Source organism: Colletotrichum tamarilloi (genome assembly GCF_030869305.1).
Source record: "Colletotrichum tamarilloi strain Tom-12 chromosome Unknown Scaffold_2.1, whole genome shotgun sequence".
NCBI lineage: Eukaryota > Fungi > Ascomycota > Sordariomycetes > Glomerellales > Glomerellaceae > Colletotrichum > Colletotrichum tamarilloi.
Window position 1 is genome coordinate 1 of NW_026849385.1, and position 1,066,123 is coordinate 1,066,123.

Genomic DNA, 1,066,123 nt, shown 5'->3' on the forward strand with positions numbered 1-1,066,123 from the left:
CGATCCCAATACGAAGTTCGCGAACATCAGGGATATCCATCGGGCTCAAATCGAAGCGGGTGAAAAGGAGGTTATCACGGCTGAATCCAGCGACTCTGAATGCCCTAGTGAGGCTGGCAGCTGTATTGTAGTGGGTGTGGTTGAGGATCAATAGTTAATAGTAATGAGGAGGTTGGGTTGTGATCCCATCGTTTTTGTGGTGCCAGAAACAGGGGGGTGCCAGGAAGTGGGTATGTTGACTTAATGAACAAGCCGGAAACCCGAGGGAAATTGAGAGCCATATGGACTAGATGTTGACCTTAACTTCAAGACCAATTTGACTGCAGAAAGCTACAGACAACCGGTGTCAACTGCCACGGTCTCGAGAGCTCCGGCCGAGAAGAAAGAAATGAAGTAGGGAAGAAATTGACGTCTGCGAACTCAAGTTCTTCTTCAAGGTGCTCGATAGAGTAGGACCTGCCTAGTAACTAGCCGCATGCTGCTGCCTGCTACTTTGATATCTTCGGACTGAAAGCAAGGGCTTGAAACAAAAAGGATCTTGGGAAGCCAAAGCTACCTGTTCTAGCACCGGCCACAAATCGAGATGCCCGAGTTACTGATTACCTTGACGAAGCTTGCTGGGCACTGTTCGGGTATCTCAACTATCAATTGTGTGGATTCTTTTCTTCCTTTTTTTTTTTTTTTTTTGCCTATTACTTTAAAGGGGCACAGGCGCGGACGTATCTCAATGATGGATGCTCGCGGTCCACTGTGAGGTCCACTTTTCTTCTCTCCAGGAAAAAGCAAATATTCAATTCCTTCCTTCTTGGAGTTCCTGGAGAAGGAAGGATCTGATGCTGGGAATCTATGTAGGGCCATTGCTTGCTGCACCCAGTTTTGCCCGCTGCATCCATGCCTGTCAGATAGTCAGACTATCAATGATGAGAATCACAAGACTTGGGGTGATTGAGGATATGCCCCTCCTGGTGATGTATTTGCAGAGAACTTGGAAACGATTATGTTTGTCGTTATCGTCTAAAGTGGCCAAGATGTTGTAAAAAACACGTACGTATTAGGCTCCGTTCCGGGATGCCTTGGGGGTTAACGCGCCATTGACGGTTTAGTATTCTAGCAAACACATCAACAGTGATCGAACATGTCATTAGATTGGAGTGGGGATATGGGAGCGATCGTCCCAAGACTGAGGGATCCCAAGGCTGAGGAACCAGTCAAAGAATCGTATTGAAAATTTCGATGGTAAGGTAGCATTAGGTGGGAGTGGCAGCTCATGTTTGCGGTACCGGCATATCGAGCCTGCCACGTTTTCGAGTGACCATTCGTTTTGCCAAGATGGCGGGAAAGTGGGCACTGGAGTTCATTGGACGCATCCCCTGGCTCATGCATGAGGCATGGAAAGGTCTGACGACGATGGCCTCCTGGGACAGGTCTAGCCCGGGACTCCGGGGCGCCAAAGCTTTCTTATTCAGACGCGGCTCCTCGTATGTCTCATTGCCTACTGCAGAGGTGTTGCGAACTTGCCACTCTTACCTTCACCAACTGAATCAGCGGCTGACAGCCCCTCATTTTCGAACCTCTTGACCATCTGGCCATCAAGTGCGATTCAATGTCAGAAATCAATTTGAGCCCCAACAAACCCGTGACGATATCATCTAGATGGGGAATATGAGAGCGAGGCAAGAGGGCAGCAATCACTGCTAATGTTTGCCTCCTTACCAACTGCCACCGGCGATCCAACGGTTTAGTAACTTAGTTCGGCATATTCATCCATGTCCTGATGGCGACGTCCAACCAGAACACTTCATGCGCCGGCACCAACAGCAACACCAATTCGCTTGTTTGCTAACATGATGCATATCATCCCTGTCGCACACCCACAGGCAGGCACAAGGTCCGATTACATCAACTTCTCGGCCGCAAGGGAATTTCCTTTATCTTCGTCTTATATCTGCAAAGCATATTCCTGGTGCTCGGACGAAGATGGATGAAGCGCAGACGGCAAGCCGCATTCACCTTTCTCACTTTGTGTGACCAGATGTTCCTGCATCCAATTTGTTTGGACTCCCACTTGCACAATGGTTTCCATCGCATACCACTCGGACCACGACATCTCTGGCATTCTGACTATCTCACACGGAGTACTGAGTTTTGTGGCCACTGTTCTCTTCTTGCTCAGACTTTATGCCTCATGGAGGACACCACATGCAATATGGACAGCAGATGTTCATATTTCTTTGATAGCTTTGGTAAGTACTCGCCACAACTCACATTGAAACAATACGAGACATGGCGCAAAGTGGAACAAACTGACTCAAAGGATAAAAGCTGGCAAATCACGCTTTGCTTGCTATTGAACTTGCCGGTAAGGTTATCCCGATGATCTTCGAGGCAACAAAGCTAACGATCTAGTCTAGCTGTTCCACTCGGTCTTGGGACCAACATTCAAGATGTCATGGAAAATCAACCTGGCGGTACCGCCCCTCTGTTCAAGGCAAGTACCAGACTCTTTGCAATCCTCAGCGATTCTGTGCCAAGTAACTGACACATGAGATCTAGTGTATTCTGGCCATCGACATTATACACTGCGTAGCATGCTCGGCCGCCAAGATAGCAGTCCTCGCGATGTACTATCGCCTTTTCTCAGCTTCAAAGGTTTTGCGGTGCTGGGTATGGGGAACAACGATCGCAATCTTGCTGTGGCTCATTGCTGTGATTTTTGTCAGCAGTAAGTGATATTCTAGTGGAGACTCCTTGGTTATTCCTTGGCTTTCGACCTCGGCGATCAGTACCCATCTTCGAACGAGAGACAGTACTGATATTCCTGCACAACGCACAGCTTTCTCGTGTCTGCCTGTGGAGTACCACTGGGATAAGTCGCTTCCGGGCAGCTGTATGGGGATCAGCAAAATAGGGATTCTATTCCCGAACATCCTCTTCGACATCATAGCCATGGTCCTTCCCATCAACGAGATATGGAGGCTTCAAATGCGACGGACCAAGAAAGCGGCACTCACAGGCATCTTCTTGATCGGCGGCAGGTATGGAAACACCTTCATCAAGCCATGCTTGCCCCCGAGTCAATGACTGACTTTTTCCAGCGTAATCCTCATCTCCATCTCCCGACCGCTTCTCTTCTGGATCTTCCGTCCAGTGCCCGGTATAGCGCACAACGTCAGCCAGACAACCATCTTCCCCTACACGGCATCGGCCGCCGAAGTCTGCCTCGACATCATCGGCGCCTGCCTGCCGCCCTGTGCGTCTCTCTTCAGGCGCTTCTTTGGTGGCGTCGTGAGCGTTGTGAAATCAGGACATCATTACTCCACCTCGCGGGGCAAATCCAGCGGCAAAGATTCGTCTACAAAGAGGTCCAGCAAGGTACACGCACTCACCATCGGTAAAGCGAGTAACCGCAAGCGGGCCGCAGCCGCCAATGACACAATCGATCTCGAGGGGTCTTTTGAACGGCTCGGGGACGGTGTGAGCTGGCAAGGGTCGACGGACGAATTGTATGGGATGGATGATCTTCAGCACAGCAAAGCGAACGTGATTGATGGCAAGGAACGTGATGGGATATGCGTCAGGCATGATATCCAAATTGATCATGGGGGCACAGTTACGGAGGAAGACATTAGAAAGTGGCACCGAGGAGACGTCTTCGACGGGAGATCTAGCAGACTTTCGGGAGAAGCTAGGGGATTATGAGTCTTCCAAGTTGCGTTTCTACTTAACTGATGTAAGATTTTGTACATTTTGGATCTATAGTATATGCTTCTTCCGAATCATATGTTGTCTGTGTACAGGTTGGTATCCGCCTCTACGGTTCAATTTTCCATCAACTTTTACTCCTTGTGTCAGATATGACTTGAGCCTGGAGTACAGAAGCCTTACACCTGCCCACCGGTTGCTACTTTCTCACAACTCAACCCACTCCTCCAGGTCCTCCCATTGCGGTATCACATCCTCTTTATATTCCCTATCCATCGAAACCTTCACCCACTCATCATCCTTGCCAAAGCTCAGATCAGCCTTTTTGAAATACGCCAGAATGATAATACATCCCTTATTCCCCAGCGAAATAGCCATGATCTCGCCAACGACCTCGTTCGCGAGCTTGTCTTTTGGCGCGACAGTGATCTGGACATTCTCCCGTTTCCCTTTCATGGCGACGTCTCTGCATTCCGAATCGTCGGTGAACGCATGTATACGGACGCCATATCCGGTGGTGGTTTTGCCCGCGGCGACGAGTCTGAAGCAGTTGATATACTTGTCGTTGATTCGGACAGAGATGGATTGTTCGAGGTCGTCAAATTCGTGGGTGGGCTTTTCGCGGGGAGGTGCAAGATGTCCGTATCGCTCCATGTAACCATATGAGGATATAATGTTTTTAGCCGAGGAGTTTGATGTGGGATTCTGAGACATTGTTCCAGTGAATTGTACCGATTCCTTGTGAGTTGGATATCTTGGTAGCTGATGAAGCTTCGTGAGGGAGATGTATCTGTTGTGCAGAATGTTGCCGTATTGTGGACTTCAACGCAGGCTAAGGCTTGATAATCTAGTCGCACCTGGTTATATCTCCGAATGCTTTCTACCCTATCCTCAGTTAGAATGAAGTCACCAATTAAATACAAAAGTTCGAGAGAAAATGGACATATCAGAAAAGACTAATCCATTCGTGGGCAAACTTTGAGTTCTCCAGTTCCGTGGTAGCGGAAGAGAACTGCCTTCGACTGCTAGGCTCGGGTACCTTGTTATCGGAGGAAAATGAATTTCATGAGTAACAAGTACGATTCCATGGCCCAAAAGCTCTTTAACAAATTCTTGAGTTTTCTATCTTGATTTTAGTTTTTCTCATGAGATCCTTTCGGCTACCTATCAGGCTACTCAGCACCAATAAGGTCAGGATTTGGTCCACCCTGAATACCTGGCAAACGGGTTCCTAGCCCGAATCCAATCATTCCCGTAGTCTTGTTCAGAATGTCCTCCTCATCTTTGGTCTCAGACCTCAAATTGTTGAAAAGCATCCATATCCCACTCCCTCACCTTCTCCCTCGCCACCCCACAAGGCCTAAAGTGTTTAAATTCAATTGTAGCAAGTGCAGACACTGTCCAAACAGTCAACAACCATCAAGGCCACAACACGGCACGAGGAAAGGATTTACGAGAACTTACTTCTTGGAGTTGCAGTATCCACCAGTTCCCTTCAACCCAAAACACTACACCAAACTCGTCAGCGAAATTCCATCAACGAGCCGTGAAGATCCGCGTCAGAAACAATACCTTAACCTGACAAGCCTTATCGCCCAAGAACGAACACGTCCATCCCTGACGGGCCTCGAGGATCTCTGCGGCGCGCTTGACGACTTCGGTCTCTTCTGCAGAAAGGATAGTACGGTCCTTGAGCTGTTCAGCCGCCGCTGCCGGTTGCGCGATGGGGTTTGCGAAGACTGTCGTTGAAGAGATGGCCAGCGCGGCGACGGAGAGGAAGGTCTTTGAGAAGTGCATTTTTGAGGAGAACGTTTGTCTGTTTGGATTGAGAAGGACAAGGTATTTCAGTTGTGGGACAAGGTAGATGAGTGTAAGTAGGACTTGCTTGGTGGATGTAGTGATCAAATGATAGAACTTGTGAGCTTGGAAGTCTAGAGATATGGAATAAGAAGGCCTTTCGACTGTTGGTCTTTATAGATATTCCCCAAGCACATCAACGACCCAAGCTCTACCCCAAGCCCGTCGACATCTCCAACCTGTTCACGTAACATCTCCCCGTCTTCCGTCTCCCTCTCTCGCTCATCTCCTTCGCAGCTAACTTTCGAAGGCAAAGATCCGCAGACCAAAAGTCTGACGATCTCGCGGAGGATAGTTGTGGCTGACAACCTCATTACAAGATTTTCATGATCGGCAAGTCTCACAGGGACGAAAACCCTCCTCTCCTCAAGGCGGATATTGAGGCCCGAAGATTACCGATTACAACTGACGAGTCAGGAATAGATAGCAGGCTGTAGTAAATGACTATCACGCACGGCAGGTTAGCCTAAGAGACCGGTACCTATGCCAAGAAGCCTATCCTATATCTGGCCCCGCAAAGCTTCAACTCCCTATCACCTCGTGGCGTAGCTTATCAGACCAACATTGAAACAAGAACGCGGAGTCTCCGCAGCCGCCTCCGCTATGTTAATAGTTCACTCAAGTGGCAACGTATAACCGACCGAACTACTACGTAAACTCAAGCAAGCTTTTGGTCAAAGTGGCCACAGTAGGTAGGTAAGACACAAGACCCTGAAAAATAGCCCCGCGCCGGAAACAGCCTCAACGTGGACATAGGTAGACTGGGGAGGCTAAAATGTCTCTCTGGTGGAGGCCAAGACATGGACTAACAAGTTGGCATGCGGGTGTAGCCGTCGCCGACGACGCCGAGCCCGGTTGATCTCCACGTTCGGACTTTTATCACGTAACAAGTCGTCCAACGACAATGGTAAGCAGCCAAGATAGCCACTGTGACAAGTCAGAAACGGGATGATCTCCTCCTTCAGATCGCCAGGGAGTCAAAACAGGCTTCACACCAAGACTTCTAGGTACCCCGACGACAAGCCCTACATCGCCTGCGACTAGCTCGTGGGTACGGTGAACGAAGTTGGAAATGATCCGGGTAATTCTGACACAGAGCTGAACGAAGCTGAAGCTGGACACCTAGGCGCAGAAACACCATAAAAGCCAAGAAGCTAAGAGCTGTCAAACTCCACGATGTCTCATGGCCTCCTCAAATTCGCATTCCTCACCATACGCCAAGCCACAGTAGCCACCCGCAGTCATGTTTGCCACATCAAGGGGGAAGCGAAAAGCCACACCTGCAACGCTAAGAGAGCGGCCCGTCGGCCGGGAGCCAAGCTGCTTCCTTTGGTGTAGTGTGTGCTTTTTGGTGGCTCGGATGTTCTTGGCGTCCGTTGAACGTGGGCTTGCCATCCTTTCGTCCTTGTGTACATGGCAAGCTTGCTTGCAGTCTGCATCTCCGCCGCAGAAGCAAGTGCATCTTTCCAAAGTCTTTGCACCTGGAAGAGTACTCAAAGTGCAGCATGCACAATAAAGCCTCTACATAATCAAGAGCCCACACGTATCTAATATTGCAAGAAGCTCGTCCTCGCGTTCCGAGCAGCTGGAGTCGGAGACCGGGAATGAAAGCTCCGGTTCAGACCCTTCGCAGTCATGACGTGCTCGCCGTGACGCAAAACAGGCTGTCAATGTCATCGGGAGAGGCAGGGTCCGCTGGGCCAGAAAGAGCTTTCAAGCAGCATAAATAAGCTATTTTGACTTTCTCCTGGCATACGGCTGGAAGATATATACAAGTCCCAGAAGGAGCGGAGGAATGGAAGCAAGGATGATAATTACCTGAAGACCTGCATGTCAAACCTGCACTCTTATCGATCACGAAGAACTTTGTGGGAAACAAAATGCCTATCTGACCATGCAGGGAAGCAAAGGGCTACTGTGTTGAACGTGATTCGACAGCACAACAGCTGCAGGCCTCGCAGCTACTCTGAGGCTCGGGCACGCGCGCCCTTGGGGGAGAACGTCGAAAAAAGGGAGTTCTGGCACTCTGGTTGAGAAGACTCATGCCCGTCTCAAGCCCTTCCAAGATGGCCAAGAGCCCCGTGTACATAATGCCGTCCATCCGTCTCCCAGAATGTCGGATTCCGCAGGATGAGACCAACAATGGGCTTTTAGAGGTGAGGAAGAACACATTCGAGCTGAAAAGATGCTTACTGTAGCCCAAGCCTGACTGGCCGCCGAATCCCGTGCGATTAAACCTTCCGCCAGGACCACCGGGAGACTAGCCGGCTTGGTCCTCGAGTGTCAGGTCCAGCCAAGGCATTAGGTTCTGGGGTAAGTAGAGTTTTCTCTTGTCAATGTAACTTTGATGAGGAAAGCGTAAGAGCCCAACTCTGTAGCACGATAGGCGAGAGAGAAAACGGCCAAGCTCATACTGCGGATAGCTCGGAGGGGTTCTGTCTTGGTGTCCGACAGGTGGTGGTAACATGGTGTTGAGTCTTGTCTGGGGCCAGTCGCAAGCTTAAACATCCCCCGTTATCCAACCACGTTGGGAGAAACATACGGGCCGTGGTCACCGAGTCGTTGAATGAAACTTGGATATCGAAATAAGGCCGCGGCGGATGCGTGGGGGTGACTTAGCTTGGGGTGCTTCGTTATCGGTGCCTTTTGGATCTCCGACGCTTTGTTGGTCGGTGATCGGCCATGGGTGTTGAAACCGCGCAAAGAGCCGCCCGCCACGTGTTGGTGATGGCCGTATGTATTGTGATACGTCTACCGTGCGCGAAACCGCAAATTCTCACACAAGACATGACGTTGAGGTTCCCATTGCGAAAAAAGAGGAGCAGTCGAACTCCGTTTTGGATCTCCTTATCCTCCCCCCGGTGCATCGTACATCCTCATTTGCGGTAGTGTAAAGGAGGGAGGATGTGCGGGGGATTTTCCCGTAGCCCTGCATCCGCGTGAATGAGAATTAAGGCTTATGTTCCAGGAACAACCCAGTGACATAAAGCGTTACGACTCGAGGAACTTCTGGACCACTGCACTGACTATTGCCTCCTTTGGCCGATAGTTGGGGTGGCTGTGCGTTCCGCTTTCCGGTTTCGCATTGATTTCAGATCCCGCCGTCTCCCTACTTGATGTGCGTGTTCTCCTCCCCCCCTGGGTCATTCTGCCCGCTCTCATCAAAATGGGTGTTGGTCGCATATTTTCTCGTCGACGTTGGAGCCGGGTTGTTGAACAATCAGATTCTCATCACCAACAGTCGCCGGCAGTTTCTACCATGCCCGACGTCGAGATGGCCCGAACGGGAAGCGTACAACGGCAAGGAGAGAAGGAAGAGGATACCGAATACAGGCCATTGAATTGGAAGAAGATCTTCTTGACGCCAAAGTATATCCGTATGAATCATCCAGTCGGCATCGAAAATACAGGGAAAACTGACCTGGGCGACGTGCAGCATTTCACCTTTTGGGCATAGCCATCATTGTGGCGACAGTCTTTATCAGTCTTCATCATGATGAGGTCGTTGAGGTATTTGGCATCTTATTGAGAGCGAAGAAGGTGCATACACTAACATGTACGGCAATCGTAGAAATTGAGACCATTTTCTGAAAAGGTCCGGTCGCTACCCGGAGGGTTCTTGATCCCGATCGCCATCTTGGTGCTGATCTCGTTCCCGCCCCTTTTTGGCCACGAGATTGTGGCTCTTTTGTGCGGTGTGGTGTACGGCTTGTGGATTGGATTTGCCATTGTCGCAGCCGGCACTTTCATCGGAGAGAGTACGACGCTCATAAGCCCTCACGTATGACCAGATCACTAACTCGGCCTGCAGTTGGAACCTGGTTTGCGTTCAAGTACACCTTGCGACGCAAGGCCCAAAAGCTGGAGAGGACTAACCTCAACTATGGTGCTTTGGCGCGATTGACTCGCGACGGCGGATTCTGGGTATGTTCATTGGCATGCGCAGTTTGTGTAGTTGAACTGTGTGACTGACATCTAACAGATTGTCTTCATCATTCGGTTTTCGGTCATTCCGTCCCATTTCTCGACCGCGGTGTTTTCGACATGCGATGTGAAGTTTTGGCACTTTGCCGTGTCGACGTTCTTGACGCTTCCGAAGCAGATCATTCTCGTCTACCTCGGTGTCCTCCTGATTGAGAAGAAGTCGAACAACAGCAACAACACTATCAAGAACATTGTCTTTGGCGCAACATTCGTTCTGACCATCGCACTCGCGATATACATCTATGTCAAAATGAGAAGAGTCAAGAAGATGCTGTTGCAGGAGCAGGAGGAGAGGAGAGTGCAGCGAGAGTTGCAGGAGTTGCCTCAGAAGGCTGAAGTCGACGCAGTCGAGACGGAGATTGTACCCCTGCAGCCAGGCGCAGCGACGGTGCGAACAGACAGACCGGGATACCCACACTGGATTTGAGGGCTAGCAGCCATGATAGGGAAAGATGGAATCTTGAGAGAAAACAGATGTCCAGGGATTCAGGACACACAGGGACGGGGGGAACATGGGACAATTGGTTTTCGGAGTTGGCGTTGGCATGCGCAACATAGCGTTTGAGGGCAAAGAAGAAATGATTGGCTTTAGTTCTGACAAGATGAGCGCCTTTCCTGAAAGTCGCAAAGTGAATGCCGGCTGTACTGGCTTTGCACCAGTGGACAGGAGGCACTGACAAGTTGCCAAGGTTTGCCAGCCACCGGAGTTGTTTCCGTCGAGCGAAGGCACAATAGTACGAAGGGTCAGAATCTTCCGATATCGACGTTGGCGAGTCGGTCTCGTGCGTGAGATCGTTTCGAGATGCGCGACATACAGAAAGGCGCCTGAAATTGCCAATTCTAGACGATGTGCTAAGACAGATCAGACTGTATTCGAAAGCCCCCCCAAGCTGCTGTACGCATCAGTTGGCTGATAGAAACACATACTTTGGTGATTCTCCTATGGATCAATCCAGACTCTTGCTACACGGGGGAGGATTGGGCTGTTCAGCTCGATATCTCTAATTATCAGCCAGGTTGGCTTTCAGCTAAGCAGTTGATCGTGGCCGCCTCGATGGGGTTTCTGGAGTTGGATTTGGACAATCTCCATATCAAACAGCAACAGCTCTATCTCATCGGATCTCTGCGAAGTGTATGCCAGAAGAGGGAGTCATCTGTGCACTCGTTACGCCGTCCTTGACATCTTTGCGAGAAATGCCATCGAATTCCGGCAGGAAGGTGGGCTAGACATGACGAGCCGTCCCCTAGCGATCCGGTCAATGGGATGATCCCGGGGGATTATGATGTGCAGAGAGTTTTTCCGACCTAATGGGAGAATATCTCCGGAAGAAGTCCGTGATGAGGTCGAGACTTGAGTTGAAGGTTGCAGGTGTGACAGGTTGGGGGTCGTCGAGCGAGTCGTTGAGGATCCGGCCGAGTCGTGGCTTGCGAAGGAAAGAAACAAATCTGAGGAAGCACAAGCCACATTTCTCTTGCCCTGGACTTCAATCGCTGTTTCCTGCACCCAAGCCAATGTGGGATGCCGCAAGTGACTAATTCGAGGTCGGCAAGGCTCAAGCTCAGAGCGTAATTCACCCCGCCTCCGGTGCTGAGTCCGCTGTGGCCGATGCCTCTGGAGTCTTCTGCAGGCCCGGACCCCGGAGCGGATTCTGCGCGCTGGACGGTCGTGGTCTGGTCCCTGGGCGGGGACTCCTGCTGGGGCTGAAGAGGTAAAAATAGCATCAATCTCAAGAAATTGTCCGCAGCACGCACTTACAGGGTCTACGTCGGTGGCTGTTCCGGTGGCCCTGTTTCGTTCATTCCGGGGAAATGAGGATGCAGATGGCTCTGCGGCCTGCCTCGAGCAAGAGATTGTTCCTACCGCTACGGAGTGAGGTTCTAGATGAGAGTAGACGGGCCAGCTCTGCACGGCAGGTGAGCAACGGTGAAGGTGGGTAAATGTTCACTCATACGCGGAGGAACCGGTAATAGAGTGCCGTCCATTCCTCACCCGGAGTTCCTCCATGTCGTTTTCTCTCTGATGCTCCATATGTCCCATGTCCGGGCCATGACAGGGGTAACGGGTCTTCGATTGAAGCATTTGGATGATCAGAACAATTATCAAAGAGTTTGCTGTACCTCAAACCACGTGAAGCCATATAGTCATGTTTGACGGGACGGATAGGTAGTGTCTTGAGCAACTCAGCAAACGTCTTCTTTTAATGTTTCATCAAAAGAAGACTCGTTTGATGAGGCTCAAGTACAGCTTGGTAGAGCCCAGAAACCTGACCATACCTTAATGAGCACAAACGCCTTGGCCCTCCACCATGACCTCATACGCGGATGAAACAACGCGTTTTCTAAGGAGCTAAGGCCAGCGGCCTCCAACTCATCAGTTGGCCTGCTGTGAGTACGTATGCAGTGATGCACCTGTGCTCTGGGCTATGGACGGTCCAGTATTTGTGGACAGACACTTGGAGACAGAGATGCAGGAGGCAGGGGGCTCAAAGACACGATGTGGAAATCAAGACCCAAGAGCCAAGATCAGGGTCTTTCCGGTGGCATTTGGGTAGCATTTGCAGAAGCTTCATGTACCTTACTAAGGTAACGTGGTAACCTAACGTCTCTTGGCAAATGAGCAATAGCAAACTTGCTGCTAGTCCCCTGATTCCCGGTTTACTGCCGTCAATCACCAACTCGATTGAGAAATCCGTTGGCGGTGGCGTTCGCATCTTGATTTCCCCCCTTCCTCAAGTTGGACCCTGCAATCGCCAACCAGCTGCAAGCCGCGCGCAAAAAACGGCCCTTTACTTGCCGTGAGATGCTCAGCACCTAATCGTAGCGCGGCCACTATCGACGTCGGGGTGGCACGGTGCGTGTAGTTGGTGATAATTGGTAATTGGAGGCTTGAATAGCAAACTTTACAAGGTTGAAGAAAACCTGAAGAGAGGAACTGGGACCAGATAGGTGAAGTGGGCAGGAGGAGCCTGGCTGAGTCTCGAGAAGCCGTCCACAATCCACGGTGGTGCGGCATGCTTTTCCCCTTCCCTTCTGGTCCCCCCGGTCCACTCGGGTGCCTTCTCTCGCCCAGTTCCTTGGTATTCAGCCATTACGAGTACAATCCTGGCCACTGAGAGCTGCTGCGCCTCCTTCCAGACCACCCATCGTCTGTCTACCTTGCCTTTAGTCTGGTCTTAGCCATCAAAACAATAAATCCAGCTTTGTTTCTTTTTTGGCGTCTCAGAACCGCTACATACATAATCGAGACCGTTTTACCCAAAGTCCCAAATCGCACCGAACATCATTTGCGCGCGATTCGAAAGTCCCGAACCAACATCGCTCAAACCCACCCAAATTACGACGTCATGGCTGCTGTGCCGTCAGATCCTCCAGCTGTGGCTGCCACCACCAACACCAATTCTGTCCCGACGAACAGCGATGCCAAGAAAGCATCTGACTCCACGGAGACAGCTACACACGCCGCGGAGCCCAATGCTACGACAACAACCGAGGAGTTGAAGGCCGCTCCGGAGCCCAAGAGCGCAGAGGACACAAACGGACTGTCTTCGTCGAACGGTCAAGATGCGACGGGGGACGAGCCGAAGCCTAGTCTACCTCCTCGGCCGACATCAATAGACGCCAGGGAGGGACTGCCGCCCACTGGCCAGTCTGTACAACAACCACCAAACACCGCCACGACAACGAGCACCAGGTCGCCAAGGACCTCTACGACTCAAGGCGCTGATACGGCAGCGACCTCGATAGAAATTGACAACACCAAGCCCGCCGACTTCGAGGGCGAAATCTCTACCAATAACGACCTGCCAACGCCCCAGATTCTGAAGAAGATCGAGAACTATGTAGTGCTAGATCGTCATGGGAAGAGCCACACGTTCAAGAGCTTATACACCGGTCGCAATGTCGCGAGGCGAGTCCTCGTCATCTTCATCCGCCACTTCTTCTGCGGCGTAAGTCTTCAACCAATCCCTACACAACTCTTCTCCTTGCTAACCCTACCAAGAATTGTCAGGAATTCCTACGATCTCTCTCCGAATCGATAACCCCCGACGCTCTGCTGGGTCTTCCCATGAGCACGTTCATTACCGTCGTCGGATGCGGCAACCCTGGTCTGATTGAAATGTACCTCCAGGAGACGGGCTGCCCCTTCCCCGTCTACACCGATCCTACGCGACGTCTCTTCGACACCTTGGGCATGACGCGCACCCTCGCGCTAGGAGCTCGACCGGCCTACATGCGCAAATCCATGCTCAAATCAGCCGCCGAGAGCGTATTCCAGGGGTTGAAGCAGGTCAAGAGCGGTCTAGCCACAAAATCGGGCGACCACAGACAAGTTGGCGGCGAGTTCCTCTTTGAACCACTCGAGCTCGTCACGCCCGTCTCGACGCCATACGCCGAGCGGCAGATCGAGGAAGCCATGACGTCGAAAAAGAACAGCATCGACAATAAGGAGGGTATCGACGGAGAGGGTGGCGACGATTTTGAGCCGGAGGAGAAGAGAGTGACGTGGTGCCACCGCATGCGCTCCACGCGAGACCACGCCGAAATACCCGAGCTGATGGAGATTCTCGGACTCAACGGGTCCGGAAAGCCTCCCGCTCACGAAAATAAGAGGTGGTCCAGGGCACTGGAGACGAGGAAGGGCACTGGGTTGAGCATGGCTAGCCAGATGAGCAAGTTGAGCGAACAGGAACGAGCATAGGAGCGACAAGGCTTCTTTTGGGTCGTGGACGGGTCAGTGCGGTCCATCCTCCGCCGAGGCTCCGAGAATTGGGGATGATTATACTCATAGGTTACGGATCCAGGCCGTGCTGCGTGGTGCGTAGATGACCGCGGGCAAGCTGCCGAGTGGTCTTTCTTGTTGTTGTTTTTATGTTAGGATTGATATCAGCATAGCCACTAAATGATACCTGCAGCACACATCACATCTTACAACTTCATGGCAGGACAGGTTGCATATGGCAAGGCGACGGACCTGGGGTCTCCTCGATGACTACGTTCCAGTGTGGTAAGATGTGGTTGAATCTACTCGACGAGGACGGGTGCCTCATTCCATGGACGAGATGAAGGGAGCTACAAGGTTTGATTACAGCCAGATCATCCAAACTCGGGCACAACTTTCTACCGCTGTCCCTCGTACCGGCCACAACTTGAGGCCTCTCAGGTTACAACCCGTCTTACGTCTCCTTCGCCATTCTGGGACCAACGCGGAAATAAGCAGGATGTTGCGAGTACGACGAAATACCTAAAACGTATCGTCAGATGAACTAAGGCACTGCCAATCTCATCGGCTGAGTCGGTACCTTGCATCCTTCCGGCAGCCTTCGGCACCTTCGCTCAACACCACACTTTCTCGGGAAAAGAGTCAGATTCCTAGTCTTCGAGCTCGCGAGCTCGCGAGCTCGTATAGGCGTCGCTCCTGACATGAGAGGACGGCGACATGACCTTGATTCCTAAACTCCTTTCGTTATCGTCTTTGCTGACGACAAAATGTCTCAAACTCATCGCCAACAAAGCTCTCAGGCTCGTTCTCATACCCCATGATCCTCACAACCGGCCCGGATGAAGTCACTACAAGACTCGGATCCTTCAAGAGCCCAGCTTTTTAGTATGTATACCAAGGTCACGAGAAAATCTGCTCCGTCTTACACGAAATGTTTATCCAATCGGGCGCGAACCCTGAGCCTTTCTGTCACGGTAGGTATTGGTAAGCTAGCCGTAGATGGGCACTAGTTAGACCTTTCCTTCTCGTTACTTCTTTTGGAGAATGCATGTTCCCGTGGAGGCTGTCAAAGTGCTAAGCTTATATTTAGAACATGCAAATCTGGGGAAAGGCAGGCTACCTAAGCAAGTCACTTAGGGCGTAACTTTGTAAGCTTAGCCTGGCAGTAGCTTCTTCAAATTCCCGGCTGAATCTGACTGGCCTTTTTCGTTGTCAGCTTTCGATCTTGCAGGGCTGAGCAACGAACCCGCCGAGTAGGGAGGGCGTGCTGACGGGCGTGAGATCCTCAGCCCGGGTTTCTTCACTTACCGCGAAGCAGCAGCTAACGCAAGGCAGGAAACCGCATGGAAGGAAGAAAAAAAAGCGGAGGGATTTTTTGGAAGATTCGATTGTTACGGCTATCTCAGCAGGGAGATCGTATAGGGTTTGGTCTTTCCAAGAAAGGCTACGACAAAAAGTCTCCGCAAGGCTTTTAGTGAGGCGGAGTCGGTTTCTTTTGCCCTACATTGGTAGATGACTTGCGAATGTTGGCCTCGTGGTGCCCGTTGTGATATCCGAGAGCTGAATGCTGGAGGATTGTGACATCTCCCTCACTCTCCATCAGCCGCGATGTTGTCTCCCAACTCGCCTTCGCCTGGTGGGATTCCGGGCGCAGCAGTTGATGATCCTTCTACGAGGTATCGTGATGGACCGAAGAACCTCTTCAATACGAAGAGGACGACGAGATGAAGATATCTATAAAGCAGGATACTTCCCTCGTCTTCAACAACACCTTCCTCTCATCCACACCATCAGCAATAGCTTCACTTTCAGCCTAACAAGCTTACCAACCCCTCAACTTCCTCTCACCAACCAAACCAAAACCCCCCTTACCAACCCAACAATGCAGCTCACATCAATCCTCATCACCGCCCTCGCAGGCCTCGCCACAGCCCGCTCAACCCCCTCCGAACGCCGCCAAACCTCAACCCCAAGCTGCCGCCTCGTCGCGCCCACAGACCTCAACTTCGGCGTCGCCGACCTTCGCTCCGGCACCGTCGTCACCAAAGTCCTGACCTTCCCCGTCGGTCCCACCACCGCTGGTCCCTGTCAGCTCGTCGGCGCCTTCAGCCAAGGCTTTCCCATCGACCAGGGCGGCGACGCTTTCGCCCGCCTCAACGTGCGCGCGCTGGACGGTCCCGCTGCGGGTAGCTTGGTCGGTAGCTTTGGGCCGCTCGAGGTGGCGAATGACGCTGTTGTCAAGGATACCGTGCAGGTCGTCAACAGCTTTTCGTGCCGTGAGAGTTTGAGCTTCGAGTTTGCTATTGCGAATGATGCGGATGTTGACGTTGATATCAATGTTGCATTCACGGCTTCTGGGCTCGGCGGGTTCTTCGTGCAGGTTGGGGACCAGTGTAACTGAGTAAAGTGTGCTCGGGATATGTTCTAGACGAGGAGAGGCCAGGCACTTGACTTCTTCTCAGTTTCGGTTTAGATGGTGGGATTTGATATTCTGATTTTGCATTTGGGAAGCGCGGGTTTACTCGGGGTCTGGCATGTTGAGCAGCGTAATCATGAGCTCGGGGATTCTGATTGTTGTAACTTTACTGGTACTTCTACCGACTAAACCATTCTGTCCTGAAAGTTTCCTCAGTCCTTCATGAGTTCCCATCGATCCGCCCATATACCTCAGTCTTCTTCCAGCTTAGCCACCACCCCTCTTTGCTCTTGCCTCTCTATCCACCACTTTGGTCGTCCGTCCACTGCCAACAAGCAAATCCGTATCACTGCCATGTAGCAATATGATCTGGTAATTGATTCGAATTGGGACATTCAGAAAGTGCCAAGAGCCGCCAAAGGAGGGCAGACAGCCGTGTAGCCATCAAGAGTCGTCCTGAACGTACAATTTGTCAGTCTTTGATCGGAATGAAGATGGGGGAAGTGACCATATGCATCGAGATATACCTGGGACGTCGATAACTCACATTCGGTGGTTGAATATGTATACAAGTAGCTTCCACTGCATCTTTGTCTCTGCCTTCACGGCACGAAAAGTCGGCTGGAACGCGTTTGACCTCCATGCGAGCTGTAGTCTTGTAGACGATAGGCCGACTTAGGCTGGGAGGCTACATAGTTTCGGCAGGCCCATCGATAGCCATGGCCTCGGAAGAGTTGCCGTTGGCGGCGTTGCTCTCGGCGAATCCGTTCTCGGCGGGCTTGTCCTCGAAAGGGTTAAATTCGAAAGACTCCAAGTTGTCAGAAGCAGGCTTCTCAGTTCGAGACTCGATGCCCTCAGGCTTGTCATCGCCAGGCTTGTCGTCGACGTACTTGCTGTAGTCAATAACGCTTGCCTCGTCCCAGTCAAAGGTGTTCTCGCAAGACGCGCATCTAAACACCCGCGCAAGAAAATTAATAAGAAGCCGCTCAAAAAATAAGAAGAAACAACGCCAAAGTAGTAATTTCCACATGGAGCAAAGGAACTTACTGAACGTAGTTACAGCCACCATCAGCCTTCTCAGCAGGGGACTGACAGACCGGGCACTGCTTGATGGTCAACTGCTCCATGGTACGACGACTCTGACGCTCAAGCTCCTCCTTAAGCTTTCCCTCCGCCTTCCAGCGCGCTTCAACCTCGGCACAGGTCTCGCCCTGGTGAACCTTGTCGCCGCATCCAATGCAGGTGAGCTTTCCGCATGGGCAAGTACCAGTGCCGCTGACGGTGCCGGCAACGTTGTTCAGACCGAAGCGGTAACGAAGCGGGATGTAGCGGCCGCAGGCAGTGTCATGGCAGTACAAGGCGGCGTTGCGGGAGACCTCATCGGCCTCGTCGGCGAGGTCGAAGTAGGTCGTAGCCTCCTTGCGGCGGAGCAACTGGCGGGCCCAAAGATCGGGGAAGGGCTTCTGGGATCCGCAGCCGCCGTCGCACTTGGGCTTGCGGAACGGCTTCGAGATGCACGACTTCAGGTAGGCGGTCGCGCAGGTGGTGCAGTAGGGATCACAACCACAGGAGAAATCCTTGCGGGTGGCTTTCTTGCAGGCCTTACCGCAGAGGACACAATCCTTGATGTCCTTTTTGCCCTCCATGATATTGATGCTTCGAGCGTGGGTTTTCGAATGTTGATGGATGTTGGGGTGCCGACAGCTACCTTGAGGGTGAAGGTAAGCTGATAGTGGATTGGAAAAATGGAAAGTCCAGGAACGAACTTAGGGGTTTGATTTCGAAGAAGGATGGGGCCTGAAACTTCTGGCAGTCTACAGGGCGCTCTTGTTCTTGCCTCTGGATGGGTCTCCTTTGATGGGGGAAGGCACCCTGGCCGTGGAAGGCCATCGTGAGAGTCTCTCGGGAGCACCGGGACGTGGAGGTGCAAGACCATGAAGTATTTGTGGCCAGCCCGGGCTTTTAAGATGATGTCCTCACGAGTTCGAGACGGGGACAGCTTGGCCTAGAAGTGTCTGCACTGAACGTGGCCACCAGAAGGCTTGAGACTCGAGAGTGCTTGAATATCCAAGGCTCTATGGCTAGATGTGCATGAACATCAATCCCCAAAGGTCTAATGTGAAATTGATGGGATTGAAGCATAATCAGAAGAATAAAGAAAGGCAATCATTGACAAGATGTGGTGTAATTGCCGTCAAAATTTCTCCTGGAGTAATGAAAATATTGGCGATGTCTTTGTCTTATGGGAGTGGTTTAAAATATCGAGGCTCATTGAATATCTCTAGTTCTCCTGTCCTCAGATGTTCTTTGGTGCTTTGAAGGTCTGAGATTTGACTTGACTCTCTCTAAATGACAGGACGAACTAGGAATCCACCATCTGTTCACAATATCCACAATGTTTTTGCAGTTTCGGGGCATGGAACGATGGTCTCTGGAACTTAAGATTCAGACTGTGTGATATCCATGACAGGCTAAGTTGATCATTGTCTCATGGCCAACATTTTGCTTGCAGGATAGAACTTTCGAATAGGTACCACGAGAAGTTTTCGGTCTTTGCCCAAAATACACAATTGAGTGGACAAGATCTACTTAGTTAGTGGAAATAAGGTTCTACCATGGCTTGTTACATCTACCTTAGATAATCATCTTTGAATGGTTTTGTTTTAAAGACATAGATAGGCGAATTCTATGGTAGAAAGGCATAGCAACCCTTGTTGATCATCTACCCATTCTGGACCATGGCATATCGATGCATGAGTCAAATTTTGGGCTCAAAGTTGAAAAGGGCAGTTTGAGCTAATGAGAAACCCCTTTATGTTTTGTGGAAGGAGTAAGCACAACTAAAACTCAGAGCAGAGTAACCCGTTGATAGATAAGTAACGTCTTGTTATCGATGCTCCTTTTCTCGACTAGGTAAGTCACCAATACTTTTCGAGTTTTTACAATCTTATTTGGCTCGTAAGCTGGCCTGTGTACCTCGACTGTATGAGTGTGGTATGCGCGTACTGGCTCTCCGTTTTTAGTTGGGCCAGGTAGGACATTGTAATATGTAGGAATTGAAATCCACCTCGGTCCTCACACGTTCAGTGAGTAGAAACCAATTTATTTGATATCACTTACCTTGGGATGCACTTAGCCTCTCACAAATAGACATAGTTGTATGGAAATGGTGCTCACTCGGCCGTACTTGGGATATCACGTTGTACTGCGTATGCACCGTAGCAGCTTGAGGTTTGACTCATGTTACACCAAGGCTCTTCTCATTCTGGACACTTCCGAGGGTATGCCAAGGTCTTGACCGATTCAAAGCGCTTCGACTGTAGGTCATGATCAAGGGCATGGGCTATGTATCATTGGAGCACTTTGATTCTACCCCGCAAGATTAAAATAACCTGCTGGCTGGTGTCTCAGGTATACTCGACACAGTCTGCCATACTTGCTCGGAATGTGAAGAGGAGCAACAGCATAAGGGAGATCATGTAACGGCGAGGGTAAAGATAGAACCATCCAAAAGTCATCGAATAAGGACTGTAGGCTGTCACTTGTCGCCTCAATATCCACAAGGGTTCGCGTTGGACAGACTAACATCAGTACTAGCCCGATTTCCCCTCTCAAGCGGTCAAGCTTATGTTTGCTTCTTGGCTAGTTTAGTGTGTAGCTTCGAATGTTATCCTTGGTTAACCACACCTTTTCGAATGCAACATTACAGCAATATTTCATTGGCTTGGGCTCTATCACAAGAATCCTTCGAAAGTCACCGCAAGTCCGGCCGCACTGAAATACATGAATAGACGATACACGCAGCCGGATGGTAGCACAACCAAGGTACAGCAACACGGCTAACAGAGGCTACGCACTCATACGTAGAAAAATGAGCTGCATGTCCCTCATGTTGCTAGACACATACCGTTGAGAAGGCAGCCAATCCGGTGTTTCTCTCTGTCTATCAACCCCGCAGCTATGCCACAATGTTGTGATCGTATGTCTTTCAGCTGAATCAAAATGAGCAATATATACCGTTCAGCTATGCTGATCTCTTCGGAATAGTAAGACGGGCATGATGTTACCCCTTTGCATCGAAAGCTTGATGAACCGACTTGGAAGCCAGAGCATGGAATTATGAAGTATTGTTAAGAAGCTTATAAAAGCTATGAAAAGTTAAGGAAATAGTCATCTCAACTTAGAAGCTCGAACCCAGCTAACTGTAGCTGTTGAATCTTGCGTGAGCCTCAAGCGAATTGACAGAAACAAAGGTATAGCCCAGCTATCAAAGCCTCGTGATTCGAAAGACAACTGACCAACTCTATGTTTCAGAAATTCGCCCAGAATGCGCTTTGCCACATCCTTAACCATTTTCTTCCTCGCCGCAGCCGCCCAGGCCAGCGTCGCCCAGCAGGATGAACCTTACGCCGTAGCCGCGCGGGCTGACACGGACGAGCCCGTGGCCATACTGGAGAAGAAGGAAGAGCCAGGTCTGGAGAAGAGGGCCTGCAACTACAACGGATGCAAGTGCGACAGCAAGAACAAGCAACTCACCGTCTGCGGCAACTGCGTCTGGAGCCGCGACAGAGGCTACGTGGTGACGAGCAAGAGGATCGCCAACCACATTTACGAGTGCTCGCCCAGCGGCAGATGCTGCGACTACGGTGTCGCCCATGACTGCGGTTCCCTCTCTGCTCGGTGCATTGTGAACTAATTGGGCGGCGGCGACTACTACACTTATTGTCTGAAGGGGTCGATTGAAGGAGCAGAATGAGCTGTCATCTCGGGTTCACGGCAAAAGTTGTGTTTGAAGGTGTCGTCTCAAGTCTGTATTTAACTCGAGTCACTCGCTCAAGTCGGTTTAGATCGTGGGGGTTTGATTCACTGAAGTTGCAGAGGAAACAAAAATCGGTACAAATCATTGGAGGCAATTATGGTTCCATGCAGGAGTGAAGTGCGTAAAGTTGCATGTTCCTGGTTCGAGACACTTATAAGGCAAGACGAGGCGAGTCGAGCCTAAAAATAGGATATCAAATGACGTTGTGACGTGTAAGAGAAGCAAACTTAGCCGACTTGAACCACGATCTGCCGCGTGCAACCCGCAGTCTAGTCGCAGCCCACGGGTAATAGGCGTCTGGAACCTTGTAATTAGCAAGGCCAGAGTTGCAAGAATACGCGCCTCCCATGGTGGTTTTTGATGGGGGGTGGACCGCTTGGCCGCAGACTTGGCTCTTTTTTTTTTTTTAACCGTTCCTATTGCCCCTGGGGAATTTTGCGACTCAAGACCTGAGAATAGACGATCGGTTTTGCTTGGACCAGACGAATCAGGTGACTGCTATTTACCTCCATACCCGAGTTTAGGGAATATTTTTTCACCGCGCCTGTGGAAAGCTCTTACCAGGTGAAACGGGATTGGACATTGCATCCCTTAAAGGGGGCAACTCCCCGGTTAACGACTTACGGGGGCTTACCCCGCGCAGTTGCGTTTACCAGGTGGGGTTCAAAATCTGTGTTGCTCCCACCACCAACTTCACATCACACGCGAAATCTAGTATGCCAAGATGGCTGCCCAAGTTCCCACAGAAGCTTTGAAGAAGCTCAACGGTATGGCGCTCTTCGCCGTAGCTACCGGCTGTTCGCCCATAAAGTCCGGAACCTTATGCTAATCAATGATTTTTACCTTCCAACAGTGGGAGAGCCTGCGACGAACGGCAAGGCAGCGAAGCCCGCGGAGGGAAATGGGGTCGACCACGACAGCGACGACTCGGATGAGGAGGGCGAGGATGTGACGGCACCCGCCGCCGGCGGAGCGGCCAAGAAGAAGAAGAAGAACAAAAAGAAGAAGAAGAAGAAGTCCCCGACCGCCCAGTCCGACCCGCCCCGCGTGCTCATGTCCTCGCTATTCCCCCAAAAGAACTACCCCAAGGGCCAGGAGGAGGAGTACCGCGACGAGAACCTCTACCGCACAACGGACGAGGAGAAGCGCCACCTCGACAACCTCAACAACGACTTCTTGACAGACTATCGTGAGGCCGCCGAGATTCATCGCCAGGTTCGCCAATGGGCGCAGAAGAACATCAAGCCCGGCCAAACCCTGACCGAGATTGCCGAAGGCATCGAGGACGGCGTGCGTGCGCTGACGGGACACCCTGGTCTCGAGGAGGGCGACGCGTACAAGGGCGGCATGGGCTTCCCGTGCGGCCTGTCCCTCAACCACTGCGCGGCGCATTACACGCCTAACGCCGGCAACAAGATGGTGCTCTCGCAGGAGGACGTGATGAAGGTCGACTTTGGCGTGCACGTTAACGGACGTATCGTCGACAGCGCCTTCACCATGGCCTTTGAGCCGCAGTATGACAACCTTCTCGCTGCCGTCAAGGACGCGACCAACGCCGGTGTCAAGGAGGCTGGCATCGACGTCCGCGTGGGCGATGTCGGCGGTGTCATCCAGGAGGTCATGGAGAGCTACGAGTGCGAGATTGACGGCGTGACGTATCCCGTTAAGTCGATCCGCAACCTCAACGGCCACACGATTGAGCGTTGGAGCATCCACGGCACCAAGAGCGTGCCTATCGTCAAGAGCAACGACACGACAAAGATGGAGGAGGGTGATGTTTTCGCCGTCGAGACGTTTGGTAGCACGGGCAATGGATATGTCAGGGAAGATATGGAGGTGTCTCACTACGCTAAGCGTGGAGAGGGCCATGCCGCGCTCCGGTTAGACTCGGCCAAGAGGCTGTTGAACGTCATCAACAAGAACTTTGGCACCCTGCCTTTCTGCCGGCGTTATCTGGACCGTTTAGGACAGGACAAGTATCTCCTTGGTGTAAGTTGGCATCTCCACCGCTGACTGAAGAATATGAGCTGACGAATAACAGTTGAACAACCTCGTTGCCAGCGGCATTGTCGAGGCTTACCCGCCCTTGTGTGATAAGAAGGGCTCCTATACAGCTCAGTTCGAGCACGTAAGTAACAACTTGCTACTCTTTGCCAGGGACAATGTTAACCCACACCATCCAGACCATCCTGCTCAGGCCAAACGTGAAGGAAGTAATCAGCCGAGGAGAGGATTATTAGGCGGGGTGAAACCGGCCAAGGATAGGTATTGTCGTGGGTTTTCCTTCCACTTATCAAGACTATCGTTCAGATATACATCAAAAATCCAAGCAATCGAATCCAACATGACCGTGCCCAAATCTTTGCCGAGAGTGTACGACTTGTAGTGAATTCTGCTTAAACCATTGCTAAAGGCATCGAACGTCAGTCTGATGTATACGACGCGGCATTTGGGAACAGCGTTAAGCCTGTCTCCAGGGCACGGTGAGTGTCCACATTTCGGGAGGCCAGCGATTTTCCCACGCCGATGTATCGGTATTACTTCGCACATTGCTCAAGAACGCTGAGATACTATCACAAGCATGCATAATGCTTAGATGTGTCTACTCGAATCCGTATGTTGCATGTTACACTCTGCTATCGTTAGGCAAAGCCCAGAGCCTGCCACGCCAGCATGCTCGCAGCCCTCTCTTAACCCGTAATTCAAACGTTCTTTGAGTTGACAGTCGTTCGCGGCCCCATAACGGGATGCCGTCCCGTAGCCGGGCACAACGGGGCAAATCATAGTGGAGACCAGCTCCGACACAATGTTCCGGAACGGAAGACTCGATGTACAGTATGGCCGATGGTCTTGCGGATCGAATGCTCCCGTCACCGTCTGTGTGAATCTAGTGGTTGTTGCGGTGATGTCAGATGCCATCACCACGAGCCCGGAATGGAAACCGATCGGAACCCGCAGATGAAGACGGGCGCCGGGCGAAGTGGGTAGAGCCACACGGAACCCAGCGATTGCCTTAGTAAGTATGAAGCTAGAGAGAACCCCTGCGCCACTTGAGGCTGAGGCGTGTCAGCATGGCGTCAATAAGAGGCATGCAGAGGCAAGATCATGGGCCGATCCAGAACCGACGACCACTCATAGGCATTTCCCTTTCGCCCCCGAGCGAGACTTGACTGGCGCGACCGTTCACTGGTCGGCGGACTGGAACTGCGATACCCACTTATTTCTCCACCGCCAATCCGCGCATCTCTGGTTCTCCAAGGGTCCGATCGGCGGCGTCCAGAAGCACGGAGAAGGGCATGACAGCTTCATCCGATATCCACCTCGGATATCCAGATAGCATAAGAGGCGTCGGCCGCGGGTCGGCTGGCGGGACCTGTAGCAGGAAGAGGCCTTGGCGGAACCTGCTTTTCGTCGTCCCTTCTTCGTCACACTCTCGGGCTGGGCGAAAAGTGTATTCATCCATGGATGTGTGTGTGTGTTTATGTGTGTGTGTGTGTGTGTGTGTGTGTGTGGCGGGAAAGAGAGGAAGAGCTTGGGCCCAGTTTCCTACTCGCCGACTTAGCTTTCTCTTGCGGCTTCCCGCTGGGTAACGGGAACGGTACGGATGTCAGCGAGAAACGGCGTTTGGGAAGAGGAGAACCGACAAATGCTCATCCGCGGATCCACCTTTAGGCCAATCACATGCAACCAGCGATTTCACATCGGCGGCCAGCCCGCGTCCTGGAAGGTGCTGGGCCTTTGGTACCCCCATCCCGTCTCTTCCCCCCTCGTCTCCGACGTTTTCCATCTCCATTGACGCGGTCCATGCGCGCCATACCCGAAACAGGCAGCTAGGCGAGGTAGGAGGCCCCAAGCCGAGCCAGACAGCGCGCTCCCTGCGGTGGAGTTTTCGTGCCTCCTTCGCTGCGAGCTCGCACGCGCCACCCCGAATTCCCATCTTTCTCCGGGGCACCGGCTGGGCCACTTGGCCCTGGGGGGGGAAGGAATGCAAACTGCTGCAGTGCACCAAAATCCCACTGAGAAATTTCCAGCGCAAAAAGACCTTGTGGGGGCCTTGATGCCTTGGGAAGCGTTTTGCCACGTCCTGGTTGGTCAGATCAGCTTCCTAAAAAACCCGCACACGACACCTGCTCCACCCTCCGGCCTACCGAAGCTCGCAGCGCGCTGCTGCTCTCGGTTTTTTTTTTTCTCGCACCCCCGTCCGATTTCCTTACTAGCAAGGCTCACCTATTATTTTCGCATCCCTTATATCAACAATCGCCTCCCTCTTCCTCTATTTTCCTTCCTGCAGTAGAAGTTGACTCATCACTGTCGATTGACGATAAACAAACAAACAACGAGATACAACTCAGTTTGACTCGTTTTCATTCACGAATACCCACGACACTTCCACGATACCCCGATACCAATCCCGAAGACACTAGAGGCAGAAAAAAAAAGCGACAAACACCTTCCCGTCCGTTACATCACACGAGCTTCCTTTCCTACCTCGCTCGCAAAACCCGATACCCAGAAGTAATATCAACCACCACTACACAAGAACCACATTCAAGATGAAGGTCTTCTCCAACGCAGTAACCTTCAACTACTCCTGGGAAGAGGTCTCAGCAGCAAACTGGCGCAAATACTGCCCGTGGAACGACAAGACGACGCACGTAATCGCCGTCGACACAATCGGCCGCAGCGTCGACCCAGCCACGGGAATCCTCCGCACCGAGCGCCTCATCACCTGCAAGCAGTCCGCCCCCAAGTGGTTCGCCTCCCTCGTCGGAGGCGGCGGCGGCGACCCGGACGTTTCCCACGTCTTCGAGACCTCCTACGTCGACCCGGCCAACAAGACCGTCACAATGGTCTCCCAGAACCTGACCTTCGCCAACCTCATCTCTGTCCAGGAGTCCGTCGTCTACAAGCCCGTCAGCCCGACGCAGACGCAGTTCGTTCAGGACGCGCAGATCACCGCCCTCTGCGGCGGCTGGCAGCGCATCAAGAACGGCATCGAGGACCAGTGCGTGTCGCAGTTCCGCAACAATGCGCAAAAGGGCAAGGAAGGGTTCGAGATGGTCCTGGCTATGAGCAGGCGGGTGTTTGCCGAGGAGCGCGAGCGCGAGATGCGTGTTCGCCAGGGCGCTATGGCAGCATGATGTGGCTGATGATGATGAAGATTTGAGAGTCCACCACGTTGACTCTTGTGTCTTCCCCCATCCCGGTTTGCCACACGACACTCGTGTTATGCAGCGTTCCTCGTCATTTTTTACATCTTTTCTCAACAAGCGGGCAGCATCACCACAAAAGGATCCGGAAAAAGGGGTTTTTAGACGGCGTTCAGACATCACTTTTTGTTTTTCCGGGCCAAGCCCAAAGACGTGGATGCGGATCTTCCACTCAAACCACTTAGGTTTAGAGAGGATAACCACCATCCCCAACTGTACAAAGACCTTCGGCGTTCAGGAATATCCCTACATGATAGAGCATCCGGGGGTTTTCCTCAGACAAGACACATTTTCTTCTCAAGGTCCATTGCGACCAGAATTAGAGTGTTTTTTAGAAATAATAGACCCCTCACAATGATCAGCAAACTTTATTGCCTCAACATGGAATTGTCCACCCGTTTCATCGTGATTCAGCAGAAATGCCTTATCCCATGTACCGACACAATTCACTGCCCAACGAAACTCTAAGCTGAATGTGAAGAACTACTCGCTACAAGCCACCACGGTATCCCTTCTACGTGAGGTCGGTAAACCCTTCATTTCTCCATTCGGCCCCGGCACTTCTCCTCATACCGGACCAGCGTCTCCTTGGTATCCCGATCCAACGCCGCCTCGCTCCCATCCAGGACCCGCCTCGCAAACGCCGCAGCCTCGCCGAACCGGCGTAGGAAGTAGAGCTCTTCCACAGCATGCAGGAGCTCTTGTAACACAGGCTTGCTAGCCTTTTCCGTGTTGAGCGGTAGCTCTATTGTTTGCCAAACCTAGCAAGGCAAGTATGTGTGTCAGTCAAAAACTACCCTTTTTGATCATTGTCTGCTGCAAGAATAGAGGGGGCAAACAGGCGGAAGGGGAGGGGAGGGGGTGTTCTCCGCGGTCCAGGGTTCTCCAGGCAGGTGGAGAAAGCCGGGTGGCTTCCATCGGAAGTCCATCCGAGCTTCGAAAAGGGCTGCCAAATGAGAACATGAAAAGCAGGATGAAAAGATCGAAAACCATCACCCCTCGCATACTCCATTGCAAAAGCATAATTACAAAGCCAACGATATAGAGTACATATTGTTTCTGTATAGAAAGATATCAAGGAAGCATGGGAAAGTAATGACTCACATCGCCGTCTTGCACCTTCACCCGATACGTAGCCCGAAGCTTTTGGAAGTCCTCTTCTGATTGCCAGTCTCTGGGCTTCTGCTCCTCCTCATCAGAGTCGTCGATGGCGATGTTGAAGAGGTCGCCTTCTTCGTCAGCCATTTTTGTAGGTTGTAGGTGCAGGTATAGCCCGTGGAAGTAGATAAAAGTCCAGAGTAGGGAAAGATCCCAGAACTTGCTGAAATTCCCTTTCGAGGGTTCGTGGTACAGTCCCTTGAGCCTGCCGCTGCTCTATTCCTTACGTCGACAACAAGAATGACCAATTTCGCCGGGGCGCTCAAAGTCTCGAGAAAAAGAACGTCCAAAGAAGAAAATGAATCCCCACTCCGATCGCTCCGTCGTGGTCCAGGTTGGTCGGGTATCCAGTTAGGCGATCGATCACCAAGATATCCGTACAGATGCCAGCACGCTGGAAGGGACTGACTGACTAAGTCAAGTTATGCAACTAAACAATATAATTTATGCTCGGGCTGCAAATCTTTTTACAAGCAAGTCCTGCCGAAACGGTTTCCCCAACATGACATCAAGCCGCATGGCGGGGTTAGTGGGGCCGCTTTTGCACCTAGCGGGCCGAGAAGCTTCGAAGCTTGAACCTCATCCGTCCAGTCTACCACCCCGCCTCTCCCGTCCCTTCATTCCAATCTTCCCGTCTCGTGAAACCTTTAATTGACTTCAGCGACCTTACCTAAATTTGACTTATACATACACGAACGAACAGTAGAAGACTGCTTGGGATCAAATTAGTCGAAATGGAGCAGCAAGTAGCCAGGCTCGTAGAAAAGGCATGGGACAAGTTTCAAAAGACGCCCGAGGAGAAACGCCTTTGTGAGTCTGTGCCCTTCACATCATGGCCCAGAGCTAGACACCTAGCCTAAACATTGGAGCGTCCTGCTCTCAGTGAAATCCCTGCTCCCTGGCAGCTCTGTTATGTTTTCGTCACCCACCTCAACCAGCTTCTACCCAAGTATACAAGACAAGACTGACATCCCCAAGTGATAGGAATATCCGGCATCCCAGGCTCAGGTAAACACACCTCAAAGCCCTCTCTCTTACTCGCAACTCAACATTATCAACCCACACGGCACCTAACACCTCAAACCAGGCAAAACAACCCTCTCCCAAATAGTAACAACCCGCCTCAACGCCCGCGCCGCAACCCTAGACCCCTCAAACCCAACCCGCACATCCCACCCGCCCGCAGCCTTCGTCCCCATGGACGGCTACCACCTCACCCGCGCCCAGCTCTCCGCCATGTCCGACCCGAAAACCGCCCACGCCCGCCGCGGCGCCGCCTTCACGTTCGACGGTCCCGCCTTCCACAAGCTCGTCACGTCCCTCCGGGAACCCCTCAGGGCCGATTCCTCCCCGATATACGCCCCGAGCTTTGATCATGCCGTCAAAGATCCCAAGAAGAACGACATTGCTATCCAGCCGTATCACCGCATCGTTGTGTTCGAGGGAAACTACCTTACGCTCGACAAGCCGCCATGGAGCGACGCTGCGAAGCTCATGGATGAGCTTTGGTTCGTAGACGTGGACTTTGAGGTGGCGAGGAAGCGGTTGATAGGGAGACATGTCAAGGCAGGCATTGCTAAGAACGAGGAGGAAGCTGATAAGAGGGCAAGAGAAAACGATCTGGTGAATGGGAAGGAGATTGTCGACTTCCGCCTAACGGTCGATGAGGTTGTTACCAGTCGAGAAGATGACGAATGGATTCACGAATGAGAAATATATGGCACTGTGTTTCAGTCATGGCTAGGGGGATCTTTATTACTCGCTGTCGACCCTCAATCGTGCCGGAACTATTATGAGGTCCTGTCCTGTCCCGTCCCGTCCCCGACCATGTAGCCGGCACTTCTGCTCAACCAATTGTGCTGGATATCGGTGGAGACTCGCATTCCAACTATCTATGCAACGTTGAGAACCATTCTCCCTCACATTGCCATCTCACTCGGCTGCAGCCCCCGTGAAGCTACCAGGAAACTTAGCTGCGCTGTAGCCTGTAGCGAACATAGAGCCTCCCAGTCCCCGGCGCGTACGAGGCTGATCGCCACCCTGCTGTGGAGGGACCTGGCCGTGGCCACAGGGCTGGAATGGTTCTGCGTTGGGCGAGAACGCTCCGCTATTTTGGTGAACTGGGCCATTCATACCAATGCCCGCCCCGGAATCCGGATAGCTGATGTGGTAAGTGACCGTCACAGCGTGAACGACGCCCGACGGGTACATTCCAGGAATCATTGCCTGCGGATGCATCTGAGGCTGCATCTGGGTCGCGTAGTGCACTTGACCCGGCGCCATCTGCGGCGTAGGGATGCCAGCAGGCATGACAAAGCCTGTGGGGTTGAATGGAACTGCAGTGGCGGCCTCGGGACTCTGCACAGGAGTGGGCGCCGGCGCGGTGACATCTGGCTCAGCCTTGACGGGAGCTTCAAACTCAACAGCCGAGTCGTGCGAAGCGTCTGACATCGCATCTCCCTTATCCGATCCAGCAGTCTTGGAAGAAATCGGATGCTCTTTAGAAAGAACATTCTGAGAGGCATTCTGGACATGCGCATGCTCGCCCTCAGTACTGACACCCGCATCGACCGGATCGGTCGACTCCTTGGCGGTGCCATTGGGTACATGCTCCTTTGCAGTGTCCTCCACATGAGCTTGGGTGCTGTCAATGGACTTCTTCGCAATGCTACAGTCGACTTGACCCTGAATCTCGATGTCGATATCGATCTTAGTCTTCGGTGCCTCAGTGTTTTCTGGCTTGACTGCACTGTTCTCCTTGTTCTCTGCCTTGCTGTCGGTGTTCTTCTCAAGGTCACCCTCAGTTGATTCCTTGCGTGGCATTCGAAGTCCGGGTAAGGACTGTGCAGTAGTAACGACTGCCTTATGGTGGTTGACAGCTTCAGATAAACCAGGCATAGAGACCTGTGAGACACCGCCGGTGCCTATCTGTGTCTGTAGAGTTTCCGAAATCCATTCCATAGCCTTTGCGGCCTCGTTGTTTGGCTGGGAAGCTCGCACTTTCTGGTTCTGTTGCAGGTGAGGTGGCAGCTTAGAGAACACACTTCGGCTGTCCTTTTCGAGGGGGATCTTGACGTCCTTGATTCCGGCAGGAACTTCAGCAGAAGAACGTCTCTCCAGCAACTGTTCCGGGCTGTACTGGACCCAAGGAGGGCGGTCTGCAGTGTACATGGGGGAGCCCTTGACATTGGTCAGCTTCAGATTGCTGAAAGCGTCCGTCAGGTCTTCCTCGCCATGATCCTTCTTCATGGGCACCACCTCGGTGGCCTGAACGGCGGCCTGGGTGGGGCGAGCGGCCTCGGGAGCAGCCGACTCGACGGGAGCGACGGCGCCCGTGTCCGCTTCATCTTGGGAAGCAGCCATCTCGCGGAGATATTTCATCACCTTCTGCAGCATGTCCGCACGCTGAACAAAGTCGGCAGCCGTCTCGGAGTCATCGAACTTGAGGCTGTATCGCATCGATGGACCCGACGCGGAAGCTCCGAAACTGATGATACACAGGTGATTCTTGTGGAAGTCCAGAGCGTAGTCGTTCATGCTATGGGCTTGGTCGAAGATGCCAGGGCATACAATGATGCAGACGACACGTCCATTAGGATGCTCGTCAGACTTGATGGTCTTCAATTTCAGAACAGCATCATGCTCTTTGCCTTGAGCCTGAGCCTTGCAATGGCTAGCCCAGTGGACCTCGGAGTTGTTCTTATCAGTCAGGTGAGGTTGCTTCGTAATTTCTTCAGACGTCTCCTTCTCCTTGCCTTTCACACTGGAAGCGGCGTTCGGAGTCGGCGTGGAGGCCGAGATGGCAGTGCGAGGGGTGGCAACTGGAAGATTCTGAGTGCTCTTGGCTCTCAGATGGGGCGGCAAGGGCATGTTGGTCGCTTCAGTAGATCCAGTCCTAGTAGTGATAGAGCCAATGGCAGCTGGTCTGGCCGTGGAAGGGGTAGTATGCGTGACCCTGCTTCCCTGGACATTTGCGCGGAGCTCACCAGCAGCTCTAGTCGAAGGGTATCGATGAACCTGGGAGCCAGGAGGCATGACAATGCCATTCTGACTGGTCCGCATGCCTTGAAAGTTCGCCACGCTATTATTGTTAGTTGAGTTTCTGCCAGAGGAGAGGAGTCACCTACTTGGGTCGACGTGTCTCGGGCAGGTGTCTGGCTGGACCAGCCGTAAGAGTTGGACGATAGACATTTGAGCCGCCTAGGTCAGGTAGCTGCATAGCAGCCATGGCTTCAGCATCGTCCATTCCTGTCTCTGCAAGGGCTATCATCTTTATTAGTCGAGATACTGTCCTGTGAAGTATGTGGAGAAAACATACCTCGGTAGCCGTTGAGAGCCTCAGTGTTCTCCACGTTGACAGGAGCGCGGCGGGCACGCGGCGGTACAACATGCCTTTTCGGGGTGTCGTCAAGAGGCAACTCATTGATGCGGTCCATACCGAGGTCGGCCTTCTCAATGTCAGTCACACACAGTATAAACGAGTTCCAGATGCAAAAGCAATCACTGACCATCATTGCACGCTGGACCAGTTCTTCATTGGTCAGCGACGAAGATGCGGCCTGGAGGCGATGACTGGGCATTTTGTCCGCCTTTCTGTCGGTGTCGGTTCCCCAGGATCCCATGTTTGCAGGCAAACTAAAAGTCAGTCCGAGGTTTTCGCTGATTTGATGTCGTGGTTTGGTTCTGGTGTCTAGATGTATATCTGTCAGAAAGGGTTGAGATCCCAAGATGGTCAGGGTAAGGAGAGAAGTAACAGTGGTGATGAAAACGAAAACAAATGACGAGTGGTAGATGAAAATATCAGTAGAGGTTTAGCTTCCTGGAGGCTTACCGCTGGAGGTTCTTGGACCTTTCCTGCTGGTTAAGGATTCGTAGATGCCGTCCCTGATGGGAATCGATGTAAAAAAGACGTAAGGCAGAAGCCTAGTGTGAAGTTTTACTCGAGTGGTACAGGAGAAAATAAGTGAGTGATAGTGATGGCAATATTTGCCCTGGTGGGATGTGTGTTGTGGTATGGAAACCTGGAAGAGAAGACGTTCAGACTGCGGGTGTTTTTGAGAAAGCAGAAGGAAACAGAGAAGTGGATGGGTGGCAGCAGTACTTGGGGCAGGCTTTTCCGAGGCAAGAGGAAAGAAAAACAGTCCTTGCCTTAGATAAATAACCGTGCTGTCTGTCTAACTTGGAAAGAAGTCCTGCTCCGGGATGGAGTAAGTGAGCAGGCCGGTGGAAGGAGCCGGGGTAGAAGCGGAAAGCAGAGACAGGAAGGGCATATGACGATGCCACGAAGCAGGAACTGACTGAAGTCGGTACCTGCTACTTGTTTGTGAAATCAAAGCGCAGGCACAAATAATCATAGTGCAAGAGTAGCTATATATAAGGTATATGAACAAGATGTTTTGTAACTTATGAGAGACAATTCTTGTACCTGAGAGAGAGCTGCGTAAAAGAAGACTGTTCCCATAAGTGTACAGATTCTTCAAAGGTTTGGGGCAATCGAAAACAATAATGATGTGCTGATGTGCTGATGTGCACTTCCACGGGGATGGATTCTATCACCATAGTGAAGGGCGTTCCTCACTCAAGGTTTCTGCCCTGGATGTTCCCATCATGCAAGAACAACCTTTCAACAAGTATAACACTACAAGTGTTGGCAAAGAGAGGGACAGGTCACATAAGAAGGCACCGGAATTTGCCAGTTGCAATGTAGAAAAGAAAGAGCAGCATCTACGGCTAGATTACGAGCGTACTTTGCTCGAGTGTGCGATCTTATACCCATGCGTCATATATTTACGGAGGAGCTATATCCTTAAATTGAAGTTGCTGGTTCAATCTGGACGAAAACGACCCAGGGAGAATGTCATGCGATACCCGGTATCTATTGTATAATTTCAGACTTTCTAAATCAGCGACGCATGCCATGGGATCACGCCAAGTCAGAGACGACCCAAGTGATATGGTGAGCTGCTAGGAATCATTCAAGATCTCATGCGTCACGGGCAGAAGATCACAATGTATGCATATTGCTCATGCTTTACTTGGGAGAACGCAGGAGCGAACCAAGCATACGAACTTGAGGTTTGAATCAATACCCTGTAGTTCAGCATCTTGAACCACCTATTTGGGAACTAGTCAGGCAGTGCCTTATGCACTAATTGTAAGGTCAGACTTTGATTCTCAGCATTTTGAGCCCACGGCGATTTCTAGCCATCACGGAACAAACATTGCGTTGTTGGTAAAGGCACATCATGCCCATGTCATTTACTCATATCATGCAGTACTCTCTAGTAATACAGAAGCGTTTGCTCGTCCATCCAGTAACAACCTTTGGTATATCCATCGCTTAACAAATTCCTAGAAAATGTGCTTATTTCGCAGCATCCTTGGGGACACCGCTCAGGCCCTCGGTAGCCTGGCGACCGACGTTGCTAAGATCCTCGTTGGCCTTGGAGGCAGGGCCTCTCAAGCCGGAGGTGGCGCCGGTGCCAGTACCGACGGTAGTCTCGGCATCACCGCCGCTGCCGACGTTGACCTTTGTGGCGTCGGCGGATTGCCAGTCGGAGGCGACGGGGGGCTGCTCGGGGAGGGGGAGGTTGGACTGGACCTCGTTGATCTGGTCGGCCTTGGTTTGGGTCATTTTTGCGGTAGTTGTTCAAGAAAAAGGTCGCTAGAGAGGATGTAAGTTAGCGTTGTGTGGCCTGTGGGTGCTATTGGTTCGGGGCCATAGCGGCCTGGGCCCAGGGAATGTAGCTCACTGTAGTTGATTCGTCGGAGGGGATTTTTAGAGTTTGATCGAAGTTGCTGGTGCTGTGATTGTAATGGTTGGCTTTTCTTGTGATTGCTTGATGAATAGAAAAAGATAGACTCTTGCATCGAGCTTCAACAGAGGCTCTTATATGCAAAGCTGGAGGAGGACGAGCTCCAATCCGGCCAGGCTTGAGCTTTCGGAGCCTTTACGGACGCTGACGTCAATTACGTCAAGCAGGTGCAATTGCGGCTCTTTGCGCGGAATCAGTGGAGAATCATTGACGTTCATCGACGATTGTCGCGGGAAGTGGAGAACATCCAATAACACTTTTGGGCGTGGATGGCGGATGGGCGATCAGTGACACAAATTGGCCAGGAGCAAAAGCTCCAGACGCTTCGATGAGGCAGACGGGCTACATTGAATTGAGGGTCAAAGTGGTGCCTGGGCATGAACGAGGGCGTTTTCCTCAATCAGATGCAATTTTATTGAGGGGGTTGTTGGTATCAGCCGAGTGGGCTTTTTTGCGTAAGCTTCTGTCACCCGTCCCTGAACGCCTTACTCCCAGAGTCCCAGCAAAGCCAACCGTAGAGTCGGTCTGTGTCTTTTCCCCAAAGTTCAGATGCGGATGCCGTCATGGCCATGTCGACGTTTTGATCCACCCTGTCATCTCCCAGCCCTGTGCCAACTGCTAATCCTTCCCTTCTGCCACTGCCACACGCGATCATTCTAGCCCATTCTCTTATCTGTTTCAGCTGAAGTCGCCTTGTCGCCGGTGTCGGGGTTCAGGTAGTCGGAATCCTCCGCCGCCTCATATTCTTGGATCAGGTCTGACACAACCTCGCGGGCCTCGTCGAATTCATCCAGGTTCTCGGCAAAAGGCGCCGTCTTCTTGTAACCCTCCATGAAGGCATTACGCTTCCGCATACCGTCGTATTGTCTTAGAATTCTCTTGAACAGCTGGGAGCCTGTCAGCAAAGCATGCGCATACCAGGATCAGGATCGTGAAACCTACAGTTGCGATACTTGTGTGGTTTGCCAGCATCAATCCACTGACACGGTGGGCCATTGGGATGTAGGGGCTCCGCTTTGTGAGGGCCACTTGAATGCTGGCCGGTCCCCATGGGATAAAGGTTGCCAGTCGTCGTTCCCGGATTCTCAGCAAACTCTTGTGGACGTCTGTCGGATCCACTTCGCCCTGAATGACGTTCAGAATAGAAATGTAGCAGCTCTTCTTTCCCGGTTGAGTAGAGACCATGCGGTTCTTGGGCTGCAGTAGTCTCCGCATGACGTCCAATACTGTCGTCTTGCGCACCGTCTTGGCCTGCTCTACCTGATCGCCTGTGAATGGTGTGTATGCCGTCATCAAGAAATGGCAGCGGGGCGTGGGAATCAACGAGGCAAGAATGCTGACCAGATCGTTGTGCATGTAACCTGGGTACCTGAGAGTTGTGGTACTTGCTGACATGACGGTCGATACCTGCGTTGCCCAAGTTAGTCTGTGAGCCTCGAACACGAGAGAATAATTCCCACCAGTTGATTTGTTTGAGCAAACGAGGGCTCCTGAACGTGTAATCTGTCGGCTGCGATGCGTGATAGAGCTCCGTTGTCCAGTACCACTACCGAGTCGGCGTTTTGCGTTAACCTTCTCATGGCGAGAACACTGTTGTAAGGGTGGACGACGACATCGCCTGCGTTTGTTGTATCAGGGAAGACGGAGTATGTTTGGATGATCTTTTTAGGGAACCGGTCGTTGAGCCGCTCGAGGAGGAATGAGCCCAGACCAGAGCCAGTACCTCCCGCGATGGAATGCAGCATCATGAAGCCCTGAGATGGTCAGCGGGGGCCGCACGAATAATACAAAGTTGCACGTACTTCTAGAGAGTCGCTACCATCAGCTTCGCGGTCGATCATCTCCATGATGTCTTCGTAGACCACTTCGCCAGTCTGATAACCGTCACCCCAGTTGTTCGCAGCACCAACTCCATTCTTGCCAACGTAAAAGTTCTCGGGGTTGTAGATGTTTTTGTAGGGACCACTTTGAATGCCTTGTATGACCTGTAGTTCCTTTAGCAATAGTACAGTGTCTCGCTGTAAATTGTCGACGCACCCTTGGCTCTAGATCGACTAAGATAGCTCGCGGAATGTATCGTGTGTCGTCGCTCTGGTAGTAAAAGACGTCTTTGCGATCGCCACCTTCAGTAGCAAAGTCTTCGAGGTTTCCGTCCTGGTTGATGCCATGCTCCTGACAAAGCTGCTGCCAGAATTGGCTTCCAACTGTATGGCATTAGCTCCATTGCGCACGACTGATGTTCTGTTTGGTGGGGTAAACTGACTGCTGTTGCCGCATTGTCCGGCCTGGACCGTAATGATTTCCCTGTAAGACGAAGTCAAAACAAAGTATGGGCAAGCCAGGAGGGGCTCACGAAACCTACCTTGGCATCTTTGCAGTGTGATGGCGGCTTTGGCGATGTTGGGCTCCAAAATCAGTGACCTTCCGCAAGCTGTGATGTTGGACGCGACGGTGAGAGCTTATCGATAAGAAGATGCGCGAGACGCGCTTTGAGTGTGTTACGTAAGGCAGGGTGCGAAGAGTGAGGTGGTGCTGCACCGAGGTTGCTCGCAAACGGTAAGCAGGTAGTACTATACTACCTACCCTGAGGCGCCAGGATTCTTCCTTTACCACATGTGCCACACATCAAAATTTCAAGCCACATCTTGAGAGATGGGAGACTCAAATGATGGATCTTCAATTCTCCATTCTTTCATTCACAGTGAAACAGCCCACGCGGACTGCCTAGTCAGGGTCAACACGCTCGTTCTTTGTCCCTTGGCCTTATTCCTCCACAATGGGTCTCGGCGGCCTCTCTCTATCCGAAGCGAACAGCGGACTTTTCCTCGGATCCCACGCCCGCACCAAGGTTTGAAGTACCAGGGTGCGGATGACATTTGTTGATGAGGATACCTTTCCATCTCAAGATACGCGGCCCTCTGGCTACTCCGTACATTTGCCAGCCACGCCAGCCTCTTCTCCTTACGTTTGGCAGATAATCAAGCACCGCTGTCCCGACATACGTTGGATGGCCCACGTCTCAGATCTATCCGAACCCCTATTGAACGCCCCCACGGCCCGGACGTGCCATATGCGCGCAACAGGCGTATAATAAAAGCCATCGATCCATAATTGCGGGATTTGCGTCGCCTGTAATTGTGGTCATTTCAACGTCGCACAGTCGATGAAAGTTTGGCTTAGGACGTAATCTGGGCAGAAACGGGCCCCTGTAGGGCTCATGTACACTACTTACATCCAATGTAGGAGCTCAGTCCATTCCCGTCCTTTTCTGCGCCTTAGCTCCCTCACAAGCATCTCATGATCTCATCACTGGATTGTTCAAAGCGGGAGACAACCACATACTTCGTACAAGTCACATGGAACCGAAACGGCAGAGACGGGCAGAAAATCAGTCCCTATTCCTTGATAAGGTAGTTGTTCAACCGCGGATTCGGTGTCAAATGTCAGTGGAAGCTCCATCTGCTGCACCGCGCCCGAATAGCGCAGGGAGCCACTGAAGATTTGGGCGTGACATCGGACTAAGGTGGCACGCCCCAGAGGGAGCCGCTAGGTGTTCCCCCACTGTTCACCCCCCCTTATTCGCGCCCCTATTGGCGCCCATTGGCTCGGAGCCAAAGAAGCAATTAAGCCTCGCCCTCCACCAACGTTGCAACTTGCTGGGGATTTGCAGGCCGTCACAGGGATCACTGGTCCTGGTCCCTCCCATACCTTACCTTTCACTGCACTCCATCGCCCTCCCTGTCTCCCCCCAAAACTGCGACAGCCCAAGGTTCCTGGTCTCGAGGATCTGAGGTTGTCTGCAGTCTGCCCGCCTATCCGTACGGGAGATACCTGACTTTAGCAGGTCCAAAGATTCAAGGTGCTCGACTGCAACAAACCCGATCTTCCATCAACCCTGCAGGGCTTGCAGAAGCACACCCCCAGCCCAACCTTTTTCTGGGTACTGCTACATTTCATTCTTTGGAAGGTGTTGTTTCTTACCAAACCCATCAGCCGGATTTTGGAGCAGCTGCCGGTGATCGACCACGAGCGCCGTTCTTGTCTCGCTTTAGCTTCTCGCCTTCGAACCTTTCACCGACGGGTGTGTCTGACTGTCTCGACCGCAATTACAAGACGTCCGCCCCCGACCACCCCTCGACTTGATCTTCCAAACGCATCCCGACCCCTTGTTGGGCTGCTGTCTCTCATTTACACTTCGCCGAGAAAGCCATGCTTGAGGTGTTTACACCGATCCACGGCCTACACACCTCAATTTCGCGAGCCGATTTCCTAGAAAACTCGACTAATCCTCAACTCGTTTCCTACCTCTACACCCTCCCGAATTTCCCGTCACAATGACGGACTCGAGACGAGATGATTCGGTCTCACCAATGACAAGAAGCCCTCGCGCGGCATCACCAGCCATCACGAGCCAGCCAGAGTCGCTTGCTCCTCCAGCTCCTCCGCCGAAAGATAACCCTCCGGCTCTTCCCCCAAAGGATCTCCCGACGCCAAAAGACACGCATACCCCGATCGATTCCACGGTGGAAGCACGAGATTACATCAATGGGGGAGCACCTCATGACAGCGTGTCACCCGTTAACGACGGAAGGCGGCCGCAGCTCCCAACCCTCAACTCCACCGATAGCGTACGTCAGACCCCTGGCGGTCTGCCCGTGATGCCCGAAGACGATACATACTCCCCTGAGCCAGCTTCACCGACCGATCGCAGAAGCGTACAATTTGCCAGAACGGACCAGGTCCTGGAAGCCCCCGCAAGCCATTCGCGGCAGCCATCATGGGACGACGGTGGAAAGTCCATCGGCTCTGCCTTCATTTCTAAACTGAAGCAGCTCACCGGCTCTGGCAGCACGCAGACCCTCAAGACGAGCAGCTCCGGTAACCTGAACGAGAACGGCACGCCGCCGTCCATGGGTAGCTCGCCCACCACCGGCCAGTTCAGATCAAGAATACCTCATACACTAGACGAGGATGGTGGCAGCGATGCTGATGCGGATGTCGAGGAGACGGCTGATGAAGGAGCCACATCGGATGCTGTCAAGCCCAAGAAGAAAAGGAGAATGCGCCGCTCAAAAAAGCAACACATGTCTGTCCCGAGTACCCCCAACCTGCGGCATCTACCCGGCCCAGACTCGCCCGTCGGTTACGGCCGGATGGGTCTGCGAAGGCGCTTGAGTATGCCAGACCACCCCGAGCAGCAGCACGGCATGTCGGAAGGTGAAGGACGAGACCAGCTTGCAGGTCCCTCATGGATAAGGTCTCGCAAGAATACCGGAGATGGCACTGAGAGCCCTGGAGGAAGAAGAATGGGCCACGTCCGTCGCATAACTGTCCTTGGTGGAGGCGGGGTATCGGACGGAGACGCGATCACGCCCAAGAGACCTTTTTTCGGCAGCGAACGAGCATCGACTTGGAAATACGTCAAGAACACCTTGAAGCTCCTTAGGCAGAAGAAAGAGGATCGTTTCGATTTCGCAAAGTCGGCAGAACTCATGGCAGAGCTGCGAGCCGGAGCGCCCGCCGTTCTCATGTTGGCCAGCATGATCCAAAGGGATGAGCATGGCAATAAGCGAATCCCTGTCCTTCTCGAACAAGTGCGCTTGCGTATTACTGATAGTCAACCCGAGTCCGACGACGACAGTGAGCGGCATTGGGTCTTCACAATGGACCTCGAGTACGGCAGCGGCCCAAGTCGAATGAAATGGGTCATTATCAGGACTCTGAAAGACATCTACAATCTCCACGTACGATACAAGCTTGCGATGAGCAACGATAAGTACTTGCATGGGCGCGCCGATGTAGGAGCCCGACCCAAAATGCCCAAGTTCCCCTGGGGCGCCTTCCCCTATCTTCGCAGTGCCCGTAATAAGGATGACAGCGAGGACGAAGATGACGCAAGCATTCGGGGCGATGATCTAGGAGAGGTCACCGCTGGCGAAGGGACTGCTGCTGAGGGTACCGCAGGAGAAGGTACAGCAAGCGAGTGGGAAGGCGGTCGAGCTGGCCCTGGAGTTAGGAAGAAGTCACGCCTCGGCATGCTCGGTATGCGTAGGAAATCGACCGGATTTACTGAGCCCGGGGACTCGGGTGGCGAGAACCAAATCGATCAGGTTCAGGCTCGGAAACGGTACTTTGAGCGTCAAAGAAGGGTCCTTGAAAAGTATCTCCAGGACATGATTCGGTGGTTAATGTTCCGTGCGGACAGTAACCGTCTTTGCAAGTTCTTGGAGCTGTCTGCTCTGGGAGTGCGCCTAGCTGCTGAAGGCAGCTATCATGGCAAAGAGTGCTACTTGCACATCCAATCCTCCAAAGGCATGGATTTCCGTCGAGTCTTGACACCAAAGAAGGTCATTGCTCGCCATAGTCGCAAGTGGTTCCTTGTGCGCTCTAGCTACATCGTCTGTGTCGAATCACCAGAGAAGATGAGCGTCTACGACGTCTACCTCGTGGACTCCAAGTTTCGCATTGTTTCCAAGAAAAGCACATTGAAACAGTTGTCCAAGGGAAAGACCAAGGCCGAGGAGAAGGAGATCGACCTGGCGGAAGAGGGCGATGCTGAGAAGCATCACACACTGACACTGCATACAGCTGAGCGAAAGGTCAAATTGTTTTCAAGAAACCAACACATCATGAAGCAGTTCGAAGACTCAATAGCAGAGATGCTCAAGCAGACTAAGTGGTATGACACCAATCGCTTCGACAGCTTCTCTCCAGTCCGAAATGGCGTATTTGCGCAGTGGCTTGTAGACGGCAGAGATTACATGTGGAACGTATCTCGTGCGATCAGCATGGCCCGAGACGTGATTTACATTCATGATTGGTGGCTCAGTCCCGAGCTTTATATGCGTCGACCAGCCGCTATCAGCCAGAAGTGGCGTTTGGATCGACTCCTGCAGCGAAAGGCCCGAGAGGGTGTCAAAATCTTCATCATTGTGTATCGCAATGTCGAAGCTGCTATTCCGATCGACTCTGAGTACACCAAGTATTCACTCTTGAACCTCCACCCGAACATCTTCGTCCAGCGGTCTCCCAATCAATTCAAGAAGAACCAGTTCTTCTTCGCCCACCATGAAAAGCTGTGTATCGTCGATCACGATGTCGCATTTGTCGGTGGCATCGACTTGTGTTTTGGCCGTTGGGATTGCCCGCAGCATCCGATTACAGACGACAAACCGACGGGTTTCGAGCACAGCGAGCAGCCAAAGGATGCTGAACATTGCCAACTCTTCCCCGGAAAGGACTACTCGAACCCCCGTGTCCAAGATTTCTTCAAACTCGACGAGCCGTACGAGGAGATGTACGACCGAAGCAAGGTTCCCCGAATGCCATGGCACGACATTGCTATGCAGGTCGTTGGTCAGCCAGCCCGAGATTTGACGAGACACTTCGTCCAAAGGTGGAACTATGTCAAGAGAGGCAGGAAGACGACCCGTCCTTTGCCGTTCTTGCTACCGCCTCCAGATGTAAAAATGCACGAGCTCGATGCCCTTGGGCTGACGGGTACTTGCGAAGTTCAGATCTTGAGGTCATCCGCCAACTGGTCTCTGGGCATTGAGCATGTCGAGTGCAGTATCCAGAACGCCTACGTCAAGATGATTGAGGATTCCGACCATTTCGTTTACATCGAGAACCAGTTCTTCATCACGAGCACCGAGGCGTTCAATACAAAGATTGTCAATCGCATCGGTGATGCGCTTGTCGAGCGCATCATCAGAGCTCACGAGAACGATGAGGACTGGAAGGCATGCATTGTCATTCCTCTCATGCCTGGTTTCCAAAACACTGTCGATGAACAGGAAGGCACCAGTGTTCGTCTCATTCTGCAATGCCAATACCGCAGTATCTGCCGCGGTGAAGGCTCGATCTTCGAACGTCTCCGTGCTGCCAACATCGAACCGGAAGAGTACATTCAGTTCTACAGTCTGCGACAGTGGGGCAAAATTGGCCCCAGAAATGCTTTGGTCACTGAGCAGCTTTACATTCATGCCAAATGTATCGTGGTAGATGATCGTGTTGCGCTCATTGGTTCCGCCAACATCAACGAGCGGTCCATGCTTGGAAGTCGTGACTCTGAGCTTGCTGCTGTTGTTCGTGACACCGACATGATTTGGTCAACAATGGCAGGCAGACCTTACCAAGTCGGTCGGTTTGCGCATACCTTGCGACTTCGCCTGATGCGAGAACATCTTGGCCTGGATGTAGACGAGATCCTGGAGGAAGAAAGGCAGGCCGAAATGGACCGCCAAGCCGAGTACGAGGCAGAGATGGATCAAATTTACGACGAGGAAGCAGAGTCACCTCCTGTCGCAGGGCCGAGTGCACCGCAGTCAGCCAGCAAACCGACCAAGCCAGCAATGCCAGGACAGGCTGCAAGCTTTAACCATGATGCCGCAGAGGCGGAAGCGGCAGCCGAGGAAGCGTCCTCAGTGTCCTCTTCAGAGAAGGGCAAGGACCGCGACGATCGCGTAACCGGCAACGAGGCACACGACCTAGAAGTCGCCGGTTTTGGCAAAGACCACTGGAAGGAAGCCGCTCAGCTTGGCCTTGACCGAGGACGAGACTCTGTCATCATCAATGGCCGCGAGGTCCTTGTCAACAATGTGAACTCTGAAGGAAAAGGCACTTTGCAATCGCCGATGCAGCCTCACGAGCGCAAGCTGTCGGCTGATCACCACACGGAAGAGGAGGGCGGAGTTAGCAACGATGCCCTGCCGCCGATCCCAGCTCTCAACAGACGGACCACAGACCAACTCGGCCTCCCTCGCACAGCTGGGCTTCCCACACTACCTGCTGTAGACGATACTGATATTGGCGGACCACCTGTTCACTTGGACCAGAGCGGCCAGCCGACCAACGGCCCACTGCATCCTCTGGCTGCAGATATCAGGCAAGCGCACATTGATAAGGATTGCATGCGTGACCCCGTCAACTCAACGTTCTTTGACGACATCTGGAACAGGGTCGCTGAGAATAACACGAAACTGTACCGCCGCGTTTTTAGATGCATGCCCGATTCAGAAGTGCTTACCTGGCCCGATTATCGAGAGGCTGTGTCTTACACGGAGAGGTTCAGACAGAGCATGGAGGGCCAAACCAAGACCGATGACGGAGATCCCAACTTGAACCGTCACCAGACACCTGTCAGCGGAGGTGGTGCCGGTATGGGCGCGCCAGGCCCTGGGGCTATTGCGAGCGCTGTAGCGGATAAGACGGAAGAGAAGCTGCACCTCAAGACCAACCACTCGAACCATCCTAGAATTGTCATCCCGGCAGATGATGACCACGACCTCAACGAGAAGAGCGAGCACCCAAGTTCCCGAGGCGGGCTCAACCTCAACATAGACGTGTCGGCATCATCAAAGCGTCCACAAGATGACCCATCGCCCATTCTTCCTGCTGGAGACGTTCCCTTCCCGGCCTTTGAACCAGGCCCTGCCGCCGACGCCAGCATGTTGGAACCAGCACGAGAGAAGAGTAGGGAAAGAAGAACCACCTTTTCCCCTCTAGAGAAGCCGCCTTCGAGAGATGTGAGCATTCCAGCTCAACAAGCCCAAGGGTCGGTTAGACGCCGCCGACGGGCCACTACTAAGGGCAGCCGGCGCGGTATGCCGCCCGAAGAGGTGCTTGGGCGGGCCGAAGCAGAGGAACTGCTCAGCATGATTCAGGGGCATGTCGTCAACTTCCCATATGATTGGCTCCTGACTGAAGAACAAAACGGCAACTGGGGATTCCAGGTGGACGGTGTCGCGCCGCTTCAAATCTAGTAAGTCTCCGTCTATCATTCCCGTGCGTAGCCGGTCCAGTGCTAACATCCATTGCAGCAACTAGGTGTTATACACAGTTCAGAACGGTCTCATGGACCTGCTGGACAAAGCCTCTCTATATGGCTGAACCATTACACGATACATCGATGCACAGGACGGAGTCAGGGAGGAGCATCTTGGCGTCGCGGGTACTTTCACTGTATTGATTCTATTCGTATGGCTTCGGCCCCTGTTTTTACATGTATTGTACACATTGTTAAATTACAGCCTTTATTACACCTTCTCACTTACCCAGATGGCGCCTTTGCAACCCGCCCGGATCACACCGGTGAGCAACCAGTGCGGCTCCGCCTTCTTGGCGTCATGCTCGACAGCGTGGTCCAGGTGCTCCAATTCTTCATCGCGAATCCGCCGCAGTGTCTTAATGAGATCGGTGAACTCCGGACCGACGTCGTAGCCTTCAGCTTCCCACTCTGTGACCATCTCGATTAGGGTTCTGATTTGGTTGTTGTAGTGATCGCCAATTTCCGTCTCGACGGCCTCTGTACATGCCATGGCCGCTTCGCGACCCATTACTGCGGTACTCCAGCCCAGCCCAGTTGACATTAGCTGCCACAGAGGATACAGGGCAGTCGGTCGCACGCGATGCTTGTGGATGAGGGCGTTGAATGTATTTAGGTGGCCCTCTTCTTGGTCGTACATATGTGCCATGAGAGGTCGAAGATGCGGGTGTCGATTGACGATCGGTGGGGTTTGAGCTGTGTAGATTCGGGTGGCAGCCAGTTCTCCGGCTTGATTGACTCGAAGCTGAACAAAGTCAGTATAGTTTCCCCAACTGCATACAATTGCACAACTTACTGCTGAAGACAAGAAATCCCGCTGCTCTTGGGTCAGGGGCTTTCGTCGGGGCGCCGCTGCTGCACCTTTTGCTTCGGCCTGAGCATTGGATGTGCCGGATAGCTGTCTGCGCGAGATGCAAACACCCGGCGCATACGCGTTTTGCGCTCCAATTCTTGCGATGCCACAGCAGGGCCTCAGAAATGATCTTACTGAAGCCATTGTGAGATTTTCCTGTGGATAGACAAGACCCCTAGGGTATTCGGAGCACAAACTCGGCCGAAGACAAATAGAAGATGTCAATGACATCGAACGACTAGACCCTGTGGATGCTGAAGCCTTTGTGAGCGTTGATTGGCTAGCCGTAGGGCAGGTCGGATGGGCATGGGCCGACGCTCCGACTGCTCCACCCCTGTGCAGACGAATGACATAATCTGAGCCAATCAGGCACGCGTTCGCAACGACAATGGCCCAAGGCTGTGAATAGGAGCCAGACTTTCGAGTTCTTCTTCTAACAACCTTACCACACAACCGCCAGCGACCATCTCCTGACCATTCACCTCTCTACACCCAATCGACAAAGGAATTTCATCTTTCTGCGACTCAAAGTAATCGTATTTGTTTTCTTTGCATCGATAGCCAATTGCGTAAACCGATCGATCGGTCTTGAATCATTTGATTCACCCCGACGCAGCTGCTTGAAAGAGCTTCCAGCCCCTTAGTCGAATACCCGGTCGTAACTCACCATGGCCGACATTGATGATGAGCTTTTGGCTCTCGCCGGAGGCGGAGAGTCCTCTGACGAGGAAGAGGAGGAGGTGATGTCTGAGGTGGAGAGTAGGGCGCAATCCGCGTCACCACCGCCCAAGGCGGCTGCGAAAAAGTCCGCTGCGAAAAAGGTGAAGAAGCGCGCTGGAGGAGGCGACTCAGAAGAAGAAGGAGAGGCGTAAGTTTCTCCCGTTTTGTAGTACACCCAGGCGCATTCCTACCTCTACACCGGAGGAAGTCCACCAACCTTGAGCTTCACCTTCGACATCTTGAATTTCAATCTCCCAGCTCATCATCGCGCGCGCAACATTGGCTTTCCACTGCCTTGCCTGCCAATTACATCACTGACAATGCGCCTCAGCTCTTCAGCACCCGGTAGCCCCAACTCGATAGGATCCGCCGCCATGGACGAGTCCGACTCCGAGGCCGAGCCGCATAGGGCGGGCCAAGACGATGATGAGGAGGATAAGTACCCGATCGACGGCATGTTCAAAAGCCGCGCCGAAAAGGAGATGGTAATGGCCATGCGCGAAGTCGAGAGAGAATCACTGCTCGCAGAGCGACAGGCCGAAATTGAGCGCCACAGACAGAATCGCATGCTGCGACAGCTTGTCAGCAAGCAGGAGAACGAGGAGAAGAAGCAGAAGCTCAAGAAGCGCAGCGCCGACGCTGCCGACCTCGAAGACGAATCGCGCACGACAGCGCGGCCGCGCACCGACGGCAAGACGTCAGCGATAGATGAGCTACGTCGCGCGCGTGCGGAAAAGGTCGACCGCATACGTCGTCGCGAGGAGGAGCGCAAGGGGCTTAGGTCGCCGCGCGACGACTACCAGGACGACAGCGATGAGGGAGGTGATTACGAGGAGAACCAACGCCGTCGGCACCGCAAGTCACGATCGCCTGAGGACGAGATTGTCGCACGCGAGTTGCCGCCTCCAGACATTCGGGATTTCGAGCGCATTCGCGTCGGAAAGAGTCGTTTCGCGGAGCACTGCTTCCACCCAAGCTTCGAGACGACCATGATAGGATGCTACGTCCGCATCAGTATCGGTCCCGATCCCAAGACGGGCCAGGACGAGTATCGCATGGCGCGCATTCAATGTTAGTCCGCCCGCCGAGGTGTTGTTGCTGACAAGATGCTGACGTTTTACAGCCATCACGGTTGGCAAGCCATACGCCATGACAGGCCCTAGTGGAGCCTTTGTGACCGATCAGTATGTTCTGGCAGCTCATGGTAAGGCGGAACGGCCGTTCCCATTCATTTTCCTGTCAGATCGGCCATTTACCGAGGTGAGTTTCCTCTTCAGACGCTCTATACTGGAGGGCGTCCAACTGACTGGAACAGCGCGAATACAATCGATACGAAAAGGTCATTCAGTCCGAGGGCCTGACTTGGCCCAAGAAGAAGACCCTCATGGACAAGATTGACGACATCAACGCGCTCATCGCGTACCATCTCTCCACCACCGAGATTGACGAGCGCATCCAGCGCAAGGCCGCGCTCCGCAAGAAGTTCGATCCCAAGTTGCGCGAGCGCCTCGCTCAAGATATCGAGGTCGCCCGCGCCCAAGGGAACACCAGAAAAGCAGAGGACCTGCAGGAGCAGCTCGACGACCTCAAAACGAACGTATTGGCCTTCAAGACGAGCCTTAGCGAGACCTCATCTAAGCCCAGCGCAACATCCCAGCAGGACCGGTTAGCTAACATCAACCGCCAACGCCGGCTGGAGAACGCCGAGAACGTTAGGAGAGCACAGCTCAAGGAGAAGGCCGAGGCGCGTAAGCTAGAGGCGGCGCTGGAGAGGGGCGAGGACATCAAGAACGATTTGTCGCGGCGGTTGCGGACCAAGGCCAAGTTCATCCACGACGCCAACGATACGGGCAGCAAGAAGGCAAAAGACAGCAATGCAAGCACACCCGCCAACGGCACGCCCAAGATGGGCGCTCAGGAGAAGAACTTCTTGCCTAATTTGGTCAAGCTGCAGGCTGCGAACCAGGAGAAGAAGGGCATCCCGACAATTCACAAGCCGCTCATGGATGATGACATTATCGGATCCCTGGATCTCGATATTGACATTGACATTGACTAAAGAAGTCTTGTTTCGCGGCGGAAATCATTTGCATGGTTGCGAGGGAGGGACTTGGCCAGGCTGGAGACTGGTAGGTTGCTATAAAAGTTGCTATAAAGGGGCATAAGGGGGTTTTCGGGTACAGAGGCCCGACATCATATGGCACCTTTCCAGCGCAGTAGTTGTAGAGTAGAAAAAAAGCGTTTTGGCAGGGCTCTCTGCGTGAGCGAAGCAATCGACGCGATAGAGCAGACAAGAATGAAACAGGCTGCGCAAGCACTCGTCGAATTCATGGATCATCAGCCGGAATTTCACCTGCCTTCCCTCAGTAGCCTAATTTCTTCCAATGACCGTATCCTAGGCATGAGGCCCATTGATTCCTGTCTATCTACCTCAGTGAACCTGGAAGAGAACGGGCTACGCGGGACGCTACTGCAGACTCGCCCACCGCGGGGTCGGACTTAAGGTCTTGCCCCGCGCCGGTGGTCTGGTGGTGAGTGAGCTGCGGGGCAATGGATGCGCCAGCCCACAGTACCAGGTAGCGGAAGCGATCCGTCCCAAATTCCCACCTGCACCCTGCCCGCGTTAAGCTTCAAGGCAAAGTACGGCCCCGTCGGCGCGCATTGGGCTTCTGCACGTGGTGGGGCGTCGAACCGGCACGACCGCATTGGAATTGCTCCGAGGCACCCCGCTGGCCAGCTACGTATAGTGAGGCGAGGCAGCTAGCTGTACGTCTTGTCTCATAATCGTTCCTACCTTGGACATCCAATCCTCATGTTCGTCGTCGTCAACATTCCGTCCCGTCCTTTGAATCAGCCCACAACTGCGCACGGCTTTTACGGGATTAACCTAAGCCTTCGAGACCTCTGAAAGCTCCCGAGTCCGTATGCGCTAGAGTACGCGACGACTACATTACGTCCATTAGTTGATTAGTCTACAGCTCTTCTCCCCTCTCTACCACTGAGAAAGAATTTCATCGTTTCGTCGTTGAATTCACGTAGACTCATAATCCTTTGCTTCTCTCCCTCCTCCGGCGCCTGCCTTTCTGTATTACACCACTCGGTCACTTGCGCTCATAGACCACCATCTCATTAGACAAGAGTGCTTTACACTAAGCTGGGCTGTCCGTTGATAGACCCAGCCTCCCACATACCATTAGAATTCTAGATGCGACATAGAGGATATCCAGCAGCAGCGGCAATGACTCCCGAAACGAAACCCCTCCTGGGGGATGAGTCCTCCAGCTCGTCAGGTACAACCTTCTCTCTTTCTCCCCCCCCCCCCCCTCCCCCTGAATTGCACGTTTTTGCTCTAGGTGCCAATATGTAGCTAATAAGAGTCTCAACACCGCAGCACACTTTACATCCGCCCTCCCACTCACCACAGCCACCACCACAACCCGAGGCGGCGGCGGTGGCGGCGGACATCATCTCCCCCAAGCAATAGCCCACCGCGGCTTCAGAGCCCAATACCCCGAAAACACCCTCCTCGCCTTCCGCGCCGCGCTCGACGAAGCCGGGGCGCACGCACTCGAGACGGACCTGCACCTCTCGCGCGACGGCGTCGTCGTGCTCTCCCACGACGGGAACCTGAAGCGGTGTTTCGGGATCGAGGACAAGAAGATCAACGAGTGCGATTGGAGTTATCTCAAGACGCTCGAGACGGTTAGAGAGCCGAGGCAGAGGATGCCGAGGCTGGAGGATCTGCTGGGGTTGTTGGCGGAGGAAGGGAGGGAGGGGGTTTGGGTTTTGCTCGATATCAAGGTAAGGGATCACGTTCTTGGGTGCTTTTGGGGTGATGGGTTTTGTGCTTTGGGTGTTTGGTGTGGGAGGTGAAGAGAGGGGGAGTTGAAGAGGAGGGTGCGAGAAGAGAGCGCGGCGCTGGGAAGAAGAAGAAGAAGAAGAAGATGATGATGATGATGATGATGAAGATGCTGACGTGAATCGAATGCGCATAGACCGACGATCCCCCAGCAGAACTCCTCGGCCGCGTAGCCGACGTCCTGGCCTCCACGCCGGGTCCCGTGCCGTGGAACGAGAGGATAGTATTCGGATGCTGGAACGTAAGTTACCATCTCACCAGTCTCACCACACTTCCCGCAAAAGACCAAACCCCAAAGAGCACGACGGTACTAACACTTAATCCAAAGCAACCCTACATCACCCACGTCCGCACAATCTTACCCGCCTACCCAATCTCCCTCATCTCCTGGTCCCCGCTCTACGCCCGCAACTTCCTCACGCCGAAACAGCCGAACCTCTCCTTCAACATGTTCCAAAAGTCCCTCGTCGGGCCCGTCGGCAAACTGTTCATCAGAGACGTGAAGAAGAACCGTCGGCAGCTGTTCGTCTGGACGGTCAATGACGAGGAGTGGATGGAGTGGAGTATCGGCGCCGGAGCGGACGGGGTGATTACGGATGATCCAGAGTTGTTCCGGGAGGTTTGTAAGCGGTGGGAGGGGGAAGGGGAGGGGCAATCTACGTCTACATCCACGTCGACTTCGGTTCCATCGGGAGAGCGAGAGGTAGACGCAGACGAAAAGGCGAGGGCGGCTAGGCGGACGGGCCGGGTGCGCGACGGGACGTGGAAGAGGACGGCGAGGTTGTACCTCGAGGTCGCGGGGATACAGGTCCTCGTGGCGGTGTTCACGCCCATTCTGATGCTCGTTGCGCGGTTTGGGGTTGTGGGGCCCGGGCCCAAGGCCGCCAAGGCGTTGAAGCTGTGAGAATTGAGGGGGCTCTTGCAACGATGTGTTGGCGCTGGCTGGTTTGAGAAGGTCTCTAGTATGATCAATCTTGCGGGGATAGACGACACCTGTGAAAGAGGAGAGAAAATGAGCTAGGGGAAAGTACACTGACAGAGGGTGAGTGGAGGGAAACGGGGGCAGAGAGTAGAGCCCAGTCGGATGATGACTGTGATGAACATTTAGAGGACAGTAATTTACCTACATAGGAAGAGGCAGAGGGAGCTGAAATATGGCGCTAATTGCGCGATGTAGATGGAGGCTAGGTGACTAGAAATACAGAAGAGTATAAAGTTCGAATCCCGAAATACACATCCTCCTCGATCTGTGGCTTTCACCAAAACTTTGCTTCCCATGCTATACTTCTGTACAAGAACAGGCTACAGTACCCAGACATTGTGCAGTTTTGGAAGATGGTACCAAAGGTAACAAAATGTTGGACCTCCTTAGACCAGGACAGATAGTGCGCGTGAGAGCATTGAAGCAGACAGGATTTGTGCGAAGCCCGCATATATCCTTGAGCCGAGAGAAGTTATGCGTGACGCCTCGTTGTGTCTTGTCAGAAGATTCGGGTGGGGTCGAGAGAGGGTTCCTTTAAGAACAACAAGAGATAATCAATATTCATGTCCAAGAGCTTGCTAGGTTTCCCATTTCCATCTGGCCGTTCAGATATATAAACCCCTGAAAATTCTCACATACAAAAAGCCAAAGCTGTCGCTATTTAAGCCATCCAAATCACGCCGTCGACATACAACCCTCTCGCTCAAAGTCCGTAATTCCCATCAAGCCCATCCAAAAATAACCCATCATTGTTCCCGTTCCCGCTGCAAGATGCGAGCAACGCGTTCCGGTACTCCAAACTGCTGACGCTCAAATTCAAATCACTCGTCGCCAGGTCCTCGCCCGAGGACAAGCTCTCCTCGCTAACACTCAACACGCTCTGCGGCGGTGCCGGGTTCGTTCCAAAGTCACCGATATTGAAGTTGGCTAGGTCCCAGCTATCGGGGCTCCAGCTGTCCAACCCTGTCGATGATGACGCGGGCGTCTCTCCCATGTTGGGGATGGCGCCGCCACCGCCGCCGTAGATTGCGTCATAGACGTTGTTCAGACCGCCGTCCATGGAGCCGAGAAGGGCCTCCCATTCAGAGGAAGATACCCCGGACACCTTTTGTGGTTGCTGTGGCTGATGTTGTTGTTGCTGCTGCTGTTGTGCGTAAAGACTCTGGTGCGCTGCGGCGAGGATGTGCTGGTGTAGACGGGCTGTAGTTGGCGATGGAGGCGATGAACCGTTTGGTGTGCTATTCAGAGACAGATAGTCGAGGTTCTGCTTGGAGGACGTGCGGATACGGCTGGCGATTTGTGACATGGAAAGACGCTGGTCTCGCCGTGCGGGGACGTCTTGCTGCTGCTGTTGTAAATTGTCAAACGACGGCTTCGAACGGGACCGGTAGAGTTCTGGGCGGTTCTGGATGCTCGGCATGGTCATCCGGCGCATCTTCTCCTGCTGCTGGATCAAGTCACTCTCGCTAGCAGCGGCGCTCGGAAGACGACCCAAAGTCCGTTGAGGCGACTTCTTCTTGACCGCTGGCGCAGGCGGCGAAGCCCTTTGCGGTGCGGGCATGGACGCGGATGCTTCCGGAGGCTCTTGTGGCGGAGTGGGCAGGTTCTGCTCATCAAGTCGAATGAGGAGGCCTGCCACACGCTTGAGATCGAAGGATCCGGGTGCCTTGGCCTTTGTGAGAATGTGGAGGACGCTGTTGACGAGACGCTCGACGTCCTTTAGCATCTTGCTTTCGGGCTTGAGCTCGAAGCTCTGGTACATGAGGGTCATGCCGCAGAGAACGAGAGTATCCGTCTTGTTGAGGCAGAAGGAGAAGGTCATGCTGCGTTCCTCGAGCAGCTGGACGATTTGAACAACGTGCTTGCTGGACTCGCCAATGGAGATCAAAGCAGGCGCGGCCTTGCGACCGAGCGAGGAGCCAACGGCAGGGCGGTAGATGAGGATCTTGGTGTAGTAGTAGGCAAGAGCAAGCAATGGCGACCGGCTTCCGGTGACATCGGTCGAAGGCTTATCCTGCTTAAAGGTAAGCTTGAGATGCGTCGGGAGTGACTCGTTCCATTCGTCGAGCTCAGCCTCCATGGCAGACATTGACTGCAGCGACAGCTCGTGTGAAGTGGCGGCGGGGTAATTCTTCTCCATCACCTTGGCTAGGATTCGGCAACAGCGGAAGAGGGCGAGCGCGCTCGACAAGCGGGTGTATTCGCCAGGGAGCGTTGGCTGGAAGCCCTTCTCTGTGACGTACTCGTCGTCTGTGTCTGAAGGATACTCAGTGTGGATCTCATCCTCCTTGAGCAGTTTCGGCAGTCCAAGAATGGCACCAGAGAAGCTGCAGCCGTTAGTCCATGTTCCAACTTCATTCTGAGATAATAATAATACTCACCAATCCAATGTGTACAGAGTCCAGAACACCTTCTTACGAGTCTCAATAGTGAGCGCGCCGAAGGAGAAGCGTTTCTGGCTCTGATGGAGGCCGAGGCGATGAGACAAACCCACCGCAATGCCCTTGTAGTGCTGCAAGCGCTTGTAATCCGCTCTCACGATGCAGTACAAGAGAGCCAACTCAAGACATTGCAAGGTGACCATGGTGTTTTCCATAAGAACAGCCTCGACAGCTCGCTGCCATTGTTGCTCACACGCTGCGATCTGCTCGAGATCGGGCTGGTCGCTGCCTAATGCCGCGATGCCAAAGACGAGGTACAGCTGGGCGATTTTGTGATTATTCTTGACCTTTTCCGGGTCTGATACAAACTCCTCATAGATGTGGAGGAATGTCGGCTTGTGCAAGACGGGGAATAAGGGAGCCCACTCTTGGAAGTAGACGTTGACGCAGCGATCTGAGAACAAACGCGGCGGCACTTTGAGTGACTGATCAGGCGTTTTCGGCGTCAAGGGATGGCACCCCTGGATATGCAGGAACGCTTCCGGGTTGAAATCTGAGCATGACTTGCCATTTTCTTGCATCTTGCGCTTGAAAGCCTCTGTGTTCCTTGTTAGCCCAAAAGCTCGTTGGTCTATATCTACATCGCTCGGACCGCCAATCTGGGAGGCGGGATGAACGGGTACGCGCATAAGAAGGGCGGTACGAACCGATAAAGGCACGGCCGCTGGAAGGGCCCATAAAGTATGAATCCGAGTTCTCGACGCCGAGTAATAACGGCGACGCCTGCACCCGGAAAGTATCTTCCTTGGCCGGCGCCCCAGCATCCTTTCTTCCATCTGATGTCGACGCGGGTGAATGCGCCGATGTCGCGACGGAAGGGCTGCGCATGGTCGTGTGGCTGTGGTTTCCGTGCATCCTCGACAGCATGTCAATCTTTTCGTCCTTCTCATCCAGCAAGTCCTTCAACTCCCTGACTTCGGTTTCCAGCTGGCGCACGCGCTCCTCGAGAGACTCTGTGTAGCCGCGGGGGAATGCGCGACGGCTCAGCTTGTCGCTTGTGCGGCACTCGAAGCCCACGTTGGAGCATTGCGAGCATGTCGGCCTGATTCCATCGCAACGGATCTTCTTGCTCCGGCACCGGTCGCAGGCCTGTGCTATGCGGCTTTGCGAGCTGGTGCCCACCTTGATCACCTTCATGGGTAATATTCCAGGCATGGTGGCGGTGTTTCCCTCTGTTTTCTACGTTTCGATGTTCCTTCCTGGTGATTTATCCGATGATGGGCAACTCAAGGCGGATATCTGGCGTTGACTAGGTCAGCCTCGGAGGCTTCGGCGGTGACTTTTTCTGTTCTCTAGATTCGTCGTTGGTGGGCTCGGTTGATTATTTTGAACGGGCGCGCGGTTGGTTGAATACTTGTATACAGATGAATCATGAGTCCTCCTCAAAGTGATGGGCGGGTGGTTTCGTAAATCGTCGTCTTCGTTGGGGGTTGTTGCAGGTAGTTGGTATCTTTAGTGACTAAGAAAGTAGGTCCACGAGAACACCGATCTTGCCAACTGAGATGGCAAAGATGGCAGCAGAGACACGGAAAGGAGAAGAGTGGAGATTTGGTGTGTTCTACAACTCGGAAGCGGCGGGTGGGCAGTACCTATAATAGGTAGAATGAATTGTAAGGTCGAACAAGACGAAGAGCAATAGAGATGTTGGGTGGGAGGGCGGAGTCGGGGGTGTGTGTGAGGGAAAAAGGGAAAGAAGAAGTGGAAGATGGTCGTAGGGGAGAGGGAGTGAGACTGTGGGGTCTCTTAGTAGCAAAATGGACACAACGACTGGGAACGCTGGACGCAGGACACCACACCGAAAGGATTTGCTGCTAGGAACGCGGTACAAGATGAATCGTGGGGAGTTGGGGACGGTAAAGTACCTACCTTCCTGCCTTAGGTTAGGTACACTAGGCTACAAGTACAGTACCACCTACCTAGAACAAGACCCCGTGGACGATGTGCGGGGACCAGGGATGGACCAGGAGCCTAATGTAAGGTAGAAACAGCCTTCCGCTTCTTGACTGGAATGCACAGAATTGGTGAGCTCCTGCCTGCAGTCCCGTCAATTACTTACACTGAGCAGAGGTACCTTACTGCTCGGTTCTGGTGAGGTGCCGCTGTGGAGAGGAAAGTACCTGAGGAAACGGGAGGTTTTGGTGGGCCCCGGGCCGGCTCTCGCACTGGATAATCTGCCCTGCATCGCTGGCCAGTGCCTTGCTGTGTTGTGTAAGCGAGGAGCCCTTGAAGGTACAGAAATCTGGGGGAAGAGCTGCCCGGGGTCTGCCGGGCGGCCCTCGCGCCGGCGCTGGTGTTGGGAAAAGTTGGGGTGAGGTGGGAGACGATACAAATGCACGCTAACAAGAGTGAGGGGGAGCCAATCACCAACTGGCAATTGTACACCACCCAGCTCGCTAGACCGTAGACTTAAGTACGAGTACTTCGCTTCTGAGGTCTTCCAAAGTACATTTCCTGATATGGCCACTTGGTGAGGTGCTAGGTACCACCCAAGGTACCGGCCAGCACTCGATGACTGACAAGATCTAAGCTCTGGAAACAGGCGCCAGACAGAATGGAAGCCAGAAGCAGAACAGAAGCACACCACTACACTTTTGTCCGCCACGATAAACGTGTCCATCAACGCCATGCGTCGACATGATGTGTGCCGGTCTGCTGTTGTGCCCGTAGCCTGACAGCGTCGCCAAAGCACAATGCCCCGCGCAAACCCGCGCTGGCCTGTCCTGCCATTGTCCCGTATCTCTGAAAAGCAGCGTCTCTCTCTCCATCTCGCCATTCAGCCCTTCAAAAGCAGCTCAGCGGACGCAGATATGGCACCACTCGAGTCCTTAGAAGCAGCAGACCACTTCCCCAACTTCAGCTGTTCAGTCTCTAGGTAGACCATCCGGTCTCTCCAGAGGCCCCGAAAGTCAACAGGCGCCTACGGCAACCTGACGGAAGGAAAAGCTCTAGACCATTTTGGACGCAGGGCGGATCCGCCCCCCAGAGTTTCCGCTCCGTTGTCAGCCCAGTGTCATGCGCAAGCGTCTCCTGGCGAGTCGTCCATTCCATGCTTCATGCCGCTTCGCTCCAGCCAACCCGACCAACCACTCCTTTCCGCCACCACCCATCTCGCCTTTTCCCCAGATTCTACCTTTCATTCAGGGCAAGATTCGGGAACAAAGAGATACAGACAAGCTTGCGAATTTGACGTTCGGCAAAAGTAGGAACAGCCCACTGGGCTCTGGGGAAAAGGAGGGAGGCACCTGGGGTCCGAACTGGGGCGCAGGCCACAGGAAACTGGGGGAGAAATCCGGGGCATGGCCCCCGGTGCCGTTACACTGGTTCCGGGGCCCCCCATTATCGCCATATACCCATATCGGATTGGATCAACCCCAGTCGATGATCGCTTCCTCGTTACTGGTGGCCCCAATGATTCGCCGCCTGGGACGAAAGCTGCTTGGCCCACGCCTGCCACGCAAACTGGACCAATTCTTCACCTCTGCAGCGCTCTTCAAGGCCTATCGAGTCTGAGCGTGCGCGGCAGTGATACCTAGTCGTCAATACTGGGCCCGACCTTGCGGTGAGCAGCCAATAAACACAGACGAGCCGCGACTAAACTACCGGATCTTTTGCGATCGACGGGATTTTCGCTGTCTCGAGACCTGTTGGCACCTATTGGCATATCATCACTGAGAGATGACGCCTAGTCTTCATGTCACAACCTCTTGAGCTCTTACACTGACCAACAGCCGTCATCATTATCAACCCGGCCCGGAATCCAGTGTATATGTTGCGACGACAACCAGACACTGCCCTCCGAATTTGGCTCGACCAGACAGGGTCCAACAGATTCCGAGATAGTTGACTGCCCCAATGTCACTTTGAAGTCTGAACGCGCCCGAGTCCCCGACGTCTTGACTCGAGTGACGCTTCTGTGATGCAATGAAAAGACCCGCTGATATTGAAACTGGCGCCAGCTAGTCGGTAATCATGAGTCCGCCAAAAACGGATCCCCCCATCCAAACATGTCACACCGTCGACGCCGTTGGCGTTGGGGATGGAAGGAAACCACGCTATCTTTGCGGAACCGCAATTGCAAAACTTTATCCCCTGCCCGCATTCCGCGCCGTTCTCGGGCGGGCCCACTTCACTTCAGTCCGGGCTTCGGGTCAACGGTACCTGTAACTTGTAAGCTGAACACTGTCCTTCGAGGAGTCGAGGCTCAAGGAAGCACAACGTAGCAACAGTCTCGAATGCTCGCGTGCTCAGTGCCCGGCATCGCAAATATATGAGTCTGCCTGTTCCGAGTATTTGTCGTGCTGCCCGTCGTTGATTGGGCTACTCTCAGCATCTCCAAACAACATTCGACCCTGTTCGGAAAGCGGACTTGTCTCGTCAACTCCAGACAATCCCATCCCAGATGATATGGGTATTTGTGTAGAAAGCCAAAAAGACATCATTTAACGGATAACGGGATCGGATGAATAAACGCATCCTGTCACGTCCGCAAGGCAGGCCAAAACATGAGACAGGCGAAGTTGAGCAAACCACGCCACTTTGTTACTTCGTCCTGACTCTCCTTTCTCGAAGAATTCCTGTTTGAGCGTCCCCTGTGGCATTCACCCAGTCAAAGATCGAATTGCAGAAGAGTGGTGCTCCTTCTCTATCCCTCATTCCGCAATCCCTTCCCCACACTACACTGTTGGTAATCGCACGTTGGAACGCTGACACCGCGCGCTGATGATGCACGTATCCCTTATCGGAGACATTCGTTGAGTTGCAGATGCCGCGAACAACAGGAACATCAAACTCGTAGGGGTCGTTGTGTTGTGTTGGGAAATTCTACCCCATAAAGTGTACCATGGACGACCCGATTGCCGCCCTTCATCGTGATATTTCGTTCATGCAAAAGACCCAGGGCGAAACCCAATCGGCGCAAGCTGCATCCCCGCTGACAAGTCACCCAGATTCGATTCAATGACAAGGTCCAGGGTCTCTCCCACACGCGCCTACTGCTCGGCGTGGCATCCCCCGTCGCTCGCTCCTTGTCCAAATACGTGCACCTGCTGTGTTTCTTCCTGCCCTCGTCTTCAAGAGGTTGAGGAGGCGCAGAATGTCACGTCGCGGACGAAATTGAGCAACATTCGCACCCTACTGTAGAGGTCCGTTCCGGACATGGCCCACCTACGTCGATCTCCATTGCACCTAGGTGAGGCCATGAACTCGTCGTCCGCCCGCCAAGTCTGAGCCTCGACGAGCCTCACGCTGCTCGGTGTGATGAGGAGTCTTCGGGGCGTTCCGCGCATGCCAGCGAAGAAACCGGATCACTTCGGCCTTGTTCTCGAAATGCAGATGGCGTCTGTTTGTGGCACGATGGCTATCAAGTATTGTTGTCAAACTCCATGAGATGGCATCGCCCCCATTATCAGATATGCATCGTGCAGGCAAACGCGGGGCATCCGGATGTTTGGTGCTGCACTCAACTGCCATTGTACAAGCTCCTGTTCTGCCCCGTGTGAAGGGAAGAGGTGGTGTTTTGATGGGTTTCCGTAGTTTTCGTAGGACAAGACGTCAAAGTAGTAAAGCACTCTAGTTGCGAACAAGCTCAAACTTCATGAATAAGGTCGTCTGCATTGCTCCATGGTCTGGTCTCTGCTGCAGCCGCTCATCGCCATGCTTCGCAACGGCGTACTATGCCCCAGATGGGCACCGCCGCGACTGAGTCTACGCTCGAGGTTGTGACTGCCGAATGGATCGACCCGGCCACCTGGCTTCGCCTGTCACTCCCTCCCTAACTGAAGTCTTCATCTTCATTGGATAACTCGTCTTGAACTAGGTCATTTTGGGCATCTTCCATCAACCCGAGATAAGCCACCACGTTCTCGTCTGCGAGGAGTTGTGTTTTCTGCAAGGTTAGGGCACATCGCCCACCCTTGTTAGCCTGGGCGCCACACGCGGGGGAAGTCTGTAGTTGAGACGGGTCTCCGGGGTAATCGAATTGTAGGAGAAAAATAGAAGGATTACAGGACTTTGAGAAGCAGAAAGACTGTGGAGTGAAGTGGGCAGAGAATCGTAAGATTTGTCTGCAGCCCTGGCACTGACAGGAGACCGGCGATGATGAGTAGCAAACCACTTACCTGGTCTTCTAGAGCCTTCGCGGCAGCTTCTAGCAAGCTCGTCTCTTGCTCCCTCAGCGTTGCAGCTGCACTGATGCATGTCCCGCAGACGAGACCACCTTCATTCAGGGACTCGTCCAGGTCCTCCAGAGATACACCGGTGGCCAGTCGCTCAAGCTGGCTGGCCACCAGATCCTCCAAAACGGAAACAACCCGAAGACGAAAGATTTGAGCCAGGGGGTGTTGATCGATGTGTTGCTCGAAAGCCGTTGTCGTCGCGGTCACATCCTCTTCTTGCCAGAATAGTTTTAGCTCCCGTGAACCTCCGGTGTCCTGCAAGACGCGAAATGACAGGCCGTCCTCCTCGTTGAGGCACATGAAGTAGGCAAAGGGGCTCTTCCAGCTGAGTGAGCCATTCGTCCGGACAAACTCCACAGTCGGTGCTCCGTCAAAGACGTGCAGCTTCGCCTTGCCCAGCGGGTCGTCTTCCATGGGTATCAAGGGCAGAGTGATCCGGTCGGCGGCTGACGCGGGGTCAATGAACCCATAGCTGAAGAGCATCTCTGCCCCGGATTTCGCGCCCCCGTAGGATATCGTCATCTCGTCCCCAGACGAGACCCTGCAGCCGGGTCGCAGAAGGAGTACCACCTCGTCCTTACCATTCTCCTCGTAGTAGGCATTGGCCTTGGATGAGTGATTTGCCAAGTCTAGCACCGGGACCATGGCCTCCCCTGATTTGGGGAGCTCCAGACATCGGGACCGAAACCACGCATCGACCCGAACCCAGTCAATGAGCGACACCTTGTCGCTTTCCCAAAACAGCTCGTTCCAAAATGGTATAGTCGCAGAAATCTCTCGGAGCTCGTCAAACTCGTCTGTCAACGCAACAATCTTGGCGGCCGTGGCCGACTACTTCTTGTTAGAACGTTATCCATAAGCCATAGCTGAAGCCTTCGGGATATCGCTTCTATCTCACTCAGCCGCAATACTTGGCTGGCGAAGAAGTAGACCTTCATATGAGAACGATTCCACGAAATTTGGGGTGCAATATTGATGTCGTTAAATACGGGGGTTGGACCAAACCTGCGTAACTAACGACAGCCGGTATTTGCTTTTCAGGGAAGGCCGTAGGCAGTGGAGAAGGGAGGCTGGAGAAGTGCTTGCCTCAAGTGATGTTCCATTCAACATCTCGCGTTCCTGCTCAGTCCAGAGGGTGGTAACAGGAACTTGCGGCGGCAGGTACTTGACGTATTCTGTCCATGGCGTCGAGACTCCGCCCTTCAAAGACGTTTTGGGCCTATTAGAAAGTACCTTCTGTGTGAGAAGAAAGAGGCAAACGTCATGGCGAGTGGACTAAATTAAGAAGATGGGTAATCCTTTAGCTTTCCAAGGTCCGCATCAGGCTCGGGCGAACACTCTACCTTGTGACCGGCAGCCTCGAGCAGCTGCCGAAAGTTCTTATCGACCTTTGCATAGTTCTCAACAGCTTCGGCGGATAACACCAGCTCGCCTGGAATCCTGAGTAAGGTTGGGATGTCAAAGGTCTCTTCCTCTCGACTGAGCTCCTTGTTTGAAAGTAGACCCAACCCGCAGCCGGGGATTTCGCGGGCCTCGACGTCGACGAGGTCTACGTCATTGAACATGGCCCAGGTGGAGAGGGTCTCCAGGGGAAGCTGCGTAGACGCCATGACGAGGCTGTCGGCTTGCTCTCAATGGGATTGAAGATATACTTGCGAACGGGCGGGATGTCGGTCGTTGCACTGCAGTCTCGTGGTTTGTCAGGCAAGTAGCGAGCAAATGTGGAAAGATTCAAGCGCGAGTCCCGGAGCAAAACGGTTGCTCAAAGCGCAGGGTGGATCGCAATGGCATGTACTGCTACCGAGCAGCGAATACAAGTGCTTGAGGGTTGATACTGCAAGAAGCCGATGTCTCTCACCAGGAAACAATTCAGTTTTTCTTTTGTAATGTCAGAAAATCATGTTTTGAAACGGCAAGATATCTTTTTGGGCCAAGATTTCAATAGAGGCGCCGCATTGGTAGTTAGAAGCCCAAAAAAGCCTAAAAGACTGGGCCCCATCGCGAAGGCGGGCACGCACTCTACCTACTCGTCTCATGTTCAAGTACCTTAAGGTAAGAACCATCTTCTCGCAGCTCTGCTTGAACTTTCCGATGCAAAAGAAACATGGGCTTTCGACTCAAATACCACAACAATGAAAGACGACGGAGGTCACTGGATGGACATTGGAACTCGGAGGGTGTCAAAGTCCTGTTTTCGTAGGTGGCCTATGTACTGATACTCAGGTAATTGGCCGGAGCATGATTAACAACTGCTAATCATCATGGCGGAACGACCAGACAATCCCGCTCTAAGGTAAGTTCGCAACGTCCTAGGAAGCATGTTTCCCCTATACCATTCCTGACAACTCCGAAATTATGCGTGCAGACCTAGCCGGGTTACGGCGAGATCAAGGTATCATCGATATGAAATAGGATAAGGAAACGAAAAGCAGACCAAACTCCATGCTGAGCATTCCCGGTCCCGTTGTCGCTGTTCACATGGCTCGTTAAGATGAGTAGTAACACAGACTTGCAGCCATCAATCGGCTGCACTGGTCATCGTGCTTCAGGTTACCGACCATTTGAGGCGAGATGCTCCTTGAAGAGCTCAGCGGCACGACGAGCATCCCTCCGCTGACTCTCTTCATGTATCTTGCGCATCCAGGCCGCTCCCCGCACCCACTCCTCGTTCCTGCGGACATAGATTGGCAACTCCTCTTCAGGGACATCGCCGAAGTCCATGTGTCTATGGTGGGACCACGGCCGTGGCTCGCCCCTCGCGGAGGCCAAATTGTCTTCCTCTTCCTGGCGCTCTTCTGCCAAGCGCTGCTGTCGCATACGCTTGGCTGCTTTGCCGAAGTTCGCCTTGCGGCCACCTCGGGCTTTGATTTCCTCCATCTTCGACTTGTACCACTGGTCGCTGCGATTATGTGGCCAGTGGATGCGAGGGTCAAGCTTCATATGAAAGCGGCCGTCATCTGCACCAGGTGTCGAGGCTCCTTTCGAGGTCTCTACTGTCGCAGCCAGAGTATACACCCCCAGAGGAGGTCTCGTGGCGCCGGGCTGGCTATATATCATGGCGTCGAACTTGGTGAATTCAAAGTCGGCGCAAAGCTGGAGTCGACGCTCTTCACAGGTCAGTCTCTTCGTTTTGCGGGAAGAACTGGACTTCGGATCCTGTTGATAGCGATTCTGTGGGCCGGCCCTCCCTAGTGTCGAGCCTTGTCGAAGTGTGCCATTCGGCAAAAGGACGTGATTATGACTCTGCCAGTTGGCAAGTTTTGGCTGCCGTATTCTCCCATCTTTCTCCCGTCTACCATCTTCGTCCTCGTCAGAGGAAGAGCTGAGCACAATAGGCCTAAACACGGCACCCAGGCGACTGGTATCCTCATTTCTCGAAGAACGTGAACGTGACGCCTCGAGATTGGCGCCAGGAAGTCCCAAAGAAGATGTGGACTGTGAAGCATTCAAAGTTGCTGGTGCTCCAAGGTAAGTGGACGAATGGGGATGCCCAATGACTACCTTTGCCTGCTCTGGAGCCCTATCATCGATCTCGTCATCATCGTCATCAAGATCTTCATCAGAAGAGCTGAATGACGACGATGACTCGGATGTTGTGTCAGTACTGTCAAGCCTTCTACGCTTGCCGGCCGAAGACGTGAATCTGCTTGTTGAAGCTGATCGTGATGCCGATGGCGCCGATTTCACATGCATTGGCGGCAGACTCTTAGTACTGACGTGAGGCAGCGCATCGAAGCTTCTGTTCCCAGATAGCGTAGATGCCGAAGGTGCAATGGAAGTCCTTCCTCCAAGTTGACTTCTGTTGCTTTCGGCATCCAGCCGAGTGCTCGAATCGCGAGCGGCATGCGACGCATTCTTAGTACCTGGCATCATCGCGGACTCTTGAGATGCTCGAGAGCTTTGACCTGGTCGATATCCCCCTGAAAAAGCCCGTGCCGAGTTGTATCCCCATGTCTTCTTTCCCCTTGGTTGCACCTGTTCGACGGTTGCAGACGTCTGCGATATGCGCTGGTTTGTATCGGTACTGCTAGATAATCGCTTCGTCTGGTCTTGTGATGGCGAGTGCACTTGATTAAGAAGTGGCCGAAAAGGATTGAACGTGCCAGGAGGGAGAGTTTCATGGTTAATTGGTGAGACAGACTCAGGAGTGTGAGTTTGCGCAGAAGTAGTGTGGAACCTTGGATGAGTCTCTTCTTCCATGCGCTTCTTAGGAGGAGCTTTTGCCCCAGCTGTCTTTCTAGCTGTCATTGCCAGTTTTCCCATGAGATCGGCCGGCAGATTCGTCCTTCTGACTGTGGCATGGGCGCCCTGAAAAGCGTGTGCTGGTTCGTCTCGAAAATCCCTGCCACCTGAATGGGACTGGCTGCTTCTCGACTGGTCGTCATGACCAACTCGCCCTACGTTCTGCGATGGGTTCTGCACCACTGAGGGCCTTGGGGGCGCGCGTCCAGATGAGCCGGCAGCAAGATGCGCAGCACTGCCTCGAGCAATCCTCCTTTCTGCTTGATGGCGTAGGCAAAGAGTCCCATTGAGAGCACTGGAATCGCATCCATCTTCGGCACACCGTTTTGTAGACTGCTGACGAAGGGACTCCATCTCCTAGCGGCCTGGTTCTTCATGAAGATATCTCGATTCTATCAACTTGCTGAGATGGGTTTCCACGGACACAGGGTCGGGGTTAGTAGATCTCGAAAGCCTTGTTGCCTAGCCAGACCTGCTCTAAAGGGCGAAAGGCCGTTGCCCAAGTGCTGAAGTCAACGAAGATACGTCGTTAAGATTGGATGTTTGAGTCTCTCGGAAAACCGTTGGCAAAAGTCGAGCTGAGTAGTGCGCCCTAATTCAAATTCGGAACAACGTGTCGAGCAAGAAGTACACAGCGAGGATGGGTTCCTTTCTCTTCATGGTCTGGGACTTGGAGATTAGGTGGCCAGAGGTGCACGACAGGAGGGTTCTACTGAAGTAAGGTTAGCTTAAAGTTCAACCTGACGTTAGACGGGACCTGGAAGGTCCTTCAAAACAAGTTGGAGCCAAATGATGACAGTTGTAGAAATAAAGTGTGCGCTCAGGTCTTTTCAGTCATTTTGGTCGTCATATTGGGGACCGCAGCGGGTTCGTAGTCTCATCTTGAACCATTTTACTTGTCTTCCTGAGCCTTTGGTCCTACTCCGTTTGGGTAACTCGTAGCAGAACTCCAAAATGAGGTCATGTTCATTTCGCTTCTCAATCCTATATTGGTATACTGCATTGTTTAAGCAGCTCCGTCTGTCGCGTATGCTTTTCGCTCGGCGAAAGCCTTGCGAGGATGAGGACGTGGCTCATTCGTCAAGAACGGCCATTGAACGGTAACAAGATGAGACAACAAACCCAGAAGAATCCTTTTCGATCGGACCTTTTACCAGTAGTCATCACTGCGCGTAAGAAATGTGTGTTGGGGGTCGGGGAAGGACATCAAGGCCTTGGAGAAGCAAAATCGCACTTACCCGTTGGAGAATCGCCTGCTCCCTCAGAGTCGCGCCTTCGGCCGCCAGCACACGACACTTTGGCATGGGTTAGGAAGATAAAGAGCTTTGGGACCGGGTTGAAATCGATTGAAAATGATTGAGTCTTGTTGTGAACGCAGAGTTGTGATCAAGTTTCTCTTCGTAGCTGCGCGAATGCTCAGGGCAAACCAAGCTTTTGTCGAGTCGCAAGGCTGGTCGGGTTGCTGAGGCTCTCGCCTCGCGTTGCGTTCAGTGGAGGTTGATGAAGGTCGCTTGCTTGAATTCACTGGAGGGCCTCTGGGTAATCCTTGCCTAGCTTCGTTAACAGACGGAACGACCTTGACGGGGCACCATCGATTTGCATCCGGGCCCACCCAAAACATCGGCGAACGGATCATTTGTCACCCGTATCACCCCTCCATCCAAAATAGCCTAGCGCGGGGATCTTCAGGCATGAGCTGCTGCCCGTGGTCCCCTGTTCCAGTGTCAACGGTCCACTATCTTGTCGCCAAGTTGCCCGAAGCTCCCTGCCTACCTCAGCACTCGCAGCGCGTGCGTTGCCCCTTCCGCCAAATATACAATTTTGAGACCAGCAGTCGCCGATTGACCAGATCCTGGCTTCCTGAATACTCTCTCGGATTTGGTAGAGCAAGATGAATTTCCTCAAGTCAGCAGTGGCCTCTGCCATTGCACAGGGGCCACCATTCCCTTATAGCTTTGGCGACAAGGTAGACATCGACGAGTCCATATGGACATTGAACAATGGCACCAAGCGAGTATGTCTAGCTACCCGACGACGCAATCGACAGCCCAACATCTAACGCCCCTTGACAGGAAGACGGTTCCAACTGCAGTATTTTCTCCTTTGATATTGCCGCCAACAAGTCCCGACTACCCCTGGCGAAGAACGCACTGCGAAAGCTGAGGACCTTACGACACCCAGGTGTCATCAAGGTGTTGGATACCGTGGAGGTAAGGGCGGCCCTTGACTACCTTACACGGAGCTTTGTCTCACAAGACTATGCAGACCGATACATATATCTACATTGCGACCGAGCGAGTGGTGCCTCTACGATGGCATGTGAAGAGAAAGAGCCTCACGCCAGAAACGATAAAATGGGGATTGAGCAGCGTTGCGGTATGTTGGGTTGATAATATAGTTGAGCGGGAAGACTAATTTTTCCCAAAGCGCACCATCAAATTTATCAATGATGAGGCTTCATCAATACACGGCAACCTAAGGGTTGGCTCTGTGTACACATCTGAGAGTGGGGAGTGGAAGATGAGCGGGTTTGAGGTTCTGAGCAATGTGAAAGACGACGAAGCAGTGATATACGTAGGTATTCCTCCTTGATCTTGGGCAACACATTTACTGACATCGAGGCTTAGACATACGGCAGCTTGGTCCCAGATTCAGGGCGATATGCGCCACCTGAGCTTGCTCGTGGTGGCTGGGATGCCATCAAGAAGAGCCCGCATTCCGCAGTGGACTCATTTGGTTTCGGATGTATGATATTTGAAGTCTTCAACGGCGACTTCATGGGCTCTGATCAAGCCGGGCAGACGAAGAGCATTCCTCCGACCATGCAACAAAGTTACAAGCGTCTCGTCAACCCAAACCCTAAGGCGCGTGTTAGCGTTGGCCATTTCCTAGAACAAGGACAACGGAGTGGATCTTTCTTTGACAGCCCCTTAATCAAACTGACAGAAGGAATCGAGAATCTGGGTGTGAAGACTGAGAGTGAGAGAGAGGCATTCCTCGAGTAGGTCCTTTGATGTCGAGTCAAGTATGTTAAGCATGTAACTGACCCATACAGTGATCTCGATCAACTGACGGACGATTTCCCCGAAGACTTCTTCAAGATGAAGATTCTCCCGGAGCTCATCAAGTCAGTTGAGTTTGGCGGCGGCGGCCCGAAGGCCTTCAGTGTCGTAATGAAAATTGCAGCCAAGCTTTCAAACGAGGATTTTGACTCAAAGATCACACCCGTCGTAATCCGGCTATTCGCCAACCCCGATCGAGCGATCCGCGTCTGCCTTCTCGATAGCCTGCCATTGATGATCGATCGGTTAACACAAAAAGTGGTCAACGACAAGATCTTCCCACAGCTCGTCACTGGCTTCACAGACGTGGCGCCAGTTGTCCGAGAACAGACTTTGAAGTCGGTTTTAGTCATCATTGGGAAGTTGTCTGATCGTACCATCAATGGAGAGCTGCTCAAGTACCTCGCCAAGGCCGCCAACGATGAACAGCCGGGCATTCGAACAAACACCACAATTTGTCTGGGAAAGATTGCCAAAAACCTTGGAACATCTTCGAGAGCCAAGGTGCTCATCGCTGCCTTCACCAGGTCCCTGCGTGATCCATTTGTGCATGCCCGAAATGCCTCGCTAATGGCCCTCGGCGTCACAGGAGATTGCTTCTCCGACGAGGATGTGGCTTTGAGGATAATGCCCGCGGTCTGCCCCTTGCTGATTGACAAGGAGAAGGTGATCCGTGACCAGGCGAGCAAGACGATGGACGTTTACCTGAAGCAGGTCAGGAAGGCCGCCTCCAACATGCCAGAAACCGCTCTGCCTCCTCAGGCCGCAGAAGGCGCTGGCGGACCTCGCATGAGCACTCCCCAACCCAACGAGGCCTCGGCAGCATCCTGGGCCGGGTGGGCCATCTCCTCTTTCACCAACAAGATTTCGACTGCGAACGGTGAGATGCAAACCTCCAACGGCTCAGGCGCTGCGTCTCCCAAGCCGACTCCATCGCCAGGCCCCGACGCGAAAAGGCCGACCACCTCGTCAGCTTCGGCTCTGCATCGTCAGGCGGTCAAGTCCCCCCCGCCAATGTCGCGAACACCGTCGTCGGTCGTGGCAGACGCCTTCAACCCGGAACCTGCGGACGACGGCGGAGACGCTTGGGGCGATCTTGGAGACGATGACGGTTGGGGAGAGCCAACCACCAACAGCAGCTCGTCGGCTAAGAAGGCAACTACGGCCAGCGCAACTCCATTTGACGACGGTGCAGAGCCAGATTTCGCCGGCTGGCTGGCGGCGCAATCCCAGAAGAAGACCGGAGGAAGCAAGCCGCTGCCAAAGGGCCTCTCGAAGTCAACAACAGCAGCGAAGAAGCCTCTGGTGTCGAAGCCGGCTGCTAAGCCTGCGGTAGCGAAGAAGATCGACATGAAGCCAAAGGACGACGATGACGATGAAGGCTGGGGAGATGGATGGTAGGTGATAATCGCAGCAAGACAAGACAAAGTTTGCAGCATTTACGGCGTTAAGGGGTGCGGGATACCACGATGTTGCAAGTAATGTTCATGTAGCAGTAAAGCCTGCCAATTGAGAATCTGTAATGCAGACGGCCGCAGCCTCATCTGTGAATGCGATACAAAGGACTGTCCCGGACGCCCCGCCAACCCAATCCCCAAAAGTCATAATGAAGAAAAGTTACAAGCCATGATTGAAGGAAAAGCCTTTTGTAGACCAATGAACCAACCAACGCAGACGTGTCCTCCCTAGTAAAACCCTCCCCAAATCGTTATCTAGCAGACTCGGAGTAGTCGTTGAGGGCGACACAGACGGCGCCTCTGTGGTGACCATTGTACTGGCGAATGATCTGCTGGCTGTGAAGCTCCCACAGCCGGGCATAGTGGTCGGAACAGGCCGTCACCAAATAGGCAGAATCGGCGCTGAACGCGCAGTCCCAGACCCAGCGCTGGTGGCCCGTGAGGGTGGCCTCGAGCGGGAACGGCTTAGGCTCCTGGTCGGGGGCAGGCTCCAGGTCCTTGACCTCCCAGATGCGGGCGGTGTGGTCGGCGCTGCAAGTTGCGAGCTTCTTGACGTCGGGCGAGAGGAGAATGCGCGTGATGTACTCCTTGTGCGCATTGAAGTGAGTTACTGGAAGGAGCTGGGTTCGGTCGTAGGCCTGCAGCAGCTGCCACACGAATACGTTGCCCTAGTTAGTCGTTAGTTCTGGTGTCGCATTCTATGTCTGTAGGCAACCGTGAGAAGCTTACACCATTATTCGCAGCGCAAAGCAGAGAGCCGTCGCTGGCGACCGTGACGCTTGAGACCGAAACGTCCTCCTCGGGAATCAGCTGGTGGGAGCAGTTGTTCTCGGCAAGGTCCCAGACACGGACGCTGCCCTGGCGATCACAACTGATGATTTCGCCCTGGTTAGGATGGATCACGACGTCGTTGGCGGGACAGCCGTGGTTGTAGGAGCGCTGGACCTGGCCACTGCGTGTCTCCCAAATCTTGACGGTGCCATCCTCGGAGCTGGTCACCATCCACTTGCCCTCGCAGTGGAAAGCGACGCCGGTGATGTTGCCAGTATGGCCCTCGAAGGTAAGCAGTGGGTTCGGGTTCGTGGACTTGATATCGTAGAGTTTGACCGTGTGGTGGCCTGCGGCGGCGAGGAAGCGCTTGTCGGGAGAGATGCAGAGGCGATTGACCTGGGAGTCTGGGTGCTGGATCGTACGGGAACAAATGCCCGAGAGGGCCTCCCAGAACCTGTATTCGGAGAATGATTGTCAGTCAAAGATTTCCAATTATTCGGCGGTCGGGATTGAGCCTTGAATAGTTTCGTACCTGATTGTGTGGTCGTAACCCGCTTGGACAAGGTTAGTGACCGATTCCAATGCTTTGTCGACCGAGAGAAAGAGGTAAAGGTTCCTCAAGGCTCAAGAGAACTCACCTGTGCAAAGAATCACAGACATGGTGACTGTGATGAAGCCTTCGGCCTCAGTTATCGCATGTTATGATGTATGTGTGTATGGAAGATGTTGGTCGAATATTGAGGAAGGCGCATCCAAAAATCGGGAGTTGTATTTGCGCGCGCAGGATCACCAGTAGGAGGATGCAGCCCCTCCACGATGTAGTCGGCTGGGTTGGACTCTCGACTGGAGCTTCGGCTCACATTCCTAACAATGCGGCCCCACTACAGGTCCGGGGACACCTGGGGCCTCACCGAGGTGTGGCTGGTGTCGGGATTACTTCGGAATTTGGCACACAGACTACCACTCACCACCACGTAGGAGAAGGCGCGCCTTTGAATAAATGAATGCCCAGCTCCATTATTTTTACGGTCTAGAATTCAATAGGCAACTAACTACCTTTCGACATGGAATTCATATGCGTATGCTTCCTTCATTTGAAGACTGACATCTTCTACTGGCCACAACTATTGTCACTTAATTCTCTATTCTAAATCTCCTAATCTTTTCGAGTGTGACTCCGTCTCTATCGCACGCCTTCCTAAAAAACACACTGTTATTCCACACAGCCATGATGTCTCCATAGGCCTCTATCCTGCCCTGGTCAAGGACGAGCACTCGATCAAAAAGCATAGCAGACTCCATGCGATGCGTGACCGCTATCATTGTACTACCCTTCAGTGTCTCTTTTACCATCTTCGTAATTTCAACATCCGCTTGGACGCTAAATCCTCCCAGAGTCTCGTCCAGCACACATACCCGTGGTTTCTGAAGTATCATGGACGCTAAGGCAATCAGTTGTGCCCTCCCTGTTCCTTGAGCGACCTGCTCGTCAACAAGCTTGTCGAGTACGAGAGGAACCTGACTGTGCAGCCCGGCCACCCTGTCCAAATCCGACAGTAGACGACTGATTTCGTCACGAGAATGGCTGGTTTCTGGATCGACAGCCTCTCGGACAGTGCTACTGGGAAATGAGGCGGCATCGTGAGGGACTGCAACGAGATGGGACCTCAAGACATGTAACGGAATGTCCACCATTGGTATGCCATCCAGGGTGACGGTGCCCATTGTGGGATCGAGTAAGCGGAGTAGTAGGGCGACAAGAGTCGATTTACCTCCACCCGTAGGTCCTACAACCGCAACATGCGTATCGCCTGGGATGGTGAAAGATATTTGCTGCAGAGCAGAGGATGTCTCCTGGAGATTTTCTTGACGGTGAGAGACACTCATGTTCCGAACAACTATCTCCCCGGAGTTCGGCCACGATTGCTCGAGAGAAAAGCGGTAACCCAAGGCACGCTCCGTCTCGCCCTCACGAGGTAGACTGGTTGCATAAGCTGCCAGGCGGTCAACTGCGACCATTGACTGAAGGGCGCTCGTAGAGAATCTCATGCCTTGTCTCAGGGATGCCGGTAGCACCAACGCTTGACTCATTATCAGGCCAATGATAGAAGGAGATAATGAACCTGAGGCAGTCACTACAAATAGACCCGTGAGCCCAATAGTACTGGCCACGATAGCATCAAGTCTCACTTCAAGCCAGCGTAGGTTTGCGGCGGCTAGCAAGCGGATATTACTCCAAGCGTTTAGCCGTTTGACTAGAAGGGACCGAGCCGATATTTCGGTCTTGTAAACAGAGATGCAGCTAGCGCCGTCCACGCTCTCGCTGAATGCAGCGTTCACACGGGACCGTAACTCAGCTTCGCGAGATCGAGCTGTCTTCAAACGAGGAGCGTAACGGCGCATCATAATGACGACGGCGGCTAGGCCTGGTACTACAACAAGGACAAGCTGGAGGAACTATTGTGAGCACAAATCTTTCGTGAGCATGTGAAAGGTACATACATTGATCTGCATTGCCAACATCAGGGCAACTCCACCCAATAGGCGCGCCAGATGGAGGGTGGCATTGCGCGTTGCCTCGATCAGCTCTCTATCGGTCGTATCTACATCTTTGGAGAGGCGATCCATGATGCTTCCCAAGGAGTGGCTTTGGAAGAACCTCATGGGTGCCCCGACCACACGTCTCACTGATCGCTCCCACAGGCTATGGCTCGCTTGCAACATCTTTCCCGTGATGTTCAGGCACAGCACATACGCCAGTATCGCCTCTCCAAATCCTAGCATAGCGAAGATTGCTACTGACGCGAGACCCGACAGCCCTAACCGATCAGAAGTCCACAGTGAAAGCCAAAGCACGAGGACGGCGGCGGTTACTTGCCAGCAAAAGACAATGCCTGCTGCTGTGGACGTTGCTCTTGGGCCACCCACGAGTTCCAGGTACCAGTCGAAGGACTTTTGTACTCTAGCATTTGCTTGTGGTGCTGTTACAACAGAGGCACGTGTAGTAGTCGGGCCTGCTACTTGTACTGCATCCGCATGCGATGAGGGCTGTTCTGGTAGCGGTTGCATCGTCTTGGTCTGAGGAGACTCGTCCGTTCCGATGGATGGTAAGTGTTGTTCAAGTCTATCCAGAGACCTCAGCTCGCTGGCACGTCCATTGTCGAGCCACAGCACCCGGTCACATCGGCGGGCCACCCAAGCCTGGTTTGTTGCGATCAGGCGCGTTTTGTTCTCCAACAAGCTGCAAATTCCACCTTCAAACGCTGCCTTTCCTGTTGCAGGGTCAAGATTACGGAGACAATCGTCAATGAGGACAATGTCAGCATCCGAATACATGGCTCGGGCCAGACTGACACGTTGAGCTTGGCCGCTTGAGAGACCTTGGCCTCCGGAGCCAATAATAGTGAGATCCCTGCGAGGCATTCTGTCGATATCGCCCAGGAGAGCCGAAGCGCTGACCACTTTCCAATATCTGACCTCGTCGAACTTTTGGTCGAAGAGGATATTGCTGCGGATCGTTCCTTTCCTTAGCCATGGTATCTGACCAGCCATGGCCACCTTTGACCCGATGCCCAGTTCTAAGCCGCCAGAATCAAGGCACATTTGACCTGCGACTGCACATAGGAGAGATGATTTACCAGATCCAGGCGCACCACAGACAGCTATCAGCTCACCTTTCGTGACCTGAATATTGGTGTCAAAAGACAGTACGAAATCGCCATCTTCAGTTGTAGCTGGCCAGCAAACCACTGTGTCCTGAGCTACGTCAACTGCCCAGTCTACGGAATTCGCCATCGTTTCTCCAGGCTCTTCCGTCTCTAACCACTGCTCAATTGCGCGGCATCCCACCAGTAAATCCTGCAACTGCACTGCAGCCTGTGCTGCGCGGTTCACATGTGGTTTGAGCGCTAAGAACAGAGCAAAGGATGAGAAAGCCTTTGCTGGATCGGGTACGCCCTCGTGGAGCGTGTGATAGAGGATGAGACTCGCCATTGAGGCCAATGTCGGCAATAGGGCGCACGCCGCTTCGAGCACCGCGCGGTTGTGCCATAATCGGCTTGCCGTGACCATCTCCACCACCCTCATCCCGCACAACTTGTTTAGGATCATGGTCTGGGAAGCCCACCCCGCGAGTTTGATCCCGCGGATGCCTTGGATGACTTGCTGCGTGCAGGCTGCTCGTCGTCTGCAGAGTCCGCTGAGACCCTTTTGCTCGCCCCAGATGCGGAGAGCGACGTTGGTGAAGATGGGGAGGCCTAGGAGCAAGACCACCATGCCACCTAGCGATGAAGTGTCTATATTCGCGGCCAACATGGGGATCGCGAGAACAAAGCTAGCCGGTACAGTCCAGATAGCGTTGATACCGCTGATGCAATCCTCTATGCGCGATGTTTCCACGGATGCGAGATTGAAGACGGCGCCGGAGTTCCAGATTTGTTGTTTTGCCCTTCTCTTTGATTCTTGGCCTGTTTGAGATGAGACAATTGCCGCCGAAGAGGGCGGTGCCAGGAAGGCCTTGTCCATGATGATGTACGTGAGGGCAGCCTTTGCCTGGGCTCCAACACCTTCGAGTCTGTATCGCGAGGCGTTGATGAGGATGCCAGCAGCCATCTGTGTGAGTGTCATGGCTGCGACAAGAGCGTAGCTATGTGCCATCCCGGCGTCGTGGCTCTCCCGCCGACCTTGTAAAGTCCCATCCGCTGTTGAGACTTTGGCGTTTTTGGTAGGTTCTGGTAAGGCTACGAGAAGCCAACGCAAGATAATGGGCGGGAGGGCGGCTGTCAGCATAGCAGCCAGCTCGATAAAGCCTCCTAGTAGAAGTCCACCGCGGAGACATTTTAGAAGGCTGATGGCGAGCCGACGACCTTGAGCTTGGGGATGCGTTGGGGTGTCGTAGAAACATCGAGAGAGCCCGCGGGCAAGGGGCTCTGCTTTCTTCCAGTCCGACAGCACGCCCTCGAAAGCGACTTCGACAGGGCCCTCATCGGCATCGTCAAATTCACTGACATCTTCTCCATCTAACTTCTTGGTACTAGGAGGCGGAGGCGGCGCCCAAGAGAATAGCATCAGGCTAATCACCCAGCAGAGACTGGACCACATTGTGAATCGAGGCACATGCATCCTACCGGAAACTTCGAGCTCGATACGGCCCAGCTACTCACTCATTGATCTGGAGCATAAGAGTAAAGGAGATCCACAGATAATGTTCAACAGCAACGCGACGAGATTTGCTCATGGTTTCTCCCCAGCCAGGAGCCCCAAGGATCTGAAACTTTGGTCTGGCGACAATTACTCAATCTGGAGAGACCAAAGTATCGATAGCGTCGGGCTCGGGTCTAGCATTCACTGCGAGGTCAGTGTAGGCCTGAGCCGGGGCGGCATCAATCAAGCAAACTACTACGTATGTATACGATGGTTGTGACTGGGGTTGACATTAATATAAAATACTTTGTTAGTCCATTGATATCCCACCGGTCGGCCCGGCGGCATCTAATTGACAAGAACCTTATTTGAAAGCTCCACTGACAGGCGAGTATACGTGTGCAGGAAAGCTGAAGCATCGACTGATCTGTCGAAGTCGATGTTCATTCCTTGTTCGTGGGTCAGGTTCTAATAAGACTCTTGTGTTCTGAATCATGTCCACTAGTCGTGTCAGGAGTGGTTTTCATGAATTAACATAGAACATTCCGGATCGTAATATACTCATACTCAGACTGAGTCGCGTAACGGGCAGTCAATATTCAAGGAAGAATTGGAGAAAAGATTATCCAAAGCCCAGAGTGAACGGCCTTGAATTATATATCCGTTAAAGTCAAGGTTACGCGGAACTTTCCATCTTCGTGGTTGCCAAACTTTGCAATTACGCAGTTACTGTGAATGGTCATGTTACAATAGTGCAATAGCAGTTTCATCTAGATCTCGCTGATCATCAGGTATCTTGATTAGCTCTCACGCCCTTCTCGTCGCCCCATCCTCAGTTGTAGAGGGCTTCTCCTGAAATCAATCTTTGACACCAATGCTGTGATGTCACAGTAATTGTTCTTGGAATGCCAATTTTTGATGGATTCAATAGGCCAATCTTGTAGCTATGGCGAGGTTACGGTTGTGGCACACGTTTGCCATACTTGTCGACAGGAATGTTCTCAGACCTGACCTTCTTGATGACACCCTTGATGGCGTCCCAGTCACGGCACGTATGCATTTCGTGCTGACCGACCAACTTTGGTACAAAGTCATCATGACCTGGGTAGTGAATGAATTCAAATCGTTCCATGTTCATATTTCCAGCACACATGGTGGCCTGGGTGTAGCTCGTCAGCATGTGGTCATCTTGTGGGCCGTTGAGGCTTTTCTCGAGCATTCAGCAATTATCTTACCTGACGAAGACTTTCGAGGCAATGCTCAATATGTTGGCGAGTGCAGACATCGTAGCCGCCGTCCAAGTCCAAAGCCAGCTTCATGTAAGTGGTGCGGAAGCAAACCTGTTCACAAGCATATAAGCTACGACAGCACGTTATATCAAGGGCCATCTTCTAGAGTGTAATCATACCAAGCAATGTAGCTGATGGAAAACATTCCAGGCCACAGGTTGTAGACCTTCGGGTTGGAGAGCGTCTTTGTGGAAGTAGTCCGGGAGGCCATATTTGGACGGGTCATTCAGCGCAACGAAAGGCTTGCCAACTTCATTTGATAGGGTAAGTTTTGATCCGCAGCATGACAAGGAGCATGAATTATGCAGCGCTCCAGAGTTGAATGTTGAGTGGGCGGCATCGAATGGGACTTACATGAGATCAGATCGAGCCATCTCTGGTTCGCTCCCGGGGCTGTGAAGTTGTACGAAGAGTCGTGCTCAAACTTCTTTCGGACAAGTGGCACTGCGTCACTTTGGTCAGCTTCTTGCTATGGCAGCAGTATACTTATCACATACCGTCGGTGATGAAAGGTGCCTCATCAATAGTGGCCATGCCAAGCCCGGTAACAGAATCGACTTTCTTCGGCTCAGTGGCACATGAGGTCTGCCTTGAACCCAAACTGAAGCCGTAGGTACCCAAGAAGAAGCCAATAGCAACAGAAACAATGCAGCACAAGAAGGTCGATACCATCAGCATGCGATAAGCAGAGTGCGTGAAGCGGTCAGGCTGGGGCAGCATTCTTGAGCTTCCTTCGCCTTCGGATCCCTCTTCGCTCTGGTGCACCTCCGAATATTCTGTCTTGGTATTGTTGAAAACCATATCTGTTAATTGGCCGTCTTGATTGACGGAACCTCAAAAGTGAAAGAGATGGAGAGAATTCTGACGAAGTCAGCCACATGATCGGATTCAGGTGCCATATATGCATCCCATCGCTCTCATTCTGACATTTGGGGCAGATCAACCCCAGCCGGTCGGCGGAGTCGAACGGTCAACTTTCTAATAGAGTTCTGCCTCACGACGCTTCGTCTACAAATTTCAGAAACCTGGGTTATCGTATTATAGGCTGCGCGAGGTGTTCGCTAGCTCTCTCCCCCCTATCCCTAGTCCTTGAAGTCGGACATGCTGACACTGCTGAGTAGCATGGATCGTCAGTAGCTCTAGTCATGTCGTTTGTACAGAGACAAGATTAGTCGGACAACTTGTTAAAGTTAATGAAGCCGTTGTAGCGACTGACGAGTCATTTCAGACGAAGAGCAGTACTTCGTACCGAATGCGCGGGTCCGACTGTACGGGTCTGACCCTAGTTTAACTTTCCTTAAACTTCCATGGATGATTAAGGATGCGAGACCGAGCCAGGGTATCCGAACTTTCGTGTTGCACGCCCAACGACGGAGTCAAGCTGACCGAAGCTGAGATACAACAGAACGGAATCAACCAAAAACACCGCCACTTCATCACGGGGAACATGTACTCTTTGAGAAATGATCGAGATCTAAGCACACCCTCCTGGCGTGGCAGTGGCGGCCAGACTGAGGTAAACACAGCTGACTGAAGTTGTCCATGATATGTGTACTTTTCGACTTGCTATAGCTTCCTTAACCAATGCCCAAACATGCTTTGCGACATTGACTATTTTCAAACTTGACCGAATCACCTGCAGCTGTGCCTGTGTACTTATCAAGCCATGTGCTCAACACCTAATGCGATCCTCTACTTCGGGGATCAGTCTCTGGGTGTCAACACTTACAGCGAATCGCTGAGGTGCCTGCGCAGGAGAGCCATACCGCCCTCGACACATCTGCATAGGCTCTCGACGCAGCGGCTGAATCATTTGACGGGCGAGCAACATAATGTGCTCGAGTGGGCAGAAATGGTCGCTTCAGATGTTGCCTACCGGGCAGATCCGATGTCATCTGCTCTTGTGCCTTGTATATCACAGCTTGGCTCAATGATCTGGTCAGTTGTACTTATATTCTGAAAGAACAAAGCCTATCCTAATGTCAAGAACTGACGTATGAGGGTTTTCCCCAATGATATGTAGGAAGTGTCAACAAGACCCAAGTATACTTCATGACACTCGTCCCAAGATACTAGTGGGCGAATGCATCGGGCTCATCCTCGCATGCAGTGTTGCGGCGGCAAGAGATACGGGACACCTCGTCGATCTTACCCTGGAGACATTGAGAATCGTGAAGCGTGTAACGGAATTTGCTACTCAACGCTCTTGGGAGTTGGAAGATCATCCCGGTTCGGTCTGGGCTGTTGCGGTTCAGCTACCAAGACATGACTGCATCGCCGCCATGGCGCATTGCCCTGACTATGAAGTAAGAGAACAGGAGTAGCTTTCAAAATCATCTCATCCCCATCGCCCTGGCAAGCATTGGTGAGGATCACGTAAAGCTAACAAAGTGCGCCTTTAGAAGGTTTCGGCTCACAAGAGAGCGTATGTGAGCTTTGAGCTGGAAGAGTGGTCTGTCATCTCAGGCCCACCATCAACACTAAGTCAACTACGCCTAAAGACCTTCTGCAATACGCCAATGAAAGACCTGCCGATCTTTGCTGCATATCATGCAGAACACCTTCGTGAACCTAAGTAAGGATACGCGGCTCATCTCCTAAGGTGACTACGATGTAAGAGGGGATATCTTACTAATATTAAACCGATCCAGTTATGATGATATCTTAGGAGACTCTCCGCTTCTCGACTCGCCAATTCAGTCTCGTGTCTCTATCTTGTCATCTAGCACCGGGAAAATGGTGAAGGGCAGCTCATTACGGGCCATATTGCCGCAGGTACTCCGCGACATTCTACAGCGGCCTTCGTGTCCAGCACGAGTGGCGAAACAGATTGCTCATCAACTCGAGCCAGTCAAATCTCCTTCAGATTTATACACTTTTGGCCCAGCATCTCAATGGAGTGCTTTTGCCCGTCGCTTAAAGAACTCGGGGGTTGGCCTTGGTGCCATCTTCAGTCCCGCCCTTCTTCAACATAAACGGACAGGCGACAGCATGAGTGGATACAATCACGGTGACAGTCATAGCGACGATGAGGAGAGCGATGAAGAGGGAAACGAAAATCTCATAGCAATCATCGGCTACTCTGGCCGCTTTCCAGGGGCTGAAAGTGCGGAAGAGCTGTGGGATGTACTTTGTGATGGCCGTGATACCTCGAGCCGAGTGAGTGGGGTCATGGTTAACACTTGTACGGGCTGTTTGCTGATTGATTATCCAGATGCCACGTGAAAGGGTCTCCGATAGCCATGGCGATATCTTGCCCACTGGGTGCTTCATCGAACAAGCCGGCCACTTTGACAGAAAGTTCTTCAACATGTCGGGCAGAGCAGCTTTGCAGACAGACCCATCACAGAGACTTTTGCTACTCACGACGCAAGAGGCCTTGGACATGTCAGGCTATAACAAGGATACCCATACACAGCACGTGGGAACATTTGTTGGACAGGCTACGGATGACTGGCGCGAACATAACATGGCGCAGGACGATCCATACTACGTGACAGGAGGTCTGCGCGCCTTCGGCCCCGGCCGTCTGAATCACTTCTTTGGATGGGATGGCCCGTCAGTCTCAGTGGACACGGCTTGCTCCTCCAGCGCCATGGCTCTAGATTTGGCCGTGCAGTCTCTTCGGGGACGCAAGTGCAATATGGCCATCGCTGGCGGGGCCAGCATCATCTCAGGTCATGATGATGCCGGCATGTACGCGGGTCTCCGTTGCGGCGGGTTTCTGGGAGCCTCCGGCACAGCCTGCAAAACCTTCGACGCTACAGCGGACGGCTATACGCGGGCTGAGGCAGTGGCTGTTGTCGTCCTTAAGCGTCTCAGCGATGCGCGAAGCGATGGGGACATAGTTCATGGCGTCATCAGGGGCATCGTCACGAATCACTCAACGGACACGAATCCGATCACTCGCCCGTCCGCAGAAGCTCAGAAGTCATTATTGCGTCGTGTTCTAAGCGAATCGTTGAGGCAACCTGAAGATGTGGCTTATGTCGAGCTTCATGGATCCGGGACCCAGGCAGGTGATCTTGCAGAAATTGAAGCTGTAGCCGCCGTTCTTGGAGGGCCGCGTCGTCGCCCTAGGGGCTCACCAGGCAAACCATCCAGTGAGCTACGTATCGGCAGCATCAAGGCCAATATTGGACACAGCGAGGGTGCAGCCGGTATATCAGCTTTGGTGAAGGCGCTTCTCATGATTCGTCATGACCGAGTTCCTCCACATATCGGGCTCAGGACAGAGCTAAACCACAATTTCCCTCCGCTGGAAGAGCTGGAGATTGTCATCAACTCGATAGCTAAGCCCTTAAAGCCACTCGAAAAGTCTTCTAAACAATGTCGATGCCATTCAGCCATCGTACTAAATTGCTTTGGAGCAGCTGGCGGGAACACCAGTATACTTGTGGAAGGCTCAAAGAGGCACTCAAAAACCACCAGAAAACAACCCAACCGCGAAGAGGTTCACATAACAAAGCCACAGCAACGCATCGTTGTGGTTTCTGGCAAAAGCCGTTCTGCACTTCAAGCCAACAAGATGAGACTTCTTGAATTCGTCAGGAAGGAGCCTTCTGCAGCGATTGACGACTTGTCTTACACCACATGTGAACGAAGAAGTCACTTTCCATACCGCTCTGCATACAGGGCTAGAAACACGACGGAGATTATCAAGCTTCTGCATGATGGCACAAATGAAGCATCGCCTCAATTTCGAAATGCGCCACAAGCGCCGCATATTGTCTTCGTGTTCTCCGGGCAGGGCGGGAAAATCGCCGGTTCGGCCCGGCCGTTATATGACAGCAACAGCGCCTTTCGGGATGCTTTAGACAACTACAACAAACTCAGTGAGTCCCTGGGATTTTCCGGAGTCTTGCAATACCTTATCACTCCCGATATAGCACAAGCTTCTCCGAGTACCGTGCTAGAACAGGTCGCACTTATCGTGTTTGAGCTTGCTGTCAGCAAGATGTGGAAGAGCTGGGGCGTTGCGCCCGCGACTGTACTCGGACATAGTCTGGGAGAGTATGCGGCTCTGCACTTATGCGGCGTTCTCTCTGCTGCAGATGCTATTTGGCTTGTGGGCAAACGCGCAGGCTTGGTGCAAAAGTCTTGCCAGCCTGATACCCACAGGATGCTGGCTGTATTGGCCGAAGAGGAACGGCTCACTCCGTTCCTGGCAGAGTACGCAGTCGAGGTTTCATGCAGAAACTCAAGAAGTCAGACTGTAGTTGGTGGGCCATTCGACAGTATCTTGCAGTTGCAAAGCCGTCTCAAGGTACATGGCATTAAAAGTGCCTTGGTCAAGACACCATACGCATTCCATACGGGTCAGATGGACGGGATTCTGAAGAATCTGCTCGCTGTTGGTGAACAAGCTTCCTTTGCCAGTCAACCACAGATCAACTTTGTGTCGACGGTGACGGGTTCGCTGATCGATGCTTTCCCGTCCGGGCCCGAGCATGTAGCCAAACACGCCCGCCAATCTGTACTATTTTCCGACGCCATTGAATCTGCGATGACACTCAGCCCTGGTCGAAATACCATATTCCTGACGATTTCACCAACATCGATGTGCAGAGACATGACTGCGTCAAACATTACCACCGGGAAAGAAAGCATGGCCGAGGTTCTCGAAGCTACAAGAACCGGAAGTCAGGCGTGCCTTGACGCTATTATCTCCAGCATGACGAGGCTTTACAATTCTGGGGTTGACATTGACTGGAGCCGATACCATGGTTCGATGAAACAGATCGGAAGTCTGCTAGAATTACCAGCCTACAGCTTTGATCTAAAGAATTTCTGGATTCCTCTAGAGCATAGCCGCCATCTCCCTTCATCATCACCGTCATTATCGTCATCCTCACTCTTAACACAACTGGATACACCTATGTCTGAATGTACACTCAACTTAGAAGACGACATACACACGATCGAGAAACCCATCATTACGAATATCCAAGAAGAGCCGCTAAGAAGTCTCATAATTGGTCATGCAATCCGTAACAAGGCCGTATGCCCTGCAGGCGTACTGGTTGACATGGCCTTCGCTGTTGTGCTAGAAAGGATCGGCAAAGGGGTGGGCCTCGAGTCTATCGGGCTGCGATCACTACGCCTGATCGCGGCTATCACGATAGACACTGATACTGTCAACGATTCCATCCAGACTCTTGAAACAACATTGCAAAAACGGACTGTAGCCCCAGAATTCGATGTCACTTTCAGCGGTGTCGAGCGTCAGACTCATCACGCAAGTTGCATCCTGCGAGTGATGGAAGACGCCAATGGTATAAGAGGCGAGCACACGACTCGCACACTCATCCGGGCCGTCTCTCGTATAAATCTGCTACGAAGCAACACCGCTTCCAACTACTTCAATGGGCAGATGATCTACAAGATGTGGACGTCCGTTATGCAATACTCTTCAGAGTATCATGTTCTCCGGAACCTCACACTAGCACCCCTCGGTTATGAAGCCTGCGCGAAGCTTCAAACAACATCAACGGCGGGGCCTGCAAACCGAGAGTACACGATCGACCCGGTCTGGCTGGATGGTGCCATGCAGGCCGCTGGATTCACAGTGAACATGAATGTGGCTGCTGATCCCGGAGCGGTGTACGTTCTCACCGGATGTGCGGCCATCGACTTCTGGGAGCGTCCGCGAAGCAACAACATGTACGCTTGTTACGTCCACGGCGAAGCAGACGTGTTAGGCGATGTCATCATGAACGTTGCAATATTTGATGAGGACAACGACATGTGCCCGGTGGCAGCTATTAGTGGCATGCGCTTCCACAAACTGAAGCAACGACCGGAAACCAAAAGCAAAAGTGGTAAAGGCTACGAGGACGCCACGGTACGAATGAACGGGGGTGAGTCCAGCAATCAGGTCATCTCGCCTACAACTAAGTTGTCAAATCCAACTCCCATTTCTCCGTCAAAGAGTGTGAGACTCGATGAAAATAAGGCAGTCGCCGACTCAGGCCCAGCGAGCTTGATTGATACACTCATCTCAATACTGGCCAAAGAGACGCATGCAGACCCCGATGAGATTGGCCAAGACACCGCACTAGCCGACGTGGGTGTCGATTCCTTGCTGGCCCCTACCATATCAGATACCATTCGCGTCAAGTTAGGCGTTGAGATTTCATTGATAGCTCTAATAGAAGCTCAAACTGTCAGCGGCCTTGCCTCGCTTTGCGCGGATATCAATCCCGCAAACGTCGAACCCAGACTAGGTAAAGATGCTGCTGAGAAGTCCAGGATCTCACTAAGGAGCATCGCCCGGGTATCAGACGCAACAACTCGCGCTACGAGTGCTGAACTTTCGAGTAGAGTTGCTCTCTTGCAAGGTTCCAGTCATTGCAAACACAATTTATTCCTCCTTCCCGACGCCTCCGGAAGCAGCTCCGTGTACGCAGGGCTTCCGCCGAACCTATCCCAACAGACCGACACGAGAATCTATGGTCTTGAGTCGCCATTCCACGGCACTAGTTCCATACCCGACCTCTCAATGGATAGGTGCTGTTCACTATTCGTCGAGGCAATTCTTCGGATCCAACCAACGGGTCCGTATCTCCTTGGTGGCTGGTCGATTGGAGGGCGCCTTGCATACGAATGCGCAAGACAGATCATACAACTGGGACATGAAGTTTTGGGACTTCTCGTGATAGAGTCTTACGCAGAGATGACGCCCAATCTCTGCTTGAGCCCTGAGGCGATCTCAGTTGAGCATCTCGAGGCGACAGGGTTCTTTGGATGGTCTGGAGGTCATGCTTCGTCAAGCATGACTGAGTGGCAGAAGAACCACATGCTATATCTCATCCTCATGAACAGCGCCTTTAAACTTGAACCCCTTTACGAGGACAAGAAGGAGAACACTGCGATGTTGCATTTAGTCTGTTCGTCAAACGGCGACTTTTCGCTGTTCCCAGCTAAAGTTTTGCAAAAAGCGCTGGAATTGAGCAACGGATCGTTTGGCAATGCCATAAACGGTGATGATGAAGAATGGTTGAAGGAACCACGACCGGAAAGATTTATAGCCCGGCTCACAGAAGAATGGCAAGAATTAGCAGGGCCACGTTTGAGGCAGCACGTCGTTCAGGGAGGACACTTTGACATCATGATCCCAAGAGTGAATGAGGATCTAGCACATGTCATCGCAGAGGCATTGAGATGTTTCTGCGAGCCCTCGGTACAGGAAGTGAGAGGATAAAAAATTGGTTCTTTCTAAGCAGCTCAACAATCTATAGACTTAGATACATAGCTTTTGTTCACTTCACGGAAAATTTGGATTAGCAATTATCATTATCTTGAAGATACACTCTGTCTTCCGGAGTTTTTGTTACTCTCTCAATCTTCACTTTGAATGACCTTTTCGCCGAAGGAAGTCAATAACGGAGCGAGAGAGGAGGACCAGGGGCGTAGGGGCGTGGATTACCCTCGAGACACACCCTCATCCAGATCTCCCACCCGGAATCCTGGATGAGCAATTACGAGTCAGCTCAATCTGTGCCAAGTAAGGTCTATCCCCCTTGCTATAATAGAAACCTAGTCCGCGAGCCCCGGTACATGACACCTGCGCTCACTTATAAAGACTCACGAGTGAGAAGCAAAACCTCGGCCGAGATGAGAAGCTTTCAAGAGATACTGCGGAAACGGAAATATGGCAAACGGGAGTGAATACACAAGAGACTCGTCATTATCGAAAATGGAAACTTCAGAAAAGCCTCGTCTCATTGACTCCGTCACCAACACGAGAACGCGCCCGATGAAGCTACTGTTGCTCGGACTGCCGCGGACGGCCACGGAATGTAAGTCATCCCATTCAAAAACACGTTCATCCCATATCGCAACACCCTCAACTTCCACAAACCCAAGCCATGCTATTTTACTAACTCAACCCGACAGCACTAAACAGCGCCCTCGAGCAACTCGGCTTCAAAGTCTTCTCCTTCCAAGCAATGTGGCCAACCTGGCAAGAGTCAATCCCGCTCTGGACGGAAGCCATCGAAGCAAAGTACCACAACCGCTGCAAACCCTACGGCCGCGCGGAATTCGACAAGCTCCTGGGCGACTACGACGTCGTGAAATGTCCGCACGCTCTCCTCTTCGCCGAGGACCTCGCCGCCGCCTATCCGGAAGCCCGCATCATCGTCTCCAAGCGCGACTACGAACCATGGCGCGCCTCCATGGAGAAGACGGTCTTCAAGCTGCGCCGCTCCCTCGTGTTCCGTCTGCTGCACCCGCTCGACCCCTTTCGCGCCGCGTGGTGGCCGTTCTTGCGGCTCATCATGGACACGGCGTACGGCGGGTGGGCCGAGGCGGTACCCGGGCGTAGACCCTATGACGAGCACCACGCTCGTGTCGAAGCCATCACGCGCGAGACGCCGGAAAGGATGCTCGTCTTCTCCGGGCCCAAGGATGGGTGGGTGCCGCTGTGTGACTTTCTCGGCTTGCCGGTGCCGGAAACGCCCTATCCGTGGACGAACTCGGGAGCAGACTTTTTCGAGAAGCAGGGTCACCGCGCGGGCGAGAGGCTGTTGCTGCGCAAACTGGCTGAGAGAGTGGCGGTCGTTGCAGGGGTTGGATTAAGCGTGTATTGGTTCCTGCGACGCTCATAGACTTCAGAAGTTGGATGCCAGCTTTGCTCTCGTCCTCATCTCGCGCGGCTACTGATTCATTTCGACTTGTCTGTTCTCGCGCCGTGACTTATTCTCAGCACCCGAGCCGGGTTCCCGTCTTGGTACGTAGTACCCGAGAAGCCGACGTCTATTGTAGCGGGACTGTGACTGGATGACCTCGGGACCGTGAGTAGCTCCAAGGTCTTCCGTTCAGTTTCTTCAAAGCCAAGATGAGTCGATCTTCTCAAACGGTGAAACAGTCGTACTTGATGAATGAACCACGTGGTAGCGCATCATTCGAAACATGATTATCTCATCGCGGTCTTTTACATCTGTGACATGGCTACTTCGATTCCGAGATACACAGCTCAGGGTAGACTCGGACCTCCAGAATGCCAATGATACTGCATCAATGTTTTGCAGATCCAGTCGGAGTATCAGATGGAACCAAAGGAGCGGTAATACGTCAGTGCCAATCAGGCGCGAGACCAACGAATCTGTACGACTCGGGACTCTCTTGGAGTGGCGACTATTGTCACTTGCTTTCTACTCGGCCGTAGTTACGGCTTCAGATGTGACCATCACTGTGGCTATGCCCATGATTGGTTTACCATAGCCATCTTCGACCATCCTATCAGAACTGCTTGTCGACTTGGTGCTGTGCCCCCTACCTGTAACATGGTATTTGGCTGGCTCAGGGCTCCCGGATGAGGGCGTTCCTGGCAAACTGTGCTCTCTCACCTGCTGTAGCTGGCACCTGGCTTACTTGCCGTTTTCGCAGGATAGACGAAAGACACGCTCTCCTGCTACAGCCTAGTAAATAGCTGATGACGAGTCTAGAAGTCGCACACATTTTTACGCCCACTTGCCCAAGCATAGCCATGTTAGCTGGACAGAAAGACGAGCAAGGGCTAGCGACACACTTATCAATAGTGTTGGTTGCACGGGTACTTTTTCTCGTGACGCACGGCAGTGAAGTAAGAAGTGAACGGGCATGGGCATGAGATTTCCCATAAGGCTACATCGACGGTGACAGTGCACTGCCGACGTTTCTGTGCAGTTGACAGCCGAAAAGCGTATGAGTCCATGGGCTGAGGTTGAGACATACTCTGTATTATCTCGCCGCTTGGATGATCCGGTCCTATCACGTCTTCACATCCCGTAGGCTGGGCCGAGTCATGCTGTAAATATATTGGAGGCGCGCAGATGCGTAGCGGGAGAACGTCGTTGGTTGTCTCGTTCGCAGTGAGACAGTGTCGAGGGGCTCGGGGAAAAGGGACTTTTCCCTTCCTTTTCCGTTTTCTTGACCTTGAGACCTGCAGGAGGCTTCGCAATTGAAGCTCAATCCAGACCTAGATTTTGCGGATTTACACTACCTATCACCTCTTCGTCTCTCAACCATGTCTCTGTCATGATCTTGTTCTCTGCGTCTATCTCCTCTATTGCATGGGGGGCCAAGAGCCAAAAGGACCGCGGTGACTGGGATCCTGTTGGTTCTTCCGCTCACCGAGATAAGATGTTTGCCTGCAGTGAGAGACGCCACCACGGGTAAGGACTGGGAATGAGAGAGGGGTCGTTGGAAAGAGGCCTGTTGGAAAACATCGTGAGTGCCGAGGCGCCGCGAATCGTCTCCAGGAGGGGAGGAGCAGGAAGAAAACGAAAGGTAGAACGGCAGGGTAACCACTCGGCAAGAGTGATATGTGCATGGTAATCACCATTCGTAATTTGGATCCTCAAGATAAAGAAGAATCGTCAAAGACATGCATAGTGACCATTCGAAGACGCGCCCTGCGATGTAACGGGAGAAAAGAGAAATCAACAACATGCAGCTTTCCTGGCGCAGATTTGGCCGCGACAACTTTCACGATAATCGTCGTCGATTACAAGGCCACCTACCCTTCGGCATTCGAGTTTTGGACGAGCCGTCACAGAGAGTACAAGGAGGTCAGATGATCTTTTTTGGGGATCGCGTCCAATGCTGCTGGTCGAGGGAAAGGATGGGTGGCACGAGCAGGGAATCGGCCGAGGATATGAACGGATGGGTCGGAAACACCGGGTCTTGTCTAGGAAGGCAAGCATTCTGCTGTAGTTTTTCGGCGCTTGCAATTCTTCAGCGCTCGTTCCTTGATGATCGCTTTGTCGCTCTGGGGTGCTTCATGTACCACTATGGTTCGAAGTGCTGCATCTGTTGTCGAGACCTCTACGACTCCATCCATAGTGGGTGAAGCATTATGCCGGGGCGGATGGGTTAGAGCACCCGAAACCAGAAAGATTCGATTACGGGATGCCAACATCGTGAGTCTAGGTTTTTTGTTGTGTGATGGCGTTCCGCAGGCAGACCACTCTGTCCTGAAGAACTCGAGTTAGGCAGACTTAAGCTCGGATATAATGGGAGAAAGCAATGCGGGAGCATGCGTGTGTCGTGGCCAACATGTGGTTGTCATGGCTTTCGTCGGGCATGGGCCGTGCCGCAGGGTGTCGCTTGACGATACAACGAGACAAGTGATGAGAGGAGGACTATCCAAATAGATTCGGTGATTTGAAAGGTGCCACGGGAATCCTGAATGCTTGGTCTGACGATGAAGCCGTCATTTGGTCGCACTATCAGGGGCGAGTAGAGAATTTGGGACACCAAAGGAAACGGTGTCTCTCAAACGCATGATAGCCCGCGCAGCGTGGACAGGCTGCATCGAACACTGCCTGGTTCTTCTCCCCTCTGCTTCAAGGTCTAATGGAAACCTCCGCATTGCATGGGTCTGTATTCTCGCAGCTTTTCAATGCTCCCTCGAGGTGCTGGTGTGCGTCTGTGTGGGAGGATTGGCAAGGGTCGACACGGGTAGCCGCAGTTGTCGGTCGAGACTGGAGACGTGATCGCAGGGACAGCTGGCAGCCCGGGAGAAATCAGATCAGAGTCCGAGGTAGGTGAAGCCGAATGGAGAAAGATGCGCGCATATTGTCATTCGAGAACAATGATTCGGGCTTTATCTCAAAAACGATAATCTGGAGGTCGTCTTCAGCCGGACGTAACTGAAGGAGAGATCGTAGAGCAGCAAGATCGGTTCGGGGCTCGACGCAAGGAACGCAGGCGCCGGGGAGCACATGAGGCTGCTCATACCACGGCATCGGCGAGGGTTGTAGTTACAGGATATGTAAGCCCTGTATTTCTTTGCGGCTGACGTCAATATCAGATCCAACATTTTGCCGAGACAGCCTGCCCCTCCAAAGACGGCTCGAAGAATATGCATGCCTACTTACCCAAAAGGGAGAGAGAACAAGGCGACATATGAAGTATCACCCACCGCTGTCTCCTTATTCGCTAGTCCGCGGCATGAAACGAGGCAACCAAGAAAGAAGAAGTCGAGAGCAAGGCATGGGTCACAAGACTCGGCCAGCTGTCCTCTCTGGTGATGTCTTGGCCGGCGTTGAGGGCCCGAGAGACGATAATGCTCTCCAGACCGGCTGCTGGTTAAAGGCGGTGAGGCAAACCGACACACAAGAAGGATCAGATGTTGGAGGGTTTACGTGAGTGCGATGACTTTCATGGTGTTGAGGGGAGGTTGGTCCTTCAAGTGTCGTGATGGAGAAAAGTATAAATCTGCGCAACTCCCTCCTTCACCATGCTTTCTTTCCTTTTGTCTCTCGAACACCCTGCGACGCACTCTCCTCTATCTCACGATCTTCATCCAGAGCAAAGCACCCATCAAATCTGGGAACGGCACCTGAGCTCTTCTTTTATTAGCAACGTTGTTACATCTTATTGAATCATTATGAATCGTGGGAACACGACCTCATCATCTGCCATGGCGAGTGATGAGAATGAAACTTGCGGCTGCATCGATGATGGCTACTCTGGCAGGTGGGACTTCAGAACTTGCACTCATTGCGGTGGGCACGAAAGGTGAGGCAATCCCCAATCCAGAGTCTGCTGGACTCTACGTTGACTCTTGTCACGCAGAAATCCATGCAAAACCTGCGACTCCCGAGGTGTAGTCAGAGTCCCCTGCCCTCATGGGGCTGCTGGTCAAGCTCAAGCTCTGAGTTCTCGGCCAAGAGCCGATGATCAGAACAACAAACCGGGACCCAAGGGACCGACGGGACCGACAGGCCCGGGTCAAGGTGTTGCCGGTGCCGGCTGCCACTAAACCACGGCAGCCGACGCCATCATTTGGTTTCCGAACAACCAGATAAACTCCATACATATATAATAGAACGTTCATCTTTTCTTAAGGTTTCGTCTGGTTTGGAATTGGGCTTCGTATAGGTATAAGGTACAGGGCGTTGGTGTTATGCGCGGACGGCTCATCCCAGTTCCACTGCGTTAAGTACAGTGTTCGTCGGGAATCTAGGCAACAAATAGCACGCCAGTCCGGTAGGAGTCTGAAATCTTCATATTTGAGATCAGATAAAGGGATAGAAGAAACTTGGAAGGAAATACGACTCTTGTTTCGATGCTGCTTATATCCTTGATGAATATCGAGTGTCTCTTGACGGGGTCACTTACTCTCGCTTTCCGAGTTGCCGCAGGTAAACGACGACATGGACGGAACAGTTGGTGCCAAAACAAACCTATACTGGTAGCAGCAAATGCCGAATCCTTTCCCTACTTGTGTCCCCTTCGCTTATCCGGAGGAACGGAACCACTCAAGTACGTCCTTCGTGACTGCAAGGACGACCGACGGGAAACACAGAGAGAGGATCCGCTCAACCCTACGAGGTAGCGTGGCATCAGCCGGTTTGTGTACCGCCGCGGAAGACAACCCGGGCATTGCTACTGGAGCGATATCGAAAGGGCCGTGATCACGCGAAAGGAGCCGGCCTCGACACACAAGATACCATACAGTCATCGGTTACGTTACAGACAAGTAAGCGCCTTGAATGGAAATCGTACCACGCTCCCTTCTCTCCCTCTAGGAACCTATGAAGTATATCCGCGGGTCGGACAGACTCATAGCGGAGTTCGAGGCCTTTTCTTCCAGATACTCGTGAAAGAACCAAGTATGTATACGTACTCTGAGAACTAGGCTTGAGTTGTACAACAGCAATAGCATGACCTGACACGAAGGTGACGCCTTCAGTGTATTTAGGCTACACTACTGTGAACCCCACAGGCTCACTGAGAAAGGGTCATTGCACAGTTATTGGTTGTGGGTGGACCATTCGCAACCTAGATCACTTATCGGGAAGAGTTCCACATAGTTATTGTAAGAGATATTCAAGACTGATACTAAGACGAGTAAGATGACACCCGTAAAAGTCCAGCCAGGCATAGAATGAGGATATACCATATATCTGCACAGGTGTGCCGTATACTAGACGACGCCCTTGCTTCCGCGATCTCACCAAACTTCAAGCAGCCTCTGAAGAAAAAAGAAAAAACGGAACAGTTCAGCTCCAATCTGCCGGGTGAGTTGCTCATGGGGTTCGTCAAACCTAGAACATGACGAATACCCAGGGGCTCTGTGGCCTTCCGGCAATGGTTTGTTTCATTCATCTCTTTAATCACGTATTCCGTATCGGCGTGAGGTGTCATCAGAAGCTTGGAATCGCAAAGGACAAAGCCGTTACCTAAGCATTGACTGCCACGGACTGAAACGATAACTATCGTGATAAAGAGCCATGATAGAAATAGAGAAGCGAATACCTAGCAGCCTAGTAATGTCATAACCCTCCAGGTAAGAAAACCCGCCCCACCAGTCCTGATCGAGTTGTCCTCCCCGGCCGCCCTCTCAACCGAAGCATCATCAAATTTGAATCGTTCCGTCCCATCACTTCCTTATTCTCAAATCCAGATCCCGCAAGCTCTCAACGCCGCGACTAACAGTCAGTCGGGTAGACCCAAATGGTCGAGCCCGTTCCGATCCAGTTCCCTCTCAAGAAATCAAACCAAGCCTTAAGTCGAAGATGAAGATGAAGAACGCCTAAATTAAGTCGTCAAAGAGCAGGGGCGGTTGCAGCAAGTGCTGTTACGACACCTGCCGCAGTCAACACGCCGCCACCAACGAAGTACCCAGCCTTGCTCAAAAAGCTTCGCAGACGCTTAGGGGGAGGGGGTGCTTCTGGTGTCGGCTCTGTAACCACAGAAACAACTATGGGCTGTTCGGCCGTTATTTGCGCCCCGGTTTCAGCGCTTTTCACAGCCGCCTCGATCGTCTCCTCATGAGGCGTGAGCGTTGAGATTTCACTAGCCTTACGCTTTGGAGTAGCCTTCTCCCCGGTAGGGACATTCAGTGAAGTATCCTCAGTCTGTGCCAGTGAGCCCAACTTGCTTTGCTGGAACTGATATGCACTGGTCATATCAAGCTCGGGAGTTTCCGTTGCGTATGTAAGAGGGAAGTCTTGAGGACTATTGAGGAATTTCTCCCCAGAACTAGACCAGGCCGACTCGGCCACTTTAGCCGACTTGGGCGTTTCATTTACCGGCTCCGGCGCGGTGGCTGCATCGGAGGTAATGTGGTGCCCGAGCTTTGACGTAGATGGCTCAGTGGAAGTCGCAGGCGGCTCGGGAACCTGGCTGCGAGGTTGGACTGGGGTTGTATCGTTATCTTGCTCAATGCGGCGCAAGATTTGCTTATTGACCTCCCTGGCTGCGAAAAACTCCGGCTTTCCAGTAGCTTGGCCAAGGGCTTCAGCTGATGGCCCATCGTCCTGGGAGAACGCTAGAGACTCCGTGGCAGTGACAACCTTGGGAGTATTTGGGACCCGATCCCATGAAGCACGAAGTGGTGCTACTCCTTCGCTTTGAAGAAGGTAATCCGTCGGTGCAGGCGTGTGCATTTGCTCGGGGTTCATGTCAGCTAGGAAGGGATTCTCAACGTGATCATCCGAAGGGTTCAATATCGACGGCAGTCTGAGGTCGTTCTGTCGTCCTTGTTCTTGCAAACCTACATAAGGTATGATAGAAGGGAGTGACGGCATAGGCGCGGGGAAGAAATGGCGACCAGCATCTGGCTGAGGGAAGTAGCTTGCGTGCGGAATGCTGAGCATTTGTTGCGATTGCGTAAAGGTAAGAGAAGGATCCTGGGCTTCCCAAGCGGCTGCCATGTCCTTAGCCTCGTCATAGCTTGGAGCTCTTGTCAGGTTCTCATCTTCGCTCTCGCTCTCAAAGACGCTGTCGGCTTCAGCGTCGTCACTGTGCTCGGAAGTCTCGGAGTCGCTGAGGCAGATGTCATCGTCGTAAGCGTCGGGCATTTCCTGGCTCGAAGGTTCATCATCGGGATAGCTTTCGGACTCGTCGTCATCGTAAGAATCCTCTGATTCTGACTCCGATGCGAATACCAGAGGGAGTTTCGAGTTCATTCTATGGCTGGAGGGCATATCCTCGTCTTCCTCTTCGTCGTACGGAGCATCCAGCTCAATCGTCGCCTCCTGATCTTGCGTGGCGTTGGGAGCGCGTTCGGAGGGCTTATCTGTATCCTTCTGGATATCTTCGTCGATGACAATTGGCTCCACCCCCGGAGGAATGAAGCTGGGAAAGGAACCAGCCAAGCCTGTGGTCGATTTGGGCATCTCGATCTTGCGAATCTTCTCGACGGTGGCACGGATATCGTCCGTAGTAGACATGTCTTCGTCGCTACTCTCTGAGTCGGAATCATCGGGGACGGAAAAGGTTGGGCGACCGCTGAGCTCTGAGGCTTTGGCTTTGGCTAGGTGGTCGAATTCCCAGTCCACCTGGATCGTACACGGGGGAAAGAGGTCGTTGGACCGTTGAATGTCAATCCCAAACTTGACTATGTCGCCCCTTGCCAGCTCTTTCGCTGTATGCGGAGACAGCTTTAGAGAGTTATGGTAGGTTCCGTGCAGCGAGCCGACGTCTTTGACGAATAGTTTCTAGTCGTTGTGTTAGCAGTCAGCGTAAATATGTTTCAAGTAGAGGGCATACCTTGTGATACCAGTCGACGGTGATTTTCGCATGCTCCCGGGACATCACCGGGCTATCGAAGTAGCAGTTATCCGCTCTTGCTTCCAAGTTGGAAAATCGCTTGCTTGTCCGGCCGATGTTCACAACGCTTGGGTGCTTCTGTTCGAGGATAACCCGTCGCTCCGGGAAGTGAAACTCGGGGTTTGGATATTGGACGGAGACGGTGAGCAGAACTAGACCATGATTTTGTCAGGACTGATCATTCGGAGGGGGAAGCGAAATGGGAGTGTCGAACTTACCGTCCTCCGCTTGAGGCTTCACGCCCGTCGCCATCTTGTCAACGTCTTCTCGACTGTATCCGTGATCTGGCGAGAGTGGGTTAAAGAAGAGAACGAGGGCGATGAGGAGCTCCCGAGAGCGATGGTAATTGTGATGGAGGATGGTAGTTTGTCTTGGGTGCCCACGGTCTTGCTGTGAAGGAGGGAGAAGTGACTAAAGTAAAGCCTCTCCTTCGCGGGCTGAAGTTAATGAGCGGGCATGGAGTAGGCGGGAGGGAGACAGAAAGGTAAGGCAGGAGGAACGAGACAGTGTAAGTTGGAAGTCGAGGTCGCCGAGGTGGACGAAGTGGGGCAGGAATCCGGAGCAGGCACCGTGTTGTCACTGTTCGGTATCAGGCAGTCGCGGCAGTGCAGGCAGCGATAACGCCTTATCGCACTCGGCTTGGTGCGCGGAAGGGGCAGGTTGCAGGGGGAATATCGGGGTCTTGGGCAAGTGCAGTGGGGAAAGGCGTCTGGTAGTGAGGTGGGTTGGTGGGGTTATCAGCAGCGAGGTTGTGAGGTCCGAACAGTCCCGGCACGTCCACTTACCTCGATAGCGGTAAGGTAGGAAGAGTGGAAGTGTGGAAGTGTAGTGTCGAAGCTGATAAGGATGGAGAGTAGGTAAGTAAGAGTGAATGAGGTAAAGAAGAGTGAAGCTGGGAAGTGAGAGAGAGCACAAGGTCTGCCTGCGAACCATGAAATCGATGGCTCGAGTTCCGGTCGCTCCAAACGAAAGGAAGGTAAGACCACCTCCTCAGTTGTTCCTTCCCGGGCTGCCTTCGAACGTACTGGGCAGCTTAAGGTAAGGTAAGACCGATGATTCGTACCTTGGTGAACCTGACTGTGAGTTGCGTTGCCTCGAATGGTCCGCCAGAGATGCACAGTGCGTGTCTGAGATCAGGCTCGGGGCGTTCCAATTTAGTGATGACGGGATTAGGAAAGAGGGGCACACCTTAGACCTCACCACATGGCACCTGACAGCTGGAATGTGAAGGAGGCCAGCGGGGTCAACAGATGTACCTTCCCGCTGCCTTGCCTCAAATTCTCGAGATACCTCAGAGCTCAGAAAGGCATAAAACGCATCACAGTCAGCATGACTGTCAGATAGGTCGGACTTGGCCTCTGTATAATCTAGGGCAGCCATAGATTGTCTCACGGCGATAGACTGCACGGCATAGAGCGGTCCTAACGGCCAAGGATAAAATAGTTTGTCAAGGTTGTACCAACCAATATTGAGGAAGGCCCGCTCTGGTGTGGTGTAAGTAGCTATTCACGCTTGTGACTCTCATGACTTTCTCATCAACCTGGTCGAACACCTAAGTTGAGAAAAGCCATCTCAGCCTCTGTCACTCTGGTAAATTACCTACCTATCCTCAAACCCGGGCCAGCTCCTACCGTCCACGTCGCCGAGCCCAATCTGCGCAAGTGCGCGCTCTCCAATTTTGCTTTGCAGAATTCCCAAGGTATCTGCCTACCTTATCCGTACCTACCTCACGCTCACCCTTGTATATCTTTTGGCCTAAGGAAGCACCTGACAGACCTCAAGGTGCCAACCCGGTGATTGAACACGCCAACACACAGGTATCTCCCTTCTTGGGATTATTCTGTAATTATGACTATCATACTACGCTTTTCAAAGAGTATTTTCTCATCAACATATAAATGATGATAACAAAGAATAGTGAAAGTACCTTGGCAGCAGTAGTATTGAGCGACAGACGATGTGCCTTACTCCACGTCTGCTCGAGGCGGACGATACAGTCGTGCTTCGGCTGAGGCCTACTGGTCGTGTACCTCACGCATGACAATAGGTATCTTTGTCCTGCCTTATCGACATAATGTTGACCTAGGGGCAGATCGGGTTGCATCTGCTCATCTGTCACCGGGTGGCCTGAGTTGTCGCAAACTGTCACTGGTCCCCTTCATGCCCATCGCTAACAAAAGCCATAGGGACGAGTTGAGATCCAGACGGATCTGGTTAGGCGGCGGGTGAGAGACCAGGGATTCACTGGCGCCGCCCGTGAATGTCTAGACTTAGAAACGGTCAGATGATGCCGGCTGGGTTCACTTCACCTCGCCTGTATGCGTATCCGTTTCCCATCCATCTCACAATCCCGAATGGCCCCATGTTCTCCCCATACGCAGTAACTCCCTACCTAAGGCAAGCAACAAGCTACATCACAGTCGTCCATGGCTTTCTTTCTCCCTCGAATGCGGAACACTACGGTTCAACGGGCAGAAGTTCAACAGTGAGTGGAGGACCACACTCCGTCCGCAACCACGTAACCAAGGACGGGGGATGATCTGCTTACAGGGGTACCTCCCAGGAATGCGCGAGCGGACAGACCACGCCCACTTTGCCCCCACAGGAAGACATCATCCTGGAGTCCTTGACCTCGAGCGTGTGGAGTGACAAAAGTTGACTGATGTATCCTTACGCAGTACGCATGAATACGCAGTATGTCAGAAATGGAGGGGCAAAATGCGCCTGATGTCTGGATTTTTGTTTGCCGGATGTTTTGCTGCCGCCGCCGCCGCCGTTCCTGTCCATCCTGCTGCTTTGTCCCCGAGCTCAACCTTGCATCCAGCTGCGTGTCTCGCCCTACACACGATTGAAAAGTCTCTTTCGTCATTCGTCATCCACAACGCTCGCTCGCTCTTTTTCTGCGATCCCTGTGCGACACCCGACAGGCATCCTTGGTGAATCAAGGGTTCCCCTCTGATGAAATGTGAATGCCACCCTCTTCTTCTATCGCTGCCACCCACCACCTTCACCACTCTTCTCCGACCCTCCACAACTTATTTTTTTTCAACCGTTGCCCTAAAAAATCCCAAGCTCCTCCTCACTTCCGAAAAGACGGTCTGGTCTGGTGACTCACGAAGCCCATCTTTCAGTTTCCAGTTTCCGCGGTGTCCTTTGAACTCTCTCAAATACTCGTCGAGCCGCTAGGTAATCACCAACTTGTACGGTCCAAACCTATCTCCGGATTCGACGCACTCACCCTTGCGTCTCGACCTATCTCCGGATTTCCTCCCTGACCTATATATAGAGAAGCCGAATACCATCCATGGATTGTTGGAGAAGGACGCAAAACACAATTAGAAGCAACACCATCTTCAAAGAAACGCCACCGCGCTACAAGCACAGAAGGTCCTAGACCCCGATTCTCACAAATCAGGCAACCCACACATATACAGGTCTTCTCCCACGAGAAGTTCCGCTCACAGCAACTCTCTCTCTCTCTACACTCTACACACCACTCTTACACACACATTCCACCTTACGCCGTCGCCACTATGCACGACCTCAGACTCAAGGTTCTTCGCGAGAGCGGCAAGACCGTCTCCAAGAAGGCCAAATCACGCCCCGAGTCCGCTCGCGCCTCCATGAGAAACTCGCCCAACGTCTCTCCTGGCCACTCTCAGATCAACTCGCCAGCACATTCTCGCGCTGGTAGTCGCTACGCCTCAGAAGACGAAGGCAGCGACTCCGATTACGACGATGGCATGACCATGAGCACCCTGTCAAATCACTCGGATACCGCTTTGGACGAGGCAACAGAACCCAACTGGGCGCAATTACTACAGGATCGCATCGTCGAGCTGCAAGATCGCAAGCGGACAAATACCCAGAGACGCGAGGCGACCCTGATGTCCTACCTGCACCTTGTCAAACACCACTACGGCGGCCGTCAAGTCAGCAACTCCTTACAAGACATCGTCACAGCGTTGATGAAGAACACCAGGTCCGGAGGTAGCTCCCTCGAGCGCCTCATGTCCCTGAAGTCTCTCTCAGCCACCCTCCTCACCACGCCATCAGACTCCCTGTTCGACGACATCTACCCGCAACTCGAGAAGACCCTTGAAGACGACGACGACAACGACGTCAAGGCGGCCGCGATCTGGGCCATGGCAGTCACAACGATGTACGGCGGTGGTGGCGAAGAGTCAGCAAGCGAGCTGCTCGAATACCTAGTCACCATCGTGGAAAGCGACGGTGAATCAGTCGGCGCGGCAGACAGTGGCGACGTCGTCACCTCCGCCCTCGAGGCCTGGGCCTTCGTTGCCAGCCAAGTAGACGACATCACCGAGAACGTCTACTCCGCCATCGAAGCCTTCGTGGAGCAACTCGACAGCACCGACGTGGAGGTCCAAGCGAGCGCGGGCTTCAACATCGCCTTCATCTTCGAGGCGGCGCGCGACCACGAGGAGGAGACGGGCGAGCCGATGAACCTCCAGTACGACCCCAAGAAGCTCATCGCCCTCATGGCCGAGGCCTCCAAGCCCTCCGTCAAGCAGACGGCGCGCAGGGACAGACGACACCTGCGCAAGCAGTTCACCAGCATCGTCTCGTCCTTGGAGCACGGAAAGGGACCGGGCTACTCGAGCGCAAGCCGTCCGGCCTTTAACCCGCACACGGGCGGCACCAAGGCCGATCCCGGCGCGGGCCGCAGGGGCGACGACGACGACGGGGAGAACCGCGCATTCGGGTACCGCGAGAAGCTTCGTCTAGGTTCTACAGTTGTACTCATCGACTCGTGGTCTCTCATGGCGCGTGTTGAGGCAACGAAAACCATCCTGGGCGGCGGACTGCCTACGCACTTCAACGACAACCCTACTGTGGCGGAGCTGCTGGATAACGCTGAGACGGAGGAGGCCGCGGCACAGCTGTACGCAGCGCGTCCCAACAAGAGTGCGAAGCACATGAGGAGGTAGAAGGGGATCGTTTGCTTCTTAGCAGCGACTGGGGAAGTGTGGGAGGAACGGAAAGAATATGGCGTATGCCTTGGGAGCAGCATTCATTGGTGGAGAGAATTGCATTGGCATGCTTTCTTTCCTATGTACAGATTCACGATAGAGCATTACGGTCCAACAACAAAAAAAAAGGGATACGAAACGCATAGTATGAGGCATAACCCTTACGTATTGCGAAATGAGGCAGAAGATACCACAGAGCGGAGGATCCTCGTTGCTAAATACACTTAGCCTACATCATTGGGAATTGGCATTGGTTGATAAACTGAGGCTTCACTTTGACTGAACTTGTGATGTGTTAATGTTTTCTTTGATTTCTCTTCAGACCATTTAGTTTTGATTTTCAATGGATGACTTACGCCGCCGGCGGTACACAACGACTGCACCTATCCATCAGGGGGCGGCGTTCACATGTCGCACAGCAGGGTGGATATACGGTTGCCATTTGATGTAGCGTTGGTGGTCAGTCGGGTACGAGCTGGAAGGAGGGGGGAAAGAGAACGGGAGGGCGGCAGAAAAAGTGTCCCTGGCCGATACCCAATGAAGAAGCTATGGAAGGATGCCGATGTATGTGTCCTGGAGGCAACATGTTCGGGTGGCATTCGTTTCAGGGAGAACTTTTGAGTGGCGACAAACGGAAGGTGATGCTGCCCATTTTGGGGGCCACGAAAGTGAACCCAGGCCAACTATCCGTACATGTACGACAGACGGCGCTGATGAAATCCCGCTCAAGTTGACTTGCAGGACAACTGCAGAGACGGGGCAGCGATGCAGTCCAATGGCTCGCAGTGAGTAGGTAGTTGAAACCGTGAAAGCCCCTAGACTCTGGATATGCAGCGTGCTCTTATGGTCTTCGAATTCGAACCCATCTTGATGCACTCACATCAACCTTTCTTGACCACTCAACATACCTTTACAAACGGGTGTGGTCGGGTCGGGGGAGGGAAGCGGGATGACCGGCGTGAGCCGCCGACCCCAGACGGAGGAGCAGTGGAAAGTCCATCGAGTCTGGGCCACCCCGTCGAGGTGCGCCTTCGCCACCGCCGGTTGGAGTACGTGGACAAATCGGACTATTCCGTTTGTTTTCGAGGCCTCGTGGGGTCGAACGAAGCAGACGAGAGCTGAGGTGCGCGGGTTTTTGGAGTACCGTTTCGCTTGGTTGCAGTGGCGATTTACCCGTATTGTGTTTCAACCTTTTTTTTTCTCCCCTCTACTCGACTTACCGAAACTGTGCACTCGATTCTCTATGAAGGACTGAGACAGTGACCACTAACGGGAGGCGGTGATGGGAGGGATGGGAATCGGCACATCGGATAGCTGAAATATCGTATCCCCTGTTTGTAGCAGCGTCCGTGTGTTTCTGGGGGCCGCGGCTTGTTCTTGTGAGATGACGTACGAACGTCATTCGATGTTGCAAGTGTGGAAGAGCTCGAGCTCGGACTCAAGTGAAAGGTCTTGGGGGCAGCAGGGAAGTCATACTCGTTGCCCGGTCCACAAGGCGGCGCCGTCTGCAACAGACGGACGAAAATGTTTCAGACGTTTAATCTCGAGGTTCAATCATGATCTTCCGAACAAGTCTTGATCAATACCTCGTCGCAAAGAAGCCAGCGTGCCGCCAGGTCGAAAAAAAAAAAGTGTCAAAAGTGTCACTCAGACTTCCCGTCAGTGGTGGCTCTGTCCCGGCAAGGTTCCCCGTGCCAATTTTATTTTCGGTTTTCACCTCGAGACTATTTTCTCGTGGCGCCGACGATGAGACCCTTGTCTAGTGGATGATCGGTATCCTCCCGTCGCCCAGCCAAAAAAGAGGTTGAACCCACTTGGCTTTGGTTTAGCACTTCAAGACGGGAAACATCACTCTTGGAAACAGGCGCCCGAGCCAGCCCACGCAAGTCCCACCTCTGGTGTGCTGTGGGGGCCCGGTTTCCAGGGGATCCCGTTTGAGCACAGGTGGATAGAGGTGACAGAAGTGGGAAAAGCCCGTCCCGATGGCGTCTGGCGTCTATTTGCAAATTGTATTTGTGAGGTGATCAGAGAGAGGGGAGGTTGGGAGAGGGAAGAAATGCTTGTCAAACCTTGTTCTCGTACGAAAGGGATAATAGAGAAAAGACGGAAAGTCGGTCTCTTTGTGGCAGAGGAAGATTGTAAGACTATCTATCTATATTGGTCGAGGGGCTGGGAGTGATCGGGGTGGGTGAGAGTGTTTCGGAGCCATAGACAAGGTTGTGGCAAAGGCATCGAGATATCGAAGTGACCCCGGCCGGTATGATGGATATCTGAACACAGTGAACAGTATCCTCATATCGAGATACCCATAGGAATGGAATGGGCAGGAAGTCGACAAAGACAATGGCCAAAGGGGAACCGTTTTGGACACGCAGGGTCAAGGCAAGGACAGGTTCCAACGCTGAGCAAACGGCTGCGCGGGACGACATAACGGCGGTGAGGAATCGGGCCTCTAACAATGCAGCGTTTGACCGAGTTCAAACAGCTAGAAGAGCAGACGTGACATGGGGGCCGAGATGTGTGGTGCATTCTATCCCGCTGAGTGGTTCCAGCCCCGTTGCAACAGAAGGACTGCACATGAGCCATGAGGGCACTGTAGTCTGGACAGATAACACCAGGTATTCCTACGTTAACCATTCAGTTGTCTTCACCTGGGAGTACTGTGAGAGGAGGGATGTGAAGATGTAAGGCACATTTGGTTACCTCGACAGCTCGACCACATTCGAAGTTGAGAAGCGTGCAGGACGCTCTGCAGGCCTGCAGGGACCCGATTTCCCACACGCCCCAGGCCTGCGGCGGCAATTGGCCCGTCGCCTCATGCTTCTGGTGCCTCTTAAGCTCCTTTCGGGAAGCGAGCGAGGGACAACTCATCAACCATCTCCACCCTGTCACGGCATCACACTTGGTGGACGGACCAATCTCTTTCTCAATCTGATGCTTTTCTCGATTCTCACGTCAACTTTTGTGGCCATGGACAGTTGAGACGAGGAGGGGAGGGACTGGACAGAAGATTGCCAGTGTGTCCGGTTGCTTGCTGCGGCCCAAGTAAGTGTGGAAAGGTACTCCGTAAGGTAAGGTAGGTACGAATACACCTACTGTGTAGATGGTTGTCACGGTGGTGTTGGCTGTTGCCATCCCTCGTCCCAGCCCAAAGACCCAAAACCCGGCCCAGCCCAGCCGCTCCCGCGATCACGTTGCCGTCATCCTCGGCGCTACGTGTGTACATACGTTGGCCGTAGATGATTGCAGTGGCCCGCTTGTACCGAGTAAACAAAATAGGTGCAGCACAGGTCGCAGAGGGTCAGCTTGGACGGGAAGGATATCCCAGGCAGAGCCCGACGAAGCGTTCCCCCCTCTCGACCGCACTTCCCTGTCCGTTTGGGCTGGCCTGTGTGCCTGTGTGCCTGTGTGCCTGTTGTGTGCCTGTTGGGTGCTTCTCTCTGTGCGTGCTGATTCCAGGTTGTCTGTCAGTCTTGCGGCCTGCCTGCATCATCCAAGATTGTCAGGTCGCCTGTCCATCGCCTGTCGCCTCTATCTGCTTACCCCCCTACCCCCCGGCTTGCCTCTTTCAAAGATACCTCATGAAGTATGGATGGATACCTTACTTATCTGCTCTTTACTGTACCTTTGCTCAGTTACTATCGTTCCCGCCCGTTTGCTATATTCGACATCGCTTCCAATATCCTTCTTTTCGCTGCACCCGATATCACTCACTAGAGTCTCTACTTGTCCCTTGCCTCGAACCAACACACACCTTTGTTTCGTTCCGTTTCGCCGATACCTGTTTCTCCTCCGCGACGACAAAAGAGTTGCCCAAAGACAAGAAAAAGTCAACTACGGCGCTACACGGATAGAAATTAAGGCCAGAGACAGGCCGGCAGACCCCTGGAAGCTTACCTGCCTCTCTTGTTCAGCTACCAAGAAAGATCCGCAAACTGGGGCAAAAACATCGCCGGGGAAAAAACAACACCCAAGCAACGGCCTGACCCCCCAGCCACCCCAGTTTGCGAACCTCACACCTTCGCCTCACCCCTCCACTCTCACCACTTGGCCTTCCCTCCTTTGCGCCATCCAATTCTGAGCTCCTTCTTCTCACTCAGCCGTCCCTCGACGTTAATCCGCAATTTCAAACTAACATCGTTGCTTTTTTATTTTCGGGTCCTATTTGCGCACTGCGTTGTTTGTGGCATAAGCGGCCACAGGTCTCTCTGTGTCTTTTTTCCTTCCTTCTTTGGGGGATATTCCGTTCGCTGCCTTTCGCAGACATCGCCGAACCGCAACGGCTTTCTCTCTCTCTCTCTCTCTCTATCCCAGTGTCTCGCTCGCAGCCAGGTGTGAAAGCTCCTTCAGATACAGCTTGTTCGCCCAGCCCGCCCAGTTTTTTTTTACACCCTCCCCGCAGCAACGAAGTGCTCCTCATGTCTTGACGGCGACTGCACCCACAACAAATCCTTGCCCACCTTGGACGACAGCCGGCAAATCCACCCACCCTCTCCTCTCCTCACCTCTTCTCTTCTCCTTCTTTCCTCGATCGAGGGAAAGGACGAGATCCAAAATAGAGGTGTGAGCCGCTGATCGAGGCACTCATCATCCGCGCCCGCGCATCAACAGCCCCTCCGTCGCCGAGGCCTTCGAGCATCGCACCACAATGGGTGTTGACTCGAATAAGCCTCCTCCACTCCCTGCCCCGACCGAAACCGACTCCGTCACCCCCACCGAGCTGGCGACCGATGTGTCCAGGCCAAACGACGAAGCTTCCCACTACTCTCTGCCCGACGACGGCACACCTGTCACCATCAAAACCCGCGGCCACAGGGCCAATCGTTCTCAGACGTCCCTCCTCATTGAGTATTTCGAGGGTGGCAAGCCTGGCCCCGAGGGAACAGTCGAACGCAAACCCAGCGTCCGCGTGCGCCTGACCCCGTCCAAGAAGCACCGCGGTGACCATATCCAAATCACCGAGACCAAGGGCAACACCCGCAAGGCCTCGTTGACCCGCCGTGTGCCTCTGCCATCCACCACAGCAACCTCCTCGCACCTCGACGTTGAAGCTCTCGAGGGCGAGGACGCCGACAGCATGCGGTCCTACGCCTCCGCTACGGAGGAGTCTAATGTCTCGAGAAACCCAATCGACATTGAAATTGACCACCGCGGCGGACGGCGTCGTCGGCCGGCGAGTCCATTGATTCCCGATGCTGATGCTCAGTCTTCATACCTGGCTCCCAACATGTCCGACATCTCGGCAATCCCCCAAGACAGCTTTCTCGATGGCTCTGGCTCAACAGTATTAACAAAGAACTCCGAAAGACGCAGTAAGAGCACGTCGCGGGGCAATGAGCTGGCGGCCGGCGTCACAGGCGCATTGGCTGGCGCCGCGATAGCTGATCATGCAAAGAGCAGTAGGAGCAAAAGACACAGCGGCGAAAGAAAGGTGTCGGGGGAAAGATCCTCAAGAGACAAAGATCGCAAGCACCGTTCGAGCAAGAGTCGGACAAGCAGTGTCAGCGAGAAGCAATCGGAAGGAACGCGATCACCCCGACGACGTTCCAGTCGGGGCCATGTTGACTCTGTTTTATCTGGGGCAGATTCCAGTCTTTTATCATCCAGCATTTCTCCCAGCCACCGTTCCTACGACCAAAGCTCGGTCCGCTCCGGAGCTTCCAAATCGTCCATCAATAACCCGAAACTACTCGAAACGGTAGAAGATGCCATTCGTCGACTTATTCTGCCAGAATTGAGCGCATTGAAGAGAGAGCAGAGCAAGCGCGAAAGCCGCCGCAGCTCCATCACATCAACAGGAACAGGGACGTCTCTATCTCGCGAGGAACTGGGGGTAGACCGACGCAAATCCGCCGATAAGCGCAGCGAAGCCGGTCGCGACAGCCGGCATCGAGAACGCAGAGACCGGGAAGCTCGCCACGACTATGTTGACTCTCCCCGAAGCGTTGCAGGCGAATCGGTGGAAGAATCATCCATTGTCTCCGTTGACGATACCCCACGGCGGAGTGATGGCGCGCTCAAGGCCGCCGTTGGAGGTGCAGCAGCAGCTGGGCTTGCCGCTGCCGCAATGAACGCAGCATCGCCGTCATCGGAGGATAGAAGGCAGCGGAGGCGCCGGCGTGCTGATGGTTCAGCTCGAAGCAGAAGTGTAGGTCGCGAGAAGTACGACGAAGAGTTCCACGAGGAAGAGGTTCCCGCGCCGCCAATGCCGTTAATGAGCGAGATCAATCCCTCCGAAATGACGCGAACCTCAATTCTTTCGGCTGATACCGATCGTCCCCATTCCGCCATGGAGGAGAGAGCCTCTGTCCAGGAGGTTGCCCGGGGCAACGCCTCCCTTGGCTCCTCGCCAACGCCAACGCAAGCAGCACCAATGACCAATTTGCAACAGACTCTAGGCACGAAGCACGCCAATATCTCTCACGGGGATTTGAGAGAACTGTCTCGGTCACGAACCGGAGATTTCTTGGAGCAAAGCGAGGTTTCGGAGTTCAGCCAAAGTCCTTCGTCACAAATCCGCGATGAATACGACGACTACGACGATCGAAGCCGTGTCACGGAGAGCGAAGGCGACTATGTGGACTCTGGCGATTACGACTACTACAACACGCAGGATGTGCCGCCTCCGTTGAAATATGTCCCTTACCAGCCAGAGAGACGTGGGTTGAGCCCAATTTACAGTGTGTCCGGCTACACGGAGGCTGGTAGCGAAACGGCTGCCCAGCGTGACTCGAGGATGTCGCATGGGACCGCTTCGCCAACCAAGTCTCAAGCGTCCCACACTGATCTGAGAGCCCTTTCTCCGGCGTCAGTACCAAGTAATGTGATGAGTCGGGGCTTCGATGAGCAGTCTGTGGATGATCGTAGCGTCCGAAGTGGACAAGACTACCGCAACAGCCAGTACACGGAGGGCAGCGAGATCGCAACTTCTACCGGACAGGCTGTGCGTGGTATTGCTGCGAATCCCAACATTATTCATGTTCCAAACGGTGTCGAGTCCAACGTAGCTTCACTCGTGGACGGCTCCATGCTTGAGTCTCAACTTACCACGGGCTCTGGATACGACTACAGGGACTCCCAAGTATCGTACGGTAACGAGTCCAATGTTTCCTATGGACCGGAATCCTACGTGTCATACGCCAAAGACTCCAATGTCTCCTACGATGACCAGTCCAACATTCAGCCCCGTTCGCGCGACGTCAGCCCAGAAAAGAGATCTGTCGCTGACCAGCGGGAGTTCTTCGAGCAACGTGAGCGCGAGAGCAGTCGCACGCCTACTTCGAGCCGCCAGAGCCACCGATCAAGAGAGTTTGCTGGAGAGTACGACCTGGACGAGTATGGTAGAAAGGTTGCTCCTGCTAGGTACAGAAACTCCCCTTCTACGTCTACACGGCACTCGCCTACTGCCTCCGAAAAGGCAATTGCCGCTGGTGCGGTTGGCGCAGCAGCTGCTGCTCTCAAGGCCGCCAAAGACAAGACGAAGCAACCGACAGTGGAGGAGGTCGACGAGGAACATGCTGAAGAATGGGTTCCCGAGGGAGTCACAAGAAACAAGTCCTTCAAACAGCGAGCGATGGAAGGCCGGGAGCCAGCAAACACCCCGGCACACAGCGTCGACCGTCTCGACCTCGAGGACAAGCCCAAGATGGGTGCTAGTGCCATGCCGACATTTGACGACCCGATGCCTGAGGTCGGATATGTAGACGACGATGCGCTGACCAATCCGTCATTGGTCCGCGAGCCGCTCGGCGGCAGCGACCACAACGATGGGGACCACTGGCCCGGCGATATCACCCCTCGCCAAGGCACGCCTCGCCAGAGCGACTATGACCAGTCTTACGAGGAGTACAACTCGGAGAAGCACAGCCCGCGCGGCCACGGTGGTTATGGGATGGCCGCTGCCGGTGCCGCCATGGGAGCCGCCGCCGGCGCAGCCATGGCTCACCACCGACAAGCCAGTGGAGAGCATGAGGACGAGTGGCGACGCACATCGGCTGAGCGAAAGCGCGATACTGTCATTACGAATCCCTATGATGGCGCGAGCCCCGTCGATCATCCCGACCTGCTCGGTGGCAGAGGATTCGAAGATTATGCTGCTGGGTACCACGCCAACAGTCCGGGTGGGCACAAGAACCTGGATGAGGGTTACATTTCTCAAGGTCCCATCCACTCGCCCAATATGCAGCCCACCAGCAAGGCCATGATGCCCTTTGGCGATATGAATGCAGAAGACCCCTTCTTCGCACCTCAGCACTCACGACACCTGAGCGGTCTTTCCCAGGGCATGAACTCGCCGCTGTACGATGCCGCCACTGGCAACGGTATCGACAGGATCGAATCCAAGGACATTATTGCCTTGATGCAACATGTGAGTATCCCGGTATTGTGGACATGAAAAGAAAATGGCTAACAAATTCTCAGCTCATGGTCCGCGATGCTCAACGGAGCGCTCGTGACACGGAGATTCTCGTCACGCTGGTCCGCTCTGCGGCTGAAATGCGCAACTCTTTTGATGACCTTAAGAAACTTCTTGCCAACACCGAGGACGTCATCATCAAGGAGGTCCAGGAGAACACTGACGAGACGGTCAAGAACGCCGTCGCCGGCTCCCGTGCTTACCCTGGCAGCCTTCCTCGTTCTGTCAAGGGCTACAGCGCTGCATCTCAGAACAGCACTCTCGATGAGACCGCCAAGAAGAGCAACTTTTTCCGCAAGGCGCTCAAGGGCCTCAGCAACAAGGGCGCCAACGATCTCAGCAGGATCGAGGACATGCTCATGCAGCTACTGGGCGAGGTCGACACACTCAAAGCACAGACTATGAGACCCGGCATGGTTAGCGGCCGGCCATCTTACGAGAACCTCACCCCGGAGATGCAGTACGAGCAGGATCGCGGCTACGAGCCCGAAGGCCAGGCTGGCACCTCTACCACTAGCCAGGGCAGCCACTCTGGGATGTCATCCTTTGCCCAATCTCGCGGGCCTTCCAAGATGGCCTACGAACCAAACCGCATCAGCACCGTTCACGAAGACAATGAGGAGGAGTACATCTCCCAGAACAACTACCATGAGCCTCAAGGTATGCTTACACCGACTCGGGAGTTCTCTCGTGGCGGTTCTGCGCCCTTGGGCACTCCTCCTCAACCCATGGCCGCTCAGAACGCATCGTTGAGCAATGACAACACTCCCAAAACGGACAAGGGCAAAAAGCATAAGAGGGGGTCATCGAGCTGGTTCCCCAAGATTTCTCGGTGGTCCGAGTCGACGGCTACAAGCGTAAGCAAGGCTTTCCGGGGCAGCGGCTCTAGCAAGAAGGAACACGAAGACGAGTTCCTGCAACATCCTCCATCCCGATCTGGATCCGATCTACGATACGACGACCGGTACCAGAATGAGTTTGGCGGCAGTGACCAACTGCACTCTGGATTCTCGCAGCAGGATCTTGCAGCTCCTCAGCCCCCGCACCTGGATCCTCCTGCCACCTACATGACCCCTGAGGACCCCAAGTACAAGGCGCACCGTAACTCGGTCAATCTCCAACACCCCCAGCCTCGTCAAGGACAGACTGAGAGGTTCAAAGCTGCCCTCGAAAGCCAAGCATACGACTACGATACGCCTATGTCTCCCAGATCTGCAGACTGGGCCGGCTCAGCCACCAGCTTGCACCGCTTCCCCCCAAATGCCAATAGCTATAGCAATGGCTCCCCCGCGACAGGTGGCGACTACTACACGTCCTCCTCCCCAGCTGGCCCACCCAGGCCGCCTAAGGAGCCCATGGATGAGATGACCCATACGCCCGCCAAGAAGCGAATCTCCAACTTGGCCTTGAAGAGCAGCCCTCTTCCCTACAACAGTGTTGAGAGTGGTTACGGCACTGGCCCTGGCACACACGCCGCCAGCACTAGCAACTACACCGGCAGCCCTAAGCCGGAGAACCGCAATCTCAGCGGTGCTCGTGGCATGCCTGCGCGTAGGCCTTCCGGGCCGCGAGCCATGACCCCCAAGAGTGCGGAGGAGGAAGCCGCCAGAGAAGAGCGACGTCGCAAGAGAGGTAAGCACATTACATTTACAGTAATTGAGCCGCAAGCTGACTGACTATCTAGACACCTTTGGCACAGTCGCTAGCAATGAGACCGATACCTTCTAGACAAAATGATTCCTCGCCACAGAGAATCGTTTGTGCATACAACACACAAATAAGCACTACTACATGAGTTGATGCTACTGGATAGCTTGAACACATGATCAGCTATAATCATTGAACATATTGGATGCAGATTCTCCCATCTGCTATAGAGATGCAGCGGCAACCAACCAAAAAAGGGGAGCAAGTTGTACAGCCGCAGGGAGGAAGCGGGAGGGGACGACGGAGGTGGATTTGGTTCGCTACTCAACCTAACGACGACATGACACGCAATGGATGGCTTTTGCGTTTTAGCGATGTTTTCGAGGTGGAGGAGGAGGGGGGAAGGGAACGACAGCACAGCATGACCTCAGTTGGCCATGTTGCGTTGAGGACAGTGCCGAAGGAAGAAAGGCATGGAATAGGTTTGGAACGCGCGACAAAGTTGGTTGATACCACATTCTCGATATTGGGCTGCTGTGTTTTTTCTTCAAGAGCAGCCGTGACGCATGGCAGATACCATTAGGGGTTTTTGACTGTAATAGTAGTCGTGGATAATGGAACCTCTACTTCGCCCTGACGATTTATGACCAAATGTGAAGATTGTGTTCCCAGATGAAGGGGATATGGAATTGAATGAGGTGAATCTTGCTTTGTTGATGGTTGAAGTACAATGTGGGCACCGAATATGACTGGTGTGTTTTATGGGAGGAAACTTTGAATCGAGGGAACTACGGGCACATCCGGTAGAGGGTGCGCGGGGTCTGCCGTCGACGGTTATCTTTACCGATGGCAAGTACAAGGAGTTTCCGCCCATTTATGGTGTGAGACATAAGCTATGTATGAAGAGGACTTCATCAGTGGGAAGTAATGAGAAGCAGGATATCTTCAGTGTCAAATGTTCTACGTGTAGGTTCCTAAATCAGATGTATCAATATTAAACAATTTCATTTTGAAAAGGTTTCCCATTGTCTGACTGAACAAATGCAGGGTTGAAAATGTGCAGGAATAATTATCAAGTAAACAATGGTGATAGTCGACTTGAACCCGTGACCTCTACGAAGGTCACAAAAAAATAAGCTATCCATGGCCTTATCTAGGACCGTGAGCCAACATACGATAGAGTCGTCCCGCTCGGCCATCGGCTACAACGGACGGTGCTTGTTGAGACCTGCATCGTCATTGGTATTCATAAGGGATAGAACGAGGGCGGTCAAGATTCATATACAGGTAGGAATAAACAGACCAGTTTCCATCTCATCTATGGTGACAGGTCGCAAACTAATTCACGTAGAAGCTTTCTACAAGTCAATTAGTGAGCTCTAGCATCAATCAATCGGGATTGACATTTGGTTTATTCCGTAGCTAATGCGCAGTAAGTCAGAAAGATACGATTCATGTCTTGCCCAAACGCACAGCATCTTCTTCATTTCGCATTCACGTCTCCGACGATGCGTCGCTCGTGGCCCGGTTTAACGCCTACGTCATTCCCGCTCGATAACACTTATCGCCGACGACCGGGAATGCCCCTCATTGCATTAGCGAGGTTTCGGCGATAAAGATAAGATTGTGTGCGCAACGCCCTTTCGCAAACTTATTACCCCTCGAACGACTTTTGAGCCCACCGCGAGACTGCGCGAGGGAGCAAGCCATATAATCATCTTGCCCGACGACTACTTCACCGCCTCCTTCCTCCCCCTTCGTCTCCCATTCTCCCCTAATTTTACCTTACAATACCGCCACAATGCCTCGAGATCCGCTCATCGGCCTGGTCGGCAAGCCGTCGGCCGGTAAGAGCACAACGCTCAACAGTCTCACAGACGCCTCGTCAAAAGTTGGTCCGTAAACCTCCAAATCCATTCGACCGAGAGAAGGGAAACCCCCGACGCCCACCGACCTGGTCGCTGATGGACATATCGTGAAAACAGGAAACTTCCCGTACGCTCCAACTCTCACCCTTACCCTGGCCGCCTCCTTCATATACTCGAGATTCTGTTTTATTCGTTGGTGGTTCAGCAGCATCCACTAACATTCAATACCTCTCCCTTTGCAGATTCACAACTATCGATCCCCAAAGGGCAATCGGCTACCTCCAAATAGAATGCGCCTGCGCGCGCCACGGCGTCTCGGATCGCTGCCGACCCAACTACGGCGCCTGCATCGACGGCCGCCGTTCGGTACCCATCGAGCTCCTCGACGTCGCCGGCCTCGTGCCGGGAGCGCACCAGGGTAAAGGCCTAGGCAATAAGTTCCTCGACGACCTGCGGCACGCCGACGCGCTGATACACGTGGTGGACGCCTCGGGCACCGTCGATGCCGAGGGGAAAGAGACTCGCGGCTACGACCCGTCGGTCGACATCGCCTGGCTGCGCGGCGAGATCGTGGCCTGGATCCGGGGCAACCTGATGGAGAAGTGGGGGTCGATCCGGCGGCGGCACATGGCCATCAAGGCCACGGCCGTCGAGACGCTGCAGGGTCAGTTTTCGGGATACGGGAGTACCTCCAACGTTGTCGCGCGGGCGCTGGACCGGCTGGGCATCAAGGAGCCGCTCGAGGACTGGGACGCCGAGACGATTGACCGCGTCGTCAACGCCTTCACCGACGAAAAGTTCCCGACCGTCATCGCGCTCAACAAGATTGACCACCCGGACGCCGACAAGAACATTGCAAAGATTGCAAAGATGCAGGACCCCAACACGATCGTGCTGTGCTCCGCCATTTCGGAAATTTTCCTGCGCAAGATGGCTAAGCAAGGGTACATCAAGTACACGGAAGGCAGCGAGTTCGTCGACACGCGGGAGGACCTGATCGAGCAAGGGGACCCCACGGGCGGGAACCTGAAAGAGCTGGACGAGAAGAACCGCAACCGGATAGAGAACCTCAAGGACATGGTGCTCTACCGCTTCGGGTCGACGGGCGTGGTGCAGGTGCTTTCCAAGGCGGCCGAGATCCTGGGCCTCGTCCCGGTGTTCCCGGTGCGCAACACCACCTCCTTCACCTCCGGCGCTGCCGAGTCCAAGTTTGTCTTCCGCGACTGCGTGCTGGTCAAGAAGGGCACCACGGTCGGCGAGGCGGCGCGCAAGGTCATGGGCGACGCGCCCATTGCGTACATCGAGGGCGCCGGCGGCCAGAGGGTCGCGGAAGACCACCTCGTCACGGTTGGGAAGAACGATGTAAGTATTGCCTCGCCCCCTTTTTTTGATACTCACATACACGTATCCTAACGTTGTCTTCACACAGATCTTGTCGTTCAAGGTTGGAAGAGCTTGAAGAAGAGTTGAAGCTATCTCTGCGTCATCTGACCACAGTACACTCATTCCCACCACAGCTGCATAAAACTGGAAAATACCCAGTGACATCTAGATTCCCCGTGACTGCCCCTCTCCTCGGAAAAGATAGAAGGGGTTTCATCGCAAATCATTCTCAAAAAGCTCCATGGTAGAGTTGGGAGGCGGGTACTCCGGAACAACCGCCCCCTAGCCCAGTAAGGCGAGAGCGATCACCTGGGGGCCAAGGGACCATTCAGGGTGGGCCTCGAGAAAAAGAATTAAATAAAGAAATTTCAAAAGATCAAGACCTGCCGCGGGCAATGAAGCATTGTTTTCAAAGTACCGACTCGGAACTCGAGTCATTCCGATGTGGACCGTTAAGGTATCTTTCTTGATATTCTGCCCTGTCTCTATTTTCGCATTCGCGCTTCGCGGCCATACCCGCGCCATCTCGTTTTCTCTTTTTTTTTTCCTGCTCGATTCCTCCCTCACCAGGGCAGTGACCAGCCGACTGGTTGCGGTCTGCGCCTACCTTACCAAAGTGCAATTTAAACTAGCGGACAGGGATACAGGCCTCACCGCGAAGGCGGGGGCCCCTATCCTGTCCCACCGGGCGCTTGCTGCCAGCGGCCGGCCAGCCAGCCACAATGGAGCCCTGGGCCCCCGGACGCTTCTGGCTTCGCGCCGATTGCCAGAAAGCCCAGAGGTACCCGCAGTGCCGAGCTCTTCTGCGTCCGAGTTGCGTACGCGTCCCTCGGCTTCCGCTGCGCTGGCGGATTTTACCATGTTGCAATTTGCAAAATGAATCATTTCTGCTGTATTCCGTAGTCTCGTACGGAGTACCCGCGAGGCAGACTGCGAGCAATAGGGCGGATCAGCAAGCAATTTGGGGGCCATTGGCATGCTTATTCTCGTGCTAGCACTCCGCTCAATATGATGGAAACAAGGTTATTTCACAATCACAAAGTCATCTGAGCGCAGTCATCGTAAAGGAAATAAGCTCCAAAGTAGCGTCGCAAAGTCGGATGTTTCTGACAATAGTCTAGAATACTTGTAGCAGTAGACAGAAAGTTGTAAACGTTTCAATGCGACAAGCATGACATCACATGGATCTGCGTCAATGGTTTGGTGGTTTTGTGGAGACGCCCAACCGCGTATCAAGCACAGCTTACTGTGTTCAGCAATCTGCGGCATGATCGGGAGCATTAATTCTCACAGCTGGGAACACTGAACAGGAATCACGATCAAGACGTTGTAGTGAAATAGTTTGAAGAGATTGATATGTCGGGTATCGAATTAAGCATGCTACACACAGCGCGAATTCCTCCTCCACTTCCTGGTCTTGAATGCCTGCCCAAAACAAATCGTTTCGAAAAGTCGCATTCCGCAAGATGAGAAGTAACGTGACAAAGTCCGAAGAATGGAACCGCCAGGAATTATGAAAAGAGGCCGTTGCTGTGTCGTTGTCGTAAAAAACAGTGGTGGAGGTTGGTGAGGTAAGGGGTAATAGGCCAACCCTGCAGAGCAGCATGCATCCTTGCAGCTGGCGCAGGAGGATCCCCCAGCATTGCCGGATGAGACGGAGAGCCAAGATCGCTGGAATGCCCGGCCACCGCCTACAGCGTCACACTCTTCGGGAAGGCGTGGTGACACATCCTTGAGAGTAGGTAGAGTTCATGTCGCTTCCGTTGCTGGATATCGTCATGCCCTCTCGTGTAGGCGATTACGATCGGAGAAATGCAGCGACGATTCGCTTAGTACTTCAGAATGATGTACAGAGCGTGGATGATACCAGGGAGGTAACCTATTATTGTTAACTAGATTCACAGTGTCTGAAGAACTGTCAAGCTTACCAAGAATGGTCAACAGGATGTTGATGAAGAAGTCAGCGCCGCAGCCACGCTCGAGGAAGACACCGACGGGCGGGAGGATGACGGCAAGAATGATCTTGCAGATATCGGAGGCGGTGAAAGGCATGTTGATTGATGTGTTGGTGTTGTCAAACGGTGTGTTTATTTGTGTAGGATAGTTCGTGACGGGATCCTGAAGATCTGATGTGTGATGTCGAATGTAAGTTCGTTGGTTGATAAGGGGAGGGGAATCGAATGGTAAGTGGGCTGGGGAAGAGATGGTTATATAGCAGGAATGAGAGCAACTGCCAACTGGGGGAAGCCACAGCCCAGCGCAGGAAAAAATACAAAAAAAGGCAAGGACGAGCTCACAGTGATGTGATGTGGACTTGCATGGGCCACCCCTTCCCGCTCTCCTCCGTACCAACCTGACCTTACCTTACGGATACGTCTGACAAGGGACAAGCCAGTCGCAGGTGGTAGGCCAGTGAGGCCCGGCAGACATGTCTTCCCCCCCCCCCCCCCCCCCCCCCCCACCCCCCCCCCCCCCCCGGGACGCCCGGAAAGGGAAAACCCCGGGCCGGGGGGGGGGCCGGGGGGGCCCGCGGACATGTCTTCCCCCCCCCCCCCCCCAAAGTACCCAAGCGCAGCCTCCCAAGACGAGCCAACGAGCAACAAGAGCGTCTGGTCGTGCCGGGAAAGGCTTGGGGGTGTGGTATGAGAGAGGAGTTGCGTCATCGACTCATTCCCGGTTTGCTGCGGCAAGGAAAATAAGGCACAAGCGGCAGCACCAGCACATGGCCACACGAACTGCAAGCTCTGGGCCTCTGGCTAGGCCATTTACGCCTTGAGAGAAGAAGGAAAAGATGGGATGGCTCTTGCCGTGCGTTGCGGACAAGCCACACCTCCGCCCACTTTAGCAATGACCTTGTCTCTTTTCCCTCCTCTTCCTCTGCACTGCTGCAGGCTCTCCCCTCCTGCGCCTGCGGAAACAAGCACCCGAGCGGAGCAAATGTGAGCCCCTTACGACGTATCACTGGGACACACGGCATCTGGACCTTCCTGCTGCCTGTCATGCCTTTGTCGCTGCATCAGACCTCGCAGCGCACACTGCCAGGTTTCTCAGATCCCATTGACGAGGATTGGATGCCTGCTCTCAGCCTCCGAAGCTCGCTTCCACGGCAAACATTCGGTCCCCCTACGTCTTCGTCGTTATTTCCTCTCCGCGCTTTCACGATGTTCAATCGTCTTGGATCGCGGTGGCCTCGGTTTCCGATCTATCCTTACTAAATCGAGACCCATTGCGCGTCCCTCCATCCCTCTTGCCCAGCCTTTTCCCGCCGTCATTGAGGGGCTCTGTGCGGTTAGTCCGACGTCCTTGAGCAACTTGTACAGCTAATTCCTGCTCAACTGCTATACTTGCTCCCTCATGTACCTCAGCACTGCGTGAACTCTTTTCGGTGGACGCGATAAAGGTGGGTGCTACGTCATCAACCGAGCCCTTGCTAGCGCAGCGCTGGTGGGGTTCGCTCTTCTTAATTTTGCTCTTTTTGCTCATGGCTCCACCTATCGTCATCCAGTCAAAACAGCTTTGAGCTGGTCAGGGGACATCCCCATGCACGCAAGCCTCACGGTGCGCGTCATGAGCCACAAACGCCACACACCGGAAGCTGCTTCATGGGACAATAGTGACGACTCAGCCACAGATGCGTTCCAGGGTCTGCCTGTCTTGTCCATGTCGAGGCCCCCAACAACTCAAGAAGTCAAGGTTGATGCTATTCTTTTCTCCAGCGGACATCGGTCCGTCCGCGCTCGTCGCGGAGAAGGACGCAATGCACTGACGATCCAGGTGGTTCTTTTCCTCCGCCTAGGATTTCCTTTTCTTCGTTCGTCCTAATTCCCCTTCTTCATATTCCTCCCAAACAACACAGGAAAACCTGTCAGTCTGTCTCACCAATGGAAACCCAAGGCCCTCGTGACTTATGACGCAAGGGGCCCGGTCATGCCCGGCGGCAAAGAGGGCCAAGCCGGTTCGGCAGCTCCCAGGGCTAGGGAGGAGACGCGGCCTGTCTCCGCTCTGCAACGGGGAACTCAACGTGGGCGGCGAAAAGACGTCAAATCCTCGATATCGCCCTTGCTCCGAGCTCGTAGGGCTGGGCAAGACCGGCAGGCTTGCGGCAAGGCTAGCTGTGGCTGGTAACTGTGAGGTATGCCGCGACGAATGTTGCGTGCCTTGAACAACTAGGTATTGCGATTTCGTCGCAACCAACGCCACACTTGCGCACGCCTGAGGCTCAAGGGGCCGATGATGTAGTGTCACATTTGCGCGTCCGTTGACTTCCCAGGCCCGAGGCTATTATTAACATATTTATTTCTTGTTTCGGCCGGGCCAAGCGACCTCATTGGCAATCGGCTCTGCTACTATACATCGGTTTCCCCACGAAAGCCAGGTCTGGCCAACAGTGATGGACTAGCTCTCATAGGCAATCCTAGACTGCCAAACTGCCTAGACATGCACGTCTGAGGCTACTGCCCACCAGCCATTGTTGGTTCAGCATTGGACATGACACAACTGGCTTGGAGTGTATACCAAGGCAGCGAGGTCCGTACTTTCGCTGAACATCTATTGGCGCCACCGGTGCCGTGTTTCCGCAAGCTATTCTAGCTACGGTTTGTTAAAGAATATTTTGTAGGGTGGACTTGGATTTAAGCGTCATAGGAGTTCATTCGTCGTCGTGCGCCGAGGGAGCCATTTTCCTGCCAAACGCCAATGTGCCGCCAATCGTCTTGCCCAAGATGTATCCAGCGTAGAGGCCGCAGACAATAGTGACGGGCCACTTCTGCCACTCACGATCCCAGTCGAGCGGAATGGGCACCGCACCGAGCCACGCGCCCAACAGGCCTCCTACGAGACCGCCGTATGTCTCGTCCAACGGTGCCGCCGCACTGGCGAGAGCCGCCCAGGTGCTCGCATCGACTCCATGAACGTAGAAGAGCGGGAAGAGCGAGAGAATGGCGACGTTGGCGGAGCAGAGGAGGGTATGCGGTACATGCGTCAAAAAGGGGGCGCCGAAGAGGACGAGAACGACGTGGATGGCTGGCGTAACGAGGACAGCGAGGAGGAGGGAAAGGAATATAGCCTGAGGGGTTCCCGATAGTCAGCTATGGCCCTTCCTCGAATTGGCCGAATATTGTGACTTACAATGAAAATATTGGGCCCCGTGCTCTCAACCTTCTTCTTCTCGCCTGGCCGAGGCTTCCTCGACGGCCTCGCGCTTTGCGATCCGGCTGCCGGCAGACTGACAAAGGCGTAGACGACCTGGATCGCGACGACGATGGGGAGCGAGTTTTGGAGGGTTCGCACGGGGTCGGTCACCAGGGAGCTGAACTGCGCGAGGAAGAGGCCGGAGACGAGCACCGGCTGGAGGTGTCGGACGACCTGCGCAGCAGGGCTCGCCAGGGCCTGGACAGGATGTAATACGTTGTCCTTTGGCTTGCCCGCGTCGGAGGCGGCTTTTGATGATGCTGGCGCTGACATTGTGACGGGGTCGACCAGTGGCATGGTGTGGGTAAGGAGGAGGATGGGGTGAGGCGATCGATTCGGTCGGGGTTCGGAGCCCAGTCTCCTGTCGTTTCGGTCAATGGCTGAGGCAAGATATGGGTTGAGTTCGTGAATGGGTACCCGGAAGGCCACGGCTCTGGAAAAATCCCGGAACGGACGCGTCGAGGCGCGGGCACCGTGCAGTCGGATCCGACCGGATCACATGACGATAAGATGCGGAGGGTCTGATAACGAACCCCAGATTGATCTACTGTCGTGCTTACCTAAGCAAGACACTTACTGCGTACAGTACACTGTTCCTCATGTTCACCTTGAGGAAACAGGTACTTCTGGAAAGGTACGTATCTGCGGTATGTTCTGCTCACAGAACACATGGTAACTGTCTCACGGTTTGCCTTGTTTGGGTAATGACTGTTAATCTCAAAGTTGCGGTCTCTTCTTTTCGGGATCTGTAGGATACAAATCTGTCGATTCGGAAGCAAGGCAGCTGTCAACCTTTCCCCGGATTCTCCCTCGTCAGCGCACCCAGCCGGTCGGGGCCTGTGGTTCGATAGCTGAAGGAAATGGCGATCATGTCATTGGCACAGGATTCCTGGCCCCGCTTCTGTCCAATCAGCGCTCGTACTCGGTGCCTCCCGTCAGACCACATCACCCCATTAATGTTGGCAGTCGTCAGGAAACCACCTGAAAACGCACGATCGCCCAACGTCAGTTTTTTTTCGTTGATTGCTAACAACGGCTGGAATCCAAACGGGCCCCCTCCAACTCGGGCTTTGCGAACCACGTTACCAAGCGCTGCGCTTGCCCCCTTTTCGCGGCTGCGCCTATTGGATGAGACATAGTTGTCATTCATGATTCACACCTTTTTTTTGGTGCTGCAGAAATCCAAACCCTTGGCCCTGGCTTTTGGGGGGATCCGTTTACGAGATGGGATGGCATGATCTTGACCCAGCCCAGATTAGAAGCCTCCAGGCACGGCAATCTTACGGGCAAAGATGCCCGCCCATCTGCCCACAATAGGCGTTTGCCGTTGGAAATCCCGGAGTCCTTTGTCGAGATTCACAGATCTTGTAGGTATGCGGGCTGGAGGCACAATCTTTTCCTTGGTATAAGATCCAAAGCAGCTTCCCGCCTGTCGTGTTCCCATTCCCGTTCTCATCATCATCACACATCAACAACACCAAACAGAGTCTCAACTCAATCACCAAACTAACTCTCCACTACATCTTCTGTACGAGTGTATTACATTTCACCTCACTCCTCTCCATCAAATCAATAGAAGTCTCTTGACTCAACACCAAAAAAAAAGCCAACCCTCCAATCACCACTCAAAATGTCTCCCGCCTTCGCCGCCCGCAACGCTGCTCGCTTCGCTGTCCAGCGCAGACAGTTTACTCTCCTCCACAACATGCGCAACGTCGCCCGGTCCTTCGAGCCTCATCCCTTCCAGAGAATGTCGCAGACTGGTGTTCACGCCAAGCCTTACTACGGTGCCATGATTAAGAAGCGTGCCGTCACCGCAGCAATGTAAGAAGCCATCACAGCCTTAGCTACAGAAGAGATGACGGTGACTAACATTACACCAAACAGGTTCTTCCCCCTTGCTTTCGGCATCCTCGGCTGGCCCTACGCAAGCATGCTGCTTGTCGATGGTCACATGTAAACAGCCTTTTGGATAGTCGATCCACAACATGGGATAATTGGCAACAACGATACAGGAGTTGGAAGTTTCATTTGGGAATTTGGGATATTCACGAGATACCAGCACATATCTCAAGCATCTGAAGGCGTTCTGGGGCTTCTTGGATACCTATAGCATCGGTAGAAGTCCGTACGGACCATGCATAATTTACTTTGTTCAAACTAAGAACCCACCTGAGAACCTCAGGTTTACTATCTTTGACCATGAGTAACATCGAGCTTGCCTACATGAATTTATTAGTACGATAAAAGTCATAAACTTCGTATCGTCCCATGTACTCTTGTCTGGACTTCACTTACAACTTAAAAGAGACCCTGAGAGGCCCGTGCGTGGAAGCTCCGAAGCGCGCTACTCCACCTTTGTCCTAGTCCCTCATTCGCGCCCATGCAGCTCCCCGGACTGCTACCGCGTCGTGTTGAAGCTGCCACTTTTGACCATTTTGACAACACTATCACCTCCAAAGGCGAGCAACTGCGACCACGACCCAACGAGAATACCTGACAAACAGGTGCCAGGGACCTGCCAACAAGCTCGAGTGCGGCTTTCTGTTGACTGCCATCGAGCCACCAAGCATCGAATCGCCCCCACTTGCAGTCACCGCCCGACCAACAAACAAAGGGGTTCCGCCGCGAAAACGAACCGAAACGACCAGCAGCAAGAGCATCGTGAGGGCTAAAAGGCTCGAGGTGTAGACAAACAATACCATTTTGTTATTGAAATTTCGGATGCATCTCACAAGATGACGGACTCGCTGCACAACGCGCCAATTGTCCTGGACAATGGCTCCGGTACGATCCGTGCCGGTTTCGCAGGCGACGACCTGCCCAAATGCTACTTCCCCTCGTTCGTCGGTCGGCCCAAGCATCTGAGAGTTCTCGCCGGCGCGCTCGAGGGCGAGGTCTTTATCGGACAGAAGGCGGCAACGGAGCTCAGAGGCCTGCTGAAGATCAGGTACCCGCTGGAGCACGGCATCGTCACGGACTGGGACGATATGGAAAAGATTTGGGAGTACGTCTACGGCGAAGGCCTCAAGACGCTCAGTGAAGAGGTTCGTTTGGCACAGCTTATGGCTTGTGCAATATGCGAGACGCACTATATCTGCTCTTGATACTAATGCCCACCTCAAGCATCCCGTCCTCTTGACCGAACCACCCCTCAACCCTCGCAGCAATCGCGACACAGCGGCTCAGATCCTCTTCGAGACCTTCAACGTCCCGGCACTGTACACATCAATCCAAGCCGTCCTATCATTATACGCTAGCGGCCGGACAACCGGTATCGTTCTTGACTCGGGTGATGGAGTGTCACACGCAGTGCCAGTTTACGAGGGTTTCGCCATGCCGAGCAGCATCAGGCGGATAGACGTGGCAGGACGCGATGTGACCGAGTACATGCAAATGCTGCTGCGGAAGAGTGGCTACGTCTTCCACACCAGCGCCGAGAAGGAGGTTGTGCGGCTCATCAAGGAGTCTGTAACTTATGTCGCTCACGACCCCAGGAAAGAGGAGAAGGAGTGGGCAAACAGGACAGATCCGGCCAAGGGCGTGGAATACGTTCTTCCGGACGGTCACAAGCTTAAAGTCAGTTTCTCGTTATGGAAGACGGCAAAGATAAGTGGGCTGACTATGTTTACAGATCGGTGCGGAACGGTTCAGAGCACCCGAAATCCTCTTCGACCCAGAAATCATCGGCCTCGAGTACCCCGGTGTGCACCAAATTGTCGTTGATGCCATCAACAGGACGGATCTCGACCTGCGCAAGTCGCTCTACAGCAACATTGTACTCTCTGGCGGCAGCACGCTGACTAGGGGCTTTGGTGACCGTCTGTTGACGGAGCTGCAACGGCTGGCCGTCAAGGACATGAGAATAAAGATTTTTGCGCCGCCAGAACGCAAGTACTCGACATGGATCGGTGGAAGTATTTTGGCTGGTCTCAGCACTTTCCGAAAGGTAGGTTACAATCTACTCACCTACTCTTTCCCGTGGGCTCAATTCACTGCGGAATCTCGAGGCTAACCCCTTTTTACAACAGATGTGGGTGAGCATCGACGACTGGCATGAGAACCCGGAAATCATTCATACCAAGCTTACGTGAGACGGTTCTTGTTTTTAATTCATATCGATGAAACGGTTTCCAGATGGCGTTGATGGCCCCCCTCTCGACGTTTATAGATCTAGAGCTGTGTTCACCATCCTGTTGCGCCTTATGATTAGACACAAAAGGCGACAACTGGATGAGTAGATGGAGTTTAGATGTCATGGAGGTTGGAGCGAGAGAGAGTGGCGATTGGCTGGATTTAAGATTTACCTACCCTCAAAAGACATCGGCATTCGCGAAGCCATTGTCATAGGTGAAAGGCAGCATATGAGGTAATGGTCAGCTAGAAAGTTGAGAATGATACCCGAAGCTGTTGTCTCTTTTGATCACATATGCAAAGCGTACTTTTTGACCATGCATTGCCGTACAATGCTATGCAGCTTGCCGCATGAGTTGGGGTCCAGTTGGTTGGTCGTTGTCAAGTTACGTGACATGCGTCCGATGGAAACCGGAGGTTGCGTTGGTATCAATATATTCCTTTTTTCCTTTCGGGCCGTAACATTCTTTCTATTCGCAACCCTATTTCCGTGTCTCGCCAAAATAGCGTCAACAATCTCTTTTCTTGTGTCTTATCTATAACAGCTTATTGTCTCTTGGGCCCCCGAGCGTTTGCTACCCCCTAGTCACGTTGCGTGTTTCTGTCAGATGTCAGTCAGGATCGTCATGAGTTTGTGACGGATGAATATATATCGATACCCTGGTTTGGCCGTTGTAAGTGGGTCACCGCGACGGTTCCATTTGAGTTTGTTTTTGGAGTTGGGGTCTAGAGATGAGACCTAGGTAGGTGACTGGCGCGTACATACGGTTGTATTCATACATGCAATGATACCGAACAGAGGTGTGATAAAATGATGTTAGTTTCCTTGAGTTGGAGCGGGTGAGAGAAGGTGAGGGTTGTGGATGTGAGACGAGGGATCGCTGTTGTTGGGTGGTCACGGCGGTTAAGGTTAGTTCCGCCCTGCCAGATTGAGGACGTGTTGGAGTGAGATGGAAGACTATGGATACGCAGTTTGAAGCGCAGGTACAGGCTCGCCTACCATCATCTCCTCTCAAGGTTGGTTACTTGCTTGTTGGTCCTTGACAGTCCTCGCTCATTGAGACGTAATTAGTACAAGATTGCTTCAACCATGACAGCCGGACTATTCTACAACTCAGCAGGCAGAGCCAGTGAATTGAGTCGAAAACCAGAGAAGATTGCACCGTGAGAGTGAGCTGGTTCACTTTAATTACTGACCGGCATATGAGATCATGTCACATTACTGGCCAAAATTAGAGTCATTTGTGAAGATGTGAAACATTTGATATTCAAGAGGAAACCCATATATGGTCCCTCTCAGTACTATTTTGCTGAACAACCAGATGGGTGTATCTGGGGGTATTGTGTCCGCCGCGCTCGCTCTCATGCCATTCACCAGAAAATAGAAGCCATCCCGAGGCCGCTCCCGCTATGTCCTTGATAATTCATTCCGTATGCGTGTGTGCTTTTTTTTAGTTTCCGTAACGGCGTGCCCTTGTGATTATGAAAAAGAGGTGTGTAGATAGGTGCTCAGTTGGCCTTGGTGACCCGGCGCCAGAAGTTGCCGCCACGGTTCTTGAGGGACTTGAGCGAGGAAGTAGACGCAGACTCCTCCGAGTCGCCGCTGTGGACAGAAGAGGCGTCCGAGACGCGGCGGGTGACATTGCCAGCACCGCCGATACCGACGTGGCCGACGGCGGCGCGGTCGCGAACCTCCTGGCGGTCAAAGTCCTCGTCAAAGGTGCGGACGGGACGCTCGGGGGCTTCGTGGCGGTTGCCAGCGCCGCCGATGCCAGAGTAGAAGCGGCGGGTTGCGCCTCCGTTGCCGGCGGGGATGGGCGCGGGCTTGAGAGGGGTGGTGATGCCGGTGGCCGGGGTGAGGACCTGGGGCGCCTTGCGGATGTTGCCGAAGCCGCCTCTGCCTGAGTAGATGTATGTGTTTGGTGCCACGGTGGGGTGAGGCTCGGTGACGAAGATTTGGGAAGGCATCTTGGTGGATATGTGTGTTGTATGTATGTAGTGTTTGGTTGTGGTGGTGGTGTTGAGCTTTGAGGTTTGGTGTGTGGTGGAAGTGGGTGTAAGTGGGATGGATGTCAGCTGAAATGTCGTCTGAACTGTCAGATGAGGAGACTTGGGTAACCAGCCGATGATGTGTGAGATGTGTCTTGGATGTGTCAATGGCGGGAAAGGGGATCCTCGTGAGAATAGCGAGAGGAGGCCAAGGTTATTATAGGTTTGTCCTTGGAAGAGTAAGAGGTGGTGGAGGGCTAGCCTCACAGACACACCAAAGCAGTGTCCTCCTGACAAGCAAAAGTTTCTCCCATGCCCGTGAGCTAAGTGACGGCGTTGCACTCGCAACGAACAAGGTATGCTCTCTCACACTTGTGATGGACCAGGTACACTAGGTACGTAGCTACGTACTATCGTGGAAGACTTTTTCTTTCTTTCTTAGTGTGAGAAGGAAAGAAAATAAAAAATGAATAAAACCGGAGAGCCCACATTAGGCAAAGTTTTGTCAGAGAGGGCGGCTCTCGAGCAAGTCACAGAGTGAGGAGGAGGCGGAGAGATCTGAATGTGCAAAATTAGCATGGCCCCGAGGCCCCGAAACAACGGGAGCGGAGCTACGCTAGCTAGGCTGGGCCCAGGCTCATGGGTAGCTTGGACCTTGGCTTTCGCTTTTTGCCAGGTCAGGTTTGCTGTTGTTGACCTGTTGGAGCCGGTGTGGGGAGTGAGCAGAAGAAGACCATGCATGTCGTGATGCAGTGAATAAATGACAAGACAAGGTCAGATGTGTGTGAGACATGGGTCTTTGCCGGAGGCATGCTGCATATGCCGTATGCCTCTCTGGGTTGCTAGATCTTTTACCACCACCAACACACGCGCTCTGAGAGCTCTCTCTCTCACCCTGGTCGTATATCGCAAGCTGCTGGGCGGTGCATTTGAACCGTAACCGGACAAAGGAGCTCTCTCTCTGTTATCATCAATAAGCAAACGTCGAGATCCAAGTTTAGCCACTTTTGGTTGCACTCAATGATCTCACTGATAAGAGTCGTAGAAAAGCAACGAGTAACGCCCGTTGCGCTGTTTGTTATTCCTACGCAATCATTGTCAGGGCCCCCAAGGACCCCAAAGACCCTAATGACTGCGAAGAGCAAGAGGGCAGCTACAGGGCGAGCATCATTTCATCCGCCATGGCGGTGATTGATTTTTTTCCCTCTCCTCCTCTCCACTTCTTGGTGCCAGGTGGACCTCGTGACTCTTCAAAAAACTCCAGTTGTCAAATTCTCGCCATGAAAAGACGCCATTCTGGAGCAAACGATGGGGTAACGTTTTGCTAATAGATTACCGCTTTCGGCCGTAGCGCGACCTCGGGAGGGCCCACTGGCTGGTCACGACGCTCCTCTTTAAACAAACCTGAAGGGCTGGGAGCTGGGGAAAACGGGGCTAATGCAAGGAACGTGGAACGTGCTGGACGGAATTTCGCAGTGACTCTTGAGCTCTAGCAGAGTTTTATTTTTCTCCCCTCTCCTCCCTCTCTGACCTTCGTTTCTACTGCGTAGCGGCTCGGGAAAAGCTGATCCTGATCGCTGCTGGCATGTTTTGGCTTGGAAGGAGTGGATAGGACTGGACACTATTAGATCACCACCCACCCCCTCCCTGGCTAGGGCCAACAGCTTTGTCGACGACGTCAAGGAGTACTGCCCGCTTGTGCCATTACCGCCCCCGCCAACATGCCCTGTCGTCGACCAGTCATCATTTTCCTGGGGGTAATGGGAATCCGTTTGCCGCGTCTCTGAGTGTCAGCAGACCTTTTCTGAGCCCATGTCTGATGCCACGATCCTGTTGCAGGTTTGAAGGTAATTCCGTTGACGAAGCTCGTCTCGGTTTCGAGGCAAACGTGCTCGCTTGACAGCCTTCGGTTCGTTCGATAGTCTGGCGCCAGTCCACTTCCCCCCATTGACGTGAGTTCTTGGCTTAATTTCGCCTTGAGCTCAGTTTTGTTGCCGTCGAGGGCATGAAGCCACGATTCAGTCACGCATTCCTGCATTGCCTTGGATTCGACATCAAGGTACCGAGAGCCACAAATTTCATTTGGAGATTGAATGTTCGGCAACCGAGTTGACAGTGGGATTTGAGTAACGTCAACGCACCGAGAAAGAAAGAATGGCTTGGAGGGAAATGAACCAACTTGGACTGCTGTATGTGAGGTTATTCAACTTCAGACTGCCAATTACACCATCTCCAACCAAAAACTGGACAGAAACGAGCTTTACGAAAACTCTCGATACACGGAGCGGCCCGCAAAGCTGTCATCCCATCTGATCCTCAGACTTTCAGGCTATCGAGAGAACACACTTTTGTCTCTACAATTTTACCTCCATCTCAGCTTGTGAAGTATTAAAGGGCCACCAGTTTTACCCTCCGTAGACACTCCTCCAAAAAGCCACAAAGCCATCGTCAAGTTCGGCTTACACCAAGCCCAAGCCCAAGCCCTAGGCTTGAAAGGCAGTGAGACCGGCGCCCTCATCAAACCGTGGCGTCTTCATTACGTACAAAAAGCCAGGCAAGAAGCTAAGAGCCCAGCACACTTTCCCCAGACGCCCGGCGAGCGCCATGATCCGCGCATCTTTCTTCCTCCACACATCAAATCTCCTTACCCCGCGTTTTCGCTGAACCTGGCTCCCTCCGGATGAGGCAAGCCCCGGTCCAGAGCTTGAGGAGGTGCCATCTGATCCGTTCAACCCGTGTGATCAAAAGTTCATTCCCCATCCCTTGCGGATGAGCAGGGGGGAAGAAAGGGGGTGGTAGGTAGTCAGGTAACGGTGCACTCTCTCAGGGCTGAGCGCCCGCAACAACGTGGTTGAAGTCCGTCGCTGCGGGAACATCTTTGTCTTGAGGAGGTTATGGGTGGTGTCGTTGCGCCCGGTGAAGAGAGTCGGCCGTTTCAACATCGTGTTGAAAAATAAAAGCTTTGTGTTCTTATATATCGACCTGTTGATCTTCAAATGTTATGATCTGCTTGCCACTCACTAAACAGAGCTCGCTATCTCTGCCATGGCTATGGACTCAGCTGCTAACTTACGTTTATTGTTGTTATTGTTTTGAAGCCTCTTTCAGTTCCTTGTCATCAATAAACATCTCGCTACAGCAAGGTTACTAGTCTGCTATCTATGATATTCGACTCACCTAGTCGCCGATTAGTTGGATGAATAACAGTCTGCTGCCACCTCCGGTGACTATTCTCACATGGATCTTGACTTCCGGAGTATCATATGGATGATCGCTCATGAGGATTCGCAGAACACAAGTAGCACTTCATATCACATCCCCCAATTATGCCAGTGGTTTCACCTATCTGAGATAATTAAAGTGGAAGAGCCCTGCTACCTCGTCTAGGACATGTCTTGCGAACATCACGGCCCCAAAAAAGACGATGGACTTGTCGTTCAGCGGGTTAAAAGGCCTTCACCAAATGGTCAAAAGTGCCAGACCACCGCCCACGAGTTGAAATTTCGGTCTGCATGTCTGCTTTTCTCAGAGGCGCATTCCCAAGATCATGCACTCGAGGCAGAGAAAGGTGGCCTTCAAAAAGAGGGACTACCTATGCACGCTTAAGTAACTTCGCTTACGCCAAGACGAATCAAGTCAACCACCCAAAGGACTGGCATTTGTCCCAGAATATTTCCATATTCGTACGATAAGACATTATAGGAAAGTCGCGGAAGATGAACTGCGCAATCTGCTCCAACCTCGGTGCGGATGAGGTCAAGGGCCAGAAGCTCGCCGCGAATCAGCGCATGGCCAAGTTCATCGAGCTTCACGACCTCCAGCGATCCGCAACGACCACATCATGCCAGTCCTGCCAGCTCCTCTGGGCTGCGCTACGTCTGCGCAAGAAGAATCTAGATGGGCCCAGCGGCAAGGATGTATCTGGACTGTTGCAGATGCGCTTTGCATCGGGCGCGTCGCTCCAGATTTCCGTGTCTGGCTGGGGAGAAGACAACATTGCTCTAGAGCTCTTCTCGCGACGAGGTTAGACCAGTTTCCATTGCGTTGAAAATCACCACTCGAATATTTCTCGTTCAAACCCGCTCAAAACATAAACAGACGATCATGGCGCATGCCATCCGACCATCGGTCCGGCCCAGGAAGTAGAGAGCCACTCTGCCTCCCCAGCCAGTCTCACTCTAGCATCGTCATGGCTTCAGGACTGCCTCGCAAATCACCCATCCTGCAGGCAACCAGCATTAGCCTCGACTCTACCGACCCGTGTGATAGACGTCGGCATCAATGACCACGCCGTGCCGTGCCTCGTCGAGTCCCGCGGAGCCTCCGGCGCATACGCAGCATTAAGCTACTGCTGGGGCGACCCGGCCTCCCACCCGGCCTTCAAGACGACGCTCCTCAACTTCGCCGCGCACCAAGACGCCATGCCGTGCGCCGACATGCCTCCGACCCTGCGGGACGCCGTCGCCATCACAAGAAACCTCGGACTGCGGTACCTATGGATCGACGCCCTCTGCATCATCCAAGGCGACGCCCAAGACTGGGCCCGGGAGGCGGGCCGCATGTGCGAGGTCTACTCCAACGCAACGGTCACCATCTCCGTAGACCACGCGGACGGGAGCGGCGTCGGCGTCTTCGCACCCCAGGCCTTTGGCGCCCCGCCGCAGCGTCTCGACGAGCTCGGGGACGCCGTGCGGCCGGTCTACGTCCGCGACGAGCTCAAGAGGAAACATAACGACATCACCGTCCTGCTCCGGACGATCGAGGTTGAGGGCGCGCACGGGGAGCCCATCAATAAGCGCGCCTGGACGCTCCAGGAGGCGATCCTGTCCAACAGGACGCTGCACTACACGACCAACGAGCTCGTCTGGGAGTGTAACACGTCGCGCTCATGCGCCTGCCGCCGCGATCAGCCCGTCGAGCTGGACGAGGAGTCGGTGCGGTGTTTCCGCTCGCCGGAGCTGTTTCGAGCGCTGTCGTCAGCGGAGAGGGCGTATCTGCAGTGGCGGCAGGTCGTTATGCTCTTCTCGGAGCGGTCCATCAGTTTTGATGCGGATCGGCTGCCGGCGCTGTCTGGGATGGCGAAGCAGTTCCAGATGATGCATGAGGATGTGTACGGCAGTGGACGAGAAGGACACGAGAAGCAGCGGAACAGGTATATCGCCGGCTTGTGGGAGGGCGATTTCGCGACGCAGTTGCTCTGGACGGCGGATGACGACTACTGGCGCAACCCCGAGACAGTCTCGCGGAGGCCTGGGAAGTGGAGGGCGCCGAGCTGGAGCTGGGCGGCCATTGAGGGGCCCATCATGTTCCATCCCATGTCGCACTTCAAAGGTGACTTGAAGGTGTTGGATGTTCAGGTAGAACCTCTCATGACGGAGGATATCTACGGTCAAGTTTGCGAGGGAGCCAAGATCGTGGTTCGGGGGGCCATAGTACACAACCTTGAGATTGCAACTACAGAGATACAGGACGGGGATTCAATGATGGGGTTTACGGAAGGCGTCAGATACGACCTCGTGGATGCGGGAGCGAACAGATACACCATGATCTGCGACTATGCAGGCTCTGTTGCCCGTAATCAGCAATACTCCTGTCTGCTCGTGGGAAAGACATGGAACAAGGGCGATGCCCATCCGTATCACGGCTTCATCGTCCTCGAGAGGATAGAAGCTGGGACTGACATATTCAAGCGGGTTGGCGTGTCGTTCCGAGCAGGGGCTTTGAAAAACACGAACGAGATGAAGCTATTCAACGGCGTGGCCCGCGAGGTAATCACTCTTCTCTGAAAGCGTCGATATCCAGATGGATGAAGTCAAAAAAGAAGCTTTTGATAGATGAAGTCGCCCCACTGGGCAAAAGATTGGACGATCAGGGGATTGAACCCTGGGCCTCCCGCAGGCGCTGAAGGAATGCAAAGCGGGCGCTCTACCACTGAGCTAAACGCCCGGTATTAACCGAAAGCATCTCGGCGCTGGCAGACGAACAACGGGACCGGATCTATGAAGGCTTGTTTGTGTTCTTGTTTGCCCAACGCATCTCGAAGTGTTGTCCTTGATCCTCTGTGCAAGCCTGTTAAATATATGGGAAACTCCTCGTGAGGCAGACCGGCAACATGCGGATTATTCTTCCCCTTAGCGCGGAAAGGGCAAGGTTTTTTTTTTCTTCTTAATTTTTCCTGGGAGCGGCTATTTCTCCGTGTGAATGAACAGTGATTGGATAATGAAGACTTCATCGACCCAGGATGAAGTTACTTAGCTGAGGAGGTTTTGGGGCGGGGTAATTTCACATCATGAGAGTTTGGCATCCCGTAGAGGTGACGTTGATATCATATACCCTGCGAGCGAGGAAAGCCAGTAATTGACGCAAGTGTTACACTGTGACGAATCTGGGCACATCATCTGGGTTGTCTGGGGGTTCTCCTCCACAATCAAAGATGGCCAACAGCAGAGAGGAGACTGCTCGAGCAAGAGGCTCTGATCGAAGCAGTCACATAATACTAATGATCACAAGCATCGTCGTAGGTACCTCAAGCATAAGACCACGTAGTACGCTGGCCGGTCACATGAAAGTGGCCCCAGCAGAAAGCCGATTCTCGAATCATCTTCTCTTTTGTGATACACGCCATGGCTGCTCTAAAATATCCCAGAAATGGAGAATGACACTGCGGGATATATACAATCGTCGGAAATTTTTGTCTTCACCTCTTTTCGCCTTTTGTAAAAAACCACAAGACCCATACAAGAAAAAAGACAGAGAACAGAAAGCCCCCGCAAGGAAAACAGAAAAAACATACTCTTAAGCCTGGTTACGCTTGGCAAGCATGCTCAGAGCGCTGCCCGCGAGGATGAATCCAGCCTGGTCCTTGGTAACAGCGTGGGCGGTGGGGATCAACACCTCGGAGCCGTCCTTCTTCTTGACAAGCAGCTGCACCTTGCCCTGCCCGCCGTTCTGGAGCATCTCGTACAAACCGACGGTGCTGACCTCGTCGCACGCCGCAATCTTGTCGTAGTCGGCCTCGTTCTCAAACGTCAGGGGCACGACGCCCTGCTTCTTCAGGTTGGTCTCGTGGATGCGCGCAAATGACTTTGTCAGCACGACGCGAGCGCCGAGGTACCGCGGCTGCAGGGCGGCGTGCTCGCGCGCGCTGCCCTCGCCGTAGTTGTGCTCCGCGACGACGAGCCACTCCTGTCCGCGCTCCTTCCACAGCTGCGCGAGCTCGGGGATGGTGTGCTTGGAGCCGTCGACGTCGTAGGCGGCGTTGACCTCGCCCGTCTCCTTGTTCACGGCCGTGTTGAGCGTGTTTGTGCTGATGTTGGGCAGGTGACCCTTGTACTTGAGCCAGGGGCCCGCGGCCGAGATGGTGTCGGTAGTGCACTTTCCGGTGACCTTGACGAGGACCTTGAGGCCGCTTAGGTCGCTCTCGGGGAAGGGCGCAAAGGGCTCGAGGAATGCGAGACGCTCCGAGGTCGGGGCGATGGCGATCTTGACGTCGGCATTGGGCTCATCGGGCGAGATGGACTGGAGGGACGCGACGCCGGACTCGAAGGGGGTTTTGGGGTTCTCCAGGCCGCGGGGAGCCTCGAACTTGAACTCCTTTCCGTCGGGGGTCTGCAACTTGTCCGTCATGGGGTTGAAGGTGGTCGCACCGGCGTAGGCCATAGCAGTGACGATCTCAGGGGAGGCGAGGAAGTTCATGGTGCCGGGGTTGCCGTCGTTGCGGCCCTTGAAGTTACGGTTGTACGAGGTCAGGATGGCGTTCAGCTGGCCCTTGGGGATGTCGTCCTGACGCTTCCACTGGCCGATGCATGGGCCGCAAGCATTGGAGAGAACGATACCTCCAGCACCCTCCAGAGTCTTCAGAGTACCATCGCGCTCGAGAGTAGCGCGAATCTGCTCGCTTCCAGGGGTGATGTAGAATGGTGCCTTGGGCTTCAAGCCAGCCTTCTCGGCCTGCTTGACCATGCTCTCGACCTTGGTCATGTCCTCGTAGGAGCTGTTGGTGCAGCTGCCAATAAGACCGGCGGACAAAACTTCAGGCCATTGCTCAGTCTGAATGGTCTCCTTGAAAGCGGACAAGGGGGTAGCCAAGTCGGGGGTAAAGGGGCCGTTGATGTGGGGCTCGAGCTCAGAAAGGTTGATCTCAATGACCTGGTCATAGTGGGCATCCTCGTCAGCTCTGAAGTTGAAGGCTGACCACTTCTTGTATGCGTCCAGCGCCTTGTGTTCGGCCTGTCTGCGGGTTTGAAGGAGGTAGCGTTCAGAGGCGGCCGTGTAGGGGAAGATGGAGGTTGTAGCGCCGACTTCGGCACCCATGTTGCAAATGGTGGCCATTCCGGTGGCGCTAAGAGTCTCAACGCCCTCGCCGAAATACTCAACGATAAATCCGGTTCCGCCGCGCACAGTCAACTTGCCGGCCAGGTTGAGAATAACGTCCTTGGGGGACACCCAGTCATTGAGCTTGCCGGTCAGCTTGACTCCGAGCACACGAGGGGCCTTCAGCTCCCAAGGAGCACCGACAAGCGCCTCCACGGCATCGGCACCACCAACTCCGATAGTAATAGTAGAAAGGCCACCAGCGTTAGGGCTGTGGCTGTCGGTTCCCAACATCATGATACCGGGAAGAGCGTAGACCTCCAAAACCGTCTGGTGAATAATGCCTGCACCAGGGGGCCAGAAGTCCATGCCATACTTGCGTCCGGCAGACTCGAGGAAGTCGAACACCTCCTTGTTCACGCTGATGCCGTCCGTCAAATCGCTCTCGGCGCCCTTGGATCCCACAATCAAGTGGTCACAGTGGATGCTGGCAGGAATCGCAGGCTTCGCAAGGTTGCAGGACATGAACTGCAGCAGCGCCATCTGTGCCGATGCATCTTGCATGTTGACTCGGTCTGGGTTCAGCTTGAGGTTGGCACTGCCGCGGATATTGCGTCCATTGTCCGTGTTCGTAAGGAGCGAGTCCTCGACGTTGTCCAGATGACTGTACAGGATCTTCTCGGCGAGGGTGAGGCGCTGCTGTCCGAGGACATGACGGACCTTGAGGAGGTTGTCGTGAAGTCTGCGGTACGTGTCGGGCTTGATAGACTTGGGGAGCAGCTTGCGCATCTCAGCATCTTGCTGCTCAACGTCCTGAGCGGTCGCGAATGTCCTCCTAATCGGCAGGCTCGAGGATGCGGAAAGGCATGGTCGCGTGCGAGTCAGAAGCCGCTACAACCTCGTCAGTTTCTCTTTTCTCTTCTCACTGATTGAAATACAGTTATTCCTCACCCTCGCGGCGCCTCCTGATCGACTGGCAAGCTCAATTGGTGCCATCGTCACTGAGCACGTCTCACAGGTTACTGTGAGTCGAACTTGGTGGCGGGGTGTGATGTGGAATTTTTTGGGTTGACTGTTGGCGACATCGGCACGTAAGATCCAATTGGAAAGACTCAATTGAAAAGCCGGTGCACGAGTCCGGGGGAAGTTGCACCTAGTGGAGGTCATAGGCCCAATCCCTGCTCTGCCGGCTTCGCTCCGAAAACTACACCGGGAATAGCTGCGCCGAGGTAATGCCCCTGCACAGTCAACCTGCACGGTCAACCCAGACGGTCCAGCTCAGAGCCGCTTCGCCGAGGTGCTCACTTTCAGTGGAAATGTCACGAACAAAAGGTAAGCTCAATATGAACTTGTGGCCTATCAACCGTTCTACTGGCTGAATTTCAGACGGTAAAAACTATGCAAAGAAACAATTTCCCCTATCCCAGATGCTTATCTATACACAATCCCTGAACTCCTATGTCACTATGTTCCCATCTGTCGATGCCCCCATGGTGCTGCTCTACTGATCGTACTCTGAGCTCTTCGTGCCAATGAAACCCTCGTTTCTCTCTCTTCTCCGCCGGCCCATGACTTCCTTGTACCACTCGGTGAGGGTATAACCCCAGTGGCCGGCAACCAGAACACCGCTGATAACGTTGACAATCTTCATCAAGAACTGGAGGAAGCCGTCTCTGGACTCTTCCACGGATAGCAGAATGGGCTCAATGTCGTACTTGAAGAAGATACCGGGAATGTTGTGGTCATCGGTCTCCTTGCTCTGTTCTGTAACGGCATACTGGTTTGTGGAAATGAGGTTGGACGACGAGTGGCCGACAGAGTAGACGGTGGGAACCACGGACAAGTAGTACTGGAACTTGTGGAAGTTGATCCTGGCGAGGTTGACCGTGCGATCCAGGGGATTCACAAGCGAGGGGTAGAATGGACCGAAGGACATCTCCGAAATGATGTGTGAGAAGTTGAAAGCTGAGTGAAAGTGTAAGCCAACGCGTCAGGACTGAAGCCCAAGATGATCAACTTACCGGCATGATCCAAATGCTCCCCAAACTCCATGTAGCCGTGGCCTCTGGCGGTGATGTGGAAGTCACCCTGCACTCTGTTTACATCGAGGTTGCCGTAGATGCGGCAGCTATCGCCGTCGCCCCAGAGCCTGGGTGTCTTGGCCCATTTGGCCCTCTTCTTGCTGAGCGACACGATGTCGTGGACGTGCTCCTCCCCGAAACCCTCCTCCTCCTGCCAGCCGGCGCCGGTGTCAATCTTGCCCTTGCTGTCTCTCCCCAAGCGGTGGATTCCCTTGCTGTCCACCCACTGAGACCAGTTGGTCTTGTCGCGCTTGAGCATGCTGCTTGCGAGAATACGATCACCCGCCGCATCTTGAACGTTGATGTGAAGGTCATCGCAGTGCATGCGCACGACAATATCCATGTTGATCTGCATCTCGTGCAGTACACCCTTCTCGACGGCAAAAGTGTGCGTTTCGGTACCACGCCACCAGCGACCAAGTTCAGACCAGAAAAGGAAGACTGATATGACCGTCATCGCGACAGTCCATTTTCCACCGCCAGCTGTGCGCGTCACATACTGTGGTTTCGCCTTGGCTAAGGAGACAGGGCTGTTAGCACATGGCTATTCTGGCAATCATTCCCGCCACGTTGAAAGGCAGCGGCACTGAAAAGGAGGCTTGTATCTGGAAAATTGGCAACTTACGAAAGGCATCGAAAGCGCTGACGATGTTCCCCTTCGCCCCAAAGGCGTCGTCGTCCAGGTGCTGCTTCTCGTCCCAGCCGTTCATCATGACGGTCTCAGATGACGTAGATCGAAAAATTGTTCAGAACCAGTGATGTTGCCAGCAAAGAACAGTCGTCAAGTCTTCGGCAGTTCGTGGTCGGGCACTCGAGTTCGTCGCTGATGAAGCTGGTCGCGTAGCCAGTAACGGTTCCTCGATGCGAATCCTTTCGGCTTGATGCAAATGCTCGCCGTTAAAACTTAGTTCCGCTACCGCATGCCTCGTTTCCGGAACCTCAATTGCAAAGGAAAGTCGTCAGTGTCGAAAAAGAACGATATTGTCGAGAATTGGCTTCGCGCAAGTTGGTCAGACCTCTCGGCGCAACTCGTGAAGTGGGAGAGCCTACTGCAGAAAGTCTTAAGGACACTCTATCCAAAAGTTGTCCGCAGTTCGGGCCCCCTGTCCAGGGGTCCTAGAATGATTGGTGCTGGTAACAGCGCTGGTGGGCTAGGAGGGGCGTGTGCATTGGACCTTGTGACAGGGGTGCGGTTACTTGCACATGCGGAGACATTGCACTGAATAGCGGGCAAGACCTACTGGTCATGATAAGAGGCACATCACCATTTACGTGGTTCACTGGTGATTCTTGAAGCAGATTTGTTATTCGAAAAAGCTGTTAAAGCTACGGTTCATTGCTTCCTAAAACCTACAAGTACCAATCTGTAATCTGTCATGAAGAATCATGAAACGAGCGTCGCCTCGACCTAACCTGAAAGATGAGTTGCCAGTAGCTCGCGTTTTCCGCTATTGAGAAGGCCTGCCGGCTTTGCTTATGCCACCTCCAGCTACCGGTTCACTCTCTTAAAACCAGGTTCCAAATGAAATCAAATAACCCCAGGCCTGATGAAATGAGACATGCAAGGAAACCCAAACCCCCGAATACACCACCGATCACTCCTATTCCAGTGGTTAAGCGAAACCAGAAAGATCTCGAGTACTTCACTTTCTGAGTCTCCGCTGCTGCTCCTCGGGGAATTCCTCGTCAGAGGCATCCAGGATGTCGTACTCCTCGTCGGTCATGAAGCCGTCATCAGAAGCATCCCAGTCCTCTTCTTCGCCGCAGTCCTCAAACTCCTCAGCCTCTGAACTGGTCGCACGAGCGGACTCGGACTTCACCTCCTGGTGGATGCTAGAGACAGGGGATTCCTTCTCGAGCTTGGGGAAAATCATGGTGCTGCTCTGCATCTCAGTGGGGATCTCCTTGGGCTCTTGCTTAGGCTCCTCAGGAGCTGGCTGAGTCAACTGAACGCTGACATCGCACCAGAGTCTGTGACCAAACTTCAAACCATCCTTGGTTGTCAGGCGCCAGTAAGAGATTATCTTGCCCTCGCGCGCAGGTGTCCGGAGGAGGACATTGAAAGAGAACTCCTGACCAGGGGCGAGCGGTGCATAGCAGACAGTTGACTCTGAGGCAGAAACGAGCTCAGAGATACCGGCCGGGTGGTTCGAGTCGACGTGGCCCATGTAGTCGCCACCAACGAACTTGACTGAACATCCAGCAGGCCATGCAATATCGCCGTCGTTGCGGAGGACCCATGTCTGCTCAAAGACGTGGTTGGGCGGCAGAAGAGTGCCATCAGCGACCGTATCGCGGACAAAGACAGCCTGAAGATCCTGCTCGGAAAGGGGCTTCTCAACAATTGGCACGGTCTTCTCCTCGGCCACCTCCTCCTTGACTTCTACCTTGGGGGGCTCCACGACAATCTCCTCCTTGATAATCGGCTTAGCTTCAGGTTCAGGAGTCTTCTCGACAACCTCTTCCTTGACAGCCGACTCTGTGGGCTTCACATCCACAACGGTCTGTGGAACGTTCATGGAAGCGTTTGCGGTGGTCTCAGTAGAGCGAGAGCTAGTGCGGCGAAGACTGCGGTCGCCCATCTGCTGCATACGCTGTCCATCTCCACGCTCGCCAGTAGTGGTAACAGTGACGTGACGGACTGGAGTCTTGAACTTGACGAGGGGATGGGTCTTGTTGTGGGTGTTAGCAGGGCTAGCCTCACAGTTGGCACAGAAATCAGTGTCGTGGCAAACAGTGCACTTGTATCGAACGCCAGAGATGTAGGCGGGTGCGTTGTAAGTGCGGGCGCACAGGGGCCCATCGCAGCAGATACCAAAGTGCACAGAGCGGCTGACGGCACGGCTGCGGACCTCCTCGAGAGGCTCGTAAATGGGAACGAAGCGGTGATTGGGGTGAACAAACTTGGAGTTCACGATGCAGTCAGCGCAGTAGTCCCAGTCGGGGCAATCGAGGCACTTGTGGCGGACACCAGCAATGTATTTGTCGCAGCCATCGCAAATGGCATTGTGGCTCTGGTTGCGGCCAGGAGCCAGCTTGATCTGAATGTGGCTAGGAACGTGAGCACCCTCGACGGCGGGGACGAAGGAGTGCTTGGGGTTGTGACCATGGGAGTCCTTCTCGAAGCATGCGTGGCACAAGTCGAAATCCTCGCAAGCTGCGCAGTGGAGGAAGCTGGACTCTGGAAGTTCCGTCACACAGCAGTTGCAGGTGCGCATGCTGTACAGCGCAGTGTTGAAGACTGGACGAAGGAGCTCACTGATGTTGGCGGGTGCCCTGGGAGGCTCTGGAACCGACTCCTCGACCTTGGCCTTGGGCTTTGGTGCAATCGTCTCCGTAGTACTGTTGATGATTTGGCCATTCTTGACAATCCTCTTGATGAGCCAGTGGTCAGCGCCGTAGCATGTGATACCCTGGTCAACACAGTTTTGGCAAAGATCGAAATCACCATCATCGCATGTGGAGCAGTGGTAGTGAGCTTCGGGAACTGTTTGGTCGCAGCTGTTGCAGCACACGGCGAAGTTGGTGTTGGGGTGCATCAATGCGGGGCAGCGGCCCCAAGAAGCTCGTGACGGAGTCTCGGTGGCGGCAGCATTAGCGAACCACTGGTCTCGGGCCGTAATACCCTCAGAAACGGGAATATCTGCAGAAGCGGCTGGCACCTCCTCGTCGTTAATCTTGGCGTGTCTTCTCAGCAGAGATGCAAGGATGGAGGCTTCGAAGTCAAGTCCGGTGTCGCTCGTGGGCAATTCCTTCTTGGTCTCGTTGTCAATGACGCTAGATTGCCTCAGATCAACGAGGGGTTGCGTCGCGGCGTCTTCCGGCTTCTGCTCCTCGGCCTCCTTCTCGACGAGAGGAGTGCTGGACTCTGGCACATCCTCCACTGACACTGGTCTGGGAGACATCTTCTCCTCGGACAATTTGGTAACACGGAGCTTGAGTTTTTGCTTGGCCTTGGCAGCTCTGTACAGCTGCTTGTAGACTGAGACATTCTGCTTATCGAGTGTGATGTACGAACCAGCCGAGTCGGAATACCTCTCGAGAGTGACGTTGGCATCAGAGGTAACGCCCAAAAGAGCTCTCACCTACAAGAAGCTAAATTAGCGTGTGCTTTCAAGAACGAGCCTCATACGCCTCGTGGCCAAGTAACCGGTGTCGCCATCTCACTCAACATTGAAACTCCCGATCCAACGTTCATATGCCGCGGCAATCTGACCAAGGGCGGAAAGAGTGCAATAACGTACCTTATCTTCAAGAGTGCTGGGTCCCATGTCGCGCAGTGGGAGCTTATGGCGGCGAGTCATGCCGTCGAAGTTGATCTTCAGGGTGACCTGAGTGTCTGGCGTTGTTGCTGATGAGGACGCCATTTTGAGAGATGATAAGTAGACTCCGGGTATGGATGAAGAGGAAACTCGCGGTCGGCCGGGCGGGGAAGGGATGACGGCTCTGGCGGATGTTTCACTGATAGGCGGCCAAGTAGCACGGTGCACGAGGCTCGCTCGGTCGGGGTAAGAGATGCGTCTTCCTCCTTACGTCGGGGTTTCAAGGAATACCAGACGAATACACGGTATTTGTTGATTGTTGTAAATGGTTGATTGTAAGGGCGGAGTTGGTGAGAGGGAGGAAAAGAAAAACGGATAAAGCAAGCTTTCCGGGTAGATGGCGAAAGATGGTTGAGAGGGTGAAGGGACGGGGAGTGGGAAAGATAAGTGAGTTGGAGGATGATGGGGGTCGGCGGTCGGTGGCCGGGTGGAGAAAGAAGGTGAGCAGACGAGGAAGGAGCGACCGGATCAGAGATGGGACACTGGAAGCTGGAGTGGGCGGGTGGAGGTGGTGGAGGTGGAGACGGGCTAGGCGGATGATGCGTGTGCGTCTCTGCGTCTCGTTCTCTCTATGGTGGAAGGTCTTGACCCTCGGGAGCTGTGTGTGAGACGGGACTTGTTCAAGTGCGGCAGACAAACAGCTTTGCTCTCCGCAGGTGACTTTGGGGGTCGGGATGGGGAGAATACCTAGTACCAGGGGGACCAGGAGCCACTTATGTACCAAGAGCCAGACGAAAGATGAAGAGGCCGAAACCGTGGTGACCCGAAAAGGGAACTCGGGTGGTGGGAAAGTGAGGATGGATGGCGAGGGATGGGAAGGGAAGGCGGGCAAGCCGCAAGGCAGGAAAGGCGGTAGTAGCGTCAGTCGTCACTCTCGCAACTGCCTTGAGATTCTCACGGTTCACCACTTGCCCCCTGGGGAGTACATCACAAAGTAACAAGGCAAGGTTCCTACCTACCTTAGGTAGACTCTCACACTCTCACACTCTCACCTCACAGCGCTCTCTCACTCTCACCCATCCGCGGAGAACATGGCATAGCATGGCATGTCTGATGTCGGTGACCGGGATCCCTCAATGGGTGGACCTGTTGAAGGGCGGAGGGGTCATGGACATGACATTGCTGGCCTTCCCCAGGTAAGCTTGGTGCCTTTTCACACCTTCAGAGGTACTTATCCAACGTACCGTGGGGGGAAAGAGAGGGGCAAGGTGACTCTAGAGAAATCTGGTTGGCTGGTTGGTAGTACCTACGGAAAAGGAACGTACCTTTCTGCAGCTGCTTCCGCGCTGTTAGGCGAGAGCGAAGGGTGTGAACTTGAAAGGTGTAAACTGCTTATTCCGCTCGCTAACAAGGTACCTTATCGAACATTGCCTCTTGCCTCTTGACTGCCTCAAGGATCGAGCTATCCGTTCGTGGGCGCGGGAAGGCACTCCAGGACTGAGGCGTCTGGGAGTAGGTATACGCTTGCAGAGATAGCCTTTGCTGTGGGAAAGCCGAGACACCGCTAACCAAGACCATGTCAAAGTGTCAAATCCGCGTAGTGGCATTAGGGATAGATGCCCCCCAAGGTTCAAACCTCCTCCCGCCGCTCTGCTTAGCAAGCCGGGCCTCTTGTCGCCATCCATGTTCCATGGATTGCTATTCGGGAACCACAACTGCTCACATGTCACTGCAGGCAGATACACCAAGGCCAGGCAAACCAGTCAGTCAGCCAAGCCAGGCAGCCTACGACACCTCAGCTCGCCCCTCTGGCTTCACATTCGTTCACATAGTACACCATCACAGTGGGCAGCAGGCGGCAAAAAAGATAAATCATGACCATGGAAGAAGCTCGAAAGAGGCGGTCAACAGCCACCACCGCGAAATAGCGACCCGGCAGCTTACAGTGCCATCAATGGAATCTGCTCCAACCTTCCTCGCCCCAATTCAATTCATTGTCCACAACCATGGCTACGGCCACGTTCGCTTCTCGCAGCCTCGATTCCTTCTTTTTTTCCCTTGACTGGATGAACCGGTCGAGTCGTCAACTTCGGCTTCGCCTCCGTCCTTCGCCCTTTCGCCTTTTCAGTATAGTAGTCGAGGAACCGACGAGGTCTCGGCGCTACCAAATCATCCGCATTTTGATTCCCTTTCTAATCTTTGCCTCATGCTATTTCCCACCCTTCGCCTACCAGGATTCACACCCACACGCCCCCCGGCAATGACTCTCTCCTTCAACCGCTACGAGCTACCCTGGTACGCCCGGGCAAAGACGCAATAACCACTGCCCATTGGCACATGACGGGGGACTGCCCTGCAAACACCAGACTCGAAATGAGGCGAACTGGAGCCTCGCCGCGAATTGTTCCTATGTTTACGCACTTCAACTATGCAAAACGTGGACAATAAGCAGTCATAGGGGTTTGGCTTGGTCATCGACCTCTCTTGGGCTCCTTAATCTTCTCACATTTCCTTCTGCTTGAACTCGCATCTGGCGTTCAGACGTGCCATGTCACCATGGTGGCCTGCCCTCTCGACTACCGACAACTGGTCGATCTGGGTCTTCATGCAACGAATCGCGATGCCGGAGCACCAGCTTGCTGCATAGTTGCATAGTCGGTCAGTCGGACAGTCGGTCATCCTCCACTGCGATTCAGTGATAAGACAAGGAATACGACCTCCGACCTGTCCGTCTACCAGACTTTGTGCCTGGATTGGCCCAGGGGTGTCCAGTGCTATGTTTGCCCAGAAGGCGCGAGTGTCTCGCACCTAGCTATGCGTTTGGCGCAAATACTTTTACGCCGCAGAAGGGAAAGCGAAAACCTCCAGACAGTCACTGCAGTCGATGCGTTATCCAACGCGTGGTAAAACCCAACCTCATGCAGCTACCGCATCCGATCTTAGCGAGCCCGGCAGCGCGGTCGCTCGAGATCGGAATGGGGAGGAGGGGCGGGTCGACCGACGACCACGGGAGACAGTCTGTTCTCTGTCACCTGAGCCTCTATTCCTTACTGGAAGCAGCAATCGCTGCCGCAAGTCACGCAGCACGCAATCCTTCAGTACTCAGTCTCGCTAGGCCTTGTCACCGAATGGAGCTGAAGTCGGACAAGACAAAGAGCTGAGGTCAAACAGGAAAAATCCGTCCGCGCTTGACTCGTTCACGTGGAGATCCTTTCATCTGTCTTGGACCGAGACAGAGCCTCCTCTAATACGAGCTCTCTATCAATGTCTGAAGTAGATCAAACTGGCACTCACCCTCCGATGCTGAGGCACGTTAAGCCGGCCTTAGTCAGCTAGTGACTAGTTCCCTCCTTTGCAGAAGGTCTCCGTCTTCAATTCCTATCGAAGAGGCTTTTGTGTGTGTCTCGGGCCATCAAGATCGACGTATGCCAACCTCGCATCAAACCTTCTCTGACAAGTGTCTGTGGGATGAATTAAGGACGGATGCTTCATAGCTACTTTACACCGAAAGGAATGGCCACGGCGACGCTCACGGGGACGAAGTTGGAAATGACAGCTCATCGTCCAGACGGAAATCTGCAGCAATGGCGCCGGCGGACCAACAACAGCGCTCTGACAAAGGCGGGGGAGGCGGGGAAGCTCTCGGTGAGCAAAGCAAGCAGGCCATAAGCAACCAAATATCTCACGGCCTCATTTAGGCCAGCTGGCTGGTCGGTCTTTTGGTCCAGATCGACAGACGGCGGGAACAGCGAACAGTCGAGAAGCCATCCTTCCAGGTCCGAGAGCGCTGCTCGCCTGCCTAGGCCGTCCTCAACAGGCAAAGACGATACAGTTATCGCAACGCTACGCTGTATGTCACCATTCTAGTGTCCAGCCATCCAGGCTGCTAGTCATGCGAACTCAACCCCCGCCTTTTCCCAAAGTTCTCATCAAAGTTACCAAACCACCGCTGCGGAGGCTGCCAAGAAAAGGATGTTTTGTTGTCACTCGCATTGCCTGACATTGAATTCATCCGGCAAGCTCGACCTCCATAGTGTAAAGCAGGACGTGGGAAAGTAAAGTGGCCGGCTCAGGGGTCTGTCCCAAGAAGGGCAATCCGGACAAGACAAGTCGCTCTCCGGACCCGAAGCTCCATTGCGCCCGGATCGAAGCCGACCACCCGATCTCTCCACCTCGAGGCTCAACCGCCTCACACACTGTACACTGTAGGAAGACCGTGACTTTTTTCCATCTCATCATCCCCCCTCGCTTCTTGAATCATCTAATGTCTGTCCAAGGCACCAAAGCTACGTCAGGCGAAAAAATGCAATGAGAAAGGTGAAAAAGCAATACCCGCACGAGGAAGTTAGGAACAGTCTTTAACTTCCATACTCGTCCCATGAATTCGCTCTTGGCGCCGCCTTTCATCGACTCATCGAGGACCTTGAAAGTCTACCTAGTGCGGAACATGTTCCCCGTCTACCCCTGAAGAAAGGTCGAGGTAAGCTCGAAAGCTCGGTAGGCCTCACGCCTGCCAAAAAAAGACGGTTCAGAGGCGAAGCAAACAAAGGAAGGGCCCAGAACTCGACAATACGTCATGTTTCCCCCCTCTCCCCCTCCGCCTTTGAAATCTCACCACCTTTGACCAACCCCAAAGAGACATCATCCGGTTCTCCAATCGCTTTGTTTCAGGATTGCAGGGCTTGGCGAGGGGGCCGCAGCAATTCGTCCAGACAAGAAATAAAGATGAAGACTGAGGCAGCGCGAACGCGTGTCTTGCTGTCGTGCCTGCTCTAGTACCCGCTCGCTGACCAAGATCCTTCGTTGCCTAATAGGTACCCATCTTTCGACTCATAATCTTTAGGGAAAGAGAGGCAAAAATTTTCTAAAAAAAAAAATGCATTGAGTTTTACGGATAGACGTTGGCTTATCATTCATCCCTCGCCTGGTTGGGTTTCTCCGCCGGACAGGTCTCGCAAAGAGACGACGGGACGACAAATCATTTCCCCTCTATGAAGTCGTACCGGCCTTGTAGGCTCATATAAGACGCCTCTGATAGGGGGTTTACGTGTACACACGTCTCGTATTTTGCATGCACATCCTACCTTGCCTACGTGCCCTATTGTCCGGAAACGTCCGCACGACTTACACGTCGCCAGATGCCGAGGCCGACATGTCTCCTGGTTTTTCTTCGCTGTTTTAATCCCATGTCGTGTCTGTACGCGTTAAGAGGGAAACTATTGATGCGGTAGGACAGATAGGTTGATCGATCGTGGACGTGAGCAATCGATAGATGGCCGGCACCACCGTATCTGCAGTCATCGAGCAGAGGGTCAAAGCTCACCCCTTAATGCGAAGCTATTGATGGTGATGATTGTTAAGCCCGTTGTGACCATGCTAAAGTATTGGGCATTTTCCCAGTTCGTGACCAACTGAGAAACAGCAAGAGAGTCTGCGAGGAACCACAGAAGTTGCTCAGCCATGCCTACTTACTTTTGATATGACAATACAGGATTTTCTTACCATCATTGTTCTGGACATCTGACAGATCCAAGCAAGCTGCCATCAAGCTCATGATCTTGGTCACCATGATGATGTGGCTGCCTCTTCCGACCCTCAACACTCAGGAATGCAAGGAAGGATGTTTCCGGGCAGCAACGTTGTCAGACGTTGCCCCCCCCCCCCCCCGTTCTCCAAGTTATCCGAAACCGGCCCAACGATAAGAGCGAAGATGGCAATCAGTTCTTCTCAGTAAGTGAGATATTGGGTAAGATGTCTCTAACGGTTAGTCAAGCAATGGACGATCCTTGCACTCTTTAACATCTAGAATGTCCAACATCACCTTTCCCACCGCGAATATCAACATGCGGTCAATTCGTTCGTTCATCGTTGGGCTCTAGGTCGATTCTACGGTCTCACGGTGACGGAGACTCAAGGTCGGACTAGAGCCGCAATCAGTCGAGGTTACGGACAGTGTACACCCTGGCAGGCGGGACCAATGTTCAATCACGAAGACTTCATACAGTAGCTTTAAACTACCTGCCCCAGTTCCATTCCAGTGCCATTCCACCGTCTTTGCCCTCCTCTTTTTTCAGTATAATATTCAACACCACCACTTTCATTCTCACTCCGCGCTTCGGTCCCTTCCCCCTGTGCCATTCTCTCTCGTCTCGTCTCCTAACAAAACCATGAGAATGCTCTTGAGCCAACCGACCCTCCTCTTACCCCTCACATCTTCAAATACGAATTTAGGATACTGTCAGAACTTTTCCACCACATCCTCCTCTTCCAATACACACTTGAGAAAAACAGCAAGTACAATTGCGCTGCCTAAACAATAAGTAGCGTAAACAGAAAATAAAAAAAGGAATACCTTGATGGGAACGAGGAAAAGAGATCTAGGCTTTCATTGGATCATGAACGGAGTAGAAACAAAACGAGGAAAAGAAAAAAGTTAGAAACGACATCGAAAGGGTTGTCAGTATTGTGTACCGATCCCGCTCTCGAGTATTTACTTTGTAAAGAGTGTGTGGAAGAACGTCTAGGTAAAAGAACTCAGCCATCGTTGCGAACATCAATAAGCAAAAAGAAAAGGTGAGTTGAAGCAAAATGTATAGACGCTCAAGAAACACAACGAATAGCCTCCCCGATAATCATCCGCCTTTGAATCCAATAAAAACAGGCCCGGGGATTTTAATGAAAAAACTCAGAAACGCCAGAAACACAAGGCGGCGACGTGAAGTGGACGGATGGAAATAGGCTGGAAAAGATGATAGAATGTGGTAGAGACAGAGTGTGAGGAACTTCTTGAATTCGAGAACAAAGCGAGGTTGTAGGAACCAGGGAGGAGGAGGGAAACCCCCTTTTCTGTCGACCGCTTCTCGCTCGCTCTCCACCAATTCCGTAGGAATTCTCCTCCTTTTGTCCAAGATATGCTTGTAACCATACGTTGGAACAGGAGAAGTCAAGTAAAACCTCAAAAGGACAGCGAAAGTACCTCACAACCCCATCCTCCAACAGTGTACCAATTCAACCCAGATCAAGAGCGCTCATTCCTATCAATACTATAATCATAGAGTCCAAACACCGCAAAGTTTTTTGTGGATTTCCTCCTGCCCTTTGTCCCCGTCCGGCCGTCCGACGAGAAGAGGGTATAGCGACAGCTAGAGAGCCGACAATGACAATTACAAGGATTAGAAGGAAGGCGGTAGGAAGTGTGGGAAAACCTAGGAAGGCATTTGCCCGCACCCCTATTGCGAGTAGTACACCATCCCGGGAGCTGGCTGCTGGTAGTAAAAGGCGTCCGGGCTCGGAGTCACCATACCGCCCATACCACTGACACCGGGGCCAAATTGCGGAGGAGGCTGGTAGCTCTGCTGATAGTTGGACATCTGGGTGGCATCGTAGTAGTACACCATACCATTGACCTCTTGAGCTACCAAATTGGGACCCGGCGGTCCTTGGCCGTTTGCTTGTGCAGCCGCGGGGTCTGCCTGGGCTTGAGGAGGGAACCCTTGGCCTTGACCTGGCTGTCCCGAGGGAACGAAGGATGGAGCTGCAGCAGAAGGTCCCATATTGTTGCCATTGTACTGCCCAGGGTAGTAATACGGCTGCTGAGGCTGCATCATAGGATAAGGTTGGTTGTAGAAGTTTTGCTGCTGCTGGAAGGTGTTTGGCTGGAACGGAGCCGCGTGAATTGCCCTCTCGGGAATCTGGGAAAGAGGCGTGCCGGTAGAGTGTTGAGTGGGATATGACGGCTGTCGCGAGTGGGCTTCCTGCGGCATGCCGTTGGAGACCTGGAGAGGAACCTGCTGATGGAAAGCTTGTTGGAAGGCTTGCGGGCCTTGATTGAGGGTCGGCGATTCAATGTTCGTGACCGAGACGGCCTTTTGAGGACGAGGCTGGTGCATGGGGATCGAGTTCGGGCGACTCTCTTGGAAGGCAGGCTTCTGTGGCAACGGGTGCGTCTGCGGCTGCGGCAAGTCATTGATAGATGTCTCATTTGGCTGCATAGGATAACCGTCCTGTCCAACGAATGGCTGATTCGGGTGAGCTGCAGGCGGGAGGCGGACGACTGGTCGGGGGTTCTCGACCGGAATCGGGGCCCGCGACATGACAGAGCCTGTGGGGGAGAACAAGTAGTCACGCCCATCAGGAGCGAGAGAGGAGCGACGACTAAGGGCGATGCTGGGAGAGTAGGCGCTGCCGTAGTAGCTTCCGCCAAAGACACTGGTCCGCCGGGAGAAGCCTCCCATGGAGCCAAGTCCAGAGCGAGGTTTACCTCGGGTCCGCTGTTGGTTGGGTCGCATCGCCCGGGGGATAAAGATGAAGGATCGGTCGACAGCTGGGAAGATGTACTTGGGCGGGTTATCGGGCAAGGAGATGCGGACAGGCTTGTCACGGCGAAGGGGTGGCCGATGATCCGGAAGCTTGGTGTATTGTTTCACAGGCATGCCAAAGGCGGCGGGAGCTTTGCCAACAACGGGAAGAGACACCCTGACCTGCACGTTTCCGATGTGTCGCTCGGTCGACAAAGTCCGGTTGATCGGGGTGGGGTTGGACGGGCACGTTGGGATGAAGCCGTTGCCGTTGGCCGGGCCTTCAGTTTCGACGGGCAGGTGCCTTGGATGTCTCGAGGGAGGCGGTTCGGTCACGGCCTCGTGCATATCATGCGCCCATTGGCCGCTCGTGAGAGGATCGGTCGGACTGTGCAGTTGACTGCGCGGATTAGCCGGGATACGGGCAGAGTCTTGCTGGGCAGCGTACTTGATGGGTGCATAGGGGCCTCCAATGCCTCCGCCACGGCCGCCGCGTCCTCGTCCTCTGCCAAAGGGCCGGAAGCCGTTGGCAGAGGGTCCGGCATGACGATGATCGTGCATAAAGAAGGCCCCTCTGTTGGGAACGAAGGCGGGGTCTTCATCCCTTCTCCGCTTGTATTCTTCGTGTTCCCGGCGACGACGTTCGTTGACAGGCTCGGCAGGGCGGGACGAGTGGGAGCTCACTACGAGAGGGGCAGAAGACTTTGGAGGAGATGCGGTTCCGTCAAGCTGTGCCTCTGGTTGAACGGGCTCGGACCGGTCATTGACAGATAGCTCCTCGGCATCGGGTGCGGCCTTGTTGGTCGTCGAGGGGGCCAGGGCCGAGTGTTTCCGGCTACCAGACTTCGCATTTCCATTGCCAGCCGACTTCCTAGGGTTGGGGGTAACGGGAGAAGCCTCATCGATGTTGCTCGTATCGCTGTCGTTGCCGTGATCGTGGTCGTCGCTGATGATGGAACCCTCGGTCAGAGAGTCATCATCGAGTTCGAGCTGGTCAGGTCCACCTTCTCCGTCTTCCTCATCTTCGATGCGTCTTCTGTGACCAATCTTTCGGCGTCTTGGGGCGGCCATATTGAAGTTTTGTAGGAGCTGCCTGTGCCTGGCTCTGTTGGTTGATGAGCTGGGTACGAGATCGAGCGAGGGGCGATGCTCAAGTTGACGGATAGGACAGGCTCGAGGAGCGGAGGCGGCGGCGGCGGAAGGATGTCGAGACAATCATGCGATGCTTGCGGACGATGGATGAATGGAAGAGAGGGGGAAAAGCAAGTACCGCCCTGCGGTTGGCGAAGAACGAGGGCGATGGAGCAAACAGACAGCCAAGAAGGCGTATTAAATAAAATACACAGCAGCAGTAGCAGCACCGGTTCGTCGGGCAGTGGGGTGAGCAGCAAAGCAGAGCGGGAGGAGGGGGAGAGAAAAAAACGCAATGCTGTTGACGAGCTGGAGCTGAACCCGTGTCGTCTCCTCTGACCTCTCTGCTTCTAATGAAAGAGCAGATGAAGTGGAAGCCTGGGAATAGGAGGAGGGTTTGGGTGCGAGGAGGAATCGCAGGGGTGGAGATGGTGATGATGATAGAAGGGAGGGAGGGATTTCGGCCAGACGACAAAACCAAGACGGACTGGACGGGCGACGGAGACGGAGCCACCTCACAGACAGCTGGTGCAGGTGCAGTTGTAGGTGCAGCAGGTATACGGGAGCAGTAGGTAGGTGCTGGTACTGGCGGCGTTGGTGCTTGTGCACGCCCAGGTGGTGCACCTCAGTCCATCCTTCCGACCCGTTTCGTTAGGTGCTGGGCCTGGAAAAAAAAAAGTGTGGTGTTATTTTTTTTTTCTTCGTCTCTTCCTTGAGCCGTGGCTGGAGCTGCCCGCTCTGTTGGCTCGAGGTACCTAAACACCTTACCTAAGGTAGTTAGGTATCTTGGTACCTCTCTCAGCCAGTAGGATTCTCTCCTTGTTGCCGGCTCACTTCACCAGGCGTGCGACGTTGCGTGGTTGCTTTGGGCCGTTTGGGGCCTGGACCAGCTGGACGTGCCCGCTGTGGAGAGCTGCGAGCAGAGCTGCCCACTAAAATCACCTCGAAAGCTGTGAGGTAAGGAACCTGAGTTCGAGGTACGGGTACCTTGGAATGTTCGGGAGACTAACGTGAGGCTCTCGCACCAATCAGACATGCTTACCGCATCAGAATTGACCCACTCTGATATTCGTCGCTCTGCCTAGATCAATTACCTATCTTCATCAACTCATCCATGAAATTGTTGTTCATCAACTATTTCTACATGCCTCTATAACGCCTCGCACCATAGTATATTCATACATCTAGGAGTCTCAAATGTCCCGGCCGTCGAGCTTCACCTTCCATGCTGCCCACCCCAGAAAGTAGTCTAATACTCTCCAAACCCCCAGCGTGATGCGCCAGCATGCCGTTTCAGGTCTCAGACGCTGGGACGGCCCAGGATCTATCTCGATCTGGCACCGAACCTTAACTTCGTCGTGCTCACCATGTGTCTTCCCACAAACCTTGGCTTGGGATGACAACTTTTTGACTCTCTGAGAGAATAAACCTAGATCCGAGCCAAGAGTCAAAGGACCACTCACTGCATGCATTTCTAACTACACAGTTAATCGCGAGGCGGGTGAATTGGCATGGTTTAATGAAAAGCTGCTGCGTCCTTTCTACAAACCTTGAGTATGTGGACGGAGTGTATTGATATCCTGGTAGAAGTAGCCCAAATCATCATTGATATTTTGGAGACTTCTGTTCATATTGAGTCGATACTTGAATCTTTCATCTCGTCACAGACAATCACACTGTTGCAATTAGCTTTTACACAAGCGGATGATGACAACCGCAACGGACTAAGTCAGGGTAGACAAGGTCTTTCGAAAAGAAAGTCAACAGTGATACTATAATATTGTGACTCAATGAGCTATCAATGTCTTGTCGCTAGAGCTCGCCTGTCTATACCGCTCGGCTTTGAACACTCTAACTCTACGAAGCCTAATTGCTAGCTAAATACCTTCACAACAATGGTGTCCTAGAGTTATGTGGAGCATATCATGAGCGTATAGCTAATTCGGGTGAAATACAGTCCGAAATTGAGGCTTTGCAGTTCTTCATGCAAATCACCCTCAAGTTGATCACGAGGAAGGCAAACTCAATGAAAAGTTGCAAGTCCATTATCATCCGTATCTAGTCCCGCTAGAGGAACATATCGCTCAAATGACTTCATGAATGTCTTGTGACACAATAGCGTAATGCTTTAAGACAGCGGTGTGAGATTCTGCGTCTTCTCAATCTTCGGAACGCAGCCAAATCGAGTGTTTCCCTGATCCCAAATCTATTCCAAAAGTCAGCTTCATCTCACTTCACTGCCTGATCGGAATCAACAATTCCACTTACCGCATAAATCGACTTCAGGAACGCATCACCCAAGATGTCAAACTCGTTGGAACCCCGCGACTGCACTCCGCCGTACCAGAACCCATCACTCGCCGGCGCAAACGCAAGGTCCTCCTTCTGAATCACAAACTCCTTGTCACCGACGGCGACCTTGAACTCGGGCAGGTCGTCCGCCTTGGTGCTCGTCGGGAACACGTAGCCCTGCTGCTGGTCGTCGTACTTGGCACCGGGGATCGCCTTGTACAGCGCATCGCAGACCTCATCTGAGACGAGCGCCAGCGTCGTGCCTGTGTCTGCAATGGCCTTGTTCCCGTTCTGCGTCACGGCCTTGCCGTTAATACTCGCGGACCCAGACTCGAACATCCAGAACCCTTGCGAGTTATCGATGTCAGTCCAGTGGATATCCTCGCCCGAGGCCGAGACGAGATCCGTGTCGATCCAGCCAAATGTGTAAAAAGACCGCGGCTTCGCCTCGTCCCGCTCGCTATAAAACGCAGAGGTGAAGAGCTCCGCATCCTTGGGGATGTCTTGCTGCGCAATCATGTTCTCGACGGGTGTGGCGACGGGGTCGCGGAAGTTGCCATCGCGCATGACGGTGTTGATAGACCCGAAGGCGAGACCGAGAAGACCATCTCCGCTGCCCTGGGAGAACTGGTCTGCGAGCTGCGAGGCTGACTCGATCGCTTGGTTCTCGACTGTCAGCCCGCCGAGGACGAGGTTGTCGGTGCCAACATCGCCTGACGCCGAACTACCGTCGCCGTACGAGATCTTCCACGTCTTTCCGTCGAGCTTCTTGTAAGTTGAGGACTTGGAGGCGTCGAAGATGTTGTGACCCTTCTGCGTGGCGCTGCTAAGTTCGGTCGAGAAAACCTGACATGCGCTGTTAGTGAAGATAATTGGTAACATAGTTTGCCAGAGAGAGCCGAAATACCCAAAGATCAGAAGAACCTGTGTCAAAGTCCAACTTGAACTTCTGCGGTGGCGTGCCGATTGAGACTTCGCAAAGGTACATGGAGTCATATTGCTGGTCTTCGGCTGTAACATCCCCGTGCTGGTCGTCGCCAGTCTTCTTGGACAAAACCTTGCTCATGGAGACACGACCGCCGACAGCAGCATTGAACCCGGGAGCTGCAAGCCCTCTCTGAGCCATTCTTCGTGTCTGAACATAAGGGCCTGGCTTTGTTGGTTCGAACTTGAACTTGTTGAGCAGGTAGACGTAGGATTTGGTGCCATGACGCTGGTAGTTCTTGTTGGCGATGACGGGGATCTTGGAGAGGCCCTTGTCGGCCTTGAACTTGGCTTGAGCTTTGAGGAATGCTTCCATCTTGTATGCTTGAGAAAATGAGCTTTTTGTATTGTGTGAGTGTGAGTGTGAGTGTGAGTGTGTGTGTGTAGGTTGGTTGGTTAGGTCAAGTGGTTATGACAAGGGAGCTTGAACACTAGCTTGGCGGATCAGGGTGACGATTTAAATACCTGCCCGTTACGGTCAAGAAGCGACGATGACGACTCGGATGGACGGCACTCGATGAACCTGGACTATTTGGGTCGAACGTGCGATGGTAGGCAGTAAACCTGTTTGGATAGCGCTTGCGATGTGATGAGGGGGAGATATCACCCAGGAGATAGATAGCATGTCAATCATGCGCTGGCCCGTCGAGACTTCTTATAAGACAACAAGCTATTGTTTCGCTGACGACAACCCTGAGCTGAGCTCGACCGGGATCGCGTTATGTATCTCATCACGGCGAACCAGGGAAGAGCCCAATGCCGGCAGTGTGTAAGTGTGACAGCTCTCAGAAGACAAGGGATGGTGGGGCGGTGCAACTGCAGGCTTGAAACCGAGCTCTCGCGAATGCGCATTCGGACCTTCTGACCGTGCTCTTGAGCTGTGTTGAAGGGGAGGGGCTAGAAACAGGTCGGCCCTCGGGCGAACCCGATGAGGCAGTTGATAAGGAAGAAGAGGGGCGTCACTTGTTTGTGGAGTCTGCGTTGAGCCGACTCGAGCCATATGAGGAGTTGGTTGAGAGGGGGAAAACAAGAGGGAAACGCAGTGGAAATGGCGAGTTGCGGAGCCATCTTTTCGATGTCAAGGTGCCGACCTCTCGGTCAAAGCTTCATCATCCGCCTGTACTCTCCATCAACCTGTTCTTGGCTCTCCGGTCCAGAGAGCTGCCGAGACTTAGCATGACGAATGACACGTGCGAAACCAGGCACAAACTGAACCAAGATCAAAGCTCCCAAATGCCAGTCAGGAGAGAACGACTTCAAGAGACGAGCAAATCAAGCCAAGAGATGAGGTCCTCCCCCGCCGCCGATGATGTAACGAACTGCCGCACGGTGGTTCCGGGGCAAGGATCAGCTTAGCGGGCCATGTCCCGTCTTGGCGGCGATCGACTCCAGGCTCCTGGGAACCTTGCCAAGCACGATGCAAGACACAAGAAGCAGACGAGGCCTCCTGGTCATGCCCATGGTATCGCTGGAGATGAACCGGTTATGCCATGAATTTTCTCCTAGCCGCCGGGTCTAATCACGAGGTTCCATTCCGATGTGCCGCGATAGCTTGCACGAACGCGTAACAGGCAGATGTGCAGCAGCACTAGATGGACGATGAAGCGGTTTGTCTCAAATGCCAAGGGAAGCCCAAGGTCAATACATGAAGTCGTGTCCTCTATCTCGAGAAATTGGGAACTTCGACTGGTCAACATTTTACCTTGTTGGACTCGTGGTATTTTCCCGCTCAGCTTGGACCGTGAATCCGTTCTAACCTCAAGAGGTTTTAGGCGTCATTGAGCTTGATGATCCCAAAAGTAAAGCCTCGGACACCATTGCTGATCCAGCATGGCTCTCCTCCAACAAGGCTGTCAACTTTGACTTCTTCTTCCACGGCCAACCCACTGATTAAGTTAGTCAAACGCTCATCCCATGTTGGCGGGGAATGGCATAGCAGCTGACTTACCGCTCAAGTGCCCATCTACGGGTGGTCCCGTCTTGGCCACCGCTCCCACCTTCGGGACTATACTTAGCAGCCACCGGCGGGGTGACCCATCTGCCGTCTCGCCAGAAGAATGGGGTTGTCAGGCTACCTTCCATGATAGACCCGTCTTTTGAGTTTACGAGAAGGACTTCCTTGCGATCTGCCAGGCTGATAATCGCTCGACTACGAGCTGTATCATACATATTTCTCTCTGTAGTCTTGTAGTGGGTATACTCGGATTGTGTGGTCTTTGTGTTATCAACCACTACTATCATGGGATCCTCTTCCAAAGGATAGCCCGCTTCTGTCGATTGTCCTGGGGAGGGAAGCCGTTCTGGGAAGAGGTTCTCAAGCGACACCGCTGGGACTTGTGATCCTTCGCAGGTGAGGCGTCCTTCTGAGGTCAACAAGACTTTGACTCGTAATGGTTTCTCTCTTCCATGCTGAGTCAAGAAAGTCTCAATCGCCTCAGTCAGTCTCTGGAGGCCGTCCGATCCAGAGATAGCCTCGATGGCAGGGGTCCAATTCCAATAGGTGGCAGCCCGCAGCATCCGATCCCGGTGCAGATCTAGCATGTAGAAAGGTGAGGTCATCTTGGCGTTCCATCCTGCGTTGGCCAGGCGCCGCTTCGGTACGCCTATCAAGCCAGGGTCGTATCGAAGCGATGTGAATAACTGGAAGTTGGCCATGGTGCTGGGCTTCTTGTGTCAACCTTGGTGACTGATGCAGAATAATAGGTGTATGGTTGAAATTGACAATTTGAGGGTTCCGCGAGCGCGCGAGCGGGGAATAGTATTCTCTGATGCTTAAGAGAAAGAGTATGGTGACGTATTTTGAAGAGAACAGAAGCGCAAAAGTCGGGTTTTGAGTTCAAGAGCGTTAAGTACAAATGTGACCGCAAGAACCACCCTGGTTCAGAAATGTTCATACCGGGGTTACAGCGGGAGATGCTTGGGCCGCAATGATCTCCCGTAAGTTTATGTAAGCAGCACAAGGGTTCTTCACCAGCGAACACCGAACATCGCTGGATTGATGTTACAACAATTACAGGTGAATCGATGATTCGAGGGCAACAGATGAAACAGCCATTCGGAGAACCTATGAGTTCAGAAATTGCGAGCCAGTATGGAGTTAGAAAAAGAAGCCAGCGCCTTCTTTTCAGAATGGACAGATCGCCTTGGGATAAGCAAGAGACCATCCAAGTTAGTGACTAGTGACTGCAAAGTACGACATCAAGCAGAACAAGAGCTGAGATGATCAAGATGTCCTGAGATGGGTATCTGAAGAATGTCGGATCCTTTCTCCTGATAAACTAAGCTAAGCTGGTAGGAAGCTCGATTCAACTCCTTCTTCCGCCATGCCAAGGAAAAGGCCTGGTTGACTCTAGTAGACTGTCGAAGATAGGAATTAGATTGCACCATACATATATACGTCCAAGACGTCAAACTTATATGCACCAAAATCTCCAGTTACTTGCTTGAAGAAATCTAGATTCAACTATGTATCATAAGGACGTTGCCCCTTGAGACCCATAAGCCATTGCCCGATGTTTTAGGATGAGAAGCCGGGAGTACTTCGGTGTGACCACCCTACATACGTAGCAGACAATACAATTGACCTGTCAATTACTTGGGAGATGTGGAAGTCCATATCGCCACAGTCGTGTCGTGCTGTGTCCGAGGTGAGGTTGTCGAGACCCGGGAGAAGTCTTGGTGATCCTGTGATAGTGTCTACCCTTGCCGGCATCATATTTCCATTTCGGAAAGGTGCCAGACTTCCCTTACTTTCCGAGTTTGAAGTCACCTATGGTTCTAGTTTATAGAGGTACTACTAGGCTGTGATCACAATCCAAAACAAAACCCAATGTTCTTAATAGTCTTGGAATCTCGTGAGGCAATCGGTATCTCTCAACCACCATTTCGGAAACTTCAACGCACTCTTTCACATGACCGTCAGCTTACTTCACCTTATCTTGGATGGTTGAAGAGTCCTGTGACTTTTTTGAAGACTTTGGACGTCTACTAGTTGGGCATTTCAAAACTTCATAGATCATGATCGTGGGCTTGCGGGCCTTTGGACAAACCACATTTGCCTCACCTCTGCGACTCAAAACAGCCGACCAATCATAAGCGGGCATTTCCTATGCTTGAATTATACTTGAATTGAAGAAGTCTGGTGTGACGCTGTCTGTTATCTATAGAGAGTGCCGCCCCTCCTCATCTCTACTGGACCAGCGAGCGTAGGTGGGGGTGGGTGAATGTGTCATGTTGGCATCTGGTACCTTGCTTGTGGTGGTTGACCGCAGCCTTTCAAACAGAAAGGATGCAACTCTTCAAATCAAAACGATATCACCGGAATACAGTGTCACTTCGTACGTTATGGTTGCCAATCGACCGGCCGTCAACCCGATGTCTGACCACAAGCAAAGTGTGACTCAATCAGTGACCAACTGGGAGGTGAGGAGTCAAAGATAATCTTGTCTGAATTGTGTTTGGCCTGTCATATCTCAAGATGATTCATGGGAAATGGGTTCAGCTGGATTGGAACTTGTTTGTACAAGATCTGTCACTTGCATGTAGTTCTCGTCAGAGCGAGACAGTATAGATCATAGTAAATTAGAAGATGCCAGTTTGGAGTATCAAAGTTAGAAGGAGTCGGTCAGTCATGGAAGGTAAAGTAGGTAAAGAAAACAAGGCGGAATGCAATAGATGATATGGGATAGCATGGTAGACATCCAGTCGTTTTGGTGATGGTCTGTAATGGTGGGCGTAACCCACCGTGTTTTACCAAACAGACATCATGGCAACGGTGACATGTCTTCGACATATAGAGTCATTGTATGCGACAACCCCCTTTGTTTCCAGTGAGACTACATTATGTGAGTTAATGTGACTGACGTTGTATAAAGGTGAGGTTGACCTTTCCAAAGAGAAGACATTGGAGAGATTTTATTGTTATTTGATACCAAAATAAGCACAGTTCAGTTTCCCTCCGAGTCCATGCGGTGACATGGCTTGTCTGTCAAGGTACTTTACCTCACAGGCTCACGCTGCATGTTGGGTGCCGCCCGCGGGCTCTGGCTGACCAACGCACCCTTGCCTTGAGGACAATCGGGACCCTCTTTGGTTACGTAGTGTGCAGATGTATAGGCGGTCCTCCCTTGCGCCCCCACTCTTAAATCGCCTCAGGCAAAGCTGATTTGATGAATGACAGCACCAAGCAGAGGCAACTGCCCGGAAAAACTCCTCACGAGCTTCCCCGTCGCGCAATAATTTTTTGAGGACGGTTACTGTCCGGAAGCTCCTGGCCCAGCGCAAGTGCAACAGCAACAGCAAAAGCAACAGAGCAACAACACCTGCAGCTCCTGCACCCTCTACATCATCGACCACACTGGTCAGCCCATTAATTACATTCCTTTCGACCTCGCGACTTTTCTTCCTAGAACACCTCTGATACCTTTCTTCCCTTTCTCTCTCAATTGCTCTTGGGCTCGTCGCCATCATGTCGAATCCCCTGCCGTCCGTGCCTCCCATGGCCAGCCCTCCGACTGTCATCCCCGTTGATTCGTCTTCTGGTCTTTGGGATCGCATCACCTCATGGGCTTCAGATAATAAGGCCATTGTCTACACTGCCGCTGGTGTCGCCGTCGTCGCTACCGGTGCTGGTGTCATCTACTTCCTCAACAGCGACTCCGTACGTCATGCTTCCCATCTTATCCTCGCGACCCTCGTCGTCATGCGATCCAATTTTTTCCACCCGTTACTACCGAGATCTTGGCGTCTATTACTAGCACCAGATTGCTCCTCTCTCAAATAGCAAAGCTAACTCAAGTGCGATTGAAGAAGACAGACTCGACACCAAAGCTCAGCAAGAAGGAGCGAAGGAAAAGAAAGGAAGCCGAGCGGAAGGCTGCAGCAGATGCCGAAAAGCAGCCCACACCTGCAGAGGCCGCAGCCCCTGCATCATCCAAAGCAGCCAGCGTCGAGTCCGCCGACGAACTTCCCGAGATCACCGAGGCGACTGTTGCCGAGTTCACTACCGAAGAGCGGGAAAAGTATGCCGCCAAGCTTAAGGATGTCGGAAACCAAGCCTACGGTGGCAAGGACTACAACAAGGCCATCGACCTCTACTCCCAGGCTATTCTCTGCAAGGCCAACCCCATCTTCTACTCCAACCGCGCCGCCTGCTACAATGCCCTCGGCAACTGGGACAAGGTCGTCGAAGACACGACTGCCGCCATCAACCTTGACCCCGAATACGTCAAGGCACTCAACCGCCGCGCTAACGCCTACGAGCACCTGAAGATGTACGGCGAGGCCCTCCTCGACTTCACTGCTTCTTGCATCATCGATAGCTTCAAGAACGAGAGCAGTGCCCAGTCAGTCGAGCGCCTGCTTAAGAAGTTCGCCGAGCAGAAGGCTCAGGAGATGATGGCCAGCCGGCCCAACAAGCTTCCTAGTCACACTTTTGTCGGCAACTACCTCCAGAGCTTCCGCGTCAAGCCTCGTCCGGCTGGACTCGAGGACTCTGTGGCCTTGTCCGAGGAGACTGGCAAGGGACAACTCCAAGTCGGCCTGAGTGCTCTGGAGAAGAAGACTGGCGACGGATACGAGGAGGCCAGAGCGGCCTTTGAGAAGGCGTTGGAGTTGGGCGACCTGGGCGAATTCGAGGCTCTTGCTTACAACCTGCGCGGTACCTTCAGCTGTCTGCTCGGAAAGCACGACGATGCCATGGTCGACCTGACCAAGAGTATCGAGCTCGACCCTTCCATGACCCAGAGCTACATCAAGCGCGCCAGCATGAACCTCGAGCTTGGTGCCCCGGAGAAGGCCGCTGAGGACTTCGAGAAGGCCATGGAGCAGAACACCGAAGACCCTGATATCTACTACCACCGTGCTCAGCTCCACTTCATCAAGGGCGAATTCTCCGACGCCGCCAAGGACTACCAGAAGTCCATCGACTTGGACCGCGACTTCATCTTCTCTCACATCCAGCTTGGCGTGACTCAGTACAAGATGGGATCTATTGCATCATCCATGTCGACCTTCCGCCGCTGCATCAAGAACTTCAAGGAGGTTCCCGATGTGTACAACTACTACGGCGAGCTGCTTCTGGACCAGGGCAACTTCCAGGAGGCTATCGAGAAGTTCGACAGCGCCATCGAGATGGAGTCGAAGACGAAGCCCATGGCGATGAACGTCCTTCCTCTCATCAACAAGGCTCTGACCTTGTTCCAGTGGAAGCAAGACTTTGGTGAGGCCGAGAAGCTCTGCCAGAAGGCGCTCATTAGTAAGTTCAGACTACTCCATTGTACGAAGTGCAATTGCTGACCCTTGATAGTCGACCCCGAATGCGATATCGCCGTTGCCACCATGGCCCAGCTCCTTTTGCAACAGGGCAAGGTCACCGAGGCGCTCAAGTACTTTGAGCGCGCTGCAGAGCTCGCCCGCACCGAGGGCGAGATCGTCAACGCCCTGTCCTATGCCGAGGCGACCCGCACGCAGCTCCAGGTCCAAGAGAAGTACCCCAAGCTGGCGGCAAAGCTTCAGGGCATCGGCCCGGGTGGCATGCCCCGGTAAAGGGCCAATGACGTCCTGAACACGAAACATGTAAAACTCACCTACGGCGGCGTGTAAGAAGAAAACAGCAGATCCCTTAGCAGATGGGGGAGCGGATAGCCAAGACAAAGGGCTCTTGGTTGATAATAGGGGAAAATATCAAGGCGGGCAAGCCGCCCACCTCGTTGAGTCGTTTTTTCATTGGTCGGTGAGGGAGGCTTTGGGAAAGGAGAGCAAAGTCCAAGGCTCCGTACGTACGGCTGGGGAGGCATTGGTTGAAACCCTTACGTTGTACATAATCCGACTTCCCTCACTCTACGTACATTGGTGAGAGCATTGTAGAAGTAGTCCACTGTCAATCATCTTTTTCCATTTCCATACCCCTTCTTGCATATGAGTCCATCGTATGTTGCCTTGGTGTCTCTATATAAGGAATACATATATGTTGCGGTGAAAGGACAGATTTGAAGCAAAAGAAGTCATATAACCACCCGCGCAACATGATGCCCATCTTAGTTGCTCTTCAGGTTAACTGACGACCCCGCCCCAGGCATGATATTCACACTCACAAAAACATAGTTCGTGATCGAAAAACCACCAAAACAGCAAAAACCACAACACTTGCATAATCTTTACGACCCCCAGGGCCCAGGGGAGCAAAAAAATGGACGATCTGGGAATCGAACCCAGGACCTACCGCATGCTAAGCGGTCATTATACCACTAAACCAATCGCCCAATAGAATGATCTAGCCCGGACTTGAACCGGAGACCTTCAGTGTGGCAGACGACGGAGAGGCCGTGAGAGACATCTTTTCGAGTTGTTAGACTGACGTGATAACCAACTACACCACCAGACCATGTTTTTGTTGAAGTCGGCGAGGGAAAAAGGTGACTAGGTATGATTGGGGTGTGGGGGTGACCATACGGGTTGGGCCAAATTGCGCGGGCGTTGCTGTGCGCTGCGTTGCGGTGTGGAATGTGAAGAAGTGGATGTGGTGGCATCGCGAGTGCAAATTTCGTTGGTGGGCGGGGCGGAAAGACCGGGGTGCGCCCGTATTCCCAAACCCCGACAGGTTCTGGACCGGCCGGGTTCTCGCGTGGCTGCCATGGTTCGAATCGGGGATGTGGTGCTGATAGCCAGGGCAGGCCGGGTGGGCCGGAGCGGAGGGAGAGAAAGAAAAAAAAGCGGTTGAAGAATCTGAAGAGCGACTCGCCAAGGTCATGGGACATTTACAGGATGGGTCGGGAGCGGATCGATGCCATGCGAGTTCATAAAGTGTTCGCCATTGTGCGATACGTACAAGAGGGAAAAAGTGGTGGCCTCTCTCTCTTCCAGTCCACTCATGAGATCCAAAGGACTATGAAGTGGGAGGACAGACAGACACAAAATAAATACAGATAAAAAGTCCACTCCATATCCCCCCCCCCCCCCCCTCTTCCGTCTGATTGTGTGAAGAGTACGCGTACAATAAGTCAATCGTTGGTGGGGAATCAAGAGCCCGCCGTGTCTCCTATACGCGGCAGATGAAATAGAAAAAAAGTCGTGGCGTCGTCGGAAAAGAGCTGGTTTTTGGGTTCGTGAGGCAGCGCGCGTGTGTGCTCCGCCATCTTTTGTGTCGCCCTTAATTAGTACCGTCCATTCGTCCGTGCCATGGTCATGAAATCTAAACAATCGTAGTGTTGCTCTTTTAGAAGTGCTGTCCCGTTTCCAATCATATGAGGGAGGTGCCGCAGCTGCCTCCCCATCCCATTACTTTCTCCGAATCGTCGTCCTAGTGCAATTGCGCACATGCGCGTCCGATTGTTGTGATCACACCCGTTAATTCTTCTTGGTGAGAGCAACGCCCAGACCGACACCCAGCGCGATAGCAAGGATGATGAGTACGACAACGAGGAGGCACCACCACTTGAGCTTCTTGCGTCTGCGCGCGTGGTCCGTCGCAACCTTGACTTCTTCGTTGCCCTTTTGGATGTTTTCGACAGTCTGTTCTGCGTTCTGCTCGGCGGCTTGGACGACGGGCTCCTGCTGCTCGACCAAAGTGGCCAATTCCTGGAAGAGTTGGCCGAGCTCCATCATAGTCTGCTCAATGCGCTGCAACTCGCTGTGGCGGGCTCTGACGTTGCCCAGAATAGTGTTGGCGTGGCCTGTCCGATTGGATTTGAGCTGGTCAAGTCATTAGCATACGGTGCCGACATGCCGAGAAAATCGGTCAAAAACAACATCAAAACATACCGCTGTTTGGAAAACACCTTCGTCACCCCAGTCCATCTGTGTCGCTTGCTCGACTTCATCTTCCGTCGCTTCCGGGTTGACGATGCGGTACTGGCGGGCAATTTGGTCGCGGTACCGTTTCTGGTAATCGCGCTCGATCTGCTGGTATTTTTCGAGTTCCGACTTGAAAGTGTTCTTCAAAGAGTTGAGCTGTGCGGTCTTGGTTGCGCGCGATCCGTCCTGTGTCTTGGATAGATCCCTCTCGAGGGCCTTGATGCCCTCCTTGACGCCGGTGTTGCGGATTTGCGTCGCGGAGACAGCCTGCTCAAGCTGGGCGCTGGTGCTGCCGTCGGGGGAACCGAGAGAGCGCTGGTGAAGCTGGGCAATGCCCTCAATATCGGAAGTCAGGCCATTGATTTCTGTGCGCAGTTGTTGGACCCGGGCGAGGAAATCTTGCTGGCTCAGAGTACGAGGCGCGGATTGCCCGGCATACTGGCCCGCCTCTCCGTACGGCTGCATCTCGTACTGGCCTTGGCCATATTGAGGCTATAATCCAAAGAAAGTCAGCGATATGGAATTGAGAGGGCATGTGCGGACTGAATTGAAGGGCGACGGACCTGTTGGTTGTCATAGCCGTATCCGCCCTCGGCCTGGGGGCCCTGGGCGTAGGGATTTTGGTTATACTGTTGGTACGACATGTCTGACTCAAAGCGACTGTCAATGCCGACGATAGACAGTGCGATTCGAACCGCAATTTATTGGGCGAGCGAGCAGAATTGAATGAGAGACTTCGGCGCTATATGGTGTGATGGAGCCGGCGGGCTCGTGAGATTGTTGTGGTGGTGCAAGGTGAAGGACCTTTCGGCTGATGTTTGGTTGTTAAATGACGTTGGATCTCCGACCGCTGACAGGAACTGGGAAGTGCTGGAGAGACGCTGAAATGACAATGAGGACGGGCCCAATCAGGCACCGGGACCTGTCAGAGCGGATACCCCGGGCTGTGTATATGGTTGGATGGAGTCGCTCGTGTACGGGGCGACAGTGGGCAGGATTGGCCGATCTGCTTTCCGGGGTCCCTTTTTTTTTCTTCTCGTTCCCTTCTTCCTGTTAAATTCGGACCAAGAGGAAACAGATAAACAAGCTTTACGAAGGAAATTATTTCTTTTAAAATGAACCCAGAGATGAGAAGGTACTTGAGGCTGTCCACCGCACCTTTCAGATCGTAGTCAGACCCGATACTTTACTCGATTCTCAAGACGTCGGCCGCGAACAGTGAAAGACTGGATGAAGCGAACACTAGGTCAGTGACATCAGAAGATGTTGCGCCGACGGGCGGGGCGAAGCTTATTATACCCGGGACGCATGTTATTCTCTGTAGCGGCAAGGTACCTCAGGGACAGACGGACGGACGGTCTCACCCACCCCCAGCGAGTCCCAAGGGTCTGTTTCCTTCTCTCACTAAAGGTGAGGTGGGCAGCAGTTGGGTCACACACACACACACACACACAGGTTACTTTTTAGGTGCTCTGCTCTGTGTCTGCCCACCGCCGTCCGACGGGCCTTTGGTGCTAGCTGGAGGCTGGAGGCTGGAGCTGCCCCTCGTTCTCTCCGGGGGTCCGGCCAGGCCTGTCCGTTTCCTTCTCATTCCCGTCCTTTCCCATCCTCGCTTGGCGAGCAACGCCCAGCCACCCCGCTGCGGAAAAAGTGACGATTGACAGGTGAGCAGCAGAATCGCAATGGAATGGGGAGTGTTGCTGCGTAGAACATGGGTTGCTGAGTGGCGGCGACGGCAACGGCAGATGTCAAATCATGTCTGCGCCGCCAAAAATAGACCTTCAGACTCGGAATGCGGCTACAGCACAGTTTGGTTGGTGATTTTGAACCAATTGGCTCTAAGCTGCATCGCATACTGGACCCTTTCAGGTCCTACCTGATGCCAAAGCCGAGAAACGGCAGGCAGAAGCTCAAAGTCCGTCGGCTTGTTCGCTGACCACACTGGTCCCTAGCCCAGGAAATCGTCACCATTTTGTGGCTGTGTGAACACTTGCAGTTAACACACCTCAACGTTAACGTCCTAAGCCACTCGTTCCTCTTGCCGCGTATTAGGAGACATCCTCGGGCAGTGCTCAGTGCTGTACTGCCTCTATGATTGCCCACTTCGCCTTTTCCTTCTGGCCCTCTACTCCGTACACCATGCTTCTATCGCACAAGGCGATCATAGGCGATGAAGGCCACACCGACGATTAGTCAATGAGAGCCACTACGACCAAAGTCCCTCCCACGGCTTCTGCGTACTTTCGGCCCGTATCCGTATTGCGCGTAGGTTCGTGGCGGGGCCTCCATGACACCGAACTCTGTAAGCGACCATTGGGACCATCTGATGTATTCCGTCCCATGCTCAACCTTCGCTCACTGAGATCTTGGCGTTACCACGCGCCAAGGCTGGCTGCTGCTTACCGTTCATTGGCTCGTAACAGCTATTGCAAAGAAAGATGCCCGTCTCCATCTCGAGGCGTCACCTAACCTTGTTGAATGACATTGCACCCTACGAGCCGCGGCGAACTCGGTGGTATTAGTTGTCAACTCAATTCGTGGTCATGAGCCGCACTCCTCCAGCTACGGACGTCGACATGCTTTGTCATGAGCAAATCAACGGTAAGAACTCAATTGCCTGACTCTCAACGGCCGGCCACACTAATCGCAACCAATCGGATGTAATACTTATTATTCAACAACATTTTGATGCTTTTTTGCCTGCCTTGACTTGTCTTCTCCTGAAGCTTGGGAAGTCTCTGTTTTCTACACTCCACCATCTTGCCGTTGTAAGCCGCCAAGAAACTACGGCGTTCTGGCTTGGATATCTTTAGTTCAACATCGTTCTTCATCTTCCACTTCGTCTAGTCCCACGAGTGCCTTTGCCACGACTCTCTTCGTCTCACGTCCATCGACGTCGCTTGACCGGCGCCTGGGTATTGTGGCTTCATTGAAACCCGCGTTCTCGTTACCTACGGCTCCGTTTCGTGGCGCACTGGTTGACAAGTCCTGTTCGTCGTTGCGGCATTTCGCCCACGCAACGAGCCGATCTTCTGGGCGCGGATCGTAATGTACTTGCCCCATGATCTCTCACGGCAGCGACGCCTAAGCCTTCGACCGCATCTGTCATGTCGGTTCTCTCCGGTGGCCCTCTCTCACAGGTACTCCTTCTTTCTACCAGTACGAGTGTACTGTGTAAGGTGCCACTCAACATCGCCATCCTTGTTTTCCAAGGTTCCACCGCGAATCTCGAAGGGGCGCATCGTCATCCGAGGTCCAACCTCAGCGAGCTCGACAGAATCGTACGAAGTCCGGACAAAAACGTGACTACCAAGGGGTTAGCAAAGGTCTGGCGGGGATCGGAGCTTCGGATGAGCTTACTGTCTGACTTCAATGGAGTCTTCATTGTTCACAAATGTCACTACCCTTGACCCTACCTTAGCCTTGGTGGTCGGGGGATCGAGCGGAGGGAAAAGATGTTTCAGGATCTTCACGATCCGCTGTCCAAGCCGGCTTGAAGAGTTGATTGATGATTAGTGACCGTCGAACGACCTCCGAAGCTGATATCTCATACCTCTTAAAACCCTCAAATATTAACCGTGGGAAAGCCTCTGAGACGGATCCTCTGATACTTCCGGGTATATCTGCTCTGAGTACAACGTTGTGGAGCGACATGGATAGCGTAGGGCCGTGGGGAAGATGAGAAATGCTGTAAGAGAGGTTCGTCAGCTGGTGGCTCTTCTTGGATTCAATACAAAGTGCGTACGTCATGGCAGTCGGTACACCGCGATGTTCGTGAAGGAGGACAATGTCTGTGAGCCCGTTGGACTTGCTGGACTGCACAATGTCCGGAAGAATCAAATTTCCACGATTGAGCCGAACGGATGTAGGGAAGAGCAATCTGATCTCTTTGGAGAAGGCTGAAAGCCTTGAGGACGGGTCTCTTGAAGTCTGAAAGGGTTAGCTTCTACTTATTTGCCTGGATAGGAAGAGCAGAATAAACTAACTGTAACCAAAAGCCGTGGCTCCGAGATTCCCGACAGCTGGGAGTATTCGTCGTCGAGATCCATCTCCTCATCGACTGTTCGATCGGGTCGCGACTCGTCATATTGGTAGTCTTTCCGCAGCGCCTTGTTCTTTGCGATTTCGGGGTCGATGGGCTTGCCAGAAGCAAGAGCAGATCGTAGCTGGGCGCGCTTCTCGGTCGTCTCCGCCTCTTTCAATATAAGCGCCTTGCGATAGAGGTAGTCGCGCCGTTGTCGGGCCTGTTTCCGGATCATGTTGGGCTGTTGGTATGTGAGATGGTGGGATGTCAATGCTAGAGTTCCGCAATGCATCCAACGTACCTTGGACAGGCTGATCGAGAAAAAAACCTTATCAGGTGGCAGGTATCCACTTTCAAGCACCCCAATGTGACAGTCACGTGGTGATAAGCTACATCCCACCAAAACACCACCCTTTCGCCGCTGCTCTGTCGGACCTTGGATCTTTCTTGGGTGTTTGGATTCACCAACGAAAAGGCACGCAACCACTCCCGACAAGTCTCTGCCCCGTTGGTGTACCTTTGAGGTTTCCGCACGAATCCCCCAACTTCACATACCGATATGATGTGACCTTCCCCCTCCCCGATCCACCTCGAATCCCCCTTCCGTACGACCTGAGCCTACTGAGGCTCTGCGACGCCGAACCATTCGAGAACCATAAAGAAGCTGAAGTAAGTTGCGCATTCTCCATAACACCAAAACGATGCCCCCGACACCACCGCCGGCACATGCAAAGGCATTTCTACAGTTACATCGTATGCGACAGTCCACTGACACTCTTGGAAGGGAGATCAGCAGAGAGAAGTAGAAATCCGGAATACCGCGAATATGGAGAGCGCCTTCAAGAATCTCGGGAACCACCTAGTTTCCGACAGCGCCGCTGCGATCAAGGCAGGTGACGATGTCTTGACCGGTATCGATGCCGACGAGAGCCTTCTCTACGGCAAATTTGGCGGCCGCGACGGTCGCCGCCGTGCCGACGATGACGATAACCAAACCGAGCTTTACGATGATGACGATGTGGACAGCCTGACTAGCATGCCTGTTGGGGCTATGAAGGATCTCAATATCGGAAGACCCAAGGAGGAAGATAGGAAGCTTCCCCCTCACGCTTGCGCGTATGGCATGCCTCCGAGCTTCCGAGCCCTCTCTTGAATCTAACACTGGCTTAGGTATTGTGGAATTCATTCCCCGAGCTCCGTCGTCAAGTGCCTTGGCTGCAACAAGTGGTTCTGCAGTGCCCGCGGAAATGCTACCTCAAGCCACATTGTTTCCCATCTGGTCCGGGCGAGACACAAGGAAGTCCAGCTTCACCCGGAATCTACCCTGGGTGATACTGTACTCGAGTGCTACAACTGTGGAACCAAGAACGTCTTTCTCTTGGGCTTCATTCCTGCCAAGTCGGATACCGTTGTCGTGCTGCTTTGTCGTCAGCCTTGTGCTGCAAACACCTCTTCCAAGGATATGAGCTGGGACACCTCTCGATGGCAGCCCCTGATTGAGGAGAGAGCTTTCTTGACCTGGCTCGTCGCGACGCCCTCCGATGCCGAGCAACTCCGCGCCAGACACCTCACCCCGCCGATGATTGCCAAGCTGGAGGAGATGTGGAAGGAAAATGCGACTGCTACGGTTGCTGACCTTGAGAAGGCTGCTAGCATCGACGACGACCCTCATCCCGTCCTCCTCAAGTACGACGACCCTTATCACTACCAGAACATTTTTGGCCCGCTCGTCAAGATGGAATCCGACTACGACAAGAAGCTCAAGGAAGCCCAGTCTGAGGATGGACTCACGGTCCGCTGGGATTACGGTCTGAACAATAAGCACCTGGTCAGCTTTGAACTGCACAAGATAGAGTCGGGTGACGTCAAGCTGGCCGTTGGCGACGAAATGCGACTACGTTACAAGGGCGAGCTCCGCCCTGCCTGGGAGGGAGTTGGCTATGTCATCAAGATCCCCAACAATCAGTCTGACGAAGTCACCCTCGAGCTGCGTAAGGCCGGCAACGAGAAGACTGTCCCGACTGAATGCACCCACAACTTCTCAGCAGACTATGTCTGGAAGGCTACCTCGTATGATCGCATGCAGTATGCCATGAAGACTTTCGCCGTGGACGACATGAGTGTCTCGGGTTACATTTTCCACAAGCTCCTGGGTCACGACGTCGCTGTTGCGCCGATGAAGACGACTATGCCTAAGAAGTACAGCGTCCCTGGCCTTCCCGACCTCAATACCAGCCAGATCGCCGCCATTAAGGCTGTGCTGTCGACCCCGCTCAGCTTGATTCAGGGACCTCCGGGCACTGGCAAGACTGTCACTTCGGCGACCATCATCTACCATCTGTGCAAGATGAACAATGGACAAGTCCTCGTGTGCGCGCCCTCCAACGTCGCTGTCGACCAGCTCTGTGAGCGCATCCACCGCACTGGCCTCAAGGTCGTTCGTCTTACAGCCAAGTCCCGAGAGGATGTGGAGTCCTCCGTGAGCTTCCTTGCTCTTCATGAGCAGGTTCGTATGAATGACAGCAATGGTGAGCTTGTCAAGCTTGCGCAGCTGAAGACCGAGCTTGGCGAACTGTCCAGCCAGGACGAGAAGAAGTTCAAGCAGCTCACCAAGGCCGCCGAAAGAGACATTCTACACAACGCAGATGTCGTCTGCTGCACTTGTGTCGGTGCCGGTGATCCTCGTCTGTCAAAGATGAAGTTCCGTAATGTCCTTATCGACGAGTCGACTCAATCGGCTGAGCCCGAGTGTATGATTCCTCTCGTTCTCGGATGCAAGCAAGTTGTCCTCGTTGGTGACCATAAGCAATTGGGCCCTGTCATCATGAACAAGAAGGCTGCCAAGGCTGGTCTCAACCAGTCCTTGTTCGAGCGCCTCGTCAACTTGCGCTTGGTTCCCATTCGCCTCAACATCCAGTACCGCATGCACCCTTGCTTGTCCGAGTTCCCTTCCAACATGTTCTACGATGGATCTCTCCAGAACGGTGTTACAGTCAAGGATCGCGTTCGCCGCGATGTCGACTTCCCTTGGCCTGTTGTTGATATGCCGATGATGTTCTGGTCCAACCTTGGCAATGAGGAAATCTCGGCATCCGGAACGTCCTACCTCAACCGTACCGAAGCCTCCAACGTGGAGAAGGTTGTGACCCGCTTCTTCAAGGCCGGCGTAAAGCCTTTGGACATTGGTGTTATTACTCCGTACGAGGGTCAGCGAAGCTACATCGTTAGCACCATGCAGAACACTGGCACATTCAAGAAGGAGAGCTACAAGGAAGTCGAGGTTGCCTCCGTTGACGCCTTCCAGGGTCGTGAAAAGGACTTCATTGTTCTGTCCTGTGTTCGTTCCAACGACAACCAGGGCATCGGTTTCCTTTCAGATCCCCGCCGTCTCAACGTCGCCTTGACTCGTGCCAAGTACGGTCTCGTCATTATTGGTAACCCCAAGGTCCTTTCCAAGCATGAGCTTTGGCACCACCTCCTTGTCCACTTCAAGGACCGCAAGTGCTTGGTTGAGGGGCCTTTGACCAATTTGCAGACCTCGCTCTTGCAATTCGGAAAGCCCAAGACAGCATATCGCCAGAAGATGAGCCAGGCCCCTCAATTTAATGCCGGTGGCGGGTTCCCCAACGGCGGCGGCAACCGCTTCAACGGTGCTGGCTCCACTCGCGATTTTGACTCGGGATCTATGATGTCCTACATTCCCGACGACGTCTCCTCCATCCATAGCTCTCTGGGCGGTGCCGGCTTAAACACCACTTACCCTCCCATCTTCTCGAGCTTCACCCCTGATCAATGGCCTGGCCTCCCTGGAGTGCCCGGATCCAGCCGTTCCGGCATCAAGAGAGGAGGTCGCGCCACTGAGAGCATTGCGGGAGAAAGCGTCGCAAATTCCGAGTACACAGATGCTAGCGCCAGCGTCATCGGTGCCAAGGGTGTTGGACAGGGCGGTGTCAGCCTGGGCGCCGGTCTCCAGGACGCCATACACGGTATGCGCCCTGCGTCCTACAGCCACAGCGACCGCCTAAAGCATTATGTCGAGAGTGGTGGTCGCATGGGAGCCGGCAATGGCTTCGGCCGTCGCTACGACGACGACGAGAAGAGCGTCAGCACCGCCTTCCACAGCCAGATTGGTGGCGGCTTCGACTGAGTGCCGAGATGGATTGGGACAGGGACTTGCTTTACCAAACCCAAGGGTTACTTATACCTCATCCTCTGAAGGCTTCAGCCCTCGCCGCACCATGCTCGGTGCTGTACACAGGAACAGGCAGTGTGCCTGAGCCTAGAGGCGTCTCGGAATACCGGCCCCGGTCATTGAGAATCACTCCACGTGGTCGACCATTCGGCTTCCAACGACGACAACGACGTGCCGCAGGCGGGTCATGGCCCGACCAGCGAGAGCTGCAACCGACGGAGGGGGTCGCACGCGCGCCCTCAACGGCCCGTACTTTGCAGATTGTCAATCAGAGAGATGTCGAGTGTTAGCAAGGGGATGAGATCTGGCGGGGATAGGAGGTTATGCTCGGGCGGAGGACACGGGTCAGCGTCTGAGGAGGCAACTCAAAATGCGGTCGAGCATTAAGGCGTAGAAGCGATAAGTCTTCTATGGCACAGTGCAATTACTGCGAGGAAGCCCACGGCAGATGTCATGCAGTTTCTAAGCTGCACGCAGAAAGCGCACTACGAGATCCAGCTTAGAGTTTAGCTTCTTAGTTTAATCACCGTCTTTATTTGCACCTTGTGCTCTGCCCCCCCGGTTGCGCTAATCATCGCGAGACTAAGGTACCCTCCCAGTATTCTTATCCACCGGCCTGGCCGGGCCGGAGAGGTAAGCTTGTCAATATGGCACACGCGGACCCTGTGTTCCTCAAGTATCGGATATACTCCGAATTCAGGTACCTTTTCGAAGTAAGTGCCGTGGTGCCTTGCTTATTACGGAGTACTTGTTTGGATTCAAAGGGTAGAAGAACTGTATCCTCTTTTTTTCCTTGCTGATGGCGTAGCATCAGCCAATCCATTGATAGACAGGGGGCAGGCTCCGGCACCCCACAGACTTGAAAATAGATTGGCAGCCGTGGCAGCGACGGGGGGCCACCCATGTCTAAGCGCGGGAGCCTCACCCAATCTGACAACGACAAGCAGGTCACCACCCCCTGACAGTCCTGACGGACATGCGTTCTTCGCGAGAACGGGCCATCTGATGGGAGGTCCACTATGACGATCCGTCTGATTCTTGGCTTCGCAAAACGTTTGGCGAGCGGATTCCCCAAATGGAGTTTCGAGTCGCAGCAAAGCGGCCAGCCACCGGGCGGCAGTGTTCGGCGAGATTCGAGAAAAGGGTGAAGACCGAAAGGGAGGGGGAAACTTGGGTGCGCTTGGGAAGGGCGGGAACGGCTTTCCTTGGCGTTTTTACGTACACGTGTTGAGCAGGTGAGCATCAATGCCTTTACCTTCTTTGGCGGTGGGAAAACAAGCCCGATGGCTCCGTAACCCCCTTGGCCAAGGATTGTTTGGTTCCTGACCGTCAGAAGAAGCTTTGGCGCTTCCGCTTCTTCTTCCGACCTTCCACTGCCAAGGTTTCGTTTCTTTTCCATCCAAAGAGGTCGCACTTCACCTCGTATCGGAGCGTTGTGTTTTAGTACCAAGCCGTCCTCCTCCGCTGGACGAACCGACAAACTCTTCCTCGAAACTGCGGTCATTCACCTCGTCTTGACGGGGAAACGACATGAGTAACCAGTTGCGCCGAGCAATGCTGCCGCTGCCCTCTTTATCCCCGTACCCTGAGCCGCCAACATGATCACCATACGCCGACGACCCGCGAGGGTTCCAATCTACCTGGGCATTGCCCTGACACTGTTGTTAGTCTGGCATACCGGCTTTCCCGCCGGCTGGAGCGCTGGAACCCTCAACTACAACGGCATCCGCTACCGCAAGTCAAGCTACGACTGGGCGAGCCTGAAGCCCGAATATCCTCTAGAGAAGCCGCTGCGTACGCCTCCGAAAGGCACTCCCGTCGAACTACCACGAGTCCAGTACGATTTCGACAGCAGCAAAAAGCAAGCGGGAAAGAAGACGAGCAAGAAACTTTCACACGATGAGAAAGGCGACCGTGATCGGGAGAGGCAGACTGAGTCGAGACGGGCCGCTGTGGTCCATGCCTTCCGGCGGAGCTGGGCGAGCTACAAGGAGAATGCGTGGACGTGGGACGAGCTTACTCCCGTATCGGGCCATGGCAAAACCACATTTGGTGGTTGGTCGGCCAGTCTGGTCGACGGCCTTGATACTCTATGGATCATGGGAATGCACGATGAGTTCCGCCGGGCCGTTAGGACTGTCGCGCTGATCGACTGGTCCAACACTACGGAGACGGCTGCCAACATGTTTGAGACGACGATCCGCCACCTGGGCGGCCTCATCAGCGCCTACGACCTGAGTGGCGAGCCGGCCTTGCTGGCTAAGGCCGTTGAGCTGGGTGACATGCTGTACATGGGCTTTGATACTCCGAACCATATGCCGCCTTTCTGGTTCAAGTTCTCCGACGCCAAATACGGCACGCAAAGAGTGGGTGAGCGCGAGTCCTCGGCTGCGGGATGCTCGCTCTCCATGGAATTTACTCGCCTATCCCAGCTGACGGGCGATGCGAAATACTACGATGCCACAGAGCGAGTGAAGGAGTTCCTCGTCAAGACGCAGACGCGCAGCAAGCTGCCCGGCATGTGGCCCATGTATATGAACTACCGCGATGAGAAGGTAGAGGACAGCTCCTTCACGATTGGCGCCCAGGCCGACTCCCTCTACGAGTATCTGCCCAAGATGCATGCCTTGCTAGGCGGTCTCGACAGCGAGTACGGGAAGCTCACAGTGGACTCTTTCGATGTCATCGACAAGCACATTCTTTTCAGGCCTATCCTTCCTAATAAAACAGACATTCTCATCCCAGGCAACGCCTTCGCACACGGCGATAACGTCGACCTGACGCCCGAGATGCAGCACCTGGGCTGTTTCGCTGGCGGCATGTACGGCCTTGCTGGCAAGCTCCTGGGCCGGGACTCGTACGTCACCATTGGCGAAAAGATCTCCCGCGGATGCGCCTGGGCATACAAAGTCTTCCCCACGGGCATTATGCCCGAGATCATGACATTCCACCCCTGCAACGAGCCGAACCACGGCGCTTGCGAATGGGATCAAAAGACGCACGGCAGCAAGAGCGACGTGCCTGGCGGCGTCAGGCAGGTCCGCGACAGCCGTTACATGCTCCGCCCCGAGGCCATCGAGAGCATTTTTTACATGTACCGCATCACGGGCGACGACGAGTGGCGCGAGGTCGCGTGGGACATGTTTCAGAGCATCCGGCGCGCGACAGAGACGCCGCTGGCGTACTCCTCCATTGCCGACGTCAATGTTCAGCCGGGGCAGACGACCAAGACGGACTCGATGGAGAGTTTCTGGTTCGCTGAGACGCTGAAGTATTTTTATCTCATCTTTTCGCCACCCGACGTGATTAGTCTGGACGAGTGGGTGCTCAACACGGAAGCGCACCCGTTCAAGCGGCCCAAGAGGACGGATCACGTCGAGACTGAGGCGGAAATTCGGGAGCAGTCCAAGTAAAATCATACTTGAGACGACCATCACATATGGTGACTGGTGGGAGCGCTAGCATCAGGAGCATTTTAGATGGGTTTATTGCATTGGGCGGATACATATGTGCACTAGTATAGACAAGAAGAGGTCGCGGCACGTTGCGAGTCTTCGCTTAGAAGCAAGGAAATAGTATAAATCCACCTCATGCTTCTCTTCCTTTGCTTTCAATACTGGCTGTTCGAGCAATGCCTTGACTCCTATGACCACTACCTTTCGTTCATTCATGCCCCAAATCTCCTGCCTAGATGACAGAGTTGCTCCACCTCGGCGCGCTTTGAAGAATCCTTGTGACAGCCATCTCTCCCTCGGAAACCCTTCCCAGTCGATGGAATATACATTGTTATCAACGAGAGATGAAGAGCCCGAGTCAGGTATGAATCAAAGTACACCGCACTGCATGTAGTCGGTAAACGTGCTAGCAGCACAAGGTATTTGGAACATGAAAGCTCGTTGTTTTGATAACGTGTCACCTCTCGAGAAGCACCTCGGAGACGAGCTGGCGTCAAGTAACAAGACAGTGTTCATCGAACGGTATTACAGAACCCAAACAATCTGTCACTCAGGGGCTCAGAGAGGCAAAGGTAAAGGGGAGGGAAATATGACCAAAGACCGAAAGCTCGGGCACGTATCGTCATCGAGCAGACAGTTCGTTGAGCCCTGCTTGCCTCATCTCATTTCCTTCATTCTACATCGTTGATTGGCAAAGCGCTATAAAGGCTGGAGTCTAACGATGATGCACTCTTGACGCACGTCCAGAGACAATTATCGGGAAGCCAGGAGATGCTCCTAGAAAGTCAACCTGGACTTGGGCTCTTTATATAACCTGCTACTCATCCGCCACCTGGTTTCATATTCTGGTGGGAGGTATCATGTCCTTCTCGCTATGTAGCTGTGTAGGTTTCTGCGATCACGTACGCAACCTATCCCTCATTTCTTAAAGTAGCCGCGAGCACCATTCACGAGAAGTATAACAGCGAAACCGCAATCATCTCATTCCCGGATGCACCACTTCTCACACTTAGCACAAGCCTAACCTTACTCCTCAGATACTCAGAGAAGCAAGAAGTTCTCGCCAAACGTCTGCCTTCAGACTCGGATTTGCGCAGCGGCTGCGGCGCATTCGCAGATTATCCATATCCGCCAGAACCAGTCTACAAATACAAACCATGCGTCAACCACGAAATTCAGCAACGGGTTTGAAACATGGCTTTGCTCGCCGACGGGATCTGGTTAGTATGCAGTGCTCAGCAAATAAGAAAGGAAAAAAACAAACCTGCCGGATCTCTGCTTGGCGGCTGAAAAGACCAAAAGTGGTTTACGGTATCTTCAGAGCCCCAACTCGGAGACTCGGGCGAGCCAACGAACAGAGAGGGGACTGAATGAGGTGTCTTTCGACGCAAGAAAAAAGCAAACGGTGACAGCAAGGGCCCGGTTCGAATTTGTTCAGTCGTCTCTCCATCCTTACCAGACACTCTGCCGTAGATGACCCCACAGTAGCACGGGTTTGCCTGGGGTCCATGTCGTGAAGCCGCTGCGTTGAGCTTTCTTTTCCACTCACCGATGTTGATGACGAAACGATCAAGAGTATTGAATCCGTTTGCGCCCATCGTTCCGCTCAGTGAAGACGAGTTATTTTTTCCCCTTCCCCTCTCGCACTTTACCACAGCATTTTTTGCCTATTCCGCGATACAAGGCGAGAACAGCAATACCACCGAACTCTAGGAGATGGATACTCTGGAAGCCCCAGGGGATGGGACAGTGGATTCATCGTCTGTGCGATGGCCGCGGGTCCTAGCCGGATATATGCCTCCTATCTTCTCTTTTTGCGAAAGAAAACAAGGCGCTAGTGGTAAAGGTGATCAGCAAACCCCGTTTCTGGATCTCGAGACAGTATGAGACCGATACGATGATCCACTGCCTCCGGGAGGTGGAGTCGAGGCCCGAGTGTTCACCTTACAGGAACGAGTGCCGGGCTGCTATGTACATCCGTAGTCGCGGGGCATGTATCCGTATTATCGTGAGTCTGTATTTAGCGGCGGGTCGTCGCACAACCAGCGGTACCGAGCGGCCACACAGAGCCACCCTCCCCAGCAGCGTAATTTTTGGGGAACGATCTTCATGCACAACGGCAGATGGAATAATCATCCGTCCGAGTTTGTGGAGAGGGAAAAGCGTTGTTCAAGTCGCAGGTTCGGGCGCACGGGAAATTGGTCAGGAGGCTGAATCAGCAAGGTGAGCAATTGCAAATGATTGTAGTGTTTGAGATGTGTCGTGGTACTGTGCCGCTTTGTGTTGCGTTGCAGTTCACTTTATTCATCGGAGGTTTTTGGTTTGAAAATATGCAGTCGATATTGGTCCTTCAGGTCCCGCTCATAGATGATAGATGGGTGGACATTGATTGCGATTGCGTTGCGCACCCACTCATGCGTGTGCCGGTGTTCACAATGAATCCGCCAATCGTGTAGGCTCCGCCTGGATAAACAGTTTGGGGGGCCATGTGGGGTTCCAGTTCGCTTATGTTTGACTAGCAGAACTGAATCCTTCGCATCGTTGCGCTTGACTTGTTGCTGGTTAGTCTAGGCTTGAAGAAGCGTGGACCGTGATTCTGGCCACAATATGTGTTGGAGATGATCCGCTGACGAGAGACGAGACTCATTGATCGTGGGAAATCGAGACGGTCCGCGGAGGAACACTGTCCACAATGAGAAGTTGAGACCGGTTACCAACGAGGCTACGTGGGTGGGCATGACGGACCGATGATGCCTGCCATGAGTTGAGAAGCGTCTTTATAGCTTTGTTCTGGACCAATGTGTCTTGCGCTACTTCCGCGCCTATAACGTTAGAAACATAAACGGACGCAGGTACCGAGCGCCCCGTGCCCCCACCGTCAATCTCATCCGAACCGAGTTGTTTAGTCGGTGACTCGGGTTCGCTCGAGACTCTAGAAGGGAGGAACGCGGCCGCCGGCAACATTTTGGGGGCCGGTTGATGGGTGATGGTGCGGAGGGAAAGGATCAGTGCAGAAGGCCGCTGCAAGCCTGCGACCCGTACCTGTGCGTTGCATGGCGTAGGCCAGCAAGCTGGGTTTCTTTCGTCTTAGCCTCGAGGTAGCAAGCTCTCCAGGCGGCGCTTGGAGCGTTTTAGGTACTTGTTGGATCAGCGCCCAAATAGATCTTGGTAATGGTTCCTGGCCCAGTGGCCGTGAGCCGGGAGGAGGATACATTGCTGGGCGATGCTGACGGGTCGAACTGGGATGAGGTAGCATAGCGTCGCGCTGTTGCCGGGTAGGCGACCGACTACCTGGCTACATTTGGCCCTCGAAAGGCTGGGATGGGGGTGGTGTCAGGAGGAATTGCTCCCGCAGATTTGTTCTTAGTATCTCTGTTATGGCACCCAGCTGGTACTTCCAAAAACAAGTCGAAGGGGGATAGTCAGAATGGCCATGTATGAGTTCATTTAAAATTCCACAGCGATCGTGGTCAATGTGTTCTCTTAACATCCTAAAATGAAAGAGTGGAAAGGTTGGATGGAAGATGAAGCCAATAGAGCATGTTGGAAGAGGTCGTGTTGTGGGGTGCGGCTATGGAGGTGAAAGGGATGGATGAACCAGACAGACGGGTCTTTTGGCACGGCATAGACAGGCGGATGGGATGGGATGGAATGGAATGGACGAAAGAGGGCAGGAACAAAGGGGGTGCCGTTACTGTACCTGCGTGCTGCCCATCAATGGGACGAAGTCGCGGCCCGTGAGATGAGACGCGCATAAGATACCTTACTTTTACTTATTAAGGAGTTCGTGCTCTGTATGCTAGACACGAAACATTTGCAGAAATCCGGGGATTTAGTTCGTCCCATTGATTGCGCTCCACTTTGCAAAAATAACACGTCTATCCGTAAGGTAAAGTAAGGTACCCCGTGAGGTACTCCGTAAAGTACTTACTCGAAGACAAACGCTCTTCCAGAAGATTCAAGTCGAGGTTAATCTATTGGTGGTCGGTTCCTTTCCGTCATGGCAAGGAAGTCAATGCCACTAAAGCGTCAATCAGCAATTGCCTTTTAATTGGCAACTTGGATTGGTTCCAGTCCCCGGGCCACTGAGCTTCGTCGCATTCCCCTGCTTGGAAGCTTGCGTATAAAGGGAACTCGGGATGATCCTTGACCCGTTGTACGCCGCGAAATAGGTCTGTACTCTGCAGTGCCTGCTTGTTAGAGTAAGCCAGCTTCGAGACAAGACATGCGAACGTAGTCGAGAGAAAAGCAAGCACAAACAGCCATGGTTTGTTCCTTGAGCGATTGAGCGGCTAGTCCGGGCAAGGTCGAGCAGCAAAGGGCGGCACCTGATGCTGTTCACCGTCATTGTCCGTGCCTCGCGCGTCCCAAGGGATGAGATTGAGCCAATTATGCTTGATGCGCTTGAGCTCGACGCTCGGCGTAGCCTGCTTTCTGAGTTCTTGTAGTGAGGTGATCGTCATGATGCAAGGTCACGCGCCGCAATCGATGGCCACAACGAACAAGGTGAAAAGAGAGGCCGGCATTTGAAGTTGAGCAACGAAAGGGGAGCCACAGATGAGGTAGGGAGGTTGCTTGGCCCTTGTTAGGTTCCTGAAGATGCTATTCGGCTAGGAGTCAGATACATGCATGAGGTGGTCGTGCAAGAAGGACTACGTGCGATGAGAGACATGGAGGCTACCTTTACGTACCTGGGTAGGTACCGTAAGTCCATCATTGGGGAGAGGGGGGCCTCGTCTTGGAAGCCTTGCTTTGTGTCGAGTCTATCGCGCTCGCCCGCCGTTTTTCAGTCTTTCATCGATCTCTCCGAGGGTCCATTGGCAAATTAACACATAATTTTCGATGCATTTCGAGGCGAGGTAAGTAAGCCGGTCGTCGAATAGGTTGGTTACCTTAAAGTAACTGTCCCTTAATATACGCATCTAAGACCATCCAGATGTATCAAAGTACTTTCCGTCGAGCTTTACTACTTAGGGCGAGGTGCGGTGCATGCTAAGACATGACCCAAAACAATGGAAGACGTACAGGTGGACATGCGGTACCTGCCAGTTGAGGTAGGTTTGCAAGCATGGAAGCAACCTAACGAGCAAAGCACCAAGCACGCGGCAAGAAGCAATAAGCAAGCAGGTGCAACTTGGGCAATGGCAATGGCAACGGTAGGAGCAACAGCAATACCTACCTAGGTAAGGCAGGTAGGTACCTCAGCAACGAGCAGCACCTGCCCTCCTGACCTACCTCACCTCGAACCACTTCACCTCGAGGAAGGGGCCTTCCTTTACTTTTGCTTACCTAGGTACCTTACCTTACCTTCCTTCTCAACGTGCCAATGTACTTTGCCATAGATGCGTAGGTAGACAAATACATAGGGATACCTTCGGTGCTGACAGTACCTACCTAGGTAGGTAGCAAGAATCTCCCATCTTCATCCTCCTCCCTCTTGGGACTCGAGTCTTTCTCTCTCTCCCTCTCTCTCTCCTCTTCGTTCTCACTACTTCAGGAACCAGAACTTCTCTCACTCTCCTTCCGTCGCCAATCCAACCACGAATTGGTCACAAACTCCGTTCATCTTGACGAATCACACGACTTTCTACCGATAGCCCGCCCCGTTCCGTTTCAACTACCGGCGCCTTATCATTGTCGTCGGCGGATTGTTCGGCCAACAAATCCCCCATCTGCAGTCTGCAGTCGATATCTTGCCTCTCCTCTCCTCTCGCCGCCTCCTCTCCAGTCCCCACGCTCTCCTCTCGCCCGGGGTGCACAGCTGCAACTGCAAGAAAGAACCCATGGGGCCTTGTCTCACCGACTGCCACCACCATTACCACCACCAACTCTTGGCTGGCTCGATATAGTCTCGTTCCATCTGCATGCCCTGCAGCACCGCCGTTGATTTCCTATTGGCAGCGGCACCTGGTCCAGCAGCATTATCTTCCTGTATCCTGCCAGGGCCTCGTCCTTCTCGGATTTGACGGGCGCCCCAAAAAGACAACGCAAACGTATCTGCCCATTTCCCGTCTGTAAGTCACTTCTCTTTTGCTTTATTGCTTCTTTCTATCCTCTCCTTCGCGCTTCGCTGTCCGCCTCGCTCATGTCACGTCTTCCCGTTCACCCCCTTGCCTGGCCGAATTCCTCCTTCTGTTACAGTTGTGTTGTTGCAAATATCACCTCGTCTTCCCATCTTATACCCTCCACGCAAACCACGGCAGCAAATGCAACAGACCGACGATCCCTGGCCTCCATTGCATCCCGAATACTACTTCACTTCCTCCGCCACCTTGGCCTCATTCTCCCTCGACAACTTGCAGCATCAGATCCATCTACGGGCAGCAGGCAAACAACTTCGCCTTCCTATCAGTGCGGCCTGCCCAGCAATTAGACCCCTTCCCTCCAATACCTACATCACCCTCATCAGCCCTTTTTCTTTCTCGCCTTGCCTTCCCCCTAGCCATCCAACTCTCCTTCAGACAACCCTTATCCATGCCATCTCCTCGCTTGCTTTTCCCAGCACATGGTCGAATCCTCCCTCCGCTGACATTGGGTATCTCGCTTGCCAACTAGCCCCGTCCCCAGTCTTCGCCATCTTCCCTGCCCTGATCCTCCGTGGTTCCACAGGCCTTGCCCGATTGCCTGTTCTACCCTGGAGCTTGAAGCAGCCTTAATATGCAAGCCGTAGCAGCATGCTGGCCGACCAAGTCCATGGACAAGCAGCAACATCCTTGGTGATCGATTCCACCTCGCCGAATACATAATCAGCAATAATATTTAGCTCCCCGGCTCCATCTCCGTTCTGGGTCCCCAAGAATTTGCAACGAAGCGACGAAAGAAAAAAAAAAAAAAGAAGTGGAAAGAGCAAGAGAGGGAAAAAAGCAATTAATACCATTCGAACCCACTCAAAGCGCCATCGCTGCATTTACCAACACCGCGTTCCCCCTTCGCCCCGTTGCCGAATTTCCTCGCTTCTTGTCTGCACGCGCCGTTCTCGTCTCGCTCAGACATCCCCAACTTCCATCCCCCGCGTTGGAGGTCTCCTCTTTACCGCCTCCGTCGCCGCCTCCCGACACCCGTTGCTGCCGCTTCCATTGGGACGAAACTTCCTTTTCGTCCGTCACCTGTGCGACATTTGACAGCACCAGCAAACGCCGTACGAAGCCGAACTGTCCCCGTCCTCGCCCTCGAGCTCTAACGGCCGCTCATCGTTGCAACCCTGCACCATCCCACCTTGGACCTGTGGATCTACCACCAAAATCCCCCGCTCTCAACCTCTCATCCCGCCGCTGATCCATTTCTACGTCTCTTCCCGTTCGCTCGTCGCTCTGCCTTGCCCAGGGCTGGCGTAACAGTTGGCCACCACAGTTCCGTGTCGCATTGTGAAGCCCGCCGAAATTCCTGTTGGAGCGACTTCGCTGCGCACCAACTTTTCTCGCTGCAGACGCTGAAAGTCGTCCGCCTCCCAACGACATCAAGCGTCACCACCGCTCAACGGGCTTCGCACTCGACTCCCACCTGTAAGACCCGATTTGCGACTTGCAGGAATACCGCTCAGCAACTAGTATGCTTGTTGTTGCGTGGTGGCACACACATTATCCTCGGAAGCAGAATCTGATCGGCCATCACTCAATTTCGGAAGAGGCAGAAAGGCGTGCTGGCTAGGTTACGGAAAGCAAGACGTGGTGGGACGCTCAGGTGCAGCTCTGGAAGAGACGACGAATTCCGGGGACGCTCATAGAATCACCAAACCTCAGATGCGGGCGGACCCCAAATGAGGACAAACCATGGAATGAGCATGGCACCACCGGGAATGGATGGACGAACCTACCACAACGGGGTTCACAACGTTACGCCGCGCCTCAATTGGCAGCAATCCCAGAACCAGAACTTGTCCGCAGACTCGTCGTCTCGCGGCATGGAACGCGTCTCAAACTCCAATCTACGCACATCATTCCGCTCTAACCACCCGTCGAACCCCACGATCCGCGCCGTGACACCCGAGTATCATCATCCGGACCTCTCGCCGACGCCGTCCGCGAACGCCGCATTCGATCCGACCGTCCCTCCTCAGATACCCCGCGGTATCACGTCGAACTCCCCTCAAACCTCCCCGAGATCTATCCCGGGAGACTTCTCGAGACGACAGGGAATGGTGTTTAATGACACATATGGTGGAAGCTCCTACGAGAATAATTCAACTAGTCCGCCTCTGAGGCAACAAAGCAGCTTTCGGCCTAGGACACATACCATGGACGGCGCACTACGCCAGCAGTTCATGAATGCTGCCTCCCGAGAGGGCCGCCAGCGTGTGGGGTCGTTTTCTTCGTCTGGATCTCAGCCCTTGTACGACGATGCTCGCTCCCCACCGCCTCCCATCGAGTCCTTGGGATTCCCCTCGGTCATCCCGGCCCGACACTCGGAAATTCCCTTAGGTGTCGCAAACAGCCTGAAAGAGAAAAAGCTGTCGACGAAACGTCTGATCAAGCGCCAGTCTTCCCGGCCAACTTCTCCGCCAACAAGCTCAACGCCTTCTGTTGATTCGCTACCCATTCCCGTTCCGACGGAAAATGCGAACAACATTCTGCTCATGATGAAAAATCTATGTGGGCGCATGAGAGGTGAAATCGAATGTCAGACCGACCCCCGGGGTCCATGGCAGCTTGGTATTGCATACGTTGACGAAGAAAAGGGAAGCTTGATGTTCGACTCAGGACATGATGGGCCATTCCATATCCCCCTCATTTCTGACCTCCGTGGATGTCGAGTTGCGCCAGTCATATTATCTGATGGGAAAAGATGTTTGGACGTTTCGTGTCCCATCCAGCCCCCGTTGGATCTTCTAATTCATCCGCTTCTAGCAGAAGAAACAGACCTCTGGCTTGCAGCTTTGCTCTGCTGGCAACAACTTCGACCTCCGAAAGTGAAACTTTCGAACGGCAATCGAAGTCCTGCGCCTACCGCCCTGCGTCCAGCAGTAAGAAGGCGTGGCTCTGAGAATGGAACCGCGAAGACTACAACTGCATTCATCAAGGTCGGCCAAGTGAGACTTTGGGACAAGGGCTTGGCAAATTCGCCGAGGGCCATCGTGAAAAGGCCCTCTACGAGGGATCTGAGATCGCCGACTACTTCTTGGCGGGTTGTTTCCCTCCTGCTTCAAGAAAACGGAGAGGTTCGACTCACCACAAGAGATGGCGAGGCTGTCATCGCTGTGGTCGAACTATCCCAACTATCTCGATGCGCTATTCAACAGCTGAACCGGTCAGTTTTGGACGAAGAGTACTGCATCGGCATTTTCCCACACTACTCTCCGATATCTACACAGCTGTCCATATTCCGTCCTGTGTACATTGCTCTGGACAACCGCTTGTTATTCGAAGTCTGGTTTGTTCTTCTTCGAGCATTCGCGCTGCCGGACATTTTCCGACTGGATTCGCCTTCAGCCGAAGGAGCGATGGAGGTTACGGATTTGGAGTCAGATCTTTCCGGCGAGATATTCAGGATTGAGAAGACGATCAGTCTGCGGGTGACGGAGGCAAAACTGAGACCGAAGACTTGTTCTCCCGACGTTAGCTTCATCGACCGACAGCCCAAGGACGCAGACCCTTTGATGGGCAACTACCTGACAGAAGTCATACTGGATGGCGAGGTCCGCGCTCGATCAACGATCAAGACTGGAACCAAGAATCCATTTTGGCGGGAAGATTACCAATTTTCGGACCTTCCGCCGACTATGCCATTCCTGTCCATTATTCTGAAAAGAGTGGACGGGAACCTGGAAAGTTTCAGCCATCAACTGCAGGCATCACTCGGGCTGCCCAAGACGGGAAATCTGACTGAGATTCTTTGCGGCTCCGTTGACATCCCCTTGGACCATGTCGAACCCGGCAAAGACTTCGAGCGGTGGCTTGAGATCTATGACGAACGACAGCAGGTCATGGGCACAATGCTTGTGAAGCTCCATCACGAGGAGCTCGTTGTTCTTCATTCTAAGGAATACCAGGCGCTGTCAACTTTGCTTCATAGCTTTCCGTCCGGTCTGACCGCTCAGATTGCTGATGCGCTTCCCGGCAATTTGCGGCGGCTTTCCGAAATCTTTCTCAACATTTTTCAAGTGTCTGGTCATGCGAATGAATGGCTGCAAACACTAGTCGAAGACGAGATCGACGGTATTGGCGGCAGCCAAAACCAGATGAAGAAGTACCGATTCAGCAGCCGCTTGAAATCGAATGAGTCCATGGAGTCATCCAGTGACAGAGAGCAGATTCTTCGTGACATGGGTAAATCTCTTGCAGGAGAGGCCAACTTGTTGTTCAGAGGCAATACGCTGCTGACGCAAGCGCTTGAGTTCCATATGAGAAGATCAGGAAAGGAGTATCTCGAGCAGATGTTGCAAGCCAAGATTTTCGAGATCAACGAGACCAACCCCAACTGCGAAGTCGACCCGAGCAAGCTCAAACCTGGTGAAAACATTCAGGAGCACTGGACAAGACTGATTCAGCTGACAACGGAGGTGTGGCAATGCATTTGCAAGGAGCCCACGAAATGCCCACCGGAACTTCGCTCAATCCTCAAATATGTACGAGCCGTGGCTGAAGATCGCTACGGCGACTGGCTACGAACCGTCACTTACACGAGCGTGTCGGGCTTCTTGTTCCTCCGTTTCATTTGCCCGGCGATTTTGAGCCCCAAGCTCTTTGGTCTGTTGAGGGATCACCCTAGACCCAGAGCACAGCGAACGCTCACACTGGTTGCCAAGGCACTTCAGGCCCTTGGAAACCTGTCTACGTTTGGTAAGAAGGAAGAATGGATGGAGCCAATGAACAAATTTCTGGGCTCCAACCGTCAGTCGGTCAAGGACTACATTGACACGATCTGCGCCATCCCCGTCGAACGCAACAAGGTCGCCCTGGGTCCATCTTATTCGACACCTATCGCGATTCTTGGACGACTATCACCAACGGCACGAGAAGGGTTCCCTGCACTGCCTCACTTGATTGATCACGCTCGCAATTTCGCAGCGCTAGTTAAGATGTGGACTGAGGCCAATCCTATCGGAAATGGGGAGGTAGTCAAACCTGTAGGCGGCGAAGACGACATTCTCATCTTCAATGAAATGTGTCTGGTGTTACAGGAGCGCGCCGACCTATGCTACTCGAAGTTGGATGGCTCGTCTCACGAGACTGCATCCCTTCCTGCCTCCGACTTCGCCGACGCTATGGATCATAACTCTGCCATATTGGATTCCATGAGCCTTTCCACGCATCACAACAATCACTCAGCACCGACCTCAGCGAACACGTCTACAGTTTGGCTTGACCAAGACAATTACCAACCACCTGGTTCGGCTGGCAGCGACGTATTGATCGATGTTCCTACGCGAAGAAGTCGTGAGCACCGTCGTGGCCGAGATTTCAGCTCCCTGCGGCAAGCGGCTGGACATTCAGAGCACGCGTCTTCGCATTTGGCTACGCTCAAGCGGAATGGCAGGGCTACTCGTCATATTCTGTCTGGCATCATGAAGCCGTTCGGGCGGAGCGATTCACCTGAGTCGTCTCCATCAACAACACGCGGCAAGAATCTCGACCGATCATGGAACACTGGCTATTGATGTTCCTTATTTACCACTCATTTCCCTTTGTTCATTACTATTTCGATACACACGCACACGAACCAAAATCAAAAAAAACTTCAATGGTCGAATGACGAGCCAAAGTCTCTGCATTCTTAACGAGGAGGATGTCTGGATACGCCCAGCTTGGAGCGTCAAGAGAGTGCGGAAGGGCAGCGCCTCTTCTGCATTACTATTACCTGCGCCGGAATCGAGGGCAGTCTTGGGTGGGCAAGGATCGACTGAACTTACCTCTGGCGTTTCTCCATTTGCACAATGTTCATCAATGGAGCCTGCTTGGGAAGGTTCCTTTCTACTTGTTGATGCATTCGGTTGGAGGGAGGGTCGGCCCTATTTGTTTTTCGCTTTCTTCTTACACCCAAACCCATCCCGTGTTCGTCTCTTCTTCCTCACCAACTTTTCTTGAGCTGGTTGGAGAGTAGGTAGCCGTCGCAACATGGGCCACGAATGAATATACCCAGACATATCATGACTAGCATTTACGTGTCTTGCCTCAGCCTCACGCCACGAGACTCTTCACAGCATATTTCATTTCCCTTTAGAACAAAACGAAACGAGCAATGTGTAAAATATAATGATATTGAACTTTCAGTCGAGGTATCTACCCATGAGTTTTCTTTGTGTTTTCCAGTGCCTGCTTCTCTTTACGCCCCGAATTGTTCCAATTGATTAGAGAATTCCCTTGTTTTTAGTCGCCCAGATCATAGAATCGTCATCCACCAGTCTTCGCTCTGCCTCATACCATCACAGTCGCACTGCATCTATGCCGTGTTTCCCCGTCCAGTCCCCGGTACGGTACATGCTGCGCCCTCGCTGAGTGGCTCCATCTATTGGAAGAACTTCTTGTAAGCCGCCTTCTCCTTGGCCGCACGGGCGGCCGCCTTCTGCTTGACGGCATTAAGCTCGTGGAGAATGACCTTATCATCCGGCACGAGCTTGTGCGCCTCTTCAAGATCCTTAATCGCGTTCTCCTCGTCCTTAAGGCGGACGTTGGCGAAGCCGCGGCGGTAGAGGGCCTTGGCGCGGTCAGCGTCCTTGGTTCCGGAAACATCAAGGGCGTACGTAGCCGTCTTCGCGGCATCATCCCAGGCCTCGAGCTTGATGTTGAGCAGGGCCGAGTTGTTGTTGAGGGTAAAGCGGAGAGCTTGGAGTTCCGCCTTGGTAGTAGCGGGCTCCTTCTCCAAGTCGGGCTCCTCGTTGATGTAGCGCAGGCCCTTTTGGTACTTCTCGAGACCGAGGTTGAAGTCGCCAGCCTTGAAGGCCTTGTTGCCGTAATCCTTGCAGGCGGCAGCAATCTTGATGACTTCCTGAGCATCAGGCGGGGTTGCACAGTCCTCGGGGAAGTCCTCGTAGGTGTCGCCCATGGCGTCCGGGGCCTTCACATCGGCTGCGAGAGCGGCGTCTCCGGTCAATTCGCCGCAGTCTGCAATGACGGCGTCCTTGAGGGGCTTGTCGCCTGATTCGGTCTGGAGGTTCTCGATCTGGCGAACGACGGACTTGCCGTTGAGGACCTCGCCAAAGACGACGTGCTTGTTGTCGAGGTGAGGCGTCGGGACGGTGGTGAGGAAGAATTGAGAGCCGTTGGTGTCTGTACATAGCATTGTCAGAAAGAAGCCTCCCTCATCAAGGCATAGAAGAGTACTTACTAGGCCCAGCATTGGCCATGGACAGGAGGAAGGGACGGTCGTGCTTCTTAGGGAAAGCCTCATCCTCGAACTTTGCGCCGTAAATAGACTCGCCGCCAGTACCATTGCCCTCCGTGAAGTCACCTCCCTGAATCATGAATTGCTTGATGACGCGGTGGAAGATAGAGCCCTTGTAGTGCAAAGGCTTGCCGGATTTGCCCAGACCCTTTTCGCCGGTGCAGAGGCAGCGGAAGTTCTCGGCCGTCTTGGGGACAAGGTCGTTGTAGAGCTCCATGGTAATACGGCCAGCGGACTTGCCACCGACTGTAATATCAAAGAACACGCGCGAGCGCGCGGCTTTGTTTTCGGTTCCCTCAGCGGACATTGTGACTATGTTCTGAAGTGCAAGTTGAACTCGTTGAGGTTGATCAGGCTAGGATTCTGTACTCGATCCAGTAGTGCGGGGTAGATGTGGTTGCCGCAAACGAGATTCGCGGAGTGACAGGTTATCGATGATTGGGCCGAAGCTGGTAGGAAGTTGTCGTTGATTCACGTTGAACGTGAGAAGTGTTGTTCATACAATTGAGTCGAGGAAGTAAGGTACCTGAGGCAAGGTATAGCTTAATCCTCGGAACGATGGTGGTGGAGGGGGACGATAAATGCTTCAGCCCAGAGCTAACCTGGAAGGTGGGGGAAGGTACGATGGAACTTTCTGGTAGCTCGGACGCCTGTGCGCGGGGCAGTCGCACCACCGGCTGCTCACTACCTGCATGCTTCACCGGGAAGGAGCAATAGCTTTAGAATGGGCCAATCAGAGGGTGCTATTCTTACCGATGTCTCTTTCCTGCCCTGTCCTCGGCTTTTCCATGAGGTGCCTGCCTTCGCTGCTGTGTACCTTAGGTGATGCATCTCTACATAGGTAAGGTAGGCAGGTATGTTATCTACCTAGGTACCTAGGCTGAAGAGACAAGGTGAGGCAAACGGGAAAATAAGGCAGAAAGAAATTATGCAGCTGAAGCAGGCAGCGTTGATGTAATTGAGTTGCAATGTCTCTGCCTGCGTTCTGAGGTATTCTGAAAAATGACAAGCCCATCGCAGTTGCACCTATGTGCAGAGTTCCACGCCTAAGGCAAGGAAGTATGATGCATATAAATCTATCCTTAACCGCAGCGGACCGCCTGCCAGGTCCATCACTGTTTGTCATCGCTTCTTGACGCTTCGAACGAACAGGATCCAAGCTGCAGTTCTGGCGTACCTAGGTTCCGCTCGAGTAAATCCCCGGCTTGTGTCAGGCGACGCTGGACTAGTACCTTGGGCCATGGCAAATGGCATCCGGAAGACTTCGAGAGCGATCAGGACTTAGGTGCCGACTCTGTGTTGAGCTCAAATGTGACCTTTGGACTTGAATTAGGACAGAATCACCAGTTGTCGTTGGGTTCGAAGGGCACAGACCGGTCCGTCATTGACGGAAGCCACAGCCATCATGGCCTGGAAGCGTCCATCCTTGACCTTGTCGGCGGCGTAGCTATCCTGCAATTTTTGCAAGAAATGGTGATAGAGCCTCTTGGCATCCTCGGCTCCTGCGCTGAGGCGAAAATCTGGCTTGTTCTTGACAATCTTGGCGAAAAGCGTGAATTGAGACACTGTAAGGATTAGGAGTTGTCATGAAAAGGCCCGTCACAGGAGCCCAGAACGGCAGCCTACATACCGCAGAGAATTTCTCCGTCAATGTCCGGGACTGATTTCTTCCACTGAGACAAGATTAGATGGAGGTATTGTAGTGGTCAGGATCTGGCCAAACGCACCCTTGCGCCGGCATCGTCGTCCCACATCCTAAGCTTCAACACCTTGTTTGCTAGATTCTCGGCATCTTTCTCTGTGTCTTCAGGAGCCACAGCAGCAAGAACAAGAAGTCCCTTTCCAATAGAAGAAATCACTTCGTTGTCCACCGTCACTGACCCAGACAGCACCCGCTGTACGATAGCTAGGAGGGATCATTATCTCACATCACCAGGCACAAGCTCAGTTGAGGAAAAGCAGTCTCACCTTTCATTTTGTACTGCACAGCACCACTGCCTATGTTGGAGACGACGCAGTGGAATTACCTGAGACCTAGAGACCTCACTAAGAGTAGCAAAAGCTGGCTTCGGTGACAAGTTCTTCAAACACGATTGATAGGCCGGAACGTGGATCCCTCCGACACTGTTACCCGGATGAGAATGAAGTCAAAACACAAATGGAGCAGCTGGAAACCGCTGAGTAGTCCGTGTCGCCCGGGAAAATGCAAGCTACAAGCCGAGCACGTCGGGAACAAACAGGCAAACGGGCGGCAAACCACACGGAGAAGAAGCAAACAGCAAATCGGTACTTGGCCTGGCAAGTCACAAGCGCTGCTGTCTGGCAGCCCTTCAATATTGCTGAAAATTCCTGCCATCGAATGAGGGCAAAACCAATAGCATTAGCACATTGCCTTGCCTGATTTGAATTGCCGGTAATAAGGTATCTCCCTGAACACGGCGGAAAACAGCTGGCAAGGCTGGGCTTGACAGTGGCCCGTGTCATATTTAGTGACGAAGTCGAAGTAGCCTGAACTTCAGTCTGATAGATAGAAAGAATCCGGCGCTGGTCTTGCATGCTATTACACTACCGGAATGGACCATTTTATCGTAAAAATTGATCATTTGTAAGAGTTATATTAATAATGGTGTGCTTATGAGATTATTCGTATCCTCAGGACCCCTTTGAAGCTTTTCAAGTACCCATTTGCAACATTCCTATGTTTCACCCTCTATCGGTCTTCAGGTACTGGCGACCTCCACCTTCCACCTCCCACACAGCATCTTCCATCCAGCTCTTTCTTCTGCATGCGCGCATCCTTAACACATCAAACGCCTCACTTCCCGGCAAGCAAACCTGTATTGCGCAACCAACAAACGCCGGTCAACACGGCGTAGCAGTCGTCACGCGAGGGACAAACCCCCCATTCATCCACCCATAACGCGCCCATCACCCCTTCGACGGCCGTCTGCGACACGAGCACAGCTCACTGAAAACCAGCGTCAATCACGACACACCTGACACAACCGACAAACCCAACCCGTCGGTATCGAGACACGTAATTAGGCTTAGCATTTTCATCTCTGCCACACACAACCCTACAAGATGGCGGCACGCAAACTCCAACAAGAAGTCGACAAGTGCTTCAAAAAGGTGGCGGAAGGCGTCGCCGAATTCGAGGCCATTTACGAAAAGATTGAGCAATCCAACAACATCTCCCAAAAAGAGAAGCTCGAGGACAACCTCAAGCGCGAAATCAAGAAGCTACAGAGACTCCGCGATCAGATCAAGACATGGGCAGCAAGCAACGACATCAAGGACAAGTCTCCTTTGCTGGAGCATCGAAGGTTGATCGAGACGGTTGGTCTACCAACTCCCCGGTCGTAGCTCTTCCCCGCGGTCCCGCTAATCCCCTCTGCAGCAAATGGAAAAGTTCAAGGCCGTAGAGAAGGCTATGAAGACCAAGGCATACTCCAAGGAAGGGTTAGCCTCTTCAGCCAAGCTCGATCCCCAAGAACAAGCAAAAGCCGAGGCAAGCGACTTCCTAAATAGCATGGTCGACGAGCTCGAGCAACAAATCGAAACCCTAGAAGCCGAGGCCGAATCGATACAAGCGACGATGAAGAAGGGCAAGAGCCAAACTGCCAAGGCGGAACGAATGGCCGAGATCGAGCGCATCATCGAACGTCATAAGTGGCATCAGGGCAAATTAGAGCTTATTCGGAGATCTCTAGAGAACGGCGGAGTCGACACGGATCAGGTTACTGAACTCGAAGAGACGATTCGATATTACGTCTCGGATGGCATGAACGATGACTTTGTCGAGGACGAGGAGATGTACGAGGAGCTCGCTCTGGACGAGGACGAGGGCGCATTTGGCCTAGCTCAAGATGGCGACAAGGGCTCATCGCAAGACGCTCAGTCAATAGCGGAGGAACCGACACCCGAACCAGAAATCATCAAGGCCCCCCCAAAGCCAAAGGCGGTAGCAGAAGCATCTGCTTCAGGACGCAGGTCGAGCTCACAGAACAAGTCCCCACTGCCTGCGTTAGCTACCTTGCATATGCCGACAATCATTGGCAATGGCGCAGCAACCGGTCCTACGATGAAGCCAGCGGTAGCCCCCGCAAGACCTGCTGAAGGCCTCAAATACGCGTCTGCGGCGGCGGCAGCGGCAGCGTCAGACAAGATCGGCATCTCTCCCTTGCCCCCTCCGCCAGGCGCAGCACCCGTCCCTGCCAGTACGCCGGGCTCGCAATCGAAAACCAGCGCTACAAGCTCACCCGCAACGACATCAGCGCACCCTGTTGCAGCAAAGGAGCCCGAACCCAAGCAGCCACCACCACCATCAACAACCCCAAGCGAACCACCGATCGCAAATGCGAGCGCCAGCGCAAGCGCAAGCGCAAGCACAAGCACAAACACGAACACAAAGGCCGTCTCGGCCCCTACCAAGGCAGAGAAGCGTGCGAAAAAGGAGCAGGCTGCGGCAAGTGCTTCGGGAGCAGCCAAAGGCAAGTCCGCCCAACACCGTGACCATTTTCATAGTTTACTAATGTTCTTTAGCATCTCAAACAAACGGTGCCACAAATGGGATCCAGGCTACAGCAGAGGGAGAGGAAGAGTCCATATATCACCTTCCGTCATCTTTGCAAGACCTCGTCGAGTCTTTTGAAGCTTCCCGCAAGCGCCCAGCGCCTCTCAACTCGCCATCCACGCAACGCATGCTCCAGACCAGCCAGGCTACGTGTCCCGACATCATGGATGCAGATGTGCCCAGAACGTACCGTCCCGACTTGCGATTGACATCAACCGGCGTTGGCTTTCCTCAAGAGCCACTCCCTTTGTTTGATGACCCGCGGCTATATTCACGGATCGACCCTGACACGCTCTTCTACGTGTTCTACTACAAGCAAGGCACGCCCCAGCAATACCTTGCCGCCAAGGCGTTGAAGGACCAGAGCTGGCGGTTCCACAAGCAATATCAAACCTGGTTCCAGCGCCACGAAGAGCCAAAGAACATCACCGAGGAATTCGAGCAGGGCACATACCGCTTCTTCGACTACGAAAGCACATGGTGAGTTATTTTCTTGAAGACGTTAAACTGATGTAATTAAGCTAACTCAAAGGGCAGGATGAACCGAAGAAAGGCGGACTTCAAGTTCGCGTACAAATTCCTCGAGGACGATGTATGAATAGGCAGCAAGGTTCACGGGGTTTCATGCCAGGCGTAGCCTCGAATTGGGATGGGGGCCTTAAACCATTGGTATCGGGAGGAACGGCGTTGCCTCTTTTTGCGGAAACATACAGCCAAGGTCTATCTGGCTCACATTTGTTGAAGTACACTGACTATTGACTGGCTATGAAAGGGGGAGGCTGCAGGCCGCTCCAATTCGGCTTTTGCACATGAAGACAAGACAACCTATTCGCAATGCGCGTGACCTTTGATTGAGCACTTTCGGCACCGCCAAGGCCGTTTGCCCTGCCATGATATCAGGGACCCTGTCCTCGGCGGTCAGCATAAAGGCAAAATAAGATCCCGGTCGGTGCAGTGTGTTCTGGCCCTATCGGAGATGGCCTGTTCCAGTACTCCATACAACCACCTCACTGGACGCTCTAAGAGCTGGGGGGAGTCGATGACGGCTTGCACCCCGGCGCCCGGATCCAGGCTCGGCCGAAATAAGTTGAGAAGAGGACCTCCAGGCTCCTTGGAAGCTCCGGCCACCCCGACAGTTACCCCGTGTGGATCCGTTTCTGCGTGACACAAAACATAGCCGCCAGCGGGTGGGTTGACGAATACCTTGTCCCCCACGATTCTCCAAGTCTTAGACGTACGTAGCCACCCAGGACGAATTGGGTTATGGATGTGCCGGTGGGCGTTCCGAATGGTCAGAACCAATGCCAGGGCTGAGGCGGCAATGGCGAAGCATGGAACTGTGGAGGGTTGCAATCAAGCTTTCCAGCCAGCGCAAACCATTGGCATTCTGCAATAAATCACTCCGCCACTTGTGTTATCACAAGCCGGGCGAACATGGCCAGGAGGTATGAGGCACGTCGATATGAAGCGAAATGACTGGACGGGCCAAGGCCAGTAAGGGTAGCCAGTACTGTTGAAGCGGCATATACGTGCAGGGAAGCAAGAGCCAAGTAAGGAAGTCGACGGCGGCAAAGCGGCAGTCTCTCATCTACGTGCTTACCTACCTGTTGGCTAAGGTGGTGATGATTCGCCAGGTGCAAAGGAGCATGTTGACATGGTACTGCAAATCTAGAGCGTCACAACGTGACGAGACTCCTACCGGTACCTAAGGTCGAGAGGGTGGAACGTGAGAAGAAAGTACCTTAAGGTTAGTGGGGCAAGCGGCAGGCCCAATGGAGGGCCATGATGCATCACCACCTTCCGACAAAGTTGACATTGCACAAGCGATGGAAGACTTCTAGAAGGTTGTCGAGGCCCACCTTTCCTTCCCCCGGGCGCGTCGCGGACCTGCCAACTGGCCTCCTTCCCAACTAGCAACCGTGAACCCAGTCGAGCGTCATGGGTAGGACCCAGCAAAAGCCCGTTGGCAGAGCGGTTTATTCAGATGACTACCTTTTCCTGGAGTCATCAAAGTCTCTTCTGACCATCCACGAGGCTCGAATACCTCTCCAAGTGACTCCAACACGTTGGACCGAATCCACATCTCGAGGTCTCTCAACCTTCCAACAGTATCGCATACCTGGCCTCCGTGTTTTCTCACGCCAGAAAATGGCTCGTCCGAGCAAAAGGCCCATCAGAATGGATCCTGCTACTACTCGATATGCGCCTCTTTGAAGATCCAACAGACTCTGATTTACACCAGCATGACAAAAAAAGGCACCTTTTCGTATCGCCGTATCCTCTCTGACTTGCTCACCGAACCAAACCTGCATCGACCGTCAGCCGGACATGAAGCACGCCCGCCGCTATCTCCCGATTCTTCCGTCCCCACGCCAGAAGTAGGGCACCTACCTATCTTGCCAAAGACACCTGACCATTGCAAGGTGTCGTTTGCGCGAAAAGGGTGAAGTTTCACCATCTTACAGACTACATACTCATTATGGCCGTCACCGCCTGTATCACTGTTCCCCGTTCAGGGTCGGCGGACGCTCAGAGGGGGCAACGTGGCCGAGGAGACAGGAAATCGGACCTGGAATCGCCCCGGAACCGGTTCACTTGGTTGGCCATCACTCATCAGTCCTTCTGGGTCTCAGGCTATTCCGGTAGGCAACATGCAGCTTTGCGGCGGATCCAGCGGATTGGCCCCCGATGGAATACCTCGATGTGACAGTGGTTGCACTGCAACTGTGCTGCGCAGCACCACACAATCCATCAACGAGCCATGACAACAACTCACTCCCAGGAAAGCAACCGAGGTACAACGGTACTCCGTATTCAATGTCTGCCCCAGAAGGGAATCGCTTCGCTGGGCAGAGGGGTCCTCCGCCAGAGAGTGAGAGACTCCATTGGATTCCAAACCGCCCCCTAGGCTTACTATGGCCTCACCTACCTGGTTACGATTGGACCAGTGAGGGCTTCATGATTTGCGGTACCATTGTTTCTTGGCTGATTCCACTCTAGCATTCGGACCCTGCACAGCAGCAAGGGCTGGGACTGCAAGCGTTCACGCGCACACTAGTGTGGCAGTGCGGGGCCAGGCAACGAGATATTCTACCAGTCAAGCCTCTCCTCCGCGATTCCGATCTTCAGTCCATCTAGACAGCCGCATCGCATCCTGCCAAGTCCGCCCCGAGCCCGAGCCCTACAACGCCCTAATTGCTACCGTCCAGTTTGCTATGCCACTGAGCGACAATCTCTCGCCATCCATGACATATCTCACAACTGTCGGTTTCATAGCTCACTGGCTTATCTTCGAGCCCCTTGTCCGGTCCTGCACTAGACGCGGTACCTCGAGTCCCCAACTCTGGGTTGACTGACCTTGACCCTGCCGTGCCGTACAAACCGACCACCAGAAACATTTCCATAATGGGGCCTTTCTCTGCCCCGGTTTATCTTTTGGGTCTGCCAGACATGTCTTGGGTCGCCAGTACCTTTTACCAATGAAGTCGGCCCAAAAACACTCATGGTAACTCAGAGCTGACTGCCCAGCCGGAACTGGTCCCCCCTTTCGATTCAATGTCAACGGCGGTTGAGGCCCCCTCGAATGTATCCGTACCGCGCTCTTTAACCACCCCGCCGCCAGCCCTGTCGAGTGATAGGTGGGTGCATCGTCATGGGAGTATCTGGCGGGTCTTGGGCTGACCTGATCTCGAATCTCGCCGGTTTGTTCTCAGACCAGGTTGCCAGTTATGCATGTCTTCCCGCATGAATCCATCGACTTGGTGGCTGGCGATTCTAAGCCCCCTTCTAGAAGCATGTCACTCACCGAGGACCGCCTCTCACTTGATCAAACGTTCAAGTTGGTGGAGAAACCCCAGCACTTGCAGTTGTTTCCTCGCTTCGCGCCGTATGGCCAAGACAACTCTATCCCATCTTCACCCTACGCGGAAATGGCCCGGGGGCTGATGGAGCTTTACGACGTTCGACATGCCCGCTCATTTGAGGCTCCCCATGGCCAAGGCCGTCTTACGGAGGTCGAAGCCTTGTGCTGGTGGGTTGCCATGACCCCATTCTACCGCCTGCTCGTGTATCTGTGCCGCTTGACGTCTCGCTGCCACCTTTATTCCTTCCAGCTCCAAGGCGGTGAAACTTGAATTTGCCTTGTCCCGCTCATACTTGAACCACCCACTTCCCCCTCCAATTCGTGAGCTTGTCATTTGGGAATCACTTCAACAAATCCTTTATCTGCTCGGACTCTAGTGTTGTTCGGTACTGCACTTTGCCTAACACTTACCCTGTTCATGAACAGGCTTCCACTCCTTTCTGGACTATAAACCCCACGGCGACGAGGATTTTTGCCTGTACTCTACTTATTCACAATCTAAGCTACCTTACTTCCATGGGTATTTATGTGTGAGCCACGTTTTTGACTCTCCGAAACCAGCCTGCCTACCCCCCCCCCCCCCCACGAGCCTGACACTGGCATCCCATTTATGTAAGTTGGTATATTTTCCTTGGCTCCCGGCATTCCTCGCTACTGCTTACTCTCCTTTAAATGTTGTATGCTCCCCCCAACCTTGCCAGGTCACCCTCCCTTTACTGAACTGCTATCCAGAAGCCGGGATATAAACGGTTTAGACAGCACGACAGTTCCACCTGTTTAAGTCAGAAACAATGGACAGCCACTATTACCGCGGAGCAGGCTATCATGTTAACGCAACGTCTCCAGTATCGGCAGGAGACTACCTTGACTACCCTACTTTCCTAGAGGCTCCGGAACTTGCTCGCCAGCCCTCCGATATCAGCTCCCGAGGTCCTCTTACACCATCTTCATACGGCTCTTCGCCTGGTATGTCATACTCATACGCGCATAACATGAGCCACTCTCCTACGGGCGACTATGGCGATGGCTACGACGAGAGCTATGGAGGATACTATGCAGACGAGTATGCGAGTGCTGCGTCTTCATCGGCACAACAAGCGTCTGAACCTTACTATGGAAACGTAGACTGGTCGCAGTACGACTACGTTCCCACCGAAGACGGAGGCTACTGGCAGATGAAACCACGATATGTTCCTGCAGGGCAGTATCCAACAGTGATACCCCATCAAGGGTTAGTCAATGCGGAGGCCTCTGACAGAGATGGTCAAGCGGTGCTAACAATGCTGTGCGCAGTGGCCAAGAGCAGCAAGAAGTCGTGGACTACAAATTCCCCTGCCTCGAGGCGGGATGCACAGCAAACCCGTTCAAGCGCAAGGCCGACCTCGAGAGACACTATAGACAAGTCCACCAAGACCCCTCAAAGAAGGAAGCTCACAAGTGCGACTATCCAAAGTGCTCGCGAAGAAGCGAACCATTCGGACGACGGGACCACTTCAGAGATCACCTGCGAGACTATCACAACGAAGATATTTTCAAGCGGGGCACCCACGTGGACGACAGCTGGCTCCAGGGACGCAATCTCTCGTCGCGATGGTGGCGGTGCTCAAAGTGCTTGATAAGGGTTGATGTCAATTCGTATCCGGACCACGTTTGCCCCAAGTGCAAGAATCCGTGTGAAGACAAACGCAAGCGTGCGCGAGGTTGGCATTGAGGGTCATCGTTGGCACTGCCCCATCGTCGAAGGCGGATCACCATTGGGCCACAGGCACGGTCAAAGCTGATGCCTAGAGGTGAAGACGCACCTGCAAGAGCTTGGAAAACGACGCCCCGGTTGCTTTCCCCACAGGAAGAAGGCGGTAAAAGTTGACAGCGAAACGAAGCCCAGGTTCCGGAGTACAGGAGCCAGGGCCGTCGCCCGACACGACATGCTGGCTTTTAGCGACCCGGCAAAACGTCTCTCTTTCTTTGGTGTGGCCCACTGACAAGAGTGCGGCTGAGGCAACACAAGCTTATGACGTTGGCAACCATACCATAGAGTCGGGTTGCACAACCAATCACGTCGGCACGACTCGGCCTTGTTGCAGCTCACTTTCTCTTTCGGAATTGGTGGCCAGCAACAGTCGCAGCAAAGTCAGTCCGTCCTTAGCTCAACAGGCCATGATGTTACCTACTGAGTCTAGATACGATTGGGCATGGACTGCATGGTCCTAGGCGGTCATGTGGAGCAGCAGGGTATGAGGTTCGCGGAGGAGGTTGTTTTTTCAACGACAGGCTTTGCCCATGTGGGAAGGCTTCGAGAAGAAGTCTATGCAGGCTGTGTGGCTTTGACCACTGCACATCTGACGATAATGGGCCCTGGGAACCTTTGCCTACTTGGCTACCCCTTCGCTCTTCTGAATGGGCAAGCAGGGACACGAAAAGCAGGGAGCACATGGCCGGAGGATGCAAGGGTGGTTGGGCCTAGCGGTCTTAGTGGTCTTGGTGTTACCTCAAGGTGTGTGGTGATCGATAGACGGATGTACGTCGCGAGACGCTTTTCCTTATGTTTTCTGCATGGAGGTGGGGCTGTGCCTATTTTTCCAGTCTTGTTATGGCTCAACTGTCTTGGGACTGGGGTGGGAATGGGGACGAGAGGATGGATTGATACGACGATTGGGGTAGCTTGCAGGTGTGGCGCAAGGCATATTCGGGACCATGAGAGGTGATTGTAAAGGTTTAATATGGGGCGGGCATCTCGGTCTCCTCGCATTGCGGCACGGGGCCTTACTGGGCTGATCGGATGGGATGGGGAGGTATTGTCGAACTGGATGGATGCGGACGACGGCTTACTGTTTTTGTTTGGAAGGGGGGTTGGAGAGGAGAGGAGAGGAGAGGAGATGGACGACGATGACCATTACGACAAACTACACTATTACACGACTGCAACGATTTCGGCCCAAGGAAACAGGAAGACATTACAGAGTAATTCGCCAAGAGGAGAAGGCAGACAACGAGACAAGAAAGACAAAGATACCCTGAATTCGAAATGCATCTACATACATACATCGTACAGCTGACGGGGGAGCGGGAAGCTAAGCACGCACATCAGATGACCTTTACCGTACGGATACACCACGGAGGTCTCGCTTAGGGGATAACGGAAGGAAGCTTTTTGCCTGCGCGGAAGGAAGCTACACTACTGTGCCGTGGCGAGCTTTATCTTGTACACCCTGCCGAATCGAACGGTAGCTTAGGGTAAGGTAAGGTAAGGTGAGCAGAGAGCGGGCGTGGATGTGGTTGTGGTGGCAGTCGAGGTGGAGGACGGCAAAGAAGAAGGATGCGGTGAAACGCGCGCTTCTGCTTGTCTATAGTGACACCGTATCACCGAGACAGCCTTGTGGGAATGGGTGATGATGATGATGGTGATGGTGATGGTGATCATTGATGGGGTAGGGCGTTCTCGGTGCTTGTTTAATTGCAAAGAGACACACGATGATGTGGGATGGATGGAATGGGGAGGGGGGGGGGGGGGGGGTGGGGGGGTGGGGGGGGGGGGTGGGGGGTGGGGGGGGGGGGGGTGTTGTGTTTTAAGGGAGAAGGAGAAGGGGGGGGGGGGGGGGGGGGGGGGGGGGGGGGGGGGGGGGGGGGCATTGTATTGGAAGCTGCAGGGTGCGGGGAGACGGGCGGTGGTGGCTTAGAATCGACAGATTACCGTACATAGTTGCTGACGGTGGAACGAACGTACGTAGTATACCTCGAGGTACATACACACACGCGCGCATTACATAGAACTACGTGAGGTAGCGGGCATGGGATGACTCGGGGGTGATTAGTGCATGGTCCTTTTCTACCGTGGACCACCTCGGGCCTTTTTCTTTTCTCTTCTCATGTCTCTACTTTTTGTGTAACCCGTCAGCTCATGGGAGTATTACAATAATATTGGTTTACATTTTTTTCGTCGTCAGTTTGCCTACCTTGGATGGGATGAGATGAGATGAGACGAGACTGTGAGACTAGAAAGCTCGGCGTTGAGTCCGCCATTATCTGATTTGACGTCACATTAAGGCTATGCATACAGATACTCTCCCTTCAACTGACAACGCAGTAAAATGACAGTAAATACATTGCCATTTGCCATTTGTCAATGCCGATGACCTGCCTGCCTGGCCAACCGCCGAAGCGCCTGGGAATATGTATCTCCGTTTGCGCGCGTTAGGTGGGCATCACGCTTTAAACGCGCCCAGGTAGCATTTCAGGATTCGCGCGCAGGGCTTGCTTGGGTACGTGTACGGCGTAGTCAAGAGAGTTGAAACGTAGGCAGACATTAGTGTATAGGAGAAATAGTGTTCGAGTCCAAGTCAAGGAAGAGGATGATGGTCATCGGGACCATGCTGCAAGGAAAAGGATTTGGGCGAATGGGTATTGAAGCGTTTATGCGGATCAGAGGCGTGGGCGAGGTTAATGAGGCGGTGATGGTTTTTTTGGAGCAAGTCTGTGCTACCAGTGGATATTGAGAGGTCCCTTTTCCCTTAGCCTCTCTCTATACCTAGCATGCGAGGATGCAGGTTAATATGCTGACGAGCAGGCTTAGTACAATGACTACAGCAATACTTGACTTGCTTCCGGCGGTACGAATGAGGTTGAAACAAGGAGGAAGAAGCGAAGCTGTGGCCTGTTTCTCGCGAGTTTCTCGCTACCTGGTTTCTTTGGCCTCGGTTCTTGAACCATAAAGCCACTAGGTAATCACGACTCCGCGACTCCGCTGATGTCTTGGGTGTTTAGCGCCAATTGTGGCATGGGTTGATGGGACATTGCATGGCGGCATGGCGGATACGGATTTCGGATCGGGGGGGAAGGGGGAAGGGGGAGGAACTAAATGTCGTGAGGATTGCTGTGCATTAGCTTTCGTGTTTTCCTAATCACCATGGATCATAGCCTGCCCGCCTTTCGGACTTGGTGAGTCATAGGCGAAGGTGCGTTATCATCATCGTCGTCATTATCATAATTACTATCCGTAAAACTGATGTACGCCCACTAGCAGTAGTAAGGGCAGCTTCGCGACGGGGAGAAGGAAGGGCGGAACTTTTGCCAAACCTCAAATACAAAAGGGCGAGATACAAAAGGGCGTAGGGGTTCATGGTGTCGTGACGGTCTTTTATTTCTTGCGAATTAAGGCAAGGTGAGGTGGCATCTGGCTGGAATGGGTATAGAGAGAAAAAAGACAAGGTCACAGAGTTGGATCGGACAACAGCAGTGAAGATCCTCCCCGTGGTTGCAGGTACATACATAGGAAGGCCCGGAAGGATGACGGCCGACAGACGACAGGGTCGAATTATGATACCTATGTCTCTGCTGTTGAGGAGTGAGACACTTGACCGACTATCCCCGATCGACCGTGACCGCAAACTCCCGCCTTTCTCTGTGTGTCTCTGGAGTGGAACGTAAAAAAAAAAGAGAAAAAAGAAACAAAAGTGAGATAATGTGGAGGACCTGGAGGGGTAAACTAGGAAGGGTGCGGTATGGAAAGCTTGGAAGTCGGAAGGGAAACCTCTTGGGATAGGGCTGAAGAGGTCCAAAAAATTGAGACGTAGTGAGATGCGACTGAGACAAACGGCTGGGCAGAGTGTGGCTGTGACGGCGGCAGCGGACAGCAGTAGTACCTAGCAAGATGCAAGCCCGTCCTCGGTTGCTATTACCGGGCCGCCTGCGGCCTTGCATGTTGAATTCCTCTCGTCCGAGACTCAGATGGCACGAATACGGGGCTAATACCAGGTAGGTAATGACAGGTATCCGTAGGACGGAGTAGAGAAAGAGAGAAAGACCCCGTACGCCAAGATCTGACGGGGACGAAGACAAATGTCGGGGGTATTTTCAGCTGAGGCAAAGTGGCATTGTGCTTTGCGAACTATCGATATCTGACCGGCATGGAATGGAAAATAGACGCCCATGAACACCAAAAGGACCATGTATTGTTGTTACATTGCAGGTTTCCATCCTTCCCGTCAGGCGGGCGGAGACATAGAGAGACGGGTGATCCTTTTGCAGAGTTGCACACCTGACGACAACTGCGCAAATTCGTATACGTTCATCTACGGCATGAGCCCAGGGTTAATCTTGATCTCGAGTGTCGGTCGTACATGCACGAGGTCCCGCGGGTCGCGAGGGATGGAATGATACCATGCGTGTTGAGCTGACGCTGCCAGCGGTCGATGACAGGACGCCATCTGGGAGAAGCTGGTTGACACGTGACTCCTTGCTTAGGTAAGGAGTGGATGAGTGGTAAGCCACTGCTTAGGTAACAGGGCCAGCTCCACTCCTCGGTGCTTCCTTCGGTGGTCGTTGTGATCTTATCGCGGGAGGTCGGGTCTGCGGGCCTAGTGCGACCGAGATCGGAGCAAGTCCAGCTCCGCTGTATGCAGGAAAAAGCAGTCATGGCGGGGCTCAGTTGGAAAGCAAAATGTTTTTTTCCCTTGAAGCTATCGCAGGGAAGCACTGACATAGGGCGCAGAGAATCAGGAAGCTCTGTCATGAGTCGACACGGCTGACTACCTATGCGCTGGCTGTATTTGTGACACAACTTTCTTTGCGAATGCGATTGAAGCATTTTGGGGGTCGCTCCGGGCAGGAGAAATTCCGCACCCGAGACCAAAGTGACAAGATGCCGAGGAAACGCCTATTTCACCGTCCCCATACTTTGATAAGATCAAATTTATCTTCATCTCAAGTTCAAGTCCTCAGCATGAACTTCCCCATCCGACAAAAAGCTAACTACAAGAGAGCGCGGCAGCAAGCAATCCGACAACAGACGAAACAATCGACTGCGCGCAAAATCATCTGGTGATCAACTTTGGGATGCTGTTTCGTCTCGACTGTCTTGGTTGCTTTCCCCGCACGAAGCTCTCTGGCAACGTGTGGGGTGGGTGGTGGGAGGACATTGGATTCGGAAGAGGAGGAAAGACTGGACAAATTCGTGACAAGGGGGACCTTTTGTAATTTTTATGAGAGAGAGGCCTGTTAACCCTTCCAATCACGCTGCTTTCATGCATTGCTCCCCATGCTCCTGTCCTCTCAGAGCAGATGACGAATTGGCATTGGTCCGCAAACAGCAGAGACGGGCCAAGGCCCAGGAAAGGGTCACAAGTGGTATTTCTGAGACAACCACTGCAGAAAAAACAGCAAAAAAGTTGCTGCAGAAGATTTGCGTTGGATTGCTTTTCGTCATGCGACGGGTTGCGCGAAGAAGTTGTGCGTAGGTAGCTAGTCTTATGCCATATTTCTTTCTTCGAGTCACACCAGGAAAATATCGCAAAAACCTTTTCTAGCTCCAAAGATTTAGCAAGAACTGAAGAATGCCCAGAGACCGCCGATATAGGATGAAGAAAAGGACTCATCAAAGTCAGAACTATGAGCCCCGAGAAGCGCAAAGGCCGAAGAGAGGTCCGAGACGGAGGAAAAGGAACTGGAACCACGACCCCTTGAGGCAAGACTGGCCGGGGGCCGATGCTATCCATGCCTTTTGAGCATTCTCATTAGTCTTGCTACTTACAAGCCGTTACCTCGCGACCAACGAAGAGTGACAGACTGGGAGGCGATACCCGCAAAAACAGAGCTGTTGTGGTACCTCTACCTCACACCGTCACACACCCACACACCGGTCCCCGGAAGGCACACCTGTGACGATCTCGGCTCGGCTGCCATCCCGCTCTCTCCTGCTGCTGCGACTGCGTTTTTCTACTGCGTGAACTTCTTGCGCGACTTGCCCTTTTCCTGTCCTTTCCTGCTTCGACAAGGTCTCAATTGCAACCGGCCACTTTGCCTCTTTTCACTCCTCCCCCTCAACCAATCTTTCCCTCGCGGTTTTGCTGTCTATCCTTTGCAAGCAAACCTTCCATCCTTCTCCTCCTTCTCCAAAAAGCAACAGCAGAGCATCCTTAGCTTCGCGATCGTCAGCACCTTGTTCGTAGCTTAGCTGTCAAGCGCCTCATCCGCTCGCACAGTCTGCACTCTTGACAGCCTGCAGCAAGCCCGTCATCGTGCCGTTGCATCTGCTTCTGCCGCCGCCGCCACCACCCGAAGCTCACTACCGGATCACACGACCCGGCTCCTCCTAGTAACCGCGGCCCAAGAAGCTCCCCCGCCGCCGCCTTCCCGACCGAAAAGCCGAAAACAATCCCTCAAATCCCAATTCCTCCCGCGCGCCGCCTCGCAAACCGCCCATCATGAACGCAGCCCGCTTCCTCCGCCGTCCCGCAACCTTTGCTCTCCGGCCCTCCTTCATCGTTCCCCAGTCTTCCGCCTCCTTCTCCTCCTCCGCCTCCTTCAACTTTGCCCGCACAATGGCCGCCGCCGCCAAGATCAAGGTCAAGAACCCCGTCGTCGAGCTCGACGGCGACGAGATGACCCGCATTATCTGGCAGACTATCAAGGACAAGTTCATCCACCCCTACCTCGACATCGACCTCAAGTACTACGATCTCGGCCTGCCCTACCGTGACGAGACCAACGACAAGGTCACCCTCGATGCTGCTGAGGCTATCAAGAAGTACTCAGTCGGTGTCAAGTGCGCCACCATCACCCCCGATGAGCAGCGCGTCGAGGAGTTCAAGCTTAAGCAAAGTAAGTAGCGCGCAGTGGATGTCTTTTCGCCGTCTACCTTCCCTCTTCTTCCGGCACTGTTCCTTGCCCGCTCAAGAGTCTCCCACCGGCCGTTGGACTGGTCAGATCGAACCCCCGGGTTTGTCGCATCCGCGCCGTGGGACCTGTCTCATTCTCCAGCTCCCCGCACTCCGGGGATGCAGCGCCGGCGCATTGCATTTGATCCCCCCTCTGCACCTTCGCAACCTGCACAATTCCAATGGCCGCACATCAAAGATCCTGTCATCAATGGCCCTCTCCTAAAGCACCCCAAAGCAACCCTATCTAGCAGTACAAAGAACATGGACTAACTCAATGGTTCCCTTCCCCTCCCAACAGTGTGGCTCTCCCCCAACGGCACCATTCGTAACCACCTCGGCGGTACCGTCTTCCGCGAGCCCATCGTCATCCCCCGCGTTCCCCGCCTGGTGCCCGGCTGGAAGAAGCCCATCATCATCGGCCGTCACGCCTTCGGCGACCAGTACCGCGCCAAGGATGCGGTTCTCCCCGGCAACGGCACCCTGAAGATGGTCTACACCCCCGAGGGCGGCGAGCCCCAGGAGATCGAGGTCTACAAGTTCAAGAATGGCGGCGGTGTTGCTCAGACCCAGTACAACACTGACGAATCCATCACCGGCTTCGCTCACGCTTCCTTCAAGCTCGCCCTCACCAAGAAGCTGCCCCTGTACATGAGCACCAAGAACACCATCCTCAAGAAGTACGACGGCCGCTTCAAGGACATTTTCCAGGAGCTCTACGAGACCAAGTACAAGGCCGAGTTCGAGGCCGCTGGCATCTGGTACGAGCACCGTCTCATTGACGACATGGTTGCCCAGATGGTCAAGTCCTCCGGCGGCTACATCATGGCCCTGAAGAACTACGATGGTGACGTCCAGTCCGACATCGTCGCCCAGGGCTTCGGCTCCCTCGGCCTCATGACTTCGGTCCTCATCACTCCCGACGGCAAGACCTTCGAGTCCGAGGCCGCCCACGGTACCGTCACCCGCCACTACCGCGAGCACCAGAAGGGCAACGAGACCTCCACCAACCCCATCGCCTCCATCTTCGCGTGGACCCGCGGTCTCATTCAGCGCGGTAAGCTCGACGAGACCCCCGAGGTCGTCGCCTTTGCCGAGTCCCTCGAGAAGGCCTGCATCGACACCGTCGACGTTGACGGCATCATGACCAAGGACTTGGCCCTCGCTTGCGGCAAGACCGCCCGCTCCGACTACGTCACTACCAACGAGTACCTCAACGCCGTCGAGCGCCGCATGAAGAACATCCTCAAGGAGAAGTTGTAAATTCAGAGACAAAACACCGAAGAAAGAAATGCGGACCCGCCGTTATTAAAGAAAAAAACGAATAACACTCTTGTAGACTTCAAGAAAACGCTACATTCTGTAGAGAGAGGGGGCGAAAGCCGGCTTCCTATGGGATAGACGAACCTTCAAGACATAAGAAAGGAGGCGGAACGATCTACGATCTACGAAGCTCCCCCTTGGCGTATGCGAAGAAGAGGGCCTTCTGTATCTAACCTGCGTGAACATGCGAATCTTGTTTTCTCTCTTGCATATCGAAGCTGCAGAAGCATGATGGATCATCTCTCTATATTTTCCGTTGGCTCTTTGTTCTTTCTGGTTTCTGTTCTAGTCAACTTGATATCATCTGGTTTCAGCATATCGACACATGGCATATGGAGGGTTTGGCTTTGTTTGTACATAGTGATGCGGCTACCGTTGGTAAATACCAAATGTCGAGATCCACAGCCAACAAAAGATAAGAAGAAAGCAAGTCCCAAAGCTCAATGATATGCTGACTGGGCGGTGAGCTGTCTCGCCATCTCCGCCCTCCGCAATGGAATAGGGATCCCTCATCTCACAAGATATTCGGTATTCAGCAGTGCATGTTCAGAGAGAAATGTAAAAAGGAAAGAAAATGCACCATTGCTACTCCCTCATTTTGCCCATCCCAATCTGGATCCGGTCAAGAAATCCCGTTGCGCCGTTTCCTCGAGCTTCAGCGCTCCAGCTCTCTCTCTCCGTTTCGTCCTCGCTGTCTTCCTTCTTGAGCCTGCCCACATCCATTGCTCATGAGGCACCCGCGCTAGATGGGCGTGGGAAAGAACAACAGGTCAAAGGAAAATAATAAAAAAGAGATCCATCGATGCATAATGTAGTGTACAAGTCTAGGAAAAGAAAAGGTTTTTCTGTGCTGATTTGACTCTCAGCTGCCCAGCCAAGGCCACAGCATACAGTGCCATCTCAATCGTGACATCTAAAGCATTTTGGCCTGATGGTTTTGATATCTCGGTTGGCCTCCCACAAAAGAACAACGATCAGTCATCCGACGACCAACCTGACAATCTACATTGACGCAGCTTCTAGTCGTCTCTGTCGCGGGAGAGCTCGCTCTTGCGGCCTCTCTTGGACACAGTCGGGGTGCTTACGTCGGCGCTCTCGCTCTTGCGCTTCTTCTTGGTCGGTCTGCTGCTTGAACCCCGGGGCCGGTATCCGTCGTCGTCGTCTCTACCGGCGCGCTTTCTCTTGCCCCGACCTGTGGCCGGTGTCGCGAAGCTGGGACCGTCCGAGTCGGCCTCGTCCATGCTGTGGTCGTAGCTGTCCGCGTCGCGGCGCAGAGCAGCTGCCCTTTCGGCCGCCGCGGCCGCCTTCTCCGCGGCTCGCTGCGCGGCTTTCTCGGCTCGTACGGCGGCGAGCGAGGCACGCTTACCGCCTCGTGATCCGCGACCGCCCCGAGTCTCTCCTCTTGACGCGCCGCCGCCGCGTCGCCTCCGGCCATCTGTCGGAGGTGCCTCGGCTGCTTCTTCGTCTCCGGCGGGTGCGGCGTTCTCGGCATCCTGTAGGAAGGTCTTCGGCGCGTGCTTACGGAGCCAATTGTAGACACTCGTGGGGTTCTTCATCGCAATCGTCTGGGAAAGGGCGTGCGGGTTGGTCTCCGGAAGAGGAGCGTTGCTGCGGGCGACTGGAGCCAGCGTCGGGAGGAGGTTATCGGGGTCGATACGTCGGTCCACGTCGTGGATGTAGTCGTCAATGTCGTCGGCCGTCAGGAACGAAGGAGGGTGAGGCTCGCCGGAGAACGGTTCCATGTCGGCCACGACAGTGGGGTCCTGCTCCTTTGCTTGGGAGTAGGTATAATGCGGTACCTCCTTGAGAAGTGTGTCCAACGACTTGGTAGGTTCATCGGGCTTCTTTCCAGACTTGTCGACGTCAAGAGGTGGGAACGACGTGTCTTCGGGCGGGTCTTGTGAGATATCGAAGCGCTTGTCAAAGGGCAGCTGGGCCGAGGAGTTCATGTCGAGCAGCAGATCGAGTATACGACTGTGGCCGAGGATTAGAAACGACTCGGCAACAACCTACGCTGGCACGGGACTGCAGATTGATTCCAAGAAGATACTTACTCATTCTCGATGGCGATGCGCTTCGCAGTGGCAAGCGCCAGGGACTCTTGGCGATGCAATTCCTCGCAGTCGTGCATCTTCTGATCAAAGGTGATGCGCATCTTGCGATACTTTTTCTTCCATGACTTGTATGTCGCCTTTCCCTCTCCATTCTCCTCATCTTCGGTCTCTTGACCTTCGGCTTTGACGTCGCGGGTCGCGACGGTGCCGTTGGCGTCGCTCATCGCGGATGGCATCGGTGCGGACGACACGGGAGAGTTTTCGTTAGTCGCAGAGGGAAGCTAGTTAATCGTAGTTTGGAGGGCTGTATCAATCGATTGAAGAAATGGGATTCGGCCGTAGATGATGGATGGCGAATGACTTCTACCATTGACGATGGGACAGATTTGGGGTTGGTATTGATGACATTTACGGCTGACTGTTGCTTGAGTATGGAGTTTCCACGGGCGCGCGGATGCAGGGCGACGACGAGGCTGCGATGCACGTTCCTGGCCACTTCTCTCCAGTGAGAGCTTGGGAAAAGCGTCAAGGATAGAGCCACGCAGGGAGTTCAGATAAGCGACCTTCCGAAGTGAGAGGGTGTGGGGGGTGTGTGTGTTTAAGCGGGGTGTGGCTATCACATCTCAAACTCTCCAATTCTTCCTTCACCAGTGAGAGAGAGACTTGTTGAAAATCATTGAACTGCAGTTCCCACAAACGCTTTTTTAATTCTAAAACTTCGTCATTATTCGTTTCCGTCCATCAATTGTATGTTCCGTTTCTTCAAACCTCTACGAATGGCCGAAAACGCAGCAAAGAGACTCAAGATGTCACCCGTCACCATCGGCACCCACAATGGCCACTTCCACGCCGATGAGGCCCTCGCTGTGCACATGCTGCGCAAGCTGCCCACCTACCACGACTCCCAGCTGATCCGCACCCGCGATCCCAAGCTTCTCGAGACCTGCCACACCGTCGTCGACGTCGGCGGCGAGTACGACGACGGCAAGAAGCGCTACGACCACCACCAGCGTGGCTTCGCCACCACCTTCCCCGGCAAGAACACCAAGCTCTCCAGCGCCGGTCTCGTCTTTATGCACTTTGGCAAGGCCATCATCGCCCAGAAGCTCAGCGAGGGCGCCGAGACCCCCGTCGCCGAGGACAGCGCCGAAGTCGAGCTGCTGTGGAACAAGTTGTACGAGAGCTTCGTCGAGGCCCTAGACGCCCACGACAATGGCATCTCCGTCTACGACCCCAAGGCCGTCGCCGCCGCGGGTCTCGAGAAGCGCTTCAGCGAGGGCGCCTTCACTCTTGGCTCTGTCGTCGGCCGCCTGAACCCCAACTGGAACGACCCGGTCCCCTCTGACCCCGTCGAGGCCCAGAAGCTCGAGGACGAGCGTTTCGTCAAGGCCAGCCGCCGCATCGGCGAGGAATTTGACGCCGACCTGGACTACTACACCAAGGCATGGCTGCCCGCCCGCGCCGTCGTGCAGGCCGCCTTCGAGAAGCGCACCCAGTACGACCCCCAGGGCCGCGTGCTCGTCCTCGAGGGCCAGAGCGCACCCTGGAAGGACCACCTCTACTCCCTCGAGGGAGGTAACCCCTCGGTGGTTTACGTCCTGTACCCCGAGAAGCCGACTCCCGATGCCAAGTGGCGTGTGCAGGCGGTGCCCGTCACCAAGGACTCTTTCGAGAGCCGCAAGCCCTTGCCCGAGGCGTGGCGCGGATTCAGAGATGCGGAACTGGACGGCATCTCTGGCATCCCCGGCTGTGTCTTCGTCCACGCTGCGGGCTTCATTGGAGGAAACAAGACATTCGAAGGCGCCAAGGATATGGCGATCAAGGGTCTGGATCTGTGAACAAGGGCACCTATAGAGATTGTCCACTGGGAGGGAGGTTACTGGGATACGGAACGGCGTATGGCATCAAAAGAAGTGTCTCATTGCTCATCAATAGATTGGGTTCCCGCAACATTTTCATTTTGACATTAAAAGCTGTGGGCATCTTTGTGACTTGCTCGGATCGAGCTGTGCTAACAACTCTAAGCTATGCAGCAGGTAGATGGCCTCTATGGGACTATAGAGGAGAGTTGGATGGTCGGCAGAGGAGCATGTGAGCACCCACGAGGACAGACAAGGTGGTCACTCGTAAGAATCGCATTTGCGCACTCAAACTCCGCCTCCAGAGTGGGGGGCTTGAGGGACAAGGCAAACGCTGCCATGCGCGCATACGGACAAGACGAAGGGGGTTTCGATTTAGTTGCCGCCATATGCCTGTCGTTCTTCGTTCATCTTCCTCCTTCAGTCCTAAAAAAAACCATGTACGGACAAGCTTCAGTCTTCACAATAGTGCCGTACATCGCGGACATGATATCCAGTAGCGCGACCTTGAAAGCGTCGTAATCCGCAAGTCCTTCCACAGCAGACAAACTTAGAGACAACCGTCCCAGTCCATTCAACAACCATTTGTACTTGGTTCCCAACCCCATTCCAACGCCTAAGAGACCCGTGAAAACATCAACACAGCATCATAACATCGTAGTAGAAATTTGGCCCCGTGAAACAACCCAATTTGCCGTCGTGTAGTGTCGACAACACCTTTACGAAACTTGGGACAAGGGAGAGAGTATAGACGAAAAGGTCCTGCAGGGCCTCATCTCCGGATAGGGATAGCCTCGGTCTTTGCGGCTCCGTCGACTGGAGAGGTGTTTTCCTGGTCCTTAAGCTCGGCCTCTTCAGCGCTGGTCTCTCTGTTGAGGAAGCTCGCCTCCTTGACAGGGCTGCCGGCGTGGGCACCGGCGGCGATGCTGCCGTGGTGCTTGTTGCCATTAAGGGAGGATGAGGAGTTGTTGACGGGGCTCGAGAGATGGGGGATGTTCTCGGGAACGGGGTGCTGGGATCCGACAGCGCCAGTATCGACGCTGTCACCCTTGCCCGCCTTTGACATGGCGTAGTCGCCAGAATCGAAGTACTTGCGGTCCTTCAAGTGCTTGGCGAAATGGTCGGAGCGAGAGGGGAGCTTGCCGTAAAGGCGGAAGAGACGCTGTTCCTCAGGGGAAAGGGACTGTAAAGAGAAGGATCAGTACCAGATTCGTCAAAGAACGCAATGAGAATTGGTCGGTCATGGAAGCCGTGATGCCATCGCGGGCTTGGTTCTCAAGGTGGGGCATTGGGTAGCAAGTGGCTGGATTGAACGTACCGAGACGTCGACCTTGTTCTTCTGAAGAGGGTTCATCTTGTTGGTTGATCCCGCGCTTGGTAAAGGTGATTTTGTTCTTCTCAATAGAGGTAGGCGATGTGAACAAGACGAAAAAAAGAAAAAAGATCGGTGGACGAAAGGAGTCGGGGAGGAGGTCGGTTGGAGGTGAGGTAGATAGACGGAAGTGGGATGCAGGTGCGACTTGTGACGGGAGTTGGAGGTGCAGGTGGGTTGTAAGGCGGCGGGTGTGGTTTTCTGCGGGGCCCCTTTCTTTTTTGGGAGAGGGGGCACCTGGGAGCTTGACAGTGAAGTCAGGCCGGCCCAATCCCAGAGCGAGCCGGCTGGAGTGAAGTACGTACTTCGCACCTTAGGGAGTACCTTTACTCAGGTGCTCTACCTACCTATCGGGGTTGCGCTTAGGATACCAAGATGGCATTGTGACTCTTCTTCTACAACCATTGTAAAGGTACCTTGCTAATATGTAATTCAACCCTTGCAAGGTGAATATAGACCCCAAGGTTAAGTATCGCGTAACAGCACAAAAATGGTCAGAGGCACTGGGGTTGGAAATGGTGAATGCAAGAAAAATTGACAGGTCAGGCAGGGTAGGGCAATTGGGTTCGAGGATATGGTGGATTATGACCACTGTGATCAACCTGTCTACAGACTAGGTACGGATGGATACCTTACCTGACCATGCGAGCTGGAAAGTCTTCGGTTTCATCTGGTTTCCGTGCACCGGAAGAAAGCGCAAAGCATAAGGGAAGACTGGCGGAAAATGAGCAGAGGGAGGATGGGAAAAAGAAGGGTCCAGGTCGAGGACAAGATCCAGATTCTGTTCAGTGGAAAGAGAAAAAAAAAAGTGCCCATCCCATCGACAAACTGCCCATTTACAGAGGCCGCATGAATGTTTACAGTCTGTATTATTGCCGGGCTACCCATTCCTATCCCCCGCTGATAGACAATATGCCATGTAATTAACCTCGTTCTGCAGCGCAATGCCTTGTTGTGCCAGCCCATCCGGTTCCATTAGGCCCAACTCTGGCCAGGTCGCGATGACACACAAATAACGGGGCGGCGACGTTCTTTCATGGAACAACCGCAACATGGAGAGGTCCCTATTTGCCCAGAGAGGTGCCTGCTAGGGGCTGCTTCCGCGACGAGACATGGTTTACCCTGCAACTTGCTTGACATGTTGCTGGTTGTCCCCCAAGAACACTCGTGGGACTCGCGAGTGAGCTCGGGTTTCACAGACTCAAGTTTGTCACTTATTCACGATCTTCTCCCTATCTCGACCCCTGACATAAGTCTTTCTACCTCTGGCCCGACAAAATATGTTTGGCATCCGTTCTCCGTACCACCAGCCCAATCCCTCGTTCGTCACTGACTTCCCGACCAATGCAGCATCCCGGCACCAGCAACGCGTCTCCACCACGGGCTGCGTAACCGTTGCCGATGACACTGCGCGCCGTCCTACCGGAAACCATCCAGCTGTTCACTTGACCTCTCGGCCCCGACCCCATACAGAAGGGATGAGCTGTTTCTCCACGATCTCCAGGCTTCGTCTTTCCCTCGTGCCGTGTCGGTCGTGTTCAAGCACTGCCACACAGAGAATGCGACTCAATTCTTGGACCAGAGATCGCTTAGTCTCCCCAGAGGCAAATAAAATCCAAGAAGAACAAGTTAATGGCCCTGACCGGTTCCCTGGCGATCCTTCAGGGTCTCGATGGGCGAGCACGGTCATCAGATCGACCTGTATCAATGCTCCCTCGTCTTTCGTTGGCTTCCAGTCCTATCTGCCGTCCATGGTACCTGCGGCCGACCCGCGGGTCGCATATCCGGTCGACACTATTAAGAGAACCGGACCCAAGCTCCCTGACCTTTTACCCGTCATGGCGACCTCCAGAGCCTTCATCTCGATGCCTTATCAGCCTTTTGACTGGTAAATGGTAATCCCAGGTGCGACGCCTAGCCAATAGAGGGGATGATCCCCCGGGTCTGTTAGCACTGAGAAGGCATCGGAGTGGCGTAAAGCTGCCACCCCTACTAAACCAGTCAGGGAGAATCGACAACGACATTAGAGCCCATCCTCGTCCAACAGTCACACACGTAGTCCGTCGTCTGGACTCTGGAAAGTTCGATGCTGTCTGGAAACCACTGTGTCGAGTGTCTCTAGTCCTGCCTCCCCGCATTCCGCCCCCAACGTGGTCTCAATTCTGGGCCAAGTCGTGATTGCTTCGGAACAACTGCCGTCTACCTGCTTAGACCAGACCGAACGAGGGGTGGCTTGGCCGATCGTCCCAGCGTTTCTTATTCCTCCTTCACACCACCATGTAGCATGCCTCCAAAATCGAAGGAGACCGTTCCATTTCCGCCGCGCTTCGCCGAGGCAGCTCATGATACGACGAAGCGACCCAGGGAAGGTTCGCTGTGATGGCGGACGGCCAAAAGCTCGCGAGCGGTCAATGGGATGATGTTTTTCTGCAACCCTCCTCCTCTTCGCCAATGGCTTCATTGACCACCACACAATCTATCCCCAATCATACGATTCCGCGTGATTGGAGTGTTCTAGGCTACTCGCATGGGTTGAGTTGACGGCCCATAACCTTTCCCACCCCTCATTGCCCACACGACATAAGTAATCGCACACTGGTACGGCTTGACCAGAGAGCTGCTGTGCTAGTTCGCTGATAGAGTTTCCGGCTCTGGCCCGCCGGGGGTTGCCTGCATAACGCGTGCTGCCATCCTACCGAATTTTCCGTTCCCGTCTCCCGTCTACCTCTCAATTGGGGAAATGATGGAGTTGGAGATGCTTTCGGATTTTTGGCGTTGAGGCGCTTATTTCCCTAGCATCTCCGTCTCTCCCCGCTTATCAAGCTTTCGTTGCTTTGCAGGTTCAAGTGCAGAACATGAGTCGCTGAATGTCATCGTGACCTCGTGGTGGTTGCCCACCCACCTGCACCTCTGCGTAGCTCTGTGAGCAATTGAGTTTCCATGGTCGATAATGGTTTGAGGGGAACTAGTAATTACAACACAACTAAGTAATAGGTCCTAAGAAGTAAAACTGTTCCAACGCTAGCTTCGTCGCCATTGAGATTTTCAACAACAATAGCTTCTTCACACTATATCTTTCTGGTATAGCATATCTCTCTTCCTCTTTATGGCCTTCTTCAATTGATCTCATCTCTCCTAGTCCATAGCTCATCTGTCTTTTGCTCATTGAGCCATTGATTGTGAACAGATCAAATAGAGTATAAGAGGAAGCAGACCTATATCACACCGAAACCGTAGCCAATCGCCCCTCTCATGCAGATATCACACTGATCAGATGAGGATTTGCTTCTCCTGCTTGAGGCTCTTGACGAATTCCAGCGGCACTTTTAGAGTCTGCGCGACTACTTCAGGCGGTGTGAGAGCGAGCCACTGGGTCAAAGAAATATCCACGACTCTGTCAGACTTGTACAGCTCAATCCATACCAAGTCTTCCGTGTCAGAGGTGTTCTCGATGTAGTGTCTAGTCAACGAATTAGCAACGACACACTCCACTCCCTCGAGATGAATGATATACTCACCCGCTGTTGTCCGGGAAAGCCGCTGTGTCACCCGCTTCCAAGTCAAAGGTTCTCGACGCTGCACTTCCGATAAACACAGTCGCCTTGCCCTTGCCCTTGTGGAAGTAGAGCCATTCTTCGGCGTTGGGGTGCCAATGGAGCTCCCTCAGCCCGCCAGGCTTCAGTGTGACGAACGTGGCAGCAATGGTCTTGGCAATGGGGAAGTTGGTCGAGTCAATCTTTCTGAACTCGCCGCCGTTGCCGGGAACCTTCTCAGGTGGGTGCTCGAAAGTGCGGTAGACGAAGGAACTGTTGCCGGAGAGGTACTGCCCCGGGGGAACCGTCACGTTCGTGGTTGCCACCGTTCCGTTCAGGATGTATGGGTTCGTGGCGGGTAGCTTGTCAAAGACGGAAGCATTGACGCCAAAGTTCCTGGCCAAGATGTCTCTTGGGGTATGGGCCAGCCAGTCGACAATGTTGAAGGTGGTTCTTTTGAGTGTCAGTTGACTCGTTCCATACACGAGTGTCATATAGAAGAGGAAGCACCAACCCAATCTTATCAAAGTCGGCTTCGTCAAAGGCCAAGAGAAACTCGGACTCTTCAGCAACTCCTTGAACATAGTGAGCAGCACCCTTGGGGAAATACCTAGGACCAATATTAGTATGCAGTGCTCTTTGACTTCTCAGCTTGGGTCTTACCAAATATCTCCATAGTTGAGTTGTTCAACTTGACTTTTTCCGTCTTCGCCGACGGCTCCGATGATAATCGAGCCAGAGTACACAAACCCCCACTCCGCAACCTTATGCCAATGCAGCTCTCTTACTGCTCCACGCTTGATATGCTGCTGGGCGGCTGCAATATCGTGACTCTGAGGCAAGTCCTGAATGACCTGCTCGCGGACCCAGCCTCCGTTGAAGATACGGGTCTTGGAATCAGAGAATCTCCATTTCAGGTTCGGCACCACGCCGCTGTCAGTGGACTGCCGGCCGAGATTATCCGGATTCTCTCTGTCAATTGCATTATTGGTGCCGCCTGTGTCATTTTATTAGTTGGGTCTGGCATCGAGAAGGTGAGCTCCGTGTCACTTACCCAGGATCGGGGCACCTTTGCCATTGGCATCGATGGGCTGTCCAATATTGAATTGAGCGTCTCTCTTCGCCACTTGGGGCGAGGCACTTGTGATGGCCACGAGGCCAATGAGTCCTGTCACGGAGATCTGAAGTATTCTCATTCTATCAGATAATGAAGAACCGACTTATGAGGAGGTGCAGATTGTGAGAGATGGAACGAAACAGCGCAGGGAAGACAATCTGTAAAGTATATTTATAACTGCGTCTAACCTTTAGAACACCGCCCCCAAGTTCGAAAGGACATACTTCATTTCCTTCGACGCGATGGCGGAATTTTCATTACTATCACGTTCAACGCATCGAGTAATCATGGCGTTGAGGTTGCAGTTGCAGAAGCAACGGTTCGCGATGACGACATTGACCATTCAGCGGCATCGTTGCTTTCCGGTCGACACTATTGACTTTCCCAATTCGAGTCTCACAGGCATCTTCCCCCAAAAATCAAGAGTGCATATGCGTGTTCGATGGGTGTTGGTGTGATATTGGCTAAATGATCGACTGCAGTTGTCTTTGAATCGGGCATGCCGCTAGGTTGGACCCCGGCCATTCGACATATGTCCGAAAATAACGACATCGTGGGAAAGCGTGGGGGAAAGGCTGCTTAGGCGCTGATCCCCATCGACGGCATCTAACTAGCCTGACTGAAGCTTACTTTGACGCGGTAGACTACGGTAATTTACTTTTAACCTTGTCTTACTGCAGATATTGGCTTGAATGTTACCCGCATCTTTTTGGTAATCTTCTTTATCACAGGCCGGCCCAAGTTTTGCGTTACAAGGCCGGGGCAAAGTCGTGATCTGGGTTCAAATAGAGTTAAATCATCTGAAATGTCAAGATCATGTCAATTCACATGGCAAAAAATATGACAGAAAGACCCAGTCTTCAACGCGTTTCTCTCCTTGACCGTATGCTCAAGAGACCAGACGTTTTCTCACAATTCAAACAAGATATAGAAATAGCATGGCAGAGGATGTGTTGACAAGCAATCCCAGGTCAGTCCTTTCTTCTGACATAGTGAGTTTTCGCAATCCCAATCAGTCTACTATCTTCTGAACGTTGAGACCAGTAGTGTGTAAATGCCTTGAGGATGGCTGTTCAACCCGAACAGCATACTAGCCAAGCACGAACACGCTATTCGATCGTAGCTCTACCAAACTGTCCAAGATCGCCATCGTCCTACCTGGTTCATCTTCTCTGGAACCCGTTCTGCCAAGCTAGAGAAGTTAAGGTTTGATATGCCCGACGCAGCAGCAGAGCCAGAGGCGCCCCCGTTGCATGCCTCAACGTCCCTTGCCGTTCAGCCTCGCTGAGATCTTATGCGGAAATGAGATTATCGGTCCCAAATACTTAAATGAACTCGAAGTGTTATTCGTTACATATGATGCCATCCGGTACTATCGATATATGTCTGAGTTTGGTACATCTCGCCCCTGTCAATCCAACAAACAAAACACCTACGTCGTCCAGTTGAGAGATGATCTGCAACTCTTCATCTCACATGGCTTTACGCGTGGTCGCCGTCAGTGTCGATCAACTTCTTGACATTCGTTAAGCTTACTTCTCCCTCCAATGCCGAAGCACTGGGCCACACTAGCGCTGCTTGACACAAAGTTAAGACATCGTCAAGAAGTGTGCTCTACACGTCGAGCTCGCCGGGCGCCCAAGTTTCCGTGCTCCAAGCGATCGCGACATTACAGTCTTCCCTCTTGAGGAAAAAGATGTGGCCACGATGAGCTAGAGGTTAAGGATCTCTGGATTGTGATAGGCAAGGTGTGAGTCCCGACTTCTTGGCAAAGACATGTTCAGGCATATCTCCAACGCTGCATGACTCTGAGAAGGTCTGTTGGGTGCATCTTGATTATCGTTCTGGCTCACGGCATACTATCCTTCGACAATAGCGTAGATGATGAGGTTTATTGGCTTCATGGTGTGATTGTCTAGTGAGCTCACGTCCAAAGAAGAGAAGCGGTTGACTGTCAGACGGCCCTTATTGCAGCTCGCGATGGAGTATAAGAAGAATAGATAAGTGCCCGTAGTCTGGTGTTGGGAACATCTTCAAAAATCAGACTTCTTGGATTCCAACAAATAATTACCAGCAGCTCAATTGACTCAAGATGCTTTCTAAGATCTCTTTGGCAGCTCTCACGGGCTTCCTGCTCTCTCCCGTGGCAGCAGGGCCAGTCAACGGCAACGACTACTCTCCTGCCAGCAAGAGAAGTCCTCTGGGGATCAGTCTGCCCCCTCTGATTCCTTCTATCCCGGGAGTCACCGAGCCTCTGGCCTCCAATGCCCCTCCTCTCCCCATTCTTCAAATCCCAACGCCTCCTCTCGAGAGTCCTCCTTTCACCGGCGCCAACATCAAGCCAAAGAAGATTGGCTACTTCTGGACTGGAGCTGGTGACAACATCCATAAGGACTTCTTGGTTACTGCCAGTTTGGACGATGTGAGTGATGCTTTTGTCTCTACTTAACTCTTAGTGGATTGAGCAATGCTTACAGCCGTTCTCGTTTTTAGGACACTTTCGGTCAAATTATTGCTCTCACCGATGTGCCCACGAGCGGAAACTCTCCTCACCACCTGGGTAGCTCTCTTGATGGCAAGACACTCATTGGAGGCGGTTTACTGTCTCTGCTTAAGACTCAGGACACGGCCTTCTACTTTGATGTCTCTAATCCCTACGCTCCCAAGTTCAAGAAGTCTAACCGAGCTCTACTGAGTTCCATCGTCGACGAAATCCGCGCCAAGCCAGAGGGGTAAGTCACCACCACTACATGCCATGACTCTGTCCTCGTCATGATTCCTGTCATTCCCAAACATTCCCAGGGAAGATGAGAAGTGCTGACATTCTACTGTGACAAGTGGATTCTTCATCACGTACATGGGCAGTGCTGTTGGAACGTCTCCCGGCCGTCTGGTCGAGACCAACGCAGAGGGTGATATTATCCATGAATGGCCAGAGGATGTCGCTGGAACACTCAACATTCTCGGCGAGCAGTTTAGTCCCCATGGTCTGGCTGTGGATTTCAACAAGGGAATTATCTTGACTTCGGACTTCGTCGTGCCTATCACAATTCTCAAGCCGACGTTGGGAATCCAGAAAGCAAGCACCCTGCGCCTGTGGAACTTGTCCGACAGAACAATCATCTCGACCATTACGATCCCTGCCGTAAGTGCTCTACCAACTTCGGAGCGAACGACAAAAATCTAATGGTTTCTAGGGCTTGGGCATTCAAGATGTTAAGTTCATCCCCGGCAACCCTGAGAGCGCTGCTATTGCCACCGCTGTTGGCCCAGGCCAAGTCTGGATCATCTACCCATTCCGCCGCGATTCGTCTGGGAAGCAAGGCGTTGCTGAGCTGCTCTTCGACCTGGGCTCCAAAGCCAAGGACTCGTTGGCTATCTACTCCGACATTACCGACGACGGCAAATTCGCATACTTCACCATCACTCTGGGCAACCACGTTGCAGCACTCGACATCTCCGACCTGAACAACGTCAAGAGACTGGATGACCCCAACGAGACGCAGCCAATCATTGGACCTCACTACGTCAAGATCAGCCCGGATAAGAAGAACCTGCTTGTCACTGGATACTTCGTGCAGGGTGGTGATGTGAGTCACGCGTCTCTCGTTATGTTTGACATTCTTGTACCGAGGTTGTTTACTGACATGTTATTCGTGATAGATTTCCATTGTCAACACACCTGGAGATTACAAGGGTCATTGGCTCGACATTCTCCCCGACGGAAGCCTCAGCTTCAACCGATCAATCGACTTTGAGAGCATCTTCACCCGCGACCGTGGCGGTGCTCGACCTCACTCGTCGGTCATCTTTGACTTGACCGACCCCAAGAACCCCAAATATTACTAAGGGTCCTGCTTGCCACAGCTCCGGCTCTTGTTGAGCTGCTGATCTGATGCTCTATCAGACCTGGAACATAAGGATTTGGAGGAGGAACGAACCCTACGGAAGCAACGACGCCTTTCTTTTCTCTTGAGATATAGTACCCGATTGTTCCTTGGTTATGTTCAGTTTAATTTGTTCCGCTTGTAACTTCGCGCTTTACCTATGAAGCTCTATCTTGTGCGTCGCTTAGTAATTATCATTGTTGATAACGTAGCATGGTGCCTCTCGTAGCCACGACTTCGTGTGTGACCATGTTTGAGAATATTGAACATTCAAAAGTTCGAACTTGAAATCCAGATGTTTTTGAGCACTATCTTAGAATGGACTTCATCTCAAAACGGAGCTGGTCATCATGGTAAGACTCGGTGTTCGTGAGTCGCGCACTAACAATTTCGTGCTGCGTGCGTCATTCGTCCGCCCCTCCCTTACCTCTGGAGGTCCGGCCGGACGTTCCGTGTCGCAACTGCCTGGCAGCGCACTGCTCTCGAAGGCTTGACGCTAACACCTTATGTTGTCCCATGATCCATTCCCATCTTTGTAATCTACACTTCACTTCATCCATGTCTTTTTGATACCCCATTTCTTCCAGGCTCAGACAAAATGCCTGTAGAACGGAGCGCCGAAAAGAGACCCGCTTTGCCGGCGGCGTCTCAAACAAGGTCCCCACCGAGCTCCCGGAGAGCTATAGTCTGCATATTCGGCTTCATTCTATCATTTCTGGTTGTTTACGGACTTTATACCCCATGGAGCAGCTTCATAGATACGGGCAGATGGTTTCCCGGGACATTCAATGAACTCGACATCGATGCAGACAATGACTTGTATCTCGTCGGTGCTGGCCGAGCCGACATTACCGGCCCGGTTGTGGAAATCAACATGATGGGTTACGCAGACCCCAAACAGCTTGGCACTGGCCTTCGACAGAGATTGTATGCCCGAGCATTCATTGTAGGAAGCACCGAACGACGTAACGACAGGTTTATCTACCTCGTGCTTGACACACAGTCGGGAGACACAGCTGTTCGTTACGGTGTACTTCACGGGCTCGCTGAGCTAGGCTTCGACTACTCCATGTATGGACATCACAACTTGGCACTGACTGGGACACACTCGCACTCTGGTCCGGGCGCCTGGCTCAACTATCTCCTACCGCAAATCACGAGCAAAGGCTTCGACCAGCAAAGTTACAGAGCCATCGTTGACGGTACCTTGTTGGCCATCCGTCGTGCACATGAGAGCCTAGAGCCGGGGCATCTCAGTATTGGCTCAACAAAGGTCACTGGCGCGAATATCAACCGCAGCCTGTACTCGTATATGGCGAATCCGGAAGAAGAACGTGCCAAATACAACGTCAGCGCTGAGAATGACGGGTCTGTTGAGAAAGACTTGACATTACTCAAGTTCCAACGAGCGTCAGACGGGAAGAGCATCGGTGCCTTGACATGGTTTCCCACCCACGGCACATCCATGCTCGGCAATAACACTCTCATTTCGGGAGACAACAAGGGAGTGGCAGCATGGCTATTTGAGAAAAGTATGCGAAAGTCGTCTGATGCGACCAAGGGATTTGTCGCTGGATTCTCCCAGGCCAATGTGGGCGATGTGAGTCCAAATGTGCTAGGCGCTTTCTGCGAGGACACCGGCGAGCCTTGCGACTTCAAGACAAGCACTTGCAGTGACGGGAAAAGCCAAAAGTGTCACGCCAGAGGACCATTCTTCCGCGAGAAGGATGAAGGTGCCTCGTCTTGCTTTGAGATCGGCAAGAGGCAGTACACAGCTGCTAAGGCGCTATTCGATGACATGGGATCCAAGTCTCAGCGAGTTCGTGGCTCGTGGGTAAAGTCTTTCCATGCCTTCCACAATATGTCAGAATTCCACTTCGAGCTTCCCAACGGAACGGAAGTGAGAACCTGCCCTGCAGCGTTGGGCTACTCATTCGCAGCTGGAACGTCTGATGGTCCTGGGGCTTTCGACTTCACCCAGCACAACTCGAACTCGACTAATACGAACCCTCTATGGAAGGTTGTTGGCGGTTTGTTGAAGGCACCAAGGGAAGACCAAGTCGCCTGTCATTCCCCCAAACCCATTCTACTCGATGTTGGCGAAGTGTTTAACCCATACCAATGGACACCCAACATTGTAGACATTCAAACATTCAGAGTCGGCCAGCTGATTATCATTGTCAGCCCGGGAGAGGCGTCGACCATGGCGGGAAGACGATGGAAAGATGCAGTCAAACACCAGGCCGAGTCCTTGTTTGCTGAAGAGACTGATGCGAAGCCGGTTGTGGTGATTGGAGGACCAGCAAACAGTTACACTCATTACATTACAACACCACAGGAATACGGGTAAGCTCTCATACGTGGCACTCTATCGAGCTCGGCACTAATTTTGACAGAATACAACGATACGAGGGTGCTTCAACTCTGTATGGTCCTTACACGCTGGATGCATACATTAACCGGACGCTCAATTATCTCCCGACGCTGGGAGCTTCGTTCGCCGAAGGACCTCCTGCTCACGCTGGAGGACCTTATCCTCCAGACAACACAAACCGCTCCCTGAGCTTCATCACTGGCGTAGTGCGAGATGGCACACCCGTTTTCCGCAGCTTCGGCGACGTCAAGACTGACGTGGAGGACAAATACGCCATCGGGGACGCCGTGAGAGCCACATTTGTCGGAGCTAATCCGCGTAACAATTTGCGCCTGGAACAGACGTACGCAGCTGTCGAGAGATTAACCATTGACAAAGGGGCCATCAAGAGATGGGACACCGTGCGGACCGATTACGATTGGAACCTGATCTTCCACTGGAAGCGGACGAGCGACATACTCGCCACGAGCGAGGTTGAGATTGTATGGGAGACGGAGAGCGATGCGAAGCCGGGGACGTACCGCTTCCGCTACTATGGGGATTCCAAATCGCTGGGCGGAAAGATCACAAGTTTTGAAGGAGTCAGCGGGCAGTTCAAATTGCACTGAGGTCTGGTTATAGGGAGGTTTGTTCTAGAATCGGGAACCGTGGAAGAGGAATCATGCAATCTGTGGCTTTACATGAGTCTTTGTTGATTAACAACAGCGCTATCCAGAGCGCACAACAGGGCTCAGCTTTCAAGAATGTTACAAGTCTTTCGACGATTCGGTATTTATTGAACACGACCCAAATCCTTGGACTAGTCGGGACATCGCCATTAGCATTCATTCGCTTCAAAGCCATTTCAAAAAGTTGGTTCACGGGACCAAACACATACCTCATACCCAGGAGGACACGGCGTAATACAGTTCCAGAAACCATCGCCGTATCCGTGACACTCGTACTCGCCGTCGTCATTGTCCGTCGTAATGGGCTTGCTGCACGGCGGGAGGTCCATTCTGCCCTGGGCGTTACCCTTCAACCTGGCGCAGCCCATGCAGGAGCCGTACTTCTTGCCCGGAGCGGTGCACTGTCGGGCGCAGCGGCTGCTGCAGCCGGCTACGTCGTCGACGCTGTAGTCTGCAAAGAGCCAGGCGAAGTCTCCGGGGGAGAGGTTGCGGTTCGAGGAGAAGCCTGGGGAGCAGGTTTGGGCGAGGGTTGCGCTTGCGCAGAGCAAGGCGGCGGCGATGGCGGTTGTTGTAAGACGCATCTTTGGTTTCCGGGGTTTAGATATTGGGGGAGAATGCTGCTCTTTGGCCTTTGGGGTGTCTTGTGAAAGGACGACTCTATACGAGATTTCTCACGAAACCGGTATGTGGAGGCAAAACAGAGTGAACGAGCAGAAGAGCTAGGCCATGTGGAAGTGGGAGTAAAGACCGACGGTCATTAGTACGGACATCCGTTGGCTGATATTTATGCGACGTTCCGCTGGTCTTGTACGGAGTAGTCCTCTACATGATCATGTTCGGCGAATAACTGCCTTCTTGAATGACTAGGCCGCAAGTACGCGGGAATTAGAGAGGATATTGAGCAGAAAAAGCTTATACCGATGTCCTGTACCATGACTTCGAGACTCGAGAGCATCGTAATATACTAAGTTTAACGGAGTGCTCCGGTTCTTTCTTACAGAAAAAACCCTTTAATTAACAATCTACACGCCAGGAGGGGAGTTCTGAAGCTTAGTATACGGACCTCGTGGACGGCTGACTCTTTCAGACAGTTGGGGTATTGTAAGTCCGAAGTTCGAGGTGGACATCATCAATTATAGTTTAATAAGTTCTCGCGCTCGGCACACTTAGGGGCCGAGTACAGACAAGTCGAGTCAGAGTCAGTATTCTGTCGGTATCGCAATTCTTGACAAACAACTAGTTTAGATGTGTAAGTACTCTGGTTGAATTAACTATGTGCCATTACCGACCAGACCCGCCACCACGACCAAAACACAGCACAAGGACTTATGATATACCGAGCAAGGGAGGAGGAGGAACATCTAGTCTAGAAAAAATCGATAGAGTATGGCAAATTCCTGATGCCCATCTTAGCTCTTAAGCCAAAGGATCTGCGTAGTTGTTTGCTGCTGTATTTCTTTTCTTTTCTTTTTTCGTGTACTTGGTAGCTCAGGATTCGCCAGCACGGCCTAACGTTGATGCCAGATAGACAGACGGCTTTTCAATGCGGGTACCGTTGCATAGACATTTATAGCTCCTTGTGTCGAGTGATTTCCCTCGAAAGTCCGATTCTTATGTAGGTGGATCGTTTGCGTCGGTCACAAGCCGGGGAGAACGATCGGTTGTAAGGCACCATGGTTGACGTGAAAAGTGTACAAAACTCGCGAGGGTCCCCTCTGATAATTGCTTCTTCTCGAATTCTTGTGAGTTGGACAAGAACCCCTGGTCCCGCGTCGGACGCTGCCGAGACAAGCCTCGACCTGACACCCGCCGCGCATGTCTTGGCCCCTTGAGCGGCGCCCCTCCTCCAAGTCTTTCCTCCCGGCGCCATGTCTCTTGATCAAACAACCAGCGCCGGCCGAAGAACCTCCGGACCTTGAGTAAATGTATTCAAACCATTGAATTCTTGTTTGTGACTTGGAAGGTTGTCCGAACTTGTTGACTGTCTAATACGTACGATATCAGATTGCCCAGTCGGCAGGCACCCCTACCCATTGGAATGCAGCTGTCACAGTTCCTGCAGGAGACAACTCTGCCGGCCAGGGGGTTTAGGTGCGGTGAGATGCCGCCACCAATAGCGGCCTGCAGCAGGAGGAAACAAGGAGACGGACGACTCTTTCCGCGCGGAGTTGGACCCGCCCCGCTGGAAACCAACAAGCCCAGGCCCCTGTGTCTCGCTGCAGCTGCAGCTCCCTGGCCCGGTGGGTGGTGTGTCACGACATGGATGAGTGCGAGTTGGATACAACCAGTATTATATGTACAAACTGCAGACCTCGCATTTGACTTTTGCGATGAGCAATCCCCATTGGCGATGACGTCTCCTTGTTTGTTCAGAGAGCAAACTCGATGAGTAATATCGGACCTCAGTGGGTGTCAAGAGAGGCAAACAAGCTTTTTATCATCTCCTCATCATCACGTTTCGACGTGGCATGGTCAAGGCAGCTAGATGCTCATTGAACAGCTCCCCCAAGGCGCCATGTGTATTTTCACCATAACAAATCACATGCCACCAATTGCTAAATGGCATTGTGTGAACAAAAGGCTAGATTGCAAGGGTCTCTTTTTAAGCTAAAAAAGCTAAGCAAGCTCCTTTCCAAGACTCCAACTCAACCACGAGATGGGCCATAATGGGGTTAGGGGGGCATTTGCTAGTTTCGGAGACGCAAGACCCGAAACCAGAGCTTCGACCCCTACCTGCACCTTGGGGCTTCCCAGATGGGACCCCCGACCCCATCGACGTTTCCGGTCCTTCTTTTGTTTCTTCCATGGCAGATGTGTGACAATTCTTCCTTTTTGTTCTGCATTCCTTCTCTTTTTCTTCTTGTCGTCGAGGGACTGTCTTAACTCACTACGTCTTATAGCTTTCTATTATTGCTGTGCAGGCATCAAACTCCTCCCCCGGATTTGATATACAAGGTCTTGAGATTATCAAACCAACCCGGGGCTTCGACTGGTCTCGGACCCCTCCTCCCATTGACCTCATTGTATCCAACGGGCGATAAGCTATTGTCATCACCAGGCTTCACTTGGGTTATCCTCGTGCTGCCGTGTGCCCCTAGGTGACATTTCGCCAATTCAAGCTCCCAGAGCATTTGGCACCAACATGGTATCGTCAGTCTTTGTGCTCGTTGGAGCTGTGGTCGCCTATGGCGTATATGCCTACGTCTCCGGCCTGCAACGCAATATAGCAGAAGCAAAGAAAGTTGGCTTGCCATATATCGTCACCCGTACGTGTTCAAGGTGCCCACAGTGTTTCTTTGGTGTGAGAAACTGACCATGAGCAAGCCGCATCGCCCTTTTCAATAATATGGCAGCTCACCCACAAGTTCTGGATACCCATCATCAAGTGTTTTCCGAAATCGTGGTGGGAAAACTGGCTCGAGTTAGTTACTTGACTGGACTGCTCCGTCCATTGCGGCGCCCCTGCTGATCCCAATGCCTTGCAAATAGACTCCTCATACCGAATTGGTCCTATAATCTACTTCACAAGCCTTTTGAACGCATTGGCGAGACCTTTATGATCGTGTCGGCCTTTCAGATCCTCGTCCTGACCGACAGCGCCGAAGCCATCCACCAGATCACACAGCAACGCGAAAAGTTCCCAAAGCTTGTTGAGACGTACGCCATCTTGAAGCAGTTTGGCGACAATGTCCTGACCACCGAGGGTGCGGTCTGGCGCATGCACCGCAAGGTCACATCCGCGACCTTTAACGAGAAGAACGCCTCTCTCGTCTTTGCCGAATCGATCAAGCAGGCGCAGAGCATGACGCGCAAGTGGCTAGGCCCAGCGGGGGAAAAGAGCAAGAAGACTATTCAGACGCTGGATCACGATACGATGCGGCTCGCTCTCAACATTATCAGCTACGTGGGATTCGGAATGCGCCTGCTCTGGCCGGGACAGTCACTGCCCGATGGAGCAGATCCGAAGCTTACAAAATACAGCTCACTCGAGGCGGCCCCGGGACACACGATGAGCTTTGCCGATGCCATTGCCGAGATGCTGGAACATATCTTGGTTCTGTTACTGGTACCGCACAAGATTTTGAAGCTGCTGCCTTTCAAGTACACAAAACAGGCCGTTGACTCGCACGACAACTATGTTCAATACATCGACGAGCTGATGCAGGACAAGATTGAGGATCTGCAGAACGGCGACCACGGCGACGCCGGCATGGACCTCATGGGCCAGCTTGTGAGATCCAAATACGGGGACGGAGCGGATGCCAATGGGGCTTTTAACGGAACGCTATCAAAGGGAAAGGAGTCCAAGATCCCTCAGCTGTCCAGATCGGAAATCTCGGGCAACGCCTTCATCATGTTAGTTGCGGGACACGAGACGACGGCGAACGCGATGCACTTTGGTCTGATTGAGATTGCCTGCAACCCGGCTGTGCAACGCCAGCTCCAGAAGGATATAGACGGCATCTTTGGCGATAACGATCCGAGCACGTGGAACTACGAGAACACGGTCAACCCGATGTTGGCGTCCATGCTGGGCGCCTGCATGAACGAGACGCTGCGGATGACGCCGGCGGTGGTGGAGATCCCCAAGAAGGTCAGCCCGGAAGGCGATGGCATCATTACGCTGGACGGAGAGAAGTACGTGTTGCCAAAGGGGGCAGATATCTCCATCGTGGGCGTGGCGGCGCACCGGAACCCGCGTAATTGGCCGTCGAAACCGAGCAAGATTTCGGGGGCGGATCACGACCTGGATGACTACGCACCGGAGCGGTGGTACAGGGCCAGCTCGAAGACGGCGGCAGATGCCAAGACCGGCGGCGAGGCGGAGGAGGACTACGGCGGGTACAGGGGCTCGGACACGAGCGAGAAGATGTTCCGGCCGGTGCGGGGGTCCTACGTACCCTTCTCGGACGGGCCGCGGTCGTGTCTGGGGCGGCGTATCGCACAGGTTGAAATTATTGCCGCCCTGTCGGTCGTATTTCAGCGGCACAGTCTTGAGCTGGCGGTGGACGAGTGGGCCTCGGATGCCGAGGTGGAGGCCATGGGTCCGGAGGAGAGGCGGACGCTGTACAAGAAGGCGCAGGATAAGTGCCGGGAGACTGTGAAGAAGGCGTCGACGATGTTGACGCTCAAGTTACCGCAGGGGATGACTGTGCCTGTCCGGGTTGTGCCGAGAGGACAGGAAAGGTTTGTCGATATTGTTGACTCTGCTTAGAGTAGGTGTAATCAATAGCTGGCTTGCCTAGGCCTGGCTAGTGAAATTGTATCTTCAAAGCTGTATAGTGGTTGCTCTAGAATGGATATATGGGAATACCCGGGAAGGTACAAGGCGGAGAGATGGGTAGGAATTACATATGCATGAAATTGAGGCTAAGATGGCAATTAATCTGAGAAATTCAACCCATCAGCAGGCCATCGAGTTGATCTTGTGTAATATGGTGATGAGGTGACTGATTGGTTGAGATGTTGCAGTTGTCCCGGCAGCTCATGTTGATCGCGAGGGGCTTCAAGGTGTTGACAACTTCGCGTTCGGTATATCGAATGCACGGCAGCGGAGTGGGAGAGAAAGGAAGCCACGTGTTCTCGTGAGTATCCTCACATCATCGATGAACAGGGTGCTTGCTTGACCTTCGTTTATTTGGCGTCTTCTTTATCAGCGGGAGATCACCGGCCAGTCGCGCGCAGAGGCCAGCGACTAAACCGTTTGTTTACATGCCTTGCCTTTTTCGGACAGCTCAGGTGGGTCTGATTGGTCACAGCCGTCCACTCACCTTAATAGCAGTCAGCACCTCCGTCACGCCGTGTCTTCTTCTGCGACGAGAGCCCACCTTCTGTGCTTTTGCCGCTCCCGGGAGACGAGGCAGAGGGCGGAAAGCGCGCTAAACCAGTCGCAATGTCTACTGGACGACGGGACGTCCACACTGGCATATCCCCCCCTTTTCCCCAGATCAGATAGTATCAGCGCACCTCGATTGCCTGCTGTATGTAGCAATGGCAGCTGGAGCAGGCAGTCACGACTCATGGTAGCATTCACCTAACAGCGATGGGAGTCCTGTTGCGTCACTTCCCATAGGACCACAACAAGGGGGCCGAGGAAGGTAAACAACGAGCGCTTCGACCATTTTACCCCGTCGAACCCCCCCATAATCCACACGTTAATCACCCCCGACCTCAGCAGGACCCGACACGACCCTTACAAGTTACAACCTAGCTCTTCAGCCCAGCTATCGTTGCCGTTATCACCACCGCATCCATCTAACTGCCCCTCCAAAACCGTCACCCTTTCAAAGTACTTTCCACTACCACTACTAAAGGACAATCTGCCCTGCATTCACTGCAATTCTTCTACAAAGGCATCATTGCAATCGATTCCCTAGAGTCGCCAAGTCTGCGCGATTCATTTGATACCCCTTTTGATTAACTTTAACCCCATTTCAATCACTAAATAATGTCGGGCGCAAACTCGTGGTTGGCGAGGCAGCGGAAGAGCGACCTCGTCGAGATTGCCGAGCTGACCGGACTTACTGGGTGAGCATTTGCCTCTTTTTTTCTACGGACGCGACGACTTTCTGCAGCTGTGACGGCTTTCTTGTTGCTCTGCAAGTCAGATTCGAGCTATGGGTGCGCTGCTGTCGCGTCGGTTGCGACTGACGTCAAAGCTGATTGAAGCGCGTCGAGCTGTCGCAGAGAGGCCCACGATGCTATTCAGACCACGTAAAAAAAGCTAATAACGCGCTGCTTTCAGGTACGAGAATCAGAAAAAGGCCGACTTGGAAGTCACCCTCGATGAATACCTCGCCGAGAACACGATCCAGTTCTCCCAAAACCCCAAGCTTGCAGGCTACTACACCAGTCGCTCCAAGGCTGCCGGCTCACCCGTCAAGAGGGAGGCTCCCTTGACCGATCTCGTCAAGTCCACGCGCCGCAGGGCGACGAGAGCCATCGAGGAGCTCCAGCCCGAGCCCGAGCCAGAGTAAGCCATACCTGCCACTCCTCTACGCGATGCGCCTCAGAGGTCATCTAGATCCCTGAATCGCGACTAACACGCGTCACAGAAGAGCCGAATCCTCAAGCCCGGAGCCTGCCTTCTCCACCGCACTGGCGACGCGAACTCCCGCCCGCAACCTCTCTCTTGCGAGCCGCATTCCTCTGCCCGCGACGCCCGCTGATGTTGCTGAGGCCGTCGACCGTCACACTGTCGCTCTGCGCGAGCGCGCGACGGAACTCTACGACCAGTCTGGCATCCAGGAGGGCACCCAAGCTGTGCGCTCCTCCCTGTCAACCGTCACGTCGGTGCTGTTCACCGTGGCCGCGTTCGAGGCGTGGAACTTGAGAGCAGAGGTCTTGCCCCTCCGCTACGCCTTCACCATCCCCGCGATCCCGGCCCTGGGCACCAACTTCTACCCCGTTTACGTACCTGACGCGTTCTTGTTCGTGACCTCGTCCTTCTGGTCGCCTGTCACGCTTTGGACCCTCACTTCTGTCCTTATTCCCTCCTTATTTGGGTACTTCTACAATCTGAGCGCGGCGAGCCATCCCCAGCCTCGCGGCCGCAAGTCGTCGACCGTTGAGTACAACGTCGACCCCTTGGTCTTCAGCATCGTCAAGGCTCTGAGCTCGTTCGTTGTTTACGCCCAAAAGGTCAACTTTGGCGGCTGGATCAACGAAAACTCGATCGACCGCATCAATGGTGCTCTGTATGGAGAGTGGAAGGGCATCTTGACTGGGGCTGCCATCACCGGGCTTGTAAGCCTCTACGACGCCGTGCTGAAGAAATAGGAGCCATCTGCTCGGAACACGACACTTTCTCGAGCTCCTCGAGCACATGGGACTCCTTCCAGCAGTCCGCGGCGCACGAGGGGAAGAAATACACGGAAGCTTCGCAATCGTACTGTTTGAACCCTCGCATTGCGCTAAATCAGGCGCTTTTCTTCTTTCTTTCTCGTCACTCAATGGCGGCGTTCTGGGCGTTCCATCGGCGTCATACGTGGCTCTTTTGGCTGATACCTTTTTCAAATTTGCGAGTGAGATGCTCATGACGATGGCCAACATCGCCTCTGGTTTCCGGAGAACACTGGCCCCTTGGACTGGTTCGGCAGATTTCTTGCTAGAGCGGTGGCCTTCGTTCAGGAGACTGGGCGCGACTTGTCCGGTTATTGTTCTTGTGGGATTGGAATCTTGTTGCCTGTTTCTACAATTATAGTGTGATTCAGTTCTAGCGGTTATGGGTATTGGTGGATGGGCGGCAGAGTTTCCCTCTTGGCGAGACGCATGTCGACAGATTCTTACATCTTGGATCTGGGAGGGTGGGCGCTAAGACTGCTCTGGGTGTTTTGCCCTTGTGGAAGTCACGAGAGATGACCTGAGGAAATATACTGCTTTTGAAGTTCTACCCCATTTCACTTTGCCTGCGCTTTACTCTTTGCTTGGCTGACAGTGTCTGGTCCGCAACGTGAATGGCGAAACAGAATTTAACCATGGACAGCTAAGGCACTGAAGCACGACACACGATGCTAGTCTTTGAAGGGAACAATAGCGGGGTGAATCCCTTGTGTTTGTATGGCTCTGATCATAGTGCCCAGAGCCGACCTCTGCCTTGGTCCGTTCCTACGTGTTGTAGCCTTTGCTAGCCAATGAGAAGGGGAACGGCAGAGAGATAGGATAATTAGTCGAGCAGAGCCATCAGATGTATGATATCAGCTCAAAATTGCACGACCTCGACAGCCACTCTCACCAATGACACCTAGAGGGCAACTGACTACTCGATATCATGGAGGGCAGTCTTCACCTGCTGACTACCAACCTAGTACTGCCCAAGGGAGCATGGATTTCTGCGCGACTGCACCACAGCAAAACCACAGCAAAACCACAGCAAAACCACAGCAAAACCACCTAAAATTCTTAGAATTGGGTAGTCATGTGGCAAACGCTCCTAATTATTTGCTTCCGGTAGTGAAAGACTACCTGGTACACCAGACGACTGTACTCATGATAGATGTTCCGCTTTGATGACGGGCATATGTGTGCTCCCCCACGCGCTTACATAAGATACGTTCAAACACCCGGACCATCCCGGCAGCCGGCCAGCCAATAAAAACGCCGCTAATGCAATTAGCGAGAAAAGAGGCGAAAACCATCAACGCTCGTCGACAACGTCAACCATCTTTCCCGAAAAGAGAGCCCCCCCGACCGTCTGCCTTTGAAAGTCGTCCTCCGCCGGCCGCCCCTCCCCGCGATAAACCCTCTCCACTCCTCATCAACTCAGTTTCTCCCGAAGAGGAATCGAACCAACTCGGATCACCAAGATGCTTTCCTCCACGAGGACAGCGGCCTCATTGGCCCTGCGAGGTAAGCTCTCCCCCGAGTCGTCGTCGTCTCCGGTCTACCGAGGAACCGGGACCGCAATCACCACACCACCAATCTCCCTTCGCGGGCTATCCAATTGCGCGGCTACCCGGACGATATCCCCCGAGACCCTGTCATCAATCGCCAAGGAGACAATGGATGTGTCTCGCGGTCTCAACTGGAGCTCTTTTCGCAATGGGGAGGAAAGAGAAAGCCGAAACATTTGACTGACCTCAATTGGCCACTATAGCGAAGCCCACCGCGTCCATCACCCCCTTCAGAATCGCCGCCGCCTCGATCTCCTCCTCGTCACGAAAGGACGCCAGCCCCGCCGCTGCGCACTCGACCGGCCTCATCAAGAAGGAGCGCAAGGAAGTGCCCCTGGTTAGCCAGGAGGGCACCAAGGGTGTTTTGCAATATGCTCTGTACGGCCCCCTGTGTCCGCCCTGTTCCTCCTCATCATGAAACCACGCCCGATATCGATCAAAAGGAGCTCTTCTCCCAATGGCAGTAGACACTAATCAAGCAATTCGTCTCACAGCACCTCCCTCGACGTAATAACGAACTGGGCTCGTCAGTCCTCCCTCTGGCCCATGACCTTCGGTCTCGCCTGCTGCGCCGTCGAGATGATGCACCTCTCCACCCCCCGCTACGATCAGGATCGTCTCGGAATCATTTTCCGTGCCTCCCCCCGCCAGTCCGACGTGATGATCGTCGCCGGCACCCTCACCAACAAGATGGCCCCCGCCCTGCGCCAAGTCTACGACCAGATGCCCGAGCCCCGCTGGGTCATCTCCATGGGCTCCTGCGCCAACGGCGGCGGCTACTACCACTACTCGTACTCCGTCGTCCGTGGCTGCGACCGCGTCGTCCCCGTCGACGTCTATGTCCCCGGCTGCCCCCCTACCTCCGAGGCCCTCATGTACGGCATCTTCCAGCTTCAGCGCAAGATGCGCAACACCAAGATCACCCGCATGTGGTACCGCAAGTAGATTCGCTGCCTCGTTGCAAAACTTCTCTGCGTTTTGGAGAGTTGGGGAAAACGAGAGGACGGAGAACGGATCACGGACTGAAAACGAGTCGGAGAGAATATCGAGACGGCGTGGCCAAAGGTGGGTGGTACTTTTTTGTTGGACCGCACATCCAGTAAAAGAGAGGCAATTGGCGGTCCAGTAGAGGAGGAAAATGCCGAGGCCCGGAAAGAAGAGATTGAGGTACACCAGGCACGTCGGGGCCCTTTCATAACGGCAAGACTTGGGCTTCATGTTTTCTTTTGTATGCGGTTGCGTGCGTGGGCGTGGCTATGTACATATGCGGAGGTTTTCATCCGCAAACGATCGCGGTCGTGTAGATTACAAGTTCTGCCATCATTTCAAAACCATGTTTAACTAATTTCGCAGCCCTGTGTCGTGAGATGATCCCACCTTGGTGTGTATTGATGCCAGAGGGGAGGCTTCAGATTCAGATAAGAATAGGACGCAAAGTCGGCTCATCGACAGCCATTGCGTTACCGAGTTTCGTGGCTCTGCGACGTTGGCCGTCATCAATACTTTCTTTTTGCTCTCTTGTGAAGGTTGCCTTAGGTCTGTTCTTCCACACCTATATTCAGGCCAAAGTAGACACTCTTTATCAGTCCAGAGCTTAGCAGAGAAAGACAGACACAGACACGCGCAGTGGCACTCTCAAATGAGGTATGTATGTATATAAACTATATATCTGATGCGGATATCGCACTGGAGTTGTGATGCCCGAGAATAATCAAATGCGCCCGTCATCCCTTTGCTTAGCTTTCCTGTCTCTTGCCCTCGGAAGGCCCTGGTCGTTCGAGCATCTCTCTCTCTCTCTCTCTCTCTCTCTTCCTCTCCTCCCCGAGGCGGTAAATTAAGTCCCTCCTTGCTGCGGACTCACTTCGCAGACATCTAAGGTTATCGATGCAAATTTGCCACACCCAAGGAGCTTTTTGGTACAACACAGTTTCCCCTTCGACAACTCTGCTCGTACTTTGCCACATTTCGACTCGAGTCGCTTCGTCTCGTCATCACTTTCCACTACCCCGCCGCATATAGAAAGAAGAAGAATCAGAGGTTTATTCCAAGTATCCCTACCGCACGCCGAACATCCGAATGAATTTGATGCTGTGAAATCATACTAGCAGTAGCTTCGAACCGAGCCCACCCCAACGTGTACTGGATGCAATGTGCTTCGCGCATGCTCTCCTCACATACAGCGGTGAAGATCCAGCCACTACGTGGCGAAGGCTCGTGCTTTCATCGTCCTTTTTGCGCATGCTTAAACGCATACGCAAAGACATGAGCCCCATCGGACGTATGAGGCATCTATTCTTGACCGAAGCCCATAGTCTCTTCAACGGCAATTGTAAGCTTCTGCTGGAGCATTTCCAGACTCTTGTATGGCGGCAGGTCCAGTCGGTTGAAACTAGAACAAGGTTAGCGGTTGAACTTTAGCATGCTGCGGGTGAGAGTATCTTACCATGTGTGCGCCTTGGGAAGATTGTTAATCTCTCCAGCCTTTTCGATTGTAAATCTTCTGGGACCGTCACTTCCTTGCAAATCCTTGAAACCGTTGACCGGGATACGCGATGTACCTGTCGCGAATTGAAGTAGACGCGACTTCTGCTCTCCATCCCATGAACGAATCGTCTGCCAGAAGAACTGAATGACCTCGTCCGACTCTGTGTATCCGCGGTAATCGGTGTGCTTCTTCCAATCATCCACATCAATCTCAGCAATACCACCAATGAGCAACTCAAGTTCACGTTCATCGAAAACGTTGACCAAGTCCTGAGGGATGAGCTCGTGGAAGCCATCCTTGAAGGCTTGGAATTGCTCCGCAATACGTTTCTCGATTCTCCACTTCACCATGAGATCAACGTACTCCTTCTTGTTCTCGTTCGTGACGTCGATGTCGCGACCACCGGGAATGAGGTCCTCCACGGTCATAACGCCGAAGCGCTCGTCCTCAGTGGAGAATGTCTGTTCCAGAATTCCTCCAGAAATGTCGTTGTCAAGCATCCACTGCAGAGAGCGATGGAAGTCGGCATCCACACCTTCCATGTCGGCTAGAACGACCGACTTGCCCAGAATCATCTTGTACAGGGCTCCGATGAAGAAGGCATCGAGGAAACGACGGTGGAAAATCGCCAGACCAACAACACGACCAATGAACTTGAAGTAGTTCAAATGCTCGGGGTTGATACCGGAGTGGGGGTTGATTTGAAGGGTGTAGTTGTCGTGGGCAGAGTACTCGAACAGGCAGTAGAACGGGTTGAACATCTCGTGGGAGAGAAGGAAGAAGAATTCTCTGGACAGACCACCATAATCCAAACCATCCTCACCATCGAATTTGATCATGAGACGCTTCTTCAAATCAGTAGCAGACTGCCGAGTGATTTCTGCAAAGGAGTCCTCAAAGATATGAGACCGCCGCACCTTGATGTGGCACTGTCCGGAAAGGATGCGCATCGCAGGTTGCGAGCGGAAGTAAATGAGTTTCCTTCTGAAGTCGCGCTTGTACTGCGGTACGTTCTGATCCAGGGATGACGGCAAACGAGGGTCGTCCCACGTTGTTGTCTTTGTGTTGTGGTCCACGAAATACACTCGAGCAGTGTTCGTGAGACGCATCTCCCAACCACTTGGCAGAGGTCCCAATTGAGAGACGGGTTGTTGCTGGATGGTGCCGTTCTGGGCATTCTGGCCTCCATACATACGGATGTACTGCTGGCGGCGGGGGTCAACCCAGGTAGTCGTACGAGTGTTGTGGTCCACGAAGTACGGGCGACCTTCTGGAGTCCATCTCTGTTCCCAACCAGGCGGCAGCTCGCCAGTGCCCGGACTCGTTGCTCCAGTGTGCATCATCGTAGCGTTGTTTGCGCTTTGAGCGGCTGCTTGCTGAGCTTGCAAAGTCGGGGAGCTCGCGCCGGTTCGATCCTCGGGGAGGGTTCGGTTCTGGTGTCTCTGGCGCTCTACTTGAGTTGCGGCTTCACGATCGTTCCTCTGTTCCACAGCCCCCGCAACGGTCGGTCTGTTCCAACTCGTGGTTCTGGTGTTGTGATCAACATAATATGTGCGGCCAAGGTTATCCTCTCGGCGTTCCCAGCCGGCCGGCAAGCGCCCTTGCGCATCCTCGAAGGGGCTCAGTGTGCTAGAGTTGCGTGCCGGAGGCGGGCCACCATTGGCGGCCGGAGGGGGACCGGTGGAAGTCATACTCGCAGGTCGGTGCGGCAGGTTTACTTGAGAACCAGGAGCTGGGCCGCCATTCGGAACACCCATGGCCGAGCCCGGTCTAGCGTCAGCCGCCGGGGCCGAGAGCGTCGAAAGGCTGGACCCTTGGGCAGGCGGGACGAGTGAGGGACGGCTTGATGATGCTTGCCCGGCCCGCGCGGGTGTGGTGAGGTTTGTTGACAGGTTTACGATCAGCTTGCCGTGCACAACTAAGTTATCGGTCGACTTCTTGAGGTCTCGCGTGAGCATTTGATCTGTGGGGCGCCGCATTTGTCAGTCAAGTCTGGCGACAACGCGAGCAGGAATGCGGCAAAAGAGTGTTACCATCAGCGTCCGGTGCCAGCTCAATCACATCGCCAATCCTAACGTTGATTACGCCAAGGAAACCTTGGTCCTTCTTCTTGAACTTCTTCTGGTCAAATACCTGAACCGCGAGAATGGTGTCTTCGTTCACGTTGCTAAATGATGTCAGAGGGAGGTTTTCGCCGCGATGAACATTTTGAGGACTACAACATACAGGTCGAAGCTCTCGTTCCAGTATGGGTTCAAAGTTCGTTTCTGTGCACTCGTAGTCTTGGTCTGGTCTCCGTTGACGGTGATGACGGCGAAGGGATCCGGAAACCCTGTTTTTCATGTTAATGGTTTGTTCCAACGAAACGGAAGAGGGTGAGGGCGTACGGAAGACATCTCGCTTGTACAAGCCATCGGCGGCGATGACTGCGTTGAAGTTAGTATTGATGGTCGTTGCGCGGAGGATCAACTTGGGGACGACGAACTCGTTACTCGGAGGTTGGGCTTGCGGCTACAGACAGCAGAGTTAGCTCCCGTGATTTGTTCAGTGTTGGTGACGTCCAGATGGCAGCGTCCACGGACTAATGGAAAGAGACCAGATGCGTTACTTACTTGGGCTGCCCGGCATCATTGCGGGAGGAACTCATTTCGTCGCGGGATAGCCAGCGACAACGGTGTCGACTCCCAAAATATCTGGCGTGCTCAGATCAAGGTCGTTCGTTCTTGGAACAGATGAGGGGTTAGGCGGACGTTTCGTGGATGACGTTTGGAAAGTGACCGGTCGCGGCGATATGGCGGAAAAGATTGTCGACGACAATCGGGACCGGAATACAGCAAAGGATGCTTTTGCTGGTGAGAGGTAGCGTAGTGCGGATTGGCGTTGACGACGACGACGACAAGGACGACGGCGAAAGGCAGAGCTGAGGCTGTGCAGTGCTGTGCAGTGCAGAAAAGCCCCCCGCTTCAACGAGCCAAGTGGGCTGGGTTTTTGGGGGCCTTGGAGTTCCCTTCGGGGGTGCGGCGGATGATAAGGTGACGCGGCGGGCGGGAAGACCGAGCAAGGCTAAGAAAGCAGCGGAGGAACAGTGAGGATACTGGCGAGATCGAATCGAACCAGCGATGCAGTAGACTTTGTTGGCCGTCTCTGTATCAATCTATCTCCGGAGGGCGACAAAAGGTCGACCGGTGGGATTCGATGGGAGGGAGTTTGAAGGTTGGAAGAGACAGGATGGAGCGAATTTGGTGTTTTGGCAAGGTAAGTCAGCCAGTCGCCCCCGTCTGAGCGCTTGTCAAACGGTACGGAGTACGTGTGTGCGAGTGGATTTTGTCTCCGGTCGGAAGTTCGCAGCAGAGGAAAGAAGGTTGTTAGGCGTGATGCGGGAGGTGAGGTATGCGGTGGGTAGGAGGAAGTGTCAGGTTCAGCGCTATCTGACTCTGAGAGGTGCTCTAGTATGCGGCGTGCGGCGTGCGATGAGCCTGTGCTTCCATCAGCTTTCACCCTTGATGACCTCAGCAGGGTGGCAGACGGGAGCAGTGATTACGGCACCTGCAGCAGCGCTAACAGCGACGCAGCTGTAGTGGCAGGGCAGTGACGTCCACTGTATCCGTAGGTAAGGCAGGTCAATAGGTACCTTAAGGTAAGCTGGCGTGGCTGGTAAGGTCAGATACTGATGGTGAGCATAGGATGAGGTGAGTGTCCTGGACGATTCCCAGCTCGGTTCGACATGGAGAGCCAAGGAACCTGGAAGTGCGGATGGCGAATCCCACTTGTTAGCACTTGGCGGGGCCCAGAGGTCACTGTGGGGTACCACGGAAAGCGGGCAAAACCTCTCGGCGGTGGTCGGGTTGTATCCACAATTCGAGACCCACCTCAACTCACTTCTGGTGAGCACCTCGAGAGAAGTGTAAGTATTCTTCACCCATGAACCTCACCAAGATCAACTGCATCTCATAAGAAGTTGATTGCGCTTCAATAACTCGTAGACATCCCATGGCTTTGGTGATGCCATGGCATTTCTTGGGAAGATGTGTCAGCAGATTCTGACCGGAGGGCTGTCTGACAAAATGAAACGACAGATGAATGTGAGATACAAGTGTACATGACGTCTCAGCCCAGACTGATTGACGATGGACATACCTTAGTTAAGCGCTCCATCTCTCGACTTATCTTGCTTACCACAGCAGCTTTGCCATGACATCTGGAAGTTGCGAACAGCTCTATCTCCTTCATGAGACATGTATCGTCGGTATAGTGACTGCGTTCTCCATCTGTCCGTATATCATACATTGTCTCATTCGCCACTCTTCTATCCTGTCTTCTTACCAGGTATATACAGCATCCAGCTTGAGCTACAGTTCGGGACTGGAATATGGATGTGAAGCAAGTACCTCACCTTAACTCTCTTGCAAGTACCTCGCCAAGAACAACGAATGGCAACGCAGAGAGGAGAAATGGAAATCAAAACAAACCAGAACCGAGTGACAGGGCCTCCAGCTTTTCCTAAATTTCTAAACGCTGTTCCCAATGGTGTTTCGGATGCCCATGGCCGTCAGAAAGCTGCCAATCCCACGCGCCCCCTGCCTGCCTTTTGCCTGTACCTGCGGTGCTGCGGTGCCCTGGCTGACTGGCATGGCCAAGTCTTTTCACCCTTGCCCCGTACTTTACCCAGTCGAGTCCCGTCGAGCTGGGGGCTCGAGAGAGTCGAGAGAACGACCTAACAACCTGCCGCTCGGTACGGATCCCTGCCGACCTCACCTGTACCCTGACCCGCGCCGCCGTGCTAACAGTTGGGACTGAGGGAGGGAGGGAAGGGGTGCCCGAAAGGCTTGGGAGGCCCCTCAGTTCGGGCCGTAGACACTGCCAGACACAGCAGACAGAGAGTCTAGAACCTGACCAAGCGATTGTATGAGCAGATGCCACTTTTTACATAATCTCTCGTGGCGATTTTGAAATCAGTATCATCAACAAGAAGTTTCTGCTCTTGTTTCTTCGCCTTCGAGTTTTCCCGCGGATAGGAGAATGTTTGAATTCGTAGTCTGTATTTCTCATTGTCTGCTCTCGAAAGGAACTTTTCTCGAGAATCTCTCGCTAGAAGCACGAACCTACCGGGACGCGAGAAAGCAGAAACGGCGCATTGTTGCTCGTCCCATCCCACCACCAACCCCCGGCTCCCCGAACCTCATGCGCTACGGCCACCCTCTCTTTCTCACCTCTCTGTGTCTTCCGTCTCTCTATCTCTATCTCTCGCTTCTTGCCTGTGTCTCTCCATCATACAGTAACCTACTCATTCAAGATCCTCTCAAGCATAATAGCTCAATTCATCAGCGCCATCTTCCCTAATGCTGGCTTTCCGAGGATTGCCTCAAGCTGGAGGGGGCATATTCGTTAGTGCCCCGGCACGTCCAGTCCGTTCCCCCCCTCATCCCTCTCGACGGTCCAACCGTCACATCCATCCACATCCCTTCTTTTTGCTTCGGCGCGAAAGCACAGTGAACAAGAAGCGGCATAGGGTATACCATAAATAAACAAGAGACCAGCCCAAACACAGTCGTCTGCCCAAAAGTTCCCATCCAATCACCTCCCGCCTATGTCCCAATTCTTTTCCTTTGGGAAAGGACAAAAACAAGGGGAGGGGGGACCTTGCAATCCAATCGCTGCCGCGGGACCATGGGGGAATATACTGGGCAGAGAGAGAGGTAGAGAAGGGATCTCACGGCATCGCAACCGACAGAGTCCAGCAAGCACGTGCCACAGAGACGCTTCGCTTTCTGCTGATTCCCACAACCAATCTTTTGTGCGGGGAGAACACCCTCTTGCCCTTCCTCTTCCAGGGCAGTCTTGCGTGTGTCTTCATGGACAGGTTAATTCCCAATGTTCGATTGAGGCCCCCTCGAAACCCACTGGGGACAGCCACTTCCGTGTGTCAGCTCGCGCGGGAGGGAGGGATGGATGCTTAGGAGCCCGTCCTGAGGCGGGCAACTGTGCGCCCGGGTCGGGCGGCGTCGTGGGTCACCTGCGGAAGGACGGCACCACTAGGCTTGTCCGCCCGTCTCGTCTTGTTGATGTTCCGGCTCCATGGTTTTCACATGACTTGTCACTTGGCAGTCGGTATTCATGACGTATAGGTTTCTCCTCCTATACAGGAGAGTTTGGACATCGTGATCCTACACATGTTCATGTTCAATTGAATGCCGGTTGCTCGGCCTTTGGGTTTTAAAGAAACATTGTAGAGCGACTGTTGGCAAAGGCGTCATCTCATTCCGGGCATTTCCCAGCAGAAGCTATATTAAGTGGTCAGAACATGCTAGGATAAACTCAAAGAGACAGGTACGTTTCGTAGTTCACTTGAATGTTATGCGAAGAGCTATCTGGGGGGAAAGAGCGTTCCTCAGCACCTGTGATAGTTTCAGAAAGGATTTCGTTTTTTTTGATTTCCCACAGATGTACGATGATAAATCCACGCGCTCTGCAGACTTAATGAAGGAAAGACATTGTCAGGATTTCTCGAATCAAGAACCAGAACCTGGAGCAATTTCGACCCAAAGAAGTCGAAGAACAGGAACGTACGTCTCTACTTCTACAGCAGCGTAGTCCATGTATCTACACAGACACATCTCTCTCCTCACTGATACATCACAGCGTCCCAACACCCGGTTCCGATTAACTGCGGTGGATATATGTGCCTTTTCACGAAGTCCGGCCCAGCATGTGATATCTGCTGGCCCAGATCGCAATGAGTCTCTTGGTTGGCGTCATGTTCCTGTTCATCACATTCGGCCACCGCTGCCTGTAACAACCAAATCACGCATCGATCTACAAACTGTCATTCCACGGGTGTTACTCTTTGTCCAAAATTGTACTCTGAGATGCGGTGATTCATCCATCGAAATTGAAATACTCGTCGACTGAATGTAAAAGCCTGACCAATCCCTGAACGCCATATCGAATCTTTCTCCTTTCCCTACCGTCCTGTATGTTACAATCGAAGCAATGAATCGCGTCGCACCCTCTCATCCGGGCTACTAGACATAAGCGAGTCCTCGGGAGGCGTCACTCTGCCTAATGCCTAATAAGGGGTGTATCCTCCTCTGCCCCGGCCGCGGTAGCCTCCACGGTAGCCACCGCGAGGCGGGAAACCACCACGGCCGCCAAAGCCGCCGCGACCTCCTCTCCCGCCGCCACGACCGCGGCCGCGAGACATGCCGGGGATATTGGTGCGCTTGGGGACGACCTTGAGGTTGCGGCCCTTGAAGACGCTCTCGTTGAGGACCAGGGCCTGGGCAACGAGGCTGGGCTCGGTGAACTCGACGTAGGCATATCTGTAGTGCAAAGCGCATGTTAGTCTCTGAGCCATTTTTCGGGCGCGTTTCTCGGGTGGGCTTCCGTAACGTACCCCTTGGGCTGTCCAGTGAACTTGTCCAACAAAATGGTGACGCGGTTGATAGAGCCACAGCTCTGGAAGTGAGCTTGAATCTCCTCGGGTGAGGCAGAGTAGTCGACATTGCCGACAAAGATACTGCGGCTGTCGATATCCTCCTTGTTCTCTGAAAGTTCCCGGCTCTGTTGGTCGAGGCTGGCTTGCATTTCGCGCAACTTGGCGGCCTCCTCTTCCATCTCGGCTACCCGCCTCTTCATCGCAGAGATCTCCTCCTACGGTCTTCTGTCAGTTTAACCTCCTCTTATCTGCGAAAGCCAGTGATGAATCTAGGCTCTTTGCGCACCTCATCGTGGCCATCTTCCTCGCCGACGCTGTTGTTCTCGACGTTGTGGTCCTCCACAGGGGTATCCTCGGGCTTGACGTCCGCCATGGCTATAAGATTGGGCAGTCGTTGTTGGTTTTGTGACGGCTCTGGATAGGATAGGCTATTAGCTATCGATGCTAGAAGAGAGAAGGGAGAAATGGTGCGACAAGGCAGACGCGCCCTTTTTTAAGGCGACCGCAGCCTCGGGAGGGGTCCGCTCGCTCAAAGCTGTTCGCGCACACAAAGAGTTTTAGTTGGGGCGGGAAATACTCACAGCTGTAACGACCGCAATTGACAAGCTCAGATCCTGAGCTGATTTGATGCAGCAGCTTGCGCAAGGGCTGGACGAGACAGGAGCTGAAGATTGAGGTAGACGTAGTGAAGGTATCCAGGAATTCTGATGCCAATGGGTAGGGGGAAAATCCACGGTTTAGCCGGACGCTCCGATAAGAGATAAGAGCTCCGACCTCAAGCTTTCGTCAACAGACTCGGAGCTACAAACGCATGCCCGGTTCCTTCAAACGATTGAGGAATGCTTTGCAGATGTTGCAAACTCAAAGATGAAGGCAAACTTCTAGTTTCTGCTTCAAAGTGCCTAAGGTGACGTAGGAAGGTACAACGGGCGAGCAAAGTCATGACCGGTCAACCCGGGAAAGCACCTTGTCTAGCGGGATTCCGGAGCTACCTAGCTGTGCCCGCCGCTGGCCACGTAGATACCTTCCAAGATTCTTTCCTCTGGAGTAAGATACGGATATTGATAGTTCCACGTACATGAAGGGCAGCCTTTTATACTTTTTGGTGACAGTTCTAATCAAGACAGATTTGATCCGTGAGGTACTCTACTCATAGGCACACCTCGCGCTGGTCTCATCCGAAGGCTCCATTCCAGCCTACTCTTGATGTCGTGGTCTGGGACATCCGGCGGATGACTTTGGGAAACGAGACATTCTGGTGAGTGTTGCCCGTCGATGGATTCTTGATCGACCAGCGAAACAAAGGAACGTATCCAACCCGTGAATCTTTCCCTCTTTCCTCATCTTTACCTTATTACCCTTACCACCCGGTGAACTCTTTACCTGGGCAAGACCTCAATCGATTTTTGGCACTGACTTCAATAGCTTTTGCTTGATCGATTCAATGGTCTCAAGACTAAGCAGGTATCGCGTCGAACCCTGGCCATGTTACATTGGAAATTTCCACCTGTGCTGTCATAGCGGGGGCAGTCATTGTTTACATACTATTCAAGCAGCGCAGAACATTGGGTACATGTCGGATGGTACCCCTTGAGTCCTGACACAATTTACCAAGCCGATCTCAATCGTCAGCAACATGGCGCCGGACCTCCCCAGTCTCCGGATTGCTCATCCATCCGTGATCCACCCGGATCCGAGTCCGAAATCATTGCGGAAGCACCAGAATGCCCGCACATGGTGAATCTGGTACGTCTCACTCCAGCCCAATATTGAAATGCTCTTGGAAGTTGTCGTCCCATACCAAATGAGGTGGTGTAGCGTCTTAGTCAGCAGCCCCAAGTACAGGATTGCGGCACCCGCGCCTCGTGCGCTTGTCGTCGAATGCCCACGTGTGACGTCGCTGAAGGTGCACTGCGTCAGCACCGCATCGCCGGGTTGCCGGCTATCCTCCTTGGCCCCGGATTTTGTTTTTGTGTTTCTGTTATCTTTTTCCTCGCCCGCGCTCCATCCCGCTTCACCGCGCGAAGGGGAAGGATCTGCTTGCCCGGATAGGCTGCGACATCGCGATCGTTGTGCGCGCTCGCTGCGCAGTATACTTCGTATTACCACGGCCAGCCAAAGACCCTTGCTTTCCTGTCGTATCCTGAATGGGTGGGACCTTTTTCTCAATCAGAAACCATGGCGTCCGACGATGAGTCGATCCGGCCTCTGCTGTGGTCCTTCTCCGGGTTCCGCGAGAACAGACGGCCGGCGCCGATCAGGCGACAGCTGAGCCAGTCACGGACCTGCCTCCAAGATGTGCTCGCATCTCGGAAGAAACACTATGCCGTGCTGGCCCTCGTATCACTGGATGTCGCCGCGCTCATGGCCAACATCTTTGTCGAGCTCGTCGCCTGCGATATGAAGCGGGAAGACGAGCCGTGGGTCAAGAACACGCGCGAAGGTCTCACCATTGCGGGCCTCGTGTTTAGCTCTCTGTTCTTGATCGAACTCGTATTGTGCGTTATTGCATTTGGATGGAGGTGAGATGAACCCCCAAGAGCACGCAGTACAGAAGCCATCACTTACTCAGACCGTAATAGGTATTTTGCAGAGTGGTTTCATCTGCTCGATGGCATCGTCATCGTGGCAAGCTTTGTTATCGACGTGCTCTCGCACGGCATCGTGGAAGAGATTGCTTCCCTCGTCATTGTGTTCCGTCTCTTCAGATTTGTCAAAGTGGTCGAGGAGATGAGCATGGGGGCCGCGGAGAGGATGGAGGGACTCGAGGAGCAGCTGGCAGCTCTAAGGAGAGAGAATGGAGAGATGAAGAGACAGTTGGCACGACGATGATTTGGAGGCATGTTTCTGGCATTCTGGCATTACGGCATTGGTGGCAGCGCTTTCATGTGATGATCGATACCCTTGGGGAACATACTAATGATAATGAACGATCTGGCACATGAGGAGTGCGTTTTGCAAGTACCCTAGTCTGAAGGTGTTAGGTACTGTTTCTCTGAATGGGCCAACTTTGTCTGACCGAATAAGATATTCTTTTGTCAAGATGACGCTACTGCAACCCAAAAGTGATGGGGGAGCATGCAAAACACACTGCTGATCTATATACTTCAAATGCCACGACCCGAAGCATGCGCAATCACTGGGCGACGAAGACGCCGGTGGCTTTTGCTAGAGGTAGAAAAGAGCTTGTTTGACGGGTCCGGGGTAGCTGCCGTCAGTTGTTGCTTGACCAACCGCGGACTAGTCAACAACTGTGATCGGCTTGGGCTTCAGATCAACGTTTCGATCTATGGATCGAGGTTGGACCGTTGGGCTGCGGGCATGATGGTGACGGCCGGACTTTCGGGGGCAGACGCGGTGGGGGGATGTGGTACGTTGGCCGGCAGAGAACCTCCGCGATGCAACGCCAGCCGCCCCAAATACTACTGCAGCTCGTATTGCTCCTCTTACTGCAGATACTATGCAGTCGCCAGCGAGGAGGTAGCCATTGGGCTATGTGAGACAACTTTACGATATTCGCCTCCTCAACGTCCCGCCACGCTCCGTGTTCGAGGTGCATCAGCGGATACCCCGAACACAAGAACGAGAATAGCATCAGGCAAACGCGCCAATGTAGCGCCAGTGGGCAAAAGACGTTGGATACGAACGTCGGAAAGGGCGAGATCGCAAGAAAAGTGGCTGTACTCGCCCCATTCAGCCCCGATAAAAGAACATCAGTATATTGAAGTATGAAATGGCATAGGCTGATAAGCTGTTTATAGTCATGTATCCTGACGCGCAAAAGACAATTACGGCGTTTGGACCAGCGACGAAAAATGCAACACAAAAGCACAACACGGACACAGCAACAAGGGACGGGACCCAATAAAACTCGAGCCAAGAACAAAGCAGCGGCTAGTCAAAGAGCCACGCTTGTTGTGCCATGATATCGGGAAATAGGCATATCAAAATCTTGACTGGCGAGCCACAATACCGGTCAACGGGTAAACCGCTACATATGCAGCAAAAAGAGGTCAAAGCCTTTGCAGGAAAAACAACAGACGACAGCTGCGCCGTTCGTGTTTAGATCAGATGCTTCGAGACCGGCTGCAGTCAGCCGCAATTCCCATGGCCTTTCCTCTGTCTTGAATAGTTGAATGGTGTTCATTGCCACATGAGATCTACGGATACGGATCATGACTTTTTCCCAACACGCAACTACGCATACGGATACCACCAGGAAACGGCACTTGCGTTTGTGGTGCAACGCATCCTTTGAGGTTCGCACGCCCTACCCTTGCTTCCTTACGGCAGAACGGGCCAAGGGGGTAAGAAAAACAACGGCCCCAGAAAGAGGGATCATTGTCCAATCAACAGCCCTTCAAATCGACTGCCCCCCTTGTCCACGAACAAGATTAGACTTCATCTCGACGTCCGGGCCCCATGTTCGCGCCTCCGTCGTTCGAACCTCGCTCCGTTTGACTTACTCCCGTTTTTCCTTCAATCGATCGTACCACCTTCTTTCTCGGCAGCGCTGCACAATATATTGGAATGTAGCATAGCTGCCGAACCAGACACGGGAAGGCAATATGTTCTGCATCCTGGTCCGCCACAGAGGGGAGCACGGCACGGCAACTAGAAACCCAGCCCTCAAGTGAGACTGGTCTCTACGGATACTGCCCAGAGAGAAAGAAAGGGGGTATCACGGGTAGTTCCAGCCTCTTCAGCCCTGATGGCCCGGTCGTTTCTTCACCAACAATTTCGAAGCATTCCTCCAAATTGTCAAAGAAAATCCCCATCCTCCAGAAACGCCCACGGCCTCGAGCTAGGAGGCTGGAGAAACACACAAGGCGCGCGTGCGCTGCACAGCATTTTCCACACCATATTCTTACAAACGGTTGCCCCCTTCCCTTTCGTCCTTGCTTGATGCTAGCAATTGGACGGGGATTGGGGTTGGGTAGTTTCTACAGCCGAAAGTGGGAAGATTTAGGCGGGGATTGGCAGGGACACCAGGGTTACAGGGACTTTTCTTTCAAGGTAAGAAGTCTCGTCCTCCTGATCCTCTCTGCCTCTCTCTTTGCAGGCCGGGGCTTGACGCCATCACCATATTCACAGTGTCGGTCTCCAATACCCACTCCCCTTTTTGCTGCTGGCGCCGCTGCAGAGGGCGGATATTGTTTCATTTTCTCCTCACCCTCTCTACTTTCCCACTGCCGCTGCTACCTCACTGTCACACGCATATCGGATACATAGAAGGAATACGGGGGCCCTAGCAGAGTAGCCTCATCAATCTCCATCAGTCAAGCAAGAATCCCCGAACCACCAAACCCCTGGAGATGCGGCTTGATGGGGGCCCGCTCCCCCCTTCCATCCTATCTGTCCCTCCACTTTGTTGGCTCCTCTGCCTGGAGCAGAAGAGAAAATGCCTGACGGGCCTATCACATATTCGAATTCGCTAGCGTCGCGCGCCACTGCTTTTGCCCTCCTTGGCCTAGTCGAGGGGGTGCGTGGAGTTGCTTCTCCTCGATCCTGATGCTAGTTCACTTTCCCACCCCCAGCCAGCGGGTGCTCCCCCCCCCCCCCCCAAGAGGATCATAAAAGTCCGGATACAACGTTTTGTGATGAAATTGCTGCTGTTCCCTAATTTGCTTAATAAACTCCATCTGCCAGCCCTTCGCTCTCTCTTCTCTTTTCCTTTCCCTCCTCCTCCCCTTCCGTAATAAGCCTCCGCCAACCCACTGTTCATCAAAAACAGCTTATTTCGTCTTCGACAAACCTAATTCTCCTCGGTTCGTCCAGTCACTCGCTAAAGTCTTTGAGACTCTTTACATTCGTTGGAACCACCATACAACCGTCGTTCTCGATAACCAATACAACCCCGTAATAATCGACTTGACCGTCAAAAAAACTTTCCACACACCCAAAATGAAGTTCTTCTACCCTCTCGCTCTGGCCCTCGCTGCCGTTGTTGCCGCCGCCGATGATGACTGCGACGCCGCTCCCATCGTCGAGGCCTGCCTGACCAGCGAGAATGCAAAGGTAAATAGAACCCACAGATCCTCTGAACAACCTAAACAACAACCGACAACTAACACTACGTGCTCTTTAGGTCAAGGACTGCAACGCCACCGACTACGACTGCCTTTGCGCCGCCTACCAGGCCGTCGCCACCTGCTACAACAACTGCCCCAAGGACTCCCGCGCCGCGCCCGCCCAGGGCCAGGTGACAATCTACTGCCAGCAGGCCTCCCTCTACGGCTCCGCCGCCATGCGCAAGACCCAGTCCGTCGTCTCGGCCACCGGCTCCGCCTCCGCTGCCGTCGCTTCCAACTCGGCCTCCGCTACCGCCGCCGCCACCGGCACCAGCGCCTCTGGCAGCTCCGCCTCTGCCACCGCCTCGGCCAGCTCCAGCTCCAGCTCCGCCAACATTGGCGTCGGCCAGCTCGCCCGCAACACTGGCGGCGTTCTCCTCGCCGTTGCCGGTGTCGTTGCCGCTGTCCTCTAAACGAACGACATAAATATCTTTTGCAAGATAATGCACATAATCTTCCCTCCTCCCAAAATTCCATCTAGGAAAAGGGGTGTGGGGGAACCAAGATACCAAAACATCATGTCATTTAAAGCGATTATGTTTACGGTGCTCAAGAGATTTCTGGCAATGTTTTTTTGTCAAAGACTTGCAGGACAGGATAGGACCTGATTTAACGGAGCATATGTGGCACACCCAAGCGAGAATTTGGGGCCAAGGAAACGGGGGACCGGCGAAAGAAAAACCAAACCACCATTTGTATATGCTTAATCTTTGTAATTACCTAATTCCAATCCAGCCCCTTCATGAAGTTCACTTTTCATGGACGAGAGAGAGAGAGAATCAGGTTCAACAGGAAAGAAAGAGAGACAGCATGTGCTATCAAGATCCCGTTGTTGATATTCGTGAAGTCATTCAACGTTTGTCTCCAACTTTTCACTCTGCTGCTGCTGCTGGCGCCTGAAAAGGGACTCAACACGAACCAAGTACCTTATGCAACTGACATTCTGATTTGGTGACTATGCAGTAGCCCAAGTTACACAGCATTACACGAAGACAAAGAAATGAAGAAAATACAAAGTGAAATCCACGGAAACCATTTCTTAAATGTCTTCAAGAGACCCCCAGCTCTCCAGGTCGACACACATGCGTTGTTGCATCGTACAATACAACAACGAGAGAGCCAGAAACGAAACAAAATATCGCAGAAACCGGGTAGTTGACTCGGCGACAATGCAAACCAATCCCACGCCCCCTCCAAATTTTGATGTTTGTTTGAAACATTTCTGAACCTACCTTGTCCTTAGCGGCGCGGGCCAACGACACCACTCTACCCTACATGCATTCCCCAGCATCTCGCGCGCATGCACGTATCCGCAACGCATGCTTTTCAGTTGTTATTCTATTTTCCTGTTGTTATTACTCCCAAAGCAAGGAACGTACCTGCTCAAATGCCTCGAGTGTCTCAGACTCGTCAGTCCGCCCGACTTTCCTAGGTAATGCTGACTGCCCAGACCAGTGTGATCCCGACGGAATACACGCAGGGTACACCTCTCCGCCAGCAGTCGAGGACGGTGTCGCAGATACACAGAAAACGGAACAAGACTTGGTTTTGATAAACAACATTGCGGGTAAGGCAAAAAAGGCTCTGTAGATTGTTTCGCAGCGTTCAATCTCGAACCTACTACGTAGCTATCCGTAGAGACGTCACAGTAGACCACCCGAACCCTACGGCAGTTCTCCGGACCATCTTGTCTGCCACATATGATCTCCCTTTCTCGGCGCAATGTGCGCGAGCTTCGACAAGTTTGAAGTCGGTGGAGCGTACCCATTTCGCCGATGATCTTTCCCAAGTAACCTGACTAGACCCCCTCCTTCAATGAATGCCTGCCAAGTGTGAATCTCGGCGCCAAGAATGCAGTCTTTTGAAGAAGACTATCAACATCATCAAATGTCACGTGAAACTTGCGTGGGATGGTTCAAGATTGGTTGCTCAATGTGAGCTCGTTATCGTCATTGTTTTCATCAAGCCTTCTTCTCCAACCGCTATGATACAACACGAGTGTCCTCGAATCCTACAGCTGGCTCATAAGCGTTTGTGTCCCTCCTTTGGGAGACCATCTCCCTCTTTCTCAAGTGTCGTTGCGGGCCTCGGTCCCCTACCTCCAGGAGGACTTTGGTCCAAGGCAGTGAAGTTGTAACAGTATAAAGTCTACAAGCAAATGAAGCAAGAAATAAACAGTACGCAAAAGGCAGACGCTTCCCAACAACCGTGACGCCCGGTTCATATCTCTAACAAGTGACGTTATCATCTCCGGCCACACACGCCACCGCAGCCTGCTTTTTTTTGCCTGTCCTATTTGACCCCTGGTTGCGCAGAGTCGTGTGAATAAAGAGGATAATACTAAGAGGGGAAAGAACTTTCGTCGACTAAAAAGGAGTATGTATGCGCAAAAAAGGTCTTGGTCGCCGAAGAAAGCAGTGAAAAGGGGGGTTGGCGGCAAGTTAGGTGTTGCCTCGGGAAGAGATCTTGTTGCAAAAAAACAGGAGAGCATTTATCAGACTCGAGAGAGTGCCGAAAACGCCCTAAACTTTTCGGGCTCGCTTCGCGCTGTCGTGGACAGGGCTAACGAAAGTGACATGCTTGTTCTCATCCTTCTTGAGACGCATCGCAGTACCGGAACCGACTCCGCTAGACTCCCTATGATGACCAAGAGGGCGTCCATCGTGATCCTCATCAAGTGTGATCTCAGCAACGTCAGACACCGACTCGGCATCCATGCGGTCACTGACACCTGATTCGGACGACCCGTCATCGGAGTCATCATATTCGCCATCATCGCTGACAAGCGAAGGTGCGTTGTTGCTGACCATTGTGCTGGGGCTGAGGTCAACGTCCTCCATGTCAACATCCTCACCAGAGTGTATTACTACCCTGGTGGGTCCGTCGTCCTTCTCGGGACTGCTCATGGGAGGCGAAGCAAAGCCTGTAGAAGGCGACCTTCCCTTGCTGCTTGTTGGTCTTGTCGACGAAGTCAGAGTGACGGGTGACATTGGTGCTCTCGCAGGCATGCGCATGGCAGGCATACGAGCAGCTGATCCCGCATTGCTCTTCGGGCTGCCGAGACCAGTCTCGGTATCTTCCGATTCCTCACCTGGCGATGTGAGGTCTTCAAGCGACATCTTCTCCTTGGCGTCACTGACAATGTCACTGAGGTTGCCGGTGAAGTTTCTGCTCTGCATGAGTCGCGAAAGGAAGGGGGTGTCAGCCGAGGCGACGAAGTTTCCAGCCTTTGGCGCAGCGGACCTCGCAGGCTCTGCCTTTGAAGTACTTTGAGGGATGCTTGTAACGCCAGGCAGCTTGCCATCACGGTACAACTTGAGGGAATCTGCGATCCTAGAACGCAAAGCAACGTACGCCTGTTGGGTGGACATGTCGGTCTGGGCAAAAGGATGGACGAGACCAGACGCGATGGCGGTTGGTGGGGGAGGCGGAGCCTTTTCCTCTCCAACAAGACTGCCGCCTTCGTTAACCTCGATGGGGTGACCGCAATGAACAGCCGCCTCTTCGTGGCTCTTGAAGTCTCGCCTATGGGCGATGCGGCAGTGGTTGATGAAGCCCTGAGTGCTGCTGAAGTTCTCCCGATTGCAATCCAAGCAGACGAGCTTCACAGTCTGGCCGTCGGAGCGCTTGAGAACACAAGGTCCGGCCTTCTCCTTTGGCTGAGGGTAGCCGCTGGAGAGAGACTGCAGCTTCTGGCTGCCAATACCCCGAGTCGAGCGGTTCTTGTTTGCGCTGGCGAGATCAGACATGCTGTTCCTTGTCGTTCGTCCCTCAACTGAGCTTCTGCTACGGGCAGTCTCAAGCACTGGGTACCACTCAGGTTGCATGCCATCAAACTTGGGATCGGGGATGAGCCACTTGGCGTAGTGTCGAGCGTAAGGTCCATCGACAACTCCAAAAGGCGCAGCCCATTGGGGGACAGGCTCTCCCGGACGATTTTGCAGAGCTGGACCCTTTCCGTTGCTGATATCCAACATCTGCGCAGGAGTGGGACAGGCAGTAGGATACGGAATGAGATGGCAGCGACGGAGTTGCTCGAGAGCAACCTGACATTTTGCCAGTTCTTGGTTGATTAGCCTCAGCTCATTGTGCTTGAGCAAGATCTCAAGACCAAATTGGTACTGGATAGCGTCGCGCGCGTCCTCCATGTCGTTAGTCACTGCTGGAACAGCGGCAGGCACAGGCACAGGCAAAGACGCGGATGCTGGTACGTCAGAGACGACACTGGAAGGGATGTCAGAGACGGCGAGGTTGGTGCTCTCCAGCTTGGCCCGCTTCAAGGGCTGCTCAGTGGCGATGAGTGCATCTGGTGAAGGTGAGTCGTCAACGCTTGACAGACGCCTCTTTTGAGGGCACGACGGGCCCGCCAGTGATGCCGTTTGCGCAGGTTGCGGCAGAATGAACTGATGCTTTTGCGCGAATGATGGCATGGGTTGAATGTGACTGATCGTCGTTTCGCTTCCCCGCTCGCTGCTCCAGAGTGATCGGAACATAAGCGCGGTTCTCTGAGAGCAACGAAGGTGATGGGATGAAAGGTCGCGTTGAGGGCGGCCTGACGACTTTATGCGAACGTGAGATGAGGCGCGAGGCAACAGCCTGACGAAGGTGCAATGTGGCAGTGGCGGACGGACCAGGCACCTGCAGCGTGCGACGTGGTGCTGATGCAGGCAGAGGAGCCAAAAAGCTGAGGTGCGTGCAATGAGCTTGCGAGCTGGCGACGAGGGCTGACGTAAACAGTGGATTCCCCAGACGGACGAGTCGGGTGTAAGCGTGTGGCTGCTCTGGGCGTGGGTGAAGACGAGGCGACGGGTGTGTGGTGCGTTGGTTGGCCTTGGATGATGGGGCCCGAAAAGGGGTGGCAGGGGGGGGGGGGGCGAGTGGTGCGTGATGATGTGGTCGGGCGTCCGGTCAGGAAGGCCAGAGGCAAGAGAGAGAGCCGGAGACCGAAGCAGACGAGTCGGCGACAAAGGGATGGGATTGCGACGGTCGCGCAGCGAAGACAGCGACGCAGAAGAATCGAGAACTAACGAAAGCCTCGATATCGCGCGAGAGAATGGTGCGAAAATGAATGCGCGAAGAGAGTTGGGCGAGCAAAATAAAAGAAGCGACGCCTACGATGGTTCTCTATGTCGTGTGGACGAGTGGTTTTGGAGCGGTTTTGGGGGGAGAAGTGGTTGTTTGTGAGGAGGTTGAAATGTTGTAGATGGGGATGACAGCGGAAAGAGCGAGAATAACTGTCAGAGGTCGGGGAAGGAGGCAGCTTCAGACCTCTCAGGCGGGCGACGTGCGTGAGCTTGGTGGGAAATTGGCCTCTGGGGTGGTGATTGCGAGTGCGGGTGGGCCTTGGATCCTGAGAGACACACAGAGAGTAAGGTATCCGTACGGTAAGTAAGGTAGCAAAAGCAGCCAGCCAGCGAAATGGTGCCGGTAAATAGTGTGAAAAGGAGATGGGCCGTGAGTTGAGCGAATTGGAAGTGTTCCTCTGCGGGTGGTTCTGTTTCTCGTTCGCTGATTGTCGATGGCGCAGCGGCGGTGCGGTAAAGGTCTCCGTAGGCGGCGGCGCAAGCAAGCATGTAGCAGTATGCCAGTATCTCCTCAGCAGACAATAGCAACAAGAGAAAGGTGGACGGGGCGAGGTGGATGCACAGAAAGCTGAGGTGGATGTTTTGGCGCTTTGCGCTTGTGCTTTGTTGGTGTTGGAACTTGGCGATGATGCGAGGGACCCGACTGACTAGGAAAAGGCAATTTGTGTATTGAATGCAAGGGGAGGCATAAAAAGGGGTGTGTGTGAAAAGAAAGAGAGATGGGTGTGAGAGGTACGAGGTGTGTGGGTGGTGTGGATGAGGATTGTGCTCTGAAACGCGATGCTGATTGGGTTGTTTGCAAGAAAGAAGGAGGGAACGAGGGAATGCGCTTGTTTGGTGAGTTTGGTGACTGGCTGGTCTGACCCAGGTGTGGGGGCAACTGGAGACGGGAGGTACATACAGACAACCGGACCAAAAAAAAGAAAAAGGAATGGAAGACGAAGGGAAACTCAAGGAAGGAGGTGTGCAGCTGCAGGGATAATGTGCAATACGACGGGGACACTGAGCAGGGAAGGAACGGAGGTGCCCTTTTCCCAGGTTCCTTCCTTACCCAGACTTGGTACTTTCTATACGGAGCACCTCGTGCTGTGTACTTGCCTACTTACTCTTGTTTTGTGGTAGGACTCAGGAGAGCAAGACCCAATCTTCGACACAACCTAAATGACACCCGGACGGTTCGGCCGTCAGAAAGGGATGCAGTAAGAGTCAGTCCTACACATTCTACTCTCCAACAAAGTGGTATTCCCTCACGTCTCTCTGTCAGCCTGACTCCTGAGAGAGAGTGTGTGTGCCAGATGCAAGTCCTGACGCAGACGACAATAAAAACGGGCGACCAACAAGACAGCGGCAGGAGCAGCGGCAGCGACAGCGGCAGCGGCATGCGCACTGAACTCCAAAGCTGTCAAAGAGAACGAGGACAGACTGGTTAGAGAACGATGCGCTCAGAGGATAATGCTGTCCCCGAGTCCCTGAGAGTTGAGAGATGGGACGTCAGTTCCTCATAAGTCCCGTCTTCGTCTGTGTCTGTGTTTGGCCTCGTCTTCCACCTTCTTTCCAGAATCCAGAAAAATTCAGCCTGGCAAACTGGGTGCCAACTCCCGTATTCTGTATGGCGGATAGGAATCTGATGGGACGATGAGACGGACGGGGGGCCCTTCCGAGCTTCTGTCTCTTACAACTCGTAGGCAGTAGCCGGGTTCTTTCTGGCGTCGCTGCAATACGTGTTTCGCCGCCCCGAAAATAGAACGGGATTGATCATGGTGGGCGCGTCCAACAACACTGCAACTCAACTGTACCGGGTAATCTAGGTAAGGGCACAGCTATTGTGGAGGTTCATTAAAGGGATCCCCCTTTTTCGCGATAATCAAGAATCTGACAGGCTGTACGGAGTAGAGCATATAGGGGGAAGATAAAGAGGGTGAAGGCAACGCCGATGCAACTTCGTATGTGCAGCGCAGTCTCGGGGCTGTCTATCACCACTGGCCTAGTTGCTATCTATCACGCCCAGGATCCAAATTGCACGTCTCTCTTGCAAGTTGCCGATCCAACTGATTATCGTGTTTTGTTTGTAAAGGTTTCGACATGTGTCTTATCCAGCCCGCCTGCAGATTGATTAAGTAGCACCCAGGCACGGCACTACGGATAGGTACATGGACCAAGGTTCCTTAGTGTGGAGAAGAAGACGGGGAAAGCTCATGGCGTGTGTCCCGACTTGTTTTGGTTCCGTGCGAGAAACGCCTCAGCCATGTACCTTGGGGCGTGAGACGGCCGCTGCACGAGCTAAAAGTACCTGGAGGCGTGGGAATGTTCCCACTCCACAAACCTTCGGGGTCGGTCGGGCCTCTTATTTTTCTCTCCTCCCATTGCGCCAGCCGCCGTATGTTGGATGCCTCTCCCCATACCAACATACCTTTCTCTGGCCGATAAGTTCCTCAAACACGGCGCGGGGTTGGACATGATCTCGGAAGCTGCCAGATTGTGCATACTGGCTGTCAACTCAATGAAATGTTTATTGACGGATGGGACGAGGAATTTAAGGCATAGCATCGCCTGTGTCTGTTCAAATGAGTCAACATCCGCCCCTCACTGCTTGACGAATGCAAATATTCAACGACGCATCTCATTAGTTCACTGTCGTCGTTGTCGAGCACGCCGCCGCGCTCTCTTCTCCACGTACCTAGCGGCAGTCTCGGATCTTATTCGTCTGGATCGTAGCTTCGCCATTCCGGCCGGCCTACCAAGAAGCTGCGCCTAGCGTCCACGGCGACGACGACGACTCCATTACGCCCCTTTCCGAATGGCATCGTGGATGCGGACTAGACTTCTACCGGTAGCAAGCGACCCCAAGCTATGGGAGGCCGCGGGCGAGACCGCAGCAACACAACGTGGGATGACATGAGGAAATGGACCCTGAGAAACAAGGTAACGCCTTGCGGCGACCGTGTATCGCATCTTCTTGTGTTCCGCTTACCTTGCTGTCTTTTTTCTGTCGCCTCATCATCGAAAGCTTCATGCACCATCGAAGCACCTTGATTGCTTGTCGCCCTCTCAAGCCTCGCATCCATGCGTCTTCTAGAGCCCTACTCTGTGGCCTTGACGACGGCCAGCTTCACACAACGATGGAGGGGGATGGGTGGGTGCGACATGCAGATAGACATGGGATCGCCGCTGGAAATACGCCACGCCACCCGGCGCTGCCCAGCTCGCCTTTAGCCCGTTCTGGTTTCAGATACCTGAGCACCGCTAGCGAGGTACCAGCCAGGCCGGGATCTCCAGAATTTCACCAGCAATATTGCGACTGAGGAGCTGGAATAAGCCAATGAAGCAGCGTTGTCTTGCGACGATACCCAACGGTAACGATGCCGAGTCGCCCCGACTCAGCGACCAAGGTCAGAATCGCATAAGTTCCTCTTTAACCCCGGGCCTCCCTACCCTTTCACGGCATCTACGACGTTTCTCCAGGCCTTATCCCGGGATTCCCAAGAGCGCTCCCTGGCGAAAATGGATTAATACCGCTGCAGGTCGTGCAGCTCGGCCTGAACGGTGCCACGCTGCACCTCGGAAGCTTGGAAAATCTTGGGGAGAACTATCGCAGACCACTTTGGGAGCTGCTAGATGACGAAATGTCGCAAAGCTCATGATTCAGTAAACCTACGGACCTTTCTGGCTCGACCTTCCATCCGAGATGCCAAGCAAGCTTTTGGCAGTCCACCAGCATCTGACTGAAGATAGCTCTGGTGGACATATTGTGACCATTTTGATATTCGCTTTGTTCAAGCCTACGAGATGCTGCAACCAGAACAGGGCGCAACACGGCGCACTTTCATTCATCGAATCAAAAGAATGGCGTCCTTGGAGAAGAGGCGGATCAGCTGCACAGGCCACGCCAAACATGTGAAGTCGAGAAGCCACAGAAGGACCATCGGCGCATGGGCGCCCTGTCCAGTGGACCCTTCCATCTTCCGCGGAACGCTAGGCCAGGTCCGGCATTGAGCGAGAGCTCGTGTCTGATCATCGCTGCTTTAAACATTCTTCGATGTTGAACGCTTAGTCACTTCATTACGGCATCCTATCTTGAAAGCACTTTGCCTTGCTCCCGAGGCTCAGGATATCGTCGTGGTACTTTCGAAAGCTTATGATTAGTCTGGCACATCACATAGTGGTTTCAATAACGATACAACATGGTAATCATCATGCGTTACATTGCCTTAGAGCAAGCGTTTGACGAATGCTATGAACATCAAAGACGCCATCCAATCAGAAGCTCTTGGTCAAAGACTGGACGTCGCGGCTCTCTGCCCTCTCGGCTCCGAAAGCTGGTCCAAGCGTCTGATGCATGGAATTCGATAAGATCTCTATCGATAAGGTAGAGATCCAGACCACACTTTTTTGCCGGTAGAAATCCTAACGTCTGTCTTGGAGCTTCAATCTCAACCCCAGACTCAGACCCCGCGCGGCGCATCACACCCTTGAGTCATTGAGCAGCCGCGTCTGCTATGGTTCGAGGTCTCATTAAGGCTGACCATGGCTGAACCCTCCGCAACACAGCCCAAGGGCGACGACAAGAAGCGAAAATCATCAACGGCAGCAGCCGGCTCGTCCGCCGCAGTCGTCTCAAAGAAGAGCAAAGCAACGGAGACAACGACGAAGACAACGACGACAAACACAAGCGCAAGCGCGAGCTCGAGCGCAAACGTCAATGGCCCGACGACCCCTCTATCCCCCTCGCACGAAGCCCTCCTCGCGGACCTCAGATCCAAATACGACGTCCTTCCCGCCTTCACCATCTCCTCCACCAAGATCCAGAAGCGCGTGACCTGGCTGCTGCAGCACCTGCGCAAAGACGACGGCGATCCGAGGAGGCGCGTCGTGCTCGTCTACGCGCGGCCGGGCGAGGTCGCCAAGATGATTTCGATTGTGGAGACTGTGAAGCGCATCGTTGCGGCGGAGAAGAAGAGCGTGGACGGAAAGGAGGGGGAAGAGAGCGGCGGCAAGTGGTATCAGTACAACCTCATGTACGAGCTGCCGCCGAAACCTGATGTTGTGGAAGATACGGTGCTAGGCGGCGGCGGCGGAACGCAGGATGGCTCGGATGATGAAGACAGAGACGAAGACGATTTCGAGGTTATGAAGACCCGGTTCGAGAGAGCTGTGTTGCCGCAGCCGGTGAAGCGTGCGGCCAAGTCGCTGAGCATATTCCTTTCGTTGGCGCCCGTGCCGGAACTCAAGGCCCGAGGGGATGTTACGACGCAGACGAACACGGCGCAGTGAGATGCCACTGCGAACTCGACTGCGCTCTGGCTTGGGAACTTGGAACAAGGTCGTTTGAGGGTAGAGGTTGGATTCGAGTCCGTGAGCTGCGATCCCGGAGAATGGAGACGGGAGGAGAAACAAAAGACAAAGAGATCTCCGAGGAATGGAGTCGCGACATGTCGCTTGTAACGGCATCCAGCATTGGCATTGCATCGAGAGGCGTTATAGGATAGGAGGGGCTACCATTTGATACCCAAAACGGGCGGGATAAAGTCGATATCAAAAAGCTTTCGAACCCGCTGGAAACGTGAGATGAATAGACAGCAAGGGGAAGAAGAGACTCGGAACCAATAAGGCAACTTCCCTCATACTCAAACATTTATGCGTGAGCCGTATCCATCTGATGATGACATGCCTAATCCGATGCATTCGCTTTTCCTATCAACTATACACCTTCCACATCCGCTTTCTGTTCGCGTACGCCTAAGCTAAACATAGGAAAACTGCCAAATTACAAAACCACGCAAACTTGTTCTTAAAACAACAAATCCTTCGCTCCCAACTCTCAATCCTTCCTCGTACATACGCCTTTGTCGTAGCTTGAGCATTTTAGCAAAAGCCCGCCTCTCCTGGTTCGCAAGGCCCAAACTGCCAACGCCTAGGCATAGATTTTGTTTCCCGCCCCTCCTCTTTCCAAGTTTGTCTTCGGAATTACGAACAGAGGCTGGGACTAGAAAGCATGTTTACTCGTACTTTTTAGTGCTTTTCCTCCTTGGACGAGTACGTTATGCGCAGGACAAAGTTGACAACGACGGCCAGCAGTAGGATGATGGCCAAAAAGGTGGGGCCAAAGCGGTCGTCAAAGCCGGCCTGGCCGCGGACGCGGATGGATTTCGCACGCCAGTGGTACGTGGCTAGGGCGTAGATCATGGTGAGCATGGCAACGCCAGTGAAGAGGAAGGCGCTGATAAAGGCCGGGCGGTCGCCAAAGTTGAGCATGCCGATGGCGAGGGCGCCGAGAATGACGGTGAAGTTGAGCCATGAGAGAAAGGTGCGCTCGTTGGCGAAGAAGACCTTGGGCTCGACTCTCGTAGGGAGGGCGATGCGCTTGCCTGGTAATGCGACCTTGTTAGTGACCTCTCACTTTCTCTTGTTTATGTCCTTATTCGGGCACTGATGTGTACGGCGTCGTGGTTGTACGTACCCGGTGCGGTCTGGAGAAGAGGTTGGCTAGACATTGTGATTTGCTATTTCTGACTGGACTGTCCCGAGTATGCGGTCGTGGCTTTCTCTATCGCAACCTGGACTGGTTCAGTCGGCGGTCTTTCGTCTTCTCGCTCGGTGTGCCCAATTCCTACCCTTAATCTACTGTTTACTGTCTCGGCAAAGATGACCAGAATCCTGGAGAATGGCAATGCGACGTCAGAGAATTGCGATTGAGGCGTCGTTGGACAGCTCGGGCTCGCGTCGGGCTAGTCGTCGGAACCGCAACGGTGTTTATCGTGACAAGGGGGCAGTGGATGCGAGTCGCGCGATGTCAACTGCTTTCTCTTCTACAGTCTCGCTATTTTTCGTCTGAACAATCGGAAAAAACTCTATCAGGGATATGAACAAAAAGACTGCGGAGATGGAGGTGAGGGAGAGAAGGGAGGAAAGAGAGGAGGAGAAGAGAGAACGAGAGAATCTGTAACCGAGAGAACCCGCTTGAAAGCTTGTTCAGATACGACAGACGATGCACCTGCACTGCGGCCGACTAGCCCCTCAAAAGCCGCTTCCTCAAGGAAAAAAGCTCCATCGCAGAGCAGACTTGTGACGCTAAGCCTGCACGGCGTGCACGGCTAGAGCTTACCTCCCCACCAGCCACAGTACAGATCCATGTCAATCGCCTGCAAACTTCTGCAGCAAGGTACACGTGCAATCCAATCGCATTTTGATTGGGGAAGCCACACTTGAAGAGGTCAAGCCTCAGCTGGTGCCATGTAGTTGTGGCTAGGGAGAGACCTCTCGATGACAGAGACACGTGACCTCTCGTTGCCCCGCGCACCTGGGGAGCACGGCCCGTGGATGCAACGCGAGGCGGCCGAATCGGGCTGGCATCACAACACCGGTAACTTTTTGTGGAGGAGCCTCATCTCTGTCGTCTTGTCCCGATCTGTCAACACAACCTCTTCACAACTTACATACACTCAAAATATTGGCACAAGTGCTCAAGAACACTCTCACACCTCCTACTCCCAAGAACCTCATACATAACGAAACCAGCAAGCGCACAGAGCCTTCGAACAACCTACAATCTTTCTTCCCCTTTCCCAAACAAAACATCCGATCACAATGTCTGCGCCCGCCGCCCCTACGACAGCGACTCCCGTATGTTGAACTTTCCCCCACGCTAAGATCTCAATGGACCGCCTACTGACTCGATCTTGACAGCCCGTCGCCTTCAACCGTCTTAAGCAGATTGCTACGGATGTAAGCTGCCCATGCGACAACATCGTCAATGTAGCCAAAACATTAGGAGACAACCCACTAACCCAGTCTCGTTGACAGGCTTGCCAATCAGCCATCGGCTCTGCTGAGTTCTACGATCACGCTAAGACCGAGACATGGAACTCTCAGATCATTGTACGTTTTCCTCCCTGCGTCTGATGCCGCTGCTGTTATCCAGAGATTCCATGAACTAACCCTCATGAACCTCGTCAGTCCTCCGTTTTGAAGGCCGTCATCTCTGAGTCGACACCCCAAGGCGGCTCCGCACCCGCATACAAGTTTGCCTGCAACTCGACAATCGTCCAGCACCTCGTCCCGACATCCTCCCTCAACAAGTCCAAGGGCACCTCCGTTAAGGAGGAGGAGCCCTCCGTCTCCACGAGCGCCGATGCGACCGCCACTGACGGCAAGCCCCACGTCGGCCGCCGCGGTATGCACTCCGCCACCGGCGCCTACTGGGACGAGAAGAAGGACGGCATGTGGTCCTACAAGTACGATGGCGGCGAGGGCAAGGGCATGGATGTCGTGATCATGCTCATCTGGGTCGCAATCTAAACGATGGTGACAGCAAGGCTCGGTACTCGAGGACATGAACAGGGGGAGGCGGTTGACCCAGCGTGCTCAGGTCTGCGTCCACTCTCATCCTCGTTTACGTTTCCAAAATTACAAACCACATGGGCGCATTCGCAAGAACGGAAGCCTTACGGAAACTGGGTCGGCGCGTGGGAACGCCCTGAAAGGGGGCACAACCAGAGCAGCCTGTCGACCAAGACGCAGTGGCATCATCCCCCTAGATAATTGTCCAGCTTCAAAAAGGATGAAGTTCACTTTCTTGGTCCGAATTTACCTTAGTCAAGCAGGCATATGCGGCGAACGGGGTTGGGCAAGGTCTATTCATGTGTTTGAGTTGCTTTTGTCTCCAAACCACGGAAAATAGCCGGAGTTCTTTTTTTTTTCTTCTAATGAGAATACATGCAAATCACGAGACTCGTTGCGCCCCAGGCTTGTACCAGATGACAATAGCTTTGTTTATATGTTTGTTGAGTTCGTTGTCAGGTGGTACAGCAGTGCATTACACAACACAAGGTCGCATCCTTGCAATTCGAAGTGTCATTATTATGCATCTCTTAGCCTTCTCCCGGCGCCTATAAGATCTGAGCCATGCCAGTATTGCAAACATTGTGTGACGTGTGGCAGGCGGCTTGGGTACAGCTACCACCAGCATAAGAACGGCAGACTCAAGGAACTCGACAGTCTGTGAATATATCTGTGAATGTATCCGGTGTGGGAATCAAGGACTTCAAGGTCTGTTGACAAAACGGATCAATGTCGCCCTCTACGAGTAAAGTCATTACATAGCATTTACACACACTTGATAGGACTTGTCGGTAGAGCTGAAGCTACGGGTTCAGTTATCGATGGCAGCTCATAAGGTAGAAGAGACACGGGCCTCCTTTCACGATGACATACTGCTCAAGCCGCGCCAACGTCCAGGCTCTCCAACCAAAGAAAAGAAACGCCATCGGACCCTGATGATATTTTATTCTTTTCGGTCTGTCTACCTAAGGTACACGAACATCCGAACCTGCTTGCCAGTCGGGCACGTTAATGAACGAGGTTCAGTCCTTCCTCTTCCTCTCTTAACCTTTTCTTCGCCTCCCGGCGGAAGCGTGAGCAAACTTTTCGGTTCCCGTAGACACGAACAAATCTAGGCCAGCGTGCATGGCCGTGCACCTTCTATGAAAAGCTTGTTGTCGACGAAGGAGGGTTGCAGCACGAAGAAAAGAAGATTCTCATGGTTACACAAGCACGCGAGTCGGGAATGACCCCCTCGGAGATTGTTGGGATGGACGAATCCTCAGAAGACGTTGCCGTACACCCTCTCCGGCGTGAACGAGCCTGCTCCGGTAGCGGAGATGGTTATAAACCACGAGAGAGAGAAAAAAAACTAGTTATCTCGGGTTTTGGGTGTGAAGGCAGTACACACATAGCGTCGCCTCGACAGACAGGCAGGTGATAGAGACAAATTCTTTGATTCACGTCAATTCACAGGAGCTTCCCGGCTGTGCCGCTGTCTTGCTTTTGGCATACGCAAGTTGGAGTGCGGCGTAGTTTCCAACTCCATCATTTCATGACGCGGTTCGAGCTGTTGCTTGAAAACTTGCGGCTAGTAGAACGAGCAGGTGGGCGGCAAGAAGTCAGATCATGCCCGACTGACAGCTCTGCCCTGGAGTATACTTTGACGGCAGCACACACATGTAAGCCGGCTGCCCTGGCCTGATCGGTGAGCGCCGACGGCGGGAGCGGGCGCGGGAGGGGTCCGTGGGGGACGGAAGCTCTATAGAAAGATGTAATTACCACACCGGATGCGTGAGCAGGATGGTGTGTTTGTTTGCTGTAGTGTAAGTAACTTAAGCTAGGCAGACTGGCGAATTCTCTTGTGACTCTTCGGTATGTTTCCACAACGCCTCTCAAAAGATATGTCGTGCCTCGGGATACCCTTTCAAGACATTCCCCAGATGTTCAGTCTTCCCCGGTTGCCCATTGGAGAGAAACCGGGGGAATCAGATAAAGTGAGTGAGCATTGAGATGCGGAGACAATCAGGAGATGAACGCCCAACCAGTATGCATGATGTTTGAAGTCCCTTTACACAGTACGCTGCAATCATCAACCATTTCGCCACCGCTACTTTGATGAACCCCACAAATCTTGGGGGACACCTGCGGGTGGTGCAGCGAATGCAGCAGCCATGACGACGTCGATCCCTGAGAGAGGGACGGATACCCTGCTTCTGGCTTCTTTTTCCTTTCTCGATGGCGGTCTGGCTAAGTAGGATTGATGTAACAACAGCCGAGTATAGAGAGACCTCAGAAGGGTATATACCTACGGATACGGAGGCACAGATAGAGACGGGCAGAAGGGCGAGCTAGCATGACAGCCAGGCGCATACTCGTTGTCCTGATCTGATAGATCACAGACTACTGTACGAGTGCCGTGCGATTGGCAGCGTAACAGCAGCCTCACTCGGCCGATGCTGGGTGGTCATGGGACCATTGAATCCCGGTGTGCAAGCTGCCGGTGTGTTACAGCGGGAGCGGCAGCCTTGCTGGCCATGCGAAGGGAGCTCGTTGGCGGCTGCAGAAAGTTCATGATCCAAGTTCAGTCGGCTTGGAAGGTTCATCATTCTCGACTGATGGATGTCTTTCGCCATGATTACCTCGCATGGGTTGACGTGCGAACGAGGGATCAGTCTACGACTTAAAGCACTGATTCAGGGTTGCGTAGGTCCCTTCATGAATGGCCGCCATTTGCAATCGTTGAAAGCATGCTGTCAACGTCTGGCCAATTCCAGAATCCTCGAGGGCTGGAACACGGCCTATCAACGAGTAGTGTCCTGCGCCAACCCTCGTGCCCTCGTCGTTGTTCCCTTGGATGCTTCATGCATGGAGGCTCTGGTAGGTCAATCAAGACCAAGACACGGAAGCGCCAAGCGAGGAGAAACGAGGGGTGAACGAAAGTTGCTGTCAGTTGGTTTCTTTCGGTCATGAGTAGGGATAGGATGTAGGTAGATGGTGAGGTGATTCGCAACACTTTATCGCTTTTCCGAGCTGCCGAGCGTTGTGTCTGTCGGAAGTGACGATGGTGGAACGCCTTGCCTTAGATGCCTTCCTCCTTCAGTCAGTGGCTCCCTCATCTGTGGTACCCTGAACGGCGCTACCATTGCCTTATGACGAAAGTAGCCGGGCTCAGGTACCGGGTACTTTGTGATGGCGCTTGCAAGAGGCTGTTGCGTTCGCAGGCAAAGACCCCTTCAGCGCCTAAGAAAGCCTCTCTCTTTCAGCTGTAGCTGGGACACGCTTGGGGGTTGGCTTTCGGTCCTTCCAGTTGATCTCCAGTGTTTTCTGTTTGAAATCTGCGAGATATCCCAGATTACCTTTTAGTTTCTGTGGTTCCCAAAGAGTCGCTGGAAGCGAGATGGAAGAGTTCCATGGCAATTTATGATTCGCGCGAGGATACCAATGACCGAATTTCCCCGTTTTTGTTTCTGCCATGTTCCCTCCCGGAACCAATGGGAAGCCATCGAGGACAGAGAACGTACAGACGAAAGAGACCAAGGGACCAGCAACCCCTCCCACGCTTCACTTATTCCATGGCCTAGCAGCCCGGGAATACCTAGCGTTCCTACCTTCATCCATCGCACTATCCGCTAGGTTATCAGGGGAGACACTGGCTCTGACTGGACAGAGATGGACAGAGAAAAGGCGCTGTGCTGTGAGAATCGTAGACAGTTGGAGGTGCGTGACTTGGCCACTATGGCGTATGGCTCTCCAATCCAGGCAAAGGTAGTGTTCACTGTAGTGTGTCAAGGACCCCCAAAATAACAGCCCGCTAATCTGGCCTGCCATCGGCCGACATAGGTATCCTCCTTCTTTGGAACTTGTACCTGCGACTTAGTTGGCTCCGTCGGTCTGGACGTCGCGACGGCCAAACATCGCCTTTCCCGTCCGGTGCTGGCTCCATCACACCACTTAGTCTACGCACAGCACACACACCCTCAGACCCTTTTTTCCCTTCTTCCTTGTCTTCCCGTCTCTTCTTTTGCTCTTCAAAAAGAGAAGCACCTCGACCGATCTGCACTAGACACTACCTCATCGGGCTCCTGTCACTTCTTTGCTTTTGCCGTTGACGTACCCTTATATATCTAACGAACTCCTCCCCTGGGCCCTTGATCAAAGACCCTATTCTCGCCTCATGAACTTGCTATTGAGGCATTCCCATTCGCAACAACGATCATCGCCATCCAACATTGGCCCTCCCATCCAAAACATTGCTATTACCTGAAAACGTAACTCACTCGACTCGCAAATCACAAGTGAGCCGAAGACTATTGATCCTCCCTCCTCTCAGCCTGAATACGACGAGACAACTACTACCCTCCTCCTCGACGACATCGTTTCCCCTCTCCATTGATAGGTGATCCTCAACCTCCATCAACGGAAAAGAAACCCCTCCTTCTCTCTCACGAGACACCAAGCTTTCAACTTGGTTGGCCGCCTCTAACCCCGCTCGCTCACTTCCACACCACACACATCGTCGCATAATAGCCCAGCTCGGGCCATCGACGACAAACCTCCCAGGACAACACAACGCCGTTACACAAGTGCCCCCTCCGCCCCCCCTCTTCACGATGGTTGAAGTACTTCCCTCAGGCCTCGCCCAGAATGGTCAACCTCAGCAGTCTCAAGACTCTGCCGACCACGTCGCCTCTGTTGCCCGTCTATTACTCGCAACCAACCTCGCCTCTCGTCAGGAAAACAAGATGATGACCCGCGAGGAACGTCAGGTCATGATCGATGAGCTCAGCAAGAAGCGCGCCGGCTGGCGCACTCCTCGTCGCGGCTGGTCCATCACCGACTCTCCCGTGGCATCAGCTCAGGGCAGCCCCGCGCCCCAAGCTACAGCCTCCCCGTATCCCGCACCTCCCTCAACCCAACACGAAGCTATAGAGAGGCATGCTATTGCCTCTGTTCCAGAACAATCTGAGCTTCCAATGCAGGATATGAAGAACGCTCCTCAACCGCCCCAGGTCCGCCGACCTCCCTTGCCGCCCCCGCGCCGTTCCTACTCAGTCATGGACTACGAGCCTCCGGCGCGCATCCATCGTCCTTCGGCTCGCATGGACATCTTCGACCTCCCCGCCGAGCTACACTACGCCATCTTCGACCACCTCGACCCCATCGACAGCACCTGTTTCGGCCTGACCAACAGCCACTTCTACGATATCCATCGACGTATGCACGGTCCGGTCCCTCTCACGTCCCGACGCAACGGTCCCAACGACTTGGAATGGGCATGGAGGTTCGCCGGTCCCCTCATTTACAGTGACTCGGCTGCACCTCCCCCGGAGGCTTTCAAGGAGCACGCTCACGATCTCGAGCGCATGCGCGTCAAGGGTCAGGTGTACTGCCGAAAGTGTGGAATTTCCCGCTGCGAGCTGCATCGTCACCTCAAAGAATGGATGGGCCCCAACCTGGAGTACTGCACCGTCACTCAAAAGTACGGCCCTCTGCCTTCTGGAGAAGCCGCAGACACTTGCTACATCAAGTCTCCCAAGAACCCGCACCGCTGTGGTCGGCATGCCGCGAAACCTGTCAAATCGCACAACTGAGAGGCGTATCTGAACTAGCTTGCGGATTTTTTGTTTTCTTAAGCATTGCGATTGGAATTTGGTATGATCAAACACGCTGGGGCACCTACGGGTCCGCTTACCTGTGTGACATGGAGTTGAGACAGCAAAACAAAGGGAAGCATCGCGCGAGAGGGTTATCTGTATCATTAGACGAGAAAGGCGTTGGGTTTGGTCAGACAATGTCTGGAAGAGGAGGAAGGGAGTCAAGACACATTGCGGCATCTAGCTTCAGATTACCATCTACAAAGCATGGAGAGATGAGAAAGATAGCATAGCGAGAGGGTGGCATGGTCGCACATGATTATCGACTGCAGCTGCGCGCACAAGACTACAGCTAGACAAGATGAGATAAAAGAGACACGATTATACCATGAACACGGTCATAGCCATGCTCACCCACTACGTTCATGCGACCAGGATTGCATCGAATAGCCTCACTGTTCACTCGCGCATCGCCGACTGCCACGTGAACGTTGTTGGTAACGAAAGAGTTGATATTTGTGTTGCACTGAACCCACTGGAATGACGTAATGTTCGATGCAGATAGATTGTGGACCCTGAAAATAGGCCATCCCGTGTAATGCCGAAAGAGAGGGAGGGATCCGTATGTGTGCAGATGGGCAGCGTCATTCTTGATGGACTTCGGGCAGCGGCCGAGGGAAGGGGACCTGAGTCGCGTGCTTCAAAGTAGTGTGCCTGGTTTTAATAGAAAGTGATTGGACAATGGGAAAATGTTTATCTGCTGGGCATCTGATAAGGAGGGACCTGGAGTTTGAGGCGCACTTCAAGATGTTGGTCTATGACAGCTACTTGTTTCTTTTTATCTAACAGACGGCCACACTGAGGATTTGGTGAGAGGTTTTTCTTGTATGATTTCAGCAGTCGCAGTATGTCATGGACTGTAGGAGCTGTAATTCTCGGCCTTTCAGAACATTGAGAAGCTTGTTTCCGTACCCTGAAAGTATCACAGCGCGTAGAACGAAGAAGAGAATTCTATCATTTATTCTCATTAAGCATGCCGGCGAAGAGAAATGAAGCGGGAAGTGAGCCACATGGTCAACTTTGTAGTTTCTTGAATTATCACTGCAAACCCGCTATTTCGTAGAGATTTTCTATTAATACCGTTGAAGGGGCCGAGACATAGCACAAGCCACAAACAGTCTCAACGCCATCCTGCTGTAGAAGGCCGCTCGTGATGCATCGACTGTTTGAGGGCATCAGGCCATTTGTTGTTAGAAATCCAGATCTTGAAGTTCCTCGGCCTTGGATACCGCCGTGGCGTATTTCTAAAGGCCGTTATGTAGTTTTTAAGACATAATATCCCATCAACTGCTAGAAGGCGTCACTACATCCGTCTCTAGTCTTCCTTCAACCTTTGCTTCTTTTCTAAACTATTCTTAGGCGAACATGAGAACAATAAGGTCGGATAGATATACAATTCGGTATTACCTCTTGGGAAAGTACATGTACATGTATTGACGCCATCTAGCAGTTGATCGGCCTGTGTTCAGTGTCTTGGGATGACGGTATTGCAACGGGGCCGTGCCAAGCCAGCTTGGTGAACCTGCCTGTAGTGATGATTTGCGGACCAGCGGGGTCGCAGATCCGTGCCTTCGAACCTAGAAAGTTTCCTCGGCGTTTTATTCGCCTTCCCAACTAAGTGACATTCAACGTCGCGAGACAACGCCTCAAGAGCGTATTTACTAACCGTCCTGCATCTCCGTCATGGCTGGTTCTCAAACTTCATTCAGCTAAGGCTCACATCGTCCCGGCTGGGCTCAGTTAAAGTGGCTCGGTGCAATTTCCCCCACCAAGCACAATGTTCCCCACGTCAGTGAACCGGGGGTGTCGTCCAGTCTCGCTGCTTCGATGGGAAAGGGGCCCCGGAGCCGCGTGTTCTATTTACGAATACTGTCCGTACGGCAAAAGAGCATCTCACTTTTTCTCGAACGATTGGAGGGTCGATGTTCATCAAGAACTTGCAGGCGGGCTGACCTTTGATCTCCAGAATGTGCCATCAGTTGCGCGAAAGACAACACCAATGATCTGATCCTTTCTTCATATACTTGAGAGTGCGACAAAACTGGGGTCGTCGCAATGGCATGGAGGGCCAACCGTCCGCCGCCCAGCTCGGCCAAGCCGTTGCTCAAAGGCGTGCTGGCCGTCTTCATTCTGACTCTTATTTTGACGAGCACCTACATGTACCGCGACACAATCAGCAGCAACGCTTCCCGGATCAAGTTCACCGACGGCGCCGCGACAGACTACTTCAAGTACCCGTTCAACGCCAGCAATGCCGACGCGAACCCGATCGACTGGCTGATTCACGACGCGCGAACGAAACAGGCGGCTGTGCTTCAGAAACGAAGTCGCACGCTTCATAATGCGGCGCAACGTTATCGAGAGCGAAGGGGCAGACATCCGCCGCCTGGATTTCAGGAATGGTTCCGCAGCGCCATGGACACCAATGCGATCGTTGTCGAAGACTTCTTTGACCGGATCTATGACGATCTCAGGCCGTTTTGGGCCCTCGAGCCCAAGACCATCACGAAGCAAGCCAACGCCGGCGACCATGTTGTGAGGGTACGAAACGGTACGGCCACTGGACAGGGGAACACGGAAGGAAAGGAGCCATGGCTCGAGCTCTGGACGGCTCTGGTGACCGAATTTGCGCAACACCTGCCGGACGTGGACATGCCCATCAACTACATGCAGGAGCCCCGAATCTTGGTGCCGCGCAAGGATATGGAGAAGTATGTAGCAAAGGAGGAGAAGAAGAGGGCTATGCCCACGAAGAACAAGGCTACGAGTATGTTCCAGAGCTTGGCCGGTGTAGATGCGACGCAGGGCAAGCTTGCTTCTTCTGCGAAATGGACCAGCGACGACCGTCGCAAGTATTGGGATCTCGTTCGAGAGGCCTGCCCTGCAGATACCCCAGCCAAGAACGTACCCGCTGCGACAGACCTTTCCCTCCCGCCAACCTTGCCATACTCGTGGACGGCGCCTTTTGCTCGCCAAGGCTACGTCCAGAACTTCACGAGCTCCATGGACCCATGTGTGCAGCCACACCTCCGCTCGCTCCACGGGACCTTTGTCGAGCCGCTCAACGTCAACACCACAAGGGATCTTATCCCCCTCTTCGGAGGCTCGAAACTCCGCGTCAACTCGGACATACTCATCCCGGGCGCCATGTACCTCTCCGATAACCCATCCTACACCGGCGGCAACGTCCGCGGGCCCGCGTGGCCGGAGAAGCGCGACCGCCTTATCTGGCGCGGCATCGGCTCGGGCGGCCTCGCAAAGTCGGATAACTGGATGCACTTCCACCGCCAGCGCCTGGTGGAGATGCTCAACGGGACGACGGTTCGCGGCATGGAAGCCAACGACGTCCGGGCCATGACCTTTGACATGCCTCCTCTAGATCGCTACGACACCAAGCGCCGCCGCGACAAGCGGCTCGGCGCGTTCCTGTTCCGGTTCGCGGACGCCGGGTTCACGCAGCTCCTGTGCGGGCCCAGTGCACACGACCGGCGCAGGGGGGAGGAGGAGTGCGGCTGGCTAACGCCGCACCTGTCCGTCGTCAACAGCACGCCCATGGCCGAGCAATTTACGAGCAAGTTCCTGCCCGACGCGGACGGGTATAGCTTCAGCGGGCGGTTCAGGGCGTTTATGCTGTCGACCAGCGTGCCGCTCAAGGCGACGGTGTACGCCGAGTGGCACGACGACCGGCTCACGCCGTGGATGCACTTTGTGCCGCTTGACAATACCTTTCAGGACCTCTACGGCGTCTTGGACTTCTTTACGGATGGCGATGATGACGAGCCTCGGGGATGGGGCGTCCACAAGGTGCTTGGGAAGAAGAGCAAAGGTGACGACGCGGCGCGGTGGATCGCCGAGCAGGGAAAGGAGTGGGCGGATAAGGTGCTCAGGCGTGAGGACATGCGGTTGTACGTCTGGAGGCTTTTGCTAGAGTTTGCGAGAGTCTGCGACGATCATCGGGATACGCTAGGTTACGTGGATGACCTGCCGTAAAAGGTCTTGTTGATGTCATATTCCCTTCCCTGGATTTTCTTTTCTGGCATGGTTTGCTGTACACGCATATATACACTCTGGGATATACCATGGGAAATAATCGACGGCGCAGGCGTTCAGGATTGGGGAGTAGAGAAGAAGAAAAAAGTTCGCGGCAAGGTTTAGCCTTTGTACGCCAAGAGGGAAGAAGAGGAGACAACATATTGCATTGAGCGAGAAGTATGTACAAGACCTAATTGTTTTTCGTCACCTCCGGCTCGTCTCGTAGTCGCAATCCCACGATTCCTTATTGAAGCTTATTTTCCGAATCCATGACTGTATTTGCTTTGCTGGGAGCAGGCTCCCGGTCCGGCGGCCGTCGCCGTGTCGTTTTCGTCAAGTTGGGAATTGCCACATGCAATCTTCTTTTCCGCAGCGTGCAAGAAGCTTATTTCGCAACTATCATGAATCGGCGAGAAGACGCGGACATGGGGGATTTCCCTTCCCCCTCTCCAAACTTTCGTCTACCCCCCCGCCGCCGAATGCAGGCGGGAAGGCGCTTAAAGTCTGCACCCACAGGTTCAAGGTAGACTTCTCCCGGGATTCGATTTCCCTTTAGTGCTGAGCATACCTTGGGTGAACGATGATGCGTTCGGCGCAACAGCGGTGGCCGTCGGCCGTCCGTGAATCTACGGAGCCTACGGGAGCATGCCGGGAAGGTTGGGTCCAATGGACGTGTAACTTTCCAGTGCGACCGGCACCGCGCCATTCTTAATTTCTTGGTATTTTATGGAATGTGGAAAGCATGGAAGAAAGCCGCCGGACCCGCGGGATAGGTAGTCGTCTATGCAAGTGCACTCATTCACTGCTTCCTTCACTTCTTCCTTCTCGTCCGGGTACACGGGCAGGATATATAATGTAACTCACATGTGCGCCCCTTCGTCTTGATTTCGACGCTTGGATTACACACTCCGCTGGGATCTGGTGTGAGTCGCAATTCGCAATGCACGTTTGTACACTCCCTCAGTCCCCGGTGCACATCGTCGGCGGGCATCGCCGGTCAGCTTGGTATCACAATTTGCCGCGCTGGCGACCGAGCAAGGCCATCTCTTTGAGACCCGCGACATCTCCGAAGCAAGGCGTGCCTGAAAGATCTCGGAAGGGCTCTCGGCGTTTTGAATCGCAGACGGTGAGTGAACTGAGTGGTTGCCTCTCTTCCCCCGCCAACCCAATATACCCAGTAATTGACCGTTTGACAGATGGCATATACACCTCCAAATGGAGATAGTCAGAGGTCAACAAGCTCCGATGCGAATGAAAAGCTGCTAGAGGAGAAGGCGTTCATGGTGGAGGTATCAGAGTTGGAGGTTAGATCACTGCTCGGTCACGACGACGAGTACCTCTCTCGGGCGTGTCTCCCGCGGAAGCGATCTCTGAAGACACGCTTCCGGATCCGACGTCTTTCGCGGTCGCGTAGTAACCACAACTCAGAGGGCAGACCTTTTGAGGAGGCGAATGGTTCTTACTCTTCTACAAAGGACAAGAAGCAGTCGCTCGCTACCCGCAAAGCACAGGGCGAGGGCGCCTCCGGGAATCAACGCGGCAGCTCTATGAATTGCATGGCCTACCACATCGCGGTCGGCCTATCGTGGAGCATGCCGGCTCCTTTCGATATGATGCCCACGGGGTACCCAACGAGGTTGTTCTGAGGTTTACTGAGATGTTGATGTGAGGAAGGGAGAGACTGAGGAGACGTTCAACAAGGCGTTTAGGGGGCTGTAGCTTGGTATCGGCGTTCGGGTTGGCTATCGGCTGACGGGGCTTTCTTTGTCTTATACTTCACAATATCCTTCCCTAGGGAATGAGCTCGCTATGAGATTTGAAACGGTGTTTCCTTGTGTGACGGAGCCATTGTGAGTCTTGCCTGAATCATGAAGTTGTATTTTGCTCGCGGAACACACTGTTCTACCGCGTCTACCGCTTGGGTTTGGCTAGCTTATACTGACAAAGCTCACTTCCAGTGGTGGCAAGTCAATGCGTGGCTTGAAGACAAAGTGAAAGCGAAGAAGTCGTAAGCTACGAGGTCCTTAAAAGTAGTTCGAATAAGATCTATCCAGTGATCCTCATCCGGAAGGTCATCAGTGCGGCTGGCCTCGTCCAGGATGTATTTGTGTTTCGGCTGAAGCTACATGCGCCTCTAGGCCTGAATGGTTTATAAAGGGAATCCATTCATATCCAACCCAACAGCATCGATGGTGTAGTCACGTGCATGATCCTCTCGGGAAAATACATGGTTAGCATCGGCGCCTGAAGTCATGACAATAAGTGAAAAACCTGCTGGCCGAAGAGTGTCGAAGTCCTGACTGATTAGCTACTCTGTGTCTATAATCTTCCGAACTCTTATGTTGTAGTGCATTAAAATTCGATCAAGCGGTGTTATTTGCATTTGATTTATTTTTTGCTAATTTTCCTTCGATTCGCAATTTCCGGCAAACTCTTCCTCTGCTACCAACTACTTTGTATCCGGTCCCATCTCGAGTCTTGAGGCGGATAGAATAGTAGTGTCATGAATATGAGTGAGAGAGAGAACAAAGGTATCTATCAAGAGGTTCACATTCAGAAGCTATTCGCGTCCTTCATCCCACAGCTGTACATTGCGGCACATGGAACTACAGAGCAATAGTAACCGTTTGCATTTTCCCTCGATTCTTTCCAGGTCGCCGGCGACGTAAGATGCTCTCGCGAGAAGCTTTTACTCATCATTCAAAGAATGACTCGTCCAACTATATCGATTATGTTTTCCCGGAGCAGCTCAGCTGCGCATGTATCGCTGCTTCATGACACGATTCCCTAAGTTCGTTCAAATTGCACACACTAAGGGGTAGAAAACCGACTTTATTACAGCTCCAAGGCGCCGATGTCGGCATCGGTTTGTTCTCTTGATACGACCCGAAGCAGAGAAACATCGGATGCATAGGCCGGAGATAGGCCTATCCGGTTACCACATCCAGGACGGAGACAGTGAGGAAAAAGACCGAAGAAAAAGCGGCTTACCATACACCCGATACCAGAAAGCGGCCTCATATGTTTACTCTATCTAACTGACACAATATTTTCTTATTAAGTCAAAACCTGCAGGAGCATATGAATGTTGACGGAGGCTGGTATTATCGGCGAATGGAGGAGGTTGGAGAGGCCGGGAGCGAAGCGCGAGCCGTTAGCCGGCAAAAGCGGGGCAGAGTTGGCTGCAGCCCGGGTGGGACCCTGTCGCTCTGCTAAGCTGCTTCGCCGAACCGCCCAACTGTGACGTTTTTCTGGCAGTAAGAGCAAGCAACTGAATCGAGCAATGCCCCGGGGAAAAGGTGGGGGAGCCAAGCTCGGAGCTGGATTACCAAGCTTGCTGCTGCCAGGTAGAGCAAAAGCAACCTCAACAACTTGACATGACGGACGCTACTACTCAACTCCCTCTAGTATCTCTCACATGCACTCACTTGCTCATGTGACAGTACCTCAAGGTCAAACTAGGGCCTAAATCCGCCTCAGAGAACAGGGCGACAGAGAAAGAGAGGCAGTTTGATGCTTTTCAGCGTTTCCTTGCATTGTTCATGTTCATCTCTTCGTTCCTTCAACACCTAACATCAACTCACAAAAAGTCTCGGCAAAAGCAAACCTTGAGAATTAAGTTGACGCGTGGGGAGAAGGGCTGAATGGCAACGACACCGGCTCCGAACGCAGCGTGTGTCCGACAAAGACCTTGAGGCATTCTGGCCGTTGACGATCAAACATGGCGGCGGCGGCGGTAGAAGAACCGTCGAGTCTCCGCAACCGGCAACAGCATGTCGCATCTGAAGTTGACGCCGAGAGGACCGGGACCTCTTCATTCCCCGATGCCACCGAGACGACGACACTACTCAACTCCGAGACGTCTTCTCGGACCCTCCGTAATGGATCGCCGGCCGGGAGCCGCCGAGATCGAGACTCGGACGACGACAACGACGATGATGGGCCTAAGCAGTCTATTAGCAAGACGCGTGCTGGCGTCTTGATGTTGAGTACCTGGATTCTCATCTTCCTCCAAGGTGTGTTGTATCTTCGATGTCTCGAATAGTATCGTGAAGTTAGTAGACTAAATCCCCTTGCACAGCATCAAACACATCCGGCATGACAATGACGCAGTCCGTCGTCGCCGAGGACCTCAATGCATACTCGCACGCAATGTGGTTCACCAGCTCCTACCTCATCAGCATGGCCTCTCTGGCGCCCCTCTTCGGGCGCCTGGCCACCATTTTCTCGCCCCGCATCCTCGTGCTCTGGCTGGGCGGCTTCTTCGGCCTCGGCGGTGTCGTTACCTCGCAAGCACCCTCCTTCTGGGTCTTTATCGCCGGCAGAATCTTGACGGGCATGGGAGGCGCGGGCATCATGACGCTGTCCGTTATTCTGGTACTCGAGCTGGTGGGAAAGAAGAGCAGGGGCGTTTTCGTCGGGCTGGTGAATGCAGGCTTCACGATTGGGTTGTCGTTTGGCGCTGTGGTGTACGGCGCATTGTTGCCTGTTATTGGATGGGTTAGTTGACTCTTTCCGTGTCCGCCTGTGGTGAGGAAAGGATTGTGGGCTAATATGATCTATACAGAGGGCTCTGTTCGGTGTCCAAACACCTCTGGGACTCCTTGCCGGCATTGGTGCTTTCTTGAGCATCCCGAATGGCTTCAGCTCCGACCACAAGACCAGAGGCAAGTCGGTTCTCCAGAAGCTGGCCCAAATCGACTACGCGGGTGCCTTTATGCTAGTGAGTAGCTTCCCTTTGCGGTTTTAACCGTTTCTCAAAATATCTTACCAGCAGCTAACAACCCCTCGCAGGTGCTAACGATTGTGCTCTTCCTATATGGCCTTTCGGGCGACATCAACCCTCTATCCCTACTCCTCTCAGCCGTTTCTCTCCTTCTCTTCGTCCTCATCGAATTCAAACTCGTCACGGACCCCATTATTCCAATCTCCGTCCTCTCCTCTAGAGGCGTCCTGCTCTCCTGCACAGCCCAGCTCCTCTTCATGTCAATCCGCTGGACCCTGCTCTATTACAGCCCCATCTTCGTCCTCGCCGTCCGTGGCTACGCCCCCGCCATCGCGGGCTCCATCCTCATCCCCACCAACGTCGGCTTCGGCTCCGGCGGTCTCATCGTCGGCTGGCTGCACGTCCGCCGCAACGGCGCCTTCTGGTTGCCCTCCGTCATTAGCCTGACGTGCTTCGCGGCCACCATGTTCGGCCTCTCGCTCGTCGCCACCGAGACCTCGCCGTTCGGCGTCTTTGTCCTGGCCGTCGTGCTCAACGGCCTCGCCACGGGCGCGACGCTCAACTACACCCTCGCGCACCTGCTACACCTCAGCCGCCCGGAGGAGCACTTCATCTCGACGTCGTTGCTGGGCACGTTCCGCGGGTTCGGCGGCAGTTTCGGGACCGCCATCGGCGGCGGCGTGTTTTACCGCCTCCTGCGCTCGGGTCTCGTCGCCAGCTTCACGGAGCTGGACGGCGGCGGGCGTCTTGCCGAAGGGCGGGAGGAGCTCATTACCAAGCTCATTGGGAGTCCCGCGCTCGTGTTTAACGGCGGGCTGAGTCCTGCCGAGCACGGGATCGCGGTGGAGCGCTACGCTGCTGCGTCGAGGGGCACGTGGCGGGCTGCGGCGGCGTTGGCGGTCGTTGCGATTCTGTGTCAGGCAAGTACGGGATGGAGGAGTCCTGTTGGCGGGAAGGAAGTCGACGATGAGACTGAGGCGAGGGCTACGGTGATGGAGAGCGAGGGCGTCGGGGAGGCGTAGTAGACGGAAATGAATGTCCTATCTTTGGAGGGTCCGGCTACAGCATATCGCATGGGGCGCAGGGTGAGTGATGTTTTGAGCGTTTGATGTTGCATTATACATGTAGGCACTGCCATGTCGCACGGCAATTTGGATATAATTGTTTACACCAAGATTTTTAGTGTTCTTCAACATGAAGTTGGCATGTATATTAGTCCGAAAATATAAAAGAGGCGAGATGTTTATACAATAACACGAAGCATTATTCATTCACGCTCAATTCCGGTATCAGATATGACTCTCTGCGCCAGTGCCGTCTTGCTGACATTGGCGTCATTGGCAATTTCGACTATGGCCTGCTTTGATGAGCGGTGTGAGAGCAAACTTGACACAAATCGAAGACATCAAGTCGGTCTTGCAAGTTTCACGCGTAAAATTTCACGCCAGATGAAGTACAACATCGGCTGATGGTGGTATAACGTACCCAGCCACAGGTAGTATCAGGCTGTCTACTTCTTTGGACGGTACGGATTTTTACCACCAGGAGGCACAACTTAAGATCGAGGGCATTCTAGCAAGGTAAGATAGAAGTTGGCACATGTCACACTCATCCAGGATTCATCAAATTCTTTCGGGCCGCTGGATCAATGCGGAGTCTTTGCCCGTCGTTTACAGACTTCAGACATCAGAGGCGGCATGGTGTGATTGTTTCACCTGGCCCAACGGGCTATATGTGCTGACCCGAGAACCGATTTGCTCGTCTCGGATTCGGGCCGTGATGCCTTCGACACACATGGTGTTGTGGGTGGTGCATGGCTTGAACGAGGAGCGCTTTATATTAGGCGCTTACGTCTTCCCGATGAGCACAAAGGGACCCAGATTGCTGATCACTGCGAGGGGCCTGGCATGTTTGAACGCCCTGCTGCCAACGTGTGCGAGTATTGGGCGGTTGTGCTGGGCTGGTTCCGCGTGTAAGTCGGAAGACAATACGCCGTAACTTTTACGATTCCTCAGCCCTGATCGCAGGAGTTCAGGCCAAAGACCGGCATTAGTAATACGGAAGGCGAATATTGTCGATCTGTTGACAATGGACGATAATTGGTCTGAATGCCGACAGTTGAATAGGTATTAGATACTCGTCGTGCTGGAAGAGCTGTCCGTGTGTCGTTGCCGTGGCTTTTATCACGATGCTGCCAATAGAAGTGTCTCTCTCCTCCCGAAGTATCTTGATATCGTCCTACAAATGGCGTCACATAGGCTGGCGTGGTTTGATCTCAAGGTCGTGTTCGGGTAGCTTTCTGGCCTGCGATCTCGTGGCATCTCGATTCCGAACTCCTGAAGCTTTGTAATGCAGTTCGTAAAAAGTTACGAAACCCGCATATCCGGGCCGGTTCTGTCCTTGGCGTCGGTAGTTGTCTGTCATAGAAATCGAAAACGGCCAGATGGACTGATCTGCCTCGCTTCTTATGTTCTTTTCGTGCTGGGAGTCTTGGCCTACATATCTCGAGGGAGATGCTCCACCTTGGCACCGTATCTATGTTTCTCCACCAACGAAGCCCGTCGCCGATTGTGAACCTGGCGAAAGGTGATTCTGCACCAATGAAGTTGTCATAGTTTGCTGGCCGCGTTGGATCGCGATGTGCTTCCGATTGATTGCCAAGAGAGAAAAAAAAGGGTCGAGGCTGACGAGAAGTTGACGAGTTGAAACTCTCGAGAACTGGATCTAAGCCTCAAAAACCTTGGCTCCGTGTCGGGAACTTAGAGATGCTCGGAAGAAGGCGACGACGGGGGCCTCTTGGTCTCACGCTAGCGGGAGCCGGAAGCCGATTCACTCATATCCACGAATTGTCATCGAGACGCGATATTGTAAGCCCACCTGGATGATGTGACTTTCGAGTTTCGAAGCGATGGAATCAATTTGAAGGAAACTTTGCGAATGAGTGAGATGAATGAGGGGGGCCACAGGAGTTTGCCAGGTTCCACCTTTTGGGTCGTCTTGGACCTCTCGGAGTCGATACCTTTGCCAAACCGGCCAACGTGTGATTGTTGGACAGGCAGATAAGCTTGTGCTAAGGGCGTTTTTTTCTCCGAGCGCACATTGGCATCTGCAGCAGCGGCTATGCCGGTTACAGTGGTTGTAGGACCGAAGACGCGGTAGACGGAGGTTGGTTCTGGAGACTGGTCCATGATGCGGGGGCCGGTTTTGCGCCCCGGAACGGCTGTGGCTTCTCGGAGCTGAACCGTTCTTCTTAGATGGGTTTGTCTGGTCTGGTCTGGTCTAGTCTATGCGTACGGAGTACGCCAAGGGAATGAAGGGTTCCTGTCCGTCTTTAGCCGTCTACAGCAGGCTGGTGAGCTTCCAGAACAGCGCCCAACAACATCACAGCGGTGGTGACAGGAGGTGTAGTCAACGGCTGGCGATCCCGAGAACATCGTATCGACGACGGCGGGGCCCAATCAAATATTTGCCGATTGCGTTCCCACAATTTGCTTCCCCAGAAGGAGCGATCTCCGTCAGAGGCACAAGTCGTTCGTTCGAAGACAACGCTGAATAGAGACCGGAACAGGCCCGAGATGGGGTTTGTTTGACTCGTCACCATCACCAGCGTGACTTCTCCTCAGGGACCAGCAATCGTTTCATGAGTTGATGATCCATCAGGTGGTGGAGAATATCTAGGACGAAGTTATGAAAGGCGGTCTTGAAAAACCACTACTTCTCAAGAGAGAGACAGATTTGGTAAATTTGGCCGAAATGTTTAAAGTATAACTTCCAAGTAATACCAAGGCCATGTAAGTCGGGAGAGGTGAACTCTGCCGCTTTCAGGCTAAGGGATAAAGGCGCCATGAACGCTTGACATTTGTGCGGTAAGCAACATGGGCCGCGGAAGATCTCTCTTTCGCTCGGCTGCAACCACACATCGAGAAGGCATGTACGTTTGTCGTAAATGAGACCGATGGCTTGAAAAGAATAGTATAGTCTGGACGCCAATCGAGTTGAAGCCAAGGTAGCGCTGTACCTATGCTCATGTACAGGTCGTGACTGGTGAGCCAAGCCGGTCAAACATGATCATTGGCGGGTAGTCTGATGTACATCTGTTGTTTGAGGGTTGGTATGAGGTGATGCTCTTCTTTACCTGGTGTAATCCGTACTACGTAGAGACAGAGACAGAGACTTTGATGGTGAGAGGTGTGAGGGAGGTGTGTGTGGAATCCTTGAACCATGCACATAAGAGGTTTTCCTTCCCTCCCAGCGGCACACTAACGGTGCCAAGTCGCCCCGAATGGCGTGGACGGAGCATCCTATGATTGGCGGAGAATCTCTGACGTTCAAATCCCGGAAATAGGGAAAATGCGGCAAATCTTTGCGGCGACGACCAGACAGCTCGGGGGGATCCCCCCTCCCCTTCCCCTTGCCAAACTCTCCCCAACTCTCCCCAGCCAGAGTTGCTCTTCAGGGGGAAGTACAACCACTGACAAGCAGTTACCTCAACTTGTCAGAGTCTCAAGGAACCCACAGGGGATGGCACTCCCCCATGCTTTCCCCATTTACCCCACCATTTTGGTATGCACGAGTCGCCATTACAGGTCCCCAGGGCCAGGAGTTCTCGGGTCCCGCACGTCTCCAACTTCCTCTTCAACTCGCGTGCTTTTGCCAAATGTCTCTTCATCGTAGACGACCTTCAGGTACCTCGCAGCTTTCGAAAAGCAACGTAGCTTCCCTCTGACAAGGTCTCATGAGTTGAGGCGGCTCCCTCCTGTCCACACCCTCAGCAGCAGCAACAGCAACAACAATACCACCAACAGAGGGCAAGGGATCTATCCCCTAGTTAACTGCCAGATGCAGATACAGAGACATATCGAGCCTTACTTGTCTTGAAACAGGATCATCGCTGAACGGTGTTCTAGCCGGCCTGCAACTGCAACTGAATCTGATCGAGGGCCAGTCCAGCACTTCCAGCTCGGTCTCATTATCCCATCTAAACGCAGGCAGGGAGTGTGTACCTTAGCTTGCCTCGCCTCGCCTCAAGTCAGGAACATCGGCACAACCAAGACTTTGCTTCTTTCGTTCATCAACCACCGGGACCCAAGCTTTCCTTCCTGGGGCCCCGAGCATCCAGTCAGCAAAGAGCAAACGTCTGCCTTGGGACCAACACCCCTGGCAAGACTCCAGAGGCGTGCAGGAGCATCTGAGAAACGGCAGCAAAGCCAAGCCGTAGCAGCAATAGCAGCAGCGGCGGCGGCACCACCACAACCACAACCACCAGCCAACGTCGAGCTCTCCTCCTCCTCATTCTCATCCTTCTTCCAGTCCCCGGCCCCAGCTCCTAGTATAGCCCCATCCCATGGTAGACTCCTAGTCCCAGTCCCAGTCCGTCTGCCCCATGCCAAGCTCTTCGGCTTGCCCCTCTGCCCCCTTCTGGCTCTTGTCAAGCAACTCGGTGGAACGCAGCGTCTGTGGTGGAACAATTCGTCTTCCCCAACTTCCATCAATCTTTCCGTCTCCTCCACCAACGACAAGCGGCGGATTGTCGATTGCGATTCAACTTCGCCGGCTTTGCCGTTCAAAGTCCACAACGAGTCTATTCACACTCTAGACCCCGTCATCCCAGCAATATCGCTCCTACCAATTGTCCCGGTCTGGTCAGGGATCTCCAACCTCTTGGTCTAGCCCAAACTTCCATACCATACCGTAAGGAACTCATACGGATGAAGGAGAACCTTGTTCATTTGTTCCTCTCACAACGTTGTTCTGCTCCGAAAGCTACCGCGCCGCCGCCTCGGCGCTTCCCTGTCGGCGAAATAATCCCTTCTCCACGCCAGACTACTGACCAACTTGCGGCCCTGTCCTTCCCGTGCCATCGGCCGGTTCGTCTCAAGTTCTCAACTCCTCTTATTGCAACAACATCCACACAGACGCCATCTTACCCGGTCAGGACAGCTTTCACGCCGCCCATCTGAATTGAGCTTCTCTCTCGTGTTTCTTGGCTGCGTGGTCACAAAACTTCCCCACGGTCCGACTCGCGCGCCACATGCGACTGGCCCTGCAACACCATCACCAGAGCTTCAATCGAGATTTCTGCCGCCTGCGGTTGGCACGCATCCCAAGCCCGCCTGCGCTTCAAGTAGACGAACCAGCCCACCCTTAGAATCGCGAGCTTTCAGTTCTGCATTAGGATACACCTAAAGCAACTCGCGAATTGGTGGAAGAAACTACCTGACCCTAGCAAACCGGTCCATAGGGCTCTCTTCTCGTCGTCATCGTCTAGTTGTAATCGCACGCGGACGGGGCTTCTCTTACTCTTATCAATCGCAACCTGCGGAGCGCATATCACGCCCCCGATTTCAAGGGCACGTCGTATGCACCAGCCTCACGACGACCCCCACCGGCTTGCTCTTCCCGGCCGCATATCTCTCTAACACCATCAGATCACCTGACGCACCTCGGCCCTGTCCTGTCTTCTCTATCACAACACACCTTTCATCCCCCGCTGTGGCCCCCTCGAGTCTGCTTCCATTCGTCCCTCGAACTGTCATAATCTTACTTGGATCACCACTTCGTCTTGTCATGGGATTTTGGCTTGACATATCCGACCTCACTAACCACCGCCACCATACTTCCTTACGGTCAACCCAGTCGTTCTGAAGGAGGAGAAGGGGAGGGAGCGGCTTATCGTGGCTTTGTTTCGTATTCCCCACCTCAGTACACTGTCCCGGGAGTGACAGCTCGTTTCTCGCAGCTCGAAATTCCAGGCTCCTCAAGCGCTGCCATGGCATCAGTACATCAACTCGGCGTTGGTCCAACACCGGCACGCCCTCGAAGCATGGTTGGGTCGGGTAACCAAGACGTCGAGATGGATGTTGACCGCAACGCCAGCCCTGCTATCACCACGGGCACGAGGTTCGGGAGTGCTCCTCAAAGAGGAGACACAAGGATCGTCGTCATCTTGTACGGCACCGGCCAGGACAAGATTGTGTCCGTCTTCGCAGATGTTCTGGGGAAGCCATTCGTCACCCGCTCTGCATTTCAGGAAGTCAGCGTTGCTGACCAAGGGCTTGTGGTTGGCATTCCGGCAGAACTCGCTGCAAAGGACATTACCTCCCGCAACAAGGAGCTCGTCGTGGCGATCAACGCCCACTGTGTCAACCTTGGGATGCCACCAGATGTCTTCCTCTCAGCTCAGTGCGACTACGAGTTCCTCTACACCGAAGCACCATTCTTTCGTCGAGACTTGTCCAGATTCATCTCTTTCACTCTCGGCCAGATCTGCCACCACGAAACGTTGATGCAAAAACCACGAACGTACTTCATCTCTACTACGTTTCCAGACGTCAGTGCTGCGTTGCCGAATATCGACATCCTCACCGTCGGCGCCGACGCAGTGGAAATTCGTGTTGATCTTCTAAAGGAGCCACTCGGCGACGGCACATATTCAGCCATCCCGAGCCTTAGCTATGTAGGACAGCAGCTGATGCTCCTGCGCCAACGGACAGAACTCCCAATAATTTTCACCACTAGGTGTACGAGAGAAAATGGTCGTTTCCCCATGGAGAACCCCGATATTTACTATGAATATCTTTACCGAGCAATTCAATGGGGAGTTGAGTATATCGACGTGGAACTCTGGCTTCCGGAAGCCATTCGAAAGAAACTTTGGGAACAGAAGGGAAGCAGTCGTATCATGTCTGCGTTTCACGACTTTTCTGGTACCTTCAAATGGCCATCGTCCCAAGCCGAGCAGGTGTACATTGAATCAAGCAAGTATGCCGATATCATCAAGATGATTGCCATCATCAACGACCACAACGAAAACTTCGAGTTGGAGTACTTCCGCTCGAAAATGCGAGCAGATTATCCGGATTCCCCGCCATTCTCTGGAGTTAACATGGGAGAAACTGGCCAGTTTTCACGTACTCTGAACAAGGTGTTCACCCCTATCACTCATCCCTTGTTGCCAATAGTCGCAGCCCCAGGTCAAATGAGCGCGTCGGAGATAAACGCGGCTTTGGCACTGCTTGGGCAGCTTCCCAAGAAGAGCATATATGGCATCACAACACCGGCTTTCCGAAGTTCAACTCCGCAAGCACCATTCTATGAGAAGTGCTTCAATGAACTGGGCCTGCCGCATTACTTTGCCGTCGTAGAGCGCTTGCCAAACAACTTTTCAAGCATGGAGGCTTGGTGTAATCAAAAGAACTTTGGTGGTGCCTACCTCAGCCCGCCGGTGTCGTGGAGTAGCCTACTCAAGGCCAGCCCGTTCTTCGCTTCGCTGAACGGCGGCAAGGGCGCGGAGTTGACCGAGGCAGCTCGCCTGATTGGTACTGTGGACACAATCATAGTCAAGTCGGGTTCCTCGTCCTCGGCATCTTCTGCCCCAGCGTCGATTCCCTCGAGCCCTCGTCATGGGCACCATGACTCTTTCGGCCACTTGGGGTCACACATCTCCGGCCTCTCTCCGAATACATCATTGATCTTGGACAATGCTAGCTGGCGTGGTATCATCAGCACACTGACCAGAGATATGGCGCCTTCTGCCTACTTCGGCCGAACTGCTGTTGTGCTGGCTTCATCTGGAGAAGATGCTGCATCAGTTATGTACGCGCTGAAAGCACTCCGTATGGCAAAGATATATACCGTTGGCTTTCGAACACCGCCAGCTCTGGCCCGTGATGGACCCGTCATTGAGCCGTTCAACAGTCTGGAGAGCCTCAAGAAAGCACAAACTGTGAGCGACGATGGTGCTCCCTTTTTATTTGTTTCGGCGCTCGGCGCAGATAAGAGCAACCTCGTCGGTATGCTGGTGCGTGTCTTTGGCGCCAATGTGCGAGGAAGCACAAACTTCAAGAAAGTCTTCCTCGATCTCGCCGACACCGCAGGTGCAAGAAAAGGCGGCGATCCAGGCCTCATTGCTCAGCAGGCGGGATTTTCGGCGTATGGTGTTGCTGATACGGCCGCCTTTACCACCGTCGAGACTCTGAGGCTGCTGGTCGGTCAGAATGTGCCCTACAGTTTTGTCAGACTGGCAAGCGGCAGGGGCATGTTCTGAGTCGTGTATAGAGGATCAGCATTTGGGCTTCGCCAGTCCTTCGGATGTCTAAGAGGCCGGCTTTATCTGTGTCTCCTTGGTCTGTTGGCCTGGAGGAGTTTCGAACTGGACCATAGCAATAGTTTGTATGTGCAAACACCGCAATCCTATGTCGACCACGGCCTATGCCGGGCCACAAGAAGCCATATGAACCTGCGGCCAAGCTCCAGATCCCAGGAAGCCAGGCCACAGGCCGAGGCCTGTGGAGTTCCCCACGATAGCCAAGACAAACCATCGGCTGTCACCCCCAGTGCGGAGAAAGGAGGGAGCGATCGAGCCAGGCCCGATGCTGCATTTCCATGTCGGCTCGGGACCTGGAAACTGGAGCTTGAGACCCACAAAGCCATTTCCGATGTCAGGTCTCCGAGGAGCTGTGCAAAGCGGAAGTGTGGACGCGGAAATGGTGCAGAGAAGGGCCTTATTGAGCGGACGACTCATCGGGCAAGGAGATGGCCCATTGCATGAATGGCGTTTATTTGGAAGAGAAATGTGCGGGTCAGAAGAGAGATGAGATGGTTTGTAGGGGGGGCATTTACAAGATCTAGTTCTACATAAGGTAGCTCACGGGTAAGGACGAACATCAACGAGGCGTGTTTTCCGCTTTCGAAGGTGCCGCCTCTTCTTTGTTTCGTTTTCAGTTTAAAGCGTGGGATTATCGAGACACAGTCGTGTCTGTGACAATGTCATGTAGACAACGACCATTGGCAGTCCTCTAGAGAGGACTGTCACTTTTCTGCGTATGGACTAAATGCAATTCGTTACGGTCAAGACAAGAAATCTTCTCATGTGAAATTTTCTACTGAACACCCCTTTTGTTATCGCTCTTTGCAAGCCCGTTTCTGACGCTCCTCTACCTCTGATCTCGGAATGATCCAGGCCTTTGCCCCTACTTTACAAAGATACGTCGACGCGATCGCGGCTACGAATGGGTACCTGGAGCGGCGGAAAACAAGAAGATCTACAGGGTCTATCAGGGTCTTCGTATTGTAGGGTATCCTGGGAGAAGGGAGAGAAAGGGGGGAGGACGATCGCCAAACGAGGAGGGCTCAAGGTTGTGCCAGTGTAATCTGATGACGATGGATATCCTACCCACCAACTTGCCATTGTATCAACGGGTCAAGTGTGGGCGAGAGCCATGCTGAGGTTGATGGCCAGCGGGTAAAGAAGCAGCCAGCCACCTGCGGATACGGCTCAATGTGTCCATGGTGATCCTCTCGCCATCCGGGCCTTCCCAAAGCCGTGACGTTACATTATGTGGAAAGCTGACATGGCTGGGTCATCGGCTCTGTGGTTTGTGTTTGACAGACCGTAGTGAAGGTGACAAGCCCAGCTTGGGAAAATGGTAAGAGTTCCCGTCCCATCTCGGTCTAAGCAAAGGTTAAGGCAGTGGAAGCCCCGCGTACTCCACACGCCATGCTCACCCCGTCTCGGCGAAGTCGGACTATTCACGGCCACTGGGACCCGGCCACCAGCTGAAAAGGGTCAAGGCAGGAGAAGAAAGGCCGTTCCCCTCTCCTCACCAGAGCTGGGATGGTGATGGGTGGTGGTGGTGTTGGTGACGTCTAGAGAAGGCAACGAGAAGGAAGCCTTCTCTCCCCTCCACCTCAATGGACCAGAGAACACCCTCGTCATGCAAGGGCGGGAAACGAAGACCGTGCCGTCCCCTGCGCTGGTCTGGGTGTGGCCGTCCCCAGTCGAGCCGATCGGGAACTGCGTTTTAACGAACAGGGCAAGGGCGAAAGAATATTGGATCGACGAATGGGATGCGGATATCACCGCGATTGGGGCCGGCTCAGGCGAGAGGACGGCGCGCAGAAAATCTCGAGAGTGTGGGCGTGGTGTATCTCGATGACGGGCAGGGCAAAGGGACTTGCCACATGCTCCGGGGGACTGAATCATATCACAAGTGTCCTGATATTGAAACCAGCACATAGCCTAGCTCAGTATCTCGGATGTGCTGGGGACGAAGAAAAGAAGTAGGCCTTGTCTAGAGGGGTGTGAGTAGAATCTGAACTCCTTTTGCTTCAAAGTCCCAGCGGTGTTTGTATTTCTGAATTGCCTCCTCAGCCCTCGAAAGCAACCTATGCCTTGTAACCAGAACATTTTGACGTGTCGCGACATCAGAGAGAAGGGCAAACCGAAGTGAACAAGCTGGTGGTGTAACAGACGCCGAGATCCATCCACGAACTGACACGATATAGCGCGCATGTACATGTCGGTCTGACTGCTGACCATGCCATCCCGTTGCAGGGGATTCATCGGTCGCTCTCGGCAAGGCCAGGTCTGCTATCGACGCGTCTGTAACTGTATGGTCATGGGCCGCTGCTGAGTCACACATTGCTTGTCTCCCTCACAAACGTCCGCAAAGACCGTAAAGACGCATACACAGTGATAGAATTGCGAATTCGTCTGGTAAGAAGGGCGTCAGCGGACTAATACCGGGTTGACGTTGACGGCCTAAACCCTGGGGACTCAAGTTTGGCCAGGCTTGACGCACTCGCTGGTGTCCCCTACACAACAAAGTGGCAGCCAGCCGTTGTTGGGGGTGGCTGACGTGGCTGTTGTCGATGACTCGCTATTCGCTATATGTCATCGCGAGGCGTCGTCGTTGCACGGGACGTTAGCCCCCGTTTCTGCCCATATTGGGTCAAGACGAACGTCGCCCCGTCTCCTCCTCTCAGTAGCTCTCCAAACGCTTTTATTGCCATGTCCCAGTGGCGTGTCGGGCCGGCATTTCTTAATGATCAGGTGTTGCAGAGCACACGTGTAGTAGCTGAGAGTCATTCTGTAGTTCTGTACGAAATCAGGGTTCAAGACCTGCAGAAGGTAGTGGATGCGCGGAGGAGTGTGGGGAGAGAGAGGGGGACGCTGCGCGGAGTCACGAATCGATGGTCTCCTTGGACCCCAGCTTCGGACAAAGGTCTCGAGTCAGAAGTAGATGGTTCGGCTTCGTTCCCCAAATTCTCCAAATTCTGCGAGGGCCGTGATGGTGATTGGTACGGCTGGAAGACGCCGTTGGGATGGAGGTGACGAGTCTGACTGGGTCAAGAGACCTTGTGGGACGGGTGCGCGCCTAACCGCCCATAAGCTTAAACAAGAACATGCAAGGGAACTTTGGAGTGGATGGAGGGCGAAGCTGTGAGAGAGTGTGGTCCGATACATTAGGATTCATGAGTTGTTGACTTACAAAAGGATCATAGTCTTGGATGGTGTTGTCAGAGCTCTCGAATCAACGAGCTCTGAGCAGAGTTTGGTCCTTTCATTGCATGTTCCGGCAGTTTGTACAATGAAGGCGTGGATACTGCCCTGACTCCCGCATAGCTAGTTTCCGTGCACACGGAGAGCCCGGCTCGATAAATGAAGGCAACGCCATGACAGGTAGGTGAACCATGCCATCAGCCGCAGTCGAAAATTGCTGTCCAGGCCATCCCTCTGAACGCCACCGACGGGGACGGGGTACTCTAATGAGATACCTTGAGCTTAGAAGTCCAATGTTCGCCTGCAAATAGGCATGAACAGACAACCCCTTCCGATCTAGTGCCTGTATGATGTAGATTAAGTGACAACCCATCGTCGGCCCTGCTCCGGCAGAACGTTATTGCGCTGCCCAATTCCTTCTATTAACCATGTCGCAGCTTTTGTAGGGCTATCTTGGACGTTCCCGGCGGTCCGACAGCCTTTTCAACCGAAAAGACCGTGCTTGCTGTAGAATCATACCTGACTGATAGCTGACAGTGATATAGATCCTCGGTTGGTGAGCCGGTGCGAGGATCGTCAGGACAGCCTATGGAATGGAATATGGAACAAGTTGCTAAGAGCGGTAGGTGACATTGGCTGAAACGATATCGCAAAGGCTTTCCTGTGATAAGTACAGGGGAGTTGTGGTATTGATTTATGACTGGCCTTTCCTTCAGTCCGGGTGGCGGCAGTTGTGGGTGTAGTATGACCGTCGTTGCTTGGCGATACAGGTGTTCTCTGCTTCCAGTCTTCTTTCCCGTCACATTATGACGGCCCTTGCCATGCTGTCAAGGTCGTGTCAGAGCCTCGGACCTTTCCAGACGGGTGCCGAGCAACTTGGACGAGGGGCTAAATAAGTTCCAGAAATTAGATGCGGGTTTGCCATCATGAGATTGGACGGCCGTAACCCGGAGCCGAGACCGGCGGCTCGAGAGAACCGCGTTTTGCTCCTTGCTAAGTTGTTCTTGAGCTCTGACGGGGCTCTTGTGTTACGTCTATGACCCACGCGTGGCGGTCAAGACTCGGATGCAACAACGGCATAGAGATTGGTGATGGGGAAATGGCCCAAGGCGATCCGAATAAGGTAAAGAACATCCGAAGCTTAAATTTCAGGTCATCGCGTCGTTTCTCACCTCCGAACAGTTTGGAACGCCCAAGTCTCGCCGCGCCAAGAGAGCAAACTGGCGTCAACGGCGTCAAAATAGAGAGAAAATGGTACCTCTGCTTGGCAACATACACTTTCTCCTTTAACAATCGTATCCACCAAGTTATGGGTTGGGGTTTAGCTCAGCAGACGGGAGATGGATGCAGAGTCGAAGCTTCTCTCGGCAACATATCTGAGTCAATGTCTGATAATGGTGGATGGCCTCTGGTTGAACAGTGCTCTCTTTCCACTACACCTCATTTGAGAGGCGGCAGCTTGAGCATTCGGATGGCTAACCCTATTACTGATCCATGCGTCGAGAGACACACTGCAGCCACGTGTGTGACAATTATTCTGCCGTGGTGCCGTGCTCACTTCAAACCGCCCGTCTCATGCGTTCGTGTTGAGGCTTGGAAGGCATGGACGTTGGCCCCCAATCTGGAGATTGCGGCCGTTGTTCTTTTTGCCTCGGTGCAGTTGTGCTAAAAACCGTCTCGCAAATTGAATGACTGTTGGGTGTTGTGGCTGTATGCACACCATCGAACCCGGGCCTGGAACGAAGCGGCATGAGCAGCATGTATCGGGCTATTCCCATAGGAGACCAGCGAACCCCAGTCAGGGCCTTTTGGATGCCGCGGTGCCCGGCCTGTGTCGGGCTCTTCAACTCTTACTCTTGGAGTCTCCCACCTGGCACCTTCGGCCGCTATTCGGCTCTGGAGAGCATGAGGGAACAAGGTCTCTGGATGTCATGTGTACAGGTGCGGGGCAAGCTGTGTGCACCAACGTATGAATGCGACTTGCCAATGTTCACTCCTAGGTCGTCAAGACTTACTCAACGAAGGTCTCGAGAAAGTGCCGGAGATGCCAGCCGGGGCTGGATTCCGTTAGTTGCTCGCTGTAATTGCGACTTTGGGCGAGGCCCGTTGGAAAGTGTCCACCTCTTTTGTGGGGGGATGCCCATGTTGAAGTTTGAACAGTAGGCCAACTTGTCAATCAAGCTTGGGTTTATGGAGGCAGTCGTCGGTACGAATAGACTCTTTCAGCGTGGACGATGTCCTTCGTTCGAGATGGCCAATCTATGTGAAGGCAAAAGTGATGGTTTGACGCTGACGACAAGGTTGATACCATGACATGACTCTTGTATGATGCAGGATATCGAGCAGAAGCAAGGGAGGACGAGCAAGTTGTGGCTTTGCTTTTCGCGTGGATGATGCTGTGGCGGATCTACGAGCAATCCGGGGAAAGTCCCTCGGGCCCAAGCCAGGGTGTCAGTGTCGAGCTCCAGGATACAGACGAAGACTCGTCGCGGATGGCTTGCGCTGCTTCAATTCGGCACTGACCAACGTCAGTCGTCCATGATCCGGTTCAAAGCATGCTCTGATTCGAGCGGTAGCCAGCATGTGTGGCCGTTCTCTATGTCGTCGAAAGGGGATCCACGAGAAATTGTGAACTTGAGTCAGCCCGTACTTAACGGTTTCTACATTTGGGGTTCGAGTTGTTGCAAGTACTTCCTAGCGACATGGAGCGAACCATAGTGGGAACCCCATCCCCCGAAGAGTTGAGACGCACTTGGCATTGAGCGAGATGGATGGCATCAGCAGGAGGACAAAAGCAGAAAGCTTCTCCGCATCGATCGGCATGGTCTCCGCTCCCCTTCGACCGGAGGCTCCTGGTGGAATGTTCTCCAATTCTTCTCGACATTGTGATGTGATGGTTTGGGTGACGAAGGCAGTAGCGGAGGCGCAGACGTGCCTGTGCCTGTGCTATCCCCTCCAAGATCTCTGGTCCCGAGCCGCCCCCCCTTGCGGGAGAGAATGCTGGCGAGCCGGGATCATCGCCATGCATTGACCATATCTAGTTGCCATGTGGTGCGATCCTTTCGTGCAGACACGCAGACTGGCAAACTCGCTGCCTGGCACCGAATAGGTAGAGCCATGAGCCAAGATAGACGGGCGGATGGTTGATAAGAGGAAAGTTATTGGTCGAAGGTAGAGTGAGCAGACACAAGCTGCGCTCTCATGGCTGTGTCAGGTCGGATCGGAGGGCGGGTGAGATTCCACTTCTATGCGGGATGGGTGGCCAGAGCAGCAACTCGCCGTCCAGACCGACACAATGCATTCGCCCTTTTGTCATAAGGAAGGGATGAGACGGGCGTAGAGCTGTTCACTTGGTCCTAATCTGTGGCAAGCATCCGCAATGTTGTTACTATCGGGCGTTGATATGTTGCAGCGACAATGATGAGACGACGGTCCACCGTGGCCGGTTTCTTCACGGCGCTTCTCTACGGCTTTGGTACCCAGGATGCCAAGGCCCTGGAATCCATAGATGCAAGTGCCTATCGATGTTATCTCGCAAGGTAAGCGCAAGACGGGTTTGAACGTCCCAATCGAGGAGCTGCGAAGCTATCCTCGGCACGGCAAGAAGAACATTCATCCCAATTTTCTCAAGTCTAGGTCGATCTCTAAATGTCCTTCCTAATGTGCAACTGTCTGACAAGGCTCACCGCCCGTAGTAACGACGGAAGGTTCGCTCGTCATCGGTCAGTAATCAGCACGAGCCAGTGAGGAAGGCATGGTCTTGGAGCATCTCATGCTGTCCGATATGAGTGAGGGCCATGTTAGTGTGTCTTCGCGCGGAAAGAAGTGAGACATTCTGTTCGAGGACTCGTCTAATCTGCAGCAACGAAACAACTAGTCCGTCGACCCAGCTTGGTAACTGACAAGTAGACAAGACACCATCAGCAGAATGGACATAGGCAGAGGCAACGTCCCAGGATAGCCAGTATCAAGTGTGGATTCTGTCGTACTTACTCCGTACAGACCATCTAAATCCGTATCCGTACTTACCTCGAGGCATGTCACCTGCCAACTGGGTCATCGTGGTCTAGCCGTTCTATTCACATACTACGGATACATCACCCTTGCATGCCATTGCTTTTCTTTTGCAGCTCTCCGAAGTTCGAACGGTAGCCCGCCTACGATGTGTCTCCGACCCGCGGCTTGCCTCGATTGAGGCAGTCTAGGCAAGGATCCTATTTCGTCTCATCTTTTTTTCACCTCGCAGGCCCCCCATGATCCATACCCCTTTTCAGCAGACATGCAGACAACAAATCATACCGCTTTTCTGAAGCTGGGGGCCAATCGCCACCAGCTCAGAAAAGGGAATCTTTACGAACGGGTAGCATGCATGGTCTGGGCAGTGGACATGTCTGTCGTACCGTAAGCGGTACTCTTCACACCCAGCTTCGTCCGCGGCATAGAGTATGGAGTACCGTAGTCATGCTTAAACGGTGGAGGACCGGCACGATGTCAATTCGAACCTCTAGTGCCGCCTGGCAGGCTATGGCGTCTTTCGGTATTTTGCCTTCTTTTTCTTTTTCCTGCTTCTTTCCTTGTTCCCATCGATCCGTTCGAGATCTGACACAGACATTACATGGGCATGTTTGGCGGACCGGCCCTTGATCTCGGTGAAAGAGCTGCCAAGCGAACGTCATCTCACGGGGCTGAAATGACACTTGTGGTTGATTTGTTCATGTACTGCATTATAAATGAGTTGTTAGTTAATCTGTCAAGTGTCAGTGTCAAACGTCAGAAGCAGCAGAGTCATGCCTGGGCTCGTGTGAAGCCATGTCGAAGATGAAGAAGAAATGACATGTTGCAGGCTCGACAAGGCTGCGCCAAGGACACCCCTACGGCTGGATTGATTAGATGGCCCGATCTTGGCGGTCCGGTGAGTGCCGGCTTGACCAACGGGGTCCGACACAGTGGTCTGGCACCAGGTGTGATTACCCAGGACAGGGGAGTCCATCACTTTCCCGTGTCCCTTTTCCGCCCGTGCGAGAGGGTTGTTGAATATCCGCTTTTTCGTATAACAAACTACAAAGCCAGGACCTCACGGGGCGGTCTGCCGGGACTAAGTGCTTCTGTCCTTCAATGGACAAGGCAGAAGTGAAGCCGGTTGGCAACGGCAAGTCGGGGATCCGGGCTTTAGAAAGGCCCTGGCATTGGCAATGTTCACCCATCCAACAAGTCGCCGATCTGATCTACATACCTACAGGCCTACAGGCTATCGGGACATGACGAGAATGCATTGCCAGGCACCTTGTTGCTTGAACGCTCATGTTCGTCTTAAGATACAGTGGCCGTCGATCCAAACAAGCCCCGTCTCAGCTTCTTGGAGAACGGTTGGCCTTGTCTTCCACTCGTCGTTTCTTTTGTAGATGTGATACCGTATCCGTCCGGTACTTGAAAAGGCACCGATAGATACCTGCTCCGGGGAAATGCATGCATGGGCCATGTATGTAATTTGGATCAAGTACCGGCCTCACCAGGTGCCGCCTGGGTCGATGAGACGCCCATCAACCGGGCTTTTACTGCGTCAGTGCATGGCTTTCGCACGTCCCCTTGGACTTTGGAAGGGGACGTGGTGGGCAGTGGTAGCAGTACAGGGGGGCTCTTGGGTCCCATTCCAACTGGGAAGGGTATCAGATGTTTGCGGAAGGTCGACAGCGAAGCTCATGGCATTCTAGCTTAATAGGACCCAGATCAGACTTTTATATGGGTTGAAACTGGATTATGGTGGATTAAACCAAGACAATTCTAGCTGTCGTGATGAATGAGGCCGAGAACGCCCCCTGCCAGCGGCGAGTCTAGATGATCGAGGGCATGGTTGTCAAGAGTCCAAGACTGGAATCTGGCGCCCACGTGTTGATTAATTCGTGAGACGCCGCTGCCCACCGGGCATACCTACTCAGGACTGTGACAGAGGGTTACAGCTATGATGGACAGAGGTTAGATTGCTCGGCTGCTACTCAAGGCATGAGGGACAAAAAGGTTAATGAATGAGGTGTGGATAGACGTTTTCGAGAAACGACCCATCTTTACGAGTTTGTGGTGAGTTGCAGAGTCATGTCCTTGTTGCACTTCGGGCGGAACGGGTGTTGCGTGCCTTAGGGTTTGTCGGCCGCGGTGGAGAGTTACTACGCGCTGTATGCCATGTAAGGCAAGGCAAGGTGCTCTCAGTGACCAGACTCCTAGCCAGAGAGGCCAGCACCCGCTCTCATTCAAAAGTCTGGGACCAGGGCATGTCTATGATGCCATTGTTGAGGCCATGGAGAGAGTGAGAGCATTGGGCTCCGTACCGGTCAGCAAATATCGGGCAAATTCTGAATTGTTGTTAGTTAGTGTGATTGGCATACCTACGTCTGGATGAGGCCTATGGGGAATACTGTGTATGGCAGGACTGCGGAACCACCCAGAGTCCCTTGATCACCTCGGGTCTGTCCAGTTGCGGGAAAGGAGGGGTGACCTGGGGCTGACCAGTCCCGCCGAGGATGTGACTGTACAGGACAGGGACGGGTCGGGTTCTGCCCAGGTCAGTGTGTCGGTAACCTCTGGCGAGGGTCGCCGGGACTTTGCGTCCAACATGCATGGGCCAGTTGAGACTTGAAGTTGACATCAACGGACTGTGTAGGGTCACGAACCCATCTCCACCCTGCTGTCATATTCAATGCTCAAGGTCGATGAGGGCCTTGCTTCTCTTTACTACACCAGTCCCTAGTTCCTGTACGGGAACCGCCTCCATCATCTTTGGTACGTAGAAAGATTCGATCAGGGAAGCAGCTTGCGTAAAGCAACGAGTTGGCAATATCAACACGGCTAGTTGGGTACAAGAGTGCTTCTCGGGCAGGTGCTGCGGCCAGCCGTTGACTCGGGATTATCGAGCTTGTCGTTCACCATATATTAACTGCTCGAGCATGTCTGTGATCCGACTCTCATCTTGCATGATGCCAGCCGCTCTCTATTGTAAGGGGGTATGTACGTGGTGCGGCAGGCAACGGCCACGGCAACAAGACAGCGCAGTTTCAACCTCATTTATCAGTTTTCTGAGGGCCAAACCGCAAATGTGACGGACTGATTGACCCAGGTGCGGAAGATGTGTACGGTTACATTGCCGGTTCAAGGCCAATTTTTTCTTTATACCTCCACTCTGAAATCCGAGACGTCCTTCTCGAGGCACGCTGGCGTACAGCATCTTTTCAAAACCAGAGACAACACGGTCCACCATCGCCAAACTCGGTTGTTGCATCACAGATGCCATCTTACATCACTAGGTCCCGTGGTTCCTCCCATGTTCTGTTTTGCTTTTCTTTGGGCTTGGCATATGCCATGGCCGCAAACTTCCAAGTCGTCTTGACCTACGAATACAATCGTTCGTCTTGCTGCACCGAGGTGGTTCGGACGATTCACACCCACCACAGATAACGAACCGGAAATACCGGCTGTCTCTCGCTCTATTTCCTGTCCGGTAAACGAACGTTGCCGTGTTGTGCGGTAGAGCGGCTCCCTCTTTCATCTTGACTCTCAGGCGCACAATTCCATGACCGACTTTGACGACAACCAACCAAAGACAGAGTACATGTCCTGCCCTCAGGCACTTTCCGAATTGTCTGATTGTCTGACATCTGATCCCTACCGACAGAAAGCGGTATCCTGCTGTACGTCTCCCATCTGGGTCCATCTGAGCGAGGCGACCTGTCCATCTTGCATCCCCCTCCTCATTTTAGAGCGCGCTACAGCTGTGCGCTGCAGTGACGGCACGCGCTGCACCTGCTCACAAGCTCACTTCTTTTTCATCTCCAAAAAACCCCACACATCCCATCCAGCTCCAACCCTTGCCAGCCATCCATCGAGTACCATCCTCGTCTCCCATGCTCATCTTCCTCCCCCATCATATATGTAGGCATGTAGGTATCCCCGGGTCGTGTGAGAGGAGAAGAAACAACGGCAGCGCCACAAAGCAGGTACATCACAGTTTGTTAGCCACGCGACTCTGCAGCAGCCCGTCTCGAAGGGGGAGGTCGCTCGGGCGCCTCGCAGGTTCCTGTCCAATGTCCATAGTTCGTCTGACCAGTCAGCGCTGACAGACTATCACGGATTATACAGACGAAGCAGAGCTAATCGGCGTGTGTTGTTGAAATTGATGTATCACGACACGGCACGGCATGATGAGACTTGTTTTATGTACAGAAAGAAGGTTGAAGGCAGCGGCGGCCTGCATCTGCCTTGTCCCTGTCCGGCTCTGGTTTTTTTTTTTTTTTGCCTTTCGCCACGAGTCGTTCATTAACTCTACCCAGGGTCTTTTGAAAATTGCTCTGGACATTCCTCTACATTTTCTCGCCTCGACTCATTGCGCACTCTCAACACTATCACGGCAGCTTTCTCTACCGTAACAATGCCGCCTGAATTCATTGTGTGATTCGGTATCGGGCCATGTACGCCGGACGTCGAAGAAGTCACCACACGACAGACGACGGGGGAGGGAGGGAGAAGATGAAGTATCATTAGACATCAATAGCTACCCATCGGCTGGGAAGACATCTGAGCAATTCTCACCATGTACTTCGCCTGTACGGATACACCGCACACCATAGAAGGCCTGGATGAAAGTACCGGGCCAGGTACTCCGGGATGGCCATTCGCAGTGCCGCTTTGCGAATTACAGAGCGGATACCCGTCTTTTGATGACTGGGTCTCTCGTCCGGGGCACAGCGAAGGAAAAGAAGGAAAACGAGACAAGGGACGGCGGGCGTCATCCCAGTCTGCCAGCACCAGCCCGGCTCCCCAGTCGCATCGAGGCCTTGGACAGAACAAGACAAGCCTCTGTGATCAAACCGCCCCTACCCCGGCCTCCACGCTACCGAAGCAGCAACCTGCCTTGCCCCATCTTTCCCCAACATCGTGCCCCCTCTTCAGACTTGCTCCGAGTGCCTCCTCTTGCAGTCTCACTCCGTGGTGCCTCTAGGTAGTCTCTCCTCTCCCTCTGTGCCTCTCTCTCCGCGGCACCTTCGTTCTTCCCTCGGTCCTTGCTTTGGGCCTACTTCTCCTCCTCTTCCCCAAGCTACTACCTGCCAACTGCCAATCTATCCGTACGGATACACTACGTATCCCTCTCCTCACGCGCTCACACATCCACACTATACCTAAGGTGTTCTCTCTGCCAGACTTTGCGAGGTGATCCAAGCCCGGACAGCAGACATCCTCGAATCTCTCTAGAGCCCAGTGTCCACTACTACCACCCCGGCTCGCCTTCTTCTCTTTTTTTCTGCCCCCTTCGTGCAACATCCCCTTCTCCTCTGCCTTGATTGGACTTGAGCTCCTTGTCAATCTCCTCCCCCTGGTTCTGTAACCGTTCCTTTTTGATCCCCTGCTGCTTGTGCTTGATGCATCCGAACTGTTTTCCACGCAAGAATAACGAGAGACGAACACACCCTAGTCGGCTGCACTAGCCACCTCCACATGTCTACTCCCTCCTAGACGACTGTTGGGGGGAAAGACAGTCATCATTTTACCTACTAGGCCCGGCCTGGCAACCTCTTTGCCTTTCTTTACTTCATAACTTCACCAGTCCCCGACCCTGTCCCGTTAGCTCGGCCTCTTGTCTGGTCTCTGTGCTTCTGCACTTCATCGTGAGCCTCTCAACTCAGCTCATTTGCTTCCCGACAGCCCAGCTAGACGACTGCCAGGCCCTTCTAAAGCCACCTCGATATGACCTGATCAACAACAGCTTTGCCCTCCAACCGGCCTACGCTAGCTATTCGGCTTGCTGAAAACAGCTGAATCTCATTCACCCCACATCTACCGGCGCCGCTCCGAACCATTCGACGACCATAGATTACTTTTTACAACTACCGACCCAATCTTTTGGATGATGTCGATGTCTGTATACGAATCAATGAACGGACTTCCCCCTCCCGGTATTCACCCTGTGGCCATGTCCCGTCCTCAAGTCGGTATTGAGCGCCTACCGACTCGGCGACTGAGCAATGAGCCTCGGGAGTCTATGAACTGCAAATCATGCCGCAAGCGCAAGGTGAGACAGCATGATGGCCTCTCAGCCTCGCCCAGAGCAAAGTCTTTCCTAAGACCATAGAGCCATTATCTAACTCAACATAACCAATAGATCAAGTGCAACCGGCTACGCCCATCCTGTGAGGCCTGTCAAGTTTTCCAGTGCCCTTGCGTATACGGTGAGCCAATCTTTTACATGCTTATAGATAAAAAGATGAAACTGGGGAAGGTTTTAGGAGGCTGATGTGTTTTACGCTTGCTTTTAGATGCCGTACCCAAAAAGCGTGGGCCAAAGACGGATGTGTTGGAAGCACTGTTGAAGAGGGTCGATGGGCTGGAGGCAAAATTAAAAGAGAAGAATGCTGGAGAGCAGACCCCGACCACGCCGACTACCGCCGGAATCAAGGATGAAGAAACCTCACGAGCAGACGACATTCCCGACGATGACCCAAATCCCAAGCGTATAGCATTGGACACCAAAGTAGACGCTGACGAGTCTGCTGTTTACTCGCCAGCCCCGGCAAGGTAGGCCATGATGCTTGAGCAGGAATTTCTGGTGAATAGATTGACTGACTTTGCCAGTGAGCCTTCGCCACCTACCGTCCAACCCGACGCGTTGCTAGACACCTACTTCTCGCGGTTTCACTCCAAGCCCTATCACATCTTAGACGAATCATCTGTCCGGCAACGACTTCAGCTAAACCAATTACCGAATTACTTAGTTCACGGGATCTACGCCGTTGCTGCAAGGTGGGTGTGAGCATCGCCAGCTCACTGAAGTTGCTGACCGGATCAATAGATACACACCACATCCTAGTGGATACCAGTCAGCTGTACATCTGAGTGAAGACTTCGCTTCGCGTGCCAGAACAGAGATCGATACCGATGAGCCTTCGGTTGACGCGCTGCAGGCCCTACTCCTGCTGGTCATTGCCTTCACCGCAGCAGGGAAAGGCAAGAAGGCGTATATGCTGATGAGTAAGTTAAGGGAATTAGGTGCCACACTATATATTGAAATGCTAACATGATGTCCAGCAAATGCAGTTGGAATGGCAATGGCTCTCGAAACTCATCGCGAGATGGACAATAATGCACGCGTAACGCCAGTCGAACGAGAAATGAGGAGGAGACTTTTCTGGACTTGTTACTTGCTCGATCGTTTCCTGGCTTGCGGCTCCAAGCGTCCATCTCTCATCGGCGACAAGACCATCCTTCTCCGGCTTCCGTGTTGGTCACCAAACCCTTCGGTACCCCCGATCGACGGCGAATTTTTTCAGTCTGGGTCCAATCTGCAGTTTCTTCAGGGAAGCGGGAAGAAGTCTCAAGGTAGCACGGGGATGCTCATCGACATCAGCCGGATTCTTGGTATAACAAATCGCTACCTGGCTGCTGGAGGTGTCAAGGGTGACTCTCATTTTCCGTGGCACTCACTTTCAAATCTGTCAAAGATTCGTCAAGATTTGGACATGTGGGCTTCCGGCACCGAAGACGTTTTCTCAAGCCTCGACACGCTGTTCGGTCAACCCGATTCGACGATTCTGGTTTTAAGCAAGCTCATCTATCACCTCATTCACTGCCTCATCTACAGGCCGTTTCTCCCCATCGACCTCGCCGAGCTCGCAGGAACCGGTCAGCACCAATCTTGGCAAATTGAAGCAACAAACATGTGTTTTCTGCACGCGAACGCAATATCTGAACTTGTCGAACTTGGAAAGCAGACCGGCACAATCGAATGGCCGGCTTTCGTTGGCTATTGCATATGCACCGCTGGCACAGTTCACATCCACGGCGCTCACTACAACAAGAATGGCAATGGTGACTCGACTGTGTTCAGCATGTCAGCAGACTTTCTGTCCAGGGAGATGCAGCAACTGAGCGAGCTCCGATACGCTTGGGCAAGTGTCCAGCATCAAAGGGAAACACTGCAAGGAATTTACAATGCTCATTCCGAACTTGTCAAAAGCCTTGCAAACAATCCGATGCGATATTCTCCGGCATTCCACCTCGAGGACTTTTTCGATCGCTACTCCAATATTGGCGGGCCCGGCGGCCAGACCTTCAACTTTGACGCGGCAAATTTGAGCCTTTCTGATGTGATTGTCGACTTCACCACAGACACCTACACGGGTCACGATCTTTACGCGCCTCGTGCCAATAGCATAAACGAGCCTGAGCGACCGAGTCTCAAGCGCAAGAACACAGCCCCATCTGGACGGAAGCGTCCAGATGCCAAAGTCCTCTCACCGCTCAGCACGAGTCATATGGCGCGCCCTCATGGTCTACCAACGCCTTCTCATGTCCGCCACTCCTTTTCACACCCAACCCCCACTATGGCATCTCATCCGTCACCGGGAATGCTGGCGACGCCCACATCTCTGCCTCCTCATCCCGAGACCATGGAGCACCCTCCAATGTCTGCCTCACACGGACAATACGACGAAACTGCGGCCAACAACGCGGCCGTGGCGGCAGCGGCGGCGGCAGGCTTTTCTCTTGGACCTCAGAGCCACCAGCAAGCCACCATGCCGTCGCTCTCTTCAAACTCCTTCTCTCCACAGTTCAGCTTTGCCACACCGGGGGCAAGTGGAAACAATGAGGTAGGGGGCAACTACAATGACCCCATGTTCGGTGGGCTGCCTACAAACGCATTTGGTAGTCCAGCCGCGTGGCATGGGGACGAAGGTGGAAACAAGGTATCCGGTGTCGCCGCGCCCAGTCCTGGAAACAAGAGCAACAACGGAAGCACTGGCACCGGCCCAGGTGAGGAGAAGGACCCATTCTTGAGCCTCCTGGAGCAACTTGCGGAGAATGAGCACCAATTCGCTCGGGGCCCAGGCAGTGAGCTTGACTTCTTTTTCGGTGGTACTGGAGCGTCGCACTAGGATTTTGTACGATTCAATGGTTTCATGTGGTTCCGACTTCTCAGTCAATGGCCGCGGTCATTCGTCCCGCACTACGATATCTCCTCATTTGAACGCGAATTTTCTTTTGGACATTGGGGTCAACATTCAGGGGCAAAGGTCATCATTTTAGAGATTTGGAAACAAAAAACAAAAGGCTCATGAGGATGGAAACGGCACTTCTGGGGGAGCTCTTGACGAAGGAATGATCTAGCATGCGTGGGAGTTTGGATCAGTTGTTTACTCGGGGGACGTGTAAGATGAATAATAGGCACGCAGAGTCCGATGCCTTTCTGGCTAAGAGATTCTCTACTGAAAGAGAGAGTCTGCTGTTTCTAAGAGGAGGAGAGGGTTTGCCATTCTTGTTGGCAACTCAAAGGCCCTGTTGTGGCCCGCTTAGGCGTTTTGAGCCTTTTAGAGTTCGAGACTCGTCCAAGTATACGCTTATCAGAGCTTGTCACAAAACAATTCAAAGAAAATTTATCAAAATTATCACAACTTCCGACATGGACTATCCAACGTTTGACATCATTTATTTGCCGTACACCCTGAGGAATCAAATACCGACATGGCGCCGTTCTACGCCGTTTGAACGCATCGGTATGATCCGATCGGACACCTGAGTTCCCGAACCACCGTTACCGCAAGTATGGCACTATTCCCCGAGATATCTTTTCTACGGCATCTACGTTGCCAAGATTACGGATGTTGGTTCACGCATGGAGATGAACATCGCCAAGGGATTATGCGTGACTAGCTACCTTCGCTAACTTGAGAAGCAGTATCTACAGAAAGACATGCTGACTGTTGCTTGTATCTTGGCAGTTGTTCACTGCACAGGAAGCAACGGTCCTGTCCCTGATCTGAGAAACTAAGGCTTGGGATCTTGGGGCTAGTCCGGGGAAAGGGCTGTGCCGCGTGGTATAGATTCTAGTTGAGCCTCGGTCGCCAACACCGAGGTGCGTCGCTAACCCCATCCTTCCCAGTAAATGTGGCGCATGGCGGGGAAGAACGAAAAGGAATGAGGGGAAATTGAGGGGAAGCCGAGGAGGTGTGGTCTCGTGCCGTCAGTGCTAGGTGAGAGGATGTACTCTTATGTAACGGGTCAGATCGGCGAGAGCTTTCGATGCTTGTTGCCTTGTTGTAAACAAGCCACAGCCAAGCCCAAGCCAGCCTCGGTATTTGGCAGGCGGGACGGAACGTGTTTCGAGAGAAAGAAGGATGAATGGCACAGTCTGTGCCTTCATTTGCAGATCAGGGTTTTTTCTTTCCCTTTTTGCGTTGGGGAAGAAGAGGGTGTGTAGGGACGGTGCATGCGGCTCCGTGGTTACATGGCTCCTCGATTGAGTTGGATGGAAGGAAGGGGATGGCAGGGCAAATTGGCACAACGAATGAGACATAATTGGGGCCCTTCTGTGTGATTTTCTGTCCGTCTTTCTCTTCTGGTCACGGAGCACCGGGCCGTCGCATCTGAGGCCCTCAAAGTGGAAGGAAGGGAAGAAGCGACAGCGGCAGCGGCGGCGGCGGTGACGAGAGCGGAGAAGGGAAGGGGGGGATATAACACGGCTTTTTTTTATGGATGTTATGGGGTTTGGTAATGAGGTGGTATTGAGGTTGGGGTTAAGGACCACCCGGACGTGACCGGGAGTGCGGATACTCCGTACCTACATTTGAGAACGAGGTGGGATTGGCAGTGATCAGGGATCTGGGGCTTCTCAGGTGAGGTCAGCAAGAGGTGCCGTTGGGCCAGGCGAGGTAGTATTCGTGCTAAAGCGAGAACGAGGGGGAAAGCTGCAAGATAATAATGCGGGGAAGAGAAATAGAAGAAGAAAACAATGGTTCTAAGACGGCTTCGTTCTCTGTTGGGTTTAGCGCTCGTGACTGGGATGTTTGTTCAGCTGAGAGGGTGAGGAGGCATTTGAAGGGTGCTTTGATATGATGATCGTCTTATAGAAGGATCGATAGGATGAAGCATTAAGGTCGCAGGTGTGTTGCTTAGCGAGGGCCAGCCAGCGTACCGAAGAAATATGGAATCGGAAGGGTGGAAAAGCACATCGCTGACGGCTGGTGGTCGTAGTGTGGTTAATGTTGGTTTTCCGTGGGTTGAGCAACCTTCGGAGGTTGGGCGGGAGGTATCACCCGCATGATCGGCAGCGCGCCTCGCGCATGATGGGTAAGGCGACCCCTTTTACTGAGAAGGGCTTGAGGATGTTGGTTCCGGAGGTTGTTCATCCTTTGGAATGCCCGGGATTGAAGGTTGTACGACGTGATGCTACATTGTGGGGTTTGCGGGGGAAAGCTACAGTCGGAAGGGGAATAATATGGATTTGGGTGAGGTTGATTGGGAGATTAGGTGGCGACGAGGTGTCTGTCGTGATGTGATAGCACTAATTGGTTGAGAGTTCGTTGCTTGGTGTGGCAGATACTATAGTTGGTGACCGTACCTAGAGTGTTCTAGGCCCTGGTTCAAAATTCCAGTAAATTGTCCGAGACTTGACAGCTTGACGTACTCTAGAGATCCTATAGAAGACTGCTTGAACGTTATGCCGCTGATACGCGATGTCAGAATGGCTCTCGTATCTCTGGTAAGAGACAGGAGGATTCATAGCCAATGGTCGTTCCTTGATTCGGTCCTATAGAAGAGAGAACCACGACCATATTGGAGAGTCAAGAGCCGTGGTTTCCCGGAAGAGGGAAATTTCGCCCTCTTCTGCATCTCTCAACTGAACAAGCTCCCAGAGTTGCTCAGTTGATGGAGGAGCATGGTCATATAAGTGAGAGTCTGTTGACAACTCGACTTGAATACTTTGGTCTCCCCGCAGATTTGCGCAGCGTTCTTGAGACGCAGCTGGAAAATTTTCCTTACTCAGGCACACTGCTCTTCTCAAGTTAGATGGGCCAATCGCTTGGATTTGATTTAAACCTTAGGACGTTGAAGATTGGTTACAAGAGACCAAGCATGGGCTTTATTGTGGCACAGTTGTGCACTTTCGTCGTGAATGAGGTTATATAAGGTAGTTTAGACAGGTAGTATAGATCGGTTGCGGGAGGCCCCTCTAGTTGCAAAGTCAACTGAAAGGTACTTGCTGCTTGATGAGTCACGCTGCGGTATCCCGTAATTTCAATCGTACTGTGAAGAGATGATTGTACCACTTTCCGCTAGGCTGCGTCTAGTATGCTGAAATTGCAGAAGTGACACTTGTACCATGGAGGCTTCCAGCTTTGCATTGACAAAACCGGGAGTGAGAATAGAAGTCAGACACTCAAGAGCAGAACTGAATCGGTTTTAGACCCTATCACATTCCGGCGAATGTGATGTTAGCCAGTTGAGCTAGTTCGGTAAGTCTTGATTGTACGACATCAAAGATTCCAGCAAGTGTTTCGGAGAGCAGCAACTTAGGTAGCACACACGACAAAGATACCTAAGCAACGTGAATAAGTCGACTGCCGCCTTGCGTTGCATATTGGAACGTTCGTTGACTCTTCTGCACTGCATCCAGATACCTGCCCGTATCTCATGTCTATCCACGCAACTCATCCACTGTCCTTGGAGAACGAAGAGCATAGTTCATCAGGAGGCAGGGCTTTGGAAAATGTGTGGCGTACAGAGGTCACTAGCTACCGGTACGTCCACTCTCGCTATTGTATTCATCTTTCTGTTGGATTCATAGTCTGACTCCTACTGAGATCATGTCAAGCCTTAAACCATGACTTGATGGCCTACAAAATCTACCTCGACTCAGCAGCAAGGGAGCTGCCGCACTAAGCTTGCCTATCAAGAAGACTCATACGGCGCGCGCCTCTCGAACACGGCAAGGAAGGCAAGAGCAGTCAGGTATGTCGCGGTTGAGGGCTTCCTGTGGTCAATATGGTCAAGGTCACTTACTTACTTTCATGTACCTAACGATGAAGCCATTCCTACTTATAGAGACACGGGCGGTTTGCTTTAGCAATTGGATAATGAAGAATAGATGAGCTTCCGGGTAAGAGCACAAACCGAGTTGAAGTGGCACAGTGCGTTACCCCCTTGGCGTGGCTCGAGAGTCCAAGTATCCGAGGCCCAGCTTCAAGTGCACAACGATGAACAGCAAGTCCATCTTGAGCATTCATCGGGATATGAACAGCACAACGTTAGACCTCACTAGCTAAAATATACTTATCCAAGAGAGACATCTCACCAGAGCCTTATAAGGAGGCTGGACTGGCATTGCGGCTCTCGACCCGGTCTGGGTATAGGTAGCCGATGCCTCTCCTATTCGTGGCGAGGATGAGATTCATCAAGTTCTCTAGTGACGAAAGAAAGGTGCCAATCTCCTTGAGATCCACACTCAATTCTACGTGGCATTGGACCAGGTGAAGGAGATATGAACACCTCTGTCCAAGCTTGCTCCACATGAGAACTGTCATCAACCTCCTGTCCTCCAAAGATTAGCAGGACCTATGTGAGTCAGTCTCAAACTAAATAGAATCAGAAAAGACGGCGTGAATATACTGAATTTATCCACCATAACTGACATTCAGAACCTACAACCTCACAAAAGGCATCCAACTCACACGTTCCCATTCCAAATAGCCCTACTCACATTGTCCAGCAAGCCCAGCCTCATTTTCTAAAAGCATTCCTGACGTCTTGGATGGCAAAGCTTTCGGCGAAATGAAACGTCACAACTTTTGCTAACTATTTAGGAAAATAAACTCTGTCATGTAATAAGTGATAACATCTTGGGACTGGAAGACTTTTTTGCTTGATATGCAAGACCGAGGAAGAATCGTCCAACATCATTTCAACTTAGATACGGTGACAGGCAACTAATGCACCACATCTTAAGCCTAGCCTCAGTCGAGAAATATCAACACACTCCTGTTTACAGTCAATCACACGTAACCGAAAATGGCTATATCAGTGTCTCGGAAACGGGAAACAGGAAGGTCTGCCATCATACAGGTAATGAGAAAGCGAGGGTATGCCAAACTGCTGCCAAGCAAATGTTAGATGGCAGCGTTACGATCCGCACCTTTTGATCAAGGCAGACAACTGATAAAGATACTTTATTTGAAGGCGACGGCAGACAGAGAGAAAGAGACTGGTAGTTCTTCCCCTCGGCGTGCCCATATACATCATCCTCAGAATATGTACCTAGCACGAGCACACGAAGCTGAGATATCAAAAGTAGAGCCCCTTCGCCAAGTCGTTGTGAATACCTCCGCCCTGGTCTCGCGGCCGGCAGTCTTGTAGAAGCCACGTGCCCGTATTCTCAGCTCACTGTAACCATTCCAAACGCCATGTCCCTACCTTGACACGACGCGAACAGAGCATCAACCTGTTTGCGGCACGACTTTCCTATAGTAGAAACATTCGTCGCCGCCAACCCAGAAGACAAAAAGATCTTTGACTCGCAAGCTCAGGCAGGACAAGCTTCTGCCTATAGGCTGTTCCGAGAAGTTAGTGGGCGATGCTGCCACAAGTTGACACCTCGTAGGTCGATAGTTACCGTAAGGCTGAAGCTGACTCTGAATATGCCACTCTCTCAATCGAACAGTGTTCGCAGTCACATATAACACGCGTGCGAGCGAAACACGGTAGACAGAGGTCAAAACATCGAAGCTGACTCGACGATTCACGGGGGTTGACACCTCAGACTTGCCCATTGGGTGCTTGTAAGTTGCGGGTTGGCTCCCGAAACCTTGTTTGGTTGAATAGGGATGAATAGCCGCGATCACGAGTCAGATGAAGTCGGCTAGATGCAGTTGCGAGGCTCAAGACTTGATGGCAGTAAAACATGTGGCTGGGTAGTCCGAGAGCATATGAGGGACGTCCTGTTTGAGATAGGCTGGATACGTGATTGTGATGAGTCCGTCCTTATGGTGCCCACGAATGACTCCGCCCTATACGTAAGACGGATGATCACGATCACCTTTGCTTGATATACACAGCAATAGCTTGTTCTATTGTGGATGTGTAAGGTGTTAATCGTAATGTGCCATGCCGCCATGAGAAATAAGACACAATGTTTGCCTGCGCTGCGCATATTCGTCATTCTCGGATTATTTTTGCCAAATTAAACAAAGATCGACTTTGGCACCGAGAGGAAACATGATTACATGGAGACTCCCAGGAAGCTTTAACGCATGGTAGACCGAATAAGTGCTGTATGCTGTTTTGGTGTCGAGGCAGACCGAGGCAGCGAGGCGGTTGAGCTGCTCAAAAGTTTCAGACAGTATCGTAGGTTGCGGGATGCAACTGCTGTAGAAACGTGCGCGTAGCATATGTTGTGTGGGTATGCTTGTAATCGTCGGGAACTCTCAATCGCCCCGTCAAAGGCTCTCTTGGTCCCATTGGGAAGTATGTTCGCCCTGCTCTAACCCGGCTAGTAGCAGCGAAACGGACATTGACCGTGAGTTCGTATGGCACAGACACTGAGCTGGTTGCCTGCCGGCGGTAGTGAGCGCACCGATTACGTTTCCTCCATGGACAGCTGCCAGTTTTTCTTGGCATCGGAAGTCTTTGGAGGGGTCAAACTCGTACGAGGTTGGGTGCTTCCACGGAGACTGACTCGTAGAGCCCGGAGAAAATGCTTGGCCTTCTCATCAGTCCAGTTTGTTGCAGTAACGGCGGTCACAAGGTGCAAAGCAGCCAGTGGGCAGCAATCAGCAAAAAAAAAAAAAAAAAAAAAAAAGCTGTCCTGAAAGTCCCTCAAAGTCCCAGTTCGACTTTGCTCAAGGCCATCATCTTGAAACTTCTGGGTTGCAGTTGGTGGGCTTTAGTTGACGATCCTAAATCTGGTGCGGGCCGTGGCCACAACGGCACAATGAGGTTATCGATGATTGCTTGCTGAGGCTCAACTTTTCAAGAGTCAAGACTGCTGCTGGCCCAGGGTAGGCTGATCGGGTGGACATTCCGCCGTGGAGTCTAGGATCGGGGATTGTGCTCGGACGTGGGATTGATACAATGAGATCAAAAGAAGGTTCTTTCGCAACGGTTCGGATGACGTTGTTTCTCCATGGTGCGGGCATAATGTTGACGAGGTTCAGTTTCGAAAGAGGGCGATCTCTTGACTCGAGCCGGGGGGTTGGTAGTACATTCTGGCTTCCCAGTAGCAATTCGTTCACGAATCAAGCATATGACTTAGCCACATGGTGAAGCTCTCAAATTTCACAGACAATAATTGAGTGAGTACACGACACGTTTCCGTAGAGAATGATTGGATTGACTGTACAACGCAAGGGCCGTGATACTGCAGCAAGGTCAGCCGAGGTATGATTTAGAAGCTCGCAAGGTCTTTGGGCGCTGTCTGTTCTCTGGCACGGACGCCACCTTGAGCTTATTGCAGAGCCAAAGGTGCCAAAAGAAAGGACGGGGCGGGTTTATTGTCTAGTTTTGGTCAAAGGGTGATCCGGAAACGGAAGGATAGTGGCACTGATAGTGTAGACATCGTAACCGTGGAGAGATGGAGATGTAGACAAACCGTTGCCGAGATTCGGGGAGGTCAGCTACTTGGTACAAGAGGATTGTTGCGTTGGCGGCTGGGCACCTCCATGGGGTTGTGCGAGAGGCAACGTCATGTGCCGCCGTTGAAGGCGCAGAACAAAGACGAGCAAGGTCGGACACTCTCATTGGAAGCTCAAATACCGATCGTGGCTGAAGGTGACATCGCATTCGATTGATTGCCTTGGCCGACGTGTAGAGTGACGGGTTGTCGGTAACTTTATCGACACCACACGTCCCCTGCCAGATGTGATGTATGTCACGATGTAGTGTGTACGTGAATTGACGGTTCCGAAAGCGAGGAGGCAAAATGGCAAAAGTCCGTCTCACCAGACCAAGGTGCTAATGGAAGGAACGAATACGGATACACGTGAGAGACAGAGCCAAGTTGATACGGCAGGAACACCTGGAGTCAGGCGTGTGCCTGCCCAGAATGTCTGTTCGTTCCTCCGCAATTTCCAGAAAACCGTCACCGCCACCAAGCGTCCCGTTCGTCTTTCCTTCCGTCCCAAACTGAGGTCGTTCTTTGTTCCTTCCAGCCATCTACGCCTCCCACTAGGTAGGTGCCTCAATACTCCGTACGGTGCTTCAGATACGTCCAATTGTCACCAAAGTCACAAACGGGCGGCTGCAAACGACCGTTTCTTACTGGCCCGCGATTTTCAGTTATGCCGTGTCTGCGTCGCGCCTTTTCCTGCATTCTTGTGGCTCCTTGGCTCCCACTCATTCCTCCAGGCTTCTCTTCAAGCTTCAGGCTTCACCTCCTCTTTTCCAATCCCTCCACCCGATCGACAAAGGGGTCCGTATTCGCTGCTTAGGCGAAGCAGATATTGGCAGGCCGCAGATCGGTTATCAACCAGCTTTGGCAAGCTTAAGGTCCAACGAGTCCCGCTCGTCCTTCGGTCCATTTATCGCGCCATGCTGGGGGCCACATTCGACTTCGGGTGCACTATGGAGTCAAGGAGCTTGTCCACCGCACTTCGCAATCAGCCAAGCATCTGCCGCCACAGGCCACAGGCCACAGCATCTGGCAGTGAGCCGTTAGCTTTGCATTGAACGCCTGGGCGACAAAAAGTCTTGGCACTCATCGGCCTTCGGGCATTGCTTCGGCGAAGGGTTTTCTTGGTCTTTAATTTTCTGATTTCCTTTCTCAATGTCCCGTCCTCTGATGCCGCAAATAGAAACACGGAACAAAGTGACGTTTCTCCACTCTACTAGGACGCCATCCACACCTGCGTGTTTTTTTTTCCTTTCTCTCCGCGGAATACTTCGATATTGCACCACGATATCGCCGAGGCAGACAGAGAAGCCGACGAGACGTATTATGGGCGGAACAGCATCGGCTCCCAGGGGATTTCGGAGGAGGAGGAGGGGGGGGGGGGTGAACTGTGGCAAAACCGTCGACTGATTTTAGGTTGGCATTCCCAATGAGCCGGATCCTGCTTTCCAGGACTCGACGACAAGACTTCCGACTCGCGCCCTCAATGGGCCAAAAGCGGGAGGCTTCCACTGCCTCGTACGGAGTCTCACAACGGAGGCCACTCAACACTGGAAGCCACTGAGGGGAAAGGAGGGGGGGGGGGGGAGCTGCGAGTCGTCAACCGGTTTTGTGGGCAGTCATCCTTAGTAATTCTCTCGAGTGGATTGATCTTGTGGAGCGGATGACTGGTTTCTTTCGTTTTCAAGGTTGCCAATTCTCAAGGTCTCCCTGAGTCCCTCCCTTCCCTCTCGGCTCCGGATGCCATCACCTTGCGGCTTGCCTGACGGTTGGGGTATTGGGTAGAATATGTACCTACCATACTATGGAGTGCAGATGGTGCGATAACTTTTACAATTTACGTTCCAAGGTTTCTTACGGATAAGGTACGTTACAAAGTGGAAACCCGCCTTTTCCCAAGCCACTTGCCGCCCAATGCTCACTCTTACCCTCTCACTCTCTTGAGGTGCTCTCTTTCCTTTTTCCCCCTCCTCGCAGTACATACAGTCCCTGCAACCTTTGGTATCCTTGCAGATGGATCATGGAGCAGAGCGATGGAGGAGGCTAAGAAGCTTTTCCTCGTCTCACAATCTCTCGTCCTGGGTGTGCCTGGGTCCGGGTGGGAGGAATCCATTGAATCCTCGCCCAACTTGGCCCGAAAAGGTCCAGAATCCGGGGTAAACCCGCCATGACCAAATGGCTGATTGGCTTGCAGGGCGCCGAGGATCGACGTTTCTATGTCATCGCCCACCGCCCATTATTGCGCCAGTCCGTACCGGCCACGGAGGGCCTAGGGTAGTGTCTACGCTACTGCAAGCCCGCCGCATTCCATTATTTTGCCAAGTACCTACTTATCCTATGTACCAAAAGTACTCCATACGCCGTGGGTACTTTCTTCTCGCAACTCCAAGCAAGCAGCTGCCAAGTATCGCCCGAGGTCTGCTTACCTGACACTGAACGGACTGGCGCGAACCCAACGCTTCCTCCGTCTCTCCTCCTCTTCTGCCTCCCGCCCTCGCAAAAGGTTCGCAGAAGGAAAAAAGAGAAAAGACCGGCTGAGTCTACGCAGTACTTCCAGACGTACGCAGTACGGAGTGACTGACAGGAATTCCAAACTTCCAACACATCAATGCGCACCGCCGAACCTGCGGAAGCTCCACCGCCGCAACATACCGTTTGATTTTCCCGCCTCTTTCAACTTCCCTCACGTCGTCCATCGACCACCGACCCGACCCGATACGCACATTATTGCCTTTTGCCTATCAAACCATACCTGCTAGTACACACCACACAACGGGTAGTTTTGAACCTAATTCAAATCCAGACGGTCAGAGCCTACGGGAAGGTTGTCACCACCTCCTGTCCTCCACGTCTTGTCATCCAAGGTATCCCGCATCACTTCAGTCCAACCAGTCCGGTCAGTCAACCAGTGACCATTGTCAGTCACCGCCACGGTGGATTCCCGCGGTACTGGAGACTCCAAAGGGCCCACGACCAATCTCGCTCTACCACTCCCACGAGCTCAGCCCGCCACGACCGCCCTGCCTCTGGTCTCCATCAATCCGCATCGTCACCCACTCAGATGCTCCATTGTACCAAGGGACCCCATAGTACCTACCAAAGTATCTTTTCGCCAGAACTACGAATCTCCATCGCGGCTCGCCTTTGTCCTCGATCGGAAAACTCTGCAACGGCTGCCGTAGGCGGTGGGAACGCAACCGCGACAACTGAAAGAGGACCACGAGTCCACCAGCCCACGCGACGGCCCCGTCAACGCAAACCATCCACAAGTTAACTGTCCAACCAGCCATTACCGAACCGACACCACACCTTAGACAAGCATTAGCCTGCAGAGGAGGCGCCCAGCATCACTTACGGTTTATCTCGCCTCGACGAAAGCTGTCGTTCTTTGCTCCAACTATCCCATCCCGTATTCTCGACTTTTCTATCTCGACTCTCTTTTCCTCCCCTTCTTCTCCCCCCCCGCCACACATTCAGAGCTTCTCCTGCTGGCCCTGTCTGTCTGTGTCCCTCGCTTACGGCCAGCAACCCACGTTACGTTTGCCTTGCCGGCTGTCTTCGCCTACACTGCCGCTAACCTCGCCAACGGCTTGTATGACGCTGCGCCGTCCTCGCCTGCCAATTACGCGCCGCGGCTTTGTCGGACATCACACACCACTCGAACTGCCGGTTACGAAGATATTCGCGCAAGCTTGCAGCTAGAAGGATTGGACGACTGCTACCCGACGCTCAAACTCATAACTTTCCTACTCCAGCCTTTTGGGTTCCGCCCGATTCATTAGGACTTGCACTCTGCGCTGACGAATTCCCCCGACCCCGAATTCTTTTTCTCCAAAAACGCCTCGAATCCGCCAGAACAAAGCTTTAGAACCCCTCCGCTTTTCTGATCTCACCCCGCGAACAGTCGCACCACTACCGACCCTATCCATCCGAGGTTTTTCGATATCGAGCGGAATTGCGCGCCAACACCAACTCATTCGACTGCGTCCATGTGTCAGAGCCCAAAGTCATGGCATGGTTGTCATCGGTGTCTAGTTAACCACCCTACACCCCTTGCCAAACCTCCGTGGTGGTGAATCTCCCTCGCGCTCCCCAGGTTGGTCGCCACTTCTCGCCGAGCATGTCATCTGCCGATGCCGCAGATGATAGCGTCCCGGATCGCGGTCCGGCAGTCTTTGCCGTGACAGCCGCAACATTCGTCCTAGCGAGTGTCATGGTTGCTGCCCGTCTGTTCTGCCGGCGATGGATTGTCCGAAATGTCAGCTGGGACGACAAGATTATGTTCTTTGCCTGGATGATTGCCTTTGGATTGTCCTTCACCATTTGTTTTGGTACACGAAAAGGCTTGGGTCGCTACGACGACGATATACCCTCGGGCCACTGGAATTCTTTACGAGCGTGCGAATATGTTTTTTCAATACTCTATGTGAGTACTGCCGTTCTGCTGAGACACCGGCTTAGGTGCAATACTCACACAATTGCAGAATCCCGCCCTGATGGCGACCAAGACCAGTATTCTGATCTTCTACCTCCGCCTCTCCAAAAATACGAAAAAGGTGCTTCGATTTGCATCTTGGGTGACTCTGGGCATTGTCAACCTAGCAGGGGCTGTATTAACCCTCATCAACATCTTCCAATGTCGGCCGGTTCAGGCCGCATGGGAAATATGGCGGGACACTTCACAATGCATCCCCCTGTTGACGGAATTCATCTGCTCTGCTCCCATCAACATCGTAACCGATTTAGCTATCCTAGCCTTGCCGATCCCCGTTCTCACGGGTATGCGATTGCCACCGAGGCAAAAGATTATTCTCGTACTCACCTTCACTATCGGTATCTTCGTCACTATTGTGGACGTCGTCCGAATCTACTACCTACAACAAGCCGTCAGCTCGGTCCCCACCGGCGGCGTGTCTAGCGATCCGAGTTCTCACTTTGGCGGCACACCCGACTTTGCTTGGAACTCGTCTCTGTCATTTATGTGGTCTGCCGTAGAGGTTAACGTGGGAATGGCTTGCGCGTGTATCCCTACTCTCAAGCCATTGATTATTAAGATTCTGCCTGCCATGATCATCGACCCGGATGGAACGAGATCGAGCACGCAGACCGAAAAAGACGCCTTAGACAGCCCTAGAAATCGCACCGGCAGCGACGGCCTTGTATCACCGACAAGTCCGAATTACCGTGGCTCAGTCAACATCCAAGAGCCCCCCGTAACACATCGAGCCAGTCGGGATATGAGCGCAGCGGCGAACGCGGATGTGAACGATATGACAGCACTCGAGTTCTTGACAACACCAGATATGACGTTAGCCGAATATGAGGCCACTGGGGCGGGCAGGGTCGGCGGCGCTGCCAACCGAGCCTCTATCGCAACGAGCAGAGAAAACACCATTTACTTTGGCTTCGTCAACATGAAACGCCCCAAGAGCATGGTCAAGTGTGACGCTCAAGAATCACTCCGATACTGCCTGGTGGTCACAATCCTATTTGTGATGTGGGGCATTTCCTACGGTCTGCTAAACACCCTCAACAACGTCATCTCTGGTGTGTCAGGCATGACCGTTGCTCAAACTTTAGGCCTCACAACCGCCTACTTTGGCGGTGGTTACTTCTTTGGACCCTTGTTGGTGGGAGAGTGGATTCTTAGGCGAGACGAACATCATCGAAGAAACCGCAAGAACAATAAACGCGACGCGGAGAGTGTTGGTGGCTTCAAGGTTACTTTCATTGTCGGGCTTTGCTTCTACGGTGTAGGAACCATCATTTTCTGGCCATCCGCTGTTACCAAGTCCTGGGGGGGTTTCCTACTCAGCAACTTCGTGGTCGGCTTTGGCTTGTCTGTCCTCGAGACAGGAGCCAACGCATTCTTGATTCTCTGCGGGCCGCCAGAGTACGGAGAGACACGACTACTTCTCGCTCAAGGTGTACAAGGCGTGGGCTCCGTTCTGAGCGGTCTTATGGCCCAAAGAGTATTCTTCACCAAGATCACCAACCAGGGTGGCTCAGACTCTGTGACGTTGCTGAACGTACAATGGACGTACCTCGCCATCACATTGCTTTGCGTCGCCCTAGGCCTCTTCTTCTACTACATGCCGCTCCCAGAGCTGAATGATAACGAGCTGCAAGAATCGGCAGACCGGCTTCCAGTCAATCCTCAGAAGCGTAGCATCGGCGGTTTGCAATTGCGCACATGGAGTTTGATCCTGGCAGTCCTCGGTCAGTGGACCTATGTCGCTTGCCAAGAGAGCAACAATATTTTCTTTCGCGCACTCACAATAGCCATCCTCCCGAATCAGGAAGACGGCGGTGTTGCGGCTACGAATGCCGACACAAACCCAGGCGAGAACAGTGACAAGCCTCCAGGGCTCACAATAGGTGTTACAGATTATCATCTTATTGCGCACAGTGTCTTCGCCATTTCGCGATTCATTGTTGCGTACCTCACATATCTTTCGGTGCGCAATCCGCGCATGCCGAAACCGAGAACGTGGCTGGCCATCAGCGTCGGTCTCTCCACCTTGTTCGCCCTTCTCACAGTCGTCTTGCAGCCGTCGGATCCGAACCTCCTCATGGTTGTCGTCATACTCTTCTACTTCGCCGAAGGACCTGTTTGGCCCCTCATCTTCGCTATCGGCCTTCGCGGTCAAGGCAGGCGTACTAAGCGTGCTGCCGCCTTCATCACCATGGGTGGCTCTGGCGCAGCATTCTTCCCATACATCGTCTACGCCGTCATCAACAGCGGCGTGTCAGTGCAACTTTCTTTCGTCATCATCGTTGCCCTGTTTGTCCTTACGGGCTTCTACCCCATATGGCTTGCCTTTGTGCGCGACGCCAAGACGATGACAGACCCTGCACACTCCTACATATCCCCCGAGGAGCGTGTTTCCGGACAGGACGAAATCGATATCAATAGCCAGATCAGGAGGCGCAGGCGAACGCTTTCCACGATTGCAGCCAAGAGCAAGCGAGGCAGTATTTTCAGCAAGATATCTCCCTTTGGGAAGACCAATGGCGAGAGCGTCACGCCACCAGTAGTAGAGCATTCCGAAGAAATGAATGGCTCTAGTAAAGGATCTGAGGGGAGCAACGATACCCATCAATCTCAGACAGTATGAGCGAGCGACATGTTTTGATTATTTGTGCGACAACAGGCCTACGGGCCTTTTATATTAATTGCTATATACCCAATGATAATGACGTTCAATGAATAAAAGTTATGATTAACACTCCACTCGCTCGTCTGTACGAACTTACATATCGCCATTGTGAACGTCATGACATTGGAGAATGCTGTCCACAGCCGCACTCAATGTTTCTCAAGTCCAGCAGCTATCTTTTCAAAGACTTCTATTCCTTCCCTTCCTAATGCCGTCCCGACGGCAACAGCATACGCACCGACGCTCTTCATCCGCCTAAATGCATCAGCGTCCGAGACGCCACCGACACCAATGACCTTGATGTGCAACAACTCTGGCTCTCGCGCGACCAACTCTGCAATGGTCTTCACGTTCCCCAGCGCCAGCGGGTGCAAAGGCGCCCCCGCCATCCCACCGAGTCCAGACCCCGGAAGTCGCGGGTTGTGGTCGCCGCCCTCGAGCAAGAGACACGAGCCGAGCGTGTTTACGGCGGTGATGAAGCTGATCTTGCAGGGCACCTTGAGCATAGCTTTCGGGGTGACGACGGTGGAGTCCTCGCGCAGCGCGGCGATCAGCTCGGCGTAGTGCGCCAGGTGTGTGTACGGCGGCGTCTTGAGGCCGATGGGGATGAGGGGGTCCCGGGGGAGTGCCGCGAGGTAGGCGAGTAGCTGGGCGCGGTCCGAGGCTGGCGGGGCGGCGGTGGCGATGTTGGGGCAGGAGAGGTTTATTTCCATTGCGAGCGGGTGGGTTGTTTTGGAGGAGAAGGAGGCTATGAGGGCGTAGGATTGTGCTATTTCTGAGGGAGTGCCTGTGACGGAGATGATGATGAGTTTGCGGTGGTGGTGACCATGGTGGCCGTGGCCTTCTGGAAGTTGGCTGATGAAGTCGAGGTAGGTTTGGAGGGGTAACGGGGAGTAGCCCAGGTTATTCAGGGACGCGACGTCCGCGGGACCAAGTTGGGAACGGGGCGCTTCCGGGGTGGAGGAGTTTGGCGCCGCGGAGGGTTTTGCGGTGGAGGGGTCGAAGAAGGCGTATTGGTGGCTTGCGTCGTTGTGGGCGAAGCCTGCGAGGAGGGAGGTTCGTGTCGTGAGGGCGCCTGTGTGGGGGCACGCGTGGAGTTGGCGGAGGTCGTCGAGGGTTGTGCACCATGGGTTTGCTGAGTTTAGGAGCGGTGGGGAGATTTTGAGTTCTGGGGGAGGGGGGGATTGCATTTTGGGTTCTGATGATGTGCTATGGTGAGGTTGATAGGTGTCTTGGGCGAGGGTAGAGGACTGTGGTGTGAGAGGAGAGTTGGGAAGAGGTATGAATCGCTGATGTTGGTGAGACTGGAGGAGGTTTGGTGGTTTAGGTGGGAAAAGTTATAAGATGTATGGGGAGTTGGTGTGAGTGAGAGTGAGAGTGAGAGAAGGACGTCGTGAGGATCAGATATCGCGCCGCGCAGAGGGAGTCGGGCGCGGGGCGGGGTTGTGATAAGATAAGATTTCCGGGCAAGTCCGAAGACGCGGCGGGGTGAGGGTGGGGCGGGGCGGCCGGGTCGTCCGACTACAGTTGCTCGGACCCCGCTCGATGTCTTGTAGAGGATTATTAAAGACGTTCGTGAGCATGTAGGACGTAATTTGTCCAAGTGCCAAGTTTGTTTGGAGAAGAGTATCTCAGAGTACTTGAAAAGAGAAGAAGGGCAGTGTTCGGCAGCCTAGGCTTGGAGAGCGATTTCTGATGAACGAGAAGGGGTTAATGATGGGTAGGTAGATATAGGTTGCCGCTCAGAGAGCTTCGTGCTTAACAAGAGAGTCGGGAATCATGTTATAACCGACCGTGATGACCGTAGACGGGGCTGTAAGATCAACTTACATTGTTAATGGGAACCTGGACATGGTCTGGGTAGCAATGACAGTGTGGATTGCTTTCCACCAGACGCGTGGTCCGTTGAATACATGGTCGTATATTACGCTGCCTATTTACATCAACACTCATTGCAAGTTCCAAAAAAGTCCAAGGCTATGAGGAACGGGGCCGTAAGGGTGTCGTGTCCACAGTCATCGTTGTGGGCGTCAGTCGGCGTACAAGGCTCCGGTCTGGTCTTTCACGACGTCCGTTTGCGCTCTACACGGCAGTAGAAACTGATGTACCTCGACCGTACCAGGTGAATCCGCCTGGCTGCTGTCTCGTTCTTCTTTTGTTTTCGAGTCAAGTTTTCTGCCTCGAGTTCCGTGCTGCTGCTACGGCTTGACAGAAACCTGACAAAGATCTGTTTTCCCGCAAACTTTTGAGGGAAAGCGGTTCGAAAGCACTGACTGAGCCGCACAACTTACATGCTGACATGAGTTGTAGAAGATATCCTCAAGGAACTCTGTTTGGATATCTACCTGTAATGTCAATATCGTTGGGGACACACTTCTTGCGAGCAACCTCGCCGAGGCGGTCCGCCCGCCACCTCTTTGGTTTTACTGTCAAGATCAACAGCCATAGGGTGGCCTTTCTTTGACTGAAGCAGGTTCAGTTTGCGGAACACACCAGCTGAAGTCTGAGCTATTGTTCCAGAGAGATCTCTTCAGGAGGATCTATCAACGAGTAGAGTGCTCGAGGACTATACTCGGCGGCATGAACGTACACACACACCCCTACAAGCTCCTTAGTAGTCGGCGGAAATTCAAACTTATATAAGAGATTACGGTCATTCCAGAAATGGGCTTCTTCTATTTGGCACGGGCATCCGTGCTGGTTCCAGTTGACTCTCGCACGAGGTAGATAAGCCTCCGAAGGCCACTTCGGAAAGTATAATGGCGCTATCTGTTAGGATTCTCCAGTATCATAGCGATTATGCCTTTCGGTTCATTGGGTTCTTTGGGTAGATCTTCCGTAGCCTTTGGGTATTCCATTGTGATGGACCTCATAGCGGAGACGGATGGGGGAATAAAGCGTATGCCCTTGAATGATATGTCAAATTTCGAGCACGGGGCGACGAAGGAATACTCTTGTCAGAGACCTTGAAGAATATGCTCAAGTACGCCAACCACACTTATGATAGCGCTTTCACATCGTTGATTTCTAAAAGTTGGTTGTGAGGCATTCTCCCGCAATTTATACTGATGTTGACCAATGAGCAATCATCTTCATTGAAATTGACCATTGTGCCGACACCCCTCCAAGAAGGTCGCCGGATAGATGATAACTCTCAGATTTGCGAGCGGGCACGAGGCTACCACACTATCTAGCGGATTACCCAACGTTCATAAGTTTTGGCCATGACCTAAGAATTAGAACGAGGCCCCCTCGGACTAAGCTTTTTTTCCACAGCTCAACATGCTTTTCGGGTCGAGAAGATGGCTTTAGCTCCTCAGGGTGCCCAAATCAACAGGCGACAGAGACTACCGTGACAGACATCAAAACAGCAACTGATCCGCAAAACATATCTCAATCAGGTCAAGAGAGGCCAGTAGAGGCTGAAGCTGGGACAGCTCTGGGAAGTCACTGGTAGCACACTTGCCATACTTCTAATACGATCGCGGACCATGCCGTGTTGCCGACATGTTGTGCGAAGTGGATTCTGCTTCTCCAATACGGGAAATGGTGTCGTTGGGATTAGCATGTGTGCGTGGTACACCTCTTGTTTATGAGACAGGATCATCCAGCTTGAGCTGAATTTGGAACAACTATGTACGACCTCGAGTCCTTGCCTCTAGCTTCAAGCCACTTGGTCACGTCAGAGACTTGAAGTCAAGAACATTAAAGCTGGGCGAACTACGCAATGGGACAAATATAGAAACAAAAGCATAATTCTGTATTTCAGAGTGAGATTGGAGACAATGCGGTCAGGAACTCGCAGCATCGTGATTCTCCTTACTGACTGTGTTAGAAACGCACTTTGCAATGTGGGAGCCAGAGGGCGCGGAGAAGGCTGTGATGGCGTTCTTCATGCCTGTAGGGGAATCTATATTAATGAGGGAGACCCCCTTCTACCTCGTCTTCTCCTCAACTTCGAAGGTCGCCGAAGAGATCGGCCGCGCACATGGACTTCCGTTGCCACGGTCCCTGAATCGGCGAGATTTAGCTATAACCCAACTCTAGAGTATCGACAGGCACATCACGAATCTCCTGTGCACAGGCGCTCAATAGGCTCCTTGCCTCTCTGTTTGCCTCTACTATATTCTGGTAGTAATGCTACTTTCAGACATGAAGGCAAGGGGGGGTAAGTTCTCTTCCTCAAAATCGCCGTGATCTTCATCGACGTGGCTGGTCGTTCGCCAGGTTAAGACCTCTGGAAATAACCAACTCACAATCGCTACCAACATGTGTCCGCTGACGCTCACATCTATCCTTCCCAGTTCACACAGATCGGTTGCGGTCTGAGGTTCTGGCTGACGTCCACATTACTAGCCTCCACGTCTCAAATTACTGTGTGTCGAGAGATCTCGGCCGATGATCAGTATCTAGGAAACCGACGGTCTCAAAGACGTCCGTGGCATTTCGTCTCCTTCCGGACTCAACTCTCTGCTGTCTCGAGGGGACTACACGTTTAAGCAGAGCTCCGGAAGGAGAGGCACGAAGGGACATAAAGTTCGGGCACGTTGAATATCTCCTATGTTGAAGCATCATCTTTTGGTCTCGCCTCAACCTGGAAGGCTTGTTCTTTCATCGTTATGACAGACCAGCAGGCAAAGAGCTCTACAGCGTCAGTGGCTCGAATCGTCTCCTTCCCTCAAGATACTCTCCTTCTAAATTATCTATAAAGTATTCTGCACTTGTTCTGTCCCTGCTGTTCCTGTGTCCTCCTCTTGCTCTTGTTCCGCATGCGTACGGGCCTCTTATGGCTGTATCAATCTAAGTAAAATCTATGGAAGTTCCTGTGACTTGATCACCCCTCTTCGTATCGTCGAAACCTTTGATCGCGCGGGTGACCTCGCAGCGAGCTCGGCCAGCCGTAAATTTCCGGCAGCCATCTGTCAATCTTTGACAACAGACACGGCCTGACTGGTTCCCAATCTCGTGGGTGGGATCAACGGAGCTCAATACCAACAGCCTTACGGCCGTCCGCGATACATTGGGGATTCGAGAATCATCTGCCACGGAGCGCATGACAAACTCACTCTTCACATAGCCCCGGCCGGCAGTGTTCCTTATCACGGTAACCAGATGAAGCTCTAGCATGCTCCTTCTAGCCTCCTCTTCCCAGCTAGTTCAACATTTCAAGACAAGAACTCCATCTGATCGCTGCGCAAGTCATCGACGTGATTCCCAATGAGCTAAACGGTATTTCCATCCTGGAAAGGAAATACACAGAGGTAGGTGCAATAAACCAACGTCCGCGGCACTCGAGGATTCCCATGATCCCCCGCGCCTCGGCATAGCCATCCCAGGCTTTCCCAAGAGTAGCAGACAGCCCAAAGAAACGACGGGGAAAAGCAAGCCGCCCCGTCGACAATAAAAAAACTCTCACAAACAAGCTTACTCCAAGACATGGGACCGGCTAAACCGCCAAACCCTAACTAAACAGGTCGCCGTCCATTTCCAACAAGGTTCAAACGGGATGGGACTCCCGCGACTGGAGCTTCCAGCCAGCCCTCCAAAGGCATCAAGAAGCACAAGACGCCAAATGGCTCCTCAACCCCGGTAGTTGAGGGGGGGAAAAATTAACTACGAAAAATCCCGACTACAACAATCTAATTAACTCATCTCACCAAGCCGTGACAAGCCAAAAGCTTGTTCTGTCTCTAAACTACCACACACACAGAGTTCAGAAGTCCAGACCAGGCACAGCCACCCATTGGCGGGGATACATTCCAAGATAGAGTTACGTGCGTAAAAAAGGCGCAAGAGCCGAACGTCGCCCATATCCCGGCGGCCCGGGAACAAAGAACTTCTGCTTCTTCTCGCGCGTAAAAAAAAAAGCTATCATTTTTTTCGGGTTATTATAGAGTGCAACTTTAATTTTCGCTGCTTCAGCCGGAGGTACCTATCCTACTTGATCAGCCACCCCGCGACGGCAGCGACCATGGCCAACCCATGGACAGGGGAATTGAAACTAAAGAAGAAGGATATCCTTCAGCCCGTGACCACCTCTCCAGTAGTCTATTCGGTAGTCAGCAGTGCCCGAGTTTTTCTTCGTCTCAAACAACTAAGCTCCGTTTGGAGACCTATTTGGAAACTTTTTGAGCATAGCCGTAAGGCTAGTAAAAGTCTTTGTGTAACCACAGCCTTGAACCTACCGCAGTATCGGCGGCGCCAGAGCCCGGGGTGAGATTTCCCGCCGTCGGTGAACTGGCTAAAGTAATGAGCATTCACTAAACTCTACGGACGAGAGTGAGGATGAACGAGCACACGGCCGATGAGGCTTTCCCCGACACGGGCAAGCGCCAGTCCAATGCTCTCCTGCGACAAGCGTCAATGCGGCGGTGAGAAAAGGACATCGTGCAACGATCTTGCAGATCGGACAGCGGTGGTGGATCAGCCGACAGAAGCATGGCCGCCGTGGTCCTTCACCACCGAAACCACTTTTAGAGAAAATGTGCTGGGCTGGCATCTGATCCAAACGAGGATGGTGTGATATCATCGCTTCACTTCTGCCATCCAGAGCCGATCTCAGGCCTCGAGATATCACCCGGCATCCTCATTGCTCGACTGTAACATGATAGGCTTCAACCAGTATCGGGTCTTGGACAAGAGCACCTATGACGCAATGGTTGTTCTTCGGCATTAAGGCAGAAGCTCCAGGCTGTGTTCGAGTCATGGCACAAAACGGATAGAGAACGGTCTCTCGGTTGAAAGTGGGTTGCCAGACGGTTCTCAACAAGTAGACGAATACTGCGTAAGGCCCATGACAGAAGTATCCGTATGTCGTCACAACCAACCGCAGAAACGGCCTGTTTGTTGCGCTCGTAGAGCTTCCGCGGGACGCGACTAGGTATTGGGTTTGCTCGCCTGTCTTTCCGTACACTTCAGATCGAGCACTGTCTACAGATATGCATGGTTGTACGAGTTGATCGGGTAGGTAGTTCTGGCCGGGATTTGTCGGTGTTTGAATTCAAGAGCGTAATCTGGTAATGACGTGCAACCAGGTAGAACGGAGAGTTAGTCGCCGGTGGGGTCACTGGGGTGAAGATGCACCTGCGAAAGTTATTTCCGGAAGACCCCTGACTGTCGGTGCCAGGGAGCCAGGGAGCCTAGGACTGTTGGTATTGAAACGTGGGGACTTCTGAGTAGAGCAGCAAAATCTTCGACACATCTGTGAGTGTCTACTGAGTACTGCGTATGTAGGTATTCAGCTTCCACCCGGTTGACCTAGTTTTAAGTTGTGCCACCGGGCGGGTTGAGCATTGACCAGTGGGAACGATCCCCCACCCCGAGCGGATTTGGTGATCTTGTCTGGGGATAGGCCCGCCAACGAGAAAGTGGACAAGACTATGCAAGAATGGAGACGGTGATCTGCGTTTCGAAGGTGATTGTAGGTAAGGCCATGAACAGAAGCGCCTCCAAACGGTTGAGACTTTGCACCATGTCCTAGTAATGAGTCGTGACTGGAACTCTCGGGCGTTCCAGAACCCTTGCTTCTCGACCATTTTTGCTCCTTAGGAGTCAGGCTAGGTTGCCTGCGTGATGGCATTTTCTTTGCTTGTAAGTGAGTGTACATGCTGGGCTGAATAGAATTAAGATATCGAGTCAAGTCGTATGGCGCGTAGCAACTGGTGTGCTTAATGATCCACAGAGATGCGATATGTCCAAGGTTCTCTTAGTCCCAGAAAACTGGGTTGACGTGCTTTGACAGTTTCGTTAATTGTGTCCACGCAAATGTCTGAAGCTGTCCATTGGCTGGTGCCTTGACCCCAAACGTGTTCTATTAGGCTGAGGAGTCCGGAGCATCAGCCTTCTTGGTCCTCAGCTGGGTTACATCATGGACTGAAAGCCCTACAAAAGTTCAGGTATACGTGAGCAGTAACTTGGGACGAACAAGGCCATCCCGGGAGCGCTTCGGGGCGGTAGGCTTTCGTGGTCTTAGGCCTCGTGGGTATCAGTCTGTGAGGGGCCGGTGTAGTAGGATCGCTCGATGTATCTGACGTCCGGTCTCTTCTTGTCTGGGGTGAGAGTTCATTACGTCTTTTGCGAGCTGTAGCCTTCGTAGTCTTAGAAAGAGTGATACCGTCCAAAGAAAGCCTGTTTGACCGAGCCGTGTATGTAAATGTTTGCTGGCGGAGCACTGTGCAGCAATCGGGCCCGTCTCATCTAAACAATGGCGTGTTTCTCGCATCTGGAGCGGCCAGTGTGGCGTCGAGAGCGTCCGTGGCCACCTGGCAAGGGAAGCTACATGATTATCGAACTGCACCCTTCATTGAGGTATTGGTCTGACTGATCAGTCTCAATATCAGGCGGGATGCCAGGCGTAGTTTTACGACCTGCGTCTTGCAGTCTTGCAGATGGCTAGCACACGCGCTCGCAGCCCACAATTCGGCAAAGTTGTCTCAGATGTGTGAGGACACGGAGAAAGACCGAATTCGTCGTATGGCTATCCGTTATTGTACAATATAAAGCGCGTCGCTCGGGAGGGCAGAGACAGCTGGCACATGGACGGGTACCGGCTGCAGAGGGTGCAAGACAAGTGGTTGTTCTAGCGATTCTCGAAGGCAGCTGTGCATCGTTGTGACATGAATAGCGGTCGAGCTAAGGCAAGCTGGTCTCAGAGTCCATGCGACCGTGCGGTATTGCGCCCGGCTGGCCGCTTGGTCTCACATTCATCAGACGATGCTGGGATTCCCGGCGGAAGGTTGAGACTGTAGGTACGACACGGGCGAGTCGCAAGTGAGCGAAGCATACTTGTTGCGCCGTGTTCGTGTGCGTGTATCGGTATTTGTAGCCAATGGAGGGAGAGTACTTGAAGATTCGGGCGGATTGTCTCGACTCCAGGCCGACCGAGAGGCAGATGATGTTTGACGCGAATATCCGTACTTTTGTCTTGTACGGATTGGTGATGGTTGTGTGCAAGTCCAGGCAGGTTGACTTGTGTAAGAGGAGAGAGCCTCACCCTTGATGACAGAGTACCCTGCGGATAGACGTAAGGTAAGGTATTGTGCACAGTGTGTCGAGATGATGAGTCGTGAAGGTACCTTGATCCACGCAGTCTTCCTTTCGCTGATTTGCTGCATCGTCTCCGTTCCGTCTGTTTTGGGTCTTCCATGGCACGTACCTGTCTGGACTGAGGTGGAGCGACAAGTCGAGTGGGTCTCTGGGAGCATGGGTACCTGTGCACGGTGCAGGCGCTAGGAAGATGACAGATAAACCAGTCAAGAAGCTCCAATGCGACCCACCTGATTAAAGTGGGTCCCTGTCGCTCTCCCTTGAATGGCTGGCAAGACCGCAAAGCGCAGTATGGGCAGGCGCGACGAGTGCCTCTTAAACACGACGACCGTTTGAAGCTACCTTACCTTCGCACTTTGGTGAAGCCATTGACAGTCCGGCCAGATTCTTCGCATCACCTGCTGTGCTACTCCTGCTGTGCCCACCTATCATAGGCGAGCTACGTGGGAGCACCAAGTCATGAATGAAGCGTAAGTGTCCATGACTGATTCGGGTGGTCCATAGTAGCTACGTTACACCTAATGACTGTACGGAGTAGTGTACTGAAGTGATCCGTACAAGCTCACGACGCTGTGTTCGTAGATATCCCGGTATCCCGTGCGCTGCGAGACAGGAGGGACGTTGGCCCGCGCAATGGTTCGAGTCCCCACATACCCGACAATGAGGACGCGACACTGCAACTGCGACTTCACGTCAAGGTGGTTGAAGGTTGTCCTTGGATCCCGACTCCCGACCGGCGACAAGCCTTTGTGGGTGGAAAGGGGACAGGGACCTGGATGGGAGTGGAAACTTCCATTGAAAGAGAAGTGGCCAGTGCGGTCGAGTGGGCTCGCTTAGCACTGGACCAGGGATCTGGGCCACAAGGCCCCCTGTCTTGCCTTCTTGATCGGGGCTAGATCCGAATACGTACTTGTTGCTTTCCGTTAGGGGCGGCAACCAGGATGGACAGGCCTTTCCCCTCCTCTCTTGCCTGCACATGGTACGGAGTACTGCGTAGTTACCGGTATCACGATCTCACATTATACCTACCGTCTTGTTGAAGACAAAAAGTCTAGTCTATGATATACGTACAATAGTTGCCTCTGTCTTTGCGTTGCATGAGATGGAAGCAGACACGGCGGGACGGGTTCTTCCCAAACCCCGGAGGGGACGATCCTCAAAGGTCTTAGGTCTTTAGTCATCAAGGGACAGACAGGCAAATCGGCGCTCGTTCCTTCCTTGGCCCGTCATCCAATCTCCTCCAAAGGGCACCAAAGCTGCCCTCGTGCGTTTTGACTCAGCCGTCAGACCCAGATCACTGGGTGTCGTCCGTCGGTACTGCACCGTTTTCCCACGGTTTTGGGCCTTTGGCGCGCCTCCGACCCAGCATCTGCACGCTTTTCAATCCTTCCAGGCCCCCCCCCCCCTCTCATTTTCTTTTTTCAAACCGCGTCCACGTTACCGGGTGCTTTGTACGAATACTTGCTACGCGCACTCAATTATATATCCGTTCGAAACCCTCCGACTCGCAAAGTGCAAGCCATACTCCGTACCGTCACTGGAAATCTTCGCAAACGGCTGACAATCTTAAGGCTCAAATGGAAAATAGATTGACTTCCCGAGTTCCGTTTCTTCCTCTCGGCCCTACAACCATCACCAGGAATCCTCCGGTTTCAACTCCCGCATTACTCTGACCCACCCGGCCCGGATCTCACCGGTTGCTTGATTTTCCATTGCCTGTGTATGCGTACGAAGTACTCCATAGCGTACGCAGTATCCCTAGTACCCCTTCCGACCAGCAAGCAAGGACAGGCTTGGAACACACATACCACAGCACACCTCACACAACGAACCAGGCAACGGTCGCCGATCAAGTCTCTACTTGTCATCCTCGCTGACCCTCCCGGACGCTGGCTGTCCCTGCAGAAAAGAGACAGGGCCCATAGAGAGCCCCCAAACCAAGAATTAAGATCCCCATCTAGCTCCCTCGACCCCTAGAATTTCTTCGGTCGAATCCCTTCAACAAGTCTAGCTCTTGTCGGCCTTCACCAGAGCTGACGCGCTTTCCATTGCCTCGCCTCACTTTCAGGCCATTGGCATTCCTAGGTATTTCGTCGCTCCTAACATTCAGAACAACATCTTTCGGCTTGCCCATCTTGACCCTTCTCCGCCTCCGCCCCTTTCTCACCCAACTGGAGCTATCCGTACGGATAGGTACCCGAACGCACCTTCGCCTCATACTCAACATCACCTCACTCTCAACATCGAAATTTCAGTTCAGCTCAACAACCACCAAGCAAACCCTCCCGAAACGCTGTAGCTACGCTCACTCGTCCCCCCTTATCCTCTTCTCCGGCTGTCACACGGCACGAAGAGGAGCATCAGTCCCAGGGTGGTGCCGCCAGCCAACCTCTAGCTTCGCCTTTGTGCAACCATTCTCCTTGTCCCTCCACTGTCTCCAGAGAAACTTGGCCGCGCTAGCTCGCTAGTAGTGCCGGCCATACGGTACGGATACTGCTAGGCCAGATACTGGCTACCGGTGCTGGTTCTGGTACAGGGACGGGTTCCATACATACCGCATCTTTTGCAACCCAAGGAAAGGACCATATGTGTATTGCGCCCGCCCACGCGCCGTACGCCTCGTCCTGCAACTCTCTTCGACTCCGTTTACATCCAAATTCATCGTCCCCTTCGAGCCCAGTCACCACAGCTACACTACTTTAGCTAGCATCCTCTGTGACGCTACGCCAAAACAACTAGTCTCCTCCGTCTTCCTCGTCCTCCTGCCCTCTAGCCATCCCTCAGTTGGAAACCGTCTCTCCTAATCTAGATCAACTTCTCTTCTCCCATTCCACGTCCCCTACCGCTCATTCATCCTCACTCGTCCTCCTGTCTCTACCAGCAGAGAGACGCACTCTGCTTTCTATCGTGGCATATTCTGCTCGTTACGAACATCTCTAAACAACGAAAATCGGATATACGACACACATACCCAAACACATGGCAGCATTCCCTCTTGGTCAACGTCCCAGCCACGCTCAATTTTCCTGCACGCTCTCAGAGTTGGACCAACGTCATTCTTGCTGCTAGCACTCACTACCAAGTATCGGGAGTAATCACTCCAGGGCCTTTTGTGGCCGCCACGGCGCCTCTTCGCCCAGTCCCTAGCGCCGTTGCGGATGCCTTCATAATAGCAGCCCGCCCTCCCCAGAGCAAGCTTCAGCCCTTGCTGTGCTCTCGTCAACACATACCTAGGGCAAACCCATCTGTCGCCAGCCTCCGCTCAAACGTGAGGAAGGATGTTTGACCACTTTGCATTAGGAACCCAGATCCGCTCAGGTGCGAACGGTTCTAGCGAGGAGCCATCTCTCTCTCCTAAACAACGCTCACGAGAATTACCGAACCCGACTAAAGGACTCTTGTCCCCCCCGGCATCATCTCCGGCTCTTCTTGATACACTGCCACTTCCACCACAACCCGTGGACAACCTTGCCCGCGAGCTCAGCAAACAGACTCTGATTCCAGAATTTCGACAACGAAATCCGCTGGTGACGTCGGCGATAGACTCCTCGTCACTGGTCACCGATTTATCGATGGCCGATCTAGAGGTGGACGACGATTGCGATATGAACTTTGCTACAGACGATATCAAGGAGCACCAGCCAGTGGCCGATTGGAAGAGAGCTCGGCGTCAGCGTTACAGCCGCTTTGTCAACAATCCAACCAATGCCCGCGCCATAGAGGCACGTATCAAGGACATGGTCTCGGGAGAGTTGCAGTGCAACGTTCGTCCATCTGCAGCAATGTCTTCTTTGCCAGCAGCTGTTCCTGTATATCCTCATCTTCCCAACATTGATGCCGACGGCTATCCCGAGATCGATCCAGCCTTGACACAACCCGAAGTGGACGAGGGCTTTTGCGATCAAGACGAGGAATATGCTCTCATGCAGAAAGCATTAGCTGCCGACAGAGAAAGGCTGTTAGGAAAGTCGGGGGGCATGCGGAATTACGGATCTTTACGATTCAGAGGATCGGCAGAGACGGCGCTCCGTTGCCAGAACGTTGTCAGACAACGACCAAGGATGCGACGAAGAAAAGGACCGGGACCAACCATCGATCCTCGACCAAGCTGAATCGTCCTGGCAATTGCACAGTCCACTTCGCATCTGTCGAGCCTCTCTTATTATTTCGATTTCATTGTACGAGCGTCTAAAGAACATTTCAGCGATATACCCATGGGAAAAGGACTAGGTTTTGGCTAGGGCAACGGCGTTTACTTGGATGGATTTGAACTGCGACATAACCATGCCCTGAAAGTTCAATTGGGAACCACTGCCTCTGGAGGTCCAGGGGTGAGACGGCGTTTTGATCGTGTCAGGCAAGACACGGAGACTTTTGCCTTTATTTTTCTTCCATCATGCGGTGAGCCACTCGATGGTCGAATGTCCGCTTCTTCGGCATTGATGTTCGGGATCGGAGGCATTTTTCGGCTTTCAACCACCTTGACGGCCCGAGGTCATCACCGAGTCATCAGTTGCGCAAGCTCCGGTTCTTTGGCTGGGTGTTTGTCTGCCCATAGCCTTCGAAGGTGCAGACGTGGCGTCAATACTTACAGCCTTTGTCAGGCAGGGTTTTGCCTCTATGCATCATTCTCTAGGTCGCTGATGAGAGGAGACTATTGAAGAAGTCTAGACAACTTTCGAATTCAACAAACGAGACCTCCCACTTTGGGATGTGTCGCATTCTTATCTGCTGACGTTTTCACTTTGAATCGCAGTGATGACTAAGATTGTGATGATACAGGATAGCGATGTTTTCAGTGTTACCGTTCTTGCGGGTGGTTGGGAAACGTGTGCAATAGACAACGGCTGCCCAGCGAGCAAGCTGTCCCGATAGGTTGGGAAGCTATTGTGGTCAAAGTAGGATTTCAAGGGAGTCTACATTCATGCATGCGGCACAATGCACCGCGATCTTCGTTTAGAACCGGTGACGTCCACCGTCACTGCCCCCCTCTTGATTTCATCACACCTTTTTCTACCCCTCTTCAGATAAGTATCATGAAGGGCCAGCCGTATGAACATTCCAGCTGTCTCCCGGCTAACACGCTCTCCACCTGCGCAAGTGCGTATGGCATGATCCGAAAGCTGGAGGGGTTGTATGCGAAGGAACTCGCAGCTAATGAGGGTGAGATACCCCAATTAGACTTTCAGGTGGTCAGGTCAGCGTCGACGAGGAGACGTGCAGTAGTTCCATCTGGGGCAGCTGATCACCAATGACTGATGTCTTCCCCTTGATAGCTATGGGTAGCCTAGTTCACGAAGAGCTGGGACAGCTTAGCCGCGGACTGTGAAAGCTACTCGGAGTTGGAGCATGAGCCTGGATCGGTGGCCGGTCCGGCCGTCGAAGGCGTGATTCCTTGCAGTTTGGCACCGCCATCGCTCTTAGCCGACAACGCCCCTACTTTGCTTCTTGAAATATCTCCGTTCCATTGTTTGTCATCACTTCATCATCATCCTGGCATACCATGATCTATTTCCAAAAAGTGCCACAAGGTACAACGTCCCAGTGGAGGGTATAAAATCAAGATAAGCAAGTCGAAGTCCAAATCTCGATGTAATCTTTTGCCTAGGAGGAGGACGTATGACCGGGGGTCCACGATGATAATTTTGCTTCGCCAGTGGCGTTTTTGAAGCAGACGAGCAGACGGCGTCCTGTATCAAGCCGCCAAGGCCATGCAAAATATCAATCAAGGTTACAGTCAGCTTAGTGTTCTGAAGTTTTGAAGCAAGCAGAATAATTTCCGAAGGATCAAACATGTGCCTGCAGTCTAGGGAATTGCAATATGTCTTTGTCTCCGATACCAGCCCTGGCACAGAGGGCGAGCAGATGGATTGTTTCTCCTCGAGGGTGGTTTCTCTTCTTGTTAAACGACGTTGCCTTGAAAGAAAACGATGATCGAGTTTCCTTTGATGTTGCTGTCTCTTTGCCCTACCAACCCCAGTTCTTGCAGGTACAAAGTGGGAGGTGCCTGTCTTGACTGGAATGCGGATATGCTGCTGGGTCACTAGACGACGTGGGTTGCATTCCTTTGGCCATTCAGGAACAGATGGCATCCCTCGCTGAAAGCACGGTGATCTCTGCGGTCCCCCAATTCCAATGGTGCTCGTCTCCGTGCTGCATCCATATCTCTTGCAATAGTTGCTGTGGCAGGATCAGAGACATGAGCTGGACGGTATTTGTTGACTCTCGTTCCCTCCACCCTATGTGGGTTTGCAACCATCGACGGTTTTCATTTCCGTACAAGAGTCCCATTCTTCGATGGTTATACCCCAGTTTCTCTATCATCTTTCTCTCACTCTTTTCTACACTCTTTTTTTTTTCCACTTTCCGCAAACGAACATTGCAACATTCTCTATCTTGCCCTCTCCTTTGCTACGGGTCTTTCACCCACCATCCACCGTTTTGCATCATAATCTACGCAACAGATCTGATCCTCACTGCTGTCTCCAGTCCCCCGCTTCTGTTCCTGATCCTTGCCTTGGCTCTGGATCGTTTGCGGAACTGATTTCTAGTACAGAGACAGAGGCAGAGACACCCGCACAAGAGAGCATGACAGTGGCCGTCTCGCATTGGACGAGGAGCCCCGGCACGAGCGTCAGTCTCAGCTCGCACCCGACAGACTACAACGACATGGCCTACTCGGAAGTCCAGTTCTCAGTAGATTCAATGGACGAGGACAAAGACGGTAGCGGGGGCCAGTCTCACCTGCCCTGGGGAGAAGAGACAGAGGGAGCCGGCGGGGGAGGATCGGGCTCGGGTGCGGTCCACAGCGACAGCCTCCTCTTCGAGGACTTCGTCGACCTGGAGAGGCTTTCTTCGACGACCACCGGGGGTGACGAGCTCCCTCCCTCTGCTGCCGTGCCCGACTCGTTCTTCTACAACATGCCACTCCCCTCTCATGGGTCCGCGTCGACGACAAGCGTATCGGACGATCTGGACGACATACTAAGTTGCCACACACATCCGCTCATGGAAACTAGGACTAGCGCCGCAGCAGGTCCCGCTGCCACATTAGTGCCATCATCAGCAGCCGCTAGAGGAGGGGCGGCGACTTCAGACGCGGTGGTACCGTCTGCTGTGGGCGTTCCGGGTATCCAGTCTTCATGGACGATCGACCGTGAAGAAGAACAAAGGAAGGCTTCGACCTATCCGGACACAGCTCACGCTGGCGGGGCCGAGTCGATCTCTGACTCTGAGCTCCTGCGCCTGGAAGGCATATCGTTGAAAGCGTCGCCATCTCGCGCTCCATCTGTCGTCGTTTCCCATCCTCCCACTCCTCTTCTTCAAGCTTCGTCCGCTACCAGCAGCAACAGCAACCTCCACCTTGCCGGCAGCAGCAATCAGAACAATACTAGCAGCAACAGTCACACCAACGGTGGTCGTAAGCCGAGCAACTTCTTCAAGGTTGTCGCATCGAAACTGCAGCAGAAAGCTGCCTCTGTCCGCCATAAACAACCCACCATGTCTACCGTCGCCATCGACAGCAGGGGTACCCTCTCCCCCAACGCCTCGCCTCGCAAGTTCAAGCTCCGTCCCGAGCATCTCCAGAACCTCGGTGGCCCTCACCCCGCAAGACTTCCCCTGTCCCCTCCCAACAGTGCCACTATTCCCCAGGACCTGCCTTCCGCATCATCAGCCGGCGGCAACCCCATGTCGTTTGGCTGTGGCTACGTCGAAGACCCCTTCTTCGATGCTGGTGTGGCCGTCAACCACGTCCCCGTATTCCGTCGTAGCGATCCTACCACGCCACTGGACACTCCCGTTCTGGATGACAAGGGCGGCATGTTCTATCACCACCAGCAGATGAGCTCCGGTAACGTTGCCAATACCAGCAAGGCTTCCTGGCCAATGGCCACAACAACTCCCCAGACCGACTCTCATGTCGCTTGGTCCAATGCCTATGCCACTACCGATGGCATCGACGACCAGTGGTGGGGTGGAAACAACATGGACTTGACATCCAACTCACAATATCAAGCACAGAACGCTCGCAACGCTACCTTCAACCTCGCCATGCACACACAACACAGTGAACTGCCATATGAATACAACAACATCGCCGCCGCCGGACAGGAAATGTCAGGACTCATGATTCACATGCCTCAACCCCGTACCACATCCTCGCCCATCGTCCACTACCAGCCCCAACAGCCACTTCACCACCAGCAACATCCCCAACAGATGACGGAGCGGCGGCCCCGCATGCCCCGTGCCCCCTCGGCCGGCGCCCGGCATATGTGCCTATCAACGCCGATGCGCAAGACGCGTAACCCGAGCCGCACACGTCAAGCCAGCCGCGACTCTTCAACGTCGCCCACACCTACGAATCGCTCCCGTCACAGCAGCGGCGGCTCGTTGTCCAGTATCGGTGGTGGCGGCGCAGCTCTCAGCGCCAGCGTTAAGAAGCGTCGGTCTTGGTCTCGTCGCGAAAGCATGCGCACTCCTTCCATCGGCAACTTGGGCGGTGCGTCCGAGGGGGTCGGCTTCGTCAACTTTACTCCCAGCGACAAGAATGTTCTCATGACCGGTGTGGCGCCCAGCGGAAGCTCCAAGACAAAGGCACGTCGGGAGAAGGAGGCGATGGAGAAGCGACGAAGACTGAGCGAAGCAGCTATCAAGGCCGTCAAGGCCGCCGGCGGCGATGTGGACAAACTGGTTGAGGAAGGGTTCGTCTTCTGAGCAAAGCATTCTTCTTCCTTCCAATGTACAGCAGGTATACGCTTGGGGAGCGCTTGGGAGTTCATTTTTGGGTCAGGACATGCTTGGGTCCTAAGGGATATCAGGCGTTTTCAAGGGATCATCAATTGTCGGCTGTTTTTCCTTCTCTGGATGGGGTTTGCTTCTTTCTCGCCTCTTTCAACTTTTGCTTTTTTTTTCATTTACACAACGGCATGGGGAGCGCGAGCTCTGACTGACGCCTGACCGGCTTATCCACGATAGCCGCTTTACTTTCTTACCATCACCAACAAGTACTTACTAGCTAATCTCCTTTTCCTTATGTTGGATCAACCCAAAATCACAGGCTGGAACCCAGGGTATGAGATATGGAGGGATAGGTTATCTTAGCAAAACAGATGAAACATCAAAATATCACACTATTCAAACAAACTGTGAAGTCCCCTTTGAAAGTGATACTATGCTTCAGACTTTCCCATGGCCCAACTTTCCCATCACGAATATCTACATCACTTATCCGAGACCAATGGCATCACACGAGTCATCCTTCTTTGGAAGAACAATAACAACAACATCAACATTATCTAATCAGTCAGCAAATAGCAGTCATTCTGCTACTACTCGGCGGTGCCTTGCGGTCGCTCCATGAGTGACGCCTCGCGCAGCCTCTCGCTAGATCCCAGTCCGCAGGGTCGGGGCAGCCTCTCGTGGTGAACTACGGCGCCGCTACGTGAGGCCGTCTCTCGACCAGCCGTTAGCCGATCTACGCTGGGCAGAGCGCCGCCCAGGTCAGGCCGCCAGAGCAGGAGGGGGTATCCTCCGTCCCTTCTCTTCCTTCCCCTGGGCCGAACCTCGCTCGTCACGTTCGGTGTCTGTGCGATCCCGCATCATCCGTGCCATCCCCATGACAGGCGAGCGGGCGGGCGTTATGGAGAAAAAGCAGGTACCCCCTTCCACCCCCCCTCCGGGAGCCAACACAGACCAACTTCCGACGACGATGATGGGGAGGATGAGGAGGAGGGGGCCCAGAAGTGCACCTGACCAGGATGTAGCGAAAGAGGTCCAGGCCCAGGGAGACTTACTGGGATAATGACTTCCTACAGACAACGAGGACTACCTCACCTAGGAAAGGGTAAAGGCAATCACAACCCAACTGTGAGTGGAGCAAGGGGGTGTGGGCTGGCCTGTGTTAGTCCCTCCTCCCCGTTCCCTTTAAAGGTCCAAATCGCCGCAAACAGATAGCTCTTTTGCTCTCTTTCTCGTCCTCTTATCCCATCATGACTTGGCTTTCGCATCCACCTCAGCCAGACGCTCCCCGGATTCTCCGCTAAGCCTTACCTCTCGCACTCCTCGGTCTCCTCTATCACCCACCCACACTGACATTCGGAGACGCCTCCTCTGCTATCCTAGCAAGACCGTCGGGATTTGAAGTTGGGATCTCGGTGAAATCCACCCCCTCCTCTAACGGATGATCAAGAGGGAACGGCGTCTCCATACCGCCTCACTTCTCCTCGCCCAAGGAAGAAAAATCAAGAGACAGCCACAAGCTGACATGACAGTCTGACGGTATGCCTGCCCACGCGCCTACGAGCCCGACTCTTGAAGACTAGTGCAAGATCCCCGTTGCAGAATCTCGCAGCTCAACATGCAAACTACTGTCTACAGCTGTCTGTCTGCGGCGCCAAACCCGAAATCGAAAGGTGCCAGGAGCATGATGGCAACAGGGCGCAGTCTCGCGTATCAATGTCTCAGTGCATAGTCCACCCGCCTGGGCTTCGAGTCTCTCTATCCCGCTGCTCTCTCACAATCACGATCTCGCTTGCTCGATCACACATTCGCAGAAGTTGCTTGAATCGGGAAAGTCTCGTTCCGTTCAGATCCCCCACCGTCTACATCGTACACCCTTTCCGGAAACGTTATTGCATCTTTACAATCCACGGCCGTACGCCGCAGCCGCGCTACGTCTCGACCCTGCAGACTCTCCTGGACCCCTTTCGCAACGTCCGTTGCCCGACTGAAAGCAGGTACTCACTACATCGCAAGCGAAACAAGATCTCTCATCTTCGTACGATGTTAACGATAGTCAACGTACCTGCATGGGTCTGGCCTTGTGTAGCCGCGACGCGGGACCACCAACGCATCTGCCCAGGCGCAGCCGCCCAGCAATGGGCTCCGTCTTCGACCGGAAGCAGCACCGGGACGAGCTCCGTCACCTTGATACCACTCCCAACCGCCACAACAAGCGCAAGATCTCGACTACTTTGCCATGGCGAGCCTTGTCTCACTCGCTTCATCCGAGAGATCGAGAACCTTGCCCGGAGAGGCGCGCATCTCTACCCGCGCAGTCTAGAGCATCACGACACTTGTCAAGAGAATGCGCCCCTGCCCAGACGACTGAGTAAGGGCGCGAGACACTGGGCTGACAGAATTTGATATTCTACCTCAAAGGAGCCGCGCAATACAGAAGCCTCTGACCCTGTATGGCGGGCCACGTTCTGTTGACAATGTCTTGGATCCTCGTTTCATTTCGGGCAAAGACCTGCGAATAAGTGACATCTTGTCGCCTCGTAGGCAATATGCGCCCATGATATCGTCATTCATGTCAAAAATGGCATTCTATGAGGTAAGGTAGGAACAAACGACCATCAGTCCCCGCTTCAAGACCCTCAATTTGGTCGGCAAGCATCAAGATCCGAAACGATCACCGTTATTTGCGCTGTTCGTGCCGATGCTCTTGACTTCTCGCAGATGGTCAAACATGATCAGCATTCAACAAACATCATGGTTTCCCAACCGTCCACCAGCCATTGTATCGTGTTCGAAGCAGATTTTCTATATACGGAAAGAGAAAAGGCGTCTTACCGATGCTCTTGATTTGGTCAAGCGGCATCTTTCTCTCGTTATTTGGCCAATAACAATTTCTCCGGAGACATCTCTGTCATTGTCTTTCTAACTAGCTCATGGAATTCTCCGTAGCCAACTCTAAAAAGCCGTACAGGAACTATGGGGACCTCTCTGCCACGTCCAAATCCGGACGAAAGCAGACTTTCTCGGTCGTCGTTTCTCGGTCAGTCCAGATGTATGTCTTACCCCGGGCCCCATCCGACCGCTGCTCACTTACACCTTTTGACTAGGTTCTGATATTCTGGGCAGGCAATATCTGGGGCCAGCCGCCAGCACGATACCTACTACTGTGGCTCATGGCAGCCTTGCTATGTTTGGCAGTTCTGCCGTGTCCGCCTCAGCCCCCGCCGTCATGACAGCTGGCGTCTCGTCGACCGACGACATGACGAAGAGGTTAGCCTATAGGTTACTCCGTACACTATCCCCTTTCTTTACTTTCAGCCCGACTGTGGCGGCCGCCATCTCACACGAGCCACAGTTTATTCTTCTCTCCATCTCTCGGGCTAATTATTCAAGCCTCATGTTGCCCAAGCGAGTATGGGATCTCCAAGAGAATAGGCGCGGCGTAGCCGGAATCCCAGAAGACCGTTACCCTCCGACCAGATTGTCCGTGATATCCGCACATCTCGGTCAGCCATCAAGAGTGCCCGGGGCTTCGGGGCGTACAACGCGTCTGATGTAGCTAGCTCGCGCGTCTATCTGCCTTGTTCTATCTCAGTCCTGTGGTCGAACGACAATGCAATCAACCAATAACAACGACGAGAAGTCCGAGGGCCCCCACGTCGCGCCTGGTGAACCGACTCCAGACCTCGTGGACGTTGGTGAAGAGCCCAGCAGACTGGTGATCGTACCAACCAAGCGGCCGCCAGGGGAAAAGCCCTTCCAAATACCTGAAGCCACAGGAAAGCCGGCCAGATACCCCGAAGCCCTCGTGTTGACACCTTCAGTGGAATCCTCGCGATGCCTTCAGGCACTTCACTGCACGTCCAGAAGGGCCCGACTCTACATCGAGTTGAAGTCCTGCTCAGATGACCATCCTCCTCGTCTTCAAAACTCAGATGAAGCAGCTTGTAAAACGACAACCTAATTTTGGCCTGACGACGCCTCGATACCGTGATATCAAGCAGTAGACTGCGCCGCCGACCAACCTTGCCGTCACTCTTGGAACTACCGAGACGCGCCACACGTTGCCAGGCACAACTGTCACCTCAACTGCAGCCCAGCGGAAGCGAAAAAGCCCATCCCCAGAAAACGCCAACGCAGGTGTACCGCACCTGCATGTGCCGCTCTCCGGCTCCTGGCCCACCTGCCTTGGCCATTACCGCCCTGCATCTGAAGCCTCACGACGACCTCCACAGTTCGAGGCCGTGGTAAACCACCGCGCCACAAGCCTGGCCTTGGTCAGCCGGGCCTGTTGTTTCCGAGAGGGTGCGGAGCTCGAGCAGCCACAGTATGTCACGATGTTGCTTCTCATAGTCGGCCGCTCTACCCTTCGCTCCCGACTGGAGATGCCTTACGCCCGCCCTCATCTCCAGTAAACAAGCTTGGAGGCTTCCGACTCCTCAACGCCCTTTGACGAGCAAAAAGGAGCTCTGTTCACCACCCTAGACCTACCTGGACATGGCTTCTTCCCATCTACGCACCCCTCCCAGCTGACCACTCCCCTCCTCGCTTGCCGTTTCCACATTGGAAATAGCTCGACTGAATGCCGTCTACCCTTCTTGTCCTCTGTCGCGGCTCACGATGGCCAAGGGGTGTGATACGGGCCCAAGAGGACTGTTTCTTTCTCAACGTCGCGATGCCAAGACGCGTTGAAGGGGTTGGTTAGTCGGCCAATCTTGGCCTTGTACTACCGACCCTATCGACGGTCAAACCTGGACATCGTCAACTCGAAATCCTTCCGACGTTACACAAACTTTGCGAAAACCGGTCTTCCGCTCCATCCCAACGTCCCACCCATCATCCGTTGGATTGCGTGTTTGAGCTCCCATGATCCCATTCTCGTTTCCCCTCTTCCAGCTCGTCAAGGTCTCGCCTGGCGGGCTGACCGATCGACAACAGCTGCCTCGTCCATCACAAATCGATGACCGTTATACAGACAAAGAAAAGGCAGTCGTCTCTTGGTCTCCGGATTTGTGTTAGCCTGGGACGGAGGGGCCTGTCTCACTGCACTCACAATGAATGATAGGCAACCTCCGTGACTTTGCTCCACCTTTTGCTTTGCCTTTTTCTCTTCTTGAGCCTGCCATCCTCTCATCCCCTCTACAGCGTCTCCCGTCCTGAATCCTATTCCTCATACTTGTTGCCTTTCTCCGTGTCGGCCTCTCTATTTCTCCACCACACCTAATCCACACCACCTTCACCGAGCCCACTCTCACCTCCCTCACCTTCCACGCTTTTCCCCTCCGAGCCCGGGGTGTGGATGACTGGATCTTCTCCTTCTCCTCCGGCCTCCTCCAGTACGGACGTATCATTCAGGTCCCGCCTGTCCATCCCACCCATCCATCCTGCTCCCTACCCAAGAGGGTCCAGAACGGCCGTCGGTCAAACCTTACCTGCCGCGGGAAACGATATCCCTTTTCCAACTGATATCAAATCAAGACTGCCCCGGCTCGTCTTCCGGACCAGACGTTCTATCCCGTGTTGTCTCCCCCATCCCACCCACCCACCCATCATTCACTTCTTTGATGGGTTAGACAAGAACAGGTGAGCATCAACTAACTAACGTCCGAAACTTTTTGTGTTTAGCTGTCCATCTCGCGGTAGATCAGCCGGCCGAACCACCCACCCAAACGGCCGAATCTTTAACCACCCTTTGCCCGTTTGCCCAACTCTAAATTGGGGGAAACAAGAGAAAAAGAGAGCACTTTGATCGTCGGAGTTCTGTCCGTCTCTTGATCTACCGTGACACAAGAGCCGAGGGGAAGAGAGGACAAGACAACTCAACAAAGATGTGGACGACGGACACTTTGGGCTTCCTCGCCGTCGGCCAATCGTGGTTCTTCCCCTCCCACCCCCCTAGATATCAAGGCCTGCTCGTCCGTCAGTAAAGTTTTCATCAAGAAGAATTCGCTTGGAATCAGCCTAGACATTGCTTGTCTCCGAAAAGCTTGTGTAACAAAGGGATTCATTAGCTATTTTGTGAGGGTTTTTATCTGTTTTCCTTATCATGGGGTTCATCATATCCCTAAGAGAATCAAAACCTTCCAAGCTGAGTGTGATCTCGGCACGGATGGATTTGCTTTCCTCTTGCCATTGGAGCTGGCTTTTTTTTTTTTGTGAACCCCTATCCCAATTCCTAGCCTGCCCAATCCCACTGCTGCTGTACTCGCTGGCGAGGTATCCTTTCTCCTGCCATCAGCAACTTATTTACAAAGTCAAGAAAACCCAGTACGGCGCGGCAATCCTCCTGATTAGCGTGCCCTACGACCCCGTAAAACAATAATCAACGCCGTGATCTCGGGACGCCGTCTTCAATGCCAGACACAAGTGTGTGGAACATAGAGATGAGAGAAGGAAAAAAAGGAAGATACCATTCCGTCTATCCTGTGATGCATTGCGTCATAACCCAAGATGAGGGCTCAAGTCTCCCTTCCCACACCTGGCACATCATTACTGAGCTGGTGGGGTTTTGGGTTCCTGTCAAAATCCCTCATGTTTTCGTGTATCCGAGAAAATGTGCCCAAGATGATTGGGTGGACCAGAATGCCAACACATATACAGAAGAACCGGCAAGATTGCCTAGCGCTTTGTCCTTGAGACTGTGGTATCTCCCATCAAAACGGGCAAACATCATGTGAAGTCATATCTAGTGCTCATATCCGGCACCACGTTGCCAAGGGCTGTTCGATTGTTAGCTACTGTATTGCCAAGTGGCTCTTGTTCCTTTGATATCTTACCTGGCGTTGTTTTGGGAACGGTACTGCGCAGGGCTGGCATTGTTCTGGTTGCGGTACTGGTTGTGATTGTTGGCACCAAGCGTTGATGCAGAGCCGTTGTACGGGCTTGGGGTGCGAGTAGGCCCTTGTCCATAGGGGTTGCGGTTGTCTGCCGGGAAGAGAGGCATCGAAGGGTCCACTGGTGAGTGCGGCGCCTGGCCGTGCTGTTGACCTCCGGGACGCTGAGAGTGCTGAGAGGGCGCAGCTGACTGGGCAGTCGATGGCGGCAAAGCAACACCAGAGGGGTCCGCTCGGCGACGCATGGACTCAGAAGAGATGGAGTCATTGTCGTCATCGAGGTCGAGTCCCTTGTTGTAGTGGGCCTTGTCACCTCGGGCAGTCGCAGCCAAAGCGTCCAACTCAGTAGTGGTGTTGAGCTGGGTCTGGGACTTCATGAAGGAGGCTCGGTCATCGGCCATGAACTGGTAGCGAGCATCAGGGTTCTTGCGGAAGTAGATCAATGTGCTGCTGACAATAACAAGCAGCAGAAGGATCAGAGCGAAAGCCGCGTTGGCGATGAAAAGAACCACACCGACGATACCGTTTACCAGAGCCGGGGCACCGAAAACGTCGGAGAAGATGAGCAGGAAAACGGCGTTGAGGAAGTTCATGACGCAGATGGCAATGTTGAACGAGTTGGTGCTCTTATCCATCCAAGGGCGCAAAACACTGGCAGCGATGAGCGCAGCAGCCTCAATGATGACGAAGGCAATGGCCTGAATGGTTCCGTTGCGCTGGGCAAAGGCGACGAACATTCCCTTGACAACAGTGTAGCCAAGCGTAGGGACGATGAAGTAGTATGCCGAAGCGCGGAACTGAACGTAGAGGAAACCCCACTTGTTAAGGGCCTGCGGGTCCGAGAAGAGGATGTAGGCCGGGTTGCGATGCATGGCCACGGAGCGACGCGCGATTCTGATAACCTTGAAGGAAGCCCATCCGAGGGTGAGAGCCATACCGAAGAGGAAGAAGACAGCGAGAACAACCTCAGCCGCGGAGTCAGCCTGGGTGAACTCCCAGAGGCAGAGAATCGTCATTTGGGGGAAACCAATCAACGTCATACGGAAGAGGATTCCCTTCAGGACAGTGAACCAGCCGTTGCGGAACTCGAGGAACTTCTCACTCTTCATCCACTTCTGTCGGACAGCCAACTCGCAGAATCCCTTGAAGGCGGCGACGCCAAGAACGGTGAAGATGACGAAAACGCAGAAGAAGGACAAGCCAGTCATGAAGAGATTAGTCGATTCGATCTTGGCGCGGAAGGCAACTCTCTGGATACCGAACACGATGTAGCTGCCGGAGGAAAGCTGAATGTTGGCTCTCTTGGCGATGATGGAGGGAACGGAAGAAATGCCACGCTTGGCCATTCTGGCGGCAGAAAGGGCCCAATCCATGGAACGCTTCTCAACCTGGACAGAAGTGGTCGTCAAGGAGTTGAGGAGAGTGGAAGGAGTTCCACCAGTTGCCCGCTGGTACCATGTGAATATATCCTGCATGAACTGGACGCGGATGATACCCATAGACCAAACGAAGTCCTGAGTCCATGACTGGACAATAGGCGGCAGGTGAACACCGGTGAGACCAACAATAGCCTGAGACTGGAAGTAGCCGAAAAGCGATAGCGTGTTGGCGGCAACGTGGGCAGCGGTGTTGGTGTGACCGAGACCAGATATAACGGCGGAAGAGATCAGTCCCAAGCCGGCGATGATGGCGGTAGCCCACTTGACACCAATCAAGTCAACAGTCTTTCCGTTGGAAATATCAGCCTCAACGCAAGCCACACTAGTGGAGGTGTCGGTCAAGTTGACGAAGACACGGACAGTAGCGTCGAGATCGGGAATGTTGTAGGCAATGCCCGGAATCTGGCCGACGGCATCCTCACCAACAGGCAAGTTGAAGTTCATGGTGATCTTTCCGGCAGTCATGGGGCACAGACCAGCGAGGTTGATGCTGCAGGGGTCAACAGTGCGCCTCAGGAACTCGTAACCGTAAGCCGAAATAGACACATCAAAGACAATGCTGCCCTGAACAGAGGAGACGGCGACAATGTTGATTGCGGCACTTCCATTGCCGGGGGTGAAGACAACGTTGAACAGACTGGCTGTGAAGCTGGAATCATCCTGGCAGGTGTTGAGAGAGTTTGACTGGAGCAACTGCTCAGCAGCAAGGACTGGCGTAGTGAGGTAGGTGGCCAGGGTGCCGAGCAGAAGCAACGGCTTAGCGAGTGACAACCTCATGGTGGGTGGTAGGTCGTCGAGATGGTCTGGGTTAGAGTAAGAGGTGATCCGCTTGACTGTGGTCCAGTATCGTCGTTGGAAGACGATGGAGCGCGGAAGATGCGGGGGGTTGAAAGCCGTCTAGGTCGAGAATATCATGGAGGTTGACGTCGTTCCAGACGGTATTGGCGACAGAAGACGATTCGGTAGAAGCAAAGGGATTGATGCGGTCGTCGATCGAGCTCGAGGCCTCTGGAGTTATTTCGCAAAGGTTGGCTTGTTTTCCGTGGCAGGGGAAAAGGTGCTAGCGAAGGTTATCTGCCGACGAATTGAGGGTTTGGCGCGGTGGTTGTTCCTGTCAATCCTCCTGTTCTGGCGAAGAAAACGAAGCGAGCGATGGAGGGAATGGAGGAGTGCGTCCCTCTCGAAGGCGGCGACGGAAGAAGCGAAGGGAATATTCGTGTCGTCGTTGTCGTCGAATCAATCGGTAGTCGCAGGGCTAGGTGTCGACCTGAGGGAAAGGGTCGGGATTGGAGATGGGTGGGTTTGGTGGTTTTGTTGTTTGTTGCTAAAAGGAAATTGGGAAAGGAAGGGAGAGGGAAGGGAAGCAGATCGCCAAGCGGAGGGCTGGACGGGGAAGGAAGGAGTGATGAAAGGAGGCGCCGGTGGTGGTTGCTGGATGGCACTGTGGAGGGAGTGGCAGGTGCTTGCTGGCTGCAACCTTGGTTCCTTCCTTGGTGCGGCTTTCTCTGCTTGGGTTCGAGTGAGCGAAAGGCAAAAGCAGGACTGGACCCAAAACCAAGACGGGTGGAAGGTCGGATTCAGGAAAACCGGGCAACAAGGGCCAGAATACGGGGGTGGAAGGATGATGGGTATAGGCAAAGGCCCAAGGGAGAGCGACGCTGTGCTGCGACAGGCGGACAGCAGGAATCCCGTGGATTGACTTGTGTCTGGTGTGTGGATGCGCCACTTTGTGGGTAGTAAAGGGGACAGGGGTAGAGGGGGGCCGTAGTACCGTACGGGGTTGCGAATGGGTGGTGTCGGCCCAGGCTGTCGTAATTTCAATCTTTGGAGCCGGGTGGTGCGTCGTCGAGGTGCGAATGTGGGATGTACCTTGGAGACACTTGGTTTTGGGCCCCCCTGTTTAAGTGGTGGAAGGGGAGAACGGGGGAACTTGGAAGGACTTTTACACTCCCAAGGAGACACGAGGGAAGGATGAAGGAGGGAAGAAGCGAACACGCGCCCAATGGGATGAAGAAGAGGTACTGCCTGCTGAGTATTGCTTGACGAGGCTGGAAAGGGACGCAACCGGGGACAGCGAGTATACCTTCTCATACACACATTTCACCACCAAGTCGGAGGTTCTCTAACTGTACCTCCGCATCCAAAACTGGATTCAGCTCGTATCGATCTAACAGAGCTACTTGTCTCTGGCGCGTAAAGCCGTCAGGAACGGTCCAGACGAACACGCCGCCAGCGGGACACATGTACACACGAAGTCAACTGAAATGCTGTCTGTCACTGTTGGAATCAGCCAAGCAACACCACCAGAATCACGACTCACCACCACCACCACCACCACCACCACCACAAACACACCACAGGCTTGCTGTTGCTGCAGTGCCCAAGGATGTATTTTAGTCACTCATTACGAGGCAGAGCAAATTGCACACATACCAGATGCCGGGGAAACACCACAATGCCTAATTCACGCAAACCAAACCAAACCAAACCATTCAAGCATCAACTTCAAGGTCCGAGAATAGCAGATTAACATCATTTCTAGACTCTCAGCCATGATTGACGAAACAGCACATGTGGACCAGATACAACTCGGCCTACTCGATAACCCCGCTGCTACGCCAATCCATATTCTCTATAACCTTCCGCTACACCAACAGCATCAGCATCGACAACACAGACCCGATCGTCGTTGGCGTTGTCATTCACATCCTCGTCCAACTTGGCGGACTCCCGCAATCATAGCGTCATGCAAACCGACTGCCTTCCGCCATCCGAATATTCCACCTGCAGCTCTGCATGGCCAAGCCTCAAGCCTCAAGTCTACCAAGGTCATTCATCCAAATCCCCGTCCCATCTTTGCTCCCGTATCCCGTCTGCATTTCGATTCTTATTCTCTGTATCCATACGGATGCAGGTTCTTCAGCTTCTCAATCCAGCCCCCAGACACTGGCTGCAGACACGAATGCTGACAACTAATAAACTCCCATCGGCTTACATCGCCCCCGCCCGCCGCCGCGCTACACCGCGTACGAACATACGCACAGTCATCACCACAACCCGTTCCAGTCCAGGTCATCGTCATCGGCCTCCAGCCTCTCCTTTCTCGTAATGAATGCTGTCAACAGACTAGCCTACACAGTAAGCCTCAGATCACGCAGTCCCGGGCCTCCGAAAATTCCCAAGACTCTCCAAGACCACTTTACAATGCTTCCAAGACCTAAGCCTCCACGACAAGAAACCCAAACGGGCCCAAGTAGCTACTGCTGGCATGTTCCCTCGCCCGCTCTCATCTCAAGCACCTCCGCGACACGGGGTGTTTGGGTGTCGCCTAGCCTCAGACATCAGACAAGACCACCTCGAGAAACAGGAACACGGCACCACGACCAGAGGAAGAAGCGGCACGCACTAGACCGAGCCAAAGAAGAAGGCTAACCCACAGCTCATTTCCATTCCTCTGTTTCTCTCGTCGAGTTCAGTCTCTGTAGTCTGCACTGCCACGATCAACTCTCTCCAAAGGGCACGCGTACGTACGCATTACTCCAGCAGACCATGCCGCGCCGGGGTATCTTGCCTGCTCACACCTGAAATGCCGGCTCCCGGGAGAGCGAGTGCGACCGAAGGCTTCAGTGGTAACCAGTCACTGGTGTCTACCCAGCCCGATGCCCACTGAACAGGCTCGACGTCACAAATCCATGCCCCCCGGCTTGCGTGGTTTCGTCCCAACGGGATAGAACTTGGCCGGGGTCATTTCTAAGGAAAAGGGAATCACGAGCCTGAGACGTCTAAAAATGGCCCAGCCGCCCCAACGGCGGTTGGTAGGCTACCGTTGCGAGGCTGAACCGTCCAGCAGGCCGTGGACTCTTGGAAATCGCCTATACGAAAATTGATGAGAGCACAAAAGACAAAATGGAAGGCTTTTCAGAACGCTTTCTTGAGGCTGCCGTCTGCCAGCCTTCACCCTGTAACATGTTCTGCAGCACCATGACTTTCCTCACACTGACAGCTCACCGCGGCACACCGAGCCGAGCGACCTAGACCATTATTCCGGCCCACGATGGAGACGGATGAGCGATGGACCAACAAGATTTCCAAGGCTAACGCTGATGATCGACGAGCATCCAATGTTTTGGGCTGATGAACCGCTGGTCCGTCGTTACAGACTTTCCAGTGAGTGAATATCCCAACTTTGCTCAGTAACAATTCCAGTTGCAGGTCCGGGCACGAGAGGCTGTGTTCGTTCACCTTGCGTTTTTACCTTATGTTGCTTATGCAGGGCTTCCCGCCGACAAGAAGCCAATTGCGACGCTGCCCGAACCTTGTTCTCATCCGTCTGGCTCCCTCCCTCGCACAGTCCTCGACTACTCTCTCAGAGTCTGCGAGTCTTCATCCTCGTTGGTCCCTCCCGAGACGCGGATCCTCCGTGCATCGCCACGATTGAGATTTCTCGCTTCGAGCGTGTTCCGGCTCGCTCTAGACGAGCGCACATCAAACGGCACTCAGAAACAATTCCATCTCCCTTTGCAGCTCCCTTCTCCGCAAAACCCACATTTTCAAATCTCGTCAGAGTGGTCAGCGTGCCAGCGGTGCCAGTGTGGCAGCAACCCGCCAGCAACGCGTGCTTCGGGGCCCGGTGTTACGCTGAAAATCACAATCCCTTCCCAGTCTGGCGGCAACTCATCTCCAATCGTTTATAGCCAAAATAAACATTGCTGGTGGGAACCCGTCACAATCCACACCCACTGTTCACGGCATCGACAGCAATGGGGGTGACGAAGTTTTCCCATAATCGCTCATCAATGATCAATCTCCAGAGCTGGGGCCCGCATGCCACCTGCAGACTTTCCTTGCGTCGTTTAACATCGACTGCCATGTGTCTCGGAACATTTGACTCGTACCATCATGCCTTAGCCTCCCTTGAGGAATTTTGCAATAATGGCTTGTTCCTTGCAGCATATTGTTTCTTCTATCCTTCCCTCTCTCATTATTCCAAGGCAACAAATTCTGTCATAAGAGGAAGGGAGGGAAAAAAACACAATTCCTCCAATATTCCCACCTTGCAATTATATGCTCATTTATCGACAACCTTAATCTATGTCATGCTGCTCAAGGTCCAGGGTCTGAAATACTCCATACACGTTATAACACAAAATTTAGCACTCGCCCCGAAAACGAAGAGGCGACTTCTCTCCTCGTAAGGCCGGTTCTGTCCATCCGCAGATAAATGACCCGACGCCTTAAAATAAATCACGAACGCCTTACCATAACATGGAAGATCGTCCGCTTCCGTTGAGGGAATCCATAAATGCCATTCAATTCTCTACAGGCGGCAGAGTTCCTGAGAAAAGTGGCATGAGGTAGGAAAGGAATTCCAGCGCAACACATTGACGGTTTGACCCAGGGAGTCGCGCGTACATTTTCAGCTTAGACTGTCAGTTTACTGAAGACAAGGAATCGACGTTGTGTGCATAATTTCCCTGCAGCGTGATGTCAGCGTCGCCCGCGAAGACCAGTTTGTGAGGATGTTCAACTAGAAATCCTGAAAAGTCGCCGACCTACCAATGCTATAGAAATAGACAGATTGACCGAGTAGTCAATTGGTAGATACAGCCAGAGGGGATCGGTTCATTTGATTCGAACCCGATTTCTTTTCCCTCGTATCGCGATGAAGTGTACCAGCCCGTCGACCTCGCGACAAAACAGAGGCCTGGTGATCAACCAACCAAGCTGGCAATGGCGGCGAGCCACTCCCGCTCACTAACACGGGGGATCGACAGGGCAAGCGGCGACATGGCTGTCTTTTACCAGACCAGACCGGCTTACGATATTCGTATGGCGTACGGCATGTCACGATTTCTACGAGTATCTGATTCGACTCGATAACGCACTCTGTATGAGCACGCTCTTTCCATCGATGAGATTCTTCATTATATGGCAGAAGTGTGAAGTGGCATTCATTACATTCCCTTCATCTATCAAAATCGATTCTGTATGCATGCGGTACGCTCAATCGCTGTACTCGTAAAGCCAAAAAAAAGCTCCTCAAACACCCACCACCGTGAACCCAAAAACCCGCATGCATCTTCATCAAATGCGTCTAAATCCCACCATATTTCATGTGAAAATGTAAAACCATAAAACTCCCGCCTCCTTTCCCACTCTGTACTGCTCCTTTCCGAGTGAAATGAACGCCTTCGTGCTCGTTTTCATGTGATTCATCTCCAGGCAGCAGCTTAAACCACCCCTTCCCATGAGCAGTCCAATCCAACTGCCGCCCCTTTCCCCCTTCGTAGTTCATCTCAACGCCTTTTCTTTTTTTTTTCTTTTCCATCTCACTCTCGCGGTTTGTATGTTCCACGGTATCAATATTCAATCATATTGATCCCACTGCTGGTTCCACGGCTTATTTGTCCCCTGGAAATCCATACCGTGCTTATAGTACCCCAACAGCTCCTCCTCGTCGACGCCGCAGTGCGTCTGCCCGTCGCGGCCCTCGAACCAGCCCAACCCGTACGTCTTGCCGAGCCCCTCGAGGTACCGCGCCATCTCGGCATTGCTCATACGCGCCGTGTTGACAAAGTCGTAAATCATCTTGCTCTGGTGGATGAAGGCGAGGTGCGACGAAATGGTGTTGGGCTGCCGCGGCAGGAACGGGTGCCGCCGCCGGAGGAACACGATGGTCGCGACGGTGCCCATGTACACGAGGATAAAGGTCGCCAGGCCGTACGAGATCCAAAAGGACGAGACGGTTTCCTGTCCGGCGTTGATGCCGCCGAGGTCCGGGCCGTCGTCCTCGACGCCGTGGTGACCGCCGGGTCGATCCTGCGGGTCCGGCGGCGGGGCGTAGGCGGCGTCGAGGAACTCTGTGCCCACGACCGTGGCCAGGCTGGTCAGCAGCACCGTCAGGACCTCGGCCATCATACTGCCGAATCCGACGAGGAACATGAGCGTGTGGGCGTTGAGGAAGGCGTGGAACGGCATCAGGGCGAACGGCATGGCCGTGTAGTCGAGCGTGAGCGTCTTGGACGACGAGTGCCTCTTTGACAGGATGTAATACGGCTCCATCATGCGCATATCGGTCTCGAGGCCGCCCCAGCCTAGCTTTATGCAGACGGCCAGGGCGGTCACGACCCACGGCGCTTTGGACGTGATGATGCTGGCGCTAGAGAAGAGAAACACCGGGATGAAGCCCGTGAAGAGGGCGATGCCGATGACGAACGGGAGGAAGCCGCCGAGCCGCAGGGATCGCGGGTGCGGGTTCTGCGAGAGGTGGTCGTCGCGGTACTTGTCGGTATCCTGCGACGACACGGGGTTCTCGTCGTCGGGGGCCAGCGACGCGTTGCGCAGGACGTAGCGGCGGTGCTTCAGCTTGTCGTGGATGTCGCGGTGGCTCACGACGTCCAGGTCCGCAAAGTCCACGAGGATGTGACTGACGACCGCCATGGACGCGAGACCTGCAATGCCCTTGACGTCGGCCAACAGGCCAGACCTTCTCCTTTGGAGGATGTAGAAGAGGATGCAGCCGCAGAGGGCGCAGACGCAGAGGGTGGAGGATAGCAGCCTCGACCAGATGGCATTCAGTTTGATCTCTTTGTCGCCGTTGGGATGCGCAAGGCGTGTAGCCCTATCGGGATATAGAAAGAAGGACGCAGCGCCAAAGGTTGGCACCAACGACACAGCCAGGGAGGTCGCGATGGAAGACACAGCGACCGCAAAGTGCCGCAGTTTGATCGCTCGGAAAGGCCGCAGCCAGCTCAGGCTGGTGACATAGTCAACGTTGATGGACTCGGCTGCAAGTGCACCTCCTTCTTTCGAAAGCTGATAGTACGCTTCGAGGCGCTTCACTTCAAAGTCGGTGACCTGCCACAACACGCCGTACGTAACGGAGAGGATAGTCGGCAGGAACTTGACGGCGAAGTACTCGAGCCCCGGAACATCGGCGGGACTTTTGAACTTGACCAGAGGATGAGTCTGCGATCTCTGGTAAAGAAACTCGACCATGACGGCGAGGGCAACCGACAGAACGATCAAAGCGGTGAGATATGGCCATCTCATCGAGAATGGCTTCCAGTTGGGCTGCGGGTAAAAGACCTGTGTCCTCTGGCTCCTGTTGACGGGGAACGTGGCGTGCCGTATACTAGCATCGTCGCCCATGATGCTCGGTCCCGCGACAACGCTGAGATCGACCTGGTCTACCTGCCGTCGAGCGGCCTCCTCGGGGGTGTCTTCGATGATGACCTCAATGACCTTCCCCTGCTTATTAGCCTCATCCTGGCCGCGGTCCTTGATGGTGGCTGCACGACCCAACCTCTGACGACGAGAAAAGGACCGCGTAAGAGAGGACCTCTTAGGCAGCGGGGACGACGAGAGCAGATCCTCGCCCTTGATCGTGGTGTCCGGCCTGAACCCGGCCCCGAGTCCACCGGTGAGATGACCGCTCGCCTCCTGCTCCTGCAATCTTCTAAGGAACGCATCGTCTTGATAGCCCATCGGGCCAAGCGCAGCAGTTACATCGAAAATGGGTTCGTTATCCGGAACCGACTCGTACTGCGACGATTGGCCTATGGGTGCGGCGGAGCGCAGGAGGGAGAGGTCATGCTCTTCCTCGGGGATGGTCTCGTGACCGCGTCGCGATGGTGCGCGACCAACATTCCGCCTCAAGTGCGAGGGCGTTCTAGGGATATCAGGGCCGGAAGGCGGAGGCAGGGACGCATATCCGGCAGCACCGGTGTAGGAAAAGGATGCGGTCCAGGTGGAAGTCGTCGAGGGTCGCCGGTGAGGTTGATGGTCCGAGTTGTGCGGTGACGGCGAAGTGTGATTAGAGTAGGACTGGAGCGAGACCAGGGAATCCCTCCCACGAATTGCTGCCGAATGATGCCCGTCGTAAGAAGGGCTCTCAAAATCGCTGACGTCGGACACGTTGGAACTCTGGTGCGCCAGTCGCGGTCTCTGCTGCGGCGCGTCTGGAGGTTGGTAAGAAGCACCAAAGCCTCTATTGTGCGCCATTGTTTCCAGCGTAATTCATATCGGGACGGGTTGTCGTCTTCGCTATCGGAGGTATTTCTGTTGCCCTTGTCAAAGGTGGGCTTCCTCCGTGACTCGCGAGTTGGCGAGGGTTGGTGTAAGTGCGCAAGGTAAGTCAAGGTTACTGTGAGTACGGGCGAGCGAACGAGCGGTATCAAGACAGGTAGCGAGCGTCAAAAGGCCGAAAAGATGAGAGAAAGCTGAGAAGCCCAAAATCAATCACGCAAAGACAGGCATCTTGGTCTTTTTGTTGCCCAGCCAGAAATTAGAAACTAGGGGGGGAGCGAAGGGGATTGAGATGCTGGGGCACAGCTGAGAAGGGGAGGAGAGCAGTTGTAGGGCTGCCGGGGGCGCGCTCTTTTCCTGGGGGATGTGCGATTGGACGAGGCGCAAGGAACAAAATGGAAATGAACGTCTTGGTCTGCAAGTCCGCAGACCGCAGGTCACAGTCCTTGAGTCCGTAGGAGTTCAGAGTTCACTCTCAGCATGGGGTCCACGCTAACCTGCCACCGGGCGAACTAAGGTGGTAGTGTGAAGATGACGGTTAGTTCAAGCCAGGGACTGCACAACGGGCAATGTCTCTCCAGGGGAAAGATTGGCGTGGTAAGGCTGAGTTGAGGAGGAACTGGACGGATGGCGTGAGGTGTGAGGCACCCCAGGCGAGGAGGAATGATGGTGCCAGACAACCTGAGAGAGGGATCCTTCACCCGTCGTCAAAGCCGCAAGCAGGGTCCAAAGACATTTAACAGCATGGATCGATTATGCCTGCGGCTTCTGACGTTTCGTGTCTTGCCTGCTTACCTTACTATGTATCAACCAAAGTCCCCCTTCTTGAAGTCGGAACACACAACAAAGCACTCTGATGGAAATCTCGTTTCCATCTGCGATCCCAGGAAATGCGAAATGCAGGAGGGGTTGCCTCCGAGCGAACGGCCTGCCGGTCCAAGGGTTACAGCGGCCATGTTCCCACAACTTCGGATGGCATGCCTCTGGTTGTGCCTGTGCTCCGTCCCTCGTCCAGATTAAGCGTCGCACTGACGGTGGGGGATAGACTTTCTCTCCTCCCAATCCCAATGCATGGAACTCCGAGCCGCAGAGCGCAAGCTTACAAACTCTTGTGCGTATGGAGTACGGGTAGGCTGTGTGACGGAGCAGGTATATTGCAATGTAGTGCACGGATACGGAGTGCGACATAGCTGTGAGCGGCGAGCCAACATTATTGCTGCCATCAACATGCAGGCCCTGCAGGACAAATCGATAGTCATTGACGCCCCCCTCCCACCCAGCACCCAGCACTCCGAGCCGCCGGACCTGATCTGACGCAGTCTTGCAGCAACGAGCTGCAGCTGACCTTCCAAGGTGACTGGCTGAGAGACAGAGGTCTTGGGGCTGCCTCTCTCGCGCTGCGGCTATTATTATTAGTATGCATGCCTGGGGCTATATTCAGCCCCCAGAGCCGGGATCGCTTCGCGGGGGGCGTCGCTTAAACTCCTGGCAGCGCGGAATGTTGCCGGGTCATCGTCGATTACGAGCTTCTTCTGTTCACTCTGAACCCCTCTGAGGTTGTTGTCGATCTTCCGCTGCTTGCGATCAGTCCGGTCTCGCCCTTTCACCGCGACAGCAACTCAAACTGCCAAAGTATGTCTCACGGTCCGGTGCAATAGACAGGCCTGACTGAGAGACATGACCGGAAGTCAGGCAGGGGAAACATCCCGACGCAGGTGTCCGTGTGAACACGGCGTCGCTGTCGAAAGCCGGCCGTTTGTTCTTGTCAGGTTCCTCCTCATCCTGACCCAAGCCTTGCCGGCCGAGCCTCCCCCAAGAGATGAGCTTCTGATATGGCTGCCGCATGGACAATTTTTGTCGCAGAATACAAACTTGAGATTCTCTCACTGTTTAGCTAACCATCGTTCGCTTCTTGCTCTATCTCTTCATCTTCTTCGTCCTCGATCCGATTGGGAGGGGGGGGGGGGGGGTGTTCGGCGTTTGGTGGGCCGCTCAGCTGAGCTGAAGCCTACTTAGTTACGCAAAGCCGGGAGGTGTTGACAAACAACTGGTCGGTTAGCTCAGTTGGTTAGAGCGTGGTACTAATATTTCACCTGAAATGTTGTGTAATGCCAAGGCCGGGAGTTCAAGCCTCCCACTGATCAATTCTTTTGGTTTTTGAGCATTTGGTTTCACTTTTTGCTCTCTTTCGACGATATCTTTAATAGTTCCTCATTTTCTTTTGTCTCTTGTCGTCAGTTTGTTGTTGTGGCGGGTCGGTTTGACTTACAGGCAGAGAGGGTTCCAACCAAAGTCTACTTTCAAAGATCTTACACCGATTTGATACAACCACATACGGCTCTACTGGGTCGTACCATAATCACTTTCTAACTAGCGCTCGTCTTCTACTTGAATTATGTGTTTTGGAATTATTGAACGCGGAGAAGTAAGTACTGCTTCTGTGTCCGAGCCTCGTCCGCGAAAAGAAGATGACACTTTGGCGCAGCGTACAAGCTGGAACACATTGCCATGATTTCGTCTTTGTGTCGAGGAAACTCAGCGACCAAGAAAGTAAGTATAACTTCGTGTTTGGCACTAGCATCCAATGCCTAACGCTCGTCTATTGTCAAAGAGACAACTGACCACTTGCCTGTAGCCACGGCAAATTGAACCGTGTGCGCTGTCTCTTGTTCCAACAATAAAAACTCTTATGCTTCACTTCCTTGACGATACTGAGGCCAGCCCGTTTCATACCTGAGATCTTATGGAAAGGATCCTCCTATTGTGCGAAGATATGAAAGATGACGGGTCTTTGTTAGTTGCTTATAACTATAACATGTCATTTTACCTGTACGTCGCTGGTCAAAAACGCCATACACCTATTGAGAAAATGAAGCCGCGATGTGGAACAATATCACGACTGGCTGTAGTGTCGGCCTCATTCCCTGATCTACCGCGATAGCCTTTTATGGTAGGGACTGAAAGTTCATGTAGAGGCATGATACTGGAGCTATCCTTTGGTTTGCTGACTGCATCCTCGTGTCCCAGACTTTTGGTAAAGAACTCAGACTCTTGTACTAAGCCAATCAATGGAAACATCAGAGGGCATCCTCATACATCTTTAGCACGATTCGATGTTTTATTATGCACCTGCTGCCCTCTTGGTATCAACAAGCCAGCCGCTGACATCCTCAACGTTTAGCAGTGGAAGGATGAAGTTCATTCTACTCCTGTCGCCCATACCATGGCATTGGTAACTTACTCTGATAGAAAACCGTCACACCATATCTGGAGGCCTTGGCCCCCATGTCACTGTTCAAAAGGGTACCCCGCCGCGTCTGCCTGCGAAGCCGTCAGCGCCCACGACATGCTGCGTCATTACCATCCCTCTTCCCTTGCCTGAAATAAGAAGCATCCGGTAAGCGCCTCAAGGCTTATGAGAGGCAATCAGTCAACTAAGAAGTCGACTTGACCAAGCTGAGATGGTCGTTATCCTGGCGTGTTCCTCAAAGGCGCCCGTGATTCAACCTAGGCCGTGTGGCCACATTTGATAAAAACCCCCTTCAATATCACTCACCGCGAGCCAGCTGAACGGCCTAGTCGGCATGAGAGAAAGGGGTTTACCTAACTTGAATGCTAAACAAACATTCGAATCGAATTCTTTCTTGGAATACAGAGCTAGTATGGGGACCAACTCACACACAAATCCTTAGGTACATCATCCAACGTCAAATTATTCAAGCCAAACAGATGTCGGCCGAGAAAGAGAGAGGCAATATCTTGTCCGATTCCGCGAAGACATTGGTCTAGAAATGACGCCTCATCCAGACACGTCTCGCATCATACGCGTAATATCGAAACATTAGATATCACCCAGTAGAGTAAGAAAACGTTGTAAGTTGAGAAGCGTAAACGCTGGCAAGCCGCCTCTAGATAACCCTATATGTTACCTCGGTGACCTGCCGTGCCATGCTGATGATGTATTATTCCGTCACTTATAGGCGGATGTCTATTCCGATCGTCTTATACGGTAAAGGAGCCGGTAGCCTCCGGGCTCTTTTCCACCCCCGTTTTGCCCCTCTGTCTTGCTCTGAAGCTATACTTTACTTTGTGTTCATCATACCAAGACCCCCTCCTCGCTATCAGGAAAGCACCTCTCCAGCAGCCTCTCGCGATGCCTCACAAGAGCAGGAAACTCGCGCAGAATCTCCGACAGCGACTCGTCCACCCACCCAAACTCCTCGTCGAGCAGCAGCTGCGTGTACGAGAAGACAGACGCGTCAAACAGCGTCGGGCCCTCGCAGCCAGAGAACCACTCACCACCACCACCCTCTCCCCCCTTTTCTGAGTGACTACTACTTCGACTGCTGCCGTTCTCCCCCAGCAACGCAGCAAGAGCCTCAAACGCGGCGCGCGCGTCAGCGTGTACCCTCTTCGCATCCACCACCGCGCTCCTCGTCACCTTCAGCACCTCGGCCTCGGCCGCCGCGCGGACCTGGTGCGCGAGCGTCAGCCTGACGACGGGGTTCTTTGAGGCCGGCTCGATGTAGAGTCGCGACAGAAGGTCCGCGTTGGCGGGGGCGAGGTAAAGGGCGTATAGCCAGGCGGCGCGGAGGCGGTGGTCCAGCAAGGACTGGTAGGCTTGTTCGCGGGCCCTGAGCTCCGCGTCGGGCGCGGAGGAGGTCGAGAAGGAGGAGGAGAGCACGGGCAGCCTCTTGAGGGTTGTGTTTTCTAGGGCGTAGGATTCGAGTTTCGAGGGGCCGGCGATGGGGCGGAGAGGGGAGGGCGGGAGGAGGTAGGGGAGGGCGCCGGAGGGGGAGGCGTGGTTTGTTGAGGGGGCGATGTGGAAGTCTACGCCGGCGATTTTGAGAAAGGTCTGTTTGGGAGGGGAGGGTTAGCCGGATGCTGCGTGCAAAGACGGAGGACGAGTATAGGCAACGGCGGGCATGTCGCCAGGGAAGAGGAGGAAGACATCGAAACGAACCTGCCACTTTAGACACGAGGGGTTGAAGCTCGGTCGGCCCCTCGGAGCATCGTCGTCCGCGATGAAGACGTATAGTGTCGGCGTGTCGCCGCGGGAGGGACTGCGGAGGGGTAGGTCGTTGGCAGGGTAGACGGCGAGGGGGAAGCGTCGGAAGAGGGCGGCGACGGGGGCCGGGACGGCGAACCAGCTTCTCGGGGTGTTGTCCGGCATGATGGCTAGCTTGCGGCAGCGGCGTTGGCGCCGGAGGTGGCTTGCTCTCGGTGAGGCCGATGCGGTCGATGATGAAGGCGGGCGGGCGGGTAGGAGTCCCGGGCGTGGGTGTGGTTGGGAGGGATTGGATGGAACGGAGAGCTCCCGTCGTATGACGCGGGGAGATTGAGCCGAGGGTTGTGGAGGTCGGGTGTCCGGTAGACGGGGCTCGGCGGCGGGGTGAGCTGCGGGATGGGATGCAGAGCGAGCTCGGGGGAAAAGATGCGGCGCCGATGCGTGGCTGGTAGGTGTGATTTGCCCTGGGTGAAAGGGGGAGCGGTGCGGCGTGCGGCGTGCCTCGGTCTCGCGGAATGGCGGGGCGGTAGGCTGTAGCTACCTTTCTCAAACTTCAAAGTTGGGCCTGAGGTCAGGAAATCGGTATACTCCGTAGGTAGTACTCTACAGCTCGTGGTTTGGTTGGTCGGATTCATGAGATTTGATGGAGACGTCCGTTGTTCCGTAAGGTATTCGTGTGGTTGTACGATTATGCCCGTCGCGATGCGCAACTTTCTACACCGCCCATCCTGTGTCTTCGGAGTAATTTATCGCTTCTCCATGCGAGATAAGGGGTCTTTGCTCCCGAAGTCTACTTTCCCGCTCCTCAATTTTCTCGGCGCATTTGGGGCGAGACAGGGGCATAAAGTGGGTGGTGCCAGAACTTGCTACCTTAGTGTTGCATGAGGGTTTTTATTTCTCCTTCTCGTTGCTTTATCCCACTCTTACTCTTGAATATGGCCATGGAGACGTTGACCCGTGGACCATGGGCCAGTGGACAGCAAGTGCATGAATGGACGCCCGTTTGCTGGTTTGAATAAAGCTACCGGGACAGCTGCAGGAGAGCTGCAGCCGTGTCCAGCGGCCGTCCAGTCAGTTACGGATACTCTGCTGCAGCTGGGAAGACGGAGCGGGTTTGCGGCGCCGTGGATGGACCCTGAATTTCTTGTGACATGCCTGCCTTTGGCTGTATTGCGGTATGCCTCTTCTTTCTGAATCTGCCCTCGTCCTCGATGCAGCTTTTGATTGACACGAACATATCCGTAGCAATGCTTTTCTTGCAAGTACTCCGTATATTGGCGGGTCACTTGGGCCAAAGTCCCGGGCATCAGACTGGAAGAATTCCCATATGTCACTGGCTGGAAAGTTCATGGGAATCTCGCTCAAGTTCCAGAGTTGCCTGCCTCGGCGGCGGGGCGATATCGGCGTGCCCCGGAACTTGGAAAAACTGCCAAATGATAGCGTGCCCTCGGTCGGTCCAAGGTGAGTGGCTGCGGATCAACCGCGGTGAATTTCCCAGATCCGAGAGACCTTCTAGCGGGTGGGGCTTCAGGTTCTGCGTCTTCCTCTTCTTCTCCAGGGAGGGGGGGGGGGTCGCAAGGTGACCCTCGGTACTTTCGGTCAAATTCCTCGCCCAATTCCCAAATGGGCCTCTCCTACCGCCGTTACGGGTTTTCCGCCCGTCGACAGCTTGTCACTTTTGACGTGGTTGCAGGAAGAAAGCTGACCCGCCCGCAGGAACGATGTCCGTCACGGCGGGCACTCACACCGGACACTGCCCGGCAAGCATTGAGCCATTCCTTGGAAAGTTGACAGGAGCCATGACGGCCAGGCACAGAGCACTACGTATTGACATGCCAGATAGAAAGATCGCGCGACTCGTGCAGAACATGCAAGTGTATGCGCCTACGCCAGCGCCGACGCTATTACAGAGGGGAAGCATGGCCCATCGATCGATTCCATCCCCTCCACACCTCTTTTGATGGCTCTGGACCTTGATGGGCACCTGGTTTAATTTTTGCTTCGACGCTTGCCGAGCAACTCCTCGGCGAATTGACTCGAACACTGGCGAGCTAATCGGAAGTTGAGGCCGTCTACCACGGCGACTACCTTACACTGGACATGCGTTGCTACCAGAAGTCGAGGTTGACCTGCCACTGCCCACCTACCTTACCTAGGTAGCTTCGACTAAAGCTGCATGGTCCTAGGCGATGGGCTAGGAGGAACCTTCCCAATCCAAACTGTCGTCAACTTGTTCGTCCGAGACTATGATGCTGCGCATTTGGCTATTCGTACGCATGCTGTGGAGGGCCAGGTTCCGAATGCTGCGTTCCAAGAATCGACGTGAGGGAGGATCCTGATCAAATTTTTTGTCAATCAGAAAAGAAACGCACAAGGCATTCAGGCAAGAAAGAAATTTTGCCATTCTCCGGCATATGGATATTGCATGATTCTCGCCCTTGGATCAGAAGAGAGTGGTCCAACATGAGCATCATCCTGCCGCGGCCTGTGTTACCGCCCGGGATATTCTCATGCCGAAGGTATTCCGAAGCCTCGCATTTGGCTGGAGCGACTCAGCGAGGACGTTTTGGCGGGGCAGCCGTGGGGAAAGCATTTTTTTCCCTCTCTTCCAAAGTGGGACACGTTTGTCAAACGTGGGAGATCTCCGTCCCGAGATTTTCCGTTGCTTGAGACCAAAGCCCACTGCCCAGAGGGTCCCCAGACGGGAAGCATGCCGCTAGGATGAAGCGAGGTCGGAAAACCAAGCGACGGAGGGGCGGACATGCGCGTTCGACGGTCGCTCGAGACGAAGAAAAAAAAAGTTAAGGCGAGGCGCCGAAGAAGCTAGTTGTCTTGTGGGGTGGAAAGCCTGGAGAGTGCCACAGAGAAAACGGATGCGCCGTCAACATCGTTCGGTTCTTCTTCACATGTCTCCACCGAAGCCGGCATCTCCTAGGATGCTCTCGGTGATAGGTGTCGGCAGCATGGAGTCTGATGGACCAAGTTCAAGACCAACAACAACCGTCGCCACTTCTCCAGCCCCAAGTTTCTTACCTTACGTGAGTATCCACGACCACGCAACGTAAGGAGCAGCGGGAAGCTCAGGCAGAAAAGTCTTTTGCGGATACGTCAACCGTCAACGGTCCTTTGCGCACAGCCATCCCGCGGAAAGTGAGGCAAGAGGTGCCTGCTCAACCAAAGAGGCAAGAGCTGACGAAGACGAAGGCTTCAGCCTTCATGAATTGGGGGGATCAATGTGGAAGGCAGAGGAGCAGAGACTGGGGGAAATCACAAGCAAAATGGAAAGAGGCGTCTTGAATCAGGAGCCACCAGATCTTCCATCGTTTGAGTTTTGGCAATCGCTCGCAGCTTCCCCGGCTTTTCTCTTTGTGTTAATGGAGATGTTGGAACAAGTTCAAGGCTTGTGATTTTCCCCCTCCCCTCATGGAGTTCTTCCCCGCAATCCCGTCCAAGATAGAGTTCAGCCCGCATCAACCCAGCACCGCGAAACCACCTCACCTTACCTTAAGGCTTGTGCTTGGTATTCGAACCACAGCAGCAACAGGCACGGTCGTTGCTCTACTATATGACTGCCCTATCTACTCTAGCCCATCTCTGAGGACCATCCTCCGTGGCGGGATACTACATCATCCTAGTCGAGCCCGTGATCGAGTATCTCGCACTGCATCGCATTGCATCGCATCGTCCGCTTCCGCCTGCGTCTCTCAGTCATTAATCCGTTCATTCGCCAGAAAGGAAAGACATTCCGCAACTGGGCAGGCCAATATCCGTACTGTGCCTATGATGGACGGGCCTTGATGGGCGTGGGCACACAATCACATAGGCTGGTACGGATAGCGCAATCTTGGTCCTCCCCCAAGTGGAGCAGAGCATGTCATCGTCGGGCTGTTGTCTCCCTCGTCCTAGGCCGAAATCGAACGAGGCAGGGCTTCCGTGCATTGGCTCTTGAGCTTCTTTCCCAGGATCACACAGCCAGGGGCGGTTTGATGCGATCCAGTACCATGCGGAGAAACGGCCCAGCGTCTCTCGCTGACGGCGCATCAAGGGAAAAGCAGACACGCAGGTACCGATACATGGGGAGCCGAGGCCACCCCCATGCTTCCAGCCCAGGCCCATTATGACAACCTGCCCCCCAGGAACCAGCACCAAGGCACGCCGCACCATGACATGCTGCCTTTTTTGTGAAGAGTTGGCTCGACGGATACCTACCCCACACTGCGAAACGCTCGACGGCGAGAAGGCCGACCTCTCTCCTCCGTTTCCGCCGCTCAGGATTCGCCCATTCCAGCCTGTCAAGCACTGTGAGCGTGTGCTTCCGAACCTGCCACAGCGGTCGCTCGAGCCGCTGATCCGCAAAGACCCTGAAGGCCTTTTGGCCTTTGCTGAGTCGCGAGACGAGGTGCAAATCCCCTTCCCCCCCGCCTCAGATGGGGGGAAGATGTACCGGTACTTGGCACATGGAGGCCCTCAGTTACTGCTTTTGGCGACGTTTACCGCGAGGCTTTACGCCTGACGCTTGTGCCTCTGCAAGTACCTCCCCGCAATGACAAACATCAGGTCAAGCAGGCTGCTGGCTGTTGATCTGGGCTGGGCCATGCTGGGTCGTAGAAGGTGGCTATTGGGGTTGATGGACAAGTATGCGTCGTCGTCTCCTTGACGAGGCAAAGAGAGGAAGCCGAGGCGATACGGTAGCCGAAGAGAGTGAGGAAGAGAAAGAAGGAAACCATGCAGACGGCGGTTCGGCGTCATACCAAGCTCTCGCGCATTCATTCAACCTATCCACCTCCATCTTCGGACCTATTATCGCGGCTCCAGGAGTTGGTCGGGTCCAGGGCATAGAGCGTCATGGATTAGACGGCGGGAAATAACGTGAAGACGTATGGAATATCGTCCCTCTTTTTTCCCTTCCCTCTCAGTCTTGCTCCGCTCAGCGGGGAGAGGGAAGGGGAAAAAAAGAACTGGAGATAAGATGGATTCTTCAACCGCGGCTACTCTCCGTAACCGTGTACACTTACTTTGGCAAAGTAAATAACCCAACTCGGACAGCCATCTCGGTCTTGCGTCGGTAGATGGGAAAAAGCAGAAGACACACACTCGCGCGCGCGCACACACACACACACACCTGATATTATTCTCTTTATCCTCTCGACTCGCCCACCCCAGGCTTTCCTGGCCCAATTACCACATTTATCCTATCCCTCCCACACTCCTCCCACACTTTTAACTGTTTAACCACACCCACCCACTCTCCTCGTCTGGATCAAAAGCAAGTCAACTGGACAACCCGCGAACCAACCCCAATCAAAGACAAGCCCATCACATCATCACTCGCACACCCACACAAACCCGCACGAGCTGTCTGTCCTCTACTTCGTACTTCGTACACAATAGACTACTCGCTCCAGCCTTCTTTCGGCTCAGAATCCTACATACACTCAAGCAAGGAAACGCTGCTGCTGCTACCACCCACACTATCCCGCATACCTACGCAAGCCCGCGTCGACTACCGACTCACACTCGCCTTATTCTGTCCTCCAGGCCTGGCTCAGCTGCTACACACTCGAACGATATCCCACACATAAGAGTCGCAACATCCCTCCGCGCCTGACTGTGGTATCGCCGATCCCCCTTCTGCCTGTCTCACTTCTGCGAATCACTCTCTTCCTCTCCCTCTTTCTATTTTGCCAAAAAAAGAGAAACCAAAACTTGGCCTGCCTCCCGCTTTGTTATCTGCCTCTCACGCGCTCACTCGCTCGCTCGCTCAATCTATCCACCGACTCGTTTGGCCTTGTTACCCGCTGCCGGAGCAAGGGTTGGTAATCCGCAATCGCGCCGAATTCCAATATTGCCCATCCAATATTGTTGCAAGCAAAGACAAGCGGTCCCGCAATTATAGCCTGTCACCGACAACCCAGGGTCGTCCCACGATCACTTTAAACCAGCCGCCGTCCTCACCCACACACCCCACGCCTCACGGCATTCCCGCTGCTCGTTACTTGGTCTTGAGTAAAATCTCAGACACCACACGTACTTTTTCGTGTCTACTCCGCACTCACCGTCGACTATCCTTCCTTTTTCACAAAAGGGGTTCTTCCGCACCTTCACTCTTGTCGGACATTTCCCATTCCACCCTTCTTAGCTTCTTGATCCCGCCTTTCCCTCCTCCCCACCCCCCGCCTGACATCACCTACTTTTCAGGTACCTGTGCTACTTGGGGTCTCACATAAAGAGTCAAGATCTGCGCTCCGAAATCGAAGATCTGGGGAATAAGTATAATACCACCAACCATCCATCGCCCCCTTCTCGGACCTTGGTTCCTGGCCCTACGCAGCAATCATCCCACACCCGAATACTCCAACCTTCTCTCGTCATTGAGAGAATCGTATCACAACCACAACAACATCTCGAAAATCGTTACCATCACCCACCACGCACCGCCCACCATGAACGCACCAATCCAGTCTCCCAAGCGCCAGGACTCCACGTCCTCCATCTCCTCCTCATCGTCGCACATGTCCACAAACCAAATGATGGCGCCACCCCAACCCAACGGCCAGCAGCCCCCTTCAACCGAGGCCTTCCTCCGCGACTTCACACTCGTCGCCGAGGCCGCAAAACGTGCCCAGATGGCCGTCATGATGCGCGACTTTGAGTCTTGCGGGCTCTCATAGATGGATGCCGCATTCTGTTCGGTTCACGCAAAGAAAGAGTCCGAAAGCGACCGAGCTTTTCCCATCGTCCCGGGAAGCTTTTTCTCCAACTGGCTCAGACCGTCATTTTGAGGAACCAATACTCCGAATTTCATCGGATGAGAGGACCCCGCTGAAACGCTGTTACGGGGCCGAGAGGGAAACCGAGGCACCGCGCCAACGCTTCGGCGGAGTCGGGGCAGAGGGGGACCAGGGCGAGAGAGAGTTTGTCGTGTCATTGAACCGACGACACTGGACTCCCCTTAGCTCTTCTTCCCCTCACCAGATTCAGTCACTGGCGTGGCCTTCCTCGGTCCATCTCTTCCCTTTCCTCTCACTCACTCTCTCACTCGCTTTCACTCTTCACCCGCTCGCTACACAACATTTAATCGACATTGAAGTCTCTGGGGAACTCGACACGGTTTCGCATTTCTTCTCGGTGATTAGAGGCGGGGATAGACAAAGACTCATCTCATCGGGTTCATCTCACTGGGGTTTTTCCTTCATGATAAACACACGCAACCACACTCCTACACATTCACACAACAACTGGCGTATACGGAACAAATGGGGGGCATCATTGCATTGCGGGAAATTTCGTTTTGATATCACGAATATTTTGGAAAGGACACGACTTTTGGCGTTTTGGGAGGGAAGAAACTTGGGCGTCTATCACGACCCAGTTGAATTGGATTCCGCTCACCATTTTATTATTTACTGTTTTTCCTGTATGAATACCACTGAGGAGGACAAATGGTCTTACCTAGATCTTGCTTTACAAATTCTTAGCTACAAAGACATATGGCCAGTCTATCTGGTCTTTTTTCAATACTCCTTTGGATTACAGATTGCAGTATCTCTAATGTGACATGGCCCCAATGTTTGACTGCCGTTCGCTCTCATGTCTTTCTTATATGTTCTCGCCGTAATCCTGAGCTTGTAAGAATGAACAAAACTCTTTGATGAGATTTCCATCTACACATTTCTACAGTTCCAAACATGACACCCCCCCCCCCCCAAGGCCCATCTCACAACTTGGAAGCCAACACAATCCCACCATCAACAGTAATCGTCGCCCCGGTCACAAACGCGCCCGCCCGCCCGCTCAAGAACAGACACGCGCCCGCGACATCCTGCGGCGTCCCGATCCTCCGCATCGGGATCTCCTCCTCGATGGTATCGCGCATCGTCTCGAGCGTGGCCGCCATCATCTTGCTCTCAAACGGCCCGCAGGCCAGGGTGTTGCTCGTGACGCCCCTGGGCCCCAGCTCCCTGGCGAGCGCGCGCGAGAGGTGGTGGAGGCCGGCTTTGCTCGCGCTGTAGGCGTACGAGGAGATCAGGGGCACGCGGAGGCCGTCTACGCTGCCGATGTTGATGATGCGCGAGGGGTCGCCCGCGCCGCCGGACGCGGCCTCGAGGAGGGGCGCGGCGAGCTGCGTGAGCGTGAAGACGCGCTGGAGGTTCAGGGTGAGGAGTTTCGTCCAGGCGGCGTCCGGGTACGTTTCGAAGGCGTCGCCCCACGCCGCGCCCGAGTTGTTTACGAGGACGTGGAGTCGCCCGCCCGTCTGCTTGGCGAGCTCGTCGACGAGGCGCTTGCAGTCGTCTAGCTTTTGGAGGTCGGCGGGGATGGCGTGGCACCTGCCCGGACCTTTGGCGGTGAGGGCGGCGGCGGAGGCGGAGCAGGCTTTTGCGTCGCGGGAGGAGATGTAGACTGTTGCGCCGTTTGTGACGTAGCCTTCTGAGATCATGTAGCCTATTCCCTTTGCGCCGCCTGTTACGAGGATGTTTTTGTCCTGGAGAGAGGGGGAGGGGGGGTTAGCTTGGTGTTTGAGAATTTGACTTTGGGAATTGTCGAGGATGTGGATAAGGACGAGGACGAGGGAGAGCGAGAGGGAGCTTGATCTTTACCTTGACGTTGAAGAGCGATGCGACATCCATTGCTGCTGAATTCCTACTATTTCGTTGGGGAAGATGGGAGTTGTTGCAGTAGCTTGACTTCCGGTACAGGACAATTGACAAGTTGAAACGACCAAGTTGCAAACAACACAATCGAATCTGAAAGAGGACCGAGAGATGTAGATGTAGAACGATGAAAGACAAGGGCGCGGGAGCTATCTTTGGCTGATGTGAGAAGGAGAGCAGCTTTCGGGGTGCGGTCGTCTGAGCTTCCCAGTTGCGAAAAATGAGCCGAGGCTCACGGTCGTTTGGAGGGGTCTAGGCCGAGGGCGCGTCCCCCGATCCCCCGACCGATAAGGGGTACATTGCTTCTTACCCCGGACTGCGCTGCGGGGAAAGTATACTGCATCTTTTACCACGCGACACCGACTCCAAGGTACAAAGATGCGACGTTGGGAGCTTGAAGTTTTCCTGCATTACCTACATATTGTATACGCGAAGCCGCAGTCTTGATCTGAATTACTCAACGTATCCTGTTCCATGGTTCACGAACCTCGCATGTTTGTGCATTTCAGTAATATCGATTACTTGTTTGTTCAAATACCTCAAAGAAAGGCAAAACTATGCTAATCTGGCAGACATGCCTGTTCGTCTCTACTTGACTATCCGTTTGCCCAAAAGTCTATTGTCATGGTCATCCGATTAAACCGCAACCACCAACGCCATTGCTCAATTTCAAATCCGTTGTTCCGTGCCGGCGACGGAGTGCTGATGCTGCCGGGCTCGAGGTCTCTTACACAGTGGTCGGTATCGATACTCCATCTGCACGAGAGCCATGAGGAGCACATGTACTATCCAAGTGTAACCACTTGTACGAGGTTGTGCGATGGATAAGACCGCCAACGCCACCGACGTTTCTCCATGCTCGTCAACATGATATCTCACACGTAACATCTACGACGTCGACGACCTCGGGCTGCGCTTTCTCATAAAAGCCGGCAGCCTCGACGGCTTCTCGCCGCTCTCAGTCGTGTTGGTCGTCTTCTCCGGCGTAGTGCTCGCCCCGCCGGCAGCAGCAGCGGCGGCGGCGGCAGCCTCCCTCTCTTTCCTAGGCGAGCAGCAGCAGCCCATGGCCATGTGGAGGATGGCGGCGAGGTCGACGAGGGCGCTGGCGAGCCACATGAAGACGAACATGCGCACGCCGAGGACGGCGTTGATGTTGAGCTCGGACTGCTGGGTGAGGGCGATCTTGGCGCCGACGCTCATGACGGTGCCGATGATGGAGGCGACGGTGACGAGGAGACCCGTGATGCCGGCGAAGATGGCGATGGGCAGGCTCCACCAGCGCGAGCGCATGACGAGCGGGGTGACGATGAGGAGGGCGGCGGCGAGGGAGATGCCGGAGATGAAGAGGCCGAACATGACCTGCTGGCCGATGCGGAGGATGTTGAGGATGGTGCTGACCTCGGAGGGGAGGGCGATGGTGGCGCCGGCGAGGAGCTCGTTGGTGAGGATCTCGATGGGGTTGAACCACCACATGCGCTGGGGGGTTGAGCAGAAGGTGACGCCCCTGGTGATGGTGTGTTAGTACGTTCGTTCCTACGATCGAGACACCTGGGGGGCACTTACTCATCGTTGTAGCCTTCGCAAAAGTTCCAGAGACCGACTTGGTAAAAGTCGTGGAGTCCCAGGCTGCGGGCTACGGAGTTGAGGAGGACGGCGTTGGCCGAGGAGAGCGGGATGATGTCGGAGACATCGAGTTTGAAGAAGTAAATGTCCGTCAGAACGGGCTTGATGGAGGTGTTGCCGATGATGACGAGGATGAGGAAGATGATGGCGATGAAGTAGCAGACGGCCGCGGTGATGGCGCTGTTCCGGCGGACTTTGGCCATCGTGAGGGTCTGTATTCGGAGCTTGAGTCTTGAAGTGGAGGAGGAGGATTGCGGTCGTCGAAGGAGGGCGGACTTGGAACCGGAATCTGGGACCCGGGGATGATGGAGTACAGTATACGGAAATCTCTCCTCTCTCCCTAGATATCTCACGTAAATGCGTGTGAGAGGGCAAGATGACGCGGTAAGGTAATCGGAGCTCTCTCTCTCTCCAACTTTGCCGATGGTCCGGAGAGGTGACAAAAAAAGAGAATTGAATAATACCCGGGGAATTCGTCCCGTTGAGCGATCCAGGCGCGGCCGTACTCGAGAAAGCCGTCCGTAATCCAAGAGTATTAGGCGTAGGCGTAGGCGTCTCGGGCCAAGGGGCTATGATGCGAAAAAAGGGAATCGGCCCTACGTGTGCAAAAAGGTTGGCGGAGCGGGGAGGAGTCGGGAAGCCAAAGAAGGACCAGAGACGGATAATGACGATGAGCGTCAGGAAGCTAGCTCGACTGATCGAATCCACTCGGCAATTTTGTGTCTGGAAGATGGAAAAGGAACAAAACAAAATGATTCCAGACCAGGCCAGGCTGTCACAATGGATTCGATGGAGAGTACTCCGTAAACACCCCTGGACTCTGGAGCCCTGGTGGTTGGTAAATACGGACAAGGCGTCAAAGACTCGAGGCAGAAGCAGGGCCAAGACACCGGAGCCAAACCTGGATGGATGTATGGACAGATAGAGAGACGAGAGAGGATAAACAGAGCGGGACGGGTCTGATTGAGTTGGCATAAACCCAGGCGTATCGCTGTTCTCCGGGGGGTTGCTTTCTGTGTAGAGGCTGAGGATGGTCCAGGTGTTTGCATGGGTCACTGACAGCCGGACAGGGAGAATGACGTCGTAGCAACCAATATCTTTTTTATTTTTTCTCTCTACTACACTATTTTTCCCTCTCTTTCTGCTGCTATTGCTGCTGCTGCTGCGTTTTCTGCATTGGATCATCCCAGCGTTTTTCTTGCTAGCGTCGCGCCACGGCTAGCGGGTCCGTAGGTATCTAAGTGGGACTCCGCTGCCTCATTCCAGGTTGTGCGGTGGGTCCATCCACCTCATGTTTCCAAGCTGCCGTCCATCTCCATTTCGTCTCACTCACTCACAGTCGCTCATATTCACAAGTTCACGGTCTTTTCACAGAGAAGAACTCAACTCAATGGATAGGACACACAGACTCTCCAGTGACGGCACAGACGAATGGAGTGCAGCAGTCGATAACTGCATACTGCAGCATCATGGCTCACCTCGGGGCTACTCCTCGGGGCGTCAAAAAGGGGGAGAGAGACATCAAGTCCCGTGGCACCGCCGCGAGATCAGGTATCCGTACGTCGGTACCATTCTCCATCCAGAACAAGACCCCAAATGCCTTTCCACTTTCGGGTTCCGAGGGGCCGTCTAAACGAGCTTCGCGCGGCCCCCATACGGATACCCGCAACCACCACCGTGACCACCCCCATGCCATCTGCCCATACTTGGTACAGCACCGCCTCCAAGCCTCCGTCGACGAGTTCCAGCCAACCGGGCCGTTGTGTCACTCTCTCCGCAGGCGGGCGATCTGTATCGTTCTGTGGGATCTGTAGCCACTCCTCAGCTGAAGTGGGATCATCACGGTTGACAGCGGTTACTAAGCGCAAAAGGAAGTTCGGCAAGCCACTCGAAATGCAAATGGAACAGCAACAACGCAACAACGACAGCAGCCCAACCCACGACCCATCAGCAAGCCAGGTGCGTACCTAGAGCCGGACGGCGGCTGTGTGAAATGAGATTTCAATGGGTGGATTGATGGTTGGTTAGGGCCGCTTTCTCCTTGTTGCACCATCGATCCGACTCCCGGGCCCCGTACGGATGTCCCCCGTCCCGCCTTGTGTCTCCTGCAGGTTGCATACCTCTTCTTCCTATTCGCGCAGATAGATATACGTGTATTGTGCTCATGATGCTCATCGCTGAGGCATATCCAAGGAGAATGACCCACGGGGGAGGGGTATGTCGAGGCGTTTCTCTTCCAGGGACCAAGTCAGAAATAGTTTGAAAATTCCCCGTCGTAGCATCCAAGGGTCACGATCCCAGCAGGGACCCAGATAGATGTCTTGACCTAAACAAACGAAATGAGGATGGGCGGTAAGTGTTGAGCCTAAAACTCTGTTTTGTTTTTTCTATTACCCTTTTTTTTCGATCTTCCTGATCTACCTCTCAGCCTCAACGACGATGGTCATCGATGACCATTGTCCATTTTTTCCCCAGCTTGCCGGATCTTTGTTTTGCAAACATGACGAACAGTTTGGATTTCTCGGATTCCGAGGAGACAAAGGCGCGTCCAGCAGGGCCATCCTGCACGCGCGTCCGTCCCCGCCACGCCGGCACAGGAGCCGGTGATCGCCAGGGATATCCGTATAGGGCCCCCGGTCCATGGCTTTCTGCGCTGTCCTTTGCCGCAAGCCACAGCCGCAGATATGCAGTGGTACCGTAAGGTAGTCGGTCTGGTATGGATGGGTAGATGGAACGGCGCGTCCATGACTTGACCTGCTGGCCATCTGTTGTATCGGGATTGTTGGTGGGTTACTTCCAGTCAATGTCTCTCAGTCTCTTGACAGCCTCTCTCAACATGCCAAATACTGTTGGTCACCTGCTGCCTGCTTGCAGTATACGCACAAAACAAATGTGACAGATAGGTTCCAATGACATGACTGCGTGACCCTGTCGAGCTGGAGCTGCCGATGAGATGACCAGCAGGGACCCGGCACATCCCCAGCGATCCTCGCAGCAGCTTCCGGTGGTGGTGGGTCCGTCTTGATGGGGCTCTGTGCTCCTGGTGTCCACTACCAACCTGGCTAGGTAAGGTAGCTACATGGGGCCCGGTGCCCCCTGCCAGTTTGGCGGTAGCGCCGTATGGGGCCTGGGCCACCACCCCTCCAAGCCTCCAAGGCGTGCCGCAGGCCGCAGGCTGCAGAAAGAATGTCTGGGCCACCCCGGGAAAAACGAGGAAGGAAGTACACAAATATTATGTCATAGCTGGACGTATGCGAAGTCTCGACAATTGGCACCAAGGTCCAGGAAAAATAGTCGTTCCTCTAGACTCCAGAGTCTAGATTTCTCGTTGCTGGCTGGCGCAACATTGGCAAACGGCCGCACCTTTCCTCTCTCATATGTGAAATTCTCCAACATTTCTTTCCGCCTCTGCCGTTGCGTGACGAAGAGAAAAACGCCTCGAAAAAGAGTATACTAGGCACCCTAGCGTGCTTCTGCTTTTCGGCGGTATTTTTTGCTTGGGGATCGTCATCGAAACTCTCCTCGTCCGATAACCATTTTTGGCTTCTGTCTCCCGTCTCCCGTCCCTCGCCCAACTCAAATTTCTTTCCCCCGAGGGGCGCACCGTGGTCACTGCGTCTTGCAGCCATCCCAGACTCTCTCAAAGTCTACTCCCAGACCTCGAATAACATACAACCATATCGAGCCCGGGAAACCACCCCTACCTTACCTTACCTGACCATTCCCTCGAGAAGCAACAACAACTCCACGACTTCCCTTCCCTTTCCTCGCGGCCACTCCACCAACAAAGTCCTCGCCAGAGAGGCTGCCTCGCCCAGCATGACAGGACCACTCTTTGCCCTCTCCCTCGGGCTCCTATCCCTCTTCACAGCCCAAGCCGCAGCGCAGGACCAAGTCAGCACGAGCACATTCACCCTCTCCAACACCGACGACGTGACTTTCCTCTCGGGAACCAAGACCGTCGCAGTCACCCAGCCCAGGACCCCAACGGGTCCCTACGCAACCTACACCTCGAGAATCACCCTCACAAATGGAGACCTGTCCACCATGACCGGGACCATGACGGTCACCGGCAACGTCACGCAAACCACCACAAATTCCGTGGGCCAGTCCGTCGTCATCATCTCGGGCCAGACCTCCGTCGTCACCTCAACCATCACCGGCACCGATGCCAATGCCACCCAGACCGAGACCGCACCCGCCGGCCCGACAAACACACAGCCCTGCAACAACTACGTCGAGTTCTGCGACCGCAAGTACAGCAACGTCACCGAGGTCGGGTGTCACAACTCCCCCTTTGTGCGCCCCGGGAACTCGGCCTCCAACCAGGCTCTCGATGTCACCACTCAGCTCAACGACGGCATCCGCTTCCTCCAGGCTCAGATCCAGTGGCCCACAAATGGCACGGTACCGCACTTTTGCCATTCTTCCTGTGATATCCTCGATGGTGAGTTCTGTTCAAGACCAAGCTTCATCCTCAAAGAGCCATTAGCTAACCTTACACTATAGTGGGCCCCATCACCGAATGGCTCACCACCGTCCGCGAATGGGTCGCCTCTCACCCGTACGACGTCGTCACCATCCTCCTCGGCAACGGCAACTACTCCACCCCGGACCTCTACGCCCCCTTCATCGAGTCAACCGGAATCCTCCAATACGCCTACCAGCCTCCCTACCTCCCCATGAGACTCGAAGACTGGCCCACCCTCTCCCAGATGATCTTGGGGGGCAAGCGCGTCGTCATGTTCATGGACTACATGGCCGACCAGCAGAAATTCCCCTGGCTCCTCGACGAGTTCTCCCAAATGTGGGAGAGCCCCTTTGACCCCATGGACCGCACCTTCCCCTGCACCGTCCAGCGCCCGCCCGACCTCTCGCAGGAAGCCGCCCGCGACCGCCTCTACCTCATGAACCACAACCTAAACGCAGAGTACAACATCTTCGGCGCCTCCATCCTCGTCCCCGCCGTGTCGTTGTTGAATTCGACAAACAACGCCACCGGCAACGGGTCCCTCGGCGGCGCGGCCCAGAACTGCACCCGCGACTGGGGGTTCCCGCCAAAGGTGCTCAATGTGGACTACTACAACTACGGCGACCCCGAGGGCTCCGTCTTCCAGGTCCAGGCTAAGATGAACAATGTCACGTACACGCGCGAGTGCTGCGGCAAGGTTACCGGCGCGTCGCCCGGCCGGCCGACTGCTTCGGCTTTGGTGCTGGGTTTGGCTTTCGCCTGCGCCCTGCTGCTGGTCTAAATGGCTGACGTAAATTTTTTAATGTCTTTTGATAAATTTCCAATTTCACGCAATGGAAAGCATGTCTGGCGTTTTGGTGGGGCTTGTTTAATGCATAGACGGGTTACATGGAGGCCAGAGGGTATTTCACCCTGGTAAATCGTATGGTCATTTTTGGAGGCATGATTACTTTACAATAGGATGCTGTCATGCGAGGCTTGCCACTGCATATAAAATACAACTACTATATTGACTATGCTGATATTCCAGATTCTCCGTATGCTATTCAAGTTGACATTAGCTGCTGCCAGGGGATGGTGGCCATGACTGACTGACTCCTCTTTGGGAGAATACGATTGTTAACCTGATCAACTCATAACTACACAACTACATGGCGACCCACACAAGAAGTCTTATCAGCATTCGACTCCGAGATGATCATGACGAGATATAGATACCTGCACTCCCGGCACCAATGAACTTGAAGATCGGCTATTCAAAACAACTTTTCAACAGAAATTTTCCAAATCCTTTTCCTCCCATCACAGCAAAAAGACGTTCAGCCACTATCGAGCCTTTATTCGTGCCGCAATCCAAAGATCTTGTTTCCCAGGCGTGTAACAAGGTTTGAGGAAGAATCCAAGACCACCGTTGCCGGTCTGCTCTCCGTGCCCTCTCCCTGCTCGTCACGTAGACATGACTTTCAACCGGGAAGAAGACCCGAATGCCATTTTTGATCAAAGCGACTTGTTATTGGATCTCCAGATCGCCCACTGGCTGGGAGACAAAAGCTGACAGTTACGTTACCAGCGCAAAAAAGTATACGTGGGATCTATTGTCTTTTTTTCCCCTATAAACACTCTCTACTCTGGATATATGCTGAACGAAGGGACGGAGAAGGTAAGCTGTATCAGGAGATGAGAACACAGAGCAGACGGTTGAAAATAAACACATCTCCTAGAACGAAAGATGATGGATCTAAATATCTAAATCGCCGATAGATTATAGAGAAGGGGAGGGGGGGGGGGGGGGGAAGAGACAAATAAGGTCCTCTCATCTTTAAAATGGTGCAGTGCCATCGCCAAAGACGGAAGCTGAGGCTTACCTCCCCCGAACACACGATGGCAAGGGGAGAATACGCAGACGAATATACACCCTTCCCTCGCCTCGCCTTGCCTCATATCCAAATCTCCCCCCCCCTCCCACCTCAACCAAGCCCAATCGATCCCCCGTGGTCGAGCGGTATAACGCCCTGGTCCGTTAGTACAGAACTTGGTATGAAATCTCGCGAAGCTCTACAATTCCAGATTTCGTAAGGTGCCCCGGTTCGATTTCCGGACTGGGCACCTGAGCTTTTGCCCTTTTTCTACCTTTTCTCTTGTTTGTACATGTGTATATATTTATCCATACCCTTTTCACACCTTGTTTTTTTTTTTACCAATTTCTCTAGGCGGGAAGGAAGGTAGGCCCGCCCGCCTATATGATAACCCTCGGCAACCACCTCAGTCTTTCGATAAGGTACGTACATGCCCCGGCTCCCCTTGTTTTGCGAGAACCCCCCCCCCCCTCGGGTCGACGTGAAATGCTTATACAAAATACACTATCGAGAGGGTGCTCTCATACATTCATAGTAGCCGGGCTGAGAAACATCTTCCTCACTTGGACAAAATGGTTCAAGGTCCCCCGTATCACACATATCTCGCACGTAAGTAATCATCATCATCCTACCGACAGCATCTAGGGAGCCGCCGAGGCTTCTGCAGGAACATCAACACGGAACAGGTCATTGAGGATGTATTTATTTGTGCAGCGGCGTCGTTTCCACCCGAAAGGGGAACCGACCGACCGGCCTATGTAAGACTCAAACCCTTTCCTCTGCCGCATCAGCCAATGCAAGAATCCATCCCCCGCAAAATAAACCAGGACAAGTATAGTCTCTCCATTCCCACTCCAAGACGAAGCCTGACGCCAATGATATGATCGTAAGAAACAGAACCAAAAAAAACCGCACACAAGAGTGGAAGGGGGAGGCGCGTCTTCTAATAATTCACACATGGACAGCGAAGGAGGGAGGTGGTGGAGTACCATCTGTAGATTTGCCCCTGAAACAAGTCTAAGCAGCAAAGTAGCGTTGAGGCTGGCTTGTGATTACCGCCACCCTCTAAAAAGGCTGGGACTTTGGGATATCTTCGATGACGTCCTGTAAGGAAACAAAGGCGCCTGGTCCGCCATTTTCCCGCAGATCATCAAGCAGCACGCTTGTCTGGGCGTAGACCTTTTCGAGCGCAGCGCGAGAAGATTTGCCCAATGATACTGTATGACGTTAATAACTAATCAGCATACAACCGGTGCCACGGAAAAACTCACATAATATCGCAGAGTTGAGCTCCTCTGCCACCGCAAGTCGACCTTTCCTATCCAGCAGGTGTGCAACGTCCTTCTCCTTGAGCGGGTTTGCGTAGGCAAGGAGCGCGTAGATGTCCGCCAGGTGCTTCGTCACCTCTCGCCTAGGGTCGTTCTTGAACTCGGCGTGAAGCTCCTGACCGTAGAGCAGAGTTGCTATCTCGAGCTCGTTGATGTCGACAGTCGGTTCGTTGGAATCCTCAGTGTCCATCTGATCCCAAGCGCCGTTCTCGTTGCCATTACCATCGAGATCCATCGCGCCCAGATCACCGCCATGGCCGTTGCTCTTCTTGGATTCTGACGCAGCCCTCATCTCAGCCGCCGTTCGGACCATCTCGATGAACTTGCGACAGCGCAACCGGAAGTAAACCTGCTCGTTATCCTTGAGAACTTGGGGGTAAAAGGCGTTGGTGTGCTTCAGCGCCCTATCGATGTCGCCTTCCAGCACAGCTCTCCTAATTCCTGTGTGTTGTCAGCATATAGACGACTTCCTCGCCAGAAACTTGACGTACTTTGCCGCTTGTTGGCATGCTCGTCGTCCTTAACATTGATTCCCTCAATGGGAGCATTCGGGTCGAGACTGAGTGCCTTCTTTTCCGCGTTAATTTCCTCCGCGAATGCCCTCGCAGTTTCCACATAACCGTCATGCTGCAAGAACTGAAGGACGAGCGCCTGTATCAGTTCTGTCTCGTTCATCGCTGGCGCTAAGCTTGCTGTACTTGTTTCCGAGATTTCCCTCCGGATACGTTCTTTTTCTTTCTGTGGTGCCAGAATCGTTAGTGATGTTTCCCTCAAGGCTAACGAGGATCCCGTGTATTGACATCGGAGTCAGACACTGATGCTGTATATCCACAGTAAAGCACGGCTGACAAGTGCCAATAGCGCGGGTTACTGAAACTCGAGACAGAGAATAATCGGAGGCAGAACAGCATAGCAGTAATAAGACAACCAGAATGTAGAAACATGCGGGAGTAGAGGTGAGGGAAAGGACAAAACTGACCGTCATCATGCCCTCAATGTCGAAAACAAAGGGCGTTTGACCAAAGTTGACACGAATGTGCTCTCCTGACTTCTTGAGACCAACTGTTGGATAGAGGCTACTGCCCTTTCCAATTTCGCGGAAGGCGGTACCTAGAAAAATGAGTTTGTCATCAATAGGAGTGAGGGACTGGGCTGCAATCCAGACATACCCAACATGTGGCCGTTCTTTGTGAAGAAGGCACAGCCAGTGCGGAAGTTGACACCACAGCCGATCACATCAGATGCAGTAAATGGAGGCCCATAGTTCTTGCCGCCATTCTGCCCAGCGTAACAGTGTCCATCGTCGCTGTGGTAGCCCCACGAGTCTGGCTCCCAGCCCGGGGGTCTTGAGAGGGCCACAGTCTTGGCCGAGAACCCGATGCCAATCGTCATGCTAACCAATCGTCAGAATACTCGTCACAGACCCCACACCAGAGGTCATAACCTACTCATCTCTTTTGCCTGACAAAACCTGGACTTCGAAATAATAGATACCGCACTGCGGAGGCATCGGGTTGTCCGCACGTATACTGAACGCCTCATGATCCCGCTCCGTCTGGCCCCGGGGCCCAATGTAGCGAACCTCGAGCCCATCTGAAAGAATATCGAGAGCACCGTACTTGTCGTCCCTGTTCCACCTCGTAGGTAGTGGGGTAAACGCCTCATCGTCCTCGAATGCTGCAGTCTTCTCGATGACGTCGTAATTCACTCCTCGGTGCGAAGCCGGCTTACTGTGAAGACTGACGCTGCTCGCGCTCGTCGTCAAGTTTCCACCGGGCTGTGCCTGGGCCGTCTGGGACTCCTTCTGCGCCTGTACCTTTGCAAAGTGCGCCTCCTCTAGCCGCTGTACGTATGTCGATCCAGTCAAATACGATGGCACGAAGAAACCTCCGTGTCCGCTTGCGCCGCCTGACCCTCCGTTCTCGCCCGAAGGATTCGCCATAAACATATCAAAGACCCTCGAAAAGGACGGCAGATTGTTGGCGCCCCGCGACAAGCGCGCAGACGTGCCATTCAGACTGGCGCCGTTCCTGTCTGCGTCCATATCGCCGCCCCTGCTCGAATCGTGGTAGGCCGAGGCCGGTTCGAAGGTGATGTCGTCGGAGTTGTTGAGGATCTGAGAGATGACCGAAGTTCGGCCGGGGTGGGAGAGGTAGGGCGGGTTATAGTTTGGTGGTGCTCCGGAAGCGACTGAAGCGTAGGAGAAGCGGCGCGGCAGAAGACCAGAGCTTCCCGTAGGTGTGTTTGATTCCGTGTAATGTGCAGAACCATGGAACGGGTTCGTCATGGTGAGGGGTCGAGGTTCGTAGAGGGGTCGACCAGCTCGCGCACCCGTGACGTCTCGTACGCAAAGAGGAGCTTCGCAATGCCCCCGAGAAGCCGCAGTCCGAGCTTCTTAGGATGAGGTGACCAGTGGCAGGCGTGTCTCTGTCTGAGTATCGAGTGATTGGGGTCTCGAATGGGTCTAGAAGGGTGGTCGGTCTGAGTGACGGGACTCGAGTCGGGGGTCCAAGGAGCAATCGAGTTCGGAATTGCGTGCTAAGACGGAGGTTCAGATCGGTCGAGAGGCACTACTATGATGTGGGTGTGGAGATGGTTTGCCGGGTAACGGTGAAGTGCCTTAGTCAAGGTTCATTCCGGTGTAGCAAAGGAAGTGAAAAACAGCCGCACGAGACGAGTCGTTCGGAGGAGGAGGGGCTAAAATGCTCCGCTGGACAGCTCGATTATCATGATAACGCAGTGATGAGAGATCGGAAGATGGGGGTTGAGTGAGGTCAGGTCGGGGTGCTATCGCTATGTGGAGTACGTGAGCGGCACACAGGTGACAGCGTGAGGTGAGGTACCGGCAAGGAGCGGGATTGCTGGCGAGGTACCTTACGTGAGTCGGGGAAGAACAGGGCCAGGCAAGGTTGTTGTTGTTGTTGGTGGTGGACGGAACGTGTGGAGTGTGCAGGTGCGGTACGATGCGGTGCAGTGACGGAGGTGAGGTCCAGCGCGCGGACAAATGATAGGCGCCCCCGGGTTCAGACTGGAGAGTGGCCTGGTGTGCTGGAGGGTTTGGTATGGCTGAGGTGAGGTGCAGTGCAGTGCAGTGCAGGTCTGGGCTGGGCTGAGCTGCTTAGTTGGGTTGGCTTGGCCATGTTCCGCCCGAGCGTGTCCCACCCGTCGTCCCGGTGCAAAAGCCCACGCCGCTACTACCTTTGAAGGCATAGACAATCACGAGAGCAGGTCACTGTGAGAGGCTAACCCGCCAGTTGAGGCGCCAAACGGGGTAGCCAGTCGCAGCTTGGAGCAGAGCAGCCGCAGGATCCCCCCCTACTGCAGGCGAGACTTGTCAGGGATCATTGGCACGGTGCTATCGGAGACTAGCCTGGCCAGTTACTGTGTAGGCCGTATGTAGACTCCAGACTCGAGATATCCGTAGAATGCAAGACTCCAGAGTGTGCCCGTGGACTGTCGAGAGCAACCTAAGAGTGTGTTGCGCTTGTCTTGGAAGCGAAACACGCGGCTCCCCAGAAGGAAGCATCTCCGGATTGTGGTTCGCATTAAGACGGGGCTGTTTCTGCAGGAACTGGGTCTCTGTTACAGTACCTAGGTGAATAGGTAGGCGGAAACGACCTGGCCATCATATTTGATACACTGATGAACAAAGAAGTCCTTGGGTACGGTCGCCGAGGCGGCGTTCGTTGCAAGCCTTCAAAGAATGGGAATGCAAGTAGAAACGTTGTCGTCATGCAGTCAAGGAAACACTGTGCTCCGCTGCCGGGGAACAGCGGCCAACGTGCCAGCCACAGCCTGCCAGGTGCTCAGGTGCCTGCCTTTCCATCCAGGTTGTCTGGACTCCGGCGCGAGTGCTCCAGCTCTCCACCTTACCTAAGCCAGATCCTCCACGCCCGATCCGACGCTTACATAATGTCACGTGGCCGGCACCAACCACCAACGTCCCTTTTCCCGGCCTCCTCCATCACAAAGAGGCAAACGAATCTTGATGGGGGAATCATGAAGGGAGGGACCAGTGCTTTTTTTTCCCGCGCACTTTCTCCCGATGGTAGGTTCCCACATGTCTCGCTGAATCGCATCAGCAACCCAACGCCCATCCATCCGTGCCTACCTTCCCTCACCGACAGTCACACCCAGCATCTCCATCTCCATCATCACGGTTCTACGATGCACTTGGTCCAAAAGAGTAAAGAGTAGGTAAGACGCTGACCGCTGCGTCATGACCAAGGATTGCACCAATTATCATGGGCAGTGCATACATACTCTACCTCTTCGGTTTCCAGCCTCCACGGTGTCTTCATCTTTCCCAACCAAAGCTCCTCAGCTGAGAGAGCACTTTGCATCCATGCCTCATCTCCGGTCCAAGTGGGACTTTTCACATCCGAGGGTCTCGGCAGTGGGCACAACCTTACCAACTAATCCAGCCGGCTCCCTTTTACCGAGTCGAGCCACCTTCAATCACCGTGCATTGTGCACTCAAACTGAGTCGAACGCTTATGAACTGGTTGGAATGGCATCAATTCTATAGCCGATAGTCGTACCATGCATGCGCCAACTTGATAGTATACACTCTGTGCCTGCCCAGGCAAACGCCGTAATCCCCATGGCAGCTACCGCGCTGATCCATGATATTGTGTTTCCGTAACGCCGGCGAGCTAATGCTCCGTGATGACTCCCATCCAAAAACTGCATCGACCATTCAAGCCTTGGTCAGATGTTGCAATCATTTTCCCTCTTGATCCTTAAAACTCCCAAGCTGTTTGGAACATGTGTCGAGGGCCCTCCTCGACGTTCCAACGAGCCCAAACACACAAGAAATATCGCAAGCAAGGACGCAGCTACTACGCGGCAGAGATGGCCATTGGGGCCGGAGAGCTAGCAGGAACGCTGCCGGGCGCGCTCCGCATCTCGACGTCGGCGCCGCTGTTGACGGCACTATTGGCGTCGCTTTTAATCTGATCATTCTCCTTGTTCTCCTTGGTGCTGCTGTCGGCTGAGGCGGCGGCAGAGTCCTCAGTGGTGGGCTCGGGCACGAACTTGGGCGGCGCGGTCCATCGAGGAACCTCCCAGACGATACCTGTGAAGCTCTTGAGGACGAAACCACCCCTCGCCCATTTGCGGCAGGGTTTGCCGCTTCGGTCGAGAGCTCGAAGGCCGGCGTTGATGGCACCTTGGTTGGCCTTGGGACCCAGCTTATGTCCAGCAGCGCCACCACGGGCATTCGGATCGATGGTTCCATCCTCACTACATGATATCATTAGCAAGGAGTCAACGTAGGCAGCGGGCAAAATGGGTATACGCACAGTCTCGCCTTCTTCTTGGGGCCAGGCTTGCCGCGGACCTTGGGCTGTCCATCAGGGCCGAGACCATTGGCAGCACCAGCACCACGCTTGGTACCCTTCTTCTTGACTCCCTCGGTAGGAGGACCCATGGATGTAGGTGCTGGAGTTCCATCGCCAGCGGGCGTGCCGGGATTTGAGTCGGACGCCGTCTCGCCATTTGCGATGGCAGGAGCTGCCAAGGTGGCCGATGTGGCGGGAGAATCTTGCGCTTCTTGAGTCTCCTTGTTTCCATTCGTCTCCTCAACATCCATCTTGACGGGGGAGTCTTCCTTTACATAATCGGGATCAAGGGTCCGCTTCAATTTATCGGCGTCGACAGTCAGGGTGATAACGAGGCCGCCCTTGCCTCCATTGGACTTGCGTCGACTGACGGATGCGGTAGGTGCCATTTCGAGATGGATTCGGGCGTGTTGTGTGATGATGTATTGGGTGGTGAGGGCGAGGTTTGGTCCAGGGCGGAAAGAATGGGTGAAGAGTTGGAAGATTGGCGGCGCGGCGTCAGGAAGCTTAGTAGGTAGTAAAGGCTTTGTCGGAGATAGCTGCTTTGATGGATGGGGTGGCGGACGGGCCGGGGATCCAATGGGCCACGAGTTGTGATCTGGTGGGTAAAGGACTGGGCAAGGTTTTGGGCGGTGGTGCGTGTTGGGTTGGTTTTGGTGGTGAGCTGTAGCGGTGCGGGTTCAGGTTCTCCTGGGTGCGGTGCGGTGCGATCTGTCTCTCTCGTGGGTGGCAGATTATTTCGCGTCGGCGACTCGCACAGTCGACGGCGATGCGAGGCAAGGCGGTGATGGCGATGGGGGTTTGGCGATGGATGGAACGGGAGGGTGGAAGGGTTGATGAGAAGGGGGACAGAGAGAATTTTTATTTTATGGGGGAATCCATCTGGTAAGTTTGGCGTCTCATTTTCGAGAGAGCGCCAGAGCAGGCGGCGTGACAATAAACGGTTCTCATGCTGCCTGGGTTGGGTGCGCGGTGGTGCTGGGTGCGTGGTGCGTGGTGCTGGGCTCCCGTTTCTCTCTCACCCGCGCTCAAGAATTGACCTCCAGCTTTCGCTTCCTCTCGCGCACCTGCCACCAGCGCCGCAGTTGTGGGTAAGCGAAAGGAAGACCCGACCAGTAATCTGGGGGGGCCGTGACCGGAAAGGGATGCACGGGTGGATTTTTCTCCCCCTTCCAGAAGTACAAAGGTACATACCATACATCGGGGCACGCAGGATGTATACATCCATCCATCCAAGATCTCACCCAAGGTGAGGTCCCTCAGAATCCAAGGGAAGCCGCAAGGTAAAGTTTCGTTCGTCCTCGCCATCCAAGGATCTTGGGCCTTTGTGACCTAATCATGGTTCATGGTCCAAGTACCTAGTTACTATTTTACGTGCAGCTGTCTGGGACTCTGGGCATCCTACCTACCTACGTTAAGGTACCTTAAGGAGTACGGAATATCCAAGCACAAACTTGAAGTGAACACTCATGGAAGGGTAACAAGGCAAGATACGTACCCCGGCACCCTCCGTCCGTCGGCCGGGGGCCATCCACGCACCGCGCTCCCTCACATCAATCAATCCCGACACCAGGGCCACCAAAAACGTGGACTTTCCGTGCTTGCACTGGCTTACCTAGTAGGTGGTTTGACGATGCGTGTGGAAGGCATGCCGGGCTATCTGTCTTGCTGCATTTTGCACCAATTTCTTTGATTGTGCCCTTCCAAGTGCCCCTTTCCCCCATTTCGCCATCTGACCTCCCGTCACCTCAGGCTTCAGAAGGACGTTCGGGATGAGAATGGAAGCTCACCTCAGTAATATCCACTCCAGACACACACATGCACACGCACACACCCACCACACCTTCCTTCCTTCCCCCTCTTCCCCCCTTATTGCCTTCATCTCTTCTCGTCACGACCGTCCGTAATGATTCCCGTCCTTTCCCCGGCCCAGTCCTTGACTTTCCCTCACGTTCTGCGCATCTCCGTGCCTCAGGCGGACGTCCATCATCTATCCCCATCCTCCCAACCATTCATCCCGACTCCTTCAATTGCCAGGCCAAAGGCGAAACACTTGACTTTCACAGCTCGCGACAAGGTCCAGCAGTCTATTACCCATTTAGGCAACGCTTGACTCGAAGATTGACGATAGAACGCTACCTTTGCATCTCTCCACACAATACGTTCCCAGTATTTCACCAACTGATGATCCATGACCCTTTCAGACTTTATGTACTATCGCAGATTATTTCCCTCAGCCTTCAGCTCCATGACACAATCAGCCCGCCTTGGTCGCTGGGCATTCGGCACATTATCTCATCCCGCTCATGAGCGATAGATGCATCCTGCACCACGCTTCCAGCACATTTCATCTTCCGACCTTTCCCGCGCGGTACTATTATTTTTAGACCAATTGAGAAGGCTGCCAAAGACTGCGATTGCGAATTTGTGCGAAAACGCCATGCAAAAATAATCACTGCGGGATCTACGGGTTGTCCGTACTGGCGGTGGCACGAATGGGTCGGCGAGCGAGGATCAAGGCGATAGAAATTCAAGTCTCAAACTAACAAATCCTCATCAGATCCGATGGGCCCTGGTCTGCGCTTGGCTGGCGCACTACGTACGATACTTGTCCAGGTCGGCCCAGAACTCTGAATTGGTGATGGCGACCTGCAGGCTTCCGGCCGAGCCTGGAATCCCCTTGGATCCCTCGTTGGGGCTCGAACCTTAGTCACCCTGGCATCTCTCTTGTCATCATTTCGCCTTCCAGAAGCAATCCGTGTCCGCCGCATCAGAAGACCATGGACGCTGATGAACAGTTTTGAGCAAACGAGGTGACGAGCTGCGTATTCTACTTTATCAACACCAGTAGTCATGATAGCATGTGCCTGATGCCATTGCACTGCATGCGCTGTGAGGAAAGGTCCAGCAGAACGACTGCCAGGCCGATCCGGGATGGGCACCTTGCGACCACCGATTGCCTGCACCACAACCAAATTGGATCCTCTACGGGCTTTGATAAGAAGGGTTGATTGCTGGAGGCACCTCCCAACCAGCCTTCCTCATTTCGACACTAGATAGGTCACGAACGAGGGCATTTCACGTCCCACGATGCACTTAGACGGACCGTTTAGTTTAAGGTTCTTCTGGCATCATGAATTTTCAGCGACAAAGATATAAGTATGCGTATTAGTACTCAGCCTCTCGACCAACTGCGTCCGAGAGAACCTCGTGAGACTGGACCTTGGGAAGCCCTAATAATTGAAAAAAGGGGGGCCAGCGAGAACTTCCGCGTCTGCCATGGCCTCACTTCCCTGTCAAATGGGTTCGAAAAAATGCTTCCAACCCCAACTTCAATCCCGCATGGCGAGAGCCAATCGTGCTTCGAGATCCCAAACAACCCATCCCAAGACCAGCAGAAGTGGAAGGCCGGGTGGTGCAAGCCTGAATGGAAATGAGGTCAGAGCTCAGCTCCGATCAACCTGTACAAAAACGTACAATGCCACACGAGTGAAGGAAGAAAGGCTCCCCCGTTTCACAGCACGCCGAACCTGGTCATCGCCAGTCCAATGACGCTTCTCCAACGAAGTACCATTCAACCGGCGTGTTTCTAGCCTTCAACCACCTGGCAAGCTGTTGGTGGAAAGCATCTGGTGCCAGCAGATACCTGAGAAAGGCAAGAAAGTCAACCCGTACGATGAAGTAGATTGCGTCGTTTCATCAGATCCGTGCAGCCGCTATTGACTATCATCAACGGCACCCCCCAAGGCCAAGATTTATGCGGTCTCAACTGCCTTCTCAGGATGATTGAGCTGCTCCGGGTGCCGAGTGTCGCCCGATAGCGGATCATCGCCACTGACAGGAAGCGGAACCTGCATCGTCACTATTCCAAAGCCAAGTTTGTGCGTGCATCCTCGAATTCAATACCGCGCGTGCAGCGCTCCACAACCAGGAGAACATCTTCCGGCGGCGGCACATTCGTCACCACGGCCAGTCTAGCCGTGCGATTGTCTCCTCGTCCCGATCAACCATCGCCGCCGCAAGCCACGGAAAAGACCAAAGAAGGGGATAGTGACCCAAATTATGGATTGTCCGATTTGCAAATTGCCTACTTTAGTATTGGACGTCGATTCTTGGAAAGACACAAGCGTTGTTTCCCCTTACTCACGGCCGCCGTTGATCCGTCAATGACCGAGGGACGATTTACCTTTGGAATGCATATGCATCAGCGACCATCGAACGGTCTCTGGAATGCGTTGCCATGTTTACACTACGTGCGACGCCACCTTGCTATATCATGAGCTCGAAAAGTCTCGAGACCTTGTTTGAGAGAGAAACCATCTCCTACTCACCTTAAACATTCCAAGATGCATCTTATCAGCAAAATTCTTTATGTCTGCGTCGCTTTACACGTCGCCTTTCAGGGCGCGTCCGGCGCAATTCTCCGGGGACGAACCAGCGATGCCGATTCTAACCAGCTTTCAGCAAGTGATTTTCAAACTCTGAGCCAGGCCGCGGAGGATCTGAACAGTCAGCTGGACAACTTTTTGAGAAACTGGAGCGGTGGTCACCGTAAACCCGAAACCGAGGAAACCACAACCATTGTCAAGCGGCAAACCAGTGGCCTCTCGATATCTGCGCAAGACCTTCAAGATCTTTTGAAGCTCATCCAGTCCATCGAGCGGCAGTTGGCGGCGATCATCTCTGGCAGCACCACGGCAAGCGGGACGGTGGCACCGGCTCCGTCAAACACTGTCAACAACCCTGGGCCGGTTGCTTCTTCGTCACCTGCCAATCCAGGTGTAAGTTCTCCTACCCCCAACCCCGTTCTAACGAACACAGGAAATGGCGGGCCGCTCACCACGGCATACGGGACGTCCGTCTCGACCGGGACGAGATGCGTAACGACCATCACTCAGACCTTTACCGAGTATGTCAATGAGGACGGAACGACAGCCGTGCCTGGGGCTCGCCGATCAGTCGTGGACGACGTCGAGGTGGATGCCGAAGAGGACGATGAGCCTTGGGTAACTGCCACCGTACCTCGGGACACTGAAGAAGACGATGAGTGGGAGCCCTGGGTCCAGTTCGACGGGACTACCACCGAGGATGACGAGTCCGATGTGGGCTTCACGACGCGCGATTCCTGGACGGAGCTGGGTGTTAAGCGTCGTGATCCGCTGGGGGAGACCAGTGGCCCTGGGCTCCTCTTCGTTCGCGACGAGGAGGGAATTTGACGGCGTCGCATGGCGTCGAAAGGTAGGCTTGGTCACTCAAGTGCGAAGATCGACTTGGCTCACAGTTCACAGTACATGATGATTGAGAGACCGTCCACGGACGACGTTGAGAATGGGCAACGACACATTATGATGGACGAATTTCGGATAATGATTTCCACGACTTATTTACGACATTCATTTGGCATGAGAAGCACGAAAGCATGAGAAACATTTGGACGGAGAAGAATGCAAGTAGAGATAAACATGTACGCTGTTTTTCGGCATCTCAACTACCAGAACGGCAACGGCTGGGAAATTCTTGAATCGGGTTTTGTGTATCGTACCGTACCTTCAACAGGCGGCGGGCACACTGGATGAAATTACTATGAAATGATTAGACGGGCACACTCCTTTCAATGCAACGCTACGACTTAAAATCCCCTTATCTTAACAATTATCAGTCTCGTTTGTGTGTGAAACCTGTTAGCGTCTCAGCGCAGTTCAGTCGAAGGGGGGAAAAAAGAGTCCGGGTCCGTGTGCCAAGAGGCCGGAACGGTTCCGGCCACGCCGGCAATAATCGGCCAATAAGTGGGGCTAGAGAAAGTCAATACTCAACCACCGCTCCAGTCCCCAGCGCGCCTGCACCGGACCTAAACTCGGCATCTCCAACAACAACGACGCCGATAAAAAGTTTGACCTCACGAAAAAGGAAAGGAATGCATGTAAGGTCATCAGGGTGTGATACACGATGTGGGCAGGATCAAGGGTATGTGAACCAGTTAGGTGCAGCGGTATTGTGCTTATCATGGAGTGCAAGGGCTTGGCCAGCATGAAAGAGACGAAGATGGTGGGAGCGAATCTCGGGTCTGGGCTATCTTGATGACCCCGTGTGACCAGAGATTAGGATGATATGACAAACAGAAATAAGGGAACGGACTGGACGGGACGGACGAGACGGACGGGTGTGGAGAGAAAGAGGGATTCGTGTCATGGCCGGAGGTGCAACCCCCTCACTTGAGGCCGGAATCGATTCCGGCCACGAACTATATACACGGCGCCGAGCGGCGGCAGGTCAACGAAACAAACTTGCACTCCAACTCATTCAGCACTCTTGCATTGAGAAGCAACTGAGAAAGCTTGACTGGAAATCATTTGGCATTTTTTGCGAATTTTCCACACATTTTTACATACCCATCTCACTTACACGCGTCTTGGTGAAGCTCATCTTGAGTTCGACTTACACCAACCCAAATCCCAATCATTTCCCACTTGCCCAAACATCCATCCCACACTTGCACACACATAACCACACCATCATCACTTCGTAACCCACATCCACCAACCCGCACTTACACACATCTCCCCCAACCCATCCCATCCAAACCCACACACACCTACACACCCCTATCTATCCCCGCGTTTTCAATCAACCTTATCCATCACAATGGGCTCAATCGACTCCACCCCCTTCCCCGTCCTCGACGACCCCCGCGCCTCCGACACCTCCCTCCCGGCCTTCATGGTCTCCACCACCCGCGGCTTCCTCCCCCGCGCCGATCCCGTCGCCGTCCTGCCCGCCGAGTTTGCGCCCCTAGAGGACATTCTCGCGCGTATGCCGGTCAAGAAGCTCGACGGCACACCGGGTCTCCTGGCCTCCTCCAAGCTCGGCGAGACCGTCGACACGGAGTTCCCGGACCTGACGGACGCTATTGACCAGTACAAGGAGAACTTGCCGCTCATGAACGCGCTGTACCGCGACTACTCGTTCCTCGCGTCCGCCTACCTGCTCGAGCCGTGCCACGAGCGGTTCGTCCGCGGCGAAGGGTACGGGCTCGCGAGGGATGTGTTGCCCAGGAACATTTCGATGCCCATTGCCCGCTGCGCTGAACTGTAAGTCTTCTCTCCCACACCATTGTAGTATCCCGCATCTGACATCCGTCATAAAGCACCGGCTTCAAGCCATGGATGGAATACGCAGGCTCCTACGCCCTCTACAACTACCGCCTCGAGGACCCCTCAAAGGGCATGGAGTACTCCAACATCCGCCTCATCCGCGCCTTCGAGCACGGCCTGGACCCGACCTCCTCCGAGGCAGGCTTCGTTCTCGTCCACATCGACATGGTCAAGAACACGGGGCCCCTCGTAAAGGGCACAATGGCCGCCCTCCGCTCCTCCGTGCCCACCACCTCCCCCGCCCCCTCTCTGGACCGCGCCGCCCTCAACCAGGGTCTGTCCGAGGTCCTCGCCGCCCTCCGCAAGATCAACAACACAATGGAGGCCATGTGGGACAAGTCCCGCCCGCAGAGCTACACCAGCTTCCGCACCTTCATCTTCGGCATCACCAGCCAATCCATGTTCCCCAACGGCGTCGTCTACGAGGGCGTAAACGACGGCAAGCCCATGTCTTTCCGCGGCGAGTCGGGTGCCAACGACTCCATCGTACCCCTCATGGACAATTTGTTGCAGGTGCCCATGCCCGACACCCCGCTCACCGAGATCCTCAAGGACTTCAGGTCCTACCGCCCCAGCAACCACCGCCAGTTCCTCATGCACGTCAAAGACCGCTCCCTCGAGGTCGGCCTCAAGGACGCCGCGCTCTCCGCCAAGCTCTCCGCCGACGGCCTAGGTGCCGAGGAGAAGGAGGCCGTCAAGGAGTCCCGCCGCCTGTGGCTGCATATTCTGCACCAGGTGCGCGACTTCCGCTGGCGGCACTGGTGCTTCGCGCGCGAGTACATCCTCAAGCGCACGTCGCACCCGACGGCCACGGGCGGCAGTCCCATCGTCACGTGGTTGCCGAACCAGCTCGAGGCGATTTTGGTGGAGATGGAGGATCTGTACGGGGCTGTTGGCGGTGCCAAGGGGGAGTGGGATTTGGGCGAGGAGATGAGGGATGTGATGGACCTTGTTGCGCGGCAGAAGACGACGCTGAGGAAGGAGGTTGCCAAGTATTGTGCTGAGAGGGGGGTGAACACCGTTCTGCAGGCGGATTCTTGATGGGTGGGTGGTGGTGTGGTGATTGGTGTGAGAGGGGGGAGAGGGGGGAGAGGGGGGTGGTAGACAAAGGGAGTGATGATAAGCTGCGGGCGCAAGGACATGGTAGAGAGAGGCGGTGCGATATTGGCTCGTCTCTCCGGAAGCATATACAATTTCAAGTAACAAAAATTCTATTATTTTAAATTCTTTAACTGCCTGCCCGCTATCGTCATTCTGTCATTTAAATGCGACTCCAGGGGGCGCAAGACAAACAAATCGTAAAATCTCGTCATTTGTTCAACGCCGCGTCCATGCTCTTCCTCCACTCAGGAGCCTTCTTCCTAAGGGTCCAGACACAGATATAGCCCGACACCCAGGCAAAGATACCCAGTATCGTGAAGAGCCACCCGTTGCCGATGGCGTTAATCACGGGCTGCGCGGCAATCGCACCAATGCAACTGAAAATGTTTCTGACAAAATTGTTCACCGCCACGCCTCCCGAGCTGCGTTTGGGCATGAATTCGGTTAGCATGGTCGTGGCGGCGCCACTGGTGGTTGAATGTTAGCCTGAGCCGGATGAGATAAGATGGAGAAAAGTTAAAAGAACCAGATATCATTGGTGAGAGATAGAAGGAAGAACAAGAAAAGGACTTACAACACGAGCATCGAGCTGGCGCCGAATGTAAACAGACCGATACACGGCACAAACCAAAATAGGCCCTTTTCCACCACCCAGCCGTAGTAGATGAGCGAAGCCGGGTACACCGTCGCCGCGATCCAGATGTTCTCGCGCATCCTGTCCTCCGGCAGCAGGATCAATTTCCCGTCGGCGTCGTACCGCCCCGCCTTACGGGCCTCCCTCGCCATGATGACGTCGAGCCAGCGGCCTCCCAGGAGGGAGGCGAGGAAGTAGCCCAGGCCGGCGGGGAAGTAAAAGAGGCCGATGATGAGCTCGCTGAAGCCGTAGGGGGCTTGGGACAGCGTGGCCTGGACCGAGATGTTTACGACAAAGAGGGCGCCGAAGGTGACGGCGGCGAACCAGACTGTTATGGCGACGGGCGGGAAGCGGAGGTACAAGAGGACGGAGAGGGGATCGATGAAGGACTTTTTGAAGAAGGCGGCTGCTTTTTTGGAGTGGACTTTTACGGATTCCGTTGTTTTCGTTCGGGCGAGGGCATTCTTTTCGGTGCCTTCTGATGCGAGTTGAGACTGTGATGCCACGACGGCGGCAGCAGGTCTGGGGCGCGCGAGGGTCTCGGGCAGACAGAACAGGATCATGACGAGGACGAGCCCGCCGTAGATGGCGAGCGTCCACATGGTCGACTGCCACCCGAACCGCTGCGCCAGCGCGCCGCCGATAATGGGCGCGAGCAAGGGGCCCGTGAGGGGCCCGAGGTAGAAGATGCTCATGGCCCGGCCGCGCTCGCGCGGCTCCCAGATGTCGGCGATGGTTCCCGCGCCGACGGCCTGGACGCTGGCGCTGGCGCCGCCGGCGAGGAGGCGCATGACGATGAGCATCTCAATGTTCACGCTGACGGCGGAGAGGATGGAGAAGAGGACGAAGAGGGTGAAGGAGAGGAGGTAGATTGTGCGGCGGCCGAGGGTCTCGGAGAAGGAGGACCACCAGAGGGGGAAGATTGCCATGGCGAGCATGTAGAATGCTACCGAGAGGTTGGTGATTGTGGGGGTGACGCCGAATTCTTTAGACATTTCGGTGAGGGCGGCTTTCGTTTGTGAGTATACCTGAGATTGAAAGGTAAGATACATGAAAGGTAGTACTCACGATAAAAGATGGATGAGCCCATGGGTGATACGGCCGCGGCGAGGGCGATGATCAAGGTGATTGTCCATTTCGTCTTGTTGGTGTAATGATACGGGTTATCCACTTCCGGGATGGTAGTGAGCTGTGCGAGAAACCCGCGCCGTTTCGACCGGGCAACGATGGAAAGGGCTCGGGAGCGGGTGGACGAGGCCCGGGACCGCGTTCTCGCCGGGGCGTTGCCGGCTGCTGATGGGTCCCCATCCTCTCCCTCCACCTCCCCGTCCCCCTCCGAGTCGGCATCGGCATCGGCATCGGCCTTGGCAGACTTGCGGGACCGGTCTCCGTTCCTCCGGCCAACCTCTGTGATCTCATCTTCGCTGTCGCTCGATTGGCTACTGCTGCTCTGTCCCTCACCACGGCCTAGGTTTTTGGTTTCTTCCGGCGGAAAAGAATCCTTTTCCGGATCGTGTGATGTGGTAGTCATCTTTCTTCCTTTCGTGACGAGCCTTTTTCGCCGACTCGGTGCCGATGTGGATACGACAGGTGAAGGGCGCGAGAACTCAATGCCAGACGGAAAAGCTCACACGGCGATCCAACAAAACCGCCTTGGTATGGCAGAGAGAGGGAGAGGAAAGTAAGGTCTCGTTACTTGATCTTCAAGACTCCGTAAAGCCAAGCAAGTAAAACAATAGAAAGAAAGATGGTAGAGGATCAACCGTCACAAGAAGAAAAAATGACGACAAGGAAAATTGCCGGGGACCTGGGCCGTATTATGAATCGGGTGTTGTCCGGCTTTCCCACCCCACACCACACCCTTCCAGGGCTGGTCGTGTGTCCATGATGGCGGCTAGCCGTCTTCAACCCAGAAACGTGCTTGTCGGCTACCGCTACCGCTACCGCTCCGCAGTGGAGTGGATCGACACCGCGCTCGGCTGTGGGTAGCCGATGCTTCGAGCGCGAGGGGAGAGTAAGATGCCTCGGCGGTGTTTGTCCTGTATGGTGGATTAGTTGTAGGTATGGCGAGCTTTGGTAGTATGGTGCTTCTCCCTCGTTTAGCGGAGCGATCGAATGGAGCACTTGCGACTATGAGAACTTGAGAAGACAATCCCCCAATTCCCATCGAAAAGGTAGGAAGATCGGCACTGGCCGTTTAGTATTGCCGTCTTTGGCCCTGTTTCCGGCTTGTTACCGCTTAGTCAAAGGCGCGAAAGGCGTCCATCGGCAATGGGGGGATGTGGTTCATTGAGCTAAATGGGGCATGCCCCGAATCTTTTCGGCTCACTTCTTATCGAGGGTCTATTTCTTATCAGGCGGAACGGGTAGCTCCCGCCGCGGAATGGGTCCCTGATGTCTCTGAGAGGGTCGGAGGAGACTGTCAAGGCCTGGTCTTCGCGGAGTGCATACCATGTACCTATGTCGCGGTCGCCTGCATGTCTTGGCAGTATCCTGTTGTGGGCGAAGTAACACCTAAAAGTAGAAGGTTCTTGACACACAGGGAGGTGAGATGAAGGGCGGATGAACCACGCAGTGAACCAGGTTGATGAGAATGGGGCAAACGTGAAAGATTTGACAATCGCTGACGTTGCCTCAATGTACCTCGGCTTGGAGGGGGACTGTCGCGGAATGTCCGACAGTGTAGGAGACGGTAGTCAACCATCCATGACTCAAGTTTGTTTGCAGTTGCTAGTACGGAGTAAGGTGGCATTATATTCAACTGTTTATAGAAACCGAGCCTAAACTTCAGACATTTCGAGAGAAGTGACTCAATGTTGCATCGAGACCAAGAGAGAACAAAAATCCAAGAATGTTCGGGCACGGATAGTGATAGTGACATTTCCCAGGGCAACCAAGAGAGCGGGTCAGGAACAAGACTTTTGACCCCTGTTCCAATGGCTGAGCCAATTACAAGACCGAGAATTGAGCTGCCGAAAAGAGGTGAGTAGTCATTACCATATTGAACGAAGAGGTTCATACTAAGATAAGTGTGTAGTTGAAAGAGACTTGAATTTCTGCCTCTGGAACAATAAGGTTGCTGAATTAAGTTTATCCATGTGCTATTGGAGTCTGGTAGAGTCGCTTCAACTCAATTAAACAACCTTTACTATTAACCTCTGTGCCCAGTCCAGTCTCACTCACCACCTCTGTTCCCCTCCGAGTGCGGGGCTCTCCAAATTTTCATGGCCAAACATGCTGCCCGCCGAGTGGCGCACCGCACCATAAACCACCTCAGTCTAATTACAGGCCCAGCTATATCGAGCCGCCAATTGACTCATACCGAACTCACCTGAGCTTGTAAGTGTAGACAAGTCAATAAGTCTTGCACTTTTACGTTTACTCTAGTTGAGAGTGTCAAACTACTACACACAACTTCATTGGACAGGAAACCCATCCCCTCACCATGTCCCTCACCAACGCCTCCCCCGTCGATGCCGCAAAGGGTGCGAAATCGGCCTCTCACATCCTCGCGACCCTCCCTGCCGAAGCCCGCAACGATGCCCTCACGGCCATCCACGCCGCTCTCGCCGAGGCAAAGGACGACATTCTGGCCGCCAATGCGCGCGACCTGGAGCTCGCTCGCAAAGCCGCCGCCGATGGTCAACTGAGTCAGAGTCTCGTGTCCCGCCTGGACCTAGGCAAGAAGGGCAAGTTTGAGGATATGCTCAAGGGTATCTTGGACGTGAGAGGTCTCGAGGACCCAGGTATGTACTCACTCACTTTACCTCGACTCACAAGCACAACAGTCATTCAGTATTCTGACTCTCAATATAGTTGGCAAAGTCACACTCAGAACCAAGCTGGACGACGGCCTCGTCCTGGAGAGAGTCACCTGCCCCATCGGCGTCCTCCTCATCATCTTCGAGGCCCGCCCCGAGGTCATCGCCAACATCGCCTCCCTGGCCATCAAGTCAGGCAACGCCGCCATCCTCAAGGGCGGCAAGGAATCCACAGAGTCCTTCATCGCAATCTCAAAAGTCATCTCCGCCGCCCTCGACAAGTCCCAGGTGCCCAACCCGGCCGTCCAGCTCGTCACCACCCGCGACGTCATCCCCCAGCTCCTCGCCCTCGACGACTCCATCGACCTCGTCGTCCCCCGCGGCTCCAACGAGCTCGTGCGCTACATCAAGGAGTCGACAAAGATCCCCGTCCTCGGCCATGCTGACGGCCTCTGCTCTATTTACCTGACAGACTCCGCCGACGCCGAGATGGCGGCCAAGGTCCTCGTCGACTCCAAGACGAGCTACCCGGCCGCCTGCAACAGCGTCGAGACCCTGCTCGTTCAGGAATCCGCCCTCGACTCCGTCTTCCCCGCCGCCGCGGAGGCGCTAGTCGCGGCCGGCGTCACGCTGCACTGCGACGCCAAGTCCAAGGCCGCTGTCCAGTCCAAGATCTCTGGCGACGCGGCCTCGAAGATCGTCGATGCCAAGGACGTAGACTACGACACCGAGTTTCTCTCTCTCGACCTCGCCGTCAAGGTCGTCTCGTCGCTCGAGGAGGCGGTGCAGCACATCCACGCCCATGGGTCCAAGCACACCGAGTGCATCCTCACCTCGTCGTCCGACGAAGCCGAGCGCTTCATGGCGGCCGTCGACGCCGCGGGCGTGTACTGGAACGCGTCGACGCGCATGGCGGACGGCATGCGGTACGGCTTCGGCACCGAGGTCGGCATCAGCACCAACAAGATCCACTCGCGCGGGCCCGTCGGGCTGGAGGGCCTCATGATTTACAAGTACAAGATTCGCGGCCAGGGTCAGGTTTCGTTGGCGTACGGTGAGGGAGAGGGCCAGAAGCCGTTCAAGCACGAGAAGATGGCTTTCTAAATGGAAAGGGGAGACTGGGTGTAGACAAAAGAGAAGAAAAAAAAAGCATGGGACCAACGGCGTTAGGTAGGCATTGTGGGAATCACGAAGGAAACGAATGAAGAGGAAAGAAAAGAAATCCAATGATCTATCTGCGTTATCTCTCTGAATGTTATTCCCTCTGCTCGTTCGCAGTCCGAAATGTCACTCGCAGTCCGCTGCTGGAATCGGCCCCACATTAGACGGCCGATATGGCCGGTCCGGTGTTGCTCCATTGGCCGGGCGCCATTCCACTTCGTGTTCCGCTCAGCTCTGTCACAAGCCAAACTTAGATTTGGTATTTCGTTGCTCTTCTGCAGGTCTCACAAGCGCTTCTGAAGGAATCTCTCGAGCATAACTTGGCAACGCCTCAACTCCATGTGCCTAAGTACTGGTAAGTACCTACCTCAGGTTTGTGGTCTTTAGTGTAGCCAAGCCCATCTACAATGTCTGCAAGAAACGACATCTATCAAAAGCTCAAAGGAAGTGGTTCACTTCCATGGACACGCAAAATTTGACAAAGTTCTTAAGGCTCAGAGAGCGGCATGAGATTCCCGAGAAATGGAATAGGTATAGAGGCAAAGGACCAATGGTAGGGCGAGTCGCCGTTGGACGTCTCTAAGCGCCGCCCCTCTTCACCTGACGCCGAAAAGAGTTAGAGACTCTCTCCATCGCGCTGGGCAAGCCCCAAACGATTGGACGACGGTCCAACATCGAAAGCTCACCAATACAACTGCCCTACCACTTTACCACAGCTACCACACTTATTCCCATGCAGGCCAACGGGAAGCTGGGGGTGCAGGTGGCGGCGATGCGGCCACATTTCATGGCCATGACAGGGGGTGGGGGTTCTGGCGGAGCTTCTTCCTGCAGCTCAGCAAGCTTGCCGGGATTGCTCTGGCGCGTGGGAAGCTCCCTCTTTAATGACCCAGAACCCCGAGGCGCCCATTGTCTTTTTTGGCGCGACAATTGTTTTCTTTCTCTTGCTTCTTGGTGCTTTGAACATTCATCTCGGAAGCTTCGGCGACTCAAAGACAAAGCGATAAAGGACTTGCTGTTCGTGAGACTTGAAGCTGACTGTATCACGACGCTCTGCAATTGGGCTGTTGGGTGACAAACTGTAAGTGCGGGGCAGGCGATGGCGATGGCGATGCCCATGAGGTGGGATGCGACCAGCTTGGCGTCCGACTGACCTGCTGCCAGATCAACTCACCCTTCTTTTCTCTCGATTCCACTCACCTCGTCTTGTCTTCAATTCGAGTCGGCTTCTTCTCGCAATAATATTCACGAAACCTACGCCACCGAGGAGACGCGACGTCTAACGAGAGATCATGTCTTCCCAATATTATCCACGTAAGTTCTTCACTCTCACCCCGCCATACAGCAAGGCAACGAAACTCGTGCTGACCACCACTTCCAGCTCCTCCGTCGGGAGGTACGTTGTCCAATTGAGCGAAAGCAGTGTCCCCGGATGAAAGCGCTGACAAGACAATCAAAATCACAGCGCAGCAAAACTATCCCCCGCCGCCGCAATCCCCTCCCGCGAACCAGACAAAGTTCTCGTACCCTGCTCCTCCCTCACAACCTCAGCGCAGCCATAGCGGGAGCTATCCACCACCGCCTCAGCCTTCGCAAGGGCAGTCGCAAAACTACCCTCCTCCGCCCCAAGCTGCCGGACAACACAGCAGCAACAACAATAACTACCCACCTCCTCCTCAGTCGAGTACGCCCCAGAACTATCCGCCTCCTCCTCAGTCGCCAGGACATGGCGCGAGCTACCCTCCTCCGCCGCAGGCATCGCCGAGTCAGGGGAGGACGTACCCGCCTCCTCCCCAAGGCACCACGACGCCCTCGCAGAATCAGGCGCAATACCCGCCACCTCCCGGTCTTTCCCAGCAGCAGCAGCAGCAGCAGCAGCAGCAGCAGTATCAACCACCCCCTCAGCAGTCGCCGCAGCCCTCTCCTCAGCACCAGCAGCACCAACAGACGCAGCTTCCCCTACGGCAACCAGGCACCCCCGACTCCCAGCCTCAGTTCTCCCCTCCGCTTCCCGCCTTCGACGGACCGCCCGAGGCCTCCAGCCTGCCAGAGAAGCAGCACGTGGAGGAAGCACCAGTCGACACGAGCAACCCGTCCAACCTCGTGGGAGGCGCGCCCCCGCCCCAGCACTTCATCGGCGCCACCGCGACCGTCGACGACGTCGGCACCTTCAACGGAGGCAGCTACCGCATCAGCCACCGCGACAGCAACACCATCCTGACCGTCCAGCTCGCCATGGGGTGCCCACTGCAAGCGAAGCCCGGTGTCATGGTCGCCATGTCGCATTCCATCACACTCAGGGGCCAGATCAAGTTTAGCATGAAGAAGCTCGTGGCCGGCGCTGAGCTGGCGAGCTCGACCTACGTGGGACCCGGCGAGCTTCTCCTGGCGCCGCCCATGCTTGGTGATATCACTAGTCTGCGTCTCACGGGCAAGGAGACGTGGTCGGTTGGCCAAGACGCCTGGCTTGCTTCTACGCAGGGCGTGATCAAGGACTACAAGCGCCAGGGCCTCAGCAAGGCTATTTTCAGTGGCGAGGGCTTGTATGTGTACAAGATTAGCGGTACCGGGCTGCTTTGGCTGACCAGTTTCGGTGCCATTATCCGCAAAGATGTAAGTGCCCTGGGCACGACCGTACAAGTGATGTGAGGGCTAAACTTTTATCCAGCTCATGGAAGGCGAAAAGTACGTTGTTGATAATGGTCACTTGGTGGCATGGAATGTGAAGTACATTATGGAACGAGTCGCATCCGGTGGTATCATCTCTGGTCTCTCCTCTGGCGAGGGCCTGGTGTGTAAATTTACCGGCCCAGGAACTGTCTTCATGCAGACGAGGAATGCGGTAGGTTTCTGTCAACTGAATGTGCTGTCGTCGAATTACGCTGACATTATGGACCACAGAAACATTTCAGTGCTTACTTGTCTGGACAAGCGAATCAAGGCATGTAATGCAATGGATGAGGCTAGGCTGGACGAATGTACTGGCCGATGTTTTGTTTGCATACCTTACTCTATCTGGGTTCATCATTAGTTGGCGATGTTTCCGAGTTTTCTACGACATCTAGCGTGTTAAAATTGATATCCTATCTCTCTTTATTGACGCGTGTTTTCTTCCAGCGTTCTTTCAACAATGGCCATGATGCAGTATGATATTAGACTTAACTGAGGCTTGCGAGAGTATTTCAACAACGAAATCAAGGTGATGGTGGTTCTTGACTTGGTTCTTGCCCGACTCACTTCAGATACCTGCAAACTGTGCATCTTCCACAATCACTATACGCTAGAGTGGTTGCTCTTGGTCAGGCCTTCCCGGCAGCGAGGACGAGAACATGCAGCCTGCTGTTTCCTCACGACGATCCCGATGTTCCCCTTTCTTTCCTCATCTGCCACCACACGGAGCAGATTCTCCGGGCAATGCGTCGACAAGCATATACGACCTCGGCGCGTTTGTTTCCCGCCAACATACCGCCAACATCTCCATCATCCGTCAACATCACACCCACCACCTCAGCTCTCCAATTTTGGACACATCATCGCAGACTTAAGGGCCTCAGCGCATGTTTTTTACATCAGCGAAGATCTCTCTTCACCTCACTTTGGGTTCATTACGCCTGTCGTCATAGCCTCCTCAGACAATTCCGGCTCTATTGTCCTTCTTCGGCCTGGACTTCCGTCGAGAACACCGCTATTCCAATCCACCATTTTCGACACTTCCAGCCAACCTAGAGCATCTACTCTTTCGTATGCCTCAGTTTTTCTTCTTCCTTTCGGGTTAGAATGTGTCACTAACAAACATGGCAGAGACATGGAGAAGGCAGCGGTGGCATTGGCCTCTGCCAATTGGCGCAGGCCGTTGCTTCCTCACGATCATAATACACCACAACTCAGCATGCGTCGAAGGCGAAGAACAAATTCGAGTGCTGAAACCGACTCCAACGACATAGCTGAGTCGGCTACCCACTGGCGGAAGCCCGTGGCTGGCGTTTCCCCCTTTCAAACCGCGACCGATCCCATATCCAGAGACAACAGTAATGCCTCAACAAAGGGAATGATCATGATCGGTCGCGCGAAGAAGTGTGCCGTGGTCAATGCCGTACCTGTTCCGAGTAGTCAGAGCAAGAACTCCTCCTAGAAGCAGGGTCCTGACTCCTTGGTCTTGGACGTTTTTATCCACGAATGCACCGACCTCAATTGCAAGGAACACAACGGCATGTTCAACAACGCAGAGATACGCAGCATTAGAAATGCGAATCGTTTCAAGTCGCACATGCAGAGCGATAGTCTTGTCGACTTCAATAAGCAGTTGGAGGATACCAGGATCACACCTCGGAAGTCTTCCATGGCAAATCTTCTACGCCCTTGCAAGCACGAAGAGAGCGACGACTTGGGCAACAAGAACCATTCTACAGACCTACGGAAAGATCAAATTTTGAGTGACTCGGCCGTCATTCACGACCCAGCCATTATTGACATTGGTTTCCGGGATACCAAGCCAACAGACAGCGGTTCCGAACACAACCAAGATGATCGCTTTCAGGGGCTTCTGCGAAAACTCCAGCGACCTTTGCAAGGCGAACAGTCAAAATACCAGGTCACCAGAAATGGCGATGCTCGCCCAAGACAAGTTTCCGAGGATTCTGGTATTGATACCAGAGGACTGGCCAAGGCTCGAACTCTTAACCCAATAGCAAGGGAGTTTTCCACCTTCGCTCCTCAGACATCTTCAGTCACACCAGACAAGGCTGAAGAGAGGGACAGGAAAACCATCATCTCTCTTCTGGAGCAACTAGTAAGCCAAACCTTCAGCAAAGCTCCTGGACAAGATCCAAACGAGATTATTGCCAACACAATCGCAAAGTTTGGCATCCAAGGAACGCAGGCTTTTCCACCATTAAATTTGCCCCCCTCCGTGCCGAGACCAACATTGCATCCGTCACTTTTCCAACAACCTCCTCCAGTATCTCTTAGTTCCGCTTTTGGTCCACAGAACAACATTGTCAGACCTCCACTAGAATTCTCAACTCAAATACCTGCCGCACCATTCGATCCATCTGCTCCAGGTTTTACACCATCATTTACAAACAAAGCAACAGCCCCCCCTCTGCTACCCCTCAGGTCACCGTTCAATCCGACTCGGTCTACTCTACCCCAATCTGCTCATGGTTCTGAAACAAGCCGCGTTGCTCCAGCCATTGGTTTTGTCCGACAGATGGCCAACAGTCCGGTAGTGCCTATTGTCGGGCCTTGGACAACTCCGTTTCCGACAACACAAGCACCGGTACCTCATCACGGGTCTTTATTGAACGCAAATGCTCCTGTGTTCGGTCCTGACATGGCGCCCAGATGTGCTGCCAAGCCGCGAGTCCCTGATACAGTTGGCCAGCAGAGTTACGAGGCATACATCGAGTGGCGCAAGGCAAACGAGCCCGGCTATGCTCTTGAATGCAAGGCGAGACAGGCCAAGAGGGCACTTCGGCCTATTCCTGGCTGATTCCAGGAGTGAGCTGTGGTCTAAGCCATCTCAAAGGGTTGGCCATGGGGAACATGGCATACATGGGTGGAAGGGGGAGATTCAAAATAGCTAGCGAAGGGTGGCTCTCTCAAATCAATTCTGGCCTGTATTTGTACGACGAGATATTTTCATATCAATCGTTGGAGGACGGCAAGGGTGTAGATTTATACAAGGGTAGGGACTTGAAGAGTAGGATTACGTGTTTTTGGGGGCCCTTCAATCATTCTTGAAGGGCTGAGATCGAGGATATGGGAGGTTGAGCGAGGCAGGAAAGCTTGGAGCAACTAGCACCGAGCTCATAAGTCAACTCGGATTGTCTGCATTCAATACAAGTGCGTTATCGCTTATAATCGTGCCTAGGAGTGAGTTTCTTGTCTGCTTCACAAGGCCAGAAAAGTAAATGCCGGGAACCTCGACGGCTGCCAGGGCAGCCACCACCAACTCACGCACCTTCCTTCCTCTGGTTCACCCAGCCACATCGCGGACCTTTTCATCCGATACCTTTTCTGCCTACCACCCGAATACGCAGCAAACCTTCATATACCCCTCCAAGTCCAATTCTGTCACCAGCACAGCAGGCGCCCGTCTAGGTCGACGGGTCAGGTCAAACTGTGGCGTGGGTGGTGGAATGGTTAATGGTCAACAATCAAATCGCCAACCAGCCTACTCGACGACAGGCTCAGCGCATACGAGTACCCGAGTTCGAATCCCAGCATGAGCGCCAGAGATGTAGCCCCCAGTTCAGCACCGGGGGGTTAGTCTCTTTTGCCATTTTGGGTCTTTTTTTGACATGTTCGTTATAGGGAAAGGAAAAAGCACGTATTTGTTTTTGTGGTATCTGTGTGCAAAGTCGTAATATATCGATCGCCATCATCATATCCCATACCTGCGCGCCCCAATGTTGAATCAACGGGTACAAACTGGCGATGTAATCTCTAGACGCTGCAAATCCAGCGATTTCATTCTCTCCCACAATGCCCCGATCTGCAAGCTTACCCACCATACTCAAATCACAATCATAGACAGCGTCAAACAACAAAAGAGAAAACATCAAAGCCCTTCAATACCATACGCCTTGATCGCGGTACCGCCAAACAGGGCCGCCTGGTCCTCTGGCTCGAGGGTAGCCATGTAGCAGGTGCGCTCGACAAGCAGCTTCCACTTGCGCCAGGCCTCGTCGACGCCGACGGTGCAGACGGGCCAGTCGGAGCCGAACATTGTGCGGCGGGTGCCAAAGGTGGCGAGGACGACGCCGAGCCAGGGGAAGATTGCCTCGAAGATTGCGTTGGGGTCCTGCTTCTTGAGGGAGTCGGGCATCTCGGAGAAGCCGCCCGAGAGCTTCATGTAGGTGTTTGAGCATTTGGAGAGGGCGTAGATTGCGGTGCGCCAGTGGACGAAGGAGGGGTCTGTTGTGTTTATGATGCCGAGGTCGGGTTTGCAGAGGTGGTCTGGTTAGGGTGTGTTTGTTAGCTCCTGGTTTTGAATGAAGGGCATGGGAGATAGTAGAGACAGGGAAGGGGGAGGACCGACTGATGACAAAGGTGACCTTCTCCTCCTCCGGAACACCCTCGTGAGCGCGCGAGATAATCTCCAACGCCTCGTCGAGCTGCTTGTTGCCGCGGCGGTGCTGGTCGACGCCCATATCAAAGACGAAGCCCCTCTTGCCCAGAAGCTTCAAGCTGTCGATGAAATCGTCCGTCAACCCCGCGCCGTGCGGCTTATCCTGCAACAGATACCGGAACCCGCGAATCTTCGGCCAGACGGCGTCGCCCGCAACAGTCTTGACGTGGTCGAGGTACTTCTCCATGGCGGCGGCGCCGGAGGGTAGAGGGGCCCAGGGGACGATGCCCAGGCAGAGGCTGGCGTGGTCGGGGCCGTGACCCTCGCCGTCGCGCGGTTTGCCCTCGGCGATGCGGCGGAGCCAGGAGACCTCCATCAGGGGGAACTCCCAGCCGGACGCATCGCGGGCGCCGGCTTCGAGGTCGTGTTTGCGGTCTGTTTCGAGGAAGATGAAGCCTTTGAGGTTTGCGGGGGAGCCGGTGGCGGCGACGTAGTCTTCGACCGAGTGCTGCTTCGCGAGGGGGTTTTCGGGGGTCGCCCAGGCGAGGGTCTCGATTTCTTGCCCTGGGTAGAGGTGGATGTGGGAGTCGATGATGGGGTAGTCGGCGGCCATGGTGGGCTTTTGGGAATGCTTTGGAGGGGGGGCTGCGTGCCGGTTCGGTTTTATGGGAGGTTGGCTGCTTTCTGGTGATTCAATTGATATTTTGCGTCTGAGACGAATGGGCCAAGAGTGAGGCTGAAGACGAAAAATCCAGCGTCGTTTGTTGTAGAAGAACGCTCGAGCTAGGCCAGGAGAAGATGAGAGAGGAGAGACAGAAAGAGACGTGGAGTCCCCGCACCTATTTCTTTGACATCGCGGGGTTGTAACAGCGACACACACACCCTTGTCCTAACGCCCTAGTGCCCCACTGCCGGGTCCCCCTTTTCTGACGTTGTTGGATAGTGCTGCCCACCACCTTTCTTCAGGGGATCTTTCCCCCGAGCACCGACCTCTCGGGGCATTTATGCGGAGAAGGGTGACGGACCACCTCCGGCGCGGACACCGAAGGCTTCTTGGACTCCGTCCCGGTCTGCCGGCGTAGACATCGCCCACTTGCCAATTTCGGCAATTCAAAGTTTACTACAACATTTCCGTGAAGACTTTGACCTCGAACACAGATTAACTGATTTACAAGAAATTTTCACTAGCATCATTCATATTTGTTCAAACTCATTTTCAAGGACGGGTACTGATCACGTTTGTCACGCAGCGGGTGCACAGTTGAGGTTGCGTTCAAATGATGGATAGATTCATATCGGCATCTATCCATAGCCGCCTGTGGCGGTAATCTTAACTATCTACATGAATTCGCCTTCATGAAAAAAAGCAGCCATGCCCGGGGGCTTTCCAAAAGCCCAGCCCCCGGCAGCCGCTTGGAAACGGTCTCTTCCCCAGGAGCGGCGGATGCGCTGGCTCCTTTTCCAACCCCTGGAGTCTTGGTCTCTCGCATTCCTCCCCTATTATGAAAGGGAATACGAGGATGGCTCCGCTGTTGTCAAGTGATGACATGACAAACGAAACGGTTGAGTTTGGTTCACGCGCGCGGTGGCCAAGCACCTCCGTCTACGGGACAGACGGCGGCGGCCACCGCGGCGCGGGGTCGCAGCATCGACCCACTTGGAACGAGGAGGCGGGCGGGCCCGAGACCGGCTCGGGTTCGCAACTGCCTTTCCTCGGTGGATGCAATGATTAGCACGTCGGCGAGCGCGGGGCAGTCGCGCGACGAAATGAATGTACGGGCCACATGGGGGCCTTCTATCTTCGTGTATTTGGTGGCTTTCCTTTTGGCGGTGGTTGTGGTCACTCCCATCCCAGGGCAGGATTGGAAGCTCTTCACCTGACGACGATGCCGTGGCGGCGGGTGGTGGAGGGAGCGTACTCCTCCTCCTCCTCGGACTCGGAGTCGGAGCAGTCGGAGCTGTCGTCGTAGCCGCAGCGTGCGCCGCCGCAGTCGATCTTGACGCGGTCGCCCTTGCGGGTGATGCCGTAGCGCTCGCAGGTGCAGGTGCTGACGTCGGAGCCGGGGGTGCTGTAGCCGGAGAGCGAGGAGCTGGGGCTGGAGCTGTCGGAGCGGTAGGAGAGGCTGGAGCCGGTGGAGGAGACGGGGGAGCCGGAGGCAGAGAAGTCGGTGACGATGTCCTCCTCGTCGAAGCCGGCGGCGCCGAAGCGGGCGGTGAGCTCCTCAATGGTCTCGTCATCGCAGTAGTCGCTGTTGAGGATGTGCTGGGTGGCGTGGGGCGACATGGGCTTGGGGGCCTTGATCTGGGAGACGGAGAGGGGGCGTCCCTTGGGGATGTCGCGCGACGAGGAGCGGTGGCGGCTTGACTTGGAGTCCTTGTCCTTGGAGGAGTGGCGAGAGCTGCGGGACGAGGAGTGGGAAGAGGACTTTGAGGAAGACTTGGAGGAGCTGGTGCTGCTCGACTTGGAGCTGGACTTGCTGGAGGACTTTGAGCCGGCGGGGACGTCGAGGATGTTCAACTCGCGGCCGGTGGTGGGCTCAACGGTGGAGGCGACGCTGGGGTTGTGGGCAACGTGGTAGCCGTCGATGATGTAGTAGTACCAGTAGCGGGAGCCGGCGGAGAGAGTGGAGCCGCCAAACTTGAAGGTGCCCTTCCATGAGCCGGACTTGGAGGAAGTCTTGTCCTTGGAGAGAGGGAGCTGGCCGACGTAGCCGTCCCAGGAGCCGAGCAAGTGGACGGTCTTGACACCGGAGGAAACACGAAGGGAGAAGGAGAGTTGAGTGGACGACATTATTGCGGTATTTGACGTTTGAACGGGTGCTGCGATTAAGTGGTTTTGCTGAATAATGTGCGTTGAGCAAGAAATTCCAGATTTCCGTTACTAGGGGATAAGTTGACCGGCAACTTTGGTGGTGATGATTTGCAAAAAATTGGGTATTAGTTTGGAGTGTGAATTAAGATAGAGACCGGCTCTATGGAAAGAAGAAAGAACAAAAAAGGAGGAGGGGGAAAAACGAAGAACTGGAATTAGTTGTTTGATTGCTTGCTGAAGAGAGAAAGAGGAAAGGGAATCGAAGAGGATGGGATGCTTCCATTATATGGTTTGACGGGCCGTCCTAGGAGGCCCAGGAGAGGCCATGATTGAGGCCAACACCACCACCACATGTCTCCTCCACCTGTCTAGTGTGCGCTACCTCTGTGCTCCCATCACCTTGTTGGTGGTGGTGGGCTGGGATACCTAGACAGCCACTCGAGATGCGGTGCTACTGGCGCCGGTTCATGGCTGGAGCAACGCAACGGGGAACTTGTTGCTCGTCAGCAAAAAGTGTGGACTGTGGAGCGTGCCGTACACAGTAGCGTGCAAAAAATCAAGCGTCAGTCGACTGGACGACCCAATGAGAGAAGAGCTAGGGAGGACGAGGCTTGTGGATGGTCGATGCAAGCAACCAATATCACACTGGTGATGAGCTTCGCGGGCAACGTCGAAAGGATCAGCCGGCCGGGGTTCCCCCTCGTCCAAGAATGGACACCCACACACAGCCGTGTACTGTGGTTGGCTGTGTGCCCTATCTCCGAGGTGTACTGGCAAATAGGAACGAAAGCAGCTTTTCTGTCGATGGGGGGACCATCGCAGCCGTCACCTCTCTCTCGTTGCTCGTTACCTTAGTGGTGCTACCATAAGATGGCCGCCGGGATGGGCCATGTCTGCACGCTGGGCGGTTAAGCTGCATGGTGAGGGGAGCCTGGGAGAGGTGAGAGTTGAGAGAGAGGGAGGGGTTCTCTGGGCAGCCGTCAGCCAAAATAGAAGAGAAAAGTGGGACTGGCCGGGACTAAAGCGCGGTACGTCCCCACATTTCCACGTTCTCTCCGATCTTTGCGTGAGATATGGGGCCGGTCGTGCTTTTCCGCCCGAATTGGGCGTCTAAATCCCTGCCATCATTGGCCAATAGCCCACGCACATCGCTCTTCTGTGCCCGGTCGCTTATCATCCCATCACCAACTTTGTTGAAGTGATGTGCTGCAGGTCGAGCCAATCATGACTATGCGCGGGACGATGCAGGTTTGCGAAAGCATCACCACTCACAAGAAGGCTCCCAGCCCTCCTCAGTAGAATAGTCAAGAGCTGCCGTCTAGCTGCGATTGGCTCATCTTCGTGCCTGTGAGAGATGAGTAGAAAAGCCACATCTCTCAATTCTCGCATGGTATTCGCCCGTATGCCTATAGCCGCATCAAGCGGACAGTCAACTGGCATACTGCATCATGCAACGAGTCAATATGCATGCCGTCTGCATGTAAATGCGCGAGATTTTGCTGAGATTGATGTCCTTCCTCATTGGAGTATCCGAATTGTCACTTGACGTCCCGTCCTCTTCCCAGCCGCTCGACCAGGGAAGAACCGGAGATCGCGCGAGTCGGAAGAAAGGGAAGAGCAAATATGATGCCAGAAGCCATATCCCTGGTTCCCTGAGTGCCTGCCTGGGTGATGTGCAGACTGGTCTGCGTCCTCCGGTTTGCCAGCTGCTTCTCGTACCTGCCTAGACGTCGAACCACGGCAGGCTCTCTCGAGATCTGGCGATGCAGAAAAGTCGAGGTCAGTCTCCGGCAATGTCATGAGGGCTAAATGCCTTCGTAAGTGTAAGCCGGGACGATGGTAACGCCCAAAGATAATCCCCACAGACTTGGCCCAAAGGGCTGGAGGAGATCAAACACTACCGAGATCCGGAGCTGGAAAGGGCGCAGAAAACGGGGCAGCGTACTCTAAAGTGCGTGCTTCCCTCTGCCTTGTCTGCCGTGACACAGACTGGCAGCGTGGGCATTGCCCTGCGCGGTCTGGCCCTGTCAGTCGACATGGCCGATCGTGGTGCGGCCCGCCAAGTACAAACTGCCGTTCTCCGCCTTCGGTCGACATCCGCTGCGACTGCGTGACCCTTGAGCCACCCACACCTCGAGAAGATGATGGAGGTGAATTGTAGATACGGCATCAGTTTTTCCCCTTCTCAGTTCTCACCATCCCTCTTCGGCATAGTATCCAAGGTGCGTCATACGGCTCCATGCGTCTCTAGTCTCGGCGGGTATGTGAGGTCCATCACACTGATGGACTATAGTCCCCGTTGAACGGAACGGCAAGCCCGCTCGTGGTATTTCCCTCATCGGATCTAGGATCTGGGATCTGGGCTGTAGAGATGCCTGCCGTGGTTCTGGAGCGCAACTATGCGAAAGGTCCATCGAGATTGTCACTCCATCAGATTAATCAGAAAGCGAAGAAAGGGCTGTGACAGGTCGCAAGACGGCGCCTCGTAAGCCGGCTGCGACTCTGGCATATCGGCCTTTTCCTTGATGCCGACAGATGTCTCACAAAGCGACTGCGAGCGTGAAGCGGTCTGACCTCAGAATGGTGAGATCGATGTCGGCTGACAAGCTGGGCGCTCAAGAGTGTTACGTGTGTTGCAGCATTACAACAGATTTGAACTTTGGACGTTGTTTCTCAGGCGCTTGGCCACTGCCCAAGATCTACAAAGGTGTGCTCAAGTCGAGGGTGTGCCGTTTGCCCGTGGTCTTTGTTGGTAGCGGGAAGGCCTGGCGGGAAACAGCGGGATCGCCCGTGAGAGGAACAAGCCATGTGGAGACTGGAAGCGGTGGTATCCACCTACAGTTGACCTTCATCACGTGAACAGTCACATGATAGCGCGTTCCTCGTCAACGATCTTGCGACTGTCTACTTTGGCGCGTCGTAACAGAGTCGCGTACGAAAGTTGCTACGTCGCCGGCCTGAGTCAACGATCCAAGGCAGCAGCCCCTCTTTCATAAACTCGGTCACTAAATCTAGCTAGACGTCCTCAAGGTAAAGCCCTGTTGAAAAGGTCGGATTACCAATCCATCAGCGAGAAGTCTTGCCGTTGTCATTGATAAACGCCATCGACGATCCAGTCTCCTTCAGTTCTTCAAAGATAATCTTTCCCATCCACAGACGTTCAAGATTCATCGGATACTCAAGTCAGAGTACCCCGGTTTTCACCATGGCTCAAACCGCATCACCAACCAAAGAGGAGCTCGTCTCCGAGGTGACAAAATACGTCGAGGCCTACATGGCAAAATACGACGCCTCCCACGACTTCAACCACATCCGGCGCGTCGTCTCCCTCGCCCACCGCATCCACGCGCAATCTCCAGCTACAACCCCGGCCCTAGACAAACACACAATCACCCTCTCCGCCCTCCTCCACGACGTCGGCGACCGCAAGTACCTCCAGCCGGGCGAGGACGCATCCACCCTTGTCTCCACCCTCCTCAGCTCCCTCGGCGCCAGCCCCGACCTCGCCGCCCGCGTACAGACAATCTGCCTCGGCGTCAGCTACTCCAGCGAAATCAAGGATCCGGCGCGCGTACGGGCGCTGATTGCAGAGTACCCAGAGCTCGCCGTCGTGCAGGACGCCGACCGCCTCGACGCCATTGGCGCCGTGGGCATCGGGCGCTGCTTCACGTTTGGCGGCGCAAAGGGCGCGCGCAGCATGGACAACTCCATCGAGCACTTTGAGGAGAAGCTCGTCAGGTTGGAGGGGATGATGAAGACGGATGCTGGGAGGGAGATGGCGCGGGAGCGGACCCAGAGGCTTCTTACTTTTATGGAGTGGTGGCAGGACGAGGCTGGTCCTGTCAGTGCCTGAAAGGTCGATCTCGAGGAATTTGCACGTATATGACTTTCCCTTCGATTCAACTCGATACCCAGCTTCGTCTTTTTGAATATTACGGTCCATGTTTCAACGCGGACTATTACGATTACTCGAATAAGAATACTACATCCTTCAAATAAGCTCAACGAACCCGTCCCTCCTTGTCACTCAACTCAATTCCCTTCCTGCAACCCCATACCTCCCCTCCTCCTCCTCTCCTCCTCGACAAGTCTCATCTGCTTCCGAGCCTGCCTGTACCGCCAAGCCCAGTCCACCGCCCCGATCAGCGGCAACACCAGCACGTCCATAACCCTGATGGAAGTCCGCAGCGTGAAGTCGTCGTGCACCCGCCGCCGCCCAAACGACGAGCAGAGCGTATTGACCCAAAACAGCGCCACCTCCCTCAGCAACTCGCGCCCTTCAAAGTTATAGAGAAACGCGAACCCGCTCCCGTCCTGCCACGGCAGCGTCTGGCCCCTCACCCTCTTCTCCACCACGGCGCTCCAGTCGTCGTCCCGCGCCAACATGAAGACGGCAACCGCCCCGCGGCGCATGAGCTGCCTGTTGGACCCGTCGCCGCCGTCAAACCAGAGGAGCGTCGCCACGAGGCAAGCCCAGGGTAGCCGATCCCGTAAGCGGAAATAGTAGAGAAAAGAGGCATAGATATAGGCGACGCAGCAGGTGCTGACGAGGACGACGGTGACGTCGAGAGGTCCGCCGCCGCCTGTGGTGGACAACAAGAAGAAGAGGACCATGAGCGGGTAGGTCGCCACGAGGAGACGGAGCTGGTTCGTGACGGAGACCCACCCTTCCCAGGCGATGGCGGCCAGGACCTCCCAGATGATTGCGGGGAGATCGCCGACGGCGCGGAGGAGCATGACCGATACGTGGGTCCCTCCTTTCGGAGGCCGTTGAAGCCCCATCGGTGGTCCGCCCCGTTGTTTCTTTTTTGCTTATGGAGCGGGGGGAGAGTTGATATCCTTTTTCGTGTGAGGTTTCTTGGGTAGACCGGGGTTGCGATGCGGACTTTTCAGGACCGCGGGCCTTGTGAGTTGATTCGAGATGAAGGTGGTAGTATGAACTTGAGCCTCTCCAACTTCTCTCTTTCTTTTTTTTTTTTTCTGCTCGAGGGGAGGGGGAGGAAGGGGGATTACCTTTGGGAAGCTGGCGCGGACTGGAAGGGGAACAGCTCAGCATGAGCGACCCAAGGATTGTGTGTCTTACCTTAGTTCCCTCCCTTAGCTTCAAATACGGACGGACCCCCCACGCAAACGCACCATAGAGGCGCCACAAAATATGATCCTAATCTCCAGAAATAAGGACCCAAGCGGATGATAAGGCTGGCTCTGGTACCCGTTTTTCTTAATGGCACAGTGACGTAGACAAAGAGCCAGGATCTTTGAATTTCTCGATGCCAGTCGGAAGTAAGCGGGCGTTGCCGAGTTATCCTTGACTTGGAAAGGGACTTTCACATCTCGTGTTGGAACCTTTTTTTTTTGTATAACTCCCATACTGTCTTCCCTTAATACGATACAAAATGTTTGGTTTGAGCTGCATGAAACGAAACTCGAATGTAAGCAAGAAAGCGGCGGGGAGCGGATCGGCCGGATGAGGAGGGTTGACATGTACGGTAGATCCTTGGGACGAGCTAGTCGGTGAGGATTCCAGAGGACAGAGGCATCCCGCGTTGCTAGGGTTCTCGCCCTCTTTTTCTCATATGTGAGACAACAATCTTGGCAACCTTCCAGAAAGATCGTATCACGACCGCATCAGAGTACTAGGTGAGATATGATTGACGCTGACGACGGCAGAGCAACGGCCTACGAAAGCGTCACCTGGGTTACTAGGTAGACAATTGCTATGTATACGTTCTCAATCCCATAGACTACGATACTTCTTCTCCTCTTAATCTTCCCAGTCAGAGGAGGAAACAGGCCCTTGGTATCCCTGAAGATATGACTTCACACCAGCAGCAAACCGGCCGCAAGAGCTATGACTGCGGCGGCACGAATACTTTCTGACATGGGGTTCCCGGCATTCGGGGGCGTGGCGGTTGAAGTAGGGGTAGCCGAGCCCGTCCCCGTCGGTGAGGAAGTCGAGGAGTCCGGCAGGGCATTGGCGGACATTACGCGGTCCAAGATGTGGATGAGTCCGTTGTTGGTCCTGTCACAAGCCATCAGTTTCATTGCCTGGGTATCGTTGCTGGCCAGGTAGTGTCCATGCATTGTAGTACTCACAGGACGTTGGGGCTAATGACCTTGGCATCGTTGAACCAGATCTCGTTGTCCTTGATCGTGACGCGAACAGTCACGTTGGCCATCGAGGTGAATTCCTGGCCATCCACGAGGAAGTCGCTGTAAGCTGTCTGAGGTAGAGTGTGAAAACTGTTATTTGGGTCAGTCGAACGAGAGCTAGAGTCTGCATTCGTGGCTTGTGACTCACAGCAACGCGTTCTTGAGGTCTTCGTTTCCGAGAGAACTCTGGGGGCTGCCTGCCTCCTTGAAAGCAGCGGTGTTGGGTCCCAGGCATGTGATGTTGGCGGTATTGTCGAGTTGTCTCCATAGCTTGATCTTGTCCAATGCATCTCCGAGAGCCGATAGTGAGCTTGAGAGCTTCTTGATGGTGGTGGAACATACTGCCGGGGCTTCTAGAACACTGTGAGGTTATCAGCATGAGTCCCTTGATGTAGGCGGAGGGTATCGACTCACGCATCGACAGATTGGAAATATCTGCCATCCCACACCCCATCGATCGATGTGAGCTCGGCAGTCTGACCAAGGCCACCGCGCAGGCTCGCGGTGTGATCATCGGAAGGGGTCCCTTGCCTAACTCTAAATTTGGTGGGATTAATGGTGCTCGGTGAAATAAAAAGCACCTGACCCTGTCTTCGCCGTACTGGTCGATGATGGCAGGTCCAGGTGTCCGAAGGTTGAAGAGCTCATCTCGAAGTTTGGTGGGGACTGTGATACCCCTGGGCGCGCTGAAATTCGAGGCCGTCAACGGAGCATCCAGAGTATGGTATCGCAAGATGGTCAAGAGTTGGTTCACGGGAAGCTGCGTGATTTCGCTGACGTTGGACTGTTGAAGAAACTTGGCGAGGGCAACATTGGTCGGCACTAGGAGAGTAACTTTATTTTTCGTCACAGCGGTTATGTTGCTTATAATGCTCGGATAGCCGTTCAGAATTTCGTTGAACGTGGAGAGATCGGCGTGGCTTGTCAGCGCATTGCTGAGACTTTGCTGAGCCTGTCTTGAATGTAGAGACGGATCAACAGCGCAAGCCAGCGGCGCGAGACTCACGACAGCGACAGCGAGCTCTTGGACGAAGCGCATACTTGTAGTAGGAACCCGGGGTGAGTGTCTGCTTCAGGACAACATGTAGCTTGTGAGCTTGGAATATCAGATGGCGAAGAGTGCCATATCAGAAGTCGTCTACTTGGCCTTCAGCCGCACAAGCCAGACGGATGGCTGAGCCTAGCTGAAGATAGTGTCCCTCCAGCTTCAGCGGCAGTGCAAGTGCGTTGCCTGCATTGTTTCTGCCACAATCCAAGCCCAGACCAAACCAGGAAGCTGACTGAGAAGCTACGGTAGGGCGGCGTCTTACCACATACACCACGAGACAGATATTGAGGTGAGATAGTGCTGTAAACAAAGACACTCTGGCTTGGGATGCGAGTCGCAAAGACACAGGTCTCAGGACCAGGCCATACTGTATTGACGGGGCCGTTCCCAGCGGCCACTGGCAGGCTCATGCAGCAATTAGCTATCGGGCTCGCATTTTGCACTCTGCTCAGCGATCGAGTCCTGGAATGAAATCAACTTCGCATTCAAAGTGCTGGATTGTGGCGGAACACCTATGCACGAAGCGGCACTAGAAAACGTAGGGCTGACGGTTGGCGTGGAGAAGCCGATTCATGCAAGGTGAGAGGCGCGCCACGAACCGTAGAGGTCCTCCGTTGTATTTGTTCTCGTACTACAAAACAAGTTGCCAATTCGAATTCAAAAGAAGTCAAAAACCGCCTGACTAGTTCAGTTGTCTGCCGTTAAAGGATTTGTCAAAGATGAGGGAGGTGCGTCGTTGAATAGATCAGCGTCTTTCCTACCACATCTGGGGGCCTTGGCACTGAGATATAGGCAAGACCATGCTTACTACAAGCAAGCTTATTTCACCCCTGCGGCGTTGCCTGCAGGAACAGAGTTGAACGGTGGTTGCCCCGAGCTTTTCGTGGCAGGCACGTGGTTGAAGGCGCCTTGCGACTGATGACAGCAGTGCCTCGATCATTCGATGTAATGCCAGGGATTGATCCCTTACTCCTTCTTGATCAAGATCCCTCTGCTGCTGCTGCTGCTTCTGCTGCTGTTTCTGCTGTCGTTGGGTCATGAATGTTAGTCATGGAACAGGTCGAAGTGCCACTTTCCTTTGAGGCCAACGTGCCATGTCATTTGCGACGGGAGGAACTGGACCGAATAATACTAGATCAAGTCGTCTAGTCAATCCCGGCCTACCTAGTTGTGGAGGTAGCAATTACCTTAGGTATGATCAGGTACCTATGTCACGAGTGACTCGACAACAAGAAGGGCAGGAAGGTCCTTAGACTGGCCAGTGGCAGGAACTCATCCAAAGCATTGAGGTAGTACCTCGCATGGTGGTTCCTAAGCACTTACTACAAGAGTCCCCGCAAAAGAAAGGACGGGAAGGTGAAGGTCCAACACCAAAGTACGGATACGGATACCTTGTACCTTGCAATGGACCTACCTAGTCAACGATGATTATGGATGCTGCTTCGCTTGGCAATAAGGTCCATGTTGATGAGGAGCACCCCAGGCGCCCTCGATAAGGTGTTGCTCCCCTGCCAAAAGGACAGCTTCTGACTCCACACTTACGCCCGAGCTTTCCCATCAGTTGAAGGTGTGGACAGTGCCATCCTTGCATCACTAGGCCAATTTCGGCCAGCTGCTCGAGTTGGTCCAACTCGGCGCGAAATCTTCCTCGACCGTGACTGGACAATTTGCAACATGTGTGTGTGTGTGTGTGTGTGTCTACAGGAGCGAACGAGGTGTTTAGCTGTGCCGCAATATTCAATTTCCGCCGGCGTGAGAAACCGTCTGTTCTGGCAACATTCCCCTCCGGTAGACCTTGCCGTTAATGGCGCGTTAGTTGCGGTAATGATGGCAAAACGTCAATCTGCATGCCCCAAGGAAAACAAGGAATACAGAAAGGGTAAGGTCAAACACCAAAGATCCAAACTTTGTATATCCTGTCCACGATACCCTCCCCGTTTGCCCCGGTTCGACGCATGCGCTCTCACGCCTGTTCCTCCCCCCTTGGTGCTTAGGTAGTGTAGCCAAGGTCAGGTACAAACGTCCGGTTTGGCAAATGTGGTAGTCACCGCAAGAGGGCACTTGCCGTTGGTTGTGACACAGGCAGCAGCCTACTCATTGGACAATGCCTTTGTGTTCTTCTTCCTTTTCTTCTTAATCCCCTTCTCTCAATTCTCTCCCCGATCCATCTCTTCTTCTCACACCCAACTACAGTGTACACATCATCAAAGCCTTCCATAACTGCCTTCACCACTTACACCAATACACCAGCCTCTTTTGTTTGCAATTACCACATCCATTGCCGTTACATCTATCCTCTCGAAGAATTCCTTCATCATCCAACTCCTTACCACCACGCCAACTTTGACCGGCTTGTCAAAACACACAAACTACACCAAAATGAGACAGACAACCATCATCGCTGGCCTCGCAGCCATGCTTCCCTCTACCGCCCAAGCCTGGTCTATCCCGGCCCTTCTCGATATCCGCCAGACCACCCGTCCCTACCAAGACGTTGTCTGCAAGCCTCAGACAGGTTCTGGTGCCCAGCTTCCCCCTTGCGTCCAAATTGAGAACATTGAGCTCGCCTGTCAACCCAATGGCACCAACCCTATCGACTACGAGGCACACGCTCAATGCATCTGCGGGGGTAGCTTCTTCGCCGAGAAGTTGGCTTGCGAGCGATGCCTCACTATTCACGGTCTCCGCAGCGAGCGAAACCTGGCTTTCTACAGCGGCGTCCTCTCATCTGCCTCCAATGCTCTCTGCACAGGTACTCCCACTGCTGTTTTCGCCAGCATCTACTCCGGCATAGAGGCTGCTGCTACTCCCGTGACTACTGGAGCCACTGCCACAAGCGATCAAGCTCCCAGCAACACGGCCATTTCTCTCTACTATACGGCTAGCGGCCCCCAGGGACCTGGCACCATCACTGGTGCAGCCGCGAGTGCCACTGCTGTTGTAAGCCGCACGACGACGAGCCCTTCTACTGCTGCGACTGGCTCCGCTTCGGGAGCAACTGGTACTTCATCTACCCGTGCTTCAACTGCCACCACCAGTACAGCTTCGGGTGCCGCGGCCACAAGCACAACCGCTGGTAGTGGTGCGATGCCGACTTGCGCTGCAGGTGGCCTCTTGATGGGTGCTGCTGGTATCGCAGTTCTCGCAGGACTGTAAGAGATTCTTGGAGACGCAGTTTGGCCGTCGTCGCGTGAGAGAAAGTCGGGGTTGAAGAGATGACTGGTGGTGGAAGTAATGATAACGTCCGGCACTGTTCACGATTCAAGTATTAATGAGCATTGAATGGATGCACTTTTCCCTTTCTCTTTGGCTGAGCCGTGACTGTGATAAGTGACATAATGCAAGATGTTTATCAGAGTTTATCAAATGCAGCTGGCTTCTGACCCTTGACAATGGGGTTGTGACAGTGATGGCGCTTTGGACGAGGATGTCACCCGGACGGCGAGGCACGATCGATTGTGTCTTTGTAGAGCAATTGCCTTGCATTCAATTTCTAATGAGTCCTTCCAAAATCTTTCGTCCGAGCTAACCTAGTAGCTGCGTGTACTTGGGTAACGACGGACGTGGGTCAAAAAGAGGTCGAGTCGAGCCCGATGCCATCATAACCCTCCAGGTTCTCACGCCAACCCACCACACCCACAAACTCCCCACATCCCACTCGTCCATGCTAGTCTTGTTCCCTCCACCGCGCAGCATATAAGTTGGGTCCCAGACCCTTCATCCAAAGACCTAGGGGTATATCCCATCTTACATGCATCTCAACTCTATTCGATACACCGTACGTCCGAATTTACTCGGGCATGTGCTTGAAGGGCTTTGCCAAGTTCTCCTGGCAGAAGGGCAGCTTGCCGACAGTCCAAATCTCGGTGTCCTAGAGATAACGCATTAGTCGCGACATTCGCCTGTGCCATCATCACGATTCAAAGCCACAGCAATGGAGAAAATGTCTTCGATCGGTGTTGCGTTCATGGCTCGACTTACCGGCTTTAGGTTCTTCTTGATCTCGGTATCGAGGGTACCAGCCTTGAGAGCGATGATCTCTGGGGCCGCATCGGGGTCGTGAGCAATTGGCGAGCCACACTCGGAGCAGAAGATACGGTGAACATCCTTGCCTGATGAGCCCTTGCCCGCCCAGCTCTTTGTAGGGCCGTTGATGGTAAGCTTATCCTTGGGAACAACAGCGACAAGGGCTAATCCAGGGTCAGCAACCAAGACACGCCCAGGTCACAAGTCGAAAGATCGAGCAATCCAATTCTATGCTACGACAAAGCCATGTGGGAAAGCAGCAGAGAACACGTACAGTATGTCGAGCCACTCTGGCGCTGGCAATCGTCGCAGTGATCGTAGCCGGTAATGAGAGGGGCGTCGACGTCCACCTTGTAGGTGACGGCCTTGCAGAGGCAGTGTCCGGTAAGAGGCATGTTGAATATATAAAGCAAAGTCGGAGAGGTACGTTGAAAATGGGTTGCAATCCTTCGAGAACAACAACAGATTTGAAGTCGTTGAAAGACAGTGCAGTGCAGCAAAACTTCCAAGCGGACAAACACCAGACGGGAGCAAGCCCTTTTTGTTTCTGTCGATGGAGGGGGCGGGGTATCTGGTGGCGCATCAAGTTTTAGCTGGCGACCTCCGAACACCACTTGAGGCGCTTACATATTTCCGACGACGTCACTTACCCTATTGAGGTACCGATCCTGGATCCAGACCGGATGAGCGGGGAGAAGTGTCCGAACCGTGGGATGGGAGTTTCCGATGGTGAATTGGCTGCGACCCCGACTCAAGCTACGGTTTTGTGACGTTGAGGGGAGACTTTCCGAAGATTGGCGTTTGTGCTTTGATCTTTGGAAGGAAGACTTGATCACATTATTCGCGAGGGAAAATAACTTCTTTTTATACATCCGACGAGTCCTCCATTACGAAAAGCTTCGAGAGACCACACCCTTTCGTGGCGGTAGGCTTAGGCTCCTTCGGAGCCGGGACATCGAGCACAACCCAACCCTGGAAACAAGACGTTGGGTGCTTGGACAGCTTTGGGAAGCAGTGAGGAGAAGGGATCCACCAATTCGAGAAACGTTTCTGTCAGCGCTGCAGGCCACGGCGATCCTGAGTTCCTTGGCGTTTCTGTTCGACCTGTGGCCAGCTCATCCTTGTTGCACCGTATATCAGCAAGAGTCTGGATGACATCCATGCTCTCGAATTCGCTACATACACGACCAAGTACAGCACAGCACAGTACAAGGCGAGACAATACCGGGTCTGGTCAGAATATGTTCACGGCGAGCGGTTTTCGATCAATCTGTGGCATGACATGACAATGCTAGTCAGGCGAGCATTGGATGTTGGTGTCTCGAACTCGAACAGCTCGACCCCGCGGAGGGGTACGGAAGGGGGGCTCATAGCAGGTGAGGATCAAACCGATGCTCGGTTTTGCGCCAGCCACGGACGGGCGTTCGGGTCCCTTGGAGAAAAGATCCTTTCATCATCGCAATTTGTCATTAGAGCCCCTTCTCCATGGCAAAAGGTACGTCTTTGAGATATCCTTGTTTGATCGAAGCTGCGGTTTGCTGACAAGATGGGACCAGAGCTTCGAGAAACACTGTACGGTTTTCTCGAACGCAGCCCACCCCAGCCGCCCGCCCTGGACCGGACGATTTGGAATTTTCGATGCGGGACCCGCGTTAGTGCTGCTGCAGCTCGCCGGCACCTTAGCATGACACACCGGATACCACTCCTCTGCGGCACCTCGAAGACTCAAGGAGTCGAAAGTTCTGTCAGTATGAAGTGTCAAGCGTGTGCACATCGACCCCACTGCCGGGTTGGCATAGGTGCATACTGTATACCTAGAATGCCTGCCATCGGCCCCGTGCCCGAGCGGTTCAACAAGCATTTTTTTGCAAATCATTGCGAATCGAGTAATGGCAACTACCAAATCTAGCGCGAGGCGCCTCTGGGTAACCTATGTTTGGAGAGGTGTGACGTGACCCCGGCCCTCCACTGAGTCCACTCTCAGAGACCTTCCCCTCCACACCAGCTTCTCCCCGGCCCCTCGGAAATCGGTGATCCAAACATGGGCGGGGAAATATGCGCCACCTCACACACAGCGTTCTGAATCACAGCTAGGTAAGTATTCCAGATGCCATTGACAAAACGTTTTATCAACGATTGAAACATGAGATGGCCTTCTGACAGATTCTTGTTTTCTTCTCTTCCACAAACGCTGCACAATCTACACATTAGATGACATGCTGAGTAAGGGTACGAACGTATGCCGCGTGCTCAGTTCGAGTATAGCGTTCCCTTGCTTGGACCATGCAAACTAACAGACATGAGGTAAGGGAACCCCTCTTCCAGGTAAGGTACCGCATGCAAAGAGATGCAATTCGGCGTCCACTGCCCGCCCGCCCCAACATGGACTAATCAGACTACCTGCCAAATATGCTTTTTTGGTTGGGGAGAACCACGGGAAAGAGAGACGAGTATTTCAAATACCCAGCTGTAACCATTGGAAAGATCCACAGCTTGGGGGATCTGCTTACCAGCATCCATGACAGCGCAGCTCGGTGTGTGGATGTGTGATGTCCTTGTGCGTTTGCTGCTCATGATACGCCGGACTGCGGCAAGTAAATGATGAAATGTAGGTGAGCTATCAACTTATCTCCTCTGGCTTATCTGAGACGAAAAAAAGAGATCTCCCCCAATGACAGTGAGCCACGGAAGACAGCTCGTCGCATATGCGGAACGGGGGGAAACCCAGCCGGGCGATGCAGGTTATGAGCAGCTAGCTACCTAGCTGCCTTGTTTGATCATCGACGACATACATTGAAGGCTGAGATGGACTGGTCCAGCCAGAGGGGTATCGTCATCTACCTGGAGCAAGTTTAGAGAGTTGTCTCTCCTGCTTGGTACATCTTAGCTCTTCTCTCCTTCTCGATGATTTTCTAATAGGCGCGGCTGATTGCGCGTTGTCTCTAGTAGGTAGCAACACAGAACGTGAGCCACATGCATGGCGCTTACTGAGTACTACGGTACTCGTATCAAAGTATCTCTCATAACCTCATGAGCGGAGCGACGGTAGACGACAAGACCCAAGCGACGCCCGCGCGCAGGATCAAGTGCTGCAAATCTAGGAGCTCCACGCTCCCCAGCGCAAGTCGGTCGGCGAGAAATGATCGTAGCACGAGCGATCTGTACACACTCCGCGTCTGCCTGTCCGTCTGTCCGAGGACGAAGCCGTCCATGGAGGAAATGCGGAAGTCGCGAATATCGACTTTTTGTACGCCGGCGCCGGCGCCGCCGTCCTTGGCTTCCGGAGACTTCGTGGCCGAGGTCAGTGGCCGCTCGATGCGGTCCGGCCTCTGCCGCAGGGCGCGTATGGCTCTGAAATAGACGTAGTCTAGAATGTTTGTCGTCTTTAGTGGCGGCGCGGGTTTTTTGAGAATGAGCTTCGGTAGGACCTCTGGCTGCGAGATCCAGAGCGTACCGTTGTCCTGGAACTCGCAGCAGATGGCCTCGAGGTCGTGTGCGTAGCGCACGAAACGGGCGTAGAAGACGGGGGTGAGGACTTTGAGGTCGAGGTGCTCTGCACGTTTCGGGTTCTTTTGGGCGGCGGGCGAGAGCATCGTCTCTGTGAGGCCTCCTCCTCCTCCTCCTGCTCCAGAAGTGGTAGTGATTCCCGCGGGAATGTACGTGAGGGCGATGGCGGCCGTGGACTGCGCGACCAGGTGACGGAGGTAAGACCGGAAAACGGGCTCAAGCCGGCTCTCCGTCGCGTCGGCTTTCCGTCCGATGCTCTCTTTCAGGGGTTCCGGGCGGAACCAGACGTGCAGCCCCTTGCGGAGGGAGAGGACGGCGGCTTCTTTGACGATGCGGGGGAAGGTGACGAAGCCTACCCACCACCAGCGGGCGAGGAAGACGATTTTCTGGAAGGGGTTCATGGTGGCTGGGTCGATGGCCGGGGCGGAGTTGAAGAGACGGGCGACGATTTTGGGGTGGTGTTTTGAGGAGGAGAGGGTTATTGTACTGTCGAGGGTGTATTTGTAGTCGGCTCCTGCCATACCGGCGCCGGACGGTGGTGGTGGTGGTGGGAAGAAGTCTGTCGCGGAGAGGGCGTAGGATCCCTTGCGGGAGTTGAAGGGGGAGACGTGGAAGTCCTTTGGCCAGGTTTTTGTCATCCTGATCTGCTGCGTCTTTTGGGCGGCGGATTCTGCATCTGCGTCTTGTGAGGCCGACTCTGCTGCGATGCCGTCTTGTAGTCCATTACTACCGTCGTCGAGACGCTGTTCTGACGGGGAGGCATCCGTGGTGAGAAAGTACATCCTCCGCTCATCAAAGGTGTTGTTCACTTCGAGCACCATGGCTGTCAGCTCCTTGTCCCTGGAGTAGAGGTACCAAAAGGACACCGGGTTGAAGTGGTATCCCAGGAACCGGGCTGCGGTGACGAGGTATGCGTTGGGATACTGCGCTGGATCCGCGCCCTGTCGTGACTTATGTGAGTCTTGTGTTCATTCTCATGTAGCACGTTTTGCTCAAGTGAGATTCTGGATAAAACCTGGCTGAGCGGAAGGACGCCTTACCTGAGAAGTGAGATACGCATCAAGCTTCCCTCTCAACCCAAGGTGCCCGTTCCCGCGCTCGAGATAGTCCGCCGGATCCACGTGAAACCACGCCCGTCCCGCCGTCCGCGGCGCCAGCGAGAACCACGATAACCAGCCTGCCTCGTCGACGTCGCACGAGACCATGCCGCCGTAGCTGCCCTTCCACCCGACGGGGATGCCGACGACAAGGTACGAGTACACAAAGGCGTGTTTCTCGGGAAACGTCCGCCTGTGTGTCGTGGTACAAGGGATCAAGAGCGGTTTCACCGGCGTCGTCTTCCACTTTCTCGATTCCGTTTCTGACGCGGTGGGAGCATCAAGGCCTAGGAGGAAGCGGCATATCTGTAAGAGAACGAAACCTAGGAGGAAGCCCGGGAGGAGGAGGAGCTGGTTGCGTAGGAGGTGCGGGTCTACGTAGGGTGAGATTAGGTCTGCGAGGAGGCGCTTGTTGCGATAGGATGTGAAGACGAGGAGGAGGGCTGTGTCGAGGTAGGTTCCGAGGAGGGAGTAGTAGGTGAAGCCTGCCAGGAGGGTCAAGGGCTGGAGGCCCGGTGCGGCGGCGGCGGTCATGGTGTATGGTAAGGTATGCTTCGTGATTTTTCCGGGCCGGGCCGTCGAGGTGTTTGGGGGGTTCCCGGGGCCGAGGCCGGTTGTTCACCACGTGTAGAGATCGGCGTCGTTGCAAGGATGCCGGCGGCCGTGTTCGGGGGGGTTAGTGCCCGGCAGTGTTATGAAGATGAAGTGCTGTATATTATTTTCATTATGAAGAGATGGTGTTGTTTGCGATGTTTGTTTTTTTCTAAAAATCGTCTCTCTTCCAGTCAAGGATCACGAAAGCTTGGCTATGGCGATTGCCAGATCGGGTCTTTCGGTGGAGGACGGGGCGGGTTGTGGGCCGATGAGCATGTTCGATGAGATCAAGACTCTTGGTGAACCCACCTCAACGTGAGGATCTCGTTCCATGAGTGAGCTTAGTCATCAACATCGAACCAGCTGCAACCAGGTGAAACAGTCATGGCCGACACTTCGTCGGCCAGGTACGTCGGCCAGGACGGCTCTCCAAGATACAGACATGTCGTATGCATGGCCACCATTGATCCGTAGAAGCCATTGCCCGGAATACAGTTCGTTTGATCATGATCAAGGCAAGCAGGTTGCCATATTCAGAACACAACAAAGGCAGCTGCTGCCATATGGCCAGGGTCAGGTTGCACAGCCGACAAGGGAACCTGGGCGGAATCAACGACTTACTTCCGTTAAATGCGATGAGTGACAATGGAATGAATAATACCTCGTACCTAAGGTATTCCCTGGAGGCCGCTCTTCCGAATTCCAACGGGCTGACTTGATTATGGAAGACGATGAAAAAGAGACCTCGAGGGCCTCGAATCCGATGTGTGGCGCAGTCAGGCAAAAATAGAGACCGGCCGGGGCAGCCACCGGGAGAAGATGCGGTAAGGCTCCCCATACCTGTACGCAGAGCGCTCCCGTCAGCTGGGGAACAGCTTTCAGCAATAGGAGGGGGAGGCTCTTCAGGTCAGGTCGGTCACCCCGCCATTTGCAGCCCAGTCTGACGGTCGGATCTGCCCTGGTGCTCTGCTCTGCTGCGGCGGCGGCGTTAGGCACATGCAGGGATATCCGCCCTTCTTACCTCCGCCGGTTGACTCAGTTCGTGCAGTCCCTCCCCGTCGACTCCCCTCCCCCCACCAGTTTTTTGCCATCTATGCCAGTCCATCGACTTCCATACCTGTCATTTGCCGACCAGCCCACGCACCAGCCACAAAGACATTCAGGGCCCCCCCTCTGTCTCTTTGAACAGCCGCCTCCCAAAAACTGACGCAACGAAACCCTCTTTTATCTAACCTTCCTTCCCCCCTCCACCGACAAACCAACAGCACAAACCTCACGAGACCACATCACCAACCCCCCGACGAACAGCGAAAGAAGGACACATCTCCTTTCGCACCAATCGAACTACCCCTATTTTGAACACACAAATCTTCACACACCCAACCGAACCACCCACAATGGATGACTGGGACACCGCCACCAAGATCGGCTCCAAGGCCCGCGGCGGAGGCGTGCAGAGAGAGACCGTCATCAAGGGAAAGAGCGCCCTCAACGCCGCTCAGCGCAGCGGTTCCGTCATTGGAACGGAGAAGAAGTATGCCGCTGGCAATGCTGTATGTTTTTTTTCCCTCCTGGGCAATCCCTCTCCTGCGCGATAGACAGCATCCTCTGAAATTCACACTTGACATCATGAGCCCTTGCCCAACCTCACCCCTCCATTCTCCACAATTCTCAATTGATGACGGGAGATGGAGAGGAAAGAGTGCAAACCACCCCTGAAGCCAACCCTCCCAGCGAAACTCTTAAAGTCTGCAAAATTCCCACATCAAAAGTTGCTAATTCTCATTTCCAACAGGCCACCAAGCCCGGCGTCGAAGGCCAGCGCCTCACAAAGGTCGACCGCTCCGACGACATCATCAAGCCCAACACGGTCGGCAAGGAGGTCGGCGACGCAATCTCCCAGACGCGCCAAAAGATGGAGCCCAAGATGACCCAAAAGGACCTCGCCACAAAGTGCAACACCACCCAGTCCATCGTCGCCGACTTTGAGCGCGGCAGCGCCGCCCCCGACCAAAAGATCCTGTCGGCCATGGAGCGCGTCCTCAACGTCAAGCTGCGCGGCGCCAACATTGGCGAGCCGCGCTTCGCCAAGAAGAAATGAGCAACTTCTTTCAGTAGTTTCTTCTTTTTATTTGATTGATACCACTCAACTCAATCGGTGGAACCGTCACAGTCTCGGGGAGGGCACGGCACAGCACGAGAGAGAGAGAGCGCTCGTGGCTTTAATCTTGCTTGCGCTGGGAGTCTGGATCCTTGGAAAGGCGAAAAATGGTCGTATCGAACAACAAAATGACCTCGGCTTTGGGTTGCATAGCATGAAACAAGACTGAAGACTCAGAACTGTCTCGAGAGGCTAGCTCTTTATGAAGGTTACGGTTCCTAGACGTTTTACAGCACAATAGATGAGTTGGCGACTCCAAAGCTGACGATTACACTGAATCCATTACCTGCATCTCCTGCAGTCTCTAAATGTGTGACTGTTTACACCTTTATCGTGTCAAGTCTACATGTTTGCCCCCCTTCAAGTGAACCCAAGCGCCCGCAACTCCATGTGAGTCTCATCCCTCTGTCTGTGGTATCTTCCAAACTCCGTATGCAGAAAACACGCTATGCTATGCATCAACCCAATCCCCTGAACACACTTCCACCGATAACCTCTCCCTCAGATGAATTCAACTATGCGAGAAGTCGGTTCACTCGCGCAACGAGCTCCGCCTCGTACGGCTTGCGTCTCGTCTGGATGACGACATGCTCCTTACCACCGACCGTGGCAACCTTCAACCATTCCGGTGCGACTTCCTTGGCAATCAGACGTACCGCATCGACACCTTCCTCCATGGACATGGGTACACGCAGAGAGTCCTTGAGCTTCTGCTGCAGAACAGGCATGGTGAAGGACACAACCATCTGTCCGGCCGCATTCGACGACGACACGAGCATGGAGAGGACGGCGGAGATGTCTCCCACCCGCTGCAGGGCGCGCTTTCTCGCCATCTCGGGGCCGGCAGGGAGCTGGATGTTGGCGTTGGCTTCCTCCTTGGCTCGGAGTCTGTCGAGGAGGGTCATCTTGGTGCCGTTGGGGTTGAGTGCCGGGAATTTCGATGCTTGGGTTTGCGTCTCTCTCTCCTGCTTCTTGAGGATGTCGTTCTTGATTCCAGTCAAGGCGCGTTGTCCCTTGGCGAACAGGGGGTTCTCCGACATGGTTGTGTGACGAACAGTAATATCGGACTTGGGCAGGTCGTTGAAGCTCAGGTTCTCGAAGCAGATATCGAGATCCGACATCTCATCCATGGCGCGCTGGGAGCACATGATGTGCAGGTTCTTCTCGAACTGTTGGCAGAGCTCATTCTCGTCGATGCGGCCAATGTTCTTGGTGAGATCCATCTCGAGGCAGAGCTTGCCACGGCCGTAGTCGGTGACGATAAAGGGCGAGCAGAGGGACCCATCCTCCTGGCCTGGTGTCTTTGTGTCTTGGATGGCAATGCATCTCCGAATGTCGTCCACTGTGACTCTCCTCTTTCCCCATGTGCGGGCTACGTGAGGTGCGATCGAGCTGATATCAAGCGGTGCGTTGTTGTTTTGGTGCACGAGCTGAAGAGAAACAGTCTTGAGGATGGCGCGTTGCAGGTCCAAGAGCTCCAAAAGCTCGGCAGGCAGCTGCTTCTTGACAACCTCCTCCTTGATCTCTGACTTTGTAGCATTGTGCTTCTTTGTTCGCTTGACCTTCTGATTGGCTTTGCGCACTTCGGTCTTTGCTTGGGAGATGACGTCCGACTTGCGAGTCTTTCGGCGGCTGTCGGCGACTGGCGATGTGGTGCTCTTTCGTGTAGAAGCAGCAGTGGTGGTGGTTGCGGTCGTGGGGACAACCTCAAGCTTAATGGGGACAGGCTCGTCCTTCCCACTCTTGAAGACCCGCTGACGCTTCAGAGACTCGCATCCTGGGACGTCGCTTCTCGCATCTCTCAGTGAGACGTCCTCGTCGTTCGATCTTGCCTTGCGCTTCTTTGAGGGTGTTGCTGTAGGCTGAGGGGGGAGAGCTCTTTCCGGGCTGGACTCGAGCTTGATCTCTGGCTTAACTTCCGTCTTGGCGACGGGAAGAGAGGAGGGCAGTCCGATGAAGAAGACCTTCTTTGAAGCGTCGTCTACGGGAGCAGGGTATGTCTTGGAGACTCGGCCGTACTTGCTGATGAGGTTGGTCGCTGGCGTGGTTGCAACAGGCTTGACCTGCCGACGGGAAGCTGCGCGAGCCATTGCGTCGAGATGTGCAAGTGCTGGTCGTCTAGGTGATGAGGGGAGGAAAACGTAGGCGGTCGAGAGCGATGCAGATTACAAGCGGAAGCTGTGAAGTTGAGAAGTAGAAGTCAAGAGGATTGGCAAGCGCAATTAAAAAGTCTCGGTTCGTGTAGAAGGTACAAGTTGAAAGTATCAAGAAGTCATGAAGAGTATGAAGAGGTTTTGTACATTGGAAGGAGAGTGGGGAGCGGAAATGATGGAGCAACGGATGGCAGCAACGCGCCGGGCTAAGGGGGTCGCGGACCACCGACCGCGACAGACGCGTTTTTCGAAAGGAGCACACGATGCAGGCGAGAAGTCGCGTTAAGTGGTGGGGCGCGCTGGCGCTGGTGTTGATGGCCCGTGCTTTCTCAGCAGGCGAAACCTCGGCACCATCCTCCACCTTCTATTTTTCCGTGGGACCCAACCGTCTGGGCAACGGAAGCTCTTCCCGTCGAGGTTCCCCCGGAGAAAATGGAAGGGACGAAAAAAAAGTTGAACAAGTGCAGAAGGGAGTCAGTATGGACGAATATTCTGCCCGACCTCCAAACTCGCAATCCAAATTTGGGAAAAGCATTGTAACTGCTGTTTTGAGATTCCTTGCTTGTCCCTGCTTGCCTCACATCTGTCAACAACCCGGGGGGATTAGGCTGTTCGAGCTGTTCCAATGCAAACATGGGACGGCCCATTTGCCCCCCTGTCAACCGGCGAACCATTCGCAGAACGAGTCACAATCCCCGGGTGTTTTAAACGCAGCAGCTATAGGCAAAGGCGGTTGCGAAAAGAAAATGTGTTATCAATGTTAATTCATAGCTAGAAAGGCCAATTTCCTAGTTGCACACCGAAAACGAGTGCGCATTCCGAATAATGTGTAAGGTGGTACGCCCATCGTCGTCTCAAACCATCAACGTTTTTTGGGTGGCTACTTGCTGCCAATAACCCCGTATGCAGACCGAGAAGAAGAAGAATAAGAAGAAACCCATGATATGTGCCAGTCCTGCTTTTTGTGTAAACCTCATTTCGCGAGCCGTTTGAGAAAAATATAGTTTGCTCCGCGCATTTCGCCCCGTACTCCCATGATTTGTCCGTATGCTGATTGTACAAGCAAAGAGTAGCCCCTGTGTCGAACAGTGGGCAAAAAGAATTCGTTCGTAGCTCTGAACAAGAACATCTCATCGGCGGATCGATGACTGCCAGTGGTCTGTAGCGAATGATACCGGGCTTGGTGGAGGAGGCGCCGGCACACTGTAGTCGTTCTCTTGAATCATATGTACAGGCGTCACCGGGCGGTGGGTGGTCGAGGCGAGAGTCGCGTTCAAACTTGTGTAGAGATCCTGGCCCGTCATCAGGCGCAGATTCCTCCGTTGAGGAGAAATAGGTAGAGGCGAGGCGATCTGGATCTGGCTGGCAGGCATTTTGATTGTGTGTGCCGGAGGGGATGAATAGGTGAAGTCCTATCACGCAGGTGTTAGACAAAGAGTCTGGATGTTGCTGCGTTGTCGACAGGCTCCACGTACCGATGGTGTTGAATCTGTATCTGTACGGAAGAATCTGGGGAAGAAACGGGGATTATAAGGACAGCTGTGGATATGGTTGCTTGTTGAGAGGCGTTGTCGAGGCTGGAACTGGTGCCGAGACACAGTAGAGTGGAGTGATATTCCTTGAGATGGGGGGAGGCGTATGTAAGGTAGGTGGACGAGATGGAGGGCAAGAGGCGTAAGGAAAGTGCAGATGCCAGAATATTTAAAGCCGAGAGCCCCAAATGAGAATCGGCTGACAGACACGCACACACACAGAGAGAGAAGAAAAAAGGCAGAGAGCAGAGAGACAACGAAAGAGGGTGCGACCGGGCGTTTGTGCGCGATCCGTAACAGAAATTTCACAATTCCTTTCCTTGTGTCGTAAGTAGACCGACCACCCCCGGGCTGGTCAAGTCGGTGCGCAAACAAGACCAGGGTGGGTGGAATGCCTGGGAGCAAAAAGGACCCAACCGAACGGTCGAAAGGGTGGGCTATGGGCAGAGCAAATCGACAAGAGGCGCGGGTAAGGTTGCAGTTGCCGGGAGAGTTCAACGGAAGCGTGGGGAAGAAAGTCAGGGGTTCCAGTGATGAAGGGGAGATGAGCAAGACGAAGAAGGGAGGGGGGTGTGGTGAGAGTGAGAGTGAGAGGGAGAGGAGTGAGAGGTGGAAAGAGGATGATGAGGGTTCAGAAAAATGGCGAGGAAGTCGGGATGGACCAGAGTTTGCTCTTTGACAGCTCACGGGCTCCAAAGACTGGCGGAAACAGAAGGCAGACTGTCAGGGTAGAGTAGAGAGTCCTTACCCGATGTTAGACGGACGTGGAATTGAGACAGAATGATAAAGGCAGAGGGGCATGAGAGGTACGGATAGGTACACAACGAAGATCGCGGAGAGCTGGCATGCGAGGCTTGCGATTTGCAATGTCGCAATCTAATGAGGCAAAGTATAAGACGATGAAGCACCTGGGCTTGGGCTGGGGCGGGCTTGTCGTGCTTGTGTCATGACGAATGGGCAGTATCATGTCTCAGTGGACTGGCTGTAGTTTATTTATGATTACCATGGGCATTCATTTGTGGGAGCTCGCGCAGACTCTTGACGTACCCGCGCTTTATGAAAAGGCACGTAAGGTAGTTGATACTTTGCATCCCTATTGAAACAGCAAGGTACGCATACTGACAGTGTTCTGCCTCTGGCTGCCTCTGGACATCAGGCTCGTCGGTCAAAAAGCAACATGTCGTACGGTCCAATCTTCTGTCGTGCTGCCCTCTGTTTGTTGTGCTGGCTAGCCCCAGACTGGCTCTCATCATCCATGGAGGTCCTCCAAAAGACAATCCCCGGCTTTCACGGGGGAGTGCTGGAAGCTTGGAAGTCTGGAAGGGGAGGAATGTTCCATGTGGATGTTCCTCTACCAGGATCAGGGCTGCTTGCCCCTTTGCGTGAGCTCGGCGATGGGGCCGGATGGGCTGACCCTGACCGTTCGGGTGTTGGGTGTAAGAGTACGCAATAAGTGAGTACCACTAAAATGGGGGCAACTACAGATAAGGTACCTGGCGACACGAGGTGGACAATAGAAATCAAAGGGGTTTGAGCATGTATTCTGCCGAGGCAGGGCTTTCTTTCGCAGTCTTCCTCCCTGCGCATGCTTCCTGTCGTCTTCGTTTTCTAGGCATAGAGCATGCCGCAACGGGGGATACAAAAACTGCGAATAGGTACCGCCTGTATGATAATGGAGTCGGTGCAATTCCTCAGATAAAGAGGTGATCAGTTCGGGGAAACAGAGAAAGAATGCCGCCGGAAGCCAGGGCAAGCTGGGATCGAACAAAACAGGGCTGTTCCTTTCTTGTTTTGTACTGTTCAAGAGCTCCCACGGGTTTTACCGCTATTCGCGTCTGGGTCATCCCAGCTGTCGCATGCCGTCGGCGACTTTTCTTTCTCTCTAACTATTCATCTTTTTTCTGGCCCCGAATTTTCTTGCTTATGCGGCAGGCGGGTACGCAGTACGAGAATAATCCCACATCAGCCTAGGACCTTGCGCTTTGGGGGAACTTGCGGGCCAAACGGATCGAATGGATGAGAATAAGGCGCAAGGAGGGATGGGGCTCCGTCCAGTCTCCAATTCTGTTCAAGGTCGTCCCATCCACCGGAAGTCGGAAGTTGTACCTTCTTGTTTCCCCAACGTATTGGACGGAAATCGTACGGCAAGTTCAACCTAGCAATCAATGAGGACGAGGTGCTAATAGTGAGTGCTGTATTAATGTGGACTTGTGGAGTGAGGTATCTTAGTACCTCCGAGGCTCCGCTTGCCTTTCGCACGATCTAGACGGTTACGGAGCTGTAGCTTGCATCTTGCGTTGCTGAATTCCAGTCAAATTGGTAAGGCGGCATCCTTCTAACCCATTTTCACTTGAGATCGTCAAAAGATGGGACCGAGGGATAGACCTTATCTCGGTGACGAGCCTTAGGAACTCACCTCCAAACCGAATTTGGAAGTGATAGAACAACTTGGACTAGTTTCAAAAGCCTCTATTTGATTGCAGAGGGAATGGGGACAATTGACAAAAATCCTCCAAATGTCACAGAGTCGGCCATTATTCCCAGAGGCAAGGTAATGCTTGCCGACGGGGAGACGGGGATAGCAAGGCCATGTGTCTTTTTGAGCCCATGGGGGAGTACCTACGTACAACATAGGTAGCTGCTCTCTATCTGACATTCGGCTCACGCGCCGGATCGCCATACCTTCTTACGCGGGCTTTTCTCGTCCGTTCTCTTAGACGTGAGAATGTTCCATGGGGATTGGATAGAGAGGCACAGAGCATTTTCTCATTTTCATTGAATTTTTCTCTTCAATCGAATCTGGAACTTCCCTCCCACAACCTCCTTGCCTGAAGTGGACCAAGGCAGGTAACTAGACTCCACTAATCAGGTACGTAAGGGGAATGTGGGGTCTCTCTTGCATTTTGCGGAGAAGACCACCAAAGTAAGGGAACCCCCAACTTCCTGCATTCCCCAAACTCTGGGGACGGAGCCACGGGCAGGGAACTTCCAGGTTCCCCCTACTGTTGTATACACCACATAGCAGACAACACATAACACACAGCAGCTTCACACCACCTCGTTCCCCTAAACACATCTCGGCCACGAGGTAGACGGTGGACTAGGCCTGGAAACGACATGCTACAACCCACACACCTTGACACTTCACCTTCCCGTCCTGCGACGGCACTCTTGGGTGACCCCCAATCCGACACTCGTTTTGGACTCTTGGTCTTGCGAGACAGGGGCTTGGAGGCCAACGGAGCGTAGCTACTCCCAAGTATGGAGTACGAATACATCGTGGCACGCAGACACCGAGACTAGAGAAGGCATCTTAGCAATCAGGATAGGGTAGGGTGTGGCGTCCTACCACTTACACGTCCCCTGCAGCCTCATCAACAATGCTGCGGATTGTCAGCAAGCCCACGTCGTGCAATCAACCAGGCCGCTCGTATCAAGCTTCCTAAGTTTCCGCAAACGACGTAAATACCCTCCTTCGCCTCTACATACGGCTTGCGTCCTAAGTCCTGACTCACGGCCCCAAAAGGCTCTGGTTCAACCTCTTTCTGCCACGTTGCCTCCAGGCTCCAGCTGTCAACAGGATTTCTCACGCCTCGACGGCGTTTCTATTGTGCCCCAAAACATGCACACCCATCGTCGTTCCCCTGATCTGGACGGGAAAATTCAAGGCCATTAGCGTCATGGCGCCGCTTACCCTTGAACACAGGCCGCCATCCATCAATACCTCATTTCACTTCCCATGCCAGTTGTCATGGCTGGCCTATCGTCCTGCCGCCCCCATCCTCGGGGAACACAAGCCGGCGCAGCAAGGGTGTTGACCACGACCGTCTCTACTCGTCCAGCGTGTTTGTGTTACCGGGTGTCTACGCGCTTCGAGGCGAATGGTCTGTTTTAGCCTGTCGGCCTCGGCCCAAGCTTCCGCTACTATACGCTCGGATGGGGGATTGACGTCCAGAGTACGAAATGCTCACCACACTCCTGTTGCATCTTGCCGTCCCCAAATGCAGCTTACCTGACCACTAGGAATTCCTTGTTGTCATGCCGAGTTGCGGTGTGCAGCTACGCTTCGGTCTCGAGTAGCTGACTGGCGCACAGTTGCCTGCTGTGGTCGCGGCTCAGTGCCCATCCGACGCTGCCAGGCTACCTTGACCTCGGACACGAGACCTGCTTCCAAAAGCGGCGTACACAGATACATCACCATATGATTGGCGCCTCCGTTACTTTTGGTTTGTGTTTGCTCGTCACCAAATATCAATACTTCAGCTGTCCGCTACGGGTAGCTAACGCCCGCACTTTAGACTCCCGTTCCCCGCGTTTCCACAAAGCATACGGCGCCGCGCCCCGAATCCTCATTCGACCCCACCTTGCAGCAATGTCTCACCTGGGCCATATTTCCCTCAGCTCTTCATCTTACCGCCAATTTTGCGTCAGAAAGCCTTCGCCAAGGCCAGACCACCTCTAGCATGTAAAAAGTCCGTGAGCTGAGTTCTGCCTCACTTGTTGTTGTCAGAGCTAGTAATCTCTTGTGTGTTCGTATTCATCTCAGATTGACGCGAAGCTATAGCCCAGTGGTGGTCTCACTGTAAGGTCTTAAGAATTATGTACGGCAGCATTCCGCCGTTACAGAATTCCATGTCGCAAACGAGATATCTCCTCGGCATGTCTCGCCGTTCTGCGGCGTTACAAGACAAAAGTATCGCCATACTGCTCCCAGTTTGACGTTTCTTCAGAGCTGCGACCGCCGCCGATGGAATCTCGGTTACAAGCCAGTGGATTGTATTAAGCTTGCGCTGTTTTCATGTCTAGACGAGCAAGCTGTTTGAGGTTGTAGTAAGAGGTCGGTTTGTTGAGAACCGTACTTGCATTTGTTGTGGACTGAAAACACCACTCTGCCGCTCGTGGTATTCCTTGCCCAGAAACAATCTTTACCCAGCCCCTCAAGACCGGAACCCGACCGCGTATGCATGGTGAGAAGGGCTCAAATGTTGTCGCCAACAAAAACAACCTGTGCTACCCGTAGACGGACGCAGTTCATGGGGCTTGAACGCCGTCAAAGTAACACACCATGTATGCTCGCGGTTGAAGCACGATCTACCGAAAAGACTTTGGACGATTTTTTCCTGAAAAGTGACGGGGAATCCCAGTGCGATATTCCGATTCGCTGTTTTATTGCCAGTATGCCCGCGCAAGGTTTCGGGGAAAGGGGGAAGAATGAGACGCAACACCCGGCTGCGGTCAGAGTTGGGATGGAAGTGAGATGGGCTGGCATCGCGGCTGCTACCCCGGAGTTACTGGGATGCTCCCGGCCGGGCCACTCTTGGACGGGAGGCTAGCATGCAGACAGACCGCGTTGCTTTGGATCTGCGCCCTCTCCCTCTCTGTGGTATAATGCTTGGATTGTCGTTAGATGGTTCTGAGACTTGACCACTGCAAAGTCCGAAAACTGGCGTCTTGAAGTACGGAGTACACGCCGCTCGTTTAGCTCGGGGCGCCGTGTGGGGCCGCTCCATCTGCAAGCTATTCTTTTAGCGGCCGGGCAGGAACGTCTTCTAAGGCTGCACATCCAACAAGAAGTCGTGATCTATGTCTGATATCTACACAAGGTCGGGTTGAGTAGGAAGTTCACCACTGTAAAATGGACTGGAATTTGACTCGTGGATCTCAAGTGGAAGAATGCGTGATGTATGTGGCCAGGTCTGGTTTCTGCCTCCCTTCTTGACAAACGTCTTCGACCAAGTGGTAAGGGATTAAGATTGGCGTTCGCAATTCAGAGAGCTCCCGGTGACTGATAGGACGAGTTTCAGTGGACGAATATAGGTCAGTCTTTAGAGACAAACCCGTTCAGACAAAGCTTCAAAATGTTGAACTTATCGCGGCCGCCAGTCCTGATCGACTGCCGTAGCAGATACACTCCCCAACGTATGTATACATGTATATCATCAAATTCTCTTAAATCCCTATGGTCAATTCAGACCGATACATAGATCGATTTCCGAGAACCCTTCTATTCAGGCGTAAATGCCAGATATGGTAAGATGAGGTACCACCAACTGCTGAGCCTGTCAGACCTAAGGATGAGGTGCATACAAGATCCGATTTGTAGGCCAATTGATTCTCGCAGATGACCGTATGGCAACATCTGCACATACTCTGGAAATGCAGTCTGAACCTCGATGCCATTTTTGAGGTCGGCTCTCCGCCCCGTATCAAGACGACAGCACACATTGCTTTTCTCAAGCCATTTTCCAATAATTACAAGTTTTCTCGAGCATGGGTGCAAGCAAACTTTCCAACAGACTGGTCCAGTCATAGGGCGAGGGATATCATATCCCGCCGCTCCAGTGGAGAGAGGGAGATTTGCCAAGTGGTTTAATGTGAGAACCAACAGGACCAACGAACGCTGCCATCCGTTGCTCCATCATTTCCGCTCCCCGCTCTCCTTTCCCCTTTGACAAGTGATTCTTGTCTTGTAGCCTTTGGAGAAACATGATTTTTCCCTTCTTCTTCATACTTTACATTCTACAATTCTTATGTACGTCATCATCAGCAAAACATACTTTGACGTATAATCATCCCATTCACCCTTCAGAATGGGTCCAGATATAGCCAGGAGCCCTCTGTTCATTGGTTCGTTCTACAATCAATGGGATCGGCATCCTACCTGGACTCTTCTGGCTACCTTGTTTGTTATCTTTGTGCTGTTCCGAGTCTACGAGACGGCGAGACAGTACCGGCGACTGCGGCACTTTAAAGGTCCTCCTCTGGCAGCTGTATCCAAGTCGTGGCTCCTCAAGACCGTGACGGGATCTCGGGGTCATCTCGAGTTCTACAACGTGACAAAGAAATATGGTGAGTGACTTTATCTCTGTTTTACCAATATGGTGCTCGAGTGCTCGCCGAGTCGTACAATGTGGGGGGGAATTCGCTTTCGAGACATTTAAAGGTCTACTTGAAGGTTTTCCAGACCGCAGGCGCACATGAACCTGAGGCTGATAGAAGCTCAACTTGTAAAGGATCCCTTGCGCGCATCGGCCCCAATGACCTCCTCAACGACGACCCTGGCCTCATGAGGCGCATGCTCGGCGTGCGGAGCGGGTACCGGCGCTCAGACTGGTACGACGGCATGCGCTTCAACCCGTCGAGGGACAACGTCCTCTCCTGCAGAGACGAGGATGAACACACCAAGCTTCGATCAAAGATGGCCGCGGGCGTGAGTTATGTCAGGGGAAACCCCCCCCCCCCCCCCATCGAATCAGTAATTGACGAAGATGGCTCTCCTTAGTACTCTGGCCGCGAGGTCCCGGCCTTTGAGCAAAAGATTGACGACAACCTCGTCCGGCTGATCAGACTCATTGAACGCTACGTCGACGGGAGGGAACCATTCGATTTTGGGAGAAAGGCGCAGTTCTTCACGCTGGACGTCATTTCGGATCTCGCGTTTGGGGAGCCGTTTGGGTTCGTGGCGTCTGATTCGGATATGTACGAGTACATCAAGACGACGGAGGAGAATTTGCCCGTGTTTATGGGCATGACTGTTGTACCCTGGGTTATTAGATTGTTCCGGTATCCTTTTCTTAGGTCGATGTTGCCTACGGCGAAGGACCCGCTGGGTTTTGGTAAGGTGATGGGGTGAGACAGATCTGATGTTTCTTATCCTGATTTGATATTGAGCATTGCATAATTCCCGCTGACATTCCCGCATATAGAATAGCCAAAAGGTTCTCCGCCGAGCGATTTGGTCCTGATGCGAAAGTCGAGAGGGATATGCTGGGTTCCTTCGTCGCCCATGGCCTCACGCAAGAGGAAGCTGAATCCGAGATCCTGCTCCAGATGTAAGTTGTCTACCCACCTTTTCTCTTTTCAGTCAGGGAATATGATTAGGGGAGAAGGATGGGCGAGAAAAAAAAAAAGACTGACGCATCTCTTACAAAAGTATCGCCGGCTCCGACACAACAGCAACAGCAATCCGCGCCACGCTCCTCTATATCATCACGAACCCCCGCGTCCACAATAAACTCCTGGCAGAGATCCTCTCTGTATACAACACCACTGCTCGCCGTCCCATCATATCCGACGCCGAAGCCCGCAACTTACCCTACCTCCAAGCCGTCATCAAAGAAGGGCTGCGCATCTTCCCGCCCGTGGCGGGTCTGATGGCAAAGCAGGCGCCGCCAGAGGGCGACACGTGGAATGGCGTCTTCATCCCCGGCGGCACGCGCGTCGGGTGGTCTTCATGGGCCATGTTCCGCCGGCCAGACGTCTTTGGCGACGACGCGGACGAGTTTAGGCCGGAGAGGTGGCTTGCCGGTCAGGGTGAAGATGCAAAAGAAGAAGACGGGACGGCAGGCGCAGCAGAGAAAAAACTGCGCGAGATGGAGGCTACGATTGAGTTGATTTTCAGTTATGGGCGGTATCAGTGTCTTGGGAGACCGGTCGCGTTGATGGAGTTGAACAAAGTGCTCTTCGAGGTACGTGTTGCTGTGGCGAATTCTCTTTCTCCTGCTCTACTCTCCTGCGCCATCCCAGCACGTTGGAAGGGGACCGGAAGGCCTGATTTTCGAGACAAATGCTGACAAGGGTGTTCTCTCAGCTGCTTCGACGACTGGAGCTCACCATCTGCGATCCGTTGGATCCTTGGAAGACTTTCAACTGCGGTATCCACGCACAGTCTGAGTATTGGATCCGGGCCCAGCGGAGAAGGTGAATTATGGAATCTCACTGTTAATTTTCAGCTCTGGACTTAGCTGTGCAGGACAGTAGGCCTGATACTTTCTGAAGTACGTTGTAAATTGTCTAGTGTGCCTAAGGTCGTTCTTGGAGGTTAGCCTATTTGCTTGCGGGCTGGAACCAACAGTAATATATGCTGTAGATTGTCCTGCTATATGACAGCTGAACTCCTAGCAAGCCATATGACAGTTTGCGCCTCTATATATACGTTATGTTGCGCGAACCTCAAAGCATTATGAAATGAGAGTAAAACAATTACGAAACCAGGGAGGAAGACGTATGTTGCAATCTATTATGCCTCGCTGAAGCACCTCGCTCATGGCACCTTCTCTCAGCCCTCGAAATGCCACCTTAACTTCATAACAAAGATTCTTCTACAAAATGGATCCGAAATCAATATCATTGTCTTGAAATTTCTACTCGAGATTCTCAATAAGAAAACACCGCGAATTATCAAGTCCTGAAGAAAAGAGAGGTTAAAAGTATAACACCCAATTGGCTGACTCACCTCGGTGAGCAACCCCACAAAGCACTCCCATTGGCTTCTCTTATCCCCCTTTAACCCCGCATACTCCACGTTAGCTTGGGAACCGCTAGGTGCCCCCGTCGCGTTTGTGCCTCGGCATCTCGAACATATCTCCCGGTCGTTTCGCAGATTTCCCGCCATTCTCTTTCATCGTCATCGACCGTTTGAGTCCTCGAAACTTCATCCACTGCCCAATTTCATCTCATCTCATCTCATCTCATCTCAGTTTAGTGCTTTTCACCGATAATCAACAGAAGCTCGCTCATCTCTCATCGCATTCGCACCTCATCTCACTTCGTCTCATTCTCGATCGCTTTAGGCGTAACACCCCAAACCGAACATAATGGCTTCATCCGACGAGGACAAGAAGATTGTGCTGTACCACTACTCCGCCTCGCCCTACGCGAAGCGGATCGTGTGGTACCTAGCTCTCAGAGGCATCCCCTATGTCCAGTGTGTAAGTCGACAATTCTCACACCTCCATCTTCACCACGATTCGTTTTCCGTGGTCCTATTCATCTACAAAAAACTAACAAACCGCTCCAGATGCAACCACCAGTCCTCCCCCGCCCAGACGTATCAAAACTAGGCCTCAACTACCGCCGCATCCCCATCCTCGCCATCGGCCGCGACGTCTACCTCGACACGCGCCTCATGCTCCGCAAGCTGGAACAACTCTACCCTTCACGGCCCCGCCTCGGCGCCACCACCCCCGAACACGCAGCCGTAGAACGCCTCCTCGAAGCCCTCATCATCGACTCCGTCTTCTCCAACGCAATCAACGTCCTGCCCACGAACCTACCCATGCTCAAGGACCCCAAACGCACCTGGTTCAAGGACCGCGAGGACTTTGTCGGCGGCAAGCTCTCCGCCGAGACGATAGAGCGCGGACGGCCCAACGCCGTCAACGAGATCCGCCGCACCGTGGCGCTCCTCGAGACGACGCTGCTCGCCGACGGGCGGGACTGGGTTTCCGGCACGAAGAGCCCTTCGCTGGCGGATATCGAGGCCGTGTAGCTGCCGCATTGGTTAGCTTCTCTCCCTGGCGCGCTGCCGGCGGAGCACGTTTCCAAAGAGCAGTTTCCCAAAGTATTTGCCTGGATCGAGCGCTTCCAGAAGACGACCTCGGACGCCAGAAAGGCAGCTGGGAAGGTAGCGACGGTGTCGGGCGACGAGGCGGCGGAGATCGTCGTCTCGTCGTCGTATAACGAATCGACTACGGGAGGAGTCGACGCCAAAGACTTGCTGGTGATCGCGCAGGATCTCAAGGCGGGCGACGAGGTGATCGTCTGGCCCGCCGACACGGGCGCCTCGCACAAGGACACGGGGAAGCTCGTCAGCCTCGACGGGGATGAGGTCGTCTTCGAGGTCACCGGGCCCAAGGGTACCTCCGTGAGGGTTCACGCGCCGAGGCATGGGTTCCGGGTGGAGAAGCTGGAGAGGTATAACGCGCGCACCGGGGCGGCCGCGAAGCTGTGATTTCTTTTCTTTCTTTTTCCCCCGCGAGCGACCACGGCCCGAAGTCGTTTTTTGCAACCTTCGTCATTCGCCGGGTGCCGTTGCCGGAAGAGGGACTGGGTATGTTGCTCCGGCCAAAGACCTACTCATTCCTGAGTGTCTTTACAAACCGGAGCGAGCCTTCGGGGGGGGGGGGGGGGAAGACTCAGAAAAACGTTCTATCAGAGCTCGGCGTGACACCATGCGGCGCAGTTTGGGAAAACGTGAAACAAAAGCCCGCGCTACATCACTGATAGACTACCCATCGAGAATCTGGAGCTTCATCAGACTTTGTTAAAGAGGGGAGGAATGTGATCAACATGCAGCTCCGAAACATATCAGGGCGCCGCGGCTAGCGACTAGCTGAGATGTTCTGCAATTTAAACATGCTGAAATAAGCCACAAATGATGACCGTCCACACGACTTTCCCATCGTCCCGGCGTACCGAGAAGCTGTTTTCGGCTTCGAGATGTCAGACCGCGTGTTACGCGAATACATGGGCCGGAAAGGGCAAGCTGAGTTTCATCCCAGCATGCACTGGCTTCCACAACTGAGGTTGCCGAATGTTTTGTTGTCACTGCTCAAGAAATGGAAATGGGATAATTTGCAACGGCTGAAGATCGAGTGGCAATCTCGATAAGCTAAAGATGAGTTCCAAAGTAGGCTTGGCGGAAGGATGAAGACTGCTACCAACAAGCCGCGGGACGTAGGCTTCCACGTCCGGCTGCTACGCATGCCGATATAGATTTTGATGCAATACCCGGGATTCTTTGGACGTACCAGCCTATCATAGTGGATCGTATATGTGCCGGTATGGCTCTTTGTTTGACATCCCATCCATCCTATGGTCTTGCTCGATCTATTCGGAAGAAGGGATATTTGGACTTGTATTTGCGTGATGTGAAGCGAAGAAGATATGGGCGCCTAGTGGAACAAACATAATTCAAATGTTGATAATCAGTATTCGGAAAGTTACCTTGTCGATCCGGCAAAGAGGCGCACAACCCGTCAGCTGAGTCTATGTCGAAGGTTCCATCATAGACAAGCGCGCTGGCGCGTCGAAAATTCGAAGCCCCAGATTATCGGACGAGATCCTCCGCCAGGGACCCGGAGGGGAGTTGAGGATTACACAAGGCACTTGTGGCGCCGACCCGGTGGAATGGGGCAGCGGACGCCGCCGGACGGAGAACATTGGGCCTAGACAGCACGATAGGTCTAAGCTGACCCTGCTACGGCCAAGCGTGATGTTTCTCGTCCGAGGCACGACGTGGGTTTGTGGTTCTGGACCCGAATTCCCCATGCGACGTTGTGGTCGTTCGCACTTCGCTAGAGGGAAATCGAGCATGCAGCAGTCAGATCGATATCGAGATTGATGCCGAGCCTGGGTTAAGACTGGGCGTCCATCAAACGTGCCGTCTCATCCATCCTCTAGACGGATTTCTGCCGTCATCGCTCCGTCAATGTATTCTGGGGAAAGCTTTAGATCTGGTTATTCCAGCATGAGCTCCGTCGAGATACCAGGGCCAAGCTGGGTACCATAATGCGTCCAAGGCTCAAAGGGGTCGGTCGAGTGGACAGGCCCCGTGTACAGTGTGACGCGACGCGCTCGCGAAAGTGCAAAGTTTGAGCACAGTGCGATGTAAAGATGGTGCGAAAGGAGGAGCAAAGGCATGCAGGATGCAAGGATGTTCTCCGGGTCTAGTGCGTCATACGACGGTAGCCGACGGGACAAGTCAATCTGCTCCGGGAATACGTACCGTTTGCTGACTTGAGACTCCCCGTTCGCTGGTCGGATGCTTCCATTCTCATTCACCTCGGCGTCCAGCGCGAGAACGTAGCAACATCCCCCATCCAAGCAAACCACGCGTGAAGAAGACGGGAGCAAGCGGTCCTCGCGGAGCAATCCAGTGGGTCGCCGGAAATCAGAGAATTTTTTTTTGGAAATTCCGTCATTGTCGCAAATTACGGACCCTTCCTTATCAGAATCGCAACCTTCACCGTCGATGAGGACAGTTCTTGACACAAACTCGTCGTGCGGATGACTCTGAACAAGTCAAGAGACCGTTTCAATTTGGTCTTGATCACTGTTCGGACCTCGAGCAACCATGGCAAGGTACCACACCTTTGAGGATCGCATCGCCGACCGTGCCGGGGCGACCATGAGTGGGCAAGCAACGTTGGGCTCGTTTGCTTGGCTTTGTTGGCTCAGATTTTCTATTCGTCAGCATCTTACTAGACATAGTTACGTCATGACCAGTGACGCCACCAATGCAATACAAGAACTGAAAAGTATCGAGACATTGCGGACCCAATTGCAGAGCCGATATTGGCCAAAGCTGTGACCATCGAGCGCACTTGGTGCCGTTTTCAAGAACTTTGCCAATCTTCCGTCTCAAGCTAAAAACAGGTCAACCCTATGAATAAGGCCGTGACGTAATGTTTGGAAGCAGACAGACAGACTCGCTTGCCAAAACGGAGAGGTATCAGCTAGTTTGTTAGCAACAAGAAGCATGAGTCCTTGCCGTCGACGGGTTATGGAAACTGGGAGGATGCAGAGTATTCCAACAGTTCAAGTGGTTTTTCCGTGTCTGGCTACCCGAAGCCTAAAGGGTATCGCTACGGAGCAAGATAGATGTGCCCCGTCTGGCGCGATTGTTGTGACGCAATTTGTTGTACGGTTACTCTGCAGTTGAGTGTGAGAGAGCGGGGACTGGCTACAAGGGCCTCCCTGACCAAGCTGCAGCTCCTTGGGACACCCTATTGGATATTGAAGACAGTAATTTGCCACTTCGGGTTTCCCAGTCGCGTCAAGAACCGACCGTCGATGTTGCTAGTCCTGCGGCTCCTGGCTCATTCTCACCGGCAGATTTGGTCCAGGAACTTCAGGTAGCTGCAGCTTAGAAATTCATGGCTGACAGCCGCTGTGCAAGGGCAAGCAAGTGCGACGACTTGTGTTGATGGTTTGATACAATCGTGGTCGGTACGTAGACAAGTGTAGGTACTAGGTAGGTGCCTGTGACTGTACAGTGGCTATACGGTTCAGGTAGCGTAGACCGGCGGGATCGTGATGGGGATGAAAACTCTTGCTCGAAAAGGAAATGAGCATGTCGATCTCTTCACCGTAACGATTTACCTGTGGCCAGATTCCTCCGGGAGGCCAGCAGCCGCACGCTTTAGACATCTAGCAGGGAACAGGTGGCAGGTGGTCCGATGGCGTTGACTGTTCTAGACTCTCGCGAAAGGTGAGATGCAGGGCAGGGCGATGCGAAAGGCCGGGTCGAGGCCATCGTTGACCTGTTTTCTTGTGGACGAGGATAAATAGCAGTATCCGTAGAGAAGAGGGTGGCTCGGTGGGCGATTATGAAGGAATGGGAGGTGGATGTTCTGCCGACTCGTGAAGTCAGTACGTCAGTTGCGCAAGCTCCACCTGGAGCGGCGCTTGAAAGTCGAGGCAAGGCCCAACCAAAGGGAAGAAAAAGAACAAAAAGAAGAGGGACAGGATGCCATGGCCCTCGAATGCGACAGGAAGGAAAAGTGATGCAATCAATGCAGGGGTCGGAAGACTTGGGGGAGGGGACCACCAAATGGAGACGTGCAGCCACAGTAGAAAACGTTGGCTGCAGATACTGGCTGGGTGGTGCCAGGTGCGTTACGATAGTGAGGGGGGAATACTTGGGCCACCCCCCGGACTTGCATTTTCAACCAACCGGCAACTCTCACTGTATGGTAGCTGGAGCCTGATTGGTCAGCTCACGTACAGTGTGTGCAAATACGCCGCCCGTGTTGGCGACGACCGCCTGATTTTCCACATATACCGTATAGTGCGGATAACCTATCAGGCTGACGGCGGACGGGACGGTGATAGCAGCGTGGAAGAGAAACATTTACGTGCCGAGCGTGGGAGGGAAAACTCAGCATACTCTATCTACTTAGGTAGGCTCTACCTCACGGCAGTCTGAAGACCTCAACAGCGAGCCAAGACATGATGGTGGTGTTGGCTGTGGTCCGAGGCATTACAGCAGCCGTCTCTACATCTTCCTTTAGCTGATAAATCAAGATAAGGCGAAGACGAAAGAGACAGAGTGGCCACTCAAAGGCAAAGATGTGTCCATAGATGGAGAATGCGAACGAGATGGTGCGCGGCTTCGGCAGACTCGTCTGCCGTCATTCGCCTGAGGCGATAAGATGGGATGGAGTCTGATGTACGGAACAAAGGTACACATGTTGAGTCGCCCTACAATCCCGTCACAGTGCCCTACCGAGACTACCTACTGCGTAAGGTACCCTAGGATCTGTGGTCGAACCCCCAGCATGTGCAGATAGTTGGGCAACTAAGCCATTCAGACGCTCGAGATAGCTTGCGAAATGCGAGAAGGGGGACTCGATCGAGGACGAAGTGTTGACCAGGTCCTCATGTCGGTTGCAATCGAGGCAGCATTCGTTCCTACCGTTCCTACCTTCCTTCTCTCGCGCCATTGTTGAATGCGCGCTACGTACCTGTCCTCCAGCAGAGGTACCTGGAAAAGGTACTTACCTTAGTTACCTAGGTTGCTGAACTGAGGTGGAATGCCAGACAGGTGTGGTGGGACCATTCCCCATTGGTAAGCCGTTCTTGGACGTCGGGGCATTCGGCGCACAGTGCGACAAATCATTCCCCACAAAAGCCCCAGCGTTTCTCGCAGAACGGGGAAGGGGGAAGAGAGAGAGGAAAAAAAGGTCAGGAGCAACGGATAGCGAAAGGAGAGGAAGGAAGCGCGCAAGAGGAAAAGAGACAGGAAGCCTGAGAGACTGAACGGGGGACCGGGGGGTCGTTGTTGGAAGGGGTGGGCACTGGACGTGGATGGGGACATGGACATGGACGTGGGCGTTTTGGTGTCAGAGTGTGCGCCGCCGCCCACCCATTTTCTTTTCTTTCGTGCGCCCTCGCTCTTTTTTTTTAAAATCGACCACCGCGCAACGTCATACTTGACCTGTGACGTCTGCCGTTTTTCTCCCCCGACATCTCACTCTCACAACGATACTCGTTCTACACCCCCATCTTAGCACGTCCCCGGGTACGCATCCAGACAGAGGCCACAACTACGCAATACCTCTCATCTTTCCTGCTGGCGGCCGTAGAGAAGGAGAGAGACAACTTTTTTTCTCACCACCGTCGTCGATCGTCGAAAGCCATTCCATTCTTGTGCCGCTTCCATTACAGAGGAGCGCTGCAATAGCGTAGCTGCTGCCTCTGACGGCTAACCTTTTGCTGCCGTCGCCATCACTGCTTTGCCTGTCCCTCCTGTACTGCGCAGCGGATTGGTTTCCCCCCGATCTCTCATCGCTTCCAACCCAGATCTATCTTTCTAAGCTTATTCTTCTGCGTGTCCAACTCCTCCTCTGACCTCATCTGGCTTTTTCAACACTACCATACCTACATCATCATCCCTACCCTGCTACCGTCACCTTTTGCCTTTGGCGTCCACCCCACAAACGTCAACAGCTTCTTTCCCCAAATATAATACATCATCGTCGTCATCATGGGGACCTCACCGAACCACGCCTCGACCGGGGGTGATACGAAGTCACCCAAACAGTCCAACAATGCCACTCCCCCACGTCAAAGTAAGTCGGACACCCTCTCCATCCCCTTACTCGCTGATTCTTCACCGGAAGACATCGTCGTTGCTGCTATTATCGTCGTTGTCGTCGTCGTCTTCGTCGTCGTTCACTCGCTTACCACAACATAGACACCATTCCGGAAGTGAAGCAACCCGACCCGAGTTTGAAGCCCGATGCTGACGGCGCGAAACCTCTTGGCCCTCCCCCTCGACCTGGACAGACGACTGGAAATACTCCCGACTACTTCGGCGCCGGAGCCGCCTCTCTCAGTCTGGAGCCCAATCCTTTTGAGCAGTCTTTCGGCGGAGGCGCGCCAGAGACACCAGGTGGTACGAAATTGCCATCCGTTGCTGCTCTGACCTCGCCATCTTCGTTGCTCCCTGGTAGCGGCGCAACTCCATTCAACTGGGGAGGAGGTTCTCTGCGAACCGGTCCTTTGAGCCCGGCCATGTTGTCAGGTCCTACCAGTGACTACTTCAGCGATACGCATCACCTTCGTGGCGGATTCCCGACCCCGAACGAATCTTCGTTGAGAACTGGCTTGACTCCCGGTGGCAGTGGTTCCATGTTCCCTGCCCCCAGCCCTAACTCTCAGCAACTATTTGCTCAGCTGGCCAGTGGTGGTGCCACGCCTAGCACCATCGATTTCCACCGCACTGCGTTAAGTGCCGCTGCAAAGCGTGATACGCAGGCCCAGAATCAAAACCAGAATCAAAACCAGAATCAAAATCAAAGTCAACCCCAAAATCAGACACAGAACCATAACCAGCAACAGGCAGCTGTGACATCGCAGCCGCAGGAGATGCCAAACGGTGCAACCGCTGTCAAGACTGAGGCAAAGCAGTTCGACCCGCACGATAACGACGCAGCGAACGGTCTGTTTATGCTTGCTCAAGGCGCACAGGGAAGAAACGGTGCTCCAAACGGCGGATTCGCGGCAGCACAAGCACAATCTCAAGCTCACCCACCTCCGCCACCTGCTCAAGGCGTCAACACGTCACCTCAAATGAGTGCTAACGGTGCTGGATCTGTTGGCGCGGGGTCGTCAGTCCGCGGTGTGAGCGAAGGCGGAAGTGCCATGTCGGATGAAAGCGAGCAAGCCCGTCCCGCAGCTAGGGGCAAGGGCAAGCGCAACTCGACTGGCGGCGCATCGACAAATGGCCGAAGAAAGGCTGAAGAGCCACCGGCAAAGGCCCCTGCCGCTAAGAAATCAAAGCCGAATAACAACATCCCCCCTCCTGATATGATGGGGGATGATAGTCAATCGGATGACGACGATATGAAACACGAGAATGGTGAAGGTGGAAAGTCAAAGATGACTGACGAGGAGAAGCGTAAGAACTTTTTGGAACGTAACAGGTAAGTTCCAACATTCCAAAAGTCGCTCCCGTTGGTACCCTGCTAATCTCCTCATGCAGAGTTGCCGCCCTCAAGTGTCGCCAGCGCAAGAAGCAGTGGCTGGCGAACCTCCAGTCAAAAGTTGAACTGTTCAGCAGTGAGAACGATGCTCTCACAGCTCAGATCACGCAGTTGCGTGAGGAGGTTGTCAACTTGAAGACATTACTCCTGGCTCACAAAGACTGCCCTGTCACGCAACAGCAAGGCCTTCACGGCGCCTTCATGCAACAGGCCATGGAGCCATTCAATCCCCAGATGAATCCGTATGGCATGGCCGCTCCTATTCCCAACCAGCAAGTCTTGGCGGCGGGCCAGGGTGTGCAACGCCGCTTTTCATAGGATGACGAAGCCTTGTACAACAATCATTTCGAATATGAGGAGTTGGAGGATTCGATCCATCAATAACAACCCGTTGAGGTTGTCCGTCTCGGATAGTAAATGGCGACATCGAGACTACGACTTTCATGCTGTTCCATTCTCTGGCCTAGTCATATCTTACGGCTCAACTGTATCATCATTATATACGACATTTTGGCGCCAATATCTTCACTTCGTTTCTACGACGGGGTTGCAAGCAACCAGGGAGAAGCTGCCTAGTAACAGAGGCAGTTTACCTTGAGCAGGTGGAGGTGGGGAGTTTGGCAGGCGTCATTGGCTTGCTGCAATCGTATCAGTCCATCATTGGAAGGGCTAGATACTGGGCATATACATCAAAAGGAGTTCAAGGGTTGGCAAGTCATTTGAAAGGGTGTAGGCGTCGAGGGGTGGTTGATGGGAATAAGCCATCTTCTACTAGCTGATTGCTTTGATTGGATTTATAGTAGCAATGGTAACAAGAGCTGCATGAACGGCAACGCCTCGTGGTCATTTAATTTATGAGATTTCGCCCCATAATGAATCTTGAGATGATGTGTGCATAGACGAATGTGTATGAATTTTTAACTTATGGTTCTGTACATGCAAACGGCCACCACCATGCCCAGGATACCTAGACATGATGAGCCGCAAACCAGGTTATGACTGAATAAGGTATAGATAGCTAGGTATCGGGACAATCCGTCGACAGTGGTGAGTGGAACCATTACCTACCTAAGGTAACGTATGGAAGTGATGTAAGTGAGGCAGTCGTGTTCCAGGGTTGTGAGTGGTCGAGAGGGGTTTCCCAAAACGGACTAGCGCAACCTTCCGGGTAAACCATCCCTCACTCTTGTAAACAACATCGCAGAGAAGGACCACCCCAACTTCGTCTCGCGCCGCCGACTACCACACCCGCCGAAACGCGAAAATCACGACAGCACCCCGGAGACCATACTTCTCACAAAATTGGAAATACGCAAGACCGCACCAAAGTTTTGTTCGCTTGGGATTTTTGACGCGCCAATTGACGCGCTTTTCGATTGCCTCGAGGCGCGACTTTCCGATTCCTACACCGAGCGCCACCTTTTGTCTCTCGACCGCATGCTTCATTTAACGCGCCATCCATGACGACCGTCATTCGCACCCGTCACCCGTTGCAAGTCATTAGCATGAGCAACGAGCAGCCAGAGAGAAGGAAAAGCAAGCGTCTTGCGGGTGAGTTGGAGGAGCGCGGGGAGGCGGCAAGGATGATGCTAAAACGACGCGCAGCTTCATCGGTTTACGACGAGCAGGATGGCGACTTCCACTTCACGCGCGGATCCAAATCGAAGCGAGTTAAGAACGCAGAACCCGAGCCAGAGCCCGAACCGGAAATTGAAACTGAACCCGCGCCACTACCCCCGAAAAAGTCTGGAAGAGGAAGGCCAGCAAAAGGACGCGCTTCGGCGACAGCGAAGGCGCCCGAGCCCTCATCACCAGTAGCTGCGCCAAAGGCAGCAACATCATCAAAGCCGCGAACGCGACGGACAGCGAGCACGCAGCCGGCGGAGGACGACGAGCTACAACTGCTTCCGCCTAAGCGCACGACGAGCCGAAGCACGCGCAGCTCGACTGGGAAAACAGAAAAGGCAAAGCCTGTCAGGAAACCAGCACCGGAACCAGTCCCGGAGGAGGAGGAAGAGCACGATGAAGTTGACAGCGCGACACCGAGGGAGCCGGAGCCGGATAGGCGGCGGACGCCACGCGCCATTGAGGAACCAGTCGAGTCTGCAAAAATCACGCTTCCCGTCAGTGACACGCCAGTTATCAATCGCAACAAGGAAATGAGGAAAAAGGGCGGAGGGAATCGTCGGAGCAGCACGGGTATGCGCGGCCGGAGAGCAAGTTCGCTGATTGAGAGTGGGCATAACGCGATACCCCACCGAGAGGTTGAAACTGCAGAATTTTACAAGCACATTGAGTCGGAGGGTCTCATGGAACCAAGACGGATGAAGCAGCTTTTGACGTGGTGTGGCGAACGAGCATTACTGCAAAAACCGCCCCATGGCCAGACAGATTCCAATACTGTTTTGGGTGGTGAGTAAAATTTGAAACCTGGAAAACCCGTGCCCAAGCTAACTTTTCCAGCTCGCTATATTCAGGAACAGCTCTTGAAGGACTTTTCTACAAAGTCAGAATTTTCAGACTGGTTCAGCCGAGAAGAACAGGGGCCAAAGAAGCCTGTAGTCTACCTCCCAAACCCGCGTAATCTTGAACATCAAGAGAAAATCGAGCAACTGGAACAAAAAGTCAAAAGGTACATTTTCCGAATACCCGATTCATGAGGATGCAGGGACTAACCAATCATAGATTAAAACTAGAAAAGAAGAAATGGCTGGCGCTCAACAAACCGCGCCCGGATATCCCGCCACTCTTCTCAGAAACAGACACAGCACAAACAGCAACAGCGGCCGACACATCCATCCTCGAGCCGAATGAGGCAGAAATGTTGAGCTGGCTCACCGACCCGGCATCCTCCTTTGAAAATGTCCGCGCCAAGACGCTCGCCCGCCTACAAAATACGCAGTCGACACTGGAGTTTAAGGTGGACCAGCTCGCGGACGGCATACACAAGCTCTCCCAACGCGTCGACACGGCGGGCCGAGAGGCGGATAAGGTCCTCTCTCTCAGCGCCGCGCGGCTCAAGGAGCGGGAGGTGAGGGAAAAGGCCAACGCGGGCACCAAGGAGATGCCCGTCATGGAGGTGCTCCGCAGCCTGGGGAGGATATTACCAGAGGGCGGGGAATAAAGGAACGATTGCTATTCCACACACAACGCCGCCGTTTCTCTCCTTTTTCTTTAATGACGACCGACCTTTGAGAAGGGGGGGTATAATGACTGATATGAAATTGTGGTGGTTGGGTGGGCGGCGAGGTTTATTCCTCTCTTTTTTGAATTGGCTGCCCTCGAAGGGGGTTGTTTATCGAGATGGGGGCCATCTCTGGGGGTGACTGGCAGACACAACGTTTTCGTTCCTTCTCTTTCGATGCTTGTCTTGGCATGGAATCGGCGCTGGAGGCGGGCTTTTTGGGGATGGAATTTGAGAGGTACAGACTGCATCTCGAACGGAGTTTTCATTTAGCCAAATACCCACATGTTCTTTCGCTACCCGCGTTTCTGTAGTATGGTCCTGTGATGATGTCGTTCTTGAATGTTTTGGCTCGTCAGTGTTGGGCCGGATGGGATCAACATTGATATTTGAGGAACTTTTGATAGAGTCGCAATGTGAGGCGCGTTTCTCTTCTATTCGAGTATCCTTTCAAAATGTCAGCTATGCAACACAACCAAGCTTTTTCGGTATCACTATCGGAATGCTATCTCAAGACCTTGAAATAGTCCCCGCACCTCCGCATTCTATCCCGGTGCCAATGAGGAAACTTGACTCATTCCGATCTGGATAGTGAGGAACTACGCAAGGACCCTGTTATCAATGCCTTTATTATCTGCAGTGCCAATACAGTGTACTGTGCACGATCCAAGCCACTTCCGCGTGCACGTCAAGATCGAACCGTCATACAGTGTTGATATCCGTGATATACGGTGAATATTTTCCTACGGTCCGAGCTCCTATTGCAGCATCAGAATCAAGGGTCTTATACAGTTTTCGAGGCGAATTACGGACGGGAAGTAGTTGCTTTGTTCGTCCTCCCCCTCTACCTCGGTAACGTCAAAACCAACTTCGCACCTATCACAGCGTCCACTTTGTAAGACAAATCCCCAAGACACCCTTCTCACCACCGACAACCTCGACTTTGCACAAGCGCAACGTCGGAACCGACTATTTTCTTCCAACCAACACCCCGAATCAAATCGCAAAAAAAAAATGTCGACAGTAGCCCGCGCTCTCCGCCCGGCAGCTCGCCGCCTCCGCGTAACGGCGCCGGCACCCACGACGACGGCGGCGGCGGCGCCCCTGATCCTCCGCAGATGCTTCGCCGACAAGCCGCCGGTCTACACCGAGTCCGCCGTCAACAGCGAGCTGGGCGTCGGCGAGTTCGAGGGCATCAAGTTCCGCGTCGAGCCGCTGCGGCGTCAGGGCGAGGACGAGCGGACCATGCGCGCCCGTCTTCTTTGTGAGTGCCTTCCCTCGGCGTTTTCTCTTACTCGACTCTTGTTGAGGGAACGATGGGGAGAGAATACAAATTTATGCAGAAAGTAAGATCCCGAGAACTAATCATTGCCCTACGAATAAAACAGACCAGTCCCGCAAGCGCGGAACCCTCGAATCAGACCTCCTCATGTCAACCTTCGCCAACGAACACCTCCCGCACATGACAAAGTCCCAAATGGCGCAGTACGACCTCTTCCTCGACGAGAACGACTGGGACATTTACTACTGGGCCACCCAGGAAGAAGCCCCCTCCGCCTCGGCCTCGACCACAAAGACGTCGTCCTCCTCTTCCCCCAACGACACGCTCGCCTCCTCCACCGTCAACGCGGCAGAATCCTACCGCCCCGTCGGCTCCGGCGCCGCCTCGACGATCGACTCCGGCAAGACCTCTAAGCCGAAAGAGGATGTCCGCACGCAGGACGTCCCGGGCGAGTGGGCCAACACCGTCGGCTCTTTCAAGGCGCAGTACCGCCCCGTGCCCGTGCGATGGCAGGGTAGCGAGATTTTGGAGATGCTGAGGGCCCACGTGCGGAGCCGGCGTGCGGACGGGACTGTTGGTGTGCACCGGGACGTGCAGGAGCGCAAGGAGGGTGGGCTTGGGTTTATGCCGCCTCTGTTTGACGTTGATAGCGCGGGCAAGAACTAGAGAGATTTTAGATCTCGCTGTGAGACGTGCGCCGACGAGTTTGGGGGAAAGAGGTTTGAGACATTGTACCAATATCTATCAGGAAATATCATTTTGGGCGGAGAGGGTAAGATTTGTGGGAGCATGGTACATTATAAACGGCTTCATTGGAAGCTTCATTGCATGGTATGGGGTGGAGAGAGATAACGTTCACTCGGGAGGTGGATGGGCTCACAGCAAGGCTTCGTTGGAAGCACTTGGCACGTGGAGTGATGTCGTACACATCTGTAATTTGACAGCGATTAGAGGCTGCTAGCAGAGTCTCCGGAATAGACGTGTTACTGAAACAGTGTACAAGATCCAAGGAACAAAGACTGAGCGCTTGGGACCGGACGAAATTGCAGATATACACCTTAACTCAGGTACACCTTACTTGCCAGCCTCATCCAAGTAATCATGAACATGCCATAAACACAATGCTGTAATGTAATCTGCGTTATATCATTCATGACTTTTATGGTGACCGTCGTATGTATGCATACACTAATACACACTCGAAAACCCCGAGGTGGTTTTTGATGCTTCCGATGGCATCACAGAGACTCTCATCATCACCGCTGTGCGGCGGCGCAGCATCTCTCATCTTCCGTAACTCCTTTACGCTATTGGCAAGCCATTGGCTGACTTCCTTTTCACTTCACCGATATATGGCGTTTAAATCAGGTGCTTGGATCTGTCATAGCATCACACGGTTAGCATGTCCAAAGCTTCTCCGACAGCACAGCAAAAGAGAGCAGACAACAAACCTGAAGTATGCCCGCAGGTACATAATCTGCCAACCCCACAGTCCGACGAGGATGAGCGTCGTGCCGATCCCGAACCACTTGACGCGGGTGTTTGTGCTCTCGTTGGTGTCGCGCAGCTTGTGCTCGCGGGCGCGCAGGTAGTCCATCTCGGTGTTAATCTCGCTGACGAGCTCGTCGATGCGCCTGAGTTCCGCCTCGACGGGCTTGAGCTTCTCCGTCGCCTGGATGGCGTTCCAGTCCTTTGCGTCGGCGCCAATGTCGATGTCGAGCTCAATGTGGCGACTCGTTGCGCCGCTGCGGCCGGCTGTTGGTTTGGGACACTCTCGTCAGTTTTCTTGGTTCTTGTCCCTTTCGTGCAAAGGGTGGTCAAAAGCAACTGGGTAAGTGGAGGGTTCAAGCCATTGACATGGCGATGTGGCTGGTTGTAGGGGTGAGTGGGTGCGACGTACAGCCAGAGAGGATGTTCTCGAAGCAAACATCGAAGGCAGCGTCTGCGTGGGAGGTGAAGACGACACGCTTCTCGCCGCCTGCAATGTCCTTGGGCTTTCCGTAGTCGTTGCCAACAGCATCCTTGATCTAGAGAATCACCCATCGTTAGCCAAACTGTCATTGCGACCAGTTTCCTCTTTCCCCCAATCCTCTCCCTTGTTGCTATCCCGTTTCGACCCCCGGGAACCTTCCATCTCTTCTCAGATCAAGTCCCAATATCGGGGAAGATGGCGTAGGGGGGATAGCAGTTGAGGCCACATACGTGCATATTGACAGTCATGCCGTCACCCTTTGAACCATCCACAATAGCCGTGACGACGACCAAGGTGTCCCTAGCGACGAAATTGCGAATGCATCGCTCCTTCTTGCCCTCGTGGGTGCTCGTAGCATGCAGGTCGAACCTGAGCGCCTGGGCGCAGCAAGCGAGTAGCACAAGACCGCACACGTAGCGCAGCAATGATGTCGTCGGCGCCATAGCTAATTCGCAGATTTCCGTATCAATCGAAGACAAGTTGAGAAAGGGTTCGGTCGATTCGGATGTCGGGACCGTCGTGGTTGAGGAGGAGAAGGGCGGGCGGGGAGAATAGCCGGCGTGGGTTGTTGGGAATTGCGTCGTAAAGGAGCTCCCTGGGCTAACGAGGACACAACTGCGATAGGAGAGCTATGGGCCTCTAGGAACCACCTTTGGGGATTTTTGGAAATCTGTCGCGTTCGAAAAGGCCTGGACCCACATAGAGGACCCCTGTCGGACGGGTAGAGGTCAAGCACTCTGGCCAATTGGGCTCGGTGGGCGGGGCAGCCTTGTGCCTTGGCACTCACGTGAGAGCGACAGCCTCGCAGCTTTTTGGGTGTGGCGTTTGGCGCGTCGGCCGCTCTTCGATATCGCGATGCGACAAAAGCGGCATTACAGCTTCAGGAACACGATTTTTGCCGACTGAACTGCCGTCTGATCGGAACCTCGCCAATCTAATACAGCTTCTTCTCGTCAAAGAGAGACTACCACCAAGATGCCCAAGTGTAAGTCCCGACCCTCCTCCAAGTATCTTTGCAAACACCAAGCTAACATGAGATCACAGTCTTCTGTACGTCTCAATCAAAACCCGATCGACCGCGAAGCCACTCAGCCGAACTGACCTGAACTCCCCGATTCTAGGCGATTACTGCGATGTGTACCTCACGCACGACTCCATGAGCGTGCGCAAGGCGCATAACAGCGGTCGAAACCACCTGCGCAACGTAGTCGACTACTACCAACGTACGGCTCCTCCTCCTCCTCCTCCTCCTCCTCTTCCCATTACTTGCGCGACCACCACGACACATGAAAGCTAACATGCCCCCTTTCTTCTCCAGAAATCGGTCACGAAAAGGCTCAGTCCGTCATCGACTCCATCACCTCCTCCTACGCCGCAGAAGGCCAAGCGCACAACAACCCAATGCTGCCACAAAACCAGCCCGGATCCGCCTTCCCGCCGCCCTTCCCCTTCCCAGGAGGTTCGTATATACCTCTCCACCCCTTCCAGCGCCGCTATAGCCACGGGTCCATTGCACCGAGTACTAACCTGATTCCCTCTCTCCAGGTGTCCCCCCTCCCTTCCCCGGCATGCCCGCCGGCGCACCCCCCTTCCCTCAAGGCATGATTCCACGTAGGTTCCACCATGAAGCTCGTCTTGATAGCTCCCTCACAAACTAACAAAACATCCAATAGCCCCAGGACAAGCAGGCCGCGGAATGCCACCCATGCCCCCCTTCCCCCCGGGCCCCAACGGCTCACCAATGCCCCCAGGTGGCCTACCGTTCCCCCCGCCCGGCGGTCTCCCAGCCGGTCTCCCCTTCCCGCCCCCGGGCGCGCCGGGCGGTCTGCCCCCCAACTTCCAGTTTCCCGGTATGCCGGGCGGCGGCGCGTTCCCACCTGGACCTCCTGGTGCCTTCCCGCCCGGTGGTGGACCTCCAGGTCAGGACAGGCGGTAGAATGCTTTGCGGCTGTCTTCGTCCACGGCAAACTGCATTATCTGGGCGTGTGTCTTCTTGGTACAAGTGGGATTGGTGTTTAGGCGTCATATTCAGGGCAAAAGGGTGTATCCAAAACTTAGGTTTTTCATGACACGGGCATGGTTATATCACATTCAATCAAACACATGGAAGCAAAAGCTCATCCTGCAAAACCGAGAAACGCGGTCAAGCAAGTTTCGTTCCGAAACGCTGAGTTAAATGGTATCTTGACGTACAGTTTTTTTTTTCTATATGATACAATAATAAGACGTCCTTCTTTATCTGTAGCAGGCAGCGCGCGCGTTCAATCGTTCATCAAAACCCCGATTCCCCGTCCCAAAATCATTGTCATCAATATCGTCGTCAAAGTCTCAAATAGTGGGGAAACCTTGTCATCAAACCCTCCGTCATCAGCTCCGAAATCCGCGAAGAAAGCAATTCTTTGTGTCGTTAACAGGCTTCTGTAGTCGTAAAAATGGAGAAAAAAAGCGTTCGTTCGTAGCAGTCGTGATGGGTCCCAATTCATTTCCTCCAGCACCCTCCATTTGTGCTTCATACCCAGATATATTACGCGTTGAAAAAAGTGCTCCAGACAGGATCATCATCTGAAGTACTCGGGAAATTTTGTACGTTGCAGTCGCATCAAAAATGTGCGACCGGTAAGCTGTTTTGTTCGTTTGGGGGGCCACGGTACGAGTTCCGTCGAAGGACGTCACCCATGCCGTCTCTTACTTCGCGCGGCCCGCTGATCTTCTGCCTCAACTCCTGGGTTCTCTTCTCTCGCTTACGCTCATTCAGCTGTCGCGGCAGGTTTTGCAACCCTTCCAAAGTGCCCGAGATCGAAAAACGACGTCTTCGTTTCGGGGGCCCGTCTGCGTCGCGATCGTCGTTCTGCCTCGTGGAAGGTCCCGAGGTAGGTGGGGATTGGTCGCGGAGCGAGTCGAGGCTGCCGCGGCGTCTCATCACCCGCAGATTCCCGCTGTCTGTCCGGCGAATGGTTCGGCGGTCAGGCTCGTTTTGAGATCCAGAGTAGACGTCATCCTCGCCGCGAGCAGGAAGGATTGCAAACGTCTTCTTCACCCGCTCGCTAATACGTCTTCGCGGGCTTGGCCTATTGTCAATGGGAGGGTATCGATAGACTTGGCTAATGGGCTCATCTTCCATCTCCCTCTCCCACACATCGTCATCCTGATCCGAGTACGCAGGGCGCCAGTGCGGATGCAATCGGTCGTCCTCGGGGGGCGGGGCCATGCATTCCGGGCACGAGCATGGCTCTTCAACAGCAGAGTGGTCGTCACCACGAGCCCCAGAGCTTGATCCTCTTCTCGTGAGAGAAAAGGTTCTGGTAAGGAGCCCAGGTCTGCCACTCTTGGGCGGGTACGTCTCCGAGTTGCGTCGTCGGACCAATGCCCTTTTGATAACAGATCTACTCCGCTGAGGTTGCTCCTCTTCCATCGCCTCGAAATAATTGCCCATGTTGCGTTGTCTCTCATGATTGGGGGTTAATCCCGAAGGCGTCGCGGGGATGAACTGAATCGCAGGAGGATTAATCGGAGGGACTGGGGGGGCCGCGCGAGGATTGCGAAGCGGTGAATCTACGTCGTCCATGGAATGCTGAGGTTGCGAGGGTGTGATTGGGCACTCGCCGTCTGGACCTGTGGTGATAATCGTCGGCCCCTGGAGCGTTTGCGGCAACTCTCTTTCGGTCTGCGAATCCTCAGAGTCCTCCGACGGCTTGTTGGAATGGTTGACGACAAGCACAGATGAGTTTTGATGAGGGTACAAGCTCACAGCCTTGGCCTCAGACACTTCGGGCGCAGTACCGCTTGTTTCCACCGAAGCTGCTGAGAAAGGCGTATTTTGCGTGGATAGTCGTTTACCAAAGAAGGGGTCACCGTGACGGTCCACATTGAGTTTATGGTCTCGGTGATGGTGGCCGTTATCAGTCTCAGAGGATGTCGCTCTTTGGAGGGTCAAGGCGGGTATCCTCGTTTCATGTCCAGGCTTTTGATTCAACAAAGCGTTCTGAGATTTCAAGCTTTCCGCGGTGAGCGAGCCAGCGCGGGAAGTATTACGGCTGGTCGGAGCGGATAAAGAAGAAGAACGCTTCGGGATGATGGGCGGATAGTCAATCGTGCGTTGGTCGGATCCATCTGACTCGGACATTGAGCGCAATTTTCGCCCTGGACGTTCGAATACTGGTGTAGGCAAGTCGTGACTTTTCGGACCATTTGTGCGAGTCGCTGAACCGACACTGGTACTTCTTTTGGATCGTCTACTGCTGGTTGATCTGAGAGACGGCTCCCGACTAGATCTAGATGATCGACGATCGGGGACAACAATGACTGGAATGCCACCGCTCTTCCAGACTTCTCTGCGTGCTTTGCTACTTGAAATCGAATTGAAGGTGGTGTTCGAGGCATAGCTGTCATGACGGCTTTCGCTAGGACGAGTGAGCGCTCTAGGTCGCCTCGGGCTTCCCTCCAACTGAATAGCCGAGTTTGTGGCAGAGCTGAGGGGAGACAGATCAGAGCCTGAGTCCCTTAATCCAAATTGCTTCCGGACATGCCTGAGCGTCTGCCTCCTTTGGGGGATTGAGGGAGCTTCGACTAAGATTGCCTCAACAATAGTGGACGCAACCGACTTATTTGATTTTGCAGATTTCGCAGACATTCCCGACAGCCTGCGAGAGTCCGCGTCAGCTGTTTTCCCTGGGGTTGAGGTATTAGGCCAAGCGATTTCGCTAGGTGCATAGAAGGCTGCCCTGTCTCGTTGGGACATAGCGCGCACTGCCTTGGCAGCGTTTGTCGGTGTGACAACGCGGTCTTCGATGATTTCAACCCTCCGTCTTCCAGTCCGCGGCGGGGTTTCGGGCTTAGTACGCCTCTTTCTTACCGTGACATTTCTGCCCAGGTTGTCGTCCCACTCTTGTTCAACTTCGTTGTTCGAGGCCCATTCTCCGTCAAAGGTACCAAAGTCTGCCTTAGCCTTGGGGGTCGGAAGGTCCTCAGTAGGTGACTCCAGCCCCAGGCCTAAAACAACTGGAGGCGACGTCCTCACCTGAGGCTCGGAAACGCGACGAACCGTGTTCTGGGATGTTCGTGCTGAGAGGATATTTGGCCTCACAGTCGATTGCAAGTCCTCTTCAGAGGAAAAAGGCTCTTCTCTGGCAGTTCGGAAAGACTCAGTTCGCGATTCAACGGTAGTAGCTTTCGATACTGTGCGGTCGATAGGTATCGGTCGAACAACCTTGGGGCGAGTAGCAGATTGAGGAGGCGTCACATCTGGCGTTGGTGGACTTTTTTGGTTCGGAGGAGTGGCTGGGGCGCGCGCTGGAGTTGTTGGTGTCTGCGATTCCGGCGCATGAGGTTCGGCGGGCGCTGGGCTTGGATGCTGGATCGAGTGAGTGCTCGATGAGGTTCGCGAGTGGGAAGGCGGTGTCGGAGGCAAATCCGGGCCACTGCCTATCCGCTTAGGTTGGTGTCTCAGCGTCTGGGGGCTTTGCTGTTGCGGTCCTCGCATTTGCGATGCTACGGCATCCACGTCGAGGTCATATTTCCTAGGCGTCGACCGCACTTCATAGGAATGCGCAGAGTCGCTTGCATGTCTCCTAGGGTGTGGCAGTACTTTGTGCTTTTTGAACATTCTTTGCGCCTGCAAGCCGTCTGCAGGCAAGGTCGATACTTGTTTCTTGGATCGAACCGACATGGCGGTGGAGTTGAGGCTCGTAGCAGCAGCCATTTCAGAGGGCGGTTGTTGAAATGCGTTCCAAAGGCATGCGACGCGCTTCCAATGCACACACGATGACCCTTCGCAGGTTAGCGAGGATGGGAGAGGGCCAGAGTTCTTTGCATGCTGAGCAGAGTGAAGTTCATGGGCGTGTTCGTGATTGAGATGAGGCAGCAAGTGGCCGACGGTACGACTTTGTACAATTCGGAGTGCCGAGTGAAGTAAGGTGAAGATGAAAAACCCGGTGGTGGTTGAGACGTCAAGGTCTTAAGGGTAGGCGTGAGACATTGAATCGAAAAGACTTGGTTGGTGAATCGCGTCAGAGTCCAGTGGCGTGCAGTGACCGATGGCAGTCTTGAGAGAGAGACAACAGAAGCGATGAGACGGAGCACAATCCTCAAGTTGGTTCAACCCAGCGATATGAGACGGAATCTCTTTGGTTGAGGTAAAGAGTACGTGGTCGCAGTGGTCACGATGTACGGCCCGTGTTTTGTGCTGTGAAGAGAAACAGAAGGAGGGGGATAAGGCGAGGACGAATACTCGGGCGTGGGATGCGGTCCGATCGGGTGCAAGTCGCACAGACCGACGTAGGGAGAGGAGTAGGGGGCCTAGACTGGGAGAGGACGGGACGATATGTGAGATTGACGCAGCGCTTCAGCCGGGCTTGGTGGAAGCGTGAAAAGGAGGGAAAAGAGGACGATCCAAGGCTTCCTGCAACCTGCGGACGGACGCTGGCGCTATTTTGGTGCAGGACACGGCTTCAGGAGGTTGAGACGACGGAGACAAGTCGACGGTTGTGAAAAAGACAGATGGGAAGGATGATTGGCAGGGCGGGAAAGGGTCTGACGCAAATGAAGAGAATGCGCCCTCTGGCCTCTGGGGTGGGAGAAGAGAGACAAGGGCAGACCAGAGCAGCGCAGAGCAGAGCAGAGATGGAGCGGCAAGTATCCGGATGTGAGAAGATTGGTGGTGGCCGAGGGTTGCAGAGGCGGGCGAGGAGGAAAGCTGGCGATAGGTGCGAGAAAGAATGGCGGGGCGTTGCGCGCCGGTAAATGGGTACATGATACTTACATCATTGAGGTGCTAGGAACCCTACCTAGGTAAGGTACCTTACCTACCTTACCTTAGGCATGTATTTAGGTACCCAAGGTGAGGTAAGGTAAGGAAGAGAGGTCGAGGTGAAGTGAGGTCAATGTACTGTTTCTACTACAACTGCTTGCAAAAGTACATCAGGGCCGCATCTCAGTCCGATGGTACGTGGGTCCAACCTGTTCGTTTCTTGACGGCTGCGCGCGAAAAAAGACTGGGCAGCCCCGTCGCAAACTGTGAGTGTTCCGCGTGGACGGTGGATTCGGGGCCTTTCCAAACCTGCCGAGTCAAGGAGATTCCTAGTAGGTTCCTCCTGTCAGGTAGCAGTCGCGCTCCAAGTCTCAAGTCCAAAAGAAGGCAGAGAAAGTTGGCGAGAGAAAATTCGGGTGGCGGGGAAAGGAACGAACAGCCAGGCAAACTGCCCTATCTCAGCACTTACGTATTCCTAGCTAAACCTAAGAGACCTCAAGTTAAGGTAAGGTAAGTATCCAGTAAATTGCAAACAGCTTCTTGCACAGAGTTGTTTCACTCCCCAGCCATGGTCCAAGATACTTGCACTTGCAGTTCTCTACTGCGTACTCTCTCCTCCGTATGAGCACTATTGATATCGTCGTCCCCCTCCCCCCTTTTGTCGTCCAGTCGCATCGAGTTCGTCTCGTGATGCACAATTCTGCCAGGATACCAAGAGGTAAGACGCGTGTGGCCCAGCAGCAGTAGCTCCGCCAGGGGGGCCGAATGAGGAACTCTTCCACCATCCCAAGTTCCCAGCTGTCGCCGTAGCGCACTACGCGGGCTCAAGTCGGCCGGGAAAAACGGGGCCGGCTCAGTCCGCCCGCCAATAAGTCAACCTGCACCAAGGTCGCAACGGCCGTTCATAGGTTAGAACCTGCTCGATTGGTTGCATCGTGCTGCACGCGTGGTTTCCTTCTTCTGCAAAGCCATGCCAACTTTTCCTCTCTGGCGTAGGTAGCTAAGTGTACTCGCCTGCTTTTCTCCCCTTGCCGACCTGTTTCTGTCTCTGTCTCCCACGGAACCACCCCCCCCCCCCCTCTTCTCTCCTCAGTAGGTACTCAGTTGTATGTGCGGAAGGTATTCTTGTGCGTGTGCGTCTGTCTTCGCCTTGGGTCTTCCCTCTCACCAACTCCAACATGCCCTAAGTAGGTATTCCGACCGATTCGGCCACATGTTCTGCAAGCCACATCGCCCAATAGGGAGTCGCTCGCACTTTCCAGCCCATAGGTATGGATTCTGAGAGCTTGTGCGTGTCAAAACTTTTTGATGAGGCATCCTTCCTGGTTGGCTGAGAGAAGACCGGCGTGGCATCCCACGTATCTCTTAGGCTGCATATCTTGCGGTAAGCTATTTCCGTGCCCGGTTGAACGACGCCATCTGGGCTCCCGTATGAATCAAAAACAACGCAGATGCAGCAACAAAGAAGTCGTAACCACTTTTCCCAGTGCTTGCCCCAGACAAATCAGAACTGTGCAACTTGGCGTCCTTCTCTCAGACCTGCATGACCTCCAACAAACCCCGAGGCGAATCAGCGACCTGCCACGGCTTGCTGCATGAGACAAGGTGCAGATTTGGAAACAGAGCCACTGCAAAGGATGCACAGGGAGCCGGGGACGGCAAATTGACTTGGGAGAAAAAAATACGATAGGCAGCGCTGCCATGATTACAGAGCAGCAGCCATAGTTCAGCTCGCCCCGCTGAGGTGCGAGAAGAAAGAAAGAAAGGAAGGAAGAAAGAGAGAAGAAAATCGCGACCGTGCCGTAGGTACTGCGCAGTCATCATCCTGGCTTCGGCAAATGCTGTTCTGACAAGCTGTCGCGCGGGGTATTTCGTCTTCCGTGGTTGAAGTTTCCAGAGTCCAGCCGATGTTCCGCTGCAACAGTAAAACATATGACCGTACCGCGCATTTTTGTCAGTCGAAGAGGTGCCGGATCCGGGTTGTTTCAGCCGGGGCAAGCTCAACGGGCGCGGGATGGCGCTGGGGCGGAGCACTCCCGGGCTCCGCCGTGAACGCCAGGCCTCGTCAGGCGAGAGTCGGCCCGGTGTGGGTCGATAATCTGACCAAGTTCCATGAGCGGCGATGCCATGACGGAACCGGCACCTCAGCACGTGCTGATGAGCCGGAGCAAGGGACAATCCTCCGTTGACGGTTGAGCAGGTAAGCTGTGCAGCTCACCGCAGCTTGGAGAAGAAACCCTCAGGTTTTAAGTACCTACAGCTGAGATCATGGGCGGTGGTCGATGCCCATGCTTGGAATAACATATCGTCCTTATCGATCTCAAGAAGTCATGACAGGCCGCCGGTGAAGCCGACTTCCGGGCAAGTGTCGTACCTTGCTTATCAGCTCTCCGGACCCGGCCTTGCAACATGTCGCATATCATCGCCGTTGTCGATTTCTCCAGAGGCGAGAGTGTGCATGACGGGTTGCAAGTGCACCGAGGTGGCCGTTACTGCTTGTTTTCCTATTCGGGTAAGCGCCTAGCACAGGTTGCATGTGTTAGCGTGCCGTAGCTTTATCTTATCAGCCCCGCGTGGGAGTTGCTGCTTTGCCCCACGTCATCGACGAGGACTCCCATCTTGAGGAACCTTCTTCACCAATGCATTTCTGAAGAACCAGGACTCTTTTGGAGATCGGAGAAGTCTTCTTCGCTCCCAACGGCTCATGAACTAATGTTGTTCAGGGCCATCCCATTGGCTGAGGTGACTCTGCTCGTTCCAGCTCAACAGGCGCTTCCCCGCGGAACCGGGTTGGTGCTATCGACGCTACAGACTTGTTCTTCAAGACCTGGCCGAAGGCCCTGCAGAAGGTGCATCTGGGGAACCGATTCTGGCTTATCTCGTTCAGAGTTTGCATCATAATACCGACAACACTCCAACTTGACCCCGCCCTGCTCACAGCATCCAGACCGTCCATCCTTGGACCTAGCATCCTAGGAACAGACACTTGGACCGTTCTCCCCACGGCAATGGCTTCGCCGACGGCGTCTTGTTGCCTGGGTAGTAGGCAGAACCCTGTCACTACATGCAGCACCGCTTGATCTGAGGGTTCTTCGTCTGGAGTGCGGTGGCCGGGTACTCCAAAACTCGAAGCCAATCGAAGCTCGAACCAAGCATCTTCGCTGATCTTGCAAGCATCATGGCATTGGAGAAGGACGGAGGGAGCTTTATCTCTTGCCCCGCACTGCCAGCAACGGTCTGCCGCGGCCCCTGGTCTTTACCTAACGCCAACACGTTAATCGTTTTGACCGACACTGCGTCTGATGGCTATCCATTGACCAGTAAGCGTCTCAGGGAGTTCCTGTGGTGTGGCTAATACGTCGACGATAAGCTTGCGAGCCGGTCCTGGGGCCATACCTGATGCCCACCATAAAACCTCATGCGTGGAGAAGAGCTGTCGAACTTTGGCCAATCTGCTTCTGACATGGAACGGGACCTTGCAGCTCGCCGAGATTCATAAAGTCAAGGCCATTCCCCTTCATGACCTCCTAAATCTGTCCCGAGCAATAGCTGCAACTTGAAATCACCATACCGTCAACTGTCAGCACCATGGTCTCTCGAAGCATCCTCGCACTCTGCCTTGTGGCGGCCGTTTATGGTCACGGAGACCACGATGACCACCAAAAGTCCATGTCCGGGCCTCATCAGTCCCTATGGTACAACACGATCCCGGGTGATGGCGGTACTCAGGTATTTAGAAACGCCTTTGACCCGGCCCTCGAGCGTTGTCTTACACATTATAGGCCGACTCTGTATTCTCGGGCATTTCCACGTTTGGTCGCCTGCCGTACCAGCCATGCCTCGGCGCAAAGAACGTCAAGTATGACATTGCATTCATCGGTGAGTGAGGGCGGAGAGCAGTCGACTGTGAATGGCACTTACACCACGCAGGAGCCCCCTTTGACACTGGTACTTCATACCGCCCCGGTGCCCGTTTTGGCCCGTCAGGAATTCGTCAGGGCTCGCGCCGTCTGAACCTCTAGTAAGTCTATGTCTACTCCGGGATGCTGGTTCCGCGCGAGGAAGAATACTTACACCGGACAGCGGAGGTTACAATGTGCCATTGGCCACAAACCCGTTCAGCAGTTGGGCTACTGTCCTGGACTGCGGAGACATTCCTGTCACATCGTGAGAAGCCACCACGTACCTTGCTCATCCGCTTGCTAACTCAAGGCAAGATACGACAATACGTGGGCTCTGCACCAGATCGAAGAGGGGCACTTTGAAATCCTCTCGCGCCAGCCTGCCACAGATGCGGCGAAGAAGGGACCTGCGAAGAACGAGCGCACCCTGCCTCGTGTCATCACCCTGGGTGGTGACCACACCATCACCCTACCCCTGCTGCGCTCTATCAACCGTGCCTACGGTCCCGTGTCTGTCATTCACTTTGATAGTCATCTTGATACCTGTAAGTCAACTGATCCCCGAAGGCGCAAGTAGGGAGACTTACATCTTGCAGGGCGCCCCAAGGTCTTTGGCGGTTCTCCTTCGGAAGTTGCCAGCATCAACCACGGTACCTATTTCTACCATGCCGCTCAGGAAGGTCTGCTGCGCAACGACTCCAACATCCACGCTGGTATCCGCACGACGCTCAGCGGCCCTAGTGACTACGAGAACGATGGATACTGCGGATTCGAGATCGTGGAGGCTCGCGAAATTGACAAGATCGGCACGGATGGCATCATTAAGAAGATTATTGACCGCGTCGGCACAAAGAACCCCGTCTACCTTTCTCTGGATATCGACACTCTTGACCCTGCCTGTAAGTGATCAAATGTGTGAAACGTTCAAAGAATATTAGCTAACCGTGGCGCGTAGTCGCTCCCGCTACCGGCACCCCTGAGACGGGTGGCTGGTCCACTCGCGAGCTTCGCACCATCCTTCGTGGATTGGAGGACCTCAACCTGATTGCTGCTGATATCGTGGAGGTTGCTGTAAGTTTCCTTCGTGAATGCTATTGCTACTGGGGACAATGTAACAGAAGACTAATTCATGGGCAATAGCCTGCTTACGATACGAACGCCGAGCATACCACCATGGCCGCCGCTGATGCGCTCTACGAGATCATGAGTATCATGGTCAAGCGCGGCCCCCTCAGCGCCATGGTTAACCAGACCGAGGTCTACGAGGAGTTTTGAGGGAGAAGCATTGCAGCATGATGACGAGGAAGAAAATAGACAGCTCTCTCCCAAAGGAAAGGCGGGGATTGAGAAACAATCATGGTGGGATGTGGTTCTCTGGAAGGTACAGGCGTCGTCGGAGGTTGGAGTTATGACTGCAAAAGTTGGTGGATGTTGCGGTTCATAGGTGTGCGTTGGATGTAGTCAATGAATGAATGATTTCTCAACCTGAAGAGTATCTGAACCCATCTGCATGGCTCCAGACCATCCTAATAGACAGCCAAGTCCACATCGAAGGTATAGATAGTAAATTGCAGCAATACGTGCTCAAGAAAGAGTCACGAGCATCCAAGTGAACTTGGCCTACCTAACTCTCGACGGCAGAAACGGCACATGCTTTCATCGATTGACACAGCTTTGCCGCATCAGCTGATGAAACCCAATATTTCCACGGTCCTTACTTTACCCCTCGCCTCGATAGCAAGCCCACAGCTGGAATTTCAGGCCACCGCGTTCCGAACGCGACGCGTCGTGCTGCTGTACTGGAATGTTCACAGTCTGCCTTATCCAGAGCTTCCGCACAAGTTTACTGCGTCAAGACTTGGGAGAAGAAGCACAGACCCGCACCTTTCGGGAGCAGCGGGGCGGCCTCCATAATGGCGACAGGGACTTTAAGTGTTTCTATTTTCGTCGTAGGGCTAACCTGGGCTGTGCGGATAGTGCGTAGGGCGGCACGCGCGAGCTGCTAGCGATGAAGATGGCCGGGGGCGCATTCCAGTGGGCTGGTACGCCAACTGCTGCTAGACTGCGTTGCTTCGCGGATACTTTGAAGGTTGCGCAACCAATAATTCCATAGGTAACGGATGCCTTTCCTAATGGGCACTTTGTTAGTCAGGTTTCCCGTTCTTGCGAAACGAGTTTAGAAAGAATCGGTGACGAGGTTTTGTCATGGACGAGCGCTGGCTATTCTCGATATTCAGGGCGCGTATAAGCCATCTCGCCCGTCAGCTCTTCCGGATACGGCCGCTACGGAGTCGGATTTCGTTGAGCTGAAGCCACGAGGCGGTGTTCTCTTCTTCTTTTTTTCTTGCTGGATTGGTTGGGCCTTGGTTGGATTGTCGTACGAAGAAGCTCTCAGCTTTACCGAATCAGGTTGCTCAGATGGTTTAGATCGGAAATGGATTTCGGCGCACTGAGCGAGTGTAGCACGAAGCAAACTATGGCTGGGCAAGCGGCCGTTCGTCCGCAAAAGGTTCAAACTGAATGACGGGTGAGAATCGCTCATGCACACAATCTCCTGTCCCCCCTTTTTCTTTTTCTTTTTCTTTCTTGGCCTTTCCGCGCGATCAGAGTACGAAGAAGAGCTGGCGGCGATAATGGCGTGGGCTTGACGGTTGCACGTGTATGTCTTTCGATCCACCAACACCCCCCTTCGCAACCGTTCTCGGGTGTTGGAATGTGCGCGAGCGGCACCCCCTCCCTCCCCGGCCACTTTCAGGTTTGCATTCGTGTCAGTTGTCTCAGTCTTCGTTGAAGAAGTGGTCATACTTTGGAAGAATCTCGTGTCAAGCTTGCACCTCTGCACGCGATTGCCGGTGGCTTGATATGAGCTGTGTCCATATGGTCAACTTCGCGAGAAGAAAATACGGTAATTGTTTGACGTTCGAATTTCACCTTGAGGCAGAACCAAATCCCAGGGCTTGTTGATCTAAATTCTGTTAAATTTGTATCATATCGAAGATATGAAGTATGGTGAGCAAGATGCAGATCGTAGGTTCATCCCATGAAGGAATATGCTGCAGGGAGGGGTTGGAAGCTTCGCTCGTGATGTCAGTGATGCAACTCTGCTCTATCGAAAATGCCTCTGCTTCCTTCTACAAGCAACACGCGGCCGATAGTAGGGACTCCAGGGAGCTGGCACGAGGGGGTTAGTTCCCTTTGACCTGCCATCCCATGCCTATCCCATTCCTCTCCATTTGCTCCCTCTCTGCATGCTGCAAGAAACTTACTCACCCCGGTCGTTCCGGGATTCTGGTTGCAGAGGTAGACGCAGTATCGCGGGAACCCGCCCAGACTGCGAGGGCAGATTCAGATTCGGATTCAGAGGCAACCAAGTCTCATTGCCTTTTGGAGACGAACTAGAAAGAACTTAACCTTCCAAGAAAAGACGCCGACGGCAACCCGATTCGCCAATCGGCAGACCCGCCAGAAACGCACCACCAACGCGCCGCTACCAGTCAGTCAGTCAGTCAGCCAGCCAGCCCCCAGCTCAGCTTCGCCATCACACACACACACACACACACACACACACACACCTCAGTTGACGTTTGTCTCAGCGCCGCCGCCGGCTTTTCTCTCGTCTTCGCTTTTCTCTTTCGAACCCAGCGGATCCGCCGCCGTCGTTTTCTACAATGGAGAGATAGCTTGACGTTACTTGGCTTTTCGCATGCGCCAACTTTTTAGGCTCCGGAAGCCGATCCCAGCCATCTTGACTCTCTTCCTTTTCCGTGCCTGAAGATGGCTTCTCGCATATGTTTCCCCCCCTTCACTTAGTGGCGTTGCTTCCACGTAGCCCATCTATATATGGATCGCGGATAATTCCACCTCTCATCCCTTCCGTTTCTCTCATTATCAGCATCTCATATCTCACACACCTCAGCATAAAGAAATCACATCCCCTCGTTTTGTGTGAGCTTCAAACCTGCACGTACACAAAGGCTTCGTCTATCCTCCGTCGCCTCCACCCTTCACACCTCGGCCATCTTCACGTCTATGATAAGATTCAGCTAGAAGCGCATCAACATGAAGACATCAGCTACCCTCGTCCTCGCCGCTTCGGCGCTGGCCTCAGCCCAAGTCACATAGTAAGCCAAACCCCCTCCCTCTCCCTTGCCCTCCCTCTCACTAACACCACCGCCACAGCAATGCAACAACAGGCCAATACATCTGCTCCCGCCCGAACTCCGCCTTCTGCGCGGGCGACTCCTTCGGCACAGACATCATCATCCGCTGCGACGCAAACGGCCGCGGCCAACCGGGCCGCTGCACGAACAACCTCGCCGGCCAGTTTCCCTTGGGTGTCAACCCTTCCCTGTGCTGGATGTCCCAGCCCTACTCGGGCGACGCCGCTTGCGAGAAGAACTGCGTTGTCTACGCCTCCCCCAGCCCCTTTCAGCTCCCGCCCAGCGTCTGCACCCCATACGCCTCCGGCACGGGGACCGGAACGGGATATGTCCCGAGACCTACGTACCCAATCGGTCCGCCGCCTCGGTCGTCTGGTAACGGTACGATGACGAGTACTGCTGGCCCGTCTAGACCTACTGGGACCGGAGGCGGCGGCGGTACTGGCGGTGGACCTGCTCCTTCTGGCAACGGTACCGCTCCGACGAGCCGCGGTGGTGGTGGTGGCGGCGGCGGCAACGGTGGTGGCGGTAGCTCCGGTCGTCCTACTACCGCCACGTCCGGCAGCAGCCCGTCAGGCACGCGGACCCCGATCCCGCCATCGGGTACAATCACCAACCCGACCTCCGTTCCCACCGCCGCGGCAGTCCATAACTCTGTCGGCTCTCTCGTCGTTGCAGGCATCGTCGCTGCCTACTTCATCTAGACAATGTTTTGGTTTTTGCCCCTTGCTCGACGCGGTCTACCTACACCACCCTCCTCTCCAGGCGAGAGGTACCGAAGGTGTCTAACAACACGATCATTCCTTGGCAAATTCATTCATACCCCCACACATCACTAGGCCCGCGAAAGAAGAATAGGCCCGAGTCTCTGCATCATACATTTCACTTTAATACCAAGTCGGTCACCAATCGCATCATCATGGGCGGGGAACAGTCTCTATAGAGCCTCGTCTTGGGGCGGAACACACTTTTACACGGCGCAAAGGAGTTTTAGTTTGAGTCCTCCGTCACTCTTGTGAGTACCGCATGGGGACATCATTTGGATTTGGTTTTTTCCCCCGGATTTTTCTGAGAAGAAAAGCGAGTAACATACAGTAGCTAGTCTGGAGGCCCTGGAGGTACAGATAGATCCAATCATTGACATCCCAATTTCATATATTCTCTCGTCACTCACTGCATGTCCTTGTCTCGGACGGCAGGGAAGCTCCTTTTTTTTCCCTTTTCAACCAAGGTTCCCTGTCATCTATATCTTTCATCTTGAACCTTGGGAGTAATGTTTAGCGGAAGTAGCTGATTAGCAACATAACTCGTTGATTCGTGCAATATGGAGATCACACGCCAAGGTCAAGATTGTGTTGCTAATTCAAGAGTCTGTTGAACAAGTTACAACGGGATCACGTTCTTCACTATGTGCTCTCCTGAGTGTGTGTGCCGGAATATGTTCCCTAGGCTCAAACCTCGAGGAATCCTCTCGTATTCATTGTGACCAATGCCATTAAACGTCCCTCGTATACGTTCCCCTAGGCCTCTTGTTCTCATTTCCTCGCTTCTCCCGAATTTCAAATGGAATCCATATTCAGTGCCTCTGAAAATTCCAGTCTATAAACGCCGCCCAATGCAATGATGCTGTGGAATCAAAATAACGCAACCATAAGAGAGATGGCCATGGCAGCCAATGACACCCCAGCTCTTGCAACCCCCGAGTTGGGAAAATGCTTCTGGATCTCGCCAGTGCGTGTCGGCGAGATACTCGAGCAGCTCGCGGTGCCACACTCATACCCGCTCGGGCAGCAGCCAGGAACAGGACCGCCCTCGGAGCCGCATAAGAACCAGCCGCTCGCGCAGGTCTCCGTCGCCTGGGGCTCCGGCACTTCGGTGAGGGGAACGACGACGGTGACGCCGTTGCTAATAATGGTAGTCGATTCTGTTGGCGGACACGAAGTAGTGGCACAGTCGCGGCCAGTCTGGCAACAGCCTCCACCGGCGCGAGCGAGACAGGCGTAGAATCCAGTCGGGCAGTACGCGGATGTGACTGGCGGCTCGTCCGAGTCGGTGGATGTTGGTCGGAAAGGAGGCACTGCGGTACCTGTTGTCGTCGTCGTAAGCTCTGGAGCCGTGGTTGGGGACTCCTCAGCGGTTGTGCTCGTCGTGGTTCTTCTCGTGGTCGCTCCACCAACTGTCACAATCACTGTCACATGCACTGTCGTGGTTCTCCCGTCAACGAGTGTCGTTGTCGAGATGGACGTCGTGGTGATCGTTTGGACGACTGTCGTGCCTGCTCCTCCACCACCACCCCCGCCACCGGTACTGCCGCCGCCGCCTCCTCCTCCACCTCCGCCAGTGCCTGTGGCCGTCTGAGTTGGTGAAGCACTCGTCGCCGGGGGAGGACTTGGTACGCCTTGGTCTTGTCAGCTTATACCAAGCGTAAAAGTGTGGGTGAGTACTTACAGCCAACGCCTTGACAGACATATCCCGGGATGCAACATCCACCACTCAGCTCCGCATCACAGCTCGTGGTACCGCTGGGACATGCCGCAACGGCTCCACTGCAAGCAGCGCCCTTGGGGCAACAGGCGACGTTCCCAACGTGCTCATCGACTACCTTGACACACACTTCGTTGCTCAGGCAGCACTTGTTCGCCGCCCCGATGTAATCGCAGCTGTTCATAGTTGTCGGGCAAGACTGCCTCTTCTCGAGAATGTGAAGCGCCTCAATGGCGCGCCTGAGGCTCTCCCAGCCCGTGCTAGTAACGCTGTCATGATGTTCCGCAAAAGGTGGTCGGTATGAAAACGAGGAGTTGGACAGAAAGTTGTCGTCGGCCATGCGAGCGGCGAGTAGCTCTTCACGGGGCGAGAGCGGAGTTGTGTTTATTGTCCCAAAGACGTCGTTCTCGGTGAAGGCGAGGTCATTGGGCAGGAGCTTCTCCCCAGCGTTCGGTGACATTTTGCGGATGACCGCAGGGTGCTCTGCGTTGATGCATGCTGCAGTGAGCAGCAAGAGCGAGGAAGGGAGACCCAGAAGTGAATTAGAACGCATTGTGCCGAGTTCGAGGCAATAGCTTTGGTATCGATCGCAATGCGTTCTGCAGCTGACGATGATGGTGTTGAGGTTGGGTTAAAGTCGTCGACCGGGACCCAGGCTCTGTGTGTAAGTGGCGCTGGGTCGCGCCTGTCAGTTTAAAGTAGTTCACTGACGCCGACGATCTTTTGACAACGACGATCACAGATTTGCTGTGGAATGTCAATTTGCACAGGTTCGCTCGGATTGATGTGGAAGATTGAAAAGGGTAAAGAGGGAAAATAAGAAGAGGTCTGGTCGGGCATTTAGTGAGGCGTGGATGGCGCCGCGGAAATCGGTGGCTGGGCAAAGATGCACAATTCACCTTGGGCTGGCAGTCAGTCTCACGCTCCACGGCGGGAGTCCAGATCCCAGCTGCAAGACGATGGAGCTTGCTCGGGCTTCGACACAGGCTGCGACACCTCACCGCCCTCGTATCTGACCGCTGTCAACTTTTTGTCTGTGGCCCGCAGCAAGTACACGTCAAACTCGAGATCTGATCACCCTAGCAAAGATTTTTTTTTTCTCTTTTAGTATTGTTTTCCCCTTTCTTTGCTGTCTTGTTATCGGTTTGTTTAGCAGTGCTTATTTTCTCGGTCTCCAACGGCTGCGGGCTAGCTTTAGCTCTGTGTACGTACCTTACCTGAGCTAGGGATTCTTGAGGAGGCTGGGCCTAGCTGACAGATGCCAAAAAGACGTCATTCAAGGCCGTTTTACCGACAAGCTTTGGTGGCAGGGGCGGAAGAGACACGGACCTGGACGTTGTCAGGGGTTTGGCTGCTAAGGTTTGCAGGGGTCCGCGGGACGGGAAGTTTGGGGCCACCAGGACACCCCAATACCTGGAGGTGCTTGCGATCGTGAAGACAGCACGACATAAGGTATGCAAGCTCGCATCGAGGTCTCTTTCTACTCTCTATCTTCGCAATGAATGTCTATTATACAGAGAAGAGAAGGCTTGGATTTGGTTCACCGAAATCGCCTTACCATGTCTTGTTAGGTATTCTAAATGTACTTTAACAGATATTTGTACAATATGTTACATGATCGTGTATGGTGTTACATCTTCCCACAAGAGAGACCACGCTAAAACATGCTTTCGCCTGCATCTGCCTTGTGAGATTCTTTCTGCAGCCTCTCTGTGAGACTGCTAGGCTCTGCAGTGCCTCTCAGGAATGAGTTGCAGAGCAAGGCCGTGGCTACGCTGACGTTCAAGCTGTCCACCGAGCTTGACATCGCCACTCGCGGGATCGTAATCTCGTGGGTGGCTTTCTTCCTGATATCGTACGGGAGGCCTGTGCCTTCGTTGCCAAGAACGAGAATGGATGGCTGCGTTAGAAGAGGCTTCTTCTCCTCAATGCTTTCCGGTGTCCACTGGCGGTTGTCTCTACGCAACCCAGCTGTCGGTGCGACTGCGGCATACGAGATCCATCCTGCGGCTGCGCTCGCGTGAAGAAAAGCTCCCGGATCCTCCACGGAGAACAACTGCATCTCCTCAGAAGCACCTGCCGAAGCCTTCAGTACAGTAGACGTGATCGACGATGATGTTCTCTTCGTAATGGCAACCGCGGAAACGCCGAGGAACCGGGCTGTCCGGAGAATGGCACCGAGGTTGCCGGGGTCCAGAATCTCGGTCAGAAGGAGCACAAGCGGCCGAGCCGTACCGGGCCTGGAAGGAATGAAACCCTCGGTTCCGTTGATCGCGACGTCTTCCTTAGACTGCCGTCCTACGAAGACGGGGTAGCCTTGGGGCTCGCTATGTTCTGCGCCCAGACCTGTGATCGGCAACTGAGGCAGTGGTGATGTCTCCATCACGATGCCGTTGTGTGGTCGACCCTTGCTCATTTTATCGAGCAGTTGTTGGTCATTCTCGTAAAGCTTGGTGATCTTGACCTTCTTCTTTTCCGCCATGGACAAGATCCATCTATCGTCCATGCTTTCCTTCTTGTTGCTCCCTTGGTAAAGGTAGAGATGATAGAGCTTGCGTTGCGAATTCTTCAGTGCTGCCTTGACGACCGAGCGACCGAAGAGGAACTGCGATGCAGCTGTTGTGTACTGAACCAAGCCACGGAATTCTGACGGTTCAGAAGATGCTTCATGGTCCGGCTGTCTTGATCCAAACCGTCGAGGAGGGGCGGCCTCGAGTTCTCTGCGGGCACCCTCCCGCATGGAGTCCATACGCTCTCGCGCAAAACCTGGTCTCGCTCCTGATTGATGGTCACGGCGGCCCGGACGGCGGTCTGAAAACTTTTCATGCTGGCGATCGGGGCGGCGATCCTGGAAACGTTCGCGTTGACGATCTGGACGGCGATCCTGGTATTGGTCGCGCTCGCGGCCGTCTTGACGATCCTGTCGACCAACTTGAAACCAGTCGTTTCCACTATCACGCTGTGTAGTTGGCTTCGAGGACTCCTCCTCTTTTGCGCCATTCCTCTCCAGCAGCTTGCCGACCTTGTCCTTCAACTCACCACGGTTGAGTTGGTAGACCAAGCTCTTCTTGCCGAAGGAGAACTCGGGGTTGTTGAATCGCTTGCTTCGGGATTTCCTTCCTCCTTCTTCTTCCTGCTCTTTTATCCTCTCTTGCATCTTCTGGAAGGCCTTCTTGGGCTTGAAATGGCGCTGTTCGCGGTCTCGCGGGCCATCGCGACGGCTACCAATGGCGCTGGAGAATCGTTCGCTGAAAGCATCGGGCTTGGATTTGGCAGCATCTCTTGATCTGCTGCGGCCTTTAGATTCTGTCAATCGCGGCCTGGATGCAGGCCTGGAGTTGCGGTCGGTGCGATCGTTGCGTGGTTTGTCGGAACGCCAAATGCCACGATGTATCGCAGAGAGCGATCCATTGCGCGCTTGGCCGTAGAGAAATGGGTTACCGGAGAGTTGCACGGCTCTTTGGGTTGCTTCAAATGGGCGTGAAGCGCTCCATCTTGTAAGGAGACTCATTGCATTGTGTACAAGGGATGGGCCCGGATGATGATGATGATGATGTCGATGTTGTTGCTATTTAGCTGCACCTTGTCAAGCAATGTGCGGGTGGATTTGCGCTTCACTGAGACTCGACTCGAGGAACTTTTTTCTGCCATTCCAGAGCTGTCCAGGGTCCGGGCGGTGAGAAGCACCCAAAGAATAGACCGGGGCTTCCATTGGCCATAGAGGGTGATCTGGTGGGCTTATCCCCGGAATCTCCACACTGAGAACAGGTACGTATCCCCTCTCAGCACGCCAATTCCCACTTTGGAACTAAGTTTAATGGATGCAGTGGTAGCAACGCGGTTTCGAGGTTCGTCGCGTCAACCGTCGAATAATCCCACCTCCAGGCCTTGACAAGCAGCTTCCACAACTTGCGCCACTCCCACCCCCGGCTGTCTGCTTTGAGCAGCAAAAGATGGAAATCGATTGAACTGGCAGCATTAATTTCTTTTTCTTGGTGTTTTCTTTTGTCTTCAGATTCATCAACGCTCCAGAACCAACCCTCGCCGACCTACCAACTCCCGACAGACCCTCATAAATGCGATCAAGTCGCAACTTGTCGCACCATGGACGACCTTCCAACCGGTGCTGACGACGATATCATAATGTCACTAGCGGGATCCCCGAGTGATGCCCTATTTGGACTGGACAATGCCGACTTTGATCCCTCCCACGAGACCGATCTTCGTGCCGATGAGAACGAGGCTGAGAGAAAGGTTGCGGACGAGGACGAGGTTATGCTTGACGACAGCTTGGCAGACGAAGATACGGAATTTGTGCCGGCAGATGGTGTCTCGATTCAATTAGAGAGTTACAACGCCGCTGCCGAGCCCGCAACTGAGGAGATCGCAAAAACACCGCCCAGAACCGACCTCGGCGTGGATGAACACATTCCTTCCATTGAGGCTGATGATACACACGAAAACGAGACGGCAATCACGAGCGAACGGGTCGATGGCTTTGCAAGTATCAAGCCAGAAGATGGCATAGAGGAGGCGGTATCGAAATTGCGCCCGTGGAACTTCGAGATAATCCTACCGCGCATATCACCGGAGGAACGCGCCCAGTACCTCTCAATAAAGAGCGACGTTGTGGATGAAGTTATTGAAGAGGTACCTGGTGTCGAAGGCGAATTGTGGTACAGAGTGGAGTTCACAGACGGACGACAAGATACCGTAAGTTCCTCTATTTGCAAATATGGCAGCGCTTTTTCTCCCCCCCCCCCCCCCATCTTAGACTCCCACCTTCGAATGCTCCTTGCCCTTGCCTCCTTCTCTCCTTCTTTCCTTGTTCCCTTCTCCTTCCTACCCCGGCTCATTTGAGGTTGCTCTTGCCTGCGAAGCAATCGTCAAATTCTCATATCTACCTTATAAATATCTCAACCCCTACCCAAGTCTTCTTTCCAAACCTCCTGCATACCTCACTCTTCACATACGACAACTCTCGCCCCGAGAGTCTCGTATTGCGGTCGGCATTAGCAAACGAGTAACCCCTTCCCGCCTCACAACTCCCGTCAGGTTCATATTGCTCTTTCCAATCTTCCCAAAAAATAGTACCTTCTCGACCGCCACTTATCCTCGAATAGACAATCTACAGCTAACTCAGCCTCTGCGTGTGCATTTCTGAGAACCTAGCTGACTCGCTGAAGATACCTTTCGACGAATTACTCGCGTATGAAAGAGGCCAATTAGCTCTTAAAACATATCAGGGCATCATGGCTCCAGACACCAGCCACTGGCAAGACGAGTGGGAGGATTCAATTGCAGAATCTGATGCCAATCTCGATACTATTGAGCTTGACGAAGATGAAGTTCCCCGTCAATCCAAACGTCTACGAATCTCGACACATCGCCGCACGCGCGAAGACTCCGATTCCGACGAGGACGTTCGTTCCCGCCGTTCCAAACGCCAGCGTACGTCTACAAGACCGAGCACGAGACACAACTCGAAAGTGATCTCAGACGATGGGGTCACGGACGAGGTTCCCGCGCGAGGTCGACAACTCAGAGAGCGGACTCAGAAACAGCTCAAATTGACAAGCATGGCCTTTGCCAGCATGCCCTTAAGTCGGGACAATGATTTGGACGAGTTGTCTCAGGACCACCCTCGCCAACAATCCGACGACGACGATGACTTTCAGATCATCACATCCGATCTCTTGCCAAAGCCCTCCTCGGCCAGGCGCAAGAAGTCACGCCGCCTTAGGGTCAAGACCAAAACCATCGAGCAACCCAGATCTCGTGGTTCCTCAATTGAGTTTGAGGATCGTCGCCGGTCTGGCAGATCCACGAGGAACAAGGGCAGCATGCTTGATCTTGCATTGATGGATGAGGAATCATTCTACGTTGAAGATACAGCACCCGCCAGCGTTCCCAAGGTCATGAACATCAAGGAAGTCTTCAAGCCAATTGACCATGACGCACCCTTCAATCAATATCACTCCGATATCTGCATCACGTGCAACACTGGTCCTGCCGCCAACAAAGGTCCCCTGATTGGCTGTCAAGGCTGCTCCGTATCTTTTCACAAAAGTTGTATCGGCTACAGATCTGCCAGAGAACATATTGTCACCAAGGTCGGCGTGGACGATTTTGTTCTACAGTGTAAGTTCTGTATTGGCATCTATGCCAAGAAGGACAGGAACAGCCCAAGACATAGCCGGTGTCAAGAATGCAAACGTTCCGGGCGGTCATGTGCGGCGTTTTCGCCCAAGAAAACCCCTAGACAAGAGGAGAAAATTCGTCTTGACAATGGTGGTGAAGACCCTGTCACGGCAGTGGCTCCATCATTGGTCAACAACGCCGAAAACCTCTTATTCCGCTGTATCATGTGCAAGCGTGGATGGCATTTTGAGCATTTGCCATCGTCACAAACGGATTCAGACGTGTCTGACATTCGCCAGCAGCGACTTGCTGAATACTCTGTCGACTGGAAGTGTGTCGACTGCGGCACGGTATCCGACAAGATACAGACCTTAGTTGCCTGGCGGCCCCTGGGTAAAGCCTCACTCGAAGAGGGGAAGACCTATAGCGATTTGAATGAGGATGAGAAAGAGTATCTCATCAAGTGGCAGGACAAGTCGTACTTCCATTGCAGCTGGATGCCTGGTGCATGGCTCTTTCACATTGCCGCGGGTGTGATGCGCAACTCCTTTGCGAAGAAGGATGCGGATCAGAACTTGGCCCTGAAATTTACCGAAGCCGAGGCAATCCCCCAAGATGCCCTCATGGCCGATGTCATCTTCGAGGCCAAGGTGAAAGGAGAAAAAGCAAGGACGCTGGAAGATGAGATGGAGCGTATTGAGAGCGTCGATAAGATCTTCGTGAAATTCCAAGGTCTTGGCTACGACGAAACGGTATGGGATTCGCCGCCAAAGTCAGATGCCGGCGAGGTTTACACAGCATTCAAAGCCGCATACTACGAATACCTCACTGGCAAGTACTTCACCAGCTCCACGAATGCCAAAATGAAAGAGCGCGTCAACAAGTGGAAGGACAAGGAATTTGTCAAGTTGGCCCAGCAGCCCCCTGGTCTGCGCCGCGGCAAGCTTATGGAATACCAAATTGAGGGCGTCAACTGGATGCTATGGAACTATCACAGCGAAAAGAACGCCATTCTTGCCGATGAGATGGGACTGGGCAAAACGGTACAGGTCGTCGGCTTGATCTCGACCCTGGTCCACGGCGACCCAAAGGTATGTTTGTGCTGCTCATGAGGAGGCTGCTGTATATTGTGCTGACACGGGCGTTCGTAGTGTTGGCCTTTCCTTGTTGTCGTTCCGAACTCAACCTGTCCAAATTGGCGTCGCGAAATCAAACAATGGGCTCCAGACCTCCGAGTAGTCACTTACCATGGTGGCAAGCAAGCGCAAGAGTTGGCGTACAAATACGAGCTCTTTCCGCGCGGCTCCCAAGAGATCAAGGCCCACGTTGTTGTCATGTCATATGACTCTGCGCAAGACGATCGCACGAAACATCTCTTCCGTTCAGTTCAATGGGCTGGCCTGGTAGTTGACGAGGGACAGCGATTAAAGAATGACAAGAGTCTCTTGTACACGGCTCTGCGTTCCATGCGGTTCCCCTTCCGACTCCTTCTCACGGGCACGCCGCTGCAGAATAACAAGCGGGAGCTTTTCAACTTGCTTCAATTCATCGACCCAACCCAGAATGCTGCGAAACTCGACGAAGAATTCCAGGAGCTCAATGCGCAGAACCTCCCTGAACTGCACGGTCGGATCAAACAATACTTTCTGCGGAGGACCAAAGCTCAGGTTCTCAAGTTCTTGCCTCCCATGGCTCAAATCATCGTTCCCGTCTCTATGTCGATCCTACAAGAGAAGCTCTGCAAGTCAATCATCGCCAAGAGTCCCGATCTGATCAAGGCAATCTTCGCAGACGACAAGGTCAACAAGAAAGACCGTGGCAGTCTGAACAATATTCTCATGCAGCTACGGAAATGTCTCTGTCATCCGTTCATGTACAGCGAAGCAGTCGAAGAGCGAACAGTTGACCAAGTCCAGCTACACGAGAATCTAGTGTCGGCGTCAGGGAAGCTGATGCTTCTCAACATCATGTTGCCGAAGCTGAAAGAAAGAGGACACAGGGTTCTCATCTTCAGCCAGTTCTTGAACCAATTGGACATCATTGAAGATTTCCTGAACGGTCTCGGCTTCCAATACCGACGACTTGACGGCAGTCTCAGCAGTCGGGAAAAGCAGAAATATATCGATGACTACAACGAACCTAACTCTCCAGTCTTTGCATTCCTTCTCTCCACAAGAGCTGGAGGCGTGGGTATCAATCTCGCAACTGCTGACACTGTCATCATCTTGGATCCTGATTTCAACCCCCATCAAGACATCCAGGCTATTTCGCGTGCTCATCGCATTGGTCAGAAGCATAAGGTGTTGTGCTTTCAACTCATGACCAAGAATTCAGCAGAGGAAAAGATCATGCAAATTGGCCGCAAGAAGATGGCTCTCGACCATGTTCTGATCGAAGCAATGGACGATGTGGGAGAGTCTGAAGACCTAGAGTCGATCTTGAAATTCGGTGCCTCAGCATTGTTCAGCGATGATCAGAGCGAAAAGGACATCGTCCGGTACGATGATGCTAGCGTTGACAAGCTCCTTGACCGGTCGACTATTGAGCAGACAAAGACTGGCGACGACGATTCCGCTGAGTCGCAATTCTCCTTCGCCCGTGTATGGGCCAATGACAAGGACGGATTCGAAGACCATCTTGCTGAAGAAAACGAGCCCACAGTCAATCCTAACGTATGGGAGGAGATCTTGGCAGAGCGAGAAGCAGAAGCCAAACGCGTGGCCGAGCTAAACAAGGAAGTTCTTGGTCGAGGTGGTCGACGCCGCCAGGTAAACAATCACTGTTCGATTTATCTACTTTTCCCAAGTGTGCTAACAGATTCATCTTAGGCAATCAGCTACAAGAATAACGGCGGTACCGGCGTGGTCACTGACCTCCCCATCAACAGCGACAGCTCCGATAATGACGGAGATTTTGTCGGTGGAGATGAGGAGGAGGATCCTGATACTGACATGGAAAATAGGGATGACAGTTCCAAAGGTAAAGCCAGACCTTCAGCTTCTCGTTCAACTAAGAAAATTACGCGTGACGTGAAAAGAAAGCAAATTGACACATCCACGCCACAGAAGAAGCGACAGCGCAAGATATCCAAAACCGACATCGTGCAATACAAAAGGTTCAAAACGGTAACTCCACGCAAACCAAGACAGACACCTCAAAAACGAACCCCCAACGCATCGCGACAGGCCAAGGCGCCCTCCACAAGTGGAAAATCAATCCGGACTGGCCTGGATCAGGTCCAAACCCCATCCACGGAGCAATCCAACGAAACGGACGACCCAATCACGTCTACCCCGTCTACCCACCTCCTCAGCCCAATCTTAACCCCATCTATCACCAGCCCGGAGCCGAGCTCTACCCACAACCCCCTCCCGCACCAGGAAGCCGTCCCGGTCGACCGATGAAGCCTGACATGGCCTGGCTTGACCACTTGACAGCAGCCCGAACGGTTACTGGCGGTGAGTTGCCTCCAACTCAGCAGGCTGCTCATGGGTTCTACCAGCAACAACAGTCTGCTCCTGTCATACGTCAAGCAGCGTCTGGCAACCCTATTGTGCCATCTGCGTCAGGCAAGGCACGTAGACCGTCGTTCGGTTTGTCCCAGATGCACCCTAATGCATCTTCTTGTGCGGATTGCGGCTTTCGGCATTATTCGACCAATTGCCCAGCCCCGACTTCAGAAGTCCAATTACGTCTGGCTCTCGATCACTTGAAGCGTTGGCCATCGACTTCCAGGAACCCTGCCGCAGAACGAAAACTAATAGAGAAGCTACACTTGGTAGCTACGACGAATGATCGTCGAAAGAAATGAACCTTCGATATTTGCTTCAGAAAGCTTATAGCATTACGGGTCTTCAGATAAGGTCACTCAAACGAAGACAGAAATACCCTTTTACTGGATTGGGTCGTCAGTATCGACTGACGTATCAACACTTACAATATTTGGCATGGATGGGACTTCAGATAGAAAAGTATACTAATCTGACGTTTCTCCAAGGCTGTGCCTCCGTAACGAACCTCATGGGATTTGCTCTGTTAGACTTGTTCAACCGTAGAAGGCAGCTGTTTGTCACGTGTTGAGGTACAAACCAGGACTGCAGCTAACCGGGCGATTGCAGCGGATCTTATTTCGGTCGAGCAAACGACGATAGCAACGGACATTTCCCGACTTTCTTAGGCTTTTGTTGTGACTTCTAAACCACTCGCGTCCAAGGCATCAGAATCCCATGTCTGAGCCTTTGGCGCCTTGGTCCGCAACTTTTGGCCGTCCTGCAAGCGGTAGACGACATCAAAGTCGTCTTTGATGGAGTTGAACGGAGCATCGCGACGCGTTGGAACTGAGCTTCTCGGTCGACGGCATCATAAGGTAAACAAGGTAGGAAGTGCTGGCCTCCTTCCCCGTTTGCAGGGTGGTCCGAATCCTCCATAATATCTCCCGTGCCCCAGTCTGGCCCGTTTTCGACTTTTTTTCCAAGCAACTCAACATAGACTCTGCTTCGGATTCTTCTTCTTATTCTTCTTCTCGTCCCCCATTCTTTCCTTCCTTCTCTACTTCTTTTCGCTCCTACAGTATGGAATCGAGCCTTGCCTATTCTACTTCCGAAAAATCATACTCGCCACAGGGCTCCCGAGGCTTTACTCGCAATACGACGCCTGAATCCGAGGCTTCATCGGAACTGAACGGTATTCCTAACGCGCAAATTAGCGACAGAAAGATGAAAAGCTCCCGAGTCGTCTTCTTCGATTCCCAAAACCAGCCTCAACCGTTTTATCCTCCCGAATACCCTCAGTCTGGGTCTGTGCAGACATCGATGAGACACGACCTCGCAAACGCTCCCCGCAGTGTCGATGCCCCGAACTGGCGTATGGGTATGGGCATATGTATGGGAGGCGGTCCAGGCCACAGGCACTACAACTCGTTCAGCTCGTCGGCCAGCGGCACCGAGTACATGATCATGGGATCACAAGTGCAAGATTGTCAGGCTTCAAGCATGGGAAGAAACACGAACATCGACACTTCGGGCTTCCACGGCTACTGTCTGGATCGTGGAAACGGCAACTATACCAGGTTGATTCCTGCCGACTCGCTTCCACCTTTAATCGGTATACCAGCCGTTCAGAATGGCGCTGAAGGTCTGCTTGTTCTCCCACAGCCTCGAGGCGTGGACCCTCAGAACTTGGCTAGCAGCCCTGTCCAGCCTGTTGCTTTCAGAGTATGTTTGCTTCCTTCTTTTCTTCTCCACCCCTTGTCAGGCACCAAAGTGTTGGCGCTGAACCTTTCAGTCACCTCCGTCTTCACCGGCACCGGTATCTGATGCCCTTCAGGTATGCTCACCTGTTTCTTCGAAGTCATTGTTCTTCATATTATTCTGCATACATGTTGATGGATTTCTTCGTTTACTGACACAAATTTGTGAATTTGTAGCGTAGAATCGACCAGATCATTGCCACCTCCCCCAATTCGCCAAAGAAGCCCAAGATCTACTGTGACAAGTGGGTTCACGAGGGCGTCTGCGCATTCACCCAGCAAGGTTGCAAGTACAAGCATGAGATGCCCCTCGATAAGGCGACACAGCACTCACTCGGTCTTTTCCATGGGTTTCCGGCATGGTGGAAGAAGCAGCAGACTGAAATTCGGCAACAGCAGCAGCAGCAACAGCAGCAGCCTCAGCAGCCTCAGCAGCTTCAGGGCAGCGGAACCGAGGTCTACTTTGACCTTCGTCAGCAATCTCAGAGTGGCTTGAGTTCGCCCATGATTGGTGACAGGGCTCTTGCTAGCTCGACGAGAGCGACGCCGTCGTGGCGGAGAGGCGAGGGTGGCAGGAACCAAGGACAGATGAGCGCAGGATCACTGGCGAGACCCGGTGCAGGACACAGAAACTCGCCTGGTAAGTCTTCCATTGTCATCTCTTCTACGGAGTTGAAGCTCATATCAACAACAGACTCGAGACCTACGTACCAGCAGAATATGGATTCGCCTACCTCATCTTGTGTCTGGGGCCCGATCGGTCCGCCTTCGAAGCAGACGCCCGACCCAAATCCGCATTCCTACCAGAATATGAGTGCCTTCGCCACTTCCAACAACTTCGCTCTGCTGAGCTCTCTTGATGCGAACACGGGTGAGATGGACGATGGCCGCAGATATGAGTCCTACTAGAGCTGACAGCTTGGTATCAACTTGTTGGATGGGATATGGCAAGGTTGGAATGATGAGACACGAGGCATGACAGAGTTGTGGGTATTGTCACGTTATCACTTTTATTTTGTTTCCTGGCTTGAAAAAATGTATGTATTATAGAAGACGCTGACCAACAATCGGGGAGTCGCGAGCGAATAACTGATCCGAAAACCGCCTTCTTTTGCGAAGTGTGACCCAAATTCATCATCCACAATGCTTTCATCTGACCATAGCAAACGTTTACAGCCAGGTCAGACTCCAAGTCTCCTTACCGGCGCGGAACGGCACAACCTGGATCCCCTTACCCTCAAACGTCTGCTGAACGACGGCGCCGCCATCGCGGGTGAGGCGGATCCGCTCCTTTCTGGTGTCCTCGGTGCCGTAGAACTTGCGGCCGTAGCCGCTGACGAAGCCCTCGAGGGCCTCCTGGGTGATGTCGGCGTCGGCGAGCTCGCCGCGGGCGACGGCCTCGTCGAGGGCGGCGAGGAGGTACTGGACGGCGTAGGGCTGGGTGAAGACGCCGGCGGCGGCCTTGGAGGGGCCCGTCTTTGCGGTGATGGGGTGCGGGGCGGAGTCGGTGCCGAGGAAGAACTTGCCGTTGCTGTTGACTACGGCGTTGAGGAGGGCTTTGCGGTCGGCGGGGAGCTGGTGGGCGTTTGTTAGCTTTTGCTTCTGTTCTTTGGAAGAAAGATGATGAGCGTTTTTGCTGGAAAACTTGCCTTGGCAACGGGCTTGCAGAAGTTGAGCTACAATCACAGATGTCAGTCTTTGGAAGGTCAGGGGTTGAAAGATTTCTCATCTCGTACCGCATCACCGACGACGTCGTCGATGGTAATGAAAAGGTGGTGGCTATTGACTTGGTCAGGACTGTGTTCTTCTTGAGGTAGGTTTGGGGTACATACCAAGTGATGGTGCCGGCGACGTTGGGGCCACTTGTAACTAGTCAACCACAAAAGAATTGCGACTGTTTGACGGCATCGTCACTTACCATGACTTGACGGCTGCAACAGCCTCAGCGGTTGTGCAGTGCTCGAGGACTGCAAAGTCAGTTGGCCAAGTTCTGCTTCGTTAGACAGAGATAGTTGTACTTACTGATTCTGAGCTTGGGGTACTTGGCGTGAAGCGCCTTCAGCGTGGGGAGGAACTGGGACATGAATGTCAGCAGATGGATGCGCATTTTGGCCATTATCTGTGGGGTTATTTACCTTAGACTCGGCGTTGAGCGTAGTGATGTCGCTCCCAGCGTGGGAAGGGCACTCTCCGTGGAGGCAGAGAAGCAGGTCAACCTCCTCCATGGCCTTGAAGACCTCGTGGAAGGCATCGTAGTCGACGACGCCATCGGCGCTGTTCGTGGTGACGCCGGCAGGGTAACTGGCAGCAGCACCTCGAGTCAATCACCAAGCACGTAGCTAATTTACTTTTCAAGGCGCCTCAAAACACACCTCTTGACTGCGGCGACACCGGCCTTCTTGGCCTCTCTGATGGTATCGGGCGTGACGTCCTGGTGAAGGTAGAGAGTCATGAGCAGGTCGACCTCGTCCTTGCCCAGGGCCGCCTTGATGCGCGATGAGTAGTCCAGAGCCCGCTTGACGCTCGTCACCAGGTTGTTTTGCAGGTTAGGCATGATCAGTGCCTTTGCAACTATGTTAGTAGACGGTTCCAGCTGACGACGGGAACTTACGGAGGGCGTACCTGGTTGACTCCTCCGGGGCGAACAGTCGGAGCGACGATCTGAAATCGTTTTAGCATTCATAATATGCCCTTCAGTGGTGGCGTGAGTTCCATGACTGCTGACCGCGTACCTGGAGCATGTCATCGTCACGCAAGTGGACATGGGCGTCAAAGGCCGCGGGCAACTCGACGGTACCAGGGAGAGGCATCTTGAATGGCGAGTGGACTGATGTATTGGGTGTCACGACTTCTATAAACTATCAGACAGAGTCACTCGATAATTTAAGGGCTTTGATTCATACCTTATGATCTCTGTTCGCAGAAATGGTTCAAGATTGGTTTTCCGCCGATGTCGCTGAGTAGTTGATTTCGGTCCTCAATCTCGTCTCGAAATGTTTTTTTTTTCGTTGGAGTTCATGGTGGGGGCGGGGTAAATGACTAGGTTCCCCAAAGGCTCGAAGCCATCTATTAATTGACCTCCTCATTTACCTTTACCTACCTTACTTACGTTGAATGAAACGCATAGCACCGGGCGCTGATTGCGATTGACACTCAGCCTGAGACGTTGGAACCCTTGAAGAGACTTCACGATAATATTCAATCCTACCATCTTACTACCATTTGCTCCAACGCAACCATGAGAATAAAGCACGGCCTCGGAACCGTTGAGTTCAATTTAACCATTTGAAAGGAGTATTTCCATCTAACGTTGAGGCTACATAGGATCATCTGCCTGATCTCTCTCTAATTTGTATCCTTACGCTTACTTCTTGCTGTCTCTATACCCTATGTTATCTTTTTTGTCGCCCTTGTTGCATTTGGCTGTATGCCATCTCTACGAGGAGGTAATTTGATCCTGTCGCTTCGGCCCTACTCGAGTCTCAGTCGTTTTACTTTCACCAGGCTTGAGTGACCTCCCTGTATGATGATGAATTTTAGTAAGGGGAAGAGTGGTAAGATCCAGAGTTGTATGAAGTCAGGTCATTTGAGGTCTCTTTCATTCTACGGTGATCTACTACCCAGGACCTTGTCGGTATGGAGGGGTATTCCTGCCCCACTAGCCAGCCAACCCAAGGTACGAGGTACCTTACGGAGTGCATTGCTACAGGCATGATTGGGACTTCACCTTGATTCACCGATGACCAGGCAAGCGCGAGATGTAATCGGTATCGAATCAGCCGAAGATTAAGCGAGGTGCACTTGCCTTCTGATGCCGTGCACGGACCAATATCCCCCACAATGGATCAATGGTATCCGTACAGCCTATGCTGGTACCTACTAGGTAGTCTTGAGCTTCATCATCACCAAGAAGCTTCTCAGGATCACGCTGGGTTGCGACTTGGCTTTGTGAACCTCTAACGACCTCTCCATACAAACCACCGTTTCCCATAATAACCCCTCGTCCGACTTGAGAAACTTCATTCCAACACAAGCTTCGCACCCGGGTTTCTGCAACTGTCGCCGCTGCTGTCACAACCAGTTGTTGGAGCTCGAGCTTTCTAGTTTGGCAAGGTGCCCGAATCGTCGGCAAGATGGAAGACACGCTTTTCTACTTCGAGCGCGAGAAGTACAAGACCGACGAAGTCTACGACAAGACCATTAGAAATCACATTCTGAAGATCACTCGTCTATTCAAGGACGATGCGCCGGCCATCATAGCCAAAGCGCCGCAATTGCTCGAGGTCTCTTGGTCCCCCCACCTTTGGCTGTATGTTGCTGCTAACCACCATGCCACAGATCGTCCACCCCACCGACCACTCTATTTCCCACCTCGCGATCCTGAACACTCTGAAGCATCTGGATGAAAGCTCTCTACCCCTTCCGATCGATACCTTCCGAGAACACATCGCCCGGTTCCTGTTGTCGTTCGACGCCCGGCAGATGCGCTATGTTGGTGATGTCTTCTACGACCTGTTGAAGGATGTCGTGGAATGCAAGTTCTTTCAGGTAAGAAACATTCCAAGTTTGATTCACTATCCTGACTAATCGCATGTTCTCTTGGCAGGCGCGTCAATCTGTAGAGATCGTTGTTGCCGCATTGAGGCTACTCGATCCCGAATCAGCCGTACTCACGAGCCTCCACCTCGCTGTGGTGAGGCTAGCTTACGAGACGACGAACTACGACGAAGTGCTGCCGATACTCGAGAAACCATGGGTGTTCCTTCCTGGAATGAAGGACCAGCCTCGTCCAACATACCCTTGCGATTTGACAGCTTCACCTTCCGCCTATATCAGCCCCGCCACACAACTTACCGAATACTTGACTCGCGAGGGTGTCATGGAGCACGAGTACCTCAGTGCCCAAATCTTCACGAAGGAGCTCAAATGGGCGCAGGCTCACAAAGCCTACCAACGAATCATCACTTGGCCGTCAAGGGAAACCTCTGTGAGCAAGTTGATGACTGACTCCCACAAGCGGTGGCTTCTCACAGGTCTCTTGGCTCTCGGCCACACGCCGGTTTTACCCGGACAAATCAGCTCAAGCGCTCAGAAGGCGTTTGCATCTCTGTCAAAACAATATGCAGATCTCGCGAGCCTATTTTCCACCACCAATGTTGAACAGTTCAAGGGCGCAGCCGAGAAAGGCATTGATACGTGGGCAGCTGATGGAACCACCGAGCTGATCAAGGCGGTTGTGACGGCGTACCAGAAATGGCAGATTCTTGGTCTCGCCGACGTGTATCACAAGATCAGCGTATCGGAGATCCGCCAACAGACACTCAGTGCCGAGACAGCTCGAAACCTCGAGACTGACAAGGAGGTGGAGCAACTCCTGCAGGATATGGTCACCATCGGAATGCTTCAGGGCTCATTGGAGGTCAGCCCTGATGGCGTCAAGTGCCTCATCTTCCTCCCGCGTGACACGGAAATCGAATACAGCGAGTACCAGAAGAAGATCACAGACGACGCGCGCATCAAGGCGTTGAACAAGTTTGCCGAGGTTAGCGATGTTCGTCTTGCCGCGTCAAAGGACTACGCCAAGCACATCATTCGTGAGCAGAAGCGCCAAGACAAGGACAGCTCTCAGTCGCACAACACCGAGTTCGGCTTCGACGCATCCATCGAGGACGAAGATCTCATGACGGGTATTCAACATCCTTAGTACCTTTACCGGGTGGGCCATCCTTCGAAGATGATCTTTCGATGTCACTGCAGTTCGCGCCTTTTTTGACGAAGTAACGAAGGCACGAAGTGAGGGAAGGAGGGTAGTGAGATGATTTCTTGCATGAGAAGAAGAGCGAAACGTAGTGCTGCATGAGATTTGACCTCGGCATACTGGGGGCATCAGGCTGGCGTTACGAGATCAGGTTCACAAGGGATATTGCTTTGATTGCCAAAAGAGGCATTTGCGACACCATCAGCAGAAATGCAAGAGCCCGAGTTCTTGGGACTGACTATGGTAGATTAGGTAGAGAAAGAAGAAACCGCAAAATAGTATTCTCTTCCGGCATTAGCACGTTTGCCCGAGCGTATTGTTCCGTTGACTCTCATGTGTTCGCGGTCCTTTGCCTCATAGCTCATCAAATTTTTGATCGCCCCTTCTAACTACCTAAGGGTTCTTCACGCAGATGCGTGAGCTACCTTTCCATCATTAAAGTACACATACAACGGCCTCCCTTCCAAGCATTTTTACGAGCTGATACCAAATTGCTTAATGAGATCCGCAAGCTTAGCTCCCTCGGCCTTGTAGTCGATCTGCCCTGCGCTCAAGACCTGGTAGCGTACCCTGAAAAAGGTTAGTGTTTGAAAAATCAGCTGCGGTCAAGGAATCATCATACCTCTGAGCTTCGCCGAAGGTGTCCATCTTCGCACGACATCGGAAGTTTAACTTGGTGCAATTCGCTTGCTCGAATGCCTGTGCCATCTTCGTTTCATCCTCCTCGCGTAAAGCCATAAGATCGTCTGCCGACATGCCCATGATGACACGACCGACATCATCGAAGCAGCTGAGCCACAGCTGGTTGGTGTGATCGCACACGTTGATGGACATGATGTACCGATATTCGGGCTTCGGGTGGGCAACATCGCACTTCTCGCAACGCCAGGTACCATCACCCATGTCAGTTACCTTCTTGTTGCAGCCCTCGTTGCTACATGCGGGATAAGCAAAGTTCTCCTGCTTGATGTAGACAATGGTAGCCTTGAGGTTGAAGTAGTCTTGGTTCTCCATGCCCAAGTTCTCCTCCTTCACCTGGAGAATGGACTTGTCCTGGTCCTTGCGGCCAGTGGCATTGCCCATGCTGGCCATGTTGTTGTGGCTGCTGAAGGTATCATTGCGACCAGATGAGTCATACCAGCCCTTCAGACGGTGAGCATCAGGAATATCCGGGTCAATGGACATCGTGCCAGAAGAAAGCAGGCTGAGACTGCGACCACCAAAGTCAGACACCTTAGTACCCTTGAAAGCCACGACAGACTCAGGCTTGGCGTCAAAGTTAGTAGCGCTCTTGCCCCAGATGGTGACGCGAACTGAGTAATTCGTGTCGTCGACCAACGTGAGCTCACGCTTCTCGTAAGGCTTGCCAGTCGACTTGGAGACGATTTGGGACACCTCAGCGACCTCCTTCAAAACGCCAATAACGTCAACGGTCGCATCCTTCTCGACTTCCTGAAGCTCTTGAATATTGCAGAAGTTGAACCGCACCTGCGGCACACTACTCTGATCCTCTGCCTTCTCGATCTGGGTATCGCGCTCGAAGGTGAGCTCGTAGTCGTTCGGCAGGTTTGTGAATTGCTTCTTGGCAAGTTGGACTTTGCAAGGGTTGGAGATGTAGTAGACACCTCCCTCCTGAAGCAGATCGTAGTACTGGTCACATTGGTCGTTGAAGCCGGTTGCCTTGATCTCGCCACTCTCGTCAAGCAGGTTGACACTGAACAGCTTGCCCTCGCCACTAGGCTTGTGCCATGTCCGGATGTCTGACTTTTGCGTGACGCGAGCCTTGATGGTCCACTTATGAGCGTAGGGAGAGAGGGCTTCGATAGGGTAGATGTTATTGCTTCCATGCTGGCCGGTGGCACCTCCAGCAGAGCGCGTGGGTATCGATTGAGGCTTTGGTGTGGGCTTGGTCTCCTCTTGCTTGACACCGTAGAAGTTCTGTCCGCCGATGGTCGTGTTTGCTGCTGCAGGAGGCTTCGCTTCAAAGGCTTGAGGCTCGCCGAGCTTGTCTGGTGTGCCGAACTGCTCGACAACCTCGAGGCCGAGGATAATCAGAATGCTTTCAGAGGTTAGGTCAATCCTCTCGAGAAATTCAACAAAGAGAGGCAAAGAAACACGTACTTCTTCCCCTTCACGGAGTTCGCTTGGTACTGAGTAATCCGCACGATGCAGTTTCTGACCAGCTTGTTGTCGTGGACAACATGGTTGACCTGCGTAGCCAACATGCACTGAACATAGTTGCTCACATCGCTGAGAACAATCCGGTATCTCTCCGCGTTACCTCCTGCTTGTGCGGCCAAAGGCTTGATCTGCAGGCACTGAAGAACCGGGACTGGGAATTTCGTGTTGGCACCTTCGGGGTCGTTGAAGATGGCGCTGCACCCGCTCAGTCAGTACGGAAAGGGTGAGAAGGGCAGTAAATCATAGAATCACTCACTCCAAGGCTCCCTTCGTGATCTTCGATTCGACATCCATCTTGAGGGTTGGCGAAGATGAAGTATCGTGTGCAAGTTTGTTGGTTGAGAATGGTGAGGATTTGGAGGTTGAGGCAAGTTCTTCGCGAAATGGAGGAGGAAAGCGCGTCGACGCGTTTAATGGCTTTTGGCGGGGTTCTTGCCTTCCGTTAGGTAAGCTGGTAATTAACGAGTCCTGCTATTTCTCACATGCCCCGTGGTGGCCAGTTGCCTGTCATGCCTGCCCGTGTCGTCTGGATTCAGCGTGGGGAAAGATGGTAGCCCGGTACGTACCTAACTTTAGGTGGCAGCGACTTCACGCGGGGCAGCTACAAGCATCAAGCTGAGACGTCATCCCTGGTGGTGTTACGAGCTATGTACACGTACCTCTCAGTCCAGACTTGATCCAAACGTTGCGCCAAGGGATACAGACTTCTACTTTGACAGTGCATCCTGCATTTCTGTGAGCCTACATTAACATATCGCAACATCTTGTACTACTTTCGACCTCAGAGCCGTTTGCCTCGTACTGCAGTGCTCCGCACCGATACTCATAACCCCGCTCAACAAGATGACCCAGATCGAGCCTGATATTGCGACGAAAGCTCCCGAGAGCGACGCCGCTGAGACTATCACTGTCACCGAGCCCGTCACCGAAAGCACCTCTGCTGCCGACACTCCGGCTCAATCCACCAGCCCTACGACGACTACGGGAGGCGCTGGAGAGCACAGCGAACACTGCGTGTCCGACAGACCAACTCGTGAGCTCCCTCGCTGAGCCTCTGCTGTCATTTGCGCAAGACTGACTCGAAACAGCGTCCGGCCAATCCTCGACGGGAGAGATAATCAAGATCAACGGTGTCGAAGTGAGTAGATTACCTGTCATACAACTACGGGCACATCGTGACCACGGCCAGCGACTAACCCATGCAAGGTCTACATCTCGAAACCCGCCGACTACCCTCATGCGCCAGCCAGGCTTCTTCTCCTCCTGACGGGAGGCACTGGTCTCAAGTCCACAAATAACCAGCTTCAAGCCGATAAGTTTGCTAGTGAGGGCTACGTAGTGGTCATGCCCGATCTCTTCAACGGTGATGCCGCGCCCAATTCGTCGACCATCGAAAGCAGCGAGGACACCGGATCGTTCCTGGACACTTTCAAGATGAAGATCGTCGAGACGGCCAAGAGTTTCCAAATTGATATGTGGCTGGCGCGACACACAGAGGAGAAGGTTCTGCCGATTCTCTACAAGGTCATTGAAGGCTCGAAGGAGAAGTTCGCCGATGCGGTGAAGAACGGCGACGGCATCTACGCTGTCGGCTACTGCATTGGAGGACGCTATATCCTTCACTTGGGCTCAGACAAGAAGGTCGCGACAGGAGGTCAAGAACTTGCCGATGCCGAGGCCGGCGAAGTGAAGACTGGTCCTTTCATCAAGGTCGGCGCGATAGCACACGGTGCTTCTGTCACCCCTGATGACTTCACGGGCGTCAAAGTCCCCATATCTCTCGTCTGCGTCGAGAATGATCCTCTGTTCCCTGAGGAGGTCAGAACACATGGCGAGGACGTCATGTCAAAGGCAAACCTCGAACACGAAGTTCAGGTGTACCCCGGCGTGCCGCATGGTAAGGCCCAAAAGTCTGCCCTTACCTAATAAGGCGTTAATCGAATGCTAACCTTCACGACTAGGTTTCGCTGTTGTTGGCGAATATCAGGACACAGCTATCAAGGACGCTCAGACTACCGCTTACGACCAAATGCTGAAGTGGATCAAGGAACATTGAGAATAGGGAAAACGGTCCTCGTATGCTTTTTATGGCCTTGGCTTCTGTGATGGTCGCTCATCTCGCGGCTTTTGATGATATCAGTGCTTTATAGGAACTTTTCTACGGCCCAAGGGGATATTTTTATATCAATGCTACAAGTTCCCCGACAAATTCCTCTCCAGGTGCCAATGACTTTACATCAAGTCTTTTCTTGCTGTCTCCGCATCGCTTGTAAAGCTCGAATTCCTCCTCCCGGAATTGATGGCAGTGGTAGAACTGTAACTGCACTTATCTGTTGGCGCTGATTTGGCGCCCGAAGAGTTCACTGCCACCCGCATCTCGAGCGAATGGTCTTGGAAGACTCGCTGCGACCCCGAATTCGTTCCATGCGTCCTGTTCGTGAGGTTTGCCGATGCATCCTTGATTTGCCGGCCAGTCTCACGCACAATCTGTCTTGCATTGGGCATGCAGGCAACCACTACGCCAGTGCAGATCTCAATGGCAGACCAGATCGTGGTCCCACGCGCATCAGCTGTCGCATTTGCGGATGTCGCGAATGAAATCAGGCTGCGAAGGCGGACAACACTAACTACCGTGAGGCTGATTTCTGGTCAGCGTCTTCAAGCTCAGTGACTGAAGAAATCCGGGAGCCCACTCACAAGATACCAACACTGAACATGGCAATGATTCCGAGCTTCTTCTTCATCTTGAGGTTCAACTTATAGAGCTGTGTCAACGGCAGAATGAGCATCCAGACATCGAGCGCGATGTTCATGCCGCCATGTGACAAGCCCATTTTGTTGAGGTCGAGGATGACTCCACGGGGTTCCTTGTCACGCCAGCCCTCCCAGATGAGCCATGTAGGCTGTCTCTGGACGAAGCTGAATACGATGAATATGAATCCGACGAAGAGGTCGTAGGCTAGCGTCCACCAGACTGCGATCCTGAATTTCTTGTCCGGAAAGATGCGGAGGAAGAACAGGAGAATAGATGCCTTTACGATGGAGAGGATGAAGACGTAGAGTGTTTGGACCATTAAGAGGTACTGCAAATGGTTAGCTGATGTTTGAAGAAACCCTCTGTAGTGGAGTCGGTCGATCTCGATAGTACTCACCCTGAGAAAGGTAGTAATCTGATAGTCGTGGAGAACCCAGATATCAAGCCCTAGACCTTGCGGTATCACTGCAGAGCTGTGTTAGCCATATTCTTCTCAGTGGCTTCTTTGGAGAGTTGACTTACTGTACTGAATCAAAACTATGAACGGGATCAAGGCGGCCTACCCCGACGCCTTAGCCAACGTCAAAAAGAAGATGTAGACCATTTGTGAAAAGGGTACACTCACAAATGCAACTACCATCAAAGTATCGTCAGCTCCCCAAGGAGAGTACCTCATGATTTTTACTGTAATTCGGCATGCGAAGAAGGCGGACGCAAGTATGAACATGCCAAGACTGGTCGCTCTCGACTCGTGGCGATAGTCTGACAGAGGGAATCCACATGCAGTTCTTGTGATATTGACAAAGGCTGTAAATGCAAGGCTCCGTTAAAAAATTCGGTATTCTTGTAATGAGGTGAGTAGAGAATAGCAATGCACTCACTCAGGGACTCGACCACGCTACATCCTTGTTGCACGCAACTCCCGACAAAGTTGTTGAAGCCTTCGTCGACACATAATTCCGCCTGCGACTGGTTCGCAAATGCAGGCTGGCTCATTGCCTGAAAAAGACACTTCGTCTAAACTCTGTCGTTAGCTTCCTCGACAATCGGACATTGTAAACCTTAATCCTCGACTAAGAAGACTGGGACGATGTGACCACTTACAGAACACTGTGGAGCATCAGCCAACGACTGCGCGCCAGCGAGCCTCAAGAGGCACGATGCTCCAACGGCGACGATGAATCGCAGAGTCAACATTGCGGGACTCGTCTGACAGCGAATGTGCACACACAAACACGAAAGCCGCAAAGAATGACCGAAAGGAGAGGGAGAAGCCGGTGGGAGCGGACGTAAGAAAGGGAGGGCCTCTAAGTCAAGTTATTACCTACCCTTTCTTGTTGTGCTTGATGACGGAATCGGTACCCAGGGGGCCTAGCCCAGCGCCCATCTCCAAGTTGCGATTTGCGAGGCGACTTCAGAGGCTCAGAGACGAGTACGCCAGAAACGGCGTTGGTATGGCTTTCCCCCTCTCCTTTGAACTATTGATCCTGTCTGATGTTCCCCCCTGCCTTGGGCGTACGTTAGCGGCGCAGAGCTTATCGCCATCGTCTGCCCCTAATCGTTTCACAGTTTCAGCCTGGGAAGAGAAAGGCGATACTGTAGGAATTCCAGAGCTTCTGACGAAGGGTACCAAACTCGTGAAAACCAGTCCATGCCAGCTTGATGAGGCTGTACTTCAAAGGAAGAGAGCAGCCTGCTCTTGCCACGTCTTGGAATGTCTTAGGAGATTGCGTTGCGCCCGCAACCAGCTAGGATTCCGCTAAAGATTGAGGGAAAAGAAACCATCGAACCAGAAAGCGTGAGAGCGTAACGGAGTACACTCCAGCCCGCCCGCGGATCCTCTTCCGGACTGCTGGTCAAAAGCCAAGTTCGCCGCGAGCAGTCAGCCTCCTTTGAACTCTAATCACCCCGTTCCCACCCCAGATCGCTCTCGCCCTATGCCAAGCTCTCCCAACTTTCCCCAAGAGCCCACAAGTGAGAACGGCTGGGTTCGGAGGCTTGCAATAGCCGGTAGATGATGAGCAGAAAAAAAGAGGACCTTCCTCCAATGAGCGGGGGATGCTCGTCACTGCCCATGGACGGGCACTTATCCGCGCCATGGTCAACTTGAATGCGATAAACCCAGTCAGCCACGGGTGGCGGAATCGGGTGAGGTCTTCTTTGTTCTGAAGTTACCCGAGATGACCGATATACAGGGCGTTTCGGGGCTTTGAGAGCCCCCGGTTCGCCGTGGCCTTCTCGGTCCGTAGACAATGGTCCAGGAGACTCCCGAAGAATAGAAATCAATAACACCAACACAATACGCAGATGGAAATGTCGAAATCACATAATGTGGAGCCGCAGAGTTATTTGAGCAGGCACTCCTCAGCCTGGCATTACCTATGCCGACCAGTTGTTATTAGAGCTTGAAAGTCTTGAACCAAGTTCGACCAGTGATCTGCAACGCCCCCTCTACGAAATGGTACAGATGATCTTTCCCGAGTTCTTGTTCGCCTCCAGGTGCGCATGAGCCTCTTGTATCTTCTCCCACGGAAGCACCGTATCAATTACGACCTTGAGCTTGCCCGTCTTAAAGTGCGGCACATACTCCTCCAACCGATCCCTCAACTTGCCCTGATACTCCACGTCCCTGCTCCGCAACGTGCTTCCCTCAAGCCTGATCCGCTTGTACAGCAGAGGCCCAATGTTGGCCCCCTCGATGTTGGGCCCGCCCAGCAGGCCGAGCAGGACGATGCGCGCGTCCCGCGCCGCGACGTCGAGGTTCTTTTGGAAGTAGCCGCCCCCGACAAAGTCGACAATCACGTCCACGCCCTTGCCGCCCGTCGCCTCCTTGATCTTCTCGGCCCAGTCGACCTCCCTGTAGTTGAAGGCCGCCGTGGCACCGACTTTGTTGACCACAAAGTCACACTTCTCGTCGGACCCGGCCGTCGCGTAGACGGCGGACGCACCCGCGTCCTTGGCCAGCTGGATGCCCGCGATGGAGACGCCAGAGGCGCCGGCGTGCCAGAGGACGGATTTGCCCTTTGAGAACTCGCCTACGAGGAACAGGGCTTGCGTGGCGGTGATCCAGGTCTAGTGTACACTCATGGTCAGCATTTCACGAATGCCGACATCGGTGGTGCAAACAGATGACGGGGAAACCATGCAGGCTTTTAGTTTTCTTCTTACCTCTGGAACACCAGCGGCCTGCTCCCAGGACAGGAAATCGGGCTTGTGCAGCAGCATCTTGCTATTGACGGCAATGTACTCGGCGTATGCGCCACCGTACGCGAGGCCAAAGACCTCATCTCCAGCCTTGAAATTGCCGTGGTCGCCCGAGCCAAAGGATTCAATAGTCCCGCTGAATTCGACTCCCAGGGTCTTGGGGGCCTGGGGCGGGAGCGGGTAATTGCCAAGACGTTGGATCTGGTCCATGCGGTTGATGCCAAAGGCCTTGATCTTGACCAGGGCCTCACCTTCGCCCGCCGTGGGCTTTGGCGTGTCGGCATTGATGAAGAGGTTCTCCTTGGGACCTTTGCCGTCCTTGATGTCTGTAGTTTTTTGTATTTGTAAGCCATTTGTCTGTCATGTACGATGAAAGGCATGTTCGACTCACCAACTGCTCTCATTGTTGAGGTCATTTTGATAAAGTTTTCTGATCTTGATTTCAACCTTGCCAATCTGCACTTGAGAAGTTAACTTGAAAAGAATGAAAGAGATTTGTCAGTAGCTCGAGAAGATGAAGTCTCACCGAGGTCCCCGTTCGGTTCCCCTCAATGACGTGCATCCGGGCCCACTGACTAATCCACTCGGGCGCCCCCGTGCCGCTCCGTAGCCGGCTCCAATATTCCGGTGCCGTGTCCGCATGGTTTCCAACCACAGCTCCGGGAAACGCTACTTGTAGTCTCCGTTCAATTTTCTTGGCCGTAAAGTTCATATACCTCATCTTACGCAGTCTGAAATATGCCTGAGTTGCAATGACTGAGACTACCATGTATGAGCGACAAGCTTACAGGCTTAGTTCAGTATCATCTTTGGTCAATTTCCCTACTGGAATGGGGGTTTCGATGAAGTGAACGCGTTAGTTACTGTATCCCGAAAGTCTCTCAAGAAACACAAGCTAGAACGGACCTGAATTATCCTGATTTACGCAATTCTGAGGTATTCTATCAGTGTTCCGCAGGATCTCAAGGGTAAGTCAGTCTGTTGCTGTTTCTCTTACCCTATTGACTTCCTCGACTTTCCACATTGATATTCCAAGACGTCCCAGCTCCAGAGACCTGAAATACTCAAGGCGCTTTTAGCGGCAGCGGCAGCTCGTCGAGATATGTATCCCACGTATCTAGGGTAGCCCCCAACTCCTCGGTCACGAAAGACTGCGGGAAGAGGAGAGGGATTGATATAAATCCCGTTCGTGGTTCTGACTATCAGTTATTCATGTTTCTCACTCGATAGTGTATCCCGTGGAGCCAAAATGACTATCGATCACGAGATTGAGGCGCCTTTATAATGGTGACATCAAATGACGGTGAGCCGGTAAAACGGTGGTGCATGGCCTCGTAAGATACCAGGCAAAATGGCGCCGGCAACTGACGAGTTTGCATAGTTCGAAGCAAACTCATCGAGGGCCGGGGAGCTCACAGGGCGGATCTAAACTAGACTAACCAGCACAAAGGCCAAGCGAGAACACCCTCCCTCGCCGCCTGCTCAATCCTTTCAATGTGTTTTGTTTTCAAATTCGTGCAAGACTCGTAAAGCTTCATGAAAGAAGAATACTCGGCAGCGGGACACCAACGTTCTCACTTCGCGTCAGGCGTCGCCGAGCATGCGAGCCAAACGAGAATATTTTTGTCTTCTAGCCTGGTCACCTGGAAGTAAGCTTCTAGCTAGCATAAGTTGAAGTACCCCAGATCAGGCTGTCAAGATTGAAGTGAGGTCAGTCAAGGATTCCCTAGGCACAGAGTGGTTCTCCAGATCTTGACATATAGTCTATCTACGGGCAGCCGATGAAGCTAGTAGTGAAATGCTGGCATGAACTAGGAACTGGCGTACCGCTTAATGGATGAGACTATAGAACTGGATACGCAAACTTTAGGCTTGAAAGACTCGAAAACGGATGGAATGAGGTGGGTTGATACGTGTTGCAATTGCCCGGCTGATGAAGTTTTACGAGCCACTTGTCTCTTGAGTACCTCCATATAACGATAAGCATAAAGAGAGGATGAAAGCTGCAGGCATGGAAACACGATGAAAGTGAGCCGAAGAGAGGGGTAAAGGATGAAGATCGGGCAATAGTCCCAATTGAGTTGAGCAAAGTGTGTGTTGTGTGGAAATTAATTGATGGTCAGGGTGCGCTGTAACACCCCGAATTGGCCTGGCCAGGTTGCTGCACAGGCCACCAGGCACACCACCGCAACCCGTGGGCCGCAGGCGGCCGGGAACATGTAGCCCCCGCTAAGCCTTCTAGGCCGTTGGAGGCGAGTGTGCCCGTCTGGACCAGAACGATTCAGCTCGCTAAACTGCATTGATACGAATACAAACGCCAGATGCCTCGAGTTCGAACGAGGGGTCAGTCGTGAAGCCGCTGAGTCGGGCGAGTTAGGTGGTGACATCTCGGAATGAGCCAGATGAGCTCCCTGTAAGTGATCAAAGTGTTGGGTGAGTTCAAATCCACAGCTGCGGCGGAGACATCTATCAATGATAGGACGGATGCCATTGTATGGGATCTTGGAGTTGTTTTCTGCTTGTTTTTCTCCCTAACCGGAAGGTAGAATATACGAAAAGGAGAGTGAGGCTTTGGAAAGACATTCGCTGTGTCACTCGTTCGTGGCGGTATCGCGTCTGATACATTTTGGCGCTATTCGCGTCAAATGTGTCGATTCTGCCTGGACAGTGATATATCCGCATCGGTCCTTCGTACAGATAAATATAACCTGTTGACGTCGTTCGGGTTCCGTGGAGAAGTTGGCCGCAGATTCCACCTCACAACATGGCAGGATCTCGATGCGGTGACAGGCAATGGTCAACGTCGATTTTATCTGAGCGATTAAGATAGCCTGTCTCCGCTGTACGCAACGACTTGGACTCAAACGGCGGGCAACGGTTCTCTAGAACTTAGAAGAAAACCTGCCACAACGGAGGCCGGAGAGTGCTAGGGCCCCGGAGACCCTTAGGGTGTGAGTGTGACCTCTTGAATGTGTCCCCTGCACCCCGCGAGAATCTGACATGTACAGGAAACCTGTAGGAACCCTGTCTTGCCCTGGCACATCTTTCAAAACCCAGTCGTGCCAGTATAGCTGAGCAGCATCGCAGGTAACTGTTATGACACTGACCTCGATTGACCTAGACGGGAGACCTGAAGTTTATTTGTGCTTCAGGGCAGATCTGAGGGGTCACCTTCTAATGTTTCGAGATGTTGGTCGTCGTCCAGTGTTTATGTCTGAGAGCGTGACCCTCAGACGAACTGTGGCTAAAAATGGAGCCTTCATCCGATGGGCGATCCGTCCGGTGTTCTCAACGGCGGCGGGTAGGTGGCTCTTGGATGTTTCTGTAAAAACATTCCTTCGACTTGTTTCCTCGGTCAGATGGGAAGGATGTTAGTACGGTGCATCACTGACAAGTAGCAACTGACTAGAACGGGCAGGAAGCTGCATGCCATACTTGCCTCGAGGTAGGTAGGTACTGTGTAAGGTAAGAGACGCACCATGGCAGCAAAGGAAATTGGCGTACAGGAAAAAAAAGGAATGCGCTTCTAGATCCCGACGGCTCGTCATTGCCAGACTTGGCATTCAATTCGACCCCCTGACCGTGAGTCGGCTGCGGCATATTTTCCCGGTTCGTAACCTACTGCCCAGATTGCCCAGATGAAGTCGAAGTTGGAACCCGTAGGGCCCGAACGCCTTGCACGATTCTCCAGAAAAAGGAAGGTACGGAGTGTCCGTACTTCAGAATTGAAGTTGAGGTCTGCAATAGCGGCCGTCTGCTCTTGCCCAAACGATCAGGCTACTTTTGGGTCTCCCACTAGCTAAGCCAATCACATCTCTTAAATACCTAAGTCCTCTGAGATTTCCTTATTGCTGCTTTAAGTCCGATTCCGTTCTCCATTGTCCCGGACTCCAAGCCCCCAACATCTCCAGTTTGATCTCCCCTCTCCTCTCTTCTACCACCTATCATAGCCCTTGCAAACCCATGACAACGGCAGCTGTTTATGGAACGGGGTACGGGAACGATAGCGAATTCACGGATACGTCTCCTTCTCCCTCGTACACTGCGGGGCATGCGGCACAGCTGGCAACCACGACGTCGAAGCCAGCCATAACTTCCCGTCTACGAGAACACCTCCGTCCAATGCAAACAATTGTCTCATCGAAGGTTTCACGCCGTGCGAACGGACAAAGCTCGTGGCTTGCTGCCCGCCTGAGAACAGCCAACTGGCTTGCGAATTCAACGTTGGACAGGCTCTCGTTAGCTTGAGCATGTTCTTCTATCGGAAAAGACGCAAGCCACAGCTTTCGATACAGCCCCGTCAGCAGCCCCGAAAGACGTTCTACGAAAGAAGATTCGCTGCTGAACTCTCATAGTAGTCTCGACTACTTATTTTTGTCACTGTGGGATCAGGCCGTCAGCTGGGAGTCTGGAACAGTAAACCTGTCGCCGCCGTCTCCACATCCGAGGGCGGGCATTGTCAACTTGGGCGTTGCATGGTACCTGCATTAGCGCGAGGTTTTGTTCCTGAATCCTGACTTGATTCGCACACTGCTTGACACTGGTCCGTCAGCCGTCAGCACCGGCTGCCGCGGCCACAGGTGAGTTGGCAAACACGTCTGAATGCGTGTCGCATTCACTCAGCTAAGGCGGAGATATCGGCAGGGGCCTGACAGAACGTCTTACAGTCAAATGAAAGATACGACTGTCACTGGCAATGCTGGCCGACGGATGGCGGCCTGGAATTTCGGATCACGGCTGCGCATCAAGCAAAGGCTTCCCCGCCTTTGAGCAAGCATCTCTGCCGAGAAACGGCTGGCCAGTGCTATTGGATCTGCCAGCATGACAGGAAAGAGCGATGCGTACGTGTACGGATCTTTCGTGTGTCTACGGAGTATCGCCAGCTCGCTGCCCAGATGCTGGTCAACGGTTGGCCGACCCGCTGAAAATGCTCAAGCTTACCTTGAGTCCTTGACTCTGTTTCCTGAGGTGGGCTCGAGTCATCTCATCTCGCTCGTCCGAACTCCTTGCAGATTCGGAGCGATCAGGAGGGCCGCGACCAGAGTCGAGGACTGATTCCCACGCAAGGAGTTTTCAAAGGGTGCTTCCGAGCGACAGTGTGAAGCAAAACACAGACGATCAACGAACGATCTGATGAAGCAAAGCAAGCGCTTGCTGGTCAGTCACCTCGTGGCTCTATTCGTACTCTATCTTGCTACACCCAATAATACCCGGATCTAAGTGGTCATCTGGGTCCGAGTGGGTCAAAAGGTAAATGAATCCCACACCTCAATTCCCGCGCTCCAAGGTCGGTCCCCTTTGTGTGCATATTCTTCCCATCCTCTTTCACACCCCCATTTGATTTCATCCCATTTTGGAGGGTACGTACTCCGAGAATCAACTTCTAGCCCAGTCTTTTCGACTTCTCTTTTGCTTTTCCCGTCTTCTCTGCGCAACCACACCACCAAACTTGTCAATCCTATTTTCCCGCCCCCCTCTCGGCCAAAGGGGAGTAGCCGCTTCGTCTGCCTGGCCAATTCTGGACTGCCAAAGCCACCAGCAACAAACGTAGGAAGCGCAAAAAAAAAAAACACGCACAAGCACATACACCATACCTGGTCTACCCCCTTTCCCGTCCGTCCACACAAGTCATCCACAATGGTCTTTTTTTCGTGTTTACTCCCCTCGTTACCAAGAACCCGTTCGTCTAGCCCACTTCTGATTCGCCCCAAGTGAAATAAGCTGGTCAGTGAATAGCGAAAGAGAACAGAAACCAGCCCCCCTTGTTCAGCCATGGATCGTGTCCCTCTTAGCAGGGGTCTGGAGGAAAGGCGGCGTGTGCTCTCTTTCGCCCTCCCAGTCCAGCTCCTCTTCTCATCTCCAGGCCTGGGAGATGCGTTGCTCCACCCTTCATGACCGGGCGAAGGTACCGTCGTCCCTGACCCATCCCATTACCTTACCGCAAGGTAGGGCCCCAAGGTAGTGTAGCACAGGCACTAAGGTAGAGAGCCCAGTCAGTGTCCACCGCCCCCAGTTCCCATGTCGTGTTCCATTGCGCCCATCTCTGTATATAAGTTCATTTCCTCCAGGCCATCCCGTCTCCCGTTTCCCTTTCCCTCCTCACCCACACTCACTCATTCAGTACCGACCCAGACTTTTTAGTCGCTTTCACTCGTTAACCCAACCACCTAATCCTCAACTCGCATCTACAACTCTTTCGAGTCTTAATACCAAGTTCTCCTCCCCAAACAACCGTCAAAATGAAGTTCTCCGCTGCCGCCCTTGTCCTCGCCGCCACCGGCGCCATGGCCAACAAGAACGTCACCTACGTCACTGAGGTCGTCTCTGCCTACACCACCTACTGCCCTGGTCCCACTGTCATCTCCCACGCTGACAAGACCTACACCATCACCAAGGTACGTCGAATTCGGAAGGTGGACGGGATGATTTCAGAGTGTCTCGGCGCTCGCCGGCCAAGCGCCGGCTTTTACGCTCCCCGAGACTCGGAGATGGCCCGACCTTTCACCTCTAAAAACATGTCGATCTCGAACCCAAGCTAATAACATTCCAGGCCACCACCCTGACCATCACTGACTGCCCCTGCACCGTCACCAAGCCCGTCATCACCTCCTCCATCGTCAAGTGCGAGAACTGCGCCGCCCCCACCAAGAACGGCACCATCCCCGTCGCCACTCCCGCCCTCAGCAAGACCACCGTCGCCGGCACTGCCGCCATCACCCCCACCAAGCCCGTCTCCGTTCCTACCGCCGGTGCTGGCAAGGCCGCTGCCCTCTCTGGCGCCGGTCTGGCTGGTGTCCTCGGATTCGCTGCTTTCGTCCTCTAAATCAACATTCACGTCTCGCCATCCACGTCTCCCCCTACGATCTTTGACGTACGATAATATTTTAATTTTCGTGGGGAGCCTACGACACCTAATGACTGGAGCGCGGTTGTGAACCCATCCGACACGCAATCGACTGGATGGGTACTTTTTTGGATGGGAGTTTTGGGGGTCTCCTTGGATAAGGAGAGCTTGGGAATGGATCCCAAAAACGACGGAGAAAGGAAACGACACGCCCACAGAATACCCGGTACATTTTCTTGCCTGCATGGCGCCATGGAGTTCTCAATCACGGGAACGCCCAAGCCATGCAGTAAACTCACACCTGTCAATACTGCAACTTCTTGTACTTGCTTTGCAAACAAACCTTCGCCCCAATAACGGTTTTTATGGCTCGGTATTCCCGTCAAATCGCCAATTGAGGATCATATCCGCGTGTGTGTGTGCGGTACATACCATCCTCTTTTTCTTCATTTTCGAGAGGCTTAGAGAATGGGAATATAATGCGACCATGATAGGTTATTCTTCGACTGTCTCGTCTTTACTCGCGGCAGAGTAACCTGTTTGACCCAATTCACATCATATTCTCCTCTCGCCTGACGATTGAGTACTCATCCTCATGTGTATCACGCCCTACTGCCAAAACGAACTGCCGCGTAATGTGTATGAATGTCCAAATGTGCTGTTTGCTAGCCCATCACTTCGACGTGACGTCAAGCGAATGGATGATTTCATAATTGTAATGAGCTTATCTACCTCGGAGAATTTCTCAAGCTATGGCCCGCTTGCCCTGGGGATGATAAGACATTGCTATAGGCATTCGGACCACTGTCCGTTCAATGAGTTCCTAGCAGGATAGTATCCGGAGGAGGCAGAATTACACAAGCGGTCTCCGGGGTCCGGAACTCCATGTACATCTAGTCTACTTCTTCGGGGGCAAGAGCATTATCACATTATCGGCAAGTCGGTGACTCTTTGCTTCGGGAAGTGACAAAACGGCTGTGACGACGAAAATACGTTCAAGACAACCAAGGACGCCGGAATGGAAATAGTCTAGCAATAGCGCGGAGCTTGATGAGAGGTCCCCTCCCCCCTCCCGACTCCCCGAGGTTTGACGGATATGGATTCCGGTGAGAGTGAAGGATGTATTTCGTAGATGAACTGACGGAGAGAGAAGAGGGGAACACATCGGCCTCATTTCGCTAAACAATGAACAAGGCTATTCACCTTCGAAAGATCCTTTGCGTGGAGGAGGATTCTTGAGTGTGTATCTTGGAAAGAGGGCGCAGTCCCGCATGCCTAGCACACCTAGGTACTGGGCGCCTCTGCTTAGGTCTTGGGATTTCTTCCAGCCCCCTTTTCTGCGCCGCAGCCGTGCCGCATTCCTTGTGCCTAGAGCGCATACGAGGTACAAACCTTTCTCTCTTAGGTGAGTGTCTTGAGAGAGACGCGGCATTCCAGCCAAGAGGAGGGGGGCGACGTAATTGCTTCTTGGTAGAGATAGGTATGAGGAGGAGCTAAGAGCTGCAGCCCGCCTGACAGACCGCTATTCGGGGGCTGAGATTCAGTATCGTTGCATCCAGATCGATTAAGGTTGTTTTGTTTGGTGGTTTATTCTTTGTTTACCTTGTTATGGAGAAGAACCTTATGGAAAATAGGGGGTGTTCGGGGGTACGGAGTACAGACGTACCTAGCGCTGCGCCGTACCTGCGTCTTGCAGCGCTTGGGCGCTACTGCAGCGGTGAAAGGTACAACCGGATTGGACGGGACGAGCATGCTGTGATGGATCATGGAGGTGTGGGTCTTTGTTGCTGAGCTGGAAATGGAAACATACCGTTAGTACGGATACTCGTGAGTCGTACCTAGTGCAGCTGGTAAATTCCAGGCGCATGGTTTTGGCTATGCCATTCCAGATTACAATGAGAAAAACGGTGAGCTGAAAAGAAAGGGTTGGGAGTGTGGGTGAAGCCCATTTTCCAAACACAAAGCATTGTAGGAGGAATGTGAAATTTCAACCCAAGGTACCTATGTAAAGAGTACGGACTACCCCCTACTGGACTATCGTTCTAGAGCGATATCCCTTTAATGGGTCGTCGACAATCTCTATATGTGCACATAAGCGGTGTTGCAAACGCGGACGTAAGCGAGATTAACAACCCAACTGAGCCACTATGCGCTGATCGCCATCAATCGAATTTCCACGAATGCATTAGAGCGCATGGATTGTCACCCAGGATTCTTCGGAACAAATGAGGCATAAATGCTAGAGGCATCACGGATGCGGATGACATTTCATAGGGCGACAGGGTTATATACAGTTATCACTTGCTTGACGCCTGTCAGTCGAAGCTTGGCGCTGGGGAAGATAATCTTCATGGGTAACCCTCCCCGAGGGCCGGGGGCCTTTCGGGTTCGTTTCTCCTGCTGCTGACCTTCAAGCTTCCTCACGGATAAGCGGCGTGAGAGAGTCTTATCCTCCCTCGACCAGCGGGTGATCGTACCGGATCCTGGAGGGCGTGGAGACCGTTGAACCCGGTGGAAGCCGGCTGGGCCGGAGCCGTTGGTCATGTCGTGCCGCTTGAAGCGGTGGCTCGAATGTCTTGCGCGTGTTGACTCTCGCCCTCTGCCCTGCAGACTTATAAGGCATCGTGAACATCCTAGGGTTCACGGGTGGTTGCCTGTCCGGATGAGGTGTTCGGGGCGAGCGAGTTGAAATTTCGACCGTACTGGGATAGTAAGACGAGGGCTTCGGGGAGCGTCGGTGTGTCTACAATTGTTCCAGCACAATCAGAGCTACTGCGAAGGCTTCTCAATTTGACTACTTCCCATTGCCTGGATAGGGAGGTAGTTATGGGACGCGTTGTTGGATTGACCGTGTTTCTGTAGTTGGATCTGCAACACCGAAAGTTCTCGGGATGTTCTCCCTCACACTTACACTTAACTTCGAGTCACTTTCGGGAGTTTACACTTGGGTAAACTTGATTGCGCAGACAGGCAAGTGTGATACGGGACGGATGGGTCTTGCGGGGAGCCGGGTGGGACCATCGCCCGTCTCTGGGGAAATAGTCACCTCACCACCAGTATCTTCAAGGAGAATTGACGAAGCAGTCCCTCACTTATAGAGCGTTCACTTGCTCTATAGTGAGACTGGACAAGTATTTAACGGAACTATCAGAGAAGCCGATCTTCAATAATGTTGATTGATGCCTTTTTCTTTCTCGAGAGCGAGAGCTTCGTTGAGTCTGGCTGTGTAAGGTGCTTATCAATCGTCTCTCAAGGCCTGTTAGATACTCAATTACTCAAACCCCAACGAAGACAAAGCAAGGTCTGCAAGCTGTGATCTGTGAGCTGCAGGCGGAAATAAGCAATCGGACGAAGATCGAACCCCGTGGGGTCACCAGCCGTTAGAAGAAGCCAAGGTCGGTTGGCGATGTCGGCGTGGTCGGCAATGACGGTCGCTCCCCTTACCCCGGGTCAACGGAATGCGGGGAAGGGTGCCTCCTCAGCGGCAACCCCAGGTCAAGCCAGCCAACGCACCAAGGTCCAAGGGGAGAGAGGGCACGTCAGCTGCTGCTGCAAGGGTAGAGCTGTCTCGTATCTCAACGCCGTCCCAACCTCCAAACTTCCAGCCGTCCGACTGTTTGAGAGAGCCGAAGCCGAGAGGACTCATGTAGTCCCAACGAGTAATGCTTCTATAGTTTTGATGCTATTTCGGACCTCCTTCATCTTTCTGTCGTAATCTCACCAGCGCTCATTGTCTCATTTCTTCACAGCCAATCGAATTCACCACCCATTCGGCAACGCCAGACAGCAAGCCACCGTAAATATGGATAACTTACACCCCCAAGACGAAGTCTTGCGGCATTCCCTTGAGGATCCGGAATCTTTTTGGGCCCACCAGGCCGAACACCTGCACTGGCACAAGAAGCCCTCTTCAACACTCAAAGTCACCAAGAAGACGCTCAAGAGCGGCGTCACCCACGACTCTTGGGAGTGGTTTCCGGACGGAGAAATCTCGACCTGTTTCAACTGTGTAGACCGTCACGTTCATGATGGCAGGGGTGATGCGCCGGCAATATACTATGACAGTCCCGTAACGAATACCAAGCAGACCCTCACATACAAGCAGCTACTCGACGAGGTTGAGGTCTTCGCCGGGGCGCTGAGGGAAGAGGGAGTGAAAAAGGGCGACGTCGTCTTGGTATATAGTAAGTATTCTTCTCATTGTCGGATAGCCAATTTTCCGATCCAAACCTTACACTACTATTAGTGCCCATGATTCCCGCGGCATTGATAGGCATACTCGCCGTCAGTCGCCTAGGTGCAATCCACGCCGTCGTATTCGGCGGGTTCGCACCGGCCGCTCTCGCCCAGCGTATAGAGGCCTCTCAGCCCGTGGCCATCCTGACGGCTTCGTGTGGTATCGACGGTAATAAGCCGCCCATGAGCTACAAGCCGCTCGTTGAGGAGGCTTGCCAGATCTCCAAGCACAAACCCGACAAGGTGGTTGTATGGCAGCGCGAGCAGATCCGGTGGAACCCCATCAAGAGGAACGACGGTGAGAGGAACTGGCAGAGCATTGTAAAGAGCTGTCGTGCGAGGGGCATTAGGGCCGATTGCGTGCCTGTGAAGTCGACGGACCCGATCTACATCATCCACACATCTGGTACGACGGGAACGCCAAAAGGCGTGTTGAGGGATGCTGCTGGACACGCTGTCGGGCTGCATCTTTCTATCAGCTACTTGTTCAACATCCACGGCCCCGGCTGTGTTTCGTTCACAGCGTCAGATATTGGATGGGTACGTTTTGTCAAGCTCCCACGGGGCTGGGTCAGATTCTAATGTTAGGTGGTTTAGGTCGTAGGGCACAGCTATATCGCATACGCCCCCCTCTTCACGGGTGCCGCCACCGTCCTCTACGAGGGCAAACCCGTCGGCACACCAGATGCCTCAGCCTTTTGGCGCATCGTGGAAGAGTACAAGGTCAATACCATGTTCACAGCGCCGACGGCTCTCCGCGCCATCAAGCGCGACGATCCCGAGAACAAGCTCTTCAAGCAGATCGGAGAGCGCGGCGGCCTCCGGACGCTCAAGGGGCTCTTCCTGGCGGGCGAGCGGTCCGAACCGGCAATCATCACAATGTACCAGGAGCTTCTTGAAACCTACGGCGCAGTCGACGCCCACGTTGTGGACAACTGGTGGTCGACGGAAGCCGGGTCGCCCATCACGGGGCGAGCTCTCGTGCCGCATGCCGGAAAAGACCGCGGTACGGATGTGCGTGGCCATCCGCCTCCCAAGATCAAGCCGGGCAGCGCCGGAAAAGCCATGCCTGGCTTCGACGTCCGCATCGTGGATGATGACGGTAAGGAACTTCCGAGAGGCACGATGGGAAACATCGTCCTCGGGTTGCCTCTTGCCCCGACTGCTTTCAGAACTCTGTGGCAAGATGAGGAGCGGTTTTACAAAGGCTATCTGAAGCGTTTCAATGGCAAGTGGTTGGATACGGGGGATGCAGGCTACATCGACGTCGAGGGTTACGTCAACGTCATGTCCCGTAACGACGACGTACTCAACGTCAGCGCTCATCGTTTGTCAAGTGGTAAGCATCGTCCTCGTCCTCGTCCTCGGAAGTTCTTTTCCATGCCAAATAGAAAGCCCCCCGAGGCTAACAACAAGATAAAACAGGCGGCCTCGAACAAGCCATCACATCCCACCCCCTCGTCGCGGAAGCCTGCGTGGTGGGCATCCCGGACGCGCTCAAGGGCCAGCTCCCCTTCGCCTTCATCACGCTCTCGACGCCCGAGCACCCGACCTCGGCGGTGCCCGACGCGAAGCTCGCCGACGAGATCAACGCGCTCGTGCGGTCGCAGGTCGGCGCCATCGCCACGCTGGGCGGGCTCATCCAGGGCAAGGGAATGATTCCCAAGACGCGCAGCGGTAAGACGCTGCGCCGCGTCCTGAGGGAGCTGTTGGAGAACGCGGTGCACGAGGAGTTTGAGAAGGAGGTCCAGGTGCCGAGTACGGTCGAGGATGCTGGCGCGGTGGATGTTGCGAGGGAGAAGGTGAGGGAGTATTGGGAGGTGAGGGGGGATGGACATAAGAGTACGGAGGCTAGAGCGAAGTTGTAGATAGCACCTTTTGCTACGCACGACAGAGAAGCCTGCGCCAATCGTTTCATCACCGGTTCGTAACTGTGTTTTGGTGTTGAAGATCACACATCAAGACATTCTACTAACCAAGATAAGATAGTACAGCCACGAACGTTACGAGTGATATCATGAGCTCCAGTAACAAGCCTGAGAATCAAAAAGCGGATATAATACTTTGATTCTGAGATATCGAGAAATGAGAATATGACCGCCTTATCACTTAGTATCCAACGTCGGTCGATATGTATTGAAGTTAGTGGGAAGGGATGTCAACGCACCACGCTGGATCTGTTTCCGTCACGAATCAAACCCGTCAATGACCGTATAACGTCTTAGTTACGAATAATATAAACTACTATCGTTCACTGGCTTTTTTAAAAAAAAAAAAAAAAAAAAAGAGCTGTCCGGCTTACTAGGGAAACATATGATGTAGATACTCCGCTAATTAAAGAGGAACTCAGTCTACTCGATCTCGATGGCTCAAGAGACTTGATCTTCTCAACAAGGTTTCAATCTCTCTGAACAGTTTTCAGAAACCCGTTCACCGGTCTTTAGTCTGAATCTATGTACAGGGTACCGGGCTGAGGAGATATGAGGGGTTGTCATGAAAGACTGCGGTACGCTGCTGGCCGATCCTTTGAATATTCCGTCATTTCCTCGTCATAGTCGGAATCCGCCGTAGACGTAGGCCTCATAGCCAGCTATATCAAGCTCAACAGTGTTAACATATTCGTCTAGATTTCCTTGGTAGCTGCTAGGTAACTATATCGAAACATTCAACCCCGACCATCGGACGCTGAGCTCCCATGGTCTGGACTCGCCCAACTGAACTAAGGACACTGAGCCAAGAAAGCCTAGGCCGACCGCAATCTCTCCCCTGAAGCAATTGCCACCGACGACGACAACCATCGTGCGACATGAAGCCGTCGTTGTAAAGCGACACGCGCCCGCAGGATGGGTGGTATGACGAAAATCGAGAGCCCTCCATCCCGTATTCACGATCTCCTCGGTCACACCCTTCCGCCCTAGGCCTCGTCATGGTCAGCTTGTGTGACGAAAAGAGAGCGTAAGTTCGTCCCTCCAGGGCCATTGACGTTCAAATGTATACGATCCCATGGCGGGAAGACGAGGCTCGAAGGAAAACCTGATACCCGTACCGAGTCACGGCCGTCGTACCATGTTTGCTCACGGGCCGTCGGACGTGTGACCAGGTTCGAAGCTGAGCGGCTATTTCTCATCTCCGTCCAGGGATAGGTTCATCGGGAAATACGATTTAGGTTCCGGTGAAATGGGAGACGGGGGGCATCATCTACGGAAGTTCGACTGAGAGGACAGGACGTGACGGGCATGGATCGAATATTTACGAGCGAAACGGTAATGGTGGTTATGAAGTTCCAAATGGAATAGCAAACTAGAGAAGATCCAACCAACGCCTCGTATGCCGAATCACAGCATGCCCCCCAATGTATTCCTGGTATCGTTGTGCCTCCAGTGACCCATCGATGCAATAGTTGAAAACCGTTTACGTTCGCCGACGTCGATAATGATCCAAGAACTAATCACATCAATTTGCCGATCCAGCGGGGGACTCCTTGGAGGCCTGCTTCCCGTACGTTCCATAAAGACTTCGTTGGCCCTCTCTCGCAACTTTCAGAGGAGCGAAGCGTGCTTCGGGCAATCGACTTCCCGCCTTGAGACTCTCCATTACCCTGCGCAAGGATTAGCGTCCGCCGATTCATACGGGTAGATGAGATAGGGAGACAAAGGAAGAACGAACCATTCAACGCCAATATATTTGACGGCAGACCCGCCGATCCTGCGAATTTCCTTTTCAAGTTTGCCGCTCGCGAGTCCTCCGCCGGCTCCAGCGCCGCCGCCCGCCGGTCTCCCGACAATAACATGCGTAACCTGCCTCCGTCCGAGATGTATGGACATGCGCGCACCGTTCTCGACCAAGACGCGCTTGAGTTTGTGATCCGAGATGATGGGATGCGTGCTCCCGTTGACGTACACCGTGACGCCCTCGAACAATCCCCTACCAGCCGCCCTCGTCGCCTCAGCATCCTCGTCCTCCTTCCGCCGAGCTTCCATGACCTCCTCTTCGCTCATCCTCGCCAACCCACCCGGTGCTGTAGCAGACGTGCTAGATGTCGCGGAGCCGGTCTCAGAGACTGAAGAGCCGCTCCTCATCAGCCCCGGCCGCGCCAGCATGTCCGCCACGCTCATCTTTGCCCTCGCCTTGACGTCCTTGGGCACCACCATCTTCAGCTTCTCGTCAAAGTCCTCGCTGCCAGCGCCGTACGTGTCACTCATGCGGGCACCTCCAGTGTGACCGCCCGAAAACTGCTCCGAGAGCTTGCGGGCGCGGCTGGTTCGCCATCCTGTGCCCGGGACGTGATCCGGGCGTTGATGTCCGGTGGCGCTTGAGTTGTATGGATCGAAGTTGTTGCCGAACCGCGGCTTTGCGGCTGGTGGGATAGGTGTCTTCTCCGGCGAAGGCATTTCGGTTCTGACACACGTGATTATTTGGGAGCAACAATGTTTCTTTTTCTTTTCTCTTCTGCCCTTTTTGCTTTGCTAGCATGATAGATGTGCCAAACGGCGCTGCAATGCGAGGCACATGCGCGTTGAGCATGCAATGTCGTTCAGATCCACACAACAGAAACGTAGGGTCATGATGCTGGATTTTGCCTCTAGTGTCTCCGTAAGCAAACAAAGGGGTTATTTTCTGTCGTCAACGATACGCGAATCACGCGGCGCCGCAGGCTAGAGAGTCCCAAGCGCATTTACATCCAAGGTCGATCCAGGCACGTACCGGTCGCGGGGTCACATGATCTTTGTCTCACCGAGAGCCACCGACACCCACCTTGGTCACCTCTGGGGTTTTCATGTTAGTCATCTCTCACTTACACCTAGACTCAAATCACATCTCATCGAAGCTACATGACGGGAAGGTGTAGAGACAGAGACATGCAGTCAAAGCTTCCCGAGTAAGGCGAAGCTAACTCAGGTGCCGTTCCTGGACCGAGAGATGTCAATGCCAGCTGCTCCGCCTGCCATACTGGCAAATGCAGGAGCTGCAGCAGCGTCGGCGCACCGATGTTTCCCCAGCTTGAATCCCGTCATTCCTCAAATCCCAGAAAGAATGCATGTGCACGTCAGAGTCCCCTTGGAACCTTCTTGTTGCAAGAAAGACCGAACGCTTCGAACCTCAGGGGACCTTTCACCTCACCTTCAACCTCCCCATCTCCTGCAGGTACCGACATCAGGCCTAAACACCGGATCAGACACACCTGGACACACCCTCTTTGCTCTTCACCCTCCCCCAAAACAAGCGACATGTTTCCTTCGCCCACGAGGTTACCCACGAGCCCACGGAGCTGAAATCGGGACGGTCTGAGTGGAAAGGAGGCTGTGAAGAAGGTCATACCTTGCACGATGTTGGAATGATGGGCTGCAGAGGCCCAATCACTCCTCGGCGCCTCTGTCTGACGGCTTTCGGAACGCTCAGTCAGGGGACCATATTGGAGTCTGGGCTCGGCAGATGCGAGTGCGAAAATCAGTTTTGGACCCTTTTGTCCTTGCGTACAACTACGAATATGATGTCGCCGTTATCTACTCGTCGACGAAGTCTCTGACTCGGATGCCGCTCACTTCACACCCCCTTCAATATCCGGTTCAACAGAAGGCTATTTCTATCTTATTGTGGAAATGATATTGAAGATTCCACATACGTATTGGGTACATACGCCCAAAGAAGACGAGATCAGACTTCGACCCTTTGGATCGCCAAACCATATCACCGGGGGCCCTTGGTGCAGCGAAGATTAAAGCCATCCAATCGGCCTAGGACATTGATCGCAGTGGCAGCGCATCCCCCACAGACGCCAGTCATGCACATCACGCCCAGTCATCGGTCGAAGGTTGCACCTTAAAAGGGAGAGAAAGCTTGCACAGCCGATGTTAGCTGCTTCATATTCGCGCCGTAGCTCCCCCCATACTCCCACATACGGCGGAGGAGCCAGAGAGGTGACAAGAAACGAGAAGGCGAGAGAGAAAAGCTTGTTATCCAAGCTCCCTCGAAGAAAGGTGCACCTAGCTTCGGGTCTCGAATTGACTTGCATCGCCAAACCTGCCGCGCGGCGGGAGGCGGGAAACACCAAACGAAAGGGCCGTCTCATGCGCCCCGGACCTGGCATGGCACACTCTCCAGCTTCGGGGACTCCCATGTCTGCCATATATGCCTCTCCCATGAGGCCACTGCACGCACATGCGCCTGCATTTGCCAATCGACACCAAGAGAATGCAGCTTCCAGGCCCGCTAACCTTCTCTCTCCTCGCCCTCTCCCGATGTTGTCCAGGTCAACCCTTGGAAAGGCGAAGAAAAGAGAAGCCAGGCGGTGCTCCGTCACATGTATAACACACCCATCTTATCATGCCGTACCAGCAGTTCATGCACGATGCCCGCTGCACCGCTGCGCACAGCACTGCGGATACCACTACCTTACCTCACAACCTACTTTCCGAGCCTCCTCTCTTCCCGCCGCCGTGTTTCGCGGCTAGCCTTGGGCGGGCGGGACAGGGCTGGAGCGAGGTGAGGGAGCATCGATGCGATGCGCCGGGCCCTGCCATGGCGGCCTGGCCTGGCCTGCCGTCTCTCCTGCATCAAACCACCAACATGCCATTTAGTGAAAACTATCAGAAATGACAAGACGACGACGACAAGTCGCAAAAGTCCCCCGGGAAAAGAAAGCTGGAGTCGCAAAGACGGATGCCGAGGCTTGCTTGCATATTCTGCGCACGCTATACGTGCTGCATTCTTCAACGCTTCGATGCGCAATGATGCACCGCTCTCTTTCTAATACGTAATCATACCTCGGGCAACCGACTACTTCAACGGTTGACCTCGTCATGTCGGAATAAAGGCAAGACAAGACAAGTCACGACACAACGAGACGAGACAGCCTGGTCATACCAACCATTGCAGGGAGGCCACTGGTGCCGGGGTACCCACGAGGAAGCAAGACAGTCTGCGTAGCGAGGTAATAAAAAAAGTCAATCTCGCACCGCCGAGCCCCAAGCTCCCTTTTCCAGCCCGTCTCTCATGTGATATCAATCAGGGACGTCAGGGACGAGCACAGGGGTCGTGAAGGAGGGGGCGAATCGTTTCAAGCGTTCAAGTTCTATCCCGACTTGACGATTCATCCGGTGTCCAAGGTCCAACATGACGGCGCCACTCACAAGTGGACGGCAAGGACACACGAAGTCTGGCGAGAGAGAGAGGCACAGAGGACATCAGCTCGAGCGCGCAAAAAGGTCAAAGGTCCACGTCACGCTCGCTTGACCCCGTCCCTGACAGTTACATGATCTGCCCAGCATGCGCCTGCTTGCTGCGGCCCAGGTGCGCAAGAGCCATTTCACGACACCTGCTCTGTTTTCTGAGGGGGCATCCTCCGTGAGCGAGGACGAGGTTCGCAACACTCCGTACGGATACAGAATCCGTAGTCCGTAGTGCACTTCTAGGCCGCTTGGAAGAGCGAGCGAAAGTTTCCAGGGCTCCTCTGTGATCCGTGATCTCGCCGCCGCCACCCCATGTCTGAGCAGCATGCATACCCGTACGCGCATGCAGGCAATCGTACCCTTTCGCTTTCCGGGGGTGGGAGGGGGGAGGGTGAGGGTGAGGGAGAGCCTGCTGTGGTGTTTTGCTTGCTCTACCTTGCCTTGCCTTGCCTTGCTTGCCCTGCAAATCAAGACCTTCGGAAGACCTACCTACCTTCCTGGCCTGGCCAAGTCGAGACTGGTCTGTTTACATCTACCTGGCAAATCCTATCCGCCTTCGCTTCGCCTCGCGCGGCCGACCCGGGTCGTGACAAGCGGACGCGACGAGCGAGCGGGGGAAGGATTGTCTCCTCTCTCCTCTTCCCGAATCTCGACGAGAAAGTGGGTATCCTCAAAGAAAAAAAAAAGAGGCCGGCTAGAACCGATCCCGACATCACCAATAATTGGATTTGGTGCTGTCATTGTTATTGTATGATTCTGCCACCTTCCTGGCTCACACCGGTCGTGTCCCAGACAGAAAGGTTGTGTGTCTCGTCTCGGGAGCTAAATCAAGATAGAGAGAGGTTGAGTGGTAGGGGAGAGGGAAGGACGGCGCGCGCCAGAACATTATACCTCACACCCTCCCGTCCCGGCAAAGAGATAGACGGCGACACACACGGAGAGAGAGAGAGAGAAAGGCACAAAAAAGACGCACTGATGGCGGAGAGTGAGGTGCCAGAGTGGATGGATGGCTGGGAAGAGGCTTGCTTGGTCTTAGACTGGCGCCCGTCTACCGCTTCTCTACGGTCTACGGATACGTACTCGGGTACCGGGGGGACCCTCCCGTCTCTCTCACTCCCAAAAAGACGTGCGCGGCACACAACGCAAACAAGGGAAGGAGGGCGGCTGTCAGAAGTCTAACTACGCCGAGGTTATCATTGTGTTTTTAGTTGAGTTTAGTTTTTTTTTTCTTTCTTTCTCGAGAGCGGCGAGCCGATCGAATGACCCAAAACGGTAGAGTATAGCCGTTCCATGTGGTCCCCGATGGGCAGAAAAATCTCTGTTGGAACAAAGTCAATCTTTGTGGACAAGGAAACCAGAGGCGGGCAAAGGGCAGGGAGAAATGGCCGGGGGGGGGGGGGAGGCGGCACGGAGGAAAGGGAGGGAAGAACAAGAAGTTCGAGAAACAAAGCCGAAAAAGTTATGCAACAAGGGGATTGTTCCTCAACAATGGACGGGACGACGTTGAAGACGAGACAAGAGAGAGAGAGACTTGGACATGTGGAAGAAAGGGCAGAAAAAAAAAAAGAGACATTTCGCAACGTCGTCCTCTGTCTGTCTTCCTCGCTGTCTGTCACTGTCTCCGTACGTGGTATTCCAAGGCAAGGGCCGTTGCATTGCCTTGCCTTACAGATAGATAGATACATGCTGCTGCTGCTGCTGCTGCTGCTGCTGGATTGCCACCAACGGAGCCAACAGCAGGCGACGGGACACACGTTATGCGAAGCATACTTGCATCCGGAGGGCAGATGGGCTGGAAACCACCACCCAGTCTTTCTTGCCAGTCGTGTCAGTATCCGTATGCCACACACGAAACTTTTGCTGCCGCCGCTGTTGTGATCAGTCTAAATCCGGGGGGCGCGTCTACACAGTACGTTGCCCTTTCTCCTTTCTTTTCCCGTATGCAATGCCCATGTTTCTTCCTTCCGGCCACCTGCTTGCTCAACGACTCTGAGACCTTTTTTCCTAGCAGGAGCCTGGAGGAGTCGATGGATAGTCGAGAATACGGTTGCATCGTTCGTATCGCAAGGACCAAGGTAGGTAGGTAGGTGATGGTGGTGGCAAAAAAGGCTTCATCAACAAGTGACAACGCCGCCTTCAACTTTTGGACATCTCTGTGCTTGTTTTTACAGCCTCTTCAGAAGTTCAGCTCTTGTCTAGAAACTAGACTATCCGTAGACTAGCTCCCAGAGGCCCCAAGACGGGAGAACTCCAGAACTTTTTTCCTAGTTTACATACTCTCTCCGCTTCGGCGAGGATTGCAGACGCGCTATTCTGTCATACTGCGGCATCTCCCTGCACGTACGGTAATCTCTTGTGATTTTTCTGTTTCTTTCCTTCTTGTTCCCGTTTTCCTCTCTTCACCCCCTCCCTTCCCCCACCCGCCATGTAGTGTAGAGTGTACTTCCTCTTGCAAGCAACAAGCTACGGGATACCTAGCGCTTGTAAATCTGACATGTTACCACCCGAGACGCGGCGGCGGCGACGGCGCATCTTTGCCCACGGACGCTGGCGCTGCTGCTCCCACGCACGCGCGCAAGGGGGGGGGGGGACGCGGGTCCCATCCACAACCACTCCTCCCCCCCAGTCCCCAGCCCTCTCTTCTAGCCGCACATGGTATGACACCAAGGTGCTAGGTAAGCCAGGCAGGCAAGGCAGGCAAACGGGCAAGATTTCCCAGATGTTGGGGGCAGGAAATTTGAGCGAGGGCGTGAGAAAAAAGGGAGGGGGAGCAGAAATAAAGTGGAAATGGGGGGGGGGGGGTTGCGAATGTAACGCGGGCTTGACAGGCGAGGTCTTCCGCCCATCGCCGCCCGCTCCCTTCTCCTCCTCCTTCGTCACTTTTTGTCTGTGTATCCAGTATGTACAGAGTATTAGCGGCCGAACGAGAGAAAAATCTCACGCCAACCTATTGGGGGTACAAGCAATGGCAAGGTTGAGGAAGTTCAAGGAAAGGATGTGCGCACCTGGCGGCCAGTTTTGGCAACCGCACAGAGCCCGGACTTTTATCGCCGTCAATCCACCCGCGACGAGGAGCAATCGGCTGCTGCTGCTGCTGCTGCGGCGGCGCCGGACGCTTGCTTGATCGAGTGGGTTTGGGCTTGACCGGGAGGAGAGATCGGAAGGAGATGCGAAGAAGTGTGTGTACAGAGTAGTATGGACGGATATGTGTATCTGTATGTGTATGCGTGTCCCGGGGGTCGCGGGTCGCGGGTGAGAGGGAGATATTCCCGACAGCATCCAAGATGGGCCGCCGTCCTTCATCTAGACACCTACAGTGTAGATCTGGATGTGTGTCGATGCAGATACCGGCTTCGGCCTGTCTCAAGTGTGCTGGTGGAATGATGTAGATGTAGTCCTTGCCTCTTCAACTAGTAGGTTTGTACGACCGTTGCACACATAACCTGATGCACGCTGTTTTCTCCGTACAGGAGCCGTCGTTGGAAATGCCTCCGTTCCCCGGTGCGCCGATTTATGAAGACGGGAGGACAAACGATGGGTGCCAAGCAAACAAGCAAACTGTATCATGAACGCGCCCAGCTCAGCTCTTTGCACAACGCAGCAGCGCAGGTCAGGCTAGGGCAGGGCTCCCGCGAGCTGCTGCTGCTGTCGTGGACACTAATGTAAGACATGTCGATTTCCCATCAGATCCTCCCACGACACAGATGCGAGGCTACGGGAAGCGCGCAGCTATCCCGACATATGCACAGGACGGAAGGCGGGCGGCGGGGTGAGGCACTGCTGCTCCTCTATGTCTGATGGAGGGAGGGGCCAAAAGCACCCGGGACATGATCCTGGGCCAGGAAAGGTCCCGTCAAGTCCAGCCATAGCCGATCGTGAGAGTACAGACGGACAGGCTACAGCCTACAACAGCCGTGCTCAACCTCTGTCGTCGGATCGTGGATCTTTTTGAGGGGGGGGGGATGCTGGTGATGTACATACCTGTCCGCCCATGCTTTCCAGGTGCACAACTACCCAGCATATCATGGACAGGGTCAGACGCGTGGTCTTACCGGACTCCGCTGCGGGTGGGCGACATCAAGCAAGGCTCGCATCAGTTAGACGCAGTGTTGATGGCCCATCTCGGACTCGTCAAAAGAGCCTCCTCTCAAGTTTCAACGGTATCAACATACCAAGCATCATCGAGACAAGTTCAACGGTCCAGATGTTAAGAATGCGGGGCTCTTCATAAACAGCGGGCTGTTCGCCGTATGTGGATGTTCCTTCGTCAAAATGTCTCAAATTTCTCATTCTCCAAGCCGAGCCTGGATGGTGAAAGGAGCAGGCAATGGCGGCTTTCGTCAGAAAATAACAGCAACACGACGACTGAGCTGAGCTGAGTGACTGATGACCGATGGGCCTATGATCCGATGGAGGTAACTCTATGTAACGCAACAAGGGGCGGAAGAAGACACGAGACGAGACGAAAAATGATATCCCGTCGTGTCGTGACAAGAGATCGAACGCCAGAGAGAAAAGACCGTGGCTGGAATCGAATCCGCTGTCGTCCGCTCGCCCCACGTCTCGTGGTGTTGGTGTTGGTGTTGGTGTTGGCCATTAGTCCCACCCATCGTCGAGAGACGGCGAGAAGCGCAGTCGGGATCTCGTCATGGGTGTGCGGATGCGCGATTTGCCAGGATGTTTTTGCGAGGAGGGCTTGGATTGTTCAAACTGACGAACGAGGGCCCCATCGGAAGACTGACTGGCGATGGAGGTACGAAGTCGTGTAGGTAGTGTAGGGGTGAAGAGTACCGAAGCAAAAGTGAGCAGAGAGAAAAACGCACTGGAGACTCAAGACTCAAAAGACTGGGGAGAAGGAGAAGGAGGAGGGGGGTGGAGATGGAAACAAGACTCAAGAGCAGCCAGTAGCCCAGAGTGAGGGGAACAGCCGTGGGCCATCTTGGGCGCATGTACAGGTACAAGCACACTCCCCCTCCTCCTCCTCCTCCTCCTTCGTCTTCTTCGCCATTGCATCGTGCCACTTGCCTCCACGTGAAAAACCACCGGTATGCGCATAAAACCTCAACGTCCAGCAGGCGGCGGGAAAGACACTGGGCAAGGTAGCCCTGCCAGCGCAGCGTGGCTCCAGTGGGGGGTCAGCAAGCCAGCTCTTTCGGGTATAGGGCTATTGGCTCGACCGCAGCGGAGAGGCAAGCGATGATAGGTTAGTGGGCCGGGGGGTCCAGGCCTGGGTCTCTCTCCTCTTTTCTTCCTGGTTACACTCTCTCTCTCACTCTCAGAGAGAGACTCAGTCACTCTCCCTCTTCTCCCCCCGGCTGAGTGTGCCTCTATCACCATGCCCCAGATCCTGGCAAGAAAAGCAGCCAGAGGCCCCAGAGCAAGCGTGGACGGGGAGCGGGGAGAGGGCGTCGCCGTAAAGAGGCCACAAGAGTAGCGGTGAAGAGGATGCTAAACCCAATCAGTGAAGCCATTGTCACCTCCGCCAACCTCGACCGAGCCGCCTCAACGCCACAGTGTCGAGAGAAGACGTCAACTTGTACCTCCAACCGACACTCACAGTCCGTCGCCTGTTACGAACACAGACTTGTCTCGGTGATTGAACGTTGGCTGGATGGGCACGCATAGTGTCGGGGATATAACAGTCGCAGAGAGCGGGATGAGAGTCAATCGGCACTTGGTCTTGATTCAAGTTGTAGAGACATGACTTGTGCTTGCGCCAGTTTGTGCTTGCCGGTGCTAGCATGGTAATCCGAGTCTGATTTTGGATCTCTGTACTGAAGTGAGGGTTGCTGTCATAACTGCTATTGCCTGGACTCTCGTGCGATGCTCGTGTTTGATTACAAAATGCCATCTCTACGACAAGAGCTGCACGGACAAAGACAACGTCAATTCGACTCAGTGCGTTCCGGTCCAGTCAGACAGCGGAGAGCATTTGCCCGTTCAGGTCGTTGAAAAGGCACCATCGCTGACCATCGCTGGCATCAATCCCATGTCATGTCGCGCAGACCGTATGTTCCAGCCCTCAGCCCCGGCCATGTTCCCATTGGACCAGCATCGTCGGCGACGTGGAACTACCCATTGGAACGGTACGGGTACTGTCAGACCTCATCTAACGCTACGCCGTCTGACCTGGCCCCTCCTCGCAGCTGCGGGAGCAACTCCTCGTGCTTCTCATGTAAGGCGGAAAACGGTCCGCTCATGCATGCTTATTGATGAATGAGAGTAGCAGAGGACAATATTCCTGGCAATATGATTTGCATAAGGACTTCTATCCTCAAGGAATCTGCTGCCGGCAGCCTCCACGTCGCCAGGGATAGTTTGCCTGCGATCAAAGGCGGTGCCTCTTGTTATATAGTAGAGCCAAATCGGCTATCCATATACATGGGGGCGAAGCTGCAAAATCTTGACTAAAGCTAAACAATGTATTTGCAGTCGAATAGGAAGAGAGCCTGGACATTCGACGTTGACTTGCGGTCGGTTGAGCTGGCTGGCTAGGTTTGTCTACGTCTCTGAGCAGATTGCGAATTCAATTGCTGAACGCGTTTCCAGATCAGGACAAGAGTCCCGGGACAGGTACTTTGGAGTTGCGGCGTGGTTGTGGGCGTAGGCGTAGACGCAGGCCCAAGTGCGTTGTAGATGGATGGTGTGGCTGCCGTCGACGTGGATTGCTATGATTCGCCCAAACTCGAATTGCTGGGACTCTCTCTCTCCGTCTGCCTCTCTCTCCCATATCGGCCAAAGAAGCGATGATGGCGCTGAACTGATAAGCCAAATTGCTGTTGGCCCCGGTCGGTGAACCAAAAAAACATCCAGGGAGTACAGGCTACATGGCCCCCCTAATTTATCCTGTACGATACGTCCGTATGTAAGTTATGGTATGTTAGCAACTTGACACAAGTGTCCAATGGTGTCTTTGGTGATGGATATTCGCGAAGAGTGCGCATAGACGTCAAGAAACTCCTGGGAGACCCTCCGGCCATATCCATCATAGTTTCAACACGATTCTGTGCAAGATGTTGTGTGCTGTGCAGTCTCGAATGATGGGCATATTACTAGGAGCATGACCAATTCCCGAGACCGGAATGTGTCGTGGGCGATGGAACGTTCGCTGTGCCAGTAAAGTCTGTTGATCCGGCTCAACGAAGTCGGTGCGATTTTATTCGATCAACTATTGCATCCCTTGGCGAAAGATAGCACATCGAAAGCATTGTCCCTGGGCACCATGGAAAGGCTAGAGAAAGTGAAGCAAGTCGTGGTGCAGAGACCTTTATTGTGACCGACCGATACGTACCCAGTACCTTGCAGACAGAGAGGGAAAGAGAGTTGACGGGTAGGCTAATGTGGCTCGGAGAAGGTAGACTCTTCCGCCAGATCACTGACACCAGTGAACTAGCTTCAAAAGCGGCAAGTGGTTCGCATGTACTATGTAGGCAAGCGATGTGGAGGTACGGTATCTCAACTAGATCGCAGCAAGTTCGAACATGTATCCGTACAGAGTAGTTTGCTGTGTGAGTGGGACACTTGGGAAGTGCGCCAATGCATGTGTGGCTACCGTTGTCCACTCTGCGACCGCAACGTAGTTATGGCACCTCATTGCAAAAAAGGTGACGCTGTTGAAGATAGAAGTTGAGCACGCTTGGTCTGTGACAAGTACGTAGCAATTGATGCCAACAGCTCTGAACAAGGCTTGGATTCTTGACGTTGTCTCTTCTCAATCGCCGAAATGTCTGGTGCAAAGGCACGGATTCGTTCAAGTCTGTGTCTTTCGTCTCTGTGGTACGCTTGGTAGTAGTTCCGTGACGGAACGAGGCGTCAGCCGCGGACCCGTCTTTCGCCGTGAATGGAGCCGAAATCCAACAAGCCAGGCTGGAGGGGAGTGGAGATGCCCTCAGCGAGCAGCTACCTACTTGGTCTATAGGGGTAAGTTTAAACTCCCTACCAGGTAGCGTGGGTCTGGCCAGGGTAGAGCAGTGACTCTCAATGGCCAAATTTGTGTTCGACGTGCACAAGAATCTCGAAAGTAATGCTGCTGATGTAATCTCGAAAAGCACGGGCGAAGATACCTGACAAGGGGGTTAAACTTTGGCCTGATACCGTAGTACCCTTCCTTGCAAGAGAGGAGCTTTCGAGCCTTGGAGCTCTGATCTCTTGGAAGGACAGAGTCTCATAGCCTGAGGCCCAAGTTGCATACTGGCAGTCTGTTATTCCTTCTCCAGGAGGACTCTGTTAGGGCTGTTGATGTACGGAGTATCTCGGTACAAGCTAGAAAGGAAGGGCTGGAGGACTGGGGTGCTCTTCGAGAGCACTGAAACGCACCCCTCCCTCCTCAACGTTAGATAAACACGTTGATTGGTCATGTTTTAGAGATGCTTAGCCGCCTTGCAGCTGGGTCATGCAAGTGCTCAAGCCAACATCAGTATCACACACTAATCCCTGTTGAATCTGCCATCTTTGGCATCCAGAATTTTAAGATGTCTGCAGGGTCTGGACGACATGGGGACCAGGGTTCGTCAGCTGCGTTGCTGATTGCTATCGTGCGCAATGCCACCATGCGGATACTGTGCCCCCAGACAAAGTATCCGTAATCCATACGGAGTACATGAAGAAGCTGTCCAAACCCCCACAGCAATGAGGAGATACACAGTAGTGCGCGGGAAGGACGACAAGTCCGCTTCCCAGGATGAGACGTGCGTTCGCGAGCAGAGTTGCAGTCGTCTGCATATTCTGTAGGTATAAACCTCATTTGGTGTAAGTCCCGAATCCAAGTCAGAAGAAAATGCATAGACGTTGTTGAACCCCCATTCGGGACGCCGTTGGTATTTCCTTTGATAACTCCAGGCCGAATCGGGTGACTCTCGTTGTATCCATTGGCTTCAGAACGCCACAACTACTCGTGTTCTACGCCTCAAGCACAGAGCGCCGACGGTAGCAGGACAGGAGCTACGACAAGGTGAGCGGCAAGCGGTCTATCGTTTTGTAACGTTGACCGCAGCTCGTTTCGACGTGCCGAGTCCGATCGAGTAGGAATTGTGAACGTCCGTCTCTGAAGTTTCGTGGCGATACATATGAAGCAACGCCTGTCGTTGTGCTTGACGTCTTGCTGCGACAAAGGGGGGAAAGCGCTCCTCCTGGTTTTTAGTGCTCACAGACATTTTGGCATTGCAACACGGGCAATTTCGTCTAATCAACGGCCTTTAAAAAGCTCGGCAAGGTGTTGCTATTGTATCTGACAGATGATCGAGGGTCAGTGCGATGTCGATGGACCTGCCATTACCATGGCTCGAATACTGTTGTCGCCGCGGTCCCCACCACCAGGTCTCACCCCTCCCATTCGAAGCTGTCGGAGTGAGACAAGGATTCAGAGCAGGTAACAAAGAGCTCTCTCGTCCGAAGAAAAGACCCTGAATGACTGAAAGCCATTGTCAGTGTGGCTGGCCATGTTGCTTATGAGACATGACTGAGGATTCAGGTACTAGGTCTTCCTGTTCTGAACGGGAACTCGTTGCTCTTCTCTTGAGAGCGTGTACACTTCTTTGGGAAAGCCAGTCTGGATCGACCACGAAATCGACCAACGAGGAGGGATGAACCGGCCGCGCTCGCAAGCCCCCGATGTGTGGAACAACCGCTCATGACATCTCAAATAGCCAGGCTGATAACCAACAGTGACGATGGCTTCCGTACGTTGATGAAAACGCATTGTGCAGGTGATTAGTCATGGACTGCGCTTCCACCGATACCCGCATTGGCTTAGCTGCTATCCGTATATTGGCAAAAATGTCCCCGGCCTGAATGGCAGCAGAAACGAAACGAAACAGGGGTTGGCTGCTTGTCTCCTCGCAACGAACCGATCACCATGTATCCGCAGTGTATGGCCACAAAGTCTCCGTATTGGTAGTGCCGTTTGGAGTTCGGCGATGATCACGAGCCAGGGGCCAGAGACAAGGAGCAGCACCCGTGACTGGGTTTGCGAGGTGATGTTAAGACCAAATCCATGGTAAGCCCAAAATAACGGCTACCTGTAGTGCACAGCTGCGTGTCGAGCTCAGCACGAGGAACCGCCTCAAATCCGTATAGGTACGCCTTCGGATACAAGCAAGAGAATCATGGTGCCGCTGGAGAAGGCGACCTGGTGGCAGTGACCCTGCAAAGAGTGTAGGTACCTCATGTACGGGCCGCAGCGTACAGGACGGAATCTTGCATTCGATTGCACATGCCTCCCCCCCCCCCCCCCCCCCCCCCCCCCCCCCCCCCCCCCCCCCCCCCCCCCCCCCCCCGCCCCCCCCCCCCACCCCCCCCCCCCCCGCACCCCCCCCACCCTCTCCCCCCCCCCCCCCCCCCCCCCCCCCCCCCACAGGCTTCTGCATCACACCGGGCTAGAAGCAACGCCGGAACACACATCCACCGTCCCTCCTAATGCGACGAGCCCCGCACCGGCCTGTCCCGTTGGCATTTGCTATGCGGTTGCGTGCCTTCGTGACTGAGCTTGTCGATTCTCATTGTGTCTCTTTTGAAAAAGATGGTCGTCTTTCGTAATGTCCTTGGTAAAGGGAGAGCCTCTAAGCTAATCGCTCCGTGACCCATATATCTCTGGAACCCGTATCCGTACTTTCCTCGCACCTCAAAGTCGCACCGAAGTCGGACCGCAACGTAGAGATATATCGTATCTGAAGTGTCGATTATTCCTAGCAGTCTTGTAGGGCCAGGCAAAGCCTTTGGGGGGCCCCTGCTGCGGGAACTTAGAAGAGCGCCGACCATCTAGCATACCACCTACGTTGACGCAGATGCATGCATTGCCCGACATGCAGCCACGAGGATGAACGACCTCCACCTTGTCGTCCACCTTTGTTAGAGATCTGAACTGGCTCTGTCGTTGATCTTAATCGCGGAGGCGCAGACACGCACGTCAATCGCGCTGTGAGAAGCTCATCCCTGCAGACGAAGAGGATCTGGTCCTCGGCCACTTTTTGGGTAGAGTGGCACAAATCCTTGATTCATGGGACTGTGACGCCCAGGAGTAGTCGAGATACTTTGCGTGTGTTCAAGCCGTACGCGGTCGGCAGAAAGCCTTTAACTGCATCCCGAGAGTTGTTGTCCTTCTTCCACCGCAGGAAGCTGGGCAGGAACTTTGTACGCCTGAGCAAACGGAAGTGTGTTCCATTATCCAGTCTCTTCATGTGCAACATCAACAAGCATGTTGTCAAAGCTGTCATGTATCACAAGCCCCGTCGGCGTTGCGTTGAGAGAACAGCCATCGAGGTTACCAAGCTAAGCATCCGAATCTGCTTGCTGTAGGCGGGCGTGGCAGGACACGAAGATCGAAAGAACTTCGGGCAGCACACAGAGGTCTTTAGCAGGTCCAAAGTTTCCTCATCTGCAGGAATCTTGCATTGCAGAATGGCCCATCGGAACATTTCCCCCATGGCAGGAAGAGCAGTCAGTCCGCCGTTACAATTGATCACCGAATTGGATGGAGCTGACCGAAGGGCAGCTTGCTTCAATAATGAGAGTGATGCGGCTTGGGACTACTGTAAACTTGACGCCGCTCAGTCACTTTGCGATCCATAGTACATTAGAGTTCGGTATCGTCGCCGTGCGTTGTCCCCCGTCAGTCGTCTTGGATGCGGCAGGAAAGAGAAACGACTCTTCTCAATACGGCACGAGGCAGTGGCGCCACAAGCCACCGTGTATGCCTGGCTACAAGCCTTGCAATGCTGCAATTCCCAAGCAACGTCGCGCGTTTGGCGTATTTGCTCACTTGAACATCTGTTTCGGCTGGCAACTTCGACATGCTCTCCGACAAGCGCAGAATTGTGGGCCTTCATAAGAGCAACACACGCCGTAGGATTTGAGCTCTCTGGGCATTACTAACGCCGCCGTAAAAGACGACGGGGGTAGTAAGGTAGATTGTGAAGCCATTTCGCGAGCAAGTCTGCTATTCCCATAAGCGACGGCGCAAACGAGGTGATGTGCAAGCCCGACTGCGCGTAATGAAATGGATGGCTTGAACAAAAGAAAGCAAACTCAGAGGCGTCATCCAGCATAGGTAGTGAGACCCAAAGCCATGAGAGTTGCGAAAGGCTTATGAAGTTATGAACCACCTTGTTTGAAAAGCCGGTCTATGACTGTCACCTAGCCGCGCCTACCAAAGGGGTTTGGCTGAGCTTGGCTAGGCGCCAGGAGTCTCGACCTGCGGACCTTGCGTGACGAGTTGGACTAGAGGGATAGGCGGGCTTGACGGTGTTTCTTTTTCCAGTCTTGGCAGCCGTTGGTTATTGTCGGCGGCGGCCGTCCGCAAGTCGACCAGTGGTGCGTGTTTTCTGATCCTTACGACAATGTCTCGCCGGCCGAAGGCTAAGACGGCATTTGCGACCAGCTTGCCGCTCTTATTACCTAGGTACTGTCATGGTCAAGGTGGAGGGTTGGATGAAAAGCTCGGGCGCAACGGAGATCCGTGAGAAACTAGCTAGGGCTTGAGTATTCGGAGCAGGGTTGAGTTGCCAGCGTTAGGTAGGATGAGCAAGGTGGCAGGTATCCGTATGTACAAAGTAGACGACTGATGTGGTCCGTGATGCCGATGTTTGCTCGAGGTGGTTGGGAGCGACCCGGCACCGGAGCTTTGGAGGGAACAAGTGTCTCCGTACACGTACTCGAGGCTCCAGCAGGGTTGAGGGTAGTCCGCTCGCCTGGGTCTGGCCATGACGGGACTCGAGGGTCCGGATGCGCCAGAAAAAAAGTGTGAGGGCAATTTGGAGGACGGGAGCCAGAGACAAACCAGCCCATGCTAAGAAGAGCAGGCGGTTCGAGGTTGATGCAGTCGAAGGCGTGCGTCCGCAGATGTCTCGCTGTGGAAACAAACAACAGTACTCCATCATTCCAACTTATCTGCCTACTTTGTAGGTTGAAGCAGACCAAGACCACAGCTCATCTTTATTGTGTGAAAGCACGATGCATTTGTGCAACGGGTGGCCCCGAGTGCATTCCCCGGGAAGCTCGGGAAGACATTGAATGAGGCTCGCCAACGTGCCTGGCAGCTCTGGTGACTGATCTTCATTTGAGTTGAGCCCTGGAACGCATGCCTGCCTTTCTGCGTCCAGGGGAAGGTAACCGCACACAGGTCGCTGCAAATTTCCGAGTAGAGAGACTCGGGTCGATGAGGACAGAATGTCGAAGAGCGAAGGGACCCCGGCCGTCTCAAGTTCTTGCAGCGAATAGGCGGAGAGAGAGGTATCTTGGCTCGATTCTCTGGCAATTGGCACAAGCACAGCGACTCTGTCAGTCTGGCTGTCGCTGTGGTTGTCGTTGTGCGCGTTGCGCACCATAGACCGCTCAGGAGGCAGAGACGGTGACGGTGACGGGCGATTCGAAGAGGCAAGGTGAGGCCCCTTCAATCGGCAGAAGAGCGTGGAGGCGTGCGATAGGTTGGAGAGGGGTCGGTGGGCATGAGACACTGAAACGATGAGAAAAAAGAAATGTGGTTGATGAACTGGCCGGCTGAATGCTAATGCTGTCGGGACGTCGCTGCCTACTTTGCTCACAGTCTGCACCCGTAAGGTAGGTAGTTCGCTCTGGATCAGGAAGTACAGGGAGTGGACTGCCTTACCCTTGGCAAGTCCGAATTGAAGGACCTCGGGATGTGAATGTCTTTACGGAGTGCAGAGTACGTATTGGTAGGTATAGAGCATCAGGATTTCGAAGTAGACATCGAAGTAGTCAGTCTGTCCTCCGCCAGTGAGCAGGGCACTTGCCTGAGATGCAGTTAAGGGATCTTATCTGGGGGAGATGGCGACAGCACCAATGTACCAAGGATATCCTCGAGACGTTGACGGGCACCTGCTTACGATAGCGGGCTTTTTTTGATACCTCAACCTACCCAACCATGACAGGCAGGAGGTATATTCTGTGGTACTACGTGGGAGGGACATGGATTGTCGACGATTCCTTCCTGGGCTGGATGGACCTGAAGGTCGACCATGTCACGAATGGAAACTTGAGCGAGATTGTAGGCAAGACCGGCCGCGTTGGGAACCTCAGGCAAAGAATCTCGTCACATCTGGGGCCGGGGAAGAAGGAGGTGGATTTGCGTGCTTGCCGAAGACTCAAGGATTTTCGGGTCTCTTAAGTTGCCCTTCCTTCCTCAGAAATCTATGCAGCAAGAAGTAAAGGGAAAGTATGCAGTAAGTATGGAACACGAGGATGCCGTTTTAAACTCGATACCAGTACCGTACCTTTTCCCTACCTACATCTTACCTGACGCATGTAAAGTGCGACCACAAACAATGTCTTACGTAATTAACTACAATTCTAATGCATCTTACAGTCCGATCACGATAACAACATGTCGAACAAATAACAGGAAATGGCCGCCGACGCATGTTACGCATGGAACTGAGCAAATTGGAAGGTTATGAATGATGATAGTCGTCTATCAGCGAAAGAGATTCGGCCCGCAACTGCCTTCCTAGATAAGGTGTTGGAAGGGAAGGTGAGGTACGGACATTATATCCGTGAAGTCGGCTTTCTTTCCCACAAACCGTTCATGGTTCTTCCTGCCGTGGTGTCCACCACTTGTTGCTCCAAAGGACCAATTTGGAAGTTGCAGCGCCCACCTACCAGCCACCACCTTGCCGCGATTGTGACGGGGACTTCTGCCCATGTTGATTTTCTATACCCTAGTCATCATCCACTCTTGCTCCGCAAAGGGAAAGCAGGGCAAGGCACATAGGGTTCGCAGCGGGGCCGGCGCGGAGAAGGCACTGGACAGGTTCACCAAGTCAAATCGGCAGGGCAGGCATGGGAGGGCGGAAAACAAGCAAGCAAGCAAGCAATTGAGCAAGCAGCACGCACGTCGCACGCCGCACGCCGCACACGAGGGACAGATGAGCAAAGCGGGTTTCCTGCGAGATGTGGAAACGCAAGGCAAGGCAAAGCAAAGCAAAGCAAAGCAAGGCAAGGCAAGACAAGACAAGACGCGACAGAATCCGCTGACCCAGACCTGATCAGACCAACCAGCCAGCCAGCCTGATTCTCTCCCCAGTCAGCAGGCCGGCGACAACGATGACAGACCTGTGGAGAGTCAGCATCAGCATCCCTACGGATACTCCGTATGAATACGTACATGGAGAGAGACGACAACAGCAAGGTCAGCCAAGATAGCGTTACAAGATCTGCCTTTTGACATGCGCATGGCCCTCTGCCGCACAGTGCAGCAACGTCTGTGCTTTCGAGCACCATTGTCGGGAACCCCCCAGCCAGCCCAGCGCACTAAGATCAGAGATGCATCAAGCGGCAAGCCAATCCTTAACCCTTGGTCTAAACAGACGAGGGAGCACGGGAGGACCAACTGCGGTATGGTCAGATACCCCCAAATCGGCCCAGTGTCGTTTTTATATCCTCTTACCGAGTGCTAGTAGTGTAGGCTCGGCAATCGACAGCGAACGCCCCCCTTCTATGTCTCCTGGTTCGCTGCGCGCTGCGCTAAACCGACGGCGTTGTGCTTGGAGTCCATCAGAAGCGTCGAGAAGACGACGATGCGCTATTGGCTTGCTTCTTCTTGTTCTTCCTTCGCCGCTCGCTCTCGTCTTTTTTTATCCCTTGCCTCGGGTCCTAGACTTGCAACGGTGCTTCTACCGGTAGTGAGGCCATTGTTGTCAACCATTTGCTATTGAGGCTCTTGTCTTGTTGACCTTTGATACCGGGACTTTGACCAATAGCCGCTTGCTACACTGCCTCACCTAACCTCACCTAACCATGAAGAAACTGCGCCGCTCTGAGATGATGGCCTTGGCCGCCGCCAATGGCACATGGACCGTACCTTGGTGTCGGGTACGATTAACTTTTCCTTCGAAGCAATGGACACCCGAACCCTACATGCGCCGACCGGATGACATGACACTTTTGTTGGAACGGCAGTACCTTGCGACGGAACTCAAGTCCGGGACAAAACAGGCCCTGGAGATGCCGTGCTTCATTGGCAGCTGCGGCGGAAACATCCAACATCCAAACGCACAGTCCACTGTCTGCCCGACGGCCTTCGAGGTTCGGTCGAACAACAAAGGTCACAACAATGACACGGCCAATGGGTCAAGGAGAGCACAAGAGGCAACGCCAAGTCCGAGGCCCAAGGGTAGGCAGATAGAATGGATGGATCGAGGAGCACGGCCGGGACACTGTGCCAACCAGCGTTAAGCCCGCCTTATTACAATGTTGTCAACCGCGGTTGCCGCTGCGGCCACCATCTCCATCTGCTGAACCGCTCGGGTCGCCTTACTAATTTGCCGGACTTTACTGCAGCCTCTATCATCTTGGTTTGACCGTCTGGTCCGAGTGATGTGAGTTATACCCGGTCTTGTTCGTTGTTGAGGAAATGGATGACACCAAAGCCTAGGTCTGGGCTTGAAGTCTAGCACACTCTACTCTCTATGTCTCGAACAAGACGACACTGACGAGTTGCGGGGCTCTAGCGGCGGTGCGCTGAGTGACTGGCAATGGACATTGGTCACAGCGTCGCTGGAGACTTGGAACCGACGACCTCCGTCCACATGCCCGGGGCTGTGTCGGGGTTGAAGAACGATTCGAAAACAGCCAGCATTGCCACGGAGAGAAATTAACTACGGAGTACAGGATACGCATCAATGAGACAAGTTGACCAGCGGGCAGAAGCGATCAGTGCTTTTGGATCTTCAGATCGGTCCCCTGGAAACTGAAAAGACCTTGAACTTGGGTTTCCAACCAAAAGCTGACAGTTTCTTGATTTGCCATGCTCTGTGTGTTTGTGCAGAGAGAGAAACTCGAGACGCCACTCTTCAAATCACAAAAGGACGAGAAAGAAAAGACGAAACAACACGAGTATCGGCGCAATGGCGACGGCCCAGAGACATGAGAATCGCCATTCGTCTCTGGCCGACGTCACTTGGACTTGGAAAGAGCATTTGATATGCACTCTTTGGACTATGGCACATAGATTCACGGGCTCCAGATCGGGCCCACTCCACTTCTTCCCATCTCTGTCGAGGCTCGTCTCTCATCTCCCAAGTCCCCGCACAAGGGCAGGCTCAGTCGACGTCCCGTCGGGATAGTGATACTGGATTCAAGCGAGATACAGATTGTGTCTGGTTTCGTTTCGATGCTTGTGCAAGTTACACACCGTTCTTCCAGTGCTGCTTGCTCTCAGTTCGCCGGGGGATAAGTTGCTCTGGTCTCATGGATCCGTAGCGTGGGAACAGTAGGGTCGGTCGAGGTCGTTTGGCACAGAGCAGCCAACGTCGACGCCCACATTCTGCTCGGTCGCAGTTGCGGTCGGGTGAGGTACGATGTTCGCACAGGTATTGGTACCTCGTCTCGTGAGAGTCCTTGGGCTTGGAATAGGCCCTAGGCCTGGCGGGCTTCCCTGCCAATGCAAAGCCCTGGCATTATCTACAGTGGCCTGCTTGATTGCGTTGAACTGCGTTTACCTGCGTAGTCTGGACATTGTCTAGATGGGAATCCATCATTGCCCGTACGCCTGCTCCTCCACGTTGTCCGTCCGCCTCAGAGTGTCTAGGCCCGGTGTGTTGAGTATTCCTTCTGAAAGGCCGACAGACCGACCGCGACAGACTGGGGCTTGAACTCAGGCCATGGGCCACCCTGGTCAAGGACAACAGACCCCTCTCTTCCTGGTGTCACCCTACTCTGACCACGCCCCTCGAGCGACGACACTAGGCCCCGGGAAACGACAACGAAGCCCACGTTCAACGAGGCCCTCGACGCCATTACTCCCGTGGCACGCCCCCCCTTCCCGATTCTTGTCGCTGTCCTTCCCTACACCCACCGAACGGCGACGGTTAGCTTAGCCTGGCCGTACCACCCTTCCAGGGCTCGGGTAGCTGGCTGAGAATACCTACTCTCTGCGCCCCAGCCCGACCCAATGGTCAAGGCCGAAGAAGAGACGAAAAAGAGAGGTGAGTGCCGGCGGTAGAGTCGCTTACCGACGCGGCCACGGATCAACCTGACAGAGCGAGTCAGAGTGAGAGAGAGATGGAGCTTGGGGCTTGGAGCCGGTACTTGGAGGGAGGAACAGGTTTCGAGGTGCGGACGCAGAAGCAGAGTAAAAAGGCCCGCTGCCAGCTAAGGCAAGGTACGGAAAGGCAATGTGAGGTGAGGTGATGGATGTGCTGTTGAGGTTCGCATTCCCACATGGATAGAGAGGAAGGCAAGACAGGGCAAAACGCAGTAAGCGTACCGGCACCGCACGCTGTATCCGTACCCCGTACGGCTTGTTGGCAGAGAAAGAGAGAGAGAGAGACTGAGCGGAGTCTTTAGGCACTTGTGAACACAAGGTACTCCGTACGAGTCAATATCCCCACTTTTCCCTAAGGCTTCTTCTCGTTCGCTCCATCCAGAAGCTGAGGATAAGTCGACAGACTGGGGGAACATTGTCAGTTCCGTCCCGTCCACATACGAGAAACAGAGCCCACACCTGGGACTTGGAGTCGGGAAAAAGAAAAGATAAACAGCAAGAAAGATACGGTACCAATGACAGGCCGTATGAGCGACCAGAGGAAGGACCAGGACCATGCTGCGTACACGAGACCCCGAAGGAGTCGTAGGTACCGACTACATTGCATCCTGAAGTGCACGTCCCATGCCATTAACAGTACTTCGTAGACAGGCGTTGCGAAATAGACATTGAGGCAAAAGAAAAATAAACGTAAAGGGAGAAAGCAGTTGAAGGAGCTGACGATGGTTGGGTACCGAGACAAGGAACATGGACAGCGCAGTACGTCCGTACCTTACCTTGGTTCCAGAGACGGATCGAGGTTAAGCTCCCAGCTCCATGAAATTGAATGCGAATACCGGTACACTCAAGGTAGGCAAGGGAAGAAGGCTCCTTGGGTAGTAGGGTCCATGATTCTGCTGTCTGCTCGCTCCTCTGGACTTTGGAGCGCGTGTGCGTTGGCTGTTGGCTGTATGTGCCTCCATGTGTGCCGCGGATGCGTGTGTGTCAGTGTCCAGAGTGTGTGTGTGTGTGTGTGTGGCTTCGTCGTCGACGACCGAAGTACCGGGATACTTTGCGCACCTCAACTTTCGCTCATCTGTCCGCCGATACTTTACCTTACCGGGTGGGAAGAAAAAAGCTGGATACGTATCTTTTCCGCCAGTCGTCGCTCTAACTCGGTTTTTTTTCTTCTCTTCCTTCTCGCACCCCCCACCTCACCCCCCTTCTCCGCTCTTCATCCTCCTCCCCTCCTTCTCCTCTTCTCCTCCCATCTAGCATCCCATTCAATCCCTTCCCCCCCCATCCATCCCACTTGGTAGAGACCCCCCGGTCTCCGTACCACGGTACTTTCGGCCTTATCCTCGCCCTCCAGCTTGCTCGTCCTTCACCCTCCCCCAAAGACCCCCTCATCTGCGACCCCCGGTCGGCCGGACTGTCCACTTAGCAGCAGCACTGAACGGCCAAACCCACCAGTCTCTGAGCTCCTCCGGGGAGGGGGGGGGGCAGGCCCTTGGCCTGTGCCATTTTCTCAACCCAAGCCCACCTACCTTGTCGAACGCCGCTACCAGAGTCCGTATCTTTTGCCCGTGAGATACCTCAGTCCTCGCCGCTATACTTGCCCTCCCAGCACAGCGTCGCGCTACCTGGCTCCGTACGCAAGTATGGTACGGAGTACGGGCCAGACAGTTCACAGTAGACAGACAGATAGACAAATGGGCCAAAGAAAGCAAGCGAGCGGGCAAAAGAGAGCGCGAGAGAGAGAGAGAGAGAGACAGAGACAGAGAGAACCCTACCGCTCTTCTAGTAGACACACAGTACCTACCTGCGAAATATCGCCTAACAGTACCTGGTCCTTCTGCCTCTCCGCCTCTCTGCACCTCTCGCTCTGAGTCTCTGGGTCCTGGAGTCTGCGCTCGCTCTGCTTCGACCTCTCGGTGCCCCATGGACCCTGCCCCATGCTCTTGAGCTCTGCCATGTCCGTACCGCTACCGCCGTACCACACCAGCATCGACCAAAGTGCGGATACCGCAGTACCCCAGTAAGGTACCTTTACCCTCAACCCTCAATCCTCAACCCGCACCTGCACCTTGCACTTGCGCCGGCCGGGGTGGGCGTGGACATGGGCCAGAGGGCGTGTGTGGTGTGGATTGTGGATGGATGGACTTCGACCTGCCTCCTCTTCTTTTCTCACCACCAAAAACAAAACCTTCCCACGCCCGTCTTCTTTCTTTTCTTTCTACCTCTCACGACTCCACCAACCACCTCCAATATTCCACTCAGGATAGCCAAAGAGGCGAGGACGGTAAGTCAGAACTTCTTCTACACTTCCACTGCCTCTTCTACCCTCTTCTTCCACCTCCTCACCTCACCTCAACCCGCCTAACCTCCAACTACCCTTCTCATTCCTCTGCTGCACCTCCTACTGCACACCCGCCCCCATTCCTATATACGCCAAACTCGTAGCTAATGTACCTGCATTAGAAGAGTTGGGCGAGCTCGACGAAGAAAAAAAAAAGAGAAGCAAATATCAAGGAAGACCAAGACGATTCACCTGCTCTCCTCGAGTGTTTGTGTGCTGTGTCTGGTACCTGCCTGAATAGAGACCTCCAAACAAACGGCCCTCCACCGCTTGTTACTCAGCCCCGATTTCAGAAGAAAAAGGGCATTCCCTCGCTTCGCATCGTCACCGTCCTCGGCTCCATTCGTGCAACCCGCATTGCAATTTCGAGAGACTCACCCCAAGTCTCCTCTTCTGCCACCTCGACAAACGTCTTCTCCATCAGTTAGCCTGCAACCTAAGGCTTACGACCGCCAATTCGACAAGACACCGCAGCTACCAAATCGCCGCCTCCGCCATCTCCATCAAACCTCAGATGCTACGAAGATAGAATCTCCTGATTTTTAACGACTGCTTACGACGACCACGACCGTCCTGATCTGTTTCTTTTTTTCAAAAGAACCATTGTGTTGTACGGATTATTCCGTCCATACTTTGTAGCACCGTCACCGCTGGAAGCAACTGCAGTCTTTGCGCCGCCGAGCCACATCCGCTGCTTCCAATTGCCCTTGCTCCAAGCTTCTTCGGATATCTAGTCCGGCACCACGACAAGACTCCTCGAAAGAGAATTGCTTTCTCTTTCCGCACGTCTGACATCCTGCTGCTGTCGTAGTTTCGAGGCTCGCTAGGCGAACCCGGACTTTACTGATCTCTGGTGTTTGGTGGTAGAACCTTCGGGGCAACAACCGTGAAACTGGATTTACCGTCGATTTCTTCAGTGCAAACCCGGGGACCGACCGACGTGTCGTATTACAACGCTCACCCGGCTCAGAGGCCGTCGTACATGAACAGCGAGAGAGTGCCGTCTCTTCCATTGCCCAACCTGCATCAGGCGTACTCATCGGGTACCTCGTCACCCCGGGTCAGCTCAATCGGCTCCGCTTCAAGCTCTCACGCAGGCTCGCAGTCGTCCTTCACGTCGGCCGCATCCTCCCACGGACCCAAGACACCTTCTCCCACTCTGCCCATCAACGCGGCGATCCCTGGATCTTCCGGTCAGCCAATTGGTGGTTACGAGCATTACCCCGCCATGAATCAACCTGCAGCAGACATGTACTATCAGCAACATATTTCTGCCGGTCAAGCGCCACCGCCCCAGACCGTGACGTCCGGCGCAATGTCTTACCACTCCCAGCCACCGCCGTTACAGCCAAGCCATCTGCCTCAATATCAGCAGCAGACTCAATACGGCCAGCCGTACGGTTATGCCAATGGCTTGACTTCGCCTCAAAGCGCTCCCGTGAACAACGGAATGGGTGGACAGAACGTGCTGCCTCTCCCAGGTGTCAACCCTGGAGGTTTCCAGGGTTTCGACACCACTGGCCAAGTCGCCCCTCCCGGTATGAAACCCAGAGTCACGGCCACTTTGTGGGAGGATGAAGGCAGCCTGTGCTTCCAGGTTGAGGCACGAGGCATCTGTGTTGCGCGTCGCGAGGGTAAGTTCGATTGGCATATCCAATGGTCGCTGAAGCATGCTAACATGCACACTAGATAATCACATGATCAATGGCACCAAGCTATTGAACGTCGCGGGTATGACCCGCGGTCGCCGCGATGGAATTCTCAAGAGCGAGAAAGTGAGACACGTCGTAAAGATTGGCCCTATGCACCTTAAGGGTGTCTGGTGAGTTTCATGTGCCCCAAGACAAATCCGGCCGGGCTAGGTCTAACGTGAGGAAAAATAACAGGATCCCTTTTGAGAGAGCTTTGGACTTTGCAAACAAGGAGAAGATCACCGAACTGCTCTATCCCCTCTTCGTCCACAACATTGGCGCTCTGCTCTACCACCCCACGAACCAGACTCGCACCAACCAAGTCATGGCTGCTGCTGAACGCCGCAAGGCAGAACAGAGCCAGATGCGCGGTGCCCCTCAGAATGGCGCCCCTGGGCTGCCGTCTATTCAACAGCACCATCATCACTCTATGGGACTGCCTGGACCTCAGCAACCACTGCCGTCCCATGCTAACATGGGCCGTCCCACTCTTGACCGCGCCCACACGTTTCCTACTCCTCCGACTAGCGCTTCTAGCGTAATGGGTGGCAGCATGGGCGCCTCAGACAACGGATTCCAGTGGGCTCAATCTCAAGGAATGACCAACGCGCAGCCCCAGAACCCCATGTCTATTGACACTGGCCTCAGCAATGCCCGTTCCATGCCGGCAACTCCTGCCTCCACACCGCCTGGCTCCACCATTCAGAACATGCAGCCCTATCAGACCGGCACACAGCAATACGACAGCTCCAGGGCCATGTACAACCAGTCTTCTCAGCAGTCCCCTTACCAAACCAGCCAGGGCTCGCAAGATCGCTCCGTATACGGTCAGAACGACCCATACGCTAAGAGCGATATGGGTCCTCCGTCAGCACGGCCCGCTGCAGCGAGCGCCACCCAGGATCAGAAGCCCTCAAACGGCATCATGCATCCTGATTCCAATGCTCCTCAGCCTGCGGGCGAGGAAGAGGCAGACCACGAGCACGACGCCGAGTACACCCACGACAGCGGCGCCTACGATGCCAATCGCGGATCGTACAACTACTCGGCTCCTCCCGTTGGATCCCTTGCCACCGAACACCAACACCTCTCTCCTGAGATGACGGGTTCGCCCAACCACCCTCCTGCATCAGGCCGTGCTACTCCCCGTACCGCCACTGCACCTCAGCCCTACTACTCCCAGCAGGCCGGCTACAGCACGCCTCCGCGTGTCGCTCAGCAATCTTCAAGCAACCTCTTTAATGTAATCACCGACCGCAATTCTGCAGCTGCTGGTGGTAACAATGTTTACCAGACCCAGTCCGACATGAACTCCATGCCCAACGGGTACCCCTCACAGATGAACGGTGCCTCGAGTGGCATCAAGCGTGGTCGTGATGATGACGACGACCTGCAGCGTCCGCTGAGCGGTGGCAGCATGGACATGAAGCGCAGAAAGACGCTCATGAACTCGGCTGTTCCCACGTATGACACCATGGCTCGCGCTCCTCCCGTTATGGCTCAACAGCAGCAAGGAAGATAGTGGCGGCGACATTTGTGGGCCGGCCATACTCTATCAGCCCTGAACCTCAGTCACTTCATTGGTGGGCGTTGTGGCGACATTTGGTTTGAGGCATAATGATAAACTGATTATGATCCTGAAGCCTCGAGTGCGAGGCCTCTTGACATTCTTTGCACACCAATTTTCTTATTTGTCTTTTTATTCGCGAGACGACTTTTCGGCATCGAGAACCCATTGGAGACGACGCTGACGAGCTGACGACTTCTCATTCCCTGTTTTTTAAATGCCCATCACGGCTGTAGATGCTGATGAATGACGCCTTGCATGGAGGAGGACGTAATCCTAAAGACTCGACCATTCTCCTTTTTTCCGGATCTTCGGGACAACATACACGAAAGAGCACGGTGGGGTTGGAAACTACGGCCTGTTGGCCCGTTATGACACTCGGGCAATGCGGCATGCGAACACCACATCGGAGGACGGACCATCAACATCACCGACATCTTTTCCTTTGCTTTGGTTTCAAATACAGTGGAGGATCATCTGGCGCTGAAACGTGTCAGAGATGGGGGATTAGGATGATGACCTTATGACGATTGTTCCTTTCACAAAAGTGTGAGACGTGTGTTGGAAACTGTCTCTTTAGGTAATGACTTGACGAATGGAAATAAAAAAAGCTGTTGCTGCCTTAAAATTACAGGCCTTGTAAACCGTGAAGTTGTGATGTTGAAGGCAATCTCTTCTTCTTGATAATTGGACGGGCAGAGCACTTCAGGTCAAGAGTGAGAACCAATCTGACTGGCGATTGGGTTATGGTTTTGGCTAGTGTTGATGTCGGTCGGTCTCACGGATATACAAATCGTCTCGATATCGATTGACTTCAACGACCTGGGTTCTCAACTATCCAATACGGGTTTAATGTTGGAAATGAGAACAGGACTAAGACTCACTCGACTAGGTGATAATTCAGATCCCGTTCTAGGTTTATTCGAGCAGAGCTGGAGATCAATGTACATATTGGCCAAAGTAACACAAAAATATCAAACTTGATGTGTATAAAATGATTAATTGACAATCGCCTTACTTCTATCTACCTCAGCCCAGATGTTAGTAGTATTCAACTAGCCGATGTAAGGTATCTAAGATGGGAGGGCTCGCTCGCCAGTAAGGCAAATACCCCAGGGCTCCCGTCGGCTAAAACCCGGACCGCCTGCCCTTCCGCTAAGGTAGCGCTAAGGCACCTTGACCACCTGCGCGTCGGGGGTAGGTACCTCGCTCGAGCTGCCTTACAGCTCAAATATTATTCTGCGGCTCAACTCGAGCTTGGAGCGACAATCCTGTCTTCAACTCCCACTTTTAGTTGCGGCACTACCACTACTTTGAACAGCTACAGAACTTGGAGACGAAGCATTGGCATCGAATATTCAAATTGATGGCCGCAAGGGCGCAGACATAGTATCACGGCGCGACGCTGCCCTTCCACGGCTCTTACCTTCAATCACGATCGAAATCGACCGCCCGACCGACCGAATCACAACATGGCTACTCCGACGCAGATGAAGCATGCGGCTTCCCAGCAGGGCAGAACCCCTTCGCAGCTTACAGCAGCGACTCCGCCGGTGTCGACGCCATTTTCAGCATCGCAAGCGCACACAGCCTTTTCGCCGAGAGGACCTAAGTCGTCGCCTCAGCAGTTTAAGAAATCGCCAGCGACCTCGACCACCTTGATGGGCCACCCAGCTAATGGTGCTCTCAACTTCGATAGCCCTTCCGCAGCAGCTGCGATGGGCGCGCTTGGGATCAGTGGTGGACTGGACATGGGACTAGATCATGCCGGGATCGCGGGCTTCGGTGGTCTGGGAGCATTGGGTAGTGAGGACGACAAGCTCAAGAGGTTTGATACCGTCATTGATATTCTCAGCGTAAGTCATGGCTGTTTGTTTCTCATGGTCGCAATTGAAATTAATGATGTCCTTGTAGAAGGCAACAGGTCGAGTCAGCGAAGCAGGCCTCGAACGACTTACGCTCCGAACTGGTCTTACTAGCATGTGGGATGAGCATCGGTCGCCCGACGGCAGGAAGACAAAAATGCTCGTCATCGCCGGACAAGCATTGACCATCGATATCGAGCTGAACAACAATATCGTGGAGAATGTCTCGCTGGGCTTTCCAGAATCAGGGCCAGTTGTCACAAGACATAAGGATCAAGCTGGCAACATCCTGCTCAAGGATCTGCAACTTCGCCCTGACCAGAGTCCGTTAACCAAGACTTTGAAAGCATTCTCTGCCAATCTTGAACGTCTGGCAACTCTCGACAAGCTGAGCGTCATTCCGGGAGTTGACTGCCAAGAGGCTCTAGCTGGCATCTTTGAGAGTCTCGAAAGACTCCACAAGTGGGAAATGTCGAAGCTGCGGGAAGACCCTGCCATGAGCGGCAAGCCCGAACGTTTCCTCGAGACGACTGCCATGTGCACCAAGAGCGGTCGTCCGAGGATGCATTCGAGGGGCATGGTGGGACTAAGCATCGAGTATTGGACGGAGAGGCGCCATGTCATCCCCAAAGCACCAGAGACGACACGCTACTGCGAGAAAATGGAGAAGGCCTGGTCGATTCTCATAGGCTGCAAGGCGTTGGATGGTGAAATGTTCCCTCCCGTCCGAGTGTCTGAGAATTGGATTTCCCAAAAGGTTGAGAAGACCGAGCCTGGACCCGAGGATCTTCTCGTTGCAGCTTCTGGGCCGGCTCTAGACTGGCTGGAACCGGAGCCTACGACGCTGCCACAGACGGACGACAATAAGGATTCGGGCATCGACGTGGTGCAGGCGGATGGCACAACGCACAAATACCCGAACGTCAAGTTTGTCGCGACACTCACCCCCTCAGTCATCGTGCCGCAGTCGGTATGGAACACACTACACACCCTCACAGGAGCTCAGGCTCAGCCCATGCCTCTGCCGACCTACACATTTGATAGCATATCTTTCCCGATACCCGAAGGAAGTCACCATGATGCAAGCGAGCTCAGAGTCATCTCTTGCAAGAGGAGAGTTCCGATGCCGAGCAATGAGAGCACCGTCTCATCCCGGAAACACAAGAACACGCTCCTTATCTACAAACCAGTGTATGGACAAACAGTCACCGAGCTATCGTTCTCGCACCCACGGCAGCTGATAGCAATGCTACCCATCCTCCGCCAGTATGCGCTGATCTCGACGCTATTGGAGAGAAGCTTCGGATCTGATATTTCTGGCGAGGCTTTACCCGAGGTTCATGAAAACATCACAATGAGTGATACGACAACAACGCAGGCCGAATACGAGAGATTCATGTCCAAGAGCTATGACGAGAACGAGCAGGAGCTTACTCTGGACGTGGTGCTGACCGTCCATCCCTCTGCTGGTTTGCACATCGTCTTTCCCTTCCGCAACGCAACCGCCAACGTGGACCTGCAAATCCAGCAGAACGGAGTGGTACATGTCGTGTCACAAAACATCGTGCCGGCCGACGGTAGTGATGCGGCGAAGGCTGGCAAGGGGAAGGGCAAGCAGTTTACCCCGCAGGACTTGGGTAGGTTGCTCGAGGTGATGGAGGACCTCTGCTCCTGGGCAGAATGGATCCGAAAGAACCTGTCGTAAGCGTTGCTCTGCCGAGATGGACGATCGATCGATCGACCTCTTTGATCACAAAAGAACCATGGCCGATAGAAGCACATGACGTCTAGATCGGGTTTTGGGTTGTTGTTTTTGTTCTGTATAATTGATACCCAGGCGGGATCAACGGGGTCTACCAAGTGAACCCCTCTCCCGTCTTTTCTCGACAGACAAGGAACGGGGAAAGCGAGCTTTAGGTATCTCCCATGGATACGAACCTACGAAGCTTCTGGAAAAGGCAAGGCTAGAGGTGAGGGGAACAGATGAGCGATGCAAGCTGCATGATGATCTGGGGTTGGTTCAGTTCCGAGGCGTTGGGTCTTGGGTTTCTTTGGGTTTGACGGGCGGGGAGTGGTTTGGGTTGGCCTTTCACCCACTTGGTTTAGGCAGAGAAAGATACCTACTAGGTTGTCTGTAGTGTGAGCCCGAACAAAGGAGACACTTGAAGTAAACAGGAACCAATTTGAGGGCGGTTAATGCCCCCCCAGTTACCTTCCAAGCTTCACATTCTCTTACACGAAAGCAACTGCATGAAGAAGAGGTCTGAAAGAAGACAAGTGTGAGAATGACGTTTTTTTTTATTCATCTTTTTTGCTAGTCTTGGGTATTTTCGGCACATTTTGAGAAAAGTTAAGTTTCCCGGCCGCCCGGCGGGAAGACCATACTTTAGCTCGCCCTGGCTGCGTGGCTGCACGGCTGAGTGATGCGGTCTTGGTTGTTGATGTTGATCTGTTGATGTGATCGACGGGTCTTGCTGCCTGACTGAGAACCCGTCCTGCTGTGACGTTATGTTTTCTACGCTAGTGCCCGTGGCGTGCCGGACGGTACGGGATACATTGGACACAACACTTGGAAGCCCTCTTTTCCATTTCAGGGCCACTTTGTCCCCCAGGCCCTATTGTCCCCCCCCCCCCCCCCGGTGGACTTACATGTTGGTTTTTGTGCATCCTTAAGTGTGGGGCGATGATGATGGGTTGGATGCCAGCGGGTGAATATAGTTCGGATCGTCGATGCCTCATACCATGGTAAACTTTGGCAAAGAGACCCTGCAAGACCCTGAGAGACCCTTGATGTTTTGGATGCAAGATTGGTTTCTTGAGTTTTTGTTTTTCGGGGTCTTCCTAGGTCGCAGTGAGACGGGCCTAGTGCGGGATGGACGAATGGGTGGGCCAGGGCCTCGAAGGGAGTTTTGAGTCAATTTCAATATATCGGACTTGAGACTTGGGAGAGGAAGGGGGTCACGAGGTTGAGGTCTGGCATTATTGAAGAAAACAGGGCAGTGAAGGTAAAATCAGGGACGAAAGAGCCGGGAAACCGCGGGGGAACCGGAGGGAAGGGGCGGGCTGGAAGAGTCGATGCGTTTCTGGGTATGTTGTTTTCCCACAACCCCCTCACCCCTTTGACTCAGAAAGCTGGAGGAGGAGGATGGTCTTTACCCACCTTACCATGCTTACCGAGTTCACCATGGTGAAGGTGAGTTTTTGCAACTATTTTGCCCTGGCACAAAGGCCTACCTGAGACGTGGACTGTTCAAAACAAACAGAATAGAGACAATGCGATAGGTTAGGCAGACAGATATAAGTGACGAGGTTGAAGAAGCAAAGCGGATGAGACGGGTGATCCGGGACGTTTTTCTATCCTCGGAGTGGCGGCGCCCGTCGGCGGTCAACGGTAAGCCCCGGGGCGCGAAACTGCGAATAGACGGGGCGAACGACGGGTGGCTTCTGCTAGGCTACCCGGCGGTTCGGTCATCGAACTTTACCTCTTTATCCAAGGTTTTACTGCCAAGCAGTGTTTGATTGGATATAGGTTGCGGCGGTTGGATGCCGATAATTCGGATATTGAATACACATTGTCAAAAAAAAAAACAAGTCGTTTCTTCTTCCATGTGCTGTTTTGACCATTTGGGTACCGTGATTCGCAAAAGCCTCATGTCTGACACGATGACACAGATGCGGGCAGTTTTTGTCCATCCCTTCTTCCCGCCTATGCCGCCCCAATTTGGCTGTTGGTTCTGTCTGCGGGAGTCTGTGCTGTGCCAGTTGCAGAAGGATCCGAGGAGGCGAGGGGGGGAGGGGCTTTTGGGGCCCGAAGAGGGTCTCCGGAGGGTGAGAGAGGAATTCCAGTATCGATAGGAGATTTCTTGGAGGTACTTTATTGTTGTTGACGGCAAATCAATAAACAATGGGAAAGTCAACAAATCGGGTACTCCAAACAAAACAAGGACGGGAGATCCGATTAATCTGGAGACGGACTGGGGAGGAGATTGGCGGAGACGACGACGGCGACGGGTACTACTGTATGGATATCGCTTACTTGATTAGATAGAAGGCAAGGTATCCATCTGTACCGAGTATCGTATGTACCTAACCTTGGAATACTCCGTACGGATAGTTGGCTCCGCGAAAAAGTGTCCACGCAGATTGCAGATTGTCAAAAAGAGGAGCCGTTTGATCTACTGTGTATGTACGCAGTAAGGGCAGGGTGGGTTGGCCATCTTTACCCATATTGCTTGGCGGCCGCCAAACAGTAACGGTACCGCCAACGGGCTATTCGGAAGTCTGCCTTGTTCATTGTCGAGAACCGAGGACATTGCTTTTACCACGGCGGGCCGCGGCTGCGTAATCTGCGATGCTGCATCGTATTGGAGATTTGACGCACAGAAAGGATGCCGATGGGGTTCACCGTTCAGCTGAGCTGGTCCACCCACTTACACCCAATTTCAAAGTCATCTCATCTTTTCTTTCGTTCTTGGTGTGCTCCGGGTCTTGAGGAATATTGGTGTTACCTTGGCTGACACCTTCCCCTTACCTCGAACTCTTCTTGACTTGTATTGCCGTCCCCTTTGTGTTCCAGCGGCGAGTCGTTCCCGTCTCTTCGGAAGGGAAAGCACCCTCCCTTCCCGTCTCTGTTCCAGAGTTGCGGCCGCCGTCCCAACGACACGCGGGAGTCTACTGACTGTGCTGAAAGATAGAGACCAGAATTCCATCTGAAGGTCAAAGAGTGTCCGAGCTTTCGAGGCTCGAACGGGGATCCAAGCTCAGCACTTCCCCCCTCCCCCGCCCTAGTCCTACTGACTTGCCCGCGTGGTGGGCCGAATGAGAAAGGCGTGCGCGGTCTTGACTCTCTTCGCGGTACGCCCGTTTTATTTTTGAAAAGCGGCCCGTTGAAGAGCTCCATCTGGATCACTGAGAAGAGCAAGAACGAAGCATGGAGAGAAACACCAGTTTCTTCTTAGAGAAACCTTGTAAAGCCGCTGCCGTGCACCATGGTGTTTGACCTTTCCCAAACGTTCCAGGAGCTTCAACATTGGCTGGTGGGCAGTAAGCTAAAAAAGAGATTTGAGGCAGACGAGGGGCCGGGCAGGAGGCTCCAGGTTGTCCCAGATTCGCTAGCCCGGCGAGCTCGACCGTGCCCTCGATTCTCTGCGATGCCATCTGGCATCTCTGGAAGTCTAGTGGTTGTCAAGGAGTGCTTTGGGCAGCTTGCGGTGCTCTCTCTCACGTTCTCTCCAGACTTTCAGTGAAGCGAGATGACGCGGTCACAGGCATGAAATCGTAATATCAGGCGCAATCAATCGCTGACCTTGCTGCTTTCCCCATTGAGATCGGAAGCTGCGAGCGATACTGTGGAGAGCCTGGCCGATATGTTGGGAATATTGAACTATAGGCATGCTGCATGATGAATGGACCGGACAGCTGGGAAGGCAATAATTGGTGAGGCAAGGTTGATGGCTGTCGGCCTGTGTGTGTGTGTGCCAATGTGGTGGTCATGACGGTCCAGTGATGACGACGAGTTGTGTACCTACTGCGAAGTGTGTGTGCGTATATGAGTGTAAGGTAAGGTACTTGCGGCGAGGTACCTCGAGGTTGTGTTGACGAAGTATTTGTTTTGGTGTTTTTGTTTTGTTTTGGTTCCCGGCTGTGGCTTGTCGCGTTTGTTTAGTGGCCTGGCTCCATCAGCCATGGGTCAGCCGTCTTTTCTATTTTGATGATGAGCCCACCTTTTCCCGCTGCCCGACAGGCGGCTCGCCAATGTGGTCACTCGTGTCCGAGACGCAGATAATCTTGTACAGCCCGAGAATGACGAGTTGGAAAGGAAAAGAAGAAAAGAAAAGAAGCGTTCCTGGCTTCTGCTGCGTGTCGATGGAGTCTAGAGTGAACAAGTGGCAGTTAAGTCGTGGCTATGAGACCAAGGGGAAAGGCCCCCCCCTTTGGCACTGCAGCGACTACTGCAGAGTGTGTGACTGCATGTCGGGCCTGGCAAGCTGGATCTTGGACGAGGCGAATAGGCGCGAGGCCGTCCCGGAGGAAGAAGAGATGGATGCCTCAGAACTAAGAAGAATTCCGTGTAAGAGGGAGGAGCGCAAGCCTCGTCTGGTCTTGGTTGGACGGTGCGGTGTGGACGCTTAGACGAGATGGATATGGATCAGTCCCGCACATTGTGCATTCTCGCAGTGCGCCAGACTTGATTGTCCAATACGTCTCCAGAGCGTGTTGATCTCCCTCGTTGTCTTGCCCATATTTTCCTCTGTCTGGAGTCTGGTGAGGTTCGGGCTGCAGGAGACTTCAGACGCGTGGGCGGGACCCTGCAGGTAGATGGAAGGACTCAACCAATAGACGATGCTTGTAAACCTCCAAAAAGGCATCCCCCCGGCCCAATCTTGGGGGGTCCCCTGGCGTCTTTTGGATGCCAGACCGTTGGGTAAGTTGGGTTTAGTGATGTCAGGGTTAGAAAGAGGTCGTGGATCTGTGTGTTTGTTGGCTTGTGACTAGTACCTAGTTAGTGGGTGGGCATGATAATGAAGGACAAGAGAAACAGACTCGGGCCCAAAGTTGGCCATCATCACGAAGAAGCAAGACAAGTTTGCAGCCTCGAGATTCTTCAGTTGAGACGCTGCATGTCTAGAGCTTGGTGATGAGATTTTGTTTTTCTTTTCTTTTCTTTCTTCTTTGCCCACTTCGGGACCTGCATTTGCGACCTTGTGGCTTCCTAAACGGCTTCAGCTGCGGTCTTGCTCTAACAGACCGGATCCACTTTGAGTCGCGTAATCACGTGCAGGTCTAGCTGCTTTGGGAAATATTGTAAACAACACACGCCACGCGCGCCATCGCGAAAAAGAAGCAGCGACTTCCCAACTTTCTCAGTGTCCACATCTGCACGCCCTTTCTCACTCCCGTTCCAGAGAGACCAGTCAAGTTTCGCCTTCACCACCTACAGTACCTTGAACAGTACCTAAAGGTAAGGTACCTTGGCAAGGAAAGTCTCCATCCTGACTGCGATCCCCCGGCTTGGGCGTGCCATTCCTGCCTGCCCACCCGCCTGCATCGACCATTCATTCACCCATTACCTACCTGCCTGGTCGTGGTCTCTCCCATCTTCCTACAAGTAAGTGTCCCACGCAAACCCACTCGGCTCGCGCTGTCTTGCGCTGCGCTGCTGCACCTTTCGCACTTACACCCGCAAACCCGCAACCCAACCACCACCCACTTCACCCACCCGCTCGCTCTTGACGCACACAACCCGACGCACACACTCACCGCGCATCCTCCTCTTCCCCGAATCCTATTTGCGCCTACCTCTCTCCTACCCTCACAACTCCTTCTATCCCCTTCCCGTTTTGTGCGTTTCGTTGCGTCCATCTCCTTGCCGCGTTTCCAAGTTTTTGGTCCCCTTCCCGACAAAACTCACCCTACCTTACCTTTCCCCCAGGGTCTTATCGTTTCGCCACTCTCGCGCGCGCGCCTCTCATCAGACGACGGGACGCAACAAGAAACCCATCCATCTACCGGTACCGTCCCTTCATGCGATGACTTGACAAGGTCCTCTGCCGATCACGAATCGCCAACTGAAGCGGAATGAAGATGCGAAGCAAGACGCATACCTGAACGTTCCTGCTCGCTCGACTTGTCCAAACCATCCCCCTCAGACCTTAGCGCCATGCAGTAGACGCACTTGCGCTCCCGTCCCGTCCCTTCTTTCTCTGCCTGCCTACGCCTACCTTACGTTACGGTCCTACCTACTCTGGCCTCGCCTCGTCTTGTCCTCCTGCCAGGACCCTCTTCTTCCTCCTTTTCTTTCAGCCTTCTTTTCTGCAACATCGCGTCCACACCCATCATCACACCAAGAACGAGGGCGCCCTTTCCGGCTGACCAGGCCACTTCGCCTCGTCCACGTGTAACCCGTACTGGCACATACACACACCTTGGACCCTTAAACACACGTCCAGTCCTATCACCATCTTGGGATAAACCCCACGAAAACAACGACGACACTACTCCGTACTGCCTACCCTCCGCGCACCCGGCACTGCTGCCCTCACTTCTCGTCGTCCTAGTCAGCATCCCTCCGATCGTCCACGGAACGGCAGAACACCACACGCGCTCTACCTAGCCCTCACCTCAACACCTACGGCATATCACCATCGACCGCGCTTTGCTCTACCACCTACCAACACCATAGGTTCATCAGCGGAACAGTATACGACGACGAATACCAGCGACAGATTGTTTGGAACAAGGATTGATTCATTGCTTGCTGAGCACACCTACCGCCTACACGATCACATCACTTCCTACAAGTGAATTTGCTCTTCTTTGTATTTCGACAGCGACCAACAACAACACCAAAGAAAGACAACCAATCATTACGACACCAAGAACACCTTCACCATGTCGTTCTCCAATAGCAGTGGCGGAACACTCACTGTTCCTAGCCCCACTCACGTCCACCATGTAGACGTGCTCGCATCCTCAGTCCGGAGCCTGCGAAGGTCTCTTTCCCGATCACCTTCAAAGTTCAGCCTGGCGCGTACGAGTTCCCCCAGCTCAGAGAGCTCACACAGCGGTTCTCATACGCCTGTGCAAGAACAATCGCCCTGCCGACGATACACTCCTACCCCTACGCCTCCTAGCAGCAGCCACAACAACATCAACTTTGGGGATTTCCAAAGCCATACACCAGCGGGGCTCCCTCCTTCCATGACCTCGACGACGCCCTTTAGCTCTCCGCCAACTCTTGCCACACCCTTTCGTCCCAGTGTTCGGCTCTCTCTACGCTCGGCAAAATCAGCAAAGGCAACCGGCAGCCCCTCGAGGCCAGCGACTCGATTAAGGACATCGCCCAAATCCCCCCTCAAACGCGCGCTCAACGCTACAACAGACTCGGGGGTAAATTCCACTCCTTCCTCATCTTCAAGCTCGGAGGCCTCGGGCCAGGAAAATAACCAGTCTTCTGCACAACAGAGCCCGCGTTCCCGATCGTCCCTCCAAAAATCATCACGCCATAGCCTTCATCTCGACGTATCCGGCCACGCTCAACAGTCGAACATTTTCAAGCATCTGGAAAGTCAGGGCGATTCGCAAGGAGCACCGGGATCGGGCGCTCTCAAGCGCAGCGACGCGATCATGAATTTGGATCAGGCGTCGCTGGGTAGCCCAGTCGCGAAGCGAAGAAGTTTACACGGTATTTCAAGCTTTGGTCAAAACACATCTGATTTCACCATTTTCGACAACACCAGCAACACGCCGAGCAAGACCAACTTTGACATTCACGACGAGGCGAACCGTGAGCGAGAGTACGAGCTCTTTGGCTCGCCAAGCGTTCCTGCCCCCAGAGAGCCAATCCCATCGCCTACCCCGCCTCAAATTCCGAGAAGAACTGGCTCTCTACGACGTTCAACGCTGCAGCAGAGACAGCACGATCGGAGTTCGTGGGGACGTAAGTCTGGCGCGAGCCACTTGGCTCAGATGAGCGGAGATTTCTCGACTCCCAACGTCAAGAACCGACCCCGCCTATCGATGGATCAATTTCTCCCTCCTCAGCTTCCTCGGGACAGCCCTTTCAATTCGAACGGGCCTTTGCCCAATCCCTCTGCCCATCCCGTTGAGCGGTCTTCACATCAGCCTCATCCGCTGTCAAAGACGTTGGTGACCTCGACGTCCGGCAACAGTCTCGAGGAGCAGAACAACAGCATGCCTCCTCCTTACGTCTTTGAAAAGCCACGAGCTCCTCTCAACTTCGCCAAGTCGATGCCTTATGGTTCATCTCGACCACTCTTCATGCAGGAGGAGAATGAGACTGTCACACCTTTCAAGGCGGCTAAGCCATGGGCGGGAGCTTTCATGTCTACAGGCCTCGTTTCGAAGGTTAACCGCAACCCCGAGGAAGACAATAAGCTCACGATGCCTGATACGCCTTGCAAGAAGCCAACCAACGGTTTCGCCACCTTCCCGCCTCCTCCTGGAAGCGCCATCAAGAAGAACAACCGTTACTCTTTTGGCGGCATGCCTTCGACTCCGTTCGTGGCCCCCGGTGCCCCGTCACGCAGCACCTTCGGTGGCAATCCCGGAAAGGGTTTGGGCATCTTCCAAAGGCTTGGATCGCGCCATGCACGCCGAGGAAGTGTCTTGAGTCTGGATGATGATAAGAAATTCTCCCTCGACACCAACTTCAACACTGGCCTCGGGGCTGACATCGACGCCCCTCCTACTCCTACGAAACATGGACTCACACCGAGCAAGGGGCTCACTCCCAGCTTGAGCAACTTGAGTGAGCAGAGCATCGAAAGCCCCAGCGCCAAGAGGTCACTTCCACCTCCCATGTCAGCTGTGCGGCCGATGATCTCCAGAGAATCTACTGGTATGTATACCGCTCAGGAGCGGTCCGACGACAAGAGTGCCAGTTGCCCCCTACCGAGTTCTCCGCCCGGTTCAACTAGCTCTCTTACCGATGGACTGTCTCCTACGCAGCGTCTTTCTTTGCCGTCTTTTGGTCGATCGAGGTCTGGAAGGGGGTTTAGTGCTCCTTCGCCATTGCGGACCCGACTTTGTACCAGCACAACGGATTGTGATTATCAAAAGGACATTTTGGCTAAGATTACTCCTCACCATATAGCTAGCCCTGTGGAACAGCGCTCTCCGAGGACTCCCTCGTCTCACGTTGTTCTTCCCGATGCCAGCTGCCTGTCAATCTCGAATCCAGCCGAGTCAACGCGGAGCACTACTACCCCGGTTACTCCATCCGGGCGAGAGTCCTTCCAAAGCACTTCGACACACCTCATGACCCCCGTCAATGCCGGTCGTGGTGGCGGCGACGTCGAAGACTCACTCTATTCGCGCTTTGACAAGGTCGAGATGATTGGCAAGGGAGAGTTCTCTTCCGTCTACCGCGTGGTCAAGAACGGATACTCCCGCGCCTCGTTCCTCTCTGTCTTTAGTGGAACTCCGACGAAGAACCCTCGCGAGAGTCCCGAGCCCGATCGTATTTACGCCGTGAAGAAGGCACGCCGCCAATTCACTGGACCCAAGGATCGTCTGGCCAAGCTGAGGGAAGTGCACGCACTTCAGGCCCTGACACACGCAGACCACGTTATCCACTACGTCGACAGCTGGGAATACAACCAATACCTTTACATCCAAACCGAATACTGCGACGAAGGTACCTTAGACAAGTTCTTGAGCAATGTTGGTCGCAAAGGCCGACTGGATGACTTCCGTATTTGGAAGGTTATCCACGACATTGGCTTGGTGAGTAAAGATTGCCTTGTGTTTGTGACGACTGACGACTGACTTCGAGATAGGGTCTTCAAAGCATTCACGAAGCTGGTTTTATTCATCTCGACCTGAAGCCGGCGAACATTCTCATCACATTTGAGGGTATCCTTAAAATTGGTGACTTTGGCCTGGCTACCGAGTGGCCTGCTGCCAAGGGCGTCGACGCCGAGGGAGACAGAGAGTACATTGGTCCTGAAATCCTTCGCGGCGATTTCAACAAGCCTGCGGATATTTTCTCACTCGGTCTCATTCTGATTGAGATGGCTGCCAACGTCGTTCTCCCCGACAACGGCCCTACTTGGATTGCTCTTCGCTCTGGTGACTTGTCCGAAGTTCCTAGCTTGACCTTCAGCGCCACCACTACGACTAGTTCATACCGAGATGCCGCTGGTGTTCCTACTATGCAATCGCTGGACGACCCACTCCTCGGTCAGACCAGTGCTCCGGATATCAGCCTGCATTCGGGAATCGCCCCAACTCGGGTGAACGTGGTCATGGACGACGAAAGCAGCCCTTTCATTACACGAAAGCGCACCGAGCTCAGATCCCCTCCGGATTTTATGAGCGACCCTTTCCACCCCAGCTCACTCGATCAAATCGTCCGCTGGATGGTCAGACCCGAGCCTGGCGAGCGACCCACCATTCAACAATTACTGACCACTACGGCGATGTCGTGGGTCGCCGAACGTCGCAGATCAGCTGCGACTGTCTTCGAAGGTGTCTGGGGACCTAGCGAGTCAACCACCCTTCCCACCTTGGTGGACGAAGACACAGAAATGATGGACGTCTAGACACGTCCGTCACATAAACATGCCTTCTTTCTCGGCTTGGACTTTTACTCACGGCTCTGGATTTGTAGAGCGCGTGGAGTTCTTGAACGCATTGTCTGGATTGATCGATTCTGGCTGGATCTCCCTTGCAGTGGATACGGCGAATTCGAATTGGAATTCTGGAAGATGGCGTTGGAAGGCGAGCACGTGTCTCGCAGTCTTTGATGGCCATCAGAATTTACTTTATTACGGCGGCGTACACCTTACGAAATCACGATGCTACGGTTCAGCCTTTTGGCGAGTTCAGCACTATCTGCTGTGGAGACTATTATGACCTTCCTCTTTGGTCGTACGCTCAGCGGCATATCACGATTTCAAACTGTTCGACTTCGCGAACGAGTTTTGGCGTCAATCCTCTTGGCATGCCTATACGCGGGCACTCGCTTGCAAAGCATCGCCAGAGAATATTTGTTTCGAAAAAGAAAGTTGGAAAGTTTGGCGGCTCGGTGGCGTGGCTCATCAACTGGTGAGCATTTTTTCATGCCATGGCTGCGGCCGCCACGAGACTTTCGTGTATAGACTAGATATGGATTCTGGGAGACGTGTCTGAGTAGGCACCGTCTCGGCAACAAACTTGGCGTCGAGTACGAAAACAAAAACGGGAACCAGGAAAAACACCGGGCTCTAGAGAGACTCGAAACACGCGGTTTCTTCTGGGTCTCTGGTTCACAGCACCATAGGACAATGACGGTACCAAAAAGGCTTCGATGGGAAACGGAGGCTCCGGGCTGCATTGCGCGTGCATCGCAACATGTACATTTGAGTAATTTTGTCAGAGTATCGGCTGGCGATTGGGAGAGGAGGAATGGAAACGGGCTTTTCTTTTGTCCTGTGCCTTCGAGCGCATTCATAGCCCTGGGTATGGTTGTTGTCTTTTTTTACATGTTTCTTCTCTTGTGAGGAAATTCTGCATGGTAACCGTATTATACGTGTTCACCCAAGGATCAGATAGATCATCTCCTGGCCAGACTGCGCCTGTTCCCTTTGTCATTGGGAAGGTTGCAATCTTTTTTGGCTCATGATTCCATGACGAAATGGCATGATAGTTATGAACTTTTCATTAAAAATTCACTCAAGGTCCCAAATGTTCAAGTGTGATTGCCGTTTGCCTGTCTCAGCCTATCTACATCGTCTGTGAACTGGACGTTGCTGTGGCCCTTGACGAACCTCATGGGTAGAAGAACAGCCTCGAAAAGGACGGTTCATTGCAACGTGACAAGTTGTCGTGAGGATGGGTAGGTAAGATGGTTCATCATTCATGAGAGGCTTCTCTGCAGTTTACTTCTACGTAAAAGCTCCAATCAAGTATCGGGTTCTCTGCCTTTCCCATCCGCCCACCCAGGTATGCAAAAGCCGCAAACGCCCTAATTCTAAATGTCTCTTTACCATTGCGCGGACGGGAAACGTGGAATTTCTCCCCACCCACCGCCTTGTTCACCTCCCACCTTCCTCCCGCGGAGCTTGCGCCGACTCCGCGAAATCGCGTGGCTATGTTGTCTTAGCCCTGGAAGCCCCCCCGAACCCCGAATGCCTCGCTTGGCCCCCAAAGCTTCCCTCTAAGAATCAAATACTCCGTACTGGCTCTGACACTGGAGTCGGGAATGCGACGTTTTTCGCGCGATCGAGATCACGTTGCGGGTGTGGGGCCGGTCAAATGGCACTCACTTTGGGCGTTCGTTCTCATTCCATCTGTGCCGTGTCCTCATGTTCAGCTTTGATTCGGATCCAATGCCAGTTCCCTTTTTGGCCCCAAAACTTTTCTATTCTGCTTTCCCATGTCTCGTTCTCACAATTTCCACACTTCAAGCCCTCGAAGTGTTTGCAGAGGCCGTCGACGTGGTCTTTGTCTTCCTTCGCGAGGGCTGATAGACATCGTTGAAATTCATGGCGACGCCGAGGAAACGCATGTCAACGTCCGGCTGGTACGCGAGGTCGCCCAGCAGGATTTGGAGGCGGGTGCGGAACGTGGTGCCGAGCTGGCGCAGACGGTCCTGCAGGACAGGGAATTCTGACGCGACGGCCGGGTTCTCGTCCTCGCCATCTCCTCCCGGCATAGATTCCTTCTTTTGGTGGCGCGGCCCGCGGGTGGAGATGCGCATCACGTCGGCCTCCTGCCGCCGTGTAAAGTCGGACACGCTCCAGCTGTAGAGGCCGTCGACGGAGTCGCGGTAGCTGAGCATGGCGCGCAGGAGGTCACCGAGCTGAGACAGGTATGAGGTGCGGTCGTCTTCGCCAGTGGCTATATCAGCGTGTCGGACGCTACGCCGCGCGCCTAGGAGGCCTTTGTGAGTAATGTCGTTGAGGTATCGAGTATGTGCTTTGATGAGGTCGTCGAGGGTACAGCCCTCGCGATGTATCCGTTTCTGAAGCTCGTTCCAGGACGACTCGATGACTTCGAACAAGATGTAGTATTGTAGCTGGCCAATGAAGTGAATCATCTCTGCAAGAATGCCGCGCGTTGATTTCCACGTTTGCACAACGATGGGGTCGGAATTCTGAAGCACTCCACGTGAACCTGTCATACACTTGCGCCAAGTAGAGGCGAGGGCAAATTCGACACGCTTGATGCGCCATAGAAAGTTGAATACCTTCAGATATTGGCGGTTGCCCCAGTCGGTCACGACAACGTCGACCGGAGCATCAACCTTGTACTCCAATGTAAAACAATCCCAGCCGATATCGCCATGGGATAGCTGAAGCATTCGGGCGTCAAGGCGGCGAAGGACTTCAGGCGAGTCGTACTGCGCGTTGGACCCGCGAATGGCGTGTTCCAACTGAGCCGTCAAAGTATGCCTGTACTGTGCGCCGGCAGGACGATCGAGGTTCGCGGCGAGAGATTCCATAAGAAGGGCGATAAAGTCGCCTTGTCCCAGCAGAATGTAATTCTTCAACGCCTGCAGATGCTCAAAAAGGTGGAATTTGTTGGCCATGAGGTCTATGAGACGCTTCATGGTCGTCTTATATGCCTCATCAATCCAAGCCTCGAGGGTTGCCGTGTCGCCATAGCGCAATTCCTTCGAGGCCGCCTTGGAGTAGTCTTCGACCCACTGAGAGTCACCGCAACTGTGTCTGATAAAGTTGAGAGATTTGCCAATGAGGAAGACCTTTTGAGCAAAGTCTTGAGTGATAATACTTGGGACCATATCCTTGTCGATTTCGTACTTATCTTCCCACACACTGTTTCCGCCCGTCTTTGGCTCGTCCGTTTGCTTCTGTTCTTTGACAAAGAACTCGCAGAATGGGTCGAGTAGCTCGCCATCGTATATCCACCGACGCAGGATATCGTAAAAAGGGCGTGTGACATGCACGAGTAGGCGTTCGGCAAATGCTGCAACCATGGGGTCACCATGCGAAGAAGAAAATCCGTGTACGAGGGAGATGAGTTGTCCACCTCTTTTACTTTCTGACTCTTCGGCAATGAGGCTCATAAGCCGCAGCCCCATCGTAGCTTCCCGCGTCCATACTACACATCTCTTCAATGTGACGCCTGCCTTTCCAATGCCACCTCTTGGAGCGGATTCGTCTAGGGAAGACAAGGCTTTGCGAATTTGACCCTCCAGAGTGGCAACGATGCTGAGATAAGACCGCAACTCCCCGCCTATGGCGGCTCGAATACTTTGTCTCAGCAAGCCCTGTGCGGGAGACTTGACAAAAACATCGAGACGTCGGTATAACAAAGACGGCTCGGCTACCGTATGGAGGAGAGAGATGATCGGAGATGGTAACGTCGGGGGTAAGGTGATGGTGTCAGGCCGCGAGAAGGGCAAGGTAGTCGAAGATAATCCTTGGAGAGTAAAGGGAAGATCCCGTAAGAGCACCGTCTCGGAAGGGTCGATCTCGACGTAATTATCAGCCAGCAAGGTGGACTTCAAGTTCACTTGTCGCTTGTCCGTTTTAGTGCCATCTGCCGCCTTCTCCTTTTCCTTTTCTGAGTCCTTCTCTCTTTCGTCAATAGACTTGCTGTCCTTATTGTGATTTGGGGGAAAGTTCTTCAATCCCTCTGGCGCAAAAGCATCGTCGAACTGCTCTTCTTCTTGCCTCGATATCGGTGTAGAGTTCTTGGACGATCGTTCTCGTTCATGTTTCCTGAACGGGTCGCGCTGCGTTTGTGGAGGTTTCGGTGGTACGAGGGGCAGCGGCTCGCTTGGATCGGGGGAGTCACCGAGCTGATAGAGGAGGTAGAGGATAGCCCATTTCTGGCCCAAGACTGGTAAGGAGAGAAGACGGGTGTAGAGGTTTGAGAAGCGCAGCGCTTGGCTTGGGTTGCTCTGTATGAGCTTCCGCTTGATCAGATCGGAGGCGTGGTTAACGTCGGAGGAAATGGCGGGGGACGCGGGGCTAGAGGTTGACCGGTCAGCGACATGGCATACAAGTGGTTGAGAGATGCTCGACAATTCGCAAATGGGTTCAAGACTTACGCATCCAGAATTGACTTGACCAGCTCAAAACAGTTGTCGTGTCTTTCCTGGGCTGCAACATCGTCGTCGTGAGGGTCGTTGGGTACCAAGTGTGCGATTAGGCTGTCGACGGCACCGGCAATGCGATGCTCGCGGTTGGCGGACATGATGGCATTGCCGAACACTGACCACCTCGAGGTTCAAAGACAAGGTGAAGCCTTCTTGAGTGGGCTGCCACGGCTAGTGGAGAAAATGAGGTTAAGCTCGAGGTGAGGAGCAGAACATGCGCCGGTCGTTGTCATATATCGCATTGATTTCGTTGTTGTACTCGCAGCATTACAGCCCGCTGAGAGAGACGCGCCGGACGCGACCTCACAGGCTCATAGTGTTGCTGATGCCAATTGCAAGCAGCCTACAGGGGCTCACGACGGAGTGGTCAGAGCGCCTGCGGATGTATTCTGAACCCTTGTGCCCTGCCAGCTCACATACTAAATTGTGGTCCCCGCTACTTCTTCCCCAGGCTCGGCCCTCCCCTGGCTTTCGTCGTCAGACAGTTCGGCAAAATTTCATCGACAAAGCAGTGCAGCACCTCTCAATCGCATCCCGTCTTCCTCCACTGTACGAAACGGAGCCGGACCCAACCACTGGACATCACCTCCGACCTTCGTCATCACGCCTGCGCCCACAACATGCCCCGTTCATCGAGATAGTACCGAATTCGCGATCGCATTGTCGCTCTCCTTCGTTCTATGCTACTCATGAACATCTTTTCCGCCTTGCGCCGAGTCCTGCCCGCCGCCGCTGCTGCTGCACGCGACTGTCGCTCAGCTCCACTAATACGCTCGACGACGTGATCTGCCTGTCTGGCATCCCGTGTCGCAATGCCCGACATCGACCCCGCGGCCTTGAGCAGCCGCCCATCAGTAAATCTTTCCACGCCGACACTTTCCACCAAGTCCATCACTGTCCAACCTCCGGGCTCTCTCAAAGCCGCCAAAACAAGTCAGATCATACCTGCCCGCATTGACCTAGAGCCGCTTTATACCGCCTTGAAGCAGGCCATCGGCCCGGAAGCATGGGTCATCTACAAGGAGTCAACCACAGAGTTTCTCATCGGTAAGCAACTCCGGATATCCGCGCAATCATCACTCGCAAGCTAACATCCGCTCCTAGGTCGATTGAATCAGAACGAGTACTCAGAACGAATCGATCCCATCCTCACATCCCCCAATGGCGAAAAGGAACACCTCCATAATCAGCTAATTGCTGCAATATACGGCAATGTCACAAGGGAGATGCCCGACCAGGGGCTCGCCCCTTGGGTCAGCGCCAACGACAAGCCCACCGCTCCCGTCGGCAGTAAGCCTGTATCTGGAGATGCGGCGGAGCGTCGCCTTAAGGGCGATGTGATGCAGTTGCCCACCAAAGATCGTCGGCGTATCAAGGATTTGGTCGGAAATGACGTTAGTACACGTCTCAAGCTCGTTAAAGTTCGGTATGCTAACGTCGAGGTTCATCAGTTCGACCCCTACGAGAGCCTCTCCAATGTGTTCATGGATCACCATCGACGACAGCCCAAACCCGCCGACGTACCACCAAGCGCAGGAGGCATTGGTGGTATAAACAAGATGAGTGAGTGGAACCTTGGCTTACTGGTAAAGGTCGAGTGCTGACTGAGTTGAAGACTTCGATTTGGAGATACGCAAGCGCTTTGCGCAACCCTTGGCTGGGGAGTCTGGCGAGTTCCCCGATGCCCCTGTAGTCGAAGGCAGAATGCTGCCGTTCTGCTACGAGGCAGGACTTACTAGTGGTCACGTTCAGGATGCGCCACATTTTATGACAGTCGCGACCGAAACATTCATCAAGGAATCACTGGCCGCCATATTTGCCAAGACGAAGAGCAATGGCCCAGGAGAAGGCGCCACTGCTGGATTCGGAGCAGGAACCCAATGGATCCAAACTCACAAGTACCGACACCAGCTCGTCAAGGAGGAGGACGCTGCCCTTCGGGGTGACCTCACACGCGATAAGAGCGGCCTTCTACCTATTGAGTCGAAGGCAGCAAGCGAGCGTGGACCCCTTGGCATGGCGGACGTACGCATTGCCTTGGAGATGGCTGATAGCGGCTTGGCGCAGTTCCCCATCATAAATACGGCCATATCGTATGGCTACCGTGAAGGAGAGCTCGAGAATTGGCACGACTACACCTGGCTACCAGGCCTCGAACCTCCTGGAGCCAAGAAGGAAGCTTCTGATATCAAACCGGTCATCACAGAGCAGCTACCCAACGGCCATGTCGATGCAATGGACATTGACTCGGAGCCCTGGTGGGAAGGTGCAGAGCCTCAAGACATGAGCTCCCTTGACTCTGTTCTCGATTCGTGTCTGGCAGTTGGATCATAGTACGGACAACCACCAACACGGTCATGGGTTGCTAAGAGAGACAAGGTCTACGCCAAGCGCTTTCTCAAGGGTATCGGTCCTGTCTACAAAGATTGGGGACGCTTGTGGGGCTGGAATAAAAGGTCACTTCGGTCACGTCGAAGCCGAAAGGGTTGATCGAGGTGTCATCTTGACACTGTCGAAGATCATGATTTCCAGCATCGAGCTTCATAAGCATTGGCATCAGGCAAGGCGTCATTGGGTTTTTCGCTATTTGGCAAGTTTGGTCGGTTTTTTCATCGTTCTTTATCCTGCATTGAGGGATAGAGGAGGGCGGCATAATTTGTGCACGCTCTCGTTAAAGTAACAAGGGTGGCAGGGAGTTCGCGGTTGTTTAGCAACGGAAGGGTTCTGTACAGTATGGACGATACCCTATTGCTCACTTCAAGTGAGCCACATATTCGGAAGGTGGGCGAAAGATAGCTCTAGTCAGTGGAACGTTATAGACGAATTTATGTAACATTATCGGAAGTTCCCAATGGGGAGCCACTTGGAGGTTGGTGACTTTGTGTCTTCCTTAGTAGTCATGTCACTTTGAAGCTATGTAAATCCTCTTCACCTGTGAGTGCCCCTCCATAATAGGAACAGTACCTCTTGTCAATAATCCTCTTTCTATAGCTTTGCAATCGAGTCGCCAACTTCTTTCTTGGCCTTTTCTCTAAGAATCTTTCTCAAGATCTTACCAGACTGGTTTACACTGTTAGGCTGATTCTCACACAAGCAATAGTAGAACAAGACTTACGGGATTCTTGGGAATCACGTCGGTAAACGACACACCGCCTTTGAGTCGCTTATGCTTAGCGACCCGACCAGCCAACCACTCTGCAATCTCCTCCTCAGAAGCATTAGTATCAGCTGACCGGACGATATATGCCCTCGGCAACTCTTCTCCGTCAATGGTAACCCCGATGACGGCAACATCGGCCACGTCTGGACGCTCAAGAAGCAATGCTTCCAGCTCAGCTGGGGCCACCTGGTTGCCCTTGACTTTGATGAGCTCTTTCATGCGGTCGACGATGTGGAAGAGACCGCCCGTGCTATATTCCTCGATGTAGGCAATATCGCCGGTCCGCAGCCAGCGGTTGCCTTGAGCATCGGTGACGATGGTCTCGTTGGTGGCCTTGGGGTTACGCCAGTACCCCCGCATGACAGTCGGGCCCGTGATCAGGAGCTCGCCGGGGACCTTTGCCTCGGTGACCTCCTTACCGGTCTCAGGGTTGACGAGCTTCCCCTGGCAATTGGGCATGAGTTCGCCGACGGAGGCGCTGCGGATCAGGCGGTTCGGATCCCACGTCATGGCCGTGCAGGTGACCTCGGTCATGCCCCAGCCCTGGCGGACGATGAGGTCCTGCTTCTTGAGGATGCGCTCTGTTTGGCGGGCCACGTCGGCAGCAAGGGGCGCGGCGCCGGAGCCGACGGTCTCGAGGCTGCTGAGGTCGAACTTGGATGTGATGGGGTGTTTTGTGAGGGCGACAAGGATCGGGGGCACGCTGACGAGCTGCGTGACGCGGTACTTTTGGATGTAGGTGAGCATCTTGACAAAGTCGAAGCCGGTCATGATGTAGACGGGGATCCCCTGCTTGGCAAAGTTGGCGACAAAGTACGTCTGCGCGTAGGCGTGATAGAGGGGCAGGAAGCAGAGGCCGACGGAGCGGGCGACAGTGGCCTCGTGGTCCGGCTCGAGCGCCGCGACTTTTACGACGCCGGTGCCGTTGGCGACGTAGCTGTAGTGGGAGATCTCGACGCCCTTAGGCACGCCCGTCGTGCCGGAGCTGTAGTTCAGGCAGCACGTTGTCGTGCGGGCGTCGGCCGGCTCGACCCACTCGAACGTCTCGGCCCGCGCCCGCGGGGCGATGAGCTCCGTCCAGTGGCGGGCGCCGCCCCGCGCGGGCTTCTCGGGCGCGCTGGATCCGGGCACTGTGGTGTCGAAGACGAAGACATTGCTGGCGGGCATGGAGACCTCCTTGGCCGCCTCGAGGGCTGTGTCAAGGCTGCCCTCGGCGGCGACCATGAAGGTTGCGCCGCTGTCCTTGAGCTGGTAGGCCAGTTCGCGGGGCACAAAGGTCGGGTTGGCGCCCGTGAAGATGCCGCAGGCCATGAGGACGCCGAGGAATACGACGGGGAAGAAGAGGTTGTTGCCCGAGAAGAGAAGGACGCGGTCGCCGGGCTTGAGGCCCGCCGCTTGTAGGCCGAGGGCGATTTGCTTCGCCACGAGGCGGTAGTCGGAGAAGGTCAGGAAGTGGGTTTCTGGTCTGTCGGCGTCATAGAATGCTTTGCGATCGGAGAGGGAAGCGTTGGAGGAGCCGAAGATCCATGTCTGCAGCGAGCAGTTCGGAATGGGCTCCGACCACCGTGATTCGATTGGCATGTTGGAGTAGAGATGTGTGGTTTGGTTCAAACGATGGCTTGTCGCTGGGCGGGTTTTCAAGGGGAAATTACTACCCTAGAAGAAGATAAGGATATAATTCTAAACGAAGCGTGGCGTTTGTGAGGTAGGTCTGTCGTTTTTGTTTTTTTGGAGATTCAAGCGTGATATGAAGCTCTCCCCGGATGCGGGACGGAAGGCGAACGGACGCCGTTGTTTGAAGGGATTTGCTGCAACAAGGTTCTGAGCTTCTCTGGTGATCCCAGTCCTTGTTTTGGCCGCGGCTCGTCAGTTTGGGAAGAAAAGAATATGATATTACTGAACTTGATTGAGTCAGTGATCGTGAGGGGTGTCTCTGTGAGAGAAAGGACAGGACCCGCAACTTACAGTTTGTCTTATCACAGAGAGAATCTGTCTTCGTCTTCTTCTTGTCTACAAGGAAAGAGGGAACAAGTCAGGTAGCAGCCGGCAGACGCCCAGTTGAAATAAATACCACCAAGACCACGAGGAGACGGGGAAGACGGCAATTCCAAAGTGGATTTCTCTCTAGTCTCATTATCACTGCATGCCTACGGATCCCCTTCCAGGCGAAGGAGCTCCAGACGAAACCCCAGATAATTGACCCCCCGCGCTCCTATCGGCCAATGGCCGGGTCCTTTCCGGCGAGACCTTGGATTACAAGTGATGCATCTAAACCTGGGGGGGAAGCACCTCCAGGCTTCGTGACGCTAGATCTCCGCATCAGACCCCTGTCGATGCGGGGGTTCTGAGCTATGCGTCTGGGCAAAGCTGGGGAAGATGGGAGAAGAACCGAGGCATGGCGGGTAATCCGTACGCAGTAGTACGAGCTACCGGAAAAATTGGGGGTTGAGGAGGAGCAAAGCACGGCGTAAAGACCGGACGGACGACGACACGTCTTATTTCCTGAAAGGGTTTCCATTTCGTTCAACTTCGCGATTGGGTGCCACACCCACTCACTCTTGTCTGATAAAGGTCTAGGACGAATCGCGGCCAAAGACTCTGGACGGGGAGGGTACCAACCGATCCCAGACAGTCCAGGCCCGGAGACTCGCTTGTCCAAAACACCGAGATACAGCGAGTTGTGCTTTCTTGTCTCTGTTAGAGTCCAGAGCTCTCAGTTCTGCAGTGAGTTGTCTCGGACGCTGAGGTAGATAGGGCCACAATTGGGCAATCCACTGCCGGAATGGCGAAGAACGTGCGCGAGATCTTCCAGGTGTTCCACTTGATGTCATTCATTGACCTTGTAAGCGGACAGAAGCGGATACCGCTGTGCCCTCTCTTGTGTGTATCTCTTGGCGAGCTTAAACTGGACGTCTCGTCAAATGGGGATATTCTCAATCGAATCATTGGATCTGCGACTACGAGTACCCCAAGATTATGGTTGCACGAGTTTTGAGGCTGGAGTCAACCTTGCATTGGCCAATCGCCGCCGTTCCAACAGACATTCTGGGTGATTTTGACAGCTTCTCCATCTTTATAAGCAGACTAATCCAGAGACGGCCAACGTCTTGCTTTGGAGCCGCCTCTCTCCGAGGTAGAGGTTCGGCTGTGTGACATTGGCAGCGTCTGCAAGAGATGGGGTATGTTTTAGGTGCTTATTGTTTCCTTAGTAGTACGCCAGCCTCTGTTGGCTTCACTTAGCTTGCCTAATCGCTGTTATGCTGGGGTCTTTGGTCAATTGCCCAGGCCAGACCGCAGCGAATAAGTACCTGCAAGAGCTGAGATAGCTGACTATGCCGGTGGCCTTGGAAGCCACGTCATGACTGGGTAAGCTTGCCAAGGCGATCGGTCATATTTTTATAGATTTCAGTCTGCTTGATACTGGGAGAAGAGTAGAAGAGTTATCCGCAGGCCGTCAACACATTACTCCCCCGTATTGGGAACTACGAAGTATCGGGTAGGGAGTTAATTGCTTCCAACCTGGCCAGAGAAACGCTAATCGAGAGCCATACCTCAATCAAAGGCTGCACCATTTGCTACAAAGGCCTCTGAAGTTGGTGCCCGTCGCATTGTTGCTTGGTGCGGAAACTCGTATACAATTGACGGATTCCTGGTTCAGCTTATGTAGAGATAAAGACGCTGAGAAGTTGCATCCCAAGGATTGAACAAGCAGTCGCCAAATTGCCCAGCCAAGGAAAAGGTGGGCCCATGCATAGTCCATGTCATGATCGAATTGTGTAAGTTATGCAAGTCTCAATGACGCTTACTCGTCGACCTTTTGCCTCCTATGCCTCCACAGACCCAGAGCATTACCTAAGCACGTAGTAGCCGGCTCGACCAATCACAGCGATCCATTATCCAAGCAGAGCTCACGACTTTTGAACCTCCCGAATCTAAACGAACAGCACATATCCGCAATATCTCAAAGCCCAGCGTCGCCTGTCCCCCTCGCCCTCTCGCCGCCATCGCCAATTGAGCAGCCACCCACCGTCCCTCGCCATGGCCTCCAGACTCTCTCCTCTCCTCTTCAGATCAGCCCTCCGCTCGGCAACGTGTCGGGCGGCGAGGCCTCAGTTCCGCGCCTTCTCCCTCACAGCCGTCCGCCCCAGCGACACCCTCCAAGTGGTAAGCCGCCTCGCTTTCCGACGTCAATTGTCCTTGTAGCAATGTCTCGAGGGCTCTCCGATATCCAGAAATTACTACAACTAGATCGTGTATTCCGAGTCAATTGCTAACGCTCTTCTGTTCGATCAGCACCGCGACTCCCCGAAAAACAACGCCGATGTCCCCTTCAAGTTCACCAAGGAGAATGAGGCCGTCATCGACGAGATCCTGAAGCGCTACCCACCGCAATACAAGAAGGCTGCCGTCATGCCCACCCTCGACCTCGGCCAGCGCCAGCACGGCTTCACCAGCATCAGCGTCATGAACGAGGTCGCCCGCATGCTCGAGATGCCCCCCCAGCGCGTCTACGAAGTCGCATCCTTCTACACCATGTACAACCGCACTCCCGTCGGAAAGTACTTCATCCAGGCCTGCACAACTGTGAGTCCGCCATTCATTTGCGATATCTCCGCTCGATCATACAATTGGCATTCTCCGAAGGCCCCGCTGTCAGGCTATGGCTGGAAGGCGACGTCTTTGGTATACCCAGTGGCTACGGGAATCTTTGGACCGATATCACACATTTCAAGCAGAAACATGCATTGTCGCTGACACTTTGAGAAACAGACCCCCTGCCAACTTGGCGGCGTCGGCTCCGACGTAATCGTCAAGGCCATCATCGACCACCTCGGCATCAAGCAGGGCGAGACCACAAAGGACGGCCTCTTCACCCTCCTCGAGGTCGAGTGCCTCGGCGCCTGTGTCAACGCCCCTATGGTCCAGATCAACGATGACTACTACGAGGACCTCACCCCCGAGACGACCGTCCAGCTCCTCGACGCCCTCAAGGCCACCGCCGCCGCCACCGGTGGTTCCGCCGCCGCCCAGGTCCCCAAGCCCGGCCCCATTAAGAGCGGTCGCCAAACCTGCGAAAACTCAAAGGGTCTGACCAACCTCACCTCCGAGCCATGGGGCCCTGAGGTGACGCGGAGCGATTTGTAAGAAAAGTAGTGTGATGACACAGAGAGAGAGATAGAGAGAGAGAGAGAGAGAGCGAGCAGCGGACGAACGGGGATATGCAAGGAGAACAACCTTGACGCACGCGCGTACGTTCGGGATAAGCCCACGAAATGGGGCCCAAAGCGAAATGGAATAGAGCCGGTGGGAGTCCGGCTTGTATATAAAACACAAATGTGCTGTATTCGGAATGCATGGGATCGGTTTAGAGATTCATTTGTCTTCTGTTCCTTTGCCCCCCCGGAGACCGCGGATATCTGCCTAATTTCCCAATTTTTCTTTTAACCTGTTAAAACGTGATGAATTTTTCTTCATTCACCATTTGCTATTGAGTTGCTGCTCGAAATCTGCTCTGTTTGATATATGAACCTTGGGAAAAAAAAACCAAAAAAAAAAACATCCATCTACTGTATGCAGTTTTTATGCAATTTGGAACTTGGCCATCTCACTCGGGGATCCTCAGGATCCAGCCATCCCGCAGTCTCTTGTTTTCGGAGCTCAATCCTCCCCAGACAACGACGCCAGCCTCCTCCACGTCTCCCATCGCCGCCGCCGCAAACCACCCGCGCGGCGCGGGCTGGCCGTCGTCGTTATCGTCGTCGTACGGCTCCATCGACAGCCTCGTCCACTTACCCTCGCCCGTGGGACGGCCAATGGCCTGCAACATGGCGTCGCGCACGCTGGCGGCCGTCATGCCGAGCGGCGGGACCTGGAACGCCCACACGTCGTCCCACATTGCGCCGGCGCCGGCATGGCCGTCCGCGCTGGGCTCGCGCTCGCCCATGATGAGGAGGAGGTACTCCCGGCCTGCGCCGACGGTGACGGCCTCGAGACCCGCTACGCTGCGGTGGCCGGGCCATGTTTGGCCCGGGACGAGGTGGATCTCCTGCTCACCGGCACCGGTACCGGGGGTTGCGCCCGCGCCCTGGGCGATGCTCTGCCAGCCGCCGCGGCCGTGGACGGCGATCTCGCCCTTGGAGACGCCGTCGTCAAAGGTGTCCATCTCGAGGTGGATAAAGTCGAGCTGGCCGCCGATTTCGCCCTTGCCGTCGTACCCGCCGAAGCGGAACAGCCGGCTCTTGCTCACGGTGATGGCGGCGCCGCCGCGCGCGGGGCCGGGCGCCGAGGGTAGCTGGCTCCACACCCGGCTCCGCACGTCAAAGGCCCAGAGGTCGTTTGTGCGTTCCCCGTTGGCGAGGCAGCCTGCGTGAACGAAGAAGGTACCGTAGCCGTCGTCCTCCTCGTCCGTGGCGTTGGCCGCGGCGTGGCCTATGATGGGCGCCTGGGGGATGCCGACGTCGGCGCTGTCGCCCTGGGCCCAGGCGCGCCAGGTCTGCTTTGCGCGGGCGTGCTTGGGGGCGAAGTCGCGCGGGCGGTCGGTGGCGGCGGCGGAGTGGTAGCTGCGCGGGGAGGGCATGGGGAGGTTGGTGACGCCGGGGGCGGGCGGTACGGGGTCGAGGAAGGACCAGGAGTTTGTGCGGGTGTCAAAGACCCAGACGCGGCCGGCCTCCTCGAGGGGTGTCATGTCTGGGCCGCCACGGCCGCCGTAGAGGAAGACGCGGCTGCCAATGACGGCGGTGGCATGGCCGACGCGGGGGCCCGGGACGTCGCCGAGGAGGGGGGGTTCGGGTAGGGCGGGGCCTTTGCCTTTGTCTGCCGCCGTAGGCGCACTTGTGGTCTGCTCGCCAGCTCTGAGGGACGAGTATTCTTCTCCTTCTTCTCCGGCGACGCCTGGTGAGGCGAGAGACACCTCGTCGAGGAGCTGTTGCTTCAGAGCAGCCTTCTCCTCGACGTCGTCGCCGGACGCCTCAGGCTTCTCGTCGTCAATCTTCTCCTCCGTCTGCGTCGTGGTGGGCTCGGGGTCGGCGGGCGGGGTATACTGCTTTGCTGGGGCGGAAGTGATCTTGTAGTAGTCGGCACCGGCGCTGTTATAGGGAAGCCTGATAACGTGGACGTCGTTGTCGACGGGTTCGCGGGGGTTGACCTCGCCGCCAAAGACGTAGGCGGAGCCGTTGACGACGTTGACAGTGTGGGAGGAGCGGGCGAGAGGCGGGACGTCGATTCGTTCCCATGTGCCCTTCATGGGCTTAGAGCCGGTGCCGCTGGACAGAGACGGCCTCTTGACATTGGGCATATTGGGTAGGTTCTGCGGGAGAGACTGGAGTATCTCGGTCGTCCGCCGCTTGAGAGCTCCAAAAGACTCCATGATTGCTGTCTGGCGCTGCTTCAGGGTATGGAATATCGTATGCCAGATGATTAAGAGGAAGGAGAGAAAAGAGTGTGGGGAATTGGGTCGAGATGAAGTCGGGTTTGTATGCTGACTGTATTTGCTGATGTGATGTTCGAGGATTGGCCTTAATGATATGACGTAGCGAAGCGGTCCTCTACTCAGCTCAGCTCAGCTCAGGGTGCCTCTTTTTTGGTGGGTTGTAAGCGGGCAGTGTAAACAAGCTCCGGATGCGGATCGAACGGCGATGAATGGGTGAAAGAGGGAGCAAGAAGGGCAATGGAAGGTAAGGCATATGCTGGCCCAACAGATGATATGGGAGATGGATAATTGGCAAAGAGAATTTCCCCCTTTCTAAACTATCCAAGGTAAGGCAGGTTGCCATCTCGTTCTCTCGTATCACACAGGCGCTTGTTGCCAACGGCGCGGGCTTTGTGCGATGGAGGATGGCTCAGCTTGCAGAGGGAAGCGGGGAGCGGGCGCAGGCTTCCAAGAGCTACCCGTCCTGTTCGTCCTATCAGGGATGTCAGACGCACGTCTGCGGTGTATCTTAGCGGACGGAGCCAGGCACCTAGAGGTCGGCAGTGCTGCTGGTGGGGTTTCGTCGCCGGATTCTTAGCAGGGGACCTCCCGTTTTTGGGGGTTCGCTGGTAGGAAGAGACCCTGATTCTAGGTGTTCCTCGGAGAACCAAGTTGGAATTGGGACTGAACGGAAGTGTACAGTCAGCCAACAGCCAACCTGTTTCGACCCGGGCAGCGATCCTTGGCTCTCGATCATCGCCGGGGAAACATACTCATCAAAACATGTTTCGCAAACTTTACAACAATAGCCCAGGGCATCCTTTTGTTGATCTCCGGACTCATGGCAGCCCAACCGGGAGAACACCAATGGTGTCACAACATCTCCCCTCTGAACACGACTCAGCATGATCCCACCTTGGCCCCTCAATAGCTATATATTGGAGACGGCGATGCCCAATCACGAGCTAATCCCATCGACAAACGATGGAATGCCTTACAGGCCACCCGTAACCAGCAGATATAGATCCCTCGTATTGCTCGTTTCTTGCATTCACTTTTGAGATTTGCGGGCCCCTGTACACCGAAACCGCCGAAACATCAGGCACAGGCCATTTCTATCGCTTTGTTCCTCACCTACCAGCAGCATGTGGTCATTATCTCAACATTCGCTCTTTGGGGAGCTTCAAGGCAGTTTTTGATAGAGATATCCGGTTCGTTCGCTTGATCGTTTGACAGCTGGGCGCCTTTTCCTCACAATAACTACCTGCCTTAGGTAGGGAGAGAAACAAGTAAGGTCGGTGGGCAGGTATCATCTGCTTCGGTGCCTTCCATAAGATAACTTAAATACAAGGTAGGTGAATACAAGGTAGGTAGTCGCACCTGAAGTATGCCTGTCCGTCGGCTCTCCGGTCGGGGTGACCTCGGCCCCTCCGCGACAGCGACCACCCTGTTCCGCCGGGCCTCTTGATCCACACCAAATCCGGTCCCGCAACCCAGCGCGGTCCGGATCCCGGACTAGGAAAATGGCAATGCCGACACCGCGCCGTGACGATTCGGAACGTACCAAGTAAGCATCTAAAATCACCCGCTGGACCGAGAGAACCGGCTTACGTAGCTGCTTACCGTGGCGTTCTTCCTCCGAGAAGGATTCCGGCTGGATTCCACCCCCTGCTGTTCCCAACGACGCGTGACAGCTTGGAAGTGCAGTTTTGCCCCCTTCCTTCAAAGAAGCAGAGTGTTCCAGAGCCATGGTCCGTCTTCAGCTTCTAGGTCCGCGACCCTACCTTTCATCAACCACGATCTCGGTAGGGCTGTGGCGTGTTGGACGTCCAGGCTAGCACTCAGCTATGGAGGAATACGAACCACACTTGCGTAAGGCTGTCAGACCATCATTCAAGATAGAATCTGAGACCGAAAAGCCCCTTACATTGAACATAGTCATTGAAGAACATCGTCATCAGTAGAAGCCAAGGGGAGAAAGTAAGACCTGGAGGGCTGCATCCTATGCTGGAACACGAGGCGGCGTACAGTAGCGCAGCAGAGAGAGCGTAAATGCCGGCGCAGAGAGCCTCAGCCGCGAAAAGGCAACCTACCTACCTACCAGGCAGTAGACCTTTCCATTCCATCCAACTCTCCAAGGTCCAAAGCAGTAAGATGGCCGCCTCGCGCCGCCAAAGCTCTCACCATCGTCGTCATAGATCCCCAGCCCTGTTGGTTGTACCTTATTCTTGGGGGCCATGCCGCCATGCCATGCTTGCCATGATCACACACACACACACACACACACACCCCGATTTGCAACGTACCATCCATCGAGCGCAAAGCTACCCTCAAGAAGAAACACATCCGCGGCACTGCCCACGCATGGAAGGGGATAAAAAGAGCTCATCTAGATAAACGCTGCAGGCGCAGAGCCATCCATTTTGGAGCGCCGTGCTTGCATCGGTCGGCTAACGTACCCACCGTAGCAGCCGCCGCGGCGCAGTCACCAAAAGTGAAGAAAAAGAAAAGAGTAGAAGTCGCAGGATGCGAGATGCTCGTTTCGCTTCGCGCACTCGCGCGCGGGAGGGGGGTAGGTGTGTGCAAGGACTCAAGACTCACACCGTAGATGGCTGTCCGTTGCTGGCAGACCAGCCCAGCCCCCCAAAGCCGGAGAACCGTTGGCGGTACGCGAAAGAGCTGCGTTGCGTGGCTAAGCAGCCTCCCCCCCCCCCCCCGTCTCCGTCTTCGCATGCGGCACGCGGCGCGGGTGGGATAGCATGGCACGCATGGTAAGGTAAGGTAGGTAATCACTCTGTTCCATTCTCCGGGTGCTGATGTGTTCGATGGAGTTCAGCTTTGCATAGACCGGCCGGCCGGTGTGTCCAACGCGTACTAGTGCTGACGGCTTTTCGGTTCCGCCTTGAGGAGAGCGTGGGAGCTTCCCACGCTTCCCTCCCTCCCCGTCCCGTCTTAGCCCTCTCGGTCTCTGTCTCTCGATCCGTGTCTTGTCCTTTTTTTTGACCTCCGTGTCTCGTCTTCTCCTTTCCTCTACTACCTAGTACCTAGCGTTCCATCTTGGCCGCGTCGCTGCGGCCAACAGCCAACACCAGCGCGCAACCACCCTATGGGTGTCTGGTGGGGAAGAAATGCATAAACGGCAGAGAGAAGAAGAAAAGGGAATAAATCCGGGTTTTTAGATTGTAACTCCGTGTCTCGACACATTGGGGGCCGCGGGGAAGGCAACCGCATGTACTCTGTCTTGCCTCAACGTCTTACACATCTCACACCCCCCTCCTTCTCCCTACTCTTCTCTCTTCCCCCCGGTCTTCCTATTCCTACGGATGCTCTTTCGCCCTTGGCGAGCCCTACGGATTATGGGATGAAAGGAATGGAAGCGAAGGAATGCATGTCAGAACTTAGATCGATGGGCGATGGACGATGGGCAATGGGCAGCCCAACACGCGCGGCGGGTACGGCTACTTGCCTTCCTACCTCTATCTTTACGTACACCTCCCTAAGGTACCTGCCTACCTACTGCTTCGTTCTACCTCATAGGTTCAAGTTCATTCATAGGAACGAGAGAAGGATCCGGAACAGTTTCCTCATGCAGGAGAGGGCGAGCGTAAGGTACCTCCGTACAGTCCTACAGCCAACAGAAGAACAAGTCAGCATTCTACCTACCCATCCTCAGAGGCTTAGAGTCGTTCCCGTCCACCCGTTTCCTCTCCACCCTCCGTCCCCATCCCTTACGTCGGACGTGTCGATTAGCGCCCAGGGCGGAAAGCTGGGCTGGACTGGGCGGGGCTGGGAAACCAACTTGAGCCGCATGACTCGGGGTTTCGCTGGATGCCCACCCAGCTCCGGTTCTCCCTCCCAGTGAACGGACCGGTCGCACGCTGTTGGTGTAGTTGTAGGTAGGTGTGGTTTGTGGGATTCTAGTGTGGGACGTGTGAAACTGTGTATAGTGGTGTAAGTGGTCATCGTGTCGTCGTGTCGTCGTGTCGTCGTGTCGTCGTGTATGTCGAGTGGGCGAGCAAAGACGATAGAGCCTCACGGCTGGTTGCTGCCGCTGCCGCTGCCGCTGCCGTTCCCCTCGAACAGCCGCTGGTCAGGCTAGGGGTTTGCTCCAACACACGCCAGCCGAAACTCATGGTTGAAGCAGCCACAGGCGCGTAGACGGGGAGGTACTGGAGGCTGGCGGCTCGGTCGGTATAGAAGCGCGCCTGAGTTGGTTGCTTGGCCGCATCGTGGGAGGACTCTGCGACGGAGAGTTGCAGCGCGGCATTGGGGACTGGACTAGGATGGTATCCTGTTGCATAGATCACGGGGGGAAGAAGGTTGTCGTCTCTCCTGTGCTTGCCAGCTTCAGTTCTCCAGTGGGATTCGGGGTTATGGCGGTTTATTCGGAGCTCGGTGATCCTGTGAGACTGGCATCTCTCTTTTCGCCGATGGTGGCATAAGGTAAGTAGGTAGGTGACTAGTTCCTGCACTATGAGGGGAGAGAGCATTTGAATTGGAATGAGGGTACAGCAAATTGGTATCAATGCAGAAACTATCAAAAAGTGCCAAGTCATGACTATGGATTATATCCTGTTCTCGTTCCCGCTCAAGTATGCCGGCCAACTGTATATCCGCAAAAAAGAAAAAAATGAAAGTCTTTTTCATCAAGTCGCATTACTCCTTCGCGAACTTCCTGATCGTAGAAGCAGAAAACTCCGGCCGTGGAAGGCCAAGCAACTAGAATGTAAAAGAAAAGGTATCTAAAAAAAAAAAAAAAAAGGAAAAAAAAAAGGAAAAACTTCAATGAAAACATGAACAAGCCTTGAACTACCGAGATGCCACTTTGAACAACTCTAAAGTAGCAAGTAACGTATAGATGATCAACAACAACCATGAAGACTGGGTGACGGAGTGTAAATCACTCTTCGTCCTCACCCTCAGCATCTTCATCGGAGCAGACTGCAACAACAATTTCCTTGTGAACAGTTGAGTTTGTGACGGTGCTGCTGCTCCCCTTGCCGTTGCCAGCAGAGGGACCAACCTCTCCCTTGAGCGGGTTAATGAGTTCCCATTCGGCTGTCATGTTTCGTGTCCGCCGGACAACGTAGACATCAGCGCTGGAAGCCCATTGTGTGAGTGTAAGGTCGTGCTCTCCGCCAAAATGGACCATAGGCTCCTTTCCCTCGGCGGCGCGCTCGAGGTGTCGCGCAACGTGCTCCATGCGTTCATCCCAAGCCTGGGGTCCGTTGAAGTCGTGTCCGCAGTCGGCAGCGGGACAGCGCATATATCTCGGAAGATCGCAGCGAATCTTCTCCGCGTCCGTCTGGAGAGCCTTGAGATTCTCGTCCCACTCAGGGGTGGGCTTCTTCTGCTTCTGGGCCTTCCGTACATGTGGCGGCACATGCATGCGGCGAACGTGTTGTGTGTAGAGATCTTTGCGGTTGAAGATGGCGCCGTTTGGTAGAGCGGGTGGCGTTGGTGTGACGGAGCAGGAGGAGGAGGAGGAGGAACGTCGGTTGGTGGGAGGGTTGGTAGTTTTGGAGCAGCCGTCTTGCTCGCAGAGCCAGTACTGGAGAGCCAAGTGTTGAGAGCTTACGTGACGCTTCCATTCGTTCTTGCTGGCAAACGTGGATGGGCAGCCAGCGTAGTTGAAGACGCACACAAAGGGGCGGGTATGATGTTGCTTCATGTGCTTCTGGTGGGTGCTCTCGTCGGAAAAGGGGGTGTTGCACTCTTTGCAATGGATTTTGGGGTTCCTCATCGACGAAAGTGTTGCGTTTAGTCTCGTTGAAGATAGACTACCGATGTCGTTGTTAACCTTGGACCGCTTTCGTTCATGAGGCGAACCGGAGGGGCGAGCCTGAGATCTGGCCGTGGTATTACGGGAACGTTTTCTCGAAGGCTTTGGCTTGTAGTCCAGGTCTTTGTCGTCGTCAACGGCAAGAGGCTCGGCCTTGATCTCTGGTTCAAAGATATTTGTACCGTTCGATTCAGGATCAGGGTAGTTTGGATGGAATGGTAGGTCGGCCATGGTTGCCTCCTGCTTGATGACGGGCTCTGGGGTGATTTGCCGTGACGATAAAGTTGAGTGCTGGGCGATACTGGCCTCATCAGACTCTGAGCAGCAGAAGCTGAAGGTTGCAGTATCAAAGCTCGTTGGGACTACCTCCTTCTCGAACATGTCGTTCACTTCGTAAGGATTAACACAAATATTCCCTTGCATATTCATTCCAAAGAGCGTCTGGGACTGTAGTTGGGGTTCCCAGTTTCCAAAGACCTGCTTATGCTGCAAGAAAGGAGAAGTGGCTGAGTGGTCCGGAGGAGTTGCGGGTAGGACGTCACTCTCCGTGGGTGGGCTATGGGAATCACTGCTGGACAGCGTCTGCTGAGAACACGGGGAACCGTGTCTCCTCTGTGAAGCTGGAGGTAGAGGGTTTGACTCCTTGGTAGATTGGCTTACACCGAGCAAAACTGGGGCATTTTCATGGACGAAGAAGGCTGTTCGTGGTCCATCCATGTATTGTTGAATCTGGTGGGTTTGATGTGTCGGCCATGGAGTTTGGCATTGCGAATGGGAGAAGGATCCAAGGCTAGGGTCGACTGGTGTCGGGGAGCTCGAGGTTGTTGAGCTTCCAAAGTAAGCCATGGGCATCTGGCTGTAACTCTGTTCTTCGTAGTAAGGTACCTGGTCTTGGGTAAAATGTCCTCCATGGACATTGTCATAGTAATAGGCCATGTTGCGTGCTTGCTCAAAATGGAAGATCCGAGGTTCCAGTGGTAGTTAACTCCGACGGGCCAGGACAGAATCCCGAATATAGACCTTCTTGAAAGGGAAAATGGTAAGGGAGTATCCCAATGGAAAGACGTTGTAGTGTTGATCCGATCGTACTAGGTAATATATCCAAGGCTAGACCAAAGGGTTGTTGATGTTGGAAAGTTGACGGATGTGCCGCGGACTAAGACGAAAGGACGAGGCAGTTATAAGTGAGTGAACAATGCAACAAGTGTAGGAATCTAGAGAGTTGATGCTTCCGTGCTTGGTCTGAACAGCAAGAGACACGATAATGTCATCGGAGAGCGACCAGCGTGGCGGAGCTCGATGTATATAAGTCAATGAGGTGGGTTGACATATCGGTAGCACAGGGGATGCGGCAGGGCAGTCGCCTAGGCGCACCCAGCTCCAAAAGCTCTGGGAGAGCACTGGGGAGAGCAAGAAACCCCGTGAGAACAGGTACGTATTTTTTGCAGAGCCTCATGTGGGCCAGCGAGGAGTGCGAGAGGGCAGATTGAGAGACGAGGAGGAAGAGGCAAGGATTTGCGGTGGAGGGCCATCATCATCAGGCGCTGCAGAGCGCATATGCACACCCCTGGAGCCAGGACTGTGGCAGGGAATACGTGTGGTTACGGGCTGGCACACCATCAGGGACTAGTCTCTAGTGGCTGCAGCAGATGTATGTATTTTTCTGTATAAAATTATACAGTTCTGGTCTGGCTGGTCCAGCTCCGCTTTGGGGGCCGGTTCGCGAACCACTGTCCGGTCAAGGGTGGCAGATGGAGGGTGGTGTTGAAAGAGAGAGGACGAGGGGAGCCGCCAGGGCTGCGGCTGCGCCTGGTTCGGAAGACGAACCCACGGCCAACGGGACGGGTAGCTTCTGAGCTTGCCTCTGATGGGTTGATTTCGCCATGGCATCCGTTGCCTCCAGGCAGATACCACTGGGTTGCCTTACTCGAAGTTGCCTTGTCTCTGACGAATGGGGATTGACTTCAAAGAACCATCACCGAAGCTCGTCAGCGAATTGCAGTGTCAGTGTCTGCGAGTCGACCCAAGTTGACAACGCAATCCTCGACAGATGGGTCAACAGTTGCGAGACACACTGTCTGTCCCAACCCTTATTTTGACTGCCTCAGCCGCCGCCACAAGGAGGTTGTGTCTGTCAAGAGAGCACTGCGGACGTCACTGATGATCCTTGTTGGGGATGGCCGGTCAGCTGTGTTTCTGTGATATTGGCACTTGGACGTGCTAAGTCGGTCCTCCACAGGCCAGGTAGTTGATCCATTTCAGCAAGTCTGAGCTAGGGGGTTGAATTATGTCGAGCAAGATTTGCATCTGTACGACGTCCTGCAAGTGTCGGACCCTCTCGATCTCATGGATGACGGTCCGGGTCGAGAAGCTGCTTGGCTTGCTTGGATAGCGTCAAAGGGGTTCAATAGGTAAGACGTGGGAAGAAGGTGTGTGCCGGGTGTTCCGTTGAGGAATGAGGAATGAGGAGTCGGTCGAGACTCGAGATACTTGGCTTCTCCGCAACACCTTTACCAGGTAATCGAAGACATCCCTGACTGGCCAGATGGCGAGATGAATACCGAGCAAAGGTCTCAGGGCGGCATAGAGGCCATGCGCCAGGTGGTCATATCCCCATTTTCCTTGGAAGTGATGAAGGTACGGAGATTGACAAAAGCAAAAATGACGGAGCAGGGGAGAGATGATGGGCGAAGAAGGTAGCAGGGACCGCGCACTCGCGCAGGAGAGAAACAACAGGGGAGTGAAGTTGGAATGGGAGATTCTAGACAGCGCTTGGCCAGGTCATGTCTCGGATTGGAGGATGTCAGAATGTCAGAATGTAAAGCTGCCGTAGCACGTAGCTGGTTTGCCTTGAGGTGGTCGGTCCATGGTTGAAAGTGACGGATACTATGAAGGTAGTGTAGGATGGTGTCTAGGGGCCCGTTGCGGTGGAGAGGAGCGGACAGGAGTCTACTGTGGTACCACTCCACGTAGGTAGGAGGAGCATTGGTAAGTTGACGGGTGGAGGAGGGATGGGGCAAGACGGAGACGGAGGGTGGAACGGACGGAGCCTGGTTGCGTGTGATGAAGATAGAGAGAGAGAGAGAGATAGAGAGAGAGAGAGAGAGAGAGAGAGAGAGAGAGAGAGAGAGAGAGAGAGAGAGAGAGAGAGAGAGAGAGAAAGGAAGAGAGACATTCGGAAATCCAAGACTCAGGAGAGACAGACAGAAGGAAGTACAGCCTAGGATACGTATCAATACCTAGGTAGGCCTAGTCTATAGTAGCCATCGGAAGGTATTCACACACCTACAGGCGCAGACGTATGGTAAGGTAGCGATTGCGCGGGTTGAGGGTAGAGGGTTGACAGCAACTGAGCGCAAGGTATCGCATCGCGCAGCTGCGCGAGAGTTCCGCTTGACGTGTCCTGGCCATTGGTCCCACGGACCCATGAGGCATACCTACTCCCGAAGAAGGCGACCGCAGGCTGACTAGCGCAAGTCGCAAAAGGACTGGGCATATGAGTGAGTGGTGAAGGTGGGGGAGACACTGAGCGAGATGGGAAGAGGATCGAGGGATTCGAGAGAAGACAGTCGAGCAGAATTCCAGATACGGACCCCACCTCACCGTCGATGGCTCCATGAGTCCCTTACGATGTACTGCACAGTAGTGTATGTGTTTCTTTCTCCCTCCATGGGGGCCTGTAGACGAAAGATGGCGCCTTCATCGATGCAACTTGTTCGTTGCCTGGAGTATTGGATACTGCCTTAAGGTATGGGAAGAAGGTATCCGCGTTTACTCAGCAGGTACGGAGGAGGTAGTAATGTATTGATTACCTGCGAACTGATGGGCAGGCTTTACGTAAGGCAAGGAAAGTGAGCTAAGCAAATGCTACGCAGCGTGACAGCTTCCTTCACTAGATATCCACGCCTGCCACGGACCTTACACAGTAGTTGCCCTGAACCTCAATGCTTGCCGTCAGCCACTGGGCAGAAAAAAAAAACCTTTCCCGACATTTCCTCCCCTCACCTCTTCCCGTCCTCACATCGCAACGCAACGCAACGCAACGCAACGCAAATCCTACAACCCGCCAAGGGTGGGTTTTGTGTAACAGTAACCTCCAAAGCCCATCCTGCCATTACCACACGGTCCACGCCACCATCTGGCACCCACTCAATCCCTCTTTGACTTCGTTATCATTGAGGACGGGACCGTCCCGCAACAAGCTCCATCCCACATCTACATACCCTGCCCAGCGCCTTGTACGGCAAGCCATTCGGCCAACGGGCTTACATACACTGGCACGACTGGGAGGTCTGGGACTGATCCCAGTCCTCCCTACCACCAGCACCCCGGTGCTCCTGGCTTGAACCTTGAAGCCGTCTCCACGTCCCACGAGGTCCAACTATCTGCCCGGATATAGCAAACCGGACGAACTGACGGATGGACGGCGCCACGCTAAAACGGACACTAGACGCAGATATTCGGACTGTCTTCCTGCCCCACAAACACCGACGACCCCCGAACATTATTGATATTGCCAACAACCCTGCCCGCTGGCTGGCTGATTGATTCCATCATCGCTACATACACCTTGAAACACACTTCCTATCACCGCGTAGTCTCCAAAATCCAAATCACAAGAAATGGAACCTCAGCTACCTTGCGCATCCCACCCCCGGGGTCCTTGGCTCCCGCTCCTCCTTGCCAACAAGTCATTACGACTCAGTGAGAGAACGTGGTTGGTCGTGTCTACCTCCCGGCTTCACTCGCCCAACGCGTCACATCCACAACGGAATCCACACCTTTTGGGGAATGGAAGCCTCCATATCCGTACACCCATTCACTGCAATCATGGCGTGAATCCACTTTCACGTCAGCACGCCTCTGCTCCTTTCAGAAAGAGCGAGTCTTGGCATCTCACAGGGCTCCAGGGTCCGCTTAACGATCGCTCCTTCGCTCCTGTTCCCGTCCTTGTCCCGTCCTCTTCTCCCAGTCAACTGGTATGCTACCAATACGATTACCGTTTATGGGTACAGTAAACGCACAATTGCACACGTTGTGCTCTGGCGCTGATTATCTGAAGATAATCCGTCTTCGCGTGTATGGACACACACATACCAAGAGACCAGCAACCATGAACTTGAGAAGCACACATCAGCACTCGACTGGGCAATGTGCGAATTTGTGAAGCGCCGGGGGATCGAGACCCCTGGCTCTTTCGGATTAACCTGTCGATCTCTCGTGGGGACTCGACCGACATCGCCGAAGACGAGTATTAGTACGAGAGTACGGAGGAGGAGTTTGCTACCCTCGAGAGAGCTTAAGCGCACCAGAAATCAGAGCGCTTGCTCGTGGATTTGACCGTATGATGGCACGCCATTGCCCCCTTCCTCCTTGTTCCTTGTCCGGATCTGCTGTCTCACCAACAGTAGCTAGCCGAGCAGTTTGACTTTCGTCAAAATCGTTACCTCGCCGATATGCAGCTTTGCGGGAATTCTATTCAAGGCCTACTAGGCGACCACTTGCTCGGAGATTCCTCCTAGGTATCGTCCAGAGCATTGTCAACTTTACTTGCCTGCCGGGGCGGCAACAAGAGATGCAAGGTTAGGGGTTTCTGAGTCTGTACGGATACACTACGGATACTCAGTGGCTTCATCTCCCATCTCAGGGCTCATAGGCTCCTCTCCACTGTCTCCAGACCCCAACATCTCGAACAAGGATGGCACGGCACAGACTTCATTGGCCGGCCAAGCCAAAGCTGAACACGAAATCACTACTCCGTAAACCACTGAAATCCTCCCCAGACATCAACCATGTCAAGTCGCAACAGGAGCCAGCTCCGCTGGATCCTTGTTTTTGCATCCATATTGCATCGTTACACAAGTATCCGCAGACAAATTTCAAAAAATGAGCCCGCCCATTCCTCGGCCTCGACGCTTCGAGAAGAGGCAATGAGCCCTGTCTGTCAGATTCGCGGCTGTTACATCAACAATTATCGGGGGGCTCACAGTCCAAGCAGATCGCGCCTTCGCAAGTCTATCATGAAGCCATGTCTTGACTCTTGAATCCTCAATACACGCGGGTCTTGCAGCATTGTGCGCGTGAGTTGCATGCGCGAGTTTGGAGGACTGGCGCAATTCGCGCAAATACAAGTGTTGTTAAACTGGCGCGGAGTGCGCGGCAATTCTATTCCTGTACGCAAGACTGCGTGCTTTACACCAGTCGACGCCATTAACGCCAAAGTCCTCTTCCAGGGCCCTGCTCGCTAATTAGGCATCGGGATTTTGAGACCTGCTTCTTTGATTCACCAACCCCTTGCCTCTCAAATCGGCAGATCAGAAACGAGATAGATCTTGGGCAGCTCTAATCACTTCTACTCGGCAAGGCGGAGTCGTGTTGGTGGTCAAATGTTCTGTTATGAAACGATCTGCAAGCATCTACGGGGAAGGATTCTCCCAAAGGAGACAACACGCCCGTGGTGGTACCAGCTTGTTGGTCCAGGACTCCAGTACAGCGTCGACAGATGATCCAGATCGAGGCCTTCGTGTAAACTTTGCGTTAACGCTCTCAAGGGTTTTTTATCGTCTCATGGTTCTCTTCATACTTGCCCCCTGCAGATGGCCTGACCAAAGTTGGTCCTGTAGGGTTTCTCTCAAGGCCCATTACAAAGTAGGATCCCCGTGACATTCAAAACTCGGGCTTCTTCCGGGGTCAAGATGTGCCTAGTCTTTTTGCGGCCGCCGATAAATGATTAGTAGATGGTGGCATGCGAAGTTGGGCCAGCTCACGATGGCACATTAACAAGAAGATACCCACCGTCATTGCGTGAGTTTGTTGGATTCGGATCGGCGGGATCCATGACAAGAGCTGAAATATCTAGGCTTGCTATTGATAGTCCGGGGACTGATCTTTCTCTAAACTAGCTTTAGAACAGCATGGTGACAGCAGGTCAGTACCAACCCTCGCGTAGCGCCCAACACGGTGATCGCTTATTGTCTCGGGACTGCATATTGTTGGTCCAGGCCTAGGTCGACCAACAATATGCAGTCTATAATTGTACTGATTGGACGGTGGTATCGCCTACCATCTACGGTTACTGCGAATACTGTGCTCACTCATTCTCAGCTGTTATCTGGTTGTCGGAAACGATCCTGCGACCATATTTGACCAATATCAGAGCGTACGGCCGTTAACTCTACCCAGGTTCTCAGCAGCTCCATCGCGTGACTGAGATGTGAACAGTCGAATCAAGGTAGCCGCCAGGATACAGAAAGCGAACTCTTTCCTACGTACATCCAACGTTCCTCCATCGACTCAAGGTCCTCGATTCCTTTTCCCCAAACGACCAGCGAGCCACCCCGAAGCATGAAGCATTGTGACGACACACGCACATCCCTACTAGATCTAAGCCCAGGGCTGAGAAGACTTCGGGGGAGATGAGAGGAACCAAGTGAGCACAGCCACGTCTTTCCATCTTCCACGAGGCGTGTTGCATGTACATCATTGCCGTCCCCTCCTCCTCACCCCCCTTGCCGTGGCTGTTTGCTTGCTGCTTCGGACTTGTCTGCGCCTTCTCAATCTTCAACCTTGCCCTGCCCTTGCCCTGCCCTGCCCTGCCTTCGCCATGTCTTTGGCGGCTGGCGCCCCCCTTCTCTCTCTCCACCCCCCAAGCTTCTTCATGTTACACAACGTGGGTCACTGCTCCAGAGTCCATACAGGACAGTGGTTCGACTTTTGTATTACGGGCCAATACCGGGCTGTTTGCTCCCGCCGAGGCTGGGCCAGCCTGTCTTGTGGCCCCCAAATATATGGAGGCCCGGGGAGGGAGGGCAGCACGGATGACGGGTAGGTTATCTTTACAAGGTGTACCTGGCATGTTTGGATGATGGAGGAAGGGAAGGGGGGAGAGGGGAGGCGCAAAATGAGACCTGTCCCGAAGAAGTCGTGTCGTGGGTGTCAGAGGTGAAGAAGCGTAAGATCTACAGGAGATGGAGGGGGTGTCTATGACCTTTGTTCCCAGCGGTAATGGTGGCGGTGGTGGTGGTGGTGGTGGTCAAACCAGTCCTACGGAATCGGAGCAACGTGTGAGTGAGCAAGGGGTCTGGGGTCCCGGACGGGAATCCGTAGGAACGAAAAGCGCCGCATGTTCCAGTGGGCGATGGGCGCACGCAGCCCTTTTCTTTCTTGACACGGAATCTCGTCGGGAGAAAGCAAACATTTCAATTTACTCCGTACCCAAAGCCCAGGTCCCGGGAACCGCTTGCCGTCGAAGAAAGGCCCGACGTCCCTCTACGGGATCTCTGCTTCTACTGGCTTCTTGGGCCATACCCCTGAAGATTCTTCGGCGTCGGCCGCTGCGGGACATTTTGGAGTTCGTTTGTACCTCATTTGCTAGCACTGCGATCAAGTGCTTGGACGAGGCCCAAGAAGGAAGAGAAAGAGGAGGACATCTCGGTAAGGAGCTAATGTCTGGTTCCAGGGGTTCTGCTTACTTACATGGTTATTAGTTCTTGACATGTACACACGTAGACAGACAGAACACATATGCCGTTGCCAAAGGCATGGAAGCCATATGACCGTGTGATAGATAATCCCTGAAGGAAATAAAGAGCTGACGATGAACGGAAAACTCGGCATGGGCAAAGGGTGCAACGTTTGATAAGTTGCTGACTGTGACATTGAAGGTAGGAAATCATTGCTTGTTGATAGGCGCTACCCGAGACGCCGTTTTATGCCATCCCCTCTTCTCAACTATAACGAGGTAACTTGAAAAATCCAACGCAGCCAAACATCAGTCCCAAAGTTTGGAGCCTGGCCAAATTGAAGCAAAAAGGGGGAATCATTGTCCATCGTGGAGCACTTCCATCGCATGTCATCCTTCGCCCTACCATCATAACTCCATGTCATCCATTACAAAACATTGCGTCAGCGCATGCCTCTCAGGGGTCGCTTTTTGCTGTCGTGTTCATGGCCTTCCAATGTCTCTACACCTGGTTCGAGCTGTCGCCGGTGCTGTTGGCGTCCCTGTCTTCCTGAATCTCAACCCACTCCCCACTGCATTGACCACAACGCACGTGAGAGCAGTTCACACAAGCCGAATGCACTTTATGGTCTGCAGCCCATTTACACGAGCACTAGACGTCATGTTAGCATATCTTGAAAGGCCAGAGCGAAGAAGTCTCAGGGTCACTCACGCATTCCCACATGAATGTCTTCATCCGCTTACGGCCGGGCTGCTCGGCGCTATCGTCCAGGCCCCTCTTTCTTGACTGACGGTTGACACCTCTTCCATTAATCGTCGACTTTCGTGAGCCAGACATGATTACAATGTCATCGGCCGAGTCTGCATCACTCAAGTCGTCCGAAGATCCGATGACGTTGACGCCTGGCGAGTCAGGATCGACAGCTACCCACTGGGAGTGGTCCTTCTTGATTGAGCCGTCACGTCCAGCGTAGTGGTTGTCAATATGATCGAATCTTTCGGCCCAGGCGTTGGCACCCTTTCTGTTGATGTCGACGATCTTGACACAGAAGCCACACCAGAACTTCGGTTCTCCGTTTCGTCCGACGCGACACTCCTCGAGGACCTTCTCGATATTGGAGGAGTCGTCCATCTTGTGTTCCTTTTGAAGATGACTTCGGAAAGTTTCCCGACGATGGCAAACCTTGCCACAACTCTCATTGTCACCTTCAGACCGTTGTTCGGAACACTTCCATACCTCAAGCTGGAAATGCTGGCTGTTCTCGTGACGTTTCCAGTCATTTTTGCTGCCGAACTTCTTCTTGCAACCGGCAAATGTGCATCCATACGGCTTTTCGTGACGCTTCATGTGCTTCCTATCCCTTGGTTAACAGCCGATACATGTGGAATGACAGGAGTAATACGCACTTAAGTTCACACCTGCGGTTGAACACTTTATCACAGGCAGGGTCTGAACACCGATGCTGGCCGTCAGCACTGCCGTTTGTGTTCGGTGTGGATCTCTGGAGAGGCGTTTCCATCTGTGCCTTTATAAATGTCTCAATGACGGTTTTGGGCATCTTTGAGAGTAACTCGAGCATGGCCTGTTCACTCATACTCTTGTTTGGAGATGCGGGAAGAGGCTGATTGAATATTTGCTCTCCCTGGGCCGAATCATTGTTGGCAGGTTGGCTCCTAAGAATAGTCTCGTCCGAAGCACAAGGGATCGAGTTAGTGCTAGTGACCTCGGAATCCAAAGGATCTATCGGAGATGTCTCGAAAATCTCGTTGCGGGCTCTGCTTGGTCCATTGGTATTGAGATTGATATTCAACTCCATGGCGGCAGGAGCGCTCGCGGAATTGCCTTCGCGAGTGAAATTGGATCTTTGACTCCTCCGCTCTCCAATCATGATCCTTGGAGATGGCGCTTTCGAAACTTCTCTAGGCTGCACATATTGGTGGTGAGATTGAGGGCTGTCGCAGACCGATTGGCCATCATGTTCGTGCAATGGGGAGCTGGAAATGGCCTTGTCCGCAGTGGATGATTCAAGACAGACGTTGCGCGCTGAGCCGCCAATCTGCGTCAAGGACGGGTCGATGAGGTTGATCTCCAAGCCATTTCCTGGATGCTGAGGGGAGAGTTGAACATCGTCATACATTGGCGATGGACCATCGCCCCAGGCCATAGAAGGAGCCTGGTAGTACACCTCCGAGCCCACGCCCACACCTTCAAGGACGTCTTGTGTACTTTGTTGATACGTTTCTCCCAATGGCCTCTGGGTAGTTCTGTATCCTGTCAGGCGCCTTGAACAGCTACAAATGTTTCTTGACTTATGTTTATTGACTCACTGGACAACATATTCGCTAAGATCATCCTCGGGATTCAGAACGATACTATGCACCCGCTTCAGGTGTTGCCTGAAATTGTCGGCTCTCGGCCATATCTTGTTCTTCGTTGAGCATGGTCCTTCATAGCAGCGATATCGCGGACCCGAGTTGAAGAGCTCGGGGTGCACACTTCCTCTGTGTCTCTCAAGGTCATTTTGGGTGCCAAACCCCTCTGCACGGGTACATCCTTGAACATCACACTTGAAGGCTTTCTGGTGACGCTGGTGATGTTTGCTACAAAATTAGTATTAACGATGTGCTTCTAAAATGTAGGAGTGCATTGCTTTCGATACTCACTTCAGTTCCGACTTGGTCTTGCAGATAGCACGGCAGTGGTCACAAACCAGCTTACTATCGGCCGCACCATGATGTGTCACTGACATGGGAGTAGCCCCTAGGTTCCAATGAGACTCAGTAGGCGTTGGGCCCAGTTGAAAGTCCAATAGTTGGCCCGAGATACTGTGAGTGTCTTGACTTCGGTCCACATCGTTGAAGACAGATGCGTTATCAACGCTATGCTTGGTCCTACTCTCATAACCAGAGTCTGAAGGCAAGTATTGTGGTACGGTACCGCATTCTGAAGCGAGAGGGCTCCTCCATCCGCCCCCGAAGTGAGCCTGATTGCGGCGCCGAAGATCGCCTGAGACATTCAACTGCTGAGTTTGATGAGAGTCGGGAAAGATTCCGGCGGGAACCCATGGTTGTGAAGTGTCATTTCCATAGAAGTTCATCAATGCCCATGGCACTGGTGCAGTCTTTTGGGGAGGAAAGCCCTGATTTGTCGTCTTTTCCATACTGGCTCGTGTGTCTGAGCCATGCATCGAAGCCATCTGGTTGTGCTTCGTAGGATCCATGATCATAGTCCGAGGCAGGCTTTCATCGACCAGAGGTCGGCAGAAATTGGTTAGGAACCGACTAGATCTGATGACTTTAGCTGGGAACTATTCGCATGGCGTTAGGCACATGTTGTATTGACTAGAGGAAAGCATGTGCACAGTATCAAGTCAACAGGCACTGGCCCGAACTGAGGTTATAACCTCATAGTGCTGATGGGTTTATTTGATGGATAAAGAGAGGAGGATAACCAACTCAAGATTGAACCAAGGTCACCTAAACTTGATACCCAACCACCTTTGTTATGTTCAGTGCGTGGCGAAGAGGTCTTGACTCGACCCGAGTCCAAGTCCACCAAGTATGAGCCGTTTCTCGACTGAATAAGCCTCAGGTCGGCGCAGATAGGGGCGTTGGCCTCTGGATTGATGTTTTCGGACGAAGAGAAATCCGGACGACCAAGCGAAGGGGGTAAGGTTGATGCAGTTCAATTACCGGTCCGTAGTGGGTCGGTCGGAGCCGGGAGAGGACAGTAGATTGCCGGACTAGCAAGACATGGGTAGCTGGGCGACCGAGTGGGCGAAGTATCGCGGGACGCAAATCGCAGGGTGAAAGACGACAAAATGGAAGAAGCGCGAAGGTTTGTTCAGGCGATATGGGCACGGGCAGGACTTGTAGTCATTCAGGCGAGAGTAAAGGCAGTCAGTTGGCGGCCAGGAATGAGGAAGAGGACGAAGGGCGTGACTGATGTTGAGGAAGGTGCGGCTTGGGGGAACAGTTTGGGGGGACCGGGCCAATGAGGCAACCGCGAGGGCGCAGTCATTCGCTTGTCCGCCCTGCTTTTTGGGGAATTCTCGGTGAGCAGAGTACGCCGTCGCCTCATTCCATCCAATCAACGGTCAAAGAAATGTAGGCAACCACACGAGGCAGCCAGCAAGGCAACCACCGCCGCACCTTCCAAGGCGTCCCAAAGATGGTTCGCCATTTTTCCACTTCCATCACCGCCACAACCTGGGCCGACCGAACAAGCAAGAAAAAGCAAGCCGAAGCACAACCGTTCAGAAAAGACAAGGACATACTGACAGATAACGGGTTCGATAAAGACCTTACACGAGGTCCACGATCATCTATTCGAATGCCAGAACACTCCCTCTTCTCAAATCGCCCTGAAACCGGCGGGAAAACGAAATATCTGAATTAACGCGATTGCGAGTGAACGTAAACCAAGGTACCTAACCTGAGGGAGCATATTCTCTATCCCACTCATTCCTATGCAACACTTCTGCCAGCCACGGACAGTTTACCCCGAATCTGCGCTCTGGGGGCATATCTACACGAGAGTTCGACTCTTGTCTCTCTCGGCTGACACAACCAATTTTGGCTGGGACGCTCAAGACCAATGAGGTCATCAGTAGCCCCTATTTCAATATAGAGTACAAGGGCTTAGATGGCAACCGCTAGATCATGGGCTATCATCTATTCGTACTTCCATGGTCTCGATAGTGTCAGTCCTTGTCATTGAGCCAGGCCGGAACCACCTGTATGGCTGCGAAAATAAGGTAGGTAGGCGACATCCTCGAGCCTGAGCCGCCATTTTTGGGCATCATCGCATCCAATTTTCGGCCAACTATCAGTCACCTGAGGTTATCCGCACACCGGTGCTCGCTCCTGTTTCCAACAAAGAAGTTGACCAAGCTTGTCGACAAGCTTTGCGCAAGGGCGCACACTCTTAACTACGACGCGGCAGCAATGTCTTCATTGCAATACACTGACGGCCGTGAGCACCGCAATGTCCCTTTTCACGGTTCCGCCGAACTTCTTCTCTCGCAGCCATCCATGTGTATCTGTCCCCTCGTTTCCGTTGGGCAAACTGCACATTTTCAAGGGCGTGAGCGCTTTTGTGGGGGAGCAAGACCCAGGTTGGATAAGCATGACAGGAAACGAGAGTGTGCTTCGGAAAAGATATGATATGTCATTATTTATGTCGCTCTCCGATAGTACAGACCTTCGCTGCGTACGGAGTCTTTCGGAGCTTGCTACTTATTTCCGATGACCTACCGTTCACTTGAAGATCAGTAGTCGTGGATGGCTACATATGTATGCGATTACAAAACGCTCAACTGAGCGGGGCATTGTCCCTTGTTGCACAGTATCACGAGTGCAACATGTTGGACACGACATTTACTCCCCACCACATGAGCCTTCGCTTTTGCGCCGCGCGGCTCCATTGTGTTCTTACGTCTCCAGGATCATGGCATCCATAGATTTTACTTTAAGGGGATCATTCGGCCGTATCTTCGGATTCGCCTGGTGGCTCGCCCGTTTCGCAGACGGATATTCGATGTTTGCTCTTTGCCAAGGAGCGAGTGTCCCTCTCAGCTTACTTAAACCCGCCTATCGGGCCGCTCCGCAAGATGCAAGCGACTTGGATCCCAACCTGACGGTCTAGACTGATTGGGTGGCACAGGTGCCACCCTCTCGGCCGTCAAATTCTTGACGTTGATAATGTCACACACACTGCTTCCAGTTGCGAGACGAACTTGATGCGATGATGGGAGGAACAGAACAAGAGTGTAGATCATCCACAACTGACAAGGTAATAGCAACGGCGGTGGCTGCCCGGTTGAGAATAGCAAACATCTGCCGATATACTGAACAGCACTGCGTTTAGACGGGGCGGCCCAGTAATGTCCCGGAGGGCCGCTCAACATCGTGAGACCGATGCTATTAAAGACATGTTGATGAACGTCTGCTGCAGAGCTATGATGTCAACTCAAGATGTTTCAACTTTAATCTATTTTGCAACGTGTACGTGGAAGGAACATCCTGGCGTTTCATCAGTATATCTGGCTCACTGGTGACTTCATTCTATGCCTCAAGGCCCGAGGCAGGCTTCGAAGCGCCTCGTGCCGGGAAACGAAGTAGTTCCTGCATTCTCTTCATCTACCCGGCCAACGGATGCAGTCTTCTCTTCCGGCCTGCATGATCCATCACCTCTATGGCCAAAGGCTAGGTAGCTTTTGGAGCTCGCAAGGAGTAAATAATGGGTGATCTCGCCCCCACCACTCCACGTTAAACCTGGTCATCCTCACGAGCAGGTATCTTGACATGGCATGCCACCAATATGGCAGCAACACACGCACAGTGTGCCATGTACCCAGGCTTCTCAACGTCCTTCGGCAAGACCCTTTGCGTCCATGTGCAAATCGACTCTTAGATAAATATGACAGATATTGTTGCGGCCGATACTTTGAAGCTCGGGGATGTGATGTATATAAGATCGAGCGAACTCGCCAGAGAATAACCACAGAGATCCTCCTCATATTCACCTCTACTCACATCGTCTACTTCGTTCAGATCACAACTCCTTGAGTAGCACTTCTTAGCTTTCACGGCTCTCGCAAAACCACGCTTTTTTCGGATAGTCTCAGTTGTAGGACATCCCTTGAAACGGATCTGGACGGCCAGACTGTACGTATATAAACGTTCTCTTGTAATCATAATGTTTTCAACGAGCTGACTCAGAGTCGTAGCTGCTGTTATAAGCTTAATCAGATTACAAAGAGCACGAAGTACTCCCCCACCGAAAACCCCCCATCTCAAGATGTGCGACTGGGAGGAGTTCCTCTTCACCTGCAACCACTCCGTTCTACGGCTCAAGTCGTACTGCCACTTTGCCCGCAACGATCCCGGCCACCAATGCTTCGGCGTCAAGGTTCTTCGCAACTCGTGGCAGCAGAGCGTCCCGTGCGATAACTGCATCTTGGCCTGGCAGGGACAGGGTCACCCGCATTTCGGCTCCGGGCAGCATCGTCAGCAGGAGTTTATTGGCGGCCAGCAACAACGTCCCCATTAATTCAGTCCAGTCGCTTTCAAGCCTTCTTTTTTTGAGAGCACCTTTGCGCGTCAGGGGGAGAGTGGCATGGATTATGTTCATTGGGTCAGGTGCGAATATCGTAGAGATAGGGGCTTCAAGTGTACGCCAGATTGTCTATACAGCAACTGTGATTTTCGAAGATGTTTCAATAGCTAGAGATCGCAAGAGTTTCTGTCCCACACAGAATGTTAGGTTTACTTGATTTGTGGGGGGATGGTAGAACGAAAAGTATATGGTGGTCACGCTCAGTGTAATTGTCCTCTTTCTCATTTATTACAATGAAGTGGGTTGGATGACAGTGTTTCCCTGCTCTAGCAGGATGATGAGCAGCCTGGGAAGTTGTGTTACATGGTCTAGATTTCTGTAGGAACGACCCAAATCTTACGCGGGCTTATGCATGTTATTACTTTGACGAGGAGTGACGTGAGGACTGACATCGGTCTGATGTTTCTGGGATTTGTTGATTCCGGAGTGCCTGGAGTAAAGTACCAAGGCTCACTCCGACACGGTTCTGCAAGCATTTGTTACACACTTTTCAAGAGTAGGTAGAATACTGGACAGTATTTAGGACATTAAACTGAACCCTGAAACGAAGAGGACATTCATCTGTGATTGAGGCTGCCCATTTACACGCTTCGCTGAAGCCTCAGGCCCATCAAGATTCGTACTTCATGGCGAAACTTTCCCAAATTTCGCTACTGACTATTCTCCAGCCAGACAGAGCTAAAGCAGTTGTCAAAGGTTGTACACTCGAGTGTAGAGTCCCGTACTTCGACATCTCCTAAACAATTTCACCGAGTCCCAAGACTAGCGCCGTCCGTTCTAGGTCTCATCAGAGATGGCAGAAGCATACTCCATGTCATAAAGAAGCATTTCATTCAGCATAAATTACTTTGGAGCAACCGGATCTCAAGGTGCCCAACCATACGATGTCGGGCTTAAGCTAAGTGCGTAAGCACGATGAACAAGTACTTCTGCAAGGTATGTCGTACAAAGGGACTCTAGAGATTGAGCTGCCCCTATGAAACGGGATTTGTGACGCTGTTAACGCGATCAGTTTTCTGCAGGGCAAGTCGAAGGAAAAGGGATGAAGAGCTGAAACGCAAGGCGATGTTAATGGCTGGGAGCCTGCAGTGACTCTGGGACACGTCATTTGTCATTTGTTCAACGACTTAATGATTTGGAAATCTCTGCTCAGCCACATGGTTTTCGTATTCAATATAAACTGGTGCCCGAGATATGGCTGTTTCTTTAGTCGAAGTAGATACTTGTCGTGAGCGATTGGGCGTCATTTCACCGATCGTCGATGTAGGGGTAGCTACTTACGCCCGGGACTGTGTCGCGACGTCGTGCAAGAACAGTGGCATCGCATATGAACGACATATGCAGTACACATTCTAACACATGTGTGTGGATGGATTAGGAATTTTTATCGCACACTTCCTTGAGTATAAGGCAGCTTTACATCGGAGCCTTGTAATGTGCGATGGAATCTCGATATCATGGTAGCGAGGAAACACATTTTCAGCTGTAGACGACTTAGACATCAACGAATGTCTGGGTCTACATAACATGAGAGTAACTAGGGTCACCCGAGATGTTCTCTCACTCACTTCTCGGCGTGGGATTATTGACGCAAGGTATTCAGTTTGATTTTTACGTTTACACACGCTCATGGTAACGTCTCACAGCCAAATGACGGATATCCCTAGCCTCCCGCTTCGCCCACAACCTCCTTCACCCTTCGCTCGAGCTTCAGAGCCGAGCTTTTGGTAATCTTCATTCAAAGTTGGTAGCGCCAGCGACGCGGCCAACAATGTTGTAGCGCTTAGAGAAGAAGGTGATCCAGTCGTTAAGGACACCCTTCTCCTTGTCAGGAAGATCCTGCCAGTCGGCGCTGACGTCCTCAGCCTTTGTTGAGGTCTTTCCGAGAGCACGAGAGGCGTCCTTTCCAGCAAAAACTCAAGGGTTGTCAGTCATGATAGACTGCAAAATGAGATGAATGTTTTCCTTACCGTTGTAGGATCCTCCTGCTTGGTATGCCTTGTTACCTGTTACGTCGTATACGATTCCCTGGATCATAAAACATTAAATTTGCGTAGAAAATGAAGGCCGGCGTGTTTGATTACCTTGATCGCCACGTATGTCTTTCCATTGGGGTCTGAGCCTGTTATATTGTTAGAATTATTGGCGTGGGGTCTATACGATGATAAAACAGTTGCATGCGAGGCCAAGCATATATAGGCATCTTCGAGACCACTTGATGAAAGAGATGACTGAGCCGCAACCGTTTCCAGGTCCACGAACATGTGTTCATGAACTGCAGATTGGAAAAGATACTCGAGCACGATCTTAAGCCCCGCTCTCTTCAACAACTGACACAATCCCTCATGATCATTGCATCAAAAACATGCTGCCGGACAGTTTCGTAGCGGATAAGTAAAGGCAAGAACACTTCGACTTACCATCGGCCTTGGCCAACTCCTCGAGGGTGATGGGGTCATCCTTGGGAGGGGCCAGGGTGACGGGGTTCTTGGGCTCAAACTTTCCAGACATTTTGCTGGCCTTTGCTTGGCTATAAGCTGTTGTAAAGCTTGAAGTTATTGAGCTAGCGATGTGATGTTGGATGGATATGGAGTGCGAGGATTAGGAAGACGTCGACTTCTTACACACAAAATATATGATGGCGGGGAGAAAGAAGCTCGGTATTTGCCCCTCTGAGCCTGGAGCTCTTCCCCACGGTCAAGGTGGGGGAGCACTTGCGACATTGCTGGCTGAGCCTCGGAGTAACTGCCTTCGTGTGATTGGTCGCGCATTGATTAGTATAGACCCACCAGAGCAAGAGCTCCAGACCTGCCGAACAATGCAGGCGAAACTCTCATTGATTTTTGATTGATACGTCACTTGACAGCCGCCCGATTACAGTCAACCACCACGCTCCGTCGCACGAGCTTGGCCCATACCGCACAGCTTGACCGAGCCCCGAGAATCGATACTGTGCCTGCTTCTCAATTGATGACAACGATGGCCGTGTCGCGCATTGCGGCATGTCGGGCAATCAATGGCCTGGGGCTTCGCCAGATCGCAAGGTCGCCCGGAACGTCCACAGCAGCTTTACGAGCAAGCACACCTCGGAATGCTTCAAACGTGTGCAGCCATACCCAATTGAGACACCATAGCACTTCAAATCCTTCTTATAATGGCTCTAAAAGGAACAATGCCTCTTCTCCGCCGCCGCCGCCGCCACCGCCACCACCTTCCGCAAGTCAGCTTTTGAGGGCGATATCCTTTCGCTCGCTGTTAACTTCCCTGACGCCGAGGGGCATCAAGAGGATGTTTAGAGAAAGTCCAGAGGAGCTCGTGCTAGCACTAGCAATGTGAGCTATCTCAAGCCGTCGCTGTTTTCTAGGATAAATAGCTGACCCGAAGTTCTCAGTCTTGCTGGCTTGGCAGGTGTTTCCATCTACATCGTCAAGTTGTACTTCGACTACTTCATGGCCCGTCAGTTCACCAAGTATCCCAAGCCCATCGCCAAATCCCTCCGCCGAGCCCTCTACTACACAAACATCAGCCCCGATCCGAATCTCGCGAGGAAATACTACAAACAAGCACTGGAACAATGCAATGAACTCCAGCTAGACCCGTTCTCAGATGATGTTTTGGGCATTAGGATCCAGACCGCGGCATGGCTCGAAAAGATCGGAAACTACCAAGGAGCCATTACTGTGTTGGATTCTGTGCTCAGAGACTGCCTCAAGTGGGTGGAATGGATGGAGAACTCCGTTGCAGATGGAACAGTAGAAAAGTCAGGAAAGCCGCCTGCCGCGAAGCCTCTGTTGGAAAATCAACGACTCGCAGTTCCGGAGAATGGCGAGGAGAAGGTTGTCGAAAACCTGTGGCATAAGCGCACCCGCCTTCTGGCCAAAGCCGTCGGAACTAGCACTAAGCTTGGTGCCCTTTACTCGGACGAGCATGTTTTGGAGCCAGAAAACTCCCTGGCCCGACTAACGTGGGCCGTCGAAACGGCACTGGCAGAGTCAAAACGACGCCACAAGGAAGGCGTCAAGAAGGATGAAGGTTCTTGGATGAGCCCAGAAGAAATTGGCGGTGCCATGGAGTGTTGGTCTCCCATGAAGCCCCCTATATCGTACCCACTTTCAGGTTACTGACAGAGTTAATAGCCCTCGCCCAACACTACGAGACTAAATCCCAGTTCCATCTGGCAGTACCTCTCTTGTTCCAAGCATTACGACTTTGTGCTAGCCCTTGTCATCGAGTAACTATCAGTATGTCCTCAGGCCCCTGGACTTGAGTTAGAGTATATTTCAAGAATGAAACTGACACACTCTCCAGTGAACAATCTGGCTGCAGCATTTGCCCAGCACCCTCTTCAGACCCCGCTGGACGCCATTCCCAACGCGCCTGCCACTTCCGACGCAATAGTCAGTCCCAACATGCCAACAGACCGAGCCGGACTCTTGGAAGCTGCGAAGAACTGGGCTAGCAATGCTTACTCACACTCAAAGGATGTCAAGGGAGAGGACCGAACCGAAGAGTGTGACGAAGCTTGCGCCGTAGCATTAACAAACATGGGTGACATCGCTGCCCTACTGGGAAAGAAGGAGGACGCAAGAAAGCGTTTCCAGCAGGCAATCGACATGAGCAGGAAGATTGGCTTCGGTCCCGGCATCTATCAGGCCGAAGCGGGACTTCAAAAACTCTAGGATTATAGAGATACGGCCATACAGACTGCTGGACCGCCCCAGGAATGTGTTCCTCGCCTCGCTTGAGGTATTGCCGGGGCAAACCGGGAGCATCAGGATCCCATGTCGGCGAGCGTATGAACATATCAAAAAGACGAGAGTGATGGTCCCCTCGCGCCCGCAAAGACCCTGCATAGGGCTAGGACTTGGCCAACAGAGACAGGAAGCCGCTTCTGCAGCATCCTTCCTTCGACATGGACCTTTTTCAAATCGATTAGCATGGGTCCGCATACGTGAACCGAAAATAGGTAGATGATGGGGTCTTTATACCTTCCTACGCCGTATCAATGGATTCTTGACTGGGGCGCATATGAGGACGGAGAAATACCACGACGGTAGCCAGGGGCCTCGACTAGGTCGGATTCAGCAGCATCATTGCATCCGGTGCAGGAAGTCCCGACTGTCATAATTGTTAGAGCCACCGCCCATCTAGAAAGATGGCAAACGAACCGGGTTGCTTGGAAGCCAGAAACGGACCCCCTTAAGCTCGATTCAGTACCAGCAGTCCCATTACACCAGTAGCAACGAAAGTGCATACAACCGAATTTGAACCGAGCCGTTGAATGAGTACTTGTTCCGTATCGAAGAGCTATGCGAGGCCCAAGAAACGAATCCGCCACAGTCTCTCACAGTCTCTCAGCCGGTCTCTCTTATGGTGTAAGGCGACGCTTTGATCAAACACAGGACTGCTATGAACCCCTAAACACTCCCGAAGCCCAAGGCCATGATTCTGATGGTTCGAGGGAACTCATCGTCGAAATTGGGACCATAGGTGCCCAGAAATTCGCATGGGGCTAAAATGTGCTCTCACCAATCAAAGGGGCGAATGGCAACGGCTTAGCGTAAAGGCGGGTGCAGCTTGATGGGTCCAGTCCCCCCCTGCAGGCTCATCCCAGCAACTCCAGTGCTGGGGCAGACAAAAATTACCCTTTTCGGAAAATAGTTGGGATGAGTTGGAGAGAGACGGTCTTCGTGGACGAAGAAAACGCTGCCAGCCACCTACCATCAGTTGAACAGCCTGGACGCCGCAGAGTGGAATCTGACACCGACTTGCAAAGATTCCTTCTGCCTAATCTATAGTGGGAAACTACCATGTGGCACGCCCCCGCAGACCCCGAGACAAATCGCCAAACTTCCAAGTCTCGAGGCAAAACGGTGCTCGTTACGCCACCGTTGTTCGCGTTGCCATATCATGCAGCAATTATGCGGGAATACCACATCGTGTCAACTTTTTGGTGTCGCGTTGGATTCCTGGGGTTTGGAAGAGCACCGCACCTTCTGAACTTGAGCACTGAAGACCATTCGCATTTCTCATCGGTGTTCAAAATCTTGGCAGTGTAAGGGGCGCATTCGACCGTTCCGTATACTCCGCAGGCGCCTGATGTCGTAGGACAATCTGAAGACGGCATATGTCTATTCGCTTTCGAGGAGCGATTTCCACGTACAATTCTGCGGTTGTAGCCAGCTGTAGTAGCCATTGCGACTTCCAGTATTGACCTTCAGATACAACAAACAACATATGGTCGCTAATAACAAACCATGGCCTCAAGGACAGAGCCTTGCAGAAGTTTGCGAGTTTCTCCGTCATCTCATGGTCCTCGCTTTCCAGGGCAGGCACATTCCAATGGTCATATGGCCGCCGGCACAAAGTGTGACAGCCCTTTGCGGCTTGCGGCATTTCGGGACATCATGCCGGCATCCACTCAACCGCGATCTTCAAGAAGCAGCCCTTATCTTTGTGGATGAAATCCATCCCGCCATATCTCAAGCGCTTTTTTTTTTTCTTTTCTTCCCTCCTTCCCTGGCCCGTCGTGGCACGTGGCTCATGCACGCCATGAAGAGCGAAGGCTCATGTACCTGGACATGAAGATGAGTCTGTCTCTCATGTTCCACGAATCTCAAGGACAGAACAATTTTCATCAGGTCAACTGAGTGCTTCCATTTGTGACAAAAGTGCATGGCACCACCTTGTCCAGCTCTTGACTGGGCAAGCAATCACACTTGATTAGCAGAATAGCAACGAAGAGAACTGGCCTTTGATTTTGACAGAGAAATCTCTTTTGCTACAGCCGATAGCGCGCCTACACCTACCTATCAAAGAGTCAACGGAGATTGGACCCGAAATTTCTCACGGAATTCCGCTCTGCTAGTATTTACCCCGTCGCATTAGAAACACCAACTTACATGTTGCGGGCGAACGCCGAGTTGAAAGACACCTCCATGGATACATGGACGGACGAGGCCTTGGTATCTCATTCGACAATTTTGTTCTGCTTCTCGCCCGGGGCCTGTAGCAGAGCGCTACGGGGACTGTATACCATGGCCTACGTTCGTGGATTTTGGCTCAGCTATTCGTAACTCACCTGCTGTCGCCAAGGTGGGTCGGCAGCTTTTAAAATAGACTTGACTCGGCCGAGCTCTAACCTCATCCGTCCGTCATCAATCCAGCTCTACGGATTGAATCCCATCTTCCCGGGCCAGGATTACTCTATCCTTAGTCGAGGCCAGATGAACCAGTCTACGACTGTCGTCACTCACCAATACTCGCGATCCATGGCCCGCCGTAGAGGCAACAGAGACCACCGGTTCTCAAGCCAGCTTCCTTCGCATTATGGGGGCTAGTACCCTTCGAACGCCCTGACAACGCCTGAATCCCAGTAAGTATGGTTCCACGGGAAATGGGGACGCGGGTAACGCTAACGGCTGCAGCATGACAAAACAAAGCTGGGCCTGTGATTGGCATGTTCGTACAGTTGTGGAAGACTAGGGTTCGAAAATACACCAAGAATAATACAGCCATGCATCAGAACCCCGCCCTTCCGCTGAACTCGGGAGCGGAGAATGGGGTCGAGAAGACTACAACAGGGACCATATATGGCTGCCTGATCTCGAGAATAGCGACCGACCCGTGGCGAAACTTACCCTTCAAATCTCGCAGAAATCATGCAACGAGCGGCAAACTATTGGCATCCTTCTGTTGCCATAATTGTCACAATGGCCTGCTATTTCCGGTTGGGAAGCGGACTTCAACCAAAGGCGAAGTGTAAGAGACCGTTTCGGGAGTTCCGGTGTGGAGTTCCACCCGGGAGCACGGGCTGCGAACGATAGGATTCGGATCCGGGGAGGAAGAGGAATGCTGATCTTCGGCCGCCTCACCTTAAGGTTATTTGGAGGTGGCAACCATGAGGTCGACACCACGAGGTCACCTCACGGCTTGCGAGAAGCGGCGGATCAGATCATGTTACAGCAAAAATATGGATGCGGCGTTTGCCAACTTACTCAAGCCTCCTCTTTTCGACTCGCAAAAAAAAAAAAAAAAAAAAAAAACAGCGAGGCTACGATAACGGTGATGAGCAGTTTGAAACGGCGCATTAGATCAACATCAGTTGTCTTGGTAAGGAAAACCGGCAAAACGTTGCAATGAGAGAACAACGCCCGCTAGTGCGGCGGAATTCCACTACACAGGTCACATCACACTCATGTTGCCCCGTCGAACGCCAATGGACACGCTCTATACTCATTTTCAGTATCCAACTTTCCTCACAATTTGGTCAATGAGTCCTTCAAGGAATGAGGCATCGTTTCCCTTCTTTTCACTGAGGTTAATCGCTTACACGATACGATATAAGATATCCAAGCCTCAAATGGTTGAGTTGTGGCTGTGGTGGGGGCGAAAGACATCAGACAGACTGGCAGGGCCACCGCTTATCAGATGAAGATCCGTGCAATATACGGATGCTGCAAGAGCAAGGAGCAACAAGGTATTCGACCGTCGGCCCTTGCGAATTTCACTAGACATGGGCGGATGAAAAGACACATCCCAAGTGTTCCACTATGCCAATGTTGCAGAATTGACCCCACGGCCTAGACCAACACCACCTCTCATCGGATACTTGTCCGCGATGTCCCACCCCGGATTGAGAGTCCACTCTCACAAGATTTGGGGGGAATTGGAGAAGACAACAAATCCCATGTTACTTCTCCCCCCTCTTTCTCTCTTGTTCTCGCATGTTGTTCCACACCACTCCCCGTCCCGACTAGCTGAATGCGCTGTAGACCGAAGCACAGCATCACAACACTGTCGCAAGGTTCCTCGATACATATCGGTAAACTATGCCGTCTATCAAGATCAAAAGAGCGACGGGAGGGATTGGCCATTCTGGCGGAAATTAAGTTGGGAAGTGCGTATAGGATCCCACCAGCATCTCTCTTGTGTCCTAGTGTAGAATTTCTAGTTGCCTCGCCCTAGCTCCGGCCGACGACCGAGTTAAAGTCTAACCAGAAGACGTCCAACCACCATTGACAGCTGACAGTCCCGTCACAGCAGGTTTGACGTAAGGTGCCCATTTCTTCGCAAGCAAGACTCGAGGAGACTTCTATTGTTGGCACTGCGGAGTACCTTAGCTTTGGGCCCTGGGACCGGGCCAGCCTGGCAAGGCAACGACCCCCTGCCAAAGCTGCACTCACGCGGTGAATGTGCCACTATCCTGCATACCATTAATTGTAGGTGCGGTTCGTGATGAAATGCGTACGGAAAGAACAGCAAACGCAGACAGCTTCTTTTGGGGTTGAGTAGCATTGGCAACTCTTACCCAAGTTCGTGGGATTCGGAAGCATGCGAAGCCTGTGCAACGTAGTCATCACCTTCGTCATATTGCTTGGACACTTCTTCTCGCTAGAAGCCGACAAGAGACCGCAGCCCCGAGTCTGCGCCGGCTGTGACTGATACGAACGCCCAGAAGGACTTTTGGCATGGGCAACAGGGCAAGCCGAAGCGTGTAACAGCCACCACCGTCCAGCAACTTTACATGTCATCAACCAGACATAACAACGCCCCATCCAATCTCGGAGTATGTCGTCCTGTTCTTCGCCCCGGCAGGCGATCCAATAAGGGTATTTGACGCACTGGGCATCTCATCTTCGAGATCCCCCGGAGAACGGCGACAGAACGGCATGCACCAAGCTGCTGCCGCGTTATGCATACACCCTTACTGTGCTGCCCCCCCCACAGCTCAGTTCCAAATTGGGCTCCGCCCTTTAGAACGAGAAGTCTATCCAGAATAAAGCTTTGCTGCTGGGAAACGAATCCCAAAAGGCGGGATTGCGATTCCTACGCTCGGCAGCAGCCCACCGACTTGCCACACCCCTCCCATGCCTTCTCGGTCTTGGGCAACGTCGACGAATGCAGAGGTTGCTTTCGTGGTTCCAGCGCCGGTCACTAACACCTTCTGCATGCCGGACGGATTGGCCAACTCAGTAAGCCATGGATGGGCTTGTGGAAAAGATTCTCAAAACCGTTGGCAATGCAGTGTTGCTATTGACTCGCAGCGAGCATGATTTTTTGGCAGCGAAGAAGCGAGCCTAAGATAACTTTGGCGTCGTCTTCACCGAAGAGGAGACCGAAGAGGCGAGAACACGGACGTTTGCCTTTCCAGGTTTTCTAAATTCTTCTCATTGAGGCTAGGATCATGAAGAATCTAGCAGACCAGACGAAGAGGCTAGATCTGGCTGCGGCGATGCTTTCGTAAACCTGTCGTCTGAATTTTCGACTCGTCAGATTAAGAACCTGAAGACGCAGAGCTATCCCAACTGGCCTACACACGACGTCGTGGTCGAGAAGGCTCAGCATCATGCAACGGCGGCAGGGCCAAAGCTAAACGGCACCGCGTCGGCTTACTCGACCCCTCACCTCCGTCTTTGCGCACCGTCTCCCGTCCTAACCCGTCAACCCGTTCAAATCTGGTTCCGTCTTGCTGGGACCCCTTGCAACATCGCAGCCCGTTCGAAGCGGGTCCTTGGCAAATGCAAAAAAGACAGCGGCGGTCTCCATACCCATCCCTGCCCGCACCATCACCACCCCTCCACCCGGTTCAAGCTCTTCGACCAGGCCCAGAATGGAGGCGGCGGCGATTCTTCTTTCGCTCTTGGCTTCTCCATCACGCTACCCAGAGCACCACACCAGGGACCAGGAACAAGGAGGGTGCGAGAGGGACTGCTATGCGTCTAAGCAGCCCACGAGCTGGTGCGCTATCTGGGGCCCAATCGACGACCCTGTGCCCCATTGGATTGTTGCGTTGCCGGTATGTACGTTGTGGTCCTGGCAATGTCTGTCAAAATGTTGCTTACCTACGTATTTACGAACCAGAGGATACTGCTTTCACACATGTGCATGTAGCTTCTGCTCTACTAACTAGTTTCCCCGAGTCTTGACATACCGGCACCCTGTCCGGAGCCTAGCTTTGTCTGCTGCGTCTCTTATCCCATGCGTCGCGCCATATATATTTCCTCCCAGCCCGGTTGCAAAGCATCATGGTGTAGCTTAGTTCGCATTACACATCACCTTCCAGACACACCTTTCTAGACGACGCGTTGCCCATTTACCTCCTCGTATATATCATCCCACTGTTCGCCCAGACTTCACAGCCCTTGAACCACGAGACAACATCTAATCGACCCGTTTTCCATCTCATACACCATATAACTTTTCCATGCCTCGCCCCACTGCCACCCAATCATTACACATGGACCACTCACTGCCACTCAACATGTACGACGACATGGATGCATTCTTGGATATGGAAGCACCGTACGTCTATGACGAAACAGAGCAATACTTGGACACTGCCAGCTCATCTGAGTCAACGAGCCCCATTATCTCAACCGTGAGTTGGCGCCTCATTCACATAGAAAGAGATTTCAAATTGACCAATGCGTGTCGTAGTTTGACATGACCTTTGTAAACGACTTCAATGGCACCGACCAAGGCATTTATCCTAGCCCAATGAGCTCCTCCCGCGATACAGCATCACCTCAGCCTACCATGGATGAGAAAGCTGGAACAACCAAGGGCCCAGCTAAGAGAAAGCGTGAAAATCGTTACAAGAATGCGCCTCCTTCGGTGCTCTCAGTAGGTTTCCAGACCTGACGTCAACTCAATTGTAGCAGTGGATTAACCCAAATCTTCAACAGCGTCGTCGAGCACAAAACAGAGCCTCACAAAGAGCATACCTCGAGCGCAAAGATCAGCGCATAAAGGATCTCGAGGTCATGCTCTCAGACCAGAAGCAGAAGAACGACTCCCTTAGCCAAGCCTACTCTGCCCTCCACGCCGAGTTCCTCAAGATTCGGGGAGCGCAAGCGAGGTCGGCGCAACAACAGCAACATCAACACATGCCGCGACACCCAGCCGCGCCGGCAATGGCTTACGATCCGACCGCCGCCGCCCACATGGGCATGTCGTCACACCCAGGCGCGATGGAATTCGCGGACAACATGTTCATGTTTCAGGATATGCAGACTTACACCCTCTAAAGAGTGGGAAAGCTGCCTTGAGAGAGAGGGGTCGGATAATGGGTAATTGAGCGAGCGGCAAGAGAAAAGCAAAAACAGGGGCCGCGAAGAACATCTCACTCGTTTTCGAGGAAAAAGAAGAAAAAGATCGGATGCTCAAGATATGGACGCGCAATCGAATGACATGACTGTCAAAAACGTACGGATGGAATACGACCGAGTGGCTTGACGAATGCGGAGGTTCGCCTGATTTTTTTCTCTTTTCATCACACTCACTCTTCTCATCAGCTTTGTTCTTTCTGGTTTCTTCTTACTTGCTTTGGGTCCCGGCGTGCTTGAGATTCCTGGCTCTATTATTAGATGGCAAACATGGGCTGGCAGGCATCGGACTTCATTCTACTTTTGTTCTTGTTTTATCTGGCGTTTCTTGGGAATATCGGAGTCTGGTTCACAGTTCTCTTGATGATGATGACAACGATGGGAGGCCATTCCGAGAGGAAATTCTTTCCCCGCATTCGAATGTCACGATGCACACACAATTAGTCTTTTACACACTCGTTCAAAAAGAGGGGAGGCTCGGATGTTGGGGGGGGGGGGGGCAATGGGAAAAACAAACTTTAGGGAAGTTTAGTCGAGAGCAGAATATGAAATGACACGTGAGATTCCCATCCAAGACTGCGCATTTTCAAATTACCTAGATGTGGGATTCTCAGAGTTTGGGACTAGTATAGGGAACCCCGCAACTCAATGACGGTAGAATCGTACAAGAGTCCCCCAGTCTCTAGAGTTTCTCGGTCAGAGACCTGTTTTTTTCTTTCCTCTTTGGGCCTTTCTTCCTTGGTCTAGAGAGAGAATCTCGGTCTGCATGGCTGAGGGAGAGGGGGCGGAGAGGACCACGGGCATGGGTTAAGTCTCTGCCTAGTTCTTGATAACCTTGTTCAGCTGGAAGATGGGGGGGTTTACGTTTATAAATATCACCATGCTAAGGTACATCCATCCGAGAGGGAGGGTGGGTTGCAGATCAATCTCTCAATGTAGGACGGAAGTGAGCTTTCTTGGTGAGATAATTACATGCGATTCTGGAATGGGTATATGCCAGGTGATTTTCTCTTTACCTGGGTTCGAGTTTGGGGAGGAGGGCCTCGAGATGTGTGTGTGGTGTGCGTGGCTTTGCCGAGATCCTTGTGGGAAGAACCCAGCTCCGGGGCGGAGGTTTGAACCTCCCAAGCTTTTGGGGGCTGTTGTAATTGGCTCACCGGGATAAAATCCGTCAACCGTTGAGCAAGAACGGCCGGCGAGCCACAGAAAAATAAAAAGACAGTAAAGCTAAAGGAGAAGGGACAAGGCTTGTTGGTCCCCTTGCCTATACCCTCACCTTGCCGGTATCTGTTTGCGTATGCATACACCTGCCCTCAGCCCTGTTAAACCCGTGTGTGAGTGGAGGAGGGTTGATTTTTCAAAGCGGGATGTTACTCATCATCGACTCACGTCAGCACCCTGTTCGACGACAACGACACCTTTAGCCTTGTTCCTTTTTGGGGGTCCAAAGAGATGTTGGCGAGCAAGCAAAAATTACTGGCTCCTAGGACAGGCTCCGTAACCTGCCTTCCTAGTTGATGCTATTTCCTTCACCACGTTAAGCTTTCGAGACCCGCTCTGTTTAGGACGTTCGTACATGTAACTTGGAGATATCTAAGCCTCGCTGTTCATGCGTAAACAATGAAGCTTTTTTCTTGATGAACCTGAAGCTTGAGCAAGTTTAAGAAGCGCGCCTGCGTTGAAACGTGTGTGGCTGTGAAGAGGACGCGGCTAGATCTGCAATGCATTTGGGCTTCATCGTTTATTATTGGGTATGTGCGCGAAGCGCCGTGAACTCGTGGTTGTTCAGCTCGTGGCAAATCGTTTGAGATGATCCGAGATAACAGCTTGTGGGCTCCAGAATTTTGGGTTTTTGTGTGTTGCTTACGTTGATATCTTACACGAACGATCATCAATTGTATGGAGTGGCGTTGGAATGGCCGTGCTTGTGTCTCTCAACATGGGATGAATGGTGGCTTTGGCTCTTCGAGACTTCTTGCGGCAGGGGTATAGTTTCTTCTGAGCTCGTTGTTGGGCATGAAGGTGTTGATGTTCGGAAGCTGCCGACACGTTATGTACCCAAGTCAGACTCAGAACTCAGTATAATACGGACAGTGTTTGATAGGTAATCAATCCCTTGCTTCTACTAACAAGTTGACTTACATGCCGCCTTCGCAGCTAATATCATTCCGCTGGTGTGACAACGTCAGTGGTGGGAGACTCTTCGGATTGCCCTATGTCTCTGCAAAGGTATGAGCATTGATTGAATTACTCTCATGTAGTGTGATAGTTGAGTAATTCGGAGCTCGGAATGCTACGTTGCCCCTTACCGACCTTGATATCTCGGGAACTCCGAAGCTGATTTGACGACTCTTTGTCACGCTGACATTCAACCTGCCGGGTTGACAGACGAAGGCATTTCCTTCGTTGATCTGATCCGAGTTAGTGTTTCCCTAGTCAGTAGCCGGATGCGTTGAAACGAGTACTTGCAGTATTTCTAGAGCAGGTATGAGTCTTTTCCCCCCGCCGCGCATGTTGCTACTTGGTCAAAATCACCAAGGTCAACGAAATCTTCCACCGCTTCGCGCTACAACTACGTCTGAAGAAACACAGGACACATCCCACCGCATAGAAGGTACCTGATGATGACAAGCGTGGATAGCAAGGCCGAATTTGGCGAGCGAGGTGCTCTGACAATGAAGAATCGTCCGGACTTGGTAAACAGCGCCAGACTTCATTGCTGGACCATTTGACAGGATCCGTCAATGACGACGAAGAAATACTCTCGGATATAAGGCTGTTGATTGTGACATGGCATTCCAAACGAGTATTGCTTCATTCGGCTCTCGTACATTTCTTGCATAGATGGCACGAACGACCGACATCTCCATAGCGGCTATGCGGCTCCTTGCATACATAGCAACGTAAGGCTTTGAGCTCATACACATATGCTTTCTGCTTTGTGTATTTTGACGGTACATGGTCGTGGAGTCGAGGACCCCCCAAGACAAGTTTGTGGCTGTCAGTTGTCGCAGGTTCCTTCCAGAAATTCAGGCTAAGCTTGAGCCTACGCCTCAGAGAACTTGATGTGACCAGCTATGAGCAAATGGCACTGTAGTCTGCCAGGAAAGAAGCAGATAAACCCCAATCGGAATAGACCTTGTCTTTCATGGCATCAAGGAAGCAAATATCGCTGTGGTCTTTACTAGAAGATAGCTAGGATGCTGCATTACTTTTAGGAGAAATATTTCTTTCCTTGATTCAAGGGAATGATGGTATCCTGATAACAATTACGAGATGCGTCGACGCTCAGCTGGCTCACAGTACGAGGTGAGTCTCATCAAGTCAACCTTAAGAAGCCAGCAGACCACTAGATGCAACGATCGTTCCTCGACTAATTTCTATGTTCACCTGGAGAGTAATACTCCAAGTTTGAGCCAATAACTTGAATCTTACTTGGCCGGGTTGAAATGGTGGGAAGGATAAGCGTGGTGAGGTACATCTCAGTTCAAGTTGCCTAGATCTCGTCTGGGCTTGCGTCGGCTGATCTGGGCGCACTTTAAATTATGAAGGCAATTTGCTGGCGGTGATAGCATAGTGTCCTTAGGCAGAGGGTCAAAAAGCAACGTGTCTTCAAGGCTTCGAAAACGATCTTCGGACGGTCGACGGACGCAAGAGTCATGTTCCAAGTTGAATTCCATTGTGTGACCAAGCCTAAGTGACGACCCTGAGAGCGAATGGAATGCAAAATGTCTAGAAACCTCTTTCTCACGGCATTGTTGAGATATTAAAATGATCAATTCATGATAAGGAGAACGATGTTGCTAGATTGACGAATTGGAAATGCGCGAGGATGGGCTCCGGCAAGCAGAGAGCGACGTCCTGAGTGGACCGTTGTGGCGTGGAACTTTGGCGAAGATTCGATGACTCAATCACGAAGATGCCGATCAAATTTCACTGCTGTACAGAGAAAGCTTGAGGCCTTGCGGCAAGTTTTCGTGATAACAGACTTGACTCACACAATCCTTAGCGATACTAGGTCGAGACTGATCGATGCGAGGATAGAAGTGGGACATTCACGGCACAATTGTCACGAGACCCGTGGGGGAGCTGAGGCGTGGCCGCTTGCGTCGAGCTCCATCGATAGCGACCGGACCCCGCTGTTAATGAGGCAGTTCGGGATGACGAGCACTCCGAAATCGCCTTGTCACTTACCTGCCAATTCTGCCTTTGTGACTCTATGGATAGAATCTTGGAAACATCGATTCCGCAATCGTCGGCATGACCATATAATCCACACATACTGATAGCATTATCTGGTCAGCAGAAGATAGAGCCCCAGATAGATACGACAGTAGATCCAGACCAGATAAAGTCAATAGGGCCGAGAGGTAGTAAAGCCTGGCAAACGGAGCCGGAGATCGTTAGAAGATGGGCCCGGTCCCCATCGGCCGGTTTGTCAACTGACGAATGGGATGACAGCCTTGATGGGAATGCGGCAGGTAGATGGGAGACACGTCAAGCGCGCCGTCGAGATAACCAGCTGCAGGGTAGATGGGAGGAGTGTTGCCAAGTGCACAGACGGCGGGGAACCGATTCGTGCGAGTCAGGGGGGCTAACGAATGTGTCCATTTGTATGTACAAGCTGTCAATCGATGGACAGGGCCGAAAGAGAGAGGATCTCTCTGCTGCTCGTGAGCTCTCCGATCCATGCGCCGAACCGAACCCTTGAATCCAATCTTGTCTGAAGTTGAAAGGCAGCTGAGCAGTCGAAGCAGGCTTCAGCGTAGGATGTATTGCGAGATCGGGGGAGGCGAAGTTGGCTTCGAGATAGCTCTAGAAAGCTCTTCGCGTGAGCAGGGTGGGGGCCATTGGTCAATTGACTCGGACCTGACAAGCTTGGCCGGTCCAGGGGTTTCGGGGACCGAGATTGAAACGCGGAATTCCAGGTCATACGGTCAATTCTCCGCGAGATGCAGCGGCATCTCAGACTTGTTGGGACGGGATTTCTTGAGGTTTGGGGGTCTAAGGTACGGAGGCGAGGTTGTGGCAGCTGACGGCTTTGAGGGCCCATTGGGGATCCTCATTCCCCATCAAGCTGGGAGCAGTTTACCATGGAGCTTCTAAAGGTCTCCGTGAGGCAGTATGCGTTAGGTAAAAGCAAAGGGCAGTAACGAGACATGAAGCCTAGAAAGTGGGAAACGGAAGGGAGACGGCAGTCACCGAGCATGAGCATGATCATGTGCCCCGTTGATGCAGCTTGCCGTGATGGAGTCGTTGCAATGCGCCATGCTCAGGCCAGAATAGCGAAGCTTCCACATTGGCCCAAACGAGGCACGAAAGAAGCTGCCTCAGCCACGCGTGCCAGCTTGGGTCCCCGACCTCGGAACCAAGCAGCAGAATGGCACAATTGAGACCCTTGCGGCGTTACCTTGCAGGAATGGATGTAAACAAACGAAAAAGAAGCGGTTGAGCAAACGACGACGACGACAACAGCGACGGCTGATGGAGAGACAAAAAAGGAACCAACGGGTGTGAGACGAGACTGACGATGGGCAGTTTTGGATCAGTTGCGGCCCCGAAATGGCTCGATGGCAAGGGTTCGGAGGTACTGGTCTCGTGCTGCTCCGGTACTTGGGTGGGCGCTGGGATACAGTGGCTTGGACGATGTACCGGGTTAGCGGCGGCTGGTACTGAGGTATCCACTACCCCGCAATCTGGCCACCCGTCCCAGCTGCGGGCTCGTACCTGAGACCCCGGATCCGAGTGGGCCCCTTTGCGTCACTGTGCTCTCGTGGTCAATCAGTCATGGCTGCACATCTGTCAGAAGAACGAGCGACTTCTTTGAGGAAGGAACAATTGGAAACATCTCTCATAGACGGGAAATGGTCAATATTAGATGATCTGGCAACAGGAGAAGCTCTAACCAAGAACCCCAAGCAACTGGATGAGAGGGAGGGGGCGGGTGATGGAATAGCAAAGGAAAGGTACGTCGAGGCACGTAAAGCGTGGAGCTATGCAGTGTTGGAGACCGGCCGACCAGCAAAGACAACACCTTCCCTAGTCTCCAATTCCTCAATGCCGCGAGAGAGGGACAACAAAAAGGTGGCATAATGAAGGTTTAGTCTGGCGTCAGTCCACGTCCATCTCCACTCCCGGCCACTCCCAGTCCATGCCGGCCGGCCCCCGTCCATGTGTCCCAGTGCTCCCAGTGGCACCCCGTTTCTCTTTGGGCCTGCCTTTCCTCGTCCAGCTCGCTCCTGCCGTCCTGATGTGCTTCCCTTGCAGCAGCCCCTCCGTCCGTTGCATCAAGTCACGCGATCCAACTTTCCCAAAGGGACCCCCAGCCGTTCCGGACCTGCTCGCTACTTCCCCCCTTGCCATGCCACCCCATTGGGCAAGCTATCTGATGATCGCGTGATGTGATAGGCTGCCGTTCCCCTCGAGCATTCGTTCTTTAAAAGCATCCTGAGTAGCTCTCCTCATCTACATATCTTCCCCTCCTCCCCTCCATCATCCTCACATCACTACAACCCATCAAGCCGTTCCTCAAACCATCGAATCAACTCATCAAAGACGATCAGTTTTGACCAACCTCAACCAACAACAACCCTCCTCAATCTCACATCGCTGTTCCTGAACCCCTTCAAACACCTTACACGCTTACACCAACTCTTCAACAACACCAATTCCATCAAGAGTCAGTACCCCTTTCTCCTCCTAACGCTGTGAAGCCTCCACCTCCCCCGCATCACCAACCTTTCTGTGATGCTCTTCCCCATCATCTCCGACTTTTTATGGTCTCCATTGCCGAATCGAACATCAATAGCCTCTACGGGCAATGTTCAACCCTTGAATCGTTGTGTCTTCATCCCATTTCGGGCAGCAACATGGCACTTGGCATCTTCGACTAACACTCGTCTCAGTGACTCGATCTCACAAGTACAACGACCGTGACCACGCTGGCCTGGCCGACGGAACTGCCTCTCCCCAAGAGCACCTGCCTCGCTACTTTGCGAAGCACGGCCACGAGGGCGTCGATCCCAAGAAGGTGAAGAAGAATGGTGGCGGCAGAAGCAATTGGTAAGTTTGGACCCCCTCTACCCCACTTACACACGCCCTTCTTGGCAACTTCAAAGCTCCGCCGTATCCTGCCAACGCACGCCAGCTTGACTTAAACTAGATTCAATTGCTAACTTTCATGTTTCATAGGGGCAATGCTGGCGAGGAAGTCATTGACGAGGACTTCCGCTTCACCAATGCTCGCCGCCGCACCAACAGCAGTGGCTTCGCTGATAACATCGGCGCCTTCAAGACCAAGTTCGACGTCAACGAACCCGAGCCTGTCTTTGAAGAGTCCATACACGGCCCCTCCGAGGAAGACGGCGAGGACCTTACCAAGACCGAGTCCTCCGAGAGTGGTCGCTCTTCCGCCTATGGTGATGAGAAGATCACCAAGCACTAATTGTACGACTGTGATGTCTCTTATTCGGGTGCAATCACTCTCATAACCGCTATCCGGCAAGGCAGTCAATGTTCACTTCACGGCTTTTCTTGTTCGTCCTCCGAACCATGTTAACATCAAACACTACAACACAAACACACATTACAATATGCATGGGAGGACATTCTGTTATTTGCTTCAATCATTTCTCTTTCGAAACGGATTCGGCGACATATGGCTTTGTATTTCGAGGAACAGAACGGGGACCTAGGGGGATCTCCGCTCGAAAGATTGACTGCCTCGGTGGCGGATGACAGTATGCATCACGAACTTATCATGACCTGGCGATGAAATAGTCGCCCTTGTATCATCATAAATCAAACGGCCAATGGTCTCAGTAAAAGACCCATGCCTTGTACCAATTATTTTTGCCATATCTGTTCGTGACGCTTATGAGCCTGTGATATCGCGACCCACTCAACTAATGGGGGTGATGCCGTTACTTCATGAAGCTTTTGGTTGATGGTATGTCAGTCATCATTGTTCTGGCTCTTTGAGGCCCCATGACAGATGTAACTGGACTGCTCGCAGCAGCCTCACCCACCACGCTTGTGGACAGGTAAACGCAAATCACAGACGTGGCCCAAAACTTACGGCAATCCCGTATTGGTCTCACATGTACGTTGACAGGAAGGCCTCCAGCTCACGGACGAAAATGAGGAATCAACACGGATTCAAAAGTCCATGCTTCAAAGCTTTTCAGCAACAACGGCCATCAAAACGTAAATCTTCTGAAGGTAAGGTATCCAGAAACTTGGGACCAATTCAAGCTGCTAGGCAGCCACGTTCTCCTGGCACAGAGCATGACCATATCAGCCTGAGCAAAGCATCACCACGCCGTCACTTCGCCAGAGCATACACCTGCTAAAACTATTTCGATTCAGCCTGATATGAGCAGACAGCTATAGGCAAGCCACCTTCAATGCCACTTGTAGTCATATGCGCCATCAGAAAGCGAAATACTCGTCGAATCTGCCTTCCTTTACATTCCCCTCAATACGCGGGCTATCTCCCTCTGAGTTCCTCGTCCTAACCCCTCATCGCCAGCTGAGCACCCCTTTACACCACCAACACCATGACGAAACAGAACTGCAACCCCCGCTTCTGAGCCACTATTGGAAAATACGAACCCTTCACCACTCAACTCCAAGCACACACAGCCGCTCGACAAACGGGGACTAGCCGAATGTTAAAGTAAAACGAGCATACAGCATTTGCTCCTCCAAGACTCGGAGTCTACTGGCATCCTTCAAGGTAAGCTCTTCCCACGAAGCGACAGGATGAGGCCAAGATGGAAATTTCTTCGCCTCGCCCGCTATCTCCGGCTCCGCGTTCACCATGTCACTCGACTCGAAGGCGGGGAAGAAGAGCTCGCTCCAGGCCTGGTCACTCCAGACAAGCTTCCCCTGTGCAACGCAACCTGTTTCGTCTGCCAGGATACCCATGATTCGGGGATTAAGAACGAGAGACTTCTTCTGCAAGCAGTTCTTGCAATTCGCGGATGTTTGGTTCGCATAGAGGGGAACTCCACAACTAGAGGAGGCGCACTCGTCAGCCGTGGTGCCCTCCTTGATTGCTACAAGTAGACTGGACTCAGAGAGGAAGAGTCCATTCTCACCATTCTATACAGCAAAGCATCCTTCTGCGATGAAGACCGAGAAGGTCTATACCGAGTATGGTCAAGTTTAGCTTGCCGGTGAAGTCACTGGCCGGGTCAGCCCGAGCGAAGTCATCCACCTCAGCTAGGGTAAAGAGCGCCCGAACTGGTCCATGGACAGCTTCTTCTGCATTCCAAATGTCGTTGGGAAAAGGCACATAGACACTCTCCTTCTTGACACTCTTCTTCACCCACTGTCGAAGCCAGTTGGCATCCTGGAAGTTCGGATCGATATCAATTAAGGTATTGTGATCAAGACCGATGCTGGCGCTCAAGGGTAGTGACTTGTTGTCGGAAGGGGGTACAAACTTCGGACTGGTAAAGAGTAGCATGGTCTTATTGGGCTTCCAGAACCTGGCGGAGTTTGCCTTGTCTTCCCAGAGAGTCAACAAGCAGCTGGCGGTGTCGTCCCAAACTGTGACCTCGAGAAGTTCAAACTCTCTCGGATTGTTTCGCGACTTCACACGTTTTCGAGATCCAATGCTCTTGACGCAGACAACAATCCGAGCCCCTGCGATTTCGTGTCCCATTTTGAGATATTGACACAGAGTCATCAAACCTGGAAGCGGTTTGGGATCCTGTTTGCCTCGGTCGCACTCCAAAGGCATTCTGTAGAGTTGCTGATTTTCAATAGTGTCCGGGATGAATTGAATGAACTGCTTGCTTCCAACGTTCGTAGGATTGATGGGTGTCCACGTGGTCACATATGGAATGCTGGTATGATGTGAACCTCCAGTGGATCCTACCCAAGTGGCCCATATGGTGACGAGCTGTCCTATCACAAGCAGTGATGCCGGAATTCCGATGGGAACTACCTTTACCTATGTAAAGGAATTAGCGATTGTCTCCTTAGAGGGAGTGCACTCGAGAAGAGGAGGTCGTGAATACTGCTATTGCACCGGTTCCATCAACAATAATCAGCTGATGTGCCGGACGGTTGTAATTATTCTTGGAGTCGAGCAGAGCCGATGCGTAGTTGACGACGCGGCCGGTGAAGCATATTCGATTCGGGCCTGGCTCGATATGCCCGATATGCACCTCCGAGTACTCTTCCGATGGGTTCCATATTCGACCAAGGGGGTCGTGTCCGGACTCGACTTCTGCTTGTGTGAAGCCGTCGGCTCGCGGAAATCCCGTCCTATCTCTCGAAGCATCCTGAGGCGTGGCAGGAACCTCCCTTTGATAGAATGCCTGGATGGATGGAGCCGACATCATGCGTATTGCTTCAGGAGGGTATAATACGCATCGATCGTGGAAGATATCTAACGCGATGGTTCATTGAAGAAGACCAAGTGGGAGAAACAATTAACCGTAGAACATGACAGAACTTTCTCCGACTACTAGGTACCTTCCACAATGGCAGGGCTGCCTTTGCATGTCAGTCGCAGGAAGGAGCCACTGCCTGACCTGCGCCTGCCTCTCCAAGATACCGTATGATAAGAGGAAAGATGCAATCAACATTCTTTCCGTGGATCTTACAGCGTTTCAAAAATGCAACTGGAAATGGCAGGTCAAAGTTTCAGGTACCAGGTAGGTACGTAGTCGGTGTGATCAATCTCTCAATTTGGGATAGAGATCAGAGGCATCAGGTCCAGAAGCCCGGATATGCATGGCTTCCAGGTAACGGCACGTGAAGTAGGCCCATCATGCCTGCGATCTGGCGGTATGTTCGTATTCGTATATCGTATGAGTAGAAACGAGACTTGCGGCGGGAAATGCGAGCTGCTAGAGTCCAGAAGCCTTTGAGGGCTGTTTGTGATTGAATGAGTGGCTATCATGACATCGTTACAGACGAACAAAGCAGTGGGGAAATCAAGCTGCTTGCATCACCATAAACAACGCCTAGCCAATATCAAAGAGCGGATAGAGCGGCTATGGTATTTCAAATGTTTTTTTTGGCCCTGCTATGCCCGGAGATACAGGATTTGTTATGTTACACAACGGCACTTGCGTCCAAAACCGTCATATGGCACTTTTCCCTTCCGCTAATTGTCATCTGCTCATAAGCGCTCTCCCCTCTTTGTTTTCCTTTTCCGTTGATTTCGATATGGTACATATGTAACTGGGTATTAAATCTTGAAAATGAATAGCCCCAAATGACTCCTAACGCCTACGCATTGTTTCTATCCGGAAAAAGACAAAGTAGAATATGGAATAAAGAGTCTTGCGTCGCTTGTTGAAGTGCCGCTAGCCATCAATTCTGGCCGTCTATATTCTATGCTTTTCCGGGTACCGTTCCCTATTCAAAGACCGATGCTAAGTTGTGCTTAGTGCTCGGGGGGACCAGACTGTTTCCGTCCAGGCGCGCCGTAATCCGAGACAGCGCTTGAGGTGTGCGAGATCGACGTTGATCGGTGGCTTTGTGAAAGGCTATTCTTGGCACTCCCAGACTCGAGATCTTGCATCGCGTAGAGGCTCGACGTGTCATGTGTCTCCAGCGCAAACTGCTTAGTGCAAACGATGCCTTTGCCGCCTCGCAGGGCTGATTGCAGCTCCGTGGTGGAGGAATCGCCGAGAGGACGAGACATGCGGTTCGTGCTTCGGCTCCCGTCCGCGGCGCTTGAGGGCGATTCCGCATACTTCTGAGTGTCGTAGCGCTTGGTGAGCATTCCAAAGAGTTTGGGGAAGGCCTTGATGAGAATGAGACGGATGGCCGGAAGACAACAACAAATGATGCCGGTGGGAACCTCGAGGCATGTCCAGAACGCAATGTCGAATTGATCCCATGTAGGGTTCAACGAACTCGCGAAGCGGACAAGCGACTGAAGTCTCAGGATACTGACTATAGTGACGCTTGGTGATGTTAGAACAACGGCGAAATTGTCAGTTATGGATTCAGTGAGTACTCACAAAGTACCGACACAAAACATAAGGGTGACGGCTAGCTTCTTCCACCAGTGCAGGTTGAGAGTTCGGATTCGCGACAAAGGAAGATACAGCATCCATAGGTCTAGTAAGATGCTGATGATAGCGTTTGCCCATGGAACTGCATTAATGTTGATACAGGTGCCTTGTTGCTCGCCGTCCCACCTCGTCCAGTAGTAGTGGATAGGTGTACATTGGAAAATGCCAACCATGAGGAAGACGAAGGTGTTGACAGCATTGAAGGCAGCTGTACCCCAAAGCAGCTTTCCAAGTCCGGCGCGGTCGAAGATGCGCATGTAGAAGCACAGGATCGCCATCTTGACAATGCCCATCTGTACGAAGTACATTGGCTCTAGGATATAGAACCAATAACCGAAGCTTTCGATTTGATGTGGTGTGAGGGTCCAAATATCTTTACCAAGGCCGGCGGGGACAATTCCAACGAGGTTGATGATGAATGATGGAAGGACGGCCAGATAGGCGAGAAGAGTGAACATGTCATCGAGCCCGAGTTCTGCTGACGAGAAATACTTGTAAATCAAGCGTGCTGCAACCACGAAGGTGGTGAGTCCCAGCAGGACCCATGTAAGTCGGACATATTCCGCGCTGTGGTCTCGGACAGGTTTATCACAAGTGGTTTCGAACACAGCTTTGGCATCTTCTGATTGTTAGCATATGCCAGTCAGAGTCAAGAAGAAGGGCATGACTGACGAAGTGTGTCCTTGATACTGCATGCTCCGACTATACAGGTCTCCGTATCTGACTCGAACTTCGCATCGTTGCAGATACACGTCGTGTTCGTCAACCCGCATGGCGAGTCCTTGACGGCCGATAGAATGCAGGTGACCTAGAGCAAAGTTAGACGTTGACGGACCGAACTTAGGGACAAGAAAAACCGTACCGCGCATGTAGGTAGCTGGGCTACAGCATCCGTGATGCTATTGACTTTCTGAGCTGCGGCCGTAATAGCTAGTAGCGCAGCTACCAAAAAGGCAAGAGACAGTGGAAACCTCATGATATCCGAGGTGAGACCGTTTTGTCGTCAAATAAAGTTCGAGAAAACCTTAGCAAGACCCTGGACCGTATCAATGGGGATATTTGCTTCTTAAAGAAGGAGCATTGGTATCACAAGGCCGTTTGTCACGTTTTTCTTCTTCTCCTCTAGCCACCGTCCACAACAAAACAACAAACCACAAAAGGGGGCACCCCAGGCTGGCCTTGCCAGCGACATTTAAGGGTAGGCGACTTAATCCTTCGCAGTTCCCGACTTGACCTCCTTTCAACAAACATGATGTGCCGCATGCGATAGTTCAGCCAGGAGCGCGCCACACTAGGCCAAGGAGGCGGCCGCCTCTTAGCCCTCTCACGTGGTGGAGACTCGATGAGAAGATGACGATCCAGGCTGGAATCGCGAACAGAGCGTACCCGGACCACTGCTTCCGGCAAGGCCGGTGACAGCCACTTTTCCATAGTCCGACGGGGGCGAGGCACGGATGGAACACCAAGGTCAAATAGCTTGGGATAGCGGACCACTGACGGGCGGACGACGTCTCGCGACTGTCGCCTCTTGGGTTGCTCCAGGCCCCCGGGTTGCATTCCGGATCACCATCCGCCATATCCGTCCTGCACGACTTACTGGTGACGGAATGGGAAAGCGCTTCGGCAACGACGAATGAAGAGCGATCAGGAATCAAGCGTCAAGACGATGACTTTTTTGGGTGGATCGACTCTAGGACGCGGGTGCATTTTCTAGCTGAAATAATTCGTCCCGTTCTTTTGGATACTGTGTGCCGATGGGAGAACCCACTGGAAACATCAGATAGTTCTCGACAGGTGGAAATGCATTGCGATAGACTATGTGGAAGACGCTCATTCCGAGATTGCGAGAGATTGCGAGAGATTGCTTAGGCCAATTTCCACGTGGAAGCCGTCTAGAAAGAATGAAGGCGTAATGAACGCTTCCATTCCGATGTCGTCGACGCCTCTGTGGTGTTTCTGGTGTTGTCATGTTTCTCGGATAAATGTGAGGCTTGCTGCTGTCAAAGAAAACAAGCAGTTTCATCAGGCAAGTGCAGATTTTTAGCACCTTGCGTCAGCCTTTTAGTAAGCCCAGCGCTGTTGAAGAAAAAGCCAGAAAGAAGAAAGGTCCCAGTGGGGCAAGGCAAGAAGCCATCGCCAACTAACGCCATGCCTGCACGTCAGGCCCCGCGTCGTCCCATCATGCATCTGCCAAGTTAATCGATGTCTTGCGTGCTCGCCTCTCATGGAACTAGAAAGTCGGGACGGATTGTGTAGAGCGAGTCCAGCCCAGGCACTCGGGGCAGCAGATGGCGGGTGGGGTTCCCAAAAGCCAGGGGACCTTTTCAGCCCGCTAGCGCTGAAGCGTCGCTAGTCGACTGCTGGAGAGGGCTGATATGCCTGCCGAGGCAATCTGGCTGCCCAAGCGTTGCGTCTGTGTGAGTGGACCTTTCGCAAGCTTCGCACCCCGGACCAATGATCGACGGCGGGATGGCCTGTGCGCTCGATCTCACAAAGCCAGATGTACGCACGGGCCCCTCTTTCTTGTAGCCGGCTTTATCCTCTTATCGGGCAGCTAAGGTAAGGTATCTGGGTATCCAATGTGCGTCAGTGCGTCAGTGCGTCAATGCGTCCATAGGTTCCAAATTTCTGAACCACGATCGCGGCAGCCTCGCGCCCGTTTGACACCGGCAAAGACACCTACCACTACGGAAATCGCCCATGCCATCAACTCTTCCGAACCCCTCCACCGGTAATACGGACCGCTTGACAGACTCGAATTTGTCTTTATTCTCGTTTTCCGGTTAGGAAGTCCTTGTTGGGGAAGCACTTACAAAATGTCTACGTTGAACGCCTTCCACGAGTCGTTGCCATGTACGTTTGTTATGCCAATCGCCTGCAGCGCATATCCTCCGACTAACGAACTACGCCCGCAGATATTGATGACGAGCCCACACCAGCAGAGCGCGAAGCTGCCGAGTCTTTAATCCGAGCTGAACTATCCACCTTTTCACCGGCGCCTACGCCAAACTACAAAGAACCCTCCTTCTCCCCCCTCGTCGAACTCGAGCTGGACCGTGTCGCCTCGAAACAGCCCCTTAAAGCCATTGATCTCGAGCGTTATCAAACACAAGAGCCTTTCCCCGACTCCGGGGCACCATCTACAGCAGAAGATCGTGTTCGCCTCGCCGATTCACTCCAGAAGGCCTACATTTCCTACGCCTACCTCGATACTCGTGCTCAAAATCTGCATCTGTTGGACAAATGGGGAAAGAACGCGTGGTTGATCGGCAATTGGGGACTCGAAAATGAGCTGAAAGGCTTCGAGCGTGACCTCGCCGAAACGAAGCGTCTCATTGACGTGCTGACCGTCGCCCGGAGACGCCAGCAGGAAGAAGTAGCAGCAGAGATGAAGGGGCTGGAGGAGAATTGGAAGAAGGGCGTTGGAAGGACGCTCGAAACTGAGATTGCAGTCGAACAATTGAGACGAGAAGTTCTAGAAGAAATGAGGGTAAGAGGCGGCTGAGACGCACCGCACTCTGCATAGATCGCAATGAGGCAGCCGCCGCAGCTGCACCAAACAAAAGACCAAGCCAATGATACCACCTGGAGCACTTATTTTCACAAACGCCAAACGTCCATGCACCGTGGAAGAAATATAATCTTTACTAACAGGTATCTGAACGTCACTAGCCGTGTCTCTTAGGAAGCGAAGGTAGGGGGTTCCGCCTAACGCCGTTGTGAATCTTGACATTCACCCTCTTCAACCTTCCCAATGTCTGCCATCCAATCTTGGATCATACGCAAAATCAAACATCTTCAAGTTCCTCTCAGGCCGCTTGGAGCGGATCCATCTCCTCAACGCCAGTCTTGACCTCCTCGTACTTTGTCCGTCTCATGATGCCTTCAACGGGACCAAGAAGTCTCTGGAAGGCGTTCTTGCCGAGACTCGCAACCTTGACATCCGTCGTCGCGACAATGCTAGCGGCGCGAGGGGCGTCGTTCAAAAGCGCCAGTTCACCAAAGAAATCTCCCTTGCTGTAATGCTTTACAGATTCCTTGACCCCGCCCTTGTAGGCATCGGCCTCGCCGCTCTCCAGAAGGAAGAACGCATGACCTGGGTCTCCCTCCTTGATGATGGTCTCTCCAGGGGCGTACTTCTGAGTCTCCAACGCGTCGGCAATCTTGGATCGCTCGTACGGCGTGAGGCTTTGCAGCAAAGGCACCTCTTCCAGGAAACTCTCGTACATCCGTCGCCGAGCGAATGTTGACTCCATGAGAATACGGCGGAACGTCAGGCGATCGAGCGCCCAAAGGGTGCATCCAGATTCGGCAGAGATGACAGTCGCAGCTCGGGGAGCGTTGTACATCAAGGCCAGTTCACCAAATGAGCCCCCTGCCTGGATGGTACCGACTTTCTGACCCATGCCCTCGGGGCCAGGCTGCAAGGTACCGCTGCTGTTGACATATACGTCAAAAGACCCCTTCTCTACGACGTAGAAGAAGTCGCCCGCGTCACCTTGGCTAATAACCTGTGGCGGAGTGTTAGGAAGCTCCAAAGCATCATCATATCGACTGGACTTACTTTGATATCCTTGGCGGGAATGGGTTTCTCATTCAGCGCACCCAGAATTTGGCCGCTCTGTTCCTCATCCAGGTGGGAGAACAAGAAATTGCCCTCAATGGCAGTTTGCAAACGGCCCAACTGCTCCTTGGTCTTCTCGTGATAAGGGGGCGACCAATTGTCGTATGTGTCGGCACTAGGCTTGAGAGACTCAGCAGAGACCGAGGTTCGACGGCCAAAATTGTACTGGGCAGGGTAACTCTCGGGGTTCGGTGGGCTTCTCAGCGCAGAAGGCGCAGCGTCGTCTGCGGCATTACCGCCGAATGGGCCGTTGAAAGTCATTCCAGCATTCATACCGAAATTTGGTGATGTCGGAGAAGTAACACTATCATTCTCTTCCTCTTCGATTACACGGTGAATGGCATTGCCTCCTGCGGGAGGTCCATCGGTAGGTCCTCCGAAAGGGTTGGCGTTTGCCCCAAAAGGACTCTTGAACATGCCGGACATGGTTGCAGTATAGCTACTTGTACAAGGATGGATGTTTTCGTTTCGAGACTATAGACCGTCACGAATCGCCTGTTGGAAGGTGTTCGATCGGCGCAGCGTTCAAGGACGTTGACAGCGAGTAGTTTGGTAGAGAGCCGTATGCGAACTATTTGTGTTCAGATCAGCTTCGGCCCACGACGTACAGACAGTAGGGTGAGGAATGTTGGAGGGTTGCCAGGTTCTCTGAGGTCTTCGGGCTGGATGGTGAATAAAAGAATGTTGTGAAATTGGTGGGGTCGTTGAGCAGGATGCAAAGAAGCACCTAATGCTTCGTCCCCGCGTTCAGGCTGCACCAATCAAGCTGGACACCGCTGGCCAACGACTGCGTAGGGTACAGGCAAGGACATGAAATGAGGCGGATCGTGTTCAACAGGCTGGAGGAGCTCTGACGTAGTGGGGTGGCAAGATTTCGAATAGATACCACGTAAACAACGGAAGGAGAGATGGGATAAGATGAATACCAGGGAACGCTCAAGTTGGAGATCAAGAGTCCGGTGCCGATAACAACAAGGTTGCGAAAAGCAGAAGCTGTTGAAGCGAGATGACAAGCAAGGGAAGGCCGGTGTTTGATGGGCTTAGCCTTGACAATTGGGCTGGGGCTGCGCGTGGCAATAAATGAACGGGAGCTATTACTTACCACAGCGGGAGGAGCTAGCTAGTGGGTGGTGATAATCTGGGCGGGGAGCTCGCTAGCTTTCGTGATATTGGCCACCGACTAATGAGGTAGGAGGATACTGTCAACCGTATACTAGAGCGAAGAATTGGCAGGACCGGGAAGGAGATTTGTTGATAGCTCAGACGCGGATGAAGATCCCCGAGAGCAATACGTGAGAGAAAGGAGAAGGAGGAAGGGAGGGTCGCTGGTCAACTTCGTGCGGTGAAGCAACCAAGGGTACGGTAAGGTCGAGGTCGTGAATGCCGCTAGCTAAGAAATAGGACAGACGAAGGGCGAAGCAAGTGGCCGATTGCTCTCGTGCTGTCGTCCGGTTTCGAGGTTTGGCCACGAGGATAGCGTTCGCTTGTTTGTTCAGGTCGAGGGAAGCGGAAGGAGGCGACGTGATGAGAGCACGAAATGAAGAATGGCAGAAGTGGAAAAGGCCAAGGGAAGGGAAGCTTTTTGGGTTCGGTTTAGGGACGTGGATTGCTCTGGGATGGGGGGAAGAAGGTGGGGGGGTTGAGAAGCAGGAGGCACGGAGGGCCTTTGACGCATCGCTGCTTCCAGTCAAACAACAGCAGCAAAGAAGCAGGTGCTCCCCTCCTTCCCTCCTTCCATTGCTCCTCAATGTCCCCATCTCCTTCCACAAGGTGACGGTGAGGTCCTAGCTTTTGAGGGGCCCTGCTGCCCCGGTTGACCAGTCATGACCGTCGAAGAGTTCTAGAAGGCGCACAGATCAACTTGTGGCCGGCTGCCGCTTGCCTTCCCTGCAGCCCGAAGTGTCCGGGCTTCACCTTCCAAGCCGCTTCGGTTGCGATTCTGTGCAGCTCTCAGCGACGCCTCTGACTGGCCCAACTTGCAAATCAATCCAGGCTTGCCAGGCATCCCAGGACACCTTGCCTGCTTTCATTCCATTGCCTCCTTGCTTCCTTGCCTCAGATGATATCCAGGCCGGTACGTACTCTCCCACTGAGGCATCTTGGATCCCCTGGTTTCGGCCATGTCATCATGGGGACGGCCTCCCGTGGAATTTCAGGGCGCTTTCAGTGGGACTACCCCGTCCGCCCGCAATTGCCCCTCACCAAACCTCTCCTGCCAGTGGCTCCTTCATTCGAGAGCCCGCTGATCAAAGCCGGTACAACCCTTTTAGGGGTACGGGCAAGGGGGAACGATCCCTCTCCCAGCCAAAGTTGTGGGAGCTGCTTGGTCTCAGGATGCACTTTCTAAACGACACCTCAGCCTGCCGCTTTCACCAGGCCGCATTGTCGAATCTTTTTCAGACAGCCAAGTCTCGCCTACAGCTGAATCCTTGATGCTTTACGACGGCCCATGTTTGTTTGCGAAATCATCATTTCAAGCGATGGCCTATTAGGTGTGATATAAGACAGAGTCAATTTGGGATGTTCTGTGACTTGTTCTAGAAACACTGGAAACTACGCTGAAGCATCTTTCATCAAAGTCCATGTCCCTTGGCCGTGGTAAGTGTTCCTTGGCGAGACTCCCCTTCAAAGCTCTTGATGGCTAATACTTACAATTGGATCAGGTGCTCTTCCAACGTAAGTGTTCTACAACTACATTCTACATCAGCTACCGCCTGGTATACGAGGGCCGAGAAATATGATGCATGACTAATTATACCAAAAACAACCTGGCGGCCATATGATGAAAATATTCCGTAAGCTGAGACAACGATGAAAAGTGAAGACCAAGCGTACGACAGACAGCCAGGGACCAAAAGTAACAAAAGTACTATGACAGAGTTCTAGCTAGGGTCGGCGGAAGAACCGGGACTACTTATCTTCTACAATTCAAGACACACCAATAAGACGACATCGCCCTTCGTACCGGAAGAGAATCCCGAACAGCATTGTCATTTGAAGCCAGGAAGAGGAGGAGACGCTCGAGTGTCCGAGATGTGGGGCTGGGCGACGAATGGAGATGAATGTAGGAATATGGGTCATCAACCTTGTGCCAAAACTCAGTAATCCGATATGGTGTAGTGGCCAACATGATGCCCTCTCATTATAGATGAGAGGTTAGGCATAGCCCCGAGTTCGATTCTCGGTTTCGGAACATTTTGCTTTTTTGGTGGGTGCACAACAAACAGCTGAATGTTAGCAAAATTTTGTTTAAATGTGAAGCCCCATGAATTGTTTCTTGGTTCACTCAGAGTAGAAGTACTTTGCACTATCTCTTGACGTGCGTGTGCCACTCTGGCTATCTTTCTCAAGGTACGAGTTCGCGCCTCTGTATGCCTAAGTTAGACAAGCAATTACTGAATGTCACTGAGAAGCACTACGGTGGGGCTATGGATCTTTCTTTACGAGTGCTCCATTCTTAGAAACCTTTTGGGAGTTGAATTGGACAGGTGCTCACCAAAAAACCACAAAGAGCAATCATATCTTGTGGTACCAAAAAACTTATATTTGTTCGAGGCATCTTTGATGTCTATTGTTCCCTCCGACTGACTGGCTGCGTCCATTGTCCCACGTCTGCGCATGTACAGAGGACTGCACGGGGGTACTGCATACAGTGCATTATCTGTAGGGGCCCAATGAACGACTGAACGGCGGCTGCCAGTGCTCCGTGTTGACGAGGAAGTGGATTGCTCAGCCACAACGCTAGACCCAATATACGCACCCAATGCCAAGCCACAATTACGCTGACTTCCGGCTCTCCTGTCTGTCCGGGCAAGCGCATTCTAGTTTGGACTTCCTTGACAGCAACCGATCGCCAACATCACCAACATCAATCGCGCACATACCTTCTGAGTGCACGATTGCCCAAGATGCCCGATCCATCACCTGGCGTCAACCACGCCGACTCCATCGAATCGCAACATGACACTGGAAAGAAGGAAGACAAGAAGAAGAGCCGCCGCCCAGCGAGTATGTGGAAGCCCCGGAAGGAAGCCAACCTCCCTTCGGCAATCGCGGAATCGCTGGGAAACGATGAAATGAAGATCATGCTACTGACACATGCTTTTGAACAGACACGGCATTCAGACAACAACGGTTGAAGGCATGGCAGTAAGTTTGGCAACAGCTCTTTGGGGACGACTAGTCGCAAAGGAATCTCGGTGGCTGACTGCTACAGGCCGATTTTGACGCCCAAGACTGTCCTCCCTCTCTTCTTCACGATCGGAATCATATTTGCTCCGATCGGTGGACTCTTGCTCTACGCGAGCGCGAAGGTAAGCATAGTCTTAATACACCAAAAAAGCCCTTACTAAAACGCGCGCTTCAAAGGTGAAGGAAATTCGCATCGACTACACAAACTGCCTCACCGAAGCGACCTCGACTCTCGGTGAAATGGACTCGAAATACATCAGCACTGCCTTTAAGAGCGACGACCAGACGAAGAATGCCGAGTGGGCTGTGACAACCGTTGATGTCACCGACGGACCGATTACGTACGAGGCGAAGCAATGCAGAATTCAATTCAGAATTCCTGAGGATATGGGACCACCTGTCCTGTTCTATTACCACCTGACGAATTTCTACCAGAACCACAGACGTTATGTTGCTTCCTTTTACGACAAGCAGCTCAAGGGAAATGCCGAGTCCGCAAGCAACGTGAATAGCTCTTCCTGTGAGCCCCTGGAGTGGGATTCGGATGCCCTGAAGCCGTACTATCCTTGTGGTGAGTCTTTACGCAGTCTACTGGCTCATTAGATCACATATTCACATAGCAACAGGTCTGATTGCGAACTCCATGTTCAACGATACGTTTACTTCGCCCCGCATGCTCCAAGAGGACTCGATATACCCGATGAAGAACAACTCGGGTATCGCCTGGGCGTCCGACGCTGATCTTTATGGGGAAACCAAGTACGACCCAGCTGATGTCGTGCCACCGCCAAACTGGAGAGTCCGGTACCCCAACTACACCACTGAGCACCCTCCGCCAAACATCGCCGAGTGGCAGGCCTTCCAGGTTTGGATGAGGACTGCTGGGTTGCCAACTTTCAGCAAGCTCTACCAGCGCAACGACGACGAGACGATGAAGGCCGGCACGTACGAGGTTAACATCACCGATAGTAAGTATCTATTCAACAACCCGACTCATTGTTCAGTACTTACCCAGACACAGATTTCCCAACCACTGAGTACAAGGGAAGCAAGTCCATCGTTATCACCACGCGAACGATCATGGGTGGCAGAAACCCTTTCCTGGGTATCGCCTACATAGTAGTCGGCGGCATGTGCATCCTTCTAGGTGTGATCTTCACTGTTACCCATCTCATCAAGCCGAGGTAAGCAAGCCACGCTGCAGTCCCAAGCCCCTTCAAAACCTCGATACTGATAACCCACCTAGAAAGCTTGGTGACCACACCTACCTCTCCTGGAACAACGCCCCTGGCTCCAAGCCGGGTGCCGGTCCCAGCTCGGCAATGGCTTCAGGTCGCGAAGTACGACCCGGCGAAGCCTAGAAGGCCCGCGATGAGTCGCTGCGCCCTCTTCGTGCGCGTGCAGCATCTGACTCAACCGAACCTTCTGTGACATCGACGAGACTGGCATACAGTGTGACGGCATCGTCGTCAGCTGGGGGCCAACGCATCGTTTCCCCCCTGTCGCATTTGTGAGGCTGGGCAAGCTGACGCAGCATTGATTTGGAAGGCTAGCATCGCGGCGTTTTTGTACGGAATGACATGAAATTGTACGAGTAACGGGGGCCTCGACTGAACGAGGGAAACCCCGCCCTTCAAAGCATCTCCCGCTGCCGAGGAGTGGATCAGGAAGGGGGACTTTTGTTTATGGTATTCTTTACCGGCTGGTCAAGGACGCGCATTGTTTATTCTGCTTTCTCCTTCCATGAACTTTTTGGGTTTTCGACCCTGCATGATGAGCTTTTTTTTCAGACCCCCTTAAAAAGGGAGGGCGAGGTAGGCAACCAGCAGAAACCAAAAACGTTCCTTAGCTTACCGAGGGAATCTGGAGTTCGAGGCTTAAGGGTCAGGTAGACCATCAAATTATTCTTTCGATGCATGATTAAATCAGTTTCATTTGGAAAACACGTACTCATCTATTGCACTGCGTAGCTACTCGAGGTCAATGAGCGATGTCAGAGAGAATTAAAGGATACCCTCGCTGGACTTCATATGCAATCACAAGGTAGGAATGGACCGAACATATCCATCCGGGAATCATCATGGATTAATAAGAAAGCTATCTGTTCCGTCGCCCTGAAGGCCGCAAGAGGCGGCCCGCGTTCACCAAGGACCTCTCCATACTCTCTCCACCCTAGACGCCTACACAACAAATTTGATAATACAATTGATACCAAAAACAATGCACGCATGGAAAACGCTTCCGTGTGTACCTACGATTCGCCATTTCTCATCAAATGGTGCCCTTCCACGAGCCAAATGCTCAGTGCTTCCTCTTCTTGCGGCCGCGGTCGTCATCGTCACCACCGCCACGAGCGTCCTCTCGATCGCGCTTCTTGGCCTTTGCCTCGAGCTCGTCCCAGTCCTCACCCTCGTCTTCATCGCTCATCTCGGCGTCATCCTCCTCATCAGAGACGTTTGAACCAAAATCGGAGTCTTCCTCGCTCGATTCGGAAGCCTCGTCAAGCTCGTCAGACTCGATCTCAAAGTTACTCTCAGGCTCAGACTCCTCGCCCTCGTCATCGGACTCTGCCTGTAAGAAGGACCAACCACCATCGATGAAGAACTGGTGGGTGTCAGCCGTGACCGTCTTCATGATGGTCGGCCAGTTCAAGTTGAGGGGACCCTCAGAGTATGCAATATCTGAAGAGTCCAAGAACTCCTTGACGTGGTCGAGAAACTCTACTGGAATAGTGTTGACGTGGTAAGGTGCTCTCGTGAAATCTTTGAAGACGAAAACCAGATCAAAGTTCTTCAGACCGAACTGCACACGTTCCAAGTGAGCCACTTCTATATCGTCCAATGTGATGACCATGAAAGGCGGCTCGACGACCTGGATCAGGCATTCCGTGGTGGGCTGGATGAAGACGTTGCTTCGGAAAGGCACACCGTGGAAGCCAAGGTCCCTGATGGGGACATCTACTTCGATGTTCTCGTTCTTGCCAGCCTCAGCAATCTTCTGGGCAAAGCCTTGGAACAGCCGGTCAAGCTCGGCACGGCGACGACGCTCCTCCTGTTCCTGCTCGAACTCGTCCTCATCACCGTAACGGTATTTTCTCTTGCGGTTGCCTGTTTCATCGAACTGGATATCAGTCGCCTCGCGGTAAAACTGCACATCCTTGGTCTTCTTCTTGTTGGCAACCATGATGGGGTCTTTCAGGTGAATGTGGATGATGACGATCAATTCGTGCTGGCAAGGCTGGAAGAATAGGTGGCGAACGTTTGAGAACAGAATGTCGACGCGTTGCTGCGTGCTAAGCGGCGACTGGTATCGAATACCATTCTGGTGGATCTCCACCTTACCAGGAACTCGCTTTCCTTCCATGGCAGGGCGAATGAAGACGTTGTCGAGCACAGCGGGACGGCGATCTAGCAGAGTTCGTTAGGAGGCTTCTCATGGCGATCAAGGAAGGGGCTAGCTTACTTCTTATTTCGACGAGCTTGTCCTGCTCGACAACATCCTCCAGCTCCTTCTTCTCCTGTTCCTTCTTGTTCACATCCCGCTTCATATTGGAAATCTGGGTGGCGATTTCTTGGTAGCGGTCGCCATCCGTCGACCTGAACGTCAGACTTCTGACGAAATGGGCTGACGCATCCTCGAAAGGCTGGTCATCTTTGCGACCGACTCCCTGACCAGGTGAGAGAAGGTTGATTCTAAGGAATGACCAGTCGCCCTCATCACTCTTACTGGCATTCTTGATCGTGTTGATGTGGAACGGCACAGGGCGGCCCATGACAGGAAGCACCACTGTGTCATTTCTCGCATCAACCACGATCTGTAGTTCGCGAACCTTGGGAGGAAACTGGTTGTCCCGCTTGTATGAGTCAAAGCGCTTGAACTTCTTTACCTCTTTGCCGTTCTGCCCACTAGTAGACTCGGAGAAGCGCGCCAGACCTTCCTTTTGCTTCTTTGACGCCAAGTCCTTCTGATGTTCTCGGCGTCTCTTGTCCGCATCGTCATCGACTGTGGTTGTCCGCTCGGATCTCAACCTCGTAGAAGTGATGTTTTTAGTAGCAACAGCACCAACTCGAGAATCCTTCTTCTCCTTCTTGGGCGTAGGCTGAGCCTCCTCCTCGTCTTTGAAGAAGAAGGAATTTGAATCCGCGTCAATGGGAGTATCTCCGGTGAAAACGACTGCCTCGCTCGATGTCACACGGATCGTGTCGGTGATGACCAAGGAGTAGATCTTGCTGCTCTTGTCCTGTGGTTGAGGATTCTCGATATCGCTGAAGCCGGTAGTGATGACAAGAGTCATGCCATCCTTCAGGGCTCGGGAGTTCTTGGCGTTGAGAATCAAGGTCGGGTCTCTATTCTCCAAACCGACACCCCAACCAACGTTTTTCAAGAAGTGTTTCTCCAAATCAGGTTTCTTGGCCTTGATCATGCTCAAGGCCTTGTTGTAGACCTCCTTGATAACGACGCCATCGCGGACCTCTTTGAGGATCATGTTGTGGATGTTGAAAAGAAGCTTGTAGTTGCTCTCTTGCGACTTGTTGGGGTCAACGAGATACGTGCGCGCGATAGCCGAGCAATACGACTTGTAGCGCAAGCCCATAGCAGCAACAATAGTACCGGGGTGCAAAATGTCGTCGTTGCTCTCCGAGTTCATCTTCAGGTCGTATTTCCCACCACTCTGCACAAGAGGGCCCAAAACCCAGTCCAGCTGTGCGGGGTCCAGGTCTGCAGGAAGTTTGGTCTTGTTTGGAAGCTCAACCGTCTTCCAGAACTTGTTGTCGTCGAGCTTCTTGTCGACCTTGTCTGCCAGTGCGCTGTGTTTGACCTTCTTCTCCTTATCAAGAATGTCCGACATTTCTTCGAGGAAAAAGGGGGTCATCAGGGCGACGCAGGCCTTGGAAGCAGTTCGCATGGCTCGGAGCTCGGTTTCGTCCTTCACGGAGAAGGCGTGCTGGGAAAGGGCTTGGGAAACGTCGACCTCTTCGATGTCTTTGCATTGATCGGCGAAAACCTTCTTCCACTCTTCGATGAAGGGACCCTTGGAGGTGTCCTTGGCAATGGTGCCAACTTTGCTCTGCGGGACGGTTAGATTAGTGACGATCGATGTTGGCCGCACGTAGCAACGACTTACGCCCGAAGATTTGATGACTTCAGCGAGCTTGACAAAAAGCTTCTCGTTCTCTGCGGCGTCCTTGCCTCGAACGAGAACCTCGAGAGGGAATCGACCGTTCTTCAACTGTTCCAGATGTTTCGCTGTCATTGAGTTAGCTGACGCTCGCTGTGTGTGCGGCGCAGTGATGGCGAAAACTCCTCACCTTTCTTCGCAGTCGTGAGGATATAGATCTTCTCGGTCGTGAGCAGCATCATCGTCGTCGGGAATTCGTAGCCAAGAAGCCAAAACTAATTGCGCACAAAAGAAAAAGAAAGTCAGCTCTTGATCTCTGCATGGTGACGATGGCAAACACAATGGAAATTGCCGTGTCGTCCCGGTTTGGAAGGGAGGCGACTAACGTGCATGGCGTTGTTCTTGTGCAGCTCGGGGACCTCCTCCACCTTGCCCATCATCACGACGATGGACGAGGCGCCGTGGAAGATGTTGCCATCCTTGGATCGCAAGTCATTCTTCCAAGCGCTGGCGAGGCGCGAAGTGCGCTCGTGGAAGGCCTTGTTGTCGATCTTGATCTCCGCCATCGTCGCTGCGTAGTGAGTGACGGATTTGTTGGCAGAGAAGGGGTGAAGAACGAAAGGTTCCAGGTTGCCGCTGGCGACGCGAGATCCGAAAAATCCACCGCGTAAATTGGGAGAGGTAGGAGCTCTGCACGTGACCCGCCTCGCGCTTTCACTTTCTTCCCACCTAAGGTTCTTAGGCAGTCACGTCAGTTGGCTGCAAGTTGCTGGGGGTCGCGGCGCGATTGTTGGTGGAGTAAGGTGGCGTGGAGAAGCTTGCGGGGGTAGGGAGCAGGTGAGTTGGGCCTGTTCACTGTTCAGGTGGCGAGCTGGCGCGAAATGTGCTGAAGGAGTTGGAGCTTTGGCGACCTAAGGTATGTACCAATTGGTGTCAGTGGTAAGTTGGTAATTGCTGTGCAACTGGCAGGGCAGGTTGACGTCAAAGCTTCCTGCCCGGGCCTGCACCTTGAACTGGAGTTCTTTGCGAAGTCCGTCATGGAATTTCTCTCAGGCGGCAGCCAAGAAAGCCAATCCTCAGTAACACAGAGAGGGAAGGAGCAGGTCCAGCACGTTGCGCAACAGATCGAGCAGGGCACAGGTAGCATTGTTGCTGAGAGCACCAGCGACTCAAAATCAGAGGTCCAGACAGCTGGGTACTTCCATTCACGAAGACCAAGTGTTCGCAAGAAAGCATCCGTAGGGACAGAAGTAGGACAGGTCACTGTCGACCTAAGTCTTGGGAAACACCAGATCTATCTCGCTCCAGCTAATCCTATAATCAAGTGTAGACATGGTAATTTGGTTGACAATGATCAATGAATACCATTTCACAGTGTCTAGTGCTCGACTCTTCTCGATGGCATAACAACATTGATAAAATACGCCTCTCTATCCTGACTCTGCAGAGACTCAACTCCATATTTCTTCCATGCAAGTCATCCCCAATCCCCCAGAGAAATAAACGAGACGGCTCTCCACTGAAAAAAAAGGATTCCCACCTGTTACCGACACTTTAAGGAAGTATCCGTACCCAAGAGTGCCCTGCCGAATCGCCCGACCGTTCCTTGAGAGACTTGCAGGCTACAGTCGGGTGTCCCAAGCGACACCGGCATCGCGCCGGGACAGCATTCAACCGGAAGACCCAGAAATTTGGCAAGAGGGGGGAAAGAACGCTCGCTCGGCCCGCCCGATTTTCGGGATGTGGAGACGGGACTTATACGCAACCCCGCGTAAACCCCTCGGATGAAATAAAAGAAGGCATTTCGTAAACCTCACTTTTCTGACTTGAAGATATCATCACTTCACAGATCAAAACCGCCAACCGCATCGGTTTACATGAGCTCGTTCTCAAGGTTCCTCAACCTTTTCAAACCCAGAAAGACGCCAACCATACCCCTCACAACACCATCACCAAGAAACCCTTCCCGCTTTGCAACCCCCCCAAAACCATCCAAAATGCGTCTCCCCTACGTCCCCAACCCTCCCCAAACCACGACCCCCGAAGACGCCGCCATCGTCTCCCGCATCCAAGCCCGCCGCGCGCCCCGTCCCCTCCAGGCCCTAGACCTGACCCTTCTGCACGCGCCCCCCGTCGCCGACGGCTGGAACTCCTTCCTCGGCGCCGTCCGCACCCAGACCACCATCCCCGCCGACCTCCGCGAGCTCGCAATCTCCCGCGTCGCCGTCGTCAACAAGGCCTGGTACGAGTGGGGCCACCACGCGCCCCTCGCCGTCGCCGCGGGCGTCTCCCAGGAAGGCATGGACGCCATCAAGACCGAGGCCCCGCTCGACCTGGCCAGCCGCCCCGCGCTGTACCTCAGCGAGAAGCAGTGGGCCGTGCTCGTCTACTCGGACGAGATGACGAGGAACGTTAGGGTCAAGGACGAGACGTTTGCCAAGCTCAAGGAGCTGTTGAACGAGAGGGAGGTGGTGGAGATTACGACGACGGTTAGTTCTTTTCTCGGGCGAAGGGGGGATGAGAAGGGGCTGAGGCTGGGAAAGGAGAGAAGCTAACAAACGAATCCAGGTCGCGTGCTATAACTGTGTGAGCAGATTCCTGGTGGCTCTCGATGGTAAGATGGGACCCTCTACGTCTTCAAGTCGAATCGATTCTAATATTCAAGCAGTCGGTGAGAGGAACAGCACTGGGCCTGACGATGTGGCTCTGCCTTCCCACTAAGCCAAAGAACACACAAGACATAATCAAAATAGTATGCTTAAGCCGGGGGATCTTGTACTGAATTGGGAAAATGAAAAGACTAACTGATCAAGTGTAGTGTAAATATGCCATGGGGCTAATAATGCTGTGAAAAAGGGGTATCTCATCTAAGTGAAGTGATGTGTAAATCCTCCTGCTAAACGGTTAAAAAAGTAAAAATTCTCCTCATCCCCAATCCTCTCCCTAAACCTCCCATGAACCTCCCATGAGACTCCTGTGAACCTCCGTGCCCGCCTTGCGCCTGTGACCCCCCCCATTTTCTTCATAAAGTTCGTGCCCGCAGTTTTCACTGCGGGCGTGGGAGAGCTGACAGATGGTCTGCCAATGATGCCCCCCCAAGATGCTTTTCCGAGGCCTCAAGCTGAGTGCCACCAGATAATGTGTCGTCTGTTCAATATGCATATGCAAGTGTTCATACGTCGTTAGTGCCATGTAACCTGTAGTCGTAAGCCGGTAAATCGTTCTTCGTCGTAGTTTGCGTAAGTGTAGGTGCCGTCTATAGAGTTTCGACGCTTCCCCATGTCTGCCGCAAGCAACACTTCCTGAATCCATCGCCGTATCAAATCGTCAGCTTGGAGTTGGCCAACTCTTGTTCGATGGATCTTTCGATGGAGGAGCGTCGCTTGTGCATCCGGGGACTCTTTTGCAGTTCCTGAACCACACCCGCCCACCCCAGCTTGTGCCCGGGCTGCGTAGTCTCGCGATGACCGATAGCTTGGGTAGTTAGCCTTCGCAGCGGCGGCCGCTCTCGAATCTCCTCCGTTAAGGCGCGCGTCAAGTGGGCGTTTAGGTTGGTCATTGGGGGCGTAAAAGGGGAAACAGGTGTCTTTTCCGGGTCTCTTTGCGGTGTCGTTGGTGTTGCGACGGGCATTTGACGTTCTGCTGTGACGTTTGCCCGATCCGCGACCACACCCATGTATACTACGAGAAAGCGCATCCTCACGAGATCCAGCCGGCGCACACGCTCCTCGAGATCGCGGCGCTTGCTCGCCCAGAGAAGGCGGGCGCTCAGGCGTAGAGAAGTGGTGTCTTCGGAGAGAAGCAGCAAGTTGATCTCTTCACGCAGGTCATCGCCGCCCTTTTGGATCTCGCGCAGAAGTCGACCTAAGCGGAGCTTATCTTCAAGGCGCTGAACCTTGGCAACATCGCGATCGTAGCTCTCGTTCTCCTCGACCGAAAAGTCGACGGCATCGATAAAAGATGTGATCTCGTTGGGAGCGACACGATAGGCAGTGATATACGTTGTCAGGATCTGGGAGAGTACGACGAGGGAAAGGAGGAGCGCGGTCAGAATGAGGACGAACGTCCACTGGCGCGCTTCGTTCTCGGCCATGGCGGAGAGCGAAGCACGTAAGAGAAGAGTGTAAGTGGCGGGTCAAATGGCGAGAGACTATCGCACCATGATGCGACGGAAGGGTTGTTCGTCAATAAGTATGCGTAGGCCTACACAGGGATGTGATTCGCGACGGACAAAGGCAGTGTTTTCAAAGTAGAGAGACGGCACAGTCAAGATGTGAAAGGAGGGAGTAGGCAACGTTGATGACGGCTGAAGTGTGTACACGAAATCGGAGGGGAGGAAGGGCAAGGAGGGCAAGGAGGGCAAGGAGGGCTTCGCGGTGGTATTACTGTACTCCCGTCATGACCATCGACGGCAGGAGTTGGTCGTTCCGCTCCGCGCAGTGCTGTGCGCGCCAGTACGACGTTAGGGTCTGTAAGTTGGGTTCCAGATGCAGCGCAATCAAATAATGCCTCCTCTTCCTTGCCTTTTCCTGCCCCTCTTGGATGCGGCCTCCCTTGCATCTTTTTGCTCGTGAGGTGTAGCCACTTGGCGGCATGAGCCAATAAATGGCACCGAGGTCGCTCCTAACGGGTCCTGCTCGTCGACTGTGGGATGCGACGCTCCCATGGTTGGTGGTCTCCCCTGCAGCTGCATATTGGAGCGTCACCTGTCACTGGACAGACGAGGGTGAACTTCTGTATCCAGCATGGCTTCACTGTGGCCCGAACGTGGCTCGAGAACCGATCCGATGGGGCCGGTGCTCTTCTTCTGCCCTAGACGGTGGGAACTTGAAAGTCGAGGGCTGAGCTTGTGACCAACAGTAGCACTCATCATCGCGGCCCTCGTCTTCGGGGCTTCGTTGGGTGGATTTGTGCGTACCCACTGTGCTGCATATCGCGGGCAAAGTCCACCGACTGGTGTCAAGAAGAGGAGAAACCCTCGGGCGGATTGTGACTTTTGGCGGTAGAAGACGCGACGGGAAGGGCTAGAACCTGGAACCTGGAACCCAGCATTGCGGACGGCGGTGGGCGATGGGCGAGGGGTAAGTTCCATGATGAGGGGTTGTCTGGCGGTCAGCGAGCGAGACAAGATGAGACGACTGGGACGAGGCGAGGACGGAACGGCATGTCTGTTCCTGTTGGTGCTGGTGTTGGTGCCGATGCGATTTGCCTAGCCGAAAGCGTGATGAAGAGAAAATAAAAGGCATGGAAGACATAGTTACAAGTTGGTGTAATCAAAGTGTGCAGCTGCAGGTGTGTTCGCTTGTCTCCAGTACCTTGATTTCAGTCAGGTACCTTACATACTTTGGAAGCGCCATAATGTGCCATCCGAACACTGCAACCTGCGGGTTCTGTTTGGCTCCACGCACCAGCCATGTAAGAGGCTGGACACTTGTATGTTGAATGGCTTACTGACTTTTAACCCTTGCGCTTGCGCTGCGTTTGTTCTGCATTTCAGGTCAGCGGGGAGGTTTAGCTCACTGGATCACCGGTAGGTGCATGATGAGTGCTAGTGGCTAGCCAAGCCGCCACAACAATTGGATGCTCAAGGTAACCATTTGACGCTGCCAGAATACAGGTAGAAGTTCAGTTCGGGAGGGCAAGCCGAACAACATCGACATTGAGATTTTATGTGAAAATCAGTCTACTCCCAAACCTGCCCCCGGGTTTGCCATCATTAAGATGTGCAACATGAGACATATCGGAGCGAATTAAACCACCTAACCGACCTATCTAATCCCAGGCTGCATGGAAATACGGAGCAGTGGAGAAAATGTCAACATCCCCAGATCCACTTTCCCTATCTAGACCTTTCGATGCCAACATATTCTGGGGGTGCTTACTTTTGGATTGAGTTTGTAAGTCACGTATTGTCACATCAAAAAAGGTACGATCGAGTGAGGTTGATGAGTCAATTCATCTCTACCTGCAGGACTATCTGGGGATATGCATTTTCGTGCAAGGGGTATCAAATTCCATCTGCGTCCTCAATCCTGCCATGCTCCACGCCAATTGGCGCTGAATTTAGTGTTGTCTGGCCTCGGCCTGCTTCTGTATGTCATGCTCGGCACCACGCTGCTGAGTCTTGCCTGTGTCGTGGAGACCCTCGTAGTGTGCCTGGCCAGCCTTGTCGCCGGTAAGGCCAGCGACAGCACCGCCAATGGTGCCCTGGACACGGTTGCCAATGCCAGAGGTGTAATCGTTGAGCTGGCCCTTGGCTTCCTGCTCCTGGCCCTGGAGGTTCTGCTCACGACCTTGCTGCTTCAAGTTCTGTAGCCACGCTGTCAGCTTGCTAGATGCTTATGGAACAGGGAGTGGGATTTGTGGACAAGCTTACCTCGGAGCCGACAAGACCACCAACAGTCTCCTTAGCAGAGCCGACGGTCTGGTTCCAGGAGCCGCCAGCACGATCGGGGTCGTCCTTGGTCACACCACCAGCGGTGGCAGTGAAGCCGGGAATCTTAGCAGTAGCGTGGGAAGCATCGTGTTCGAGCTGTGCCTTGTCCTGCTTGGCCTCTCCCTTGTTCTGATCGGCAGTGCTGCCGGTAAGAGAGCCGAGGAGATTCTGGGCAGCGCCAGTGGCAGAGTCGACGTACGACTTGAGGGTGGAAGTGTTGTCGTTGTTGGCAGCCATGGTGGATATTGTGTGGTTTGATTGCTCTGATGAGTCTGATTGATTAAGTAATGTGTGATGCTTGTAGGTTGCGTTTGATGGATGATGTGAATTGTTGATGTGGGAGAGGAAAGACAGTGCTGCTGAGGAGGATGGATGGTATTTATGAATGTAGAGAACCACGTCCAGACTCCTCCACTTTCTTAGGCAGGGAGCATGTGAATCGCCATTGTTCTGGCAACCGCGATGACATTTGCCAGACGAAGCTGGAGGTGTGATGTCATTTTGGAGATGGTGCCTGTGGCTGCAAGAGCAGAGGAGGGGGCCACTTTGGGTCATTGTGGAGGACAAACGCGGGATGGAGGGGCAGCTTCGTACCCTGCGCACCTTCCATGATGTCATTTTGCGACTGCACGCCTTCCGGACTAACGACCACGCCATCGTCGCGGCGTCGCCCCTTTCCTCGTGCCCCCCAAATCCCCAAATTCCCAACACACTTTCAGGCTTCACGCTTTTCGTCTGGAAACATGAGACGCCCTGCATACTGCGTAAGGTAGGCCATGTGAGCCCACAACAAACGTAATGAGGACCAGTCTGGACCTTCCCTCTCCGACACATTACCATTTGAGGAATGGTTGATGATGCACATCTTCCGCCCGCCTTGGCAAGAGCTGTCCCCCCCAACTTGCAAGTTTGCCAGACATGGCCATACCGCAACGACAACGCCTATCTGCCTGCCTCCTAGGTTGTCTATGCCATCGTGGTTGGGCAAGTAGGGTATCAATATAGCATTCATGCTGTAGGTAGTGCAAGGCAAATTCATCCTTGCATTAGACCGCTGAAGAAGCCAGACAACCGGTGACATTCCGCTTGCTCCATGTAGCTTGCTTACACTGATCGGCGGTTTGACACAACGCACTCTTGACATACTTGATGTTCCTGCAGAGAACCGTGGCACCTGAGGAATCATGTCAAGGCTTACACAAGGTATACCAGACTGTCACTTGTAGGCGACACCGTCGGCCAGCACATGGAGCTTTCGCTTGCGTGTTTGTCCATAGCTCGAAGCTTCTCTATTGTGATTCATGCTGAGAGAAGTTCTTTTGTTGGGGTCGCTCACAACCGTAGTATACAGGCCAAATTCTTCATAAAAAAACAGCCGATTGCCACCGTGCCGGCTCTTGCCGGCATCTGGTCTTTCCGACCAGTATCTCAACTCTCCGTAGTCCCCGATCCCAACTCCAATATCCCTGAGCAAAAACGAAAGGCTGGCTGTTAAGGTATCTCAAATGTGGGTTTTAATACAAGCTACTCCGGGTAGGAAAGACTCGGGTGTCTTCCTGCAAAGATCCTCAACGGGCTCACAAGGGTCGAGTGCTGAAGAGTGCAGGTGTTGATGGGCAGGTGTGCATCATGTCGAGCATACTGCCCTTAGTGCTGGCTCCACTGGATAGTGTTGAGGTCAACACCCTCCTGCACCAACTCCCAAAGCGGGCTCAGCTCGCGCAAGAAGTCGACTCTCTCCTTGACTGCCTTGAGAACGTAGTCAATCTCCTGCTCGGTGGTGAAACGGCCAATACCGAATCTGATACTGCTGTGGGCGCTCTCATCGCTATTACCCAAAGCACGAAGAACGTAACTGGGCTCCAGAGAAGCAGAGGTGCAGGCACTGCCAGAAGACAGCGCGATGTCCTTCAAGGCCATCAGGAGAGACTCGCCCTCAACATAGGCGAACGAAACGTTGACACATCCAGGGTAGAAGTGCTCAGGGTCGCCGTTCTGGGTGGTGTGCTCCAGCGACAACAAGCCATTGAGGAGTCTGTCAGACAAGAACTTGATACGCTTCGAGTCGTACTGATAAAACTGTTAGCTGCTGTGTATCGATGCAAGATACCATAAACAGTGCAGAAGAGTTAGGATAGGTTCAGACAGGTTGCTATTTTTCAACATGGACGTCCTTGTCACGGGACATTCAGAAAGCCATGCATGTAGGAGCGAATCATCATATGGGTAGGCTGGGGAAAGGGAACTGAATGAAACCTTGAACATACCTCCATTTCCTCGTAGGCGATGCGGCACGCCTCGCCGAAGCCAGCAATCAGTGGCGGTGCGAGAGTACCGCTTCGCAAACCTCTCTCCTGTCCGCCTCCGCTGATGATAGGGTCAAGTCTGACTCTGGGCCGGCGGCGGACGTAGCAAGCTCCAATGCCTTTGGGGCCGTAGATCTTGTGTGAGGAGATAGACATCAAGTCGATGTTCATCTTGTTGACGTCCATGGGAATCTTTCCGACAGCTTGTGCAGCATCGGTATGGAAGAATGTTTTCCTCTCGCGGCAAAGCTTTCCAATGGCCTCCAATGGCTGGATAACTCCGATTTCGTTATTCACAGACATAATGCTGACGATGGCAGTATCCGGACGAATCGCTGCAGCTAGCTCATCCATGTCGATCAAGCCAGAGTTCTTGACCGGGAGGTATGTAACTTCGAAGCCCTCATCTTGAAGATGGCGGCAGCTGTCAAGAACGCACTTGTGCTCCGTCTGCGAAGTGACAATGTGCTTCTTCTTTCCAGATCTGCCAAAGAACCTTGCGACTCCCTTGATGCTCATGTTGTTGCTCTCGGTGGCGCCACTCGTGAAAATGATTTCCTTGGGATCCGCACCGATAAGCTTCGCAATGTGGCCTCGAGCCTCCTCGACCGCTTCCTCACTTTCCCATCCGTATGCGTGCGTTCTCGAATGTGGGTTTCCGTAGATACCAGTCATGAACGGTAACATGGCATCGAGGACGCGAGGGTCGACGGGAGTCGTGGCTTGCATGTCGAGATAGATGGGCCGCTGGCCCTCCTCCATCGTAGTGACTTGCTTCAGAACCTCAGCCATGGGGCTAACCATGACATTTGAAGCATCGGGAGACTGAGGGACAACATCGATGAAGTCTTTCTTGTCAAGCTTGATGGCCGTTTCGATGTTAACCTGTGCATTATCACGTTTCGTTTCCGAGACGTATCTGCGCTGCTGAGATAATCTGTGGGTTGGCGCAACCGCCACCCTTGATAATGAGGAAATGCCTCGTGAGGGAACACCCGGCACCTGCGTATAGCGGCAAAGGCGACCTGCCTGCCTGAAGGCGGATGATGTGATGCTAGCCATGATGTGTTTGATGTTGATGGCGTAGGGAAGAAGAGGGACGCGAGCTTCAGGGAGAGGAAAAGGAAAATAGAAATTCTAGAAAGAGGAGAAGCTACCCTACTCAGGATGGGGATAGTTTTTTTTCGTGACAAATTGCATCGGAGACCGCCTCGGGGTCGGGGATAAACACACGGGCCGTGATTGGCCAGATCGGTGGGATGACGTTCCCTATTCAGCTGCAGTCCTTTTTGGGAGGCGGTTTCGGCTACGGCACCTGTCAGGACCGACACCCCCGAAAAAGCAGCAGCCCAAGATTGGGCCACGCCTCGTAGGGTCAAGAAGCACAGGCGGGCGCGGCAGGGAAGCCGAAGGTTGCAAAGGGACGGTCCCTACCTGGTCCTTACCTTCCCATGTCATGATGTGCCTTACCTAACATGCCCTTACTCAAGGATGATTAGCTAAACAAAACGTAAACGGGCAGGCCTCCCAGGACTTGGACAAAGTGAATTGGGTCTTTGCTGAAATGCTGAATGCGGCCGGACTGGGGACGAGGATCTTTGTAGAGACGGGCTCTCGGAGTCGCCCTGCTCTTCCACCGCTTTCGCCGCGACCGAGCAACTGTATTCCACTTGCCTTTCTTCCTTTTGCATTGTTCAATTTCCCAAACCGAAGCTCCGAATATCCTCAAGTCCATCCCCTTCCTTCTCTCCAACCCTTTTCTGAGATTCTTTTTCTCATCCACAAATCGCAGCGTCATCATCGCGAAACATCTGTTTCCCACGTCGCAGTGCTCCGTTCTTCCCGCTGACCCCGCCAGGCACCTACTTTAGGTACCTTAGCTTCTGCATAGTAGCGCCTTAGCTCCTGTCTTTCGGCACCTCATGCGCCACAGCCAAGCGACACTGCGCAGAAGCTGACTGACACAGCCACGCCTACGTCGTCACCAGCGACAATCAGGTTGCGAGAGCCCACACCTCATAAGGTTGGACGTCGAATACCCTCAACTTTCAAGCAGCGACGACCCTCGTCAAAACCTTCAGCCTACGATACCACCTTCTCTGCCCTCTATTGGCACGAACTTTTCAAGTACCTAATCCGATACATCACCACCACAAAATCACCCCGCCATGAGCTTCCGGGGCTTCCAGAAAAGCGTCATTCGGGTACGTGTGTCCACTTAATGAGGGGTCCTCCCGTGCCCTCCGCGTGGTGACATGAAGACGGAACACAAAAATTGGCTGACTATTGATCTCCTTTTCTCCACGACAAACAGGCGCCCCAGCAATTCAAGTCGCGCTTCAATATCGGCGAGCACACAAAGGATGCCGTCTACATCGATTCCGAGCGCAGATTTCAAGAGCTGGAAACCGAGACGAAGCGATTGCACGATGAGTCCAAGAAATACTTCGACGCCATCAACGGCATGCTCAGCCATCAGATCGAATTCAGCAAGGCCATGACCGAAATCTACAAACCCATTTCCGGTCGCATGTCGGATCCCGACAGTTTGGAGGTTCGCGGCAACCCCGAGGGTATCCGTGCCTGCGAAGAGTACGAGGCTGTCGTCAAGGATTTGCAGGAGACTCTTGCGCCAGAGTTGGAGATGATAGAAAGTAGGGTTATTCGCCCAGCCAACGAACTCCTCGATGTCGTCAAGGTCATTCGCAAGTCAGCAGCGAAGCGCGAACACAAGAAGCTCGATTACGACCGACACAGACAAACCCTGAAGAAGCTGCAGGACAAGAAGGATCGGAATGCCAAGGATGAAAAGGCTCTGTGGAAAGCGGAGAACGACGTGGAGCAGGCGACTCAGGAGTTCAACTACTTCAACGATCTTCTCAAGGAGGAACTGCCGCGCCTGTTTGCGCTCGAGCAACAATTCATCCAACCCCTCTTCCAGTCCTTCTACTACATGCAACTCAACATCTTCTATACGTTGCACGAGAAGATGCAACACTGCGACATCGGCTACTTCGACCTAACGCTCGACGTACTTGAGGCATTCCACAAGAAGCGAGGTGATATTCAAGAGCAGGCGGAGAAGTTATCCATTGTGAAGTTCAAGACGACTGGTCAGAGACGTCCGGTAAAATACGGCGGCCGTCCCGCAATCGAGGGCAAGCCTCAACACCTGCTTACCGCTGGACCTTCTTCCTCCTCAGCTGCCTCCACAACCTCAGCAGCGCCCACAAAGTATGGTGGCTACACCAAGCAAGGAGAAACCGCCGACGCAAACCCGCCGCCTCCATACTCTCCTCCGCCCACGAACGGAACTTCTGGCGGAGGACTCGCCGCTATTGCCGCAGCAAAGTCAAAGCCTCCTCCGCCCAAGCCCAAACCCAGCCGACTCAGCGGAGCGCCCGCGGCCGAACATGTCACCGCCTTGTACGACTACGCTGCACAAGCTGAGGGCGACCTGAGCTTCAGGACGGGCGATGTCATCGAGATCATCAGCAGAACAAAGAACGAGAATGAGTGGTGGCAAGGTAGATTGAACGGAAAGACTGGGCAATTCCCAGGTGAGTTTTTGTCACCGGCCAGCACAAACTTGAATAGAGACAAAGACTAAGTTTCTCTGCGCAGGGAATTACGTGAAACTGAATTGAGTGGGAGCGACTAATAGAGACTCCCAACCCACCAATAACGATCGACACCCGTGATCTTCACCCAAATACACTGTGCCGCAGAGGCACATTAATGAACAACTGCTAGGGCATCGAAAGGGAAGCGCGAAATACTTGCATTTGGGATCTTCGGCGTACGCAGAAGGGACTGCCCCATTATTTCGAGTCGGAAAACACTTGAGAGAGGAGCGAAGGCAAAGGGAGAGAAAATGAGGGAAACTTGGATGTAGGGGAAGGGAGGAGGGGTGGGAGAAAGGCTGAGGAGAGACGTCGCTTTGATTTTACCCTGGGAGAAGTGTCCATGTGACACGAGTCTGTTGGTCGCCTCACTTTCATTTCTCCAGGTTTTCGGTGTAGAGAGACCGGCATCGGAGGCGGTGGCATAGCAAAGGATGGCCTTCTGATCCCATACCTACTACGCCTTTCTCAAACGATTCTGCAATTGTTGTGTTGTCAAAAATCACAAGAGCTTTCTCAATTCTGCGGGCATCATCGGCGTGCTGTAAGTATTGCGTGATTCCACATGAGAGACCTGCCCATTTGCTTTTTACTGGTTTGTACAGTTCCCAATTGTCTCATATCAGAAGTACAGGGAGGCGGGGGAGATCCGAGAAATGAGGCTCACTCTCCTCTTGGTATTTCACCCCCTTTTCTTTGAGCCTCGACAAACATGTTCGCTTGCGGCTCAGCCTGCCTATAGCTTCATGTATGATCCCGGCCGGCGGTGGTGTGAATGGCAAGTCTTTGAAGATTGAACAGTCCAGTCGTGGTCCACGGCGCGCCCTTTTGCATTGTAATTTTCAATTTGAGAAAGAGGAGCCCTTTCGGAATCGGCAGGGTGCATAAACAGCACTGGGATATATATGCAAGTTGTCGAGGTCTGGTAGAATTATATTTACGTATGCATCTATAGGCTGCCGGCCAGCGTGACCTCTTCTTCCCCAGGAGCCCAATACCCATGGAAGCCCGTTGACCCCTGACTCCGAGGGTACCATTGCGTCTTTGGCTGGTCATTAAGCCAGTCTCGGGGCTTGGGACATGCAGCTCGACCCTATCCACCCTTATGTTTTGGTTTGTCAAAGTGCAGATTCGACGTGGGACAACGGGGCGAGGCTCCTTGGGTGAGGCGAGCAGCCTATCGACGGGTTCTGCCTCAATCGGTCTGCTGGTATTTACAACTCCGTCTTTGTATCGGCAATCGACGGGAGAAAAATGGTTGGGTAGGCTAGCTGTCGTTTTCCTGTGGGAAAAGCTTTGTGTAATAAGATCTCAAAAGGAATATCAGCTCCCATGGTAGGTAGTATCGTCCAACGGGAGATCAGCTCCTGCTCAATCCCACACGCCAAGGGTTGGCCTCTCACCTGTCTCGCTGGCTGACTGATACCACTCGAAGTAACAAATGTAAGATACGGAGTAATTAATGAAGATAGAATTAGAATGAGGGTCGGGCTAGCTCGCTTATGGTGAGAGCCCCCCTTGGTAGAAACCGGGGTACTCCGTAGGCAACTCTACACTAGAGTCCCCATCGTGCGAACCACATCCTTCCTGAGCGGGGTGAACAAGGGCTTTTGAGCAGAAAACAAGGCAGCCGACATCCATTCCCCTGTCCAAATACAAAAGCAAAGAATCCAGGCGGACGCTACTGTGAAGCTCCAGCGGGCTGCCTACAGTAACTAACGATAGAAGATGGCGTAGGTGTAGTTGTCGTCGGCCGAAAATCTCCGTCCCACAACTTTTCGCGTCTTTGAATGGAGCAAAACACAAAATTTAATGCGGGATCGTCAGCTTGGTAACCCTGTTGGAAAAAGTACCAGCATGAGATCTTGCCAGTGAGGGATGCTAGTAAGACGTCTGGAACGTTTGATAGAGCTGCCCGCGGCAGGCTCTCATCAGCAACACCGGCACGGGACCGAGTGATCCTTGCAAAACGCAAAGTTGAAACCTACAGGACTCCCAAGAGCATAGATGGTTTGCAGGTATGCGGCCGAGGCTCTTCTTATCCATGATGGCGCGTCTGGCCTGCCGATGTCCGTCTGCACGTTGGCAGATGTTTGTGACAAATGAGGAATAGACCCCTCACTGAATGAAGGGTTTCTTGAACAGGGAGCAGACACCGGCAAGGACTGCGGCGTAGGATAGGGCCCCGAATCCCTCACATCGTCGCCTTCTGTCGGTTTACGGGTGCAAGGTGATCTTGTTGGGCCGCCAGGCCACCGAGCGAGTCCGGTAAGCTTAATGGAAGGGTCAAAACAAATGAAGACCAAAGGACGTCTGGTCTGAGGCCCTCTTTGCCCAATAGCGTATACCAATGAGCGCTCGTCCATTACCCCCGAGATGTTACCGAATGTACTCTGGCCTTTGGGACAGAGTATGTTATCCAGTGCGTCAAGGTGCACATTCCGTTGGCTCACGTCAACCTCTGGTGGCCAAGATGAGATCTCGTTAGGCCCATGGGTCTGGTGGGAGACCTGAGCAGAACTGTCAGCTGGTGACTCTTTCGGAACCCGGCCGGTTCCGCTTTGGGAGAAACGAGAAATTGAACGTATTTGCGGTCTTTGCGTCATCGCTTCGGTAGCGACTGGATCATTCACCAGGTCAACGAATGATCCGCAAGCCTGATTATAAGAACGTATAAAACAGTGGCTCAGGGTTATAGTCGGCAATGTTGAGCCGTCATCGCCCCTGTGAGCGTAGGTTGTGTCCTCTTTCTTCTCCAATGAGACTAGCTTAGTAGATGAGCAGCGCGGGGTTGATATATATGCGTTTTGGTGTGTGTCAGCTTCGGTATCTCTGTCACCAGGGTCAACGGGAGGAGTCGCAAAAACGAGTTCCTTTCTGTAGGCTGTTCTCGCGCTGGAAGATTCGTTGACAAGCCATTCTCTTCGGCATTCTGACACCATAATATTTCCCGTGACCAAGTCTTTCGCGAGCTGCAAAGTACTCCATCGATCATCTATCGGCCCGTCTTTGTGATCTCGTCTCAGCATAGATTCTTTCGACGCCAGCTGCATGTCTCCAGGCTGGGTACTGCCGACAGGCAACCGAAAACCGTAATAATATGATAGTGAGTCTGTTTCGTATACTTCGAAACTGTTCAGGCTGGACAAGCCATAGAAATAGCCATCGATGATTTCAAAACAAACGGTGGCTCCGATATCTGAACCAGCTAGGTCTTCGAGATCCAAGTGACCAGGTATCCATTGCTTGGTCTGTAGATCAAATCGTCGTAGGACCCATCGTTTGAAGCCATCATCCCCAGTAACCGAGTGAGTGCCGTAGTAGAGGTAGTCCTGATTGTTACGCACAAATAGCTTAGAGGTTGACTCGAGACGTTGGGTTGTGAGAAGCGTTCTCTTCTCCACGTTGATGACAACCAAGCGACTTCGACCTTCGTTCTTGGGTGGGCTGTAAAGACAAGATAATATTCCATGGGCGAAGTATATTGGACGGAACTTGTACTTATTATTGGCGAAATTCGCCCCCGGGACAGATTGTAGCAGCATTCGGGTATCGATGATGTCCTCTGAGTCCGACGAGGCATGCAAGTTGAGGAGACGCAGCACCTCGTAACTTTCCGTATAGCAAAGCGTGCCATTGCAGTAGATGAAGTCAACTGCATGAGCGACCAGAGCTGTGGTGTATGGCTTGGCAGTGGCGATAGCGTCCTGAAGCTTGACCAGTCGCCGCAAGCAGCGAGCATATTGCTTCGAGGAGCGGGCAGCTAGGAAATCAGCTGAGTACGGCGCATGAGTCTAAGCCACCAAGTCAGCGCGGCTCAAGAATGATTATAATCGTTGCTCCAAGACGATGCTCACCTCCAATGCAGCCCGGCAAATATCGTCATTGCTCACGAGGTACCTGAACTGTCTACAAGCGAGACTTAAGTTGAATATGTCGTGTAAATTCAAAGAATTTGCGATATAAGTCATAATCTCGATAGGCAGCCTTTGCATTCTTGCAAAGTCGACGGCTGCCATAAACCCGCCTTTCCAGCATTCGGCCAATAACTTGTCGTAAAAGAGCGAAAGATCGAATGCCAAACTTTCATCAGGCAACCGGGGGGTTGTAAATTAGGTAACGTAAGGTAACTTGAGGGAGGGGCGGTCATGTGCGAGACAGCCGGTGGAGGTGATTTGGTGCCACTCAAGACTGAGGCAACTGACTATGAGGCGACCACTTGTCATGCAGGTCGAAATATTCCTCGGGAAAAGCGACTGTTGCTTGTTTTAAGGTGAGTACCCGAGGGGCTCAACCAGCAGAGCCGCACTAGGACGCGGGTTCTATACACGTACACACACCCCTCCCCCCTCTTAGACCCACGAATCGGCCAAGAACATACATTGCCGCTTCCCCCTCTAGATCCAAGACAAATATACCTGTGTTTGTAATATAATCTCTTTGAAGCCAGGCTAGCCTGACGCCGTCGGACTGGCGTGCAGTCTATCTTGGTACGTATACGGCGACGCAGCAGAAGGGCATGTCCGTTGGGTGTCTCGAAGTATATTACGGGAACCTAAGGTCGTGGAGTCTTCTCATGTCTTTTCATGTGGATTTGTGCAAGAAGAGAGCATGGTAATGTGGGATTATCAGGCAAAGGGCCGAGATGGAGGGGGGGGGGGGGGCGCCCGAGATGTCGTACAGGCTCCATGGCCCCCTTGTATTGGCGAGCCCTGCCGGTCATTTCATCCCTAGTTCGGCAAACTGCAGACTCGAGAATGTGTCGATGTCTCTGTATCAGAGCCTTACCGAGCACGTTCTTTGATGAGCATGCGGCTCAAAAAATACTCGAAATCAGGCTGTCCCCAAAAGATTCCAGGTTGGACCGTACAGGGGTGGAGATTCATCAAGTGCCCCGGTCGAGACTAGCATTCTCTACTAGCACCTACATCCCTGATCGCAGCGACGGGTCTTAAGAGGATTCTGCCCAATCATAGGGCTTCAAAAGAGCCTCCATTCTCCTCTTTTCTTGAGACTGACATTCGCTTTCGCCAACACTTTCCTCACCAACTCCCTCATCATCTATTTGTGGTTGCACTGCCTTAACTCAGATGAGCTCTTTGTAACGGTAATCTAGATCCTAGAACCGATGCGGCTCTGCTCTACGACTTTTTTGAAGACCGCGCAGGTTAATGTTCCCTCGTCTTTTGCAATGAACACTCTCCGTGCCTACCTCCTCTATGCGTAAGGGAAGTCCGCCGAAGTCCGTCACTGCTCATATGACACGCTGCTCACGTGAGGTCTTTTTATAATCATATAAATCTGTTCCAGTGGAACGAATTAAGTATCAGCGACTCCATCATCTGCATGCCTTGGTCACCGTTCTGCTCGTATCGTTGCCCGACCAAAAAGCCACTTGGGAAGGCTAGGAATTCTTCCGAATTACATTTTACGCCCGTTCGTCGTCTTGTGCCGTTGGGACTACTAGTCTTTTGTCAGTCTAGAGGCTCAGCTGGTCATGCCTGACAGTTACGAGGCTGGCTCAAGACGACTCATGTGCTGTGGACACCCGCTTTGCATCGTCAGTGATCCACAACTTGCGCCATCGCGTCAGATGCGTCGATTTCCATCACCATATCCCTCACACGGCCCCCGAGCCTCAAAGATACCGGCCTGTCTGACCCATCAATAGTGAGACCACTTGTCCGACTTCCACCGGCTTAGACAGTGAATGTGGCAATGTCTTATTCGCCAGGCATCGTCCTACCAAATGGTGTCGTCAAGTGATGCATTCGGGGCCGTTCTAGCCAGGTCTCGCATTAAAGGGTGGTACTCTCGACTTCTCATGAACCGACCACGTTTCACTAGCGGGTAGATCGTGCCTTCTCGCTGATGCTGTTTACGCACATAAGTGCAAAATCCGACAGAACTAACAAGCCGTGTGCAGCGTGAGAACCGGTTTCTGCTGATGCCCAAAATCTTGGTGCTGGCTTGGGCTCTACCACGCCGATCTCTCTATACCTTGAGTCAAGGCTTGAAGAGCGAAGCGATAGCTGGATAGCTGAAGAAATCAAGTACCTGTCTAAGATATACCGCAGCCTCACATGACACCTTCGCATCGACTTTGAGGCCCTTAGGCCGTCTTCAAATCATTCAGATGTTTAAACCTGGGAAGACCAAGGGTAGTCGCCGCGAATCGAGTCTTCCTCCCTTCGAAGCCATCTTGGTTGCCAGTAAGAAAAGTCGAGAGAGTGCATTAAATAGGGGAAGTGTCACACGATATGCTTTTCGAAATGTAGAACGAGGAATGTCCGGCTACAGATGTGACATTGCGTACATCTTTCCCATCGTCTCACTTATATCACCAGCAGACGGCTTCGCCAAGTGAAGCCATTCCCAACCAGGTTGTTTTGCTCCGCCGACGCCGCTGACAGCCTTTCATCCGCCGGACCTAGCTTTCTAGCAGACCCACGACCGGTGCTTCTTTGAGTTTACAGCTGACAGCCTTACATTTCGATGAGGTCGAAATCGACGGGGCCGCAGCCAATGTCTTCAGCATTTTGTGTACTACCTTGCCCCCCCCTGCGTTCCCTGGTGCCGGAGCTGTGGGTCTTCCACGCCGGGGATTTGTCCGGCGAACCCCAGCACCTCACCACCTTAGTGCTTACGACTTTGGTACTTCGGTGCTATTGCCTGGCTTTTCAGATATTTCACGGTATTGACAATATGTGGCGCTCTTCATGCAAGATATGGTAAGCATCATTCATTATGTCATCTCCAAACATATCAATAGCATAGTTGCCTCGGAAAGTCGAACATAACTCTACCTTTTGGCCAATAATTCTCAAATTATTCTCATCGTAGCGTGTGATCGATAAGTCTATCTCACACATATTTCGGACGCAAACTATCTCATGTTTGCTTCTCAGGTTCACTGTTCGTTGTGGCGCAGCTATGAGGAAGCCTCTCTATTGCAAAAGATCCAAAACTCATTCCAGTGCTCCTCTACACTGTTCGATGCTGTGCATCAAGGGCACAGCTCATTACTGTGCGGAATGGCCATCCGCACGGTTGCTGTTAGCATAAAAGCAGCATGCTGCCGAATGCGAATTAGCTACGTAGGATCTTCAATCCTGGTTTGCGACTTTCCTCTTTCATGTTTTAACCCTTTTCAAGACACACAATTCTGCAGTTATTTTTTTCGAAACTCAACGGCCATGAGTCTCACTGAAGAAATTGACCTGTGGTCACCTTTTACCAGCGACACTCTGTTGGAGGTTCGCACCAGCGTGATGAAGAAGATGCCCGGACTAGAGGTCACGTCCGGAATCGACAAGGATTTGAGGCATGGCCCCATTCACGTATCATATCTCGGACTCGATGCGGATGAGCATGATCCAACTTTCCATGGTGGACCGGATAAAGCGATACACGGTTGTGAGTACATTGTGATGCTGCTTCAGGCGTTCTGCCATCATGACGCAGTTCTGAAAGTTTAGTCCAGATTGCTCCTCTCACTATTCTGGTTGGAAGGCAGAGCATCCAGTTGCAGCGGACAGATTCAGACCGGGAGCTTTTGGCGAAAATTTTGTCACTAGACACATGAATGAGCGCAACGTTTGCATTGGCGATGTTATCGCCGTTGGTGACGAAGTCATGCTCCAAGTCAGTTTGCCACGACAACCATGTTACAAGCTCAATCATCGTTTCCAGTTGAAGAACTTTGCGCCTACGACGTTCAAGTCTAGTAGGACTGGCTGGTATTATCGTGTTCTGAAAGAGGGAACAGTCAAGGCTGGCGACGAAATTAGGCTCGTCGAGCGCAAGTGGCCCAAGTGGACCATTGAGAGGGTTCAGGAGTACCTGCACCGGAACCAGACTGACGCGGCTATGAATGAGGAACTTGCATCAATTGAAGACATGGGCAAGGAAAGTCGTGGCGCATTCCAGCGACGAGTGGCCAAGGCTAAAGCTCAAGTCAAGAGGGAAAAGGGGGACCAGTGGAGAGACTTCAAGATTATCGAAAAAACAAGACAAACCTCGAGAATCTCATCTTTTGTCCTCGAAGCCATCAACCCGATCGAGAACCCAGAATATCTCAACGAAGGGGCTCACGCAAAGCTCAAGCTTCCGAATGGCCTCCTTCGGTCTTACTCCGTCATCTCTGGGGACCGCAACAAGTTCGAGCTCGGCATTGCTCTCGAGGAGAAGGGCCGTGGAGGATCCCTCTACATCCACAACTCTATGTCTGTAGGCGACATCCTTCAGGTTGGGCGAATGACAACCGATGTACAAGTTGCCAGTGCCTCAAGCAATCACGTCTTCATTGTGGGAGGTATCGGTATCACCGCCTTTTTGGTCCTTGCCGAGGCCTACCACGAAGTCCACTACAATTTCGAGATGCACTACGCCGTTCGCTCGGACGACGATATACCGTTTCGTTCTCACTTGGATGCTCTTGGGAGTAGTGTTCGATTTTACGACCGTAGTAAAGGCGAGAGGATGGATATCACCGAGATCATCAAAACGCTCAAGTGGAACAGCCACGTCTACGTTTGCGGACCTACGCGAATGACCGATGCTGTAAGGGTAGCCGCAGAGGATTGTGGTCTCGATGAGGGCGACGTACATTACGAAGCCTTCTCTGCCGATACATCGGGAGACCCATTCGAGGCAGAGGTTCTGAATCGAGGCGGCAAGATCATGAAGGTGGGCGAGGAGGAGACGCTGCTGGAAGTACTTAAGCGGGAGATCGGGGGCGATGTGGAGAGTAGCTGCGAAGTCGGTAACTGTGGAACTTGCAAAGTTGCGCTTAAGAGCGGTCGAGTCGATCACAGAGGCACGGCTCTATCTGGCGACGACAAACTTGAGTCAATGCTGAGTTGCGTGAGTCGTGGTATTGGAAGAATAGCAATCGAGATTTGATTGACCACCAGTCTTAACACGCTCTCTGCTAGATTGCTACAGTATATCCAACTTCACTTTGGTTTCACATCATATTTGATTCAAAATAGACAATGTTAAAGCCAGAGCGTTGTGTGCCACCGTACCTCAATTACTCCGAGAGTGCAACAGAAACAACCTTAGTACCTAAACTAAGTAAGACGGAGAGAGATCGCCCACCTCACCGAGCTCGGTGTCGATCGCCCTTACCGTTGATAAGAGTGGTGGGGTGTAAAGCACGGGCCATGCGGTTGGGTGAGGCCAATGATAGCAGCTTCTGATAATAATCAAAGACCCACCTTGACTTTTTTCTCAGGCTGGCTTCGATCCGACAAGAATTCTAGCTGCTCACTCTTACTTCCATAGGACGACAACATTTCTTCGCGTTGAGCCGATCACCCGCCAATATGTCAACCGCCGAGTCCCAAGGGGATGGCTTCCTTCTATTGCCAGTGAAGCTCCCAGCACTTCCCTCGTGCCCCATCACCGCTCTTCACGAGATCCGCGTTCGACGAAATGCGCCCAGGATCCCGACCGAGATCGATGATCGAAGTCTCTTTCTCAAGAACGTCCCCGTCGACAGCACCGAAGCTCATTTTCGCCAAGTTTTCTCCGCTCTCGTTGGTCCAGGTCGCTTCGAAAGCATTGCATTCGAGGATGATCGGAAGAATGCCGCAGCTGTCGACCCAGTCAACGCTGCGAAGATTATGGGTCTAGGCAAGAAGCGCAAGCGCGGCGAACAGGAAGCAGAAGAGAGAGCCCGGGAGGAAGAAATCGCACGACTGCCCGAGACTTGGACGAGAAGATTGCGAAAAAGCGGTAGCAGCGCCATTGCTCTCTTCGCAGATGAAAAGAGCGTCGAGCTCGTGCTCAAGGCTATCAGGAAGGCGAACAAGACGACAAAATTTCCCGTCTGGGGACAGGGTGTTTCCGAGGATGAGCCCGAGCTTGGATCCGAATGGGTATCTGCACACATTCAGCTGTCGCGCTGTGACAAGGCGGCAACGCAGAAGTCGGTTCACGCCTTCTTCAACGTTTTCAACCGCAAGGAGAAGGAAGCGGCGGAGATGGCCAAGAGGTTGCGCAATGAGCCAGACGAGGACGGCTTCGTCACAGTTGTCCGCGGTGGCCGTGTTGCTCCGGCCAACAAGAACGAGGCCGAAGAAGCCCGACAGAAGATGATCGACAGGGCCTCGAAGAAGAAGGACGAGACTACGGACTTCTACCGCTTCCAACTGCGCGAGCGTCGCAAGGCGGAACAAGCCGCTATGCTGAAGAGATTCGACGAGGACAAGAAAAAGGTCGATGCCATGAAGGAGAAGCGTGGCAAGTTCAGGCCGGAAACATGAATCTACAGAGGACGTTTCCAACACATTAAACAAGATACCCATGTAAAAAACATCAACTTCAGCGTAAGTGGTCTCTCCTCTTTCTCAGTGTACTCCCCTCTACATGATGACGCACGCGGGGCCAGCGGAGCACCTGTAGGCGAAGGGCTTGTCCCAGAGCCAGTGGTGCAGTGCCGACAAACACCGCGTTATATATATCTTCTCAACTTTGTCTGATATTTCGATCGGGGCTTTCTTCTTTCGCGATTAACGATAACGCTTGGAAAAAACAAAGGCTTACGCAATGCTAGACCACCAGATTTAGAGATCAAAGAGGCAGGCTCCTACGGCAGCAAGAGGCCTGTTGTTCGAGTCATAGAATCACGTTTGCGGAAACAGGACGGCTTCCGCCGAAGAGACTTGCCGTACACCTTCACGCCCTTTTGCCCAGGAGTGAGGGAGGTCGAGTGGGTGGAATGAGGAAACCAGTGCCGAGTCGAGTCGCAAAATAGAACCGCCGCGGCACAGATGACCACGGATTGGTCTGATATTTGCTACCGCCACGCCTCTCAGCGTCCTCGGTAGAAAAAATACAAAGCCACGTGTGCGGCAAGTCGATGTCTCCCAGTCATGGCCTTCTTTCCCAACGCAATTCCCGCAATCCTGGATTGAACAACGCGGCAGGTTCAGGTTCTGGACCAGTGGATGCCTATTGCTTAATCAAACGCTCCTCTGTGCAGCGCGTGGCGTCAATGTTCTTTTCGACAGTACTCCCATTCAGGTGTTGATTGTATTTTACTTGCTGCCCCTATGCCCCTCTACTTTTTCCCACCTCGTCTGGGTTCCAGTTCCGCCACGATGTTTTAGCGCCAGAGCCGGGGTATCATACTTCTCAACTGGTTCTAGTGGAAGAGTACTTGATGCCCCAGTGCTGGGCTACCACATGGCTGGTTCTCATGAATCGCGACGAGCGGGTGAACTGAACGAGAAATTTCATTTCTTCGGGGGTCACCAAAGTTCCACGGTTCAATATGTACATCGTCCACCGCTCTCTCACAACTGCTCTGCGGTGACTTACAAAAGATCCATTTCATGCGTATCTGCTTACTCTGTGCCGCACGTCGACGTCTAATTCATGAAAAGATCCTGGCACGATGCGGGTTTACGGCTATCGTCGCCGGGTTCACCTCACCAACAAGGGCTTGAATGATGCTTACTGCCTCGGCGTCTGTATCCGATTCGGCATAGGCCAAAGTAGGAAGAGAAGCCCCGCAACACCCACGAAATTCATCATGGGGTCACTCTGAGCCCTTTTTCCGTGGTGTTTATGACTTCCACATACCCACTCCTGAGCGCTGAGACCCTGCCAAGCATCGCCATACTCGCGCACCGATGCTTGTCGTCTTCAGCTACATCCGAGAATAGCATCGCAGTTGAGAATGGCATTTCCATCTTCGCCTGAAGTCTCTAGCGTGGGAAACAGAATCCTGCCGCTCGTCACACGGACTTTGACGCGATGGGCCGCGATTGCTAACTAAAGGATTCATGACATGCGAAAACCATGTAAGATTGAGCAAACGACTCAGGATCCAGTGGGTAATTAGGGATTCATACCGCGCCGCAGTCTACTCTTGTGAGCATAATGCACGGTACTTTACAAATTTGAGGAACCCTTATTTTCTCTCAGGATCGTATGTATGCATACCTATAGCTTATTCCCGCCTACATTACGTATAAACCAAAAGAGCGGCTGCATTGAGTCGAGGGGAGGGAATAACCTAATTAGCCGCAAAAAGCCACCAAGTCCAGCCGCACCTGGCTCCTCGCAGTAACAATAGTCGTCAACCAACATCCCCTTTGAGTTAGTCCATCGGCCGATACAAGTCGAGAGACTAACACCATAGCCGCATCGCTCGACGCCCCCGTGGCACCCATCGTGGGATCCCCCAATCACTGTCAATCTTTCCCATTTCTGTAATTTCCTGGGCCCCTTTCCCGCACCTGATTTGGCGTAGTCAGGGTCGACTCTCCGGCTGGTGCCCGGACCTCACGATGCTTGGCCTCGGCAGCCATCATGGGAGTCGTGCATACGAAGATGACTTCCTTTGCAAACCTCCTTCCCCTTCTGGGCCACACAGACACACAGACAGCAATGGCGAATAGTCCAGCACGACCAGACAGGCCATCTTAGACTCTGTTCAGCGGGCCCTAGAGGAGGATATTTTCGAGATGAGAACCTCGCTTAGCCCTTCAAGGACGTCTAGCCCGCGGTGCCGCTGTGCCTCTGGCCGTGTAAGTGGTCTGCGTACCAGCGGCGCGGGACAGATGCTCGAGCATCCAACGGGATGGCAGGACATCTTAAGCGGCACCTCGTCCGCCTAGAATGGGCTTCGTCCCGTTCACCTCACGCACCACATCCGCCAACAGCTGTGCCGTCCAGCATTTCCTAGAGCACTCTTGCTCGTCCAACGACGTATCTCACGTCAAGCCATTCGTTATTCTCTATACAGCCTAACAAAGTCTCTCTTTGGTTAATCATAATACAGCCATAATGGCACCTTCACTCTTTACCCTAGGCACGGCTGCCCTGGCCTTGGCTGGTGACGCTGTCGCCAAGCAGTTCGTCCTCGATGACACATACGACTCCACGAACTTCTTCGACAAGTTTGACTTTTTCGAGAGCAAGTACGGCACGGGAGATTATAATGACGTCGATCTCACCTCGGGCTACATCAACTATCGCACCCGTGTCGATGCCCAGAAGCTAGGCCTCATCAGCAATGCCGACGGCGAGGTCTACGTGGGTCCTGATGCCCACAACATCACCGAGTTCCCCGGTGTTGGCCGTTCAAGTGTGAGACTCGAGAGCAAGGCAATTTACAACAAGTCTCTCATGGTCGCCCGCTTTTCTCATCTTCCTAAACCTGTCTGCGGTGCCTGGCCTGCTTTGTAAGTTCTCCATCCAAGAGTGAACATCCACTTCTCCCTATACTAACATCATTGAAGCTGGTCCTACGGTTCTCCGTGGCCCAAGAAAGGCGAGCTTGACTTCTTTGAGGGCTGGAACAACGCGGTATGGATACAGCCTGCATGTTTGCACTCCAAAAGCTTTGCTAAACAACTACGATAGGCTGCCAACAAGCCTGCTGCCCACACCTACCTCACGTCCGAACAGGGCCAGTGTGTCATCAGTGAAATCGGGCAGACAGCCAAGGTTAACACAGCAAACTGTGATCAACTGGCTCCTGGACAATACACCAATGAGGGTTGTACTACTACAGCCACCTCTGCTGACCCTTGGGGCTCGTCCGATGGTGGTATCTGTAAGTGAAGCCAGCATATCAGTCTTGGGATGGTCTCAACTAATCCTTCGAAATAGATGCTGTTGAGTGGACAGACGACTACATCAAGTTCTTTGGTAAGGAGCCTCCAAACCCTACTTTTCAATGCGAATGTATATACAACAGGTAGCTAACATGGCACCTAGCCTGGACCCATTCCGCAGCTCCCAAGAACATTGGCTCCGACTCGCCTGATACCTCCTCTTGGGGAACTCCCTCCATGCTCATCGCCAATGATAAGTGCAACATCAACAGCCACTTTGCCGATCAGCGACTCGTTCTGAACATTGACTTCTGCGGTGTTCTCGCCGGCAATGAGTACATCTGGAAGGACCAGTGCGCCGCGTCCACTGGTCACTCTGTCTGCTCGTCCTATGTCGCGGCGAATCCCAGCGCCTATAAGGACACCTATTTCAAGATCAAGGACATTCGTGTGTTCAAGGAGGGCAGCAAAGCAGTAACGACTTCTGCGTCCTCTTCGTCTACCTCTACCTCTACCTCGACCTCCATCTCAACCTCTACCTCGACATCTGCCACAACGTCGTCTGCTTCGACATCATCTGCCTCCACATCATCCACCTCGACGTCTTCCGCCTCGACGTCTTCCGCTTCGACATCGTCTGCAGTCACGTCGACTACCATCTCCACATCGGCATCTGCTTCGGCGTCCGCCTCTGCTTCCGCCTCAACCTCAACGAGCGCTTCCATCTCTGCTTCTGCTAGCGGCTCGGTCACGGCAAAGGACACGTCTATCAGCGCCTCTGACTCCAAGACCGCCTCAGCTTCTGGCACTGCCTCTGGCACCGCATCTGCCTCCGGAACTGCCTCTGCCTCCGGAACTGCCTCTGCCTCCGGAACTGCCTCTGCCTCCGGAACTGCCTCTGGTTCAGCGTCTGGATCTGGGTCTAGGTCTGCCTCTGTCTCCGGCTCCAAGTCTGCCTCCGCCTCTATTACTCTCACTGGCCTAATTACCACAAGTGCCACTGGCACCAAGTCAGCTACCGCCAGCGCATCCGGTTCCACCTCCATCCAGTCCAACAGCAAGTCCGACGAGGATGTCTGTACCGAGAGCGACGCCACCAGCACCAAGACTGGCGTCACCAGCAAACAGACACAGGCGGCTGCGACGAAAACTCCTCCCGTCGAGCTCACGACCTCGACAGTCTACACCACTAAGGTGTCTACAATCACCGCGTGCCCGCCCACCGTCACCAACTGCCCAGCCCACATCGGCAAGGTCACGACGCAGACCATAGCTCTGTACACCACGGTCTGCCCCGTCTCATCTGTCCCTGCTCCCAAGCCCACCGAGCCGGTCAAGGGCAACGACAAGCCCAACGACAAGCCCAACGACAAGCCCAACGACAAGCCCAACGACAAGCCCAACGACAAGCCCAATGATAAGTCTAACGCTGGCCCTGGCACTGCCCCTGGCGTCTCGACCACCACCTTCACCACCGTCTATACCATTACTAAGTGCCCGCCCTCCGTCACAAACTGCCCCGTCGGTAGCGTCACCACCAAGATCGTCACAACATCGGTTCCCTCTGCCGGCACCTCCGTGCCCATCGTGACAAAGGTCGTCCCCACGGCCCCCTCGGGCCCTAACTCCGCCCCCGGCCTGACCAAGACCCTGTCCACGGTCTCCCCGTCTGGAGTCCCTCCCAAGCCCAGCGCCCCTGGTGGTAACAACTACGGCTCCGGCTCCGGTTCCGGCAACGGCACCATCCCCAAGCCTCCTACCGGCTTCAATGCCACCGTCCCGGTGACCAAGGCTACCACTCTCACTGCCTCCAAGCCCGCGGGGACGGCCCCCGGTGCATCAACAACTAGCTACTCTAGCGCCAGCTACCCGACCAAATCGGCTGTTGTTGTCAACGCGGCCGTTCAGGCAGGTGCCAGCTTCTTGCTGATGGCTATTGGTGCCCTCGCCGCCTTGGCTCTTTGAATGGCTACAACGCTTTAGTTCCTTTCGGCGATGTTGACGGTGTAGATGTTGAACAATGTTTAGTGTATACTGAGATGCTTGTAATTTGGTACAAAGAGATCGATCACAGTCATGGTCGTCCCTTTTGTTAATACTAGTACATGATCGGCACATCAACTTAGACTTAGAGACATGTTAAACTTAGCTAGCTGCCCGGCTGCTTTGCAACTCTTCAATAATAAAGGCATCGAGGAGCTTCATGATGTACACCGAGATTTCACCTACGAGAGGGTGGTCCCTAAAGAACTTAACGTCGGCACCTTATGTTTAGCATGTGAGAAAGTCCCATGATTGAGCTGAGTAATGACTATTGTCGTTGAGGAATTCCAATTTTTGTCTACTGGCTTTTTGACCTTCAAGGGCCTTTTTACTAATCTACATGAATGATGATGATGCGTGATACCCCCGTTCGCTTCCGTGAAACCCCCCCCAAACTGATTCCAGGGAACCGAGGAGTTCCCAAATAAGACAATTCCACGCACTACTTCACTGGGACCCGGCCTCTGTCCAACCGCCCACACATCTGAGGTAGTCTTTTTCTTCTTCATCGTTATCAAATGTCGTCCATTCTTGCCATCCCGCTCTCAATAGCAGCCTTCAAGCGGCGAGCTAGCTGTGACGTAGTCCCTAGTCACAGGGGCGGAAGGCCTAGTGCCATGGGCAGATGGACCCTATCTACCACCGCCCTTCTGCATCTTGGTGATTTCGGTCTGGTAACGGATCTTGAAGCCGTTGCACAGCGCTCTCATGTCAGGGTAAGCCTGCTTCAGTAACTCGAAGCCACCCGGAATAACGCGAACAGGCCACGAGTTGACACGAGATCCACGACTCGCCTTGAAGCAAAGCCAGAAGTAACCGGGATGCTTGGGGTCAATACAGAACGCATAAGCGGACCGGTTGGGATTGGCATCAATGTATGTGGTGAGCCATTTCTCTGTATTGCATGATCAGTTGTCGCTCATCTCAATAGTAAAGTACGGAGGCACCTACCAAGATCCGTCTTGGACCGCTTCTCGAACTTCTCATGCTGCATCATCTCATCCACTTTGCGAGACATAGCCTCGATGTGTTCGTGGATCAACTCATCCAGATCCTTGTAGGTGAACTTGCCACCAACCCTGAGAAGTTTGCCGACGGAAAACTCTGTCTCTTTTTGGAGCTCAAGCACGTCGACATGTTGGAAAACACCATCGGCGACCTTCCAGGTGATAGCCAGATGGTCGTTACCTTTTGAGGAAGGTCGAATGATGACCTCTCCGGCGGCTTGGGTACCAAGCCATTGCTCAGCTTCCAATCCGTTGAACGGCTTGAACAGCGGGTGCTTGATGACTCTCTGGGTGCGTCCAGTGGTCTTGTCCTTTTCGCGGAGTTCTTCTTTATCAGCTGCCTCCAGTCTCTCGTCCCACTGGCCATGGCCATGGTATAATTGACGCTTGTAAGGGCGTTTGACTTCGGCTTCTCTTGCAGAAAGCTTGGCCAAGAAGTCCTTGTAGTTTACCTCAAGAACCTTGGCTTGCACCGTCTGCCCGGTCGTGAGAAGACCTCTGACGCGAACACCATCAGGGCCGTCGTGCGACTCGATGCGGCCCTCTATGCCGCAGTCAAGCTTCACTATGGCGAAGTCATCTTTCACCACTCGGATGTTGACGGGGATGATCATGCCCTGAGCGAGTGTGTCCTTGGTCTCGCCAGTGAACATTGTGAAAATCTCGTTCGGACCGAGGCTTGAGAAGTTTCTGCGCAACTCCTCGTAGGGGGCTTGAAGTTCAGCCCGAATTGTCTCGAGCGTAGCGCGCTTCCGCTGGCTGTAGTTACGCTCAAGTTGCTCCGCATATTCCTCGAGGATAAGCTCATTAACCTTCTCTTGTTCGTCTTCCTTAAAGAGTTTTCGAACAATAGCGCCAGGTCCATTGTGATCCGTCTCCGCTTTGACGTCCTCTTCATCAAGTTCAAGGGCGTCAGCTGCCATCTTGCGACCCAGCTCGTAGTCCTCTGGGTGAACACGGGTGTTGTCAAGGGGGTCTGAGGCGGGGTTGGTCGCATCGTAGTCGATGAAGAGGAAACTGGCGCAGTTGTTCCAGACTCTTGGGCCCACAACTGGCAGCTTGCCACTGTCGGGATCGCCAACCAGCTCATCTCTGCTGCCGACAGCTCCTCCGTTCGCGTTGATGGCTTTGATGACGCTTGTGGCCTTTCGGGGGCCGAGACCGGCGACATAGGGCAGGAGGTTCGCTGTGTAAGAATCGCCCACAGCCTCGTTGATGTTGACACCACACAGATTAACCATGTCAACCATCGCGGACTCGAGGTGCTTGAGCAGCTTCTCTTGGGGCAGCAGGTTTTGACAAGGATGGAAAGCTAGCGATGCAATGTCTTTACCAAGAGCCGCATACTCCTTGAGTGGGTTTTGCATGTAGTGCGCCAAAGCGATGCAATATCTTGTGAGTGAACTGAGAGTAGGGTGCTCTGCGACTGCTCTAGGGCTGTCCTTGTAGAGACGAGCCACCTCGTCATTTACCACGATGACTTCGAGAGGCTCAGTGCGATACTCCCCAAGCTCAGGGTCATCGAACTCAGGCCCCATCAAGCCCTTCTCGCTGATTAGACTTTCCAGGTCTCTCACAAGCTTCTGCGTATCTGCAGACCATCCGCTGATACCGATGGCATCCGGGCGGCGCCTGTTGACGATCTCGACAAATTCTTCGCGAGCTCGCTCGTCACGAGCTAGATTGCCCAGCTTTCCCTGCTCAATGACCCGGCCATCTTCCTCAACAGAAGCCCAGAGTGTAGGGTCGCGAGCTGGATCGGCCATTCCGTTGGACAGAGTGATGATTCGGGGCAGTGTGCCAAGAATCATACCCTTGGGCTTGTATGGCGCTTGATCGAGCCTCTTTGAATATTCTTCGCGGCAGGCTTTGAGAACTTCTTCTTGGCATGCAGTCCGGAGAGACTCCTTGACGCCCTTGGCAATGATCTTAGAAAGCCGTGGAACAATGAGATCAAGTACCTTCTGACGTTCATCGTTCCATCGATCCGCGAGTTCACTGTAGTTGTCTGAAATGAACTCTTGGCGCAACGAGCGCTTAAAGCCCTCGTCGTTCTCCAATGTCAGCTTAACCTCGATGAGACCCTCTTCCTCGGCCTTCATCATCTTGAGGTACAGATCTGGCTGGCGAGCAACGTCGGCGATTGTCTGGTTGATGAGATACTTGACCTCGTAGAATGGATGTGACTCGTCAATCTTCTTCAAACCCTTCTCTGTCCGGCGACAGCTGATTTCGCCCATCTGATAGAAGTTGACTCTGAAGTGCTTCCGCATACGAGGGTTGACAAACAGCTCCTCTGCGTACATCTGGCGAGCAGCGTACATCACAGTATCACCGGTTTGGAATTCTTCATCCGTGAGGGAGTCGGCGAGGTCGTCAGGAAGCTGGCTGTCGTCGTCGGCCCAAACCTTGTTGCCCTCGCGAAGAGTATTTTGTGCGAACCGATCCGGTGTGATACCGTAGGCACGGACAAAACCGATAGCCTTGCTCCTCCTGACTCTGTCGACAAGATTTGATTTGGAGCCTGGGCGCTTCATCTGATTGCCATTGCCGTTCATGAAAGACAAATCCTTGAGCTCGTTGGTGTACTGGAAGTGGAGGTAGTCCTGCAAATCTTGCAGTTCTTCCATGGTCGCAGCTTGGGGAATCATATCTTCGAGTACATCGTCCTTGATGCTAGCAGCAGATTTGAGGTTCTCGAGCGTCTTTTCCAGAGCGTTCCGCTTTTCGATCAGTGAGCGGAACTTGATATCAAGCTCCAAAATTCGCCATAAGTCGTCCTGAGTAAGAAGCTTGTCTGCGCTGACAATCCATTCAGGGGCGTCAGGGTCGTCACGATGGTCGGGATTTTTGGTCTTCTTGGCATGGATCAGGTAATCCTTGCGATGCTGAAAGACGTAGGGGACCTCAACGTCGTCAACGACAAAGAACTCGAGGACCTTGCCAATCGCCTTGGTGAAGGGTCCGTGTAGTTCGGACTGGAGCAGCTTTTTGGGCCACATCAAACCCGCAATCCACCGGGCCTCTTCCTTGAACTGCTCAGCGCTAATTTGCAAGTGCTTGAACGGTTTTCGATCCAGCTGGAATCTTTCAGGCTCGTCTGTGAATCGGATCTGGTTGTCCTCATCGGTCAAGAGCTTCTCCTTCAACTGTGAAGGCTCAAACACGTCCTTGAGCTCAATGACCTGCTCTTCGCGTTCGCGGTCTTCTTGCTCTTCTTCCATTTGGAGGGCCCACTCGTAATCCTCGCCATTACCGAAGATAGCCTCCATGTCCTCCAAGGCGTCTTTATCGAGGCCGGAAGTGTCGACGACGCCTCCAACTCCTCTGTCGCGGGGCCGAGCGACTTCGGCATCTTCCTGCTGACGCGCTCGTTCGTCCTCATCCTCCGGATAATCTTCCTCAATGAAGTCTTCGAACTCGTCGGCCTGGGGGCGGTAGTTCGATCGGCCGTAGGGTTTTTGATCGTTGGCTTCCTCGTCGTCATCGGAGAACATGTCCTCTAAGCCGCGTCGCTCGGGGCCACGGTCGTCCTCGTCCCGATGTCCTCGTTTGAGGCGCTTGAATTTAGGCTACAGACACGTTAGTACATCCAGTAGCGATAGTCCATGGGGACATCGTACCTGTGTTGGTGCTCTGCGCTCGATTTGTTCCCCGATAAGTTCCAGGTCATCCTCGTCCAGCCGCTCTTCTTCTTCTCTGTCGCGATGCTCCCGCTTCCGCTTTCGCTCGTGAGCATCTTCGTCCTCACCTACTTCCTCTTCCTCATCTTCGTCGACAATAAATCCCTCGCGAATCTGAGTGGGAGAAAAAAATTAGTCAGTCGTCAACGTGATTTGAATATCCATCGCCTACTTTGCGCGCTTCCTCCTCATCTTCATCGTCCTCTTCCTCTTCGGAGGAGTCCTCGGGGGCCGCATTTCTTCTGCGCGCAGATCTAGGGTCGGCATCCTCATCCAGAGACTCATCATCCTCATCATCGAGCTCGGCCTCGCCGTCGACGAAATCCCGCATTGAGGCGCTCATCTTGAAGTTGCCTAGAATCAAAGTCGCAGCGCGTGGTGAAAGTGACGCCTTCGTCGGTGGATGATACCTGGTAGGCGCGTTGCGATCGTTGAGAGAGCTCGACTAGACTTAGAATTTGATTAGAAAAGAAAGTATCGTGCCCGGACTAATGAATCGATGTCGAGATGGGTTCGCTCAAATTCGGAGGAAAGAACGTGGGCAAGAATTGAAGGAAGGCGTCCTTGACCAGGCAATTTTCAGTTGCCTCTCCAGCACGCCTGCACTTGGAATAATTGAAAGCTTGGACCTCCCTCCAATGGCTCTCCCAGCGCGCCTCGTTCGCTGACCCGACCTTCAGCCTCGGACCCGGAAGGTCCACTGTGGCTAGTGATAGTTATTCCGGCTTCTGGACAGAGCCGCTTATCTTATCGGTTTATCCGCAATATAGGTATCCTTGTACCTTAGGTACTCTGTACTCCGTAAGGTAAGGAAGGTATGCCACCTGCGATACCACGTGCAAAGTGATTCTGCGTCCCCTGCTCGCGATGTGAATCCCAGATTTCCGAAGACTAGCTACCCTAGGCTGATTTAACCACAGCCCGCTATTCTAAGTCGCCGTTCATGACTCTATGCACCCGACACGGTCTCGTTGAGAAGAGTCACTGCATCAACTCAAGCATCCTTTAGAGAATCATGAAGCTTCAGTGACTATTTCTTGGGATAGCCGCCAGCTCAAGTAGCTCAGCTGAATAATGGGAGGCTTCTTGCAATGATCGATACTAGGGGTAGACAGCAACCTGTGTTAGTCTGTAAGCGTTTGGCTTAAACGGCTTGAATTGGCTTGCCTGCGAACAGCGTAGTCCTACTCTTTTCAGCTGTTCCTTCACGAATGCAACAAACTCCAGTCACTTGCTAGTTGTGCGGAGGCAGAAGGGATGCAAAGAATCTGTCAACCCTAGGCGATATTACTTCTATGATACTATTCCGAAATCACAACTGGCATAAGCAGCATAAACAGGAAATCGCGAAGGAGGATCCTATCAAGAGTTTTCATCTTCGTCTGTCAACATGACACAGACGTTGGCGCCGCAGGGAAGCGCATTTTGCAGCCAGCGACAAATTAGCAAGCCATGAACCCATCATGCAGCACATCATGGCACAATCCCGCGCTTGGGCAGCCATCTGGAGCCTGTCGGGAAGCAGAACTGACCAGACACTCAGACATTCGAGGCTTGTTGGTAGGTGTGGGAGGGGCGATGTGGGCGGGCGGCAAGACACTGAGACACCAGGCCATTTTGCGACTCAAGGCCCTGGTACAGAACAAAGTGGGATTTCTTCAATGCCTCACCACCGTTGGCTCGAGTTGCCTCCATCACACCCAGCGTGGCAGCCCACCGGCTTATATGAAGTGCCCAGACGACTCCTAGCCCCTGTCATGGACTTGAGTGACGGGTTGAAAGGGTGACGGAGACAGCGATGCAATTGGACTTGACGGCTTCTTAAATGGTGAATGGATGAATTGTGGGCCATCATGGAAGGAGGGTACAGATAGTCGTAGGAGCGGATGGGAGTAGATAAATTTAGAGGCAGTTAGATGTCTTTGATTGGCGTGTAGATCTGCATTCCCGTACTGCTTATTTTTTAATGCGTTGCCTCTGCCATGTTATGGCAATGGTTGGGACCGATGGTGTCAAATGCAGGCGGATACAGCGGCAGGCCAGAGAGTAAGGTACCAGTAGCCCTCTCCAAGTCATAGTCGAAATTGTCTTTTCGCCTTGTTCGCTAACGACCTGCTAATGTTGATGGGAAGCTGAAGCGTAGACTCTAGAGGAAAGGATAGCCGTTGGTCCCCGGCTCGTATACACACTTACTTGTAGAGTAAGGTACCCCATAGGAAGAGTGAGGTGGATCGAGGCGGGCTCTGGGCTTTTGAGTCTGTGCTGTCGAGGAAGAATCACGGATCCAATATCTTACGTTGAGTTGAGGTAAAATAGGAGGTCCTTCCCTGGACGGACCAGTCCAGAGACCCGTCAGTCGCCAACCCAGAGTTGTCGATGGCTCCACGGAACTGCAAGGTCCCCTGGAGGATTCTCACGTTCTGCTGCTACTGTAGCTCTAAAACGTGCGTCAAGTCATCTCTATCCCGTACTCCGGAGCTGGGTCTCGACGTCTCTAAAACACTGGCCCGGGCTAGTGCTGGGCTGTGGCCCGTTTGGGTCCTCTTGTTGTTCTCCGTTGCTGATCCCAGCCACTCTGCATCTGACCTTAGCTACCTAAGGCACGTTGGGAACTCTGGGTACTTGGCTTTACTAGTGTAGTTATTGGTAAGGAGAGGTATCCGTAGCCTTATTCGGATACAGTACCGCAGACGTTGGTGGGGCGCTTCCATTTGTATCGTATCCGCCATTGTCGCAGAGAAAGAAACAGCGAACTGCAACACTAAAAAACCACGAAGCCGACGAACCAAGAAGCCAAAGAGACGTCCAGTCTCAACTCGTCGAGGTAGAAACGATGTAGCGTAGCGTCGGCTGGCCAGCAAGGAAATCAGTGGAAACGACATAAGTGACCAAACCTGCCCTGACGGACCGAGACCAAGGTGGGAAAGGCCTGGAAGACTTCACGGACGAGTAACCGTCGCTCTCGCTACTAGAGCGCGGATTAGAACCTGGAGGGGATGCCGCCCCCGGTTGGTCCCAGGTTCAGGTCTTAAACAGATACAGCCGCGCTGTGTGATCCGAAACCATTTCTGAGCCCTCATTTGTTGACTCGGGGTGTGCTGGAGACCTGCGTCTCGACACTAGACTGGACGGGACCGGACTGGACCGTGATTCTTGTGGGCTGTTCCTGCCACCTCGTCCTCCTTCCACGGGTAAGTGGAGGTAAGGTACCTCACTTCAGACACCTGGGCACCATCACCTTAGGTACCTTTCCCCCTCCACTGGGTGTACCACTGCGCTCCAGTGGGGGGTCTCCCACTCCATCACACCCGGGCACCTCAGGTCTGTTCTACTTTGGATGTTTGTGTGGCAGAACGAGCCTTTGTTTGATCTGACACCACTTATTACTCTTCACCTCTCAGGTCGACTACTGCACCTGCGTCTTGATCTCCAAGCGGTCGAAACTGGTCCATCGTTCTATTGCTTTACTTTCTCTTTCATTCATTCATCCATCCATCCCCTCCCCGTCATCCTCTTCTTAACCATCCTGACCCGCGACCCACGTTCCGCCCGTTTACCTATCGAGAGCAACCTCGTTTACTTCTACGAGGCCCTCTCATTTACTCCTATCCAGCGACACGGAGCACGTTGCCTATTTCTTGCTCGTCTACCCCTCCCCCCTCGCCATTTCTCGGAGTCGCCTCCCTACCTTACCTTCCAACCCCACCTTGGCCGAAACGGGGACGCCATCGAGAACAATCACACCAATAAATTTCGAGTCGTTTACGCCCCTCTTCCTCCTTCTCCTTTCTTACACGCAGTCGTCGACCTCAGATATCGTCCATCGCTTCTTCCGCCAAAGCGATATCAAACTCAACCTCGGCGCGCCGAGCATTAACGAACCTTCGCAGCTCGCCTTTCCCCCCTCCTGTTTCCCGACGCAACCCCGATTGCTCGATTCCTTTACAGTGACAAGCCAGTCTTTGGTATTTGATTACACGAGACCGTTGGTTCCAGTCATCTGTCCTCGGCACAAGCGATTCGACCCAGTCCAACTCGTGTGCGAACGCTACCCAACACGCGAATCACAATTCCTGACGATCCGAGACGGCAAAGCATAGCTTAAATCGCAGCGCAGGAGACCACACACACACTGGAGGGTGTGGCTATTTACTACAGCGTGAACAGGGCATGACATATACCTGTTCGTTGTTGTAACTGCTGGCGTTATCCATCTTCACTTTCGGTTTTCCGATTACGAGTCTGTGACGGAGACCTGTTAGCCCAAAATGGCTGACCCTTTCGCGCCTCGCTCTATGAAGCGCAAGAACGTCAAAGGCCTAGCCTTGACACCTGCTGCACCCAAGCCTCCACCGACCGCCGAGACCAGCAGTCACCGCGATAAGGACGGCGGTGACCAGTCGGCACAGCTGGAGATTGGCATCGAGTACAAGCTGGATCTGCGACCAGAGGACCTAGAAATTCTGAAGGAGCTCGGTTCAGGAAACGGAGGCACTGTCAGCAAAGTCAAACATGTTCTTACCGGAACTGTCATGGCACGAAAGGTTGGTCATTGTTGATGCCCTGCTCGGAAGGTCAAGTACTCACCAACACAGGTCATCCACGTGGAGGCGAAGAAAGAGATGCGCAAGCGCATCGTGCGCGAACTTCAGATTATGCACGGCTGCTCATCCGAGTATATCGTCAACTTCTACGGAGCCTTCCTGAACGACCACAACGACGTCATTATGTGTATGGAGTACATGGACGTTGGGTAAGCGAGTGTCTGATATACTTTAGCAACCTTGGCTAACGTGTCTCTCAGTGCTTTGGATCGGGTATCCAAGGTCTTTGGGCCTGTTCGAGTAGATGTTCTCGGAAAGATTGCCGTGGCTACCTTGGGAGGCTTGACCTACCTCTACTCGAAGCATCACATCATGCACAGAGACATTAAGCCATCCAATATTCTGGTGAACTCTAGGGGAAGCATCAAGCTTTGCGATTTTGGCGTGTCTGGAGAGCTCATTAACTCTGTTGCTGATACGTTTGTGGGAACTTCAACGTACATGGCACCCGAGCGAATCCAGGGCGAGAAGTACACAGTCAAGTCAGATGTGTGGAGTTTTGGTCTGACCATCATGGAAATGGCCATTGGAAAGTTCCCCTTCAACGCAAGCGAGCAACTTTCGGACGGCGAGTGCGCACCCGCCGGCATTCTGGACCTTTTGCAGCAAATTGTCCACGAGCCTGCGCCCAGGCTACCCAAGAGCGATGCCTTCCCTTCGATTTTGGAAGACATGATTCAAAAGTGCCTGTCCAAGGTTCCTGACGAGCGGCCTACTCCTCAGGAGCTCTTTGTAAGCATATCCCCCAAATATGAATCAACCTTGCCGCTAACATTTTTCCCACCAGGACCGTGATCCGTTTGTCCAAGCTGCCAAGAGAACACCAGTAGACCTGAGAGAGTGGGCGGTTGGTATGATGGAGAGGGACAATCGCAAGTCTCACTTGGCGCCCCAGCTTTCTCCAGCAACACGCGATCTGCTCAACTCCAATGATTCCCCAACATATCACGGGGGTTCTGGAAACGATCGATCCCTGGATACGCCTACTTCAGGAGAAATTCCTATTGCCGGCGCTGGCATTATCTCTCCGAGAGAGCCCGCCAGTCACTCGAACCGCTCTCCCACTAGAAATGGGCTCAACACAATGAGCAGTAGACAGCCGGGTGGCCATCCTGGGATGGGACAGAGGATTGTTACCACCAACTCGATCCCCAAGGTTGGCGAGTATCCGAATAGTGCTGGTCCGGTGAGCGCCAATGCCGCGTCATTTAGCCTGCCTGTTCGCCCGGCCCCTGGCGGACCTCTACCTCCGGCCCCTCCTCGAAAGGGCACACCTGATGATCCGAGAAGAGAGAACCGGAGACAAGCTACCTTTGGCATGCCTCCGGCGCCCAGAAGCTACGCAAGCGACGTGTACAACGGCACCTCCAACTAGTCGCAGGGGGGCTTCGACTATACACATAGCATTGGGCCTCAACCCCACCAAGCTCACCAACTGCATAACAGAGCATCAAATCGCGCCATTTCGCCACAACAGCCACATCCATCTTTCAGCCAAGGACCAAGAACTTGCCATATTTCTACCCAGATGGCTTTCCAACCAGCATCGACGAACGGGTTCAACGGGCAATCGCATCAGCTCCGCTTTACTCGTCTCAGAAGATGGATATGCCCGATAACAGAAGCCGCAGGACGCGTCGTGATGACAATGTCGCCGGCTTAGAAGACCCCTTCATCTAGACGCGTAGAAAAGCTGGGGTGAAGCCTCGTGCACCAAGTCCCAGCGGCGGAATGTGTCGACTCGATCGTAGGGAAGCTTCTTACCCTCTTTTCATCAGCATCACTCGGCGCATGTATGGACAACGTTCTCCTGCAGACTTCGGGAACTTTGGGACTTCACGCACCCTGGGAAGGCATATCGGTTAAGTCTTTAGAAAGCTTGTGGAGAGTATTCATCATCGATCGTGATCAAGACAGGAGGGATATGTCGACACAAAAAGCCTTTCATGTAGCAAACTTGGAGGATGGGTTCAATGGTGGCTGATATGCAAATGAGACAGAGACGAACGATTGAGCAGTTCGTCCTGCTTGTCTAGACCATGGTGTCTTATACTCTCTTGAACTTTTTCTAAATAGATATGAAAGTGACAGCAGACAAGTTGCCGTCTAGTCCCTACTCCTGCGTCTCTTTTATGTCGATGAAACTGGCTCCCTGCTGCTAAAACCATCCTCAAGGATAGGAATCAGCTCGTCTAATCGGCGAATCACCAAGTCAGTGTGCTCGTGGTCGACCAAATGTACATTGACATCGTTGGCAAGGAGCACTGTCGCCGCGCCAGCTCTTCGCCCAGCTGTCATGTCATCGATCGAGTCCCCAACCATGATCAACTCACTACCATCACCGACGGTTGTCTCCTTTGCATCAGTCGAGGTGCTTGCTTCTTTGACAAGACCCCAGTTTCGCGCAATATGCAGAATCCCTGCGGGATCTGGCTTAGGCGGACGAAAGTCGCGGGTCACGATAGGCTCGAAAAGTGACCCCTCGAGGAACTTCCCGAGAAGGTGTGCCACAGGCGCGTCGAAGTTGCGGGTGCAGATGCCCTTGCGGACGCCGTGGCTGTCGAGGTAGGACATGAGCTCCACGAGCCCCGGCTGGGCCACCTGAGATGCCATGGCCGTACGCTCAATGTGGCGAATGGACTCCATTGCTGTCTCTTGTTCCTCCTTTGTGGGGAGGGAGTAGACATGGTCGAGGATGTCTACTTTCTTTGTGATGCCGAGGGCTTGACGCATCTCGCCGAACATGTACGTTTGAGGTTCACTTGATGCTAGTCAGCAAATTTCGTAAGAAAATATATGCGGCTTGTAAGAGTATCTAATAAGTTTGTGAAGATGTGAAATGTGTGGCAATTCATGGACTCTTGTCTGAAAAACCACCCGCTCAGGATGAAGTGATTCTGCTTTGCCGGAGGTGCCAAAGTTGGGATTCGAATAAGATACAGAATGAGAAAGTATGATGGCTACAAGCAATGAGACACCTGATCACGTACCATAACGTTCCATCAACATCGAACACAATGCCTTTGAGTCGAGGTGCAGTTGAGTTTGCTGCAGCGCCTGGCTTCAATGGGGCGAATTGCCGGGGAGCGTGTGTAACCATTCTCGAGACGAATTTCTTCATGGGAGAAGATTTGGTGTTGATGAAAGCTTAAGACCAACTGCAAAAGACGACGCTCAGGATTTCCCGACTTTGAGATAGAGTTTGCGGTGGTTGCGATACCTTCTATAGAGGAGCACGAGGAGCTGTTCCGATGAGTCGTTTAACCCTCAACTAAGACGGAAGAGTACGTACACACCCGCACCGGATCGATGACCGCGAGTCGGGAATGCGTCCTGCGGGCTTAGCTAGTGTAAGATAGGTAGGCGGCGATTGCGCAAAGCCCCACACTGGGCTGGATGGGCATTCGGGGAGTGGGAACACAGTGCCGGCTGACTGACTGAAATGTTGCACAATTCCGGACCCCAGCCGGCCAGATGACATGGGTCTAGGGATGCGAATGGTCGGCGCGAATCTTCGAGGCAAGAGAGGTCTGCTGTGCTGCTGCTGGTGGGAGGAGCTTTCCATGTGGCGACGCCCAACCTGCAGCAATTTAGACCAGTGCCAGTGTGTCGCGGATGCTCGGTCGTTGGGAATTTTGTTTAGACGCCTTTGCAGTTGGCAGTAGGTCTGTCTATGTCTGACAGCTATAACCTACCTTTTTTTCCCTTACGTACAACAAAACATCCAGAGGGCACCACAAGTTCATCCCTATTGCTGCAACCTAGAAAACGAACCTCTATTAGACAAGCTTCTGCGAGCTCCCTTGCTGAGCGCAACCAGACCGACTGCTCCAACACGGCTGACATTTGGGTGATGCGCAACACCCAACCGTGATGAGCTCGTCGAACAGCAACCAATGGCCACCTAGGCGGCCCTCGAAACGGAGCGTGAGTTGAATCGGCTATCGTCCTTTTTCGGTGAAGCTTGTTGGCTGGTGTTGCGCAAATCGTGGCTGACCGCACGGTGTGATTCTAGAAGCTCCGAAATGGCACCTTCATCGTCCCAGGCACCGGCGAACGCAGCCGCCGCCAATTCTCTCTCCGCGGATCGAGCATCGAGATTCCTCAGCCCGAAGTGAACGGATACCGATCCCTCTTGGCCGCCGAGTCGACGGGCGAGTCTCTCAATGTGGTCAAGCATAATATCAAGACCAGTGCCCTGCACCTCTGGGACTGGCTCATGTCTCCGGCGGGCAAGGGCGTGCTGAAGTGTACCTTGGCATACCTGTTGGCCAGTATGGCGACGTTCCTCTCGCCCATCTCGGCTTTCTTGGGGAAGCCTGATGGGAAGCACGTCGTCGCGACTTTGACGGTCTATTTCCACGCCAGTCGCACGTGGGGTTCCATGGTCGAGGCCGTCGCCATCGCCACCATAGCCGTCCTGTATGCCGAAATCATATCCTGCCTCGCCATGGCCTTTTCCGTTGTGGTAGGAGGCCAGCTCGGCCTCATCCCGCTGTCTCACGTTCTCATCTTGACGTTCTGCATCGGCGGCGGCATGGGATTCATCGGGTGGGTGAAGCAAAGGCTGAACAACCCCTTGGTCAATGTGGGATGTACCCTTTCTTCGATTGCCATCATCGCTGTGGTCACTAGAGAGGAAGCAATCCACGAAGGGCACTTTTCCGAAGCTAAGATTGTACAAGTACTTAAGATGTTGGCTATAGGCATTACAATCACGGCAACGGTCAACTTCTTTGTCTGGAGAGTGTCGGCACGGGCCCTTTTGCGTTCCTCGATGAACTCGGCCGCGGTATCACTCGCGGACATGCTCTCGATGATTACTCGTGGCTTCCTGAATGGTTCTGAGAACGAGATCATGTCGGGAGACTTTGGCCAGGTTGCGAGACTGTACAAAACGACGTACGGGAAAATGACGAAGAATCTTAGGGAGTCAAAATTGGAACACTGGGTTCTTGGACGGGAGAAAATCTATAACCTGGAAAAGAATCTCGTCAAGTCGTTGGAATCACTCTCGCAAGCCATAGGAGGTTTGAGGAGCGCGGCGAACACGCAGTTTGCCTTGCTCAAGGAGATGCCGCAGGATCCCATGGGTGGACAGCTTTCTCCCGGAAGCACGGTGTTCTCACCAACGCTGTCTCGCGCCATGTCCCAATACCTCAAGGGTGCTCGGGATCGGTTCGCGACACTGGCATCAATCGAGGAAGATGACGAGTACGACGATGATCTGGATAGCCACCCAAGCCCTGAGGCAACCCCAGACGGCCCTCCGGCGCCACTGCCTACTTTCCGCTCACCGTCAGAGATCTTTGAGCTCTTCATAGCGCTGCTGGGCCCCTCGATGAAGTCTTTGGCATACACTCTTTCGGAGATCCTGAGAGAGCAAGCTTTTGCAAAGGGAGCAGACTCCAAGATTACAGTCAACCCTCATTTTAAGCATAGTTTAAAGGACGCCATGGCGCTGTACAGCAACGCAAGAACTCACGCCCTGCAAGAGCTCTACACTAGTATCGAGCTGGGCCGAGCGAGGTCAGAAAAGATTCAAGCAGACATCGAGGAAGTCGCGGCCGCCTGCGGACATTTCAGTTTCAGTTTGCAGCACGTAGCAGAGGATATTGATGCATACTTGACAGCCTTGGAAGAACTCAAGTATAATCGTGAGATGGGCTCCCGCAGCTGGAACTGGCTGAAGGTTTGGAAGTACTTTTCCTCGCCCGCTCAACCCAAGGAATCCGATCCTAGCAGCATGGATACTGAGCGTTTGCTGCATCAACCTATGGAGCCTCCGGAACAGCCTGTTCGTGCCATCAGGAAATCGGCTCTTCCCAGGGGTATTCCCGACACGATGATCAAGCGCAGAGATACTTTTAGCTGGGATGCCGCTCCCAACGCGAGCATGATTATGAGATTTTTCTCGCAGCAGCTTCTCAAGGGTCTGAGGGTTTTGGCTCGCGATGACAGTAAGTGACTGGTACTCAAAGAGTGCTTAGGCACAGCTAATGATTTGGGCAGTCCGATTTGGTGTCAAAGTCGGCTTTGGAGCGATGCTTTGGGCAGCATGTGCCTTCATTCCGGCAACAAGACCGACGTATCAGCACTGGCGAGGCGAGTGGGGCTTGCTATCTTTCATGATTGTCGCGTCTATGACTGTCGGAGCAGCCAACACCACGGGCACTGCAAGGTTTATTGGCACCATTGCCGGAGCTACCTTTTCCTTGACGGCGTGGGCCATCAGCCAAGGAAACGGGGTCGTCCTCGCGTTCCTGGGCTGGATGGTCAGCTTCTTCAGTTTCTACATGATGCTCGTCAAGAACAATGCCCCCTTCGGTAGGATTACGCTTCTCGCCTGGAACGTCACTGTTCTCTACGCCTATTCGTTGTCACAAAAGGTGGATGATGACGATGACGATGAGGGAGGTTCCAACCCTTTGATGTTTGAAATTGTCTACCACAGATTTGTTGCGGTGTCTTTGGGTATTCTATGGGGTATCTTTGTTTGCCGGGCAATCTGGCCCATCTCGGGCAGGAAGAAGTTCAAGGAAGGTCTTTCAGTACTCTATCTCCAGCTTGGCCTCATCTGGAAGAGAGGACCGTTGGCTATTCTACTCCGAAGCGACAACACGAGGTCGTACATGAAAGCCGGAGAAGAGCAAGCACTGCAACGCTATGGTAAGAGACTTACTCCCTAAACTCCAGCATAACGCATACCGCTGACACAGAAAATAGCCTTCAAGCTTGAAGCCTTGCGTAATTCCGCAAAGAGCGAGTTCGAACTTCGTGGCCCTTTTCCTGATGCCGCCTACGGCCGCATCATGCAGTCTACCAGCAAGATTCTCGACGGATTCCACGCCATGCGGCTCGTGACCTCCAGACGGGGGCAGTTGTCCGCAGGCGAACGAGCTCTGCTCGAGTACACGGCACCAGAGCGCGCGCAACTTTGCGACCGCATCTGCCACGTGTTTCAGGTGCTCGCAAGCTCCATGATGCTAGAGTACCCGCTCACCGACGCGATCCCGTCAGTGGTGGGCAACAAGGACCGACTGCTGGGCAAGATTTATCAGTTCCGCAAGGAGCACCAGCCTCCTTCTCCCATAGTTGGGAATGACTTCGGGGAGCAGCGACAGGAGGAGGGTGGCAACGGAAACGGCAATGTCGGCAGCAACAATAGCAGTAGCAACAACAACAACCAAATTACCAAGAATGGTGTGGTGTTGGAAGAGAAGGACTTTGCTCTGTTGTACGCATACACCTTGGTCACGGCCCAGGTCGCGCAGGAGCTCGAGTACGTGCAGAGGAAGATTGAGAACCTCTTTGGCGTGCTCAACACGGAAGCGCTCTTGCTGCAGTAAAAAAAGTTCCCCAATATACATAGAAGAAGAAAAGGATGTTACTGGGTAGAGAGGTGGCGGTGGCATGCTCGCAGTAGAGATTGAGACAGTGAATATGAACCAAACAAAAAGGGGTGACTGGACGGACTGACTGACTGATTGACTTGACGAAACAGGCATGGCGTTTGGTTCCAACACTATATACATATATTACTAGGGATACCTTCCAAGGGGCTTTTGGGCTCAAGAGCGACGAGAGCATGGGTTACAAGGCATACACACATACAAGTAGTCGTAGTAGTAGTCATTGAACACTTTTAAACCCACTCTCAGCTGTCTCTCAATTGAAAATCGCCATCATGCTTCTTCGACCGGCTAGTCGATTCTGATATCATGTGATTTAGTTGTATTGTAGTATTGGAGTCATTGCTATTCTAGCTGTACAATAACAAGAAAAGTGTAGATTTGCGAGCTATCCCAGCTCGCTAGGCATGGCATCAATCATGTCCTTGACGGCAACGCACGACGCTTTTCCCGTCTTTTCTACCTGACAACCCAATCTGATGAGCCTCTTTTCCGTCGCCGACTTTCACTACATATCGAGCCTTCATAGATCGTCAGATGCCAGGGGGACGAAAGAAGCATGCAACCTGACGCCATCTGAACGCCATGCCATAGATAAAAAGTCGCCTTGTAAACGCCGAATAATAGACACAACAACACACGTACACTGTTTGGAAAAACAGTCTTGGACACCCAAACTCGCTGCGTCATCTTCGTCAAAAATAAAACAAATAGCAACGTATATAGAACCATGGTAGCATCAGATATAACGCCTAGTTCCAGCCATGCTGCATCCGATCGGCGTCTTCGTGGATACGAAAGCCTACGCCTTCGTCGGCGCCAGGCACTTGCCAGCCACGCTGTGTGCTAGGATACTCGGATGGCTGGCTGCTCACCTCCGAGTGAACGTCGTCCTCGATCGTCGGCGAGAAGAGCGGGTCAATATTCTCGCCGTCGGACATGTGTTCCTGGTCCTCGATGCCGGGCCAAGGCTCATCCTCAGGCAGATGGACCTGCCGCGAGAACGATGAGTCACCCTCACGCTCCGGTGGCACGTGAGCTACCATCTCGATGCTGTAGTCGCTGTCGTCGTCATCGTCGTAAGGGTTGGTGCTTCCGTAATCCGGATCGAGGTTTTCGTCATCGTCGGCGGGAGAATCATCCACCACAACGCCCGTACCCCGCGGACGGGTCTCGCCTAGCGGTGCGTTGCTGTATGGGGTCGCATAATAATGGGGCGTGATGCCACGGGTTGACGGGTGACGCTCATCAGAGGGAATGACACCGGGCATCGGGCTTGGCGATACTGTCCATCGAGGGGTGTTGAGAGGGCGGCTCGGCGAACGAGTCGTGCGGCGCCGCTTGTAAGCAGTCGAAATGTTGGGAGGGTTGGGTCGGACTGGAACAGCTGCCCTCTGGCCAAATGATGATACACGGCGCTTGATCTGCGACGGCGACATGTTGGCGGGGACTGAGGGAGGAAGCGAGGCGGTGCGAATGTACGGTGGCTTTGTAATCCTTCCGTCTCTCACAGGGGTTTGCCCACGGGCTGCCATGGGACTAGATGATCGCATCGAAGACTGAATTGCAATATGATGCAGCGAAGGGGATGCCGAAACTCGCTGACCAGCTTGACGCATACTCAGAGAAGCTGGCGCGCTCACAGTCTCGTCGAGATGGTCATTCCACGTCCAGTGGTCCTCTTTCGCGTCGGCTTCGGGGACCTCCTGAGTAGCCTGAGAATCGGGGTAGAAACGGCTCATTTCGCGGAGGCGTTGCCAACTCCAGCCGCTCTCATACGATGGTAGATCTTGGAGATAGGCCTCAGGCTGCGTGATGAACAGACGCGGCTCAGATGATCGCATAATTACAGAGTTGAGAAACGACACGTCCCAGAGGGCAGGCGTTACCATCTCTGCCGGCGTCAAAAACCGGAGGCGGGAGTCTTTGTGGATCTTGCGGAGCGGTACCCATGGTTGCTGCAGGCCCAAAAAGCGACTTGTCTTATTGTCGAGGCTGCGTCGACGTGAGGCTGAACGATTACCGCCAGAAAGTTCGGTGAAGGCGGTGCCGAACGCAGTATGGATCGCTGCCTGGACACTTCGTGCGTCTGACCCTCTGACAGATATAGTTCGCACTAGGCCGCGGCTCTTGAGTCTGCTGTTGATGATGCTGGTAGGACTACAGGCCTTTGCCATCAACCACGCGTAGTCATGTCCAGGATCAGCCCATTCTGCGCAGAAGGGTGACTGTGCTCTGAGTGTGTGAGAGCTCATGGTGTTGGGCATCTGAGTCCATTCATCTAAGCTCGAATTGCCATCGGATTTGAAATCCTGGAGCTCCACCCAGACCCTCCTCAATGGGAAAGGCAGATACACGACTTCAATCTCCCATGGCCGGGTAAGTGTGGGAAGCTGCGACTGAAGTTGGAGGATCTGAGACTGCAGCGTCTGGATCTGGCTGAAGATTTCGCCAGAATGGCCAGCTCGTGCGGTAGTCGTACTTGTAGCGACTGAAACAACGCTGTTGGTAGATTCGTCAAACGTCTGTCGGTCGGCGAGGCGACCTACAACACTGCCGTTATCATTAATGAGCTTCTCCACTTCCTCGAAGCGAACCTCAAGGTCGGTCACTCTGAGATCCGTGGCGTCATGCTTCTCATGACACTCATCGTGCCCGGCAGCGGAGAATGAAACATTCTCGAGTCTCTCGAGACGGTGTTCGTGACCTTGAACTGTATCCGATAGATGGCGAAATGTATCGCGAGAAGGCCCGGCAAAAACAGCATTCTCCTTCCGGACGCAGGGAGACAGAGCCCTCGGAGTGTCTGCACCATGATCACTGTGGACAATCATAGCGCTGGCGTCGTCCTTGGTGGATTGGTCCTGTGGGACAGAAGTGACGATATCCTGGAGTCTGTCCTTCCGTAGAGATTGCATGTTAGAAGTAGCAACACCACTAAGTGTTTGGAGACCTTTCCCAGAGAACGGACGAAGATAGCGAGCCTGGCTGGAAGATGTTGTCGAGCTGGGCTGAGACTGCATTAGGCATTGGACTGGTATTGGCGGTAACGAAGTAGAACCATTTCCGGGCTGAGACTGAATAAAGTCGCCCCAGCTTAACGTATCCTGTAAAGTAGACTCCGGGCGCTGGCTAATGTGGTCCATATGACGGGGCCTTGGTTCCTCGGGCTTGCTCGGAGATATAGCCATGGCAGTATCCAGGTTCATGAAGTCCATTGTCGGGGGGTATCCGGTGGGCACACGAAACGACACATCTGGCAATTGTACCGGGCTAAGCGGTTCCCTGGACATCCTTGGTCTCTCATTCTCCTGGCGAGGAATGTGGGTGGTGGGCGTGGGCGGAATCGCAGGCACAGGCGCGGGTGCTGGAGCCTCGCTCGCGGCGCGTCCGTCATCGTGGAAGCAGGCGTGATGCGAACACATGCACCAGACGGAGTTATCAGATCCCAGGCTATCTGTATACGCCTTCCCGGCGGCGAAGCGACTCCAGAATCGACGGCATCCGCACTTTGCTCCATTGGCGCCAGGTGTTAAATCCACATAATTGCATGCTCCTCCAGGAAGTTGGACAGGGTTGCGCTGGGCAGCGCCATCGTTGTAGATGTCGAAAAATGAAGAGCCCGGCAGAGGGGGATCAAAAGGTGTTGTTGCCATCGGCGGCAGCAATGCTCATCAGGGGGGTCGAGGGGATGTTCGGACGGCGATGGGATGGCGCGGGAGCTTGGGTCCCGGTGAGCTGGGATGTGAGGTCGACGATATTGGTATCGTAGGTCGGTGTCGGTGTGATGGAGGAAGTTGATTGAAACGAGACGAAGGAAATGCCTACGCGGCCCAAACCAGGGCCCAGCTGGGTCGCAATCCGAGAGACCTAGAACATTGCAGCTGCTGTGGTAGTTAGCCCTCTGTCCTCTGTCCAATAATAGGAGCTATGTCCTGGATTGAAGCTGGCACTCGCAAGCCAACTGGGGAAACCCTCAGGCCGTAGCACGCACCCGCGACGGAATAGATGTATAACAAATCGGGAAGGGGGAAGTCGGTTTCGCGAGAAGCTTCGTCTTATTTATATCTGCATGCGCCGGCTTGGTGAAGAAATGCACGAATCGAGCAATGCAGCAGGCGGACGAGACTGGCGAACGATTGAGTGGTGGGGGAGATGTTGTTGATAGAAAGTGAGGCGGTTACTGGATTGGGCAGCACAAGCACGACCGAGGGACCTGGCGTTGGATGATGTGCGGATGGGCTAATCGAGGCGGAGGAAGTGGGAACCTGGAACAGCACTGGAAAGGAAATGCGCGACAAGTAACCGGGAACGAGGGAGAAGGGTAATTAGGAACGAGGCATGCGAAAAGGTGGAGAAGAGAAACATGAGTTAAAGCAGCAGGGCAAGCTTCGCTCAGGTTCACGGATATCGTTTGCTCGAGGTCACAGTGTATTAGCGAAGCAAGTGGGCTTATGCAAGTTGGCAGGAATGACTCAAAAAAGGTTGCAGGGGTCTTTGATTTCTCGGCTGCTGTCCTAAGGCTGCCGTTTGATATCTGTTAGAACAAGGTAAACGCTCTGGGTATTCGTATAAACCGTGGTGTGAATTGCATTTAGATGGCGGCAATTCAAGCTATGATGCGGCATAACACTAAGTGACTAAGTGCTCTAGGTGTGTGTGTGTGTGTGTGTGGGTTGGTGTGCCTGATGTCGTAGGATTTCGCTTGCATATGGATATCCCATGCTGCGCGCCATGTCGTACAATACACAAAGGCCCAGTGGACGCCTCTCACTCTGATGTGGTGGGCATCAGTGTCAGTCTGAAGCTACCTGAGCGAACCTGAAAAGCTGCTGTGCTGCTTGGGCGCTTCTGCCGCGCAAGATCTTAACCGGCCAGGCCCGTTGCAGGCCTCCATAGCAGCATGGGAACTTGCCTGGGAGGCGACGGGATGGATGCCCACAGCAGGCGCGAGAGCAGACCAGCAGACCAAGAAGCAGGGGGAAGAGACAGCAGAAAAAGAAAGATACAAGGATCAGGAGTGATTGGATGTCGACGGCCAGAAACGCGTCTTCGTCTTGCTTGCCTGCCATGGGTTAAAGTGGTCGGCGTGAGGCCCCGCCCGCGTATCCTTGCAAGCTCCGCGTCCTCGGAGCCCCGATTGGCATCCAGCGGAAGTATCCCATTGGCCCGACGCCAACTTCGAGCGACTCGGCCCCCCTCTTCTGTTCCTCCCATACCACAGTACGGAAGAGGTACTTTCCCACGCCAGCCTCTTTCCCACCGCAACTCTGCATGACCGGGTTTCTTTGTATCTTCTCGAGTCGCGACTCCAACATTCACAGTGTTTTTGATACCATCAACCAGGAGTCGTTTCTCTTCCCGTGACCTTCTGATCAGCCCCCAGTCCTGCTTCTTAGTTCCAAACAACGTGCTCCACTATAGAAAAGCGCGAGACTACGATGAGCATTGAGCAAGGGGTATGCCATTGTGGAGGGGCAGGGTCAAAGAAGCAACGATTAAGATGGCCGTTCCATTCCAGAGATGGAAGGACAGAATCCGAGCCATTATCGTTGGTTTGACGCGGTTGGATCGACTATACACTATCCGTAAACACTTCCTTTTCCCAAACATTTCAGCACAGATCAGAGTCCGGGGACGGCGGCAAAGCACAGCAAAGAAGGCAGCGAAGCATGCGTTTCCCGCGTACCTAGTTGATTGCGCACTCGATAAAGGCAGACAGAACGTATGGACGTGATGGACGTGAACGACACAGACGGACCGTAGGATAGACAGCAGTACCCTGGATTTCCAGATCCTGGTGTTAGTCGCTTGATGGGCAGAACAGACCAAGCACACAAGACCACGCTAGGCTGACGCTCAATGATGCTATCCATTCGCAAACCTGTGAGGCGTCCGTCCGGGGTCCCGCACGGCGATCCCGCCCTGTACGCGAGGCGCCCTGATCAAATGACTGGCCTTCAGGCAAAAGCAGCATGTGGGAAAATCGCCCGCTAGCCTTATCCAAAAGATTCAGGTCGACGTTTGTCAAGGTTGTGCAAATCTCAAGAGTCAAGCCTCGCCATGCGTCGTTGGCTGCAAACTGAGTGTAAGCCCTTTTCTCCCTATTGCATGGGGAGGTGTACCCCAGGAAAGGAAACTGTGAACATGGCTTTGGGAAATGGGAGTTACAGCCTGGCGCCCATCTGCATCGCTGACTAGTCAAAGGTGGAGAATGTGACGAGCCTTGAGTGATATAATCCATTGTCGATCCTTCGTTTCGCGGAGTCGAGACAAGTTTTGTGAATTGCGAATGGTTTGTCGCACACTCACTTTCATCTTCCATCTGCCGCGGACAGTGGACTAGGCTGGTAGGCACGTATGTAGGTTGGTACTCGTCGGCTTGGCTGCCAAGTTTGATTGTGTCACTCGACCCGTCCCGCCCGGGGCCAAGGATCCACATATGCCGCCGCCTAGCCGGTCCACCGGCCAGAGTTCCGGAAGACTGGTTCGTTCCTTTGCCGGTACGTCTTTCTCACTCTTTGATGCAAGCGTCAATTCTAGGTCCATAACTCAGTGTACGCATCATCCGCTGAGAGTATCATCAGAAAAACGAAGTCCTTTGATCTCCAGTGATATCACGCAAGTAAACAACTTGAGATGGATAGCCCAGACGTTTCAATTACGCAAACTCAATAATGTTTATATGATCTGTAGATGCTCAGCAACTCTAAGTCCCTTACTCGTCATGATGTGATATGCTAATGCTGTGCCCAATATCCGTCAAACAAGCGACAGTTCTCAAAAACTCCCGCTGACCCAAATAGTAATACATCTATTGTAGACAGACGCCCGTTCATGGCCGGTAGCCGCCGGTCGCAGAGAGTAGAAATAAGACGAACGATTCTGCCCGGCTGTTGCTGATGATCTCGTCTACTCAGACTTCGCCCCAGCTGCCCATCGGGCCCACCGAAGCGATGACTGATCCCGTTCCGATAGAACCTCCGATATCCCAATAGTGCCGTGATGAAACGCTGCTCCGTCTCGCCGATCGTCGCGTACTTTGACTCGCACAGCTGGAGGCGTGTCTTATAGCGGCGGGGCTAGATGGTGTCGTCGCCTTGAAAGTCCTCCGCTCTACCTGTCGGGCCCGGGAGACGAGCGGGTGATGCTGGCGCACCCGCGCGGCCTTAGCTGCTGTATCTGGCGTGCTTGAAGTGGCAAGATGGGAAGTACCGGTTGTGAAAGTAGATGAAGGCGTCGACCGCGAGCTGAAGCGGGATCGCAAGTACCTGAAGACGAGGTTGACGTCCAAGTCTTGCTCCCATTCCTCTTGGGTAAAGGTAGCAGGCAATGGGGTTGACTCATCCCTAGTCAAAGTGACGGGAGGATCCAACTGGGGCCGGGTAGCGGGGATATTGATGGGGCGCGCGTGTTGAACCATTGTTGGCTGGAATTCAGGCATCTTGGTCGATGCTTCTCGTGCTACGGGAGCCATTGCCGTATCAGCGCTCGACTCTGGTATAGCTGGCAGGCCTGCGTAAGGAATAGGCATTTGCTGCATGCGAGTGTAAGTTGAGAAGGCACCAGGATGATTATGCGGCGAAAGCTGATTGACCATCAGGCCAAGCTCTTTTGCGACACGATCCAACGCCCGCAGCTGCCAAGATGAGTCATTGGACTGTTGAGTGGGTGTGTTGGATAAATCTGCGCCTGTCTTGGGAGTTGTTGACAAGTCATCGTCTGACGGCAGTTGTTCTCCGAGCAAGATTGAGAGTAACCTCTCGTCGATGCCCAGGTCGTTGAGAACCTTGTGGGTGATCCTGGCGAGCAGGCCCCGCTCATTGTCCTGGGTGTCAGTCGACTCGTAGTGCCAGTCCATGCTGTCAGCATCGTCTTCATTTCCGATGACACTCAAGCTTGCAACATCCTCGGCCTTCTTCTCTTCTGTCGTCACCGTTGGCCTGACTGAGACCATGGACTGCCGCCGCCGTCTAGTCTCCCTACTAATTTCCTCTAATAAGATGCGACTCTGCTCCAGTCGCCAAGCTTCGATTCTCTGCATCTTGTGTGTCTCTTGCTCCTCCTCTATTTCCATCTCAAGCTGGGCTAGCTCAAGACTCTCGCGGCGCCTTCGTACATGTCTGGGGTTGAATCTCTCAAATGCATAGAGCTGCTCCTGGACCTCGGGGTTGTCTAGCCTGAACGAGCCCAGGCCATCATGTGTGGGGAGTACGGGGACACTTTGCGCCCCAGCAGCACCAGCAGAATGTGTGTAAAGGCTTGGGATCGTCCTGAATTCGGGGAGATGGCTGTCGAGGCTGTCGAGCTCAGCATCGTCCTCGACTGATTCTTCATCGATGGCACTTGAGAGGACACCCGACTGCCGGGACTCTGTGTCGCGGGCCGAGTGTAGGAACGTGTTGAGGCTACCTATGTCACTGAGTCTTGATCGACCCGGTGTGGGAAGTGACTCTTCCTCTTCGCTGAGGTAGGAAGAAGCTGTCGTCGTGTCATCGGCCGGTTCGAAGAGTACCCACGAGTGGGAGGCATCGGTAGCAGCAGGGTCTTGAACGTGGAGTTGAGGAATGTCGCGATCCTCCTCTTGCACAGGGCGGGCAGCACGCTGCTGCGAAGGCCGCCGGGTAGGTTGATGGAAAGCCATGGTGTTTGTGATGTTACCAAGTCGTCGATCTGGCACAAACACAAGCCGAAATGGTATGTAAGTAGTTGAGTTGTGTTCGTCCGATAAAGGATGGGCGAACAATCACGATAAGCCCCCCCAGTCGCGGTGTCGCAGTGACGCCTCGATAACGGCGCCCCGTATTAATAGCGTGTTTAGTTCAAGTGTTGTATGTTTGTCGTTTGACAACGTCCCAAAGTCGGTGAAGAGAAGGACTTCAAGGTCGAGGTCGATCAGGCATTCATAATAGGAAAGAGGTCAAGAAGTGGTCGGATACAGGCCACACACAGCATATATGTGGCAGCAGTCTACTGGAACCAACAGCGGACAGGAAGGAAGGAAGAAAGCGGGATAGATGATAAGAAGAGGATAAGGGGGGTGTGAGGGGTGGATCTCTCCTGCTGGACCACACTGGATGACGGTGAATGGGTCTGTCACTGATTAAGGCGTCACCGACTAAAAAGGGCGGGTGCGGGCCAAGTACCTCAGTACACAATACTTACCATTTCGGTCATGTACCTTACACCGCGCGCCGTTACGAGTAACCCCGAAGAAGTGGGCGTACTCGGCGGGACAGCGGTACTCTCAGACTACAATCTCAAGCCGGGGAGACACAGAGACATACAGAGAGCCCAAGGTAAAGGCAGATTGGAGGAGCCCCAAATGTGCACTACGGCTACCTACTGGAGTCTGGAAGGGGGCCAGGCGGGTGAATGGCGCAGGGTCGGAGTGAAATGGGGGTGGATGATGTGCTCGCGTGCGGCGGGCAAGGGATCCAAGGACAAAACCACCACATCAACTCCATGGAACCTTTGACTTTGATCCATGACTCTGGGACATTCCGGTTGTCGGTTGAGCAGATAGGAGAAGAGGAAGAAGAAATAAACGCAAGGTGGGGATTGGAGAGGTACCCAAGTCCCAGGTTCCAACCGCTCAGCAAGCTTTGAGGAGGGGAATAGGTACAAGCTTTGGACTACTGGTTTTTTGTCCTCCGTCCCGATTTGAGGTGGTTTACTTGAAGGGAAGGCCAGAGATCACCACGACGTCCATCCACCATGCTTCCCCCAGGGTGTCAGAATGCCTGAGCGCCCAAAAAGTGACAGCCGACTCACCCACCTCATACATGGACAGACTTGAGAGCTGGGCTGATTTGACTTATGAGGTGCTGATGGCGTTAGGGCCCTCTTAGAGACTGGCTGGCTCGCCGTCTACTGGCTACGTGGAGGGTCTGCCACACCTTTCCCGTATGCAATAGTTCAGATGCGCCCTGAGCGGCGGACATGATGATTGATGAGACATGGCGGCAACACTCGAATGGAGGGGGGCTATGAACTCTGTTTTGTTTTCTTCCCTGGTAAACGCAAGTTAGAGCGCCTCTAGAGCGGATACGGGCACGCCGGGATAGAGAGAGAGAGGTCAGGTTATGTTGGTGTCATTTCTCGGAGCATGTCGAAATCGTACCGCCAGCTTCGCACGACGGTTGCAGATACGCCCAACAGATGGAGCCAACATCATCCCAAGAACACCTTTCAAACTGGAGACTACGAATTATGGAGCATTCTCTCCTTGGCCAGTTCTTCCTGTACAGTAGAATAGCATCCGTCTCGTACGTAAAGCCACCGAGGGGTTGGTGTCACGTTGGTGGCTATCTGTTCCCGACCAACAAGCAGATCCATGCTTGCCATGATGCCTTCTTTGCTAGTCGCAGAAGTCTAGGAAATCCCATCGAAATGGAAGACAACCGCCCAACAGCTTATCACCGAGATCAATGCCCCTCCCAGCTCCGAGTCTACTTTAATATGCTAGGGTCCCATTCAGCATCGGAAGTGGTAAGGGAAAGGAGAGAAATTTTGTCCAATGTGTCACCCATTCCACTCTGGATGCTCTGAAAACTGACTCTTTTCGCTCATTTTCGGGTAGTTGGCGACCTTCATGCCGACTTTCGGAGCAAGCTTGGGGAGGTTTCTCGAACCTCTCACGAGTCGTAAACCCTCAGGAGTCAGAAGGTCCCAAAGGTACTTTCCGGTCTCCTCAACCAAATAACCCGGGAGAGTCTAGAGCCTAGGAAGACATTTCAAACTTCGCGGACCGGTACCTACCTCCCTTTCCCAACGTCTCTCCAAGGAAGTCTTACACCGAGCACCATCCGAAATCCCGATAACGTCATTTAGGTCACCTGGGATCTCGGTGGGACCTGATCGCCGCCCACGCTGCACCACCACACCGTCCCTCTCCTGAGTCCTACTACTGAGAGAGTTGAGTCCGTCGGCTCGACCGCCTGCTTGTTCCAGGTTCTCCGTTGGTCGGTGTCTGCACCCCAATCTCATTCCCACCAACCAGCCCTTCGCCCCCAGATCTGATGTCGGCCTTTGACTGGCGCGCACCCATCCCCTCGCCCTGCGCTTACACCTGCTGCTGCACCTCTGACAGGGCGCTGCTGTTCAGGCGGTTTGGCGGGCTGTTCCTGCACTGGCTCCCAATACTACGATACATGACCGCAGTTACGCAAGTAAGATGCTATTCTTGCGTACTTTGTCCATACGATGTATTCAGGACCTGTGTCCGTAGACTCTCAGCTCACGGTGTCTGATTCAGCCGTTGCGCTTACGAGATCACGGTCACTTTCCGGGTCCCCGAGAGAAAAGGGACAAAAAATTTTTTCCCTTCCTCTCGTTTCTTCTGTGCATTTCTCAGCATGAATTACGTACTATTTGCCTCACAAAGGCTCCATCCCATGCAGCATCAAACCTCGCCACTAATTTTTTTTCCGTGAAATTAGATGGTGGTTCCCTCTCAGTGACTCCTGTCAATGTTAAGACATCCCAGGCGAAGCTGAGCAGATGATGGTTGGAGGGGTTCGTCCGCGTGACCCAGCTGAGGCCGTGCCCGCCGCCCTCGTGGTGTCACACTCTGCTGCGGGTGATCCACGGGCTCTAAAGAGTCTGGCACGGCATGTCACTTTAGAAACTTACCATTTCAGGTTGACATCATCCTTGGTTCAGCCTCACGTATCTTGGCTCATCTGCAGGTCTCAAAATGATGGATGGTATCTGTTTTTATTTCCCGCTAGGCTCGATCATCAAGCGTCTTCTAAAGCCCAACTCATGAAGCTAGTACGCAGTTGATAATCCCGTTCCCATTCGTCATGTAGCATAGAGGCATGATGTTGTGAAGTGTCAATGATTGAATTCCTATCTAGAGTCTGCCGCGGCATGACTCTCATCATGTTGACATGCAACCACTTTAGACGCCAGCCCGTAGAAACCCAAATCCCAGAAGAAAGCCGAAACCACTAACTTAAGCCTCAGAGGCGAAAGCATCGGGGAAGCGCTTCATGTTCTGCTCGAGGGAGCCGTGGTTGGCAAGGAACTGAACGTAGGCACCATCGACCTTGACGCGGCCAGCAGCCTTCTTCTCGAGGTACTCCTCGCGGCGAAGGGGGGTGAAGCCCCAGTTCTTGGAGATAATGATTTTCTGGCGACCAGGGAACTTGTACTGAGAGCGGCGGAGGGCCTCGAGGGCAACAGCCTTGTCTGTTTGGTGTGTTAGTGACATCGTTTTTTCGTTGGTTTCTAGAGGGAGGTATAACGTACTGGAGTCACGAGTACGGATGGACATGATGATCTGGCCAATGTTGACACGGGCGACAGTGCCGTTGGGCTTACCCCAGGCACCACGCATACCAGTCTGCAGTCTATCGGCACCGGCGCAAGACAACATCTTGTTGATACGGACGACGTGGAAGGGGTGGGCGCGGACGCGAAGGTGGAAGGACTCCTTTCCGGCGGTCTTGACGAAGTACTTGTTGGCGCAAATGCGAGCGGCCTCGAGAGCCTCGGAACTCAGCTGCTCGTACTCGTTGGAGACCATGTGGATGCAGAGAGGGAAGTCATCGACAGTCGCCTTCTTGCGGCCAAGATCGAAGATGCGAATCTTGGGGTCGGGGACACCGCGGTTGAAGCGCGACTTGGGGTACGGCTGAAGAAATGATCAGTTAGTATGACGACCGATGTCTGTATGTTGCTCCCAAGCCTGCGATAATCCCCTCCATCCCACTTCATCAAGTGCGTCATTCCGATCGTCGAAAGTCAGAGAAAAGTTGTTGCCGACTTCTCCGTCAATGTGTCGCCTCTTCCCAAGCAGTACTTCGATCCTCCTCTTTCGATGCACGGGATTTCGTGGGATGTCGGAATTCGCGGGAGTCCAGGATTTGACAGGAGTCGCTCACCTTGTTCTTGCAGTACCGGTAGCAACGAGCGGGACGACGGGCCATTTTGACGGTATTGAGATCTCACGGGATCACTCGTTACTGCTATGTGTTGGTTAGTTGGTGGGTTGGAATTCGTCTCCAGAACCTGGGCGTCACTCACTTTTGAATAGGTTGCGGCGATTGCGATCAGACAAGGACAATACGATTGATTTCTCAGCAAAGCGGAATGAGCAGGTGGCCATGCTGGGATCCACTTTAGGGTTAAGAGCGCGGTGAATACGCAGCGTTGATTGGATGCGCCTTGCCGAAGTGACTCCCCGGCGTGTGGGGCTTACAAATCGAAAAAATAAACTCCAAAACTCCGCGATCTTTTTTTTCCCTTTGAGAACGACAACGAGCCTCAACGCCCAGCGACCACCAGACCTAACCACCCAGCCAATTCACCCGACAAATCATTCGCAATGGCTCCCGTTAAGAAGGCGAAGAAGGACCAGAACTCCATCAACAGGTATGCTGACTTGCATCCAAAACGTCTTGCTCTGGTCATGGTCTAACCCTCCCGTAGCAAGCTTGCTCTTGTTGTCAAGTCTGGTCGCATCGTGCTGGGATACAAGGAGACCCTCAAGACCCTCCGCACCGGCAAGGCCAAGCTCGTCCTCATTGCTGGCAACACTCCTCCTCTCCGCAAGTCTGAGCTCGAGTACTACGCCATGTTGAGCAAGGTCCCCGTTCACCACTTCGGTGGCACCAACGTAAGTTGTTCTCGCACAGAAGGGAGCTGGCACTGCCTCGCTCCCGACCTTCTCTTGCTACCGATCTCGAAGACCTCCAGTCTCTTGGTCAACCCAGCGAAGAAGTCTCTCAGGCTTTGGAGGGTGAATAAAGCTAACTTGCTACCCCTCTTCAGATCGAGATGGGAACTGCCGTCGGAAAGCTCTTCCGCTGTGGTACCTTGGCCATCATCGATGCCGGTGACTCCGACATCCTCAGCGACCAGGTCGCTTAAGTGGATTGAGTCCGGTCTGGCTGGTAACGGCGTTGGGGAATATGGTCGAAGGAAAAGAAAAAATGCATCCCGCAATTCGGGATCGCGGCTTGGGATATGCCGCTATGATACCTCGGGATTGTCAAGGACATGACTTTATGAAAGATCATAGGCACTTTGAATCAAAAAGGACTCGCCTGTTACTCAGCCACTTTACGATGTCATTCGGTGTTTCTGGATTGCGTGACAACTCAACGAACCTCCTTGCCATGCTGGAATCTGACAAGACGAGGTGCATTGTTACATGCCAGCCCCAAAATCAAGATGGCAGCCAAAGGCGAGACAGCAACTGACTATGACTGACACACTGAATAATCCCTAATTGCTGGCAGGTGAATGTTTATTCCGACATCACACTTCAACCCGGCCTCGGCACAAGGGACTCTTTTATCATAAAGTTGGCTACCCACCCCGCCATCCCTGTGCTCGGAAGGTAATCAGCATCTGGTCGTCGAGTCTGTCGAGCCCAATGCTGACCATTTTACCGGCTCATGGTCAGGAAATTAGCTAGAGATCTGACAGGGCTTCTGGGCCTTGAACCTGAATCTGGAAGGCCGTCAGAAGTTTTGCATTGATGGCAACATGAGAATAATTTCACGGTTCCCACCACGGTCAGTTCTGGCCGGTCTCGTGCAGAGTGCCGTCCAATGACTCGATGGGATCCCTGGGTACAGAGACGGGCCGAGCCCACTAACATCGACGGGCTCCGCCTTCCAGCTGCTCACCACGGGGAGAATAGGGGTGCAGGTTGCGTGAGACCCTTACCCGTTGCATGTGCTTCGCTTGCTAAGACAGCTTGGTGGCTGTCTACTACTGACAGGTACCTGACTACCAGTGCTCCTGACAGTCGACCAGCAGACGACAGGAGTACAGGCTAAAGTGAAGCGAACGTGACCAAGAGCTACTCACCAAGGGCAATGCCTGGCTGTCTGGACAGCGAACGAGGGTGTTTCAATCGAGAGCCAGAAAGCATTGTGATCCTATTCGTTCATGATGGTTCTTGCGGTCTACGTGTTATTGTTATTGAAAACGCGATGGGCTGGTATCACTGGAATCGGTCTATAAACGTGTTTAGTATTCCTCTATTTCATACCGGTCGTCTAGAAGCCAGCTCCCCGAGTGACCCAAGAACTCGGAAAGAAACCAGACAGCAAAGAAGGTTATCATTCATCCCATCTCAACCAAAGACGAGACGGCGTCTGCAGCACCACATTCGCAGCGCTGGCCACTGCCTGGCACTGCCGTCATCGCCCGCCATCTACTCAAGCTTCGAGCACCGGGTGACCAAGAGACGGGACTGAAACGAGAGTTACCTCGGACGCATCCCAACGAGTGTAGTCTCAGCTCAGCGCAACACAATACGGGACCGAACAAGAGCCTGAAAAGGCAGCGAAAGGATTCATCGAAAATAGCACGCCAGAGAAGGTTTCCGTTGCCTGACCTACCACACTAATTTGCGCCGTCAAGAAGGTGTCAAACCACTCGAGAGTTCCACGGTGACCTACCCGCAAACTATCCCCAGGTACCTACGGATAGGCTTGCTGGATGACGGTCAGTCTACAGAGGCGTTCGCAGGTAAACTTAGTTAGTGCGTCCACGGCATTCCCGTCTCTTTTGCAGTCTGCACTCTGCAGGGTGCTCAAGCAACAAGCAACGCAACCCGGCGAAAACGTTTAGTGGCGCCGGGGTTGGAAGGGTGAAGAGCATTGTTCCCGTTCCATTCCTCGTTTCCTGGTTGGCCCACGTCTTCCCCTTCCTGCACGGGCTAGCGAATTAGACCCCCTGGAGCAGCCCCGAAATATCGGAAATTCACTGCAACCTGTGGACTGGACAACCGACACCGACACCGACACTCGCTGCACTTTCCCCTCGAAAGAAGAGAGGAACCCAACCTAAGTGTCTACTTGGGAACACAAAGTACTTCCATTGTCTGAGAGGCACTTCCTGCTGGGCTGACACCGTCTGACTTAAGCTTGCAAAGCTGCTGCACACCCTCCCGTTCTGCACCGCACTCCTATTTGGCTATCATCTGCCTTTCGCATATCTGGGGAGCCCAACGATCGACAACTTTCCCGCTGTTGTGTGTTCCGCGTCACCTGTTCCAAGAATAAGCAACTACATACATTTGGTGAGATAGCCTCTTCTCTCTGGAACGGAACATCGTCACTACAGAAATAACTTTCCGCACTGCCCTTGACCGCCAACTCTTTTTTTTTTCCCTTCTTCCCTTCTCGACGAGTCTCCTCGCTTACCTCCGTTTCCCCAGGTAACCCTCCGCTGCGAACTGCAACAACAATCATCGCCACAACAAATCCTCACCGCGATACCATGTCCGCTGCTACAGCAAAGAAACCGCCCGCTGCGGGCGTCGGTCGCGTTTCCTCGACAGATTCTGCATCAACCCCTTCTGCTTCTCCTGCGAGAACGCCGACGCGATCCTCCACGCCCACGGCTGCATCTGCTGCGCGCAGAGCACCAGCTCGCTCAGGAACTCCCGTTTCCGCTCGTGCAGCTGCAACAAGGCGGGATTCTGTCCTGAGCAACAGCAATGGCAACGGTAGTTCTGAGGCCGAGGAGGCTGCGAGAGCCGAAACCCTTGCGCTATTGGACGACCTCAAGGAACGCCTTTCCAAGGCCGAGATCTCCTCTGATCAGTACAGGAAACAGGTCGAAGTGCTGCAGACGAGATTAGACGATGCAATCAAGGAGTCTTCCAAGCTGGAGGAGAAGGTGCACGAAACTGAAGAGCAGATTGAGTCGCTGAAAAATGAGAAGAGAGATGCCGCCAAGAAGATGCGAGAGATGGAAGCAATCTACGAGGCCGAGCGAAGCTCCATGACCAAGGAGAAGGAAGAAATGTCCAACAGAGAGGAGGAGATGCAGACCATCATCCAAAGACTGAAGGACAACTTGTCGCAGCGGAATGATGAGGAGGGCCGTCCTTCAAGACAATGCAAGTTTGACCCTGTCAAGCCAGAAGGCCCGAAGCTAACAATTCTTCAGCAGCAGCAACATCTCCCAACGTTGACAACGGCAGTTTCGCCCCTCCTTCGTCCCTCAACCGCAGCGATTCACGAAACAACTCGAAGCTTTTGCTCCAGAAGGATAAGCTGATCGAATCACTGCGGCTTGAACTTGCCGAGGCCCAAATCAAGCTGGTCGAGTCTGAGAACCAGGGTGGCGGCAGACTGCAGGAGGTTGAACGCCTGCTGATGGAAGCCCGCATGGCCAATGCCCGCCTCATGGAGGATAACGAGAGCTACCAACTGCTTCTCCAGGAGAAGACGCTCAATGGTGATTTCTCTAAGAATGATTTCAGCTACATGGGTGTTTCCGCCAACCAGGATGCGCTCAATGCGCTGGAGGGCCGGTCCGGAGGCGCAAGCTTGGCAGATGAGCTGTCCGAGGATGCATCAGATGCCGGTGGTAACGACAACGAGCATTCCCGCCGCCTCGAATCGGAGCTCAAGTCCATGAAGGACCAGAACAAGGCATTGACCCTTTACATCAACAAGATCATTGAAAGGCTTCTGCAGCACCAAGATTTCGAGCACATCTTGGATACCTCCACCGAGATCAAGCCGGCTGCAAACACCAACAAAGATCTCCCCGCTCCGCCGAAGGAGGGCGCGTCCGGAGCGTCGCTATTGCAGCGAGCCAAGACCATGGCCGTCGGCCCAAACAAGCCCAAACAAAGGCCCATGTCTTACATGCCTTCGGCCCAACCAGCCAACTCGGCACATACGGACCCAGAGACGGCGCCTCGCATTCCTATCGGGAATATGACCCGTTCCTCCAGCACCCGCCGTGCGCGCCCGATGAGCGAGCAGTTCACTGGTGTTAACCTCGTCAACCAGATGTACAGGGGACCGGATGGACCTATTTCCCCGCCCCTCGGCTCCCCTCGTACTCCGCGAACGTCGCAGACCTTCTTCGGTGGCAACCCCAACGCAGCCGCGCGGGCACCCAGCGGCCAGCAAGCACCCACAGCAGGTAACTTCCCGGGCATGCGCAGCGAGACCTCGAGCACCAGCGGCGACTCCAATGACCTCACTGGTACGCCTCCCTCGCAGTCCCCTCCGCGGTCTCACCACGAGAAGCAGACCACTTTTGCCGGCAACAAGCCCCGTCCTCTGCGCCTGGTGCAGGAGAACAACGAGGCCAAGCAGGAGAACAATAAGCGATCCAGCTGGATGGGCTGGGCCTCCGGCTGGGGCAAGAAGGAAGAGGGCGCCGCTGCCCCCGGATCCAACGAAGCCATCCCCGAGTAATCGGCACATAGTGACGCCGTTATGTTTATGACCTCCTTTGCTTTGCATCGCATAGATTTCTTCCCTCTTATCCAACCTCATCTTAGTACCGGACTTGGGCATTGTTGAATAAGGAAAGCAAAAAAGATACACGACGGGATACCCCCTGATCTGCGCTGCTTGGTTTTCTCTCTGCACACGGGTTCTCGGTTGGCATTTGCGGGTAGTGTACGACGAAATGCTGGGTCTGGAGGCGCTGTCCATTTTGTGGATATTATTGTTTGGCTTCTTTCCTCTTCTTATGGCTATATGTTTATGCCTTTTTATATTTTGGGTACTAAACACTACACTATATCTACTCTTCAGTTTTCACCGGGGAAAGGGAGGCAGGCAGAGACATTTGTATGGACTGCTGGAGATGGATGTGGATTATTGACATGGAGAGGGGAAGCTTCCCTGGCGGTGTTTTGCTTCTTCTTCGATCATGAACAGGCAGCATTACCTTGAATGGGTGCTGGAAACTTGATGACAAGCGTCTGCTACTACGATATGGCTTTACGGATGTATGAGTCCTTTTGGCTATGGCCGGGCTAGACGCAATGTTGGATAGATACATGAGTAATGCTAAGATGGCTTGACGTTAGTTAGACTTTTGTTTCTTGTCTCTCGCAATATCTGTGATGTCGTGAACTGGTAGCCTGCAGATCCGGACCAGGTTGTATGATCTGTAAGATCTCTGGCACGAGAGGAGGCTTGACTTTCTATGAGGTTCATCGTCAGGTGCGTCTCTCATCAAGCTCGAAGTTGAAGATGACAGGAATAATTACGTCGGAGGTGGATAGTCATCTAAATCTCATAGAATCTCAACCTCTCCAGGCTCTTCCAAGGAATACCTCCTGCTCTCCATTCCCTTCCTCTCCAGATTTCACCTCAACCGTGACCCCATCTATCTTGTCTCTCTTCGACTCCATCAGACTGTCCGACTACGCACATGCACAGACACAACTCCCTCTGGAGGCCGACTAGACAGCCTCTTCAGTAATCGGATGATACGGAGTAGGGGCCCGACCCCATTCTCTCGTTGGACAAGAAATATGCTTATTTTCGCTCAACTGTTTACTCAATTGCAGAAATCCGGGTGAGCCTAGAAATACTCCAGGCTATCTTCAACTGTCCATTTCCATAGGAACGGAACCATTGCTTACACAAGAGTGGTCTAGACTTTCCATACTACCGTGATCTCGTCTTCGCACTTTGCTGGCTCTATTGTGATTCACTGATAGGAGGACTTGAAAACCCCTGCTCTAGAGTATGCTGGTGTTTTGACTTCACTTTCTCTTTCACTTGATTCTTTATTCATAGGCTATCAGTGCTTTCCAAGCGCTTACAATCGACTGCTGCCGCTGCCGACAAAGGCGTCAAGCTTTTTCTGGTCGTAGACGTCCGCCTCGACCAGCTTCTCCCACCTCTATCATTGCATTGATTAGTAAAGGCCGCTATCCAGTCTTCTTCATGCAGAGTGCAGTATAGTAATCGCGTACCCCGTGAGAAAGAGGGGGACTGGGGAATTTCGGAACAAAACAGCAAATGACGTACCTTTTCTCCTGAGACCTTGATGAGAGTAGGCAGGTTGGTCACGTTGAACGGCGCCTGTCTCCACGGGTTCTCCTTCGTTCTCCATCTGCCATGAAAGTAATCATCAGCAAAAAAATGTCATTTTCAACAGTCTCCTTTCTGAGGGAATGATTTCCCGCAGATGATACATCAATATGGATAAAGAGCGGCTTTTGTCCGTGCAATTACTATATTATACACGAAGCGGGGGGGAGGGGGGGGGGGGATCGAAAGTGTCAGGGGAGGAACAGGTTCAACTCACTCATCGGGCAGCCCCGCGTAAACAACCCGGACGGTCTCTTCGCCGCCGCCAAACTTCTTCTCAATGTACGGCTCCGCGGCTGTACAGTCGCCGCACCAAGACTTTCCGTTGCGGTGCGACGCGTAGACGACGAGGAAAGCCGGCTTGGTCTCGCTGGCCTCGGCCACGAGGGCCGCGGCGACGGCCGAAGCAGACTCCTTTGTGGTGATGACGGGCATGGTGTATCTATGTGTTGTTTGTTATCGTTGGGAGAGTTACGTTGAAATGTGAAGAAGTATCTAGTTCAAAGCGAGTAGAAATCAGCGCCTCGAATGCTGTTCTCGAAGTGTTATATGACTCGGGAAGAAGGGCGGGCAGCCAGCGAATGGCATAATACACTCAGTCGTTTGCGTTATTTCGGAGGGTGTTCACGAATACGCAAGATGGCATGTCCCGAAGCTTATCCGACTGCCTCACACAAAACGTGCTCTTCTGGAGCCCGGCAGAAAATCACAAACGCGTCTCGTGTGAAGTGAAAATGGGCATCTCTCATTACCGACTCTGGCTAGAATGAGGTTTGCTAGACGTAAGTAAGCTATCGCACTTGCAAAGCTGGATTCTCGCCGGCCCGCTTGAGTGTGAGAAGGACGGAAACCCTACAGCACAAAGTCTAGTCTAGTAAAACCCCCCATGGAACTGTACGAACATTGTAAACACTCCAAATTGTCTGACAGATTCACTCTATTGGCAAAAGAGAGCAAAAGATTTATGACAACTGTGAGATTCGAACTCACGCCTCTTTCGAGACCAGAATACTCCCTGGTATCAGGGAAGATGTACGTCGTTTTCAGACAAACCTGTTATCTTGAGTCTGGCGCCTTAGACCGCTCGGCCAAGTTGCCCGTTGCCGGATCACTTGCATGATCTCGAGTGGATCAGATGTGGATGCCAGGATTTGGTGCAGAGGAGTCTCAATAACCCTCTTCGTCTTATGAGTCTCTCGTGCCATCGTGACCGCCCCCTCCATCTCCACCAGTAGATAGCTCTGTCTCGACCGATCTGACATATTCATCGCCGGGTGCCCTGTACTGAGAGAGCCAGTCTCCATACTCTGTTCCATACTCCACACTCTGCACACTACGTACGAACAATCCGAGGGCAATCCTTTGCACTTCGTACCGCAGTACACAAAAAGCAAACAAGAGATGTGCACAAAAAAGCAAAGATAAGAGGATTGCGGTGGGCCCGGCCCGCCTCCGATCGGAGAGGTCAACTTCCAGGGTGCCCGGGCATCAACCCCTCCTAACCCCCCCACCCCACGTTGCTTGGGGGATCTGTTTACTTTTTACCCACAGATCGTCCCTTGGTGATGTAAAAGCGGTCAGTGGGAAAGCCCTCGTCCTTTTGATGAGCTGCCAGCTGGCAGGGTCATGCGAGATGCACACAAACATGTTTCGGGATGGGATGAGGGCCTTGAGGTAGTCTGTACATTCCTCAGATCTGCAGGCTGGCTGGCTGACTGGTGGCCAAACAACTGAGGCTCTGCCCATGTCATGATTGCCAACGTGTGGGCCTCATGAGACGGAGTAAATACATAGCAGGTAGGCATGCTTCATGGCAAATGAATGTCCAGTCTCAGGAGAGCTAGTATCGGCATTCTCTAGCTGTCTACCTAGCTCTGGGCTACCTTGTCCATCACGAACCTCGCTTAGACTGCACAACCTCCATGTCGAAACTGACTTTCTTGTTTTTGTCGCGCACCTCTGTGGGCGGACCTGACTCCTTGTCTTCTGATCTCCTCTGTTGGTCGTCAAGTTTCGTTACAATTACAACAGCGTAGTTGCTACTTTTCCCTTTCTAATGAACCCAAGAGCTGAAAAAGGCCGTCGCAAAGAAGATTCCCATACTGATAAAGAAAGCAACGCAAAACCCAAATGTCCTAATCCTTGCCCCAATATGAAGAACGGTCCTGTGCCTAAGTGAATGCGTTTCGCTGTCCTGTCCCGTGATTTGCTGTGCCGAGGAATGGCATGTGGTCCACCAAAGTCGTGGTCTGGCTGGATGAAGAAAGACAAACGCAAGAAACAAAAGCTGCGTGAGAACGCTAGCTGGAGATACAAGAGTCATCGTGGTCAGCGATGCTCTCAATAAGAAAAGTATATACAGTTCGCTTTTGTCTGTCTTTGCTCCGAAGCATTTGTTGCTGGAAAGCCTCGCTCAACGCCGCTTTTCCCCGAAATACTATGCTATGCCATGCACGCTCAATATACAGAACAAGTTGACAAAGAAAATGATCGAATGTGCCGACCTCCAGTAAGGGAGATACCCTACGGTTCAAGACCAGGTACTTCTCCAGGGAGTGTTGTGTTTGGTCGGAGAGAAGGGTCATTAGCCGAGTTTGGCTTGACTGTTGTTCTGCCAGAAATTGGTGCGCTTCTAACCCGCTGGCTCAACGGTAGAGAATAACGGACGACACCTTTGACGATCAAGTCGAATTCATCCTGGATGATACGACCCCATCGCTCAGAACCTCCAGCAGAGTGGTTGCCTGGAAGATGAAGTCTCATGGTGCCTGTCGATGCTGATACACCCTTATTGAAGAAAGACCCCTCAAAAGATAGCGGGCTATCAAACTCCATGATGGTTCCGAGTCGCATGTTCGGAGCATTGTCTTCGTCTGGTGGATCATCGGGAGGATCGTCTCGAATATGCATGTCTGGGTCTCCCAACTCCCCTTCATGTGGCCGCTTCCACCAGTCAAAGTCGGTGCCCGCGTGAGGCGACTTCGCAAATATCTCCAGATTCGCCTGATCGATAGAGACGACCACGATGTTGGGATTGTGGGCTTTGACCGTTAGGTCGAACATCAATTCTGGGTCACTAGCCAAGACGTTCTTGACAGAGACCAACTGAATGTCTGTCAGCGGCTGCGAGGTCGCGAACATAAAGCCAATCGCGCCAGTAATGACGAGGAGCAACATCATAGTGACAACCAAACATGCTGCAAATCGATTCAGATAGGATGGCTGCTGCCTGTACGTCTGTGATTCGAGGTTCCGCAAATTCGCAGGTTGACGTCTGCTCCTCCTGGAGGACCTGACTGTGGACGTAATCAATGGGGTGCGCTCGTCGTCAGCGCCAGTGGTCGTAGTATCGTCGGCTGCATCATAACGAGCCATCTGAATCGACGATCGCTTTCCGAGCGCGTGAGGTCCACCTCTAGCGGAGCTCGCAACCCTAGGACTAGGAGGGCCGGATGACTGTCTCGAGGTGTTGCCCGAGAGCTTAGATCGAGCAGCATTTGGAAAGAGGGATTCGTTGTCGAAAAGTGAAGGGTGTGAGTTTCCTGGCTGTCGCCCCCAGCGACCAAAGTGATTGTGGTGGTGATGCCTACTCGTACCTCTGCCCGATCCTGGGCCTACACTCCTGCCGCTGCCCTTACCATCTTCATCGACGCCAAGGCTCTCTGCTCCATTGCTGTTAAACGTGTTGACGAACTTCATGCTCTTCTTCAGCCCGACGGCTGCAGCGGCGGCGCCGCTGCCTTGCAGAGCCTCATGAATTGAGCGCATCCCCATACCGCCAGGTCTGTCGGCCTGGCTAATCATCGAAGTAGCGCTAGGTGTCCGCGAGTGAAATCTGCGCCTGTCGACATCCGGGGGGTTACTATCGTAAACGAATGTTTCCTCTGAGTCTGACGTATTCGCCTCGTCAACGGCGCTGGCCACTTTAGCCTCAAAAATATCTGCTTTGGAGGATGCTGATTGAAGTCTAGTCAGTAAACTGCTCATAAATGGTAATTTTTATATAACGGGCAAGCTGCAAAGAAAAATCCAGATGCGATATCGGAACTGCCGCGGAGAGCGCACCATCTCTGCTCGCGGTCCCAAAAACATTGTTTCGAGCGGCTACAAAGCATCAGTTGCTGCAGACACTGATCGCAGACTGTGCTGGTGATGCCGAAGGGTCCTAGAGGAGTACAAAATTGAATCTGGTGTCTCACCGTTGCCAGAATTGACCGTGGGTTGCTTCCGGCTCGTCTTCTTCTTGTCTTTCTTGGGCCTAATCGTCTCGGTACTTGGCTTCGCCCTGAGTGTGCCGCTGCCGACTTCCAATTTAGAAGCAGGTGCCAATGCCACCTGGGGAATAGACGACACCGTTTCCGTCTCGACTATGAGGGAAGATCCTTCTCCCGTTGCTTTGCTCTTGCCTTGCTTGTTGGACAGCACACTAGACTGTCGCGTGACCGTCGGGGCAGGAGCGGAGCTCTGCGATCGCACTCTGGGTATCCCGTTGTCGCCCATGTTATCGTGAGCCTGGAGGGCTCCCCTGCTAAGGCGGATGGTGCGATTGTTGTCCACTTGCGTCGCTAGGCTTTCGGCACTCACAGCAGCCTCGTGGGCCAACTTCTCGTTGACCTGCTCCAGCGTAGAGTCCATTTGCCCTGGCGAATTCGGCAAACTTACTTCCTGTACTGTTTCCAGAGTCGAGCCGTTGACGGTTACTGGGGTTCGCACGCCAGATGGTAGTTGCGAGTCGTCGGTTTCGCTCTCTGACATGGAAGGGAGGGGGTCCGGTTGTGGAGTCGGAGAGGCTTTCGTGAGATTCACCCTCGGGGCTTCCTGCTCGCCTTTTCGTGTAGTGGGCGGAATGTGAGGCTTATTGAGCTGAGGAGGGGGCGAGCGCAAGCGAGGCGACACAGGCCAGCGAGGGCTGTCTCTCGTTTGAGCTACCTCAGTATTGAGGGGTGCCTTCTGAGGATTGATAGATCTAAGGAAGGATTCTTGGGAATTCGGGAGTAAAGTAGGAGTTGTCGCTGCGGAGAGCGTCCTGGACGACGTCGCTGGTCCTGGTATGTTGGTATTGGACCTGGGTGTCCGTACTGCAGTCAAGTCCTGTTGGCTGCCTTTGCGCGACCTCAGGCCGGGGGTAGATGCGGATTTGGGCGCGTGAACGGGCTTCTGTGCCTTTCGTGACGGGGAGGTGTCGCGGGAGTTGTATGGTGATGGTGTTAACGAGGTTGTGGCGGAGGATGGTTTAGAGTGCGGTTGGGTCTCGGCGGCGTTGTTTGAGGGGGTAGTGATGGACGTCTCTGTATGTTCTATGCGTGACTGGCTTGCGTCAGAGGGCCCGTTTCTGGTGCTGGATGTCTTTTCCATGGCCGAGGATTTTCAAGTGAGACAGCAAAGGGAATGGAGCCTCGTCTAGTCCTCATACCAATCGAATGTGGGTATTGTTAACTCGGGAGCCGGCAATCGTAGTTCGGAAGCAGGCCTATCATGATGTTCGACAATGCGACGTGGTATAGGATGGATTTCTGGGTGGAAGGTAGGGACCCTGTCGGGGATCTGGAGATATCGTCTGAGTGGTTGTTGTTGTGTTGCTTTGGGACCGATTTGAGGCAAGACGAATGCGCGGTCGTGTCTAGGTTTCGTGGGTGACGGGGTGCTAAGCTACTGGCGATTGGGCTGCTGTGGAGCTGTTTGACAGGAACACAAGAGTGAGAGTGATTCGCAGAATGTTTCCTGGGTAGAAAAGAATACGGGTTGACAACGAAGAGTAAGAAGCTCTAAATGAGGGGATTGGAGGGGGGGAAGAAACCAAGTGTGGTGGTGTAAGTTGAGAAGAGGAGTGTGTGGTGTGTCTGATGTAAAAGACGAAGACGAAGACGGCTGGAGGAGGAGGTGGTGGTGGAGGTTGTGGGAGACCAGACGGGAATGAGGTCAGTAAGGTCAGTCAGTGCAAACCTAAGGTAAGCCAAAATTTGCTGAGTGCGCTGGCACTGGTGAATGGATGGATGGCGTCGGTGCTGATGAGGAAGGCACTTGTTGGTGCTGGCAACTGGGTGATTGGGGAATGGGGGGTGGACTGGGCTTTGGGGGAGAGAGACAGAAGGTCGGTCGGGTGGTGTGTGCTGGGATGGACCGGTCGGTAAGGAGCGGGCTCTTAGCGTGTGACGCCTACGACCTGCCCAGCGAGAGAGTCTCAGAAAGACCTCAGCGGCCCAAAGTTGGGAGAGAAAGCACCTGCCGGAAAGTAGTGCCTTGTTTGCAGGGGGAGCAAGGAAGGCAAGGTACCTAGGTACATGGCTCGTCATGCGGTCGGTACGTAGTTGCAAGTAGCCAGCCACCCGTGAGGACCCATGCGCCTTGTTGTTGCCGGGGACCGGTCGCAGTCATGAAAAGGGCAGGTACGAGGATACATCTGCGACTACTTGATTCGAAGTACCCAGCTCGCCCTGCTCTGGCTGAGGTGCTCTGTGGCGCATTTTTGCTGGTACGGAGTACTTGCGGTATGATTCTCCAGAAGGCATGCACAGATGCTGCCGCTGCCGTCACTTACTCCGCCGGAATTGAAGAGAGTTGATGTTCCCTCCGATGATTATCCTCTACTACTGGACTCTCTCGCATTATACGAGGACATGGCCAAGATGCCATCGAGATTCCCTTGAGCCTACCTACCTACGCAGTAAGCGTAAACGAGTATTGTGTACTGCCGCTTCCCGTGCAATCGAGCCGAATTGTCTGGACACAATCCTACGTAACCAACGTATCCATCATACACAGCTTTGGTATCAAACCATGCCCTGGAGCTGGCTAACCAACCACGAGGCAGGGTGTCTTTGAAAGGAACGGCACGGATATGAAGCAAACAACCGTTTTGACAGAGGCTCATCAGAAAGGCTGCCCTATCATCGATTCTGTGGGCGACGTAACAAAGACATGGCAGGGCAACGAGTAAGGAGCAGCAAGACAAGTGGCAACCAAGAAACCCAAAATGAAAAGGTGAGGGAGAGAAAAATTCAAAAAAGCAAAATTGAAATGGCACCGATTCATGAAGGGAAGGGCGACCCTGATGCGCTGCCCCTAGGCTCCTTTGACTGCTTGATGTCTCTTAGTAGCACTCGATATCGCTTCCGTCTCCCTCCATTCCCCGCCTTTGTCTCCGTCTCTACCTTTCCTACCTCTGTAATACTTTGCACGAAATTTTCTCTCGCCTCCCAGCTCCATCCTGGCATAGAAATGTTTCTGCTCATCTTCGGCGCCTCTTGTAGAGCGTAAGGGCCAACGGAGACATGGACAGGTCTAGGTCTGAGGGAGCTTGGTGCTCGAGGCACCGCGGAAGCGTTCCTGAATGTCCGCAGCAATCAGAAGCTTTTATCTGGGACCCATCAGAACAAGTCAGCAACGAAGCTTTTCCCGTCTCAGCCGATTCTGTCTTTTTCAGTTTCTCGTGCGGTGTGCCATGGGCAGAAGGGCTCAAGCCATGTGCTCGACGTATCGTCTTGTCCAGTCCAATCCAGTCCTGCCGGGTAACGGATTGCGTTTACGGGTCACGGTGAGTGGCATCCTGGGCTTCTCCTCTCCTCCGCCGAACAGAAAAATCGGATCTCTGGAGACTGGAGACTGGAGAGGGGCGGCGCAGCGGACGGATTCCTTCAGCAGCCAACGCGAGAAATGGATCCGATTCTGCTGCAGGTCCCAGCATAGCGTCGTACAGGGCGAAAGGCGGAAGGCCCGGCGGGCGAAGGAAAGGAATATTGCGACTGCCAACTGACACTGGACTCTGGGAGACTGCGACTGTGAAGAGGGGGCAGAAAAAAGAGGGGAGGAAGACAGGTACCTTGGGTCTCCAGTCTCCAGGTGCCAGGCCAAGCCGGTGCCAGGCACAACGTCAACACCGCTGCACCAGTGACCAGCATGAGGTGCCCATCGCCCAACCTCGGAGTTTGCAACAGTCGCGACCGGCCCACGGTACGTACCTGTCTACCTTGCTCTTCATTCCGACAACGCGGAGTGACCTTCCCGGGCGAATACTTCAGAAGTTCTAGGTACGTTTCTTCGTTGCCGCTAGACATGGACCATTCTGGCGGGGGAGGAGTCCCGTCTTCCAGGATCCTTGGAGGTAGGTACAAAAGGAGGCACGGCTATCCGTACACAGGTACGAAGGAAAGCACCCTTTTGCCCTTAGTCTCCTGTCTCTTCCCATCCAGTAGGTTGGGAGCTGGTGCTGGGTTCTGCCTCACTTCTTCTACGGAGAGGTACTAAGTAGTCAGTAGAGTTCCTTCTCCGTCCAACAAATTGCTTGGGCCGAATAAGTTTAGGAAGTTAGGAGATACTGCGACCGGCAAACCCCCTGAAACCACGCGGGATGCCTCAGACCGCAATTCTTTCCCGGATCCTTTTCTCCATATTACCACTTTCTCGAGAATCCTGTCACCCACTTGCTCTAAGGTAGGTACTTACTACTCCGTATTTGAGTCTGCCCGCTGGGCTGTGGGCAAGAGTGGATGTCAAATGCAGCCCAAGTCTCTGGCCCACGACGCCCAAACTCGCCCATCCGCAATCTGGAACTTTTCTGGATGCAACTTTCATCGTCGGCCCCCCTTGCCTTCCCCCGGGCTCCAGGCAAGGCAAAGCCAGGACACACGGCGCAGCTGATCTCCATCCAGGAATCCACCCTTCTTGCTTTTGCCTTTGGCCTACTTTTTCTTCTCTCCCATGAGTACGGACTACGGAGTAACATCGTCCATTCTGTTGCACCGGCGGCCTGTCACCGACCCCCCGGGAGCCATCACCGCTGATTAGAATCGGGCATCGTGGGACCTCGGGACAGCTTCCTTCCAATCAAGGCCCCAGGTCTTCTTCAGACTTCTTGTCACCATCCCCTGTTCCCAGGCAGAAGAATCCGGCTTCTGCGAAATACACTATTCGTACGGATACAAAGTTACAAACTCATGGCCGCCATCGAATACCGCTCACAAGGTACACTGCCACTAAGCTCTTTCTCCTCTATCAGCAATCACACTCGAGCTTCTCGAGTCTTCCATCTTGGCTGATGTACGCTGCTGTGGACGCAGTTTCCAGGGCTAAGGGTCGCAAATGCTCTAGTCAGGAACTGGAGGACCGGGACCATGGCCGGGACCTGCAGTCTGGTGCATCTCTTGCTTCAAGATTTGCCCATTTCCAAATTTCGGGAGCCAAGTTCTAGGCGGAAGAACCCAGTGATATTCAGCAAATTCCTAACGAGTCGTTTGATTGCTGCCATTTCGCTACCATACAACCTGCTTAGCTTGCAGTCAACAACAACTTGAAATAGAGTCACAGGACAGACAGACAACAAACAGTCATGCTGTGGCTTTTGGTACCCTGACGGGGGACGGGGACGCATGCCACTGCTCCATACGGGGTACTTTGCAAACAAATCAAGGGCCTTTACGTGGGCTTCGGACCTGGTGCCGAAGCACTATTGAAGTTGACGCATGTCTCTTGAGGCTTCTACCCTATCTTAGTCAACCAGGCACAACTTACACTTCCGCCTTTGCCACGATTTACAAACCATAAACCGTAACGCCCGCCGCGATCGGGTGCCTGCTTGCTCGCTTCCAACGGTCGACCGTTGAGGTCGAAATGGCGGTGTTATGTCAGAATCCCCAATACGGAAGGTTCTTGTCGGGAGCACACTACCCCTACGAGACGAGGCATGGCTTCATTGACTCGGAATGTGGTATTTGGCAGCATTTTTCCTCGTTAAGAAAGACAGATAAAACTTTCGTCAATAGGAAAGGGTTGGTACCAAGTGTACACCGTTCCACTCCGTAATGTTTTTGGCACGTTCTCGTCTCTACCTACGGATACGGCTGTCGACAAGAAATCTGTCTTTGCCAACAACGGAATGTCTGCAGGTCAGCAGATCAAGAAGAAGCCAACGTTCCTCCCACCAGCTTCCTTGAGCCTCTCACAGACAGCCAAGTGGACGACGTGGCAGGCACACGACTGGCTGCATCTCCCATGTGAGCCAACCTTGGGCTCTGGTTTTAGGGGGCCGCCATCTCAAGTGCTTGGGTTCTGATCCTCTGGATAACCTGAGACATTTCCTAAAGCGAGGAAAAGTTGCACCGACCCCATGCTCCCGACAGAACGTCACAATAAACCCACCCGTCCACGATGCCCTGATGGTACCGAGCTATTGGGGGCTTTTGCGACGTTCGATTGGTCGTCGGCTGTTCCCCTCGGATCCCCCAATCTGGGGACAGGCAGAAGAAAACAACTTGAAATGCGCGGTGAACGTTACCAGGTCGATTTGACGTTTCCCGCATCTGCCCATTACTCACATCGCATAGTCATCGCCGCCTTCGCTGCGATGGTTGTGCAAGTGTGGGATCTGGGCTATGTCAAACGCTGCCATTGCTGGTGCTCTCTTCATCGACGCCAATCCCTTTGCGGTCTTGGCCCATCGACCTTGACCCATCGTATGATGGGCCGCGGCGGCCCCCACGAGACAGAATGACAGGCTCCGTTCCCCGCCCAGACCGAGGTGCTCACCGGCCACACTGAGCACCGAAACCCGACGAACGGCTGATCTGGCAGCTGATGCTGTGCGACAGAAGCGCGAGCAGGTCGCTCCGGCGCTGACAGGCCGTTCTTTCGGTTCTTCTCCACGTTGCATCGAAGACGCTGCCTCCAGCCTCCAGCTCTAGGTAGCCTCTGCTTACCATGCACGGGAGGGAAGTGAGGACCGCCAAAGGTGTGGCTCAGCCAGGCGTAGAGGGAATAATGCTCCGTACCAAAAAATAGGTACGTCAGAATATACGCTGCAGTAGTACATGTTCCATCCGTCTAAAAAGGGTGTCCGGGAGGATCGGTAGGCCTGGCAGGTCTCACCCTCCCGTGCGATGGTGCCGAAGTGGTGAGCCCTCTCTCAAGCCGCGGGGCTCACATACCTAAGCAGTCATAGACTTGTAGCTTAGAGAGGGCAATATAAATCAGGGAAACCAGGCTGTGGTTGTCTGATGAGAAACACGGCTCGCTCTGCTGGCTTTCCCAGTCCAAGCTGTCCTCCCTCTGTCTCTTGCTTTCCATTCTCGCATTACTTGGCAGGCCGAACTAGATGCCTTCCTTAGGCCCCCACACACAAAGACAATAAGCGTGAAAAAAGAGAGACAAAACCACGTCAACGTCTCGTACGGCTTTTGAAACCTTCATGTCCGGCGCGTGATGTTGATTCTTCCAAGGAATAGAAAAGGTTCTTTTCCAGAATCCACCTACCGAATCCCTCCAACAGCCCCCTTTCCCCCGCGTGTCAGCGCGCCGGCGGCGGGCGTTGATCATCTGCGCAGGAACCCGGAAGTCTATAGGTTGGGACAGTCGCAGTTTAATATGCAATGACGTTCCACACCTCTTTGAAGAGGTTCAGGTTTCGAGGAGGTAGGTAGGTAAGGAACGTTCTATTAGGCAGACGAACAAGTTCAAAGCCCAGCCAGCCTACGCGCAACCCACACCCAATCCCACTGGTAGGGTAGATTATAACCCGCCATGGTGGGAAAGACAAAGGCTGGCGCCTGTCAGATGGGACGGGCCTTGTTCGTCTCGTCGCGATGCGCTGACGGGAACGCAATCCGCGCGGGTAAGGCAGCCTTGTTCTCTCCCTCTCTGTCTAATGCTTATCACCCGCCCGACAAATCAGTACTTACATTACCTATGCATCCTTGGGCGGGAGTCTTTGGCCCGGTCACTTCTTGGTGGTGGTATAAGGCGCAGTCGGATTGGGTGAGCGTGGGCGTGGCCTGTTGTAATTTGTTCATATTCTTTGAAAGAACTGACTGCATGCACAGAGCCACGTTGGCCCGCCCCTCCATTCCCCTTCTCACTCCTATTAATTACTTCGTCTCTCTTGATTTCCTTCCGGTTTCCCACGGTGGTGATGTACCTGCTCTCTGCCCCCTTCCAAATAAGGTGTATCATGATACTCTATACTTGGTTGCGGAACCGGGCGAGGTGGCTAAAGTACCGTTTTGTCCCGTTACGCTTCCCTTCCTTCCCGAAATAGGGGCGATACTTCCTCTTCCATCGGTCCAATTCGGTTCAATGGAGAGAACTGGTGCTGTGAAGTCGAGCACGCATCCGCAGTAAATGAAGTTCCCATTTCGGGCGAACAGCCACAATCTATGCCTGACGTAGAGTGCTGATTTGAGAAGCTCATTGCTGACAAAAGGCCCAATCTCTTCATTCTGGTAATGAGAGCATCAGTTGCAGTGTGACTGACTCCCGAGTGGGCAAGACGGCTTCATGATGACTGCCTGACAATGATGACTCCTAGACCTTTCGGCGATGGTTGGCCCGGAAGCAACCCCCCTGCCTTCTTCCCACGGATGAGACTGCGTCGGTGATCTTGATTGGGGTTGTATGCCGTGATGGGTTACCTCGGTAAGGGAAGAGATGGAAAGAGACTAGTATGGCTTTAGAGGTCTTCTAGAATCCGGATGGGGTGCTTCGAGATGAGACGATGTGCCTCGGTGTCGGGGCTGTTGTGTAAGTCATGCTATCGGGTGAAATGCTTTCGATGTATCTTTGCCCAATACGGCTGTGGTATGAAGCTGCTGAATGAATAACGGTTCAAACCGAAGCTAGTTGAGATCCAGCGTATATCTTGCCTGTCTATTATTGATGCTACGACGTCTCCAACAACGAGAGAAAGGACGGAGGTCTAAACACCTTTTGGAGGGGCACCAGAATGGTTCACAGGTTAGACAACCACTCGGGCTTCATGGGAAAAGCACAGCAAATCTTCATTGAATGTGATCCACAGCCTTCTACCGTCATATCGTTTCCGCAACCTGATATCTCCTCTCATTTTGTACGCCCAAACGCCAGGCCATGATTGCCCGTTCTATAAAAGAAATTCCATCAACAGAGACCGGCCATTCCGTGTGAAGACGGACATCTAGGCAAAGTGGATGCCCTCCGAGTTGAGAGCAGAGAGCAGCTTCAAAAAATCCGTCTCGTCGCACAACCGCGCTCTCTTCTCCATGAGCTCGGTGCTCTCGAGCGCGCGTTCAATCTTGCTCCGCACGAGCGCCGCAACCTTGGTCTTCTTGCGCTTGCTCTTCGTCTTCTCGGGCGCCTTGGCAGCTGTGGCGTTAAGCTCCTTGAAGAACTCGGGTGTGTCGTCGTCCATGGGCTCGGCATCGTTGTCATCGTTGCCGCCGGCGTCCGCGTCATCGTCCATTTCCATGGCGTCGTCCTCGTCATCCTCAACAAGAGAGTCGTCCAGGGGCACGTTGTTCATGGCAGCCCATGTACGGTAGTTCTAGTAGCAGATCAGTACCTCTGTCCTTCGGAGGCACACAACCTCAAAACTCACCTTCTCCAGCATCTGGAGCACTTCCTTCGTGCCGAGCCAGCTGGCTCGCATGGTCCTGTTCTTACGGTTGAAGCACTGAATGGTTTGTTAGCTGCGAGATATATGAAGTGACAATAATACTACTTACAACGCGGAGGAGGCCGTCGAATTCCTCGAAGGCGATGGTGGGACGCTCGGCTCCCTGCTTGGGCACGATGCGCACAACGCAGGAGTCGACCTGTGGCGGCGGCCTGAAGTTGGCCTTGGACACCTTCATCTATTGCAGAGTGTCAGAAGACCGTCGGCAAAGATGCATTCCCGAGCATCTTTACTCACCACGTTGGAGCATGTTGCCCAAAAGTTGGCGTTCACGCTCAGTCTACCATAGAGCTTGTCGCCGGGCTTGGCCACAAGTCTTTGTCCGAACTCGAGCTGGAACATGAGAATCGCTTGCCGCGGCGGCTTTGGCATCGCAAGCATCTTGAACACCAGGGGCGAAGAGATCTAACGACAGGTCAGCTACGCCGGCCTTGCATCGAAAGCACAAAGGAACGTGCCTGGTAGGGTGTGTTTGAAATGAGAACGTCGAAAGGAACCCATTCGACTTTGATCGCATCTCCGAGCATGACATCGAGCTTGCGCTGCTCCGGAGTCCCTTGCACACGCTGTTTTGGGTCCCGTCAGCCTCCGAGTATCATCCTGAGGGCGTTTTGTCCAACCTTTGTCACTTCGGCCGCCATTCGAGGGTCGAACTCGATCGCAATGAGCTTCTTCGCCTTCTCGAGAATTCTCACTGTTAAGTTACCAGTTCCCGGACCGATTTCGAGTACAGTATCCGTGGGCTTAAGTTCGGCTTTCTGTGTAGACGCACTTAGTGTTTGGTTCGTTATGGACGGGGGGAGTCTGGGCGTACGTGAACAATCGCATCCGCCACACCGGGGTTCTTCAAGATATGTTGACCAACATTCGTCTATGACGGTAGTTAGTCAAAGTTCCAAGACGTATTATAGAATGCGACGCACGTTGAACTTGAAGACATTGTTCGTCTTCTGAGAAGGTCGAGAGTACGGGCTTCCCGAGGAGGCGGCGGCGGCATTCCGCTTACCAGCTTTCGCTTTACCCATGTTGCGTATGTGAACTGTCGAACTGTCGCGCTATACCAAAGAAACCAGGTTTGTGGGAAGCTGTCGACCTCTGGCGTACAGTATCCGGTAGCGCAAAGTTTGAGACCCAGAAATCTTCGCGATGTCGAAGTCTGCGGTGAAGATGGAGGGGCAGCCTTTTGGAAATTTTAGTGGACCCTCGCCCCACTACGACCTGGCGCGACAGGGATTGTGCAGCTCAAAAACTTTAGTACCACTTCAGCCTTGCGCGACCGGTTCCAAGCATAGAGTGAGGCCAAACCTCCCTGATTGCCTACAAATACCCCATCAGGCGCGCCCTCTTGATCTTGCTGCCGCACTGAAGAGCCACCTGTTCAATCGCCAATATGTCGGGCAGGCGCGACTTCCTGAGCCAACCGGCTCCCGAAAACTACGTCGCTGGTCTTGGTAGAGGTGCTACTGGCTTCACTACGCGATCAGATCTGGGTCCTGCACGCGAAGGACCGACTGAGGACCAAATCAAGGAAGCGGTCGCCAAGCGCGCAGCACAACTCGGCTTAGGCACCGACGGCAAGAAGGCGGAGGAGAAGGACGACGACGATGACCGGTTCAAGGACCCCGACAACGAAGTCGGCCTTTTCGCAGGTGGCGTGTACGACAAAGATGACGAGGAAGCCGACAGGATATGGCAAGAAGTTGACGAGAAGATGGCGAGAAGAAGGCAGAAGCAGCGAGAAGCGCGCGAAAAGGCCGAGCAAGACGAATATGAACGGAAGAACCCCAAGATCGCACAACAATTTGCGGATCTTAAGAGAGCGCTTTCGACGGTTACCGACGACGAATGGGCGAACCTTCCTGAAGTTGGAGATCTGACAGGAAAAAATAGGAGAAGCAAGCAGACCTTGCGACAACGCTTCTACGCGGTTCCAGACAGCGTTCTGGCTGCTGCGAGGGACTCATCAGAGCTGGGCACCACGGTTGCGGATGACGGAGTAGCATCAAGCTCCGAACAAGCGGACGGCACGATGACGAATTTCGCCAAGATTGGTGCTGCCAGAGACAAGGTCCTCAAGTCTAGGCTCGAGCAAGCGTCACAGGACGGAACCGAATCATCAGTCGCCGGTAGCGCATCGAGTATCGATCCCAAGGGCTACATCACAAGTCTGAACAAAAGCGTCCTCAACGAATCGCAAGCGCAAGTCGGCGACATCAACCGTGTACGCGAGCTTTTAACATCGGTGATCAAAACGAACCCGAATAATGCGCCGGGTTGGATTGCTGCGGCTCGCTTGGAGGAACTGGCAGGCAAGACGGTCGCTGCACGGAATGTGATAGCACGCGGATGCACACATTGCCCCAAGAGCGAGGATGTCTGGCTGGAGAATATTCGACTGAATGATGGAAAGAATGCGAAGATTATTGCCGCTGAGGCAATCAAGAAGAATGATCGATCTGTGCGTCTCTGGGTCGAGGCGATGAGACTGGAGAATGAGCCTAGGGCGAAGAAGAAGGTCATCAGACTCGCTCTGGATCATATATCGGAATCAGAGGCACTATGGAAGGAAGCGGTCAACCTCGAAGAAGATCCGGAAGATGCCCGGTTGCTGCTCGCCAAGGCAACAGAGCTTATACCCCTATCCGTTGATCTGTGGTTGGCTTTGGCAAGACTGGAGAGCCCTGAAAACGCTCAAAAAGTGCTCAATAAGGCACGAAAAGCAGTGCCTACGTCTTACGAAATTTGGATCGCGGCTGCTCGACTGCAGGAACAGCTTGGCCAGGGTACGAAGGTCAACGTCATGAAGCGTGCCATTGCAGTTCTGGTCAAGGAGTCCGCCATGCCCAAACGCGAGGAGTGGATTGCCGAGGCAGAAAAGTGCGAGGAGGATGGCGCTGTCATTACGTGCGGAAATATTATCAGAGAAACACTTGGCTATGGTCTCGACGAAGACGACGACCGCAAGGACACCTGGACGGAGGACGCCCGAGGCAGCATCAATCGCGGCATGTACGAGACAGCACGCGCCATCTACTCATATGCGCTGCGTGTTTTCGTCAACAGCAGAACATTATGGATGGCTGCCGCCGACCTGGAAAGAAATCACGGAACAAAGGAATCGCTCGCCCAGGTCCTGGAGAAGGCTGTCGAGGCATGCCCCAAGAGTGAGGTCCTGTGGATGATGTTGGCCAAAGAGAAGTGGCAAGCCGGCGAGGTCGACAATGCCAGATTGGTACTCGCCAGGGCTTTCAAGTCTAACCCGGATAACGAAGACATTTGGCTTGCTGCTGTCAAGCTCGAAGCCGAGAACGGAGAGACCGAGCGCGCTCGTAAGCTACTGGAGGAAGCCCGCGACCAGGCCCCCACGGATCGCGTGTGGATGAAGAGTGTGGTTTTCGAGAGAGTGCTGGGCAACAGCGATGCGGCACTGGATCTTGTCCAACGGGCGCTGCAATTCTTCCCTGCAACGGCGAAGTTGTGGATGCTCAAGGGACAAATCTACGAGGACCTTGGAAAGGTCGGCCAGGCACGCGAGGCTTACAGCACAGGTGTCAAGGCGGTGTCAAAGTCTATTCCATTGTGGCTGCTCTATTCTCGACTGGAAGAGAAGGCCGGGCTCGTCGTCAAGGCTCGCAGTGTTCTCGACCGAGCCCGACTTGCGATACCCAAATCGGCCGAGCTTTGGTGCGAATCTGTCCGCATCGAAAGACGCGCGGGCAATCTCAACCAGGCCAAGTCCCTCATGGCCAAGGCACTCCAAGAGGTGCCCAAGAGTGGACTCTTGTGGAGTGAACAGATCTGGCACTTGGAACCACGGACTCAGCGCAAGCCGCGGTCACTAGAGGCCATTAAGAAGGTGGACAACGACCCTATCCTGTTTGTAGCTGTGGCCCGAATCTTTTGGGGCGAACGCAAGCTCGAAAAGGCACAAAATTGGTTCGAGAAGGCGCTGGTGCTGGACAGCGACAATGGCGACACTTGGGCTTGGTATTACAAGTTCTTGCTCCAGCACGGAACAGACGTAAGTAGCTGTCTTGGTGACTATCGATTTGACGTTTGTAAGCTAACTCGATCCCAGGAGAAACGAGCGGATGTCATCAACAAGTGTGTCTTGAACGAGCCACGCCATGGCGAACACTGGCAAGCGATTGCCAAACAGCCCGCCAATGCAAGGAAGGGAACCGAGGAAATCCTGAAATTGGTTGCTGAAGTGTTGGAGAAATGAATTATGTAATAGCCTGTGTATCAAACATCAAGGGTCGGTCGGGAAGGATAGAGGAGAAAAGGTCACTTTCAAAATTACCGAGCAGGCAGCAAAGAATACCACGAGGAAGCCCTGTGGACTTTCAAGTAACTGAACATGAGTCAGATGATTATAATTGATTCGTATTGCGACTCCTAACCCAGAGCTGAGAAAGCAAACCCGATGCCCGTTGTCATGATTGATCCATTACGTAGAAAACACAAGAAAATGATCGCCAGAGTAGTCGTAGGGCTTATTTGCCGCCGAACCAGCTGGAGATGCCGCTCTTGGCCTTGGCGGCTTCGGTCTCGACGGTCTTGTCAAAGGCGTCGACCTTCTTCAAGGCTTCGGCCTTTGCGTCCTTGGCGTACGCCTCGACGTTGCTCTTAGTGGCAGAGAACTTCTTGTCGGCCTCAGCGACCTGGCGAGATTGTCAGCGACGATTGATCATTGAAGATGTGCTGGAGGCAGGCCGGGCAGAGGTGGGCAAAGATGAACTTACGGCCTCGTCAAGCTTGGCACCAAATTGCGCGCCCTTGTTCTGGGCGTCGGGCGTGCGTCCGGGAAGATGAGACTTGACCTCGGCGGATGCCTTGTGAACGTCACCTAAATAACGTGGGTCAGCCTTTGCGATGATGAGAAGGCAGCGATGCGACGGGTAAACATACTCTCGAACTTCTTCTCCGCGGCGGTAGGGTTTCCGCCAGCGCTGTAGAGGTAGTAGCCGACACCGCCAGCGGCAGTGAGACCGAGGAAAAGGGGAGCCTTCTTGGACATGTTGATTGGATTTGTGTGTAGTGTAGGGTGTAGTAGAGCTGATTGACGTGTGACTTCTGAGCTACGATCGGGAGAAGCTTGAAGCTATCGTCGTGATTATGTGATTTAATTGATTGAATTAGAGAGAGGAGAAAGAAAGCAGTTTTCGTCACGAGGAAGAGCAGGATGGCATGATCTATTAGTACCTTGCTATCGAATCACTGGCGCCGCAGCTCTTGTCTCATTTCTTGCGCGGTTACACTCCTTCCCACACGCCTCCTGGAACCAAATCACACCAGTGAGCTGCACTACCGACATGCCGTCGACCTGGGGCAAGCAGGCGAGGAACATTTGGAGCTACGAAAGCTCCGGTTGACGTGAAGGTGTGAGGGATACATGACGTAGAGCAGCATGAATGCGGGGAATGGGAAGTAGCTTCCCCCCCAGCCGCTCCTGGCCGAAGAGCTCCACCTGGGACCGGGACCACAAACTCAGCATGCACAGGCCATCACCTCCAGAGGGGACGGACACGATACCTTGTGATCACGCGGAAGCGGATGGAGGAATGAAGTATTTGTGACGTACCTCTTCAGACCTGATCCTGGTAAGAGTGCAGCATCCACTGGATCTCCAGCGTCACCTCAGCTTGTCAAAGCTCCGAAAATCAGCTGTCACTTTCGATGTACACTATGCGTAGGGAGTAATGTTTTACGCTATTCATCCAGGTCTCCTTACAACTTCCACTGAGCGCAGATGGACCTCTCAGCCGACGATCGTGCCCGTCAAACCATTGCCTGTGGCTTCACAGTGCTCCATGTGCTTCAGAGCCAGGTTTTGCACGTTAGATAGCATGAAAACACCTGTTTGAGCTGACTCTCTGGCACGCAAAGCTGAGGTGGTGGCTAGGGGGGGCTCGACGCTCGCTGGAAAAAGCTGGGACATTACATCATCGCCGGAGCTGAGCACGCGACACCTCGCAGGCTCCTGGACCGACTGACTGGCCCGTGAAGTGCATGAGCCAACCCGTGTTCAGCTTTTGGGTGTAGGCCTCCACGACCAGCCAACGCCTCCTGCTTTCCTTTCGTTATTGTTGTTGCTGCATCGTGCTAGCCTTGTTCAGCGTCCTCCATTTGGCCACTGCCAGCCGATGGTGGTCTAGCCCACGCTAGGTCCGAAGAAGAGGTCCCAATTGACTTCCCTGAATTCCTCGCTCGTCGGACCATCGACCTTGTAGCCTCACATCGGCCTTCTCCTTCTACGGCCTCTTTTCTATTCCCACCCGTCGACGGGGCGCGCTTGGAAACATCATTTGTCTGAGTAGATTCGGCACAATGTTCAGGTAGCCCACTCAGACTACGCTTCTGAATTCCACCATCCCAGGGCGAGAGCCGCCAATCACCCCCGAGAAGGAAGCTAAAGCACCTCCGGCCCGGATTCCAATTCTCCCCCCCACCAACGACGAACCCCCTTTCACCCTCAAGGGTGCCGTTCCGGTCTCACTCCGGCATTGAGCCTCAAGGCGGGCATCAACACGGAAGCTCTCAGACACCGGGCGAGCGAGGCTGCGATACAGCGTTAGAGCGATGCCTTCCTTTCGAAGCTCTCGTCGGGCCACCGGCTTGAAAGATAGTGATTATGACCACGAGATCAGCCTGGTCAACCATGACAACCGCGGTTCACCGAGCACCGAAAGCCTTAGCAGACCTCCTCGCGCGTCAACCGGTTCGCAGTTACTCCGTGATGAGGACACTACTGGGAGTCACGATGCGGAACCGAATGGGGACCGCAGTACGGAACACGATACCGATCAGGATGCCAGTAGGTCTGGACGCTTAGTAGAGCCAGAACAAAGTCACCTGTCGAAGGCCGCTGGGCATCGGAGTGCTCCCACGCTTGAACCCCAAACGACAACGGCCACCACAGCACCGTCTATCGAAGTCGAAGGTAAGAGATAGCCATGCCCAAGTTATGGTGCAGGTTCTGATAGTACATATTGAAACAGAACCCACGCCGATGGAAGGCACAATGCCCGGCAGAAGCAGCAGTCAACGACGGAGGCCAGCCACGGCGGATCGAGAAACAGCTATTGATGTGTTGTGGGAGAACGAGCGAGGCTTCTTTGTTTGCCGTGTTGCCCTATTTTCCGGCAAGGCTTTGGGCAACCTCGACCCATCGCCTTGGACGAACCAATTTCACAAGACGAGTCCGACCACGATCAAGACAGCACAAGTACCCGATCCGTCCTGGGAGTGGGCATGGCCTGAGTGGAAGATACATCGCGAAGAAGGTGTGGCCATGGACGAGTTCGGCTGGGAGTACTCGTTCATGTTCTCCAAGAGATATTCCTGGCATGGTCCGAAATGGTGGAATTCCTTCGTTCGGAGGAGATGCTGGGTTCGCAAGCGCATCAAGAAGAAACCGGAAGACATATCGGAAGACCCGCACATGCTGAACTCCGACTACTTCACCGTTACGCCTGCCAATCACAGCCGTTCCTCTAGTGTGGCACGTAGCCGGCGAGAAAGCGTTAGCAAGGCGAGTGTACAGACCAGTGTGACAGAGGAGAAGCAAGACATTGAAGACGTGTGGACTCTTATGGCCGTCCTTCGAGGCTCTCGCATCGACCGCGAAAAGATTGAGGCCTTTGAGAATTATCTCGCGCATGCCAAAGACAACCTCGAGCACTTACAGGAGGAGATGCACGATGTTATGGGCATATTTGTGTTTCAGGCCTCGAGAAGACTGCTGTTGAGTCGCTTGACCCAGATTTATGATGAAGCGGTCGCTGCAGACGAAGAGAAGCACGAAGATGCAGACAAGGCAAAAGAAAGAGAAGAGAGAAGGAAACACCTTGCAGCGGCAATCAAACATGCAGACGAAGAAGTCAAAAGGCTTTCGTATTGGAGCGATGTCAAGAGGCTTGCAGAGAATGGCGAAGCCAAACATGCTGTTGCAGAAGACGAGGGATGGAATAAGGGGTGGGAAGGTGTTGATCAGAGTGGTCCTGCGCAACCCAACTCGGGTGCCTTACCTGGTTCGCCAAAGAAGTAATAGGGACGGTGTCGTAATCATTCTTTTCTTGTATACCCGACTTCATATATCCAAATTTGCTAGTCATTGCCTGCGGTACGGATACCTAGCAGTGAAGTAGTCGATGAACAGTGCAAAATAGTAAGCTCAGTGTCGCTCACACTGTTGTCGGCCGGCAGGGGTCGGGTCAAATTTCTGGGGCCGAAAGACCGGGATCAATCGGCGCGAAGTGGAAATTCTTCTGCGGATAGCTTGCCCGCGACTTCAGCGAAACTGATGGCATTCGTTCCATGACACCAAATGCAACAAATTTCAAGCCCAGCACACAACATGGGCCATTCATAGCAAATGTCCCTGGGAATCACGCTATCATTGAGAGTCCGATCTCACCGTATCGGCTCTTCTGGGATCTCTCCGATTTCCAGGGTTCCTCAAAGATGGTCTCGGGCGCCTCGAACTCAACTACCACTTCCTCGTCAATGGGTGCACACAGCTACCGATGCAGCCAGGCCCAGCGCGGTTGAGACTCCCACACCGCGATCTCGAATCGAAGACGAAGAAGCGAACCATGGCACCAACCCAACCTGCGATACTGCCGTGAGTCCTACCTTGGAAGGCCCGGCCGTCGAAGACGAAAAGATCAAGACGTCACTGAGAGTTGAGGACTTGACGCTGGGTGACGGTCCGGACACAAAGCCGAAGGAAGCACGCAAACCTACGACGTTGCATCCACTTGATACCATCAGCGAGCGTCGTAAACCTTTTGAGCATCTACTTAAAGATGCCAGCGAACGCAAGTTCAAACGACCGAACAAGACGGGCTCTACCCAAGTACAGCATGACTCTATACTCGTTACGCCGACGATACGTTACCAGCCCCAGCGAGAATCGCGAGCCAGTGTTCAGCGATTCCACCAAAGCATAACCAGGCAAATCTGGCTCGAGACGGTCCGACAGGTCAAAAAGGGGTCATTTAGCAACTGGCGCAATACTTTGGACCTTCTTCGACGACAGACCCGGCCTGTCAAGGGGCCCTGGCAGCGCAATGTGCGTAAGATCACAGTCGGGGTTGAACTCGCATATACGCTCCTTCACGATGTCGACCAAACTATTTGGGACATACACGAACAAACGAGATGTCATATTGAGATGCGATGGCCAAAGGATAAAGAAGGGACACTCAGTGAAGTGGGATATATTTTCCTCTCAGGCGACGAGGATGCCTTGGAACACGCGAGCCAAGAAATATCTAGACTCGCCGCTCGAGCCGACAGCACGATCAGTATAGAAGGAGCCATCGGCAGCAACTTCTCTACAACACGGCGTGACGAGGTAGCTGGAGCAAAAAACGAAACTGTGTGGAAAAGTTCCGAGGAAGAGCAGCGTCCAGCGTATATGAAGGAATACTCACACAAGCACAAATACGAAAGTATCCCGAAACCGAAAGAATGGACGCCTGATTCATTCTTGGCCTATATAACCGCCATCACAAACGCAAGGATCACTACGCATGACAAGTACAAGATGTACGGTGCGGGCCCTGCCGCCGACAACGCGGCTCTCAAGCTCCTTTTCAGCGCGTTTACAGATGAGTCTTCAAGACATGCGCGGTCGAGGCGCGCATTCAAACAAGCTTTGCGATTTATTGAGCTGCGTGGCAATGCCTATCGTAATCACGCCCGGGACCTTTTCCAGAGCCAGCGAGATGCACCTTTTTCGATGGATACCGGCGTCTTCAACATTATGCTGGAAAACTGTGCCAAGTTGAAAGATCTTCGCAACTTTCACGGCGTGTTAGGGATGATGATTAGCTATGGTTGCCAGCCAAATGCGAAAACATGGGCGTTATACATGGAGATGATTGAGAGCAAACAAATCATTCAGCATGTTCTTCGACTCATGCACTCGCTCGGCCTACTTTTGGACCCCGGCGTCGTGCCACTCGTCACGAAGCAACTCGTCACGGAGGACATGCGCAAGCTGGAACACAACTGGCCTGGCATCCGCTCATTCCTTGAGACCCTGACCGCCAAGTACGGTACGGGCTGGTCATCGAGGCCAGTCATGCACGCCATTATGAACGAACTCGGACGTATGGGCAATTTCGCCTCGTGCTGCGACCTCTGGGACATCATGGCCGAGTCTCGAAATACCTTTCCTACCACGCTCACGCTCAACACGATGCTTCAACATGCAAAAACCCAGCGCCATCTCATATTCGCCACGGCCGCTTTGGAGAAGGCCCACAAGCACTTCGTCGTGATGAACGAGCAATCATACCACATACTCTTCTTCCTTGCCTTCAGGCTCGACAGGCCCAATGCTATGGGCATCATCTGGCGTTATGCTTGTGTAGCGGGCAGGACCAGCTCAGATATGCGCAATCAAATCAGCAACTGGCGGTACGGCGTCAACCCGGAAAATGTTCTGCAGCACGCCATCGAGCCGAATCCCAAAGCCCACGCGGCCCCCTCTGCTCTGCCAACCTGGTTCGATCAGGACGTAACAGGGGCGAACCAAGTCAACGGTGCCCGGATCAGCAAAGCCACGCACGAGTATTTCCGGGAGCACAAAATGCGACCTTGGTACCCGCTCCATCAGCTCCTCTCGTGGGCCTGGGAAGCCGACGGGAAAATCATCGCAGCGGTCAGGAAGGCCAAGCAGCAGAGCCTGCAGCATTCTCCTCCCACGCCACTGCGTACCGTCACTACGCCGGGAATCATGGTGATGTACCAACGGAACGGGCGTGGCCTACGGACGCATCACATGCAGTTGAAGATTGAACATGTTGCAGCCACGGATGACTTGCCACCGTCATCTGTTGATGGAGACGACCAGATATCATCATCATCGTCCGTGAACGAGGACAAGACGACAATAGTAGTGCCGACTGAAGGTATCACAATACCGGTAATGAAAGACGGCCAGCCGTCGTCATCGGTTGACACAGACAACCAACCGTCACCGTCTGTTGACAATTACAAGACAACGATAGTGCCGACTGACGCACTCAGAATACCGGCAACCCAAGGCGTGTAGGCTCAAAATGGGGACTAGGGTCAAAGTCTCTGCATAGGAAAACAACCATCTTGCAAAATTATTTATATTATAGACAACTATGTATAACAAACCCCCCTTCTTCTTGTAGGATAGCTAAGAGGCAGCTGGGACCGGGGAGTGCAAAATACCCATAGAATTCTGTACAACAAGACATACTTTTATGACAATTGTGTTCCAAGATGTGAAATTGCATCCTTGAGCATGGCTAAGGTAGCTGGTATGAGGTAAGTGCACTACTGTTTTCATCCAGTCCATGTCTTCGTTACTAGTTTCCAAGGCATACATATATCGATTCTCTGTGGCCCATTTTACTCACAACTGGTCCAAAAACAAGACACGTTGGATCTCTAGAGCCCAATGACAGAGAAAGACCCCTCTTCTCAATAGGAGGAAGATTAAGAAAGTAGCAAGTGTAAAAAGGCGTTGGTGGGGTTATGCAAATGATCATAAGTAAGCGTGACAACTAGGTAAGCCCGCAGAGGGCTACTACCTTAGCTACAGCACGCAAAGATTGAGTCTTTTGAACTCTCTCAACATGCGGCCAGCCCTCTCTCTCCCCCTTTCTCCCCCATTGAGCCGCCGCGACTGCTGTTCATCATCCCCACTATGCCTAATCACAATCCTGTCAACGGCCTCCGGGACACCCAACATGATGAGGAAAACAACACGAGAAACATTCATTCATCCATTCCAGCCAAGCCATTGAAAAAGTCTCTCAAGCCTTCTTAAAAGTCATACGGATCCGTTGAGTCCGGTCTCTTCCAGGCCCGAGTGCACGCCCACGTCATTCATCAAGGTATAGAAATTTGATATTCCCGGCCGCTGAGCTCACTTCTCCTTGCCCTCCTCTGTAGACGCGGGAACTGCGGCCGGCTTTGACTCCTCTGCGGTCTTGTCCGCCGCCTTGGCCTGCTCCGTCTTCGGGGCTGACTTGTCCTCAGCCTCGCTATCCTTGCTGGTTGCCGAAGAGGCCTTGGAGACCTGGCTCTCGAGGTCCTTGTCCTCCTCAGCGTTGTCAAACATCTCCGTGTCGTCAGAGTCGGTCAGAACCTCAGTGCCGTCGCCAAGGAAGATGATGCGGCCCTTGTAGCCACCAATGCCGAAGGGTTTGCCCTTGTTCTCCACATCCACGTCGTAGCCGCTGTCACTGTCGTCGAAGTTGTGGTGAACTCCCGGACCGCGGAATTCAGCTAGTTGCAGGTGATGGATCAGCGCTCCTCCTTTGGAAAGAAATTATGGAACACAAAAACAAACGATGGCTACAAAAAGGGGGATAATGGTTGTATTATGGGGATAAAGAGACTGGTCTCATGATAGTGCAGATGGAGGTCGGCGCGCGCTCAACTCCTTAGGAAGATGTGGATTCGGACGTGGATTCAGTCGTACCGTATTCGGGAGGGGCGCAAGGTCCGTCTCCAGCAGCAACCCGCTTGGCAATCTCCTCGTACCACTCCTCCTTGGTCTTGCCGCGCAGAAGACCAATGATGCACATGGTCATGTTGTCGCAGCCAACACCTCCGGTCTCCGAGTTGGAGGCCAAGCAGTTGTCCATCATGTTCTCGCAGATCTTGTCCAGCTCCTGCTTAGCCGCAATGCCACGACGGACGAACTCGACAACAGCCTGAGAAGACTGGCAATCCCAGATACCTAAGAATACTGTCAGCCTGTGATATCCTTCCTCATATCCGGCGCTTCCAGCTTACCGTCGCAAGCAATGACCAAGAACTCATCGTCGTCGCTGATCTCGTGGGTCTCGACGTCAGGGAAGGCGGTGACGATCTGGGCCTCGGGCGAGAGCTCTGCGCTCTTCTTGAACTCGAAGTCACCAATGGCGCGGGAGAGAGCAAGATTGCCGTTAACACGGCCAAAGTCGACAAAGCCACCGGCGGCTGTGATACGGGACTTCTCGGCTATGGGGGGATTTCAAGTCAGCTTCAGGTATTGTTGCCTTTGCCATGGCCTAGTACTCACCCTCGAGCTGGGGCTTGTGGTCCTGGGACAGGGGCTTAGCCCGTCCCTTGATACCAAGAACGCTTCTCGAGTCGCCAGCGTTTGCCTAGTCGCGGAACGGTCGGTAAGTAATGCGAATACATCGCGCAAAAGCGGACGTAAGCAAACTCACAACGTAGATCTTGTTGTCCGAAATCAGGCCAACGCAGGCAGTGCAGCCAGAAACCTCCTCTTCGTACTTGGGATCTGGTACACCCCAAGGTTAGCTCATGTATGCAGCATAGGGGGCAACAAGTGGTGAGGGCCAGAACTGCAGCACAGCTGAGCCTCCAGGTACTGCCGAATCCGAGATTGTGAATTTACCGTTAAGAATCGCCCGATCGGTTGCCAAGAAGCCATCCTTCAACGCCTGTTCGTAGTTGCCCTTCTTAAAGGTCTCCTGCTTCTTGATGATGTCGTGAATGTTCTCTCCAGCGAACAAGGCTACTTTGTCGCCGCCATGTCCGTCAAAGACTCCAAAGAAGGAGAGTTTTGACTCGTGTTTCTTGGCTTCGTCGCTGCCGGGGGTGAGAAGGTCGAGGATGGTGATGTGAGCATCCTCCATGCTTATGCGCCAGCCCTGCATGGCAGAGACGCCGTAGAGAAGGCGCTCATCTTCGCCCTTGGCCGAGGACTATAATTGTGAGAAGTAAAGTCAGTAGGTTGAACCAAGAGGCTGTTGAGTTGTAGAGATACGTCATCGAGTGATCGTTGCTGCGAAAAACAAATCCAAGCCACCTTGCTGTGTCGCCTGCCCGCGCGATATCACCGGCAGGAACGGCCAAGGCAGGCGAGGGTCGGAGGGGACCCCGGGGCTGGCTGCGAACAAAGAGGAAGAGGCCGCAAAGGAGTAGATTGAGTATGAGGGTGTAATGATGGGCATATCGAGGGAGAGCAGCGCGTCTCGGGGAGAGGTGAGGGTAGCGGTAGATTATGACATACCTTCTCGACAACGGGCTCGGAGAGAGTTTGACCCATGGTGACGGATGCAATGAGTCGGCAGCACAGCTACCGGGTTTGACTGGATGTCTGGTCGGTCAAATCGTAGTCGGAAGCGTACGTCGATATCGTAAGGTTGCCAAAGAGAAGAAATTTTTTCAGTGCCAGTCGTGCGTGCGCAAGAAGGCTGTGAGGAAAAAAAGAGGCGAGGTGACAGGAAGGTGGTGCGGTAGCAAAAGGTTCTAGATCGCGCACACTCGAGAGGAAGCGGGGTATCCGAATCGCAAGGGAAATGGGCAGGGGACAGGCGTCGATCCCTAAGAGATGTTGGGTCTGCTATCACAGGTAGTAGAGGGTCGAGTTCGGGGTGCGGTAATGCGAGGAAATTGGTCGCGCCAAAATTGTGAGGTTGCGCAAGAGAAGTGAGGGAGGTAGAAGGAGGGAAAAAATGACCCGAACTCAATCGTAGCTCGGTGTGGGTGAGGTTGTGAGTAGGAAGAGTTTTCTGGATGGGTGATGAACAGAGACCAGGTCGCGTGTTGTGGTGAGTGGTGAGTTGGTGTGTTGTAAGGCAGAGCGAGAGCGTGTGTGGTAGTGGTAGGTAGCCCCGGGGTCAACAGAGTTGCTGTGCGATACGGAAAGCGCAAGCAACGCGGGACAGGACAGGGCAGGATAGGACAGCCTAGCCGCGGACAACAACCTAAGCTGGGGCGAGCAGTTGCTTGCCCGGATTGCTGGCCCCGACTTGCTCTACCTAGGTAGGTACCTGGTAAGGTAGGTAGGTACCTTCCATATCTATGGAAGGGTAGTAAAGTCGAAGTGTGGTGACTCCGACGCTGCGAGGAGGCGGTACGTACTACCAATCTCGACCATCACAAAGATACTACATACCTTACCTTACTTACTTACCTACCAACTATCCTGATGTAAGGAACTAAGATAGCGCATGGCAGGAAAGGGGTCAGTCTTGCATATCCGTTCAAAGGTCAGTTGGCGACAGGACTATGAGGCGAAATCGGGTACGGATAGAAAGGCCACGCTACGGATGCCTTCTCTGGTAGTGCCACGTCTGGGTATGAGTCTGGGTCTCTTCGCGGCATCCACTGCCTTGCACCAACAACAATCAAATCTGTACGAGGGGTTGGTCACATTACCAATGTCTCCTCAACTCAGTTTCTTTCAGCAACATCGTATGTGGGTATCTATCAACCTTGCCTACCTGAAGTCAGTCACCTTGAAAAGTTGTAAGAAAGATCTTGTTTACCAAGAACGTATTTCACCGAGTGAACAAACTTGACCCGAAGTTCTAGCGAGCCTTACAACGACGATTTGACGAGGCGAAACTGTGTAGGTAGCCAATTCCATAGACCAACGCAACGTCTCCGGCCGGAGCGGGATTTGCTTGCGCCTCTCATTCTTACTTGCATATGTCGTCCCAGTAAGACTGGCAACGGCCGCCACGTAGCCGATACCCAAGGAGGCACATTAACCCTCATGGAGGCGGCAAGTGCAAGAACTTCGTCGTCATTGCCCGCCTCTGAGTTGTTCTGTTCCCAAAAAGAAAAAGCCCCAGCAAGGTTTGCGTGCTACGGATCCGATACGGAACTACCTGCTGAAAAGAGACGAGTTTACCTGCAGTTGCGTCATACCCGACGTCGCGAGCTTACCACAAACAACCTACCGTATCATGCTACCCAGGTGGGCAAATTTCCACACAGAAGCTAAGGTAAGGCATTTGGAACGAGGTCCAGGTTCTATTGGACTCTCACTGCCGATGTCCATGGAGTTGACCGGCTACGAGAGTTTGGATTTCAGACCATGGGAACCAATGTTGAACTCGGTCAGCACAGGTACAATTATCTGCAAACCACAACCAAAGCCTCGAGAAACACACAGACTTCCATCATCGCGTTTAGTCAAAGTCCAACCTACCCACCTGCCATATTTACGGAACCTGCACGGTTCTCATGCAAGGGCCTCCCGCCCCTCTCTCGCTCTAACGCCAAAACAAAAGAATCCCATCTCCCCCCTCCCCTTTTCAGGCCCTCTCCTCTCCGCCGTGCTCCTTCTTTCCCCCGTCCCCTTCTTGGCCCGAGCGAAGCTAGGACCTGAACAACCAGACATGAATGGACGGTAAATGAGGTCCAAGCTCTTTGCTGTCGCTTCGGGGAATCCGATCTAAGTGACTAGTATCAACCCCAGAGGCCGCTTTTCCCTAAAATACCTACCTACCTATCCAATCGTGCCAATCCAAGGCTGGGGCACAGGACAGCCAGGGGCCCACGAGGGTGAACGTTCTCCACTTGGCTTGCTTACCTAAGTAATTCATTTTGCTAAGCATCTGCCATTTGGTGCTGCCGTAAGCGTGCCGTGGGCGCGATGCGAGCCAAGTTAGCCAACCCCACAACTTACAAGCCTTTCCGGAAGCACAGACTCAGCGGGATTTTGCTAAACAGACACACGAAAAAGGGGTCCGCCCTCTTAGATAATAAACTTTTGTGGCATCGCCAATTCAACATTACGGTCTGGGTTTACCTGGACAGGGTTGTGGGTGGTGGTCTTTATCTCTTCTCCATACCAAAAAATTACTAGATCCTCATATCCATAGTTCCCACGTTCCATCGTCAAAGAACGGACTAAATCAAGTAAAGAAAAACACTTGAGCAAGCGACTCTGCTCGGGGCGGGTATAACAAAATCGCAAAGACGCTTCTGAACGAAAGACAAGTTATATCGCGGGGTAACGAGGTGTGGCCATCCCGCCCACCCTCGTCACCTTTTCTCACATGAACACGCGGAAATCCTCACTGCTGCTGTCTCGCCGACTCCGAGGACCCTTGTTCCCCACTGTTCCGGCTTCCGTCACCCAGCCAGATCCCTCCGACTCGGGCCCCGACGAGTATCGCGCCAGCCCTTTCCCCTTGCCCAGCACTTCGCTGCTTGCCCTTGATGATGCGTAATCAGGCCGGTTGCCCGAGGCACGTCGCTGCATGAGAGAGTCCCTGTTCCAGCGTCCGGCCATGATGTTGGAGCTGGATGATGATTGCCGTGACAGAGGAGTTTGCTTGCCTACCCGGCTGTCCCTGTTCACCGGCCCGCTCGAGTCTTTCTTGATGATGCTGAGAGGCCGAGGAGACAGCGATGGCGTGTGTCTCATAAAGGGAGAGCTTCGTGTCAATTCCTCGTAGGCGATGCCGAGCGAGTCTCTCGGTGGCGGTATCGTCCGCCAGTTCTCCGTACCCCTGGCCGACTCGAGGGAATCAGAGTCGTCGCTGTCCAGAATGTACCTGTTGCGCGAGGGAACGACTGAGCGACCGCCGAAGAAGGGACTTGAGTCAGACTTCCTGCTGATCGGTCGTGAAACTGAGCCATGACGCGAATCCGGCCTTGAATCCTGCCGAACGAACCTGCCCCTTCCTGATCCCGATCTCGAGCTGCGAAGACTGCTTTGTGATCCCAAGTCACTCATGATAGGAAAAGCTTTCCGTGGTCGTTGTGACGGCGAAAACCTATTGCCATTCGTGGGATTTGAGCCCAATGGCGTTGGCTGTTCTGGGATCGAGGCCAGACTTTCAGAGCCAGAGGCGCCCGGTAGCAGCTGCGACCTGTCGAGGGTCAATCTGGATGGCTCTCCCCACGGGCTCGTGTAAGCAAGGTCAGGTGTTGCCTGGATACTACTTGTTTCCGCATTTATAGACGGGATGGTGACGTCCAGCACGCTCCGGAAAGAATCATCTCGTTGACCCTGGAGAAAGCCAGAAGATCCAGATAGCACGTCACTCGGGCCGTCGTAGGTGCTCGTCGATCCCTGATGCGTGTGCTGAGGGTGAAACAGGACGCCCTCTGTAAGCCAGGACGACGTGACGGATGGGGATCTCGGCGTAGGGCTTCTTTCAGATCCCCTCCAGTATGATGAGCGGTTGTTCGTATTTGACTGTGACATACGAGAGCCGGTAATGGTTGAAAGCGTCCTCGATTGTCTCATCTTTTGTACAGCAGAGTTGAAATAACCCCTGCTGCGTCGATTGTCCTCAGGCTTCTTCAAATCCCCAACCGATGATCCGTCTCTGCTGTGAGCCCCTCCGTTCATCACAAACGATCCTGGTACTGGTTCCGATATGCTGTTTTTGAAGTTCTCGTGGATCGATTCTCGCTTTTGCCTCCTCCGGCAACATATGATTAAGAGGACAACAATGGCGAGGAATAGAAGTGGTAAGAGAATCGCCAGTGCGATATAACCAGCTTTCAAGCCTTGTTGCGGATCGCTTGTAGGCGCGGGATTTGTTGGCTTAGTAGAAGATGTGGGAGAATCGGTGGTAGTAGTGGCTGGTAGAGGTAAGACTTCCAAGTCTGCCGTCACCGTCTCGGTCTCCTCTGAGCTTTTTGATGCCGCCTTGACGTTGACTGTAATATTCTCGGGGGATGTAGTCTTGGGCGGCATTCCCGATATGACCAAGCCATCGACATTGACCCAGTCTGCTGAGGAGTCGATACTTAGATCAATGTCTGAAGGCGTCCATAGATACGGTTCCACGTCGAAGGTGAAGTTCTTTCCCGGTGTCGCCTCGATGCTCAAGTTTGTGTTCCGGAAGATTCGCGTAACGACGGACACCGATAGAATAATGTCAAGAGTATCAGAGTATACATCCCGGAAAGTGAGCGTAGAGTTTGAAGATTTTGCATCCTCAGGGGGATTACCCTGGATTTCGAAAGTATTATTATCGACCGAGAGCCAGCTCGGAAGGCCGGATACGGTGAGGTTCAGCTCGGATGGCGTTGTAGAATTCCCATCCAACCTGATACTACCGGCGAGTGCCGTATATGACACATTCGTCCCGCGCGTTGCGTTGATTTCGATTGTAGGCGTGTCTGTTGTCAATCTGTGGGCACCAACAACGATGGAGAACACAACGGAAACAGCCGAGAATCCGATAATGTCAGAACCAACGAGGCTGAAGTCGAATTTTTGGGGCGGCTGGACGAGAGACTCGAATGGTGGTGTTTTCCCGGCAAATGTGAGGCTGCCAGCGTCGAACTTGATCCACGAAGGCAAAGGGCTGCTATCTGCGGAAGTGGCGTAGTAGTTTAGCCCATCTCCAGCATAAGAGAACGTGTCCTTGGCGAATGTGAAGGAGAAGTCGGAGGCGGGAGAGGCCACGACGGCAGATGGCGATGATGTATCACCGAAATTCTTAATTTGCTCTGATAGCGGGATATTGAGCTTGGGTGTAGGCCTCCTCGTCACCACGAGAGTGGCCGTCATCGTAGCAGACCCAGAATCGTCCGTTGCAACGATGTCCACCGGGATGCCCACAACTTCTCCTGCCGGAACATCTTTGTCTTCGGGGATTCCAGAGAGCCGGCCGGTGCTAGCATCGATCGAAAGCCATGCCGGCGAGTTCAGGAGGCTGTAAGATAGTCGGGATTGCGAAGAAAACGTTTGAGGTGAAAGAGTGTACGAAAATGGCTCCGATATCCTCGTCGCAGGTGGTAGCTGAGAGTTGAATGGGAAGTAAACGACTGGTACGGCTCCTGCAAGCGCAGCTAGACTCAGGAACACAGACAACATCACGTACATTGCCATGACTGATGCGTTGTACGAAAGGAGCGGCATCTGCGAGCCAGAGGAGCGGAAAACAAAAACAAAATCAATCAGAGAAGACCATGTCAAACAGAAGGTTATCTCATCAGAAACGAGAGAAGCCTAGGACGATAACTTTACCCGTAGAGGATATCCTCGGCGCGAATCTCGTGGTCCATGGCTCTCGTTTTCTGGTGCTACGTGTCTCCCTTCGTGCCAGTGATCACGCCCTGAGAAGGGATTCGTGGGTGGGCGCGTCCTCCCCGAACTGCCGCCCTTCCATGTGGTCGGTCAACGGAGGGTACTACTTCACTCGAAGAAGCAATCGTTTCAGCGTGGCAAAGGTTCACTTGCCATACTTGGAGTGTCAGAAGGCGACTAATCGAGGACTGCATTCCAGCGGCGGGTTGAAGCGCCTCAAGGGTGTTGGGGATAGGTTAGGCCCTGAGGCATAGAGGGAGGCGGGATGAGACATGTCCACTCGGAACGTGTGGTTCGACGAGGTCCGGAATGTATTAGGTTTGTTCTGCGGGTTAGTTCGAGGGTTGATTAAACAGTCCATTGCTTTACATTGGACAATACATTCGTCAAGCTTATTCGGTCTTGTGCTTGACAGGAGGATAAGATGGTGTAATCGGGAGTACTTGGGAGAGGCAGGAGGGCAGGACATGTGGTTCCCTTTTGTTAGGTAAGCCCTGCTTGGGTATCCCGCAATACCGGAGCGTAACGAAGGCTTCTTCCGATTTCCACCCACACAAGCCACGCTTCTACCCAGTCAAGTGGGTGACAAAATTGATTTCCGCCTCACACATCCGACAAGCAGTTCCACCGCTATTATCACTAGCATTAATACCTATTAGGCAGAGTATATTCCTCTGAGTATATACCTCAGAAGAACTTTAATATAAAGGGTAGTAATTATGATATGAGCAGTGAAAGGGGTACTTATGAAGATGAATAGCAGGAAATCGATTTTGTCACCCGCATGCCAGTGAGGCTCAAATCAACCGTCGTTGCCAAACAAATTGGAAAGAGCGGAGAGTGCAGGACCCTGAACATGGTTGAAGCGGAAAGCGCGCAGCGAAGAAGGGGCAACCCCGCTTGAGGCAAAACGCACCTCCCCTTATCGGAAAGTCTAGATTGTCGTCGGCCTCAGCAAAACGGACGTTGAAATAAAATAAAAATAAAATCCCATGCAAAAAAAGGCCAGCGATACCGCTCTTCCGTGCCCGCCATTTTTACTTCTAGCCTCCAGTCTTTACCTTAGGTAGATCTGCACCGTTTCCCGACAATCACTGCCTGCCTAAGTAGAAAGAGCACCGCTTAGCCGCTTGTGTCGGCCTACTGCCAATAAGCTCAACCTACTTTGCCTCGCCTTATTACTTCAAGCTGTTTCCGTGCGCTCCCTGGGCTGCTTCTCACACACAATAGCATTATGCGGATTCTCAACAACCCCCTCATACCAGAGAAGATGGAGTCACTCGACCGCTCTCCCTCGCCTGAGTTTTCGCCCTTGGCCATTGGCGAAGACTTCACACCGCTCCCCACCTACAAGGCCGCAACTACGTCAGCCTATGACATGTCCGGCCTCCTGTCAACTCCCCTTCAACTCCATGAAGATCTCGCCTCGGGATGCGGCGGTCAAACCTGGCCTGCAGGCATGGTGCTTACAAAACACGTGCTGCGCTACCACCGAGAGAACCTCAAGGGCGCGAGAATGTTAGTCATTAAGCCACTTCTATTGCGTACCTACTGCCACGTCTGCTTCTCTTCTCGGCCTCGTGGTCTGTCATGTTCTACTACTGGTTATACCATGCTACATGATATCTAGTCCTAGTCCAAGCGCCGTCATCGCACGAGGAGACATCATTGCTATGGACTGAGCTGACTCGGGGCTTTTCGGAGCAAATAGACTTGAGCTGGGCGCCGGTGGCGGACTCGTCGGACTGGCTGTGGCTTTAGGTTGTGGATTGCAGGAAACGCTGTACCTCACAGACCAAGACGAGATGTTCGAGCTGATGGGACGGAACACCAAGTTGAATGGCCTCGAAGACAAAGTTAAGCCCATGATCCTGAACTGGTGAGTAATTTACCCCCAGCTCGCTTGATCCCAGCCGTGCGCATCCATCCCCAGAGGTCCCGTCCGGGAACGCCACGGGGGCCAGAATGTCTATGTGCACGGTAGGAAGCCTAGGGTGCTTCGAGATCTTCGAGATGCTCGAGACCCTCGAATGGATTCAAACTCACATGGTCCACATGAACGTCCGAAGGTGTTCTTCTGCAGGAAACTCGAAGGGACTCGAGCTACCGTTCGGCTGATGTACGGATGACTGATCAATACCATAGGGGCGAACCGCTACCGCAAGAGGTTGTCGATTTCAAGCCCAATGTCATTCTGGCAGCCGATTGCGTCTACTTCGAGCCGGCATTTCCACTCTTGCTGGAGACTCTGACCAACCTGTTAGCGTTGGACCCAGACGCGATTATCTACTTCTGCTTCAAGAAGAGGAGACGTGCGGACATGCAGTTTCTCAAGAAGGCACAAAAGGCGTTCTTGGTGACGGAAATCGTCGACGAAGATCGCCCCGTCTTCAGCAGAGAGGGCCTATTCCTCTACACTTTTGCAAGCAAGAAGCCGACTTCAAACGGGAACCGAAAGTGATTAGATTTGATGTGATCTTCGAATGGGCGACCCCATTTCTGGAGCGATAGAGCATCGCGCCTCGGCCGCGGGACACCAGATGTTCCTAAGCGCGAGAGCTCCTCATCAGTTGAAGAGACTCTGCTTCTGCTGGACGATGGCACATCTGCCAAAGCCAAAGCACTCGAGCCATGAGTAAGTCAACAATAGAGGGAACATAGTAGCAAGCAAAGTTCAAGGTGGCCGTCGGAGATGATACAAACATATCGGAGACCGTCATTCTGCCATTCAAGTGGCTCACCCAGCGGCACAATGACAGACCGCAGAAGAGCTAGACGATGGCCAAGCTTGCGAGTGGTTCCCTGATCGCATTACGTACCCCGGCAAGCAAAGACCAGCTTGCGGCATTTCGAATGGGTGATGTTGAGCGACGGTAATTGTGCCCCGGAACTTACGTCAATATCAACGACGGGAAGCAGGGAGTTCCATCCGTGTCGTCAATGAGATGGAGAATATTAGGATCAATAGAAAGCAATTCATTTATGCACCATTAATAGTTCATACGCCATGATGATCGTTAGGAACGGTGGAGACGATGGAGCGGGACATAAAAACAACCCGGACTGCGATATTCGACCGCTTGTTCTAGGCCATCACTCTGCACAAATATTACTCGACTTGCCCGGGACCATCAAGAATAATGAGATACAACAGTTGCTGCGGCCGATGTTAGTCTCTCTGGTGACCCGGTCAAGTATCACAACTTCAACGTCCAACACACTGACAACGGGAATAAAAACAGTGTGAGGGGTTTTCTTCCCACCTTGACCTTTAGCCAGCTGAAGGCTCCTGCACGCCTTTAAGGGCTTATCCAGTGAGATGCCAGAGTGGAGTATTTCTGCAGATTTGGCGCTCGTGGAACGTGGTCCGACGTGTTAGAATATCCACCGACTACTGCAGGTTGGTTGGCAAGTCCGGAAGTGGCAGAATAGGCCCTCATAGAAGATGCATGTCGTGTCAGAGCTGAGGAAGAGGGAGGAATTGAAGGGAACCAACAAACACAGTTCCAGGGCAATGGCTTGCTAGAGCTGGCTGCTGGCCCAGTGGGTGGGTGAGTGGTTAAAGTGATGTGGCATTGCCTGAGCTGCTGATCGTCCGGGATCAGAGCCGGGCCAGGGGGCCAGACGGGCTGTGAGGGTTGCGCTGAGAGAGGAGGCTCAGGGCAAAGTCTAATTGTGATTGGCGCGTACCTTGCAGCTGCAAGGAACCCGTGCAGGCTGGGTTTGCTCGGAGCCGTGGGCGCTGGACGTCGCCTTGTTAGGTTCTATTGTTGTATCGTTCCTGGAATCCTGTCTGTTCGTTTCTCCTGCCATTTTCTTTCTCCCCCTTCGGCCCTTCCCCAAGCAGCCAAGTTCCCCCCTTCCTTCCTTCGGGCTGGCAGGTGCCCATCTGGAGCCTCAGGCACACACAGTATACCTTCAGAAGTCTTGTTGGTGTTACCCTCGGTCTCTCTTCTCTCGCGAATTGATGTTCCAACGACGGCCCCTCGGCACTGGCCTGGACTTCAGGAACAATCCACACCTGCGCTGTAGTGTGGTGCTGACGTTAGGTACGGATACAGATACCTGCCGCGTGCGATGATGGGGGCAGCCGCGGCGTGGCAAGGTAACATCCCCAATTTCTCGACCATTGTTTCTCAATGTTTCCATGGGCGCACAGTTTGTTCAATGTTACATCGCAGCCAGCCGCCATGGGCGCTGGACACTGCTTCATCCGACCAAAAAAAACGAAGAAGAAGAAGAAGAAGATGAAGCAAAGAAACACTGGAATATTTCCTGTCTCTCCAGCGCGGCAACGAGCCGTCCACATTCCAGCAATACATCGCAGGCCTCCGCGCAGCACAGAGTGCCCTCCCGAATGTGCGAAAAGATTGGCGGCTGACAAGCAGGTACCCGTCCTCGACTGCGGTACTCTCTGGGCCCCCCGGAGCCACCGGCTGATCGTCATTCTTTCGCATCCAGGATTCCCAAGGAGGGGTGTTCAACGGTGTTCGGACCCTGGCACTGTCTGGGCCTCTTTTCCCCCTGGACTCTTGACTAGCGAAAAAAGCTGGAACCCTTTTCCCAGTTTCCGCGTGTTTCAAGGAACAAGCACCTGTCCGACGGTTCGTCCAATCATGCAATGCCGGGGAAGGAAACAAGATGGCATTGTGACAAGCGACAAGGCAAGTTGGACAGAGAGATTTGAGTCCGTGGAGAGACGAAGTGAAAGGTTGGACGAGCGGGCAATAGCAAGGACATGGGACGGAGTCACACAGTCACTGTCTGCCGCGATCAAGCGATTGTCGCGACAAAATAGCAGAGCACGTCAGCTGGCAGAGACCAGACAGAACATACCTACCAAACCAGCCGCGAGGGAATCGGTCTCGGTAAGGCCCTAGAGACATGTGATGGGCTCAATACTTGGCTATGTGATGCTTGCTGACTTGGCAAGACTTTACGACTTTCGGCTACATCCTGCCGCCCCCGAACTCCCAGATCCATGGCCTGCGCCTCGCTACCCACCTTATGTTGTCCGATCTTCTTTCCACTTCCCGACAACCCAATTGCCGTCCATACGACGATGATTTCCTCTCAGTCCCAAAACGAGTCACGACGTTGGCAGTTGCTGGTTCACTGACTGGCCAAAACGACGAACGGCTTACGTTTCCTCGGCACCCAGTTCCGCTTGTCTGATGTCTGGGTTAGTGTGCAGTAGTCCGCCCTGCTTACCAGGACTAACGGCTTGACTTCCAGACAACGACAGTTTTGGGGTCCTGGGGCTGTTTAGGCGAACGGCCAGCAAACATCAAGATGGTGGATCGATCGAGCCTTGTTGGAGGGTCAAGAGGGGGCCATGCCCGTATCAAGGAGTCGAGTCCATCCCCTTCAAGGCTACGAAGCAAGCCCGGCCCGCCAGAAATGGCCCGAAGCACGTATTTTTTTTGTGAGGATTGTCCCTTGGTGGGCCGGTGCCAATGATGCAGCGAGCAGGTCGGTCAAGACTCCCAAGAGGCTGCGCTAACGGATCCAACGGGCTATTCTCGCACCTCCATGGACCGTTCAAGTTGCTTCTTCTGTCTTGGTACGTTCTTTTTTCGGACGTCCAGCCCCAGAGCCAGGGTCAGCGAACGACAGTTGCCGTGAAGTCAACCATCTCAGTGCCGATTGACGACTCGCTCAGAAAACGCAGAGAAACTGCCTCGGCCAAGGGGGAGGATCTCCAGTACTATGGGGTTCTTCTCTTTGCACCTCGTCCTAATGACTGCTATTCTCAGTGGAGGAAATGCAGTCATCCCCCCACTTTTGCTGTTTATTCCCTCTCGGGGCTTTCGCGACTTCTGTAGGACGCTACCCGTCCCTACGGTGCGGCCCTGGTTGTGCCTGGACAGCGCTTCCATGCTCTCTCAGGTACCGAGGGCACCGTCAGCAGCTCCTTCGTCACTTGGTTGGGCGAGAGGGTGGTGGCATTGGATGAATGGTGCCAGCGCTAGCAAGACCTGCAGGCCTCCTCCTCTTCCTCTACCACGCACACCCCCTGAGCCCTGCTTTCCGCGCCCCCCTCTTCCCACCTCGCCCAGTCTCGCCAGTCCCGAAGTGGCTCACCTGTGCCTGGCCCTGCGGCCGGCCCTGGATGTTGCTGTCCAGGACTCCAACGTCGTGTTTGTGTGCCTGTCGTCTGGTGCAGTTTTTGCCTGCCATACAAATCCTGGTCGACATCCGCTTCCCAGTCTCGTACACTTTTTGCGATCTTTCTTTTTTCTCTCTTTTCCTCATCCAACAACGCTCCCTCTTGTTTGACCACAAACCCATTCATTCATTTTTCTTGGACCCTTGAGCAGTGCTCGACCAACTATCAGTCCCACCAATTCATTCCTTCACAGAAGACTGTTTCGAGGTTCATCCAAACTACCAACCAACGGATTCGTCCCGTCTTGTCGTCACACAGAGAGTTCAGTGAACTCCCTTTTCATCCCAACTCTACAGAATCAGTCTGCCTCCAAACATCAAGTACATACCAAGGACTGCTCCGAGCTCCCATCGACAACCTTGAACCCAACCAGGCTTCCCACGCTGTAGCAAGCACATTCCCTGATCAAGAGGCTTAGCCCATTGCATTCATTTCGCTTCCAACTCCACCTTGACGGAAAGGACGATCACCAACTTTACTATCAAGAGGCCGTATAAGTCTCCTGGATCACACAAACCAAAACCACTTCGACTACCAACACAGTCTTCGACAAGCCAAAATGAAGACCGCCGCCTTCCTCTGCGCCGTCCTGGCTACCACTGCCATTGCCCAGCCCCATCAGCATGGAAGCAAACGCCGCCATGTCCACGGCAAGCACCAGAAGCGTCACCTCGTCACCGAGTGGGTTACCGAGACCGCCTACGTGACCGAATATGTTGATTCAACCTCCACCGTTTGGGTTGAACCCGAGGTCTCGTCCACCAGCTCGGCGCTTCCTACCACCTCCGTTCCCGCCCAGTTCTTTGAGCCCGCCGACCAGCCGTCTTACACCACCTTGTCAACCTCCACCAAGCCTTCCGCGGCTGCTTCTCCCATCAAGGAATCCGTTCAGCAGCAGGCGCCAGCTCCCATCCCCACCACCACATCTACGCCCGTCCCTGCTCCCCAGACCCCGACTCCCGAGCCCGTCCAGACTTCAACCTCTGTCTACGTTGCTCCCCCGCCGGCTCCTACCACGTCCACTACTCCCGCCCCCGCGCCTCAACCTACTACCAGCCAGGCCCCTCCCGCGACCACTTCCGCTGCTTCTGGTGGTTCCGGCGGTGGTTCTGGCGGCACCACGCACACTGGTGACCTGACTTACTACGCTGTTGGTCTTGGCGCCTGCGGTGAGGACGACAGCGGCAAGGACAACACCGAGAACATTGTTGCCGTCTCTCACTTGGTCATGGGTGCCCAGTCCAACGGCAACCCGTACTGCGGAAAGAAGGTCCAGATCACCTGCAACGGCAAGACCACCACTGCCACCGTCCGCGACAAGTGCATGGGCTGCGAGGCGGATGCCATTGACGTCAGCGAGAAGGCCTTCCTCGAACTCTTCGGCAGCCTCGGCGTTGGTCGCGGAACTGTCGAGTGGAAGTTCCTTGACTAAGAGGCGCACTGGTGCGCGCTCTCGCTCCAGCTTCTCTGGGGTTCCGCGGGTGCTTCATCGTCTTTTGCCATGCCGCTTCCCAATGGAGGTGCCGCGCTGATCACCTATCATGGCAGTTTCCCAAGACAGCCATTTTTCACTCAAATCTCAATAACAATTATGGTCACATTTCACCTCACTTGAATGAGGACGGCGCCTGGTTCACAGCACGGGACTGGATTGGATAACAAAAAGACTACGAACAAAACTACGGTTTTGATGACGTGATGACGAATATCTCTATACCTGTGTATGCGTACTCCGTTCGTGGGTCCATCCTGGGCGGATGCATTTGGTGTTCTGTTTGTGGATATGCTTGTCCACCGGTCAGTTTCTAAACTTAACTTTCAATGTATATATCTATTAGGGGTGTTACCACCATATGGTATCCCCGAATGGGCTATTGGGACCAATGTGGTTTCCAGGACAAAAACAAAAAGTAGAAAAATCCCATTATTGGAACTCGATCTGCAATCCCACTCTCCGCGTTTCCTGGACAATCGGCCGAGTGACTGCCCTCTTCCACATCTTGGCATTCTTAATGTCTGAGAACCCTCATGAGATTCCCCTCGAGACGCAATGATATTTGACGAAATGTTCGCCATGGTAGGCAAAGGAGGGGCAAAACCTAGCCTCCCACTGGTTTGCAAAATGACACAGTCGAACATTCCAACGACCAGCTCAGGTGACGTCCAAACTCCAAAAAGGAGAGAAAAAGCAAACATCGCCCAGCCTGACAGAGACATTCTGCATCGCATCTGTTACCGTGGCTGCATTAGCCGTCGAGCCCCAAAGCCCCCTCGCCCCCTCTTCTCTTGCCTCTCTGGAGTCTGCAGAGGCGATTGTCTCTGACACACAGGCTTGTACGTGTCTCGCTCCGCAACGATCCGGATCGTCCTGGGCCAGTCCAGCGAGCCGGGCGGCGGTTCAGCATTCCTCGTCTGCCTGCGCCTCAGTTGCCTTGACTTATTTGGTAAGGGTTGGTTTCACGAGCCGAGGACGAGAGAAAGAGAGATGGCCTAAGTCCAGTCCCATCCTCGCAATGCGCCTTGTCCTCATTGTTGTTCCATTTTGGCTAGGGAAACTGTTCACAGAGGACCGATATCCCGATATCTCGTTGAGTTGGAAGACGAGGTCTAGATGATCTATTCATTGCCACAGACTGGGGGCTTTTTTAGCTGCAAGAGCTACCTATGCTGTACAGAGGATGATGTCGAAAACTCGCAGAGGAACTGCACCGTTTACACACGCCCCTATTCCGAAGTTGCACAGAGATTCGCCACGACAGGCACCTTTGTCTACAACAAGAACATATCCAAGTCATCCATCTCCTTGATGGAAGGCAAAGCCCTCGCCTTCTCAGCCCTCTCCTCACTAACCAAGAACTCAGCCGGAAGCTCCTCCTCCTCCCCATCCACGTCATCCTCCCTCCTGCTGCTGCCGTCGCCGCCGCCGCCGATCATCATACCCACCACAGCCCGCCCGCACAGCGCGGCTTGCGGCATCCCGTGCCCGGTATACCCGGCGCAGACCCACAGCCCTTCCCCGCCGCCGAGGACGGTCCCGGCGGGCACTTGTCCCACCCACGGCCTGCCGTCGCGCGAGAAGGCCATGATGCCCGTCCACTCGTGACTCGCTTGTAGCTCCTTCTTGCTATTGGCGTTGGTGGCGCTGTCCTCTTCCTCTTGCGCCTCCGTCTGCGTCTGCCCTATTCCCGTGACCGTATTAGTGCGACCAGTGTCAGTAGTGCGAGCAAGATCAAGATTTCTCGCCCCAGCCCGCCTCAAATACGAAGCAACAACAGGATCAACCTCGTCATCGTCAGAAATACCCACCCCGCGCAGCGTCCCATTCGCCCGCCCACCGCCCAGAATCATCTCCAGCCCGGGGCTGGGCCGTTGTATGAGGTAATCATCCTGGTTCGGCTCACCCTTCGCAGCGTCGGAGCTCGCCATGAAGACATAGCTCCTCCCGAGCTCGGCGCGCGGCCGGGGCGGGAAGAGGGCGGCGACCTGACCTCGGACGGGGACGACGAGGTCTGCGAAGCGGGGGAGGAGGCGCGAGGTGTAGGCGTTTGAGGCGAGGAGGACTTGTGCGGTGGCGATTTGGCCGCGAGGGGTGTGGAGGATCCATGATGGTGTGCCGGACGGGGTTGAGGGGGCAAGGTGTTGGAGGCGTGTTACGGGCGTGGAGGTCTGGATGTTGAAGGAGACGCCTTGCCCGACGTTTCCCGTCAAAGTGTCCACGTCAGCCTTGTCCACTCCGAACCTCCGCAGCAGATCTTCAAAGATCCACGACACGAGCTTGTAGGGCCACACGCTTGCCGCCTCCTCCTGCACGACGGCGCCGGCGGCGTCCGGGATCCTGAGGTCTGCGAGCTCCTCCGCGTCCGTGACGAGGCGCGCGAGCGACGCGAAGCGGGGCGGTAATGCGGCGATTTGCTTGCGAGCGGCGTCGACGAGATCGGGCGTCAGCAGAGCGTGAACGCCGCGGAGGGAGACCCAGTCGCAGGGGATGGCATTGTTGGCGATGAGGTCACGGATGTGGGCGTAGTTTGCGAGCTCAAAGGTTGCGATGGCGGTGTTTGGGCTGTAAGCTACCGGCTGGCAGTGGCCGCCGTTCTGGATTGTCAAGTTAGTTCTAAAGGTTCCTTTTTAAGGTAAATCGGAGGGCTTGGGATGTTGGCGGGGATAGATAGTATGGCGTGTATGAGTGAGTGAGACGATGATAAGGAAGTCACCCCCGTCTAAGCCCTTCCAAACAATGGAAGAACCTCCATAACGAGACATTCTCAAAATACACAAGAAATTGAAAGAACTCACCCGTCCAGTAGCCCCCCAACAAACCTCCCGCGCCTCAAGCAGAACAACCCTCTTCCCCTCCCCACCAGCGCCGGCACCAGCCCGCTCCAGCAACTCCTTGGCAGCGAACGCGCCCGTGATGCCGCTGCCGACGACGACGACGTCCGCGGTCGGCGGCAGGTCCCGTGTGGTCCGGTGGCCAAGCAGCGTCTTGGAAGGCTCGCGGTGCCAGTACGACGCCGTGCTCTTGGCCGAGGGCAGGTCGGCTTGGCCCGGCTGGAGGGTTTCGCCTGTCATTGCTTTGCTTGTTGAGGGTTAAGTTGAGATGCTCGGGGTTTCTTATCGGGGTTGAGGGGTTATTGATAAGCTTTATAAAACCGCGATGTGCCGTTTTTGGAATGTTGTGAATTATATGTTAGAGACTTTTACTGCAGCCAAAGTTCTATGTGAAATGCAGTCGTCAATGTTGGTATTTATGTGATGTTGGTCGCGTGAACTGATCAGTCATGTGCCTGGGCGAGGAAAGTGGTGGTGGTGGTGGTGGTGGTGGTTGACTATAGGTCGCCGCACATGTGAGGTCGGCCGGCCTTGCCCCTCCGGCCCTTGCACTCCTCCCACCGTATGAAAGCCGAAACGCGGCATCATCGACACACGTCCGCGGCCTGCGTCACTGCTGTCGTAGATTTCCACAGACTGCTGGTTACTGCAGATACGCGTGTTCAAAGAATGCCGAAGACATGAGCATCATCAAGAAATTTGACATTACTGCCCGACTACCGTACCAATTTTTAAGGGTGGAAACGCCAATTTTCTCTATTGTGCCATCAATCCATTGGCCACCCGGAGCGCCGCAGCTGTGAATGCCGCAGTGCACACTGCCTGGGCCAGCGAAGGTCATATCTACAAGACAAGAGTACGCTAAAGGACGTAAATAGCGTAGAAGAAACACCTCTCCAACTCTTTTCTCGTTTCTGGTCCGTGGGGTCGTAATTTGGTTGTCGTCGCTTAACCCTGCATCTTTCTTCTCTTTCCGATCTGGGCGGAGAAACCGGTCTTGATGGCGGTGACGGAACGTCTCGAACCGCAAGAGTTGCAAGTAATGAAGTACAGACGGTTCTCTCCCTTGGACAGCTCGGTGTCGGCGGACTTGCCTGGGGTCGGTTGTCAGTAATCGCAACGAGACGCAATGGTGGGGTATTTTGTTCGTAAGCTTACAGGTCTTGCAGGTGACGTACTCGACTGTAGGGAAAGAAAAGAACTTTGGTCAGCATCTACGCGGCAGCAAACGTCAGGGGCACCGAGCAAAGACTCACTAATGTACTTGCGCAACACGTTCTCAAGCTGCTTCTGCTGGAAACGACCCTTGATAACAAGGCGTCTGCTGCCGTCGACGGAACCGCTGGTACCCAATTCGGAGAAGAGGTAGGCTGTGACGTGCTCCTCGGTTCTCTTCATACGCTTGCAAATTTCGGCAATGTTGGCAAAGATGGTCTTCTTGTTGCCTTCACGCATGCACTGCGGGGGCGGGATCTTGTAGCTCTTGGAGCCGCTCAGAGCGTGGTCGGGGTTCTTCTGAGACAGCTGGTGGAAGAAGCGGTTCAGGAGCAGGCTGTAGCTGAGGGCCTTGGTCTCGTCGTGCTGCCAGATACCGGTACCTTGGTCCATGTCGCCATCGTCGGCAGCACCCTCGGCCTCGGCGCCCTCCTCCTTGCCCTCGAGCTCCAGGGCCTTGAGCTTAGCGGTGAACTCGTCCTCATCGCCGTCCTTGGGAACCTTCGTCTTCTTCTTCTTCTTTTTGATCGACAGGTCAAGACCGCCGTCCTCGCCAGCGGCAGCCTCCTCAGCGTCGTCACCTTCCTTGGGAACCTTCTTCTTCTTCTTTTTCTTCATTGACAGGTCGAGCCCGCCATCTTCAGCAACATCGGGGACAGGGGCCGTCGCATCTTCGGCTCCAGCTTGAGAATTGGCATCAGCATGTAAGGCTTCAAGGGCTGCGGTAAGCGGCGGCGTACGGGGCGTGTGCGACTGGGCTGTCTCCTTGGGTTCCTCGGTGGCGTTGACCATTGTGACTGAACCGTCTGCGTCGACTACTACTTGCTCGTCTGTGAAGGCGACGGATTTGCGCTGTTTGCGTTCGGGGGCGGGAGTGGTATCCTGTGGGGGGAGGCACCTATGTTAGAAAACGATATTCAATGGTGTTTGGGTCTTTTTTTTTTCTCCGTTTGAGGAATTGAAGAGAAAAAAACTGGATCAGTAGAAGAGGGGACGGGGGGTCGAACAACGGTCAGGTGGTGATGATGTCCAGCAGCTCGGGCGGTTTGACAGAGGTTGAGTCACGGAAAATGTTCTGTTCAATTCGTGTCTGGTTCCGGTTCGCAGTGGGGTAATCAAGCATGGGATTGGTGGAGGGGCCAGTGGGTGGTGGTGCTCAGAAGTGCGCATGAGGGAGGGCTAGCAACGGTAACTTACTTCGACATCCATGATTGCGGCCTGTGTCTCACTGAACCGAGTCTCGGTTAGGTATCCTGGGGCGGCGCCTGGCGAATTCCTTTGGGCTGGTATTAATCTGGGCTGGTCCACGGTGCGACTGAATGAGTCTACTGTCGGCGCGATATGGTGCAGAAATCCCGAACGACCGGTCTGTGAAATGGCGGAAGGAGGCTGTCTGTGGTCCGTCACAAAATGGTTCGGTAATGCGAATTTGTGAGAGCAGAGATGAGAATTGGCTGCAGCAGTTGGGAGATTTTCTTGAGGGGGTGTGACGTGAGGGTGGAAGACGACTATCTTTGCCCACTGTAAGGTAGCGGCTGCGCGCCCGACAGGTGAGGGTGGGCTGTGACTCAGTGATTGTACGTCTCACGTGACCGCAAGGTGACTCTTTCCGTTTGTGCCCGTTGCCGTCTGTCACCATGCCCCCTCGCCTGCAGCGTTAGTAGGACCCATCAAAAGCGACTTGCAAGCCAATTACAATCGAGGTCCCAACGTCTGCGAGTGGCCGTCCTGATTGCCGTTTCTGGTTGAGGAAACGGGGGAGAGAGAGCTCCAGGCGTTCCGATCTCCGCTGTTGGCCCATTCAAGCTGCACCGGCATTAACCATTGGAGAGACATCGCGGACCTTGAATCAACCGTCCCCTGCGAACGCCCATCAAGAGGGTCGTCTTGTATCACAACAGCTACGAACATCAAGCGGACGCGTGCAAGGGACAGACCCTAGCTATTTTCGAGAAGCAGCGTGCCGACCGAGTTCGATACCCTCCTCCCCCGATTCATTCAACGCACCTGAACCCAAGAACCGAGCTGCCGACGACGCCTGCCTGCCCCCGACATGATGGCATCCACCGACTCCTTCATCCTGCACGACGACGTCTCACCTTCCTCCGATAACGACGAGATTGACTCCCTGCCTTCAATATCGAGCAGCGTGCTAGACTCCGAGGATGAATCAGACGCCCAGGAGGAGTGGGAGCGTAGTTTGGAGCAGGTCCAGCTCCTCTTGACCATGGTCATTGTTCCCTTTGCCGGCAAATACTTTGGTCGCAAGTTTGCATACTGGAGTAAGCCTCGCCCCGGTCTCTCAAGTCTCTCGTCATCGTTCAAGATGCTGACACGGTATACCCACAGGCTGGTCACGATACATGGAATGGATGCACAACGTCGAGGTGCGGTGGACGAACAAGGGCGCCTTCAAGGCCGCCGGCGCGGCTGAGGCAGCGGCAACATTATAAGAAGCGCATTTTGGGGCTTACTGGGCTCTTTGGAAAAACGAGACTTTGGGCATTCTACTACCAAGCCCGCAACATCCTGCATGGTGTTCGGCGTGTATACATGGTTGGCGTTGAGGGCAAGCCGTCATAGAAGACCAGGCGGCACATATTGAGGCGAGGCATCCAGCCCGGTCCAAAAGACTAGATTTAAATCGAACGTTTGAACGAATTTATCAAGCATATCTCGATGCCAAGGGGGTCAACTAGCTCGCGATCGCAGTATGCTCAGTATCGATTTGGTCAATCTCGGAGGTGAATACATAATCCATATCCTATAATCCTATATGGGTCACGTGTAGTAGGGGAAGGGTAAAGTCGTGGAATGGTATCAATTCGTTGTTGTACTACAAAGAGCTGCTCATGGCTCCATGACAAATGCCCCAGCTCCCAAGGCATCATAGGCCCCGCCGTATCCCTGACAAGATATCCATGTCATCCCATACCCATATCCAGTCATTCATTATTACTACATGCCATCGTGAAAGGTAAAGTTATCAATAACCTGCCGCCAACGCCGTCAGGACTCGGTGGTCTTCCTGCAAGTCTTGCGATGACCAAATGTCCTACCCAGCCGGCCCGTCCAATTCCATACCCCGTTTGTACTCTATTTCATTTTGCAGAGTCTGCGCCGCACATAGTTGAGAAAGTCGTAGACTTAGACGCCGACTTGGGCCATGCTAGGGCGAGAGCTGCGGACAGAGCCACCGCCGCGACGGAAGTTCATGAAGGTGAAGAAGCCTCCTGCGCAGAAGCTAGCAAACAGGAACCACATGAAGACGGTGCTGGCCTGAATCTCGCGGCATCGCTTCTCATCGTCGCCGGAACCCCAGACGATGTAATCGCTCGGCAGGTTGCTTCTGTTCAGAGAGCCGCAGTTGACTGCGCGCAGCTTGGCCGAGAGAACAATAGCGTCGATGAAGGTGAAGAGAATGGCTGCGCCGTCAAGGGCCAACAGCACAATGGGAATGGCGATGGCCGAGACAAAGGCAGCGGCAAGGCCGTACAGAGCCGCCAACCAGCTGAGGACGGCGACGAACATGGAGAAGTTGATGGCGGCCATAGCGGAGCCGGCGCTGTTAATGTTGAGGGCGATGACATTGCCGATCAATGCTGTGACGAGGAGGACCCAGAGGATCTGTACACCTCGGACGAGGACCTGCAACATTGATTCCATCATGTTGGGCTGGTTGTGTATCGCTTGTCGTGAGAATTCGGCAAGAGCGATTTCAGGTATCTAGAGAGCTTGAAAAAGCCGAGAGGACGGTTCTCTATAAGCACCGGAATGTGTAATTGGTGTCGATTTGTTTATAGCTGTGTCTAAGACGAAGCTGGATGCTGTGGCGTGACTGGTGCTTGATGACGATGGTGACTCTTTGCTGTTGATATTGTCAGACAAACAACGGAATGTTGATTTCGGACTGTAATTGTGTGTGTGATGTGGAGGAGAACAGGAGTCAAACAGAGTCTTAAGGGGTGGCGTGGGACAAATAAGATAGTTCTGGATCTGGACTTTGGTTGTCGGGTGATTAAGGTCGTGGCGGAAAGGCAGTCGCAATGAGCAGCAGGCAAGGGTATCTTTAATAAGTTGGGAGGGTGGGCTGGGATCGGTCGAGGAGGGTTCTTCCCAGGTTAAAAAGTCAGTCGGACATGGATGGGAACCTAACCTAAGCCGCCTCTACTGTGTAAGGTGAAGAAGAACTCTTTCGGCACCGGGCATGGAGATTGTGCGCTGCTGCTACGGAAGCTGCGCGCGGACAAGGACAAGAGGGAGATAGAGCTTCGATGATGGATCGGCACTTGCGGGAACTATGACCTCACCAGCCAATGTCTTTCCTTCACGCGCGCAAAACACAACACAACACCATCAACACTAACACGGTACGTACCTCCCCCCACCTACCTACCTCAGTTCCGTGCCCTATCTACTGGCATCTGAGCCTCGATGTACTTACACATGCGCACACGCAAGACACTGTACATGACACCGTTCGGTAGGGCGCGAGCTTCCACGCATTGCTTTGCAGCTTCAAGCTTGATGTTGCTCGAGCGCCTGACATGCCTAACGCGGTCCAATGGCATCATCCAAGGGTCCAAGACGGCTCCGACGATGCCGCTAGACGGCTTGGACGAGACCGCGTTCAGCCCAACGAATCCCTGGGACATCCGCGACCGTCATACATTTCGCGCCCACCGACCTGCCCCGTACTGACGGATAGGGCATATTCAACTGGCAACAGCTAGCTTCTGAAACCAAGGCAGTAGAACTTTGCAGGGGGAGTGAGCAACTCGGAGCTGAGAGGGAAAGATTTCTTACAGATGGTGGCGCGTTTCTGGTGGCGCCTCTCCCGACGTGCCCGAAAGCCGTGGACCACTGGGCCCTCTTCTCGTTCAACTTGTGGACTTGTTGGGAAACTCTTGGGAGGCCGCAAGCAAAAGGAAGCAAGGCCGCAGCGCTCGTGGTTGCGCGGCTCTCATTGGCAATTGTGGCTCTGTTTTCGCCCTTCCTGCAGGGTTCATGAGTTTCCCATCCAGCTTTTCTGTGGTAGGGATGGAAGGTGAAAAGACTTTTCTCGGTGCTCTGAGCCCTGTCAACTCTGTCAGACCCTCTCCCTACCTTCCCCATGAAGTACAGAGAACCCCTACATGCTGCACTCCGTAGGTTGTTACCGGCGGGGTGATGCCGGTTGGCAGGTGAAGAGCCTCGCAGTCCCCCTCCCACTTCTCTGGGAAATCCTCTTGCCCCTCCTTCTTCGCCTTGTCTGCCGTGCGTTCTCCGGCCCCTGCAGCAAATCCCCCTCTCTTCCTGGCGATTCGCTGTTGCTTTGGGGGAAGTCGGCCGCAGCCCAGCAACCACCCCTAGAGAAAGCATCCATTTCGACCATCCACAACACATCTAAGCCCCGGCTCATTGTTTCTGTACCCTTGTTACGATCGCTGTCGTCCTATCGAACCTTGTGCGACTACTTCGGTGAAACAAGGTGAAGCCAGCATATCCCGCGCTTGGGAAAGTCTGTCGCGTCGAACTTGAGCTGCCATCCATCTAGACCCTCACAGATATTCAGCCAGGAGTCATGATAATCAAGGTAAATAACAGAAAACGCAGGAGCAGCAAATCCCCCGGTGGCTTCCCCACGGACAAACAGTCACACCCGCGTACTATTCAACAAGCTTCCGGCGTGGTGAACTCACGGTCATGATTTACACCCTCAAATCAGCGCTACCAGTCCACAGTCCCCTAAGTCCTGATTAACCTTTTTTTGTCGCTTGAGAGCGGACAGTATCTAGCTACAATTATCATCACATGAACATAGAGGTTAAGAAGATCTCTTTAAATCTTCGTACATCTCCATTCAGTCTCTTGCTCTCTAACTTTCATTTAGTTTCATTAGGGACATAAAACGGAGCGATAAGAGACCTCAGCCGCTCATTAGTGGCATTGTAAGTATCATGGTCTTTGTTTCTCCCTCACCAAAATCGACTCTCAGCTTCTGAGACGTATTTTGCCGCTATCAGTGAAGCAGCCATTGAGACTGGCGGCACCGACAAAAGAAAACACATTCATCCAACGTAAAGGGCTTGGCATCACCCTGCAGCTCTTTCGTCTAGGTAGCTTGCTCTGCCAAGCGATCATCCATTCTTCATAAGCCCTCTGATGTCCCATTTCTAGACGTAATCAACTACTCATCTGTTGTCGCCTTCAGAAGCCCCCTACCCAGGACCGAAGGCGATTCTGCTCGCCTTACACTACTGCCCTGGATCGTGACGTTTAGGACACTTACTCACACTCAACTCAATACCCAGATCCAAAATGTCACGCGTCACACTTCTAGATCCCATGGCGTCATGGCTACCGAGCCGCTGTCAAGCTACTGCGGCAATAGAAGAATTACAATTTCTCTAGCGCAGAAATTATGACCTGCTGTTACTAACAAGTCTAGGTAGTGTAGCAAAGCAGAGCAGACACACAGACACACGCCGTGGACTCAAAATTAGCCCGAAGCCAAGCCGGGCACTTTCGTCCTAAAAAGTACGCCAGGAAAGGAATCATGACGTTACTCGAGTGCAATGGGTTTACGCACGGTCATGAGATATCGACCTTTGGTCATTCATTGACAAAAAATTACCCTCATCTAATCATGTTCTTGACGAGGGGGGAAAAAAAAGTCCACCGCTGATGCGTATCATCATGATGTCTCCCCTGTTATTGACACGAACCCAACGCCACAGCCGTAGCTAATCCGTTTTTGCGCTCCCCGCGTACTCCGCGTGTCTCTCAACCTAGAAGTTGGAGAAAGGAAGGAAAATTGACCACCGCCCCGGCCGCCCTAGATTTTGGAGAGTTCTAGAGCAACTACATCATGTTCTTCACCGGCTAAAGTTCAAGAGCCCCTCAATATACTTCCGTGTGTCAATGCCGATCCCCGACGCAAGACGGCCCGCGCCGTCACCGCCCCACCCAGATCCCGTCAGTCCTATGCCGCCCTCGGCGAACGACGAGCTGACGCCGCGGTAGCCGGCGTGATCGCTCGCCCTACGGATCAGGATAATCTCCTTACTGACCGTCGGGCTCGGCGGCGTAGGCGATGCCGGCCGCGCTGTGCTGGATCCATCGCCGCTCGCTGGGGAAACGTCCCTATCCGACGTCGACTGGGCGCCGTCCTCGTAGTTCTGCGCTGGCTGAAATGCTTCGTCGCTCGTGGCGTGTCGATTCAGGATGCGCTGCCAGACGACCCACCAGCCACGATTGGTCTTGCAGGTCCTCTCGAGCTGATTCATTTCCGGCCTGGTGAGGTTGAAAATGTTGAGTAGTTGCATGTGTGTGTTCATGGCCTCCACTCTTGACCATGGTAATGGTGCGTTTGATAGGAATGCTTGTGTGTGGTCCGGAATATTTGGTATGGTCGAATGTACCGTCATAGCCTCAGCGTCCCATACGAGATCGTAGATGTTGGACGATGAAGAACTGGACTCCGGCCTATCTGGCCGATATTGGATCGAAGATAAAAGTGGCTTTCGTAAAGGTGCCAACTGGAAATGAAGAGACTTGTAGAACGAGTTCCAGGCCAGCGAGTCGGTCCTCAACTCAAAGAGGAAAGTAAATATGAAGGGTTTGTTTACGTAAACGACGACGCGCATCTTGCTTGCTTTGTTTGAGTCCTGGTTTCCAAATGTCGGGTTCGAGCTCACAGCGTTGGCTCCGAGAGGCGTCACATCGTTCGTGAGGTTGCCGAGGTTCCTCACGACATCTGCTTCTAGGCGATCCGTGCCAACTTTGTCAAGCTCAACGTGGACGGTGCGTAGCATGGTACGAGAGTTCGATTCGGGCTCAGCTGCCTCATCTGAGGCTCCGTTTTCCTCGTCGCCACTACCCTCCTCGACATCGCCCATCAGGCCGATGAGGTAATGTCCCTCGTCATCTTCCATCTGCTTAGGTTTCACATGCGGGTTCACCGCAGCCTTAGAGGACTCCCCAGTTTGAAACGCAGCAACGGCAGATAGTTGGCTCTTAAACGCAGACGAAGAAGTATCCGATTTGCCGATTGACCAATACGTGCCGTACCCCAACTTCATGACCGTCATAAGTTTGTCCATGTGGCCATCGCTCTCTCCTTGAGTTGGCGTAGCGGTAGAGCCGGTAGCGGCTACAGTGTCGGCTTCGGTGTCGCCGATCTCGGGAACGGGGGCCGAATTGCCCTTGGTGTCACTTGGCCTTTTGGCTTCTTTCACCGTACCAATATCAAGCCCACGCCGCTCAGCCAGTGTTCTCGTCGAGGTCGAGCTCCCAGAAGCAGAGCCAGAATTTGATCGATGATTGTTGGGGCGAACCGGCGGCCGTACTGCTGGCTTCGTTGTAAGCGCCGGGGCTGGTGCTGGTTTGGATTCCGGGGCCGGCTCAGATCTCTTCACCCGTCGGCCAGCGCGAAGAGATGTCGGACTATCAATGACGCCGTAGGCGTTTTCTCCCCATGTATACAAGTCTTCCATCCATAGGGTGATATCTCTCACGGACTTGCGAGATAACGCTCCTGTCCCCAGAAAAATGGCACCGTCTTCAGGACCTGGATCTTGTCCTGTACCCAGCCAGGACCTCTTCGGCTCCTTCCCGGTTTTCGATTCCCCATCGGCATCCAATGATCCAAATTTTGAGACCACCAGGTCTTTAAGACCCTCAACTCTAGTGACGAGCCCTTCCAACACCTCTCGTTCCCCACTGCCCCGCTCCTCTTCGCCGACGCCAATGCCCAGTTCGCCAGACGCAGCGATGTTGATGCCTCCAAATACTGTGCGAATTGGGTTCCCTTGTAACATTACGTTCCAAGTTGACAAAAATAGGTCCCAATACCGACCAAGCAGGCTGAGGAAACTCATTCTTCGGGAGCGAACAAACAGGGCACTGAGTGAGGTGCCATGATGAAGCAGAAAGATAGTATGGGCACGGAGCAGATCCTGCAACAGAAGAGATGACGGCTTAATCTCCTTAGATGAATACTCGACAACCTCTTCTGGGGTTTCTTCTGCTTTCCCTGTCTGAAGCTTGGGCGGCAAAGGAATACGAGTAAGATCAATGGACTGCAGGCAATCAGCAATAAGAAAACAAAGCAGTGTAAGGAGAAACGTACCGCAAGAATCCACCAGTCTTGCTCCAGCTCATGGAGGATCACACGTGTCTTGTCCGTGTCGATGGAGTCGACAGGCTGGCCGCCAGAGAAGCTCTTGCTGAACTCGACCATGCCCTGGGCAAGACCAATCTGACGAAGACGCTCATTGCGCTCCTCTTGAGACAGATTCTCAGTTGGCTTTGCACGTGAGCGGTGACGCCGTTTATGTCGTTGGGTGTTGACTGAAGAGTAGTAAACAATTTGATCGTCAAGAGTCTCATCGGAATGACCCAACGATGGGTTGAAGATGGCAAGGAAGCCTAGCTGAGCCGAAACGATGCCACCCGGTGACAATGCCATGGCTTTTTTTGATTGCTTGTGATGGTGTGGTCCTGCCAACGGCGGTTCACTGAGAGCGGGGACGGAATGCCGTGATGTCCAGACCCATGAACTTCAAAATAAATGGGTGCAACGTCGGTGCGGCGGATTCAGACGGTAGGTAGCAGCAACCGCTGACGATGGTAAACAAATGGTAGGTCCCACGGCTCGTGAGGTGGCGTCTGAAAGGCTCGGAGCGTTTCTTCTTACGCTCTAACAAGCGTCAAGAGCAGCAGGAGCGGCAGCAACAATCCGAGCCGAGATGCAGAAATAAGGTAGATTATTCGAAAACGGAGCTGGCGTCACCGACAATGTCAGTCAGCAAGGAAGAGCTTGAGGCCGAGGCTGCCCACACAACCTGGATGGCAACGCAAGCGCGCACGCAGTGCTGGCGAGTTGTGTTCGCGATGCTGGCGAAAGCCAAGTCATTCAGTTGTGCCTCCTGCGTCGTCTTGGAGGAAGATCGGCGGTCGAAACTGCCCGGGGAGGCCGAATGGGGCTTTGGGCGGAAGATATGGAAATTCTGTGAGATCTCGATCGAGATTCCCCACGATGCAGGGCGTGCTCCAGTGGCGCCCAGGACAAGGCGATGCGAGGCGATTGAAGGTGAGTGGTCTGCTGCTGACTTGATTGGGCCGAACCGGAGCACTGTATTTTGGAAGGTATGCTGCGAAGGAGTGGAGGCCAGACCCGGCCGAACTTGGCGTGGGTACGGAGCACTTTCTCGCTTATTTTAGCCCGCGGTCTGGGCCGCCATGGACTTTCATCTCTTGTTCTAAGGTATTTTGTTCTTCCTCGATAACAATACACAAAGCCAAACTGTGTCTGGGTGAACACAAACGGATAGTGTTGGACACTTGAAATACGCTCGCCGGGACCACAGCATACCAAGGTACCTCACGGTCGGGTCCGACGGATGCTAGGACTTGAGACGGAAGAAAGAAGGGATAGAGGGACAAGACCATGGGGTACCTATCCCATTATGGGAATGTCGACCAGGGTAGCGGTACGTGCTGTTAGTGCACGCTCGAATTCGATGGACAAGCTGGGAGGGAGTCGCAGAAATGTGTCCAAGGACGGGAACGAATGCCGCAAGAACACCCAGTACGTGGGCCGACTTCCACGTTTTGGTCAACTCCGTTTCAGCAGCGGTCAAGCGCAAACCAGGTCTGGGCTGCTATGACTGGCTGGAGTCTGGAAAGAGAGTGTCACCTATCTTCATGTTACGCAACCTACCTACCTTACTCTCTCATGGCTATCTCCTGCCTCCGGTGGTCTAGCGGTGCGCTAAGCCAGGAAAGTTTGCGTGGCGTGACAACTCACGCGCAGCTCATTTCTCCCGCGTGCTTGGGGAACATGCTTCTCCACGTGGAAGTGGAACTTCAACCTCATGCCTTGGTGATCATCATGACCTTGAGCTTGTACCTCTCGAACTCTGTATCTAGAGCCGGACCCCAATGTCAAACCTTTCGAGCAGCCAAAACTGTGCTAGGAAACAGCGTCTTCGAAATGGCCATATCGGGTGCTGCGTTGCTACTTGCGTAGAGCCAACACAGCCAATGAAGCCTATGAAGATCGTCAAAAACTTCCCAACCAGGATTCAACCAATGATGGCCTCTGATCAGGCACAGGAAGCATGCTGCCATATCTATCAACAGTGACGGACTCCCCAACTTGGGAGAAGTATCACTTGGTAATCTTATCTTAATTAGCTTAAGAGCCAATACGTCCATCTCCTCGGAAGCCATCGCCCCAGCCGTAGAACACTGGAGAGAGAACTCTAGGCTGGTGATTATATGCCCATCAAAGGATAAAATAGACACAGAGTAAACGGCATTTCATGTGCAGATTCATCTCATCGTTCAAGGGACTTGTCTTTCCTTGAAGATGGTGGTATCATTCTCAACCCCAATTGCCAACAGCCCTTATTAGGTAGCCACGACTCCGGCCCCAAGTCTATTGTATTGTAAAACACAAAGCCGCTATGCTGTAACTCAAAACGTCGTCTCCCGTAACTTGCCAATCTTGCCAATCTCATACTCTATCCAGCGACCGACTCGCGTCCGTCCAGGCACAAGAATGCTGCCCGGGTTCATGACATGACACCCCTCGTACGTCACACAAAACGGTGGCGCCGTCGTGTCTACAAGGACCATTGATGTTGGCAAAGGGTAGAGGTGCAGAGCCGTCGCATAGTCCCAGTGCACTGGGCGGGTCGCTTGACGGAAAGGCGACAGATACCCTTGGTCCAAGATCGTCTTGACGAGCTTCCGCGCCGCATGGATGTCTTGAGGCAGGCTCGAATTGACCTCTTTTACAGCGGGCTTCTCGCTGGGAATATCAACGTCCATAGCCTCATCTGCTTCGACTTGGTCGTTCCCTGCCATATTGACGTCGTCTACTCCGCTGCCGTCTTCAGGAGGCTGGGTCTCCTCATCCTCGCCGGCATTCTGTTTCGATGACTTGAGGCGGACTGCCGTGCGGCGGAGGCGAGCTGAGATATCATCTCGGAAGACGACAACTTCGTGATTCGGACCGAAGAGTGTCAAACGGCTTGGGTTCGACGTCCAGATGGCCTCGCCATCGCTCTTGGCCCCGAGCTCCGCATTTGCCGCCGCGAAAACGCGTCTAATACGTGATGTGAAGACATCCGGTGCACCTTTTCGAGGCAGCGGTGTCGCAGCGCCGGCAGTGAACGCTGACACCCAACCGTCGTTGTCTCCAGGAACGAACACAAATGTAGACGTTTGGAGGAGCGTGGGGTAGTCGGACAGGGCCGAGGCCAAGGCGTCAAAATATTCTTTGTACTCAATGCTGCCGCCGCTACCACCCCTGGCAAGAACAGCGTGCTGCGTGAAATTGCCCGTGACAACGAAAGTCATTGGACTTGAGCCTTCGGGCTCAGCTGCATATATCGCAAGTATCCTTCGCAAGGCTTGCAACGTTCGTGGTTGGTCAAGGTTCAACTCGCCGATGATCACCATCCGCCCTCTACTAGGCACCTCCTCGGCAGAGTGGCGGGGCAGTAACCGCTGTTCAAGCTTCCGCATCTTGGGTCCGACGGCTCGTTCGCTTCCGACGCCGAGGAAATCGATCCAGCCGAATCCACCTCCTATGGTGTGATCCTGGCCGCCATCGGGACCACTGACTCCTAATGTGGCTCTCCTCTTCTCGCATGGGGGTTGACCGATAAAGAAGCCTTGGAACCTGCCGCCTAGTGTTCCTCCGACACCGCTGCTACCACTCAGTCCCTTGCCGACGGACTCCTCTTCTTCCTCGTAAACACCATCCACGAGCACAACCATTCCAGGAGCGAACCAAGCCGAGTCTTCGGGGATTGCAACAGCTTGTGACACATCTAGGGCAATAGTGGCCGTCAGGTCGCTAATCGCGAGGCCTCCCGCAGGCAACACATTCAACATGCCCAAAAGCATGTGGTGGCTACCGTGGCGACCTAAAAGATTGGCGATTGGGGTAATTTTGTGGTTTAGTTGGTTTGATGATGACCGTTTGCCCGAAGGAGCTCTCGTGCTCGCAACTGCTGACGTCTGGAAGGACTCGTTCCTGAGCAATCTCTGGTGTATGACATTGTACCTGTTTCTGAATAGCGCAGTTTTGTGTGATGCTGGCGGTAGGAGTGAAGGTTTTGAGGTTTCCCTGCTCATCGTTAGCGAGTAAGCTCCTGCCTCGGGCAGAACCCATATCGTACCTCTCGAAATGCTTCTTGGCAACATTGTAGGAATATCTTGGCTGATCGTAGGCATCGATGACGTTGAACCACTTCCGCGGATCCTTGATACTCTCGTCGTCCTCTTCTTCCTCGACGCCCAGACTAGACATGCCAAAGCTCTGTTGGCTGTCCTCTCGAGCCAACGATGCCTGTGCCGGCCGCAAACCCAATCTCGCATTTGACATGTCAACATCTTGCCCCGGTTCGATCAGAAGACTATTCTGTCGACTCAAGCCTCTGGCGCCGGCCACAATTTTGCCCCCGCTCATATTTTCCTCCAAGTTTTTCAGAATATCTTTAAGCTCTGGGCTTGCGCCATCGACGATAACTCCACCATTGCGGCTTTTCCATGACTTTGCCACCTCCTCCAGGACCTTCTCTGCGAGTCCCTCCTCTCGCCATGCGGATCCACAATGCCGGCCGATGAATGTAGCCAGTTCTTGTAAGGCGGAGGAGGCAAGGGTCAGACTGTGTTTCTTTGTGAAGGTTCGGAATGCCAGTGGTCGTAGTGTGGCTGGAGGTAGAATGATGGGGAGGATCGCGTGTTTCGTCGGCGCTGAGGCTTTGAAAGGCTTCAAAGGATGGACTGGGGTGCCGAATGCGGGCGAGGACGAGGGTATCGCAGAAGATGGAGGGGCAGGCGTCCTTGCGGCAAAGATGTTGGCCATGGGCATTTTGCGCTTAGGAGATATTGACGGTGGCGGATCCATGATTGAGACGTTTCTCTGTGATTTGAATGGTATGTAGATGGCAGTGTTTCAAAATTCGAGGATCTTCTTCGGAGTGGCGGTTGTCGCACTTGTCACAGAGTGGTTGTCAAGAACAGTCGCGAGGGACGCCAAAGGCTTAATTGAGACGCGTCCATCACAGCGAAACGCCGCGTCTTGGTTAATTGATCGCGCTCTCTTAACCCAGCGCCACAGTCAGCCGAAGTGGGGTTGAGTGCTGTGGCTGTGGCTGGAGCAGGTGGTGGCTCAAGCTTCCTTGACTGACTCTGGGCAGCTGGGATGCTGTCATCGAAAGAAATCGGAGCTGTCTGTGCCAAAATTCGAAAAGACAAAGCCTCTCAATTGCAAATACGCCGCTCCTGTCTTTCGCACCCTTCCGAACAATATACTCACAATGCTGGCACCAGTAGCTCGACTCATGCCGAGGCATGTTTCTAGACTCAATATCTTCCGTCCCATGTCCAGCTTGCCGTCCAACCCGCGCATTGTGAGTTCCTGTCCCTCTGCCATGCGTGTCGATAAAGCAGCTGACCGTTTCTACCGCGCAGAAAGTCTTCCCTGCGGATGCATCACGAGCCTCTTTTCTCCTATCCTACCTCGAAGATGAGCCTCCGAACCAGAGAATAGCCATTGGCTTCTCTACGACCGATCCTCCGACGCCACGATCGTTTATCGAGAACCAAACCTTTACCAAGATCCTCTATGAAGTTCTTGCGGAGCATGCGCATAAAGACAAGGACCTCTCAGCACAGGCGCAAGCCTTTGCAGGGCCTGGCGGAGCCAATCTTGGCTCTGGAGGGGCACTCTTTGCCCAGAAGAACAAGAGGCGTTCGTCGAGCAAGGTCGGTGGCGGCGGCGGCGCCGGAGGCGGTGGTGCTGGTGGTGCCAGTGCCCAAGGCGGCGCCGGAGGAGGCGGGCACGGCGGTTACGTCCACCTTAGTGATTCAAGAAACCCTCCAGATTTTGGTCGCATTGCCTGGCCTGAAGATATCCTGGGCAGCGTTGAAGTCGATCAAAGCGGCAACATAATTGGTTCGCTCGAGCCAAGTGGAACATATCGAATTATCACCAACGAGGGAATGTAAGTTGCGAAGCCTCTGTGAAACAAACTAGACAGACAGACTAACACGAATAGTCTTGGGTTGAGTCCGTATCTTTCAGAAAAGCTCGTTGAGAGACTTCGCGAGGAAGCCGATAAAGACCACTCGTAATCGCCCCGCAAGTATCGGAGGACTCTTCGGGGGGGGGGGGGGGGGGAGCTAGCCGACCCCCGGATGCGCGCTGTGAACTTGTACGCTCATGTAATAGTAGCTCACCACTTTACGACTGCATATATTGACGAGATTATGTTAGTCGGTTTCTAGGATGAACATTAGGTTGCTTTCTTCGCCGACAGGTACCTTTTTGGGGTCGAAGTGCAACTTGGGAGGAAGAGGGCTAGACGAAGCCTACGCGAGTTTGAAGAACCCACCCACCTCCACTTGGTCTTTTGTTCGAGCAATTGGCAAGGAACAAGCACACGGAGGGGATCGTGAGCTTGCTCCTTTAACCTCGGGAATGGAGTTGCTGCAGAATCTTTCGTCCTGCAGACACGGTTTCCCCCCACAACCCCGTACTCGACTCCCGCCATAATATGCACATGGACGAAAGGAGCCCAAAAACAGAAGCGGGCACATGCACTGGATTCCAGACCGCCGGTTGATGTTCTCGGTTGAGTCAGTTCGGGTATGTTTTACCGACTAACCCTGGAATTGTCATCAATAGTCTTGAAAGATTTTGATCCTCGAATCTTTGCATCTCGATAGTTTTCCAAATGGTACAGATACCTGGGTCAGAGGGCCGTTGTTCCTTTGGATGGTAGGATTGATCAGGGTTGTTTAGCCGATGCAAGCAGCTGCAGCGCCTTGATCCCTGGGTGGCCTGAGTTGCCGGGCCGTCCATAGGATGACATGCGGGCGGGTAGCGATGCCAGCGATCAGTTGGGCTCTGCTTCCTTGAGTCCAGGGCGAGGGATTTCCTATGGCCAAGAGCCCACTCTGTATCCAAACCCAAGGTAGTAATTACTGCGTAAGAGGTTCTGTGACCACCGGCGCAGTATGTGAAAATGATACAGATACACCACCAGAGTATGCCTCGAGCCGCGATCCATCTACTGGTCAGGTCTAGTCACTACTTATCAACATCAAATGTCTTGTATCATTGTGTGTAGTTGGTGCGCTTGAATATGACTCGGGACGAACGCGTATTTATGCTGATATAACCTGACGGAGAGTAACTACGGATACCTGATCCTGATATTTGTTTGATTCAATGCTGACGAATAGCAAGTGTCGATATCGTCAGGCGATGTTCGATCCTGCAACGGCAGTTGTGTCTGTCTGTTCTCAGAACGAGCGTAGCTATCATGTAGTCATGAGGCTACAGCCACCAACCTTACCGATGATGCGACCTGATGTAGTTGGACCGGCTCACTCAGCGGTATGATTATGAGCTGTCACTTATCAGCGGCCGCCTCACACCGCAGCCTGGGGTAATGAGGTATATGATACCCAAGGTGAGTTGGATTATCTATCTAGCCATTATCTGCTCACCCTCCTTAAAACTCTACTTGGATTTCCATGTTGGGCCCAATGGAACGGGGGTTGAGATGGTGTCAGGAGGATCATATCAATGATTACCTTTCTGGGCTACCTTGGACGCGTAGTTTCTAAGAATGATAGCAGCGCTACTGAGTAGAATCTTTTTTGCGCTCAGCCTGCAGCAGTATCTGCCAAAGGTAATTCGTGATGATTCTTTCATCAGGTTGTGGTGAGTAATAATGGCCTGTAGGTTGGGGCACCAATAGGTATGACCTGGAGGGACGGGACTCTTTGAAGCACAGACCAGAGCGCACTTTCTCCCCACCATTGCGGGCAAGAGTCGGCGAATGGCACCTGGCATGGGCAGGCAGATGGAAAAAGAAGGGGGGGGCAGGAAGCCTGAAGGTGCAGAACAGCCTGGCACAAACCAGACGAGCCAGGGAGCTTCTTGGCAGCCACTCCACCTCACCAGTCCATGTTCCCCTCCACAATCCACCTCCAACTTCGTCATGCCCACTTGAGTGTGGTCCAAAGGCTTGCTCCGGCCACAACCCCATTCAAACAAAAACGACCTGAGTCCCCCCCATCCCCCCTCCCGACCGACAATATGGCTTCCGGTTTCGACGAGGAGGAGCTTCATATCAGTCTCTCGCCCTCACAGATCCGACGACGCTCCCAGCAGCACGGTGCCGCCTCCGATGCTGCCGCCTCCGCCGCCGGCCATCACGAACTACGACCGCCTGTGCCCGGTGCCGTAAACATCGCCAATATGGGACCGCCCGTCGATACCACCGCCCCGCTGCGGGAGAAGATCAAGACGGAGCAGCGCATTGGTGCCTACAAGATCATCAAGACCCTGGGCGAGGGCTCCTTTGGAAAAGTGAAGCTGGCTATCCACAATGGTACCGGCCAGCAGGTTGCTCTCAAGATCATCGCGAGGAAGAAGCTCATCAGCAGAGACATGGCTGGTCGCGTGGAGCGTGAAATCGAATACCTACAGCTTCTGCGACATCCTCACATTATCAAATTGTATGTGACATGTCTGAGACGACGCTGGCTCGCTTCAGGCCTATCGCTAACTCAAATTAACACAGATACACTGTTATCAAGACCCCCAACGAGATCATCATGGTCCTTGAATATGCAGGCGGAGAGCTTTTCGACTATATAGTGCAAAACGGCCGAATGAAGGAGCCCGAGGCGCGTAGATTCTTTCAACAGATGCTATGCGCCGTCGAGTACTGCCACCGACACAAGATCGTGCATCGAGACCTGAAGCCCGAAAACCTTCTTCTGGACGATAACCTCAATGTCAAGATTGCCGACTTTGGTTTGAGCAACATCATGACGGACGGAAACTTCCTGAAGACGAGTTGCGGAAGTCCAAATTATGCCGCACCCGAAGTCATTGGTGGCAAGCTTTACGCTGGCCCAGAGGTAGATGTGTGGAGTTGTGGCGTGATTCTTTACGTCCTGCTAGTGGGCAGACTCCCCTTTGACGATGAGCATATCCCCAGTCTCTTCGCAAAGATTGCACGCGGCACATACAGCATACCGCAGTGGATGAACTCTGGTGCTGCAGGCCTCATTAAGAAGATGCTGGTCGTCAACCCTGTGCAACGTGCCACTATTGATGATATCCGTCAGGACCCCTGGTTCATGACTGACCTGCCGCCTTATCTGGCGCCGCCGGTCGAGGAGTTCTTCAACACAGGCGTGGACCCTAACAAGGCCATCCAGAAGAGTGACATTGCACCCAATGCCCCCCCTAGAGTCCAGGAGAAGTTGCACAACGAGGTCACAGAGAAGATCAGTAAGACCATGGGTTACGGAAAGAAGGACGTAGAGGAGGCTTTGCAGGCTGCGGAACCGTCAGCGATTAAAGATGCGTACATGATTGTTCGCGAGAACAAACTCATGCAAGTGAATGGTACGTATCTACCAGTGAGGGCCTGTCCACATGATGAATCACCGTCTAATATTTCAACAGAGGCCATGTCATCACTTTCAGTAGATCAAGATGGCTCTAGTAGTCCACTTCCTAGTGCATCATCCGCGAGGTCGGGTGGCTCGACAGTCGGTGGGCAACGACCCTACATCAGCAAGATCGGAATTCTGCCTAGCAGTCTGCCAACCTATCACAAAGAGTACATGGAGCGTGAGAAGGCTGGCCCCGAGGACCATCCAGCGCCAACAATCGTCGTCAACGAGCCAGGCTCATCCGCCCGCACGGATGCAGAAAGGGAAGAGACAGCAAGGCATCTCAAGCCTCACTCCAGGAACAGTCAGGTCAGACTCGACGATTCCAGCAAACGGCCACAAGGCATGACGCCCGTCGTTCAGGCGAAGAAGACAAAGCCTGTGAGGTGGCAATTCGGTATCCGCTCGCGCAATGCGCCTTGGGAAGCCCTCTTGTGTATTCACAAGGCCTTGAACAAGCTCGGTGCGACTTATGTGCCCGACGAAGACTATGAAAAAGTCCACGGCAATGAGGCCGATCAACCCAGCAACGACGGTAGCTTCGTCGAGGAATACGCTCCTCAGGGGGCCAATGATTCAACTAGCAGTATTGATCCTCTCAAGAGATATAAGCTACCAGCCGACCCATGGCATATCAAGGTCCGATGGGAGACGTCGAGTAAGTGTTTGCATACTTCCTGATCTAGGGTTTCCCACTAACCAGACTACAGCACTGCATCAGGCCTCAGGAACTCCCACAGAGGGTAGTAAGACCCCAGATAGCTTTCATGTTGTTGGCGATGATGAGGGGAAGCGAGATTTTGTAGCCTTGCACGTGGACATCCAAATATACGAGATGGAACACGGCGTCTATCTCGTGGACTTCAAATGTTCTGGCTACGAGACGGCCGACAAGAGACTGCTCGAAGAGAAGGATGTCACAAGTCCTTTCCCTTTCCTAGATATGGCTGCTAGGTTGATAATGCAATTAGCCGAAGCAGACTGAAGATCCGTCTTGGTTGATCCGTTATCCCTCGGGAATGTTTACTCCCCTCCGTTTTCTTCAGGGGTTTAACTTGGGAAATACTTTGAAAACGGTGGGCTCAGCGATAGACATGGGAAGACATGCCGATCGATCGGTCATGTTACAGCGTCAGGTTATGCGAACAAGGGAGTTTTGGTACGGGGGAGAGGGATGGTGTGTGGTGTTCTTTTTGGTTTCTTTTGGGGCAGTACCCAGCGGCAGCAGAAGGGCGTGGCTCTGGTCCAGTCGTCTCAGCTGAGGCGAAAGTGGCATCGCGTGTTTCCACACCACCAGGTCGAGATCTAGAGGACATCGGGTTGTACTCGAAACGAGGCGTGGGGGTGAATAGACACACTATTTTGCATCACGAATAGGAGTTGAATTCGTTAAGCATCATATCACCACGGCGCGACCACGGCATCATTACGAGAACTTTGTCCATCTCGGAGACCAGCTCAAGCCCGAGACCCCTTACACCCAGTGTATCAATCGGCGGCCACGGCACCGAAGCAGAGCCTCACGACTTTAGAGTCCGGGATGAACATGCCGCAAAATATGAAGCTCCAAAGCGCAAAGGCGGCGAGGATCTTGGCTCAAATTGGCAGCCAGCTCCGTGGTGTGTGTCCTGGAGATGATCATCACTTTCACAGACCTACGGATCCCGCACTCTAGATCGAATCGAAATGCTGACCCCTCGGGCGTGTTTTAGCAGAGCCTCATGGAAACGAGCGCCAAGAAAAGGATTGAACTTTGAACTTTGGAGACTGCCCTTAATTGTGTCCGTATTTCGTACACGGGGGACGGGCAGAGGAATGCAAAAGTCGAGACCGAATCCTTTTCTGCTCAAAGCAGAATCCAGCTCCGTCCGCAAGTCCTGTGCGTTGTGCCACGAGAAAGTCAAAAAAGAGGAAGGCAGTGGGCAGGGAGACAGGCAGCGGCAATGGACCCTGAAAGGGGTAAGTGTCAGTTTCAACGAACCATGACGGTGATTCCTCTTCCAGCCCAGGTGGGTGGGTGAATGTTTATTCGCTCTGGATGGAGGCCCTGGACAATTGATAGAGGCCCTGGATGAGAAAGACGGCCCCCCGCCCACGGGACTCGGGTCTTGGGACGTCGCGGACCACTTCAGACGATACACTCTGGGGCTCGGGACGGGAACTCCAGACGATACATACGGAATGGGGGGGGTTGATTACGTACGTCCCCTCCTGTGCCGAAGGTGGGATATTGACGACGACATACAACGACCACGTCGGCCACCACCGCCACCTAACGTCCCGCCGACCGAGGGCGCTTTTCGGCGAGTTGTAAGTTTCGGTGGAGATTATGGAGCCCTTTTTACGGCAACGGTCGATAATCTCCGGGACAGCCGGCCTTTGCCATCCCGCCGGAATGCGATTGAGAAACCGGCATACCCGCCTTTTGCTTGCGACTGCGAGTCGCGAACCTGCAGAAGCTCACACGACACAATACCGGACGTGGAGATGCCAAGCGATGGGATGCGGGTCACTTGGCAGCAAGGTCAATACTGAGTATTCGAATACTCCCTGTTTCTCTTTCGCTCTCGAGGCTCGGAGGAATACCATGCTTAGCTTTGAATCGGCTCTTGAGGAAACTTTCTGCCTCGGATCGGATATTTTTCTTCCATAGTATCGTATCCGTGGTAGCAGCCGCAGTCGGCAGCATTGATCAAGGCAGGGCGCTTGCTTTTCGTCTTAGTGATGCTGACAATATCACAACTTACACGTATTCCTGGTGCCGCGCATCGCGCATCGCCAAATCACGGACTTCTCGCCGTTCAATCTATATCCAAGCCAACGATCATCGTCCGTGTCCGTGTATCCATACTACGGTACTACCGTACGGATAGTGTAGGGTTCCCTTGGTCCCCCTCTTCGAGGGTCCATCCAGTGCAAGATTTCCCAGGGAAACAATGGCCGCAACTCTGCAGTTAAGGACGACACCCAGCCGATATCAGGTTACTAAAAATGGTCCAAAGGAGGGATGGGCCCGGGACGGGAAGGGGGCGGCGAAGTGGCAGCGCCAGCAAGCAAGTGAGGGCGGGAAAGGGGCACGCGCGGGGGAGGGGGAGAGAAAACACCAGATGTAAGATTTGCAAAGTCACCGAAGATCAGGACAAGGACCAAGGGACGACCGAGAAAGCGACGAAACGTGCTCTATACTTTGCTCTTTTCTCACTTTCTTGGCCACAGACTCCGAGTGTCAGCACACCACACCGACCGAGTTCTACAAGTTTTGAAAGTCCCATTCTCATTCTGTTATCCCCCATCCCCCGCCCTGAACCTTGTCTCCATTTCTTCTTCTGTGACCGCATCGTCAGATCGAAATTTAGAGTTTTGGTTATCTTGGTTGGTTCATCCCGCAACCAGAACCCTTACACCACGCCGCTGGGGACCAACTCGAAACGCAAATTCCAGACACCGCGAGACCCGTGGGAAAGGCAGGATAAGGGGTTTGTTAGGGTTCGGTTTGGAAGTGCCGTGTGGCGGTGGCGAGGGAGGGAAAGCCAAAACCAAAACTCGACACTTGCGAGGAAAGTTGTGATGGAAGTGAGGAAGGTTTTCCCTAGCAAAAGAGCTCAGCCATTGAAGAAGAAACACACACACACGTACACACACCGTAATCTCTCGTCAGCTTGTTTTGGCCCTTGCTTGTGCGGGTTGTACGACCAAGAAAAAGTCATTGTCTCTCTGATTACCCATCTCTGACTACAAGACTACATGACCACTATAATCAGATTTATAGTTTACTTGGACTCTTCAGCTCGGTTGCGCTGAAAAGGCACCACCCCGCGATAGCAAGAGCGCAACGGGGAAAAGGACAAAATAGCTCTTGTCGACACGCCCCCCAAAATCCCTAGTGTACACACAGTCCCATCCCCTCATCCTCAACTTTGAAAGCCATTATCTCCCAAATATCCAAGCCTTCATCTTCCGTTCTCAAAACCGCCTAGACAACTTTACGAAATCATCCATCCCCCGTTGGCCTGTTGTTTTGACAACCGGAATCTACTCCGGAGAATTGTTGTTCGTCCAAACCAGCCCTAAGCCACGCCACACTCACCTACATACACACCCTTCTGCAAGAGGACTACGGCAGAAGCCCGGCCATTCTCGATGACAAGACAATAAGGCATTGCTAGTTCCTACCGCACTTGGTTACGGCCGTACGCGTGTACTTTCTCCACGGCTCACGCTCACGCCCCTCCCACTTTCCCTTTCCTTCAAAATACTTTCCGTATCGTCGCTACAACGGCCCTGAGAATCCCTCTCAACCCTTCTCGCTGTCCCCCCTTGAATAAGCAAACCTGTACGTACGCCCCTTATCAACCCAGCGATATTTAGACTCTGGTGGTGCAGCACGGCACGGAATCCCTCTCAAGCCATGGTAGTACAAGACTGCCCACGCCCCGACAAAAAGACTTGAACAATATCAAGAACGCATGCTAAACTTTTTTCCAAACCTTGCTTGGCCCTTGAGTCCCCCCATCTTCACGCCCCTGTCTGCCTCCCCCTCATCACCACCACCCACCTCCTCACGCCCCTGCTTTGCATTCCCCTCACCGGTCGAAGTCATCTCCAATTTTTCGACGCCTCACAAAGCAAAGATCTTTTCCCCCCTTTTGCCTGCCGGTCTTTTCTGGCTGTACTATGTACGTCTTTGCTATGCCGTGGCACGGTTGGGGGAAACAACCATGGTTTGGGAATGTGGGAAGTGGGGCCAAGTGCGAGGGGGCAGAATTTCTTCCTGACTTCACACATTGGTTGGTGAGCGAACAAAGGCAATTAAGGTTTATATCCCACATTCAGGTTTTCATTTTTTTTCGTTTACCTTACCTCACCGCCGCAAAAGAATCGACTCAACTTGCGTTGGTTTTTTTTTTTCTGCTGAAAAAGAAAGTCTCGTCCCCGTTCCTTCTGACTTCGTTGACAGGCCAGGGGGGAGGTGCCGTGAGAAGTCAGGCCGATATGCATGATCACATCGACCTGAAAGCCGCATCAAATCTTGTAAACAAGAAGGTCCTCTTACAAGTTACACAGGAACGTGCTCTGTCGTGGTGCGGAAGTTTATTATCCCTCTTGTCCACTTGCCTCTTTGATTCTTTTGCCCTTGACACGTAAATTGAGTCCAAGACCTGCGCGGTCAAAACTATAATCTCTCTCTCCCTTTCTTTTTTCCCTCTCCTCATTTTGCCCAATCTGCTCGTCCGACCACAGTCTTTACTCTTGGACGAGACCGTGGACCGAAGATGTAAACTCTAGTAGTGACGGTAAAAAGAAAAGAGTAGAGTTTAGTTGCACGGTCAAAAGAGAGGCTTGAACCACCAAGACCAAAGCTCCCCTCTAACCAATTGTGGACTCTCGTATACATGCTATTTCATCTGTAGACTTGTAGGTTTTTGTGCAAACTTTTGAAGGCTCCCGGTTGCGAACCGAACTTACCTACAGACGATGGAAATCCAAAGTCGCGAGTGCGAACGGAAAGACGTCGTCGTCGTCGTCGTCGTCGTCAGTAGGTCCCCTTAGTTTTCGCAAATCCCTAAAAAGTCTATTATTAAAAGATTTGATCCTGCTGACAGAGACGAACGAGCGAGACACAAGTGACAGCGAGGAGGGGGGAAAGAAAGTAAAAAGAGAGCTTTGACAGTGAGTTGCCCGCCCGCCCGGACGGGATGAACATGTCAATCGGCAAATGTCATGCATCTCAGCGCCCGCATCTCTTTTGCCTTGCCAGTCAAAGACGTCCAACACTTCCACGGAGAACCTACTACTCAGCTTACGCATCTTGTTTTCCCGTGGTTCGGTTGACGATGATGTCGATCACACCACCCTGTCCCCCCCCCCGTTTGCATTTGTTGATTCACTGCACTTTTGGGCAGCAACGAATAGGCGTACGCTAGATACGGAGCTTTGGTTGGAATGAACCTCTGAAGCCTTGTGCTTGCATCAAATGCCCGTTATGTTTTTCGATTTTCAATCTTGCCCTCTTCTAGGGGTGTGCTGCGAGACTACACATGCTTACGGCGGTGACGGCGGGTGGACGGCGGCGCCATTTGGAAAAGAGAGTTGTAACTTGTAAGGCGAGAAGGTGGACGGAAAAGCGTAGTGAAGAATGGAAAAAGAGCATCCGCAAGGTAGGCGTGAACGGCGTGAAAGATGCCACGCGATACGCGATACGCCTTATTCGGTGGTGCAACGCTAGATCACCAGACCCCCGGGGAAAAGGAGGAGGCGTGTGGGAGGTTCGTCGTCGTCGACGACACCGGATTGTCTACTACGCAATATACTATCCGACCGCCCGTAGCTAGCAAGTTCAGTAGTCTTTCGTTTGTTCCCGTCAGCGGCGACTATTACCGTGATTGCTTTGGGAATTACAAAATTGGTGTGGTGGGATGCCTAGACTCTCAATCACATGTCTTTGCGACTAAGGAACCCAAAGAGACGGGATAGCTTCCCTTTTCTCTGTAGCGGACTTTTGTAGAGGGTGTGTGTATGTTAGAGAGAGAGAGAGACACACACACACACATAGAAAAGAGAGAAGGATGTGTGGCTTGACTTGTCAATGATGACTACAGCCCACCAACCGCAAAGGAGGCTAGAGCAAGAACGCCAGAGATGCGGAATTCATGTACGCGCCCCTTTTGGTAATTAAGGTTTTCCCACCTGTGGCCCGTCCCACCCTCTTCTTTGCTTCTTCCCTCCGACCCTCCTCGGGCATACGCCGCCCTCGTGCTTCTGTTCTTGTTGTTGTCATCGATACCTGTAGCAGTCACGGTACCCTGACCTCTAGGGGAGTATACGTACCTAAACCACACTTTTCTCCCAAATTACTCTCTCCCTCTTTACCGTCCCGTCCTGTTTTCCTTTACTGCGTAGACACACCCAAAGGGCCTAGGCCTAGCTATGGACGGCATGGACCAGGCAAACGCCAGCTGTCACACCATCTACCCGATACCCCTTTCAGCGTTTTGGTTTTCGTTCAGCAAACTTCATGGAGAGTGTGGTTTTGGTCAGTTCTCTCCTGCGACAACTGTCAGAATGTGGCTAGGGTAATCGTTGCGGTGTGCATATACTCACATACTCCCTCCCTCTCTGGAATAGGCAATAAACCCAACGGCTGAAAGTATGCAAAGTTCGCGCATCGATGGCCCATGGCAAGCTGTGCTCTCGGCGAGCTCAATAGGTGACTAGTTGTAGGTGTTGTACCTAACGTGCCGTTGAGCCATATCACCACACCCCTTGGACAGCTGAACCGTCTGAACGGTGCAACACACCGAGCAGACAGAGTTGGAAAGGAAATGAATGGGCGAAGCAACCTCCCGCTGCATCAGCAGCATCCATCGGTCACGATCGGTTGACAACTTTGACACTGGCATCGGCACATCGGCACCGACACCGGCAGTAGCAATTGCATTGGCGCGCTTCATTTCGTCGATTCGCTTCGCACCGAGATCACGCCCGCCCAGGTGCTTCGCATCGAAGCCATCAGGCGACGACGGCCCTGCTGTTGCCGCCGCCGCCGCCGCTGCTGCTGCTGCTGTGCCTGAACCTATTCGTACCCCGCCATGCTGGCCTACCCAGCAGCCTGTCGTCCCTCGCATGCCCGCAGCCCCAGGCCATGCTTCTGCATGAGATGCCTCACTTTGAAGCAAGGAAGAGAGAGCCACGAATTTTTCGTCCCTTGTAGAGTTTACCCCTTGCTTGTGTTGTATGGCATCAATAGGCTGCAGCAGCGGCGGGAGCATGCCTCACTCCATACGCAGTATCGCGGCATCGCCAAGTTCCAAACGTACCTGAACCTAAAGGTTTCCCCCAGTACAAGTCCGCAGGACGTTCCGTAGGGAAGTGAAAATAAAAATAAAAAAACGGCACATGGCCGAACCGGCCTAACCCCAGTTTGCAGGCTGCAGGATAGGACCAGCATCGCAGTAGTTCCCAAGAAGAGAAGATAGGATACGGAGTACTCCCACCTTCGACTCCCAAGTCCAAGAAACCTTCTAGAACAAAACATACGATCGAACAATGCCCAGCGCAACCACAGCATATGCTCTTACAACTCCACGACTTGTTAGACTTTTTGACTTTTCGGTTCTCCAATTCTCTTGCAGGGCGTGTGGGCGGCCTGACAGGTCCTAGCTACGTGTCTCTCGTCTCTCTCTGACAGTACCAAGTCGGTCCTCGCCTATTGAGTTCGACTCTGCCTCAAGCTTCTAATCTGGCCTCGCCGAGCTGCCTGACACTCGCCGAAGTGCCCCGTATGGTGTCCGTATGCTGCGCCGTGAAGAGGGTTCGTAAGGTGTGGCCTTGTGATGCTGACCATAATCACCTGCCCCAGCCCTGTATCTCGCTGAGTGGCATAAACATGCCGGCCCGGCGACGTGCGGTGAACTCGTACCAATACATCTTCAAGACGCACGATTTCTTTCGCATCACAGAGTTCCCTGCCTCCAGCCCCCCGGCCGACGTCACGCTGAGACTCCGCTGACCTCCGCGCTTCGCGTTACGTACTGCGGTACGCTCCCGTGCGGTGCGTTGCGGTGCGTTGCGAATCCATGGGACAAGAACGGCACAAAGAGAGACCCGCATCTGCACCCACGGCGGCTCTAAACCTTCTTTTCACTGCCCACCCGGACCCCGGGCCTAGGACTGCTTATAGGCTCGGAAAGGGCGTGTAAATGGAGTCACGACTGGGAGATCTTCTATGGGGACGACAAGTCTTGAGACGATCCTCCAATCACCGCCCCCGGTTCACCTCAACTTGGCAGTTGATGTGCTCTCTAGGTAGAACTTCGGCTATTTGTAAGGGGGTGGGCGTGAGTCAAGTACCGTACTCCATACTCGACCATACAACCAAGAGCCAGGCCTGTCAAGGAATGTTGGAGGAAAGCTTGGCCATCTCGGCCGGTTAATGGGCGACAGCGCCAAGGAAATCCAGCCCGATTTCTTGCGACAAATAGTCGCGAACTACTCCGTACGAGTACGGAGTACGAAGACACGAGGCGCGTCCCACTCCTGGAGCTTGAAGCCAAGCCAACCGCCAACCGCCAAAGCGGCTCCCACGAAGACTTACTCGCTGCGACCTTGCCATTCCTGTACAAGAGGCGGCCGCCCCGTAGCGTGGTATTCTCGACTGGAGACCACACTACCGTGATCGATCGCCCGGGCACCATGTTCGATGGGGAAGCGCGCAGCAAAAGGCAACTGAGATGGTGAGCAATGCTCCCAAAGCCTATCTGCGACGGAGTGGACATCTGACGATCATAGAGTTTTTGGAGGATGGATGCGAGTGCGCGCAGTGTCCGAGAGAAGATGAGAGCCAGTCAGTGAGAGTAAGAACAACACCGGTAATCACTAATCGGTGGCCAAGGCAAAAAGGAATATTAAGGTTTCCTGATAGTGTCTTTGTTGTATATCGACGATCAACATGGAGCTCCACGGCGATGACCCCTATTTTCGTTACTTCAGATGCGAAAGAGGAGATGGTGTGGGAATGGAACTAGACCAGACCGACACAAGCGCCACACGCCCCTCCATAGTTTGTCATTCCCGCGCCCTCCTTTGAGCTTTTCAGTGAGGTGTGCGGCGTGCCGTGTGTGCGTGCTTGGGGATGGTCCCTCTCTCCCAGACTGCCGGGCTTCCAGTGATGTATGAGGCTTGGATCGAGCGCTTGCAAATCTCATTAGGCTTTCTGTCCAAACGTGTGTAGCTGCTGAGAGGCTGGTGCGGCGCGCTAGCCTCCCTCACTGCTGGGAAAGCCGCGTAACTGCGTAATCTGCGTATCGTCTGTGGTTGGTGTGTTTTGGACAGCCGTCTCGCGTGCACGGGATGGAATTGGAGGAATGATGAGATGGACGACAAATCTGCCCAGGTGGAGCATATCGTCCGGGAAAGGCAGTTCCCTTCGAGCCCCCCCCCAGTATTACATAGTATCCGTAGGCGAGACAGAACATGGGATTTGCGATTTGCCGTGGGATTTTTTGGGGTCTCTTTAGACTTTGGTAGTGCATGACATGCCCTCGAGCCCTCGCACAGGGACTGGTTCCCGTACGAGAAGGAGGAAATGTCGTGCCATGAGCAGCAGATGAACAGCCAGTCACCCTCCAACAAGCTTCCCTAGCAGAAAGTGGAATTAGCATGAAGGGTCGCAACGAATGGCCAACAACGATGGAAACATTGCTGGTCTCGAGATCATACAGCACCTTACTACTTGGTATAGGCACTCCCTGGTCTTGCCAGAGCGTGATGCGATGTAACTCAACCTGCCACCCAGATTCGCTGTAGATCGCTGCCGGGGAAAGGGGAACGAGATTTGGCAGGCGCGCCGTAAAGCTTATCCCGAGGGATGTAATCGTAGGCTGTGCTAACTCTATTCCTCCCTGCCTTGCACGCCTGGCAGCAGGCTGTCTTTTCGTCGTTCAGGCTGGTCTCTGGCTACCTACTACGTAGACTCATTAGGGGTAGCCAGGTAGCCTATGGCCCTCTGGCTGGTCGCCTCTGACCCTTGCTTTTCCATCTCCGTACCCCGGTCGAGCAGGCTGCACCGAAACATGGCTGATCGGTTTGTATGGTGGACCGCGTACGAATACACTACACTAGACCGGGGGGGGAGGAGATGACGGCTATTTCGCCGTTTGCTTCTAACCCCGAAAGTTTAAAAAGCAAATCCCGATTCGACAACCTGCCAACTTGCCAACGGCAGTGTAAGGTGAGACACTTTCTCACCTCTGCCACAAGCGGCTAGCAGACCTGCCAGTGCACTTGGGCCCAGCTCAGTAGTGCCAGAGTAGCCTGAAGCCTCCCGTCTTTTCGTCCGTGCCAAATTCCAGCTGGTCGGTGTAATCCGGAGTCCGACATGGCATGTTTGTCCATGTTTGTCCATGTCTACTCAGCAACTGCTCACGGCTGGTCTCAAGTGCCTGATACTAGCCTCTTGGAAGTTGAAACTTGAGAGCCTTCACCTGTAACTAGTGCACATTTGCCGATCTTAATTGGCTTCTCCTAAAGGGTTTGAGGCGGTCAAAACCTTCTCACGCCCATCGGCGGACTTCTCTTCGTCAGAGAGCACCGTGTTGTTGCTTGCTCTCACTCTCCTTGTGTATAGCTCCACGTCACGTGCACCGTCTCGACCGCCGCTGAACCGGAACACCTGCCGAGTAGTGCCAAATGCTGAGCTGCTCTTCATATCTGCCGGCATGTTGAAGACTGCCGTTCCGTTCCGGAACGTTGAGAGTTTGGAAGTCTTGTACTGGCTGCTTTGTCCCTGCCTGTTGCGGGTTGGGTTATTGTAAGCCTCAAGCCCGGTCGGGTAAACACCGACACCTTCGACTTCCAACCTCAATTCTTGGAATAGTGTTGCGTCCAGGCTCAGATCACCATTTGCTGACATGTTGGCAGTTTGATTGACGATCAGGGGGTACGAATATGTTGACTTGTATGTGCCCATCCCCGTCAGTTCGTCTGTCCCGGTGATGATGAAGTTATTGAAGCCATTGCGACCAAATTGGCCTAGCGTCGCATTGTTGGTATAGGATAGCTTTTGAGTCCATTCAGGATTTTTGGTCCCTTTCTTGGAGACTACTTCGCCTTTGACAGAGATCATCCTCGTCACATCCAGATTGAATGCAAGAGTTTCGTTGGCGCCTGTAGAGTTCTTTCCTAGGGCCCGACCAGTGATTTTGATATCAGGGTCCGAGATTGATACGGTGGGCGGTTTCCCGGTCGTAATGGAGCCCTCTTCGTCCAGCCATAGGAAAACTTTGCCAGACACGACCCAGAAGTTGCCAACCGTCGTATTCACAATCGTTTTTTGTCCGTCATCCGCGAGGCCGGCGATTTTGATCTTGAATGTGTGCTCCTTGCCATCACTCAGAACCGGGAGCCATGGCGAGATGTCGATCTCGTGTTCCCGTAAATCGTAGGCATCAAGGCCTACAAGCGGGCGATGGAAACTGGGAACCACGCCTCCAGTGAAAATAACAGGGAACGGCCATTGAACCCCGGCTAGCTGGTCATCAATGATGACTTGCACCTCACGCCACGGGCTGCCATCCGGAGCCATACCGACGGTGGCATTGAAAGCTGCAGCATCGCTCTGAAGTACATTGCTCCACCAAAATTCCTCGGTTCCTTGGCCATTGGCCGAGACGGAGAAGACTGCTCGATTGGCATTGCGTGGAAATTTGACAGTGCTCACGGCTTCACGTTCAGGCACTTGCCAGGCACTGCCTGTGTTGGAGGACGCGTTCCGTGATGAGATGGGGATGATGAGGTCAGCCGGGGGTGCACTGTCGGTTTCGACGTCGCTTTTGAAAAAGGTTGCGGTCAGGGTGCAGTTGAAGGGCCCCGTAAACCTGTCGTCTTGGCGGCGCGTTAGCCGTTTTGGCCCCCACTCCGAAGTCTCCGAGGGAAGGATTCGGGGATGGCAGGTCACTTGGTTTTGGAGCCTGGAGGAACTGGGATACGGGACATGGGCTTACTTACCGATGAGGTTGGGCAAGTCGAAAATGATCTTCTGAGGAGTCTTCCAGAGACTAAGATACGGGGTCATGTCTTTCCAATAGGTCCAGATGATTCCGGGCGGCGCTCTGGGCTCCGCAGTGGATGTTCTCCATACCTCCGTGTCACCGAAATACAACAAAGCCAGCCGATCCAGTTGGCGCCCTGCAGAGGTGGCAGTAAAGTTTACAATGACGCGGTTGAAGTCGCAGCCAGGAGGCTTGTAGTCGCCTATCAACTCCAAGTCAGGATACCTATTTCCGGGTTATCCACCACGCATTTGATTTGCGTTGGTGGTGGTGTGACGAGATTGCGATGCCACTTACCGACAAAGGGCTTGTCGAAGCTGTTACCAAAAGAGTGGTCCATCAACTGCACCTTGCAGTCTTTGGGGTCTGTCGTCGGAGATTTACCCTTGCCATCATCAAAGCTGCCCGTCAACGCCTGGTACACGGGGCCTTTGGGACCCAACACTGGCTGGGCGACTTGAAAACAGTCGAGCGGCTTCTGTTGTTGGCCGCCCTCTGCATCTAGCAAAGTGCCCATTGGCGCCGGAGTATCGGCAATAATTCCCTGCTGGCGGGTGACATAGCCTGACAAGGCCGCCGCTGGAATCAGATTACGTGAAGCCACGTATCCCGTGTTCAGCAAGAGAACAAAGAGAGACAAGGCAAGCGCCTGAGTGACTGGCCGAGGGAGCATCGTGGGGCCCCGTGGAGGGTTCAGGCTTGACGCCTCACTCTGCAGCCTCGAGGAGGCCCTTCTGCCCTATGTCTCTGGGTTGGGTACGGTGCGTGTCTGGTGGTTGGTGTCAGAAACCGCGTGACGGAAGAGTAGGTGTGAGCAAAACGGCGCATCGAGTAAAGCCACCACAAATCCCAGAGGGTCGGGCAGGGAGAGGAGGAGTGGAGACGCATGGGAGGAATGCGAGCGAACCCGGTGAACGCCACTCAAAGGCAAACATGAGGAACAAGCGCCTGTACAAGCAGCTGAGAGGCACTAAGAAGTAGGCGGCGTCGTGCGCCAGACGAGATTTGGTAGACGTAGGGACGGAATACAGTACGTAGATCCGCATCTATTGGAAGTAAAACGGTTTGGGCGGCTGGCTGGCAAGGGAGCGGGGAAGGCTGTAGGCCGAACCACAATTGGCTTGGTCTCTGATGTTTGTGGACGTACCTTAGCTGCTGCTTACTGAGATGATGATAAGGCTTCGAGGCGGTAAACAAGGTATCGAGATGATGAGGTGGAATTGGTCCGACACTCCGCGCGCGGCGCTGAGGCAGAGATGGAGAATGTATAGGTAAACGCCGCTACGAGACAATCCAGCCTCAGCAATGTGGGTGACGATTGGCGAAGCGATAAGCGCCGTCCAGAGGTAAAAAGACGGCGAGCTGTGTGCTATGATGTTGAACCCGATCAAATGAGCGGTAGACTGGGTCGATGAAGAACAGATCCAACGTCGGAAACCGGGACCAAAAGGAAGGCTTCTGTCTGGACAGACAAAAAGTTGGTGAAATTGGCTGAAGTAGATGTAATGTACAAGTCCACCGCTGGATCCGGGAAAAGGCAAAGCACTAGAGTGAAGCCACCATTCGATATTGAGTTATGCTTTGACGAGGCTGTTTCGCGAGGAAGACATGCTGGAGGGGAGCAAATCACAGATGAAAGAGCAAAGGCGGAATCCGTCTGGTGAAGCAGTGGGGAGCCCAAAGAAAGCCAAGAAGCGCGAAGCTGGAGAAATCTGCTGTGGCTGTTGTCGTGTGGTTGGCTTTGGATCTACCTTTGTGTATGTACCTGTGTGTTTGTGTCTAATGTGTATCAACTTTGGCCTTTCCTCACTTGTTGGCTAAGTTTCTTCCGCCTGCCATCTTTCAGCTCAGGTACCTGCCTCAAACCATGAAGAAATTCATGCCGAACTTTGCGGCAGTAGCTGTCTTCCACATCCGAGAGAGAGGGAAACAGTGAAGAGGAAATCCCACCGGACAGGAAGGAGAGACACCGGATGGGAAAAGGGCAAGAAGCCGAAAGAAAATAAAATCTGAACCTTCTCAAACAAAAATGGTGGCTGCTTTGCTGCAGGAAGCAGAGAGCTCTTACAAGTTACAGGTGCTTTCCTTGCTGGATTTCCTGTTCTGTCACCAAAATCGCACCCTCCGCACCTGCCAGACCATGCAAGCCAAACAAAACGCCGAATAACCTTAAACGCTGCAGGAGGGCAAGAACCAGCCCGGGATCCAAGCTGACCTGAGGCAGCCACTCCAGCCTACCTCATGCGCTTGCCTTCCTTTCCGTAATCTGAATTTTCGTACCTTTCCTTCCACATTCAGACACACGACTAAGAGAAGTACAGATCATCAACGGAAGTAACGCCTGCCACATAAATGAATGCGTTGTCACTGAACACAATCATGCATAATTCACGATACAGATGGTCAAGTACAAGTAAATGATGAATGAATAACACAATTGTTTCTCCCGTGTTTACACTATTTTCCAGAATGGCACCTGTCTGGAGTATTGTCTATGATACATGAAAAATACAAAGATGCCACGTCGCAATTGTCATGCTTGCGTATAAGAGTGAACATGAGTAGAATAAAAAAAGGAATTTAGCCTGCGCCAAAAGTGCAACTCGAAAACGTGTGATGGGATCACACTTGCCCATCTCTTCTCCGGCGATCGCCCCATGATTGCTGTCCCTCCACACTAAGACATCTATACGTCGCTGCGTATTCTCAACAATAATCCCAAAGTTTAAACTGACACACAGTATCGCTCATCATCCTTCTGGCCCGCGCGGTACCCCGATCCAAGACACTTGACTGGCACAAATCCACTGTAAAGTAAATTGATACCATACTTTGTTGTGTCATGGCAGCGTCTTAGCGGCTCTTCACATAGGCGCCTCGAGCGCTGGCCAAGCCACACTTGAATGGTAACCAAAAAAGGTGTGGGGAGGCAGCATAGTCGTACAATGTCTGCGGTGGCTTGAGTGGCTATCGGCAACCAGTGATCCGAAACCAACGAGTCGTCCCTTAGACACCGCCAGTCCAAGTCATCCCAACTCGAAGCGATGCTGCCGCTGCCAGGCCAGCCGTGTGGTAGGACATGCTTGACCGTGGCAGAGTATCATCGCTATGCGAGTTACTGCAGTCTTCGTCGTCCGAGTGACATTCATACGACAGCGGAGGGGTCGTTCGATGTCTGTGCAAACGTGCTCTCACCAGTGCTGTAGAGGCGCTAAAGGATGACCAGACGTGCAGTTCAACGTCTTCGCATACTCTCTTCCTTCGAAAATCAAGCGAGCCACCACAAGGCAGAGGCTGTGGGAGAAATGGTAGGCAGCAGTATGCCTGTAATCGATTCAAGACATAAACTCGTCGGGCCTCTGATTGAGCCCGCCCATGAAGTGCTGACTAGATCCCGGGCCCGAGTTGCCTGCCGGAGCCTTTCCCATGCTCCTCCCTCTCCTAGCCAAGTGCGGGCTACCGCCTGCGCTGTGACGTCCGCCGCGCTGGATGTTGGAGAGCGCGGAGCATTCTTAGGAGTGGGATTGGTGAGATGGTGGAGGTCCTTTTTTGCTCCTGCCTTGGAGGAGGAGGATGAGGGAAAGGGGAGTGAGGGGACGCTTGGGCATGACCCCACTTTTTTCCTCGTTGTTGCAACGCCCCGGAACAGGGATTTGGGCTGATGAGTGGGTGCTTTTCGGGTATTAGAACGGATATATGCGTCTGGTGGATTTGTTGGTGGGCTGATGAGATTATGGGACGGATAAGGGGACCGAGGCGCGCAGACAGCCAAGACTGGATTCTCGGGTACGGCAAACACCTACCAGGGCCCTGACGGAGTATGGCGGAATCGGATGCATGCTTGAAAGTACAAGCTGTGGCAAAGACGAATGAGTGCCATGTCCTATTTGGCTACTTCTTCCACAGAAGAAGATATGCGGGCGCAGGCTGCGAATTCCCGAGAAAGTGGGCAAAAGCTGCATCCACTGCGAGATGTACCTCCCAAGACAGAATGAGAGTCATAAGTCGTGTAAATCCTCGAGGTGTAGCTCCTAAGTGTGTATGCGGTGCTTCCCGTGTACAACTCGAAGGAAATGCCAGACTGGGAAAGTGAGGCTCGCGGTTGGTGTGGGAAAGGATGTGCTACTTGCAGAGCTGGAGCTTCATATACAAAGCTCTAGATGCCGAGTTGCATCCCCGGCCACGCGCAATGATTAAGTTGCGCAATAGACCAATATGCATGGTCCCTTAGCAAAGTCGAGGGCCTGGGATTCATGCGCGGGCGTTGTCCCAGTAGCGCTTGCGGGCGGCCATGGCGATCTTGTTGCCCATGAAGCGGTGCTGGAAGTAGTTGAAGACGGCGAACTCGTCTCGGTTGAGAACGTAGGACTCGGGCTGAGCGGCGACCTTGGCCCAGATCTGGCTGATAGCGCTCTCCAGGATGCTGCTAACAGTCGGGTCTGAGGCTCCGTCTTCGCTCTCTCTGGCGATCTCGAGGGCCTGCGCAACGCTGGCTGAGTCCTTGAGCGAGGCTGGCGTCACCGAGGCGGTGTTGCCGACGTGAAGGCTGTGACCCATACTGCTGGCGAGGCTGCTGAGGAAGGGTAGGTCGGTGCAAGGACGGCTCGAGGAAGACAACGGTCTAAAGGGAAGGTAGAGGGACTGCTGGTGGTGATCTCCCTGGGGTGTGATGGACAGCATCGTAGTGTGTAAGAGACGAGGTGTGTTGTGTGTATATATAAGATGGCGAAGGCGAGTGTTGATATTTGGTGAAGAGGCGAATATAGCCAAGAGAGTAAGAAGGCTGGGGAGGATGAGAGATGATATATAATGTGATGGGCTGATCCGATCTGGTCTAGGTGACGGGGAGGGGCGACGATATTTAATGAGTAGCGGGGGGCAAGCAACGAGGTGTAGGTTGTAGGTACAAGAGCCAGAACCACGGATGCTGGGTATCTCCAATAAAGAGGCGCGCACAGTTGTTTGACGTTGTGCCTTGGCTTGCGTTGTCTATTGCAGGGGAAGGGCTGGAGCTGGGTCTTGCTGTGGATTCGATGTGCGATACAAATGCACCGATCCGAATAGGACAAATCCAACCCCGGATTAGACGGTTCTCTTATAGGAACTGGCCTTGTCACCACGGATGAGGGAGCGGAAGGGCAGCTCAGGACAGGTACGGGTATGGATAGTCAGGCATGGGTTGAAAAGTATAATCGTCCGTATAGAGAGTACGTATCTGGGAGGGAGTGTGGGATTCTAAGTTTTAATTGGGGGAGTGTGAGAGAAGAGGTTTCGGGGGAGTGTACTAAGATAAAGTGACAAGTGCAAAGAAAAAGAGTGTGCGAGAGAGAGTGAGAGCATGGGTGTGGGCGAAGGCGTGTAAGGTAAGTAGGTGTGAGATCAAAGAAGGACGGGTGAAGGGTGAGTAGAAGCTAGGCCCTGGAGTGTGAGTTGAGAGGCGTGGAAAGTGGGAGTGTGTGGTGTGGCGTGTGTGAGAGACAGAGAGTGGTGTGCGTGGGTATGCGTGTAAGTCATCAGTCAGTGAGTTGAGTTTCTCAGAGGGAAAGGAAGGTTGTCAGTTCCAGCCCAGTCTAATTCAAGTCGTGGGCCGTGGCATCAGCAAAACGAGACGAGGAAACAGATGTGCGGGTCACTCTCCTTCTGGCGGTTGACAGTCAACCTGGACTCGCAACAGTAATGTGACCTGCATCCCGTCACCAAGAGACTGGGGCCTCCGTTGCAAGCATCCAGCCGCCATGCAAAGTGTATAACGTGGCGGCATTCATTAGCCTCGTACTGGGTCTTGGCATCAAGAGGATAGACTGGGTAACTGCTGGCTGGTTGTAAACGCAGAAGTGACAAGAGGAAGGTGGAAAAAATAAAAAAGGACACAATTTGCATGGGGGTGAAAAGGACACCTCCCAGTACGGAGCACATACGCCGTGGGGATGTAGTGTGGAAAGCAGCGACAGATCCCAACCCGCGAGGGGTGGAGAGATGTGACGAGGTAGGTAGATGGTCCTCCCATGAACATGGAGAAGGGAGGGCGTGTAATAGAGCAGTGGGGATCTGGAAGGGTGAAAGTGAAGGGCAAGGGACAGAGGTGTTGGGGGAAGAGGGGGAGGGGTGTGTGAATGTGGTCCAGCAAGAGAAAGGTTAAAGAACCCAGTGAGCGGCGATGAGGACGACGAGGACAATGACAACTTGGACCGACGGTATTTGACTGACTGACGGAGGTCGACGACGAAGGAACTGAACTCTAAGCGAAGCTTGCCTTGACCGGGAGACCTTTGGTGCCTCCAAGTTAGTCACGAGTTGAAGCAGCTTGCTCTCAAAGTCCCTTAGACTTGCAGCCACCCGCGAGCCGTCAAAACCGTAACCGGCCAGGAGGAACTACTTGCAGATAGGTGTTATTGCAATGCCGTGACCCGGGGGTACGTTACTGGAGCCGATGCTGGCGCACGAGTAGGTACTGAGAAGCAGTGCTTATGCCCCTTGTTGTGCGTGGTATGAAGCGCGCAGTCGAGGTCAAATGATGGTAGTATCAGTACTCTACATAGTATACCGCAGCAAAGCACAGCACAGCTCAGCTCAGCGCGGCATGGCTTTACGAGGGTAAGTAGGACGCGAATGCTAATCACCCATCAAGACCTAGATCGGGATGGAACAAGAGAGGCGTGGGTGGACTCCACATGGCCAAAAGTCTCTTTGACACATCACCAGAACGGAGGTATTTCCGTTTTGGTCCAAGCTGTTTGGGAATGCGATTGACTGAGTGTAAAGGCAATTCTGAGTTCCCGACGATCGCTCTATCCAGTGTCTGAAGGCATGTCGGAATGCGCGTGTGATGCTGATAGTTGAGACGGACAATAGCAAGCACAGACTTGTGCGTACTGGAGAGCCACGGTATGATGCAAATATGCGGTATGTGCGTGAGTTGGCAAAAGCCTATGTTCGGCTGGGCCGTGAAGAGTCAAGACGGTGTGGCGAAAAGGCAGGAGGTACGAGTAAAGACGACGGCGGACAGAAGAGCGCGACGGAGGAGTGGATGTCAAGGTTGGCGTTTACCGCGTATAGGCATGATTAATGAGGCCCGGTGAGGCCAGTCAAGGCTGAAATGGAGGGGGTGGGACAACGGTTTTTTCTTTGGTTTTTTTTCTGAGGGGGGGAGGCCGAAGATAGTTCGAAATACCTACGGGCTAAGAACGGTGACAGGCTCCTCTGCTTCAAGTTGAGTTGCTCCATGGTATTCGCAGGTAGGCTAGTAACTGTTAGTCAAGAGAAAAGGTCTAGAAGCATGCTCCTCATCGTTTCGATGCCGTCCTAGCATAAGTGGGCGAGCAGAAAAAAAGGGGGCAGGGCTTGCTCTGGCAAAGCTGCAGCAACAATTGCAGCAAGTGGGAAAAGCTGTCAATTGAGCAAGTCTGTCTTGGGGTTTCCATGTGAGCAGAAAGACTGCCCAGTGGCTGTGAAAGGGAGGATGTAAGGATGTCTTGGGAGCGAGCATGTTTGAGAAACAGGGCGTTGAGATGACACTCCTGACTCTCGAGTGTTCTGCTGCCATTGGACTCCAGCCACTAGTGCCTAGTTGCAGAAGTTGGTGTATTGGTAGCCAGTCGCCTGGCAGGAGAATGAATGTGGCTGCGTATGACAAGCGGTAGTGACAGTATCCATAGGGCAATATGCGAGAGTGTGTATTGTGTGTGTGTGTGCTCGAGCGTGTGGTTGTGTGACACCGGTCGTGTACAGAGTATGTGTGTGTGTGTGTGTGATATGGCAAAGTCGACAAGGAGCATGTCTGTATGAGAAGGAGAGAAAAAGCCCAGCGACAAGGCAGCTTGGGAGTCAGGAACCAACCAGAACGAGGCTGGAGTTGATGCAGCGTCACTCTTGCCCTTGGAATGGTCCATCAGGGCAGGCAAAAGGTGGGGCCGGATATATGGCCCAGATACTGTTCCGGACCCGCTTTTACAAACCCGGGCAAGGGGTGCGTTAGTCATGCTGGTGTACATTGACTGACTTGCAGTAGTCAGGAGCTCGGGGCTCCAAGACTCTCAAGAGTCAAGACTCAGGAGCAGATGCTACGGGCCTCACCTACCTTACCTTTCTACTGTGTATGTAGGTATCTCGCTCTCACCTTCCCTACCAATACAGCCAAAGGTGGACGAGGGGACGGGAATCTCCAAGGGGGCATCGGAACGGTCCAGTCCAACCTCGCTTTACCTCGCTTTGGTGTACCTAGCCGCACTACGCTTGTTGCGCTCCGCGGTGCATAGGCGCATAGACATCCCAGCTAATCACCTGCCTTGGCCCAGCGATATTACCTTCTCTCCGGGCCTGGCTACCTTCCTTACCTTACCAATACGGATACTATGTACTTTGTATACGCTCTAAACGTACGGATACTGCGTAAGGTAGGCAGGTAATGGACGAGTACCCGTACCCGTTCCGAAGTACGTACACGGAGACGCACCCGGCGCCTCTGATTCGCTGAAATGTCTTTCAACTGACTTGACGCTGAGCGGTTAATTGCGACTCGTCCTAGCTATTGCAACCTTATTCCGAGCCCTGTCATTATTACCAACTCGATAACCACCGGAATGGAGGCTGTCGCGCCTGATTTGGCTCTTGTTTGTCTCGAGGTACTAGTGGGGGTTTTCTTTCGTTTTTTGCCTTTCTTAGCTCTGACTCTGCCTCAGCCTTTCCCACGTCTTGACCTTGGCCAAGTATCATGAAGCCTAAGGAGGGCGGGCGGATGGCACGAATACAGGCAACCGCGCGAGAAAAGGGGGCTTATGATTGATCCATCATCATTCACGAGATTGGAATGGACCTCTTGAAGACAATTAGAATCCAACTTACGCACTCCCCGCCGTATCATCCGTGGAGCTTACCCATCCACTGTCCAACTAAACTCGAAGCTATCCCATGCCATTGCAATAACTCTTACACCCTAAAGCATGTGCCGCCATGCGAAAAGAAAGACGTGCGGTTGCCCGAAGGCTGAAGACAGGTAAGCCACCGGGCGGCCGCCCCTCTAGGCTCAATGTCCACCCTCTTACTCCCTTTACCCTTTCCACACTATCCGCCCTTCACCTCGCGCCTTTCTCGCGTCTTCACCCCCATGCGGCGACGCCCATCCCATTGACCCATGAACCGGGATACACACAGTTTCCCTGTGGCTTGTGGGCTTAAAGGGAAAAAAAAAAAACGTTCTCTTTGCGCTAGGTACGTAGGGGCCGCGGGAAAGCATGCCCTCAGCAATCAAACGACCAAACAATTAATCTTGGGGGCCTTGCCAGGCCACGCCCGGCCTAGCTGACTTTTTCTTTTCCCCCCTCGCACCTATCCCAAGCTTCATCATGATGTTCTGGTGGGCTCCGCAACATACGTAAGTCTGCATTTCGAGGAGTTTAAAGTGCGGATACCCTGGGTTCAAGGATATGATCCATCACATCAAGGAGACAGACATCCCCATGGCGCCCTTGCGCAAAGCATTACCGTGTTCGATGTACGGGTATGAACCAACGGTGGAACGATATGCATGCTCTCTATTACAGCAGTACGTAGAGGAATACACGTAACACATTACAGAGACAATACGTTGCAAACACGCTTGTGTATCCCTCTTCAGACACTGGACAGGGACCAGAATCCTCCGAACGTTCGCCCTGAAGTTGCCTGCCGTAGCACAAGGAGGTATCGTATCGGACTTTGGGCACCTAACCGGGTCCCTTGTTATCACTTCGTGCCCATGTCTTGCCTGACAAGCCATCACATCTATTTCCCTCAGGTCTCACAGAGGAACGAACCGTCTCAATGCCTCACAGGTTTGACAGGATACTGCAGATGACCATGATTTACAGTCTGACAGTCAAGTATCAGATGTAATACTCCCGAACGGTGAAAGAGAAAACATTCACAAAAAGAGAAAAGGATCTGCCATGATCCGTCTCATCCCTGGCCCTATGACACCATAGCGTGCTAATCACTGGAGGTTGGGGGCCGCCCGCGTCGCGGTTGATTGCTTGATTGTCTGATTGCCAGCCGGGAGTCGTAATTGTATGCGGTACGTACATATCGATATCCCGTTGTGCCATTCTCGACTACGGGGTTGCTCTCCGTTTTGGCCCCCTCGTGCAGCAGCTTTCGCACTAGTGCCCTCCCATCCCCCATCCCCCGTCCATCAGTCTGTAGCCACAAGGGACCGGCACGGGACCAGAAAACCTCCCAGCTTCCAGTTTACTGGAACTGTCGAGCCAGGATACCCGTCCCCTTCTCTTCCCTTGTGTTGAAAAGCGTGTGTATCTGCACTGAAGTATGAATGGTGGCGGTCCAAGGTACGTGCGCGGTTAACGCTCTGTGCTCCTCTCGTGTGAGGAGTGGCTTTTCCTCCTTCTCCATTGTGTCGTATTTAATCAGCTTGTCAGCGTATTATTCTCTTCTCGACGACAAGGTTGTCTAAGTCAGGTCAACCGACCCCTTGAGTATCCGTACCCGTAGCCGTAGGTATTCGTAGCTTTGCCCTTGCTATCGCCAAGGCTTCCCTCCACCCTTCACCCTGGGGCATGTCCTGGCATCTACAGTACAGACTGCGGATACAACCCTTTCTTTCCTGCACCCTCACCCCTCGGAGCACAAAGGTGAGGGGCACCTTGGCCTAACTACACGTCTCTCTCGGGCTAAAGTGCGAGGGAGGTGACGCCGCAAGGAATGTGGAAATTTGCTGCCTGCATGGACAGCGAAGTGCCTTGTTTTACAGTAAACTCTATCTTTCCGAGTTGCTGGGAGGGAGCGAGCCGACTTCCGACCCGGGACTGGCGACTCGCGGGACGGAATACCGTAGGTAACTTGGACTGAATTTTGGGTTTTTTTTCCTCATTGGGGGAGTGGTCCTACGATCGAACGACGGCTGAGAGCCAAGCTTCCATCCCTTCCCTTTCGCCCTTCCCGCTCTGCTGCCCACAGCACCCTCTGTCCTTCGCCTGTCTACAGCTGTGTGTGGATCGGGATGGGCAACAACATCGTCATGGCTCCAGAATATCTAACTTTTACAGTGTTTTCTTTTTCCTGTTCGTGACTCCCGTTGTTTGCGCCATCCCGCCAACATCGCGGCAGCGCCCCTTCTTCGCCTCCCGTCCGAGACGTTGTATAACCTCATCCCGAGGCATGGCAACTCCGATCCTCCAGGACAGGCTCCCGAATAGGGCAAGACTCCCGTTGTTGTATGGATGTATGGATGTGCCTTTCTCATCAAGAGTCAGACGAGGCCCTGCTTTGATACAAACTCTCTTTTGATTATCATCATTCTCTAATTGAATCCTCCGCCTCTATTTCCCGCGTTGGCACCGAACTTGCTACCCATTTTTAACCATCTCGGCCCTTTCGTAGCCTTGTTGTTCGACATGCCCCAACGTGCCAGCCGGGCCCAGCGACTGTCATGCTTGCTTTCGGTCGTTGACCGAGACCGGCCCCATGCGTGCGATCATCAACGCCTCACGCCCAGCACGACGCTGACCCATTCGCTGTGGCGTTGCAGCGAAGGTCACTCTAAGCAGGGAACCCCGAAGTTGCGAGATTCCGCTGTAAACTCTCAGAGAGAGCTACCCCAGCTCTCCATCAACCCGTACCGCCCTGCTACTTGAGCACCGAACTGGTACAACTCCCTGTTGTAGATAGTGTACAACTGCCCTTGACGCTCATTCCCCCGCACGTCCAGTAATTGAGGGAGAAAAAAAAAGCTCTCTGTCGCTGTCTGATCATTGGACCGTCGCGATAATTCTATTCGCTGTATGGAGCCTATTCGTCCCTTTTTGGCATATTTGTTGTCCAAATTTACCTTTGCGCGGACCCTGAATAGTCTCTGGAGACTGGAGCCTCCTTGCCGGCACTCCGCTTAAAGGCTGAAAGCACCGCCTTACCTGACTCTCGTCATCCAGACATTGACCTCAACTCACGGTAGAGATTGGCTGGTTCGTAAAGCTGGAGTTGTAGGATCTTCACTAGCTCCCTGTTATTTGACCGTCTGGGCCCCCGGCTCTCAGTGACTCTCAAAATCACCACGTAACGGCAAACCCCTACAACCAATCCACTGTGGAGTTTCCCTCTAGGTTGTGTCTTTCCGCCTGAGCTCTTGGGAACGGTCCAACAGTGTTCAGGACAGCGGAGAAGTAATCTGAATGGGGCCTTGGCTTCCCTACGAAACCTCGAATCCATTACCGCACTTAGTCGACATCTCCGTCGCTTAGCCTAGAATGAATGGTACCACACCTTGGGCCGCCGTAGTAGACAGAATATCAGTAGCTACGTACTCGATCCGTGCTGTATGTAACGGTATTAGCTTACCTTGACCCCTTACTCTTCCCGGGGCGGCTCTCGATCTCTGATCTAGCCGACGTCTCGGGCCCCGCAAGTGCCATAAGCCCGTTTGCTAGATTGCTAGGTGCTAGAACACGCGCTATCTAGAGCGCAAGGATTGCTGGAAAACCCCGAGCCACCGCCAATGAACGACTTGATACTTGTAATCATCACCAGCCTCTGGGTCTTTGTGGCAAAGCAAGAGCAACTGTGTACGCCCTCCCGCGTTCAACCAGATCTATGTGTTAGTCCCGAATATTGCGGAGTGGCTGGTGCCCTGAAGGGCTGAAGAACAACACCCACGGAAGCATGCAAGAGGTGTCTTTTTTGGCATACGTCCGTAGCACTACGAACATCAGATGGCGCAATACTCTGAGTCTCTATTCTTTGACCCAGAGCCCGCGCGGTCTCGACGACGGCGCCAACGCTACCGGGTCCTCCAACGGCGATACAAATTTCGTTACTCAATAACGAGGTAATCCGTGGAATTGCGATGACGACTCCTGGGGCCAGTCGAGATTGTCGTGAAACAGACCTGACAACTGAGCGGCGGTCGCTCACCACGGAGGTGTGTCCCAGTTGGGAAAATGCTAGTCGCTCCTCCGAAAGGCAAAACGGAATCACAGCAGCGATGAGCACCACAGGTGTGTCAGGCAAAGGTTGGACTTTAAGAGCTGGGCCGGGTGCGGCACAGGGGGGCTGCTATTGCTCATCTTTAGCATTCCTCCGCGGATTGTCCACCTTCTACCCCCATTCAGAGTTTGTCTCTGAGCAGCGGCTTTTCCGGACCGGTTGTGGATCGACCATCGTCTGTTCTGGCCTGCCTGTTCACAATTCCACCGCCCTGCTTGTGGTGAGCTCCGGATGTGCCAGGCACGGAACGGCACAAGTAGGCGGCTTGGTGATGGGGGTCAAGCGGAGTTGGGGTGCGCCGGTCAGCATGGCACGAGACACCCGGGCCAGAGCATCAGCCAGTTGCAGGTACTGTTCGACACGGTTTTGGCAGAGGGTGCAGTAGTGAAGGCTGACCGTGAGGTACCTGAATGGAGTACTGGTCAGTGATGGGTGAAGGGCCGAGGGTGGTATGAAGTAGGGGGAGGCCAACTTCAGATCCCGAGGTTGCTGGGGGACCCCCCAGGCCCCGCGTAAGAAACAGAGTTTTGATCCAAAACCTAGACAGCTTGTGTGGCTTCCACATGGTTATCATTTTTGGAAACCCCATCTCACTCATTGCTGACAACGACCGACGACAAAAGTCAGAAAGAAGGGCTCTGCTCCGTGGAAAACCGGGGCGAGTCAGGATTCGACGGCCCACCGGTTCCCACCTGTTCCACCGGTTGGACGTGCTGCCCTGGGCCTCTTTCTAGAAGACCGAGAACTTTAAATTCTGGACAAGTACGGAGCCGGGCTGGGTGATCATGCAGAGGCCTGACAAGCAGGAACCAACAGTGCCACGGCAGACGTAAGGGAGGGACGCTGTGGGTGTTCTACCGTTTGAGGTATACGGTCAGGTCCCGGTCAGGCGGCGGTGAACCGAATTCCATCATTGAGCAACCCACTCGGACTGAGCAATGAGAACCAACCCTCGTCCGTTACTGAGGTGGCCAGTAAACTCTATGCTCCCTCAACTCTCAAGTGCGGAGAGTTGACGGAAGACATCACCGTCAGGACCCACGCGAGAGTCTCCAGGGGGAGCCAAGAGGCGAGTCGCGGATAGGCAAGGCAAAGCGAGGCAAGAGGCCACCCCATTCAGTGCCGTGGCACCGTTCCGCACTTCGATTTCCGCTCACGGGGTAGAGATTCGTCTCAAGGGTCTGGATGGCTCTACAGACTTCGGGAGATTGTGGGCGGGTCGGCTTCGACGGGAAGCACATCGCGGCCACCGACCAAAGCTCTCACCATCGCGTGGCCAGGCCCGGTCAACCAGCCTTCGATCGGCCACATTCCGTTGTCCACTATGACCAGCAGCCACTATCACCACCCGGTGCTTGGTCCAACTACGCCGCAGTAAAGCCGTGGCCGTGCCGGAGACCTGCGTCACCTTATCAATCTGGGATATCATGACCGGCTGGGAATCCCCTCGCGGAGTCGGTCCAACTAAGGCAGTAGCTCGGCCATGGGGTTTTGACGTTTGGTGCTCAACCACAGCCCTGTGCGCGCCACCAATACTGAAGCGCGGTCTCTTTTAGTTAGGGAGCCATGAATCGAGCATGATTCTCGAAGCCCGGAAGAACATTCAGTAGCGCTGTTTGCTACATGCGCTTGGACAACGCTTTGCTCCTCGCTTGTCTTGCATCCGCTGTATGTCAACAACAACTCTTTCATCCGTTCCAGTCTCCACGCCAAGGCCATCTCCGGGCCCTTGACTTCGGGCATGACGTTTCGACGATGGCAAGATTCAGCAAAACTTTGGATCATTCCCACACACTCGGGAGTCACGGCTCGTTGACAGCCCAGCTTCGATTACAATGCGAAAACACAAATAGTGCCGTCTGTTGGTCATCATGCCGTTCACATCCGGTACCATTTTGTATCGAAGCAAATTCTATTCAGCCAAGCCAACTGTATTATACAATTATCGGCACAAAGTTTACAACCTTTGCGGAATGCTGTTGGATGCTGCCATGCTGGTCTAAATGGTGAGTGGATCTATAAGTCGTCAATAAGAAAAAAAAAACAGGACCGATTCGCATGCCAATCCCGAGAATAAGGCGAGCGTCTCGTTCAATTGATAATACATTAAGGAGGTGCCCGGCATCCCAGGATCTCCGACCCACCAGCCGAGCGTAGGCTGGACGGGCCCCAGATTTCGGCTTATTTGCTCCGCCGTTTGCCGATCTGCCATCCCCATGATCTGAGCACCTTGACAACCTTTGGCGTAACCGCGGCGGTCAAAGGCACTCTGAGGAAGATGAAACTTTTGTGGATTGCATATGCCAAAGCCAACTGAGTTCCCAAGCCTACAACAAAGTCAGTTCGTGGAGCTTTTCAACCCTCGACCTCGAGAGTTCTCGTATTGCAGTTCATGTCGACTTACTGGCTTCCGCTTTGTTGGCGCGCTGAGCTTCCTCGACTCCCCATGTTGCCTTCTCAACAGCATCGCTGATGTCGTTGTTTCCCAGCTGCTCGGTTTCGGCCTTGCTGAGTGCGGCTCTGTATTCGGTCCACCAGGTCTTGACTGAATCAGGGATCACTTTTTGAACGTGGGACACTACCCAGTGCTCCAGTTGACCTACAACCTATGTGTCAGTACTGACTCACCACACTTAGACTCGCATATATTGCTCACCAATCCGGTCGGTTCCAACGATCCGCACGAGCAGGAAACAAAAAGGAAAATCCAGAACGCTCAAGGCCAAATACACGCCAACGGCCGACCACCCATATTCGCGCGAAAGCTTCTTCAACCTTTGACTGAGCGAAAGCGACTCTTTGGCAGCACCGTCTGCCAAGTTGCTCTGCCTGGCGGAGAACCGGAATGTCCGGCGTGATGACCTGAAGATCGTTTCGAGCCGAGACGTGATCCAGCTTGAAGTCTGACTTTGCGACCAGCGGAATTGGGTTTGCGATGCGCCAGGTCTTTGATATGTTGCTTGCGGGGTTGTTGTCTTGAAACTTCTCGTTGGTGCAGTGAATTGCTTCCTCCACAGTGCCTCTGTTGCATTTTGCCTCGCTGCCGGTATCGCACGGCGCGGTAGGGTTGCCAATTGGAAAGCTGGTCGCATCATCTTGATGGCTAGCACGATTACGCCAATTGCCCCTAGACACAGATTGTTGATTCTTATGGCTCGTTGTGGTATGTCTCGACTCGAGTCAAGGTTGTAAGGTCGGTCGTGAGTGATGGGTTGCGATGGAGACGCGCCGAGCTAATCAAGCTTGCGTGCAAACGGAATTTTTCTTTTGGAAGCCTGGGTTCCGAATCGCCGTAAACTCCGCGTGGATGACGACAAAAAGTGTGTTTTGCCTCCGATACGCCGGTCTCCGATGGTGCCGTTGTCGCCGAAGCTTCCAGTCGTCGGTGTGCGCACACAATCAGCCCAAAAGTTCGCAAAAAGGCTCGGTCGTACTGATCAGTGCGGATGCTGCTTCGGTGGCTTACGCGCGCGGCGAAAGTCACGTTGGTTCTCGCGTCTTTGACCCTGGATGTTGAAAAAATCTGACGAGAAATGGATCTCCTCCGACGAACTGCCCAGCTGTGTCGTGGGTACCCGGTAGAGGCGGCACCCGCGTGCGGAACATGCCGTCAGAGATGTGGCTGGTGATATGGTGGCGTTTTCATCACGTGAGGTATATCGGAAAAAGACTGGTGCCGGTATCCGACCTCATCTCATCACTCGGAAGTCGGCCCGGGTCAGTCTCAGATACGAACGTGTCTGCGACAAGCCACAAACTTTACTCTTACTACGCATGCGCTGTGTCTTACACACCCCATGATAACTTCACCGCCATCACAAATCACTCGCACTGACTAGCCCGTCCTCTTGGCTCCAACAACGGGCAGAAATTTGGAGAGGTCTGGAACCAACATGTTGGACTCATCGCTCATTAAAAGTCAATCTGCGGAATGTGTTAGCCTCAGCGCATCGCTGCGATATTCTCCCATTCGCTCGCATCAAATTTACGAGGTCCTTCTCAACTCAAAAGCGTATTAGGCCGTTAAATAGATTGTCAGCAGGTCTGAGAACTGATGCGATCCCTCGAATGGAAAGGTTTGCCTGCGAATACGCACCATTTTCCTTCAGGATCTCTGCTTTGCCCCACGATCTCCTCTAGGTTGAGGGTTATAGGGAATTCGTCAAGGGTGTGGGACAGGGGCTTCCACTTTGGAAGCTACCTAATGGCTCAAGCTCCGTAACACCTCGGAGTATCGATAGGTCGGCTGCGCCATCCTCCGTCCAAAGCTTCGTAGAAGTCCTCGGTGTTTCTCTGGCAGCAGTTTCTCTTTTCCTCGCAACTTTGTACGTGGTGATGATGCAATTAGCAATGATTTCATCCAACGTTCACGGTTACTACAGCAGGCAACCAGATAATGCAATACAAACTCTATCGCAATAAATGTCAGTATTCAGGTTTTCTGCCAAACTTTGGAGCGCGCTTCGTAATATCGAATAGGAAACGAGAGGTTCGGAGTAAGCCCGAAGATTATCCAGGTGGACATTCATCGGATTTGGGCCCGATCAGTATTGGCATTACCACCCTGGCATCACCATGGAGTTCAACATGAATGTGTCATGGACCGACAAGGGCCGGCAGGTTCAAGCTCATCAGCCCCGATTGCCGCCTATAGCTCCAGCCGCCGTCGTTATCCAATTCCACCAACCGACCGCACTTCCGTCCCCGAGACCCGGAAGACGGTGGGCGGAGAGGTCGGTGATCCCGGACTGCCATGGCTTCGATAGTGCTGCTTGGGAGTTTCTTATATCACCTTGATAAACTCAGAATTCTACCGAATCATTCAACCGAATCATTGAGCGTTCATTATTGGTGTTTCAGTTCAGCCTTGTTGACCGCTTCAAGTACAACCAAACTTTGCAGGCAGCAGGTGATCACGGTGATCTCTCCGTCCAGACAAATGAATTGGAGGGATATCAATAGCGCAAACTTTCTTGAGGACCCTTCAACCCCGTCCAAGTGTACATAGTATGTAGAGCACGCTTGCGACGACCGTGCGGGGCGCGGCAGGCAGAAGGGTCCTCCACGGACAAGGTTTGCTATACAAGTACGAGTGCTTGTCGTCAGGGATGCGAAAGTCAAATTCCCACCAGGGCCCGCCGGGCTGAAAAGTCAGGATGCTTTCATGGTTTTACATTACACACAGCTTACATCTCACGGTCTAGCGGTCTTCAGTCGCACGATGTGCTATTGGGTGGGAATTGAACAAGGCCACAACATGCACCACCAGTATGCTTGGCACCCCGAGCTCCTCCGAAGTCGTTGGCGCACTTCGGGTCCGGCTCGTGGTTCATGGCGAGACCCTCTGAACATCTGGGTCCCCTGGTACGATGCCACCCCCACCACGGATATTTTGCTTGGCGTCTCCCAGGATCGAATGCATACCTACTGTGGTACATCCTGGCGGTAGCTGACTTGTGGGTCAGGGGGTGAACGTAGGGGTGATCAGTGTGGGTGGGTGTGCGTTTGTCAAAGCGTGTGTGTGAGAGAGAGCGATGCGTACCCAGAGACGTGAGTGACTTGCAGCTCTCTGAATGCTAGCATTCGATGACACAGGCACATAATTCGATAGTTCGGATGGTCTATTCTCTGAGTGTTTTCCTCTCTTCCCTTTCCAATACCTTTTTTAGGCGTGGCCTCCGCGGCTAACGCGGGAGTCAGGAGCCCGCGATAGTTTTCTCACATAGACTTTTTCTCGAACTTTTCCAACCTTCTTGGCGTCTGAGTCCAAAGGCCTCCTCCAACACCGGCGTCCGTCGCCTTCACCGAGGTCTGGAAGTCTAAACCGTACGGAGACAATGCCTTGGCGGCATGCTGCAAATCGTCCACTTTACGCACATCTTGCGACTCGTTATCCCAATTCGTACTTACTCCTTCCTTTCGTCCTTTTTGCGATATGTGCAACATTCAACGTCCGGTCCACTTGGTGGCGGGTATCGTGCATCGTATTCGATACTTTAAGGAAATGTATACATATCCCTGCATCCCATCGATCCATGATTCCACATGGCTACGAGTTGCCGGCCAGATGCCGCTTCCAGGAGCTGGAAGAGGCGGGTGGCTCTGATTGGCACACCCCAGTTTACAGGCTGCCGTGGCTGCTCCGCCTGAGATGGTAATCCTACTAGAATTGACACAGATATTGCGATAATGAACCTCGGACTCGAGTCAGGAAGAGCCTCGGAATGGGCCTCGTTGCGCAGTACATGATTATCAAGCGTCCCAGCGGCCCATTCCGCAATGACTAACGAGAAGACCCGCCGTTTGTTACGCATAGAAACGGTCCACCTCCGACTGCTGTACCAACAATCAGAAGTTCCAGGGCGATAGTGGGCTGTCGTCTGAATCAGCAACCGGGCCAGGTCCGACAATAGCATCAGGCGGGGCCCCCATGGCTTTTCTTTCCGAGGCAATCCCGAGCACGCCTTTTTCTGCTCAAAATTGATGTTTACTGAGGCGAGAGCCCTGACAGTGAAGCCTTCCGCCCTCTGACTCGTTTCTCGGGGCGTGGCCTAGAATGGCAAGCTTCCAGAAGCATAGCACGGTTGGTTTCAGGTCCGTATTGCTGACAAAGGGCCAAGAGAAGAAGAGAGTTTGTTGCTGGTTGGGTGCAATAACCTAAAAGGGTTGTCACGAGTTGCTGAGTTGCTCAGAATTGCTCCTTTGGCTCTGGACATCTTTTGGACGAATTACCGTAATCGTAATATGTCCCGAAGCGAACATGGAATTTCGTAAAGAAGAAAAGGAAGAAAAAAAGATCAGATGGGTTTGTTTCATATCGTCTGGAAATTTCTGCCCAGGAATGTCGTCAAACAGACATCATGGGACGCTGCTGCCCACGATTCGCAAGTGGCTGCGTGCGGACCGGGCGGAAAGATTCCCGGGATCGATCCCCACTGAGCACCGTGGAACGGTAGCTGAGATGGTGTGTGGACGTCCAAGTTTGTGTTCCCGGCCGTTGCTCACCCGTGCTTCCACGTGTATCAATAGAGAGTGGCCATATCCTGATTGACGTATGCAGGTAGAGTCAAGACGAGTGTACAAGGACCTCATGACACATCTCGAGAGTGGTATCTTCGTACGTGACACCCCTCTATAAACCTAAAATTGCGGTTCGTGTATCGGGCGTTGACCGTACCGTGCCTTACACGTGTAAAGTCCCTTGATTCTCGCAAGAGCCCTGCTCCCAGTCTCTTCACTGAACAAGCTTTCGATTTAATCAAATCAATCGCCTGCCCATTGCAAATTTGTCCTTTTTTTGAACTCTCTATGCCAAGACATGTTATATCGCCAAACGAGCTCGATATTAGTTGTCTGGTCTTCTCTGATGGAACACTTAGGTCATGGCGCACTTTCTCCGATACGAGAGTTGCAAGCATTGTGTTGACTGCGGGATTCAGACGTAACCCAAGCAATGACATCCACCTGACAGCTGCGACAGATTTGTCTCTTTCGGGGCGCTACCTCTCAGCTCCCTCCCGCTTCCCGTACGGAACAATTCTTCTGAGGTCGTGAAGTGGGCGGGCTTGGGGGTTGTCCGGAATCCCCTTTGGGAGAGGCGAGGGAGCATCAGCCACCCGAGAGGCGAGGCCGTCAATGGAAGCTTCCAACTTCTGGGTGGGATCCGTGGTCGAGAGTCGTGCCGGCCGGGACAGTATTCGTGGAAACTGGAGCGGGATTGCGTGCAGCTGCCAAAAGGTTAAAACACCATGGTGGTGTGTAGTCAAGTACGGGAAGGTGTGCGTGCGTGTCAAACATCATCATGTGTCACTTGATCAAAGCCCGTAAAGCGTTTTTTCAAATACCGAAAAGCTTAAAGTACTAGCTTTGATAGCTACTTGGCTGTCCCATTGTGCCTATACAGCCTTTCCGAGTGCGATAACTAACCTAATGACGGTGTATATTTCGTTCTACTTCTGAACTTTCTGTAAATTCCCATAATTTTGTCTTTGGGCTGTCAAGAAATGCATGGTCACCAATTAACAAGTCTTGGAAGAAGTCGTGGTTACATTGCTCTCTGTGAGAGTTCAGAGTTTCGTTAAAGCAAGTCTTGCTGCGCCACAAACTGAAAGCGACAGTAAGGAAACTTGTTTGCCCGGTGTTGGATTATCTCTCAGTGGTAATTCTGCTTCATCGGTAGGTATTTTGTCTTTTGGTTGCCAACTTATCCCCCGAACTCTCAACTCCTAAAGCTTTTCGGCGAGACCGAAAGCCTATAGATTCCGTGCAGAGCGTTGAGATACACGTAACCTACACGCTGTGACGTGGATCGCGATCAGCCAGTAAAATGACCTTGACTGCAGAGTCAAAAGGAAAAACCTGCCCCTCGAGCGGTGTAATGTTTGCAGTCTATCCATGACGGTTGCATCTCAGTCAGAAGTCATCCAGGCAATCGTGTGTGTGTCGTGGAAGGGAAATGCTTTCTATTGCCGAACTTGGAGATTGCCGGCTCACTGACTATTCTCTCACCCCCCTAGCAGCGAAGGCAATGGTTAGGTCTTCCCGTCACAGCTATCTCCAAGGGCCCTAGCTCCGGAAGAGTTCATGGTAGCAATTTGCTCGCAGGATGGTACAATAGCAACAGACGCAACAAACGGCTATTGTGTATCGTACCACGATGATGCAGCTAACAGCAGGTGCAAGAGGTTCGTCACAGATGGCGCTGGCGGAACGGAGGGTACCCGGTCTTGGCACGGCTCGGGAGCGTGAAGGAGGGGCTTCGAGAAAGTCGGGAAAGGTTCCGTAAAGCGCTCCCCATCGGATACGGGACGGCTGACCAAGCGGTGCCTGAGTCGGTAGGAGACGATGTCCCTGCCCGTTTTGGAGGGAGAAACAGCCAACCTCCCAGGGCTTGCGTCATAGTTCCACCGAAGATAAATACGAGATATTAATGGGCAGCAAGGCACTGGGCGATAGGGCAAACTATGTAGCAGCGTGCAACCGGCAGGCAAAGAGCTCCTGTCAGGGTTTTCAGGGACCAGCTAGATCGATCCCCTTAGTCAATTCCCTTGAGAGTTGACAAGTCATTCAACCCTGCAAAAATTCGGTGCTCTGTCCGGGAGAATACAAGTCCACCGACCGCATACTCACAACTTTTTAAGGTTGGTGATAGCTCCACGCATCTACATGAACAGCTCCACACGTGGTCGGTCAGTTGCGACTCAGTACGTCTTCTGAACGTAATGATGGTGTGAATATGACGTTAGAATAACGGCACAGCAGATCTTTTTTTCAATTGACATAGTTGTTTCCAGTTATATCTGGATATCGCAACTTCTCGTGACGTATTAATGTCCAATTCGCCATGTACAGGATGGGGAATCCGAGTTGCGACACTCCAGAGTCTTGAGTCCTTGTTGTTAAGCCCTTCTTGAGAGTAATTGCAAGCGCAGTGTTTTACTTCCCTGACATACAATGTGACGGCGCTTGGCGCTCCCTCGTCTGCCCACGCAATCCCAGGCCTTTTCATGCCTTGATGACTTGTGAACTTTGATTTTATCTCATAATCGAGAGTCAGGTCTTTAAGCTCAAAGTGCCCAGGCTGATCGTAATGACATTTCGATGTTGCCGAATGGAGGGGTAGACACAGCACCTGAAGCTTTGCTATTATGAATCACGAGAGTTGGTTCTAAAATCGTGCAGTGAGGCTGACGTCGAAGCTCCAAATAACTTCAGAAGACTGACTTGAGATGGGAGCATAGGCCTGTAAACACTGGGCCTTCTCGTGGTATTCAGCCCGTTCTGCCCAGTGATCTGCATGGGAGTACGGATAGAGGTGAACGACTCTTAGGACGAAATTAGCATGCAAATATGGTCCTTGCCATGTCATCTATCTGGTAGTTCGGGGATTTTGGCTACGTTGGTAAGACGTCGGAGGGTATAGCACATCTTGGCGTGTCCCCGTGAATGGCAACAGTCGCGCAGACCTAGTCTTCTGACTTTATCAACAGATCACTGTCCCCAAGAATTAAACCTCAGAGGTAAAGATTGAGCGGTTTATCTGAAGCGCACTAAGGACGTATTTGGGAGAATAGAAACTGCGTATGTCCGGTGAACTCTGCTACTGCTGCCAAGATATATATATAACATACACCATCGGCGTTGGCATTAGTCGAAATGTTGAGAACGAGGTCAAATGTGAGCCGAGAGCTCACAGGCTACAAGTTAGTAGGCAAGATCGCAGAACGGCAGAGTTTCTTGGTCTTGGAAATGTACCTGCGGGACTACAGATCAATCCCCGGATCAGCAAAGCGGTGTGATAGTGTGCGATGCCTCAGAGGCTATTACCACGTCCGTTCAATTGCGCTATTGGAACCATGACCAGCATCGAAACTAGCTGACGGATGATTCAGAGTTGACAAGGCCGTTGGTGACAACAACCCTGATGACCCGCGTAAGCGGCAGACTGACAATGCTGGTTGAGACCATTTTGTCAGATATCCTAATCTACACGACAGCCTAGGTCCCAATCCCTTCTTGAGGCAATTCTGCGAGTTCAACTTACCTCGCAATACTATGGATAATGTAACTGGACGTGGTGCATGATGAACCGAGAGAGGGAAAGCGAGCTCCAAGGGGAATCGGCTTATTGCTCTTGACTTTCGTCTATCGCTTGACGATTCCGTATACGCCTTTCTGTTCATCCCTTCCACACACCTTAAGACATCACAATCAAGGCGCATATACAACCCCTCGACCTCACCCCCTTCACTATCCAGGCGGCGCCCGTCTAGTTCGACGGGTCAGGACAAGCCGAGTGGGGTGGTGGTGGAGTGGTTGAAGGTCAACGATCAAGTGCGCCCATAACCTACTCGAAGCTAGGCTCTGGGTCAGAGGTAGATTCCTAGCATAAGTGCTAAAAGGTATAGCTTACCCAGATGAACTCCTTTTGCCCTTGACGATATTTTGGGCGGCCGTCTATTCCAGTTTCTCCCCCTTTTAAGGGGCCGGGCACAAGAGACGGGAGGGTGAGATTTTACCGAGTGAGCTACGGTACAAGTATAGAGACGTTCAAAATAGTCGAACGAGAATGCGACTTACTATCGGGATACGGTAGGCCTCGTATGCGCAACGCGAGGCTCTCAACTATGGACTACGTCCTTACACCTCCTTTCACACGAGCCTCCAACAACCATGGGGTTCTTCAAAAACGACCCTATAACCTGAACGAGCTCAAGTAGATAGTCAAATGCCAGGTCTTGTTTACAGCTATATTTATGAATTTCGCCAGGGCGAGTCAGGGAAGAAGACGTGAGGCTTTCCATGAGATCATCTTTCCCATCCTTCGCGTTCTATTAGAGCTAAGAACGCAAAAGTCGTCGTTGTAAATCCATCAGCTAAGAGAATGACTCGGAGAGCACTAGTCATATTCTCAAGATTCGAGTCTGCGCACATTCTCTTGCATATAGTCTTCTTAATCATCATCTTCGTGAAGTTGCTGGCGCCGTGCTATAATGTTCTTCTCTTGAGGAGCTCTCATGCTCACCTCACCCCATTGAGTATGGGCTTGTGATATAGACAGCCGATCTCCGTGCTTAGCATCGCTTCCACTAATGCTGTACTACTTGTTGCAATCATACCTCTTCATACTAGCTGCACTATAGCCACTGCCGAGTGAGGCCATACTAGAGGAGTTTTGTGACTATGATGAGATTCCATGTCGACCACTTTGCCTAGTAAGGTACACGTCGCTAAGTGAATAAGAATGTTCCTGTGGTTCTTGAAGACACTTGTAAGGGTATGGATCGAAGAATAGCGTGGGATTGAGAGCGCCTAAGGATATCTTCTCGTCGACTGCCAATGGCTTATAACACACCACACTCGACAGATCACCGCTAGCATGAATGGGATGCGAGGAGGCTTTACTGTGAGAGGAGACACTTTTATCGCAAACAGGACCTTTAGATCTTACCAGAAAGACATATTTTCATCTATCATAACGTCAAGAGATGATCCTTACGAGAATGTCCCGGAGTTATGAGTGCCTTGAGTAGTACCTTCGGCCCTCACTCTGGTGCTATGCCCCTTGACGTTTCATATTCAGTACTGCGCTCCTTTGCAAGGTCCAATTATACAATGTTAGTTGTTGGAATTCATGGAGTTTCCACAAGTATGGTTAGTGGGGAGGGATGCATTCCTGCGGCGAGGTTCTCATATCCTGCTGAGTGCTGACTTACACCGACTTGACGAAACTCGCATTATCACTCCACCAACGTATCAATGCAAACAATATAGGCCCCTTCTTGATGACCAGGTCTGCGAAAACTATATCCTCAGAGCGACGAGTCTGATGAACAGATAATCCCATGGAGCAATGCTCATTGATGTGGGTTTCAGTCGCCTGTCCTGGTGCATCTCACCCTCATAGACCGATGAAGGCTGGTCGCGGGCCGACTGTCAAGAACTGTCAAACTGACGCTTCACTATGCAAAGCCACCCATATATCCCCATCGAGTCGCATACAATTCATCGTCGTACGGGCTGGAGACAGAGACGATGTGAGATGTCTCGCAGCTTTGCTACTCGCACGCCACTCTGAGTTAGCGGCTTTGAGCAAGACTCTATGGTTCCAGAGGCGACGAGGAGTCACCTAGGCATCCCAGGTACACGAGATACTAGAGTGGCTCAGGGAAATCGCGATGTGCAGTGTAAGCATTGAAACGTGGAAATCCACAGATCGAATTGAAGCCATTACCCAAGAAATGAGTGAAACTGGATCGATGCTCTGAGTGATGTGGGTGGATCAAATACGATGCAGTTGACAGACCTCACGTATGACCATCTCATAGGTATATAGATGCCGTTAGGGTAATCACATTCATGATTGCTGGTGACTGACTTGTTGAGTAAGTAAATTCAAGCTAAGTATAAACGAACTTGTGGCGAGGGGCCATCCGACGCAGCTCGTTCATGATGCTAGAGACATTGATGGCAGACCATGATCAAATGAGGTGGAATACGAAATGACGCTTGGCATGGACTCAGTTATCCACCTAACTACTCAGATGTTGTGAGAGATCCTTGCTATCAATGACTCGACGGTGCAAGAGATATCACTGCTGGCCAAAGCGAACGCTTGGTTTCGAGGGCATCATCAACCATGGTTGCGAGAAAGTCAAAAAGTCAGAGTTTACAAATGTGCAAACTAGTGGCTTTGTTACCTTCAAAAACAATTAAGGGGTCTACAAAATATCTTACCACATAGCTTGTTATTGTGGTTGAGTAAAAGTCGGTGTTGACTAGCCCTGTGCGTATAAGCCACGCCACATTTCTTCCCTCGGATCCCGAGGACATCAACTCATTAGCAAATGCTCCCCTTCATGTCCGCAACGTGAAACAGCGTACATCAGTACTATACACAGAAAATGAGTGATCAAGGCTGAAAACGGTCTCAGAGTCTTAGCCAGACCTCCTGATTGACACCATCAGAGGGGTGAGGGGGGAAGGGGGTTGAAGAACCACGCTTCTTCAACAAGGTGGAGAGCCTTGTCCGAGGTGAACTTGTGTGCTACCACACTAGGTTCATCGAAGTTTTCAATTATGTCAGCCGCTTCCGAGTTTCTTAATGTGACTGCAAAGCTAGCCAGTAGTTCTCTTGTCACATTTCGACAACTCTTTTGCGATGTCATTGAATATCATCCGAGTGTTGCGGGGCGAGGTGGAATGAGAGTTGAGTGTTTGGGGAAATTGGATAGTCATCGCTGGCTGACGACAGAAGAAAAAAAGGAAGAAACAAAAGAAAAAGCAAAGCTGGGAGCCTTGGCGGCGAAAAGTCCGTTGACAGTTCTTGGGGGAGCTTGGTCCGGATGAGGCGACGCCATATTCAAGGGTCTCAGAGTCCGCGGGGTACACATTCCTACCCCAACTTATGTCATGTTCCACCGGGCAACGGAGACGGATGCAAGTCTTTTGAGGAATGTTGTATGAAGCTCAATTGATGTGAAATTTACGGAGTAAGCTGAGCGAGTGTAGAACTCTGTAAGGTACTTCTGCCCGAGTATCAGGTACTGGTGAACGCGAATTGTCGTGATACAGTACTGAATGGACAAGAAAGCTTGGGCCGACTGTTCAGATGGCTTCACGTGACACGAGGAGCTGGAGCGGAGAAAGGCCGGGTTTGGTTGGATCGAGGGAACCGGGGTGGGTCGGAGATGGCCCGAAGACAGTTGATTGGCTGACCAGAGGCTTCTGGCCCACGCCTTACCCGGCACCTCTCACCGCAGCGTGCAGCGAGGCGAGAAGGATGGGGGACCGGGCGTGGGGGAGACCGCTGGAAAAGCAACGTCTGGCACGATAGCGTCATTGGGACCCGACTTGGCTCCATTTAAAGAATTGGAACCGGATTTCACACAAGAAAGAGTGCAGTTGGTATCCGTACAGGCTCACATAGCTCTGGAGTTCTTTCCCTATGACGACACAGGAAATTACATAGACACGACAGAGAACCCGAACGAACTTCACTTTCGCATCTCCGACAGCTATTCCGTCCCACGTCGGAGAGAAAAGTGTTGCAGCCTCTATTAGTACGAGCGCACATTCTGCAAACGTAAGGTACCAAAAAAAGAGCAACAGAGCAAAAGGGTGCTAACTCGTTGGTTGTCAGCTGCAGAAAGCTGTGTACCTTGCTTCAGCTGCAACCCTACCTACCCGTACCGACCGATACCTCTCTCCCACCTTCACCTACCTGCTTTTCTGCCTGTTGCGCCTGCCATTTGGAGGTACCCTGATTGCTTGGCCCAAGACCTGAGACCGCATCAGCCAACACATCCCGCACGCCGCCCTTGTCTCTTCCCACTCATATTGGGGTCCTCGTGACACGGATTCCTACACACATCAATTTCCCCCCATTCTCTCATCGAGCCAACTCCCTACACCGCCCCAATCCTCACGTTGCCGAGTATCTTTTTTTTTCCCTTCCTGTCGTTCGATACTCCTACAAGTTCGACTCCGGCCAGCTCGGCGTATACCCTCGCTTGATACCGATCCAGCGACCTACATCTCCCGTCACAAGCAATTGACTCAGGTCTTTTCAGCTTTCCCACCTTGCCAGCGATCGCCGCGAACAACCCCGCTTAACCCGCGCACAATGACTTCTCCGACGAGTCAACGCCGCCCTCGCGGTGGCAGCGAGGACCAAGGCAATGGTGTCTTCGACGATGCGAAAACCTACTATACCTCAGAGGAGCGCCATGTCAACCGTGCTGGACCTCGAACCAGAACCTACTCACAGGTACGTTAGCCACCCCTGCTGATACCGCACGCCTGACCGCTTGTTGTCACCCATTTGGAACCATTTGTAGTAGATACTAATTCTATTTTCTCTCTTCTTCAGAACAGCTTGTTCCAACAATTCGAGCGCATGGGACTTCGCGAGCCCTTCCGAAGAGGCAGTCACGGTCAGTCCACTCCTGCTTACTGTTCTTTGGGCTGCTGATATGCTGACTTCCGAATCCTCTAGACGAATCCTCAAACCTTGCGAACCGAAAATTCCTCATTCAGGTAGACGAGACGCTCAAGAGCTTGCAGGCTCAAGAAGATACCGATGGAAACATGCAAATCACCATTGAGGACAATGGTCCCAAGGTATACCTATGATTCCCGTCGCCCACTGTCCAGGAGGAGACAACGAAGCTAATGCTGATGCGACCCAGGTCTGGTCCCTGAGAACTGCTGCCTCCGCGGGCCACAACCGTTTCGATGTCCGAGGAACCTACATGCTTTCCAACCTGCTGCAAGAGTTGTCGCTTGCCCAACAATACGGCCGCAAACAGATCATCCTCGACGAGGGCCGCCTGAACGAAAACCCCGTGAACCGATTGTCGAGACTTATCAAAGACCACTTCTGGGAGGGATTGACGAGAAGAATTGATGCTTCGACCGTGGAGATTGCAGCTAAAGATCCCAAGGACTGGACCGATGACCCCCGTCCGCGTATCTATGTTCCTGTTGGAGCTCCGGAACAGTTCGACTTCTACACCAAGGTGGCTCACGACCGCCCAGAGATCCGGTTGGATGTCGTCAGGCTTCCCGAGGTCATTACGCCTGAGCTCGTTCGCGACATGAACGCCAAGCCCGGCCTTCTCGCCGTGGAAATGGAGAAGATTAAGGATCCCAAGACGGGCGAGGACACACTCAGGGGTCTTCCCTTTGTGGTGCCGGGTGGACGCTTTAATGAGCTCTATGGCTGGGACAGCTACATGGAGTCGCTTGGTCTTTTGGTTAACGACAAAGTCCATCTGGCTAAATCCATGGTGCAGAACTTCTGTTTCTGTATCCGTCACTACGGCAAAGTTCTCAACGCTACTCGCTCCTACTACCTCTGCCGTTCTCAGCCCCCCTTCCTCACCGACATGGCCCTCCGCGTCTACGAGAAGATCAAGCACGAGCCTGATGCCAAGGAATTCCTTCGCACGTCTATGCTCGCCGCTATCAAGGAGTACCACAGTGTCTGGGTCGCTGAGCCGCGTTTGGACCCCGTGACTGGTCTCTCGAGATATCGGCCTGAAGGATTGGGTGTTCCCCCCGAGACGGAGGCAGACCACTTTGTCCACATTCTCGAGCCCTACGCCGAGAAGCATGGCATCACCTGGCAAGAGTTTGTTCAGGCCTACAACCACGGCAAAATCAAGGAGCCGGAGCTGGACGACTACTTCCTGCATGACCGAGCTGTGCGTGAGTCTGGCCACGACACCTCCTACAGACTGGAGAAGATCTGCGCCGATCTTGCGACCATTGACCTGAACTCGCTTCTCTTCAAGTACGAGACTGACATCGCCCGCACCATCCGGAACGTCTTCAACGATAAGCTCGTCATCCCTGACGAATTCGCTGTTGGACCGCTCAAGGCTGGCGAAGTGGTTACTTCGGCAATCTGGGACCGTCGGGCGAAGCGCAGAAAGCTCGCCATTGACAAGTACCTCTGGAACGAGGAGGCGGGTATGTACTTCGACTACAACACCGCCAAGAAGGAGCAGTGCGACTATGAAAGTTGCACCACTTTCTGGGCCTTGTGGGCAGGCGTCGCCTCTCCCAAGCAGGCGGCAGCCATGGTCCAGCAGGCCCTGCCCAAGTTCGAGGCCGTCGGCGGTCTGCTATCAGGCACAAAGAAGTCTCGTGGTGAAGTTGGCCTGGAGCGACCTAATCGCCAGTGGGATTATCCCTACGGCTGGGCTCCTCAGCAGATGCTTGCCTGGACTGGACTTGTCCGATACAGCTTCAACGAGGATGCTGAGCGTTTAGCGTACAAGTGGCTGTTCATGATGACCAAAGCCTTTGTTGACTTCAACGGAGTGGTCGTCGAGAAATACGACGTTACTCGACCAATTGATCCTCACAGGGTCGATGCAGAGTATGGTAATCAGGGTCTCGATTTCAAGGGTGTCGCCAAGGAGGGGTATGTTATTTGTGTCCGTGACATTCTGTGATGATTTTGCTAATAAAGACTAGTTTCGGATGGGTTAACGCAAGCTATGTGTATGGACTGCAGATTGTCAATGCACACATGCGGCGTGCTCTTGGAACGCTTACCCCTTACGAGACCTTTGTGAAGGCCGTTGAAGAGAACAATGAGAAGCAGCTTGCCGAGCTTCTCTGAGTGACTCTGGCGTGGTCAGGAGACGAACCTACACATGACGTACACGATGGGCCATGAAAAGCACGACGAAAAGCTGGTAAAAACGGTACAGGACCTGTTGTCGAGTCTGGGTCGAGTTGGATTGGGCTGGAGAGGGGTCTGCATTTGCCCTCATATCTTGCCGCGGCACGTCGGATATTGGAGGTTGGGAAAGGAGTTTGCAAAGGACTGACGTTAAATGGAAGATGCATGACCATGCCTTTCGACTGCATCGAGACACGACTGCATCGAGACACGAATGAAGGGATGGGCAGGGTCTGGTAGACTGTTGAAAGAGGTTAGACTGGCTGCAAAGCCAAACCAGATATCCACCCAATGCGATCCAAACTTGTACAAGTTGACGTGACAAGATGGTGATATGGGACGAAGTGACGGGGAGGGATACGTTCGGCACGTGTCGATCGGACAAGTTCCGTGACAGCAGGCAGATTGATCAAGCCTCATTGTGCTTTTGGAGGTATGGCAAGAGGTTGGCTTGTGGTGCGTGGTGTGAGGTAACCTGGTATTAAGATAGGACATGTGACACAGTGAGTGACAGTAATGTAGGAAGGATACTACAGGTACTCGGTAGGTATTGAACGACTCAAGGAGGAGGGTAGGGAGATTCCGGAAGCATCTTCGCAACGGCGGCTGGATTCGGCGAGAGGTACAGAGTCGACCTAAGGGCCGAGGTATCTCTCCAAGTCTTTCCCGCGAGTTGGAGAAGCTGAGGCCAGAAAGTGTGACGCACGCCAGGAAAGCGTGATCAGCTCTGGGTTAAGCCGGCGCCAATGGAATGGCTGCCGACTCCGGCACGGTTTCTTCACATGCTCGAGAGCCGCCGCTACCCCGCGCAACAGATTTGGGGGAGAGTTGGCAGCAGCTTCGACTTTTGTACTCTGCACTCCAAGTAATTACCAGACGGAATTTGTGTTTTTCAGTTATGTTTATGGAGAAGAAAAAAAAAAGGGAAGGATGAATCGGAGCACTGATTACAATACCAATAACAGACGGACGGAAGCATGGCGTTGCAGAATCTCGGGAACCGGCAGACGTACGGAAACTGCGTGCAGTCGGGTTGCAGAATGTTTTCCCATGGCCCGGCTGTGTTGCTGCTGCTGCTACTGCTGCTGTTGCTGTGCTTTCCCCAGAGCCCAGCGTCCCCAGGTACGGCGGTACGGTACAGTAGCGGGAGGAGGGCATTGGTATGGCGGGGCACGGCGGGGGACATGCAAGGAGCTTCGGCAACTCGGCCAATGACGGCAATGAGGAAAGACTGGCTGCGTTTCGCCCCAAATCCGTCTTCCCCTTTGAGCCGAATCCAGACCTCTCGCCCGACGTCACCCCTTTCTCACACTGCCCGGTCTTTAGTGCAGGTACACTTACAGATTGACTGTCAGACATTCCGCTACCAATTCCTACCTACAGTATGAGACCATCTCAGTCAGTTGGTCAGTCAGTCACTCACTCACTCACAGCGGAGAGCATTCATTCCGCTCCCCCACACCAGGCACTCCAACAAGGAGACGCCACCATTACCTATTCTCCTCTCTCTCTCCACGGAACAGACCACGAGGAGAAGCAGGGTCATTCAAAAGTATCTGGTACTTGCTCCAGGAGCTTGTTCCGAACTATTTTCAGCTTCCGAGGTTTGTTTTACCCACGGTCCTGGCACCCAGCCAAGATTTCGTTCGCCCTACCAAAGACCATAGACACACCACTCACCTTATGCTTTCCCATGCCAGCAACCGTACGTGACTGGCTGGGTGAATGGAGGGCTGGGCGAGTCACCCTCACCGCGTAGAGCGTTCTTCACACTGTCCATTGACTGGCCTGGGCCAGAGGTCAGAGGTACAAGCCTCGAAACAGATGTAAGACGATTGGTCCAGGAACGCCTTTTGGCCGAACACTGCCGATGGCGGCCATGGCCTAGCTTCTGCTTGCCTACTTGCTTCTTTATTCTTATGCTCTGCCGTGACCTCTTCTCTTTTTTTGCTTGTGACTCCTCCAAGATTGACTTTCTTTCTCCTCCTCTTCTACCTCTCCAAGCACCATCATCTCTTCCCTCGAACTCGTTGATCACTTGTCAATTGAGTTGTGAATAGCATCATTAGTCTGGTGCTACATTGTCTTGTTCCTGGCCTGCCAAATATCTAGGTATTCCTGTCCAACCTCGATTCCTACATACCCCTCCATCTCGAAGCATATCGTCGCCGAGAAATCTCCGCTACAAACCCTCACAATAGCGTCATCTTTCCCACAAGTCTAAAGCTACACGTTGCCCATCATGGCTGCCAGCAACATGGTCAACAACGCCGTGGACCCGAACATCGAGGATGACCTGTTCCAAAAGGAGGTTGAGCAAGTCAAGAAGTGGTGGAGCGAGCCGCGATGGAGACACACCAAGCGATCCTTCACCGCCGAGCAGATTGTCTCCAAGAGAGGCCACCTCAAGATTGAGTATCCGAGTAACGCCCAGTCCAAGAAGCTCTTTGAGATTCTCGAGAACCGCTTCAAGAACAAGGACGCCAGCTACACCTACGGCTGCTTGGAGCCCACAATGGTCACTCAGATGGCCAAGTACCTCGACACCGTCTACGTATCTGGATGGCAATCATCGTCAACGGCCTCGGCCTCGGACGAGCCCGGCCCGGATCTGGCAGACTACCCTTATGTGAGTTCTCTACCTTGTCAGCCACTGTCCAAGGAAATACCCATAGCTAACCTGCCTTGACAGACCACCGTTCCTAACAAGGTCGCCCACTTGTTCATGGCCCAGCTCTTCCACGACCGGAAACAACGACAGGAACGCCTGAGCGTCTCTAAGGAGGCTCGCGCCAAGCTCGCCAACATCGACTACCTGAGACCCATCATCGCCGACGCCGACACGGGCCACGGCGGTCTCACGGCCGTCATGAAGCTCACCAAGCTCTTCATCGAGAAGGGCGCCGCCGGCATCCACATTGAGGACCAGGCCCCCGGCACCAAGAAGTGCGGTCACATGGCCGGCAAGGTCCTCGTTCCCATCCAGGAGCACATCAACCGCCTCGTCGCCATCCGCGCCCAGGCCGACATCATGGGCTCCAACCTCGTCGCCGTCGCCCGCACCGACGCCGAGGCCGCCACCCTCCTCAGCACAAACATCGACCCCCGCGACCACGCCTTCATCCTCGGCTCCACGAACCCCAGCCTCCAGCCCCTCAACGACCTCATGATCGCCGCCGAGCTGGCCGGCAAGACGGGCGACCAGCTCCAGGTCATCGAGGACAACTGGCTGAAGCAGGCCAACCTCAAGCGCTTCGACGAGGCCGTCGTCGACGCCATCAAGGCCGCGCCTCTTTCCAACAAGGACGGCCTGATCCAAAAGTACACCGCCGCCGCCAAGGGCAAGAGCAACAACGAGGCGCGCGCCATCGCAAAGGGCATCCTCGGCGCCGACATCCACTTTGACTGGGACTCCCCGCGTACGCGCGAGGGTTACTACCGCCTCAAGGGCGGCTGCGACTGCGCCATCAACCGTGCCATCGCGTATGCCCCCTACTGCGATGCCATCTGGATGGAGAGCAAGCTGCCCGACTTCAAGCAGGCGCAGGAGTTCGCCAAGGGCGTCCACGCCGTCTGGCCCGAGCAAAAGTAAGTACACAAGTCCAGCCTCGGAAAGAAAGAATCCTCTTGGTAAATAGAAAAATTGGGTTTACTAACTTTTGGTCTTCTCCAGGCTCGCTTACAACCTCTCGCCCTCCTTCAACTGGAAGACGGCGATGCCCCGCGACGAGCAGGAGACGTACATCCGCCGCCTCGCGTCGCTCGGCTACTGCTGGCAGTTCATCACCCTGGCGGGCCTGCACACGACGGCGCTCATCAGCGACAAGTTCGCCAAGGCGTACAGCCAGCAGGGTATGCGCGCGTACGGCGAGCTCGTGCAGGAGCCCGAGATGGACTCGGGCGTCGACGTCGTCAAGCACCAAAAGTGGAGCGGCGCGACGTACGTCGACGAGCTGCAGAAGATGGTCACTGGCGGCATCAGCAGTACCGCTGCCATGGGTAAGGGCGTGACGGAGGATCAGTTCCACTGATTTTCGTTTGAACAGGGGGGTGATGGAGATATTGGGTTGTGGTGTATGTATGGGGGAAGAAGAAATGGATAGGAGGTATCTAAGATGCAAGGATGTTGTTTCTGTTGGATGGCAGGTGTACCTATTCAGAATGGGTTCAGGGTCGGTAGCACGTCTATGAATTGTTCGTTTTTAAGTCCATGATGTTGATTGTGGTGTGGTAATTGTTGGTGATGGGATGCAATAGCATCTACTCGGCAAGCGGTCCCCGGGCAGAAGCCGACTGGACCCACAACAGGGACCACCCAGCGGGCCAGCACCAGCCTGTCCTGCAAAGAGAGGCCCGTAAATTCCAGTCCCCACAGCTCCGACTCCGGAAGCCCGACATGACGGCATCCAATGGCACCAGATTGGCAAATCCGGGCCTCAACGGTTCCCACCTCGGTAGACGTTATTCTCCTTTCTCATTTGCTTTGCTACTTGTGATGAACTCCACGCAGCCCCCACCCAGGCTGTTGGATGTGGAAAATGTGGGTACGGAAACCGGTCCGTCCCCACACCAGCTTGTATCCCATCGGACCCTGCGCCGACGTTGATTGTTGAGATAAGTTGATAGGTATAACATGAGAGAGTCGCACGTCGTTGAAGAGCTCACTCATCTTGGAATAAAATCATCTTTGATTACTCTTCTAACTCTATCATTGTGAACTAGAGACAAAGAAGTGAGGAACTTCAGCTGGCGTTTCCCTAAATCTTCTCACAACCTTACTGCATCTCATCCACCATAAAAGCCACACATCTTACACAATGGCATCCAAAGACTCACCAATCCTCATCGTCGGCGCAGGCGTCTTCGGGCTCTCCCTCGCCTACGAACTGACAAAGAACCGCGGCTACTCCTCCGTCACAGTCCTAGACCGCTTCCTTCCGCCCGTCCCCGACGGCAGTTCCGTCGACGTCTCGCGCATCATCCGCACAGAGTACGCGGACCCCCACTACGCCGCCCTCGCCACGGACGCCTTGCACGGATGGCAGACGTCGGAGCTGTTCGGCCCGCACTACCACCAGTCCGGCTTCGTCATGATGGCCGACGAGCGGGAGGGGCCGAGCGCCTACTTTGACAAGTTCCGCAAGTGGGAGAGCGGCGGGAGGCCGACCAAGGAGTTTTATGCGCCGCCGCTGGTGGATGTAGAGGTGAAGAAGCGGTACAAGGGCGTGCAGGCTGACTTGAAGGATTTCACGGCCACGTTGAATGCTATTGGTGGGTGGGCTGATGCCGCGGGGGCGATTAGGGCGCTCGCGGGGCAGTGTACGCTTGCGGGCGTGTCGTTTGTCACGGGGCGGCACGGGACCGTCGTCTCGCTCGAGAGGTCTGGGAATAAGGTCACGGGCGTGAAGACGGCGGCGGGGACGACGCTGTCGGCGGACAAGATTGTTCTCGCGACGGGGGCGTGGACGAACCGCATCATCCCCGGCATGGGACACGCCATGTCGGCCTCGGGCCAGCCCGTGGGTTTCATCCAGCTTTCGGCCGAGGAGGCGGAGAGGGTGAAGGATATGCCCGTCATGATCAACATGAGCACGGGCGTGTTCTGCTTCCCGCCCACGCCCGGGACGAACTTGCTCAAGCTCGCGAGGCACGGGTGGGGATTCGCGACCGAGGTTGAGGTTGAGGAGGGCGGGGCGGGGAAGAGGACGATTTCGACGCCGCGGTTGAGGGAGAGTAATGCCGCGTCTGGGTATTTGCCGCAGGACGCGGACGAGGATTTGAGGGAGGGCGTGAGGTTGTTCTTCCCCGAGTTTGCGGAGAGAGAGTGGTGTTACAAGAGGATGTGCTGGTACACTGATACCCCTGAGGGAGACTTTATCGCGGACTACCACCCGGATTTCGAGGGCTTGTTCTTTGCGACTGGTGGTGCTGGACAGTGAGTAATTTTCTCTCCTTTGGGGTTAACCCCTGATTTGGTGTTGTTTGCTAATGTTGAGGAACCAGTGCTTTCAAGTTCCTTCCGGCCATTGGTCCGCAAGTCGCTGATAGCTTCGAGCGTAAGCCATCTACAGTGTTGCGAGAGAAGTGGAGGTTAAGAAGGCCCACCAGCAGCGAGCAGCCGTTTGGGTTCTCGGGAGATGGTAGCCGCGCTGGGCCGTTGCTGCGGAAGCTTTCGGTACAGGAGCAGTCCAAGTTATAAAACAAACGGCTCCCTTGTCTAGACTTGTCTAAAATCTTTATTCACGTCTGATTGATCTTGGAGTATAAGTCATAATTCATGCTAAAATCAAAGACTGTGCTCTCGATATCCATCTATTATTCATCATATAAGTCGACGCCTTCCGATTCGCTCAACCGAAAGCGAACTTCGTCGCCCGTGAATGCGCTAATTCGAAAAATAGGCGTCTCACCTTGACTGGTGCCTCCTTTGTTTTTCATCACCCACCGGTCGACTCTGTCCAAGTACTTGGGCAAACGTCCTGGCCTTGAAACTTGAAGGTAATTGACTTCAAGGAGAAAACGACGGGTTGGAAGATGGCCGCTTTGGAGAGCAAGATCTGCGGGCAGATTTCCATGTAGATCGCGCTTATCCTCCCTCGCCCCAGACTCGAAGAGAAGCTTCACGATGGACAAGTGTCCTCTCTGAGCCGCATGAGACAGAGCAGACTTCCCGTTGCTATCCGCCTCCTCCAGGCGGGCTCCCCATGCTATCAACGCGTCCACTACGTCCAGATGCCCGTTCTTAGCGGCTATCACCAACGGCGTTCCATCTGGCCCCGCAGCGTTCGGGTCCGCGCCATGCACCAAAAGAGCATTCACGACTGCTGAGAAGCCCTTCTCTGAAGCCACGTACAGTGAATTTCCTTGGTTGGCGTCGCCACCTTCGACTAAGAGATCAAGAAGACGGTCTTCGAAGTTACTGCTCGCCGCCGATAAGACCCTCATTGCTGGGTCCTCCCTCTTCGCGGCCATACTTTCCTTGAACTTGGTAAGAATGAGTTCTGTAGTTTTGCTTCCGCTGCTTGATGCGATTTCCAAAGCCGTCTTGCCCGAAGAGTCTGGGAGATTAGGATCGGCTCCTCTGTGTAAGAGGTTATCGACTATCTCTTCAAGGCCCTCTCCTCTAGCCGCCAACACAAGAGGCGTCCCATCAAGACTTTGAGCATTGGCATCCGCGCCATACCCCAAAAGCAAGCGAATAGCTTTCGCATCTCTGACTGCGATAGCCAACTCCAACGGTGTATGGCCTGCCGTCGTTCTTGCGTTTGGGTTGGCTCCGTACCCTAAAAGAACACTGGTGATACCCCATTCACCGGCTATAATAGCCTCGAATAAAGGCGTTTCGTCGTTAACGTTCGGGATATTCGGGTCCGCTCCGTGAGATAGCAGGAGACGCACAGTATTCTCGTGGCCTCGTTCAATAGCCAATCCCAGTGGCGTTTTGAGCCAAGAGTTGACTGCGTTGGGACTTATACTAGCCTTCAAAAGGGCGAAAACGATTTCGTGGTGCTCATTTTCCACCGCCGAGCACATTAAATTCTCCTGATTACCCTGCAGATCTTCGTTCGCGTGAAACTTGAGTAGAGTCTCGACGACGTGTACATGACCATAGCGGACGGCCGTGTGAAGAATTTGGCCCAGCTTCAATCCAACTGCCATCTGGCAATGGGAAAGACTTCTCCCTATCGCTATAGGAATATTGGTGACCATGAAATGTAGGAGCTGTTCAAGAATGACTGTGTTGCCACTTATCGAGGCTAGGAAAATCAATCTAGCTTTGGACTCATCTCGCAAGAAGTCATGATCTTTTGCAACCTCAGGGAGGATCTCGATCACGATTTGTTGGAATGAAAACAGCACCGACAGGTGAAGATTGACCCATTTCTCCGGAGCTGGCTCTCCAAGACTTACTTCGTTGGCCGTTAGAGCTTGATAGGCCGCTTGTGACTTGGCCTCGCTCGCAAATAACCGCATGACAGTCTTGTAAATTCTGCTGGCCTTGAACCTTCTGGGATCTTTAAGGCGCATGAAGGCAGTGACTGCGTTTCTTCCCCAATGAAGAGCTGCGTATTCATAGAAAGGATGCGACTGTAGGCGCATCTTGTATTCGGACAGTGTCGAGCATGCTCCACTTTCGAACGCGTCAAGCGAAAGATATTTGCAGCACAGCTCTGCCTGTTCACGGGCGACGTTCAAAAACCATTTTTCCTGGTTTTCGAGGAAGTGTTTGAGGCCTGTGCTGTGAAAAAAGCGGATAGTATCCTTCTCGTCTACTATAAGGAGCCCGGCGCAGGATGATATGATGCTATCCAGAGATGGTTGAGACGATTTGTTAATAGGCCGAATATTGTCCATGAATGCAAACATAGCCTGAGCTTCCGTCGTTGTAATCGCTCTCATAGAAAGGGCGACCCAACCTAGGAGTTTCACGGCCAGCTCTGGGTGTTGAGAACGCACAACTCTATCCACTTGCCTTGCGTAGAAGTGGTTCAGTGGATCTGCATCCCATCTATCCCACGTGGAGTCCGTCATGCTCTGTAGGTGGAGGTAAAAGGTTGCGAAGAGAAACCTATAGCTGTGAGACTCTAAACTAAAGTTTCAGTCAGAATTGTCAAACACTTACACTCCTTCGGAATATCGGACTACTTGGCGATCAACGTGCGCAATGGCCGATGGTGTTAGTGGACGGAATGGCGAGTTTCCTTCACGAACCCATAAAAGTATGTCGTCGGCCTTGCTGTCGAATGCGACAATTGGCCAACCTTCCATGTCTCTTAACATGTGCGGAATCGTTCTTGAGGTTGTCAAGACGCCAACTCCCTGGTCATTGAGTTTCTTTAGTGATCGCAAAAGGGACATGCGTGTGTGATCTTGGAGTTGGTCGAGTCCGTCGACAATGATGTGCACCCTTTCGAATTCAGCCACAACATCTTTGAGGGCTTCTAGTATCTCCTGATGGCTCGGCGAGTCTTTTCTCTTTTGCCGCAATGGGAGGGATCCCGCAGGCCGGCTCGTAATACTCCGACTTAACTGTTTCAGCAGGCTAAGTAGAAGGGCCTCTTCCGTATCCGCCGTAGATTCGCCGTAACAAATGAGTGTGGCGACTCCAAGTTGGACGGTGTTCGCAAGAGAGTGGGCGACAACTGAGGCTAGGACTGATTTTCCTACGCCGGGGACACCATGAATGAAAAGCAGATGCCCCTTTTCAGATGACCAAAGTTTAAAATCGGCCGAGGCTAAGAACCAAGCCAAAGTGCCAGGGTGCCATAGCCTAAAGAAGACATCCCTTGAAGCCTCATAGTCGTCGAACCTGGACGAATCGAAATACCAGGTATCTGAATCCGACTCTCTTTCGATGTTTCCAGGCGTGTCCAAAGACGGGGCACCGCCAGGCCCTGTTTTATCACTCAAACCCACTTGACCACTTGTATGAGACTCCACCAAATCCTCGTACGAGAAATCCAGACCAGCGGATCTCAGAGAATCGGCAGATAGATCGCCAATAGTGGCACCAGAATTCGTCCCAAGAGAATCTCCTTCGGGTTTCTCTCCAGCACTTCTCGATATGGCGAAAGTAGCAAGTTCTTCCATATGAAATGCCATATGGTTGATCAGGTCTTTCTTGAAGGGCCCGAATGACAAGCAAAACGGGCAAGCTTTTCGTTCATCATCTCTGCTGACAACAGAGAGTTCTGAGATACTTTGAATCTGAGCCACGCCCAGGTCGCAGTGAAAGCTCTCTAAATGTGCTGTCAATGAGTCCTGCGAACTAAACTGCATGCCATGTTCGAAGCAACGCCAAATGCGGCGGTGGGCTTGTGATTCATGCTCCGTCCATGACGCTCGATTTATGAACATGACGTCTGCATCGGCACAATCAATATAAGTACACATGTACGGCTGAAGATCATGGCGAATGTGTTCTCTATGGAAAGTTAGCCGGCAGAACGCCCTTCGCAGAGGGGAAACACCTACCTCCAACGCTTGCCTTTGGCTTCTTTGGAAGGGCAAAGCACATGGCAGTACGGACAGAGAAACTCGTGCTGTCCTGTGATTATGGAAGGAGGGGGTGGAAGTCTACTCGTGCTTCCACCAATGTCGAGTGCTGTTGAGGCATATGACACAGTCGACACCGTGTCGTGTTCGTCCATGTTCTCTTCGTATCTTGTTGCGTCCGTTTCTGATACCAAAGGAGGCCCCACAGAGTTCTCCGCTCTTTGAATCTGGGAAGCAGAACCTTGTACTTCTGAGGGGCGTTGAACATAGGTTTGCTTAGTGGCAAGGATGAATGGTCTCAGGGGAACGTGCTTATCCTCTGCCCTCTCAGGCGGCGCTGCTCTAGATAATTTGAAAGCATGTCTTTTCCAGTAGGAGAAAAAGCGCCGTCGATTAGTAATGGACTTGCTCCAACGATCTATCAGCTGCTGGTCTAAATGATCATGGTAATGCCCCGACTCTCCAAGACGATGTGAGACGCGGAAAGCTGATCTGGGATCCATCTCAATGGTGTATTTTCGGAATTGCCGGAACATCTCCTCGACGTGGAGCCGGTCAAAGTCGGAGTACGCCATCAAAAGATCGCCAGTACTTGTATCGTTGATACAGATTGATAATTTATGGTTGAAGGCCTTGTGTTGAAGCTGTGCCGTCCTACTCAGAGGCTGTCTGATCTTGAAGGAAGCCTTCATTAGAGACGACAGGATTTGACTTGTCTCGGTTGCGTTTTGCCCCAGCTCAGTCCGGTTACTGAAAACTCTGTCGGTGTTTTCGCTGCTTGAACTATCACTATCGCTGAAGTCTTCCAAAGCTTCGCCTAAATCTTGCGCCAAAGCTTCCTCTAACGGTAATCTGGATCCCTGTACAATCTCACTGCCTAGAAATGCCAATCAGGATAGTTGCTTAAAAGACGAGATGATGGATACTTGTAAAAGCAGACAGGAAACGTTGGGACAGCTCACTTTTTGATAGCACAAGTCTGAGTTCGTTCAAAAACTTTAACAGTGTGGATTTCATGAGAGAAGAATCCATCAAGCGGAAGTCTAGTGATGCTCGTCCATGGTGAAGGGCTCCAAGATTTGCTGCCCAGAGTTTGAAACGATCGTACTGGTTTTTGAGGGCGAGAGGAGATATCTGCTTTCGAAACTTCTCCTCGGCATGTTCCATATTGAACACTAGAACATGGAAGGATTCTATGACCGATCGTGTCGCTTCCATCAAGGGTGCAGGCGGCTGAAAAGACATTTCTGCGAAATTGATCAGGCTTGGTCAAGCTCGAATGAGTAGCCCTGATGGTTTCCTCTCTTGTTTGGCGTGTCTACATGAATCCTGCTCCTCGAAGTGAGCCAGAGGTATCGAAAGACTTGACAGTATTCTACTCTTCAACGTTGTCGCCTGGAATTGGCGATAGAGATGCCAAAGTAAATCCTCAGTTCGGTGATTCGACGCCATACAGTATGTTGGCATTTTCTAGATATGAGTGCTGGATAAGAGTTGCTCACATCTTCTGACATTCCGACTTCCTCATCTGTTATATTGAGGACTAAGAGTCTCTAACGGCATTCTGGAAGCGGACTGCGAGACATTGTGGCACGACTACCTAGTTGTCTGATGTGTCTAGTCGCAGACTCACATGATTGAGTGCAATGAACTAGAAGAGGGGTAAGGAAGTGCATCTTGGGTAGGATACTGTCTCACAACCCCTCCTTTCCAAGGTCCAATTATGAATCTAGCTGCGAGGATCCCAGGGCTGCGACCGTGACCAATCTAAGCCAGGCTTCTTGTCTACTCATGCAGGCTGACTGGACATGCAGAGAACATGCAGCGAAAAGTAATGGGTGGCCATGTTTGCTCAACATCTCAATCTTTGCAAGCTCCTGAGATCACTACCCGTAGAACACAGGAGACAGGAGGCATTTGTGCATCATCAGAAACATTAGAATGGCAGAGGTTGCCGGTCTCGTCCTCGGGGCTGTGCCTCTCGTAATTTCAGCCTTGGAGCATTACGAAGACATCATCGAGCCCGCAAAAGCATTCTTCCAGTGGAAAGGCCAGCTCTCGCAGATGATTCGAAAGCTTTACATGGAGCATACCCTATTCGAGATGAATCTGGAGTTATTACTCAGGAGAACAGTAATAAATGACGACCTCTTAGAAATGGTCGCAGATCCCCAGAATGAGCTTTGGAAGTCGAAGGAGCTCGTTGCCGACTTGAAAAGGGACCTGGGCAAGGCTTACAATCCGTCAATGGATACTGTCACAGAGATGGCTTCAATCATGGTAGCCATAGCCGCCAATCTGAACATCAAAGGGTCAGACAAAGTTCGGCTACTCACCCTCTATTGATGTACTAGTTTCTTCCGGACTGATGCAACAATATAGGTGACCAACGAAGGATTGGAGGCAATAGTCTATGCGAACATACCAAGGCCAGATCCAGCTGACCGACGGAGAAGATTCGAATTCAAGGAGCGAATAGCCTTCACAATGAAACGGCGCGCTGTCAATGAAAAGTTGGACCAGCTCAAGAGCTGCAACGAGAGACTCGCAGTTTTCCTGGAGAAAGCCGAAAAGATTCACTCTAGTACTCACGACGGGGACGAAAGTCTGAAGGCACGAATACAATTCGTCGCACCCTTACCCAGCATTCGGGCCAACGCGTCAAGAGTTCACGAGGGCCTCCACAAGAGGTGGTGTGCAGATCATGACTGCCACCAGGCAGGGCTGCTTCTTGAGCAACGACTGATCAGAAAAAAGAGGAGGAACCGCCGTGGTGCGCTCAGTGATGTGGGGAAAAGGGACCGTTTTGGTGTCTCGCTTTGGCGGGTCACAGTGATGGCTTGGCTCGATACCGAATTCCAGGTTGATGACGATGCTGTAGCTATCTCGAGGTATTCGGCACACCCACCTCAAAGTTCCCTCAGACATACGGAGACTGACGCTATTCACAGTTCGCATAATACTCCGAAAGTCAAATTCTCTGTTGCGGATATTGCACATGGCTTAAATGAAGCTCTAAGGTCCAACGCGGCCGAGATTCAAGATATATGTATGGCCATGGAAGAGGTCTTGCATCCCAATGCCGGCTTTGCTATCGACTCAGCGAATGTCATGCGACGGATGTATGATGTGAAGTCTCAGGAATGCCACCTTATCGACAACCATATGACTCTGAGCCAGTATCTTCCAACGATGAAGCGCAAGGAGTATGTTTTGGCAGACTTCTACTGCTTGGCTATAACACTTGTTTCATCTCTTCTGCAACTTGGCGAAACCACATGGCTTCATCAAGCTTGGAACGGAGAGAATATTGCATTCATACGCTCTCATCAAGAAGACAACTTGACGATAGATATAAAACACCCCTACTTGACATGCTTATACACCTCAGGTAAGATCATCCATCCTGAGAGCTGCAGCGGGCACATGCTTCATATCAACCCCTATAGCTATGATGAGCTAACACAGCACAAAAGATACACCTGCCTCGGCGGCAGCGCCATATGAACCATCACCGGATCGCAAGAACATGCTCGCTCTTGCCGTAATGCTACTTGAGATGAACTGCGGGAAGCCAATTGTAGATCTCAGACAGCCAGAAGATTTGGGCCCAAATGGCGAGGTGAACGTGGGAACCGATTTATCTACGGCAAGGAGGTGGCTTGACACGCAGGTGCGGCTCGGAAACCTGTCCAACGGCTTTACGAGTGCAATAACGTACTGTCTGCAAAGCTACCTTGATCCCACAGCATCCCTCGAAGATAACCATTTCCTACAATCTGTTCAGAATCGCGTGCTGGAGCCTCTTGAGCGGGAGATGCAACTTTTGTTATGGGGAGCGAATGTTTGAGGGAGTTGTGGGGTAAGATAGCAACTCGTGCATCATGAAAGAATAAAACATAGAGGGACAACTTCTTAGTAGAGACATCTTTCTCATATTACCAAACAATACACCGGATGGTTTACCTCCACCAGGCGCTGTCTGTTGACTTCAAGGCTCAACTGAAGTGCCGAAAATCTTCCCCAATACATATACGTGGGTTTCATGACATTCACATAGTGAACTTATTTCTTCGAAAGAGTTTACTCATTTTTTTGTCAAAGCTTCGTGCGTTAAGAAAGTATCTATTTACACAAGTCCAAGGTCCTTCTCAACCATACCACGGCAAATGGGGTGGTAAAAGTCCCTGTTCTTCTCAAACGTCTTGAGCGCAAGTTGCCTGTCAACCTTGTTAAGCGACCGGAACAGCGGCCTCACAAACTTCATGCGACCGACGTGACCCAACAGCTCCGCGGCGCCCTGATACGCAGACGAGTCCTCGGCAGCGAGCGCAATCTTGTAGTACGCCGTCTTGAGCTCGGCGTTGCGCGACGAGACGAGGTCGTACACTGTGCCGAGCAGCTTTGCGCGGTCAGCGGACAAAGGAGACGGGAACTTCTCGATCGTCTCGAGGAGGACAAGCTTCTGGTTCCCGGAAAAGGAGGCCACGTCCTCGGCGGAGGGCTTGAAGGACTCGTCCTTCCAGTTTTCGGCCAGCTTGTAGCACACGTCGGCCAGGGTGGTATCGAAGACGGGCTTGGGCGGAAGACCGGGTTGGTAGAACCACGTGTCCCAGTCGATGGAGGCGACCTTGTTCTTAATTTCCTCGTCGCCGAGGCCGTTGAAGAAGGTGAGGAAGGTGTCCTTGAACTCGAACGAGTCGAGGGACTTGCGGGACCACTTTGTAAAGTAGTGGGGAATGAACTTGTCGAAGGCGTCCATGCCGACGAGACGCTCGAGGTAGTAAAGGAAATGGAAGCCCTTCTCGTAGGGGACGGTGCTGAAGGCGTCATCGGGGTCGATGCCCTTGTGGTTGATGATGAGCTTGGTGAACTCCGAGTCGGCGCCGTTGAGAGCAACAGCGTCCTCAAGGGCCTTCCAGCCAATGATGGCGGAGAAGTCGCGCTCAGCATCACCATGGACAGCCATACCGATGCGACGCTCAAGATACGTGGTCCAACCCTCATTCAGCCAGCTATATCACATCGTCAGCTACTCCTTTATCACAATGACAACATATCGAAATCCGACTTACAAGTGCTCCCAACTGCAGCTAGTCACCAAGTTACCACTCCACGAGTGACTCAGCTCGTGTGCAATAACGTCAACATTCTGCTTGTCACCGCTGATGATGGTCGGCGTAGCAAACGTGTAAATCGGGTTCTCCATACCACCGTAGGGGAAACTCGGCGGCAGAACAAGAACGTTGTACTGACCCCACCGGTAAGGAAAGACAAGCTTCTCGGCAACCTCCATGAACTTCTCCATGTCGTTCTGCAGCTCCCACTGCGACTCCTTGAGCTCATCAGGTCCCGTGGCAACGATACTCCGCGGTCCGATAGGCGCCGTGGCGATATCACCCGAGGCCAGAGCGAACAGGTACGACGGGATAGGCACCTTCTGCTCGAACCGGTAGACCGTGTTGTCACCCTTCTTCTCATCCTTACCGGAGCCCTCAACGAGGACACCGCTAGCGACGACAGGCAGAGGCGAGGCGAGGACGAAGCTGTACGTCGACTTGACGTCCGGTGTGTCCTGGCAGGGAAATAGCGAGCGGGCGTGAATGGCCTGGCACTGGGAGAACATGTACGGGTGCTTCTTGTTGCTCGTCTGCGCGGGCGTGAGCCACTGCAGGGCGGTGCACTTGTCCGTGGTAGCGAGGTCGACGTCGACCTTGACCACCTCGCCCTTGGCGGCGCCCTGGGGCACAAAGACGTGCAGAGGGGCGCCGTACGGCTCCACGCGGTCCTTGAGCTCCCATGTCGAGGTGGCGGCGTTGACCTTGACGCCTGAGATGGAGAGGAAGCTCGAGTCGAGGATGATCTCCTTGCTCTGGCTGTCCGTCAGGGACTCGAGCTCGAGGGTGACGGAGCCCTTGAGAGACTTGTCCTTGAAGTCGATCGTCAGGTTGGCGGTGGTGTGCTTGGTCAGCCACGCGCCATAGTTTGACAGGGTGTTTGGGTCTCTGTTGGTCGAGGTGGTGGACGCCATCTTTGCAGTAGTGCCGAAGGCGGCTGCGCGGCTCTGAGGGCTCGTGAGGCGGGTGAAGCTTGTTCTGATAGGAATTGAACCCTTTGCAAGAAGGGATCGCCACATGTGTGTAAAAACTTGCTGACTTTGCGGAGCTCCAGTTCTCCAGAAATTTGATGTCCTTCAACTCCTCCTCTCGTGATGTTGTTGGTAGCACTTGCCACATTCGGACTAAGGTAGAGGGGTAGCTTCAGCCACACGTGGGACATGAAGTTCAGCCACAGACGGTTAGTTCGGCAACGGGGCAAGCCACATACCTCCCGCCACACTTTATCTGGATCTGTCATGGAAGCCACGAGTGCTACCTTGGAGAGGGCGACTGTTTCTATCCAGCCCCCACCTCACGTTTGTTTCACCAGGTGGTAAACCCTCGTAAAGTAGTCTTCAGCATTCATCCCAAACGTCCCAAAGATGCAAGAACTAGACAGGCCAGGCGGACGATTGCTTGCCATCTCTCTCCTTCTACAGAGTACGAAGTGCCCTTCTCAATCGATCAAATGCCGTGGCTTGAGCACGACATCTAACGGCGCCATCGAGATGGCCATCCCTCATCACTCAAGATGAGATCCAACACCCACATCAAAGGCCGGACCATCGGCTCTCCTGGAAGCCTTGGCTATCACACTTGTCTCTTAAACTCCAGGCACTCCAGGCACACCGAAAACTCAACCGTCGATAAGCTCACGCGAGCCTAGCACGGGGTATCTTCCGTATCAATCTCTCTCTCTCTTGGAAGTCTTCGAACTCCACACGAACCTGCAAAGCTGCAGACCCCAGCCAGAACGGAGCTGAACGAGTGAACCACGACCAAGACCAACATCCTGAAACGGCGCTGCCTTTCCCCGGGGATGGGATCTCCCTGCGTGACGTATCCGTACCTGGGAGAGAATCTCTGGGCCGTCTTCGCACTCCGGGATACGGGGATTGCCCAAGCCGTTCCTTGTGCCTGCTCGCCGCCATCCCGACTTATCTTTTCCCTCTCCGCCCTGGCCCCTGGAGGCTTGTCCTGCGTTTCTGTTCCCCAAGCCACCCGTCACCGTCCACCCCTTTCTTTTTCGGTGCTGCCGCATGAGATCATACACTCCCACATACCTTCGTACAACACTGAGAGAGGGTTTGTCGACAATGGCCTGGAACAAGAAAACTTCTCTCCGTCCTTTCCGGGGTGAGAAACCGGACGAAAAGTCTCCTTCTCGCCCACCCGGCTCAGACCTCGAGACCTGGACCTGGAAGTCGATAACCCCCTTACTGCGTAAACAGTATCCGTAGATACCTCGACAAGCAGTTCGTTCCATGTTCCGTGTGGCCGATCTCCCTTCTCACGAGGGGTTTCGGAATTCACAATCAAACAAACTGCTCTCAGCGGAGGGTTTTCTTCCACGTGCGTGCATCAGGGGAGAAAAGAGTGAGAGATAGAGGATAGAAAGGCAGGGCTCCAATAGCCGATGATGATGCTGCTGGGAACAATCCGACAATGGTCACGACTCCAGGAGGGCTTCGTGTCCTCCTGAAGCTGGAGCACGACGCGTCAGAAATACAGCCAGCCGTCGTTTGAATGTGGCCGTTGCTCCCCGATTCAGTTTCCTCCTCGCGATGCAAGAGGTCGTTTCTGCTCATGGTGTCGTGGCAGCAGACCTTCTCACCTCCCCTTTCCCGTTCCCGTCAACACCCTCCTTTTCGTATTCCACCCGGCCCGATCTTTGTATCCGTAGACCCCTTCCCGCATCTGGGCTGCATCTGCATCTGTCTGCATCCGCATCTAAGACAAGAAAAACTGACACAAAGTTCTTCGTGACTGCAGAATCTGAGATGGTGGCGGGTCTGCAGCCTCACCTTCTTTCTCTCTTTTTTTCGGCCTCCTGCCTGTTTCCGCTTCCACCTCGTGAACAAGGTGGCCCAACCGCTCATTCCCCATTCGCCTGGACCGGTTCGCACTTCTCACTCCTACTGCGTACTGTGGCACAAAAAAGGCGTTCCCAACGAGGTATCGCAAGAGGACAGGGGTCGGAACCGTGGAAGGGGTTGCTCTGCATCCGCGGCCGTGGCTACTGCCCCTCGCGGTCACACCGGCGGCGCGGCATGGCGTGAGTTGTGGATACCAAGAGGTTCCAAACCCAGCTCCGGGGGTTGGCAGACTCGAGGAAGAGAGTGGGAGAGAGTCAAGGGCTCCTCCTCCCTCCGGCTAAAATGGGTGGATGCGAGATATGTGACAAGACCTGCATCGTGACGGTTGCCACGGGTATGCCTATCGTTAGGCGAGAAAAAATCCCACTGAGAAAGCCCACAGGTAGAGGCCGCCGCCCAGCAAAAACACCACCTAGACCAGTCTCGTAGTGTACTTTGTGCGAATACGGATACCCAGGTGACAGTCGTTACGTATCCGGGTATAATCGCTTGAAGCCTCCCAATACGTAAAGGTAGATACTGCCCGTCATTTCTCTTTTGCAATATCGCTTCTTGCGACTAAGGAGAAATAAAAGATCCATCCTCGTACTGGGCGAACATCTTCAAGGGCGATAAACTTTCCCGAGTGGAAAGCTTAGTATAGCAAAGGATATTGAATATTCTGCATCTTGAGACCCCTCCCCGAAGGAAAACAGACCGCCAAGCTTGCGGATACCAAACGGCCTCTCAATCTCAATCGCAGAGATCCATGCCTCCATCACCAATAACGGATCCGTCTTATTCATTTCCTCAGGGCCCTCGGAGCTTGAGCCTTGGAGGGGGGAGCTGGGAGCCGTGGGAGCTTGTCCGGCCACCCTTACCCCACACTTGATGGGGGCGCGCTGTCACCCTGTCACAACAGGAACCCACATTCTTCTGGAAGCCCGTGTCCAACCGGAGTCCAAATAGCCAGCAGGGGTCTCGCTCGTTTCTTCGGTGGAAGGGGGAGGGGGGAAAGGGGATGGTTGGAGATTGAAAGGGGCTGCAGCAGTTCTTCGTTATAGCGCTATATGTGGCGTTGCCTATGATAAGATGCGAGCTATCGCGCTGGGAATATCCGTACAGTTTGTGTAATATTTGCCGATATTTGTCTGGGCTTCCTCCGGCCGGGGGGGGGGGGGGGAGAGCCTGAGAGGTTTGTGAAAGTTCAGCCTGGGATGGGTCGGGCTGTGCAAGAACAGGTGCGCTTCCCTCGTGCCGTCGTGAAACAGCCCGAATGTATGGCTACGGGCTTTTAGACAATGCAGTATTTGGTCACGGTTGTTGACGAACAGGAGATGACCTCGTTCCTGGAAGACGGGAACGATTGTCTCGCTAGCCCAGGCTGGTGCAATGGGCGTTGTTTGGCCTGGGCCCCTGGGCTTGTAAGCTCTGACAAACGAATGCTTGGAAACTCACTGAGCAGCAAGTAGGCAAGGCAGTGCAGGGGTGAGGCCATGAAGGTTCGCTGAATGCTGATTCTATCAAGGCCTAGAGGCTGGACTGCTGAACTGCTGGAGGGCATGCTCTAACCTGTGAGTCTGTGAGTCTGTCGCAAGCAGTGATAAGAGCCACGAACAGGGTGTGAAATGCAAAGTGATGCCGTTTTGGAGGGCCAGATTCCGCAGCGAAGGACTTCGGCCACGGAGGATGCGCCGGAGGATGGGCACCTTTCGAGTATGGACGCTTCCTCCCCGACTTGATCTGGCCCTCTCTGTCTACCACGTTGGAGGGATCGCGGTTTCGCACCACTGCAGGTGCGTCGTGACCTTGCCCTTGAAGCTTCATGGACCAGCAGCAACCGCGGAGCGCACCCGTTGAAGCCAAGACCGGGAAAAGGGGGGCCAGTCTGCCAGTGTCGGCCTGCCCCTCCCAGCCTAGCTCATCTTCATACATATTGGTGGTAGTGGTGCGGCGTGGCCGAGCTGTGACTGGATAAGGGCCCCCCCAGATCACGCTGGATAGCGTTTTCCCAAGCAAGAGGGACGCTAACAATTCAAGCTTAGCAGGGAGCGTTGCCGGAAGCCAGGCTCAACGCGTGGCTTTTCTCACTCTTCCTCTTTTTCTTTGCGTTGGGGCCCGAGGGGAGGGATTGAGCATCGGTCTTGCTCCGAAGCGGGGGTGGCCGGCCGAGTTCGCCAAGAGAGGGGCCAGGAGGACGGTGCTTCTTGCAAACCTCTCTAGAGACCGCCAGAGACCGGATCGGTGCCGAATGACCGAATACCGGATATGAAAGTGTGGGAATACTGCCCGAAAGGTTAGCCTTGATCCTGCGCCGGGAGGGCTCGGTCTGGCACCGAGAGCCATTGCGAGAGGGCCGTATGCGTGGTAGAGATGTCTAGAAGGCTTACACTGCTCGTCGGAAGAGGCCCGTGTTTGAGCGTTGCGTGCTCTGTCAACTCATGATGATGGCACGCATACTGCTACTGCAAGCCGCGGTCTGTTTGTGCGTTGCCGTAGATTGCAGCAATGCAATGTAAGTGAGAGCCTTGGTAGGACAAGGGCCGGGGGAGCACAAGTCCGATCGCGTTTTCCGCGCTAAGAATTAATTGAGGGGCACCGACAAGATCTTGACATGACAGCCTGGGAACGTTGGCCAAACTTTAACCTCGGGTTAGTTTAAGGCAGCGAGAGAGAGGAGGGAGAGTGTGGGCGAGTCCATGGTATCCGTAGCTTGAGGATTGAAGGGTCTCGCCTGACGTCTATTCCCTTCATCTCCACTAGCCTCTGACAGTACTACAACTCCCACAGCGTGTCATGGTGATTGCAAAGCGATGAATCTAATGGTAAATCGACATTCCTGTCATGGCTGTCGTCTATCGAATGCAATGCCTCTGCAAAATCAGCTTGTCTTACGGGTTACGAAGTCGTTGCGGTGTTATTAGTTGACAAAGAGAAAGGGCCTGTCAACCATGTGGCTCCGGCATTTGCGCTGCTGTAATCGTCGGAGAAAATTGGAAACTTGGATGGGATTGACTGCTGATCTCTCCCGAATATGCCCGTTGACATGCAGGTCCCGAGACGGGTGCCAAAGTCAAAAAATATACGACGAAATAATACTCCGCATGTTGATCCCTTTTGTCATGGGCCACCCGCATCCATGTCGGGACCTCTCAGGAAATCTCCTCAACTCTTCAACGTGTGGTAATCTCGCCAGGTTAGCATCTCTAGTCCGAGACTGCGGCCTACCAGGGACAAAGTTGTAGGGTTGGCTAGCCGCTCAAATCTGCGCCCAATTGCAGTTTTGTCAAGGGGTTTGCCACGTTTTGCAAGTTGAGTCTTGACTCTTGTGCCATAGAGTGATGCTTCGCCCTCCACCTTTCGTGACAGTGTTTCTAGGGGTCGCATCCCCCGGCTTCGCAATTGCCCCCCCCTCAAGCAGCTCATGAATACTACCTTCATGTGTTGGTAGCCTGGGTCTCGGGGCCTCGAGGTGACGCCGTTCGGGGGTAGATACTCAACATTAGTCGTTCCCCCATCGTTAGCCTTGCCTCTATCCAGACGCCTTGAACCGTAACTACGGTTGTGTGGCTTCGCTTCTGACGGGGATGAGATCGGCCTCCTTCCCCGTATCGTAGCTGTTATAGAGAGATTATCCGCACTTGTGATTTCCTTGCCACTGACGAATAATAGGTTGCAGATGACTACCAGGTCAAGTTTCCTGGATGAAACGCTGTTTCGACCCCGCACTTGAAGCAGGCGAAGGCGTGTCTGCCACCTACTACTCGAGCCTCGGAAACGCTAGAATAGAACCTCTCTTTAGGGGACAATGATGCTTGCAATACCACGATCAGACATACTGTCAACCAGAAAAGTGGCAGGTCCTATGTGATATGACGATTCGCTCTTGCGTCGGAGGCTTGACCGCTGCCTATTACAGGAACCTGGTGGAAGCGAGAATTGGCAGAGGACTCGCCCATGGTCCATGATTGCTTGGTAGTTTGGTCTAAACAGTTCGCCACAGAGTTGACGCGTCTTCGAAGTTCTGTAAACTGTCTATGATGTGAGCGAATCCACATCCTCCTTTTGTTGCAAGGTTGCAACCTAGTGGCGTATCAGTCAGCGTGCGAATAGGGGCATAGTGTTGTCAACGTGTCACACGGTCCATCGTTGAGATCAACTGGGGAAGAAACCAGGCTTGATCGAGCCAGAAAGTCGTTGAGAGGGCTTTGGTATAGACCTCTCTCTATGTGGGATGTGTGCAAACAGCCGTATCCCGAGACTGTTGTAAAGCGAGTTTCGAGGGAGTTGTAAGCGATGTGAGGCAATGGCGCTAACCATGGGTCTGCGACGAACCAGACTCTAGTGCCTGCCATTACTATGTGTATTATAAGCTTGGTATGCCAGGAATATCGGAACGATGGCAGGTTGTCTCAATGTCAGATCCTTACTTTGCTTGGTGTAGCTAGGTCCCGTGAAGGAAGATGCCTGCTGTTGTGTCCGTACTGTGTTGTTCCTCAAGAGCGTGGGGGCTTTCAGTGCCTGAGATTACAATGATTGCTGCCCATACTCGCAATGATGGCGCCCTACTATCCCCTCACTCGAGGTGCCACCACCTTATCTCCACTGAGGTTGTTTAGAAAGCTTGTTTCCGGCATATGAAGTTGCTTCCTGGTAGATGGATGCCGGCTAACAAGATCAGAGGTCGTCTCATCATCGTCAACGGTCTGCGGCCGGACATGATAGCGACCTGGACAGGACGACACAAGTGAACCTCGACACATCTGAACGCGTATATCGAAGGCTGTATGGGCGGCGTTGATTTCTCAGGAATAAGCTACACATAAGCCTGCTGCTGTGGTTTCGGTCCTCATTGACGTGATGCGGCACTTGGAAGTTTGCAGAGTTATCGGCACTTGGTCGGTGGAGAATGACTGACCCAGACAACGCGAGATAAGATGGAAGAGTGGATGGTGCAGTTAGCTAGCTGGATCCAGATAGCGAGAGGATAGACGGCATTGTTCAGCGTCAGTGTTTCACTGGGCGAAACCCTCAGTTTGCTCAATACAGCGCCAGCTCAGCAGATCTCACAAGATCTTCGAGGCCCGGGCCACGAGTTCTTCCTGTCAGTTGTTGACGTAACTCTAAAAACCCTCAATTTTGGCCGACCGCTGCGCGCCAACACAGTATCCATTCGCAGTGCAACATCTGTATCATGGCGTTGTGGTTCATTTTCTTGTCTGTTGCCGCTGTTCCGCTGAGGATTTGCCTCGTGGTCCCATGACTATGAGAATGGTGAGTTCCGAGTGCGAACTCCTGAGAGTACCGCAGTCATCTCCACCATGCATCATTTCTCTATGAATTTTCGTGACTCGTTTGCAGCATAAGCGATGTGAAAAATGCGACGTCGTTGCAGAGATGGTCCTAAGTGCGGGGTGTAAAAAGTCGCCCCAGTCCGTGTGAATGTGACGACGCTGGAGCATCGCAGCGCGCCAGCACGGTCATGAACCAGGTTGTAGCCGGCCGATCTCAACGCGGATGCGTCCGCGCACACTGACCACCAGACCTGGCTATCTCTGGCCCTAATGAAGGCGGAAATCCCAAATCAGGTGAAATATTGATGGTTTCGTGTCAAGTATGCCGATGATGTGTCCTAGCCGCGATTGTCTTTATGAGCCGAGCTTTCGAGATGAAATATTGGTCTCTCTCGTCAAGTTGTCGGATATGAGGTTCCTCAACTAGGCGAATATATTCTACTGAGGCCCGTCTTACAATACAACGGTGCGATATTGACATCACTCAGGATCCACGACCCCGGCGCTCTGCTCGTTGCAAAACGGTAAACCCAGTCGATTTCGATATTGTCCTGCCACCGCTCTACGGAGTACACGTGCGAGGTGAGTAAAGCCCCCCTGCATTAATGAACGGCTGGAGCCTTGATATCTCGGGGAGCCAGTGTCGAGATGGGTCGTCGACAGGGGAGCTTCGTTGGGAGGTAGAGAGGCCAGGGGCCCTAGCAATTGCTCAGGATAGGGGAGTGGCTAGGGGCGGAGATCAACCTATTTCAGACATGTATGCTGCACCTTCAAGGATACCTGGTTCCACCCAGGTTCTCATCAGTCCCACCGAAGGATGGGAGCCTGAGGAGGTCTCGACAAGTTGATCTTCGTCTCAAGATGGACGAGTGTTTGTGTCCCGTATCCGTACTCCGTACCTCCATTCACCGTCGTCCAAGGTGCAGTGAGTTGCTGTACAATGAGAATAACCATGAACATCTCCGTGGTGGCCTCTCTTCTCCCAATTTCGTGACATCGCTGATCATAGTCTGAGATATTCCAAAAAACAGACGGTGCTGTGCAAAACCATTAGAGTGTGAACCCCACGCCTCATAGTGCAAGCTGCTTTCTTATTCCAATTCTTCAAAGACGTCTCAGTTCCGTGTAAGCCGCCTCGTGCATAAGTTATTGGCAAGTTGAAGAAACCCCGCGTTGTTCGGATAGGCGCCGATGCCCGTCAGCACACGGTCGTCAAATTGCGTTAGAGTGCTATGGCTTGAGTCAAGTTTGACCTCACTTAACTCCTCATACTCTCATATGCTCCATCATACCTATCCGCGCCGCAGAAACTGACGTTCGGGCCACTGAGAGGAGACAGAGACGTGGAAACCAGGTTGATCTTAATGGCAAGGTCGCTGTTGGGCTCGTGGAAGATGAACCAGGGGTCCCTTACCTCGGGAGCGAAGTCCGGCCAACGTGGTTACCTAGACTTCCTGGTCGATATTCGTAAAGTGAAAAATATTTGGTACTCCGTCAGTCCGTACGGACAAACGTGTAAGGATCGGTAGGTTCGAACGCTTTCAAGGGCTGCTCGGACAACACCAAGACTCTAGCTACTAGCGGTGTGATCATTGTTGAAGGCGTTCAAGACACCCATGCGAACTCATGACCGGAGCCGAGATTCGCAGCCTATTTTTCACGGAGATTGCGGCTGGGTCGAGACGGCTCGGAGCGCTTCAGACTCAAGTGCGCAGGATGCACGGTAGTATTCGTCAATTGCGGGCACGTCGTCCGCACGTTGCTCTGGTCCAGGATGAATATAGAATGGGCTAGTGGTCGATCCATCAGCCTTCGCCATAAGCAACGATGAAGTGAATAAAACGCTTTGACAATTGTGACCGGCTCAGCTGTCATTTTGAGCATGGCGTATTTTTTCTAGGTCCTGTTGTTTCCGCCCCTAAGAACGAAGAGGAGGGGAAAGGGGAGTCATAGCGAAAAACGGCAATTGGGGTTGGCTGTGTTTGACAGACCGGGAGGATCCTAGGCAGCTCAGCGATCCAAAGGCGCCGTTGTTTCCTTGAGCAGTATTGGTGATACGATTAACGTCAAGAACGTGGAGACGGGAACAAGTGCTGGGCCGCTCATAGTGCTGGACCAAAAAAAGCTTGGCGACTGGAATCCGGCGAGCGTTCCGAGCGGGAGTCGTAGGTAAATTAAGGTGAAACCAACTTCCGATGGTGAGGTAGGAGCTGTGGGATACAACCGATGACTAGACGAATGGACCCGTTGACCCAGAGCCATAGGTATGCAATGTTGCTTCAACGGATGGAGAGCTGTGTTTAACGCTGCCCACGTCGATGACGCTGGGCTGGCGGATTCGTGACACTCGTTGGCATGTCGCCATGCAAGTGACAGAAGTCTAAGCAGCCGAGAATCGAAGCCACCGGGCGCAATCTAGAAAGACTTGAGACCGTCTGTCGTGCCCTAAGGACAAACTTTAAGCCATTGGTGCTGAAGGGTCTATTCTTTCGAAGGGTTTGTCCACGGCCTGTGTCGATGTCAAAGCTCGAAGCCCCAACGTCAATCTCTTGTTAGTGCCATCGGGACCGAAGGCTTAGTTTGACTCGCCGCTTCCCGAGTCTCCGAGTGAACAGGCTTTGACCTAGTACAGCACTAAACGCTCTCCTGTTGATGAAGCCATAATTATAAGTGGACTTCCGCCTCGTCGTTGATGAAGTCGAACATACTGGCTACTTTAGCTGTCGGATTTACCACTGTCCATTGCGAAGCGATAAATTCAGATTTTGGATGGACCGCAGAGGATGATACCTGAAGTTTCGGTACCATTACGTCGTCGATGGTAGCTCTCTCGATATGCTTGTTTGGTCGTCCAATCCTCTTCGTCCGTTGGGGTCATCATTCATGCGACTTCATGCAAAGCCTCCCCGCTGTGTGCCTGTGCGAGTTTGACATTCGGCCAATACCGTAAATTCTCCGACTCATATCATTGGATTGCCAGGGCATCCCCTCCCGACTAAAGCGGATGCATCCTGGCAAGTTCTTTCCAATCGCTGCGAGCTTGAATACCGAGACGGTCCAGATCAGCCAGCGAATCGCAGCTGATGGCGAATGATGTGAGGCCTTCACGCAGGCTCTTTAGCTGATGCGCTCTTCGCCTAGCTGAAATTGGGAATGCCAGAGCGTCCACTTGTAGTCCACGTGTGATTATTGCTGGACAAAGTCAGTGTCAAACATGAGAAGTAGCTCGATGCAACGGTGCCGAAAGATCAGTCTAGAGACGCCATCTATCCTCAATCGTAAGGGTGGCTGGAAACGTACTTGATGGCATGAATCTTTTCTCTGCTGTTCTCGCGCTTACACGAAGCTAGAAACAAGAATGGCATTAAGGCGATAGCGTTCGTTGGCTCGCGGCTCGATCAGCAAGCAAGTTTCGTTCTTCCGCGGGTGGTGACATCGGCTGCGGTGAGAGGGACGTGCGACCCAAAGAATGGCGCAGCGCTTGATGCGTGCTGCGATGCAGCGAGAAAGAGGCTGTGATCAAGAGAGCGAGGTAGGCGCGAGTGCAATAGGATGGACCGGTCGAAGCATGATGTGGTAGCAGATGTCCGAAATGTTTTGCTTAAACGGCCGTTCGTCACCTGAGGGAGACGACGGCGTGACTTCTCACCATGGTAGCAGAATGAGACAGTACAACAAGGTGGCCCTGGAGCACGTCTGTGTTGTTGCTTTGTGGGATGGTGAAGCAGACATCCACTAGAAATTGATGGTGTTGAAAAGGCAAGATGAAGTCAAGCTTGCACTAGAGGTAAGGTAGGGTGGGTTCTCGTGTAAGCGAATGGTGCTATTCGTAGAGGGACGTTTTTCGTGATGATGATGATCGTCGCTTGGGCACGCACATGGAGTGTGGAGAGAGTCATGGATTGGTAGTCAGGTGGATTCGATTGCGAATCTGACTTTGAAAGGCGCATTGCGATAATAGATTTTTGGAAGAAACAAGCCGGTCGTGAGGCCATGAGTCGGTGTTTAGCGCGTTTCTTGATTCTCGTGTTGGTGGCGGTGGTACCGCGGATTGCCCATAGCTGAGAGGGGCAAGACAAGAGACGACAAAATGACAAGGATATTGTTCGCACAGAGACGATGTTGAAGACGGCTGACTGCCGCACCACTGTGTTCCCGTACGTGGAAATGGCACATTATGGGAAGGAACCGAGTCAACTCAGCCCCTCAGTCTCTGTGTCTCCGCGCTGGGACTTGCCAGAAGCGCGAGGCATCTACCTGGTTGAAAGAAGCAAGTGCGACTCGTATTATCTGGGTTGGGAAAGGTCGAGGTCGTTGCAAGCAGGAACAAGAACGGTCCAGGCCTCCAAAGGCAGGGAAGTTGGGTGGTCGAGACTTGAGAGGCAATTCTGAGGTAGTAGCCTAGTGTCCATGTGCTCAATGCTACTATCTCATACCTGCCCCTCCCTATTCTCATAGACTGTAGACCGTAGCTGGCAACTTGAGCACAGATGAACTTGAAGAGACAGACAACCTGAAAGCGTTCCAAATTCACGAAGACGTTACCCCTTGAACGGAGACTATCTTGAGATAGAGCCAAGTAGAGTCGGAAACATCACGCCAGGGTATTCTTTCGGTCATCTCCTGTTCCGGTAACTTGTTGGACATCTAGACAATCACAAACAGGTCCGAGTGCTTCAGGTTATTAGTAGAAGCGTTACATTCACAACCTGATTTCTTGTACGCAGTACTGTGTCTGTGGCAAGTGGTGGCTTTCAACCCACTGCTGTGGCGACGCTACCTTACTTCACCCTGAGGTGTGCTGCAAAGTCCCTGGCAAGCCGCAGGAGAGAGACTTGAAGGCGAGGTGGACAAGTCTGGGTGAAGTGTATATAGATGGTGCTGTTGGTGTAGCAGAGAACCCTTGACTTACCACCCGCCCGGTCTACTCCCACCACCAAAATCTTGAGAAAAAAGGTTATCAGACGGGTAATATGAACTAGCATGACGGGCATCGGTTATTCGGAGAGGAACATTGAAGAGGGGAAGGATGCCATGTGCGCCAGTGCGTCGTTACAAACGCCATCGATGAGGATTCCCGGTAAGGTACGTATCGCGCTTACCTTTGCAGTTTTCCATTGCTGGAGCATCCCGGACGAATAAGGTGCAGTTGGAGTGGGGATGGATGGATGGATGCTGAGAGTGGGGTGACGGAAACCTTTGCAGTCGAGGGCTCGAGGCAAGCACGGTACGTATCTCTAACTGGCACACTCAGTAAGGTGCCTTGAGGTAAGTAGGCTCCTCTGTGCTCCGGGATCTCGTCACTGTCCGTCCAGGTTGACGTTCTCGCAGAATCCCAGGCACCGGAATCTCCATATTTTCCTGAGTAGGACCCCCGGTCAGAGAGAGTGGATCCTTCCCACCTCATTTTCTGTGCTTGCAGTAGGTAGGTACGGACAGGTAAGTACCTCTCTCCTTCGCGCAGACGTTCTTGCTCTTTTTCGCCGTTGTTCTGAACTTTTGGCAACTACGAGCCAATCCAATGGACCGCCCCTGCCTCTTGACACTCGAGCTAGTACTTGGTCTATAGGGGTAAGTTTAAACTCCCTACCAGGTAGCGTGGGTCTGGCCAGGGTAGAGCAGTGACTCTCAATGGCCAAATTTGTGTTCGACGTGCACAAGAATCTCGAAAGTAATGCTGCTGATGTAATCTCGAAAAGCACGGGCGAAGATACCTGACAAGGGGGTTAAACTTTGGCCTGATACCGTAGTACATAGTGGGCGTGGCTTTTCTGGTTGTGCGGCGTGCAGCGTGCTCAAGCCGTTTCAACTTGTCCCCGTCCTAATGTCCTTCCCTCCCACTTTTCACCATTTTTACCCATGCAACCTGGAAGCTGCAGAAAAACCACTTGCACATGTTGCAGATGCACCGCGACGCAACAGATTGCGGATGGGGATGGTGCACACTCTCTGCACATCTTTTCCCACTTTGCACATCTGTACCTTATTCGCACTTCGACCTCTCCACCACCTCCATTCATAACCGTAAACACTACTCCCTACACAGCAGTAGTGCACACTATCCCACATACTCACGACGACACTCTCGAGCTTTGTGAAGACCTGACCTGAATACACACCCACGGAGTAGTCGTCCACGCACAACACAATTACACTTTAAGTTCCTGCTAGCGTGACGTCCCTCTTCCTCTGTTCCACACCCACTCTTCTCCTTCTCTGTCTTGGACTTGTCGCCATCCACTTCGTCCTACGGCGTGGCCCTTGTCCATTTCTGGTTCCTTCACCCCTACTTCATACTGCCCTATTCCTAATTTTGCTTCTTGTCCGGCAGTCGGACATAGCTTCCCTCGTGTTTCGCCCAGTTCGTAGGACTCTGACTGGGTCTCAAGTTGCAATTTCGGTCCTAACCTGCTCTGGAGAAGCTTCAAGGAAGCACGTTGGAAGCAACACACTCAATCACTCATCGTCTCTTCGAGCCTTGGAGGTGCTTGCATCTGCATCACGGACGGTCACTCCTCGACTCGACACCTCGCCGCCGCCATGTCCTCTCCTGTCTGTTTCCTACCTTACCCGTTGTCCCCGTTGCGGCTTGCCTTCCTTGCCCCCCGTCCTGCAGTAGACAACTCCAGCTGCAGACTACGGAGTATGCGTACGGTGGCAGCTGCAGCAGTGCAGACATCAAAACTCCACGTTCCCGGCTAGTACCTTAGACACTCTCGCTCGCACTGCCCAAGAACGTTGCTTCCCATGGGACATCCCCGTTGCCCGACAAACGCACTCTGGTAGTCTATCTGGTGCTATCCGTTTTCTTACCACATTTCCTGCCTTTGATACTGAGAAAGACCATCCGTACCGTCTTCTTTTTCATATTCTTACTTCTTCTTCCTCTCATATCTACCTGAATCCTCGTAACTGAGCTACGTAACGTACCTTGATACAATCGATACTCGCATCCTTCAAACGCCCTCCTTTTGCTGCCTCCATGCTGGTCTAAAGATACCTCAAGGTTTGTCTTCTTCCTCTGATCTTTACTCTTGTCCGTATCGTCCTCGACTCAGCTCCGTCACCTTTCTGTTTCTATTCCTCACCCCCAGTTCGCCCCAACTCGTGCCGTCCCCCCCCACACCCCCTGGTCTCTCTTCTCTCTCTGTCTTTTCCCACGTCTGCATCCCCCCCTGTCATACTGGCCCAGGGCCCAGGGCCCAGGGCCCATAGCCTCCCGGTCGAGAAAGAGTCAAGGCTCCCTGTTAGAAAACAGACCGACCTGCATATCGAAGCAACCGAAGGGGACCCCCATGTCAAGTTCAAGTCGAGCTTTTTTCTTCCCTCTTCTCCAGTCGGGTTCCTCTCCACTGCATAAGACATATATAGCCTCACTGCTCGACTTCTTCGTCCAAGGTGCCATTGTTCTACTATAGCGTGGGACCTATAGCTTCCCTGTCCTTGGCTATAGCTGTGCCAGATCTACTCCTGACCTGTACCAGCTGTCATCTATCCCTCACCCTCAGAACCCTGTCCCTTTTCTCTCAATGGCTCACATCGCAAGCTGTATGCTCGATGAAGGCGAGTCCGCCAACCCGCCGTATATAGTGAAGCCGCCCTCCCCACTACTCCCAATGGATTCGGTACGGACATCGCTCTTTTATTCCAACTACCTACACGTCCTCTATACCTATGAGTTATTCTTTAGCTGACCACGTCTTGGGATTCTCTCAGACATCACAAGCACCACCATTGTCATCATCATCAGATCACAAGCCCTTCGTGTGGAGGATGCACCACCCAGACACCCGGAAGTACCAGCTCTTCCCAAAGGATCGCCAGCAACGGCCACCAAACAAGAGCCTCGACCCCGAGCAAGCCTTCGCCCTCGCCATGGGACAGAACGACAAGACCGAGAAGCCCTGCACCAGCAGCGGTTCACTCCGCCTGCGCATCAAGGAACACAACCTCATTAGACGGCGTAAAGTCAGCATCCCCGAATTGGGCCCCATGACGACTGTCCAAGAGGTTCCCATGGATTCACGTAAGTATCTGCCCTTCAGCTTTATCAAGCAATACATAGCTAACAAGCTATAGCCACTATTCCGGGACGTCCACCGCTCCACGAGAGATCTGTTAGCGCACCAGGACACCACATCAAACAGCACAAATCGAACGGATCCGTCTCATCGATAGCCGCGGCCGACGCCGATAGATCTGGTTGCACCACTCCAGCCCGCTCACCAGACCGACACCAACGATCTACCTCAGAGAGCCAGACTCCCCGCCAACCCGCCTCGCCGAAGCAATTGGCGCCTCTCGTCATTCCTACCCACATTGGCAACGTGCCGCGTCTTGCCAGACAAATCTCCCACAACCGCATGCGATCCGGCAGCACCGGCCAAGACTCTTCTCAGTATTCCGCCCGCGCCGATGATTCACCTAGATCACTTGCCCGAACTCCGTATACGCCTTTGACCGCCTCCACCGCCCTCACGACTCCATTGTCCGCCTGCCCAACTTTTATGTCCGCCACAACTCCCGTGTCTGCTCCCATTATGGAGGAACGTAGCTCGACGAAGCCCTGGGAGTTGAACTACAGCCAAGACGCATCCACCCCTGTCCAGCTCAAGAGCGAGAACTCTGCGTCACCTGGTAACGACGGCACACAAAGGCCGTTTGTTCACAGCCACAGGAGAGGTCAGTCTGAGTCTGGCAGTATCATGGACCGGGGACGGCCACGGAAGCGAAGCGAATCACGAAACAACAACGTTCTCATCCCCAAGCGAAGCTGCTCAACAAGAAATAAGAGTGCTGAACGCCGGGCTTTCGAAGAGCTTCCTAGTGGATTCCGAGCCGGCGAGGCACCCAGCCATATCGAGCAAGACGAACTGGCAGCTTTGCAAAAGCAGGCCTTCGGACAGGCTTCCCGATTTGAGGTACTCAGAAAGGAGGATGTTGAGCTCCTTTCAAGGGTAAGGGTCATTCTGTGCCTCATTATCGAACAGCGAAAACTGACAGTATACACAGGAACTTCGTCAGCTCGATGAGCGCACCGAGTATCTGCGCCGCACCTACAACTCTCTGCGAGCTGGTCGGCGCAATCTGCACTCTCGTATCTGCCAGTATCTCCGCTCTCCTCGTACGGCTAGATTTAGCACAGACTCGATGCTTAAGCAAGAGGAAGCTCTCGCTGAGCTCGATACGTCGATCGACGATTGGGTGAACAAGCTGGAACAGGCTGAGAACCGTCGTACACGGGTACGCCAAAAGCTTCTGGAACACGTCGCTGCTGCAGCTACCCTCCCCACTCCCGCCGCGACGGCCGCGAGCGAGTCATTGCAGCTCGCCATGGGCATCCGCCCGCCTCCACCAGTGGGTGTTGGAAACATCTCCACTCCTCCTCGAAGCCCCACCAAGAACTCCTTCTCTTCGCACACTGCTAGCAGCTCCCCTTCACCACAACGGGTCGTTGCCCAGGTCCCCAGCACCATCGTCGAGCAACCCGTGATCGAGGAGTGCCCCGTTGCCTCGGTCGACAAGCATGTCTCTTCCTTCAGTCACCGCCGCACCGGCATGGAAAGCATCCGCATCTATGCCGACAGCGACGTGTACGCTCTTCTGGCCGACGTGGAGAATGAGATCACCAAGATGAGCGCTGCCGCAAACCAGACTGAGGCCACTGCGGCCCTGTCGGATGACGAACAGAAGGAGATCCATCGGGCACGCAGTCATGAGGCTCTCAGTGGGCTCGCAAATGAGAAGCCCACCGACGCCAAGGACACCAAGGACACCATCCCGTCTCCTCGCGCGCCTTCCCCTCCAGCCAAGGATAGCCCGGCCGACGACGGAGCCATCTTCCTCACTAGTGCCGTTTTCCGAGGCTAGGAGCCAGCCAGCCTCAGCTCTACCCCATCTTGCTTGTCCAATACGGCAGCAGCAACTATACTGCATTCCATTTCATCTCAATCTTGTTCTGTTTCGAAACCGTTATTCATTTAACGCTTACGCTCCCTACGTCTCAAACGACTTCACGGCTGACCCATTACCTTCCTTTCCCGAGAAGTGCTTTTATTTCTTGCTACATTATCATCACCAACTTGATACCCGTCCGCGACGCTCCTTTTCTTCTGTTCTATTACTAGTTGTTTCATTTATTGGCCGGCGCCACATTACCACCTTCCCTTCATCACATTGTCGTTTCCCTATACCGAAATTATATATTGCATGGTCATCTATTGGGTGTTGGCGGTGCGATCCTTTTCTTGTGGGAAAATGTCTTGGCCCCGGCGTGGACAGACAGCCATTTCTTTTCATGTTACAATACCGGTTGTGTGCAACCTTGTAAGCTAGATCATCACGGTCAGTGGCCGCAGTGTGCCATCTGTACCGCAAAGTCCCTTCCCACGGGAAGAAGCGACAATCAAAAGAAACAAATTTCCAAAACCCACAGTCACCAATTCTGCAATACATTAAACGTGATTCCGTGATGAGCCTCATCACAACAACACTCTAACAGGGTTTCCGGGTCCCTGCCTCGGCCTGTCTCACTTTTTCTTTTTCCGTTTAACGGGTGTTCTTCAACAAAGCTGAAGCTCTCCAGTGTATCCACATGAGGATCTCCAGGGACCGCCTGCCCCCAAAAAGCAAAGTCCCATGGAAACTCTAGCACACTAAACTTTATGACTTACATGATGAGGCGTACCTTATCTTGACTGAACTCCACCGACGACACTTCAGGCGGGTCGAAGGAAAAAGATGATTTGCGAAATGGAACAGTCACCGGAAAGTAGAGTTTGAACAACTTTGGAGACTGTCAATTACGTAGAGTTGACGTCGCTCCGATGAACGGATGATAGACTATCGGGTGATTTACGACTGCAGAGTTTGCGCGTCGTACCGTTTGATTACCGTTCTATTCTACAGACCGTGTGTATTACTATGTGGGCGGGTGGTATGTGTGTTGTGCGACGTCGTGCCTTTGAGTCAAATACTACAGCTTCTTGTCTGATTTAGTTCCATCTTGAGTTCTTCTAATGAGATATAGATAGAAAAAAAGGTCAAGACACAGGACACATTTGGAGTCTAGCAGGCAGTGGTGATCTGTCATTGACTACGGCCGACGGAAAAGACGCTACCGCAATTGCGCGATAGCGTAGGTACGTGAGTGAAGCCGCCGCCGCTGCCGGTGCCGCAAGGGTGCCAAGCTCATTTGACGTGATTTAGTCGCATCCTAATCTTTTATTAGTTGATCCCAAAGTCTTGCTATCAAAAGATCAAGCAGCGTTTAAGCAACGCCAAGCGGGGAACATGATTTAGCGTTTTTCCCAGATCAGATCATGTTTCGATGCCAAGGACGTTCGGCGTGACCGATTTTCCTCCTAGGGTGTCGCGTTGTATAGATGAAATGCAGCGTGACAGCCAAGTTCGTGCATCCGTATCTGAATATCCTGCGTATAAACACCCTAGAAATGATGATGTTCACGGCGACGGTAGAGTTGCAGGAGCGCAACGACGATCGGTGCGGGTTCGTGGGGCTGGTGCGACTTTGTCATGAGTCGTTTCCGGCGCCACGATACAGACGGGCTGAGTGATCCTGACTTGAACCCAGAGCCATGAGGACGCTGAAGGTTCAGAGGCGGCGGGAACGGGATGGTGCGCGCGCGCGCGCGCCCACGCGTGTAACCGTTTCTTTGGTTTAGCACGTTCCGCAGCAAAGTTGCTAACTTGGCTTGGCTGCGCTGCACTCGTTGTGGGGAGAGACCTCCCTCCCACCAGGGGCGTCACTATAAGGAGAGAGTTAGGTTGCGGCTGCCCGCTACGCTTTGCCAAGCAGCGGGTATATCAGCTAGGTTTTCGGTTCATGGCAATCTCGTCATTTGATGTTTGCGATGTTGCGCTGGTGGGTAGTGCGCCCCCAGTGCACTTCAGGTTAAGTCTTGTCTGTTAGAGCAACCTTGCGGCTACTACAGTGCCTGTCGATCCTTCAGCAGGCACCGTTCAGTCGTACGGACAAGGTGCTAGTTTCCGACCACTGTATGGAGGCGAACGCTTCGTAAGGGGTGATCTGGTTTGGTTGGTGCCATGCCCTGGAGTGAGGGCGAGGTTCATGACGGTTCGGGGCAGCCATCTAGTTGCTTCACATAATGTGACATGACGGCACAAAGCTTATTGCTGCAATGCGCGGGATACAAAAGTCTCCGTACATAATCCGGGGGTGGCGATTCGAAATGCGCCGCATGCAAAACGGGAGAGACGCCCGCTCGCAGCCCGCCTTCGGGGAGGCGCACACGCCGTTTGAGAACCGTTTACCTTTTATCAGTGCCAGTAGCCGAAGAAACGGCTAGGTCATATTCCAGTTGGATCCCCGTTTGGTGGCTTGCTCCCGGGATTTTCTTCGCGAGAAAAAAAAGAAAAGAACGTGGCCAACGGCGTCGCGCCCGGATCCGGCACGGATGAACCGGAGGGATTTGATGTCTGTCAGAGAGACCTGGAGGCTGGAGGGGGGAAACTTCGAACGCACCCATGTCGATTCGCTAGTGACAGGCTGACAGGCTGAAGGAATGTTCTAGTCAGGGGGGCAGAGCGTCCGTACCTCGTGACGTGCTAGACCAAGTACACGACGATCACCATTCGGTTCTAGTTCGTTGCCCGTAGTGAGGGAAGAAACTCGCCTAAAGGCTAGGCAGAAACGGCGAAACGCTAGCGTTGGAAACACCAACGTCCTCTTTTCTTCTTTTCGCATTTCTCGTTTGCCGCATTTATCTTGAAGGTGGGCGGCCAACGCGAACGGGTCGCGTTTTGGCAGACAGGAAGCGGAGCTGTGCAGCGTGTGGCTGACTTGGCCTTCCCAGGATCCCGATCCCTTCAAGGGATTGTGTTTAAAGCAGCTGCCAGTCACAGACAGATGGCCGGAGTATCCGCCACCCGCACGAGGTGGCAGAGATGATGGAGAGCTGTTGCGGTCGAGGCGGGGTGCCGATTCCGATTGTGGCTTTCCATGGTGAGGTCCTTCGGTGTTAGTGTTACGGATAGTGTTGGTCAAGTTGGCGGGCATGTGGGGGGAAAGCAGAATCTCGACAAGCTTGTTCTGGAACACTGGGGCCGTTTCTTGATGAACCGGGCCTAGAGTTGCCCGGGTCCGAGTTGATGAAGCGCAGCCCGCCTGTCTGTAACTCTATGCCTTTGTGACTCCGTCACCTCCCGGACGTTCCATCCGGTGCGCCGGCTTGAGTTGAGGGAGGGATCTCAAGCCTCTGAGACGGGGCGACACGACGTAAGAAGGGGTTCTAGAAGGGTTTTTTTGGCACAAGGTTAGTGGGGAAGGGGCTTTTTGCAGTCTTTCGTGCATTCGCGTAGGTATATCTTGTTCCAGACGAGTGGAGGATGATGACAAAATTCTCCTCCTTCAGAACCACCCAAGGCTGACACTCGGTTGGTTGTTTTGTAGATCCATAGTGGTTTGGGCCCTTGGCTCTTTGGGGGCTGGCTGTCGGGCTAGGGATCAAGGCAGAGCCTTGTTGCCCGCGCCTTCGTGTACCGGGGGATGTCGCCGAATATGCAGGTTCAAGCATCGGATATGGGGGGGGGGGGGGGCTGCAAAAAGACTTGTCTCGAAGGTTATCTTCGGAGTTTTGTTTCGAGACCCGGGGAAAGGGGATGTGCTCCATCTCAAGGGTTCGTTAGTTGTCGCAGATATAAAGGGCTTCTTTCGCAGGGCAAGCTCCCTCTGACCTGCCTAACTTGGGAATAACGTCGTATGCCCGTAGCTCCTACTGGTTGAACAACTTGTGCTGATTTGTGCATAGTGCAGATAGTTGGCTATTTCAATGAGATCATGTTTCCGTAGAGAATCGTTGATGGTCGAACTAGGCCGATACGCCGAGGATGATTCAAGAGTGACATACCAAGGTGTCACGCCATGTGATATGCCACTGCAATTGGACTCGCTCTGTTCAACGGAGTAAAACGAGGCACGGCTAGGTGATCAAGACTTCGGGGCCCGATTGATTCTCCCAACGTTGGGTGGCTCTCTGCTTCCTCTGTGGCGAAAAGAGCCTAGTTCGGCCTGCAGCAATAATGGTGGTTGGAAAGACGAAGCGACGTCTTTCTGCAATATTGCAATTCACACGAAGAACCAGGTGTGGTTGGCACAATGGGCGATGTAAATTGTAGAGGGCCAGCAAAAGAGTTTCAATGCTGTCGCAATGGTTCTCTTGGTAGACACCCGATTTGATGTTGGTTGGATCTTGTAAGTTGATTGGACGAACACTTGTTCGCATTCAGCCTTAGTCGAGTGACCCTTGGGACCGAAGGAAGGCTATCGTTGAGTGACTTATGCTGGCGTGTAAAAGCGGTTAAGGTGATCTTAAGATCATCGAAACGACCCCGCACATGAGATGTGCGATCCTGCCGGAACCCGCCCGCTATTCTGCGCGTTGAAGAATTCTAGTTCGTAATCAACACGATCCCGCCGTCGTAACCGCATTCTGTTTGTTGACTTGACAGGGATTGGCCAGGTGATGGTACCGCAGATTGGGATGAACTTCTGCCAGGCAAAGACGGTACTGCAAGTATGCAGATACGCAGATGCTGGGAGCTGAGCATAGAAGACTTCAAGGCGGCAGAAAGGGTTGGCCAATAGGTAGAGTCGAGAATGACTCCTCCCCAGCAACACATTGCTGGCGCCGATGAGGAGGCATGCTAAGACGATATTCGCTTGCAGATGTAGAGAGAGAAATTGCCCGAGGCACTTGCGTTCTTGAGTTCATTGATTGTTTCAGTGGTTGAGCATTGCTGTAACTTTAAACACTTGTCAAAGTAGACAAGGCGGGGGAAGTGGATCTGTGGGCTCATGAAGGTGCATACTGCAGTAACCTCGGATCGATCAGTGTGATAGATTAGTAGAGAATGAAACAATGAGCAAACAACGTGTTGAAAGGTGATGTTGAATCTTCGTTTGCATTGCAAATTGATGTCTAAGTTACCTAGCAGCAGAACGTTGAGGAACGCCGCGCCGGGGCCATGGTTCGCCTGGCTTAGTCATCTGCTATTGGCGTACTGGGGCGCACCTCCCTCACCAAACTAAACACTGAAATGTGGCACGGCTGGTGGTCGTCACCCTGCTGAGCGGATTGGCACGTGAAGTGACCCTGACCAAAGCTAATTTCCGGCCCAATCAGTTCCCTGCAGAGGACCGTCATGCAGTGCGCGACCGCGTCCTTTCCGAAATTTGTTGACATCGAAGTACTCCGTACCCTTCATTTCGCATCCCGCTCAACGACAGATCCCCTTTCTGTACTACGTGATCACGAACTTAACACGCCGAAACGATTCTGAATTTGTGCGAAAAGACGCTCTAGTTACGACCGGAGAACTGCTGTCCGCCATCGGACGCAACGACATCGTTTGCGGGGCCTGTACCTGTAGCTGCATCATTCCAGGAATACTTAGCCATCGAAATCGAAAGAATCCCACTTGACGATCCCCCGGTTTCGCCCACCGAGACCGCCCGCCCCCTTCGACGCTCGGATGATGGTCTAGGGGCAGCTCATGAAGGCGCTTTCAATACCAAAAGCAGACCATATATCGACAATCTAAGCTTTACCGCTGTTTCGTCAGAAAGAGTGGCCGACGGCTGTTGGACGATATCAACGAACAGGCTTTGGCTGAAGGCCCGCCATTCCTACAATTGGCAACCTCTGCCTTGAAGTTGGGCGGCAGGTGCCCCAAAACCAGTCGCAAAGATGGCTCCCGCAGGTGGTGGAAACATTAAGGTGGTGGTGAGAGTGAGACCATTCAATAGTAGAGGTACGGATCACAGTTGCGACGTCTCCGCGTACCCCTTGAGCGGGTGCGCGAACGGGAACATGCGGTCGACCGAAATGCTGACCACTATACAGAGATCGACCGTGGCTCAAAATGTATTATCGAGATGAAAGACAACCAGACCGTCCTTACCCCGCCGTCCGAAGCTCACGCGAAAAACGCAAAAGACGCTGGCCAGAAAGTGTTCGCCTTCGACAGATCGTACTGGTCATTTGATCGCAAGGACAACCATTATGCCGGCCAAGACAACCTATTCGACGACCTTGGCCAGCCCCTTCTCGAGAACGCCTTCGGCGGTTACAACAATTGTATCTTCGCCTACGGCCAAACAGGTTCCGGAAAGTCGTATTCCATGATGGGATACGGCAAGGAAGTTGGTATCATCCCAATGATTTGCCAAGATATGTTTAGGAGGATCTCAGCCTTGCAAGAGGATAAGCACTTGCGGTGTACGGTCGAGGTCTCATACCTCGAAATCTACAACGAACGAGTGCGAGATTTGTTGAATCCAGCAACGAAAGGAAACCTCAAGGTTCGAGAGCATCCGTCAACTGGCCCATACGTCGAAGACTTGGCGAAGCTGGTCGTTGGCAGCTTCCAGGAGATCGAGCACCTGATGGACGAGGGAAACAAGGCCAGAACTGTCGCCGCAACAAACATGAACGAGACGTCAAGTCGAAGTCACGCAGTTTTCACCTTGATGCTCACCCAGAAAAGATTCGACCCTGATACAAAGATGGAAATGGAAAAGGTCGCCAAAATTAGTCTGGTTGACTTGGCTGGTTCAGAAAGAGCTACATCAACTGGTGCCACAGGTGCTCGACTGAAGGAAGGTGCAGAGATCAACAGATCACTATCTTCCCTGGGTCGAGTTATCTCAGCCTTGGCAGATATTTCCGTTGGGAAAAAGAAGAAGGGTCCCGGTGGACAAGTTCCGTATCGAGACAGTGTTCTCACGTGGCTGCTCAAAGACTCATTAGGTGGAAACAGTATGACGGCCATGATTGCAGCCATCAGTCCAGCAGACATCAACTATGACGAAACCCTCAGTACCTTGCGATACGCCGACTCCGCGAAGAGAATCAAGAACCACGCGGTTGTCAACGAGGATGCCAACGCCCGTATGATCAGAGAACTCAAGGAAGAGCTTGCTCTGCTGAGAGGTCAACTAGGGGGAGGGAGTGTTGGGGCAGGCGCGGTTGGAGGAGCTGCCGGCGGTACCGTCACGTCAGAAGAGGTCTATCCGGAAGGCACTCCTCTAGAACAGCAATTCGTGTCGATTACATCTAGCGATGGCGCTGTGAAGAAGGTTTCCAAGGCCGAGATTGCAGAGCAACTTAATCAGAGTGAAAAGCTGTTGACAGATCTCAATCAGACCTGGGAGCAAAAACTGCAAAAGACGGAGGAGATCCACAAGGAGCGAGAGGCTGCACTCGAAGAACTCGGTATCAGCATTGAAAAGGGCTTCATCGGACTTTCCACTCCGAAGAAGATGCCCCATCTGGTCAACCTTTCAGACGATCCGCTACTTGCCGAGTGTCTTGTGTACAACCTCAAGCCTGGTTTGACCACGGTTGGAAATATGGACACCAATGCTGACAATCAAGCAAACATTCGTCTTAACGGGACTCGTATCATGCACGACCATTGCGCTTTCGAAAACGGACCCGACGGTACCGTCATGGTCATTCCGAAGGAGGGAGCGTCTGTCATGGTCAACGGCAAACGAATCGAGGAGCCTAAACAGCTGCACTCCGGTTATCGTGTTATTTTGGGTGACTTCCATATTTTCCGCTTTAATCACCCTATGGAAGCCCAAAAGGAAAGAGCAGACAAGAACCTTTTGCGTCAATCTGTGACGGCTAGTCAGTTGCAGAATCTCGAAAAGAGCATGCCGACGCCAGCTGTCAGCCCGCGACCAGGACACGAACGGAACTGGAGCAAAGCTGGTTCAGACTTTGGCGACAGTCGGCCAGACTCTCCGATACCGTTTCGTGCTGGACGTGACAACGACTTCATGTTCGCAAGACGAGAGGCAGCAGAAGCTATACTGGGCCCGAACCAAAATTTGGCTAGTCTCACTGACGAGGAGCTCAATGCACTATTCGAAGGAATTCAACGAGCGCGTGCCGAGCGTGTCAACGTTCGCGATGGGGATGATGACACGGAATCTGTCACCTCATATCCGATTCGAGAAAAGTACATGTCGACTGGCACAATTGATAACTTCTCTCTCGATACCGCCCTCACGATGCCCTCGACTCCAAAGCAGGGTGAAGTAGACGACAAGTTGAGGGAAGTGCGAGAGGAGATGCAATCTCAGCTTGACCGACAGAAAGAGGAGTACCAAGACCAGCTTAAGACAGCTGAAGCGGCCAACGTCGAAGTGGAGGAGATCAAGAAGGAAAAGGTCAGGATGGAAGAGACCTTACAGTCACTCAAGGAGGATATGCAACAACAATTGGAGGTGCAACGTCGCCAATTCGAAGAGAAGCTCGAAAAAATGGATCCCTTGAAGAGGCCAAAGGCAAACCCCAAGCTCTCCGACGAAGAAATCGAGACTGCAAAGCAAGTCCTGAAGGTGTGGCGGACTAGGCGCTACGTTCGTATGGCAGAAGCAGTACTGCAACACGCCTCAACTTTGAAGGAAGCGCAGATCATGAGCAACGAGCTTGACGAGGGTGTAGTTTTCCAATTCACTGTCGTGGACCTCGGCCATTCCCTTTGCTCTACCTACGACATGGTTCTGAATGGGTTGACTGGCGAAGGAGACGACATCCCCCTCGAAGAAACACAAAAGCCATGCATCGGCGTGCGCGTTGTTGACTACAAGAACTGCGTTGTGCACCTTTGGAGTCTGGAGAAGCTACACGACCGGGTTAGACAAATGCGGCAAATGCACCAGTATCTTGACCAGCCAGAGTATGCTCAGCACTTGAGTCTTGATAACCCGTTCATCGAGACTTGCATGCCGCAGTATACGCTTGTAGGAGAGGTCGACGTGCCGCTAAAGGCTGTCTTTGAAAGCAGGGTTCAAGACTTCGCCCTGGATATTCTCTCTCCTCATACGTCCCATGCCATCGGCATGATCAAGCTTTCGCTGGAGCCATCGCACGCTAGAGCACCATCCAACACGCTGAAATTCAACGTTGTGATGCACGAAATGGTCGGCTTCGCCGAAAGAGAGGGCACGGAGGTTCATGCTCAACTGTTCATCCCTGGGGTCTCGGAGGAAGATGGCATCACCACCACACAGTGGGTCAAAGATTTTGACGAAGGGCCTATCCGCTTTGAGAGCGTACATAGTATGAGCGTTCCTCTTTTCAGCCCGCAAACCGTCACCCTCAGAGCAGCTATTTTCGCCAAAGTTTCAGCAATGCACCTGGATAAATTACTGAGCTGGGATGACATGCGCGATGCTGTACCATTGTCCAGAGGAAAAGGCAAGGGAGCGCGCATCGCCGAGTCACAATTTTTCACCGAAGAGAAGCACGACGTATTGGCAAGGATACAGATTCTCGAACTGAACGAGGAAGGAGAGTACGCACCCGTTGAAGTAGCACAGACGAGTGAGATGGACGGCGGTACTTTCCAACTTCACCAAGGGCTCCAACGCCGCATTGCCATCAACATCACGCACAGTTCTGGCGATGCTCTGCCCTGGGACGACGCGATGAATCTGAGGGTGGGTAAGGTTCAGCTTCTCGATCAGTCAGGAAAGTCGCCAGATATGACGTCAACGTCACCTACCGTCACCCTCAAGCTCGCCAACAAGCCTGCCTTCCGCGATAACGCCAACGGTACTCGAAGCATCACGCTAACCGGCCAATGGGATTCGAGCTTGCACAACTCCCTGCTTCTGGATAGAGTCACCGCGGATAAGTATCGTGTTCAGATGACGGTTGCCTGGGAGATTAGTTCCAGCAAGTTTGCGGAACCGATGAAGTTTGCGATGCATGTCTGCTGCCAAATCATGTCAAGATCATGGGTGCGACAGACGTCAATGTTCTCCTCGCTGTGGCAAAGCGTCCGTTTCGTTCATGCAACCAGTGCTATATTCACACTGTCGATGCGGCCGGCTCCTATCAAGAGAATAGGCGACTTGTGGCGGATGAGCAGCCAGCACGACTACGTGAAAGGAGAAGAGCAGCTCACTACCTGGACCCCTCGAGGAGTCTCCCTGGTTAGCGACTTCATTCTTTCTCGCAAGAAGAGAAAGCGAATTGCGGAAATCGGAGCAGTGCAGACCCTCCTCAAGAAGATTGGTCTGCCAGAGCCGAAGGTGAAGGCGACAGAGGAGGAGACACCAGAAGAAGACCTGCCGCCTCAACCCACGTATCAAAACGACGATGACGATCTGTTGAACGACACACCAGAGAGCTCGCAGGTGCCAGAGGACGACGAACTTCTCAACGGAGACGGGCAAGAAACGCCACAGCCAGAGGGGGAAACTGAGGCAGTGCAAACACCTCAAGAACCAGAGATACCTGAGCGAGAGAAGCACATCCTTGAGAAATGCATCAAGCTCTGGAACAAGTACCCTGATCCGCTGCTGCAGATTCTCAGCCCAACGAATACTGATCCGCCGACGGACGGCTCTGCACCGGAGGCTTCCGCTCCGCCGAGCCTGATCCCTACGATTATCCGAGTTCCGAAGAACCCCAAGGTACTCAAGGGCGGCTATCTGCTGATTCCTAACAGCAGCTCTACGAGATGGGTTAAAAGATTTGTAGAACTGCGACGGCCATACCTGCACATCCATTCTGTCACTGATGGGGATGAAGTGGCCATCGTCAGCCTACGAAACTCACGCGTCGACAGCCAGCCTGGCGTTATCGGGCTCTTGTCGGGTGACGACGATGACACGGGTTCGCAAACCAACGGCAGTGTAGAAGAATTCCGCCCGAGCCATAGACGAACTGCGTCTGGACGTGTCATCTCAACCATTTGGACAGGCACCGGTACAGGTGGCGCAGCCAACGGGCCTGGTGGAGGCTTGCAAAGGCTAAGTGAGCGACTGCAAGCTGGAGTTTTCGCGATTTACGGCACGGACAATACTTGGCTGTTTGCCGCACGTAGCGAGCGGGACAAGATGGACTGGATCTTCCGCATCGACCAGAGCTACTTCTCGAGCAGCGACAGCGCCAACGGCAGCGGATCGGGCACCCCCGATAGGTATGATGATTCTCTCATCGGCGGGTACTGATTCTGGGGACCAGTCATGAGTTCATCAACGAACCTCTTTTGTCCTATCTTACCAGTCTAGAAAGACGAAACCCCAATTTGAAACGACGGCATTGCATGAGCATTGGGCTCACGCTCATTTCAACCACATTTTCTCTTTGTTCCGTTTGTATAACGCACGACACGACTTGCAGTATACCCTCTATGGCTTGGAAAATAGGATTGCGGAGGGGAGAGAGCAGGAGGAGGAAGAGCTGAGACGGAAGACGGAAGTCGGAAGACAGCCGATAATTGTCTTTTGGTTTGGGAGAGGTTGGCTATAGACGAGGTGGACGGACACGCAGGAAAGAAACCTGCGGCACAACGAATGACACAAAAATCTAGACAGAGACAGAGAGCTGCCCCTTGGGAAAAGAGGGGGATGCAAATGAGGCCAGCCTGAGGCAATCTGCGCTCGTTCTTCTTGGCTGCTACGAAGACTTGGACCCCGGCTTGTGGCTAGGTGAGAGGGCTTGCACGATGTTATTCCACAGTCAAGCTGCTTGGATACTGCATATAGTTTTACGAAGATATATCTAATGATTAAATGGTTCGAAGCAAGATCGTCGAGTTAATGGAATTAATTTCTGGGGTGTGGGAAACAAACGTCTATTCTGGCGTACACATGGCTTCAAAGCCGTTTAGATGTCTACGTCTACCGTCTTCGCCAATGCGTTGCGGCATAGCCCATCCAGAGTCTCCTCCGCACCAATCATACGTGCTCATCCGTCCCCGAGGTTGGTGATGTACGACGAAGTTAGCCGCTCTCTACACCCAAAGAGGTGTCGAAGCTGCCCGGGACGCAGAGGTCTCGCGCGCCCTGACGGCATTGACTCTGCACGAATCAGCTGAACCCATATCCATGGATAGATCCCACAGCCCGTCGAATTCTACCCAAGAGTACTCGGGGAGAGATCACGTTACTTCGTCCATGGCTCGCTCCCCATTGCGCTATAGAAAGAAGGCCGAAAATAAGAAGCAAATGCTCAATACAAGAACTGGTACATGAATCCGACTGGAGTTAAACTAAGAATGAATGTCGATTTAGGGATTACAACTTTGCGCTCTCGGCGACTTCGCCAATCTTGAGCTTGCCGCCGTACTTTTCGAGCACCTTTTCGTTGTGGTACTTCCAAAACACCTTTGTCGCGTTCTTGCCGGCGAAGCGCTTGAGGATCTTTTCGCCGCCTGGGTGCTCTGATTGGAAGGCTGGAAGAAGTTTGTCAGCATACGGAGTAGATCATGGGTGATGGCGAGGAAGCGTGTGTGGTGCGAAGAATGAGAGAGAGAGAGAGCGGGAGGCGATCTTGGCGGAAATTGGGGGGCTAACTGCGGCCATGATGAGGATGCGTGAGTGGTCGCCGTACCTGTGATGTCGTAGACGCCGTTCTCGACAATGAGCCACATGTCCTTGTCGGTCTTATGCTGGGCGACCTCTTGAGTGGTGAACGTCTTGGACATTTTGGCGGTGTTTAGAAGGGGTTGCGTGAGGGGTTCGGTAAATTGCGTTATTGTAAGCCGAGTGTTGACAGGCTACTGATAGTATTGCAGGTATAGGTCGTGAGATGCGTGGTGAGAAGTTGGTGTGAGGTTGAGGAGACTTGGAAGTGAGTCGATGAAGAGGAAAACGACGGAAATGGGGGAAGCACGGGGTTTGGTGTTGGCGTTTGTTCGGTGTCGTCGCAGCGGCAATGCACCACACGCTGAACTGCACTCACCGGTCCGAGTGCGTGCGGTGCTGGGCGCGCGCGTGGTTGTGTGTGCCGTCTCACCTTTTGTCGAGTCAAACTTACCTCGGCTCATCTAGGCGCGAACAACGGGGCGACGTCATTCGATTCGTCTGCTGCTGATTGGGGGTGGGCGACCTGACTCCGCCGGCACTAAAGGCCCCAAGGGTGAGGGGAGCACGGGAGGAAACCTGGAGTAGCAAAATGCGGGAGCAAATCACGAGACTCGCATTTCTCATCGGCACAGCTCAGCTTGCAAAGATCCGAGGCTCCGCTGGAGTTTGTGTCCGTACCACCCTTGAATAGAAATGCTGGTAATGCTGGGCTCTTGGGTGTGTGTGACCTTTACTTTTCTAGCCTTTTTTTGTTTTGTAATTACTCCCTGGGCCAAGGGTGTCCGGGGTATTGCTGGGGTCGATCAGGCACATGGGATTATGGGAACGATGCCGAGGGCAGATAACAGCCTTGTTGGCCATACCGGGTAGAGATCATGGTACGCGGATCCTTTCTCTCTTACTACCTGCACACATCTATCAAAATGATGAGCGGCGATGTTAGTGCAGTGCAGAGGGGAAATTTCGGACAAGAGAAACGAAATGCAGAAGCAAATCCACAGGAGAGCCATGCCATGACCAATCCCGTCTAAACCCCAGCGCCAAAAACACCTAGCTAACTATGCAAGTGTGCTCGCATGCCCATGAGGGGAGAGCTACTCTAAAATTGTACAATCATGCTTCCTTTATCCAGCGCCCGTCTAAACATGTTGGCGAACCCAGCGTTTCCCTGGCAGTCGCTTGCCTCGTACTTTTCTATGGCCTTGGGCATCCACTTCCGGTAATCCTCGATTCGATGTTCATTCTAATGATAGCTGTTAAAAATGGCCAAAATGGAAGGGGGAAAGCTTGCGGCTCGAAGGAAAAGTAGATCAAGACAAACGCAAGAAAAAACATACCGAAGGATGCGTGCTCATAAACTCTGGGACCTCTTCTGCTTGCCCCTGCTTAGCCGCCATATCCATACGCTGCCAAAACGCAATGGCCTCGCGCGGGTCGTAACACGCCTCCGCCATGAGCATCAGCCCAATATAGTCCGCCTCGCTCTCCTGCTTTCTCCCCATCGGCCGCGCAAACATGAGATCCATGAACCCGGTGCCCAGGTACTGCACGAGTGCCATGACCGGCGGGAACATGCCCGAAAGTATCACCATGCTGCCGAGAAAGATGTTGGGCCCGATGGACTGCGTCCAGCGCTCGCCGACGTGCTGCGCGAGGTTGTGCGCGATCTCGTGGCCCAGCACCGCCGCCAGCCCGTCCTCGTTGCGCGTCAGGCGCAGGATGCCGCTGTGCACAAAAACTTTACCGCCGGGGAGCACGAACGCGTTGAGGGTTGTCGGGTCGTCAATCACGCGGACCTCCCAGTCCTGGTCCTCGAGCCCGGAGACGGGAATCAGCCGGCGCATGACGCGCTGCACCATTAGCACGCGCGGGTCCCACGAGGGGAGGAACCGGCCGCCCTGGGACTCGACGTCGTAGATGACGCGCTTGACCTGCTGGGCCGACAGCGTCTCGACCGAGGCCTCGGAGTAGCAGTTGAAGCGCCTGCGGCCCGAGACGGGGACGGTCTGGGTGTTGAAGTATACAAAGGCGATGCCCGCGAGAACGGCCACGACGGCGGTGCCGGCGAAGCCGCGGGACTTGAAGAAGCGCCCGATGTCATCGACCGTCATGAGAGGCTTAGCGGTGCGGATGTTGTATTCTCGGAGGACTTCGCGGTGGGCGGGGTTGCGGGGGTCGTAGCCGCCGGGCCCCTTCCCCGCAGCCGGCCGCCGGATCGTCTGGGAGAAGAGTCGGGGATATTGTTGTTGTAGCCGGGCATCATTTCGTATTACTGAGAAGGGAGGGATTCGGACATGCTGTCGTGTGGCGGGGAGGGAAAGGCCGGCGAGTTGACGGGGCGCGGCGCGGAGGGCGGGCGGCCGCAGGAGAGCGCGGAGGGTGAACATGGCTGCGGGCGCAAGGGCTCGCGCCGGAGAAGCGGGCTGGGCCGGAGGATAGGCGCTTCTTTCGTTGCCTCGGCGTAAGAGCCTTTACGCAATTGACGAGCGGATGCAGCTGTCGCAAGCGGGAATCGAGCTTGGGATTGTGCGATGTGAAGAGCTTCGTTGATGCTGTCATCATTTTGGAGTTCTTCCACGGAAAGACCTGACGACGGCGATAACGATAAGAAGTGTGGCGTCGGAAATTTTAACCCAGCCACAGCAGGGTCAATTCTTCAAGGTAGCACTGTTGGTACGCCGTCCACAAGGATTACAATCCTTCAACTTTTGACTTTTGGTATTGTAAGCATTCAACCATCTTGCGCCATGGGCTGTCTAGGCATCATTCGTAGCTTCACTTCATGTCGCCTGAAATCATCAATGCCATGAAATCTCTTTGGGCGCCACCCTCAGTAACGCCAGTCTCAAGCGAGCATCCAGGTTCTTTAGCAGAGATGACGACTTGTGAATAATAACTGGATTGGTCCTCGGTTCTGTTACCTTGCACATGGCTGGCTGTTCCTTGTCCACGGGTAGTTGTCGTGAGGATCACTCTAATTGCTGACCTGCTAGAATGGGTGTTTCATCCGCTCCTTGTGATCAATCATCCCCGGTACCCTGCTAGGGTCAGTAGCTCAGACCGTCAGCTTATGGGAGTGACAATTCCCTCACACTTAGGAAGATTTTGGTAATGCGCTGGAATATTGTGGAGATTTTTGATTCCTTGAGTTCAATATCGACTTGGTTCTGGGTTTGCTCGAAATCTTAGACCAGTTTACCTTTTGACTCGAATTTTCTCATAGACCTCATGTTCCAAGACTCTCTGAACACGTAGGAACCCCGTAACATTCAATAATGGGCTCCATCCCTCTCCCAGATCTCTCCCACCTATCCCCCTCCGCCCTACCCACCCCCCACGATCCTCCCTCCACCGCAAAGATCGTCTCAGCCCTCTCCCTCCACGCTCACTACGAAGGCGGCTTCTACATAGAGACAGACCGCGCCCCAACCTCGATCCCCTCCCCGTTCCCAGCAACGCCCGCCTCAGCCTCGAACGGGGCAGCACCCTCGACCAACGATCCGGACTACCCTCCACTGACGACCGAGCAGCAGAGGCGGGCCCTCTCGTCCGCGATATTCTACTACCTCACCCCAACTTCGCCGATAGGCCACTTCCACCGGAACCGCTCGCGCATAACGCACTCCCTGCACCGCGGCCGCGGCCGCTACGTCGTCCTCCAGCAGGACGGCGTAATCGAGAGTTTTGTCGTGGGCGGCAACGTCGCTGCAGGCGAGAGGTTACAGTGGACCGTCGAGGGGGGCGCTTATAAGGCCAGCTTCGTGTTGCCGGACGAAGACGAGGGCGCATCGTCGTCGTCGGTGGTGTCTTCGAGTGAGGGGTTGCTGATTACCGAGGTCGCTGTACCGGGGTGGGAACCTTGTGATCAGAATTTTTTAACGCAGGAGAAGTTGTTTGAGTTGGTGGGTGAGGATAGGGCGAAGGGGCTGGAATGGTTGATCAAGAAGGAGTAAATCAAGACTCTGAAAGGTAGGAAAAGGAATAGATTGGGGTATCGAACGCTAGGAAGGAATTAAAAGAACAAGTATGGTATCTTTTTGTGCTATGCAGTATGTTTCTAAAGTCGTAATCGTACAGGCCTATGTGCGCCGCTCAAACCGTTGCTTCGTATCGCGTCTGCAACTTCTCGCAAGTCTGTATGCACAAAAATATCGTAGCGAGCTATCTTGAGCTCTTATTGCACGCGTGCTGGTGGTTCTCGTTTGAAGCACGGCCTAGTCTAAATTGTCGTCTGACAAGTTTGTCGTGGAAATCAGAAAGGAAAAAGCGGGAAGATAGCCTAAGACTCCGGCTTCGCCCTACGTAAAGAACGCCCCGTCTATTAGAAAGTTCGTCAGATCATGTAACTCGCTTCAGTCGGTCATTTCCTTGTTCTCTGACGGGCTTTGCGCAGGAATGGCTTCATCCGGGTATGGTTTGCGACCCCATACAACCCAGACATGCTGATAAGCATGTATTTGCATGTTGGAAATGTCTCTGCGGACATCGACCAGAGAAACCTATGTCGCAAACTGCATGTCAGAAAACAAGAATGGAATATCGAATAATTCCTCTCGAGTGAGACTTACCTGCACCTCTTCCTGCTGTCTTTCCAACACCTGCGTAAAGAGTGCCATGCTGAATCCGCTGAGGCCGTCCAAGAAATTCTGCTCCCAAAGCCTCCCGACATGCTTGTGCCTGGGGTGCTTGGCCCAGCCGTTGATCGGGATCTTGAAGACGCGCTGGTGGACGTCCACAAAGCCCACCTCCTCATACCACTCTCGCAGCATGTGTGCTCTGGACAAGGGGCGCCCAATCATCTCACTGGCGAGGTTCATGTCGTCCACCCAGCGAGATAGAGGTGAGTCGGGGGCAAGTGTGTCGTCGTCGCTCGTCGCCTCGAGGTTGAAATCCTGGGACTCGAGCCAGCCGCCCGGGCGCAGGGAGTCGAAAGCCTGGCGTATGACTTCGTTTTTGAAATCGCCAAATGACCCGAGCAGAACGCGGGTGTGGACGTAGTCGAAGGGTTCTTCCCATTGCCACGATTGTGCGCTGCCGGTAGAAAGGTCAGGACAGTGTGTACAGGGGGGAAACCGTTGTCAGATGAAATGTCACAACACTCACGCATCTTCGATGTAAAAGTGAACGTTTGGTGGAACGGCGTTACTTTGGATCGGTGACAGGTCGATACCGACTATCTTGGCTTCCGGGTACACATCTCCCATATCCATGGCCCATGCCCCCGTACCTGTGCCGACGTCGAGGATCCGCTTGGGACTCCCTTCGACGGCGATCGGGGCGAAGTGTAACCTGCCGCTGAACAATTCTGTGAGTGCAAGCGATTGAAGGTCTAGACGCTCCTGCTCTGCAGGGTCGTTGGGGAAGACATAGGCTGGATGGAGTGTGTGAGCTTCTCGAATACGAGCCAAGTAGAGGGTAAAGCTACGGAATACTTACAGCCTGCTCGATACGCATGATACGTCCTGCCGAAATGTCTGGGAAAACACTCGACGTCGTCGGGTAGTGATTCAGTCTCCCTGCACGAACGTTGTTAGTCAGTGTAGATGAGGCTAAAGTAGTTCCGCGTGGCAGGCATTACCCCTCATGAGGATCGGGCTGGTGGAGTTTGTTAGTGACATGAGACGAACGATGGGTAATTAGACCTAGTTTTTTTTGGGGAGATAACATAAGGGGTCCAAGTCAAAACGTACGTCAACTTCAATGTGGCTGTCGTGCAGGGATGACTTGTCGGGGATTGCCTCAAATGTAAACTCGAAACCATGAAGACGACCGTCGGCGACACCTGGTGGGAGAAAGGACATGACTGTGGTCTGCGACATGAACAAGGTGACACAAGATGAGGTGCGAAGCTCGAAGCTCGAATGGCGGGCTATGCTGGATACTTTAGCTGGGCGCTATGTATCCGCCTCCCGGAGCTTTTTTATCTGCGAGCTAACGTTGACGGATTCGGAACGACGGTTGTTCGATTCCGGTTGAGCGCCAGCCTCATGGAAGACTGGATGGAACGAGTGGATGCGATTGTGTCGGCTTCTTCGCGATCGATCGCCGACGAGATGATTGGAACAAAGGAGAAGACGCTTCTGGCGTCGTTCTTGTAACGCTGCGGTGGAACTTGTGCACGTGTCTTCGGGGAGTAAAGTTGAAGCGTTTCGGTGCTGCTGCTGATGATGATGATGATGTAGTTGCCACCCTCTTCGCAGCTATTAAGACAATTGCGAATCTGTTGTAAAGGAGCGGGGGATACAGTTGGACATCAAAGATGAACGGCGAAGAATCGAACGACCTAGCAGATAACGAGGAGAATCGGAGCCGAGAAGGTTCGCAAGAGCAGTGGCAAATAAGGGCGAACACCAGACCAGATCCCGATGGAAAAACAAAGTTTGGATTATTGAGCTCGAGGTTGAGGTTGTTGAGGTAGGTGGAGGGCGGGAGGGGGGAAGTGTATGAGCTTTGTGTGTGAGTGAGTGTGGGTGAGTGTGAGTGAGTGAGTGAGTGAGTGAGTGGGTGGATGAGAGTGTCAGAATCTCAGGGTGAGCGAGCGATGGACCCAGACAGCTGGGTCGGTCTTGGTCGGTCTGAACCCGCGAGGGCGGGAAAGGCGGGAACGAAAACACGGGGAGACCCAGACACCCAGACTTGCCAGACCCAACGGGTTGGAACTTGGGACTTGGGTTGGTGTGGTTGTTTGGAATTTTGGTCGTGGTTGTTTGCTCGACTGAGTCCTCCATTAGGACTATTGCTGCGTCGTCTGACTGACACGATAGGTACCCACGAACCCGGGGACCCTGGACCCTGGGACCTGGGATTTCTGGCTCGGCGGTCCTCCCTCCCTCCCTCCCCTCGCCTCCCATCCTGCTAATTGATTTAGTCTCTACAGATACCTTACCTTAATTATTCGTTGGAGCACATGGGCGACTAAGCTTCCGAGGTTACTCACTGGCCAAAAGCCTGCGTGAGATTGACAGAAAAGAACCCCCTTTCAGAAGTGTTTAACTTTGGGACCTGGCGCTTTCTTCCCCGATTTGCTACCGGATGTCGGGACGTTCTCAAGGAGGGGAGGGGAGGGGAGCAGCAGGGGTGGAGAATGGAAGACGGCGAATGGCCTTTTTATCGGCCGATAAAGGGGAAACCTAGAGGAAGGGGGGTCACCGAATCGCCGGGACTGATTACTAGTTACTATCAAGAATCATCTTTCTTATTATCTCTCGAACCTTTACAGGCGTTTCTTCTTTTCTAGTCGTAATTTCTGGCGTAATTCTTTTCCAAGCCCTTCCATCTAGCGGGTGTGGGCTGCTGCATGAGGAGGGGTAAAAGCAAATGGATATATGCACAACGTTTTCAGAAGGTCAGAACCAACGAAGTGTTTTTTTTTCTTCTGCTTCAGCCATGTGCAAACGGCTGCAGAAAAGGAAAACAGGGTGCCACAGCTGCGGGAGAAGATGGAAAGAAACAAGAAGCGGATCGCAGGTTCAAGAGGGAAAATAAGCCCGAAGTTCCCCAATCGACTACCTATCGTCACCAACCGGAGGTCTTTAGAAGCAAGAAGTGACAAAGAGATGCCAGTGTGACATCTGACGCGAGAAAAAGAGAGAGGGGCGGTGGGAAGAAAAAGCTCCCATGTGGCTCGGAACCGACAGCCTAGACATACATGTCCAATACCACCACCAGGCTTTCCCTCTCCAAGGATCAGAACTTTTATGCAACCATGCGGACCACCGTATGCGGTGGGAAGCTGCAAAAGTAAGTTGGTTGGCATCGGGACAAAGAAGAGCTGGTGGAATGGAAGAACGTGATTTGCCTATAACAGGTGGGGAGAGCTGGAGTCGCATCCTCTAACACACACTTTACGAACGCATGCCTTCTTCATACATAAACAAATGAGAGTATCTTCTTGCTCAGCTAGTGAAGCAGATGCTTTCTCTATGGCCTCTCACCACCTTAACCCAAGGTAAGTAAGTTCCAATGATTGACTATCCGCAGCCTCACGTACCCAACGTTGGAACCGCCCGAAAGACGGTGTGACGGACGGGTCCACGGAAAGGAAAGGCCCAGTCTAGGCAAATGCAGCGGGGCGTGATGTGCATGTGCACTACACCAACAACAACTTAACAAGCCAGCCTGCATGGTTGTCTGTCCCGCCCCTCGGAATCTGAATGGGCGGAAAGGTTTGGCACTAGTTTTACTGTGCCGCACAGAAAACGCCCAGAGCTTAGAGGCAAGAAGCTGTCCCCGGTTCTCGGGCCCTGTTCCCAGCTTTATGCTCTTGTTGAGTAGGAAGAGACATGGATGTATGAGATAGGTGAGAGTGTGAGTTGCGAGTTTGTGAACCAACCACTTTGCCCAACCATAGCCCAAGGCAGATTGTCTGCCCCTTTCATCCGACACACATACCTCTCTAGCTGTTTTTCTTAGTTTCGTTTGAAACCAAGACATGGGAATTCCTCCTCCCGGGAAAGACATAATTTTGCCCGTCCCAGAAGGCTGGTTCGTCGTGTTCTGTTGTGCTGTGTCGTGTCGTGAGTGAGCATGTGCGTCCGTGTTCTATGTCTGTGTGCCCTGCCTGCACTGCACGGCCGGAAGCTGATATGTCACAAATTTGTTCATCTCTTGCCAGGTTACAGTTACACAACAGAAATGGGCATTTTTTCTGTATTACCCTATCGGCACTCAGCAGCTTTCGCTCCATCACGCACGCACGCAGCGCTGTTTCTTCTCGACCGTATTTGTCGAGATGCATCGAGGTAGATGTCCATTCGCTTCCCGCCTAGACCCAGATTTTGGCGAGGCGAGGTGGGTTGAAGTTGTAGTGAGGGGGTATGGACGATCATGGGAGACACCGAGGTCCGGACACAATTGCCCGGCAAACATGAATTGTGTTTCGCTCCTCTGCTTCACGTCAGTTCCATGTGATGATCGCCGGCGGTACGGATTTTTCATTGAATACCGGTATTCAATCAGGCGTTGGAGAAAGATCCAGATCAGGTTTCAGTACGGAAAGTTTGGTGATCGTTCATTGGCATTCCAGTGATGGAATCATGCTTTCGCTATCCGGTCACGTTTGACTATGTACCGCTTGCTGCTGCTGTCCGTCTGAACTCTTAAGACTGCCCGAGACTCGCTAATTTCCGCTGCCGATCAGACGTGCGGATAGTTTGAATAAGAAACCCTGTCCAACCCTGTCAAAGGCCATGGGTATGCCCGAGTCACCAACCTGTTGGTTCCAACAGAAGTATGTAAACCACCCGCGAGCATATAATAAGAGCTGCGGTAAACTCCGTTGCTCGCCAGAGGGATGTCGTTCGTCTGCTCGAGTCCCAGGATGTCGGAACCACGGGCGCCAGGACAGAATGGAAACCTGGGCAAGACCCCCCACCATCCCTGACCCTACGTATAATGGGGGTGACTGTCATGAAATTCCCAGCTTCGCTTTGATGATTCCTTTTGCCAAGTCAACCCTCCGGCAGGCAAATACTTGATCAGCGTACGGAGGTAATCAGTACCTTCCGGTCTAGGCATCTCGCCCTTCCCCGGAGTTCCCACATCCAACCAGGCAATAGGTGCCAAGGTGGGAGCCGGAGCGCGTTTGCGCCGAGGCGATATGCGTCTATTGCGTGCCGAGAACCGCGTAAGCTTGGAGCTTTAGTCCATGGTCGATTATGGTGCAAAGATCCTCTGCTGTTTCTCTTCTCGCCAAATTCCGGTCATTTTCTTAGCTGTCTTGACTAGCGGGGTTTGTCTCGTTGTGATGTTTGACTCGTGATGCCCGGCATAATTTTCTGTCCGGTGAGTGGTAGAGGTCATTTCGATAATCGAGACTCGGAGGTGAGGCTTCTTGTGGTCTACTTCGTTGACATATCCGCCCGTTTCCCACCTTCCCTTCTACTCCTCCAAGACCCTCACAACATATCTTGAGTGAAATCCTAAGGACTATTGCAGAACTCAGCTAGCATAATTCGGTGATGCCTTGGTTAATGATTTCTCTTCGTAAGGCTTGACCCCAGGTCAAGCGTGCCTTGGACCTCCATTTCCGTTTCCCTTCGTATCGTTGTGCTCAGGACCAAAAGTTCGAAGTGTATTCGCGACATCCGGCTTTGGATCCAATAACGAGGCTCATTGGAAGCCGAAATCGCATAGATCCTGTCCAATTTCCCAGGTGGGTGCCACAATCTTCTCTCCTTTTCATCTGAGACGTTTCACCTTGTCATATGGCCAAACTCGGTGATAAGTCGCGCGAGCGCAAAGAAAAGATTCAGACGGAGAAAACTCCTCCGCCTCGCCCTTTTCTGGGTTTTCGTTGTCGTCGTCGACATACGTGATATTCTCACCCAAAAGCCACGCGGTAAATCTTTCAATGACCTCTCTTCTTCGCCCTTTCAGCCCGCACGATAAACTCCTCAAAGCTCACCGCGTCAGCACTCTTCCGGCCAACATCATCGTCAACGCGCACGACACGGCCCCAGCCCTTGATAAGAGCCCGCCAGTAACACACCTCCGCGGCAGGGCTAAGATACCCTCGACCAGAGAACAACGCCCGCTGCCGTCTCGCAATCCCGCGCGCCACGTCCGGGTGATCCTCCAACCACCGGACCGTCGCCTCCAGGTCCGACCAGTCCGGCTTGACAAAGACCATGTTGGCTTCCTCTGCGCGGAGTGTCGTCGGCCACTGCTCCAGTGTTCTTGGTGAGAGTTGATGCTGCTGCTGATGTCGCTGCTGCTCATCCCGCGGCTTGGCTTCGAAAGAAGCAGTCTCGGGCAACTCTGACTGGCCTCCTAATAGCAGGGAACTCGAGTACACCGGCTCAACGAGGTGCGTCGTATGCTGCATCCACTCCAGCGGCGGGCTCAACACCACGCTCTCGCAAAGCTGATGAAACTGCAGCCGGCCAGAGTACGACACGCCCCCGGTGTGGATAATGTACTTGTACCTGCAAAAATCTTCAATCGCCAGCGCGTTCGTCGCGTTCTCCCCGTTGTTCGTCCACTCGAGCGCCTGCACGTCGGCCCATCCCGCGTCCTTTGTGAGCTGGATGAGGTCCTGTCGGGATCGCGGGTTCGCACTGGCGCCGTTGTTGAACCACGACGTGCCGCGCCACACGGCCCGGGCATTCTTCTTTTCGAACGGCAGGCTGGCTTCAATCTCGGCGATGGCGGAGGCTGCGTGCGGGAGGGAGCGAATGAAGGGCTGGGTCCATGCCCAAAAGGAGAAGTGGGGGATGGGGAAGGTGTGTCGAGGGGACGAGGAGGAGGAGGACGAGGTCCGCGCCGGACGGCTGTGGGACCAGGTATGTCTGATGGGCGTGTCCTGGATGTAGAGGTTAAAGTAGGTGTCTGGTAGAGGGGTTGGTGAGGTGAGAATGGCGCGGTGTAGCTGGTGGAGGGCGGCGCTTTGTCGCTTGGTCTTTTGTGTTAGTTTCTGAGATTCAAGATCTTTCCATCTCCCTCTGCTTGGAGGTGGAAAGTGTGTAGCATTGGAGCGGAACTCACCTCGATCCATTGATCTGACATGTCCACAGGTCTCGGCGCCTGCAGTATCAGTATTCTATCGTCTTTGATCTGCCCCAGCAGCGAGGCGGAAGCGTCGCCGAGTCCGAGCTGGAACTCTCCCTCGGCCGCGGCCAGGTCAATCTCCTCTGTCAGGCCGGGGAACGTCGCCTGGCATTGTTCCTCGTTTAGGTGGAGGTGTTCGAAATCAGATGCCGCTCCCGTCGCAAGGCCGGCCTTCTTTTTCCAGCCAAATGACACCGCCGTGGAGTGATGTCCTGTTAGGGGATTCCAAAGCCTCTCTCGCGGATAAAACAGAACGTAAGTGACAAGGACGAGAGTGGCTGCCACGAAAACTGGCCCTAATCGCCGCGCGGCCTTTCTTTGGCGCATTGTTCTTTCACTTTTCTTTGCTTCCTTCCTGGAACGACGGACTATAACATCATCTCAAAGTTTGGTTGAAATGTAATCGAGAGAGAATGGAAATTGAATCTGAAGCAATGTGGTCTGAAGTCGGTATTTCAGATGGTTTGACCGGTCACCTCAAACCGAGGTCTCCCCTGCTCTCAACATGCGACACTGCTGGGGAGCGGGGTCTCCCGCGAAAGAGAGTTTTGCAGCATATAGACGAACCCAAGTGTTAGGAAAAGCAAGTCACTGTCGCTCAATCGGAGACTCGATCCTATGAAGTAGGACCAAACACCTACCATGCCAAGAATCATTGGCTGTATCGGGCGGGGCCGGATATTCGGCATGCAAAGCGATTCGAAAGACACAACTCAAGCTTCCCTAAATTGTGCCGCGGCGACAGAAAGGACCAGGAAAGACTTCCGTACGAGGAAATCAGGAACGTTCGGGGCCGAAATTTTGACTATGGCCTGATTCATCCCCGCCAAGCCGTCAGCGAATCTGTGGCGGGAGTTTGGGTGGCAGGTCCTCCCTCAAAGGATATGCCTTGAAGAGAAGGAGTGTTGTGTTCGGGCGGGGGATCTCGACGCCAATTGGCCTGGAGGTTACTTTCCCCAAACACATGCTCGTCCTAGTCCACCAATCATCTTACACATTGATATTGACCCGTTGCAACGTCCCCCGGATTTCCGCTAGACTGCCGCTCTCCCGGCGGAACCGAAAACTCATTGACATAGCCACGGGACGAAGCGCCTTGAGATTTGAAGCTTGTGGTGGCTGTGCCATCCTCTGCAGTCCCGTGCTGATGGCAGGTTTGACCAGGTATGTCGCAAGTATACAGGTAAGAACAAGACTGGTCACAGCTGCCCTGGTTGACGAAAGGAGGAAAGAAAGTCCTGCCGTGGGGAGCTCTGCGCTGGAACCATCGGCAGCACCGGTAGCACCGACAGATCAAATTAGACCTGGCCTAGAATTCGCCGAAGAAACTGAGCTAGGTGAGCAGAGGTTTTGGCATCATGCCTAACTCCGTGCCGTGCACTGAAAGTCACGAAATAGCCGGCAACTAGCGGAAGCTACGGCACGTTCTCCACCTTTGCCGGAGCAGTCTACGGCGTCTTCCCGGTCGGTTGAAAGGACAACATGCCGTGGCCCCGACTCAGTGTCAACCTTTGGAGATGTCTCAGAGTTCTGCCCCAGAGGAAATGCCTCAAGTCCCACGGGTTCTTCAATGTACAGTAGTTTTATGGCAGTTCTTCGTAACCTTCGCGGTTATACATAGCCCGGCGGCCTTCTGGGTACCATCGCAGCAATGACGGCTCCGAACACCGAGAATGAGGGGCGTACTTGCTTGGGTGACACAGTGGGTGGTTGTTTGCATTGCTCAGCATCATCTCGACAACAGCCATAATCTCCTGAAGACCTAAACTTGGAGCAAGCTCACAGACCATCGCTAAGTCCCGTGCCGAATCCTGCAGGACCCGAGCCTCATCTTCAAACCCAACGTCGACTTTAACATCAATTTCACCTCCAAGGTCTTCCTCATCTTCAGTCTCAACTCAGCTGAACTCATCTCAACTCATCTCAACTTCTATTCAGCAGATTGGGCACGTGTTTGAGGACTTAGCAGAACATCATGCATCTAGGAGATTGGTGGGTCACACTGGTGGAGTTGATGAAAGAACAACGTCATAATCAAACAAATGAATTAGAATCGTTGTTGCTTTTCGCAACAATACGTACAAATATCTTGCGCCTGCATAGAAAAGGATTCATGGTCCTTTGCGGCTTTTGTAAAGCAGCACAGTCAGCACCAAGACTCAACTCCAAATAAAACCGTTTCCATGCCGTGTTATTCACTGTTCAGAAGCCGGGGACGCCCGTACCCTGGGTGTCATTGATAAACTAACGAAATAGCGGCCAAGCCATACATCAAATCTAGTGCTTCATGCGAATTAAGAGCAAATGCCCTTTGGATATCGTTTGTACATCCAGCAATAGCTGGGCCAATCTTCATGGCTTCAGTTTCTTACAACAGGAAGGCACCGAACATGGTGAACAGGGCGGCCAGACCGGCAACAGCCAAAGGAGCCTTCTCAATGGGGCTGCCAAAGGTCATGCCAGGAGCAGCGTTGGAAGAGCCAGTGGCGGAAGCGCCGCCGGAAGCACTGGCAGAGGCAACACCTCCGGTGGTCTCGCCGTCTGAAGCAGAGTCACCAGCGGTCTGGGAGCCATCGCCACTGAGACCGGGGCCAGTACCAGCACCAGCGGTCATGTACTGTCGGTTTGTTAGCGGCCTACTCTTCCCAAGGAACAGAATGGATATAATTTACCTTCTCGGCAGCGGAGGGGATGGTAGGGATCTTAGTGGGGTCGACCATCCAGACGGAGTCAGAGGTAGGGCAAGCGACAGAGTGGGAGGTAGCGGCGGCACCACCATCACCAGTAGGGGCGGGATACTTGGAAAGAGCGCTCTTGAAGTTGGCGTACTCGTCAAGCTCGGAGACAGTGCTGCCGCTGATCTCGACGATACCGTACTTGTTGGCCTCCTGTGAGTACTCGTACATCAGACCACCAGAGTAGACGCCGGTCATCTCAGAGTTCATGAGAGCCTCCATCTCGTCGAAGGTACGGGTGTTGGTGTTGCAACCGTACTCGGACAGGCTGTATCATTGGTCAGTTTTAGGAAAGCAGACGGGGAATGTTCGTGTTGCTTACAAAATGGGAATACCGTAGTCGGTGAAGTTCTTAACCTTGACGTCCCATCCAGACTGCTTGAAGCTGGAGCTGCACCAGGAGTAGTCGTTGAAGGCGAAGAAGTCGGAGCGGGCATCGTCGCTACCGCAGTTGAAGTACTCAGCGGACTGCATGCGGTTGTCGGCGACATCGGCGGCAGAGTAGCCGACCGGGACGTGGCGAAGGCCGCGGGAGGCCATGTAGTTCTTGATGTCACGGGTAACAGCCTTGACGTAGGGGGCGGTCAAGGTGGTGTTGGCCTCATCGTGGATGACCTCGTTTCCGGAGAAGAAGGCGAGGGTGTTGTCGTACTGGGCGAACTCCTCGACGGTGGCGAAGACGCTCTGGAGGTAGACGGCGTTGTAAGAAGGGTGAGGGTCGGCGCGGTTGATGGAGTACTTGGGGTTGTTGACATCGGCGACGAGGTAGATGCCAGCGTCGGCGAGCTTCTGCATGCACTCCTTGTGGTCCTTGGAGTTGTCGACGGAGTAGACACGGATGGTGTTCACACCGAGGTCCTTGAACTTGGGAATGTCACGACCGCAGATGGTGGTATCGGCCAGGGGGTCGACGTTCTCTGAAGAGCCACCGGGCTGGTAGTCGATACCACGGACGTAGAAGCGGGTGCCATCAGCGTAGAAAGCTATTCATGTCCATGTCAGTCAATTGGGTCAGAACGATGCGATATTTGGTGATCCATACCGTTGCCGGAGGCGGAGACTGCGGGCAAGGAACGGGCCTTGATGGGGGCCTCGCGCTCAGTAGCAGTAGGCTTGGCCGAGACGACGGACAGGGCCGCGAGGGCGGAGATGGCAGCGACAGACTTCATTGTGAATATGTGTGCGAAGGAACCAAAGTGAATTCCCAAAAACCCAAGTTGATGATCAGAAAGTGCCAAGCGGTAGAACGTTCCGAAAGAGTGAGGAACAGTTGAATGTGAGCTGCGAAAGGGGTGAAGTTTCGGAGTCCAAAAGGGTTGTTGATTAAAAGGGTTGGTCGGTTTAGTGAAAGGTAGATGAGGAAATAAAGTCAACCAAAGCGAGGGAGTTGACGTGTGGGTTTATTGAAGAGGAAAGGGAGGCGCACTCGAACCCGGGGAAAATGGCAACGAGAGGTCGGATGAGGATTTTGAGAGAGAATAACGAGAAGGAGAGAAAAAGAGAGGTCGGGCGGGAAGGAGGGAGGTGGATGATTAAAAAACGGCGTGATTGACGGTGGTGGTACGCAGTACTTCGCACATTACCTGGGTTGTTAGTGTATTCGTACACTAGGTACTCCGTACCAGTTATTCGTACGAGCGAGTAACCAAGAAGGAGGAGCAGGGCAAGCCGCAAAGTGGAATTCGTTCTTTGCAACCCACACACCCCCCAGACTGTGGGAGGTGAAGGTCTCCACTGCGCGCCCTCTTTCCCAGTCTCCGAGTCTCCTCCCAGACTTTGCGGCCCTGGTCCAGATTTCCCTTGCCTTGCCAGCTTGCCAAGGAAAGGACCGACAGGAGTCGTGGACGGTGGACCACGCCGCCCGGGGAGGAAAGGAAGGGGAGGGAAGGGATCAAGGGGGGAATAGGAGCAGCAGCCGTTCATTCGCCTAATTGATTCTAGTGTCTCCTTGTGTCTGTCAGACAACCGCACCATCGTCCTTCACTGGCTGGATGGCAGCTGTTCTCTCTTGCTTGGACGTTTCTCCTGGGAAGACATTTGCGAGTCCAATTCAGGGGACGGGAAGGGAAGGCGTGGGTCACAATTCTCCATTAATATGAACCTAAGAGGAAAGAGGGGTGTGGCTGCAGACAGCGGAAAGGTGGGATGGAGCTGAATCGGGTTCCCGGCAAGCAAGAGCAAAACTCAATTGGCTGTTGAGCAGGCACTCAGCCGGTGGCCCTTCTTAAAGCCACACCCCATCTTGCTCAATTTGATCAGGCTGTGTATTGTAAACACGGGCAGAAAGATTATTGGTGATGTAATTCTGTCAGGTCGTCCAGCGTCCGTCTCTGGGCGCGTTGCACCGGCGCGTCTGGGCACAGGCTTTTTGTCCACGTCGTCGACAAACCACCGCCTTGCGACTTGCCGTGGCCCGTTTGGCTCTCTCACGCTCTACTCCGTATGGGTACCAGAAAGAGAGGCAGCACATTTTGCTCTATTCCCCATCCGTCGCACCTTGGAAACAATCCTATTATTCCATCCCCATTGCTTCAAGTCGCCTGGTCGAACCCGCTGAAACGCAACAAAAACGACGATCGCCTTTGGTACCAGCCTTCTTCGAGGCACCGAGACGCTACGAACTAGTAGCACTACTTCTCAGCATGCCTTGCAATGCCGCTGAGCCGCTTGGCCGTCACGCCGCCTCCCAGTGCCAGTCTCACTCAGCAATTCGTACCTGATGTGTTTTTTCTTTCTTTCCGGTTTGGCTCGTATCCCAAAAAACTCTTGTTGAGTATCTGTGCCTTTAATCGCCACAGCCATAAACACGCCTCCGGACGAAAAAAGAACACGAATTTCCCCACACACCATCGAAGCACCATTGCCTTTTACTGCTGCCGGCTTGCCGCTACTATGTACTTGAAATTCCAACTCCACGAAGCAGGGCATCATCTATCCATCTGACGACAATCACGATAACAAAGACCCACCGGCCAAAATTCAATCCTCAAGGTGGTACTTGGCTACAGTACTCACTCAATCCCATGTGCTCATGGCCCCAAGCATGTCCGTCTCACGGTCTCACCCACCCTACACCCCTTTTTTTGCATGCCGACAGAGACATTACGACCCAGCCGCCAGTCAGAAAGTGGAGATCAATCCCCATTCTTTGCCCCAGTCAAAAACGACATTCCATGCACTGCCACAGCGATCAATGGAGGTAGGGAGCGCCCCTGCCAGTCCCTGTCTTCCGATTCCGCGTCCTCTCGTCACCACCACCACCACCACCACCACAATCCACTGGCACCACACCTGCACACCAACTGCAGTCTGCAACTAGTTCTCGACCTTCTATCCAGTTTCCTCCACTTCGGCCACCGAGAAAATCCTCAAACATCTCCTTCAATTGGCCAAGACAGACCTCCAACGCGAGAGAAATGATCCCAAGAAAGCTCCAAGAGAAAGACCATGCAGCTAAGAAACGGCCATAGCAAGACTCACTTCGCTTCGCCGGCGATCTAAAGAATGCCGCGCCGCGAAGTCCACGTCAACACTGCCACCGCCCACCGAGACCCAACCTCCACCCCGGCCCGGTCTGGTCTCATTCTCAGGTCTATCGCATCTCTGCTGCCGTTTGATGCCGAGTAGATTGAACTTTGAAGCCCAGACGCAGAACGGTACTGCGTACACCAATCTGCTCGAGTCCAATCCCTTTGGCCTATCTGTACGGATCAGGATACAATTATCACCATCCCCCGTTCGGACTGCGACCTTCGAGGCTACGACCACTCCACGAGCCCATGCACTGATGCAGACGAGAAATTATCCGATCGATGATCATATTTCGAGTCCAACGTCGTGGGTTCCACTACGTCAGTCCCGCCCATTTCAAGGTGCCCAGTTTCAGACCAACCTCGACGTGCTACCGATTAGATTGAAATCTTTTGCCTGGGTCTTTGCCTGATCGTTGTTACCAGAAAAAGAACACATATCGCGGCCAATCAATCCAGGATTGGATACAAATAAACTAAATCTCTCTCCGTTTCTCTCTGTTCGGTCCGTCTGCCCACTTCCCCCGGACATGACGCAGGCCACTTATCCAAGTTGAAAAGGCGGCCAGCCATCTCTTCAAATGAAACGGCGTCTGGTCAGCTGCCTCCATTCAGTCGCCTCGTCCGTCTTCCCTGCTTGGAACTTTGGCAGTGAACCTTGACCGACTTTGCCTTACAGCTTGCAGGCATACGGCGTTCAAGCCGCCAAAATTTCGCAGTCGCAGGAAACAAATGCAGCCCTTGGGCACGAGAAATTGCATCCTCGATTCATCCCAAATTACCCCCCTTCACCCCTCCATCTTCTGCACGCAGCACCAATTCTGTGTGACACCCTTCAGCGGGTTTATCAGGGGTTATCCGCCCTCGACTGTCATCTGATTGGTGCTTGGCCAGTGCTTGGCCCGTTCTTGGGGACATGGACTACTCATGGGAGTCCTTTTCACCTTTGGCCTGACCTTGGCCTCGAACTGTTTGCTTTGCTTTTGCTTTTTGGGAGACTCGGAATCCATGCCAAGTTGCCAGACTTGGCTCCTGCAGTCTATCCATACACTTCCAAGCGGCACAGAAGAAGTAAAAAAAAAAATCTCTCAAGAGATTACGCTCTACAGAAGCGACCCTTGGCGGATTCTTGTGTAAAGAACACTCCAGTATCTTCTCTGTTCTCTCAAGCCCAGGCCATTTCCCTCTTCCTTCTTTACACTTACTCGTCGGGCCTCGTCATCCTCCAGGTCACACCCCGCAAAAGGCCCGTGGGCTCTTGCAGCGAACTGGAATGGCCATGCCCTGGCTGGCGGGTGCCCGCGTTACTGGCAGCGGGAGGGCCGGTTGGGATCTCCCCGATCCCCTTTCCCCCCCTTCTGCTCGCTCCCCTTTTGCCTTTTGACCGCAAACGGAATGGGCCACGATCTCAACTCCTGGTAGGGGAGACGATGCCGCCGAGTCCTTGCAGAGGGGATGAGAATCACCAGTGACGCCCTGAATTTTTGGATTTTTGGTGACACTGACAGGTACATTTGACGTTTCTGTCTAACAAGGTGGTCAGAACACTTTCATTACTGTCAAACCTAGCACACGTACACGGTGAAACACCATGCGAATGAATCTATTCGCAATGATGGGGGCGAAAAACAAGAATGCTTTGCTATTTTCAACTACTTCAAAAAAAAAAACCCCGGAATTGAGCCCCCTCCTGATGCTCCAACTCGACTCCCGCCGACTTATATGTAGAAAAAAGAGTACAGAGCACTGAATGTATGCACCTTAACCTATGCTACTTCGTTCTCTCGATCTCCGATACGCAGCGACATCGTCCAGCTTCGATTTCCGCCGCTCTCTCTGGCTCTGATTCCGCTTCACCAGTCGGACGCTGGTCACGCGTTCCGGGTAAAACGTTGCCGCAGGATCCGCTGCTCGAGGCGGCTCTCGATAACCCTCTCTCTCCGTCTCAAACCCCTTTTGTTGCGTAACGTGCTTCTGCGGCATCTGTGGAATGTCTCGCAGCACAATGTCCTCCGCCGCCGCCGCAGCAGGCGGCTTCAACGTCCTATAACTTCTTCGTCTCTGAGCACACGACTCCTAGACTGCCTGGACGTAGCTTGCAGGCACGCTCTTCGTTGCGCCGCCCTTTTCGACTTCGGCCCAACCGTCGCCCGGATCGTCCTTGATGAGGACAAATCTCTCGCCCTCCGTCATGCTGTGCTCTGCGTCGCTTTGCGCCGTGTACTCGTACAACGCCTCCACGTACTTGAGTTTCTTGGCTCCGCGCTTCGGAGCGACTGCCGGCCCCTTCTTCTTCGGTCCCGCTGTCCCAATCGAGGAGCCAGAGTTGGAGTACGTCGACTCGGGCCGGGCGGACGCTCCGGTGTTCTGCGCGACCATGGGCGATGGTGGTGCCCAGTCGACATAGCTGGCGGGCACAATGCCTTCTTTGTATCCTGCGCGCACCTTGACCCAGCCAGTGCCATCTTTGAAAGTTTATTAGCAAATGGGAGTAAATCTGGCGAGGATGAAAACATACCATCAGGTTCTAGCATTGTAACTTCCCGGCCTTCGACTACAGATACTTCACCGTCGCCACTAGCCTCAAAGGTGTAGAGCATCTTGCCCTTCTGCTGGTCTGGAGAGCCCGACCCATTCGGCGCGCTACCAGGTAGTTCGCTGATATAGGCCGCTGGCGGCGGGGCCATGACCCTCTTACGGGCCGTAGTAGAGCTTACGGTCGACGCAGGAGCAGCTGGGCGGGGTGTCGATGGCTCAGGAGGAACCTCATCTATCGGCGATGTCGGGCCCCCAGTGATCGACCGACGTGCGCTATGCGCGTATCCTGAACTCAAGGAGTTCATCGTATTCGATCTCGTTAGGGTCGGCGAATCTGTTGCGACGGTTGGAGAGGACGCGGTCGGTTTCAACAGCGAATTGGCAGCCTCTTGGCGTTCGGCCTTGAGCTTCTTTCGTTCATCCTTCGTCTGCTCGCCTGGGCAGTCGGCTGGAACCTTCATCTCGCACTTGTTGTGACACGTATAGCCACAGTCCCTGCAGTCAAAGCCTTTGGCTGATAATCCCCATATTCTTTCACCGCAAAGGTCGCAATTTGTTGGAATCTTGAAGGTTTGCGCCTTGAAGTTATGGTTCTTCGCTCCAAGTGTCACATCTCCCACAGCCGAGGTAATGGTGGACGTCTCGACTTCAGCGGTCACTCTCCGCCTGTCGACGGCGTGGAGATCTTCCTGCAAGGCGAAAATTTGCGTAACCACAAGAACTTCATCCTTCTTCTCGGTGCCCTCTCGTATTCTTTGCTTTATACGTTTGATACCCTCAACCTCCCGTCTTTTCTTGTCAACCTCTCTGCGCAGGTCTCCGAGATGAGCTTTCGATTTACTGAGTACGTTACGGAGATAGATCTTGGCGGATTCGTCTACAATCATCAAGTCGTCGTCATGCCATACGGGACTAGGCTCAAAAACCTTGTCTGGTGGCTCGTGGAATGCGCCGAGGTTGTGACGGATATACATCATAGAGTCGAGGTGAGGCTGGTTTCTGGAAATCTCGGTTGCAAGCTTTTGCATCAATCCTTTACTGCTCTCCAGCATAGCCGCTTCCAGTTGGGATGCGACCGTCCACAGACCATTCAGCTTCATGGTACGGAACTCAGCCAAGTCCTGCAGACTGTCCATGACCTCGGGAACGTAGTCATGGTAGTACCGCTCTTTTTGCTTGTTAGTGACATTGATTGCGATCAAGTATGTGTTCTTGACGTTATTCATGTCTAGAATCTGCTGCTGATAGGCGCTCTGCGCTTTGGCCTTGTCAAAGGACGATTCAGACTTTTTGCGCTTGCTTTCCACTTCCTGACAAGCAGCATCGTATTTGGCCTTTGTCTTGCGCAGGTCCGCGTATTGAGAGTCCCTTTCGTGTTCGAGTTTGCCGGCATAGTCGGCATGGCGCTTACGCAGCTCTTCGAAACGGGTGCCGAGGAACTTGAGGGGTTCAGCCACTTGAGAGAGGAGGTTGTTGCCGTATCGATCGTGTTCGTCGGCTCGGGATTCGAGTGTAGTAAGCTGCGTAGACCAGGTAGTCAAGGAAGCGCTTTCGAGAGAACCTGGTGTCATGGCGGGGGTGTCGCCGACGCTGAGAGGCGCTGACTTCTTGTTTTTCTTTTCGAAGTACTTCTTGGCCAAGGCATTGAGCTTCGCAGCATATTCCTTTTCGATGGCACTCCTTTCGCGGTAGAATTGCTGTATTTCGTCGAGCCAGGATATGCCGTGAGCAACCCAAGCGTTGGCGGGCTTGAAGCCATCCTAAAGGACATGTCAGCGTCTGGAGGGGCCAAGCCAAGCCGCGGGGGAAACTGCGCGCGGAATACGGACCTTGAGCTCAGCGCCGAAGGTCGGCGCAACATCTACGTCCGCCATTGCCCAGACTTATGCTGTTGAAACAGCATGCAAAGGTTGGGGATCCAACAGGTCAGTCTAAACTGAGTGCGGCGGCCAGAGGTATTGTTGGGAGGAGGCGGGAGAGGGATTCGTGATGGAATCCTCCGAAGGAGCGAGAACAAGAAGAGGACAAACCGCCAACGGTGGGCTGCGGCCCGAGCAGGAGGTCGGCGGTGGGGGAGCAGTCGTATAAGGCTAACCCCGCCAAAACGGTTAAAACTGGGAGAAAACTGGGCAGAAAGAGTAGATGAATGCTAGCAGGAGGCGAGGCCGCCCGAATGATATGTACAGCGAATACCTGAGATAAAGGTGTATGCCTCACCTTGGTGACACGGGTGGATAGAGGTTCGGCGAGACGATGATCTTCATCAGTGACAAAGGGACAGAAGAGGTCAGGCTGTGCTGTGCTGCGCTGCTCACGCAACCAAACCTTGGAAGAATTTCGATGTATCACTGGCGAGTGTATTGGCTGTAGAGGTACATTGAGGTCGGATGCTTGGGGGCATTGGCATCGGACGGAGACGTCGTCAGCTCTTCCCCTTGGCCAACTGGAACCTTCCTTTGCTGCACTGGTGTGTTTCTCCGGCTGCTCGGTCCACTAGGTAAGGTACCTGGAGGCTGGAGGTTTGGAGGGAGCGCAAATGCTCTGGGTGTTCTTGCACGCTGAAGAGGCCTGTGGTGGGGTAGCGGACCAGTCGCCTGCTGCGAAATCCACTCATTGGTGCCATTGGTGCCTGAGTACAGGGGTTTCGGATTCGGGTTCCCCAAGCTGCACGAAAGTCTACTGGGTTTGCTATGCTCGATGGATGCGCCGGAGATTGAATAATTCCATGCCGTGTGCTGGTATTCACCTCAAGGCTCAATCAACATCACACACTGCTGATTGCATGAATGACGTCGTACTCCAATGAAAAGAATGGCCCGTGAACAGGGCAACCCCAATGACCTGAAGCTCTTGGGCTCAAGTATGTGTTTGGCCGTAGCAGATCGGAAGTCATGTCACGTGCTACGCCCAAAAACTATGGAAGGTACATCAATGATCAGGTACCTTACCTAAGGTAGAAGAAGCCATGACTTCTGGGTTCCTTCCTTTTGCCTTACCTCAGCCACCTACCTCCAACTTCAGCTAAGGTAGGCGCACTCTTGAGCCACCCTTGCCGGTTGAATGTCGGTAGGAAGGTGCGCTTTCCGTTCCTGACTCAGGCCTTGGTTGTTAGGCGACAAAAATGCCCCGCGTAGCCCCGCCATCGGTTTGGAGTGCTCAGTCACAGGCAGGAGTGACAGACGACGTAGCTTCCTAGAATTAATTTTGGTTTGGAAGCTCCAAATCCGTCATCGCAAAACAAACTAAATTCCCCGACTGAACTGCCCGGTTTACACAACCACGCGAAGGAAGACCAGCCCAATCGCATGTAAGTCAATTCATCGTTCTGCTTCCGGCCTTCTCTCTCCCCAATTGAGTTTCCTCTCCAGATTCGTGAAGTTGCCATTCGCTAACCTGCTGTTGAAGCCGCACAGGTGACGGCTGATCATACCGCTACTTCCCTTTGACTGCCACCAACCCTCGACAAACCGCCAAGTAAGACTTTCGACTATTGCAGCTGGCTATATAGTCGATTTTTAATGCCTCTCCTTTAGAACTCACACTTGACCGCGCCTATCCTCAGTCACGATGGCCGACCTTGCTAGTCGCATCACAGAGCCACCGGCCGAGGGCGCGGCCCCGGAAGCTACTCAGGCAGTCCAGGAAGCTCAGGAAGCTGAAGTCCCTCAGGCCGACGGAGCTGCAGACTCTGGCCTTATCGAGAATACCTACGATGTCGACGTCAAGCTGGGCGACCTCCAGTCCGACCAGAACAGTACTCTCTATTCGGTCTCAACCTTTTCCGAAATGAACCTGTGAGTGCACAGTCGAGTCGAATACTTGCAGGTTTCTAATACGCGATTGTACAGTCGCGATGAGATTCTTCGTGGTCTTCTTTCCCTCAACTACCAAAAGCCCTCCAAGATTCAGGAGAAGGCCCTTCCCTTGATGCTGACCGATCCCCCTCGGAACATGATTGCCCAGTCGCAATCTGGAACTGGCAAGACGGCTGCCTTTGTCGTTACTACCCTGTCGCGAGTCGACTTCTCACAGCTCGAGCAACCTCAGGCACTGATGCTGGCTCCCAGTCGCGAACTTGCTCGTCAGATTGAGGGCGTTGTGCGCAACATCGGCAAGTTCTGCGAGGGTCTCAACGTTGCTGCAGCTCTTCCTGGTGCTTTGGAGCGCAATGCCCCTGTCAGAGCCAATGTCATTGTTGGAACACCTGGTACCGTCATGGACATCATCCGTAGACGTCAGCTGGATGTCTCCAAGCTTCGGCTCCTCGTTATTGACGAGGCCGACAACATGTTGGACCAGCAAGGTCTGGGCGAGCAGTGCCTCCGTGTTAAGAAGTAGGTTGACCTCTGAATATGTCTATTGAGAACTGGGCTAATGATAACAGCATGCTGCCCCGCGACATCCAGATCCTTCTGTTCTCCGCCACTTTCCCTGACAAGGTCATGGGCTTCGCTGAGAAGTTTGCGCCCAAGGCTGATCAAATCCGTTTGAAGCACACCGAGCTCACCGTCAAGGGCATTTCTCAGATGTACATCGATTGCCCTACCGAGCAGGACAAGTACGAGGTGCTGGTGAAGCTGTACGGTCTCATGACTATTGGCTCCTCCGTCATCTTCGTCAAGGTAAGACCGACGTAATCTTGGAAGCTTGAGCCTGACTAACCGCACAATGCAGACTCGTGAAAGTGCGGACGAGATTAAGCGCAGAATGGAGGCAGACGGCCATCGTGTTTCCGCCCTCCATGGTGCCAAGGACGGCCCAGAGCGCGATCGTCTCTTGGAGGAGTTCAGAACCGGCCAGTCCAAGGTTCTTCTCACCACCAACGTGTTGGCCCGCGGTATCGATGTGTCTAGTGTTTCCATGGTCATCAACTACGATATCCCCATGAAGGGACGTGGAGATTCGGAGCCTGACCCTGAGACCTACCTGCACCGCATTGGCCGCACAGGACGTTTCGGCCGTATCGGTGTGAGCATCAGCTTCGTCTACGACAAGAAGAGTTTCTATGCCCTCAAGAATATCGCAGATTTGTACGAGATTGATCTCGTCCAGCTCGATGCCAACGACTGGGACCAGACCGAGGAAGATGTGCAGAAGGTCATCAAGTCTAACCGCGCCAAGGCTGCATTCGCACCCAGCGCGACCGATGCCAGCGTCAAGTCTTAGTACTGATTGATCGCTCAATGGGTCGTTGAGGGAAAGGTAGTGCGTGATATGAACGGAGGGCCGCGGCGGATAAATCTGGCACTTCAGACTATGGAGGGCCCGTTTTAAAATGGTTGTCAATCTGGGACAGGGTGTAAATGTGGAAGGCCTCAGATGAGGTCATAAGCCTCTCAGCAGAGGCTACGAAAAATGAGATACCATGAACGGAGACAATGGAAATTCCTGAACACTAGTAATGATCTTTAGGCTGATCATTCTGATCAGCCGACTTGCACCCTTCGACCCTGCGTACCTGGTGGCTTCGCTAGAAATCAGCTAACAAACACCAATAGAGTATGCGGTTCTTCTGGAAACGATATTCACTGCAATCATGCAGTGGTCTGATATCAGCGGTTATAATGGGACCATACATCAGACCTTCGGGATGGTCGGTAGGATGCGAGGTTGCGTTGGGGGTGGCTAGCTTGCAGCAGTTCGCATCACTATTCGGCCGCCGCGATGCTGCGTTCTACTCAGAAATGTAAGAGCTGAGTTAGACAAGTGCAGCGACCCCGAGAAGGCTTGGGGTCTATATGTGACTTCAAGTCGGTATGTCGCATCAATGCCTCATGGCGGATGTTTATGTTGGAGGAGCGTGTCAAGCTCAGTCGTGGTACCCAGTCATGAGCAGCAGGACTCGCTCACGTCGCATGAAGAACTCTTGTTGTCTGAGGACTGCAGAGTCAATCACATCCATCAATCTCAAAGTTGTGATTTTCGAAACGAAGGAGGCAGTCACACCATGGGAAGGGTATCGAGAAACAACTGGCCAGCGACTACATCTGACACTTGGCTACTGAGTCTGGCTAAGTGTGATCATTCATTGGTCTGCGATGGCTATGACCTGCATCACGTGATGTAATCGGCCGTTTTGGCGCCCGTTTTCGGGGCGGTTCGCTTCAACGTCTTTTGGTTTCTTGTTCGGCCTCCGCGCTTAGGAGGAGACTGGGCGCTTAAATTCGGGGGCGATGTGGGAGCACCTCAGCCACTCAATGTACATGCATCTGTTCAACAAGTGCATCTTCATTGGGTACTCGACCTTCTCGGTCTGGTATGATGGTATGCAGCAGGGGTTACATTCTGGCCTGGACCGCCACACAACTCTGGATCTTAGATGCAGCTTGCAAACCTCCCCCCAGAACGAAAATAGAGCGACTCGCCCAACCAACCAGCTGGGGTGCCACCCGCCCGAAACGGAATCGGATAGGCCCCGAATTGTCTGGCCTTCGTCATTTCAACGAGATCTCCAGCAGCGGCTCGCGAGCAGACCGGGCCGCTGTGGACGTGACTGCAGGAACCGCATCCAACCCTGCAGGTTGGCGGCATAGTGAGGCAGGGCATTGGACTACCTACCCGTCGTCCACTTTCGTCGCAACGAGATTATGGCGTTTCCGGATGAAGTCACAGGAAAAGCGAAGCGAAGCGCGGTCGAAGTCGAGAGCCTCCAAGTGAGCGGTAGCGTGTCTCTTTGGGGTATGACGGAAGAGGCACCAGTGTTCCCTTCTGCCCGCGTCAACCTTCTTTCTCCTTCTTTCTTGGGACCGCCTCCATTCATGTATGAACAGTTACATGCCCGCTGCTGAGCCCCCAAAGCCGTCTGTTCTCAATTTTAGCTTTTGCTCAGCTTCTTCTTTTACACACTTTGCATTTTGGTCGCATGGAATAGCCTCTTTCTTTTCTTGTCTCTTCTTCTCGGCTGAATCTTTCCGCAGCTGATACTCTTGGAATAATCGGGTGATACTCTATCCACAGTACTTTCTTGACTCTCTCATATTCTATACGATCTTGAGATGCGGGTCGTCTCTTAATAACCTAATAAGGACACACTCTCAATAGGTTCGTTCCCCAGTTTGTCGATCATCCCAATCAGGCTCATACACAGTCTACTCTTGAGGCTGTTGATTTCCAGACCTTTTTGTCTACCCGCATCTACCATTCACTGACGCCTCTTCAGACTTAGTTGGTTGTCAACAGACCGTATGAAGGATGGGACCTTCATCCAAGTAAGCAACATTTTGTCTCTTCTTACATATAGCGACGCTGACTTGGCTTCTTAGATGTCCTCCCGTACAATGGCCCTCAAGCCTCTTCTTTGGACACTCTCACTCATACTACCGGCCTCCCTCACCACGGCGACGTCGTTTAACCTGTCGAGCGAGATTACGCGATTCGTACCAACGTGTGCCCGCGAATGCTTCCGTTCTCATTTGACTGCCAACTACGACCTCTCCACCTGCGGCAGTGCTCCCACTCTGCAATGTCTGTGTGCCAATGTTGGCTTCTCAGGCCTCACTTTAGGGGAGGGTGCTGTGCAGTGTATCGTCGCAGAGAAGGGCATAGGTTTCTGTCGCGAAAGTGATGCGCCGCGTACGTAAATCGCGTTCTTGATATCGATCATGGCACGAACTCTAACAAGCAGTAGAGACTGTGATCGACGCAGCATACCTGATGTGCTCGAACCAACCGGGAGCTGTTCAGCCCACACGCACAGCCATCATTGCAACGTTGATTATTCCTTCCTCTGGAGGTATCATCCTCGTTCCCCCAAGGACAACCACAAGGGCCACCTTATCAACATCGACGAGCCATCTCACGACTTCGATTCCGACGACTCTTATCTCGGCAACAGGCACACCGTCCATCCCAAATACGTCTACGACGTTGGCTACCTCAACTGTACCTCAAGCTTCTACTACGGATAGCATTGTTACACCACCGCCATTGCCGTCATCATCCACAGCGACACCTTCCGCATCCGCAACTGCAATCCCAGGAGCTGAGGGCGCTGACGCCGGCACCTCCAAGAGTTTGGGCACCGCTCAAGTGGCAGGTCTCGCAGTCGGTATTGCAGCTGCCCTCGGGATTGCCATCCTCGCCATATGCTTCGCCCGCCGCAAGCGCAGAAAGGACTATCCGGATGAAAAGACGGGCTTCTTCCCCGTGCGAGAGAAGGACTCTTGGGAATTCCACCCGCAAGAGGGCCCCGCCAATATCTTTCACATTTCTCCGCCTGTTCACCATGCGCAATCACCTTCTCCGCCACCGTTACGCCAGCCACCGGCGGCGCGTACCCGGACAAGCGGTCGCATGAGCTGGTGGCCCGGCGCGATCGGCCTTGCCGTCTCCCGGCCTGAGAGCACATCAGCTGCCTACCGTCCATCACCTCAGGCGCAGAACCGCCCAACGTCACGTCTCCTCCCAGCCAAGCCTTCTCTCTCGTCGCCGAAGCCGGTACTTTCCCTCAAGATTCCCGAGATAGACCTCACACCGTCATCGCTCCCTCGGGCGGACCAAAGCGGATCTGCACCGACAAATTCCCAAATTTTCAAGACGGCCAAGCTCACAGCGCCTCCAAAGAGCCACTACAATGCCCGCGAAAGCACAATGACGGAATTTGAAGAGGATGGCGCTATCACCTCGGCGCGCTCGGCTCGCTCAAACAACATTTGGAGACCGCCCTCGGCAACAGTGGGAAGCAATAACAACGTTCCCAAGTCTGCCACGTACTACGTAGCTGACAAGAACGGCAATTGGGTCCTAGGGGACCCCAAGAGCGCCACGCACATGGCACAGATCGCCGAGCTCGATGCTTCGGGTGCGAGCCAGGGTGGTGGCGCCAAAGCGAAGCCCTCCTATGCTGAGTCTGCCATGCTCGCTGCCACGGCCACGACTGCGGGCATGGGCCACGGAGCCGGAAGCCCCGTTGCTCCCTCCGGTCCCCGGATGATGCCACCACCCCCGGTTCTTCTTCCGCCTGTCGAGATCGCTCGAACCGGTGCCCTTGCCGCCCCGCCCGCGGCTCACCAATCCCGAACCTCGAGCGTCTACTCGCCTGCCACCACGAGACCCAACACAGTTATCCAGAACAGCGCTCTTCCCCCGTCTGCTGGAGCTCCCCACCCGGTGCCGAGCATGTCATTCTCTCATCCCGAGCCTCCACGCCGCCGGAGTAACTCTCTCGGCCGCCGCAGCTCATCAAAGTCGAAATCCACAGGGTCCGCCACTGCTCCTTTCCCTCCTCCCGCTGCATCAATATCTACAGGCGCTGGGAATCCACCGCATCGGTCTGACAGCCATGACTCCCACGCGTCAGCCACGACAATCGCGTCCTCCGTCGCGAGCGAGGCCGAGCCCGTGATTGAGCAAAGCGGTCTCTCCCCTGTCGTGGAGTCACCTGCCTCAAGGGGATCCCCAAATATCGGACACTCACCCGTCTCCTACCCCGTCATCCCCGGCCGCACCAGCTCCAAGCCTGGCTACAACAACCTCCGCCTGCTGGCTCCTCCCGCTCGGCCTTTTGCTGCGTTTCCCGCCGGACAGCCCAGTCCCACGCTCGGGATGATGCAGCAACAGCAGCAGCAGCAACAGTCCCGAAACGGACCGTACATGGCCAGCCACGACGTCCCCCGTAAACCCGTCGGCCCTCGCCCCCGCCCAGCCGGTCCCGTCATCGACCCCAGCAGGATCGCCACCGGGTCGCCCTCGCTCCGCCTTGTGACCCCGTCTCCTCCCCGTTCTTCCTCCTCCGATAACAGGAACAATTTCCAAGGCCTCCAGCAAGAACCCCACTGGGAGCCCGCGCAAACCCAGAGGCCGCCGCAGATGAGACCCCTCTACCCGCCGCCTCTGAATCCCAAACGGCCCAGGCTCGAGCGCAACGACGACATCCACCCGCAACCGCAGGCCGCGCAAGTCCAACAGGCGTCACTTCTTAACCAGGAGCCTCAGTCGACTTCGATCCATAAGGCGCTCTGGGGAAACCTCCCTCCTCGAGCCCAGCAGCAGCAACAGCAGCAACAACAGCAGCAGCAGAAGCCAGCTCCCTACTCTGGTCTCCCATCACAGCAGCAGCCTCAACCTCCTCAGCAGAGACAGCAGCAACCCCAGCAGCAGCCCCAGCAACAGCTAAACCAACAATCCTTCCAACAACGTCAACGCCGTCTCTCACAGCAACAACCAAGCCGCCAATCCATCCAACAACCCCTCCCCCCCAAATCCCCGCCCCCGAAACAGCCCCTGCCCGATAGACCATCCTCCGCCTCCCCATCACCGCACCACATCGCAACGCAAGCCATCCGACCAACCTCGACAATCCTACAACCACCACCACCGCCAACAATCCGCCCCCCCTCCGCCTCAACAACCGCCTCCCCCACCGTCGCAACCCCCTCAACAACATCCTCCCTCCTGTCCAAACGCCTCGGCTCCGAACGCGCCGCCGCCCTCACCCTCCCCAACGCCGGCCTCCGCCACAGTCCCAACTGGAGACCCGTTCGCCCAGGGGGTAACGGAGACGGAACGGATATGCTCCTCTCCCCCGACGCCGCTCTCTTCCCTACACCTCCCGGGTTCCCATCCCGGACTGGCGGTGGTGGCGGCGCCGGGCGCGGTGGTCACTTGCCTGCTACGCCGACCTGGCAGCCGAGGCTGACGCCTACTCGACGGGGCGACGACTTGTTCTTAAATGTGCAGTGATTCAAGGTTGACAAAACTTGCATTTCGTGCCACCTTGGACGAGAACTACAGGAAAGGATTATAACCATCATTTTTTTTCTTTTTTATACGTGACGAAGACAAAGAACCATCTATACCCACACTCTCTACGATATTTATCGACATTTTCTTTTGCATATCTGTATCCGTAGCACCTTCCTTTTCACTACTCTCTTTAGATCTGATAATATTGATAAGATGGACGGAGGGCGAATGTAGATGAAGATACTAGGCAGATGGGCTTGCATTACCGGAGTTGGTTTCCGAAAAAAGGATTTTCATTCTAGCTCTAATATTGTGTATACTAAGGTACATTGACTATGAAGTTTTGGTCTTTCTTCCGTCAAGAGTGTCTGCTCGTCATTATAGGTGCTCTCATGCAATACCGTCCTGGAGACGGCCTCTTCTGCTCGTAGGAAATTCTACATTTATCTCATACCGAAGCACTGCAATCTTGTCCCTCATTCTTCCTTGACCATTTGACCTCTGAGGCATTCTCGTTCATTGTAGACATCCTCAGGCAATCGGGGCCGATGCCCACCTGACATGACGTCCTCCAAGGAGGTCATCTCAATAGAAGAGTGTCCACTTCCATCGCTTGTCGCACTTCGATGGTTTCGCCGCGAACGTGAGGTTCGGTTATGCTGGCTTCGCTGGCTCCGCTGACTCCGTTGGCTTCTTTGACTCCTCTGACTACCTCTTCTCACAAGGTCTTTGACATCGTCAACGATATCACTCATGACATCGCTGATTTGGTCGTCAAGTGCATCTATCCCAGCATCGAAAGCTGCTCGGTTCAGGTGCTGGTTAGCGTCTATGAGTTTGTTCCTCTTCCTGATCTCCGTGAAACGTGACAGACTACCGAGCTCGAGGACGTTGACTCGTCGTGTTTTGCTGGTGGGATTACCAACAATAAACGGGCGCCATGGCTCTTCTTCAGCGATGACATCTTTGTCATCCATCACCCCAGTTGGCATCGAGTCGCGGCGTTTGATAGATTCTCTGCGCGCAGCTGTCCACCTATCCATCGCCTCGGTCTTGCTCTCCGGAATGATCGTGACCTCCTTGAAACGAATCAGAGTCAATGTCAGTAGCAGTGTCAAAATGAACAAGATTCCAGCTACAACTCCCGTTGCTGCTCTCTGACCGAGGTTACGCTGGGCCATACCGCCTAATGCAGTTGCTCCAGCAGCGAATATGAACCCCAGGGTGTGACAAACGGCAAATCCTGCAGTCACGCGAGGGTAGGCGGAGTAATTTTTCCTCTTCTGTGCGTTGTCTGAATTCCCCCGAGGCCGACCAGTCATACCAGACTGTAGATCCGAAGTGTCAAAGGTCTCCATGATGAGTCCATTGCATTCTGAGATTGCCAGGCACGAAAGAAAGCCGATTGCAGCGGCTACAATGGCAGGCGCAATTGGATGCATCGGTGGGCCAGTCGAAACCAATGTGTAGACGATCCCAGCCAGTGGGAGGCCAATGGCGAAAATGGATCGGCGAAGAAGGTGAGATGTCCATGTTACCTGTTTGTCGAATGTCATACGACTGGTGTTTACCTGGGTATGTCTCGCTCTGGAGAAGTAACTGGCCTTCTGGAATGGGATAGCAGCGAGTGCGCCAAATGCTATCGCAGAAACCATGAGCCCGACAAAGGGTGACCGCATTCGGTAAAATCTTGAAGTCAGGGATCCTAGCAAGACGATGATGAGAACCACCTGGGCGTAAATCCAACCAGAGTAAATGGCCATGACAGCAAAACCGGGTTGTCGAAGCATCCCAAAGCAGAGTGCGACACCATGATACAACTCCTCGCCCCACCACTTGGGTCCCGTTTTAACACGATGCATCATGATTTCGCCGCGAGCAACACGCCGGGAGACATCCGTGCCAGTTCTGACTTCCACGACTGATCTTCGGAACGCCGAACGACGCACCTCTGGACATAGAGTGTTCAGCAAAAGGGCTATTGCGGTCAGGGCGATACTGATATAAAACCCGGAGTCTGGTGGGAGTTGATCAATCACCGCGGCGCCAATGAGGAAACCAAAGCCAAGGGATGCAATGTAGCAGCATGTCCAGATACCGAGCCAGACACCCATACCACCTCCGTGCCTCCTTACATCAGAGTCATCCACAACCTCTTGATGAGGATTGCTGCTCATGAGAGATGCGCCGAAAAGGTCTGTAAGTATTGAGTGAAAATTCATGCTTGCGAAACCGAGGCAGATACCCATGAAGCCTCGCGGTACCAACAACACCATTCTCTATCCAGTGAGGCTGTAAAATCTTTGAGCGCTGACAGCCAAAGCCTGAGGGAAAAGAAGTGGCATGGATAGAATCAGCCCAGTCGTGATGTATGGCTTGCGCCCATGAACCAGAGGAAGTGGCCAGCAAAAGAATGTGGGAATTGCCATCCCAAGAAAGCAGCCCACATTGCCGTTGATGATCGAGTGGCTTGTGTCTAGAATGTAGTATTGCAGTGAGGGTACTAGACCGGCATAGATACCGACAATCATACCGATCAGGGCCGTACTGATGCAAGCCACAGCCGCGATGGCTCTCTTTCGGACTGGTGACCAGTCCCGAGCAATGGGTTGACGTCGTTTCGACTTGGCTAGACTGAAGGCTTGTACACCACGGAGACTGACATGAGACTTGCCACGTAGGCTGATCCCTCGTGGATTGCGGATCGGACGGCCGCCCAAGTCCTCCTGAGGAAGATTGTCCTCGCCTGTGTTGCGGGATAAGAAGGGTACCCGTTTCGTGCTTGCTCGAGGTCGAGTTGGCTCGCTGCTTCCTTGAGCTTGATTTCGAGTCGGGAAGTTGACTGCAGAGGAGTCATTGGATCCGTCCATGCTAGACTCTGAATCTGTCGGGAGTTGCTCGACAATCTGCTTCGGCTTTGTGCGCTTCGATTTCTTTACGCTCTTGCTTCTCTTCCTGCTCGAAACTCTGTCTGGCACAGGTCCAGCTTGCCGGGATCGCGATTTGCGTCTACGTTTGGTTTTCTTGACAAATGAACTCTTCTTACGACCAAGCATGCTCTCGAGCTCTGCGGTCTGCGGAGTGAGAGAAATAGTACGATAGAGATTGTCTACTGCACGGATTTCAGGCCGCCCGGCATGTGGAAACGTAGCAGCGCGTTTGTTTCGTGGTCCTTTTGCTTTACCGTCATCATCCAAGTCGATGTCAGAGAACTGAGAGGCGTAATCATAGGGGATCGCTTCCTTTGAGACAGCATGCGGAGATTGTATAGCCTCTGGAGATTTTGCCTCTTCGTCGTCAGCAACCCGAGAAGCCAGTGCCAAAGCTTCTTGAAGGAGACGTTCTAGCTCCCCGAAAGTGCTTTGGAAGAAATTCTGCTCAACTTCGGTAGTTGGAAGCGTCGGTTGACGGGTCATCTTTCGCGACACTGGACTTTGTTCCTGAGAGTTCTTCAAAGAAGCATAGAACGCTCTTTTTACCTTGGATGGTCTTTCCGTCAACTTGGCCGTATGAGATTCGGGATTCTTCAGTAGATGCCGGAGCCACTGAGCAGTTCGCTTGTAGTCTATAGTGCTTGCTCGAGAGCGAGTTGTACTCTCCAAACGTGGCTTAGTGACTCTGCCGGGCCCCTCGGTTGCCGACTCATCTGACCCGACAGCAAAATAGGCATCCTCGTCTTTTTGGTTGCCGTTATCAGATTCGTCACTGAAGGGCCGAACTTTTGACACTCTTTGATGTCCAGCATGATGATTCAGCTCAGGGGGTTCCTGGGCAAAGGGTCGGACTTTGGAGACCGGTATATTGGTTAGCTTGTCCTTGCTCTCTTTGATTTCGATTTCTGTCGGTCCATTGATATCCCCTTCGGGCAACAAATGTTCCTTGGCTGGGTCAAACGGCCGGATCTTGGAGACTCCAGGAGGAGATTGCTGTTGGCGACCTATATTGGGGTACTCAAAGATTGGTAAATTGAACGCTGGCCGAACTTTCATGGCATGGCTGTGTCCATCGTGCTTTGGGACGGTGACTTCGACTGTAGAGAGACAAAGATCATCTCCAGTCATAGCTCTGCGCACCTTGGCAAGAACAATTTCAGCCTCCGAAGAGGGAGATGACGAAGAAGAAGAAGAAGAAGAGCTAGATGTCCTGTTCTCAAGTTGCTGTGGAACAGGTTGTCCAGGCACACCGGTGTCGCAGAAGTCAGCACCTTTGAGAATACCACGGTGGTGAACCTTAGTATGTGACTCATCCGGATGGATCAGAGGATCAACGCAGATGGTTTCCCGAGGAAAGTAAGGGTCGACGTTGGTCGTGGTCTCCATGAGACGTTGACTGACAGTAGGTACAGGATTGTCTTGCATCTGGGAAGGCGAGTACTTTCTCGATGGAATGGCAATCTTTGCCTTGTTCTCAAAGCCTTTTATGTCTTCTCGTGGGTTCTGCAATTGGCTTTCGCTGACTTGTCGACTAAGGACCGGGGGCACGGGTAAATCTTTGTCAACCAACAAGGGGCGCCCGGAAGCGGTCTTGAGGAGTGCATGTCGAAATTTACAACTTTTCGCCGAAGAAAAGCTTGAAGCGACGTCCTTTTCGGTTTTCTTCAGGGATATGTCCATCATAGAAGGTCGAGCGCTAGGAAGAGGTGTGTCCTCGAAGTCTCCTCTGGTTGCGTTGGATGGCTCTCGATTTCGATGTACGATATCTTTGGTCGGATGGAAGAAGTTGGATAACATCGCAGGCTTCTCCTTTGGTTTGGGATTCAGTACAAGCTCGGCCTGTGAGGGGCAGCAGAAACCGAGTCGGAAAGTGGTCGGCGGCGAATCTGAAGATTGAGAACTGACACTACGAGGTCTGCTGCCAAGCTTTTCTGCGGAATTGTAGCGTCGCAGAGCCGTTTGCTTGTAAGTCGACGTTCTGGGGTCCGTCAGCCGCTGGACTTCGGTCGATGGCGTCAGAGACCGAGTCCTTGTGGCCTTAGACATGAAGTTCAAAAAATGGGATACATGAGCATTTGATAAGCGCAGTAATGATAAATCCTCCGTGTGAAGGGTGGCGTGATTCTAGGAAAGTTCCTTTTGATAGGAGGTCAAGGAACTGGGGAGGTTGTCGAGAGGATAATGGTGCTGACGACAAAATCGGAGGGCCGATCTATTGACAGCGCATGTAGTCATTGTCACTCTTCCTTGTGCCTTCTGCAAGCACCGAAATTTGGTCGGGTAGGCTCCTTCCGCCAAGTAAAAACGATGACAATCTGAAGACGAGAAAGGGGTACCTGTTGAACCGTACCTTCCATCCCCAGCGTTTGAATCATGTTGTACTAGGTACCTATCTTGCTCCAAAGATCTGAACAGCAATGAAGTACATGTATGCTTTTCTGGAGATTGATAGTACATGGATACATTAAGATAACAACCCTCATTGCGTTCTGCTGTTGTATCCCACTAATATGATACATGTATACTATTGTTGATCATGCACTACGTTTTCACCCGATGTTTAAGGTGCTCGGTGATTGCCATCTCGCAACCTCTGATGGCAACAATAGACGTGGGACAGCCCTGCTTGGACAGACGAGCATTGGTTCGTTGACCGGTTGACTCATACGGCGAGACCCTTGGCTCCCGGATCCGACCCTCCACCAACTATTCAAGTCTTAGTTTACTGGCGATACCTCAAATCAACCGGGAGAGCTTGTGATGTAGCCACATGGACAGTCACTTATATAAAACGCCTTCAAAGCGCACCTTTGACATAAAATTACGAGGGGCACAGCAATGAGTCCATCGAAGAAGTTATTGAGGAAGGTTAGTGAGCCCCGTTCCCTTCCCATACATGAGATACTCCAAGAGATGATGATAATGGACATTCACTCGCCGTACTGAACTTACAATGAGGATATCGTGTATGGCACCGGTTTCGCCTCTAATCTGATTTCCTGGATATTCAGACTCTGTACTACTTAGGACATGGCTGTATAGGAGACTGGTCGCTGACTTGTCTTCAGGTTCTGCTTCAAAGAACACTCAAGGCTCGGCATAAGCCTTACTAGTATTGAACAAGCAGCATATAGCAAAACTTGAGTAAGTAATCATTTCCTCGAGACTTTGCTCTAGTACTTGGTCCAACCTCCCTCTTCATTTCCATATTTCAACACGAGGACTCTTATCAAGGCCATCGATGTGAGGAGACGGCCTCGAATATTGTTGTGTACATCCTATAAAACGCCAAGCTATTGGTGGTTTGGGGTTGCAGCGTGAGTCATCCGGCCAGAACTCCCACCCAGTGATGTAGTGCTAGCCGACTTGGTGAGGGGCTGAGGCAGTTTGGCACCCCTAGAAAGCGCTAGCATGGTTGATGACTGCGGCTTGACTAGTTCACGTCGTTTATTCATCCTAGCAGATTAGTTCGAGGATGATACAACGCAATGGAATCCAACGAAGCTTGATTTCTGGTTAAGAGATGCCCAGCAACCTCCTTTAGCTGAGCCCGGAAGGTGAAGTCAGCCGCGCAGATTGGACAACGAGACTTGTTGGTAGAATGAGCCGAGAGCCGAAAACCAACTATGACTTGATAATCAGATCAAATGAAGGGCGAAGTCTTCTCATTCTAGAGGGCGCGACGCTCATTGCCTCGAGAAGGCCGATTGAGCACAGCCGATGTTTCGAAGTCGAGATATAGGGAAGACTCATACATCCAGGAATTCGCTCCGAATGAAACCATTCACCTAGTTCAAAAGATCCATTGACACCCGAGTTGAGATCCCGCCTCGAACAGCAAGAGACCTCGAAATGTGTACATTACATAAGATCACTTTGTGTTGTCAGAAGCAAAAAAAAAAAAAAGAAGTGCAATCAATAACCCCACCCCGGCGTATGTAGCGTTTACCCCAGATCAGGCGGGGCCACCCCTCGGTCGGGTCGGGGAAAACGCCTGCGAGACGTGCCTCGGCAACTCGGCCAGCCCCCCGTCCAGTCAGCCTCTTCGAAACTTCATCATCGCATTCGCAACATCCTGTCATCTGTACATTTGAGTGAGATTCACTTTCAACTCTACCACGCTCATCCCAAGCATCGCCGGGTTACGAACTCAGGCATACTCACATAACCACCCTGGCCATTTGCGTACCTTGATTTGAACATTTTCACATTGGTAGTCTCATCCAGCTCTCCGCCTCACCCCTCTCACCACGAAAACCTCACCAAGGGCAAACCCTTCCGCTCACTCACCTCACATCACACATACATAGGCCTACATACAAACAAACAACACAATGGCACCCTTCAAAGACTACACCTACACCCACTTCCTCGTCACCTCCCCTTCCCCCTTCGTAGCCCACGTCGAGATCAACCGCCCGCAGAAGCTCAACGCCTTCTCAGAGCCCGTATGGCGCGAGTTCGCCACCGTCTTTGACCGCCTCAGCCATGACCCGGACGTCCGCGCCGTCGTCCTCTCCGGCGCCGGTGACCGCGCCTTCTCCGCCGGCCTCGACGTCCAGGACGCCGTCAACAGCCCCCTCGGCGCGGACCTCGGCGGCGACCCGGCCCGCTACGCAACGAACATGCGCCGTCACATTACCGAGTTCCAGGATGCTATCGCTGCCGTGGAGAAGTGTGAGAAGCGTATGTAACCTTTCTATTTGTTATGTTTGAAACTCTGAGTTGTACCTTTTATGGCGCAAGGTCTCTCGTTCTGCTCGTTTTTGATATGGCCTTGATGGTTCTTAATATGAACGTGGACATGCTTCAAAATACCCAAGTCCAAATCCACGCCAGTCTACGAGAACGATAAAACATTTAAGCTAATACTCACCCCCCAGCCGTCGTCTGCGTCCTCCACGGAATCTCAATCGGCATCGCCATCGACATCTCATGCTGCGCCGACGTACGCATCGCCGCGCGCAACACCCGCTTCGCCGTAAAAGAAGTCGACATCGGCCTCGCCGCCGACCTCGGCACTCTCAGCCGGCTGCCCAAGCTCGTCGGGTCCACGTCGTGGGTGAAAGACGTCTGCCTCTCGGCGCGGGACTTCTCGGCCAACGAGGCGCTCGCCGTGGGCTTCGTCAGCCAGGTGCACGACTCCAAGGACGCGGCCGTCGCTGCGGGAACGAAGTGGGCCGAGTTCGTCGCCAGCAAGAGTCCTGTTGCGGTGCAGGGTACCAAGGAGCTGTTGAACCATGCGAGAGATCACTCTGTTGCGGAAAGTAAGTTAACATTCCATTTTGGGAAATGGCTATGCCCATTTATATTCTCCACTACCCTGAATTGGGCTTTGTTTCTTCATTGACTTTGCTGACTGTGTGGCTCTAGACTTGCGGTACACTACTATTTGGAACGCTGCCATGCTTCAATCAAGCGATACCAAGACTGCCCTGATGTCCGGGTTGCAGAAGAAGAAGCCTACTTTTGAGAAGCTCTAGTCAGCTCCCTTTAGGTAGACAAACGTGTGTCAACCCTTCCCTTTTGTGGGACTGCCACAATGATGCAGCCTCGTGTGAGGCAATTTGGATTCCATTCCTATAGACAGTCCCGGGTCAGGGGACGGATCACGATCCCCTCCTACAAACCATACATTATGCACGCGCCATGATAGTCAAGATGACATGACAGAATGCTGCTGCGGCGGCGAAAAGCACAGCGATAGGCACATGGCAGCCAGAATTTGGGAGACGATTGTCTCTAGGACACAGTAGAAGAGCAGTCGGAAGCAAATGAAGGCATGTACAATAAAGACAATTGATACACCGACTCCGTGGGCGCTCAATCAGAGTCTGAACTCTCATCGGGCTGCTGGGTCTCCTTTAACCTCTGCAAGTTACGTGTGTCAATGACGTGTCTGATATATACACATATGATATGTTTGTGTGTATGTAGAACAATAAAAGGGGTCACTAACCTCATCAAGCTGTCTCTTGAGCAAACCAACCATGTTCTCCTTGACAACGACGTGCTGGTCGTCGAGATCCTCAATGATGTAGTCATGATTGTTGGAGTCGATATTGACGATGATGGACTTGATGGAGGGGTCGCACTCGATGAGTACTCCTGAAAAGGCGGGGCGGGAATGTTAGTAGGCCAGGGGAATATCTGGGGAAGGGCGGCTGGGCAGAGAGGGCAAGCATGTGGTGGGAGACAACTTACCTCTGATGGCGCGGGGCATCCTGGCGGTTTCGTTGGCGAGGTAAGCAAGGGGTGAAGTGAGTTATGTGCCGACGGAGTGACGCTATTCACACATATCTGTGTTGAAGCGGGCCTAACGTGAGGTATCCTTAATTACCTGCTTTGCTGATGAGGTGGACGAAGCAGTGACGATGAGTTGCCTGGAGTTGGCGATGACATTTGGAAGAGAACAAGTGGGGCACTGGTCGACCAACCAGGTGTCTTGCTTTTGGTGCCTGGTTTGCCCAGAATCCACCAGTGTGCTTGCCTCACAGCAGCCTCAGGCCGTCGAATCCAAGTCAAGCTCTCCATCCGGTCCTGATGTGCAAGGGCCAATTTAAGCACCCCTGTCCGGACCCTTGACACCTCATCTGAACCCTCTTTTCTCTAGGGTCGCGTGAACAGAAGCAATCAAAAACTTGACTTTGACAGATTTTCTTGCGAGTCGCCAGACAAAGTCTTTTGGAATTGACAAAGAGGGCAATTGATTCCTGGAATGCAGGAGCTGACTGTTGGCCGAGTATGCTTTGCAAATTTTGCATCCAGTGACTGACTGTAAGCTGCAGCTCGCCGTCAATCGAGAGCCTTTTCCTCATCGAATGCTCAACGGTCAACCGGGCTCAACCTGGCCACTCTAATACACATTTCCCAAACGGAATTACCGAGGCGAGTTTAATGAAGAGGCTTGAAGCTTCGGGTCGCAGGCAAGACAAGGTATCGTGAGTGCGTTTGCTGTGTGGTCTTTTTGTCCCTCAACTGTCTACAAATTCCCGAGTGCGAGTCGGTCGAACTGGATTTGAGCCTGCGGGCTGTGGGCTGCGGCCGCCCCCATCCCAGTCGAACGGATGTTTACGGACTCTTGAAATAATGCTAATAAGGTAGAGGAACTCCTGCATGTGTTTGTGTTTGCATAATTGTTTGCAAAAGTTTAGATTTTTTTCTTCTTTCTTTTTTGCCTTTCCGTTTGACATGCGGTAGGATATGCGATTTGGAACGAAGCGAGGAGTCTCTGAAACAGCCGCGATGTGCGAGGTGTCAGCGAGTCACGATGGAGATTGTGAGAGTTTCCTTATTTTGGCCGACGCAGCACGCTGAAGGAAGGCGCCCGAGGAAGGGAAAGTGGGAAAGCCAAGTCCGACGGATTGCACCAGCTGCTGCACCTGGGAGGAGACGGAGAACCTCGGATGTGGGTACCTCACAGAGCCGCCATGCAGGGCGGGCAGAAGAGGTACCTGTCCCGAATCTCGTCCTGGGATCCCAAACTTCCAGGTCCTGCAAGCATCCAACTGCCAGATGTGAAGGGCCCGAGGAAGGTACGAATGCCTTCGCAATGGCAGAACACGTAAGCAGCCGACGTATCCGTGCCCGTCAGATGCAAGAGCGACTCTACACACACCTTCCTTACCTAAGGTATGTTTCTCTGTTTCGCCGTTTCGCACTCGGCCGGTGGACATGTTCATCTCTTCAACAATCGATGCAGACGTTGCCCTGCTCAACACGATACTGCGACCATGTTGCTCATGACGTGCGATCCCCAAAAAAGTAGCCAAGACTGCCCCTAAGGATTGGCATCGCGTCGTCAGGGGTGCCTCCTGTTTGACGGGGGGTTGAAATCTTGACTTGCTTGACTGGCTCCTCGTCGTCGCAGCCCCCGTTCTCCAGAGGAGATGCAACGCTGATTCCCGCGTCCACATTTGGCATTGCACATGCAGCTGTCCACTGGTTACGGAGTAAATTATCCTCACCAGCTGCATGTAATCACCCTCGACACTACACTTGACACTTGACGTGCAAATATTTGCGCGGCCACTACGAAAGCATCCGTAGTCATAGCTTACGGAAATACGCACATAGCATCGTGAACGGTGAATCTGTAGCTCATCAATAGAGTCCAGCCGTCGCATCCCTTCGTCCCAAATACATCCTCCCATCTGCTCCCTCCCTCCCTCTTCTTTTCACCCCATCTTTATCCCTCGGCTGTCGTCTCTTGAAGTCCTAAACCCTTGGTTATCCTGTCTAGTTTTACCTTTTATGCAGTGCAGCCGCCAGTAACGCACCCTTCGCAATCGCACACGGGAGCCGTCCGCATTCGCACGCCGTTCCCGAGGTCGTCGGCCATTCCTCTTGCGCCCTAGGCCCATCGCCGTCTCGTCTTTTTTATCCATTCCCAGGGCATCGTTAGCCTACTCCTCCTCGACCCTCCTGTGCCTGGCTACCGTTCTTTAATTAAAAGTAGCTTCCCTCCGACCTTGTATCCGCGAGCTATCGGATACGAAAATCGCACATCCAAAACCCTCCTAGGTACTCCGTACGCATACACTACCTGGCCAACCTTGTCTCGCCCTACAGAATAACCCCAACCTAACCTTGGAACACCAGCCATTTCCCGGCCTCACCACCACGACACCACCACGCATTTGGACATCCAGCCAGCCTGCCTTGCCCGCCCGCGTTGCTTCATTTCTCGGGTCCTTCCTCCCAGCCCCTGCACTGCTGGAATTCCCACTTTCACCTACTCCGCTATTGAGTCGTGTTTGGCATTTTACAGCCAAATATCCAATATCTCCCCCCGCCACCATTTCTTCTCAGAAAACACTCTTCTCTCCCTTCAACTTTCGCTCTGCTTTTCCTTTCTTTTCTTTCCAATCTTTTGTTACGCTGTCTCTCCCTCCCTTGAACGTCAAACTTCCAACCAATCGATCTCTCTCCAGACATCGACAGTGCTGCAACGATCTGCATTCCCCCGGCGACCTGTAATCAAGACAAGAAAACAATTGGACCCGACTTATCCACCAACCAGTGGCGATACGAACCCCATTAGATCATCATAACCCGCAAGCTCCCTCCTTGCTTGCGTCAACCACCAACCCATCAAGCGCCCGATCTCCCCGAACATCTCGAGTCCAGCCTCCACGTCTTCCCACCAGCTCGTCACCTTCCCGTATCTCCCGGCCTGGCTCCTGCAGCTTGTTCCGTTCAATCCGCTCCACCGCACCTGCCATAGGCTCACCAGCTGCCAAAAAGCTTGCTGGATCGAGACAGCACTAGCGAATTCCCGCCAAATCTGAGCCACGCTATGATGACGTGAAAGACCAACGTCTCGCCCTTGCACCACCATAGCTACCTCGACTATTTCCCTGTTTCGACATCTACGCCTTTGTAGTTCCGTTCAATACGGCGCCAAGGATCCTTCCCTTCGGTCCCAAGAATAGTCAACGACGCAAAGTCATCTCGGCATATCGAGCGAAAGAAAAAAAAAAACTCTCGTTCACCACAAAACCCATCGATTGGCAGTCATCGCTCCTGCCACGCCTACTTGAACCTCCAATCGCGGATCTCCGAGCTCGACGATCTCTGGTCATTCGCTCTCTTCTACTCAGCCAACCCCTCATTCGCTTTACCAACCACCAACATCCATCATGTCTTCTTCTGATGGTTCCCTCGGCAGTACGGGCAGCTCATACTCGCTCTCCAACATGCCTTACACTTGGATTCTCACGCCGCTCATCGTCTTCCTCGCCCTCGGCATCATCGCAACTCTTGTTCAATTTCAACGCCGCCGCCGTCTCCGCAAGCTCGGCCTGCAACGTCCCTGGCCCCGCCGCGACTTAGAAGCGAATCGCCAAAGAGGTCAGCGGTCGTCGAGAAACGGCCGCTGGGCCTGGACCACTCGTAGCGATGAGGGCCTGGACGAGTTCGGTGAAGCCCCTCCAGCCTATGAGCCCAAGGCGAAGCCGGGTCAGGCTTACGCTCGTGAGGGTAGCTTCGAGATGGCACACCACGTCGAGCACACCGCGAGAGGTGCCATGCCTCCGCCCCCGCCCATCGGCGGCACAGCAGGCGTCGGCCGTGGCTCTCTGCCTCCGGATTACGGCACAGCTACCGGCTCCACGTCTTCTTCGACTCCGCCGCCTGCCGTTACCAGCCCGCCTACGGCGATGACTAGGCACTAATACCATCACGCACCCACCACCACTGGGAGTTATCAACACCGATCAGCTCCCACTTTTCACCACTTCTTTTTTTTTACTCATCGGCGTTACAACGAGGCACCAAAAGGGGCGTTTAAGGGAAAGCACAGCAATGATACCATGTTTGAGTTGGGAATGGGTCCTATTTTTTCATCAAAGTCACAGAGCATACAAGCGGGGGGGGGGGGGGAATCAAAAACATCATTGCATCGACTCATTACGAGAGACGTTCGACGTCTAGGATACGGGCGGGAGGACGATTGGGGGATGTTAAAACAGACCAGTCTGTTGCGAAGGCTGGGGAACAACTGAGGTTTCCCAAGGATCTTTGGTGGAACACCATCCATTCGCAGACAGGATGCCACAGTTGGTGATACTAAGGCTGAATGCTGCATATTTCATGTCTATTGTAGCCACTACAGTATTGGTAGCCAGGACTCGAATAAAAAAGAGATCAAATCACAGTCGTACTATGGCGTTTGTGACCATGTCCTCCCTGTGCTTCATGTTATCGTTAACCCTAAGTCGGAATAGTACTGAGTCTTTTGCGTCACGCAGGGGAAGCTTGAGATGAAGGTCGCTTGAGATGCTGTTTGCTCGGGCATAGAACTGATGCGTCCCGCCTGGTGCGAACAGTTGTGTTGCCCGGTTGCTTCCAAGGGCTGAGATCGAAGAGGGAGGCTGAGGCAATTTGGTCTATGGAATCCAGGCTGTCTCTGAGGGGGGAAGACCTCCCTTCTTTCCAACCTCAAGCCGTCTCTGTTCAAAAGTCTGCAGGTTTCTCGTGACTTGGCCATTGCAGCAGCTTCCGCGGTCTCATAGTGGTGGTGTGATTTACATGTCTGAACGAGGAGTGCTTGAGAGGGGGAGGGGAGCGAACAGAGAGAAATGACTGGTAGAGGGAGTCAGGTATCGAGTTTGCTCTGTTCCAGGAGGCGTCTTGACTTCCACTCGCAACGTATCGAGGTATTCGCGAATAGAGAATGACGACGGCGGGGGCAACGCAGGATTCACGATGAGTATCTTGAAGGGCTACGGGGACGAGACAGAGAGACCAGTAGGCCCGTAGGGGTTTCTTTAACTGCAACCTTGCGGCGGAGGAGAAACGACCCATGAGGGGTATGAATACATTTACGAGATAGCCATCGACGAGTTGTTCGCTCAACTGGTCCAGATTCTTAAGCATCCCGGCAGTGATGACAAAATTCGCATGCTGGGTGGTCTGTCTGCTCAAGCAGAGGATGTGGCTCCAATGAAACCACAGAGAGCGGGGAAAGAACATAATATCAAGTCAGTAGGTCAGTTTTCGTTGCCCATGGTTCATTGATTATTCAAGAGGGAATATAAAGTGAAAGGCAAATGAGAAGGAATATTGGGTTATATATAGGTAGGTATATCGTCAAGCAATGTCACAGGACAAGTCGTTGGCCCTTGAGACAGCCGGGCCTCTTATCTATATCAAACCCAGGCCGCAACTCTCGCCTTTGCGGGCATAATAGCCGGGCGGCCTGGGACTGTGTCCAGGACAAAGACAGATGGAGGGCGAGATGTAGAATGGGTACGGCAGGACTCATTATATAGTATCCTTTTCGAGACGAAGAGATACAGACGAGTTGAAGAGAGGGAACTCATTAATTGCGAGGCTATGCTCCTTCATCGTAGATACCATAGAACTGACGCGCTTGAAAGCTGTGTGGCATCGCTGTTGAGGCTCCAGGCGCTACTAAAGAGTTCGAAATCGTAGCTATGCTTGCGTTTCTGTTGAAGCAGACAATGCGATACAATACCATACGATTTGCGAGTTAAGGTAACTTGGTTAACTGAGATCTCGCACCTTTAGTATCTGATTTGTCTCGAACTACTGATAGGCAGGCAGTGAGCTTCAAGAGGCCGGTTTGTAAGCCTCTCGAGTCGGCTTGTCTTTTTGATATTGCCAATCGCAAGGATTGAAGGTTCCGGAATTCAACCAACGGATACGTCCGATCAGCTCGTAGGCCTTGTCTTTTCCAAAGAAAACAAGTGATTTTTGGAGTTGACCAGAACCACAGAGCAGTCAATAGGCATTAACGGTATCAAACGTACTATTTAGCTCCATCTGCCATTTATTTCTGATTCCAGGTTTAATGCAATGTTAGTACTGATTATAGCCTAGAGCCATCGCAGTGTGTCTTGCACTTATCTCAAAGAGATTGGACAAGGTCCGGTCCCTCGTCTGGTTGGCCGGTTGTTCCTGTCAACGCTTGACGATTCCCTTCGCAAGCTGTCCGATTTACGCCCACGCTGGACCGAGAGCATTGAGAGCGTATGAAAGAAAATGAAGGCAACCACAGCTCTAGGCGGCAGTCGTTTGTTCTATGCTGTGATGTCACAGGTGGGCGAGTGGGTTTAGAAGCTGAAATGCTGGATTGTTTCGTAGCGGCGTACCTCCACCTCGGATTCCAGTTGAACTTACTTCGTGATTAAGGAAGTGGTGTACGGTAACAGGAAAAGGGTGAGGATGCGCGAGCAACGAGCAACAATACCAGAAGAACATGCAGCTGAATTGTCGATCTCAATGGGACTAGTTTTACGAAATGGTCAAAAGTGTTCGTTGGAGCCGTGTCAACTTATGCCCCCAAGAGATAGCCTCCTGACCCCGAACACGCGCCGCCGTTGTTGTGAGTTGTTTTCCGTGATGCCCTCTGGTCCATGAGGTTGCCGTAAGACGCCATTCTATCGACACGACCAGAGGCGGATTCCAGGGGGCTGGCTTTAAGTTCTGCCGTTCATTGCCCCGATTCACATCCTCAACGTGATTCAAAGACGGACGAGGGTTATGTCTTCCCGTGGGATCTTGCTCAGCATCAACAGCGATGAAGACTCTGCCCTGCTTTTTAGGTCAGAGAGCAAGGAATCATTGAGCGCAGTCGCAACAGGTTAACAAGGCCTTCTTGACCTTAAACGTCTCCTAAAATATCTGTCTTAGCTATGTTTTTCGCGATGGATGCATTCTCGGAGAATAATCGGGCAGTCATACTTGTAAACGGACATATTAGAAGATGGTATTGCGATAGGTCTCTACTAGTTGGTTCCGTGTAGCCCACTGGTTTAAATCCATGAAGCCAATACTAGGAGAGGCGTAGCGAGTTCTAAGCATGGATGGAATCCGAGTTCCCATCTTCGTAGGCTTTAGGAGTGGCCCTGGCGGGCCAGTGACAGTAAGTGGTTGACCCTTGCATAGCCTGGCGAGAATCCCTGTAGAAAAGCTGTCCTCGTTTCTTGGATCCAAAAATTCGAATTACTAGACCAGCTCCCGCATCGTTGATGGTGTCTGCCCGGGGAGAGTGAGGTCACTCAAATGTCTATACTATTTCAAGCTACGTTCTTCTTCACCACTTCTGTTTTATACTCCGAGGCACAATACGGCAAGCGGTACCTGAAAGGCATGGAATGACTGTAAGAGGGTTATGTTACGAGAATAGAGCATTGATACCGTGTTATCCCAACGGTTCGGAAATCGGATATAAGTGTCGACCATAGAGAGGCAGCGATTCATGAGACTGGAGGTGAAGTCGCCGTCCTGGTGAGTATATTCACTCGTGTTCGAGCAGAATGCCTCCATTCTGGGAGACTCAAGCCAGTTTCGACTGCCGAGTCTCTAAGTTAAAACATAAAATCCACTAGATCGCTGCTCATCCCTTCCTCTCCGTCACTCGCTTTCGTCTTAGGATTATTCGACCAAGAATACGGACAATGTGATAAGTTACTCTAGCTTCTGTACCCTCACCTCCGCCCATTTCTGCAGCCCCACAGCCTTGTCTCGATTACCTCTCAAGCAGCTCAATAGGCCTGTGGTACAAACGCTAATACATGACTACGCAGACTGGGGGCGGCCTGAGGGTCGTGGCTCTGGAATTCCGGGAGAAATCACTGAGGTGTAACTACACTTGCACTTTCTACCGGACGTAGGAACACATCTAGCAGTCATCCCTTTTCATCCAGCTCTTGCCTGTAATTAAACAACGAAGGATAGCAATAATCAGCCTTGAGAACGAAATCGACATGTTTTCTCTCTCTCTCTCTCTCTCTCTCTCTCTCTCTCCTGAGGAGACAGCTGCCACACGTCTCGGCGCTAATAGACTGGACTAGCGGCTTAGGTTCCTTTGTTTATGATTTGAAAATGAGGAAAGAGTCATCTTCGGGAGAGTCAAAGGAACTTGGCATGGTTAAGAAGAAGGAAAAGAAGGATAATAGATAAAGGCTATAGAAAACCACATGTCTTTCATATCAGGAATTCAAAGCTGCTACACGTCAACGACAAGTGGTTCTTCGCGAACCTCATTGTGGTAGCAATATGGCCCTTTTTCGTAGAGAACTCATGGGTCCACGTATCTTAGTCTGAATACCAGCTAGGGCGAGAGCGAAAGCCTACGTTCACGGGATGCCTCAAGCTGCCGCTCCCTCGAATTCATGAGGTGCATCGAGCAGAGGGTTTACTGGTCATGGATTCGAAGGAGGGAGCACTTCCCCGGTGCGGTTCGAATCGGCCGTGGCCACGTAGCCTGGTAGTTAAACGGGTAGTGAAGAAAATGAGGCGCTGGGTTTTCGTAGAGATAGGGTTTGAACTAAGGCCCGAGACCTTTTACTGATTTTCTCTAAGTGTTAATTCTCTGAGACTGGAGGTCGGGAGCATCTGTTCGGGAAGTGTCAAGACGTTGTCGATTATCGAGCCTCCACATCGCAGCTTCAATGATGGAGGGGCGCAAGAAAAAGCTCAGTGGTATGTAGTAGTATTGAAGCGACTCGTACTTTTCCCAGTGGAGCGTTGGTGCATCTACACCAAGACGGGTGAGGTTAATTTATTGGCAGCGCCCGTATTTGACACCTTTTACTTCCTTCCATATTGGGACGTATTCTGGCTGCGTCAACCATCGTAATTACCCCTTATTCTGCGCGGTATATGTGGAGGCGCTACATGATTCAGGGAAGATACGTTTTGTTTACATAGTCCCGTAAAGGTGATCTTGCCCAAAGCGGCCTGCTAACGGCCTCTGAGATGCTCTCGACGCGGAAGCTCATGACATCGGCAAGAAATGTCGGGTATTACAATGCTCCAGGTCTTCAGGTTGGCCCTTGTCACTCAAAGGTAAGTGGGCTGGATAGGCCAGATATTCATTTACTGACCGTTTCCTCTCAACATGAGTAACCTGCTCCGGTGGGTTTGTGAGGCTGTCAAGTCTGAGGAGGGTACGTATGGGCATACCGCAGACTGGCTTAGACACTCACAGTTTTTGCCTCGGTTAAGTACAGGCAGTCCGTCATCACCCGCACCTCTGAGTTTCCACACATCAAGATGAAATGACCCTATAAGTTACTGGAAAGATTGACCACTGGACCACAAGAGAGAGGCGCCGCGAAACATATTCGCCAAGCTTCGGAGTCGGTGCGCCCGTAGATCATATAGACGCCGATGTCCTACTAGCCGTGGCATGACCAAAGCCCCATAGAAACAAAACATTTAAGAGCAAATATTATCGACAGGGCCGTGCAGACGAGGAGGCGGGCGCAAATGAGTGTACTTATGTACTCTGTACTGACCACCGTTGCAGATCCATATGTGAGGTCTCTTAAGAAGGTCCTCCGTGCTTCAGATTTTCGTGTTTCTTTTGTAGATCTGCCGGGTCCGGGGCCCCTCGGACATCCATGTGACCCGTGTCGAGTGGAAAAGCACCGCAGCGTCCGGGTCTCCTCCCCCAGAGAAAGAGGGGAGGCCCACGCGGGATTCGGTTCCCGGCAAGATGAAGAGAGAGAGACAGAGCCAGTTCTTCCTGAAACCAGCGGCGAATAAACGAGAAGGGTTGGGCCGCATGAGATTTTCGGATTCGGGTACGGAGCTGAACCTTCGGATGTGAGTACTCATCACGGCCGAATACTCTGATGAATCGCAGACCAGGGACCCAAATCTTTCATGGTAATAAGTCCAAAGAGGAGTGGGCAGATAGTTGGAGTGGCAAGAAGACTGGACACGTTTGTTGGTTCAAGCTCATCTATACACGCACTCTCCTCGTGGGATCGTTTACAATTTGTCATTCACAAAAACAAAAGGTACAATATGATACATGGCGAGATTTATATACGCCCATGGACGCTCGCTTGCTCGTGAACCCCATCTCACAGGACCGCTTTCTATACACAGGTGGCATGCCAAGGATATCGATGATTCGTAAAGGAAACATGAGACTCGAAAGAGAGTCTTTGCACGGCCAGCGTAGCAAGAAGTTGGTTGAGCCCGCAAATAAAAGCAGAGGTTTCCGCCCCATCCCGTCCCATCATGCGTCGTGAATGTTCGTCCGTACAAATACATAACAGTAACACGATTTGTACAAAAGCCAGTGAGCCGCCCATTCATTTTCCCTTCAGTAGATGACCGTTACTCTCTTCCGCCGACGAGTAGGCTTCTGCTCGGCGCCCATCATGGGGGGTCCGGGCATGGGGTATTCAAGGTTATCCTTGTAGATGTTGAACTTGATACCCTCATCGTTGGCCTTGTACAGCTCCGTCGCCTTGACGCCGGGGGGCTTCTCGGACCCGCCGCCCTGAACGTCAATGTTGAGGCACTGTGGATAGTTCTGCGCGCCGCCCTCCCGGCCGGCCTCATGCAGCGCAATCGTCTCGTGGCGGAGAACGTACTGGCCGGGTGCGATGCTTGCCGGAATCGTCATCGTCCACGACTTGTTGTTGGATAGCATGTCGTCCGAACCCCACTTGCCGGGCGCTTTGGCACCGTCGACGACGCCGACGGCGTCAATCTTGAAGAATTGCAGATCGGCCTTGTTGACCTTGGCGCAGTCGCCATTACAGGGGGCCAGATAGTCCATCATCGGCCCGTGGTGCGACTCGGGCCAATCGGTCCAGAAGACGGTGACGTTGGAGCCCGCTGTGACTTTTGCGGCGATCGGTGCCGGTTCCGCGCCGACGTGGCAGATGATGTCTGCGTCTGCGTACTTGTCTACGGCGACGAAGCCGTTGGACAGATCCTTTGGGATGGACCATCCTATGACTTGTGGCGGGGGCTTCTTGTACTGCATCTGAGGGCTGTAGCCTTCATAGCTGGAGGAGGAGGAGCGGGTCAGCAAGGATGGACTAAAAGTGACTGAGATATCGAACCCGGACTTACAAGACTCCATCTGCCATAAGGCCGTTTACTGTGCCATGGGCACTAACGGTGTAAAGAGCGGCCGAGGCTAAGAAGGCATACTTCAAGGCGAACATGATAGAATCCTTGCGCGTATTCGTAATGTGTGGCTTCTTCAAAGTTCCGAGGTTGCGGTTTGGACAAGTCTGCGAGATGGAAAAACTAGGGTTACGTTTTAAGGATTGTTGTGACTTATATGTTCGTTATCAGCGAGGGGTCAGCGACTGTTTGTGGGGGAAAAGGAGCGTAATTAGTCGACCAGCGCACTAGAGTATCAAAGAATGTGTAAGTTGCTTCCCAGACGTGACATCGGTAGCAACGGGGAAGCTCTTGGGATGACGGTTGTTATATCACACACCAAGAAAGCCGCAGGGAACGCCGCGGCTGGGAAGTCTCCCGGTCCCGATTCATCCGTTCAAACAAACAAAGTCTTCAGCTTTCCCCGTGCGCTGATGTTGAGACCACCCACAGCGCAAAAAGAAGGTGCAAAACATCAGACACAGAGAGTAGACGATGACCTCAGGTACCGGCCGGGATTCGAGCTACGATTGGCGGAGATCGGATCTTCACCATCCAGAACGTCGGTTCAGAGTATCACTTGGTCATGTTCCCTGTTTCAAGACTGGGATAATCCATTGTTCCATTCGGCGGCTCTTCTATAGGAGCGTCCGTGCAAAGCACCCTTCTCAGCCTCATAGAGTTATCTTCCGACGACTCTTCACGTTTTCTTGTCTGTTGTGGGGGGAGGAAAGTTTTGTTCCGAGCTGGGACTGCATGGCCATCCTGGACGAAGTCGGGATTCCCTCTTAATCTATTGCGCTCTTTTGCGAGTCGACTCTATACAGTTGCCCGGCTTCGTCTCAATGATTTCCCGATTCGGTAGTGGCCTCGGCTCTTTCGTTCAGGCCTTCCAGCCCTCGTTGTCATGCGATAGTCCTGAACTGATATACGTCCCAAACTTTGCGACCGTTTCATCCGTCCACAAAGTGTTCATCTGCTCGCTCAAGGCAGCGCAAGCCCGCAGCATGACGTGCTTCTGCGACGAAACCTTGAGATTGGCTGCAGAGTCTTCGCGATTCATTCGTATTTCATCAGTATACTTCGGATCTGATGAGCTGATAGAGTCGAAAATAGGTATCGGTTGATTCATTTTGAGGTTGGGTTCGCCAAGGAACAACCTCAAATGTAGGAACCTTCGTCTACCTACTTGTCGACAAAATGTAATTGCGGCTGATGGTCTGTTCCGAGGACGTCGCCACATGCGGGTGAGTGCCAGCTGTCCGAGTTGCTTGATCTTTGCGCATCGGGCAATATGCCAGCAAAGGGATTTCTCCCGATATCTCCGCCAGTCCAGATCGTCTCCTAAGCCTCAAAGCTGACTCAAGGCCCGTCACGCAGACTCTGCGGAATGCGATAGGTCAGATGTTTTCTTTCCCCATGTCCAGCCCCCTAACTCCATAACACCTCCAAATATTGCACAAAGCCAAGTCCCACCATGACGGCAAGCCGGTCATCCGAAAGTGTATCGTCCCGTCTACAGCAACTCGAAGTCGTCCAACTTGTCGCGATACTTCATGATATTCCTCTTGACCTTGCTGCCCACGGTCCATGTAACGAAGTCCTCCATGCTGCGAGTAACCAAGAACGCGGGATCGACACATGTTTCCGTGCCCACACGAACATGTCCCTGTTCGATGAGCTTCGTTGCTGCCTGTACGGTCTCGGCCATGCTGCGACATCTACATTAGCATTATGCCCAAAGAAGCAAGCTGTGAAAGTCTCCTTTTTCATACCGAAGGCGAGTCATGACGACGGGGAGACGTCGTCTTGCAAAAGCGCTGACTGTGACATTGTGTTCGATGGCCGAGAGCTTCGAGGCCGAGGAGAGAACACCCATGTCATACAGCTTGTCGAGGAGCAGTTGCTCGTGCTTTCGGCGGGCCGCGTTTTCCGGAGGCATCAGGCTGATCCTATGCGCCAGTTGACGGATGGACTGCGCATCCGTGTCAATTTACGTCTCGATGTGTATTCGACCGCAAACTCGGGGAGATATTCGGAGAACTTACGCCGCATAGCCTGTTGTATTTGTGCTGTCAATGTTAGCGGTGGTTCATGATACGGGTGTCAACTGTGTAACTCACATAATCCTCGGGCTTCTGAATCATGTATCTGCGCACCTGTTCGCATGTTAGATTGTGTCGCGCACATCTCTTCTCGTGGAGTCTGCCATACCACTGCGGCGTCTCGGTGGTCGCCATCCTGGTAATTCAATGTTAGCACATGCGCCTCGGGCCACTGCGCGGGCGAAGTGCGGTTGATCACGGTACCTGCTTGTATGTGATGAAGTCGTGCTTCCGCAGGAGCTTCTGCTCGTGATACTTGAGTTTGCGGACCATGCTGGGCTATTGACGTCGCGGGTTCCCAGTTCGGTTTGGCGATTGACTACCGTAACGAGTGGTCGCGGCAGAAGAAAAAGTTCTGGAGCTGGCGGGACAAAATTCCTTATCGCCGCTAACGCTTATCGGACGAGTGGGGCGGGAGGTTCCGTCGGCCTACCAAAAAATTCCCGTGACAGCTTCAACATCTCGCGACAGATCACGACTCGCTGGGATATTCCAACAACTCCTCACAAAACCAGCAATGCCTCCCAGACTACCACTCATTTCGGCCATCAAGGCACCGAGCGCCTTGATGGCCCGGGTCGCGCGCCCATTCTCGTCAACTCCTGCAGTCGCCCGTACGTCAATGACCCTTTACAGCTAGCTCCCTTATCCCCGTAGCGCGAAAGCTAACGTCAAGCTTTACAGAGTCCTCCAGCTCCGATCCGATCAAGAACCTCCTGAACCTCGACGAGAAGCCCAAGGTGCACTCTGCCGACCGTATCCGTGGTCTCATCAACAATGGAAGCAAGGCCCGCTTGGAAGGAGCTGCGGCTCGGAAACGCACCATGCTCGAGTCTCTCCGCGAGAAGAAGGTTAGCGACGACTATGTCAAGCAAATGCCGCGTCGCTGGCGTACCGGTGAGGTATACGCGCCGCACGATCTCAGTCCTCTTGAGATGGAGAAATGGCGCAGGCAAAAGACCGTCACGGTCGATGTCGTTGACTTGTTGGGGATCAACCCCCTGGACCACTACAGAGTATGTTTCACCGGTACCTTCAAAACGCTCTGTCTGCTAATTCTGTGTTGCAGAACTTCTCGATGATTTCCGAGTATATGACAAACTTCGGACAGATCAGGCACAACAAGGAAACGGGACTGAAGCCGACGAACCAGAGGAAGATGGCAAAGGCTATCCGGAGAGCGATTGGTATGGGTATCCACCCTAGTGTGCACCACCACCCCGAGCTGTTGAAGAAGAGATTCCGCCTCAATGCGTCGTGGAAGTAGAGACTTTGGAGAGGCTTAGTGTTTGGAAAGGCTCGCAGGGCCTGTGGATTTGTCTGCGGAAATTGGGAGTCTCTCCCGTGTATGAATTGTACAATATCTTGGCGTCTATTATAAATGTACAGATACAAGAAGCTCCTCCAGTACTTATTGTACACATCATGCCTTCAGCACACGCTGTAGCTTGAACTTCTTCAGTTTTTCGGGAGTGTAATAGTAGCGGAACTTCTCCACCTCCGCCCACTCCTCTGGGAACTGCTTCTTGGCCCACGCCTCGAACTCCCGCTGCAAGCCTTGCCCAGGCAACGCGTTAAATGGAATGCCAAGCCTGTACAGATGTTAGCTATGAAGTTTGACAGAGATTGGAGGGATGAACTCACGTCATGGCATCAGGCCCATACCCAACAGCTCGCTTCATGGTTCTGATCGTGCTCTGGACCTCCTGCAGATTGCCATTGCCTGCCAGGCCACCGCAGTAGGAAGCAAAGACTGCCGGTGGAACATCGACCTCCATCTTCTCGATTTTCTTCCAGATATCCCTGGCAATCTGGTCGCCAAAGGCCTTGATTTCGCAGAGTGAGAATACAATCTCGAGACTGTTGTATGAAGGGCCTTCCGAAGACCTGACAATGTCCTGCCAGTACTCCAAGGCTATATTCGGTTTCCTGCATGCACCATAGGCAATCATCAAAGCGTTGAAAATCTTCGTGCTGGGCTGGATTTTCGTGTCCATCTTCAGCATGTTATGGACCAACTTCGTGCTGTCCAAGTCGGGACACCTGCCCATGCCTTCCAAACATTGAATGTAGGCTTCGCTCTTGGGGTGGAATGTTGGGTTGACATGCTGCCGCATGTGTCCGAATACGTGGACGGCCATGTCGGAGCGGTTGCGGTTGAAGAATGCGTCCATGAGTAAGAGACGGCTCGCAACACTGGTCTCCTGGAAGAACTGACGAAGGATGCAATAGGCGTCCCATACTCTCGCGGTACTGTTTTTCTTGTCCAAACAGTACGCCACAAATGCATCTCTGATGGATCGCCGTTGTTCGTTGCTGTGTTGAAATACATTCAGCGACAGTGTGTCGATAATTTCGAATTGCTGGTCATTCTTGAGGAAGACCGTGCATAATGCGACCACTGTCTCTGGGTCTAATGTGACAATTCGGTCCTCCAGAATATCCAGCATCTCGCGTATCGCCGTGGAATTCGGGGTTGCTTGGTAGCATAGCGCTTGGAGATACTTGTTGATCAGGGGCAAGTCGTCTTCTCCGTTCAGCTCCGCCTTGGGGAGCTGCATGTATGCCGCCCTGGCCCCTGACAAGTCCTTTGCCCGGATCTTGAAGTCCATTTGGAGAAGGTATGTTGTTGCATCAGGCCGGATGTCGAGCTCGCTTGCGAACGAGACAAGCCTGTCTGCCAAATAAGGGTCGTTCTTCTCAATAGCAACCTCCAGCAGCCCATTGATCGTTTGGGTGTCTGGTAGAAAGGCGCTGTCGTCGGGGTTGTGGCGAGCAACAACATCAAACATGCCTTTGATGTCATCAAGCCCTTTGCCCATGGACAGTACTGCCCACTGATAGATAACATCCCAATGCTCCTTGCTCGGGTTGGCGTCAACGAGCTTCTTGAAGATCGGCGCTGTCCACCCGCGTTGGTTGTTTCTCACTGAAAAATGCAAGATTTCTTTGAAAGACCTGGGGCTTGGATGCTCGATGTTGTGAGCTGGCCTCAGAAACCACTTCTTGGTCTCCAAAACGTTATCCTTCTTGGCGAAGAAAGTTGTCATAACCTCATGAAAATTCGCCGTGAAAGGCAAACCAAGTTTCTCGGCCTTTTTGACAGCTGCCACAAGCTCTGCCTCACGACCTTCCTCCGCCAGCCCCTGCAGGACATTGACCCAAAGATTCTGCGCGCCAGGTCGCTCTGCTTCAGATAATTGGGCCCAGTGTTCCTGCAACGCGATAAAGGCTTCGGGAGATGCTCCAAATAATGTCAAGGCAACCAGGTACGACTCGAAGTCCTCCGATGCCCCAGGATCTGCGGGATCCAATGCCCGTTCTTCCTTGATCGCATCGTATAAGAGCCTGGAGAACTCCAGGTGGTCTTTGGTATCCTCTTTCGGCAACTTCAGCAGCGCTTCCCGCGCGTTCGTCAACTCTGACAGAGTCAGACCTGGACCCGGCTCGTCATCCTTATTTTCGAGCAGGTATTTTAACAGATTACGACAGTGCAAGGCCTGAGTGCTGTTGACGACGATGTTGAAGCGCACTTTGTACGAAAACAAATCCCTAAACGCCTCGACCAATTCTGTTCTAGACGGCGGTCGAACGCTCTCCAAAAGGCGATTTCTCCATGTCAAGACCGTTGTCCACCCAGGCTCATACTCTGGCTTCTTGATTTGTCTCGGGGGCTTCTGCAGGATACCGAAGAACGTCCTTCGCTGGGACCGTCGAGAGAGGGATATCGTCGAAGGTACCGGGAGCTGTGTATGGCGACACGCTGGGCGAGAAAGAATCGAACAGGCAGGGACGCTGCCCCTAGGAACAAGGACCCGTCGGCAGACATGGCGGGCTAATTGCGCCCTCATGGTGTGGGTTCAGTGCTTTGCGCGAAAGGTTCTTGATGGCGATCAGTTTGGAGATTATTGACACATGGCTTCAATTAAGCGTACCTGGGCATCTCCAGACCAAATCAAAGTAAGCGCGGCATGTGGTGAAGCGCAATGCCGATATTTGAAGCTCCAGAGATTTGCGAATTGGAATTTGGGGACACTGGAGCTCCCAGGACTTGGAAATCGCGGTAGCTGCCACCAAAATGCGACCCGCGCTCGTGGAGGACCCGCAGATTACCCGTGCTTAGTCATAATTTTGTTCACACCCGGCAACTTCGGTGTCAATGACCTCAATGACATTTAGAACCTCAAGAATCTCTCTTTCGTCAATGGAACTTGAAAGCTACTCCTGTTTCAAATTTACATTGCGATCACTATAGTCTACAAGCTCTCTCTCAATTCTCAATTCGAAAACTGCGTTCTGTAGCAGAGTGCGAATTACACAATATGGTAGTTCCCTTCAGTTCTTGAACCAATCATACTTTACCCAATTCCAAGCATCATTATCGTCAACAGTGGATCCCAATGTTGATGGTTATCCAGGTTGATCTGGATCACTTTAAAACGACCGGCATTTTATTTCAAATTGCTTAGCAAGCGAGTTAATATCACGGTCCTAGTAGGCTTATAGTGACTGGAACCAAAACGGGATGGGAGCTAACAGCGATATCCAGACAGACCAAGACCACCGAGGGACCATTCGGCGCTGAATGGCAGAATTGGAAACTCAAAACGGACCGTTTATGAATGATGATGAGATTCTCATGTTATGGCAACCGTTGTTGTACCGTTGCTCTCTGTGAGCGGTAGGAAGATGCCGATGGGAAGAGTCCAGACGACGCAGAGAACTAATCCCACTGCTCATGAAGCAAGAGAAACGAGCGTGTGTGCGCTCAAATCCGGGTTATGGCCAGAGTTGGCACCTCGGTGTCAAGTGTTCTTTTTCCATTCTTCTTTTCTCGCCGGGCCGCATGAAGCACAAACACGCTCAGACCCACGACGAAGTCAGTGCGGAACCTGAGCTTAGCTACGATGTCATGGCAATTGGTTCATTCAAACTGCTTGAGTGAGAAGCATTTAGAGTGCAAGTGCGCCCTGCGAATTTGTTTTCGAAGGCATCAGCTTTCACACTCTGCAGTTGCAAATTGGTTGTAGAAACAGAAAGATCAAAACGACGACGAACCTTGAACCGGTAGTTAGCTCAAGACGTTTACGTACCGTTTTTGTAAGTCCTTGTTAGCGCGAAGCTATGCCTATTGACCATTGCTTACCAAAAGTAGGATACCTGAGAAGAATTCGGTACTTTTTATCCCGCTTCGGAGTGTAGTCCGACCTAAGCCGCCGGGCGGGCTGATACCCCGATAGCTTGACGACATACCGCCCAACTGGCCATTGAATCCTCTGACCTGCGCACTTTAGACCGACGGCGATATGTCAAGATCTCGTAGCTCCAGCCGCGGGTCTCTTGCGAAACAGACAGCAACACCGCCGCAAAGGACGCAACAGCCCAAAAGGAAAAATGGTGGCAGAGATGCCCAGTGCTACTTCTGTTGCTGCTGGTGCTGTTGGATAGTCCTCACCTTAGTCGCCTTATCCTGTGGCTCCGTCCTCCTGATGGCTGCCTCTCTTCCATTGCCGGATTCGGAGCCGCTCACCTCTTAGAACGAGACCGAAAGCATAAAATCCGATAACTCCAGTTTGCCAACGACCAGCTTCATGGCGGTTATCCTCAAGTCGTAACGCTGTAGGATTCCTGCCTCGGTTCGGCAGCCGTGAAGGGCCTTTCGTTGCGTTCCAGCCCCCGACACAACCACTTGAGCTCAAGGAGGATGTAATTAGTTGTTGCCCGATCAAGTTGACCTTGGACCTCCGCTCATCCAGCAGCTTTTCCACAAGCCCTTCTTTTCCAATCTCTTTCCATCTTCCTTCGATGAAGATGTCCACCATGCCAGACTTAATCAAGGCCGTTTCCCAGGTCGTTTTATCCCTCGTCGTTATCGGAAAACCCCTTCCGGCGATGGTCCAATCAGTGCCCCGTCCTGGCCCAGGAGAGGTCTTGATCTGCGTCGAAGCCACTGGTCTTCTAGCCCTTGATCAAAAATTCCGCGACTTCGGCGTTTTCAATATTGCCTCTCGCCTTCCCTTGGTGCTCAGCATCGATATCGTCGGCATGGTCGTCGAATACGGGATTTCGATCGCTCCAAGTGATGTCCCTTTCCCACCTATCGGTACGCGTGTCCTCTTTCAGGGGAATCTTCGTCGACCGCATGCCGGTGGCTTGGCCCCGTACGTTCTCGCCGATCCTCGACTTCTGCTTCCCGTCCCAGTGGCAATATCGTCCCTTCAAGCTGCAACGCTAATCACCAACCCCTTCACCGCGGCTCTTTCTCTGTTCCACTCATCTGGCCTGGAGTTTCCCTTTCCTAACACTGATACGACCTTCGAGTACCAAAAAGCCCATCTCATCGTCCTTGGCGCGGGCACAAACGTCGGCACTTTCATCGTTCAACTTGCGGCGATTGCGGGCATCGGAACCATCATACCCACCTCTTCCAAGGCCTCCTTTGCAAAACTCCGAACCCTTGGGGCAACTCATGTCAATGACCGGTCCTCCTCTTCCATTCGGTCCGATGTTCAGACCATCCTCGGCTCTCCTCCTTTGCAAGTCGTGGAGGCATATGCGTCTGGCCATCCCACTCTAGCCGCCTCTCTTTTCGTTCCCACCAATGTTTCGAAAGCCATCGTCATGTTGTCCTCCTCGACCGGTGCCGACATTGATGCCTTGGCTGAAAGGGGCATTTCCTTGCGCAACATCTATGGCTCCTTCGAGGCTCATCCTGATATGTTCCGATCCTGGGCCTCGACTCTTTCCAGGTGGTTGTCGTCTGGCCAGTTGGAGGCACCCTCTCATGTCGTAATCCTCAGTGCCGACCCGCACCTCGTCAACGCCGCACTCGATGACATCGGGAAAGGTAGTGGGGTAAGGTATGTCGTCGACATGGGAAGAGAGGATGATGTGGGGGAGGACAGAGGAGATATATAGACGAGAGAGCGGAGGCAGATGGGGTGGACAGCGGGGGGGCAGACCAGAGGCACAGCAAGCTAAGATGCCGGGGGGTTGTACGAGATCCGTCACTCTACGGACGATCTTGTCCCATCATCGCCTAACCTGCTGCCGTCGTATATCGGACGACAGCTCGAGCCAGGATGTATATCCCTCACTCTCTCTCGGTTAAGAAGAGATCACCCGATGACCGAGAAGACCGGCCAAGAGAAAAGAAGGAATGAAAGGACGAGGGAGTGCATAGCAGGGGGCTCAGAAAAGAAGACGAGAGATCACCGACTTACCGCAATATAGTCACAATATGCTTCTTCGACCCCCCGCGGGATTCATGTAACACTTTTCTAGTCCTCCCCTCTCATTTGTCCAGTTTGCTAGCGACAGAAGTCCGTTCTAGACTTGCATTGGCTCCTGGCTCCGCCTCTCTCTCTCTCTTCTCCTCTCGTTGCCCTGCTTCTCTTTACCCCAGCCCGTGCCATGAAAGAGTCTAGTTGCTTTACTTGCTTGGAAGCTCTCTTTTGACTTGTCTATGTTTCGAGTCCGCGCGGCATCGTTGATCACGGGGGCGTGTATCAGAGTCCTGTATGGCTGGATGAATACGGTTGATTTCCATCAAGTCCCACGGCGGCAGGACAAAGTGGGTGTGGGAGCATGCCTCCTGAGGCGTTCACGTCTGCGTTTCAGAGTCGCAAGTGCAGCTTGCGCTGACTGGCTCTGGTCGACTTTCGGCGCACCCTCTATCTCAACCTCATAGGACGCCGGCCAGCTCCGCGCTCTATGTTTCTTCCTGGCGCCGGCCGGCCCCATCCAGTGACGGGTCTCAGATTGACGTCGCGTTTGCGTAAGGCTTCTCTGAGGTCTGATATCGGGCGAAGAGATCCTAGAGTTCGTCGGAATGCATTTGTCTGAAGAGAAAGAAGAACAAGAACAGATGGAATCAGAATCGAACGCCGAACAGGAAGATGATCAGAGGGGGGTGCACTCGGGGGACAGAAGAGGGGGATTGGAAGAGGCTAAGCCTAGTGCTGCCATCTGAACATCATCCTGATGTCGGTGATCCGAGGGACATTTGATTGACGGTTGACGTCTCGACCGTGCGTCGTCGTCCACGCTCTTTCCAACACCCCACGATGGAGCTAAAGGAAGAGTTCGGGTACGGACTTGCCCTCACATCACCGAGTCGACAAGGCAACCGGCCCACGCCAAGAAACGCAGCTACCGGACGAAATAATAAAGTGCCAACCGGACTCATACGAGATTTTCGAATGGCCCGGCAATATTACCGGCCAGGATCATCACCAGATGGGACCAGGTTGTCGGCGGCCCGGAGAGAGTTCTATTTTCAGTCTGCTTGAACTACAAGCTGATATACTCTATACACGGGTCAACACAGAGACGGTGTGTCAGGAAAGGATCCAAGGAAATGCGGATAACTACCGTGGTCAACTGCACGCGCGTGGCACGAAATACGCAACTCCGGAACACCGCACCGGGGCCTGCTTGCTGCAGTTGAGAAGAAACAACGACCATGTTGCCATTCACGCAAACCCTTCCCTTCTCAACTGTCAGCCGAATGGCGTTTCTCTTCACTCCGTCAGATCAGGGGAACCAAAAGGCAGGAACAAGGTTGACAAGGAGGGCCAGGCAGGGGACAGCTTCTAACCCCCGTTCCCCGGAGCCGGGGTGGTTGCAGGTGGACAAGATCGCCCAGGCGACGGACAGGAGAGTAACTCAATGGATTGAGATCCTAGGAGGTGTGTGATACACTTTACAGACATTGTTGCCCAAAAGAGTGAGAATGTAACAAGAAAGACGCTTACTGGCACGATAGATTGGTCAACTCGGGCACGACATCTCGACCATGACCGACTGCGGACTTGGGAACGTCTAGGCCGTAGTCGTCTATAGTGTCATGTCCGGACAAAAGAGATCTTCAGTATGAACGCGTTGGTAAGTATTGGTTTTCGGGCAACTCAAGTAACCGATGTTTAGAATACAAGATGTAGTGTCACAACTAGGAGCCTGGCTCAACTCCGGACTGCATCGCCTGCTCAAATCTGTATCGAAGACAAGCTGTATTACAGACACGTTACTTCCAATAATCAAGAGGCCGTTCTGAACAGAGATCCCGGTTCTTTTGAAAACAGGCAATCTACGAAGAGAACCCCTACTGAAGGATTCAGAGTTGGTATTCTATCACCTGGTCCTATAATCACCGGACGCCGTCGTCCGGCCCTGCAAGAAGCAGCAGAAGGAGCACTGCGCGCATAACGTCCGTCCGGAGGCGGCACTATTCCTACCCTGGACGTCCCGTTGTTTATATTGCGGCTCCTAGGCCATGTCCCAGACCTGACGATCAGCACGTTACCGAGCCGCGAAAGGCTTAGCCTCTTTGGAGGTACAATGACTGTCAAGCTTGCTTGATGTCTTTTCTTCTCTCACACGGACACTTTATTATTATTTCCGAACGTCGTGTATGTGAGTGTTCTTTGAGCCTATTTTCCATGATAGCTGTCAACTCTGAATCGTAGCCTGACTGACAGTTGTCACTTAGGACAAACTTGAAGTCGACGTCCATCGGAGACAACAACACTTCCAGACAGTCAAGACTGTAAGCAAGGGATAATAGACGGGAGTGCGGGATAAGCGTACAAACTTCCCGCTGTGCATGAACGACTTTTACAGGCAAACCGTGGGGCGTATTGAACCTCCACCACCGTCGCCCGACGATGCAACAGTGAGATTCACCTTGCCCATCTTGTGTCTCCCGCAGCTAATGTGACAGTCTATCCGGACGTCGACACTTTAGACAGACTGAACAATAGAAAAAGAGACAGAATTTTGGGAACTTTGGTGGCGTTTGTTCGAAGCTCTGCTCCCCCTCCGTCCGAAGCGCAACGACCCTTAGTTGGGGGTCCGAAGTTGTCAACTCCGTCGAATTGTCCGTGGGACACTACCGCACCGCAAGACAAGGAATAACACGGACATTTCGAACAAAACCTATCCCTTGATCTGCAGAGAGCCATTCCTTTCAACTTTGAAAAGAAATTTGCCCAATCAATTCGTGCTGCAGATACCGAGATCCCAATTTTTCGCCTGGCTGGGCGGTGGTGGGCAGTCTCCCCGCCCTTCGAACGACGTCGTTTCCCGCTTTCCAATATTTCGGTCTTCTCGGGCAACTCCTCCAGAGCCTCGCACCCGGCGCCCCGGCAGGAAGAAGGAAAACTATCTAGCAAAGGGACCCACCTCATCGGTGTCGGTCGGTCGGTCGGTCACTTTCGGTCGGTTTCCTCGGCGACCCTAGCAACGCGCACTTGCATCGTCGCTCGATGGAAGAAAGGGGACGTGGTGACGGATGGAAAGAGAAGAAAGGGCCTACCGAAGTCTCCCGCTTCAGCCTTGCGAAAGACGAAAGATCCAAATCGACAGACGCTTGCTCTCGGACGGGGTTCTCGTTCGGGGCATCAGAAGTCAAACAGCCCAACCCAGATCAAGCCTTCATTACCGACACGATGGGCTTTGACAAGAGATGGAAGACCAGCTGACAGCGGCAGGACGGTGGGAACAGACCTCAGCTTCTGTCAAGTCAAGTCAAGGCCATCATGATACCTGTACCTGTACCTGTACCTGTACCTGTACCTGGCCTGGCCTGTCGTTATCTCCCAGTCATTCAGGCTGCCCTCGTCGAAAGGATGCTAAGCCCTGAGCTGACATCCCCATCCATTCATCCATCCATCACGATGACCCCATCACCAGAAAATACCCGTAGGGCTGGGCTAAGAATTGAAAGCTGACGTGGGCAGCTCCCAAGGCTCGAACTGGGGTAACACAACACCAAAGGCCCAAAGATTTCCAAAATCCCAATAGACCAACGGAGGAACCTCACACAAGCGTACTGTAGCCCGCTCACCCGCCCGCCATCCCGCATATCCTTGGGTACGACCGTTACCCAAAGATTGTAGCGCCCCGTCACACACACATCCATGCACACCATGCCGGCCTCGGTCAAGCGAAAAATACGCCTCTGCAGAACACGCCGTGCATCGCCCTTCTGCACATCTGTACCTGTGCGGGTGCCACCATTGCAAAATCCAAAGAAAACGAAATCCGTCCCTTCGCGATCTCGGTACATGTCCTATTTCGAGAACCTCTTTCCTCTTTCGCGACGCGACCAGATGACGAGCTGACGAAGCGAGGCAAGGCGAGGTACGGCGCGGCACGGGACAAGGCGAAGGCAAAGGCAAGGCATCTCGGGACTGGGGGGCATGGGACTTGAGCGTCAAGTGCATGTATGTAAGACACGAGACGAGTCAATTACATCAACGCACATTTGAGTATCCAAATGGACGACGCAAGAGAGAGGGAACATGCGGCGGGGGAGAATATGCCTTACGATCTGCTGGAAAGCTCCTCATGCTAGTCAGACGAAATGGGCCATCCCTTAACGGGCTTCAAGTTGACTTGCCCGCATCCGCATATGCAATCTTTCGCAATTGATCGAGTCTATACGATAGGCAACCACAGATTGGGGGGGGGGGGGGGGGGGGGTTGTTACTTGCTAAGACCGTTTGCGATGAAAGACGCAATCCATTGAGCTCAGCAATAGTTTGGATGCCTAATGTGTGCGGGATCATAACGGGATCTTTGGTATTCAGGGACCTAAGTGGGCAAGGGGCATAGGGATCCAGGCCCTTCTCAGGATCTAGATAGAGTCGCCAAAGTGGCAATATGTCAGATTCTCTCCAATTACGGCAATATTGAGTCTTTAACGAGATAAGAGGAATCACGGCTGAAACTAAACCTCCATCCATATCAAATCCTTTCCTCTTCACAGCCCACACTCAAAATCCACAATGCCATTGATATTTCCACTTGCCAAAGTTCCAATGTCGATAACTGATTTTCTTCACTGTGGGGAAGCGAAAAGACGTTATCATTCTGCTCACAACTTCCTACCCATCCACCCACCCATCAGCCCCAGTTGTCGTCATTGCTTATTCTGCATGGCCGACCGAGGTGGTCAGCTTTCGAGACATGGTGCCCTGTTGGGCTGCGAGGGCTGCTAGCTTGCAAAAGCCCCACGGCGGGTGCATTCCCCTCCCAAATCTCACTCATCTCTTAGCACGGGAGACATTTTGGATCCAGACCTTCAAGAAGTCCTCACCGACAAGCGAACGAGTAGGAGGGTCTTCCGCTGCGCCCCAAGCACGCAAGTCTCGGAAAACGCAAAGCGTGCGCGGGCGATCCCAGCAGGAATCCCGGTAATGCGGGCCTCGGTATTAGAGCACCCCGGTTTGGGTGATGCGGAGCCATTTGTTTGGTTTACGTGTTTCTCTGGGCGCCTTTAGTTCGTACCACGTATCCAATTGTTGTAGATGTTCCTCACAACCCTGGCTTGGGCCAGCGGAGACGGCATAATGAGATGCGGGTGCGACATCTTCGTAAGACCTCGGTCGTGTCGGCCGGCCGGTCGGCCATAACTTCGTTTTTGGGTTGTGTCACAACCAGAGAGAGTTGTCACACAACCAAAAGACAACCTGTCACCAAGCTGTCTCCAATCCAACGGAAACATTGACAGGAGTCAAGTTGGCAGAAGAAATGGCGTCAGACTTCTCCTTGACACCACCAAAATAGGCAACCCCCCTTCAAGTATCCATTGCCACACCGTATCATGTGGTGTCGCTGATGGCAGCATTGTCAAGCTCTTGGGATGACAGGCCCCGTCTCTACACTCTACCGTGTCAAGCGTGTCTACCTTTTCCCACGGGGCACTTGGCACCACGCACGCTCGCATGGAGAAGTCAAAAACGGGCAGATAATCGCGCTTGTCGACAGTCTCTCCAAGGGTCCAACCCTGACGGGTTTTGCGAGCCGAGTACGCGCGCCGACGTTTGACGTGGTCCACGCAATGGGCGGATTATCGTGATCCATCCAAGAAAAAAAAGCCAATCAATTCTAACTTTCATCCTTTGCGATGCTCACTAATCCCCAACTCGCTTCGAGGTGCTTGGTCAAGTCGCACGCCCTACATCTTTAGCCTAACATATAAGTAAAGTGCTTGCAGAATTGCTCAAAACCCGTCGTTTGAAGTCCACGCTACTGTGCGTGTCTGCACGCTCAGCCCAAAAAGACTCATTATTCCCTCTCGCTGGTGGGATGAGGTTTTTGCTGGATTCTTTCTTATGAAGTGTGTGATCCGTCATTACGGGCCTGGAACTAGTCCACTGCGGATGGCATGGACGTCAACTTTTGGACGTGCAGGACGAGCGCTGACAACGACAAGACGACATCGTCAGTGAGGTCGCCGACTCATGCATCCAACGACTTCCCTTCCTGCGATGCCCTGCGAAGTAGCACGCACCATCATGATACCGTAGCGTATTCGTACGTACAATTCTCGCAAAGACAGGGCAGACACAGCAGAAATTCCAGCTGTTGGCGGCCTGGTAGCAGGGATAGATCCGTGTTGTTTCGTTTCAGCTGAAGTCCTTGCCTGGTAGCATCCGATCAGTGCCCACCCTCGTGTCTTCCAAACTATTTCCCTGCTAGGAAGGTCAAGCACAGAACGCAGCCATCAACGGCGTCCAAAGTGTTTCGACGTCTCTTGCAATTGCCCTATACGGCCTGTGACTGTGTCGTGATCGTAACTGGAGACAAGTGGCGGCTGTCACTTTGTCTGCTGGCCTGCCAACAACTTGATGGTGTACAGCTGTCTTGTCTAGGAAGTCGTTTGACAGAAAGGGAAACACTCGTCTGAGCGGCTCGTAGACTAAATGATCTATTTCCTCTTTGGGACACCAAGCCACAAAAAGGGTTTGGTGATAGCAACCCGGGTCGCCTGAAGCAAAGTCGTGGAGACCGGGAAGCTCGGTTCAGTTGACGGAAGACGTTACTGCTAAGCACAAGTGGATAAGAAAATAGGCTCGAGCTACTGGCCAGGTCGATTAGCTTAGGTAGATCGTAACCTGACACGCCGGCGAGGAGACTTAGGGTGATTAGTGGGTCAAATTATTTGTAGAAAGAAGGAATTATGTGGCTGGAAGGTGTCGAGAAGCGTGGCTCCGCGCCCAATGAAGATTTGGCGACAAACCAACGGTCGCAATAATTTCGGCGGCGTAGCATGATTGAAGAAGCCACCGGGCTTACGGGAGTCAAGATCGGCGCCGGGCTGAAGTTGGGCGTCAGGATAGCCAAGTTCCCGCCGATGGTTTGTGGATAGGTGAAGCCGCTGTGCCGAGTCCACCGAATATACGAACCAGCTCCGCGTAAGTTGATTGGATGTTATTGTTTCGTGAGGATGAAGTTGAATGTTGGAACTCGGCAGTCGGATCAACAACCTGCAGGACGGGCAAGCCACGTTTGAACATGCAACGGAACGAGATGCGACGAAAGATTACGATGCTGCAAGACTTGCAAAGCCGGCACCGTAAGGCGGGATTAGTGACGGCAGTGGTTGGCAATGGCTCATGGGCGCTTCGCAGTCTCGGGGACGAAGAAGACTGCGAACGTGAAGAGTAACGAAAGGCTTCCCAAGGGTGCGTGAAGGCGGGTTAGGACATCATCGGATCTTCGTTATCTGAGAAAACGGGGCTGCCGATTCCACATCGAGATGGATGCAGCGATGAGCGCACATCAGAGCGGCCGTGTCGGATACGGGAGAGTCCCCGTGGAATGGACGAGATGACGGCAGTTGAGTTGATAATCATTTGGGAACCGCAAATGCTTGCAGCATGGTTCAGATTGCATGGCTTAGAAAAAAATGGGAACGGCGGCTTCGTACTCAATGTTGTGCAATCCTAGGTAACGATGAAACGGTGTCTGACAGAGAGCCAAAGTTTCTGTCTCTATCGCGCGCTGAGAACTCGCATCGCATCAGGCCGAAAATAGGAAACAAGAATTGGTAGCAGCTTGCCTATTGAGTCGTCCTTCAGGCGTAGCAAGGTCACCGAGAGTGAACAGTGCAACCAAGTAGGTTGGCAAGGAACGGCCGACTCATGAGCGGCTCAATCGCCGCTTGTGTCCCTGTCAAGCGAGCCTAGGGAGGCTGACGGAAGACTGGTTGCCAGGGTTGACCTTGGCCCTCTAGGCCTCGCAAAATGCTGGCAATACGAAATCGCCGAGTCACCGTTTCGACCGTCAACCTGCTGTTCTGAGGGTCCTCCCTGGTGTGCCTGGTTCCTCATTTTCATTAGACGACCGTCCGAGCGGCGGTAGGCTCTGGCGTCATGGTGCAAGCGCTTCTCTTGGAACAGCGCGAAGAAGAAGGTGAGGCAGCCGTCGTGAGCCCGTGAGCTGCTTGAGCTGCTTGAGCTGTGGAGCGATATGGTCGGAGAATAACTCCTCGTCCCAGGAAGATGCCTGCGAAAGGCACCATGATTCGCCCGCTCGGTCCAAGGCGGGGGAGACGTATCTTGTCAAGAGGCGCCGAGACCGACATGGGAGAACCTTGCCTGCAGGTGTACAGTGGTAGGGTGACAAGCGACCCTGGTAACCCCAATCGTGCCCACCCCTGGGCGGATCAGTGGATACGACATCTATCTTCGCGTGCGGTGGGTGGACTATGGATCGTGGTACGGATGGTAATACGGGTGGATGATGCCAGAATAGGGGTCCAGACATTCGGTCTCGGATCAATCGTCTGTCGTTCGCAAATAACTCGGGAACGAGAACAAAAGACATTTGCCTGACCAACTCTAGCTCGAGCTGGCAAAAACGCAAAGCTGGGAATTGTCCCATAATGCCCCTGCGAGTACTCACATGCGCCAGAACTTCTAGCCGCATAGCAGTCGGGAGCGAGATAGGAGCGCGCTAGTAACGACAGAAATATCCAATCCCATCGCGAGGAGCTTATTTTTAGCGTGTGGTGGCGGCGGATAGCTGTCGCCGCTTTCTTTACTTGCTCGTCGAGGTTTTGCGTCCGACATGGCCTTTCTTATTCCTGGAGTGGTGACATGTAGACTTTGACTAGACTCTAGACTTTGGAATAACTCAGAGTTGGGCCAATGTTGAAGGCGCAAGTAGACCGAATAGAGGACTCTTGCGAATTGCTTCTTAGATGCTGTTGGACTGTGCTGCGACATTGGATCTCTCTTGTCTGGGCTATCGGGCTGCAGATGGCAAAGCAGGTCTGCGGCGTCTGATGATTGTTGTTATCATTGTTCCATATTCGGGTGCAGAAACACGACTCTCGCTGATTAGATGCGCACAGCCAGGGCTGGTCTGTGGAGATGTTTCTCGAAGCCGCTGCCGTCGAAGTGGCGTCTGTGGATTCAAGCTGCACTAAGCAGACATTTGAGTATGGGACCACGAGGTAACGCCATCGAAGATTCTTTGTCCTACCCACCGCCAAGCGAGCGGTTGTAGGGAGCCACGATCAAAGAATTGCAACTCGGTTGCCTGACAGGGAGGTGAGCCTCTCGAAGGATCTTTGGAGGTCCAGAGATGAAATAGAAGGAGCCGAAGAAGACTGGCCACTTCAAGAGCGGAGATGTGAGTGGGCACGAATCGAAACAGGTTGGTAAGGCGTGCCGCGTGTTGTGTGTGGAGGGGCCGGGGAGGATGTCCTAGATCTGATCTGACTGTGTGTGTTGACACGCCTTGCGCCTGCATTGAAATATCGATGGAGCATTCCTGAAAGACCACGAAGGTTTTGTGCGGGTTGTGCGGGTTGTGCAGCTCGTGGCTCGAATGCCCCCCCCCGGCTTCCTTTTTTCAGCTTGTGATGATGGCTATCTTGATGTTTGGGTGGGTTCTGATCTGGGTCTCGAGCAAATCTCTTTCCGAGATAAGGTGAGATGGAGGAAGCTTAGCTGGCTGTCCCGATGGTGTCGAACATGGATGAGATGGCTCCAGACAAGCCTTGGATAAGCAAGGAGGAGGCTGAGACGAGGAGACACGGCAACGCACAAGTGTGATGCTTTGACTGGCGGATGATTTGTTGTTGTTGTTGCCGCTGCTTGTTGTTGCTTGAAGTCGTCGTGTAGGTGGTTGATCATAATTCCCACAAAGTGTGCACGGATCTCTTCTTCTCCTTCCATCTCTCGAAAATGGGAGGGAGCACCACCATCAGGCTTAAGCCGATGTGTATTATGTCAGCTCGTGGCTGAGTAAGTTGCAGATGCAAAAGGGGACTCCTCCATTCTCCACTTTTAGCTCGATAGATACGTACCTTGGGAAGCACGACAGATCAGGACGGCCCGGCTTTCGGGAGAGGGCGGATACGTACCGCTAGACCCTCCTCCTTCAACTTCCCACACCCATTGCTCTGTGTCTCTGCTTTCCATCTTCAAACCCCATTGCCTTTCTCCAATCCCTCTCACCAATCCCGCTCGTCCACCCACCATGATCCATCTCTGTCGACTTCATCTCATCTCACACCCTTCGGCGCGGCCGTAACGACACACACCATCTCACTCATCTCCCCCATCCCCCTTGCTTATCCTTCTTCGCCGCGGACCTTTCCCTGCCTTAGGTGCGACCCTAGCGTTTCCTCCCGTTCTCATGGCTTGTCCCGTCTCCCGTACTATCTGCACCACAAATGAAGGATCGTCGTCAACCCGCAGGTTGATCGTTCACCGTTGATACCATCACCGAACCTTGCAGTGTTAGCGCAGCCATCGTCGCCCGAAATCGATTCGATTCCTTGGCGCAAATACGGCCCCCTTGAATAGCCTGCTATGTCCGTCAACATCAACTTCTATTCTTCACCAAATTCACGTCGAATTACGATGTGCAACGCTTGTCATCAATGACAGCGACATCTGCTTAAGCATCTGGTCCAACTCGAGTTATCGACGCCAGTCTCTCGCTTCGCAGCCAGTGGTAACTCGTTCAATGCCTTTCTTACATACAGATGTGTTGGCTATCGATTCTGACGGCTCCATAACCTTGTCGTGGCTTTTCGCCGGCCATAATCTGTCCAAGCACATTGACTTACGCATCTATCGCCGCACCAAGGCTCCCGCGCGCGATTTGGTTTACTAACCTTGAGACCAGCACCATCCTGCAGTCTTTCTTGGCTTCAGTTCTTCCCGCTGGTGACTGTGCTGCTGCCCGCTGCAATACTTGAGATAGTGTCTGATGCTGGACTCTGCGCCAACGTCTGCGCCAGCGTCTGATACTGCCTTTGCGCAGCCTCAGAAGCAGCATGATGCGGCTAAGCAGCGCAGACCACCCCTCGGCTTCAACGGCAGGGCCAGGTATTGACAAAACCCCCCCCTTTGTTTAGTGCTGTCAAATATCCATTTTAGGAAACAGCGGCGCCATTCCCGCGGGTGGAACTGAGGTAAGGTAAGGCAGGCCATCCCACACACTCACATACACACATATACATGATGGATGGGACTAAGGGAGACACACAGGCTCAGCCCAGCCTCCCACACGAACCGTGACGACATGTCTCCCACTTCATTTGCCTTTGCCTGGGATCCGATTGTCATGCCAGTTGGCACAGACCTGTCCAGTGTCGAGGCAGAAACAGATGGCACGCGCCAATGGCCACTCAGTCCTGGTCGATCTGCCCCGTGCCTTGAAACCCGGCAACCCGCAGCTTTCAGAGATATCCCGGCCAACCTACATGTTCAAAAATCCATGCCTCGGCCGGGTCTAGCCAGCAGCGTTCAAGCCCACCATGGTCGACATGGCTCTAGCATGGCTGTCTCTCACAGCGACTGCTCCAAGGTGTTCCCTAGCAAATCAGTTGGATGTTGTGGCCCAAGTGTCGATGACTCTCTGTAGACATTTCTTGGCTCCCTCTAACCTTGCTTTTTCGTACTCGTTCGGCCGGCAAAGATTATCTCTCCACCCACCCACACGCTTCAGTTAACCTTCTCTGACATTGTCTCTCATCTTCATCTCTTGTCTCGTTCTCTTTCGCTTTCTCTAACCACCCTGAGAACGTTCATGCTTACTCGGTTGTTGTCATCTTCTCTTCCACCTTCTCGACTCTTATTACTCGTTGTCTATCATTCTGTTTAGTCCATCCACAACTGGGTTGACTCGCAAGGTATCCCACCTCCCCGACTGCTCCTTCGGGATCATCCCATTTCTTGTCTGTGCCCTGGCGTTTCTGTTTGATCTCCCACCCCCTCCCTCTCCTAGTCTAGGAACTCCCACATTCATCCTCACGAATTTGTACGCCGTATCCTCACCGGCTCGCCGAACGCTCTCTCCCCCCTCCACCAAGACCCCCATGGCCGTCCTTTCTCTCTCCCCGTCGCCGCCGCCACGGCGCCGCGGCCCCTGTCAAACATAAAGCTTACTCAACTGGGTTAATCAGTACGAACGCACTACTCAGGTACCTCGCACCGTTCCCCCGCCGGTCTTGGCCGTTTTATTGTTGGACCTGGCTAGTGGATGGCTCCAATGTACCTACGCAATACGAAAAGCCGTGGTCTGCTTCAAGCAGAAGTACACACATACGCATACCACAGATCCCTCTTGATCCCATAGCACGCACTACTGTATCCTGTTATGCAACCTGGTGCCTTGCGTGCCTTTGTCCACCTCATCACCATGGTCATTCATGTCCATGTTATGCCCAGGCTGACCCAAAGAGTGTTGTGTGCGCCGGCCACAGACCTCATCGACTTGTGGTAGGTATCCACTCCAAGCATTACTATCTCTTGCTATGCTCTACTTCCAAGACCGATTCCATGGCGGCTGAACACGCATCGGCGCCGTTTCCTTCCTCCCCTCACAAGTCCCAGTGGAGTGCTTGATACCAAACATTCGAGCCAGTGCCGGGCCACCAAGTAGCCTTGTACCCTCGCTCAAGGATCCATGTTGCACATCTCCATGTGCTCCATTGTCTTGCGTTAAACGACTGTGCGTGCTCAGTCTGCTTTTCGTCCTGAAGCAGGCACCGCCTCGGCCTCCCAAGATCCCATCGCCCGTCACCCACACACTATTACCAACCCTATCCATCCAAGCTATTCCCACTCTGCTGGGAAGAAGCTGATGCCATGCCCAGACCGCTTCCGTATTCGCCGAGCTGACGGGTCCCATGCAACCCTTGCCCACTGCGCCCGGCCCTGGTCCATACATTATTCCTTTCTCTCCTCGACTTTGCTTCCGCGATATATTTCAAAACCGTCCACCCTTTCCGCCTGCTTCGTACCGATCCTGGAGGAACTCTTCTCTCTTACTACTACTCGTTCATCTTCTTCATCGCTGTTACCAAATTCGTAGACGCAAGTTCGTCCAGAACTATAATCCGCAGCGTCATTGCCTTATCGAACCCTACGCCTTAGACCATTCCGTCGGGTCCCTTCTTATTACACGGCAACCGCTCCCAATTCAGAGCCTCCCCTTCCACCTCTTCAAATTCGATACACAATTCTAAATTTATTTGATTGTCCCTACCTCGTATACATCATCGAGTACGTAGGATCGTGTGCCTCGCCAATTCAACCACATCGAACTTGATTACCATCACAACGACAAAGTCTGGCCAAGACATCGCATCATTCGCCTTGCAGCTTGATGATAGCTCCTGTCTAGTAACCTCACATCAAACTCGATCGCTTCAGAGCGATCCAAAAATACCGTCACAATGGTCTTCTGCGCATACTGCGGGAAGTCCTTCACCAGAAAGGAACACCTAGAGAGACATATCCCAAGCCGTATGTTGATTCTCGTGCTGCAAATGGTCGAGGCCGAGCAAAAACTGACTGTTCTGGTATAGACACCAACGTAAAGCCCCACCGCTGCAGTGCCTGCCAGCTTTCGTTCGCACGACGGTTAGTTCAATATGGAATCTCATCGACAGACATTCACTGACACACCTATGACAGAGACCTTCTGCAAAGACATCACTCAACATACCATGAGGCGCGGGACCCCATGGAGCCGTTGCCTGGCGGTGTTCCCACAGTAGCTGGCCGGACACCAATCGCTTGCCAAAATTGCGCCAACGCAAAGACGGGTTGTGATAAGAGAGTACCTTGCTCGCGTTGCGCAGAGAAGAATCTGCCCTGCGCAGCGAGATTCGCCCGGAGATCATCAAAGGCCGCGGTCAGAGCTGCCCAGGCCAGCGCGGCTTTCCAACAACAAATGATGCCGACTGTGCCCCAACCACCACAGCCAGCTCAGCCTGTTGCATTCATGGACCTCGATCCAACCATGCCCAAGCAAGACTCACCTGGCAAGATGTCAACTGGGTCTCCAATTGCGACCATGGACCCTCGCATGATGGAAGGCCCTGTGAAGAAGAGCTCGCCAGCACAGTCACATCCCAGTTCTGATGACTTCCCATCACCACACAGCCGGGTAGATGGGCTCGACGAGTTCATGCAGCTCAACAGCGATTTCATCACACCTGACACGAACTACCAAGATATGATGGTCTGGCCTGAGTACCCTCTGGAGCTCGACATGTACTCCAGTCAGCTCCCGATGTCGCGGCCCGACATGTCTATGCCCAGCTTCACAGAACTGAGCGACATGTCGTCAAGCTCAGCATCAGAGCCAATGACTGCCTCCTCTTCACGAGGATCTATCCACACGCGAAGTACCAGCATCATGTCCACAGCTGATTTTGACACTACAATGAAGCCAGCTGAGCAAACCGTCGGTATGCCGAGTGAATCAGCGATTCCAGAGTTTGAAGTTGTCATTGCCGCCGAGGACTCCTGGCCACTCGCTCGATGCAATCCGCCCATCTATTCAGGAACGTGCCCGAGGACGGCGATCGTGCACTTGGAATGCCTGGAAAGAAAGTCCAAGGAAGATGGTACCTGGAGCTCGCTCGAGAAGTACCTGGAGAACGTCGATTGGGACACTACCGATGCCTCCGTCGTTCCTCTCACATCTCGTACTCGCGACCGCATGCTGGCCATTACGCAGTCATTCCTCCAGAAGGCGCTTGACATTCACCGAAGCGGGCTCAGCAATGGGTACTCCAAGACTGGATACGCCACACCTAGCGAGTTCAACTTCATTGTTTTGCCGCCTACAAAGATTCTCGAGTATTTCCTCCGCAGTTACGTTCGCAGCTTGCAGTACTACTACCCCCTCATTGTCGCAGGATGCGTTGACCCCAATGAGATGCTGCTGAACAACCAGGCGTCGACATTGCTGCTTCTGTTGATGATCGCACAAGGCGCTGCGGCAGTGCCGATGGCTGAGGCACGGTACCTTGCTGCAGGTCTGACGGAAACCTGTCGAATCTCACTCTTCGATATCATCGAGAAGGATGTCGAGCTGTCTGCGGACCCCGTCGCCTTGAGATGTGCACTTCTCTTCACCCTCCAAGGTGCTTGGAGTGGTGACAAGTGGTTGATGGATATCTCGATGGGACAACGGGGAATGTACTTATCGGTAAGCAGCCACAATCCTCCCAACATGCTAAGAATAAGTTCACTGACGTAAAGCAGATGCTCAAACACGCCGGCATGTTGGAGCCTCAACCATCCATGATCCCCACGTTGAACAGCACAACAAGCACCGAGCTTCAGTGGCGGGCTTGGTTGCATCGAGAGATGCAGAACAGGCTTGTATACAACTGGGTCATGTGTGACCAAGAGCTCAGCCTGTTCCATGATACCCCGCCGCAGTTGGCCATCACCGACCTACAGTGCCCGCTCCCCAGCCCCGAGGCCCTTTGGCTTGCGTCCAACTCGGAGCAGTGGTTCGCAAATGTCCAGAATCTCTACGGTTGCACCGCGAATGTCAACCCGCAGCTTCTGTCCAGCCCTTCCCTCACTCCCTCTCTGTGCGAGCTATTCCAAGACTTCCTCCACGACAACCTCTCCCGCCGCCAAGCCGGCCTGTCTCCTCAACAGCTTCGCCTTCTCCTTCACCCCCTCCAGTCCCTTCTCTGCCACCTGAGGCAAATGCTCTCCTGCTTCTCCGATGTTCTTTCTACCCGTCGCGCGACTTCGAGGACTGTGACCAAGTCGAGCACCATGCTCCGCCTGGAAGAGGTTCAAGCACTTCTCCAGAAGTGGTACGAGCTCACCATGCTGTACTACAAGAGTAACCCCAACTGCACGACCACGCGCTGCAACCTGGTTCTCTACCACCTCATCTCCCTCAACGCCGTTACCAACTTCCCAGAGATTGAGCGTCTCGCCCGCCGCGACGGCTTCGATGGCTCCTACTGGGAGCTGAGCCTGCGCCACAAGCGCTGCGTCTACAACCGCGAGGAGGCCATCTTCCACTGCGGCCAGGTCCTGCGTCTCTTGCGCTCCATGCCTGCCGACCGCCGCCCTTGCTGGTGGGCCGCCGGTGTCTACCGCGCGACCCTTATCCTCTGGGCTGACAGCGTCGCACGCCTTGACCCCAACTTCCAAAAGGCCCAGCAGGCCCACCAGCAGTCATCGTCCCCGTCATCTCAGCACCAGGGCCAAAGCCCCGAGCATCTTAGCGGCGCTGGCGCCTCTAATGCTGCCGCGGGCGGACAGCACGGTAGCGGAAATGTCGTCGCGATCGACCAGGTCACACCGGAAGACCCGTCCGTCATCTCCTACCTGTGGAGCGGGGGCGACGGAATCGCCGTCCTGACGCGCCGCGACGGCACCACGCTTGGCTTGGACAAACCTGCCGAGGTGATCAACTACGGCATCATGGCCATCGAAGAAGGCGTCACATGCCGTGTCGGCGATGGTATCAGACGCAAGCTCATCACCCTCAACAACAACTGGAACGTGGACGGCCTCGCCAACACGGCTACCGCGTAAAGAGAGGTCCATTGTCCCTCGTTCTTACTCTGAACATCCTTCGAACTCAACCAAAAAGTATTTTATCTTTCTTGCTATGTTGTTTCTCTCATACACACTTGGATATATGGATCTTGTGGATAACCGTCCTTAACTCTGTACAATCTTCTCTTTGCATTTTTTCCAATCGGCGTTCATGGTTTATGATGACGGGTACATTGGGGAAGGACACATGAACATGATGGACGAGACACATTCTTCGTCAACAAACTGGCACAAAGGCGATCCAGTATGATGGGGCTTTGCTTTTTGGGTATATTTGTCCTGCTGTTCTATACGATCTTGTCCATTATTTAGATACCTCAGGCCGCTGGTCATGACATGGAGGGCCTTCACTTCTTAGCGACATGTACTTTAGTCACTTAGCAATTACAAGCTTTAACTTGGACACACAATCTTCCCATAATTAAATCGAACCAGTGTATCGAGTTGACGAGTTCAACTACCGGAAATGGTATGACTTCGAAGTCTTTAGTTACGCAACGCTGCAGATGAGATGAAAAGTCGCATGAGTTGACAAGACATTGACCTTTACACCACTTCCTTCCACAATTGGACGGAGGCATGTGATGTTGAGATATGACAAGCAGACATACGACACACCTGAGAAAAGCAAGCAACATGATCCTCGTGATTATGATGCTCTCGATAAGATTTGTCGCTCGCATGTGAGAACACCCAATGAACTCGCGCAATCTCATGTCTCATGTCTCATGTGTTCCTTGTACAGACTTGATCTAGAAATCCCTCCCGACGAGACGGGAAGTCAAACCTTAGTTGAAAGTGGAGGGCGGAAGGTGGATGATAGGTGGACGGGTAGGTGGGCATGCAGAGCAAGGACAATAGCAAGAGTTGCTTCTCTGCTTGGTACTTAGGCAAGAAGGTCCTTGCTCTCGTTCACCGCTGACATCATCTGTGCGCATCAAAAACTTGTTTGGACAACGAACACAGGTGAAAGCGATTGAGCCTTCATCCTACGACCCAGCAGATTGGGTGCCGTGAGAAAGGAGGATCGGATGATAACTCCGCGGCACGGAGAGGGCGAAGCTCTCCCTCTTTCTTGTAGATGCTTGGCGGCGCCGGCGGAATTCGGGAGTGTATTGCCAAGTCAAGACGCCAGCGAGACGTGCAGGGCACACCGCTTGCAGACTCGATACGGCGATAATGAGCAGAATTTCGATGCGTGAAGGATTGAGGGTTGTTAAGCTCGTTGTCAACAAGGTGTACCCTTCATCTCACGCCTCGTCATACCATCGACCTCCCATGCTCGGTTATAGATGAAGAGTACGAGGCATACTCTCACATTATGAAAACGGGAGATCTACGATGCAGAGCATGAACCATCATTGTATGGTATCAGAAAAGATATTAGCGTTTCAATGGAAGAGTCGATGTATGATGATGTTTGTTATGTTTTCTTGTGACCGCAGATAGACACCACTTCAGTAGCGCCAAGGGTCTTCCAAGGAACCCATCATGAAAGGGGACGCAACCTTCTCGAAGATCAAAAAGCTTGCTTCTCAATCGGCCGAAACCCGCGGGCGATGACTACCCATACGTTTCCAAAGTTGCGCGGCAGGCGTGGGATATTGGACGCAGTACGAGCGGAAACTCGGACGGATGGGGACAGAGGCGCCATCACGGGGTGACGGACTTATGTTATGAAAGTCAGAGTCTACAAAGTCTTGAGAGAGAAGCGCCCGTGCGAATTTCTTCCCCGAGACCGAGGGTAGCTTTCAGAGAGTAACGGTTCACGACAGCAAATGGGAGTTTCCGAAGAATGCTCCGAGTTCGAGTGGACAGGCTACGAGGAGGAGGGGTCATGCTGTGTTTCACAGCGTCGTGGCTGGTAGACTTCCAGCCCCTCTCTTTGATAAAGAATGAGATAATACCGTTTTTGACGGAGGACCTGAATGCAAGAAACGTTTGTGGGAGCGCTTTTCTAATGCGGTGCTCGCGATCGACAGGGCAAGGGGAAGGTCGTTCCATACGGTCCAATATCCCTACAGGGCGATGGCTGTCCTTGCTGGTAGAGTTACGAATGTTTCCCATGACAGGCACCTAGCGTTTTGCTGGTCCCTTTTTTGACATGAGGGTGTGATGGAAAGACAGAAATTGAGTAGTCTGAGCGGACTTGCTAGGGAATCCGACCCGAGGTCCCCTACATGAGGTGGCTGAGTCGGAACTCACTCCGGTAAGGGGTCGTCCTTGAGAAGCATAGAGAGAAGAAGGAGGGGAAAGCGGGAACCGATGATTTACTGCTCGAATCTTATTTTCAGCAAGCGTGTGTATGTATGTGTGTGGTGTTCTTCGAAAGAGTGACGCGCAAACCAAAAGGAAAGAAAAAAAAAAGTCATCTTAACTTCTGAAAGCCGTTGGGTTTGACATTCCGACTACGTAGCTAAGTTCTCTGCCTTGGTCTCTCGAGAGGGTGTGCTGGACGGAAATTCCACAGCTTGCCGACGGGCGGGCGAGCAGCGCTACTGGGAACGAGGCGACACCGGATTCTTCGGGAGGCAAGCCTTGTTCGCTTTCGGTGTTGGGCTATCGGACGACTTCTTGTGTAACTGTTTGATCAGATAGGGAGTTTGACGGGAAATTGCCAAGATCCGCCTTTCACACCGGGATGGCGGGAGTTCGGTATGAGACGTGGGCAAGGGGCCGGGATATCTATCCGAGTCGGATGAAGCTTGTTGGAAATGTTTTGCAATTGGAAGAAATGCTGCTTGCTCACCCAGTATTTACTGCGATGGGTTAGTTTTGTTTATCTCCAAACGCCAAAAAGAGAGTTTGGCGGCTCGCCCGGTCCATTGCTTGTTTGATGGTTTCTTGTCAAGGGATCGTGGTCTACCAAAACGATAGCGGACCCGAGAGTCTTCTTCTGCTTTTGGGCTGGCTACCAGAACATCGCGGCCGCGGTGGATCGTCGGAGGCCGCGTTTTTTCGGCTGATCTAAAAGCCATGTTATCGGCCTCCGATGAATGTGAGGCCGTTACTTTTGGCTTTGGGCTCGGCTCCATGGAGCGGTCGGTGCCCTGCCGGCGCCGACATGAAGCCGTCTCTGGGACCGCACCGCGAAAACTTTGGACCGCGTTGACGATGTTTGCTGTCTCGCTTTCTTCTCATCTTCTTGCCTCGTTGAGTCTAGTGTTCAGAGGCAGTGCTTGATCTCTCGACATGGCTAGGTAATCGCCCAACCAAGCATCGTCTGAACAAGCTGCATTGATCGGGCACGTCCCGAGAGCCGAGGCAGTAAAAGGCGATACCCAATGCCGCCATGTACCTAGGGATACTGATATCCGCAAGGTAAACATACATCCAATCAGGTTTGAAACGGACAGAAATATAGTTCTGTCCTACGATAAGAACGTGTGGTCAAGACCTCTTCCTGACGCCGAGGAATTGAATCTCTCGTCTGAAGCAGACTTGGTCACTGTTTGTCAGCTGGAAAGCAAGCCGACCATCTGCAACAATTTGTTTGAAGATTCGGAGCCATAACCAATTCAGAGCAGCAACACACGATGTACCAAGCCGGGTTGTCAAGAGCCCAGACCTTGCGTTCCCTTGACCCCGAGCATACGTGTCATGCCGGGGCTACCAAACGCCAGTCAAAGCTCCAGACCCGAGGCTGCGGATCTATACAATTCACCTCATGAAGTATTACCGAAACCTTGTCATCCTGATACCGAAGGCATAAACTGCTCATGCTACGGGTATAAAGGCGCTTGGAAACCTGGTTAAGTTGCGGTTTGCCACACAATGCTTGTAGTAAGGCCATGTAAATGATTCAATGCTGCATGTTCAGCCAGCGCAAAAGAGGCAGTCTATTGCGCGGGACCTCTTTTGCGCGGGAGTCTAAGTTTGAACGCATTGAGAATAGTTGTATGAATTTCAAGGTCTCGCACTTCGCTCTATTGGAAATTTTATCCCAATCTTCAAATTTTGCTCTTGTCGGCATTAATCAAAGAGGGGGTAAGTTATGGAAAAGCCGGCCTGTACTGTAGCATTCAACTTTGGGCCGGTATAGAAGATAGATGAAAAACGCATGGGCTTTTGCACATCGAATTCGCATTCCTTGAGTCTTGATCAGGCATTTGCAAGAAGTGTATTGAAACCCCCGGTCTGGCCCTGTCTCTCGTGGATTGAGTAGGGCCACCAGTCCTGGCCGATCTGGTCATTAAAACTAGGTTTTTCATCAGGTGATAGATTATATGTCAGTTCTAGTTCATCTCTCCTGTGTTCCCTCTAGCTGCCAGCCTATGTTGACGTCTGGCACGCTAACGGTAAGAAGTTTGGAGGGATCAGTGACCTTGAATGGCAACGAGAGAGTGGTACTAAGTCGATTCCGAAACCACAGCTCTATGAATTGCATTCGATCTAGTTGAGAAGTGTATCTATCCTACATTATCTACTGTCTTCCTTTGAAGGCATTCCCTGAAAAAAGGTGAAAGGCGTCACCTGAGGACGGGAAGAAACACCTATGCCGGCTCCTTCTCGACTGAAGCTATTGTGATTTCTGCAAATCCTCGAAATTTTACTACAAAACTGCCGCAGCTAGAGATTGAAACTATGAAACGTTGACCTGGTTCTCGTCTTGCTCCAGAGACGTCGTCTTCATTAAAGTCGTTCGTGAGGGAGCATCACGGGAACGTGTGGATACTCCCGGGAGACCCACCCACACACCCCTCAGAGCATGGTGACTAAGCAAGCCATGTCTTTAACATCACAACTGAAAGGCACATTGCCGTATACAGTTGGCCTCCACGATAGGATTCGGACCTTCGCGTTTATGACATTCAGCGCGACTCGAAACCCAGCTGTCTCTGATGATAGTCACAGCAACGGACGACCATTGAATGTCACGGGATTTCTGTATGGGATTATGGATGACATCCTTTGAGAGTAAGGTAAGCTGTGGTACGCTGGACCCCTAAGGGTACGTACCGATTTCACGACCGGACCTCCGTTGGGGGTTGGGGCCCCGCCGTGGCGGCGACGGGCGAGGGGCACCGGTTCCTGGCGCCGCGCGACCGCCCTGACATGGCTTTCGCCCGTAGGGCCGCTAAACGCGACGCTACCGCCGTTTTAGTCGTCGGATCACCATTGCGGGTTCAGTTGGAGCGGGAACTTCGTACGTGCGAGTGCTACGGCAACCAGGGGCGGACGAGCCTTCGGTGCTCCCCTTTCATGACCTAAAGATAGCCAAAGGAGAGTATACCTTACACAACGAACAAGGCTAGAGAGTCAGGAGGATCTGGTGCCATGCTATGCTCATGGTTTCCCACAACACAACCCGCTCTTGTTGAGTCTCCTCCAACACTCCGGGGGTTGACTCCGGGCTTCGAGGAGTTCCGACTTCAGAGTACCGATGAACTGTTATACTGCCAACCAGTGAGGATCTGGAGTAGCAGCCCGCCAAAACCAACAGTGGTCCAAGGAAGTTTCACCCACAATATGAGGTCACATTTACTACATTGCAACAGCGAAGTAAACGTAACGTTCTAGCGTTTTGCTACTGCTGCTGGAGCTTTGGCTGAGACTCAGACGTAGACCTAGACTCACATAGGTAGTGGCGTCTGATCTGAAGACGACGGGCTGTTCTCCTTCGCCGCTCTCTCGCGAAAGGAAGAAGCGTCGCCGGGGGCGCGAACGCGTGGACCTCCCCCATCCAGATTATCCTCTAGGTAAGGTAGCCCTCTGGCTTGCACTCCCTCAATGTCCCCGGGCCCCGATCCTAGCTGAACCCACACCCAAATGCAAGGCGTTTCGCTTCCCGGCGGAGGTGCGGCGGGCAACCGGGCGGACATGCGTTCGGTTCTTCGCCTTTAACCACAAAGCGTCAACTGGCACCTACACGCCAAACGCTGTGTTTTCATTCCTGTATATAACTTCCTCTTCTCAACCGCTCTAACTATCTTCTTTCTCTCTTATCCTCATCCCATCCTTTCCTTTCCCTTCTCTTCTCCTCGCCATTGAACTTATACACAATGGCTCCTTCCGCGACTGAGAACATCGCTGCTCAGCAGCCTGTCGAGTACGACGCGGCGCGTCCCTTCGTCGGCAAGGTCGCTCTGATCACCGGCTCCGGCCGCGGTATCGGACGCGGCATTGCCGTCGAGCTCGGCAAGCGCGGCGCAAACGTCGTCGTCAACTACGCCTCCTCGGCCGGCGCCGCCGAGGAGGTCGTCGCCGAGATCCAGAAGCTCGGGTCAAAGGCCATCGCCCTCAAGGCCGACATCAGCAAGCCCGCCCAGGTCGTCGACCTCTTTGACCGCGCCGTAGCCCACTTTGGCCGCATGGACTTTGTCATCTCCAACTCCGGCAAGGAGGTCTGGTGCCCCGAGGAGGAGGTCACCGAGGAGCTCTTCCAGAACATCTTTGACCTCAACACCCGCGGCCAGTTCTTCGTCGCCCAGCAGGGCCTGAAGCACTGCGGACGCGGAGGCCGCATCCTCCTCACTTCCTCTATTGCTGCCCAGATGGGCGGTATCCCCAACCACGCCCTGTACGCCGGCTCCAAGGCCGCCGTCGAGGGCTTCACCCGCGCCTTCGCCGTCGACTGCGGTGCCAAGGGCATCACCGTCAACGCCATCGCCCCCGGCGGTGTCAAGACGGACATGTACGACGAGAACTCGTGGCACTACGTCCCCAACGGTTACAAGGGCATGCCCATCGAGATCATCGACCAGGGCCTTGCCAACATGAACCCTCTTAAGCGCGTCGGTGTCCCTGCCGACGTCGGTAAGGTCGTCGCTTCCCTCTGCCATTCTGACTGCGAGTGGATCAACGGTATGTTTTGAGAATCCATCCTTCACAAGCTGATCATCATAGACATTTTTCTAACGCCTGCCATAGGTCAAGTCATCAAGGTCACCGGTGGCGGCACATAAGTGCACCCCAAATTGAGCCTCACTGGCATCTCTATCCGTGCGGGGCTGCCTCAGTGATATTTTAATGCATTGGATCGATGGGCGAGCCGGACGCCTGCTATCCATGGGTTTGGGACTAGGTCGGTTAATATGGGGGCTAGGAGTAGGGGATTTTACATAGCACCTAGGACAGGCGTACGTAGACATGATAATACAATGCGGAGCTTGACTAGAAAACTTCCTATTGCGTTGAACGTGCATGCTCAATATCAGAATCCCATTTGACTCGCTTCTCTCGTCAATCGAATAAATGAGACTTCAGGTGATTAATCGTGTGATGGCCATTGTGATATCCATGATCTGATGGAATTGAACTTTTGTGTGCTCAGATACCATAACCTAAGAGTGAGATATCTAAACCTCCATCATCAAAGTATCTCATCCGCTCTGTCCGCCTCAGTGGCCGCTACAAGCCATCTCCGCTCGGGGGAGGGCACTTGACATCTACGGCAGAGACGGCACCCAAGCTTCACGCCGCTATCAGTCGCTGGTTTTCAATACATGCTCAACCTTCTCCCGCAACCATCGGGTTAGACTGTTCGTAAAGATCGGGAAACTTCACACAGAAAGCGGGGAGATTCGCCAGATCCTCAGTGTTCAAGTGTTCTAGACCGGCAAGGTATCGGATACTTGGAGGCCAAAGTACCTCTTGTACACGATGGGAAGGGCCGATTTGGCAAGAGAAAAAGATCAAATCCCTGTTCTGGCGTCAGCATACCAAGGATCAGGTAAGTAGACTCGATTGTGTCTTTCTGAATTTGGCATCACGATGGTCTATGAAGCCCAGGCGGCTGGTTTTACGAGTGAGAGAATTGGGTTTGGGCACGTTCGTCCACTTAGTCACCCCGCTGCCCCCTCCTCTCCCCACCAAAGCTAGATACAACGACACCGTAATCATCTCGAAACAAGGAGGATCACGGACTTTCCCAGTAGGCTTCTCACGTTTATCCAAATACACTTGTACAGGAATCCAATGGTGTAGTCGAGTGGGGGCAAAACAACGTATGCTACTGGAAGCCATAACGGTCTAAGCCGGACTGCGTGTCAGGAATGGATGAGGCGCAAGCACAGAGGATTGCTTCCGCTGACAGCCCTCTAGTGTGTGTGTGTGTATGCGAATCCGCTGTCAACGCGCTGACGCTGGCACCTGTTAGGGGTCGGGAGTGATAGCTCCCAGCCTCTAAGTAAGCTTCTTATGCGGCATTGCTGGAGCTCTACCAGGAAGCTCTGAGCTGGCTTGACAGTGGTTCGATAACGTCTCGTCAGAGTCGTACCATGCAAAGCTGACGGCGTATTTTTTCCAAAGGAAGCAAGAATCTCACCCGCTAAGACTTCCGAATCCATCCGGCATTTGCTCTCAAAATGCCACCCAATGCCATGTGCTCGTCAAGCTTTGTTGCAGAACACCTCCGTAAGAATTCTGGAACGTCAGCCACTTCCATTGTGCTACGTCAACAGGCTGCCAAACGCTGACGATAGAAGCCGGTTCAAGCCCCGGATCTCGGCAAATGGGAAGTGCGCCGTCTTGAGGCCTAATATAGCTCCACTGTTTCCCGAAGGCCGGCAGTGGGGCACCGTCCGGCACTACGGAAGCCCCGATGTCACGGTCTGGGATACTGCCGGTACGCCGGTACTGAACCGGCTTGTTACCCTTTTGGGTAATAATACGAATGCCTATGTCTCTTGCAATCCATGTCTTATGAATACGGGAATACTGAAGCAGACATGATGAAAATTCTACGAGGAGATTGCCAGCGGTCGCCCCACCTGAAGCGCACTTCCGCATCGTTAATTCCTCTTCTGCATCGCTGCCTGCTCACATGATGACAAGAGTCTCCGATCGACGCTGCACTCCAGCACAAATATGTCTGTAGGTAGCGATTGTCCCCCTTCATCCTTGTTAGAGATAGGCATTCAACGGTGCGGCAAGTCACCGTTATGCAACACCGTTTCTGTCCCACCACCGTCTTACATTCAGCTGTGCTGATTTGCTGACTAGGATACTCCTCCGTCTTGCGGTCCGCGGTGCTACTTGAAAGGCTTTCTCTAGAGTGCAATATTCGTGTCAGACAACCTGGGACCTTCAAGCCCTATGCCTCCTGGCACATACAGAGCCTGCCATCCATCGGCCACCACCACAAAATTTCCGCCTGCTAGAATTCTGGATTCTGGGGACTCGATGCATTGCGGAATCTGAGGATAATTTCCTCTACCCATCAATCATGACGTCGACTACAGCGTGTCGTCCCCCCCTGCTAATGCCATGGTACTCTGACATACAGATCGCGACCCACCTTAGCCGACCCCTGGAGATTGGTAAGATGTACCGCAAGTTACCCCAAAGATAGATTCCACCGATCGACGAGAAATCGCCGTTGTGTACGATAAAGAGTGAGTACTAGGCTCATCTACAGTGGCATTTGATGTAACGAGAAGAACTCCGATTTGAGAGTCGCTGACCTTTCAAGGATTGAAAGCAGAAGAATCAACTTTTGTGTTCAACAGACGCGCTAGAACCTGTGTCTATGGATGCCGGGAACCGACAGAAAGTTTCACCATGAATTCGGAATCGACACTAGGAAGCAATGGTTTCTTCGCCTCGGTCAATTCCGATACCAGGGTGATGACAGCGGGAAGCTACTTTGAATGCTGCCAGACGCGATGATAGCCACAAGGTTTGCTGCAAGGTAACGCCACTAGAAAATGAAAACATTGCCCTCGGAAAAGCTCGATACAAGGGCTTGCGTTCAGCCGTCGAATCGGGCGAACCATAGCCATTGGCAGTCAGCGGTATCACGCAGTGTCAGCCTCGCTACTCGCGAAACTCTCCGGTCGAGGATTCGATCACAGCATGGCTCCAATCGCGGTGGCGCGTACTTAGGGCGTCAATGGGCAAAACAGACGTGGCAGCTCTTATCTAGCAGGAAGTTTTGCCTCTGGAAGCAGGCCTCGGTGAACACCAAGACGTGGATGATCTTTTGGAGATTTCAGGCAGCCAGAACATGGCCTAGAGCTGGGCTGCTCCCTGCAAGCAAGCCACTGCTTCCAATATTGAATGCAGAGCCTCCTTTGGGATGGCAAGGCGAGTGGGTGTGATGCGGGGCAACATGGTTTGCTGTGAGTTGGTGGGGGTTGCTCGATGGCCGATTTCGCGTGGGAGACAGAGCCATACTTCTGCGTCGTGTCCATCTTGCGGGCGACAAGCCGGGCGGCGAGAGTAAGCTCGTTCCTGGGTCGGGCGAAAGAAGCCCTTGCGAAGGGCACAATAGCTACGAGAATTCGTGCATAATCAAGAGCCATGGCTTGAAAGACGTTGGTTAGCTTGCGGAGAACCTTGAAATGAATACGAAGCTGCGCAGGGTGAGACATGGTCTAGGAGGGAGAAGGGATTTGAGGTTACACAAACATCGTCCACGGGGCCAGTCTCCGCGAAACAACGTTAACAGAAGAAAGCGGATAAGCAAATCAATAAATCAGGCGGGCCTCGTATCCATAGAATCTATGACGATCGATCTGATAATGAGGAGAAACAGAGCTTACAACGATGATTCCAAAAGATAGTGTTCACTGGTAACGAAGGTGGTGAATGATCTACCGCTTGGAGCTGTTGTCGTTCAAAGAGTTGCATGAGAATCCCATCAATGTATCGCAACTGACAGTCTAAGGTGGGATTGGAAAGTCTGACAACATCTCGCCCTGTCTTGTGGGCGGTTCATCTTTGTGCCGTTGCGGGGAGGATTGAGCTGGACTCGGGACCGACCGCACACCCACGCCGGAAAATTGGCTGCGATGCAGGCCACTTGGCACCGTTCATATTCCGAATTTGAGGCTAGATGTTGATCGCGGACATCGTATCCAGGGTCTAGCATGCCACGGAAGGTAATGAGCAGCGAATGTATGCCCAGAATTCGAAAGCTAAGCCCCACTGGCGTCCTCACAACACCGACTGGGGTGCTGATAGGTTACCTTTCGAGATGTGCATCGCGGAGCATGGCAAGGCCGCGGCGACTGGCCTTTGAGATTTGTGCGACTGGCGACTACCTTTGACTCTTTGCACGTCTGGTAAGGTCATCGTGATGTGCGGCCGCGGTTTCTCGGGCGCATCCCAATTCGTGAGAATCAGAGAAGAAGATGGTGTTGCAGAGAGAACCCAACAGGCTGTCTCACATCAGTAAGACGAACGGGTCGACTGAAGGGGCCAGCTGGGCCTATGGGGCCATGAGGGTACCTTTGAAGCCGTTACTGGAAGCTGATGACGATGATGAAGGGGTGGGACTGATTGTGGTGTGGGTGGTGCGGGAGAGGAAGAGCCAAGGGGTTCTCGCAGCAAGGTTGCACACCAATTCAACTCCATCACGAAGAAGTGACGACCCAATTGCTTGTCCTGCCACTCGAATTTTCCGGCAGAGGAGGAAAGAGGTGGGGGAAACACAGCAACAGTAACCTCCATTCCTCGCCCTTACCCAAGATCACCAACGCCGGAGATCTTGATGTTTTCCACTTCGTAGGTACTCCCCAGGCACTTTACCTCTTTTGGCGAGAGATAAGGCAAGCAGGCATGACTAAGCCTTCCTCCTTGGCAAGGTCCCGGCCGTAGTCCACGACTCCACGTATCCTTGGGTTGGTCTGGACTGACGTCCGTTCTTCTTTTTCCGCATTTTGTGCCATTTCCATCCTCCAGTCTCTGCATTCCCAACGTCTTCTCGTTGCCTCTCGTCCAATCAATCTCGAACACTGTCAGCACAACTATGGCCTGATTTAATGAGAAGACTTTGCTGCAAACCTCCTCGTCCGACTCCAAGATTGGAGCCTGGCCAAACATCGCCCCCGTCCAGCAGTCATGGCATTCTGCACGCCGTTGTCCACTCTTGTAAGTACGCGTCATTACAACTACAGCCAAAGATTGGTTCCCCTTTGCATAAGACGCCCATGCCTTGCTTCCCCGCTGCATGCAAATAGTCTGAATCGTTACCGACTGATTCATCTCCAGTTTGACGCTACTTTGCCTACACGTAATTACTACTAGTGGCTTGTTTTGCAGTCGTGCCTATGCTTGAAACTCGCCTGTATACGGGAGCGAGAATGGAAGTATCCAATTCAAACTAGTCAAGTCGAACTCCCATTGAATCAAAGGGAGGGGAGGGAAGGGGTGCGATCAGAAGTGAGATTCTATCACGAGGCCAACTCGAACACTTCTCCCCGGGCTACGACCGACATGAGAGACGTTGACTCCATGTCTAAACTCTTCAAAGACCGAGCACCAAAGCCAGTGCCTTGCGTCTTGCTCGCCAATCCAAACTTGCCGTTGCCACAGGATGCTGTGCCATTGTCTCCCGCAGTCTGACAAGTGGACCGTCCGTATGCAGCTGATGTTTGGAGGTGCCTCTCTCTCCATACTTTACACACGTCGAAGTCGATTATTGGTCCACAATATCAACTTACCTGGACCTTGTACTACACCGACAGGATTTATGGCTGATGGAGCAAAACTCGAATTCTCTTGGCTTCAATGACGTTCAGAAATGTTCCATTCGCGTTCTGAAAGAAAAGAGAACATAGCGCTGAACTCTCTATTTCGTCAAAACGAATGCTGACTACTGTCTGAAGTCGAAGCGCTAAAAGAAACGAGGTAAGCACGAATCTAAGACCTCCATCACAGCCATGAAGCAACATGGTTTGAGGATGCGGGAGGCTGCTTCGCCAACAAGCATCTCCGGATCGACCTGTGGCCGGCCGTTTTCCCGTTGATGAGTGGGGGAGACGATCACTTTGACGCCAGACAAGGGGCCAGAAGGGTGGCTGCGTTTGGCGTCGGCAGTCTATCAGGAGATTTGAATCAACGACATGAAGCGCAACTACCAACCGTTCGCCAGTTTCTCTTCGAAATTGCCTATTTAGGTAACTCAGAAGCTTCTTCTCCAACTCCCATCCCAGCATTTCGAGGGACGAACGCCTCTCACAGAACAGCAAAGTTGCCGTTTCGCCCTTGATGGTTCGCACCATCACAGACCTTTTCAGAGCACCGACTCTCTTCTCCTCTCTGAGATTCTGGGCAGATTACACTCGCCTGGATGGTCACCATTCTTTACATGTGAAATGTAGATATGCATAGATCTCACAGAGCTTTTCCTACGGCTGACACTTCATTTACTCCTTCCTAGACGGCTCATTCCCAAAAGGACCCCACTAATGTCGCCAAATTTATCTGTCACTGGATATTCCAGTTTGTCATCCACGACTTGAAACGGAATTCGATCAACACGTCCACTCCAAATTCAGTCGAGCGCTCGCAAATTCTTGCCCTGGTCTGAACAATTCGGCCGGCCACTCCCTCACCTATCGGAATCAGCTTCCGCAGCCTTTTTCAGTGTCTCCCCGCCACTCCCCGTCAACCGGTTGAAACCTCTTCCTATGAGAGTTCCTGCAGGATGAAGGCATCCAACGTGTTGGTCGATCAGCCCCTGAGGGGCCTAAACGGAGCTGGAAGTTCATGAAACGGGTTGACCACTGGCTTATTCCCACCCACGTGTTCTCGGCAGTACTCTACCCATACCTCTCTTCTTAATTTGTCCCCGAAGAGGTAAGTACGTCTCCAAATCCCAAGAATTTGGTCGGAGAGCTGACCAGAAACAAGAGGCTGCAGCACCTAGGGGGGCTCAGAGTCAAAGAACCCTTGGGACTGCATGACAAGATGGCCTTCGAAGCACCACAGAGCTCGGTCCTTGAAAGCTAATTAACCCGTCTCCTGACCACGCCGCTGCCTCACGCCCATGCAGGTCAGAACTTCAATCCTCCCATCATCACTATCCGTGCTTCCTTGTCTTCCGGGAGATTGGTTTGACACGTCCATCAGTCAGCAAAAAGCACTGTTCTACAAGATGAACATAGGGTACAGCCAGTGCTTGTGCTTGTTCTCATCCGTTTTCATTTGTCACCAGCTTTTTCAGCCTCGGCACCTGCGTCAGGTTTTTGATCTCAAATCGTCCGAGACCTCGCCTCAAGACACGCATACTCTACCAACTTCACTCAAGAGACTGGTACACAATACGCAGTCTTTCATCAGCCAGGTACTTTGTCAATGAGAGGATTCCCAGCGCCCCCCTCCGGAAGCACGGCTTGCCACACCGGATTTATCATGCCTTCTTCTCAGCTGGACCTGCTCAAGATAGCTTCAGACCGAAACGTCACACGGGATGTTTTGTGTTTCCCTGGCTTGCTTCGACGTCGAATCTTGAACCTGCGTCGGGGAATTATTCATCTTTCGATTCCTCTTTACCTGTCGTGGCGAAGTTTGTGTGGTGGCAATCGGCCAAGCCACTGGGGCTCAGTGTCCAACATCACAAGCCTTGCACTCTGAAGCTGCCCTCCCCACATCAGCCCTTTAGAAGCTGAAGTGAAGGGGGGGCAGTCAGAGAGGGATCTGATCAAGGCTCAAACGTCATTGGACGAGGCTGCGTTTATTCCCGCGCGTGAGCGCATAAGATAAGCCACGATTCCTTATGTCCTTCCTCGGACATCTCCAAACCGTCCGTGTTGTGGAGCATCATCTCGTCATGTCAGCCACAGATCACAAGCCTAGGAAGACACACTGAGATGGGAGTGGAGAAGCAGAGAGAGAAAGAGAGATAGATGCCCACTTGTCACCGTACACGCATCGGCACCAGGCACAAGGCACGAGTCGCCGCGACGCCAAAGATTGGTTGCATGAACGGAAGGGACGGGAAAGGTGCAGGAGAAATGAGAAGAAACGGCGCCAGTGACGTGGTGGACGAGCGGGTTGACGGACGGATGAAATCTTTTTGGTTCCGGGGTGAGAATGCGAGAGTCGAAGTGAGTCGAGGTGAGGATGAGGTGAGACAGAGAGAGAGAGACAGAGAGAGAGAGAGAGAGTGTGTGTGTGTGTATGTGTGTGGTGTTGTAAGAGGAGGAGGAGCGGGAGAGGGGGTGCCTGCGGCGGCGGCGGGGTGGGGGAACGGGGAAAATCAATCGGCCAGTGCCGAGAGTTGTGTGTGTGTGTAAGTGTGTACGTGTAAGTGCGTGTGTGTGTGTGAGAGAGAGAGCATTTTTGGATAGCCCGGCAAGGCTAATGCAACCACTTCGACACTTTTCGCAGAGCGACACAGAAAAACTCATGCAACCACCTTGACTCTTTGCCTGACTAAAATGCACGTGGTATCAAGTCCCAAGAGTCTACCTACCCAGCCTCCTCCTTCTTCCCTCAGGTCGTCCTTGCCGCTGCTCCTACCACGATTTGCTCCCCCCCCCCCCCCCACCCTTGTCTACCTTCGCATAGCCCTCGCATAGCGCACCCGCATGTCTTGTCAGACCATGGACGATTGCCTAGAGACTAGAGCCTCAGAGTCGAGTAAGAGACTAGAAGAATGCGTAACAGATTTGAGATTCTGAGATTTGAGAATGCGTAAGAGAGTGAGAGTGAGTGAGAGAAGTCGAGTGGACCCCACTTTGCGTCTCGGATTCTGACATGAAATTCGATCGAGAGCTGGCCTTGCGTCAGATCTAGATGCCACATTAGGAGTTGTCGATGTATGGCAAAGGGCCTTGGTGAGGCACGATGATGACATTTTGATGACACCCGACTTTTGCAATGATTGTGTAATTATTGGGATAATTCTGTCTGTGACAAGGAATCGTCTCCATTAGCTAACTACCTTACTGAGTACTGACTAGATACTGACTTTTGCCGTCCGAAGACTAAAAAAAAAAGCGTCGAAGCGCTGGACGGCGTGGTTCATGATGCTTCCCCTTCCGGATGAACTCCATAACAGATTCCGCTATGAGAAAATACATGGGGAAAAAAGCGAAATCCAAGCAGAATGACAAAGTTTACCTGAGAGGAAAGCTCGGTCGAACAAGGTTGTCCAAAGATTTGTGTGTGTGGAATTGGTGAAGAAACAGGTGGATGACGATCTGACGGTACACGCGCGCAATCATCCCTTTTTTTTGCCATTTGTTCCAGGTATCCGATCCCCTTCCTCTGCCTGCTGCCGTCCAATCCGAGGTTCTATCCGGTCTCCGCCGCCCCCTTCCCCTTCCCGATAGATGCGCCCAAAGTGAGTGAAAGTTGGCTTCCGCAGGGGGAAAGCAGTAAAAACGACAAGAGATGAACCAGAAAATTTACGCCTTCGTTGCGCCGTTCCTCGATAGAAAGAAACCAAAGCTGGTGAAATTCAGTAAAACGCCTGACAAGAATGTACAATAGTCGATTCCATAACTCTCAAAACTGGCTCTCTCTCTTCTCCCCACCGACCTATCACTCCCCCGTGTAAATAACGTGCCAAATCTTCCAAGAGAAGAAGGGTGAAAAAAGAAGTAGTGTATGCTCATATCGGTCGTGTCGAGTGAGCGCCGCTCATCCGTGGCAGCGCTCTTTGTGTGTATTCCAAATTTTTGTACTTTTCTCTTGCCTCCTCTGGTGTTTTTTTTTTTTTTTTTAGTTTGAGTTTGAGTTGCAAGGCCTTTGGTCCGAACTGTTGGGTCCCCTGACTAAGCATAACTCATGTCGCCCTTGCGATGGCTGACGACCTCGAGAGTCGTGCCAAGGTTGTGGCCGAGGTAGCCAATCATGGCCTTGCTGACTTCAGGATCCTCTGACAGATCAGCGCAGACCTCGCGGAACTGCGCGTAGACCTCCTCCAGCTTGCGAAGCTCGCGGTTGAGAATCTCGAGCTCGAGCCACCTGCCGTCCTCGCCGCCCAGCGTGTAGGCGCCGAGACTGACGCCGAGTCCGCCGCCGGGGCTGAGCTGGTTGACAGCGGGCACCATGCCGTTCTCAAAGTAGGTGTGCGTGGCGTTCTTGTAGAAGCTTGTGATCTTGCCAATGACTGTCGCCAGCAGCATCGCCGCCGTGTGGGTGCCGGAGCGGCTCATGCACCTGTTGCAGGAGAGCATGGCGGCGCATCCCTCGACAGCCTTGCGGTTGAGAGAGAGGACGAGGTCAAATGGTGGTGCCTGGGGAGATGAGGCGTTGTGCAGGGCCTGGAGGGACTGCAAGAGAACTGTGAAGCAGGTGCAGGAACCTCCGCCTCCTGACGATGAAGACTTGTGTCGGACAGCTGGTCGCATGTTGGGTGTTGTTGAGGGGCTCGGGAAGTATGCGGCGGCGGCCATGTTGCTTGGATTCTGCATGGTAGTATACGCCATCATATCATGCTGCGTTGGGTCTCCCCACGGTGTCATGTGGGCTGCCATGGCCATGTCCATGGACTGAGAGCGGCCGTGATGGGTGGCCATATGTGCGGTAGACATTGTCATATCGGGATATGGAGCAGCTGAGAAATCTGTGGGTGGTGTCCAGGGCATGCCGCCTCCGTACATGTCTGCTGTCGGATCTTGGTGGTCTCTTGGGGTTGTGTCGTCGACGCCGAGCATGGCGAGCCCAGAAGAAATTGATGGATTTCTGCTCATGGCCCCCGAGTCCATACTTGTAGGCGTATGCCAGCCAGGCTCCATCTTGTACATGCCGGGATGTTGGCCGAACATGAGGTTCTTTTCGTCCATGATGGGAGATAGGTCGGTCATATCCATGTGGACAGTATTTGCGTGGCTTGGTGCGCTGTTATCTGACTTTGGCTTGCCGGCTCTGCTTGAGGGAGAGTAGCGACATTCGAGACCGCACGCGAGGCATCTGGAGCAGATGGGTCTTGCTTTGGAGCACTTGACCTTGGCCAAGAAGCACCCATCGCAAGAGGCCCGGAGTCGGGGTTGGCGAGGTTTGGAGGAAGAAGACATTGTTGATTAAGGTGAGTTTCCCGAGTTTGCTTGAGACTACTCTGTGAGAAGAAGGAGATGGGGTATCTTGATCTAACAAAGCTGTATAGGTCCAGAGAATGCAATAATGGTGGAGGGGCAAGCTACTATTAAAGAACTGGACAACGGCGGAAATTATTAGAGTTCTGTAGGTGGTGCAAGAAAGATGTCTGTGTGACAATCGAAGGCGAGTGGGTACAAGGCGAAGGAGGATTAGCAAGCTCTATTCAGGCTTCGCGTGAGAGTGCGATGAAGTGCGGGAAGAGCTCCGAGGGCCACGGATCGAGGTTTAGGGCGGCAGCGAGCGGAGTCTAGCCGACTAAGGTCGACAGCAACGTGGATGAGAGAAAAACGGGGTTACGAAACAGGAACGGAAACGGTCACGGCCATAACCCAGAGTCCAAGAGGGACGAGCATGGAGTGAGAGTCCGGGTGTTGCTGTAGGAAGGGATGAGGGAAGGAGCTTGTAAGAACAAGAAGCATGCGACGCGGATGAGAAGGAGCGGACGTTGAACAGTTAAAAAGCGAGGGCCTGATTTAGATATGCTATCCATTGGCGTATACACTGTACATAACCATGTACATTGGGGGCTGTGGCCTTGAAAGAGGGCGTGGACAAATTGGTTCAAAAGTTGACCGACCTTGCTCGACTTCTGATTACCCACCCTGGAGGGAGACAGGGAAGGCAGAGAGAGACACAATCATAAGAGGTGAGAGACTGGCTGAGCATAAGGTGCCCCCCAGCATGTACCCCGTACCTGTACGTATTATGGTTGCTAGTGTGAGTGTGAGAATGAGAGTAGACGGAGAGGCAGTCTGAGGGAAAAAGAAAACGGCCCATGTAAACGCCCATTTGGTACGTTGGACTCGTCCATTGGTGTGGACATGGGTTGGTTGGCTCACTCGCACGCAAAGACCCTTGGGCTTCAAGTGCAAATGGCATTGGATAAGTCTCTCCTGAGCAGGCCAGAGCTCGCTCGACCGCTTGGACAAAGTGAACTGACCGGGGAGGTTGAGTACTCGGCAGCTAGCCGGCAGCGAGGTGCAGAGCGAAAGACAACAGAAAGAACCAAACCAGACCAATTCGAAGCATAGGCTTGAACGGTTTGGGCCTGATAAAGCCTTGTCTGGGCATGCAGACAACGTAGGTGGCACCCCTTTGGGACGATGTGGGAAGAGAGGGGAGCAGCTACCGAAGCCATTCAGATGGATATTCTACCTACCTGGCTGGTGATAGACGTTGGACGTTGCCACTTCTAGCTTCCCCAGCTTCCCCACGGAACTCTGGAGACAACGCAAGTGCTGCCGGCAATCACCCATATGGAGTTCCCCATAATGAGACCCTGATTTCTTTACTTCAAGGGTTGAGTGGACGGATGATGGGGGGGGGCACCATGACCATCCATCCACTTGGTGGGCAGACAACTAGAAAATCAAAAGGCAGAAAGCAGGGTGGGTTGAAGGAGACGGCATCTGTTGGTTTGTGCTGAAAAGCATATCCCAGAAACTGCGCTGTGCTCCGGTGTCGTGTTGTGAAGGCTGATGCTGATGAGGGTCATGATGGTTGCCATGATGGTGGTGGTGTGTGCTGAATCTAGAGCTTGGTGAGCTTGAGCTGGGGCCTGGTCAAGGACAGGATACCCTGCCCTCGGATAAGGCAAAGAGGTGGGACGGTAGTAAACGGTTCGTTCCAAGTTGGCGTGGTAAAAAGCAAAATGGTCAGAAACAGCGACTGGGACAAGGAAGTGGGAGCAGAGGGTGATGACGCGGGCTACCTTTACTGTGGATTATGCTCAGCATGCCATGTCCACACACGGTTTTCTAACTTGGTATGGATACAGTGAGTCTTCCAAGTGCCTTGTGGAAGGTGAAGCTCCGCAAGCACGGAAGATAGAACGGTACGGTAAGATTCTACAGCGAGGCAAAGCAAGGCGAGGCAAGGTGAGGTGAGGTAAGGCAGGGCAAGGCCAGAAGGGTCCAGGCGTATCTGTGGGCAGTAAGGTATCCGATCAGCTCGATCAGACCCAGGTCCGAACCAAGCTGGTAGAGTGGACAGTGGAACTGAGATAGGAACAAGAAGCCATGTGCAGGGATCAGGATAGGCCGTAGGTTAGGGGTGGACGTTGCTTCGGGGAGAAGAATCGAAGGCTCAAGAAGACGGGAATGTACCTTGATCAACAAAAGAGGGACGAGATACTTTCCTTTGGGCCTCTCCGTAGGGGAGTATGCCGGGCAACCGACGGCAGGCGGATGTGCTCGCACGCTGGGGCTGATTGGCTCGGCCAGTTGGAACAGACCAGGCATTGGTCCGAGGACGAATGTGTGTGCGAGGACGACGAAGAAGAAGGGCGAGCGGGAGGACGAGCTTGGAAAGACGATGGACAAGGGGGAACTCGGTAGCGAGGGACGGACTGCAAAGTTGAAAGACACGGTTGACACGGGGGCCGCGGGTACGGGCGAGAGGTGATGATGTCGGGGAGTTGGAGGTGAAGGTGGAGAGGCGGAAAAGAAGCTAAGAGCAATCCATGTCTTTGGGGTAAAATAAAAAAACATAGTTAAGAAACAGAGGAACAAACGAAGAGCGAAGGGCAATTGAGGTGAAGTGGCATGTCAGAGTCAGATTCGGATGTGTGAAGTCCCAGACTCCCAGTGGAGGTGAGAGAGGGTGAGGTGGAAAAAGACAAAGTACCTTTTCCAAGAGGGCGAATGGGGTGATGGGAAAGTCAACCGCGCCCAGAAGGGGGGCCTTGCCGCCTTGGGGCCTTGCCTGGGCAAAAAGATGACAACAGCGAACGGTACCTCGGGCGACGGTAGATGATTGGACGTGGGCCTGTGGGCTTAGGTAAGATGACGGTTCCAACATGTACCTCGTTCCAAGTACCGTTTCTCTGTGCCTCTCTCTTTCTCTCACTCTTTCTCTCACACTCTCTCTCCGTGTGCCTTATTACCCTCGCCATGACAGGCCGTCCGTGAATTCTCCTTTGAGAGGCACGTATCAGGTCGCTTACCTTCCTTACCTCACGGTAATAAGGTATCCCTACCTTACGGATGTTTGTTCTTCATCAATCGTTGTCTTTGTGATGATACCCACATACCTGATGACCTTGGTTCGGAACAATGAATGTGTAACGTGAGGAAAAGGAAGAGGCGGCCAACCGATAAGACCCAGAAACATGTCCGCTTCACCTTGCTCAAGGTGCTTAGCTGGAATTCTTCGGCGCCTTGTTTCGAGGAAATCTCTCCGTGTCTACCATTCTCCATGGCCATGTGACTCGACTACGAGGTCCTCCTCCCCCTCCTCCTCCTCCTCCTCCTACCCGTCTCTCATTGTTTCGTGGGATCACCGTAATTCTGCAGCTTTTTCAGCTGCAATGTGCCCTCATTAAGTCGCCGATAGCGTCTTCATATTGGCCCACACTTCCTCTAAATGTGCCACTCACTCATGCCTCATGCCTCATGCAGCATCGCGATATCTCGCTTGCCTTAGAGCTTCCACTGCCTCTGCCTTGGTCAGTGGTCTACCTTACCTTAGGTTAGGTGGTTCAGGTTGCTGTTCGCTGCCTCTCAAGTCTTCTTCACAACTTCCCATCCATACCTAAGGTACCTCGCACTCGTCCCCAGTTCTCCAAAAAGGCGAGGGTAAAGATAGGGTGAGGCCACGAGCCTAACCATGCACGACACGAGCAGGGGGGAACGAAGACCCCTGTAATTCCAGAGACAGGGGGTCCCTGAGTAAACGGTGCGGATGGGGTGAGATCTCTCCCCCTCGCCCTTGCCCCCCTGCCTCCTTTCACCGAGTACGTATCTTGCCTCCTCCTGCGGGAAGAAGCTTGGACCTCACACAGAGAGGCACGTAACCAGCAATTGGGCGGCTTCCGTGGTGTGTATTCAAGGTTTCCCTTCCCTGCCTTTGCCTCTCCCTTCCAAATCTTCGTCTCTTGCTAATACCTGACCGAGACTTGCTCACCTTGCTTACACTGATTTGATTTAGTCTTTTATTTCAGATACATGGATATACGAACTGCCTTGATTGTATGGAATCTTGGAGCACAATCTACAACACGCCAACGCTCTCGACATGACTCCATGGAACATTGCGTGACATGCAAACTTCAGACACTGTGCTGATAGCCATACGTAGTCCTGGCAAGACGGTACCCGAATATGCTGCCAGTGTCCAATGTAAGCAACATGCACGCTTCTTACTCTTGATGCACATGTATCCAATGTGCATGTGGTCTCCTTGACTACGGATCAGAGACTAGAGTACCTAGGAACAGCCGCCAGATGCTATTTCCTTTTCTTTCCCGTCTCCGTGACAGGCAAAATAAAGTACGACTGACTCCTGCAAAGCCACGGGTTGCGGACAAAGCGTTTGTTTCCTGTCTTGTGTCTCGCTCCGGATTCAGATTCGGATTCAGATCCAAAACCATGACAACTTGTCACCCGGTTCCAACATACAACGTCCTCATGTTCCCAGGCATAACATTTTGTGTATAAGATGCACGATTGTGTGCATAGACTGCTTTCTCCAGTTGACCAGCAAGCTATGTACGTACTCGGACAAATACGAGGCCCATGGAGAGACATCGCAGGGTAGGTTGGCTAGCAACGGTCCCATTCGTGTTGGACGCAAAGTACCGGAACATCGGCCGAGATAAAGCAAAGACTTCGAAGCTCCGGATAGCAGATATGATCAGAGACGAGGAGCTCACCCACCAAGTGGCGTCCACGCTTGGCGAACTGCCAATCTTACGGCCCGTTATCGTGATTCAGATTTCTTCGTATCCTATGAGCTTCTTGCAAAAAGAGTTTGGTTGAATGCCCTCTTCTCCGCTTTCCGACCTGAAGTGTGCTCGTCATCCATCTACGACTCTTTCTTTCTCAAACCTCGTCTTATTCATAACAGCTGTGGCCGTTGTAGTCCGAAGGTCCGAAGCCACTTGAAGCCAAGGCGCATCGTGTTTCCACGTTCTGCTTTCCTCTTTGAGACTATGTTCCTAAGTTTTCCCATCACCCCTAGACCCTCTGGGCAGTTTTCTTCATGGCGCTATCCCGCTTGCCTCCCAACATGATTCGGATGAGGCAGAGATTCAGAACTACTGCTGCTTCGACAGCATTGATGGCTGTCCCCCTCCTGTCAGCCAAGGTGGCTGAAGTGTCGCCGAGCAGAGGCCGCCTTCGCCGCCGCGCCCAGGGCGCCGCAGAGTTCCCAGCGTCTCACCACGACGATTGACGGGAACACGCAATTCCCGCAGTTCCTGAGACGAACAGGAGGAGACAAACGACACGTTGACGTCTGCCGAAACTCTCGCAGCGTACTGCATCAGTCAAACTGCTGGCCAGTGGCCCGGGGCTCCCGCACAGAGCTCAGAGCACCTCAGCTACCTTACCTTTACCTTGCCTTACCTTATCCGCGGAAATGATAAGGTACGGACAAGGGAGGTCCCAGCCCCCCGAGAGCCGCTTCTAGACTCTGGTGTGACAGAAGTTATGAGGTGAGTTTGCCGATTTCTAGTCTTATTCTATGGTGGTCAAAGTGGCCTTGGTATCCTGGGAAAGCATCGACGACGCAGGTTCGAGTCAGAATCGGATCCTTTGGAGACGGATTGAATTGCGTGGCCAAGTCGGAGGTAAAGGAAGCAAGGAAGCGGAGCATCCCAGTATCTACCTACGTTACACATATGTAAGAATCGCTCTTACCCTAGCATGAATTTGGGACCCAAGGCATGCATGGTGGTTCTTTCTAGCTGATCTCAGGACATGCACAGCACAGAGCTGATGCCTTGAGCACATGTCGGGCTGCCTGAAGGAGGGTGAAAAAATAGAAGCTCACTTTAGTGAGGTGTAGCAGGTGAGGTAGATTCTCTCAATGGTAAAAGGTAAGATCATGTACAAGTTACTTTACCGCGATGGGGGTTGCCTTAGGAATCACCCCAGCTGCACAGAGAAAATGGCCGAGACCCACTTGACACGGCACGGAAGCGCACCGCGGCCGTGGGAAAAGACGGAGCACAAGGAAGGAGGCGGGGCGATGGGGACGGCAGGAACGGCAGGGAACACCACACGACGGGCGGCTATGCTTTCCGTCCCCTCAAATGGACTGGACTTGCCTTACTGCGTACCTAAGGAGGAAGAGTCCTGGGGATTGACCCACTTCTTCCAGCTCAGGGCAGGCGCGGGCAGACAACCTGCCCTAAGGTGACCAGGCACCCCGACGGCAGGCACGTCCTCCGTTCTGTCCCCATCACGCTCGTGGCTCGCTCACCTCTGTGCCTTCCTCGTGTAGATTTTCCTGAAGACCAAGGCAGTCGCTACCTTACCGTAACTTTTTCTTCTTTCTTGGTCGATTCCATTTCCGGTAAGGTGCGCTCGCGCAAGGTCTCCCTTTGCGCTCCTTTGGCTCCTTCCACGTCCCTTGCCGTTGGGACTGAGGTTGCCTTTTCCTTACTCTCCCGTCACACCCGGACCATGCTCCGACACGACGGCACTGCAACCTGACATCGTAAATCAACCTACCCTCGATCGACTCGGCATTCTTTGGCTCCCATCAATGCTGCTCCAACATCGTCTGTGGTTCTTCCCCCCGATTTCTAGAATCCCATGTTTCGAAACACAAACTGCTGCCGTCGTCCCAGGAACTGCACCATCCTGTACCCGTGCAACCCGCAGCAACACGCTCCTCTCATCGCCTCACGGAACCACCATCAATCACCATCAGTGCCATCCATTAGCAAACGCCAACGGCTTCACCATCGATAGCATTGCCTCCTCCATCATCAGCACGAGCATCAGCTTGAGCCTGCCTTGCATTGCACCGCACGGCATCCCACCTCCCTCAGCTTCTGCCTACGCCTGCATCCAGACGCACAGAGCCAAACTCACGGCCGCTTCACCTGCCAAGTACTCCTCCCAGCGCCTCCGACGAGGATTATGTGCCAACTGCTTAGCTGCAACCTCCTCCTCCTCTTCCGCCCTGTACTTTCGTTTTTGCAGCTGTCAGGATCTCATGCTGCGTCAAGCCAGCCAAATGGCTACTTACGCAACCTCTTCGACCTAATGCACAATCTCGAGGCCCCTGTCTTTCCTCGGACCTCCGTTGGGAATCTTGGTTCGCTCGTCGACCTAGTCCACCACTCATTGGACGCCTGTCGTCTTGAATACTCATGACCAACTGAAGCAGGCGGTTCACTGCCAAGGTTGTTGCAGTAACGCCCAAACCCCAAGGCCACAGCACACCAAGGCCCACATTCGGATGCCGGATCGACGATACCCATGTGCCGAGATATCTCTTCATGTCTCCGACCAAGACGATAACTCCACCATTGTTCGAGACAGTGAGACACACTACCCTCAACAGCCTGTTTGATCTTACTGTACCAGATCAAAGCTCAACCGTCAATCGCTAATCGCCAATCGAAAGACCCGGTGTCTAAGACGAACAAATGAGTGCGAAGACAGCAACAATACCCGAGACCTCGACACCGTTGATCTCTCATCGCACTTCCCTGCTATTTGCAAGCCGCGTCTGCAGACCCCGTGCGACGTCACAATGCCACAGCAGCCATTAGGACCCAGAACGGCAATAGCTCGCCAACGGGCGGCCGATTGCGTCGATCGTTCAGCCAGCATACTGTCGCCATACCCCAGGACTGAGTAACGCCACTTCAGTTCTTCAATGGCACAAAATATGACAAAGTACAGAACATACTTCCCATTCCGTAAAGCCTCGAGTTTGGTGGCCGTGCACCTGGACTGGACGGCTTGCATGCCAAATGATGTCGGGAGTTGACACCACCGAAGACAGGACGCAGAAAATAGCAAAGCAGTGGCCAAACTCGCTTGTCTAGTTTTTTCCTCAATCAAGCCATTCCTTTTCTCCCTCTACTTAGGGAGTCATCGGAGAATTGGGGCAAGTGAGGCTGAAGATGACAGCGGTCCGGCATCTACATACGGCGACGATCGCCCTCAATAGTGTCTTGTGCCATTGCCCCGCGGATATCTCCCGAGAAGCGAGACAGCCAGTAAACCCGGCAAATGTTATATGATGACATCCCTGTCCTTATGAAAGCGCGTTGTCCTTCACCGTTCCTTACGACCCTATCGCGCTTTCAGCATACCAGCTTTGATTGGTCCCCCAGTCCCGGAGCTGGGTCAGCATCATCCGAACGGTGAGGTTGGGGGAAATCCCCCACTCATGGCTTCAAGATTAGTACGGTCCACGACTCTAATAAGACACCAAGAACCTGACGCCTGGACGTTAGGTTACCAAGTCAGTCATAGCGACCGTTGCTGATTAGCATGTCGTTCTCATACACCACAAAAGGAGCAATAGCCCTCCCCAAAGGGCAGTGATCCTCATTTCGAGCAGAGCTGAGAGATGTCAGCCACGGCCAAAGGAAACAAGTTGGCGTCTGGCGTGGTCTTCGCCCTTCCAATAGAATGGAAGCCCTTCCAGTCCAACAGTTCCTTGATAAGCTGCCGGTTCAAATTTGGGAACTCTTAGGTCCTTGTCGAAAACATATCAACAGAAGATGACATCATACTCGGAGTTATGGGCCGCGACGTGGCTCCCCGAGGTGTGTTCTCGTCCCTTTCCAAGCAACGCTAGAGCTATTCTGAAGCATCAGCCCTCAACGTTCGAGCGTGGCGTCGATACGTGGGGTTGAGTACGGATATCAGGCATACAAAGACTCAAAGCCTACCAATCTTAGCGCGCGCAAAGTTGTTTCAAGACACTGTCCAGTCGCCCAAAGACAGACAGCATGACATTCCGGATTAGGACTCTCGCAGGCAATCTACAAAGCCGACAACCAGCAGAATCTTTTTTATTGTGTCCAACAACGCATCTTGATTAACTGAGACACCGTTCTACCGATCCATCAACTAAAGAAAGGAGGGGTGCCTCATTGCGAAACAATTCTTTGGATTTCTTCGAGCAAAGCAAACAAGCTCAACGCTAAGTTCCAGTGGACTGCAATACAGTGGGGACCCATTAGTGTCCATACAGCGCACAGTATCCCGCAAAATCAGGGATTTTCAACAGTAAAAATAAGCATTAAGCATAACAATAAAAATAAAAATAAAAACATAATATAATATATTAAGTAATAATTTATTATACTAAAAAGTTATATTAGGTTTTATATTAAATTCGTTGTGTTATTAAATCTTTATTAAAATATAATAAGATGAATTTTACTTATAGTGGATTATAGGGCGTTAAGAGTGCGAATAATACTGTGTTTACTAGTACGTTTTTAAGAAATTCGGGTACTAGTTTTTTAACTATTAATTAAGTAATAGAGAAAATTACTAAAATTTTATAAAAATAATTTCATATTATTTTAATAGTAAAATATTTTTAAGAATTTTCTTAGTTATAATTATTACTTAAATAGTAGAGATATTACTTATATTAGTATAATGAAGTTAGTGGGTTTACGCTGACGCACTGGGAGGTGTATTGAAACTAATGGGTCCTCACTGTACCCCTTCAGCCCTTGTTCCTCAAATGCCTGCTTTCGGATAGAGACAAGTCGATACCATTGACAGCCAAAATCTCGCACGGGCTTCCACTTTGGCCAGTTCTGGTGAGATCTCCACCAAACGAGGCCTTCCAACGTCGATCATGTCATGTTTCGGACGAATCTGGGGACTCTGACAGCGCAAGGGTCAAGTCGGCCTTGAGACTCGACAGATCTTGCAATTTTGCAAGTGCGTCTTTTCTGATCCACAGATCAATGGATGTACTTTGCGGGCGCCAATAACCCCGCAACAACAACCCGGTTCCTTTGCTTGCTCCTGCTCCCGGTGGAGTCTGATCCATGCGCTGGCAACTCATCGCTATTACCGGCCTGTTTGATTGATGGTGTCTATGTTCAAAACACTGACAACAACGATATCGGCCCCGAAAAGAAAGATCCGACTGGGTGACGGCTCGTCCCTCCAAATCAATCGTCCTCTATGCACAATTGTTGCTTATTCCAGCAGACTTTGGCGCACCGGACTTTCACTATTGGCTGATTATTCGTTATTTACGCCCAACAACTCGACTGTCTAGGTTGCGCAACCAGATGAAATGCAAGCCGCCGCAGATCCGCATGTGGAGTTTGATGACAGTTACACCAAGAATTTGTGATGCTACTGTCCCGTATAGCGGTAAGCACCAGCAACTGGCCGATATCGTCTCTGAGCCCCGGAAGGGATCTCATTCTCACCAGCCTGTGTTTGATCCTACCCAGGGATGAGCGCACTGAGAAACGTCGTGTATCCAGACGACAGTGAGCGTTCAGGCACCTTATCTTCGGCCGCACAGCAACTGCGACATACGTGTTCTCGAACTCCCTATTCAAGGCCCAAAAAGGCTGGTGTGGCTGGAAATAGGACTCCCAGTGGTTCCAAGGATATAGTCATCCTAGCTCCGCGTTCCTATGGTTTCGACCATCAACAACAATGGGCACCCGGACGGCACAGACGAACAGACTACAGCGATGGTGCGAACCAAGTCAGTCAAGGAGGTTCACCAGGCACGTGATATTGCCCTCTCACCCATCGCTGTCCAGCCAACTCCTAGCACAGAAGCGGCCGATTAAACGCTCCCGTCCGGCCCCAAGCTAGCGCTTTCACCGTATCGCCGTTTATTTCAGTATCCTCCACCGGAGCGTACTAAGACCTTCGGGTGCGCTTAGGCATGCAAGGTCAAAAGAAACGACAAAGGCAATATCCTATTCTTCCTCGTATGACGGCAGCATGCTTTCAGATTATTTCTTCCAGCGGAATACGATGTGTTGCCACGCGCTCTAAGAGCCTTATCCTTTCGCGTGGCCTCCGTCAAGTTTGCGAGGCAAAGAGGCCTCTGTAGTTCGTGATCCTCATCTCGAATGTCGCGAACACGGCGTATGAGAACAAAGGCAAGCCTGAGGCAGCCGCTAACAAGCAGCTATCCGTAGCCCCTACCTGGCAATGCTCGGCCGGTCAGAATATTAATCTTTGCACTCACTCGGGGAGGGTACCGTCGAGCTTACCACCAAGCCAACATACGATTTGCGAACCAGCATGTCGATTTCTCGATGTTCCTTGGGTTTCTTCGCAATTGACACCTTGATAATCACCCCATTGCCTCATGGGTCGGCTGTGATATTCAATCGGAGACTTGAAAGGACGTTGTCTCGCTGAACGATACACAAACGGCTTGCTGCTCCAAAACTTCGCAGAATTGTACGGCAGTGCGACCGCCACATAAGTTCCGTGTAGGTTCCGATATCAGAGTCTTGTAGTCGAAGGCGAGAATGGAGCATGCAGAGAGAACCTATTCTGTCTCCAGACCGAGTGCGAGCTTCAATTGAGACGCGATATTAGGGCCCTATCTTCTCCGCGATGCTGGTGCGGCAGCGCCGGATGTAGGCGTCATGACGAGGACATTTGGCGAAGCGATGGGGCCTAAGGCTATCTTGCCATCTCAATTACGTACGAAAGGGAGCGACAGCACTCGCAGCTCGCGGTGCGACTGGCCATCCCACGATGCACTAGTTGCGTCGGTACGGGGGAATGCATTGGATCAAGACCGACGAGTGTCGGTTACATAGCACCAGACAGTGACCCGTGCCGCTTCCACGCCTCTACCATCCATTCGGTAGCGCCCTCGTGAAGCAAAGGGAACTGGTGTACCAAGGGTCGCGTTCTTTCTCTGCTGCAGCGACGTGGCTATCTCCCCAGGTCCCTCCAGCCGGAACTCTCGTATCGCAGAGGTGTGATACAACAGTCGATAGTCCCGGTCACAGGACTCGAGATGGCGACTTACCGATACTTTTGTGGCAATTTACATGGATTTTTACTGATTGCACTGGTCATTGACTGGCCTCATGGTGCTTTTGAATCACCTCTCATGTCATACAAGGAACCATATGACGAGAAATGAGATTGCTCTTTCTACCCGCAGCTTGGCGATGCTGTCGAATACAATACAAATATCCCGACCCCAAAAATGGGTTCTTGAAAAGGATCATGGAAGCGTTTGACATGATACGCGTTGTTGATGACCATGCTGTGCTGAATTGAGCTTGTGTTCAACTCAGTGGGTGCTCACCGACGGGGAGCCGCATGGAAGGGCCTCCATGTGGGCGGATATGATCGACCCGGCAAATGCGACGTCGATGTTGCCGCTCGCCGAAGGCGGGCGCCTGGATAAATCGCAGCCCCCCTCTTGGACAGGAGTAGTGTTCCTTTCAAAACCCCACGAGGACGATAGTGCAGATTGTACATGCAGGCGGAAGTCGACGGGTACGAGCGGAAGATAATCGATGCAGGTTCCAATGCGCAAAGTATTCTTACACGGCTAGGCCGGTGGTTTCTTTGGGCACCCGATCCCCTTGCCCTCGTAGCTACTGATGCCTGCCTTCGCGCCCGCATCAGTTGTTGCCACACCACATGACAGCTACGTCTTGAGGGGATCTCTCAATCACTCACACTTGCTGCTCCCTGCGAAAATGCAAGATGCAGGCGAGGCCGGGGCTATAGTCTGACCTGTCTCACTCAACAGGTCTAGGTCTATGTAATCATTGTACTCCGTACCATGGATGTGTTATGGCGAGATGACGAAACAAGACACAATATAGGAGTGTCCATCGAGTACAGCAAGAGACTGCAGCAGGCTGTGGTGAGGATCACTGTTCCTCGCGGCGCGATTCTGTTCTTCAGAGACCCCGGAGAGATATGTCTATGCTTACAAACGCGCGCGCACACGCGTGGTCATGTGCCTGGCGGATATGCACGTGGTATCCCTTCCAAGACAGTGTCGACACTCAAAGGCTTCTGAGACAGACACGGGTGGTCAGCGGCACTACGGCCCTTGATCCAGAACACTACCTAACCCCAGCAGTGAAGAAGGTGAAGAGGAGGGGGGGTAGGGAAAGTGAATGGTCAGAGGGAAATTTAGAACGCCTAGGTCTCGCTCGACATTGACTCGGGAGGGAATCCGGGGCAGAGTCGAAGGGGGAGGAAAGGGAGGGTCATGTGGCATTTGAGACCATCTTGTGGTATCGGGTACAGAGTGGCACATGTAGTGCCAATGTACCAATGGTACATGGGACATTGGAATGTGGTTGTGGTCTTTTCGACCACTTTGTCGGATACCATATCACGGATTCGGACTCGGGGTCGACAATGGAGACGAGTTGCAAGAATCAGAGAAGACTAAAGGTATGTTTACACCAGCTTGTTGGTTAGGATGCTGATAGCGCTCAGGAGCGGTGGGATGCTTTCTTGGAAAACGTAATTGTATTGGTAAAGCAACATCTCGATGTTACTTCGCGAGACACTTATTGGGTGGTTGGCACTCGGCCCTGAGACGGAACCGGAGTCGAAGATGTCTCCCGGCAATGCCATCACAACCGCGACCGCGTGCTGCTTTTTTTGGGGAGCACTGCTTTGAAAACACATACAGCGAGATCTTAGAATGGTTGCACTATCCGGTTTCCAGGTAGATTTGCTTCATTTCGTGTGGCCCAGCGCAAATTATCACGTTATCCGGTTTTCGTATCATGCATATGTCGCCTACAACCCAGGCCCGGGATTCGGGTTTCATTGGGAGGGCGACTCCTGAGCTGGCAGAGAGATGCCGTCGTCTTGTCTTCCGAATGGGATTCGCAGGCGTCACATTGTACGAACGATACGATGCGGATTCCATTCCAGCGGAAGATCGCGATAGCTACTTGATCAAAATCGGAAAACCCTGGGTCAGCACATAGATGAGGCCTGGATCTATCGTTCCGTCACACAAATGCGTCTCGCGGGGGGGATAAGCCGTACTTTAAAGTTTGTCGCCGTAATCGCATCGCCGGTTTTCGCTTTGCCTTTCGTTTTACGTCTGCCCTGCCATGACGTTGGCGGGTAGGGGAGGGAGGAGGGGCGCGGATAGAGAAGGAGGGAAAGACCAGATTTGGGTAATTGGGACGGGCGAGGATCTTCACACAAGAAATCTGGTGTGCCTTGGGGAGAGGATCTACGAATCGGGAGGGGGGCAAGGACATGGCTGTGTCAACTGTTCTTTGTCTCCATGCACGAGACGAGATGATTGCCGTGTATGGCGTTCTGGGGGGGAACGAGTTGGAGATGCTATAATGCGCGATGGGATCGGAAAGGGAAGTGGGTAGGTATGGACGAGGGTAGGTGGGTTCTGGGCGAAAGAGATATAATCCAAGGGTCCGGCCGAGCATCATGGATGATCCCATCTAGAGGAACATGCGGTGGGGCGGATCGGAAGTATGGGCATATATCTTGAAGACCATCGTCGAGATCGACGAGAAGGGGTTTGCTTTTGACAGAAAATCCCGATGGCCAAAATTGAACAGGAACGGGGTGTGCAAAACGAGCATCTCCTCGTCAAGTACAAGTACGCAGAAGATGGAGACTAACTGATGTTCTTGGCCCTTGGGAAAAGTAGGAAGTATGAGCATGGCGGGACAAAAGGCAAAAAGAAAACCTAGAAAAAAAAAAAACTTGTGAAGATATTGGGAACGTGGAATCGGAAGCAGGGGATGCACCCCCATCGTCGCAAGTATCTAACGCGAAAAGCAAGGAACACACGATGCGCGAAGTGATGGCCGCATTAAGACCGCCCTACAACCCACACCTCTCTCTGCTGGAACCTCTGGAACATTGGAGAACCCCTGTGACGGCGAAGTCGCAGCGAAGAATTAAGAGTGCGAAGTTGGGATGAGACGAATTCTGACAAGACTGGCAATTTCATGTCAAATTATTGGATGAAATAGGCAAGGGCTTTCCAAGGTCGATAGACTTGGTCAGCAAAGATTCACTCACTTGGCAAAGCGGTACGCAAGTTATTTTGACTTTGTGTATTAAACTCAAAGTACTGCTATCTTGTTGGTGAGTACGGCTGAAGCGTACCAATCTATGGACCGTTCGAAAAAATCAATGAAAAACACTAAACACCAAAAGCCATGTTGTGGTTGTAAGGAAAGACAAGACGATCGTGACAGATAAGAAAAAGGCCGAGCATTATGAGACAGTTACGCCCCTCGTAGTGTAAGTATCCTCCCCCCTTTCTTCCATTTCCCACCCTTCCAGTTATCCCTTCCCTTTGACGTAAATAAGGAATGATTCGTAGATGTATGCCGGTCGCACTTGTACAGGGAGCGGATATCAAATGTTAAGACAGAAAAAAGAAAAATGATGACAAGAAATGAACAATGTAGTAAAAGGAAAAGTAAAGTCAGTCTCATATCATGCTCGCGTCGTCATGTGATGTCCTGTGTCCCTTCTATACCCTGCAATGCGCGTATGCTCATGCTCCGCTATGTAGTTCCTTACTCGCAAACCGCTTCACGAATGAACTGTCCAAGTTGTTTGGCCTGGGAAACTTGGTTAGTTGATGGATGGATATGAGGTAGAGGACTATAGACTTACATAATCGCCATGCATCATGGAGAAGTGGTTGCCAGGCATGTGCCTGGTCCTGAACTTGTTGATGTCCAGGTACTCATCCCAACGGTTGGCACCAAAGTCGGTTCTGTTGTCCAGAAGGAAGAGTGCGTGACCCGTAGGGTAGGGGTCAGGGCGAGGGTCGGATGGCAAGTGGCAGACACCGTCCTCGCACCAGATGGCCATGACGTTGGGGCACTTGTCCTTGGGGATGGGCTCCGCAGTGTAGTTGCTAAGGGCAGTGACACTGGCGGCGAAGTGAGGAAGGAGCCATGAGGGGATCTTCTTGTTGTCGTCGTCACCCTCGCCGAGCAGGCCGATGGAGGCGAACCAGGCGTGGAGACTCTTGGGGAGAGGCTCAATGGTGATGGGGCAGGGAGCATCGATGATGATGAGGTTCTCGACACTCTCGCCGGCCTTGGTGAGCTGGTTGACAATCTCGTAGGCGATGACACCGCCCGCAGACCAGCCGGCCAAGGAGTAGGGACCTTTCGGCTGTCTTGCTTTCATGGCTTCGATGAACTTGGAGGCCATGCCGTAGACACCGCACTTGTACTCCTCGGGCGTCTTCATGAAGGGGGAGAAGAGACCCCAGACAGCCCACTGTGTGGAGACCTGGCTGATCTCGGTATAGGAAGTCGCGCAACCACTGCCGTCGGGAACCATCCAAAGGTTCTTGGTGGCAGTGCGGGTGCTGCCTTGAAGAAGGATGGAAGTCGCCTTGCGGTGAGGGTAGTTGTCAATGATCTCTCTTGGTGGAGGGGGCTTGGTGATGGACGCAGTGGTGTTACCAGGGTGAGTGTTAATCTCTCTGGTAGGCTCCACCTTCTCCCGCCGAGCGACAGGAGCAGCCTTTGCAGGCTTGGGTGCGGCGGCGGCCTTCGGCTTTGGGCCAATGCCAAGAGCCTTCTCGACCTCCAAGAGAGAGGGGTTTGTGACGAAGAGATCGTTGGGAATGTCCTGGCCAGACTTCTCACGGAGAGTGCCCAGGATTGACAAACTCATCAGAGAGTCCATGCCCAGAGCAGCCAAGTCAGGAGCGGCGATAATCTCCTCAACCTCGACACCCATCTCGGTGGCAATGGTTTCACGAAGGATGTTCTGAAGATCATCACAATCCTCCTCCTGAGCATCGCCCTTGACTGAACGGTCGCTCTCCTCGTAGGGAGTGGTGACGTTGGAATCAGACTCAAGCTCGGGAGTCTCGGAGACAGAGCCGCTAGAATCACCAGAGTCCTGGACGTAACTATCCTTTCGGTCCGGGCTCTCGAACTGGCCAAGGAAGATCTTGAAAGCTCCGATGGTGGGATACTCGACGAAAGCGTGAGAGTCAATGTCGATGTCAAGCTCCTCACGCATTCTGCCGGAGACGGTCAGAGCCATCAGTGAGTCACAGCCCAGATCAGTGAAGGCGATGTTGTCAGCGAGTTCATCTTGGGTAACACCAACTTCCTTCGCTAGGATGTCAAACACATCTTGGACGACGGAGCGCTTGGAGAGCTTGGCGTTGACAGCTTTGAGGTTGCTTGCAGTGACCTGCTTGGAGGCCTTCTCCTTGCCGCTCTTCTCCTTGACGGGAGCAGCCTTGGCAGGGGCAGCAGCCTTGGGTGCCGTGGCCGCAGTAGCAGGTGCAGCACCTGCCGCAGCACGACCACGAGGAGGAAGAACCATGTTAAGGACCTTGCGAGGGATGGACTGGAACTTAACATCGCCAGCAACACCAATGATGCGGTCGCCGTCAAAGACGTACGCATCACCAGCCATCATCTTGGTGCCCTTGACAGGCTGCATGCGGATGTAGGAGCGGTAAGTCTTGGTCTTATCGAGCTTCTCCGTGAATCTCATAGAGCCCCATCCGTGGGAGATGAAGACTTGCTCGCGAGAGTCAATGGCATCAGTACCGTTGATGATGAAGCCAGAAATGTGGCAACAACTGTCAATCCAGTAGGGGTTGAAGAAGAAGTCTCCATCTCTGTCGGTAGTCTGGAAGCTGACCTTGGCGGTGGCTTCACAAGTCTTGCTGTCAAGAATGACCTCTTCCATACCCTGGTACTTGGTATCGTAGTCAACCAGAGCAGTGAAAAGCTTGTAAGTCAGGCCACGGCCAATCTTAGAAGCCTTGCCTTGCCTCTCGGCCTCCTCAAGAGCATCGATGCGACCCTTGATGAGGTAGCTGACACGCTCGAACTCGTCAGCCCACTGCTCAGTGCTGCCGTACACGACCTTGCAAGTGGCGTGCTCGGTCTTCTTGGCACCCTCTCCAGTGTGGAAGCTGACATCGGCGTAGCCGAGCGTTGCGTTGGCAGTAACAGTGGTTCGCAAGATATGAGCATCAAGCTTGTCGTTGAAGATGAGGGTCTTGGGCACCTCGACGTTGGCAACATTCAATCCAATGTTCTCGGTGTCGGGACGAAGCATCTTGTAAGCGTAGTCTGCAACGGTCATGGCCATATCGGCGTAGAGAGTAGAAGGGCACAAGGGTGCGCCGTTGCACAAGTGACCCTCAACGAGAGGGCGGGTGTCGGGCCTCGACAGGTTGGTCTCGGTCTCGATGAGAGCGATATCGCCCTTGACGTCCTCGTTGGTGACAGCATGAATGGAGGTGGTCGATAGCTTGGGCCTGGCAGGCTCGATTTGGAGGGGAGCCTTGACAGCGGAAGGACCACGGTTCTTGGTAAGACACCAATCACCAGTGTACTGGAGCCAGTAGTTCTTCTCGTCGAAAGAGTAGGTGGGAAGATCCAGAAGACGAGTGCAGTTGGTGAAGTCGCGGTGGAACTCATCCCAGTCCAAATTGATACCAGCAGTGTGGAGAGCGCACAGAGTGTTGCTAAGAATCTTGTAGGTAGGCTCGTTGCGACGGAGGGTGGGCACAGCAATGGTGCTGATGCCGAAGGAAGACTTGACAAAGTTGGCAAGGACGGGGTGAGGGCCGACCTCAAGCCAAACAGTCTTCTCATCAACAGCGCCAGACTGCTGGGCGTGGACAAGGCCGCCAAGGAAGTTGACGGCGTCACGGGCGTGGTTGCGGAGGTAAGCAGCGTTGACTGGCTCGTGCTCGACCATCTTGCCAAGGAGAGGCGAGATAATGGGCACGCGTGGCATGTCGAAGCTCACGGAGCGAGCAAGGGTCTCGAAGTCATCCAAGATAGGATCAACCTGGGCAGAGTGGAAGGCGAAGGGCACCTTGAGCTGAGTGCACTTGAAGCCAGCAGTACCAAGGTACGAGGAGATCTCGGAGATCTTGGCGGCAGCACCGCTGAGGACGGTCTCGCGGGGACCGTTGATGCAAGCAACGTTGACAGCCTCAGCCTGGGCGCCAAGAGCCTCCATGACAGCCTCCACAGGGCCTGTGACAGCAAGCATGGCGTGAGTGCCGGCGGTGCACTTCTGGACCAAAAGCTGGGCGCGAGCTCCAACAAGGTAGATAGTGTCGCTGGCAGACAGGACTCCTGCGGCGTTGAGAGCAGCATACTCGCCCAGGGAATGACCCATGACAGCGCTGGGCAGAATGCCCCAGGAAGCCCAGAGACGGGTGAGAGCCATCTCGAAGCAGCAGAGGCCAAGCTGCACAACAACTGGGGACAGCTTAGTAACGTCGGGCTCGCTACCGTCGATCAAGGACAGGAAGCTGGGGAAGCCATGAATCTGGGCGAGCTGGTTGAACTCGTCGATGCTATCGCGGAAGACGTGATAATGGGCGTACAGGTCCTTGCCGAGACCAGCATAGTGAGAGCCCTGTCCCGTGAACATGAAGGCAACCTTGGGCTGCTGGGTAGAGATAGGAGTGAAGTTCTCCTTGAGTCTGTCCTTGAGCAGACGCTGGGCCTCAGGGAGGTCTGAAGCAGCAACGTTCATGCGCCAGTAGTGCTGGATGCGACGGGCAGTGGTGGTGTAGGCCACGTGAGCAAGAGGAGTCTCGGGGTTCTGTTCCATCCAGCCAACAAGTCTCTCGGCGTTGCGGATCATGGCAGCCTTGGACTTGCCGGTGACAGTAACGACCTGGACACTGCGAGGATCGGCCTCAGCATTGGCCGCAAGGGGTGCGTCCTCCAAAAGGAGACCAGTGTTGCCACCAGCAGCACTGAAGTTGTTGACGAAGATGCGTCTGGGCTTACCATCTCTCCTCTTGAAGGGAGTGAGGTGGAATGCAATGTTGACATTGCGCTCTGAAAGGTCCTTGGGGAAACCCTTGTTGATCTCCTTCTTGATACCGACGTGAGGAGGAATCGCGTTCTTCTTCATCATCATCAGCACCTTGGTAAGGGCAGTGACACCAGAAGCAGCTTCTCCGTGTCCAATGTTGGACTTGACAGCACCCAGGTACAGAGGGCGGTCAGCAGCTCTCTTGCGGTCAGCAGGAGCGAAGACGTTGGTAACTGAAAGCATCTCAGTGCCGTCACCGGCCTGGGTGCCAGTACCGTGCATCTCGACGTAATCAACGTCAAGAGGGTCAACACCAGCCTCGTCGAGAATGTGCCTCGACAAGATAGACTGGGTAGGTCCGTGGGGGTGAGTGATGGAAATGGCATCAGCAGAGTGGTTGGTCGCGGTGCCCAAAATCACAGCCAAGATATTATCCTTGTCAGCGACGGCATCATCCAGACGCTTGACAATGACGGAGGCACAGCCGTCAGCACGGCAGTAGCCATCGGCGCCGTTGTCGAAAGTGGCGCAGGGTCCGGTCTTGGACAGGAACTGGCCACGCGACAGACCTGCGAAAATATCCGGGTTGGTCATGCAAGACAGACCACCGACGATGGCGGTGTCGCAGTCCTTCACCCACAGAGAGTTGCAGGCAACGTTGAGGGCAGCGGCACTGGACGAGCAGGCCGTGTCGACGTTCAAACTAGGACCACTGAAGCCAAAGTGGTAGTTGATGCGACCGGGGCCGAAGGCTCTGACACCACCAGTAATGTAGTAGGTGTCGACCTCCTGAGCGGCGTTGATTTCACGCCAATCGTCAGAGGTCTGGCCGTAGAAAGTACCAATACGGTCCAATCTTGTAGAGGGTGTCCTGTTGGGCACATATCCGCACATCTCGAGGGCCTCGTAGGCGGTAGTCAGGGCCATACGCTGCATGGGGTCGGTCTGGAACGCCTCACGGGGAGACATGTTGAAGAAACGGGGATCGAAGTATCCCGGGTTCTCAATCCAGCAACCGTATTGACTGTGACTGGTGTTCACAGCCTTGCCGGTAATATCGTAATGGGTTGCGACCGGGAAACGATCCGCAGGCACGACCCTGTGCACATCCAGACCCTTGGAAAGAAGCTCCCATAGCTTCTCGTGGCTGGCGGCGTCGGGGAAACGACCGGCCATACCAACGATGGCCAGCTTGCACTTTCCGCTGGAGCCGTGGTTGCCAATAGGAGAGTTGTAGCTTTCTCTCTGGATTCTAGGTCCAGGGCGGACGGTAACGTCCAACTGTGTCTTGTCCTTGATCAACTTGGAAAGAGTCTCGGCATTGTGTGTGGGGCCGAAGGGGATAACGAGGCAAGTTGACCCCTCGAAGTCGCGAGCAGTCTCGATGCATCCCTCAATGCCTTTCTGGAATTGAAGCACATCAATGAGGCACTCGTGTGTGACGGCCTTGATGAGAGACTTGGTGTCGGTCTCGGCGAACCAAATCCCCTTGGTGCCTGACATGATGGCAGAGCGAGGCTTCGTCTTAGCCAGAATTTCGGCGACCTTGGGGTCGTTGAGGCGCAGGATCTTCTCGATATCTGCGGTACCGTGAAGGTGTGATGCGTGGTAGGGTCCGTAGACGGGAATAGCCGTCGGCTTGACGCCGAAGACATTCTGGTCCTCAAGGGCCTTGAGGGTAGCCGGCGGTCCTGAGATTGCCAGGCTTGATGCCGACACAGCGCTAACGTATGCTTGGCTGGCGACGGGGATATACTGTGGCAAGGTTAGAGGCCGTAGATGAGACGGGACTCTTGAAAAATGAGGCTTACATTAGATTCATGGAAATTAGTAAGTGCCTCTTTGGCTTCGGATTCCTTCAGGCCGGGAAGGATGTGTGTCCAGGGTTCAGATTGACCGACCGGCGGGCTAAGCCTCTCAGCCAACGAGCCGACGTGGGTGCCGGTTCGGAAGGCCATGAGGACTACCTGAACGGCAAGGGGTATCAAGGTAGAGACTGAAGGGGTCGAGGCGATAGCAGCGGCGGCGAAAAGCCCCGTGCAAAGACCCATGAAGAAAGTGTGTTCGTGGACAGAGACATCTTGCGGCTCCTTTTCGTGGCGGCTACACGCTTGTTAGTGGAGATGTCACAGAAAGAACTTTGGCTAGTTGTCCAGGCGACGTACTCGATGTAATGGGCCAACTGGGTGATACACAAGAGGGCGCTGTCGATACCAGGATGCTTGATGCTCTGGGCGTGGTAACGCTCGTTGAGTTGGCGGAGCGTCAGGAACGTGGGGAGCTTCGACCGTTCCAACTTCCCCAAACCATCGATCTCCTCCCTCAAAGCCTGGCCAGCCTGGTCGAGGAACGTCTTCGCAAGGGTGCTCGGATTCCCTGAACGGCAGAACTCGGCGAGAAATCCATGGGTATCAAGTGACTGATCTCCGAAGAGGAGATAAGACATCATGTCGGCCATCTTGAAGGGTTGTCGACATAGATTTCCTAGGGTGATGAGGTTCCGATGGTCTGGAAAAAAGAGTATGTCTGTAGGGGAGAGTCTCTTGAACTTATATGACTGAGATGGGCTCGAGACAGGACGGGCAACGGGTGTGCACACCAATCCAATAACAGACCACCTCCCGAGTTACTCAACCCAGCTGTCAATGTCATGGCTGATGGATAGTGGTATCAATCACAACATGCAACACATGCTGGTAAGAGAGGGAGTGAGGTAAAAGGGGAGGGGTGCGTGGACAGAATCCATCCCAAGTATCCGCACGCCCCCGTGCACCCCCTTCCCTTCGTTCGCACTAGGGCCCATCCTTCTCTCGCCCGGGTGGCTAGCGTCAGTCCGGCCCTGAGAATCCTCGGTGACCGAAGTTCATGGATGATTTTCAGTGTCTTGCCGCTTCGGTCGAGACCCATTGGTTCAGGGCAAGCGATCAAGGCCGCCACACGGGCTTCCCTACTCCAATTCATCTATGCTGAGTGAACGGGCAGCCGGACAGACAGAGGAAGGACCGCAATGGGCCGCAGCGCGGCAACTCGAGCGGAAGCAAGGCAGAGCGGAATTTGGCTCACGCTTTTTGCCAATGTTTCTCACACTCGAGGATCCACACGCCCAGGCCGGCGCCGTGGAGAGAGGGATAGAGAATGTACCGGCTCGTGTATCGATTACTCGTGACTCGGGCTTCTTGGATGGCACATATCTCGAGTTGGAAGTAAGCAGTAGTAAGTGTACCTGTCGGTGGAGCATGTCAAGTACACCTTGGCCAAACATGACGTGATGACACCAGGAGTGTTGCCTGGTCTACCTGTCCAGAAGCCATGATATACTACCGTATAGGGTAGGCAGGTAGCGCAGGGCTGTACAATAGCAGCGTCGTGAGTTACCTTACGGGACGAGTTTCGAGCAAGCTCGCATGGCAGTCGAAAGAAAACGAGTTTCGATCTCGGAAGCGTTAACAGCAAGAACACGATCGAAAGCGGTGAAACGGGTTTGAGAAGAAGACGGTCCGTTAAGGGTAAGCACCAAGATTACCTCGTTAGGCGTGATCGAGGGTGCTGGAAAGGCGTCAACCTGGGAGCAGGGCTGGCATCAGAGGGACGTCGAGACCGGACCACGTCGAGCCTGCACCAGATGTCATGAGGAGAGTACTGAAGAAGGTAAGCAGAGCAAAGATACGAAACATGGCCACGCAGGGCAGCAGCATACGGCACCATGGTAGAAACGGTCTGGTGAAACTGCGCAATACGAGCCAGGCCGGGTGCGCAGACTGGGTCTCTCACAGCTCGCGATGCGGCTTCCCCACATGGAGTTGAACGGCGTGTCAGGCAATTCGGCGGGCGGCAGGCCTGTCGGATTCCAAGAGAAGAGCTCGGATGGAGAGCGCGTAAACAGGGTGAATGGGCGTTGGGTAGGTCGATTGCGGATTGCGGGATGCGGACTGTGTGCGATTGTGGTCGTGGTTGTGGGGGTGGGCGCTGGGTCGACGCTTTGTCCGACGGACATCCCCATGGACATTGCCAAAGCGAGATGAACCCAGAGATAGAAACCAAACCGACACGCCCCACGCCCCCTCCTTTTTGGGGGCTTCAGGACCAATGGATGATCATGATTTTGGCGTTTGGAAGAGAAGAGGCGAAGGATTAAATGGCAATGGTTGCTGATGTGTCGGATTTAGATAGAATGCATATCGACGTTTGGTGATCTATCGCGAGCACTGGTGGATGGATGTCCAGTTAGAGATGGCAGAAGAGGCTGACGGGCTGGAAGAAGGATGCGAGACGTTGCTGGGTGAAGTTCGGAGAAAAAGACACAACTGCCCTGCCCTGGCTGACGTCGTCGGACTTGACGGTGGTGGGGGAGAACGGCGGCGGACGGGATGCGGGCAAGTGGTGGGCTGCGGCTTGCGGCTTGCGGCTTGCGGCTCTCAAGGAAGTTGGACGACGCCCACCACCGCACTCCATGTTCCTTCCTTCATCGATTGAAAAGATACGTTCCTGATTCCGATACGTACCAAGCTCGGATAGGTAAGCAAGGTGGATCGCTTCCTTCTTCCATTGCCCACCGTTGCCCCTTTTGGTGCAAGAGTGGGGTCTCGGGCCCCGGCAAGTAAATGGGCAAGGGGGAAGAGCACCACCTTTCGATCTCACCTCACCTCACCCCACGTCCGGTAGGGCCAACAGGTGGGCACGTACCGATCAAAGTGGGCACAACTTGCAAAGTGAGGGTGTTGTCGTCAAACGCCTTCCTCTCTTTTCCTGCCCACGCACCGTGGCACCTTAACACCGCCCAGCTCCTACCAATCCACCCAGTGCTATTCCCGTCCACCTCATCATGCTCATGTCAGAACAGGAGAGGAACGTACCGCCCCTTCACCTGAAAACTGTGGTACCCAGAATAGCTGTCTCTTGACTTACCTACCTCAGCAGGAAAGCGGATATTCTTGATACCTACCACGCCCTTCCGAGTAAGGTACTCCCGTAGTGTACCTATCCCTACATCGACATCCATATCCCTATTCATAGTGAATATGCAAGTTACAGCGCCCGGTACCGAGGAAGGTATCGTTATGGGAAGCTTGTTTCTCCATTCTTTAGCTGCATCTGGGAAAGCATAGACTGTTCAGCCGGTCTTTATCCAGAGAAACGGTCACTGATACTGGACTGTACCGTTCCCAAAAGAAACGAGGCCAACGCAGGTCCCCAAACACAAGTCCACTCACCTCTTATGGGTAGGTCAATCATCGCCTCTCGATGATGGTCGGTCAGCAACACGTACCTCAGTACACGGTCAATGTACCTTTGGCAGTACCTTACTTCGTACCTGGGAACTCCGGATACAGCCAGTAGGTAGGGTTGGAGTTGGAAGGCAAAAAATGTGCGGACGGTGCGGTGCGGGCCATGGATGTTCCGGGAAGATCCCTTTTCTATTGTCGCCAGGTCTATCGTTCTTCCCTTCCACTTCGTGAACCTGGTTCCGGTACGTACACGGCCACACGGCGAACCTTGGTCAGGGCAAGCGTGGCACTCGTGGCCTTGTCTCTCGGGGCTCGCATCCCCTTCCGCAGCCTTGCCTCTTCTAGTAAGGCGTCGAGGCAAGGGGTCCCATTTGGCGTCGTTTCCCCTTACGCTTATTCCTATTCTCTGGAGCCGGTTCAGAGCCTCGACCTCTTCTTAGTGAGAGGGGACTGCAGATCATCTCCTTGACTCCATCTGCCAGCTCCCTTGCCACGCCGTGCCATGGGCCGCCTCTCGAGCCAAATCTCCACTATCTTCCCGGATGCCGTGCTTCGACCTCGACCGTCGAACAGGCCATCGTCTATTGTGGGCATAGTCGACTTCCACCGTTCCACCGGACACGCGCGCGCGCGCACGCTGCACCTAATTACCTACACCACTACCTCCATGCACTCACTGTACGCCCTGGCGGAAGCTCTCGCGGAGCCTCTCGCAGAAGCACAAGCGCGGCGACGGCGGCGGCAGGAACAGGAACGCGCTCTGGAGTTTGAACAAACGTCCCCACTCGTACCACTCAAGCGCCACTCCAGTCGGCTTCGTCTCTACTCTAGGCCCTCTGTGTCTGTATTCCAAACATTCGATTACCAAACACAAGCACCGCTGGCAAAACAGCCTGCGTCAGCACGGTGCCACACGTCCTAGAGGACATCGCTTTCATCCGATACATGGCACATGCCGTTTGGAAACACTCGGATGGCAAAGACGGACAGTGATAGAACAGACCGACACACTCGTACGCATCCACGCACTCGCTCCATGCCTCACCTTACTTTCCTCTGTCTTGGGCCCTTTGCTCAGCTGTGCTGGAATTCAGATGCTTCTTTCACAAGCACCTTAATCGGCTCTCCCGGCTCTCAGCACCGACCTATTTCTTCCTTTTTCCAGAATAACCTGGAAGCCACAAGTGGTATCCGAATCAACGGTCCGACGGACAACGGCCAAACCAAATCCGATCATGTCTTTCATCGTTTATGTTTGCTCAGGATCTGGTCCAGGCAACTTACACACATCCTAGGCAATATCAGGCTGACGACCAGAACGACGACCGCAACACAATGATAAATCGCCCCAGAATGCGAAGTACGGTATACGGTGCTGCACTGCATGGCTTAGCACAGGACATTTTTCGATTTGATATGCAGTCCCAAATTCGCTCTCGCTACCTTATCTTACTTCATTCAACGTTTGCAGGCTTTGAGATTGGCCGGTACTTGCAACGGCTCATTGCCTGCCTCTTCAGGCTGACTCTGACAAGCTTCAGTTTCCAGAATACCATGCTTCCCTGCTGTCTTGGCTTGTGAACTCCAGCATCGCTGTGATGAGAGGGGCGTGGGCATTGGCCACCGTGGAGGATGGAAAGGGCGTGGTCCTAGTCGGCCCGTACGCCATATTCCTCGCAAAGACGTTCAACGCGGCACATATGTGGAATGCATGCCTTATCTGGTCATTCATCCCAATACCTAGCGCCTGCCTCTGTTCCGCCCCAGTGGGCAGTTGGGCAAACGAGAGACACTCTTGGATGCGGCGTCTCGGAGCAGGTTGTGCCCCAGTCGCGGTCAGTCAGTAACCTGGTCCACTGTCCATATCGTGCTGCTGCCAGATAAGTGGTTGGGTATGGACGAGATACGTCTAGTCGGTGCAATGCTCACCTGAAAGTCGGCCGTCTTGAGCAGCGGGGACGGACGGGCTTGGTGGCGCACAGCCAAGCTCAACCGGGCTACCGCGTTAAGCCTCTTCAGGCCACCCAGACCCAACGTTGGTCGGCGCCCCATGGTCGACGAAGACCATGTTCGACTGATATCTGAGGCGATAGTGGTACTTTGCAGAAGCCCGTATTTGAGACGGATCTCGACGACGTTCTGCCAGGAGGAAACCATCTGCGAAGATCCTCATGTAGCTATCTAATGAGGATCCGATGCCTAGGCGACAGTCATACATTGTGCGGACGGAGCATTGGGCGGCCACCGAATGCCCGAGTCTCGAAATCATCCATCTTGACGGCAAGCTAGAAATGGATGACTTGCAGATGCAGCAATATCAGGTAGAATTGTATGCACACGAGAAACAAGCTGACCTTCTCGTTCTTTTCCTGGTATTGATTGCGATGATGGACGGGCCGCCATGGGATATTGTTCGTCGATTCGCATTGCAACTGCTGTCTTGAATTGCCCAGGCCTTCGGGATCCCACATTGCACGGCACAGGATATGGTCAGAACAAGGACATTGTTCGAAATAGACCTTCGTGATGCTTTCCACAAGGTGCGAGCTGTCGTCTTGTTTGTCTACGGGCAAGGTGAAAACAAGGACGACAATGGAGATGTGGTGGGATGCTCTAGCGGATGTCAAGTCGTAGGTGAACCAATCACAAAATCGCCGGCGAGTCCGCGCAGCCCAAATGGCACCCTAGAATGGAAGTTCTGACCACTAATCCAAACCTCAGTAACTGGCCACAGGCTCTTCTTAGGTGCCTTTCGCTCTTCTACTGCAAATCCTCCACTAAGACCACTGCTTCACCACCGAACCTTAGCAGCCAGCTTTATCCGAGGGCGGCCCGCTGTCTATGCTATCCCCGTTGCCACCAGCGACAAGGGATTCCTTCTTCATGGGGCAGTACAGAGTACAGTGGTAGCAATGGGTACTAGTACACAACACACGATGTGGCTTTTATCGACTCACAGCGCCTAAGATACCTTATGTTGTACGAGCCCAGGGCACTGTCGCATCCTCCCGGCGCCCAAAACCCAAAATACGGAGGGAAGGAGGGGAGGAAGAGATGGTGGGGGAGGGCTCACCAAGCCCAGGCTCTCGGAGACAAGGACAATCCTTTCCCGGCCGGCGCTCACCTACACTGGACGTGTTAACTCACTCTGTCCAACAACTCATCTCACCGCATCGGGACTGAGCCTCCTTATCTCGAAATCACTCACTCACTTTGGCTTCACTTGACGAAGCCGGACACGCGGGGGTCGAATCCTGTCATCGCAGCACATCGCCAGATTTCACACCCCGCTTCACGCCCTTCCCCTTTTCCATCTCGCACTTTACCTTTCGGGGAACAGCTTACCTTGCTTGACACGGCCTTAGCCTGCGATGCTTGACTTCGTGCCTAGCGGCATGCTGATCTCCAACGGTCCCCTCCCCAATAGAAGAAAAGGAAACGAAACGCGACTAATCACTAGCAGGAGACAAACGGGCATCGTAAATCCTATCCGTACTCCCTCACAGAAATAGATTTGATGGCTTGGCTACTAAGACCTACGGCGGGATGTATTCTCTGCCCAGTGCCGGAGTACCCTCCACCATTACTCAACTCCGAGAGCAATCTGCACCCGGCTAGGTGTTGGTCCTGGTTCACCGCAAGACGCTATACATCTGTCCGGAGGGCAAACGATCGGAATCGGCGCCGCGGCTTGTCGTCTCATGCCGGCTCTATCCCTTCAGCCAGCCTCCTGGAGCTATGCATGAGCCCAACAGCAATGGTGTTGGTCGATCGCATTTACCACAACAGGCCTATTGCCTTGGTATGGTCGAACGCCCTCTCTGTGCTACCTCGCAACTCTCCCAAGTCCCAAAGTATGGATAGCAGTATGTGAGACACATCAACGTCATTTCTATCTCGACCGGGAAGCTCTGCAACAAGGTGCCGCCATGAGCCACAGCCTTGGGCCTCCTGCCAATAACGAGTCATCTCTCTCCGTGCATCCGGACTCCATTGTTGGCCAACGGTGCCCAAACGGTCCAGGTGGAACACTATGCAACTCTGCTTCGTCTCCAAGTCCGAGTACGGCAGCCCAAACGATTATTCCTGCTTGGAGTACCGACGTTCCGGTCTGGAATGCTCCTCAACGCCGAATTTGGCCCAAGATGGTGCTTCCGTGCCGGAATCCAAGTGCAGCTTTGCGCCGGCTTCCACGGCGAACGCTGCAAGCTTTGCCTGCGTCAAACCATCAACAATGGGTCCATGAAATGCAGCCGCTCGCCCGTCCGACTTACCTTGGTGGGCCCAAGAAGCGCGCAAGTTTACCTGAGGCTCCGGCCGGTATCCAAGGCGGGGAGGAGGAAGGGCAGTCCAAAAAAAACCCACTCACAAATCCAGTGCGGCTGTGCTATCGGACGTCCGACCACGCCTGCATGGCGTGCCTTGCTTCGTCCCTCTAGCGCGTCTAACCTCGACGGGGGCTCTTGCCAATTTGATCGCTGTTTTTATTGCAGAACTACTGCAGTTTTGCCAATGTGTAGTGGTGATGCTGATAAACCACGCCTAGCTGACCCGGTGCTGCTCCCTTGAACTACCGAAGCCTGCATATCATAGGAATCATTAACCAGGTACATACGACCATCCCATACTCTTGCTGACGATTCGGACCTGCCAGGCTGCAAATCTCTCCGTCGTATTTCAAAAAACGATGACGCTTCTGTATTACCATGAACACACTCTCTGAAGATCTTTCAGGCCAGAGGGGTGCCTCTAAGGCACTTTGAGGTTATCGATATTCACTTTTCTTGTTCATACCGGCTAATGGTTCTGACAGGGAGTAGGGTCGGCTCTACCACCAACCGCTTGTCCTCTGAATTCCGTGGCACTAGACATTCATCAATATGGTGGACACTCTTCTGTCATACATGCACACTCCCATCCGCAGCACCGATCATTTTCCAGAACGTCCCCCGCCTCGAAGTGTCTTCCTTACGGTCGCTCGGCTATTCTGCAAGCCTATGGCCCGGACGTGCTCCCGGGCTAGTCGAGACACCTTCCTCGTAATCATCCCGGAGGAATACCTCAGTCCTGCGATCGAATCCTTCCGCGGTTAGCATACCTCTCGAAATAGAAGCCCCTGGAACTCGTTGTACGCGAACAAGCTTGGACTCGGTCGAGCTTAAGACCTGCTCTATCCTTGCCGTGGCAGCGTGAACCAATGTTTGTAAGCAGCTCCCACTAAGTAGACGTCGAGATCTGGTGAGACTTTTCTTGACAACGGGTTCTAGTAATTAGACACTGACACTAGGTGCTGCGTTCTTCGGGGAATATTGTTAACCTCAGATGTATTTCTAGGGCTCGAACTGGCTTGCCTCGGAAGGTGAACTCGAAGATCATCTATTTGATCTCGTTTCTCCAGGATACAAGTCTTTGGCCTTTCTCATATTCCTACGGACATTTCGAGACATGGACTTCTGGTCCAAGACTGCTTTTCTAGAAGCAGTAGGTTGGCGGTTTAGGCAACCTCAACTACTCTCATCTCTTCCTATCCAATCACTTCAAACTACGGGTTTCCAGCTGTTTGCTTACCTGACATCTGACAATCAGGCCATCTTTGTGGAAAAAGCCACAAGCTAGGCACATCTGGCAAAGCAAATTGATAACGACCCAAGCTGGCGCCATACCCGCAAGGCCAAATCTGTGGCCTTCGGGGCTTTCCTCTAGTATGTCAACCGATCGATCCGAGTGGACTATTACACGAAAATGATAGACGTGGCTGCATATTTCTTCTGTTCTGCCGAGGCTCAGTTTGGAAGAAGGCCTGCGCCTCTAGGTTGCAGTTGTCTGGCGATGCTACGTTGTCCAGCAGCTTCTTCATCAGCCTTATCTGTCCGCCCCTTGTCAGTGGAACCGCCATACAGTCTCTCAAGGAGTAGTCTTCTACCTTGTTTTCTGCTTCTGACTGTGTTCCCCATGTCTCAGAGGGCCTGACCCAGGAAGCGCATTCGGTCCTATGAGGACATGAGCATGGCTTGTTTTCGCTGTCCACCAGCGACTCAACTCCAGGCATAAGCTTTCAGCCCCATCAACGGGCATATTCTCACAACTACCCACACAATCTTGAAATCGGGCGTCTTATTCCTGTCTGACCACCCGAACTTCGGTCCTTGGCTGGCGCATGCTTGTCCGAACATCGGGCGTGCAGGGCTTCCTCTCTCTTTCCTGGCCATGGCTTCCATATGCATACTTACATCCTGTCCCCAGCTCTGTATGGACTTTTGACTCTCCAGACAAGAACCTTATCGTTATACCCCCCAGGGCCACGGAATAAGACGAATAACAACCTGCTTTTCGTGGATCTCACACGCCCCTCCTTCTGCAGGACGCATCTTGGCTCCTGCCAGATCCAACTTTATCCATGTTCCCGTAGTGCCGGGGCGCCGCTTGGTACGGGGGGCCTCTCTTTTCTTCCCAGTTTCTGCCCTACGTCGGGAAAGGGCATGGGACGAACGGACGAGAACGGCGTTTCTCCCGGCTCCAAGCCTGCGGTTTACTCCTATGCCGCTCGGCTCGGGGGACACATCTCGGTTGAATGATGCTGACCGCTTGCTGTTAAGTCTCTAGAGTTATGTGTGCTTTTGGGCTTTTTCTTTCGTCTCGTTTGTTTCGATCTCAAGTTCTCGGGACATTCAGAAGATCTCGTTTGAGGATCAGGAGATCTTGCGCTGGGAGTCTCTTCCTCTCTTGACTTGTCTTGACCGTTGGAGGTTTATCGAGTCCCGGGGGACTGGGATTGCTCAAACTTCTTCCTCAAAGGTTCGTAAATCTACGATATACATGTGAAGACACAACGTGCCCTGGCTGCTTAGTATTTGGGTCTATCATCACGAACAAGATCCCTTGATTAGTTACTATGCCGTCATTGCTCTACATGGAGCTCTAGGACTAGGTTTCTGTCAGAGTTGGCATGTTACTCACGTTCTCTACTAAATTAGCATGTAAGAAAGCCGCTACTTCTATTCGAGACGGGAAACGGGTCAACTCTAGAGCCCGGATACCACAATACTCATCCAGCACTCTTATCAAAGCCCCGAGAATGTTGTGATCTATCCGATCTGGACATTACCGAAAGTCCATCAAGCCGTTGATTGTATCTTGGACGCAGACCCCCCTCCTAAGTCCGAAAGTGTCCGTAGCCCACGGACTATCGAATTTGTCTATTTGGCTGTCTTGCTTATCAAGAATCATAACGCATCGAATACAAGCACTCCCTGTGTGTGCGTCTCTCTAGTTGCCTGTGTGTCTATGGTTCCTGTGTGTGTATGTATGACTGCCCGTCCTCACCCTCCAGCAGCAGGAGCAGCAACAGCCATGTAAGTCAAAAGGTAAACATGGTCGTGCCCACCGCCTTGCAGCGTTCTTTGCAATTGGACGAACACGCAGAAACCGTATGTCCAGTCCTGCAAGCCTGCACTCATACACACGCACGCACACATACGCATACGTACACTTTTGGCTGGTGCTTAGGTGCCAGGGCTTACACACGCCCCGCCGCCCGCGCGCCTGCGCTCAGCCCATTCCCCCGAGGCGTACAGATTCTGACACGAACATTGGGAAAAGTAAGAGACGAACGAACGAGGACAGCAGCCAATGTCTCACGCACTTTGTCTTTGAACGAATCAAGAGTTGGGATTGAGGGGGGCGTTGTTGCTGACTAGAGTCCTTTTTTTTTTTGGGTGTCAACTCTGTTTCTTCCCTTTCTCTTCTTGCTGTCTCTGTGTCTCAAGGCACTTGGGCTGCCTCCCCGGGTTGACCTCTTTTCTCGGTTTTCATCCCCTCTTTTTTTCTGTTTCTTTCCTTTGGACCTCTGGGCCTTGGAACATGAACCTCGAATCCCATCGTTGTGGTACCCCGCGAATGAGCAGCGGAAACGAGACCGAACCTGATTACATGCTATCTTTTGGATCCAAATTACATCCGAGAGAGACCGTGGTTTCTTCATCTCTGGTTCCTTGTTATGTTACTTGGCTTACAAAACTTCCCACGCCCTTTTTCAAGGATCATAGAGGCAAGAAGACACCCCCCCAGTGATGTGGTGATATCTTCCCGAGACCCAAACTACGGAGAGAGAGAGAGAGAACGGACCACGACCAACAAGGCCTCCCTTTCTTCTTTTCCTGTCTTTTCTTAGTAACTGCCACGGCTTTGAATGTTTCAAACGGGTTCTTCGACGGATCCCGCTAGATTCCCGTCTTCCCGCTCTCCCCTTGTCAGGTTTCGTTTTCTTCGAACCCGTGGAGATGGGAACCAGTCATGTTCGGGTCAGGCCAGCCCAGTCTGTGTCAGCCAGTTCGTGGTTCCGGCGAACTGGGGCAGAGTTTGGGAAGAACCCCATGGACGCTGGTTGTTCATCTTCTCTCTGGGGGAGCATGGCCGTGTTTTGTTTCCCGTGTTATTGCCCCCCCCCCCCCTGGCTCTACTCCCTCTGTGTCTCTTTGCTATCTCAATGATACACAGTTCTCATCAGAATCAAGGTGTACAGTCCGCTCCCCCCCCCTTTTCATCTTTCCTCAATCCAAACCTTACCAGCCATGTAAGAGAGCAGGTAAGATGGGAAAGCGGTCAAGCTTCTTCGGTGCCGCTGCGGGATGACATGCGTCAGCTCCGGTTGCGAGACAGGTTGTTGAGAGGAACGTGACGAATGGGAAGGGACTGATGGGTTCCTCTTTCTCTCCGGTGTCGTATCCCGGAATCCTTCCTGCTCTTTTGTGTTTCCCAACTTTTCTAAGCTTGTCTCGGGTTTCTTACTGCCATTTCTAGAGCCTATCACATACTCAGTTTCCAACCAAGTTGACCGGACCTGGGAAGTTATTACGATTCGGCATCATTCTCTTCTCAGCTGTGGGGGATTCCTCAAAACATTACCTCCACTCACTTTCTTATCTTCGGGGTGGACTGGGCGAAGCTCGTCGTCCCCACGCTTCCGTCCCCTGGTCATCTCGCGGTCTTTGGGCTGTCCGTGGATATCGTCAATTTCATCACGTTGCATCACCGAAGGGAAAAGGCTGATCTCTGCTTACTTCCCTTCCTCGTATGTGTAGGGCCACCATCCATGCCGTGCTCCAGGAACTTGACCGCCCCCAACGCTGGGCATCGGAAACTTTATTGCGAGGAAGCCTTGTTCTTCCTCTCGTCTTTTTTTGCGTTACACGTACTTGTGAGTGTGTGCTTCGTGTGGGTTGGCCTCTCTCATGTCCGAGACATGACGGTGCATGTTCTGATGTAGGCAGGGGGCGCCAGATGGAACACACACACACACATATACACACGAACACATAGGTCTAGTACAGATGGACACACGCATACACCGTAGGGCAAGCAACAGCCCATTAGAGGTCCAGAGAGGTCTGCATCGGGTTTCCAGAGATGCAGATCACGGAGGTTGCACTGGCGTGGTAGGGCACGCCGAACCGCGCGCCCTTGGTCTTGCTTTCCTGCAGTGAAGATCAAAGGTATATAACTCGAGGTAGGGTGGCAAAACTGTCCTATTACCAATCGCTTCTTTCCATCTTTCTTCTACTCTTTTTGTTGTGTTGTTGTATCTTTCGTTCTTCGAAATACTCCCCTTCCCCCTTACCCGACCTCCTCTGTAGCTGGCATCTGACAGTATCGCGGCTACCGTCTCATCGACTTTTATCTCTTTCATCCTTTCGATCTTATTCGCTATTACTTCCCTTATCTCTCACTACCCATCCCGAAGAAGTATGGAACCTCAACCTGCCAATGATGTCCCAGATACTACGCACGATGATACCATTTCTCTCATGATTCTCGAATATCTTTGATCGCCGATCATCATCACATGAGTTTTCCAGCTACATCACCGCGAAGCTTTATGCTGCTACCTCGGATATTTTCCCTCTCTGCATTGAAACAGAAACTAATGGTTGGAAATCACGCCGGCACCGCAAAGCTACGCCGCGCCTCCCAGGCACTCTCAAATTCATTCGTGCAAGATGAGCAGACGGCAACGGGTCGCTGCGAAGTGGACGATGTTCCTCATCTTCATCCGTAATCCCTCCCTCCTCTGATTTCATCTTCAAAAGAGAGAATATGGATCTCTGTACGACTCTCAGGACCCCGCCTGAGACGTTTCTTGGATGGAGGAGACCTCTTGCCCTTGAGGATACTGCTCGGCTACTGGACTCAGTACGTCAATAACGGCAACAATCAAGAGGCTAGGGAATTTTTCTGTGCGGAGTGTCGATAATTCATGGCCAGTTCATCACGGCTCCCTCTCATGCACGGCAAATTAGTCGTGGGAACGGAAGTCTCGATTTATCCCACGACATTTACCACTTTTCAATCCGACAAAATGGGTCTGCCACTTGCACCAAGTCCACGAAAGCCATTACAACTCCGAACATCTGATCTATGACTCAAAACTCCCCGGAACAATATCCAGGCATCAGATTCATCCTCACAGTCTATCAAGATCCCCAAATCCTGCGTCTTCTTCTCACCAAAACCACCTCCGCGTCGATCCGACCTGGCATGCGATGTGAGGCCTGTTAGCATCACCCACCCAATTGAGGCTAGCTTCACAGACCAGCCAAGCTCTCAAGGGTCGACTCTCGGCAACATCCGCGAAGACTCTCTCCCTCGGTCTTTCCAGACTAGATTTCTGTACGGAAAAGACTCCCGCCAACGCCACATTACAGAGAACGGTTCAACCGCGTCGGTGGTGGTTGCACACACACCAACGCCGGAGCCGCAGTGCACGCGCTCCCTCTCACGATCAGAATCTGCCTTAAATGCGCGCAAACTAGCTCATAGAGTTGCACAAGATTTGCTCGCCAAACGACACTTTATAAGGAACTCAGTCGATCTTTCCCCAGGGATTTGTTCTCCTTGCCTCCTCCTTCCATATGAACTCATTCACGAAAACTCTCACGACAAATATCCCCCGAAACATGGCGATGGAACGCACTTTCACAGCGACATGGCTGACTGTCTGCTGTGTGGGGGCGAGTTCGTCGTTCTACATGGTGGTGTTCGTCCGGAAACCAATGCTTTCTTGCCTCATAATAGCTTCCATCGAAGTCCTGGCACGCAGAGTTTCGTGTTTTGCCCTTCCTTCACCTCTGATTGTTCGTTTCAAACCCTTAAGAAATGCGGAATCGCACGAGATGGGCACGTCATTGTCTGGCGTCCTTCTCCCAGTTTCTGTCTCCGTTTTTCGTTGTAGTCTCTATGAGATTATACAGTTCTGGGACGGACATTCCGACAAAATCCGAGGCGTCTTCCTTTTTGAGGAATATGGTGAATATCAGGCGGCAACATTCAACAAGATTCGGGAAATATGAAGACGTGGGCTGATCAACCAGACCGCATACTCCTTCCTCGCCCATCCGAACCTTGACAGCCTTACCTACGCCACAGAATTAGGTCTTGCGGGGTTCGTTGGACGCTCCACTGCCATCTTTCTCAAATCTTTGATGATTGGGGAGATGTCGAGGTCTTTGGGGAATCCAAATTGTTCACGCTCCGCCGTATGACCGACCAGCCTCGGCATCAACAGTATCGACATGCGTCAATACCATCCGAACTTTCGCGCCGGCATACCCTACCCGTTCTGCTTTCTTCACTTCTGCAGACCAGAGAGTCCAACCGATTCACACACAAACCTGTCAAGGGCAACGAGACAGGTTCTAACGGCTCACTTCTGCGGCCATGGCTCAAGCTCTGAAAGTTCGACAAGCCAAGAGAATTCATGGTCACTGCAAGAAGTCAAGATGGCGAGAGTCAACAACTTCCTTCTCATTATCCCCATATTTTCCGACCTATTTATGTTTTAATACCTCCAACGTCCCCATCATCTAAATTTCTCAAAGGAATTCATCTCAATCTACCAGGATCGTCAGACCTCCCGTGCCAAACTTCGGCGCTACCAAACGCCACACCACAAGGGGAGCGAGACGGATGGGTGAAAGTAGAGGCAGTGGAAGAAGTCGCTCGTAGTAGAGCGGCCGTTATTACATATTAGCCCGACTGAACCTTCTCATCACCCACCCTCACCCGTCCCCCTTCATCATCATCGTCATGAACTCCGACAAAACAATAAGTCCTATGCATATCCACATGGCATCATGGGTACTATTTACGTGAACGGTACTGGGAGTCCCATTCAAGAAAAGAAGAAAAGAAAAAAAAAAGTAGGAGAGATGAGGTGTCAGGTCTCTGTTACTTCGAGAGACCGGTGCGGCGGATGGTGCGTCCACGGAGCTGAGCAGGAGGGTGGGCCGGAGCGTTGTAACGCTTGGTGGGCGGCGAGGCGGGAGGGTTGTAGGCGGCACTACGGCAGAGTGTCAGTTTTCAATAATTCTGAAAGAGAACGAAACGCTATTGACGAACAGGGAGGGGAAAAAACTTACCCAGTGTACGTGGGGAAAGGCTCGAGGTTCATGCCAGTCTGGTCAAGCACGTTGGCCGTGTTACCGGCAGCGTTGCCAGCAGTGGGGATACCCTGAGCGCGGCAGGCAGCCTTGTGGTCATCAGGGATGGTGAGGTTGCGGAGCCTCTCAGGAGCCTCGATGATGGTAGCGGTGAGACCCATCTCTACGTGCCACTCAATGTGGCAGTGGAAGAGATAGACGCCGGGGTTCTTGGCCTCGAAGCGCAGAACGGCGTGGGAGTTGCCCATGACGGTGACGGTGTCGCGGCGCGGGGGCTTCTGGTTGAGGCGGGCGCGGGCGACGCCGGGCCAGACGCCCGTGCCGGAAGCGGGGCGTCTGACAACCTGGAAGTGGTGGCCGTGGAGGTGGAAGGGGTGGTTGGCCTCGTTGTTGTTGTTGACGACGATATCGACGATGTCACCGTAGTTTACGATGAAGGGGTGGACGGCACCGTAGACGAGGGGGTTGGTGTTGTTCTCGCCGGTGGTGGAAGCCGTGTAGAGGGTGGGCACCTTCTGGTCGACGTAGGGGGTGCCGTTTACGCAAGCGCGGGGGATGCCGTTCTTGTCGAAGCAGAATGCCCAGTCGTACTGGAAGATCTTGGTGGCGGCAGGGAGGATGGCAACGTCTCCATAGGGCTCGAAGACGGCATCGTCAGACGGGCGCCATTCCTTGACAACGTCGGTACCGAAGGCCCTGTCAGGGAACATGACCAGTTGTCCGGTGTAGTTGAAGGGCCAGCTCTGAGCAAAGTCCTTATTGCTGTAGTCACGATTGATATCGGCGGCGATGAGGAAACCATAGTTGCGGTTATCGCGGTCAATACACTTGATGAGAACATCATAACGCTGAGCGGGAGCAATGCGCAGCATGTATGAGGTCTTCTGCTTGATGTAGGCAGCATCGGACATAATGACGTTCATGTCGTGAGAGTCGAAGTGAATCATGAAGGAAGCAAAGGCGGCGAAGTTGATCATGCGGATGCGGTAGGTCTTTCCCTTCTCGAACTTGAACTTGGCGCCGAGTCCATCGTTGACGACCATGTTGTCAGGGATAGGGGGCGCGAAGCGAGTGTTGGACGGAAGCAGCATGTTCTGTACTAGAGGAATGGTCTCCGAGTTGTACCTGCATCGAATTAGTCTAGAAGTCTCACTCGCATTCCCATGCAGCACTTACCAGTCTGAAACAGACAGGATGTACTCCTCGTCGTATTGCCCAGCATAGGGGTCCGCCGGGTCGTGAATAATCAGGGGACCACGCATGCCGTCGGGATACTGGCCCATGTTGTGGGAGTGCCACCAGTATGTACCGCCCGTATCAGCCTATATGATTTGGTTAGCTACGCTCTAAGGACCAGATCTTCGTGTTGATTTGACTCACAGTGAACGAGTAGGTCATGGTCATATCCGGAGGGAGAGGGCATTGAGTAACCATGCTGGGGCCGTCCATCCAGTTGGTGCTGACTTGGTCGATGCCATGAAAGTGAATACCGGTGGTCTGGTTGCCAAGTTTGTTGGTAAGGTGAACAACGACGGTGTCTCCCACAGTGGCCTCGATCTTGGGGCAAGGCCATTGGCCATTGATACCAATGACAGCCCTTGAGACATTGAGAGGGGCAGCGTTGACCCAAGTGGCCTCCCAGTTGTAGGTCACAGTCGCGGCAAGGGCAGTGTTGGCCCAAGCCAAGGCGAAGAGAGACCGCAACATATTGGGCACTCAAGACTAGACAGACCTGGTCTAGCGAGTGAAAATTAAGTAATTATGGTTACTCTTCCGGCGAACGAGTGGAGGAAGGAAGTACGAATGCAGGGGGGAAAGAAGGGAAGGGAAAGGCGCGAGTGAAGAGTAAGATCTCGTATCATAATCCGAAGAGGGAGAGCAAGAGAACTTATACAGGCTGAATGACACGAGGAGGATTTGGATGGCCAGAGCGTGGGAAGGGTGGAATCTGGACGCTGCAGCCTTCTCTTGGACTGGCCGGCCCCGGCTGCTTGGTAGAGGTGATGTTCTGACATGGTGCCGGGCTTGGGTTTGCCAAAAGTCGATCGATGCTCGGTCGACGCGAGACGGGCCACCGGAGCAGAACGGCGGCCTGGATGACATATGGCGTTGTGCTGACTGCTTGCACATGGCATGTATTGGAGTCGGGCATGGCCAGGCGTATAAGCCACAGCTTGGGACTAGCTCGATGCATGATCGGATGTCCGTTAGATGCAGCGAGCTAGGGGAGGGGGACGAGACCCTGTCAAGGCTATCTAGGATGGTTCGTATGATTAACTCGTGGGCAGGTGGGCACGAGAGAGCACGGTATGGCAGGTCCTCAGACGAATGAGTGTCGGGACAACAGTCAATATCCATGACTAGGGCCGGTGACTATCTACTCGGGGCTCTTGAGACACCGGCAACACGGCCGTGTATTCCTGAGCACTTGAAAGAAGAAATTCGTGAGCTGTACGCGAGGGAAAGAAGTGCATGAGCAATCTAAGGTTACACCTCTCACTAAGAAAGCAAGGGGGTCATCAGACGTGCTCAATATGCGGTTGACCAAAGCCCTGGTGCCATCCGGGGTGCGCTAGCTAAGCAGAAGAGTTGATGAGAATAGTTGACAATCACTGGATATGTCTACAATTGGGTGGTGATTATACGCCACCATGCAAGAAGGGCTTTCTGCAGGGTAAGGAAATGAACCGGGGAGGCTACAAGGAACACAGCAGGAAGTGCTGGCGCGAATCCCTGGTCATGAAGAGACAAAACCTCATAAGAGATCTTTAAACAGCGACTTGATAGGCAATCCGTCGAGGCTGAACTTGCAGGCCACAACAATTTGACTCGGGCGCCTTGCGAGAACGAGAGTTCCGGCCCATGTCGAAGGAAGCGTAAGACGGTTCTTCGGCAAGCAGACCACTCTCTGCGCAGGAGCAAGCTACCACCCACTTTCAAGAGTCAGTGTTCGAGTTGTGGGTGTAGGGGGAAAGCGCGAGGTTGCGAGTCTAGTTCGGCCGAAGCGCTCAGGTACATGCCGACGTCATGGCGGTAGACTTTACCCTCTCGAGGTTGGGCCGTCGTTTTGTGCGAATCTAGAGCCGAGGAAAGGAACACTCTGGTGAGATGGGATGGTCGCCGGATTCCGTCCGCCGGATTCCGTCCGCCGGATTTTTCGTCTCAAGAAGCCCGCGAGCGCGGGCAATGTGCAGTTCCGTCATCTTGGCAACAAACAGACGTTGGATGAGAAGTGAATCAAGAATTTGCTAACAGTATCCTAAACCTCTTTGCGGTGGCGTCGAAGAGTGTGGATTACCTCAACGTGTGTGGATCTGTCTCGTAGGAGAGCCAAGATTGGGGTTGTTGAACCAGGTGAACCAGGTCTTGGTGTTAGGCCCAAAAAAGTCCATTTGTGCTGCCGTTATGGTCAAGAATTGGGTTCCAAGTGCCGCCCGGTGACCACTTGACTTTCAATTCGGAAACTTTTGGGCCTTGCCGTGTACGACAAGGCTTCTGTGCTGCGGTGAAAGGTACGACCATTTGAGAGTGTACGCCCACGGGTGTACCTGTGTATGGGTATTGTCTGATTCCCGTCCCTCTCTGTGGATGGTCAGGATACATACACCGGCCGCTGTAGTGGCATCGCGGTCTGCAAGAAACGTGTCAGGCCAATGATGAGCTGGCGCTAAGGAACAAAAAAGAGAGACCGCCGGCCGGGATTATCGTTGGCTGAATCAGACTAGACAGACGACCTCGCCAGTACCGTACTGGCATGTTGAAACCCGTAGATTTCTGATTCAGCTGGGGCGAAAGTTGGTTATGGGCGCAGCAGAGCCAAGCTGCCAACATGGCAGGGCAGGGAATATGCACAAGCCAGCTGTAGTCATACTGCCTTGCCTTGCTGGCGTTGGCCCATGCGCATGTAAGCAGTGCGCTGTCGGGATCGTGCGAGTAAGCGTGTATGGATGAAGATATTGTCAACTTGGAAGCGTCCGAGTAAGGTGAAAGTTGTTGTTGTTGGAGGAAACGTTCTAGACAATGGGACGGATGACGGTACGTATCGGAGGATATGCTTATGCCTGAGACTCTTAGCTCATTCCCACAGTTCCATTGAGTAAGATACTTACTTACCTTACCACGGTACTGAAGGCAGCATCCCATACATCCGTAGACTAAGGCAGTCGGTAGGTAGCTCAGTACTCCGTACCTTACCTTACGTGGAGATGGTTGAGAAGGAGGAGAGCCAAGTGCCCTGAGATGGGAAATTTCCTCCCGCATTAGCGCTGGCGGGATCGTATTCCCCTCCAACCTGAGGGCCCCTCTTCTCCCGTTTCCCCGTTCCCCTTTCCCACCCTCAAAATAGAAAAGAGCATTGGGAAGCAGCTTGCAGCTGCACTTACCGTCGGTCCAAGAGGCTTGGTCCTTCTTGGACCGGTGCGCCTTACCTTAGTTGCAGTAGCATCAGATTCACCTTCCAGTCCGTTTGTCCTTATCGTCCCACTACACTTACGCCAAAACGGCGGCCAGGGGACTGCAACCAAGCTTCAACTACGAAAACCGTCGTGATCAGGCCGGCAACACAGGGATTGTATCCGTACGAGTACCTAGTCGGGGATCAACAGATCAGTGATCGACCACGGCACCATTAACCGACTTGTTGCCAGCCGAAGATCCTAGTGGGTTCTATCCGTTCACGAAACCTACCTTGACCGGCACCATCTTACTATTGGGCCGGCTTTCAAGGTTGCCCTCTTTGAGTCCGAGTCCGAGACCTTCGTCGCCTATAGCTTACATCACCACTTTGTCTGTTCGTGTCACTGACCTCTTCTACTTTATTTCCAGAAGTAGTACCTGTATCAGTTTCGAACAGAAAACACTGAGTTTCCGGCCCGCCCAGTCCGTTCATTGCGACCCCCTTCGAAGACCGTGGACCGCTTCTTTGGCTCTGTAATGGCGACTAGATTCACATAATCAGAAGTTTCAACCTTTATGAACAATCGGTTTGACAGGAATGACAAGGCCACGGACTTCATCCGCGTCTGGCACACTTTGCGGGTTTGATGATCTCTGAATATCACGCAATAGAAACGCCGACGTCACCTAAAGTGTCCATGCCTCCCATGTGGCCATGTCCAGTTCATGGCACTGCATACAGTTCACGAGTGAGACCAGCAGTTTCTCTGCCGTCTGCAATCGCAAAGTCGGTCTCCTCAGTACTCGACAAACACTTCTTGTCGTTGTGGAGTGCGATCATCCACCTCACCGAACACGACCATCCGTACAGTCTAACAGAACGGCGCCCTGGCTTTTCAGGTGGCCCGTAAGCCACACCATCCAAGGGCTAAGGCGAGATGCGACCACCACTTCGGCACCTGCAGCACTATTACTTGGATGCCGTTGCAACAACCCTCGGCATCCTTGACCCAGATCGACCATCCATCTGATTGCCCGCTAATTAAATGCGACATGCCTTGTCATGACATGGCCCTAACTAGCACGTAAACAAGAGCTCCGGGCCCCCGGCTTGTCAAGCATGCCCTGGGCTAACAGCCTAGTGGCACTTCTCCCTTCGCTTGATGGCCCACTCACCACTATTCAACTCCCCTGACATCCGCCCGAGAATGGCTACTCGTTTGACAGCAAACAATTTTGTCACTCGCCAGCCTGGTCCGAACGGCGCGTTTAGAGGTTTCCGTCCATCCAAGACACATCCGCCCGTGGGTTCCGCTTGATCGGCTGGCCAAATTCGCGCTGCCGAAGCTTCTCAACGGCACGGGCCAGTACCGCGGCGTCTGTCTACAGTTCTGCGTTACACATGCTGGTTGAGGTACCTCCGCCACCATTACATGGAGAAAAGTGTTGGCTTGAGCCAGACCTTGCGAGCCTCTTTTACTTCATGCAGGTAAGAAAAGATCCCTCGGAGAACACGTCAAACCTGCTTTGGGGCCTCGAGAATCCTGCACATTGGAGCAGCCTAAGCAAAGCTGAGCTGGATGAATTGGGAAAACGCTTGATTACCCCAGGCCTTACTCAACAGCTGAGCCACTTAGCAGAGGGATTCTATACACGCATATGCACGGATCATAGAAGACCAAATGTCTCTCTCTTTGATGATTCTCTTTGTTTCTGCAATCCTCGCTGCCCCTATTTCCGTCTAGCTCGTCGCTGCCTCTCGCTTCGACCGGACCGTCCTAGCTCGTTGTATACCCTGTCGCCAGCCTGAGCTGTGTTTCTTCTTCCTGCTAACTAAGCTTCAACGGCTGGTGTCACTCAACTACATTATTAACGAAATCTTTCAAGTCATCTCAGACGGAGCATGAAAACCCTCAGTGAGCCCAGCTCTACTACTTTGGTGCAACAAAGCTGGCGTCCTCACAGCAAAAAGGTTTCAAGGTTTCCCCAACACCGCTGGCCCAGAGCCTCAGTATCTCATCCAAGTCCAGTAATGAGTTTAAGTGATACTCGTGTTGTACAACCCATATTGGTGGCTCAAGTTACTCGATGCCAGGCGCCCAAGAAATACTGCATTTCAATGCAGCTAGCGAAGTTGTGCATTCCAACAGAGACAATCACCTTGTTTGACGGCTTACGGCTAATCAGCAATCGACGCTGAACATTAATACTAGTGGAGGCGTCAACATCCAGAAATACGGTCAGCTTGATACTCCCCCTGGACACCGCCTAGTTTGAGTGCCGAGCCCGACATATCCAGCTTCCTGACGATCCTGGCGAAGTTACCTAAAGGCTCCTCTTTCAAGGCAACAACATCTTGTGGAAAGTACCCAGACGCAGATGCAACGCAGAGGCTGATGCACACCTCAGCATCGTGCATGCGCCCTAGACGGAAATATTGCTGAGCGCGCCGCCTAGCGGCCAAGCCTTGCCTCGTGAGTGGATGGATGGGGAGCATCCCGCCCCTAGCGTCTATCATTCACCGAGCCTTGCAGGAACCCCTGGTCCCCATCCTCACCACTGTGGCTGACGACAAAGAGAAGTTGGTCCATTCAACACTCAGCTTACTTGGATTGCCTGTTGCTTATCGATGTCATACCACAGCGGGGAGAGCGTCCAGCTGACGGCCTCATTGCTTAACGGCCCTGGGGTTGCAGGGCATTGATTGACGCAGCCAAAGGATGATGGCCAATACCTATGGATCGGAGGGCTGGCTGACAATTCTCAAGGTGCTACGTCGGAGCAATGAGACTGCTGACCACCAGTGGCGCCTAGTGTCTTGGATCAATATGGAAAATTGTCGCCTGATTCAGTCGATCGCCCGACCTCTGAGCGGCGCTCCTTGGAGTCTCCGCGCCGATGAGCAACCTCCGACCGGATCGCCGACTTCATGACCCGTAAATGTGGGGATATCGGGGCAACCACCGGAGGACCCGCTCTCAGGTCCGAGTCCTCGATGGTTCGGTGTTTAACAATTGAATGTTGAGAAAGCCCGAGAGCCCTGCAGTGCTTTCAACTAAGGCATCATTTGGTAAGTCATTCGCGACACGGCAATACGGCACTTATAGGATTCCGAATTCCCGCTTCCAGGGCCCGAATTTTCCATCCGAAAACTTGATCACCGCAAGGGACTCTCCACGGCTCCGTGCTCCTTAACTAAGGTAACCAGTCCGACGGGATACGCGTGGACAGTACTAATCTCAATTGTCTGCAGACAATGATGTTGGCTGCTGTCAACATCCCCAAGGCATTTCGACCGTTGCTCTGACACCCGGCAAACCACGAGGCTGGGTCTCCTCGGCGCGCTTTGATCACAACACACACTCTGTGCTTCAACAGCCTAGTCTGCTTTTTCGACACTAAACCACCCCACAAAGTCAGGTTTCCCGAATCATCTGAAACCGATTCCTTCCAGCGTTCGCTCGGTCACTAGCTTGCGTAACACAATGTCTGGTCCCCACCGCCGCTGCCCTTGCTTCTGCCCTGTTCACTTTGATGTCTCTTGGAAAATAGTATGTTTTCTCTTGTTCGATACTGAATAAAAGCCGGTCCACGGTGACGGGACCTAATCGTCGCCGCGACGACGGATCACGGGATGACTCGGTGGTGGCGCCGAGACCTATGGTGGAAAGTCGATGAGCGGGCGAACATGCGGGCGGCCTAGCCCCCCCCCCCCCCGCCCCGAACACGAGGTCTTGGTTGACCGTGCTTCAGAAGAGACCTTCCATTCTTTCCCTTTTTGTGAAGTAAGGTGTCCCAGGAGGCTAGTCACGGTCGACAGCCACATGGTGTCAATTAGGGTGCAGCTGGAATCCTTGACGCGGAACCTCGAAGTTGCGAGGAGAATTAACCCAGAGATAACATCTCAGGTGCCTCCGCGGGAACTAAATTGAATTGACAATCAGCTCTCTCGAAAGCAAGCATGAGAACACTGAGATCTAGGGAGTCTCTGCCAAAATGAAGCCTCCGTATTTCAGACTCGAGAAGCTGGTAGATCAATCTGCCCAGTATTAAAGCCCACGCAGATTCTTGCATTTTGATATTCTACCCAAGGCAGACTTCGATTTGTATTGACGCCCTTCTGAAATCTTTGCTACTTATTGAGATCAATTTTTTGAAGCAATGCGCAAATTATTCTCAGTCCCTCACAATATCTTCCACAGTTTATTCGTCAAGAACTCAAACCCTTGCCGGAGACATGTTAATCCTGGGTAGGATGTGAACCAAGGCGGGGCAAAGAAAGTTCCAAACTCTCACAACTTGATTATAGAATGGAACACCCACTCTTCACATTGGTTTTGTATCCCCTTGACAACTGGCAGCATGTGAAGAGTAGAACACCTCAATCTCAGCCTCGGGTATACAGACATCTCATCCGGCGAAAGCGATGAATCGCAACCCTATCATCTGAACTTCTTCCACAATTCGCTATATTGCTTCCACATCACTTCTGTTGGAAAGAGCTCAGAATCCTATTGACTCTAAATATGGAAGAAGGTGAGGGGTGACCTTGCCTCAGAGGCTTGCACTCAAAGAGCCCAAGCGTTTCTCTCTTTCGTCTCAATTTTGATCTTGATCGCGACGTGTCGTATCCCCGACGGAGCTCCGTTGTTCGAAAACATCATCGGTTAGATTTGATGCCAGCTTGGTAGTCCTTGAGTCGGTTTTTGGAATGAGTTAAGAGCTTTGGGTGGTATTTGCCTTGATATGGTGACGAGGGGGCCGCGGTCGAATTGTTTGTTCGGCCTCTTCTTGACCCCATTTCATGAGTGTGAAATCCTCCTGCCCCGATCGAATGGCCCTGCCTTGTCATCTAATCAGAGATTTGGATTGAGAGAATCGACTCGACGATAGGGTGACGATGAGATAGTACGGCAGAGCCAATGGGATGAAGGAGGTTTGCCGTTGAATATCACGTTAGATCAAGACCTTTGGCAAATTCAATACGAGCACTAGGGATTTCCTTTTTGTCTTAATATTCAGGGGGTGCGTCCCAACTGGCAAGTAATGAGCACAACTTTTGACTATCGAGTAAGGTTGGTTGTACGAAAGATTGCCACGGCCAGCTCTCCCGTCATCACCTAGAGTAGGAGGGATCGGTTTTTTGGTGCCTCTGAATTCATCGAACGATTATTAGTCGTCTCCATCGCCAGACTCTTCTCTCGAATCTTAGTCATGTAGTCGGACGAATTCCTTCCAGAGCTTAGGTCCGGGAGTTGAGCGACAGCGATGAGAAAGAAAGAAAGTGAATTCAGCTATGAGAAGAGACCTTTAATTGCCCGGAGGATCATAACGAGTTGTTCGCAGTTTCAAAAACGTAAAGTTTGGCTCATGTTGTTACTTGCCCGATTTCCAGTGGTCACGTTGCCAGTCTATCGGCGTAAGATGCAGAATACAAGGGCCACAGCGCCTCTTTCTAAAGGCGCATTGAGAGCAAGCTCGAATAGCTGGACCCGTCAGTCTGTATTTTGTGCAAAGCTCTACCCCTCTCCGGACTTGATTCAGGTTGGTCAAAGTTGATTCCTAACTCGTAGTGACTGGATGAAAGCTCAGCGAGACGGATTCAAAAAGAGATCTCAGCTATTTTCAGGTTGCAATCTCATCTCTATTCCTTGATATGTCGAGTTGGTTGAGTTGGTGGCAATCATGATGTGAGACAGCCGATTGCGTCGTACACAGGACCTGTGATCATCCCATCCCTCAACCCGTATATCCCGCCTTTCTCACTTTTTCTCATTCCACTGAAATATACTCATGAAATTTCTTCTGTCCCTACTCATCATCAAGTCCCAGTTGTGCAGTGGGGTTGTCGCCCACCATAGTCGTTGTGAGAGGAGCTTCAACCACAACATCCCCGATAGTCTAGTGGTGAGGATATCTGCTTGTCATCGAATTTCCGACGATTCGCAGGGGACCGGGGTTCAATTCCCCGTCGAGGAGTCTTTATTTTGCCCTGTATGACCTATTTTTGTGTTGTCGTGAAGAGAGAGTGGTGGTAATAAGTTTTGGGTGGTTGTGGTGTGAGTTAAGAGTTGTGGACGCCGCTGTCGCGACATGCGGCACAGGTTGCGCTAAATAAAACATAAGAAGGCGCACCGGGTTTAAAAGTACCCAAATGTCTCTTTAGAAGTTTCTAGCTCTTTCCTTGCTTTCGAAATCTTGGTTGACCTGCATGGTATTCTCTGGGGTATAGGTGTCGGTTTCTCGGCTGTGAAGGGCGGCAGGTATTAGAAGAGGAGGTGGAAGTTGACCTTGTATAACACGGTGCGTCACTTTCAGTCATATCAGCAGTGAAGGCTGATCAACGACACTCTGCGGCCGAATAGAACCTTGTCGCCGGGATGCCGTTGAACCGGTGCATGGTAAAGCCCGTAAGAGCAGGACAATTCTGGAATGCATTCATAGGCTTGCTTATCCAATTTAGAGAATCCAGGTGACTTTCTCCGTAGCTTCACGTGAGGAGGCCTCAGAGTCATCAGCGTTGCGCATTTAAAGAATGTCGCGGCAAGAATGCATGCGCACGGCATGGGGACTTCGTGATGATTGTCGATTCACGCAGCCTGCTCTGAGCCATGCTTCCAAAACAAGTGTGATTCGTTTTATTGAGAAAAAGATACGCTATGGGTATCAAGGTAAACTGCGCTCCGATTGTCTCTCTCCTAACAATAGCAATCGCAGTCGGCGCCGTTCGCCATCCATCTTCCACTAGCCGTGCGACACTACGTTCAACGTCAGAAGAATGCTCTCTATACCACACACAACCCAGGGCAGAGTCATTTTTGTAAGGAGGAATTTGGCGCAAGAACTTACCTTGTTGCTGCACAACTTGTAGCAGCCATCCTGATCCGTGGGACTACAGTTCGACACCCACTAACATCGCCAATTAGCATCAAATGATTCGCGCGCACACGAGACAGAAGGCTAGATGGGCCTAGCCCGGAGGGAAGTCTTCCTAAGGCAGGACAGTTGCCTCGAGGTCACTTGGATCGGGGGACTTACATTGTTGTCAAACGCTGTGCCGCACTTCTGGAGACGCAAGATGGCGTTGACGCCGCAAAGCTGCATCGCAGCGAGAAGGAATACGAGGAAGAAACGCATTTTTATGACGGGTTATTGAAATTTGTGAATAGAGATAGAAAGTATGTTGAGAGTAGCAGGCTGAAATGGAAAGAGACTCTTAATGGCTTGAAGCAGACTTTCTGACGCGCTTGCATCCTCAAGCTTATATGTAAAGTACCAACCTTCCCAACGACACTCCTCTCATTTAGTTCATCCTACTCCCATGACCCGGATCCCCTAGATGATCAGTCTATTAAACCTTCATTAGCGTCAAGAGCGTAGGCGAAAGTTGCCCACGGTTCCATGTAACAGGCATTCAGAATAAAAAAATTATGAACCTGACTCGTCAATCAATCAATTAGACTTGCCAACTCGGCAGTCCTCTCTACTTTATTCGAACCACGCAGGTTTATAACACCGCGTACGTAAATGGGGCGATCTCCTCAGCCTTAGGCCAGCAGCCTAGCCATTTCATTCTATTTGCTATCGGGCTTCTCCGTGCTTTTGGCTTGGCATTGATCGGTCTCGCATTCTTAGTAGTTTGCGAGAAAACTCAAAAAATATTCGCACCTGGACAGGACCCGGGAGAGGCCTGGGCAACCCCCCGGGTTTCCGCCCGGACCGGGGACTACGGCGGGGAAAGCGGGGCGGAAGCGAGTCATCTTTGGTCGAGGGAAAGAGTCTCAGCGAGGAGCGATGTGATTTTTGGCTGATCAAGCTTTGGTCCTTTAGAGAAGTATCCTAGGCGAAGTATTGCTGAAGGACACTGGTCTCTCCTTTCCACTTGAAGTTTTCGGCGTCCACGATTCTAATGAGAGATTTCGGCCAACGACAGGAGGTTATGGAAGATTTTCGGTTTCGTCATAGCTCAGGTACATATCTTAAAAGGTAAGCTCTACGCTGGCATCGTTCTGAAGTCGACATCTCTCAGCGTTTCGTACGCAGTATGTGCTAGCATACGACTGATGTAGATCTTGACGTAGCTAGCCGGGCTTAGTTCTCCTTGTAAGTCCGACCTTCTGACTATAATCTACAGTCTCCTGGCCTCATTCGATACCTACGACTCGTTAGTTCGTGTCCGATACGTATCACATGCCGAATACGTTCTCAACTAGAAATGCTGACAAGAAGGTGGGTGTATCGGCTATACTAAGCATCCTGACTTAACCCTTTATATGAGTGCCTCGTCGCTTTAGTACAACAGCTACAGTCGAAGTGAACTGCCTACCGAGAGGAGGATCCGGATCCTCGCTGACCAGCTGTCTATCCAAAATGATCGTCGTACCTTCTCTAGGGCGTCAACTCTTATTTAAGAACAGACTTGGCTACGCCATCCAAGCTGCCTAGCCTATATCTTGCCATACGGGTACACTAATCTCATAGTCGCCTTTACGGTACGAGTTTCCGCACGACAACTGGCGCAGTTCTTTCGGCATTTGGAGCAGGCCTCATGTTCAAGATGCTGCTTGCTACCTTCGGAAAGTCACTTGTGGTGGCGCTTGTTCTACTCTATACATGTCCGCATAACCACACCCATACCATCCTTAACTAATTATCGTCGTCAGAAGCGTACGTATTCGTCCACGACGATATATTGAACATATAATAACCAGGACGATTCGAAAGAACTAAGCTTTGTTAGGTAGCGTCATATGAAGACCATGTATTCATTACAGATGATACAAGTGATGAAAGGGAACTAGAGCTCTGAGAGAGCAAAGCCTTGGCCTGGCTATGGAGAAAGTTTAGACGTTATCAAAACAGAACACCTCTCACAAAGAGGAATTGCAACAAAGTGCTGTGCCGCCCGAGCAGATGTGTATCATGCATAAAGAGCCTTTCTATGACTTGTACCAAAGGCCTTTTATACCATCAAATCCCAGTCGAACAGTCTGCTGTCAGGCTCATTGAAGTAACAATGCACAAGTCAGTCAAAGACCGCTCGCATGCCCATCAACAAAGAGGTCCGACGATATTATCTTTCCCGACAACGCTCCGCGTCAGAAGATGCCCGGGACTATCAGGAGTTTGACATCTGGATCTTCAGGTAATCTACCTACCTCCCCTCCCTTACCAAGACCTTACGGAATCGACTCCGATCTGTTGTAGCCTCCCTCTCTGCAGCCCTTTTCAAAGTTTGCACCGACGCTAGGCTCAGGCCCAACTCTGCTGGTTCTCCATCTCATCACCTGAGGAGACCTCGATGCCTCACGCAGACCGAATATCAAACCATTGTATAGGAGTCGTCCCGCACATGATCGAAACCGGGCATCCGAGAAGGAGATTGGGAAAACGGTGGCACCAATCACGTAGAAGAACTCATGCAACGGGATTAAGCTTCAAGCACCCAAAACAGTTTTCTTATCATCTTCGCTCGCCAACGCGCTATCGTCGACCACCTCTTGAATGAAAAAATCACCATCATAATCCAGAAGAAGAACTCGAATAGGAGGGAAGTGAAGGGGTAGGGCTGAACAACCCGCCCGAAAACGCCTGGGAGCCGCTTCTGCGCTTCACTTTCTAAAACACCATGAGCCTCGCCATCCGTCTCTACCCAGCAAAAATCTCCTCCAACCCGTTCCACGTCCCCTTGGACCTCTCCTCCCAATATGAGTCCTTACCCGTCCTCAGCTTCCACACCTCCTCGCCCTCCGGGCCCTGACCGACCTTGACAAACCACTTGGGCTTATGCTCCTCGCCCTTCTCCTCCAGCACCCGACGCCGGGCGCGCTGCGCCTCCTCCAGCTTCACCTTCCACTCCTCAGCCTGGTCGAGATCGCCCTTCTCGGCCAGACGCTGGTCCGGTCGGAGTCGGCTGTCTGTCGGGGGTAGCCTGCCCTTCTCAATCTCCGTCACCTCGTTGAGGGCCGCGGCGAAAGTGGTCATTCCGTAGGTATTGGCCGCATTGTCAACGAGCTTGCCGACGCTCCAGATCTCCCGGCCCGCCCCTTTGCCGGCTTCGACGACGCGGAGGCCGTTGGTCCACGTGCCGGAGAGGCTGCTGCCGGTGTGTACCCCGTCCGGTCCATATGTCTCAACCTGAACATCTTCGCCTCGCCCGCCAAACATTCCCTTGCTCCTAAACTCGACCGAGGCCTTGGCTCCAGAAGAATCGTTACAGATCTGCATGACACCAACCGGCTCCACGTACTTTTCTCCCATTACCACGTTGCGCAAGAACATTGTGGCATGCGTCCAGGAATACAGCTCGTCCGTGCCATCTGGGAGTCGAAGCGCGACACGAACGCGGCCTTCCGTAGTAATTTCGGCACTCTTGCCCCAGAACTTCTGCGACGGCGCGGGGGACTGGCTGAAGGACCAGCTGGCAGAGTCGGCCTGCATGGCGAGTCTGACGGGACGATGGCAAACCTTTTCAACCAGCAACCGGAAACCTCCGGGTACTTCCTGCTCGGTTCGCAGCATTTCATATGTCTCGCCCAGAAGGGGGTTGAAGGGTTTCCGAATAGCGCGTTCCTTTGCGCGGCCAGTGCTGAATTGCGACACTGCGAATGCCGTAATGTATAGGAGACGTTCCTTGGCCTCCTTCTGCTGAGCAGCTTGGTCAAGCAGCTGGGCGTATTCCAGCTGTTCTGCAACGCGCTGAAGTAGTGAGATAGGTTCGTTCGCGGATACGGGCATACTGATCGTGCTAAGATCCTTGCCAACATTCTTCCGCACAAATGCAATCAGACTAGGAGGCTGCACCAAAGCCGGCGGAACCTTGGTTCGTCTCTCAACGGAGATATCCACCGGCAACGGCGACAAGCTCTTGGGCTTCGCTGGGTAGCAATCGGTGTCCTCGGAGCCTATAGCCTCATCCTCCTGGGCCGAAGAGATGGAGGAAGAGTCACTCAAACGTTCATCCGCCTCCGAGTCTGGGCTTTCATCTTCGCTCTGGGCAATCCTGACGATCTGCGAGCTTGTCTCACCGGCTTCTGCGTCGAAGAACTCTTCCGTCGACACTGTCTCCATACTTCTTCTAGAGGGTGCTGCAGAAAGTGGAGCGGGAGATCGTCGGCGCTTGCTGTTCACAATCAAGGTTGTAAACTCAGACACAACGGAATCGAGATCGTTGAGGAGTGCCGCACAATGCTCTTGTGTGCTCTTTTCTTCATGGACAGACGATTTTGACTTTGACTTTGAGTGGCGGGGTCCATTTGCACTGATAGTTGTCGTGACAGTACCCGGAGAAGGAACAGCAAGAGCAGCAGCGGCGGCGGCATGATGCGCTTGGGGCGTGGATGCTGTCGGTGTAGCGTTACTTGACTTGCGCTTCCAGAATGGGCGCCTTTGCGGCTGTTCTGTCGCTGTGGGAGGTGTGAAGTAGCTGTCCGGTTCCTCACCCAAGGTGCCTGGTGACAAGAATGTCGAAGCAGCCATGCTAAGAGGCCTTTGGTTTGACATGTCCTTGACCAGGCGACGAAGAGCGTCCCTGGTGCCGACCATGCGACTCACTAGGGTCTCGACCTGCTGCCATTCGCGATCTTCCTCCAAGCTTGACTGCGTAGGCTTCAAATGTGTCGTGTTGACCCTCAGCGGCGTTGTTCTGGGGTTGAGTGTGTTGGGTTGCTGCTCCTCCACGCCCCTCGCCGCACGACTCGCCTTCTCCAAGGCCTTGGCCCAATCGTTGAATTCCTTGGCGTTGGACGCTCGCAGATGCCAGATCTCGGCGCCCGAGTCAATGTTAATTTCCCTACGGCGCTCATCGGCTGCGATGGCAGCAAGGCTAAGAGGAATGGCACCGCGGAGGGCAGACGAGTTGCGGTTGTAGTAATACGAGAGGGTGCAGGAGGAATAATCCAGCGAGAAGAATCTGCGCGCATAACCCTGGCCCTTCTTCCTCCGTCTCTTGTGCAGAATTCCTGTATGGTAGTTGGCATTTCCATCGCTGCGGCCGGAGGCTGACGTCGGACGTCCCGCGGCAACGTGGCTGTGGAGGCTGTCTTGAGAGGCAGATGTGACGGCGCTCATCTGAGGCAAACTCGTCTTGCTGGTGTTCGCATTCGCTCCGGCCTGCAAGTTCGGGAAGTTCTGGGCTGTAGTCTGAGGCGGTGCACCAGTCGGGTAGGTGAGGAGGACGAAGGTAGCCGTCTTGGAGATCTGCTTCGAAAAGGTGTTGTCGAACACCAAGCCGAACATGCCGCCCTGGCCCTTTGGCACATCCCACGTACCGGTCGATACCTTATCCGCATCGCATTTCCCATGCCATTTTATGGGTATGAATCCCTTGTTGGCGAGCTGCTCTTCGGCTGTGCTCGAATCCCTCCTAGCAAATGGTTTCTTGGGCTCGGCGACGCCAGAGGTAAAAGATCCGGGGGCGGCGGCATCGTCGTTCTGATTCGTAATGAGGCCGGCGGCGCCAGCTCCGGGGTGCTTCACGATTCCAAAGTTACTGCCTCGGCGACTGATAAGCACGTGTCGGAATTGGAGACGCAGAAGAGGAGAGATGTAGAAGGGGGGGGGGGGGGGTAAGGGATTGAGGTACGCACATGGACTTTTTGTGTGGTTGGACGCTCCAAGATATTGTGTGGCCTTCGTCGACTTTGACCCATCGCACGATGTAGGACTATTTGGAGAAAGCTATCAGCATCGAGAGGAGAAGCATGAAGATGCGCCGCTGCCTGTGGTCAAGGGCGTTGGCGGAGGGGGAAGGGGAAGGCCGGGGACAGTGACGACTCACGTACCTTGCTATGGATCTCCAACTGCTCAATGCCCGCCATTTTTGCGGGTTGGAATAGGAGCTTGAGCTGTGGGTTGGTTTTCGCAAAGGAATTCGAAATTGAGTGCCCGATTACGTTCTCGTTCCAGTGCAGGTCGCAAGGTTATTGAAGGGGCATGGTGTGGATGGCAAAGGAGATTTGGAAATAATTCAATGGGATGAGAGGGAGAGAAGAGAGATGGGTGCTGCGGGAGAAACAAATGTCACCCTGGTCAGAGGTAGGTAGGTAGAGCTGCTGCAGCATGTCAAAGTGGGTGAGCTCCCCCCCAGGTACGGGCCTAATAAGGTCGTGTACGGAGTACGGGTACATAAAGTACGCGGAACGGGCCTGAGAGCACCGCGGACATGGCCCACCAGCACGGGCAACTAGGTACCTTATTGGGGTGAGATGTCTTTTTTGGACAACTCACTCAGTGGCCCACGTCCCAAGACTACCCAGCCACACATCGTACCTCGTACCTCGCACCTCACCCGCACCACCACGACTTTTCACAGGCGCGCGAATTCAGGTATACCCTGGCCGCCGAACGGTTGGTTGGGGGCGGGACGTCATTCGGAAAAAGACAGCGAGGCTTGTGACTGGCTGGCCCTGACAACAAACGGGCTGTGCGGTTGTGCCGGCATGCCAAGTTACAAGTAAGCCGCGGACGGCCGCGCGGGCGAAAGCAGAGTGGCAGGTGCCCGGTCGGTGGAGGACGAGAGTCCCGACGTTGTGGCTGGGCTGTTTTACGCTAACCAATGCGGCGGGGGACCGTTGTGCTGGTAAGGCAAACCTGATGGAACTTGAATGTATGTCAAGCATGTGCCAGCTGGGAGCTAGGTAATTTTTCTGTAGGTAGATCAAGTACCAATAGGCGGACGCTCCGTACAAAGTATACACCAAGCGGTAGCCAACGTAACAGACACGATGCGATACGGCAACCCGCGTATGTGTGTAAGTATACTAGCTACGGATAACATAGCCTATTCCGAACGAATCCTCTGCCTAGGTGTAAGTCCAACGCCCGCACAACGTACCTTAGAATAGCAGAGCCATCTTTCCGCCCGTTAATCGCTCGGATTCTCAGCCTTATCGACCAACCCGAGATTGCCATGCAGGGGAGCCGAAATTTACGATTCAAAATAGCTCAGAACAACAGGAAATTGTCGTAACTCCTATGATATCCAAAATCACCTCCCAAGTTCTGGGTCACTGGGTACGCAGAACATGTGCAGAACCGACTTTTCGTATCCCACCGCCACGGAAGTTTCTTGCAGTCACAACCCGACGTCATATTGCGCAAGAACAGAGCGTTGAAACGGTCGCATGATAGACCCCGAGCTGCGAGCTGAGGACCTTGAATTAGAGAATGGCGGCAGGTCGGCAATCGCGGATGAGCATCTGCTGACTTGAGCTGATTGGCCGGGTGAGCCGCACTTCATCTACCAGACACAATAATACACAGTGGCATCCCCGAACCACCCTGGCTCGGCCTCGTCGGATAGCTATCAGTCTGCCATGCTGACTACCTACCCTTGATGGTATTGCGTTGGCACAGTATGGGTATGAATCCTGAATAGGTGAGGCATCCGTAGGCCGAGGGAGAAGAGCGAAGCACATAGGCAGAGGCATCGGCAGACGAGTCTCGATACGAAAACTGTCAAGGCGAGGGATGAGGTCAGACAGCATCTCATGCTACCTAATAGCCGTTATGAGCCGGTGGCACAAGGCGACGTGCAGCAGCTGAAACGATCGCTACGATCTGGCAGCAGCACCACAGCGTTGGAAACGGGATCAGCGAGTGGCACTCGAGCAGGTGCAGTTGACCGAGTTGATCAATCGACAAAGTGTAAATGACAGCAGCAAAAAGAAAGACTTTCAAGTTCACAGACGGCCTCTCCTATTCAATAGGCGCATCAAAGCTGTGTGATATCGTCGGGCGTGCCATGAGTATCTACGTAGTAGGTACGTACATTGCGCTCGGCAGCACCCGGACCCGCGGCACCACCGGATCAATGTCGGGCCCTTCTGAGCAGGCTGGGCTTCACTGGCCCGTGACGGGAACCAATGGCCCAAGATGACGACGGGAGGTGAGCCGGGGCCGTAATTCGCGGATAGCCGAGCGTGGAGGGGCCCCGAACCCACTTCCACGCGTTCCTCCCACGATGCCAGTCCAACCAAGTACCACCCAGCACCCAGCACCCAGCACCAGGGACCAGCACCGACCCCTCTGATATTATTGTGATATTATTTATTTTTATTTGTTTTCCTTCGCCGCTCACTCTCCCAGTCTCTCCCGCCTCCCACAGGATGACTACGTAGGAAGTGGAAGGCTTCTTTGTCCAGACCCATCACCACCTAGCCTGCGCCCCTGAGCCCCCCCTCCACAAGCCCAAGGTCCATTGGCACTATCCTCTTTGGGCTAGACGGCCGACTCCCTCCACCTCTGGGCCTTTCTTTCCCCTCTTGCTGCTGGGCTTGCTGCTTGCTGCTTGCACCTGTATGCCATCCGGTGCTTCTTTGCAGGTTGATCGTCTCTCCTTTTTTCCTGAGTCGCGCACTACTTACGAAAAGGCTCACAAGGTCTTACCAAGACACACACACATCATTTTGGGCAGCACATGTGGAGCATCCCATCGTCTTTGATTGCTGAGGGCATTCTTTTGTTGCTCCATTGCGCCGCCGAGGCCATCTAAAACAATTCGATCCCAAAGTCGACAAACGGCCATTTCTTCTTGCTCCCTTCTCGGATGCAGCCTGGTCCGCCGCCATCAGCAATCCCATTCATTCCGTCTCACTCTCCGACGCTGGTGTCCGTCTTCCTCAGCCTCCTCTACGCATGATTGAGGCCATGTTTGTCGTCGCGTTTCCCTTTCCACCTTCGACATCGGGCTCCCTCTTCCCCAGTGCATAATTTTCATGGTACACCTTGTTTCTTAATACCCCTTCCTAAAACCCATCTTTCCGCCCAATTACCTGCCGCCGCCCGCCCCTGGTTGGCCCGAAGAGAACCCCTCGATCTGCCTTCCGATCTGGACGACCCGCGCCTTGTCCAACCCAAACTTGTTTCCTACGAAACCGCCAAACCACCAAACCGCGCCCCGACGACACACGCTGCCGCCAACGTCGACCGTTGCACACAGTACCCTACCCGACCATGGCAGGTGTCCTGAGCAAGCGCCAGCAGGCGCGTAACGAAAAGGTCCTTCACGATCTGGTCCAGTCCGTACCGGGGAACAACTTGTGCGCCGACTGCCAGGCGCGGAACCCAGGTAAGTGCAACTGTGCTCCCTCTCCCGCCGCTCAGACCGTGGGCCAAAAACTGACAGTAGTTCGCAGCATGGGCCTCTTGGAGTGTAAGCGCGACTATTCCCCCTCATGCGCCCCCATCGATACGATTCTCATTCGATTGGGGCGGTCACTTTGACGAGCGAGACTGACGTGCGACTATAGCTGGGCGTGTTCCTTTGCATGAGATGTGCCGCTATCCATCGAAAGTTGGGAACTCATATCTCAAAGGTGAAATCCTTGAGCATGGACAGCTGGTCTAATGAACAAGTGGAGGTTTGTGCAAATGCATACCCCATGTCGAGATTCGTCGCCCCTGACCAAACCTTCGCAGAATATGAAAAAGGTCGGAAACGTTAGGTCCAACCAGATTTACAACCCCGATAACAAGAGACCTCCCGTTCCTGTCGATGCCGACGAAGCTGATTCCGCCATGGAACGATTTATCCGCACCAAATACATGAACAACATCCCCATCCCCACGAGGAAGCAACATTCGGGCCTTTCAGATGAAGGCGTTCCTCCGCCGCTACCACCAAAGTCGGGAGGAAAGTTTGGGTTCAGATCTGCCTCGTCAATCTTCCCGCTATCGTCTCGGCTGAGAAAGGATTCGTCATTGCGTAATACCATGTCGAGTCCCCGCGAGCCGCGAAGTCCCTCGCCCAGCGATCTGCCGAACAAGCCCTCCAAGGTGTTTGGCGCAAGCGTTTCGTACGAGCAGGAAGATACAGAAAGGAAATTGGCCAGTCTGAGGGACATGGGATTCTCCGATGGCCAGCGCAATGCTATGGTGTTGAAGGGCGTGAACGGAAACCTGGAGCGCGCAATTGAGACACTGGTGCGGTTAGGCGAGAGCGATAGACGGTCACCTTCTTTGACAGGGCCTCGTGAGAGCTCTTTGCGCGCGACACGCTCGCACGCGAACCTGTCAACGTCTAGTGGATTATCTGCACCGCATCAGACGTTCAGTGATCACCCCCAGTCGCCCTCGACAGCCTCGAGCAACAACCCCTTCGACATGCTGCCGCCGCAGCCGCAATCTTCCCAATCGACCGGCACGCTCCAGAACAAAAACCCCTACGCGAACAACCCCTTCGGAGCTCCCACGCAACAGCAGCAAGATATCGCCCAGGCTTTCGGCAGCATGTCCCTCGCTCCAGCGCAACCCCTATTTCCGCACCACACGGGCGGATTGCCGGCTTCCCAGCCGTTTGCTCAGCCTCAGCAAACGTACCAGCAGTCCATGACGCCTCCCATTCCGCAGCAGCATCAGCAGCAAAACTACAACCCCATGAGCTTTAATAGTAATATGACCTATCCCCAACCCATCCAGCCGCAGGCAACGGGCTACAACCCATTCCTCACGAACCAGGCGCAGCCTCAGCAGCAACAAAACCTTGCAGTCAACACAGGGCAATCGTCAAGCCCATATGCGAACAACCCGTTTACTCGATCTCCGACAAGAATCCAATCGCCTTCGCTAGGCCAGATACCCGAGCAGTCGCAATCGAACTTTTACATGGACTCTCCGCAGACGATGACACCACAGAGCAGCAACCCCTTCTTTGCACAACTAGGCTCGCAACCTACGGGGCAACAGCAGGTACCACAGCAGCAGATGTACCAGCAACCATTTCAGCAAGAGCAGCCGGCGTTTGGGCAGCAGCAACAGAACCCCTATCAGCAGCAGCAACAAAACGCTTACCAGCAACCGGCTCAGCAATTGGCTCAGCAGCCGTTCCAGCAGCAGCCGCAACACCCGTTTCAGCAACAGAAGATGCCGCAGCAACAATATCAGGCTCCTACGGCACAGGCTCAGTATCAACAGCAGCCCTTGCAACCTCAACGTCCCGACAAGGCTTCGATCTTGGCACTGTACAGCCAACCGCAGCTGGCACCTCAGCCCTTTGCACCCCAGACCCAGGCGCAGACGCCAGAGGTACACCCCGAAGTCGCAGCATCTCAGCAACAGAGCCAAGACGCAGCGAGTGGGTCCATGGTAGCAGGAAGCAAGAACCCCTTTTTGATGAATGGCGGCGGCGGTGGAGGCATGTCATCGCCGCCGCCGCCACCACAACAGGTGATGGCGGCTCCCGTAGCCAATACCGTCGGGCCGCGCAAGGCGGGTGTCAGTCGCGAGAGCATGGCATTTACGGATATGCAGTGGACGAACGGGCGACACAGCCCAGACGCGTTTGCCAGTCTAAGCGCGCGGCACATGTGAAAAGGCCTATAGGAGGGTGTCGCGAGGTCTTGATTCTTCTTGTAAATACATGCTTCTCTTTTGCTCTTCTTCGTTTTTTTGTAAGATAAAACTATCGATTCGAGACGATGTCCGAAATTTTTCGCATGCCACGATTTGCTCGTTTCTAGACTACCATGACCTGCGGAGGGTTCTTCCCTGCACGCGTATACCAAATTCGTTCTTTTTGTGTTTTGATATCGTTTTGACTTTGTGTGTCATCTGTTCTTTGTGCTATTTGAGTTACGCCCACCGACGTAGCTTTCTTTATGCGAAGAAAGACCCTTGCTATCTAGCCCCCCGCGGGGAAACTGACCGAGGCCGAAAAGGACACGGCCGAGACTCGACGGGGTTGCGCCGACCCGATGGGACGATGTGCCGAGATCGGAACCCTTGCGGCGGCGGTCTCCTGTCGACTCCACACTAGACCTTATGCCGTAGTTCCGAGTATATCGCTCTTCCGTGAGATTCCGGTAGGATTTCACCGAAATCTCTCAAAAGTTCCGCTAAAGGACGCAAGGCCGAGGCCGAGGATTCAAACGCTGCAACGGGGCGATGAGTCAAATCCCGGGAAGCCACAAAAACCTCGCCGGGTGCGCGCCAAGCTGTCTGTACCTTACACTTCTTAGCTCGAAAATACGATTTCTCGTTGCATGACCTACAAACCATTGATAGGCCATACTTTAGCTGTTGATTTACATTTCTTGTAGCTACTTCGAGGTTTTCTAAAAAAACTTACTTACCCTCAACCCCGGATCCCCCACACACTTTACCCCGACCAAGCTCACCACACAAAAATATGACATCCCCGTCCTTCCAAGCCCGGCTCCGCGCCGCCATCCCAGACGGGTCCGACCCCCCCACACTTCCATCCCGGGCCTCCCTCGCCGCCGCATCGGCTTCTCTACCCCGCCGACCATCATCTCACAGCACGGGTGCCAGCACCGGTGCCAGCGCAAAGGGAGAGGAGAAAGACAATGATGGAACCTACCTCGCCCCCCTCGGCACCGAAGCAACCCTAACCCACATCCTGACGGACATCGTCCCCGCCCTCAACGGCCAGGCGCGCAGCGGACGGTACTACGGCTTCGTCACCGGCGGGACCCTCCCCGTCGCCGAGGCGGCTGACAATATCGTCTCGGCGCTGGATCAGAATGTGCAGGTGCATTTACCGGAGCAGACCGTCGCTACGGAGGTGGAGAGCGTTGCGTTGGGGATGCTTGCTGACGTGTTGGGGCTCGAGGACGGAAGCGGCGGCGGTGAAGGAGGGGTGTGGAAGGGGAAGACGTTCACCACCGGCGCGACGGCAAGTAACATCCTCGGCCTCGCGTGCGGGAGGGAATATGTGATTGCGAAACGGGGCGGGAATGTAGGAGAGCAAGGGCTGTTGGGCGCGTGTGTGAGTGCCGGGGTGAAGGGGGTGAGGGTGTTGACGAGCATGGGGCACAGTTCGCTTTCCAAAGCGGCGAGCGTGGTGGGCGTCGGGAGAGCCAATGTTGCAGAGTTGCCGCTGAGTGCTGACGAACCGTGGAGGTTGGATTTGGAGGGTGTGGAGAGGGTGTTGCGGGAGGGAGAGGAGGATGGGGTGGTGAGTATCATTGCGGTGAGCGCGGGCGAGGTGAATACGGGAAGGTTTGCGACGGGGGGAAAGGGGGAGATGGAGAGGTTGAGGGGGTTGGCTGATCGGTTTGGGGCGTGGATTCATGTCGATGGTGGTGAGCTTTTTCCGTTGCTGTCTTTTTTCTTTGTGTTGGTTTGTGGTGAGAAGGTGGTGAGATTTTTGCTGACGATGGTTGGTGTGACAGCTTTTGGTATCTTTGCGAGGGCTCTCGAGGCGAAGCCCGAGTTTGCAAAGATTCGAGAGATGGCTTCGGGGCTGGAACTCGCGGACAGCATCACCGTGGACGGACACAAGCTTCTGAACGTGGTACGTTCGCATCAAAACCCCCTTTTACCCTCTCCCTCCCGTCCTCCTTCTCTGCCGTATGAAGTAGACTAACGTTTGGCGGGAACAGCCCTACGACTGCGGTATGTTCTTCTGCCGCTCCCTCGCAACCCAAACAGCCGTCTTCACGAACCCAAACGCAGCCTACCTCTCCTCGGCCGGCGCCTCCGCCATCCCCTCACCCTTGAACATCGGCCTCGAGAACTCACGCCGCTTCCGGGCGTTACCGGCCTACGCCGTCCTCCGGTCCGAAGGGCGGAGAGGGCTGGCGGCGATCCTGGGCCGCATGGTTGTGCTTGCGCGGAAGTTGGCGGTGTGGATACGAGCTTCGAAGGCGTATGAGCTGCTTCCCGAGGGGGCATGGGATATCGAGGGGATGACGCATATGGTTGTGCTGTTTCGCGCGAGAGATGAGGGATTGAATGAGGAGCTTGTGGGGAGGATCAATGGCACGAGGGAGGTGTATGTTAGCGGGACGAGTTGGAAGGGGAGGAAGGCTGTAAGGGTTGCTGTTGGCAGTTGGAGGGTTGATGTTGAGAGGGATTTTGAGGTTGTGACGAGGGTTTTGGGGGATATTGCTAAGGCGTGGGCGAGGGAGTGAAGGTAACCTCTTTTGCTGGTTATATGAGATGATATCAAGGTCGGTATTCATGTCAGTACGCGGTCAATGAGCTAGCATCCCTATAGATCTGGCAGGAAGGTGCGGGGATGGTACTTGGGTCACTTCTCTTTCATCTCTGTCATAATGAGAAGTGGCAGGGGCAGGTGGTCGAGGGGTCAAGGAGGCGCCAGTGGAATCCGTTCTTTCGAGATCACCCTTCAACCTTCGCTACACTTTTGGTTCGACTCTCCACTGCTGACCTTTTTTCTTTCTGCCCCAAGGTGAACTGACCGCTTGGTTATTCGGTTAGTATAATACTATCTTCCCATCATATTCGTGCCAGCATATACGGTCAATGACCCACCGCTCATCCAATCTACCTGGAAGAAGAGGAGGCGGATGATATTCAGGTCACTTCTCTCCTCATCTGAACACAACCTGAAGTGAAAGGGGCAGGTGGCCGAGGGGCTAAGGGGGCGCCAGTGGAACCCGTTCTTCCTCGACCACCCTTCAACCAGAGGCTTCGCTTTTTGGTTCGATTCCCTATCGATGACCTCTTTTTTGCCCTCTACCCTACTGAGAATTCAACATGTTTATGATTGCTTTGTTTTTGATAGTCGGCACTCAGATGCGACGCACGTACCGGCCGAGTCCCTTGCGCGTGAAAATTAAGTTTGAGATACTAGTATCACGAGAGAGGTGTGTAGAAGTGTTGTATTGAGAACAGTAACTGGGTACAGACGCTAATGTTAACCATGCCTTAAACGCCATGTTGTCAGGAGTTACGCGTACCATGTACCCGTCACAACGCAGGAGGCTGACATCGAGTATAGAACGGTAGTTTGAGGCACATCACGACGTCCAGAAGAGGTACGGGGCAAGGGAAGGATAATTTGGATGGTACTGTGATGCATTCACTTACATGGCGCATTCGAACTTCTTCGAGATGATGTGCAGAACGTGTCAATAGTATTACTAGCCTACAGGTCGAGTATCGTCTCGATAGGAATACCCCAGTACCAGCTCGCCACGCCCATGGCGCCGATGCTCATGGTGAACGCCATCAGGAAGTTCACGTCATTGTTATCCAGCAAGTCCCACCCAGTCTCCACAACCCGCGAGGGTTTGGCGTCGCCCACGGTAGGCTTGCGATGCTTCTCCTCGGGAGCATACCTCTTCTTCGCATCGCTCGTCTCGAGAGCGTTGACGTCAGCGTTCTCCGCCATCTTCTCAACAGCGCTCTTGCCCTCCCCGTGGAGCGCCGCGGCCTTGACGGTGGCGCGCTTCTGGTTCTTGTCGGCGTGGTCGGCCGGATCGCTGGCGATGAGAACCTTTGCGCCGCCCTCGCCCTCGACGATCTTGCCGGTCCGCACATCTCGCACGGAGCGTTGAAAGACGGCGCCTAGCACGCTGTCGAGCAGACTTCCCAGGACACCCCATAGGGTCATGCCCAGCATAAAGGTCGAGCGCTGCTGCGTGGTCCAGGCGCCGAGGCCGCCGCCGACTTTGCCGGCGCTGTCGTCACCGCAAAGGGGGAGGAAGACCATGGAGGCCGTGACGATTATCATGGAGCCGAGGGCGCCGGCAGCGACGCCGAGGGGCGTCACGCCTCCGTTTGTGCCGCGCGGGACCTTGCGCAGGGTCGGGGACGTGATGAGGCGGGGCTCGCCCTTGGCCAGGATTCCTAGCTCGGAGCTGAAGGTGTCGGCGGCGACAGCGGCGTAGTTTGCGATGATGCCGATCACGAGGAGGTCGCCGCCCCAGGAGAAGCAGAGTGTGCCCGAGGGGTTCGGTGTCGTGGTGTCGAGGATTGCGTCCTTGCGCTTGTTAAGTTGGTAGGCGTGCAGGAGGGAGAGACATGAGGCCATGAGCGAGTTGGCGAAGACTATCAAAGCGGAGAGAAGTTAGCTATACCGCGCTGAAGAGCTCGGAGGAGCTACTATTGAACCGACCTTGGACGTGGGTGCGTGCTCCTTCGCCTCCTGATGTGCCGCGCGAGGCCATCGTCATTTGTGCCTTGACATCGTGTTTGACCTGGAGTAGATTTAGCATTTGGCGTTTCGTTGCAACAAGGGAGCTAGCCGTACCTTTGTTGCTCTTGTTCCAGCGAGGAAGAAAGTGCAAAGCAGCGCGAATGGCAGGTTCCACGGGTGGTACGCGTGGGCGATAGCTGTAACAACGGCGGCGACAATGCCTGCGGGGGTCAGGGATTGGTGCGACCAAGCTCGGTAGACGAGGGCGAGTGTCGCCGGGAAGGCGTAAATCGCTTTCATGGTGGTCGATTATTCGGGCTGCGTCGTGATTATGGGAGGTTTGCGAGTTTTGGGCAAACTCGGAGCGTGGTGTTGCAGAAACGGTTCACCAGAATGCCCTGTCCCGTCTGGTGGTGGGATGCGCAGGTGTTCGGGTGAAGGTGAACTCCACGTGACGTCAGCGCTGGGAGCTCGGGGGGTTGGAGTGAGGAAGCTCTGGATCCCTGTCTAATTCCTTGAGGGCAGGCAGTTAGCTGCCAAATTACATCACCCACCATAGCCATGTACATACTTACACAGCTCCTTAGGCGCACAGATTATACGATAGTTATCTGCCCTCAAATTTCTTCAACTAAAATATAATGCTGAAAACCTCATCTAAGGTGTGATGAAAGTTCTAAGCGCGTGCCAATACGGTAGCAGAGCGTCGAAGAATTCTGGATCACTATCAGTGCATGTGATACAAGTTGGACAGTTACAACCTTCCTCGGTTTCGATATTTTGCGATGATGGTGCTTCCAATGCCTGCAAGGAGCTTTTTACTAAGCAAAGACCGCATCGATTCGCAAGTTTCAGAACAGAGAGAGAGCTCACTGTGCTGATAGATCGTAAGGTAGTTGCAGTTTCCACAAGGAAAAGCAATGTTACCTATATAAATACTTCAGCTACTGCAATGCACCACTCACTCGCAATGAACGGCCGGGTTTTATACACTATATCTAAGCTAGCCATAAATGTCCATTTTCACTGTAAGCTGTCGATGTTGGTGGGGATGGCAACTGCTACGAGCTGTGATATTGATGCGACCAACTCATAGTGACAAGATCGAAACCACAGTATACAATCTTGACAGTAATCAGCACCGAATCATCCGTAATTACCGTTTCCTATTCTGACGAGAAGGCTGAAGCCACAACGTGAAAACTTCGGGCTTCGTTCCTCGATAACCCCGTGAAGGAATGATGGAGACTGAGTCCCCTCTATCCGTACGAGGAAACCTGATGCCAGGGGGTGCGCCATGCACTTTAGCTGACCAATCAGCGCGAGCTTCGATGCGATTAGTAGCTCCCCCACGTCCCCCGGAATCGGCTCCTTTTCTGCTTAGCGAGAATCGACGAGCTTCATGATTCATGAAGAGCGAGACACGAACAGTCGCTTCGCTTCACTTCGCAACTTAACTTCTTCGTGGGATGGATTGTGTATAAGGCCCGACACGTCGCGATAGAAGGAGAGATAGAACACCTCTCTTTTAACCAAGGCCTCTTTTTGGCCCCGACGACCGCAACAGACGTGAACACCGACTGCCAGTTCTTGGGGTTCAATTAAAGGCGATGGCGGCCGCGCGCAATCTCACAACGACCACGAGTCCCCCTCGCTCAAACATCATGGTGGCAGACGTGAGGGAAGAGCCCAAGACAGCCGTAAAAAACTACAAAGGCTTTGTCGCCGGAGTATTTTCAGGAATCGCCAAGCTCACTGGTTAGTCACTCTGCATTCTGAGATTTGAATACCGTACTGAAACTGCGAAGTCGGCCACCCCTTCGACACAATCAAAGTCCGCCTCCAAACAACAGACGCCTCGCGCTTCAGCGGCCCCCTCCAATGCGTAGGCCAAACGCTACGGAACGAGGGCATCCCGGGCCTCTACAAGGGCGCGACCCCTCCGCTGGTGGGCTGGATGTTCATGGACTCGGTCATGCTGGGCTCGCTGACGGTCTACCGCCGCCTCGTCGCCGAGCGCCTCTTCCGCGTCGGCGCCGTCGACAACTTACCGTCATACGGCCACGGTATCGCGGGCATCATGGCGGGCAGCACCGTCAGCTTCATCGCCGCGCCCGTCGAGCACGTGAAGGCGCGCCTGCAGATCCAGTACGCCGCCAACAAAGCCGAGCGGCTGTACAGCGGGCCCGTCGACTGCCTGCGCAAGATCTACGCGAACCACGGCGTCCGGGGCGTGTATCACGGCCTCAGCGCGACGTTGCTGTTTCGCGGGTTTTTCTTCTGCTGGTGGGGCAGCTATGATGTGTTTTCAAAGTACTTTAAGAAGAACACGAACCTCAGTGCACCGGCGGTGAATTTCTGGGCGGGCGGGCTGAGCGCGCAGATTTTCTGGTTGACGAGTTACCCGTCGGACGTGATCAAGCAGCGCATCATGACGGATCCCCTTGGTGGCGGGCTCAACGACGGCACGCCAAAGTTCAGGAGGTGGAAGGACGCTGCGACGGCGGTGTATAGGGAGACGGGGTGGAAGGGATACTGGCGTGGGTTCTTGCCGTGTTTCTTGAGGGCGTTCCCGGCTAATGCCATGGCGTTGGTTGCATTCGAGGGCGTTATGCGGGCTCTGCCAGAGTAGATGTGTGGGTGATTACATTGCCGTAAGGTATAGACGAGACATTTGTACGAGGGGCACCGATAACCATAGATAGACAGCAGGATACCCAGGATCGGAATCAGAATCGCACCTCAAAGCATAACATCGCAATCATTCACGAAGAAAGGAGAACCACATGTGGCAGATCAACAAGCACACGAAGGTGCTAACTTTTGGTATTCCCTTTTAACCTTGCCAAAATTCCAGTGCCATGCCGACCCAAGTAACCTTAACCTGACTAGTGCATAGAAGCTGTTTACTCGTCGTCCTCATCAGCCTCGTCGTTAACGACGTTGAAGAACTTGAGCTCGTAAACACCCTTGGAGGTGGAGACGACACGGAGCCAGTCACGGAGCTGCTGCTTCTTGAGGAACTTCTTGGTGCTGTGGGGTGGAACAATAATGTCAGCAAGTTGTCCTTACATGATACAAATTGTCGCCAGCGCGACACAAGATCAAGAAGAAAACCTACAGGTACTTGAGGTAACGGCCGGAGAGCTCGTTGTGGGCAATGATCTCAATCTTGCCCTCACCCTGCTGGGAGATCTGAACCTGGTCGCCGAGGTTGCCGACGCGACCCTCAACCTTGATCTTGTCCTGGAGGAACTTCTCGAAGGCAGCGACGTCGAAGATCTTGTCGGAGGCGGGCTGGGAAGCGTTGATGATGAACTTCTTGGTAACCTTCTGGTTCTTGCCCTTGCCGGTGCGCTTGATCGCCTAGAATTTGGGGAACATGACGTTAGCCTACTGTTTCACGCCGCCGCCCAATTTCCTCTCATTTTCCAGAGGAGAAGAGGAAATTGGGCTGGGCCAACAGCAAAGCGGTGTTGTCATGTACGTACTGCTTGAGGAGCCATTTTGGACGGATGTGATGGACGCAAAGAAGTTTGATCCTGCGTTTGGTTGAAGTGGTTGTGGTGAGGGGAGGGGAGAATTGACAGATTGAGATGGGGCTTGACACTTCACGAAACTTTTTCCCAGCCCAAAAGTGGATTTCAGTTGTGGGTGTAGGAAAAAGTGGCAGCGAAATTCTAGGGCAACGGATCATTATCTTATCCGAAAGGTGAGGAGGGCGGGGCTGGGCGGGAAGTGGCCTTTCACCGAACTCACCGAGACCCCCTGTGGTCTGAGCTCCGCGCTCCAATCAAGAACGAGTCGCATCCAATTCTTCCCCCAGGCACACTCGTTTGCCATAATTGGCAGGCAAGCAATGCACGAAGGGCGCGTCTGCGCTGTCGCGGATGATTCACTTTCGACATCGCAGATTGCCATGTCAAGGACCGCCTTCATCGTACCTTACAGGTATTGACCTCAATGGCTTGGGTTAGCTTTCTGCCTGAAATATCCTGCCTAGAACCCCCACACGCGAAAGAAGCCCATGCATATGTGAATCACGGGAGCAATTCGAGAAATAGCAGCCTCTTGCTCTCATTGGTGGACGCGGATGCGACTTCGTCGTGGTCACGATCATGGACAAGAGTCAACGAGCCAGTGAGCTCTAGTAAAGGGGGTTCTTTGCACCTAGGCCTAGGCTTTCCGTGAATGAATTGTTCTACTTCTAGTATTCGAGCACCTCGTGACGCATGCGGGACTCAGAGCTGGACCGGTTGTATCAAGCAATCCACGGCGAGGCGTGTCCTAAGCAATTGATCACCTAGAAACGCAATGATAGATTCAATCCACCTTTCTCTTGCTTTCCTAGCCATCGTATCGGCATTACGTAGCGCATCATAGAAACCCAGCCGTTTCGTTAACATAAACCAATTCCAGCAAAATATCCATCTAAAGATAGTAAATGCTCTATACGAAGGGATTGCGTAAACGTCAACGCACACTGAGTGACGAATTAGCTCGCTATCCCAAGGTTTTTCTTCAGGGCGAAAGATTTAGTCTTGCTTAGGAAGGCAATAACCACGTCATATCAAGTTAATGGTCCTCATCTACCGCATTTAACCTTCTTTGTGAATTTGCAGAATGTCATATTGCTAAGCGATGGAATCTGGTGACTAATTTCAGGTCGCACAACCTACTAGAATAACAACAAATTTACTGGCAGGGTCACATCATAAAGTGTCAGTTACAGGCGAACCATATGTACCATCGGCTAGAACATTGGCCCTCATGAGACGTTTTCGCCACTTCAGGGTTCAGTCCAATGGCGGGATAAGGTGTAGTAGTTCTCAGATCAGTCTGCCCAGATGAAATGCCGTCAACGTCCTTACTCAAGTTGACTTGCCGAGGGGCATGACTAGGCGTATAGGCATTGCTGTCTTGACATGCCAAGATAAGTACGCAATGAGTAATTACGAGGCGGCTGGGCCAGTCCGGTTCCTGCCGGGTGATTGATGAACATACATAACTGGTTCCTGGTTGATGATGCCCGGAGGAAGACGGCTTCGTCGGGGGTCCCCCTGACTGTTCGTGCGACTGGAGCGTGCGATCCCCGAGGAATATCCTGAGGCACATATGCATAGGGCTGAACGATTGGATGAGACTACGTACCGAAACGGACCCCACCTCGATCTCTCAACTCCCCTCCCTCATCAAAGTACCTACTTCTGGGTCGCCATGCCACCAGATACTCTTCTCGATTGCAGGTGTTTGCTCAAGTACTTTCAATTGTCATTCAATGCTACGACTTAGGCACCCAGGTCTCGTGGCTGAGTCTTGCGCAGGGTAGCCTGTTCTCCCGGGCAGGGGTGTGCGCCAATGGCACCCTTGAGTGGCACGTCGTCCATCTCGACTCGAATCTCTTTCGACTCGAGGTTGCCAGGTTCCCAATCATCTGCACAGCTACGGCACTGCTACGCTAGCTGCCGTTACATTACTCTACAATCCTGATTATTTCACAGCGCTGACCTTGTTTCATCCCCCCGGATGAGGCTCGGTGAGGTGGAGGTATTTCCCCGTGAAGCCCGGGCTGGAACCTCCCATTCGATAGCGGAAAGTCCAAGGCGGAGATTCTCACACCACACCAGCTCGTAAGGCGCATTTCAATCATCCATTGAGGCAGCATATCGAACATGCAGGCGGACTCGGTCATCTGCCTCGGGTGTCGAGTTCAACCTGGAGACCGTCGTTTCCTGCTCACATGCTTGGCTCCGACCCCCCACCCATATCACCGCGGGAAACAATGATATCTCTGCAAACTACGGGACTATGTTCGCCGCCTTGAACTTCAATCTTCTGACGCAAAGTACTCGTTTCCTGTTGTACGCGAACCAAAATCATCAACATCTGTTCCATTGAGTCTGGGTCTCGTCCATCTCTCTCTCTCTTTAGTCAACGTGAGCTCGTACTTTCATGTAACCAACGAAAACAACAAGATTCAGGCACAGAAATCGCTATTCGTATCAAGATCTGAAGCAAGATACGAGGTGTCTCTGATACCCGCAGCCGTGCCGCAGCGGGATGAAATTAGCCGTCCTGCAACCCGGTCATCTGGGACATCGGCTCAAGGCACTGCGCCTTTTCCCCACGCAGTCAGGTACCTGCGGTGCATACTAAACGGCACCCTCAACGTCCTGTTGACAGTATTGGCATTAGGTACACCCTGTGAAGGCCGCCTTTGGAAAGTCGATTTCCGTCTCCGTAGGAGTCGATTGTTTTCCGCTAGTCCAGCTATCCTCTGTCCGCTGCCCTCACCGGTCTGCAAGTCAGCAGGCGTCACCCTCGATTACGATGTCGTTGTGAACTTGAACGCAAACTCGGACCCCACCACCTTCTCAAAGTCACTTCAAGGCGTCTCTCTGTTCTCTTGGCTTACAACGTCGAGACGAGAGTCGTCTCCTGTCCACGTCAACTATCGAACCCTATCGAATTCGAAGTTGACCTCTAGTCGCTAGAGCTTCGGCTTTGGACGCAGGATTGGCTACGGATATGCTCGTATGGACCTTTTCTTGTTGTTGCCTTGTATCGAAACAGCCAGTCGTATCCCAATAACGTCTTTGAGTCACTTCGCACATGCTCTAGTGGTGTGGTCTGTACATCGGCACTCTCCGTCGTTTACCATGGCAATCTCATTACAAGAATGAACATCTTTGAGGCAAGTTCAATTCTGAAACTTAATAGTGCTGAAAACTAAATTACAAAACCTGAACAGATCCGAATCCTGAAGATTAACTCTCATCAGTCTCGATCTGTTTCACACGCTACATACCACAGTCATGATGAGAATAGCTATCGTGGGTGGTGGAGGCTTCGCAGCTATCCTAGCCCATCACATCACGCAAACAGCGAACCCCGTAATCATTCTGTCAAGAGAAGTAGGTAATGAGGAAAATATGAGCATACCAGGTCACTAACGCGAAGTTCACAGTCAAAACCAGAGCTGGAGGAACGCTACGACTGTCAAGTCGCGGTAGTAGACTACGACGACGCTGAAAGGCTTCGTTTCGCCCTCAAGGGCATCGACCTCGTCATATCAACGATACGCGGCCAAGAACAAATCAACGTCATCCACGCCGCGCGCCACGCCCGCGTCCGCCTCTTCGTCCCCGCAGAGTTCGAAGGCTCGATATCCCACCGCCCATCGTCCGGCCAAGACCCCCTCGACTACGGCTCCTCCGAAGCCATCGAGCTGCTAAAACACTGCGCCAGTTCAAAGTCTCGCAAGATGGAGTACACGGTCTTCTCCTGCGGCGTCCTGTACGAGCGCTTTGCGCCGGGCGGGCTGGCAGAGTATGGCATGGGAGCCCGCGCTACGATTGGGAGTCAGGGGGTCTACCTTGTCGATGTCGGGAACGCGTCCGCGGATATTGTTGAGACGAACGGCTCTGGACGGCCTGTGCAGGTCTGCATGACCTCCGTTGCCGACGTGGCTCGGTTTGTTGCCGCTGCCATCGAGCTGGGCCCGGGCACGTGGCCCCGCGAGTTCAAGATGAGAGGGGACAGGATGTCGGTTCGAGACATATTTGCAAAATGCAGCAACGTGAGAGGTGGTGAGTGATCTTTCGTCCCCCTACTCTAGAGGAATGATGAGACTGTACGGGCTAATAAAATGATAGTGGCGTTCACCTTGCGAACTCGAAAGTACTCCAAGCTCCAGAGCGAGCTTACACATTACGAACAACGTCAGAATTGGAACCAGTGGTGGAATATACAGCGACTGATAGCTACGGCGGATGGTCGATATGACTTTCGTCAGGCCAACTTGAATGAAGCTGTCGACTTTCGACCCGTGAGTTTCAGGTCGTGGCTCGAATCAAACTGGGGACCAGGATCATAGACGGCAACTTTCTCTTCCCTTTGTATTGTGCCAAGGGAATTTACGCATTTAATCGCAGTGATGGGCCACTTTCTCATTGTATCTTTAGCATACCATCTCTATTCTGATCTGACTAAATTGGACCATCTCAAACAGTATCTCCAAGGAAGTGCCCTGGATACCAGACCCGAACCCAAGCCAAGGGCCAGGTTATCGTGAATCATTGTCGGACTACTGAGTCCTCGCCTTATACAACAGTATCATTCCTCGGTTCCTCTACAGCTACGTTTGACTTCAATATCGCGAAAAATGACCAGCTTGTCCTCGACAAACGCACAAGAAACTGCTATCCCAAAACCTTGGTACTCAAGATTGCAGCGAGGCGACCCTGGTGAAAGGAGGCCTCATCGGTCCAGTAAGATGGCAGGATGTAGTGATCTGGAGGGTATCATCGTAGAGAACGCATGCATCCTTCGCCCCAAAAAGGGGTTCAACCCCCGACGCGAAAGCTCAAGGCACAACGTAATCGAACCTGTGTACCAGGACACCGTACGCTGTCCAAGATACATGCTCCAGCCTCTTGAAAGATTAGGATCGATTCGGTAGATGCACCCGGTCCCAGGTGCCAGGTAACTCTGTCTCTCAAATTCGCCTTACAAGGTAGCCTGCGTCTTGTTGTTTCCAAGATCCCGGAATCCGCTATTGCTGGTGGCTGATGCTGACACCCGACCTACCCTTTTCGCCAGCAGCTCCGGCGGCGCGGTAATGGCCTTTTATTGGGCACTGCCCATCCTTCCCGTCACACTGCATATTGTTCCTAATATGCCGGCGAAGCCAGACGAGAACCTGGTTCTGTTACGGTTATCCAGAAGCGGTAACTTAGGCCGCGCTGCCGGACGGAGGGAGAAAGTGGTGATGATGAACTGCACGCGCGTAAATGTATGGTATTTTGATATGCCTCGGGACCTTTTGCAAACTTCAGCCTCATGACGGCGACCTACATCCATCGTCTATTCAACCCATAAAACTGCCGACATCACTCCGAACTGGCCACAAGAAAGAATGGTTCGCAATAGTGATATTGGAGGGCTAATATGGACCGCCAAAAACCTTCCACCCTGCCCTTTTTGGAGGGTTGTAGTCTAACCGCACACTCGGTTCTAAACCCCTTACCCCTCTCCCCCTTGTCTATTTCTCTCAATCCCAGAGCCGCGTTGAATGCCCTTTAATGATGTATCCGTGGTGTTGAATGCGAGCCCTTCCCGTTTGAACCCCTCAACCAATAATCATAGCGCTCTTTTGAAAATTCCATTGTTTCCCATATCCCCGTTTCGCCCGTGCCGAAAACCCGGTTTTGCCTTTGCCTCGTTCGCTTTCAGACGCCCTCTCCCTCCGCGACCAACCCCCACACGCCGCGCCGTCTCGATTGTTGAAAGCAAGGGTGTAACTTCGCCCAGAGTAACGTCACAGTCCACTGGACGACACCCCCTCACAGAAAATCGCTACACTCCTAACCCTCATTTCCTCCCCTCACGCCTTGTCCACCTCGTCACCATACTCATCCACGACCCAAAGGCAGAACTTCTCCCACTCCGTCTCCCACAACTTGAGCCTCTGCGCCTTGATACCGGACCCCAGACTCGCCTGCTTGATCCCCTCGGTCCACTCCGCCGGCGTCTCGTCCTCAAAGGCGGACCACCGCACGCTGTTCTCCGCCATGGATCCCAGCCCGAGCAGGCCGACATTCTCCCACCCCTGCAGCGCCTGCCAGTAATCGTGCGACATGCCCGCCGTGTCCTGGCCCAGCATGGCCGGGTCGTCGTTGCACAGCGCGCACGAGACGCCGCGCGAGAGCAGCGCGGGCAGTGGGTGCGACATGATGGAGCCGCAGAGGCGGAGGACCTCGTTGGAAATGGGGCATGACTCGACGAGGATGCGTTTCTCCTTGATCATGTCGATGAGCAACGGGTGCTTGTAGAGGGAGAAGCCGTGACCGATGCGCCGCGTGCCGAGGAGGATGGCGTCGTAGAGGTTCTGGTCCGTCTCGTCGCCGTCGCCGAGGGTCTCGCCGGCGTGGAAGAAGAAGGGGAGGTTGACGCCTTCCTGGGCACACTGCTTGCGGAACCAGAAGAGTTCCGGGAGGAGGTCGCGGAGGGGCCGGCCGAGGTCTTCTTGGCCGACGAGGTCGTAGCCGGCGATGAGGTGGGGCCAGGAGATCTTGGTGGTGATGCAGTTGTCCATGCTCTCGATGATGTCGCGAACGGGGAGGTGGCGGATGGTGGTCCAGATGGTGCGGAAGCCCCAGAAGGCGGCGTGGGCCGGGTCGGATTTGAATAGGGCGAGCTCTTCTTCCATTACTTGGAACATGTGGTTGTAGTCCTTTTCCGGTTCTTCTTGCTGGTCGCGGCAGTAATTGAGCGGCCACGTGAATCTATTTGGGGTCAGTACATCACCTTTCGATGTGTGACAAGGATGATTTATTTACCTCAGCTCGATCCAGTAGATGCCGTCTGCCAACAGAGACGCCATCAATCTCTTGAGGAAAGCACGGAAGATTGGCTCGTAGTGAATAATAGTGTTGGTGACGCCAAAGCACGAGGTGAATTTACGCCAGACAGCGTCGATGCCGTGATGCTGCTCATACGTGTCCGTCAAGGTGATTGTGCAGCGCGCCTTGAGCCACTTGAGGAACCCCGTCCTTCCGTCATCGGGATACTCATCCGCCGCCGTGGTCAATAGACGAAACTCGCCCGGGACATAGCCATCCTCCCAGACGGGCTTTGAACTCGTCTCCGCCTTTCTGTACCGAAAATGTACGCTAGCATTCGACCTCGCCGACTCGTTGGACAGGGGCTCGTCCGCAGCAAAGTGAATTCCGGGCGTCTTGAGCAGGACATCGAACAAAAAGTCAAAGTCCACCATGGCGTCCAAGTGTGAGTGAAGAAGCGAACCCTTTGGCAACCTCTGCACAATGCGCCATAGCCGGGTCGTCTCAAGGCGCTGTTTGGCGAGCGTGAACATCATGCCCGGGAAGGGCGCCAGGCCTTCGGTAGTGGCGAGGTCCTCCTCCGTCTGGGCGTTCCATATCGTCCGCTTCTCCTCGTCGCGGATGCGGGAGACGATGTCTGCTGCGCGCCGGGCAATGGGGGACGCGGCGGCCTTGAAGGAGGCGTCGGCGCGGCTCTTGTGCTCTTGCGCGATGAGGGCGTCACGGCCTTTAATGTACTGTGTGATGAACGGGTCAGAGACGGATGGGATGTCTTGGCGGAGCTCCTCCCAATCTTCGTTTGAGAGAGACATGTTGAGCGGATGATGCGGGGTCCTTTATGAGCACTGAAATAAGAGGGCGGGGGAAGCGGGGAGAGAGGGTGAAGGTGTTGAGTTGAGTAACGGCGGGATTGAGCTTTATGAGATATCGTTCAAGGTTCCGAAGATGTGGACTCAGTGTCGACGAGATAGGCAGGCATCCGTCATATTCCCTCCGGTCGGTCGGCTCCGGTGTAGTGATGGAGGGGTTCTTGAGTGGCCGGCGGTTTACGATGGAATTAGGCGGTTAGCGATGACTGCGGGGACGCGGGGTTACAGTGGTGGGCCAGTGCACGATGATAATGATAGCTCTCGTCGGGCCCCACTCCGGATTCAGCGGCGCCGAAGCCGGGTATGTGCCCGGAACAGTGATCGTTGGTTCAGGGGTTTCCACCTCTGCCTACGTACTCTCAACGATATGGGTTTGGCACTTGAGGTGTTGAAAATGGAGCATTTAGGAGCTCTCTATATATGCCAGCCGTCGTGTACTTTGTAGCTGCAGTCATCCTTCAATCCCTGCTAGATTGTCAAAGGTGCTTTCCAGCACAGCTAATTTCCACGATATTCTTCTCGCCAACATATATGGCATTTGTGAGAGTCATGGCCACCGACAGCGTCCTTGACAGTGGTCTTGAGGTTTTGAGATCAAAGTCACCGTCCTGCCCTGATTTGAGATTATTCCTTCGGGCAAATCAATACTCCCTGCCCGCCTCACGCATCTTGTGGGCCTCATTAGATCAGTGATAGGTACCAAAGACGGTGTATCTCTCAACAAGCACCGTCCGTTGTAGTCGATGGCCAAGCGGTACGATTCTATCGTATGTTGGCTCACGGTCCTACATAATGCCATGGATAGCTTGTGTTTTTTTGAGAAAGATCCTACGTTCGAGTCGACTTTTGATCGCCCTTTTTTCACAACTTCCTTGTATGAACCATATTTGGTCGTCATGCATCGTCGACAAGATGATCGCACCAAAAAATGACCATCTTTCCGCAAATTTCGAGACGCTGCACCAAGCGAGTCTTTGCATTGGCCCTGGCACATGCATTCCTCATCACCAAAGTATGTCAGCAGTACGTGGACGAGTCGAAACTGCTCCTGTGGCAGTAAGTTACAGGTTCGAAATAATCGCGTTTCTTTGGAAGGATGTTCAGCTGAGGCTTCCAAAAATAGGTGTGGGGGATATGGAGGATTGCTGTCGGGAAGACATCTGAAGGCCGCAGGTCATGCAATCTGCCGCGATTGATCGTCGCACAGGATACCCATTCGCCTGACGTCCCTTAGACTCTAAGAGCATGTCCAACAGAACCACCATGCCTCTACGTTATCCTTCTTGACCGTGACATTCACCTTGTAGCTCCGAGATCAAGAGAGATTCGCCAGAAGGAACCGGCACCTGTGATTGCAATACTTGGTGTTGGAACAGAAAACATGTTTATCGATTATGTGATGGTATCTAGTCGTTAACCCCCCTTTCCTTGTCGTAGTTATCGCCTCGTTCTAGGCAGGTCTGTTGAACAGCGGGCTCACCCTAGAGCTTTCCCTCAGAGTTGTCGTTGCGCCCATCCGGCTTCATGCCCGCCACCACCTAGCCATCCACCATCCTCTCCCAGCCGTGCAAAGCTTCTACTCCACAGGAGAAAAATCACACAGGAAACCACCACCCCTCTCGTTCTCCCGCCACTTCTTCCTCTGCGAGGTTCCTCAATAGTGGACAGGTCTTAACCATACTTGCGACTCCCGCCCTTAGTCGCCTGCAGCCCCCCCTTAGCCTTCTTGTCCTCCTTCGCCTTCTTCCCCTTGCCAATGAGCTCCAGGTGGCCCGCCCTCTCGCCCAGCAGCTTCTCCGTCCGCGACGTCAGCCCCGCGGCCATCTTCTTCTGCATCTTGTCCGCCGAGGAGTGTGCTTTGGCCTTTTGGGGCTTGGCTACGCGCGAGGCGTTCTTGAGCTGCTTGTTTTTGGGTTTGCCCGTCGGTGCGGGGCGCGAGGCGGATTTGACGCCGCCTTGTGCCATCTTTGGATTTGTGTGTATGTGTGTAGTTCGTTTGTCGTATGGTTCCAGTCGGGACGGTACTTGGGGGTTTGAAGGTCTTTTCTCGTTCGCAGTGGAGGGAATGAATGATTCAGGAAAAGCGGCCGTTGTCTCAAATCGTTTCCCAAAACTGCCTTATCTCATCTGGTAGAAAGGTCGTAGGTAGTGCGTGGGTAAATGTGTCGAGTGTTCCGGCCTCGAATCCTTCAACTCGGGCGACGGTGAAGAAGGGAAAAAGCAGCTGTTGCGAAGGCGACGGGGAACGAAGGAACATGGAACCCAAAGAAAATTTCAGTGGGTCCCCATGCGCTTATCGCTCACCGGTCACACCGAGATGACCCCGCCACCCCGCTCACCTTAGGTGCCCATCTCTGCGGACCCTGGAAAGGTACGTACCTTTTTGCTTGAAGTCCAGTTTAAAAAGATGAGCATCTACATTTCTATGCCTCACACGTTCACATATCATGGGAAAGTTGGCACCAAATTTGATACAAGATAACATCATTTTACAATCTAGTTCTAGTAATTAAAAAGACAACTCCGTCCAGCCCTGATACAAATACAGTCTTGATATTAATACAAAAAAACATTACGATCTTGGGTTTATGCAGATACAAAAGAAAATACAAAAAAGGGAAACTACAGCCATACATCGTACAACCTCCACCCGCACAATATAATACACCCAACCAACCAGCCATCATGTTCTTCAGCCTCAGATCTCACACGCCAGGCAGAGAGTTCAAGACCCATTCATCACGGGCACTCTTCACACCTTTACGCCTGAGCCCCGGCCTCAGCCTTCTTAATCCTCTGCCACAACTGGCCGAGGAACGCGGCGTCCACGGCAGGACACTTCTCGTCGAGCCCGGGCACCAGGTTCTCCAACAAGGCCGCCGTCTTGCTGTTGTCGAGCGAGAACATGACGTAGCCCGTCGCGAGGTACTCCTTCAGGACGGTGTTGCGCACGGCCGCCTCGTCAGCGTTGCCCTTGTCCATGGACGTGAGCCACTCGTCGAGCGAGACGACCTCGCCGCGCTTGCCGTCGGGCCGCAGCGTCGCCACGATCTCGGGCAGGTCGGCGAGCTTGAGGGGCGAGTGGTTGCCAATGTGGTAGATGTGCGGCTTGTTGTAGTTGGTTGCACCGGAGGACGAGGCGAGAGCCTCCTTCTCTGAGGTGAGCGCGAGGAAGCCCTGGGCGAGGTAATCCACGGGGACGACGTCGACGGCGAAGCCGGGCTGCTTGGGCTGGCCGATCTGCGGGACCTTGGCGGACTCGATCATGCTGAGGATCATGCGGAGGGTGAACTCATCGGCCGGGTCGAGGTTGCCGTTGTGGGAGGAGCCCGTGACGGCGGAGGCGCGGGTGATTGTGACGGGGAACCCGCGGGACGCGGCGTGGCACAGGAGGTTCTCGGCGACCCAGCGGGACTTGAAGTAGCCGAACTCGTCCTCGGTCGGCGGCTGGAAGTGGGACATGTCCTCCTCGGCCGTGACGTAGTCGGCGCGGGTGCGCTTGGACTGGGACCAGGACTGCAGGTGCGCGACGGACCAGGTGCTCAGGTAGTGGATCTCGGAGAGGTGGTCGCCCGTACCGGCGAGGCGGATGAGGTCGAAGATGGGGGCGACGTTAACGGGCTTCAGGAAGGAGTAGGTCTTGAGGAGGGAGACGTGGCCGCCCAGGTGGTAGATTGCCTCAACGGTCTGGCCCAGAATGCGGAAGGCTGACTTGCTGAGGCCGAAGCTGGGCTGCGAGAGGGTGCCGGGAACGATTTTGATGCGGCTGAGAACGTCCTTTTCGGTCAAGACGACGCCCTTCTTGCTGTGGTCGTTGATGAGGCCGTACTTGGCCAGCTCGCTAACGACGACGGAGGTCTCGATCCGCTCCATTGATCCGAGAAGGTAGACGGTGGCATTCGGCTTGCTGGTCAAGATCTCAGCGAGCAAGTGCAATCCGATAAAGGACTCGCCGCCGGTGATAAGAAACTTGGAGAGCTCATCACGGTCGACGCGCGGGGCGCCGTATCGCGGGATGTAGCGGCCGTCGTTGGGGAGCTTGGTCTCGACGTTCCAGCTGATGACGTTCTCAAACCCCGCCTTGCCGCCGGAACCATCGCCCTTGTTGCGGCGGATGAAGGCGCAGACAGCGGCTGCGGTGGGCTCCTTGATCATCTGGGGCAGAGTGGGCGCGATCTTGTACTGCTTCTTGATCTTGGCCTGGAGACGGACGAGGAGGATGGAGTGACCACCTCGCTGGAAAAAGTTGTCGTTCACATCCGAGTACTTGTCTCCCAGGATACCGCGGAAGAGACCCATGACAGAGGTTTCGAGGTCGCCAGCACTGGAAGAAGCGCCGTTGGCTGCGCCAGTAGGCTTGGCAGTAGTAGCAGTTGTCGGGTAGAGAAGCTCAAGGTCTCTGCTAAGGAGATTGCGGCGGTCAACCTTTCCGCCAATGGTCACAGGCAGCTTAGTCAGGAAGTTGTAGGCGTTGGGGAGCATGTAATCTGTGACGAGTGTTAAAAATCTTTTCATCGCGGAAAGGCATCAAATCACATACCGTTGAGATGGGGCTTGATCTTGCGGTGGATGGTCGAGACGAATGTCTGCTTCTCGGCGGCACTAAGTGCCTTCTTGGGCACGACGTAGGCAATCAGTTGAAGGTCTTCCTGACCGGCCTCGACGGTACGAGCAATGACGGCAATATCAACGAGCTGCGACTGCGACTCCTGGAAGATGCGCTGCTCGACCTCGCCGAGATCGACGCGGAAACCACGGAGCTTGATCTGCTTGTCACCGGCAATACGGCCATGGAATTCAAGCTGCTTGTCAGAAGTGCGGAAGCAGCCACGGTCGCCCGTCTTGAACATTCTAGTCCAGCCTCGCTTGCAATCCTCGACGCTGGCGAAGGGGTTCTCGACAAAGGACTTTGCGTTGATCTCGGGGCGGTTGAGGTAGCCGGCACCGACTTGAGAACCACCTACGACCAGCTCACCGACCATGCCAGCGGGGAGAGGGTTTCCCTTGGTATCGAGGATGTAGTGGCGGCAGTTATCCATGGGAAAGCCGATGGGAAGGCTGACTTCGCCATCAGCGGGGTACTCAATCTTGGCAATGGATGTTTGAACGATGAGCTCAGATGGGGACCAGGTGTTGCTGTGATGTGATTAGCCTTTGACTTCAGATACTTGTAGCAAATATCGTTCTACTTACTAGAGGGTCGCAGGGGTCTTCAGGTCGTAGAAGCTGCGAGCTACGCGGACGGGCAATCTCTCTCCTGCAAAGTAAGCGACGCGGTAGTTGTTGCACTTCTTGAGTGCCTCGGTGTTGAGATCAAGAAGGAGGGCAAATTGGGTCGGGGTGAAGTAGGTGGTCGTGACAGCCTCGGTCGCCATGAAAGAAGCAAGACCATGAGGGTCCTTGCGAGTCTCCCATGCAGCAATCAGGCAAGTCGCGCCAGCCGTCAGAGCGGAGTAGATCTGCACGATCGAGAGATCGAAAGACATGGAAGACTGGTGAAGGAACCTATCCTTGGAAGTGAAGCAGTAGTCCTTGTTCAGGGTCGCAAGCATCTGGTGGGTGTTCTCCTCGGTCAGGAGAACTCCCTTGGGAGTACCAGTACTTCCCTGCAAATCCATTAGTCTTTAGTACCACTCAATGAAAGACTGCGACTTACAGAGGTGTAGATCATGTAGAAAGGGTCCTGGGGCTGGCGAGGGCTGAACTGAGTCGAAGTATTGGCAGCACCGACGGCTTCAGTAATCCTGATAACCTTGGGAGCAACTACGGCCTTGGAAGTGAGGTCACTGGCAAGGGACTCGGCTCCAGGTCCAACGAGAAGAACCCGGCTACCGGCGTCCGAGATCATGAAGGAGAGACGGTCTTGAGCAAAGTCGGTGTCGAGAGCGACGTAGCAGCTCCTGGTCATGAGAGATGCAATCTGACCGACAATGGCATCGACGCCAGGGAAAGTAAGCAATGCGATGCGGTCACCCGGCTTGACGCCTGCTTGAAGAAGCTCCGAGGCCACGCTGGTCGCGTCTTGGATCAGTTGCTTGTAGGTGATGCTGTAGCCGTCAGACGTCTTGATCGCGGTGTTCTGGGGATGCTCGAGTGCCATTTGGGAGATTTTGTCCTTTATTAAAGAGAAAAAGTATTAGCTAAAATACTTTGTAGGTTTCATAGGACACGCTTATTTCCGTACCAACACGCTCTTTCCCTCCCACTGGTTCTCGCGGGTCTCAGTGTTCCAAAACTCGTTTGCCAACGTCTTGAGCTCAATCTCGCCACACATGCCGACCTCCTCGATGGGCTGGCGGTGGTCCTTGATGCAACCAGACAGGAAGGTGAGGAAGTTGTCAAGGAAGCGCTCCATGTCTGCCTCGCTGTAGAGTGCGGTGGAGTACTCGATGCGCAGGTCCAGAGCGTGGTCAGACGTCTCAAGTGCCTCAAGCTGCATGTCGGCCGCAGTGGGAATGTCGTCCGTCACCATGCTGTTGATCTGGAAGTCGGAGGTGGAGTACGTAGGAGTTGGGCCGTGGATCTAGGTATTATTAGTAAGAGGTATTAGACTTGATGCTATGGAGTTCAACTGACCTGGTAGTTGACGGCGATCTGGCCGACGGGCATGTGACTGGGAGTCTTCTTCGCGCCCAGGATATCGACCACAGTGTCGAAAGGAACACCAGAGTGAGCCAAACTCTCCAGAGCCCGCTGCTTGCAGTTGGCGAAGAGCTGGTCAAAGGTTGCTCCCTCGCAGTCATCCTCGACTCGGATGGGGACCAAGTTGACAAAGAATCCGTTGATGTCTTCAGCATCCGTGTGGGGCCTGTTGCCATCGACCATGAGCAGGACAAGATCCTTCTCTTGAGTGTAGCGGAAGAGGAACGCCCTGAAGGCAGCGAGGATGAAGTGGAACGGGGTTCCGTTGGCCTGTGCCGCGAGACGCTTCATGCGAGCAAACAACTTGGAGTTCAAGTTGGTCTTGAGGGCCAGACGGCGCGGGTCAGATCGCTGAGGACGCTCGCACTTGGCAAAAGGCAGCAGCTTGCTGGCCTGGGGAATGCCAGCAAGGCGCTCCTTCCACCAGTCGAGGTCAGGTCGCATGAGATCAGAGGCGAGACGGGCGTTGTGCCAGATGGAGAAGTCGACGTAGGAGAACTCGGGCGAGGGAACGGTCGAGAGGTCCTTGCCTTGAACAGTAGCATCGTAGAGGGAAACGAACTGGCTCATCATGCCCTTCATGCTACCTCTGTCGATAGAGATGTGGTGGATCATGCAGATGAAGGCCCAGTCGTCCTCGGAAAGCTTAGCCAGCGAGAAGCTGGAAACCTCGCCCTGTATATTTGTTAGTACGAGTCGCAAGGAATGGGGTACTACTAGACTCACCTCTTCGACGTTCATCTCGATCTTGCGGTTGTACTTGACAAACTCCTCAAGAGCCTGTTCGGGGTCGGCTTCGCCAGAAAGATCACGGAAGGAGACATCGACATCAAAGTCCTCAAGAATCTCCTGCTGGGCAAACTCATCACCCTCGAAGTAGCTGGTGCGCATGGAAGGGTTGCGAGAGACGAGCTCGTACATGGTGGTGCGAAGTGCGGCCAAGTCAGGTCTTCCCTTGATCTTCATGACGATGGGCAGGTTGAGGAAGGAATTGTCCTCCAGGAATGAGTGGACGAACCAGAGACGAGACTGGAAGGTAGATAGAGCGATCGGAGTACCAGCAGAAGTTTTGGTCTTGGTCATCTCGCCAGAGGCCATGGCAGAGGTCTCTGCAGACTTCTCCGCGCTCTCGGCATCGGCACCCTTGCTCTTCTCCGCCTTTGCATCGGCGGGACCGGCCTCCTTGGCGGCGGAAGTGAGAACAATCATCTTGGCAGCCTTCTGGACAAGGGCAGTAATGCTGGCGGCGCCCAAGATGTCGAAGAGAGCAATGTCCACCTGGATCTCCTTGCGGAAGTGCTTTCTGAACTCAACGGCGACGATGGAATCGAGACCATAGGCAGAAAGAGGGTTGGAAGGAATGATGGACTCCTTAGGAGTGGCAAGGACCTGGGCGATCTTGTCGAGGAAGTTATCGAGAACAATCTCGGTGCGCTTCTCAGGGTCAGACTCTTCGCGAAGCATAGCCATGACGTTCTTCTGGCTCTTGCCGGCAGCTCCGGAGCCACCAAAGTCGTGGTTGGAGTACAAGTTTTTCAGAAGAGGCTTGGCCGCCCAGTAGACATCGGGCTTGATGAGGCCGACACCCGTCATGATCTGGTGGGCATCGACGCCGCGGGCCGTGGTCTTGACACTGCGGTCACCCTTGACAGCCTCCTCGAGCTGGTAAAGGAGCTCCTCCTCGTTGATGGGGTCCATGCCCAAGCGCTCCATGATCTTGGCAAGTGCAGCGTTCTCGCTGACGACACCAACACCGGAGACGGCGCCGACGTTCATGGTAGTACCGGCAAGACCCATCTCGCGACGGTGGCGCATGAAAGCGTCAAGGAAGGCATTGGCGGCCGAGTAGTTCGCTTGCGCCTTGGAGCCGAGAACCGTGGCAACGGAAGAGAAGCACACGAAGAAATCGAGGTCAACACCCAGGGAGGCCTCGTGAAGGTTCTTCGCACCGAGAACCTTGGGCTCAACACAGCGCTTCCACTGCGAGTAGCTCATGGTCTCGAGGGGAACATCCTGCAGAACCATGGCGGCCTGGAAGATACCGCCGAGGTTGCTGATGCCCTCCACGCAAGCGCGCACATCGGCAAGCTTAGCGACGTCGCCGCGGTAGACGGTAGCGTCGATGCCACGCTCCACCAGCCAGTCGACGGTGGCCTGGGCCTCTGGCTTGTCAGCACCAGAGCGAGAAAGGAAGGCAAGCTTGGTAGCTCCCTTGCGAACCATCCATTGTGCGAGGGTTCGTCCAAGACCGCCGAGACCACCGACAAGGAGGTAGGTCTTCTCGGAGCTGAAGAGCATGGTGTTGCGGAAGCTAGTAGGCATGACGGGGACCATATCATCCTTGGAAGGGCACAGGACAATCTTGCCGGCGTGCTTGCCCATCTGCAAAAGACGGAAACCCTTGATGACATCCTGGTAAGAAACTTCGAGGATAGAAGGCAGCTTGATCTCTCCCTTGTTCACCAGCTCGCAGCACTCGCTGAAGACACGAGCGCCAAGTGACTTGTTCCTCTCGAACATGGTGATGAGATCCACCGAGGCAAACATGACGTTCTTGCGGTAGGGAGACATGTCGAGCTTGGTGTTCTCGTGAATGTCACGCTTTCCGATCTCAATGAAGCGACCGAATGCGTTGAGGCAGCCCCAAGTCTCCTTAAGAAGGTTGCCGGCGAGGGAGTTGAGGACGACATCAACACCCTTGCCATCCGTGGCGCGCATGACACCGGCTGCGAATGTGTCGTCACGGGAAGAGAACATGCAGTCCTCGCTGATGCCGTAGACATCCTTCATGAGCTGGCGCTTGGCAGGGGATCCAACCGTGACGAGGACGCGGGCACCCACGCGCTGCGCAATCTGAACAGCCATCTGTCCGACACCTCCAGCGGCGGCGTGGATGAGGACGGTCTCACCCTTCTGAAGGCGAGCAGTGTCTAAAAGGGAGTAGTAAGCGGTAGTGAGAATGCACGGCAGAGCAGCGGCATCGGTGAAGGACATGTTGGCATCGATCTTGTGGCAGAGAGTGGCGGGGTTGCGGCAAATGGCGCGGTGGGCGCCCTGGCCAGGTCTCCAGGCGACCACACGGTCACCGACGTTGTAGTCCTTGACTTCGGAGCCGACGCGCAAGACGATACCAGCGCATTCATCACCAAGCTTGTAGTCGTCGATGATACCGAGAGACGCAGCAAGATCACGGAAGTTGATGGCAGATGCCTTGACCTCAATCTCAAGCTCATCAGCAGCGAGCTCGGTGTCAATAATCTCCTCGTCTTCGGCAAAGTGAAGCGTGTCCAAAAGACCGACCTTGCCAAAGGTCAGCTTGAGAGGCCGACGCTCGCCGAAAGCCTCCAAGCGAGGCTCACGAGCAGGTCCGTTGCGAAGCTTGGAGTTGCGACCATCGTCGGCTTCGACACGAGGGATGTAGACAACGCCGTTGCGCTCTGCAAGCTCATCCTCGGTCAAGCTAGCGTCAAGTGCACGAAGGATGTTCGAGGCGACAGTCTCGGCAGCGGTGTTCTTGCCAAAGTCGAAGGTGACGTTGCGAGAAGAGTCGTTTTCGCTGCGAGCAGTGCGGACAAGACCAATGATCATGGCAAGATCGGGTCTCTCGGACTCGAAGGTAGCACCTTCAAGGGGCCAGATGACATTCTTCTGGATGGCTCCCAGAAGGGCCTGAACACCTGAGAACATCAACTCATTGTCAATGATCTCGTCGAGTGTGGCCAGAACAACAACATCATCAGCCACCGCAGACAGACCAGCTTCGGCAATCTCGGGGAAGGTGCTCGTGATAATGCGGCCGCCGAAAGCAGACTCGAAAGCGTTGTAGATGGCCAGCGCACGAGGAGAGACGTCACCAGAGGGCATGACGACTGAGATGGGACCAGTCAGGGGCGCCGCGGTCTTCTTCTTCTGCAGAGCGGTGCAGATCGGGCTAGAGAAGACCTCGGAAAGGTCGGCAGCAACCGATCCCTTCTGGCCATCAAAGATGATGCAACCGGTGTCTTTCATGAAAGGAACAGCATTGATTGAGCCGGTCTCGCTGACGATGACGAGATCGTAGCTATCGGGCTGGGGCTCGACAATGTTTACGAGGTTTTTCGTGTTGTTGGACAAGGTCTCGAACTCCTCGCCGAGCTTCGCACCGTTGAGAGACCACACATCCATGTTGTGGAATCTGCGGCGCTCACTCTTGGTGCCGCCAAGGGCGGAGAGAACATGCTTCGACTTCTCGACATCCGAGGTGATGTGAAGAATCTTGCTGTCAGGGTACTGGTGCGCAAAGATATCGACAATATCGCTGAGGCTCTTGCCCTTTGCGTTGCCGAGCAAGTCGAAGCAAGGTTGCCATCTCTGTTGGTAGAAGAGGGTGCGAGGGCCGCTGCCCTCTGGCATCTCGCGGCCGAGGGAAGTGACCTCAAGACCACCAATCTCCATCATCAGCTGACCGCTTGCGTTCTGCATGATCATGTCGTTAATTGCCACACGGGGAGACGGAAGCTGGGTGAAAGACGCGACCTGGAAGCTCTTAGCCTCAGTGGATTGAGCCCACGAGAAGAACTGGCCAGAGATCTTCAAGGTTCTGAAGAAGGAGGGCACATAGGGCTCATCGAGAGGGCGACCGAGGCGAGACTCAATGGCGTTGAAGATGACGTGGAAGAAAGCATCGAGAAGGGTCGGGTGGACAACAGTCTCGTCACCTCGCTCCTGGGGAAGAGCGCTTGGGTCGAACTTGAGGTCGCTCAGGGCGAAACCTGGGCCTGATTCAACAGAACCGCTCAAAAGACGGAACTTCTCGCCGTACTCGAGACCGAGACCGGCAAGCTGGTTGTAAAATTGGCCGCTGGTGACGGATCGGTTGGTCTTCTTGAGCAGCTCGCCGAGGTTGATCGAGCCAGAGACAGGCTCAGGAACAGGGGCCGGCTCTCCCTTCTCGGTGCTAATAAGACCGTGGCAGTGCTGGGTGCAGTTGCTGTTCTCGTCATACGAGTAGCAGGCAAACTCGTACCAGGTCTCCGAGTGGCTCTTGGCTGAAAGCGTAACAGGCTTCAGCTCCAGCAAGATCTCGACGCCATCATCGGTCTCGGGGAGAAGAAGGGCGTTCTTGATGACGATATCCTTGACAAAGATCATCTTGGCGCTCTCGACCTCATCAACACGAAGAGCAGCCTCAATAGCCATGCTGATGTAACCAGCACCAGGGAAGACAACCTTGCCATCAACCACGTGCTCCTGGAGCCAGGGAAGCTCCTTCAGACGCAGGTAGTTTCTCCACTTGGGGTTCTTGGCGATAGAACCAGGGATGATGTGACCGAGAAGGCTGTGGCGGTACTTGCGAAGACGGTGCTCTTTGAGGTAGCGGGTTTCGGTCCAGTATCTGCGGTGGTCCCAGGTGTAGGTCGGGAGGTCGTTGAGCTTGGATCCGGTGTCAACCTTGACAAGACTGCCATCCGCTCCCAGGCTCAAGTTCTGGTTGGCGGCAATGAGATCGACAGGGTAACCGAGAGAGAACAATGTACCGGCAAGGTTGAGCAGTCCTTCGAAGTCGGGAACACCACGAGTCAGCGAGCCGATGTAAGGCAGGTCAAGCTTCAGAGACTGAGTGGTCTGGCGAGCAGGGCCCTTCAGGGCAGGGTGAGGGCCAAGCTCAATAAGGACGTCAACATTTTGCTCATCTTCCTCGTCGAGAAGAATGCCGGTGAGAGCGTCAGAGAAGCGGACAGCGTTGGTCATGTTAGTGGCCCAGTACTTGGGTCCCATTGACTCGTAGTCAGCCAGGCGAGAGGTGACACTGGAGAACATGCGGCAAGTAGGCTTCTGGGTGGTGAAGGTCTTGCAGTTCTTGAGCGCGTTCTCGTATGCGCCAGCCAAGGCGTTCATGTGGTGACTGTGGAAGGCCTGCTTGACGATAAGCTGCCGGACGAAGACCTTCTTCTCGGTAAGGCTGTCCTTGAGCTCGAGAATAGCATCCTCGTCACCACTGATCGTCATCGTGCTTGGGGAGTTGACAGCGGCGATGCAAAGGCGACCCTTGTAGGGCTTGAGCTCCTCGAGAGCCTTGGCCTCAGTGAGGCCGACAGCCATCATACCACCAGGCTTGCCGTTCTCATTGGGGGCGGACATGTAGCGACCGCGGTAGTAGGCAGCAATGAGGGCGTTCTCAAAGGTCAAGATACCGGCAGCAGCGGCAGCGGCCATCTCACCCGAGGAGTGGCCGACGACAGCGGAGGGAGTGATGCCCCAGGCCTTAAGAACTTCGAGCAAGGCGAGCTGCAGAGCAGTGCAGATGGTCTGAGAGTAGAGGGTCTCGCCGAGAAGAGTAGTCTCCTTGGTCTTGCAGAGTTCCTCGAGGATGGACCACTCGGGCCTGTCGGGGAGCGCCTGAAGAATGCTGTCGCAGCGCTTCAGGCTCTGGCGGAACAGGGGGCTCTCCTCGATCAATTGGCGACCCATGGCAAACCACTGGGCACCCTGGCCGGTGAAGATGAAGCCAAGTCTGGGGGAAGACTTGTTGGCCAGAGTCCACTTGGCGGCAGGGCGGGCAATGGTCAACTGCTCGGCTAGTGATGCTGAATCATTGGCAACAACGAAAGAACGCTGGCCGTGAAGAGTGCGGCGCGTGGCCAGACTGTAGCAAAGGTCGGCGACGTTGACATCTCCCTGCTCAAGGTACTTCTTCAGTGTCTCCTCGGTGAGCTCACCAGCCTTGGCGGAGTGAGAGGTAAGCGGAACGAGGTACGGGCGAGCGTGGACACCGTTCTCGATGGCCGTGACAGAGCGGGTCTTGGGGGCAGCGTTCTTCTTGTGCTCTTCCAAGACAACGTGTCCATTGGTACCACCATAGCCGAAAGAGTTGATTGAGGCTCTTCGGGCAATACCCTCTGGCACCTCCCAAGGAGTCATCTTGGTAGGAACAGCGATCTTCCAGTCATCGAACATGATCTTCGGGTTCGGGTTGTTGAAGTGCATGTTAGGGGGGATCTGTCCGTTCTCAAGCGCAAGAGTAGTCTTGATCAGGCCTGCAAGACCTGAGGCACCCTCAAGGTGACCAATGTTGGTCTTGACGGAGCCGACGTACAAAGGGTTGCTGCGGCCGGGGGAGAAGACTGCTCCGATGGCACGGGTCTCGATCGGGTCACCTGCGGCAGTGCCGGTACCGTGTGCCTCGAAGTATTGTGTGTGCAGCGGGTTGAGACTGGCCTGCTCGTAGGTAGAACGAATGAGGTCCTCCTGAGCAACACTGTTGGGCAAAGTGATACCGTTCTTTCGGCCGTCGTGGTTGCTTCCAGTAGCTCTCACGATGGCGCGAATGTTGTCGCCAGCAGTCTCAGCGGCGCTCTGGCGCTTGAGGATGGCTGCGCAGATTCCCTCACCACGGACGTAGCCGCTTCCTGAAGCATCAAAAGCGCGGCAGCGGCCATCTGTAGACAGCATGCCAAGGTCCGTCATTGTGATGTAGATGTTGGAGTCAAAGTGGAGAGCAGAGCCAACAACGATGGAGATGTCAGCCTCGCCATTCTTCAGCGATTGGTTGCTAGGGAAGGAAGCATGTTAGTTGTAGCACGAGAGAGAGCCACACGATCGCGAACGTACCCGAGATGAAAGCAGACAAGAGAAGACGAGCAGGCGGTATCAAGAGTGATGGAAGTTCCGTGCAAGTTGTAGAAGTACGAGATTCTGTTGGACAGAATGGCGTTACCGGTACCAGTGGCATGGTACATGGGGTAGTTCGCCGTCAAGTCCTTGCCAGTCATGGAAAGATAGTCGTTGGTGAAGCTACCGCAGAAGACAGAAGTCTGAGAGCCGCTAATGTCCTGAAGAGTAATACCAGCGTTCTCCAAGGCCTCGTAGACGACCTCGAGCAACAGACGTTGCTGAGGGTCCATGGCATCGGCTTCCTTTCCAGAAATGCCGAAGAAGGAGTTGTCGAATTCAGCAATATCCTGCTCAAGGAAGTAGCCGAAGCGAGCGTTCGTCTAGAATCAATGCGTTAGTCTACAGATGTTGCGTCTTGTCTGAAGTCATCAACTCACGGTTCCCTTGCGGGTGCCATCAGGGTGGTCTGCGAACAGTGTTAGTCTCTGTGAATTGGTTCAGAGAGGATCAAGGCACTCACAGTAGTTGTCTACGTTGAAGCGGTCCTCGGGCATCTTGCGCTGGACATCTCGCTGAGCGGCAATGTGGTCCCAGAGCTTGCTGGGGTTGGAAGCGCCAGGGACTCGGCAAGCAAGGCCGACGATGACGGTGGGGTCATTCTCAGTGGCGTTGACTCGGGCAGACATTTTGATCGGTTGCGAAGCTGGAAAAGCTAGATTTAGATGAGCTTGGTGTGCTTGGCTGGATTCTTTCGTCTGCTGAGGAAGTGGTCGACAAAGATGATTGTCGATTGTGTTTCGTGATTGAAGGTAATTGGCCAGCTATCAGGAAGGGGAAAAGTTGATATCAAGTATCGAGAGTTGGGTTCAGGGACAAGGGAAGAAATGGAATCTTCCGCGAACAAGTAGGATGCTCTGAATCAAAAGGTAATGGTTGAGGTGAGAGAACCCTGAAACTGGAACTCTGCGATACTTTGCTGGTTGAAGATCATGAAGTGAAGAGTCGAACTGAGTCTATGAGAGATGATGTGTTGAGAGTGATGAGGAAAAGAGATTGAGACGAACTGTAACCCAAGCTTATATGTTTGAAGAGAGGATGTTGATGCTCCCCTATCGACCATGGAGCTCCTCTGGATATTGGTGCCTACCATTGGAGGTATGCAAGGCCGTCTCTGCGCGATGGAGCACTTTCGGCTCCTCAGTCAGAGTATCGCGTTGAAGATTTCCGAAGTTGTCCGGAGACAGGTTCCGGTCAGTTGTGAGCCTCCGAGTGACTCCGGAGGCTACTATTTCGGTGCTCATGATGCAAGTGGAGGCATCGATAGCCGCGGCGCAGTCTGGTGCATGTTGACGGAGGCATTGCTGGCCGAACCCATGGCAAAAGGGTAGGCAACAAACACAAGGGTAAGACGGAATGCAGAAGCGCGGATGCCAATGTGTAGCGGCAAGACGGAGATGATAGGGCTGACGAATAGACGAGCGTGTATCGCGGAGAGCGCCTCACAGCCGCGCCTTGAATGATACAGGACAGCTTCTGCAACGAGTGATTGAAGAAAGACGATGTCCCAAACGGGGGATGGCTTTGAACGAGGTTCGGAGAGGTGGAGAGTTGGGACGGGGCAGCGTCTGTGTGGATGTCATGCCGCCCATCCTTCCCTTGTCAGATGGTGGCTTTTCAGGGGTTCATCCTACGGTACATACGAGGTACAAGGGCGAAGTCGCTGAAAGTATCTGCACGATTTGCACAAGTGGAACTGGAAGTTATGCCAAAGGACCTTTGGATTCGCCAATTGAGGAGATTGATTGACGTATGTATAGGATCGGCGAGGGTCGGTCGAACGAACAGCTCAGGTGCTCAAGCAATGCTGACTGAGGCGGAGACAATCCATGGCGCGTAGAATTAAGAAACTTGGCTTTCGGTTGTGTCTTGCTCTAGCAGATCTCTTCTTTACACTACAGACGCTGCGGTTGTCAAAGTTGCATTGAGCTTTCGTCCCATCTCGTCTTTGTCTCGTCTGGGTTCGTGGAACTGGTCTCCCATCTGATTCGCAATCGGGTGGTAACGAATCCCAAGCTCACGGATTTGACCGCCCCGAGTTGAGACATTTGAGTGTTGATTGCCTACTGATTCAGCTGTCTCGTCTTGGCCGAGGACATGCAGCGGGTGATAATAGCTGCGAGTCTGACATGATGACTGAGCTGCGAATAGGTACTGCGTGCATTCTGCGTGCGTAGCCGTACAATACGAGAAGCTGAACGTGAGAGGATGATTTGAGAAGCAGAGCTGGATGTTTCACTGGCGAGTCTTCGGCTTAGTCATGGACTCTTGGGGCGCTGTGTTGTGGCTTGCCGCAGTCAGGACGGGATCTGGGATGACCGGGGCTATAAGTGGACCCAGAGTAAGCGGGGAAGGCCTTTGTGTTCCATTGGCTCGATAAGCGACCCTTGCACGCTCCGAGGTTCCGCCCCAACTAAGTCGACACCCAGGTGTACTTCTTCGTTCCTCACCCCTCAGGCAGAATCCTTCCCGAACACAGTAAACGACACAGTGTCTCGCACCCAGCACCTTGAGGGGGTATCTGGGGCGGAGAGGCGGGCAGCGAACACAGCCGGGCCTGTTGGTGCATCTTCGCAGCATCAACGTCTCATCGCGCCCTGCACCGTCCCGCTGCTCCCAGCAGGCAACAGAATAACCTCAAGTTCCAACTCACAATGAAAGTCCCGACTCCTGCTGGCACGCATTTTCTCCACTATGCTATTCTCTTGGGTATTCACTGTTTACACGTTTTGCTTCGTTTTGCCTTCTTCGGGACCGAATCCACATTGCATCCTGACATGATCAACATCCTCATCCTCTTTTCGTCTGTCCACACCTCCGACCATCATCTCTATTCGGTCTTTGAACACCCAAACTCCGTTATATGTCCCCTGTCAATCAATGTTGACTACTAATTTCTGCTTAGAATCCCACAACTTGGTCATCAGTTGATACCGACAAGACCTGAAACACAACATGACAATGTGGGAAATTGCACCGCTTCCGCTGCTGAACGCAGTCCCCTGTGAGGGAATTCCACCTGCAGGCCAAGCCGAGGCGACATAGCAGCATGTCATCTCAGCCCTGTGCTGTGTATCGAATTACCGCATACACTGCGTCTATGGCTTTTGTGTCTCTCGCACTCGTCCCGCATGGCACTGCACTGGCCGCCGTTGCTACCTTGCTACCTACATCATGTACCCGTTATCCAGACCCATAAGGCGGCCAGCGTCGAGTGTCTCTCTCAAGCCACCACGCCGCCGAGGTCATGGTCGCAGAAGAAGCCTTCCGCGCTTACATCGGAGTGCAGATACCTCGATTCAGGGCGTACATCCTGAGACAGGGCAGGTATCTCCCCTGCTCTGTGTGATGCTTCCTTCGCCTTCGACGATCTTTCCATTTCGAGGTCAGACCAGACTAGTCCTGCCACACCCCTCGACAGCTACGGAGACCCTAGCGCTTCCTGACTGGCATGGCACCACCTCACGGTTATAGCTTTGGTGAGGAATGGTGCTTCTCGTTTTGGATCACCGCTCAGATTCTATCCGGGGTTCCGCCTGCTCAGTCATCCTTCCGCAACTTCAAATCTCCTCTTTGTTGGTGATGCTTTCCAATGTAAGTACTTTGAAATCACGCTCTGCTAGAGCAGTAGGTCGAGTATCTTACTGGGGTCCTTCCTTCCAACAGACCGATATCGATGGCTTTATCCTTCCGTCCGCTGGAAGACTCAATCAGCAGCTTGGGAGCGAACCTAATGTGCGACTCTTGGAGATTTTCCCGCTGTGCCTCTTCCTTCGTATCAACAACACATCACCGTTCACCAGCAGTCAACCGCCATCTTCCTATCCGCTTCGGGTATGCTTAACCCACAATTCGCTTTGCCATGGCTCGCCATCCGTCTCTAACCTTTGGTGCCAGCTCCATAAGTCTTCTCGTGGGCTATTTTCTTTACACTCGCGGTCCTCGCGTAGCTACCGTGCCTCGAATTCATCACCGCCGCACCTATTTGCGTCCACCACCAACCAGGGTCTATATAGCTTCGCCACTGTTTACCGGGCCCTTACAACATCGAATCAAATCCTCAGATCGGGGCTTTTCTGCGGCAGGATCTCTGCTGCAGTGTTTCACGTCCGCGAAAATGGCAAGCCATCATTCCAATGTCCTTGGCCGACCGGTCAACGATCAAGTCCAATACAGCTTCATCCCACACCACCCTATCAAATTCGGCCCCGGTCTGCACCTGAGTATCCAGTCGTCCTTTCCATTCTATATCCACCGGAAGATGCATCACGTCGCTTTCTTTGGAGCAACGGGGTACACCGTGTTCAGATGTCTGATGCATGCTCTTCGGGATACGTCAATATTCTGTCATGTGTGTAAGTGACGGATATACCTCTCAAGTCAACACGCGACATAGCATGCCCAAATTCCGTGTTTTCTTAAGGCTCGCATGCCCTACACTCCCCTCTTGTGGATGCTTAGAGTTGACTGCTTCAGATGTCAGGTGCAAGGCAAGTCTCCTGGAGATGTTTGACGACGCGGATGACTTTCAAACGGAATACCTTGGCCGCATGACAGTTGTCACAGCAGACTTGACCCCAGAAACTGCAGCTGAAGCCCTGTTCCCGGAGGATCTTCAAGGAGAGCCCGTACACACAGTTGTCTACGGCATTGGGGGCTTCAGGACTTAGGAGATCTCAGTAGGGGAGGGCGACAAGTGCGACGTCTACATCAGCGAAGCAGGCATTTGTCATATATTCGACGCCTTGCGCATGCGCTTCGCCGCATCTCCGCCGAAACGCAAACCGCGCCTCATTAGCGTCGGTTCTCTTTCCATTGACGAGCAGATCGATGATACTTCCGACCAGCTGGCAACGGAAGTAAGACCTCTTTACTTATGGTTCATGGGGATGGTCAGTGAGGAAGTTCACGACAACGAGATATTTCTCCGGGAGCTGCCTTACGGCAGTGAAGGTAGTGATACCAGCAGCTATGATTCGTCCAGCGAGTGCGACCCAAGCAGCAGTCTGCACAGCAGTATGAGCAGCTTTTTATCTCGAGACTGGGACCAGCCCAAGGTAAACTTTCCACCCAGGACGCCATATGACGACAAGATTGAAATGGAGTATTCAATCAGCGATAAATGCAACAAGGAACTCTACAGTTCCAGTCTGATTGTGAGGCCGACCTTACTTACATACACCAAGCCATATGGAGTTGAGGCAGTACGAGTTGGCCGGGAGGGAAACCCGCAGTCAGGCTGGACAATCAGCAGATTTGACGCCGGCCATTGGCTGTACCGATATGGTATTTGCGGCAGTTTGGAAGGCATTGCTACAATTACAACGTAGACTTGAATTGGCATTCAAAGCAAAGTCAGGTCGAGGTTGAACGATGGCGAGATTGATGGTTTTCATCAGCGGTCATCGAGAATAGCGACACCTGGGCCGTTAGAGATTACAGCGTCAAGTAAACTGAATTATAAGCATCGCTTGCTTTAATAACACATAGTTATCATCCACTTGAGGGGTATGCTGTAGGGAGGATTCAGTTGAAGGGGCAGCAGACCCTAGCTCGTTGTCCATCATGGGCCACCCCAGCGACCAATCTGCAGCTCGGCACTAGCCGCATCTCCCCAGCCACACCAAATCGGCTCAGCTCTACAGACTTGCTATCCGTACTGTTAATCAGGGCTCGCTTACAAGCCACTGTCAATGGCTGAAAATAGCTGGACTGTTGTTTCTTTGCAAAGATCTACGGGGGTAATCCCTACTGGAGAAGGAGGGCCTTGGCTCCTTCGTCTTTGACTAGCCTTGGTTCACATCTGCAAATGAAGTGCCAAGAAGACAAGTCTTGTTGTTGTGATCCTCTACTGGGAGGATTTGCCAGCTGGCCAGCGGCCTGGAGGGAAAAACCAACACGACTCAGGGTCACATTCGGGGGGCCCTTCAAGGCGATGTATCTCCATTTCTGGACGCTTGCGACGGAGGATCGAAGCTTCCTTACTCTATGGGCGGCTCGTCTACATCTTTGAATGATTTCTCGCGTCAACAGAGGCTTCTGGCGTTGATGTGACTTGCAGTGGGGGTATAGCGACAATCCGGTTGATCGGGTCAGCACTCAAGTCCGTGTTGCAGTATAGATGCCTTGGCAAGACGAGAATAACTGTGGACAAGAGTAGTAGCAGCAGCAGTAGCATTAGCGAACTTCATGCGATCCAGAACGCTGGGAGCAGAGGCTTGGGGGGCAAGCCTAAGCCTTGTTCTTGGGTTCGACGGGGCCATGTAACGCTGTTTAGCACCCCCAGGCTGCACTGTAACCAATTCGCATGTTGGAGTCTTGTTTGAAACAGGCAATGCTCGGTGCTGTGAGCGTCTTGCCCTCGCAGTCAGCCATCATTCAGTACCAAGGGCCAGGTGGAGATGGTCAAAGGCAGCGAGAAACGTCGGGGGGGTCCTCCGTGATGGCGAGATGGGGCCACTTTGAATTTCGGCCTGATAAGACTGAGTGGGAAAGATCTACGCTGTCAAGGAGTTGCAAAGACCCTGCCTGAGTCTCAATGCGGCCCCAATAGGCGAAGACAGTGGAGACGGAGGAATTGTCTTTGGAGGACCACCATCTGACCGGTATGACTGTCGAAAGGCCCCGAACTATAGGTGTGAAACTGTAGTTGTCATCAATCTCAGAACGGAGGTATCCTTCGAGATGGTGCATTGGAATTATCACCGAGTACGAAAGTCCTAATAAGACTATGCGAGGGGCTCTTGTTGATTCGTCCCCGAGATCATGCGCAGGTTTACTCTACTTCGAAATGCTTTCCGCATTGGACCGAAGATCGTTGGGATAGTCTCCGGCCGCGTCGAATCCAAAGGGAGAAAGGAGCGGGGACCTGAGAGCATCGGTATGAGGTGATGCGGAGGTGCTCTCGTAAGCCGTGGATGGGCGGCGCGGGATGAGTGAGCGCGCGCTTTCTCGATTTGGACAGTAGGTGGCATGAAGACTCGGCTCTCTTGCGAATATGTTTATGTGAGAGGTCTGGAGTATCGGGTAAGAAGTCGACCCGGGATGGGGTGAGAACCTTGGTGCCTCAAGCACTACACGACTGCACTGTGGTGAGACTCCGGAATGTAGTGTGAGGGGGAGAGCCGGACCACCGAGTAGCCGGAGACACTAGGCGACAGGTGCGTTGTTGAGCTGGCACGGCTGGCGTACCGTGAAGGATGGGGGCAGTGGTGCTGTTGGGTTGCGGTTGCGACGGTCGAGTTGCTGTGACCCTCGTAAAGGATATAGATCTACGCTGGTGAGAAGTTTGTTTGTTGAAGGCTGTCAGGTTGTTGGAAACCGACTGGACTATTTCGGCGTGTCTGGGAGGATTGGGTGGCCGGGGTACACCTACCTACCTCAGGTAAGGGAGGTAGGAGAGGTAAGCTGTGGACGTTGAAAGTAGGGTTCTCGTAACCCGTTTCGCGGCAGAAATAAGCAGCCTGAGTGGCCAGCGTTCGTTGCGGATGGACTTTGGTTCATCCCAAGCCAGGCCTTGCCTCAGGTCGTACTCTTCTTTCATCCGATCTCAAGTGGCTGTCCCGCGTTGTGGCGGCGCTGCTGTGGAACGTATAACGGCTTGGAAGATTGGTGTTGGCCCCGCGGCATCAGGCGTCGAATGCTCGGGATGCCACGACATTGAGACAGACGATTGTTGTTCGGCCCAGGTCGTGTGCAATAGTGCGTGCTTCGATTCTGTTGCGTACAGCGCTGCTGTGGCCCGATGACCCAGCCGATGCACGAAGTCCAGAAGGGGGGCCGTTTCAGCGCTTTGGGGGTTGCAGAAGCCAACGTACATGGCGACCCTGACAAAGGTAGGTCGCCTAAGACGGGCTTTTCGATCAGGCCGTCTTTGATGTGGGCTTGGTCACCCCGCAGGTGAAGGGCCAAGACTCAGGTGGTCTGCTGTGCGGCAAAGGTCCGGGGTGAGGTGATGGAAACGGCAAATGCTAAGAGCTTCGGTGGATGGGAGTGTGAGCAGCTGGGGAGTGTGACGACGAGGTGGGAGAGATGAGGAATCATGGCGAAGGCAATGGTGGACTGACTGGACGGGCTTGCCTTGTGTGTCAAACAATTGGGGGCAGGAAACGTGGGACGCAGATGATGGCAGAGGCAGGAAACACTGTGAGGGCGCTGCTGCCCAGCGGGTGGAGCAGACAGGACCCCCGTACCCTTCCATTTCAGCGACGGAAAAACGGGACCCGCCGACGAGGGGATCTCCCGAAATAGATCCATGTGCACGGCCCATTGGGGTTAGTCACCAGGGATCAGGGGGCGAGGGCCCTGCTCGACGTCATTGACGGAGACGAGAGTCTGGGGAGCATCACCAAGGTATGCCAGTATGGTGCCTTAAGTGCGCTAAAGAGTTTTAGTGATGCTGAAACGAATTCCTTCCTCCGTTTGAAGATATCTCCTCTCCAATGCTTTCTTTCACAAGAATCGCCAACTACTGACTCCCCTCCGCCGAGGTGGTGCGGCCGTATCTAGACGGGAGACGGGGACGAAGGTTTTGTTAGTGTCGGAGGGCACGTTGGTTCATTGTAGGTGTTGGTTTACTCTACTTGAGAAGTTACACATTGGCTGGATTTCTTCCCGTTCCTCAAAACCTTTCTGCTAAGCACCTGGGTTTTCAATAACAGGACCGAGTCCGAGGAATCCGATGTGCCCCCAAAAGCCCCCCCTAGTCATGCCTGATGATGATCAGAGTCGAGTTGCATGTACATAGCAGCAGCTCCTTTGGTTGGATGCAGCGGTGATCATGAACACCCAGCATCCAGGGCTGAGGCTGAAGACCTTGGGGGACTATCACATCATGCGGCTCCAAGATGGGCTCTTGCCTTTCTCCATCTAGGTCGGCCGCCGTGACATCGTCAGTTTCTTGAAAGTTTTGGTCCACAGAAGCAGTTGAGTGCATGCGCATGCGGCAACCTTGAAAGCCCCTCCCGTCCCCTTCTGCTTTCCTCCCTTGCTTGCAGAACCGGGGCACGGAGGGGTGCCCAGAAGTCAAGGTTGGCCCTCTTGGCGACTAGGGTATGTTCAGGCAGAAACTTTCTTTCGAGCGTGAGTCCGAATCGTCCACTCGGCGTGAGAGATAATGCAGGGGTGTTTATCGGACGTGGAGGTAACTGAATAATTGAAGGGAAGTTGTTCACTCCGTTGCAATAAATCCATGCTGAAACAAAACGAGAGAAGATTGCCGCAATTCGTGTAATCTGCGGCCTCGCTATGTCTGCTTTTGGGTGATGCTGACATAGCTCGCCTTTGATGCCGAATGAGAACGAAAGTTCTCTTTGCGTTGTTGCAATTGAGTGTGGCTGAACAGGGGCGGAGGGGAAGAGGGTGGCCTGATGCGAGAGACCCACTTCGGACCCGCGACCGGGCTCCGCTTTCTGACCGGCATCGGCACCCGGCGCGGCTGCCTTGGCCACTTCCCGTTGAGGAAGTTGCGGATCCCGTAGTAGGTAGGTACTGCTGCACCTCGCCTCTGCGGATTTCGGCCATCAGGCAAATGTTTCTCGAAACTAAAAGCTCGGCTGTCTTTCAGGACAAAATCTTCGATTGCAGTCAATGGCGAAGTAAGGTGCTGCCTGGTCGAGAAACAAACTGGCACACGAAGCGAGCCGTTCATGGAGTGAGCCCCAGTAGTTTCCTCATTGCGCGACTATCCTGGTGCTCATTGGCTTTCGCGCGGTTAGGCGACAAATCACATCATCGGGAGGAAGCACGCCACACACGTTCTACTTCCAGGTTTACATCCTTCTCCGTCTCGCTTGTGAAGGAAGGATTCAGAAAACGGCATGGTATTTACGGTGAATTCTTGGTCACCCGTCATTTATTTCCTGGTTCCTCTCAAAACTCTTCAACGTTTCTAACGGGAGCCCTCCTCCCTCGCGAATCGTACCTAATTAGCCAATTCTGGATGGCTGCCCCTCCCGCGCATTTGCCACTAGGGGAAAAGCGCGCGATCCTCTCACAACCGTCGTGCTCCTCCCTCTTCCTCTCTGCGCTTGTGAGCGGGAGGAATGGGATACAGCCACGCGGCAATTAGAAATAGAGGCGAGAAAACAGCGCGCCAAAGATAACGCTTATCATCCTGTTGTGGTTCAGGAGCCGAGACTAGGAAGGCCGATTCCGGCACCTGGCGGTGCGTTGGTGAAATATCGGAGGCTCTCATACTAAGGTAAATTGGGTCATCCACATCATCTTGGGCATGTCGAAAATCCCCCAATTCAGTTGCAACGAACTCCTCCGTCAATCTGTGGCGAGGGCTGCGAGACTTCCAGTGCTAGCTAAGAAAACACATAGGTATCTCATAAAGCGCGCAGGGATTGGATCAAGCATTGATAGGCAAAATGCCAAGCAATGGTTTGACTTTGTCACTGCAGTAAAACCAGAGCCCTGGCCAGCGAGAGTTCCATCTCGAGCACGTGGGTGCTAGCAGGAAAGACCCAGTTGTCCAGAAGCTTGTCACTAGAGATCAGCAGAAGCAATGGCCAGCCGCCGCCCTTTGTCGGGACTAGACGTATCTTTCATTTTCCACTTTCAAGAAAGCTTTCGTCCGGGTCTCTGGATGTGAGCTCCGAAAGAACCTTACCTGCCTGCCTATCTCTTGCTGTACAGCATTGCCGCTATCATCAGCCGCCCGCGCGCCTGCGTCAATCGTATTCCTATCCCGGTTGACAGAGATCGTTTAAGCACATACCGGATTGCCTCTAAACATGAACTGCACCGCCTGCCCTCGGGGAGAACAACACAGCTCACCGGTTACCGTATCCGTTCCAAAGCTGGCTCTTTCTGCAAGTTCGCTCCCATAGGATTCCCGAGGTGTAGGTCAGTACCGCCCTTCTTACCTGCCTACCTACATATCCGGTTGCTGACCAGCCCGGCTCGGGTGACGGCGGTGGCGCTCCTTCACTTACATGACTTGGGAATCTCACGGTCAGGACGACCTTCATGATTCATGTGCCCTTCACGTTTAGATAAGCAGTGCTTGGCATCCTGCTTGTTGGATGGCTGATACGATGAATACGATTGACGAGACTACCGCCGTGGCGCACCCTTCTCGATTAGACGCGCCTTCAATCGCTTGCCGTAGGACTCTCAAACGTTAAACTAGCGGTATTGGTTCTTCCAGTTAGGTGTGCATTAGGTTTACAAGTACGGAATATTATGAAACTCAATTTTCGAAAGTTCCGTATATTTCTATCTTGGGGGTCGTGGTTTGAAGCACACTGTGTTTGGGTCTTAGTTTGGCTTCATTTCCATCTAGCATCTACTCTATTCCATCAGTCACAAAACGGTATTGAATTTCTTCTGGTATGATAAACGGCTTATAGCTTGAGTGTGTATGTTCCATGGCTACAACTCCACAGGCTCACAGAAGATGTGTCTTCCATAACACACAAAGGGAGAAATGAAAAGGAACCAAGCCAAGTACCACACAGAACCCACAAAGGGAAGCGAGTCTTCCCCCACGCCCCGAATCCTTCTCTTCTCTCCCCCCACCCCCCCTTCCAAATCCTTCGAATCCTTCCCGTCCAACCATCTCAGTTCTTCTCCTCCGAGAGATCTGACACCGTGTAAGATACGTACTTACTCTCCGGAATATGTGCACACCTTACTCAAGATGATCCACTTCCCTCCCGTACGATCCCTACCGCATCCCGGCCCCCCCCCCGGTATCCACAAAACGGATTCGGACCCTTGCTCGCCGACGTTGCACTAGGAATGACTGCATGTCTGTTGCGTTGGGCTGAGTGGCCCGCGGTGCACAGTAAGGTAAACTTTGGGATTTGGATTTTTTGCTGCTGCTGTCTTGAACTATGTCTCCAGCTGCCAAGCCCTACAATCCGTCCAATTCCAACACATAATTCTGTCTCTGGTTCTCGCTCTTCCTAGCGCCTTTTTCCCTTGGCGCTCCCAGCAGATGGCGAGCCAATGCAACCCTCATTCTTCGCTCCCTTTCCAATTTTCGTACCATGTTTCTTCCTAGCTGTCCCCCATTCGTTCTGCTTGCTCAGAAAGTAGCACATTGTGTGAGTGAAAGAAAAGAAAGAAAGATAGGATGTGAAAGAAATGTAAGCCCGGAACCTCTTGAACGCCGAATTGTTGTCAATATGCCCAACCCCGCCGAAACCATCTAAGCCATGGAATGTGAAACAAAAGGAGATCAAGAAAAAAAGGAAGAATGCCTTGCCGGCGAATGAAGGCTGCCTGTCTGCCCGTCTAGTTGGGAGCTATGCAGTGAATAAGGAAGAAGCTGTTGAAGACACGGTCCCGTTCCAAGGGACCCCCAAATGAAATCGATCCTGTACAAGGGAGTAAGGGGGTGTGTTGTCTGGCTCGCTCCCCTTCGAGCCCAATGCAAGAAATACCAAGAAAATGGCAAGGGGAGTAAAGAAAAGAAAACCATTCTTCATCAAGTCATGAATAAAGACGAAACAAGAAAGATGGAAAGGCATACGGATACTTCCAACGCATCACATTCTCCCCATCATTTCTTGAAATAGTTGTAAAACATGGCGTCCATGTCGCTCCCCACCGCGGCCGCTGCCGCAGTCATCCCCGCATCGTGACCGCCGCCACCACCACCCATGTCGTTCACAGACGGCCACTCCCAGTTGGCCGCCGCCCCCATGTCAAAGTCGACGAGCATCTGCCCGCCGCTGTGGTCAGGGAACCAACCCGCCGCGCCAGCCTGGCAGTCCACCAGGTCCGCGAGCGTGAGGTGGTGATCCCCCGTCGGGGCCCCCAACGCCGCGGGGTCCATGACGTGAGCGAACAGCTCGTCTGCGGCGCGCCAGTCATGCTGTTGCTGTTGCTGTTGGTGCTTGTTGTGACTGTGGCTGTCTCCGGGGCTGAAAGGGTTGAACGGGGTCGCGAGCTCGCTCGTCGAGGTCATGGAGTCGTCCGCGGACGAAGACGACGAGACGGACGGCATCATGGACGTGTCCATGGGGCTGATGAAGGACGAGGCCGAGTCCACGGCCGTCGGGGCCCCCGAGAACGGGTGGTCGTGGTGATGCTGGGGCGGGGTATGCGGGAGGGAGGAGTTGCGGCGCGACATGGAGTGCGTCGTGGTGGACGAGGAAGATGCGTACGAGTCGGAGCGCGCGTGGTGGCTGATGCTGATCGGGATGCTCATGCCGCTCCCCGTGCTGTTCCTGTTGCTCTTGCTGCTGCTTCTGCTAACGTTGCCGCCGAACGCGCGCATGACGGCCTTGAGGTGCTTCTTGATGGCGCGGACCTGACCGCCGGGGGAGAGGAAGTCGGAGGCCGCGATACCTAGGAGGCGGGATGCCAGGGCTTCGAGGCGGCCTTCGTAGACGGCAATCATTTGCGGCTCCATGTTGAGGACGCCGGCTTGCTTTTGCGCGTAGATGAAGGAGAGGCCACGGGCGCAGGTGTCTAGTGCCAGGCAGAAGACGTCGGGGAAAGAGTTTTTGCTTTGTGCGGGCATGATGACGGGGCCTTCTTGCGATGTCTGCTCCGCGATCTGAAGCATGATTCCCACGAGCTCCTGCGCTGAGCCGATGAAGCGCTCGACGGTCTCGGCCGTGAGGGAAAAGGGCTCTGCCGGAGGCGGGGCGCCGGGGAGGATGGCCGGGAAGAGGAGGTGGATGGCCATGGTGTGGTACACTGACAGCACGAGGGAGCGGGAGGGCGCGTGGGCAACCTGGCGGTTGAGGAGGTGGATGCTCTCCATCAGGACACGGTAGACCTCGCGGCAGACGCACTCCATGTCCTGGGGCGTGCTGCCCTGCTGGATGCGCTGGAGTGCGAGCAGGGGCGCCTCCTGCCAGAAGTTGGTGCTAACCGTCTCGTTGGGGTCGGGCTCCTGCGGGTAGAGGGCGAAGATGTAGGCCGTGATGGAGGCGATGTGGGCGAGAGGCCACATCTCCTTGATCATGCTCTTCTGCTTCTGCAGCGTGGAGAAGTTGTCTGAGACCTCGTCCAGGCGCATCAGCACGGACGAGGTCTCGTCGACGGGAAGGAAGATGGAGGTGAGGCTCGTTGGGAGGAGCTGCGAGAAGTGGGTGCCCATTTGCAAAAAGGTCCAGAGGGTGAGGGTGTAGGTCGTCCAGTAGAGGTAGGCGACGATCTCCTTTTCGACCTCGCAGACGTCGATGCCGTTGATGCGGCTCGTCGTCAGGGGCGCCGAGGAAGCCGAGATGGTGTCCTTGATCTCGGTCGCCAGGCGGCCGGAGAGACCGATGTAGCACGTGGCGCGCTTGATCTGCCCTTGACAGAGGCTGTTCCAGCCCAGGAGCATGAGGACCTGTGCCGTGCTGATGCCGGGGAGAGAGATGCCGGCGCCGGGCATGCCCGGTTGGCTGACCCGGGTTGAGATGGGTCGGTTCTGGAGTTGGGCTGAGGCCCATCGGAGGAGGACGTGTCCTCGTGCCATGGCAACTTCGTCGCCGAGAGAGAAGGAGGCGTCGGCGAGGATCACTGCCAGAAGGACCTCGTCGTGTGTGCCGTCTCTCAGTTCGCGAAGAAGAAGGGTCTTGGAAACGAGGAAGGAGAGAGGGTGGACGCTGTACCACACGTCGACCAGCTGTCCAATCTGTCGAGTGCCGTAGTCGGTCAAGGGGCTCGGTCCTGTCGGTGTTGTATCGAACATTGATGGTGTGGCGTCGCTCGCGAGTCCTGTGAGATAGAATCTACCGCCGCCCTGTTCCATGAAGATGGATCCCAACCCGCCAAACTTATCAACTACAAGACCGACTAAGTCGTGAGTGAGAAGCTGCAAGATGCCGGTGTACTTGAGTCAAGTTAGCTTCGTGCAATCCAGAAGGGAGTCTTGGACCCATACCTTGACATCCCGATGACTAAACTTCGAGTTGACAACATTCTCGCTACGATCTTGTAAAGTCAAGCGCAGAGTCTGGTTGTACGCCGATATCCTCTCCTGCCACGGGTTCGACTTGGGTCCAGGCGTCGGGTTCTCGCCGAAGTTTTCGATAAACATGCTGTTGAGCATGGTAGCCACGTCTTCGCCGCCGCCCATGAGGGCCACGGGCGCCGCACCACCGGTACCCTCCATCTGTGCAGGCTCCTCCATAATGGTCGTGGAATGCGGCGAACCACCCGTTGAGGCTCGCTGGCGCTGTTGTACAGGGACGCCGGTGCTGTCGCCGCCGGTGCTGTTGTTTCTGCTCATGTCTTGGGATACGGTGCGGGTCTTTGGCGGCCGCGAGTCCCAGTCGTAGACGCAGTCGACATTTTGCTTGCGGCAGGCTTCGCAGATGGTCTCGTTGCTGCACTTGATCTTGCGTGCGCGGCAGAAGCTGCAGCTCTTGCGGAGCGGGTGTCGGGATGTGAGAGACATGATGGGGTATAGTTGTCTAGGTTTCGGGAGTTGATAAAGAAAGAGGGAAACGATATTATACAATACACATTGGTTCTATTTGTACAATAGTATATTGATACCAATGCAGGAGGAAAGCGAGAGATAGATGGTGGGTTATTGGATTGAGCCGCCGCCGACTACGATTGGTGGTAGTCCGGATAGATGAGGGAGGCTTGAAAGGCTTGAAGTAGAAAAGAGGGAGTCTTGAAAAGCTGCGTCACTCGTCTTCTTCAACCCTTTCGTCTGCAGTGGCAAAGTCTGATACCAACATGGTCCATTGTCGTGGTTGGTGGTTTCTTTGAGATGTTATAACTTCAGTCTGCAGAGTAAGCCAGTGTTGGAATAAGATGAGACGAGGCAAGGTACCGTTGAAGGATGCAAACTGGGGTTAGAATGCACAGTGTCGGGGAGGCTTCGAGGGGGGTGAACAGTCAACGGAGGAGGTGTTGATGTAAGAAGGGGGGTGTTTTGCGGTTGACCATGGGGTGCGACTTTGGGAAACTGACAATGTACATGTAAATTTTACTCCCATCAGCAAAAGCCCATCAGGTTTGGACTTTGTGTGGTTGTGGTTGTGGGACGGGCTTTTCGACTTCGCACATGTTTACATGTACCCGACTTACTCTGCCTCAATCTTACTAGTCTTGGGGGCCAAAAGTCGGCAACTCGAGTCCGACTCCAAGACGAGTTAGCCGACCTTGTCGCGCTTGCTGCGCCGCCCTCAAGTTATGCAAAAAGCTGCACAACAACAACAAGCGCGGAGGTACATGAATACTTTGAGGCAGCGACAAGAGTCCTTTTGCAACTGCGTGTATTCACGGGTACTCCTGCAAGTCAAAGTCGTTATCCAGCCAGAATAGTCTTAGTGTAATTGAAACCCCTGCCTCTCGAACGATATCCCTGTTCCCCCCACGCAGCGCGAAAGACAAGAAAAGACCGACTTTATGAGCCCGCCCGTGGCTGTGTGTCTTGTCTTTCCCCTCCAGGCACCCGCTGAATCCGATCCAACAGCTATTCGTAATAGAACTTTCGGGCGATTACTCCAGAATGAGTGAAACATCAATCTTGAACAACTGCATTCCCAGAAGAGATAGACCCATACGAGCTAGGCAGAATAATAAACGTTCTTCTCTCACTCATGTCTTTGTCGATGCAAAGTCTAAATGTGGTACAGTGGGTTGGAACCCATACAGAAACTCGAGAAACCATAGCCAGGCGCCGCCGGGCAGAAAAGCATAGATCAACCACCGCAGCAACGGTCCAATGCCGTAGGGTAGAAAGGCTCCGTGTAGTAAAATAAAGCGGAAACTGAACTTGACCACTTCCTTTGCCCTCTTTTCTCGCATCTGGCTGTACTTCTGGAGGACTGGTTCTACTTTCTGCTCCAAAGACCCTCGATTTTCCTGGATTAGGCTAGCCAGAACCGCCGCATCTTCAATTCTGCGTTTGGAAACACCTCGGATTAGCATCTTCAATCACATTCGCGTCTCAATCTCGATCTCAAGCATGGGGAAACTCACGCTAGGTTTCCGCCCTGGCCACTGTTCAAGAAAGTTGCCAAAAGTCAGTAAAATGCCGTTGGAACTAGGGAGAGGAATGGTTGGGAAAGCCTTTCCCGGGGGAGCAGCCCCAAGCTAGATGCTTAGCTTCCAGACTAGGCTCCGTGATCTGCAACGGAGGGATTTTGAGAGGGGCGCGCGCGTTTCCGCAAATACGTACAAGGCACTGGTCATGCTGTGCGCGGCTGTTCCAACCAGTTAGCGGGTTCAATCCTCCATCACAAACAACCTTTGATGAGAATCATGGAAAGATAGGGAAGACAGAAGAGGAAGAGCTTACAGTCGCCGATAAGACAGACTCTGCCTCGGGCCATTGAAGGGAACTCAACTTCTTGGAACATATTGCAGGCAAGGATACGCTCGTTCTTTTCGACAACTAGAACAACAACACGTCAGATTTGGACGTTCCTTCAAGCCACCCGGCAATGTCGTCAGCGAAATGGGAGGGATTCAGCTTTCTGACTTACCATCTCTAAACTCTCCTTTCTCCGCGAACGGGTGGAACTTGTCTCCGTAGACTGAATTGATGGTATCTTCGTCACAGTTACTCCAGATAGACCGATCATTATCAACCTTCTCGTCGGTTTTCTGTTTTGTTGCCAAGATTAGCTGAGGGCCACCCCTACCGGCATGCGTAGGAGTACGGAGGACTTTTCGTACCGTGACGCCGATAAACCATTGTCGGTTGTCGGGGCATGGCCAAGTTGTGAGAGTCGAGTTTTCGTAGAGCATCCAGTTGGCGACACCGAGGTCCTGAGTACTAAGATGGTCCAGCGGAGCAGTGATGCCACTCATGTGGACACGCCCTGTAAACTTAATGGTGTTGGCCTCCTTGAGGCCAGCGTCTCGAGCCAGGCATCTCCGGATAACAGACCGTATCCCATCAGCACCGACGACGACGTGAGCCCGGAACTTCTTCCCCTCGTCAGAGACCACCCTGACGAAGGACTCGCCCGGATCGTCAATGACATCAACAATCTTTGTGCCGAACTGCACGACATCACCGCCTCCCGCAGCATCAAAGAGTAGTCTGTGAAAGTGGTGACGCTCCAAGGACATGACCGGATACCCGAACTTGGCCTCGCAGCCCGCCCAGTCCACCGTATTCCAGAGCTTATTACTGCGCCAGATTTGCACTTTCCGCAGCTTCTGGCCCGCTTCCAGCACTTTCTCGTACACGCCGAGTTGATCGAGCATGCGGAGGCCGTTGGGCGAGAGCGAAATGCCCGCGCCGACGGGGCGCAGCACGTCGCTTCGCTCGAGGACCTTGCACGAGATGTCGAGGCGCGAGAGGATGGCTGCCAGCGTGAGACCGCCGATGCCGGCACCGACGATGAGGACCTCGGCGTCGACTGGAGATGATGACATGGTTGAGAATGGGGAAGGATGCGGGACTTAGGTATGTAACGTTCCCCCTCGAGAGGATGATGATGATGTCTGAGTTGCCTGTTTGGCGCTTCCCCTATAGTGTCGGGCCGAACGAAGGATGATAGGTTTCTATATGAGCAGTGGAGTTCCATCGGCTTTCATGGCAGTTGAGAGGCGTCTTATGTATTATTCACTCAACGTGTCTCGAAAGATCGCGGTGAGATCCAATCATAGGATAGAGACGCCACTGTCTATCCGCGTTCCTTCGGCATTCAACTACCCAGGTGCCCCGGCCGTCTTGGAGCGGAATAATCGACGAAAAAGATGGGCTAAGAGCTAAGACGGAAGTTTCTAAGGCTTAGGCCGGCCGGGTCTGTTCTTTATTAGACTTGGTGGACTGCGATGTGGATTCCGGCTCCGGGGGCTGTGCCGCACCGTTCCGGACAGGACCTCAGCGGCGGCCGGTCCGTTAGTTCGAGGGGTACGCGGAGGTGCAGGGGAACACGTAAATATCAAAACAGGCATCAAGTCATGTTCTTCAACTCTCGTGCCGGAAACTGCTAAGAGTGCCGCATCACACTGGTGACGGAATTCCCTAATCAAACGAGCTTGGAAATTCCCCATTTAACTGGAGATTGAAATTTCCCTGCTGCCTTGATTACTTCTGTTCTGATTTTAGTCTACTTGCCCTAGAAATTGACGATGCTAAACCAAGCAACTCTCGAGTCCGGTCCTGGTAAGTCATATATGATCAGATATGGCAGTCCATTCAAAAGAACCTCTTTGTAGCAATAGCAGTCAGGTTTGCCTCGAGTCTCATTAATCGCTTTAGACATCTCTCAACTACTTCCTTGAGGGTATCCAGGTGTCAAATACGACTCTCCATCGCGACTTCAACCAATTTCTTGTGCTGCGACAATATTTTCCTACTCAAATATCTTGATCTACCAAAACATTGCTATTTCCAAGAGACCCTGAATTGTTTACTTAGCGCTGTCGCTTTTCGTGGTTGTAGAGGCGTCAGAAGGATGAGGCAGTGCTCCAGCAAGCGGCACGGTGACTGGGAACTTCGATGGAAAGCCACTGATGCTTCATGGTTACAGTGATCATTCTAAACCGAAGGAACTTTGTAATCATTCGAAAACAACGCCGTATTCCGTAAGGCAATGTACACGAACATTGGAGATCAACTTAGGGGATGGGGAAGCCAGCCCCCCAGGAACCCAAAAAGGCGACTCCCGTTCGGGGCCGGGCCGGGATCCACTCTTTCCGGATAGATTCCCACATGGATCCGGCAGTTCTGAAATTAGAAACAGTCGGTGCCTGCTCGCTTCTTGAATAAGCCCCAATGCCGCTTTGAGCAGAGATCTCCCTCAAGCCACCAGGAATCTCCCAGATACACTGCTGTGTAGGGGCATGCACGATCCATCCTTGGGGAAACGACCAAGATATCGCGAAAAGAACAACCCGTTTCTGAGTATTATTGGGTCACACCTCTACAAATCTGGATATTCTACGCCGTTACTCCACAAATATGCATTCTAGCACTCAACTCCCACGCGAGAACCGAGGGTTCGATTCATTAGTCCTGAGGTGACCCCATGGCCTTCAGGAGTACCTTATGCCGAGGGCCTGACTTCGTCAATCCCACGAGCAGTCGAATATGACACAGACTGGATTGCCTACCACTGGATCTCAGCGATACCGACCTGAAGGGTCTCAAAGTTCTGGAGCAACCGTTAGTACCACGGACATCATCACTGACGGAATAATATGGCGGAAACATACCATAATAGCGACCTTGTCCTTGAAGAACGTCTCGCCAAAGTTTCCAATGAACCTGTCGCCGGTCGCCATGGCGCGCACATTCAGAGCGCACCTCCCGTCCGGCAGCGTCTCGACGTAGTGCTTCGGCGTGTTGGTCCAGACCTTGTCGTGTCCAGCAAACTTGTAGCTCACGGTGGGGAACGAGGCGACGTTGCCGCAGTCGACGGAGTACATGGACTGGTTGCCGTTGTTGATGATGGTGGGGTCCTCGAGCGTGAGCGGCTGGCCGCCCGTCAGGTTGACGAGCTTGTCGTACGCGTTGGGGGTCAGTGGGATGCCGCGCCCGTACGAGGCGTGGTCGAAGATGGAAGCTTTGCCCGAGCTGTTGGACGTGGGTTCCGTGGGCTGCAGCTCGTCGCCGATCCAGAGCGAGTCGAGGGGCGTGGCCCAGTAGTTGTACAAACCCGGAGAGTACTCAAAGGCAAGCGTGTTGACGTCGGGGAAGACGTAGTTTGCGTACCAGTAAATCTCGCTGTCCTTGACGACCTGGTCCATGATGCCGCCAAAGGACTGGAGGCCGTCGCTGCCACCGCAGGTGGGTTTCATGGACTCTTCGTAGCAGTAGACGAAGCTGATGGTCGGGTTCTTCCATTGGCCGGCCTTCCACTGCTGGTAGAATGGCGACTGGAAAGAAGCTGGAAACGAGTCAGTTCAAAGTGTCATATGAGAAGCTTCATCTACAACTCTTGATCGCGTACCATTGTCACCCTTGAAAACAGGGGAGAGACCCAAAACTCCAGTGAAGGGATACGGGAAAGCAGAGAGATCAAAGTTGGTATCAGAGAACTGCATGATGGAGTTTGAAGTCACCGGGCCGATCTGGACAGCATCTTGCGCATAGTCGACCGTGAGAGGCTCCCAGAAGAAGAAGTGGTTGGGCAGCCAAGTGCGGCTAGGAAAACGCTTAGATGCGTCTCGGTGAGATGTCGACTTGGCCGGGTCGTAGTAGAGCTGTTGCGCGTTGAGGCAGGCCGCGGGGTCGTTTTCTTCTCCGTAGCACTTGGGCGAGAGGATGTACTGGCTTATCCAGGTCCAGTCCACAAAGATGGGGATTTCCTGAGGAGGGTTACCGATCTTCTGGTGGGAGAGGAAACCGAACTGGTTCCAGGTGAGTTGCATATCGAAACGATCGGCGGCCCAGCTGCGAGGGGCCCTCATCTTGCCTGCTTCAGTAGAGCCGGCCAAGAGTGGCAGCAGTACTGCAAACTTGGAGAGCTGCATCTTGTCGATGTTATGGGATGGATCTCGGAGCAAGCGCTTGACAGGAGGATGAAGGTCTATTATGAGAAATGGGTGAGGGAAAGGAGTGAGCTGATGAATTTAAAAATGCCACAAGACTGTGATCAGATCCTCCTTCTTAAGCATTTCCTCTCTTCGGAGGTGGTCCCGAGGAAGTCTGGCAGTCAGCGTGGCCCTGATCTCCGTTTCCGTCCCTTCTCGGAGGCTTCAGTGTCATTGAACAAAACTCCAATTCGGGAGAACAAGAAGGTTTATTTTTGCGGAGTGACTAATGGCCAAGCCACACTTGGTCTCCGTGAGATCGACAGCACTCGTCTTGCATCTCGTCTGGGTTCTCCATGTCTCTTTGTTTTGAATGTGAGTGAAGCCTAACGACATATGTGCGGTCAGAATCATGGGGACGAAGGAAGAAATGAACAGGAGTAGTAAACGACTTCACCAAAGTTGCCGCATACCCGACAATCTGGGACGAGGTTCCACTGCCGGAGACACACCCACGCATCTCTTTCGAGACTACTGTTGTTGTCGCGATGTCGTCATGGTAGCACACGACATCAAACAGGAACCCCTACCACGGATCTCGATCCAATCAAGCTGTCAACGCTCGTGTGCGTCGCGCTCATGAAGTTTCCCGAAGACCGATGCCATGGTTAACTCCATCGACGCAGGACACTAAGGAGCATCTGGGGAACAGCCTTCTGTCGTTTCAACGGCTGCGGATCAATCACTCGCCACGCGCTGGCCCTCCTAGTCACCGCCGTGGTCGTCCAGTGTTCCATGGAGAACCTCCGGTGACTCTAAAGGAGAAGCGGATGGCGCCTGGAAGTGGTCCTTTGGGTATCCGTGCCATCTCCTTAGCATCTTTTGTTACTATCGGAGCGGTTCCACGCTTCAAGGCTACGAGATGAACCTTCTCTGGAACACCATCCAGCACGGCTGGAGACTGACATCGTCATCTCGGTCGTGAGAGTTCATCGCCACTTTGCATCACGGTTTGCAACTTTTTGCCATCACGGATTCAGTTTGCAATGTTCGATATAAGACTTGGTCTTCGAGGAGGCTGAAAAGTGCTTCCAGAAGGTCATCAACAAGCTTCTCGGCGCATTCGGTCGTCAAAGGTTCTCGTGAGCATCTCGCCGGTTGACCGGCCTCATTCAAAATCAAAAGATATTTTACTTTTACTCACCAAAGCCCAGCTTTTTGCCAAGACTAATTGCTCTCTGCTTTCGCTCAAATCACGACAACTACCGTCTCTTACTCGTCTCATCATATTACTCATATTTATCCACATCGCTATTACCAACATGGAGGTTATCACTCTTCTCCAAGGAGACGAAGACTCCCACCTTACACCATTTTTCATATGCCACGCCATCTCAGGGCTCGCACTACCCTTTCTCCGCCTTGAAGCTCTTAGCGAAGACGATGAGAGGCCAGTATACGGCATCACTTCCCCTATGCATTGCCCTGGAGGCGATGACTTTGAATTTCCCGAAACATTGCGAGACCTCGCTGCACTCTACGTTGAGAAGATCAAAGAAGTCCAGCCAATGGGTCCTTACTTATTAGGAGGATGGTCAATGGGCGGTATGATCGCCATGAACATGGCCATGGTTCTGCGCGACCAGGGAGAAAAGGTTACAAAGGTAATCATGCTTGACTCGGCCAACCCGGAGACCTTCCCCTCGTTCCCCAGCGCCAAGGATCACCGCTCCCTCACCCACCTTACCTTCACCAGAACCGTTGCTGCCGACATTAGACTGATGGACGCCGACTGTTCTCCAATCGGGTCGCCCGTCATGAGCGAGAGCGAGTTCGGAGACTACCTGACCCCTAGCGAGAACCGAACGAGTACATGGGGAACCTTTACAACGGAGGTCTCATACTCCAGCAGCACTTCGAGCGATTACGAAGATGATAGCCCGGCTTGGTCCCCGAGCACTCCAGGGTCACCAGCTTGCAGCAGTGACGCCGGATCAGAATACTGCCCCGAGCAGAATCGAATGCTGGAAGACTTTCCTACCGAGGATCAAATCGACGCCGAGATCCTGACAGCAGCTCACGACCTCGAGGTCGCCAAACAGGAAGATGGAGGGAAAGGCGACGAGGACGAAGAAGACGAAGAATTGGACGACGACAACGAGCCGGATCAGGTCCGTGACTTTCTACAAAAGATCAAGAAGCACATCCACAAAGGCCTCGGCCTCATCTCGACCGTCGAGCCGGGCCAGCTGCTCCCCAAGGACGGCGTCTCCGACTTCCACACCGTCCTCATCAAGTGCAAGCCCGACCCGTTCGACGACCCCAACCTTACCCAGCGTGAGCGCGAGGGCGTCATCTTTGTCCGCTCCGTCATGCGCGAGAAGGCCATGTGCTGGGAGGCGGACAAGTTTGCCAAGTTTGAGACGGTGCCCTTCAGCGGCGACCACGATGGCGCGTTCGAGCCACAGCACGTGGGCGAGCTGAGCGGTATTTTCAGAAAGTGTTTGCAGGGTCTGGCATGATCATGGCATTTTGGAGGTTGCCTTCCTGGTTGAAGTCCTGGCGGCTTCATTACTTGTTTTTGTTTACTGTTGGAATTTGTGCTTTAAGGCGCGCATGCATTGAAAGCGATGGATGGCAATGTGATTTACGGTGTTATTGGCGGCATTATTGAGGGCGTTTGGAGTTGATTTCATCTACGGGTCGAATTGTATTGGTGCGTCGGTAAATTAGACATATCTTAGGCATTTACTCTAGTAGCTCACAAAACTGCATTAACTTTATCCTGAAGCTATTCATAATGCTCAACATCACCATCATTACCGCGCATGTAGGAATTCGGGGAGCAAGTCATCTTTCTAAAACGTGTTTCTTTTTTTCATGCCTCATTGACGTAGTCCTCATCTTAGCTCCTAGCGGCGGGGCAGTTGATGGGATTATATGGCTTGGCGGCTGCGCAACAAGGCTTGGTCGAAGCATTGCGAATCTCGATCGGAAGGAGGAGCCAGCAGAAAGTAAACAACGAACGTCGAAAAGAGCTGCAGTCTTTGTTTACATTCTCCATCTCCGTGCCCCTCTCCGACATATTGCTTAAGCTCGCGGAGGTATAGAGGCACGCTTAGACTCCCCAATCCCTGCTTCTTCCGGATGAAAGAGGACTGGCCTCCGCCCCCATCTGGATGCATGTCTCCTCCTCCACGGAGATTTTCTGCTGACAGGCAGGTCAATGTCCCAGAAGTTTAAACTACGTTGCATTCGTGTAACGCTGAAAGGTGACCAAACTCAATTTTACTCGGCGAAGCTTGGTGATCACGAGTGCTAAGAGTATGCAATGTCGTCGGCAGATCAAGAGCGTCAATGGCGCACACCGGCCGACGATAAACATAATTCATTCGTATCCAGCTCCCAAGTAGAGCGTCTGATCCGGGTGCGAACGAGACACAAGTAGGAGACATGTTTTATGATACAGTGTTCGCAACGGTGATTTCAGCTTACAGAGAGGTCTAATGATCATAACTTCATTGATTCTCTATTCCAATAATGCCAAATGCCCATCGCTCATTATGGTGGACTACTAATTCTACTCATATAACCGTCGTGCACTACAATAATCTCAACATCCCGCCATAACCTCGGGCCACTTTCTCCTAGAAACCTTCACTTTCAAGTCACCCTGATAAGATGTCAGCAAAGCGACCTAGATGTGCCCGAGACTATTGGACGGCCTACCTTCAGCCAAGGGGAGCCAACCTTGTCAAAATCGAGGTCTTCAAAGTCAACAGTCCGAGGCTGGTCCGGCGAAGCCCAGGTAACATCGTAGGACCGCAACAGCGTCGTTAAGGTCTGCGTCACAATGATCATGGCCATCTTCTCTCCTGGACATCGATGGCTGCCGCCGCCAAATAGCATGCTCTTCACACTGTTGCCGTCCTTTTCTTCGAGGTTAACAAGCTTGTTCTCGGCATTGAGCCAACGTCCGGGCATCCAGGTGTCCGGGTTCGGATAATTGGCGGGGTCGTGGTGCGTCAAGTAGGGCGAGATGGACACGACTGAGCCCTTTGGCACGATAATATCCGTACCTGGGACAGGCACTTCCTGCATCGCGAGACGGAGGCACTTCATGCCTGCATAGTAGCGCATCGTCTCCTTGATACAGGCCTGTAGAAGCGCCGAGTCTGTATTTCCGTTACGGGCATCTCTCTTCACGGCTGCCATGACATCGGGATGGCGTAAAAGCTGAGGCGTTTGTCAGTCTTGCTGCTCATTCACGTGAAGAGATGAAGACTATACGTACGCATACCACGACCCACGAGATCGCAGCGACTGTGGAAGTGTGAGCAGCAAACATCAAAACAGTGTGATGAGAAGGAAGAAAGTGCCTCAAAGGCGCCATGCTCTGTTCGTGCAGCGTGTGCGTGATGTAGTCCGGCAGGTCAGTCTCGAGGTCACCATTCTTCGCCGCGACGTGTCGCTGGCTAAGCTTTTCCCAAAAGATCTCCTTCACGCGCTCACGAGCGCGATGCAACCTCCTCGCCGGGGGGTGAGGCACCCAGTCGGGCAGCACAAAGGACCAGATGCTGCCAATATCGGACTCCATCGCGTGCAATAAGCCCAAGAGCTCTTCGCTCGACTTGTAAAAGTCATCGCCCATCAACGTTCTGACAATGACCTTGTGCGTCAATTCGGACACGCCGTCAAAGAGCTCCACATCGGTCTTGGTCGTCCACTCAAGTGCGCAGCGGTGCGTCTCCTCCACGGTACACTTGGCCATGTGCGCCTGAGCCGTGGCGCGGTTGATGTACCGGCTGAGGGAGCCGACCATGACCCTGACGTTATCCATGTATCCAGGGTCGAGTATCTTGTTGAGAAATATTCCCTAACAATCACATGTGAGTTGAGACAAGTCCTACTTTTTAAAATGTCTCAAAATCTGGGGTCGGGGTGGCTTATCTGGGAGAAGGGTGACCTCACCATTCCGTGGCCGAAAGACCAAGCCTTCTCGGGCATGTCGAGATAAGCCTTGTTGAGCTCATTTCCACGAAGCCAGACATTGTGGACCGTTAGGATCTGAATCGAGAAGATATTGCCGCATTGGGATTGAGCTCGACGGATGAGCGAGATGGGCTTGACTGCGTAGTCGTGGGCGTCGCTGAGGAAGGAGAAGAAGCCCTCGCCTTTGTAGGCGGGGATCGTCCTAGGCTTGGAATACCATCTTGCTAGAAGTATTACTGCGACCAACAGTGCTGGAAGAATCAACATCATTCGAGGAGTGAACGACGACTGGACCGGCGGAGAAACGAGTGTGACTGGTGTATGAGCCAGACGGGCTCGCGGATACACTCGAAGAGAGAAAATAACGAGAAATATTGGTGGACTCGTCCAGGAAAAAGGATCTGGAGGGCACGAGTCTTTCTTAAGTTCAGCAAATTACCAATCTCCATGAACACTGAGAGATGCCCGACGGCGGAGGTCCGTCCGAAGCCAACGAGACAACAACAAAACAACAATTACCTTCGTGGTGGATGTTGAGATGAACTCCATCGCGTAGCCAAGGCCACCCGAAACATGTTGACTTGTCGGTGAAGGTCGATTTTCTTGCTCCGGTGGGTAAACAAAACGTCCCTCCGAAAGGCCTCGGAATGCGGTGATGTCCAGGCGTTGGGCTCAAGGGATGAATTAGCCTCGTCGATCTGGGGTATGAGCCGCTCCATCGAAACTGTGGCTTGAAGTGGCTCATGCATGAATACTCTAAGATATTCTTTGCATCAAGCTTAAAATCCCGTGACTTGAAGATCCTGCACATGACTATTTCAGCTTGAGGATTTGCGGGAGCAGTCAGATGTGACTCCCATTATCTCCTCGTCGATATGCTTCAGCCCGTCGGAGATCGCGAGCGCCTGACTCCGCCGATCCTCGAGCATGGCATGGATGAAGCCTAACTCAATGGAATCACTTTCACATATGGATTATACGAAGTTGGGCTCCTCTTCCCTGGGTTCGGACTACGGAGAGAGCTTGAGGAGTCATGGGTGCGCGGCCAAGGTCCGCCTGCGCCTTGGACATCTCGATCTCATAAGACCCATGCTGCTAGCGTTCCGCCGATCACTTTTAGCAAAGAAGCGTTTAATAATTGTTCAAACGCGTAAGAGAGGACTCCGCCGGAAGCATTTTGATGGCTTGGCTTCGTCGGAGGTAAACATGCTAGTTGGATGTTTCTCGTATATTGTCTGCATCACATCTGGCCAAGTACCCTTCCCCTTGGAATTTGCGGTTGGACGATGCAACAGATGTCGCATTGAGAGCTTCTAGAACATCTCTCAGGACGACGGTTCACTTTATTTCACCGTCGAATCCCGGTGGCGTACGTCATGCAATGCCCTCTCCGAAGGTCCGGGTGGATTGCTGTGCCGTGAACATACGCAAACGGACTATAGAACTGCTCTTACCCTGTCGATGTCGCGTGACACTTTGAGTGGATATGTCTACATCTTTCATATGGAGGATGAGGGTCGAACCAGAATATATTTTCGACGATAAACCCTCCAGTCCTAACCCAATTCCTGGCGCCATCACGTAGCGACACTGGTCTCTTTGGCAACAGCTGTCTTCGCCCATGTTATCGTCTAATTCTGGTGGTTTTCATTCTTATACTCTGACAACTCATGGTTTACTTTCATTCCGAGTATTGTGGGCTTTCATTTCTTGCTATTACTGAAGGGCCCTCCGAACGCACGCATAGTTGGTAGGCTCACCTAAAATGAGATACTGGTAGGGCCAGTGGTCTGGAGATAAGTGAAAGAAGCTTTGAGAGGTTTCGCATCAAAATCGCAGCGAAATCTAGATCCAGCGATCGTTTTTATGCACCCCATGCTCAGTTTGACGTGTTGAAGAACACTCTGTGCTCTGATCAACGAGTCTCTTCAGGCGATTGGGAAACTGTCTAGATACTGCCAGCCCGCCTTTCTGCCCTTTTTCTTCTCTTCGCATACCGTAAACTCTTATCTTAAAATCGACATGATTGCAAATGCCTCGACGAAATTAAGACTAATGTTGACACGATCCTTTTGTGCTGTCTGGTAATCTTATCATGCCAACATAGAGTGCCGATCGCCAAAATGTTGGATTATGCGGTTGCTCGCTCGAGGTATCCTGGCCTATTTCACGATTCAAAGAGCCACCGAAATTAAGAGTCAAGCCAGTCAAGAGCTGTTGGCTGTTCTTCTTTTACAAAGCATACTTCCGATGTTCTCCGGAGTCTTCCGTGTTGACTCGGACGGAGGCTGTGCCTTCTCAGCCAATCACATCTTACCACCGGCCGTTGCGGCGGGATCCACCCCGGGGCTCCCATCCGTCCCCTAGCGGAGGAGCCTAGGTAACAGCATCCAACATATCACAGCCACTCTTACCCAAGCCGGACTTTGTTCTTGGAAGTCCATTTCGCTAATCTAATCCTTGGCGTCTCGTTTGACTATCGACCGATTGTGCTTCGTATTATACTTTTGCCAACTAAGGACCAAGACGGAGGAAAGAGGGCTGTACATATCCTCGATCTTGTGTTCTGCGAAGCAGGGGAGAAGGGGGCCCAAAAGATCATCGGCGCAATGTATTTAACAGTCACCCGCGACCTTCCGGAAGAACTCCTTCCTGCCCTACCAGCAACCACAGACCATCCTCCTCGTCAACGAATCAGCCAACCCGCCATAGCTCCTCGCCATGCAGCTGTCACTTCTCCTCGCTGCGTTTTCTGCGCAGGCAGTCCTTGCCGCACCTCGGATCAAAAGAGACGCCCTCAAATCATGTGTGGAGGAGGTCTTTGGAGGGAACGCGGCTCTGCGCATCGTGACACCGACTGATCCTACATACCACGATGCGAGAATCGGAGAGGCCATCCAGTGAGACCGGTATACTGCCTCAAAGTTCAGGACACAGTGCTTACCATATGGTCAACAGGTTTACACAGATGCCAGTGTTGATTGCTTACGCAGAAAAGCCATACGAAGTTGCACCCTTGATCCAATGCGCAAAGACGAGTGGCATCAAAGCAGTCCCCAGAACCGGTGGTCACCAGTAAGCATTCAACATCTCCAAACCTGCCCTCGGTGAGTTCAAAGTAACTTACTTTGCACAGCTTCCTCGGATACTCCGCCCTCCAAGATGCCCTCGTCATCGACATCACCCACATCGACTACGTCAACATCGCAGCAGACAAAAAGACCGCCACCGTCGGCGCCGGCATCCGCTTCGGCGCCCTCTACACGGCCCTCGGCCAGCAAGGCCTCGACTGGACGGGCGGCATCTGCCCCACAGTCGGCATCTCGGGCTTCCTCTCCGCGGGCGGCTTCAACATGCAGATGCGCCAAAACGGCCTCGGCGTCGACAACGTCGAGTCCGCAAAGGTAGTCACCTCGGACGGCTGCATCGTAACGGCCTCCCGCGACCAAAACGCCGACCTCTTCTTCGCCATCCGCGGCGGCGGCGGCGGATCCTACGGCATCGTCATCGAGTGGACGCTGCGCATGTACGAGTTCCCCCGGTCCGCCATGGTGTACCTGCAGTGGAACGGCTCCGACACGCGGTTCGATATCGCAAAGACGTTCCATGAGTGGGCGCCCCGCGCGGACAGCGCCCTCAGCTCGCAGGTGAACTTGTACAAGAACCGCACCGACGTGATTGGGTGGTGCTACGGCTGCACCCTCGACAAGCTGCAGGGCATGGTGAACGCCTCCGGGCTCCTGGGTATCGGCAAACCGGCGGCGTACATCTCGGGCGGGTGCAACACCATCAACGCCCGCCTCTTCGGCTACGGCGTCAACGAGTGCGGCGCCGACGAGGCCGTTGCGCAAGTCGCGCCGTTTGTCGTCAACACGATCCAGCAGCCGTTCGTCCAGATCCCGGGTTACGCAAACTTCACTTACAACGAGACGACAAAAGCGCCCGAGCTACCCCCCGCACAACCCTGGGCGCGCTTCATCCGCCTGTCGAAATCCTTCATGGTCCAAAAAGATAAGCTGCTCACTGACGAGACGATGAAGAACGCCATCTCGCGGATCGACGAGCTCGACGACGCGGCGCAGGGGTGGATCGAGTGGCACGCGTGGAACATTTCGGTCGCGGGCGATGCGGCGTTTGCGTGGCGCGAGCAGGCGTATTCGCACATGGAGTTCATCGTGTCCAGCTCCGCGGATGAGAAGGTCCATGCTGGCTATGTGAAATGGTTCAAGAGCCTGGAGGATTACCTACGTCCCCTTGTTGGGTGGGTTCTTCTTCGTTCTAGTTGTGTTTTGAGCCTGATGAGAATGAGTGACTGATGAGAGTGACAACAGAATGGCGAGTTACTCGGGCTACATGGATGACACGATTTCCACCCCTCCGCTTGATTCGTACTACGGCGCCAATGTCGCAAAGCTGTCTCAAATCAAGTCCAAGTACGATCCCCGGGGCTTCTTCGCGAATGTAAGTATATCAACCGCCAGACAAACTGAATACATCGACTAACGAAGAGAACATAGCCTCTGAGTATCAGAGCTCTCTACCCAAACCAAACGGTGACCGGAGACAGCTGTCTGTAGATAAGGTGAAGACAGATCACGATACAAGGTTACCGAAGAACCGTATGACTGTGACGTCAGAACATAGTGTGCTTGATGACAAGTTGTAATCCAGCTGTGGAGCGAGATTCCGTCGATGGAAATGTAATGTAGCTGAAAGATCATCCCTTCACCCGCGCATGATCGAGTCAAGATAACCCACCCGATTGGGTCCCAAACATCAGATGAGTTGAACAAGCTCTCTTACCGAGGCCGTATCCCGCGCGGGGTCGACCGTGCAATGTCCGTCACTTTGAATTGGCTTTTTTGTTACTTCATTCTCCCACTCTCACATTCGTATTCTGATCTCAGATTGGCGAATGTACCTGCAGAAACATATGCACCATGAATACCACACTTGACCGAGGAGCGCCAAGACCTGATGAATTGAGCGATGCGGGTTCTCTCTTACGGTGAGTCAACAAGCTGAAAAGCGATTTGATCTGATATCTAGCTGTAATTGTGTTTGTGCTGTTGAGTTGTTGCGAGTGAAGTCACAGCATTATCTCGTTCTGTCCGAAAGCGTCCATGATAGAAGAGAAGTTGATTCACTTTTCCCACTGACCAGAGACCAAGGCAACCCCAAACCATAATCTGGCTCAAGACCTCAGACCAGTCCTTTGCAATCCACAAGTCCCTCCTAGTCGAGTCCTCAAAATACTTCCAACGCTGCCTCGACGGACCCTTCGCCGAATCCCACACAAACACAATCGACCTCAACGACACCGACGACAACGCAGACGAAAACGACGGCGAAGTCAACGTCAGCATCAGCCCGCTGACCCTAGGCACCTACGTGAAACTATGCTACTTCACCCGCCTCACGGCCCAGCGCGTCAAACGCTGCCGCCGCAACGCGGCGGACCACCCGGGCGAGGACGCCGTCTACTACGAGGTCTCCCCCTTCTCCCTGAAACCCTGCGACATGCACACCCCGCACGACCTGACGGAGCTCGTCGACATGTGGTCCCTCTGCGACCGCTTCCACGACGACCTGCTCCTGGGGAAAGTATCCACCGCCATCCGCGAGACGCTCGACGTCGGGGCCACGAAGCTCGGCGGCAGCTGCGGCGGCGGCGGAGGCGGTGATGCACAGCAGCAACACGGCGCCGAGTGGTGGGTCTTCAACTTCGCCAACGGCTACGTCGCGCTGGCGAGCCTTCACCGGAGGAGAGACGACGACGTCGAGGGGTTGATGGAGAGGTTGCGGGATCTGTTTGTGCAAAACTGTTCGCCGGCTTCGTGGGAGAGGCTTGCGGGCCAGTTGCCTAGCGAGTTCGTGGTTGCGGCGTCGATTGCGTTCCAGGCCAAGATGGCGACGTTGATGCCGCACGAGGCGGCGATTGCAAGGGTCAATGGGGCGAGTCTGTGTTATGAGTGTAAGACTAGGGTGCAGACGGCTTTGAAGAGATGAAGATAGATGTACGCTTTTCTCTTGGATTCGTTTTTAATGATTGTTTCGGCTGCAAATGGGATGCCAAAGCGGTCATTGTTCAGCTGTGACAGCAGAAGAGAAACTCCTTCAGACCTGCAACGAGGGCTATTACTGAGTTGATTTGGATTCCCTACACTATGAAGACCAGATTACGTCTGTCTTGTGGGGTAAGCCGAAGTCGATGCACGGTGGTGTTTGTTTTGGGATCAAAGCCTTGGTGGTCTACGATTCTCGTGGTTCCCTCCATCCTGTACCTTGGACAAAGACAATAGACAGAATCGCTGGCTGTATGAGTATTCCTCATGTTCTGAAAACCGATAGATAGGCTCAGGCTTTGGCTGCTCCACAGTGAGGGCTGAAAATCACTATGATCACCTGCTCGGATGACGGTGAGTAGCCCTCGATATCTCGAGGCTGACATGAAGTGGAGCTTCAACTGATCAACGTCTACGAGATCCCTCAATCACCGTGATATTCCGCAAATAACTCTGCTTGAAATGTAATGCAGATGTCATTGATGCACGTGATACCTAAGCTGAAGTCTTTCCTCCCACCCGACCATCTTTTGTATGTGCCACAGTAGAATACATGGAGCCGACACCCCTCGAACCCCATTCTATATGCACCTAATCTGCTCCACCAGCTTCAACAAACACACTTCATCATCTCTTTAAAACTCTCTTACACCAAACATCCATCCCATCCCATACCATCCTCATTGCTTTCCCTGACTAACATCAGGATACACATCAAACCTCCTCTGCGAATTAATAGGAATATTCCTCCTCGCCTCCTCAATCTTTTCACCCTCCAACTCCCACGCAACGGTTCCCTCCCCCTCCTCCGCCTCAACAAGCACATTCGCCATCGGGTCGATAATCAACGAGTGTCCCCAAGCGTGGTACGTCGCGCCCATGTCCCGCGCGGGACTGCACATGGCCACGTAAATCTGGTTATCCACCGCCCTCCCCTGCCCCAGCAGCCGCCAGTGCATCGGCCCCGTCGTCAAGTTGAAGGCGCCCGGGTACACGAGCGCGAAGCATCCCCGGCGCGCGGCGATGGCCGCCAGCTCGGGGAACCGCACGTCGTAGCAGATGGCCACAGAGATCCGCCCGTACTCGGGGAGATCCACGACGGTGACCTGGTCGCCGGGGCTCAACACCTCGCTCTCCTTGAAGGTGATCTTGCCCGGGATATCGATATCGAACAGATGCACCTTGCGATGCGTCGCCAACAACTTCCCCTCGGGCGAAAAGATCAAGCTCGTGTTGTAGAATTTCCCCGTCTCGGCATCCAGCTCCGGGACGGAGCCACCGACGAGGTAGCTCCCGCTCTCGCTCGCCATGGCCGCCAGCGCGTGGAAGCTGGGGCTCTGTTCCTTGGTGGGCGGGGACGGGAGCAGGGTCTCGGCGTACTTTGGGAAGTAGTCGCACCCGTAGGGCGAGTTGAAGCACTCGGGCAGGACGACGATTTTGGCGCCGGCGGCGCTGGCCTCGAGGACCTTGGCGCGGGCGTTGGCGAGGTTGGCGGCCTTGTCGGCGCCCGAGGCGAGCTGGATGCAGGCTAGCTTGACGGGCTTCTTGAGCACCGGGGACGGGAGGGACGACATCTTGCGGACGTTGCGATGAAAGTTGCCAAAGGGGACGAGGCGGTGGGCAGGAGAGTTGGTGATTGTTGTTGATAGGGTGCGTAGGGTGCGGAGGGCGAGGCGCATTGTATGTTGGAAGGAAGGGCTATGTGCTTTCCGAAGCGGAGGGGGTTGCGACTTGCGAGTGACGTTTGGTTCGGCGCGGTGGTGGTGGTGGGGGGAGGAACGATAACGGCGGGGTAGCTGCCGTGACGGGCTTCGCGGTCGGAGCTCATCCCTGGGGTTCGGCTATTGACGACATCTCGCACTGTGTTTGTAGCATTCGGAGAGACGAATCCCCACAGTGCGAGGTAACTTCCACGGCTCCGAATTGTCCGATCTGTTATCGGGAAATTGAATTGCTTCGGCCCGGCTCCGATCGGCCTTTACCTTGGACTCCCCCGCGTTCAGCCGCCGCTAATCACTTTGTTTTCTCCTTGGACATTCCTTACTCCGTGATCAAGAAGGACCCTTGCTCATCATCACGCCTCCATATATAGTACGCAGTATTGTATTATCTCATTGATATACGGCTAGTGCCTTCAGAATTCTCATTGTCGTTTTTGAGATCTACAAGACCAGTTGAAGTATGCCACCTCGAATCACACAGACCTCATCAAGTAGAATCGATTCAATCCTCCAAATCCATCCCTCCATACCCGAAACACAAGACACATAGACTCCATCGCCATGCCTACCATCCCCCATGGTGATGAATACCCTCCCACCTACACTCTCCCGGGCCGAGTAGGTAAGGAATGTTTCTACGTAGCTTATAAGCTAGGGAGCAATCCAAAACAGACATTCCATACCCCAACAAAGATCCCAGATCTCAACGCTACGGGAACCGGGCTACAGCTTTACCGTGGCACGCAAACTGAACCCACCTAACCCAGCAGCATCGGAACCTAACCAAGACTCGTTTGCGATTCCCGTGCCACACCTTACATTCCAGGTCAACTTACATACCATCGAATGAACCCAGGCAATCGGTAACCTCACGATACACCGGTTGGCCGTCCGCCGCCGCCTTTCTTGCTTTACACCAGGCGACGGGCTGAGATAGAATGCAAAAGAAAGGAAAATCAGAAATCCCCAACGACGTTGTAACAGGCACGCACCCTTACTTACCCCAATCTCTCTTCCTCCCGATAAACAGCTGAATCTTTTTTTTTTTTCGGCAGCCTGCCTGGCGACGTTCGTCCGGCCAAATCAGCTCTTGCTTCCCCCGCGTGAAACATCTTCTTTGTAAGCTCATGTTTGGGGTATCACAAAATCCGAAACCATGACAAGCCCAGTCCGGTCCAATTCTCCCGGACGCCAGTTATCGGTGAGAGCCCGACATAGTATCAATAACCGTTGCAGTCTGGTCCCAACCCAACTCCTTGGGTCGGATATGCCACTCCTACATGAAAGCTTAAAATTGAGGCTGATGTTTCTTCAATGCGAAGAGTGTCAGGCATTGGAGGCTCGACCGAAAATAAACTCCATCGAACAAGATCCCTTTACATATTTAGAGCATACGCATTGGGCGGTCATCAGACGGAATTTTTAACATGTTTTATCTGATTTTTTCCTTTTCTCTTGTAAATGAGATAGCTGCTTGCTCTGTAGCCCGCGGCGCTTCCGCCTCGCAGCATAAATCCACACACATGTCTTTCCCCTGACCCCCAATGTGAGCGGCAAAGCTTTGAAACACTTGATTAGGTATCAATCCATCGTTACGCGAATCCAATTCTGCTCGGCCTCTCTCTCCACTCGCTCCCGTTTCGTCTCATACTAACCACCCTTCGCAACCTGCTCCGCCTTCTTTCCTTTCTTCCCATGAGCCTCAACCTTGAAGCTCCGAGTTGGGACCACTCTCAGTGGTTTGTTTACTGTTCTTCTACTGGCCTCGGCTGCGCGGTACCAACGACCGCTGTGATGATAATAATATGCAAAAAAAAATAGCCGAGTGATCCAGCCACAATTTTTTTTGCCAAACTCTCTGTTCAGACCAACGCCGGCATATGAACAATAGATGACGAGAAATTAGACACAAAGGAAGTGGAGTAATATACATCCATATCGGTGCCGGCGTCCGCAATGGACTCGCTGATGTATCGCGACCGGGAGGCCCAGGCGTGTAATCGCAAATATACGACAAAGTGGCAATCGTCGTGAATGACTAGCGCCGCCGGGCGGGGCCGTGATGAGCTTAGGAAAGCCGGAAAGACCGCGGGTATCGATTAGAGTTGGCATGTTTCATGCATGCCGTGGGGTGGGGGGTTGAGGATAATCTTAGGCCACCTGGTGACCCAATATCGCTGGCTCTGCCTTATAGTATCAGCTGCTTGAGGTTGCGCTGGATAATCATATCCTGGACCGAGCCCATCGTGATCTTGAGCAGGTTCGTATCAGTGGCGTTCGTGAAATGTCCGTAAATTTCCTTCTCGGTGTTTCGGTTGAGGGCGCGGAACTTGTCCAAGAAGTACTTGCTGGCAGACTTCCAGTCTTCGGCGGGGCCGTGGTAATCCGTGAAACCGTGCGACGTGATTGGGTTGTTAGGGAGCTTCTCCTTGAAGAGATCCATCTTGTTCAGAAAGAGGATAAGGGCAGACTTCGTGAACCAGTGCGAGTTGGCAATCGACTCCCAGAGCATGAGCGCTTCGTTCATTTGGTTCTGTTGGGTTGGTCAGCTTGACAGAAAGCGAGAAAAAATAGACTCGGTCACACTTACGCCATCCTTGTCCTCGACCAAACATTGATCGTATCCGCTGATGGCGACAAGGAAGAGCAAGCAATTGACGTTTTCGAAGCAGTGGATCCACTTCTTCCGTTCTGAACGTTGGCCACCGACGTCGAACATGCGGTATGTCAGTTGACCGAGGTCGAAAACCGTTTCGGTGATTCCCGTGGTTCGCAGTCTTGATCGCAACAAATCTTGGTCTGTGGGCTCGTAGCTCGCATCCCAAATGCGGTCCAAATCGTCACAGAAGCTATATCGGTTAGCCATATTGTCTGCAAAGGCAGGTGGTGCGACAGTATGCTTACTATGCCAGGTTGTCGTGGAGGGCGAACTCGTTGCCCTTTGCTATTGCCTGCTTGACACCACTGTCGACCCAGAGTTCTTTGACAGGTTGCAGGTAATCGCGCGGGAGAGGGTCTTGGGCGTTGATCTCGTGTTCCACCAAGATATGCGCCATGTGCTTCTGTAAGAGACACCATGTGTTAGCCGGGCCGTTCTATTCATTGCACGCACGAAGAGTGACAGGATGTCTCGAGGTTGTCGCACTCAATTGGCGTCAACATGAGCTTTATCGGGGGTCGCTTGCCTCATTTTCGGGGTTGCTGAACTCGATTCCCATTTCGGTCATGGCATCTTGGATCAAACGGAATGATTGGACAATGTTGTTGAACACGACCGGCTTCCATTCGAGCTTCTCGTTCTTGCTGAAACCTTGTGCGTAAATCAACTTCATTTGCTTCAGGACAGTGGATTTTCCAGATTCTCCGGCACCTGTGCAAATGATAACAAAGTCAGCGCACGAACAGATGCATTGTGCTAGTTAGCGATCGCGTCAACATACCCAGCAACAACAGCTTAACTTCTTTCGATAGGCGCTTCTCATCTTGTCGGATCATGCGGTCGAGGTCGCGCGAACGAGCACCACCGCCGTCATCTTTTGTTCGAGCCCCGAAACACATATTGGTGTAGGGACGTTTATCGCCGAATAATTTGGGTGCACGAAGGAGCCGGCGCGGTGACGCTGAACAAGCGTTGGGGCAAAAAAGAAAAGAAAGTAACGCGTTCAGTCGGTAAGAAAAAGTGTGGGCAGAAACCGAGAAACAATCAATGAGGCGGACCGGTGGAGATGGTAACGGTCTAAGGCGAAAACGAGGTGGAAGAAGAAATGCGAGCAGCTAGTTCCGGGGAGGAGGGTTCTTGGAGTAATTCGCGTCGAGGTCCAGGTAGGATTGGAACGGTCTCGCAATGGTCCGAGGGCGTTGAAGGTCGGCAAGATCAGACGAAGAGACGAAGATAAGAGCGATGAGAGGTTGACCGGGCCGGGATGGAAGAAAAAGGGTCGATTTGGATCGTAATCTCAGCGTGACGCAGGTGAAGCGCAAGGCGCAAGGCGGGGAGGATGGGGGAGAAGAGAGATTGGAAGTCGAGTCGAGTCGAGTCGAGACAACAAGGCGACGGGAGCGACGGCGAGGGCGGACGGCGTGGGTAGAAGAATCGAAATGCAATGCCTGCCCGTAGGTATGAAGTGCGGTGCGGTGCGGTGTGGTGTGGTGGTGCAGTGCTCTGCGGCGTGCCTGTCTCTGGCTGTACACCTTTTGGAGGTCCAGGTTTGAGGAATAAGACGGGCGGGAGTGGGCAGAGGAAGCTTTTGTCGGTTTTGTTCTTGTTCCCGCTGGCAGGTCAGAGAAAAACAAAAACCGCTAAGACTCTAGGGGGCGTTCGTAGCGGACGCCCGGTGAGCTGCGGGTTGCTAATGTTAATCCTCCTGCTCAGGTGTTTTTGCTGCCCAGCGAGGCCAATGGCGGGTCAGGGGAGAGAACTAACGGGCTAGCGCAGGAATTGGAGAAAGGAACGATGGCGACGATGATGTGAGGAGCAGACAAGAAGCTGAGGCCAGACGAGACGAGACGTGACAGTGACACACAGAGGCTGTTAAGCTATGTTGGTGATGACCAAGCGAGATTGATGTGATGAGGGTAGCCAAGTGCTGGGAGAAAGATCGAGGAAGACGGCGGACACGCACGGAACGGGGAAGGAAGATTGGAAGCAAATAGGAGAAGAGGAGGAAGAGAGCGAGAAAGAGAAGTCGAAGTAGACGAAGCAGACAGGTTGTTCTGCAGCAGAAGAAGAAGAAGAACAAGCCAAAGTGCTGTATCCGTACGGGGATACTTGGTACCCAAACGCACGCACAGAGAGCAAACTATGAAGTACCGCCCTCTTCACTACCTACTGCTCTTGCTCCTGGGACCTGGGACCTGCTCAGTCACCTCACCTCATTCATCTGGAGCGCTCCGTGCTCTGTGCTCCATGCTCCTCACCTCATGGTATCCGTAAGGTACGGAGTACATTATGTGCTTATTACCTGATTCAATTTCATTAGCTGTCAACACTTGGTACCCTCCGTGCCTCCCTCGTCCTTGCCTCCGTCGATGGTCTCCGTTGACAAGGTACCATCGTGCCCCGTTCCATCACTTGCCGTGGCCATGGTATGTACGGATAGAGTAGGTATGAACCGAGGACGGCTGGATACGCAAAGTACCTTGTGGTGGTCAGGCAGGGTAAAGGTACCTCGCTTCGTACATTGGTTAGACGGGAAAGAGAGTCACGCAACTGCTGGTCCCGGGTATGGGTACGTATGCTTGTCCTTGGGCTTGACTCCTGGCAATGGCATGGGCAAGCAAGCAGAACAGGGTTGATGCGACTTTGCTGTGTCTATGGAAGCATGGATTATCTAGTCTAGATTGAATGATTATTCTCTGTACCCGTGTTCCTCCATGCATGGCGTACTATGGTAGTACTGAGTAGACTCTGAACTGCTGCACTGCAAAGGTGAATAGCCGCACAACAAACGCCCACCACCACCACCACCGCCACGACGTCGATCACGACCCTGACTCTATGGAATGCCAGTCCGACCACCTTCGATGCTACCTCGCTGTACCCGTATGACCGAATTCATTCTAACCAACAGACCTTTGCTAGAGCTAGAGCTGCAGCATAGCTTATCCGTTGGAAAGCACAAAAGAAAAAGAAATGCGACATGAACAGGAGAGCGGGAACAGGAACATGCGGAACTCTTGAGCCGGGGTGGTAGCAGTACCTGCCTCAACTTGCATGTCCCGAGTACGTACCTTGCTCTAGATTTCCACCTAAGGCAAGAGAAGAACGGGATGCAAGTGGGTCCATTTTCTGACGTACCTGGCTTGTATCGCCGGTCTGATTCGTCTTGTCATCCCGGCCCGCTCTTGCCGCAGAATTGCAGCTCACGAGACTTGGCAGCTACTTGTGCTGGGGTACTCTCAAGTCTGTCCGCGCCTTCCTTGCACTTGCATTAGAAAGCAAGCCACCTCCAGTTCCCCGTCGCACCGTCCACTGTCCAGTGACTCCGGTCGCCTTAGTACACAGGCATGAAGGCACGCCAATCCTCGTCTCCTCTGTGCAAAGCTACGAATGCCGTCTTCAGGCTTCACCACCTCTGATACCTCTTTCTCTTTGGTCAGATATTCAGTCCGCCATCATCTCAGACATTTCATCCGTCGCTCAACCAATCCAATGGCTCGTTGAAACTACTTCTTCTTCTTCTCGGAGCCGGACAGTTCCTCGGGACCCAGCCGAACGAACCATCTCATGAATGCCCTCTCTTTGACCCTCATCGAGGATCGACTTCGCCGCATCCCCCAGTGCTTCGCACGCGACCCTCACAACCCTCTCGACACTCATGTCATGCGCCTCAAGGCACCACAAATGCATCTATATATCGAATACCTACCTCTCAGCAGCCACAACGTAAGCTTTCTGGCTGAGTTCCCTAGGTGCTAGCAGCCACTCGAATAATCTCTAGTTGCCAGTCTGGACGTGCTTTCGAAGAAGACCTATGTCATGGTTTGACGCACACCCTTTCGCATGCACAATGTTGGGCCGGAGTGTCCCAGAAATGCAGGTTGCGAGCTGCAAACTGCCATGCCTCATAACTTCATGCACAAGGAGAGAAGCCAACGGTCACAGCAAACAAGCCGAAAGCCAATAGACTCTTGCAGATTCAGAGTACAATGGCACATGGCTGCGTCGATTCAACAACTCTCAACCTCGAACCGTCTGGTCTGCCGCCAAAACACCACCCCAATCCGCGTCGCCTGTCTCATCCTGCCCTCACCTGCGGATACCTACACCACCTTCAAAGACTTGTTCGATATGCTTCAAACTCAAAAGATTAACGGGCTCCGCCCACAATCAACATAGGACTGCGACAGATCCGCGGCCATCCCGTTCACACCATGGACCAATCAATGGCTCAGTTGCTGTTGGCTGTGCTGTCAAATAACACCTGGGCAGCGCATCAATCAAAGGCTCCAGTTGAGCCTTCAATTTGGCTGAGTATCCGTTCTCAGTATGGAGCGTCATCGTGGCATTCCACACAACAGACGGAAAGACAGAGCCACTTCGATCCTCCAGGCCCCTGCGTGACACCAGATCGCTGCCACAAAACCCCAATTGAGCCCCTACTCCGGAAACGCCTCGTGGACCGAGCTCTTCGTCTGCCTCCTTCTCGTGCGCGAACCCGCCGTCGCACCCGCAGCCGTAGCCAGCTCGCGCCTCGCCCTTCAGCAGGTCATCGCTACATGTTGCTTGCGGAAACACGTCCCCACTCGACGACGCCTCTTTCGTTGCTTCCATATCTAGCGGCTCGCCACGCAGCCACATCAAGTATTGGACCTTCCTCCATCTGCCATACGACGACATTCTATCCGCGAAGAGCTTTGGCCAATGCTTCCGCTTTCGATAGGTAACAATGTTTTCTCTGCAGTCAAGCCTTCTTCCAACGCATGGCACAACCATGATGCCAGCTTTTCGTTTCGAATAGCGGGGGTCCTGGCCGAACACGTCCGCTCTCGGGGAAAGCATGTCACCCCCTGATTCATGCAATTGCAACGCCGCCAGTCGAACACGACTCTGGCAGTCTCTCGTCTTGCCCCAGGGTCGCATTCTGCTAGACTTTTCCCCAACAATAATTCAGATCAGCATTGCAGGCTCCAGTGGGAAAATGAGCGCTGATTCTGCGGGCCGCTAAAGGGGACCTGCAGCATCGACGGAAGAGTCCCGCAGAAACGAATGCTCCAGTGGGCTGGGATCCTTCTTCATGATCCCGGGCCTCCTGGCGTGGCTCTTGCAAGGATGAGAGAAGCAGCTCGTTTTGTTCGACAGGGGGGCCGTTTGTGGATGGATTGCACAACTCGTGGCTTTTCTGACGGGGATCCTTGAACGTCGATGAGCCAGATCAACGCACGTTTCCTGAGCCGCACCTGCTTTGCCCAATATGTTCGAGAAGTAGCTGGCGCAACGCGAGCATGGACCTTACAAAGATCTTGGACCAAATGGACGGGACATCTTAGATTTTGCCTCTCGGAGACTTGACAGGAGCAAGAATGGACTCAGATGCGCTGCAAGAAGACTGCCGTCCGCGCCAGAGCCGCAGTCCAACGGAGGCTACACCAAGATCGAGTACTTCGCCGCCGGAAATTTTGTTGCAGCTTTCAAGGATTGCTTGGGCCCTAGGGCTAGGCTCTCTGCCTTGTAGAAGCAACGGCCAAGGCTTTACCAGAGCCAGCACAACTGGGCAAGTCCTTCAACAAAGATATCAGCCCATATTACTCTTGACATCGCCCGAGATGGTGCGGTCTCGACGTCTCAAGAAGCCCTGTTGACGAGAGCGCCATTCACCACGTGGCGACGAAGTCCCTGCCGGATGCGGGCGGTCAGAATGAATATGGCTGAACGAACAGGTCCCCGCCAGACCACCCCTCAGACGGTTATATCACGGTGTAAAGGGCAACAAAGACGACGGTAAAGCAAAGTAGTCGAATGAGCAGATGGCGTGTAGGATGGTGGAACTAATTTTCAGATCCGTCTAATGGCAAGCCGCGATCCGAAGGAGTGGTATGATGGACGACAGAAAACCGCTAGATGGGTTAGTCGCACAGGACAGGGCCCCGGAGGCAAGCAACAGGTACAACCAGACTCCACGAGAGGCAGAAGTGCCCGCAGATTGACCTCAAACACTTTGAAGTAAACTTTGGAATGGGAAGCTCTGTCACGCGCTGCACCGCATGGACTAGCATCCCGCACCAAACGTTTTGTTTCTCCCAATTGGGTTCAAGGTTTCTGCACCGGCGTCTGGCATGGCATTGCATCAGCCATAATGGGACTCGATTGGATATTACAGACACCGCTCTCGGTAGAGACGTTGCATGTTATGAAAGAGTTTTTTTTCCCTCATGTCTGGTCTCGGGACTGGCCCTGCCACAGGCGATTATGGTTCATGCAGCATCAAAGCAACATCGATGGGTTCAGGACTGCGATGGTAGACGATGTTTTGGTGTGTGATTGCTGATCATTGTGTTAACAGTGCCCATCGCTCTCACCCTCGTTCCTGGTGGGTAGGGGAAGCTGAGGGAGCTGAGGTGATGGAGGCTGAACATTGTGTTACACTTAAAATGCCAGACCTTCAAGCTGGCATTTATTTTCCGATAAGAAGGTTCTTTGATGATGGCGGCTGCGACAGGAGAGATGAGACGATATGGCCTGCAACACGCTGTATCACAGTTGCAAAGTTTCCTGCTTCTTTTCCAACACCCATACTCAACGACATGTACAGCGAGGGACAAAAAGAGGCACAGTCGCGATGCAGTTGGAGACAGTGGGCAGTGGGTTTCTATGTCTTGCATAACCGAAGGTTACTTACTAACTTTCGACCTCGGCACGTAGTGCGAGGCCGTCGCTCGATCGCGGCAGCTGGTGCAAACCACGGCGGCCGGCAGCATGAAAATAACCATGGCATTGGTGAGAAACGGGAAAGGCGTACTTTTGTATGGACTTAGGTGAGGATGGGCCCATGTCGGGCCTATATCTTTACATCGGCGAAGGGTTCATGGCTGGGCTCAGCCAATTCTTGCCCGGCACGCGCAGGTCTTGTCTCAGGCGGCAGGCAGGTTCTTCGGGTTGTGTCTCGCTACCGCTGAAGAATCGAACCGCTTAGTGAGCGTACTTGTCAATTAGCTCGCCAAACTGACCCAGCCTGCTGTGGATAACATCTGTGGGCGAGTTCCTCAGCCTCGACTACCAAAGTCCGAAGACTTGCTGTTTGACTTTGTCTGGGTAAGGTCCATCGCAACCTACTACCTCAGCACGGTCTCTAGGGCAGGCTGATGTATTGACTTCATAGGGTACGGATCCCTAGGTACGGATTACCTACACTATCTGCTTGACTACGGATACCCAGTTGCAAAAGGATAGTTCCGTTTCATCTCGTCTCGTCTATCAGTAGGCGGGCTGTCAAAGCCAAATAAGCTGTTACATCTGACGGGTGGTGGAGAGATGATCTTTACTGTCTTGATCCGGCGACAACCGGGCGAGACATGGACGCTGTTGATTCCCGGTGAGCAGGTGGAGCAGGGAGGCGAGGTCTGTGGGGGACTGTTCGGATTTGACATCCCGTTCAGTATCAAGAAAAGCAGCAAGCAGCAAGCGAGAGACGCAGAGGAAGGGACAAGAAGCCAAAAGGAAAAGAGGGACAAAACCAAAGAGGTTTGGGCTGTTGATCCTGGCTCGCCACGTTTTCTGCAAAGGCACGTCGCACGTCGCACGTCGTACGCCGTATATTCCTTCTCCGTGCCTGTAGTATGCGTACAGCAGCGGATAGCGGATAATTCCCTCAGGGCTTGTTGACTCTGGGAAGTGGCCCGCAAAGCCGATGACGAAGGTCGGAGTGAAGCTCTGGACAAGGCTCAGTCCGAGAGCCCAGAGGACTCAGACTCCCGGTTCCAAATTCACAAGCATGAAATCCTGGTTTGGCTTCGTGTCGTCGGTAGCACCGGCCGACAGGTGCTCCCTTCGCGATAAGCGTCGTTGTTGGTGTGCAACGGACCGACTGGGCAGGAAGAGTTGGGCCGGCATATGGGGTTGACAGGCTGCATTCGTGAGACAGCCCGCGAATGAAGGGATAGACGGTCTGGGAATCTCTGGGCTGTCAATCGTCCAGGTCGGATTGCTAATCGTTCAACCCAGAGCCATGGGAACATGGCATTTGTGTGCACCCGGATAATGGATCGATCCATGACTCTGGTTGGTATTATTACTGTTGACAATGTCGAATACGACGGACGTGCTCGGCCTGGCAGGGCAATTAAAGGCAAGGTCACGAATGTATTGTGCTGGTATTAAGACACTGATGTGGGCAGAGTCAGGAACCTGACTGACGCACTGACATGAACAGGATCGAAGTGCGTCTGGTGATGGTG

General features: G+C 53.4%; 344 protein-coding genes across 344 annotated transcripts, besides 6 other annotated features; 175 read left to right on the forward strand and 169 right to left on the reverse strand.

The window, feature by feature from the left end:
- Window positions 1-1,329: 1,329 nt before the first annotated feature.
- On the forward strand, window positions 1,330-3,699 carry CTAM01_00628 (uncharacterized protein; the record flags this gene model as incomplete). Its single annotated transcript, XM_060516678.1, has 6 exons — window positions 1,330-1,478; window positions 2,323-2,359; window positions 2,412-2,468; window positions 2,554-2,722; window positions 2,834-3,035; window positions 3,096-3,699. 6 exons carry the CDS (start codon window positions 1,330-1,332, stop codon window positions 3,697-3,699), a joined length of 1,218 nt encoding a protein of 405 aa, XP_060388140.1.
- Window positions 3,700-3,909: 210 nt separating this feature from the next.
- On the reverse strand, window positions 3,910-4,416 carry CTAM01_00629 (uncharacterized protein; the record flags this gene model as incomplete). Its single annotated transcript, XM_060516679.1, has 1 exon — window positions 3,910-4,416. The coding sequence occupies one exon, from the start codon at window positions 4,414-4,416 to the stop codon at window positions 3,910-3,912; it is 507 nt and encodes a 168-aa protein (XP_060388141.1).
- Window positions 4,417-5,162: 746 nt separating this feature from the next.
- On the reverse strand, window positions 5,163-5,499 carry CTAM01_00630 (uncharacterized protein; the record flags this gene model as incomplete). Its single annotated transcript, XM_060516680.1, has 2 exons — window positions 5,163-5,210; window positions 5,275-5,499. The coding sequence occupies 2 exons, from the start codon at window positions 5,497-5,499 to the stop codon at window positions 5,163-5,165; spliced, it is 273 nt and encodes a 90-aa protein (XP_060388142.1).
- A 3,226-nt stretch (window positions 5,500-8,725) lies between these two features.
- CTAM01_00631 (uncharacterized protein) lies at window positions 8,726-9,970 on the forward strand (the record flags this gene model as incomplete). The annotated part of the gene is made up of 5 exons (XM_060516681.1): window positions 8,726-8,936; window positions 8,996-9,069; window positions 9,131-9,317; window positions 9,371-9,483; window positions 9,542-9,970. 5 exons carry the CDS (start codon window positions 8,726-8,728, stop codon window positions 9,968-9,970), a joined length of 1,014 nt encoding a protein of 337 aa, XP_060388143.1.
- Window positions 9,971-10,708: 738 nt separating this feature from the next.
- CTAM01_00632 (uncharacterized protein) lies at window positions 10,709-11,859 on the reverse strand (the record flags this gene model as incomplete). The annotated part of the gene is made up of 3 exons (XM_060516682.1): window positions 10,709-10,719; window positions 10,849-11,400; window positions 11,808-11,859. The coding sequence occupies 3 exons, from the start codon at window positions 11,857-11,859 to the stop codon at window positions 10,709-10,711; spliced, it is 615 nt and encodes a 204-aa protein (XP_060388144.1).
- A 1,028-nt stretch (window positions 11,860-12,887) lies between these two features.
- On the forward strand, window positions 12,888-14,242 carry CTAM01_00633 (uncharacterized protein; the record flags this gene model as incomplete). Its single annotated transcript, XM_060516683.1, has 2 exons — window positions 12,888-13,490; window positions 13,544-14,242. 2 exons carry the CDS (start codon window positions 12,888-12,890, stop codon window positions 14,240-14,242), a joined length of 1,302 nt encoding a protein of 433 aa, XP_060388145.1.
- Window positions 14,243-16,145: 1,903 nt separating this feature from the next.
- On the forward strand, window positions 16,146-16,664 carry CTAM01_00634 (uncharacterized protein; the record flags this gene model as incomplete). The annotated part of the gene is made up of 1 exon (XM_060516684.1): window positions 16,146-16,664. One exon carries the CDS (start codon window positions 16,146-16,148, stop codon window positions 16,662-16,664), a length of 519 nt encoding a protein of 172 aa, XP_060388146.1.
- Window positions 16,665-17,367: 703 nt separating this feature from the next.
- On the reverse strand, window positions 17,368-18,325 carry CTAM01_00635 (uncharacterized protein; the record flags this gene model as incomplete). The annotated part of the gene is made up of 2 exons (XM_060516685.1): window positions 17,368-17,629; window positions 17,727-18,325. 2 exons carry the CDS (start codon window positions 18,323-18,325, stop codon window positions 17,368-17,370), a joined length of 861 nt encoding a protein of 286 aa, XP_060388147.1.
- A 2,681-nt stretch (window positions 18,326-21,006) lies between these two features.
- CTAM01_00636 (uncharacterized protein) lies at window positions 21,007-21,375 on the forward strand (the record flags this gene model as incomplete). Its single annotated transcript, XM_060516686.1, has 1 exon — window positions 21,007-21,375. The coding sequence occupies one exon, from the start codon at window positions 21,007-21,009 to the stop codon at window positions 21,373-21,375; it is 369 nt and encodes a 122-aa protein (XP_060388148.1).
- Window positions 21,376-22,222: 847 nt separating this feature from the next.
- Window positions 22,223-23,738, forward strand: CTAM01_00637 (methionine aminopeptidase; the record flags this gene model as incomplete). The annotated part of the gene is made up of 4 exons (XM_060516687.1): window positions 22,223-22,265; window positions 22,352-23,487; window positions 23,540-23,626; window positions 23,682-23,738. 4 exons carry the CDS (start codon window positions 22,223-22,225, stop codon window positions 23,736-23,738), a joined length of 1,323 nt encoding a protein of 440 aa, XP_060388149.1.
- Window positions 23,739-24,715: 977 nt separating this feature from the next.
- On the reverse strand, window positions 24,716-24,961 carry CTAM01_00638 (uncharacterized protein; the record flags this gene model as incomplete). The annotated part of the gene is made up of 1 exon (XM_060516688.1): window positions 24,716-24,961. One exon carries the CDS (start codon window positions 24,959-24,961, stop codon window positions 24,716-24,718), a length of 246 nt encoding a protein of 81 aa, XP_060388150.1.
- A 1,090-nt stretch (window positions 24,962-26,051) lies between these two features.
- On the forward strand, window positions 26,052-26,639 carry CTAM01_00639 (PRELI-like family protein; the record flags this gene model as incomplete). Its single annotated transcript, XM_060516689.1, has 1 exon — window positions 26,052-26,639. One exon carries the CDS (start codon window positions 26,052-26,054, stop codon window positions 26,637-26,639), a length of 588 nt encoding a protein of 195 aa, XP_060388151.1.
- A 605-nt stretch (window positions 26,640-27,244) lies between these two features.
- Window positions 27,245-27,953, reverse strand: CTAM01_00640 (uncharacterized protein; the record flags this gene model as incomplete). Its single annotated transcript, XM_060516690.1, has 2 exons — window positions 27,245-27,469; window positions 27,813-27,953. 2 exons carry the CDS (start codon window positions 27,951-27,953, stop codon window positions 27,245-27,247), a joined length of 366 nt encoding a protein of 121 aa, XP_060388152.1.
- Window positions 27,954-28,600: 647 nt separating this feature from the next.
- Window positions 28,601-29,576, forward strand: CTAM01_00641 (uncharacterized protein; the record flags this gene model as incomplete). The annotated part of the gene is made up of 3 exons (XM_060516691.1): window positions 28,601-28,676; window positions 28,845-28,874; window positions 28,954-29,576. 3 exons carry the CDS (start codon window positions 28,601-28,603, stop codon window positions 29,574-29,576), a joined length of 729 nt encoding a protein of 242 aa, XP_060388153.1.
- Window positions 29,577-29,798: 222 nt separating this feature from the next.
- Window positions 29,799-32,488, reverse strand: CTAM01_00642 (uncharacterized protein; the record flags this gene model as incomplete). The annotated part of the gene is made up of 3 exons (XM_060516692.1): window positions 29,799-31,947; window positions 31,994-32,129; window positions 32,185-32,488. 3 exons carry the CDS (start codon window positions 32,486-32,488, stop codon window positions 29,799-29,801), a joined length of 2,589 nt encoding a protein of 862 aa, XP_060388154.1.
- A 1,742-nt stretch (window positions 32,489-34,230) lies between these two features.
- CTAM01_00643 (uncharacterized protein) lies at window positions 34,231-34,500 on the reverse strand (the record flags this gene model as incomplete). Its single annotated transcript, XM_060516693.1, has 1 exon — window positions 34,231-34,500. The coding sequence occupies one exon, from the start codon at window positions 34,498-34,500 to the stop codon at window positions 34,231-34,233; it is 270 nt and encodes an 89-aa protein (XP_060388155.1).
- Window positions 34,501-35,337: 837 nt separating this feature from the next.
- CTAM01_00644 (tubulin/FtsZ family protein) lies at window positions 35,338-37,051 on the reverse strand (the record flags this gene model as incomplete). The annotated part of the gene is made up of 7 exons (XM_060516694.1): window positions 35,338-35,568; window positions 35,624-36,088; window positions 36,142-36,435; window positions 36,484-36,666; window positions 36,719-36,885; window positions 36,945-36,985; window positions 37,044-37,051. 7 exons carry the CDS (start codon window positions 37,049-37,051, stop codon window positions 35,338-35,340), a joined length of 1,389 nt encoding a protein of 462 aa, XP_060388156.1.
- A 637-nt stretch (window positions 37,052-37,688) lies between these two features.
- Window positions 37,689-37,772: a sequence feature (Short protein (CTAM01_00645, KAK1511715.1) was converted to a misc_feature.).
- A 1,243-nt stretch (window positions 37,773-39,015) lies between these two features.
- CTAM01_00646 (uncharacterized protein) lies at window positions 39,016-44,445 on the forward strand (the record flags this gene model as incomplete). Its single annotated transcript, XM_060516695.1, has 1 exon — window positions 39,016-44,445. The coding sequence occupies one exon, from the start codon at window positions 39,016-39,018 to the stop codon at window positions 44,443-44,445; it is 5,430 nt and encodes a 1,809-aa protein (XP_060388157.1).
- Window positions 44,446-44,653: 208 nt separating this feature from the next.
- On the reverse strand, window positions 44,654-45,504 carry CTAM01_00647 (ubiquinone biosynthesis protein COQ7; the record flags this gene model as incomplete). The annotated part of the gene is made up of 3 exons (XM_060516696.1): window positions 44,654-44,674; window positions 44,737-45,252; window positions 45,304-45,504. 3 exons carry the CDS (start codon window positions 45,502-45,504, stop codon window positions 44,654-44,656), a joined length of 738 nt encoding a protein of 245 aa, XP_060388158.1.
- A 524-nt stretch (window positions 45,505-46,028) lies between these two features.
- Window positions 46,029-48,139, forward strand: CTAM01_00648 (plus-3 domain-containing protein; the record flags this gene model as incomplete). The annotated part of the gene is made up of 4 exons (XM_060516697.1): window positions 46,029-46,228; window positions 46,412-47,151; window positions 47,204-47,340; window positions 47,396-48,139. 4 exons carry the CDS (start codon window positions 46,029-46,031, stop codon window positions 48,137-48,139), a joined length of 1,821 nt encoding a protein of 606 aa, XP_060388159.1.
- A 1,179-nt stretch (window positions 48,140-49,318) lies between these two features.
- Window positions 49,319-50,843, forward strand: CTAM01_00649 (glycerophosphoryl diester phosphodiesterase; the record flags this gene model as incomplete). Its single annotated transcript, XM_060516698.1, has 4 exons — window positions 49,319-49,370; window positions 49,472-49,881; window positions 50,076-50,180; window positions 50,268-50,843. The coding sequence occupies 4 exons, from the start codon at window positions 49,319-49,321 to the stop codon at window positions 50,841-50,843; spliced, it is 1,143 nt and encodes a 380-aa protein (XP_060388160.1).
- A 781-nt stretch (window positions 50,844-51,624) lies between these two features.
- Window positions 51,625-54,517, reverse strand: CTAM01_00650 (fungal specific transcription factor domain-containing protein; the record flags this gene model as incomplete). Its single annotated transcript, XM_060516699.1, has 3 exons — window positions 51,625-53,248; window positions 53,303-53,900; window positions 54,010-54,517. 3 exons carry the CDS (start codon window positions 54,515-54,517, stop codon window positions 51,625-51,627), a joined length of 2,730 nt encoding a protein of 909 aa, XP_060388161.1.
- A 2,141-nt stretch (window positions 54,518-56,658) lies between these two features.
- Window positions 56,659-56,895, forward strand: CTAM01_00651 (uncharacterized protein; the record flags this gene model as incomplete). The annotated part of the gene is made up of 1 exon (XM_060516700.1): window positions 56,659-56,895. The coding sequence occupies one exon, from the start codon at window positions 56,659-56,661 to the stop codon at window positions 56,893-56,895; it is 237 nt and encodes a 78-aa protein (XP_060388162.1).
- A 2,237-nt stretch (window positions 56,896-59,132) lies between these two features.
- On the reverse strand, window positions 59,133-61,145 carry CTAM01_00652 (SET domain-containing protein; the record flags this gene model as incomplete). Its single annotated transcript, XM_060516701.1, has 3 exons — window positions 59,133-59,246; window positions 59,479-60,366; window positions 60,879-61,145. 3 exons carry the CDS (start codon window positions 61,143-61,145, stop codon window positions 59,133-59,135), a joined length of 1,269 nt encoding a protein of 422 aa, XP_060388163.1.
- A 940-nt stretch (window positions 61,146-62,085) lies between these two features.
- Window positions 62,086-63,408, reverse strand: CTAM01_00653 (uncharacterized protein; the record flags this gene model as incomplete). Its single annotated transcript, XM_060516702.1, has 1 exon — window positions 62,086-63,408. The coding sequence occupies one exon, from the start codon at window positions 63,406-63,408 to the stop codon at window positions 62,086-62,088; it is 1,323 nt and encodes a 440-aa protein (XP_060388164.1).
- A 2,260-nt stretch (window positions 63,409-65,668) lies between these two features.
- On the forward strand, window positions 65,669-68,240 carry CTAM01_00654 (uncharacterized protein; the record flags this gene model as incomplete). The annotated part of the gene is made up of 6 exons (XM_060516703.1): window positions 65,669-65,791; window positions 65,850-65,987; window positions 66,043-66,153; window positions 66,205-66,351; window positions 66,405-66,778; window positions 66,833-68,240. The coding sequence occupies 6 exons, from the start codon at window positions 65,669-65,671 to the stop codon at window positions 68,238-68,240; spliced, it is 2,301 nt and encodes a 766-aa protein (XP_060388165.1).
- Window positions 68,241-68,547: 307 nt separating this feature from the next.
- CTAM01_00655 (rapamycin complex subunit LST8 target) lies at window positions 68,548-69,727 on the reverse strand (the record flags this gene model as incomplete). The annotated part of the gene is made up of 4 exons (XM_060516704.1): window positions 68,548-68,964; window positions 69,026-69,521; window positions 69,600-69,621; window positions 69,706-69,727. The coding sequence occupies 4 exons, from the start codon at window positions 69,725-69,727 to the stop codon at window positions 68,548-68,550; spliced, it is 957 nt and encodes a 318-aa protein (XP_060388166.1).
- A 474-nt stretch (window positions 69,728-70,201) lies between these two features.
- CTAM01_00656 (ABC transporter) lies at window positions 70,202-74,167 on the reverse strand (the record flags this gene model as incomplete). Its single annotated transcript, XM_060516705.1, has 2 exons — window positions 70,202-71,515; window positions 71,570-74,167. 2 exons carry the CDS (start codon window positions 74,165-74,167, stop codon window positions 70,202-70,204), a joined length of 3,912 nt encoding a protein of 1,303 aa, XP_060388167.1.
- Window positions 74,168-75,164: 997 nt separating this feature from the next.
- On the reverse strand, window positions 75,165-76,299 carry CTAM01_00657 (uncharacterized protein; the record flags this gene model as incomplete). The annotated part of the gene is made up of 5 exons (XM_060516706.1): window positions 75,165-75,368; window positions 75,445-75,549; window positions 75,618-75,748; window positions 75,853-75,942; window positions 75,996-76,299. 5 exons carry the CDS (start codon window positions 76,297-76,299, stop codon window positions 75,165-75,167), a joined length of 834 nt encoding a protein of 277 aa, XP_060388168.1.
- An 865-nt stretch (window positions 76,300-77,164) lies between these two features.
- On the forward strand, window positions 77,165-83,701 carry CTAM01_00658 (uncharacterized protein; the record flags this gene model as incomplete). The annotated part of the gene is made up of 5 exons (XM_060516707.1): window positions 77,165-77,436; window positions 77,522-77,804; window positions 77,901-78,073; window positions 78,150-78,657; window positions 78,713-83,701. The coding sequence occupies 5 exons, from the start codon at window positions 77,165-77,167 to the stop codon at window positions 83,699-83,701; spliced, it is 6,225 nt and encodes a 2,074-aa protein (XP_060388169.1).
- Window positions 83,702-84,196: 495 nt separating this feature from the next.
- Window positions 84,197-85,164, forward strand: CTAM01_00659 (uncharacterized protein; the record flags this gene model as incomplete). Its single annotated transcript, XM_060516708.1, has 3 exons — window positions 84,197-84,299; window positions 84,397-85,052; window positions 85,117-85,164. The coding sequence occupies 3 exons, from the start codon at window positions 84,197-84,199 to the stop codon at window positions 85,162-85,164; spliced, it is 807 nt and encodes a 268-aa protein (XP_060388170.1).
- Window positions 85,165-86,548: 1,384 nt separating this feature from the next.
- CTAM01_00660 (uncharacterized protein) lies at window positions 86,549-86,827 on the reverse strand (the record flags this gene model as incomplete). The annotated part of the gene is made up of 1 exon (XM_060516709.1): window positions 86,549-86,827. The coding sequence occupies one exon, from the start codon at window positions 86,825-86,827 to the stop codon at window positions 86,549-86,551; it is 279 nt and encodes a 92-aa protein (XP_060388171.1).
- Window positions 86,828-88,876: 2,049 nt separating this feature from the next.
- Window positions 88,877-89,251, forward strand: CTAM01_00661 (uncharacterized protein; the record flags this gene model as incomplete). The annotated part of the gene is made up of 2 exons (XM_060516710.1): window positions 88,877-89,007; window positions 89,065-89,251. 2 exons carry the CDS (start codon window positions 88,877-88,879, stop codon window positions 89,249-89,251), a joined length of 318 nt encoding a protein of 105 aa, XP_060388172.1.
- Window positions 89,252-91,040: 1,789 nt separating this feature from the next.
- Window positions 91,041-93,300, reverse strand: CTAM01_00662 (FHA domain-containing protein; the record flags this gene model as incomplete). Its single annotated transcript, XM_060516711.1, has 3 exons — window positions 91,041-92,936; window positions 92,989-93,200; window positions 93,267-93,300. The coding sequence occupies 3 exons, from the start codon at window positions 93,298-93,300 to the stop codon at window positions 91,041-91,043; spliced, it is 2,142 nt and encodes a 713-aa protein (XP_060388173.1).
- A 2,475-nt stretch (window positions 93,301-95,775) lies between these two features.
- On the forward strand, window positions 95,776-95,988 carry CTAM01_00663 (uncharacterized protein; the record flags this gene model as incomplete). Its single annotated transcript, XM_060516712.1, has 1 exon — window positions 95,776-95,988. The coding sequence occupies one exon, from the start codon at window positions 95,776-95,778 to the stop codon at window positions 95,986-95,988; it is 213 nt and encodes a 70-aa protein (XP_060388174.1).
- A 593-nt stretch (window positions 95,989-96,581) lies between these two features.
- On the forward strand, window positions 96,582-98,000 carry CTAM01_00664 (IFRD domain-containing protein; the record flags this gene model as incomplete). The annotated part of the gene is made up of 1 exon (XM_060516713.1): window positions 96,582-98,000. One exon carries the CDS (start codon window positions 96,582-96,584, stop codon window positions 97,998-98,000), a length of 1,419 nt encoding a protein of 472 aa, XP_060388175.1.
- Window positions 98,001-101,634: 3,634 nt separating this feature from the next.
- CTAM01_00665 (uncharacterized protein) lies at window positions 101,635-102,123 on the forward strand (the record flags this gene model as incomplete). The annotated part of the gene is made up of 1 exon (XM_060516714.1): window positions 101,635-102,123. The coding sequence occupies one exon, from the start codon at window positions 101,635-101,637 to the stop codon at window positions 102,121-102,123; it is 489 nt and encodes a 162-aa protein (XP_060388176.1).
- A 567-nt stretch (window positions 102,124-102,690) lies between these two features.
- Window positions 102,691-108,186, forward strand: CTAM01_00666 (uncharacterized protein; the record flags this gene model as incomplete). Its single annotated transcript, XM_060516715.1, has 3 exons — window positions 102,691-106,410; window positions 106,464-108,090; window positions 108,143-108,186. The coding sequence occupies 3 exons, from the start codon at window positions 102,691-102,693 to the stop codon at window positions 108,184-108,186; spliced, it is 5,391 nt and encodes a 1,796-aa protein (XP_060388177.1).
- A 1,720-nt stretch (window positions 108,187-109,906) lies between these two features.
- Window positions 109,907-111,432, forward strand: CTAM01_00667 (uncharacterized protein; the record flags this gene model as incomplete). The annotated part of the gene is made up of 4 exons (XM_060516716.1): window positions 109,907-110,000; window positions 110,091-110,100; window positions 110,216-111,335; window positions 111,403-111,432. The coding sequence occupies 4 exons, from the start codon at window positions 109,907-109,909 to the stop codon at window positions 111,430-111,432; spliced, it is 1,254 nt and encodes a 417-aa protein (XP_060388178.1).
- A 527-nt stretch (window positions 111,433-111,959) lies between these two features.
- On the reverse strand, window positions 111,960-112,217 carry CTAM01_00668 (uncharacterized protein; the record flags this gene model as incomplete). The annotated part of the gene is made up of 1 exon (XM_060516717.1): window positions 111,960-112,217. The coding sequence occupies one exon, from the start codon at window positions 112,215-112,217 to the stop codon at window positions 111,960-111,962; it is 258 nt and encodes an 85-aa protein (XP_060388179.1).
- A 968-nt stretch (window positions 112,218-113,185) lies between these two features.
- On the reverse strand, window positions 113,186-113,408 carry CTAM01_00669 (plasma membrane proteolipid 3; the record flags this gene model as incomplete). The annotated part of the gene is made up of 2 exons (XM_060516718.1): window positions 113,186-113,235; window positions 113,285-113,408. The coding sequence occupies 2 exons, from the start codon at window positions 113,406-113,408 to the stop codon at window positions 113,186-113,188; spliced, it is 174 nt and encodes a 57-aa protein (XP_060388180.1).
- Window positions 113,409-114,524: 1,116 nt separating this feature from the next.
- Window positions 114,525-114,680, forward strand: CTAM01_00670 (uncharacterized protein; the record flags this gene model as incomplete). The annotated part of the gene is made up of 1 exon (XM_060516719.1): window positions 114,525-114,680. A coding segment is annotated over one exon (156 nt), but the record flags the coding sequence as incomplete, so codon positions are not given.
- A 216-nt stretch (window positions 114,681-114,896) lies between these two features.
- On the forward strand, window positions 114,897-115,481 carry CTAM01_00671 (uncharacterized protein; the record flags this gene model as incomplete). The annotated part of the gene is made up of 2 exons (XM_060516720.1): window positions 114,897-115,081; window positions 115,226-115,481. The coding sequence occupies 2 exons, from the start codon at window positions 114,897-114,899 to the stop codon at window positions 115,479-115,481; spliced, it is 441 nt and encodes a 146-aa protein (XP_060388182.1).
- Window positions 115,482-116,004: 523 nt separating this feature from the next.
- On the reverse strand, window positions 116,005-116,843 carry CTAM01_00672 (GPI biosynthesis protein family Pig-F; the record flags this gene model as incomplete). The annotated part of the gene is made up of 2 exons (XM_060516721.1): window positions 116,005-116,421; window positions 116,484-116,843. The coding sequence occupies 2 exons, from the start codon at window positions 116,841-116,843 to the stop codon at window positions 116,005-116,007; spliced, it is 777 nt and encodes a 258-aa protein (XP_060388183.1).
- A 1,333-nt stretch (window positions 116,844-118,176) lies between these two features.
- CTAM01_00673 (uncharacterized protein) lies at window positions 118,177-118,506 on the forward strand (the record flags this gene model as incomplete). Its single annotated transcript, XM_060516722.1, has 2 exons — window positions 118,177-118,370; window positions 118,434-118,506. 2 exons carry the CDS (start codon window positions 118,177-118,179, stop codon window positions 118,504-118,506), a joined length of 267 nt encoding a protein of 88 aa, XP_060388184.1.
- Window positions 118,507-119,009: 503 nt separating this feature from the next.
- On the forward strand, window positions 119,010-120,640 carry CTAM01_00674 (actin; the record flags this gene model as incomplete). The annotated part of the gene is made up of 5 exons (XM_060516723.1): window positions 119,010-119,210; window positions 119,285-119,593; window positions 119,673-120,125; window positions 120,181-120,495; window positions 120,578-120,640. Coding segments are annotated over 5 exons (1,341 nt in total), but the record flags the coding sequence as incomplete, so codon positions are not given.
- A 1,549-nt stretch (window positions 120,641-122,189) lies between these two features.
- On the reverse strand, window positions 122,190-122,648 carry CTAM01_00675 (uncharacterized protein; the record flags this gene model as incomplete). The annotated part of the gene is made up of 1 exon (XM_060516724.1): window positions 122,190-122,648. The coding sequence occupies one exon, from the start codon at window positions 122,646-122,648 to the stop codon at window positions 122,190-122,192; it is 459 nt and encodes a 152-aa protein (XP_060388186.1).
- Window positions 122,649-123,559: 911 nt separating this feature from the next.
- Window positions 123,560-123,640: a sequence feature (Short protein (CTAM01_00676, KAK1511746.1) was converted to a misc_feature.).
- Window positions 123,641-125,410: 1,770 nt separating this feature from the next.
- Window positions 125,411-125,716, reverse strand: CTAM01_00677 (uncharacterized protein; the record flags this gene model as incomplete). The annotated part of the gene is made up of 2 exons (XM_060516725.1): window positions 125,411-125,639; window positions 125,700-125,716. The coding sequence occupies 2 exons, from the start codon at window positions 125,714-125,716 to the stop codon at window positions 125,411-125,413; spliced, it is 246 nt and encodes an 81-aa protein (XP_060388187.1).
- Window positions 125,717-126,385: 669 nt separating this feature from the next.
- On the forward strand, window positions 126,386-128,455 carry CTAM01_00678 (heterokaryon incompatibility protein; the record flags this gene model as incomplete). The annotated part of the gene is made up of 2 exons (XM_060516726.1): window positions 126,386-126,692; window positions 126,768-128,455. The coding sequence occupies 2 exons, from the start codon at window positions 126,386-126,388 to the stop codon at window positions 128,453-128,455; spliced, it is 1,995 nt and encodes a 664-aa protein (XP_060388188.1).
- A 1,009-nt stretch (window positions 128,456-129,464) lies between these two features.
- CTAM01_00679 (aconitate hydratase) lies at window positions 129,465-131,978 on the reverse strand (the record flags this gene model as incomplete). The annotated part of the gene is made up of 2 exons (XM_060516727.1): window positions 129,465-131,873; window positions 131,934-131,978. 2 exons carry the CDS (start codon window positions 131,976-131,978, stop codon window positions 129,465-129,467), a joined length of 2,454 nt encoding a protein of 817 aa, XP_060388189.1.
- A 505-nt stretch (window positions 131,979-132,483) lies between these two features.
- Window positions 132,484-133,776, reverse strand: CTAM01_00680 (uncharacterized protein; the record flags this gene model as incomplete). Its single annotated transcript, XM_060516728.1, has 3 exons — window positions 132,484-132,947; window positions 133,004-133,579; window positions 133,689-133,776. The coding sequence occupies 3 exons, from the start codon at window positions 133,774-133,776 to the stop codon at window positions 132,484-132,486; spliced, it is 1,128 nt and encodes a 375-aa protein (XP_060388190.1).
- A 930-nt stretch (window positions 133,777-134,706) lies between these two features.
- Window positions 134,707-137,430, reverse strand: CTAM01_00681 (uncharacterized protein; the record flags this gene model as incomplete). The annotated part of the gene is made up of 2 exons (XM_060516729.1): window positions 134,707-137,148; window positions 137,308-137,430. The coding sequence occupies 2 exons, from the start codon at window positions 137,428-137,430 to the stop codon at window positions 134,707-134,709; spliced, it is 2,565 nt and encodes an 854-aa protein (XP_060388191.1).
- Window positions 137,431-141,019: 3,589 nt separating this feature from the next.
- Window positions 141,020-141,325, forward strand: CTAM01_00682 (uncharacterized protein; the record flags this gene model as incomplete). The annotated part of the gene is made up of 1 exon (XM_060516730.1): window positions 141,020-141,325. A coding segment is annotated over one exon (306 nt), but the record flags the coding sequence as incomplete, so codon positions are not given.
- A 1,608-nt stretch (window positions 141,326-142,933) lies between these two features.
- Window positions 142,934-143,250, forward strand: CTAM01_00683 (uncharacterized protein; the record flags this gene model as incomplete). Its single annotated transcript, XM_060516731.1, has 2 exons — window positions 142,934-143,055; window positions 143,205-143,250. The coding sequence occupies 2 exons, from the start codon at window positions 142,934-142,936 to the stop codon at window positions 143,248-143,250; spliced, it is 168 nt and encodes a 55-aa protein (XP_060388193.1).
- Window positions 143,251-144,554: 1,304 nt separating this feature from the next.
- CTAM01_00684 (uncharacterized protein) lies at window positions 144,555-146,693 on the reverse strand (the record flags this gene model as incomplete). The annotated part of the gene is made up of 1 exon (XM_060516732.1): window positions 144,555-146,693. The coding sequence occupies one exon, from the start codon at window positions 146,691-146,693 to the stop codon at window positions 144,555-144,557; it is 2,139 nt and encodes a 712-aa protein (XP_060388194.1).
- Window positions 146,694-148,881: 2,188 nt separating this feature from the next.
- On the reverse strand, window positions 148,882-150,345 carry CTAM01_00685 (eukaryotic aspartyl protease; the record flags this gene model as incomplete). Its single annotated transcript, XM_060516733.1, has 3 exons — window positions 148,882-148,959; window positions 149,022-149,891; window positions 149,953-150,345. The coding sequence occupies 3 exons, from the start codon at window positions 150,343-150,345 to the stop codon at window positions 148,882-148,884; spliced, it is 1,341 nt and encodes a 446-aa protein (XP_060388195.1).
- A 1,452-nt stretch (window positions 150,346-151,797) lies between these two features.
- Window positions 151,798-152,684, reverse strand: CTAM01_00686 (aminodeoxychorismate lyase; the record flags this gene model as incomplete). Its single annotated transcript, XM_060516734.1, has 2 exons — window positions 151,798-151,915; window positions 151,978-152,684. The coding sequence occupies 2 exons, from the start codon at window positions 152,682-152,684 to the stop codon at window positions 151,798-151,800; spliced, it is 825 nt and encodes a 274-aa protein (XP_060388196.1).
- A 1,969-nt stretch (window positions 152,685-154,653) lies between these two features.
- CTAM01_00687 (uncharacterized protein) lies at window positions 154,654-154,821 on the reverse strand (the record flags this gene model as incomplete). The annotated part of the gene is made up of 1 exon (XM_060516735.1): window positions 154,654-154,821. One exon carries the CDS (start codon window positions 154,819-154,821, stop codon window positions 154,654-154,656), a length of 168 nt encoding a protein of 55 aa, XP_060388197.1.
- Window positions 154,822-155,496: 675 nt separating this feature from the next.
- CTAM01_00688 (mitochondrial import receptor subunit tom-70) lies at window positions 155,497-157,574 on the forward strand (the record flags this gene model as incomplete). The annotated part of the gene is made up of 3 exons (XM_060516736.1): window positions 155,497-155,688; window positions 155,838-157,284; window positions 157,336-157,574. 3 exons carry the CDS (start codon window positions 155,497-155,499, stop codon window positions 157,572-157,574), a joined length of 1,878 nt encoding a protein of 625 aa, XP_060388198.1.
- A 1,800-nt stretch (window positions 157,575-159,374) lies between these two features.
- CTAM01_00689 (SNARE domain-containing protein) lies at window positions 159,375-160,465 on the reverse strand (the record flags this gene model as incomplete). Its single annotated transcript, XM_060516737.1, has 3 exons — window positions 159,375-159,719; window positions 159,789-160,313; window positions 160,385-160,465. The coding sequence occupies 3 exons, from the start codon at window positions 160,463-160,465 to the stop codon at window positions 159,375-159,377; spliced, it is 951 nt and encodes a 316-aa protein (XP_060388199.1).
- An 812-nt stretch (window positions 160,466-161,277) lies between these two features.
- On the reverse strand, window positions 161,278-161,511 carry CTAM01_00690 (uncharacterized protein; the record flags this gene model as incomplete). Its single annotated transcript, XM_060516738.1, has 1 exon — window positions 161,278-161,511. A coding segment is annotated over one exon (234 nt), but the record flags the coding sequence as incomplete, so codon positions are not given.
- A 1,444-nt stretch (window positions 161,512-162,955) lies between these two features.
- Window positions 162,956-164,080, reverse strand: CTAM01_00691 (brix domain-containing protein; the record flags this gene model as incomplete). The annotated part of the gene is made up of 5 exons (XM_060516739.1): window positions 162,956-163,127; window positions 163,182-163,313; window positions 163,375-163,509; window positions 163,567-163,751; window positions 163,808-164,080. 5 exons carry the CDS (start codon window positions 164,078-164,080, stop codon window positions 162,956-162,958), a joined length of 897 nt encoding a protein of 298 aa, XP_060388201.1.
- A 140-nt stretch (window positions 164,081-164,220) lies between these two features.
- Window positions 164,221-167,992, forward strand: CTAM01_00692 (RNA helicase; the record flags this gene model as incomplete). Its single annotated transcript, XM_060516740.1, has 3 exons — window positions 164,221-164,514; window positions 164,630-164,961; window positions 165,016-167,992. Coding segments are annotated over 3 exons (3,603 nt in total), but the record flags the coding sequence as incomplete, so codon positions are not given.
- A 1,643-nt stretch (window positions 167,993-169,635) lies between these two features.
- CTAM01_00693 (glycosyl hydrolase family 47) lies at window positions 169,636-171,450 on the forward strand (the record flags this gene model as incomplete). The annotated part of the gene is made up of 1 exon (XM_060516741.1): window positions 169,636-171,450. One exon carries the CDS (start codon window positions 169,636-169,638, stop codon window positions 171,448-171,450), a length of 1,815 nt encoding a protein of 604 aa, XP_060388203.1.
- Window positions 171,451-175,525: 4,075 nt separating this feature from the next.
- Window positions 175,526-175,840, reverse strand: CTAM01_00694 (uncharacterized protein; the record flags this gene model as incomplete). The annotated part of the gene is made up of 1 exon (XM_060516742.1): window positions 175,526-175,840. The coding sequence occupies one exon, from the start codon at window positions 175,838-175,840 to the stop codon at window positions 175,526-175,528; it is 315 nt and encodes a 104-aa protein (XP_060388204.1).
- A 3,408-nt stretch (window positions 175,841-179,248) lies between these two features.
- CTAM01_00695 (GTPase-activator protein for Ras-like GTPase) lies at window positions 179,249-183,085 on the forward strand (the record flags this gene model as incomplete). Its single annotated transcript, XM_060516743.1, has 1 exon — window positions 179,249-183,085. The coding sequence occupies one exon, from the start codon at window positions 179,249-179,251 to the stop codon at window positions 183,083-183,085; it is 3,837 nt and encodes a 1,278-aa protein (XP_060388205.1).
- Window positions 183,086-183,933: 848 nt separating this feature from the next.
- CTAM01_00696 (cyclophilin type peptidyl-prolyl cis-trans isomerase/CLD) lies at window positions 183,934-185,116 on the reverse strand (the record flags this gene model as incomplete). The annotated part of the gene is made up of 2 exons (XM_060516744.1): window positions 183,934-184,694; window positions 184,753-185,116. The coding sequence occupies 2 exons, from the start codon at window positions 185,114-185,116 to the stop codon at window positions 183,934-183,936; spliced, it is 1,125 nt and encodes a 374-aa protein (XP_060388206.1).
- A 1,022-nt stretch (window positions 185,117-186,138) lies between these two features.
- CTAM01_00697 (D-tyrosyl-tRNA(Tyr) deacylase) lies at window positions 186,139-186,784 on the reverse strand (the record flags this gene model as incomplete). Its single annotated transcript, XM_060516745.1, has 4 exons — window positions 186,139-186,374; window positions 186,440-186,482; window positions 186,537-186,715; window positions 186,778-186,784. The coding sequence occupies 4 exons, from the start codon at window positions 186,782-186,784 to the stop codon at window positions 186,139-186,141; spliced, it is 465 nt and encodes a 154-aa protein (XP_060388207.1).
- A 1,109-nt stretch (window positions 186,785-187,893) lies between these two features.
- Window positions 187,894-189,983, forward strand: CTAM01_00698 (Not1 domain-containing protein; the record flags this gene model as incomplete). Its single annotated transcript, XM_060516746.1, has 4 exons — window positions 187,894-188,148; window positions 188,210-189,281; window positions 189,355-189,865; window positions 189,923-189,983. 4 exons carry the CDS (start codon window positions 187,894-187,896, stop codon window positions 189,981-189,983), a joined length of 1,899 nt encoding a protein of 632 aa, XP_060388208.1.
- Window positions 189,984-193,113: 3,130 nt separating this feature from the next.
- CTAM01_00699 (uncharacterized protein) lies at window positions 193,114-193,518 on the forward strand (the record flags this gene model as incomplete). Its single annotated transcript, XM_060516747.1, has 1 exon — window positions 193,114-193,518. One exon carries the CDS (start codon window positions 193,114-193,116, stop codon window positions 193,516-193,518), a length of 405 nt encoding a protein of 134 aa, XP_060388209.1.
- A 520-nt stretch (window positions 193,519-194,038) lies between these two features.
- CTAM01_00700 (uncharacterized protein) lies at window positions 194,039-194,958 on the forward strand (the record flags this gene model as incomplete). Its single annotated transcript, XM_060516748.1, has 2 exons — window positions 194,039-194,478; window positions 194,541-194,958. The coding sequence occupies 2 exons, from the start codon at window positions 194,039-194,041 to the stop codon at window positions 194,956-194,958; spliced, it is 858 nt and encodes a 285-aa protein (XP_060388210.1).
- Window positions 194,959-199,771: 4,813 nt separating this feature from the next.
- CTAM01_00701 (uncharacterized protein) lies at window positions 199,772-199,945 on the reverse strand (the record flags this gene model as incomplete). Its single annotated transcript, XM_060516749.1, has 1 exon — window positions 199,772-199,945. One exon carries the CDS (start codon window positions 199,943-199,945, stop codon window positions 199,772-199,774), a length of 174 nt encoding a protein of 57 aa, XP_060388211.1.
- A 1,500-nt stretch (window positions 199,946-201,445) lies between these two features.
- On the forward strand, window positions 201,446-203,161 carry CTAM01_00702 (isocitrate dehydrogenase; the record flags this gene model as incomplete). The annotated part of the gene is made up of 2 exons (XM_060516750.1): window positions 201,446-201,842; window positions 202,200-203,161. 2 exons carry the CDS (start codon window positions 201,446-201,448, stop codon window positions 203,159-203,161), a joined length of 1,359 nt encoding a protein of 452 aa, XP_060388212.1.
- A 1,079-nt stretch (window positions 203,162-204,240) lies between these two features.
- Window positions 204,241-205,511, reverse strand: CTAM01_00703 (uncharacterized protein; the record flags this gene model as incomplete). The annotated part of the gene is made up of 2 exons (XM_060516751.1): window positions 204,241-205,195; window positions 205,276-205,511. The coding sequence occupies 2 exons, from the start codon at window positions 205,509-205,511 to the stop codon at window positions 204,241-204,243; spliced, it is 1,191 nt and encodes a 396-aa protein (XP_060388213.1).
- A 540-nt stretch (window positions 205,512-206,051) lies between these two features.
- On the forward strand, window positions 206,052-207,113 carry CTAM01_00704 (uncharacterized protein; the record flags this gene model as incomplete). Its single annotated transcript, XM_060516752.1, has 1 exon — window positions 206,052-207,113. The coding sequence occupies one exon, from the start codon at window positions 206,052-206,054 to the stop codon at window positions 207,111-207,113; it is 1,062 nt and encodes a 353-aa protein (XP_060388214.1).
- Window positions 207,114-207,906: 793 nt separating this feature from the next.
- CTAM01_00705 (uncharacterized protein) lies at window positions 207,907-208,488 on the reverse strand (the record flags this gene model as incomplete). The annotated part of the gene is made up of 2 exons (XM_060516753.1): window positions 207,907-208,317; window positions 208,453-208,488. 2 exons carry the CDS (start codon window positions 208,486-208,488, stop codon window positions 207,907-207,909), a joined length of 447 nt encoding a protein of 148 aa, XP_060388215.1.
- Window positions 208,489-209,786: 1,298 nt separating this feature from the next.
- CTAM01_00706 (uncharacterized protein) lies at window positions 209,787-210,398 on the forward strand (the record flags this gene model as incomplete). The annotated part of the gene is made up of 1 exon (XM_060516754.1): window positions 209,787-210,398. One exon carries the CDS (start codon window positions 209,787-209,789, stop codon window positions 210,396-210,398), a length of 612 nt encoding a protein of 203 aa, XP_060388216.1.
- Window positions 210,399-211,776: 1,378 nt separating this feature from the next.
- Window positions 211,777-213,235, reverse strand: CTAM01_00707 (oxalate decarboxylase; the record flags this gene model as incomplete). Its single annotated transcript, XM_060516755.1, has 5 exons — window positions 211,777-211,966; window positions 212,025-212,492; window positions 212,554-212,649; window positions 212,703-213,036; window positions 213,094-213,235. 5 exons carry the CDS (start codon window positions 213,233-213,235, stop codon window positions 211,777-211,779), a joined length of 1,230 nt encoding a protein of 409 aa, XP_060388217.1.
- A 2,013-nt stretch (window positions 213,236-215,248) lies between these two features.
- On the forward strand, window positions 215,249-217,005 carry CTAM01_00708 (uncharacterized protein; the record flags this gene model as incomplete). The annotated part of the gene is made up of 5 exons (XM_060516756.1): window positions 215,249-215,578; window positions 215,650-215,888; window positions 215,995-216,301; window positions 216,354-216,746; window positions 216,820-217,005. The coding sequence occupies 5 exons, from the start codon at window positions 215,249-215,251 to the stop codon at window positions 217,003-217,005; spliced, it is 1,455 nt and encodes a 484-aa protein (XP_060388218.1).
- A 636-nt stretch (window positions 217,006-217,641) lies between these two features.
- CTAM01_00709 (neutral/alkaline non-lysosomal ceramidase) lies at window positions 217,642-220,025 on the forward strand (the record flags this gene model as incomplete). Its single annotated transcript, XM_060516757.1, has 2 exons — window positions 217,642-219,389; window positions 219,440-220,025. The coding sequence occupies 2 exons, from the start codon at window positions 217,642-217,644 to the stop codon at window positions 220,023-220,025; spliced, it is 2,334 nt and encodes a 777-aa protein (XP_060388219.1).
- A 164-nt stretch (window positions 220,026-220,189) lies between these two features.
- Window positions 220,190-220,666, reverse strand: CTAM01_00710 (uncharacterized protein; the record flags this gene model as incomplete). The annotated part of the gene is made up of 2 exons (XM_060516758.1): window positions 220,190-220,216; window positions 220,295-220,666. 2 exons carry the CDS (start codon window positions 220,664-220,666, stop codon window positions 220,190-220,192), a joined length of 399 nt encoding a protein of 132 aa, XP_060388220.1.
- Window positions 220,667-223,227: 2,561 nt separating this feature from the next.
- Window positions 223,228-225,300, forward strand: CTAM01_00711 (cytochrome P450; the record flags this gene model as incomplete). Its single annotated transcript, XM_060516759.1, has 3 exons — window positions 223,228-223,351; window positions 223,410-223,506; window positions 223,575-225,300. 3 exons carry the CDS (start codon window positions 223,228-223,230, stop codon window positions 225,298-225,300), a joined length of 1,947 nt encoding a protein of 648 aa, XP_060388221.1.
- Window positions 225,301-226,533: 1,233 nt separating this feature from the next.
- On the forward strand, window positions 226,534-227,864 carry CTAM01_00712 (uncharacterized protein; the record flags this gene model as incomplete). The annotated part of the gene is made up of 3 exons (XM_060516760.1): window positions 226,534-226,613; window positions 226,831-227,058; window positions 227,141-227,864. The coding sequence occupies 3 exons, from the start codon at window positions 226,534-226,536 to the stop codon at window positions 227,862-227,864; spliced, it is 1,032 nt and encodes a 343-aa protein (XP_060388222.1).
- Window positions 227,865-229,390: 1,526 nt separating this feature from the next.
- On the forward strand, window positions 229,391-230,422 carry CTAM01_00713 (NADH-quinone oxidoreductase; the record flags this gene model as incomplete). Its single annotated transcript, XM_060516761.1, has 3 exons — window positions 229,391-229,433; window positions 229,681-229,855; window positions 229,972-230,422. The coding sequence occupies 3 exons, from the start codon at window positions 229,391-229,393 to the stop codon at window positions 230,420-230,422; spliced, it is 669 nt and encodes a 222-aa protein (XP_060388223.1).
- A 1,344-nt stretch (window positions 230,423-231,766) lies between these two features.
- On the reverse strand, window positions 231,767-234,609 carry CTAM01_00714 (HECT-domain-containing protein; the record flags this gene model as incomplete). Its single annotated transcript, XM_060516762.1, has 7 exons — window positions 231,767-231,866; window positions 231,921-233,925; window positions 233,996-234,129; window positions 234,189-234,294; window positions 234,350-234,388; window positions 234,448-234,473; window positions 234,575-234,609. The coding sequence occupies 7 exons, from the start codon at window positions 234,607-234,609 to the stop codon at window positions 231,767-231,769; spliced, it is 2,445 nt and encodes an 814-aa protein (XP_060388224.1).
- Window positions 234,610-235,449: 840 nt separating this feature from the next.
- CTAM01_00715 (uncharacterized protein) lies at window positions 235,450-235,854 on the reverse strand (the record flags this gene model as incomplete). Its single annotated transcript, XM_060516763.1, has 1 exon — window positions 235,450-235,854. A coding segment is annotated over one exon (405 nt), but the record flags the coding sequence as incomplete, so codon positions are not given.
- Window positions 235,855-238,556: 2,702 nt separating this feature from the next.
- CTAM01_00716 (uncharacterized protein) lies at window positions 238,557-238,871 on the forward strand (the record flags this gene model as incomplete). Its single annotated transcript, XM_060516764.1, has 1 exon — window positions 238,557-238,871. The coding sequence occupies one exon, from the start codon at window positions 238,557-238,559 to the stop codon at window positions 238,869-238,871; it is 315 nt and encodes a 104-aa protein (XP_060388226.1).
- Window positions 238,872-239,028: 157 nt separating this feature from the next.
- On the reverse strand, window positions 239,029-239,770 carry CTAM01_00717 (RNA recognition domain-containing protein; the record flags this gene model as incomplete). Its single annotated transcript, XM_060516765.1, has 3 exons — window positions 239,029-239,281; window positions 239,356-239,612; window positions 239,684-239,770. The coding sequence occupies 3 exons, from the start codon at window positions 239,768-239,770 to the stop codon at window positions 239,029-239,031; spliced, it is 597 nt and encodes a 198-aa protein (XP_060388227.1).
- Window positions 239,771-241,575: 1,805 nt separating this feature from the next.
- On the forward strand, window positions 241,576-242,229 carry CTAM01_00718 (uncharacterized protein; the record flags this gene model as incomplete). Its single annotated transcript, XM_060516766.1, has 2 exons — window positions 241,576-241,919; window positions 241,980-242,229. 2 exons carry the CDS (start codon window positions 241,576-241,578, stop codon window positions 242,227-242,229), a joined length of 594 nt encoding a protein of 197 aa, XP_060388228.1.
- Window positions 242,230-244,104: 1,875 nt separating this feature from the next.
- CTAM01_00719 (uncharacterized protein) lies at window positions 244,105-244,629 on the forward strand (the record flags this gene model as incomplete). Its single annotated transcript, XM_060516767.1, has 1 exon — window positions 244,105-244,629. A coding segment is annotated over one exon (525 nt), but the record flags the coding sequence as incomplete, so codon positions are not given.
- Window positions 244,630-245,301: 672 nt separating this feature from the next.
- Window positions 245,302-245,881, forward strand: CTAM01_00720 (uncharacterized protein; the record flags this gene model as incomplete). Its single annotated transcript, XM_060516768.1, has 2 exons — window positions 245,302-245,415; window positions 245,486-245,881. 2 exons carry the CDS (start codon window positions 245,302-245,304, stop codon window positions 245,879-245,881), a joined length of 510 nt encoding a protein of 169 aa, XP_060388230.1.
- Window positions 245,882-247,990: 2,109 nt separating this feature from the next.
- Window positions 247,991-249,898, reverse strand: CTAM01_00721 (uncharacterized protein; the record flags this gene model as incomplete). The annotated part of the gene is made up of 1 exon (XM_060516769.1): window positions 247,991-249,898. The coding sequence occupies one exon, from the start codon at window positions 249,896-249,898 to the stop codon at window positions 247,991-247,993; it is 1,908 nt and encodes a 635-aa protein (XP_060388231.1).
- A 3,973-nt stretch (window positions 249,899-253,871) lies between these two features.
- Window positions 253,872-254,193, forward strand: CTAM01_00722 (uncharacterized protein; the record flags this gene model as incomplete). Its single annotated transcript, XM_060516770.1, has 2 exons — window positions 253,872-253,941; window positions 254,015-254,193. The coding sequence occupies 2 exons, from the start codon at window positions 253,872-253,874 to the stop codon at window positions 254,191-254,193; spliced, it is 249 nt and encodes an 82-aa protein (XP_060388232.1).
- A 552-nt stretch (window positions 254,194-254,745) lies between these two features.
- CTAM01_00723 (uncharacterized protein) lies at window positions 254,746-255,068 on the forward strand (the record flags this gene model as incomplete). The annotated part of the gene is made up of 2 exons (XM_060516771.1): window positions 254,746-254,918; window positions 254,972-255,068. 2 exons carry the CDS (start codon window positions 254,746-254,748, stop codon window positions 255,066-255,068), a joined length of 270 nt encoding a protein of 89 aa, XP_060388233.1.
- Window positions 255,069-255,076: 8 nt separating this feature from the next.
- CTAM01_00724 (uncharacterized protein) lies at window positions 255,077-255,823 on the forward strand (the record flags this gene model as incomplete). Its single annotated transcript, XM_060516772.1, has 1 exon — window positions 255,077-255,823. One exon carries the CDS (start codon window positions 255,077-255,079, stop codon window positions 255,821-255,823), a length of 747 nt encoding a protein of 248 aa, XP_060388234.1.
- A 738-nt stretch (window positions 255,824-256,561) lies between these two features.
- On the reverse strand, window positions 256,562-257,043 carry CTAM01_00725 (uncharacterized protein; the record flags this gene model as incomplete). Its single annotated transcript, XM_060516773.1, has 2 exons — window positions 256,562-256,917; window positions 257,010-257,043. The coding sequence occupies 2 exons, from the start codon at window positions 257,041-257,043 to the stop codon at window positions 256,562-256,564; spliced, it is 390 nt and encodes a 129-aa protein (XP_060388235.1).
- A 1,093-nt stretch (window positions 257,044-258,136) lies between these two features.
- On the forward strand, window positions 258,137-258,847 carry CTAM01_00726 (tctex-1 family protein; the record flags this gene model as incomplete). The annotated part of the gene is made up of 4 exons (XM_060516774.1): window positions 258,137-258,172; window positions 258,236-258,274; window positions 258,353-258,427; window positions 258,506-258,847. The coding sequence occupies 4 exons, from the start codon at window positions 258,137-258,139 to the stop codon at window positions 258,845-258,847; spliced, it is 492 nt and encodes a 163-aa protein (XP_060388236.1).
- A 4,634-nt stretch (window positions 258,848-263,481) lies between these two features.
- Window positions 263,482-264,462, forward strand: CTAM01_00727 (F-box domain-containing protein; the record flags this gene model as incomplete). The annotated part of the gene is made up of 1 exon (XM_060516775.1): window positions 263,482-264,462. One exon carries the CDS (start codon window positions 263,482-263,484, stop codon window positions 264,460-264,462), a length of 981 nt encoding a protein of 326 aa, XP_060388237.1.
- A 2,118-nt stretch (window positions 264,463-266,580) lies between these two features.
- CTAM01_00728 (capsular associated protein) lies at window positions 266,581-268,515 on the forward strand (the record flags this gene model as incomplete). Its single annotated transcript, XM_060516776.1, has 1 exon — window positions 266,581-268,515. The coding sequence occupies one exon, from the start codon at window positions 266,581-266,583 to the stop codon at window positions 268,513-268,515; it is 1,935 nt and encodes a 644-aa protein (XP_060388238.1).
- Window positions 268,516-269,497: 982 nt separating this feature from the next.
- On the forward strand, window positions 269,498-270,203 carry CTAM01_00729 (uncharacterized protein; the record flags this gene model as incomplete). The annotated part of the gene is made up of 2 exons (XM_060516777.1): window positions 269,498-269,683; window positions 269,754-270,203. The coding sequence occupies 2 exons, from the start codon at window positions 269,498-269,500 to the stop codon at window positions 270,201-270,203; spliced, it is 636 nt and encodes a 211-aa protein (XP_060388239.1).
- Window positions 270,204-272,278: 2,075 nt separating this feature from the next.
- On the forward strand, window positions 272,279-274,305 carry CTAM01_00730 (major facilitator superfamily transporter; the record flags this gene model as incomplete). The annotated part of the gene is made up of 4 exons (XM_060516778.1): window positions 272,279-272,573; window positions 272,639-273,057; window positions 273,125-273,280; window positions 273,352-274,305. 4 exons carry the CDS (start codon window positions 272,279-272,281, stop codon window positions 274,303-274,305), a joined length of 1,824 nt encoding a protein of 607 aa, XP_060388240.1.
- A 1,827-nt stretch (window positions 274,306-276,132) lies between these two features.
- Window positions 276,133-276,471, reverse strand: CTAM01_00731 (uncharacterized protein; the record flags this gene model as incomplete). The annotated part of the gene is made up of 1 exon (XM_060516779.1): window positions 276,133-276,471. The coding sequence occupies one exon, from the start codon at window positions 276,469-276,471 to the stop codon at window positions 276,133-276,135; it is 339 nt and encodes a 112-aa protein (XP_060388241.1).
- A 1,346-nt stretch (window positions 276,472-277,817) lies between these two features.
- On the forward strand, window positions 277,818-278,953 carry CTAM01_00732 (uncharacterized protein; the record flags this gene model as incomplete). The annotated part of the gene is made up of 2 exons (XM_060516780.1): window positions 277,818-277,846; window positions 278,191-278,953. The coding sequence occupies 2 exons, from the start codon at window positions 277,818-277,820 to the stop codon at window positions 278,951-278,953; spliced, it is 792 nt and encodes a 263-aa protein (XP_060388242.1).
- Window positions 278,954-278,991: 38 nt separating this feature from the next.
- Window positions 278,992-279,243, forward strand: CTAM01_00733 (uncharacterized protein; the record flags this gene model as incomplete). The annotated part of the gene is made up of 1 exon (XM_060516781.1): window positions 278,992-279,243. The coding sequence occupies one exon, from the start codon at window positions 278,992-278,994 to the stop codon at window positions 279,241-279,243; it is 252 nt and encodes an 83-aa protein (XP_060388243.1).
- An 863-nt stretch (window positions 279,244-280,106) lies between these two features.
- Window positions 280,107-282,329, forward strand: CTAM01_00734 (3-dehydroquinate dehydratase; the record flags this gene model as incomplete). The annotated part of the gene is made up of 1 exon (XM_060516782.1): window positions 280,107-282,329. One exon carries the CDS (start codon window positions 280,107-280,109, stop codon window positions 282,327-282,329), a length of 2,223 nt encoding a protein of 740 aa, XP_060388244.1.
- Window positions 282,330-282,515: 186 nt separating this feature from the next.
- Window positions 282,516-282,833, forward strand: CTAM01_00735 (uncharacterized protein; the record flags this gene model as incomplete). Its single annotated transcript, XM_060516783.1, has 1 exon — window positions 282,516-282,833. The coding sequence occupies one exon, from the start codon at window positions 282,516-282,518 to the stop codon at window positions 282,831-282,833; it is 318 nt and encodes a 105-aa protein (XP_060388245.1).
- A 6,150-nt stretch (window positions 282,834-288,983) lies between these two features.
- Window positions 288,984-289,313, forward strand: CTAM01_00736 (uncharacterized protein; the record flags this gene model as incomplete). Its single annotated transcript, XM_060516784.1, has 2 exons — window positions 288,984-289,105; window positions 289,262-289,313. The coding sequence occupies 2 exons, from the start codon at window positions 288,984-288,986 to the stop codon at window positions 289,311-289,313; spliced, it is 174 nt and encodes a 57-aa protein (XP_060388246.1).
- Window positions 289,314-291,807: 2,494 nt separating this feature from the next.
- On the reverse strand, window positions 291,808-292,179 carry CTAM01_00737 (uncharacterized protein; the record flags this gene model as incomplete). The annotated part of the gene is made up of 2 exons (XM_060516785.1): window positions 291,808-291,913; window positions 291,977-292,179. 2 exons carry the CDS (start codon window positions 292,177-292,179, stop codon window positions 291,808-291,810), a joined length of 309 nt encoding a protein of 102 aa, XP_060388247.1.
- A 3,303-nt stretch (window positions 292,180-295,482) lies between these two features.
- CTAM01_00738 (fungal specific transcription factor domain-containing protein) lies at window positions 295,483-298,480 on the forward strand (the record flags this gene model as incomplete). The annotated part of the gene is made up of 6 exons (XM_060516786.1): window positions 295,483-295,620; window positions 295,711-295,777; window positions 295,865-296,123; window positions 296,181-296,348; window positions 296,398-296,576; window positions 296,634-298,480. 6 exons carry the CDS (start codon window positions 295,483-295,485, stop codon window positions 298,478-298,480), a joined length of 2,658 nt encoding a protein of 885 aa, XP_060388248.1.
- A 2,100-nt stretch (window positions 298,481-300,580) lies between these two features.
- CTAM01_00739 (uncharacterized protein) lies at window positions 300,581-300,730 on the reverse strand (the record flags this gene model as incomplete). The annotated part of the gene is made up of 1 exon (XM_060516787.1): window positions 300,581-300,730. The coding sequence occupies one exon, from the start codon at window positions 300,728-300,730 to the stop codon at window positions 300,581-300,583; it is 150 nt and encodes a 49-aa protein (XP_060388249.1).
- Window positions 300,731-306,652: 5,922 nt separating this feature from the next.
- On the forward strand, window positions 306,653-306,802 carry CTAM01_00740 (uncharacterized protein; the record flags this gene model as incomplete). The annotated part of the gene is made up of 1 exon (XM_060516788.1): window positions 306,653-306,802. One exon carries the CDS (start codon window positions 306,653-306,655, stop codon window positions 306,800-306,802), a length of 150 nt encoding a protein of 49 aa, XP_060388250.1.
- Window positions 306,803-308,782: 1,980 nt separating this feature from the next.
- On the forward strand, window positions 308,783-309,256 carry CTAM01_00741 (uncharacterized protein; the record flags this gene model as incomplete). The annotated part of the gene is made up of 1 exon (XM_060516789.1): window positions 308,783-309,256. A coding segment is annotated over one exon (474 nt), but the record flags the coding sequence as incomplete, so codon positions are not given.
- Window positions 309,257-310,102: 846 nt separating this feature from the next.
- On the forward strand, window positions 310,103-313,100 carry CTAM01_00742 (fucose permease; the record flags this gene model as incomplete). Its single annotated transcript, XM_060516790.1, has 2 exons — window positions 310,103-310,408; window positions 310,467-313,100. 2 exons carry the CDS (start codon window positions 310,103-310,105, stop codon window positions 313,098-313,100), a joined length of 2,940 nt encoding a protein of 979 aa, XP_060388252.1.
- Window positions 313,101-313,291: 191 nt separating this feature from the next.
- Window positions 313,292-314,332, reverse strand: CTAM01_00743 (dihydroorotate dehydrogenase; the record flags this gene model as incomplete). Its single annotated transcript, XM_060516791.1, has 1 exon — window positions 313,292-314,332. The coding sequence occupies one exon, from the start codon at window positions 314,330-314,332 to the stop codon at window positions 313,292-313,294; it is 1,041 nt and encodes a 346-aa protein (XP_060388253.1).
- A 5,724-nt stretch (window positions 314,333-320,056) lies between these two features.
- CTAM01_00744 (uncharacterized protein) lies at window positions 320,057-320,677 on the reverse strand (the record flags this gene model as incomplete). Its single annotated transcript, XM_060516792.1, has 2 exons — window positions 320,057-320,072; window positions 320,460-320,677. The coding sequence occupies 2 exons, from the start codon at window positions 320,675-320,677 to the stop codon at window positions 320,057-320,059; spliced, it is 234 nt and encodes a 77-aa protein (XP_060388254.1).
- A 1,096-nt stretch (window positions 320,678-321,773) lies between these two features.
- CTAM01_00745 (uncharacterized protein) lies at window positions 321,774-322,345 on the reverse strand (the record flags this gene model as incomplete). Its single annotated transcript, XM_060516793.1, has 2 exons — window positions 321,774-322,057; window positions 322,297-322,345. 2 exons carry the CDS (start codon window positions 322,343-322,345, stop codon window positions 321,774-321,776), a joined length of 333 nt encoding a protein of 110 aa, XP_060388255.1.
- A 3,120-nt stretch (window positions 322,346-325,465) lies between these two features.
- On the forward strand, window positions 325,466-326,299 carry CTAM01_00746 (uncharacterized protein; the record flags this gene model as incomplete). Its single annotated transcript, XM_060516794.1, has 1 exon — window positions 325,466-326,299. The coding sequence occupies one exon, from the start codon at window positions 325,466-325,468 to the stop codon at window positions 326,297-326,299; it is 834 nt and encodes a 277-aa protein (XP_060388256.1).
- Window positions 326,300-327,664: 1,365 nt separating this feature from the next.
- On the reverse strand, window positions 327,665-328,279 carry CTAM01_00747 (uncharacterized protein; the record flags this gene model as incomplete). The annotated part of the gene is made up of 1 exon (XM_060516795.1): window positions 327,665-328,279. One exon carries the CDS (start codon window positions 328,277-328,279, stop codon window positions 327,665-327,667), a length of 615 nt encoding a protein of 204 aa, XP_060388257.1.
- Window positions 328,280-328,775: 496 nt separating this feature from the next.
- CTAM01_00748 (uncharacterized protein) lies at window positions 328,776-330,905 on the forward strand (the record flags this gene model as incomplete). The annotated part of the gene is made up of 1 exon (XM_060516796.1): window positions 328,776-330,905. One exon carries the CDS (start codon window positions 328,776-328,778, stop codon window positions 330,903-330,905), a length of 2,130 nt encoding a protein of 709 aa, XP_060388258.1.
- A 901-nt stretch (window positions 330,906-331,806) lies between these two features.
- On the forward strand, window positions 331,807-331,992 carry CTAM01_00749 (uncharacterized protein; the record flags this gene model as incomplete). The annotated part of the gene is made up of 1 exon (XM_060516797.1): window positions 331,807-331,992. One exon carries the CDS (start codon window positions 331,807-331,809, stop codon window positions 331,990-331,992), a length of 186 nt encoding a protein of 61 aa, XP_060388259.1.
- A 1,075-nt stretch (window positions 331,993-333,067) lies between these two features.
- CTAM01_00750 (uncharacterized protein) lies at window positions 333,068-335,344 on the forward strand (the record flags this gene model as incomplete). The annotated part of the gene is made up of 6 exons (XM_060516798.1): window positions 333,068-333,300; window positions 333,351-333,525; window positions 333,860-333,969; window positions 334,056-334,199; window positions 334,709-334,823; window positions 334,937-335,344. The coding sequence occupies 6 exons, from the start codon at window positions 333,068-333,070 to the stop codon at window positions 335,342-335,344; spliced, it is 1,185 nt and encodes a 394-aa protein (XP_060388260.1).
- A 2,357-nt stretch (window positions 335,345-337,701) lies between these two features.
- CTAM01_00751 (transient receptor potential ion channel) lies at window positions 337,702-339,978 on the reverse strand (the record flags this gene model as incomplete). The annotated part of the gene is made up of 1 exon (XM_060516799.1): window positions 337,702-339,978. One exon carries the CDS (start codon window positions 339,976-339,978, stop codon window positions 337,702-337,704), a length of 2,277 nt encoding a protein of 758 aa, XP_060388261.1.
- Window positions 339,979-342,309: 2,331 nt separating this feature from the next.
- CTAM01_00752 (uncharacterized protein) lies at window positions 342,310-342,633 on the forward strand (the record flags this gene model as incomplete). The annotated part of the gene is made up of 1 exon (XM_060516800.1): window positions 342,310-342,633. The coding sequence occupies one exon, from the start codon at window positions 342,310-342,312 to the stop codon at window positions 342,631-342,633; it is 324 nt and encodes a 107-aa protein (XP_060388262.1).
- Window positions 342,634-342,787: 154 nt separating this feature from the next.
- Window positions 342,788-342,871: a sequence feature (Short protein (CTAM01_00753, KAK1511823.1) was converted to a misc_feature.).
- A 2,696-nt stretch (window positions 342,872-345,567) lies between these two features.
- Window positions 345,568-348,204, reverse strand: CTAM01_00754 (uncharacterized protein; the record flags this gene model as incomplete). The annotated part of the gene is made up of 1 exon (XM_060516801.1): window positions 345,568-348,204. One exon carries the CDS (start codon window positions 348,202-348,204, stop codon window positions 345,568-345,570), a length of 2,637 nt encoding a protein of 878 aa, XP_060388263.1.
- Window positions 348,205-352,324: 4,120 nt separating this feature from the next.
- CTAM01_00755 (uncharacterized protein) lies at window positions 352,325-353,401 on the reverse strand (the record flags this gene model as incomplete). Its single annotated transcript, XM_060516802.1, has 2 exons — window positions 352,325-353,083; window positions 353,192-353,401. The coding sequence occupies 2 exons, from the start codon at window positions 353,399-353,401 to the stop codon at window positions 352,325-352,327; spliced, it is 969 nt and encodes a 322-aa protein (XP_060388264.1).
- A 2,741-nt stretch (window positions 353,402-356,142) lies between these two features.
- CTAM01_00756 (uncharacterized protein) lies at window positions 356,143-357,749 on the forward strand (the record flags this gene model as incomplete). The annotated part of the gene is made up of 3 exons (XM_060516803.1): window positions 356,143-356,297; window positions 356,617-357,005; window positions 357,373-357,749. 3 exons carry the CDS (start codon window positions 356,143-356,145, stop codon window positions 357,747-357,749), a joined length of 921 nt encoding a protein of 306 aa, XP_060388265.1.
- Window positions 357,750-359,679: 1,930 nt separating this feature from the next.
- On the forward strand, window positions 359,680-359,907 carry CTAM01_00757 (uncharacterized protein; the record flags this gene model as incomplete). The annotated part of the gene is made up of 1 exon (XM_060516804.1): window positions 359,680-359,907. One exon carries the CDS (start codon window positions 359,680-359,682, stop codon window positions 359,905-359,907), a length of 228 nt encoding a protein of 75 aa, XP_060388266.1.
- A 1,046-nt stretch (window positions 359,908-360,953) lies between these two features.
- Window positions 360,954-361,863, reverse strand: CTAM01_00758 (short chain dehydrogenase/reductase family protein; the record flags this gene model as incomplete). The annotated part of the gene is made up of 2 exons (XM_060516805.1): window positions 360,954-361,718; window positions 361,834-361,863. The coding sequence occupies 2 exons, from the start codon at window positions 361,861-361,863 to the stop codon at window positions 360,954-360,956; spliced, it is 795 nt and encodes a 264-aa protein (XP_060388267.1).
- A 912-nt stretch (window positions 361,864-362,775) lies between these two features.
- On the reverse strand, window positions 362,776-363,713 carry CTAM01_00759 (SUR7 protein; the record flags this gene model as incomplete). The annotated part of the gene is made up of 2 exons (XM_060516806.1): window positions 362,776-363,391; window positions 363,451-363,713. 2 exons carry the CDS (start codon window positions 363,711-363,713, stop codon window positions 362,776-362,778), a joined length of 879 nt encoding a protein of 292 aa, XP_060388268.1.
- A 3,616-nt stretch (window positions 363,714-367,329) lies between these two features.
- CTAM01_00760 (tat pathway signal sequence) lies at window positions 367,330-368,762 on the forward strand (the record flags this gene model as incomplete). The annotated part of the gene is made up of 2 exons (XM_060516807.1): window positions 367,330-367,957; window positions 368,020-368,762. The coding sequence occupies 2 exons, from the start codon at window positions 367,330-367,332 to the stop codon at window positions 368,760-368,762; spliced, it is 1,371 nt and encodes a 456-aa protein (XP_060388269.1).
- A 2,140-nt stretch (window positions 368,763-370,902) lies between these two features.
- CTAM01_00761 (SPRY domain-containing protein) lies at window positions 370,903-373,452 on the reverse strand (the record flags this gene model as incomplete). Its single annotated transcript, XM_060516808.1, has 6 exons — window positions 370,903-371,054; window positions 371,109-371,606; window positions 371,657-371,903; window positions 372,145-372,275; window positions 372,335-372,558; window positions 372,614-373,452. The coding sequence occupies 6 exons, from the start codon at window positions 373,450-373,452 to the stop codon at window positions 370,903-370,905; spliced, it is 2,091 nt and encodes a 696-aa protein (XP_060388270.1).
- A 2,554-nt stretch (window positions 373,453-376,006) lies between these two features.
- On the reverse strand, window positions 376,007-376,896 carry CTAM01_00762 (uncharacterized protein; the record flags this gene model as incomplete). Its single annotated transcript, XM_060516809.1, has 2 exons — window positions 376,007-376,409; window positions 376,469-376,896. The coding sequence occupies 2 exons, from the start codon at window positions 376,894-376,896 to the stop codon at window positions 376,007-376,009; spliced, it is 831 nt and encodes a 276-aa protein (XP_060388271.1).
- A 3,673-nt stretch (window positions 376,897-380,569) lies between these two features.
- On the forward strand, window positions 380,570-380,677 carry CTAM01_00763 (uncharacterized protein; the record flags this gene model as incomplete). The annotated part of the gene is made up of 1 exon (XM_060516810.1): window positions 380,570-380,677. The coding sequence occupies one exon, from the start codon at window positions 380,570-380,572 to the stop codon at window positions 380,675-380,677; it is 108 nt and encodes a 35-aa protein (XP_060388272.1).
- Window positions 380,678-380,853: 176 nt separating this feature from the next.
- Window positions 380,854-381,723, forward strand: CTAM01_00764 (uncharacterized protein; the record flags this gene model as incomplete). Its single annotated transcript, XM_060516811.1, has 1 exon — window positions 380,854-381,723. The coding sequence occupies one exon, from the start codon at window positions 380,854-380,856 to the stop codon at window positions 381,721-381,723; it is 870 nt and encodes a 289-aa protein (XP_060388273.1).
- Window positions 381,724-383,149: 1,426 nt separating this feature from the next.
- Window positions 383,150-384,699, forward strand: CTAM01_00765 (indoleamine 2,3-dioxygenase; the record flags this gene model as incomplete). The annotated part of the gene is made up of 2 exons (XM_060516812.1): window positions 383,150-383,595; window positions 383,652-384,699. The coding sequence occupies 2 exons, from the start codon at window positions 383,150-383,152 to the stop codon at window positions 384,697-384,699; spliced, it is 1,494 nt and encodes a 497-aa protein (XP_060388274.1).
- Window positions 384,700-384,967: 268 nt separating this feature from the next.
- Window positions 384,968-386,924, reverse strand: CTAM01_00766 (major facilitator superfamily transporter; the record flags this gene model as incomplete). Its single annotated transcript, XM_060516813.1, has 3 exons — window positions 384,968-385,226; window positions 385,334-386,402; window positions 386,462-386,924. The coding sequence occupies 3 exons, from the start codon at window positions 386,922-386,924 to the stop codon at window positions 384,968-384,970; spliced, it is 1,791 nt and encodes a 596-aa protein (XP_060388275.1).
- Window positions 386,925-388,838: 1,914 nt separating this feature from the next.
- On the forward strand, window positions 388,839-390,258 carry CTAM01_00767 (glutamate-5-semialdehyde dehydrogenase; the record flags this gene model as incomplete). The annotated part of the gene is made up of 2 exons (XM_060516814.1): window positions 388,839-389,139; window positions 389,210-390,258. 2 exons carry the CDS (start codon window positions 388,839-388,841, stop codon window positions 390,256-390,258), a joined length of 1,350 nt encoding a protein of 449 aa, XP_060388276.1.
- A 1,349-nt stretch (window positions 390,259-391,607) lies between these two features.
- Window positions 391,608-393,264, forward strand: CTAM01_00768 (uncharacterized protein; the record flags this gene model as incomplete). The annotated part of the gene is made up of 5 exons (XM_060516815.1): window positions 391,608-391,629; window positions 391,697-391,711; window positions 391,781-392,928; window positions 392,984-393,157; window positions 393,217-393,264. 5 exons carry the CDS (start codon window positions 391,608-391,610, stop codon window positions 393,262-393,264), a joined length of 1,407 nt encoding a protein of 468 aa, XP_060388277.1.
- An 856-nt stretch (window positions 393,265-394,120) lies between these two features.
- Window positions 394,121-394,447, forward strand: CTAM01_00769 (uncharacterized protein; the record flags this gene model as incomplete). The annotated part of the gene is made up of 1 exon (XM_060516816.1): window positions 394,121-394,447. The coding sequence occupies one exon, from the start codon at window positions 394,121-394,123 to the stop codon at window positions 394,445-394,447; it is 327 nt and encodes a 108-aa protein (XP_060388278.1).
- Window positions 394,448-394,525: 78 nt separating this feature from the next.
- On the forward strand, window positions 394,526-395,806 carry CTAM01_00770 (uncharacterized protein; the record flags this gene model as incomplete). The annotated part of the gene is made up of 1 exon (XM_060516817.1): window positions 394,526-395,806. One exon carries the CDS (start codon window positions 394,526-394,528, stop codon window positions 395,804-395,806), a length of 1,281 nt encoding a protein of 426 aa, XP_060388279.1.
- Window positions 395,807-396,877: 1,071 nt separating this feature from the next.
- Window positions 396,878-398,000, reverse strand: CTAM01_00771 (amidohydrolase; the record flags this gene model as incomplete). Its single annotated transcript, XM_060516818.1, has 2 exons — window positions 396,878-397,275; window positions 397,358-398,000. 2 exons carry the CDS (start codon window positions 397,998-398,000, stop codon window positions 396,878-396,880), a joined length of 1,041 nt encoding a protein of 346 aa, XP_060388280.1.
- Window positions 398,001-399,260: 1,260 nt separating this feature from the next.
- CTAM01_00772 (uncharacterized protein) lies at window positions 399,261-400,178 on the reverse strand (the record flags this gene model as incomplete). Its single annotated transcript, XM_060516819.1, has 1 exon — window positions 399,261-400,178. One exon carries the CDS (start codon window positions 400,176-400,178, stop codon window positions 399,261-399,263), a length of 918 nt encoding a protein of 305 aa, XP_060388281.1.
- Window positions 400,179-401,737: 1,559 nt separating this feature from the next.
- Window positions 401,738-402,204, reverse strand: CTAM01_00773 (uncharacterized protein; the record flags this gene model as incomplete). The annotated part of the gene is made up of 2 exons (XM_060516820.1): window positions 401,738-401,956; window positions 402,145-402,204. 2 exons carry the CDS (start codon window positions 402,202-402,204, stop codon window positions 401,738-401,740), a joined length of 279 nt encoding a protein of 92 aa, XP_060388282.1.
- On the forward strand, window positions 402,065-403,058 carry CTAM01_00774 (uncharacterized protein; the record flags this gene model as incomplete). The annotated part of the gene is made up of 3 exons (XM_060516821.1): window positions 402,065-402,262; window positions 402,493-402,607; window positions 402,748-403,058. Coding segments are annotated over 3 exons (624 nt in total), but the record flags the coding sequence as incomplete, so codon positions are not given.
- A 346-nt stretch (window positions 403,059-403,404) lies between these two features.
- CTAM01_00775 (HD domain-containing protein) lies at window positions 403,405-404,052 on the forward strand (the record flags this gene model as incomplete). Its single annotated transcript, XM_060516822.1, has 1 exon — window positions 403,405-404,052. The coding sequence occupies one exon, from the start codon at window positions 403,405-403,407 to the stop codon at window positions 404,050-404,052; it is 648 nt and encodes a 215-aa protein (XP_060388284.1).
- A 179-nt stretch (window positions 404,053-404,231) lies between these two features.
- Window positions 404,232-404,981, reverse strand: CTAM01_00776 (uncharacterized protein; the record flags this gene model as incomplete). Its single annotated transcript, XM_060516823.1, has 1 exon — window positions 404,232-404,981. The coding sequence occupies one exon, from the start codon at window positions 404,979-404,981 to the stop codon at window positions 404,232-404,234; it is 750 nt and encodes a 249-aa protein (XP_060388285.1).
- Window positions 404,982-406,019: 1,038 nt separating this feature from the next.
- On the reverse strand, window positions 406,020-407,391 carry CTAM01_00777 (fasciclin domain-containing protein; the record flags this gene model as incomplete). Its single annotated transcript, XM_060516824.1, has 5 exons — window positions 406,020-406,221; window positions 406,296-406,442; window positions 406,501-406,713; window positions 406,767-406,889; window positions 406,955-407,391. 5 exons carry the CDS (start codon window positions 407,389-407,391, stop codon window positions 406,020-406,022), a joined length of 1,122 nt encoding a protein of 373 aa, XP_060388286.1.
- A 2,388-nt stretch (window positions 407,392-409,779) lies between these two features.
- CTAM01_00778 (uncharacterized protein) lies at window positions 409,780-410,556 on the forward strand (the record flags this gene model as incomplete). Its single annotated transcript, XM_060516825.1, has 1 exon — window positions 409,780-410,556. The coding sequence occupies one exon, from the start codon at window positions 409,780-409,782 to the stop codon at window positions 410,554-410,556; it is 777 nt and encodes a 258-aa protein (XP_060388287.1).
- Window positions 410,557-411,190: 634 nt separating this feature from the next.
- On the reverse strand, window positions 411,191-411,821 carry CTAM01_00779 (glutathione-dependent formaldehyde-activating enzyme; the record flags this gene model as incomplete). The annotated part of the gene is made up of 3 exons (XM_060516826.1): window positions 411,191-411,271; window positions 411,382-411,590; window positions 411,701-411,821. 3 exons carry the CDS (start codon window positions 411,819-411,821, stop codon window positions 411,191-411,193), a joined length of 411 nt encoding a protein of 136 aa, XP_060388288.1.
- A 2,625-nt stretch (window positions 411,822-414,446) lies between these two features.
- On the reverse strand, window positions 414,447-416,564 carry CTAM01_00780 (uncharacterized protein; the record flags this gene model as incomplete). The annotated part of the gene is made up of 2 exons (XM_060516827.1): window positions 414,447-415,874; window positions 415,974-416,564. 2 exons carry the CDS (start codon window positions 416,562-416,564, stop codon window positions 414,447-414,449), a joined length of 2,019 nt encoding a protein of 672 aa, XP_060388289.1.
- Window positions 416,565-418,021: 1,457 nt separating this feature from the next.
- On the forward strand, window positions 418,022-418,725 carry CTAM01_00781 (multiprotein-bridging factor 1; the record flags this gene model as incomplete). The annotated part of the gene is made up of 2 exons (XM_060516828.1): window positions 418,022-418,177; window positions 418,420-418,725. 2 exons carry the CDS (start codon window positions 418,022-418,024, stop codon window positions 418,723-418,725), a joined length of 462 nt encoding a protein of 153 aa, XP_060388290.1.
- A 575-nt stretch (window positions 418,726-419,300) lies between these two features.
- On the reverse strand, window positions 419,301-420,875 carry CTAM01_00782 (uncharacterized protein; the record flags this gene model as incomplete). Its single annotated transcript, XM_060516829.1, has 1 exon — window positions 419,301-420,875. The coding sequence occupies one exon, from the start codon at window positions 420,873-420,875 to the stop codon at window positions 419,301-419,303; it is 1,575 nt and encodes a 524-aa protein (XP_060388291.1).
- A 1,193-nt stretch (window positions 420,876-422,068) lies between these two features.
- Window positions 422,069-422,311, reverse strand: CTAM01_00783 (uncharacterized protein; the record flags this gene model as incomplete). Its single annotated transcript, XM_060516830.1, has 1 exon — window positions 422,069-422,311. One exon carries the CDS (start codon window positions 422,309-422,311, stop codon window positions 422,069-422,071), a length of 243 nt encoding a protein of 80 aa, XP_060388292.1.
- A 913-nt stretch (window positions 422,312-423,224) lies between these two features.
- Window positions 423,225-423,437, reverse strand: CTAM01_00784 (uncharacterized protein; the record flags this gene model as incomplete). The annotated part of the gene is made up of 1 exon (XM_060516831.1): window positions 423,225-423,437. One exon carries the CDS (start codon window positions 423,435-423,437, stop codon window positions 423,225-423,227), a length of 213 nt encoding a protein of 70 aa, XP_060388293.1.
- Window positions 423,438-425,570: 2,133 nt separating this feature from the next.
- Window positions 425,571-426,671, reverse strand: CTAM01_00785 (uncharacterized protein; the record flags this gene model as incomplete). The annotated part of the gene is made up of 4 exons (XM_060516832.1): window positions 425,571-425,769; window positions 425,827-425,853; window positions 425,960-426,075; window positions 426,564-426,671. 4 exons carry the CDS (start codon window positions 426,669-426,671, stop codon window positions 425,571-425,573), a joined length of 450 nt encoding a protein of 149 aa, XP_060388294.1.
- A 2,389-nt stretch (window positions 426,672-429,060) lies between these two features.
- Window positions 429,061-431,174, forward strand: CTAM01_00786 (uncharacterized protein; the record flags this gene model as incomplete). The annotated part of the gene is made up of 6 exons (XM_060516833.1): window positions 429,061-429,319; window positions 429,484-429,680; window positions 429,753-430,099; window positions 430,177-430,302; window positions 430,404-430,938; window positions 431,061-431,174. 6 exons carry the CDS (start codon window positions 429,061-429,063, stop codon window positions 431,172-431,174), a joined length of 1,578 nt encoding a protein of 525 aa, XP_060388295.1.
- An 892-nt stretch (window positions 431,175-432,066) lies between these two features.
- CTAM01_00787 (glutathione S-transferase) lies at window positions 432,067-433,202 on the forward strand (the record flags this gene model as incomplete). Its single annotated transcript, XM_060516834.1, has 3 exons — window positions 432,067-432,180; window positions 432,270-432,734; window positions 432,804-433,202. The coding sequence occupies 3 exons, from the start codon at window positions 432,067-432,069 to the stop codon at window positions 433,200-433,202; spliced, it is 978 nt and encodes a 325-aa protein (XP_060388296.1).
- Window positions 433,203-434,710: 1,508 nt separating this feature from the next.
- CTAM01_00788 (uncharacterized protein) lies at window positions 434,711-435,193 on the reverse strand (the record flags this gene model as incomplete). The annotated part of the gene is made up of 1 exon (XM_060516835.1): window positions 434,711-435,193. A coding segment is annotated over one exon (483 nt), but the record flags the coding sequence as incomplete, so codon positions are not given.
- Window positions 435,194-436,446: 1,253 nt separating this feature from the next.
- On the reverse strand, window positions 436,447-437,105 carry CTAM01_00789 (uncharacterized protein; the record flags this gene model as incomplete). The annotated part of the gene is made up of 2 exons (XM_060516836.1): window positions 436,447-436,605; window positions 436,980-437,105. The coding sequence occupies 2 exons, from the start codon at window positions 437,103-437,105 to the stop codon at window positions 436,447-436,449; spliced, it is 285 nt and encodes a 94-aa protein (XP_060388298.1).
- Window positions 437,106-438,740: 1,635 nt separating this feature from the next.
- Window positions 438,741-440,559, forward strand: CTAM01_00790 (bZIP transcription factor; the record flags this gene model as incomplete). Its single annotated transcript, XM_060516837.1, has 3 exons — window positions 438,741-438,825; window positions 438,951-440,181; window positions 440,241-440,559. 3 exons carry the CDS (start codon window positions 438,741-438,743, stop codon window positions 440,557-440,559), a joined length of 1,635 nt encoding a protein of 544 aa, XP_060388299.1.
- A 1,142-nt stretch (window positions 440,560-441,701) lies between these two features.
- On the forward strand, window positions 441,702-443,365 carry CTAM01_00791 (uncharacterized protein; the record flags this gene model as incomplete). The annotated part of the gene is made up of 4 exons (XM_060516838.1): window positions 441,702-441,792; window positions 441,847-442,653; window positions 442,705-442,873; window positions 442,927-443,365. The coding sequence occupies 4 exons, from the start codon at window positions 441,702-441,704 to the stop codon at window positions 443,363-443,365; spliced, it is 1,506 nt and encodes a 501-aa protein (XP_060388300.1).
- Window positions 443,366-444,439: 1,074 nt separating this feature from the next.
- CTAM01_00792 (uncharacterized protein) lies at window positions 444,440-445,373 on the forward strand (the record flags this gene model as incomplete). The annotated part of the gene is made up of 2 exons (XM_060516839.1): window positions 444,440-444,689; window positions 444,814-445,373. 2 exons carry the CDS (start codon window positions 444,440-444,442, stop codon window positions 445,371-445,373), a joined length of 810 nt encoding a protein of 269 aa, XP_060388301.1.
- A 693-nt stretch (window positions 445,374-446,066) lies between these two features.
- Window positions 446,067-447,122, reverse strand: CTAM01_00793 (endoplasmic reticulum vesicle protein 25; the record flags this gene model as incomplete). Its single annotated transcript, XM_060516840.1, has 4 exons — window positions 446,067-446,085; window positions 446,159-446,462; window positions 446,608-446,734; window positions 446,910-447,122. The coding sequence occupies 4 exons, from the start codon at window positions 447,120-447,122 to the stop codon at window positions 446,067-446,069; spliced, it is 663 nt and encodes a 220-aa protein (XP_060388302.1).
- Window positions 447,123-447,654: 532 nt separating this feature from the next.
- Window positions 447,655-448,615, forward strand: CTAM01_00794 (glucose N-acetyltransferase 1; the record flags this gene model as incomplete). The annotated part of the gene is made up of 6 exons (XM_060516841.1): window positions 447,655-447,664; window positions 447,724-447,729; window positions 447,801-447,902; window positions 447,998-448,138; window positions 448,225-448,290; window positions 448,353-448,615. 6 exons carry the CDS (start codon window positions 447,655-447,657, stop codon window positions 448,613-448,615), a joined length of 588 nt encoding a protein of 195 aa, XP_060388303.1.
- Window positions 448,616-449,278: 663 nt separating this feature from the next.
- On the reverse strand, window positions 449,279-452,377 carry CTAM01_00795 (uncharacterized protein; the record flags this gene model as incomplete). Its single annotated transcript, XM_060516842.1, has 1 exon — window positions 449,279-452,377. One exon carries the CDS (start codon window positions 452,375-452,377, stop codon window positions 449,279-449,281), a length of 3,099 nt encoding a protein of 1,032 aa, XP_060388304.1.
- A 3,766-nt stretch (window positions 452,378-456,143) lies between these two features.
- On the reverse strand, window positions 456,144-456,602 carry CTAM01_00796 (uncharacterized protein; the record flags this gene model as incomplete). The annotated part of the gene is made up of 1 exon (XM_060516843.1): window positions 456,144-456,602. A coding segment is annotated over one exon (459 nt), but the record flags the coding sequence as incomplete, so codon positions are not given.
- Window positions 456,603-457,012: 410 nt separating this feature from the next.
- On the forward strand, window positions 457,013-458,601 carry CTAM01_00797 (agmatinase 1; the record flags this gene model as incomplete). Its single annotated transcript, XM_060516844.1, has 8 exons — window positions 457,013-457,153; window positions 457,207-457,303; window positions 457,355-457,445; window positions 457,508-457,591; window positions 457,642-457,871; window positions 457,923-458,225; window positions 458,282-458,397; window positions 458,467-458,601. 8 exons carry the CDS (start codon window positions 457,013-457,015, stop codon window positions 458,599-458,601), a joined length of 1,197 nt encoding a protein of 398 aa, XP_060388306.1.
- A 2,784-nt stretch (window positions 458,602-461,385) lies between these two features.
- On the forward strand, window positions 461,386-462,190 carry CTAM01_00798 (uncharacterized protein; the record flags this gene model as incomplete). Its single annotated transcript, XM_060516845.1, has 2 exons — window positions 461,386-461,447; window positions 461,506-462,190. The coding sequence occupies 2 exons, from the start codon at window positions 461,386-461,388 to the stop codon at window positions 462,188-462,190; spliced, it is 747 nt and encodes a 248-aa protein (XP_060388307.1).
- Window positions 462,191-463,120: 930 nt separating this feature from the next.
- On the reverse strand, window positions 463,121-464,523 carry CTAM01_00799 (uncharacterized protein; the record flags this gene model as incomplete). The annotated part of the gene is made up of 2 exons (XM_060516846.1): window positions 463,121-463,884; window positions 463,935-464,523. 2 exons carry the CDS (start codon window positions 464,521-464,523, stop codon window positions 463,121-463,123), a joined length of 1,353 nt encoding a protein of 450 aa, XP_060388308.1.
- A 1,104-nt stretch (window positions 464,524-465,627) lies between these two features.
- On the reverse strand, window positions 465,628-467,481 carry CTAM01_00800 (SpoU rRNA methylase; the record flags this gene model as incomplete). The annotated part of the gene is made up of 1 exon (XM_060516847.1): window positions 465,628-467,481. The coding sequence occupies one exon, from the start codon at window positions 467,479-467,481 to the stop codon at window positions 465,628-465,630; it is 1,854 nt and encodes a 617-aa protein (XP_060388309.1).
- Window positions 467,482-468,074: 593 nt separating this feature from the next.
- CTAM01_00801 (SNF2 family domain-containing protein) lies at window positions 468,075-473,922 on the forward strand (the record flags this gene model as incomplete). The annotated part of the gene is made up of 5 exons (XM_060516848.1): window positions 468,075-468,683; window positions 469,157-471,202; window positions 471,263-472,879; window positions 472,940-473,090; window positions 473,177-473,922. 5 exons carry the CDS (start codon window positions 468,075-468,077, stop codon window positions 473,920-473,922), a joined length of 5,169 nt encoding a protein of 1,722 aa, XP_060388310.1.
- Window positions 473,923-474,682: 760 nt separating this feature from the next.
- On the forward strand, window positions 474,683-476,268 carry CTAM01_00802 (uncharacterized protein; the record flags this gene model as incomplete). Its single annotated transcript, XM_060516849.1, has 3 exons — window positions 474,683-475,324; window positions 475,395-475,436; window positions 475,537-476,268. 3 exons carry the CDS (start codon window positions 474,683-474,685, stop codon window positions 476,266-476,268), a joined length of 1,416 nt encoding a protein of 471 aa, XP_060388311.1.
- Window positions 476,269-476,529: 261 nt separating this feature from the next.
- On the reverse strand, window positions 476,530-478,169 carry CTAM01_00803 (dihydroorotase; the record flags this gene model as incomplete). Its single annotated transcript, XM_060516850.1, has 10 exons — window positions 476,530-476,934; window positions 477,018-477,035; window positions 477,096-477,138; window positions 477,192-477,221; window positions 477,278-477,326; window positions 477,382-477,433; window positions 477,495-477,660; window positions 477,732-477,922; window positions 477,982-478,020; window positions 478,092-478,169. The coding sequence occupies 10 exons, from the start codon at window positions 478,167-478,169 to the stop codon at window positions 476,530-476,532; spliced, it is 1,071 nt and encodes a 356-aa protein (XP_060388312.1).
- Window positions 478,170-479,492: 1,323 nt separating this feature from the next.
- CTAM01_00804 (COP9 signalosome complex subunit 3) lies at window positions 479,493-481,063 on the forward strand (the record flags this gene model as incomplete). Its single annotated transcript, XM_060516851.1, has 3 exons — window positions 479,493-479,642; window positions 479,698-479,907; window positions 479,966-481,063. 3 exons carry the CDS (start codon window positions 479,493-479,495, stop codon window positions 481,061-481,063), a joined length of 1,458 nt encoding a protein of 485 aa, XP_060388313.1.
- A 527-nt stretch (window positions 481,064-481,590) lies between these two features.
- Window positions 481,591-483,592, reverse strand: CTAM01_00805 (replication factor-a protein 1; the record flags this gene model as incomplete). Its single annotated transcript, XM_060516852.1, has 4 exons — window positions 481,591-481,687; window positions 481,740-483,176; window positions 483,239-483,493; window positions 483,555-483,592. 4 exons carry the CDS (start codon window positions 483,590-483,592, stop codon window positions 481,591-481,593), a joined length of 1,827 nt encoding a protein of 608 aa, XP_060388314.1.
- A 549-nt stretch (window positions 483,593-484,141) lies between these two features.
- CTAM01_00806 (dienelactone hydrolase) lies at window positions 484,142-485,354 on the forward strand (the record flags this gene model as incomplete). The annotated part of the gene is made up of 4 exons (XM_060516853.1): window positions 484,142-484,331; window positions 484,387-484,436; window positions 484,505-485,195; window positions 485,260-485,354. The coding sequence occupies 4 exons, from the start codon at window positions 484,142-484,144 to the stop codon at window positions 485,352-485,354; spliced, it is 1,026 nt and encodes a 341-aa protein (XP_060388315.1).
- A 176-nt stretch (window positions 485,355-485,530) lies between these two features.
- Window positions 485,531-487,250, reverse strand: CTAM01_00807 (uncharacterized protein; the record flags this gene model as incomplete). The annotated part of the gene is made up of 7 exons (XM_060516854.1): window positions 485,531-485,936; window positions 485,996-486,381; window positions 486,451-486,518; window positions 486,576-486,612; window positions 486,679-486,686; window positions 486,935-487,070; window positions 487,158-487,250. 7 exons carry the CDS (start codon window positions 487,248-487,250, stop codon window positions 485,531-485,533), a joined length of 1,134 nt encoding a protein of 377 aa, XP_060388316.1.
- Window positions 487,251-488,504: 1,254 nt separating this feature from the next.
- CTAM01_00808 (zinc-binding dehydrogenase) lies at window positions 488,505-489,673 on the reverse strand (the record flags this gene model as incomplete). The annotated part of the gene is made up of 3 exons (XM_060516855.1): window positions 488,505-489,125; window positions 489,222-489,583; window positions 489,649-489,673. The coding sequence occupies 3 exons, from the start codon at window positions 489,671-489,673 to the stop codon at window positions 488,505-488,507; spliced, it is 1,008 nt and encodes a 335-aa protein (XP_060388317.1).
- A 4,251-nt stretch (window positions 489,674-493,924) lies between these two features.
- On the reverse strand, window positions 493,925-494,080 carry CTAM01_00809 (uncharacterized protein; the record flags this gene model as incomplete). The annotated part of the gene is made up of 1 exon (XM_060516856.1): window positions 493,925-494,080. One exon carries the CDS (start codon window positions 494,078-494,080, stop codon window positions 493,925-493,927), a length of 156 nt encoding a protein of 51 aa, XP_060388318.1.
- Window positions 494,081-495,496: 1,416 nt separating this feature from the next.
- On the forward strand, window positions 495,497-496,080 carry CTAM01_00810 (mmc protein; the record flags this gene model as incomplete). Its single annotated transcript, XM_060516857.1, has 2 exons — window positions 495,497-495,652; window positions 495,808-496,080. The coding sequence occupies 2 exons, from the start codon at window positions 495,497-495,499 to the stop codon at window positions 496,078-496,080; spliced, it is 429 nt and encodes a 142-aa protein (XP_060388319.1).
- Window positions 496,081-499,903: 3,823 nt separating this feature from the next.
- On the forward strand, window positions 499,904-502,205 carry CTAM01_00811 (AMP-binding enzyme; the record flags this gene model as incomplete). Its single annotated transcript, XM_060516858.1, has 4 exons — window positions 499,904-500,285; window positions 500,348-500,877; window positions 500,935-501,676; window positions 501,763-502,205. 4 exons carry the CDS (start codon window positions 499,904-499,906, stop codon window positions 502,203-502,205), a joined length of 2,097 nt encoding a protein of 698 aa, XP_060388320.1.
- Window positions 502,206-503,790: 1,585 nt separating this feature from the next.
- Window positions 503,791-504,728, reverse strand: CTAM01_00812 (BRCA1 C Terminus domain-containing protein; the record flags this gene model as incomplete). The annotated part of the gene is made up of 2 exons (XM_060516859.1): window positions 503,791-503,935; window positions 504,004-504,728. 2 exons carry the CDS (start codon window positions 504,726-504,728, stop codon window positions 503,791-503,793), a joined length of 870 nt encoding a protein of 289 aa, XP_060388321.1.
- A 5,430-nt stretch (window positions 504,729-510,158) lies between these two features.
- On the forward strand, window positions 510,159-511,304 carry CTAM01_00813 (uncharacterized protein; the record flags this gene model as incomplete). The annotated part of the gene is made up of 4 exons (XM_060516860.1): window positions 510,159-510,161; window positions 510,540-510,634; window positions 510,977-511,168; window positions 511,256-511,304. The coding sequence occupies 4 exons, from the start codon at window positions 510,159-510,161 to the stop codon at window positions 511,302-511,304; spliced, it is 339 nt and encodes a 112-aa protein (XP_060388322.1).
- Window positions 511,305-511,997: 693 nt separating this feature from the next.
- CTAM01_00814 (uncharacterized protein) lies at window positions 511,998-512,279 on the forward strand (the record flags this gene model as incomplete). The annotated part of the gene is made up of 1 exon (XM_060516861.1): window positions 511,998-512,279. A coding segment is annotated over one exon (282 nt), but the record flags the coding sequence as incomplete, so codon positions are not given.
- Window positions 512,280-521,382: 9,103 nt separating this feature from the next.
- Window positions 521,383-521,856, forward strand: CTAM01_00815 (uncharacterized protein; the record flags this gene model as incomplete). The annotated part of the gene is made up of 2 exons (XM_060516862.1): window positions 521,383-521,505; window positions 521,824-521,856. 2 exons carry the CDS (start codon window positions 521,383-521,385, stop codon window positions 521,854-521,856), a joined length of 156 nt encoding a protein of 51 aa, XP_060388324.1.
- A 1,397-nt stretch (window positions 521,857-523,253) lies between these two features.
- Window positions 523,254-523,691, forward strand: CTAM01_00816 (uncharacterized protein; the record flags this gene model as incomplete). The annotated part of the gene is made up of 2 exons (XM_060516863.1): window positions 523,254-523,313; window positions 523,416-523,691. The coding sequence occupies 2 exons, from the start codon at window positions 523,254-523,256 to the stop codon at window positions 523,689-523,691; spliced, it is 336 nt and encodes a 111-aa protein (XP_060388325.1).
- A 2,228-nt stretch (window positions 523,692-525,919) lies between these two features.
- CTAM01_00817 (uncharacterized protein) lies at window positions 525,920-526,264 on the reverse strand (the record flags this gene model as incomplete). The annotated part of the gene is made up of 1 exon (XM_060516864.1): window positions 525,920-526,264. A coding segment is annotated over one exon (345 nt), but the record flags the coding sequence as incomplete, so codon positions are not given.
- Window positions 526,265-526,853: 589 nt separating this feature from the next.
- On the forward strand, window positions 526,854-527,863 carry CTAM01_00818 (uncharacterized protein; the record flags this gene model as incomplete). Its single annotated transcript, XM_060516865.1, has 3 exons — window positions 526,854-527,144; window positions 527,324-527,613; window positions 527,761-527,863. Coding segments are annotated over 3 exons (684 nt in total), but the record flags the coding sequence as incomplete, so codon positions are not given.
- Window positions 527,077-527,488, reverse strand: CTAM01_00819 (uncharacterized protein; the record flags this gene model as incomplete). Its single annotated transcript, XM_060516866.1, has 2 exons — window positions 527,077-527,127; window positions 527,303-527,488. 2 exons carry the CDS (start codon window positions 527,486-527,488, stop codon window positions 527,077-527,079), a joined length of 237 nt encoding a protein of 78 aa, XP_060388328.1.
- Window positions 527,864-528,707: 844 nt separating the features above from the next.
- Window positions 528,708-531,052, forward strand: CTAM01_00820 (KilA-N domain-containing protein; the record flags this gene model as incomplete). The annotated part of the gene is made up of 3 exons (XM_060516867.1): window positions 528,708-529,473; window positions 529,529-529,661; window positions 529,726-531,052. Coding segments are annotated over 3 exons (2,226 nt in total), but the record flags the coding sequence as incomplete, so codon positions are not given.
- Window positions 531,053-532,569: 1,517 nt separating this feature from the next.
- On the forward strand, window positions 532,570-534,667 carry CTAM01_00821 (uncharacterized protein; the record flags this gene model as incomplete). Its single annotated transcript, XM_060516868.1, has 2 exons — window positions 532,570-532,953; window positions 533,012-534,667. The coding sequence occupies 2 exons, from the start codon at window positions 532,570-532,572 to the stop codon at window positions 534,665-534,667; spliced, it is 2,040 nt and encodes a 679-aa protein (XP_060388330.1).
- An 803-nt stretch (window positions 534,668-535,470) lies between these two features.
- On the forward strand, window positions 535,471-535,635 carry CTAM01_00822 (uncharacterized protein; the record flags this gene model as incomplete). Its single annotated transcript, XM_060516869.1, has 1 exon — window positions 535,471-535,635. One exon carries the CDS (start codon window positions 535,471-535,473, stop codon window positions 535,633-535,635), a length of 165 nt encoding a protein of 54 aa, XP_060388331.1.
- Window positions 535,636-541,353: 5,718 nt separating this feature from the next.
- CTAM01_00823 (uncharacterized protein) lies at window positions 541,354-545,027 on the forward strand (the record flags this gene model as incomplete). Its single annotated transcript, XM_060516870.1, has 2 exons — window positions 541,354-544,209; window positions 544,263-545,027. 2 exons carry the CDS (start codon window positions 541,354-541,356, stop codon window positions 545,025-545,027), a joined length of 3,621 nt encoding a protein of 1,206 aa, XP_060388332.1.
- Window positions 545,028-545,380: 353 nt separating this feature from the next.
- CTAM01_00824 (uncharacterized protein) lies at window positions 545,381-545,917 on the reverse strand (the record flags this gene model as incomplete). The annotated part of the gene is made up of 1 exon (XM_060516871.1): window positions 545,381-545,917. The coding sequence occupies one exon, from the start codon at window positions 545,915-545,917 to the stop codon at window positions 545,381-545,383; it is 537 nt and encodes a 178-aa protein (XP_060388333.1).
- Window positions 545,918-546,868: 951 nt separating this feature from the next.
- Window positions 546,869-549,630, reverse strand: CTAM01_00825 (Spc97/Spc98 family protein; the record flags this gene model as incomplete). Its single annotated transcript, XM_060516872.1, has 2 exons — window positions 546,869-549,404; window positions 549,485-549,630. The coding sequence occupies 2 exons, from the start codon at window positions 549,628-549,630 to the stop codon at window positions 546,869-546,871; spliced, it is 2,682 nt and encodes an 893-aa protein (XP_060388334.1).
- Window positions 549,631-550,344: 714 nt separating this feature from the next.
- Window positions 550,345-551,866, forward strand: CTAM01_00826 (uncharacterized protein; the record flags this gene model as incomplete). Its single annotated transcript, XM_060516873.1, has 3 exons — window positions 550,345-550,579; window positions 550,637-551,095; window positions 551,148-551,866. 3 exons carry the CDS (start codon window positions 550,345-550,347, stop codon window positions 551,864-551,866), a joined length of 1,413 nt encoding a protein of 470 aa, XP_060388335.1.
- Window positions 551,867-552,517: 651 nt separating this feature from the next.
- CTAM01_00827 (AMP-binding enzyme) lies at window positions 552,518-554,273 on the reverse strand (the record flags this gene model as incomplete). The annotated part of the gene is made up of 2 exons (XM_060516874.1): window positions 552,518-552,592; window positions 552,648-554,273. The coding sequence occupies 2 exons, from the start codon at window positions 554,271-554,273 to the stop codon at window positions 552,518-552,520; spliced, it is 1,701 nt and encodes a 566-aa protein (XP_060388336.1).
- A 2,457-nt stretch (window positions 554,274-556,730) lies between these two features.
- Window positions 556,731-557,837, forward strand: CTAM01_00828 (NADH-ubiquinone oxidoreductase 24 kDa subunit; the record flags this gene model as incomplete). Its single annotated transcript, XM_060516875.1, has 3 exons — window positions 556,731-556,856; window positions 556,986-557,276; window positions 557,463-557,837. The coding sequence occupies 3 exons, from the start codon at window positions 556,731-556,733 to the stop codon at window positions 557,835-557,837; spliced, it is 792 nt and encodes a 263-aa protein (XP_060388337.1).
- Window positions 557,838-558,297: 460 nt separating this feature from the next.
- CTAM01_00829 (kelch domain-containing protein) lies at window positions 558,298-560,058 on the reverse strand (the record flags this gene model as incomplete). Its single annotated transcript, XM_060516876.1, has 1 exon — window positions 558,298-560,058. The coding sequence occupies one exon, from the start codon at window positions 560,056-560,058 to the stop codon at window positions 558,298-558,300; it is 1,761 nt and encodes a 586-aa protein (XP_060388338.1).
- A 4,001-nt stretch (window positions 560,059-564,059) lies between these two features.
- Window positions 564,060-564,590, reverse strand: CTAM01_00830 (uncharacterized protein; the record flags this gene model as incomplete). The annotated part of the gene is made up of 1 exon (XM_060516877.1): window positions 564,060-564,590. The coding sequence occupies one exon, from the start codon at window positions 564,588-564,590 to the stop codon at window positions 564,060-564,062; it is 531 nt and encodes a 176-aa protein (XP_060388339.1).
- A 410-nt stretch (window positions 564,591-565,000) lies between these two features.
- CTAM01_00831 (uncharacterized protein) lies at window positions 565,001-566,818 on the reverse strand (the record flags this gene model as incomplete). Its single annotated transcript, XM_060516878.1, has 1 exon — window positions 565,001-566,818. The coding sequence occupies one exon, from the start codon at window positions 566,816-566,818 to the stop codon at window positions 565,001-565,003; it is 1,818 nt and encodes a 605-aa protein (XP_060388340.1).
- A 3,686-nt stretch (window positions 566,819-570,504) lies between these two features.
- CTAM01_00832 (uncharacterized protein) lies at window positions 570,505-570,900 on the forward strand (the record flags this gene model as incomplete). The annotated part of the gene is made up of 1 exon (XM_060516879.1): window positions 570,505-570,900. The coding sequence occupies one exon, from the start codon at window positions 570,505-570,507 to the stop codon at window positions 570,898-570,900; it is 396 nt and encodes a 131-aa protein (XP_060388341.1).
- Window positions 570,901-574,845: 3,945 nt separating this feature from the next.
- On the reverse strand, window positions 574,846-577,564 carry CTAM01_00833 (uncharacterized protein; the record flags this gene model as incomplete). The annotated part of the gene is made up of 5 exons (XM_060516880.1): window positions 574,846-574,995; window positions 575,056-575,698; window positions 575,751-576,608; window positions 576,672-576,944; window positions 577,008-577,564. 5 exons carry the CDS (start codon window positions 577,562-577,564, stop codon window positions 574,846-574,848), a joined length of 2,481 nt encoding a protein of 826 aa, XP_060388342.1.
- Window positions 577,565-581,145: 3,581 nt separating this feature from the next.
- CTAM01_00834 (uncharacterized protein) lies at window positions 581,146-581,397 on the forward strand (the record flags this gene model as incomplete). Its single annotated transcript, XM_060516881.1, has 1 exon — window positions 581,146-581,397. One exon carries the CDS (start codon window positions 581,146-581,148, stop codon window positions 581,395-581,397), a length of 252 nt encoding a protein of 83 aa, XP_060388343.1.
- A 1,800-nt stretch (window positions 581,398-583,197) lies between these two features.
- CTAM01_00835 (cytochrome b5-like Heme/Steroid binding domain-containing protein) lies at window positions 583,198-583,974 on the reverse strand (the record flags this gene model as incomplete). The annotated part of the gene is made up of 4 exons (XM_060516882.1): window positions 583,198-583,379; window positions 583,434-583,491; window positions 583,548-583,585; window positions 583,884-583,974. 4 exons carry the CDS (start codon window positions 583,972-583,974, stop codon window positions 583,198-583,200), a joined length of 369 nt encoding a protein of 122 aa, XP_060388344.1.
- A 505-nt stretch (window positions 583,975-584,479) lies between these two features.
- On the forward strand, window positions 584,480-586,142 carry CTAM01_00836 (TPR domain-containing protein; the record flags this gene model as incomplete). Its single annotated transcript, XM_060516883.1, has 5 exons — window positions 584,480-584,565; window positions 584,631-584,795; window positions 584,855-585,537; window positions 585,600-585,704; window positions 585,772-586,142. 5 exons carry the CDS (start codon window positions 584,480-584,482, stop codon window positions 586,140-586,142), a joined length of 1,410 nt encoding a protein of 469 aa, XP_060388345.1.
- A 4,357-nt stretch (window positions 586,143-590,499) lies between these two features.
- Window positions 590,500-590,760, reverse strand: CTAM01_00837 (uncharacterized protein; the record flags this gene model as incomplete). Its single annotated transcript, XM_060516884.1, has 1 exon — window positions 590,500-590,760. The coding sequence occupies one exon, from the start codon at window positions 590,758-590,760 to the stop codon at window positions 590,500-590,502; it is 261 nt and encodes an 86-aa protein (XP_060388346.1).
- Window positions 590,761-591,332: 572 nt separating this feature from the next.
- CTAM01_00838 (uncharacterized protein) lies at window positions 591,333-592,188 on the forward strand (the record flags this gene model as incomplete). Its single annotated transcript, XM_060516885.1, has 2 exons — window positions 591,333-591,437; window positions 591,646-592,188. 2 exons carry the CDS (start codon window positions 591,333-591,335, stop codon window positions 592,186-592,188), a joined length of 648 nt encoding a protein of 215 aa, XP_060388347.1.
- Window positions 592,189-592,702: 514 nt separating this feature from the next.
- On the forward strand, window positions 592,703-593,492 carry CTAM01_00839 (bZIP transcription factor; the record flags this gene model as incomplete). Its single annotated transcript, XM_060516886.1, has 3 exons — window positions 592,703-592,843; window positions 592,903-593,088; window positions 593,151-593,492. The coding sequence occupies 3 exons, from the start codon at window positions 592,703-592,705 to the stop codon at window positions 593,490-593,492; spliced, it is 669 nt and encodes a 222-aa protein (XP_060388348.1).
- A 6,854-nt stretch (window positions 593,493-600,346) lies between these two features.
- Window positions 600,347-601,014, forward strand: CTAM01_00840 (uncharacterized protein; the record flags this gene model as incomplete). The annotated part of the gene is made up of 3 exons (XM_060516887.1): window positions 600,347-600,392; window positions 600,476-600,632; window positions 600,762-601,014. 3 exons carry the CDS (start codon window positions 600,347-600,349, stop codon window positions 601,012-601,014), a joined length of 456 nt encoding a protein of 151 aa, XP_060388349.1.
- Window positions 601,015-602,231: 1,217 nt separating this feature from the next.
- CTAM01_00841 (uncharacterized protein) lies at window positions 602,232-603,925 on the reverse strand (the record flags this gene model as incomplete). Its single annotated transcript, XM_060516888.1, has 3 exons — window positions 602,232-602,586; window positions 602,672-603,531; window positions 603,575-603,925. The coding sequence occupies 3 exons, from the start codon at window positions 603,923-603,925 to the stop codon at window positions 602,232-602,234; spliced, it is 1,566 nt and encodes a 521-aa protein (XP_060388350.1).
- A 1,052-nt stretch (window positions 603,926-604,977) lies between these two features.
- CTAM01_00842 (CFEM domain-containing protein) lies at window positions 604,978-606,590 on the reverse strand (the record flags this gene model as incomplete). Its single annotated transcript, XM_060516889.1, has 4 exons — window positions 604,978-605,503; window positions 605,561-606,233; window positions 606,287-606,422; window positions 606,477-606,590. 4 exons carry the CDS (start codon window positions 606,588-606,590, stop codon window positions 604,978-604,980), a joined length of 1,449 nt encoding a protein of 482 aa, XP_060388351.1.
- A 1,840-nt stretch (window positions 606,591-608,430) lies between these two features.
- On the forward strand, window positions 608,431-609,119 carry CTAM01_00843 (breast carcinoma amplified sequence 2; the record flags this gene model as incomplete). The annotated part of the gene is made up of 2 exons (XM_060516890.1): window positions 608,431-608,467; window positions 608,530-609,119. The coding sequence occupies 2 exons, from the start codon at window positions 608,431-608,433 to the stop codon at window positions 609,117-609,119; spliced, it is 627 nt and encodes a 208-aa protein (XP_060388352.1).
- A 304-nt stretch (window positions 609,120-609,423) lies between these two features.
- CTAM01_00844 (cAMP-dependent protein kinase regulatory subunit) lies at window positions 609,424-610,664 on the reverse strand (the record flags this gene model as incomplete). Its single annotated transcript, XM_060516891.1, has 2 exons — window positions 609,424-610,125; window positions 610,179-610,664. The coding sequence occupies 2 exons, from the start codon at window positions 610,662-610,664 to the stop codon at window positions 609,424-609,426; spliced, it is 1,188 nt and encodes a 395-aa protein (XP_060388353.1).
- A 3,482-nt stretch (window positions 610,665-614,146) lies between these two features.
- Window positions 614,147-615,790, forward strand: CTAM01_00845 (LEM3 family/CDC50 family protein; the record flags this gene model as incomplete). The annotated part of the gene is made up of 7 exons (XM_060516892.1): window positions 614,147-614,246; window positions 614,351-614,387; window positions 614,455-614,551; window positions 614,607-615,000; window positions 615,056-615,397; window positions 615,451-615,613; window positions 615,676-615,790. The coding sequence occupies 7 exons, from the start codon at window positions 614,147-614,149 to the stop codon at window positions 615,788-615,790; spliced, it is 1,248 nt and encodes a 415-aa protein (XP_060388354.1).
- Window positions 615,791-616,730: 940 nt separating this feature from the next.
- CTAM01_00846 (FACT complex subunit SPT16) lies at window positions 616,731-620,114 on the reverse strand (the record flags this gene model as incomplete). Its single annotated transcript, XM_060516893.1, has 5 exons — window positions 616,731-617,836; window positions 617,892-619,497; window positions 619,555-619,676; window positions 619,739-619,823; window positions 619,935-620,114. 5 exons carry the CDS (start codon window positions 620,112-620,114, stop codon window positions 616,731-616,733), a joined length of 3,099 nt encoding a protein of 1,032 aa, XP_060388355.1.
- Window positions 620,115-621,545: 1,431 nt separating this feature from the next.
- CTAM01_00847 (carboxymuconolactone decarboxylase) lies at window positions 621,546-622,269 on the forward strand (the record flags this gene model as incomplete). The annotated part of the gene is made up of 3 exons (XM_060516894.1): window positions 621,546-622,037; window positions 622,117-622,162; window positions 622,217-622,269. 3 exons carry the CDS (start codon window positions 621,546-621,548, stop codon window positions 622,267-622,269), a joined length of 591 nt encoding a protein of 196 aa, XP_060388356.1.
- A 598-nt stretch (window positions 622,270-622,867) lies between these two features.
- On the reverse strand, window positions 622,868-623,641 carry CTAM01_00848 (uncharacterized protein; the record flags this gene model as incomplete). The annotated part of the gene is made up of 1 exon (XM_060516895.1): window positions 622,868-623,641. One exon carries the CDS (start codon window positions 623,639-623,641, stop codon window positions 622,868-622,870), a length of 774 nt encoding a protein of 257 aa, XP_060388357.1.
- A 609-nt stretch (window positions 623,642-624,250) lies between these two features.
- On the reverse strand, window positions 624,251-624,640 carry CTAM01_00849 (uncharacterized protein; the record flags this gene model as incomplete). Its single annotated transcript, XM_060516896.1, has 1 exon — window positions 624,251-624,640. One exon carries the CDS (start codon window positions 624,638-624,640, stop codon window positions 624,251-624,253), a length of 390 nt encoding a protein of 129 aa, XP_060388358.1.
- A 971-nt stretch (window positions 624,641-625,611) lies between these two features.
- Window positions 625,612-626,221, reverse strand: CTAM01_00850 (uncharacterized protein; the record flags this gene model as incomplete). The annotated part of the gene is made up of 2 exons (XM_060516897.1): window positions 625,612-625,857; window positions 625,925-626,221. The coding sequence occupies 2 exons, from the start codon at window positions 626,219-626,221 to the stop codon at window positions 625,612-625,614; spliced, it is 543 nt and encodes a 180-aa protein (XP_060388359.1).
- A 1,064-nt stretch (window positions 626,222-627,285) lies between these two features.
- Window positions 627,286-627,351: a sequence feature (Short protein (CTAM01_00851, KAK1511921.1) was converted to a misc_feature.).
- A 280-nt stretch (window positions 627,352-627,631) lies between these two features.
- CTAM01_00852 (cysteine desulfurase IscS) lies at window positions 627,632-629,352 on the reverse strand (the record flags this gene model as incomplete). Its single annotated transcript, XM_060516898.1, has 2 exons — window positions 627,632-628,054; window positions 628,252-629,352. The coding sequence occupies 2 exons, from the start codon at window positions 629,350-629,352 to the stop codon at window positions 627,632-627,634; spliced, it is 1,524 nt and encodes a 507-aa protein (XP_060388360.1).
- Window positions 629,353-630,458: 1,106 nt separating this feature from the next.
- Window positions 630,459-631,937, forward strand: CTAM01_00853 (BAR domain-containing protein; the record flags this gene model as incomplete). Its single annotated transcript, XM_060516899.1, has 3 exons — window positions 630,459-630,494; window positions 630,605-631,850; window positions 631,915-631,937. 3 exons carry the CDS (start codon window positions 630,459-630,461, stop codon window positions 631,935-631,937), a joined length of 1,305 nt encoding a protein of 434 aa, XP_060388361.1.
- A 1,907-nt stretch (window positions 631,938-633,844) lies between these two features.
- CTAM01_00854 (F-box domain-containing protein) lies at window positions 633,845-635,884 on the reverse strand (the record flags this gene model as incomplete). Its single annotated transcript, XM_060516900.1, has 3 exons — window positions 633,845-634,681; window positions 634,718-635,707; window positions 635,771-635,884. The coding sequence occupies 3 exons, from the start codon at window positions 635,882-635,884 to the stop codon at window positions 633,845-633,847; spliced, it is 1,941 nt and encodes a 646-aa protein (XP_060388362.1).
- A 3,225-nt stretch (window positions 635,885-639,109) lies between these two features.
- CTAM01_00855 (MOSC domain-containing protein) lies at window positions 639,110-642,184 on the forward strand (the record flags this gene model as incomplete). Its single annotated transcript, XM_060516901.1, has 3 exons — window positions 639,110-639,329; window positions 639,397-640,677; window positions 641,202-642,184. The coding sequence occupies 3 exons, from the start codon at window positions 639,110-639,112 to the stop codon at window positions 642,182-642,184; spliced, it is 2,484 nt and encodes an 827-aa protein (XP_060388363.1).
- Window positions 642,185-644,714: 2,530 nt separating this feature from the next.
- On the forward strand, window positions 644,715-647,452 carry CTAM01_00856 (beta-1,3-endoglucanase; the record flags this gene model as incomplete). The annotated part of the gene is made up of 5 exons (XM_060516902.1): window positions 644,715-645,112; window positions 645,170-645,236; window positions 645,294-645,486; window positions 645,543-645,581; window positions 645,651-647,452. 5 exons carry the CDS (start codon window positions 644,715-644,717, stop codon window positions 647,450-647,452), a joined length of 2,499 nt encoding a protein of 832 aa, XP_060388364.1.
- A 710-nt stretch (window positions 647,453-648,162) lies between these two features.
- Window positions 648,163-652,563, reverse strand: CTAM01_00857 (SH2 domain-containing protein; the record flags this gene model as incomplete). Its single annotated transcript, XM_060516903.1, has 4 exons — window positions 648,163-648,425; window positions 648,482-652,109; window positions 652,161-652,334; window positions 652,393-652,563. The coding sequence occupies 4 exons, from the start codon at window positions 652,561-652,563 to the stop codon at window positions 648,163-648,165; spliced, it is 4,236 nt and encodes a 1,411-aa protein (XP_060388365.1).
- Window positions 652,564-653,672: 1,109 nt separating this feature from the next.
- Window positions 653,673-654,860, forward strand: CTAM01_00858 (uncharacterized protein; the record flags this gene model as incomplete). Its single annotated transcript, XM_060516904.1, has 2 exons — window positions 653,673-653,867; window positions 654,537-654,860. 2 exons carry the CDS (start codon window positions 653,673-653,675, stop codon window positions 654,858-654,860), a joined length of 519 nt encoding a protein of 172 aa, XP_060388366.1.
- Window positions 654,861-656,488: 1,628 nt separating this feature from the next.
- On the forward strand, window positions 656,489-658,199 carry CTAM01_00859 (uncharacterized protein; the record flags this gene model as incomplete). The annotated part of the gene is made up of 4 exons (XM_060516905.1): window positions 656,489-656,764; window positions 656,816-656,973; window positions 657,025-657,556; window positions 657,612-658,199. The coding sequence occupies 4 exons, from the start codon at window positions 656,489-656,491 to the stop codon at window positions 658,197-658,199; spliced, it is 1,554 nt and encodes a 517-aa protein (XP_060388367.1).
- A 755-nt stretch (window positions 658,200-658,954) lies between these two features.
- Window positions 658,955-659,569, reverse strand: CTAM01_00860 (haloacid dehalogenase-like hydrolase; the record flags this gene model as incomplete). The annotated part of the gene is made up of 1 exon (XM_060516906.1): window positions 658,955-659,569. The coding sequence occupies one exon, from the start codon at window positions 659,567-659,569 to the stop codon at window positions 658,955-658,957; it is 615 nt and encodes a 204-aa protein (XP_060388368.1).
- Window positions 659,570-660,697: 1,128 nt separating this feature from the next.
- On the forward strand, window positions 660,698-664,173 carry CTAM01_00861 (ribosomal protein L19; the record flags this gene model as incomplete). The annotated part of the gene is made up of 4 exons (XM_060516907.1): window positions 660,698-660,751; window positions 660,840-662,784; window positions 662,837-663,493; window positions 663,551-664,173. The coding sequence occupies 4 exons, from the start codon at window positions 660,698-660,700 to the stop codon at window positions 664,171-664,173; spliced, it is 3,279 nt and encodes a 1,092-aa protein (XP_060388369.1).
- An 815-nt stretch (window positions 664,174-664,988) lies between these two features.
- CTAM01_00862 (uncharacterized protein) lies at window positions 664,989-667,892 on the reverse strand (the record flags this gene model as incomplete). The annotated part of the gene is made up of 1 exon (XM_060516908.1): window positions 664,989-667,892. The coding sequence occupies one exon, from the start codon at window positions 667,890-667,892 to the stop codon at window positions 664,989-664,991; it is 2,904 nt and encodes a 967-aa protein (XP_060388370.1).
- A 3,260-nt stretch (window positions 667,893-671,152) lies between these two features.
- Window positions 671,153-672,880, reverse strand: CTAM01_00863 (uncharacterized protein; the record flags this gene model as incomplete). The annotated part of the gene is made up of 1 exon (XM_060516909.1): window positions 671,153-672,880. One exon carries the CDS (start codon window positions 672,878-672,880, stop codon window positions 671,153-671,155), a length of 1,728 nt encoding a protein of 575 aa, XP_060388371.1.
- Window positions 672,881-676,195: 3,315 nt separating this feature from the next.
- Window positions 676,196-677,171, reverse strand: CTAM01_00864 (ribosomal protein L10.e; the record flags this gene model as incomplete). The annotated part of the gene is made up of 3 exons (XM_060516910.1): window positions 676,196-676,431; window positions 676,492-676,876; window positions 677,127-677,171. 3 exons carry the CDS (start codon window positions 677,169-677,171, stop codon window positions 676,196-676,198), a joined length of 666 nt encoding a protein of 221 aa, XP_060388372.1.
- A 398-nt stretch (window positions 677,172-677,569) lies between these two features.
- Window positions 677,570-678,114, forward strand: CTAM01_00865 (ribosomal protein L7Ae/L30e/S12e/Gadd45 family protein; the record flags this gene model as incomplete). The annotated part of the gene is made up of 3 exons (XM_060516911.1): window positions 677,570-677,616; window positions 677,674-677,860; window positions 678,016-678,114. The coding sequence occupies 3 exons, from the start codon at window positions 677,570-677,572 to the stop codon at window positions 678,112-678,114; spliced, it is 333 nt and encodes a 110-aa protein (XP_060388373.1).
- A 2,367-nt stretch (window positions 678,115-680,481) lies between these two features.
- CTAM01_00866 (uncharacterized protein) lies at window positions 680,482-682,424 on the forward strand (the record flags this gene model as incomplete). Its single annotated transcript, XM_060516912.1, has 2 exons — window positions 680,482-681,091; window positions 681,157-682,424. 2 exons carry the CDS (start codon window positions 680,482-680,484, stop codon window positions 682,422-682,424), a joined length of 1,878 nt encoding a protein of 625 aa, XP_060388374.1.
- Window positions 682,425-683,787: 1,363 nt separating this feature from the next.
- On the reverse strand, window positions 683,788-684,497 carry CTAM01_00867 (uncharacterized protein; the record flags this gene model as incomplete). Its single annotated transcript, XM_060516913.1, has 3 exons — window positions 683,788-683,871; window positions 684,000-684,084; window positions 684,280-684,497. 3 exons carry the CDS (start codon window positions 684,495-684,497, stop codon window positions 683,788-683,790), a joined length of 387 nt encoding a protein of 128 aa, XP_060388375.1.
- A 2,088-nt stretch (window positions 684,498-686,585) lies between these two features.
- On the reverse strand, window positions 686,586-689,417 carry CTAM01_00868 (phospholipid metabolism enzyme regulator; the record flags this gene model as incomplete). Its single annotated transcript, XM_060516914.1, has 2 exons — window positions 686,586-688,018; window positions 688,262-689,417. 2 exons carry the CDS (start codon window positions 689,415-689,417, stop codon window positions 686,586-686,588), a joined length of 2,589 nt encoding a protein of 862 aa, XP_060388376.1.
- Window positions 689,418-693,096: 3,679 nt separating this feature from the next.
- CTAM01_00869 (uncharacterized protein) lies at window positions 693,097-693,249 on the forward strand (the record flags this gene model as incomplete). The annotated part of the gene is made up of 1 exon (XM_060516915.1): window positions 693,097-693,249. One exon carries the CDS (start codon window positions 693,097-693,099, stop codon window positions 693,247-693,249), a length of 153 nt encoding a protein of 50 aa, XP_060388377.1.
- A 747-nt stretch (window positions 693,250-693,996) lies between these two features.
- Window positions 693,997-694,707, reverse strand: CTAM01_00870 (uncharacterized protein; the record flags this gene model as incomplete). Its single annotated transcript, XM_060516916.1, has 2 exons — window positions 693,997-694,135; window positions 694,373-694,707. The coding sequence occupies 2 exons, from the start codon at window positions 694,705-694,707 to the stop codon at window positions 693,997-693,999; spliced, it is 474 nt and encodes a 157-aa protein (XP_060388378.1).
- A 2,274-nt stretch (window positions 694,708-696,981) lies between these two features.
- On the reverse strand, window positions 696,982-698,504 carry CTAM01_00871 (dimethyladenosine transferase; the record flags this gene model as incomplete). Its single annotated transcript, XM_060516917.1, has 8 exons — window positions 696,982-697,347; window positions 697,402-697,476; window positions 697,529-697,657; window positions 697,717-697,884; window positions 697,977-698,045; window positions 698,100-698,237; window positions 698,294-698,350; window positions 698,403-698,504. 8 exons carry the CDS (start codon window positions 698,502-698,504, stop codon window positions 696,982-696,984), a joined length of 1,104 nt encoding a protein of 367 aa, XP_060388379.1.
- A 365-nt stretch (window positions 698,505-698,869) lies between these two features.
- Window positions 698,870-701,704, forward strand: CTAM01_00872 (PRP1 splicing factor; the record flags this gene model as incomplete). Its single annotated transcript, XM_060516918.1, has 2 exons — window positions 698,870-701,500; window positions 701,558-701,704. 2 exons carry the CDS (start codon window positions 698,870-698,872, stop codon window positions 701,702-701,704), a joined length of 2,778 nt encoding a protein of 925 aa, XP_060388380.1.
- A 271-nt stretch (window positions 701,705-701,975) lies between these two features.
- On the reverse strand, window positions 701,976-702,499 carry CTAM01_00873 (uncharacterized protein; the record flags this gene model as incomplete). The annotated part of the gene is made up of 3 exons (XM_060516919.1): window positions 701,976-702,143; window positions 702,225-702,328; window positions 702,391-702,499. 3 exons carry the CDS (start codon window positions 702,497-702,499, stop codon window positions 701,976-701,978), a joined length of 381 nt encoding a protein of 126 aa, XP_060388381.1.
- A 1,562-nt stretch (window positions 702,500-704,061) lies between these two features.
- Window positions 704,062-708,547, forward strand: CTAM01_00874 (meiotically up-regulated 65 protein; the record flags this gene model as incomplete). The annotated part of the gene is made up of 4 exons (XM_060516920.1): window positions 704,062-704,422; window positions 704,481-705,512; window positions 706,002-706,559; window positions 706,719-708,547. The coding sequence occupies 4 exons, from the start codon at window positions 704,062-704,064 to the stop codon at window positions 708,545-708,547; spliced, it is 3,780 nt and encodes a 1,259-aa protein (XP_060388382.1).
- An 849-nt stretch (window positions 708,548-709,396) lies between these two features.
- CTAM01_00875 (protein phosphatase 2C) lies at window positions 709,397-711,535 on the reverse strand (the record flags this gene model as incomplete). The annotated part of the gene is made up of 7 exons (XM_060516921.1): window positions 709,397-709,758; window positions 709,955-710,215; window positions 710,272-710,478; window positions 710,540-710,624; window positions 710,691-710,764; window positions 710,882-711,191; window positions 711,500-711,535. The coding sequence occupies 7 exons, from the start codon at window positions 711,533-711,535 to the stop codon at window positions 709,397-709,399; spliced, it is 1,335 nt and encodes a 444-aa protein (XP_060388383.1).
- Window positions 711,536-714,277: 2,742 nt separating this feature from the next.
- Window positions 714,278-717,109, reverse strand: CTAM01_00876 (polarity establishment/cellular polarization; the record flags this gene model as incomplete). The annotated part of the gene is made up of 1 exon (XM_060516922.1): window positions 714,278-717,109. One exon carries the CDS (start codon window positions 717,107-717,109, stop codon window positions 714,278-714,280), a length of 2,832 nt encoding a protein of 943 aa, XP_060388384.1.
- A 1,402-nt stretch (window positions 717,110-718,511) lies between these two features.
- Window positions 718,512-719,738, forward strand: CTAM01_00877 (uncharacterized protein; the record flags this gene model as incomplete). The annotated part of the gene is made up of 3 exons (XM_060516923.1): window positions 718,512-718,795; window positions 718,989-719,156; window positions 719,423-719,738. The coding sequence occupies 3 exons, from the start codon at window positions 718,512-718,514 to the stop codon at window positions 719,736-719,738; spliced, it is 768 nt and encodes a 255-aa protein (XP_060388385.1).
- Window positions 719,739-722,913: 3,175 nt separating this feature from the next.
- On the reverse strand, window positions 722,914-723,156 carry CTAM01_00878 (uncharacterized protein; the record flags this gene model as incomplete). Its single annotated transcript, XM_060516924.1, has 1 exon — window positions 722,914-723,156. One exon carries the CDS (start codon window positions 723,154-723,156, stop codon window positions 722,914-722,916), a length of 243 nt encoding a protein of 80 aa, XP_060388386.1.
- A 336-nt stretch (window positions 723,157-723,492) lies between these two features.
- Window positions 723,493-723,864, forward strand: CTAM01_00879 (uncharacterized protein; the record flags this gene model as incomplete). The annotated part of the gene is made up of 2 exons (XM_060516925.1): window positions 723,493-723,712; window positions 723,767-723,864. Coding segments are annotated over 2 exons (318 nt in total), but the record flags the coding sequence as incomplete, so codon positions are not given.
- Window positions 723,865-724,005: 141 nt separating this feature from the next.
- Window positions 724,006-724,878, forward strand: CTAM01_00880 (allergen Asp F7; the record flags this gene model as incomplete). Its single annotated transcript, XM_060516926.1, has 1 exon — window positions 724,006-724,878. One exon carries the CDS (start codon window positions 724,006-724,008, stop codon window positions 724,876-724,878), a length of 873 nt encoding a protein of 290 aa, XP_060388388.1.
- Window positions 724,879-726,215: 1,337 nt separating this feature from the next.
- Window positions 726,216-728,015, reverse strand: CTAM01_00881 (FAD dependent oxidoreductase; the record flags this gene model as incomplete). The annotated part of the gene is made up of 2 exons (XM_060516927.1): window positions 726,216-727,538; window positions 727,764-728,015. 2 exons carry the CDS (start codon window positions 728,013-728,015, stop codon window positions 726,216-726,218), a joined length of 1,575 nt encoding a protein of 524 aa, XP_060388389.1.
- A 708-nt stretch (window positions 728,016-728,723) lies between these two features.
- CTAM01_00882 (domain found in IF2B/IF5) lies at window positions 728,724-730,199 on the reverse strand (the record flags this gene model as incomplete). The annotated part of the gene is made up of 4 exons (XM_060516928.1): window positions 728,724-728,869; window positions 728,934-728,957; window positions 729,032-729,872; window positions 730,188-730,199. The coding sequence occupies 4 exons, from the start codon at window positions 730,197-730,199 to the stop codon at window positions 728,724-728,726; spliced, it is 1,023 nt and encodes a 340-aa protein (XP_060388390.1).
- An 844-nt stretch (window positions 730,200-731,043) lies between these two features.
- CTAM01_00883 (uncharacterized protein) lies at window positions 731,044-731,443 on the forward strand (the record flags this gene model as incomplete). Its single annotated transcript, XM_060516929.1, has 2 exons — window positions 731,044-731,272; window positions 731,340-731,443. 2 exons carry the CDS (start codon window positions 731,044-731,046, stop codon window positions 731,441-731,443), a joined length of 333 nt encoding a protein of 110 aa, XP_060388391.1.
- Window positions 731,444-732,137: 694 nt separating this feature from the next.
- On the reverse strand, window positions 732,138-732,659 carry CTAM01_00884 (uncharacterized protein; the record flags this gene model as incomplete). The annotated part of the gene is made up of 1 exon (XM_060516930.1): window positions 732,138-732,659. One exon carries the CDS (start codon window positions 732,657-732,659, stop codon window positions 732,138-732,140), a length of 522 nt encoding a protein of 173 aa, XP_060388392.1.
- Window positions 732,660-733,306: 647 nt separating this feature from the next.
- On the forward strand, window positions 733,307-733,691 carry CTAM01_00885 (uncharacterized protein; the record flags this gene model as incomplete). Its single annotated transcript, XM_060516931.1, has 2 exons — window positions 733,307-733,360; window positions 733,452-733,691. The coding sequence occupies 2 exons, from the start codon at window positions 733,307-733,309 to the stop codon at window positions 733,689-733,691; spliced, it is 294 nt and encodes a 97-aa protein (XP_060388393.1).
- Window positions 733,692-735,847: 2,156 nt separating this feature from the next.
- Window positions 735,848-738,441, reverse strand: CTAM01_00886 (uncharacterized protein; the record flags this gene model as incomplete). Its single annotated transcript, XM_060516932.1, has 2 exons — window positions 735,848-738,052; window positions 738,103-738,441. 2 exons carry the CDS (start codon window positions 738,439-738,441, stop codon window positions 735,848-735,850), a joined length of 2,544 nt encoding a protein of 847 aa, XP_060388394.1.
- Window positions 738,442-740,453: 2,012 nt separating this feature from the next.
- Window positions 740,454-742,899, reverse strand: CTAM01_00887 (DNA polymerase alpha/epsilon subunit B; the record flags this gene model as incomplete). Its single annotated transcript, XM_060516933.1, has 2 exons — window positions 740,454-742,116; window positions 742,169-742,899. 2 exons carry the CDS (start codon window positions 742,897-742,899, stop codon window positions 740,454-740,456), a joined length of 2,394 nt encoding a protein of 797 aa, XP_060388395.1.
- Window positions 742,900-743,311: 412 nt separating this feature from the next.
- On the forward strand, window positions 743,312-744,128 carry CTAM01_00888 (uncharacterized protein; the record flags this gene model as incomplete). The annotated part of the gene is made up of 3 exons (XM_060516934.1): window positions 743,312-743,404; window positions 743,466-743,998; window positions 744,053-744,128. The coding sequence occupies 3 exons, from the start codon at window positions 743,312-743,314 to the stop codon at window positions 744,126-744,128; spliced, it is 702 nt and encodes a 233-aa protein (XP_060388396.1).
- A 1,975-nt stretch (window positions 744,129-746,103) lies between these two features.
- On the forward strand, window positions 746,104-748,461 carry CTAM01_00889 (uncharacterized protein; the record flags this gene model as incomplete). The annotated part of the gene is made up of 4 exons (XM_060516935.1): window positions 746,104-746,525; window positions 746,591-747,426; window positions 747,487-748,134; window positions 748,187-748,461. 4 exons carry the CDS (start codon window positions 746,104-746,106, stop codon window positions 748,459-748,461), a joined length of 2,181 nt encoding a protein of 726 aa, XP_060388397.1.
- Window positions 748,462-750,467: 2,006 nt separating this feature from the next.
- CTAM01_00890 (uncharacterized protein) lies at window positions 750,468-751,208 on the forward strand (the record flags this gene model as incomplete). The annotated part of the gene is made up of 1 exon (XM_060516936.1): window positions 750,468-751,208. One exon carries the CDS (start codon window positions 750,468-750,470, stop codon window positions 751,206-751,208), a length of 741 nt encoding a protein of 246 aa, XP_060388398.1.
- A 3,252-nt stretch (window positions 751,209-754,460) lies between these two features.
- On the reverse strand, window positions 754,461-755,245 carry CTAM01_00891 (uncharacterized protein; the record flags this gene model as incomplete). The annotated part of the gene is made up of 3 exons (XM_060516937.1): window positions 754,461-754,521; window positions 754,584-754,687; window positions 754,775-755,245. 3 exons carry the CDS (start codon window positions 755,243-755,245, stop codon window positions 754,461-754,463), a joined length of 636 nt encoding a protein of 211 aa, XP_060388399.1.
- A 1,163-nt stretch (window positions 755,246-756,408) lies between these two features.
- CTAM01_00892 (uncharacterized protein) lies at window positions 756,409-756,651 on the forward strand (the record flags this gene model as incomplete). Its single annotated transcript, XM_060516938.1, has 1 exon — window positions 756,409-756,651. One exon carries the CDS (start codon window positions 756,409-756,411, stop codon window positions 756,649-756,651), a length of 243 nt encoding a protein of 80 aa, XP_060388400.1.
- A 589-nt stretch (window positions 756,652-757,240) lies between these two features.
- Window positions 757,241-757,636, reverse strand: CTAM01_00893 (uncharacterized protein; the record flags this gene model as incomplete). Its single annotated transcript, XM_060516939.1, has 1 exon — window positions 757,241-757,636. One exon carries the CDS (start codon window positions 757,634-757,636, stop codon window positions 757,241-757,243), a length of 396 nt encoding a protein of 131 aa, XP_060388401.1.
- Window positions 757,637-758,484: 848 nt separating this feature from the next.
- Window positions 758,485-760,697, reverse strand: CTAM01_00894 (uncharacterized protein; the record flags this gene model as incomplete). The annotated part of the gene is made up of 3 exons (XM_060516940.1): window positions 758,485-759,857; window positions 759,981-760,226; window positions 760,322-760,697. The coding sequence occupies 3 exons, from the start codon at window positions 760,695-760,697 to the stop codon at window positions 758,485-758,487; spliced, it is 1,995 nt and encodes a 664-aa protein (XP_060388402.1).
- A 959-nt stretch (window positions 760,698-761,656) lies between these two features.
- CTAM01_00895 (uncharacterized protein) lies at window positions 761,657-761,845 on the forward strand (the record flags this gene model as incomplete). Its single annotated transcript, XM_060516941.1, has 1 exon — window positions 761,657-761,845. The coding sequence occupies one exon, from the start codon at window positions 761,657-761,659 to the stop codon at window positions 761,843-761,845; it is 189 nt and encodes a 62-aa protein (XP_060388403.1).
- A 1,910-nt stretch (window positions 761,846-763,755) lies between these two features.
- CTAM01_00896 (uncharacterized protein) lies at window positions 763,756-763,863 on the reverse strand (the record flags this gene model as incomplete). Its single annotated transcript, XM_060516942.1, has 1 exon — window positions 763,756-763,863. One exon carries the CDS (start codon window positions 763,861-763,863, stop codon window positions 763,756-763,758), a length of 108 nt encoding a protein of 35 aa, XP_060388404.1.
- Window positions 763,864-764,275: 412 nt separating this feature from the next.
- On the reverse strand, window positions 764,276-764,704 carry CTAM01_00897 (uncharacterized protein; the record flags this gene model as incomplete). The annotated part of the gene is made up of 1 exon (XM_060516943.1): window positions 764,276-764,704. One exon carries the CDS (start codon window positions 764,702-764,704, stop codon window positions 764,276-764,278), a length of 429 nt encoding a protein of 142 aa, XP_060388405.1.
- An 8,149-nt stretch (window positions 764,705-772,853) lies between these two features.
- CTAM01_00898 (uncharacterized protein) lies at window positions 772,854-773,378 on the forward strand (the record flags this gene model as incomplete). Its single annotated transcript, XM_060516944.1, has 1 exon — window positions 772,854-773,378. One exon carries the CDS (start codon window positions 772,854-772,856, stop codon window positions 773,376-773,378), a length of 525 nt encoding a protein of 174 aa, XP_060388406.1.
- A 1,238-nt stretch (window positions 773,379-774,616) lies between these two features.
- Window positions 774,617-775,003, forward strand: CTAM01_00899 (uncharacterized protein; the record flags this gene model as incomplete). Its single annotated transcript, XM_060516945.1, has 1 exon — window positions 774,617-775,003. One exon carries the CDS (start codon window positions 774,617-774,619, stop codon window positions 775,001-775,003), a length of 387 nt encoding a protein of 128 aa, XP_060388407.1.
- Window positions 775,004-775,174: 171 nt separating this feature from the next.
- Window positions 775,175-776,088, reverse strand: CTAM01_00900 (peptide alpha-N-acetyltransferase Nat2; the record flags this gene model as incomplete). Its single annotated transcript, XM_060516946.1, has 3 exons — window positions 775,175-775,320; window positions 775,398-775,592; window positions 775,650-776,088. 3 exons carry the CDS (start codon window positions 776,086-776,088, stop codon window positions 775,175-775,177), a joined length of 780 nt encoding a protein of 259 aa, XP_060388408.1.
- A 12,029-nt stretch (window positions 776,089-788,117) lies between these two features.
- CTAM01_00901 (neutral trehalase) lies at window positions 788,118-790,625 on the forward strand (the record flags this gene model as incomplete). The annotated part of the gene is made up of 5 exons (XM_060516947.1): window positions 788,118-788,261; window positions 788,364-788,427; window positions 788,490-788,614; window positions 788,683-790,424; window positions 790,478-790,625. The coding sequence occupies 5 exons, from the start codon at window positions 788,118-788,120 to the stop codon at window positions 790,623-790,625; spliced, it is 2,223 nt and encodes a 740-aa protein (XP_060388409.1).
- Window positions 790,626-792,930: 2,305 nt separating this feature from the next.
- On the forward strand, window positions 792,931-794,719 carry CTAM01_00902 (isocitrate lyase; the record flags this gene model as incomplete). Its single annotated transcript, XM_060516948.1, has 3 exons — window positions 792,931-793,317; window positions 793,381-794,276; window positions 794,362-794,719. The coding sequence occupies 3 exons, from the start codon at window positions 792,931-792,933 to the stop codon at window positions 794,717-794,719; spliced, it is 1,641 nt and encodes a 546-aa protein (XP_060388410.1).
- A 786-nt stretch (window positions 794,720-795,505) lies between these two features.
- Window positions 795,506-796,887, forward strand: CTAM01_00903 (FAD dependent oxidoreductase; the record flags this gene model as incomplete). The annotated part of the gene is made up of 2 exons (XM_060516949.1): window positions 795,506-796,623; window positions 796,692-796,887. The coding sequence occupies 2 exons, from the start codon at window positions 795,506-795,508 to the stop codon at window positions 796,885-796,887; spliced, it is 1,314 nt and encodes a 437-aa protein (XP_060388411.1).
- A 116-nt stretch (window positions 796,888-797,003) lies between these two features.
- Window positions 797,004-801,929, reverse strand: CTAM01_00904 (uncharacterized protein; the record flags this gene model as incomplete). Its single annotated transcript, XM_060516950.1, has 4 exons — window positions 797,004-799,257; window positions 799,312-800,613; window positions 800,664-801,561; window positions 801,647-801,929. The coding sequence occupies 4 exons, from the start codon at window positions 801,927-801,929 to the stop codon at window positions 797,004-797,006; spliced, it is 4,737 nt and encodes a 1,578-aa protein (XP_060388412.1).
- A 696-nt stretch (window positions 801,930-802,625) lies between these two features.
- On the forward strand, window positions 802,626-804,534 carry CTAM01_00905 (uncharacterized protein; the record flags this gene model as incomplete). Its single annotated transcript, XM_060516951.1, has 4 exons — window positions 802,626-802,996; window positions 803,141-803,575; window positions 803,636-804,075; window positions 804,161-804,534. 4 exons carry the CDS (start codon window positions 802,626-802,628, stop codon window positions 804,532-804,534), a joined length of 1,620 nt encoding a protein of 539 aa, XP_060388413.1.
- A 279-nt stretch (window positions 804,535-804,813) lies between these two features.
- Window positions 804,814-806,820, reverse strand: CTAM01_00906 (leukotriene A-4 hydrolase/aminopeptidase; the record flags this gene model as incomplete). The annotated part of the gene is made up of 2 exons (XM_060516952.1): window positions 804,814-805,699; window positions 805,760-806,820. 2 exons carry the CDS (start codon window positions 806,818-806,820, stop codon window positions 804,814-804,816), a joined length of 1,947 nt encoding a protein of 648 aa, XP_060388414.1.
- Window positions 806,821-807,467: 647 nt separating this feature from the next.
- Window positions 807,468-808,049, reverse strand: CTAM01_00907 (uncharacterized protein; the record flags this gene model as incomplete). The annotated part of the gene is made up of 2 exons (XM_060516953.1): window positions 807,468-807,694; window positions 807,725-808,049. 2 exons carry the CDS (start codon window positions 808,047-808,049, stop codon window positions 807,468-807,470), a joined length of 552 nt encoding a protein of 183 aa, XP_060388415.1.
- A 1,480-nt stretch (window positions 808,050-809,529) lies between these two features.
- Window positions 809,530-809,607: a sequence feature (Short protein (CTAM01_00908, KAK1511978.1) was converted to a misc_feature.).
- A 561-nt stretch (window positions 809,608-810,168) lies between these two features.
- On the reverse strand, window positions 810,169-810,573 carry CTAM01_00909 (uncharacterized protein; the record flags this gene model as incomplete). Its single annotated transcript, XM_060516954.1, has 1 exon — window positions 810,169-810,573. The coding sequence occupies one exon, from the start codon at window positions 810,571-810,573 to the stop codon at window positions 810,169-810,171; it is 405 nt and encodes a 134-aa protein (XP_060388416.1).
- A 1,502-nt stretch (window positions 810,574-812,075) lies between these two features.
- Window positions 812,076-812,156: a sequence feature (Short protein (CTAM01_00910, KAK1511980.1) was converted to a misc_feature.).
- Window positions 812,157-812,436: 280 nt separating this feature from the next.
- Window positions 812,437-812,604, reverse strand: CTAM01_00911 (uncharacterized protein; the record flags this gene model as incomplete). Its single annotated transcript, XM_060516955.1, has 1 exon — window positions 812,437-812,604. One exon carries the CDS (start codon window positions 812,602-812,604, stop codon window positions 812,437-812,439), a length of 168 nt encoding a protein of 55 aa, XP_060388417.1.
- Window positions 812,605-821,362: 8,758 nt separating this feature from the next.
- CTAM01_00912 (uncharacterized protein) lies at window positions 821,363-823,802 on the forward strand (the record flags this gene model as incomplete). Its single annotated transcript, XM_060516956.1, has 4 exons — window positions 821,363-821,557; window positions 821,649-821,958; window positions 822,012-822,889; window positions 822,945-823,802. Coding segments are annotated over 4 exons (2,241 nt in total), but the record flags the coding sequence as incomplete, so codon positions are not given.
- A 5,858-nt stretch (window positions 823,803-829,660) lies between these two features.
- Window positions 829,661-834,948, forward strand: CTAM01_00913 (kinesin motor domain-containing protein; the record flags this gene model as incomplete). The annotated part of the gene is made up of 2 exons (XM_060516957.1): window positions 829,661-829,724; window positions 829,817-834,948. 2 exons carry the CDS (start codon window positions 829,661-829,663, stop codon window positions 834,946-834,948), a joined length of 5,196 nt encoding a protein of 1,731 aa, XP_060388419.1.
- A 1,068-nt stretch (window positions 834,949-836,016) lies between these two features.
- CTAM01_00914 (cytochrome b5) lies at window positions 836,017-836,426 on the reverse strand (the record flags this gene model as incomplete). Its single annotated transcript, XM_060516958.1, has 2 exons — window positions 836,017-836,174; window positions 836,333-836,426. The coding sequence occupies 2 exons, from the start codon at window positions 836,424-836,426 to the stop codon at window positions 836,017-836,019; spliced, it is 252 nt and encodes an 83-aa protein (XP_060388420.1).
- A 980-nt stretch (window positions 836,427-837,406) lies between these two features.
- Window positions 837,407-838,694, reverse strand: CTAM01_00915 (peptidase family M48; the record flags this gene model as incomplete). The annotated part of the gene is made up of 2 exons (XM_060516959.1): window positions 837,407-837,550; window positions 837,645-838,694. 2 exons carry the CDS (start codon window positions 838,692-838,694, stop codon window positions 837,407-837,409), a joined length of 1,194 nt encoding a protein of 397 aa, XP_060388421.1.
- Window positions 838,695-839,582: 888 nt separating this feature from the next.
- Window positions 839,583-840,260, forward strand: CTAM01_00916 (uncharacterized protein; the record flags this gene model as incomplete). Its single annotated transcript, XM_060516960.1, has 1 exon — window positions 839,583-840,260. The coding sequence occupies one exon, from the start codon at window positions 839,583-839,585 to the stop codon at window positions 840,258-840,260; it is 678 nt and encodes a 225-aa protein (XP_060388422.1).
- A 399-nt stretch (window positions 840,261-840,659) lies between these two features.
- CTAM01_00917 (methyltransferase) lies at window positions 840,660-843,035 on the reverse strand (the record flags this gene model as incomplete). The annotated part of the gene is made up of 8 exons (XM_060516961.1): window positions 840,660-840,806; window positions 840,876-841,338; window positions 841,411-841,678; window positions 841,744-841,823; window positions 841,886-841,902; window positions 841,998-842,181; window positions 842,250-842,507; window positions 842,953-843,035. 8 exons carry the CDS (start codon window positions 843,033-843,035, stop codon window positions 840,660-840,662), a joined length of 1,500 nt encoding a protein of 499 aa, XP_060388423.1.
- Window positions 843,036-846,655: 3,620 nt separating this feature from the next.
- Window positions 846,656-848,181, reverse strand: CTAM01_00918 (uncharacterized protein; the record flags this gene model as incomplete). Its single annotated transcript, XM_060516962.1, has 2 exons — window positions 846,656-847,705; window positions 847,792-848,181. 2 exons carry the CDS (start codon window positions 848,179-848,181, stop codon window positions 846,656-846,658), a joined length of 1,440 nt encoding a protein of 479 aa, XP_060388424.1.
- Window positions 848,182-850,222: 2,041 nt separating this feature from the next.
- On the reverse strand, window positions 850,223-851,758 carry CTAM01_00919 (glycolipid anchored surface protein; the record flags this gene model as incomplete). Its single annotated transcript, XM_060516963.1, has 4 exons — window positions 850,223-850,471; window positions 850,527-850,857; window positions 850,912-851,572; window positions 851,632-851,758. 4 exons carry the CDS (start codon window positions 851,756-851,758, stop codon window positions 850,223-850,225), a joined length of 1,368 nt encoding a protein of 455 aa, XP_060388425.1.
- Window positions 851,759-852,904: 1,146 nt separating this feature from the next.
- CTAM01_00920 (uncharacterized protein) lies at window positions 852,905-853,309 on the forward strand (the record flags this gene model as incomplete). The annotated part of the gene is made up of 1 exon (XM_060516964.1): window positions 852,905-853,309. A coding segment is annotated over one exon (405 nt), but the record flags the coding sequence as incomplete, so codon positions are not given.
- Window positions 853,310-854,700: 1,391 nt separating this feature from the next.
- Window positions 854,701-855,591, forward strand: CTAM01_00921 (uncharacterized protein; the record flags this gene model as incomplete). The annotated part of the gene is made up of 2 exons (XM_060516965.1): window positions 854,701-854,741; window positions 854,799-855,591. 2 exons carry the CDS (start codon window positions 854,701-854,703, stop codon window positions 855,589-855,591), a joined length of 834 nt encoding a protein of 277 aa, XP_060388427.1.
- Window positions 855,592-856,195: 604 nt separating this feature from the next.
- CTAM01_00922 (uncharacterized protein) lies at window positions 856,196-858,531 on the reverse strand (the record flags this gene model as incomplete). Its single annotated transcript, XM_060516966.1, has 3 exons — window positions 856,196-856,584; window positions 856,638-858,417; window positions 858,487-858,531. The coding sequence occupies 3 exons, from the start codon at window positions 858,529-858,531 to the stop codon at window positions 856,196-856,198; spliced, it is 2,214 nt and encodes a 737-aa protein (XP_060388428.1).
- Window positions 858,532-860,224: 1,693 nt separating this feature from the next.
- Window positions 860,225-861,823, forward strand: CTAM01_00923 (DEAD/DEAH box helicase; the record flags this gene model as incomplete). Its single annotated transcript, XM_060516967.1, has 4 exons — window positions 860,225-860,451; window positions 860,506-860,991; window positions 861,042-861,279; window positions 861,332-861,823. The coding sequence occupies 4 exons, from the start codon at window positions 860,225-860,227 to the stop codon at window positions 861,821-861,823; spliced, it is 1,443 nt and encodes a 480-aa protein (XP_060388429.1).
- Window positions 861,824-863,244: 1,421 nt separating this feature from the next.
- CTAM01_00924 (uncharacterized protein) lies at window positions 863,245-867,337 on the forward strand (the record flags this gene model as incomplete). Its single annotated transcript, XM_060516968.1, has 4 exons — window positions 863,245-863,417; window positions 863,817-863,865; window positions 863,920-864,229; window positions 864,285-867,337. The coding sequence occupies 4 exons, from the start codon at window positions 863,245-863,247 to the stop codon at window positions 867,335-867,337; spliced, it is 3,585 nt and encodes a 1,194-aa protein (XP_060388430.1).
- A 479-nt stretch (window positions 867,338-867,816) lies between these two features.
- On the reverse strand, window positions 867,817-872,319 carry CTAM01_00925 (uncharacterized protein; the record flags this gene model as incomplete). The annotated part of the gene is made up of 2 exons (XM_060516969.1): window positions 867,817-869,537; window positions 869,874-872,319. The coding sequence occupies 2 exons, from the start codon at window positions 872,317-872,319 to the stop codon at window positions 867,817-867,819; spliced, it is 4,167 nt and encodes a 1,388-aa protein (XP_060388431.1).
- A 2,288-nt stretch (window positions 872,320-874,607) lies between these two features.
- Window positions 874,608-875,756, forward strand: CTAM01_00926 (enoyl-CoA hydratase/isomerase; the record flags this gene model as incomplete). The annotated part of the gene is made up of 3 exons (XM_060516970.1): window positions 874,608-874,959; window positions 875,157-875,540; window positions 875,647-875,756. The coding sequence occupies 3 exons, from the start codon at window positions 874,608-874,610 to the stop codon at window positions 875,754-875,756; spliced, it is 846 nt and encodes a 281-aa protein (XP_060388432.1).
- Window positions 875,757-876,096: 340 nt separating this feature from the next.
- Window positions 876,097-876,496, reverse strand: CTAM01_00927 (RNA polymerase II transcription factor B subunit 5; the record flags this gene model as incomplete). Its single annotated transcript, XM_060516971.1, has 3 exons — window positions 876,097-876,144; window positions 876,233-876,381; window positions 876,478-876,496. 3 exons carry the CDS (start codon window positions 876,494-876,496, stop codon window positions 876,097-876,099), a joined length of 216 nt encoding a protein of 71 aa, XP_060388433.1.
- Window positions 876,497-879,914: 3,418 nt separating this feature from the next.
- Window positions 879,915-880,448, forward strand: CTAM01_00928 (uncharacterized protein; the record flags this gene model as incomplete). The annotated part of the gene is made up of 1 exon (XM_060516972.1): window positions 879,915-880,448. The coding sequence occupies one exon, from the start codon at window positions 879,915-879,917 to the stop codon at window positions 880,446-880,448; it is 534 nt and encodes a 177-aa protein (XP_060388434.1).
- A 6,413-nt stretch (window positions 880,449-886,861) lies between these two features.
- Window positions 886,862-887,717, reverse strand: CTAM01_00929 (glycosyl hydrolase family 61; the record flags this gene model as incomplete). The annotated part of the gene is made up of 2 exons (XM_060516973.1): window positions 886,862-887,555; window positions 887,623-887,717. 2 exons carry the CDS (start codon window positions 887,715-887,717, stop codon window positions 886,862-886,864), a joined length of 789 nt encoding a protein of 262 aa, XP_060388435.1.
- Window positions 887,718-888,541: 824 nt separating this feature from the next.
- CTAM01_00930 (uncharacterized protein) lies at window positions 888,542-888,790 on the reverse strand (the record flags this gene model as incomplete). The annotated part of the gene is made up of 1 exon (XM_060516974.1): window positions 888,542-888,790. One exon carries the CDS (start codon window positions 888,788-888,790, stop codon window positions 888,542-888,544), a length of 249 nt encoding a protein of 82 aa, XP_060388436.1.
- A 384-nt stretch (window positions 888,791-889,174) lies between these two features.
- CTAM01_00931 (U3 small nucleolar ribonucleoprotein IMP3) lies at window positions 889,175-890,036 on the reverse strand (the record flags this gene model as incomplete). The annotated part of the gene is made up of 6 exons (XM_060516975.1): window positions 889,175-889,370; window positions 889,434-889,633; window positions 889,707-889,730; window positions 889,782-889,817; window positions 889,873-889,899; window positions 889,968-890,036. 6 exons carry the CDS (start codon window positions 890,034-890,036, stop codon window positions 889,175-889,177), a joined length of 552 nt encoding a protein of 183 aa, XP_060388437.1.
- Window positions 890,037-890,280: 244 nt separating this feature from the next.
- Window positions 890,281-891,030, forward strand: CTAM01_00932 (ribosomal protein S18; the record flags this gene model as incomplete). Its single annotated transcript, XM_060516976.1, has 3 exons — window positions 890,281-890,377; window positions 890,448-890,779; window positions 890,833-891,030. The coding sequence occupies 3 exons, from the start codon at window positions 890,281-890,283 to the stop codon at window positions 891,028-891,030; spliced, it is 627 nt and encodes a 208-aa protein (XP_060388438.1).
- Window positions 891,031-891,186: 156 nt separating this feature from the next.
- On the reverse strand, window positions 891,187-893,614 carry CTAM01_00933 (pentatricopeptide repeat domain-containing protein; the record flags this gene model as incomplete). Its single annotated transcript, XM_060516977.1, has 2 exons — window positions 891,187-891,355; window positions 891,408-893,614. The coding sequence occupies 2 exons, from the start codon at window positions 893,612-893,614 to the stop codon at window positions 891,187-891,189; spliced, it is 2,376 nt and encodes a 791-aa protein (XP_060388439.1).
- Window positions 893,615-894,501: 887 nt separating this feature from the next.
- Window positions 894,502-894,708, forward strand: CTAM01_00934 (uncharacterized protein; the record flags this gene model as incomplete). Its single annotated transcript, XM_060516978.1, has 1 exon — window positions 894,502-894,708. One exon carries the CDS (start codon window positions 894,502-894,504, stop codon window positions 894,706-894,708), a length of 207 nt encoding a protein of 68 aa, XP_060388440.1.
- Window positions 894,709-895,568: 860 nt separating this feature from the next.
- Window positions 895,569-896,681, forward strand: CTAM01_00935 (uncharacterized protein; the record flags this gene model as incomplete). The annotated part of the gene is made up of 1 exon (XM_060516979.1): window positions 895,569-896,681. One exon carries the CDS (start codon window positions 895,569-895,571, stop codon window positions 896,679-896,681), a length of 1,113 nt encoding a protein of 370 aa, XP_060388441.1.
- Window positions 896,682-901,616: 4,935 nt separating this feature from the next.
- On the forward strand, window positions 901,617-901,964 carry CTAM01_00936 (uncharacterized protein; the record flags this gene model as incomplete). Its single annotated transcript, XM_060516980.1, has 1 exon — window positions 901,617-901,964. A coding segment is annotated over one exon (348 nt), but the record flags the coding sequence as incomplete, so codon positions are not given.
- A 3,790-nt stretch (window positions 901,965-905,754) lies between these two features.
- CTAM01_00937 (uncharacterized protein) lies at window positions 905,755-905,982 on the forward strand (the record flags this gene model as incomplete). Its single annotated transcript, XM_060516981.1, has 1 exon — window positions 905,755-905,982. One exon carries the CDS (start codon window positions 905,755-905,757, stop codon window positions 905,980-905,982), a length of 228 nt encoding a protein of 75 aa, XP_060388443.1.
- A 4,269-nt stretch (window positions 905,983-910,251) lies between these two features.
- Window positions 910,252-913,378, forward strand: CTAM01_00938 (uncharacterized protein; the record flags this gene model as incomplete). The annotated part of the gene is made up of 4 exons (XM_060516982.1): window positions 910,252-910,321; window positions 910,384-910,438; window positions 910,493-912,017; window positions 912,074-913,378. 4 exons carry the CDS (start codon window positions 910,252-910,254, stop codon window positions 913,376-913,378), a joined length of 2,955 nt encoding a protein of 984 aa, XP_060388444.1.
- Window positions 913,379-919,404: 6,026 nt separating this feature from the next.
- On the forward strand, window positions 919,405-920,307 carry CTAM01_00939 (short chain dehydrogenase; the record flags this gene model as incomplete). The annotated part of the gene is made up of 2 exons (XM_060516983.1): window positions 919,405-920,206; window positions 920,273-920,307. The coding sequence occupies 2 exons, from the start codon at window positions 919,405-919,407 to the stop codon at window positions 920,305-920,307; spliced, it is 837 nt and encodes a 278-aa protein (XP_060388445.1).
- A 9,543-nt stretch (window positions 920,308-929,850) lies between these two features.
- On the reverse strand, window positions 929,851-931,095 carry CTAM01_00940 (uncharacterized protein; the record flags this gene model as incomplete). The annotated part of the gene is made up of 1 exon (XM_060516984.1): window positions 929,851-931,095. One exon carries the CDS (start codon window positions 931,093-931,095, stop codon window positions 929,851-929,853), a length of 1,245 nt encoding a protein of 414 aa, XP_060388446.1.
- Window positions 931,096-933,024: 1,929 nt separating this feature from the next.
- On the reverse strand, window positions 933,025-934,288 carry CTAM01_00941 (uncharacterized protein; the record flags this gene model as incomplete). Its single annotated transcript, XM_060516985.1, has 3 exons — window positions 933,025-933,642; window positions 934,131-934,170; window positions 934,209-934,288. The coding sequence occupies 3 exons, from the start codon at window positions 934,286-934,288 to the stop codon at window positions 933,025-933,027; spliced, it is 738 nt and encodes a 245-aa protein (XP_060388447.1).
- Window positions 934,289-937,666: 3,378 nt separating this feature from the next.
- Window positions 937,667-938,173, forward strand: CTAM01_00942 (uncharacterized protein; the record flags this gene model as incomplete). The annotated part of the gene is made up of 1 exon (XM_060516986.1): window positions 937,667-938,173. One exon carries the CDS (start codon window positions 937,667-937,669, stop codon window positions 938,171-938,173), a length of 507 nt encoding a protein of 168 aa, XP_060388448.1.
- Window positions 938,174-941,216: 3,043 nt separating this feature from the next.
- Window positions 941,217-941,733, forward strand: CTAM01_00943 (uncharacterized protein; the record flags this gene model as incomplete). Its single annotated transcript, XM_060516987.1, has 3 exons — window positions 941,217-941,223; window positions 941,273-941,368; window positions 941,519-941,733. 3 exons carry the CDS (start codon window positions 941,217-941,219, stop codon window positions 941,731-941,733), a joined length of 318 nt encoding a protein of 105 aa, XP_060388449.1.
- A 4,706-nt stretch (window positions 941,734-946,439) lies between these two features.
- Window positions 946,440-953,158, reverse strand: CTAM01_00944 (beta-ketoacyl synthase; the record flags this gene model as incomplete). The annotated part of the gene is made up of 4 exons (XM_060516988.1): window positions 946,440-946,484; window positions 946,540-952,455; window positions 952,512-952,803; window positions 952,866-953,158. 4 exons carry the CDS (start codon window positions 953,156-953,158, stop codon window positions 946,440-946,442), a joined length of 6,546 nt encoding a protein of 2,181 aa, XP_060388450.1.
- Window positions 953,159-957,761: 4,603 nt separating this feature from the next.
- On the reverse strand, window positions 957,762-958,198 carry CTAM01_00945 (uncharacterized protein; the record flags this gene model as incomplete). The annotated part of the gene is made up of 2 exons (XM_060516989.1): window positions 957,762-958,082; window positions 958,142-958,198. 2 exons carry the CDS (start codon window positions 958,196-958,198, stop codon window positions 957,762-957,764), a joined length of 378 nt encoding a protein of 125 aa, XP_060388451.1.
- Window positions 958,199-958,210: 12 nt separating this feature from the next.
- On the reverse strand, window positions 958,211-958,396 carry CTAM01_00946 (uncharacterized protein; the record flags this gene model as incomplete). The annotated part of the gene is made up of 1 exon (XM_060516990.1): window positions 958,211-958,396. The coding sequence occupies one exon, from the start codon at window positions 958,394-958,396 to the stop codon at window positions 958,211-958,213; it is 186 nt and encodes a 61-aa protein (XP_060388452.1).
- A 1,271-nt stretch (window positions 958,397-959,667) lies between these two features.
- Window positions 959,668-960,364, forward strand: CTAM01_00947 (uncharacterized protein; the record flags this gene model as incomplete). The annotated part of the gene is made up of 2 exons (XM_060516991.1): window positions 959,668-959,791; window positions 959,949-960,364. 2 exons carry the CDS (start codon window positions 959,668-959,670, stop codon window positions 960,362-960,364), a joined length of 540 nt encoding a protein of 179 aa, XP_060388453.1.
- A 7,783-nt stretch (window positions 960,365-968,147) lies between these two features.
- On the reverse strand, window positions 968,148-970,066 carry CTAM01_00948 (multicopper oxidase; the record flags this gene model as incomplete). The annotated part of the gene is made up of 4 exons (XM_060516992.1): window positions 968,148-968,259; window positions 968,339-969,484; window positions 969,536-969,681; window positions 969,740-970,066. 4 exons carry the CDS (start codon window positions 970,064-970,066, stop codon window positions 968,148-968,150), a joined length of 1,731 nt encoding a protein of 576 aa, XP_060388454.1.
- Window positions 970,067-979,452: 9,386 nt separating this feature from the next.
- On the reverse strand, window positions 979,453-979,891 carry CTAM01_00949 (uncharacterized protein; the record flags this gene model as incomplete). Its single annotated transcript, XM_060516993.1, has 3 exons — window positions 979,453-979,512; window positions 979,604-979,663; window positions 979,793-979,891. The coding sequence occupies 3 exons, from the start codon at window positions 979,889-979,891 to the stop codon at window positions 979,453-979,455; spliced, it is 219 nt and encodes a 72-aa protein (XP_060388455.1).
- A 2,511-nt stretch (window positions 979,892-982,402) lies between these two features.
- On the reverse strand, window positions 982,403-985,572 carry CTAM01_00950 (oxysterol-binding protein; the record flags this gene model as incomplete). Its single annotated transcript, XM_060516994.1, has 3 exons — window positions 982,403-985,256; window positions 985,342-985,418; window positions 985,537-985,572. 3 exons carry the CDS (start codon window positions 985,570-985,572, stop codon window positions 982,403-982,405), a joined length of 2,967 nt encoding a protein of 988 aa, XP_060388456.1.
- A 1,341-nt stretch (window positions 985,573-986,913) lies between these two features.
- CTAM01_00951 (uncharacterized protein) lies at window positions 986,914-987,183 on the reverse strand (the record flags this gene model as incomplete). The annotated part of the gene is made up of 1 exon (XM_060516995.1): window positions 986,914-987,183. The coding sequence occupies one exon, from the start codon at window positions 987,181-987,183 to the stop codon at window positions 986,914-986,916; it is 270 nt and encodes an 89-aa protein (XP_060388457.1).
- A 1,525-nt stretch (window positions 987,184-988,708) lies between these two features.
- On the forward strand, window positions 988,709-991,063 carry CTAM01_00952 (UBA/TS-N domain-containing protein; the record flags this gene model as incomplete). Its single annotated transcript, XM_060516996.1, has 4 exons — window positions 988,709-988,823; window positions 988,891-988,907; window positions 989,005-989,115; window positions 989,174-991,063. The coding sequence occupies 4 exons, from the start codon at window positions 988,709-988,711 to the stop codon at window positions 991,061-991,063; spliced, it is 2,133 nt and encodes a 710-aa protein (XP_060388458.1).
- Window positions 991,064-991,880: 817 nt separating this feature from the next.
- On the forward strand, window positions 991,881-993,627 carry CTAM01_00953 (pyridoxal-dependent decarboxylase; the record flags this gene model as incomplete). The annotated part of the gene is made up of 3 exons (XM_060516997.1): window positions 991,881-992,796; window positions 992,887-993,008; window positions 993,097-993,627. 3 exons carry the CDS (start codon window positions 991,881-991,883, stop codon window positions 993,625-993,627), a joined length of 1,569 nt encoding a protein of 522 aa, XP_060388459.1.
- Window positions 993,628-994,607: 980 nt separating this feature from the next.
- CTAM01_00954 (integral membrane protein DUF92) lies at window positions 994,608-995,900 on the reverse strand (the record flags this gene model as incomplete). Its single annotated transcript, XM_060516998.1, has 3 exons — window positions 994,608-995,512; window positions 995,580-995,661; window positions 995,715-995,900. 3 exons carry the CDS (start codon window positions 995,898-995,900, stop codon window positions 994,608-994,610), a joined length of 1,173 nt encoding a protein of 390 aa, XP_060388460.1.
- A 1,310-nt stretch (window positions 995,901-997,210) lies between these two features.
- On the forward strand, window positions 997,211-998,232 carry CTAM01_00955 (uncharacterized protein; the record flags this gene model as incomplete). Its single annotated transcript, XM_060516999.1, has 2 exons — window positions 997,211-997,358; window positions 997,409-998,232. 2 exons carry the CDS (start codon window positions 997,211-997,213, stop codon window positions 998,230-998,232), a joined length of 972 nt encoding a protein of 323 aa, XP_060388461.1.
- A 274-nt stretch (window positions 998,233-998,506) lies between these two features.
- CTAM01_00956 (ribosomal L22e family protein) lies at window positions 998,507-999,106 on the reverse strand (the record flags this gene model as incomplete). Its single annotated transcript, XM_060517000.1, has 3 exons — window positions 998,507-998,633; window positions 998,722-998,966; window positions 999,092-999,106. The coding sequence occupies 3 exons, from the start codon at window positions 999,104-999,106 to the stop codon at window positions 998,507-998,509; spliced, it is 387 nt and encodes a 128-aa protein (XP_060388462.1).
- Window positions 999,107-1,000,881: 1,775 nt separating this feature from the next.
- CTAM01_00957 (uncharacterized protein) lies at window positions 1,000,882-1,001,250 on the reverse strand (the record flags this gene model as incomplete). Its single annotated transcript, XM_060517001.1, has 2 exons — window positions 1,000,882-1,001,042; window positions 1,001,109-1,001,250. The coding sequence occupies 2 exons, from the start codon at window positions 1,001,248-1,001,250 to the stop codon at window positions 1,000,882-1,000,884; spliced, it is 303 nt and encodes a 100-aa protein (XP_060388463.1).
- A 1,165-nt stretch (window positions 1,001,251-1,002,415) lies between these two features.
- On the forward strand, window positions 1,002,416-1,003,476 carry CTAM01_00958 (isoflavone reductase; the record flags this gene model as incomplete). The annotated part of the gene is made up of 3 exons (XM_060517002.1): window positions 1,002,416-1,002,514; window positions 1,002,568-1,003,189; window positions 1,003,256-1,003,476. 3 exons carry the CDS (start codon window positions 1,002,416-1,002,418, stop codon window positions 1,003,474-1,003,476), a joined length of 942 nt encoding a protein of 313 aa, XP_060388464.1.
- A 1,509-nt stretch (window positions 1,003,477-1,004,985) lies between these two features.
- On the reverse strand, window positions 1,004,986-1,006,755 carry CTAM01_00959 (adenosine/AMP deaminase; the record flags this gene model as incomplete). Its single annotated transcript, XM_060517003.1, has 2 exons — window positions 1,004,986-1,005,886; window positions 1,005,941-1,006,755. 2 exons carry the CDS (start codon window positions 1,006,753-1,006,755, stop codon window positions 1,004,986-1,004,988), a joined length of 1,716 nt encoding a protein of 571 aa, XP_060388465.1.
- A 1,728-nt stretch (window positions 1,006,756-1,008,483) lies between these two features.
- Window positions 1,008,484-1,008,777, reverse strand: CTAM01_00960 (uncharacterized protein; the record flags this gene model as incomplete). Its single annotated transcript, XM_060517004.1, has 1 exon — window positions 1,008,484-1,008,777. One exon carries the CDS (start codon window positions 1,008,775-1,008,777, stop codon window positions 1,008,484-1,008,486), a length of 294 nt encoding a protein of 97 aa, XP_060388466.1.
- Window positions 1,008,778-1,009,572: 795 nt separating this feature from the next.
- Window positions 1,009,573-1,021,733, reverse strand: CTAM01_00961 (beta-ketoacyl synthase domain-containing protein; the record flags this gene model as incomplete). The annotated part of the gene is made up of 10 exons (XM_060517005.1): window positions 1,009,573-1,011,299; window positions 1,011,353-1,011,948; window positions 1,012,006-1,012,418; window positions 1,012,469-1,012,927; window positions 1,012,997-1,013,335; window positions 1,013,389-1,014,129; window positions 1,014,181-1,020,985; window positions 1,021,045-1,021,427; window positions 1,021,485-1,021,513; window positions 1,021,568-1,021,733. The coding sequence occupies 10 exons, from the start codon at window positions 1,021,731-1,021,733 to the stop codon at window positions 1,009,573-1,009,575; spliced, it is 11,658 nt and encodes a 3,885-aa protein (XP_060388467.1).
- A 1,840-nt stretch (window positions 1,021,734-1,023,573) lies between these two features.
- On the forward strand, window positions 1,023,574-1,023,762 carry CTAM01_00962 (uncharacterized protein; the record flags this gene model as incomplete). Its single annotated transcript, XM_060517006.1, has 1 exon — window positions 1,023,574-1,023,762. A coding segment is annotated over one exon (189 nt), but the record flags the coding sequence as incomplete, so codon positions are not given.
- A 516-nt stretch (window positions 1,023,763-1,024,278) lies between these two features.
- Window positions 1,024,279-1,024,578, forward strand: CTAM01_00963 (uncharacterized protein; the record flags this gene model as incomplete). The annotated part of the gene is made up of 1 exon (XM_060517007.1): window positions 1,024,279-1,024,578. One exon carries the CDS (start codon window positions 1,024,279-1,024,281, stop codon window positions 1,024,576-1,024,578), a length of 300 nt encoding a protein of 99 aa, XP_060388469.1.
- Window positions 1,024,579-1,024,780: 202 nt separating this feature from the next.
- Window positions 1,024,781-1,025,774, forward strand: CTAM01_00964 (uncharacterized protein; the record flags this gene model as incomplete). The annotated part of the gene is made up of 3 exons (XM_060517008.1): window positions 1,024,781-1,024,938; window positions 1,025,002-1,025,459; window positions 1,025,581-1,025,774. 3 exons carry the CDS (start codon window positions 1,024,781-1,024,783, stop codon window positions 1,025,772-1,025,774), a joined length of 810 nt encoding a protein of 269 aa, XP_060388470.1.
- An 81-nt stretch (window positions 1,025,775-1,025,855) lies between these two features.
- On the forward strand, window positions 1,025,856-1,026,434 carry CTAM01_00965 (uncharacterized protein; the record flags this gene model as incomplete). The annotated part of the gene is made up of 1 exon (XM_060517009.1): window positions 1,025,856-1,026,434. One exon carries the CDS (start codon window positions 1,025,856-1,025,858, stop codon window positions 1,026,432-1,026,434), a length of 579 nt encoding a protein of 192 aa, XP_060388471.1.
- A 3,914-nt stretch (window positions 1,026,435-1,030,348) lies between these two features.
- Window positions 1,030,349-1,030,924, reverse strand: CTAM01_00966 (uncharacterized protein; the record flags this gene model as incomplete). Its single annotated transcript, XM_060517010.1, has 2 exons — window positions 1,030,349-1,030,712; window positions 1,030,860-1,030,924. 2 exons carry the CDS (start codon window positions 1,030,922-1,030,924, stop codon window positions 1,030,349-1,030,351), a joined length of 429 nt encoding a protein of 142 aa, XP_060388472.1.
- A 2,694-nt stretch (window positions 1,030,925-1,033,618) lies between these two features.
- Window positions 1,033,619-1,036,456, reverse strand: CTAM01_00967 (uncharacterized protein; the record flags this gene model as incomplete). Its single annotated transcript, XM_060517011.1, has 2 exons — window positions 1,033,619-1,035,889; window positions 1,035,941-1,036,456. The coding sequence occupies 2 exons, from the start codon at window positions 1,036,454-1,036,456 to the stop codon at window positions 1,033,619-1,033,621; spliced, it is 2,787 nt and encodes a 928-aa protein (XP_060388473.1).
- Window positions 1,036,457-1,037,613: 1,157 nt separating this feature from the next.
- CTAM01_00968 (uncharacterized protein) lies at window positions 1,037,614-1,039,404 on the reverse strand (the record flags this gene model as incomplete). Its single annotated transcript, XM_060517012.1, has 6 exons — window positions 1,037,614-1,037,917; window positions 1,037,998-1,038,018; window positions 1,038,197-1,038,221; window positions 1,038,317-1,038,412; window positions 1,038,504-1,038,624; window positions 1,038,697-1,039,404. The coding sequence occupies 6 exons, from the start codon at window positions 1,039,402-1,039,404 to the stop codon at window positions 1,037,614-1,037,616; spliced, it is 1,275 nt and encodes a 424-aa protein (XP_060388474.1).
- Window positions 1,039,405-1,041,086: 1,682 nt separating this feature from the next.
- CTAM01_00969 (uncharacterized protein) lies at window positions 1,041,087-1,042,452 on the reverse strand (the record flags this gene model as incomplete). The annotated part of the gene is made up of 3 exons (XM_060517013.1): window positions 1,041,087-1,041,131; window positions 1,041,193-1,041,866; window positions 1,041,930-1,042,452. The coding sequence occupies 3 exons, from the start codon at window positions 1,042,450-1,042,452 to the stop codon at window positions 1,041,087-1,041,089; spliced, it is 1,242 nt and encodes a 413-aa protein (XP_060388475.1).
- Window positions 1,042,453-1,043,111: 659 nt separating this feature from the next.
- CTAM01_00970 (uncharacterized protein) lies at window positions 1,043,112-1,043,378 on the forward strand (the record flags this gene model as incomplete). The annotated part of the gene is made up of 1 exon (XM_060517014.1): window positions 1,043,112-1,043,378. One exon carries the CDS (start codon window positions 1,043,112-1,043,114, stop codon window positions 1,043,376-1,043,378), a length of 267 nt encoding a protein of 88 aa, XP_060388476.1.
- A 396-nt stretch (window positions 1,043,379-1,043,774) lies between these two features.
- CTAM01_00971 (uncharacterized protein) lies at window positions 1,043,775-1,044,974 on the forward strand (the record flags this gene model as incomplete). The annotated part of the gene is made up of 1 exon (XM_060517015.1): window positions 1,043,775-1,044,974. The coding sequence occupies one exon, from the start codon at window positions 1,043,775-1,043,777 to the stop codon at window positions 1,044,972-1,044,974; it is 1,200 nt and encodes a 399-aa protein (XP_060388477.1).
- A 1,091-nt stretch (window positions 1,044,975-1,046,065) lies between these two features.
- On the reverse strand, window positions 1,046,066-1,047,714 carry CTAM01_00972 (uncharacterized protein; the record flags this gene model as incomplete). The annotated part of the gene is made up of 4 exons (XM_060517016.1): window positions 1,046,066-1,046,125; window positions 1,046,182-1,046,688; window positions 1,046,747-1,047,328; window positions 1,047,424-1,047,714. The coding sequence occupies 4 exons, from the start codon at window positions 1,047,712-1,047,714 to the stop codon at window positions 1,046,066-1,046,068; spliced, it is 1,440 nt and encodes a 479-aa protein (XP_060388478.1).
- A 2,451-nt stretch (window positions 1,047,715-1,050,165) lies between these two features.
- On the forward strand, window positions 1,050,166-1,053,453 carry CTAM01_00973 (uncharacterized protein; the record flags this gene model as incomplete). Its single annotated transcript, XM_060517017.1, has 6 exons — window positions 1,050,166-1,050,344; window positions 1,050,403-1,050,519; window positions 1,050,581-1,051,705; window positions 1,051,776-1,051,905; window positions 1,051,962-1,052,017; window positions 1,052,616-1,053,453. The coding sequence occupies 6 exons, from the start codon at window positions 1,050,166-1,050,168 to the stop codon at window positions 1,053,451-1,053,453; spliced, it is 2,445 nt and encodes an 814-aa protein (XP_060388479.1).
- Window positions 1,053,454-1,054,189: 736 nt separating this feature from the next.
- On the reverse strand, window positions 1,054,190-1,055,188 carry CTAM01_00974 (carbon-nitrogen hydrolase; the record flags this gene model as incomplete). The annotated part of the gene is made up of 1 exon (XM_060517018.1): window positions 1,054,190-1,055,188. One exon carries the CDS (start codon window positions 1,055,186-1,055,188, stop codon window positions 1,054,190-1,054,192), a length of 999 nt encoding a protein of 332 aa, XP_060388480.1.
- Window positions 1,055,189-1,057,418: 2,230 nt separating this feature from the next.
- Window positions 1,057,419-1,058,788, reverse strand: CTAM01_00975 (guanine nucleotide-binding protein alpha-2 subunit; the record flags this gene model as incomplete). The annotated part of the gene is made up of 5 exons (XM_060517019.1): window positions 1,057,419-1,057,763; window positions 1,057,821-1,058,079; window positions 1,058,135-1,058,292; window positions 1,058,488-1,058,600; window positions 1,058,671-1,058,788. The coding sequence occupies 5 exons, from the start codon at window positions 1,058,786-1,058,788 to the stop codon at window positions 1,057,419-1,057,421; spliced, it is 993 nt and encodes a 330-aa protein (XP_060388481.1).
- A 5,117-nt stretch (window positions 1,058,789-1,063,905) lies between these two features.
- Window positions 1,063,906-1,064,704, forward strand: CTAM01_00976 (uncharacterized protein; the record flags this gene model as incomplete). Its single annotated transcript, XM_060517020.1, has 2 exons — window positions 1,063,906-1,064,171; window positions 1,064,233-1,064,704. Coding segments are annotated over 2 exons (738 nt in total), but the record flags the coding sequence as incomplete, so codon positions are not given.
- Window positions 1,064,705-1,065,537: 833 nt separating this feature from the next.
- Window positions 1,065,538-1,065,779, reverse strand: CTAM01_00977 (uncharacterized protein; the record flags this gene model as incomplete). The annotated part of the gene is made up of 2 exons (XM_060517021.1): window positions 1,065,538-1,065,599; window positions 1,065,701-1,065,779. The coding sequence occupies 2 exons, from the start codon at window positions 1,065,777-1,065,779 to the stop codon at window positions 1,065,538-1,065,540; spliced, it is 141 nt and encodes a 46-aa protein (XP_060388483.1).
- Between the last annotated feature and the right edge of the window lie 344 nt (window positions 1,065,780-1,066,123).